This window comes from Mustela erminea, chromosome 1, assembly GCF_009829155.1.
Source record: "Mustela erminea isolate mMusErm1 chromosome 1, mMusErm1.Pri, whole genome shotgun sequence".
Classification (NCBI taxonomy): Eukaryota; Metazoa; Chordata; class Mammalia; order Carnivora; family Mustelidae; genus Mustela; species Mustela erminea.
In genome coordinates this window covers 44,510,310-45,474,535 of record NC_045614.1, presented here as the reverse complement: position 1 = coordinate 45,474,535, position 964,226 = coordinate 44,510,310, and the positions used below count along the sequence as shown (strand labels likewise).

Sequence of the window (964,226 nt, the reverse complement as noted above, 5' to 3'; positions counted from 1 at the left end):
ACTGGCAGAATGATTATCTGACTGATCTAGAATCTCTGTGAATGGCGTTCAAGAACCTGTATTTTTAGTGAACATTCTTAGACATTCTGAAACTTGCCAGAGCAATAATCACCTGGAGGTATCATTAAAACAGGTTGTTGGGCCCCAACCTCGGTTTCAGATTGAGTAGATCTGGGGTGAGGTCTGCGATTCTCCATTTCTATTAAGTTCCCAGGTGATGCTGATGTTTGTTTCCCAGTCACACTTCATGAACAGCAGCCCAGGGTGTTTCTGATGAATACCAAAATTTGAAAACCCACTACTGAAGGAGTAAGTGATGGAAAGGTCCTGTCCCAGACTGTCCTCTTTCAGGGCTGATTGTTTCCTCTCTGAGATCTTTCAAAACCAGAATGTGGAAACCTAAGGTTATGGCCACTGCCTATGCTAGGAGGCTGGAAGAGAAAAAGGAAGCTGCCCCTAATTTGGCGGCATCTTCATTTGTGGGTGTGAATCATAGATGCTTCCCTCAACCCCAGCAGCCAGCCTTCACCTAGGTACTGAACCAGTACCAGCGCCTGGATCTTAGTCTGTGTGTTTCAGGAGGAACACATTGTAGATCAAGAGGTCTCCCCAGTGCATTATGACTTTCCTCTTCCTCACAGCTCAGCTCCTACCCATGTTTCGGAAATCCAAATTCCATGTCTCCTTCTCTGTGAAGCCTTAAAAAACAGTTTGGTTGATCCTGCCTCTGGGTTTTCATTCTGGGCTTCGGCCCCTCCCTTGGAGCTATTGCACTGTAGGACATACCATTCACAGTTTGGATGCCCCCCCCCCCAAAGTGTGTGCTTCAGGAGGATGGGGATCATGTGAAATGCATCTTTTTATCTGCAGAGACTAGGACCACTGGACCCTTTAAGCCCTCTTTCAACCTTGGCACAGATCCTTGCCTGTAGTTGGAACTGAGTGGTATTTGGCAGAGATCACCAAGGCCTATAATATCACGGAAAGGAAGACAAGTGTCTAACGAGAACATGATTGGAAATAACCAGGACACACATGTGTGCCCAACCATCTGGCTAGTGTTCCCTAGTCCTTTTTTTGCTGATGATGTGGCTAAGTGGTAATGTATAAATGCAGTCCAGAAGGAGTTAGGCTTTGGATGTGGCATGTTTTAAGCAGCCTGTCCGGTTTTCACTAGCCTTGCCATGACAAATCAGAATGTGAACATTCTCTTACCAATAAATGCCTTCGTCAACAGGTCGATTAGTCACTGGCACCCACCTCTTTCCATCACCCACTAGAACAAGAGAGAGGGCAAACTGTCTCCCAAAGAGCCTTCCGTCGAAAGCTCAGAACAAACAGTGCTTCTCGAAGACATCCTTTCCAATAAGGATTTTATTCCAATATTTCTTCGGCGGTTGGAAATCTCTGAGTGCAGCATAGGGAAAGTGCTGGGGAGACTGGAGGGGGAAGTTCAGTGTGCCAACAGCACAGCCATCTGAGCCTTATTGAAATGCCTCAAGGCCTCAAGCTATTTATGCAGGCTGGGCAAGAATTCCACATGGGCAAAGAACATCCTGATTAAAAATCCAAACGTTTTCATGGTGAGACTTGTATGTGTCAGGACCATCTGTTGGTGGAATTAATAAACCTTAGGTGCTAATTTGTTAAAGAAAAAGTAGGTGTCTAGAAGTGAGAACAGAGAACCGAAAACAGTCTTTGGTGGCACGAGGCAAGGTGAAAAACCTAATTAGAACAGGACTTGGTGTTAGCCCAAGGATCTTTGTGACAATGACCGTGTAGCCAGTCCTGCTTCCACACCCTGCAAATCAAGTTCCAGAATACAAACTTTTTCGAAAGCCATTTTTCAAAGAATATTATATTGAACCAGAAGACAATCTTATCTTTTGGCCAGTAGCCCTCTGTTTTAGGTAATACATGTGAATGTACATTCACTTCAGAACGAGAACCGTTTCACACAGAGGATGGTGAGCTGTCCAAGTTCACAAACCGGACAGGAACCCCTTTCTTATTCCCTGTCCCCCATTCTCATCTTTGTCCCCAAGATCGTCCTTACCATCTCTCAGCTAGGACCATCACAACTCAACTAAAATCCCGGCCTCCAGTATTGTCTTTTATGGAAGGACCTACATAAAAGGCCCACCTGCCTCCATCATCCCCTTCCAAGGCCCTTAGATAAGTCTATCCCTTCAAGCTAAAGCTCGGGTCTATGCTAAGACCCCCCCGCCCCCGCCCCGGCACACGGGTCCCCAGTGGCTCCCCGGCCACATCCCCAAGGAGCGCCCCTCCGTCATGAACACCGTGCTCTCTCAACCCTCCCTGCTTCAGTGTAAGCTGTCTCCTGTGCACAAGGCCTTCTCAGTCTTACTCGTCATCGGTTGACAGTTAACTTCTACATCTCACTCCTTTGCCACCAGGAAAGCTGTGTTCCCCAGGTAACTTCCGTTGGATCCTATTGTATCACTGACTATACTATGTAAAGTTTTGGGGTCTCATTTAAAGTGAAGACACGCTGAGGTCAAGAACAATGTCCCGCCTGGGTACTTAGCCGCCGAACTGGAACTGGCTGAATTTAGCTAGACAATGAAAAAGTGAATTTCTTTAAAAAATGTACCAGCACAGAAAACGATGTATATTCAATTTTAGCTCGAAGGAACGGAGCTCTACCGGGTAGACTCATTTATTAAAGCTGGACAGTGACAGCCGGAGAGTACACCATCACCAAAGCTTAAAACATGAAGTAATAACTCACAATTGGTGGGGCTCCCGTTCCCAAAGCGGCTCTCTCTACCTCCCCGGCCGGTCGTCACGTGGGCTCCACCCAGCTCCTGCCCAACTTCCGGGAGCCGACACTACCTATTGGCTCCCGACAAATGAGTGGCAGGCGGAGCAAAATTAGACCACGTGGCCCACGCGCGTTATCTTAAAGTTCTAGTGGACTCTTTTCACCACCAAGGTGTGTTATCCGCTTCGTTTCATTTATTAAAACGAAAAGCAAAGCTCTGTCCCTCTCAGGTGATGAAATGAAAGAAGACGGGAACCTGAGAAGGGGCGTGGGGAATTGGTGGCAAAGAAGTCAACAGTAAAGTACTGGGGTCAGAGTTCAAAAGTCAGCAAGTTTCTTCTTAAAGAGCTGGATAGAAAATATTTTCAGCTGTGAGAGCCATCTGTCCTCCGCTGCAACCACTCAGTTCTGCCATTATAGCATAAAAGCAGCCTCAGACAGTATATAAATGAGAGTGGCTGTGTTCCAATAAATCTTTATTTACAAAAACTAGGCAATGAGCCAGGTTTGGACTTTGGGCCAATATTTATCCGTACATAGCTTAATGGATCCAAAATGTTAAATTTGAATGTGCTGTTTCTTTCTTTCTCTTGCTCTCTTTCTTTAAAGCAAAGCAACCAATTTGGGAAATATGTTTAATCAATAAAAGTCTTTCTACTATGGGGGGCACCTCAATGCTGCCCTGGGTTGAGCATCCAGCTCTTGGCTCTTTTCAGGTCCTGATCTCAGGGTTGTGAGATCAAGCCTGTTAGGCCCTGCATTCAGCAGAGACTGTTTGAGAGTCTATCTCTCTCCCTCTGCCTCTCCCTGTCACTCTGTCTCTCTCAATTAAATAAATCTTAAAAAAAGAAAATCATTCTATGGAGGGAGGTCGTGGTGAAAAAAATGTGTTGTGTTTGACTAAACTTAACCTTGTTACAAGTTGGTTTTGCAAGAAACAAGGGTCCAGAATTCTATTCATACGTTTATCTGTTCACACGTTTTACACCATTTGCAAATAAGCGTGTTTCTATCACCTCCAGTGAACCCTGAAGAGGGAAGCATTAATCAGATTTCTGTGGTTTTCCAGTGCCCAGCACAGTGCTCAACACATAGAAAGCAGTCGACATTTTTAATTGTTGACAAACAAAAGAGGAATGACTGGGCCAATGCAACTTCTCAGTTATTTGGTCTCAGATATTTGTTTCTGAAAAGTGATAAATGTTACTCAACCTCGTAATTTTCTCCCAACTATTTCTGTTATAGTTATGTTCTGGGCAACAAGACCATTTTTATAACCCTTCAAAACATTTCTGGAATCCCCCTCAACACCTCAGAATCATGGCCCTTTGGACATGTGATAACACATCAGCAAGATCCTGGAATTTTGCATTAGAAATGAAATACGTTAGTGAGGATGAATCCTCCCTGCATGAGGTTGCCAGACTTAGCAAATAAAAATAGATGAAGCCCAGTTAAATTTGGATTTCAGATAAATTTTGCATGGCACATATACTATAAAATTATTGACTTTTTAAAAAATCTGAAATCCAAGTTTAACTTTTTATCTGGCATTTTATCTGGCAACTCGGATCTTGCAGGATAACCCATTTGAAAAATAGCTCTGAGAATGCTTGAGGTCCAGTACAACAAACAAGCAAAAAGCACCATTTGCAGTAAAAAAAAATAATAGCCAAGCAGGGCTGCTTTGGAGCAGAGAAATCACCACACCTGAGCTATATGAGGTTTCCCTATAAGATTCCTATACCTGGGGTCTTGGCTTACTTAAACCCCTGGTCACTTTTTAACAACTCATATACAACTTACTGGGAAGCTTACCACCTTATTTCTTCTTCTTGCTGTGTGGCAACAAATATCATTCCGTCTGTCTATGTTCCTACCTACCTACCTAGCTATCTATCTAATATTTTGGACTGGACTTGACTGGAGTCAATCTACCAGCACCTCAATTACTGGTTTCTTTTATCAGCTTTGTGACCTGGGTCATACCACTATACTTCTTGGTGTTGGCTCCCCACGTGTCAAATATGAATAATGAATAGTGACTCCATAGTAGGTTCACTTGCATAGAGATAGACACATACCAGAAGTGTGATTGATGTCAGCTAGTATTCTCATCACATTTTTCCATATTGTGGCAAAGTGCCAGTACTGGTCCCTTGGTCTCACCCCCCACCCCACACACACACCGTGGAACTCCAAGGAAGGTGACTTCACACTGGCCTTGTGGGGTGTTTCCATCTCCCTCATTCTGTGACCCTCATGGGGTCTCTCTGCCACAGCATTGCCCTGTGCTAGAACCGTGCCTGGTACAGGGGGTGGCCACTAGTCCCTTCCTTAATGACCCACTAGAACCCCTTCAGGGACCTGCTCCTCTACATGGCTATGCCCTGAATCTGCTCATCTTCCACAACTCCTTCACTCCTCCATCTCCCCCTCTGATGTGCTCTGCTTGGACCTCACCATTCTCCTCTCGCCCACTTGGTGTCCTGACTGCTTTCCAGGTGCACTTAAGACACTATCTCCTTATTCCCTCTTGTTCTTTCTTTTAGGTAAGAGTTATTTCTGGAGGTTGAAATGTACTGAATTAGGAGTTCTAAATTCCAATCCTGACTTTCTAATCATCTGTGGTACTTTGTAGCAATAAAGTAGTACAAACTGTTGTAGTACCACCTCCTTACCTCCATTTCCTAAATGAAAAAAGAATAAACTGGTGTCTCCCTCCTCTTAGTGTGAAGAGCACTTTGAAAACTATAAAAACAAATTAAGCTATTACTCTTTGTTTGTTAAAATCCCAAGACGTATGTATCTCCCTGTAGAGTTTGTGCTGTTCGTAACAAGTGGTGAGAATATGTAGCAAAAGGCCCGGGTACAGCTACTGGGACTCTCACATTAAGATATCCCAGCCTTATAGACTCCAGACCTTCAGATCTCTTATATGGTTGATCTTTTTTTTTTTTTTAAATACGATCTCTCGGTGTGGTCTTTATTACTAAAGCCCTGCTAATCTACAACTGACCATAACTGTTGGTGATAAAGGACAGAGGATGAGTTTGTTTAAACTGTGAGCTCTCTTGAGAATTGCAATTTACACTTGAGTCGAGGGATTGGAACATTTAAACTGCATGGGTCACAGCATGAGGGGAAAAGGCTTCCTCTTGGACTGGCGTGTTGTAATCACACCCTGCCAGGAGGGCAAGGGCTGAGCAAATCATGCCATGTGGTGCCAAACACTCTTCTCCTTCTAGCTTTGTTCGTGTCAGCAATGGGGGGAGGGATATAGGCCTGGTGCTTGAGAAGTACAGTTAAGAATCACAAGCAGATTCTAACCTTAAGATGCTCTCTGTGTACTGGGAAGAAGATATGAACACAGTGATTTAAATCCCAATGCCTGTGTGGCTCGGTTGATTAAACGGCTGCCTTCAGCTCTGGTCTTGATCTCAAGGTCCTGGGATAGAGCCTGGCATTGGGCTCCCTGCGCAGTGGGAAGTCTGCTTCTCCCTCTCCCACTGCTGCTCTCCCTGCCTGTGTTCCCTTGCTCGTGCGTGCTCTCTCCCTCAAATAAATAAACAATAGATAATGGGATGTGTGGGTACTGGTGAGGTGCCCTGGAAGTCAAACAAATGAGATGGAGAAACTGAAGACTTTGTGGAAAAGCTGACATCTGAGTGAGGACCCTACTGCCTAACTCCTTTCATAAGTATTAATATTATTAAATATTTTTATTTTATTAACTTTGTTATTTAAATAAATACATATTTATATAAAGACATGAAAATATTTGCATAAAAGGGGATAATGGACCTATGTGTTGAGTTCAACTCATTTTGGCTATGGGAAGCATCGACATTCTTTGGTTTCTGTGACTATCTCAGTCGCTTGAGAAGAAGAACAGTAAGTGATCTATAAAATTGTGGCTAATGTTTAGAGAGCTGTGCATTTAGAACTTCATAAACTTAATCCTATATAATAAGTACCAATGGTCAGAATGCATCCCAGGTGGTCAGATTCCAGAATCCACTGTACTAAGTGGCCTGTGTAAGGTCCAGTATCTTCCATTTTTGATGCAGTAATTTTGGATGTGCCTAGAAATGGACTACATGTCTTTCATTGTAAAAGGCTTGCTCTTCACTGTGGTTGGCCAGAGAATTGTTTTAATTGTTTACAACAGGAAAATACAGTCAATTCTTGATTATCTGTGTTAATGGAGGAGAACAGAGGCATGGATAATCCAATGCAGCATATAGAAATCACCTGATGGTGATTACATCAAATTATCTTAAAATTTACACGTCATTTTAGTTGGCTAATTATGTGCTATTTATGTACTTTTTATGATCCATCACTCAACATTCAACGTTCTTTGAGCACACTTTGCAGAAAGGTAAGGGTGGTAGGAGAGACTGGGAAAAGGTTAATCAGGATGGAACATTGCTTTCTGGATATAAATAACCAAAAATCTGATGGTAGGAATAACTCAGTAATTTTATCTTCAGATAAAAAGCTTATGGCAGCTCCAATCTCACAGGCTGGAAGAATTCTGAGCTCACCTGAGAAATGAAATTTATCATTCATGTCTTCTACCTCCATGCAAAGATGCTGTTTTGTACACAGGGTTTCTGTGCTCTGCAGGAACACTGAGAGAATTCAGTTATCTGGCAAAATAGAATTTCCTTTTAAACAGTTAGATCACAGATGGATCAGGTGGATTACACACACACAAAGAAGGTAAGGGTAAGCAGCTGAAAGAGTTAAATGACCAAAGCACATAGGCCCCTTCCTAGTGCTCCTGATTCAGAGTCACTGTCCCAAGTAGGAACATATTCCAGTGAGTGCAGTATTTGGGCCCAGGGCCCAGGGCCCAGGGCCCCTGGTGTCCCCTGGGATAGCTAAGCATACAAAGTGTGCTGCTTAGATCTTCCTAGCATTTATTATCCCATCTCATGGAAACATCATCTCAGTTTTTCTTTAACAAGCTATGAGTGCAGGTTTGGCGTGATCAAGGATAGGGAGCAGATTAGCATCAAAATAACAAACAAAAGCCAATTAATTTCTAGAAGAGCACTTGGAATAGAGTTTCCAAAGTTCCTGCAGTCTGGATTCTTAGAGTAGCCTGGTTCTTATTCTCACCAACACTTGGCCATTCAGCATTTCCTTAGCTCGTGTGACCTAATCTGTGTCATTCCTTTTTGTTTGCTCGATTTAACTCAATTTTGTTTTCTGTTGCTTGCAACCAGTGATTCCAACTGCAACCACCTTGGAAGCCAAAAAATCAGACAGGTGTGAGTGAAGGTGCCTACCATGCCCTTTCTAAAAATACCTTCAGCTCAGTTCGACTCTGCTAATCCAGGTCCTCATTTATCAGATGATGAAGCAGAGAGATACAAAGGACTTTTTCAAAGCATAAAGTTTGAAGCCAGGCCTTCTAATGCTTTCCACCACCTAACAAAAGCAGTGACACAGTTTTCTCTGGTTGGGTCACTGTGGCACACAGGCAGGCAACTGATGCAAAATGCTACGTCAAAGACCCCTTCAATGAATTAATCAATGATTATTTATTGCAAGGCACTGTGCTAGGCACTATGGAGAGTACATGGAAGATAAGACCAAAGTCCCTGCCCTCAAGGAGCTTACAATCTAGTTGGGAAGACAAGGCATAGGTACAAGGAAAATTAAGTAACAATACAGGAGTTACGTTAAAATGCAAGATAACAGTACAAGAGATTTCCAAAAGTAGTACCTGATTAATTACTAAGTGAGTGGTATTGACAGGGCTTGTGGCTAATTCAGAGGAAGGACTGACGTGTGGGAAGACTTCACAGACAGCTGGGGCTGGAGCTACCCTAGGACAGTTGGGAACTGGGTGAGAAAGAAGAGCAGAGAGGGCATGTCAGGAAGGGTTAGCTGTATGATCAAAAGGCACAGAGGTGAGACCAAAAGCAAGCAGTGTTTAGGGGCCAGTGAGGGCTCAGTGTGGCTGGATACAAATTTACATTATTAGATTAAGAAGGGTCTTAAATGATCAAGTTTAGATTTTATCCTTCTAGCAATGGGGTGGTGGATACCTTAAAACAACAGATATCCCTAAGTTAAACATACAAAAGACTTAGCTAATCAAGAGGAACTATTAAAGTTTGAGCTTCAGGATATTTATTTGTGGATTTTGACCCTCTGTGCTTCCAAAGAGGATTTGAAATGGTGTCTTCAGGGCTGTCAATTGCAAAGGAATAGCTCTGGGTCATCTAGCTTTGGATCATGGTCAGAGACTTTTGAGTCCCTCTATCATCTCAAATTATAACAAGGACAAGGGTGAGCTAACAAATTCCCTGACAGGCAGGCAGGAAAAATGCTCCCAAAAGACAAGTATCTTTACAAATGACAGAATATTTATTAACAATACCTTTAAAAAAAAGATTACATATGCTAGATCACTGGTAAATATCATTTACACTGGGGTTGGGAACTACCTGGGGTGTCATTTTTTTTTCATTCATTTTATTGTTTTGTTGATTTTTTTGTGAGTGTGATTTTAAGTTCTGTTTTATTTTAACATAGAAGTAACCATATCAAACTAAGAGAGGAACACAGCTTGAAATACTGACAATATTTTTTCTGGTTACCGCCCTAGTTTTTACACAAGTGGAATCCTGATTATGACTTTATTGGATAAATATAGCTAGAAGGTTGAAAAGTTAACTTATATTATTTTTAAGCAAAAATGACAAATTACAGGCAAATTTGAGCTCTCTGAGAAAGAAGAAAAGGTGGCAGAGTGTTTACATGTGAAAATTTTTATAGAAAATTTCATTGCCTTTTATATGCACTGCTCCACAAGTGTCAGCTTACAAAACCTCCCCCATTATAACAAATAGTTCTTTTCAAAAGAATATGTTTTTTTTTTCTGATATTGTCATTTTCCAATGTGTGATTTTAAGACTTAGAAGGTAAAGCTTACAAAGCAACTAAGCTACCTACAGCAAAACAGGATAATCATCAAGATAACATACGGTTATACTAAAGATCTTTTATCATGTCATGAAAATATTCTTTGTGGTGACTATTTGCTGAAATAGGAGGAATTTGCCAAATTCCATATATGATTTTGATTCAAAAGAAGGACTCTTATTATTAAAGACATACACATATATAAAGAAATTATGACTCCATCAACAGAGAATTACCTTTTTAAAAAATGTACATTCAAGACAGATACATTTAAAGATAGTAAAATTATCTTTTATCCTCTGAAAGACTTGGTTGACTACAGTCACTTTTGGCCTATGTTACTACTGCATATGTAACTTCAAATTTAATGTCTAAGATAATGCTACTACAAAGACAATGCTAACTTAGTTGAGTGAAAAGAAAGTCTTACTGTACAATGCTAAATTCAGGGATGGGAATATTGCACAAGGTACCTCTTGGGCAGTTAGTTTAGGCTTTGAATTTACAGCCATTCCTGAAACCATCTCGAGTTGCGTTGAACAACAAAATTCACAACAGGGTGGGAAAATATATTGTACATGTCGAAAGGACTTGATTCAATGTATTAACCATCCGAAGAGTCATTTACATACAGTAGCCTTGAGTTACAGACCAAATCTTCAGCTCTTCTGCCACTGAATCCTTGTAAAACTGTACAAGTAGTTTGTAATTTATTTACCAAGGTGAGTTTCAAACTCTTTCTCTAAAGGAAATAGTCTCAAATAATAATTGTATGATTGTGTTGCCCATAGCATTTTACAGCAGAGGAAAAAAATCAATATCTACATTTCATGTTAACTTTAAAAAATTCTATAAAACACTAAATATATAATAAAAAATATGCATATAAGGACATATGTAAACTGCTTTGGTAACATCATATTACAGATGTCTTCAGTGCATTGCAGAGTTTCCAAAGAAACTTCAGACAAAGCTAGATTTGCTTTGAGGAAGTACTGTATAATGCCATTCCTAAAGAAGCAAAAAACATTTTTTTCCAGTAATAAGATGTACTTGAACAACAATATTACTTAGTACTGGGTGTCTTCAAAACAACTAGCTAAATGTTGCTTATATTATAAACGGCAAGTCCTTTAGATAACTTTTGTCATAAACTGGACCTAGCTGTGAGGGAGATCATGATTGTGCTGATGGCTGACAGCGTACATGCATTTGACGTGGAAGGTCCAGCTCCTCTTGCATAGGCATCTGAAAAGAGAGAATAAATTCACTCCCTGTTGCTTCACCCTGGCTACAGAGGAAAACAAGGCCACGGGGTTTTAGGCAGCAGCAGAACTGGCCAGATCCTACCAGAAATAACAATTTCTGAATGGCTTTTTTTTTTTTTTAAAGATTTTATTTATTTGTCAGAAAGAGAATGAGAGCGAGCCCAAGCAGAGAGAAGGGCAGGCAGAGGGAGAAGCAGGATCCCTGCTGAGCAAGGAGCCTGATGCGGAACTCATTCCAGGAAGGTGGGGTCATGACCTGAGCTGAAGGCAGATGATTAACCAACTGAGCCACTCAAGCACCCCTCCTAATGACTTCTTAATATTAGTTCTCTGACTCCCTAGCCAGGAACCTAAGAGTAAGTTATTTCACATCTCTCGAGGTCTGCTGATACATTTACAAAATGAGGATTCTACATCTATCTTGAGAAGAAACGTCAATATTACTAATAACATTACTAATAAATGTTATATCAATGATGCAGCAAAATAAAAATTGCTGTTCCCTTTTTAACTCTACCTTTGCACTGGGCATAGAGCCATGGGACACTTGATTCTTACACAAACTGTAAGCAAATCTGGTATTGTTTTTATGTTATTTAACAGATGAGGAAATGAGGGCCCAGAGGAGTAAGATACTTGTCTGAGATCAACCAGTTAGTAAATAGCTCAACTGGGATTCAAACCCATGTCTGCCTGAATATATTCTTTTTTCCCAACAAAATAATCTCAAGCCTTTCAAATAAAACCCTTTCTTGTAGGTCTTACATTTTTCATAGTAACAGATTACCAACTGTTGTTTGAGGTTTCTCTAAGAGTGTAAGATCTTTGACCAACAAAGTAGACAATGTTTTGAAGGACAGAACTTGTTTTTTTTCACGGTTTTAAGCTTATCATCTAAAATCAATTAATTATACCAATATAATTGCTTAAGATTTGTTTTTAGAATGAATTAAACCAAGAATAACCAATCTAAAAAAAACCCCCAAATAATCCTTACAATGATAAGAAAGTATTAAGTTAGATTTTCTTTTAACAGAGTGAGATAAATTAACCCTCAAACAAACCCCAGTCTTGTGTTTCTGTGGCTTGGTGATTACTTCCACATCTCTGGTTCCACATCTCTAGTTCCTTTCAGCAGAATTTAGAGCCCTTGCCTTAGTGAAGTATACAATTCAATTCTACCCAGTTTTTTGTTTTTTTTTTAAGATGTAAGTGCTGGGACGCCTGAGAGGCTCAGTCAGTTAAGCAACTGGCTCTTGATTTAGGCTCAGATCATGATCTCAGGGTTGTGAGATTGAGACCCCTAGCTCCAGAACTTTTCCATCACCCCAAATGGAAACGCAGAACCCATTACACTGCAATTCATACCACTGGCCAGCCACTATAAGTCACTAATCTGATCTCTGTCTCTATGGATTTGCCTTTTCTGTTTTTTTTTTTTTTTATAATAAATGAAGCCACGCAATAAAAAATAATATTCTACTGAGATATATGCAAACATGTATGTGTGTATATATATATATATAAAACATGATTGACTATGTTTGCTCAAAAAAGAATATTCTCACACTATTCTGCCTTTGTTACTAAAGATAATCTTGACTATATATAGACATGTGTATTTAGGTACATGTTACATACACACATTCAAAATTAATAATGTCAAGTTCAAAATATTTTCAGCCACAGACCCTGAGTTACACTGTTTTGCTAAAGACAAATTACCTCAACATTTTAAAAAATCCTTTGCTTTTTCTCCTAATTCATGCTTTTAACTTTCTGAGCGATAGTTTTATAGTTGTTATAGATGCACACATGTCCACATGGGGAAACCAGTCTGACGGATTTGAGGCTGCTTTAATCTGATTTTTAATTGGCAACTGATTAAATCAGTCAAAACTAGTCAAATTGTCTTTTTTATGAAACCACTTGTGATCAGCAAACATCAGTTGTCTGATGAAAGGGGACAGGACTGACCATTGTTACAGAAGCCTTTCTTTGTGGGCTGAACTCCCTGGGAAGACAGAGGAGAGCCAGCAGGCAGGGGGAGGGGAGGAAAAAGACACTCTTACTTGATATCTTTGGAATTCGAATTTGTTCACTGCTGCTGCCGTCTCCTCCATCACTGAATGGCTTAATTTCTATTATGTAATCTTCATCAAAAGGCAAAGAAAGCTCCACTGATGTTTTATTTGTCTCAATGACAGATGTGCTGCTTTGTCTGTTCCATCTGTACAAGACCTGCCAATACAGAAAGAACAGGTGTCACCTGCTATCCTCACAAAGGCCCCAAAGATGGAACATCCATTGTTCTCACCTCTGGGCACCAGCGAAATGTGGGCACACCGAGGCGGTCAGGCTGCCCACACACCCCTGGGAGCCTCATTTATAGTAAGGGGCACGTCTGCAGCCACAGTTTCATTATGTGGAACGAGTGTACAGGACACCGCAGCATGCGGACAGAGGTAGCATCTGTCAACCAATGCACCATGTGGCCACACAGAACCTCTGGAAGGCTCAGGTAACACACCTGGAAAACGACTTCCTCTTGGAGGCTGCACAGAGCTCAGTCACATGTGACAGGCTTTAGCCTTGGAAGCAACTTGGCCACTGTGGGACTATAGTCCTCTTTATAATCTGAGCTTCAAACAACGAGCCCACCTCGCTGGGCTGTTTTCAAGATTGCATGAGGATTGCATATTAGTGAAGGACTGGATCAAAGGAAGCATGTAAGACATACAGTGTTTATGATGGCTTAAAGGGAACGCGAAATAAACATACTTGGCAAAGGTGAGAAGCGCAAAGCAGGCATCATACATTATTATTATCATGAAACCTCTGGAGAGAGCCCATTTCAGCACAGGGAGATGATCTCCAAAAGGCAAGGGCAGTAACCCCTTTTCCCCCAGCCCAGGAACTCCTTCTGAGCTATGTGGAAAATAGGGAATATTCTATGGCCATCACTGTCACTCCAGAAGTGTCTGAACTTCAACAGTCCCACTCATGTTTCCCTTCTTGGCCTCCCCTGCGTGGGAGTCTGGGTTGGTGGCTCATTTGATGAGGTTCCCCGCTAGGTCTCCTGAAAACACATCCCCCTGCCTGGAATGGCCTACCCCGACTGCCACCAACAGAAACAAAACCTAAAAGCCTGGTCAAGCACATCTGCCTTCTTGGATATAACAACAGGGATGATGATTGTCCTGCAAATACTTTCTGATGTTGACTGTAACCTAAGTGCCTTATCAACATCACCATGTTTAACCGTCACAACAATCAGACCACACAGGCATTAGTATTCCTTGCCACAGATGAGAAAACAGAGGCTGGATGAGGACAAAGAGCAGGTACGTGGCAAGGTGAGAGCTCCTGAGCCCCAACTCTTAAATTATGGTCCTCCAAAACCTCCAGTTTCTCCTCATAGTGAGAAACAGAGGGGTAGGTGGTCAGTGTTCTCCGTCCTGGCTATGCAGCAGAAGCCCTTGGGGAATGTGTAAAAAATACTGTCGCTCTAGCCTAGTGCTTTGCAACGGGGCCAGGTGGGGGGGTACTATTTTGCTCCTCTCCCCCAGGGGGCATTTGACAATGTCTGCAGACTAGTTTTGGTTGTCACAGGAAGGCAGTACCGTTTACCAGGTGGGGGTCAGGGATGCTGCAGGACATCCTGCAATGCAGAGGACAGTCGGTAGGCTGAGAGGTACCCAGCTCAGACTGGCCTAAGTGAGGAGGCTCAGAAAGTCCACTGGAGCCGCACTCCAGAGTTAGACTCCACGGAGGTGAGACTGAGGCGTGGTTTGGGGGGGGAAAAAAAAAAGAGAGAGATAGAGAGAGAGAGTTTGATGTGATGTTACTGTGGCTGTAAACTCTGGAAAGCCAGGGATTTGACCTGAATGTGGATCAAAATCGCCTGGAGGGTTCATTCAAACACAGATCACTGGACCCCAGCTCAGAGTTTCCAACTTAGTAGTACTGAGGTTGGACTTAAAAATCTCCATTTCTAACGAGTTCTCAGATAATGCCAAGGCCTCGGGTCCACCAATGGCACTTTGAGACGGGTAAGATTGGTCCACATTTCAAAATTCTGATCTGCTGAAGTTAGAGACTTAAGACCCACTCCACTATTGCAATAAAAACCAAACACACATAAAATTCAAAAAATTCCCTAAAATGGTATAGATCCCATTTGTTCCCTGGCATTTCATCACCTTAATTTATATCTCTCTAATACAAGGTGGAAAACACAATTTCCTTAAGGTGGAAAAATTCATAAGCGCCCCCTTCCCCTCTGGAGCATCAGTTGTATCCAACTCGGCATCCCCTCGCTCATGATCAGACTCAAATAAAACCTCAGGCACATTCGGGAGTGTCAAAGCTCTCATCACGGCCCTTCAGGAATGTGGGCTGGCTGATGGGATGCGAGGGCACATCTGGCTTTGAGGAATAAATTGCTTCTTTGATTTACCTCTGGTCCTTGCCAGAGCACACAGAATTCAACCAGTTTCAAATAGAAATCCAGGAGAAACACTTCCAGGAGAAAACAGCTCCGTTATCAGCACGGCTTATCAGTCTTGTATTATTAGGGACTTGCATTGGAACCTAAATAAAAGCCTGTAAAACCTTTATTTACACCAAACACTCGGTTCAGCTGACCTATTTGAAGGCTGTGCTTGCATTTCATATAATCCAGGGCAGAAGATGGGCTGGGGTGGGGGGCGCAGGTTTATGGGAGTAATGCAGGTTCATGGGAGTTAACAGTAGCAAACACAATTCAATGCCTACTTTGTGTTTGAATCCTGTATGTTCTTTATTTTAATGAAAAGTAAGAGAAGTTTAATTTTTGTTCTTATCACATTACAACTGAGATTATTTCAGTTGTAGTCCATTTTTCAATGTCTGGGTGAAACATCAAAGTGGAGATTTGTCCTAAGTTATCAAAGATGACAAGTTTTGCCTTGGAAATTGGAAGAGTGGCTAAAATGGAGCTGTTGGACCTCTGATTTCCTCACCAGATGTAGATCAATATGTGAAGTGTCCAGACCATCAGTCCCCAAAAAAGTGAAGTCACCGCCTCCCAAAGGTGTGATTTCCTTGGACTTGAGTGACCCTTTGGGGATGGCACTTAGTGCACAGTTCTGTGCTTCTGTTCTTGCCACTGTGGTCCCTGGATATTTTGAAATCACTGAGACACTCCCATAATCAAGGTTAACAATAGGACTCTTAGCTACTTTCCCTCAAACTGCATTTTCTCTGCTCCTTGTCCTTCATTGGATGTCCTTGTATACTACAACAAACAACATTTAGGGGTTTTTATGTTCTATGGCTGTTCCCACTCTTTGGCTACAACCATACATACCAGGGATCTGGGTTTCAAGATCACTACACCAGGAAGAAAGAGCCCCTAACTGTGTTATTTTGGCCTGTGCTTTGATCCAAAACACTATGTATGGAACCTGGCAGGGAACCAACCTCTCCACTTCACTGACACAGTCATACACTCAGTGCCTGGAGATGTCCTCCTCACAAGCAATAGAACTTTGTCACCACCGGCTACCATATTATGGGACACCTGGGCTCTTCCACTTTGGGGAGCTGCACTGTGGCTTTGGAGGAAACTGCCTGACATCTTCAATGGGACCAATGAACACTGTATGTTCTAAGACCAACACCATTACCTATTGAGGTAGGCACTCTAATTCTGATTTCAAAGATGAGGACACTGAGGCCTGAAGCTATTATGTAATTTGCCCAGGGTCCTATGAATGGTAAAGGGTAGATTTAGCATTCAAACCCAGGTAGTCTGGGTCAATAGCCTATATTCTTAACTCAGTCTAGTTTGGCCACCATCTATGTGGGAAAATTGTTTCCCCTCTCTGGTCCCTGTCTTCACGAATGCAAAACAAGGAGGTTAGAGGTAGAAAACTGATGGCCCATGGGTCACACCTGGCCTGCATATTTTAACTGTTTGGCTCTTGGAGTGCTTATTTTATTTTGAGTTAGATGTCAATATTTAAAACTGTCCAAAAACATGAAAAAATGTTGGGTTCTACCAAGAAACTGGAAGATATAGCCACACTGTTTGGCAACAATATGCAAGAGCTCAAAAGCCACAGCTCCTTCTGGACAATGAGAAAGTCTCTAATTCACCATAGTCTCTCATGCTTCCTGTTGTATCATACTGGCATGTGTGTACCTCAGGACCTTGGCACACCCCATTCATTGTGCTAGGAATACTTTTTCCCAGAGACCTATCTTTCTCCCAGAGACCTATCTTTCTCCCTTTTTCATGGCCCAACTGAAATGTCTGAACAAAAGTTCAGAGAAATATAGAAATAGAAAATAGAAAGAGAAAATTTCTCCTTAATGAAAGAGAAAATGCAGTCCCAAGGGGTTAAATGATTTACTTAGAGTCACAGAGTCAATAGAGGACCAATATGTGGGTCTCCTATCTCTTTATGCTATATGCTAGAAGACTCTGGGCTCTTAGAAAAGGGCCCAGTAAAAGGTCTGGAGATTAGTTTTTAGGGAATGTTTCTGCATTGGTACAATACAAATCACTGTGCGATGTGAATAAAAGAAAAGGAATCCATGACAGGGAGTCTTTTCCTGAATCTCTCTCTAATCTTAATAACCAAGGTTCTACCACCAAGTATGTCAACTCCCAATTCCAGCTTTGGTTTTATCAAGAACTTTCCAAGGGTCCCATGCTTTTTAACTAGTTCCTGAACTAGTTAAAACTAGTTAAAATGCCTTTCTGCTATGCTCAAAATCACTCTGCAAAAATACCACAAAGCATAGCCTACCAACTGCTTTTGTTTGGCCTGCACTGCACTGCCTCGAATGTCACATCCAGTAAAACGAAACAAGATATTACCAACTGCTTTTAAATGTGGCACCAAGGCTATTCACATTTTCTTTTCTAGCTCTTTAAAGTCAGGCTAGCACTCTGGAATCAGGCCAATGAATCTTCTAGAAATTCCTTGCTTCTTTTTCTCTAAATAAATCTAACTATAGGAACATGAACAAAAATGATTAACCATTCATAATATTGTTGATTTAAAAAAAAGACAACCAGGACAAGCACAAAACAAAGCTGACTGGAGAGATGTTACAAACATGGTTCTTCGTGAGTTTTTGATGACACAACTACAGGGTCTTCAACCATTTCTGATTCACTCTGCCTGTCTCCAAAGTTTAGTCAATTTTCTACAACTGCCTTATTGCCATGGACTATTTATAAAACTCAGAGCAAGCCACCCTGGGGACATCAGGGAAAGTGAGAACATAGTCATATGATTTCCTGAGAAGATACTGTTCTCACTAACGGTAGGATTAGGGGCCTCTGCAAAAAAGAAATTACCCACTTTGTATCCTTTTACTTCCGACTCATTATCTAGGGCCTTCACTTGATCCCAATTCAGGATGATTTTGGAGTCCGATGAATTCCATATGATGTTTCCGGGGGGTTGACTTGGTGCTATAAAAAAATTAAGATATACGAAGTCACAGATTATTAAGTCTCAATGGATTCTGAGGAATATATCCTTACTAGAATTCAAGAGTGGAGGCAATTTAATGGGCTATTGCACTAATATGTGTCTTCAAGGTCACTAAAATCTGACGAGATACAGCATTGCAAATGGAAAAAGATTCAGTTGGTCGCCTAACATTTATATCTAAAAGAAGTAGCCCTTCCCAGTGAGGAAAAAAACATTTATCTTTCTGTCCTCTGGAGCAATGAATTTTGCATGGTATTCGGAAAGGTTCAGTTAAAATGCTAAGGTAAATTTGAATCCACATAATGATACCAATTAGTATGCAAATGATCATTGGGAGGTGGGGACGGGGAATGAACTGGGGATATGTCTGATGAATCCCTAAAATATTTCTGAGCAACGATGTTCTTACGTGGCTTTCTGGTTGTCACATTGACCGTTGCGCTGGATGGGCCTGTCCCTGCAGTATTATATGCCTTGACAGCTAAATGATACAGTGCGCTGCTTTTTAAATTGGTGATTTTTGTTGATGTCTGATTTCCAATTGTTCGTATTTTTCTAGCATTTTCTTCCTTGTCATCATGTCTCCAGTATTTAACCTGAGAAAAGAAAAGGGAAGACCTTGGAAATCATATCTTTGGGGATATTTTCAATGTCATCAGCTGATTTTAAAAAAAATGCAGATTCTTATGATGGAATTAATTTTTCATACCAACTCATATGCGGAACTTTTGGAGCCAAGGGCTTGGTATGCTCTGAGAACTTACCCGGAATAGGAAGGGCCCCCTCTTTTTGTTCTTAGCTTCATAGTGGGAAGGAAAATTGGCACAACCATTATTGGCTATTTCTCACTTGTCCCCTACATTTATCTTGAGTCCAAGTGATTCTGTGTGTGTCAAAAGTCAAAGCTCATTTTGTCAACCCTCTTATAAATGCTTAAACCCACATGTATTTTGAAAAATACATTTCTGCAGTGTACCAGAAAAAGGGTGCTCTCACAGTGGGATGTTAATTTTTCAACTAATGCCTACTTGAAGCCATTATTCTCTGAAACAAATTCCTCTAAATGGGAATCTGAGTCTTTTTCTCAATACAATGTGTCTTGAAGTTCCCAGACCCGATGCACGTATCTTTTACTTACCTCATAGCCTTGTATCCGTCCTCTATTCTTCTCCATGGGGGAGGCCCAGAAAACTTCAATGTCTGTAGCAGACAGACTTCTGGCAAAGATGCTGGCTGGTGGTTTGGTGGGTTCTACAGATGAATGTGGAAAAAGTAATTACTCTATCAGCCTCCTCCAGATAGGCTTCTAGATACTGGCATTATAAGGAGCAAATAACCCATGGGTGTATAACAGCCCTTAGTGATTAGGACCCTAACCATCATTTTACAGAGGAGCCATGATTAATAGCTGGAATGGAGTGGGAACAAAGATGGTAAAGACAAAAAGTCTTTGGCTTCTAAATTTGGGGGTAGATGGAAGGGAAGTAATCCAGGACTGCTTAAATTTAAGCACCAAGTTTTTGTAGCTAGCAATTCCTTTAACACAGATCCTTGTTAATTAGCATTTGCCAGAGGTGAGAGTCCTGGTCACTGGATTATGAAAATAAGAAGGTAAGAAGAAAGGAAAGCCAACTGACTTGAGTAAGAATCAGGATAACTGGGTGGCAGTTTGGTCTTAAAGTCAGCAACATCTCATAGCTGAATAAGTATCCCTCTTAGAGGCAACATAAATCATACCTTCTTCTGCAGAATAGACTACTGTGGTGGGACTGAACGGGCCTTCTCCTTTATTGTTGAAGACACCCACTTTAACCTCAAAGGGAGAGAAGGGGCGCACGCTCTCATTCCTGAATACGTATCTGGAGGCGTCGGCTGATGCCAGCACTGTCAGCATCCAGATCATTTTGCCGTAGGGCCGGAAGGCCACCACATAGCCAAAGCCTCTGCCATTCTGTAACTCCTCGGGGACTGTCTGGGAAAGAAGAGACGTAGTCTTCAGAAATCACAGCAGTTTGATTCAAATGTTAAGATTGTTTCATTTCACCCTACCTTCCAACGTTCTTCTAGACATTCTTCCCACCTATCTTACTTCAGATTTTGTCAGGAGACGGGTTTGGGCCTTGCCATCCATCTATCTGAGCTATGCGTGAGGTACTGAAATAAGGTTAAACGAACCCTAGGGAGAACCTGCAGTGGAGAGCCTCCTTGTTAATGGGGGAGACCCAGCTCTGAAATTCTTAGAAATGACTAGGAAATTCAGTGGATAGTTGATCTAGAAACCAATAATGCAACATGTACCATCCAATACAAATCTTCCTCCAGGGGCAAACAGACAAAAGATTGCATTGCAGATCTCATCTTGGCGCAGGCAAGATCTTCCCCCTCAGAACTGAGGAGCTAAGCTGGAGGGGGTGAGAAATTTCCTTCACTGCTGGGGCTTTAATTAAATGAAAGATTTTGGGGCGCCTGGGTGGCTCAGTGGGTTAAGCCTCTGCCTTCGGCTCAGGTCATGATCCCAGGGTCCTGGGATCGAACCCCGCATCGGGCTCTCTGCTCCGCAGGGAGCCTGCTTCCTCCTCTCTCTCTCTGCCTGCCTCTCGGCCTATTTGTGATCTCTCTCTGTCAAAACAAAACAAAACAAAACAAAACAAAACAAAAACAAATAAATGAAAGATTTTAACTTCAGGGACTGTTGTCTAGAATCCTTCAAAAACATTAAGAACATTTCATAAAACTTCAATCTCCTCTCTCAAAATAAATTTTTAATAAATTGGTGACTAACCTACCTCCAGGTTGTTTTAAAAATACCTCACAGAACAGGGCTCCAGAAGCAAAGCCAATGGCCAGGAAATCGTGCTGGCACACCCAATCTATTGCTGGCAGAGGTTTTAAATCAATTGCCTATGTCTCAATTCAGGAAAAAAGGAAAACTGGTTTTCTTTGAACCAGCCTTCATGGGTATATAAATAGATATACATATATATGTATATATATATATATATTTTTCTTGTGTTGTCATCCATTTCATGATTTTTTTTTCTGTGATGCATCCAATTAAAACTTAATTCAAGAATTAATGGGCAAACACCATCTTTTCCTCCTACTCATTAGCTAGGTGAGAGTGAGTGTTTGCACTCCACTAAGTTTTGGCTCTTAAAAACATAAGAGAAAACTTCTCAGAGTTTTTTTTTTAACACAGCAAAAAAAACAAAATAGCCTAGACTACTGAGTGTTCCTTTTGTTCCATGATTCATTTACCTCCCAGGTTATAACCAGCTCAGATTTGCTGCCTCCACCACCACTGACGTTAGCTGGGGTGACTTCGGGGACTGTGCAGGAAACAAAAAACAAGTCATGTCAGGTGGTAAAAGCAAATGAGGGGCAGGAAGGTCACCTGGCTGAAGTGACTCCCTTTAAACAAATACGCTGATAAATATATATCTTTGTCTTTTGAGATCAGGACCAGTGTGCTCAAGCCGCCCAAAGCGTCAGTTTAAAGAAGTGAAACGTACCAAGGAAATCCCTATTGGTTACCTGTTTCCCATTCAACAATGTACACAAGGTATGTGACAAGTCTGACCAGCTTTCAGCTCCATCCCTAGAGGCTGAGGTTCAGTGCTTTGAAAGGACTGAGGTTCTGGTTCTAATGCTTGGAGAGGCGTTTATTAACGATGCGGTGGTACACAAAAGACAGACAATACACACTCTGCCCGTGCAGAGCTTACAATCTTGTTGGAGGGAGAGGGACATGCAGAACAATTACACAGGGATGTCGACAATAAACAACAATACGGTGCAGACAGAATGAAGTGCAGTGACGTTCTGAAGTAGCAGGCTGCTCAGAGTAGGGTTGGGCTAATGGCTTCTCGGAGGAAGGTGAGTTTTGAGCTGGGTGCTGAAGGAAGTGGTAGACATAGGTTGACCCCTGGCTCACTGTGCTTAACCTCTTTGATCCCCAGTTTTCTCTGTAAAAGAGGGGAAATTATGCTAGCTTCTTCCTCAGGACTGCTGAGAGGAATCAAGTCAATGACAGTTTTGGAGGGGGAAAAGAGAGCATGGGGATTAGCTAGTTACCACCATATAAGTGAAAGATTCCAGAAAGAATTTAGAATTGGTGACTGGGTGTGTTCCCTCTGAAAGCTAATTAAATAGATCTAGATGGATTTCTGCCCAAAGAGTAGGGTCAGAGTTCCTGTTTGCTTAGAAACCTTCAACACACACTTGGCCTTGTCACAGCTGGGGACTCTGCAAAGACCCACACATAGGCCACCCACTTGACAAGAGAGAAGGAAATGTACAACGGATGCAAGTGCCTGTTATTCTCGCCCTGTGTTCCTTCAGGCTGTGGACGCGGAGGGTCTCATACTGAACTGCTGCCTGGGCTTGTGTGAATTAGCAGGATGTTCTGAATCTCAGCTTCTGGGAAAGGTCAGTAAGAAAATCTTACCAAATGCTTCTAAAAAATTTATCCTTTGCAACTCATGATTTCTGTGTGTTGATTTTATTTGAAATGTGGGGCGTGTATTAAAAAATAATTCCTGGTTGAAGAATCTTGGTGAAAATGAACCAACGAAGAAAGAGTTGGCATTAGAAGAACTAAGCACAGGGTGTCTCCCCCTGTACAAGGAGACCCAGTGGAGAGTAAGAACTTAACTCTTGACTGAGACTCAGTAAGCTGAGCAAGTCCTCACCTGGTTTCTGATCAATGCACTCATTCAAGGGAAGGGGGTGCTGATACAGAGCCTCGTTAGGGCTAAAGAGCAGGAAGAATTCAAAGCCTTTTCCTAAGAGATCATAGCTACTGGCACAGACTCTGTGTCATGGCTGCTACTCACGAGCCTCTTCTGTCCTCCGCTTCTCTGAGGGCCGGCTGGGCTCCCCGATCCCAATCACATTGGCGGCAACAGTGCGGAATTCATACTCGACCCAAGGGTTCAAACCCACGACAGTCGCTGTGTATGTCTTCCCATCAATAAGTTCTGGGACTGAAAGACATCAAAAGGTGGGGATGTTTTACAGGATTCCATGTCAAGCAGAGAGGAGCTTCCATCCATCATCATTACCATTACTGTGCGCAGGGCATTGTAATTGGTCTGAGACGAGTTGTACAACAGCTGTTAGAGGGAAGTAATTCCAGAAGTCTCTTTTGGTGAACTAACAAGTTCAAATCAGATACCAACAGATGACATTATGGTCTTCAAAGCCCCAAGGCACTTGACTGTAATCATTATTGCTATCACCTCATACATTTTCCAACATTTACTGCACAGTGTTGTGTATACTGTTTACTTTTTACAACTATTCTATGAATAAAGTAAAATCACTGTCTTCATTTTTGTAGATGAGGAAAAGGTGCCTTTTAAAGATTAAGTGACTGACCCAAGATTGCACTGAATTTGCACCTTTGACTGTGTGGTCCAAGTTCTATAACTTACTGTAATAATAAAATTATGAATCCTATAATACCACTGACAGGAACTATACTAACACATCTTAAGAAAGAATCTGTAAACCTAAAGGAAAGGCCATGAAGATCAGGGAGTCAGAGAGGCAGAATTTGATAGTATTCACCCAGACGTGTTTGGAGAAGAGATTCTTCCCAATAGGACACGGCCTACTGTTTGATGCCATAAAACAACAAGCAATGGATATTGCCTCCAGGCTCACTGAACAACTGTTTGAGTTTTAAATGGGTTATCATAAAGATTTCCCACATGAGGGGTACCTGGCTGGCTCAGTCAGTACACCATGCAACTCTTGATTTTGGGGTTGTAAGTTCAAGCCCCACATTGGGTATAGAGCTTACTTTAAAAAAAGAAAATAAAATAAAGATTTCCCATGTGGCCGAGAAGACTTAAAGGGAGGTCCCCTGTGACAAAGCTGAGGCCATCATCCTTGTACCTAGGGTTCAGTGGCCGCCAGGCTCCTTAGGCCATACTAATACAGTCCTAGCTTCCAAAGGTAAAGAGTGTTGGCTTTGGAGTCAGACCATCCGGATTCTAAACTTGAATCCACACTTAGTACCCCAATTACCTTGGGCAGGTCTCTTAACCTTTCCAGTGCTTTGGTTTCCCTACTATAAAATGAGGCTAATAACAATATCTATTTGCACCATGATTGAGAAAATTAAAAAAAAAAAAAAAAAAAGCACTTAGCAAAGCATAGAGCACACAGCAAGGGCTCAGCAAATTGTAGTGGTTTTTTTTTTTTTTTTAAACCATCATTATCAGCAGCATCTTCATCCTCTTCCTTTTCTTCATTATATTTCTGTAGTACTTCTTGTTCTTAAAATGTTTCACAATTGTTTCTCTTTTGGTTCATACACAATTCTCATCATGCCCATTTAACAGAAGATGCAGTTGTCTAGAGATCTTCTGAGTAGCAGAGTCAGGGCTAGCATGATCCCCTAACTTGCAGATTTTTCCTGTCTTTTCCTTCCTAAGCACAAATGTGACTCAGAAGAAAGAGATTGAGCTGCAAACACAGAAACCCACTTCTGAGGTTGGACAAGCTGATGTGAAAAAGCAAAAAACAAAAAACAAAAAACAATGAGGTTGTTAAAATCAATATGATTCATCTGAATTGCACAGAACTACTCCTATCACCCCATGTATTTCTATTTCAAATATCAAGACGACACAGCCAACCCTTGAGGACCAGAGGAGTGTGTATCTTGCTGGCAATAATTACTTATTTGTCCATTCTTCCTCATATGAAACCTATGTAAAATAACAAGAATCAGTTTGGAGGGGCAGGGATAGTAAGGCAACTCACATGGCTTTTAATATAACAGAATCTCATGACTCTTCATGTCCAAATTTAGCCATCTTAAAAAAAAATAGATAGCAAGTCAAGAGGCTCTAGGCAGCTCTTAGTTACTGGTTTGTTGAGAACCATACATAAACTTACAGACTATGTAGACTAGCATAATCCACAACTTCTCAAAGTGTATCATCAGTAGAACACAGATAATTTTAGGTAATATGCAGATTGAATGTTATATATATATTTTTACAACTGAAGTATTTTAATATGTATGTTAAGAAAAACTATGACCAACATACAGACCTAGCATTTCATAGACATTATTGCTTAGGACAAGTTAAGAAAAACAAACAAGCAAACAAATGTGAATTGATATAAAGAAAAATATTAAAGAAATGATAGTACCATTGACTGAGGGTTAGGAAACACTGCCAGAATGTATCATTTATAGTTGTGTCTTAATGAGAACCTAGATGGCCCTTGGCTTCTGCCACAGTGCTCTCTGTCCATTATGCTGAGTTTCAGAAGCCTCTGTGAGACACAAGCACCAGGCATCCAATATGGTACCTGTACTGACTGCTTGCCAGCCCACGGAGAACGGAGTCCTGGCTTGAATGACATACATCGTGATGGGGCTGTGGTTGTCAGGTCCAGGTCTCCAGGACAGCTGAGCGGTGGTATCTGTAATTTCATCTATGGTCACAGCCTCTGGGGGTCCTGGGGGACCTGTGAAAGAACAAGAGCCTCAGAGGTGGAGGAGTAAGTTCACATGTCCAAGCGATTGTGGAACTGAATGCAGTGCTGATCCAGTCAACCTTTTATTCGTCCACTCACAGATTCATCACTTGTCAATTCCTTTTTGAATGCCTATTTGGTGCCCAACATTCTTCAAGGCTCTGAAACTACAGAGATGAATGAGACATGGACCCTTCTTTCTGAGGGGGTCACTATATAATCAGAAAAAAAATAATAGGTCAGCAAGAAATTAAAATAGAATACTGGTTCCGAAAGGCAGGCGAGAATACTGGGATACCACAAAAGCTCAAGTTCATTAATTCATCTATCATATATTTACAGGCTCCTGATATGGGTCAGACGGTATTATCTGTGGATAGAATAGTGATAAATGAAGATGATAGTCTTTTGGAAATGGTCATTGCTAGGACTGAGCATGTGGATTTGAGCAGAACTGGCTTTGGGACTTCGATGGTCACGATGCTGCTCCATACATTTCTACTGCGCTGTAATTACTGACCCCAGCCCTGCCCCACGTCATATGCGAACACACACTTGTATACAAGAGAATGTCTGTGAAAGTGGCCGGCGCTCAAGAGTCACAAGATTAAGGCTTCTTCAGTACAACTTCAGACCTGGGCTGGAGTCGAAAGACCCTCATTTGCAGCTTCTGTAAATCATACCTGTTATTTTTCTACTTATCTTCCTGATGTTCACTGTTTCTCCCCATGTATTTAAACCATTGAAATGAGAGGAAAGAGTTCAAATGAAGTTTAGAAAGAGTTCTAAATGAAGGCTTGGAAATCCCAGATAAACGAGGATGGAAAGCGATAGGCAAACAAACACAAAATTGCAACCCAAGCAAAGCCCCAGAGGTGTCTTAGATTCCAGCAGGAAAGGTTCTTACCAGGCAATTCAATGCATTTGTAGCAAGACACAACTGACCGCCTCAGGAGGGAAGGTGATCATGAGGGAGACATGATGACAGTCTTCATGTCCCTGAGACAGGAATAAGAAGCTATCTATTCCTGGGAGGGCTTTGCTTAGCCACCTATAGAGGTCAAGTGTACTGCCATGCACTACTGGGCCATGTGGCTGGGCAGGGAAGAAAGACGTCTAGCGGAGTGGTGAAAAGTTAACTGTAATTTCCTGAAGTTAAGACTTTCACTCCTGTATTCCTCATAGGATGCCCTAAATTTCTCTTTCCTTTTTAAAAAAATCATTTTTATAGACCCACAGGTGAAACTAAATTTATCTTCTCCCTCCTACTCCTGTATGAAAGGTCTGGAAATCTGTATGCTGAAACTGATTAATTTTCCATGGTGACATTTCAGCATGCCAGTCTAATGCCACCTGGATAGAGCTGAGGCAAACTTTGGTCTTTGCAACCCTGATTAACTAGATAAAGTCCAGAACACCCTATCATCGTCTTTTTTCTCACTACCTTGCTCATCCTAGATTCCTTCCACCAACCCCAGTTTCAATGAATGCTCTTTTTTGATGGCCTTTAAAATCAAAGTACCATAAATAGGAAAGGGTTCCCCTCCAAACTCCTCTATGAACTAAACAGACAGGGATTATTTGAGCCCACTTTGGGCAGCTGAGTAAAGGAAAATGAAGGGGTGGTATGAATTTGGCCACTGGCGGTAAGATGGTGCTTGCATAACTTTGTTTGCTCTGCTGGTCCTGCCTGACCACACCAGTGGTCACGGCATGTTTGTCAACTTCATGTTGGGGAAGTTGGGTCCCTCTTTCAAAATGAGAAGATGAGCCAATGTTTATCCTCTGAACAAAACGTTCACATGGTCAGGGCTCACAGATGTTTTGGTCAAGGTAACAGAAGAGGGAGCACTGGTATGAGACCAGTGTTCAGCTTCTCTCTCAGTGAAGAAGGGCTTTTCTACCCACCGGTAGTGGGCTCTACACTGAATAAAGTAGATATCAGAGAATCAAGGGGGCTGGAGCCAAGACTCAAAGCTTTACCAGTTTCAGATACAAAAATCTCTTACAGGGCAGTGAAATATGTTTCTGCGTCCTTTCTGTAATATGCAGAAAAGCTGCAAGGGCAGAGCTAGAGGAAATAAAACGAAAGATTATGGTTTAAAATGGCATATTAATTTATTGGCCTTATTAACTGATTAGACTAGATTTTCTTTTAGACTGAGTTTGCAAATTCCTCTTGGTATTTAATGTTATTTTCTGTGAAATGAAGTATACAATATCATTTAAGAACTTCAAGTATTACTGATTTAAATATTTATTAGTCTAATTTATTGGTGTTTAAACTGCTGATCTGAACATTATCCTAATTAAATAGAGGATAAATTTTCGGCAACAGAATTCTTTTGTCCCTAGGGGGAGAGCAGAGCGGCTCTCATGTATTTTAAAATGGAAATAAACACGTTTCCATAAGTTATTCAATGGGTAGTTCAACCCAGGTTGAAAGTTTTTTGCTCTTATCTCGCTCTTATCTGTAGCATTACCGAAAGGTTTTTGTAGGCAATTTAAAGAGGAAGGAAAGTAGACAGAGTTGGAAAAGCTATTTTTCTTTAACCTCTCTTGACAATGAGGTTAAGTCGTGAACTCCCACACATCTCCCCCTTTCAGGCTCTGCCTAAGGGTAGGGCAACATGTCTATCACTTCCAGTAATTCCTTGTTCTCCCTGAACTCAGATTTACCCTGCCTCTGTATCTGATTTCCCCTGGAGTTGTGATTCTTGCCCTCCAGGTTCTGCTGGCCAAAGATTCCCAAACACCAATGCTTAGGGTTCAGAGGAAGGAGGTGCTCCCAAGAGATTATTTGCATGTTCTGATTTGGTTTCACTTTTAACACTTAAGAAAAGCTCCGAGCATGCGTCAGTTTGATTCTTGTACATCTACTGGTTCCCAAAGATTTTAATTTCAGTATAAAAATATTTGTTAAATATTTGAGCCTGGGTGGCTCAGTGGGTTGAGGTTCTGCCTTCGGCTCAGGTCATGATCTCAGGGTCCTGGGATCGAGCCCTGTGTCAGGCTCTCTGCTCAGTGGGAAGCCTGCTTACCCCTCTCTCTCTGCCTACTTGTGATCTCTCTCTCTCTCTGTCAAGTAAATAAATAAAATCTTCAAAAAAAATTTTTTTAAATATATATTTGTTAAAGCTCCATTTACTGTTGCTTTGTAAACTGGTTCTATGGGGCTCAATCAGGGCCTTTGGAGCCATTAGGTTGAAGTTAGGCCATGTTGGGAGGACTGAAGAAAACCTCACAAAGGTCAGTTTGCACATCAACTGCCAGCTGATTTACTGCATCCCAGGCAGTCACAAAGTGTTCCCTCTAAAGCCATATTTTAAGAACTGGATTGAACTATTAACTTTAGGGAAAAAAGGGAACTGGGAAAAACAGGTTATTTTCTGAAGCCACGGTTCTATCAGTACCCTAAATCACTAATTTGGCTTAGCCCAGATGAAACATCAAAAGGCATGGTTTGATCCTTCTTAAAACTATTTGCTTTTGTTAATCCAAAATTATTCTAGAAGGTCCTATCAACTCCAACAGCCACACATCGGGGCACTTGGGGCACTCACTGGAGTTATTTTCAGTCCAGAGCAACCAGATTTGCTCTGCACTTTCTGGTGATCCCTCCCATGAGAAAGAGATACACAGAGGACTGTGGGCTATTAGCCACTGTTTGCAATGTTCAGCTTCTATCTGACTTTCTTCTGTAATTCTAAACCGGTGAGGTTTTTAGCAACCTGTGCAGGAGTAGATATCACACAAGCATTCCAGGAACAGAAACCAACATTCCCATACCTCTCACAATCAGGTCGGCAGCAGCAGAGAGCTTGTCTACACTTGTCTGGACCATGCAGACATATTTCCCAGCATGCTTCAGCTGGATGTTTCGGATCATCAAATCACCAGCTGAATCCTGCTGATAAAGTAGGGGAAAGTGGCTACAATTACTTTTTAATGAGCTCTAAATATCATTATCACGTGAAGGACACTGTGACTAATGGATTTATTTTATATTGGCTGATGAAAACATTAGTGATGCAAGCCATGGCCTATTAAAAACATGTGAGCCTGCCTGGGAGATAAGAACCCCAATACCTTCAGAACACACCTTGGACAAGACCTTGGGGGTATGTGGCTTCTCTGGGTCTCTGGAGCAGTTTGCCACCCGTGTCAGAAGCACTTAAACCTACTGAAGGTGGATCTTGATCTCGTCCTATGGGTTTCTTCAGATATGCCCTCAACCTGCAGCCTTCACTAGGCTTTCCCATACTTTGGAACTCTATATTTGGAAAGGGGAGGCAAGCCCACATTTGGAGGCATCTTCATTTTACTGCACAGCTTTGTCTTACAGCCAGCATTTTGATTGTTCCCAGGTTTGAATTAAAAGAGTATGAAGACCACACTCTCCAAGGAAATCTAGCATCACCTAGTGTGGAAGACTGCTATAATTTGTTTTTGAAATGCCAAATGCAAGTTTGATTAGCAGATGAATAGGACTGATTACATCCCAGTATGGATTTTGGTGTGCCTAGAAATATTCCTACACGCTCACCAGCACGGTGCTTTTAATAAAAATGAGACGATGCCTCTACAGGTTATCACGAAGGTGGCATTTTAACTAAAGAACGTGGCTACACTTTGGGATTTCATTTCATAGCTCTGTTCATCGAAAGTTTGGGGAGCAGATGGCTTGCGTAGGAGTGCTCCCTAGAGGTCAGATGCAGGAAGCTATGTTTACTTCTAACCCCACAATAGATGACAAGGTAGCATAGGTTATTTTGGCCCTGTTTGCTATTCTTCCAAATGACAACAATGTTCTATAATATTTAAATACGGGAGCCATATATTAAAGCTAAATACTCACATGTTCTATGAGGTAGGTGCTCTATTGTCCTTACTTTACAGGTGAAGAAATTCCAGCTCAAAGAAGTTATGACGTGTCTGAAATCACTTAGCTAATAAATGGCGGAGCCAGGATGTGAACCCACAAGGTCAGGCCATTCTACAAATTCGAAAGACTTTATTCTCAATCTAAGTTAATGTGTACTTAGTTCAATTAAAACAAAAGGTTTTAGAGCAAAATACCACAAATCCATCCAGGACAATGGAAAACCTGGAACTGCCAATAGTTGTAAATAAGTTTAGAAGACAGGCTCAAGCATTCAGTGAAGGGAGAGCTGATGTGTAGGTACTCAGTTAGCTTGGGCTGATCCCTGCTGTGTGATTTTATGTAAGTCTCTGGGTTTTAGTTTACACCTATGAAAGAAGGATACATTGCCCACTGGGTGAGGTTGTAAGAATCAAATCAAACTGTATGTGTATGTGAAATCTGAAACCTGGGAAGCACAGAGTAAATTTAAATTGGTCTTATTGATGACCATGAGTGGTCATGTCAAAGATATTAAATCTACCTCAAGGAGAGTTGTGATATATATATATTTTTTAACCTGAAAGCTCTTTTATTTATAACCCTTGGGTTCTCATTCAGATTCTTTTTACTAATCAAGTCTTATAATTGCTCAGTAAAAGAGTACAATAATTGCTACCCTATTCCACAGGCTTTCTGTGATGATTAAAGAGCCAATAGACATGAAAGTGCTTAATAAATGATTAGGCACTGGGCAAATATAAGGCTTCATCATCATCATCATTAATACTTCTTTACCTAAGACATTCATGTGGTTATTAGGACTCTAGGGTATAGGTTTAAACAGAAAAATATGCCTCACAAGGAGGCATGTGCAGGGAAGGTGGAAAGCTGAATTTGTTTTAAAGAAATGGGTATACCAAATCAATAATCCATTTTATTCACCAAGGTCTTAAAGTCAGGATAAACTAGTTGTAGCCTGAAAACTTCACAGTACAGCACCATATTAATGGAATGTCTTTATTTACAGATTTGGACCAGAGTTGTGTTTTAAAAGTTTAAATTGAAACAAAAAAAATAATAAAGTCAGGATTGAAGTAAGTCTCACAGAAGGAGACCACAATCAACTTTCTCTTTCCCTTTGAAGTCATCAAGATCACCCAGTTTGCTGAGACCTATCTTTGTGTTCCTCCCAAAGTGAACAAAACAGCACCAGCTTATATTCTCCTGGTGTGGTCTGTTCTGTTTCTGACAGGGCATTTGGAGGCTGTCAAAGGACAAGTGGAAACTGAAAACCCCAATAGATTGGCTCTACCCAATATCCCTTCCACCACAATGACCCAGGAAGTAGTTGCTGTGAAATGGCTTGACTTCAGAATTGCTTCCTTCCCTCTTCTACTGTCAAGTTCTACCTCTATAGACATTAAGGATCCTGGTGACTAACACACTTACTTCTCACAGTTTGTAGTGCTGTCCTGAATTTTTCACTTCTTTGCAATAAATGATTGGTGAGAGTTTCAGAGAAGAGACAAGCTTTTCCCATCTGAGAGGCTAACGAGGGTGATCCCACAGATAGAGCTCTCCACAAAGGTGGTCATTAGTGCTTGACTCCATAAAGGGTGTCTCCACCTGTGCCTCAGCCCTGGCTGGTATGCAGCCAGTCCAGGATAACATCCACATCTGTCTGACTGGCAGGCTAGAGCTCTTTTGATCGGTCAGACAGCTGTTCTAATTGGTTGGTGCCTGTGCATTCTGGGAGATAATATTTTTAATGTCTCTCCTGGACAAGACATTGGTCTTAGTGTGAAAACGAATATTCTGCTTAATCTATGAAGGTCTTCTCAATGTATACTTTCCTGTTATTAAAATCAATGTTATTCTTCCTTCAATTAGTACAACTATTAAAATTTGTCAGATACTTCTTTTGTGGGAGGAATTGGACTATGCGCTTTTCTAGACCTGAAGGTATTTAATATCTTCAATGCCCTTGTGAAATTCATATCTCTCCCACTTGGTTATTAAGCCGAATCATATCAAAGAAGTCCAGAATGCTTAATATTGGCAATTTCATCCAGGCTTTCTCAATCAGGATTCCAAGAGAGACTCTCTCATAACCTAAGGTATCCACTGATGTAATAAACTAACTTCTCTCCTATGTATCTAAAGTATTACCAGTTGTATATGATCTTTGGAAAAACTGAGAAAATGCTCAGATCATTCTTTGTGCTCTGTGAGAGACATCCTTTGAGAAAGGCTGCAAGAATGTAATTAACAGGACTAGTACTACAGTTGAATGGAAAACAAGCCCTCAACATATCATACAGATATTTTTATAAGCCTTAGCCCCACTTTTTCTCAACATAAGGGGTAAGGGAGGCAAAATGAAGTAGGCAAATTAGATTCCTCTGGCAGAAGGATGGGGAGAGCTTTTAAAATCATAGCCTCATTTTTATTTTTTGCTGTCTTCCGGTTGGATGTCTCCATGAGAATGGCAGTCAGAGTGAATCTTTATTACTAATAGGACTATAAGGACTGTGTTAGGGTAAAAAAAAATCTTTTTTGACAACAATTGTGATAGATACAAATTATTTCCAGATTTAACCCCATCTTGGTGTGTGTTCAATGGTAATATGTATTTTTACAGAAAGAAAGGCACTATGAAAATTCAAACATTTGAATTCAAAATTACCTAGAGATAATACATACCCTGATCATACTTTCAGATTTAAGAAAGATAGCCCTAATGTCACAATGATGAGACTTCTATAAGAGCCAAGGAAAGTTTAATCGGCAGCCTAAATACACATGAGTAAACTGTCCTTAAGATATTTTCTGCTATGATCTATGGTACTGCGTGGGGTAGAGAGCTGGGGATTTGAAGTTTAAAGCTGAGTTCCACAGGTTAGGGCTATGAGGCAAAGGGAAGCCATACATTTGCCCCTGAGCTCCAGTTTCTTCATTCATACATAGTTCAGAATAACTAGCCTATAGCATTGTTGTGGGGATCAAGAGGACTGTTGTGTAGGGTTACTCCGTCATAGGGGCCACACCAATCAGGCAAAAAGGAGCAACAATTAACCAATAATTTCTTAAAAGAAGGTGTTGGAACAAGATCATCAAGAACAATCTTATGTTTCTTTTCATGTTAGGCTAAACAAGTTGAATCACTTTGCAGAAGTTCAGTTGCATAGTGAATTTGCTGTAGATACTTTGATATTAATACTTACCCCTCCGACTCTTTCAAAGTGGTCCCCGTCTTTGTCAAAATCTATCAGGTGTCCATTAAATGACCAGGTAAACACGATATCTAGCGAGTGATCATGTGTTACCTGGCAAGGCAGAACAATACTTTCTCCAACAGTCACATCCATGCTGGAAGGGGGTACCATCACCCTTGTTGGATCTGTAGGGTGAAAACAAAGGGAAACCAACAATAAAGTCTATGAAATTGTATGGAAGTAAAATGTAGAATCCAAGAGCAGGCTGAAATACTAAGTAGTTTTGCTTTTTTTTTTTTTTTTTTTTGGGCTGTGACCAGTAAACCTCAGTCATCTGGGAAGCTGAGATTCAGGCCAGGAGGTCATTTTTAATATGAAAAGATGAAAACAGTCATTATGTGAACCTCCACAGAGCAACAAAACTCAGCTGGGGAGCACAGAGGTTAGATCTCTGAAGACACTCACGGAAGGGCCTATTTCTGACAGCCTGCTCAGAAACTGCCTCTTTAAAAAGGTTTTCATATCTCCCTAGTGTCACTAGAAAGCAGTAATTCAGTTGAATACTAACAGGAGAAATCCATGTTAATTTGAAGTTTGCTTGGTTCCCTCCCCCCTTATTATAAAAGTGATAAATGTTCAGTATGGGAAATTTCGGAAATTTAAGACAGTTAAAAGAAGAAACCAAAAAACCAATTCAAAACAAATCCTACTTAGTCTCTTTACTGTCCAGAATAAACATCTTTCTTCATTTTAGTATAATTTCCCTCTGCCTTTTTGGTTTATAGTGTTTCAAGTTGTTTTGTTTTGCATTCTTGTAAACATGGTACACACATGATTTTCCTTTTTTCTCTAGTTGATATAATAAAGGTTTATATCTTTATCCCACTTATTTTTTTTAATTTTTTATTTTTTATAAACATATATTTTTATCCCCAGGGGTACAGGTCTGTGAATCGCCAGGTTTACACACTTCACAGCACTCACCAAAGCACATACCCTCCCCAATGTCCATAACCCGACCCCCCTTCCCCCAACCCCCCTCCCCCCAGCAACCCTCAGTTTGTTTTGTGAGATTAAGAGTCACTTATGGTTTGTCTCCCTCCCAATCCCATCTTATTTCATTTATTCTTCTCCTACCCACTTAAGCCCCCATGTGGCATCACCACTTCCCCATATCAGGGAGATCACATGATAGTTGTCTTTCTCCGCTTGACTTATTTCACTAAGCATGATACGCTCTAGTTCCATCCACGTTGTCGCAAATGGCAATATTTCATTTCTTTTGATGGCTGCATAGTATTCCATTGTGTATATATATCACATCTTCTTGATCCATTCATCTGTTGATGGACATCTAGGTTCTTTCCATAGTTTGGCTATTGTGGACATTGCTGCTATAAACATTCGGGTGCACGTGCCCCTTTGGATCACTACGTTTGTATCTTTAGGGTAAATACCCAGTAGTGCAATTGCTGGGTCATAGGGCAGTTCTATTTTCAACATTTTGAGGAACCTCCATGCTGTTTTCCAGAGTGGTTGCACCAGCTTGCATTCCCACCAACAGTGTAGGAGGGTTCCCCTTTCTCCGCATCCTCGCCAGCATCTGTCATTTCCTGACTTGTTGATATTAGCCATTTTGACTGGTGTGAGGTGATATCTCATTGTGGTTTTGATTTGTATTTCCCTGATGCCGAGTGATATGAAGCACTTTTTCATGTGTCTGTTGGCCACCTGGATGTCTTCTTTGCAGAAATGTCTGTTCATGTACTCTGCCCATTTCTTGATTGGATTATTTGTTCTTTGGGTGTTGAGTTTGCTAAGTTCTTTATAGATTTTGGACACTAGTCCTTTATCTGATATGTCGTTTGCAAATATCTTCTCCCATTCTGTCAGTTGTCTTTTGATTTTGTTAACTGTTTCCTTTGCTGTGCAAAAGCTTTTGATCTTGATGAAATCCCAATAGTTCATTTTTGCCCTTGCTTCCCTTGCCTTTGGCGATGTTCCTAGGAAGATGTTGCTGCGGCTGAGGTCGAAGAGGTTGCTGCCTGTGTTCTCCTCAAGGATTTTGATGGATTCCTTTCGCACATTGAGGTCCTTCATCCATTTTGAGTCTATTTTTGTGTGTGGTATAAGGAAATGGTCCAATTTCATTTTTCTGCATGTGGCTGTCCAATTTTCCCAACACCATTTATTGAAGAGGCTGTCATTTTTCCATTGGACATTCTTTCCTGCTTTGTCGAAGATTAGTTGACCATAGAGTTGAGGGTCTATTTCTGGGCTCTCTATTCTGTTCCATTGATCTATGTGTCTGTTTTTGTGCCAGTACCATGCTGTCTTGATGATGACAGCTTTGTAATAGAGCTTGAAGTCCCGAATTGTGATGCCACCAACTTTGGCTTTCTTTTTCAATATCCCTTTGGCTATTCAAGGTCTTTTCTGGTTCCATATAAATTTTAGAATTATTTGTTCCATTTCCTTGAAAAAGATGGATGGTACTTTGATAGGAATTGCATTAAATGTGTAGATTGCTTTAGGTAGCATAGACATTTTCACAATATTTATTCTTCCAATCCAGGAGCATGGAACTTTTTTCCATTTCTTTGTGTCTTCCTCAACTTCTTTCATGAGTACTTTATAGTTTTCTGAGTATAGATTCTGTGCCTCTTTGGTTAGGTTTATTCCTAGGTATCTTATGGTTTGGGGTGCAATTGTAAATGGGATTGACTCCTTAATTTCTCTTTCTTCTGTCTTGTTGTTGGTGTAGAGAAATGCAACTGATTTCTGTGCATTGATTTTATATCCTGACACTTTACTGAATTCCTGTACAAGTTCTAGCAGTTTTGGAGTGGCGTCTTTGGGGTTTTCCACATATAGTATCATATCATCTGCGAAGAGTGATAGTTTGACTTCTTCTTTGCCGATTTGGATGCCTTTAATTTCCTTTTGTTGTCTGATTGCTGAGGCTAGGACCTCTAGTACTATGTTGAATAGCAGTGGTGATAATGGACATCCCTGCCGTGTTCCTGACCTTAGCGGAAAAGCTTTTAGTTTTTCTCCATTGAGAATGATACTTGCGGTGGGTTTTTCATAGATGGCTTTGATGATATTGAGGTATGTGCCCTCTATCCCTACACTTTGAAGAGTTTTGATCAGGAAGGGATGCTGTACTTTGTCAAATGCTTTTTCAGCATCTATTGAGAGTATCATATGGTTCTTGTTCTTTCTTTTATTGATGTGTTGTATCACATTGACTGATTTGCGGATGTTGAACCAACCTTGCAGCCCTGGAATAAATCCCACTTGGTTGTGGTGAATGATCCTTTAATGTACTGTTGAATCCTATTGGCTAGTATTTTGGTGAGAATTTTTGCATCTGTGTTCATCAAGGATATTGGTCTATAGCTCTCTTTTTTGATGGGATCCTTGTCTGGTTTGGGGATCAAGGTGATGCTGGCCTCATAAAATGAGTTTGGAAGTTTTCCTTCCATTTCTATTTTTTAGAACAGTTTCAGGAGAATAGGAATTAGTTCTTCTTTAAATGTTTGGTAGAATTCCCCCGGGAAGCCGTCTGGCCCTGGGCTTTTGTTTGTTTGGAGATTTTTAATGACTGTTTCAGTCTCCTTACTGGTTATGGGTCTGTTCAGGCTTTCCATTTCTTCCTGGTTCAGTTGTGGTAGTTTATATGTTTCTAGGAATGCATCCATTTCTTCCAGATTGTCAAATTTGTTGGCGTAGAGTTGCTCATAGTGTGTTCTTATAATAGTTTGTATTTCTTTGGTGTTAGTTGTTTTCTCTCCTCTTTCATTCATGATTTTTATTTATTTGGGTCCTTTCTCTTTTCTTTTTGATAAGTCTAGGCAGGGGTTTATTAGTTTTATTAATTCTTTCAAAGAACCAGTTCCTAGTTTCGTTGATTTGTTCTATTGTTTTTTTGGTTTCTATTTCATTGATTTCTGCTCTGATCTTTATGATTTTTCTTCTCCTGCTGGGCTTAGGGTTTTGTACCTGAGACCTTTCTTGTTTCTTGAGAAAGGCTTGTACCGCTATATATTTTCCTCTCAGGACTGCCTTTGTTGTGCCCCACAGATTTTGAACCATTGTATTTTCATTATTATTTGTTTCCATGATTTTTTTCAATTCTTCTTTAATTTCCCAATTGACCCATTCATTCTTTAGAAGGATGCTGTTTAGTCTCCATGTATATGGGTTCTTTCCAAACTTCCTCTTGTGGTTGAGTTCTAGCTTCAGAGCATTGTGGTCTGAAAATATGCAGGGAATGATCCCAATCTTTTGATACTGGTTGAGTCCTGATTTAGGACCGAGGATGTGATCTATTCTGGAGAATGTTCCATGTGCACTAGAGAAGAATGTGTATTCTGTTGTTTTGGGATGAAATGTTCTGAATATATCTGTGATGTCCATCTGGTCCAGTGTGTCGTTTAAGGCCGTTATTTCCTTGTTGATCTTTTGCTTGGATGATCTGTCCATGTCAGTGAGGGGAGTGTTAAAGTCCCCTACTATTATTGTATTATTGTTGATGTGTTTCTGTGATTTTGTTATTAATTGGTTTATATAGTTGGCTGCTCCCACGTTGGGGGCATAGATATTTAAAATTGTTAGATCTTCTTGTTGGACAGACCCTTTGAGTATGATATAGTGTCCTTCCTCATCTCTTATTATAGTCTTTGGCTTAAAATCTAATTGATCTGATATAAGGATTGCCACTCCTGCTTTCTTCTGATGTCCATTAGCATGGTAAATTCTTTTCCACCCCCTCACTTTAAATCTGGAGGTGTCTTCGGGCTTAAAATGAGTTTCTTGGAGGCAACATATAGATGGGTTTTGTTTTTTTATCCATTCTGATACCCTGTGTCTTTTGATTGGGGCATTTAGCCCATTAACATTCAGGGTAACTATTGAGAGATATGAATTTAGTGCCATTGTATTGCCTGTAAGGTGACTGTTACTGTATATTGTCTTTGTTCCTTTCTGATCAACCACTTGTAGGCTCTCTCTTTGCTCAGAGGACCCCTTTCAATATTTCCTGTAGAGCTGGTTTTTGTTTGCAAATTCTTTCAGTTTTTGTTGGTCCTGGAAGCTTTTAATCTCTCCTTCTATTTTCAATGATAGCCTAGCTGGATATAGTATTCTGGGCTGCATGTTTTTCTCATTTAGTGCTCTGAAAATATCATGCCAGCTCTTTCTGGCCTGCCAGGTCTCTGTGGATAAGTCAGCTGCCAATCTAATATTTTTACCATTGTATGTTACAGACTTCTTTTCCCGGGCTGCTTTCGGGATTTTCTCTTTGTCACTAAGACTTGTAAATTTTACTATTAGGTGACGGGGTGTGGGCCTATTCTTATTGATTTTGACGGGCATTCTCTGAACCTCCTAAATTTTGATGCTCGTTTCCTTCGCCACATTGGGGAAATTCTCCCCAATAATTCTCTCCAATATACCTTCTGCTCCCCTCTCTCTTTCTTCTTCTTCTGGAATCCCAATTATTCTAATGTTGTTTCGTCTTATGGTGTCACTTATCTCTCGAATTCTCCCCTCGTGGTCCAGTAGCTGTTTGTCCCTCTTTTGCTCAGCTTCTTTATTCTCTGTCATTTGGTCTTCTATATCGCTAATTTTTTCTTCTGCCTCATTTATCCTAGCAGTGAGAGCCTCCATTTTTTATTGCACCTCATTAATAGCTTTTTTGATTTCAACTTGGTTAGAGTTTAGTTCTTTTATTTCTCCAGAAAGGGCTTTTATATCTCCCGAGAGGGTTTCTCTAATATCTTCCATGCCTTTTTCAAGCCCGGCTAGAACCTTGAGAATTGTCATTCTGAACTCTAGATCTGACATATTACCAATGTCTGTATTGATCAGGTCCCTAGCTTTCAGTACTGCCTCTTGTTCTTTTTTTTGTGGTGAATTTTTCTGCCTTGTCATTTTGTCCAGATAAGAGTATATGAAGGAGCAAGTAAAATACTAAAAGGGTGGCAACAATCCCAGGAAAATATGCTTTAACCAAATCAGAAGAGATCCCAAATCGTGAGAGGGGAGAAAGAGGATAAAAAGAGGTTCAAAAAGAAAGAAAGAAAAAAAAAAGAAAAGAAAAGAATTAAAAAAAGAAAACGAATACAGAAAAGTATAAAAAAGAAAAAATATATATATTAGATAAACTAGTTAAAAAACGTTAAAAAAGAAAAGGGTAAAAGTTAAAAAAAAATTTAGCAGAAGAAGAGAAAAAAAATGAAAAAGAAAAAAATTAAATTAACTGCAAGACTAAAAAATTACAGGGAGAAAGCCGTGAGTTCTGTGCTTTGCTTTCTCCTCCTCTGGAATTCTGCTGCTCTCCTTGGTATTGAAACTGCACTCCTTGGTAGGTGAACTTGGTCTTGGCTGGATTTCTTGTTGATCTTCTGGGGGAGGGGCCTGGTGTATTGATTCTCAAGTGTCTTTGCCCCAGGCAGAATTGCACCGCCCTTACCAGGGGCGGGGCTGAGTAATCCGCTCGGTTTTGCTTTCAGGAGCTTTTGTTCCCTGAGCGCTTTCCGTAGAGTTCCGGAGGATGGGAATACAAATGGCGGCCTCCTGGTCTCCGGCCCGGAGGAGCCAAGAGCCGGGGGCCCCAGTCCTCAGTGTGCCCTCAGAGAACAGCGCCCAGTAACTCCCATCTGCCTGACGGGGGCTCAGGGGGGCCGTGCTCCGAGCTCACCGAGCCTGCGGTTGGTTCAAGGTAACCCCGAGCTGTGAGCTTACTGTCGGCTCTCTGTAGCCGGCTTTCCTGTTCCAATACCGACGCTCAGACACTCCCGATCCTTCTGTGACCCTGCGGGACCTGAGGCCACGCTGACCCCGTGTGGGCTTCCCCCTGGTTTAGCCTCTGGAGCGATGTCCCTCAGTGGAACAGACTTTTAAAAGTCCCGATTTTGTGCTCTGTTGCTCTGCTGCTTGCCGGGAGCCGGCCCCTCCCCCCTGGGTCTATCTTCCCTTTGCTTTGGATTCACTTCTCCGCAGGTCCTACCTTTCAGAAAGTGGTTGTTTTTCTGTTTTTCTGTTTCTAGAATTGCTGTTCTTCTTCTCTTTGATCTGCTGATGGATTTGCAGGTGTTTGCAATCTTTAGATAAGCTATCTAGCTGATCTCCTGCTAGCTGAAGTAGTCTCACCCTGCTACTTCTCTGCCATCTTGACTCCTCCCTCTATCCCACTTATTTTTATAATCTGCATAATATACTATTAAGTTTATAATCTCAACCATTTTGAAACTAAGGCATTTTAGCAATTTTTTTACAAGTATAAAAGCACTGCAATGAACTCATTGACAAAATTATATATATTTGTGTATGTATATTACATCTTTAAAATAAATACTAATTTGCTTTTAAATTCACCCTTTACATTATGATTTTAATTGAAAATGAAATGGGCTTGTTTAGCTGAGATAGTTTAAGAACCCTAATACTCTACCATTCACATGCTGATCTTTTATTTTTCACTGAAATATGATTTCATAAATGTTGTCAGAATACAAGAGTGAAAATAAATTTGAGTTAAAGATAAAGGTCATATAAACACCTAAAGAATGAAATCTTGAATCCAGCCATATTCCAGAAATTTCTCTGCCCTAAACCAAATCAAGCTAAACCAACTAAACAAACCATATCAAAGAAGACAAATCAAAAGCAAACAAAACAATGAAAGAACATTGATTAATACCTTTCCATATTCACAGGATTGCATTTCAGGCTGTGGGGTATATAAATATTTATTAAGTGTATGTCCTCGATTAAAATCTCAGCTGGAGATTTTGAAATCATGTCTCATAGGACATGTTTGATGGGTCTTACTTTCCAAAAATGCATTAAAAAAATCTCCTTTTTAAAGATTTTATTTGTTTATTTGACAGACAGAGATCACAAGTAGGCAGAGAGGCAGGAAGAGAGAGAGAGGAGGAAGCAGACTCTCCGCTGAGCAGAGAGCCTGATGTGGGGCTCGATCCCAGAACCCTGGGATCATGACCTGAGCTGAAGGCATAGGCTTTAACCCACTGAGCCACCGAGGCACCCCAAAAAACCTCCTTTTTAAAGAGAGTATTTAAAAGAGTTTTTCTGCCCTTTTATGCAGCTATGGAAAGCACACATCTCAAGTCTTTAGAAAAGGAAAGTCTGTGTCCATAAACAGACTATTAGCTTGGAGTGAAATACACTTTAGCTGTTTTCCATAACTAGGAAAAGATCATAAATGGATTGCCGTTCTTTTGGTCATTGTGTTGTATGAGTGATGTCCATGAAAAGAAAAGGTAAAAACAGGTATTTCTAGCTAAGAGACAATGGGAGGGAAAATCCTTTATTTTAAAACCCGAGGCTTTTACAAATAGCATAATCAAAATCTGCTCTAGTGATTAACTGATTTGCAGGTATTAATACAGATTGAGATTTTTTTAAATGAGGGAAGGAATTGAGAACAAAACACCTTAGAATAAGTCTCACTTTTAAATTTAAATTTTCTTCATCTATAGAATGAAGACTGGAACAAATAATTCCAGGCCAAAATCATACATGTGTATGGTTTTTAATTGGTAAGATGTTGCCTAATTCTCCTTTAATTGGCTGACTACTGATTTCACAATTTAGATTCTTATCTTAAAGAACATTCATTTGTTGATTTATTCACCAAGTATGTGTTGTATGGATGTCAGTGTCTTGGTACCAAAAGAGATATAAAAGAGAATGAGGGAATAAAAGCATTCATATAACTAGCTGAGCTTCTTACATTCCAGACACTGTGTTAAAACTTTACATAGATTATTTCATTTATTCTTAACAAAGAGGTATTATTATCATCCCTACCTAATGGATGAGGGAAACTGACACTGAAGAGTGTTTAAAAGGAGCTCTCTATTCCTTTTAAACACGCGCTGAGCTGCGTCCTTTCATTTAGCTGAAAACATGATACCCATTCATAAAGCATCCAGAGAACAAATCTAAGGGCATAATGTAACAATTTGTCCTCTTGCTTATGTACAGTCAACTTAAGATATGTGAATGCAGAAGAAATTCAGAGAAGGCTGTGGGGTGAAGACAGTTTCAGAGTGTTTCACTGCAGGAGTAATGAAGTTACTGCCTTAAAAAGCTAAAAAGTAGTAATGACTTAATGCATAAAATGCTGGCACTGGCTCTAAGCTTACACGTCAGACTTCTGAGAGTGGTATCAAATGTCCAGGCTCAAGTCCTTAAAAAATGTCTTGGCTTCCTATCTCCTGATAACTTCTGGGTGAGCAGCAAGGAGTTGGCACATATTCCAAAGCCTAGAGTCATTTGCAATTCTGGCTCACATTTTTAACTGACATTTGTTTCCTGAAGAAATGTTCATTCCTTTATGCACAGGTAGGGAGTGGGGACAGATTTTATTATCAGTGAACTCAGTTGTCTGTTAACCAAGAACCAGAGAAGTTCCCTAAATCAAGGATTATGCTGGTCCAGTCTGTGCTGACAGCTGTTAATTCATTAACTTAGCACTTGTCACCGATTCATGTTCTGAGCCTTGAAGGAGCAAAAATCAATACAAAGCAAGTCATGCAGTATACACAGAGCAGAGAGGTCTCCTTGGGACTAGAGAAGATTAAACTAAAGAGGTTGAAACCTCATTATCTACTTGGTTTTCTCAAATTGCATGCCTGTTCAGTACTCTTGTTTTCTGTGTTGTGAATTCTGATGTTTTTTACTTGATTAATTTCCTTAAATTTGAATATAAACGCTGTACACAAATAAACAGATGGCTTCTTCAAAGCAAAACTGTCTCCCCTCCTTGGGTTTTAATTCATCAAGATCAGGAAGAACCTATATTTACGACTTCTGTTCTGAAGAGTCACTTCAGCTATTGTTCTGTGCATAGAACTCTCAAAGGCAATTAGGACTCAAGATGTGAATTGATGTCTGGATTTGGATGTAATTAAATACCAACAATACATACGACCAAAGACACCCCTCAACTTTTCTGCTTGTGGCTGGTTCATCTGCAGAGAATGATAAATTCAGAACTCCAGAGGACTGATGCTTAAAATGTATATATTTACCAAGTGTTTAAACCTCCTAGAATAAAATTAAGAAACAACAACAACAACAAACACCTCATGTTCTACATTGCTTTCTATGATAGAGGACAGAAAGTACACTAAGTGCTTTGTTCTCAAGAGTATGACAATGATGAGAGAGAGACAATTATTAACAACTCTGTTAATGATTAGGTCAACAATTTGATGCATAAATTATAATACTTATTATCCAAGTCATATCATCTTCTGAATTTCCCTGTTGGTGGAAAAGCTTTCTGATCTAGGGGCTTTATTATCTGTAAAAACAAGTACCTGTGGGTTCACAGGACAAGAATTCTATTTTGTTTTCCTTTCCCTATACAATACCAACACTTCCTTTCAGTTGGTAAATATTTCACTCACGGTGCCAGGATATTCACTCAGTGACTATCACGAAAGTACTTTTTTTTTTTTTTTTAAGATTTTACTTATTTATTTTACAGACAGAGATCACAAATAGGCAGAGGCAGACAGAGAGAGAAGAGGAAGCAGGCTCCCTGCTGAGCAGAGAGCCCGATGCAGGGCTTGACCCCAGGACCCTGAGACCATGACCTGAGCCAAAGGCAGAGGCATAACCCACTGAGCCACCCAGGTGCCTCAGGAAAGTATTTAATGTGTGTTTCATTCTTCTTTATTTACAGAAGGTATAAATCTCCTTTTATTAGTGTATTTCCTTACTGTAACAGTTTTGATGATGCCTTTGAGTCAGGTTGTGTCTTCTTTTTTATATTAATTTTTATGGAACTTTAAAAATGGGATTCTTCAAAAACAGGATCTAGTCAAAGAGCTGACAGCTCACCTGAGATGACACAAGGAGGAAAAGCCAGGGAACTATGATTAATAGTAGTTAAATACTGCAACAAAGATGGTGGGTTAGCTTTCACAATAAATCTGGAGGTAGCATCCTAGGGATCTCTGCATTGGTCCCATTTATTGAATAAAAGTAAAATCTGTGTGGTTGAACTATATCTATCAAATCTGCATAAAACATACATAAAAGGAATACCAGAAATTTGAGATGAAATTCAAAATTCACAGTGATTTCAAGATGGACTAATTCTTTCATTTAGTCTGAAATGTAATAGAGATAAAGGCAAAAGACTACATTTTAAAAAATGAGCTACAAAGGTATAGGCAAGAAGAAGACTGGATTGGCAGCTCACATGGAAAAGACTTGAACATCTCAGTGTCAACAGGGCTTGTGAAGTTGTCCCCAAAAGCTAATGTAATCTTAAGTTGCACAAAGAGACACAAATGTCTTAGGTAAAAATCCCATTGTATTTTATATTAATGAGGCCACAGCTTGGCTAGGAACATCTTCTGGTTTCACCGGCAGATTAGTGCACCTAGGTTAGTGAAGCACATAATAGATCTGTAACAGCTAAAATAACTGAAAATGTTTGATACGAGAAAGAGAAATGAAAGGAGACATGAGAGTGGTCTTCAAATATGTGAAGGGTTTATAGGAGAAGATGAAATAAACTCACTTTGTGTCATCCAAAGTATCAGGAGCAAAGAGGTATATTTTGACTCTGTATAAGCAAGAACTTTCCAATCATTTGACCTTTTCAACAGGGAAATGGGCGTCTCAGGAGAATGTGAATCACCACTTCTAAAAGTATTCAAGCAGAGGTAGGCACCATCGGAGAAGGTGTGTCAGGTTCTACCCAAGGCCAGCCAGGCTGGATAAAGCCTATAGCCCTCTGAAGACTAATGCTTCCCTGACCACCCTATTCACTGGGATCTTCTCCTTTGTGAAGCTTGTTCTCTTTCTTAAATGTTAATCTTGAGCACTGTCATGGACTATCACTTACATATACCCAGTTTCTCCGGGAGAGAGTGACCACATCTTACACTTTTATAACTCTTGATGTCTAGTTCTGTATCTACTCATAAGAGGTGGTTAAGGATAGGTTGACAATCTGTGAATGGTGGTATTGGTTAATGATAGAAACAAGGCCCTGAACCTTAAAGTGTTGTAGATTGGGAAGGTATTATATTTCTTACTATTTACCCAATAGAACATAAAAAAGGAGCCACCTAAGGATTCACTCACTGTGGAAACTCTGCCTTTTCCTCTGTGTTCATTACTGACTCTTTCCTCTAAGGCCACATTTAGGATTTATTTATTTCTTGCTTTAAAAGAGAAATTTATTTTAAAAATAATTTATTTTTGAATAATTTATTTTTGAATAATTTCAAACTTACAGAAAAGCTGCCAGGAATGTACAAAGAATTCTTTTTACCTTCACACAGATCCCTCCATTGTTAATATTTTACTGCATTTGCTTCTTTCTTTCTTGCATGTAATGAACATATATAATAAACATTATATTCTCTATAATATATAATATTTACTCATTATCATTAGTCTTTTTGTAAACCTTTTGAGAGTAACTACAGACATGAGGCCTCATCGCCCTTAAGCATTCCAGCATGTGTCCAGCAAACAAGGACACTTTCCTAATAATCAGCACATGATCCTCCAAACAAAGAAATCAACCCTGGAACATCATCACTTTGCAATTCAGATCCCATTCAAAATTTCCTAACTTCCTCAGTCATGTTTCTTTATATTATTTTAGTCCAGGATTTTATCCAGGAAAGCAAGCTGAATTTATCTGTCATTTTTCTTCAGGATCCATCAAGTTAGATCATTTCTTTAGTCTTCCCCTATCTTTCAAATCCTTGACAGTTTTAAAGAGAAAAGGCATTACGTTCTCTAGGATGACTCTCAACCTGGATTTATCTGATGTTGCATGACCTGATTTAGATTGTGCATTCTCAGCAGGAACAACACTAAAATGTTGTGGTGTATCTTCTAAGTGCACTGTATCAGGAGGTATGTGATGCGATGTGATGTGATGTGATGTGATGTGAAGTGAACTCATCTTCACACTGACCATTTTAACCCTGCTCACCTGGCTATGTTGGTGTCTGCATGGTTTCTTTACCTCATAGTTAACAACTGCTTCTTGTAACTGAGTAGAATTTGGCGGGGAGGTATTCTGAAATTATACCAATGTTCTGACACTCATCAAACCTCTACCTCCCAGACTTAGGATCTATTAAATATTCCTGCCTGAAACAATCTCCCCTTTGATGATTGCTGAATGCCAAGTCTGTTTCTCATTGCTTCTACATGACTGAATGACATTTTTCTTTAAGGAAGAACTTTTCTCTTTCATTCCTTCATTCATTCATTCACTCTTGGCCTCCTACTTTATCCAATGGGTTGTAATACATTATTATTGTTATTTATTTTGATGCTCAAATAGTCCCATTTTGGCCAGTGTCAATCCTTTTAAGCTGGCTTCTGTGTCCTTGTGACATTTCGCTCCTTTGTTGAGTGGTTCCTTACTATCTGGCCCAATTAGATGTTCCAGGCTCATCTTATACTTTGCTGTAGTCCTAGAATCAGCAGTTTCTGCAGGGAGGACTGGTTCTTTTTAGTGGAAGATTGTTTTGAGAAATCAAGATGTTGACACCATGTGCTTATTGATTCTAGGCCCCCTTAGCCAAAGAGATGATTGCACACACACACACACACACACACAGGTATAATACACACACATATACCTCTATAATTATTTCTAGATCTTGTCCTCAAAACATTACTCATTTCAACTCAACCCCCAAAAAACAAATAATCCAAATAATCCAATTAAAAATGGGTGGAAGGGACGCCTGGGTGGCTCGCTTGGTTAAGCAGCTGCCTTCAGCTCGGGTCATGATCCCAGCGTCCTGGGATCGAGTCCCACATCGGGCTCCTTGCTCAGCAGGGAGTCTGCTTCTCCCTCTGCCTCTGCCTGCCATTCTGTCTGCCTGTGTTCGCTCTCTCTCCCTCTCTCTCTCTCTGACAAGTAAATAAAAAAAAATCTTAAAAAAAATAAAATAAAAATGGGTGGAAGATATGAACAATCACTTCTTCAAAGAAGACATCTAGATAGCCAATAGACACATGACAAGATGTTTAACATTACTCATCATCAGGGAAAAGAAATCAAAACTACAATGGGATATCACCCCACACTTGTCAGAATGCTAAAATCAAAACACAAAAAGCAACAAGTATCATCAAGGATTTGGAGAAAAAGGAAGCCTAGTACTTTGCTGATGGGAATGCAAACTGGGAGAGTCACTATAAAAAATGGTATAGAAGTTCTTCAAAAAATTAAAAAGAGAACTAACCTGTAAATAAGAACTACCTGCAAGGGTAGCAATACTCATATCAAACAAAGACTGTAACAAGAGAAAAAGAAGGACATTACATAATCAATCATTAAGGGGATACTCCAACAAAAACATGGTTAAGCTTCTGCCTTTGTTTGGCTCAGGTCATGATCCCAGGGTTCTGGGATCGAGTCCTGCATCAGGCTCATTGCTCAGAGGGGATCCTGCTTATCTCTCTACCTGCTACTCCCCCAGCTTGTGTTTTGTCTTTTTCTCTGACAAGTAAATAAATAAAATCTTAAAAAAAAGAAGATTTAAAATTGCAACTATCATGCACCCAACATGGGAGAACCCAAATACTTAAAGCAGTAATAACAAACATAATGGGAATAATTGATAGTAATAAAATAATATTAGGGGACTTTAACATCCCACCTACATCAATGGATAGATGATCTAAACAGAAAATCAATAGGAAAGAGTGGCTTTGAATGACACATTGTACCTATGCTACATGCTAAAAACATGACTGTATTTAGCAGATACAGTCAGAGAATCCTATAATAGCAGAATACACATTCTTTTCAATTGTACATGGAACATTCTCCAGAATAGAGCACATATTAGGCCACAGAACAAGTGTTAACAAAATTTAAAAGATCAGAGTTATTTCATGCATCTTTTCCTTTTTTAAAATTATTTTCTTTAAAAGATTTTATTTATTTATTTATTTATTTATTTGTCAGAGAGAGAGAGAGAGAGAGCACACAAGCAGGCAGAGTGACAGGCAGAGGCGGAGAGAGAAGCAGGCTCCCTGCTGAGCAAGGAGCCCAATGCAGGACTCGATTCCAGGACCCTGGGATCATGACCTGAACTGAAGGTACCAGCTTAACCGACTGAGCCACCCAGACATCCCTCATGTATCTTTTCTAACCATAATGCTATGAAACTAAAAATCAACCACAAGAAAAAATCTAGAAAGAGCACAAATACCTTCCAGGTATTTGTACCTGCTACATGCTACTAAACAATGACTGGGTCACCGAGAAATCAAAGAATAAATAAAAAATTACATGGAGGCAAATGAAAATGAAACCACAATGGTCCAAAATCTTTGGGATGCAGCAAAAGCTGTTTTAAGAGGGTAGTTTATAGCAATAGAGGCCTACCTCAAGAAGCAAGAAAAATCTCAAACAACCTAAGCTACACCTGAAGGAAACACCTGAAGGAGCTAGAAGTAGAAAAACAAATAAAACCCCAAATTAGTAGAAGGAAAGAAATAGAGAAGCTTAGAGGAGACTATAAATGGAATAGAAACAACAACAAAAAAACCCACAAAAGAACCAGCAGTTGGTTCTTTGAAATGATAAATTCTTTGATAAATCTTTAGCCAGACTCATAAAAAAGGGGTGGAGGGAGACTCATACAAACAGAATCTGAAATGAAAGAATGGAAATAATGACCAACACTATAGAAATGAAAAGGATAATAAAAAAATATTATGGAAAAATTACATGCCAGTAAATTGGACAACCTAGATAAATTCCTAGAAACATATAACTTACTGAAACTGAAGCAGAAAGAAATAGAAAATTTGAACAGACTAATTACCAGCAATGAAATTGAACCAGTATTAAAAAAAACTTCCAACAAACAAAAGTCCACAACCAGATGGCTTCACAGGTGCATTATAACAAACATTTAAAGAAAAGTTAATACTTATTCTTCTCAAACTCTTCTAAAAGATAGAAGAGGAAGAAAAACTTTAAAATCTGTTCTATAAGGCCTTCATTACCCTGATACCAAAACCAGATAAAGATACTACCAAAAAAAAAAAAAAAAAAAAAAACTACAGGCCAATATCTCTGATGAACATAGATGTGAAAATCTTCAATAAAATATTGGGAAATTAGAGGTACCTGGGTGGCTCAGTGGGTTAAAGCCTCTGCCTTTGGCTCAGGACATGATCCCAGGGTCCTGGGATGGAGCCCCACATGAGGCTCTCTGCCCAGAGGGAGTCTGCTTCCTCCTTTCTCTCTGCCTGCCTCTCTGCCTATTTGTGATCTCTCTCTCTGTCAAATAAATAAAATCTTTTTAAAAAATTAGGAAATTAAATCCAACAATACATTTAAAAAAGTCATTCACCATGATCAAATGGGACTTATTCAAGGGATGCAAGGGTGGTTTAATATTCACAAATCAATCAATGTGATACATCACATCAATAAGAGGAAGGAGGATAAAAACCATATGACCATTTTAATAATTGCAGAAAAAATATTTGATAAAGCACTACATTCATGATAAAAACCCTCAACAAAGTAGGTTGAGAGGGAATACCTCAACATAATAAATGTTCTACATGAAAAACCCACAGCTATCTCATACTCAATGTTGAAAAATTGAGTGCTTTCTCCCTAATATTAGGAATAAGACAAAATGTCTACTCTCACCACTTTTATTCAGCATAGTACTGGGAATCCTGGCCACAGCAATTATACAATTGAAAGGAATAAAAGGCATCTAACTTGGTAAGGAAAAAGTAAATCTTTAAGTATTTGCAGATGACATGATACTATATATGCAAAACCCTAAAGACTCCACCAAAAAAGGGGGTGCCTCTGTGGCTCAGTGGGTTAAGCCTCTGGCTTCAGCTCAGGTCATGATCTCAGGGTCCTGGGATTGAGCCCCACATAGGCTCTCTGCTGAGGGGGAGCCTGCTTCACCTTCTCTCTCTGTCTGCCTCTCTGCCTACTTGTGATCTATGTCTGTCAAATAAATAAATAAAATCTTTAAAAAAAAAAAAAAGACCACCAAAAAACTACTAGAACTGAGAAATGAACTCAGTAAAATCACAGGATACAAAATCAATGTACAGAAGTCCATTGAATTTCTATACATTAATAATAAAGCAGTAGAAAGAAATACTTAAAAAGCAAACTCATTTACAATTGAATGAAAAATAATAAAATACCTAGGAATATACCTAACCAAGGAAGTGAAAACCTATACTCTGACAACTACAAAACACTAACGACACAAACAAATGAAGATGACACAAACAAATGGAAGGATATTCCATGTTCATGGATGGGAAGAACAAATATTGCTAAAATGCCCACATTACCCAAATAATCTACAGATTCAATGTAATCCTTTTCAAAATCCAACAGTATTTTTCACGGAACTACAACACCACAACCTTAATTTATATGGAACCACCAAAGACCGTGAAGAGCCCCTACAATTTTGTTTTGGCTCTTTTTTTTTTTTTTTTCCCCAAGATTTTTTTTTCAAAAATCTTGAAAAAGAAAAGCAAAGCTGGAGGTATCACAGTTCCAGATTTCAAGTTATACTACAAAGCTGTAATAATCATAACAATATGATATTGGCACAAAAATAGAAGCATCGATCAACAGAACAGGATAGAAAGCTCAGAAACAAACCCTTGATTATATGGTCAATTAATCTTTGACAAAAGAGTCAAGAATACAAAGGAATCAAAAGGAATGGGAAAAAAGTCTCTAACAAATGGTATTGGGAAAACTAAACAGCTACATGCAAAGGAACAAAACTGGACCAGCTTCTTATACCATATAAAAAATAATCTCAAAGTGAATTAAAGATGTAAATGGGGGGGGTGCCTGGGTGGCTCAGTGGGTTAAGCCTCTACTTTTGGCTCAGGTCATGATCCCAGGGTCCTGGGATCAAGCCCCACCTCAGGCTCTCTGCTCAATGGGAAGCATGCTTCCCTTCCTCTCTCTGTCTGCCTCTCTACTTGCGATCTCTCTCTCTATTAAATAAATAAATAAAATCTTAAAAAAAAAAACCCAAAGATGTAAATGGGAGACCTGAAACCATAAACATCCTAGAAGAGAGCAGTGGCAGTCATTTCTTTCACATCTGCTATAACAACATTTTTCTAGATACGTCTCTTGAGACAAGAGAAATAAAAGCAAAACTAAGCCATGGGGACTACATAAAACAAAACAAAACAAAACAAAAAAACTTCGGCACATTGAGGGAAACAATAAAACTAAAAACCTACTGAATGGGAGAAGATGTTTGCAAATGACATATCTGATGAAGGGATAGTATTCAAAATACATAAAGAATTTATCATACTCAACATCTAAGAAACAAATAAGCCAGATAAGAAATGAGCAGAAGACATGAACAGACATTTTTCTAAAGAAGATATCCAGATGGTCAACAGACACATAAAAAGATGCTCAACATCACTCATCATCAGGAAAATGCAAATCAAAACTACAATGAGCTATCACCTCACACCTGTCAGAATAGCTAAAATCAAAATGAGAAACAAAATGTGTTGGTGAGGATGTGGGAAAAAAAGGAACCCTAGTGCACTGTTGGTGAGAATGCAAACTGGTGCAGCCACTGTGGAAAACAGTATGAAGTTTCCTCAGAAAGTTAAAAATAGAACTACCCTATAATTTAGCAATCCCACTACTGGGTATTTACTTAAAAGAACAACAACAACAAAAAAACCACTAATTCAAAGAGATACATGCAACCCTATGTTTATTGCCAAATTATGGAAGAAGCCCAAATCTCCACTGATAAATGAATAGATAAAGAAAATGTGGCACGCGCGCGCGCGCACACACACACACACACACACACACACACGAATATTATTTAGCCATAAAAAGGAATGAAATCTTGCTATGCAATAACATGGATGCAGCTAGAGAGATATTTCACTTAATGTTAAGGGTAAAAAGTCAGAGAAAGACCAGTACTCTATGGTTTCACTCATATGTGGGATTTAAGAAACAAAACAAATGGGGGTGCCTGGGTGGCTCAGTTGGTCAAGCATTCCATCTGACTCTTGGTTTCAGCTCAGCTCATGATCTTGGTCATGAGATTGAGCCCTGAGTTGATACCTTGCTCAGCGGGGTGTCTGTTTGGGATTATTTCTCTGCCTCTTCCCTGCCTCACACTCACCCTCAAATAAATAAATATATAAATCTTCAAAAAAAAAGAAAAAGAAAGAAAATGGATGGACAAAGGGGAAAGAAAAAGAGAAAGAGACAAAGCAAGAAACACTCTTAATTATAAAGAACAAGCTGATGGAGTTTGTTTCAGGGGTGGTGCATGGGGAGATGGATGAAACAGGTGATGGGGATTTATAGAGTACACTTATCCTGATGAGCACTGAGTAATGTATAGGATTGCTGATCACTCTATTGTATACCTGAAACTAATATAAAGCTGTATGTATATTACATACATAATATACAGTATATAGTATATTATATACATATATTATACATACATATATGTATGTATAATATATGTATATGTACACATATATAATATATATGCTATATATTATATTGTATATAATATACAGTGGATTTAAAATTTTAAAAACCCCCCACAATATTTACTTATTGCTTAATCAACTTATTTTTTGCTTAGTCTAACCAATCTGCAACCTTGTTAACTGTTCTCTCTGCCCATCACCTCTACACCCACACTCAACTATCCCATGTCCTGTGATTCTAGGCTCTTAGACCCGCGCCTCCCTATGGCTCTTCAACCCACCTCACTGTCCTGTATCCTCAGCTACCATGCAGACTCTGCCGTGCTGGGAAGGGAAGGGATGTAGGAAAGTAAGAAAATGGAATGGTGGGGAAGATGGGACTTGGATAGTTTTAATATTGAAAATGTAAAATTTAAAAATAAATACACTGCACAAAAATAAAAAAGATGTCCAATTCAAATTCTAGAGCATATGTTATTTAAAAATTAAAGGTTTATGCTACCACCTAGAAGATGAATAGATACAGGAAATGTATTACTTCATAAAAATTGAAACACCAAGTTTCTGCCTTTCACCCCAGGGTGAAACCTTGAGTCGATACATTTCATAAAATACCTAATATCAGGAACACAGCATTACTCAAATTATATTAAGCTTTTAGAGATAAATTTATTACTAAATAGAAGAAAAATTGATTAATATTCTAATTACTCTTTTCTGCTAGGTCATTAGGTTCTGCCTTTTAAAACAGCTACGAGAACAAACAACCAACATAGTTTCCAGTTTGTCCCTTTCCCCCTAAGTTGCTTTTCAGCCATGAATCCCTTCTGTCAGGGAGTTAGATGGGAAGTAGGAAATGAATGATGGGGTAGGAGAGGTTACCCTTGGGTTTTTCTATACTACTCAGACAAAAGTCCCTTCCAGATTGTTCTATTATTGCTACTTTTGAGGGTTCGAAATTCTTCTCTTTGTTGTATTGCTGATTGTCTTTTATGGTGACACTGTCTTTGTACTTTGGGTTTGGAAGTTATATCTCACAAGGGGATTCTTATCCTCCCCATTAGCATTCTTCCCTGTTGTGTGGTTGCAAAGCCTCAGGTTACATGTGGAATTTGGGATTTACATCCCACAGGGTAGCAAAATACAGGGCAGTCCTCTGTATACTGTACAGGCTTGGTCTTTGTTTCCTTGGGTGCCTTACTGCCCACTCTGGCCATAGTTAAATTCCTTTTAAAGTTCTTAAATCTGGATAGAGGTTCCCCACCAACTCTCCCATCCCCTGACCAGTTTCCTGACAAGTTGCTGAGATCCAGGCCCTAACTTTAGGCATAGACGGCTTTCACTGCCCAAATATGCTGATGAAATAATATATATTCAACGTATCATCACCTAGATAACATCGGGCACCTACACATTTGGTATTTGTTTCCGAGCCTCCATTTTGGTTATAAATTAATACTCCCTTGGAAATTCTTTAGATGTGTGATTTTTTTTTGGACATTTATTTCTCATTAAGATTTGTTTTCTAGTGAGCAGCCATGTCTGTAAATTGAAAATTTAAAAAAAATCTTAAAACAAACATAGGTTATTTTTCTCTTTATCTCATCTCTCTGATAACACAGTCAAAATATGATTTGTGGTATATAGAAGGGAGAGGGAACCAGCTAAAAATAAAACAAAACAAAAAAAGAAAAAACAAAAACCAACAACAGCAGTAATTTTATCTTGGCTGAAGACAAGGAAATCTGCCCTTTTTAGGTAGTGGAAAAAACACAGCAATGGTACAGGGCACTTTCACGAGTCAAGGTTCTTAATTGATTCATGCCAAGAAGTATTGCCACAAAGCACTGTGACCTGGTTCTTTGAACAAGTTTGCAACTTGACAAATGACATCAGAAGAAAACACAAGGCAAATTCTGACCCCAGTCAGATTGAGCACAAACAGGAGCCTTCTGTAAAGCAATTTACAAATCACCCCTGAGCAGAATGCTTACCGATCTGTTTTCAAGGACTAGGGGAAAAAAAACACAAAGCAGAGCTGTTTAATAAGCTTGACTGCCACAAATGGAAACTGCTGTGCACAAGCCAAACGAGGGTGGCCAGAGATAGGTACTTGGGAGATGAGAAGCCAAGTGATAGAGCTATGAGATTTGCTGGTCAAATGGGTCACAGAGAGCACCTACTTAATTACGAAGACCACTCTAATGACCCCAAAGGTGCTTGGTTGCCTTTCGGGTCTCCAAATTGGTTATAACCATTAATAATGAGTGTCTGTTTTGTCTTGTTTTTCAATAGGGTAGTTACAATATGTCTTAAAATCACTCATGGTCAACCCATGTGCTCTTACATTCACCTGCCACCAGGGAAAACAAATCTCTGGGCTTGGGATTTGTGCCTTGTTTTAGTGGCTGGGTTTTTCAGCTGGGATGTCTTTCCAAATGGAAGACTTTTCTACAGTTGTCTAAGCTTCCTCTATGAATAAGGAAGCAAAGCAGCAAGCCATAACAAAGGAGGGAGGTATTCTAGATTTACCCTGTCACATTTTCTTCATGAAGCCTTCTTTAGGATTGAAAAGAAATGATCTAAACAGATCCTTGGGAAAGATTTTCATGGACAAATAAACTGGTATGTTCAAGCTAAGGTATAATTAAAATTACACTAAAATTACACTAAAATTTCCCCCTTCTGTAACAGGAGTTAAAAAAGGAATGATAAATTGGGACCACAGGTTATCTTTTAACCATGGAGAAACATTCTCAACAAATAATAATTAGAATTCTTTCTGTTTGAGAAGGAGGGATTACAGGGCTGTTTCCTTCAGCTACCATACATGAGTAACCCTCTCTTATGAGTCACTGGGCAAAAGGGTCCCAAAGAAATCCCATTAGTGTCACTGAAATAAAGTAAATCGTATCATAGACAATGCATAAGAATGGCATAATGAGGTCTTTGCTGATTAAAGGAATACATTATTGTACCTGATGGACATCTGGCAGTATCTACTGATACAAGGTAAGAGAGTATTTATCTAAACTACAAAAGAAATGAAATGTATACCTTGAGACAAGGACAATGAATTCCACAGACAGTGCCATCCCTTGTCACTACATGCGAAGTGCCAACCAGGAGCCATTCATGCAGCTTGCTACACAAAGGAGGAGGAAGATCTGGTCGGTAGGTGGTGCTAACTCCCCAGCAGAAGGAGAAGGTATCCCTTTTTCTGTTTATCCTGCTCCTGTCAGCAATTTTCTACATGTTTTCAAATTCCACACTTTAAGGTCTCTGCATCTTGGGAAAGACGCAATAATTCTCCTATTTCAAAGCCGTGTTTCTTTGTTTGCTTATAGATTTGGAAAAAAAGGTCACTGAGGAGCATATGAAGATTAAAACGGAGGGTATCACTATCTTTGTAGACATTATTAGATCCTCCCTTTATTCGAGGCAGGAGGGATTGATGTATAAAGCTTTCTGCAAAACAAAAGCAAACAACACCACCCACCCCAGCAGTCGGGGTCACTACTGACTAGTGTGGGGGCTTGTTTTGGGTTTGTCTACAGCTCTAACTGGATGTTTTCCTGAAACCCTTCAGTATGGATAACTATTAATAGCTATGAGGCCCCTTCAATTGTTGAAACGCCCTGCCTATGGCAAGGAAGATGTCATTCATTTAGCTAATACAGATTCTTCTTCTGTTGCAGTGCCTGCTTCATTCAGAGTGTGATCTGTGTACACATTCAATGAAACTTAAAGAAAGAACAATGAAAGCTAGGAGAGTCTTCGATCAGATTTTGTTAGTTATACTTCCTTTTGAGGAGAAGGAAGCAAAGAGCTGGAAAACACACTCTTCTGGGAAGAACTACTTTCAGAGGTAGATTTGAGGGTCACTGCACAGTTGGTCCAATCTTCCACAGCAGAGATGGCGAAACTTTTCTTTCCATTGAGAGTTGTTGACCCAAAGAGGAAAAAAAATCAACTGAGGGTCAGAGAAGTATAAAGCAACTTGTTCTATTTTTAGAGAGATGTTTATAAATTTCCATGCCTTTTAAATTAGGTATAGGGAGCATACAGATCTAAACATGTATCCACTAATTTAAAACTTAGACCTAATCTATGTAAAACACAGTGGTGGGTGTTGGGGGAGAAAGGGAAAGCAGAGAGGTGGAGAAGAGATGAAAATACAGAAAAACAGAGAAGAAAGACACCAGCAGAAAGCAGTAGAGTCCTGTACTCCACAAACACACACACACACGAAAGAGATCACGCGCTAAATGAAGGACACTCACACCAAAAGGAAGGCACACAATCACAGAAGGATTCTGGGAAAGTGAAAAGGCATCCTTTTGTGGAGCAACATTCCATCTTGTGGTTTTTCAGGATATTCCTTTGCTGGACTAGCTGCATCAGTGTAATTACAGTCATTTTCAGGTAAGCTGCATCTTACTACTTCCACCTGAAGGGTGCTTGGAATTTAAGTTAGAGTGCTAGTTTGACCCTTAGTCCTACATTTTCTTCATCTTTACTGACTCTCCTCTACAATAACAGCTGGGCTTTGCCATGATTAGTGAAGCAATGTAGTGCTAATACTGTCTAAAAATAAGGAGTGATGGTCACCATTTAAAAATTGGTCAGATGCTTTAGAAAGGGATTTATTAAAGGTAAAAAGAGAAACTATTTTCTGGCTAGGGCTTGGTTAATTGGAAAGAAACCAAAAACCAAAACCCACTAATTCTTGACTCCAGAAACATGTTACTTGACTTAAAACAAACACACAAAAAACCCCTAGGGGTGTATGCATGTCTTTGTGTATGTGTGTACATATCCAAATGTCCGTTCCTCAATAAATCTTTTCAAACTTTACAGGAAATGTACTCACATCCTAGATTATCCATTAGAATCTAATAACTCACAACTGTTAGGGAAAATAGTGAGACGAGACTCTGGCCTCGGTTATAACAAGTAAGCATACATTGCTTGCATTGTTCATGGCAAGTCCCTAGAGTGTCTCTCTGAGCTGTGGTGCAAAGGAGTGAACAGAGTTTTGCAAAGGCTGCAGCATCACATAGACCAACACTCATGGAGAAATATGTAAGAAAAGTCAATTCATTTATTTAAGCAAGCAGGTGAGATATACAAAGCACATGGCCCTTTGCAACGATAGATAATTCCTCAGTTTCCCATTCATTTCTACAACTCTCTTCTAACTTAGATAAGCCCCAATGGGAGTTGTTTCTGCATTAGGCAGGGAAGCAAATAGCCTCAAAGACATCATTTTGCACTTGGCTACCCCATTAAGACCAGCTCTTATTGTCCAAGTCTAGAGACTACCATTCACACAGTGAATAACGTTCACTTGTGCAACACAGCAGCCAGGAGAACACTGCCATTTTCATCGAGAGTGGAGGCTTCCAAACGATGCCGTGGGACCGGAAATAAGCTGGGCACTGAGTTCATGGGAAATAAACCCAGACCCATAGCTCATCTCAAAAATGGTGGCTGGGATTTATTTCTCACAGAGTAAATGACATTTCTTTTAGTGATACACTGATGTTGACAGAGGTTTTGCTAAAAATGTCAGCATGATGAAATGTACAAAACAATCTATGTACTGTCTTAAAAACCAAGTTTCCAGGTTTGGCCAGATAGCACTGACTGGGTTTGTAACCACCGAGATGTCATTTGACGTCTCTCAGCTGTAGGTTTCTCATCTGTACTTTGGAAGTGATGGTATTTGGCATCCCAGGAAGATTATGAAATTCAAAGTGGGTCAATGGATTTTAACATGCTTCATAAACCATAAAGTGCTACCCAAGTGTGAGATGCTATTATTACTGATACTATTGATGCCAAAGATTTACTTGGGAAAAAAAAAAAGGAAAGGGAGAGACTTATTTTGAGGATAAGAAGAGGGTGACATTCTAAGGAAAAAAGCTCACTGTAGTAAGTCATAGCTCTAAGACAGCTGTTGGCTGCTTAATAAAAGCCAGTGAAGATGACAAAATAATTTCTGGTTCAAGCATGAATGCTCCAGTACAGGAGTTTATGTTCAATTGCCAGATGCTTCAAGCTAGCAGCTAAATCCAAAGACACCAAAGACACTTCATGCACCAACAATATCCTGTCTTCTCAAGTCAGAGGCCTGCATAAATGTGCATTCCAAAAGGAGAAGATGTCACTGGAAAATCACCCAAGAGGAGGAGTAATTGTGAAACTGATCAGAAAGGTGGCAAACACAAAAAGAATCATTAAGCCACTAGCTAAAAAAGAAGGTAAAACATGAATAGAGAAAATGGAGCCTCTGTAGGGTTGGATGCTATTTGCTAATGATGAAGATGACCATTCTTCTTGGTGCTGGAAGAGGTTACATTCATTTATGATTTTTGGAGATCTGTCAATGGAATACTTAATGTAGGAGATTAAAAATAAAGGGCTAAAATATTTACCTTTATTACGTCAACCAATGGTTAAGGCTGCAGTACATTTATCACAGTGGTTAAATAATATGCTTATTAAGCATTTTCTTTTTTGTTTTGTGGTTACTTAGTAGACAATGTGTATGAGGAGAAAAAAACAGAGAACAAGGAGATTTCCTCTGGATGCCTAGTTCCCGTAGACTGCAATTATTTTTTCATGTTTTTGTGAAATGGTGCTGATACCATGATGGCCAACCATCACAGAACTTTACCATTAATGATAATAATGCATCTTACAGATTTTATGTGTTTGCCATGTGCCTGGATCTGTGCTATCCATGTATATGACCTCACTGAAATGTAAGCATTGAGAGGGCAGAGGACACATCTTTCTTGTTCAGCATAGATACCTTAAACACAGTATAGTTACTGATGCCACAGGTGCTCAGGAAATATCTGTAGGATAAATAAGTCACCAGCAGTGAAACTTTGCCACCCTAAGAGATAGGTATCATTATTATCACTATCTAATAAAAGATGTAGCTAATGCTTCCTTAAGAGCATCAATATGTTCACCAAGGTCACAGACTTCACTGGGGGGAGGAAATAAATATTCACCCCGGGGTCTGATTGATTGTAAAGTCCTATAAGTTACTGATTTCTATTCTAATATAACTGCCTGCAGCTCACTGCTTGCTTTAATTCATTGTGAAAGAGGTGTTTGGGTGGCTGCCAATGTTTAGGTATAAATGAGCTTTGTCTAATTTTCTTTTTATTATGATAGAATGCGACATGATGTGTTGGAACCCGACGTACTTGAAGGGCTCAAGACTTGGGAAGAGGGAGAAAAGAAAAAAAAAAGGGAATCCAATGGAGCCCAGCTTGATAAGGTGAGAAAAGAATTCAAGAGAAGAATGACAAGAAACAGGTCCGGGAAAGCCAAAAAGGAATCATCAGACTTTATTATCAACGGCTCCCAAAGGTAGTAATGTTTTGGTTATTTATGGAACACAGCTCCACAAGGGAAGGCTCAACCCAGCTGAAGAAGCCAAAATACAAATAAAAATTCCAAGTTAAAAAAAAAATCTTTTCAAAGTATTTTATACTGGAAAATTGGACCTCTTGAATGAGAGGCAGTTTTGTTTAGGGAGATTCACTATGTAAACAATAGAACCAGACTTCCTGAGTTTTTTTTTTTTTTCTTTTTCTTTAAGGCTTTATTTATTTATTTGTGAGAGAGAAACGGAGAGTACAAGCAAGGAAGCAGCAGGCAGAGGGAGAAGCAGGCTTCCCGCCGAGCTGGGAACCCTTGAGGCGGGGGGTTCAGGACTCATGACCTGAGACAAATGCAGATGCTCAGCTGACCGAGCCACCCAGACACCCTGTACTTCCTGGATTTTAATTCTAATTCAACCACTTACTGACTGTGTTAATCTGAGGGAAGTTACTTCATTTCTCACTGCCTCAGCTTCCCTAGATTTAGTGGGAATAACAGCCTATACCTCATACCTTGAGGATTAAATGAGTGAAATAATAAAGTTTGAAAACAGAGCTTGCCAAATACGAAATGTTAGCTGTTACTAAGAATCTAGCACAAACAAAGCTGCCTCCATATATCATTCAGTGTAAATGTCCGAATCCTTACAGTAGTTGACAATACCCAACCTGGTCTCAAGTGATATTTCTGTTGACAGAAATCCTAAGTAAAGGAAACTCTTTCAGGTATACGGATAGATACCCGTTACCATTTAGATCAAAACTGAAAACTGCTGTCTAGACTCCGGTAGCAAGAGGGTGTAGATTGTAGATAGAAAGCTTCACTTACAGACTAAAAAAGAGATTTTTATAGGTTAACAAACTGTGGAGTTAGAAATAGGGATGCAAATTTTAGCTCTACTACTTACTAGCTGACTGATGATGGGTAGGTCACTTTTTTTAAGTCGGTTAATTTGTTTCTTCACTTCAACAGTCCTATTCTGCATGTTATACTACTGGAACAAAGTTTGCATTTGATACAAGTTAGCTATCACCATCATCATCACATGATCATAAGTGAGTGCAATTGTGCCTGGGTTCATGTGGTATAACTGCAGGAACTTTCAAAGAGAAACAGCTTCCCCAAACATGCAAAGACTGGGGAAGGGGAAAGCAAAATTTAGTTAGAGAAAAGTGTCCGTGTAAATCTTCAAAGAAATATTGTGGGTCTCTAAGTCATGACAAACCTGCCTCAACTTTATAAGGAAACCAAAGAAGAAAGAAAACGGACAGCTACTAAACATGACAGCAGATGCTCCAAACAATTTGCTACTAGTCAAAGTATCATAAGGAAATTATCATCATCATAGCCATTTGTTTGCCAGAACAGTGTACAAATACCCAGATAAAGAGCACATGTGCTTTCGTGCTCACATGCCAGGGCAACACACCAACTTTGAAGATGATCACCAGAATGACATCAAATGAAGAGATTATCATGCTTGTTGTATCCACATTCCAGGACCTCCATTAACTCTCTGGACATCATCAGACTCTGTGAAAAATGCTGAAGACAGGACAGTATGACCCTGAGCTGAGAAGATTAATAACCGGTGAATAACTAAACTAGCTCACTGATAGTTTGCTATGCTGATTTCTACAGCTATCTTAATGGATTATTTGAGTAGTTTATGGGGCATAGCCCAAAATATACTTCACTGAGGGACATGAAAGGTCTGAGCATAGCTTAGGTTAGTGAAATCTTTGGGTTTAAAACACGATATGCTGTTTTCCCCTATTGCCTTCTGTTTTATAATTCTCCAGAGGCCAGAAATCACACAAGGCTAAGAACTGCTTTTGAGAACATCAGCACAAATTCCCACAGACACTGTAGGATTGTTTACCTCACAGGGTCACCCCAAGGCACACTGCTTAACTTGGAACAAGTAATATACATGGGAGGAAGGGTACCAAGCTTCTGAGGGGCAATTCATTCTTCAAAAGGAGTCAGTAGAATTTACCAATAATTAAGAGATCTGGATTCCAATACAGAAGTGTACTCACAAAACAGTAACCATGAATCTGGAATCCCCATCATGTTAGTGGTTGGGTGTTATCCACACTCAAACCCTGTTTCTTTTACAAGCTTCGTCTAAAGGATCAGGGTTATATAGATAACCTAGCAATGGTAGCAAGTGGAACCTTAATAAATCATAAAAATTACACGAGATTTGATTTCACAGGGCCTTCCCTTTTTATATTATTTAGGTATACAGAACTGCACACAAATAATTTACATGCAGGGAGAGTTTTACAAGAATTAAATAGTAAAAATGCAACAAAAATAATCATTATGATTATGTATCAGATATTGTCCTTGCTTCTTTCCATAAATTATCCCATTTCCTCTTCATAATAACTCTACTTGGATGCTGGGAACTTTCTAAAATGTCTTTAAACAGAAATTGTTTTTTTTCAAAGGCTTAAGCCCATAAGAAAGAATAGTTGGGGAGTGGGAAGCCTGGATGGCTCAGTGGGTTAAGCCTCTGCATTCGGCTCAGGTCATGGTCCCAGGGTCCTGGGATCCAGCGCGGCATTGGGCTCTCTCCTCAGCAGGGAGCCTGCTTCTCCCCCTCTCTCTGCCTGCCTCTCTACTTACCTGTGATCTCTCTCTCTGTCAAATAAATAAAATCTTAAAAAGAAAGAAAGAAAGAATAGTTGGGAGGAATAGCCATTAAAATTGGGGATGTTGGAAGGAAGTATATGGTTAACAGACAAGAAGCACTGAATCCTGAGCCAGCAGTAGGAAAACACAAGAAGCAGTGGCCTTACTCTTTAGAATATTCCTCAAAGATTCAGGAATTGGTTGCATGAGGCACCACAGGAAGTAGAGGACACGGAGCACTGGATCAATGTTGTTTAGAATCAATTAAGTCCCCAGAACTTTTTTATTCTATGCAACCAGGTGACTAACCCTCCTTACCCCAAAAGTATACTGGTTTTTTTCTCTCCAAGAAGATAACCCAGAAAGGTCTCTGGGCCAGAGGAAACAGGTTCAAATGAACGTAGTAGGGATTTTGTAAATAGTTATGTAGGGAAGGGTAAGATTCCTAACTCATTTATCAATATGGCTTCTAGAACACTGGCAGTGAGATCTCTGGTCTCAAGAAGGAGATTAAATACTCTTTCTCTGGGGACTGTGATCAACCCAAAAAGAAAGACTTAAAAATACTGGAGTGCGCGCGTGTGTGTGTTGGGGGGATTCCCCAAGGAAGTGGGTTAGTCATATTGATTGCATAGTCAATAAACTTTACCCACAGGTTTATAGCTTCAAGTTAGCTTTTTAGTGCCTCTTCCTTCAGTATGAGCCAACAACCCAGAATCACTAGACATCTGAAGACAGCTTCTAACATAAAAGATCAAATCCAAAGTAAGTAAAGAAAATCTATCATTAATATTTTAGGAGAAATAAGAGATATTGAATTCATGCATTGACAAGAAAACAATACTACAAATAAGGAATATTCAGAGACTAAAAGAGAGTTCTTAGGAATTTGAGACATGATAATTGAGTGGTAGAGATTAAGTGGTATAAGACTAATGGGCTGAAGGCTGGCTTCTAAAAAAGGAGGAGGCTTTATGCACTGTCCCATGGAAACTAGCCATGGCCCAATGCTTAAGGCAATCAATCTATTCAACCCTAATACTTGGCCCCCAGCCCCAGACTATGCCAGGGACAGGTGTAGAAGTGCAATACTTCCCCAGCTGTGAACTCTGACATGCTGTTCCTGCCACTTGCTCACATGCCAGCAGCCACAGATTTGGTTTCTGGGTTGCAGATCACATCAAGAGAGAGGCTGTGCTTCCATAATCCTTCAGCTTGAAACCCTAAAGCCCAAGCTTCAGCACCACCTCTTGTAATCTTACAGTTGCTTTTAGATCTTTTAGTTGTTCCAGAATGTCATGGACAATAGGGGGCTTGTATTCCAACTACTGCTTTATTGTCGCCATGAATTTCTTCCTGGAAATGCTGCTTCAGCAGGTACAATGTGAGTATAGCCTGGTCATTTGTCTTTGTTTGCCTGGAAACAACTGAGATGAAAAGTAACTAGAAAAGAAAGCTTAGGAAAGTTCTAGAGTATAGAGCAAAACCACAAAGAGATAAAATATAGGAAGGATGGGGCATCTAGGTGGAAACGTTGGGTTAGGCATGTGACTCTTGGTTTAGCTCAGGTCATGTTCTGGGGGGTCATGAGTTGGAGCTCCGGGTGGAGCCCTCGTTGTGCCCCGCATTGGGCTCTGCGTTTAGAGGGGAGTTTACTTGGGCATTCTCTCCATCTACTGCTCTGCCTAGTGCTTATGGTCTCTCTCTTTCTAAAATCAATGAATCAATCTTTAAAAAAAAATAGGAGGGATAAGAGATAAAATTATAGAACCACTATCTATATCTTATCTATAAAAAGAACAAGTTTAAAAAAAAGGAAATAAATAAATTCTCGGGGTGCCTGGGTGGCTCAGTGGGTTAAAGCCTCTGCCTTCGGCTCAGGTCACGATCCCAGGGTCCTGGGATCGAGCCCCACATCGGACTTTCTGCTCGGCAAGGAGCCTGCTTCTCCCCACCCCCGGTCCCTTTCCGCCTGCCTCTTTGCCTACTTGTGATCTCTCTCTCCTGTCAAAAGAAAAAAAAAAATCTTAAAAAAATAAAAGAAAGAAATTCTCAACAAATACAACCCCCAATTTCCCAGAACAGAAGGACATATGTTTCCAAATTAAATAAGCCTACACAGTATCAATCAGAAAATAGAAAATGAGATGAGACATAATTAATTAAACCTAATTAGACGTATCACAATATTATGATATTTCAGAACAATGCAGATGAATATCAATACATGTCTAGAGAGAGACAGAGAAAAACAAAAAGAAAAATAGGTCATATATAAAGGAACAGAAATTAGAATTATTTCAGATTTAATAGAAATGTCGGAATTTGTAAGACAATGGATCAATTACCTCAAAATTCAGAAGTAAAATTCCTTTTAGCCTAAAATTCCATTCCCAACCAAACTATAATTAAGTGTGACAGTAAAAGAAAGAAACTTGGAGAGAAGCAAAGTGCTTTTCAGGAAACAACTGCAGGGTATGCTTCAAGAAATAAAGGAATAAACAAGTCCCCAACAAGAGAGAATCCAAAATAGGGAATATTTGAGAGGAATTCTCAAGAAAATGGTGAAGATACATCCTAGACGGATATTTTATAGTATGTGATTAATAATATTTCTAAAAATTTGCAAATGGGTCAAAAGTTTGGGGTTTGAATCAGTGTTATATATATAGAAACTAAGTAAACAAACAGAAATAAAAAAAGATGTAGTAAAAAAGAAAAACGAAGTAATTGTCTCATTGCTTACTCAGGAATAGCACTGCATAGTCATAATTATGTAATTATGGATTAAAGTCTAATCAGAATTATGATGTATTTATATTAAGATGATGGGCATGTGTGAAAGAGAGTTGAAAGGCAAAAGACAATCCCTAAAACAGAAGAATCAAGAGAGATAAACATATTATTTAAAGATAAGATAATCAATACAAAACCAAGAGGGGGAAAAAAAACCGAGTCAAAGTGGTTGCCTCTGAGCAAGGGGAAAGGGGAGCAGGAGGGATTATGTTTCTCATACTAAGTCTTTTAGGACGATTTCTTTCTTCACTCTTTGTCTGCATAGAACTATGGAGAAAAGTTAAAATGGAGAGAACAAACTAATGTCAGGGGAACACTGATATTCCTATTTCAAAGATGAAGAAACTGAGGTTCAGAAAGTTTACAAAATGAGTAAGCAGTAGAAGGGAAGCTTGAACCTGGGTCTGTGGGTGCTCTTAACCGTGACAGTTTAGGGAGTTGCCTCTAGAAGGGGAAAGCCCTATCATTTTGCAGTGTCTCTATGTGTAAGGTCGTAAGCTTAGTACTCTACATAAAGCCACCTCACTGAAGACTCAGAGCAACTCCTAAAAGTGGGCACCATTCTCTTTTCACAAAGGCAGAGTCAGAAGCTTAGAGAGGAAGTGATGTCATCTGGCTCTGAAGGGAGGTTTCAAAGCCCACGCTAAGGAGCCCACAGCTCTACCTATTCGAATCCTCCTAATCCTACTTAAGGAGTTGGGGGTGTTGTCAATTTTTATATAAGAATCCCAAAATTTTCACCATGGAAAACCTGCTTCTTTGGCCTGATGTTATGAGTGTCCAAAAATTCAACTCTCATTTGTTTCCTTGGGAGGATCCATGCAGGTAAACTGCTGGCCGACAGATTTCTCCCTCTGTCACCCAGTGCTCATTTGGGAGAATGGCAGTTTTCTGCTTGACTCGCTGCATCTCTAAATCGAGATTTCAGTATGAGGCAGTGGCATTTTCCCTAAACTGACAATGAAAAAGGATCTTAGCGTAGACAGAAAACTGTCTGTACTTGATTTAGATGATCTGTCCCAAGAATTAACAGCTCTCTTCTCCTAGTAGGAGCTATGATCTCAACCATGGATCTCTGCATACTATACATGGCCGAGTAATAAGCGATGGTTAGTTTATACCCTACAGGGCTTTCGGACCCAGAGGAGAATTATACCACAAACACATCATCAACTCGAAATATCCCACTTACTCAGCAAGAGGACAGTATGACTTCAGGTGGCCGTGTATCCTTGCTTCCTCAGGACAGTCCTGGTTTATTGGTTGTCCCAGTCTATCAATAGCATCCTGTTCACTCCAGTTTGGATGAAAAATTATATGACAGCCTAGTGGTACTTCATCATTTTGGTATGCTGGCACAGAATCTATTGTTTCCTCTACTCCTCTCCTGATCCCCTGTGAATGTATTTGTTACCAAGCCAGTCCTATGTAATGGAGATGGATAAGGGAGGATCTTACCTCCTTGGTATTCTCTCTTTCTAAGAGGGTATCATCCAGAAAACAAGCGTGCAGTTTACTAACCTAATGTATTGTTCTGCATACTGTTTTAAAACAAAGGCAACTTCACTTCCTAGACGCTTTAAATTAACCCAGGTTATTTGACAAATGACAGCACCCTTTCAGTCAGACATTATAGATTAACCACAGGCAGAGCCAGGTGACACCTTTTGTAGGCTATTGATTAAAAGGAGCTGATATCCATCTTTCTGAGCATAGAATAATCCGCTGGCATTACAGAAATGATGGCAATCTTACAGAGAAGGTTAATCAGATACATGGGAAATCATATCTGTTCTTTGATAAAGTACAAGTCACTCAGAGATCAATCATAGACCCCAGCTGCCCAAATCACCGTCGCTCAGAAAACAGAATTCAGGGCAGGCAGATACTGGTTTGTCAAAACCTAGGACAAAACAAGACATTCTGCAGGTTTGAACAGTTTTGCCTGCTGAGAGCATTGATTTGTGGGTTTTATAATACATGCACAATGGTAAACAACATAAATATAAGAAGTAGATATAAAGTAATGATTTACTTTGTCTGAAAAGAGAGTGACTAATCTCTCAGACCTCAGTGCTGCTACAGAAACACTGCTGGAGTTTTGGTACATTTTTAGGGAACCATAGTAGGATACAAAGTTAAGCAGTTTGAGGCACTTCTCTTGGATAAATGGTAGCGGAGGCAATGGGGTGCAGGCAGTGAAAGAAATAGAAACACAATGATATTGACTATCATTTAAAGGTACCTACTAAATGCCAGGGGCATTTACAGAGAGAATGGTGCTTTGCAGACAAAATTACAATTCTTGCATCACATAGGGTTTCCCATTTTATAAAGGAAGAAACGCAAACTGCTAAAGATTAATTTGTCCCAGATCACAGAGCTGCTCATAAGGGCCAGAGTTTGTATACAACTCCAAGCTGTAGGACACCAAAGCCCATACCCCTTTCACTGTGCCCCGCTGAGAACCTCTATTTCCTCATGCTCTATTAACTTATTAATTTTCTCAGCTGTTACTTTAACAAGAATTGGCTGAGCTCCTTTGGGAGGCCACATGTTAATAGTAGAAAGAGGCATAGCCTATTGGGCCTTAGTTTGGATATGGAATTTCCCCTTTTGAGTTTCCTCTACAAAAGGAAGGGGCCTGAAGAGATGAGATCATCTTTTCCAAAATATTTAAGGGTTTTTCCAGTTGGGCCAATTTATGAAGCAACTGAGAACAGGATGATTCTAATATGCTGCAAAAAGAGACCTGAATATGTAGTTCATTTGTTTGTTCACTCATTCATGCATTCTTCCACTCATGAGATAGTTACAGAGCACCTAATATGTACAAGGGATGTGTTAAAGGCTGTGGATATAGGTCAGCAGTTCTGATGTTCATAAAGGTTACATTCTTATTAGGCTTACAGGTAATGGATGCATATGTATGCAAAACAAACATAGCATGTTTAGATTTTGAAAGTATTACAGAAGAAATATATAAGGTACTGTAATAGAAAATAATAGAAAGACACGTCTTTTGATGGGATATTCAGAAATTTCTGAAGGGGCTTCTGGGGAGATCTGGTATCTGAAGGATGAGAAGGGAGTGAAGTGGTAGGAGGAGAGTTTTATAACGTATAGAGAAAAATTATCCAGGTTCCTCATAGTATTATAATAGTATGAATATAATATGAAAGATTAAAAAATTGCATGCACATGTATACACACACATCTATAGAGAAACACACCCTAATTCTGGAGGTACAACATTATCAAAGCCCACTGGCCAAAACAAACAAAAAAAAAACAACTGAAAACAAATAGATACATAAATAAATGAAGCCCATGTGCCTTATTTTCTAAATTAGAAATTGGGGCGCAGAGACATTATGAGTTTTGGTCAAGTTCACCCAGGCTGACAAATGACCTAGGCTAAAGTGAAGGTTATTTAAGTGCAGCTGGAACAGCACCATAGCACTATGCCTTGCCTTGGTCAACATAACTGGTGGGATTTATATTATTCAGAGCTCAACACATCACTTCTGTTCCTCCTCGTGTCTCACAAAGATGGCTTCCAGGGAATCAACTCAACCTAGTGACACAGCCAGCAATGCTCGTTCCTGCTATAGGGTGGCTTAGAGCATTTCTTAGATAACTTTCTAGAGGTTTCAAGCCTTGAATTACCCATCTATATAGTAATGGTAATAATAATGATAACTAACATTCATAATATGCTTACTACATAGACAAATACTGTACCAAGTACTCTAAAGCATTATCTTAATTTTCTGACTGAGAGGAAAAGATAGAATCAGCACGTCAGAAAGACTTTATTTCTGAAACCAAGTATGTGATGGCATAGGCAAGGGCATAACAAAATGAGTGCTGATCTGTGCTAATTAATGTAAATACATTCTCTAATTTAGTCTTCCCCCAAGGTCTGTATAATAGGTCCTGTTATACCCATTTTATAAGTTCACTTTGAATGGCTTGTAAGTGACAAAGGGATTTGAACCTGATTTGTCTATCTGCAAAGTCCATAGTTTCCCCCTGCAATGCATTAGTAGAGAAGGGAACAAGTAGATTATATTGGACATACCAGGAAACTTCTCTGTCCAAACACCTTGCTCTCAATATCCACCATGGTGTCACAGGAATTGAGAGGAAGTGTGCCCAAGACTCTGTGAGGCCACAGTGAGTGGAAGACTTAGGGAGGCACTATTGCCCAGTGACATCTTTGAGAGTAGATGTAAGGCTGTTACCACAGTAGAACTGGGATGGGGAGAAGCACCTAAGTAAGAATCATAAAGATGATGTTCCCCAAGAATATGCCATTCTCTAGAAATTACGATTCCTGAATCACAGCTGGTAAATTTACTTTATTCCTTCCTTTTCTTTTTCTTTCTTCCTTCTTTTTAGTGTGGGAAAGAGATCACTACTTATTTTATTTTTTTTCTTTTTAAGTTGGGATATAATTTGGGGCACCTGGGTGGCTCGGTGGGTTAAAGCCTCTGCCTTTGGCTGGGGTCATGATCCCAGCGTCCTGGGATGGAGCCCCGCATCAGGTTCTCTGCTCAGCGGGGAGCCTGCTTCCTCCTCTTTGCCTCTCTGCCTATTTGTGAACTCTGTCTATGAAATTAAAAAAAAAAAAATCTTTAAAAGCTGGGATATAATTCACATAACAAAGAATTCACCCTTTTAAGGCATCACTTTACTGGTTTTTGCATATTTACCATTTGCACAACCATCACCACTAAGTCCATAATGTGCCATGACTTCAAAAAGAAACTTGGTACTGATTAGGAGTCAGTCCCAATTCTCCTTTACGTCCATCCTCTGATAACAGGTGATCCACTTTCTGTTTTTAGGAAGTTGCCTGTTGTAGACATTTCATATAAATGGAATCATATAATATGTAGCCTTTTGTGTCTGGCTTCTTTCATTTAGCATGTTTTCAAGGTTCATTCAAGTATCACTAGGATTTATCAGTATTTTCTTTCTTTTTGAGTATAAATAATAATTCATTGTATGGCTAGACCATTTTTGGTTTTTCCATTCATCAGCTGATGGATATTTGGGTGGATTTCACTTTTGGCAATTAACAGTAATAAGGCTATGAACATTCATATACAAGTTTTAAATGCTTTTTGATAGATCTACATGGGACTCAGTTTTTTTTTTTTTTTTAAAGATTTTATTTATTTATTTGAGAGAGAACATGAGCGAGGAGAAGGTCAGAGGGAGAAGCAGACTTCCCGTGGAGCTGGGAGCCTGATGCGGGACTCGATCCCGGGACTCCAGGATCATGACCTGAGCCGAAGGCAGTCGTCCAACCAACTGAGCCACTCAGGCGTCCCGGGACTCAATTTTAAAGGCAGTATTTAAAACAAAATTTTATATACTAAAATTTGCCCTTAAAAATTCCACAACAAGTTACCACTTTGGAATCAATATGTTATTCAAATGAGACAGTTTTATCTCTAGCTCTTTCTTTGGCTATCAGCCAGTAGAAGCGGCTGGCTTGTGTTTGGTGATCATACTGTAAAATCAACATGTCATCAAACACTGGAATCCCATCCAGTGTGGCAAGATGATCATATTTTAAGAGGTACATGAAGAATGAGGTGCACTGAGCCCAGTGTCCTTTCAGATTCTTATCTCATAAGTACTTATGGATGAACTGGTTCGTTAAATTGTCTGTACCACTTAAATGGTAATTTTTCTTTTTCCTTCAGGGATCATAAACTGAATTCATGTAAAATAAATGTTCGTACAATACAAATCTGCACAGGGAAGATTTCATCTCATTTTCTTTGGGAGCCTGAATAACTGTACCTTTGGATTTCTTTGTTGTTGTTGTTGAGTTAGAAAAAAAAAAAAAAAAGACATTGGAATTTAAAGGGTTTTTATCCAATTAAGTATTTCTTCATCAAATCACAGAGCTTTAGAACTTGGAGATGTCTTAACTCTCTCTGTCCAAGATTCTTCATTTTATTGGTGAGAAAACTGGAGTCTGGAATGATAAGATCTACTTTGTGTTACACAGTTGGCTGATAACAGACCTGGGGCCAAAACCCAGGATGGCAGAACCTCAGGTCACTGTTCTTTCCACTAGACTGCAATCATTCCCATATTCACAAAATTCAGGAAAAGTAGGTCATACCTTCTCAAGTTTTATATTATTCACAACCTTTATAACCCAGCATGTTGTTACTGTTTTATTATTTCTCTCTTTTTTTTTTGCACTACAATCCACCCCCTCTTCCCCAACCAGGCTGGCAGGGAGTCCGTGAAGATAAGTTAGCTAAGGGAAAGAGCTATTTTGTATCTAAATTATGGCTTTTCCTCTATTCCCAGAGCTTTTCCCAACAGACTAGTACACTAACGATTTCGGCTGAAAGATGGCACCCTGATCTTCTGGAGCTAATGCTTAGCACAAATTTTGTCATTCAAACACACCAGTCAAATCAATTAAAAATATTCATGAAAATGAGAAAGTGAGTTTACGGGTATTTCATGACCACTATTTTAGTACCATTAATCCACATCCTCCCTATTTCTTTGGCAATTGACAGGAATCCCCAGTCAGCAGCTGGAGAAAGCAGAGTCTTTTTAAAGACAGGACTAATTTGTTTCCTGGTGAGAGGTGACAACCTGCCTCAATTTGCTTCAGATTTCTCAAAGATAATGACTTGTGTTTTCTTGTCCCAATTAACCACTGGCTGCTCCTGAGAAGACTATGTCCATTCAGATAACTGAATTTCTCTTCCCACTGATAACCTTCTGGCATATATGTGGGAGTAAAATGTAGATTTAGAACAGAATCATGTACAGAATTATAAATAGGATGACTAGAAACACTGCATTTTCATCCTCTTTTTCTCATATCTCCATCATATTCCGTTTGCATCTACTTAATAATTTAATAATTGAAAATAATCGAAAGGCCAGCCTTTTCCACAGAGCGATAAGACCCACTTAATACTGTATGTCAAGTGCTTACAGAGGGCCTGATAGTATCACATGTGATATGAAGATATGAGACAATAAGGAATAATGAGGCCTGGGGTCAGTTTAAAGAATACATGACTCCCCCTTCTCACGGTACTCTGATTCAGAAGTTTTAAACATACTTACAAACAAAACAAATCTCTGGTTTCAAGTCAAATTAGCCACGAGAGCCACCACATTGCAACCTGTGGTCTACAGCTGACATTGGAACACGGCAGATCCCTCCTGCTATTCCTCTCACCTCTCTCCCTCCACCTTATTCGAAGGGGAGTTTGGAGGTGAAGGGAGAATTCACGGCTCTACGCCATTCTTTCTCCTGGAAGTGTGAAATAAGCACATAGAATGGGTTGATTCTCCCATCCTGTAAGTTTTGTAGGGACAGAGACTTAAGGTTGTACAGTGATCCAAGTCTACCAAACCTGGAGTTCAGCACTAGGGAACTGGCGATGGCTGTGTACCTAGCCACATTCTCTTTCATCAGCTCCACCAGGATAAAGCTGACATTCAGTTGCCATCCGCCTGACCTGACTTCCCTAAGAGGTTTAAACCTCAGGCAGCAGACAAAGGTATTGTTTATTGAACTTCTCAAATTCCAACATATAATAGAGGTTCCTTTAGTGGAATGTGTTTTAAGAATATACTATCCATAATTATCAGAATAACCTTTTCAACCCATACTGCATTACAGATTATGAATAAATTCAGACTGGAAGAAAAAAATCAGAAAGAGTCTGCAATGAGAAACATTAAGTCAGGGCACGTGGGTGGCTCAGTTGTTAAGTGTCTGCCTTGGGCGCAGGTCATGATGCCAGGGTCCTGGGATGAAGACCCGCATTGGCGGGAAGCCTGTTTCTCCCTCTCCCTATGCTTGTGTTCCCTCTCTTGTTGTGTCTCTCTCTGTCAAATAAATAAATAAAATCTTAAAAAAAAAAAAAGAAAAGAAAAGAAAAATTAAGTCAATGTGATAGAATTCTACCTTGGGGCATGCTTTTGCTAAGGAGTAGAAAAACACAAAGGGCAGAAATAAGTCTTTAAAACCACAAAACTGCAGAATGAGAACATTTCAGAGTTGGGAGGTTCATATGGGTTATTACTGAGGTCACCCAAGTGGGCTGTGAGAATGCAAAAATAACTAGAAAATGCCCCTTACAGGCAGACCACTCAGACCACACACACCCATCTGATGCCTGTGTTCTTTCTGCAGTGTTTCCCCAGAAAATAGGTCCAGTCTGAAACTGATCATTACCAATAATGGAAAAATCACTACTTTTATCTTTTGCATGGTTTAATGATTTGAAACCTTTACTTTTTCTTGAACATACAACAATATCTTCTGCTTTAATGCTTACCACCCACCTATTCTGGTATTGCCCCCTGCTGTCTCCTAGAGTTTGCGGCTAACTCCAGTTAGAGTTTGCTGGTATTTGAAAACACCACCTATCCCTCTCATCCCCCCTTCACCAGTCCTGTTCTGTAGCCTCAACAGCTTCAAGCTTCAGTTTCCTTAGCTGTGCCTCGTGCCATCAGCCCAGCTGTCTTCCTCTAGGCTGATTTCAAATTTTGTCAGTCTTAAAATAAAAACATAGTCCTTTCCCAGTATTTCATCATTACTACTGTAGTCTTTTCCCTCTCATATTTTGGATACTCTATAACATTATAGATTTAATTTGCCTAAAAAAAGAGAGGAAAAAAAAAAAGACTATTGCTGACTCAGCAACAATCTTATAATCAACTAAAACTGTTTTTTAATTTTTATTTATTTATTTATTTTTAAGATTTTATTTATTTTATTTGACAGAGAAAGATCACAAGCAGGCAGAGAGGCAGGCAGAGAGAGTGAGAGGGAAGCAGGCTCCCCGCTGAGCAGAGAGCCCGATGCGGGACTCGATCCCAGGACCCTGAGATCATGACCTGAGCCGAAGGCAGTGGCTTAACCACTGAGCCACCCAGGCACCCTAAAACTGTTTTTTTAAAAAAGATTTTATTTATTTATTTATTTGAGAGAGAGAGTTAGCTCAGGGAGCAGGGAGGGGACAGAGGAAGAGGGAAAGCATCTCAAGCAGATTTTGCATTGAGCTTGGAGCCCAATGCCCTGGCTCTATTAGAGACCCTGAGATCATGACCTGAGCTGAAATCAACAGTCAGACACTCAACCAACTCAGCCACTACGGGCCGCAGTCAACTAAAACTTTTAACACACAGCCTAACTCTGAAATTTGACTCTCTCATCCTGATTTGCGGGCCCAAGTACAAATCTTTTTTTTTTTTTTAATTTAACTTAATGTAATTTTTGTGTGTGTGTGTGTTCCAAAATTCATTGTTTATGTACCTCATGCAGTGCTCTATGCAATACATGCCCTCCTTATCTTTACATTCGCCACTACTAAGTTAGGCTTGTTACACTCATATGATTCATATGATGATCTTTTTATGGTAATCCATATGATGATCTTTTTATGGTAATTCTGAATACTGATTCTATCATTTCATCTATTCCCTAATAACTCATGTGATCAGAACATGATTCGTAACATCATGTGTTACTGATAAGAAATTTCAGTAAGAACAGGTTGAGGAAAGAGGGCAGAGGGATGGCTGGCGATCTCCCTTCCAGGCTGACATGAATCCCCTAATCACCATGATGGGGGTGAGACATGGTAACCAATCCTCTAAACATTCCCTCAGGTTTCTCTTTCTACCTTGCCCACAAAGGTATCACAAGAGATTTTCCTTTTTAAAGGAGTCTTGCTTTTGTTATTTTGACTAGCAGGAGAAAGGAACATATTTATAAGAAAATAAAGCTAGATCTTTTTTTTTTTAAGATTTTATTTATTTATTTGATAGAGATCACAAATAGGCAGAGAGAGAGGGGGAAGCAGGCTCCCTGCTGAACAGAGAGCCCGACGTGGGGCTCAGTCTCAGGACCCCTGGATCATGACCTGAGCGGAAGGCAGAGGCTTTAACCCACTGCGCCACCCAGGTGCCAAAAGCTAGATCTTATTTTTGATCAAAATTCTATGTTGGTGGAAATATATTAATAAAAAAAGAAGTTACAAAAGAGTGTATACAGTAGGATTTTTTGTGTGTGTGATGAGGATATCTATTTACAGATTTGAAGACAGATAAACAACTGACCCTTGAACAACATGAGTGAACTGTGTGGGTTCACTTCCAATATTTTTTTGATAAATACAGAACAGTACTGTAAAGGATTTCCTCTTCCTATGATTTTCTTTCTTTTTTTTTTTTTAAGATTTTACATATTTATTTGACAGAAGTAGGCAGAGAGGCAGGCAGAGCGGGTGGGGGAGAAGCAGGAACCCTGCTGAGCAGAGAGCCAGATGAGGGGCTTGATCTCAGGACTCTGGGATCATGGCTTGAGCAGAAGGCAGAGGCTTTAACCCACTAAGCCACCCAGGTGCCCTTCCTATGATTTTCTTAATAATACTTCCTTTTCTCTAGCTTACTTTAAGAATATAATATACAGTACATATAACATCCAAAAGGTGTGTTAATTGCCTTTGTTATCAGTAAGATTTTGGTCAGCAGTAGGCTATTAAGTCTTGGGGAAGTTAAAAGTTTTATGTGGGGATGCCTGGGTGGCTCAGTTGGTTTAGCGGCTGCCTTCAGCTCAGGTCATGATCCCAGGGTCTTGGGTTTGAGTTCCACATCAGGCTCTTTGCTTAGCGGGGAGCCTGCTTCTCTCTCTGCCTGCTGATCGTTCTCTCTCCCTCTGACAAATAAATAAATAAAATCTTTACCAAAAAAGTTATATGTGGATTTTTGACTGCACAGAACTTGGTGGCCCTAATCCCTGCATTGTTCAAGGGCCAAATATAGATTTAAATATACATGTGTATACACACACATACACCACACATGCCTAGATGTCATTCTGGGAAAAAATGTAAAAAATATTTAAGCAACTCTCTGTGAATGAGATTATCTTTTTTCCTAATATTTCTATAAATAACATGGATTATCCCACACTTGAAAAAGAATTTAAGAAATCCTATGCTTGTGATAACTACTTTCCCTTCTAAATCCTCTTAGAAGATGGAAAATTTCCCTTAATATTGGTATCAAGATCATGTAGGTATAATTGATGGAATGTGTTTTCTTTCCATTAAAAAGAAAACCAAAATATTTCCTCCCCTTTGTCCACAGTTCCTAAAATATGGTCAAGAGTGTTTCAGGGACCTCTTCTCTGGATGTGTTCCCATTTCACCTTTCTGCTCAGTTTTCCTTAAACACACTGGGAGCTTTTATGCCTTTTGGCTATTAGATAAATTTCTTTTGTCTGATATTACCTTTATATTTTTTTAACCTGGTGAGCTCTTCTTCATTTCTTAGCTCCCAGTTCAATTATCACTTTTATCGCCCCAGTGAATTCCCTCTTCATTCCTTCCTTTTTGTTCCTTCTATATATATATATATTTTAAAAGATTTTATTTATTTGACACAGAGAGAGAACACAAAGTTAGGGGAATGGGAAAGGGAGAAGCAGGGTTCCCACTGAGCAGGGAGCCCAATGCAGGGCTCAATCCCATGACTCTGGGATCATGACCTGAACTGAAGGCAGATGCTTAACAACTGAACCACCCAGGCTCATGTTCCTTCTACATTTTCAACAAAGCTCTATCTCTATGCCTATCAAGATCCATTCTTAAACTGTGAGCTTTTAGGCTTGCAGGCAGGCATTCCTGGAGGACGTACTAAAACAGGAAATTCCTAGGTTGCACCTTTGGAGATTTTTGTTCATCAGAGCAGGGCATGGTTCAAGAATGTGCATTTATTAAAAAACCTGTAGGAAATTCTGATGCTTGTGGTTCATGGCCCATGGTGCCATATAGGGAGGGTGACAGCTATGTCATTTGTATCTTTTGACTATTCTCTCATATTTGGACTGTATCAGAATGTCTTCTTATCAACTATACTGGTCTTTAAAATTATACTTAATTTTCTTTGCCTTACCCATCAAGAGGTGTTAAGGGCGAATACCATGGTGACCAGATACTTTACTTATATCGTAGACAAAGCCAACAGAGACATATACATGTTATATTGGAAGGCATATAGGCTAGCCTCATGAAAGTAGATATGGAAGAGTAGGCACCTCTGATTAGACCTTTTGGATCCCACTCTTCTGGGAAAAATCCAAGCTGGACTTATAAGGAGTTCTACTTTTGAAGAGACAGAAAGGGAGGGGGAGTTAATATGACAATAGGTGACATGTTTTCGAGGATGGGAAACTTTCAAAGTCAATATTGCTAATATTCATTTAATAACATGTCTTGCACTTTTGCACAGTGATTATAGAACTGCTAGAAGGCCATGTAAAAAGCCACTATGGTCTAAATGTTCTGCTTACATTTCTTCTCCTATAACCGGTAACCTACTTTTGGCTCTTCAAATGGCTGCATAAAAGAGACAACCATTTTAACCTTTTAGAAATGAATCTTGCTAGAGTAAATCAGAGAGAAATGATGGAAATGTTAATTAACTTGCCTTCATCTTGGTCAGATTCTGTATTTAACCTAAAGGCCTACAGTCTTTTGGGAGGTTTTCTTAGATGTGATTGCCTATGACAGCCAGAGAAATTCAATTATGGTTTGGTGGCGTTAATCCTTTGGGAGAGCAAAACCCCCCCTCCTGCCTCTGGCGCAGGAAACAAACACCAAGAAAGGAAGGTGAAATCATTCATGAATTTTCCTGACAGATCTCTTTTCTGGTTCCAGATTGGTAATAGATGAAACCTTCCTTTTCGGCGCTGGAACCAAGCATTTTCTTCCCCCACAGGACCACCTCTAAAATACAAGGAGATGGAGGATTTAAAAAACAGACACACACAGACACACAGACACACAGACACACCCCCGCTCTGCTCTTGAGAGAGACTGACCATCCAATGCCAATCTGCATGACAAAACATCATTCTCAAACCACAGGAAGTTCTGATATTGAGGAACAGAAGATAAAAGTGCTTAATCTTACTTTCCTTTTTATTTATTACACAATTACCCATTTAAAATCTATTTCAGCTTTGGAAATTATAAAAAAGAAAACATACCATAGCTGAAAACAAACCACATTGATCTTTAAACATTTTATGAACTGAAAAGCTCAACATAAACCACTTCTTTCCTTTAGCAGGGAAAGAGCTCTATGGCAAGATATAAGATGATAGATGTAACCTAAAACTATATGCATGAGAGAGAGATGGGTTCTTATTTATGTATTTGAAAAATATATAACTGTAATAACGCTGGGGCTGTGTTCAGTAGTGGTAGCAGAGGTAGGCCAGAGATCTATGCTTTTTAATATCAACTTCCTCTCGAGTAAGAATTTTATCACATTAATAGCTAAATCATACTGATTGTAAAAGAGCTGAAATGAGGCAATTAGTACGGCCGATGACAGCCATGAAGAATGAAACGTGAGGTTTTCAGTGCAAGCCAGATGGATATCTTCAATATACTTCTTATTATCTGCTTGTGGTAATAAGTTCAATTAAACTGAATCAGTACAACACAAGTCTGTTTGAATTGCTGGAAAAGAAATTAATTATGTGCTTCACATTTAATGAAGCCAGAGTCATATTCTGTTTGCCTTTATTGTTTGTTTGTTTTATTTATTTTGATTGGTAAGTATTCATTAGGAACTAAACCATTTATTTCATTCTATAGTAGAGTTTTTTCTTTAAAAGACAATTTTGGATTCAAAAGGTTAAATATCACTAGTAATAAGGTTTTATTTATTCTAGAATATCTGGGGGAGAATTAGAAAATCAAATCTACCACCTAGATGATTTTGACTACAATATCTTACTATGCTGTAGAATTCTGACCTGGTGTTTTTAATTTGAGATATTATACATGTAAGACTAACAAGGAGAATTTACCAGTACTCATATCCCCATTTCTAGAATCAGCAGTCTCTAACATTTTTTCTAGCCTTCTCCCCTCTGAATATATATTAAAATTTTACCCAAATAAAATACTACCAACACAGGTTAGGTCCTCCCATATAAGGTCACTCCAGATTCTCTCCCCTCACAAATACTATCATGAGTTGATGTTTATACTGAGCATGTATTTTTTTTTTTAAGATTTTATTTATTTATTTGATAGTAGGTAGAGAGGCAGGCAGAGAGAGAGGAGGAAGCAGGCTTCCCGCTAAGCAGAGAGCCTGATGCCGGTCTTGATCCCAGGACCCTGAGATCATGACCTGAGCCAAAGGCAGAGGCTTAACTCACTGAGCCACCCAGGTGCCCCCGAGCATGTATTTTTATTTCTAAACTTTATATGGTATTATTTTCTATTACTAATTTTATGTTAAATATAATTATACGCATTAAATGAAATAATGGTTTTTGTGTTATTTTTTATTTTGCTTATGTATTTGTTTTTCACTACAAAAAACAACATAATGAACATCTTTGCAAGTCTACCTCAAAACACCTGGAATTTCCTCTGGAGTGCACACCCAGAAATGGAATTGATGTGCCAAGGAAACATATCTTTTGCAATGTTATTCTCTCTGCAGTGTCTACTCTAGTTTGTATTCCTACTTACAGTGAGTGTTTGAGTATTCTCTTCACACTCTCATTAACAAAAGGTTTTGTTGATGTTTATCTTTTGCCAATTTCATATGTAAAAAATCCTATCACACTGGTATTTACATTTGCATTTCTCTGATTACTAGTGAAATTGAGATTTTTTTCGAAGTCTTGTTGGCCAACAGTGTGTCTTTTATACCAAAATCAAGTATGTGAAGCCTGCCTCAGTATAGATGTCTGCCTGTGCAAGGGCAGAGTTGGCACGGAAATTACTTCCTCCCTCTATCAAGGATGAAGAAATGATGGCAGGATGGAGTCAGAGTAGACTGTCATGGTACGCAATCTTTTTTTTCTTTCTTTTCTTTTCTTTCAGTTTTTAACATAATGTTCAGTGGCATTCTTCACAAACTTAAACCTTAACATTATAAAAGGTGAGAAGCTCTTTTACAAAAAGTATTGGACAAAAGGGGGATTCATTCTATACATGACTGATGTTGCTAAAGGCACACTATTTGCTAAGTCTATGTGACTCTCATTAGGGCTCAAAGGAATGTCAGGGGAAATAATTATGCTCTCTTTCATCAAGATCTTGGCTTCATGTCTTCACAGAAAGAGTTCCAGGTTATGTTATGCTCTGTGAATACAGGAAGAACAAGAGATACACTTATCTAACATTTCTTTAGGGTTCTCCTTAGTTAACTGTTGCCAGCTCCATTGTGGCAGGTCTCAGACCTAACAGGATCTACTATTGAAATATTCTGGCCATTGTCCTTCTACCCAGGGACCTAACATAATTAGCATTTAGCACTTTTAACAACAAACTTTTCCTACTCTAGGTGCCTTGGGTCAGAATTTGCGTTAATCCTATTAGAAAGACCCTTAATTATTGCCTAGAAATAATTGGTTCCAGTGGAAGACACCTAATTAGGTTGAAATGTATTCTGTTACAAGGGCCCAATGTTAAAAGCCTTTGTTGTGGGTTAGCAGCCAAATGTCATTGCTGGTTACTGATTTCTGATTGATCCCCAGTCAAATATGGATAAAGCCTTGAATAATTTTACATAGAAGATGTGGGCTGTTTTAAACTCATTTTCAAAAAAGGTTCCAATTGAGAAGACTCTACATTATTGTATCGGTCATGCTATGCATGGATAGGTTGATATTCCTCAAGGTCCTACAGTTAAAACAGAAGTATTTTATAGGGCACACTACAGATAATGCTGTAAAACTTGTTAGTCTTGGTCCATTATATGTATGCATTCTCTTCTTCTAAATGTAAATAAACTCTTGATGGGATGGACAGTGAGCATTCTGGCAATGAAGAGAGCAATTAAACGCTGAGTAAAGTCACAGGAGCATCTTTACTTTGCAGGAATGGAGAATGAGAATACAAAAGAATTTCTTGTTATAAATATATAAGGTCTTAGTTAAATGCTACCGAGATTCTTTTTTTTTTCTATCAAGATAGTTAAAGTACAATGTTTTTCTTATTATAAAAGTAATTCTGTGTACCGAATAGACAAAATTTAATCTTTTTATTTACTTTTAAATTTTTTAAAATTATTTTGATTTACTATGAAATCTTCTAAAACCCAAATGAAAACAGGGTAACATGTGCACCTAGGACAACTTAAAAAGAAAAAAAAAAAAAAAAAACCAGTGAAAGAACAACCTGCAATCAGAGAGATGTGTAAACTAAATGTGAACACAGTTCAACTGATTTAGGCTGGTGACAGTGAAAAGTTCAGGAAGAGATAAATATCTTGATAAACTCCAGGTGACACGTTTTGTGCTTTAGGAGTCTCCCTGGCCTAATAGTTGGTTGCAGCAGTGTGAGGCGTCCTCATTCCTACAGAAGCGGACTGAATATGCTGTTCTAGTGTCTGCCAAGTATTTTTTCTCCTTTCTCCCAATCAATGATCTGACTGCCTCATAGGTCAACCCTTTTGATACCTGGGTGAGGCTAAGGTCTTGTGAAAGACATATCCCCACCAATTTCAGCTTGTAATCAGACTCAAGGAGATGTCGAAATTCCCTGTTCTGTATAACCTGGCTAAGCTACACCTTGGATCACATTTTGGAGATCTGTCTGGGAAAGGAAAAAGGTCAAAAAAGAGAGGATCAGTAAGTTTTTGCTCTTGTTTTTGCTTCTCTGGAAAGGACTAAATAACAAATATTTTAGGTTTTGCTGGTCAAGAAGCAACACTGAGGATATTATGTAGGTTGTTGCATGTTCGATGGTCTTTGTCGTGATTATTTGATTCAGCTATTGGGTAAAAACAACCACATTCAGTAGGTAAACAAATGACATGGCTGTGTTCCACTGAGACCTTGTTTATGCACCCTTAAATGCAAATATCATAACATTTTCACATGTCTGAAATTATTATTATTCTTTTTGTTTTTCATCCAGTTAAACATGTAGAAACCATTCTTAGCTCCTGGGCTATAAAAAAATAGGGGGTTAGTTGGCTTTGGCCCATGGGCCATAGTTGGCCAACTCCCCAAAATATAGTGTACATCAGGATCAAGTAGGGTGTTTATTAAAAATATTTATTTGGGGAGGTGCCTGGGTGACACAACTCTTGATATCAGTTCAGGTCATGATCTCCAGGGTTGTGAGATCAGGCCCGGTGTGGGGCTCCTGGCAGTCCATGCTGGGCATGGAGTCTGCTTGAGATTCTCTCCCTCTGCCCCTCCCCCAACTTGTACTCTCTCTCTCTCTCGAATAAATAAATAAATCTTTAAAACCTTTTTATTTTTCAGGGCTTATCCTTAAAGATTTAGATTAGGCTAGGGCACTGGAAATCTGTATTTCTGTTAAGCATTCTATAGCAACTTTCACTTGCTATGTGTACAAAGTTCTCTTATGTAGGGCAGGGTTTCTCACTGTATCATCTGGAATCACCAGCCACAGATTTACCCATGGTCATTTTGGTTGTGGTTCAACAAGACAACTATGACGATAACATCCATAGCTTAAAGCTCTGCATTTCATTTTCAGCCCTGGAGGGGATCAACAGAAGCTAGGGTTGCTATTACCATAGTTATCTTGCTGAACTACATTTAAGACAAATACTCCAAGTTGCTCTTTTTTGGGAGTACTACTTTAAAATAGCTGTCATATGAAAACTGTACAGCAAGGATGCTATGTCATTCGAAATGGCATGCCTTTTACTCTGCTATAGAGATAAAAATGAATTAGTAAGTACAATATTGCATGTAAATGCAGCCTGCCCTCCATATAGTTCTTAATGATGTCGACAATTGCTAAAGCTCATCTTCATTGAAAGGTCAAATATTATGCTTTCTGGTAGGATTCAGGGGTCTGACATGAGAACTGTACTTGCTTCAAATCAAACAGCACACCAAATCCCAAATATACTATACCTAGTTTAAAAAATAAAATCAGTGAAATTTAGAAATTCAGATGATGGGATGGTAATCAAGAGCCCCCTGGGCACCTGTCAGAATTCTGCAGTTTGGATTCTTGCTCATGCATAATCTGAATATTTATCCATTTTATGGTTGCCTGACAGAGATTTATTTTAAACCTCCTGTACCTGCTGTAGTAGATTTATCCCTTCCTTCTCCTCCCCCATACTTACTGACCCTGTGTTTGACACTATCTTTGGCCTGCCTTCAAAACATGGTGGTGGGGTGAGGAGGAAGAGCATTGGATTTTAGAAGCGTTGTTAATGACAGAATGATTATAAAAAGGTTAGAAAAGACGTGTTCTGATGTCTGACCTTCACGGTGTTTTAATCCTATGTATGAGGAGATCAAAATGAATACAAGCACATTTTAAGGTTAGAGAACACCTTCTCTGATAAATTAGTCCCTTTGTAGATCTCAAAATTGAATTAAAATACAGTGCTCAGTCATATTTCAGGCTAAACTGTTACATTTACATTAAAGGTACAGGGCTGAAGCATTATGATGTGCGATTCAGTACTTGGCACAGTTCACGTGGAGTTCAGAATGGTTTTCTCTGCCTTTATCGTGCTTTATGGGGCAGATTTCTAAATTGCATTTCTCAGTTTATGTTAATGTCCTTCACAGAGACCTGGTGGTCTGGATGCCCTATGCACACACGTGTTCTTTCCATTAATGTTAATGGGACTCAGAACCAAGCAACGGCAGATAAATGTTCTCTCCAATACCTTCTGACCTTCCCGGAAGTAACAGGATTGCTAACTTCTGTGAACATATGGATCAGATAAAACTCATATTTCTTTCCCCCACCCCCATCTCACCTATAAGAATAATAAAAGAATCAGAGAACCTCTGTACAAAACCCGACTGCAATAGAATACCATCAGGCAAGCCCAGAAAGAGCACTACTTCTAAATAAATGAACTCCTCCCAGCAGGAACCATTGTACTACGACCTTGGGGCTCCTGCCTACAGGTCTCTGCCTTCTTTCTCTTCCTGCCCTGGTCTTTTTCTTTCCCCATCTATTAGGAAATTTCAGTTTTGAAGTATTCCATGCGTCTCAGCAAAACAGGTGATCCTGTCATATGTCCTTCTAAGTCCTGTCCATAAGTATGCTAAAACTCTCCTGAAAAATAAGTATGCTTAAACTCTCCTGAAAATGCCATTACATCATGTTTCCCAATCTTCATATCCCATCTTTATGATTTTGCATATCCTCGTATAATAATTCATACTTAATATTTTTCTTTATATTGACTCACTTCTTAAATATATATATATATTTAAAGATTTTATTTATTTATTTGACAGACAGAGATTATAAGTAGGCAGAGAGGCAGGCAGAGAGAGAGGAAGCAGGCTCCCCGCTGAGCAGAGAGCCCGATGTGGAGCTTGATCCCAGGACCCTGGGATCATGACCTGAGCCGAAGGCAGAGGCTTTAACCCTCTGAGCCACCCAGGTGCCCCTTAAATATATTTTAAAAGATTTTTTTAATCATTGCCATGAGTGGAAAACTAGACTTTTCTTTTTTTTTTTTTTTTAAGATTTTATTTATTTATTTGACGGAGAGAAATCACAAGTAGATGGAGAGGCAGGCAGAGAGAGAGGAAGGGAAGCAGGCCCCCTGCTGAGCAGAGAGCCTGATGCGGGACTCGATCCCAGGACCCTGAGATCATGACCTGAGCCGAAGGCAGCGGCTTAACCCACTGAGCCACCCAGGCGCCCAAGACTTTTCTTAATATACATTTTAAGAAGCAAATAAATTACTAAAATTGAAAAAAAAAAAAACAGTAAAACTATGCCTTATACTATACTTGGATAATCACCATTTACATTTCACTAGAAATCTAGAAATAAAGTATTTTAATTTCTTAAAATAGCTAGAAGTCCCTACCTCAGCAACATTCATATTCACCTAAAACATGGGGTGACCACTGCATATTTCATTATTGATAGATGACAAGTTCTGTGCCATCATTCAGTACAAGACGAGCAGCAGAGACTCATCTGGATAGTCAGTCTCCGGACTGCCCATATTGCTGGGATATGAACTCTGATAGGAATCAGAGGATAATCCTTTCTGTCCACTATCTTTTCAAAGAATGAATTGATTGATTGATTGAGAGAGAGAGAGAGCGCGCATGCACAAAATGAGGGCCAGGAGGGTGGAAAGAGAGAGAGAGAGAACTCCAAGCAGGCTCCATGCTCAGCTCAGCACAGAACACTCAGCTTAGTGCAGAGCCCTACATGGGTCTTGATCTCACATCCCTAAGATCATGACCTGAGCTGAAATCAAGAGTTAGCTGCTTCACTGACCGAGCTACCTAGGAGCTCCCTCTGTCCTCCATCTTGAGAACTAAGGAAATCCTTATGAGAAGGAGGCTGATCAAACACAGGATATAACTTGTAACTACATGCGAAAATACCTCACTTTCTGCAATACGGAACAGCAAAAAATGGTTTTTAGGCTTAGGTGTTTATAATCTTTCACACTCTTGAGCTTTTTTTCTTTGGTGGCAGGCTCACTCCTTTTTGCTAATTACTCTAATAGGTCGGCGATGGCAACTTCATAAATGTTCATTTCAATAAGATTTAGAATGTATGTTTAGCCATTTTATTAATATACAAACAACTACAACCAAAAAACTACTAATACTTCCTAAGTGCCAGGCACTATGTTAAGCACTTATGGTGGATTATCGCAGTCATCAAAACAACCCAAAGCAGTTGGCATACTATTATCCCCACACAGGTAAATTGTCTTGTCGAAGGTCACAGGGCTAGTAAGTGACAGAAATGAGATTCAAAGCCGGATCTTTCTGCCTCACACTCAGTCTCTTGATCACTACCTAAGACTGCTGCCTAGTAGTCTCTTTTATCTCCATAACTAGCAAATAATCTATAATTAGGTACCAGCTTTGCCATTAACAACTCTGAAACCTTGGGACTCCTCCTGATCCTAGCTGATCACTGTTTCCTTTTGCAGCCGAGAAAGCCACACATTAGCAAAGACCTCTAGCTGAAATTTTGATTTACAAATACTATTGAACCTCTTTTTTCCTCTGCACTGTGAGATAGAGTAAACACATAGTCCTATGCCCATGCTATCACTCTGAGTGATTCATTAACTGACTGAGGTAAGTGGAGTTAATCTAAATACAAATTTACTTCTAACTTTTGGCCTTCCATTTTTTTTACATGCATAGATGTTGTTTATAATAAAAAGTCTTATCCAAATGATAGTATTTTTCCACCTTCCAATGACCCGAAAATACGCAATGAGGTAATTTTTGGCTTTCTTCTTTAAAATAAAATTGGGATAGATAAAATAGATATTTTTGTTTTTCGTAGGTTCTCTTATTTCTGAGAGAGAGCTACAACTAAATGGGCAATTAGGAAATAATATGATGTGGTCATCTATATCAGTTATAGAAAAATACCTATTTTGTATAAATCTATTATTTAAAAAAGCAGCTGAATTAACAAGATTTCCTGGTGCAGTAAACAGAACCAGCCAAGCAGAATGCACAATCAGGATTCCTGGGTTAACATCTGTCTTCTACTACTGGTGACCTTGAGAATGTCACCAACCTGAGTCTTATCTTCCTCAGTCAGATCACTCACTGCCAAGATCACTTCAACTCAAAAACTCTACAACTCCTCAAGACAGAAAGTAATAGAAATGCAAATAAAATGTAAATTAAAGTCTCATCCCTTGCATTTTAGTGCTTTCAGCCCATCCCATCAACCTGGTGTTAAGAACAGACTCATATCATGTGCTGTGCTAACAGCAATAAAGGAATTTCTGTCATATACTATAAAGCACCCAGACTAAGGTATGTGGAAAATTTTATTTCCTTAAGACGGAGAAGGTTGGCAGGGTGACTAAAGCAAAGCACAGAGATGATCAAATCCCTTTACTGGTGTAATAATCCATATCCATATCTCTGAATAACCAGGGCAGCTCTTTTAAAAATAGCCAATGTCATTGTTTAAACAATGTTTGCTAAAAATAGTATTCAAGTCATGGGTTTTTAATTTGTTAGCACAGTGTTCCTAGACATGAATTTCAAATCTACAGAGACTTGAAAGAAATTTAATTAAAGGATTGAAGATAACATTAGTTACAACAGTATAATAGATACCATGGCTGTAATTCTCAAAATTGTATTGGATGATTCTGAAATAAGATAGCCTTTCAATCATATTCATTACGAACAGTTCTCTAAGAATCCTTAATCATATCATGTTTGGCATGATGTATTAATTTAGCAACAGTGATATCTGTACATATTAATATGAAGGATGCGACTTCTATAGATCGCATTACTAGAAACGAGGACAGGTGTACCAACGTACGTGTGCTCTGGGTTAGTCCTTACCTTTTACTACCAGGTTTCCAGTGCTGCTAGCAGTTCCAAAATGGTTAGTGGCTATACAGGTATAACTTCCCGCATCTGATTTCGTCACATTGACAATTTTGAGGCTTCCATCTTCAGAAATGGTAATCCTGAAATTAAAACAAATAAACCAAAACGGTAGGTTTATCTCATAGGACTAACTGAAAATGATGTCTGTCATTCCATCATCTTTTAAACTATAAATCACGGCTAGATAGCTTGGCAGTCTCACCTTTGTTCAGGGTGTTTGTCTACATACTCATAAATATAATTAAGACATGTGACATATTTAGGACTTTCAACACTTTTCTTACTAAAGTGGTCTCAACATTCTGTTGGCATAAATGTTGGAAATACTAAATAGGTTGTAACCATTCTCTGTCTTTGGTGATTCTCACCACATTATGCATAGAGAAGGCTCATTGTTGGTCACCATCAATCTTAACACTATTGAGGTATAAGAAAAAAAAAAAAATCTCTTGATTGGCCAGTTGACGCATCTTCATTGAAAATGTTTTCTTCCGGGGGTGCCTGGGTGGCTCAGTGGTTTAAGCCTCTGCCTTCGGCTCGGGTCATGATCTCAGGGTCCTGGAATCGAGCCCCGCATCGGGCTCTCTGCTCAGCAGGGAGCCTGCTTCCTCCTCTCTCTCTGCCTGCCTCTCTGCCTACTTGTGATCTCTGTCTGTCACATAAATAAATTAAAAAAAAAATCTTAAAAAAAAAAGAAAAGAAAATGTTTTCTTCTGGAGCGCCTGGGTGGCTCAGTCAGTTATGCATCTGCCTTCGGCTCAGGTCATGATTACAGGGTCCTGGGATGGAGCCTGCTTCTCCCTCTGCCTGCTGCTCCCCCGGCTTGTGCTCTCCTCCCTCCACCATCTCTGTCAAATAAATAAATAAATAAATAAATAATCTTTAAAAAAAGTTTTCTTCTAGATGGTGGCTTAAATTAAATGAGTTATTAAGTATATTTATTTCTGACATATATCATACATTTTTAATGAGATGCGAGAAGTGAATTTTTTAAAAAATCCCACAACATGGTATGGCTTTGGCAGAACAGCAAACGTGGATGGCACATCTTAGGGTCCATAATTAGGAACAAATCTCTACCACCTGGGATGGAAACACTTGTACTGACAGGCACAAAACTGGAACAGGGAGGATTCTAGAGAACCCTATCTTCAGCATGACCTAAGACATAGCAGAAGAGGAAGGTACAGAGTTGAGTAGTTCATGCAGCCTGGCTGGGACACCAGCCAGAGAAATAAAAAAATGGACACAGATGGCTCATTGAAGATTACTGTCTGCTGAACCTCTACTCTATCCTTCAAATTTACCCACCTCTTTCTATCTTTTGTGCTCCCCTGATCTCACCTGGCCTATCACCAGCCTCTTTTTTTTTTTTTTTTTTTAAGATTTATTTATTTATTTATTTGACAGAGAGAGAGAGAGAGATCACAAGTAGGCAGAGAGGCAGGCAGAGAGAGAGGGGGAAGCAGGCTCCCTGCTGAGCAGAGCGCCCGATGCGGGGCTCAATCCCAGGACCCTGAGATCATGACCTGAGCCGAAGGCAGAGGCCCAACCCACTGAGCCACCCAGGCGCCCCTATCAGCAGCCTCTTAAATGATATGTCTATTTTTACTCTCGTACCTCAAATACATTCTTTGGTCAGTGGTCAGATGATCTTTTTAAAAGCTAGATCAGATTACATCACTGCTCAGCCTTAAAGATCCTTCTTTGCACCCCACTGCCATCAGTAAATTCTGTTCTAGAACCTACAAGGCCTGATGGATCTTGCCTTTGCCTTTCTCTTGCCTACTTATTTCATCCTCTTCTTTTTACCTTTCAATGAACTATAATTACACAGGCCTTCTGCAAGTCCCTGCAGTGTCTGGAACCCTTTCCCACCTCAGGGCCTTTCTATCTGCTCTTCTGCCTGCCACGGTATCAGGACCTAACGACCACTTTCTCACCCTCTCAGCACCTTACCTTAGAGGTGGCACTTTTCTTATGGCTCATATTTCTAAAGTGGATATTTTAATTTGTTATTCTCTTTTCTGGCAGCCACTTTGCTTTTTTCCTATCAAACACAACTAGAAGTTTTGCTTCCTTGTTAGCTGTCTCACTTGCCACCTGGCATATGAGCTTTTCTGAGGCCACAGACCATGTTTATCTTATGACTTAATCTCCAGGAACTAGTACCTAGGATGACACGTAGCAGAGTGGACAAGTAAATAAATAAATATCCTAAGAGAAAAATCAATAATATGTTACAGGAATTCAGAATGGCTAAGCCACTGAGAGCTAGTGATAGCCTTAAGAGTTTTTGATAAATATTTGAAAAAGTGGTCTCTGTGGTCACAGCTTCACTTAATAGAACTTTTGGCTAATCATTTTAAAACCACAGGTGAAGATTTAAATATACCAGTTTGCAAATGTTGTATATACATTTTATGAATGTGAAAAGGAGAAGCCAGGATGGAGAAGCCGCAGATTTCCTGATGACTCATTCCAGGTTCTTTGACTCAGGCTGATGAGAAGGTATGAAGTTATAAGAACTCTACAAAGGTGGGACGCCTGGGTGGCTCAGTTGGTTAAGCAGCTGCCTTTGGCTCAGGTCATGATCCCAGCGTCCTGGGATCGAGTCCCACATCGGGCTCCTTGCTCAGCGGGGAGCCTGCTTCTCCCTCTGCCTCTGCCTGCCATTCTGTCTGCCTGTGCTCGCTCTCCCCCCCCCCTCTGATAAATAAATAAAAGCTTTAAAAAAAAAAAAAGAACTCTACAAAGGATATTGGAATCAGAAGGATGGGTGTTCAGATTCCAGTTCTTTCAGCTCCAACCGTGGGATCAAAGGCAGTTGGCTAACTCTCCAAGTTTCAGTTTCCTCATTTATAAAACGGAGCTAACAATCCCAATTGGGTACTTTGTTAGGAAGAATTAGGTAAGATAATGTCAGTGAGATTTCTAGCACATTTCCTGGTATTTATTAGGTAGTAGTTATGGTGTTGTGATTATGTCATCTTTTAAAACTGTGTCCTCTTATTTAGTTATTTGTGCATATAGGAAAAATTGGACAACATTCTCTGAACATAATTTCCATTAATATAGTAATTAAGCCCACTTTTTGCACTCCAACTATTACGTTTGACAATCTGAAGTCAATATACAAATTAACCTAGTCCTCCCAAATCAGTATATAAAATGCAGACAAGGAGGTCCTTTGTTCATTCACGCCATAATACACACATAACAGTTGCTCAGTAAAGACCATATGATACCCCATTAGCCCAAGAGCAGATGTACTGATAAAAATTGCGTGGTAATTAAATCCTAATTCTCTCAATAATTACAAAAATAACTTCAGAGGAGTTAATCATATTCCCATTTATAAAATAATTCTCTGGAAACTGTAAAATGCTGGCATATGAGATCTCAGTAAGGAAGGTAACATTTCTTTTTTATATATGGAGTCGTTTTCCATGAGGTAACATAGATTTGGGGCATATTAAACACTGAGAGGTGAGCTGAGTCTTTCAAAGCACAAAGGCCTATTAATAGTTTGTACCATTAAAGTGGTACTGTAATTTCCAACACCTAAAGCCATTGACTGTATCATACTGTTTAATGCCAACAGGGTATGAATAAGGAAACAAGTAAAGGGTTTGTCATTGGATGACCTGGTATTAGCCTTGACTCTGATACTTGCTAAGTGTATGACCTGCCCTATTTACTTATGCCCTAAGGCAGGGCTTCTCAGCCTTGGCACTACTGACATTTTGGACCATATAATTCTTTGTCCTCTGAGGATATTTAGCAGCATCTCTGTCCCCAGTGGACTGGACTCCATGCGCTCTGTCTGTCTTCCCAAGCTGTGGCAATCAAAGATATCTCCAAATATGGCCAAATATGGGGCAAAAATCATCCCCAGCAGAGAGCTACTGGTCAAGGGCAGTTTTTATTCTTTTAATCTCAGTGGTTACTATCATGATTATCTTCCACAATGAGATAAGATATTTGAAATATTCTCTTAATTGTAAAGTGGTGTTTAAAAATTTTTTCTCACTTCCCACTGTCATTCCCATCCCTGCATCCTTAATGATGGTGTATACATTGCACAAAAGGCACCCGGCATATTGTTGCTATCCAGCTGTGGGACCCAGCTAGCTCTGCACAATATCTCTCAAGGCTCTCTTTGCCTCTTAACCCGCAAAGCTTCCTTATTCAATTTCCTTTAAGCTTTGTGAAATGACAAGGTAATTTTACAAATTGCAGTACTACTGATTTTTAAGATTTCAGTGCCTGACTTTGGTTAAGTGTTTTAATCTTCCCATTTTTTTTTCTTTTTTAAAGCAAAGAGATAAGAGTAGGCCTCCAAGGCTTGAATTCTAGACACTGAAAGAGATGAGTGAAGAAGATGATCTGTAGAACTGGTCATTTTTAGTGGCTGTTATTAAATTGCATTATATTTGTTCTGTTTATTTTTCCTAGGTATAGTCCAAATGTGAGTATAACATGGAATTTTATAAAATTCAACCAGTTTCTTATCCAAGCAATATAACATACTGATTAAAAACATAAAATCTGGGGGTGCCTGGGTGGCTCAGTTGGTTGGGTGTCCAACTCTTGGTTTCAGCTCAGGTCATCATCTCGGGAATGTGAAATCGAGCTCCTTGTTGGGCTCCACACCGGGTGTGGAGTCTGCTTAAGACTCTCCCTCTCTGGGACACGTGGGTGGCTCAGTTGGTTAAGCTGCTGCTTTTGGCTCAGGTCATGATCCCAGGGTCCTGGGATTGAGTCCCACATCCAGCTCCTTGATCAGCGGGGAGCCTGCTTCGCTCTCTGCCTCTGCCTGCCAGTCTGCCTGTTTGTGTTCTCTCTCTCTGACAAATAAATAAAATCTTAAAAAAAAAAAAAAAGACTCTCCCTCTCTGTCATCCCCTCCCCTTGCTCTTGTGCTCTCTTTCTCAAAAAAAATAAATGAATCTTAAGGAAAAAAACCCCATAAACTCTAAAACTATACTATCCAGGCATGAATCAATTCGTGCCACTTAACAGCTGTAGGATTAACATCTTTGTAAATTTCCTTACTTGAGATAATGGAATAATAAAAGTAACTCTATCTCACAAGGTGTCACAAAGGTGTGCACTGCTGAGACCAGTGTCTCTTACATGAAATGCAGGATGTAAGTGCATTAGCGAAATAATTTTATTAACTGAAGTTCTGTACCCTCCTAAATCTATTATTTCAGATATTAATAAAGGATTCTGTTAAGGTTAAGGCTACTACCAAGTAGTCTTATATTCTGAAATCCTGTGACATATTATTATGCTTAATGAAGCATATGGGTAACATCAAGGAGTAACAGAGGGGGATGAAAGATTGGACTTACTCATAGATATCTACTAAATACCTCCTGTCCACTACACCTATATAAATCAGGAGAATCTTAGATAACTGCATACCTAGAAGTGATGTCAGTGTGTTATATCCATAATGCATACATTTCTACAAATGCATACTAGAAGGGACTTAGTTTTGCCAGTGGGGAGTCTGCTTCACAGAATAAAGAAAGGTAAGGTCCAAGACCTGGCCTGTCAGGAGATCTTATTTCCCTATCTGCAGTGATTGGTTTAAGGACAGACATGCTACCCAAACCAGCAGCTATTTGAGGAAACAGTCTCTTTCTATTGATTATACATTTAGAGATGGAAATCTAGAACTGTTAGCAGTCATCTCACCTGTCATAGAAAGCATGCCTTGAAGAAACCAACCAAAGACAGGCAGAGACCAAGAGACAGAGAGAGAGGAGAAAATGTAAGAGCTCTTTGAGACCCTGTTTCTGTCCACAGCTAAGCCAACAGCTTCCTCCGCATGCTCCAGTTACATAATGCAGTCATTTAAGACATGAGGAATTTGGTTTTAATCCCTTGTAATTGGAAGAGCTCAGTATCTAGGGAAATTGGTGAACTTGTTCAGGAGATAGGGGTAGTGAAAGCAGAGAGGAGAGAGGAGTTCTTCAGATCATTCTTTGAGGGCTACCTCTACAGAACTTGTTGCTAAAAGACTGATTAACTCTGAAAAAATTGACCTGATTTTCCTTTATACACAGCTGTGCCATATACCTTTGACTATTTCTACAGAAAAAGGGCTAAGTTACAGTGATTTGCTGCTTTGAATTTATGGGATTTTTATAATTGGGAAATTAGTATAAAATTAGCATTTATCCTTGGAGTGCTAATTTCCACTAACTCAAGAAAGTTTTGAAACATAACTTAACACAAATGTTTAGATACTTGCTTCCTTTCAGTTGGAGCCTATCCCAGCTTAGAAAAAGTTTGTCAACTAATACTTCTACATTCATTTTTTTCCCTGTGAATACAGTTCTTGAATCCAATCCAAGATAGTTGTATTTTCACATTGGTTTCTTGGTGAGACTTCAGAGTTTCCATTTCATTTTAGTTTTCCCATTTCAGACTACTGGCTGACCTGTAGCTTTTAGCTTGATATTGAACTTTGAGCTCCTTCTAATACTCATGAATAGTGATCAAGTTAGATAAAAGGAATTGAAAATGTAAATCTGCTCCTGGCTTTGAACAGGTTAGCCCTGACCTACCTGTAGGCTCTTTTTAAATCATTGATAGTATCAGAGAAAAGTCAAAAATGATAAAGCAGCAAGTAGTAAAAATAAAGGTGTGACATAGGACTTAATTTTCCCTACATGAAAAAAAGGTCATCTAATTCACAACATAGTAAATTGTCCATTGCATAGAGAACAGTTGTTCCTCCACTTCATTTAAAGATTTCATATCCATAGAGGATAGGAACCTATCTGGAATTATGAGATAAATTGCATCTTTCTTTCTTAATATGAGGCTCTGGGTTATAGCCATTGAAGAGCTGACCTTGTCAGTCCTATTAATCAAAACCAGTCTGGGGACACTGGACCTTTTAAAATGCTGATCTTTCCTTTTTGGGGCTTTAGTAACAGATGACAGAAGCTGCCAAGTCCACAATATTCTATCACCCTAAAGAGAAGGGTTATCCCCAAATGATGACCTATGATTCTGTGAGCAGTTCTACACAGAAGCCCAACTACTGGTGAGAAACGTAGTGCATCCTCACTTGTCTGGAAACGCTTTCCTTATACTTAAAACCCCTGAAAGTACATCTCTCCCCTTCTGCAAAGGTGAGTATTATGGATTAATAACTTTTCAACAAACAAATAATGGAGGTTTCAAACCGTTAACTTTTAAATCATTTTTAATAGTGTTATATTAGGTAAATATAAATCATTTAAAATCTTGCATAATTAAAAAAAAAAATCTCAAGGAGTCAGAACAGCCTTCCTTCTCTTATACATGATGAGTACCAGAAAACATATTTGCCATTTAAATAACTATTTTTAAAGATTTTATTTATTTGTCAGAGCACAAGCAGGGGGGACGGGCAGGCAGAGGAAGAAGCAGGCTCCCCGATGAGCAGGGACCCTCCCCTCACAATGTGGGACTCAATCCCAGGACCCCAGAATCATGACCTGAGCTGAAGGCAGAGGCTTAACCTGCTGAGTCACCCAGGCATCCCATGTTTGCCATTTAAAAGCCTAACATAAAAGCATAGACTTACTCATTACAAAAGAGGTTAACATTCCTGGAGGGCTAAAATATATTATAAAATTTCAGACATGGTTAATAAGAGTACTGTTACTTCTCACCTCAAGCAAACTGGCAGTGTGATAGAGATGTCACAGGACTCCAGAGCCCAGGGGCCACCAGCAAGGTACTAGAATCAGGGCAATGAAGTTAGACATCCCTAAACCAGGGGTCCCTCTACCTTATGAGCCAGTACAGGGCTAGGAACATATGGTTTGGTAAATAATTCTTTATGGAGGCTAAACTGTTTGTGAGAGAGGCAATGTCTTTACTTGTCCTTCAGAAAACAGCAATACAACACTGTTTTAGATTGTAACACCCATGATAGAGTCGAAATTTTGAAGGAGTGGAGAAGTGGCAATGAAGAGACAGAGATAAAGGTTTGTATATTCAACCTAAGAACTGGAGAATTAGCCTGTGACCAACAGAGATGAAGACTTTTGAACTTGGTAGAGTTATTCCTGGCTTTGTGCCAAGTGAAAACTAAGAAAAGTCTAGAAGATGAACTGGCATTGGTGTGCTCTAGATAATAGCAAAAAAAACCCTAAAAACCAAAAACAAGAACAAAACACATAAAACCCCAAAAAACTTCACTCTTAATGAAAAAAACAAAACAAAACCAAAAACAAAATAACAACAACAACAACAAAAACCCCAAACTACTTGTTTTGGTTTGAATTAGGCTATCAATTTTAATAAAATTCAAAAGCATTTTCGCTTTGTGTAATTGTTAATTTTATGTGCCATCTTGACTGGGCTAAGGGATGATCAAATCGATGGTAAAGCAGTATTTCTCTGAGCCTTGAAGGTGTTGCTGAAAGACCTTAGCATTGGAGTTGGTAGACTAAGAAAATCGCCCTCGCCAGTGCAGATAGTATCAACTGGTCCTTTGAGGGCTTGGAGAGAATGAAAGAGAAGGAAGTTGAATTTGCTTTCTCTGTTTGAGCTAGAATACCTTTCGGCTTTGGCTTTGTGTATCAGCACTCCTGGTTCTTGGATCTTTGGACTTCTCCATGTCCCTGGCTCACAGGGCTTGGGAATCACTCTAAATCCTAACATTGGCTTTTCTGGATTTTCAGCTTGCAGACAGTAAGTCATGGGACTTCTGGGCCCCCAGAGTTGTGTGAGCCAATTCCTAGAACAAGTCTTTCCTTATATATCCTATTGGTTCTGTTTCTCAGGAGAACCCTGACCGATACAACTTTTAATTGGGATTTGCTTAAGTTTACTTCTGTATTTTAAGAAGGAAATTCTCAGCCTCATTGCAGAGAGGGGTTTATCCTGATTAATAGAAAGATAGATTGTTTTGTGGTAATGTGCAGTTTATAAACAGTCCACTGAGAGCCCTAGATGATGGCTTTTCTGTCCATCTTGAGAAAAGACGATGTTTCAGATTACGAATTTAAATGAAGGTCAGTGGAAAGATGCTTACTTCAAGGGCAGTTTCAGGCCAACCTGTCATTGATCTTTCTGTGTAGTCTCTGTGGCAGCAACAGACGCTGCTATTGAACAGACACCTTGGTGACAAAGTTCCCTTAGAGATAATTTGCTTTCTGTCGTAAGATCTGAGTTTAATAAACCACAGAATAACCTGTGTGTTTCAGTCTGCTTGAAGAACAGCCAGCAGTTCAGAGCCTACTGCCCTTGCCTCCAGCACTGTTCAAAAGAGAAAATAAACTTGTGTTTGCTTAACCTGATTTTATCCAAGTCTAACTTCCTCTGAACAAGAGTTTTAAAAGCTCTGTAAAAATAACCTGGAAGGGACTATCTTCCCAGGTAGAGATGAGTATTTAGATCTCAGAGTTAATCCTGGAGTTAATTTTAATTACTGTTTGGGACACAGTGCACGGATTGATGTGGGAAATAGTTTTCTTGGGCAGATACAACTTGGAGGTTTTATTTATTGACACTGTAAGCAAAAATCACCCAAAACACCATGCTTGGGGAAGAAAGAAATAAAGGACATATTTTTGTCTAAAATTTGTTTCTTAAATTGTTACCTTTAATTTATACAGGATCTCTCTGTATCTCCATTAATACAAGATTTAGGACTCCTTTCTTCCAAAAATTTATGACCTGAGCTAATTTCAGTATAAATCTGTAGGGCATTGTGAAGATGAATGGGGTAGGGACAGGAAAGCAATACCATATTTTACTCTCTACACCTCTATGTGTTTTTATCAAAGCATCATAATAAGTAATATTACTTGTATAATGAGAAAAAAATCTTATTATTAAACTCCAAGGTACTCAAAATATTTTATATAACAACCTCTTAGGATACTAGAAGAGCAGGTAAAAGAATAATTAAATGCAAAGCAAAGCTGTCTTTAGAAATAATTGAAAATAAAGAAGCAGACTGAAAGACCAGAGGGATGGCTGTAAATAACCTAAGTTGAGTGTTGGGAATGGCATGGTGCTGAGGAAGTTTACCAAGCACCTAGAATATACTATTGGGTGCTTGTACTTATTATCACTGTTAAACTATACAAAAATCCTGAGAAACATAATTATCCCAGTTTTTCAGATGAGAAAAATGAAATCAGGAAATGTCCAAGGTCAATGTAGTCAGTAAAGAATGGAGTTTCAAACTCAGCTCTCTCAACAAAGCCTGTACACTTCCTACCACGCCACCCTGTGTTGTTGAAGGGTATAACAAAGAAAGAAAACAAAAGGTAAAAATCATGATAACCCTATCTAAGAGATTTTCCTTAAATTTTCCATTAGGTCTTCGGTTATGATAGTTGGGTTTTGTTTTGTTTTTGCTTTTTCTTTTTTTCTGCTTTCTAACTAAGCTTGTCAAAATAGCTTTTTCTAATATTGAGAAATATGTGTTCACACTAATATCTAAAAACAGAAGTAAAAGTAAAGAATGTGTAAAAATGAGTCGAAGTTGTAATCATCGCAGGTTTCCTTACCCTTAAGTAACTAAAATGCCTGGAAGATTATATTAATTATTAATTAGAAAGGGGGGCCCACTATATAGATTACGTAATTTAGTAAGCAGGGGAGGTCTCTACAACACAAATAGCAATATTGGCCATGCTAGAAAAACACGTAATTTTCTCATGTACCCAACTCTCAACCCTTCAGGAATTGCAAGATTGTGGTTTGTGTGCTTCAACTTCTCATCCCAGAACTTTATAACATTTCTAAGTGAGGAAGTCAAAGTGGAATCGCCTTCCTCCTTTACATCAGTGATAGTACACTATTGTCAGGGCCCAGCTAAAATTCTCCAAGACTCTCCCTGCTTTGTACAGCACCTGCACGTAGTATTTCTGCCTTTGCTAGAAGTATAAAGGCTCAGGGTCACTTTAGTGGTCATTTAATATAAGCCTTCCCAAACTTCCTGGTATGCTCCTAATTTCTGCTCTACTCAGGCATGTACTACTGTCTAGTAGCATCTTCGCTCCACTATTTGTTAGACATGTGACTTAGGAAAGTCTCTTAACCTCTCCAGACTCCAGTTTACCTAGTCTCTAAAATAAGGGGCATAATAATAATACATCTACTTTGTAAGTTTTTCTGAGAGGGTTACATGTGAAAACACCTGTGAGGCATTTATAATTGTGGTGGTAAATAATAAGCACATTATCAATATTGGCCACACTGATCATTTTTATTATTATTTTCTTCATCATTATCATAATTAATAGTACAATATTTTAAGTGGCTCAAAGTTTAAAATTAAAGTAACTCAATAAAGGAAACATCAGGGGCACCTGGATGGCTCAGTCGGTTAAATATCTGTCTTTGGCTCAGGTCATGATCCCCAAGTCCTGGGACTCAGCCCCCATGTCAGGCTTCCTGCTCAGTGGGGAGCATGCTTCTCCCTCTCCCTCTGCCCTCCCCCCACCCACTTGTGCTCTCTCTCTCCCTCTCAAATAAATATAATCTTTTTAAAAAATAAAGAAAATATCATACTGCTATTATAGATCGAAACTAATATCCCTTGCCATAGATGCCAACCATAGAAATAAATATGATAAAAACATACCTAACATATTACATTCTAGTGGGGTGTAGTTATCTGCCAGGATATTGAGCCAGTAGCCTGCTTTTTCTTTGGGAAAGTGATATTACCCAGGGTTTCAAAGGTGTTCAGACATACTAGAACCAAACTGACTTTCCCCTTGGTGTACTCGGAAGCAGTGAAAAAGAACTATGTGATTCACTACCATTTAATGTCTGTATACTGTGTGCTGCCCAAGATCATCTGAGTACTTACAGAGATGCAAGTCTTCTTCATGAAACATACCTATTTCAACCGTGTTCCCAAGATAAAGTTCCATTATGACATTTTGACTAAGTGGACCATCGAACTGAGTGGACCATCAAACTGTGTTGGGCAGGTCCCATTACTGCAAATTCATGACATTTTGAAGTTGTCAGATCTATTCACATGGCATTTATCATATACTGTCAATATCCCATCACCCCAAATATCCAAAGAATTTCCAGACATCAGGGCCCCAGTCTTATACTTTTTTTTCTGTTGCCTTATCATTTTATACAGTACTTTATATACAAAGAGGTACACAGTAAATATGTTGATTACTGGATGAAAATACATTTAGTCTTGACAATTTTAGAGGGACTGGTGGATACCTCTTAGGATAGCAATCCTGATTTCTAACCTTTTTTGGTGGGTGGGTGGAAGTCAGAGATCTCTTTAAAAATCAGAAGCAGGGGCGCCTGGGTGGCTCAGTGGTTTAAGCCTCTGCCTTCAGCTCAGGTCATGATCTCAGGGTCCTGGGATGGAGCCCCACATCGGGCTCTCTGCTCAGCGGGGAGCCTGCTTCCCCCTCTCTCTCTGCCTGCCTCTCTGCCTACTTGTGATCTCTCTCTGTCTATCAAATAAATAAATAAAAATCTTTAAAAAAAAAATAAAAATCAGAAGCAAATCATAACATTATCTCCCCCAAATGCAGTACGCACATTGTGTTCTAAAGTTTACAGTTCTCCTAAAGCCCCTCTATGTCACAAAACTGTAAAGAGAAACCACTGTTCTGGAGTAAACATAGATGTCATGAAAATTTTGATTTATGAAGGTGTGTAAGCTGTATTTATTGTTTTCTATAAAGCTCGGGAAAAGGACTCTATGTGCTTAAGTTAATACTTGGGGTCCCCCCCCTTCCATTGGGATTATTTGTATGTGCTTGTACCTTCAGGTCTATTTTATACAGGAGAATTTCCATGATGAAGCCAAGTCCTTGTAGCAATCCTCTCTTCTCTCAACAAATATGCAACCAAGTGTCATGTGAAAAATGTAGACAGGGACCTGGTTGTTGTACTATTTTCCCCCCTAGATGAAAAAGAAAGCTATTTCTTTTCAAGAAGAGTCTTTTTTCTTTTCAGACAAACCATCTAAAAAGAACTATAAAGTCACACAGGTAATGGGTTTCAATAAATAATTCTCATGATGACAGAACATTTAAGGAATTGATATATGTGTCCTCTCCTACTTAATAGCCAAAATCTTCAAGGACCTTTTCCTAATTCCAAGGGGAAGTTGATGACAAAAAAGTGAAGAGCTTAAGAAAGGAGCAGGAAGCTCTTATAATTAAAGGTGTCTTGGTTGAGGGGCAGAACATAGTAATTTAGATATGCCAGTGATAAGGGGAGTTTGATAAGGATATGTGTGTTGGGGGGGGATGTTGAAGAGAACAGACAGCTGTGAATATGACCTACTTAGGGTAAAAAAAAAAAAAAGGACAGGATAATATCTGAGCATATTTGTCTTGTACATGTATAAAATAGTTCCTGGCAAATGCTTCCCTAATGATCAGCGTACCACATCTCTTGGAGAATCTAGTAAAAGAGGTTTTGTATAAATGTTAAACTCAAAGGAATGATGAAAAGAATATAGTAATCCTGAAAATACTGATAATTTCAAGCAACCAAATGTGCCACAGTTATTTTCAAATAATTCACAGTAGTGAATTATTCAAATAGAAGACCTCTCATTACTTAAAGAATTAGATTGGCTAATATAACCCCCAACAAAGCATACTTTGTTGCTTTCTCAGTGTGCCCAATATCTCAGGCCAAATAATGCAGAATTTTTAGGCATGTCTGCATTGGGTTAGACTCTCAAAGTCAGACAAGGAGCCTATTAGGAGCTTCATGTGTTGTGCCTGGGAGTGAGTGAGCTTGAGTGTGCGTGTGTGTGTTTATGACTTAGGTCCAAAAATAAGAAACAGAGAGGTTATGAATGCTTATAGGTTTCAGTGATCTATGAGAAAAGGATGCTAATAGCAAATTCACTTTTTTAAAGTAACCTTAGTAATAAGTGATTTATGGATATTCTCTTTGTAGCAAAGAGCAGAAAGAGAAAAAGTTGAAAAGAATATAAAACATCAGGAGGTCTGTATAATTAATCAGCAATCCTACAAAGTATGCCATAAATTAGAGCTACAATTATACCACTGTGCTTGGAAAATAGGAAACTGGACTTTTTATATAAGCATTCAGGTTTATTTTTTAATATCTATCCCTAGCATCATGTAAAGTGCACTTTAGGAAATGTGGCTAAGAGAGTTAATGCTTTCATCGCTGCTATTTACAACCTAATTTGCAAGTTTTTACAGCATCTTAATAGTCACACTGCAGTTAAGAAAGAAATATCTTGCCATTCTTGAAGTTCCTTGTCAAGAAAGAAAACTTTAAAAGTCACTGGAAAATAAATTTTCAATGGATACTAAAATTTGCTATGAACCATTTTCCATTTGTGAAATTAAGTCTAAAATTAGCTTTTAAAATATAAGTTGGTTCCTTTGCAATTTTAAACTCTGTTTTTTTCTAAAGGCAGTATACTCCAAGGTATACACTATTACTGAATTATTTATTCCAAAGATTCTGGAATTTCTCATTGTCTTTATGTTATATGTAAAGATTTATGTCGTTTGGGAAAAATGTTTGGAGAATACAAATTACAACATGATGGCAATAAAGAAGTCAAACTCTCTCTCTTCACAGATGACATGATACTTTTTATGGAAAACCCAAAGACTCCACCCCCAAACTACTAGAACTCATTCAGCAATTCAGTAATGTGGCAGGATACAAAATCAATGTACAGAAATCAGTGGCTTTCTTATACACTAACAATGAAAATACAGAAAGGGAAATTAGAGAATCAATTCCATTTACTATAGCACCAAGAACTGTAAGATAACCTGGGAATAAACCTAACCAAAGAGGTAAAGGATCTGTACTTGAGGAACTACAGAACACTCATGAAAGAAATTAAAGAAGACACAAAAAGATGGAAGACCATTCCATGCTCCTGGATTGGAAGAATAAATAAATATTGTTAAAATGTCTATACTGCCTAGAACAATCTATACTTTCAATGTCATTCCAATCAAAATTCCACTGGCAATTTTAAAAGAGATGGAGCAAACAATCTTAAAATTTGTGTGGAATCAGAAGAGGCCCTGAATTGCTAAGGAAATGTTGAAAAAGAAAAACAAAACTGGGGGCATCACGTTGCCTGATTTCAAGCTTTACTACAAATCTGTGATCTTCAAGACAGCATGGTATTGGCACAAAAACAGTCACATAGACCAGTGGTACAGAGTAGAGAGCCCAGATATGGACCCTCAACTCTATGGTCAAATACTCTTCAACAAAGCAGGAAAAAATATACAATGGAAAAAAGACAGTCTCTTCAATAAATGGTGCTGGGAAAATTGGACAGCTATGTGTAGAAGAATGAAACTGAACCATTCTTTTACACCATACACAAAGATAAACTCGTAATGCATAAAAGACCTCAACATGAGGCAGGAATCCATCAGAATCCTAGAGGAGAACATACGCAGAGGAGGACCTCTTTGACATCAGCCATAACAACTTCTTTCAAGATATGTCTCCAAAGGCAAAGAAAACAAAAGCGAAAATGAATTTTGGGGACTTCATCAAGATCAAAAGATTCTGCACAGCAAAGGGAAACAGTCAGCAAAACAAAGAGGCAACCCACAGAATGGGAGAAGATATTCACAAATGATAATAGAGACAAAGGCCTGATATCCAGGATCTATAAAGAACTCCTCAAACTCAACACACACAAAACAGGTAATCATGTCAAAAAATGGTCAGAAGACATGAACAGACACTGCTCCAATGAAGGCATACAAATGGCTAACAGACCCATGAAAAAATGTTCATCATCACTAGCCATCAGGGAGATTCAAATCAAAACTGCATTGAGATACCACCTTACACCAGTTAGAATGGCCAAAATTAACAAGACAGGAAACAACGTGTGTTGGAGAGGATGTGGAGAAAAGGGAACCCTCTCAACTATTGGTGGGAATGGAAGTTGGTGCAGCCACTTTGGAAAACAGTGTGGAGATTCCTTAAGAAATTAAAAGTTGAGCTTCCCTATGATCCTGCAATTGCACTACTGGGTATTTACCCCAAAGATACTAATGTAGTGAAAAGAAGGGCCATCTGTACTCCTATGTTCATAGCAGCAATGGCCACAGTCACCAAACTGTGGAAAGAACCAAGATGCCCTTTACGGATGCATGGATAAGGAAGATGTGGTCCATAAATACAATGGAGTATTATGCCTCCATCAGAAAGGATGAATACCCAACTTTTGTAGCAACATGGATGGGACTGGAATAGATTATGCTGAGTGAAATAAGTCCAGCAGAGAGAGTCAATTATCATATGGTTTCGCTTATTTGTGGAGCATAACAAATAGCATGGAAGACATGGGGAGTTAGGAGAAGGGAGTTGGGATAAATTGGAGAGGGAGATAAACCATGAGAGACTGTGGACTCTGAAAAACAATCTGAGGGTTTTGGAGGGCAGCGGGTGGGAGGTTGGGTGAGCCTGGTGGTGGGTATTATGGAGGGCATGTATTACATGGAGCACTGGGTGTGGTGCTTAAACAATGAATTCTGGAACCCTGAAAAGAAATTAAAAGAATAAATAAAATTTAAAAAAAATTACAACATGATTCATGATTCTTGGCTTCCCTACCAGCTTATGTTACACCCCTGAATTAATTCCAGGTCATTCACTAGGGTAATTTTTCTGGAACAACAAAAAAAAGCCATTAAGAAAGGCCAATTTTCTATATATAAGAAAGACCATATGCAGGGGAAGAGTCTGGGTTGCAACCTGTTTTTAAATTCCTATACCCATCTGACCTTTCCTGACCATCAGGTGCCCATGCTGCTTCTCAAAATAAGCTCAAAGTCATCACCTTTAAGGCATATTATAGTCATCTTCCTAATTTTTGTAACCTTCCCAAACAATAAAGTAAGTGAACACAGATTCCCTCATTTTGGTCTGCTCTGTTTAACACAAACATAATCAGGTTATGGTTATTTCTTGAGCACTGGCTATAGAAAAGGCACTGCGAATACCACAAAAGGAAAATCAAAAGGAAAGAAGCGGCATTGCTATGACCAGCTTTCCTGTAGAGAGGCATCAACTGTATTGCCTATCTAACACCCATTCCTAATAATTCTGATTTTCCTTTCCCCAATCTCAGACCACACAGTTTGGAGGGTAATGGAACCAACACCTAGATATTGGGGAATTCATGTGATGCAGGTGGGACCCATGAGAGTATCACATGATTTTGATTAAGGAGATTGGTTCAAGGGGTATGCATGTCACTTATTCTAGGTCAATCAGAGTAAATTATCACCTTTTCTGCTTATCACCTTAAGACCTTTGCAAAAACAAAGCAAAACAAAACAAAAAAACAAAAAAGAGGTAAACATTTTCTGCTAGTTACTAAAATGGTAGATGATCTGCCAGGGGTCACCTGTCATTTATAGCAGAGAACAGCCTGTCTGAGAAAGAAACCAAGAGAAACCAAGCCTCAGTGATATTTCCCATAGTACACAGACCAAACACTGGAATTTTCAGATACAACAGTTGGCAAATGCCCCATGAAGGGTGATGAAAATGCTCTCAAACCAGGTTATGGTTATAGTTGAAAAACAGTAAATTTACTCAAAACTCATTGAGGTGTACACTTAAAATGGGTAAACTTTACGGTATATAAATTATAGTGCAATGAACTTGTTTAAAAATCCCCTGTAAGCCAGTTTAAGTTGGGTTTCTATCATCTATAATCCAAAAAGTTGTGACAAATACAGTCCTACTGGTGAGAGGGTGTACAGAGAGAAAAGATACATGCATGTCAATAGATGATACATCACATGAGTGACATGCCAAACGGAGGAGGTCAATACGGGTAGTTATGCTGATTCTTACGGCCCACTCCCTATCTACCTCCGCACCAGACTATAAACTCATGAAATAGAGTTCTTTTCCTCTTTGTGCTCAAAACGTGGTGCAGTAATGACTCAGAGAGGGTGCACTAAAATATGTTTGTTCTATGGTGGTGGTGGCAGAACTCCTGGGGAGTTGTTCTGAGAAGTGGCTGGTATTAAGATAGTTCACAGTGATCTTGACAAGATGAGACATTCAAGTGTTTGGCTTCCCTTTTCCTGACTTCTCACGGAAAGCCTTTTGTGCCTTGTAACGAATTATAGAGTTCAAACTTTGTTGTTAGTGCTATTTTTTTTTTTCCAGAAAAATCAGGTACAAATTATTTGGGAAGACGACATCTGAACTGTCAAGTTCATGACCCAAACCAGACAAATTCCCTGGATAACTGCTCAGTTCTTCACCTCAGTTCGTCCACATGCGACAGAGTTCTTTGGAGGGATTATATCCTCTATACATTTAGCTTGGCCCCTCCACATTTTTCTCAGTGCTGATGCACTTCTTCATCTGTTTAGGAATACATGCCAGAGTACAAAATGATAGATTCTGATACTTATCTTACTTTCGAGGAGGGGGAAAAAAAGCATATTGTAATCAACTTCCAAGAAACTTAAAAAGTGATTTTCTTGTGAGGAGAAATATGTACATGCCCACAGATTCTGCACTCAGTTCGGCTGCTGACAAACCATTTTTGGAACTGTTCTTGAGATTAGTGCAGAAAAACAGCAAATGCAATCTCAGCTTATTTGTTCCAGCTGATACCATCTGAACAGAAGCCCAAAGGCATGGGCTTTTGAGATAAGGCAGACTTCCCTAACATTCAACTGAAAATGGTCATGGTTCGAAGACAGATGACCCACCCCACTTTTAACTGACACAATGTGAAGTACAGAACATGGCACAACTTTGCAACTTTTGTTTTAAGCCCAATCTCATCAAAACTGTTGTTGTGTGTTGGTTATTTGTTTTTTGAAATAAATTCTTCTGAAGTAAGTATTTGTAAAATAAAATACCTTTCTTCCCAGAGTTAACTCACTTTAGAATGAGTCTCTGTACATAAAAGTTTTGACTTCATTCATCACTCCTTTATTGACTTACCATTAGCAAGTTGTACAGTTTCCTTCTCCAAAACATGTTGGAGCTGGACTGTTTCTTGGTTTTAAAAGTGCGTGATTGTAGGGACACCTGGGAGGCTCAGTCAGTTAAGCATCTGCCTTCAGCATGGGTCGTGATCCCAGGGTTGTGGGATAGAGGCCTGTGTTGGGCTCCCTGCTCTGTGGGGAGCCTGGTTCTCCCTGTCCTCCCTGGCTACGTTGAGAAGACATATGTTGAGAAGACATAATGTCTTTAATGGTACACAGTTGAAATTAAATTCAAAATATCAGTTGTTTGTAGGAAAGCCATCCAAAAAATATGCCCAACTAGGATTTACACTAGCTGTCAATGGTTAGTAGATAAAATTCACTAGAAAACTGAAATTCCCAAACAGTGAACAGTCAAGGTTAAAAAGAAAATGTTTACGTCAACTGGCTTAATTCTTCCTTTCTTTCTTTATTCTCTCCTTCTTTCCATCTCCCCTTTATTCAGTACGTATGAGCCCTTAGCAATTACGATAGGTTCTTAGGCACTCAAGATGAATAGAGCAGGCACAACTCGGAGCAGGGCAGGGCTCCTCCCCTGTCCCTTCCGTTTATAGTTCTCTGGGAGAATTCTATTTTTCAGTTTTGGGTTTTTTTTGTGTGTGTTTTCGTTTGCATTTTATATCTTGTATTTATCCCCTAAACATGTTTTGTATTTTTTCTTTCTTTTTTTAAGAAAAGAAACTCGTTTGTATATATATAGATATTTGCATGATATACTGTAGTGGACGTTTGGTTCCTCAGAAGGTCTTGCTGCACTACGTCCCTCTTAACTGTATTAAACACATTTCATATGTAAATAAAGGTGGGACATTGGCAAAAAAAAAAAAGAAAAAAAGAAAAAAAAAAAGAAAGAATAGAAATAGTCCCTGGCCTTCTAGAAACACACAATCTGGTTAAAATGGAAAATCCCACCACCGTCATCATCAATAAATAACAGAGAGACTAGATAATGTGGTTAACTGAGGGGAGATATGTATCTGTAGGATATTCTGAAAACATAGCAGAGATCCCGGGTAGCGATGAAACAAGGAAGGTTTTCTTTTCTTTTCTTTTGTAAGATTTTATTTATTTATTTGAGAGAGAGAGCATAAACGGGGGCTGGGGGGGCAGCAGAGGGAGAAGCAGACTCCCTGTTGAGCAGGGAACATGGTGTGGGATTCTATCCCAGGACCCTGGGATCATGACCTGAGCCCAAGATAGGTGCTTAACCAACTGAGCCATCCAGTCACCCCAAGAAAGGTTTTCATGGACATACACTGGTTCTTCAAGGATATATAGGAGTTCGATACATATGTGGAAAGGAGACTATGTAGAAAGGTAATACCACCTGGTCAGGCATTCGCTCTGAGTCAGAAGGGGGCTAGAGGATTCAGCAAGGGCCTAGGTCACAAAGAGCCCTGTAAGTCTTGTTAGAAGCAAAGAATTTAGGGTCACCTTGGTGGCTTCAGACTCCTCTGTTTTGGCTCAGGCCATGATCTCAGGGTCAAGAGACTGAGCCCCACTTCAGGCTCCATGCTCAGCTGGGAATCTGCTTGGAATTCTCTCCCTCTGCCTTTCCCATTATTAATTTTTAAGATCTTAAAAAAAATGAAGGAAAGACTTTATGCTAGGTTAAGTGACTTAAAGCATGGAAGGGATACCATTGGATTTGCATTTTAGAAACATCACACTGACGAATGAGTGAGGAAATGAATTTGAGTCCACGAAGGAAGGCAGTGAAACCCAGTAGGAAACTCTGGCAAGAGTCCAGATTGATGCTGTCCAAGAGATGGTTACTAGGCATATGTGGCTATTAAATTAAATTTAATTAAAATATACTGAAGTTTAGGGGCACCTGGGTGGCTCAGTGGGTTAAGCTGCTGCCTTCGGCTCAGGTCATGATCTCGGGGTCCTGGGATCGAGTCCCGCATCGGGCTCTCTGCTCAGCGGGGAGCCTGCTTCCCTCTCTCTCTCTCTCTGCCTGCCTCTCCGACTACTTGTGATCTCTCTCTGTCAAATAAATAAATAAAATCTTTAAAAAAATATATACTGAAGTTTAAATTTCAGTTTGCTAGTTGCCTTAGCTACCTTTCAAGTGCTCATTAGCTGCATGTGTCAAGAGGCTACCATACTGGACAGAGCAGATACAGAATATTTCCATCGTTACAGAAACTGCTTGGATGCTGTTAGACTGGACAAGAGATGCGAAGAATAGGAACTAGAGCAACTATGGCCAGGATGACCACAAAAAAAGCATAGGAAGAAAATTCAGAAGGAGAATTAGGTACTGATTGGACGGATGTGAGTGGAGAGTGAAGGAAGGTTCTGACACGCTTGATTGCAATCAGACAAAGAATGTGGGAAGTTTTCTATGGAGGTGATAATCAGCTAAACTTCATTTATTAATTTTGAGTCTATGTAGGTAGAAAATGATGCCTAAGATAATGCCTTCATTCTATAATTACATTTTGTAAATATGGAACAGTTTTAAATAATCATAGAATATTGTTATTAGGAGGGGACATCCAATTTTCAAGTCAGAAACCATAGTAAGACCTTTGCCTTATTCACTGCTATATCCTTAGGCCCTATTATGGTGCCTGATATATAGAAAAGCACAAATAAATTCATTTTGAATGAATGAATGAATGAATGAGTGAGTGAATGAATATAGCCCAGAGAGGTGATGTGAAGCACTGGGTAAAGTGGAACAATCACTGTTAGTGGAGAAATACGGTTAAACTTTCAGTTATGCTATTAGCTAGATACTGAATTACAGATAAATCATAGGTCTTTAAACCTTAGTTTCTTTATCTATAAATGAAGCATTCGGTCATGGTAGTGATTTAAAAAAACTGATTTACAAACAAGTGCACTGAAGTTTGTAAAGTGATATGCTGGTTTAAGTTGGTTGTTTATTATTTTTATTTTTATTTTAGATTTTATTGAAATTCAAGTTCATTAACATACAGTGTATTGCTAGTTTCGGGAGAGGTATTTAGTGATTCATCAGTGGCAAAGAACACTCAGCGCTCATTATATCCCAAGTGTCCTCCTTAACGCCCATCACCCAGTTATGCCTTCCCTCCATCCACCTCCTCTCCAGCAACCCACAGTGTGTTCCCTAGAGTTAGGAGTCTCTTATGGTTTGCCTCGCTTTCTGTTTTTATCTTATTTTCTTTTTCCTTCCCTTATAATTTCACTAACACGTGGAATTTCAGAAACAAAACTGATGACCATAGGGGAAGGGATGGTGTTTATTACTATTAGCCAGGATTACCTATTTCCTTACTCAAGGTCTGGTCCATGGATCAGCAGCACTATAGTATCTGGATGCTTCTAAGAATTACAGAACATGACTCTTCAGTCCAGAACTTCTGAATCAAAATCTTTTATTTTAATAAGATTTCTAGATATTTGCATGCTCCTTAAAATCAGAAAAACACTAAGCTACTTATTAACTGACTTGGAATTTCAACTGGAGTCTCCCAACTCTTAGAAGACAAGAATGAAAGAGTCGATGCAATTACTAAGTCAATTTGGTGGAAAACATGAGTCTGATTTATTCAAAGGAAAATTCATGGGCTTATCATAACTAATCAATAGGACTAGGATATTGCTAGTTCCTTCCTTCCTTCCTTCTTTCCAAGATTCTTTATTTTATTTGACAGAGGGAGAGAGACAGTGAAAGAGGGAACACAAGCCGGGGGAGTGGGAGAGGGAGAAGCAGGCTTCCTGCAGGGCAGGGAGCCCGACCCAGGGCTCAATCCCAGGACCCTGAGATCATGATCTGAGCTGAAGGCAGATGCTCAATGACTGAGCCACCCAGGCGCCCCTCTTGCAATCCTCCCTCCCACCCCGGTGCGATCTGATTTTCTTATGTAGATCCAGTCTTGGTAGTGGATGAATCAACAATGAAATTGTTGATTCTTGGATGAGGACAGGGATAACATGTAATTGCTTTCCAGATGACACAAGTTGAGAGAGGCATAGATGACATATTGTGTATCAGTGAGTCCTATCATGAGGCAGAAACAACATTTTGAATGACGGTATTAAATTCCTAAACGATCTCCATCATCAGGAATGTTAGGCTGGATAATAAATGATAGTTAATAGGGATAAATAGAAATGTCTCTATTATGGCCCCAAAGCATTAATAATGCAAATATAATATTCTTTCATTTGTTAAACAGATGTGTAATAAGAACACACCATGTGTCAAGCAATGCACTAGAAAGGCAATGGTGAGCCAAGTGATGAGGTTCTGAATTCATGGAAATTATCCTCTTTGGGGTAAGATCATTTATATTATGGGTAACTATTCTTACATTCATTAATTCAACAAATAGTTCTTGAGTCTCCACTGTAAGCCCTGAAGTCTTGTGGGTATTGAGTATATAGCAGTAAATAAGACAAATAATGTCAATGCTCTCCAGGAGCTTAAATTTTAGTGGAAGGAGGGAGGTAATAAACAATAAAGCAAATATATGAATGTGATAATTCAGTTGAGCAATATGTGCTTAGAATAAAATACAGACACTAATATGATAGATTTGTGTGCTCCAGGAACAGTGAGAACGCTAGTGGGATAAGAGATAAGTTTGATTGCTAAAGCTTGGTTAGGTCGTCTAGTAAGACATCTAGATTTTATTTCCACAAAATGTGAAGACAAACAATCATATGCATAAATGCAAAATTACATCATAATAAAAGGAGAAGTACATGGTATTTATTACAAGAGTTTATGATAAGGGCAATGGAGTCTAAGTGATAATGCCACTGGATCTGAAGCATGAGGGCTAACCAGGCAAGAGAAAGTAGGAGGTAACAGAAAGCAGGAGAGTGCCTCCTGGTAGAGGAAGGGATATGATCACGATGGAAGAAGACATGGCATAGATTAGAGGAACAGTGAGAAAAATAATTACTAAATTTTAGGGGACTTATATTCAGCACGTGTCAATGGAATGATAAAAGTGCCAAGAATGTCAACATAATTGTAGGGTTGCATTAATAGATACACAGCATCCAGAATGAGGGAGATGATAGCCCCACTCTACTTGATGCTGATCATACCGAACACTGTCCAAGAAGAAGACAGTCCAGGATGTTAGAGGACAAGTGAGAAGAAGAGAGATGAGACCAAATGCTGCTTCACATGAAAATGAAGGAATGGTGCCCAACATCTGTGATTGTTGTTGCTGCTTTTTTGACTACCTAGCATCCCCTGTCCCCTTTGATTAGCATACACATTTTCTTTTGAGGACATCTTTTCCCACTGGATTCAGTCTGGTGGGGGTGTAGTCAAGGGCTTCTTCTTCCCCTGTGCCCTGGGACCAATGCCACAGTATTTATAACCATTTTCCTCTAGAATATCAGGACAATGAGCCTGAACATAATTGGAGTTTAAGTCAGCAGTGACAGCCTGATCAAACTATTCCTGTAAAGAAACAGCTTCTGCATTTCCTGTTTTCCAGCGCTAGAGAGATACCTTGGACTCGTTTAGCTTTAAACCTACTTCTTCCTTGGATTTACTAAGTCCCTCCTATCCTTCCAATAAAATTCTTGTTTGCTTGAGTTAGCTAGAGTTATTTCTGTTAGTTGCAACCAAAGAACGCTGACACATTTAGCCTGGCAAACAAAGGACTTGGGTGAACCTGGGGATAGGAGAGCTGCTATCTTCAAACATTTGGAAGAGTGTTACAGAACAGAAAGCTTGGATTTCTCCCGTGACACACCAGGGATCTGGCTTAAAACTAAATGATAAAATCTATTTATGGATAAACATCTTAATAAATAAAAATTCCCTAAGGGGTACTATTCTCCATGAAAAGCCATGAGCTTCTATTACTGGAGGTATTTTTAGCAGAAGAGAGTTAGACAAGTTAGGCTTTTATTGGAGGGAATTCAAGAATCATGGTGGGGGGTGTGTGGCCTAAACAATTTTTAAAGTTTTGAGGTTCAATAATTCTTGGGATTCAAATGATATCTTTCATATAACTTACATTTTCAAATTAATTGTCTTTGGCATGTTTTTGCCTGCTGAAATAGACTTTGATGAAGTGCCACTAAAAGTGGAAATGCAAAAATTTCAAGTATCAACTGGATTGAAAAAGTTGGGACATGCTTTCTAGACCAATTTACCTTTATAAAATGCTTTTCGAAGGTTATTTTGTGCAGATGGCTTTGTTTTCACCCTTGGAGCAGGATGCCATGGCTAAACCACGTTCTGGTCATTTCATCCTCTCCAGGCCTCAGTTACAGCCTTGGAGAGAGTGCGAATAGCCTTTGCTTCTCCATCCGTTAAATATGGTGGTGGCGCATGACTGAAAGAATGGCTGTTTTCATACGACAAAGTGGTTTGTTTCAGAGGTGAGTATGTTATCTCCAGCAGGAATTCAATAACATTTTAAATAGTGGGCACTGAGGCAAATAAAAAGTATGTTTATTTTTATTTTTATGTAAGATATGCTTTCAAGCATTGTCATTTGTTATATGGAAAACATTTCTGTAGCTACTGAAAAACTACTGTGCAAGACACTGTTCACTACATTATTAAATATCCCTTGTAAGGCAATCTGTATCAGTTAGCTATCACTGCATAACAAGTAATTGCTGAGCTTAGCTGCTTAAAACAAGAAGTATTTTTACGCTCATGAGTCTACAGATCAGTTAACTCTTGCCTGGGGTGACAGGGGTAACTGGGCCATGTGTTTCTTCCTCATCCAGCAGGCTTCCCTAATTTTGTTTGCATGGCAGTGAGAGATTTTGAAAGCAGTGACAGAAAAGCTCCAATGTACAAGCATGTTTTAAGCATCTGCTTGTATCAATACTACTAACACTGCATAGGCTAAAGCAAGTCATGTGGCCAAGCCCAGAGTCGAAGTGGGAAGACATTGCCAAAGGGCATGGATACAGGCAAATGTAAAACACTGGGGACATTACTGCAATCAATCTGCAACTGGATTCAAGTAACAAATTTAATATCAAGGGAAAGCTGTCTCTTTTCAAGAATACTGTTCAGATAATGAACTTGATAGTAACTCACTGTTCTCCCTTTTGGCTTAGAACTAGGAAGCTAGGAAGCTAGGAAGCTCAAAATATTAATATTTACATAGCTAAGTCATTATTAATGCATGCATTTCCTTTCTTCAACATGGTCTAAATGTTCCATTTTAAAAGTCTTATTACATATAGCTTTCAATGTAAGCTGCCTCAATTATTTTTGTTTATTTTTAAGAGAGAGAGCATATTACCAAAGAGGAGTCCTTATATTTATTTAAGGCATGGACATTGTTCATAAAGTACCTACAGACATTTAAAATATCTGTGAACAAGAGAAGACAGAGAAGCTCTATCTTTTAAAAGGACATTAGTCAGTATTACCTATTACACCCTCCTGGTTCTATGTGAACCAAAGTGACAACTGTACACCTCAACAAAAGTTTTTCAGGGAATTATCTCAAACCAATTTTCACTAGGGATGTAGCCTTTTACAATCTCCACAGGTTCAAAAAGAGAAATATTTTAAAATTCAGAACCCACTCCTAAGAAGGTGACAGATGTAGAGAAAATTCAGCCGAAAATGAAGTTCTTCATTTCATTTTGGAATATTTTCTTCTAAAGATATCATGAGACAGATTTTCAAAGGACTTTGAAGATATAGCTGCAGTGTTTCATGCCCATATGATTGAGTCCAGGAAATATTACCTGAGCCTTGGCAGTTGAATTTGAAATGCTGACTTGAAATATTTTCATTGAAGTTGTACCAAAGTTAAATAGAACTAGAAAGTTATTTAAGCTGGTTTTAACATTTTCTTATACATTTCCTCTGAACTGACAGCATACTCTCAAACTAGGGAGACAAAGAATTAATAGGTGTTGAAAGTCTTTGGGGGAAATTTACCTCTGGAAGAAACCAGAGAATGTTTATAGATCTCAAATTATTTCTGATGAGTTGAAGATTTCTTTTTGATAAATCAGTCACTCACAAATTAATAGTCCCAAAATAAAGGATCCCATTATCCCAATTAAATGTGGCATGGACTAAATATTCAATATAAATGGTAAGAAAATGATTTATTTAAGAACAATAATTTATACACCAATTCTAAACCAAGAGATAGCTTCTCAATGATTTTCACACAATAAGTTGAGAGGAATAAATGTGAAAAAGGCTATCAAAATTATAACCACTCTGAAGAATTCACAAACACCTTGTATAGACTTGAGAATTTTCTGGTCCCATCATATTGAAATATGATTAGGTATTTATAACTTTAAAGAGCTTTTAGCAAGTACTCTACAGATACCATGGACATAACTGAAAATGTACTGCCTTCTGAAAATTTGCTCTGAAAGTACTACCCAACTCCTTGTTTTTAATATATTTCCCCCTAGAAGCTAATTTCCTTGACCTAAAAGGACTTCAAAGGATTATATTCTTTACTTGATGTCAAGATATTGCTGTAGTTTCCTAATGATATTTATTCCAGTGCACAAAGGAATAGTTTATAGCTAACTATAAGTGCTTATATATTTTAGTCACTGTGATCCAGGGAAAGGCTCTGGCAAAGACACTGAGAGCTCTGATTTTAATTAATGCCTCACTTGCTCTTGTTGCATATGTGTCTTTGTCTGTAGGTGTATGGATACCCAAATGATTGCTGACCCTTCCATTCCCTAGGGACACAATTTTTGTCAAACAAGTTGTTTGGCCAAAATAACTGATCAGTGAAATAGCTTTGTCATCTTTATGCCAGTTGCTCTGAAGTTTTATGTAGGAATCTGGAAGTTCATAAAATCTAGATTCCCTAGCTCTAGTTTTAGTTGCCCCACTTTACTCATGGAATGCATGGAATACCTCACCATACCCTCCTAACACAAATGTGTCACGTAAGGCACCTCTTAGGTACATTCTCTTTTACGAAGACTGCTCTGATTCTCCCAGCTTGCATTCCTTCCTACTTCCCCTGTATTCTTGCTGCCCCTGATTTCAGGGTTTCTTAAGAGAGTTCTTGCTTTTGGGACGTCTGGGTGGCTCAGTCTGTTGAGCATCTGACTCTTGGTTTTGGCTCGGGTCACACTCTCAGGGTTGTGAGATCAAACCTCGCCTTGGGCTCTTGAGATTCTCTTCCTGTACCTCTGCTTTTTTCTTCCTCTCTCTAAAATAAATAAATAAATATTTATTTCTCTCTTGAGAGTCTCTTCTTCTCCCTTGAGATTCCCATGAGTTGAGATTCCCTTAAGATTCCGCTCCCTTGAGATTCTCTACCTCTTCCTCTGCCTCTCTCTCTCAAATAAATACATAAATAAATCTTTTTTAGAAAAAGGGAAGTCTTGCTTTCTGTACTGTATTATGATGCTTATGTTTTATGTGCTTCTTGAGATAGACTCAGTATCTGTCTTCCTTTTATCACTCACAGTTGTACTGGGAGAAGTAATGACAGGGATAATTTAGAAAATGCAGATTGTTTACAGTAATGTTTAAAGGACCACATTGCCAAGGTAGCAGGGAAGATGCGAGGCTGGCTGCTGAGAGAATTCAACAGTCCGAGTTACGCTGGTAAAGTTCCATGGTCTGATACCCTAGCAACCAGTGATCTTTTTATAGTCTCCATAGTTCTGCCTTTTCCACAATGTCATATAGTTGGAATCAAACAATATGTAGCTATTTACATTGCTTCTTTGACTTAGCAATACACATTTAATTAATGTTCTTTTATGTTTTTTCATGGCTTGATAGTTCATTTATTTTTAGCAATAAATAATATCCCATTGTCTGGATGTACTGCAGTTTATCCATGTGCCTACTGAAGGATATCTTGGTTGCTTCCAAGTTTTGGTAATTCTAAATAAAGATGCCGTAAACATTTGTGTACAGGTTTTTATGTGGGTGTAAGTTTTCAGCTCCTCTGCATAAATACCAAGGAGTGGAATTACTTGATCGTACGGTAAGAGTACATTCAGTTTTGTGAGAAACCACTAACAATCTTTCAAAGTGGCTCCACAATTTTGCATTTGCTACAGTAACAAATGAGAGTTACTATTGCTCCAAATCCTTGCCAGCACCTGGATTTGTCATATTCTGGAATTTTGCCATTGTCCTGTACTCTCAACGTTTTAATTTGCATTTTTCTGATGACATATGATGTGGGGCATCTTTTCATATGATTATTTGCCAGCTGTATATCTTCTTCTTGTATGTCAAGGTCTTTGATTCATTTTTAATGCTGAGTTGTTTTTTGTCTTCTGGTTGAGTTTTAAGAGTTCTTTGTATGTTTTGGATGACATTGTTCAATTTTGATTTTAGAGATTTGTGTCCTCTCTCTTTTTTCTTAGTTAACTTTTTGGAGTCCCTGTTTCAATTCTTTTGAGGTTATATCCATTAGTGGGATTGCTGGATCATGTGGTATTTTATTTAAAAAAAAAATTTGAGACATCTCCATACTTTTTTCCACAGTAGTTTCACCATTTTATGTTCCCACCACCATGCACATAGGTTCCACCTTCTGCACCCTATCTTCCGTTTTTGACGATACCTAGCACCCATTAGTTCTATATCTAATAACAGCTACTTTGAAAATGTACTCCTCTTCCAATCTCAGCCATATAATTTTGTTAGGTTTTACTTCTAAACCTTGGAGTGAAACATGGGACCCAGGTTTATAATGATCATATAATTTAATTTCTTGTGGTCACGGAGTCTGGTTAGGGATGATCACATGACCCAATCTGAGTCAATGATCTGCAGTGAGACTTTTGTTGGGACTTTGTGGAAAATAATTCTTACTCTTTCCTTCTATAATTAAATATCTATAGTTTTAAGGTCTGGAGCAGCTGCAGCCATTTTCTGGCCATGAGGAGAAAGAATCAACATGGTGGAAAGAACACCTAAGCCTGTGTTTATTTTGTCACTTACAATGAGAAGAAGTCTAATACTTCCACTTGACTAATCCATGCCAGAATCATTTACTACGGCCATAGCTGAGTCATGCTAGTAAATAAGATTTATATATGATTTAGACTTGAGTCTTGAGGAATATTTTATCTATATATTTTATCTGGTTTTGCATCTAGTCTGCTCATTATGTGTGACTTCTAAAGTTCAACTATTAGATTTTGGTGAGCACCTGGCTATCTCTCCTCTGCCTTCTATTGTTTAATGGTCCATTTAACTTCGGAATGCTTTATAAGACTTTTCATGGCAGATTTGCCTTCTTGATTAGTTCTGCTTTAGCCAATATTAAAATGAGGTTGCACTGCTGGAGAACCTACCTGCTGTTATCTGCCATGCATCCCCTCAAAATATTCCAGGTGATGTGGGAAGGGAGAGGGACTATGGTTAAACATTAGTTTTACAACCTACTGAATTCTGACAGTAGGGATTCTTATGGTGAGAGAAAATAATTAGAGAACAAAAGCCAAGATTTTAAAATCTAAACAAAACCATCTAGAGACAGAAGTTCAAAATTAGTATAGGCACAGAGGATGAACACACTACAAAACTCCATATGGTATTGTTGTAATTACTTACTAGACCTAGACTACATGACTATAAAGTTATTACATTACAAGATTAAATGCAATGAAGCCGTAGGTCTTTGCTATGCATCCTAGGCATAAAAAAATCTGATTCTAATACATGAACAGCCCTCCCCTTCAGTGAAAAAAGGAAGGAGTCAGGCTTTGTTGGCCCTATTGATTTGGCTGACACATGTTCTTTGAACCACCTAGAGGGATTCTCTGTAGACCAAATGAAATCCAAAGGTCAGAGAAAAAAACTGATAAATATAATTGCAATTTCCTTGCAGCACCATATTTGATGACAAGACATTTGACACAGTGACAATTTAATATGTGGAAAGGGGGAGAAAGACCAGACATACTGTCCATCTCTAGTAATTGATCTTCTGCAAGTTCCCAATGGGCACTGGGGGACAACTCTCATAAATAGCTTCTTCATGTAACCCAAAGGGAGAAGGTGAAAGACCTTGTTCATTTCGGTAAAGTTTCTTCTTTCTCTCTAGAAGACAAGCTGACATAATGACATCAAACAGAGGGACCAGAGTATGCTGGGTGATGTGTGCAGGCAATCAAGATAAGGTTTCTGAATAAAAACTCAATCTCCCTTAGGTCAGCTTTATAAAGCTGCAATTATCTTTTATGACATCCAAATAAATCTCCATTTAGGAAAGGATTATGCATATTTTAGAAAAGTGAATTTGGGAATGAGTAATTCAGAAGTCTTCCTTTTGCTGTTTATTATAGAAACTAAAAGCCAATTCCAAAGTTATCAATTTAATTTGTAATTACTTATTGCTTAGATAAATGGTTCTAAAATTTTTATCCAAAGTCTTAGTGTAGTACTTGGCATATGATGATGTTACTAAATATTTGAATGAATAAACAGATGAAGTAATGACTGCATTAATCTATGAATTCCTCAAGGTGGTTTGGAGAAGATGTCATTCAAATCCATAGGCCTGACAAAGCTTGACAGCTCTTTCCAAGCTTTCACTGAGGGGAAACACAGTTTATGTATTAGAGTCAGAACTTTTGTGACTACGATGGATAGCAAAATCCTAGGTAGATGTCGAATAGACTATTAAATATATTACTCTGGTGTTTTGGAAGAAATCTGGGCTGGTGATCTAAACTTGGATTTGCCCAACATTTAGATAGCTTTGTAGACTAAACGAAGATAAGAGACCTAGGAAGAAGACATAGTCAGGGAAGAGGTCCTAACACTGGGCAATGGGTTAGTTTAGAGATTGCAGAGATGACAATACAAGAGATAACTAAGAAGGAGTGGCCAGGGTATAGAAGGAAAACCAACACCCTAGATAGCAAGTAAAGCAATAATTTCATAACGGGAAAAGTGGTCCACTATGTGTCAAATGCTGCTGCAAGACCAAGCTGAAGAATGAATACTGACCATGGGATTTGATGATCATAGGTCATTGACCTTCATAAGAGTGTTTTCAGGGCAGTGGAGGCAAAGGTTTCTTGTTAGGGTAGTCTGCTAGATGGTGGTACCTTTCACAGAAATGGGGTGCAAAATTGGGGTGCATATGAGGGAGAGATGAGGTGATGAGGTCAGATCTGGGTATATTTTCTAGTGTTTCAGATCACAAGGAATATTGATATGATGAAGGCTGTGTTGTTTTGAACTCAAATAAATCTACAGGTGAATTCTGGTTTTGCTACTTACCCTGTAGGGATATCATCAGTAAGTTAGCTAATGATGATGAGCTTTAGTTCTTTGAAGTGTAAAATAAGCATAATAATAATGAGCTGGAATGCTTTGAAGAGATTTAGATACAGCATGTGCTATTAGATACTTGATAATGCTTATGGTTAATCTGATCATGTTGGTGGAAGTGCCCAAAATATGACCACTTGGAAATTTCCTTAGTTACTATTGCAATTTTCATCAGAATCCTAGTCTTGCTGTGGTTTATGTAAACTTCATGTAGTAAGTTAAACAGCAATTCTCAAGAAGAAACTGAAACATTGAAAGTTAAAATTTGTAGTGAATTGACAAAATCATATTTTGCCACGTGACTGAGCCTTTAAAAATGAAAATATGTTCTGTATTTACATTATGGAATGATTCCTACTAGATATTTTAATTAAAAATTCAGGTTCTAAAACAGGTATGCTGTAACTTCACTTTTATAAAAATATGTATAGACTTAAAATCTATAAAATCTATAGAATAAAACCTCCATAGTGCTCTTATAAAGCACTTTTCCATCTAATGAAGTCTTACCAGAACACTATTTAGTCTATTTTAAAGATAAGGATGAAGTGACCTGCTCAAGGCTAAATAGATGGCAAAACTGGTTCCTTGACTCCATTCCCCACATCTAATCCTTTTCATGGCATCTGGGACTAAGAGTTCAAAATACCATTAGAAGCTATATCCATAGACCATCTGACTAAGGCTATAGATATGGCCAGTTTGGAAAAAAGTAGTTCTTCTTTTTTTTTTTTTTAAGATTTTATTTATTTATTTGACAGCTAGAGATCATAAGTAGACAGAAAGGGAGGCAGAGAGAAAGAGAGAGGAGGAAGCAGGCACCCCGCTGAGCAGAGAGCCCAATCTGGGGCTCGATTCCAGGACCCTGAGATCATGACCTGAGCCAAAGGCAGAGGCTTTAACCCACTGAGCCACCCAGGTGGCCCAGAAAAAAAGTAGCTCTTGTGCTCTTTCTCTTTCCTTCTCTGTTTGTATGGATTTCTACCTCTGCAGGAGCAGCAGAACTTCTCTCCAGGATGTGGTGCTTCAGGCAGGGTCAACTACCTGGCTTCTCCGGGTGATTTCTGGAACCTGCCAGGCATGCATGTGTATAGAGTCCACAACCTCTTGGGTCTTGCCATAGCCAATGTTAAGTGTCAAGTTCACTTTAGTTCACCCATTTGCTCTAGGGTCCCCAGCATAGGGATCCATGTGACTAGTTTGGGGGTTAAAATCCTGGCATCCCAAAACAAAACTCCATTTTAAAATAGCATCTAAAATTTTAAAGGTAAAGTTCTGAAAGGTATACATACATATATATTATAATTGTGGCACTTGCGATAAAGGATTTGTAATGAAAGTAATACATGGAGCTGTTGCAGAGAGAAGAGCTGCCTTTGTTGTTCTGATATACACATGTGAAGGATTGAAACTTTCCTGGTGAGAAGTTACAAATAAATATTTATATTTAGTATCTGTTACGTGCCAAATACTGCTTTAAGTGCTTGAGATACAATGGCCAAGACAGGTCAGCATGTTCTCTCCAGGAGGCAGACTGGAAACCAGTAAGTGCAACTTCAAATGCTATAAAAGAAAAGAGCATAAAAAAAAAAAAAAAAAAAAGAGCATAGGCTATGAAAATGAAGATTAGGTCATCTAGGGATTCCAGAAGGCCTCCATGTAGAGCTGAAACCAAAACATCCAAGAACAGTTGGGCCTCTTTTCTTCTTCCACACCTACAAGAAACTGTCAGGGGAACTCAAATGAGAGCCCCAGTGTTGGGGGGGCGGAGCACATGTTGCCTTTGATACTCTGCCCCAATGCTATCCCGGTGCTGTCAGGGGAACAGGCACTTATTCTGCTGAAGAAGGTCTATTTCAGCATCTCTGAGCTCAAATGCCATGCATAGAAGTGGGCGAAGGACCCCATCTGGCTGTCACTGGGATGGGAATGCACTCATCACAGACAGTGGCAGGCCTAACTGCTGAGCACAAGATGCTTATATAACAAGCTACGGATGTGTTAGGGACTTCCTAAACTCATTTGGCAGGCTCAGGCCCATTGTCCCAATCTCCCTCAACGAGAATCAACGACGCAGAGAAGTTCAATGACTCATCCTGGGAAGGTACAGATGCCAGACAACCTGAGACTGCACAAAGGCAGCCAAAAGATTATATCCAAAGAATTTCACCAATTCAGCTGTCATAACCAGAACACCAACTACATGCTCATGGGAGTGGGCGGCATTGCACTCTAGTGTGTGCTCTCCTTCTAGAGAAAAGAGCTGACTGGAGGAGATGCATTTGTCTTAATTCCAGGGAATCCTTCTACTCCACATGCTCAACAACCCCATTCTTCTGGATGAGATATTTAATCAGGTAGGTAACTTGTTAAGTTAAAGGCGAATGCTTTTGTGAAGCAAAACGGTTCAAACTGCCCCCTAGAAAGTTATAGATATTCAAGTTAGCAAGTAGTCTACTTCAAATGTGTAAGATATAATCATTTTTAAGAACTAAGAAATACCCAAATCCCATTAAAGATTTGATTCTTATTTTTCTAAGGTGGATTTAAACAAAGACAACAACAACAACAGAGTATCATTATAGATTATCCATCTGTTGGCCTGCATTGGTTAGATTTTTTAGGTTCTATGTTACTGAAACAGACTTTGGTTAACTTCTTGAAAGGCTATGTGGTAGTTCACAAACTGGAAAAGTTGGACAGGGTTTAAGAAGGAGGGTAATCAGTGGTAGCTCTGGGAATCTAGAGTAGAATCTAAGGGTCAATAACCTTAGGGAGCTGCCATCAGAATCACTTTGCTCTAACCATGTTCTGCCCATAGGAAAGCTCTGATTCCGGAAGAGGGAGAGGATCTGGTTGGCTCAGCTTGTGCCTGACCAACCCCCAGCACGGGAAGGAAACAGCACTGGAACTGAGAGACCCAGGAAGATCACAAGTAGTGGGAAAAGGCACTTCCTGAGAGGATGACCAAGATGCTTTTATCAGAAAAAGAAAAACTAGATGCTATGCAAATCAAATAAATTTCATAATATCCAGACTCTTTCTGATATCATCATTTTTGGTTTGTATGACAGGAGCAAGGTTTTTTGAATAAAGTGGCATTTTAGTTGAGATGCAGGACGAGAGGGAGCTGGCCACTGAAGATCAATGAGAAAGGTGTTTCAGTCTGAGGGAAAAACAAGTGCAAAGGCCCTGAGGCAGGGGAAAAAAAAAAAAAGCTTGATGTCTTTGGTTAGCTATAAATCCCATGTGATTATAGCTACATGAAAAAGCTGGCTAATGTCAGATATTGTCAGAGAGACAAGCAGAAGCTTGGTTATGTATGACACTCCCGGGTGAGGCAAGAACAAATTGTGTTTAAAGTGAATAGGAAGCAACTAGAGGAGCTTATTAGCCATCTACCCCTAAGCAAGATGTTTAATATCACTGAGTTTCAGTTTATCTTCTTTAAAATGGTCTAATGCATAACCCCTTATCAAAAACCCTCAAGGAAAGTTGTGTTCTAGAATTCAGCATTTCTTATATTACAGACACACTACAGTACATGGTTTATTTTACATAACATCTCTCCAAAAAGTCTGATGTGCTACCTCACAATCCGATACATGATTATTTCTGCCACCAAGAGAGTTTGCTGCAAAAGGGCCCAAAGTAAATAAATTAGTGAGAAGAAAAAAAAACAAAAAACAAACACACTTTGGTTTTTAGACCTTATTTAGACCTGGATATCAAAGAGACAGATATAGAACTGTGGCCAGTAACTGACACGTCTACCTTGATGCTTGGCAAGTAATGGAGAGTCAATGTGCATTTGTTCACCTACCCTTCTCTATTACTTGCCCCTCCTGCCTACCCCCTTCCTCCAAGTAGGCTGGCATGCATATAAAGCATTTTTACTCAGAGTTTTTCCTATTTTATCTCCTCCACTTTGCATTGTGAACTTTAGTTCCATCCTTCCCCCAGGCTCTGTGGGCTTGAACATATGTGTATGTTTGCAGATCACAAACCTGCCAGGTCTAAACATAATGGGACCAACTGGGAACACCACTGACAACCAAATCCCACAAAGAGAACAAACCTTCCTTGAGTTTCTAGGTCAGAACCTGCTTTAACAAAGTGAGCCATGAAAATGCCTTTATATAGTAACTTGCTTAATTAAGATAACAGATGTTACTATTATACGAGTCCTAGAGAGCCACTATTTAATTGGACACTCATTCACATGGCTGGTGACTAGTAAAAACCAGTTCAAACAACCATTTCCCTTGTAGGAGGTTTTTTTCTCCCTAAATTAAATTGAATAAACAATGTACCCAGTGCATATCCATTTAAAAGAGACAGCTTTAATGGCACAGGAGTTTAATATGAATGGTAATGTTAGGATAAAATAATTTCCTAGTTTAAAAGGCAAGTTTAACTCTCTGTTTTATCTATTCAAGTGCTAAGTTAGGCTGACAATCACCTGCTCTGGAAAAATGGCAGAGAAAACCTTCACTTGGGCATTGTTAGATGCATGGTATTTACAATGGAAGAGGGATCTGGATCGAGCTTTTATGCTCAGATTTTTAATATAATCTGGGAAGAGGGATAATTGACAACCTGTCATGCACGTCAGTGTGACAGATGAAACAAAGACAAAAAGAGGGGGAAAAAACACCAGTGGATTAGCAGAATCTCCAGGGAAGACAAAATACAGTAATTCTTGTATTTAACCATTCATAGGAAAATGAAAAGAACACTGTGCTGTGTGTCAGAAAATAGGTCTTTGGCTTGACTGCCACAACAAGTCTGAGGGATTCCAAACTATTTTGTTCTTCCAAATTGTCACCGGTCAAATAACGGCACAGAACTCACTCTAGATCTACAAATGTCTCTGCCTACAGGGGCTAGGTGGGTAACAGAAATGATTGAGATAGGTAAGAAGACGTTTTCATGACTCACTTTGCTTATATAAGAGAAAAAGAATATTCACTGCAGGCATAAGAAAACATACTCTCTTTCTGTATTTTCCTGAAATGTGTGGCCCTTCGGTCAACCTTTCTTATTCTCATCTCTTGATAGAGAAGTAGATACCAGAAATATGTTGCTTTTATTTTAACTCGGCTGTAAGAAAAAACAATAACACAAGAGTATGATTAATGGCAACTGACACTACATCTTAATATAGGGTACAAAGTTGTGTGACCAACAGAAGATTTCATGCCCTGATAAAAAGATAACTTGTTTCTCAGCTCTGGCCAGTTATTGTCTACTGAAATTCAGGCTGACTGTTTTTAAAAATAAGTCGGAATCTGGATTACATGACATATTCCAAATTTTAATGGTTAGAACCTAATTTAAGAAAAGTAAGCATGATGCTGGCTAATACTTAGCACCTTCCAAAGAAAACCATTTTGCAAGCTGGACTCAGTGAACCAAAAGCTGGATGACTTTTAGGACTTTCAGATTGTACCATTCTAGGACTGTAAATACTATTCTCGATATAAAGCTCTATTGCCAAAGCAAGAATGGGAAGAAGTTTCTTTAGTTTGCACATATTGTTACATGAGAATGTATATGCCAACACTTGGTTGTGAGAACTGCTCTGAGTCATCTAGCCCCAGCTTTCTCCCAAAAATCTAATAAAAGTTCTGGGGGGAAATCAGTCATTCCCAAAGTCATGCATAAAAGAATAGGAGGAATTTTTCAGATTACAATCTGCCTGGTTTTATTTTATTTTTTTTAAAGATTTTATTTATGTATTAGAGAGTGGAAGAGGAAGAGGGGGAGTGAGAACAAGAGGGAGAGGGAGAGAGAATCTGAAGCCGACTCTGCGTTGAGCACAGGGACTGAGGTGGGGTTTAATCCTCTGACCTGGAAATCATGACCTGAGCTGAAATCAAGAGGCAGACGTTTAACTGACTGAGCCACCTAGACACCCCTTGGCCTGAGATTCTTATACATGATATGTTCCTAGGCTCCCTCCCTCCATCACTTTACCATTCTTCCTCCCATAATTAGTGCATAATGAACCATTTCAAGCAACAGAAATACGTTGCACACCTTAGGTATCCTGGGGGAGTAGAAATAGGTTGAAAAACCACTGGCCTATTGCTCTCTCATGCTTCATCTAACCTGAAATTCTCAGAACCAGAGATGACATTAGACCCATGAAAAGATATATTTCCTTCAAGGAAGATGGGAATCCCTGGACCCTACACATCATGTCTTACTATGACTTACATATATGAGCAGTAGAGAACATTTTCCAGCATTCAAATCTTCTGCCTCGCTTTTGAAAACTCCCAAATGAATGTGGATACTTGCAGTCTTGTTTATATAACAGATTCTTCCTCCTTTCTTTTTAGTTTTCTTTTTCAGGCTTGACATATGCCCACCTTCTTGGCAAGGGGGCATATACCCAATTAGGCTAACTAAAGGGGACTTTGTGCAGTACAAATTAGAGAAAAGAAACTCACTATTTGCATAGTCCTAGTGGTCTTAGTGGTCCAGTGTAAAAGTCTGATTGTCTTACAGTTTGTTTTTCCTCCTTCCTTTTGTTACTTCTTCCCTCCTTCCTTCCCATTTTCTGACTTCTGTAGAGATCAGAAATCTTTTATACCTTCCTCTATGAGGGGAAAAAAAAATGGAATGAAATGACTGACAATTCCAGACAAAGTTCAAGAGGAGAGGTAGATATTGGGAAGCAGAGGGCACAGAGGGCTGTAAGAGACAGGTCTTGTGGGAAAGAAAAAGGAAGGACAGAATTAGGAGAAAGAGTCCCCAAGGGTACAAAAACCGGGGAATTGTGTAGGTGACTCCCTGAGTCTGTCTTAAGAGGAAAGGGTTGGAAAAATGAAATCAGGCAGAATAATCCTATTTTGTTTCTCATCCAAGAAAGACTCTCAGTTAGTTCTAACTTATCCTTTGACCATGAAGTAAAAGGTAGAGCAGATTGCTCTGGGCATCCTATGTAAGACTTAGCCTAAGACTGACATTTTTTTGGTTTTGTTTTTATGATGAAGCACAATAGTTCCAAACCTTCCTCTCATGATAAGTACCGCATGGTCAGTTCTTAAAATTACATTAAAAAATATTCAACCAGGATCCCCTCCTTGGGGTCGATGCACTGCCCTCCCCAACTGTGGCCAGGAGTTTTGGTTGTTAACGGCTTCACAGCTATGTTCCTCACTGGAGTGCCCTCTGTAGTGGGGGAATTACCTGTACAAGGTAACTCATCTTCCTTCCCAGTGGTAGGCTGAGGCTGCAGACTGGGTGATCTAGGGTTTCAAAGACCAGTCCCTCACCACAAGATGGAACCACTCTGGGGGTCAATCTAGTTCCAAAACTACCAGTGGGATTGGCTGAAGCCTCAAATGCAACTGCATTGACAGATAGCTTCTGCTGCTCAGTTCTGTTGCCTCATTTCCTCACATGTGTAGTCTCACGGAATACTCCAGCAAACCTTCTACATGCAACTTTCCATCTTGGGGTCTATTTCCGGGATATGCAATCCAAGGATTACATATGAGGATATGAAGCCTCAAATAGGCTTCCAACAAGCTTCAAGAGAGTGTTCATAGTATTTTTTTTTTTTACTTCAATTCAGTTTCCTTAAATATTTGTTAAATAAGGACAAAGACCATTTGAAATTTAAAACTATTTGCGTATACATAGTTTTCTTATGTTCTGCTTTGTTTTTGGTAGATTAATACAGTTCAGTATTCAGCGAAATAAAAATCACATTGTAAGTTCACAACTAAATGCTAAGTGGCTTTATGGAGAAGCAGAAATGATAAAAGCTCCATCACCAACCTCATGGATGTTGACTTTGAATTATTAGGAAGCAAATGTATGTGCTCTTACAGAGGAGGAGCGAGCTTACGGAGTTCTAGCCGGACAGTATTCTGAGCTTTAAAATTCTATTACTTGGATTCAATTTTTTCTTCATTCTGTGTTACAGTGCTTCCAATAATAAAATGGAAAGAATAATTTCCACTCTAGTTATCTCTAAATATTACTGTTAGTATAAATTTAATACAGTAAGTGTGATGTTTGAGGGTGTGCAACAGAAACAGGACAAAATAAAACCAAACACAATTCATTTTTCTTTAGGCTACATTCTTACCTTCTGACCATGGTTGTTTGAATAATAAAGGTAAAGGTGATTAGGAATGAAATACTAAGAAATCTTAGGAATACCTCATCAATGGTGTTTTGTTTTGTTTTACAATAGGACCACAATCCCATTATTATGTAGTCGGATATAGAAATGCATGTATCCATAGGCAAAGTGTAAGCTATGTGCCTTCCTTCCAGACAAAGCAAACACTTCCAAGCCACTTAGTAGAAAACGGTTTGTGAGCATTATTATTATCTAGTGTTCTAAAAATGTGTAATGTAATGATTTGAATACCACCGACACTGTTAGAGACAAGTATTTACCAATCAACATAAATTGCGTGGTGCCAAATTAAAGAGGAAGATGAAACTGCCAAGGAATTGCTGAGTATTCCTGCTTAACCGTGTTCAAAATTTCAGCCTCTTCACACCTGAAGACACTGGGAGTAAAGCCTTGTTCTTAGCTAACTGTAGGCTCACATCATCATGCTATTATTCCAAAAGAAAGAGCTGGTCTGCTCTCACTTCAGTTATTCAGGTATAATACCTAACATTCTTGTGGAAAAATAAGTCTGGAAAAACTTGAGACTATTTGTAGTTTTTACCCAGCATTTCCCATGTCTGACTCTGTGGACAGGAATCAGGTATGGGCTAAATGCTTCCAAAGCCTGTGTGCTGACTGTCACATGGAAGTCATGTATTTGTACCTTCCTACAATGTAGAGTTCTACCATGTGTCTTAATGATCCTCTTTGGCCTGTTTTATAGTTATAGACCTAGTCTATATTGCAAAACTGGTAATATAACAGCTGTACTGCAAAACTGGTAACAGAACGGCTGTATCTCATATTCTTGTTAGTAATTACAATATTGAAATTTCTTCTCACCAGCCCTCAGTACAATTCTGGTCATGACAATTAGTGATGGAATTTCTACAGTAAATGAACACATACATCCACTTACATCAGAGTTTACCAAAGATTTTTTTTTTCCCTCCTAAAACCCTTATCCTTTGAGGAATTCTGTGCAATAAAATTCATTTCCAAGTAAATTTGGGAAATATAATTCTTGGAAATTTTCAATGCAAAAAACATCCTGAAGGCTCTGAGAAGGTCTGAAATATAGACCCTATACTTAATACTTACTCAATCACAGAATACTGCATTATACAAAATGGTATCATCCCTTTCCCTGCCCCTCCAATCCACTACAGTAACTAGAAAATGCTGCTGTAAGTACTTAAAATTTTACCATTGGTTCATGTCTCTCCACTAAAAAAGACAAACAAACCCCACAATATAGTTGGTTCTTCCTCATAGAAATGAATTCACTAACTTGCATTTCATCAAAGTATAATTTGCCAACTATATGAAAATTGTGTGACATCTATCAGATCTTTTTTGTATCTACTATAGTAATTGTATCTCATGTAAGTACTTTTTAAAGATTCTCCTATGAGGCAAAACAATTGCTTTTTATCTTATAAACATTCTAGCTCTTTTAATTATGTTTCTCTCTTTGCTTAGGTACTAAGACAAGTACATCCAAATCTGTGAATTATACAGAGTGTATTTCTATGTACTAATTTTGTTTCTGACATCTTTGTTTTTTTTACTGATAATTTCCCATTATTCCCACTCCCTAAATTATTTCCTTGTATGTTGTCTATTGCTTGTATTGTTTTTACAGGCAACCTCAAATCCTTTGTGAAATGAGGCAGACTGTCAGTTCATTGATTTCTTCCTTCATTTATCCTACAACTATTGAATAAATCCCTCAGAGGTATACTTGTGCTAGCGGTGGATAGAAGGTGGTGACTAAAACCAGGTTCTGTTCTCATCCAGCTTACACACCAGATGGGAAAGATACATAATAGTCAAATAAAACAAGACACGGATTCATAATTACAAATTACAAAGAAGGAATTGAAGAGAAAAGCAGGCACTGGTGATCTAACGGGAAAGAAGATACACTGAAGCTTTGGCATCTTGTCACTAAGATCTGTGAGGGAAGGTTACTGAAACCAAATCCAGAAATAATTCATAAAGAGTCAGATCATGTAGTTCCTTGAACATTGTGGTCAACAGCTTAGTTTCTATTTAAAGGGTTAGTGATAAGATTTGATTTATATTTTAAAAAGGCCATACTGGCTGTGATACAGAGAACAGGCTGGAAAGGAGTGAGTATAGAACAAGACAGCCAGTTAGAGCGTGTTATGGACTGAATGTTTGTGCCCCCTCAGAATTCTTATGTTGTATTCCTACGCTCCCCACCCTCAGTGTGACAGTATTAGGAGGTGGGGCTTTGGAAGGTGATCCCGTGATAAGGTGCAGCCCTCACAAATAGGATTAGTGCTCTTATACAAGAGACATCAGAGAGCTCCCTCCCTCATTTCATCATGTGAGGACAGGTGAGAGACAACTGTCTAGGAACCAGGAAGCTGGCTCTCATCAGACACTGAATCTGCTGGCACCTTGACCTTGGACTTCCAGCCTCCAGCACTGTGAGAAATAAATGTGTGTTGTTTAAGCCACCCAGTTATAGTAGCCTTCATGGACTACAATGGGGTTGATGCAACAGTCCAACAAGAGAGGATAGTGATTGGGCCAGGGCACTGGCAGTGCAGATGGGGAGAAGAAGACAGATTCCATATATTCTATGGGGGTAAAATTTACTAAGTTTAATGCACTGGATATATGGGATGTTGAAAGAGAGAAATAAAAGAGGATTTCTAGGTTTCTGGCTTAAACAACAAGAGGGAGAATGATGTAACTGGGAGAAGAACAGGTTTTAGGGTGGAGGTTGATGGCAGCAATGACTTCTGTTTTGGTCATGCTAAGCCCAAACTGCTCAGGAGAGACAATGAACTGAAGATGTACATTTGGGAGTAGTTAGTATAGACGGTATTTAAAGCCATGGGAGGGGATGAGATTGCCAAGAGACAGAGTGGAGGCAGAAGAAAAGGTGGCAAAGAGGATGAGGAAGATGAAGATATGCTGACAGAATGATCCAACAGATGAAAGAGAAGGAAGAGTTTGATGGTCTAGGAAAGAGCAGGGGTGGCTGAAGCAGTTAGTCCTTGGGAAAATGAGAAAGGGCTGTAGTAATTTTAAAGTACATTGTTGTCCGCCCCCCCTCCCGTCCCGGGTCAGAACATACTGAATTTACGTGAAAAACATTTTTCTTGGTGTTAACAGCAGTCAAGCCTCATTTTTTCTTTAATAACTTTATACATCCTTTGGAACAAACCACCTCTTTTGGAATAAAACTCTTTAGAGCAAATCAATATGTGGGAAAGTCAACATGTATGAAAGCAACTGAAAATATAAAAAAGCACAATCCACATCTTACCTAATTTCTATCATATTGATCACAGAAGACAATCCAGATCTCCCTTTCTCTCAGGCACACAATCGCCCCCCACCCACAACCACACTTTCAAAAGAGGACATTGACTCTCATTTTATCAAGATCATGGTCAAGGCCATGTTATATGAAATTCCTCAACTTTGTCTTTCCACTTATTTCTGTGTCCTTGCTCACCCTCTCTTCTTCCCCACAGTCAGAGAAGACAAGTTCATCTTCTGTCCCATAACAATTTATTGCAGATCCAACATCCTTCTGTCTCCTTGAGAATCATCTCCCCTTCCTTATATCTTTGACTTCTCCTTTACCAGTGTGAGTTCCTCAGACTATAAATATGCTCCTTCCAGATAAGATCCTTGCCACAAATATGTCACTCCCCTCCAGTAATCCACTCTTCTTTGATTACATAACATCTGCAAAAACTAGTTCTACATCCAGCTGCATATCCAGCCAGTAGGGCTTGTGCTCTTATTGAAAATGTTTATTTCAAGGTTACATTTGACTTCATTATCACCATTTCAAATATTATATAGTTTGTTATCCTCATTCTTGAGGACCTCTAAGTGACATCTGACAATGCCTGTGTATGACACTCTCTTATCTAGAATTTCACAACACTTCTATCCTGGTTCTCCTCTTAGTTTTCTGATGGATTTTTTGGTTTCTTTCTCTCATGCACTTGACACAATTCTGAAGAGCCTATTCAGAACACTTTAGTTTTTCCATCTCCTCTCAGTGAACCTTATTCACCCTCATCATTTCAAAGAAGGCGAGCTGAGTTGGAAAGCTATGTTTCTAGTGTTGATCCGTCTCATGAACTCCAAATTGGCTGGACAATGTTCCACAAGTAATGATGAGCTGGCTAATGTCTGAGCACTCTTTCTCTGTGGAAAACATGTACCAGTTTCCATGGTGTTCATATCCTCACTCTGGTCAATGTCAAGCTACCAATGGGACATCACTGAACATGGACCTAGGAAGGAAAGTGTCCAGACAGCTCTTTCAAGTCCATGCAGGTGGTTTCCAGAATACCATCACATGATAAGCCCTTCAAGTTCAGTAGACACGAAACTGGACTTCTCATCTACCCAAACTGGTTTATCTTCTTCCAGAGATTATAAATAAGCATTAAGAAACCCTTCTTTTTCATTGGCCAAGGGATTCAGTCCCATTTTTGTTACATATTTAGCAGCCATTTAGGTGAGTGATCTTGCTTGAAGGGGGAATATGTCCCATTGAATAGGTAAGTCATTTACACAGAGCTGCTTCCAGCACTGGCTAACTTAAAATACATGGTAATTTTTAGAGGCATGGAGGGTTAAATAATTTATGCTAATATTATCCATTATTTGTTTTCCTTTAAATTTTAAAACTCCAATTTTATGATATAATTATGTTGTTTCATGTGGGAAAGACAGATGAATTACACAATATTTCTTATTCTGGGGAGAGTAGGAGGAACTGTATACATTAAAACACATACGCACACACACATACCAACTTTGTTAAATAGAGTCTTTTACCCACCACCTGGATTTCTCATCAGGAAACCTATAATTCTACTATATGTACCCTCTAGGTGCCATATGTTGTAATTATATAGAGAGCCAAGTGTTGCTCTAATTAGATCATTTGGCAAAAGGGATTTAGAAACACCATGATGGATATTTACTAGTAGAGATCTAATTAACTCTGGCATATCTGTGACTGAAATATGAGGATAAAACTATACAACAGAAATATAGGGTCGAACACAGTGTATGATCCTAGACCTTCAATATTTACATAGCATCTATACATCTGAGCAGTCTAGCAGATTTTATTTCTAGAGACGACAAAGTTAGGAGGAGCCCAAATTATCTGCCTTGTGTCGACTGAGAAGGCACAAACACTGCACGTCTGGTTTTAATATCCAGTCACATCACTTCAGTTCTAATTGCTCTTAATTACATGCCACTTTGGTTTGAATATTTTCATGATCACTTAAATCCATTTGACGCTACAGAGCTATTTTCTCCGAACAAAGGCACTGCTGAGGTAGTTCAAGGACTTAATTTACCTCTTCTCCAAGGGACTTAGATGGTTCTAACCCAGCCCTGAAATCAGACCATGCCTCCTTCCTCCCAGGAAACTATAAAGCCATGGATCTGAAGGCTGCCAATATATTATTAAAAATATGAAGCAAAAGTAAAAGCTTCTTCTGGGCAGTCACCTTGTCCATATTAAAGGTGCCAGCAATATTCCACTGTTTTGAAAGAGAGGTAATGAAAGCAGTGCTTCAGTTTTGCTAATAATTTATTAACTTATCACCAGATCTCATGAGCTCTTTGCAGTAGAGAGAAGGATCTAATACTTGTTCCTTCTTCTAGCAAAGCTGGTGAAGACATAACCCTGGCATAAGTGATACTTGGAATTGAATCCCAGCTCTAAAACCACCATTGAGCTTTGCAACCAACAATACCCCCTTTGAGCCTTGATTTTCTTATCTAAAACATAGGCTTAACAAAAGGGTTGATCTCATGATTTTTTCTGAGGACTAAAAGGGAACATATACGAAGTGTTTAGCAGAGGGTATCATAAACACTGAAAGAAAAGCTAGGTATTGTTGCTGCTAGTACAATTATTAACAAACGGGTTAAAAGTGATGGTCACAAGTAACCAAAAAATACATGAAAAGAGCCAAAGTAATAAGTATCCCAAATCCCCAAGGATTCCCAAAGCCCAAGGTTTATTCATGAATGCACTGGTGACACAAAAGGAATCAAAGTCTCCTTTTGTCTTACTAGCTACAGATTTCTGAGCTTCTTCTGAGTAAAGCTGAATCACAGTGTTTTTGTCGTTATTATTTTATATTCAATAACATTATTTTGTAATGTTAATCATAATCTTGTTAAGAATCTGAAGCATCTCCCTACTGATTCTTCTTCCACTTCTTCCATCTCAACTCTACAGATACCGAGTCTTCCACCTGGCTGGATCCCTCTTACCTTATTTCTTGTACAAGTCTATCACTTCATCTTGCTTAAACTCACTTCCTGTTCAAAGCCAATTTTCCCAGACTCTGCCAGACCCTGAGAGTCTCTTCCCTGTGTGCTCCCCAAGCACTGCTGTGTACTCTTGTTTAGGTTCTGTTAACTTAAATTTCCCTAATGGTTTCCAAATTGTGTCATGTGTGTATATATTGTCACAACAGCTGAATTTTATAAAACTCTAGGAAGCAAGTCATGATTGCTATCTTCTCTCCTTGCTCAACTGCACTAGACTTTTATAATTTTTTATAATCATGAAATTAAAATGAAAACCCTTATGTAAAACAGTCTATGTAGAGCACAGATTCTCAACTAAGGATGAAGATTTTCTATCCTTTCATTCTTTGACTGGTTTTCTAGAAATTTGGGGAAAAGGTTCAGGTTCATACTTTACTCTCCTCCATTCCAACATCCTTCACCCTCTGTGTTTTCACCTTCAAATCTTCCCCTACTCTGATTTCTCCAGGGACTTCAAGGCTTTGGGGGCAGGAAAAGAAGTTCTCCCAGCATAAGTTGGGGCTCATTGCTCTAGAGAAAGAAGGGAGAGCATTCAGGCCTCCAACCAAATTTATTTCACATTATTTTGTATTAGAAGGACCCAGTGAAAATTATAATTCAATCAAAGGTTAAGTATCATCTCATTCATATGTGTCATTTAAGAAAGAAAATAGATGAACATATGGGAGGGGGGAGAAGACAAAATGGAGAGGGGGAAACAAACCATAAGAGACTCTTAATGATAGAGAACAAACTGAGGGTTGATGGAGGGAGGTGGGTGAGGGATGGGCTAGATGGGTGGTAGGTATTAATGAAGGCTCTTGTGAAGAGCACTGGGTATTATAAGTGATGAATCATTGAATTCCACTCCAGAAACCAATATTGCACTGTATGTTCACTAACTAAAATTTAAATTAAAAAAAAAGAAAGAAAGAAAGAAAGAAAAGGTTAAGTCACAAAGGATGAGTAAAAGGAATGGTAAACCAAAATAATAAAAATAAAAGTAACCAAGCAAAGGGAAGGTCCTAGATCCTACCACTAGGAAGATATTTTATTTATTTTTATTTTTTAAAAAGATTATTTATTTCAGGGAGGGAGGAGGAGCAGAGGGAGAGGGAGAGAGAAACTCAGTCAGACTCCATGTCCATGCTAAGTGCAGAGCCCTTTGTGGGGCTCGGTCTCATGACCCATGAAATCACAACCTGAGCTGAAACCAAGAGCCAGGAGCTTCACCAACTCTGCTACCCAAGTTCCCCTAGGAAAATGTCTTCATACCCAGTATTGTCAGCAATGCTCCATGAGTTGGCTTTAGGGCTGGCAAATTTTTCCGTAAAGGGCCAGAAAGTAAATATTTTCGGCTTTGCAGGCCAGGCAGTCTCTGTTGCAAGTGTTCAACCCTGCCCTTAGAGTGCAAAAACAGCCTAGACAATTTGTAAATGAATGAGTGTGGCTGTGTCCAATAGAACTTTATTTATGGACGCTGAAATTTGAATTTCATCTAATTTTCATGTGTCACAAAATGCTATTTTTCTCTTGATTTATTTCCTAGCATTTAAAACGGAAAACCATTCTCAGCTTGCAGGCTGTGCAAACACAGGTGGCAGGCTGGATTTTGGCCTGTGGGCTATAGTTTGTCAAGTCCTGGATAAGAGCATTTCAGGCAGAGACAACAGTATGTTTGAAGGCTTTGTTGTAGGAGGAGTAAGGCCATTTGAAGAGGTGACAGGAGGTCCACATGACTCCAGAAGTAAGACTAAGGGCAAGTAAGTGAGAAAGCAGGAAGAAGGGCAAGGTCAGGCTGGACCAGTAGAGGTTGGGGGGAGCGTGTCTCGCTGGTCACATGATGGGCTATTTGTACTGAGATCAATGGGAAGCTACTGAAACAGCATCACACCTGGTTGTGCATTAGAGTCACCTGGGAAATGTAAAGACAAATTCATGTTCCTGGGTCTCATCTCAGAATTCCTATGACAGAAAGTTTGGGGAAGAGGAGTGGGATTCTCATTTTTAAACGTACCTCTGTTGGTTCTGCAGCAGTCAGCCTAGCTATGGTCTGCAGACCTGAATTTGGAAACTACCCCTGGATCTCCACTTTGAGGATGCAGAAACAATGCTCTAGGAAGGTCAAGTGATTTCCCAGATGGGTGCACAGTAAATCATAACACATGCTACCTGAGTACATGCCGAACTCAACTGATCAAGGACAAGCAACAAGAGAAAGCCTGGAGATGTATGCCAAAATCATTCCCTAACTCTTTGTGCCCCTCAGTGAAGTGCAAACTCCTCAGATTTCCATGAAAGACCTTTTGAAGCCTAAGTCCAAGAAAATTTACAACCTCATCTCTCTCTGCTCATTCATCTCTATTTTCCTTTTGAATATGTTTGAATATGTTTCATTCTTGCACTCCTTCCACTTACATATACCACCACCAACTTCTCCACCCATCTCCCTCAAACATCAGATGACTTGGAAAGGTTTAGACACAAATATGGAGTATTTAGAGTATTTTAGTTTCACTACCAGAAGCTGGGGTACTCCAACACACATGTGCTCAAACACACATGTATGGCACCTTTCCTCATAGCCCCTTCAGCCTGTTATGGGAAATGAACATTAATGAAATAATCATAATCATAAATATAAAACTTGTAACTTAAAAGAAAAAAGAAAAAAAAGGAAGGAGGGAAGATTAAAGAAGCAAGGAAGAAAAATCCATAGTCCCAACTTCCAGGGAAACTACTGCTGACATTTTGGTAAAATTCCTTTTAGGCATATACATAAAACCACCTATATGTGGGGCACCTGGGTGGCTCAGTGGGTTAAAGTCTCTGCCTTTGGCTCAGGTCATGATCTCAGGGTCCTAGGATCGAGCCCTGCATCCCCTCTCTTTCTCTCTCTGCCTGCCTCTCTGCCTACTTGTGATCTGTCAAATAAATAAAATCTTAAAAAAAAAAAAAAAGCCTGCCTACATGTGTATGTGTGTTGAAGGCTATGGAATAATATTTTATATAATATTAAAAAATAAAATTTATAACTGTAATAAGATGAAAAGTCTCTATCCTTTAAACCACTGTCAAAATTGTATCCCTTTTTTTATGACACCCATAGAACCCGAATTTAAATTAGGTTATGTTCCTAATCTCAAATGCATCTTATATAAAGGAACTGTGTGATGAATGTTTATTGGATTGAATTTATCAGAGATGTGATATAGGAAGTCAAATCTTGTGGAAGATAAGAGTGAGGGCTGATTCCAAATAGACCAGTTAAGGGGTTAGGTTAAATAGTTATAAAGTCTATGCTTTGAGATAATGAGGATAGAAATGAGTACAGGGACACAGAGAATTGACTAACAAAAAAGAGGATTAATGTAAGACACATCTGGAAAAAAAAATTTTTTTTTATCAAGTGTAGTCTTTACATTGGGGACCTTATTTCAGATACTTTTACATAAAAATTCAGTTCTCTTCTCAGCATGTCTTGAGGCATAACCAATACCATGACCACATGAGTTGAACTGTTCGTAGTAGTCCCTGCCTGAATTTGGCTATCAGTTTAACCCCTGACTGTACTACAACATGACATACTCTGCTGAGGTACAAAAGGTTTGTGGCTGAGGAGAAGTTCATGGAATCTCCTGCACCACTGGGTTTGATATCATTACAAATGTTTAAAAATACATCTCTCTAAATTCTTCTGCAACTGTATTTCAGGGGACTTAAAGTCATAACTATTTTGTCCATGGCTCTAGGAGAGATCAACTGAGGCAACGGAGGAAAGTTCTAGGTCTGCATTTGGAGAGCAGAATAAGCTCTGTCTATTTCTATAACTGCACATGCAAAATTAAAATGATATAGTACTACCAATAAGCAAGGCAACAGATTCTATCTAGAGCAATGATGCTCATGTTGCTTTGATGTTGTTTTGCCTCCAAGGCAGGATTTCCATTATTATGGAGATGAACTGCCTCTAATTATTGCAATAACATAATTGTTCCCCAGGGCAGAATTCCTAATAACAGAGCTATACAGCTCTGCAGCAACTGTAAGAGATATCCTGAATGCAGGTTTCTCATTAAGAGCACGTATATAGACACTGTGCTTCCAGAAGAGAAACAGAATGCCTGAAGCAATAAACTGCTTTCCACACTAGGATTCGATCGGCCTTTTGGGCAAATACCTGCCATCACATTTGCTCTGCATCCCAGACTGCTGGAGTCTTCAGACCAGGCTTTCACACTTCATATACAGCATGGAGTTTTATAGCCCTGTGCTGGGATTTGCCTCCATGTATTACATGAATTTCAACTCTTCCAAAAGCCTTTGGGAGAAGAGGCATATTAGAGCCATGATCTAATTTTACCTCAGAGGCAGACTTTAGTGTCTCTAGGCAAGAAACATGAATATGAATTTTATTCCTATTTGGGTTGAATATTCTCAAGGAATGCTAGACTTGATCTGATTAGACTGTGGGGATCAGACAAACCTAAACATATATTACAGTCTGTGACAAAATCCCTAAGAATATAGATGTTGGTACTGTCTTCAAGAGAGGTCCACAATGGTCTGAAAGTGTTCTGCCCAAGGTGACGTCAAGGTTCCTAAACCCAGTGGTCATCTTTGAGCTGTTAGTTGGTTGGATATCTTGAAGGCACAAAATGCATGTTCCTTCTTGAACTTTTCTGCTCCCTTGGTATCTGTTGTTATATTCCTCTGTTTGTTTTTCTACACCTTTGGGTCTGCTTTCTTAATCCTTCCATCAGGCTCTGCTTCCACCATTCTGTGTACCTGGTTGTTCCTCAGCGTTTCTTCCTTTGATTCACAAGCTCTTATTTGACAAACTTCTGTCTGGATGAATTTGCCCACTCCATTGCGTCTTATCTACTGGTGATATGTAGGTCTCATTGTTCTCCTGAACTCAGACCTATATTTCAAGTTCCTGTTGGACACATTTGCTGAGTACTTACTCTATACTGGGCATTGTCCTAGATGCTACCACTATAGAATGGAACAAAATACATTCAAAGGGCCCACTGTCACCACAGGAAGAAAAGGGAGGCCCAAGAGGAGGTCATGTGGGTAGACTCAACTTGATTCATCTTTGTTGGCTTTGAGGATGGAGGAGGGGGGCCATGAGCCCAAAAACAAAGGTGGCCTCTGGAAAGCTGGAAATAGATGCCTATCTAAAGTTCCCAGAAGGAACACATGATTTTAGCCTAATGAGACCCCTTTCAGGCTTTTGATCTCCAGGACTGTAAAATACTGTATTGTTTAAGTCAAAGGCAACACAAACACACACGCACCTGCACAAATTTTTGATCTTGTGGAATTTACATTCTGATTGGGTGGAGGGTGGGGAATTCATCAATATGTAGTGTGTTAGATGGCGATAAGAACTACGGAGACTATAAAGCAGGTAAAGAGGATGGGAATTTTACAAATTTCAACGGGTTCATAGGGAAAATCTTCTCTGAGTAGGTGATACTTGAATGGGAATTCTTATTCGAATGTGACACCTCCACTTGCAGGCACTTCAAATTCAACGTGTTAATATTAATCTATTTTCTCCTCTCAGACTTGCTCTCTTTGTAGTGACTACTGTGGCAATTGGCCTACTGGGCACCGGCTGCTCACGTTAGAATCCCAGGAGCCATTTTTACCCCCTCTTTCTTCATACAATCTTTCTACTTACGACATCATTAAATCCTTTCGAATTTTACCCTTTTAAGAGCCTGTCGGTCTTCCTTCCTTTACTCTCAAGAGACTGAAGTCAATGTTCTTTTCATCTCCATCCCAGACTGTTTCCTGCAATTGGTCTGCTTGTCTCTCCAAACTTGCTCCTCTGATTATTTTCTGTACTGCAGGCAGAGCAGCCCCTTCACAGTACTGTATGACAGTGCACTGCTTGCATAAAATCCTTCAATTCTCCAGGGTCTTCAAGTTCAAGTCTAAGCTCTGTAGATGTAAAATGCAAGGCCTCCACAATCTATTGCTGGCCTACATTTTTTCAATGTTCCTTCTCAGTATATCACCTTTAAAACATGTGCCCTACGATTACTGAAAAACATATTGTTATTTTGCTGCTGGGTCCCTGCACTAGTGAGCATCTTTTTTTTTTTTTTTTTAAAGATTTTATTTATTTATTTGACAGAGAGAGATCACAAGTAGGCAGAGACGCAGGCAGAGAGAGAGGAGGAAGCAGGCTCCCTGCTGAGCAGGACCCTGAGATCATGACCTGAGCCGAAGGCAGCGGCTTAACCCACTGAGCCACCCAGGCGCCCACTAGTGAGCATCTTGAGGGCTGGGTTTATGTCTCCCCTTTCTCTCTATCCCTAGCAACAAGCAGAGGGGCTAGCATATGGCTAGTACCCAATGCATTCTTGGTTCATTGAACAAAATTAGAGTGGGCTAGTTTGACAGAAGAGTCACGCTGCTCTTCTAAAACCGTGCCCATGACATACAGGCTGTAAGTTTGAGATTCTTTCCAGCCACACTCAGTGGTGTATCTATATCAGTGGTTGTCCATTAGTTTGACATAATCTATTAGCCTAATGTCTAAAAGGGAGGAGAGAAATTCTTAAGCATAAATAAGACTAAGAAGTCTTTATTTACACAGTTAACGAGAGTAACATTTCGCTCATTTCTTCAGCTTCAGTGAGAAGTAAAATATTTCATCTAAGTGAATTTTCCAGTCAACTAGATTTACCCCTTTAAGCACTAAGAAAATTTTTAAAAATAACCTTAGGGAGTGAGTGGTCTTTCTATGATGTATTATATACACTTGCCTGCCTTACTAATCTAAGGTCACTGAAGTAACTTTTCCTCTTCAGAGACATCATATAACAGTAATTATCATACTTTTCTACAGAGATAAAATAAAGTTGTTTGTTCCCTTTATTAATACTGCTTTTAATTCTAGGGGGCATACTTTTAGAAAGACAATGAAAGAAATGATCAGGATAGTGAGAGGATGTGAGAATACTGTCATATGAACAATATCAGGGACATGTAGGCTTGGAAAAGAATGAAAGAGGGCAGGACTATAGCCTGCCAGTCTATATAAAGGGAAGGTTTGGGGGGTAGAGAAAAATCAGATTTGTCAAGATAATTCAGAAAGTGAACTGAAACACAATGAGTGGAAGTTACAAGGATATAGCTTATGAAGAAAAAAAATCTTTTAACAGTTAGTTAGGTCTCCATCGTTAGAGGTGGCTAGGGAAGGATAAGGGTCCAGCCATTGTGGGGATCCCCCACCCTGGACTGGAAGGTGGGTTCTGGGACTACAGCAGGAATTTGGCACAGTTTTCTGTCCAGCATTCACTTCCTCTTGTTCTGGTAGTAAGAACCTTCAATTTCTTTGGGGAAACCCTTCTCAGTCCATGTGGTTTAAAGTGGGGCTTCCCCATGTGCTCTCTGAGGATCAGTGAATCACATTGTCCTACACAGGGCATCACATCCTCCCTGAATATACTTGGATCAGGGGAGAACACTGACCAAAGCAGGTTTATTTAATTACATGAAAATTGATTCTGGAATTGTTATGAGAAGCTAGAAAAGGCGGCAGCCTGGGGCCGCTGACAGCCGTCCTAGTGACAGGAGAGAGAGCCTTTTAGAAGGTGGAGTCGAGACAGAAGGCAGGGCTGGTGACACATGAAGAGAGCCAGAGTCCTGATGCCCCTGTGTGAGTTCCTGAGTCCTGCTGCACCTTCAGTCAGGCCATCCCTGTCCTTCTCAGAAGCATGAGCCAAAGTACTGAAGCCAGCCGTGACCTGGGTTTCTGTCACTTACACCAAAAGAGCCCATTCTGGTTGAAACATGGTTTCAGGCTCCTTACAATACCAGGATCCTAGGTTTTTATCAATGATTCTGCTACTTTTGTACTCAGATTTTTTTTTCTAATCAACTTGTCTCATCTGTTCCAAGTGCCTTCTATCTGGAAACTAAAAGTAAACAAAATTATCAATCTTATTCAGTTAGTTGGCTTATTTGCTCACTTAAACCATATAATCTTGCTGCTTTGATGGTCACAATAGGTGTTTCCTGAAGACTCAAGTACTTGGGCTTTGTGACACATCATACCTGTTTTAAATATCTGATATTGCCTAAACTCTGGTAGCTGGAAATGTGTAAAAGACAAAAAGAAATGTTTTATATACATAATTACAAAGCTACAAAAGTTAAAAATTAAATCTTTCATTTAGATGCATTGTATAGAGAGGGCTACTGTGAATATGCTTTAAATTTCTAAAGGTATGACAAACCAAAGTAAGTACATACAAACATACTTTTTAAATAGTTCACATGTTACATTAAACCAATCTTTCTCAGTCTATATCCCCCGGGATAACTACAATATCACCATATGTTCAATAAAATCAAAAACTTAAAACCGTTGCTTCATATACTTTCATTATAAATTTGCTTGTAGGCAATTGGTTAGTTAAAACAAAAGTTAAAGTTCATTTATTAAATAGTGTTTGGCAAAATCAGTCTAAACACAGACTCTGGGGAGAACATTACTAGAAAGGGGTGCTTGACCATAAAGTTTTGTTTCACCAAAATACTGTACCAGTACTTTGTACTTAGGTTATTAGTAACTTTTTACTCAAGAGTTAAAGGTTTGCCGTTTGGTTCTTAAGAGTCCATATCTCAAAAGATATTTAGGGCTAATAAATCTGTGTACTAGAAACTATAACTCAGCACTGGGAACAAAGAAGTGGGCCTTTTGTGTTGGTCTAAAACTCTCAATCTTTTCCTAAAATTGGAGTTTTAAAATTTTTCACTTATGAATTGTTTTGCTCATCCATTTAATAGTCTTTCTCCTTTACCAGAATAAAAGGGAGAAAAATGGCAAAATTTCTTTTCTTCCAGTGAGAAAACATTAAAATCTTTTCTATTTTTCATGCTTTTTAGAAATTATGAGATATACAACTGAGTACATATCTTTCTCAGAAGTTAAAATCCAGTGACTCATGGAGTAAACGTGGTATATGGACCCATGTTTTAATAACATTACAATTATAAAAAATGAGTTGCCAACATTAAAAAGTCAAGAGAGTTCAAATAAAAGCCCTGATTTCTAGCTTCTCTTGAAGAACAGAAAGATAGGGAGGCAGCTGACTGGCATCTCCATATGGCAGCAATAATGTTCCAATTTAGTGGCAGGTGTGTCCCTTGGATGTAGCACACCATCATTCCCCTTAATGTTACACCTGGCCAGCTTTGGGACTCATGTACATTACCCACATCAGTCCTTCTGCTTAATACAATCTGAGTGAGGAGGAGGAAGGCGCAGAGCTGTGAGAACACAGCATCCATGTGGAGGAGGAAGTGCTAATACTGAGAGTTAGGGTCTTTCCTGGTGACTCTGGCGGTAGAGGTGAAAAAGAGCAAGGCTTGGTTAAATACATCTTTAGTGCCATATAAATGCTGAAAAAATTAACCAAGTTAATATAAATGCTGAAGCAATATGTGAACCCTATTAATCAAATCAGTAGGGGAAAGAATGAGAACTGGAGAGAGACAAGCTTTGTGGTAAGTCAAGTGGTTGAAACAATCCATGAAATTCACTTGTTAGGTAGAGTTCTTGATATTGACATACCATTTTCCCAAAGGTAATCTGATCAGTATATAACAATGGTTAAGCTATAGCAGTGGTAAGTAGTCATTAATACTGTTCAAAATATTAGGTCATCGGTTTTTTTTTTTTCCCCCCTAGGCGCAAACTAAGGTTGTATATCCTTGCCGGAGTGAACTTTTGAAGATCCATGTGACTTGTTTTGGCTAATGAAACATGAGTGAAGGTGAAGTGTTTGACGTCTGGGCAAAAGCTTTTAGTGCATGTTTGGCCACTCTCTTTCCCTTCTGCAATACTGATGTTGCGGAGGATGTTACTCTACCAGCCTTGGCTGTTGAGGGCAGCAAAGCCACCCTCAGACCCCCGAGGGACATGCAGTGTGAATTACAAATAGACTTCTGTTGTTTTAAATCACTTTAGGTTGTTTGTTACAGTAATTTTACTCTAACTTGATTTATTCATGGATTTTGACATGTCTGTCTATTACCTGTATTATTTTAAAGTACTTTTTCTTTACATCATTGAGAAACTAAAAATTTACAATGTAGCCCTAGTCTAAGCATTATATGTGGTACATATTAGTCATATTTCAACTGTATTTTAATAAACAAAGTAAATGCATAATTATTAAAAGTAATCTTACATACCACCTTTGGGGAAATACTGAGGTAAAACAGGAAATAAACCCTCAGGTCACAAAATAAGAACCTGTCCTCTCAAGCTCCAAGTATGTCTTTAAATTTGAACACCATGCCAATATTCAGTGAAATACATTGCTTCCTTTATATAATAGCAATCAGGAAGGATATATATTATGAATTTAATATGTGTATGAATACACCATCTATAAACCGTATCAAGTTTGTTTGCAAAAATCATTAATAAGCACAACATCATCAGCGTAAAGATCTAATTTGCGTATGCAAATCCAAAGGTGTACAGGTGTAAAGGGTAGATACTGATACATTTTTACTGGCTTCCACTTCGGAACCTCAAGTACTTGACCTTTAGCATCAATTAAAATCATTATGTATACAGCTAGTAAATGCTCTGACATAGACTCATGCATAATTACCATTTTCCAACAGATTGAGTAGATTACAGAAAGGGATGGGGGATGTTTTAGAGGGGTGACAGCCAAGAAAAGGTCTTACAGGTACCTGCCATTTGGTGTAATTTGACCTAAAACCCCAAACAACCCATATATATATTTACACTGTATAAACAGCAGGCATTCTAAGTGTAATTCACATATAAAAGGAAATACACAAGAGTTTATATGTCAGAAAGAAAAAATAACTTGTTTCAAAAAGATGTCACTAAAATAATCACAACTATGTTATATGCAGAATGAGTTTTGGAATTAGTAATATTTAGCCTCAAAAAAAAAAAAAGGAGAAGCTATTGAGACATAATAGCCATTGCCAAATATTTGAGAAGTTGTCACAGCAAAGACACACTGGATTTCTTTGTTTTAGGAAAACAAGTAATATGGAGAAAAGTGGGTGAATCAACAAATAATTTTTAGGCTAAAATTAAAGGAAGGTTTTTCCAGCTGCTCACCTTTGAGCAGCTCTGACAGTCAACAGGGATCATGAAATCTCTCTTTGCAGGGAGGGTTTTAGAGAATCTTAATATAACAAGAAGGATTAGAGAGACCAGCTAATTTTAATTCCACGCTCTTCCAAAACTTCAGATCTTTGATTAACAGTTAGTCCATCAACAGCAGATGGTAAATTTCTCCCTCTAGAACTATTAATAACAGACAAATAAATTATTATAGATTAATCAATTATTAAAAATATCTCAAGATAATACCTTTCATTTTCTCTTAATATGTCCCTTCCTTTCTTCCAGGTGTAGACAGGTTTAGGAGAAGCTTTTGGCTTACACTCAATGACAACTTCACCTCCCACTTTCACAAGAGTTACTCTTTTTAAGAGGGTTCTCGAAAAATCCGGACCCACAGCTGGAAGAGAATACAGAAAATAAAATAATTATTATGGAAGGAAAAAAAACCCCACTAGATCATGCTTTAGTCTTTTTCTTTCTACAGTGTATTTACTGTTGCCTTGGGCATCAAAGGGAAGAGGTTAAATTTTTTCTAAAGTAAAAAGAGTAGCACTGTACATTTTGATGGGTTTATTAAAAATCAAGGTTAATTTATATGTGTAAAATGCCCCAGTTTCAAGTGTACAGCTTGATGAATTGGGCATACTACACTAAGAAGATCAAGATACAGAACATTCCATCACTCTATTCAGAGACTCAAAAAATTATTTCATGTTCAAATGAATAAAAATTTAAAAATTTCAGGGAAGCATAAGAAAAGATAAACAAGATAATCCACAAGGCATTTTTCTGATTACGGAGGTTAAAGCATTCCTTCTTTGATAACAGGTTCTGCCTCTGCTCCATCCCTTAGCACTCTGTGCATGTCTCCATGAGAACATGCTGAAATGTCTCTATCATCACCCTCTGAGAGTCTACTTAAAAACAAGGGCTTTCTCCAGCTTTCCGCTACTGTTGCCTAATGCAATGCTTGGCTCATGCAGGATAAACTGGGCTTGCTCTTAGAAAACTCAATTCCATGCTCACTATGAGTGTTCTAAATTCATTTTATAACTCAGATGGTTATACAAAAATAATGTCAAAGAATTATTGCTTTCCTAAAACAATAGATACACATTTGTATCCTCTCAGAAGGAATTTAAAAGATGCCTTTCTGAAAAAAAATCTCCATTTCCTTCTGGGTTAATTAAATTAATGTGATCTAAGATCTCTTTTGAGGAGGGATTCACCTCTTGGAATCTTAATTTCGCTATATTTAAAATCCCGGACTCTCAGCAGTTTGACCTACTAGAATCTAAGATTTTAGATCACGCCGACTGTGAAATTTAAATACCACAAATTACTTAAATGAGGACAGAGAGTGAGAATATATGTATGTGAGTAGGGAGAATGGGAGTCAATTTCTTAATTGCAACCAAACCAGGTACTAGTGATATATATATTTTTTAAAAATGACAAAAATAAGCTTCAGTGAAAGAAAGTTAAAGTTTTATTAAGTGCTTTTGTTGTGGAAATATTTTCAGTAATTGTCTAGAAGGAAATAAAAGTGGAAAGCCTATTTTTTAAAGGGGTGATGCAATGTATGACTGGAGCTGGTTTTACTATGCAAAGGTGAAATTAAGTAGATGAGTTTAGTAGGCCGTTGATATCTCCATTTGTGCACCTTGGATTCATGAGGGCAGTCTATAACTTGGAGTATAATTCTATAATGATAAGTACAATTAATAAGTAACCTGCAAGTTGTTACTGATGTTTCTGCTGTAATGAGATAAATGTATTCCTAGTATGATCTGCAAAATCACATAATAAAAATTATAGGATTATGAAAAAGATAGGGTCAGGATAGACCTACTCAATATTTATGTAACACCACACTATTAAAGAAACACCTGGCCACCCCTTGAATAAATGTATTAGCATGATTAAAAGGACAAGTGAAATTCCTAATAAATACTACAAAAAATGCAGAACATATGTGTGTGAATTGTACGTGTGTGTGAAGACAGCTGGATGAAAGACAGAGGAAGAGTTGAGATCGCTCAACTCAAGCAAACAAGTAAAACTGGAAAGACTTTGTAACAAAGCAAAATCTGCGGGAAGCCTTAGGAGAACCATGCTATCAGCACTATCATGTTACCTAGTCAAAAGCCAAGAGGAGGAATGTAGGTGAGGGGAATGGTGGGCAACATGGTTTTGCCTTGGATACTGTGTTGACTTGAATCAGTGGGCTCTGTGTTTGATTGCTGCCATGTATGAAATACATGAACAAAGCCAGCATTTATGTTCTACTGTCATTATTCCCCCATTTACCATTCCCATACATGCTAATATGCAACACAGAAAGGATTCTATAGCACAACAGCTTCACTCTCATCTTAAACACCTGAACTGACACATTAATGTAAAAAAAAAAAATCAAATTTCTAGAAGTTTTTGAAAAAGAGTATTTTGTGAAATAGAGTTACAAAGCTGTATCATATAAAAATCCCTTCTTAAAACTGTATCTTTCTACACACACATTTTTATCACTTTAGGCAGACATTTTTCATCTGTTCAGGAGGAATTCTGAAATTGCATTTGAAATGAGTTTACATAAATCAAACTGTGCACAACACATGGGTGTATTTGTCAAAAAACTATATATTGCTTTTACGAGATTTGAAATAGCATGATATCAGCCTCACAGAAGACAGAAAACACACCTTCCAGTTTCAGAAGCATTTTCACTGTACTGTTTAGGTGCATATTATCTTGTGGATATCCTAGTGGTAAGAGTGGCTTTGAATATCTTTCATTAATAACAATAGAATTACAAATTCAAATCTCTTCCCTTTGTTTACTTAATTTGCTTACTTTACCTCTACTGTTATTTAACCCTGCAAATCTATCAGCTTCCACATTAAGCTGCAGTGCTTTCTAGGGCAAAATTGTCAAACCTTCATCAGTTTGTGAATACTTGACCCATTAATGGGTTGTTAACATTCTGCCATTTTGTGATCATCTGTTGCACCTAAGATGCCCTTAAGTGTATGGAATGATGTTTTTTTTCCTCTCTGTACCTTGTATTTAAGTGAAAGGAGTCCGTTAAATTTGACATTCACAGAGAAATTAGGTTTTAAAAGTTACTGGTAAGGTCCTCAGTAGAGCACTATTAGAACCCAACCTTTGCTGGCACTTAAAAATTTAGTACACATTGAAGGTGAAACTTCAGTAGGTTCTTAATAGCTCAGAAAAGGTAAAACCAATTGTTAAATTACCCACTTGAATCTGAGAGTTGCTCAGATACTGGGGGATCCTCATTTGCTAAATCTAATGCACTTAGGGGATAATATTTCTTACATCAACTACTAGAGGGCACTGCTCTCTCAGTGTTGGAATGAGTCAGGTTACAGGACCTCTTTCATTTGGAAAATGCAACTTTTTATTATTTATCAACGATCTTTAATTCATTAACATTACATGATCTATAATAAGCATCCAGCTAGAAAAAGTTCTCTCTGTAATTCTCAACTGATTGGTTTTACTGAATTAAATGACTCTTAGTCACATGTCAAGGGTATTTAAAGTAGCTAACAGAACACTTGAAAACAAAAGTTTTGTGACTTAGTGTCATTTCTCAAGAGAGAGCAAGGGTGATAACTCCTTGACTAGATGTGCAAAGGGAGTAACATTTGGGAAATGTATGAATGTGCTTTTCATTATTGAAGAGGAAAGGATAATTCTGCATACAGTTCTCCTGCACTTAGTCTGTAGAAACATCATTAACAACATTGCCAGTGGGTGGAGACTATTCCGTTTGGCCCTTCTGGAATTTCAGAAGTCTTGACTGTTTTAAACTTTATTATCATTAACTATCACCTCATCATTCCATAAAAATAAACCTAGAGTGAATTCATCCATTCAAATGTTTTCACCGCTACAGAGAAAATGCTGGTATCAGAGTTTAAAACCCCAAGATTTTTCTGGCTTGCTGGGTAGATAACTAGAAGGCTGCTTACAGTGGGAATCTTCTTTCTAGGTCATCCTTTCAGAATGGTGGATTCAAAATCAGCCCTCTCTAGGCAAGGACAACATTCATAAGAAGACTCAACAAACTCTGAAGAAAGATTTCTCTCTTCTACTATCAGCATGATGTGTCCCTTTTAAGTTCCTCATACCTGTGCCTTGGTTGTTTTGGTTGAATATATTGACTGTCCTGCTTACCTGGGTCTCCTCCTACCGTTCTTATGTTTATGGATTCCTGCTCCTTTGTGAAGGTTATTGTAAAAGAAAAGTCATAATATTTATAGTCATGAGGTTGTTTTGAAGAATAGATGAAATGATAAGTGTATTGTATATTAAGTACGTAGCCCAGTATTTGCTTCCTTTCTGCTTCTCCTCTCTGTTATCTCCACTACCGCCACCACCAGTATGAGGGGACTTTATGCTGAAATAGAAGAGTGCTTTTTAGAGCCAAATAAACGTATGGTGGTTGGAATTTTTTTTTAATTTTGAAATAATTATAGATGTACAGTCACAAAGGTAGAGAGGTCCTGTATATTTCATTTACTTTCTCCTAACGACTGATTATACCCTATGTGAGCATTCTACAACATCAAAATAAGGAAAATGATTGTTGGTACAATGTGGGTCTTTAGTTCTGTGTTATTTTATCACCTATGCAGACTTGAATAACTACCACTGAAATCAAGACACAGAAGTATTCCATCATAACAAAGATTTTTCTCAGGCACCTTTTATAGCCACATCCAGCTCCCTCTTGCTGAATTCTCCCTAATGTCGAGAAACCACTAATCTATTCTCCATCTCTATAGTTTTGTCATTTGGGGAGAATATTTTATATATAGAATTGCATAGTATGTGACCTTTTCAGATATATATATATATTTTTTACTCTGCCCAATGCTCTTGAGATCCATCTCAGTTGTGTGTATCAACAGTTAGTTCTTTTTTATTGCTGAGTAGTGGTATCTCATCCATTCAGTTATAAGTGAAAATAGTTTCTTAATGTTGGCATTTCAGGCACTATGGTAACTGACAAATACTTTTGAGCACAGGAACCATTTCAAGATCTCTCAACAGTTTCTCTGCCAACAACTAGGATCAGGCTTAGCCTTTTTTCTTTTTATAAAAGGCTTGAAAAGCCAAAAATTAATTGTGGAGACTTGGGTGGAAAATTTTTTTCTTATTCCAAGCAAGACATTTTAAAGCCATTTTGGAGATTATATCTTACATACAGTGATTAACATGTTGATTAGAAGTCATTCTTACATGTTTTAAGAGCCTCAGCTGCTAAATCCTTGTTAACTACCTTTGAGCTACCCTATTTAAGACAGTATGCATTTTTAAATATCTGTAATCACTCTGACCTCCTTGTATAAGTCCAAATTAGTGATATTTTATTATATTATGCACAATGTCCTAAACCCTTATAGAGATGCCTGTCCTTCGTTAGACAAGTAGTGTATAGTACTGTAATGCCTTAATTGATTGTAATTTTGTTAGGAGATAGAAATGTTTGTTGAGTGAACAAAAGAGAGTCATTTGAATGTGGTAGAAAGAATCATAGTATTGCAGTGGTTAAGAAGACGTGGTAGCATTTGTTATTAGCAATCCTTAGATCATCAGTGTCTTGAAGGCAGAGACTATGTATTATGGATCTATATAATCCTTATCGAGCCCAATGTTGGGCACAAAGTAGGTATTTAATTGGTATTTGTTGAATAAATGTATGTTGTAGGAGAAAATTCAGAGTTCAGTTCAAAATAGAGAAGTCTCTTCTCATGATGCTTTGCCTGGATCCACATCCCTTTCTTTCCTCCAAGGGGGGTTGTAGATGGCTTCTCAGATTTACAGGATACTCCATCCTTTCTGGAATTGGGACTTAGTATAATGAAGTAGAATTGCCCAAGAAAAATTATCTCGGCTGTTTATACTCTTAAACCACTCTGAAACTACTGGTGTGAAGTTAGATTAAGAAATGGCTCTCAAAACATTACACCAAGGAACTTATCTTTTAGTGCTCCCCAATTTCTGTGGTGTAAATACTTCTATGATGGCCAATTTCAAGTTACCAACAAGAAGTCATAGGGAGCTGAAGGATACATAGACTCAGCTACTGCTGATAGCTGAGTCTATGTATAGACTATGTAGCTAGCTCCAGCACATAACTTCCCTTCCTCGCTTCTCCCCAAACACACTTACGGGATGGTAATGGGTCAAGTGGGCCCTGGGAGTTCAGCTTTCCCCAGTTTTGAGCCTTTCTCTGAAGCAGTATCATGGTCTCCTCTTTCTCCCCAGGCACTCTCAACCAACCAACCTAGGGCCAGGAAGACAGGAATTTCGACACCCTTGCATTTCCTTTGATTGTTTCATTTTGTTACCTTAGACTCTGTGAGTCTTGCCCTGCCCTAGACACACAGGCTCAAGAGAAACCTTTAGTGTGGATAAGCAACGTTTACATTATCCAGCAGTGAATGATTTCTCGCTTATCATGTTCCTTCCAAAACTCCTTACTGAAGTGTTTTTAACATGGAAAGAGAACACAGATTTTGCCTTTGTGCTTCATTCACTTTCAACCACATTCAAAAAGCTTCATGCCTGCCTCACATTAAGTATAAAATTAATTTCTTCAGGAACCTAGAAGAACCACTGTCTGGTAATGTTGAAAAAAAAAAGCTGGAATGTCACTCGGGCAAATGCTTTATTTCTGGTAGAAATCGTCTCACATGATTGACAGAGCTTCTGTCAATACTAGGTTCAACAATGGAAACATGGATTAACTGTATGTACAGTGGTGATAAAAAGAGAACAGCCTAGTCATTATTCTGCTCTCCAACTCCCACTGGCTTTTGTAAGTTAGAAAGCTACTCTCCTCTGATAGCTTAAGATTGGGTAACAAAGGGATTTACAAAGCAGATTCCAGACCTGTGGCACCTGAAGTGAACTGATCACAGGAATCACCTAGAGGAGCTTATTAAGTGTATATATACACTCTTGAACTCTACCTACCAGGAGAGGGACCTGAGAATTTACATTTTTATAATTTTTGCCACTGAAGATGTGAACCCCAGAGCAGAAGCATTGGTGATCATCTGGGAGCTTGTTAAATGCAGAATCTCAGGCTCTTTCTAGGATTCGAAATTAGAATCTAAATTTAACAAGATTCATAAGTAATGTATACATGCATGGAAGTTAGAAAATCAGTTAAATCTTCTTGAATGCCAATTCTAATATGTTCTGGACTACCAAAATACAATCTGTTTGTTGCTAGAAAGTGGTAGAAGGGAAAAAATCATTACTTCATTTCATTGATTGACTATCAGAAAGTTTTGTGTAGATAATCATAAAAGATAAAAAGTAACATATGCTTTTAGAAGATGGCAAAAGTCAAATATTGGAAGGGCAGGAAACAATCTTACTAGATTTGGTACAATAGAGTGAAGTTTTGGAAGCCAAAGCAGACATATCAATAAGGTATGCAGAAGGAAAAAGAGCTTTTTTCTCACTGGTGGGTAAAAGGAAATAAGTAAGTTTGCTAAAACATTCAAACTTTCTTCTTCATTTTTCAATGTAAGAGAATTTATTGGATATCTCTGCAGGTAAAGAATGGTGGACTTCTGGGGGTGCTTGGGTGGCTCAGTCAGTTAAGCGACCAACTCGTTTTTGTTTTTTTAAGGATATTTTATTTATTTGAGAGCAAGAGAGAATTCACAAGTGGCAGAAGGGGCAGGAGGAGAGGGAGAGGGAGAAGCATACTTCCTGCTGAGCAGGAAGCCTGATGCGGGACTCAATCCTAGGACCCTGGGATCATGACCTGAACTGAAGGCAGACACTTAACCTACTGGGCCACCCGGGCATGCTGCACCAACTCCTGACTCTTAATTTCAGCTTGGGTCATGAACTCAGGATCATGAGATCAAGCCCTGAATCAGGGCCCACAAGTGGGTGTGGACTGCTTATGGTTCCCCCTCTCTCTCCGGCCCTTCCTCCCAGCCCAAGAAAACCCAAAAAACAAAACAAAACAAAACTGTAGACTTGTGAATGAGTAATCCTTCACAGTAGTTTTACAGAAGACTGAGAGATTTTAGTTGTAGGATAGTAAATGGTATCACTGCTCAGTGATACCTTGGGGTGCATTCCTGAACTACATTTTAAATTCTAGCTCAGTGAAGACATTTCCTTGGGTGAACTCATGTAAGAAATTATCATAGTACTTACCCCTCAGATTTCAGTGTCTCCCTTCAGTTGGCTTTTTTAAAGTGAACTCTATGTCCAACATAGGGCCTGAACTTACAATCTGGAGATCAAGAGTCACGTGCTCTACTGACTGAGCCAGCCAGGCACCTCTCCTTCAGTTGGCTTTAAGCCATCAGAGCCATGCCAACCAACATCTTAGCCCAGTCCTCACAAGGCAGCCTGTGAGACCTCTCTGTATGCCTAATCCTACTCACCATCTTGGTGAAATGGGCCCTTCAGCCATGGTGAGAAGGTCTGATGCCTGATACTTCTCTTCTAAAGAGGATTTTAGATTCAGAGTCTTGATCCAAATCCGAAGATTTGCTAGGTAGATTGTATTCAACTTAAACACACACAGACACACTCGCACACAACCTGGGATAAATTTCCTGTTTTAGGATAGTGGTTCTCAAAAGTGTGATCATGGACCCTCTGCACCAGCATCACCCAGGAATTTGTTTGAAATGCAGCTCTCTAGGCCCCACCCCAGCGACTATATCAGAAATTCTGGGGGTAGGACTCAGTAATCTGTGTTTGAATAAGTCCTCTGCGTGATTCTGATGCATGGTAAAGGTTGAGAATACCTTCAAAAAACAACGGCCTTCTGATCTGATCAATTAGAGCAATAGTTCCCAAACCATGCTGTTCACTGGATTCACACCTGGGTCCCAGGCCCAGAAATTCAATTAGCTGATAATGGAAGATGGTAAGGCATCAGGAATATTGAAAACCTCCCCAAATGATTGTCATCAGCAAAATCTGAGAATCACAGAAATGGGGTTTGCTGGTGCTTTGGAGGCTGTCTATGAGATTTTAATATGGATACTAGTTAACAACAACAAAACACTTCTTGTTTTGCTACAAACACTTCTAGGCTTTAAAAAAGCTTTCACATGGGATCTCTTAGTTTTGGTAGTAAGCTGAATAATGGCTTACTCATTTTACAGATAAAGGAAGGCTTAGTGACTTGTTAAAAATATCAAAGTGGGGGACGGCGCCTAGGTGGTTAAGGGTCTGCCTTCAACTCAGGTCATGATCCTAGAGTCCTAGGATCTAGTCCCGCATTGGGCTCCCTTGCTCAGCAGGCAGTCTGCTTTTCCCTCCGCCCCTTAACCTGCTCCTGTTCTCTCTCTCACTCGTCTCTCTGTCTCTGTCTCTCTCTCACTAATAAATAAATAAAATCTTAAAAAAATATACATATCAAAGTGGAATTTGAGATCCAAGCATAGCTTTCCTTTTTCAGGACAATTTTAGTCAAGCTCCTGCCTAGACGACTACATCAGAGTAAGAAAGGCCCTTGTCCTCTCAATGGATGCTGATCACACTCAGCACATTTGATTATTTTGTAATCTGGCTCAACGAGGCAGTTGAGAAATCAGACTGAGATGCAGATGAGCACTTGTGAAAGCCCCTGTGAAATAACTTTTAGTTTAGCCTTAATGTTTTCCTCATTTGAGAGCCAATCATCTGGATAAATGCCAAATTAACCAAATAATTGCTCAAGCCTGCACCTCACTTTAATTGGACCATCAGTTCCTTAATGGTATTTGAGCGTCCTTCCAGGGTCAGATGTCCTCTACCACATGGGCCAGGAGAACCCTCACAACACAGAAGCATCAAACAGAAACTCCTCCGGGCAGAAGCTATTTCTGTTCCATTATACAGTCCTGGTAAAGTCAGGTCATAGCTGAAAGACTCACTTGGTCTTTGGGATAGTTCCTTCCATTTCAAAATCAAACTTAGTCTAGTAAACTAGTCATACTCCCCATCATGGTCCAGGTAAACCAGACAAAGTAACAAAGTACCTTGCTTGGTCTGGTACAAGTCCTTGTCCTCTGTAAGAACGCTGTTGGCACCCTCACACACATTCTTTTTTCTGGCCCTATCAGCTCTGAGCGTTGGCTGCTTACCACCTCCAGCTGCCCTCTTTCCTGGCAAATCGGGAGGTTTTGCTTCATCTGCACCCACATCACCACCCCAACACCCACTGCCAATACCACCTAAGGGGCAGCCCAAAGATGGACTGATAAACAGAAGTTTTAGAAAAGTCTATGTTCCTTGCTTCAGGTGGTAACAACTCTGAGATGCAGTTATGATCTGGATACCCCCCTCCAGGATGAGAGATAGGCTAGACCATGACCTTGCTCAGCTCCCAAACTTGCTTTCTTTTATAGGCTTTTCCTTAGAGAATTCTCCTATAATGGTTCAGAGGTACCTTAATCCCTGCTTCTGCTTTTGGGGCCTTAGTTGTGCTCTGTCCTTACCTTATGATTATATATACAGCAGTAGTATTCTAATTGGACCATCAAAAATATCTCAAGGTTGGTGATTCAACCAGCAGTCCCCATCACCAATGATCATCTGAGGGGACACCAACACTAAAGATGAGTAGAAATGTTGCAGTAGAAAATTTAAATTTTTACCAACAAGACACTTTTATTTTTAAAAATTAGGTTGTATAGAAGATCCAAGTCCCCCATGATTAACAGACTCTATTTACCCTAATTCCAATACACTTTCATGAGTAGGAGAGAAGGATGGAATGATGGCATCACCCAGAGAATTGTATAGCCTCCCAGGAGTGCTGTAGGAGTACATCACACAGTCAACCTCTTCCACGATGTAGGTTAAGACAGGAGAAAAAGCCTGGGCACAGATGCCTTGAGGAACACTAAGCTATCAATGGTGATAGGTCAGTCACAAGGAAGGACAGTTCTATTTGATGTACTCAAAACCAGGCCTACTCTAATAGACTAACCTCAAGGTAAAAGTCTATGTTATTCTCCCAGCCAGTGAGTAAATCACTGAGCACCTACTTAATTATTTAGCAGTTTCAATCCATTAAATATAGATACGTTACATACACATTAAATACTTAAAACACATAAAATAAGACCATGGGAAAAAGCCTCTTAAAAATATGCTTCCTAACCATCTCTTATTCATGAGAATATTATTACCTAGCATGAAAGGGAATCTCCTCTCTAGCATTTGGAGATCCTGGTATTTGATCAATGGTTGGAATCAACATTCTTATTTTTTATTGTCTTCCTGATAATAAAGTATCTTATTTTCATTGTGTTTCTTTATTCAATTCAAATTCACCATGACGCTTAGAAAGGTAAAAACCATCAATTCTCTGATCCCAAAGAGTCAAACTATTACTGTTCTTTAAGAAAAAAAGTGATTTGTGGAATACAATCGTATTATAACTTATCCAAGGGAGCCAATATTAATTTATGTGTATTTTTATATAGTGAAATGTCTTCTCCCTCATTCACTTAAAATGAACTCCAGGGATTTACTCCTTCAGCACTTAACTGTCCTTTCAAGTCACTTAGAGTATATTAATATGATTTTTTTGGAAGTGAAATGAGACATTAAAGAAGGACCTTCTAAGTTTGTTATTCAAGATTCTCTAAAAATTGGCTCTCAATTAATTTTCCCATCTATTTTAAACTTTGCCCGTACCCTTTATATATTTGAATTAAAAACTGTAAAATCATTCAGGATTCTCTATGTGCCAGAAACTGTCCAGATGTTTTATAACTTTGAGCCTTTGTTAAGACCATCTCACTCTGATCTGGAATATTCCTGGTCCTCTTTTCTGTCTGTCCAAATATAAATCACTGTTCAAGGCTTAGCTGCCCAGCCCAGTCCATTAGCCAAACCCTCTTTTCCTGAATTCCTGGAAGCCTTACTATTTTTACTACAGTTTGGCCTGTATCATTTACTGACATGCCTTATTGTTCTCATATTCAACATAGTTGAAATAGAATGGTTAAGTAATTTCTCAGGCATTTTCTTCTTATCTTCACTGCTCTGGCTTGTTGACCTTAGGGCACTTAAGAAAGGACTCAGATCAAGAATTCATTTGGAATTAGTGCCAGTCGGGAATAATTTGAAATAAAACTCTGTAAATGAGGGAACAGTGATTCCCAACTCATAGGCCTTGAACCCCAGGCAGGGGGAGGAGACAGGGTTTCAGAGAAGGCTGTGGGAGGAGTTATTTTAAGCTGTTATATTCTATCCACAAGTAAGACTATATATATACATTTACATACATCTTATATACACTGCTATTTTCAGTTGTGGGTAGGTGCTCTAGATAAAAATCATTTGATACATTTTCTCACTTCTAGCTCTGCTTCTGGGACTTCACTTAATCTTTCTTGTTACCCCATAATCATATCCCAGGTTTACAGTCATTTGTTATTATCAAATTTTCTTACATTAACAAAGGGACCTACTGAATCTTTTTCTTTTCTTTTCTTTTTTTTAGAATCTTTAAAAATTATAATGGGTTTCCCAGAGTTGTAAATTGGTAAGCACTCACTTAGAGGGTTTTAGGAGAATGTGATTCATTCATTAGGCTATATACGTCCTCAGTTTTAGCTCTTCTAACTAGTTGACATACAGTTTAACAGAAAACACACTTCTTTTTGCAGAAAATTTTAAGTAACCTATCACACTGAATTTTGCTCCAAAAGAGTCAATTACAACAACAAATCATCAGATCTAACTGGGGCAGGATGAAACCATCGTACTTGTCCCAGAAAAAGTTGGAATTATTGTTCCCAATGTTTATAGAGTGAGAGGTACATGTGCTTAGGCTTCCAAAAAGGTCAGACTTATAGTAGGGACAAGACAAGTTCATGATTATTCTAGGAACACAGAATGCTCTTTGGTCTATTTGAAACGGGCTGTAGGGCCACGAGCTCCCACATATTCTTGTCTTTTTTGGGATGTTGGTTCAAGCTAAAGAACTTGGTGAGAAGAAAAGTCATGGAAGCTTTCCCTTCCTTTTTAAATTTGCACAGGGAAGAAGCACATTTATCTTGGCAGCATCTTCTTACACATGTAAGCTCTACATGCTAGGCATCAAAAAGTGCCTTGCAGAAGAAAAAGTCAAGACTTTAAACTGGGCAAATCATCAGGATTTATGGAATCAGCTCCCTTTGTGTTCTGCTTTTCTCTTATTCATAATCTATTATGCTTTCCCTAAAAACTACTGCTTAGGCACTTTAGATAAATTCTGAATTCAGAGTCAAGATTTTTTTTTTAATGGGAGACAAGCAAATTGATAGCCTGGCCTTTTTTTTTTTTTTTTTTTAAATGACAATAGGTTTGCCAATTCACTTAACTTACACTTTCAGTTATTATTTACTTTACTCCTAATTCATTTTTTGTTTTTAAAAAATATTTATCTATTTTAGAGAGAGATTGTGTGTGTGTACATGAAAGGGGAGAGGCGCAGAGGGAGAGCGAGAGAGAGAATCTCAAGCAGACTCCATGCTAAGCACAAAGGTGGATTTGGGGTTCCATCCCATGACCCCCAAGATCACAATGTAAGCTGAAATCAAGAGTTGGATACTTAACCCATTGTTCCACCCAGGCACTGGAAATAATTCATTTTTATAAGCGGTCTCTTAACTCTTTCATCATTTAACACATTTCATTCATTCCTACACTCATTCAATATTTATGGAGTGCATATTATGTGCTTCACTATTATATTAAATCCTGAGAATAAAATAAGTAAACCAAATATGGTCCTTGACAACATGGGAAGCTAATGAGCAGTGAGAGGGAAAAAAAGAAAGAAACCCAAAAAATCACATCAACAAATGTAAAATGCAACTGTGGTATCTGTTATAGAGTATAATTAAGAGGCAATATAAAAGTCTGTAAGAGGCGAATTTGATTGAGGCATGGGACCAAGGGTGACTTTCTGAGGAAGCAGCAATGGAAGTTGGAGATGGAGAAAGGGAAGGAGTTGATGAAATGAAGAAGGGAAGGAAAATCATTCCAAGGAGAAGGAACAGTATGTTCCAGTGGCCCCTGGAGGAAGAGAGGATGGTGAATGGTAAATATGCAGAACAGAAAAGTCACCATAGCTGAATCGCAGAGGAAAAGGGGTCACATGGTGAAAGAGACAGCTGGAGAGGCAGACCACTTCTGTATACTCTGGAAAATTCCGATGTGGAAGAACAAGATGCACTCTGCCAGCTGTTCAAAGGAATTTTCCAAAGCAAGTCAACTCTTCGTCCTTCCAAGCAGGAGTTTGTACCCAATCAGCACGGTAGTAAGGCTCCACAGCATTTCAGAAACCGCTCACTTTAGAAGAGTGGCTGACAGAGGAATAAACATGGGTGCTGAGGGAACGGTGTTACCCACTGGAAGCATCAGTAGAGGCTGATTTAGAAAGGGGTTTCCTTGTATTGCTTGTAGAATGCACTACTTTTTTCTTGAGCAGTATCTTTACCCCTTTTGAGGGGTGGGATTGAAGAATATGCTTAGCAAAACACATATTAGTTTAGTGACCTATTTTTTTTTTTCTTTCCAGTATGAAGACTCACCTATAACACTAAGCTCTGCATTGGAAAAGATAACTCCGTGTTTATTCTCTGCCACACACTGATACATGCCAGCATCTGAGAGATTCACTATGGTTATGTTGAGAGTTCCTTGCTCAATTAGAATTCTATCCTGTGAAAGAAAAGAGGAACACAAAACAATGACCTTCTACAACAGAGACCTTAAGGCAATTTTGCTACATGTTATATCAAAGGGGCTTAATGAGAAGAAAATAGCCATCATATAAGCAATTTACATAACATGATCTATTTATCTGTCAAGTAAATTTGTGGCAGGTCAGACGCTAAATGGAACAACCTTGTACGTCAGTTGGTAAATGGAATTCAAATTGCGGACTCTGGAGTTCTCATTGATTCAATAGTGAAACCATTCAGATTAATATCGCCTCTAAATAGATGAACTTGAAATTCAAAAGTCTTTCTTACTCTGAGGCTTTGTGCACACTGGGGAAGTGGGGTGGGGAATACAACCAAACTTACTATTTAGAGTATTAAAACACTCAGATTATGAACAGACAATACTCTGAAGGTTAATAGAATTATAATCTTCTTGGAGAAGCAGAAAAAAAATATTTCACATTGGTTGAGGTTTACTAAAAAAAAAAGTAGGTATTAATGATTTAAGGCTCCTTTACTGCTGCTGTCAGTGGCATCATCTAAGCTTAGGACCATCTTTTGGTGGTCATTTGGAAGAAAGAAATTAGTGTATTAAACAAAAGACTATTTTCATTTGTCAGCCTGAGGATATATAACTTGCATTATCAATTTTCCTAAGTCCCAGAAAAGATCTCCTCCTCCCCCAGGAACCTGCCATTTAAAAGAAATAAAATAAAGACATACTGGTTTTCTATTTGCCGTAGGGTTGTGATTTAGCTGGGTGGGCACCTTACTAGGCGTTGATCAAATCTAGGTATCCATGTTCCCTCACATTAAATAATAGGGAGAAAATGCCTATTATCTACCCTACACTGTAGTGGTTTGAATTTGGCTTTTATAATTGGGAGAATCATGGAGCCAGCAGGAGCCCTTCCAGGGACAGGAGAGGAGTATGTGACAGGGCGACAGCCCCCTTTCTGCTTTGTGTGCACTGATGACCCACCACTGCTCACAGCAGGCACTTTTCCCTGGGCTGCCTGTGGTGGAGGAAATCTGAGTATGAAAAACTGGCTCTCGACTTGAGGCCTGAGGAAAATGTCACATTTCGGTGAACATTTGAGTTCAGTAGAAAATACAACAAGAAAGTTAAATTGGACGCAATTGTTCCTCATTCTAAGGTCCTCCTCATCCTCCCTCTTGCTTCATTCCAAGCTCTTTGTCAGGATTTGCTCCCTCACAGGGCATTTCTGTGTTATGTCAACCTGCCCTCTCTCATAGCAGATTCTGTAGTACCTTCCAGATGCTCTTTCAGAACCAAGGCACTTGTTCTCTCTGGTAAGTCTGATGACTGCTCATAGCTGCGTCTCTCTCTCTCTCTCTCTTTGGGAAGTGCTCTTGACTGAAAGAACTTCCCAAATTCAATGACTGGTCAGTGTATGGGATACAAAGGCAGACCTCCCTTTGGGGCAATTTGGGAACCGCTTAAGGACTTTCTGCTCCAGTGCGCCCTCTGAAGGCCTCTGTTGGAACCGCTCCACTGTTTAACCTCTGCCCAGTCTGGCTTCTTTGACTCCACAGGTTAAGCTCTGAGAGCTTTCCCAGCATACCTCCTGAACAGAAAGCTCTGCTGCAGAGTCTGTTTTTAGAAAACATTCTCAAAGATGGAGAGTGACCGCTTCAGGATTTCAAAGAGCATTTGAATTTTTCTTCCCTTTATACCATATCCTCTCCCCCACACCCCTCTTGCTCAGGATCTCATCTTCCATATAACCAATTCTGAAAACCTTATTCTGGCAAACTTTACCGGTTCTGAATCCAGCAGACATTTAATATTTGGATCCTGGCTCCATTACTTACTAAGGATGGATGTGATCTTAGACAGGGGTTTCCTTGTCTGTAAACTGGGCACAGCAATAGCACATACCTCATAAGTTTCCTTGTGAATATCAGATGAGACAATGAGTTTAAAGTGTCAAGATCAGTTAGCACTTGTTAAATGTTTGAGAAGTACACCTTCCAAATCCTTTAAACATATTATTTTAACCTATCATGTCCCCTTACAAAATGAATAGTCTGCATGGTTTTTATTTCCGTGGTTATGTATTTCTAAAATTTCCATTTTATGCTTTTAAAAAGCCTGTTTATCTCTCCAAAATATCTTTTTATTTTCATAGACAGGATTTCTTCATGCAACTCTTTTAGCACCCAAAGAGACTCATTCCTTTTGCTTGGTTAGAATATTCTATAGGCTGGTCATCTTTCTAAAAAATAAATTTTTGCCTATGTTTTGGAACATTGATTTGCAGGTTTATTAATGAAAAAGATTATTTTTCTTTGTTTTTATTCCCGTTCACAGTTCTCTGGCTCCTCTACCTAATCCCCTGGGCCACCAGTCTAGAAACAGATCTACTCAAGGATTCTCTGAGGTCCTGATCTGTGAGGATACTCAAATCACTGCAGCTCTCATCCCAGAGGCAGTGGGAGTCGGAGTTCCCAGGATTTCTCTTGTACCACAGTGTCCTGTTACGCCAGCCAGGTAACAGGTTTGACTGCTTCTTTTACTGGATAGCAGCAGGTGGGGAAGACCCGCACCCTAAGTCTTTACTGCAAAGATATTGTATCCTGTCTCCAGAGACGATATATTTTTTTAAGCCTGAGCTCTCAAGTACCACTGCCTGTTCTCAGGCCTACCGTCTGGTGCCTACAGCCCCTGGGATCACTTTTTGTTTTTGTTCTATTTCTGTTGCATGACAGATGTTAATCTTACAATTGTGTAGGTCATTAGTACATGTCTGGAGGCAGGGTGGATGTTTTGAGGGTGATTGTGTTGGATATCACATTGTCCAGAAATCTCCACAGGCAGAAGAGAATAACAAAACCACATTGAGATGAGAATTTGTATGCTGAGAGTTCTTATTCTCTCTTATCTGGAACATACGCAAATTTGTATCTTAGCACAATTACAAGTTTCAGACTTTGCATAACTTTCTAAAGGTACAGCCAAAGATGTTAATTGGTGAAAACCAAAGGTTCTATACCGAAGCTTAATTAAACAAGGCTGAAGAACTGGATTTATGTTGTTTCTATGTATCCATTGCATTCACTTCCACTTTTTCTACTATTAATAATATTTGATTGTTTATAATTTTGGAAATAAAACTTGTCATTTTCCTGCTTTCATAACAATGAGGCCACAGTAAACATTATAGTCAGTAGCAAGAAACAATTATCATCAGTTGGCTTACCCGAGTTATTAGAGGTTCACCATTTTTTAGCCACCTGTATGTAGGTTTGGGCCTTCCATTTGCTTTACATTCCCAAAAGACATTTTCTTCTATGGCCACGTGTATATCATTTATTTTTTGAATCCAATTAGGTTGAGCTATAACAGTTCAGAAAGCAAAGAAAATATGTATATTCAGTGTATGTTGAGTCTATTTTTATCACATGCAATCAAGAGACAGAAGTAGGCTTATAATAAAATTACGTTTCCAGATGTTTTGCAAATTACAGGACTGGGTAAGAGTTCAGGGGGTACTTTTAGAAGACAACCCACTCTATGTCCAACTTGGAAGGTCCTGTTTTTGCAGCCCATGTGGCTGGTCTTTTAATTGCGAAAGGCAGAAAATAAAACTAGCACTGCCATATGGCAAAATTAACTGTCCCTCTCCCGCAAGCATCTATTCTTTTCTTTTCTTTTTCCTTTTTTTCTGGAAGAAATATTCCATACTGTCCCACCATTTTTGGCTGGGCTCATGTTTTCCTAGATACACACTACATTTCCCAGATTTCTCTGCAGTTAGAGGTAACCATGTGACTAAGTTCAAGCTAAAGGTACCTGTGTGAAAGTAGTGAAAGCAACTTCCAGGTTAGTTTATGAAAGATACTTGTCCTGGACTCTCCTTGGCCCATACCAGTGATGGGAAAAAAGGGACAGTTCCAACAGCCTTAGGCTCAGAGAGAAAAGCTACGTAGGATAAAAATGCTGACTACCCATTCTTGGACTTTGAATGACCTGGTAGAGCAAAGCAGCCCCATTCACACCCACCAGCTTATTTTTGGGGAAATATGTGGAAAAGAAATAAACTTCTTTTTTTAAACCTCTGTATTTTGGGGTCTTTCTGTTACAGCAGCTTATTCTGTCCCTAAATATACTTTACTCCTACACATTATATAGATAATTGTGTAACTTCTTTCTTCTTCTTGACTACATCACTGTTTATTATTGACTTATTTCATATTGATAGAATGTTATACACAAAAGTATGGCTCCAGGATTCCTGAATGAGTCCTGATTTTTACTGAAACTTTCTTAGGAAATCAAGTCTTACCCACAGTCTAACAGGAATTCAAAAACAGCACTTAACTCCCACATTGCCCACTGCCCAGTACCACTCCCATCAACCAAATTATGCCATCTTTCTCATGCTTCAGTTGAACTCACACTTGTTTCTCCTTATTCTCATTAGACATAAAGACCACCTTAATTCCACATTCCATGTCTTCACAAATATCAAGCCTTGCCGAAAGCACAATTCACGCTATTGTTAACTGTAATGGCAAATGTATTTAAGTAGAAGACTTTCAGCCCAAAGTTCATGAAGAAGGGAACTACAGCTGTCATTCTGGAATATTTTCTTCTCACAGGGCATTTCTATAGGGTAATGCCTACCAATATAAACCTAATAGTTAGAATTGTTATTGGTATTCAATTGGCAGATGCTGCTCAATATTCATAACATGTCTCTTAGCTGACCTGACCGCAGTATCTTCATTTAGTGAGGCTTCAAATCAGCTATAATTCAATTCAAAAGGAAATTATTAGTGTTGAGGCTAAGCTGTCTATCTTCTCTACTTACTAATAAACAAAACTAGAAAAACACTCAACAAGTCATTTAACCAGCAGAGGTCTCTAGGTCCCTGAATAAATGTTGCTTTCTCCTTTTAACATCTTCTAGCAATTGCTTGTTTTTCAAGGAGCAAAACACAATTTTACAAATCCTCTCCTGAGGGGGATGATGCATTGCTGCATATGAAGGGAGGCTGTAAGGGTCGATTAAAAAAAAAAAAAAAAGTTATAACATCAACAAGCATTAACTTGAACGAAAGGTTATCACCTTCATCCTTGAAAGAGCTGCAAGTCTGCCATTGTTCTGTATCTTCCTGCTGCTAATGCAAAGGGAGCTCAAAAGGTAGATACCTTTTCTGTTCTCTGCTTGGAGAATTTGATGTGAAGCCCTGATAGGGCTAATGGCAGTTGTGTGCCTGATTTCACATTCAACCTGCTGAATATTTACCCCCCACAGAGCCCACGAAAACAAAGCAAACAGGAAAAGCTACAGAAATCTATGTGGAATATTAACAACTAAGCCAAACTTTTCAAAGAGACTGAGGGAAAAATAAATGGAAGGGCAAATGAAACTTATGAAGCAATGTCAAGTTGAAGTTCAAAAAGGAAACATCAAAACCACGTGCAGAGACTGAGATTTCAATGTCACGGATTTCCTGTAACACTTGCACTTATTCATTGCTCTCTCGCAAAACTATAGAGAGCTTGCAGTAGCAAAATCTTGCCATCGCAAAAAGGGAGATGGGAAGGGAAGGAAGGGCCTTGAGAGCATTACAAAAAGACCTTGCAAAGTTCTAACTAATTACTTGCATGGGTTCATTTTGTCTCTTCCAACAGGGCTGTGGAGGTTAAGGTGCTTGACAAGAATGCTCAGTGGTGGTTATTTGTGCTGGCCCAGGTGAAATCACAAGCAAACGCAGGAGTAGAGAGACATTATCAGGCGTTTTCTTTATTTTTAAAGTAAAATTAACTCCTAGAAGCTAAAACTGAAATGATAAAACCATATTCCTTTTGAAGTGAACACCTGGACAAGGACCCAGGATTAGGAATGGAATATCATATTATATAAATGGCAAAGAAGGAGATTATCTTTCTTTTTCACATGCCAGTTGCAGATCTATAGGGCAAAAGCCCACATGGTGAAGACTTCTGCTGTCACTCATTGAGATGAGATGAATCAGATCTAAGTGGGGTGAGTTTCTTGTGTAAAGTCCTTTGTCTGATGGAAATTGTTTTTCTCTCTCCATATCTCTATGGGTCACCTAGTTCTAAGTCCTTGAACAGCAAATGGTCCATTCTAGTGCATGACAGAAAACATGGTTTCCTTGGGTGGGTGGGGTAGAGAGTGGCTAACGCATATGGGCTTGTGGTATTTACTCCTTGGAATCTAGTTTCAACTACGTTTGATGATGCCATGCCTAAATGATAACTCTATACAAGGCCTGAATAGGTTGGTATAGCACTATTATTTCAGAAAGAATATTTAAAATGCCTTTTCAGGTAATATATGTATATCCCACATATTAAACAGAATTAATCACCTCCATTTATTAAATCATCCATTTTGGTCATTCATGTTCTTTCAAGGTTTGAAACGGAATAAACCCCACTCTAAAACATAACAAGTCTTGTCCTCTAGCTACAAATTCAAATATAAGGTTAAATGATTGTTTTGGATTTGACCTGTGACACTGTTAGTCTCTTGGATAAATGAACAATCTTTACATTTTGGTCTTTTGTGCAGTAACTGCCAGAAATGACCTGAATCTTTGTGTATTTCAGACATTGGAATCATGTAAGCATCATATCCAATAAGAATTTAACTGTAGAGGGACAGAATTTGAACTTTGTGGCCAAACAATTCTCAAAGGAGACATCTCTGATTCTTCAAAATCAGACATTTCTAATAGGAAAAAATGCCATCCTGAGCCTTAGAGCTCAGAAATTTAAAAATGTAAAAGGAATGATATGCTGGAGAAAAGCATTTAAATTACTATTGCAAAGATGACCCAGTAGCCATTTGAAATTATTTCTGGTTTCTTACACAGTCTTGGAGAAAATGAATCACCTCCAAGGAAGCAGAGCTTTGGCTAACAATGTTTCAGAAGTTTGCTGATAGTGGGTTTTATGAACCTGGAGATAATTACTATCTTCAATTTACCACCTGTGTGTGTAGTTGTTATCTCCAGTCTGGAAATCTGGATTGTTGACAGAATCACTGAGATATTCTCATTATCTTTGCCTTGAATTCAATGTTTCCAGTGCTGGCACTTGAACTATTCATTTTGAAACCATACTATAGAGACTCTTCCAATTTATCACTACAGTCTCCTTTTCAACCCCTGACTTCCCATTTGCACAAGTCATTGAATGGAAAGATCAGCTTTACCAGAAATACTTGTATTGTGTTCTAAGCTCCCGTACTTTTTTAATCTTTGTTCAGCCCTCATCCTCTGACTTCAGTCTCTCATCTAATGCACACACAACAGCAAGCAAGTATCCTAATACGGGGGTTTTCTAATTCAATTCTGTGAAGCTCTTAGGGTTCTGGGGAAGTGTTGTCTTTAACCAGAGAAGCCTTGCTTTGTTTTAAATATTTAGAATTTCATGTAAAAAAAAAAAAAAGGGACTTAATGAATAAACAACATGTGCACTTTGAAAAATACTATGCTGAAGTCATGTAAATCTTGTTTTGTCAGAAGCAGCTTTGGATTTGGGGCCTGGAGATTGAAAGCTTGTTTTCTCATTTAAATTGAGGTGAGGTTGGACTTGACAGTGTCGGAAGTCTCTTCTAACTTTAATATGCTAAGTCTTGAGATTGCATCCTGAATCAACTGAACTCTTGAATCTCCTGGGTTCACAGTTAATTTGTGCTTCACTTGGACCCTCCTATTTAGGGTCTCTTTACCTCTATGCTGGACTTTTGCCTCTGGCCAACTCTCTCTCACAGGTAACAATGATAAACTCTGCACAAAAGATAAAAGCCGACTACTGGGAAGGCATACTGGAGGGCAACCAAGCACATTTCTATTAACAGGTATTCACTAATACATACAACAGATATGATTGTAGGAAATAATCTGTGGTAACATAATGGACAGGATTTGTGAACGTGCTTTGCATGCTGTAACTGTTATACATACTAAGAGAACATTACCATCATTTCATATTTTTAGGCTAATATTTATAGTACCCTGTTAGCTACTTCTCTTACTTTCTCTGTAACTACGCCCATTGAACACATAGCCCCTGTCATGAAAGGGTCTTTTTTGTCATCAAGTCCAATAAGCCAGTTCCTCCTCAAACCTTTGTTCTTACCACTTTGTCTTTTCGGAGTATTCTCTTGCACTTCATTCCTAACCCGTTTTTACTGTGAAGAAACACCTCTTCCATGAAGACTTCCCTGATCTTCCAATTGTAGACCTTTTGAACACATCCTGTTCATTTGGCACAAACAGCCTGTTTTGTGCCATCACTTCTATTGTTTTTGTAAGGCATTAAGGTTGGTTCACTAAGTTCACTTCTACCCCAGAAAACCAAGGTATGACTCTAGCCTGAAATGGATTAATTTCCTTTTAATTTATAACTTGATCACTGCCTAGTAATTCCCAAAATCTGCTCTTGTTGAATTTATCCCTTTCTCCTTCCCTTATCTACCTTTTGAGCAAAATACCAAACATCGACACTATGTATTTATGGACTACCTCATCAGTGTCCCTTTTTATATGTCATTTCTCAACCTCATAGTAACCTGTAGGCTAAATAGAATTATCCTCATTTTGTAGATGAGGCCCAGAAATATTAAGGTCTCAATTCAGAATGTGGTTCAGTTAGGATGAACACATAGGCCTGTTTTGCCTTCAACATCCATGTTCTATCTATAGGCTCTCAAAATATGTTCAACCCTACCTATCAGTGATGATGGGAGCATTCTTTTGAACCTGTGTCTCTCTAAGTATGGTCTCAGGACCACTGGGGTTTCCCAGGTCTCTTTCAGAAAGTCCATGAGAACTCTTCCTTCCAACTACCTATCTGTAGGAGACCATATTTTCTTCATTTACTTCAACCAAGCCAATACATCATGATAGACTGACTAGAGAAGCACATAAGAGTCCAGCTTTCTTCTGTTAAGACAGACATTAAAGAGATTTGCGAAAACATAAGCAATGTCCCTCTTGTCATTAATTTTTTAGGGAAAATACAGTCAATTTCTTAAAATATATCAATTTTGTTAACATGTTTTCATTTTAAAATAAAGAAATCACTAAATTAAATTCTTCGTTTTAATTTCTAATATGGTATCTATTAGTAGGTATAGCCCACATAAGCAAAAACTCTTTGGAGTATTTAATAATTTTTAAAGGTGAAAAGCGGTCTGAAACGAAAAATGTGAGAACTCCTACTTTAGACAAGCACAGAAACTTGCAGATAAATGAATCCACTTATGTAAAACTTGCCACCAGTATACTTAAACAGTATTCCTTGCTGGGTAAAAAATTGTAATAGCACCTCTGCTTCCTATGGCAATACACAGTGAAGGAACTGAATTGTATTTCAATATGTTGTCCTTGATATGGCTTTTTCTTCCCTAATCTGAAGCTTCTCTTGGGTAAGGATCTCATGACCCTACTTCTGTATCATTTCCCATTGGCCATCGTTTACACTGTGTTCTCAGTGTACACCTCTTGAAATATTGCAGTAAGCATCTTATTGGAACTACCAGACAAAGAGAAGGAAACAAAAATTGCTGACTTTATTTTAAGTGGCACCGAGGGAAATTGAGGGTCTCCATATCAGTTCTGTCCAGAACAATTAAGCAGACTCTTGCTCTACTGTGGAAGTACCTTATCTACTGTGTTCAGGTTTTGGTCACTGTGTCCTTTAAGCTGCTCTGTAGGGCTGACTTTTATCTAGTGATCACATATACTTAGCATATCTGGGGGGAAATTAGTATGCTGTCCTGCATGATGCTTCTGTATTCACTTACTGATGACCTTAGAGATACTCAAACATCGTTTGCAGAGTCATCGAGCCTACAGTTATGCCATTCGAGCCAAAGGACCAAAGCATACAAAGTCTAGACACACAACTAAATGTGTAATTTCTAAAGGAAAATAAAAAGAGCTATTTGGACTCAATAATCAGGTGATTATCTTAGAAAATAGAAAGTGAGAAAGTCAACTGTTCATCTGGATGTTTTCATTTTATGACCTTGGTTGTGGAAGATATGCAGAAAAAGTATCTAGATGATTAATGGATTTCCCCCTTACCTACTGTATTAAAATGTCTTCTTGGCAGGAAAATTAACATGCAGTATAACAGATAGAGCAGCTCTAGTCATGGCTCTGACTCTCACTCACTGTATGATCTTGGGTAAGTTATTTTATGTCTCTGGGCTTTCTTTTCTTTCCTTATAAAAATCAAAGGAAAGGGTTGGCCTCCATAGTTCCTTCCAGTTCAAACATGACAGGATTCTATGAATTGAAGCCTGCTCAAATATTATATTCCTCAAATATTCCATTTTCCTAATGGAAATATGATGGCTGCACTCTCCTAACACCTGTTACCTATAGGAGAAATACAAAAGGTATTAAATAGCAGGTTCTTTTAGTTCACACTTCATGCTTCTAAATGATGGCTATTTAATACTATATGTCTATTTGTGAAAGAAAGGAAGTGACTATACAGACACAATGAGGTGGAAAAATGAGTAATTATCAAGTGAATCAAATCCATTTTATACTTTCCTTTACCGTCCTCAAAGATAATTGCTTTAGCACTCTCATTTTTACTTTGTCTATGTGGACTGGCTACAGGACCTGATGTGACAGCAAGCGGTGAGCTTTGTGGAGAACCAAGAGCACCTTAGCATGCTTGTACTTGAATCTCAGCTTCACTCTGCTACTTGCAAACAGCTTAGCACAGAGCAAGTGTTCTCACAGTGTGGACTCTAAACAAGCTGCGACAGCACTACTGAAGCATAACTTCTTAAAAATGCAAATTTTCATGTGCTATGGTGAGTGCTGTGAAGTGTGTAAACCTGGCGATTCACAGACCTGTACCCCTGGGAATAAAAATATATTATATGTTTATAAAAAATAAAAATTAAAAAAAATTTTTTAAAATGCAAATTTTCAGGTCCTGCCCCAGCCCTACAGAATCAGGACCTCTGCATAGGGCCCGATAGTCAGTATTTTAACAAATTTTCCGTGGTATTCTAATGCACACTGAAGTACAAGAACCTCTAACATAGAGGAAGGAACACGGCATTTGGAATCTAGCTCTGCTTCTTACTATGTAAACTTAAACTGGCTCTTTGGGAAACAGTTCCATCTGCAAACTGAGTTTATAAGAATAAGTCTTATTGGCTCTAACTTCAAAATATATCTTAAGTTTCTCCATTTATTTTGTTCTTTAAGTCCCAGCCACCAACATCTCACCTAGATGGCTCCCTGACTGGTTGTCCTGCTTTGGCTTTTGGTTCCCATAATCTATGCACCACAGAGCAACCAGAGTGGTCTCTAAAGCGGTGAATCCTATGAAGTCATTTCCCTATTTAAAATACTCCAATGTTTTCCCATTATACTCAAAATAAAACCCAAACTCTGTGCCTGGCTTGTAAGGTATCTGTCATCCTCCTATTTTTCAAAACTTTTTGCCCTTTTTCACCATGATTTAGTTATATTGGCTTCCTTGTTGCAGCTCAAACATGTCACGTAATTTTCTATCTTGGGGCCTTTGTAATTCTTTACCTTCTGCCTGAGGTGTATGTCCCTTGAAAATCTGGCTCTTTCTCATCCTTCAGGTTTCAGCTCAGAATTCAGTTCTTAGACTAGTCTTCCCTGACTACTTTATCTTATGAAGCCTTTCCCCTCCTCCTTGTTATTTTCTGTCATATCATCCTGATTATTCTCTTCATAATTCTTAATTACAATATGAAACTTTCTAGTTCATTCATTTGCTTTGTAGTATATTATCTTCAACTTCTAGTAGAATACAAGCTCCTTGAGGGCAGGGATTTGTACTGCAACCCTACTGCCTGGCATTGCCTGCCATAGGTATAAAGACCTCTTTAAGCAATAGGCTTGAGCAGTGGAAATTTGAGCAAGGCAAAATGGCCCAGAATAGCCACCTACCTGAATGCAACAGGGTCATTAAGCTACCCACCTTGAAATAGTCACAGGCCCTAACTTACCACTTCTAATAGGGGCAAATTTCCTAAGATTACCAAAAAAGGGAAAATTCCATAATAATTGTATTGCCATATTATTGCCATACTCCCTCACTCCACCCTATAACTATAGCCTCTCACTACCACCTCGTGGCAGACATTCTCTCCTTTGCTGTCTCCATTGCTCCCTTGTAGTGTGTTCTCCTTTGTTATAAATGGGTGAATTTTTTACTGCCTGTGCCACCAGCCCTCACCCAATCAGGATGCCTCACAATACATCAGGCAATGGAAAAAAAAAATTGCTGAACAAGTTAATAATATATTAAAATCCCTGGAAAATTTCTACCTTTAGCAACAAAGATTTATTGTATTTTACTCTTGAAAACTACAGATCTATTTGTAGAGAGTTTTTTATGCTGAAAAAATGTCTGAAAGATCGTATTAAAAGTAGACTGCACTATATAATGCATAAACTTATCCTGTCACTGTGTCCCATACCTGAAACTAATGTAACATTGTGTGTCCACTATGCTCAAAACAACAACAACAAAGGAACAAAACAAAAACTAAACCACACTGGTCAAGTATAAGTCACGGCAAAAATAAATTGGAAATACAGGATAGGGTAAAATATTTTATGTCTGAACTAGTTTTAATTCTTCACAGAGCCTAAACATGAGTAGCACATGCTAACCTAAAGATAGAACTATAGTGGGAATGTTCCAACCAGGAATAGGAGGTTCCACATTCTGACACAGGGAAGATGGGAACAACAGAATCATGTCCAGCAGGCGGTTGGAGGAAGGTTTAATTGTTCCAGTGTAAAGTGAGAAAAAAGGCGGTATCGCTAAACTAGATGAGAAGTTAGCACACCTGTGGTTGTTGAAGTGGAGATTTGATGAACAGAATAAAAAACTGAAACCATAAAAAGAGAAGCAGGTTTCTAAACTCAAACCCATGGTTTATAACCCCTGAGCATAGCACATCTTAATGTTATAAGAAACTCTCTTGTCAACAAAGATAGAAAGTTCATGGATAAGTGACTGGGGCTATTTTCTCCCCTTTTGTGATCTACACAGTGATTTTAATTATAATAACTCATTTAAATTGGAGATCTAGACAGCTGGATATTAGGAACTCAGCACTGGGAAAACCCAATAGAGACAAAAAAAAGAAAAAAAAAAAGAGAGAGAGACAGAGAGAGAAAATGACAGCCAAGCACTTTTGTATAATTAATCTCTCCTGTGACAATGAAAACAGTTCGATAATTTCTGTGTCACTGATATGCTAGTTGAGGAAAAACAAAAGAATAAACATAGATGCAACAGCCAAGTGCTATTAAAGTCAACTGATCTGACAAGCTTTTAATACCAAGGGTGGTTGACAACTGAGAAAAAAGCCGAGTTATCTTCAGAAAGCAGGCAAATTTCATTCCGCTCTTTCCCCCATGCATGGATGCAGATAACTCCATTTAAAAGGGAAACACTGTTAGAACCTGATTTTCATCTCCAGGGCAGGATCCCTGAAGGAAAAAAAACCAAACCATTTTATTGCACAAGGCTGAGGGCCAGTGACAAGTTTGACTCTCCAGAACAGTGACTCTGGAGTATTCTTTTTCCACTGCAGGAAAACTTTCACTCACTAGAAAGCACTACCCCAACTCCTGGTTACAGAACATTTCATACTTTCATAACAAAAACAGATACTTCACTTAAAAGAAAACCATGAAAGCGAAAATGATCTTATTCAATTAGCTGAACAACTCAAATAACACTCAGGAACAGCCACAACTAAATCAAAAATTCTATTCAGCTAATAAAAGAAGAGAAAACATTAGCCATTTATCTGAATAGTTTCAGGTTGTCCTTGCCTGACATATACGAAATTATTATGCTTGTGAGAAAAATGTACTCTAAACACTTGAAAAATACATCAATTGTATCTCACTAAACAAATGTGTAACTTTTGGTCCTATGGTTTTCAGTCAATGGACTATGGAGTCTTTTACTTTCAACCAATCAAATAAAGTATCAAATACCACAGTTTAAGAAAGAGCCAAGATGACATTTCAAGTCCATCATCTGGCTTGAGTAGAATTAGTCCTTTATAATTGTTGAAGAAAGATGAATGATTAAAGAAGTGTATAAGCTTATTCAAACAACTGTTGCCCATGTCATCATGTGAAATGGTTTCTAGAACGTGTGTGCTCACCTGTCACCCTGGATATATCAGGTAGGTAAGTTCTAAATCCTGAGGGTCATGTCGGGGAGCTCCCTGCAAGCTAGCTGATACTCAAAATATCCATTCAGTTTCCAATTGTGTTTCTAAGGAAGATTTTATGATGAATAAATAAAGTCTTTGGCCATATATATATATATATATATATATTTTTTTTTTTTTTTTAAAAGACTATTTATTTGTTTATTTGACAGAGAGAGAGAGAAAGAGAGATCACAAGTAGGCAGAGAGGCAGGCAGGGGGAGCGGGGGAGAAAGTGAGAGGAGGAGGGAGAAGCAGGCTTCCTGCTGAGCAGAGAGCCTGATGCGGGGCTTGATCCCAGGACCCTGAGATCATGACCTGAGCTGAAGGCAGAGGCTTAACACACTGGGCCACCCAGGTGCCCTAATCTTTGGCTGTATCTTAAAACCCAAATGCTTTGGAAGAAGGAAGGTAAAATATTTATTTTAAATAATTATTATCTGTTATTTCAAAAAAATAAGGACATTTAAAACTCTTACTACAACTTGCCCCTAAAGAACTACTCTCAGCACTTTAATATTCATTGTTGTATATTTAAACTATTTTTGAATAATTATCAGTATACAATAGTTATTTCCCATCTCCCAGAAAGATGGGATTCAGACATGTTCCAATTTGGCAGAACTCAATTTGCTTTCAAAATGCCTATCCAATGAAATTCCTCTTTGGATTTCAAATCAATACCCTGACAGGGGTTTCCAAGATTGGCTAAATTGATGACCACGTGCTCGAGGTTTTCCATTTATATTACGTTTGGATCAATGCCGATGATTTGATTGGAATAGGAGCAGCTGCACATAAAATGTCTTTGGGGTGAGAGAGATTTGTCACGCTCTACTCTGATAAGAACTAAAATTGGGGAGTGTGCATTTTGAAATGTTCATGGTACCACATTAAATTGCTATCAAATAGAAGCAATTACAAAGAATTAACATGAGCCCCAAATCAAAATTCGAAAGAAGAAAAGCACACAGTTTAAAAAGAAAAACATCAGGAGAAGGAATCACAAAAGCTTTCCTGTGTCATGTTTACAGCTTGATGGGAAGAGGAAAAACACTTCTTCGCAAGTGCATTCCCACTAATGCCCATCTCCCAAACACCTCAGCCTGATTTCTTCCTCTCTGCTTGTCAACATCCTTGCCCCCCACCCTCACTCTCCACACCCAGAATCACCCCAGGAACGCTAATTAGCAGCAAACCAAAGCTTTTATACAGTCCTGTTTTACACAATCTTTCCAGAAAGCCTGAAAGGAAACCTCCCAGTTTATGCTTTTAGTGCCAAGGTTTTTAGCATTACAAATGATAAATCCTAAAGGTAAACTTACCATAAAAAGTCAGTTGTCCCCTTGCTACATTTTTCCCTCTTGAATTTTCAGCTACACATTCATATAAACCAGCATCTTCCTGCTGAAAATTGGGGATTTCAAGAATTCCATTTGACTTGTGTCTTCTGGCTTTCCTTGCTATAGGCTTTCCATCAGCTCTTCTCCAGATAATAGTTGGTACCGGACTGATAGTGAGAATAAAAAGGAGTACATTAAATTAGAGAAAACTGTACCTTTTATTTGAACCTATGCTTCCCATAACCCCTTTCTTCTTGGTTCTAAACATATAAGCTTGCCTTAGACAGTATTCCCAAACTTCATTCATTCACATATCACTATTATGATTTTAGCTATATCCACATTTCCAGTATTACTATTTATATATTAAGTGTTTTTCTTAGAATCAAATAAACTTTCTTAACCTTAATAAAAATATATAATATTATCTCTAAAATAAAAAACAGATTTTACATGCTTGCATTTTTTAGTGTAACTGTTTTTTTTTCCCCTAAATCATAAATATGAAAATAGAAATGTCTGAGCACAAATGTGTCAGATTGAAGATGACTGCACTTTCACATTCTTCCCATACGAGGTCCAGGTTTTCCTCTGCCTTAAACCTGCTGGGTTGTTTGTCGACTTTGATTATTGAAATAAGACAGAAGTGATGTTTTGTCAGTTTTAAGGGACAGGCAAGAAGAAACTGGCAGCTTCTACTTTCTGTCCCTTGGAATATTTTTTATAGAACCTTAGCAACTTATAGCAGCAGCTGACTAGGAGAGTGGTTTGGGGAAATTTTACTTAAAATAGTAAGATAAGGAAAGAAGCCATCAGTGGGGTCTTTATGTACTCTCAAGGCATCTATCACCCTACAGCCATAACTGTGAGAACACATCTTAAATTGCAAGGAGGGCATCATTGAGTCTGCAAATCAATGGTTGAGCAAGCTACCCACAGCTTTTAAGAGTGTAGCTTCCTATCAGGGGATACAATTATTTACTTATTTATTTTTCACAAAAACACACACAGAGAAGTAATTAGGCTAAAGACTTGCTAATCTTCTCTGGAAAACCTGAGATGGTATTTAAAAAATTAAAGCCATCAATTCTAGTACACTTGTTTTAGAACAATTTAAGTTAATTCAACAGACACTAACTCAAAATGCAGAAATGGCTCTATCAAAAGTACATTACGGGTGCCTTTACATTTGATGAGATATATACTTAATACATGCCTTTACAAATAACTGTACTTAGACACAGTCTTCCTGCTCTTAAGTGGGCAATGATGATGTGTTTTGGCAGCTGGATATGCATACCCAAACAGTTCTGTGCAGACTGGAGGAGCCCAATTTTGGTCTTTTGTTTTTATTCCAGTGCCATTCAAGCAGTGTGAATAGAGTTTAATTCATACCCCCTTTGAAATATGAACGATTTGAGTTTTGCTCTTTTTCCAAAAAAGATTTTTCAAGGTGTCACCTTGTATAGTTTACCAAATTTATACCTAGCTTATCCAGCTACCTGTTTCCACCTTTTCCCTGGATTGCATTTCCTAACGTATATATTTAAAATAAAAAATGGGCCCACGCTATAATATTTAGCAATCTGTTTTTAGTCTCTTAGCAATAAATCATGGGTATTTTCTCTGTCTCATATGTTGCTGTACAACTTGCCTTTTAATGTCTGTACAGTGTTCAGTCCTACAGATATGTCATAATTCATTTCATGTGGTAAGTTTTCAGGATACAAAGATTTATCACTGTATTGCATTGTGCCAAAGTAAAGATACTATTGTAGCTCACACAGCCCCAACTTAAAAACATGGAAACCAAAAGAATCCTTTTATTAGAGCTGAAAATACAATGATAAAAAGGAACATCTTTCTTCTATGGCTGGTGTGAAGTGCAAAAAAAAAATACGGAAACAGATTAGGTGCTGATACTGAGGTTGAGCATGCTAGTGTTGTTGCATTAGTCAACATTTGGGCACAGGGAGAGGATGGGGAGTTAGCGACGGGCTAGCTGGAGAGAGGGAGTAGGGTGCAGAGATTAATGTCAATCATTAAAATCACAGATGATCTACAAATTTCATTTCAGAAGATAGTGTGTATCATTTATGCCAAATCCTTTTTTCAGTGTTACCGGGAAAATCTTAACTGATCTGTTTTTCATTTTCTTTCTGCCCTCGCAAAGATAATCTATGGAAAGGTTAACTGGATCCCAAGTAGGCTTATCACTCCACAGATGTAATAATAAAGTGAATAATTTTCAGATGTAAGATCTTACCTATCTTTAGCTAGAATAGAAGGAAATCCAAACTAGAGAGAAGAGACTGGGCATTTAAAAAGAATTTCAAGAAAAGTCTGATGCATCCTCTCTAAACTAGGGCAAGAATGAAAGTCCATATTTTCCCAAAGAGTCAGCTTGAGTGTATCTCAAATGAAGGCCATTGTTTTCCTGTCATTCTGGGTTAGACAGCGTGCACATTACAGGTCACAATAATAGAACAAAATACTTTTTCAGAATTGCCCATTCTCTTCTCCTTTGTGGCTGTGTCAATTGTGGCAGCCTAATCCCCCTTGTGCTATTACATGTCCCCGCTCAGTGGTGAGAGGGCAGAATCAAAGATGCATACATAGAATTACCAAAAGAAAGGCTTGTCTTGCTTTTCACTCACCTCAGAAACCATTGCTATGAACAGTGCACATAAAATTGTCTACCTGCCCCAGCCGAAGGGAGGACAAGATGGAAGAGAAACCAAAACTTACTTTCCTAAGGCAAAGCATTCCAACTTCACTGTTGTTCCTTTGGCAGTCGGCACTGTTTCTGGGAAGTGCACTTCTATTTTTGGCTCATATTCACCCATCACCCCTGTGAATAAACAAAGGAACTAAGTCTCTGAGGTTCTTTTCAAATGTACGTAAGTGTTCTTCTGTTAATGTAGGATGCTCTCATACATCATTATGTGCACAATTAATTTCTTCATTTAAAGCTGGTTCTATCTCTAACCAGCCTTGAATTGTGGCTCCTCTCCCAGTTACTGCTAGGGGAAATTTTGTATCACAGTGTTGTACCATCTGCCAGGATCAAATTCTCCGTGCATTCAACTTCACTTATCAAAAAACATTTTTTTCTTTTCTTTCTTTTTTTTTTTTTTAAAGATTTTATTTATTTATTTGACAGAGAGAAATTACAAGTACACTGAGAGGCAGGCAGAGAGAGAGAGAAGGAAGCAGGCTCCCTGCTGAGCAGAGAGCCCGATGCGGGACTCGATCCCAGGACCCTGAGATCATGACCTGAGCCGAAGGCAGCGGCTTAACCCACTGAGCTACCCAGGCGCCCTTTTTTTTTTTTTTCCTTTTCTTTTCTTTTTAAGGCAGTTATGGACCAAAAAAGGAGGGGAGAGATAATGTCCTAGTCATCAGGAAAATAAAATAAATTACTGAAAATATTGTAGAAAAATTTTAAGTATTAAAAAAAATCTCCATGATTGATTCGATCTATATAAGAAAAAAATCTTAATAATCAATTTGTGACCACAAAATACTTTATTATTCACTTTCAACACCAATCTGATCCAAGCACAAATTAGTGCACAGAGGATAACATCAAATGCCAGTATTAGTGTATTCTGAACCAATGTAAAAAGGACAGTAGGAAGTAACTATAAAAAGTAACCTTAAAATTATACCCACCTTCTTAACGGCATGTTTACTTTGAAGGTTATATTCTCCCATTTTCCCATATCCTAGAAAATGTACAATGGTGGCCAAGGTAAAATAACCTAACAAAATACTTTTTCTAAGTCCCTACTTTAAGTCTAAATATCTTAGTGCATACTTTACCTAAGTCCATACTTTATAACTGAAGACTTACCAATTATTTCTTATCAATGCCTTTTTGACCCCATCTCCCACTGCTCTAATTGATTGAATACATTTATTTCTATTCAATTTCTAATCCTTTTCCATGGTCTCTGATTCAGCTGTGCCAGTATGAAGTTTGGAATTACTTAACTTAGTAAGAAATGATAGGCTCCTCCATTTCACCTTTTAGGTATTCTATAGTTCCAGGAAAAAAGACTGAGGGATTCAGAAGAAAAAGTAAAAGCAAGGAACAGATGATGACAGGTACAATGACAGAGGGAAATAATTTCATTCATTTTGCAGAGATGATCCTTTTTGATGCAGCTTTAATGTTTGGGAAGCATCAAGGGGATTTCCTTAATGTGTAAAAAGAAAATCAAAAGTGTCAGATGACACAGCTGTCTAGCTAGGTTTGCTATGAGGTATGTCATCCAAAGTGCGAAGTTGAACATACCTGTTTAGTTTCTTCCTTTCATAGCATGATAGGGAGGATTGGATTTGGAAGGGATCTTTGAAATAATTTAGTTGAGCATTTTTAATCTTGGCATCCATGGATTCATACTTTCCCACAGAGTGGATCTGTAGCTAGCAACCTATTCTCAAAAGGGGCACCTGGGTGATACAATCAGTTAAGTAAGTGCTTGGTTTTGACATAGGTCATGATCTCAAGATTGTGAAATTGAGGCCCACGTCCAGCTCCTTGCTTAGTGTGGAGTCTGCTAACACTTCTCTCCCTCTGGCCGCTATGTGTGTGCACTCTCTTTTTCTCTAAAATAAATGCATCTTAAAAAAGGGGGGGAGGGGGGATTCTAAACCACTTCTCCAGGAATTAAAATCGGTCCTAATCTGTCTTTCCCTTTTGTGAGCAGGGCTGTAATCTCAAAGAGGTAAAGCCGTTTGTCTTCATTTTTACAACAAACTACTTAGTGTTCCAGGTTGCAGCTCTGGTCCCTGATTCCTCTTTTATTGTGGGCTCTCACCCCTGTAATGAATAACACTACAAAACTAGATTCAAATACACAAAATCCATGCTTGCCACATTCAGTTACAAAACCATTCCCTCCTTTTTGGCCGGGCTGAGTTCTCATGCACTTCAATTTGGGTTTGCCTTTCCTTGAGCATTTGCTACCGAGCGGGACCAGTAAAGAAGTGGCGCTTGCTTATGCTGGCATTCGCACACAGCTGCTGAACTTGCTAACCAACGTCGAACCGTTGACTCATCATCCCATAAATATCAGCAGTATGACTCTGAGTGCAGGAACAAGTTAACACCTTTTACTGCGGTGTGTATGGTTACGTACTCCAGGAACAAGGCTAATTAAAAAAAGAATTGCTTTGAGAAAAAGAGGTCTTTTGTGCTCTCAGGAAATCAAAACAATCTGCATTGCAGTGTGTCCTGTGTGGGAGGGAGATGAGACAATACTGCTAAAATACAGAGGGCAAGGCTGTTTCAGCAGCCATCAGGGTTCCCCCTGCCTCCTCCTTCAATAAACATTACATATACACTAGGTTTCTTTAACCCAGCTCGAAAGATATACCAAGGAAAAAATATATCTCACAGGACCTTTTTCAGAAACTGAAATATCACTGCAATGCAGAGACAGAGTGGAAGATCCCCAGCCCTGTTCTTTCCTCATCCTAAATGCCTATGTACCAAGGCCCAGACTCCAAGTTCACTCCTCCAGGATCCTTCTTCTCCTCTGCCCGACCTATTCTCCATCCCACAGTGGCCTTTAAATGACCAGATAGCAACAAAACCTCTTTGCCTCAGTTCTCCATGTTTCCCCTGACTTCTTTAAAACACACACACACACACACACACACACACACACACACACACTTATGGAGGTATAATTTACATATAAATACCTGACCAATTTTAGGTGCAATTCAAAGATTTTTGGTAAGTTGACCAAGCTGTGAAGCCATCACCATAATCCAGTTTTAGAGCATTTCCAACACCCATGGTCCTTCCTGACTCTTCACAGTCAAGCCTCAGAACTTGTTCTAGCCCCAGGCATTAACTCTAATCTGCTTACTGTCTCTGAGAGTTTGCCTTTTCTGGAAATTTCATAAACATGGAATTAGACACTCTGTGTTCTTTTGCATGTGGACCCTTTCACTTGGCAGAATGTTACCAAGGGTCATCCTTGTTGCAGTATGTATCAGTAAATTGTTCCTTTTTATTGCTGAATAGTATTCAACTGTTTGGAGATACCACATGTTATTTATTTGTTCCCTGGTCATATTAGCAACAAGGTAACACGAAATGAGTGGCTTAAAGAGAAAGAAAGGTATTCTCCTACAGTTCTGGAGGCTAGAAGTCATAAATGAGGGCCATGACAGGGCTCCACGGCCTCCTGACACTCTGGTAGAATCGTCCTTGCCTCTTGCTGGCTTCCGCTGGTGGCTGTCCATCTTTGGCGGTCCTTGCCGTGCAGCTCCGTCACTCCAGTCTCTATCCCTGTCATCATGTTCTGTGAGTCTTCTTATTGTATTTTTACGATGACATCAGTCATATTGAATTAAGGACCCGCCACCACCCATAATGAATTCATTTGAACTAATTATACCTATGAAGACCCTATTTTCAGAAAAGGCCATATTCTGAGGTGGGGGTTACATCTTCAACATAGCTTTTTTGGGAGACATGATTCAACCCATAATATCAGTTAATGGGCATTTATTTAGGTTGCCTCCATTTTTGGCTGTAACTAGTAATGCTTCTAAGAACATTGGCAGGCAAGTCTTTGTGTAGAAATGTCTTTCATTTCTCATTTTCCCTGTGATTTTTATGTGGATGACTTTTCCCTTGCTACATGTCTCAGCTCAAATGGTGTCCCTTCAGAGAAGTGTTTTCTTATCACACTATCTCAAACAAGTCCCTATGTTATTCTTTATCAACATCTTATTTCTTCCATGTTAATTACACAATTCATAATCATCTTGTTTATTCATGACTCCAGTATCTGTCATTTCATCCCGATTGTAAAATACATGAGATTAAGTAATGTGTCTGCCTTTTTCGCATGTACCTCTAGCTTCTATCATTGTTTCTTCACTTAATAGGTACTAAAAAACTACTTCCATATAACTAATGTCATTTTACACATAAAATTCTGGGCCACTCTCAAACAGCATTATTGTTTTCTATCATCTTTATAGCTATTTATAAATGTTATCTTTTTCTTTGTGCTTTCATTTCCTGGAGGAATGGAAATACTTCTGATTTTTTTCTGTAGCCCTCACAAATCCTAGCTCAGCACCAGGCATATGAAAAAAAAAAAAAAAGGTGATCAGTAGAAATTTGTGGAAGGGAGGGAAAAGATGGAAGAATATAGGCCTGATACTATGACACACAGTAGCCTTTAAGTAAAATGTACACTTGTTCTCAGGCATGGAAGTCTTTTCTAAAGTATCATCATCATGGTTCTCTATATCAGTTCAATCAATTATAGTAGGTTTTTTTCTAACATGAGCTCTAGGTTGTTTAGGTGGTTATATGGATGATTTCTGGGTTAATACACACTGATCTATATTTATAGCTTTAAAAATTAAAGTAACAGAGTTAGTAATAATACAGATTGATCTGGATTTATAGCAGTAGTTATAGGACATAAAGATATGGATCAGAGATGGGATGGCATGGTTTTCATGACGTTTAAAGAATTTTCATTATATATAAAGATTGTCCTAGCATTATAGTCATAAAAAATGAAGGAAGCAATTTGCTCCAACTATATTATCAACATTTTGGGGAGGGCACCTGCGAACTGTTCCATTTAATTTGGTTACATCTGGACCAAGCTATATTTTTATTTGACTATTTATTTCATTTTAACTATTTTGGTCTTTACTTTCTACATTTAATTCAAAAAGCTATTGCTGCTTTTATTTTTTATGAAACAAAAGTCCCTTTAAAACACGAGTACATTTTTCAAGTCATTCCTTTGACCACCTGTACACTTTTGAACTTAATTGGTCTACAGCTGCTCTGCTGATTTACAGAATGATTAGGCAGAAAGAGAAAGGCTACTGATGGAATTGCTCCAGACCCTTTTTCCATCTTCAAGGCCTAGTTGTGTCCACACAACCAAGGTAAGTAGAAATAAAGAGTGCATATCATATAGTCAGAATCAACCAGGATATATGATCTCAGTAATATTCCCTTTCTCTTGCATAATTTCATTCATTCATGATACAAATGGTCTACAGAGACAGCTTTTAGTTTCAATTTTAGAGACAGTTACACCTACAATTTTAAATGTAAAGAAAAATAGAAGTCTCATTTCATGAGAATGTTTGTCAATGTTTTCCATTCTGGAGTAAGAGACCCATGATAACAATAGTGAAAGGTCAGTACTTGAAATTCTACACATTAGAATCCTCAGGAGTCAAAGGCTTAGCTATGTTTTTTTTCCGATGGAGTAATTCAGTAAATATTCATGTAACACCAACCCTAAGACATGCACTGTGCCTAGCAATGGGAACACAGTGTGGATAACACACACGTGTTTGTTACCATTATGACCCCCATACGCGACTCTTTTTCAGGACTTTCATGGTGGCATATGTAGGTAATGATTATTTACCGAATAACCCAAAGAGCTGACTTTCTGAGGAAGACATAATTAGAAATTCCTAGGTTTTGTTTTGTTTTGTTTTTTCCTAAACCAGTGGTTCTCAAACTTAGAATCACCTGGAGGGCTTACGTTTCTGATTTAAGAAGTTGAGATAGAGCCTGAGAATGTGCATTTCTAGCAATTTCCCACTTGATGTTGAAGCTTCTGGTCCAGGGAGTACACTTTACGAATTTCTGTAGTAACCATGACATGTCAAGCCAAAGCAAAAAGTACAACACAGTAATACATATATGCATTGGGAGAGTAGGAGTAATGGAATTTTACTGGGGACGATGCCCGTCAAGATCCTGGATATGACCTTGTGGCAATGACTGCTCCCCTTTTGAAACCTAAAAAAATCATTAACGGGATGCCAATGTTTTTAAGAACATAGAATTTAACAAAATAACTGGCAAATTACAGAATATGAAAGAGAAATCAGTCGCACACTATGCTTGTTTAACTACAATTTGCAGAGTGCTGTGTTGGCAGAAAGAGGCCACTTTTCGGAGTTGAGTGCCGTGACATTTTGCCAACACCTGCCTTAGCTGGAATCTGTGCTTGCTAAATTAAACCACAGAAGGGACTTTTACCCACTTCCACAGAATGGGATTTTCTACTAAAAAAATTGCAAAAATCATCTTATGAAATGTTCCCACATTGACTTTCTTGTGGACTAAGTCATATGATGTGTAGTTCATTAAGTTAAAAATATTTGGAAATACCTCATTAGTCCTACAAATCCCTTTGGCTGAGTTTACACTTTGCTCTTTTAAAAAAGACTTATTTTACTCTCGTTTGAAGAAGACATTGTGAGGTCTATGGGACCATCCAAAGAATCCTTTCTACCACTATCCACCCTCCAAAAGGTGAATTCCCATTGAGTTTGAGGCCACAACCATCAAAACAATGACCCTTGCCCCCCAGTGCTGGAGAGGAGTAAGAAAGCTGAAGGTTGTATATCATCTCTTAAATGCAGGGTTTTAGGGTATCCTCAGAAATCTGTGGGATGTGAAAATAAACATGTTTTAACTTTAAATCTGAAATCTTTCCTTCCTTCTCAATAACTAAAGTGCAGAGATAATTGAGTTATTCCAGAATGCTATCTCCTATAAAGGCAGAGTGAATGTATCCATGCTTGACTATAATAGTCCTAGTTTACCTGACATGCTGAAGTAATTGGCTAATTATTGGTTAATTATGAGATCTTCTTCTTTTAGGTGAAAGAAAGCCAGCTTTCATCTTCCTTTGAGTAAGTACTTCTATGGTCAGTCTACTAAAAAGTTCTTCATATTGCCTTAATATATATTAATTAATTATATATTATATATAATTATATACTAATTAATTATACCATGAATATATAAATAATTATAATCATATATTACATATGCTATATAATAAATATAAATAATTATTATGGAAATATAATTAATATATAATTATATATTAATTAATTAATAATATACTCTCTCTCCCTCTAATTTGTACATGTTGGTCCTAGTTCAAGTCTGTAGAGCAACAACAAATCAAGTCTTTTGATGGATAGTCTTCACATATTTAAAGATACTATCATGTTGTCAGAAACTGGTAAAGTTTGACTGTAAAGTGACAGAGAACAAGGATTTTATTCAGGTTTTGTGAGCTATGCAGTCTCTGTTAACTCCGCCATTATAGCTGAAGAACATCCACAAACAATACGTAAACAAAAGGATAGGGCTAGTTTCCAATAAAATTTTATTTACAAAAACAGTGGTGGGCTATATGGCCCATGAGTCCTAGCTGGCTGACCCCTGCCTGGCTTAGAGGAAATGAGAAAAATAGCAAAGTTTGAGAGGGTTGATAAAAATCAACAACTATTAGAGCTAACAAGAGATTTCAGCAAGCTTGCCAAATGTAGACTCACACAAAAAAATAGCATTTCTGTACATCAGCAATAACTAACTAGAGAATGTGATTAAAAATAAGAAACCATTTGCAATAGCAACAAAAATTACAGAGAATTTAGTAATTAACTAAGAATACCCAACATTTCTATGGAGAAAATGTTGAACTTCTTTTTTTTTTAAACACAGAAACAGGCCACAGGCCATACTGGCCTGCAGGAGGGAGTCTAATGATTCCTCCTTTAAACAAATACTGGAAGGCCTGGGATTCTTTTCATTCCTCAACTCTTGATGGAAACTTGCGCTGATCCTCAACCAGGCCAGAGTTCCTCCCGTCCAAGGCACAATTATATGTATAATCTCACTGCATCTTTCACTGCTTCCTGTTGGCTCTTATTACAAAAGAAACTTAAATGAACCTGCTTTACTTCTTCACTCTCCCCCAACATGGCCCCACTCCTGCCTCAGGCTGCAGTTACGCTTCTCAGATGAGCTGTAATCTGTTATACACAGATGTCTGCATTCCTGGTGACAGGTATACAACGGGTACTCAATGAAAATTTGTAGGTTAAATGCATAATCAAATGAATGTCCCAAGTCTTCTCTATTTTAGGCTAGACACCTCTGCTTCCCTTATTCATTTCAAATCCCTCTGTCTGTACAAGTGTTTTCTGGAACTCAATTCAATGATTGTAATAAGAATGAAATTTCAGACCCTTCATTAATTTGGAATTCTCTAAGACTATAGGTTTCAGGGGCTGGGATCACATCTTTTTATTTCATAATATACCACACACAACCGGTACTTAACAGATGCTTCCTAACTGAGTAGCTAAATGACCATCCAAGACCTTTGGCCCCCATGGACCTGAAATGGAATGACTGTGCTAGAGGTCTAAAGCTGACTGCCAAGTTTCTAAGCTTGTCAAGCCTTCAAAATATCCAGAGCCATTAAGATGCTATTAAATCAGATTAGCAATGGCAGTTTAGCAAAATATCTCACATCCTCTAGTCATTTAGATATTCCCCTCATAAAACACCTTTTACACCCACAGATCCTCAACTGTGATGTTGTTAGAAAATTAAAAACAAGACATGATTGCTGTGACAAAGCCACACAAAAGTTGCAATTAGAAGTGAGAGTAAAATAAAGCAAAGTGTTTTGGTATAAACCCTAGATCTTAAGCAACATAAAACTGTGCCTAAGTGAAGAATATATTTCTACCCATTGCCAGGCAGAAGTGTCATCCTTGCTAATCTAAATGCTAGGTCATCAATAAAAGGTTGTAGATCAAGTTTACAATAAAAAAAAGATCTTCTTAATGAATGAGTTTGTGATCTGATCTCACGAGGTTAATTAAGTGGCCAACAAATCAAGCTGCTTTGTTTATGAAGACACACAGTGGTTGTTAATACTCACTTGAAGTTCTAATCCAGCTTGGGGCAGTATTAGAAAAGTTTACTATGAACAAGTGACATGTCATAATGGAGGATACACTATATTGCATCAACATTATAGAATATTCTACAATATTCTAGTTTTATCCTTTCCATTTTTTAGTCTTTGGTCTTAAATTTGGAACTTTAAGGGGGATATAGTCTTCTGAGCCACTAATGGTCATAGAGGCAAAGGCTCACAAGTGACCATTTTGATCAGAAGAGTGAATGCACCAGGTCTGGGGCTAGGATTGATTTTTAGCATTGGGAAGAAATCCGAGCCAATGACTGGCATCTGTGGATTAGCACCAGATATTACCTGGCCTGTGTGAATATTGGGATTGGAGTAAGGTAGCATAGAAGAGTTGTGACTAGAATCCTATAGGATAACTAGATTAAAGCTTAGATCTGACTTATTACAAATCACACATTTTAATAGCTAAGAAAACAGAGGACCAAAGAAACGGCATGATTTTTGTCATGTGAGTTAGTGGTAGATTTGAGACTGCAGCCCAGATTTCATGACTTCTTTTCTTCCTGACTTTTTAGTCCTGTCCTGCCTACACTGCATCCCAGGTGAGGCCATAGCAAAAAAAAGACAAAGTTGGTTGGCACCAATCAGGGACATTTTCAACCCTATGTCCAGCACATCTATTTCTGTCCTCCTTGCTCTGAAACTGCAGGAAGCTGAGGTTATCAGCTAGTCTCTTGTCCACTGCGTTAAAGCTGACTTCAGGTGAAAATGTTAAATGCCTCAGTACTTACCATGCTCAGCATTTTCATGGCTACATAAAATTAGGCTGAGAAAAATGAGGGAGAACTTAGAAAAATATCACCAATTATTTGGGTTATATATAAGAACATAAATTTTAAATAATTAAGTTTACATTTTAATTTCCAAAGATAATATATCGAGTATATATAAACATATGTACATTTATACAACATAACCCATATATATATTTATAAATGTGTATATAAGAGAAGGGGAGAAACAGGGAGAGATTTTGAAAGGCAAAGAGAGGATAAACCCCATTCCCCCATTACTTAGTATTTCTTCTATTTAGAGTTCTAATTGGGGATAATATTAAAAAATATTTAATACCCACTATACAAAGCTAGGAGCCATCAGACAGACAGTGACTATAAATTGCTTAAAATCTGTCTGGGTTCTAATAAGCAAAACGAAGAACTGCCAAACCAATCCCCAGCCAGCCTCAAGGAAAACAGAGAAAAAAGGCAAAGGTCATATAATAACTCCTGCTCAATTATATACCTGTGTATGTAATGGACATAAAACATCCTCATGGACATGACCTCATTTTCCCAAGATTGTAGTCATCTCTGCTAATTCGTCTCTTCTTTAGCCATTTTAAAGGAGGTCATGGATAGTGATTAAAGATAGAAGAAATAGCCATTACAAATATAATCTAAATCCACGATTTCTCTTGTACTTAATGCTCTGTGGGTAATCTATTACCTTTGTTTATAGAAATTTAGGGACAATTCTTTGAGATCTGTGTAGGAAGCTCATAACAGAGCAAGCTCATTAACATTAGTAACCAACAGTTAGCTAATATTGATCCAGAGACTACTTTAGTACCTACCATAAAAATAATTATGATATGCTTTTCTCAAATCTTTTTTCTCCGTGGTACCTAAGCAACAGGTACACTTTTCCACAAAAAATTTATATTATTTTTCCAAAGCAGATTTTAAAATATCTAGATAAACTCTGTTATAAAATTCTCTCACATTTGTGTAATAATTCAATTTCACACTTCCTTGAGGTAAATACTACATAGCAATATATAGTTACTTAGAAGAACTAATACAAAGAAATTTAAAAATCATAGCAGAAAAGAAGGCAAATCTGTTAATCTAGAGCCCCAAACAACATTTGTGAAACTCAGTTAAGTAGCATGGGGACGGATCATGGGAATTTGACCCTGATGCTTCCTCACCTTACTCCGCTGGTCTTTAATTCTCTTCTTTCCCAAAGAATAAAGATACAAAGTTGGGTGATTTCTAAGTTCCTTGTAGAGCCATCTGTAAATAACCCTTTTACCAAATGTCTTCCTAAAAACTCAAAAGATCTCTAATCATTGTAGAAAAAAAAAGACGACAAAGCAAAGAAAAAAAAAAAAGAATTGAACATTTTACCTCTGAAAGCTAAACCCTTCCAAGTTTAACACTGTTAGCATGTTGGAGAGTGGTATTTCCAGCTGTCTCTGTCATCATCTACATACACTTTACACAACAAGGATAATACTATCTATTCACTATGTAATCTGTTTTTTAAAATATAATTTGTTAAGTATATCTAGGTAAGGAGGTTACCGATGTTGCATTTTACTTTGTCACTCTTTTGTAATTTAACCCAGAAGATAAGCCTCTGAGCTAGCTTCCATCATTCTCACTTGATTGCTGGGAAAACTGGAACGAAATGAGGTTACAGTGATGTCCAAAGTCACACAGCTAATAAGTGGTACAACTGGATTCCACCCTGGGGACCTGGCTCCAGAGTCCTTCAGGCTTACGTCAAACCATCCTGCCCCTGATTTCAGTAACAGTCTGAGCCCCAGGAAAGGGTAAAGCATGTAAAGAGTGTGTGGGTGGGAACATAAAACACCAAAGTCTTGCCAAACCATGGTGAGCTAGGGGCAAAGGGTCTCTAGGGCCAGTGGGATAAACATGGGACAAATATCACATTTGATGTCTATCAGGACTCCAGTCAACGTTCACTGTTCACTCTTTATGACTCACTGTAACCTTTTGGGCTGGGAACAATGAATCACAGTCCAGAACTGCTTAGCTGGAACTTCAAGGGAATAACCTGAATATTGAGGACATCTAGTTCTTTAAACTACATCTGTGCTTTGCAGGAAAAATGACCAGCCATGATAATTAGTCCACTTCAGGCAATAGACTCTGTTGCCTTGCTTCTTCACATTTTGGAGACAGAAGGGGGATGTGAAATTCTGAAAGAGCTTCGATTAACAAAATGATTGTACAAATTCTATACAACTTTGTATTTATTAGTTTAATATATAGGCTCTAAATACAAGATCATGCAGAATGATTTTATGGATTTTATTCTCATAGAGTAGACATTCACAAGAATGTCATCTTTATTTTGCAATCCCTTCTTGATTTATATTTCCCCTTTTCTCTTACCTCCAGAGAAGAGCTAATTAAATAACCTATTTTGTCCTTAGTAATATAGCTCAAGTATCCATTTTATATACTCCAGCCTAAATGGGAAAGACATATTATGAACTTTTACCATGCACTCTCATGGAAATTAAGAATAAATGGGCATTAATTGCTGAAGAATGAGATCCTTATTCTGTTAATTTTGTGATAAAATATTCCAGTAAAAAACATTTGTCATCTCGATGATGATATACTAGACAAGTTAAGATAAATCTAAAAGCTAAGCAAAAGGCAAAGTTGCTGGCAACATGAGGTGTCCGTGATGATTCTGGAGTTCTTGTGTTCCTGAATTTTTGTTCCTTCTAGCAACTCTGGGCAATGTGTCTCCTGGTCTGTGTCTTAGCACTTCATCAATATTTCATTACATTTGTGACTTGACACACCTGAATGGATAATAACACCACTGAACAGACATTTTGGCATAAGTGCATTATAAGCAGAGGACACAGGGATTTATTTTTAAGTAATTCTGTACACAATGCCAGTGAAGCACACCTTTTGAAAAAGGTTCTTCATCCTTTGGTCTGTGAAGACATAACATCAATAGCTTTTGGACAAAAATGGTCCTTTGCCTACTATTCTCTTAAACTGACAAAATTTTCAGTTTTATTTAATATAATTCAGTTACTCCAATATATTCATTTAACACATGTCATCTGGCAAGCATGGTGCTTCTCCCTGGAACAAAGGTAGATGGACCTATGCTTGATCACATGTAACTGTGGGCAAGGTTGGGGAAGAAGGCAAGCTGATAAGCCTGTGAATATATCAGATGAGTATTAGGATAGAGAGATGGGACAAGAAGCATAAAACAAAATAATTCTTTTTGTTGCCAAGAGAGAAGTCATGCTTTTGGCATTACCAATAATGACTAAAATAATACTTCAGATTTTCCCTTATAAACCTGTTCAGTGAAACCATTTCAGTAAATGGCATTCCCATAAACCCAGTTGTGACATCAGAAACCCATGTGTCATCCCTGACATTCTCTTCTAACACCTCCCACATCCAGTGCCTCAGCAAGTCCTGGAAGTTTTACCTATATCCACCCACTTCTCTATTATCTGCTACTACTCCCTAGTTCAAGCTGCCATCATGCCCCAACTGAATTTCTGCAATAGTCTTTTAGTTGGATATCTAGTGTCCCCTCTCACTTGTTAGAAGTCTGTTTCTACACAGGAACTAAACAAACTTTTAAAAAACACATATCACTCTCTTGAATAAAATCCTCTTATGGTTTTTCATTGCACTTGAAATTAAATCTGGTCTACATGATCTGGCTGCTGATTCCTTTCCAACCTCAACTCAAAACACCCTTCACTCTGCTCACTGTGCTCCAACCATGCCCACAATCTCTTTTGCTACTGAACATGACAAGTGCCCCCCCCCGCCCCCCACCCCGGACCCCAGGCCTCAGGGCCTTTGCATGTGATGCTAATTCAGCCTGCACTGCTCCTCCCTCTGATCATCACAGGGCTGACTTCTTATCATTCAGGTCTCAGCTCGCAGGTCACCTCCTCAGAAAGACTTTCCATGACAATCCTGACTAAAGTAGACATTCACGCCACAGAGCCTCTATTTTATCATACTGGTTTATTTATTACTACCTAGAATAACTAGGCTTTTGTTTTTGTTTATGTTTGTTTTTACCTGTGTCCTCCTAGAGAATATAAGTGCAATGAGATAAGTACCTATTATTCTTGTTCCCTGGTACCAGGGTAGTATCTGTTACACAGTAAGTATTAAATAAATACATGTGAAATGCAGGAAGGAATAAATAAAGGAATGACTGAAATCTACATTATTTGCTAAAAAATTACATAGCATGGTGTATGTGCTCAGACCCTCTTTGCAGAGCTGGTTTGTCTGCAAATGCCCTGTTCTGGGAGGTTCAGATTTACAGCCCCACTTGGGTACTAAGTCTTTTCAGTACAGAAGGGAAGAGGAACACATTTGGAGAGAAATCTGAGTTCCAGGCTTGAATTTGCCATTTTGCCAAGTTTTTCTTTATAAATTCAGGTAAGAGGTGGCAGAGTGTAACAAAATTAAACAGTAAGTGAGGAGTTAAGATATTAGGCTCTGGAATTAATAGGACATGGGAGCCAAGTGTGAATCTTGAAGCCATTAGTTTTTAGCTAGCTGTGGGGCTTTGGGATTTGCTGTTTAACATGTCTGAGCCCCTGTTCATTCATCTATAAAAAAAATAAATAAAAGAGGAAATTCCTTATATAGTTGCTTGAAGTTTGAATGAAATAATCCTGGTGAAATCCTGAGCACCCAGCAAACAGCAAGCTCCCAGGAAAATGCTTGTTGTTAATGTTCTTGTCTGACAGTCTCTTCATCTGTGTAATGAGTCTAGTGATTCCTGTTCATAATGGAAGGTTCCAATGTGTACTCAATGGGAAAGGAATTTAAAAAGAGTAGAAACTTAAACATGTAAACCATGACTGTTTAAATCATTATGCTAGCCATTTTTTTAAAGACTTGAGTATGCCTTTGTTTTCTTTTACTCAATAAGTATTTATTAAGAAGCATCTATGTTCTCGTTACTGCATGAAGTGCTGGAGATATACTAGTGATCAGGGCACTGTGTGTGCTTCTAAACAGCAGGTTTGTAGTGAGGGAGACAGGTATCACACTGGTAATTATGATACAGAATGAAGAGTTCTTAGGAACTTTGACATTATAGATATTGCTGGACTTTATTGAGAAGACACCTGATGCAGCATAGTGGAGATGGGGTCAGGCAGAGAAGACTTCCTGGAGAAAGTGATATACTTGAAGAAAAGGAAAGGGCCAGTACAAGTCAGTCAAATGAAAGGCTGAGATTCAGAGAAGGAAAAGCATTTCAAGAAGAGGGAACAGAATACATACAAATACTCAGAGTGGGGGAAAGGCATAACGGTACTAGAGTTTTGATATACAATTCAGTACGACTGTCTTTGAAAAGCACATTGTTATGTCATCTATCTAGATAATTAAGGTGAAATTCATATATTTTCTTGAAATCTTTTTACATGATTGCTGGAAATTAAAACTTATTTCTCAAATAGGCATTGGTATTCCTGTATTTCACAGTGGTGTGAACTATGTCATTAGTATCATTAATCCAGAAGTTATTTGGATAATTTAAAACTTCTTTCCAGACACTGAATACTAAATTACATAGAATTAATTAATGAGCTAGTTGTTCAACCTTCTACTTCATTCCGCCTGTGTTCATATATTAAGTGAAAAAGAACAAGAAATAGATTCCTTTGTTATTTATACTTACCTAAATCCACATTCCATCCATGTTGAAATTAGCAATTAAACTACTAATTAGTTTTCCAAAATGGATTCATGGGTTTTTTCTTACACAAATGGAGAAAATATAGGTACCAAATGTAAAAAGCATTAAACTTTTCTTAAATTTAATTCAGACAATCAGGGTTTGTGTGCCAATAATGTGACAATTTTCCATATGCAACACGGGACCACAAAAAAAAAAAAAAAAAAAAAAAACCCAGAACGAAATCCCTTAGGAAACTCACCATCATTTCTCAGTATTAGTGGTGTCGGTGGCCCCAGGACCTTGTGGTTTGTCACTGTATTTGTAACCACGCAGGTATAATTCCCAACATCGGACTTTTCTACTTTGGCAATATATAGATTCCCAGTCTCCTGAGAAACAAAGCGGCGATTATCCTGATAGGAAGGGTATTCATTGAAGATCCAAGCATAGCTCAGCTCTGAAAGCAAAGGAATCATCATTACAAATATGTCTTCTGGCATTGGAATGCTACTGTATTCATGAAAGAAATGGTCAAGTTAGAAATTCATACTGTTGCCCAATGATCCTTTTTCAGCCTGCTATTACATATAAATAGAAAGTAATCATAATCCCTTAAGCATTTTACCAGTACTCGTAGTGTCAGTCAATAAGATTTTTATTTTGAGAGAACTAAAAGGTATACTGATAGTTGATTAAAAGAAGTCCAACCTCTTTAAGCCAAGGGAATAAGCATTTATAGTTTATTAAGCATGTGCCAAGCACTATGCAATACTTACTGAGCTAATGCTCAAATTACAGACCTAGAGAGCCTATAATTTTGATATCATAAGGCTGGAAGTCACCCTGAAAACTATTTGAATCACTTCTCTCATTTTATAGATAATAATCATTATAGTGCATCATAGTGCCACATACCTACATAACATTTTGTGGTTTTCAATGCATTTTACAGTTTTCTATTAACTGAGAAACTGTGCAACAAAGTAACTAATCCAAACTCTTCACCCTACTTAGGGACAGAATAATTCCTAACTCTCAATTTATTCTTCTCCCAAAGTCTCTTGCTATCAAAGCTAATTCTTACTCTTTCCTTACTTGTGAGGTTGAACTATTTTTCCATTATTTGAGTGAGACGGTGGTTTAATATTGTAGCAAATACTTGGTAAACACACTGACTGACTGGTTGGCTGGTCCCAAACGTAAATGTGTATTTAAAAATATTGGCTGAATAATGTATCACAGTCTAAGAACAACTTTTTTGCAAATACTTACTCATCCCAGAGTGCCAGTGGGACAAGTGTGAGAGGCAGCCACACCTGAAAACATATGCTTCAAAGTTCTAATTTTTCTGAAGAATTAGGTAAATGCTTTGTGAATGAACATGTGATGCCATGCCTTAAATTACAGGGACGAATCCTAAATGACAGTGAGCTTAAATGATTTGCTACAGTGAACTACTGTGCTCCAAGGAAATCAAACTTCTTCAGCTCCAGGCTTTCCATGATCCCTCTCTTTAAGGAGTGATCTCCAGATTTGTTCAAAGCTGGGGAAGTGATATAGTAGCCACCAGCACTGATTAGTTAACATGCCCCATATTATCTTCAAAAGTTACTCTGGTGGGGAGGGAGGAGCAACTAGATAGAAAAGAAGACGCTGGTTTCAGAACTAGTTAGCTGAATTCTTATACATCTCTCTTTAATAGAATCCTGGGCTAAAGTTCAAATGTAGGCAATGTCCTCGGAAAATGGCGGAAGGACGTCAGCTTTTTATAGAGAACAGTAATTGTTGGAAAAGGCACTTCTGTTGTTTAATACTTAGATGAGTCCTAAGTGTAATTGTCCTCAATAACCAAATGTGCAACAGGAAACATATTCTGCCTTAATAATCCACTGTTTACATACAAAGGAGGGGTCATGCAGATTGCTTTCCCTTTATCACTGGATTATAAAATTTCCGCATGTGTTATTTTAGAGAGATATAATTATGTTTATATGAGAATAGTTAATCATTTTATTTACACATGTGCCTGTAATTATAAGTAACCCCATGCTGATGTCAAGAGGATACTCAGTATAAATAAGCAAGTGCTTCCCAGCAAGCAACTAAAGTCTCGGGGAGGAAAACCCCTACAACAGGTCGTGGGTAAGTTCAATTGGTCTGGTAGTTTTTCCATACAAAACCAGGGGATTTTAACAAACAACAGAGCAAATAGCAAAGTAGAGTATACTATTTACTCAATATGGTGTGTGAGTTTTGGGCAAACTAAGTAATCTCTGAGCATCTCAGTTTTCTCATATGAACAATGAGGAGAACATTGTCTATCCCCTAAATAGCTATAGGAGAGTTTTAAGTATAAATTAGCATCTCCAAAATCACAAGGTAGAAGTTAGAAAGTAATTTACCAGCACAATATTAATCAACCCACACCTCTCCAAAGAGAGTTGTAATCAAATACATGAAACTGTATTTTCTTTTTCTAAAGACATTTTTCAAGACTGTTGCCAGTGGCCAGTGATAGCAACCTCTTTGAATCCTGTAGGACAAGGCAAAAAGTTGTATGAACCACCGGATATCAGCAGGGGGAAAAGAAAGGTCATCTACTTTGTTATTTTTTTAATTGGAGTTAAAAAAAAAAAAAAAGACCAAATTTCAAACCTGTATTACATAAGTAAAGCCATTTAAACATTCTCACTTTCAACTTTTAACCCACCAACTGGGGATAATAATAAATGTGATGCAGGTATGCAGTGAGGATTCTTTTTTAAATTTAATTTAATTTAATTTAGAGTCAATTAATTAACATATAGTATACTATTAGTTTCAGAGGTCGAGTTCAGTGATTGATCAGTTGCATGTAACACCCAGTGCTCATTACATCACATGTCCTCCTTAATACCCATCACCCAGTTACCCCATCCCCCGCCTCCCTCCCCTCCAGCAACCCTCAGTTTGTTTCCTAGAGTTAAGAGTCTCCATAGTGGGGCGCCTGGATGGCTCAGTGGGTTAAAGCCTCTGCCTTCGACTTGGGTCACGATCCCAGGGTCCTGCAATCTAGCCCTGATTCGAGCCCTGCATCGGGCTCTCTGCTCAGCAGGGAGCCTGCCTCCCCCTCTCTCTGTGCCTGCCTCTCTGCCTACTTGTGATCACTGTCTATCAAATAAATAAATAAAATCTTTAAAAAATAAAAAAGAGTCTCCGTAGTGAGGATGTTTTTATGTGAAAGCACTCTGAGTCCTAAGCACATCTGAATCATTTTAAGTTAATCATTTTAAAAGTAAAAGTAAAAAACATACCCAATTAACATGCTGTTTGGCTATTTAAAAATAAGTTAATTATTTTGGTTTCACTGCTTTTGTGACATAAGTGACTTAGTGCTTTAGCAGAAGATGCAAACAACCTGAAGCATATACTGCAGTGTTTATTAAACTGTGGTCCTTAGAATATTAATTTTTTTGTTAACAGAAGTAGTCTCCCTCCCACCTATCTCAAATTTAAAAGGGTTATATAATCAAATGACTTTGAGAAGCCCTAAATTACCCAAAGTTTGACAGATTCTTAAACTTATTCTTTCAGAATAAATCCTTGCAAGAGATTTTTAACATCCCAAGATTCCTCAAATTCTTCAGAGCATATTTAAGCACACAGGACTTACTTGATCATAAAACATCCCCCCTCCCCACAATCCCCTCTACATACATACTGTTTTTCTAAAACATCTATTAATAGGTCACAAGACATAGGTTGGGGAACCCTGGACAAATGGGAGTGATTTCCATTTTAGAAACATTAAGTATAATATGAAGATTATCAACTCTATTGCTTCAGCGTGGGATGGATCGTTAAGTGACTCTAAACAACAGAAAGCAACAAAATGCTGAATTAAAATTGTAATAAGCTTTCCAAAATGTAATAATAACACGATAACGATTTTCCATGGTGTAGAAAAGAAACAAACCACAGTTGCCAAAAGCGGTCTCAAATGGATTATGTTAAAGATCCTAACTAATATCAGTTGAACAGGTGACCTTTGTAAATACCATTGAGTCCTAAGGTGCAAAGGTCGTTCAAAAGTCTTGATTGCTACACTGGTGAGATCATATTGACCTAAATGCCGAGTCCCCTGAAAGGGGGACATCTCTATAAAAGATACCAATTTATTTTTCTTTATAGCAAATGTCACTACCTGTAAATACTGTGTTTTTATTTGTCCAGGACAATGAGGAAGGAGCATGAGAAAGATAATGTAATGATAATAGAGACATCAATGCAGGTAAGATGGGTTAGTGAAGCTAAAAAATTATCCAATAGATCACTTGTCCTTTATTTTAAAGATATGAAAAAACTGAAGCCTAGAAAGGATAAGGTTGGAGAGTCAAAAAAGTGGCAAAGTAGACTACAGATGGTCCTGACTTTTGATGTTTTGACTTTATGATGGTATGAAAGTATGTATTCAGGAGAAATTATACTTCAAAATGTGAATTTGGATCTCTTCCTGGGCTGGCGAGAGACTGTCCTACACACTCTTGTGATGCTGGGCGGGGGCTGCAGCCGCAGCTCCCAGTCGCCATGCCATCAGGAGGGTCCACAATTGATATGCTTACAACCATTCTGTACCCATACACACATTCTGTTTTTTGCTTCAAGTATAGTATTTAATAAATTACATGAGCTCTTGAACACTTTATGATAAAATAGGCTTTGTGTCAGAGGACTTTGCCCTAATGTAGGCTAATGTAAGTATTCTGAGAACCTTTAAGGTAGACTAGGCTAAGTGATGATGGCCGGTCGGTTAGGTGTATGAAATACATTGTCTACTTATGATGGATTAATTGGGATGTGACCCCATTTGAAGCAGAGGAAGATCTCTACGTAATAGTCCTTTTAGCTATACTTCCATTCCAGTGCTCCAGCCAGGAAGCAAATAAGAGCTCTTAAAATTTGAAAGAAAGGAGCCAGTACTATTGTATCACTCAACAGATACTCTAGCTTTCCCCTAAGAATCAAAGTCTATTTTTATCAGAGCCAAAGATTAATCCATTGGGTTACATGAAATGCTATCAACATCCTGAAAAATAGAGCCAAGTAAATAAAACAAAATAAATTCTCATGCGCTGCCATGAGCAAAAATGTATCCCACTCAGTTTGATTTCCTTAGGGACTTCCATGCAATATTTATACTTACTCAAACTTGACAGATTTCTTTTGATAAGTTTTCACACACTAATTGCTCTGGAAGTGACAAACAGTTCCTGTCCCATTGGCAATTTGTAACAACTCAGTAAACAGATACTTGGAATACAATATTTAATAGATTATGAAGCTTCTGATGCTCAATTGAAAAATACTGAAACTAGTTATGTGATACTTAAGAAGGACCTAGTGATGGTTTTCTGACTTGTAACATCCAAATCTACAGGAAATTAACTATAAAACTTCACCCTAACTTGGTTCTTTTTTCCATTTCTTTGGCCAAGGGCAAAGAACGCCAGGTTATTCGTTTTCAAATAAGACATCAATCAAACAGTTTTCACATTTAAGCATTCATTGAGCAAATTCACCCTGTGATCAGAGTCCTTTGGATGGATGCTCTTAACGTGTTCCTGTTGCTAATTTCTTTCTAGAGTTATGTTATGCTTCATGACATTCTGAGTCCTGTCCCAGGGGTAGACAAATGTCAGTTTTCAAAGATGCCTTTCTTAATCCTCAAAGTTTCAAATGTGAAAGGAACCTTAGGATGACCCCGTCAATTTTACAGAGTCGGAAAATTAAATCTGGAGAAACTACATGCGTGGATCACAACCACACATTTGGTAAGTGGGTAGTCACAGTATTGGAAGAGCTGATTCTGTTAGGAACCCATATGTTCCCCTCTGAATTTATTTTGGAGCTAGAAAAGATCAGTTTTCCTTATCTGTAAATTTCCTCATCTGTAGGTGAGGGAGTACAACTAGGTGATCTCTATCTTTCAGCATTAAAATCCCACAATTCTCTATGTGTAACATCAAATCCAACATCCTAATTTGACAAATGACAAAGGGGGATCCAAATATACTGAGTAACTTGCTAACAATACATAGGTGTTTATTGACAAAATCAGAACTAGAACTTTTTCTTTAAATTAAAAAAAATTTTTAAAGTAATCTCTACCTCCCAGTGTGGGGCTCAAACTCACAACCTTGAGACCAAGAATCACATGTTCCACTAACTGAGCCAGACTGGTACCCTCAGAACTAGAACTTTACACACATGCGCATGTGTGCACGTACGCACATACACACACACAAACATGCATATACAAATACTACACTATGGTTATTTGAATTCAGCTCTGTTGTGTTATGTAGAAGAAAGATAGTAAAATTAACAGTCAAGATATCTGGATTCCAGTCTTTTGACTATAACCATTTTTACTTTGGTAAATTATTTAAATGGCACAAGAGTCTCCTTATTTTTAGACAGTTTTACCAACATCTAGTCTACTTTTTATACAGTGTTTGGAACTAGAGTTTAAACTGAGATAGGGTTCGAAGCAGGTAAATGTGAAAAATGTATCTTAAGTGATTCTACGGATAAACTGGGTTAGACGAGTACATTCACTAGTTTAATTCTTGGCCAAAGATTTACTAAACACCAACCTTGCACAAAAGCATGGAGCTCAGCTCAGCAATGGGAGTAAACACAGGGATTAGATCCTGTTGGTAGTTTGCCTCGGCAAAGGGAAAAAAGGCATAACTCAGTTCAGAGATCCCTGATTTGTTGTCAAAATATCTGGACTGAGTCTTGGCTTTAGCTTATCGGCTAGAAAGTAATTTCCATTCCTTAGTTTTCTCATCTGAAAAGTAGAAATAATAAAAAGAATACTTGCCCTTCCCAGTCACACTGAACATCAAACATATTGATGTCAACTTTTGTGACTATGTTTTTGTTTTTGCTTATAAATGGATTGATGAGTATTTGGTCTTTCTATTAACTCAGGGAAAGGGAGATGTTATAAATTGTGAGAAACCTAATTAGTTTTAGAGAAACTAAGAATGGTACCAGAAACCTTGAGCACTAAACAGGCACTAGTGATTCTGCATCATTAAACAGGTGGCAGGAGAGCCTTGGAGAAGAGGGTATTGTCATTTAAAAGATTTGTGTTATTCCAAGAGGAAGTGGCCAAAAGACTGACTTCTAAGTGATGATGCATCTGGATAAGACCTCTAATTATATTAAGACCCTAAATGATCCATATACAGTCATATTTGAACTGTCATATAGTCAACAGCATTTTGTGAAACAGAAGGAGAGAGGAGGTATCTGGAAAAAGCTGAAATCTGAAGGGCTGGAATAGGACAGACACTGTACCTCGATTAAGTACAACACACACCAGTGGGCACTGAATACCTCCAATGATGACCATGGCCCTTTACAATATAGGTTGCGTTGTAGCTCAGAGAACTTGGTTTAGACAATCTGCAGCAATAAGCAGGACTTGTCAGCATTCAGAAATTGTTTCTCATGAGAAAGTGGTGCTGGGTGGAGTGGGGACAGCATGCATCTGTCCAATTGGACCACCAATAGCTACTCCTGTACCCACAGATGACACCGATAATTGACTCTGCCCTACCTCGATTCATGATCATTGTCAATACAGTGCTTCATATAGTTACCTCCAAGCAGCTGGTGCTGGCACGTAAGGTCAAAACTCTTTACCATCTTTGTAGAAGTGATTTAGGAGAAATGAAGTGGTGATCACATGAGGCAAGGATTAGGAAAGTGCTTAATCCCATGCAAACTAGTGGCAAGCACTTCTAAAAATAAGCCTCCTGACTATTTACTCAGTGTAGTCAATGATTATCTAGTACATGCTCTTTGGTCACTCAGATGAGGCAGTGGAGAGATGGGAAGTCAGATGGAAAAAATGGACATTTTCTTCTCAAGGATATAGACTGCATATTGCTCTTGTGTATAACTTATAGTCTCCTCCATTTTATGGGTTACTTCTTGTTTTCTTGCCTCTATTTTATTGAGTAGATTAAGCATTTTTGAAGGGCATATATGTTCTTTAAAATTCTGTAGGCTTAAGTCAAGGAATTTAACTTGAAGGCAATTTAACACATTGTCTCGATCATAAGCCAAATAGGAGTATATATGGAATAGATATAAAACTCACACAAATCTTAAATGTATAAGGAAAGGCTTCAACAAAATCATATACTTGTAGCTGATTGCTTCAGGATGTGTTCCCACATTCCTAGGGGGACATGCTGACTCTCCTTTGCTCTCAGAAATATATCAGAAAAAAAGTTTGAGAAATATTGCCTAGGTCTGATGTCAGCAAACTTTCATCCATGAAGGGAAAAAATCCATATATTTTTTCTACAGAGCAGCATCCTTCTCGTTAGCACTTTCAGACTCTTAAGTAGAGGCTGGGAACTGATGGCACACAGAATGGATTTAGCTTGCATAAGCATGCATGTCTTCTATGGTTTTGCATGCTTTAAAAACAGTAAAAATCAAATAAACATCTCCATATTGGGACTTTCTTGAAACTCAAACACAACTCTCAGTTATCAGTCCTCAAGAGGAATTAGAGAGGTTCAGCATGGCGTCTGCTACACTAACGGTTCTCTAACTTGAGTGAGCTCAGAATCACTAGAATGCCTTGTTACCACACAGAATGCTCCACCCTACATCAGGTTTCTGATTCAGAAGGTTGGGGTGGGGACCAAGGATCTGAATCTGAAACAAGTTCTCAGGTGGTGGTCGTGCTGCTGCTGCTGTTGCTGCTGCTGCTGCTGCTGGCCTGGACATCATCCTACTTGAAGAAACACTGCTTTCAAGGACTGAAACACATTAATCTCATTCCATCAGGGAAACAACTGGCAGAACTGAATACCGGCTTGCCATTTAGGAGAGAGCAGGTGGTCTCCATTTTGTCACAGTTTCTACCAATCCCTACTTCTTATACTGGCCCACATGGCTCGGTAGGCAATTTAGCTTATGACCTGTTTTGGAATACAGAAGAAAGCCAAAGAAATGGCATTGACACCTAGCTGCATGCTTTTGTTAGCATGAAAATGGTACTTGAGAATATAAATGTGAGCTAATGGAATAAAGGCCGGGGTGGTACTGAAACTACACACAGTCAACAAGAGAGCTTTGTACGTCTGTGATCAGCAGTGGTCCAGCCCACTCAGCATAGTCAAACCGTCAAGGCTAGAGCGGAGAGAGGCAACTTGACTGGACTATCAAGGGCAGATAAAAATACTGCTCATTGGGTACTTATTTCAGTTATTTGTTAAAAATCTGGCATTTAAAGAAATCAAAGGTATCACTGTATTTTATGAAGACCTCAAATACAATATCCATAGCTCATTTGGTAAGTATGCTTGCTTGAAGCATAGATACCTTTGACAGTCACGTATAAAATACTTCAGACAATGTGAAAACTGCTTAACAGTTAACGAGAGAGCTATCAAAGTTCAATGCCCCATTCCAGAGAGAATGTCACTTTCCCTCAGGTGGAAAGTGAACAGAAGAAAATAAGATCTAACTCCTTCAGCTTAATGCTTATGTCCCCGTCAACAATGCCTTCTGCCTGATTTCAGATTCTCTCTAGGAATGTTGGGGGAAGGTACTGTTGGAGGAAAGCATAGCCAATCAGTTATCCAAATCCCATGGATTAGAATTTCACGGGATTTTTTGCTTCTGTGCCCATCTCACCATTACCTGTCATTGGCCTAAGAACATCCTGCCATTTTGCCAACATTCCAGGCCAACCCACATACCATTGCCAGATTAATTTGTCTAAAGAATAGTTTTGGATCATGTTCCTCCTTCCCACACAAGTCCTCTGTGATATTCACTGCAACTTGGATCAAATAAAATACATTAAGCTAGTAGGCAAGTCCTTCCAAAGCAGGACTTCAAATCATCTAGTTTTAACTTTCTACTCCTCTCTCCATGTAAGTCCATTTTCTGGGGGTGTACTCTTCAAGCTAGGCTCTGCAAAACATCAGAGAGGCTGATTACTTTGATTACTTTGTCATACAATACATATCTATTCCCTCTGAAGTCACCTTTAAATGCAAAGATAAGGCATTGCAGGAAGGCTCTGCCCACCTGTCTTGACTTTAAGCAGGGAGCTCTGTTTTTTCACTTTTTTGTGATTTAGCCTTTCAACAAAACTGTATTTTTTTTAATTTTTTATTTTTTATAAACATATATTTTTATCCCCAGGGGTACAAGTCTGTGAAGGTTTACACACTTCACAGCACTCACCAAAGCACATACCCTCCCCAATGTCCATAACCCCACCCCCCTTCTCCCAACCCCCCTCCCCCCAGCAAACCTCAGTTTGTTTTGTGAGATTAAGAGTCACTTATGGTTTGTCTCCCTCCCAATCCCATCTTGTTTCATTGATTCGTCTCCAACAAAATTGTATTTTAAGAAATGTTTGTCCTGCTAAGAAGGGTTGCTTAAGGTAGAGTGGAAAAACAGTCACTGATCCCTTGATGTGCTCTATGCTTTTCAATTCTCCCTGCTTAGGCTTAGGTACTCTCTCTCAGGATGCCTTCCAACTTCTGCTTCTCCCAATCACTACCTTTTGTAAAGAGCCATTTTCCCTCTTGGAAAATACATGTGGTCTCTCCTCAACAACCAAATGAGCATGTGTTTCTTTTCTGCCTCATGGCAACTACACAGTATTTCACATATTAAAATTTTGTTTTTCCTTTATTACAATGGCTCAATTGCTTGTTTCTTCTCCAGATAACAGATTTGAGTATTACTTATGGACAAGAATACATATGGCAGGGGAACATATGCTTTGTCCCTCACATTCCATAATCAACTTAGTGAATATTAGTTGAACTGAATTGGAATTCCAAATGTTACAAGTTTCCTAGAGCAACAACTCATTACTGAACTCCAGGCCAAAAGTATTAGTGAGAAAGAAGTTATCTGTAAAGAAGAGAATACAATGTATCCATCAGACCACTGACTGCAAATCAGAATCACTGAAATTAGAGGACAGAAAATCTATAACATCAGAACCCACATTTTTTTTTTTAAGATTTTATTTATTTATTTGACAGGGAGAGACGCACACACAGAGAGAGAGAGAGAGAGAGAACACAGCAGAGGGACTGGGAGAGGGAGACGCAGGCTTCCCACAGAGCAGGGAGCCCAATGCGGGCGGGCCTAGATCCCAGGACCCTGGCATCACGACCTGAGCCGAAGACAGATGCTTAATGACTGAACCACCCAGGTGCCCCAGAACCCATATTTTTCAAATCAGAATGCCTAAGTCTTTTCTCTAAAAACAAACAAACAGACAAAAACAAAAACAAAAAACCCTTCCCCCCCTTTTTTTTCCTTCTAACTCTCTGATGCAATTTTACTGAGTTTACAAAATGGTAGTAAAAGAAGATGATTAATTCATAATCTTCCAAATACCTAAGAGAAAGACTCAGTAAAAGCAGAGAGGTAGGCATGCAGAGATGGCTAGCCCATATAACACAACAGGCTAAATGACATGTGGCAATGAAACCAGATGGCACCTGTGTGGCCTGGCCAGATTGTGGGTACTTGAAAGTGGCAGTCATCCCTGGACTACAATATTTACTTGTAGGAGGAAATAAACTTGGGTTTGGTGAGCCAGATTTTCATATCTACCCTTAAGTAAGGCTTTGTCTTACAAATACATGAGCAGAACCAAATTTTGACACTTCATAACACTCTAGTATTCATTATCTCATTTGTTGCCTCTATCCGTTTTTGGAAATAAGTTGAATAAAGATTAGTTCCATTGGCGCAGGGAAAATGAGACATAGGAAAACACGTGATCTATTCTAGGACCACAGAGAAAACCAGTGGAATTAGACTTAGGATTGAAGTGGTACTTTGGCAAAGATTCCTCTTTTCATGCTAGAAGCCATTGCCACAGCCACTTTCAGCTTAATTGAGCCAGTAACAAGGTGGGTGCAGGGGTTATCATGACTGACATTGCCAGGCCCTTTGCTGAAATAACTACAATGGGAAATGTGGCAGGGATCAGCACCCTCCTGTTTGCTTTTGTATGCCACAGTACCTTATCCCGTACGGCACTCAAGAGATGTTCAGAATTTCAGGGAACTCGGTAACCAGTTAAATCTTGAAATATCAGGATATACAGGTCACTCGTGTATCAACATTTAAACATATTTTCTATGAAAGGGGCCCACAAATCATCATTAATGCAATTTGCGCTTTTTGTCACAACATAATCAAAATCTGTCTTATTACTTTAGGCTTAGCAATTTCTGGGGACAAAGGAAAAAAAATACTCAATGCGGAAACTGAAATGCATTCGTAGGAATGATTAAAAATTTTGAGTAAATGGTAGAAAATGTCAGTTAAACTCTAATTATTTACATTTTTAAAAGGACTCAAGCAGTAATATGACTAACAGAACAAAGTTTTCAAGCAATGTCACCAACTCCCACGCAAGTCACTAATACACAGCCTTTTCATCAGATTATTAAACAATTCTACACCCTCCTCAATTAAAGATGTGATCAAAATTCAAACAACTGACATTTAAATTCTTAGCCCAAATTAACCCTTAATCAAATCTGCCAAGCAAATACTAGTCTTCATTGTAATACAAGATGCTTTTTCCCAACCTCTTCTCTGTATTTTGCCAATGATTAACTAAAACGAATAACAAAAGCATTTGGCCTCGTGGTCTATTAAAAACGTTCCTAAACAGAAGTATTTATTTTTATTTATACCTTTAAAAACAAAAAATATATTCACTGACTAATGGTCAAGTTCTGCCTTGAGATGCAGTGGACAGAACCAAAGGAAAATTTAATCGTTCTTGAGTTTTTCTTTCCTATTTGCCTTGCCATAAAAAGCAGGCTTCTCTTCTTGGCAATACATTTTCAATTGGTTCTCATAGTACCAAGCTGTCATTCTTTAAAGGTTGGCCACAGGAATCGGTATAAGTTTTGAGCTAGACCAATCCGATTACCTTATCCCATAAGGCACAGTGTTCAAGAAGAGTCATATGACACAAACCAGCCAATCAAAAACTTCTAAAATTCAAACCCCTGCAAAAAGGGGCCATTTTTCCTCAGGTTTGGAGATTCTGGGGCTGCACAGCAAAGTGCCTTCTGCCCATGTGCAATGTGCTATGGACAAGCAGGTCTGAGAGGATAAACCCAAGACTCAGGGTTGAGAGGCAGAACAAGTGAATGCAGGTGGCATCTGAGTTACCCAAGAAAACCAACTTGGAGGGAGCATTCTTGTCTTTCATATAAACCTGCTTTTTAAAAATCAGTAAATCTGTTCATTAAAAGAAGTTCCCTAGTGGATACTGAGTTTCTGTCCTCTATGATCAAGTGTCTTGACTACTATAAACCCTTGTCATCTCTTTTTCTAGTTAGAGGCTTATCCCACCTCCCCTATTCCATTTAGCAATGTCCTCTTCTTACACTGTTCTAAGTCTCCTCTCAATGTCCTTTGAAAAATAATTGTATACTAATCTCCCACCCCATTTACTACTTAAAAATGACTCTTAGAAATAGTGGATTCTTACCAATGACTCTTGTATCTCTTTTACGGTAATACAGCAAAGACAGGGGGCTGGGGAGGGAGGCAGCTTTGAGAGGCGTTTTCAGAGGAAAATAACATCTGCTAATCACAGCTTTTTATTTGGGGTGTGTGTGTGTGTGTGTGTTAAAATTAAATATCCTCACCTGAGGTATTTTAAGAGTATTCTCTATGACTGGTCAAATATGTACCCTAGCATTTGGAGTTAGACATATCTCTCTGGTCCTAAAGTCTTGCTTTGCCATTTCTGTAAGACACAGGCTACTTAAATTATCTAAGAGTCAATTTTCTTATCTGAAAAGTGGGGATAATACTACACTTTATAGGTGGTTGAGAGGATCAAGGGCAATGCTGTAAGCTAAGTGCCTTATTACAGTTAGCACAGTGTCCAGCATATACAAGCACTCAATATTTATTGTTATTATTGGCAAAGGATTGGAAAAATAACTATTTGATGATCTATATATTCATTCAACTTCCCTGTAAAGATCCATTCTAGCTCATCCACTTATATTATCTGACCAGATCAGGGTTTGTGATTAATAAAGCTGCAATGACATTTTATCTTAGTATAGTACTCATTTTTCTGAGATTATTTTCATTTATGTTAATCATTTGGTTCATCTCTAGGAGGCAATATCTATTTTCCAGGAAAGGAAACTGAGGAACACAAAGAATAATGACTTATTAAAACTTAGCATTAAGGAAAACTAATCCAAAAAATTAAATCTGACCATTTGTACAGTGCTAGTATACTTATGCTAATAAGTTGAAGTAGCAAAATTATAACTTAAAACTAATTTGTTCTCTCAGCTTCTAGAAACTGAGGAAGAGGGCAATGATAAACAGAGGTATGATAGGTAATAAACAAATGCTGTATTTGGGAAACGTAGCAGCAAAGTTGTATTTAGAACTCGTGTATTACAGACGACAGCTGGAAAGTATCCTAGAGATCATCTGTCTATCACTCTCCTTTTAGGAACAGGGAGAGGTACCTAGGGAGGAATTAACCTTTCTTGGTTTGGTTTGCTTTGGTTTGTAGTTAGCAAGTGACTAGGCAGCACTTGGAACCCACGACCTTGGTTTTTATACCCACTGCTCTTTTCTCATATAGTGTAGTAGAAAGACAGTAGCAGAGGAGGTGTCCTCCATCTCCTTTTGTGATCTTGGTCAAATCACTTAATCTCTCTAAGCCTCAATTTTCTCACATGTAAAGAAGGGATAACCCTCACGTTGGAAGCCTGATGACCGAATAAGACCATATACATGAAAACGATTTGTAAACGAGAAAACACCAAGCAAAGGTGAGAAATCATTATTAGACAGGGAGTGCAAATAGATTTCAACTTGACTGAGGAGCTCTCCCTAATTGGTATTGGCTCTCCAGAATGCTATGTTAGGGTTCTGAGGATGCGATGAGACCTGAGGCAAAAGGAGACAAATTGATCTAGAATGTCCATCCGGGTATGGGTATCAGGGTGGGTCCTGGAGACACGCGACAAATAGGTAGAATGCTACCTCTGCATAAATGAGTAGTGGCTATGATGGGAAGAGGAGAGCCCTGAATGAACAGGCAGACTTTTTTTTTTTTAAATATTTTATTCATTTATTTGACAGAGATCACAAGTAGGCGGAGAGACAGGCAGAGAGAGGAGGGAAGCAGGCTCCCTGCTCAGCAGAGAGCCCGATGCGGGCTCAATCCCAGGACCCTGGGATCATGACCTGAGCCGAACGCAGAGGCTTTACCCCACTGAGCCACCCAGGTGCCCCCAGGCAGACATTTTAAAACCTACTTTTTCACCTCTCTGTCCCCATAAAATATAAAATTCTACAAAATGGATATATTTTACCAAATCTGTGCATTGCCATGTGACTAAATGAAATAGTATATGCAAAAGAGACCAAGATGCATTAAAGTAAATCCAGTAGAGGTGGGTTAATATTATGATAGAGTTAAAAATCACACATACAAACATATCTTACTCATAGAAAATACCTCTTCTATGTGGATGAAAGTGAAAGTTAATTACCCCTCTACAATAGTGGTAAAACAATACAAAACTGATGTTCTTAAGTAAATGTTTGTAAAAATACATTTTACCCACCTTCGATTTCAAGCATTTTGCCTGTCACTTTAAATTGGCTAAATGTTTGACAGATGTTCAATAATTGACACAGCTTATCTTCCTCTCCCAGGCTCTTTTCCTACTCAATCGCCAGCATTTCTAGTTGCTATAGCAACTGTAAACATTAATGATTATTCTGACATGCCAAGGGGATTTAAACACATTCTTAAGTTAAAAGTTCCCTCAGGGGGAAAAAAAGAGTTTATCCATCTCTGGGAAGATGGAAAATATTATATGATTTAAATTCCTTGGTTACTGCATCTATTAGAGCTAAATACACAAATCTGCTTCTATAGTTCTGCATAGGTAATGATTTTTTTTTCTCCTCCCTGACCAACAAAAGGAGGTGTGGGGAATTGAGAAACTCAGCTTTCTCTGATGAAAGGGAAAAATCTAGATAAATGATAAATAACAGAAGCTGGTGAGGAGTTTTGAAAGAAGGAAACTGCCTGAAGTTTCGTGATAGAGCACACTGTTTCACAAGAACCTGGGTGCAAGTTTAAGTACTTCCACTTACAGCCTTAGTGGTTTCAAGAGTAAAACCGGAATGATGATATCTATCCTAACCACACATGTCACCCTAAACTGTAAAATGTACAAAATACATGGGGTCATTACTGCGTTTTGTGAGAAAGTAAACAATAGTCTGTCCTTCGGAAGAAACTGAAGATAAACAGAAAGATAGGAACATATACAACATTTATTTCAAGCTGGGGGCCCATGAGCCAGATGTTCTCGTTCCCATGCTTACTAGATAAAAAATTTTTTCAATGACTGCCAACATTCAAAAATTGAAAGATTTCCCATAGAATTCCATATTTAAGTCTTCTCATGAAAAACCACAAGACCAAGCAATGTTGACCCTCAGTTTCCTCGAGGCAGTTACTGGCCTGAGATGCGCAATGGCTCATCTATTTGAAGGGATCATGAGGAACTCCGCCTTACCCACATTATCTTTTTTAAAATTTAATTTAATTTTTTCAGTGTTCCATGATTCATTATTTATGCACCACACCCAGTGCTCCATGCAATACGTGCCCTCCTTAATACTCACCACCAGCCTCACCGCCCCCATCCCTTTTTCCTCCAAAACCCTCAGTTTGTTTCTCAGAGTCCACAGTCTCTCATGGTTTGTCTCCCCCTCTGATTTCCCCCAATTCACTTTTCCTTTCCTTCTCCTAATGTCCTCCATGTTATTCCTTATGCTCCGCAAGTAAGTGAAACCATATGATAATTGACTCTCTCTGCTTATTTCACTCAGCATAATCTCCTCCAGTTTCATTTATGCTGATACAAAAGTTGAGTTTTCTTCCTTTCTGATTGTATACATGGACCACATCTTTATGCATTCCTCTGTTGAGGGACACCTTGGCTCTTTCCACAGTTTGGCGATTGTAGTCCTTGCTGCTATGAACATTGGGGTACAGATGGCCCTTCTTTTCACTACATTTTATCTTTGTTACCCACATTAACTTAATCATTTACATTCTTACCTGCCTGGCTCTTGGAGAAGATAGAGTTTTCAAACTGCCTGAACCCTGTTCATACATGCACTTGTAAAGCCAATCCCCACCATTGTAAACCAATCCCCACCATTCTGTACTCCTTGCTCTTCTTGTACAAAGCAGAGGGCAGCTAGCATCTGTGCCTTCACCTTTTGGAGGAGCACAGGATAACTGCATCTTTTCCCTCTGTCACTGCATAACTCCTGAGGTCCAGTGACTGACTGGGGCAAGCATTAATGGAAAATGGGAAATCAAAAGAAGCCATCAAAATCTTATCTTTCTCTATGTGTACACTTTCTCCCCCTTTAAAAAATTATATTGTGGCAAGATATATAAAAAAATTACTATTTCAATGTTTACAGCTCAGGTGGCATTAGTACATTCAAACTGTTGTACAACTGTCACCTGGAACTTTTCATCCCCCAAACCATGACTCTATATCCATCAGGTCTAGATTTGAATCACTCAATCAACAAATATTTCTATGCACCTATGATGTGCCAGGCATTCTCCTAGACACTATGGAGCAGAATATAGGCAGTAGGGATACAGTTCTAGGGGAATTAGGTTTCCTGAATCCTGCTCACTTTTCCAAGACAGTTTATCTTATGATTAGTGGTATATACCTTTCATCTCCTGAAATAACTCTTTGGGGATGCGCTCCTGGACTGCAAGCGCGCCTTAGTATGTAGAAGATGATAACTGGACATTGCTTGTTTTGGTGTTTGGCTTACCCACACCTTGTAAACTCAACCCCATTTTTCAGCAGGCATTGTTTCTCATCCACTCTCAGTAGATGTTATGATATGAGTCAGGCTTATCCTCATTCTGGTTCCAGGAATGAGCATATGTTCTATGTCTACCTGATTAAAATTCTGTCCAGCACCACCCCATAACCTCCAGTCACCATAATTAGTTTAGTGGTGGGCATGTGACTCAAGTTGGCACATGAGGTCAGTTTTGAAGCTTATGCTAAAATTATTGGGAATGAGCCATGCTCTTTTTGCTGGGGTTATCATACAGCAAGAGCCAGCCTGAGGAAACTAGAGCCAAAAGATAGATAGACAGATTCCTAAAACTATCACTTAAGAACTAAAACCTACCTGCATTCAATGGGAATTTTATGCCAATAAATCCTCATTTTTGTTTAAGCTTATTTGAATTGGATTTTGACACTTGCAACCAAATAGATCTTGAATAAGAGAACAATTAGACAATAGAAATAATATTGGAGAGTGCTATATCATCTTAACAAGTAACCAACGGCCAATTGTATGGTAACTCCTGGAAATCTGTTCTCAAACTCTACCTTCTTAATTCTCTTTGAAACAAAAACTATTCACCTTGCCCCTGACTAATTCTGCTAGTACAAAACTGCCCTAATACATCCTTGTCTTCTCTGCTTTCATTCTTCTTCCTCTGATGTCTATTCGACCTCATTCTAACTAAAAAACATGTCATCTAAAAGCTTATGCTAAAATTTTAGATACAATGTTGCATTTGCCATTGTTAGTAGGGTGACCTTGGGTAAGTCAGTTCAACTCAGAGTTGTTCTAGTAGTCAAGTTGGCCCTACAAGAGTATGGAGATGGGGAAGTCAGGCATTGTTATTTTCTAGGGGTATTTCTGTAGCTGATCTCTTCTGATGGATGATGGTGAAGATTCAGGACAGAAGGTAAGGATGGAGTGAAGCAAAGTCCTTTTCAATGAAGGCTCTGAGCACAAGCATTCAATGGTCATCTGTAATTTGCTAGGTGGCCAGGTGCTGGCACACTCTGTACAAGACAGACACAAATGACAGAAAATCACATATGGATTGGTTATTCTGCAAAGGAGGGCATGTGGCACAAAATTATTTTCAGCCAGCTTCAAAAACACAAACATACCAACATTAGCTATAACGGACAAGAGGCATATAATTTTAGCATTCCTGCCACCCTGCAGATTGCAAATTGCTAGGTCAACATGGATTAGCTGACTCTCTCTTATGATGCCTGACCCTAGCTGTACTTTTTCAGCTTGTGGCAGGAGTTTGAATTTTTTTTTTGCTCTCCATGAGCTTCTTAACTAAGACCTGTTGAGCAAGGGGTGATCTCAGTCTTCGGTAGATCTCTGCTTGTGGATAATTGCATGTAGATAGGCCTTAGTGACCTCAAAGATGATAGGTGCCAAGGTCACAGTCCAACTATCAGAAGAAACTGCCAAGTCTAGCCCTTGAAACTTTTGCCTTTTCCTTCCTGAATATGATAAAAAGATGAGAATAATAAGGGTGTAATAAAAGGACTCAGACCAGAGAACTATGGTCAACAAGCTAAGAGTATATAAAAACGGGACTGATTATAAGGAAAAAACAAACAAACAAACAAAAAACAAACAAAAAAACATGAGTACCCACTCTATACAGCAACACTTGAAACACATAAGCATGAAATACTGGTTTCACTGAATTTAAAGAGGCATTCTATGCTAAAGCCACGGGGACAAATATATTGGGGAAATAACAAGTTGAAAAAAATTGGGTACCTTTCTTCACTACAGTACTTCTTCAAGTCCTTGAGCTGTAAAATCTCCAAGAGGAGAATTTCACATACAGCATTTCCCAAATCAAGGAACTGTCCCACACTCCCTTAAAGTATGAGAGTTGGTTACTGGAAATGTAAAAATGGCATTTCTATTACCATAATGTCATAACGATTCAGAAGCCATTAATTAAAATACATAATTAGCTCAGCAGCCTTTAGTTGGTATTTATTTTGAAAAATCTGTTATAAAAGATATAAATGAGAAGTATAAGAGGAGAGGTTTGAAGCAGAATTCAAGTAGAAGAACTCAGAGCAGATACCATGAGGAAGGCAGATCTTAATTCTTAACATGTCATCTTTAAGTCATTTACTTTCCTTAAGCCTCATGCATAAAATAGTACTAATAATTTACTTTTCTCAAAGGGCTTTTCTCAATATATCACCTACTTTGGTATTGTCAACATGTCTGTAATGGGAATGTAATTCCTAGTTTTGAAAAGGGTTCTCAAGTAATGTAAAAACTCTCTTGTCCTATACTCTTGGAACCTAGTTAGTTGATTAGCTTAAAAAGTTACTAAAAGTGGGAAATCATGAAAAAAATGCCACATTTACATCATAACATTTTATCCAATTAAATTATCTGATATTTATTTATTTATGTACTTTATATATTTCTATATATTTATTACTCATTAATAAATTCTTATTTAGATAATTAAAGTATTATTTGTCAATCTTTTGATATAGGAAAAATGTACTCCTTTGTCTTCTTCTTATCTTATTTTTTTTTTTAGTTGACTGTTGACTGGGGTTGATGTTATCATTTTTACCTAAACTACACCCATCATTCCTGAGACTTGATTTTGTTAAAGTAAGACATGAGAAACTACAGGAATACAGAATCCTACTAGAGTTTAATGACCCTCCGCCCCAACTTTCATAATTATCTTGCCCACAGCATCTTTATTTTTCACTGACTTGCCTTTATTGAGTCTTTCCCAAAGGATTCCAAGTAGTTTTTGTAGAAATGACAATTCTTTCCTTTTTATTACATTTCATTAGTTTATGTAATATTTAAACTAAATAAGTACAACTGGCTTAAACAGGCTTAGGAACAAAAACAACTGATTTTTGGCAAGTATACAACTTCATAGGGAGGAACAAAAGGATATAGGTTCACTTGATTGTAGCCTACCCAGCGATGAGCCTACAGCTTGCCACAGGCAATTGGCATTGTTCATTACAGAAGAAATGGAGAGAATCTCTTTATTCAGAAAGTTAGGTAAGCGAGGTAGGTTGACAGAGCCTCTATAGTGCTTTAAAAGAAGCCATATTCTGTTTTATTGCCCTGTAAGCAGACTCTGGCTTATTAGACCATGTAATTATATCTTAAATCTCTGCATAGGCTTCCTACAGAAACACTGCAGGTTGACTTCTAACTGGTTGGTTCCAGTAGGGGAGACTCAGGGTGGGACCTGATGGGCGGATGACAGACCAATGACTAATGAATATGGAGAAGGCAGTTTTCTAGATATCTCAATTGTGAAATATAGATGATTGTCCAGTCTGAATACAACAGTGCATTTCAACCTTTCCACTGATGTACCTGAATAATGGGATATAACACTCACTCTGAAGAGGCAGGAGACAGATCCTGAAGCAGTCTATTGCAAGCCAGGGGTTTATATTACATATTTATTCTACTTCCAAATTCCACTGGCTAATACATTTATGGTGGTTTTAATACAAAATTTTTTAAAAAGATTTTATTTATTGGGGCGCCTGAGCGGCTCAGTGGGTTAAAGCCTCTGCCTTCAGCTCAGGTCATGATCTCAGGGTCCTGGGATCGAGCCCTGCATCGGGCTCTTTGCTCAGTGGGGAGCCTGCTTCCCTTCCTCTCTCTGCCTGCTTCTCTGCCTACTTGTGATCTCTCTCCATCAAAAAAAAAAAAAAAAAATTTATTTATTTATTTGACAGAGAGAGAGATCACAAGTAGGCAGAGAGGCATGCAGAGAGAGGGGTTGGGAAGCAGGCTCCCTGCTGAGCAGAGAGCCCCATGCGTGGCTCGATTCCAGGACTCTGAGATCATGGCCTGAGTGGAAGGCAGAGGCTTAACCCACTGAGCCACCCAGGCGCCCATTAATACAAAATGTTTTAAAATACAACCATGAAATTCCTCAAATCTCAGTTCTTGGAAAGGAGAATATACCACGTGGTGCCAAACACAATTAAAGGGGAAAAAAAAAAAAGGCAACGAAAGAGATGGTACTATTTTAGAAATATCAGGGAAGGAGTGAAAATGACCAGAGCTTTAACATGAAAAGGTACAGGCCATGAAGGTATCTGGGAAATGGGAATTTAAAGGCAAGGGGAAAGCTATCACAAAGGCCCCACTGTAGGCAGGGACATCTTCAGCGTCTTTGAGAAACAGTATATTGGTGCAATATCATGAGAGGGGGGATGATGATGGAGATTTACCAGGATTAAAGCTAGTGGAGGCTATTAGCCCCCTAACAGGGGGTTTAGGGTTTTTTCCTGGATCAGATATAAGACTTTGGATAGTTTTATTATTTTATTTTTATTTTAAAGATTTTACTTATGTGACAGAATGAGAGACAGTGAGAGAGGGAACAAAAGCAGGGAGAGTGGGAGAGGGAGAAGCAGGCTCCCTGCTGAGCAGGGAGCCCAATGCTAGGCTTGATCCCAGGACCCTGGAATCACCATCTGAGCCGAAGGCAAATACTTAACAACTGAGCCACCCAGGAGCCCCTGGACAGTTTTAAGCAAGGAAGAAACATGAGCTGATTTATATCTCAAAATCACTATTTTTCTGTAATATGGAGAGGGTTAGGAATTGAACCAGGGACAATGGTTAGGAGGGTGTTATGAAATCCAAGGTAGATAAGATGGGAGCTTGAATGAGGGTGGCAGTTGTAGAAGTAGGGAGAAGTTGTTAGAAGCAGGGTATATTTTGAAGATACACTGGAAAGGGCTTGTAAATAAATTGGATAGTGGTGGAAGAAAAAGAAAGTAATTAAGGATTATGTCCTAAATTTAGTCTTGAGCCATTGCATAAATAGAGCTGTCCTTTCCTATGATTGGAAAAACACTTAGGAGGATCAGAGTTAGTAAGAAGATCAAAGCTCAGTTGTGGTCATATTATCTTTGAGATAACTGTTAGGCAAACAAGCAAGATGATGATCAGACAATGGTTACACGAGTCTAGGATTTAGGAGGGCGGAGTGGTGAAGAGAGACATTTGGAAAATATAAATATAAAATTGGTATTTGAAGCCATGGGTTATTTGACATTATTAGAGAGAGAGAGAGAGTGTGTGTGTGTGTGTGTGTGTGTGTGTAGATATATAGATATAGATCTAGATATAGATCTAGATATAGATCTATATCTATATATCTGGGACGTGGGCCTGATCCTGAGGGTACTTAAAATTCACTTTAAGAAGATGGGAAGAAGACAGGAAAATGAGACACCAGACAAGGAGACTGAAAGTTGACCTTAGAGGCCCAAAGAGACTTTGTATTTGTGTTAAGGGAGGGAGCAGAAATCATCCATTGCTACAGCCACTATCCAAGACCAAAACACTAATGTCTCTTGGTCAAACTATTAAAACTACCACATTTTTGGTTCCTCTTCACACACTCCTGCCCTGCTGCAAGCCATTTCCCACATCTTAAGTTATATTTTCAAACTATGAGCGTAATTACCTAAAACCTAATGGCTTTCCATTATCCTTGTGTCAGAGAACATAATCCTTTAGACAGCTTCAACAATGCACAGTGAGAATATTTTAAATGTTGAATGAAGGCTCAGTATTTTCTCTTAACTAATGTATTCTGGAAAACAATGAGGGGGGGTGGTTTCTGTATTTTTTATAAGCTTCAACTGGATAGAAATGGTTCTTCTGTTTTTACATCATATATTTCAATGTGACCTAGTTAATCCTTTAATAGCTAGCTTTCGACACCTTTGATCAGCTTCTTACTGTGATATAAAAGATTAGATCCTATTCCTAAGAGTAAATCTCCTGTGGAATATTTCCTTGGTGAAATGTTTAATATTGTGGTCAATGGAGGAAAATGAAATTCCTACAAATGCCTGTGTTATCATGAACAAGAACATTTCTAATAACTGTGCTTTCAACCTATTCCCTTCTGTTTCTAATGGATATACCCTTCCTATATAACAAAGAGTCCCTGACCCCCCCACAAAATGAAAAGATTTCTTCAGGAAGGATTGAGCAAATAACCAAATCCTTAGGCGTTGGCCAAATACAGACTTGATGTTGAAGCCTAGTTGGGAATGGATAAATTCCTTTATTCAATGCTGTTTACAGAACGGAATTCCTGATTTTGTCCCCATAAGACTGATGAAATTGTAGCAGAAAAATAAAAACAAAAATAATCCTAATCCTCTTTCATTTGTAAATTAATTCTCTACCACAGTACATTTTCGTGGTGATGATGGCAGAAGAAGCAAAATAAAGAGATTTGAATGAACGCAGGATAGAAAAGCATAACATGAAGCAATTTTAACTGGGATTGTATCAGCTGTGACTGTAAGGGCCTATTTAGCAAAGAGGCTTTCATTAAAGTTAAACTGTCCCTGCTCCCCTTCCCCCAGGGGATTCACTTAAAAACAAGTCCTGGAAACCAGCTCCAGGTAACAAAGCCCAGATACAAGGATGGATCAGGCCAGGTGGAGGCATCCGATCAGTGGGGGGTTGCATACTGTCTCCCTAGCCTCCAAGGAGTATGCGCCCCCACCTTTGGGAGCCTTTTTGGCGCCAATCCTAATCGAGGTGTAAAAGGCTGGTTCAAATGTCTACTAGGGTAAATTGTAATTCAATTGGTCACCTAGCATCACTGTGCCGCTTTCTCTGTGTGTTACAATTTCAATGGCCACCTTAGTGTGGCCAGGCCCAACCACATGGCCTTTGCTCTAAAAAAGTCTGCAAAGCAGGGAGGGGTCACCCTCTCTTGTAAGAGGCACGGCCCCGAACGTTCGGTTAGATTCTTGATGCTTGGCGCGAAATAAAGCTTTGCTTGACCTTCGCTTTATATCAGTCTTACTCCTTTAATCACGGACCCGTTATTGGGACATAACAGTGACGATACAATCTCTGCACTGTATTAATATATCAGGCAACTGAAAAACCAGTCTAAAAGCCAAAATTCACCAAGGTACTACTTTTTTAACCCAATTTCTCTGGGCAATGCAAACAAAAGCAGGTATGTTGGTCTAAATTCTATGAGAGTTAGCATCATTTTTCTGAGCATCTTTGTTGCGAAATCTTGTTCAACAATGGACATTTAGGCTTGAAAAGACCCCTGAGTGTTTTATTCTGTTTGGATTTTCACATGATAAAGAAAAGTAGAAAGGGAAGGGAAGAGGAACTTCCCTGACACTGAGCATATGAATAGGAAGCATCACATCTTGTCAATTAGAAAACAGTAACAGCATCATAGAAACAGCTTTTCACCAACTTTAGGCAAGCTTTTATTCGTCTACTTTAGCTACGATGTAGATCACACAGACAATTGCTAGAATCCCAGGACCCAGGTCTTCTGTTTCCTGGTTCTTTATTCTTACTTAAGTATTCTCACTTAAAAATTGGGAGACTTAACAGTTAAAATATCTGGACTTCTAGCTTTTCTGAAACAAGAAAAGGATGAGAAGGAGGTGGGGGGCAGTGAGAAGGAGGAAAGAAAAGGATGAGAAGGAAGAGAAAATGAAAAGAAAAAGATCTGAGCTCATACTCCTACATGTTAACAGTGTATAAAGTGTTAAAATCCTATTTTCTTTATAAACAAACTTATATTAGGTTAACTTTCTGTCTTTGGTTCCCCAGAAATGTGATAAAGGTTAGATGTCAGCCAGGTGACCAGGCACCAGTGTTATAGTAAAAATAACCCAGGATTGGCACCCTGTATCAGGCTGAGAGGAATGCAAATGAACCATACACATCTGGTGGACAGTCATTGTGTTAGGTTTCCCTAAATGTGGTGACTCTCATCATTGGACCCCCTCAAGGGGTCTTTGGAAGCTATGCCTATAGAAATGTTGCAAGATATTTTTGCTTCTTTTTAAGACATCAATCTTCTGGGTCACCTGGATGGCTCAGTTGGTTAAGCATCCAACTCTTGATATCAGCTCAGGTCATGATCTCAGGATCCTAAGATTAAGCCCTGAATCAGCCTCCATGGTCGGGGGTGAGCGGGGGGATCTGCTTGGGATTCTCTCTCCCTCTCCCTTTCCACTCCCCACTCCTGTGAGTATGTGTGTGTGCATTCACTTCCTCTCTCTCAAATAAATCAGTAAATCTAAAATTAAAAAGAAGATACGGACCTTCTAAGTTAGAAGTCTCGAGGCTTGCTACATGAGTCTCAAAACTTTGTTCTTAAAACATGACTGTGGGGCCAAGAAAAAATCCCTGAATTGCTGTTTTGACTGCTCCCAGATTCCCACTGAAGAGAAGGTCCTGGCCCTGCTCTTTCAGCACGCACTCTGTCCTGTCCTTATGTGAGCCAGAGGCCAAGTGTGCTCCATGGTGATCGGGTCTGTTTGACTGCCTAATTGACCCTAAGTACCCCACCAGGATGCACCTGCACCTTTTGGATGAGATACATGGTCTCTAGTTCACAGAGCCTTCACCATTCCTTATTATCTCACACCTAGCTTTTTCAGGGTAGTCTCCAAAAGTTTTAGTGTGCTTTTCCAGATTCTGGATAAGGTAATTCATTGTTACAGTAACTTGACAAGTAACCTGTCAATCAAGGGAAGTACTGAGCATCTTAATATGGATGAGATTTAGAGAAATAAATATCATTCACCTACAGGGGTCTAACATATTTCTGTTTTGGTCACTTGTTTGTTCTTTCTTTTGTATTTTGGACAAAAGCAAAAACCTGCCATTCTGGCCCAGTGGGCTTCCAATTTTCTTTTTTCTGTCCCCAGTTTTTTATCTGCTTCTGAGATAAATTAACAAATAATCCAGCCAAAATTTTCAAGGCCATTTTGATTTACTTCGGAGAATTCTTTCTCAACTATTAATTGGAAAACAGGTCTTAACATACTTAGTCGTCACATCTTAGGACGATTTCTTTGCAGATGTGGAAAGAAATAATGTTTTCAAATTAATTGGGCTCCATCTCTAAGGATTCAACATAACAATTAAGAAACGTATCTCTTAAATAAAAACTTAGGATGTGTGTGTCAGTGTGGATGTGATTTAAAAAAAAAAGAAAGAAAGAAAGAAAGAAAAACTGATTGCAGGCTGTCACCAGGCTAGAGGAAGGAGGCCATTAGCACAATATTCATCATTCAGTAGTCCCAGGAACTTCATTTGAGAGAACAATCTACCTGCTTTAGTTTTTATGAACCCCCTATGAGTTACAGATGCCAGATGTCTTTTCTCTGGCTATCTCTCTGATGACAGTCATAGTGGCACATAAAAGGAAAAGCAGTCGGTGTTGGGGAGGAATCTCACAGCTTACGGCGGGACAGTCCATTATTAATGGAGAAAGTCACAGGGTAGTTAATGTACGGATGTCAGACTTTCCAACTTTCATTGAGTCCCCTTGGGAAGTGGTGCTGACAGATGTGTTGAAGGCAGAACCGCAAGCAGAGCTGATAGTCAGCAGGGGATCATTAGTCTGCTTGAAGAGCTGGGGCTCCTGAATGATTAAGAGGTAACAGCTTACAAGAGCCATGCATAAATTACACATCCCAGGGTCAACACCCCGAATTCTTCATGTTTTTTTTTTAAAGGCATAGGATATGAATGGCAACTAAATTTGATCAGTCAACAGAAACTCTGAAAACATTGCTATTTGTTATACTCAGTGTATATAAAGGCAAACAGACTCTTCAATTAATTAATCCTGGATTGTTTCCCAGGTTCTGTTGGAAAAGGGATATGATGGAGCTGAACGTAAAAAGCTGTCCAGAGGAGCCTGTTCACAGACTTGTAACTCATTTTGAAGATACCTGTACACAACAGAGATGTGTGTTTTTAAAGCTAGGATTATGGAGGATTAATTTCAATTCTCCCAGTTCTATCTTTTTTTTTTTTTAAAAGATTTTATTTATTAATTTGATAGAGAGAAATTACAAGTAAATGGAGAGGCAGGCGGAGAGAGAGAGATAGGGAAGCAGGCTCCCTGCTGAGCAGAGAGCCCAACGCGGGACTCGATCCCAGGACCCTGAGATCATGACCTGAGCCGAAGGCAGCGGCTTAACCCACTGAGCCACCCAGGCGCCCCCCAGTTCTATCTTTTAATGAGCCCATTCATTCTCACTCTGAAAACTTCAGTGTGGCCACGTGAAAGCTTCTGAACTTTAAGCTTTATGGATCTACCCTGACATTAAAACAGAGGACACGTGTGGCTTAACAGGGAAGCCGCATACATGTGGTTTGTTGAACGAGGCAGCTCATTGTCAGAACACTGACATATTCTGTGCTACTCTAACATACTTAGCCCTGAACCTGTGAATTTAATTCAGACTTGATTCTTAATTGTTTACGAGCTGTCTGGAATGCTGGTCTATTACAAGGTAACTTAAGTTAATTGCATTTTCTGCTATTAGAGATTGCTGCTGGGTACTTGGGATTTTGTTGAAAACAAAAGGAGAAGGTGTACCAGTGGAAAGCAAATCTGGTATGGTATTTGCTACCAAATACAACATGACCTGTTTCAGATCACAGCCACTTTCAGGCTTCGGACCACTGACTTTCCCCATCCCTTCCCTGTATTCCAGTGGTTGATTTTTAGTGACAAATGTCCCATTTCCCCAGCTGAGATAAGTATGGAAATGAAAATAGAAGCTATGTCAACTTGAATTTAAAGTTTTCTAACCTGAAAATGAACTAGTCCTCTTAGCATAATGTACTCCCCCGCAAGCAATTCTCTTAACTAGGCTACAGTGCCGTTTGGGAATGGGGTGTTTATATGTATATTTTCTTCATTCCCTGCAGAAAGTCATCATCTGAGCATTGCTGAGTGCAGATTTAATGCACATCACTGCACACTTGCCCCAGTAACACGGCGAGGGCCTGCCACTAGAGACTCAGAATAGCTCTAGGCAGGAGCAAATCGGATTATTGCCAATCCAGGCATTTTTAGTGATATGCATCTCACAAAGCAGGGTAGTAAGGGCAGCTATTTTAACTTGAATATCTAGATCGATTTTCACATGGAGAATAAGTAATGAAATAGCTATATGATTGGCAAGATACCCATATGTTCATGCATTGTAGAAACTCCTCCAGATAATGCAAACACCTTACTCCCATAAAGTATGGTAGAAAAATGTTTTTTTGTTGTTTTTTGTTTGTTTGTTTGTTTGTTTGTTTTTGAGAAAGATAATTAACAATGGAGAACAATATAAAATCTAAGCTAGAACCAACTTTGGAGTTCATTAAAGCCAACTTAAATTTTTTTACAGAAAATTTCAAACATACACAAATTACAAAAGCAGATGCAATAGTATAATGAATCTTCACATATCATTCAGCTTAAAAATTATCAATACTGTGTCATTCTTATATGTCTCTCACCCTCTTTGGGAAAGAGGAAATAATGTTTTGCTGGTCAGAAGAGTATCTTTTTACTTTTCATTATTTTCTTATTTGAAAACTGTGTTTTTGTATTTTTAATCCAGAATATGGGAAAGACTGAAACAAATACTCTTTATGGAGTTATCTGTATTTTTAAGACTTTTCTTTGTATTGTAGACATATCCAAAAATGGTTGCTCATAAATGATTGAAGAATGTCATATTTACTTTAACAATGTCGCAGTAGTTTTGTCATTTATAAAATGGGAATATATAGTACTTACATGGTTGTTGTAAGAATTAAATGTTAACATGTGTAAAGAATTTGAAATTGCGCCTGACATATATTATCCAGTATATAAGTATTACTAACATTCATTGGTGAGGTTGCTTCCCCTTTCATAGTCTTTGTTGGGTTCTGGTGCCAGGATCATACCCATTTCATTAAATGAACTGGTAGCTTTCATCCTGTCTTTGCTCTGACACAAATTGATTGGTAAGGGAATTATTTTAAAAATTTGAAAAAAAAATTCTTATAAAATTTATGGCTCAGAACAGTTGGGAAAAAATGATTCTTGACAACTTTCAATTCTTCCCATGATAAATGGTCTATTTAGATTTTCTGTACTTTCTTGATTCAGTTTTGTTATTGATATGATCTCAGTAGATTTTTCATTTCATCTAGATGTTCAAATAATCACAGGGTTGTGGACAGTCTGCTCTTAGGATTTTAAATCTTGTATACAAAATTGTATGCTCCTTTTAATTTTCAATTTTGTATATTGCTCCTTTTAATTTTCAATTTTGTATATTTGTATTTTTCTGGTTTTTTTATGATTAGAATTGGGGAGAAATACATTTTTTTTTTCCTTCTCAAAACTTCTCTTGGATGTCTCACATGTTCTGTTTCTATTTTCCAATTTACTAATTTTGACCTTTATCTTCTTTTCTTCTATTTCCCTTAAGTTTTTCTGTGTTCTTTTTAACCTTTATGAGGTGAATACTTAGTTTATTGATTTATATTTCTAGAATTTATTTTTTTAAAAATTTTATTTATTTATTTTATAGAGAGAGATCACAAATAGACAGAGAGGCAGGCAGAGAGAGAGAGGGAAGCAGGCTCCCTGCTGAGCAGAGAGCCTGATGTGGGACTTGATCCCAGGACCCTGAGATCATGACCTGAGCCAAAGGCAGTGGCTTAACCCACTGAGCCACCCAGGCACCCTAGAATTTCTTAATAATAAATTTCAAGTTATTAACTTGCTTCTGAGTACACTTTTTATAAACTTTATCAGGGTGGATACATTTGTTCTCATTTCTCCAAATTCTGAAATATCCATAAACTATGGTTTTTCTTTATGCTTTGACCCAGTAGATACTAGAAAAATGACTTGAAATTTGCATGGATTGATTTTTTTAAATGTGATTATTGTGTTGTATAAAATTTTCTATATCTAATTTCTAGTTTAACTATGTAATGGCAGAAAGTATTAGGCCTGATGGATACAATTTGAAATTTTTTTTTCTTGGCTTATTATGTAGCCAGTTATAAGAAGCATTACATGGGCACTTGAAAGGTAAGTATATAAATATACAGAAGCTCTCTTATGGGCAGTTTCACTTTCCATGTTTTCAGTTACATGTGGTCAGCTGTGGTCCAGAAGGAGATAATCTGCCTTCTGACATATGGTCAGAAGATTAATAGCAGAGTAACAGTATGTCAAAATGCCTATGTCATTCACATCACTTCATGTCATCGTAGGCATTTTATCATTTACATCATCACAAGAAGGGTTAGTACAGTACCATAAGATATTTTGAAAGAGACTACATTCACTTAACATTTATTACAGTATATTGTTATAATTGTACTATTTTATTATTTGTTACTATTGTTAAACTGTTACTATGCTTAAATGATAAATTAAACTTTATCACAGGCATATACGTATAGGAAAAAAGTAATATATATATAGGGTTCCTATCTATATTTCCTAACCATGATTTCAGGCATCTGCTGGGGGTCTTAGAACATATTTCCTATTGGTAATGGAAGACTAGTATATATTTTTAATTATTACATTATTCAGTTTTTTTGTATCCTTATTTCTACTTACTTGGTCTGTCAAATTAAATTTAAAAATATCCTTTAATAATTCTTTCTTGTGTTTCCAAATATTTAGCATTATAAATCTTGACACTATGTTTTATGGTGTTCAAAATAATATAATTGGAATGTCTTCATTAGGGTTTGTGTATCTTAATAATAAAAAGCATCTTTTCCCAACTTAATGTTTAATGTTTTTTACATACAAGTAATACTTGGTCCTAAGCTAGAAAACTTACTATCTTTTCTTTTTAAAGACTATTTTGTTAGAATAGATATTTTATTTTGAAATAAATGCCATCAAGTTCTGGTTAGATCAAACAAATTTTTAACTGGATCTGATGCTCTTATGTTCATATGAAAGTTTTATCTCTTTGTATTTTCTGTCATATACTATATATTCTTGTATCTGTCATCTTTATGTGAATTTTTTTTCATGCTGTTCTGCTCTTCTTTACCTTTGGTCTTTGGATGAACAGATTGCAGTTTATTTAACTGTCTCCAGCAACTTGGAAGATACACATTTTGATTTTATATCTACCTTGATCTATATTTCCTCTAATTGTTAGAATAAAGAATAACATAAAAACTTCTGATTCCCTCTCCATGAAGGGAAAGTACAACATGTTTTTACTATTGAAAGGATGACGTGCTGGCATGAAATGTTACATATGCCATGATAGTAAATAAAATAGTATGTATGCGCTGATAAAATATCTTTATTAATTACATTGATTATGTATAGACTGGATCTTTATTCCCAAATTTCCACATCTGTGAAGCTTTCTAATCATTATACGTTCCTTTTTGCATTCCTTCAAAAAGCTTATTTAGTTAGTCATGCTTATTGCTAATGCAATTTTCTACAATGTTCATTTGGCTTTTTATTGCATCTGCATTGCAGGTTTTAATTCGCTCATTTCTCATCTTTGTTAACTCTTTTTAAATGCCAATCTGTATCAGAGCCAGATCCCTTTTGACATTAGCAACTCTGTTTCATAGAATGCATGCTTTCTTTGTCTTGACTGAAAGCACAAGAGAGCTGCATCTTTGTTACGTTTTGTTTTATATCATCAGACCAAGGCTGACTCTTCCCTCCTCTTGCCCCCACTCTTTATCACGGAGTATTTTCTTAGGTCACCATGATGGAATAGACATTTTTTAAAAAAGATTTTATTTATATACTTGACAGAGATCACAAGTAGGCAGAGAGGCAGGCAGAGAGAGAAGAGAGGAAGCAGCAGGCTCCCCGCTGAGCAGAGAGCCCCATGCAAGGCTCGATCCCAGGACCCTGAGATCATGACCTGAGCCGAAGGCAGAGGCTTTAACCCACTAAGCCACCCAGGTGCCCCGATGGAGTAGAATTTTAATTTAACTCTATTTATTAACATTGGTTGTGATTTTATCCAGGTCTTAGATTCACCAACCAAAAATGGGTGCATCCCTTTATTCACTCAAACTGACCACAGAGGTTCGCAGAATCCCCACCTCAAATCTTACCTTTTAAAGCAATTTGATAGCCATGTTTTTTTTCCAAATTACTGGTGTCTGGCTATCATCAATTTAGTAAGATTCTGAGGAATGAAGACAGCGCTTTCTATTGCTTCAGTTATCACCTTCATGGTGAACTGGTATAAACCCTTTCCTCTTTCCATACCCAATATGCCATGGTAGCTTCTTTATAAAGCATTAGTTAGAACTGAACTGTTGATTACTGGTGATTCTGGGGAGAGGAAGACGATGTACTGTGTGTGTAGAGTCTCTACTCTAGTCAATGTTGTGTCTCCCCAAAATTCATATTTTGAAATCTTATCCCTAAAGGTAAAGGTATTAGTAGGTGGGGCCTTTGGTAAGTGATTAGATCATGAAGTAGAGTCCTCATGAGTGGGATAAGTATTCACATAAAAGAGACCCCACAAAGTTCCCTAGTCCCTTCCCCCACATGAGGATACCGCAAGAATGTTACCTCTAGTGAACCAGGGAGAAAATTCTCACTGAACATGCCAGCACCCTTATTTCAGACTTCCCGTCTCCAGTACCGGGAGAAATAAATTTCTCTTCTTTCTAAGTTCCCAGTTATTTTGTTAGAGCAACCCAGATGGATTAAAACTGTCTCTTATGGTTATATCTCCATTTGGCCTAGTTGTGCTATAATTATAGGTAATTCTTCAAGTAAATTTTTGATGACTACCCTCTGTTTTTAGTCTGATGAGAACTGCTTCTTTGTTTTTCACAAAAAGCTAGGTAATAATAAATCAGCCTTAGCTGCCAAGCGTCCATTTTTCAACACTGCCTTCTACTTTAATTCATCTATTTCACTTAAAAAACAAAACAAAAAAAAACAAAAAAAAACAAAAAAAAAACTTTTGCAATATTTAACTTACTTTCAGAAAACACCCAGGTCTACAGCCATCCCACCCTGAATGCGCCCTATCTCATCTGATCTCGGAAGCTAAGCAGGGTCGGGCCTGGTTAGTACTTGGATGGGAGAAAACACCCAGATCTTTAACGCTACTCCAGAGCCTCCTAGTCTCTGCTGATATCCTAACCTTAAACTTGAACTACCCTCCCCACTACTCTCAGGCACTATACCGTGTCATATTTCCTCATAACCAGACAACCCTCCCACAGCAGACATACATACTGTTGCTTGGTCTGGGATACTATTCTTTCCCTCGACTCTCTCCTCCTCCCAGTCTGTATCATATCCTTCCAATAGACAAGCCTCATTTTACTGTGCTTTGCAGATACTGTTTTTTTTTTTTTTACAGATTGAAGTTTTGTGGCCACCCTGTGTAAAGCAAGTCTGCTGGTGCCATTTTTCCAACAGCATTTGCTCACTTCATGTCTCTGTCACATTTTGGTCATTCTTGCAATACTTTAAGCTTTTTCATGATTATTACTTTTGGTGTGGTGATCTGTGAGCACAGATTCTTGATGTTACTATTATAATATTACTGTAATTTGGGGCACCAGGAACTATGCCCATATAAGATGGTGAACTGAATTCATAAATGTGTGTGCTCTGACTGTTCTACCAGCTGGCATCAGCCCATCTCTCTCCCTCTCCCTGGGCCTCCCTATTTCCTGAGACACAACAATATTGAAGTTAGCCCAGTTAATAACCCTACAATGGCTTCTAAGTGCGTTCAAGTGAAACAGAGTCAGTTGATGCAGAAAACTTCACTATCTTATTTTAAGAAATTGCTACAGCCAACTCAACCTTTAGCAACCATCACCCTAACTAATTAGCGGGCATCAATACAAAAGCAAGACCCTCCACCAGTCAAAAGATTATGACTCACTGAAAGCTCAGATAATGCTTAGCATTTGCTAGCAATAAGTATTTTTAATTATGGCAGGTGCAGTATTTTTAGACCTAATGTTATTAGACACCTAATAGACTATAGCATAGTGTACATAAGACTTTTATATGCACTGGGAAACAAAAAAAAATTCATTTGAGTCATGTTATTGCAATATCTGCTTTATTGCACTTTATTGGTCTGTAACCAAACCCATAATGTCTCTGAGGTATGCCTGCATTTTACACATTCAGATCACTGAACCCTATACTTCTCCCAGCTCACAAACAAAGGTACACATTCTAGTGTGACTGGCTCCCCCTTTACTCCCCAGCAGCCGTGTAAGTCTTATGGTAGGGGAACCATTCTGCTTTGCTCACTGTTTTCTCTGCCATATCTATGCCAATGCCTGGCAACGGAGAGGTTGAACTGAGAGGTTCTGCCAAAGTTAGATATTTTTACTTTTTAAAACCAATCTATTCTCTTCAGTCTTGAAATCCCAATTTACATGCTCCATTAGGACCCAATTATAAATCCCATTTATCACAACCATTTCCACTGAAATAACCTGGAACTGTACATCAATAAAGAATGTTGGCTTACAGAAGGAGTGAACAGATTCAAACAGTAGCAAGACTCACAGACAGTAAGGTGTAGGAATGTCTTTCTTATACCTGGCATTCATTTCAGGGCTGTGTTACACATACCTTCTTTTACAGTAAGTGGGAGCCACAAATGGAAAAAATAGGATATTTAAGTCAGCTACATTTTATTTTTAAAATCTTGTTTATCTTTTCAAAAGGTAAAAGTTTGCATAGTGATAAGAACTTGGCCTCAAACACCTACAACCAAACTGGCATTTCCCAGGTGGTCTCTTGTCTATGTGTTATTTAAGAGAATGAGAAAGCATACAGATTCCAAATTAGTTCACAAAGCAGAGATTCTTCGGGTATTTCCGAACTGCTACATTATCAACTGCAACTCTCTCTCCAGCTGTGCCCGCCATATGGATTTATGAATTCCTGTGGAGTGTTGTTATAACACAACTCCTTTCCAGGGGTTAATTTTGACAGTGAAGATTATGATAATGTGTTAACCTGCAACTATCTGACGTAAAAAAATTGGGTGTGTTACACATGAAGATATGAAGAGCTTTCTTGGCTTGATACAGAATTGCTATCAGTTGTTTTGGTAGCAGCCAGTATCTACAGAAGAGATCACGAACATTCTCCCAATCAGCTTCTGAATTAAAGATCTGACATATCTTTTGAAGTTTATTATGTAGACAGAGTTGGTCTCCCTGTAGAACTCTTATTGCTCTATTTGGAATTTTTTATTTATTCTACAAGTCTCAAATGACAAAATCATTAGTGAATATAGTTAGGGAAAATCAGCATGACTGGTTAAAAAAAGGTTTTTCATCCATATTGTTCGTCCTTGATGAATGTACAGCCACTTAATTAAATCATTGTTTTTTAAACCAGTATTCTGATACTGCACAGCATCAGAATTTATAGGCCTATCTTTACACAAAATCCTACAATTTATTCTTTTGGATGTGAAGTTCACTTGGCCAAATGTGTAGTTATCTCTGGTATTAGATTTGGCTTACTTAAGTTATTATCTTCCCAAATGTTTGGAAACTAACTGAATGAGTTACAAAATACATATAGCAAAAAAATGGCTCGCTTCGTATTTTTTCTTTAATACTCACAGGATCAAGATCCCTGACAGTATGGAACATTTTGGAGCCTTCAATTTCTGATCTCCCAACCAGAGTCTATTTCCACATTTCCAGGACTCAGGCAGCATTTCCTCATTCTATGCACTGCGCCATTATCCTACTTAATTCAATGTAACATCATGATGCACTGACCTGACAAAACACCAATTCCTTGCTGAAAATGTATCCAAAGAGCTACTTGTTTCTTTCTCAGCTGAAAAGATGAGATTCATAGGGCATATTTCCAGTGGGCATTAAAACAAGAATGGTTCCCATACATCCTGCAGTGATTGTCCACTGGATTATTTATGAAATGCTCAGCCAGGTTCATGTTGTTGAAAGATTGGTGTTGATCATTTATTCTGTTCTGGCTGGTACATCCCTGGTAGTACTCTACTGGATATATAATGTACTTTTCACATCTCCAGACTCTTCATATCCCAACTAGCACCTGTGTTCCAACACAATATCATCCCTCACTGCTTTCTGGGACAGGACGACTCCAAAAGAGAAAGCTCAACATGAAATTGAGCTTTGTGGAATGATCACAGTTTGCAGATCATTCAGCTTTATGGATCAAATCTCAGTTCCCAAATGCCACTTCCTTTTGGTGTTAATGCATTTGGCCCTGACTTTGACTGATCAATGGGTCTCCCGTTCTAAGGATCAAACCTGGAGATAAGCTCTTTGATTTTTTTTTTTTTTATGTTAAAAAAAAAAAAAAAGAGAGAAACATTTCCAACTTGAATTTAAATCTATCCACAAATACTCTAACATAGTGCCTGTCATTAAATTAAATACAGAATAACTGTCAGGAGAGACATGGGTAATTAGGGCCATCATTAATTAACTAAAAGGCTTTGGTTTCTGCCAAATAATGAACATAGAAACATTTACACAGAAGCAAAGAAGGAAAAGAAGAGATAGAAAAAGAATTTCTTGAAATTTATTTTTGGAATAACTTTTGTTTAACTAAATGATTTTCTTTAGGCTACTGAACAGAAAGAAATTTAATTAATTGCTATTTATTCAGTAGTCGAGTTTATTTCTAAGTGCTGTGGATTTGCTATAGCTGTAAACCAGTTTTAACATCTCTCTAACTAGAACTAAAAGGAGAATTAGGTAGAAAGTATATGGCTATCATTCCTGGGGAACTCTTCTTAGAACCAAGACCAGCAATTCTCTATATAGTTTAATTTAAGAAATTGGTGGCTTGGCTGCATAAGGTTTAGAATTAAGCTAAGGAATGTTTCCTACTTAATATACTCACCTTTTTTTCTTTTCATAGGTATATAGTTATTGACATCAAGGAACAAAAACATGGTCATAAAACATTCAACTTGTTGTAAAGAGCTGATAGAAAAATTAAAGGCAAAAAGTATGTAGTATCATAGAATAAGTTTAACTAATTGTGGAGATGATTAACATCAGAAATATTGACCCTCCTTCTTATAGTCCTCTCCAGAGGGGGGAGAAGCAGGTCATTCTTTGAGACATGCCGGGCCTAATTTCCTCCTTTTGCTTCCTCTGCTGATTCTTTCTTTGAACTAAACGATCTCATGGCTGTGAGAAATGGAGCCTGTATTTGGTATAATAAAGACAAATAATCCTAGTGGACTATCCTCCCAAACATGAAATACTCCACCACACCATTTGTGTAGGACAATTTATAACTAGTCGTCCCTGGTCAGTGTGGCTCTTTTTTCTGCTCAATGAGAGAAAAAAGGGAGGCTTAATAAATGAAGAAAAGCATCACCTTCCAAACTGTTTCACATTACTCTATACTGACTAAATCACTAATGTCTAAAATCTTCTTCAATTGGTAAAATGAGAAGGAAAATAAAAAGGGAGGAATTAGACTATTACATTTCAGATGAAGGAGTTCAGGTTCACAGATTTCAAAGGAATATGGCAGAATCAAACAGCACAAACAACACTGCCTTAAGACTGTTTAATATCACCTGGGTGGCTCAGTCAGTTCAACGCCTGACTCTTAGTTTTGGCTCAGGTCATGATCTCAGGGTCCTGAGATTGAGCCCCACACTGGGCTCTGTGCTCAGCACAGAATCTGCTTGAGACTCTCTCTCCCTATCCCTCTGGCTGGCTTTCCCCACTGCCCTCTCTTGCTCTCTCTCAAATAAATAAAAATAAATCTTTAGGGGTGCCTGGGTGGCTCAGTGGGTTAAAGCCTCTGCCTTCGGCTTGGGTCGTGGTCTCGGGGTCCAGGGATCGAGCCCCATATGGGGCTCTCTGCTCAGCGGGGAGCCTGTTTCCTCCTCTCTCTCTGCCTACTTCTCTGACTACTTGTCATCTCTATCAAATAAATAAATAAAATATTTTTTAAAAAAATCTTAAAAAAAAAAAGAATGTTTAATGCTAAAAACAAAAGAAAACAGAAAACACCCTAAAACAAAAAAATCCATAGTAGTCTATGGTACTGATTAACCTATTACTGAAGGTTACCATTTCCTCATTGAATTGTGATAGATGTCTACTTAAAGTGAATAAATGAAGTTTCTTAAGTCAGACATAAAACTCAGAATGCATTTTCCATAAAAATTTTTGAAAAGGTAGTTTACTCAAGTTTGACTGACCCTTAATATATATGTTTTTTCTTTTTTTTTTTTTTTTTTACTGAAGTGTAGCTGACCTACAATGTTATATTAGTTTCAGGTAAACAACACAGTGATTAGGCATTTCTATACATTACACAATGCTCCCCATTATAATCTTAGTTACTGTCACCACACAAAGTTATTACATTATTGACTGTATTCCCTATGCTGCACTTTTCATTCTTATGACTTATTCCCTTTATAGTTGGAAGTTTGTGCTTTTTTCTTTTCTTTTCTTTTTTTTTTTTTAAGAGAGGGATGGGGAGGAGGAGCGGGAGAGAAAAAGATTCTCAAGCAGGTTCCAAACCCAGCATGCAGTCCTACACAGGGCTTGATCTCACAACCCTGAGATCATGACCCGAGCCAAAATCAAGAGTCAGATGCTTAACCTACTGAGCCTCCAAGGTGCCCCCATGCAAAAGTTTTTAGTTTGATGAAGTTCCAATAGTTTATTTTTGCTTTTGTTTCTCTTGCTTGAGGAGCATATTCAGAAAAATGTTGCTAAGGCCAACATCAAAAAGAGTACCACCTATGCTTTCTTCTAGAAGTTTTATAGTTTCCCATCTTACATTTAAGTCTTTAACCCATTGGGTTTCTTTTTGTGTGTGGTTTTAGAGAATGGTCTGGTTTCATTCTTTTGCATGTAGCTGTTCAGTTTTCCAACACTTATTGAAGAGACTATCTTTTCCCCTACTGTATATTCTTGCCTCATTTCTGGGGTCTCTGTACTAATCCACTGATCTATGGGTCTACTTTTGTGCCATACCACATTGTTTTGATTACCACAGCTTTGTAGTGTATCTTGAAATTGGGGATTGTAATACCTCTAGCTTTGTTATTCTTTCTTAAGATTACTTTGGCTGTTCAGGGTCTCTTCTTGTTCCACATAAATTTTAGGATTACTTGTTCTAGCTTTGTGAAAAATGCTACTTGTATCTTGATAGGGAATGTACCAAATCTGTTCATTGCTTTGTAAAGTATGGATATTTTAAAAATATGAATTCTTCCAATCTATGAGAATATCTTGCCATTTTTTTGTGTGTTGTCTTCAATTTCTTTCATCAATGTCTTAACAGTTTTTAGAACACAGGCCTTTCACCTCCTTGGTTAAGTTTATTGTTACATATTTTAGGAAGCCTTTAACTGTGCAGATTGCTGCCATATTTATCACATTTTTAAAAATTGTAACATATTTGAGGGGTTTACAGAACAAATATAAATTTCATTTGGGTATCATAGTACTGTATGAGGATTTGAGACTTATGCTGGAAATTAAGATATAGGGAAACAATGGGAGGGTAAAATGTGGATGAGAGAAAGCAGAGGGAATAAACTGGAAGCAGAGGGACTGCTTCTTGAAGAAAATGACCAGTTGTCCAAATCACATGGTGATAAAACTAGAATCCATACATTCTGATGTCAGTTTTTCAGGAAGTGTGATATAATGGATGGGGCCTAATATGTAAACCTCTTAAATGTCAGCAATACTTTTTTTTTTAAAAAAGACTTATTTATTTATTTATTTGACACAGAGAGAGAGAGAGATCACAAGCAGGCAGAGAGGCAGGCAGAGAGAGAGGGGGAAACAGGCTCCCCGCTGAGCAGAGAGCCCGATGGGGGGCTCGATTCCCAGGACCCTGAGATCATGACCTGAGCCGAAAGCAAAGGCTTAACTCATGGAGCCACCCAGGCACCCCTGTCAGCAATACTTAAAATCCACAGCACAGTGTGTTATGGTCCCAGGTTTAGATCTGGGTGCATCTTTGTGTGAGACATGAGGGCAAGAGCTAAACTTAGTGTCTATACTACAGTAAAATGAATTGGTATTTGGAGCAAATAAAGATGTACCTGAAAGTCTAAAGGTACACAGAGCTTGTAAGCATGGGAGCCAGTATGGGGCAGGGGTTAGGAATAAGGCAGGAGTCGGGTTAGGCAAAGCTGTCAGCTTGACAAAATGCGGATGTCTTGAAGATTATTCTGGGTATAGAGGAGAAACATTTTAGCATAGCAATATCAGTCCAGGCCCAAGACCTCCGCATGGTTTGAACTCATTACAAAACTGGGTGAGCCTGATCCTGAAGGTGACATCTGGATGCTAGAAACAGGGTGTGTGGAATGACGGAGCCTAAACAGAGTTCCAAGAAGTTACATAAGTGGCCTAAGACCATATAGTAAGTTAACAGGAGATCTGGGTCTGGAATGTGGGTGTCCTAGTTTCATGCTTTTTCCTCTGACTTACAGTAAATACAAAATGATCCAGCTGAAATAACTACACTGTGGGAAGGCATGCTTCTTTTAGGGTTATGATATTCGTGGATATGTCAGATCAAATCAAGTTTTCTGGCCCCTGGAGATGTTTGCAAACAGAGAGGTTCTGCTCAGACAAGATCTACTTGATTTTGTAATGCAGAAATGCACACTTTCCACCCTGTCTGCATATTAGAATCATGTACAGTGTTTTTAAAAATGATGCCACAGGACCCCTCTCAAGAAAGGCACACTTAATTGATCTGGGATGGGGCCTAAAGAACCCCTGGCAACCCCATGCACACTTTCCACCCTGTCTGCATATTAGAATCATGTACAGTGTTTTTAAAAATGATGCCACAGGACCCCTCTCAAGAAAGGCACACTTAATTGATCTGGGATGGGGCCTAAAGAACCCCTGGCATAATAGAAACAGTACCTGTTTCTACTGTTGTCTCTGCACTGGGAAAAAAAAAAAAAAAAAAGTAATGTTCTAGGCAAAGATAACTCTTGACCCTGCCATTGATTAGTGTGTGACCCCACATAATCTCTTTGCTTCGATTTCCTTATCTGTGAAATACATGTCCTTCCTTCTTATAGGATTATTGTGAGGATCGGAGATAATATAATGGAAAGTAAGACATTATAAACACCATAAAGAACTCTACAGATGCTCTGTTATAAGGTCCCTGCATCTCAATGCCATGTGAACAGAATCCAACTTTAATGGGAATGTGTTCTGTGTAAAAGCATCTAATGATGACAATTATAGCTGGTTTCTATAAAACCGGTAACAATGAAGATCATCTTAGAATCAGAATCATGTAGTTTCTTTTTAATACTCTAGGAAACCATACTTCTACTAATAATACTGTAGTAAAAGCTGGCCAGATAAAAAATGCTACTTTTAAAGATAAATAGTTGAGAAAAAGCCAGTCTTTTCTTGGCTGTTCAACCACAAAAATACATGAAGTAAAGGTAAAGCCTGAGGTGACTATATTTTATTTTAAATTCTTTTAAATATGAATTTGACACAAGAGTTCTCAACCTTTCTGCTTGGGTGATGTGGAAATCAAAGACTTCTATCTGAGCAGTGTGAATCTGGGTTGCGTTTGCAGAAGGTGATCAAAGTGTGGATCTTAAATCTGGAGCTGCGTTAGAGTCTCTAAAACAATAGATCTGTGGCATTAGAATATCCTTGGGAAGTGGCTGGATACCTATGGTTTTAACATGTTGCCCTGGTTATGCCTCAGCTTCCTGTCCATCACTGGCCAGAAGTGAGGTGTGTGTGAGAATCACAGATGTAGTTTGGGGCTTCTCAAACTGTAATGTGCATATGAATCACTTGGAGATCTTATTAAAATGTTAGTTCTTATTCAGTAGGCTCTGAGTGGAGCCTGAAACTGTCTTTTTAACAAGCTGCCAGGTGGGACAGATGCTGCTGGTCCATGGACCACACTTTGAGTAGCAAGGATCCAGGTGACATACCAAAGGAAGATGAGAACAAAAACCTTCCTTGAGGGGCGCCTGGGTGGCTCAGTGGGTTAAGCCTCTGCCTTCAGCTCAGGTCATGATCCTAGGGTCCTGGGATGGAGCCCCGAATTGGGCTTTCTGCCCAGCAGGGAGCCTGCTTCCTTTCCTCTCTCTGCCTGCCTCTCTGCCTACTTGTGATCTCTGTCTGTCAAATAAATAAATAAAATCTTAAAAAAAAAAAAAAATCAAAACACTCCCTGAAGAATTCATGAGGAATTCACCGGTGAGTAATCCAATTTCAGTACAGTGGTAGGAAGAATCTCAAAGTACCTTGGTTCTATTGCTATTTAATGAGAGCTTGGTTAAGCGTCACAAATTCCCAGTGCCAAATGACCTTGGAGTTGATAGAAAGGAGAAAGTTCTGGATCTCACTAAACTCTATTTCTAGTAAGATGGAACACCATGGACAACCAGAGCCCATCACAGTGATTTCTATTATTTGGTGCTTGTGTTAAGATTTAATAGTAAAATCTATGCAGTGACATCATAATTGAATTCGTATCTATTAACCAAAAGATGACAAAGATACTACATGTGGTGATTGGTAAGAAGGTACTGGGTATACCTGCTGACTGAAATGCTTTTCAAAATATATTAATTGTTGCTCATTTCTCTGTTACCCCAAGAAGGTCTGACACTGCACAGATTATGAAAGAGGACATGCAGCATTCTTTACAATGACTTCACACCATTACTCAGTATCCCACTGATACAATAAAAGGCTGACTCATTTCCTTCCCTCTGCATGATCTGTTACAATTGAAACTGGGATACCATATGCTGGGTCTAAAATGCTCAGTATGTCCAGTGGCTCCTGGTGATTCTGCCGGCTTTCAGGTGACACAAGCCCGGAGAAACGATGAGAGAATCACTGTGGCACAGTTTGCACCGAAAGGTTCTGAGTAATCGGGGGGATTTCATCACATAATCATTGACTCTGCTGCCCAAAACTGATGGCTGTCTGAGATGCTCTCTTATACCCTTCAAAATCCTGTTTTCTTGCACATTTCTTTGCCTTGCCTGCCTTGCCCACAGTGTTCCTGGGCACGCAATTTCTAATAAAGCCCATAATGAGAATATTTATTTCCTTGTCTTTCACCATCAGGGCTGTCAGGAATGTCAGCACAGCTCAAGAAACTGGATTTCAGAGCTGCTGACTGCTGCCAACAGAGACAAGCACATTTCAGGGGATGTCTATGAAAATGTTTAATATATTTCTCTGTGGGAAGGGGAAAGTCTTCAGGTGTCTCACTGTGTAGCAGCACAGCAACACTCCAGGTGCTTTGCCTTTCCCAAAGATACCATTATACCAGGGAGTAGTGGGGTACTTTGTTTCTTAATATGCCTACAAGATTAATTTTTAGAGTTGCTGCCATGTTATGTAGGTTTAATGCTGTGAGGCAGACTGTAGAAAAAATTCGCAAAACCTTCAATTCTTATTTTGATTCGATTTCACAATAGGAAGAGAAAAGTTAGTCTGAGTGAGCTTCACTTTAACCGAAATGTGTCCAGTTAATTGCTTTCTTCATATAAATGACAGAACTTCAATAATGCAAACCTACTGGATAAATATGTTTAGTCTTTACTGAGTTAGCACCATGTAATGATACAACTAAAAGGGATCTGAGAGCTTTCCTTTCATCTCCTCATTCTATAGATAAGACGAGTGAAAATATTTGCTCAGTATCAAAGAATGATTTGAAATAGAGTCAGGACTGGAACTCATGTCCTGGACTCCAAATGTAATGCTTCTGATACTAACTTGAAGGGGAAATGGGAGCCCTAAGGAGTAAACACCTCTCAGAACACAAACTACCAAAATCTAATCTGGATTCTCTGCCTATCTTCAAAAGCCAGAACCTTGAATAATTCCATGTCTTCACTCTAGACTCAGAAGGGCACCTGCCTCTTCCATCTGTTTTTATACTTGTTGTGTCAGAAGTGCAAGTCTTTTAGCTATTTTGCTAATTGTTATTTCCTGCTGTAAAGGTTAGCTGGGGCATTAGATCAGAGGAAAAGCTACAACTTCAGAATACAGGACAAAAATAAAAGGGTGTTTTCACATTCTCAGTTTAAGATATATATTTTTTTTCTTTTCATCATGTGTTAGGCCAAACAGAAAATTAAAATAGCAAGGACAGACGATAGCGATAGCAAATTCAACTTTAGCCAGAATTTCCAAGAATAGAGTTTATCAATCTTGTTATCTCAAGTTTTAGAGGAATCCCAATAAATATCATTATCTATTAAACCTCCACACTACCGAACCCTTTATGGGGAGTCAGATTTGTCTTCCAGTCATTGTTAGTCTTTTTAGCAGAGACTGCAAGTTGCCTATACAGCACGTCTCTATAGTCTCCCTTATTACAAAATATGATTTTTTTTTCAGGGCTATCAAACTGATCTGTGTAAAATACTTGATTTCTCAGTCTCTTTTGCCACTAGGGGTGATAACTGACATGTAGGTAAAAGTCCTTGGGCAGAGCAAACCTTTCATAATACAAAGGCAAAATGAGACAGAGACTTTTCACTTTTGTCCTTGACTCTTCCTATTTCTTCCTATCTGAACTGCACCTTGGTACCCCAGCCATACCACATGTTGAGGACTTCAGAAAAGGATGCAAGAAATGGCTCGTATCCTGGAAGACATCTTCAAGAAGTGGTATCAGCTTTAAATTTCATACCTCTGGAAATGTGAGTGAAAATAATACAAAATCCAGTCTGCTGAAGCTTGTGTTAGCTGGGCTTTCAGTTATTTGCAGTCAAATGAATTCCTTATTTATTTATTTATTGCGTATTAAAGAGGGCACTTGTAATGAACACTGGGTGTTGATGTAAGTGATGAATCACTAAATTTTACACCTTGAACTTATGTTATACGGTATGTTAATAAGCCAGAATTTAAATAAAAACTTGGAAAAATAAACAAAAATAATTCAAATGGATTCTGAACTGATCCAGTAATTATGATTCTTTACAAAGTGATCCTGGATTGGATCTGATCCTTTCCCAGGCCAAACACAAGATGAAACCAAGTAACGTCAGCTTTGAAACCAATAAAGTTGGAGAAAGTACTGATAGTTTTACCTACATTGCCTTACCAAGAAACAGGATTCTGATCTCATTGGACTCAAGTGTCTTTCCCCTTGTGCCGGGTAGATAGCAGTTGGATAGAACATTTGCAGAATCTGACATTTCCCTATCCTAATTATGGGAGGCATTGATTCTTCCTTGACACAGAGGGACTTTGGGAATCTCCGCAAATGACACTTTTTCCTTAGCCAGTGCCAAGGGAGGCAGAAACCCAGCAGGAAAGATAGCAGTGAGTGAAGTGTAGACATTTCAGTGAATTTATAGTTTACCTCCTGAATGAGCTGGTGGGCCACACAGTAGTACCATCCCCTGACCTTGACGGACAGACACAGTGCTTCTTGTTCTTGTTTTAAAGTTTTCAAGATCTGTTAGGGGAAATAAAAGAATAAGGGTTTAAATTAAAAAGGCCTGAGATACTGTGGGAGAGTATAGTGTTTCAAAAGAGGATGGTCTTTTGCTGAAAAATAGCCTTTGTGTCACTCGTACCAAGGAAATACAGAATAGGCTCTTTCCACATGATATTGTCCTGTCATCCTTGATTCTGTATCTATACTGTAATGGAGCTACTTGTCACATGTGACTAGTTAGATTTAAAACATATAAAATTAAATAAAATGTACACTTCAGTTCCTCAGCCATACTAGCTACATTTTATGTTCAACAGCCACATGTAGCTAGCGGTTCCTATGTTGGAAATAGAATATTCACATCACTGAAGAAAGTTCTATTGGACAGTGAAGGAACCAAGATTTAATGATGTTAAGTGACTTCACCAACATCTTTTTTGTAATTAAATATCATTATCAGGATGTAAATTCATGTAATCTGATGCTCAATTCTGTTCACTTCACGAACCGTTTATTACATGTAATTATATGTATCACTCTATAAGTACCTAGAATACGACTCTGTATATGCACACACACACATTATATACAATGTACAAACATACATATGCACATATACATAATTGTTTCAAAGCTCTTGTATATTTTCAAAAATTTATAAGGTACCATCCAAGGTTCTGGTTGGGGTGGGGGGAACAAAAGTTCCCCTCTGTCAAGGAGGTTAAGTCTGGTTAGAAAGATAAGACATTACAAATCCAAAGATTGCAGTTTGAGCCCGTGAATAAGCAGTTGCCAATAAAAGTGAGTTCATGGAAAAAAAAAATATGGCTAATAAAGTGACAGACATATTACTGTTGAAAAAAATTGTTTTTCCCTCCATCCTCCCAAATGTAAATCTTCTCAACAAGAAGTATTTTAAATGCCATTTTGTTTTTGTTGTCTAAAACATCTGATTCAATAACCTCTTATCAGATTTGAGGATTATTCCAAGCCAAGTATACTCTGCAGGGTTGCAAGGCCATCTCAATGTGCACACTAGAGAACATGGACATTTATTGACTATTTCCTTCATGGTGGCCATTTTGCTAAGTATTTTATCTTATTTTATAATTATTTTATTTTATTTTATATTTTTTAGAACTTCTTTTAAAGAATTTTTTTATTCATTTGACAGAGAGAGATAGAGAGAGCGAGAGTGAGTACAGCCAGGGGGAGTGGCAGAGGCAGAGGGAGAAGCAGGCTCCCCGCTGAGCAGGGAGGCTGATGGGGGGCTCCATCCCAGGAACATGGGGTCATGACCTGAGCTGAAGGAAGATACTTAACCAACTGAGCCACCCAGGCATCCCTTGATAAGTATTTCTTGATGATTATCTTAAGTGATCCTAATAATAACTATATAAGCTAATTTCCATTAATGTCTTCATTTTATAGGCTAGAAAGGAGAGGTACCATGAGGTTTGTTAAAGGCTACATTAATGAGCGATGAAGCTAGGAGGAGAAAGCTGACAACCTTCCTGCAAAATGGGATGTTTCTACAGTCAGGCTTGACTTTAAGGAGAGGTCAGGATATTAAAAAATTCAGACACACATATATCTTCATTACCAACTTCTAGAATTATGCAAATTTTAAGATAATACATTATTATTTTCATCAATTAAGTACTTATAAAAATTTCACTAAACATCATTTGGTTGTCAGTTCAGGATACAAACATTATATGCTCTATAGCTTCTGCCCTGTAGGGACCCAAGAGTGTAGTGGGCATGACTGATAGGTAACACCTAATCACAGGAAGCCAAACTATATCAGAGTTAAGATGTGAAAGAGGGCACTTAGAGGACATGTATATATTCAGCACAATACAAAAAAGTACTATAGCTTGAATTACATTGCTGCTATAATACAATTCTTTTAATCCAAGGAGTACCAGATGAGACAGATATGATATTTTTCTTTCAAGGAAATGGCTCTTCAGAAGAGATTAAGGGAGAGATTTAAAAAAAACTTTATTATGGAAAATGGTTTAATATGGTAAACCATTGTGCTTAAAAGTCACAGTGAATCACTCTGAATTGTCACTTCTGCATATAGGTTCTTATAATACGTCATCTAAGCTTTTGCACAAACATCCCATCCAATCTTCAGAGTTGCATGAAAAATTAAGGGCTAATAGATAAAAGAGATCAAGTCTTATGTAGGCAAAATGCACCACTGTTATGACTAGAGAAAGGGCATTAAGAAAGAGAAAGAAAATGAGAAACACATGCTCTGATTTTTAACTGTCCTTTCTGAGTTTAAAAAACTAGATTTCTGTTTCTTCCTTTTTGGCTTATGAATTCATGCAGTTCTACAAGTATTGGGCAGTCAGAATAAATCATAGTAATCTGATATTTGATAAAATATTTAGACATATTTCTTAGTAGTTAGTTGAAATAAATTCCACATGGCAAACCCTACTTACATAGTGAATGAAGACTACATTTAGACAGATTTGACTTTGAAATCAATTCTGTCATATATTAGCCATGTTGCTAACCTTGGGCAAGTCTTCGTTTTCTCATAAATAAATGTGAATAAGTGTGTTTTGTTTTCAAGTAAGAGTCATGGTCAATAATTAAGTAAGATAATACTTGAAAAACACAAGGCCATACACAAAGCCTGTCATGCTACAAGTTTTGCATTCATTATATGTTTGTTCTGTCCACTGAAAAATGCTGTATTACAGTGGCAAATCATAACCCAATCATTTTATTTATGAGAATGTCCCAAATAGTAAATGAATTCTAGAGAGAATTCTAGAGAGCTACAGATGCTAAACAAAAGACACTATATTTATGCACATGTTTAAGGAAAAATTTCATGTTCAAAACTGGCCTTTTTAGATATCCATCCAGATCACAATTACTAGCAGCATGATAACTATAGAAATCAAAGAACTTTGTATGTGAATGGTATATCTGAAGCTTGTATACTCATGGCTCAGGCCTTTCTCAGCAAATTCCCACATATATTATTTTCTAAGAGTCATTTTATTTCTAAAGCCTTGGTACTAGGTAATGAGGGCTAACAACAGACATTACAAGATAGTTAGAGTATGTTTTGGATAATGCTCTATTACCACGACCATTGCTCTAACAGCAACAATAGCATCCACCTGCAAAATGCATTAAGGTCATACCATGTGCCAAGCACTTATCAATATAGATCTCATTTAATTCCATCATAATTCAAATTCTCAATTCAAAGGTGATAGAAGTGAAGCTCAGAGATGTTTCTTTACCCACATACGAAGTGGTCAGAAAAATACAAATCCTATCTGTCTCCCTCCAAAGCCACTGGTCTCAAACACCAGAATGTAAGGTTTCTGCACTGATTGTCTTCTGCACTGATTTAGTGAAGCCAGTGAAAAAGAACATTCAACTAGTTATTCAAAATTTTAGAGAAAAAAAAGTTTGAATGAATATTAAGCTTTTCAGTAAATATTCAAGAAAATCCACATTTCAATGCACAAAGCAATGAGTAGGTGCATTTGATTCCAAATCTTCTATTCCTTTGCTTTTCCTTGTGGTTGAATACTCAATGTAAGGATTTTAAACATTAGGTGAAAAGGATGAAATCGAACAAGGAGAAAACAATCAGAAACAACTCTATTAAGAAGCATGATTGTTGCATTGTCAGTAAGGTAGCTGAACAATGCAGTCAGGCACTAAAGATATGGTTGAATAAATGATGTATATGTATGACAAGGAATTAATATCCATGTATTGTGGCTTTTCAAAACAACTTGTTTTTTCAGCTCTATATATGGTTCACTGACACATGATTCATAGACTTTTAAAAAATAAATGGCTATACTTTTTGGTGTTGATTTCATTCATCAGCATTTTACATAAATTTTTCCAGAAATCATATGCTAAGGGACGCACAATTTTGTGGCAGATGTGTTTTCATATCATATTTTTCTGTGGAAACAATTGTCCTTTTTTCTGCTGTGGAATGTAATATCAGCATTTCATTTTTAAATGAGATTAGAAAATATGCTATAGTACTTGGAATGTGTATTGAGTGCATGGAGGAAATGATTTAGCAGTTAAATTCCTGGGGGAGTAAAAGTATACAAAGGTCTTAAAGCTGTAATATGTGATAAATAATAAAAAGCCTTAATATATGAGAATACTTAGAATTCAGGCTGCAGAGTAAATCAGAGAGTGAGAGGGAAAAATCTCCACATATTTCCTGTCTGTAAAGTTATTAAATGTTTAGAGGAAAGGAAGAGATACTTTACAACAAATACCTGGATGTATTCTAGAGAAAACAAAAATCAAGAGGGCCTAAGATATGTTTTGAGAAGTAACAGTAAATAGTAAAGAGTAACTTATTTAGGCCATCATTAAGGAACTACCCATTGAACAGGGAAGAGCTGAAGACATTCATAGGGTGGGACTAGCCAGGGTATAAGACCTTTAGTTTTAAAATGACCAGAAAATGTTAATGAGATCATAACATAGATCATTGTTTGTTAAGAATCTACAAAGAGGCAGTAGGAAAGGGAAGACAAAGAATCAAACAGTAAACTATGCAACTAATGCATGTATTTCTAATACATGCATTATTTACTACAAGTTAAAAATAATTCACTTTTTTCCTGGTTTCGGTAGGCATGGATCCTATTAATTCTTATAGAGTGGCCTTAGAACAAGAAATTTCCATCATCAGTTTCCTTTGGTAAAGCTTCCTCCAATTTTGAAAGTAGCAATCAATAAGGAAATCAATATCAACTTGGAAAAATGGTCAAGCAATACATTTGTTATGGATACAATTTCCATAATGATGATTGCACCATTTATTTTTTTTTAAGAGGTATTTTTAGAACGTAACTTTAAAAACTGATTATCATGCAGCATATGTAAAATTATGTCTTGACTCTCTGCCATTTGTTCCCTGAATGTATGCATTTGTGGATGCACATTTGCATGGTTTCTTGAATTCTAGAAATTCGTACTGAAAACAAGTCTAAACTTATAAAACCTTAGGAATTGCAAAGCCACATCTTTTACATTCTTTCTACTCAGGAAGAAAGAAGAAACCATTAATGAAACAGGCATGGTTGACTGGGTTTCCCAGTGAGAATATATAGCAAGAGGAAAAATTGCATAATGGTTTAACATACTGGCTTTGTAGTCAGAAGGACCCAAGGACAAATGTGGTACTCTTACTTTCTAGCTGTATGATGGTGATAGGTGAGTTATTTAATCTCCCAGAACTTCAGTTTCTTCATCTCTAATATTAGGATAATAATCCCTATCTCATAGAGCTCTTTAAAGAAGATGATGCATATGAAGAATTTACATACTATCTGATCCAAAGTCGGTAGGCTATAAATTTTAGCATTATCATTATTGTTTCTTGCCATCAAAATGAAACTGTAAAGAAAGTGACTTATTGGGGGAAAGCCCGTGAGTCCAAACTTCCACCAGATAAGGTAACACTAGAGTGGTCAAGTCTATTGTACCATGGCAAAAAAATGTTAATAGGGCTTAAAACAGATCTTCTTTTGCTAATCTTAATTGTGTTTTTAAGTCTAGACAGAAGCTGAAGTAAGCAGGCTACCTTATCCTGTCCACTGCATGGACTATATTTTTTATATGACTTACAATTAAGATATACTCACATATAATGGACTCAGAAAATTTTTCTTAAGAACTTTTCTTACGATGATATGGTCTGAGAAAGTTTGTTACTTTTTAGTGAAAAAGTGGAAAATATTTTCATAAAATAGTAAAAACTGATATTTGTTTATCTTCTACAACAGATGCAAACATATTATTTCTGAAACAGAAATAAATTATGAAACATTATATTATTTACTGATTATATAAATTTACTTACTGAACTTAAAGTGTTGGAAGTTCACACTATAGACCAGATGGAAATAGAATGGATATAAATGGAAATCAAAATATATGTATATATTATTGTAAAATATTGATAGATATGTTTATCAGAATCTTGCTTTTCCTTATGTTGCTAACTTTCCCATTTGTTTATCCAGTCTTCAACAAATATTTTTTGAATTCCTCTTTAATTCCAAGTACTGATGTCAGCTATCTTATTTCTCTAACAACTAAATAAAACAAAACAAAGGAAAACATATGTCTATGCTAAACATCTGAAATTAAATATCCCAATTTGTTGGCAGTCTAAAGTAAGAGATCAAAATCTGATTCTAGGTGGTGGTCTGACATTGAAAAGTAAAATAAATCTCTTTCCTGGAGATCTTTGTGTAGGTAAAAAAGAGTTTTATTAATATTTCTAAGTTAATGTGAAGTCAATTTACAAATGACTTATTCATAGAACTGGCTTACGACCTTGTTCTTTCACAGTCCTAATGCTGCTACTATGGACATCCTATGAAAATTCTCAAGCACCTATTTCCAAGTACAAAGAAGAGCCCAAGGGAAGAGTCTGTGGGAGCTCTCCCAGGTGCTGAACAAGAGCACACAATATCTCCCACTAAATGTCTGACGTTTTTCTCACCCTCTTCAGTTATGCCAGATAGAAACTGTAATTTAGGGATTACTTTGGAATTACAGAAATTATATTTTAAAACCATAAATGGCTGTAAATACATTACCTTGAGAGTAGTCATTTACAGTGAAGAGGAATTAATCCAATCAGATTTCTATCTCTTAATAAGTAAATAAGATCAGTAGGGATTCTTTGGGAGTTTTAACCAAAAAAGAAAGAAAATAAAATGTTATCTATGAAATAACGGGGAGGGTAAAATAGGGCTGAGAAAACTCAAGAAAAAATTAATGACCTAAAAAAATAGAATGAGAAAAGGTGTGTAGAGACTGTCAAAGACAAATTTGCCTGGAGTCAGCAATCTTGCATTTTGCAAAAGAGGAAGTTATGCTCCTCATTCTCCTCCACCACATTACTATAACATTTTTCTTTTCTAGCAACAAAACCTAGGCAAGAACTTAAAATGGTATATGTGTTAAGGAGGCTTCTGAGGACTCCTTGGGAAATTAATTACTTTTGTAAACTCTAACTCATTAGCAAACAACTACAACAACAACACAATAGAATGCCAGTTTTAACTAGCTTCCATAAAGAACTAATTTCTCATTTTCCACGTGTTCATTTATTTAATCCTTGAAATGACTCTATAATGTATTATTACTAATCCCATTTTATATAAAGAAAAATTAACACCCAAGATCAAAGATACAGTATAAGGAAGAGAATGAATTATAACCAAGGTTAACCTGATCCAGAAGTATAGCCTCATTCTACATAGAATTAAATTTTAAAAAATGAAAAATGAAAAATTTTAATTACTTTTAAAAATGAAAATCTTAAAAATTTGCTGATTGGTTGACTAGTTGAGACTTTCACTTTTTAACTTCTCTATTATTATTTCCTTGACTTTTCAAGAAAATAAAAGGTGCTTTGTTGCCCTTTGCTCTGTAAGTGTATGACTCTCCTGTAGCTCTTTTTATTCCCCATATTGGTTTCTTTCTCTTTATTCTTCTTTTTGAGCATATTCTATTTTATCTAGACCCTTGTGTTACTTAATAAATTAAAGAACAACTCAATTTAAAATGTTTGAGTTTCTCCAAGTGTTCCATAAAAACCCGAACCTATCTAACTCATAAGGTTACAAGAATTAGTGTGATATGGCAACATAAATAATGTTGTTCTACTTTGGAGTCAGGTGCTCGAAAATACAAGCCATTATTACCAGCATTTTTCTCTACAGGAGCTCATCTCTTTTCGCATATCATCCTGACTCAGAAGTGTTAATGGTTAGGCAGCTGCATTCTGTATCTTTGGTTTCATGTTTACAAAACACCAACAGAAACAAGGATTTCAGAAAAGCATTTAGCCTACTAAATTTTAGAATAAATCATGAAATATTCACTGTTTTCTATAAAGGCCCTTTGATATCTGGTCCCTGCCCATGTACCCAGTCCCATTTCCTGTTATTTTCCACCTTCCTTATTTAAACCACAATAAACAGGTTTTGTTTTGTTCTTCAAGTACTTTAAGGCTAATCCTTTTTTAAGACCTTTGAACTTGCTGTTTCCTTTATTTAGAACACATTTGACTCATCTTTTGGTTCATCATTCCCATCCCTCAGGACTCAGTTCAAAAGTCACCTCCTCAGACAAGCCTTTTCTGAGGGTTTATCTCAAGTAGACCACCCCTGACGCCAGTCACTTTCCCATCACATCACCTCTTTTTGCCTTATGTTTTCTTATATGCCATTTGATTTATCGTCTCCCCTACATCCATTCCTCTACCCAAAGGAAAAGCTCACTGGCACAGGAATCTTTTCAGTCTTTACCAATCTGTAGCATGGGGCCCCAAGCAGTGTCTGATACATACTAGGTAGTAAATGACTATTTGTTCAGCAAAGCTCCCTCCTGTTTCACACAATCAGTAAGACTTGTTGGTCCAGCATGAATTTTCTTGTATTTGTCCACATGAAAAACCATTTCCCAACATCTTGGCTACAAAAGACCTTTGGATGCTGGATCTTGCCAGGGATGCTCTGGAAAGTAACTACAAGAAAAGGTCTCTAATCAAAGGAGTTAAGCCACCCATGTATGAAAGCTTAGAGATACACTCACCAAGACTGAAATAGAAGCAGGGTATGAAAAAAATTTGCTGCTTGATACAAGAAATACCCTCCCACCCGCTGACCCCTGAGGCTCAGGAAATGCCCAAGATGATGAAAATATGAAACAACAGCATGCAAATTGCATGGGTCTGTTATTTGTGATCAGGGCTCTCAGCTAGTCAGTGATATATCATACAATTATCTGTTTTTCATCTAGTGTGAGAATTCTGTAATTTGATAGACTTATGATCATTACAGTTTTGACAGAAAGAAACATGATTCTTCATTTTGTACTTTTCTTTGTGCCTTTTCTTCTCCCCTCTGAAAATTAAAATTAGCAAGTTGTAATTCATTGTACCAGTCTTCTTAATAAACAGGCAACCCTAGAGGGCAAATCAAATATATTCAAGTAACACTAGAATAAATATCCTTTGAAGAAATGCTGAAAAGGCATGTATCAGGAGGCCATTGTAAAGTCAGTAATCTATAGGAAAAACCTTGGGAAGATATTACTAAATGGAGACATATGGGCCACAGATCATGATCAAACCCTGGAGACCATATATTTACCTGCCATACAATTGGTGATGAAACACTGTGCTTTAAAGAGAAAGAAATCTTTTCATCCGAAACTTTTTCATTCTATTTCTTTTGTTTTGTTAACCCTTTAGAGATACAAGCCTGAGCAATTAATTTACTTTCAAGTTTGCCTAGCGCTGAGTGGCAATGGGTACAGTCTTTAAGGAAGAGGGGCAATTTCTCACGTCCTGCTCATAAATGAAACTAGGTAGGTGCTTATATATTTAAATGTTCTCTTATTTCTATAATTTGAATTTTTTTTTTTTAATTTGACAGACAGAGATCACAAGTAGGCAGAGAGGGGGGCAGGGAGATGGAGAAACAGGCTCTCTGCTGAGCAGAGTCCCACGTGGGGCTCAATCCCAGGACCCTGAGATCATGACCTGAGCTGAAGGCAGAGGCTTAACCCACTGAGCCACCGAAGTGCCCCAAATGTTCTCTTATTTCTATCCAAAAAAGTAGACATATTTCCCAAGGATCTTGGGAAGAAGTTACACTGATTGTTAATTTTAAAGTAAAAGGCATACTTGATCAGTTTTTCCTGACACTTTATGCTCTGCAGTGAAGTTTTGCTTTAAAAAGCAAATGAAGAGTCCTCACTACATACTTAGTTTAGGATTTCTGACACAATAAAACAGGGAATGGTGACTCATACAGAAAAATGCCAGTATTTATATATGGAGGGCTCCAAAGAAATTGGACATGCTTTGCCATATAGTTACTTTGAGGGAAATCAGAGCTATTGGAAGTAATAATGTTTGTTTAATCACTGGCTCAAAGAGTATACTTCTCTGCCTTTTTCCTATCTCTTCTTTGAGTATAAAACATATCTTGGGATACTGGATGCTGAATTAGCTGTATTTAGTATATTTCTTTAAAAAAAGTTAAGGGCATAAAAAAAAAAAAGTTCTGTATATAAATGAAATCCCCAGATGAAGAGCAGCTGTTATTTATGTTGAATTTGAGTTGCTTTGGCAACTTCAACCATATATTTTTATCTCATTACAGTTTTGAAAATAAAGCCATCATCAAATATACATGTAAGCTATGTGTTTATTCATCATCTATTTAGACTTTGCTATGGATGCTGTTTCACTGTTCTTATTTTCACAGAGGAAAATGAGAGATAAGTCTGCAGCGTGGTAAACCTGCCGAGTTTTGGAAATGCCATCACTAAAGCCTCTTGCTTTAAATGCGCTGTTAAGGAAGATGAAAACTAATACAGATTCAATCAATATCTATAATATGTTTATGATGAGCACTTATTATATGTCAGCTACTATTATAGGCACAGGGGATGTATTATTGAATGATAAAAAACAAAAAACAACAACAAAAAATCTCTTCTCAAAGAGGCTAAAGTGGACAAAATGACCATAAGCAAAATAAATAAATCACACTGATAATAGGGGCTATAGGAACATAAGTTAGGAAAACATAGGGAAAAATTAGGATAAGGAATGCTGGTATGAACTTTTAAAAGAGGAAGATCATGTAAAAGTAGAATCTTATAACTTCCCTTCCTCCTTCCAAATGTGGAGGAATAAATCACTCTCCTTCTGCCAACTCAGCTCTTGGCCCCCACAGAGAATGCCAAGAAGGGTGTAAAGTAGTGCCAAGTGGCACAGCAGTCATGATTTAGTTTTGTACTTTCTTATTTATAACTGAAGTTGAAGTCACCTTAATTCAGGTAACATCTGAGAGGCCTAATAAATATTTTTATTTTGTGTCTAAAAGTTTAATGCAGTTCCCCAGAAAAAAACAAGTATAAAACTTCAAATAACTCTAAATAACTGAAGAAATGGCAGAAACAAATAAGCAGGCATACTAAACACATCCTGATTGCCTAAAGGAAGACAATCGCCAAACCAGTACTATGATAATTTATGTGCTGCTTTAAGACAATGTTACTGTTTTCTGTCTCAGAAATCCTACAGAACCAGAAAATTTCAGAGCTGGGAAGATCTGAATGCCTCAGTGTATTTGGGCTGCTATAACAAATACACACAGACTGAGTGGTTTAAACAACAAACTTTGATTTCTCACAGTTCTGGAGACCGAGAAGTCCAAGATTAAGGTGCTGGCAGAGCTGGTGTCTGCTGAAGGTCTGCTTGCTGATTTGTAAATAGTCATCCCCTCACTGTATCCTCCCATGGTCTCTTCCTACAAGGGTACTAATCTCATTCATGGGGGCTTGACCTTCATGACCTAAACACCTCCCAAAGTCTTCACCTCTGAATGCTCTCTGGGGGTTAGGATTTTAACAAATGAATTTTGGAGAGATGCAAACATTTAATCCTTAATACCATCCTTTCTTCAGTGTGAGCTCCTGCCCTCATCCTTAACTTCTCCCCTTAAATATTATTTATGGTGCCACATGTGGTAGATGATGTGGAGAATACGAAGGCAAATCAAACATCGTGCCTGACCTCAAGAAGTTTACAATCTACATAAGATAGGCACATGAATAACTCCATTGCAAGGTATAAAGCTGGTAATCAATGCAGCAGAGAGGTAGGGAGAAAGCACTATGGGAGACGAAAGGAAGTACTTTTTATTGGGGTAAATCATCCAGTCAACACTCCATCTGCACAGGTGATGAATCAAAGTGTATGGGAACCAAGAGACTTGGATCTTGGGTTTAATTTAAGTCTGCATCCATGATTTGGTTCCTCTCCTTCCCCATTGCAGGCCTGTTCATTCTCCCTACTTTCTTTAACACAGGTCACTGCACACAGGCAGTGCAAGGCACTGCCTCATTCTGTGGCAAGGTGACACTGAGTTCTTATGAGAACGTTAGCTTCAGGCACGTTCAGTTACTCAAACCCAGACTGTGTTAACCTCTGAGATTCCTGGTACTCTTATTTTCCAGAAAACATGAGAGATGCTCATCTCCAGCTACAGCCTCATCTTGCACGTCAGCACTGGCCGGTCTTCTTTCCATCTCTGCAGTGTTCAAATCCTAAGGTCACTTTCTATTCCAATATCTCTGGGTATGTCTTTGCCTCATAACTTATCTGCTAGAGTTTCCAGAAGAATCCAACATGACCCCTGTTCCTCTTCTGAAGCAAGAAACCTCACTGTGGCACACAGATTTCTACAGACTTCTTTTAACACTGTAGAGGAAGCCAGCATTATCAGGATGCTACAGAACAGGGCAAAGGATAGACATATTTTTAAATGTCTCTGATATGTGTGTGTAGTTGGGTAAGTTAATGAAGGTATTTTGGACCTTTGCTGGGGCATCCTGGAACCCAAGTGATGAGAGCAGTGCTCTCATCCTTCTTGCTAACTTGGAATTTTGGTACTAATTCAGAAGGTGCTCTGGGATGCAATAGTAACAAGAGCACATAGAGCTAAGATTTATTCAGTGCTTACTATGTGCCAGGCACTAATCTAACTATATAATCTATATAGTTATAATATATAATATATATTATATAATATATATTTTATATATATGTATCCTAATTTAATCTAACTATATAGAATATTATTATCCTCTTAATAATATCATGAGGTGGGTATCAAAATAGTCTTTTTATATATAAGGAAACCAAGACCTAGAAACAATATGCTTAATTTCATATTGGTAGTAAATAATGTCTTAATTTTAACTTAGGCTGTCTAGTTCAGATAACTTGATGTTTTTCCTTATTTTATAGTTGCTATTGTGTGACATGTTAAGCACATAAAGGTAAACATATAATGATTTTGTGGAGTCTGCAGAACAATACCGTGCATGTCTGTGAACCCAACAGCCAGATTTACAGATGGAGCACCGCCAGTAATTCCTCCAGGATAACGCTCTCTACACTAATTAGTTTGCTTATCATTCTGTGTCCTTTCTTATGGTTTTATCAGATATATGTGTATTCCTACATAATATATTTAGTCTTGAAAGTAATGTGTACTTTATGAAAATGGAATCATAGTATGTATTCCTCTGAGACTTGCTGTTTTTGATTAACATTATTTCTTTGAGAGTCAACTTTGATGAGTTTGGCCCTGGTTCATTTATTTTCATTAAAGTTTAATACTTTGTAGGAATTTACCTGTTTGCATATCCTTTCCACTGTCCACACACAGTTGTTTTTTCTTACTCATTTGCCATTACAAACTAACCTGCTATGAAAGCAAGTTTTCTGGTCACATTTTCAAAAGTTTCTCTGGACTTCAATATATATATATATATAGCTAAGAGTATTTTAAAAAGTTCAGATTTACTAGTTCAAAAGAGAGGTACACAATCTATTTTCCAAAGTGCCTGGGACAATTTTCAATCCTGCCAGCCTAAATGAGAATTCCTGCTGTTCCTCACCAACACTTAGTATTTTAATTTTTGCAAATATGGTGCATGAAATGGTAATTTATTACTTCTAACTTGCGTTTCCTTGGTTACTAATAAAGCTGGTGTTTTTTTTTAATATGTTTATGAACCACTTGCATTTCCTTATTCTTAAAATACTAGTTCATGTCATTTACCTGGTCATCTACTAGATTTTTGTCTCTTTCTTACTGACTCAATGGATTTCTTTGGGACCCTTTTTGGTCAGTTATGTTTTTACAAATATCTTTTCTGCATATATAACTTCCCCCCTATTCTCTTCCTGATATTTTTTGATGAATGGAAGTCCTGTGTATATATTCATTTTTCTTTATGGCTAACATTCTTAGTTTCTTATCACAAAGCCATAAAAGTATATTTTTTCTTAAAGTATTAACGTATTTTTTAGTTACTAAATTATTAAAGTTCTTGTATTCTCATTTAAGTCTAGGTCTTGCCCCGGCCACAGCACCATACCATTGGGTATTTATAATCAATTCTCATCATTGATGGTAGTTATGTTATATGCTATAGTTATGTTCTATAGAGTTGTTACAAACACTGAATTAGCAAATACCAAACCATTGTTCTTATGGGGAAATACATAGCTGGTTTCTCCAAGTTTCTAGTCACAACATTTTTTTCAACAGATTAATACATAACCTTGTTCAACGTGTGTTTCTTTTAAAATATACTTTACTATATAATGTTGATTCATTAACACTAACTCATACCCCACAGCATTCTAACTCACGCTGAAATGAAGCTTATCTAACACACATACTTTTTTCCATAAGGCATATCACGGGCTTCTAGCACTTAGGAACACCAGACTATACTCCAGCATTACACTGTGGGCTATTTTAAACAATGAAATTACCAAAAAAGAACACAAAAATGCAAAAAACATGGCAATAAAGAGATTGCCAAAAGGACATCTGTTTATACTATGAGAGCTGAAACAAGAAGGCAGAACATTACTTCGTTCAACTTTATCAGGGAAAGTATATAGAAGGCTCAAATATTTTGTTCTGCACATGTTCGTGGAGGATAAAGAAGGTGCTAAGAATACTGATTTGAGGGTTATTGATACATTGCAGAGATACTCAGTCTACACCCAGCATCTAGCTCTAGACTGGGCACTTTGCTGGCATTCAACAAATGTCATAGTTAAATATTTGATATTGTACACAGAATTTAAATATAGGTGATATAAAAAAAATTATTGCCTAGACCATGCTTTAGGTAATATATGATTACAAAGAAAATGATGATGATGATAATGACAGTAATAATGGTAATAGTTTAGCAATAACAATAATGACAACGAAACTATAAGACATAGTAGTAATAATAGTATCAACTAGACCAATGATATGTTTCCTTATATTTTATTTATTTATTATTTATTTATATTTGTATTTTCTTTATTTATTTGACAGACAGAGATCACAAGTTGGCAGAGAGGCAGGCAGAGAGAGAGGAGGAAGCAGGCTCCCTGCTGAGCAGGGAGCCCGAGGCAGGGCTCGATCCTAGGACCCTGGGATCATGACCTGAGCCAAAGGCAGAGGCTTTAACCCACTGAGCCACCAAGGCGCCCCTATTTTTATAGTACTTTAAAACACTGCTTTATTTCTGTTGAGTTTTCATGAATTTGGGGACCACCTTAATTACCAAAGGCACCTGAACTACATACCCAAATGAATGTAATTCTTCAAAATGGACTCCTTGGGGTGTGCAATTTTTTCCATTTTTTTATTATGGTAAAACACACATGATATAAAATTTTCCATTTTAAATATTTTTAAGTGTATAGTTTAGTGGTATTTAATAAATTATTAATGTTGTGCTAATATCACTATCATCTATTCCCATAATTTTTCATCTGGTAAAACTGAAATTCTATACCTGTTAAACAATAACCTCCCATTCCCCACTTCTCCTGCCCCAGCCTCTGGCAACTACCATTCTATTTTCTATCTCTATGAATCTGTATAGTCCTTATTTTTACAAATTAAAAGAGAAATTACTCATAATAATACCTCTGATTATAAAAATCTCTGTAAAATAGACAGCAATGGCATTAAGTACTTACTGCAGTGTATAGAAGGCAATGGTTGAAATTCAGAAATGTTAAGAGATCAGTTCAAAGTTAAACATTTTTTTTAAAGATTTTATTTATTTATTTGACAGAGAGAGATCACAAGTAGGCAGAGAGGCAGGAGGAGAGAGAGGAGGAAGCAGGCTCCCTGCCAACAGAGAGCCCAATGCAGGACTCAATCCCAGGACCCTGAGATCATGATCTGAGCCAAAGGCAGAGGCTTAACCCACAGAGCCACCCAGGTGCCCGAAAGCTAAACATTTAATAAGTAAATCATACGGTTGTTTCCATATTTTTACTACGGGAATAATCCTCCAATAACCATGGAAGTGCAGATATCAAGTTGAGATTCTCTTTACATTTCCTAAGTGTCTGTCAATGGATGAATGAATAAAAAAGATGGGATACGTATATGTATGTATATATATACACACAATGGAGAATTTTTCAGTCATGAGAAAGAAGGAAATCTTGCCAACAGGATTTGTGTGTATGACATGTGACAACATGGATGAACCTTGGAGCATTATGCCAAATGAAATAAGAGAAAGAAAAATACTATTCAATATCACACATATGTGGAATCTAAAAAAGGCCATGCTCATAGAAACAGAGTAGATGATGGTTACCTGAGGCTGGAAGGTGGGAGAAATAGGGAGATGTTGGTTAAAGGATATAAACTTTCAGTTTTAAGCCAAGCCAAGTCCTGGGGATCTAATATACAACATGGTGATTATAGTTAGCAATAATTTAAGATTGTTGAAAGTTCTTAAGAGACTAGATAATAAATGTTCTTATTCCAAAAAAAGAAATGGTAATCACGTGATGGGACAGATGTGTTAGTTAAAGCTACGGTAGTCTTCATTTTGCTATAAATAAGGGTATCAAATCAACACACGGACACCTTAAACTTCTACAATGTTATGTCAATTATATCTCAATAAAGCTGAAAATAATAAATAAATGATCTGAGCCTAAAATCTAAAACATTTTTGGTGGAGATCGCAAACTCCTTGAAGGCTAGAATGCCACCTCATACTTCTTAGGCTCCCAAAACCTATCTCAATGTTCTGATGAGTGGACATGCCATGAAATGTTGTTCTTAACCATGATGATGATGAAAGAAATGTTATTTTGGATTGAAGAACAGAACCACAGCATTTTAAAATAGAGACCCACTTCTTTGTTTAAAATGCTTTCTCTTTCTTCTCTGAAGATCTTTATTATTTTATCAAAATTCATGAAAGGGAAAAAAAATTACCTTTTGAAATTGACATGCTGTGCCTAGAGTGATATGTGAGGCTACAAAAATTCAAGAACCCAGTTCAGCTGTGTTATTAATATTGCTCTTCCTGATTAGTGTTAATTGGAATATTTTAATTGATGCAATGTTTTACTGCCTTCACAGCTTGAATGAGTTGAAGTGCAGAGAACAATTTTTCAATAATAAAAGCTAACAAAAACTACCCTGATCTTACTAAATTCTGTATGAACATATTGTGACAAGCAGATATCACAAATTCATTGTAGCAGAAAATGGGATGAATATCATACTCACTTATTCAATTCTTTTAACATATGTTTATGAAGTGCCTAATATTGATCAGACCCTGTTTTAGGAGCTTGGGACACAATATCAGACAAATATTTCTGCCATTGCAGAATTTACATCTGGCCAGATAAGGTAGAAGAATAAAAAGCATGATAAATTATAATTACAAAGTATGCTAGAAGGTAGTGAGGCTGTGGGAGATGCAAAAAGTAGAGCATGGTAGGAGAGACTGGGAGAGCTGGAAAAACAGGTGCAATTTTAGATAACAGACTCAGGGTAAGTCTGTGGGATTCTGACATTAGAGCAAAGATTTGAAGGAGGTAAAGATTTGACCAGGTGGGGGCACCTGGGTGGCTCAGTGTGTTAAAGCCTCTGCCTTCAGCTCAGGTCATGGTCCCAGGGTCCTGGGATCGAGCCCCACATTGGGCTCTCTGCTCAGCAGGGAGCCTTGCTTTCCTCTCTCTCTCTGCCTACATGTGATCTCTGTCTGTCAAATAAATAAATAAAAACTTTAAAAAAAAAAAAAAAAAGATTTGACCAGGTGAGTGTTTAGGGGAAACTATCCTATGAGGAACACCAGGAACCTGTTTTAACTGGAGTTGAACAAAGGAGAAAAGAGCAGTTAAGAGATGGAGTCAAGGAAGTCTTACGGCAGGGAGAATGAGTGACTGTTCAGGGATTTGGGGACCCCTGTAAAATCCCTGGCTCCTATTTGGAGTGTAACTGGAGACATTACAGGTTTTTGAGCAGAAGAGCTACATAGTTTGATTTAAGGTTTTGTGGTTATTTGACTCAGTTCTGTTCAACCGGAATGATTACCCATTGCATGGCTGCTGGAGTGTTAAGAAACAAAAGATGTAAAGATAAATTAAGACAAGCCACAGCTTTGGAGAGTTCCCCATCTTGTAGGGAGATGTGGACCTGATTCAAAACAGACAATGGCAAAAGCTTTAGCACATGTGTAAACAAAGTGCTTATGGGAATACAAAGGAGAAAGGAAATTAGTTTTCTTGCAGGAAATAAAAATGTAATAGTATAGATCATGTGGTCTTGGTGTCAAAAAATAAGATTTTTTTGGAAAAGATTTTATTTATTTATTTGACAAAGAAAGAGAAATCACAAGTAGGCAGAGAGGCAGGAGAGAGAGGGGAAAGCAGGCTCCCCGCTGAGCAGAGAGCCCAATGTGGTGCTTGATCCTAGGACCCTGAGATCATGACCTGAGCTGAAGGCAGAGGCTTAACCCACTAAGCCACCCAGGTGCCCCAAAAAACAAGATTTAAAGAGGAGAGGAGGAGAGGAAAGAATGCCAGGATAAGAGTGTGAAAATGAATACCGGAAACTTCATTCCATATGGAGTCAAGAAGTACTAACAGGGAGCTCTCATGCGCTACAGTGGTTACACCTTGCATAGTTCAGCAGGAAGAAGTTAACATTTCCTTTCTGCTTTCAAGTTATAATGTAGTTTAGGTCCCCCCTTTTTTGGGTCAAAAACCAACAGCAAGATGCTCTCTCACACCTGCAGCCAATGAGAAACAGTGACCACAAAAGGATGCTCTCCCTTTGTTCTCTGGACTTGTCTATGATTCACCAGTTTGGATCCTGATTATGACTACTCTTCTATTCCTGAATAAACTCATTTCCTGCTTGACAACCTCTCTTGCTTAATTTTTAAGGCTGACAAGGGACAGCACACACATAGATTAAGAGGCATTAAAAATATGTAGTGTGGTCACTAAATGGCCAACAGGTGTATGCCCAAAAATAAGAGACATAAAACCAGAAAGGTGGGTAAGGGTCATCCAGGAGACATAGCCAGCAGCCTAGGACTGCTTTTGGTTTTCCACACAGTAATTTTACTAAATATAATTGATTTTAAAATATTTTTTGGTTTAGTTGTAAAAGTTAAAAAAAACACCTTAGAGATTCACAGATCATACTGCAGAAAAAAATACAACAGTAAAGAAATTTGTTAATTTTGTTTAACCGATCATTTCCTATTTATGTGAGTTCTGTACACTTTAGAGGTGACTTTATTAATATCCCATAGAACCAGAGTTCACCAATTTGGGGAACAATAATATAATCAACAAGGGCTATAGTACGAATTTAGTTATGGAGGGGGTATGATGTGTTGAGCAACATAACAGTATCTGGATTTGGGAATGTTAACTCTTACACAGTAGTATGAAGTCAGGACAAATACTCTGAGGTTTAGCAACAGAATAGGATGAAGCTAAAAATAAATGCAAAGTAATTTGTACCATTTATTTAATCTTTCTTCCAGAAAACTTTAAAGAACACATGATATTATGTAAAGACTTAAGCAATTAATGTTTCTTCTGATAAGTTTTAAAGAAAGAAGCTGAAACACAATGTGAACTGGTAATACTTAATTCATCTTTATTCAGAACAGTGGTACTAGCCTAAATTAGATTTCATTGAATTAATGTAGCAAGGAGAAAACTTGGGGGTATATTTAGCTTATGTATTAAGTATGGATTTTATTTTTAGATTTCAGCTTTTCATTTCCATTTTTTTTCTCAGAGAAATAAGGGTGCATTAAAGACCATACTATGGAATTAAAAGGGATATTGAAACGTGAATTTAATCAAGTGGTATTTTTAGATTAGGAGAGGCCAAAAGATTCTACTTGATTGGCTTTAAGAATCCTCAAATTCATGTCAGCCTTACTGATGAATTCCTCAACTTTCCACGTGTGGTTTCTAGAGTATCTCCAAATATAATCCTATAAAAAACATCTTGCAATAGTTCCATTTTACTAAGAACTACAATGATGAAAGAGGATGAAAATTACCGAATTCAGATGTTCAAGTTATAGTGTAGTTTAGGCCCCCCCTTTTTTGGGTCAAAAACCAAGCATGTAACTTAACTGAGATGCATTTGGATTTAATTTAAAAGAAAAAAACAAACACAAACTTAACTTCTTATATCTTAATTGTCAAGAGAACACTAACCAACAATGCTATAGTGAGAACAAAACATCCTATTCTTTTCTCCAGTTATTTCTGTGATTAATAAAAGGATAAGAAAAGCAATTTTCAAAAGTCTGAGAAGGCATTGTCTAGATTTTCTGCAGTAATGAACACATAGAAATTAGGTGCAATAAGAAGATTACTTTACCCACAATCATATTTTATAAAAACCTGATGAGTTTTTGAATTGATCATACATCTTTTTGGATATAAAACAAATTTGAACCAAAGATATCCTTCTGTTACTCTAAAATAAGACTGCTATTAGTAAAATGAGATGATCCTTACCTATTTAACAAAATATATTACAGGAAGTTTTCTCTGCTTGCCTTTGGGAGTGTCATCTGAGTTGTGGGCAGAAAAAAGGGCTCTGGGATCCCACCAAAGCCCAAGTACACATATTTCTCTCCATATTCTCTGGAGAGAAGGAAAGAGAATAACAAATAAGAAGCGGAGGGGGGGTACTCTTTAAAATCACTGTACTTTTCTTTCTGTCTTCTGTGTAATTTAACCTCTCACTTGAACACTAAGCATAATTCAATTGAGAAGTGTGTTTATAGCACATGAAACACAATAAAGTATGATGAAGTGTATCTTTAAAAAAAAAAAAAAGAGTGGGGGTGGGGAGCGGAATATATGAGGACACTTGACACCAAACCTTGGGGAGAAGGGGATGGATGTTTGAACTAACACCATAAGAAAAAGCCCTTCATCTCAACTACTCACTTTCCTGAAAACATTGTGTATGCCAAAACCTTGTCTAGCGCTTTCTTTGGGACTAGATCAAAGTGCAGCCTGCCAGCTTCAATTCTGATGGATAATCTAATTTGGATTACTTGTCCATGACTTAATCCCTTCAAAATATGAACCCTTTCCAGATTATTTAATCATTTAAATATTCCAGGAGGTGTTAATGATTCTTACTGAAACCAGCAGAACAGACATAATCAAACTTATAGAATAGAAATGTGAATATTATATAAGAAACTTGTTACCCACAGACAGAGAATTATAGCATTGCAAGTTTTCAAAGGACTCAAGACATCATTTATTTGGACTCCCAAAGGAAGTTGAAGCCTGGAGCCATCAAGTGTATTGCTTGAAGTGCCTGGTTTGTGGCAGAGCCAGGATAAGAACCCACATTGACGTTTTTACTACTCTCCCATTCCAATATATTGTACTATGCTAACAGTTATTGCAAAGTTTGTTCTGAGAACATTGCTTTTCTATGAACAAAAAGGGGATGCATCATGAAATGAGTTGGGGAGTTACTATTTACTGTATCTCCTTGGGATACACAAAACACATTATAGCATCAAAAATTCCCAGAAGTCCTACAGAAAACAAGGCTGTGGACTGTTCATTGCTAATCTCTCCTAGAATCAGTGTCCTCCTGAGCCTACACTGGGAACTGCTACAGGGGAGCATCATGCTAGTATTTTTCTACTGACAGATCAGGCAACAAATATTATTTACAGAAAGTGAAATATTTCTCTGATGGTTTAATCCACTTTGAGGACTAGAATCTAAAACATTAGTCTATGTTTTTCATTACTTGTTCCAAACTGTCAAAACTGGTGAATGGACAGGAAAATATACTTGAAAGGTATGGAAGATTTGAAACATGGTAAATTTCCTTACACTGCAAACTTTACGCCCTAAATAAGAACATGTACGGCACTGCAAGTTTTTATTTGGTATTCCAACTATTCATAATCTACCAGAAAAATGGTAGGTAAAAGTTGTTACTTTTCTCAGATTTGAGTATGAGTTACTCAGTCTTCAAGGCTTATTCAGAGGAAAGGGCTACCTGAATGTTACATGAGTCCTTTCAACTTTCCATAACATAAAGCTCCATGTGACTTTGCCATTCTGTTCTTACTGGGTACTCAGGAACTGTGATCAAGGCAAAAGATGGTTACCTTTTTTCCCTATTATTTCTTACTACATACCATTAATGAGATAACTTCATGCTGGTAGCCACAAATGAGGAGATCACAGAAGGCAGGAAATTGGCAGTTGAAATAAGTTAAGTCATTCTTGGGAAATGTAAGTAAGAAATAATACTAAAAAGGGTCCCCCAAATAGTAGTGATTAAGAACTAAAAAGAAAAATCATTTAGGCACGTGATAGCTGCAACTATCTTTAATTAAAGCAGCACCATACCATATTTCTTGAAGGTAATATCATCAATAATTAAGGGCCCACAATCTTAAAAGATGCAGAAAAGCATTTGAAAAAATTGTCTGTTCATGAGAACAACTCTCAACAAAGTGGGTTTAGAGGGAATACCTCAACATAATAAAACCTATATACAACAAACCCATTATTAACATCATATTCAGTAGTGAAAAACTGAGCTTTCCCTTTATGATCAGGAACAAAAAAGATGTCCACTCTCACTACGTTTGTTCAATAGTACTAAGAATCCTAGCCACAGCAGACAAGAAAAAGAAATAAAAGACATTAAAACTGGTAAGGAAGAAGTAGAAATGGGGCACCTAAAAATTATATATACTATACAAAGAAAATCCTAAAGATTCCAACAAAAAAACTATTAGAAGTAATAAATGAATTCAGTAAAGTTCTAAGATATAAAATTAAAATACAGATATCTGTTATATTTCTATACATTAATTACGAAGTAGTAGAAAGATAAATTAAGAAAACAATTCCATCTATATTTGCACCAAAAGGAATAAAATACCTAGGCATAAACTTAACTAAGAAGGTGAAAGACTTGTATTCTGAAATGGATAAGACACTGGTGAAAGAAATTGAAGACAACACAAATGGAAAGATACTCTGTGCTCACAGATTAGAAGAATTAGTATTAAAATGTCCATACTACGTAAAGCAATCTGCAGATTCAATGCAATCTCTATCAAGATACAAAGAACATTTTTCACAGAATTAGAACAAAGAATACTAAAATTTGCATGGAACCAAAACGACCCTGAATAGCCACAGAAATAAACCCACACTTGGTCAACTAATCAATAGCAAAGGAGGCAAAAAAATATGTTGGGGAAAAGACCAACTCTTTAACAACTGGGGTTTGGAAAACTGGATAGCTACACGCAAAAGAATGATACTGGACCGCTTTCTTACACCGTACATAAAAATAAACTCAAAATGGATTAAAGACTTCAATGTAAGATGTGAAACCATAAAACTTTCAGAAGAAAGCATAGGCAGTAATCTTTGACACTGGCTTTAGTAACATTTTTCTGGGTATGTCCCCTCAGGCAAGGGAATCAAAAGCAAAAAGAAACTTCAGTGACTCCACCAAACTAAAAAGCTTTTGTACAGCAAAGGAAACCATCAACAAAATGAGAAAGCAATCTCCTGAATGGGAGAAGACATTTGCAAATGATATATCTGATGAGTTAATATCCAAAATATATAAAGAACTTACACAATCCAATACCAAAACAACAACAACAACAAAACACACAATCCAATTAAAACATGGGCAGAGGACGTGAATAGGCATTTCCCAAGGAAGACATTCAGATGGCCAACAGACACATGAAAAGATGCTTAACATCACTCATCATCAGAGAAATGCAAATCAAAAACCTTATACCTGCTGGAATGACTGCTATCAAAAAGACATGAAACAAGTGTTTGCAAGGATGTGGAGAAAAAGGAACCCTTGTACACTGTTGGTGGGAATGTAAACTGCAGCAGCCAGTAGGGAAAAAAGGATGGAGGGTCCTCAAAATAGAAATAGCATATGATCCAGTAATTACACTGCTGGACATTTACGCAAAGAAAATGAAAATACTAAGTCAAAAAGATATGTGCACCCCTGTGTTTACTATAATATTATTTACAATAGCCAAGATATGGAAGCAACCTAGGTGTCCACCAAAAGATAAATGGATAAAGAAGATGTGTTATATATTACAATGGAGTATTACTCAGTTACAGAAAAGAATGAGATCTTGCCATTGATGCCAATATGGACAGACTTAGAGGGTACTATGCGAAGGGAACCAAGACAAGGACAAATACCACATGATTTCACTAATATATGGAATTTAAAAACAAAACAAACAAAAGCAGAAACAGGACCATAAATATAGAGCACAATTTGGTGTTTGTCAGAGCAGCAGAGGACTTGCAGGGAGGGGATAAAAGGGGTAAAAGAGGAGTGGGTGATACAGGCTTCTAGTTAAGAAAAGGGTAATCATGGGGATAAAACGTACAGCATAGGGAAAATAGGCAATGGTACTTTTAACACTGTTGTGTGGTGACAGATCACTATGCTTGGGGTGATCACAGGATTACGTACAGAGCTGTCGAATCACTATGTTGTACACCTGAAACTAATGTGACATTTTATGTCAACTAAATTTCAATTAAAAATCATAAAATAAAACCCAACTCTCTTTTTCCATTACAAAGGGAAATAAAGCCAAATGTTTCTAGGTAAAAGCAAGAGTTGGAGAAACATCATCACATCACTAATACTACTAATGAGGTCTTAAAACTTGCTTTTGGACCTCATCTGCCAAGGTCTTGTAGGTTAATAGCTGAGATTAATAAGCTTGCTGAATAGATAAGATGATTAACTAGCCTTCTTATTGCTATGACCAAACAACCTAAACACACACATACACACACACAAAAAAAACAAAAAACCCCGGAAGAGAGATAGAGATCGGAAGTGAAACGTGTGATCTCTTTCTAGCAAGTAAACCTGTTTCCATTTAGGATGAAACTAATTGTGAAGTTTTTTTCATTTGAACTCTGGCATCCTGTTTACAGCATTTTATACAAGGTTAGCTTTCTTCATTTCATTGCCTGTAATGTGGAAATAATTCAGCAACTGAACTTGCTGCTCCCCAGCAACCATAATGAAAACAATAATACTTCCCCAAGGAGGTTACATGTCTCAGGTCATTGGTGGTGTGACAGAGATGTCCCTATCTTTTATGAAAGCTAAGCTCTGCTAGGCAAATCTTATGCACTTGGGAAATGCTCCCATGAATACTAGTATTCATGGGAAACTGTGTTTTAGAAATATGCAGTACACATATACCCCTATATTAATTTTATGGGTCCTATTATGATGCTCATTTTAAAACGAAAAATTAAACGAATCATCTTTCCCTCTCTCTCTCTCTCTCTCTCTCTCTCAGGGAAGGGGAGATTCAGAGTTAAAACAAAAAACCTTTTAATATTAAAAGTGATTGCTAAGTAAATGGAATTGGTTGTGACAGGTGTCTCATCGCAAGATGATTTCTATAGCTGATTTTCTGTGAAGAACTTCCATGTTTAGCACAATATTGCTACAATAATTCAAGTGCATTTGTTAATTCACTTTTGCTTGGCAAGTTCACAGTCTGAATTAGTACATATTCAGGAGCAAACTAAAAGATGCACAGATCAATTAGTTTTGGATGCTTTCAAAATATCATTTAATGGGGTGCCAGGGTGGTGCACTCATTTAAGTGTCCAATTCTGGGTTTCAGCTCTGGTGCTGATTGCAGGGTCACTATAATGAGCCCTGTGCTTGGCTCTGTGTTCAGTGTGGGGGTCTGCCTGAAACAACCTCTCCCTCTCCCTCTGTCCCTCCCCTGCCATGCTCACTGTTTCTCTCCAAAATAAGTAGATCTTTAAAATAATATCATTCAAGGGCACCTGGGTGGCTCAGTTGGTAAAGCAACTGCCTTCGGTTCAAGTCATGATCCCGGAGTCCTGGGATCAAGGCCCACATCAGGCTCCCAGCTCTATGGGGAGACTGCTTTTCCCTCTGACCTTCTCCTCTCTCATGCTCTCTCTCAAATAAATTAAAAAAAAAAATTCAAAACTAAAAGCAATATTAATATTCAAGCCAATTAATGTTTTCTCATAAGCTAGAAGCATTGTGATTCCTGAAATGACCCATCCCTGAAATATGGATTATATACAGTCATTGTCAACAAAGTTATGTACGAGAAATCTCTTTTGTTTGATTCAAGTAGTCCACCAGTGCTCACTGCAAAAATATGCAATTGAGATCTATACGGGGAGAGCACAGGGAGCATCTAAATATATGGAGATGGGGTATATTGGGCTGAACAGTGGCTCCCAAAAAGGTCTGTGTCCTAAGCCCCAGAAACTATGAGTGTGAATCTACCTAGAAAAAGTTCTTTGCAGATGTAATTAAGGATCTTCAGATGAGAGGATCATCTTGGATTATCTGAGTAGGACCTAAAGCCAATCTTGAGTGTCTTTAATAAGAGTGAGGCAGAGGGAAATGAGACATTACCACGGGGGAGAAGTCATGTGAGGACGGAGGCAGAAATGGGAATCACATGCAGGAATGGCAGAGATTTTCCTTACACCTACCACAGGGAGTGTATCCCTACCAAGTTTTGGGCCTTAAGCCCCTTAATTGTGAGAGAACAACTTTCTGTTGCTTTAAGCCATCAAATTTGTAATAATTTGTTAGGGCAGCTTCAAGAAGCTAAGGCATCAGGTTTTTGTTCTCCTGCTATGTGAACCTGGGGAAAAGTATTTGTGTAAGCCTCAGTTCCTTTACCTTTTGAAAAGTATCTTTCTACTATATAACAAAAATAATAATATCAATTAATATCATTAACACACCACCATCATTTGTATAACTCCTTACAATAATCCTGAGGGTTGTGTTATAAAACACTTATTAAGTAATATTCTCAGAGAAGTCAAATGGCTCATCCTTGTTGAAACAGGGATTTTGTAGAGACTCAACCCTATTCTCCTTTTGTCATTGAATAGATCAGACATTTAGGACACTGTGATAGCTCTGGTGATGTGGAGTTTACAGTCAAGCAGGGAGGACGAGTGTTCAGTGAGCAAATAAATCCAGTCTCATTTGAATTTTATACATAAACCAAAGTAATAATAGCTGTTCCTTGTGCAAATTAGTGGTGGCAGATGCTGATTATCATCAAGTATTTATCTCTTTCATGTAGAAAGTTTGCACCAAAGATAAGATTTTCCATGGAGCAGAAAAAAGTCAAGAAAATGTACAAGTTCTAGATGGCATGAAGGGAGAAGTCACTGGCCATTGAAGTGCTTTTGTGGAAGGTAACTTGTTTTATGATAAATATCAAACTCACTCTGGTTCAACAAAAAGGTGTTGGATAAATCCATACAATAATCACAGAAAGCAAAGCAACTTTCATGGACTTACGACCCAAAGACTGGTTTGCCTAGCATGTTAAACAGAAAGTTCTCAAGCAGAACATCTCACAGTACGTTTGTCAGCCAGGGGCCTGAGTCACATAGAGCACATCTGCCCACTTAGTCCCTTCCTTTGCATGCTTGACCAGTTCTGTTCCTCTGCCTTCTGAGGAGGTTGTGAAGTGACTATCCTTGAAGGTCTTTAAAAAAAAAAAAAATAGCAAGCATCTGTTGTAGATGGCTCAGTCATTCACCTGATGGAAAGAAGCAAGCTGGCCTAGCTGATCTCCCGAGATCTATAATGGCTTGATGTCTCTTTCATTTTAGTTCACTTAGCCACAGTTGAATCACTTCAGATGGTCACAAGTACTGAAGGGGGAATCTGACCCAGAGAAACAGTAGCACCGAGAGCATAGGAATCTGATAAACTGAGGTTCGGATTCTAACTTCACCATATACTGTGTGACTCCAGATAAATGACTTCACTTGGCTTACCATAGGCTTTCTCATTTTTAAAAGAGATAATGATTTTTCTCCCCTAAAGATGAAGTGAGATCATGCTTGTACATTGCGTAACCTGGCATCCGGTAAATGCTAAGCACTAGATGGCAACTGCTCCTAATATCCATAATCATCATCGTTATTAGCTCCACCTTCTCAAAGAAAAAGCTACCTCACTTAATAAATTCTACCAAATGGGTAGAAACCATAAACATTTCCCTCGTTTGATGTAGCCGGAATCATCAGTTGGGTTCAAAATGAAAAATTCACTGTGCAACTAGGCACGTTCCTTTCCAATTCTTTTCTAGTTTAGTTTCTTTTTCCCTTTGCCGCTCTGCATTGTTTTTTGGATTCCCTCTGTTTTCCATCAGAAGGAAGCTTGTGAGTTGCATCTACTTAGGTGATCATGTCAGGGCTAAGACCTCTCAGGCATGACAACTTAATTAACAACAATAATAACTAAACAGTATTCCATATTTTACATGTGTCAGATACTTAGTGCTTGCAACTGCCTCATGGGTTAGGTACTGGTGTTACCATTACTGCTGTTATTACTGTTTCATAGATGAGGAAACAGTTCAGAGTAAAGGATGTGCCCAGAGGTGTACAGCTATAAAGGGGAATCAAAATTTGATTTTATACCATGTAGTTCTAGAGACGTCTTTCAAATGGTCAGACAAATTTCTAGGGATCCTGAATCAGTATCATTAAGACTAAAAGGATACAACATCACACAGAGTGAAGATCTGGTTGGCACTCTGGGGAAATTCTTAAAGCATAAAAAGAAAAAAATATATGTGGATGTACAGACAGAATCAACTTTTTTTTCTTCTTGATTGTCATGTCCCTGAGCAACTGATATGTTGAATGTGGTAGACCAAAAGGATGGGAGAATCAACCCAAGATGTGTTGTGCCTGCCAAACATAATGATTAAAATGCTTTCAAACACTGAATATTGTAAACACTGAATACTATAAAAAGAGCATACTTACTCTGGTCTAGCACAGCTTTCACCTCTCTATGGGCTTATATCCATCCCTATGATCCACCCATTCATGCTACCTATATGGGCTCTACGTGGGTTTGGGTTTCTAACTTCTGAGAGAGCAATAAATAGTGTTGGTTGTTATTATCTTTATTTTCTAAATGTCTGCAAGTAAATATTTCAGCAGGCAATCAGGTGACTATAACCAATCCATATAATCTAAAATTTTAAATCATGGTACAATAGTCTATTCTCTGACAAATATATACCCAGAAAACCGGAAAGGGTTATGGTTAATCAAAACCTATACTGACGTTTCCAGAGGAATTATGCATGGCACCTTTATTATAAATATTGTAAAATGAAAAAGAAGCAAGAAAATTACAGAGTTCAGCCAACTAGAGAATGGATTCGTCATGAACATTCATTAAATGTCAACCTGGTGGATTAGGAACAGCAGTAATTATCCTGCAGTGATCAAATGATATCTCAATATGCCAAAAATGAATTTTTTAATGTAACAATTCTTTTATAGTCTTCAGTTCAAGTGCTGTATTTAAAAAAAAAAAAGATTTTACTTATTTATTTGAGAGAGAGAGAACACATAAGAGAGAGAGAGAGAGAGGGAGCATGAGCAGGGGAAGGGGCAGAGGGAGAAACAGGCTTCCTGCTGAGGAGGGAGCCCAACGCAGACTTGATCCCAGGACCCTGGGATCATGACCTGAGCTAAAGGCAGATGCTTAACCAACTAAGTCCCTCAGGTGCCCCCAAATGCTGTCTTATAGTGGACGCATAAGATTGGTTTGAATTTTCCTAAGCATTAGAAACTTTACAGCATTAATAATGGTATTTTCAAGTAATCCCTAGAGAAACGTTTTAAAAAGTTTAAAAGCCTGGGGCACCTGGATGGCTCAGTTAGGTGACTGCCTTCCTTCAGGTCATGATCCTGGGGTCTTTGGATCGAGCCCCATGTCAGGCTTCCTACTCAGCAGGGAGCCTGCTTCTCCCTCTCCTCCCACTGGGCTCTCTCTTGCTATCTCTCTTTCTTTCTCAAATAAATAAACAAAACCTTTTTTTTTAAAAAAAGGTTAAAAGACTGAATCCTACAGAGAAAAATCACAATTACTTTCTATTTCCTTTGGCTCCTACCTCCTCCTCTCATACCTTCTAATACTTAGATCCCCATGAAAACCTCAATGACATACCTCTGGAGATAAAGTAGGGGGATAGTGTGAAAAACATAGGCATAATGGGGGAAAGGGAGAACAGGAAACCCTAATAATGGCATTGGGACTTCAGCTAACAATTGTGACTTTCAAGATGCACTGCACCAAGAGCCTCAATTGCCTTTGCCTTTATAATTAGGAAACTGGATCAGTGTTCTAAGGGATCTTTTACATAGCCAAGTAAACTCATGGATCAAGCCAGGACATTTAACAGAAACACAAAACTGATTTCAGGTCACTCTTTTACCCTAAGACTATAATCTCCCTTAAAAGCACTTCATAAACATCAAGTTGATTTTCCTCACCACAGCGCTCTAGGATACATCTTCTTTTTCTTTTCTTTATTATGGATTAAAGAGCAGAGAGATAAAGAAAAGTAGTAGCTTATCCTGGAAACAATGGGGAATGAGCACTGAAATGGTTTTCAAAGTAAAGTGGTACTGACTTTTGGTCCCTGAACTGAATCATGACACCTGGTCTCCTGTCTGCCCAGTGGTGTATCATAACTTCTTAGAAAAATAGCCAGAATTCTCTGGAGGTTAGGCTAATTATTTGTTAGTAAGGGAGGCAGGACCTGCTGTGAACTATATATATTCCTCCCCATAAATAAAATTTTAAAATCCATACAATCAGAAAGTAGGAATCAGTTATGGATGTATATTTTGAACTCCTTATTGTTACTAGGAAACCATTTAATGCAAAGGTGCTCCATGGAAGGAAGACTAAGAGGGTTAATACATTGCTCCCAGCTATCTTACTCACTTCACGCATATATCTAGGATATAGCTTAGACCTGATTCACAGTACAGTATTATTGTTTTGTCTTCTTTTCATTTTTTTAACTTTGTGAAGTGTTTTATATTCATTTTGTTAATGATGATAAACTTAAAAGATGGCAGAGTAATTCCCCCATAGTTTTAAAAGGAGGTTTCAAATGAAGGTTATAGAAGAATAAAGAATATAAATAGTATTTACTGAATTCAGCAAGTTTGAACTCACCGAAATTAAGATTAAAAGCACCTTTACTCCTTGTTTAGGTTTCTGGCAGATACTCTATTTCGATTGATCTTATGGCATATTGGTTTCTTTCTTCCTTATTTGAGGCAAAGCACTCCATGTATATTTCTTTGTATTTCTCCTCTCCCTACTCATTTGAGATTTTGGCAGGATCATATCTAATTTTCCTCTTGCTTTTCAGAGTTCCTAGTACAGTATCATGTGCTCAGTTGGTATTTAAATGTAGATCAAAATATCCTACTTAATCTGGGCTTGTAATTGTGAGAGATAATTAAAATCGGCAAAGAATTGAGACTGACTCAAGTTTATAATGCAGAAACTGTAAAGAAGATTATTTAATTCTGTATGATAAACAGCATCACAACTTTCCCTCTCAGGAAATGAAAATGTATTATTACAGGTATGAAAGTGGTACATTTTCCACCAATGCAAAGATGGAATTTTAAGAGCATGAGTATGTATGGGCCTATACCAAGACTAGAAACATACTTGTTTACAGGAGTAAAAAACAAACATTAAATGAATAAAGTAGGGTGTAAATGCATAACACATTAAAGGCCAAAGTGGTTAGAAGAATGTACCTGATCTAGAGTAGCTCAATGGCAGCAATGGTTGCTAGAAATTCTGTCTTTAAGAGAAATTTGACTGCGGTAGAGATTCCCATTTCAGGGAAATTAGATTTTAAACTAAAGATGGTAGTCAGAGATAAAGAAGGACACTACATCATTCTTAAAGGGTCTATCCACTAAGAAGATGCAACAATTATATTTATACCCCCAAGATGAGAGCAGCCAACTACATAACACAACAGTTAATCAAGATAAAGAGTCACGTTGATATGAATACATTAATAGTAGGTGATCTTAACATGCCACTCTCAGCAATAAGTCATCCAAGCAGAAAATCAATAAAGAAACAAGAGCATTGAATGACACATAGGACCAGATGAACCTCATAAATTTACACAGAACATTCCATCCTAAAACAACAGAATATTCATTCTTCTTGAGCGCACATGGAACTTTCTCTAGAATAGACCACATACTGGGTCACAAATCAGGGCTTAACTGATACTAAAAGACTGAGATTATTCCCTGCATATTCTCAGACCACAATACTTTGAAACTGGAACTCAACCACAAGAAAAGGTTTGGAAGGAATTCAAACACTTGGAAGTTAAAGACCACCCTGCTTAAGAATATTTGAATCAACCAGGAAATCAGAGAAGAACTTAAACAATTCATGGAAACCAATGAGAATGAAGACACATTGGTCCAAAACCTATGGGATATGGCAAAGGAGGTCCTAAGAGGGAAATACACAGCCATCCAACCCTCCCTCAAAAAATTGAAAAATCCAGAATACACCAAATCTCTTTACATCTTGAAGAACTGGAAAATCAACAACAAACTAAGCCAACTCCACCCACAAGAAGGGAAACAATCAAGATTAGAGCAGAGATCAATGAGATAGAAACTAGAGATACAGTAGAACACATCAATGAAACTAGAATCTGGTTTTTTGAGAGAATCAGTAAGATCAATAAACCACTGGCCAAACTAATCCAAAAGAAAAGAGAGAGGACCCAAATTAATAAAATAATTAATTAAAAGGGAGAGATCACTACTAACACCAAGGAAAAAGAAATAATCATCAGAAAATATTATCAAGAGTTATATGCCAATAAGTTAAGCAACCAATACAAAATGGATGTATTCCTGGAAACCTATAAACTTCCAAAACTGAATCAGGAAGAAACTGACAACTGGAAAAGACCAATATCTAGTAACGAGATTGAAGCAGTGATCAAAAACCTCCCAAAAAACAAGAACCAAGGATCTGATGGATTCCCTGGAGAATTCTACCAGACATTCAAAGAAGAAATAATACCTATTCTCCTGAAGCTGTTTCAAAAAAATAGAAACAGAAGGAAAACATCCAGACTCTTTCTATGAAGCCAGCATTACCTTGATCCCCAAACCAGGCAAAGACCCCACCAAAAAGGAGAATTTCAGACCAATATTCCTAATGAATATGGATGCCAAGATTTGCAACAAGATCCTAGCTAATAGGATTCAATAGTACATTAAAAAGTTTATTCACCATGACCAGTTGGGATTTATATGTGGGATACATGGGTGGTTCAACATTCACAAATCAATGTGATAGAACAAATCAATAAGAGAAAAGAGCCACATGGTCTTCTCAATTGATGCAGAAAAAGCATTTGAGAAGATGCAGATCCATTCCTGAATAAAATAATTCAAAGTACAGGGATAGAGGAAACATTCCTCAACGTCATAAAATCTATGAAAAACCCACAGTGAATACCATCCTCAATGGGGAGAAGCTGACAGCCTTCTCTTTGAGATCAGGAACACAAGGATATCCACTCTCACCACTGTTGTTTAACATAGTACTAGAAGTCCTAGCAACAGTAATCAAACAATAAAAAGAAATAAAAGGTAATCAAATTGGCAAAGAAGAAGTCAAACTCTCTCTCTTCACAGATGGCATGATACTTTATATGGAAAATCCAAAAGACTCCACCCTGAAACTACCAGAACTCATACAGCAATCAAGTAATGTGGCAGGATACAAAATCAATGTACAGAAATCAGGTGCTTTCTTTTACACTAACGATGAAAATATAAAAAGGAAAATTAGAGAGTCGATTCCACTATAGCACTAAGAACCATAAGATACCTGGGAATAAATCTAACCAAAGAGATAAAGGATCTGTACTCAAGGAACTACAGAACATTCATGAAAACAATTGAAGAAGACACAAAAAGATGGAAGACCATTCCATGTTTATAAATTGGAAGAATAAACATTGTTAAAATGTCTATACTGCCCAGAGAAATCTATACTTTCAGTGCTATCCCAACCAAAATTCCACAGCATTTTTTCAAAGAGTTGGAACAGACAATCCTAAAATTCATATGGAACCAGAGAGACCCCGGATTGCTAAGGAAATGTTGAAAAAGAAAAACAAAACTGGGGACATCACATTGCCTGATTTCAAGCTTTCCTATAAAGCTGTGATCACCAAGACAGCATGGTACTGGAACAAAAACAGACACATAGACCAGTGGAACAGAGTACAGAGTCCAGGTATGGACCTTCAACTCTGTGGTCAAATATCCTTCAACAAAGCAGGAAAAAATAAATAGTGGAAAAAAGACAGTCTCTTCAATAAATGGTGCTGGGAAAATTGGACAGCTATGTGTAGAAGAATGAAACTCAACCATTCTCTTACACCATACACAAAGATAAACTCAAAATGGATAAAAGACCTCAATGTGAGGAAGGAATCTATCAAAATCCAGAGGAGAACATAGGCAGTACCTCTTCAACATCAGCCTCAGCAACTGTTGGTGGGAATGCAAGCTAGTGCAGACACTTTGGAAAACAGTGTGGAGATTTCATAAGAAATTAAAAATAGAGCTATCCTATAACCCTGCAACTGCACTACTGGTTATTTACCCCAAAGATACAGATATAGTGAAAAGAAGGGCCATCTGTACCCCAATGTTCATAGCAGCAATGGCCACAGTCCCCGAACTGTGGGAAAAACCAAGATGCCCTTCAACGGATGAATGGATAAAGAAGATATGGTCCATATATACAATGGAGTATTATGCCTCCATCAGAAAGGATGAATATCCAACTTTTCTATCAACATGGACAGGACTGGAGGAGATTATGCTGAGTGAAATTAGTCAAGCAGAGAGAGCCAATTATCATATGGTTTCACTTACTTGTGGAGCATAAGGAATAACATGGAGGATACTGGGAGATGGAGAGGAGAAGGGAGTTGGGGGAAATCAGAGGGGGAGACAAACCATGACAGACTGTGGATTCTGAGAAACAAACTGAGGATTTTGGAGGAGGGGGGTGATGGATTGGGTGATCCCGGTGGTGGATATTATGGAGCGTACATATTGCATGGAGCACTGGGTGTGGTACATAAAAAATGAATTATGAATCACTGAAAAAAATAAAGTTAAATTAAAAAAAATAAAAAGAGAAGCTTCAAGTCCAGATTATCTTTCGGAGAAACTACTTCTAAAAAAATCTTTTATTCTTAGTCAGAACCCCAAATATAAAACATAAAAAAAGAACTAGTTCATACTGAATCAAATCAATAAGAACCCTTTGGAAGTCATAAAAGGTGTTTACTGGATGAACAGATTGGGGGTGAGGAATTAGTTTCACAGAGCCTAACAGCCATAAATGATCTCTTACACTGAAAAGATACATGTATTCAGGCACTGAATGTGTAATACAAGAAATGACATTAATAGTACTTACTATAGTTTGAAATGAAAATATTTAGAATCATTCTGTTTCAACTTGGTCCTGACAATGTAGATTTATAGGGCAATTAGTTCTGTTTTGTTTTGCTTTAAAGATTTTATTTATTTATTTGACACAGAGAGAGAGATCACAAGTAGGCAGAGAGGCAGGCAGAGAGAGGGGGGAAGCAGGCTCCCTGCTGTGCAGAGAGCCTGATGCAAGATCCATCCCAGGACTCCGAGACCATTACCTGAGCTGAAGGCAGAGGCTTAACCCTCTGAGCCACCCCGGTGCCCTTAGGGCAAATAATTTTATCTATTTCTCATATACAATACTCTCATATATAATGCTCAGAATATAAATCAGAAATACCACAACAAGCATCATAATCAATGATGAAAGACAAGCTTTTCCTCTAAGATCAGGAGTAACACAAGGATGCCCATGCTCACCACTCCTATTTACCATAGTACTAGAAGTCTTAGTTAGATAAATCACATAAGAGCAAAAATAAAGGCATTAGAATTAGAAAGGAAAAAGTAAAACTATTTCTATTTGCAGATGAAATGACTTCATATACAGGAAGTCCTAAAGACTCAGCCAGAAAAACTGCTAGAACTAAGCAAGAAGTTCAGTAAAGTTGTAAGATACAAAAATAGCATACAAAAATCTGTAGTGTTCCTATAAAACAGGTGAAAAAAAGGATAATGAAATTGATTCCATTTACGATAGTATTAAAAATTGTACAATACTTAGGAAGAAATTTAACCAAGAAGATGAAAGATTTCTACTCTGAGAATGGTAAGAAATTGATGAAAAGGCTCAAAGAAGATACAAATAAATGGAATAGTATCCCATGTTAACATTGGAAGAATTAATATTAATTAATTAATATTGTTAAAAAATTTCAATACTACTAAAAGTCACCTATGGATTTAAACCAGATACTCACATGTAAAAGAATAAAATTAGACACCCCTATCTTATATCCCTTAGAAAAATTAACTCAAAATAAGTTAAAGACTTAAATGTAAGACCTGAAACCATAATACTCTTAGAAAAAAACATGGGAAAAATCTCCTTGACGTAAGTCTTAGTAGTGATTTTTTGGAAACAGACCTAAAGCATAAGCAGTAAAAACCAAACCAAAACAAAAAGCTGGTGATGTTTAATCAAACTAAAACACTTCCACAAAGCAAAAGAAATTATCAGCAATGTGAAAAGACAACTGATGGAATGGGGAAAAAAATATTTGCAAACCATGTATCTGATAAGGAATTAACATCCAAATATATATATGTATATATATATAAAAAAACTTGTATAACCCAATAGCCAAAAAAACCAAATAGTCCAATTAAAAATGAACGAAGGACTTGAAAATCTATTTCTCCAAAGAAGATAAATGAATCACCAACAGGCACATGAAAAGATGCTCAACATCACTAGCCATAAGAGAAATGCAAATCAAAGCCACAATGAGATATCATCTCATCTCTGTTAGAATGGCCATTATAAAAAAGACAAAGAGATAACAAATGCTGGCATGGATATAAGAAAACAAACTCTTGTACACTGTTGGTGGGAATATAAATTGATGTAGCCACTATGGAAAACAGTATGAAGATTCCTCAGAAAATTAAAAATAGAACTACTATATGATCCAGCAAATCCATTTCTGGGAATATATCCAAAAGGAACAAATATACTAACTCAAAAAGATACCTTTGCATGCTCAGGTTCATACCAGCATTATTTATAATAGCCAAGACATGGAAACAACCTAAGTGCCCAATGACGGATGAATGGATAAAGAAGTCATCACACACACACACACACGTGCATGTGCGCATGCGCACACACACACACTGATATTGTCCAACTGTAAAAACAAGGAAATCTTATCATTTGCAACAGCACAGGTAGACCTTGAGAGTATTATGTTAAGTGAAATAAGTCAGACAGAGAAAGACCAATACTGAAAAATCTAACTTACATGCAGAATATAATAAGTAAATCTCCACTAAAGCCATTTTTAAAAATCAGGTTTATGGTTACCAAAGATGGGAAGTGGAAATGGTAGAAAGGTTGTCAAAAGGTATAAACCCGGAGTTATAAGATGAATAAGTACTAGAATGTAATACAACATGATGATTGTAGTTAATGGTGCTATAGGATATTTAGGAAAGTTGATAAGAGAATAATTCCTGGAAGCAGTTCAAAATGGCAGGGTAAGAAGATCCTGAACTCCCCTCCTCCCACCAACACAATAAATCCACAGCTACATATAAAATAAATTCACTGAAAACTAACTGAACAGTCCTCCACAACAGAGTATGAAATGGTCAGATCTGGACCAGAGGAGAGGCAGAAATGTGGTTCTGTCACCCTGGTGCAGTGATGCACTGTAGGGTGGAAATCTAACAAATACAGAGTTTCTCCTCTGAGGGGTAGAGGAGTTTATGCCCAAATCAGGGATTTCAACAATTGGCAAATACAAGAGAGATGAGTCTCCAAATCATTTGGCTTTGGAAAGCAAAGGGACTTATGTCCAGGAGAACCATAGGGTTCCAGGGAACACACTATGCTCTTAAAAAGCTTCGGAGCATACACACTCCCCTGAGAACCCAGCACAAAAGTAGCAATTTGAAAAGTCCATGGATCATACAGGAATTACACTCACCTACCATTCTTAAAGCATTTGTCAGAAAGACGGGAGCCTCTTAGGGCTCTCTTTGGGGGGAGCTGCTGGCATGTAGCAGTTTATGTTCTCCCTCTACCTTGCTAGTGCTGCCATCGGAAGGTCTCATTTTCGTACTCTCCTTCTAACCTGATGTGGTGGTGGGTGTGTACTATGCCTGTGCAAATGCCAATTAAAGCCAATTAAAGACACCACCTCACACCTTTCAAAATGGCTCTTATTGAAGGATAATAGATACCAGGTGGGCGAGGATGTGGGGAAAAGGGAACCCTCCAGCACTGTTAGTGGGAATGTAAATTGGTACAGACACTTTGGAGAACAGTATGGAATTTCCTCAAATAATTAAAAATATAAGGGGTACTTGAGTGGCTCAGTTGGTAGAACATGTGGCTCTTGACCTCAGGGTTGTGAATTCAAGCCCTCCACTGATCATAGAACTTACTTTAAAAACGTTTTTAAGTACAACTACCATAAGATCCAGCAATTCCATTTTGGGGTATTTATCCAAAGTAAACCAAAACACTAATTCAAAAATATATGTGCTCTCTATGTTCACTGAAGCACTCTTTATAATAACCAAGATATGGAGACAACTTAAGTGATGATCCATGGATGAATGGATAAAGAAAATGTGGGACACATCCCCCCACACCTCCCACACACAGTGGAAATACTACTCAGCCGTTAAAAAAAAAGGAAGAAAGAAAGAAAGAAAGAAATCTTGCCTTTCCGACAACATGGATGGACCTTGAGGCAATCATGCTAAGTAAAACAAGTCAGACAGAAAAAGACAAATAGCATATGATTCATCTTTATGTGGAATCTAAAATTAACAAACAATACAAAACAAGGGAAAACTCATGGATGTGAGAACAGATCAGTGATGGCCAGAGGGGATGGGGAGGTGGAGGGTGGGTGAAAAGGGTGAAGTGATCAAGACATACAAACTTACAGTTATGAAACAAGCCATGGAGATGTATAACATGGTGACTATGGTCAATAATATTGTATTGCAAACTTAAAGGATGCTAAGAAAGTGAATTTAAAAGTTTCCATCACAAGGAAAAAAAATATGTAACTTCATATGGTGACAGATGGCAATAAGATTTACGTGTTGATCATTTTGCAATGTATACAAAAGTCAAATAATTATATTGTACACCTGAAACTAATATAACGTTTTATGTCAATTACAAAAAGAAAAAAAGAGAGCAGATCTTGAGAACTCTTGTCACAAGGAGAAATTTTTCTTTCATTTTCATTGTATTTATATGAAATGATGGATGTTAATTAAAGCTACTATGGTAACCATTTCATAATATATATAAATCAAATCATCATGCTGTACACCTTAAACTTATATAGTTATGTATATCAGTTACTTCTCAATAACACTAAAAAAATATAAACCTGTTTCTTTCTCTTTGCAGTGTATGTATCATTATACCCATTCGTGTGAAGGGAACATTGAGGTTCTGAGAAAATTATATGACTTACCCAAAATTAGCCACATCTACTAAGTGAAAGAGACACCATATGAATGCTGATAGGCTTCACTCCAAAGTTTCTCCTCTTACTTCCTTTTTCCTCTGGCATAATTATTCAAAAAAAAGTAAAACTGACCTCTAATTAATAACCAACTGCCAGAAAAGAAAGTCCCTGAATTTCTTCAAAGTCCCAATCACTTCAAAGTGTTGATGTCAATGAAACTATTACTCTGACTCCCTGCCCCCCAAATAAAAGTCACAGAAACATGGCCTGCTTTCTGACAAAGCTTTCATTGCCAATTATATTTAAAACAATAACTTTGTTGATCATTTAATCATCTGAAGTAAAGAAATGCCACTATGGGGCATTAAGAGACTAACACAGCAAAGAATCTGAGCGGCAATTATAATTTGTTTCTTAGCAACTAATAGTGAAAGTTATAAAGTTGATTCTACCACATCTATAAAAGGGAGCATTACAGCCTTGGGAATATTGCGACAGTCCTTAACAGTATAATGTTGTGAGTAATTTGCTTTTGCTACTATCATAGATAAATTATTTTGGATCTGCTTGGTCAAAGCTCTAAAGAATTCTCATTAAAAGTCAGCTATTATTGTGTGCGTTGTTTTCTTCTCCTCTCTCCCACATTATACTGAACCCAACTGTATTGGTTATTCTGTGTGTTGTAATACATTGAAAAGAATCAGCATGATAAAAACAGATTCGTTTAATAACTGGGGGAAAGAAGTTCATCACTGTAATAGTTCCATTTCCTGTCTGAAACAGCACTTATTAAATGTAGTCATGGTTGGAGTAAATTAAAAATTTTATAATGGATATGAGGGAGAGCAAGAGAGATTGTAAAGGGTTCTATCCACGATATATGGGGAAAAACAGTAGTGAATTTTGAGTGGTCTTAGGTCTGAGAGCTTACAAGATTTTCAGGCACAGATTTGTTTTTGAAAGATCATATTGGTGGCTCATGTTTTGGAAACAGAAATTGTCTGGCCTAGAGGAATACTATTCAATTAATCAAATTTAAAATCTTAAAAATAATCATACCATCATTCTCTCTTACATACACTTGGGATACAGATGATATGAAGAATTTCTGAAATAGATTTTTCTTAAAACTAGAAGATAAGTACTATCAAGAAAAAAATACTACATTAAAATACAAAATAATAGGTTGATCTGCAGTGCAGATCACTGACTGACAAACACCTAGTTTAGGAGCATTTATGTACTTAGGGACATCTGGAAATATGTTGGTCATTTTGGAAAGAATTTGTGTATATATGTATAACATATATTAGAACTGCCTGCTTGAGAATGTCTTGGGCAAGCCCTTTTGACATGCTGTGTATTAGAAATCCTGCACTGCAGATCAACAGAGCCCACTGGGCTGCTTACTTTTGAGGAGACTTGGTTTATAGTAACTGAGGAAGCTGAGAATAATATGAGTTACCTGAACTGAGGCATCAATTGGTCTTCCTGCCCTTTGATGCTGCCAGAGAGGGTGAGGTACACTGGCCTGGCCTCAGATGGGTAATCGATGCCAGGCACATTAACTAAAGCAAACCCTTATTCAGCCAAGGACTGATGAACAGCTATACTTCCTGGTAGAGGCTCCAAACACAGTTTTGGAAGTATTAGTTGAAGATGTTTCCAGCAGTAACCGTGACTCTTACTATCTTTAATCCCTCTTCACTACATTTAGGGAAAAAAGCCCACCTATATATAAGGTGTTGAGTAGTCTTATTTTTTTCTCCTTAGAAGTAATCATGAATGAAATAATTTCTATTTAAATAATATATATATTTTTATTTTCTTGAAAACATAAAGGATCCTTAGACTCAGATTTATCATGTCTCTCAGAATAAAATTAAGGATTCCCAATATATCACATATTTTTTGGTTGCTACATCATTTACCTAAAAGATCAAATGATGAGGCTAAGTCTGTTTCCAGTTAGCAAACAGGGATAACCTAGGTCTTTGCACTCAATGGGCTCAGCAAAACTTATTAAATGAAATTTAATGCAGTGTACACCTACATTAAATCAAATATTTATTGAGCACTGGCTCTCTAGTACAAAGCCTGGGTACTAGGAAATCAAAGATAAGGAAGACACAATCCCCTTCCCTTAAAGAATTCATAGCATATCGAGTCCACTGAGGGCAGAGGGCAAAGTTTCACAGTAAAGATGCTATAATACAAGTATGTATAAAATGTAAGGCATAAAGCGGAGTGTTCCAAAGAACACTATCTCCATCAACAAATATCTGCTAGGTGTCTGTATGAGTCAGGTCCAATGCTAGGCGTTGCTATCACTGAAGCTGTGAATATAAAAGAAAAGTTCCTACCCTCACGGAGCTTATATTATAGTGAAGGAGACATGCACTAACTTAGGAAATAAGAACAAAATGAAATGATCAGAAAGTATGATGAGGGCGCCTGGGTGGCTCAGTGGGTTAAGCCGCTGCCTTCGGCTCAGGTCATGATCTCAGGGTCCTGGGATCGAGTCCCACATCGGGCTCTCTGCTCAGCAGGGAGCCTGCTTCCTCCTCTCTCTCTCTGCCTGCCTCTCTGCCTACTTGTAATCTCTCTCTCTGTCAAATAAATAAATAAAATCTTTAAAAAAAAAGAAAGTATGATGATTATTGCTATGTTGGAAGATTTTTTAAAGTTATAGAGTTATAGAGGGTGGTCAGAAATAGTGTGCTGCCACAGGTACCCCACATACAGAAGAAGGGGTAAGAGGGCAAGGATGGGAACAAAAGAGGAGCAGAAGGAATATGGCTTGAAACAGATCTGCAAAAAAGAACTGGCTGGAAATAAAAACACTAAGCAGTATCAGAGTTCTGAAACAAGCCAAAGCAGTGCTCTAAAAGAATCCATGTGAACATTTAATTGTTACAGTGACTGTACAGAGCATATGGATCATATCATACAAGATTAATGCTTTTAAGATGCAAAAGCAAACCATCACTTATGCCTGCTGGAAAGTCATTACTGTCCCACAGAGCATATGATGAATAAAGAGCACCAGCAGGTGGCTGGGTGAACTTTACAAGCAGAACCAGTCTCTTGTGAAGTTGAAACAGCCATCTCTACTTCCAAAGAGAGCTGTATGGCTGAAGGAGAACCGACAAGAATCCTGGGAATCTTGCAAGAACAACAGGCTGTTTTGTAAATCTTTCCCTAAAAACACTGGTTTCATGTTTTAGCTGGTTAATGAAAATAAGAAAATAGTATTAAATAAACACCTTTAAACCAAGTGATGTTGCCTCATACACTATAGTCACATATTGGTTCCCAAACTCCTCTAACAGTCATCCTTTCTCTAATCTTTCCAAATAAAAGCAAAGAGAAAAACTTGCTAGTATGAAAAAGAATCCTATGTTTTGTTTTGCTGCCTTACTCCCTCCCCTTCTATGTTTGGCTCACAGGACAAAGTTTGGTGATTTCTGAAGGATTTCTAAAACTCAAAATATATAAAATATCAGTTGGTGTCTAGATTTGACAAGAGCTACCAGAGTGAAGTGTAACCATTATTTGTCAGTCAGTTCGTAGAGGAAAGGAGTCCTTCCTTCACTTTGGTGTGTGCAAGCAGAAAATGAGCGACTCGTTACTTTGAAGGTAGAGAACAGAAGGGAGATGCAACATCAGAGTGATGGGAAAGAGAGAAGGAAGAATTGCTGTGGAAATGGTAGGCTGATCAGAAAGCAACAAGATTGGCATATAAAATGCAGACAGAGGAGCAGCACTGACATTCCTTTTCCGGATTAGCACTTGTCTCATTCAGAAGCCGACTGGGTTGAGCTGAAAACTTCATTATTACCCACCACCAGAATTTCAGTAACCACCTAAGCTCTCAATGCCTGCGTGTTGTTCAGTCTCATCTTCATGCATAATCAGACATGTGTCATCTTTCTGAGGTCTTCCTCCACTTTCCAGGTGTTCTTAAATAATTCTGCAGCACTGTGCCACGGAAAATACCCAATAAGAATGGTTAATTTCCTTCCCTATCTACTTATAAGAGCAGAGTATAAAACAGAACTCAAACGAGTTAATACCATCATAAAATACAGTACCATCTTTAAACTTGAACAAAACTTAAGTCTGTATTACTAATGAATGAAAATTCTATCTTTTAACATGCAGTCTCTGCCTATTAAAATATGCAAATTTCTGTCAATTTGAAAAAAAATAATAAAGCAAAACTTCCTTTGACTCTATACTCCTTTTAGCTATGTCCCTCTCTTTTTTCTTCTTTTGGTGTGCCCTTGCTTCCTCGACTTCCTCACTTCCTGTCTACTCTTCAGTTCACATATACTTCACCTTCATCTGGATACTGTCTTCAGTTCTACCTGAAATCACTCTATCACTCTGGCAAATCAAGTCTGTATTGCAGACCCAGTAGGCATTTTTCATTTCTTTTATCTGATTTCTCATTCCTTTGCCACACTGCACATTTTTTAAAAATTTTATTTATCTTATTTGACAGACAGAGGTCACAAGTAGGCAGAGGCAGACACAGAGAGAGGAAGGGAAGCGGGCTCCCCGCTGAGCAGAGAGCCTGATGTGGGGCTCAATCCCAGGACCCTGGGATCACACCCCGAGTCGAAGGCAGAGACTTTAACCCACTGAGCCACCCAGGCGCCCCCGCACCGCACATTTTCAACCACTCTCTGAAAATGTTAGCTCTCTGCCCTCCTATAACTCCTACCTCTTCTGTGTCTTCTCTCTAGTCTCCTTTGTGGGCTCTCTCAACTTTGCCTACCCTTTAAACACTAGTGTTCTCCATGGTAGCCTTGGCCTGCTGCCCTCTTTTCTGTCTGATAGACTCTCATGGGAAATCTGATACTCTTCATGATTTTAATTCTAACCTTCATGCTTGTGTCCACTTACTGTAAATCTCTAATCCTGCAGATATGTTATCCTCATATGTTCAGCAGTCTGATTAGCAAAGAAATACATACTCGAATCCTAGTTTTCCTGAGATAGCTGTGGTTTACATTTATTGTCCTGGCAAGATTATTTATAATGGTCTTTTTTACAGTCATAAGTATCCAACTTTTCATGATAAATCATAAAACTTGATATATCTTAAATTTTTCACACACTGATCTCCAACCCTAACCTACTTCCAAGCTCATGAAGTGGTAACCCACCATGTAAGACTGCAATTTGAGAGTCATTCTGTATTCTTCACAACTCTCCCCACCTCAATCATACCATCCACCAAACCCTGATGATTTTACCTTATAAATATTTCCAAATATGCCTTCTCTAATTCTACTGCATTTTCCATAGGCTATAGACTCTTACCATTTCCTGCCTAGAATATTTTAAAAAAGAAAAAAAAAAGTCACCTTAGTATGTTCCTAAGCTCTGGCATTCCAGTCCCTTAAATGTATTCTCCAAAGTGAAGCCATAGTAATCAGTCTCTGAAATAAAACTTGGTTATATCACTCTGCTGCTTAAACCATTCTAAACCATCACTCCCCGAAAGTCTAAATCAAGCTCATTAGTACGTCAAGCTGATCCTCCCTGACCTGATCCTTACTTCTCTCCAGCCCTACTTCATATCTGACAACCTTGAGATATGGAGTATGGGTGTGTGACCTGAATATCCCTGAAGTCAAGCTTCAACTCTCCTGGCCTCTTCAACTATCTGTTAAGACAAAGCTCAGTCATCATCTCTTTGGGTAGCCTGGGCATTTCAGTTACATGTTTCAGTTACATGTTTCTCCTTCATGCTTCTGTAACAAAATGTGCACATTTGCTGTGTTTTCATTTATCACATTGTGTCCCAGAATTAAAAATTTATTAATACCTTTTGCCTTTCTGTCCCACCAGAGTGCAAGATCCTCATGTTTACTTTTTAACTTTTCTGCTTTAGATCTTTTCCTATTTTCTTTTTTCAACAATGCATATCTTCCTTTTAGAATTAGAAGGAGATATTCTCACATACTTTGTTTTGGTGGATCCTTAAAAGAGTCATTGATATTGATATTACTCCCATTATACAGAGAATAAAACTGAGGCTTAGAAAGGTAAAATGGCTTGTCAGATGGTTCACAGCAGGGTAGCATAATGGAGACAAAAGAGCTAGCCACATAAATAATGTGGGTAGTTCTACCTACCATGCCATGTGCTGATCAATTTTCCATACTGCCTTAAAGATAGGAAACCGGAATCTACCTTATTACTTTGGTTCATTATTTACATAGAGGGAGTACCTTGCTATGTCTTCTACTATTTAAAGATACCTGTTTCTCATACGACATAATGATAAACTCAGGCTAACTTCTTCATTTGATACTGAACCAAGGAAACAGTTACTTGTGTGTTCTAATCCTGGAGGGGAAAAAAAAAAGGCAAACATGGGCACATATACCCACAATTTAAGGGAATTTAAGTGTTGCTTTTAAACTCCTTCTATTCCCACTGCATTAGCATTTCAAATAGGAACTCTTAGTCATAAGATACTTGAATTTTCTATCTCTTTAATGAGTCTAGTCCATTGATTATCTCTAACTCTGGATAGTTAGTCTTTGTTTATTTTCCTTAATCCTTATGGGTAAGGATTACATATGGCTACATATGTAAGGATTACATATGGCTGGGGGCCATATGTAGTAGCTGTGCATGAAACACCTGAGAAAAAGGAGCTAATGTTCCACAAAAATATGTAGCTTTTATGATTCCTTGTCTTTAAGGGAGTCAGATTTGTAAGGGATTGTACAATGTGCTTCGTTTCTCAGGAGGAAAGGAAAAGATGAGCCTGTTCAAGGATGGGGAGGGATGTGGATGCAAAAGGCAAAGCTACTTTATCCTAAATGGTTGTAGAACTCTTAACTGCTGTCTCCAAAACTAAATTTTCATTTAGTTGGATTCTTTAGTAACAGAAAAAGAGATTGTCTTCTTTAGTAACAGAATACAATTAATCTAACCTTGAAAACACAACAGGTGCTACGGTCCAAGAGATGTCCTCCAGGGAACATCATAATGCCAGGCATTGATGCCTGGAGAAAGTTTACTTGTCTGGCTGGTCACTTCTTGTGAACCCTTGACTCTGCTATTGATTTCTAAGGACTTAAGCTATAGGAGAGAAGCACTTTTACCTGCTGCCCATTCTATCAGCTGCATGCAGTTTTAAAACCACTGGTGTATAGACCTGGACTTTAATGGAGCAACAGAATTGTAAGAAAAAAAAAAAAAAAAGGAGATATATAAAACCAACAAAGCTATTTCTAAGTGTTGACAATAAAAACTACTGTCACTACTACCATCATCTTCCACCATCATCAATTCATAAAAGAAAAAGCTTTCCAACATTAAAAAAAATATAGGAAGGGTATAATTTCAGGAGAAAAACTGTTTTTTATTTTCTTTAAAGATTTTATATTTATTTATTTGATAGAGACATAGAGACAAGGGGAGGGAGAGGGAGAAGCAGAGTACCCGCTGAGCAGGGAGCCCAATGCAGGGCTCCAACCAAGGACCCAAGGATCATGACCTGAATTGAAGACAGAAACTTAATCGACTGAACCACCCAGGTGCCCCCCCAAAACTGTTCTTTATGTTGTCTAAACTATGCCTTCTTAGAAGTACATAGTACAGTTTCTTTTTTTTTTTTTTTAAAGATTTTATTTATTTATTTGACAGAGAGAGATCACAAGCAGACGGAGAGGCAGGCAGAGAGAGAGAGAGGGAAGCAGGCTCCTTGCTGAGCAGAGAGCCCGATGCGGGACTCGATCCCAGGATCCTGAGATCATGACCTGAGCCGAAGGCAGCGGCTTAATCCACTGAGCCACCCAGGCGCCCCCATAGTACAGTTTCTTATAGACTAATTTTGAGAACCAGCTTTTGAAGGTATACTCTAAAATATCTTCTTCACACAATATTGACAGGTGTCAGATATCCAGCTAGTAAAGGTCCATTTCCTGGTTTAAGAAAGGAGCTCATTTCAAATGAAAACAGCAGTGTAGTGGGGGTGCCTGGATGGCTAAGTTGGTTAAGTGCCTGACTTTTGATTTTGGCTTAGGTCATGGCTTAGGTTGTGAGTTCAAGCCACATACCAGGATCTGTGTTGGGATTCTCTCTCTCCCTCTGCCCCTTGCCCTGCTTCTCTCTTTCTCAATAAATAAATAAAATCTTTTAAAAAGAAAAGAAAATAGGGGCGCCTGGGTGGCTCAGTGAATTAAAGCCTCTGCCTTCAGCTCAGGTCATGATCCCAGGGTCCTGGGTTCGAGCCCTACATCGGGCTCTCTGCTCAACGGCAAGCCAGCTTCTCCCCTCTCACTCTGCCTGCCTCGCTGCCTACTTGTGATCTCTGTCAAATAAATAGATAAAATCTTAAAAACAAACAAATAAATAAATAAAAAGAAAAGAAAATAACAATGTGGTATAGCAAACAGACATCAGGAGTTGAAGTCAGAAGTCTGAATTCTGACTCCTATGTTTGGTACTTAGTATCATAGACCCGAGGAAGCTACTTTTCCTCTCTGAGCACATTTCATATCAAGTAAAATGAGGATGATGATGATGATAAATCATACCTCATGGGGCTTGTATAATGATTGGAAGAAATAGATTTGAAAGTGCCTTCTAAATAGTAAAATTGTATGGACAATTTAGCTGATGTTTTTCCAAGGTATAATAATGGTATCTTGGATTATCAGGAAGAGAGTGAAGCAGTGAATAGAAAGGGACAACATACATTCTGTGAACATGGTAAACATTTCCTTAGTTTTAAAGTCTTTGGTGGGATGCGTGACAAAGCAGTTAGGGAAAATTGCAAGGACTGTCCTCGAGACAACTGGAGGACAAGTTTCTACAGCTTCCATATTTCTATCATGTACTCTCTACAGCTGGCCTAACAAGACATGCTACAAACCCAGTAAATACCTCACTGATTTCCATTTTTCTACAAACACAATTTAACTATAAGATAATTCATTGCTAACAAATTTAATATTGAGCCAATTAGCTAGATTACCTACCTACTAATTGTAGCAACATTGATTTTTATTGAAATATTAATTACCCAAGACAAGATTTTCAGCTTAACCTTCAAAAGAAGCTTAAAATGCATTATTTTACTTCATTGCCAAGGGTAAGAGGAAGATGTTTATGATGTGATTATAATTTATATTCCTGGTTTCACCATTCATTTCAGAGGTATCAAGGCCACCTGGTCAAATGAAGGATACATTTGTGATGCTTAATTTCCAGCAGAAAATGGCAATGACAGTCAGTAATAAATACGAAGGATCCACAGATCTACTATGTTTATTCATCTCTAAGTGCCACTCTGACCATTTTACCTACATTTCAGTATTTTAAAACTTCAACTTAGTGTAACATTTACATGCAAATGTTTTCCAGCTTCATCATTTGGTTGGCAGAAAGTAAGTGGCAACACACATGCACTAGGTGACAATATTTTAAATTCTTCCTCCCTCTAGCCAATTAAAGAAAAAAATACCAGAAATACTAACATGGCAAACTAGAAGAGCTTTTGTTGAGCACCTGCTGTCTATAGAGGTGTTCCATGTTGGGCTATTAGGATTGGTTGCTACCACCAATGAACTCACATTGAAGACTTTGCTTCTTACCATTATTAGGATGTGGATCACAGAGCAAATCACTTAGAAACACTAAGGGGGTCAGAACCTCTGTCAGGAATTTCCAGTTTGGTACTATCACACAGGAACTTTTCTCCAACTGGTCTTGAGTATTCCATGAACTAATTATTATCTCTATTTTCTTTAGTGGGGCAACTAAATGAAAAAAATTTAAAGGCAAATAAAGAACTTTTTTTTTTTTTTTTAAGATTTTTATCCATTTGACAGACAGAGATCACACATAGGCGGAGAGGTAGGCAAAGAAAGAGAAGAGGAAGCAGGCTCCCCAGCGAGCAGAGAGCCCAATGCGGGGCCCGATCCCAGGACCCTGGGATCATGACCCAAGCTGAAGGCAGAGGCTTTAACCCACTGAGCCACCAAGGCGCCCCTAAATAAAGAAAAATTTTTAAAAAGGTTTATGTATTTATGAGAGAGAGGGAAAGAGGGAGTGCATGAGGGAAGGGTCAAAGAAAAAGGAAGAGAGAGAATCTCAAGTAGACTCCCCCATGAGTGCAGCGCCGAGGCCAATGTGGGGCTCAATCTCAGGACCTTGAGATCATGACCTGAGCTGAAATGGAGTTGGATGCTCAACTGATTAAGCCATCCAGGCACCCCAAGAACACTTTTATAAATTTCCTCTTTCACGATATATACTATGTCCTGATAAGCTGAGGCAAACATTGGGTCTATTTTAAAAATCAGTTGTAAGACAGCAGCTCCATAAGAATAGAAGAACTGTCAGTCTAGTGCTACACTGTACCTCTGATCAAAAAGTCACATGCATGATAATCACCTGATAACAAAGGAAATAAAGTCTTTGAGAGATCTCCTTTCCTATCCTCCCCCAGATCACATCTCTTCCAAAATGGAAGGACACTAATTTTTGTCTCTGAGTTTACTTTGCACATTGCACTCCAAAGTGTTGAAAATCTCAAAGTTGCCATTCCTATTAGCTTCTCTTTGGAATCCTGGCTTCCATGTAGAGTGACTTATTAGCCTGGTAATGCAACAAAAAAATTATTTAACAGAGCAAGGCACTGGTGGAGTTTCTAGTAGGGTTGACAAGCAAAAGAGACTGATGGATAAAATTACAAACTATCAAGGTGATACATAATGAAAATCAAGGAGGTATGAAAAAGATAGGACTGGGCCAGTGTGGTAGGAGCAGGTGACATTAGAAACCTCAGCAATGCCCCTCACCCTCCATGCATCTTATCATGATTTTGGACTTGAACTGATTTGGAAGAAGTAGTGATAATGGATGTCCTCCCATGGGGGAAACAAAAATAAGATTCAATTGGAAAAGCTACAGACAGGAGATAAAATTCTGAGAGGTTCCTAGTCTTCCATTGCCCAAATCCCTAAGCTCATTAAAAGTGTTCTCTCCTTAAAGCTGGTGGTTTGTCCTTTCTGGCACCCAATAATGTTAGTTTCTATGTATGTGGGTACAGTACCATTGCTGAAGAACTACTCACTAAATATTGTTTTTGAATCAGTTTCAAATTTAACAAATGCTGTGTACTTCTTGGCCAATGAAGGAGATTTACTAAAGAAGGAAATAGTTTTGTCCAAGTGGCACTTGCCTTATAAATCTACAGTCTGATCACCAAGGACACCTGTTTTAAAACTAGAGCCCAAGGCAGAAAGACAAAGGATCTTATGTGCAGCTATTCACAGATATAAAATCTTTGTGTAATATAGCACTATTTAATTATACCTAATTATATTTAATTGATGATTAGTAAAAATTGCTAAACAAAACTAAAAACACAAATGGGGCTATCAGAGTAATACCTGATTAGCTGTCTAACTATATGGAAACAAATAGTTCCCCATTTCTACTACATGTCAGATATTGTGTAGATGGTTTCTTAATTCTTCCAACAACCATTTGAGGCAAATACTCAAGGAAGCAGGACCAGGAGAAATGGCTCCTTAACTGGGACAGAAAGAACACCCATAGCATCATATAAGCTCCATGCTCCAAGCACCACCAACTAAGTTGTTCTTTCTGACTTAACATCTTCAATCTTCAATCTTATCCTCTCACGTAGAAACTCAAGTAGAAACTTGGTGATGAAAAATAATATTGGTAGGATTGAAATCCTACTGTATATCTCTCTGCACTGTACTCAGAACTGCTGATTACCAGCTAATGAACAAACTACAGTCTTGCTTTTTCACATGTGAATGCAAGGATAGGTTAGTTAATATGTCATTTAGAAATTGAGCCTGGCTATTTCCTAGCATCACATTCCAAACTCAGTTTTGAGCTTCTTGGCATAACTGGTGTTTCTGGTGAAGATGCATTTTCACTGTGATAGAAATAACAGAGAGCCAGTAGAGTGCAGTGATTAATGCTGAAAATATTGACATCAAATAACCTGGAATCACCTCCTGGCTCTTCAACTTCCTACCTGTGTGAACTTTGTCAAATCATACGACTTTTCATGTCTCAGTTTCCTTGTTTGTGAAACGGGAATATCAAAAATACAAGTATCTAGAGCTGAGGTAAGGATTGTAAGAGAAACTTTTTATTTTAATGCCTGGCATATGCAAAGCAAGTATGAATTGTTAGCTCTGTTATTACAGTTGGTTGGTTGAAGACTTGTGAACTGATGACTGCATTTATAGAAAACCTCCAGTGCATTGAACACCATGTAGAATTCAAAACACTGAGTGTGTTTTACAGGAGTATATAAGAATTTTCCTAATCCTCAGCCAGTAAAATAATATACCTGAGGATAGTGACTCTAGGAAATCTTGAAGTAAAAATGCAGAAAAAATAAATAATCTCTTTTCTCATTCCCTACCACCATCTTCTATTCTGCTGCATTCACCTCACTGCTCTGTGCACTCCAGCCACACTGACAGGTCTGCTTTGATCTCCCTATATGTGCCATGTACTATTCTACCACAGTGCCTTTGCACATACTATATTTTCCCTCTGGGACATGCTTCCCCTCTAATCTTTATTTATCTTTCAGATTTCAATTACAGTCATTTCCTCATGGAAGTCTTTCTCAATTCCCTTTGTCTATGTTTCTCAATACCTTTTGTTACAAATGTCATAGTACCACCACCATTTTCTCAGCATTCATCTCAATTGGTTATTGTGTATTTCTTGCAATACTATTCAATGAACATTTTCCTCTCCCACTAGCAAGCAAACTCTGTAAGATGAGGGACTGGGTCTTGTTTTCTTTACCTGCCAATATAAAGACCATTCAGAAAAAAAAACAACAACAAAAAACCAAAACAAACAAACAAACAAACAAAACCCAGAATGAAGGAATGCTATATACAGTCAATGTTTTCCTCTCCTAAAATGCCTTGCTTTTTTCTCTGTGCCCTCGAACATCTGCCCAATCAACTACCTTACAAAAAAGACTACTTTCAGACCATCTCTTCATCCCCCCTGCTCCTGCTTATTCTGTCTTTTGTTCCTTAGAATTCAAGACCTCCAACCTTCTGAATGCTCACCACACTTGAGGTTACTTGTTCAATATCTGTCTTCCCTGCTGGATATAAACTTCATATTTGTCTAGTTCACTGATGTATCTTCCTCATCTAACACACTGTTTTCTACCTAGTTGGTATACGTTAACTATTTATGGGAAAAAGGCAAATATACAAAGGAAATCTCCACACTGAATATTGATAATTCAGTTTTTCACAACACATTTACTTGGATGATGTGGTGGTATTTTCCAAAGATCCTTAATTTTTCAAATATGTAGGAGAATTAATGGTTCTTTACAGTCAAGGTAATTACTTAGTAGAAATCTCAGGCTGTGATTACTGACATGGAACTATATGCAGGATAAATGGATGGTTAGAGTAAAACGAAGCTTACTATCTTAGAGCAATTGATAACTGTGTTTGAAATCTTGGAACATCTGCTAGGTACAAAGAACCATGCTGAGTAAAACATAGACACATGGATCTGGTTCTCTGGTTATATATGGACTAGTCAGAGAGCCAGACAAAACCATATGCTCAATTCTAGTACCTCATAATAAATATTGGAGCACTCATAGGCAAAAGAGATAAGAAAGCATAGCATTCACATATTAATGCACAGTCTATGCATGTACAGGTGAAGGCATGTCCATAAACATACATGTGACATTTCCCTGACATATTAAATCCTCGTAATTTTAAAATACCGCCATTATTCCTATTCAATAAATGAGGATACTAGGATTGAGTGGAATGTAGAACATTTTCTAAGTCATACAGAGTTTAGGCAGTAGATACCAGAGAACAGCAGACACAAAAGCCAAGGAGAGAATTGAAAGGGCTAAGAAAATTTAGAAGAAATGACTTACTATAAAGTACTCTGGAGGAGATAGGAAAATTAACATTTAAAATAAGCCTTAGGTAAAGAGTATTCTTTGTTCTGAGAAAACCCACTAAGGGATATTTAGATTTGCAAATGTACAATTATAACCCCAAGGTTCTTGGAAGAGTTAGAGAAGAAGATGTGCTGACCAATGTTTAAGTAATCTGGCTGCTAATTGAATAGTTCTTGCAGAACTTCATCACCTTAGAGAAAAACAGTTATCCTCTGAGGAATTAGACTGTGTCTGGCTGGTAAAATAGTGACTGCTCTTAAGAAATCACAAGCATTCATTGGGGCATGTGGGTGGCTTTTGCTTTAGACTCAGGTCCTGATTTCATGGCTCCTGGGATTGAGCCCTGTGTCAGGCTCTGCACTCAGCAGGGATCTGCTTGGATATTCTCGCCCTCTCTCCCTTCCCCTATTTGTGCTCAATCTCTCTCTCTCTCTCAAATAAATGAATAAATCTTTAAAAAAAAAAAAAAGGAAATTACAATCATTCTTAAGTGGTTGTTTGAGGAAAACAGATCTGAGACCCTGACAAGAGGAATAAGGATAAATGAGTTCCATCTCAAATGTGAGGAAAACAGTGGATTAGATTGTCAAGGCTCAAAGTGTGATGTCATTTAAGATTAGACAACTCAGAATTTGATACTGAATTTTATACTACATGTTCAAAGGTAATATGCTTAGTTGTAGGGAAAGCAGAATGGAGTCTAGAGTTTATGTGCTATATGCATTATATTATTATGATTAATATGCTATTAATGACACTTGCTGATTTCAAAACGTATTATAAAGCTACATTAATTAACAAAGTGTGGTATAAGGCAGATATACTGATCAACAGAATAAAATTGAGAGCTCTGAAATAAATTCTTCTGTTTACGGTCACTTGATTTTTGACAAGAGTGCAAAATCATTCAATGGGGAAAGAACTACATTTTCACAAATGGTATTGAAGCAACTGTATACCCATGTACAAAAGATTCTGTCTCTGATTTCAAACTATATTACCAAGCTATCATAATCAAAACAGTATGGTATTGAACTAAAAACAGACCCAAAGAACAATGAAACACAATATTAAGCCCAGAAATAAACCCATAAATATATGGTCAAGTAGTTCACAACAAATAGCCAAGAATATACGAGGAAAGGACAGTCTTTTCAATAAATGTTGTTAATAAAACTAGACAGCCACATGCAAAAGAATGAAACTGGGCCACTATCTTTTACCATGCACAAAAATTAATTCAAAATGGGTTAAAAACTTGAATGTATGACCTGAAACCATAAAAATTCTAGAAGAAAAGCATAGGAAATAAGCTCCTTGACATGGGTCCTGGTGATGATTTCTTTGGATTTGCCAACAAAAGATAACAAAGGCAAAAATGAACAAGTAGGATTCCATCAAACTATAAAGCTGCTGTACAGCAAAGGAAAACATCAACAAAATTAAAAGGCAACCTATTGAATGAGAAAAAATATTTGCAAATCCTGTATATGATAAGGAGTTAGTATCTAAAATATATAAAGAACAACTCAAGAGCAAAAGGACAGGAAATCTGATATTAAAAATGGGCAGAAGATCTGAATAAATATTTTTCCAAAGAAGAAATACAGATGGCCAACAGGTACATGAACAGATACTCACCGCCACTCACCACCAGGAAAATGCAAATCAAAACCACAATGAGATATCACCTTACACCTGTTAGAATGACTATAATCAAAAAGACAAGAAATAACAAGTATTGACAAAGATGGGGAGAGATGGGAAAATAAACTGGTGGAAATGTAAATTGGTGCAGCCACTTTGGGAAACAGTATGGAGATTCTTCAAAAAATTAAAAAAAACAACTACCAATGATGCAAAAATTCCACTTCCGGGCATTTATCTAAAGGAAACAAAAACACTAACTCAAAATGACATATATACTCTATGTTCATTGCAGCATTATTTAAAATAGTCTATATATGGAAATAATCTACAGGTCCACTGATAGATAAGTTGACAGAGAAAATATGGTATAAATCCAATGAAGTATTTTTTAGTCATAAAAAAATAATGAAATCTTGCCATTTGTGACAACATGCATGGACCTTGAGGGCATTATGCTAAGTGAAATAAGTTAGACAGAGAAAGGTAAATATGTGATTTCACTTATATGTGGAATCTAAAACAAAACAAAACAAAACAACAAAACAAATAACAAAATAACCAATCTTACAGATGGCAGAGAACTGACTGGTAGCTGCCAGAGAAGGGAGGATGGCGGCAGTCAGCACATTGACTGAAGGGCATCAAAGAGAACAAATTTCCACCTCAAAATTAAAAAGTCATAGGGGTATAATGGACAGCATGGCAACCACAGCTAGTAATACTATATTGCTCATATGAAAGTTGTTAAGTATATCTTAAAAATCCTCACCATAAGAAAAAGGTTTCTACAACTACGGATGGTGATGGATGTTAACTTGACTCATTGTAGTGATCAATTTGCAATACATAGAAATAGTGAACCATTATATTGAGCACATGAAACTAATCCAATGTTGAATACCAATTATACCTCAATTTTTAATAAAAGAAAGAAAGGGAAAAGAAAAAGAAAGAGAATGAAGTTGGGCCCCTACATCAATATATACAATGACATACCATTTGGCCATTAAGAAAAATAAAATACTGATACGTGCTACAATATAGATCAACCTTGATAATTATGGTAAGTGAAAGAAAACAGGTTGCAAAAAGCTACATAATAAACGATGCCATTTATGTGAAATGTCCAGAATGGGCAAATTCATAAAGACAGAAAATAGGTTAGCGCTAGCAGGAGTTGGGAGAATTGGGGAGTAATTGTTAATGAGTGCAGAATTTCTTTTTTATAAAGATCTTATTTATTTTTGAGAGTGAGAGGGAGTGCACATGCACCTGAGCAGGCAAGGGGCAGAAGGAGAGGGAAAGAGAATCCCAAGTGGACTCCTTGCTAAGCACTGAGCCTGACTCTGAGCTAGACTGAAGGACCCTAAGATCATAACTCAAGTCATAATCAAGAGTTGACCACTCAACTGACTGAGCTACCCAGGTACCCCCAGGTTTCTTTTTTTAAGGTGATAACAGTGTTCTGAAATTAGTGGTGATGGTAGCAACAGAAAACATGGTATGAGAAGTAAGAGAAAATACTTCTTCAATGAACTTTTTTTTTTAATGAGAAACACCATATTTAATATACAACTTTATGGAAGGCACCCCCTGTTTTAGAAATTTAAAAACGTACTTCCCGGTTAAAGGAATAAAGTATTTAGGAGGAGGTATTACCTCAAACTGGTATTTCTGTTTCTCTTGTATTCTTTCATTGGTTGACTAATATAGTCGTCCAGCCTCACTTGTTCCACAAATATTTATTCAGCACCTATCCATATATACTGGCCCTCATCTCATGTTAGTAACATTTGAAAAAAGCAGACCAAGATAATTACTAAGATTAAAAATGAGGAAATTCATGTGTTGTGTCTGTCACACTGTCCCATCACTGCTTTTTAACATAATTGTGGGCTACTTAAAGAAGGGTCTTCAAGGTATAATTTATCTATATTTTATGAGGCCAAGTTGAGAGATTGCTCATTGCACAACAAAGGCAGAGAATTTCGTGGAAGGGGTGGCAGGCAATAACCAGTATGAAAAAAAGAACAAACCTGAAATGTTAATGATGAACAACAATGCAAGTGTTTGGCAGAAAATTAATATTCTGATCATAACTGGATAGACTAAATACATATATCAAGGATAAATTACTGATCTTCAGAACCATCCAGTGAGGGTTTAGTGCTTAGTACAGAATTTAATCTCTGGTATAATATCTAACAGCATAATTTAGTTCTTGGAAAACACACACAGACACACACACACACACACCCTTTCATGATGCCCCTGAATTTGAGATTTAACCTCTGAACCCTAAAGCAAACTTTGTTCTGTAAAGGGATCACTACTATAGCTGTAAAGTAAACAACAACAACAACAACAACAACAACTAGCTAGTGTGGTACATAAAATACATGTCAGCTAGGAGGTAAATGGCCTGTACAGATTAGAGCCTACTCAGTGCAAGGTGCTCCCTGGGTGGACAATGGAATCTGGCCTTCGCTAGCACAGGGATTTCTGCAGAAATGTAGTAACACGAAAGGTAACAATGCACGAGAGACCATGGTCGAACTGTTACAGCCACAGGTAGCTCAGACACTCTAAATGTGATAATTGCCAGTTTTTAGGGCTTTAGTGTGTCATACAAAGGGGTCAAATTCTGGGAAAATGACCTAGAATAAAGAGGACCAGAGAGAGGGATTTGGGGTCAACAAACTACCCTGAATCACTTCAAATCCCTGCCCTATGAAGAAAGGGCCAATCCTGCCTATTCTAGAGAAGGCCTAGAGAGCGCTATTTCAAGTGAGAGGAGGAAGTACTGAAGAAAAGAAAAGGTGACTTTTTGAATTTTTGTAGCTACCTTTTTTCCATTATTTCATCAAATCATACTATGTAATGTTCAAAACTCTATTATGCTTACCAGAGGCAAATGCATGGCAGGACACAAAACGTGCACATGTAATCCCACATTTAATCAAGGCCATTGCTCTCAATACTTGGTTCCCTAATCCAGTAAAGTTACAAAAACACCCGATTTCAGCCTGATTCCCTATATGGTTGTATTTTTCCTTGGTGAAAGTGGTCAGCAAAGAATAGGAAAGGAATTGCACATATGCTGGTCTACTAGTCTCTTAGGTGGCTGCAGACAAGTTACTACAAATTTGGTGGCTTAAAACACACAAATTCATTCTCTCACATTCAGAAGGCTAGAAGTCTAAAATCAAGGTCTTAGCAAGGCTGTGCTCACTGGGAAGGCTCTAGGGGAGACTCTGTCCTTGTCTTTCCAGCTCTTGATAGCTGCTGGCAATCCTTGACTTTCCTTGGCTACATCACTACAATCTCTACCTCCATGGTCACATTGTCTTCTCCTCCTTGTGTCTCCTCCTCTGTTTGTTAGGAGGACCCCTGTCATGGATTAAGGGTCCAACTGCATACTCTGGATGATCTCACCTTGAGATCCTTAATTTACAATAAAAAAGACACTTTTCCCAAATAAGGTCACATTTATAGGTTGTAGGTGGGTAAGACATTGGGTGAGTTACCATTCAATCCACTAGAGGTAGTCTATTAGATTTTGAATTCTGAACCATAACTGAATATGTATCTACTATAATATCATAACCTCTTAAACAAAAACTCTTGAGAAAGAATGGACAGTGACATGATTAGAGTGATTCCTTAGAGTTGACACTTTCTGCCAGTCAGAAATTGCCCCCTTTTTCAAAGGAATGAGGACACCTGATTGTTCACCAAAACTTCAGTCAAACATAAAGCACAGTTAAGAGTGAGTAAGGAGGTAAGACTGAATCCTTATTCTCTAAAAATTAAGCTGGAAAAACAATAAAAATCATTTTAACATTTGTTGACTGAATTCAAACAGTGAAGCAGAAAGTGATAATATTTTAGTAACTTGTTATTTTTTAGTTAATATCCAAAGTGTTAATTTTTAACTTTTGTTAACTTTGGTGACTTTTTTTTTTTTAAAGATTTTATTTATTAATTTATTTGACAGGGAGAGAGAGAGAGAGATCACAAGTAGGCAGAAAGGGAGGCAGGCAGAGAGAGAGGGGGGAAGCAGGCTACCTGCTGAGCAGAGAGCCCAATGCGGGGCTCAATCCCAAGACCCTGAGATCATGACCTGAGCCGAAGGCAGTGGCTTAACCCACTGAGCCACTCAGATGCCCCAACTTTGGTGACCGATTAAGGTGACTGATTAAGTACTGTCTGATTAATAATCTTTGGACCCCCATCTGGTCTTGTTTTCCAATTTTCAGGTGAACAGTATTCTTAAAATATTCTTGATTTTTAAAAAATCTGCACATTTCATTCATTTAGTCATTAACTCTCTGTCAGTCATGTAGACCCCAAATTGGGTGGTGGGATGAGTGGAAGAAGAAATACCTAACAAAACCATAATTAACTGGTATCTGTACAATAATAGATTTCATAGAAGGGACAGAAAAAAAAATAAAAGGACAATTATGTTGTATACCTGTGAATTTCAATTATTAATTATACCAGAACTCACAACTATACACATCACTAAGAACCCATATAGCATGGCCATATCTGCCTAGTTCTTAATGTTTATATTATAAGATCTTCTAGAGACTTTGATTATTACCAATAATGTCTTTGTAATACTATACTAAGTTGACAGTACCTTTCAGAAACTTAGCAAGGCTTGGTTTAAATGCTTCTAACTATTCAATGAGAAAAATGTACTCCTTTATTGAGAGTCTAGGCCCTGCCTTGATAAGTGTTTTCAGTTTTACTGTCCAAATATTTCTTAATTGATTAAGTTTTAATTGATCTAAATATTCACAAATTATTTATCCAAACAATCATCCATCAACATTTTATTGCTCAGAAACAAAAGTTAGCTTATTTAAACAGACTTGCTAATTAAAAATAAGTCAAGCCAGTCATGGGTTTGGCCATCTCTCAAACCCCCAGTAATTGTTCGGATTGACTGCACATTTAATTCTTTGGCTATGAAAGATACACTAATTATTGAATATTAAAAGCAATGAACATTTGAAATTTACTGTGAAGAGAAGCAATAATCAAGGCTGAAAAACCAGGTTGCCAAGAGCCCCAGTTTGAACATGGTGCAATATTCTAAATTTAATACATTTTTCTAGTTTTTATTACCATCAGCACTGCAGTTGTCAGAGGGTGTCCAAGTTAAGGAAAACTCAGACAAAGCTCACTGTGGCAGCAATAAGAAAGATCTATTTCAATGAGAACATCTAATCAGCTTCTGTTCATCAGTGAAATATTTTCACCATAAAAATTGTTGGCTGCCACTTAATTGCTAAAGCTAAATGAAATTAACCTTAGAATGGATTGGTTTATTGAGTTACTTTACCCTTGTAGATATACTGCTTGAGGTCATAGGAAGGCCAAAATGGAGTGGCTTCTGCACCTAAGGGACCCCCTCACTTATCATCTCCATCCTTCTTCTTCTTCTTCTTCTTTTATCATCTTTTCCCTCTTCAATCTCTTTCTCCTTAATGTAGGTTCAGGAGGTAGGGTAGTGTACGAGTCTGGTTTCTTTTCCCACCTCAGACAAGGTACCAACAGAGATCAGCATCGGTAACATTCAAGGGCTTCCTTCAAAGAACATCATCTTGCCAGTGGCCAAGACAACACCAGTTTCTCTACAGGCAACTGGATTTTTGTTACATGATTTAATTTTACCATAAGCAATCTGGAGATACTTATGTATGAATTATTGTCATCCATGACCTGAGATGATGAAGAGTGTTAAGACTTTTTGTTCTGAAGATCTGAATTAATGTAAAACAGCTGAACTTCTAGGATGAAGGCCCCAAACAATGTTTATGAAGCAATCGAGTTTGATGGGCTAAAATCTAGAGTTACAGTATTATTCCCTTGGAAGCTCTTCATAATAATCTATATTTAAAGAATCTTTTTCACGTGTAGGGGAGGAATTATATGGGAGTAAGAAAGCTTATAATAATATGTCATTTACTGCTTGGGGACATACAGTTTACGAACCCAGGGTTATTTACCATAAAATCTCAATATTCAGAATGTTTTATAACCTACTTATAATAAATTGAGAATTTGCATTTTAACTTTTAGAGCAGAAATATTGTTATTAATTATTCTCATTATGGAACCTGAAACCAATTATATTAAAATTAAAGTCACAAATGTATGCATAATTGCACTACACAACATTATGCTTTTAGATGTTAACACTAAATCAACATCATGATGACATCAAGGAAGCTTATAACTAAAAAATTAAAAACAAAAAAAAATTAATGATGGAGATACTATATTAAAGGTTACAAAACACATTAAAAATTCCAAGTTTGTGTCTCTAAAGGAAACATGTTATCACCCATCCAAATCTATGTTTGAACATGAATTCCACTAGGAAAGTTTAATTTTAGGTATCATGAGGGAACCACACTTGGCAAATTCCATGTAATGGGTATCTGCTCAGGAATTAGGAGGTCAGGTCCCTAAGGTTTCCCCTCCTCCCACTGCAACCTCAGTGAAAGTTCTCTCATTTCACTAATTCTCAGATTCTTCACCTGTGAAATAAAAATACCCAGCCTCTGCACCTAGTTCAGTGCACCCTTGCTTGCTTCTGCTTTAGATCTACCTTGATTTATAAGAAAACATCCCTTCATCTTTATCTAACACTTCTTAGTTTCAAGTCTATTTTTATATTTTGTATAAATTCATCTATAGGACAATCTTGGGTTATATTAAGAACTAAACAGGACAATGCTTTCAAAGTCCTTAGCATAAAATCTGATAGTGTAATAAAATTATAATAAATACTATAATAATAGCTAACATTTATTAAATCCTTAGTGTGTACCAGACAATGATGTGGGAATTTTAATGGGATTAATTTATTTGACCCTTACAACAAAGGAGGTATGGTTATTAACCCCATCTTATGGAGAAAGAAACTGAGGCAGAGAGAAGTATCTTGTCCAGGGTCACAGGGCTATAGAAGGGGCTGAATTTCAAAGCAAGGAATTTAACTCCAGAGCTTGTGATCTTATCCATTATACCTAAGCTGTTAATAAATGTTAGTTATAAACTGATGGTTACCAGAGGGGAGATAGGAACAGGGATGGGTGAAATAGGAATTGATTTTTCAAATTTCTCTCTGTCTCTCTATCTTTCTATACACATATATACACACACATTATATATGGCTTTTGCATTATATATTACTTTAGAAATATAAAAAATTTAAACTTTCCAATGTAAACTAAGTGTCTACTTACATTTTTTGAAAGTTGAAAAAAAAAGAATGCAGAAAAATAAACAAACGTTGATTATTATATTTATTTTAAAAAGAAAAGGGAGGGAAAGAGAAGGACAGGGAAGAAAAGACAGAAAGAAAAGTAGAGAAAGTTATTATATGGCTTTCTCAAGCAAGAAAATATTCTGGGACTTTGCATATGCTGCATAATTTAGTCTTCATAACAACCCTAAGAGCTAACTATGGTTATCTTCCCAATGTCGATGAGATGTCTGAATTTTAGAAACATTACGGACACCAAAAGTGAAGCGGAACAATAAATAGCACTCCATTTCACTTAAACTTGGGCAATATAATATCTTAGGTTCTCAAACCCACATAATCAATTTTTAAAAATAGTTTTATGATTATTTTTCTAAGTATATAAGTATGTCATATAATTTACTTTAAAAACTAGATGTCCATATGTCTGAGAAAAAAATGCCCTACTGAATTACCATACACAATGACTCTCGAACAGATTTAACTTGGGATACTCGTCTGCAGGGAGTGGGCGGCGAGAATGATGAGGCTGTAGCCCTTCAAACTGCATAGACAAAGCCTCTTGAAATAGCCCCACCATTAAGCGGTGAAAATAATGAACTGAAATTCCCTCCATTCCTGCCTTATCTTCTGATTCAGCTGTCTATGTAAGAATGAAGGATCATTCAACTTGCTTTTTTCCTTGGATGGAGGGGAGATTAAAGCAAGGCTATTCCTAAAATATTGTACTGAAAAGCTAAGTATACTCTGCCAAGTTTTCAGGAGTCGGATGACATGTTTGACATATTCCATGCATGAACGATATTTTTTTAGGCTAAAGCCTCCTGTCCCAACATATACCCTTATCTGGAATAACACATCAGCTGTCTTCCGCATAATATCTTCCACCTCAGGGTGGAAATGCTTGCACCCACTTTCAAAACACTCTCAAAGGATCATCAGAAAGTCTTTGAACTCAGTGGTTCAAATCATGACCCAAATATGGCCTGATGAGTTTAGCATCCACTCTTACTATGTCTTCACTTGTTTAACAACTACTATTGCAAGTTTACTAAGGTCTGTGTACTGGGTAGACTCCTATAAAAAAACTTTTTTTTCAAAGATAATATTCATTTATTTGAGAGAGAGAGAGAGTGCAGGTGCACATGAGTGGGGAGACAGCAGAGGGGGAGGGAGAGGAAGAGAGAGGATTCCAAGCAGATATTTGATGTGGAACTTGATCCCACAACCCTGGCATCATGACCTGGGCCGAAATCGAGAGTCTGACACTTAACTGACTGAACCATGCAGGTGTCCCAACCCTGATAAATTAATCAATGAGGTTTTGTAGCCCTTGGTATAATAGAAGGAGTAAATAGTGAAAGGGGTATAGTAGTCTTGTGACAGCAAGAAAAATGAATGCTAATGGCTTAATATTGCAGGAGAACTGAAAAACAAAATGTGATCCAAATTGCATTACAATAATGTATGCTCATGAAAATGTCCCTATCTCATCAAGAGTGACTTAAATTATGCTATGCCTTTTTAATAAGGAAGGATTTTCAGCCTAACGATATTGAATGAAAAAAATGTTGGGGAGGAGTAGGTTCTGAAAGGAATCATCTCCATTAACGAGACTTTTTGCTTATGTGAATTAATTCATTCTTTAAAAATGCTAAATACAAGAGACTATCAAATTATGTCTACATAGCAGCATTATAAGATTTAAAAATCATCCATAAACAATGTATACCTTATAAGATTGTCATATAGATAAATTTATATAAAGTATAAAAATGAGACTTGAAGCTATGACACGATAAAGATGAAGTCATGTTTTCTTATCAAGGGTGCACTGAACTAGGAGCAGAGGCTGGTTTTCCTTGGCTATCATTTATTTACTGTGTAAATAACCATGAGTAATTCAGTTACTCTAATCTTAATTTGCATTTTTAAATTGATATAGGCCAAGAATATTTTAAGTTCTGTTTCAGCCATAAAATCATATGATTAAAAATGAAGAAGTATTTTCACTTGCACATTATGGTGCAGTAAGTATGATCAAAAGACAATATTTTTTCCCCTCGCTCATTATGAAGATGTTTGGGGTGAAAGCAATTAGTAACATTAGAGATGCCATTGTCATGCTTCCCCTTACATCACTGAAGAAAAGTATTTTATTCTAAACTATTTAAATAGGTTTTTGAATAAAGGCATCATCTTTTTATAAAATGAAGAAAAAAAGTCTAGAAACTGCAGAGTTAAGATCAATTAGGCTGGATTCTAGAAAATGATTAAAATATAAAGGGTCTGAGTTTATAAAACTACATCATTCCTCAAATAATTTTATACATATATTTTCTTTTTTGTGTCACTAAAGAGGAAACAAATTAAGGAAATCCTTTATTCATACATATTAAGTCTCCTAGACTTTGCAGACAAGCTAGTCTCAATTCTCTTGGAACTTAGACTCTATCGCAGTGATTAAACGATGAGGGAAAATAAATATACAAAATCATGCTAGGTTGTATTAAGTCCTAATAAACGAAACAGAGGATGTTATATAGAAGTAGAAGGCTGGAAGAAGGTAAGCAGAAGAGAAAAACAGAAATGATGGGAATTCCTTCTTAGGTTAGACAGGGTGATGTGAAACCTTTCTCCTAGGAAGAAGCTCTACCTAAATTTAGAAGGAAGGATCATGAAAATGAGCATGTAAAGTATCATGAGAAAAGCATGTAAAGCAGAGGGAATGAAAGTATCAAGGCTCCAGTACAAAAGAGAGATTCTCATTTTCAAGAAATTAAAATGAGCCCATGGTAATGAATTTGAGATTTATTCTAGTGCAGCAGAACGCATAAAACAGCAAAGTGGAATGATCTCATTTACATGTTTAAAAGATTAATCGGCCTGCTTTATGACAAATGGTTAAAGAAGATGTAGAGAAGTTGCATAGAGACCAGGTAGGAGGGGTATGGAAGAAAAAAATAATACATCTTGATTTTACCAAGCCATTTGGCAAAGATTCTCACTACTTAAAGAATACATAGGAGAAACTGGGGTCCAACTACAGTATGTGTGGGAAAATGTATAGCTAACTGAACAAGAATATGCAAAGAATATTGATTTAAAAGTTCAGTCTCATCTTGTCTCAGTGGAAGTTCTGTGTTGGCATGCTGCCCTGCCCTGGTCAACATGTTGTATCAATTATTTGAATGTACACATGCTTATCAAATTTTCTGCTGACATTAAAGTAGGAGGACAATCAATATGTCAGATTAAAAAATAGATATAAAACAATTTCAACTGTGAGGGAACAAAGGGTCACCACTCAGAAGGTGAATTTAATAGGGGTAAATATAATATGCTGAATTTAGGTTAATAAAATAACATGGTTGGGTAGCTTGGGATTAATAGACATTCATAAAAAATCAATCCTCAGATTTTATAGGACTGTATGTTCAAAATAAGGTTACAATGTGAGACTGGGGCTTTAAAATAAGATGAATATCAATGTCAGCTGCATTCACTGAAAAAGAAGTTCACATTGTGGGCTACTGCTTTTCCAACTGTCCTCTGCAAAGGTCAGGGCGCATGCATAGAATTGGGTGCATTTTGATATGGTCACAATTTAATAGATAAATTAACATAAATGTGTGTGTCATGAAGAAGATGGTTGTAGATTTACTGCTTGGAGAAGACAACAATTAAACATGATCATGTTTTCACGTATTTGAAGCCTAACCAGAATCCTAGAGCAAGGCTTGGGAGTTAGAATGATGGAAATTCAGATATTTAGCTCAATTTTAAGAACACGATGTTGGGTTTGTTTTTATAGTTTTGAAAAACTAGAGCAGTCTACCATGGGTCAGAATGCTTTGTGATGAATAGGTAAGCTCTCTGTTTTTAGAATTTTTTTTTTTAAGATTTTATTTATTTGACAGAGAAAGAGAAATCACAAGCAGGCAGAGAGGCAGGCAAAGAGGGAGAGGGGAGGAAGCAGGCTCCCTGAGGAGAAGAGAGCCCGATGTGGGGCTTGATCCCAGGACCCTGAGATCATGACCCGAGCCGAAGGCAGAGGCTTTAACCCACTGAGTCACCCAGGCACCCCTGTTTTTAGAATTTTTAAGGCTGAACAATAATCAGTCATGGATTCTTAAGGTACCAGATTGCCTATATTACCCATTAAGTGGGATAAGCAAGGTGGGCTCCAAACACTGGTCCTCAGGCCAACTCAGCCACAAAACGAGTGTTAGAGCTTTTCCTTAGGCTAATAGAATGTAATTAAATGACAACCCTCGAACATGATATTCTGACTTTTGGATAGTTTTGGTAGTAGAAATGCATGGACTCTTAAAAAAGGATAGTCTTAACAGTTGGTAATTTGTTTCTCAAAATGTCATAAATTAGAAAGATAGGCTTGGTAGTGCTATGGCAACCTTTATTTTTTGTTGTTACTACTGCGATCTTAAAAATTTCTTCTATGAATTCCAAAAATCAAAGAAGTAATCTCACTGAATGCAGAGACCACCCTACTCCGAGAATCAAAGAGTCTAAGAATATTTTTCAAAAGGAACCCAACAAAATTCACTTGTCATTCCTAAAAAATAGGTAAAGGTATCAAACTTGCATTAAACCAAGATAAAGAGTTTGGTTCTATAACACTCAATTGGACATATTATCCTTCTATTATTCTGCATACCTAAGAATATTTGGAAGATTCTATTAGGAAATATTCACAAACAAAATGATCTTGGAATCCAATATATATCTAATACTCAGAAAACTCATTTCTTAACTAGTAAAAATGCCACCTGATGGCAATAATAGATCTAGTACTGGATATTAGATATATTTGATGTTGAGTTCCCAGAGAGGATTTTGTTAATGAGAATATTCTACAGTGTTACTGCCAACAGACTTTGTAATTATGAAACCTTTGACATTAATGCACTGCTGTATGAGTTGGGATTTTACACAAGGAAATGTATAATCATATGCAAATACAAAAACCCTTAAAAATGTAGCTGAACATCAATGCTCAAAGACATTCATACTCAAATGTGTACTCACTGTTCTTGCCTGTGGATTTAATTTTCAACTTGCTATTTCTAAGTTCCACTTTCTTTGATATGTTCATGAACTTTTATTAGATGATGGTCTTAAGATATGGTGATTTATTTTTTAAATGTTCTAAACTGGAAGTATAAAAGGTATAATGTAGAAGCTAACACTTTGTCTCTACTTTTTGTTGTTAATCTAGTGGTTTTAAAAATTTTCCTAATTTATAAAACAAGAAAAAAACTGGAGAATTATAGGATTAATAGACTACCAACTTTTTTTTGAAACTCTGAGCTTTATGATTAAATACTTCTCAAATTGACTATTACTGGCAGTTCAATTGCTTGCTTATACACACTCTATAATGTCTGTGGGTTTATGTGTGTAATTTCTGGCTATGTAAATTTATGTATAAATTTGAGTGCGTGTGAACTCTACAGAGAGTCTCATAACAAACTATCAAATAATCAAACTGTCTTCAACCTTTTAAAAGCAGAATACATCTATCCAGTTAGATTTACAATTTATCCTATTAACAAGATATTTCCCAAATACGAAAAAAAGGTGAAGATCACATAACAAATTAAAATCTGCTTGATTTAAAAAAAAACAAAACAAAACTGTTTTAAAGGCTTAATGGTACCAAAACTCAAAGTTACATTTGCAGCATAATGTAATTGCTACTTACAGGCAAACTGAAGCTTTGCTTCTCTGCTAACAATTGTTCCAAATGAGTTTGTTGCTATGCACTGGTACGTCCCAGTATCTTGGGTTTTATTGGGGTTATTGATCAACAAGCTGCCTTCAACAACACTGTAGCGGAAATCCACACCAATGTCAACATCTGTTCCATTTAATTTCCACCTATAGTATAGAAATGCCGGTAGGTAAAGCCTTGTAATATTAATCAATATTTCTGAATCACATAAAAGATATAAAAACTATCAACAGCAGGAAATATCATCTGTGACTTTCTCAACCATGGGAAAAAAAAAAAAGAAAAGAAAGAAAGAAAGGCTCTATTCAGCAATGGTTGACAACTGCCATGGAAAGAGCATGTCTGTTACAGTAAACAATGATATTAAAATTTTAATACCTCCTTTTGTGGCTAATCTGATACTACACACACTTCACTTTTTTTTTTTTTTTAATCCCCATTGCATCTTGTATAACTTTCTTCAAATAGGGTTTCTTAGCCAAAGTCCTTTTTCTAGTTTGAAGTTAATCTTTTTTTTCCCCCCTTCTCCAAGTTTGTAGTTATTCTTTAAATGGGTCTATACCGATGACAGAATACACCACTTTCAGGTAGATTGCTTAGTATTTGATGAAATTGCAGCAGAGTTGCTTTGATTTGGTCCTTAATATGACTGAAATGGCTGACTGCAAAGCAAAGGAACTCTATTGATCTAGAGCTGTCTTAGGGACCAAACTAGTCTTAACCATGGATCACTTTGAGGATCTTCTTAGTAATGGCACTCAATCATCAATCAGCCATCCCGGTAAACCGAGATCAGGTAATTAGGTAACAGAGGCAAAGAGAGTTTTGTTGTTCTTCTCTTTGTTTCCTTGAATCATCTATGGTATTTGGCTCTAGTGTTTGGCCCTATAAATACATTTTACTGGGACTCACACATTTAAACAGCAAAGCTTTACTAACAGGATCTACTTCTTTCTCTTTTTTCTTTCGTCTTCTTCTTCTTCCTCTTTTTTTTGCAGCCAATAACATTCTAAAAAAGAGCTTATTTTAACCAAATTGCCTTCCTTTGAATACTTAGGAACTTATAAGCTAATATAATTCAGTGACTATGTATCTTATTTTTTTCTCCCCTTCCCTCCCAAGTTCTACACAAATACCCGGTAATGAAAATATCATAGTTGAAACTTCTGAAATATCAACAGTCTCACAGTAACATTTACATTGAGAGACCAAAAAATAAGAAAACACTGAAGCATAAAGGAAATTGGTAAGAAACAATAATAAGACTAAAGAATGAGAGACTTCCATTTTAATCTCCTTCAATCAGTAAAAAACAAACAAAGCCCATTAAAAATGTATATTTGGGGTGCCTGGGTGGCTCAGTGGGTTAAGCCGCTGCCTTCGGCTCAGGTCATGATCTCAGGGTCCTCGGATCAAGTCCCGCATCGGGCTCTCTGCTCGGCAGGGAGCCTGCTTCCTCCTCTCTCTCTGCCTGCCTCTCTGCCTACTTGTGATCTCTCTCTGTCAAATAAATAAATAAAATCTTTTTAAAAAAATGTATATTTGTACATACACGCTCATTGTGCATCCTCTCATAACATTCTGGAGTATTATGGCTGCTGCGTACATGTAAAAGGATTTAAATGAAAAAATGCAAGGCAGTTTGTTTCAACATTTTGGATATTTGGTATCCACAAAACAGAAGTTTAAGGAGGATTCTTTTCTTTCTGTCAAGATCTCTCTCACGCTTCAAGGTCAATTTTAAATCACACCTCTTCCAATGAAGTCATTTTCTATATTCCTACTCAAAATTAATCAAAGTTTTCCACAATCTCCTACAGGAGTCTCTCTGCTCTATTACAGAGCAATTCCGCCTTCACTGTAGATAATTTGCCTAGATCTCTTTTGCATTGTCCCTTTAGCAATCTAGACCTTGACACTTTTCCTTGTACTCAATAAATGTCTGTGGAACCTGACTACATATTTTACTTCTCTGCTGTATATTTTAGCTTTGAGCATGCACAGTTTATGAAACATTCTAGCCCCTCACAGTATGGTGTTGTATGTTTGTTCACATCTATGTCTTCGAAATAAAATTTAGAAACATGAGGGGCAGGAAAGCTAGGTCAAAATCACAAAGTGGGACATAGCTTTTTATGTGTTTGTTTATAAGAAGATGGGTATTAGAAACAGACATTGTTTTTAAGCTTGACAGTAATTCTCTCTGTGCTCTGACACAGGCATGAAAGCAATAAGCAATAAAAAGAGAAAGCCGGGTTATATTTTAGCAGGTCTATATGCACATGAATCTCTAAAAATGACTGCCTGCCCTAGACATTTTTTTTTTTTTTTTTGAGTCAGCTGATCACGTCTTGGCTATAACTCTCACTTCAAATGATAGTCGAGCAATTTAATATGACAAATCTAAGAACTCAAAGAGGAAATTGCAATATAATGTGAGCTGCAAGCAGAATGTGGAATTTAGAAATGGACCATGTGAGCCTTTTTAGAAAAGTGGTTGTGGGGATAATGAGAACACCTCTGTAGGTTTGTCTACACTAGTCATCTCAACCTAAATGCTCTGCAGAAAGTCCTTTAATCTACTTTATTGCCTGCTTTTACATACAAATAGCAAAGGAAAAGAGATTATTTAGAAAATAAAGTGCTTGCTGTGAAATGCAGTTGAGACTAGATTGCAAAGGACTATACCCAGCTTTATTGCAATGAAGTCAGTGTTCATTCCCACTGAATGTGGATTGCACTGAATTCCTTATCTTATCCCATACTGGAACACTCTTTGAAAAATCAGTTTATTTTCAATGTTTGAGTCATCTTTTAAGTACTGGCAATAGAAACAATGCCCATGTGGAACAAAGAGAGATTTTCCCTAGGGTCAGGACAATTGGTGAGTCCCGTAAGTTGATTTCTGAACCACTTTGGGAACCATAACTCAGCTCTTTCCAGAGAGTCAGGCTGAGCCCAACTAAAAGCTGACACTATAAAGTGCTGGAATGTACAATTTTCCAGACTTTGCTGGGAAGCTATCTGTGGAATTTGTTGCAATAAAACCCTCTTTCTTTGTTCACGGTCTCAATTTGACCTGGAAGAAGGGGCAAGACCTTTGTGACTTGGAATTTGTTGTTTATAAACTAAGTTGAACAGAAACTTCGCAGTAGAAGTACTCCAGCCAAGTACTTGAACGTCCCATCTGTCTGGAAAGGGAAGCTGAGTGCAATAAGTAATGTCACAAGTCCTTAAGAAACTTTAATGCAAGGAAAGTCGGCAAAAGTCAACAGTTCTAAAATTTTTCTGGGTCTAGGTCAATCCTTTCAAAGTTGAGGGGCAGGAAACAAAGAAAAGAGAAGGCTCAGTTGAGGGAATAAACACAAAGAAGAGAGGTCAGTTGTGGTGTTTGCGGAAAAACCTAATGCTGAAAATCCCCATGGAGAGTTCACCTTGAATTTCTCCTCCTTGTTTGTCCCCCTCAAAGTCAGCCTGAGCACTGAAAAAGTAGAGCCACACTGTTTGAAAATACCTGATCTCTCCATTCTATCCCTTGCTCTTTCCTTCAACATGAGGGAGTTTTTAGCTCCCAGGTAGCAACTGGCTATTATGTTACAGAGAAACTGCCAAAGGTATAAAGGAAAACCCAGTACCCTGCAACCAATTGCTGGTACATTTGATTAAAAGTTTTCTTCTCAGCTTTTCCTGGCAATCTTTAAAAACATAATAGGTTTCTGTTCCACTGCTTGTTTTAAATAACAAAGCAGGCCCCTGTATCTTGGAAACACAATGTTACAAAAGCAATGTTAATTAAAGGTCACAGTTTGGGGTAAAAACCAAGCAACAACTTGCCAAATTCTGCTGCAAAATTTGTTTTCATTTAAGGCTAACATCTGAACTTACACTTGGCTCTGTGCTAAAAAATAGGCCCATTTAACTCATCCTTTATGTATTTGAAACCTTTGCCTCTCGCATTTATTTTTTACTATATAACACATCTTAAAATATCTGATTTAACCTTGAATTCAACATATTCTGTGTGCGGAGAATAAGTGCACATTCTGGTTTGTCTGGGACAGTGCTGGTTTTACACCTGCTGCCCTAGAATAATTATTAACAGTGGCCTTTTACTCTCAGAACTGTCCTGGTTTGAATGATAAATTATATATCCATTAGAGTGTTTTTTTCCCCCTTTCAGTAATGCACGTCTTTTGGCAAAATATCCATTTAGCAAAACGTCATTTGCCCTCTGAATTCAGTTAAATATTTCCTTTTCTATGCAACTTTCCCTGTACCTTCCCCTTGCATCCTGAAGTAGACTCTCCAGGATGCCCTAGAATATGGACATCCTTTACAGCAAGGATAGCAAAATACTCTCTGCATAGCACTGCAGCGACCTTCACCACTTCTTAGACCTAGGGTGGTGTCCAGTAATATAGTGGTTTGATACAGTAGCTTACTATAGTGATTTAAATACCTTTCCTGGACCACATATTTTCAGAATCCTAATCCATATCCCAATTCAAGGAGAGATACTATGGTGAACTCTTGGGTAGAAGCTCTAGAATTACTTCTCCCGGGTAATTGCTGAGCCAGTTCCATGCACCCATAACTCAGAATTTGAAAGACACTGGGTGGTGTAATGAATGATGATATAGTTGATGAATGAATGAATGAATGGGCACACAAATTAAATTCTAAAATAATTTCTACTACACTAATACTCCAATCCTTTAAATTATATAAGATGTCCTTTATCTTCTGCCAAATTGCAAACTAAATATCTCAGTTCATACCCCACTTCTGTGGATCCTTAATGATCCAATCTCTTCCTCCCCAAAACTATGACATATGTTATCTATTATTTTGGTTTCTAAACACTATTATATATTGATCATTAGCTTAAAGTTTCATCATTAAAGGCAAACAGAGGCAAAATCATACGTATAAGATATATGAAGTCATGTGGCCTAACAAACATTTATTTACCAAACATTTACTTTTTTTTATCTTGCTGTGAATTTCACTCTTTCCCTCTGAAGTTCCAAGACCCTGACCCCGCCCTTCTCCTTAGTTCAGAATGACATATATACCACACTTTTGCCTATCTTTGGAATTTCATGTCTGTGTAGATTCCTCATACATATGAATTTGAATTTGATTTTCTTCTGTTAATCTGCCTTATGTTAATTTAATTCTTAGTGCAGCTAGAGGAATCTCAGACAGAAGAAAATTTCATCCTCCCAACATTATAAAGTGTCACAAGACAATAAAGTTCTGTTTCTCAAGAAAGTAATATTTTAAAGTCTCCATTTCCATTCTGAATCTACTGACTCCCTTTCTCAATAGTTAATTATGACCTCTAATTTTGTCTTTTTCTTTCCCTTGATTTTATGATTTTATCAAGTATGTTGGCATCCTTAAACAACTGCTCCGTCTTACCTGCTCTTGAACTTTATAAATATGGAATTATACCATTCTTTAGTGACTTGCTTTGTTTGCTGGAAATTATGTTCCTGTGATCCATCATACTGTAGCTGTAATTCATCATTTTCACTACTGCATGGGGTTACCTTGTACGAACATACTAGGTTATATTTATTTATATTATGTTGAATTTAGTTTTCTAAATTTCTGCTAATCTGGTACGCATTCAAGAATGTGACATTTCAGTTTTAATTTGTATGTTTCTGTTAATGGCACTGACAATCTTTCCATCTATTTCATGGATGTGTGATATTTCTTTTCTTAGAAGTACCTAATCAAGTCTTTCAGTAATGTTTCTACTAGGCTACTAAAAAACAGTTTTTACTTTTTGATTTGTGGGGATTTAAAAAATATTTTTGGATATTATTTCTTTGCCAATGACATGTATTAAAAATATCTTCTTCCAGTTGGAAGCTTGAAATTTTACTCATCTCAGTATTTCTGTTGAACAGAAGTTCTCAACGTTAATGAAGTTAAATATTTTCTTTTATGATTTGTGCTTTTTCTGTCATATTTGAGAAATATTTCCTTCCCTTCAAAGTCATAGATATGTATGCCTATCTTCTTTTAAAAGCATGTATGTCCCGTGCAGGTCTTCCAGTCACCTTAAATTGGCCTCTGTATATGTGGTTAGGTAGGGGACAAATTTTATTTTACTTTTTTTAACCATGTATGTAAATCCATTGTGCAGTATATCTTTTAAAAATTTACTTCTATTATTATCATGATTTTTAATTTTTATCTCCACAAGACAGTATATTGTTATTATTTTTATTGTTCAGTGTAATTGCAATTGGTTTTAAGATGGAAATGTTAACATTTACCACTTGCGTTACTACCATTGGTTCTTTTATCTTAGATACTCTACCTGGGACCATTTCTATTTTGTTTCAGTTATATCTTCTAGAATTTTCTTTAGTGAATATGTCTGTTGAAGTCAAACTTTATTTCTTTATAAAAAGACTTTATTCATTTGAAAGAGATTAAGAGAGGGAGAGAAGGAGCGGGCAGAGGGAGAAACAGGCTCTCCGCTGAAGAGGGAGCCCCATGAACAGGGCTTGATTTCAGGAACCTGGCAAGAGCCTGATATGACACTTGATCCTAGGCCCTGGGATCACAACCAGAGCTAAAGGCAGACACTTAACTGAGCTACCCAGGTGCCCTTGCTGAAATCTAACTTTAGTTTCTGAATGTCTGAGAACACATTTTTTTTTTGTTCTCCTTTTAAAAAAATACTTCTGCTATGTAGAAATTTGATAATTAATCTCTCTCAGCATATGGAAGACTGTCATCCGTCTTGATTTGTTTCTATTGAAAAGTCAGATGCTAATCTGCCTTCTATTTGAAGGTTATCTATGTTATAAGCTTAACTATTTTTAGAATTGTATCTTCAACTTGGGTGTTCTGCTATTTCACTATAATAATTCTAGATGAAGCTTTATTTTTATTTGTACTCCTTGAAATTCATTTGGTTACCTAAATATATAGCTTGGAATTTTTTTTTTTTTTTTTTACTTTTTTAAAAAAAGTATTTTATTTTTAGGTAATCTGTATGTAGACCCAACATGGGGCTGGAACTCACAACCCTGAGAATAAAATACTGCATGTTTCACTGACTGAAGTAGCACTCTTACAGCAAAGAATTTTTATTTGGCTTTGGAAAATTCTTAGCCTTCTCATAAAATATTGTCTCTGCCTCATTCTCCCTTGCCTTTCCTTATGAACTCTGATTAAACATATAAAAACATTTTCTATTAATCTCTCTCTCTCTCTCTCTCTTTTTTTTTTTTTTGTGGCTTTCCCTTTCTCTGTATCTCTCTCTCCCTCCTCTTTCTTTCTTTCTCTCTCCCTTTACTTCTCTTTACCCAGTTCTGATGCCTTTGGGTGATTTCTTCAGATATACCTTGCAGTTTACTAATTCTCCTTTCAGCTGTGTCTCATCTTCTATTAAGACTACTAGCACCAAAGTTTGAAACAGGAATTATTTTTGCTTTATAGTTCTTTGGGGAGGCAAGCGTATTTCTTGTTACATGCACTCTAAGTACATAGCCTTTAGGTCCCAGGTCTATCCTAGGAGGTATGCTAATGTTAGATTCTCCTCTTGGTCTTGGTCCATTCTAGGCTTTATGTATGCAGCTGCAAAATCCAAAGTTCTAGTCCACATAATTCAAGGTAAAACCTGCTTTTAGGGGTTAGTTTTCTTCTCTGGGTTCTAAATCCACTTTTTAAAAAATTTTTTATTTTATTTTTTTTTTAACTTCTGAGTACTTCTTACTTTAATACCAGTTTTTTGGTGCAGGTGTTAAAAGTGTTTTAAAAAAATATGTTAAGAAATATTTAGGCTTTCAGTGAGGGTGTCAGACAGGATATTTAATTCCCAGTACAGCCAGAAACAGAAGTTGGGCACTAAACCTTTCATGAACACAAAGATCTCTTTAGTGTCTCGGGGTATTCTATGATGCCTGTCTAAAAGCACTTTAAGTAATTAGTGCTCTATAAGTACTTGTCGATTTTAATAACAGAACTCGTACGCAAGGAAACGCATGATTTAAATTAACAAACCTGATATGCGGTTTTGGATTCCCTTTAACTTCACAGTTGAGCTTCACTTTTTTCTCCTCAGAATTCAAAGGGAACATCGTGTGACCTGGTTCCTGAATAAAAACAGGGCCATGCAGTGCGTAGTCATCTGAAATGAGAGAGGCAAGTGCCCCAAAATGAAGAATATCTTCCAAATGCAAACAATAACAGAAAACAACTACAAAATGAAAATAAGAGCAATAAAATAAGAACAAAAAAATAATAATACACAACAGATTTAGTTTCAGCTTCTTAGATGAAATTTCCCACTGAAGACTAATCCTTTGTAGATTATAATGAAGTGGAGACACAGACTCTCCTATTTCACACTGACAATTTATTTTTACTAACAACTTCCTGAATGCTTGACCTTCCCTTTCCTCTCCTCTTACTTTTTATTCTATCTGCCTTTTGCTTAGCCTTTTACTTTGTTTATGTTTTGTGCCTTCTATAGTTCTTTTGTGCTGCTATTACCCTGGGAGACCTTCTAATGTCACAAAGCTAAACATTTCTCTGCTCTGTAAGGGGATAATAGAAATGGAAGCAAGCAATGATGATTTCATATATACACTAATAAAGAGAAACATCTCTGTACTGCTAAAATATGTATAAGTTTCTTAAATTCTCTATGTAAGTAAAGAACAACCTAGAGTCATGATTCTCAAATTATCTGGTAAATGACCAGCTTGTTTTTGTCTTTTTTTCCCCAACCTACTAGGGATCCATACATGGGGATGTTCGTGTAAATATCATACAGCCGGAACCGTCTGTGACTCAGCACACAAATTCAGTTAACACTCAAATGAGTCTATAGCTAGCTCAGTAATACATGAGTATACAATGATGTATGAGTTTCTGAATACTTTCCCTCAATTAACACTGACTAGATGTATGAAACTTACTTTATCACAAAACAGCTATAAAGTTTAAAGACTGGAATAATCCAAAAACCATTATAGAGCAGTGGAGAGTACGTGTTTCTAGATACACACATAATAAAGATAGTCAAAATGCATCTCACCACCCATACCCATTTTCATTCTTCAAAATTTAGTTCAAGTTCATGTTTTTATCCTAGAAAGCTTTTGTAGACCTTTATCTTTTTCATTTAACCACATGATTCTTCAATTATATCTCCCTGTAGCCACTTTTCTTTTTCTATCAGGTGTATTGGTAACTTGTTTTGTCCTGTTTTGGACTGTAAGCTCCTTGAGATCATGATGTACACATTTTGGTATGTTCTGATACCAAGAGCAGTTTATGCACAGAAGATCATTACTAAAGATTTGTTCTATTTGTGTGTAATTTTTTTTCACTTTTTAATATATTCATTCAGTTAACTTAGGCATTGCCTAATGAATTTCCAGAAAGAAGGGCCAGTGGCTATGATACTGAATATTGCCCTGGAGATGACAATCCACTCCCCACTTAGGTGTGATTATTTTGAAGAGTGTGAATTGCAACTGCTATCCTGGAAAGCCTTTACAACCAGGCTTTGTTGATAAGTGATAAGATGAGAGTAAATTCATGCAGTTGTATCAGGATTGAGGAAAAAGAATAAAGCTGGCTTGGAAATCTTGGTGGAGGACACGAAGTAAGGTAATTTCTTGGAAGGTTTACAACCCAGGCTTAAAAAAAAATCCATATGTTGAACTTGGGATAGATAAAATGTAAGGAGATAAGATGACGAAACAGAATTCTATTTTATTATAGAGGAGTAAGGACAGCCAATGACCTCGTAGTAAGAAAAAGCAGGATATGAATTCAGACAAACCATGAACTGAGAGTCAATGCCTTGGGTCAACTACTAAATCAATGACCTAACTCTCCATCACTTAGTCTCTCTAGCCCTCAATTTTCTCATCTCCAAAATAACAGGATTGGACTTAGTCAGTGGTTCTATACCAGTTAAGAATGGGAAAGAATTCCTGAGTATTTGCCCATGAACTTATATGCACATACATGTAAAATATGCATTCAAAGATAACATGAATTATACTGTTACACCATCCTTTCTCCGTACTCTATGTATAAAATCTCTCATTAATGAGACTTAAACAAAAGAAAACAGGATCATGGGGCATCTGAGTAGTTCAGTGGGTTAAGCCTCCCTCTGCCTTTGGCTCAGGTCCCGATATCAGGGTCCTGAGATTGAGCCCCACATTGAGCTCTCTGCTCAGCAGGGAGCCCGCTTACCCCTCTCTCTCTCTCTGCCTGCCTCTCTGCCTACTTGTGGTATCTGTCTGTCAAATAAATAAAAAAAACTCTTAAAAAAGAAAACAGGATCTGCCAAATAACTGAAAAGCATAGAATGAAAAAGTACCTAAGCATGTACTTTTTTTTTTAACACTCATGGTTTGAAACCAGATAATTCAAAATACAGATATATACATTTCAGATTTTCAACAATTATATAGATAGTTTCGAAACAAATTTAAATACTGGTCAACGATTAGCTCAATTCAAATATGAAGAATTATGTGAATTTTTGGCATATCTATTTAAGTAGCAAATGTTCCTCTCAAGATCACTAATAGCTACACACTTGGATTTTTCTCTAAGAGAGAACTATTTCTATTGTTGTCCCAATTCTAAAATTATGTGTGTGTGTGCACGTGTGTGTGTGTGTGTGTGTGTGTATAATATCAATCATCTCAATTCATTGGTGTTCTCTGATTTGAAATTCATACAGAAATACACAGTCTATTACTAGTAATTCCGAGTAAGAATAAAACATAATAATGATTATCCAGGATGCAGCTGAGAGACTGTGGATTAACATCTGTACTATTTCTCAATGTATCCATGCCATATTTAAATAACAAAAATGGTATTTTTTCTGTGTATTTTGTAACAAGAATTGATAATAACGATGCTTTGCATTCGCTATAAATAACACATTTCATCCAAAGTTTTTATTTTCTCTTGGTTAACCAAGCTTGCTGCCTGTAAATTAACATTAGCATAAAGGGAGTGGTATTTCAGTTTTCATCTAAGGAAATCCATAGCCTTTCAAACATGAGCTGTTTAGTTTCAAAAAGATGGAGGGAGAGATTTTAGAAAGCTTAGCAATGCAGGTGTAGAAAACAGATAACCTAACTTTAAAAACTTTAGCCTAGAGTTATATAAATATGAACATTTTAGACAAAATGGAGTTAAAGGGTTGCTTTGTTTCTCTTAAACCTTGAGGTAGCTGGGTGAAACACAGTCCTCAGAATGACATTCTGAGATGAAACATGGAGGGAGGTATCAGTAAGGTTTGTTCTATCTTTGTGTAGTAGTGACAAAGTGACTTTCAAGTGTCTTGAAGGTACATATAAAACACTTTGCATTTGCCATTTGTAAAGTCTAGGAGATAAAGTTCACCCTTTTCTCTGTCACAGTAACTAGCTCTATGTAATCAAAAGGGTAGCCAAGATTTCCAGCCTAGAGAAGTAAAGGAGCATCTCAGAGAATGACAGAGGACAATGTTTTAATAAGCCAATATGTTTCAAAGTTAGACCGTGGACAGCCCACATTGTAATCATGTTATGCAAGGACTAAGCAAGTGCAGAGCTTGTTTTTCTATATCGTAGTCCAGACTGACTGCACCAGAAAAATCCAGGGACCAGGAATTTGCCTTTAACCTAGTTCAATCTGGGTGATTCTTAGGCACACTAAAATTTTAAAACTACTAACACAGACCCTTTTATGCCTAGCTTTCCATTTCCTAAGAGCAGAACATCAGCCAACACTGGCTTTAGACACACTCCTAAATTTTCTCTGTTGGGCAAAGTCAAACCAACAGATCTTCTCTTGATAACATTTAGAGAAAGACTTTTTAGCACATGTTTGGACTAACAGCTGAGATGCAAGCAGACAGGAACAGAAAACGGTAAAACCAACCCACACAAAGAAAATGGATGGATCTGTCAAGGTACAGGATTCGTGTTGAAACTAAACCAACATTTCCTCAGAACACTCACAGTTGAATGCCAGCAGCTAATTGTGAGAACTCCCCAAGGGTTCTGTGTAACAAAGAAGAGCTACTGATGTGACAAAGTAAAAGTATCCCCAGGGTGACACAATAATCCACTGACCTATAGTGAAAATTTATCCTCACTTGATACACATTGCATTCCTGCTGTAACCACTACCCTTTGTTTATAAGGAATAAACCTCATTTAAGTGGCAGGATGTTCAGATTGATGTTTTAACTTGTGGATTCCCAAAAGGGAGAAAAATCAGGGACTCGCTTAGCTTGGAGAAGTTAGGGCAATGGACTCGCATTATTATCAGGGATCTCTCAGGGGGAGCAGCAGGCAATTATTTTTCGTTCTTCTGGAAATTCTTGAAAATCATGTTAAGAGAAAGAAAGAGGAGCCAGGTTGCCAATAGCACAGATACAGTTTTTCAGATTCCAGATCACTGATTCTAGCCCCAGGCTGGGGGATTTAGTGCAGATGCCAATACTGGTACATCATGATTTCCTGGATTCTCCTCTGCTTCGAGACCACCTGCCAGTTGTTCACTAGGCTACTTCTACAATACTGCCTGCATTCCCTAAAGTTCCGTATCACAGATTCTCATGGACTAGTTTCCGAGTGAACCATACATTTGTAAAAAGAAGAGAGAACACCTAAACTTAGGAAAGCCCCCTTTCATGTTTCAACAAAGACTGAGAAATCTTTGGATTTTGATTTCATGACCAGAAATTTATTTAGGTTAAAGGTCAGACTACCCTTAAACTTTCTCTCCATTTGTCATCAAGTACTGAAAGTTATTGGAAAACACTGCTCTCAACAAATGATTCTCAAACTTCTTCCCCCATTTGACTCTTTTCTTTTTAAAATCTATTTTTGGGGGGAGACAAAAATCGATGCTTGTCAGCCAATTTCTTCTTGCTTCCTCCTGTTAATGTTCCAGAAACAAAATGTAGTGCCAAGGCTACCCTTAAAATGTTTAGAGTACTGAAAGAGATGCAAAGAACTGTAGAATTTAGATTAAAAGAGATTATTTAATCCTGAATGTATTTTCCCAGTCACAGACTAAATATATACTATATCTATAGTAGAAATAAAAATGATTTTTACCTAAAAATAAAATAATCCTCTAAGAAATACAGTAAAAAAAATCTTTCTACACTTAGGTGTCACTTATTTTATCTGCAGTTTTAGAAAGGCAACAATCTTACTCTTTTTTTTTTTTTAATTTGGCCCATTTTGATATGTCCCCAAACTTCTCCCCTGGGCAAGCAAAGTGCTGCTCAGTTAGGCTACCAGAAGACAGACTGGGAAAAATAATGGGAATGGAGGGGGACAGCCTGAGTTTTTCTGAGACTGAGAAGAGAAAACTATGACTGAATCTCAGGTGATGGTGTACTCAAGCAAGGCAGAGGCCCATGTATCAAGTACAGTGGAGCAAGTGTATAGCATAATCTCCATTCAAAGTGTAAGGTCAGCAAAAAACAACATGCATAAAGAAGCAAGCTAGTGGGTAGATATGGTTTGGAAAAGTCCACTAATGCTAAATGTAGACTTTTTTTTAATAGGACATCTATAAACAATCCTAAAATGTAGCCAGCAAAGTAAGGGGAGGCATTAAAGGACTAAGTCATATCAGAGAGCAGTAGGATCTCAAGATAAATATTTCATAGAAAGGAACTTAGGAAAAAAAAAAAAATCAAGCTATGCTGCTTAAACTTATTCCTTGAAGTGTGGTCTAGAAACCTCCTGCATTAATATCACCTGAAATGGTAGCGCCTGATGAATGGCAGATTTTTGAGCTCCTGCCAGACCTACTAGATTTTCATTACCAGAGCTCAGCACCACTGTTCATTATTATACAATTTAGAGTTTGAAAACGAGTACTTAAGTTATGAATTGAGCACAGATGACTTTCAGCCCTAAACCAATTAAGGATGCCAATGAAGAAAAACAGCCCTGCAGAGTTTTGTTCTATGTGCTAGATCACTCTGTAGCTACCATGTGTGATGGGGTAAAAGGCCACATGTCTCCAGCAAATCCCTTGGTCAATGCACTTCTCTTCTGCTGGAAATGTTTTTTATCGCTTGGAAACTCAGTGATTCAACTCTGCTGGGAAAGGACAAAAACACAATACTATGATTTCACTTTAGAAAACTAAAAATACCAGATTCAATTCTAATTGTAATTCCCAGACGTTGCATCTGGGGGTTGTTTAGGCTCTTGATCCTAATGGCAGGTATGAAGGGCTACCACAACAGTCAAGAATCTAGGACTGTGGTACATAGTCAATCTTCCTACCACATCAAATAGGCTTTTGATTCTTAACACCTGGTATTGGGCAGAAACACTTAAATGGCAACAATCTAAATACGGGAAGTAAACTCTAGGACATCTAATGGGGAATGCAGGGGGTTGAGCGTGAGCTCAGAATATGAGCTTATGGGTTTAGACGGGAGTTACATCTGAGTCACATCTGGAAGCTACATAGTTTGTACATTATGCATGCACAGAAGCACCCTGTGCAAACCAAGGTGGTGTTGTCATACTGTATTTTTTTACTCTGCATCCTGTAAAGCCCTTCACCATTCAAGAGCATCAGTGCTGTATGTGTGATCAGTGGGAACATGTTGCCTTCTTGGATTGTAGACCAAAGCCATTTCACCAGGGACAAGAAAGGGGTAGTTCTTCTGTAAAGCTGGTTTGTTGGGTGTGCTCCCAGAGTCATGTTTATATTTTACTTTCTCCCTCTCAGCACTTGCATCAATGGGGAAGCCCAGTGGAGAGAAACATTATTTATTCTGCCACCAGAGTGTTCCAAGAAAGGCACACACAGGGTCCACTACTCTATGCTGCTGGCTGGGAGTCTTCTCCTCCTGCCTTTCTTACAATCACTGAAATTCATTTTGGCTAAGAAACTGTAAGATCAGCAGCATCTCAGTGGATCAAAATTACTCATAAAATGTATGGACAACAACCCAAGGTAATTCAGAAACAAATAAAATACTCTTAACTGGTTTTCTGGAATGTGAGTATTCCTTTAAAATATAATTATTGATTATAGAAATGATGACCGGACAGCTGTCAAACTACCATTACAAATACAATTTAGTGTTGTTAGTCTTTATAACATAAATAGCAAGGGATGTTCAAAGGCCCCACACAAGCACCTATGTGTAACTCTAGCCAACACACAGCATTTTTACTGAATAAGGATCTGCTTCATTCTATTTGCTTGTTCGGTTGAACAGAGAAGAGGCAAAACAAACACCAGAGGAGACAGACATTCCTGCTTAAAGGACAAGGTCTTTCTTTCATCTGTCCTTGCTTCCACCTTCCTTCTTTTAACCCCCTTACATGAGCATTTTAAACAGGAAGGAACAGAGAAGTGTGCAGACAGCCGGTATGATTGAAGGCAGAAAGTAAAAGAAAGTCCAAATGAGAAGTGAACTCTTCTACTCTTTGTTTCCTGCTGAACAGAGTAGTGCTGCTGTCATCATACATTGTGTCACACATAATGAGGACCTAATTGTATGCAATGTTATATCTTAGAAATGGTGGTGAGGAGTGGAAAGTGTGAGGAGATAAAAGTGATCTCTGTTGGCAAAAAGATGTGCATTACTGAAGGAAGCATTCATAGGAGTGGCAAAGAACAATAAGGGGAAGTGGGTCAGCAAACCCTACTCTGACCTTGACTCCAAATCCAGACAAATTTCAGGAACAATGGATTCATTACTCCTTTAAATATAAGTACATGGCTGATTCTGACGTTATATAAGCTCCAGTTATAAAAAATAACGACAAATTTCACAAATGCAAACATTCTACAACTCATTTGGAGGCAAAAACTGACCTAAAGGGAGGAGGCAGAGTCAAAGTGGCTGAGGAGTAGCAGACTGAGATGACATCAGTTCGCAGGAGTTTTCTGAACACCTACAAACAGATTGAAGAGAAGAAGAGCAGCGATTCTAGGAACAGAAAATCGACAACTTTCTGAAAGGCAGGACCAGCGGAAAAGTAAATCCAAAGCCATGGGAAGATAGACTGTGGAGGGAGGGGCTGGCTCCCGGCAAGAGGTAGAACAACAGAGCACAGAATTTGAACTTTTAAAAGTCTGCTCCACTGAGAGGCATCGCTCCAGAGGCTAAGCAGGGGTTGAGCCCTCATGGGGACAGTGTGGTCTCAGGTGTCTGAATGTAGCAGAGCTCGCTACATTCCCAAAGGAGGGAAGCTGGCTACAGAAACAGAGCCAAGGAGTGAGCTCTCATCTCGGGGTACATTAAACTGTGATCAGTGGCACAGTCAGGACACTGCTCTTTGAGCAGGGACCCCCACAAGTGGCAGATGCAGGGAGACTTACATTCCTCTGTGGGAAGAGCTGAGCGGGAGGATCTGCTGGGTTTGGAGTCTCCAAATGGGGCTCTGTGCCAGAGACAGAAATGCTCACTCACAGGCTGGGTAAGCTCAGAGTGTGGCCAGAGACCAGGGAGATGGGAGTGATTGACCGCTTTTCTCCGAGGGTGCACTAAGGAGTGGGGCCCCATGATTTTGGCTCCTCTGGGCTGGAAAGTGAGAAGCTGCCATTTTCATTCCCATCATCCAGAGCTCTATGGAAAGCAATCAGGGAAACAAAACTCCTGAGAGTGAATGGAGCAGATTACCCAGCTTGGCCCCTAGCAAAGGCAGTCCAATTCTGCCTCAGGCAAAGACATTTCAGAATCGCTACAACAGGTCCCTCCCCCAGAAGATCAGCAAGAGCATCCAGCTAAGACCAAGCTCACTGATCAAGGAGAACAGTGGAATTCCAGAGGAGGGAAAAGCAAAGCATGGAATTCAGGGCTTTCTCTCCAGGATTCTTTACTCTTGTAAAGTTAATTAAATTTTTCTAATTTTATTTTTTCTTATTCTAATTTTTTTTAACTTTTCCTCCTTCCTCTTTTAACATTTTTAAAATACTTTATCTTAACAATACCTTTCTAAAAAAAAAATCTTTTTAAACCTTCATTATTATAGTCATATTTCATCCTTCACTGTATCGAACTTTATTTTTTGTATAGATATAGGTTTTTTTCTTCTAAAAATTTTTGGGATACAATTTCTTCTAATAAGATAAAAATATATCCTAAATCTAGCACAGGGCTTTGTTCTAGTCTCCAGCCTGAGAAAATTCTCTCCACTTTCTTTTTCTATCTTTTTCCAACCAACTTGTCTTATCAATTCCTTTAAAAAATATTTTTAATAATTTTCATCTTTACAGTTATATTCCATCCCTTCATCATGTTTACCCTTATTTTTGTATATATCCAAGTTTTTCTTTCTTTAAAATTTTGGGAGGTAGTTTCTTCTGAGGGACAAAATACACCCAAAATCAAGTGGGGGGAGGGTTCTGCTCTAGTCACCAGTCTAATATATGTATATATTTCAATTTTTAAAAAAAATTTTTAAACTTCTTTTTACCCTCTTTCTTCTTGCCCTGATTTGGGGTCTATTTTGATTTGGTTTGTGTACATTTGTCTGGGGTCTTTGCCACCCTTTTAATATTTTATCCTCTTGTTCATATATTCTTATCCAGATAAAATGACAAGACACAAAAACTTACCATACACACAAAAAAAGAACAAGAGGCAGTACCAAAGGTTAGGGACCTAATCAATATGGACATTGGTAATATGCCAGATCTAGAGTTCAGAATGATGAATCTCAAGCTGATAGCTGGGCTCTAAAAAGGCATGGAAGATATTGGAGAAAACCCTTTCTGGAGAAAGAAAATCCCTTTCTATAAAAATAAAAGAACTAAAATCTAACCAAGCTGAAATTAAAAAAAAAAAAAAAGCTACTAATAAGGTGCAATAAAAAACGGAGGCTCTTACTGCTGGGATAAAGAAGGCAGAAAAGAGATTTAGTGATACAGAAGAGCAAATGATGGAGAATAAAGAAGTTGAGCCAAAGAGAAACAAACGACTATTGGACCACAAGGGGAAAATCTGAGAGATAAGTGATACCAGAAGATGAAACAATATTAGGATATTGGGATTCCAGAAGAAGAAGAAAGAGAGAGGAAGTCAGAGGGGTATATTGGAGCAAATTATTATAGAAAGTTTCCCTAATATGGAAAAGGGAACAAGCATCAAAATTCAGGAGGCACAGAGAACCTCTCTCAAAATCAATAAAAATAAATCCACAACCCATCATCTAATAGAAGAACTTACAATTCTTAGTGACAAAGAGAAAACCCTGAAAGAAGCCCAGGACAAGAAGTCTATAACAGATAAAAGTAAAAATATTAGAATGGCAGCAGACTTCTCCACAGAGACCTGGCAGGCCAGGAAGAACTGGCATGATATATTCAGAGCACTAAATGAGAAAAGTATGCAGCCAAGAATACTATATCCAGCCAGGCTATCATTGAAAATAGAAGGAGAGATAAAAAGCTTCCAGGACAAACAAAAATTAAAAGAATTTGCAAACACCAACCCAGCCCTACAGGAAACACTGAAAGGGTCCTCTAAACAAAGAGAGAATCTAAAAGTAGTAGACCAGAAAGGAAAGGAGACAATATACAGTAACAGTCACCTTACAAGCAATACAATGACACTAAATTCATATCTTTCAATAGTTACCCTGAATGTAAATGGGCTAAATGCCCTAATCAAAAGACACAGGTGTCAGAATGGATTAAAAACCAAAATGCATCAATACGCTGTCTATAAGAAACTCATTTGAGACCCAAAGACACCTCCAGATTTAAAGTGAGAGGTAAGAAAACCATTTACCATGCTAATGGACATCAAAAGAAAGCTGGGGTGGCAATCTTCCTATGAGATAAATTAGATTTTAAGCCAAAGACTATAATAAGAGATGAGGAAGGACACTATATCATACTGAAAGGGTCTGTACAACAAGAAGATCTAAAAATTTTAAATATCTATGGCCCTAACATGGAAGCAGCCAAATATATAAAGCAATTAATAACAAAATCAAAGGAACACATCAACAACAATACAATAATAGTAGGGGACTTTAACATCCCTCACACTGAAATGGACAGATCATACAAGCAAAAGATCAACAAGAAAATAAAGGCCTTAAATGACACACTGGACCAGATGTACATCAAAGATATATTTAGAACATTCCATCCCAAAGAAACATAATACACATTCTTCTCTGGTGCACATAGAACATTCTCCAGAATACATCACATTATGGGTCACAAATCAGGTCTCAACTGGTACCAAAAAAATGAGATCATTCCCTGCATATTGTCGGACCACTATGCTTTGAAGCTAGAACTAAACCACAAGAGGAAAGTTGGAAAGAACCCAAATACATGGAGGCAAAAGAGCATCCTACTAAGGAATGAATGGGTTAACCAAGAAATTAAAGAAGAACTGAAAAAGTTCATGGAAACAAATGAAAACACAACTGTTCAAAATGTACGGAACACAACAAAGGCAGTGCTGATAGGAAAATATATAGCAATACAAGCCTTTCTCAAGAAACAAGAAAAGTCTCAAGTACACAACCTAACCCTACACCTATAGAAGCCGGAGAAAGAACAGCAAAGAAAGCCTAAGCCCAGCAGGAGAAGAGAAATAATAATCAGAGTAGAAATCAATGAGACAGAAACCAAAAAAAGTAGTAGAAGAAATCAACGAAACTAGGAGCTGGCTCTCTGAAAGAATTTATAAGATTGATAAACCCCTGGCCAGACTTATCAAAAAGAAAAGAGAATGGACCGAAATTAATAAAATAATGAATGAAAGAGAAGAGATCACAACCAAGACCAAAGAAATACAAAAAATTATAAGAATATATTATAAGCAAAAATACACCAGCAAATTTGACAATCTGGAAGAAACAGATGCATTCCTAGAGACGTATGAACTACCAAAACTGAACCAGGAAGAAATAGAAAACCTGAACAGACCCATAACCAGTAAGGAGATTGAAGCAGTCATAAAAAATCTCCCCCCAAAAAAAAGAGCCCAGAACCAGATGGCTTCCCAGGGGAATTCTACCAAACATTTAACAAAGAATTAATACCTATTCTCTTGAAACTGTTCCAAAAAGTAGAAATGGAAGGAAAACTTCCAAACTCATTTTATGAGGCCAGCATTACCTCGATCCCAAAACCAGATAAAGGCCCCGCAAAAAAGAGAATTACAGACAAATATCCTTGATGAACACAGATGTGAAAATTCTCACCAAAATACTAGCCAATAGGATGCAACAGTCCATTAAAAGGATTATTCACCATGACCAAGCGGGATTTATTCCTGGGCTGAAAGGTTGGTTCAACATCCACAAATAAATCAATGTGATACAATACATTAATAAAAGAAAGAACAACCACCATAGGACACTCTCAATAGATGCTGAAAAAGCATTTGATAAAGTACAGCATTCTTTCCTGATCAAAATTCTTCACAGTGTATGGATAGAAGGAACATACCTCAATATCATCAAAGCCATCTATGAAAAACCCACAGTGAATATCATCCTCAATGGAGAAAAACTGATAGCTTTTCTGCTAAGGTCAGGAACATGGCAATGATGTCCACTATCACCACTACTTCAACATAGTACTAGAAGCCCTAGCCTCAGCAATCAGATTACAAAAAGAAATTAAACGCATCTGAATTGGTAAAGAAGAAGTCAAACTCTCACTCTTTGCAGATGATATGATACTTTATGTGGAAAACCCAAAAGACTCCACTCCAAAAATGCTAGAACTCATACAGGAATTCAGTAAAGTGTCAGGATATAAAATCAATGCACAGAAATCAGTCTTATTTCTACACACCAACAGCAAGACAGAAGAAAGAGAAATTAAGGAGTCAATCCCATTTATAATTGCACCCAAAACAATCAGATACCTAGGAATAAACCTGACCAAAGAGGCAAAGAATCTGTACTCAGAAAACTACAAAGTACTCATGAAGGAGATTGAGGAAAACACAAAGAAATGGAAAAATGTTCCATGCTCAGGGATTGGAAGAACATATGTTATGATAATGTCTATGCTACCTAAAGCAATCTATATATCTAATGCAAACCCTATCAAAATACCACCTTTTTTTTTTTTCAAAGAAATGGAACAAATAGTCTTTAAATTTATATGGAACCAGGACAGACCTCGAATAGCCAGAGGAATGTTAAAAAGAAAGCCAACGTTGGTGGCATCACAATTCTAGGCTTCAAGTTCTGTTACAAAGCTGTCATCATCAAGACAGCATGGTACTGGCACAAAAACAGACAGATAGATCAATGTAACAGAATAAAGAGCCCAGGAATGCACCCTCAGCTCTATGGTCAACTAATCTTTGACAAAGCAGGAAAAAATGTCCAATGGAAAAATGACAGTCTCTTCAACAAATGGTGTTGGAAAAATTGGACAGCCACATGAAGAAGAATGAAACTGGACCATTTCTTATACCACACACAAAAATAGACTCAAAATGGATGAAAGACCTCAATGTGAGACAGGAATCCATCAAAATCCTTGAAGAAAACCCAGGTAGCAACCTCTCCAACCTCAGCCATAGCAACTTCTTCCTAGAAACATCACCAAAGGCAAGGGAAGCAAGGGAAAAATGAACTATTGGGACTTCATTAAGATCAAAAGCTTTTGGGGGTGCCTGGGTGGCTCAGTGGGTAAAGCCATTGCCTTCGGCTCGGGTCATGATCTCAGGGTCCTGGGATCAAGTCCCGCATGGGGCTCTCTGCTCGGCAGGGAGCCTGCTTCCCTCTCTCTCTCTCTCTGTGCCTGCCTCTCCGTCTACTTGTGATCTCTGTCTGTCAAATAAATAAATAAAATCTTTAAAAAAAAAAAAAAGATCAAAAGCTTTTGCATAGCAAAGGAAACAGTCAACAAAACCAAAAGACAACTGACAGAATGGGAGAAGATATTCACAAATGAAACGTCAGATAAAATGCTAGTATCCAAAATCTATAAAGAAATGATCAAACTCAACACCCAAAGCACAAATAATGCAATCAAGAAATGGGCAGAAGACATGAACAGACATTTCTGCAAAGAAGACATCCAGATGGCCAATACACACGTTAAAAAGTGCTGAACATCACTTGGCATCAAGGAAATACAAATCAAAACCACAATGAGATACCGCCTCACACCAATCAGAGTGGCTAAAATTAACAAGTCAGGAAACAAGAGATGTTTATGAGGATGTGGAGAAAGGAGAACCCTCCTACACTGTTAGTGGGAATGCAAGATGGTGCATCTACTCTGGAAAACAGCATGGAAGTTCCTCAAAAAGTTGAAATTAGAGCTACCCTACCACCCAGCAATCACACTACTGGGTATTAACCCTAAACATATAAATGTAGTGATCCAAAGGGGCATGCACAGCCAAATGTTTATAGCAGCAATGTCCACAATAGCCAAACTATGGAAAGAACCTAGTTGTCCGTCAACAGATGAAAGGATAAAGAAGATGTGCACGTGCGCGCGCACACACACACACACACACCACAATATAATACTATGCAGCCATCAAAAGAAATAAAATCTTGCCATGTGCAATGATGTGGATGGAACTAGAGAGTATTATGCTGAGTGAAATAAGTTAATCAGAGAAAGACAATTATCATATGATCTCCCTCATATGAGGAATTTGAGAGCCAACGTGGGGGGTTTGGGGGATAGGGAAGGAAAAAATGAAACAAGATGGGATCGGGAGGGAGACAATCCATAAGAACCTCCTCATCTCACAAAACAAACTGAGGGTTACTGGGAGGAAGGCGTCAGGGAGAGGGTGGTTGGGGTATGGACATTGGGGAGGGTGTGTGATATGGTGAGTGCTGTGAAGTGTGTAAGCCTGACAATTCACAGACCTGTACCCCTGGGGCTAATAATACGTTATATGTTAATTAAAACAACAACAACAAAAAAAAACTGACCTAAAGGGATGTGAAGCTATATATAGCCTTAATATGAATATTGCTAGAGACTTACAAATGTGTTTGATTATGGAGTACTGACCCAGACTCAGCTGGGGATGTTATGTAACACTGGGTATATTTTATGGACCATGTTTTGTTTCTAAACTCAGAGAAGTTCTTAATTCTCAAACATTTCTGACCCAAACAGTTTCTGATCAGTGTATGGGCCTATACTATGTGCCAATACTGGTAGTGTAGGTAGAGCACAGTATACAAGGTAGAACCATCCTGTCCTCATGGGGTGTTTTTTCCACGGGGACTGCCAGATGATTATTGGATAATTACAGTTAACTTTATCTTTTTACTTAATAAACTTTATTTTTTAGACCAATTTTAGGTTTACAGAAAAATTGAGCAAAAAGTACATAAAGTTCCCTATATTCCATCTCTCCTGTTCATAGGAACCTAGTGTTCAGTTAGCTAGATATGAGCAGGGAAACCTACAACAACCCCAACAATACAAACAGCTGGAAGAGTCCCGCGGGAGCCGGCATGCACCCTTCCCCATAATTGCTGCCCTAAAGTAACTTAGAGCTTTATTATAATACATTTACATTGCAGATTTTACTCCTCCCTCTGCCCTTGTCCCCACGCAGGGGAAGGCTGCTATGACAGTTCCAACAAGGACCATATAAGACTAATCTCCCCCTTCCCCAGCTACCATGTAGGACCAGTAGGAGGAGTTCCTTAGGTGATCGATTGGAGGTAATCTCAGTCAGACCTTCCTAGCTTTGTCCCATAAACCATGCCAAGCATAAAAAGAAAAGACACTCCTAACCCCTAACCCTTGGGCGAGGGGTGCAGTTGCCACCTCTGGGTCTACTTGAGTGTGCATTTTCTCTTTAATTGCCATTAAATTCCTCCTTACTTAAGAATTTGGCTCCAAATTCTTTCTTGGCCAAACTCAAGAACCAAGGTGTGCATGGAGGCAAGGAAGGGACCTGATATTGACAACAATTTCTCCCATTATTGACATCTTGCATTAGTTGAAGTACATTTTTATAACTGATGAGCCAGTTGATATACTATTACTAAATCCATAGTTTACATTAGGGTTCATTCTTTGTGTTGCATAATTCTGTGGGTCTCAGCAAATGCTTTTTATCATGTATTCACTATTACAATATCCATAAAATAGTTTACTGGCTCCAGTATAGTTAACTCTTTAATTTATATTCAAATATATTACTATTTACTGCTGATAGCTACTTACTATATTCATAAATAGAAATAGAGAAAAGCATATATATGTAATTGATCAGTTTTGACTAAAGAAATTGGAATGAAATACCAGGACACTAATTCACTAAATATTATTTCCGTAGTGACATAAGTATATAATAGTTATCTATGGTTTTTGCCTCCTCAGAATCCATCACTTACTTCTCTTTAAGGTTTTCACTTTTTCTTTTTCTTTTTCACATTTCACTTTTTCTTTGGTGAACCAAGTGCCCTAATTTCTTAAGCTAAATGGTTTGGACAGACTAAAATCCTCTACCTAAGTCAGGAGAAGCAGGTAACTCAGGCCTGGCCAATTAATATTTCATTTTCCTGGCAAACTGATTCCCAAGGATATGATGCACGTTTGGATAAGATTCTATTTCAGAGCTTTTCATAAAACTCCTAGAAAAAAAATTCCTTTTATAGTCTGGGATTGCTTGGAGGGAGAAAGCTTGGAGCTTCCAAAGGCCTCCACATAGAGAATCTAAAAAAAGAGAATGAACTAACACGAGGGAAGCCAAAGGAAACTAAAGAATGGAGGCTGAGTTTCAATGACATCATTTGAGCTTTGGAACGAGGTCTGTTCCAAGCAAGGTTTATCTCTAAGATTCCCAGATACGTGAACGAGTGACGGCTTTTATGTAGGCAAACTTGAATTAACTTGTATCAGCGGTAGATAAAGTGACTCCTAATTGAAACTATATTCATAGAAAATATATATCCATTTATTCCATGCCTTAATTCACTTCAGTAGTCTTCCTCCTCTTCTTGCAGTTTCCTTTTGGCAATTGTCCAAAAGTTCTTGTGTGTATAAATCCACACGAATAGGCCCTCAGCAAAAAGGCAGGCAAAGATCTTCCTCTGGAGCTACCGTTCATTCTCATGCTTCTACTTCAACATGGTCACTCCTATGAACAACTGCTCCCTAAAAGTCTGCTCCTTTAAACGGTTTCATATTGTCTGATTTCTGGATACTTATGACACGCCCCATAAAGCACGCCTTCCCCATGCCCTTCCCTATCACAGGACACTCTTTCCTGTTGGAAAAATATATAGATAGCTTTATGTTAATCCATTCCCCAGACTCTTAGCTTCTAGCTGAAATTCATACACTTTAATTATGGCCTTTTGAAGAGATAATTAACCTAAAACAGTGTTAATGATCATAATGTGGTTTTATGTATTCTTCATGTGCACAAAGACACTCTTCAGGAGCCAGTTAAAAAAACAAGTACAGGACTAAATTACACCCCCCCCCAAATTCTGATTAGATAGATATGCATTTGAATCCTGCATCCCAGGTTATTTAGATGCAGATGATCCACAATCAGGAGCCATCATTTAAGAAAGAAAGATTGAGAGAATGTCAGCAACAACAGTAGGCTGCTTCAAGCACATGGCGGCTACCAGAACTTTTCACCATGGAAAGAGAGCATTTATTCAGCTCTTAAATCAAATACTGGAAATGCCTCTCTTCTTTGCTTTTGCTGAGCATGGTGTTTCCCATCACACCTGTTCATGGGGATAAATTCTTCTTTGCAATGGGAGGTATAAGGGATTCTAACAGACCTGCTTTGGCTGCCGATGTTTTGCTTATTACATCTTAAGAATATTATAAATACAGATTTGTTTAGGTTTCTGTGTGATTGGGAAAAACAATGAACTCTTTCCCAGGTTATGACTCTGAGCCTCCCAGAATCAAAGTACATTCATTCTCAACTGAACAAAAGTATGGCCAACTTTGCCTCTTCTGTATTCAGTCATATTTTCATACTTCTTTGGGGACCCTCTGTTTTAAGGTCTTCCGGGGTGAACTGCTGGTGTTCTTATCTCCTCAATGACACCCTATGTTCTCCATTGCCTTCCCTGACATTAAATTGCCTGAACATGGAACACCTGGAAGTGGCACTTTCATGCTACATGCACTATGCCTCCTCAAGTAATATTCATGAACTTTTGCACCTGTCTCTTTGGGAGCTGAAATACCCTTGTCTGTCTTTCATTAAATGTTTCAGGTTTTCAATTTGGCACATAATGAATGCAGACACACACACACACACACACACACACACACACACACACATGGAAGTGTGAAAGGGAGCAATCTGGGAGCTGTTCAAGCAAAACTCTGACAACATATTTCTAACAGGAAAGATTCACTAAATTTGAATTTAGTATGCTTCTCTTTCTGGTGTGTAAGTATTTTTATTTATTTTGCATATGTTGCTTAGGATACATGGCTGTCATGATGTCCCTGATGAAGCTGGGGAGGAGATAAAATTTAGACACAGTTCATGGCAGACAGTTGGCTTCAGGGTATAAGCCTCCTTGGTGGGATACTGGCATTTTAACTGAATACTGGTAAGGACATCCAAGCCAGACTATGTTCTACATCATTCTCTGACCAAATCCTGAAGTCCTGCTAGAGATAGACAAACAACCACAATCACTCAACTTAGGCAGTGATGTGTTCAGCTCTGGGGAAAAAAGGAAAAAAAAAAAAGATGCTTCTGAGACTTCAAATTAACTTCTACTTTCCCTTTCTCCAAACATAACCCCTGTGTCTTCTATCGAGAGACATGCAAAATAATGGCAATAAAAACTACCCCTTACTGAGCACAAGAAGGCAAGGCTGTGCACAAAGTAAAAACACTTGCTAAACTTTATCTCACCCCACCCACTACCCTGCTGACTGGTCCTATATTCCTTTTCACCTGATGGAGAAAAAGAAGATTAGAGACAATTCACTTACAATAGGTTGCAAATAGCTGGCATATTCTAAGATTAGAGTCAAGTATTTAGTGGCACTATGCTACCTAGTGGCAACTGCTCTCTGTGCATTACTACCAACAAGAAACAAACGGGATTCTGATATGTTGAGTAAGAATGGTATCATCAAGGGGTGCCTGGGTGGCTTGGCTGGTTAAGCCTCTGACTCTTGGTTTTGGCTCAGGTTGTAATCTCAGGCCTTGAGATTGAGCCCCACATCAGGCTCTGCACTCTGCACTCAGGGTAGAGTATGCTTAAGATTCTTTATCCCTCTCCCTTCCCGTACCACTTGCGGTCTCTCAAAGAAATAGATCTTAAAAAAAAAAAAATGGTATCATCAAATGTAACTTCAGATTTTTAAAAAGATTTTATCTATTTATTTTAGAGAGAGAGAGAAAAGGAGTGTGAGCAGGGGGAGGGGCAAAGGGAAAGGGAGAGAACCTCAAACAGACTCCATGCTGAGCACGGAGCCCAACGCTGGGCTTGATCTCATGACTCTGAGGTCATGACATGAGCTGAAATCCAGAGTCACCTGAACCACCCAGGCTCCCCTCTTAACTTCAGAGTTTTAATTCAATCTCATTTTTGAGGTAAGGAATCAAAGATTTTCAGAGGTTAAATGGTTTATGAAAACTCACATAGATACTCAGTGACAGAACCCTAACCAGAATTTTGATTGTCTGATTACCAGTTGAATGTTTTTCATAGTACCATCAGTTCCCTTTAGTTTGCTTTTTGGGTAACAGTAGAATTGGTCCACTTTTACCTAGAAATATACTGGAGGAGAATAATGGGGTCATCCCTTAGGAAGAGAGAGAAATCTATTTTGTCAATATTTACGTCTTAAAACTTTGGTTGAAGAGAAAATAAGTGAAAACCTATTTCCTTTCAATAAAGAGCAGAAGGGATAAACGTATTCATTATATGCTGTACTTGTTACTAATTCTTTCAAATTACAAAGTTGTTCTTTTTTAGAATTACCAGCATATTGATGTACAGAAAGGATATTTTGTCCTAAAGTATCCTCTATAGAAAACTTTATAAAAGGGGGATTCATAACCTTTCAAAACGACAAGCATAAAATTTGCATCTAATTATTGGGCATTCTGCTTTTTCTATGTCATTCTGTCATAAGGCAAAGTGGCATGTACACTGATTTGGGCAAACACAAAGCGAAAACTCTTTCTGTGAAGGGATAAATGGCAGCAGAAAATGCCATTGACTTGAATTCACAGGCTTACCAAAAGAGGAGGAAAAAACATTTTCTTGGCTTTCCTAAGACAAGGTAAAAAGCATGTCCATTAAATTGTTGAGAGCCTTGAATAAGTCATCCACCTGTCCTCCTCATTTTACTAGCAAATGAAACTCAGATAGCTTCCCCCAGACCTCCAGAGAGGAGATGGATGACCATGAACATCTACTTTTATAACAAAAATATCTGTTTGTCTGAGCAAAACAACAACTAAGCAGAAAGTAACTGACCAGGGATAACGGGTTAACATCTTTCATTCATTCAACAAGTTTTTATGGAGTGCCCACTATGTGTCAGACCATATTCAACACACGGAGGGTAGAGAGAAAAGTAAATAAACACTCTGCCCTAATAGTGATCACATCTTAGGTTGGGGGTGGAAGACTCGATGCAATTTATACAGTGTGTTGAAAGGTGATGAATGCTGTGAAGTAAAAGAAAGTGCACAGAATTCCGGGGAGGGTAGTGCAATTTTAAATAGGGTTGCCAGTGATGCCTTTATGAGAAGATGATATTTAATCCAAGACTTGAAAGGAGTGAGGGAACAAACCATGAAGATATCTGGGAGGTAATCATTGCAGGCAAAGGCAACGATGACTGCAAAAGACCTGCGCAGTGGGAAAATGCTTAATTTATTTAAAACACATGCTTTTCTGCTTAACCTCTTCCTTTCTCCTCTCCCCCACTCCTTCCCCCCATAAATACACAGTATGGCAGCAGCCAGTATGCCTGGAGCCTAGCACTCAGGGGGAACATTCTTAGGAGATAAGGAGTATGGTAGCGTTTATACCACTTATCGGAGCTTATTCACACTGCCACATTCATGGTAGAGTTCTTCAACCCATATTCATATAAGTGAAAGCAGGTATTATTGTTGTACTATTATTTTACAGATAAAGTGAGGCACAAAAAATCCACATGAGGGGGCTTGAGATGCCCTGGCATTACTATGATTTTTTTTTTCCTTTTTGACTTTCAAAGGATGCAAACAGAATTAGAGAACTATAATTTTTGACCATTTATCTTACAGAATTTTTTCCCTAAATACAATGTCGAGATCCATAAGTTGTTTATAGTACAGGAATAAGAAGGAAAGACTCTTGACAATAGTGCCTGGGTTCAAATCTCTACCTCTGGGTGACCTTGAATAAGTTGCTTAGACTTTGTAGCCCAGCTTTCCCATTTGTGAAATGAAGCATAGAGCAGCCCCAATCTTGCAGGGTTATCTTGAGTGTTAGACATCTTAACTTTTTTTGTTTTTTAAGTAAACTCTGTGTCCAACATGGGGCTCGAACCCATGAGCTGAGATTAAGAGTTGGATGCTATACCAACTGAGCCAGCCAGGTACCCCAAACATCTTAATATTTTTAAAGTGCTAAGAACACTTCCTGGCACCAGTAACTCCTACACCAGGAAGAAAACACAAAATGTCTACAAACTCCCTCTTTAAAGTCTCTGATTTGGGGAGTAGGGGCATTGGGGATAGAGACAAGAATAAGCCCTTCTTACTTTTTAATGTTTCTCTAGTAGGTAGGAGGGCACACCTATCCCTCAGTGGCTGAGATACGATAAAATTTGAATGTAAATCACCATGGTCACACAATTTTTGCCTCAAGGAAAGTAACAAATTGGGTCTGCACATCATTATCTCCTTACCTCCACTCTCCATAATTAGTAGCATAGTTGGGTCTTACACACAATTATATTACATACAACCTATCCTCAATCTTCCCCTAGGTCTCTGAATGAGTGATGCCAAGATACAGGCTCAGAATACTTGTCTAAATGAAAGAAGGTAACCTTGAGACACAAATGAATGTAGGTAATGTCTCCATTTAAAATGTAATAAAGGGAATAGAAATCCTTTTGACTGGTTTCTTTCTATTGATGTCAGGACATTTCTATCTCCATGACATCAAAAAAAGCAAAGTGTGAATCAGAACAAAAACAGGAGATGTCTCTATTTTGGCAGGCAATAAAACATCCCCTTCAATAAAATGTCCTTTGGGGTGCCTGGCTGGCTCAGTTGGTTGATCATCTGGCTCTTCATTTCGGCTCAGGTCATGAATTCAGAGTCGTGAGATCAAGCACCGTGTTGGGCTTTGCACTCAGCAGGGAGTCTGCTTGAGATTCTCTCTCGCTCCAGTTCTCCTTCTGCCCTTCCCCACCCACATGCCTGCTCTCTCTCAAATAAATAAATGCATCTTTAAAAATAAATAATTTAAAAAATAGAATGGCTTTCCCTTCTGCTCCTAAAACATTTTGTACACTATGAAACTTACCTACCAGACTATGATAATACTTTATTTATTTGTGTATAGCTTGTAAGCTCTTTGAAGATAGGAACCTAAGTCAGTGTGGTCTTATTCTCCAGTCTTTATCATTATTTCTGCCACACTGTCAGTGTCTGGTCCATTTTTAATGAACGCATTAATGAATGAAGGATACAACTTGCCAACAAATATAACTTGGTATGTAGCAAAAACAGGGCAAAATTTAAGTATCCTAATTGCTTGTCAAGTTCTATTTATAAGAGAATTTCATGCTTCTGGAAGATCTCCTGAGAGAACTAGCTGGGGTTTATGCTACCAAGGAAATCAATTTTGGGGGGAACCTGGGTAGCTCAGCTGGTTGAGCATCCGACTCTTGATTTTGGCTCTGGTCATGATCTCCAGGTCATGAGACTGAGACCCACATTGGCTCTGTACTCAGTGGGGAGTTTCCTTGAGGGTCTTTCTCTTCTTCTACCTCTGCCACTCCCCTGTCTTATACTCCCTCTCTCTCTCTCTAGAATGAATGGGTAAATGTTTTTAAAGAAAAGAAAATCAATTTTTAAAACTTTTATGAAAATTAACATTTTATTCTATTTTACAATGGACTACTACTTTTATGAAGTCTGTTTCTAATGTTAGGTTACTCTGTAGAAGAATTCTTTCTCATTTATTCATTTATCCATATAATTTTCTGAGCACCTGCTCTGTTCCACATACTTAAGATATGAAAATAAACAAAGACAGACAATGCTTCCTTCATTGAGCATCTATTCACTAACAAGTTGATGCTTAGTAACTTAATTCAAAGAAAAAAAAAAACGACAGGATCTCAACTAGTTTAAGACATCATTTACTCTTATGAGTGGTTTTTATCATTTATTTTAGTCAGAGACACATTGAGATGAAGTTAAGGGAGGATTTAATACACACAAAAAATTTTACATAAAATTCCAGGAATTTCACAGGCTACCCTGAAGATGATTCACAGATTTCAGGTTAAAATTTTCTGATCAGATCTGGAGCTATCATTTCGTGTGTGTGTGTGTGTGTGTGTGTGTGTTTGTGTGTGTGTGTGTACATTTACTTTAAAACACAAGTTTAAAATACCAGAAAACATGTAACAAAAGGGTAAGAAATACATAACTATATTAATTACTTTAAATATAAATAGACTAAATGCTCCAATAGAAAGAAAAATGACAGTTGAATAGATTTTTAAAAAATCCAAGGTCCATTTATGCCTAAAAGAGAGTCACATCAGATCGAAAGACATAAACAGACATCAGATCAAAAGACATAAAACAGACAGATGAAGGGATGGAGAAAGTGTAATGGAACTGTGTAAATGGAACTGAAAAGAAGCTGGTATATGAAGAATCCTATCAGGGACTAAATGGACTAAAATGGACTAAAACAAAGATTGTTAACAAGAGACAGAGAAGAACATTATCTCACAATAAAGAACTCAGTCCAAGGAGAGGATATAACATTCATAAATATTTGTGCAATTAATATAGGAGCACCTAAATATAAAGCAAATATTAACACACATAAAGGGAGAAATTGAGAGTAAGACAATAATAGTAAGGGATTTTAATTCCCCTATACACCAATGCATAGATAATGTAGACAGAAAATTAATAAGGAAACCCTAGGCTAAAATGACATATTAGATAAAATAGACTTAATGGATATATACAGAAAATTCCATCCCAAAGGAGCAGAAAACTCATTCTTCTCAAGTGTACATGAAAAATTCTCCAGGACAGATCATGTTAACCACAAAATAAGTCTCAATAAACTCATTAAGACTGAAACAATATCAAACATCTTTTCTGACCACAATGGTATTAAACTAGAAAGCAATTATAAAAACAAAACTGCCCAAACACATAGTTACTAAACAACCAATATGTCAACAAAACAAAAGGAGGGAATTTAAAAAATAACCTGAGACAAATAAAAATGGATACACAGCTTTCCAAAATTCATGGGATGCAGCAAAAGCAGTTCCAAGAGGAAAATTCAGAGTTATATAGACTTACTTCAGGAAAAAAGGAAAATATCAAATAAATCTTACTTTATATATAAAGACTAGAAAAAGGAGAACAGAGCCTCAAGTTAGAAGGAAGGAAATAATAAAGATCAGAATGGAAGAAAATAAAACAGACACTAAAAAAGATCACTGAAAATAAAAGATAATTCTTTAAAAAGGTAGATAAAAGTGATAAACCTTTAGCCAAACTCATCATAAAAAAAAAAAAAGAGAGAGGGCTAATAGAAATAAAATTGGAAATGAAAGAAGAGAAATTACAACTGACACCACAGAAATATAAAGAATGTTAAGTGATTACTACAAATAATTTTAGGCAGGTAAATTGGAAAACTGAGAAGTAATGGAAAATTTCTTGAAACACACAACCTTCTAAGAATGATGCACGAAGAAACAGAAAATATGAATAGACCAATTACAAATAATGAAGCTAAGTCAATAATTTAAAAAACTGTCCCCCGCAAAAGTCCACTCAGACAACTTCACATGGGAATTTTAGTGAGCATTTAAAGAAGTTAGTGCCTATCCTTTTTGGATAATTCCACAAATTTAAAGAAGGAATGCTTCCAAACTCATTTTATGAGGCTAGTATTACCCTAATATCAAAACCATAGATGTCATAAAAAAGAAAGTTGGGGGCTAATATCCTTGATGAACATAGATTAAAAAAATCCTGAAACAAAATTTTAGCAGACCCAATTCAAGAATACATGAAAAGGATTATACACTGCAGTCAAGTGTAACTTATTCCAGGCATGCAAGGATGGTTCAACATCCACAAATCAATCTTCATGATACACCACATTAACAAAACAAAGGATAAAAGTCATATGATCATCACAAAAGACATAGAAAAAAATATGCTCAAATTTAACATCCACTTATGATAAATAATCTCAACAAAGTCATTATAGAAAAAACATATCTTGACATAATAATAGCCACATATGACAAACTCACAGTCAATATAGTACTCAAAGGTGAAAAGCTAAAACTTTTCCTCTAAGATCAAAAACAGGTCAAGGATGTCCATTCTCACTGCTTTTATTCAATATTCATTGACTTTAGAGATAAGCATTGTAAATCTAGCCACAGCAATTAGAAAAGAAAAATAAATAAAAGGCAACCTAATTATTAGGGAAGAAGTAATATTGTCATTCTTTGCAGATGAGATGACACTATATATAGAAAAATCTAGAGATTCCACCAAAAACACTATTAGAATTAATCAATAAATTAAGTAAAGTCACAGGATACAAAATAACATAGAAAAATTAGTTGAGTTTCTATGCCCTAATAACTATCAAAAAATCAAGAAAGGAAATCCCATTTATAATTTTGTCAGAAAGAATAAAGCACCTAGTAATAAATTTAACCAAGGAGGTAGAATATTTGTACTTTGACATTTATAAGACACAGATGAAAGAAACTGAAGATGACACAAATAAATGGAAATATATTCTATGTTCATGGATTGGAAGAATTAATATTTTTTAAATGTCCGTACTACCCAAAGAATCTACAGATATAATACAATCCCTATCCAAATTCCTATGGTATCTTTCACAGAAGTATAAGAATTCCAAAATTTTTATGCCATCCACAAAAGACCCCGAAGAGCTAAAAGCAATCTTGAGAAAGAACAAGTGAGAGGTATCATGCTCCCTGATTTTAAACTGCATTACAAAGTTAAAGTAGTCAAAGCAGTATGGTATTGGCAAGAAAACAGACATATATATCAATGAGAGAGAATAGAGAGCCCAAATATAAACTACTTATATATGGTCTATTGATCTATGAAAATGGAGGAAAGAATATATAATGGGGAAAAGACAGTCTCTTCAGTAAATAATACTGGAAAACTAGACAGCTAAAGAATGAAACTAGATCACTTTTTTAGACTATTTACAAGAATAAATTCTAGGGCGCCTGGGTGGCTCAGTGGGTTAGGCCGCTGCCTTCGGCTCAGGTCATGATCTCAGGGTCCTGGGATCGAGTCCCGCATCGGGCTCTCTGCTCAGCAGGGAGCCTGCTTCTTCCTCTCTCTCTCTCTCTCTCTGCCTGCCTCTCTGCCTACTTGTGATCTCTCTCTGTCAAATAAATAAATAAAATCTTTAAAAAAAAAAAAAGAATAAATTCTAGATTAAAGCCTTGAATGCAGGAACTAAAACCATAAAACTAGAAGAAAACATAAGTAAGCTTTTTTACATCAGTCAGCAGTATTTTTTTGGACTCGTCTGCTCTGGCAAGGGCAACAAAAGCTAAAATTAATAAATGAGATTACACTAAACTCAAAAGCATTTGCACAGTGAAGACCATCCACAAAACAAAAAGGCAACTTACTAAATGATAGAAAATATTTGCTAATATTGTATCCAACAAGAGGCTAATATTCAAAATATATAAAGAACATGCACAAATTAATATTTAAAAAAAACCCAAATAATCTAATTAAAAATGGGCAGAAACATGAGTGACATTTTCCTAAAGAAGACACAGAGATGGCCAACAGGTACATGGAAAGACATTTAACACCAGCAGTCATCAGGGGGCTATGAATCAAAACCACAATTAGATATTATTACCTTGTACCAGTCAGATTGGCTATTATCAAAAAGATTTAAAAAATTACAATGTTGTCAAGGATGTGGAGAAAAGGGAACTCTTCAAACACTGTTGGTAGGAATATAAATTTGTGCAGCCAACATGGAAAACAATATGGATCCTCAAAAAACTAAAAACAGAACAACCATATGATGCAGCAATTTCACTTCTGAGTACTTATCCAAAGGAAAAAGAAAAAAACAACACTAACTTGGAAAGATATATGCATCCCTATGTTCACTACAGTATTATTTACAATAGCCAAGATACGAAAGCAACTTAAGTGTCCATTGATAAGTTAGTGGATAATGTGATTACATATGTATGTATGTATGTATGTATGTATGTGTGCACTTATTTATAAATATAAATACAAACAAATGAATATTATTCAGCCATAAAAAAGAATAAAATCTTGCCCTTTGTGACAACATGGTGGACCTAGAGGATAATATGCTAAGTGAAATAAGTTTGAGAAAGACAAATAAATTTCATTTATATGTGGAATCTAAAAACCAAAATAAAACAGAAACAGATTCATATATCCCTTATCAGAAGGGAAGTATAGGAGGAGGGGGAGCAAAATAGTTGAGGGGGATTAAGAGATGCCAACTTCCAGTTATAAAGTAAATAAGTCATGGGGATATAATGTACAGCATAGGGAATATAGTCAATTATATTGTAATAACTTTGCATGGTGACAGATGGTAACTACAGTTACCATGTGGATCACTGCATAATGTATAAAAATGTTGAATCACTATGATGTATACCTGAATCTAATAGGATACCGTATATCAATTATGCTTCAATTAAAAAAAATGCAAAGTAACAGTTGGCTTATATCTGAAACTTCAAAAGATTACCTATAGCGGCAAAGTTAATCAAAAGATTAGAGTTATTTGGGGGTATTTCAGGAGCTTGAGAAGTTGCAAAAGTAGAAGTAAAATTTTTAAAGTGACCAGGGTAAAAACTGGTAATTAGGAAGAATTTGTTCTCTTTTAGTAGCAAAGTTATAAAAAAATACATTTTGAATGAGACAAATATTAATTCTTATGTACCCTCAGAAAAATCAAGAGAAAAGCATTGGTTATAGTGTTAGAAGCTAATCTCTATAAAAAGATTAAGTAAAATAAAACTATTTTGCTGGGTAATGACTACTCTCAAATGAGAAGGAACTATTTACTACCAAACTTTTGAGATCTTGCCCAAAAGGCATTTTGAAGCAGGATTTGAACAATTGTTTACATTTTCTCAAAGGGAATTCAGAAGTTAGCAACTGACAGTTGATATGCTTCCACTCTAGGCAAAATTTCCAGCATGTAACTGAGGCATTTATAATCCTTCCACAGATGATTACTGAGATATGTAAAATATTTGGTCAATATACATGGGGAATTCAGTATGCTATCAACATAGCAAAAGTCAGAGTTATTAAAAATAATCATGAAAATAGATGCATATGGAAATAATAAAAATGAGGCCATTTTTGTCAACTGTAAAAAGGCTAGTAGATGATCTGAAAATATGATGATTCAAACATAATAATTATCAGCAATCTTTTTACATCACTTAAAATCTCATGGACCATAGTACAGAAAACATATGCAAGTCATATATCTAGTAAGGGTCCAGTATCCAGAATATGCAAAGAATTCTTACAGCTCAACAATGATAAGACGACACAATTTTAAAAATTTGGTAAAGGATATGAATAATCACTTCTCCAAAAAAGCCATATATAAGGGGTGCCTGGGTGGCTCAGTGGGTTAAAGCCTCTGCCTTCGGCTCAGGTCATGATCTCAGGGTCCTGGGATCGAGCCCCGCATCAGGCTCTCTGCTCAGCAGGGAGCGTACGTCCCTCCCTACTCTCTCTGCCTGCCTCTCTGCCTACCTGTGATCTCTGTCTGTCCAACAAATAAATAAAATATTAAAAATATATATATAAATGCAGATAATCACACTAAAATACGTTCCACATCATTAGACACTAGAGAAATGCAAATTAAATAAGATACCATTTCACGGCCACCAAATAGACTACATATAAGCAAACAAACAAAACCAGAAAATACCCAATGTTGCCAAGAATGTGGAGAAAGTGGAACCCTCAAATACTGCTGGAGGATATATAAAATGGTACAGCTGTTGTGGGAAACAGTTGCAGATGCACAAAATGTTAAGTGATCCACAAGTTCCTCTCCTAGGCATATATATAGTCTCCAAAGCCATCCCAGTTTCAATAACTTGCCAGGAGGACTCACAGGACTCAGCATACAGCAGTACTCACAGATATGATTCATTGCATCACAATGTGAAAGGATACAGAGCAAAATCAGCAAATGGAAAAGGTGCATATGGAGTAAAGACCTGCAAAAGCCAGAGACAAGTTTCCAAATTCTATCCCAGTGGACTCACACAAAAGCAAGATATTTTAAAAGCACTGGTGAACTGCTGTCTACCAGGGAAGTTCACTAGAGATTCAGCACCTAGGGTTTTTAATGGGCTTTGGTCACTCAGGCAGCCTCTGCTTAGCACACACCAAATTTTCAGATTCCCAGAAGGAAAGCAGATATTCATTATAAAGCATATTTTTTACATAAGCAGTTTAGGAACAGTGAGCTATTCTTCTTAGAGTAACGGGAAACATACAGACATCTTGAGTTTCCAGAGGCTAGACAATGGCCAGCCTCTCAAACAGCCTTTTCAAGTACAGCGGCCAGCCCTGCTAAATTACCTCTTTTCTGAACAATACCCAAGAGAATGCTGATAGCCACACAGCCTCGTCAATATACTAAAATCCAGGAAAGTGTATACTTCAAAATCATTAAATGGTGAATATGATCTCAATTAAAAAAAATTCTCGCAGATGTTAACCTTTGAGTTAAATTCAAACATATACATTTGTATTAATTTGTATTACATTTAATGGCATAATGGTATATTGGTATAATGGTATAATGGTATATTTAAAACTTGTCGGGACTGCTATGGACTGAATTGTAAACCCCCACAACTTCTACACTGTAGCTTTTATTCCCAGTGTGGGTGTATTTGGAGTACAGAAGTAAATTAAGATAAAATAAGGTCATAAGGAAAGAGCCCTGATTGGAGAATCAGTGCCCTTCTAAGAGGAAATACCAAAAGGCTCATGCTCTCTCTCTGCCATGAGAGGACACAGCAAGCTATCTGCAAGCTAGAAAGAGAGCCCTCACCAGAAAATCAAACAGCCAGCACCTTGATCTTAGAATTCTCAGCACCCAGAGCTGTGAGGAAATAAATTTGTGTTATTTAAACCACTCACTTTATTGCATTTTGCTAAAGCAGTCCGAGGTAAGACAGGGAATATAAAATATGCTTTACATAAAGCATCTCATTTAATCCTTACAATAATCTTGTAAGATATATTCTATTGATGTTTCCTTTGTACATAAAGCCTTATGAAAATGAACTTATTAAGACAAAATAGGATTTTTTAAAAAGATTTTATTTATTTATTTGATAGAGAGTGAGAGAGAATGACAGGGGAGAAGGTCAGAGGGAGAAGAAGCAGACTCCTCATGGAGCTGGGAGCCTGATGAGGGCCTTGATCCCAGGATTCCGGGATTCTGAGCCGAAGGCAGTTGCTTAACCAACTGAGCCACCCAGGTGCCCTGACAAAATAGGATTTAAACTAACGATGTCTGACATTAAAAATCCAAGTTTGACCACATTCTATACTGCCTCAAGTGATGATACTGTAATGAAATTTCCAAAATATAAAACCATTTAATATAAAATAGGCTTACTTTATAAATTTCTTTTGTATACATATATTGCCCCTTTGTGCATGTATTTGCACAATTCCTTTTCCTTTATTATGTTGCTTTTCAATAATTTTTTCCTTTAGAAGGTCTTCAGAAAATCTAGTTTTAAGTTGATACATAAAGGCAGTGCTTCCTTCTTTTCTTGTTGGAAATCACCACAAAGCAAGGATGTAAAAAGGAAGTGAGAGAAAGGTATATCATAGACAAGAATAGGAAATATATGTGGAAATCTAAGTAACACAATATATGACGAAAGCTGCTAAAGGCTGTTAAAGTCAAACAGGAGTTCATAAAGATCTAGAAAAAAAAAAACCTGGATGATTTTAGACAAAGTGATAGAGGATAGCTCTCAAGTGTGTTGTCCAACCAATGATATCCTGTTTGAATAAAAAGAACGGTTTTTATGAACTGAAATAAGGACAGTATGAAATTGATTTTATAGAAAATCTCAAGAAACAGGAAATGTAAGAAGGAACATGGAATCATACAGAAGATATATATATGGCAAAAGTTATATTTTAGCATCAAGTGTTGTCATATTGTGAGCATCACTGTTAGATCTCTGTTAGAGATAATTAAAGTCTAAATAACATGATTTATTTTTACTTCTATTTTTTTTTTAACTTTTTATTTATAATTTAACAGAGAGAGAGACAGACAGGGAACACAAGCAGGCTTCCCGCTGAGCAGAGAGATCAATGTAGGGCTCAATCCCACGACTCTGGGATCAAGACCCAAGCCGAAGACAGCCACTTAACAACTAAGCCACCCAGACACCCGTAAATAACATGACTTGTAAAACCTCTAGTCAAAAGGAGAACTCTTTATAGTATGCAATACACTATTGGGTTTTTAATAGTACTGAGTGGTCCAGGGAGAACTCATCCGATTCAGAGATGTGTAATAAAAATTATAATCATAAATATAGAATATTTTGCACAAATTAAAACAAAAAAATGATAAACAGAACAAAGTTAATGGCAGAAAAAAGAACATGCATCAAAAATATGCTGCCAGAGAACAGATGAAATATGATCAAATATATTATCACATAATAAATATTTTAATAGGGGTGCTTGGGTGGCTCAGTAGGTTAAAGCCTCTGCCTTCAGCTCAGGTCATGATGCCAAGGTCCTGGGATTGAGCACCACATTGGGATCTCTGCTCGGCGGGGATACTGCTTCCCCCTCTCTCTCTGCCTGCCTCTCTGCCTACTTGTGATCTCTGCGTGTCAAATAAATATACAAAATCTTTTAAAAAAATAATATTTTAATAAAGAAATACTTAGAGAATATAAGCTGAAAGCAGAGATACAAAAGCTCAGGAAAATATGTTGTGATATCTGAAGAAGAATATAAGCTGGGAAAGCACAAAGTAATAGAAAGAATTAAAATAATCATGGACAAAAAAATAGAAAGGAAGAAAAAACTTCCAAACTTATTTAATGAGGCCAGCATTACCTTGATCCCAAAACCAGATCAAAAAGACCCCATCAGGGGCACCTGGGTGGCTCAGTGGGTTAAGCCGCTGCCTTCGGCTCAGGTCATGATCTCAGGGTCCTGAGATCGAGTCCCGCATCGGGCTCTCTGCTCAGCAGGGAGCCTGCTTCCTTCTCTCTCTCTCTCTGCCTGCCTCTCAGTGTACTTGTAATTTCTCTCTGTCAAATAAATAAATAAAATCTTTAAAAAAAAAAAAAAAAGACCCCATCAAAAAGGAGAATTATAGTATTTTTTTGTTTTGTTTTTTTGTGTTTTTTGGGGAAGAATCTTTTTAATTGCACATTTGAATTTTGGTCTTGAGGTTCTTTTGGGGAGAGTGACCGGTGAAGGGAAGGGGACACGTGGCTTCCTATGTTGATTCTTGGTCTTCTGGCACAATGTTGATTCTGGTCTCTATGTTGATTCTGGTCTCTCTGGTGCCTTCCAGAGGCTTCTCTGGAAGCCTTGCAACACAGGTGTAATGTAATAGGTGCATAAACAACAATCATTGGAGACCCCAGAAGGTCTTACAGAAATTCCTTCAAGTCACAGACACCAGCTGCCTTCCAACCAGTAGTGTAAGCCTTCCTCCAGTCTGAAATAAAGAGGCATTTTTATTTTCCACAGTCCGGTCTTCTGATAAGCCAGATGCTTTGGTCTCTGGTTAATGAGTCTGTCAAGAAAGGGACAGCAAAACCACAGACCACGGCCGATCTCCAGCCCCGGGTTCCAGGGTTTAAGGAAGAGGCGGAGCAGGAAGGAATGGTGGCTGGAGAGTCTGGGCTTGTGGCACAATCCTTCTGCTCTCATCCAGAACTAATCTACAAGAAACCCCATGTCCTTTTTAAACAAGTATTTCCAGAAAACTGCAGCAAACATGCTACAGCTGAAGTCAAGTCTGGCAGGAAGCCTGATGTTCAAAAATAGGATCCTTTGGAGGTTGATATTCTTGATGAATATTCTTGATGAATACAGATGTAAAAATTCTCACCAAAATACTAGCCAATAGGATGCAACAGTACATTAAAAGGAGGGGCACCTGGGTGGCTCAATCGTTAAGCGTCTGCCTTCAGCTCAGGTCGTGATCCCGGCGTCCTGGGATCGAGCCCCACATCAGGCTCGTTGCTCAACGGGAGGCCTGCTTCTCCCTCTCCCACTCCCCTTGCTTCTGTTCCCTATCTCGCTGTGTCTCTCTCTGTCAAAAATAAATAAATAAAATCTTTTAAAAGGATTATTCACCACAATCAAGTGGGATTTATTCCTGTGCTACAAGGTTGGTCAACATACCCAAATTAATCAGTATGATACAATGCAGTAATAAAAGAAAGAACAAGAACCATAGTATACTCCCAATAGATGCTGAAAAAGCATTTGACAAAGTACAGTATCCTTTCTTGAACAAAAATCTTCACAGTGTAGGGAGAGAAGGAACATATCTCAATATCATCAAAGCCATCTATGAAAAACCCACAGTGAATATCATTCTCAATGGAGAAAAATGAGAGCTTTCCCCCTAAGGTCAGGAACATGACGGGGATGGCCACTATCACCGCTGCTATTCAACATAGTACTAGAAGTCCTAGCCTCAGCAATCAGACAACAACAAAAATAAATAAATAAATAAAAGGCATCCAAATTGGTAAAGAAGTCAAACTCTCACTCTTTGCAGATGATATGTTACTTTATGTGGAAAACCCAAAAAGACTCCACTTCAAAACTGCTAGAATTCGTACAAAAATTCAGTAAAGTGTCAGGATATAAAATCAATGCACAGAAATCAGTTGCATTTCTATACACCAACAGCAAGACAGAAGAAAGAGAAATTAAAGAGTCGATCCCATTTACAATAGCACCCAAAACCATCAGATACCTAGGGAAAAACCTAACCAAAGAGGCAAAGAATCTGTACTCAGAAAACTATAAAGTACTCATAAAATAAATTGAGGAAGACACAAAGAAATGAACAAACATTCCATGTTCATGGATTGGAAGAACAAATACTGTGAAAATATCTATGCTACCTAAAGCAATCTACACATCTAATGCAAACCCTATCAAAATAACACCAATTTTTTCAAAGAAATGGATCAAATAATCCAAAAATTTATATGGAATCAGAAAAGACCCTGAATAGCCAGAGGAATGTTAAAAAGAAACCCAAAGTTGGTGGCATCACAATTCCAGACTTCAAGCTCTATTACAAAGCTGTAATCATCAAGATGGTATGATACTGGCACAAAAATGGACTTAGATCAATGGAACTGAATAGAGAGCCCAGAAATGCACCCTCAGCTCTATGGTCAACTAATATTTGACAAAGCAGGAAAGAATGCCCACTGGAAGAAAGACAGTCTCTTCAATAAACAGTGTTGGGAAAACTGGACAGCCACATGTAGAAGAATGCAACTGGACTGTTTACTTACACCACACACAAAAAAATAGACTCAAAATGGATGAAAGACCTCAATGTGAGACAGGAATCCATCAAAATCCCTGAGGAGAACACAGGCAGCAACCTCTTTGACCTCAGCCACAGCAACTTCTTCCTAGAAACTTCACCAAAGGCAAGGGAAGCAAGGGCAAAAATGAACTATTAGGACTTCATCAAGACCAAAAGCTTTTGCATAGCAAAGGAAACAGTCAACAGAACCAAAAGACAACTGAAAGAATGGGAGAAGATATTCACAAATGACATATCACATAAAGGGCTAGTATCCAAAATCTATAAAGAAATTATCAAAATCAACACCAAAAGAACAAATAAGGCAATCAAGAAATGGGCAGAAGACATGAACAGACATTTCTGCAAAGAAGACATCTAGATGATGGGCGCATCGGTGGCTCAGTGGGTTAAGCCGCTGCCTTCAGCTCAGGTCATGATCTCAGGGTCCTGGGATCGAGTCCCGCATCGGGCTCTCTGCTCAGAAGGGAGCCTGCTTCCCTCTCTCTCTCTCTGCCTGCCTCTCCATCTACTTGTGATTCCTCTCTGTCAAATAAATAAATAAAATCTTAAAAAAAAAAAAAGAAGACATCTAGATGGCCTATAGACATATGAAAAAGTACTCCACATCACTTGTCATCAGTGAAATACAAATGAAAACCACAATGAGATACCACCTCACACCAGTCAGAATGGCTAAAATTAACAAGTCAGGAAACCACAGATGTTGGTAAGGATGTGGAGAAAGTGATACCCTCCTATGCTGTTGGTGAGAACATAAGCTGGTGCAGGCACTCTGGAAAACAGCATGGAGATTCCTCAAAAAATTGAATAGAGCTACCCTACAACCCACATACAAATGTAGTAATACGAAGGGCACATACACCTGGATGTTTATACCAGTAATGTCCATAATAGACACACTATAGGATGAACCTAGATGTCCATCAACAGATGGACATACCATGAGATAAAGAAGATATGGTATATTTACACTGTGGACATACCATGAGATAAAGAAGATATGGTATATTTACACTATGGAATACTATGCAGCCATCAAAAAATCCAAAATGTTGCCACTTGCAATGACAAGGATGGAACTAGAAGGTATTTACTAAGTGAAATAAGTCAATAAGAGGACAATTATCATGTGATCTCTCTGATATGAGGAATTTGTGAGGCAGGGCGGGAGGTTATAGGGGAAAGGGAGGGAAAAAATGAAACAAGATGGGACCGGGGAGGGAGACAAACCATTATTTACTCTTAATCTCAGGAAACAAACTGAGGGCTGCTGGGGAGTTGGGGGGAAGTGATAGGGTGGCTAGGTTATGGACATTTGGTTGGGCAAGTGCTATGGTGAGTGCTGTGAACTGTTTATGACTGATGATTTAGAGACCTGTACTCCTGAAGCAAATGATATATGTTAATAATTTTTAAAAAAAGATAATTTATAGAACCAAAAGGAAAATTTTCTAAATTATTTAAAAAAAATTACATCTACCAAGAAAATAACCACAACTTACATGTGGAAGTATTTTTAAGAACAATAAAAATGGACACTGTATCTAAATATGATAAAAACAATTATTTTATATTAATGAAATATGGAAGAACTATTAAAAGAAACAAACTCCCAGTTTTAATTATAACACAAATTCCAGTTAATTCCTAAGTAAGAGTCACAACTTTTTAAAAATAAAGGGATGGACAAATGTATACACAACAAAAGCAAATATAAAGAAATCAGGAGTTACCATATTACTATTAGATAAGGAAAAAGCAAACGAATGAAAGAAGAAATCTTCATAATGTTAAGAGGTCTAATCTGCAAAGAAGGTATATTATTAGTATGTGTGAAAACAACATAGCAGTGACATTCACAATGCAAGTACTAAAGGAGATATGAGAAGAAATATGCTGAAAATCTTAGGAAATGTTAGTATTAGAAAACATTTATTTGTCTCTTTCACGGTATGAGAGTTGAAATGTGGAAAATAATCATATAAGACTCTTCAATAACGTACTTCTAAGGACTACTTACTTTATACATACATATATATATATATATATGTATATACACACATAGAGAGAGAGATGATACCTACAAATACAGATTTACAGCTATATGTAACACTAGGCTCAACAGAGAAATGAACCTTTCTCCAAATGCCTGTGTAACAATCACAAATGACCATATTAGTTACATATAGTAAATGTCCAAATAAAAGAATAGACTAATTACAATGTAGGAATGAAACATAAAAAACACTTGCCAATTAAAAGAATGTCAAAGATCAAGAAGAAAACAAAAATGAAAACTGAAGAATACTTTCAGAATAACAAGGTAAAAACACCCCATAAAACTTACATGAGCCCAAAAAAACCACAAAACAATGCTTTTAGGAACATCTATGTTCTTTAATATAATGAAATAAATACCTAAGTAAAGGACAAATGAAAAGCATAATAATAACCAAAAATGAAGGGAAGTAAATAAACATAGAAAAAAGAAAGCCAATTAATAGAGTGATTTAACACACCTAAGTTAAAGAAACAAAAAAAAATGTTAAAGTGTTCAGCAACCTTATAAAAAAAAGGAATCAAAAGCCCCACACACAAAATAAAAAATGAATAGCCACAAACACTGAGGAAATTAAAAGAATCCAAAGAGATTATTTGCCTCAATTCTATGTAAATGGATGATCACTAGTAAAATATTAATGTCCTAAACTAACCCAAGAGGTAACAAGTAACCTAATTAGGTCAGTTAGCAGATTAAAGACAAAGTTTTCTAAGAACTACCAAAGAACCAGTCACAAATGGATCCGCAAATTCTACAAACATTTAAGGAATCCCATGCTATTTGACAGTTCTCAAGCTAAGAAAATGAAAAAAGAGTTTCCAAATTATTTTTCTAAATATTGAAAAACATATATACCATAATTCAACAAAAACAGTTCTCTGTGTCAACCCATCTCCTCCCTCTTTCTCTGTCCCTCCCCACACCAATCTCTTTTTGACAGTCTACTAAATTTCAGGTAAATAAAAAATCTGTAGATAAGAAAAATACATAGTCCAGTTTCTTTAGTTTCTAGTTTACATTTGAAGTAATTTAAAAATAAATTAATTTGCAATTGTATTTGGAACATTAAGTTTTACATATAGCATATATAAAGTACTCCATAAAATCCAGAATGCAGAGCAGACTAATGTCAACATTTAGCAACAAACTGGGGTCTAAAATGATGTTTTGCTCAAGTTGAATTTTGTGCAAGCAAAACCATTGGGTCTCCAACCCAAACCTCCATGAAATCTGATACTTGGAAGAAGTCTAAGAAATGTTTACTTGAATTTGATTCTTAATGTAACCAATCCTTTTATTCTGAGGTCACAACTGTGTAATTTAAGAGTCACATCGCTTTTGTAAGGGGCCTCATAATTATTTTGTTTATGTTATTTCATTGTGTGATACTAGTTTCATTTAACTGACCAGTCACAAATTGAATAGGTCAAAACTCCTCAGAACTACCGCTAGCAGTTTTCTTCCTGACGAAGCAACTTATCATTGACAAAGAAAAGAAAATTATGTATGGGATGCCTGGGTGGCTCAGTGGGTTAAGCCTCTGCCTCTGGCTCAGGTCATGATCCCAGGGTCCTGATATCGAGCTGTGCATCGGGCTCTCTGCTCAGCAGGGAGCCTGCTTCCCTGTCTCTCTCTGCCTGCCTCTCTGACTACTTGTGCTCTCTCTCTCTGTCAAAAAAAAAAAAAAAAAAAAAAAAAGGAAAGAAAATTATGAGGTAAATTCACATTGTTATTTCTGCAATTAGATCTCTGCGTTCTTCTACATAGAAACAAGGAGTCGATTCTGTCACTGGGATGTGGATACAAGAAAGTGGTTCAGCTCCAGAGAGGAATGGAGGAAATAACATGTATGTATCGTGTGATGAAGTCAGGTGAACATTTCGATGTGGGTTCATATTCTATAATAATGTTGTTGATTGGAATACATTATCTTTGTCTACATGTACCAGAAACCTTTTTGAAGGTCTGTGAAAATTTCTATGTAGAGTTTATCAGGACTCCGAATCTTTGTTGAAGGATGAATGTTAGAGGTTTTGACTTCTGAGAATGATCCCAAAGTTCTGCTTGACATCTTATGACTTTGTTGAGACACCATTTTAAACTGCAGCCCCTGAGAGGCTAGGGGAAAAAGGTCAGTGAGTAGTACGAACACCAACTTAGCATCGCCATGTCTCTTTGCTACCACCTATTCTTCATCATGGACAGGATGAATATGGTATTGAGAGTAAACTTCACCTCTTTGTGGGGGGAAAAATGGCACCCCCAATAGTCATGCTACAGGGTATTTGTGAATTTAGGTATTTACATGACAATATCTCCTAAAACTTAATAACATATTCTAATATTTTAAGGAGCATATTTTATAAAAGGCCACAGTTTCCCCAATAATCTGATTAAAATTCATTTTCTTTCCATGCCTTTGAACTATTTAACTTCTCTATACAATCCCCAACCTTAAAATTGAAAGTGAGCACAACGCCAAGGATGCTTTCATGATTCTTTCTGTAATTAGCCTGGTCCCATCTTGTACTGCATATCAATTCCTAGAATTCCTTTGTCTTAAGGGGCAAATACTTGTTCAACTTCACTTTGTCTTTGGACTGCATATTCATGGCTCTGGCAACCTGGTCTTAATCCAGAGCTGCAGCCTAAAAGATGTTATCTTTCTCATAAGCGCTCACATTCCTTTTTGGCATAGTATCTAATTCTCTGGCAGTCCAACTAGTGAAAAAATCTCTCTAGTCTCAATACCTCCCCACTTGGCCATTCACTAAGTAAAGCCATGCCATTTTCTAAGGCTACACGTAGATCTGTCTGTAGAACACAATTTAGATCTGTCTGTAGAACTCAGTTTAGAATCATAAATGTCTGGGTTAAAGAGCTAACTCCTTGATTTTTAGTTATAATTTCTTGGAACAGTTACTTTGACTCTGTAAGCCTCACTTTCTTTGTAATAGTATTATTAAAATATTATCTTATGTAATATATAACATTGTATATATATATAATATATTATACCACATTTTTTTTTACTATTCTATATCTTTATAATAGCCTTATCACAATACTTTTTTATTAATGGATTGTGTGAAATTTAGAAAGCAATCAAGTAGAAGTCCTAGCACTCTACCTGGTATTTAGTGGGCACGCATTTGGATAATGAGTGATCACTACTAGAATTACTAGAGTCTTGGTGCCATTATTATTACTAGTTCTGTAATGAGGGTAAGGTCCATAACAGTAGTAATAATAGCTAACATTTGTAGAACACGTCTCCCTGACAGGCTCCTTGCTAAGTGCTTTACATTATTTCATTTCACTTATGAGAAAGGCATTATTATCCTTTGGATTTTACAGATGATAAACCTGAGACTGTGAGAAAGGTTAAGTTCCTTTCCCAAGGCAATATGACGAAATGACAGAGCTGAGAGTAAAATCCATGACAGGTGAAATCCAATGCACACTTTTTCTATATTTATGCCATAGTTCTTTCAATATTTATTTCATTATTTCTCAGCATTCCTAGTTTATAGATGAGGCTAACTAATAAAATTTTATCTCCCTATAACAAACTAGCACATTGTTGGATTCTCAGTAGATGTAAAAATAATTTATTCTGGTGTCTGTACATTTATTTTTTATTAGAAGTATAGAGAGATAAAACAATTCAGAAAAAGAAATGTTTTAAATGACACATAATTCCATCTCCTTAACAGCTACTTTTGGTATATTTCCTTCCAATTTTTTGTAATTCAACTATAATAACAGTAGTAATCAAAATGTATGTACAATTTTATATCAAGCTTTTGCACTAATGATAAGCACTTTCAACACTTCCACAGAGCCTCCACAAACTGCATTTTTAATGGTTGTATAATTCAGTAAATGCTGCATAATGATTCATCTGTCATTAACAGCCAGAGCAGATCAACCATGAAGCTTTCTGATGAAATATACCATGAATAACATTTTTAAAAGTTGTAATACATTGAAAGGAGAGTGAAAAAAACTGGTTGAGCACTCATATGCTTAAAAATATTCATACCAAATACAGCTGGGAGATTGGCTCTGTCACTCATGATGGGATTTGGGCAAGTTCTCTTTGTTACCCTTGGTAGTCTTTGGACCCATATCATAGAATGAGCTGGAATTTACATTCTCTCAAAGATTCCTAGCAGTTTTATAATTTGTTTATGATCAGTGCCTGGTCCCAACTCTTGACACTCGGAAGCTAGGTGACTGGACCAGCTCCCTTAATCCTCTGTGGTTAACATTTCTAATCTGGAGCGCAGTGTTGATGGGAACCCCCGTCGCATAACTTTAGCGACTTTATCATCAATCTAAACTTCCTCCAATTCTAGATGTTCTTTCTTTTTTTTCCTCTCTTTGTCTCTCTCTTCCTTTCTTTCTTGATTTATTTATTTGAGAGAGAGAGGAGGGGGAGGAGCAAATGGAGAGGGAGAGAGAATTCTCAAGCAGACTCTCAGCTGAGCATGAGCCTGATGCAGGGCTCAATCCCGGGACCCCCGAGATCACAACCTGAGCCAAAATCAAGAGTCAGCCACTTAACCAACTGAGCTACCCAGGTGTTCCCTTGATCTTCGTTCTCTTTCTTCCTTCTTCTAGAAGAGTTAAGGGATTTAGAATATACCAAGCCTAAAGTCCCTTGCTAAGTCTGGGCCAAATATATCTATTGTGTTGCAGGTATGGTGTTTTAATCCCTTTTATGTTAGTTTGTAACATTTAAAATAAAAATCCAGACTTACAGCTCCTCCAAAAAAAATTGAAAGCTCTTCTAACACGTTGCCAACATGTCTCTGAAGCAGAAACTGGATGGTACCATTAAATGCCAACTGCCTTACATAAGCCACACATTTGACAAAGGCCAGGCCACAGTCTCTAGGACTACCTATTATCACCTACCTGAGGAGTTTCACTTCTTTCTTTCCTTACCTGGCCTCTGTAGGTATCTCGATTAGTGACCCCATGTCCTGTATGATACTTCTCTGGCTGAGGGAATTATCAAACACCATGGATGACTTTGAAGGCCAGTTCTTCCAACAATTCATTCAGAAAATTTCAGCTCTCCTCAGGCTGACTGACTTTCAACAGAATCCAATTCAAAATTTCACTGGTTTCAAAGTTTGCCATTTTATGGATTTAATACACAGTGTACCTGCTAAGTAAAGCTGAACTCTTCTGCTTTGAAGCTTGGGGTCAAGCACATTTTCATACTGTAAGTAAAAAAAGGGAGAGACTGACCTTCTTCAAGAGGGAATGCCTCCCAGTGGAGCGTCAGGAAGGCCTCTCTCAAAAGCAAAGGGTGAAATAGAGCTGTTCTTTGCTGTTTACTTTGCATAAACAGTCACTCACAAAGCATTTTCCTTTGTAACAAACTTTGTGAAATTCTTCATCTGAGGTAGAAATGGCCTCAATTAGATAAAAGAAATGGAGCATTTAATTAATTTGTGACAAACCCACGGGTGGCCAGAAAAATAAAATCCTATCTAAAATTAGTTGAAGACAGACCACAAGATAGGATGCTTTCTCCATATTAAAAAATGAATGCAATTGACACCTTTTAACATTTGTCTTTTATCCATCTAGTAACAAAAAAATTAATTTCCTTAGTCAAAGCAGGGAAACAAAAGACCAGGTTACAACTACACAGAGCTTTCAGGAAAAGGAAATTGCACTAGTTACAAAAACAAGAAATTGTGGGTGCAGCTGTCACCATTAAAATACAACAAAAGGCAGAATAAGATTGCCACAACAAAGCACAATTAAAATTGTTCTTCGCTGTTTTCTCTTTTTCCTCTCCAAACAGTATTTGTGTTTGACTAAGAGAAACAATCTTTAAACGGTTTTACCCATACCCCATACACGATGGATGTCATTAAATAAAGCATTATTTAGAGTTTTCTGAGGTCTGCACAACAATGAAAGTGTTGTGTAATGAAAGTCACCAAACCAAAGTCACTCTTATGTGGTGCATAACTAAGAACCCAAAGCCCTTATATGAAAAAATAAGTGATTGTGATGCATTAAAACACAGGCATTTTTAGTGTATTGGTATATTACTAACTGTGGTTCTAATTATAACATGGGCCAAATATTACAGCTAGTGTTAATAATGAAATTTTTATCAATGACTTCTCCAGAGGAATGGTAATGATATTTATAGAGTGACGATTAAATGTGTTAACAAAGAGGGTCATTAGCAATAAGTAATAACTGAGGAAACATGCCCTTTTGAATTTCAATAATTATCTAATTATTGAAAATAATTTTTTAATATGTGAATTAGTTCATCTTATAGAGCTGGGAAGAGGGTTGGTCTGGAAACCTAGTCTAAGTCTTTCTTGGGCTTTAGGCTAACTAGGTTTCCTCACTACAGTTCTGGGGATTGGGTCCTAGCTGTTCCCATCCTCAATAGCACAACACAGTAAGTGAAGTAACTGAAGAGAGCTTTAAAAATCCCTGGTGCATGGGTTACCCTTAACCAAACAAATCCTAATCTGGGAGTGAGACACAAGCATTAGGGTTTTTCAAAGCCCCACAGAAGATTCTAGTAGGCAACCAAGGTTGAGAAGCACACTACACTGATTGTAAATATTTTTTAAGAATAAAAGAAAAAAATAAAAACGCAGAAAAAACTGTGAATACAGTCTATATTCTAAAAGGCATGGTTTTCTCTACCATTAAAATAAGTTTTGTCTATTATAAATGCAATATGCATTTTTTTTTTTCTGGATCGTCATCAGTTGTTAAGTCTACATTTGTGATATTCTGGTATACAACACACCCTCTAAGGCCTAAGAAGAGCAAAAGTCACTGGGTGGAGGAATGGATTATGTGGAGCATCTAAAAGAGCTATGCCTACCTTTTATTCTGAAGATGTGAATAGTAACGGCCAATAAAATGTATACATGCATTTCTGCAATGCAGTATCAAACATGAGAGTTTATACTTAAAAGTTCTCCTATTAGAACATTTTACATGAGGAATGCAAAGGTTCTTTATATATACATTTCCAACAATAAGACTTAGTTTGTTTACTCATTATAAAATAGTGATGTCTTTGCACTAGGAAAAAAAGTCTATCCTTTTCTTCTGGAATGTGTGTGTGTGTGTGTGTGTGTGTGTGCATGTACGTGTGTGTACGTGTGCGTGTGTGTGTGTGTGTGCCTGAATGCACTGACTGGGAATGAGGGAATGGACTGCCTTTCCAGGAGGTACATGAAGGTCTCCAGATTTCAGGTTTTGAATATTCATGGAGTGGGACAACAAGCCACAGTGCTAGAGCCTCAGGCCCATACCAGTAGGCTCCTTTATTAAAACTTCACAGTTTTGTCACTGAAGGTGATTGCTCATCTCCCAGAGCTTCCGCACAGCAGATGAAGATAACCTAATTCTCAAAAATCGGGAGAGTTTATCTCCTCCAATAATAGACAGAATCTCTTAAGAAATCCCTTATTATCACCCCCTCTCAATAACTACTATTTCTTCACAATGAAAGGGGTTATTTTTTATGTAGTATTTGAAGACAAATGATTACTTCCTGTTGGATCCTCCTTTTCCTTCTTAAAAATGTCACTGTATTATTAACAAATGAAGACGTTTTGTCATCATTATTATTGGTTTTAAGAGATGTAATGAAGACTGTAATATTATATATTTTGATTTTTTTGTCACTAGCTTTCATTTTTAAGTGAATGGAAACTGTGAGATAAGCCCATTGTAAATTCAAAATAGAAAATGATTTGGGGGGCACCTGAGTGGCTCAGTGGGTTAAAGCCTCTGCCTTCGGCTTGGGTCATGATCCTAGGGTCCTGGGATCGAGCCCTGCATCAGGCTCTCTGCTCAGCAGGGAGCCTGCTTCCTCCACTCTCTCTCTCTCCCTGCCTCTCTGCCTACTTGTGATCTTGGTCTGTCAAATAAATAAATAAAATCTTAAAAAAAAAAAAAAAAAGAAAATGATTTGGGATGGTCTTACAGATAATGTACTTAGACAACTTTCTAGCCTGAAGACAATTTGTTAAATTCTCACTTTGTTTTCTTAGCACCCAAAAGAATTAAGAGAAAAATGGACTGGCATTATATAAAACAAGCAATTTTTTTTTTAAGTTCTGCTATATCTCAATACAACACTGAAGTAAATAAAATAAGAATATTATGATTTGTTGGATTATTCCCACACTTGTTAGCTTCAATTATAGCTTAGGTACAAATATTTGAGCACATGAAATACAGTTAGATTTGTGAAAGTTCAAACATACTTTAATTTACTTCAAAGCACCAAATAGCATTATTAAATGAAAAAGGATGTAATAACAAAAATGTTCATTTATCTTCTCTACCACTGCCAAAGGAGAAATTCTGGTGTGCTACCAATAATATGGGTCTTACAGTTGGAAAACTTGATTTATAGACCTGACTGCTGTTAACTAGCCAAGAATTCTCACACACTAATTTGTGTTATCCTTTTGGAATTAAGAGGGTTGAATTAAATTATTCCTGAGGTTTTTTGTTTTGTTTTGTTTTGAAGATTTTTACTTATTTATTTGACAGAAAGAGAGAGAGTGCACAAGCAGGGGAAGTGCTGAAGGAGAGGGAGAAGCAGGCTCCCCTCAGAGCAGTGAGCCAACATGTGCTTCAGGACTAGATCCTAAGACCCTGAGATCATGACCTGAACTGAACACCAACGCTTAACTGACTGAGCCACCCAAACACCTAAAGTCTTTTTTGAATTTAACTTACTATGATTTAAGTAAAAACACCCATTCATACCCACAATCTTTTGTTTCCCTGTACCAATTACACTTGTAGATACTTTGGAAATACTGACTCACTTAAATTTTATCACAACTCAGTAAGTTATATTTTACAGTTGAGGAAACTTGGGCATAGAGGTAAAGGGACTTGCTCAAGGTCATACTAAGAAAGCTAGGATTTGAATCTAGGAAGTTTGGCTCTGGAGACTCTGGAGATCTTTTATTTCCTCTTGTAACATTTTGTGAAAAATTTCAAACATGCAGAAAAATGGAAAGAACTGTACATGAACAGCTATCTCCCTACTCACTTAGGCTATAAAAGTACTACTTTGCTATGGGGGGTGAAATTTAATAACCACAAGTAGATCACCTAACAAATGGCTACAATTTCATGTACAATGAAATTCTCCACCCTGCCTCCTTGTTAAAGTAAAGCAGGAGAGGCACAGGGTCTGATGTGATGACCCAGGAGGCCCCAGGAGGCCTACTCATCAGCTGTGAAAAGTGAATTACAAACATGACTTCGAAGTCAAATAATAATAATACTAAAAATCAACACGACCCTTCCACTATGCTGCTTCATATTTTATAGCACCTTATAATTAATGAAACAACTATAGGTGTCATTCTTTCCCATGAAATTACACTACTATTTTCTCAAAAGTGACAATGGAGTATTGTTTGAGTGGACAAATATCAAGAAGATTTCATGGATCTCAGTGGTGGGGATATGCCAGAGATTTTTATACACAGACATTATGCATTATGTCAGTGGGTTTTTTCTATTATATAAAGCATATTTTAAAAGTGGACTTCTATAGTCATATATTATTTTATGATTCTACTAGATTAATAGAAGTGTCACCTCCAATAAGGTAGATGGGAACTTTTACACTCAGTGCTTTATAAAGCCATATAATATCTGAAATCAGAACACTTTCTTCGGAACTCTGATTTAATATATGCCTAATATAGTGCTCCAGTGATCTTTGATCCTATCATCACTCACACAGTCTTTAGGATACAACTTGAGATAGTTAAGGAAAATGTACATTAATGTCCCTTAAGGAACATAGTCTTCTTAAGACTTATATTTCAATAATCATTATCTATGGCCAACTTTAATAAAATATATGACACATTAAAGTCTTTTATTCAACATCTCTCATTTCATTTTCTCTAAAACCTTCCTGCCTTGTAAAAATATGAACCCATTAATGCATTTTTTTATTAACATATAATGTATTATTTTTTTCAGGGGTACAGGTCTGTGAATCATCAGTCTTACACAATTCACAGCACTCACCACAGCACATGCCCTCCCCAATGCCCATAACCCAGCCACCCATTAATCCATTTTTAAAGTCAATCTGATTGTCCATATCCAAATCTATATTTAAGTAATCTGGACAGACACACATACAATGTAAAGTCCAAACAGGAAGCTAGTCATGCTTTTTCTAAATGTATGTAACGCTCATCTTTAGAATAAAGAATAAACCTCAGACATGACTGGAATGGTGAGAGATCTAGCCTTATTCCCATGAATCTTTGAATGGAAGCTCCCAGTATTCTGGCATAGTACTTCGGAATATTGTTTTCATACCAGCAGCAGCAACTGGAAACCCAGAATGCAAAATTTTAGGTCCCACCCCATACACACTCAACAGAAGCTCTGAGAATGGGGATAGTAATCTGCACTTTAACAAGCTCTCCAGGTCATTCTGATGTCTGCTAAAGAGAAGCGCTATTCTTGCCTGTACCAAATAACATTCTTCCCAACAAAGAATGACATTTTTGTCACTGTACTGGTTAGCCGAATTTATCCATGCATTTTTTAAAGCCATTAGAGATCACTTTGTCTATATTTTTTAAAATTGATATTAATTTTAGAGTTGATCCTATTTTCTATCTCTATGATTTTATCTTTCAAATCATCACTTACTTTAAAGAGTTCATGAAGTAGCAGTGTATATGTGAGGAAGTGTGTTAGGTCAACTTTGAATTGGAGAGAATGGTTAGTTTATTTTCTCCCACCTATTCTCTTACCCAGTGTTTACAGGCGTACCTTAGGGATATTGCAGGTTTAATTTCAGTAAAGTGAGTATCACAGTAGAGTCAAATGAATTGTCTGGCTTCCAGTGAATGTAAAAGTTACGTTTACACTATAATGTCATCTCTCAAGTTTGCAACAGCATTATGCCTAAAAACCAAAATAGTATATTATAGGGGCACCTGGGTGGCTCAGTGAGTGAAGCATCAGACTCTTAATATCCGCTCAGGTCATGATCCCAGAGTTGTGAGATCAAGCCCTGCATTAGGCTCCATGCTGGGTATGGAGCCTGCTTAATATTCTGTCTCTACTGGGTGCCTAGGTGGCTCGCTCATTAAGTAGCAGCCTTTGGCTTGGATCATGATCCCAGCATTCTGTGACAGAGGCCTATATCAGGCTCCCTGCTCAGCAGGAAGGCTGCCACTCCATCTCCCGCTCCCCCTGCTTGTGTTCCATCTCTCTCTGTCAAATAAATAAATAAAATTTTGAAAAAAAAAAAAAAAGATTCTCTATGTCTCCTTCTGCCCACTCCCTCTCTCTCCTTAAAAAAGTAAAAGAGTCTATTACTAAAAAATGCCAGGGGCACCTGGGTGGCTCAGTGAGTTAAAGCCTCTGCCTTCGGCTCAGGTCATGATCCCAGGGTCCTGGGATGGAGCCCCGCATCGGGCTCTCTGCTCTGAGCCTGCTTCCTCCTCTCTCTCTCTGCCTGCCTCTCTGCCTACTTGTGATCTCTGTCTGTCAGATAAATAAATAAAAAATCTTAAAAAAAAATGCTAACCATCATCTGAGCTGTCAGCAAGTTATAATCTTTTTGGTAGAGGGTCCTGCCTTAATGTTCATGGCTGCTAAATGATCAAGGTGGTGGTTGCTGAAGGTCAGGTGATTGTGGCAATTTCTTTCTTCCTTTTATTTTATTTTATTTTTAAGATTTATTTCTTTATTTGACGCAGAGAGAGAGAGCACACAGGCAAGGGGAGCAGGAGGCAGAGAGAGAGGGAGAAGAAGGCTCCCGAAGGAGCAGGGAGCCTGATGTGAAATTGATCCCAGAACCTCCACATCATGAGCCGAAAGCAGTTGTCTAACCAACTGAGCCACCCCGGTGCCACCTCTTTCTTTAAAAAAAAAAAAATAAATAATTATTTGAGAAAGAAAGAGAGAGAAGGAGTATGTGGGGTGGGGCAGAGGAAAGGGAGAGGGAGAATCTCAAGTAGACAACCCATTGAGCATGGAGCCTCATGTGGGGCTCGATCTCAAGACTCTGCGATCATGACATGAAATGAAGAGTTGGACGTTTAACTGACTGATCTACCCAGGTGCCCTGCTGTGGTAATTTCTTAAAATAAAACAATAATGGGGGCGCCTGGGTGGCTTAGTGGTTTAAGCCTCTGCCTTCAGCTCAGGTCATGATCTCAGGGTCCTGGGATGGAGCCCCGCATTGGGCTCCCTGCTCAGCGGGGAGCCTGCTTCCCCCTCTCTCTCTGCCTGCCTCTCTGCCTACTTGTGATCTCTCTCTGTCTATCAAGTAAATAAATAAAAATCTTAAAAAAAAAAAACAATAATGAAGTTCACCGTATCAGTCAACTCATCCTTTCATGAACAATTTCTCTGTAGCCTGTGATGCCATTTGATAGCATTCTACCCACAGTAGAAATTATTTCAAAATTACAGTCAAGATTGTCAAACTCTGTTGTTGCTTTATCAACTAAGTTTATATAGTATTCTGAATTCTTTGTTGTCATTTCCATAATCTTCATAGCATCTTACCAGTAGATTCTATCTCAAGAAACCACTTTTTTTTTTTTTTTAAGATTTTATTTATTTACCTGACAGAGAGAGATCACAAGTAGGCAGAGGCAGGCAGAGAGAGAGGAGGAAGCAGGCTCCCTGCTGAGCAGAGAGCCCGATGCGGGACTCGATCCCAGGACCCTGAGATCATGACCTGAGCCGAAGGCAGCGGCTTAACCCACTGAGCCACCCAGGCGCCCCAAGAAACCACTTTCTTTACTCATCCCTAAGAAGCAAGTCCTCATCTATTCAGGTTTTATCATGATATTGCAGAAATGCAGCCACTTCTAGATCTAATTCTCTTGCTTTTTCTACCACATCTACAGTTACTTCCTCCACTGAAGACTTGAACCCCTCAAAGTCCTCCATGAGGGTTGTGATCAACTTCTTCCAAACTCCTGTTAATGTTGCTATTTTGACCCCTTCCCATGCATCACAAATGTTCTTAATCTAGGATGGTGAATCCTTTCCAGAAGGTTTTTAATGGACTTTGCCCAGATCCATTATAGGAATCACTAACTATGGCAGCTGTGGCTTTATGAAATGTATCTCTTAAATAATAAGACCTGAAAGTAGAAATTGTTCTTTGATCTCTGGACTACAAAATGGATGCTATGTTAGCAGGCATAAAGAGAACATTAATCTCATTGTCTGTCTCCATTAGAGCTCTTTGGTGACCAGATGCATGTCAATGATCAGTAATACTTGAAAAGAAATGTTAAAGGGAATCTTTTTCTCTGAATTATAGTTCTCAACCATGGACTTAAAATATTCAGTAAACCATGTTGTAAAAAAATGTCTGCATCCAGGCTTTGTTGTTCCACTTACAGAATACAGGTAGAGTAGATTCAACATAAGTCTTAAGGACCCTAAGATTTTGGGAATGGTAAATGAGTACTGGCTACAGCTTCATGTCACCAGTTACTTTAGCCCCTCACAAGAAAATCAGCCTGTCTTTCAAAGCTTTGAAGCCAAGCACTGACTTCTCCTCTCCAGTTATGAAAGTCCTAGATGGCATCTTCTTTTAATAGAAGGCTGTTCTGTCTACATTAAAAATCTGTTGTTCAGTGTAACTAGCTTCATTAATTACCTTAGTTAGATCCTCTGGATGATTTGCTACAGTTTCTTCTTTTTCTTCTTCTTCTTTTTTTTTTTTTTAAAGATTCATTTACTTATTTGACAGACAGAGATCACAAGTAGGCAGAAAGGCAGGCAGAGAGAGAGGGGAAAGCAGGCTCCCTGCTGAACAGAGAGCCCGATGCAGGGCTCGATCCCAGGACCCCGGGACCATGACCCGAGCCGAAGGCAGAGGCTTTAAACCACTGAGCCACCCAGGCGCCCCACTTGATGCAGCTTCTTACATTAGCACTTGCTGCCTCACCTTGCACTTTTATGTTATGGAGATGGCTTCTTTCCTTAAACTGCATGAACCAACTCTGCTACCTTCCATCTGTTCTTCTGAAACTTCCTTACCTCTCTCAGCCTTCAAAGAATTGAAGAGATTTAGGACCTTGTTCTGGATTAGGCTTTGGCTTAAGGGAATGTGGTGGCTGGTTTTATCTTCTATTTAGACCACTCAGACGTTCCCCATCAGCAATAAGGCTGTTTCCCTTTCTTATTATGTGTGTGTTCACTGGAGTAGCATTTTTCATTTCCTCCAAGAACTCTTCCTTAGCATTCACAACTTGGCTGGTTGGTTCAGGAGGCCCAACTTTTGGTCCATCTTCACTTTCAACATGCCTTCCCCAGTAAGCCTGATCATTTCTGCTACCTTTGATTTAAAGTGAGAGACTTGTGACTCTTCCTTTCACCTGCTTGAACACTTAGAGACTACTGTAGGGTTATTAATTGATCTAATTTCAATACCATTGCATCTGGGAAATAGGGAAGTCCAAGGATAAACAGACAGGGAAGGAACCAGTAGCTGGAGCTGTGTGAACATGCACAACATTTATTAAGTTTGCCATTTTATATGGTTCATGGTGCCCCAGAACAGTTACAGTAGTAACATCAAAAGATCTCCAATTGCAGATCATCATAATATAATAATGAAAAGGTTTGAAATATTGCAAGAATTACCAAATGTGACAAAGAGACATGAAGCGAGCAAATGATATTGGAAAATGGTGATGATTTTGCTTGATGCAGGGTTGCCACAAACCTTTAATTTTTTAAAAGTACAACAAAGTGAAAAACAAAGGCTGGTCTTTGAATATTGTTTAAATGCAAGTTTCCTTCTTTCTGCTCTTTTTATGTTATTATCCTTTAAAAATTTTTTTTGTTGTGGTGCCAGGGTGGCTCAGTCTGTTGAGGATCCAAGTCTTTTTTTTTTTTTTTTAAGATTTTATTTATTTGATAGAGAAAGATCACAAGTAGGCAAAGAGTCAGGCAGAGAGAGAGAGGAGGAAGCAGGCTCCCTGCTGAGCAGAGAGCCTGATGCGGGGCTCGATCCCAGGACCCTGAGATCATGACCTGAGCCGAAGGCAGAGGCTTTAACCCACTGAGTGCCCCAGGTGCCCCAGAGGATCCAAGTCTTGATTTCAGCTCAGATTATGATTCAGAGTCCTGGGATCAAGCCCTCATGTCAGGTTTCATGCTGACTGTGGAGCCTGCCTAGAGTTCTCTCTCTTCTTCTGTCCCTCCCCAACCCTCTCACACATAAGCACACATGCTCTCTCTCACTTTAAAAATAAAAAACTTGGGGGACACCTGGGTGGCTCAGTGGATTAAGCTGCTGCCTTCAGCTCAGGTTGTGATCTCAGGGTCCTGGGATGGAGTCCTGCATCGGGCTCTCTGCTCAGCAGGGAGTCTGCTTCTCTCTCTCTCTCTCTCTCTGCCTGCCTCTCCGTCTACTTGCGATCTCTCTCTATCAAATAAATAAATAAAATCTTTAAAAAAAAAATAAAAATAAAAAAATAAATAAATTTAAAAGAAATTTTAAAATATTAAAAAATTGGGGCGCCTGGGTGGCTCAGTGGGTTAAGCCGCTGCCTTCGGCTCAGGTCATGATCTCAGGGTCCTGGGATCGAGTCCTGCATCGGGCTCTCTGCTCAGCTGGGAGCCTGCTTCCTCTTCTCTCTCTCTCTGCCTGCCTCTCTACCTGCTTGTGATCTCTCTCTGTCAAATAAATAAAATAAAATCTTAAAAAAAAAATTATTTGTAGTGAAATATATACCTTTTATTTTTATTTTATTTATTCTATTTAATTTTTTCTAATATAAATTAGATATTTATTGCCAGCTTCCATTACTTGTATCTTAAGAATCCCAACTAATCAAGGAATACTGAAAAAAGGAGTTCTATTTCAAAACAAGGAAAACAACTGTGAAAGAGGAATCACAAGATCAGCCGTGAAATCTCAGTTTTTATAACTCACTGGATAAGTTGCTAACCTTGCTAAGCCACAGTTGTCTCATGCGTAAAAAGTGAGATTGGACTCAGGATGCTATTATTCATGTCTAGCTCTATGAGACATTTTGTCAGAATGCTCTGGGTGGTCTCTCCCCAAACCCACCTCCCTGTTTAGCTGCCCCCGGAGGGAGGAGACCATGCACAGATAGCAGAACAAAGGTAGAGAAGTAGGTCTCCAGAACATTTTGAATTGCAGCTCAAAAGCTCTTTCATCCATGATTTTTTCAGGCAAGGGTGGTGAATATCACTGTATTTTCATTAGCAAAATTCATGACTTTGTGCCTTATTTCCTTACTTATGTCCTCCCTCATTTCTGCCTTATTTCCTACATGAGACCACTAGTTACACTGAAGTACCATCCATATCTGATTTCTCTCTTATTTCCAGAATCTAGATCAGTGCCAAGAATCACTCCCTACTCAATAAATACCATATGAATTTTTCAGAGTGGGTTGTTTCTACTGACATCCACTCCATGGATGCTGAGTAAGTACATGTAGCTACAAGGAAGTCCCAAAGAATTATGAGAAATGAATATGCTTTAGTGAGAAGGAGAGAATCAGTATCAAACATGACTTGTTTCACGGCAGTTCTCTTTAACAGAGAATGGTGCCGGTACAGTATAAGATTTTACCAAAGACCCACCAATCAGTGGTGAAAACTGTTGTAAAGTATTCTTTTGTGTTTTAAACAATTCCACCTGATCTCACCTTCCCAACACTCCACCACTTTGGGCATGCTCACTGAATAGCGGTAAGGGGGGAGGATCAAAGAAACAAACACACACACAAAACCCGAAAGCAAAACCAAAGGAAAAAACTAACCAAACCAAACAAAAACCAGACCAAACATTTTCATTCAGGTGCACAGGTGAAAATTATTCTTACTGCATCCCATTATTAGATTCTTTGACAGAAATTGTTTGCTAAATGGAACTTTTTAAATTTTCATTGAAATTTATGGCCAATTTGAGGGAAGGTTTAATTGAATATCACATACTATAGGGAAAACTAATAACTGAACTGAAGCATACACTGGAATTGATCCATATAAATGATAAAATCCTTTCTGTTTCTTTTTTTTTCCCCCTTTCTTTCTTTCTTCTTCTTTTTTTTCTTCCAAGGGAATTCATTTCAATACTATCTCAGTGAATCAGATGACAGGCTAATTTCAAACCAACTTATAAACGAATATTTCTGTAAGTTAGAGGTCTAGCAAGAGTCCCTTTTTTCCAGGAATGTAAAAAGAGAAGCAGAATAAATCCAGGAAGAGTTCAAAGAGCATCTAAGAGTCAAAATTTTTATATAGTTGGAAAGGATGAAAAACTTCGTGTTTCACAGTCCCTTGCAATTTAAATAATGCATTCATTGGTCACTCTCTTTTATAAGGATAACACCGTGACTCAAAATGACCTATAACTCTTGCTGCATCTCTGCCACCCATGTAACCATAGTCAAGGGTCTTAACCCTTGCAGATCTCAGTTGTATTATCTTTACGATGAGAAAATGAGGTATGTTGATTTTACAGCTATTTCATCTCTAATTTTATCTTTGAGCATAAAATCTCACAAGGCCTTTTAACTATGATAAATTTCACATAGACACTAAACGTCCAGTTCAAGTGTTGCAGAGGCTAAAGGTACCATATCTATTTTCTGTGTTATCCTTATATGGCTTAGTAGCATACCTCATGGAGGAGGAGTGGCTGGGGTAGGCAGAAGGACAGGTTTATACTCAGAGATACGCAGAGGCACAGACAGCCTGCCACCCCATCTGTCTGGTGCAGCATTATTGGAGTAGGCATCATCTGCTTCATCCACTTACTCGGCGGCAGAAGCCCGTGTGAATGCTCTGAATTTGTGCACAGATTCAGCTGTGTTACCCCAACAATCTCTAAAATGCCAATAATCAACATATTACTGGTAAAGGATCAAGCCCATGAGGCCAAGCCGTATAATCATTAACATTTTTAGGCAACAAATGTGATACAGAGTCCAACTCTACCCCAAGAAGCCACACTGGTGAAATTACTGAATGCACATATTGCTGAATTCCATGCCAAATTGGCCCGAGCTCAGTAAGTAAGAGTGCCTGAAATTCACCTGAAGCATTCTGTACTAGTCATTTGGACACTTGCCGCCATCTCCCTCACATCTTGGAAAGAGAAGAGGACCAATTCCAAGGGCAACTGAGTTATTCTCCAAATGTCAGTTTCAAATAAATACCAAAATCAACCAAAAAGGTTTAGGGGTAAATCCATTCTCAATTTATACCTGACTTTTACGAGTTCAAGTGAGTTGCACTTGAAAATGTCAGGTAGAATTCTTTTATGAGGTTGTATATGACTTTTGGGGACACAGATCTAGTCTGAAGTGGCATTTGAGAATCCCAGTGCAACATTCAGAGAGGAGCTAAGTGAAGAACAGTCAGGAGTATAGGAGACAGAGTGCAACGTGTGAAACACACGAGAGCTGTCTTCCTGTAAATTAACGATGACGGAAATCTCCATTCCAAAGCCATCTCAAAAAGGCTTAGATCTTGGTAACCTGAATTTATGACCCCAAAATCTTTATTTTAGGATCAAGTGATTAGATTTGGTGAGATTTAAAAAGATCATTATTAGATTCGCCTAAGCACTAAGCCACTCCCTCAACTGCAATTTAAACAACTTGGCCAAGTATGTTAATGTTCCAGACTCCTAAAACTATATAGAAATGGCTATGTTTACATATCTTTGCTTTTTTATATCTTAAATGAATGCTAAAATACTAAAATAGAAATGAGACCACAAGTAAGTAACATTAACTTTGTTAATAAACAAATGTGCGAGTTGTATTGACTTAAAAATGTATGGAGACATCTGATTGGTTAAGCACATAGCTGTCAAATGTCATTATTTTAAAAAGTCATCACCAAAGAGAATAGCTTCCTATGTAAAAGATGAATGGAAGGCTAAAGGCTCTCTCAGTCTAATCTCGGAATGCTGCATGGTCAATAAGAAACCAGTTAATTTTTAAAACAGAAACTCTCAACATAAACTGTTTTTCAACATTCCAGATTTAGGTGCAGCCACAGGCTTACTCTGAGCCACAAATAAAAAGTAGAAGGAAAAAAAGATAATTGAACATTTAGGTTCTGGCCTTCTATGTTAGCAAAGAGTTCTGGCCTTTTATGGCCTTTTATGTTAGCATAGAGTTCTGGCCTTCTATGCTAGCATTTTCACTTCTCCCAAATCCATGAAAGACATTCCCATCTTATAAATACAAAACAGTGGAGTATGAATTTTCTAACTTAACACAAAGTAGTACACCCCTTGACAGCCTCTCCTGTCTCCATCCATGATAATTCCTGAAACATCCGAGCTTTTACACCATCTACCGTGGGAAGTAGCCATGATTTTTTCATTTACAAGTGTGATGGTTAATTCTATGTGTCAACTTGGCTAAGTTTTGGTGTCTAGTTGTTTAGTCACACATCAATCTAGATAGATGTTAATGTGAGTTAGTTCTGAGGCGTGATTAACATTTAAATCAGTAGACTCTGACTAAAGCAGATTACCCCTCATAAAATGGATGGGTTTCATCCAGTCATTTGAATGCTTTAAAAGGAGTAAGACTGCAATCCCCTGAGAAGGAAGGAAATCTCCCTTCAGACCATCTTTGGACTCAGGACTGCAATACCAACTCTTCTCTGTGACTCTAACCTGGTGGCCTGCCCTATAGAACTCAGATTAGCCTGTCCCCATAATTGCATATGCCAATACCCTAAGATAAATATCTTTCTCCCTGTATATGCATGGATATTTCTAGTTCTGCACTTCTGGGGAATCCTGACTAATGCAACAAATGACAAAGAACTCAAACTAGCTTAATTAAAAAAAAAAAATTGTTGTCTGAGAGAACTGCTAAGTCTAAGCTCTACTTTGTTGTCTGTATTTTCAGGTGGGCTCTACTTTGTAGTCACAAAGATGGTCTTTGGGAACATGGGCTTACATTATAATGAGTAGGCACTTTTTCCACAGAGATTCAGCAAGAGTTTGAGGAAGGACTTTGAGAGTCAAACCGAGGTGTCACTAGGTGTTCAGGGTAGAAGGGGATGCTCGGAGGAACACCAAGGGATTGAAAATAGGAGAGGTGATAATTCTCCAAAAGAAAAATGAAATGCTATCACAAAAGCAGAGGAAACAGACACTGGGCAGTCACACTACAGATGTTCCTTACACAGTACAGAACATTTACCTATTACTTAATAGTGTAGGCTACCTTTTAATAAGCATATATAATATCTCCTTAAATAAACTACAAAATTATTGAAAAGACAAGTTCTTAATAGTGTGTTTTATTTCCTGTGGTAAGTAGTACATTGAGTTCTACATTCCGCACCCCTCTTTTTTTTTTTTTTATGATTTTGTTTATTTGACAGACAGAGATCACAAGTAGGCAGAGAGGCAGGCAGAGAGAGAGAGAGGGAAGCAGGCTCCCTGCTGAGAGCCCAATGTGGGACTCGATCCCAGGACCCTGGGATCATGACCTGAGCCAAAGGCAGCGGCTTAACCCACTGAGCCACCCAGGCGCCCCTCGCACCCCTCTTCTTAACACAAGTCTCGAAGCATGAACTCAAACGTCATTCACAGACTGTATACAGTGAGTTTTGAGGTAATTGATATTGAGTGAGCAGTAGAGGAATTTATATTTTAATTCACAAAACTCCCTTGCTAAGTATTCACAGAGCTTGTACAATATTGTGCAGTCTACTTATAGTAATTATGTAACTAAAGAGTTATCCTAAGTTGGACAACATCAAATAAAATTTGGTTTCTGGAATACAAATAATCCATGGTATACAATTCTTCTGAAATAAAATGATAACCTTCCCCTCTAATATCAGTAGTATAGTAAGAATCAAATATGCCACTTTATTCAGGTAAAAGTAATGAAGCATCCCGAAATGACAAACCTCCATACTACGGTACCTGAAACAACCTGGCATTGATTTATAACTGTATCTATTATAACATGCACTATCTAAAACTCTGCTTTGCAGAAATTATTTATTACAGTATTTCAGGTCATTATGATCAGGTCATTACAACCTTAAGTGCTAATTCTTTATGATCCCTTGAAAAGCTAATACATTAGCTGAAGTCTTTGGACATAGAGAAAGAATTCTAATTTCCAACAAGAAAATTGTGACAAAATTTATTAATTAAAATATCAGAATATAGCTTCATACACATATGCACATTTATAAAACACACATACATACACCATGAGCCCTATTTTTCCTCCCAAATTTCATTCTTCAAATATAACTATAATGTCTCAACATTATAATGTCCCAACATTATAATGTCCCATCACTCATCTTACCTCAATGTCTTAACTCCTGTAGTCTTGCTTCCTATGTTTCTTTTCCTGGCTAATATTTGATTATTTCAGATTCAATTCTGATGACATTGTCTCCAAAACTATTTCCCTAAAACTCAGTTTGGACTAAACTGTCCTCCTGAGTGCTTCCACAGTATAACTCCCCCTATCTCTGACATAATTTACAATATCATATTGAAATAATCTGACAAAATAATGGTCTCCACTCCACCATACATATACTTTTAGACAGGGTTTATTTTCTATTTCCTGTTTTCTATTTTTTTTTCCTGTTTATTTTCTCTGCAGCACCCTCCCACCAGTATGGCCCCATCATATGCCTATCACCAGACTTGTACAGAATAAACAGAGGAGGAAAGTTCACGGGATTGATAACAAATGTTTAAAAAGAAGAAAACAGCAAATATGGAAAACAATTCCTTTGGAAAAACAATTAATTTCAAGTTTGTATACTTGCTCTGAAAAAGAGAAGACGTAGAAGGTAGAGAATACTCAGTACTGAAAAAGGTATTATGCAAAAGAGTAGTTTATTTGATTCTGGATGCTCCACAGGCAGAAACAGGGTTGAAGGGAAGAAGGTAGACAGAGTGGTATAAAACTTAGTATACAGAAGAACATTCCAATAACTGGGCTGTCTGTAGACAGAAGGCCTTGATTCACTAAAGAATAAGTTTCTAATATTTAAGGGTTGAGACAGAAAACGACTATGTCTTTCTCTGGGGTTTACTCTGATATATTCCAGAAGTGGAAAAATTTCTACACCAGGCCAGCACTGTGACTGCCTTGTGTCTGCCACAGAGTAAGTAGCTGATAGATGAACAAATGGCACAGATACTCCAAAACGAAACATGTATTCCTTATTTCCTTTCCTTATATCCCTTAGAGGAATGACTTTTAAAATTTAACAAATGGTCCGCTTAAAAGCCATTATGAGTAGAAAGGAGGAAGTTGAAATATCTTGATACAAAACTGAACACCTCTGTGAGGTCCAGTGCTGAAACAACACCTTGCCTGGATTGGTATTATGTATAAGTAGAATAATGGCAAAACCATGGCTGTGATAGAATACATAGTAGGTTCATTTGGAAGTTTGTTCAAGCCTTTTATGAGTTCTGGGAATACAAAAATGCATAGAATATAGACCCTACCTTAGAGAAACTCTAAGTCTAGAAGTACACACTGACATAAGGTAGAAATCATTATCTTATTCAACAAATACTTAATAACTTCTACTTTGTACCAAGAACTGTCCCAGATTTAGCTGAGGCAGAACAAAAGATCAGAGTTTGACTTTAAAAGGAGCAAAGAGCTATGGAAATTTTTTTAAAAAGATGGCTTCTCCTGGGGAAAGGAAGAAAAAAATGGACAGACAGATGGAATTTTGAAATGCAGATCTTGAGAGAGAATTCCAGGGTTGGGGGAAGGCTTGAGCAGAGGCGTATTGGCAGCAAAGTGTGAAAACTGGAGAGTTACAGAGTTGGGTACAATATGAATATAGATGTGTGTGAAACAGTAAGGATGAGAAATATCAGGACTACATTATGAAGGTCCTTGATGGAAGGCACCCAGAAATCCGAAGATGAGTAGAATGTATTTATTATCGGAGGCAATTAGGAAGCCACTGAAACAAGGCTTGAGAGGTGTCCCTTTGATAAGCTGGGGCTCAGCAACTCAGCGAGTGGAGAGGAAACTGAGCAGTGCAGAAGGATGCTGAGCTTCTCAGAGAATTCCCTGTGAACTGTTTCCTAGAATTCTTGAGAGGATGATGTATATTCTTCTGGGTCTCTGATTCACAGATTCTCCCTAACACTAGAACAGATACTGTTTCAAAATAAATCTTCCATTTCTTAGAGCAATTTCTCTTACCATTCTTTTCTCATGGCTAACATTTATTCATTTTTCCAGACTTCAGCTGATTTCTCCTTCAAAGGCCTTGCCTTAGAGCCCAGATGGATTAACAGACACTCCTAGGCACTCTTAGAGTACCCACCACATGTTACTATTTAAAAAGCATGGAAATTGAAATTTTCTATTTGCATATTTTGGCCAACAAACATATAGTTTTAGAGGGTAAGGGTTGGGTTTTATTCACCTTTTTGTATCCCACCTGCATATAACACAGATCTGGCAATAACTAATTATTTGTTTATTTATTTATTTTTAAAGAATCAGACAGGTATTTAGAGCACTCGCCTTCCAAGTTGAGCTGTGATACTTCTGAGATGTGCAGTCTTGGGAAAGCCACTTGCCCGTTGGGATTTTGGTTCTTGAAAATAAATTCAGAGGATAGGATCTGTGATCTCTTCCATAGTGTAATTATAGTTGTGGGCACACATTATTAACAGCAGATCACCTACTACTTAGATTTAAGGATCCATTAGTATCAAAAAACTTCTAGCCCAAAGTCAGGAAACTGGAAAAATATATCCTAACCGGGACATATCTATTAGACAGTCATGAGAACAAAGATAATAATCCACTGGCACAAGCCTAAGAGCAAAGAGAATAATTCTCATCACAGGTAAGTAGGTTCTGCTTAATGTCACTACAACAGTCAAAAGAGAAAACCAAGGCAAGGATATTCAAAAAGTCATGCTAAAGGCAACTCAACCCTGGATTAATCTGCACATCTAACTGGCTCTAAAGAATTTTAAAGAAAATCTTATAAAAATCAATCTTTTGATTTTTGGTTTAAAATTCAGCTCAGACTTAGAAGGGACAATAAGGAGCTTTCTTTCTATCTTTTTTTTTTTTTTAAAGATTTTATTTATTTATTTGACAGACAGAGATCACAAGCAGGTAGAGAGGCAGGCAGAGAGAGAGAGAGGAGGAAGCAGGCTCCCTGCTGAGCGGAGAGCCCAATGTGGGACTCGATCCCAGGACCCTGAGATCATGACCTGAGCCGAAGGCAGAGGCTTAACCCTCTGAGCCATCCAGGTGCCCCGCTTTCTTTCTATCTTGATAGGGGTTTGGTTTACACAGGTGTACACATGTCTTAAGTCTCAAGAAATGGTCACTGAAGATCTGTATACTTCAATAAGTTCCCATTTCAGCTGAAAGGGGGAAAAAAGCCTAAACAAATGTTTAACACTAATTAATGATATGCTAGCTAGGTGTTTAGGAAGAAGTGTATGGAGGTCTGTAGTTTACTTTGAGATACTGAAGGAAGAAAAATGAACAGATAGATGAATATGGGGATGGATAGATAGATGGATGGATACAATATGTTAAAGGTAAAATCTAGCTGTTGGGCATACCAGCGCTCACTATGGTATTACTTCAAATTTAATGTACTTTTGAGAATTTTCATAAGAAGATTATGAAAAGATTTTTGATTAAAAAAATATGAGGAGGGGTGCCTGGGTGACTCAGTTGGTTAAGTGTCTGCCTTGGCTCAGGTCATGATCTCAGGGTCCTGGGTTTAAGCCCAGGTTGGGGGTCCCTGTTCAGTGAGGAGTCATCTTCTCCTTCTCCTTTTGCCCCTCCCTAACTTATTCTCTCTCTCTCTCTCTCTCTCTCTCTCAAATAAATAAATAAATAAATAAGTCTTTAAAAACAATTCAAGAACAGACATGCACAGAAGAAGTACCAAGTTAGTCTTCTGAAACTACTATATTTTTAACTATTCTAATCTACAATAAAGAAATGCAAGGTGGTTAAAATTAGAGTATCTTTTTTACTAATGCTTTTTACACATTTAAATTCAGAATTTTCTCTAAGGATATCTCTCTTTCTTGCAGAGTCATCACAAGATTAAATAAATAAAATTGTGTTTGTATGCGTCAATGTGTGTATGACAAAAAATATTTACAAAAGAGTATTAAAAAAGAAATCTCAGGATTTATGTTTGCAGGATGTTTCAGTCAAAGAAACAGACAGCAATAAACTTCAGAGAGATAAATCTAATCTTAATTTTCTGCTATACTAAGAAAGAGAGAAGAGGAAAAAGAGAAAGTATCCAAGTATTCCAAAACAACTGATGGAAGCAGCGTTCCATCCCTTCAGCCCCGATCCTCAAGGCATAGCTATTCACAGAATGACGCAGAGGAGAAAGGAGGCAGGAAGAAAAGAGAAATTAATGGAACCGTCTACAGGGATGTCACAGGTAGTAGAGGGAAAGCACTGGGCTCTATAGGTTTTCATCATTTTTTCCAAAAGAGGAGTATCAAACTCTTAGAAGCAAAGCTGTTTCTTGCCAACTTACCCTCCCACTATTTGCAGAAATACTTAAGTCAAGGGACTGCATCTTCAAATATTTGTGAATAAGCTAAGGAATTACCAGTTGTCCACTGAGAAACCTAATACTTCTCCTGGGTCCAAATGTGCCATTTAACTTTAAGAATGTGAGATGTAATTTATGCAACACATTAAATGAAAATCAACTTGATTGCATTCTGCTCCCTAACAGTAACAAGGGTGCAGGACATTGGCTCTCATCACCCCTGAATACTTTGCAAAACAGTAAGAACAAATGTCATCATCTTTAGCAGGTAGGTATTCACTTGTCTAATATGTTGACACACACTGGTGAGCTAACAAAGGCCATAAATATGTTTGCAATGGGGAACACATGGATGTTAGCTTAGCTTACTTATAAACAACAGGGGGAAAAAAAGCTCTAATAATTGTTTATTCTAACTCGCACATTTTTCACAGCACTAAGAAAGTACATCTAACCCTCTTTGGTTACTGTGACAATTTGTTAGTCAAAATACATATGTTTTAACTTATGCATATGCACTACTGTTGTTGATAGCTATGCTAATTAGTGTATTCCCCCGAGGCAATGGCTTCAGGTAAAGAGTGTGATGGAATAGTACCATGGAAAAACTAGACCCTGCAATTAATAGTTACTACTACTTTCTGGTGAGTTCCTCATTCTCAGGAGCCTGGTGGGAAGAGCTCCTACCTTGATTACACTTAGCTTGGCACGGTGATCATGTGATTCTTAAGGCCTTCACTTACAACAGTGCTGGGCCTTTATCAGGAGGAACTCTGAATCTTTTTTTTCTTCTCTTTCTCCTCTATCACAACCATCACATATTATAAATAAAATTATGTTTCTGCCTCTTTGTTGCTATACCATTCTGAAAACTGCTGGGTAGATTTTTCAACCACTTTGAGGGCAATCTATGGGTATTTGAGTTAAAATACGGTCAACGAGGCATATAAGGAATAAACTTTGAGAAGATCTTGAGGAATGTCTCAAAGAAACCAACACTTATTCTCTCAAAGGGCTGGAAGTTACATAATATGATAGGTCAGGTTAACTGCCGACAGAGAGGGAAAAGCCATACTCATGATGACATGGCATAGATAAAAATAAACCCTGATTGTGAGTATAAGACCTGCATCAAAGGTAACAGGGAAGGAGGTGCTTCTTCTTGATGGAGCTATTTCTCACATTGTCTCCTCTGTAGCCTATTCTCTAGGGCTGGGGTTGATAAATATTTTCTGTAAAGGAGCAGATGGTAAATATTTTAAGTCCTGTGAACAAGGGTCTTTGTTACCACTCTGCTGCTAGCTGGTGAAAGAAGTCAAAGGCAATCATAAAAGAATGAGGCTATCTGTGCTTTAAACAAATTGTACTGAGGCACATCAAAATTTGAATTTCATACCATTCTCATGTTCGGAAATATTAGTATTATTCCCCACTTATTTTTTCAACAATGAAAAAAATGTAAAATCATTCTTAGCCTATGGACTGTACGAAAACAAGTAACTGTGAAGATAACCCCGTAGGTTATATCTTGCTGACCCCTGCTCTAGGGAGAGTAGCAGTAGGGATTTATTACTTAAATGATGGCTAATATCTTTTTCCCAAAAATGGTGAGGAAATTTTGAAGATTGGTAAAAGCAACAACAATATCTCTCTTGGACTGAATACTGACTAATGGCCTAAATTGTAATGCTGGCGGTATTAGCCCACTTGTGGATTAGAAAATAAGGCCTGGAGAGTTAAAAACCTAGCTCAACCCTCATAGTTAGTACAGGTATACATGTCTGGCCTATCCCAAATATCAGGCTCAGTTCATTTTGCTGAGTGGCTTTTCTGAGAACATAGCTGGGACTTTGCCCCAGGTAACTCTGTCTCATGGTAAGCATATTCACTGGAGAAGGTTGCATATAACCAAAAGTAAAGCTATCTTGTTTTTCATTCCCCCTGCCAGAGAATATAATTTAACTGAAGTGGTATGTGCTGCAAAATATTCACAAGCCATAGCACAGGTTACCTGCTGATGGAATAGAAACTTTATTTTGGAAACCTATTACTTTAGGAGCTCACCAAAGGAACTGCAGATTATACAGAAAAAAAAAAAAAATGGAGGGATTAATAGCTTATATGAACATCATTGGCTAGTATGACTGCTTTTCTAAGTTTAAATGTTCAGTTCATTCCTGAGCAACAGAAACACAAAGGAATGAGAAGACATATAATGTAATCTTAGCTCTGGGGTATAATGGCAACACACACACACACACACACACACACACACACACACACACACACACACACACCCATAGGGCATGCCTGGCTTTTCATAAAGGATACATATGAAATAGTGAACTGTTAAAAACTTTTATGTATGTGCTGGAGGTAGAGAGGGAGGTGCGGATTGTTCAATGTCTCTGTAAAAACTACCGAATTCTCATAGTGAAGAGGTAGAAGGAATTGGGCCTAGAGCACTACATTAAACATGCAGACTTTGTACATCAGCCTCTCCACTGCTAATCCCAGAGTGGATTTCAGAGAGTTCACTCCATCCTGGCTCTCTGAATAATCACTCTCCCGCAGATATAACCCTCTCTAGTATTGTCCCCTCCCCCTCCCCTCACTTTTTCCTCTTATAATTACTTCCAAATATCTCTAACCTGATCCTATTAAATACGACATAGAGCCATGTTTCTCAACCTCAGCACTACTGACATTTGGGGGTGTGTAATTCTTTGTTGTATCAAACTGCCCTGTATATTGTAAAATGTTTAGCAGCAGCCATTGCCAAATGTCTCCTGAGGAAGGGGTAGGGAAGACATTTTCTGCTCCCCCCCTTTCTTTCTTTCTTTCTCTCCTGAAAGGAATAGCAAAGAGCTTGTAAAAGCAGATAGACAAATGGGTTGGGGCACGAGTCATAAACAAGAAGAACAACAAGATCTCTATGGACTGAGGAGAGGATGTGGTACTGCAGGAGTGGCATATCTGTGCCAAGCCAGTGTTCCCCACTACCACTGGGTTACTCCTTGATGTGCCAAGGGAGGGGCTATCTAAAGGTTTTGATGTTATAACCTTAATAGAGATTTTCTTCCTAGAGGCAAAAAAGCTGAGAGCTGCCATATTTCAAGGAACCACTTGGGCTTTGACAATGAGAATGTCAGTGGCAACTTTAAGCGACCAGAATTTGGTACCCTTCCCCATCTCCTGTGTACAACTTTAGGGACTGGGTTGGTTCTGGTAAGATTGGAAATATGATTTTCTCATCAACCTGGCAAAGACTGGATAGAGCTCTGGAGTCAGAAATAAGTTGCTTTGGGGGTGCCTGGGTGGCTCAGTGGGTTAAGACTCTGCCTTCGGCTCAGGTCACGGTCTCAAGGTCTTGGATCGAACCCTGCATTGGGCTCTCTGCTCAGCAGGGAGCCTGCTTCCTCCTCTCTCTCTGCCTACTTGTGATCTCTGCTTGTCAAATAAATAAATAAAATCTTAAAAAAAAAAAGAAAAAGAAAGAAAGAAGTTGCTTTAAAGGAAATAAAGAAATGAAGTTTTACACACTAACATTACTTGTATAGGTCTGGTAGTTCCAGAACTCTCTATGGTGTTAAACTTCCAGTCTCAATGGTGGAAGATTTAGTTTAGAGTTCTCAGGTACTACAATGGACTCAATAAGAACTCTATAACCTCATCCTGGCCCTGTTTTTAGCTTAAGAGTTCCCAAATTGTCAGCTTTTACAATGCTCTCAATGCTTAACTCTGACTCAAGGCTGGGCCATGGAAATGCTTCACTTGCTGCCCTGGGCTCAGATAAAGGCTCTAGACCTTCCCTATGGGGGTTGCAAAGACCTGGGGAGGGCAGAAGTCTGATAAATACTAGGTGAAAGTGTGTTTTCTGAAAATCTTTCGCATATTCACTCCTGCAACCTTGTTGAAGAGTTAACCTTGCTGGATGGTTCCTCATTATCAAGCTGCCTGCGCTCATCTGCTCTTTTAATAAATGCAGGCTCAAGTTAAGCACCTTCTTCAATAACAGGAATCACATACCACTCCACAGCAAATACCATTGGTCTTCCCACCAACAGAGAGCTGTGTGCATATGATATATTTCTCTCTGTGTGTATATACACATTTGCAATTATTTTAATTCCATGTATTTGGGATGATAAAATACAACTTGGGTAATCAGTAATTGGCTGGTGCTGTGCCTGGCACGACTCATACTTTCACACCAAATGATTCCTTTGATTTTTGGGTGGAAGGCGGTATCTATGGGCCTTTTAATTTGGCTGCACTGAGAACTGTGTTGGGAAAAAACCCAATGTGGTCCAAAGGAAAGCACCGAGGAAATAGCTATTTCTCTCTCAATGGGTAGAAATAAGCAGATTATTTTTATAAAAGGCACAGTTTAAAGCACAATTGCAAAAAAAGTAAATTTACAATCCCCTCAAAATCTGTGTAATATTTTCATATTTTGGTAAGCTATCATATTAGTTACAGGTCTTAAATTCATTTTTGGTGTCTCTTTATTCCTATCCAGGTACAAGTACTAAATTTTCTATTCAATTAAGAGCAAACATGTCAGTATATATAATAGCTAAAGATTCCAAGCTCTAAGAAGAGCCATGTGACCTGAGTTCTATTGTTTGTTATGATGTGAACTTATGGAAACTCTGAGCAAGCCACTGTCCCAGACTCTTTGGGTTTTTTATTCTCTATCTGCAGAATAAACTGCTGACTAAATAACTGCTGAGATTTCTTCCTACTCGAATATTTGATGGGTCCATCTCTCTAACGATTTGATGCAAACAACCCTATCAAAAAGCCACACTTTTAATCCCTAATTGTCAAAAATTGCCCATCCAACTAATAAGAGAAAGAAACCAAAGAAAGGCAGAGATATGTATTTACTATTGTCTATCAGTAATTGCAAACTCAAATGTTTACAGGTGATAGACTTGCATGTAAATGGATGAAATCAATCAAGAGTAAGTGGTGGACAGTTTTGAGAACCAAAGAGCTTATGTCCTGTCTACAGAAGGCAACTCTCAGCTCCAATCTAATGTTGCTATGTAGGAATGCAAGTCTTCATATAATTAAAAGAAGTCAGATATCCAGACATTTTTGCTAGATTTCCTGATATTCAAATGATTGAAACTTTGTAAGCTGAAGAAAAATCACGGTTCTCTACTGAAAGCATATCCTCTTCCTCAATGAGTTCATACCCACAATGGCATCAATTAACACTGCAAAGGAAAGGACAGCCAGGTTTAAATCTCTAGCTTGGTTCTTGTTCTGAAGCCTCGATCATGTGTTTAGTGGACCCCCAGTCATCTCCACTTGGACACCATGAAATTTTAGTAGCACAAATTTTTCTTCTCTCACAGCATTCAGTAATTCAATTGTGGACACAGTTAAAGTGGACCAAAAAGCATAAGTTAAAAGGAGGTACATCTGGATTGATATAAGGATCAAGACCCGCTAGAAAAGTGGGGCACTGGGATGGCTTAGTCTGGTAAGTGGCTGCCTTCGGCTCAGGTCATGATCCCAGGGTTCTGGGATGGAGTCCTGCATCCAGCTCCCTGCTTTTCCCTTTCCCTTTGCTTGCTGCTCCCCCTACTTGTGCTTTCTCTCTGTCAAGTAAATAAATAAAATCTTAAAAAAAAAAAGTTTCATTATCAGGTTGCATGTATCATACATTGGCTAGCTTCCCCTACAGCATTTATCTTCTATTTTAATAAATGTGTTCTCAAGTTAAGGGCCTCGTTCAACAACAGCAGTCACATACCACTTCAGAGCAAGTGCCTTTGTCCTCCTACAAACAACTGGGGAGCTAGTTTTCCATACTGAGTTTAGTTCTCTTTATGTGTATTCCCATTTGCAATTGTTTTAATTCCATGTACTTTGGGATTAAAATACAGTCAGGGTTATCAGGAATTGACTGGTTCCTTTCCTCCAAACAAAAATCAGGTTAGTCTATACTTTGGGGTTTCTACTGCTGTGAATCACAGAATATAATATTGCTGAGATTGGAATTTGGAATAGAACACCATTGTGAAGTGTCCACAGATTTAAACCAAAATTACCACCATCCATTTTGAGACTCTTTAATTCCTTCGATTCTCTTTAAATTCTAATTTAAATAACAAAGGACTCAAACAGGGGGAAAACAAGGCTTTAATCTATTAAGGAAAATAGATAAGTTTCATGCTTTAACCAAATAAACACACAAAAAAGCAGTTAGCTTTCCTCCTTTTAATTGCTACTATGGCCCATGAAGCTTATCTCTTGAGTTCCAAATCTTTAAACTGTTTGCATAATTGTCAAATAAACCACGTTTTTTGGAAGGACCCTTTCATAGGTCTTGTCTCAGTATAAAATCAAATGCTACTGAATTGTATGGGATAATGTTACCCCTTGAAATAAAATAAAAATAGACGAAAAAAATGTAGTAGGGGAAAATTATACTATTACCATTGGTTTCTTCAGGAGTTTATACGAATTTTTATATTTCAGGATAATTTTTAACATTTTTGTCCTAAATTAAAGGAATGCAAAGGATGGTAGGACACTTAAAATATTCACTATCTCACTACTTCCCAGACTGTGATGCATAAGTTACTTCTCGTCAGATATCTTCATTCAGTTCTCCAATAAGTCACCATGAATTTTTATTCCCATTATTTGATCTTGACAAAGATGATTCATGGTGTGGACATTTTAAGGTTAGAGACCAGATGGTAGGTAATGTATATACAAAGAAACTATGGAGATTAATACAGTAATGTTTATGCATATTTCGATGACCATAGCTAAGGGCTATGTAAAGAACTCATCACTAAATGAATGTAGTTTCCATTTCCCAAGAATGTATGGCTAATCTTTCTTTTCCACGAATTCAGACAAGTACAAGTTATTATACTGATCCTTGAACAAGGCAGTGGCCTGGCTAATTACATTTCTAAACGTGTTCTCTTCTCTGCTCCTCCCAATTCATCTTGCCTGAGCTTTCCTGACCCTTTTATCACTTTAATCTGTACAATGATATGTTGTACAGTTGTTGTACAATGTTCATATAGATAATGAGAAAGTCATATTTATAATCACTGGGAAAAAAGTTGAAAATTTTTAAAGAAATTTAAAAAATAACTTAGGGAAAGTATTCATAACTGAAAGGTTTTACTGACAAAACAAAATTACCTGATTACTATTATTTGGATAAATTTACCTTTACCTTTTGTTTGACTTATTCAGAGATCATGCTTATTAGTCCCATGATTTATGCTAGGATGTCAGCACTTGGCATTAGACCTTTAAATACATCACATGTGATCAGGCATCACATTCTATCATAGGTCATGCTGGGAGGGAAACAGGGAGAATTGGTCCTTAGGGTCCACCTTTACTAACAACTTATCTTAAACTTGTTTATGTAACTTTCTACAATTTAACCTTTTTGCTTTCCGGCAGCTAGCTATAAGATCCATTGTTTTCACATTCTTGTGGCGGTCCAGAATTCTTAGCTGCAATACTTCAGTTAGGTTGATCTATTCTGTTCTTTGCCTTCTCTCTTCATTGTCCTCAATGGGATTCATTCATCTTCCTTTCCCCTTGAAGCCTTGCTAAATGATTGACTTTCAAATCCCTAAATCATGCAGAGTGCTAATGGATGTTAATGGCTTCCCCAAGTATTTAAATTTTAAATGGAAACTCCTATAGGTACGCTGGGAACCAAAAGAATAAATATTTAATATTGTGAATTGCAGGAAGTATGGTAAAAGACATTTTAGAGCTGGTGTTCTCTCTCAGTCCTCATCAAATGAAATCCCTCCTTTAAGGAAGAACCTATATATGATATGCAATTGTGAGTTATTTCCAAGTTTGGATAGAACAATGGTCCTATTTTTTTTTTTTAAGATTTTATTTATTTATTTGACAGAGAGAGAGAGATCACAAGTAGGCAGAGAGACAGGCAGAGAGAGAGGAGGAAGCAGGCTCCCCGCTGAGAGGAGAGCCTGATGTGGGGCTCCATCCCAGGACCCTGGGATCACGACCTGAGCGGAAGGTAGAGGCTTAACTCACTGAGCCACCCAGGCACCCCTAGAACAGTGGTTCTTAAATTTAAGTGTGCTTAAGAATCCTGTTGGGGAGGGTTGCTTAACAAGGTAGGCTTGGGACATAACCCCAGAGACATATCCTCTGTTTTAGGAGGTTTAAGGAAGAGCCCAGGAATCTGTGTTTAAGCAAATAACACAAGAAATCTGAGGAATATCTGTCACCCAAAAGGCCACTGGAACATTCCCGGTCAAGAATCAGAATATAATACCTAGACTTGGCACTTAGGTACATCTCTCAGTTTATCCTTGTTCAAGTATCAGAAGGGTTAAAAAGAATAACCTTGCTAAGTTCTTCTAAGGAATAAAGAAGTTAATATTATACCATCGTCACCCATCACCATCATCAACATCATTATTAACCTCAATAATAATGGAAAATCACTTGAAGTTTGTTGGCGTGTACCTAGTGTTTACAGGTATTAACCTATTTAATCACCAGGTGGACATATGCTCAATGGAACTTAATGAAATATGTTCAAGAGTGACCATGTAATTTTATTCTTATCATTGGCAATATCAGGAAGATCACACCATCAACAAGACTCTGTAGAAGTCACTGGCTGAGACCATCTGTGTGTTCGTGTGTGTGTGTGTGAGAGAGTGTGTGTATATGTGAGAAAGATACGTGTGTTAGTACAGGGTCTATCAATCTTGCCGTGACTATTTTTTCAAGTCAGCAGCCTTACCTTTACTTTTACTTCACTCAATCTCTTCTTGTCATTTTCCCTTTCTGTTTGAAAATAACTATACCCAAGTCTGCAAAACATCATCTTTCTATTCCATTTCTTGTTGTAAAGAGTTTCTGACATTCTGGGAGATGGACATTCTGTAACAATAATGGTGCTGGATTGTTTTGACTTATAGGGAATCTAAGGAGAGAAAATGTCCTTACACAGGAAAGTGATAAGACAGAACTGAATGGTTCTGAATGATGGGGTCAGTGATTGGTATGGTCTGTCCCCAGTCTCTCCTATGGTTTCATAGAATGTAAAACACATATCTGGATGCTGGCACCAGAAAGAAAACCATCTTATGAAAGATAAGAACAAAATTTGCTGCTCTATAAAAGTGTAACTCTGAAATGAAACTGGGAAAAGTGGGCACTTACACCTAAGTGAAGATTAACAACTGTTTAATCGTTCTTGAAAATGGACTCAAGATGCAATACAGGTGCAATTTTTAGTATTTGGGTATGTAAGCCCCTCACCTATCAACCCAGGTCTTCCATTATCCATTTCCACATTCAAATGCAGCTATTCTCCATTTTCTATAACATACTTCATTACTTCACCTTGAATTCCCTTTGCCTGCTTCTAGCGTAGTACATGTGCAAATGCTAACTACTTATTAAAATAGTGGGTTCATAAACTAAATGCAGATAGATTGACTTAGAAACCATAAATTTGTTTAATTGAGTAACAACTTGCTTGTGAATTTTGGATGTGAGAAATAATAATTTTCACTAGATTTGTCATCTTTGAGAGATGTCTGACTTCACCTACTGCAAAAAATTTAAGAACTACAGCAATCTGGAGCCTAAACCATGGACCTCCTTTTCCAAAATGATGTTCCCTGTCAAAAGCCCATAAGTGAAGGTCAACAGTTAGAATGGCCTTGAGGGCAACATTAAAACCTTTAGTCTCCTAACTTCTCCAAAAAAGCAATGAATGTTTCACAGTCAAGGAATACATTTTATTTATTCTAGAATTCTCAGTTATATGTAGACTGTCAGTATTCTTGTTCCTTGATTTTTACTTTATTTTCCTATAACACTTATCAGTGGCTTTATACCTCAGAGTGTATTTATAAATATCTATGTAAAAATTCATATTGAAAGAAAAAAATTTTAAATAAGCATCTAAGAACTATCTCATTCTCCTAATATTTTTAATTTGGTATGATACTCTCAAAAGAGATTGTGTTTGTTCTCTTAGGTCTCTGTAAAAAAAATATCCTTCTTGCTCTTTTGCAAAATATTAGCCATTTTCAATTGCTACAATGTATGTGTTTTTTTGACTATTCAAGTAATTCAACAGTAACTGAGAATAAAACAAATTGGTGTCAACAAGGAATAAAAATTGTAATTCCACTTAAGTGCATTTATATAATCACCTGCCACTGAAACTGGGTCATTCCTAAAACATACCCACACACATACACACACACAAATACATGGCATGTATGTATGTATGTATGTATACACACATATACAGAATACACACACATATGTGTACATAGAGGTTTGTGTGTGTAATTAATGTTTATCATGTATGGGATAAAATATAACCTATATAATTTAGGGAGAGGTCCTTTGGAAAGATACATAATTGAGGAAGGAAAGCCAATGAATACCATCTACTTATTTCTGGATCCCTAGTAATATAAGGTCTAGCGTCTCTTCACCCTCCTCCTCTCGACCTTCTCAGTCAGCCTATATGTACTTAGCATTACTCCCTGACTCTGCTGCCATGGTAGATGATTACAGAGCCCATGTGTCTTTGCATAGCCGGTGAGACCACTTGTATCCCAGGGTGTTGGGAGATGACCAAAAGCACTAAAAATTCTATGTAAATATTCAATAAGCTAATCTCTCACTGAACTAGCCGATAACTTATATACCACACTTTTGGCAATTTATAGAATCCTGCCCGTGGTAAATCTACAACTGTAATCTAATATTGTTATTAAATTACATGTCTTACTTCTCCAGAATTTTCCCAAAGATTATAAAATCTTTTGAGTTGAGAGCCATAGCATACCCTTTTTTCTATTATGCCGAATACCTAATACCATGCTTTACCCACATCAGGTTCTAAATGACCTGTAAAACTCTAGTTTCATTTTTTAAAACTACTCTTAGTTCATTTTATCATTTAGTCACTAGTTATCCTATCCAATTTCCTTTACAAAATATACAGTTTCAAATATATTTGTTTTCCTTGTTATAAAAGGAATATATCTAGTGTAGAAACTCTAGAAAACTATATATATATAGATACACACACACACACACACACACACACACACACACATATACACAGAAGAAAATGGAAAACCTCTGTAAAACTACCACCCAAAGATAATTAATGTTAGTAAATTAGCATACAGTTATTTCCTTTTTTCCTCCATACATACTTTAACTTTTATAAAGCTGGCATCCAGCTTTATATTCTGATCTTCATTATATTATATACATACTGCATTCCAAGCACCTTCCTGTGTCATTAAATGTTCTTTAAAAACATGGGTTTTTGATGGATGCATAGTTCATCCCACACAAATTTTATAATTATTTAATCAGTGACCTACAACTGTTTGTTTAGGCTGTCAATGATATTCATTATGCTGTGATTAAAAAATTCTGAACATAAAGAACTGTACATATCTCTGATCATTAAATAGAATCCTAGAAGAAGAAATATTGAGGCTTCTGATATGTATGTACCCAAACTGCTTTCCAGAAAGTGAATTCCCATTTGCAGTCCAGAGTGCAAGAGTGCTTGTCTCACTGGATCCTTGCTAAGACTGAGTGCCATTACATCTTCTAATCTTTGACAATTTGCTAACATCATATTCATTTTATGCACCTGGCCTTTGTACATCTTACTTCTTCCCAGCATGTCCTTTCCCTAATTCTCCATTTATTCAAAACCCCCTTCAAGGCAGATTTCAAATAATCTCTGCATTTTTAAAGCTTTGCCCATCTTGGAAGTTCTGCTTTCTATATGTTCTCATAGAGATGTTTCTGTATCTTTTACAGTTTGTATTATAGTCTGTCTTATATGATATTTAATTGCATGAGCCTCTCCTCTACTGTAATATAAATATTTGAAGGCAGGGATTAGCTTTTACTCATCCATCTTTTGTTCCTGGAATCTAATAATAGAGAGGCACCAAACATAATGGATACTTACTACTTAAAAAAAGGTCAAATAACTTATAGTTTCTAGAAAAGATACTTTAAAATTTATTCATCCATTCATGAAAATTTTTATTTAGTGTCTACTCTGTGTCAATTACTAAACAAATGGCAAATAAATGATAAGGAGAATTAGAAATTATCTCTGTCCTTGAAGAGACTTCATTTATTGAATGAGGCAGACAATCAAGGAATCAACTAAATCCATTTAAATTATAATAAGGATGAATGGTGTCAAGGAAGGAAAGGTATATAATTAAGTTGTGGACGGTTTCTCTGAGAAAGTGACACTGGAGACAAAATCTGAGAATGTAAGAGGGGAAAAGATGGGAAGAAGGAACTAAGACACAACGCATCCTTTTCTAATCTGCTCACTGGATCTTTTCTTCCTCCAACCAGGTGACTTGCTCAGGGTGACCTCAGTATAATCCCACACATACAAACATTGGAAAATCCATTCTAAGAAGTATCCACAGACCCTTACAAAATAGATTCACTCTGGCTACTCTTTTCAAGACCAAATTTTATCCATAATCATCACACTTCCTTGCCCCTCAGAGACTCCACATAATGCAATGAATTACCAGAGTGCATTTGTTCAGTGTCCTTTATCAGTTGAGAAAAAAATATTTCCTACTTCTTTGGTCGATGGCCTGAGTCTCTGTCCTATTCAGTATGAGCCGCCACATACCAGACACAAAACAAATCAATACTCTCTACTCCTCTCAGTCAAGGGATTCAAGGTATTCCAATAATTAAGCAACCATGTGTGTGCAGAAAAGGCAATATCCCCAACGATTAGTGTTAAATTTAATTAATTACCTCTAAAATAAAATGACACATAAACTTTGTAATTAAGAATAATTCTTAATTAAGGAATATTTGACAGATAGGCAGGAAGAAGGAAAGGGATGGAAAATGGCTAATTAAGATGGGGAATTAAGCACCTCATTGCAGATATTAGCAAGCCCTGTTGTGTGTTTATTTAATTTTCAGGGCATTCAATGAACTGAAATTCAAAACAGATATAGAGGGCATTTCAGTAAAAACATGTGTGGACTTTTTTTCAGGTTAATGTAAAACTGTAACTTTGCAGATAAAACAGCAGCTGTACTTTTACACCCTTGATCACCCAACTAAGGAAAGGAAGCCAGTTGGTTGGGGAGTTATCACATCTGTTGACTTTTTAAGGCACGAGAAAAACCTTATAGTCTAACGTGGGTCTGTTTCATAAGACATACAGTTCTTTTCCTATTATTGGCATTTGATGAAGTTTGTTAGCTATCTCATGTGCCTGACATTTGGAGGGGCTGTATTGTATATTGAGCTATTCCATTTCATGCTGGTAAACCAACCGTGCAAAAATGGCCTGGAGAATCTTGGATACAGAAGATACAGCAGAGCAAATAAAAACAGAAAGGTTATCTGCAAACATGGTCTATCTGTGCTAAGAATAATTCTGGTGATTCTGGTCACTTCAAATATACCCTTATGCCCTTCAATCCCCTACCACAACTACCACTTCTACCACCAGAGAGCAGAAACCAGACAAAAAGACAAGTAGAAAACATAACTGAAGGGGAAAAGTGACATATAATCTTGGTTGAGTTTTTATTAAGCAGCTATCTAGTAAGATAGAGGTGAACAATCTGTAAAATTTCTATTGATATAAGAAGCTATACTCAATATTTTTAAGGGCAAGGCAAGCATAAACATGACCAAAGATAAATTATTTTTAACCAGGGTTGAACAAGAATTTCTTCACAAATAAAATTTTATCCTTTGAAGCATTCAGAAACCTGTAGAAAGTAGTTTAATGACTAATAAAAAATCATTTATTTTATCAAAATTGTATTAAAAGCATAATCACTAGTAATAGGAATAGTAAGTATAATAAGATAATCATCACTCTACTAGGGAATGAGGCTAAGAGAAAATATACTGCTATTTTTTTCCACTTTCTTTTTGAAAACACCTCTGGTAAGCTGTGTTGGAAAAAAACACATTGGTTCTGCATTTCTTAGGTTATTATTTACTAAAAAGACTTAGTGACAGCTAATATTCAAGTTCTCTCCTAAAAGACTGATTAAATGCTTTACATTTCCATAATGCAAAATACACATTCTTGTGTATATTGCAAATTCTACAGTTTCTCAATTTTTTGATTTGCACATAATAAGATGCATCGTAGAAAACCTGTTATTTTTTTTTTTTCTAACATTCACTCCTTTTTGTTCCAAGTTTAAGAATCAGCTCTTTTAAAAGTTCACTTTGATTTCTCATTGACTAGAGTGCCTGCCTGCTGCCACCACCATCTGCTGGGAATTTGAAGTCAACTGCTTAAAACGCTTAAAACAAAAATTCACAATAAATCATGCTATTTGATGATGTTCAACCTATCTTCATAAAGACTGTATTACTTCCCAGACATCCTAAGGATCTTGTTAAGATAAACCAGTCATAAGTTATACACACACACACACACACACACACACACACACACACACACACACACATATACTTTATATGTATATATAATATATAATATCAATTATTATCACTAAACTCAAATTAAATGTGTGGGATACTATGACTTGCTTTTCTCATACAGTATCTGCTCAACCAACAAGTTATTTAAGCCTCACAACTGAATCTGGTTTGTTAATCCCTAAACAGTTATCACTTGTTACTGGGTTCAAATTATTTGAAGTGCACATATTCCTCAGATAGAAGTTTAGTCTAAAAAATCCAGAGTGCTGCAGACTCTGAAGAGTTTATTTGCTAGTGACTGAAAAATCTATATAGATTCCTTTAGTCCACACCACATCTTTCGTTAAGGGCAAACACCAAATACTATTTAAGATTATGGTCCACTTAGGGTGTATGCAACATATGGGCTAAGTAGTTCAATTATCTGTTGCTGTGTCCAAACTACTCCCAAACCATTATTGTGGTTAAAACAATAATGATATATTATTTCTCACCATTCTTTCAATTGGGCTTACTTATTCTGCAATCAGGTGCAGAGTTATCTGGGTTGTAAGGTCGAGATGACTTCACTCAAGTGTCTGACACTTGGTGCAAGTTGGCTGGTCTGCTTCCACATGGTGTCTTCCACATGGTGTCTCATCATCCAGTAAGCTAGACTGGATTCCTCTCATGAGAATCACAAAGCAATGTTTCAAGAGAGAAAAGCAGAAGCTGTGAGGCCTCTTAAAGCTTAACTTCATAAGTATCATTTCTGTTATATTCTACTGGTCCAAAGCAGGGTACAAGTAGAGCTCAGAAAAATGGGATAGAGAAATAACAGTCCATTTCTTGATGGGAGGGGAAACACTGTTCACATCTCAAACGACTGTGCTCATCTGGATGGGAAGAATTTATGGTGATGTTCTCTAGCCTATCTTAGCAAAAACAGTCCAGGCAAGGGGTGGCGGCATAGAGCTGGGTGTGATATGGGAGCAAAGATGGAAAGAGTGTACTTAACTATCTGAGAGGGCTCTATTTTATGTCTATTTTGCTGTCTCTAGAATAAAACTTATACAGATTAAATGACCTCCCAGTGTTACCTATTTACTGAAGCCAAACATTTAAATCCAGGTCATTTGACCACAGATTGTGCATTTTTAATTAAAATATAGTACTCTCCATTGCTTCTCATCCTTTTGGCTAAGATCAAGTGTAAAATATAGTACTCTCCTTATCTATGGGTGATAGGTTCTGAGATGTGAACCCTGGGGATGCCTTAAACTGTGGAGAGTATTGAGCCCAGTGTATAGTACAAATTAACCCATACATACATATCTATGACAAAGCTTAATTTATTAAAAATATACTATAATTAGAGTTTATGAATATAGTCTCTTTCTCTCAAAATATCTTTTTTAAAAAAATTATTTATTTATTTGAGAGAGAGAAAGAAAGAGTACAAGCAGAGGCAGAGGGTGGGGAAGAAGCAGACTTCCAGCTGAGCTGGGAGCCCAATGTGCGGCTCAATCCCAGGACCGGGAGATCATGACTGGAGCCAAAGGCAAATGCTTAACCATCTGAGCCACCCAGGCACCCCTCAAAATATCTTATTGTACTGTCCTCACCCTTCTTCTTGTGATGATGTGGGATGATAAAATGCCTTAGTAATGAAGTGAATGACATAGGCACTGTGATGTAGCCTTAGGACACTACTGACCTTCTGAACATGCATCAGAAGGAGGACCATCTGTTCTGGACTGCAGTTGACAAATGTGAAACAGGTAACTAAAATTGCAAGAAGTGAAACTGTGGATAAAGGGGGACTACTATATCCTACTATCTCCTACCATAATGTATTGACAGGCAAGAAAAATCTCAGAAAGACAGAGTAATATTTACCATAACCTAAGTACAAAAGTATTTTGGAAACCAGTATGTCTATCTTCTCACTGTACTTAGCATATGTACTACTGCAGTTATCAAATTGCATTATGGTTAGCTATTTATGTCTTTCTTTTTTCCTTTTATAAAAATATTTTATTTATTTATTTATTTATTTGACAGAGATCACAAGTAGGCAGAGAGGCAGGCAGAGAAAGAGAAGGGGAAGCAGGCTCCCTGCTGAGCAGAGGGCCCGATGCAGGGCTCGATCCCAGGACTCTGGGATCAAGACTGAGCCAAAGGCAGAGGCTTAAACCACTGAGCCACCCAGATGCCCCTATTTATGCGTTTCTTTGAGCCACTAGAATGAAAGCTTCTATAGGGCAAGGACCGGGTCGTAAACATTTATGACAGCCCCAAGGCCTAAAGCAAGTGGCTGGCTGGTTCATAGTAGATTTCTTATAACTATTACTGAATTAATTAATGGATTTTAAGTATTACAAATCTAATTAAGGATATTTTCTATCACAAACAGTAGGAAGCTATAAGTTTTAAAAATTTTATTCCTTGTAGTAAAATTGCCTCAAGGTATATATATATATATATATATATTTTTAAAAATATTGTATTTATTTATTTGACAGAGAGAGAGATCACAAGCAGGTAGAGAGACAGAGAGAGGGGGAAGCAGGCTCCCCGCTGAGCAGAGAGCCCAATGTGGGGCTTGATCCCAGGACCCTGGGATCATGACCCGAGCCGAAGGCAGAGGCTTTAACCCACTGAGCCACCCAGGCGACCCAGCCTCAAGGTATATTTTTAAAGAAAAAAATGGAAACATAGACAAAGTGAATCAGAAATGACTTTGGAAAAATCAATAATGATCATAACAGGGCCACTTACTGTACTATGATCTAGAGAGGAAAATGGCTACTCCTTAAAACAGAGTTTTCTTTGTTTTGATGTGTGTTTTCTTAGTGCCATTTCAAAAATCAAGAACCTACTTATAGAATCATAAACAATGTTTATGAAGATTCCATTCTACGAAAACAAGACTATTCTACAAAAACAAGACTCTGAAAGTAAATTAAAACCCCAAAGACATGAAGCCTGTTATTCAAATACCGAAAATAGCCTGTAAATGCAATTGAGAAATCTAAAGAGGAGGCATATTAATTGGCCTGGATAACAAGATAAATCGTCTTGATTTCTCTTCCAGGAAGTCATGAAATAAACTCATGTACATGTGTTCTGTTGTTAGCCAAAGTGTGTTATCAGTGCAGGTTCAAGCAAATGTTGTATAGACAACTCAAGGGGTGTGAGCTTTAAGAGGGTCAGTTATCTTTGCCTTTTCATAATTACAGGCTATATTCTAACTTGAAAGGACATCTACCTAAATGGAGATAAAATCTTCAAAGAATCAAAGCAATGCCACAACTGACCTTCATGAAAAGGCAGATGAAGGTATCCATTCTATTGATACCTCATGTCATTTTTGGAAGCACAGGACAGTATTACAATTTTAGGATGTGGACAGATACATGTCCTCCACCCCCTCTACAAACATCCAGCTACAGAATCATGTGGAAGATTCTCCCATTTTGTTCCACAGGGATTGACTGAGAACCCAGCTTGAGTCTGTACCACCATACCTACCCTTGCATTCTTTCCTGAGAGGGCTAAAACTGGTCACCAAATCAGGCTGATGCTCCTATCATTGGAATTTCTCATATCAGAAACAAAAACAGATTTTCAATTTTTTCACCTAGGTTCTTCTAAGTGACCAGGAAATAAAAATCACCAACTTACATGAAAGAGGTTCAAGCTTTGCTAAAGGGAGGCCAAGCTCAATTTCTCTAGGTCAATCTCCAGAGATATTAATTCTCAGTTCGTATTTGTATTTTATTGCTATATATGATCATATTGAAAATTCAAAGAGGGTCGTGTATAATTTTATTCCCTATTCTGATGTATTTTATTAGGAGTTTGAAACTGCTTTTAAATGTTTAAAACACATTAACAGTTAAGACACTATTCCCTAAACTACTAAAGCGCATGAAAACATCTTAAAAAAATCAAATAGACAACTTTTAAGACCCGAATACCAAGCTAATAAAGAAAAAAAAAAAAGTAGAGTTTGTACATAGATTGGCTAAGAACAGGCAATTCACAAGAATGATGCAAGATCATCTGAATTAATATCTGCAACACTAACAAATCAGATCATTCTTTTGAAATACAAAGCCCTGCAAGAAGGGTGTCCTACATCATCAGCCCCTTGAGGAACTGTGGATAAACACAAAATAATTATATCCCTAGAGATGAAATACAACTGTCTGTCCCCCTGAGAGAGCCCTTGTTTTGATGTTAAGAGTGAAGGAGGTGTTACTGGTATTTCAAAGGAAAACCTCCCCAGAAGCAGGATGCAATAAAAGGACGCAATCTGACATACAGATTAAAAAGATGATTAAATATTAATGAGGCCAAACCCACTTACAAATCAAATGCTGAAGAAAAGAGACATCTTTCTTCCACAGAAAGTTGGTTTCACTCATCACATTCTATTACTTTAAAACAACAAGTCTGTTTGTGTTATTGCATACCAAGCATTACGTTTTGGGTAACATGAACTTGACCTTTGTGAAGCAAGCTGGTTACTAAATAATGTAGAACTATTTTTGTGTTGTTCCCAAAAAACCTGGAGAGTATCATGAATGAGAATTTTAATGTAGAATGACAAATGTTTTCCTCTGGTAAGTGTTGGCTAGGTTCACTCTGGGCCCCAGGTATTGCTGAAGGAATGGTTTTCGACTATCTAACCCTGGATAATAGGAGGCTACATGTTTATAGCTAACTGCAACATTTTCTAAGATAATTTTGTTCTTAGTTTTGCTATTAAAGTCTTTTGTTATAAATAAAATGCCCCCAACCTACTAATCATAAATCCCAATGCTAATTCACAGTATCTAGAATTACTTAAGAAAGAAAAGGCAGAGGTAGTGATCTCAGTGCCTTAAAAATGTGCCCAATTTCAAATAAAATGGACATCTTTTCTATAGAGAAATTTTAATATATTTTTGGACCAAAAAATACATGGTTGGTTTTGAAATCATAGAATTTTACTTCTCGCTTAGAAAACCTATGGCATTTATTGTATTCAAGATTTTGCTGGTCCCTCCCCTTTACTTTTAATGATAGCTATATTGAGATGTAATTTATATATCATATGATTCACTTATTTTAAGTCTAAAATTCATTTTTAATATATTCACAAAGTTGTGCAAGTACCACTACAGTCAGTTTTAGATCACTTTGATCATCTTCCCCCAGAAGTCCATTAACAGTCATTTCCATTCTCCTCCCACTATCTAACTTCCCTACCCTTCCTCCCACCGTGGGAACAACTAGTCTACTTTCTAACTCTGTGGATTTGCTATTCTGGACATTTCACACAAACAGAATCACTTAATATGTGGTCTTTTTGGACAGGAGTCCGTTACTTAGTGTAGTGTTTTCAAGGTTCACCCATGATGTACAATGAATCAGTACTTTGTTCCTTTTTATTTTTCAAAAGATAGATTTATTTATTTATTTATTTATTTGACAGACAGAGATCACAAGTAGGCAGAGAGGCAGGCAGAGAGAGAGAGAGGGGAAAGCAGGCTCCCTGCTGAGCAGAGAGACCAATGTGCGCTCGATCCCAGGATCCTGAGATCATGACCTGTGCCAAAGGCAGAGACTTTAACCTACTGAGCCACCCAGGTACCCCCCATGCCCCTTTTTTAAGTAGGCTCCATGCCCAACATGGGGCTTGAACTCAAGGCCATGAGATTGAGAGTCATATGCTCTATTGACTGAGCCAGCCAGGTGCCCCTTCATTCCTCTTTTATTGCTGAATGGTAGTATTATATAGATAGATATACTACATTTTAATAATGCATTTACCAGCTGATGAGACATTTGTATTATTTCCTACCTTCCTTTCACAAATTCTTTCTTCTTTTGGTTCCCTTTTTTATCATTTTAGTCTTTCCATGGACAAATTTCTTCCACTCCTTTAAATTCTGTCTTGCAGATTTGTCACATGCCCTCTGTATGCCTTTACTTTCTCTTTGTGATAGCATTCATTCTATATGCATCAATGAGTCCTACATAATGACAAGCCTCAAATCTCAATGTCTAAAGACCTTCTTGCTATAGGTCAGACTCCATATAGTTCCCTCCACACCTATTACTTTTCCTTGTTACTTACTCTCTTTCCAAACATCTAACTACTTCAGCAGACATCACTAAAGATCTTGACTCTTGCTTTTTCTTCCTCATTTTTTCACATCAGGTGGATCCCTATGTCACAGATATTTTCCCTACAGCTATTTCTTGAATCCATCCCTATTCTATGCCATTAATTACTTGCCAGGGCTCACCATTTATCCTTATACTACAGACTTCACCTCTTAACTCATTTTTTGGATTCTAGTATAACACTTTTTGGGTTCTCCAATAACTCACCACCATTGAAGAAATAAAATCTAAGCTCCTTAGCATAGGATAAGAAGGCTGCATGGTCTTGCCTCAGTTTATCTAATCAATCTTGCTCAGCTATTCTACAAGTGATCTCGGCTCTAGTCGTATCATAAATCTAGTGTTTATGAACATTGCTATGACTGACTTCCCTTCATGTCAATGTATAGTTTATTTTCTTTGCCTGGAATTCAATTCCTCTTCTTCTATTGCCTAATTTCATATTGTCCATTGGGTTAGAGACTAGTTAGCTGCTTACTAAACACTTTTTTCTTTTTTACTGGATCCAGAACTAGACTATACCTCTCTGCAAATAAATGTAGCCTGGGAATGAACTGCAGCCATAAGCTCATGGGTGGAACTGAAGTATCTGTTCAGGTTTAGATCATAAAACCTTCTTGTATAATGACCCTTTCTCTTTTCCTGTCATGTGGCTCAATGTTGATGTCTAAATATATCTTGAAAGTCCTATGTTGAAGATAAGCCCGGGTCCCTAAATGACTACACAGGGTCATAGCTGTTCAAGCCATTCTCCTCCACTGAATCTTATATAAGCGAGATCTACGTTTCTAGGATATTATGCCTCAGGTTTTAGGGATAATCCAATATAGCAGTCAGCACTACTCTTCAACAACCAAGTGACTGGAAAGGTCTTAATTTCTACTGCCATATCCCACTTTTTATGCATCACACTACTTGCCAAGCTGTATAGTAAGAGCAGTTGGGAAGCCTATCTCCTCCACTACATCATGCACTCCATAAAATTATGGACTGGACTTTTGGACTTTATAACTAGCATCAAATGTAATAGCCACTATATATGTATTTGTTAAGTATTTGCTGAATGAATTAAAATTCCATTCACACATCTTTCCCTATGTCTTTAGGAAACTAGGAATTTTACAACAAACATTTGTGTGTGTGTGTGTGTGTGTGTGTGTGTGTGTGTGTGTGTGTGTGTGTTGGGGGTTATTTATTTCTGTGTTTATCTAAATTTGGAAAATGACAGGTTAAACAACAACAACAAAAAAATCAACATTTTTTTTTTTATTGCAGGCCTTCTCTAATGATAAGCATCACCAAGATGGTAGTTATTTTTTCTAAAAATTATTTGATCACAAGCTTTTTTCTTATAGAACATTTTGAGAGACAAGTAATCCACAAAGCATACTTTGGGAAAGAAAAACAACAAAAAAAAAACAATCTTCACTAATACAAATATTGCAAGATCTTGCATAAAAACTCTAAAATGTTTATTTCAGTCCTAGATGCATAAATCACATAGTCAACTTAAATATGCAAGATGAGTTTCTGGAATATTCATGCCAGAGGCTCTATTCATTTGGGGTTGCCTAGCTTTGGGATATTTCTCTGCCATAAGTACACACTCAGAACAAGAACAAGGGATGTGGAGATAAAATAAATCATGCTTAGTGCATTTCTTTTGTTGTCTTAGTCTGGCTAAGAATGAGCTGAAAAGAATATAGCTATTGGCTTGTCTAAAGAGAAATAGTTTTGTAGACAGTATGATATAGTAGGAAAGTTATTTAATTGGTCCTGCATCTCAGTGCCTTCAACTATAAAAAGCAAAATATGTAAAGAACTTGGTAGAGTGCATGATAAGGTAAAAGTTCAGTAAATAATCCTTACTGTAGTTATTGAAACAAAAAGAGCACTGGTAGCAAGCCTCCTTGTGGTGATCTTGGGCAAGTCACCTGGCCACTGAGGGCTTCAGTTCCCCTGTCTTTCAAAAACAAATAGGATTAAATTGCCTCTGACTTCTACTTCTGCTCTGACATGCTGGGCTTCAGTCTTGCTTAACTTCAGTTTTATATCTGTCATTCTGGCCTTAAGCAAGTCATGCTCCTGTATTTTCTCCTTTTGAAGATGCTAAGAGGAGGCAATGTTTTTGTCATCACTAGTGATGACAAAACAGAAGCAGGAATAATCCCCTAAAGAAGATAATTCAATGTCATTTCAATTTGACCTTGGAATTTCCAGTGATTTTGTGGTTTGAAATTCACCTTTCTAATTTGCTAGATACTACAGCTTTAATTGCCTGGGCATATACTAATTACTGACAGGGTTAAAACAGGCCTGAAGCAAACCAAATACAGAACTTGTCTAACACACAATATAGCCTTGGATTCTTAAAAGCAGTATGCTCGTTTGCAGGAAGAAAATGTATTCAAAGTAAAATGTCCTGGCTATCTAAGGTGAACACATGCTGTTTATTTTATAGTTTGCCGCTTTATCGCCTCACACATGAAATACCTGTTTGATGTAACAGTGTGGCTGAATCCAACGCCCCTGACATTAGTACATCTTTCTTAAAAAAGCCCTTACAAACTTATAAATTTATTTCTTTTTAAAAGTGTTCGAGTATACTACTGTAGTTTTATCATCATTTATAAAGTATCTCTTAGACCTTGGAAAATCCGTAAGTGCTGTAGCTTTACAGTTTTCAGGATGTTGGGATGCTTTCAACTGAACTGAGGTCACTCCTTAGATAGATTGTCACAGTCAGAGGAACTTGGGAAGAAATGTAAATTTCTCTGGCCATGAGGAAATAGAGATTTGCTGAAGCCCAGTGATTTTGTAGCAAACTGCCATGCTATTTTAAAAGCCAATAAAATACAAACAAAAATAGGATTTTGTGTACAAGGTAGAACCTAGAAAATGAAGCTGTTCAAACAATTCTTGATGAGGTTTCCAGTTCGGCACATAAGAACAAAAGCAACACTTTGAGAAACTCACATGTTGTCATGCTTAATATAATATCTCTCAAATAGATTATGTACATTGAAGATAATTTCAAGCCACTGCCATATGAAAGGAAAAACAATCCCATAAATACTTGTGCATGCCAAATACATACTGGATATTATGAAAAGTCTTAAAAGATAAAGAAGAAGGAATAAGCCCTTGGTCTCAGGCTGACTGTCTGATAGTTGGGAAGCCAAATTAAGTGAGTGAAAAGGTAACTAATAATAATTAAGGAACATTAATTTGAACATTAATGTAAGAGGAATTGCATTTCATTAATCATTATGGCAGATAAAGGAACAGAAACCTCATGGCAGACTAGGGTTTTGCATACAAGATACTACAGATTTATTCTGTTCCTACTCCCAAGAAAGTTTCTACAGTATTTTTTTCTGCAATAGAGTGTTATTTTCTAATAAAGACATTTTCTGTCTTATGATTGAGCAGTCCAGCCTTGAACAAACACATGAGTTTGAACTGTGTGGTTCTACTTATACAGAGATCTTCAAGAAATACAGTACAGTGCTATAAATGTAGTTTCTCTCCCTTATGGTTTCCTCAATATTTTCTGTTTTCCGACTTACTTTATTATACGGATACAGTATAGAATACATGTAAGATACAAAATATATGTCAATCAACTGTTTACAGTATCAGTAAAAGTTATAGTCAACAGCTGGCTAAAAGTAGTTAAGTTTTGGGGGAATCCAAAACTGCACAGGGAGAAGCAAGATGGCAGAGGAGTAGCAGACTGAAATGACATCAGGTCCCAGGAGTTCAGCTAGATAGGTATCAAACCATTCCGAACACCTTCAAACTCAACAGGAGATAGAAGAGAAGAGCAGCAATTTTAGGAACAGAAAATTGACCACTTTCTGGAAGGTAAGACATGCGGAGAAGTGAATCCAAAATGATGGGAAGATAAACCGTGGAGGGAGGGGTCAGCTCCTGGCAAGCAGTGGAGCAGCAAATCACCAAATCAGAACTTTTAGAAGTCTGCTCCACTGAGGGACATCGCTCCAGAGGCTAAGCAGGGATGGAGTCCTTGTGGGGATAGTGTGGTCTCAGGACCCGTGGGGTCACAGAATGATCAGGGGTGGCTGAGTGTGGTAGAGCTGTCAGGTATCAAAGTGGGGAAGCCAACTACAGAGACAGAGCCAAGAGGTGAGTTTTCAGATCGGGGTTACCTTAAACTGTGATCCAAGGCACAGCTGGGACACTCTTCTTCAAGCAGTGCCACTTGTAGAGACAAGTGGCAGATCTAGAGAGGAACCCTACTTCCTCTTCCAGAAGGAGGGGTGCAAGAATGTGCAGCAGGATTTGGAGACTCCAAATAGGGCTGTGGGTCAGATACACAAACACACGATCACAGGCCAGGTGAGCACAGAGTGTGGCCGGACCAGGGAGACAGGAGTGATAGACTGTTTTTCTCTGAGGGTGCACTGAGGAGTGGGACCCCAAGCTCTCAGCTCCTGCAGGCCAGAGATTGGGAGGCCGCTATTTTCATTTCCGTACTCCAGAGCTCTACAGAAAGCATTCAGGAAATAAAAGCTACCGGAAGTGAACGAGAGCAGATTACTTAGCTTGGACCCTAACAAAGGTGGTGCAATTGCACCTCAGGCAAAGACATTTGATACTCACTGCAACAGGCCCCTCCCCCAGAAGATCAACAAGAACATCCAGCCAAGACCAAGCTCACCCATCAGCGAGAACAGCTGAACTAGAACTAGGGGAAAGCAATGCTTAGAATTCATGGCTTTTTCCCCCATGAGTCCTTAGTCTTGTAAAGTTAAATTGTTTTTAGTTTTATTGATTTTAATTTAATTTCCTTTCTTATTCTATTTTTTAACTTTTCATCTTTCCTCTTTTAACGTTTTTTAACTAGTTTATCTTAACAATAACTTTAAAAAGAAATCGACTTGGGGGCACCTAGGTGGCTCAGAGTGTTAATCCTCTGCCTTCAGCTCAGGTCATGATCTCAGGGTCCTGGGATCGAGCCCCACATCAGGCTCTCTGCTCAGCAGGGACCTTGATTCCTCTCTCTTTAAAAAACAAAACAAAACAAAACAAAAAAACGACTTAATCCTTCATTATTATAGTAACATTTTATCCCTTCATTGTATTTAACCTTATTTTTTGTATACATATAGGGTTTTTTTCCTTAAAATTTGGGGATACAATTTTGTCTAATAGATCAAAATACATCCTAAATCTGAGCACATTCTCTCCGCCTTCTTTTTTTCTTTTTCCAAACAACTTATCTTATCAATTTCTTTTAGAATTTTTTAAAAATTTTAATCTTTACACTCATATTCTATGCCTTCATTGTGTTTACCTTCATATATATATATATATATATGTTTTTCTTTGAAATTTTGGGAGGTAAGTTCTTCTAAGAGAACAGAATATTCCAAAAATCAAGTGGGTGACTCTGTTCTATTCACCAGTCTAATATATATATATATTTATATATTTATATATATAAAATATATATATATATATTTTTTTTTCTCTTTTCCAATTTTTGTCTTCCCCTAGTTTTGGGTCTCTTCCGATTTGGTTAGGATACATTTTTCTGGGGTCTTTGCCACCCTTTTAGCATTTCATCTTCTTCATATATTCTTATCTGGATAAAATGACAAGGCAGAAAAACTCACCACAAAAAAAAGAACAAGAGGCAGTACCGATGGCTGGGGACCTAATCAACATGGACAATGGTAATATGTCAGAACTAGAGTTTAGAATGACGATTCTCAAGGTGATGGCTGGACTCTGAAAAGGCACGGGAGATATTAGAGAAATGCTTTCTGAAGAAAAAAAAAATCCTTTTGTGGAGAAATAAAAACACTAAAATCTAACCAAGTTGAAATAAAAAAAAGCCATTAATGAGGTACAATAAAAAATGGAGGCTCTTACTGCTAGGATAGATGAGGCAGAAAGGAGAATATATAAAATATATAAAAGAGAATATATAGAATATATAGAAGACCAAATGATGGAGAAGAAAATACCTGAGCAAAAGAAAGACAAACAACTACTGGACCATGAGGGATGAATTCGAGAGATAAGTGATACATAAGATGAAAGAATATTAGAATAACTGGGATTCCAGAAGAGGAAGAAAGAAAGAGAGAGGGGCAGAAGCTATACTGGAACAAACTATAGTAGAGAATTTCACTAATACGGCAAAGGGAACAAGCATCAAAATCCAAGAGATGCAGAGAAGCCTTCTGAAAATCAATAAAAATAAATCCACATCCCATGATCTAATAGAAAAACTTACAAGTCTTAGTGACAAATAGAAAATTCTGAAAGCAGTTCAGGACAAGAAGTCAGTAACATACAATGATAAAAATATTAGAACGGCAACAGACTTCTCCACAGATACCTGGTACGCCAGAAAGAACTGGCATGATATATTCAGAGCACTAAATGAGAAAAATATACAGTCAAGAATATTACATCCAGCTAGGCTATCATTGAAAACAGAAGGAAAGATAAAAAGCTTCCAGGACAAACAAAAATTAAAAGAATTTGCAAACACCAACCAAGCCCTACAGGAAATATTGAAAGGGGTCCTCTAAACAAAGAGAGAGCCTAAAAGTTGTAGACCAGAAAGGAAATGAGACAATATACAGTAACAGTCACCTTATAGGCAATAAAATGGCACTAAATTCACATCTTTCAATAGTTACCTGGAATGTAAATGGGATAAATGCCCTAATCAAAAGACAGAGGGTATCAGAATGGATTAAAAAACAAAATACATTAATATGCTGTCTACAAGAAACTCATTTGAGACCCAAAGACACCTCCAGATTTAAAATAACAAAATCAAAGAAACACATCGACAACAATACAATAATAGTAGGGGACTTTTTTTTTTTTTTTTTTAATAGTAGGGGACTTTAACATCCCCCACACTGAAATGGACAGATCATCCAAGCAAAAGATCAACAAGTACATAAAGACCTTAAATGACATACTGGACCAGATGGACATCACACATCTATTCAGAAAATTTCATCCCAAAGGAACACAATACACATTGTTCTCTAGTGCACATAGAACATTCTCTAGAATAGATCACATCCCGGGTCACAAATCAGGTCTCAACTGGTACCAAAAGAATGGGATCATTACCTGTATAGTGTCAGATTACAATGCTTTGAAGCCAGAACTCAAACACAAGAGGAAAGTTCAAAAAAACCCAAACACATGGAGGTTAAAGAGCATCCTACTAAAGAATGAATGGGCCAACCAGAAAATTAAAGAAGAATTGAAAAAATTCCATGAAAACAAATGAAAATAGAAACACAACTGTTCAAAATCTATGGGACACAGCAAAGGCAGTCCTGAGAATAAAATATATAGCGATACTAGCCTTTCTCAAGAAACAAGAAAGGTCTCAAATATACAACCTAAGCCGGCACCTAAAGGAGCTAGAGAAAGAACATCAAAAAAAGCCTAAACCCAGAAAGGGAAGACAAATAATAGATATCAGATCAGAAATCAATGAAATGGAAACAAAAAAACCAGTAGAACAAATCAACGAATCTTCTCCACAGAAACCTGGTAGGCCAGACCTGGTGGCCCACCAGAGACCTGGTAGGCCAGTTCTTTGAAAGAATTAATAAGATTGATAAACCCCTAGCCAGACTTATCAAAAAGAAAAGAGAAAGGACCTACATTAATAAAATCATGAATGAAAGAAGTGAGATCACAACCAACACCAAAGAAATACAAACAATTATAAGACATATTATGAGCAACTATACGCCAACAAATTTGACAATCTGGAAGAAATGGATGCATTCCTAGAGATGTATAAACTACCAAAATTAAACCAGGAAGAAATAGAAAACCTGAACAGAGCCATAAGCAGTAAAGAGATTGAAGCAGTCATCCAAAATCTCCCAAAAAACAAGAGCCCAGGGCCAGATGGCTTCCCAGGGGAATTCTACCAAACATTTAACAAAGAATTAATTTTTATTCTCCTGAAACTGTTCCAAAAAGGAAAAATGGAAAGAAAACTCTCAAACTCATTTTATGAGGCCAGCGTTACCTCGATCCCAAAACCAGACAAAGGCCCCATCAAAAAAGAGAATTACAGACCAATATCCTTGATGAACAGAGATGTGAAAATTCTCACCAAAATACTAGCCAATAGGATGCAACAGTCCATTAAAAGGATTATTCACCATGACCAAGTGGGATTTATTCCTGGGCTGAAAGGTTGGTTCAACATCCCCAAATCAATCACTGTGATACAATACATTAATAAAAGAATGAACAACAACCATAGGACACTCTCAATAGATGCTGAAAAAGCATTTGACAAAGTACAGTACACTTTCTTGATCAAAAATCTTCACAGTGTAGGGATAGAGGGAACATACCTCAATATCATCAAAGCCATCTATGAAAAAGCCACAGTACATATCATTCTCAATGGGGAAAAACTGAGAGCTTTCCCCCTAAGGTCAGGAACATGGCAGGGATGTCTGCTATCACCACTACTATTCAACAATCAGAAGTCCTAGCCTCAGCAATCAGAAAACAAAAAGAAATAAAAGGCATCCGAATTGGTAAAGAAAAAGTCAAATTCTCACTCTTTGCAGATGATATGATACTTTATATGGAAAACCCAAAAGACTGCACTCCAAAACTGCTAGAACTCATATAGGAATTCAGTAAAGTGTCAGGATATAAAATCAATGCACAGAAATCAGTTGTATTTCTATACACCAACAACAAGACAGAAGAAAGAGAAATTAAGGAGTCAATCCCATTTACAATTGCACCCAAAACCATCAGATACCTAGGAATAAACCTACACAAAGAGGCAAAGAATCTATACTCAGGAAATTATAAAGTACTCATAAAGAAAATTGAGGAAGACACAAAGAAATGGAAAAACGTTCTCTGGCAAGTCATTCTTATGGGTTGAGTTATTCCTGATAGACTCTTCTTGAGTATCAGGACAGGTTGGAATAATACCCATTTTATGGAAAGCAGAGTATAGCTGGATGACCCTTGAGGGTTTTATTTATTCACATGCCCCCCCCAAATTAATAAAGTCTGTCAAAAGAGGTTAAAATTTTCTCTTTTAGGGGTGCCTTCGTGGTTCAGTCAGTTAAGCAACTTCCTTCAGCTCAGGTCATGATCTCAGTGTCCTGGGATGGCGCCTGCATCAGACTCCTTGCTCAGGGGGAGCCTGCTTCTCCCTCTCCCTCTGCCTGCTACTCCACCTGCTTGTGCCCTCTCTCTTTCACTCTGCCAAATAAATTAATAAATAATCCTAAAAAAAATAATTTCCCTTGTAAAAATATTTTATTATTATTATTTTCTATCTTTCTTCACCCTAGAACTCTTTGTATCAGAAACATTGGCTATAGCATATTATTTTTAAAGTCTCTCTCTATCCAAACCACAGAGCCATAAACACACACATCCGATGTATGACTCACCCATCCGAGAAACCACACATATGCATCCCATGCTAACCAAATACTTAGGTTTACAGAAAGCGTATTTACAAAAAACTAATTTACTTCCTGTGCTCCCTGCAGTCCTATCTTGTTTCCGTGCAGCTGATCCAACGTTCAATTCACAAAAGCAAAACCTCCTTAGAACCAAAATAAATACTAATCTTAAATTCAATGTACCCTGACAGCAAATAAGTTTGCTGTGCTTACTTCAGCATGAATAAAACGCCCGCAAGGAGACTCCTACATAAGAGTATATTTACAAGTTCCATTACCCACTGGAGAGATTGATGTAATAAACCTATAATAAAAAGCCTCATGTTATAGATTTCTCTAATGTTTCTTATCAAACCGCCTGTATTATCTTGGCTTGTGTATTCAATTTAAAATAGGTTCTTCAGTAAGTGCCTCAAAGCTAGAGGTCATTTTCACTTGGTTTTTTGACATGCTGTATTGTATACAGACACTTTCTACCCCTAGAATTGGAAAAATATGCCTGTCTGGTCAAGTACCTCATGGCATTAACCTATATAGTTATTTTTAGTCTTTAACAGTTTTCCAAGCTGTAACAGTTGGCTGTCCCATCATATAATTTATTTTTATTGCCAAGTAGGAGTAGGTGAACTGTTCCAGATCACATCAGACGACCACTGTAATCTTAAATTATTTTGCATTATGTATAGATTTTTCAGAGAGCTTGCTTATTTGAATCTGAAAGTACTGACCAGAACTCCCAATGAGCCATTCTGCTGAACTGTGAGGAAAACCACTTACTTAAAACTGGCAGTCTTTCTACCCCAGAAAAAGGAAGATGGCTGGTAAGGCATGAGTACTTGAATTCCTATCCACATTTGTGTCTTTATATTCCCACTGAGTTCCAGTTACTGCTCCTCTAGCTACATCTTCCAAATTGAAATGAAGAAACTGATAGAATTTTTCAAATATCTGTAGGCTGTCTGAAAGGATCACAGGATAGAGGCATTCCAAAATAGTGTAAATGATATTAGAATAACTTGCGGATGATGGTTCCAAAGGCAAAGTAGTATTTTGAGAGAAAAAAAAAATCTATAGAGCATTCGCAATATACAGTTGTTATATATACTCAGTGACGACTTTTGAGACCTGCTTTTCCAATAAATTTTTGTCACACACATTAAAACTGTCAAAATATATCCATTCATTTATTCATCCAACAAATATTTACTTAGTTCTTATTTTGTTCCAGGTACTGTACTAGAGTTTGGGATTCAAAAGGGGAACAGACATAGCTAATGTCTTCGTGCAATTAGGGGGCTTGAAAGAAAGTGTATTTTAATCAGTCGTAAATACAAACCCTTGCTTGATTACAAGTGGTGAAACATGCACTTAAGACAGGAGCACATAAGGAATCTGATGATGCTTCTGGGCAATTCAATCTGAGATTAGGTCACACTGCTTTTTGCATGGGAAAAATAGTATTACCCTTAGGTTACCTTTTACATCCATTCCTAATTATCTTCAATTTCTTGGACATTTTTCTGTCTTGATGTATTTGCGTATCCTCACCTACTATCACCAAGTGAAATGAGAGGCTATCTGCCCTTTTCTTATAACTTAAATCACAATTATTCTGCTTTTAAAGTTCCACAGGATGCTTACTCACACTCTTCAACATTCTTGCCAGATAATACAGACAATTCCTGCCACAATCCTAACATCTTCACCACAGCAAAACACTCTCCTCTTCTTCATTCTATTTTTTTTAGATATTTTTTTAGATATCTCAAATTATGAGAAAGCAAATCCTCATTTTGAGGTAGAATGTGTCTTCAGTTTTCACCACGTGTCCAAGGTCTTGGGCTATTGCAAACAAGTCCGTTTCCTCCTCCATGTGACAGTGCTTCAAATATCTGAAAGTTAACAACCCAAATGGAATTGCCCTGAAAGCAAGAGTCAAAAGTAACTTGGTAACACTGTGATGATTTGCATATTCATTTCACCACTGTCCTCTGGCAAAGAGGTACTAGGCTATTACATGTCAAAATATTCATATCCCATCACTTCTAATTGCTCTGGCAGTGTGCAATCCTCTGTTGCAGTTCCTAAAACTTCTCTTCCTGTCTGTAGTATAGAGAAGTCAGGCATCTCAATATGGTGGTGTGCTTTTACTGAACTGACCTACATGTCAGAATATAGAAGGAACAGGAAATAGAAACAGAGGGAGACCACCACAGGAATATGAGGTAATGTGCTACAGTGCTTTCAAGCGAAATCAAGACCCTTAATTCAACTTTTATGAGAACAGAACAGGAGAGAAACTTTCTCTATCAATCTCATTCTGAGAAAGGTGAAGGGCAGATAGAACCAAAGAGACAGACTGTCATTAAAAAATGTTAAAAATAGAAAACCAGGCACACGCACCCTGGGTGACGCCATAGTGCACACACATTCTTTAGCAGACAAGATTGCTTTTTGCAGGTACAGCTATGAATCTCCCAAGCCTTACATCCCTGAACTTCCTTCAGAGTTAATGATTCAAAAGGCATGGTGAGCTTCTCATTAAGATTCTGTATCACATTGGAGGGAGGAGGCATAAAACAAATATTTTCTAAATTCTTTGAAATTTCAGGATTTCTGTCAATTAGAAGTTGTGACATTTTCTTTTCTTTTTTTTTTTTTTTAAAGATTTTATTTATTTATTTGGCAGAGAGAGATCACAAGCAGGCAGAGAGGCAGGCAGAGAGAGAGGAGGAAGCAGGCTCCCCGCTGAGCAGAGAGCCCGATGCGGGACTCGATCCCAGGACCCTGAGATTATGACCTGAGCCGAAGGCAGCGGCTTAACCCACTGAGCCACCCAGGCACCCCGAGGTTGTGACATTTTAGAGAGAAAGTGACCATGTGAGACTTTAAACCTCTGGAAGACTACACATTTCACCCAAAAAAATTATGTAGGTAAAAAATTTTTTAAAGCCATCTGAATGTTAGGGTGAGATGTTCCTCTGATTCACAAAATTCTATTTGTTCCAGAATGAATGTAGTTTGCAAGTAATATGTGAACAGGTCAGATTTTTTCCCAGTGTTAAAACTAGGGCATAGTATCTGGCTCCATGAAGTAGATAATAGGAGAAGCAAAGAGTTATGACCCAGACCCTCCAGAAAGGACTGTAGATTTTTATTTATTCTTACAAAGTTAAATCCAGATCTCTTACCTAAATTAACGAGAATTAGAAAGGATTTTTTTGGGGGGCTGGCAAATAAAGCAGCATATAGTAAAACCTCAACACTCTTTCCAAACAATTCTTCTCTTTTCTAAACAAAATACTATTCACCAAATACATACTACAAGGAAGGGCTGAATGCTTCAACTGACTATGCTCTGAGAAAGAATAGAAAGAATGACACCATTTTTGCTCATTCTTAGAATTAATACCATTGGGCTAACCTTATTATGTCTTCTGGAAAAGGGAGATGCAAGGTAGAAAAACACATGGGGGAGAAAGGAATACATCTTGTGATTCGAAACCACGTAATTTTTTAATATTCAAAATTTTAAACTTTATACAAGTACAAATTAAGACACAAACAACAAGATCCCTAAGAACCCATCTGTATATACTTAATAAAAGTTAGTGGGAATTATTGTGACAATAGGCTGAAGAAGTATATTCAAGGTATGTTTGAAATCAGAAAATAAGCTTCCATTATTCTTTTTTTTTTTAAAGATTTTGTTGTTTATTTATTTGACAGACAGAGATCACAAGCAGGCAGAGAGAGAGGGAGAAGCAGGCTCCCTGCCGAGCAAAGAGCCCGATGCCAATGCCAGCTTGATCCCAGGACCCTGGTACCATGACCCAAGCCGAAGACAGAGGCTTTAACCCACTGAACCACCCAGGCACCCCTAAGCTTCCATTAGTCTTAACAGAAGTGTGCCTAATTTCCTATGCACTGCAGCTGTTTTAACCCATGATAACTGATTGTAAATACAATATGACACTAGCTAGAACCTTATTTACACCTGCCAATTTGCTATCCTTCGGCAGTAAAAACAAAAACAAAATTGTAGTGAAAGAACTAAACAAGCAAAAAACACCCTGCCCCTCATGTACATACTCCTTTCTATTTCCACAAACAGAATCTTTTGCTTTGTGTCATGGATTCTATCAACAAATTCAACTTCAGAATTTAAAATAAATGAAGGAAAAAGATATCTGTGTGACATGACAAAATGAAAATAATTGTTAAGGTGGCCATCTCCTACAAAGATGTGTCTCCCTAACACAGTGGAATTACTATAGTGGCTAATGGCATGTTTAATGGAAAATGTATGATGTATAAAGCATATACTTAAACCAAAAATTTTATGCTCTTTCCACATCATGATTATAAACAATATAATGTTGAAATTAACAAAATTTAAATTAAATTTAAATAACAAAAATTAATATCTTTCCTGAGCTTTGCGATCTATATACTTTTAAGAGTCTCCCAACCTTGAGAGTGTTTTCTTAGACATTGTGCTCTATAAATTACAAAGAGGTTGGCAATGGCAATACACCAATTGCAAACGCAGTAAAGAACTCTTTTTCAATGGCCTTTCCAGGTCCCTCTTGAATCCTGTAGCTCAGCTTTGGGGCAGAGGGAGTAGGTAAAACTCAACCCTGGAGTAGAAATTCAGCAATTAATTGCTTTGAGGAAGAAAAGCAAGGCCTTTGGGAAATTAGCAAACATAAGTCTGATGATCAGGTTAGTTTTATCTACCAAGGATAACAAGAGAAAAAGAAACAAAGCAAAAACAAAATAAACAGCAATATAATGACAACAACCAAACTCTGCTTTTCTATAGCACCTATCCTGTCAAACTTGTTTTGCAACTGCTACTGACTCTACACAGCCAATCTTAACTCAATCAAAAACACACCCTGGGTTTGGCAAAGAAAACTGATCAACTGATTCTTAAAGAAGAGAAAATTGCTAACATTTAGAAGTTCATCTATCTAGTGCCCAACCCTAAAACTGATGGAAGGAATACAAGCAAAAAGGGGCATCAGTCTTGTGTAGGCTAATGGAGGTTGAAGGCAGAGGTTTGGGAGAGAAAATATGAGAATAAGGAATATTTTAGGATAAATCATTTGACCTACATGAGTGGAAGGAGCAAAAATTAGAGGACTCAGGGTCAAAAATTCTGAATTATATTCTCTAGCCCACCAGTTACTACCCTGGTGACCTTACATAAGTTACTTATTTCTCTTTCCTAAGCCTCAGTTTCCTCATTTAACAATACTCTTTTTTAAAATTTCTTTTTATTTTTATTTATTTACTTATTTATTTTTAAAGATTTGATTTATTTGACAGAGAGATCACAAATAGGCAGAGAGGCAGGCAGGTCGGGGGGTGGGGGGAGTAGGCTCCCTGCTGAGCAGAGAGCCTGATGTGGGGCTTGATCCCAGGACCCTGAGATCATGACCTGAGCTGAAATCAAGAGCAGACACACAACCAACTGAGCCACCCAGGCTCCCCTCATTTAATACTCTTAACATATGTCTTATAAATTCAAGATATGCAACTGAAATGAGCTCAATCTACAGATTAAATGGTAGAAACCACCAAATGAACAATTTTTAAAGAAACTAATTTAGTGATTAAGATGTTAATCTAAAACATTTATTCAATTTTAAAGCAGTATGTTGAAATATAATTTAATAATTAACACAAATTAAGTAAGGCCTTATTTTTACAGAGTGACCTACAATGGAAAAAAAAAAAGCCTTTCACATATATCATCTCATGTGAGTTTTCACACTCCTCTTTTACTGGACAGAGAACTGATTTATAAGCTATGTAAGAAAGTTAGCCTTACTAATTTACAGTCACAATTCATTTTCTGACCAAAAACGGTGTTACCCAGCTTGATCACTGACGTTTACTGTGACTTGGTTTTGAATAAGTTTCTTCTAAAAATAGAAAGCTAGCTATTGCCAAAAATAAATACAACACTAAAAGACAAGGATTTACCAATAGTTTAAATATTTAGAGGAATAAAACACAAACCATACAGAAAATTCCCTAAGAGAAGATCCATCATAAATGTTTTTAACAATAACCAGAGCGTGATAATAAGGGTATAGTTTGGGAAGTGTACTTTGATAAACAAAAGATAAGAAATAACATAAAAGATCCATTTACACTATAAACTACTACCTACCATACTTAAGTGTGGGTTCCCTTGGAACCAAATACAACTATTTCCTTGCTTCACAGTCATCAGGCATGCCCCTCTACCCTTTGGGCCCCTGCCCAGGTTTCTTTGTTAAGGCTCCTGTGTCTAGAAATGGCAGCATGTCCTCTGGGAAGTCCATCTTTTCACTCCATTCCACATCCTACCATGGCCTCCATAGGGTTGAATTTGGGTTAGATGCTGTGCCTCACTGTAGCTACACTGCTGTCAGGGCCCATTCTCTGGCCAGCACTACCATATTTCACTGTGGGGGGCAGGTTGGTGGCATCTGTTTAGATTAGCAAGTCCCCAGGGAAAGGACTGCAATTTTTAAACAGAATTCTTGGCAATTAGTATAGGCACATACAAATTATTTGTTTTGTGAATAAATATATGATTGGGTGAAGTTTTTCTCATTTCTGCTCTCATTTTTCTTGGTGGTCCTGACAATGTTACCCAACCAGAGGAAGACAGTTTTTCTTTCCGCATAACATCCAGGGCATGGGAGAGTAGGAGCTCTTTCCTGATGAAGTAAAAAGGGTGGGTCTACATGGAGCTGGGAGAATGGGATGACTGACAGATACACAGGTGGCCTACGAGACAAAGCAGTATTTTAGAGAGAAGGGAGGAGTAATGGCATTAAAGATGGCACGGTAAGGAGAGCAAGTGATGTACCGAGCACTGGGTATTATAGACGACTTACGAATCACTGACCTCTACCCCTGAAACTAGCGGTAACATTGTATGTTAATTACTTGAATTTAAGTTAAAAAAAGTTTTAAAAAAAGTATTAAAGAAACCCATGGATTTAAGATACAAAGGGATCACAGAGAAAAGAAATGAATCAGACAGAATCCTAAGAAATTATTTTCCCTCCGCCTATACCCTCACTGTAAGAGAGGAAGCTCTAAGATGTGGACCAGTTATCTGGCTATGGTGGCGACTCTTGAATCCTTTTTCTGGCAGATGGGAAACCATAACAAAGAAAAAGACTAAAACAGTTTTGCTGATTTGTATACTTGGCTAGTCAATCTCTGTTAATAAAGATTTTGATATCCTTTTCTGATGTAAAGGGTCTAGTAACAGGATCACAAATGAATTAGATGTTAAGGTCACTCCAACTTATAGAATGCTAAGCCTTTTTAGTCTTATAAAAAAAAGTTGCTAATCTTCCAAACTGAAATGAATCTTCCAAACTGGTACAGGTTTTCAAATATCTGTAGGTTATTTGAAAGTTACACACAAGATCACAGGATATAGGCATTCTAAATAGTATAAATGACATTAAAATAATATGTAGATGGTGGTTCAAAGGGAAGGTGGTATTTGATCCCCGCCCCCCCCGCCAAAAAAAAGTCTTTAGAGAATTTGCTTTGTAGTTCTTATATATACCCTGTGATGACTAGGAAAGATTTGTCTTCTAAAATGCGTATACAGGGGTGCCTAGGTGGCTCAGTGGGTTAAGCCTCTGCCTTCATCTTGGGTCATGATCTCAGGATACTGAAATTGAGCCCCAAATCGGGCTCTCTGCTCAGCAGGGAGCCTGTTTCCCCACTCTGTCTCTTCACGCCTCTCTGCCTACTTGTGATCTCTCTGTCAAATAAATAAATAAAATCTTTAAAAAACAATAAAAAAAAATAAAATGGGTATACAACAGAACACGGCAAGTTGCTTCAGTGTCAACTGCAAATTACAGTTTTCTTAAAATCCAGAAAGAAACCTGCATTTAATTGTAGACTTAGTGCTTTAGCAATGAAGTAAATGTCTTTTCCAAAATTACCGTTAAAGCCATTTCATATTAGTAGCTGTAAACTAACAACCATTGTAAAAGAGACGATAGAAATCATACTGCCGTCTAAATAAGCAGACAGTTGGTGTCTGTGTGGCAATTAAGAGGCTGCAAAGTTCTTTTCTTAGCCCTGTCTTAGTTAACATCATTTTGTGAGGTTGTGTGTTCCCTTCTGCAGATAAGTAAAAGAAAGTCTCACAGAGGTGAAATGACGCGCCTGAGTTTACATAATCCCTGCATATATATTTGTATAATACGTTTATGTGTATACTAAATAGCAAATCTGCATGTGAACCTAGGTGTCCGGACCATCAATATTATGATCTTTCTACTACATGAGTTTGACACACAAGCTAAGGATCAGAGCAGAGAAAATAAACATGCAATTTTGAAAGAATGACTGTAACCACAGAAACAGAGCAGAGTTTTTTTTTTTTTTTAGATAAGGCATAGATTATATATGCTTTTTAAATACCTTACAAAAATAGGTATGCTTTCATTATGATATGCATTCTGAAGGCAGAGCTTCAGGATAGCTCCCACACATAAAGAAAGCTCTAACTTGGTATGATGCACTGAGCTAGGTTCCCTCAAAATCAAAGGATTGGAGCGATCACCTTCATCATCTCAGACTGTGAGTGATTTGAAGACAGGGCCTTCAAAGTGGTGATTAAATGAAAATGTAGGTCCTAATCCAATTTAACCGATGTCCTTTTAAGGAGAAGAAATTTGGACACACACAGAAGAAATGTCTGAAGGCACAGGAAGAAGGCAGCTCTTTGCAAGCCAAGGAGAGGGGCCTCAGCGGAAACAGAAACCTGCCAACATCCACCCTGATCCTGGACTTTTATTCTCTGTAACGGAGACAATAAACTTCTGTTGTGTAAGCTACCCAATATGTAGTGCCTTGTTCAAAAAACCTCTGATATAGGTGCTTATTCTTTTAAGATGATAACAATGACAGCAATGGTTAATATTTATTGACTGCTTAGTCTGTGCTGGGAAATATTCTAAGAGTTTAACAAGTACCAACCCCTTTAGTTATGATCATAATTCTATGATGTAGATACTTCTATTATTCCTAATTTACAAATGAAGAAAATGAGTCATACAGACTAAATAACTCCTACCGAATGCTCAGCCAACATTTGACTCTATGTATCTGACCATGAGAATGATCATTAATAAATGTTCACTGAGGGCCGCCTGGATGTCTCAGTGGGTTAAAGCCTCTGCCTTCGGCTCAGGTCATAATCCCAGGGTCCTGGGATCAAGCACACCGGGCTCTCTGCTCGGCAGGGAGGCTGCTTCCTCCTCTCTCTCTGCCTACTTGTGATCTCTGTCTGTCAAATAAATAAATAAAATCTTTTAAAATAATAAATAAATAAATAAATGGATGTCCACTGAGCTTAAGAAAAATATTATTGAGCCTTAGAAAGTAAACGCATCTTTAGTACAGACCAGATACAATTACATACAGAGGATCTTCTACTGCAACGTTAGCAAATGCTTTTATATGTTACACCATATTCTAAAAGGCAAATTATATATGACTCCCTTTTGTACAGATGAGGACACTAACTCTCAGATAAAGCCAGTTGCCCAACATCAGTCAGCAAAAGCAGAAAAACATATTAAGCCCAGGTGTGTCTGAATCCCAATGCCATACATTTTCTATTTTAGTAATAAGCCACAATCGTTGAAGTGATACAACTGAAAAAGAAGTATAAAGCATTTAGGAAGAGACATCATTTTTGTATGTGTGTGGTTTTGTGTTTAAACATACTCTGAAATGTGAAAATAGGTCAGAGGATGAAAACCTGGAATCTGACTTTCCCCTGTCTTGAAAAATATTGTGTACTGAGGCCGGAAGTGGCTTTATACCATCCATTTCCCTGTACATCATGCCTCAAGTTTGCGATTTTTGGTGAAGGGCATTTTTAAGTAAAGTCTTTCACATATTCCCCATAGATTCTGAAAAGAATGCTTGGGACCAATGTTTAAATGGAACATCTTGAACAAATTACAGCAAAGGAAAATTCGAGTCCTTGATAATTTAAGTGTTATTTTTACTACTAATGTGAATTCAACCCTAGCAAATTAAAATAGGAAGAATTAATTGGATATGCAAATGAGATTATTCAGTATATAAATCTAATTACATACCAATTTGCTTTAACAGCATGAAAAAAGAATAAATTGTTCTATGTAAATTGATTGTCTTAAATAACCACCTGTAGCCCAACAAAAATTGTCTTGAAAAAGCTATGTTGGTAAGTGCAGACGTCTAAGTTAATAACATAATGTTCTTCACAGATCTTGTCACAAGAACCTCTTTACAATGAAATCTGCTTATACTCCTGATGTACAATAAGGTATTATCAGGTTTCTAGAACATAAGGAAATAATGTCGCAAGTTGGTTTTTTCCCCCCTGAGCACAATAGATTGATAAGAACATGTTGATTTCTGAAACACTTAATGCTTTCACACAGACTAGACTTGAAGTCTGAGCAATTTTCATGTCTGAAAAATAAGAAAGAAAGGTAGGTGAAGTGTGCCAGTTTTTTATTAATTTAGCTGTGGCTCTTAAATCTGTTTAATCAAATGCTTTCAATATAACTCAGCAACCCCCTTCCACCACCCAACTTTAAAATTATTTTCTTTGCCACTTAAACAAATAAGTTTTGAATATTTAACTGTCAAAGGCAGCATTAATTCCTGAAACTCGTGCATAGAGAACAAGCAGAGTAATACTAGATGTTTGCGAACTACAAGATGAGGGATTAGTTGTTTTTTTCAATATGGAAGAGTGACTGTGTTCACCTCATTAGACAGCACTGACATATGGCCCACACAGAAATATCAAGCCAGTGTTCTCAGAGGTAGCCACACTAAGAGTGGATCTACTTTCAATGACTTTTGTTTAGGCAGCCCAAATGTTTCTGTGACTTTCCTGTAGACAGACCACAGAGGCATGGATTCATCCAAGGAATCCAATTCCATCTTAGCCTTCTTCATCTTCTTAGGTTTAGACATGGGTATTTTCCAGAAAAGTGGGCACATAAAAAACACATCTTGAGAGACAGACAGACAGACAGATGGACAGATGAACGGACAAGTGACAGGTAAACAGATAGAATAAGCATGTTAATAACACCTATAATCTCCCTCTGTCATCAGCATTCACCCTCGGTTCTGAGTCTCAGGAGTGATTCTGAAAAGAGCTCTTGATAAAAGAGTACTAGAAACCAAACTCCATGCAGCTTGTGAGAAAGAAGGCTCTGGAATGATTTATCCAAAGGAAGGTCTCTTCTACTTCATTTTAAGGACAAGTGTTGTGAAACCCTTTTCAATCTCTAAAGTAAAAATCAGCAATGACAGCTGGTACTGTTGTTGAGTCTCTCTGCCCAAGTTCTTTTCTTCAGGGAGATAATTAGAACTTACCCTTAGGGGATTCCTTATCTGCTTTTCTGTCCCTGGCAAGGAGGAGCACCAAGTGTAGATACGGGGCATAGAACAGATGTCCTGGCTCTGGGCTCCTGCTGTCCAGCCATGTAGTACATGGCATCATAAAGAGGGATCTAAGCTAGTGATACCATCTTGGGACGATCCCAAAATCAATGCCAGGCAGACAATAGCTGCAATCTGAGTAGAATGGAAGAGACAATGAGTGAGCAGATATAAGGAGAAGATGGATTTAAATCTGATAAGAGCAAATTAATTTGAATGAGAGGGAGGAAGCAGCTCCCCTAGAAGTTCCCTAAGCTAGAAAGTAGAGCCATAGCAGCTTTTTATAGGCAGCCTGTGACTTCAGACAGGGACAGTTAGGGAGCATCAAGAGACACTCAAACAATAGTGTGGTCTCACTCTACTCTTAGTAATATAGCTCTACACATACAAACAGAAACAGTAACTCTCATATCACCTCTTTTATTTCTATCCTAGCCCTTACCACCATCTCAAATTGTGCCACATCTATTAACTCTTTCTTTTTTTTTTTTTTAATCTTTTTTTATCTGTATTCTCCAGGTGGAAGATAAGCAGGAATACCATGCCTATATTTTTACTACCTCATCCTGAGCATCTAACACAGTGTCTGCATTGTAGGAGCTCTGCAATTGCTCAGTGACACAGAAGCTAGGTGTGTGTGTGCAAGTCACTGCACTAGAGAACACAATTCAATACGACCTTTCTAATAGCAAGGCACTATGAGGTCACTTGAGGGGAAGAGATTAACATGGGAAGATACAAAGTGCTCCATGGAGAGGATACAGCTCAGCTCCCATTGTTTAAGCACTTCCTATGTGACAGGTTATTGTGTGTCATGCTCTAAAGGGATTATTTCAATAAAATCACATCTACTCTAGGAGGTATGTACTATTGCCCTCACTCTTTTCCAGGAAAGGACACAGGTTTAGACTGGCTAGGTCACTTGCCCCAAATCACAAAGCAGTCTGTTAGTGGATTTTGAATAGGGATCCAAGCAATCAGAACATAGAGTGCCTCTTGTGCAGAGTTTTAATAAACAGGTGAGGAAAAAAGAGCAGAGAAGCTGGGGAGAAAGCAAGTGAGAGGCAGGAAATTAAATATTTTAGATTTGGTCATAATATAAATATGCACAGAAAATGCAGATGCATACCTGTTTCTAAGTATACATATCTATATAAAATATGGTCAGGATAGACGCTATTGACACTGAAGAGAGGCAGTTTACTTTATATAATTTATGTAGTTTATTTGAGGAATGAGAGTGTCTTCTCCCTAAGTTTTCATGAAATATTTTGGGATCCACTGAAGTTAAGGTGTGAAAGAAGTACTGATATAATTAAATATATTATTTAACATCATACAAATATGGCTTGCAATCTGACTGGATTTTAAAGTCCCATCTGTTGATACAGGCTATGATATAATCTTAGCTTCTAAACAATTTTCCTTGTTGGCATCAAATAAACTCTGGCAAACCAACAAAGAAAAAATATTTCAAAATTCACCTCCAGGGCATCAAATTGCATTGTAACTCATGGTGCTATGAACTTTGCCACATTCTGAGGGACTCTGCAGAGTAACAGTATATCGCCAGGAATGTGAACTAGGGGCATCCTGAAGAGGAAGTGTAAAAATAATTGGAAGGACCAATGTTAACATTAAGACTGAAATGATGGAGATGCATGAGGTGGGTGGGACTCAAGTTGATGAATTTAACGCTCTCCATAAGAGAATTTATTAATGTGACCTATGTCAAGATTATTTTAATCAGGTATTTCCTGCAGTCATGGGGAATAAAATAACCTAGATTTTTATTTATGCTTTATTTTTAAAAAATTTTATTTTTTTATTTGACAGAGAGAGAGAGAGAGAGAGCGTGCACTAGCAGGGGGAGCAGCAGGCAGAGGGAGAAGGCTCTCGCTGAGCAGAGAGCCCAGCCTGGGGCTCGATCCCAGGACCCCGGAATCATGACCTGAGCCACAGGCAGATGCTTAACTGAGCCACCAAGGCTCCCCAATAACCCAGATTTTTTTTTTTTTAAGTGAAAGCTTAAAATCTGGACAATCTACATGTTTCCTCCTTTCCTATCTCTGTGAAATATGTGAATAATATGTACCCCTTGGGAAATACCAACAGAACATACAAATCATTTCCAATCTATAGATAAATGCAATAGGGATTTTAATACTCACATGCTACAGAGGAACTGCCTATCAAGATTAATGGAATGATTTGGCAGTGGCCAAGCACATAGCATTTAAAATTGGCTGCATTTGTTGCATTTTCTTTTAAACATATACTTGGAGTAGTGTATCACATTTATTTGGGGTAAAAGTGAGTATACTAAGTTGTAATGAACAATCTGGCAGAACTCATCTTAGTGCTATGACAATGCAGAACTGAGGAAAGAAAAGTCTGCATGACCACCTTCTAATTTTTCTTTCTTCCTGTTAAACACTCTTATTCTTGTCCTGTCTTACCCCCTACCCAGCATTCTAATGCAGCCTGCAGTTAGTGAGAAAAGTGACCTAGCAAATGTGACACATTTAAAAGCAGGTCTTGATAGGACATAGAATCCTAGGAATAGTTCTCTCATTAGAAGGGCCTCTCTGCTTCCAAAATTTGGCAAGAAAGGAATTACCTGTTAGTAATGGAAAATCCAAGATCAAGAGCTGAATAGTGATGCTAATAATTTTGATAAAGGACATTCCTAGTGTTTCTCATATACACACACACTGTGTATATTATAAGCTTATGTGTGTATGTGTATTTTATACACACACACACACACATCTGTATGCCTACACACACACACACACACACACACACACACACACACCTATATAGGAATATATAGGAATATAGATGTGTGTGCGTGTGTGTATACACATTTATACTTACATATAAGCTGCCCTTGGGAATTCAAGAGCTGTCCTTGAATCTAATTTTTATATGGCAGTCCCTGTTTAGCTTTACAAGTGTTTTCAAGTAATATTTGCCATCACCTGATGTGTCTTCCCCTAAGAACTGTATAAGGTAACCTCTGATTCTTTACATTTTTTTCCCTCTTTCACATCCTGTTCTTTCCACAAACCCACCACTTCCTGATTATATAATCCATGCTAGACATAGTTCTGTAGAACAACTGCTTATCTCCTTTAGGTGGAAGATCTTATTCTTTCCAGGCTAACCTGTACATGACCTTACAAAATCTTTGAAAGTAGAGAATGTGGTTTCCTAAAAGCTACAGCATTTTTACAGAGTTCAGCTTTTGCTCTGTTGTTTCTATAGTAGTTCTCATGTATGACATGTTAGTATTTGCTTCTGTTACTCAACTTAAACTCTTCAACTTTGCACACTTTGCCATCAGGTAATGAATTTCCAAATACTGTCATTTCAGAGTTTAGAAAGCGTGCATGAAAAAAACAAAACAAAACAAAAAAACCCACCAAAAACCTACGTCAGATCATTCTCTTGTTTGTAATCCTTTAGCCCCCAGCTACATCCTCTTTTAAGTCAGACAAAAACAGATTTTGTTTTACATATAAATGTTGATGATTTTCACTGTGAGTATTTTTGGTTCAATGAATTCAATTAACTAAGTTCTTTAAAAACCAAGGGTGTATTATGTGCCATTTTGATGATTCTAGTTCTAGTAAGGGGAGAGGGGGTGGAAGTCAAATAGTTTAGTTTTTCCTTAAGCTATTATATTAAAAAAAAAAAAAAAAAAAGTCTAAACAACCAGTCAACCCAGTCAAGCATTCAGTCATTTGGCCTTATCTGTATGAAAGCAGGTAACTGGTGAGATTTTATTTTCTCTTCTGTATTTCAACTTTACACAGAAATGGCAATAGTAACAAACCTCCCACCCAACAAAACCCTAATGTATTAAACTTTTAAAAATGAATTTATTTGACATAAAATCTCATTTACTCATTCATGTTTTCATTCAGTAAATATTTATTGAGTGCCTGCTCTGTGCTAGGCATTATTTTCGTCGCTTGGGATACATCAGTGAATAAAACAAAAAGGCTTGCTTTTGAAGAGTTTATATTTCAGAGGGAAAAGGAGATACAAGAAACAAATATGATATGTAAAATGGATAGCATGTGATAGCTTTATGAGTGTTACAGAAAAAAGAGAACATGGAACAGTGTAGAGGGAACTGGGTAGGAAACAGTATGATACCAGTGTTAAGGATAGGTTGCATAGAGAAGGTGGGACCTGAACAAAGCTTGAAGCAAGAGATGAACGTAATCAGCCAATAATTTATCTAAGGGAAGAATATATCATGCAGAAGATAGGAAGAGCCAAGGTCTGAAGGCAGATACAAGCCTAGGGTTTGTTTCCTAGCTGGGACAGAATAGAATCAGGAGCTAGTTATGGGAGGGAAGGAGGTACAGGTACAGGTGCAGATTACACAGTGCAGGCTATTGGGCAGACCATAATGTTGCTTGGAGTAAAACAGGGAGTTAATGCAAGTTTTCGGATAAAGGAATGATATGTTCTGATGTGTGTGCTTTTTAAAAAATTTTATCTATTTATTTAAGAGAGAGGGAGAATGAGAGACCATCAGCCAGGTGAGGGGCTGAAGGAGAAACAGACTCCCTGCTGAGCAAGGAGCCTGATGCAGGGCTTGATCCCAGGACTCTAAGATCAAGACCCAAGTGAAAGGCAGACGCTTAACTGACTGAGTCACCCAGGTGCCCCTGGTTTGCATTTTAAAATAATTACTGAGATAGCTGTGTTGAGAATGAACTGTATAGAGTATACAGTAGAAGCATGAAAACCAGACTGTAGAAGAGAATATAGAAAGCAAAAGGGAGACCAGTTAGGACAGTATTTTAGTACTGGAGGAGAGACATACTTCCTTGCTGGTATCTCAGATCAGGTTGGTAGCATGGAAGGTGGGAAGAAGCAGCTGGATTCAAATATATTTTAATATAAAGCCACAGACTGACCAAAAATGTAACAGAAAGCAAGGAACCAAAAAGGGATCTCAGTTTTTTGGTCTGCCCAGTAGAAATGATAAAGTTACCATCATTTGAGAAGGGGAAGGCTATAAGCAAAACAGCTTAGGGGAGAAAATGAGGTGATCAGGTCAACATGCTGGGTGTGAAATGCCTATTAAGACATCAAACTGTTTGTCTAGCTAAATGGCTTCATCAATTACATTTGTTTCCATACACATAAATTTGCTTTGCTATGGTTTTGGAGTTGTATATACAGTTAAAAATAATGAATAAGTGTCAAAGTTTATTGATTTCACAGGTTTTTTTTTTTTTTTAATATAATGACATGTGTGAATGCATGTCCTAAAGTGGAAAAAGAAACAAATATTTATTCCCTCCAGAAATCTTCAATTTGTACACCTTGCTTGTATTTGATACACATAAAATTCCATTATAAATTTGAAGGGCTTAAAAATGTTTAAGGCATATCTAGATTTTACAGTAATGAAAACTTTTTCTTGCTATAGCTTTGTTGGGGGACAGAGGCACAACACTGAACCATGTGAAACCAAAAGTAGAAGGTAAGCTTAGGAACAAAGAAAAAGAAAGGCCTTTACTGATTGTGTACCCAGTTCCAATGTGTGGGGGCATCTCTTACACTACCTAGCAATTAACTCAGTTCTCCATGGACACTGACCACGGGTCCTTCAATTCAATTCAATTCTGATATTATCTATTTGGAGAGTTTCAGATTCTACATGTTAAGGGTTCAGTTCCAGAGGGGTGTCCCACTATGGCTGGTTGTCAGGTTGTCAGTTCAGGTTGTCATTTGTGTTTCTGACGGCCCAGTTATAGATCATAGGTTCCAATGACCCCCTCCTTTCAGATTTGTTAGAATGGCCCACAGAACTCAGAAAAACATTTTACTTACTAGATTTTCCACTTCAGTATAAAAGGATATAACCCAAGAACAGGTAGATGAAAGAGATGCATAGGGATGGGACAGGGCACGGAGTTCACTGCTCTTCACCTGTTAATCATCCATAGGCAACCAATTCAATCTCCAGCTCCTCTCAGCTCCCGAGAGGTCAGGAGGTGAGACTCAAACTTCCACTCCTCCAATCACATGGTCAGTTCCCCTGGCAATCAATCCCATCATTAGGTACTTTTCAAAAGTCGCCTCATTGTGCTCGCTTCGGCAGCACATATACAAAAGTCGCCTCATTAATGTAAACTTAGGTGTGGTTGAAAGGGGTTTGTTATGAATATTAAAACACCATTATCACTCTTACCACTTAGGCAATTCCTAGGGTTTTGGAGCTTTGTGCCACAAACAAGGATGAAGATCTTCTGTAGGACCATCTAGCTCTTATTATAGATTGCTGCATCATACTATGATCAAGGGACCCAAAGACAGCTAAATGATTTCAAGAATCTACATAGAGTCATGAACTGGAAGCCAAATGAGATGGACACCATATAGCAGAAGCAAATGGAGAAAATTTTCGTTTTAAAGATTTTGTTTATTTATTTGACAGAGAAAGAGAGATCACAAGTAGCCAGAGAGGCAGACACAGAGAGCTGGGAAGCAGGCTCCCTGCTGAGCAGAGAGCCCGATGCTGGGCTCAATCGTAGGCCCCTGAGACCATGACCTGAATCGAAGGCAGATGCTTAACCTGCTGAGCCACCCGGGTGCCCCATAAATGGAGAAACTTATCCAGTGAACTGAAGTTTAAAGTCAAACAAGAAGAAAACAACAGTTACCATTTGTTAAATTCCTACAATATGTGTTGAACTGTGCTTGACAGTTCACACATATAACTCATTAAAGGCCTATCATTTATCTACCTCTATTGAAGAAGAATTCATAGTTGGAGGGATTAGCAATCTAAGCTCATACAGCTGAAAAGTACAATGGGTTTTGATTCCAAGTATGCCTTCCAAATTCTGGCTTTTCTATTCCAACATGTAGGTTGGTGATCAAATTCAGATCTTGTGTTAGATAAAGAATCATTAAGGACAACTTCTGTAACTGGAGACTAAAAGTTTAGGAAATATGTCTAGGCATGGCATGGTCAAGAAGGACATAAGAGGTCAGGCAGAGAGCCCTTTTATCACATGCCTAGGGACAAAATAGTTAAGATTCCAAGAGAATGGCCAACAACCAGGGATTTATAGGAGCTGAAGGAGCAGGATGGCAACAGACAGGAGGCAGAATGCAAATCCCAAGAGAGCTTGGTAGCTGAGGCACTTCAAAGGTTCTTGATGTCTCCCACTGAAGTAGGGACCAAACCTGAAATGATACCCTAAGGCCTCAGGGCTCTTGTGTTGTACAATCTGAATAATAAACAATAACCAAAATGTATATATTCTACTTATCTTAGAAGTAGGGTGAATGAGGATACTAGTATGTGAACTGCTTTTTTTTTTTAATCCTATGTATGTAAAGAAAATGGAAACTGTCCTACATTTAAATAATTAAAAACAAATATAGAGATACATATGGGCAAGCATTATTAATTCTAAAGCAAATGCCCTTGAGAGAGTAAATACTGTTTTGTCCTTCAGCAGCAAATGCATCTGAATGAAACAAAAAATGGTCTTCATAAAATCTGATGCTTAAAAACCTAGTACTTGCCATTCTGTTAGGATTTTATAAGCTTATTTGGATTTCATTGTTGATATGAAGACTATGGGGCTGCTATAAAATAATAATGAGTTTAGGTTTGGGAGTTTGGAAATTGTCCAATAACAAAATGCTTTACAAAAGACTTTTCTTCGTTTTGTGAAACGTTTCATTTCAGGTTAACTCAGATAATTTAAGGCATTGAGATAAGCAATTCCTGGTTTTTCTTCTCTTTTGAGGCTAGTAGATTTTTATCAGGTTGTGTATCTCAGACTTCTGGAAAATGATTGTGCAATCCCTAACAGGCTACCAATATCTTATTTTCTATGTCTAATTTATTTATTTATTTATTATTATTATTTTTTAAAATTTCTTTCTTTCTTTTTTTTAAAAATTTGTTTGACAGACAGAGATCACAAGAAGGTGGAGTGGCAGGCAGAGAGAGAGGAGGAAGCAGGCTCCCTGCTGAGCAGAAAGCCTGATGTGGGGCTCCATCCCAGGACCCTGGGATCATGACCGGAGCCAAAGGCAGAGGTTTTAACCCACTGAGCCACCCAGGTGCCCCTCTACGTCTAATATAGATAGATATATTCAATGTTCTTCAGCCAGAACAAAAGGGACAGAGGAGAGGGGATTTGCAAGCTCTAAATATGGCCAGAAACCAGAGAAGGAAAAGACTGGGGTAGATGCTGGGTGGCCCTCCAGCTAGCAATCCTTTGTGGGCACCTTCCAGCCACAAAAAGGAGAACAAAAGGACAGAGAATTGGGATCCAGTTATTTCTTGGTGGAAGGTGCTATTAGACACATGGGATGAAAGTTATGTGTGGATGCATAAATGGGTATGTGAATATACATAGCGCCCCTTTTTTGTTCTTAAAATCTTCATTTCCAAGCTATAGTTTAGCAGGAGGTAAGTCATGACTATAATGTTAATAGAGAAAAATAAAACTGTGGGAATAAGAAAAACTGAAAGAACATATGTTGATTTCAAATTACACTTTGTTACCTCACACTCTCTTTGTAACTTTACTTATATGTTTCATTGGAGATTATCAGATCAACCCATCAAATATAACAGGTTATTTTTCAAGGAGATGTTAAGGGAAAGGTATTTTTATTGTGGAGGACACTTATTGCATGGAGCACCGGGTGTGGTGCATAAACAATGAATTTTGGAACATTGAAAAAGAATCAAATAAAAAAAAAAAAAAAGAAGTTATCCATAGTGCTGGCACTGAATAGTTAGGTAGGAAATGTTCCATTTAAACTAAGCACAGCAACATGGTTTAAGAAGATAAAACTCATGAAAATTTAAAAAAATTGTCCAGATAATGCAGAGTGATATATCTCACTGATGTATATATCTAGTTACTACCAAAAGTGAATCCCTCCAATAACTGAGTGGTTCATGCCATGTCTTTCCACTAAAGAGAATATCTTTATCTCTCAAATCCAGATTAAAAAAAAAAATCCAAATGATTAAAGTATGTAATCATTTATAGCTTTTTAAAAATAATATCCTTCTTTTGCATCTAACACAAAACAAGAAGTGAATGTTCTGAAACAGCATTTTTCTAGGAAGGAATGCTTATTTTCCATAATAAACAAATACCACTGTAGACACAAATATTTTTTGCTACTTAAGAGATTTTTTTTTTTAAGTGCAATTCTCCAGCATTGAGACTTTAAGCAATGTTTCTGTTACAGACTAGTTCAAGTGCAGTAATGTCTGAGAGAAAAATGTCACAGAATGAATGTTAATATTTTTATATGTAGAGCTAATACATTTTTCATTTAACTACACAGTGGAAGCTAATACATTTGTGTAGTGAAACTAATACATTTTTCATTACCTAAATGTATAGTAGATGGTTCCAGAGTCACCAATGAATTTACATGAGATCTTCCAAAGAACTTGAAAACAATTTAAGTCATTTTCCAACAACTATGTCTACCTCTTCATGATGGGCAATCATTGTAAGGGACAGGATATCATTTGTAGAGAGTAGGTAAGCATTTCTTTATTGATAATATCAACAATGTCTCCAGGTAATGGCCCTTTAGGGAAAAAAGTTTGTGTTTTCACTTTATTATCTTACTCTGAGTATATCCCATTTCTTTCTTTCATTTCCTGACAAGTGACAGAGCAGATGTTTTTTTCCTTCTCCTTCCTTACAGGGAGATAAATTTTGAGGTCAAGAGCTAAAGATCGAATGACTCTGAATTAACCTCACGCCAGCAAGTTGAGAAACACAGTGCTTCTGTTTTCACGAAGACTTTTATAGGCAGCGGACTACTGTGATTACTTGGACATTTGGAGTTAGCCATTTTTATGATTGTATTATTAACACTACACAATAGAATCTTTGGAAAAATCCCCACCTAATTAAAAAAGATACACTAAATTTTCACAACAGGTTTGATGCTGAACTCAAGTTTGGCTTTCTGTATAAGCATGAGAAACAAACACATTTATGGGCACAAAGTTCACCAAGCTGAAATTCTCATGCTTACGTTGGCTGTAACAAATGTGTCAACACATTTATTGGCATCTCTGTGTATTAAATTTGTACGAGGAGCAGAATCTGGAGGTCGAGCACTGAATGTAACCAGTGTGTTAAAGACATCATGTTTTTATTTGATAAAGGCAACATTTCTGATAAATCCAATGACTAGCAAGCAGGCCAGGGCACTGACCACTCTGTAGAGTTCTAGAATGGGAGCACCAGTCTCATGTTGTTCTGTGTGACTAGCATTCCTGGATTAGTGTAATACAACAGTTGGTACAGCTAAGGTTTGTATGACCAGACTCCTATGTACAAATGGCTGACGGTTTCACTTTCTTGACTTGTCCTCAAAGAAAAAAATGTAGAAATGAATAATTTTTAAAAAGCAAGCTGATCATGATCTCAGAGTTCTGAAATCAAGTGTCCCCCCCCCCACCCCCGCATAGGGCTCTCTGCTCAGTAGGGAGCCTGCTTCTTCTTTCTCTTTCTCTCTCTGCCTGCCTCTCCACCTACTTGTGATCTCTGTGTGTCAAATAAATAAATAAAATCTTAAAAAGAAAAAAGCAACCTGAAACAAAAGCCAGATACTGTACAGTGTTAAAGTCAACATAGTTTTATTACTTGTAAGCTTCGGGTCATCAACACATATTGACTGTAAGTTAGCGTGGGTTGGTGGCTAAGAGCATTTGTGATGTTTAAATCCTGATTTTTGACACTCTTTGGCAAAGTGACCTCTGGTAATTTCCTCAACTGTTCTGCTCCTCAGCTTTCTCATCCTTGAAATAAAGATGATAATATACCTTGCTCAATGTCATGAGAATTGTTACTCGTAAGTGCATGCTGCCTATTTGGTCCAGAGTAAGTGCTAAACACACACACACACACACACACACACACACACACACAAAAACAACAAAAAAAAACCACCTTGAGAAGTTACTCTTATCACCACCAGGTATAAAGGTTTGAGATCACAGGTGAATTTAATTTACAGGAATTAAATTCCACCCCAACAGCGCACAGGGTGATCTTGCTCAGAAGGTTCTCAATGACTTTATACACTGTGGTGAGTGTAAGAGTGGCATAAAACTGAAGTTCTTTGAGTAAGCCTTGAGTTCTCCAGGCCATTCGATGCCATGCTGAGTCTGGTGTGTGAAAGGGCATTAAAAAAAAAAAAAATATTTATGAGAGAGAGAGAGCACATGAGCAGGAGGGAACAGCAGAGGGAGAAGCAGACTCCCCTCTGAGCAGGGAGCCCAGCTCCATCCCAGTACCCCAGGATCATGACCTGAGCTGAAGGCTGATGCTTAACCAACTGAGACACCCAGGCACCCTCTAAAGGGATATATTTTACATATAACATGGCCCCTGAGAATAAGAAAAATACTTCATTTAATGTTCAATAGCAATTTTTTCCCAGTGTTATGGGGAAACCCAGAAATGCTGGATTTAGTTAGAGGTAATACATCAGCCTCCAACATGGCCCTTTCCTAAGGTTGTGAAAAATAATTTTGTCTCTGTACTGTTTTAAGACTTTATTTATTTATTAGAGAGAGAGAGGCAGAGGAAGAAGCAGGGTCCCTACTGAGTCTGATGTGGAGCTCGAGCTCAGGACCCTGGGATCATGACCTGAATCAAAGACAGACGCTTAAGGACTGGGCCACCCAGGCACCCCCTGTTTTCAAAAATGAAACTGAATGAGATCATAACTGCACTGTGTAGGAAATGCACCTGATAACTACTAGGGGAATTAAAAAGTAATGAAACATAGTCTCTTTTATGAGATTACAGATTAGGAGAGAAGATAAACATAATGCAGGTGAACAAGAATGAAATGATTTTTCAATACAGCATGAAGTTTCGATTCTTGAACATTTGGTTTGAATTGTATTTTCTCTAGTGCATTTTAGTTAAGTTTCCTCAGATTAAAAAAAGTATAAAAATTGGAGAGTTTATTTGTGAATCCCTTAATATAGTGCCTGCAATATTATCAAAACTATGGTTAAGTCACCAAAACCAGTATAAGAATCAGATGGTAAAGATGAGTGACCAACCTCAGGCTCTGAAGACTGATAGGTCTTCTTTGTCCAAGGTAACTGTTATGGTATTTTGTTTATACTGGATTATATACTGTTTTTAGTGTCAAATTTGCTTCCTTCTTACAGTGCATACAAACATCTAAGTAACCTCTGGAGGCTACTACATTTGTAAGGTTCACTGAAAGAAGCATTCTGCTAACTGCATTTTGCTATTACATAATAAATGAAGTCTTTCAAAACTAAGTATTCATCACAATATCCCATCATGCTGTATGGATTTTAAACTTCGAGTAACTGTTTGCCTTTTTTCTCCTTTCCCCTAAGCTAATTTCTTGACCTAGTAACATTGCCTTCCTAACAGTCAGTAGTAACAGATGTAGAAATAAAGCCTCAAACTCTGCACGCGAGCCATTACTCTCAGAAAATAATGTCAATTCTTAATTAATTTCTGGAGAAGAAATTAAAACCATTACCTGATAATACTACTACTTCCACATCAGCCAATACGAATGAAATCTGATGGGAATGAGGAAAAAAAAAAAGCAACAACAACAACAAAAACACCTTTTATAACTTGGTTAATCCATAATAAACACACACATACACACACACATGTGTGCACACACTCTTCAATAAATACAGATATACTCATTTAACAAAGAAAAGATTTCACAATATAAAGTATTTCTCAGCATTACTTATGATTTATATAGTAGTAAGGTATAGGGATGTGTTGGGGCTATCAGGCAAAGAGCTCAGTATATAGCATAAGTCAGCAAACCCTTTCCTTATAGTAAGTATTTTATAGATAATAAATGTTTTAGTAACATACAAATATATTAAGAACACATATTTTATGTTCATATGGTCATTTTTCTTCTGTAATGTTTCAATTCTGTCACTGTATAGTATAATAGCAGCCATAGAAAACATAAACTGACGTGTATAGTGTTGTTCCAATAAAACTTTATTGATAAAAATCTGGTGGTGGGCCAGATTTGGTCCAAGGCTCTAGTTTGTCCATCCCAGGAAAACATAAAAGATAAATTACCAAAAGGCAAAAGTTATCTTAAAGAGAAACGCAGGGGGAAATCTCATATTGAATATTTTAGGGGAATGGAGTTTGCCGATAAATAACCTTAAGTTTCTAGCATAAGCTAATCCCAGTGTAACATAGGTCTGTGTAAAAATCCATAAGTTCATCCTTTAGAAAAACAGAACAAAGAAGCAAAGAAAAAAACATAGCATCAGCTCAAGCAGGCATCACATACTATAGAGTTCATTGGTTTGCAGAATGACAAAAACCAAGAGGCATGTTTCAGGCCTAAAGGAAGTATGAACTGTATCAGACCAAGGAGGCTGACATAATAATCTGGACCTTCTGCTTTCTTTTTAAACTTACAAAGTCTTATGTCCAGCCTTCCAGGCTGGAGTACCTACAGTAAGGCCCAGAAGACAATTTGTGAACTTAGAATGGAAAGAACTAGGGTTAAAGGTTATTAGAAGAAAGAAAGTCTAATCCAGAGGTTAAGCAGTGATACCCTGTCCTGAGAAAATGGAGTACTTAAAAACTATTTGTTTTCAAATTAGATATACTAGTCTGCTAGAACTGTTATTTCAAAAGTATCACAGACTGTGTGACTTAAACAACAGAAATGGATTTTCTCATAGTTCGGGAGGCTGGAAATTCATGAACTTCAACCACCTTTCTAAAGACCCTATCTCCAAACACAGTCACATTAAGAGTTGAGACTTCAATGTGAAGGGTGGGGAGGGTGCACAATTCAGTCTATAAAAGACACCTATTTCAGTTCATTTCTTTCTTTCTTTCTTTTTTAAACCTTGTTAAGTAATCTCAACACCCAATGTGGGGCTCGAACTCACAATCCTAAGATCAACAGTTGCATGTTCCATGGACTGAGCCAGCCAGGTGCCCTCAGTTACATTTTATTAACATATAATTTCATTATTGCCAATGATAATTGATTGAATTAAATTGTGCTGAAGACCTACCATATCAGTAGTTGGATTCTTAGACTAATAGATACACAATTGGGGAAGATTTTCTCAGAAAAACTATATTTTGAGTTAAAAAAGAACATTTTTACTTCGTCTAGTTCCAAATGATCACAACCTAGATAAAATATTTTGTGATTTTTTTTTTAATAAAACTTTTTGGTATGTCCAATTGTGAGTCACCACAAGATTAGCCTCCCTTTAATAAGACAGTTACCACTCTCTACAAATCAGACATGGAACTACAGGTTAAAGGATGTTCAACTGATTTTTCAAGATTTAGAACTGATTTCTTTCCAATTTGGAAGAATAGAGAGCCTTGTTCTCATTTCACTGACACTGATAAAGGTAACTAGGGGGAAAAAAAGTCCCACTCATCGTTGCCTACTGATGGCAATCAGAGAAATTTGTAAATCTCTCGATAGTCACTTAGATTGGCACAAAACCACATCAGATAACCACTGCATTCTATCTGGAGTGGAAAATATTCTCATAAATCAAACCTTTTAAAGACTTTCTTCTTCTTCTTCTTTTTTTTTTTTTTGGCCTAAGATCACAGCATTGCAGAACAGCAAAGTTAGTCTGTGGAGCCATTTCTCTTAAGGTGTCTTACTCCCACTCCCAAATGTGCAGTGGCGGCCTGTCCTCTCTGCTTCTTTGTGTGGATGACTGCTTCCTATTTGCTGCCCACAATCTCATTCTTCTTTTCCAAATTCCCCTTCATCTAAGCTGTTACTTTAGAAAGCAACTGATAAGCTAATACTTGCTAAAAAGAGTACTACTGATCTAAACCTTCTTAATATGCTGAGTTTCCTCAAGGCATGTGTGCACGCACCTCCCCCCCCAACATTTTAACAGGGGTGCTGGGTAGAACAAGGGTTAACAAAAAAGTATGCACTAGGTCAGAGGAAGAGATACTTCTAGCTACAAAAGCCATTTTAGCCAACTCTCAAATTACACTACAAAGCAAATCCCTAATAAATGTAAATGTAAAAGTGTCACCTCCAGGATAATTCAAGGATGACAGAAAACTTGACAACTACAACTTTTATGATTCGAAGGAGAGATACTTGGTGATATAATAAAAACTAAATATCTTCAGTTAAAGTCTGTAAGATGTTAATTAAGCTCTTAATCTTATGATTCATAATAAATTCATTTTAATTAGTAAACTGTGATTATTTCTGAACATGAAAAAAAAATACACGATGGCTACAGGCAACATCACTTATATGGATGACAGACCCTGTTGGCAAACAAAACCTATAGCTACCCTAATGTCAACAGATTAAAGAAAAATGATTGAACATATTTAAGCAAAATGACAGCTTAATGAAATCATAAGCTAGGAAAGACACATAATTTGTTAGACAAAGTAGAATCCAAGTCAGAACCAAATACCTCCTAATTTCATGCAAAACATATTTTTAAGCTCCTGACTATGCACAAACTCTGTAAGAAGAGTTGCAACAACATACAAAGATTTCACATATATAGTTCTTGCCCTTAAAGTAGGGTGTTCTAGCTGCCATGTGTTTAGTATGGCAAATCCTGCAAACTCAGAAGTTCCCCAACCTCAGGCAAACTAGGATCGTGGATCCCACCTCAACAGTATGTTCAGACTGGTGGGAAAGTGAGGCAGAAATCCCATTATATAAATAGATAAGCAGAGTGAGGAGCGGGGACCAAGTAAAGACTGATTAGGAACGTATCAAATACTAAGACGATAAACTGAAACACAGATACAGTTTAAGTATTATCTTTGAATCACTTCCTAGCGATGAGATAAATGTGAGAAGTGCATAGTAAATGTGAAAAGTAGAATGCCAGACACCTTGCTTACTTCTTGTAACAATATTTATATCTCTATTATCTAGGACACTTGAATAAAAAGGTTAGATTGGAGGTGAACACCGAAGGAATATGAATATTTTACTTACTAAAGACTGTCTTAATAATCTGGTAATCACACACAATTTCCCAGTGTAGCCATACATGGAAAATGTAAAAAGAACCATTTCCAAGCCAAGCCAACTCTTCCCTCTTAGTTTTGGGTTATTATTTGCCCTCTTCAGTGATGCAATGGTTTTTGTTTCATCCATTTTATTGTTAGGGAGAGTAGACTACAATTTTTTATATAAGACAGAAAGCATAATCATAAGGGAAAAGCTTAAGAGGCGCCAACATACTAAAATTAAGTACGTCTGCTACTCAAAAGATTCCAAATAAGTAAAAAGAGAAGAAACCAACTGGGAGAAAAAAGAAAAGAAAAAAATATATATATGACGGATAGTGTACAGAATATACTGAATTTCTTCAAACTAAGAAAAGTACAAACAATCCTGATGAAAACTGTCAAATGATGTGAACAAGCAATTCACAGAAGAGAAATGGATGGTCAATAAAGCCTTGAAAATAAAAACTGCAAAATAAAATCACATTGAGATAGCATTTCAATTCGACAGATTGTCAACATGCAAAAGTCTGACAATATCGAATGCTGGCATGAATGTGAAGAAACTGATACAATTAGACACTGCTGGTAGGAACGTAAATTGGAACAGTTCTTTGAAAAACAACTTTGAATTATCTGGTGAAGCTGAGGATACTCACAACATAATGATTCTTTTTTTAGAGTCAGGAACATGTATAACAACGGTCATGACAGTATTACTGATGGTAGAAAAAAGGGCAATCAGTAGTAAACGAATAATAAATTGCGGTATATACATTTAGTGAAAAATGAAAGAAAGGGAAAGAAAATAAAATGAATGATAGCCAGTTGTAATGACATGGATGAATCTCAGGAACTTAAATTGGGTGAAAAAGCAAGGTGTAAGTTTCAATAGGACTTCATATAAAGTTTATATTTATTAGGATATATATAGGATAAAACTAGAAAAATAAGCAATGAATAGTGAACAAAATTCAGGATAATGGTTACATCTGAGTGGAGGAGACCCTGGGGTCACAGAGCATTCTGAGAAATTAAAAGTTAATGGTAATGATGTCATTAGCATATGTTATATTGTTATTCTCTATACCTTACATATACCTTATAAGTATTCCTGTATGTTCACCCAATTTTACTGAAACTAATTTCTTTTTTTTTTTAAAGATTTTATTTATTTATTTGACAGAGAGAGATCACAAGTAGGCAGAGAGGCAGGCAGAGAGAGAGAGAGAGAGAGAGAGAGAGAGAGGAGGAAGCAGGCTCCCTGCTGAGCAGAGAGCCCGATGCGGGCCTCGATCCCAGGACCCTGAGATCATGACCTGAGCTGAAGGCAGCGGCTTAACTCACTGAGCCACCCAGGCACCCCTGAAACTAATTTCTAAAATATAATGTAGTCTCATTATATGGTAAGCCATGACATATGACTATGCCATACCCTAGTACTCTGAATGCTAGAAGTTTTGTTCTTATGGAGTCCATCTATCCAGTTGAAGTGCATGGGTTTTTAGGGGCTTGTTATATCCTTGGAGACTGAAGATGGTGGTGAACCATAATTCTTACTAAACACAGAATTACACTACTGAAAATAATACTGATGATTGTGTTTTAAATACTTAAACTGTATTTATAACTATTTATTTATTTACTTAATTTAAATTCAATTAGCCGAAGTACACTACATTATTAGTTTTTGATATAATGTTCAATGATTCATTAGTTGAATATACCACCCAGTGTTTTAATGCTCTATGTGCATTCTTTAATTTAGCCCTCTCTGGATCTCTGTAAGTTAGGTATTGCTATTCCCATTTTTATAGATGAGAACACTGAGGATCATAAAGGTAAAATGGTATACCTGGCATCACATATCTAATGAATCGTGTGGCTAAAATTGATCCAAGAATTCCAGTTCGAGAGACAGGATTCTTAATCACAGTGTAAGCTATATCTATACAATAAAGGTAAAGGTCAGTAGGGGAATGGGTTAGCATGGTTAGTCTGAAAATCATGCCATGTTCCTGGGTTGGCACGGGAGTACAAAGTTTAACATATCAATGGAAGGCACTACTCCACAAATTAATCTTTATTCACGGTAGATGCTGACTTTTGGCAACATATACATAATGAATATATCAAAGTACAAAGTTCGTTTCCTCAAATAATTTTTAAGAGTTAAATCCTCAAGAATCCAGACCTTATGTACCATTAACAACAACATCTCCTTCAAGAGTTCATAGCTTTTTTGTGCCAGGGATCTTTTTGATACCCTGGTGAAACCTATAGATGCTTTTTCGGTATAATACATTTTAGGAATAAAATAATATGCACAGAACTATAAATATTAAAATATGTTTACAAAAACATTTTAGGGACACCTGTGTGGCTCAGTTGGTTCAATGTCTGACTTTAGGCTTTGGCTCAGGTAATGATCTCAGGGTCATGAGATACAGCCCTATGTGCTAGGCTCCGTGCTCAGCACTGTATCTGCTTGAGATTCTCTTCCTCTCCCTCTGCCCCTCCCCCACTGCACACACATGCACTCTCTCTTTCTCTTCTAAAATAAAGTAAATGAATAAATCCTCTTAAAAATTTTTAAACTTTCATGATAAAATAATATATATATTTCTAGTAGCGAGTATAATAACTAGTGAAATTTCAAAGTAATGAATGCATAATCAATGTTTTGAGATATTTGTAATTACTCTCAATACAATATAAATAAAACACTGATTTCTACTAGTTGTAAAACCACAGTAAGAGATCATAATTCTATTATCATCATTTACTTTGCATAATGAAAGGAACTGCTAAATTTCAGTTAAAGGTTAATGAACATGGACTTGAATGTTTATCTTTTTTTTTTTATTATTTTTAAACTTGTGGGTACTGGGTTAGAATCCTGGATATCCAATATGTGAATGTGCTTCTCCATGCTCATATCCCTTTGACTGATATGGTTTTCCCAGGGAGGGACACTTCTCTCCTCTCTTTGCCATTTCATTCAGGCTGAAATAGATACCACTGTTTTTCACTCTGTATTCCCAAGCCCTATGATGTATCGAAGCTACCGTGTTACTGCAGTAGTTCCTAGGCTTACTCTTTCACCAGGGAGCAGTTTTATGATTCATCATTCACGCCACACAGCTCTCTCTCCTAATATATAAGTTTGACAAAAGGCAGAGCACTTTGGGAACTAGCATTCATCATGCTTGTTTGCACAAACCTGATTTATGTTTACCTATCCCCTGACCTCTCCCGCCCCCCTTCTGTCTAGATTCCAGTAGGAAGCTCCACAGTAACAGCTAAATATCATCCCAAAGCCTTGGTAAAACGGCCGTATGGTCAGAGAAGGATTAATAGCACACCACAAGAATATCTGTGCAGTGATCCATAAAACTCAGAAATGACTACAGAGCTTCAGGACGAAGAGTTAAAATGACAAACATACATGGACCATGAACGGGCAAAACAAGGGGGTAGAAAATCAGAAAAGAAAACATGAGAATAAAAATGAAAATAAAAGAGAATTCATCATGAAAAATAATCCTTCATGAAGCTAATATTCAGTATTTACAAACCCACCAGAATATCATCCTTGACTAAGGTGAAGATGAAGGGATGTTGTCATATTTGGGTAAGCAGAGAAGTAAGCTTTCTAAAATGCTCTGCACCATTTTTTCAAGGTGAAAGAAAATCTGCCCTCCAAAACACAGCACAGATCTTTAATTTCACTCATTCCTTTGCAGGTAACTCTCTGATGGCTACAGAACAATTACTTTACTATGTATAAGTGTAGAAATGATACTGGAGAATTAAAGGAAAAACAGTTACAACAACATTGATGGAGTCGTGGGTATTATGCTAGGCGAAATAAGTTAGACTGAGGAAGACAAATATCACATGACTTCATTTACACATGGAATCTAAAAAAAAAAAACAAACAAAAAAAAAAAAACACAACTAACAAACAAGAAGCAGAATCAAACCTATAAATATAGAGACCAAACTGTTGGTTGCCGGAGGTGAGGGGTTTAGGAGATGGGCAAAATAGGTGAAGGGAAATGGGAGGTATAGGCTTCCAGTCAGGGAATGAGTAAGTCACTGGAATAAAAGATGCAGCATAGGGAATATAGTAATGATAACTGTGACTGCATTGTATGGTGACAGATGGTAGCGACACTTGTGGTGAGCATAGTGAAATAAAGAGAAGTTGAGTTACTATGTTGCTGATATTAATTTAACATTGTACGTCAACAATATTCAAATAAAAATAAAACAACAACAAAAAAACACCCAAATATACATCCCCCTTATCCTCAGATGATCTACTTTTCCCACTACTAAATCCAATCCTTTTTTTTTTTTTTTTTAAGGAAATCCAATCCTTAAGAGCCCTGGTTTTGGAGTCAGAGTGCACTGGGTTCAAAATTTTAGCTTTTCCATTGCACCTCTGTGATCTTGGCTGAGATATTGAGCTTCTAAAAGTTCATCCATAAATAGATATATCAAATGTCCTCCTTCATGTTTGCTTTGTAATGGACTATCTTAAGATAATGTATAAAAGGGACTTCACATAGGGTCTGGCATATATGAAAACATTCAATAAACAGTAATAATTATATTAATATTATTTGTCCATAATTGCTTACATGTTCTGGGTTTTACAGCCATCTCCTTTACTTCAAAATTTATTTGTCCTACATCTATAACTATGTCTATAGTCTCAAAATCAGACCTAACAGGGGCGCCTGGGTGGCTCAGTTGGTTAAGTGTCTGACGCTTGGTTCTGGCTCAGGTTGTGATCTCAGCTTTGTGGACCGACCCCCACATCAAAACCCCCATGGGGCACCAGGTTCAGTTTAGAGTTTGCTTGAGATTCTCTCTCTCCCTCTCCCTCTCCTCTCATTTGTGCACTCTCTCTCTAAAATAAATAAATAAAATCTTTTAAAAATTAGAATAAACGACTTTCCTAATATAGTAAGTCATACTAACAGAATGTCTTTCAAAAGAAAAATACGTTTTTGAGATTCTCACCTTTCTGTGACACCCATGACAGATCACTGAATATCTGCATAAAGACTCTTAGTTACATGAAACTAATATCACAGATCTTTATTGACCAGCAACTCTATTCACCGTCAGTCCTCTAACTGCTGTGGTATTGCTACAATAGGAATATTATGCTTATTGTAGCTAAGTGTCTCACTGTGCCACCCTGGCTGAATGAAGTCCTTATTTTCTGTCCAATGAGGTCTACTTTTTCCAGACTCCCATCTGGAAGTTACTCTTTTCTACCGAAAGGTAATAAGCATAAAATCTCCTCCTACAGCCACAGTGAGTAGACAACAGAGAGTAAAAAGCAGAACCTTGAAACAGCAAAGTAAAAGGCAAACAGGCATAGCAAGAGCAGATTTAGGGAAGGGGTATTTTCTAATAATTAGGGCACAGATGAAACCCAAAGTGTCTCATTACTGTCTCTCACAAAGGATCCCTGAATGGGGACTTTGTGCATTTAAACACAGAGCAAGTTTGCGATTTTGCAGAGCACAATATGGATATCTAGAAGCAACAAGGCAGCCCACGATGGTCTGGATCAAATCTCATGCAGGGCACATAAAGGGTGACTTCTGAGAAGTCATGTCTGAACAAGAATCGTTCCCTTGGTCATACCAGCTTCAGGTTCTCAAAAACTCTTCTATGAAGGGAGAGTTTGTCACAAGTTAGTGAAAAATGTTGCCTATAACGATTCAAGTTAAGGGGATATAAACTGTAGTTGGTTCTGCTCCATGAGGTTCCTTAAGTTGGTCTCCACTTAAAATTTGTGTTTTTAATAAAATGTAAGTTAAGAACTCCCCAGGTGTTTTTACAGTTACTGGAATAGAGTGAAACACATCTGAGAACTGCAATAAGAATTCTGGTGAGGAGGATAGGCAGGTCAGAATGCTTTCTTCCAGAATGTTCTTAGCCAGACTCAATCCAGTTCCCATTCCTCATGTTATACTTTAATATGCACTGGTGATGATAATGAGGAGGAGGAGCAGAAGAGAATAGGGGATTGCTGACATTTACTCAGAACATTCTGTGTGTCCAACAACACGTCAAAATTCTGCACTTTTCTTATTTAATTTCCCAAACAACCTTATATACCAGATACCATCTTTATTATTTCATTTCATAAATGTTAAACTTATGATTCAGTAGGTTCCAGGAGGGACCCAAGTTCAAATACATACTTTCAGGATTCCAAGTCATTTTTACTTCATGTTTAGGTTTGTTTTCTTAAAATACAGAGTCTCTTTTTGTTGAACATCCAGGAAAGGACAGACATGAACGAGGAAAAGGGCCCCAAAAGATAAAAACATATCTAACCACTCTTAATTTTTAAGAGAGGTGTTTTGGAGTTGAAGTGCCTTCTTTCAAAGGAGGGATGATGATGTGGAGCCATTACGGAAGCTAGTGATATGCGTATTTCTCTGTCAGTGAGGGTATTAGATTTCCTAAATCCTATTTATCCTATGCACAAGGGCATCCTCAAGTAAATAGATTTTTCATTTAGATCCAAGCAATTATAAATGATTATATTTAATCTGTAGCAATATTTATTTTATATAGGTAAATTTTTTATCAGTGGCATAAAAGGATAAGCTTATTATTTTAGCCCACATGTTTGTAGCTTAGATTTCTAGGGATCCTCAATAAATCAATAGCTATCTTAAGTTCAAAACTACTTTCTGCATCACCAGAGGAGTTCAGCTAAAGTTGTATTAAGTGAAAAGTAAAATTTGATTTCATATAGTATAGTGTGCCCTGCTTTCAATTTTTCAATGTTAATACAACCAAATGAGTGACTGGCTTATCTCTAATTTCCAAAGCTCTCCAGGGACTGGGACAGACAACATACCACTATTTGAGTACACATTTGGAAGAATCCTCATGCTAGGGATAAAAATGCACTGGGTACAGAAACAGGGGCATAGTCTCTATCACAGGAAAAACAGATTCCAAAACCGAAAAGGTTAAAGTCATAAGCTCTGAGGGCCACCAAGAAAATGAATGTCTTTTGGACAGAGAAGATGTAAACAGTTGCATCCCTGGTAAACTATCTATGTCTGATCAATACAAAAAACATTTCAAGGAAAAAGCATGTGTTGTCTCATATTCTTCATGAGGAAAATAAAAGACTTCTCTGTAAGGATGTAAAAAAAAAAAAAAAAAAAAAAAAGAAAGAAAGAAAACTGAAATGTGCTGTGTGAGACCCTAAAAATAGATTCAACAGGTCCTGCCCCTTGTTTTACTCCTTAACCAAGTAGTCCAACTGACATCAATCATTTTACAGCTGTGACCTGATGACCATCGTTTGTCTCTCATACACAATTTTGAAAGATTTTAAGAGATAACAGAAACAGAAATAAAGGTATACAGGGGATGATGCAAATGTTTTCCCATAAGTGAATGAGGAAATGTTCTCTATCAATTCCTCAAGCTATTCGTTTGAAAATATTTATTCCCAATGTCGTTTCTATGTTTCATCTGTGCATATGAATCAATATATATATTGCTAGCAGGGGAAAGCCCACACTGGTGTTTTTATTCACCTATGGCTGATAGCAAGAGCCCAACGGAAGGTTACACATCATATTTGATCTTGATGACAACTCTGTACTCTTTACTTTCTCACATATTTAGTGTAACCTTTTGAGTTGACAGAAAGTATATTAAATGATACTGAAGATACTAAACAAAAAGATGTGGTCCCTGTCATTAAGGAGTTTACAGTTTATGAGGGAGAGTCAGATGACAGAACCCCCCAGGCACTGTGATAAGGGCTACCATCTTGTTACTGTGAAGACATGAAAGAGCTGCCGGGTCAGCCAAGAAAGTCCTTCCCTGTTGTATAGGTAACAGGTTCACTAAGACTAAATAATTTGCCAAGCGACTATAATTATGTTAGAAGAGTTATTTCTATCCCAAATCTTCAGATTCCAAATACATTATTCTTCACACAACACTACATTGTCAATGTGTCTGAAAACATCTATTTTTTTAAAGATTTTATTTATTTATTCAAGAGACAGAGAGAGAGAGAGCAGGAGCAGAGAGGAGGTCAAAGGGAAAGGGAGAAGCAGACTTCCAGCCAAGCAGGGAGCCAGACTTGGGGATCCATCCCAGGAGCTTGGGATCATGACGTGAGTCGAAGGCAGACACTTAACCGACTGAGCCACTGAGGCACCCCTATCTCCCACTATTTTTTTAAAGATTTTATTTATTTATTTGACAGAGAGAGAGAGAGAGAGTGAGATCACAAGAAGACAGAGAGGCAGGCAGAGAAAGAGGGGGAAGCAGGCTCCCTGCTGAGCAGAGAGCCCTATGCGGGCCTTGATCCCAGGACCCTGAGATTATGACCAGAGCCCAAGGCAGAGGCTTAACCCACTGAGCCCTGACCTATCTCCTACTTTTAAAAAAAGTATTCCAGAACATATTCTGATCCTTTTTTTTATTAGGTTGGGACTCCCGCATGAAACTTTGTTGGGTCTTACGGGTGTCAAACAATTGAAGCTATATGATATAAGCAATGTTAAGAATCAAAATTTCTAGTAGAAGATACTAAATAAGAGCAAGAATTCCAATCTCACTGCCTATGTTCATCATTCCAGCTCTGGTGATTACTGTCTGGAGCACCTTGAGAAAACTACTTAATTTCACTGTGCCTTAGTTTCCAAGTTTGTGGAATGGGAGCAATATAAATGCCTGTTCCATAAGTTGTTGTAAAAATTAAAGAAAAAAACATATAGCTTTGAAAAGTTTCTGGAACAGAGAAAGTGATGAGTGAGGGCATTATGATTATCACTTGATATTTTGAGGTAGAAAACTACTGCCTATCTTTTTAGAATAAAAAATAATTTCATGCTATGTGTTCAATATGACACATATATTTGATAGGCACACTTACCTAAATTTCAAATATAAATATTTGCCCACTTCCTAAGCAACTCTTTGAAAATGATTTTATCTCAACAAAGAGATTACAACTGAGAAGAAATGAGAACATTATCATTTGAAAAAATACTTTTATTTCTTGTAATAACCATGCAAGTATGATCTGTAGAAAGGAAAAAAAAAAAAAAAGCACCCTAAAGAACTAGGATTCCTAGTTTTTGCCAAACAGTGTAATACAGAAAAACTTGTATTTAAATATCATTAAAAAGTAATTAATCCTAATGTTTGAGTCATCCTGCCTACATTCCTGTTTTTGATGTTGGCTTTAGCTGACTCATGGAAATATTTCAGAACCAGAAGCAAAGGCATACCTATTATTTTATAGGCCATTCCTAAAGGTTAGATTTATCTCAGCTTCCCTGCAAGCTAAGTTTGACACCCTTGTAGATAAATCTGCCAAACTTTAAAATTTCATTTGTTCTAGTTATATTTTGGTGATGATTATATAACTCAATATGTTTACTAAAAATTATTAAATTTCACACTCAAAAATAAGTGAATTTTACAGTGTGTAAATTATGCTTCAATTAAAGTGCTTTAAAATTCAGCCGTTTAATTTCAACAAGTTTAAAAAATTTTGTAGATGGAATTTAGTCAGCCCTCCAAGTTTATTATTTTGGGGGTAAAATGGTTCATGAACTTCATTCTACTATCTTTATTTAAGAGAAATCTCAACAATTTATATAAGAGAGTTTTTAAAATGCCAAGTGTTTTTAAGCACTGAAATCCCTTGGGGAGCCTGGGTGACTCAGTCAGTTAATCCCCTGCCTGCAATTCAGGTTAAGATCCCAGGGTCCTGCTCAGCAGGGAGTCAGCTTCTTTCTCTACCTTTGCCTTCCCCCTGCTCATGCTCTCACTCACTCTCTCAAAGAAATAAAATATTTAAAAAAATATATACTGAAATCCCTCTAACTACCTTAAAATAGATAGGGGTTTAAACATGTGCAGACCTAAAAATGATCTGGGGGAATTTAGGCACAAACAGATTAAAGATTCTTTCATACGATCACTGACACCTGCAAGGTTTAATTAAGCTGAAAGTCACCAACTTCTGCTCAAAACGCTGACTAGCGGCTTGTTAATTAGTTGCTTTTTTCATTGATTAGCAAGTTATACAATACTCTGTTATAAATGGCTGTAATGCTTGCCTTGTTTCAGAGCTTAATTAATATGATATAGACTATTTAACAACTGTGTCCTTGTTTGATTTATGAAGCAAAAGCAGATAGTTTTATTGCTAACCCCAAACAGGGATGTACGAAAACACATTTTCAAAGCAAGCTAAAGCTGATCATATAAAACTTGCTTTGTCTTTCAGGGAAACTTTGATGAAATGAGCCATCACTGCTTGTCATCAGCAATCAATTAATTTCTCAGAAATCATGTTGTCAACAAATTTTCAAGACAAATGTTTCAATATGTAAGCACCCATCAATTTTCAGTTATCCAAATTATACTTTAGAACACTCTGTGGAATTAATTAAAATAATTGTGTGGGCACTTCTCTGCTTTCTTACTTGCAGAAGACTCCTAAATCTATTATCTCTAGACCCTGTCTCTCTTCTTGGAACTTGAGGCTGATATATTCAACTGCTTACCTGACATTTCTATTAGGATGCCCAACACCCATCTCTAACTTAACAGGGCTAAATCAGACCTCGTGCTTCTGCCTGCCTCCTTTCCCCAACAGTCCTGCTTCCTACCCATCTTAGAATAATTCTTCTACCTTGGGGCGCCTGGGTGGCTCAGTGGATTAAGCCGCTGCCTTCGGCTCAGGTCATGATCTCAGTGTCCTGGGATCGAGCCCCGCATCGGGCTCTTTGCTCAGCGGGAGCCTGCTTCTCTCTCTCTCTCTGCCTGACTCTCCGCCTACTTGTGATTTCTCTCTGTCAAATAAATAAATAAAATCTTAAAAAAAAAAAAAAAAAAAAAGAATAATTCTTCTACCTCTTCTGTAGCCTAGGCCAAACATCTAGAAGTAATCTTTTTGCTCTCATTTTTCCATTTCTCACATCTCTCCAAACATGTTGAATCTATACATATTTTGTACATTTCACCACTACTACCTTGTTTTTCCCACCATTTGTCACCTCAGCAACAGTTTCCTAATTGTACTTCGATTGCTTTCCTACAATGCGGTCCACATACCCCATCCAGTATGTTATGTTGTCACTACTCCTATGGAGGTTTCCATTGGCTTCCAGTTCTGTTTGAAATGAATACCAATCTTTCTGCATTTGACAGCACAATGTCACATGATCTGGTCCCTGTAGACCTCTGATCTCACCCCCTCTCTCCCCTTTGCTTGCTTGTGTCCTAAGCAAGGACACCTGAAGGTCTTTGTACCAGTTATTTCCAAAGCTTAGCCTAGACTTCCCTGGAGTTCCAAATGCTGGCTCCTTGTTTTCATTTTCTTCTCATTTAGATTCCAGCTTAAATGCTGCTTCTTCAGAGAGGACTTCCTTGACCCTGAAGATAGGCACCTGCTTGCCTGCTATCATAGTGCTTTCCAATATATCACTTTATATTGTTTTTTTTTTTTTGTTGTTGTTGTTGTTGTTTTGTTTTGTTTTTTGTTAACATACCTGGTTATTTTTTCTTTCTATAGTAGAATGTAAACTCTTTAAGAACAGGTACCTTAGGGCACCTGGCTGGCTCAGTGGGTTAAAGCCTCTGCCTTCAGCTCAGGCCATGATCTCAGGGTCCTGGGATCAAGCCCTGCATCCAGCTCTCTGCTCACTGGGGAGCCTGCTTCTCCCTCTCCCTCTCTGCCTGCCTCTCTGCCTACTTGTGATCTCTCTGTCAAATAAATAAATAAAATCTTAAAAAAAAAAAAAAAAGAACAGGTACCTTATTGGGGTGCCTAGGTGGTTAATTCAGTTAAGCATCCAACTCTTGGTTTCAACTCAGGTCATGATCTCAAGGTAGTGGGATAGAGCCTCGCATGCACTTTGCTTTCAGTGCAGAGTCTACTTCAGATTCTTTCTCCTCTTCCCTCTGCTCCTGCCCACTTGTACTCTCTGTCTCACTCTTTCAAATAAATAAATAAAATGTTTAGAAGAAGAAAAAAAAAATATGTATCTTACCTATCCCATTCTTTGATCTATCCAAAATGGTTAAAACAGTGGCAAGTACATAGGAGGTACTCAGTATTTTTTTGTTGAATGTCTAAATGTCTGCATAGATTTGGAGAGGTTTCTTCAATGTGGAGTTACCCTATATTGGTTTTCCTCTCAAAAACAAAACAAAACACAAGCAAACAAATAAACAAACAAACAAAAAAAACACACAAAAAACAAAAAAAAACCCATAAATAAACAAAACTCCAAAACATGTAAGTTGTTGATTAAACTTATATAACAGCAAAGCAGATTCTCCATTTGCCTTTAAGAAAACTAAGGGGAATATTGGTGTTTTGGTTGAGTCTCACCTTACGTGCTAGGATTGTATTCTGCACAAATCCTACTGCCAAAGTATGAGTTTAAAATTACCTCTACAAAAAGTCTTTCTATTGCCCATGAAGTATAATGTACATGGTCTTTTGTATATAAAGTAATATAAATGTGAAATAGAAATAGTATTTTCCACTGCATTAATGAATATACTGCAGATGCTATTTGCCTACCTGATCATTATTCACTCCATTTCCTTTTTTCTAACAGAAACCAGTATTTTCCTGTGCATCAGAGAATATGGGCCCATTGCCAAGCCAATGGGTATTGTGGCTGATCTAACCAAATCATTTTCCTTGCCAGGGACTAGTTTGGTATGTAATACAATTATGGCCAAAAAGAAGTGAATAAAAATAGGCTAGGGAAAGACATCATCGCTAATTAAAATATACAGAAATTAGAACTTTTTCCACTGGACCTGAAATCTCCACGTGAGCTTAAAACTTTGGTAGTCCTTTTTCTTTCTTTTCATCATCATTATTATTTTTTTGAGTATAGGTGACACACAGCATTACAATTAATTTTAGGTATACAACATAGTGATTCAACATCTCTCTATGTTTTTCTGTGCTCACCACAAGTGTAGGGACCATCTGTTACTATACAACACTATTATAATATCATTGGCTACACTTCTGATGCTGAGCCTTTTGTTCCCATGACTTACATGTTTACTAACTGGCAACTGTACCTCCCATTCCCCTTCACCCATTTTGCCCATTCCCCTCACTTCTCCCCTCTGGAAACCATCAATTTGTTCTTTGTATTTATATGTCTAATTCTATGGCAGCTATCTTAAGGGAAAATAAGTTGACACTCTCAGAATGATAAAGCAAATTAATGGAGAAAAAGAAAACACTTAGGTCACTGATGACACCATTGCACTACTGATCTGAGCCACAGTGTTCAGTTACAATATGCAAAATACCCTTTTATAATATTTTATCTTTAAACAACAATGCTCATGTGCAGCACCCTAAGTATTTCCTCTAGTCAGGCATGAAATGAAATGAGATTTACTGAGTGACCAGGTGATTCACTTATATCTCAAGGTCACTCAGGTTAGCACTCTTTGGGTGAAATGGTGTGAGAAATTGCTCATGGTATTTAAGTTGATATTTCTCTCATCTTTTCCTTTTAAGTTTGCATAGGTAAATGTGACTAAATTAAATGCTTGTATGTTGGCATAGTACTCTATTTTCATCTTTAATAAAGACATCATAAAGTACATGCTGATTAAAGAATAAAGAAATATAGCTTATCACATTAAATCTCTAATTCAAATAATCTAGAATACATCACTCTATCTGGCTTAAATGCACTATCTTCCTGACTGAATTCCCTTACCACTAATAATGTTCCCAACTTTGTGAAACTAATATTAGTATGTTTCATATCTATACTTTAACACTGTTGCAAAAGCAACTATGAGTGCTCTAATTCTTTAAAAAAAGGGGGGGGATAAAAAAAATTCTGGTTACATTATGTTGAACAGTAAATTCTAATTAAAAAATTATAGTATTTTTAGCCATTAAAATATTATCATCTGAGTATATTTAATAAGAATCTTCATGGATGTAACTTTATAATATTCTATCTGCTATGTAGCCTTAGTAAGATCAGGCCACCTCTTAGTTCATCATACCATAGGTTTACTCAAATGGAAAACTTTCCTGACACTAAAGTTTCATAGCCATCTGTAAAATGAAATTGTCTGCTACACAAAGGAGAGTCAAAATATCTTAGTCTTGGGGCGCCTGGGTGGCTCAGTGGGTTAAGCCGCTGCCTTCGGCTCAGGTCATGATCTCACGGTCCTGGGATCGAGTCCCACATCTGGCTCTCTGCTCAGCAGGGAGCCTGCTTCCTCCTCTCTCTCTCTCTGCCTGCTTCTCTGCCTACTTGTGATCTTTGTCAAATAAATAAATAAAATCTTAAAAAAAAAAATCTTAGTCTCTGTACCAACCTGTATTTCCTAAATGTTCAAGATAGCTTGTTAAAAATTTGTTGTTCTTTTCCTGTTCTGTTCTCTGCTTTCACCCCAATTCTGCTTTTCCATCTCCCTCTAGACTCTTTCTTTCATGAGTACCTTTCTGCCCTTTAAAAATATAAATCCATTTGACTTTTCCAGGATCCTTTTCATGCTGTATTGTAGCCAATAGTTGGGTATCAACAACAAAGTCTGCACTAGGTGGGCACTAGGTAGCCCAAGAAAGAAGAAACAGAAAAGGCATGAAAGTATCCAATTCACATTTCTCTTTAGAGTTCACAAAGTGGATTCATGCAACAGTTGTCCCAAGTAGAACTATTACCCATTCTGGAGACGAGGAAATACAGACTCAGAGAAATACATCGATTTTTCCAAGACCACATACCACTAGTGACATACATAGTTATGTTTGCGTTCATTTCATTACATTCAAATCAACAGATACTGAAAATCACGAACCAAGGACTCTGATAGCCTACAGGACACAGAGAATAATTGAATGTAATCTGGATCTCCTTATTGTGGTTGTGGGATCTTCTCATTATTAGAGATGGACAGGGTCAGGTCCATCCTTGCCTCCAAGACTACCACCACAGTTTCTTGCAAAGCTAACAGCCAAGGTACAGAGGCCACCTGGCTCTTCCTTACACTCCTAGTACTCAAACTGTGGCAGTTCTGTCAGTCTTATTGGCTGATTTCCTTTACCGGTTTTCACCTCTGTCCCATGGCTACCAGCATTCTTGAAAGAGTAGAGGAATTTTTAACAGGTCCCACTCTTTGTCCCAAGTGCCACACAGACTTTTGTTTTAAACCCTTCTCTTATGAGTTGAAATGCGTATGATTATTTAATAAATATTGCACCTGACAGATGTGAAGCATGTAAGTAAGCTATACCCCCTTCTATCATTACCTGTCTACACACTGCTAAGTTTTACTTGCAATATCTGTAAAATAGGAGATAATAACAATATCTACCTGAAAAGTTTATGATATGGAATAAATGAGATAACACTATAGAGCATATTACAATTATTATAAATTTAGATGAAAACAACTATTAGAGAAAAAACAAAAGAATTATCGATTTCATTATTCTTACACTAACAATGCAAATTTAAGCACCCAATTCAGGTCAAGTAACTTCTTATATCATATACTTGAAAATGTAATTTTCTCAAGTTCATGGAGGGCTGTGTCAATTACTTTTTGGCAATGGGAAATAACTACTATATTCTCAAATAAAACACACTAAAGTGTTCATAGTGGCTGTTCTCCCACTTGGCTGCATATTTAGAATTTTTAAATATCCTGGTATTAGTCTTCCAAGATACTAAGTTTCTCAGGAAAGCAAACTAATAAAAAAGCAAAACAAAACACAACAAAAAAACTTTCATGTTTTCCTCTCCACCTAAGATTTGCTGTTACATCAGTTAGTTATACACTTACAGTCGTTCAGTGTACCCCCATAATGGCAAAATGCACAAAACATAAGGTTTTACTAGACGACAAGTTGTCATGAGTTTTCACAAGTGCTGAAACATAACTCAGTGAAAATAGTTGCAAAGAAGGTGAGAATAGCAAACATACACATGAAAAGCAGTACCACCACAGATAGATGTTAGGACTGATTAATCAAATCATCTCAAAAGGCCAGAGACTTAGTCTTTATCATGTACAGCAAGAGCAATTTAAAAATAGCCATAGGCTTCTAAAGACTTAGAAAAAGTGCTTGCAGAATGGCAACCCAAGAAATAAAATTCTCATTATGCAAATAAGAACTAACCTTTAACATTTTGGTTTTTTTTTTTTTTCTCTTTAGTAAGAGAAGATTATAAGCACAAGAGTGGAAGTAAGAAAACTTCCATAGACCACAGACCACTAAGCAATTTCTTCAAGGTCTAAGGAATCTAACTTATCACCTCTCCATTTGGAAACAACACCCTTGATTGGAACAGAGGCAGTGAATACAAAATACTTTTATAGCAAATACTCAAAATACTCAATTCCATACTAAATTTTGGGAGAAGAAAATTAAATGATCCCCATTCCTTGCATTTGACAATCTGCTTTGGACCAATGGAAATCAATATTTTTTCAATGATTCAAGAATCGTAATGTGCATATTACATAACAGACAATGTTCTAAGTGGATAAAGCAGTAGAGACAATGAAATCCATCTTCTTGGAATTTATATTTTATGGAAGGAGAAAGATGGGTGAAGGTAGAGTATAAATATACCAGTACCAATGGAGAAAAACAAAGTAGGATGGGCATGGCAGACAATACTGTGCAAAGCTGGATATTCGATATTTATTTGTAATACAGATGCTTCTTCAGTCAATAGACACTTACGTACCTATTATGTGTCAGGCACTGTACTAGGTTGAGGGATTGAGAAATCATTAAGACATTGTTTCTAAGCACAAAAGCACAAAGATAAGCAGATTTTTTGTTTGGGTGAACATATTTAAAATTAAGGTGAATAAAATAGAGTTCTGTGAGTATAAAATCAGTGATGGCATTTATCTAGTCAAATAGAATAATGCCATATGTAAGGCTATACAAATCTAAAAATGTAATTTCATTGATAGCAAGGGGGAAAATTTATTGACAGCTGAAAAACAGATTTTTAAAAGGGAAAATACATGATTATGTATATGTATTTATATAGTTTAGAAATATATATATAACATATATAACATATATATATATATCTGAAATACTTTTAACACTTAATTTTTCAAGTCCCAAAGATCAAAGAGTACGAACAAAAACTCATTTGTAATCCTTATTTTTAAATTATTTAGAGATAAACTGGAGAGCTATCCTAGTGAAAATACTACTTTTGAAAACTACCTATATTATTATAAATGCAAGTAGCTGTTTCACTGTTTGGAATCCAGTATTGTGTCCAACAGTACATGAAGCACACAATTTTTTTTTAAAGAAAGCCTACTAGAAAAAACATTGTTTCCATGCCCTGGCTTCAGTAACATGGCCAACACACTATAAGTCTTCTTAAAGTTCCATCACTGATTATTTTACCTAGGATATGTTGAAAGGTGAGCAAGAGCAGATGGCATCACCAGGCATCCCCATCTCTAGAGAGATTATCTGCCTGTGAAATTCTCTCAAAGGAGGAACAATAGGGAAATTGGACAGTTCATGGCACAACTTCCTTTTCTATCCATTGTACTCAAACTAATTGGTATATTTAAGAGTCTAACACTAACCATGCTCAAATCAAATGGTTTACATTAGTAGGCTAGGTCAACCTGTTTAACTTTTTCTCTACCTTGAATTCCTCCAGCTCACTCAGAACACAAATATTCATCTGATGCTGACTTCAAAAATGCATCTTTATCTCACGTGATCATTACAGTGGCTGAAACAACACCTCAAATTTCACTAATGTCAGGTTATTTTAATCCCTTTAGATCTTACAATAAAACTGACCTAATTGAAGACTCTACTTAAACATTAAAAGTAAAGCATCATGTCTAAAAATGATTCAGTCATTCAGAAGAAGATTCTATTATGTTCTTAGATGGTATGAAGCACAGAAAAAAAAAAAACACAGGAATGATCAAGATATGACTTGTGGGAAAAATAACTAAAAAAAGACTTAAGATACTTTTATTATTTAATATCTTTAATTATTAAATATGTCTATCACAGAAACGTTCATAAATTATTTTTACACCCATGTACTCAAAAGCTGTATTTAACAGATGATCATATTTTACAGATTGGTTAAGATATATTTCTTTTTTAACATACCATTTTAAAAATGACAGTTGATCGGGGCGCCTGGGTGGCTCAGTGGGTTAAGCCGCTGCCTTCGGCTCAGGTCATGATCTCAGGGTCCTGGGATCGAGGCCCGCATCGGGCTCTCTGCTCAGCAGGGAGCCTGCTTCCCTCTCTCTCTCTCTGCCTGCCTCTCCATCTACCTGTGATTTCTCTCTGTCAAATAAATAAATAAAATCTTTAAAAAAAAAAAAAAATGACAGTTGATCTAAGGCCGTCTCTAACTTTCTTACCTGCTTTTATTCCCAGAAGTTTTCTGAAATTTGTATTTATCATTATCACGCATGTTAAAATTTTATTAACCATGTATTCATTTATGTGTGCACACCGTTTTGTATTTTTACATAGTTTTGTATATACCTACATATTTATACAGTTTTTGTATTGCTAAAACGATATTATCAGCACTATATTTCCGTGTTACTTTCAAGTTCTCTATTTTTACTCAATATTATATTTCTGCAGGTATTTTCAGTGATACATGTAGCTCTAACTTACTTTATTATGCAGTATTCCATGATATGCATAAAACTTGTCTATTTATTTCCCTTCTAATGGACAGTTAGGTTGCTTCTGTCTCTTTGCTATTACCAATAGTGCTTTGGAGAACATCTATGCATGGGTTTTCTTGCATATATGCACATGTTTCTCTAGGGTATATATCTAGAATGATCATTGCTGGGTTGTAGATATGCACATATTCCACTGCATGGAATATTCAAATTGCTCTACAAAATAACTAACAATTTATACTCTATTCCTCCCTCATATAATAGTTTTTTGGAAAAAAGAGTTAAGTTTGAACCAGATGCCAAAGGAAAAAGGCCTTGGAAGAACAGGACAGTCTCAAAGTCCATATAATTTACTCAGAAAGAGAGGCGGCAATGCAATAGGAAAGGAGCTTTGAAAATTATTTAGAAAAGCTTGTGATGGGAGCTTGTTGGAGGACTGATGGGAGTCCAGCACAGACATCATAGCCAGGAGCCAAAGGAAAAAGCAGAGAGACAGCATCTGTAAGACTCACAGGTCTGGAGCTGTGAAAAGTCTCTGAGATCATGACTTTTAATCAACACTAGCAACAGGAATGGATTCAGCACAGCAGAGGAAAGGATTCAGCACATTCACTATCCTTCATTTAAATTGTTTAATACTCAGAAAAACTTCCACTTAAATGCAACACTTTTTTTTTTTTTTTTTTTTTTTTTTAAGATACAGAGTTTAAAAGGGTAACCAATAGTTTTTAGGGTTTCTGTGAATCACTGCATTCACTAAGAAAGTTGAGTGACTGGGGCATAAAGGGGCAAATATTTTACTTTCAAAAACTAAGCAACTGGCTGCATAAAGATAAGAAAAGAATGTGGAATGAGCCAGTAAACAATAGCCTCCAAAATGGTTTCACTGACAAAGTCCCTGTAAAGTCCATTCTCCAGCAGCAAGGATCACCTTTCTAAAAAAAGTAAATCATTCCATGTTCTTCTCTGTTTGAAACCTTACTATGACTTGTTTTTGCTATGGAATCATGTCATCTAGAATTATCTTTTAAATTAACATATAATGTATTATTTGCCCCAGGGGCACAGGTCTGTGAATCATCAGTCTTACACAATTCACAGCACTCACCATAGCACATACCCTCCCCAGTGTCCATCATCTAACCACCCTATCCCTCCCACACCCCTTCACTCCAGCAACCCTTAGTTTGTTTCCTGAGAGATTAAGAGTCACTTATGATTTGTTTACATCTCTGGGTTCATCTTGTTTTATTTTTCCCTCCCTTACCCTATGATCCTCTGTCTTATTTCTCAAATTTGTCACATCAGTGGAATCATATGATAATTGTCTTTTTCTGACTTATTTCACTTAGCATAATACTCTAGTTCTATCCACATCGTTGCAAATGGCAAGATTTAGTGTTTTTTAAAATTATTTTTATTAAAATATAATGTATTATTTGCCCCAGGGGTACAGGTCTGTGAATCCTCAAGCTTATACAGTTCACAACACTCACCATATCACATACCCTCCCCAATGTCCATAACCCAATCCTTCTCTCCATACTCCCCTCTCCACACTCCCCTCTCCATAGCAACCCTCAGTATGTTTTGTGAGATTAAGAAGCTCTTATAGTTTGTCTCCCTCCCGATCCCATCTGGTTTCATTTTCTCCTTCCCTACTCCCCAAACCCCCCACTCTGCCTCTCGAATTCCTCATATCAGGGAGATCATATAATTGCTTTTCTCTGATTGACTTATTTTGCTCAGCATTATATCCCTCTAGCTCCATCCACGTCATTGCAAATAGCAAGATTTCATTTCTTTTGATTGCTGCATAATATTCCGTTGTATATATATATACCACCTCTTCTTTATCCATTCATCTGTTAACGGACATCTAGGTTCTTTCTGTTGTGGACATTGCTGCTCTAAACATTTGGGTGCACATGTCCCTTCGGATCACTACATTTGTATCTTTGGAGTAAATATCCAGTAGTGCGATTGCTGGGTTGTAGGGTAGCTCTATTTTCAACTTGTTGAGGAACCTCCATGCTGTTTTCCAGAGTGGCTGCACCAGCTTACATTCCCACCAATGGTGTAAGAAGGCTCCCCTTTCTCCGCATCCTCACCAACACCTGTCATTTCCTGATCATCTAAAATTCTTATCCTGGCCTACAAACCCCAGTGTGACCTGGTCCATGCCTACTTCCCCACTGATGCTGAGCCACTTTCCCTCTCCAGCTATGCTTAAAGTACAGTGGCCATAAGGTCATTGCTGACTAAGCCTACAGATACTTGCACTACCCTATGTCTGCTTGAGTACAACCCTTCCAACCCACCAGTCTCTTCAGGTCTGACTCCTCTTTGCTTTGGCCTCAGCTCCCCAGGTCTTCCCTCATTACCTTGCCCAACACTGTCAAGTAAGTCCCTCATACCCCCACATTTAAATTTTCTTTCTAGCATTAGTTAATGTCTATTTTCTTACTAATCTTTTTTTTTTTTTTCAAATTATTTACTATTTGCCTCCCTTGATTAGAATGAAACCCCATGAAAGTTTAACTGCTGTAACCCCAGTTCTGGAACAGCACTAGCACTTGATAGATTACTGGTTTTTTGTGTGGAATAGATAAGGGGCATCTATATACTCATAATTACAATGGTAAGCTCTTATCTCCCATCCAGTCTATGAGCAAATCCAATGGCTGCTTGTTCAAAATGCACCCAGAATCCAACTCTTTCCCAACTTTTGCCACTACTGCTCTGATTCAAGCCAACATTATCTTCTATGCATGAATTAATGTAATAGCTGCCCAGCTGTGGTCCTTGCTTCCATTATCACTGCCCTATAGATTATTCCCTGCAGGGAAGCCAGAGAAAATTCAAATCATATCATGGCACCTTTTTGCTCAAAGCCCTGTAATCCTTCCACCTCATTCAGAACAAAGCACAAATTCCTTACTGTGCCTACAAGGCCCTTCATGATCTGACACTTTGCTGTGTCTGATCGTGTCTTCTACATCCTATCACAGTTCTTCTTACTCATTGCACTCCAGATATCCTGGGTTCCCTCTGTTCCTCAAATATGCCTAGAAGCATCCTGCCTTAGCTGAATTTGCTCTTCCATTTTTCAGAAGGCTTCTTCTATAGATAGTCACATATTTCACTCTCCCTTTTCTTCAGGTGTCTAAACAATTAATTCTTCTTAGAGAAGTTTTCCTTGAAAAAATCCACACTGCTTTATTCTTCTTAGAACATTTTACCACCTCAAATATTACGTAGATATTGTCTATTTGTTTATTGTCAGTGCTGTTAGCATGTAAGACCCATACAGTCAGGGATTTTGCCTGGTTTTGCTTTCTGCAGGGTTTCCAAAGCTCATCCGGTATCTGGCACATAGAAGCTCAAAAAATATTTGTTGAATGAATGGAAAAAATGACTTTACTCTGGCATATAGGATACAGAAGGTCAGAGAAGGGCCATGGAAAAGGGGTCAAGTCAGGGAAATCCTCTAAATTTCTTTAATAAATTAGAAAAATAAAGCTCAGACACAGTAAAAGAGTGACAGTGTGGTAGTCATTAGTAACATCCTGTGGGTACATGATAGGATCCTACTTTCATTCCTTTTAATCACATGATATGCTCTGGCAGAAATTATGTCACTTCTGGGCAGAAATGTAAAGAGCCTTCATGATTTGCCACCTTTCCCTTCCTGGTCTTGATGCATTTAAAGGAAGCCTCCACCAGCCCAGATCCCCTGAAAGACCCCCTAGCAGAGAACCTGTGTCAAACTACCTTGGAAGATGTCATGTGAGTGGCATGTACACTTTTGCAGTGTTGTGATACTGAAATCTTGAAGTTTTTGTCTTTCTTTTTTTCTTTCTTTCTTTCTTTCTTTTTTTTTTTAATTGTAGCATAGCTAGACTATGTCGTGTACCCCAAGTGATTTACTGATAGCTATTAAGTGGAAGTCCTGGGACACAAATGTACATCTCCTTTCTGTCATTCTAAGCTACTCTGTGGCAGTAGACAGAGCTTTGTTACAGAAGGAAAATACAAGCCCATAATGGGCTGTTTTTATTTAATTGGAAGTCTCATATGCACCTCATTTCATTTTTAAGAATAGGAAATAAAGAAAGAAATCTTTAAGCCACACGACATGAAATATAAGTCATTAATCAAAAGTTTCTGAATTCGATATTTAGAAACTACTATCTCTACTACTTATATGTTCATTCTTTCTATGTACCTAATCCATTTTATTTAGACACTTAAATCAGCAGAGCACCAAAATTATTTTCCCTAAGATTTTGTTTCTGTAAAGATTTGATTATCTTCTCCTCTTACCACAGAAAAATCTCTATAAAGCAGTACTTACATAATATTATAAGAGACCGACAATTTCTAATGAGTTTTCCACACTAGAAGATGCTAAAGTACCTTCTGAATCAAACACAGAATTTCATGTTGTGAATTTTCAATATTAGGAAATACACTGTTTTTCAAATTTTATTAGTCTTCTATGTTTGGCATTTGGAGAAAAATCAGGTACTGTTTAATTACCTACAGTATCATTCCCTAATCAAATAGAATACCAACAAGTTTGTTCTATCCTAAATGAAAAAACAAACAAACAAAAATAAAAAAAAAAAAACCCTCCTGACAATTATAATTTGGCAGAGAAATGAGAAGCACAGAAAAATGGGAAGGGACTCAAAAATTCAAGAATACATCCTATCAGCAAATTATAGTTAATTAAGTGAAGAGAAAATTCCCTCACCCCCATATTTATATTCATTAAGCTGCCTAAATCATCCTGCAATGTTAACTGTCAAACAGTTCACTAAGTCGCCTTAACATTATAGTATGCATTTATGTGCTCACTAAAACTCCATTTACTAAAACCTTCCTTTTTCCCTCACCCAAAATGCAGGCTAGCATGTTCAGTGGGCAAATGTGGTGCTTTAGGAAGAAAGTAAGTGGTGCATTATTTTTCTCTGTTGCTTCTGTTATATTATCACGAATACAATACTCGTAATCCGTGGGTTTTCTATGTTATCTATTAATAAGAATCCCATAAACTAAAATAAAGATGGGGTAGAATTCCAAAATCAAGGTTCTGAACTTTTGTCACTTGAGGAACAGATAGCCCAAATCTCAATAAAAAAGGTATCTTAGACTCTTGCTAATAACTAACTTAGGCCTCAGGCAATGCAGAACCTCATCCAGTTCCTACCCAGTGCTTCTTTCTCCATTTAATTCCCTCAGGACTTAGATCTCTGCCAGAGAATTGACAAAAATACACTCTGTAATGCAATAATGAATAATGCTGATGTAATTTCCTCTAAGGAATGATTTTCTTTGACTTACCAGCTGAGGATTCTCTAGCATTACAAACTTTACCAAGAGAAGTTTGATAAATCCTACAAGCCATTCTATAAAAGAGACTCATAACACAGAAACTACTGTAAGCAAGGCTCTGAATGGTTAGCAGGCTTTCTAGGTGTCTTCTGACTCTTGCAGTGAGAGGATACATTGAACTAGTAACTGACCACCATCTTTGTAGTTCAAGAAGGGATTTAGTTTAAACTAACCAATATGATGAAGAAAATGGCATCAGAATAAAGTTGGCCCCAAAGGAAAATAGATTGCCAAAGGATTGAAGATGGCATCGCTGCCTGTAGTTAACAGCTCACAGATTGTGTGTTCGGACAGACTAGCCTTGAATTCTTTCTCCACCATATGCCAGCTGTATGACCTTGAAACATCATTTAAACTCTAAAAAGCCTTAATTTCATCATTTGTATAAAAGGGATAAAATGGAACCTACAATTAGTGACAGTGCCAATGCAGTGGCATAGAAAAGCTGTAGTCAAACCCCAACTACAAGTTCATTGACAGCTACATATAGATACCCTCCCTAACCCCTGAAACAAATACATTCCAAGTCTGATGCACAGTGTGAACGAGGTATTTTTAGGAAACGTTCCTATTTATATTTATCTACAACATATATACCAAGTAACAATAGTGTGCTTAAAATGAATATTCAGCTTCAAGACAAGCTCCTTAATCTACTTTAAAACCAGATTTAGAGTGTGCAGAGTATCTGGAACTGCTGCTGACTAACCCATTTGGAAAATTAAAATAGGACACTGCATGCAAAACACTTTGCACAAAACACTTGCCTGGGTACATAGTAAATACTCAGTAGATACTAATTGTTATTATTAATAATGTATTCTATATTATAGATTTAAGTGCGTTTTCTGTAGACTAGAAATTACTTTTAAAGTGAGGAAAGAAAAAAACAACTTTGATGTCCCATTTGAAAATGCTCTTTGCACAGGAAAAGTTGTTAACAGCTTAAGGAAATTTGATCAGCTACAAAACCAAGAAAGTAGACCTGGGTTTCCCCAACCATGTATGTATTTTGGGACATACTTATACTTATATTGTGGCTCTACACACACAATAAACACATCAACTAACTGAAAGGGGTTGTAGGGCCTTAGTTGCTGTAAGTTTTTATATTTATTTTATTTATAATCCATTATTACCTAACTTCCCTGAACTTTTATTAAAGCTACATAGGATTCCTGATATTTTTGAATTATGCAATAAAAGTGATACACACATAAAATCAAGGAAGGAGTGCTGGCCTTGCTGCAGTTCAAATACCATATTTTAAACTATATGTGAATGTGTACACACATGTACGTGTACATGCACGTGCGCGTGCGCGCGCGCACACACACACATTTCAATTTAAACTGGAAGTACTGAATTGCAATTGGTTCCTAAAAATCCCCATCTTTGGTGATTAGAATGTTGAGAGGGAAACAGAGTTTGCTTTGATATTTTTTTTTCCTTTTCTCTCCAAAGCATTTCCTCCCTTAAAATAAGCCAGAACACTTCCTGTATAATAAGGGTAAGATGATTCAGAGCGTGCAATTGTACTTGCTAATATCACTGCAGTTGCCAGAGTGGGTAACTACTCAGAGCTCCTAACATTGCCTACTGGGCTCAGTGATAGGACTAAAAAGGTTGTTCGGTGACACAGCAAGTAAAAATTAAAATCGGAGGAGCAATCATGTTTGATACTGGGAGTCACTAAAGGGAGCCGGAAGAGAAGCAATAAGAAGCTGCCAGGCTTGAAGCACCTGCTGAATTCAGAGTATGTTGCAACCTCAAAATAGCCTGGTAAGGGAAGGCCATAAAACAGAGTTACAAAAATCAATTCTTGAGGCAACCAAAGCATGAATAAAAATTTCAGCAGCTGTCTGATTAGAACGGATGGATGAAAAAAAGTTCATTAGGTAGGGGAAGGGGACAAAAAAGTGACAGACTGTAATGCTTTCCTCCCTCCTGTATGTAGGTAGTTCAAGTGTGTTTATTTCCCACAGTACTTTTCAAGTCATAGGATTAGATAAGGACAAATACTGGCTGTTTTAAGGGACTGGTGAACACTGCCAACTCATTCTCTGACCCCTCAGGCTTTATAAAGTCCGATTTTCTCATTTGTGATCCCTTGATATATACGTGTCTTTACACTGGGGAATGGTTCAGAGTAAGTCCGTACTCTGTTGACACCTTCCTAGGTACTCAGTGTCACTTCTCAGATGTTGTCTTTCATGTCTTCAGGTTGCTGATTCTTTCTTTACACCTTTCCAGGGAAACAGCTGGGGTGCAGTCACCAGATGCACATGCTGTTATAGCTCTATGCTAAAGTTATGCAAAATTATGACTCATGAGTCCTGTGTCAGGACAGAAATGCCTTGGTATTTTTATGACCTTTTGCTATGGCTCTCTCACTCAAACAGAAGGTGCTCCCTGCCAAAGACTCTTTAAAGCTCCTGAGACTTCATTCAAAGTGTTAATGCTGAACCTAGAAGGCACATCACAGATTTAGAAGAGGCCCTGTCCCTTCTTTTGCAACACAGTACTGTGTTCTGTTCTAAATTTATAACAAAGCACTGATTCACTGTAATTTTTATGACCATCTCTGAAATGTTGGCTATGGAACTGGTAAGAAAGCAGATGAATAGTGTACTATTAGCTGCAAAAAAAATGCAGATTGCCTTGTAAATGCCTTGGAAATGACAGTAGCTGCCAAAAACAGTTGCCAAAGCATTTACAAACTAAGCTTGGGGGTAACCTGGTCTTTTATCTCTTTAACACTACAGAGTTCAAGATATTTTGTTCCGTGAGTTCCCTAAGTAAACAAGTTTTGAGTTCCTCTTTGCTATGTGTGTAAGTCAGATAACCTCCAATAAGAAGATATTATCAGAAATGTTTTCACTTAACATTAAACGGTATCCCGTACAGAGAACCAAGAAAGGGATGACTGGAATTCAGATACAGAGGCAAGCCACTGTAGATTCACCACCCAATCTTTTAAAAAACCTCAGCACATAACATTTATGAATTTAAATTATATCTAAAAGATGTACAAGATGGTCTTTCAACTTTTGGAGGAGGAAATATTGAAATAGTGATGAAAGGCATGGGTTTTAGAGTTAAAATGGCTCCATTCAAATCCTGCTTCCACTAGTAGAATGATGTAGGGTAAACTACTGAACATTCTTAAGTTTCCATGCCTGGACATAATAAAATAATCTACCTCCCTAGGTCGGCGTGCAGATTGAACGAATCTATATACACATAGGTGTATGAATATATACATATATTATATATGTGTGTGTGCATGTATGTATACATACATATATATGTATATACATGTATATGCATATATCTTTGAATGTATGTGTGTGTGTGTGTGTATCTGGCTTGTTTCTTTATCATCACCAAAGAAAACAGCATAAATGATTGCTGTTGCTATAATATATAATTATAATAATTAGGATTTTTATTATCAACATTATCATCTTTATCTTTTTTTTATTTATTTTATTTTTTTTTTAATTTTTTTTATATCATCTTTATCTTCATGAAAACACAAAGAATTTGAAGGACAACAAATGTCCATTTTATGAGTCTAGTAAAATTAAACATATAAGCTCAACATATAAACTGTAATTTTTTGGTAAATTAATTTATATGTAAATCAATGTAGAATTATATATAATTTAATATGCTTCTCTCACCTGCTTCTCTCCAAGGAAATATGTAAATCAGGATGGTGATAAGGTCTATTTTATTTTTATTTTTTAAAAGATTTTATTTATTTATTTGACAGAGAGATCACAAGTAGGCAGACAGACAGGAAGAGGAAGAGGGGGAAGCAGACTCCCCACCGAGCAGAGAGCCCAATGCAGGGCTTGATCCCAGGACCCTGAGACCATGACCTGAGGCAAGGGTAGAGGCTTAACCCACTGAGCCACCCAGGAGCCCCATATAAGGTCTATTTTAAACATTTAATTCTATCTATAGCCAAACTACAGAATCCTTAAAATATTAGCACCAAGTTTAAGGTGTCTGCATATGTGTTTATTTAATGCCTTTAATTATATCTTCACATGAAGGTATATACCATAGTGCTGTTTTTTTTTTTAAAGATTTTATTTATTTATTTGACAGAGAAAGAGAGATTCCAAGTAGGCAGAGAGGCAGGCAGAGAGAGAGGGGAAGCATGCTCCCCCCTGAGCAGAGAGCCTGATGCAGGGCTCGATCTCAGGACCCTGAGACCATGACCTGAGCCGAACGAATCCAGAGGCTTAACCCACTGAGCCATCCAGGCACCCTCATAGTGCTATTTTTTATTTAAAAAAAAAAATGTAGACTCTGAGAATGATGCCATCTCATAAACTAGAAAACCATGACAGCTTCATTTTTTTTAAATCCAGTGTTACTGCAATGGCACCCACCTAGGACAGATAATGATAAATAATTCTTACGGTTTTTATAGTTAGCCTTCCACTAAATGATGAGACTCTGTGTAAAAGGGTATCAGCTTTGAGAAAATGCTGTATCTAACTGTTTAAAAAACATGTAAATGTATTGTGGTAATTTGAAAGAGTGGAACTACCTGAAAATAGTCATGGAAGCTCACTTTGTTTCCATGGACCACATGCTAATTAGGATGGGAGCTACCCTACTTTTTCCCAGTAGGAGAGGCTGTAGCTAAGGTCATCTTATTATACGACTATGGGCTTCATACTCCATGCAAAGGATAGTATTACATATCATGGGGCCTGAAGGACTCTACATGCTGGAGCCAGTATTCTAGAACTCCCACAAATAGCCTGTTTAAGGTCAAGCAGTTAGCTTATCCTTTCCTGACAAAGGAGATCATTAGAGAGAAGGAACCCTTGACAGGAACACAGAACCATATTGTAGGCTCAGTACAGTCAGGCTATGATATACCTTTTAGAGGAATGTAGAAGATTAAGGGACTTTGTCTTTTCTTTAGTTTGTTGCTCTCGATCTATATAAGTTTTCCAATAAATCCTGTTCTGCAGTACAGAATATGTGACATTGTATAATTTATCCTGAAGTCTATAGAATAGATATAGTTGAGATGGAACCTACCATAGGAACTATGAATAATACGATCTTTAAAATGTCCAAATCAAATTATTATAATGTAATAAATATTATTTCTTTAAAATAATTCTGTAATTTTAGGGTGCTTCAGTGGCTCAGTCAGTTTAGTGTCCAACTCTTGGTTTCTGCTCAAGTCCTGCTCTCCTGGTTCATGGCATCAAGCCCCGCAGAAGGCTGTGTGCTCACTGGGAGTCTGTTCTCTCCTTCTTGCTCTCTCTCCCTCAAATAAATAAATCATAAAAAAATAAAACCCCTATAATTTCTCAAATCTAACTACATTTCAATTGTTTACACTAATCGACTGAGACAAGAGGCAAAAATAGGCAAAATTTACCACACTTATCTTTATTTTTTTTTTTTACCACTAAATACCTTAGTATGTATTTCTTTATTTTTTTAATTATGTTCAGTTAGCCTCTGTATAGTACATAATTAGTTCTTGATGTTGTGTTCAATGATTCATTAGTTAAGTATATACCCCCAGTGCCCATCACAGCACGTGTCCTCCTCAATACCCATCACCCTGTTACCCCTTCCCTTCACCCCTTCCCCTCTGATTCCCCCTGACTGTTTTTTGTGGTCCATAGTCTCTCATGGCTCATCACATTCATCTTTAAAAATGGAGAAGAAAAACTATTCTAAATACACAAGTATACATTTATATGATTACATAGAAACACAAAGACATAGAGACATTCTTTGTCCAATTTCATAATAAAGATTTCTGAAAGCTGCATCCCATTATATTCTGATCCAGCAGAGACTTCAAGGCAAATAATCCTCAACCAGATTATTTATGAGGGCAAAAAATTTACATGTTTTCATGGCATCAGTGAGTATGCATGTACCCTGTGTACAGTACTGGGCTAAGGGATCTTGATCAGTAATGCTTCCAATTTAAAAAAACAAAACAGAACAAAACAAAACAAAACAAAACACTTTCTCAGAAACTCTATTTAAAATTATTTCAGGTGCCAGGGCACAGCTGGGTGGCTCAGTGGGTGGCCTCTGCCTTCAGCTCAGGTCATGATCTCAGGGTCCTGGGATCGAGCCCCAGATGAGCTCTCTCGGAGAGCCTGCTTCCTCCTCTGTCTCTCTCTGCCTGCCTCTCTGCCTACCTGTGATCTCTGTCAAATAAATAAATAAAATCTTTAAAAAAAAATAAAATGAAATAAAATTACTCCGATGAAGTATAGCTCTCTAATAATATGCCAGATTAACAACTATTAACTATGTAAGCAACATGATGTATGCTCCCCAAATAATCTCCCAATTATGAAAATTTATCTTGAATATTTGCCACTAGATTTTCAGGCAGCCCAATTTGCCTGCTCTTCCCAAGTAAGTCAAGGTCTTTAAGGTATTATAGTCTTGAAATACACAAATAACAAGACTATCTGAAAACATCTATTTATGTAAAAATAATGTACTTCTTGCCAGGTTGCAATATTTATTAAAATATGAGATTTTAAGTTGTCTTTTATTTAAAGACAACTATAACTATTTGAACTGACTAGGGCATCAGAGGAAATCAAAATATGGGATTACTTCAGATGATGATGATAATAATGACATTTTTTACTTCTCTTCCTTATACCAAATGGTTAAGCTTTATCAGATACTTTAAGCTATGAATCAAAACTGGCTCTTATTACTCAATCCAGAAGCAGTTGAAAAAAATACAAAAGCTCACATATTCTTCTCCCTAAAATATTTTCAGCATAAGCAGGTCTGCAGTGAAGTAGAACATTCTTATGAGATCTTCACCTGTTCATCTAAGATAGTACATCTTCCTTTCTATCAAAAATACCTAATCCAGACTAAAATCAAATAAAAATTTGTCATCATGTGAACTTAGAAGTCAATAACCATTGCCTGATCATTTCATGGCCCACAAACTCAAATTCCAATTCAATTTTACAACTTATAACTTTGGGTGAATTCTACCTAAGCCTCAGTATTCTCATCTGTTAAACAGGGATGATCTCAATATACCTACCCATCAGAATAATTGTACAGATTAATAGAAAATAGAAGCAGATTCATTAGGTTGAGGTTGTGACATATAGTAGGTACTGAATGAACAAATGATAGAGATTATTGAGAGTTTCACTGTCAAGAAACAATTGAATGCATATGGCATTTCACTATCATGCCATTTATTTATTAGCCACCATTCTTTTTTTTTTTTTAAGATTTTTTTTTTTTTTTTTTTACAGATAGAGACCACAAATAGGCAGAGAGGTAGGCAGAGAGAGAGAGATGGGGGGGGGGGGGGAAGCAGGCTCCCTGCTGAGCAGAGAGCACCCTGGGATCATGACCTGAGCCAAGGCAGAGGCTTAACCCACTGAGCCACCCAGGTGCCCCATTAGCCACCATTCTTATGCTATTAATCAGTCAATAACCACCAAAACATAAAGTTAAATCAAACAAAGTTGTGAATTGTATTGTGCTTGGTACATCAAATGGATGTTTCCATACATTTAGAAAGTGTATAGACCAAACATTTACTCTTTTTCATATTGTATATAGTATAATTATACAGGTATGTCCAACCTGTGACCTCAGAGAGTACTGAATGGGTACCACATCTGCTCAAATTTAAACCTGTAAAGGAAAGAAATCTGCTTACAGATATCCAAATTCAAATTCAGACTTCCCATTCTGACACCAATGCTCTCCTCAATACACAGTTCCCCTAACTGCAACTATGCAAATCAATTTAATAAATACTAAAATAAAATGTGGACAAAGCATCTATTTTGGTGTGCTCCAAATATATTTCCTAACATCTGTGCGAACATTTCTAAGGCTATGAAAATCTTAAAAACAAATAACAGATTTGTTACAATTCCTGAATGGACTACCCCAGAGAATGATTAAACCAATTCTTTCCTTAGTCCCTTTCAGAGTTCAAACTCATATTTGGAATGATACTTGTATGCTCTCAACTTTTCTTCTTTATTAGGAATGACAAAAATCATAAAACAGGTAAAACAAAGATTGGGAAGATAATCACCTATGTTTTTTGATCTGCTAGTACTGTATTAATTGTTCTGAGGTAAAGCCAGGATGACTAAAAATCAAGGCCAAGCTAAAAACATTCAATCACTGAAATAAAAAACTGGACTACTACACCAGGCATTCAATGCTTACCTTTCTTCACCTACCCTACATGACAGTCCAAATAAGATCTTTTTTTTTTCCTTTGTTTACTCTTTAGAAATAGGCGCCTCATTCTCTTGGCTCAGTCTCAGGAGGCTTTTACTTGTTTTGTTAAAATACACAAAACTATTCATATTCAAAGGACAGCTACAAAGCAATCAGCTCCACAAACTCCCAAGTAAATCCTCATCTTCCTAAAACTTCTGAATGCCTCTCTACACTGTAGCACTTGACCTATAACTCTTTAAGGCCCCTTGTCAGCTAACAATGTACTTAATTTTTCACTCAATCAAAAATTTTTTTTTCGGGGCACCTGGGTGGCTCAGTGGGTTAAGCCACTGCCTTCGGCTCAGGTCATGATCTCAGAGTCCTGGGATCAAGCCCCACATCCGGCTCTCTGCTCAGCAGGGAGCCTGCTTCCTCCTCTCTATCTGCCTGCCTCTCTGCCTAATTGTGATCTCCGTCTGTCAAGTAAATAAATAAAATCTTAAAAAAAAAAAAAAAATTTTTTTTTTCAAACATCTTCAAAGTTCCAGGCAATATAATCACGGAAACAGCCATGAACTCTATAGGTATATTTTCTTTTTATGTGGCACTAACAGTTTAATTGGGGAGACACACAAGTGAATTATTATAAAGTACAATAAGAACATTGTAACTCTAATTGTCAATTGTGTTAAGTAGCGTAATGATTAAAGAGCATTAGAAAACAATAGAACATGCTCTTTACAAAGAGCCATGAGGCAACTTTTGATGTGATATATGCATTATTTTCTTGCAGTGATGGCTTCACAATTATATACATATGTCAAATGTACCATATTATATATTTTTAAAATGCGGAATTTGGTTTTTTGGAAGGTGGTATTTTTTTTTTAAAGATTTTATTTATTTATTTGACAGAGACAGATCACAAGTAGGCAGAGAGGCAGGCAGAGAGAGAGAGAGGAGGAAGTAGGCTCCCTGCTGAGCAGAGAGCCCGATGTGGGACTCGATCCCAGGACCCTGAGATCATGACCTGAGCCGAAGGCAGCGGCTTAACCCACTGAGCCACCCAGGTGCCCGAGGAAGGTGGTATTTGTTACATGTCGATTATACTTTGATGAACTTTTTTTTTTAATTAAAAGAGAAGATTGTAGGAAGGTACTACTGTAGTTTCATTGGGGAAGTTTCTCTGCTGGAGAGGTATTTAAATGGAAATCCGAAGGATATGCCAGTCATAGAAAAACAAGGAAAAAGGCCAGTCAGAACAGAGTGGCCATAGAGTGGGCGTTGAGGGTGGTGAAGGCCCTGAGGCAGTAAGAGATTGAAATGTATTAGCAATGAAGAGAAGATTAGAACTTCCAGTGAGTTAGGGAGGGAGTTGCAGGAGATAGGATTGGAGAAGAAGACAGGGACATTTATGTAGGACATTATGGGTTTGATTTTATTCCATATGCAGTAGTAAGCCACTCAAAGTTAAGAAGTGTGATACAACAGATTTGTGTTTTTAAATGCTTACTTTGGCTGGTATATCAAGAATGGAATGGAAAAGGAGAAGAGGGAAAGAAGAGTGAAGACAAGGAAAAGGCCTGATAGAACTGTTCCCCAACATCCCAGTAAGAAATGATGACGGTTCCTCCCATAATGGAAGAATAAGAAACGAAGAAAAGTAGATTGTGGTGGTTTTAAATTATGTCCACAAATTCTTTGATATTTCTCCTTCCAAAATGTGAAGCTTAAGTCACTTCCCTCAAGTGTGGTCAGGTTATAGTGGCTCCTCTAACAAACAGAATATGGTAGAAATGACATTATACCACGCTGGCCTGCGACAATGCACTGTGGCTTCCTTTCGCTTCCTCTCTGAGCCAGTTGCTCTTGAAGGAAGCCAGGGCCAAGAGGATCCACAAGCAGCCCTATGGGAGCTCCATGTGGTGAGGAACAGAGGCCTCCCACCATCTGCTAGCATGAACCTGCCAGCCATATATGTGATTGAGCCAACTTGAAAGTACATCCTCCAGCCCCAGTCAAACCCCCATATACTTTAGCCCCAGGTAACATGCGACTGCAACTTCCTGAGGGATGCTGAGTAGGAAGCACCCAGGTAAGCTAGCAACAAATTCCTGACAACAAAAACAACACTGCCAAACAAAACCCAAAACATCTATGAGACAATAAATGCTTACTACTGCTTTATGGAGGGGGAAAATGTTAAGCATGACCCTAGTATTCTTCTAAAGATCCATTATCCAGATATTATCTTTGTGGAGGGAAGAGATGGCTTACACAGTTCTGCCTAAGGAGAAACTATACTCAAACACACACACACACACACACACACACACACACACACACACACATTTAAAACACTGGGCTTATTATGATAATAGGCTAAAAATAGAAACAAGATTACATTTTAACAGATATGTGAACAAAAAGGCACTGCAAAAAATGTTAAAGATAAGGCAACAAAACCAGGGAAACTCATGAATCATGTTTGCAAGACCCAACTGAGCTAAGACTTTGAGAATGGTTTCTATGTTAAAACTCACAACTAATGCTACAACTACTCAGCACTCTGTCGAAATACGATGTGCTTAAAGGACCTCAACAAGTCCTGACAACATTCCATACCAGGCTGTCCCTGTTCCAGGCCTCCAATGAAAGGTTAGTCTGGCTCCTTCATGTCACTTACTGTGTGATGGTCTGCATAGGGACAGACAGATTAGTAAGAAGACAGGTGATCTTACAAAGCCTTTGAACATCATTAAATTGAATCATAAAGGTAGTAGTAATATTACATGCCTTAGCGCACACATGATTCATATAAACTTCTATATAGTACGTGAGGTGAAAAATTCCAATAAACACTTCCACAGATGAAAAATAATGCACGAAGAAAACATGATCATACAATAAATATGATTTATCTGAATCAATATGGCCAGGATATAACAGATACACCATGCTGGGGCATTCAACATCCATTTTGGGGGAGCTGGAAGATTTCATCCCTTTACATTAGCATTTCCTAAAATATGGGATGCATAACACTGGTATGAGAGGTAATTTTTAGATCATACAGAGACAAAGCATTAAATAATATTGACTCACTTAAGAATAAATTCACTCCCCTTTCAATTAATTCTCTTTTAATTATTCTGATTAGAAAAGAAAGTCTCAGTTGATGTTGGCATATCTTAAAAACCTATCTAATACTTGACAGCCATATTTCTGTGGGCAAATATCAGGACTCAAGAGTATTCTGAAGACAATTCAGGCTTTAATACATTTGTTTCCACAATATTTATTTCTATGATTTTTTTTTTCATTTGTAACAAGTAATATTGCTGTGATAGTTATTTTAGATTAAATAAAATGAGTTAATAAAAACTGAAGTAAATAATAACACAGTAAGTACACAGATTGGACAAAAATTGATGATCAAATTTTGGATAGCACTGGCTTAGAAAGCACATTTGTGCTTCACTCATATATTTTACTCATGTAGAATCTTGGATCCAAGGTGAGACAAACTTACCTAAAGTTATAAAACCATAAAGGGGCAAATAGGATTCTAAAATCCTGAGTCTCTATTACATTAACATAAAAAAAGTAAAGACCAAAATTTGAGGGCAATTTCTTTTTTTGTGTGAGGGTTTTTTTTTGTGATATTTGTAAGAGTGTTTTGTTCTTTTTTTTTGTAATAATGAGATATAATTGACATATAACACTGTACTCATTTAAGGTGTTCAACAGAGATTTGGTACATGAGTATACTACAAAATGGTTACCACAGTAAATGGTAATTACCTACCATTCATTACCATAAAGTGACTTTTCTCCTCAAAAGTGATTTCAAATTACTGAACAAAACATACAGTTACTTTTTAAAAAAAATTTTTTACTGAACTGAGGATCAATTTAGATAATATGAAATCATAAACAATTATGAAGTGCAATTGACTCACAATTGCCTTTCCTCTTTCCTTATCTTTAATGGAATGGAATAGAGCAAGTAGATGAAATCATTAAGGAAATGCAAGAAATCTAGAGTATCCACTTCAAATTTGGCTATGTTTCTAATTAGATAAACATTACATTAAAACCAAGAATTTGTACAGATATCACACCATTGGGGAAAAAAGCATTCCTAAACAGGATGTCCAAAAATTCTTCTGAAGAGTAAAAAGAGGAGAGGAGAGAATTCATTTTCACTTGACAATTTTTATATTGCATAGATCACTTGTGTACAACTCATATGTGGCAGTCTTCTCAGTAGTTCATAACTTCTCAGTCAGATTCTACAAAGGATATCCCATCAAGTGCTGGCAAAAACTGTTGACCCAGACAAACACTGCTGCATTTTTATTATTTACTCTTTTGCTCTGAAGTGGCTTTATTTTGGTTCGGTTTGGTTCTTTGAATTATTATAATTCCCAGGAGGAAAGTGGTATTTTATTCTAAAAACAAGATTATGAGTGAATTTCACTCTCTCTTTTAAAAGAAACACAGTGGCACCTGGGTGACTAGGTGGGCTGAGCTCTGGCTTAGGCTCAGGTCATGATCCTGGGGTCTTGGGATCAAGCCCCAGTATGAGCCTCCCTGCTGGAAGAGGAGCCTGCTTCCACCTCTCCCTGTCCCACCCCCATGCTCCTGCACTCTCGTGCTCTCTCTCTCTCTCTCCCTCCCTCTCAATCACAAATAAATAAAATCTTTAAAAAAAAGAAGAAGCAAAGAAGATACCACATACAAAGTATGCACTGTATTTGAATATATGAATATATTAGCTTCGTTTTAAACAAATAAATTAGAACTTTACTCATTTCAAATCAGAGGGAGGTGAACAGTTGGGAGTTTGGGAAAGAGTGCTTAAGGACAATTTCATTCCTTCTACATCTGTATGCTAAGCTAAGATAGAATTAGAATGAGAAAGCAAAGGAAGACGGGAGGAAGAAAACACTAACCCAGAGTACAGCAGTGGGAGAGAGAGAATGAATAGCACCATAAGGACTGGAGGAAAAACCAGGTGACGACTCAAAAGGAAAGAAAATGGAGGAAATATACCACCTTGGAAAGAAAACAGAGATCATGATACTGTGGCTACATACCAGAAATAAAGCAACTTCAGGAAGTCACATCTGCAAGTTTAATTCGGTGTTCTCCATCATAATGTCATGTGTCGGTAACTAAGGAGGAGGCTGATGAAGGGCTAAGTCTCACAGGTGCTGGGGGACAGACAGGTGTTTAAGCACTATAAAACCAAGAGTGCTGCTCCAGATGGAACCTGGAAAAGACTGAGCTGATGTGGACCAGGACAGAGTGGGAGGAAATATCTGGCAGTAGTGAAGCCATAACTTGTGACCTTCCACTACTTCCTTAATCTGATTTAGTTGTCCCTTCTTCTTCTTCCTTTTTTAAAAATATCTTTCTTTCTTTCTTTCCTTGACATTGAGAGAGAGAGAGAGAGAGAGCAATCATAAGCAAGGGGAGCAACAGAGGGAGAGGGAGAATCAGACTCTGCTGAGCATGGAGCCCAGTTATGGGGCTCAATTCTAGGTCTCTGAAATCATGACCTGAGCTGAAAGCAGATGCTTAACTGACTGAGCCACCCAAATGCCCCATGATTTAGTTTTCCTTCTATAATGCAGAGGTGATATTAGCCACATTAGGACTACTCTGAGCTCAATATTATTTATATAATATGCAAAGCACTTAGATGAGAGGGAAGAAGATAGTAATTATTAGTAATTATTACTCCTATAATCATCATCATCAGTAATGAAAAAGCATCGTAGGACTCTAAGTCATGTTTCAATGATAAGAAATTTGAAAAATCAGGTAAAGTAATGATGATTAATAGTTAATGATAAAGTATTACCTGTATGATCCAGCATGCTCTTTTATTTCTAAAATTTTCTCATTCAAATATTAGCAGATAGACCAATAGGGTAAAGATACAGTAAAAAAAAAGTTCTTATATACATTTATGTCTATATGGCTATATAAAGAATAGGATACAGGTTTATCCTTAAAGTAACATAATCACATAAGAGAAATAGTTATTAATCCTGTTTTCTTCTTCCTTCCTTACCTATGAATGAGGCTGTGACCTGTCGCCTTTTTATTCAACTTTAGAACAAAACTAAACACCATCACTTTTGACCTCCCTTATTTAGTTTTAATCATGATAGGCCAGAAGGTAAGCCTGACCTCAGCATTCTCTCTTTCCCTTTCATGCCAGAATTTTCTTTCTTCTTTATTCATTTATATAATTCAGAATCCACTAAAGTAAAGAAAATTCAAGTGTGTTGCATGCAGTAGGGCTCAGTGGGAAAAAGGAAGAAGGTCATGCCCCTTTACTATTAATAAATGATTGCAACAGACATTTTTATCATATCCTGATTATAGGCCAGACATGTGTTAAATATTTTAAGTCTCCTTTGTCAAAGAATTAAGAAATTTCCTCAAGTAACTTGGTAGCCACACTTAGAAAAAGATTTTCGAAACCAGATTTATCTCAGGTCCAAGACCTCAGGTCCAATCTTATCTACTATAGATTATATCAAGAAAGTGTCCTTTTATTTCTTTTTTAATATTTACTTATTTAAGAGAGAGAGAGAGAGAGCACGCAATAGCATGAGTGGGGGAGAGAGGCAGTTGGAGAGGAAGGTACAGACTTCCCCATGGAGGAGGGAGCCTGATGTGGGGCTCGATCCCAGCACCTCGGGATCATGACCTGAGCCGAAAGCAGACACTTAACCATCTGAGCCACCTAGACACCCCCCAAGGAAGTGTCTTATGACATTTTAACAATATGGTTCATTGAGAACACTGTATTTTACTTGGAATTCTCACTTAAATCTGTCAAAACATATTCATTTAAAACAAATTGTTTCAGCACACAAGATTATAAACTCTTTAAATCCAATATAGATGGATACACACGTAGATGTATCCCCAACACCTGTCAGTACGTGGAAGATAGTAGATGTTTCGTAAATTGTTTTTACGGTGAATAGGTTAATAAATAAGACATGTAAGTATTTTCAAAAGAACCAGAAGTTCTAATGTCAAGAACCTAATCTCTTCTCCAAATTTATTTGCTACTATATGTTATATTGTAACATAAGATGACAGGGTATTGTTAGCCAAGTTACCTAAAACCATTCTCAGGTGGGAAAACAGCTGAGAAAGCCGGTCACAAACTTTTATCCAAAACACGCTTAATAACAAAATTCCATGTCCGTTTACATTAAATTTAGACGTGTTATGAATGTGACACAAACACAGCAATCAATTCCAAGTCCAATCAGGAAAAAGTTTGATAAAAGCCAATCAAATATGCCCAAAATGTGATCCTTGCTCTGAAAGTAGGGCACCATGTGAACGTGGGCAGATGAATTAATCTTTTCGCTCTTTTGTTTTCTCATCTGCCCTGAGAAAGAGGGCAGCACAACTTTGGCAAATAATTTTGGCACAACTTTTGAATCTCTGATTGCTAAGGTAATAAATTTGCTGCAAGGGATTGTTAGGTCAACTACCAGACTCATCTTCAAAGCTCCTTAGAAAAGAGTTATGCTTTCTTCTGTATCTCAATTTATCCTGACTTATTTTGAAATTTGTTTCCACATCAATAAGCAGGATGCATTTCTAGGTGTGTTAATTCCTTTCCGGTACAGATGTCACTTAAGTGGAAGCAATATAGTTGACACCAAGAAGTTTACATCAAATTTTGTTTCCTTTTACTTAAATAGTTCAAACAACATGTATGTTGCTGCGTTCATACCTTTGAAATAATCTATTTGACATGATACATTCATCATATACTTTGTCAGTAAAACAGCCTCTGCCTTTTTTTGTCATACCCATTTATATATATATCACATAAATACACTCATTTGGATGTATGTATAAAAGTTTATTATAATGCAACCATGCTCATTTGAAGGATCATATAAATATACTTGCTTTTATGTATGTATAAATTTTTATTGAAACTCAGCCACACATACATTGTACTGTATGTGGTTACTTGAGTACTGCAAGGACAGACTTGAGGAGTTGCAACAGAGACTATATGGTCCCCCAAACCTAAAATATTTACTATCTGGCCTTTAGGTGAAAAAGTTTGCTGACACCTGACCTAAAAGAAACCCGAGACATCTTCCAGAGTAGTGTGCCCAGTAAAAAGAGAATGCAAATTATACAGGTAATTTTAAACTTCTAGTAGCCACATTTTATTATTTTTATTTTATTATTATTTTTTAAAGATTTATTTATTTATTTGAGAAAGATAGACAGCATGTGAGCGAGCTCAGGGGGAAAGAAAATCCCAAGCAGAATCCACGTTGAGTGCAGAGCCCGAAACAGGGCTCCATCTCGTGACCTGAGATCACAACCTGAGCCAGAATCAAGATAAGGATAACTGACTAAGCCACCCAGACACCCCTAAATAAACTGAATTTTTTAAAATGTGGTTACCAGGGGTGTTTGGGTGTCTCGGTCGGTTAAGCGTCTGCATTTAGCTCAGGTCATGATCCAGGCGTCCTGGGATCAAGCCCCTCATGGGGCTCACTATTCAGCAGTGAGCCTGTTTCTCCCGTTCTCTCTGCCCTTACCCCTGCTTGAGCTCTCTCTCTGTCTCTCTCAAATAAATAAACACTTAAAAAAATCAATTTATTTAAATAAAAAAAGGAAACAAAACCAAAAAAATAGTTTACCCATTTGTCCTCTTTCTGCCTTCCCTTTTTGTACCAAGACTATTTACAAAGCATTGGCTTGGGATATAATCCTCAGGTAGGGGGAAGTTTAATCTCAAATTCAGTACAGATTTTTAATTTTAGCCACCAGGAGGTTTGGTACAGTCAGGAAGGAAAAGAAATGTTCTGCTTCCTAGAGACACCTATACGGGACAAATCAGTAACAATGGTCATTCTGCTTCCTCAAGATCACCCTCATACACAGATGGTCTCCTTTCCCTGACATTAGTACCCCATCTCTTGTTTCCATTATGGAATCAAGTGTCACACCTCAGGTGAATTAAAGTCAGAGAGTTCACTCCCACAAGGATGTTTATGCTTTTTTCCCCCTCTTATTACAGGATTTGCGTTTTGGGTGTGGGCTAGAGAGAGATGAAACCCCCAGTGTCCATAAAACACACACTAGAAGGTGCCTTAAGGGAGCAGTGGTAGACAGATTGAGATTAGAGTTTGGAAACTTGGATTCTGAACATGCTACTAATTAACTGTGTGTCTTTGGCCAAACCAGTTAACTTGCCTAAAATATGGGAGTTGGGATAGGCTGACAGTCCTAGAATCCTGTTAATTATATATAATAGAAGTTGGCACTGAATAATGCTGATTTCCTGACAAGATAGGCTCTATCAGTAAAATGTAATATTTAATAAGATTTCAAAAACATTTTTCCCCCCAAGGAGTTTTTTTAAAAAATTTGCTAAAATATAATCCACATGAAGTATAATCCACCCTTTTATAATGTACAATAAAATCGTACTATGGTATGTATATTTGTTTTCCCCTCAAATTCCTATGTCTAAATCCTAGCCCTGTGATGATGGGTATATAGACAGAATTTGGCTATCTGCCATCTGGAAGAAGGCCTTTTTCACCAGAACCTAACAAGCTGGCGAGTTGATTTTGGACTTCCAGCCCATGGAAACTGTGAGCAACAAATTTCTGTTTATAAGCCACCGAGTTTGTGGTTATCGGAGCCTTACTTGATCAAGACAAGTGGTTTACAGTATATTCATAAGGTTGTTCAGGCATTCCTTCATAATTCCAGAGTATTTTCTCCCTTTCTTCCTTCTTTATTCCTCTCTTCCCTCCTTCCTTCCTTCATCCCTTCCTCCCTCTCTCTCTTTTTAAGATTCTATTTGTTCATTTGAGAGAGAGAGAGAGAGAGAGAGAGAGAGAAAGAGCTTGAAAGAGACCATGAGCAGGAGGGAGGGAAAGAGGGAGAAGCAGACTCCCTGCTGAACAGGAAGCCTGATGCAGGACTCCATCCCAGGACTCTGGGATCAAGACCTGAGCGGAAGGCAGACACTTAACTGACTGGGCCACCCAGGCACCCAATTCCCGAGTATTTTCATCATCCTAAGGAAACTGTACACCCAATAGCAGTCACTCTAGTCTTCCCCTACACCCCCTTCTGGGCAAGAATAATTTATTTCCTGTCTATGGATTTCTGTGTTTTGTACATTTCATATAAATGAATTAACTATGGCCTTTTGTGTCTGGCTTCTTTTACTTAGAATATTTCAAGGGTTTATCCATGTTTTAGTATCAGTATGCCATTCCTCTTTATGGCTGAATAACACTCCATTGTACGAGTATCATATTTTGTTTATCCATTCATCAACTATTGACATTTGGGTTATCCCCACCTCTTAGGTAAAGGCAGAGAATGGCCAGGATTGCTACTATAACCAGAAGCTAGGAAGCGGCAAGGAGGGATTCTTCCCTTGAACCTTCAGAATGAGTATGGCCCTGCCAGCATCTTGATTTCAGATTTCCAGCTTCAAGACCTCCGAGAGAGTAAATTTCTGTTGTTTTGGGCCACTTATTTATTATTCGTAATTTGTTACAGCTGCCCTAGGAAACTACTACAGATTTTGGGAGGTGTTTCGACCAGCCACATGTCAAGTGCTCATAGCTAACTGTGGCTACTTCCAGCACAAATTAAAGCTTTAGAGGGGTCTTCTGTGGCCTTTTGCTAACATTACTATAGAAAAAGAGAACCTTGGACCAAAATCTCAGTTCAGATCTGACAGAGTGAGCCATCTCACCTAGAATTATTCCTTTCCAAAACAAAACAATCTGTTATCTACCTTAAGGGAAAGGATTCTTGATTACTCTGAGAAGACAAAACAACCTGACAATTTACTAGGCACTGTGCAAAATATTCCTGCTTTTCCCCCCCTTTTATTTCTCTAAGCACAGAATTCACATCTAATGATAATATGTACATTATTGTTTACCAAAAGGATTAGTCATTATACTGTATTTGTAGGTTCCAGGGACATTTTTCTTCTATTTTCCACTTTCCCAAGATTCGACCACATAGTTCTAGTTCCCTTTAAAATTAAAGAAAAACATCTTTTCTGCATTCATTACATCACAAAACAGATCAAGAGCACAGGCCAATATCATACCTGTTAGTGGCTCACAGACAGTGAAACAAGGCTTAGCAGAAAAATTAAATTATTTCATTACTCAGGACACCTCTTCAACATGAGAAGCCCTTACTTTGTATTATCAGGTATTCAGTAAGGTGCTCTGAAAGTCGCATCAGTAAAAGCGCAGCATATGTACGAGGGGGAAAAGTAATCCACTAGATTATGAATCACAAAACTTAGATTCCAGCTTTGACATTGATGCCAGACATATGACCTTGAGCAGGTCACTTACCACTAAGAATCCCATATGTAAAATTGGAATAACGACATTCCTGCCTTACCTGCCTCCCACGAGCATTTAATATTGTTCTCAAGCATCGAAAAGCATCAGAATCTTATATATGTGTTATTAAAACACACACTGAGGGACTCATTTCCACAAATTCTGATTCTGTAGGTTTGGGCTGAGGTCTGGGAATCTGCATTTCCAATCACTGTACCAGGTGATGCTGATGCTGCTGGTCCATGAACTACATTTGAGAACTACTGGTTCATAGTATTTTACAAGATGGCGAGCTCTATGAGGACAGGTCCTAGGTGTCATTAGGCATGATACTATCACAGTAAAAAGCTCAGGCTTTGGAGATATACAGACTCAAATTCAATACTGCTTTGATTCCTTAGTCAGGTCATAACCCCTCATCTAGGAAATGGGTTCTTGTCAGGTTAAATGGGAGAACTGCACTCACGAATGTGATGTATCTGGCACAGATATGCTCAATAAATTTTCACTCATTATTATTGTGGTTGCCTCTAGCCCCTAACAGCCTTGCTAAACAGACTGTTCAGCTAATATTTCATAGTTAACAAGTGCTAAACAAATTAAGGGTGTTATTACAGTAGTGTAAGGCAACATCTCATCAAACTCTGTTTATCATATAGATGAAGTATCTGGTTGACATCACCAATGGGAGTTAAGCGGGGAGAGAAGAATAGAAGGATGTGGCTCATCACAGTCTTTGCCCTAGTATATTCCACCACAGTTCCTTAGGGGCTGTTACGTGCACCTTTCTTTATCTGGGTTGGTTGTTGTTGTTGTTGTTGCTGTTATTGTTTGTAAAATGTATTTTGGAAATCTTTCATCATTTTGAGCCACCAGATCCTTCTATCTTTAGAAACTTTATCTCTTTGCAACTTGATAAATTTCTGGAAGCCCCATCACAGAAACCTTCCCAACTCTTCCCCAGTGCCAGTTCCCCAGACAGATGGCTCCAGCTGGCAACGGTCTTTGGTATCTTCCTTCTAGGAAGCAGACCCTAAATGTTGTGTCTGGTATACAAGTAAATGGACGCCCACTTGTTTGTTACTTCTGGTGATAATGATAATAACAGCACTAACTGCAACTAGCACTTAGTCCATGTGACAAAGCCAGGCACCTTCCTGAGAGCTCTACACATAGAAGTTTAATCAATTTGGGTATTTATTTTTCATCGATATTCTTCATTATTATTATATCCCTATTTTAACGATGAGGTCATACTGCAAAAAGGTGAGGTCAGGGGAACAAATGTGCTATAAAGTCTGCTATCCAATCTTCAACCACTGAAGAAAGGCAGACACCAGGGTGCTAAGAAGTGGATACTGGTGACATCATCATCACCATTACCACCACCACCACCAGTGCCAAGAGGACAGGGTCTATGTTTCACTTAGAACTAAACTACATTCTTAGAATGAGAGCAATGCAATGTTTAGCACTGGCAGATCCTCAAATGGATGTCGAATGACTCGGCGAACAATAGCTCACATGAAATGGTGCTGGCTAAGTATCAGACACTGTACTGAGCATGAAGAACACATACATGATTTCAAGCCTAATAAACACCCAAATGAAGTAAATACACTTATTCTGTCCATTTTATAGGTGGTGGGAAAAGCCACCTAAGATAGGGAGATAAAATAGCTCGATCATACAGCCTTTAAGTGGTTGACCTATCTATTTCATTTCAAAGTCCCTGCTCTTAACGATCTGTGCTTCTGGGTCTCCAGGTCCCATTTTTGGCAATGTAGGAGATGCCACAGGCTACTCGTCCACCTATCATCCTCAAGCTCTGGGGTTAATCCCGTATTTCAACAAACAACTACTACACAAGTTGATATGAAATGCAGAGTAATATATAGATTTTAATCTGTTTTTCTCCCTTCCTCCTAATATGTTTCATTCAACAGAATTTTTTTTTTTGGGGGGGGGGGTAGATACAGGCCCTAGACTCTATCAGTAAGGGAATTTTATTTATAGCTAAGACATCCAGCTTGGCTGAGCATATCTAATGAAGCCATTAATGATGTTGCTTCAGGAGAGGTCTTAAATTGAATATTTCTAATAACTTTTGGGTGGTATGACTGCTACTATATGTCCATGCCTATGGGGATATAAAGGTGCTGCCAGTTTCTCTATTTACCTCAACATCTTCATTACTGATTATTATTTTCCCACCATGAAATGTACTTAAGTACTTAAATTGATATTCAAAAGGAGTTTTCCATTTGCTGTTTATTATTTTCTGGGCATACTTCTTCCCATTCTTTTCTTGAATTTTCATCACTGGAGTCACTGCTTTTTAATCTAGTTATTAGCTCTCTTCTTGCTAAATCTTTCTACTGCTTTGGCTTCATTTCATGGCCATAGTTAGAAAAAAGCACAGAGGAAATAGGAAATCCATTCGTTGGGTTCAGTCAGCATGACTATAAATGCATTAGCAAGCCAGTTTCTTAGAAAGAGAAACAATAAAATAGGAGGTCACTAAAGGACTATGCTTTGCAGTAACTATATGAAAACTGACATTTATCCAAACCTTTTTTGTTCTTAACTTTATTTTTGTAACTTTTGCAAGAGCAGAGTCAGTACTAGGTTTAATATCTGTCTAGAACTATTAATTATTTGAATGTTGCCCATTCTTCTGTTTATTCTGGAAAAAATATGAGAATGTTGAGAAATGAAATACTATACAGGCTGTGCTATGAGGACAAGCTGTGAAACTAACTTCAGTGTGCTCTCCATCCTGGTGGAGCTACATGGGCATTATGAAGAAGGCTTCCCTTCCCTTGTTTTCAGCATGATCCTGAACTTTGCTGGAATATTCTGATTACGTGGACAGATGATGCTCATTGAGTTCTATTATCACAATGAATATATACCGGAAGTTCCTAGTGTGTATTTGTGTCCTCTTACCCTGGAAGAAGCTAAAACCATAGACAGCGTACTTAATCTTAGTGATAAGAGATTTCCTGAGCATAAAAATCCCTTCTGAAGACCACTGAATATTCTCTCCAAGTAGTCTGACTGCAGGTATTGACCTTTGGCTTATATTTTTTTACTGTCATAGATACAAGCTATATGCCTATGACCAACTATTCAACCCAGGGCTCCTCCTTGCTCCATATTTTGTGCACACTCACCAATGCTAGAATATGTCTCTCTTGAATTATACAGGACCATTACTCCACCGTTTACCCCCATATGTAGCTGTAACAATGGCATGGGATTTTGTGAACAAGTCAACAAATGCTTGCATTTGGAAAGGATGCACTTTCTCAAAAAGAGATAATTGCTGAAGTTGGTAAACTGCACCACAGAGATGGGAATAAATTTAGCCTCTCTGAAACCAAAATCAACTGAGAATACATCAAACATACACATTTTTTTCACTCATTCACAGAGGGTATTCACATAGCTTGCTGCCTCTTTCCATACATGAACATATGGACCAGCCATTTTACTCTTTCTTTCAAATTCTGCCAATGTGAACAGAATCAGTAACACATGGTTGCACATAGGAACTAGGTAAAACTTTGTAGTAAGTTAAACACAATTTTAAGCTTAGCTCTAACATTTCCAGAATGAATGAATCAATTGATTGATTAATTTCTCAGACCATGTGTATAGCTAAAGCCAAAAATTTCTGAGTTGATAAAGGACTTTGGGAACAATCTGTTTAATAGCCTCATTGTACAGAGGTGTAAAGTGAATCCCAGAGGAGCAATTATGACTTGCTCTGTATTTGGCTAATACTGCAACCAGTAAACTGTAAAAACAATAAGAGAGTTGCTTAATAGTAAAATATTATCTGGTTGCAAGACCTAGACAATAGTCAAGTTGTACCTGTATAAAGGCATGTGTACATGCACTTGTAAAAGTAACTGCATACAAATACCTACAAGGATATACATCATAGTCAAGCACATCAGTAATCTCTGTCAAAACTATGTTTTCTGTCTAATTTCTTCTTAATTACTGACATGACTGATACTGGGCCACTGCTCTGCTATTAATCAGCGTGTATGTATTTTTGGTTTGTATTCCTCCAAAATCATTGTGAAGGAAGGTTTGGAAATAGCTAATTTATTTGGGAGATGATCCCGGGAAGCAGGGGTGAAACAGGTAAAGGCAGAAGAAACTACTATAGGCAACTGGGATTCCATCTTTCCTAGGGTTCTTTAAGGAACCATGTAGAATGTGCCTAATAACTGTCCTCCTAAATGACAGGAGGCTGTGGTATTTATTACTGTTCTCCCTACCTCACTGGTTGAGGAATGTAGCAGAGGAGAGTGAGCTTCTCATAGTTTCTCTTGCTTGTAACTATAGACAAAGACTGGAGGCAGAAAAACACACAGGGGGCACAGTGTACCCAGCAGTAGCTGAAGTAAGAACTGGGCAAGGTGGTGTCATACCAAGAACATCTCATATAAAGTTTAAGGCAAATAAACCAATTCTCATACTTTATATATTTAAACCTAATACACACACACACACACACACACACACATAAAATAAGAATTTGTATGGATTAGCCTCCGAGGTGACTACTCCCTCCCTTAACATAAAAGTGACTACAGTCTGTCTTGGGTTCATAGTCGACCTTAAAATTGTAGACTGCTTTCGATCTCTCATGTCTGGCCAGTATGCAGCATTCATTCATTTGAAACATGTTTATTTAGTTATTGAATGGCACTGTTCACTAGGCATTTTGAAGATGCTAGTGAAGATGAAGATAGCAGTGATCTAAAAAAAAAACCACCAAAAATATCTGCCTGAATAAAGCTTCAATCAAGCGGGGAAAGACATTTAATATAAAAACAAATAAAATACAGTTATTCATATATTGATAAGAAACCTAAAGAAAAATAAAACAATAAGAGGGGTAGAGAATGTTGCTAAAAGAAAATGTTGCTATTTTCACTAGTATTAATTTGTTTATTGTTGTCAAGAAGAGCCTAACCAACTAAGTGGCATTTAAGCAACAATTCAAATAAGGTTAGAGAGCAAGTGACAGGGACATTTAATGGAAGAAAATTCTTGGCAAAATGAAGACTTTGTACAGACACCCCCAACATCCAGTGTACTTGGAAAAGTGTATAGTAACAACAACAACAACTAAAAACAAACAAACAAACAAAAAACCCAGTGCTGGAAATAAACTTTGCCAACTGGTAGACCAGGAGCTATATCTCTAGCCTGAAGACCATTTTGGTCTGTTTTATGCAGGCTTTTTGTTTTCATTTTTAAAATTAATTTGAATTGATTGGCAATGTTAAAAAAAAAAAAAAGAGGTTTATGCATAAAAATGTTGAAGAACTAGAAAACCTAGCACAGAGGACTAGAGTTGGGCACTAATTAGATGGTTGCTAATTTAACAGGATATGTTTTCTCTGATTTTCCACAATTACCAGTATCCTATATTGTATGTAGGAGTCACTATCCCTTGAAGAATGTTCACTCATTTGTTAACTTCCTTACTCATTCAGGTGGTGGAGTTCTGTGATTCCTGGTTTAAATTCACTAAGAGGCAGGATAATAAAACCAATTTTGTAGAGACTGGATTTTCAGACTACTACTATTTCTCCTTCTTCTTCTCCTTCTTCTTTTAAAATTATTGTCAGAGACTTAGCTTAGTATTTGGCAAAAGAGAAGAACATTTCTATTGTACCATAAATTACTAATCAATACCTTTAAATAATCAGCAGACCTCAAGATCTATCTCTTGCAGGAGCAATAAGCTTATACATTTGGATCTTCTCTCTTATTTAGGAAAAGACCCATTTGAGATCCACTAATTATGGTAAACATAACAGACACAAATATTTTCCTTGACAAAAACTTACCATGAAAACTATGACTAAGGAAGTATAGGAAAGGAAAAAACCGAGAAGCTAAAGCAGTTAAAGAAATCTGTTCAAAATTCAGAGTGCTGAGTGCTATATAAATTAATGAAATCAAGACAAATAGCAAGAAAACAAAAACATTAATTAAAGCTTGACTTTACCTACACTGAAGGAGGCATATGGTAAGGGAATATTAATGCCATGTGAAACAGTTCACAAAAAAGGCTCACAGAAACAATCGATATACCGACCAATTCCCAACAAAACGCTAACTGAACAGAAAGATACAGGTACTCATCTTCAATGAGAATTCCAAGTTTTTCAAAACACAACTCAGAAGATTAATGTCTTCCTTGATTTTCAACTCTTTAATTTCTTGACATCTACTCAGCACACTGGTTTAAATAAGCACACTGCTGTAGTCAAATACTGAGAAATCCATTCACTGCTTTAAACTTTAAAGAATATGTTCATCCCAGAGTAGGAGAAGTTAGAACCAGACTGACTCAGTTAAGGCCTTTTCTGGAGGGTCCATGTACACAAAATGACTGAAGAAAAGCAAGTGAGGCACAAAGCCTGATAAACATTGGTGGAGAATGACAAGATTTACTCTCCAATCAGATGAGGGAGAAGTGATAAAGCTAAAACAGGTGTCTAGATGCCAACATATCCATAATCAGGGAATGGTGAGGATATTTGTGAATACAAAAGGTTCAGGATTTAAAGGTAGGGCACTATAACGCTTACGAGTGAATGTGGGTTAACATTTAGAAAAAGAGTGAGAATGAAAGCCAAAATTTCAAGATTAAATTTGTAAGCATAAACTGGACAAATCAACAATATAACTAAAGGACTATATTCTAATGATCAAAATTATGGATTCTGGAGTCAGTCTGCTTGAGTCTGAAACTTAAGTTTCCCCACTTACTGGCTTGGGTAAGTTTCTTAAGTTCTTCTTGATGTTTCAGTAATGATATTAACAGTAATGGTGTTGCCAATAAAAATAAATAGTTAACATTGACTTCTTAGTGGTCATGATATAATTAAATGAGCTAAATTACAACAGGTAAGCACAGTGCCTGGCATGGAAAAGTCATCTCTGTATGCTAGTATTACCACTGCTAGCTTTAATTTTGTAACAATTACAAATAATCTGTTCTATCAAGCTTTCAATCTAGTGTACCTATAGAACTCAGCTAATAGAGCTTTAAGGGAGCAGTAACCGTGTGTGTCGTTCTCAGGATTATGTTCCCAGATACTAGCACAAAGCTGGGTCTTTGCAAGGTACTCAGTAACATTATTTGAACGAAGTCATGAATCAAAGTAATGGTGACCCAAAAGTTATTTTTGTTGTATTTTATAAAAAATGCAAATATACTCCATGTGTCCTTCTTGGACTCAAAACTCTCAATAACAAAGCAGGTCAACTAGACATTTCAAAAAGGCCTGGAAAGATGCCCACCACTCCAACCTTAAAACCAACTCTCAGCACGCGTTGGACTTAAGATGCATCAATATTTGAATTATGTATGCTACCTGGTAGGTTCATATCTTCCAGAAAATCGAGAAAGTAATAAGCAGCATGTCCAAACTTTTTAAAGCCCTTGTTTACTAGCTGACCATTGGTACACAGTAAAAATCTCCTATCTTTTTTCTTTCTGTCCTCTGCTAACTATAGGTGTATTGAAATGAAAAAGAAAGAGTCTTAGTATCAAAACATGGAGCAATATTAACAAAGACATTGAAAGAGCTGCCCAAATAAACTTCCATCCACTGACATCAAAGTAGGCAATACTCTAGACTATATTATCGGTTTTATTGCCCAATATCTCTATGCAATTGACCAGTGGGATGAGCAAAAATAACAACTTTCAAACTAAATAATGGCTCAGAGGACTCTAAAAGGACCAGATAGGCAGGTGAAACATCAATGTCTAGCTCTGGATACAACACCATGAAAAGAGCCACTAAAAGACCATCAGGAAAGTATATTCAACAGTGTCAGCAAATGTTAGTCTAGTCATAGTAACGTGCACTCTTACGATTTTATCATTGCCATCTAAAGTGAAGACCCACTTTTGAATTAGTGTGAAATACAGTGGCATTTTTAAATCAAGAAGTTTTTAAATGACACTCTACCTGCAAGGCACAACATGAATGATTGCAGTACCAGCAGTTCCCATGGCAACCTCATCTTCAGTTTCCGAGGTCAAAGGAGTTTCGAGTCCAATAACAAGTGAAAAGAATCGCTGCTTCTTTTAAGTTTTGTTCAACCTTTAATCTGTGGGAAAGAAGAGACATTGCAATGAGATTCGCAGATACTTCTTATGGTCTCTACAAATTTGTTTTTACCTGAACACAAATAAAACTCACTTGTGGAAAGTCCGACTAAAGAATAGTATGTTAAATTATGAATATGAAGCAAATAAGCTCCCTCTCCTTTCCTTCCAAATAACACCTGGGCAGAGAATGGAGCTGGTGTCTTCCTGTGGCTACTGAGTGTAAGCAAGAACAGCTTTGCTTAGATAAAAACCAACCCAAAGGCAGAGGAATGGACTATTGGAATGGACTATATATATATTTTTTAATAAGGTCTTACTCAAGCCTTAGTCTCCAGTCCCTGTTCTTATTTATTTTCCAATTAATAATACAAAAATGCCAACATGGAAAAACTGCTACTGTACAAGATAGAGTTAACATTGCTGGACCACAAGGAAAAAATTCCAAGGTTTAGAATGGAGTTATATGTGGGGAGATTATAACTACTCTATCAATTTAAGTATTTTTCCTTACTCTATGTTTCATCTCCTGAATCTAATAAAAGAGCTCAGCTCCAGTGCCTACTGGGAGAAATCCTACCATCTATGAGTAGCTGACTACTAGGTTTATTTGGACAAACAGAGAACATGATTTAAAAAAGCAACTCTTCCATTATCCAGAAATCTCAAAATAGGAGAACTTTGGGGTATATGAAAGGGTCTGTATTCCAAAGGCTACAAAGCAAGTAAGTGAATGAGTGAACAGGCAGACAAACAGGGCACTCTGGAGAACACAACCTCTCTGAAGTGGGTAGGTGCTCCTTAGCTCAAGCTGACGGCTAACATATGGGGCACAGACCCAGGACTACAAGACCACTTATAACTTTTCAAAGAAAAAAATTTAAATATTATTGTATTTTGAAAATCTCCCATTTTTAAATATTGAAAATCGGTTCAAAATATTTTCTTAAACAATGTGTGAGCCAAATAATGTCAAATTATTGTCAGGTCCCAAAGGTCTGTAACATGACCTTAGAAAAAAGAACTCTGACAGCACTTGCTTTCATCTACCCATCCCTTCTCCCTCCGTACTGCCAGCAAGCCATGTATTTATGCATATATGGGGCACCTTTTGCTTTCCAGACGCTGGATGAGGCACTGGACCTCCCAAAATGCAGACAACCAGATCTAGCCTCAAGGATCTCCAACTCCTACTAACTGGGGGCATTTACCCACGGTTCATAAAACTGCAATACAATATGCCATTGTGAAGGAAGGAAGAGACTTTCTGGCCTGGGAAATATCATAAAGGAGAAGAGCTCCCACTGGGGTCTAAAAGATGAGCAGGATACTACCTATTTATCCTATTTACAGGAGAAAGCTAGGAAACTAGGAGACTCAAATGCTCTTTACAATTCTGGCTATAACTAGTTGCATGATTCTGGGTATACACCTGATCCTCTCTCCTTCTCCTTCTTCTTCTTTTAATTAATATATAATATATTATTTGCCCTGGGGGTACACGTCTATGAATCATCAGTCTTACACACTCACACCACCAGACTTTCACAGCACTCACCATAGCACATACCCTCCCCAGTGTACATAACCCAACCACCCTATGGCCATCCACCCCAACCCGCCAGGAACTCTCAGTTTGTTTCATGAGATTAAGAGTTTCTTATGGTTTGTCTCCCTCCTGATCCCTTCTTGTCTCAAAGATACCACCTTGCTAAGTAAATAAAACCTTTTTGAAAACTATATAGTGCCATACAAATGCTAGATAGTATTTTTACTGCACATCCAATATTTTTATCCTAATAACAACCTGGGGCTTTTCATCTCACCCCCACTTGTAAGGAAAACACTATGATGGAACACAGGCTCACATAAAAACATGGAACAGCACAAGCTCATTAATCAAGGGCTCTTAGCATTAATTTATACTGGGTGGTCACTGAGAAGCCTTTATGTTTACCAGGAAGCTAATAGAAAGTGGAGAACCATCATTAGAGAACTTGTCTTTCTTTTGTGCCCTTAAATAGCTCAGTTTCTGATAAAGCTAGACTAATATATTGTGAAGACAAAAGGGACTCTTAACTTCTGATCTGCTGATGTGGCTGAAAGCAGGCAGCATCTCTAATTGGATATGTTCAGATACTTTTCTGACATGCATGGTGATTAGGCCATTTTAGATAAACAGGATGTGCTGATCAATGAAAACTATTAATGTCTTAAGCAAATGATCAGGGTATTAATAATTAATTTTGCGAGGGAACTGTCATCTCAGACCTAGGGATTGATCTACAATGTTAAGCAGTTTCTTGAAGCAATTAAAATTAGCTTAGGAAATGTATCCTATTTCATGATATAGATTTAATTCATGATATGATGCTATTTACAGTGTGTGTTAAGAGCTGTAGATTTTTAAGGATGAAGGAATTCAAGCACCCTATTGGCATTTATTTACATTCAGGTAAGGTAAGGTCGTTGACAGTAATTTGTCTAGTGGGCAGTTGTGTCAGAGAACCAGGTTTTCTGTACGGAGCTGAAGATTCATGAATCTCATGTGGGACTGTGGTACAGGATACAAAGTTTCATAATTTCAGTTTTTCTACTAAAGCCAGAAAGAAGGTTGTAGGATGAGCCAAGAGTTATGGTGGTAATAGATCTCCCCTGCAGCTCAGAGCTCTCCCTGGTTTATCCTAACGTGGCTATAGCAAAAGATAGTGTACTCAGCACTAACTCTGAGACCTTGCCTAAGAATTAGACTCGTAAATTCTAGAGAGGAGACCACACAATGAAAGAGGACTTGGTTGCTTTCTCTGGCTGAGCCAGAAGGAGATTAACTAAGAACTCTCAGGATATTTTTACACAATGCTAAACAGCAAAACTCCTCTAGCCTTCAATCCTTTGAACAGTTTTGATATTCTGATAGTAATACCAAAGATCTCCCTATAAAGTACTTAAGAAAAAGCAGTATTCATGGGACACCTGAGTGGCCCAGTCAGCTTCTGACTTTGCTCAGGTCATGAATACCAGAGTCCTGGAATCTAGTCCTACATCAGGCTCCTTGCATTTTGGAGAGCCTGCTTCTCCCTTTGCGTGCTGCTACCCCTCCTTGTGCTCTCTCTCTCTCTGGCAAATAAATAAATAAAATCTTAAATTAAAAAAAAAAAAAGAATTAAGCAGGATTCAATTCCCCCTTAAGAGTCCTGGTTTCTAAGAACCTCCATGCAGGATCTGATCATACCATTATTTGATTTAGGACTCTGTTCATTTACAATGCTGTTGTTATCCAAGTAGGTCTAATTCAGCCTGTTAGGGTCGAGAAGACCTCAACCCAGGGAGGCGCGAGGAATGACACCCAGGCGGCTCTTTCTGCGACAGCAAGGGTCTTATTGTTCCAGCATGCTGGGGCTCTGCAGCATTCCTGAAAACCAGGCGGAGGCTGAGAGCCCCAGCATGCTGGAACAATAAAACCCTTGCTGTTGCAGAAAGAGCCGCCTTGGTGTCATTCCTCCACACCTCCTTGGGTTGAGGTCTTCTCGACCCTAACATTTGGAGGTTCCACCGAGATCTGACCCAGCCAACGGGACGCTGGACGGAGCAGCCCCAACTCGCTCTTTGGGTAAGTCTGTGGCGCCTATTCTACTCTTGGTATCAATATACGTGTGCACATATTGGTTTTGGTTTTGTTTGTTGATTCTGTTTTCTCGTGATTTCTGGTGATATTTGGTATTTGGGCAGCCTTCAGTGTCTGACAGACATGTCTGGGAGACACTGGTTGCAACCCTGGGGGACGCCCCGGAGGTGAAAGAGGGCCAGGGACGCCTGGTGGCCTCCTATCGGGTAGATCCAGAGGATCTACATTTGTATTTGTTATATCCCAGAAAACACTATCACAGGCCTCTCTTTTACTTTTCATTTCTCTTTCGGTCCAAGTGGGGACGAGCGCTTGCGTTTTGCTTTCTTCTAGGTTTGGTGACCACAGGAATCTTCCTGTACTTCGAAATGGGACAACATACACCAACTCCCTTGTCCCTAACCCTAGCCCATTGGTCAGAGGTACGGGCTAGAGCTCATAATCTCTCTCTCTGTAAAGAAAACTAAATGGCAGACTCTCTGTGTCATTGAATGACCATCTTTCCAGGTCAACTGACCCCCTGAGAGGTCTTTCCATCTTTCCCTGATTTTGCAGGTCAAGAGCGTCATCTGCCGGCCCTCCAGTATTGCCCTTTCTCCTCCTCTGATCTCTATAACTGGAAATAATTTGGATTGCAAAACTTAGGAAAGGACTGAGCTCCTGTAACACTCCATGGCCTGAGTGGGATCTATCAGTTAGATCTCCTCTGCAGGAAACAGGGCAAATGGACCTAGGATACCTTCAGGGCTCATACCTAGGCCTTCATTGCTCTGCACCAGGATCCCAGACTAAGGGGCTTTTGCGGAATGTGTTTGCCCAAATGAGTCAGCTAGTAAACTTTCTCCTGACATATTGGATGGTAATTACGTAAATAAGCCTTCTTCTAGTAAACCCAGGTTGTTGGGCCATCCCTAGCAAAGGGGACTCTGACTTTATTTCTCTATTTCTCCTAATAGATGTGGGGGCTTCTCCCTCACTCACTTCCCGTGTTAATGGCTATAACTGGAGCCAACTGGGGTTAGTCTAACTCGAAACAGAGACCGTAAGGAATATTCCCAAGCAGCTGCCGAAACTCTCTTTGTTTCGGGGAAGTTTCCCTGTGTTCTCTGGCCCGACTTGGACTGCTTAACCCCTCCCCCCTTGCTGGTGGGAAAGCATGGCGTCTGCTCCTCTGTTGGGGCTTATGAGCTCCAAAATTGGGAATCCTTTCTCTGCCTCCTGGTAGCACTTTGTTTCTTCTGTTTCCCCCTTCTCCTGTTTCTGTGCACCAACGTGCGTGCAGCCTGCATGACTAGTAGCCCCTAGATCATGCACCACGGCATGATCTCTTTTCATGGATCATGCACCACGGCATGTCTCTTTTCATGGTCAAGGAGCAAGAAGAGCACCCCCTGGACCTAACACCCCCCCACTCCAGATCTTCACCCTTGTGTCTCAGGTAAACATTCAAAGTGGAGTGGGTCCAGGTGAAATGTAAATCAGTATTGGAACTAAGTTAAGATTGTTGTTAAGATAAGATGTATATTTTAAGTTATCAACAGTAAATGTGAAACTTAGAAGTTTACTGAAGGTCAAATAAGCTCATGTTATTTGTTAAAATTTGTTAGCAAAGAGATGACTAAACTGATGGTTAATTGTCTGTCTCAAAGTTTTAATGGGTAATTGCTGAAGTAGCTTTCAGTCTTTGGTAACCTGAAAGTTTTAAAGTTTTGCTTGGATGACAAATGGAATTGAATTGTGGACATCTATATCTTGACCAAACAGGATAAAAAGCTAAGTCATTAATTACTGGATGTAGGTTTGTGCTTTTGACTTCTTAACTGCAAAAAAACTAAGAGTATTTAAATCTGTTGGTAAACGTGTTTTGCGCTTAACTGATTCATAAATTTGTCATCTAAAGAATTCTGTTGTAACAGTTCACAATTGGTTTATATTTAGTCTTCACTAGAGATTAAGGTGTTTCTAAGTACAAAATTCTGCTTAGTCTAACTAAGACTGACCCTAGCCCATTGGTCAGAGGTACGGGCTTAGCTCATAATCTCTAGAATTTCTAAGGGAAATTCTATAGGAAAGTAGATGATATGTAAGAAAGATTTAAAGAAGGAGAGAGAGAGAGAGAGGAAAAGGAAAAAGAAAGGGATAAAAGAAGGAACAAAGAGTTGACTAAGATCCTGGCCGCAGTGGTAGAAACTGGTAGAAAATCAGATACTAAGACTTAAGGAAAGATAAGGAACCTGGGCCACTCTCCTAGGCGACGCCCGAACTTGGCCTCAGACCACTGTGCCTACTGTAAAGAGCGTGGACACTGGGCTAAGGAATGTCCTAAAAAGAAGAACAAACTGCCACCCTGCCCTACCACTCTGTTGGCTCTAGAAGATGATGATTAGGGGGGACGGAGCTCAGATCCCCTCCCCGAGCTCAGGGTAAAATTTTTGGTGGAGGGGACTCCTATCGATTTTGAGGTCGATGAAAGGCCTGGACAAACTTTACTCCACCCGAAAGTTGTCTACTTCACCCAAAGATGTTTGCGCCCGAAAGTGTTATCAACCCGCAACTTCTGCTTCTGTAAAAGTGCTTGCTTGATGGCGTGTGTGGGCTCCCAACACCAATCAACCAACACCAGGTATGATTTTTAAATTTGTTTGTACCCCACCCAAAACTTGTTTGTACCTGCTTATAAAAACCCTGCACTTACTCTGCCTGACACCTCTCAGCGTCACCGGCAACAGGTGCGCGGAGGTCCGGGTTCGAACTCGTAATAAATGACCCTTGCTGTTTGGCTTTGACTTGCATCTCTTGTGGTCTTTTAAGGTGGGCGTACAAGGCGCTCGGCATTACAAGCCTAATTAGTAAGTGCATTTGTTTATTGTGCAACAGAAACAGTAAAAGGTGCCTTGTGTGCTGAGGTAGTAGGGTTAAGGGCCCTGTCCTTGAGAAGCTCACTGTTGGCTTGACAATGAGGGGACTAAAGCAGTCATTATAATTCAGTTCAAGGCATATAAAAAAGTCTATTAAGTGCAAGGTGTTAAGGATGCGAAAGCACATCATCTAATTGAATTGGGGGTAGTGCGGTTTCAGGAAAGCTTTCCAAGGGTCCTAAACAGTTCATCTGAGTTTAAAGGATAAATAAGAGGGAGGAAGGAAATTCTAAGCCAACTGGATGAGGACAACACAAACCAGGAAGATGAGAACTTAGTGTGTTCTTTATGGCAACACAAGATAATGAAAGCAGCAAAGTCTGAAGAGTCAGACTTGTGCTCTAATCCTGGATCTCAAATTCCCTAACTAGTTGGCTCATTTGTAAAATAATGGCAATCATACCTGTCTCCCAGGCTTCCTGAAAGAATTAGTGAGAATTTATGGAAGGCACTGAGTACAGGTCCTTGATACTTAGTTGCCATCCTTGTTAAAAATAGCACAGCACAATTAAGTCAGGGCCCTGATAGCCAAACTGCCTTGAAGGTATATTAAAGAATTTGGACTTGAATCTGAAAGCTAAAATGACTAGGGGAATGACTTTAAACAGGGAAAAGGACCCTTAAAAAAAAAGTTGATTTATGTGTATGGGGATCTACTTTAAATGCAATCCCAGAAGTATAGGATATCTGTTTTCCTTCTTTGCTTTTCTCCTCTGGTCAACAAATTTAACTACATTTCTAATTACAAAGTATTCTTCCAATATATAACAAAGTTTTCAGGGCCTCAAGGCAGGAAGGCAGAGTGGAATAACACTGGAATTGGAATCAAGCACAATGAGTTCCTTCTTCCTGGTTTTGCCCATGACTTGGGAAAACCATACAGTCTTTGTAAACATATTCGTCTATAGACTGGGGACATAAGTGTGCTGTAAAGGTCAATTGACATTTTTTTTTGAAAGTAAGTATTAGTCATTATTATTGTTTAGATGGAAATTAAAATCTTCTCCCCAAATGGAATTTAAACCTAATGAAGGTAAGGAATCACTGCTTTATTCCCTTATATTTGAGAGGCACATGGACAGTGTATGGAACAGACTAGACAGTCAATGGTTGGTATGTAAATGAAAGAACAAATGTAACTCACATCTTTGTGGACATACCACATGCTTTTACATTCCTTTCTTATTTAGCCTTCATAAGGACCCTGAAGGTCAGGCATCAGCACTATCCTCTATAAAATTATAGCTTTGGCAATTAGATTGTGAGAGGCTATGGAAGTTGTCCAAGGGCAAAGGTCTTTTCATCAATAGAGCCAGTACTCAAATCTATGTCTTCATACTTGAAGTTCTGTGCCTTTTCTACCAGTGACAGAAATGTAAATAAACCCGTGTCTTTTAAAGCATGACATAAAGTTCTGATGGTGATTCTTTTCTAAATCTGCTTTTCACATTGTCCTTTTTCAGAAATGAAGCCAGATGCCAGCACGTAATAGTGCAGAATCTGTGTCATATTTATAATGCAGTTTCTGAGCTGAGACCTAGTCGGAAACTACCTATCACTAGTGTTAATTCACAAATCTTCTTGTGCCAGTACGAATGTAAGTTCCTTTCTCTCCCACTGTAAGAGCAACATGAACATTTGTTTTCTTACTAATTATTATTTACAGTGCAGCCATTCTTAAGGCAGGAATTTTAAAAAGGATCATCCACATTTCCCAGTTGTATAGTTGAGCATTTTTTAACTCCACAATTAGCTAATGAGGTGTGCAGTCAATCACAATGGTGGGGAAGCAATGAACAAAACTAAAGCAATAGAGAAATCTGGCTTCCTTAGAAAGCAATCTGCCAATCATTTCAAGGGAAAATGGCAAACAGTCAAATCTTAAATTTCAATCAGTCAACAGATATTTACTGAGTGCCCATTATTCAAATGGTAATATGCAGAATGAAAAGAGTCAAGGTCAAGGTCTCTGCCCACAAGGGCACAGCAACTCATCAGGTAGAAAAGACTGCAGACTATACAAGTTAGTTTATATGTAAAATGAGTAGTATATATAATGTATAATTTCTATGGTTATGGTAGCTAGCCTACAGGTTCTTTCTGACAAGTGAAAATTCTTATCATATCAATCTAATTAGCTTACTAGATTTTCTTCTGCACCAGCTTTTTACTCTATGTTCTAGAAGAGACACATTTCCATTTCTATTTCCCTGATGTCTTCCCGGCTTTTGTGGAGACTGCAATAAGTCTTCTTTAGGAATGGTGAGAAAACATGTTTTGCTTAGTTTTTTTCATTGGACTTCTTGTCCCAAGCATCTCAAAGAACAGAGAGAACAGTGTAAAGAAGAAAAGAGGGGCACCAGGGTGGCTCAGTCAGTTAAAAGTCTGCAGTCAGCTCAGGTCATGATTCCAGGGTCCTGGGATGGAGCCCTACATAGAACACTGCCCCCCAATCACATTGGTCTCCTTGTTGAGTGGGGAGCCTGCTTTTCTCTCTCCCACTCCCTCTTCTTGTGCTCTCTGTCAAATAAATAAATAAATAAAATCTTTAAAAAAATAAAAAACAAGAAGAAAAGTTATAAAGAACCTGGATAATACATTTGGAAAATGCCACCTATTTACCAAGAGGTAGATAGCATAAGATGCAATCCCTTATTTAGACTGTACGTGCCTACCCGATAGCTGATTTGGACTCTATTTCCATCTTAAGACCTCATTAGAGAAGACACTGAAGAATTACAGAGGGTGGCTTAAAGTGGACAACTTTCCCCATTTTTAAAGGTTTTTTTTGGACAAAACAGTGTCTACCACTTGTGGTAATTCTAACCAGAAATATGATAATTTCATTAGGCAGATATCCTGAGGGATAAAAACCAAGCAAGCCAATATCTCATCATTTCAATCACTGAAGGATATATTTATGCATTCTGAGAGCCAAGAAAGTTCTATACACTAATTTTCAAATATTTTTTATTAAAGTTTCTTAGAATATATACCCACTATCACTTTCTCAGTATACTTTTTCCCTATAAAACTTTAATCTGCTTTGATGTTGGACTTGTACACTTTGCTACTGGGGAGACATTTTTCCAAAAACCAAAGCAGTACCAAGAATTACACTGCAGTATTTCAAAAGATCCCTGGATTGAGACTCAGCATAACTGGGTTACTGACTCAGTGTTGTTATTTAATTGCTGGCCAAGTTTCTCGACCAATAAAAGAGGGTGAACTAGATTGCTTCTAAGGAAGCATGAAAGCCTGACTTGTATCATCATATCAGAGAACAGTTGTGCATTTGGAAGATAATTAGTCAAATGAATGGTAGTCACCATGGCTTTGTCATCACCAAAGCTATTTGAGACACCTCACCGTTTCTCAGATTACACCATGTTCCCATCCAGGAAAGTTGTAGGAGATGTACTGCTTTTAAATGTTATGTGTGCTGCTCAAAAATATTATGATACTGGGGTACCTGGGTGGCTCAGTGGGTTAAAGCCTCTGCCTTTGGCTCAGGTCATGATCCTAGGACCCTGGGTTTGAGCCCAGCATCTGGCTATCTGCTCAGTGGGGAACCTGCTTCCTCCACTCTCTCTCTCTGCCTACTTGTGATCTGTCAAATAAATAAATACAATCTTAAAAAAAAAAAAAAGTTATGATACTAAGGAATAAAACTCACCAAATAGGTAAAAGACCTGCATTCTGAAAACTACAAATGATTGTAGTTTTGAAAGAAATTGAACACAACACAAAGAAATGGAAAGATATTCCATGCTTTTGGATTTAAAGAACAAATATTGTTAAAATGTCTATTCCATCCATAGCAGTCTACGTGTTTAATGCAGTCCTTATCAAAATACCAACAGCATTTTTCACAGAGGTAGAACAAACAATTCTAAAATTTGTATAATACCACAAAAGACCCACATAGCCAAGGCAATCTTGAAAAAGAAAAGAAAAGCTGCAGGCATCACAATTCCAGACTTAAAGTTATATTTCCAAGCTGTAATAATTAATATAGTATGGTACTGGCACAAAAATAAACACAAAGGTCAAGAGAATAGAATAGAATAGAAAACCCAGAAGTAAACCCACCATTACCTGGTCAATTAATCTTCAACAAAGCAGGAAAGAATAACCAATGGAATAAGGATAGTCTCTTCAACAAATGGTGTTGGGAAAACTGGACATGTAGAAGAATGAAACTACACCACTCTCTTATGCCATACACAAAAATAAATTCAAAATACATTAAAGAGATAAATGTGAGGTAAAAATTTAGAGATAAAAATTTTAGAAAGGAACACAGTCAGTACTCTTTAACAACAGCCATAGCAAATTTTTCTAGATATGTCTCCTGAGGCAAGGGAAACAAAAGTAAAAAACAAACAAACAAATAAGAAACAAAAAACAAAAAACTTACTGGGATTTCTTCAAAATAAAAAGCTTCTGCATAGCAAAGGAAACAATCAACAAAAGCAAAAGGCAACCTACAGAATGGGAGAATATATTTCCAAATGACTTATCTGATAAAGGGTTAATATCCAAAATACATAAAACAACATATACATATAAACACCCAAAAAACAATGGGCTGAAGACCTTAACAGACATTTCTCCAAGAAGATATCCAAATGGCCAACGGACACAAGAGAGGATGTTCAACATCACTTACGATCAGGTAAGTACACATTAAAACTGTAATGAGTTATCACTTCACACCTCTCAGAATGGCCAAAATCAACAACAAAAGAAACAAGTATTAGCAAGAATTTGGAGAAAAAGGAACACTTGTGCAGTGTTGGTGGGAATGCAAGCTGGCACAGCAACTGTATTAAACAGTATGGAGATGCCTCAAAAGTTAAAAACAGAACAACCCTATAATCCAGCAAAGAATATGAAAACACTAAATCAATGGGATATATGCAGCCCTATGTTTATAGGGGCAATTTTTTACAATAGCCAAGATAAGGACACAGCCCAAGTGTCCACCAATAGTTTACTTCTGGGCTTATTTCTGGATTTTCTCTTCTATCAGTATAAGTGCTTATTGTCTGTTTTTGTATCAATAGGATACTCTATTGATTACTATAGCTTTGTAATATAACTTGGAAGTCCATAAAAGATAAACAGATAAAGAAGATGTGATAAACACACACACACATGCGTGCATACACACACACACACACACACACACACACACACACACAGAGGAATATTATTCAATCATAGAAACTGAAATCTTGCCATTTTCAACAGCACGGATGGAACAAGAGAGTATAATGCTGAGCAAAATAAGTCACTCAGAGAAAGATTAATATCGTATGATTTCACCCATACATAGAATTTAAGAAAGAAAACTAATGGGCAAAGAGGAAAAAAAGAGAGAGACAAATCGAGAAACAGACTCTTAATTATAAAGAACAAACTGATGGTTACGAGGAGAGGAAGATGAGGGTTTGGGTTCAATAGATGTTAGGGATTAAGGAGGGCACTTGTGATGAGCACCAGGTGATGAATAGAAATGCTGAATCACACTATATTATACACCTGAAACTAATATTACACTGTAAAAAAAAAATAAAGTTACATGTGTACCATAAATAAACAAAAATTAAATTCTATGTATGATGCTATTACCAGAAATTAAATCCTGCACCACAAATGTATATTCACTGTTCATAGCCTCCACTAAATAATCACTTATTGTGCTACTGTTCAAGCTTTACTTATTCTTTACTTTTATTAAAGTAATACATAAACATAGCTTAAATATTTACTCCTGCCCCCTGGAGGGAACTACTTCCCAGAGAAAACAAGTTATTTTTCTGGTATGTATCTTAATTTTGATTAAATAAAAATGCTTAAACTACTATTTCTTGATTTGAGGGTTTAATGTATTATTAGCTTATTTTATAGATCATGATAATTCAGCTCTCTTATACAGTCAGTCCCAATGATAGACACATATGCACAAACACATGCACACATACCTGGTTCCACTCTTGTCTGAATTTAGTTGTATCACTTAATTTGGCTGATAATTTTTCAACTAAGTCCCAGAGTATACTGTTTTTATTTCCTTTTTGTGTTAGTTGGGATTTTTTTAGAGTTAATAATTTCCTCTTTATTTGCTTAGGTTTCCAAGTATCTATCACAAATTTATCTAACACTTTCAATATGTTTAAACACATCTTATAGTCCATCAATTTTAGGAAGTTTTTATTTACATTTAGATACAATCACTTTTATGATTCAGTTGAAAAACAAATGAAAATGGGGCCTATCTTCTATCATGAAAGCCATGTATTCAAAACTGTAACTATATATATTATGTATATCATGCAATTATCTATCTATCCATATACAGTTTATATGTTTGTGAATTTTCAATACAACTTGTGTAGTTAAAGGAACATGTATATTTGATTAGGGGTGCCTGAATGGCTTGATCTGTTAAGCTCTGGGCTCTTGATTTCAACTCAGCTCAGGATCTCAGGGTCATATGATTGAGCCTACACTCCATGCTGGGTGTGGAGCTTGTTTAAGATTCTCTCTCTCCCTCTCCATTGGCCCCTCCTCCAACCCTTCTGTGCTTGTGTGCTCATGCATACACACACACCTTCTCTCACTCAAAAAAAAAAAAAAAGAAAAAAGAAAAGAAAAAGCATATGTGATTAAGCTATTAATGTAGGTGGCAGTGTAATGGTAGAATAAAATACAAAATAACAGAGGAAATGATAAACAACATTATCATCTACAGAGTACTTACTACTTAGTAGTCTTATAAACTAACTCATCTCATTTTTAAAACAACCCCCCTCTTTTTTTTTTTTAAAGATCTTATTTATTTATTTGACAAATGGAGATCACAAGTAGGCAGAGAAGCAGGCAGAGAGAGAGAGGAGGAAGCAGGCTCCCTGCTGAGCAGAGAGCCAGGGCTCTCTGAGAGCGGGGCTTGATCCCAGGACCCTGGGATCATGACCTGAGCCGAAGGCATAGGCTTTAACCCACTGAGCCACCCAGGTGCCCCTTAAAACAACCCTTCAAGTGGCACCGGAGTGGCTCAGTCAGTCGGGTGGCCAAATCTTGATTTCGGCTCAAGTCATGATCTCAGAGTTGTGAGACTGATTCCTGAGTTGGGCTCTGCAGTGGGCAGGGAGCCTGCTTAAGATCTCCCTCTGCTCTCTGCCCCACTTCGCTTGTGCACATGGCATGCACATTTTCTCTCTCTCTCTCATAAATAAACAAGTAAAAACACAAATACATAAATAAACTTTTTTTAAAAGAGGAACCCGTTAAGGTGGACAATATTATTTTCAATTTAGGGGTTAAATAAATTGTCCTTTGTTAGAACTTTTATCATAGGGACAGGGCATGAACTCTAAATGCCACCCCCCACCAAGTTTATTGAAGTATATTTTGCATACGCTCATTTACAGTATTTTCAGTGTAAAGTCTGATGAGGTTTCAAAAACTTATGCAGTCATACAACTGCCACTACCAACAAGATAGAGAATGTTTGCATCACCCTTGAAATGAACCCTGAAAGTTCAACTTAAGAGTGTAGATATTTATGCCCTATGTGGAAATTCTCCCAAATAGTTACAATGCAGTCTTATTAGAAGAACAGGAAATTGTAGCATGTAAAAAATACACAGTGGTGTTTTCCCCTTATTTAGACGGCTTCTCAGATATTTCATCCTTCCTTTAGAATGGCATTCCCATATTAGTACACTTTCATTACAATAAAAACAAAAACAAAAGTAGATCATAGCTGAAGATAGGAAGATACATGGCACCTCCATTCTTCCTTCCCATTCCTATGGAAAGCAAGCTAATTTAGTATCGCACTCTTCCTTGCTTAGCCCAAGGGCAGTCCCTGAATCTTTTCAACATAACATTTCAAATAGACACAACAAAATCAATATAGCTTGCAAGTAAAATTAAAAATTTCTTTGCCTTTCTCATGGTGGTTCAAACAATGGCTTTAGAATTACAAAAGCTAGGTTCAAATCCCAGTTCTATCATTTACCTGTTGACCTTGGGCAAGTCATTTAACCTCTGCTGGCCTCCCTTTTCTCTTTGGTAAAGTGACAGGGATGATACAGGGTTGTCCAAAGGAATATAAGAGAAAACATTTATAAGTAGATTCTGCTAGAAAAAGGTAAGCATGGCTTTTGAGTAAGTAAACTTGCTGGGAAAAGAAGATGAGCAAGCAGTGAAACACTTGGCTTCAGGAGAAAATGGATGCAGAAAAGTACACTGTACGAGCAGGGAAAACCCATGATTACACTGGATTCTTTCCTGAGCATTAAAGAAGGGTGTATGGAAGTGGTTTAGGGGAAACGAATCTTCCCACAGACTCCAGTCTCAGTCTTGCTTTCTGGGTAATGGGAAGTCAACTTTGCAAACTTTTTAAAGGCTCCTACCATCCCAGCAGGATGGGTTCCTTAGCAACCATCTCACGTTTGTTTTCCTTCTGCCCACTAGTGTGCTGCAGAGTGCCAATTCTGCTAAACTCCCAAATAAATCACTGTTAATGAAGCATGCTGCAATACAGACAGCAACAGGCATTTTTTAATCACCTAAACTAAAGAAGAGCTAAAGGTAAGCACAAAACACTCTAATACCTAATATATTAGGTGTCAGATTTAAAGTGGCAAGAACCGTATGACTTTCAGAGCTTTTCCTTGGATGCACTTAGTGGGAAAGTAAAGCTTACCAGTATATTCATCACTATGCACAGCTTGCTGATTGCTTGGACAGCCAAATCAGATATCCGATAGCTTAAAAGTGAGTCTCTATCTACTTAATTAGAAGTAGAAATAAGATTGCAAACATAAACTTACAAATAATGATTGGCTATAAAAATAAAGAGACTAAGATCTTTTATACTCTCTCCTTTATTCAAATTATTAATTATGCTTCAAGTAACTGGCATGCCATATGATACAGCAATAAGTAAGACAGATACTTTATTCTTTGGAAAAGTAAGTAACACAGTACTTTAAGGGTGTTTGAAACAAGAGAGTGTAGTACTCTAAGTCAGGAGTATACACAGTTTCGGAAACAGACCTAAGTTCAAATCTCAGTTTGTTTGTTTGTTTTTAAGATTTTTTTTTTTAATTTATTTGACAGACAGAGATCACAAGTAGTCAGAGAGGAAGGCAGAGAGGGAGGAGGGAAGCAGGCTCCCTGCTGAGCAGAGAGCCCCAAGCAGGGCTCGATCCCAGGATCTTGGGATCATGATCTGAGCCGAAGGCAGAGGCTCTAACCCACTGAGCCACCCAGGCGCCCCCAAATCTCAGTTTTTATATCAAATATCTGAACTGTTTTATAAAAGTTATTTTTGACCCTTCAGTTTTTCATTTATATAATGGAGACACTGCCACCTACTTCAGAAGTTCACAGAAGGGTGCCTAGGGGTAGCTTTGTCAGTTAAGCATCTGCCTTATGCTCAAGTCATGGTTTCTGGGTCCAGGGATCCACGCTGAAGTCTGGCTTCCTGTTCAGTGAGGACCCTGCTTCTCCCTCTCCCTTAGCCCCTATAGTCACTTGTGTACTCTCTCTCTCAAGTAAATAAATAAAATCTTAAAAAAGAAGAAGAAGAAGAAGAAGTTCACTGAGAACTATATGAGCTAATATGTTTAAAATTGTTATTAACATAATAACAACCTTAGTAGGGGTTTTGTGTTACCTAGGCGAAACCTAGAAATCTCTCTGTAGAGGCACCTGGGTGGCTCAGTGGATTAAGCCTCTGTCTTCAGCTCGGGTCGTGATCTCTGGGTCCTGAGATCGAACCCCGCACCGGGCTCCCTGCTTGTCAGGGAGCTTGCTTCCCCCTCCCCCTCTGCCTGCCTCTCTGCCTACTTGTGATCTCTCTCTCCCTCTCTGTCAAATAAATAAATAAAATCTTTAAAAAAAAGAAAGAAAGAAAGAAAGAAATCTCTCTATAATACATAGAGTCCGGGGACATGAAACTACCCACTACCCTCCTCTTTGGTGTAGTGATGATATTCGTAGATTTCCATCCCCTGCAAAGGTAAGTTGTGCGTTCCAGTTCCTGTGCTAGCCTTTAGAGAAATAAATACTACATTAGCAAAATACTATATTAGAACATTCATCTGAAAAAAAATATTTGTTGAACACCTGCAGTATGTCTGGCATGGTGCTAGGCACTGGATATCATAAAAAAGTTGAAGAAATTTTATCATAGAACTTGCATTCCAGTGCATTTTCCTGTTTATTTTCCCATGGACTCATTTTCTTGAAGAACAGATTAATTTCCCGCAACGCACACTTCACTGACATTGTCCTTCATTCTGGGACTGCATGTAGAGATAGGATGTTTCTATATCATTTGACAAACTCTTCTGAATTCTTGTTTGGTATAGAATAGTTTACCAGAAGTCCATGTCTATTAAACAGAACAATTTAAGTAAGCAATCACCTGCATTCTCTTGTCTTTTGCACTGAAATCTGTACCTCAGGCATGAAAAACAGTAGAATGATAAAATGACAAGCTGTTTTTTCTCTTGAGTACTTACTATGTGTCAGTTACTATCCAAAATTTTATATAGATGATCTAATCGTCACAATAACTTGAGGAGGTAGGTATATAATAATTGCCATTTGTCAAAGAGGAATTTGAAGCTTGGAGAGGAATGTGAGAGACTTATTTCTCTGGTGTTCCTTCTCCTGCTTTCTCTGGACCTCTACGTGGCCAATTTCCTCTGAGCATATTATGTCAGGGCAGATAGCACTGACATTCAAAGGAAAAATAAAGTATAATGTTGGTAAACCTCTTTGCAAAGGCTGTCTTTCTCTGCACTGGTGGGGATACCTAAGCATCAGATGCACACTAATGATAATTATAGCATGTGGATGCAGAATCATTAGCATGCCAAGGGATTTTTTTTTCCCTCTTGTATCAGCAGCAGAAACTGTGAATGTGACTGTTTTAAAAAATTTTTTTATTGTCCTTATCAAAGGGTGGTTATCCATCCAGTTAGTTTCATAGCCAAAATAGGTAGCACATGATTGATGTATTCTTTGCTTAATTAGGCTGACTTAGGTCAAACTGGGCAAACACTATTTGGTTCTGGGAAAACCAGATTTCAGGTCTGGCCTGTCACATATATAACAGATGTCCTGTAGTTCTGGGTGTGAAATGAGCACATGCTGCCAATTTACTTTTAGCCATTCTATTTATGTTCTTATTTAAAATGCGATAGAGTGATCATTTCCAGCTATAAAGTGGCTTTTATCTGAGAATCTCCCAAGGACGGTGCATTAATTCTTAGTACACCAGTTGCGATGAAAGTTAGGTTCCTGCGTAATGGTTTTTAGGAAGGGACATTAGGGCATAAAAGAATATGGTGACTATATAATATTTAATACATTAAAAAATATATGTGTGTGTCTAAAGTTAATGCTGGGGAAAATATTAATTTTACAGCAGAGAAACTCAGCTGACTTACTCTTAACCAATGATCAAGGCTAACGTCACCAATGAGAAGTCATACTGACCTCGTGCAGCCTCTGAAAGTGGTATATTAAAAGGGCCACAGTATGCTTCTGTGGTTTTCTTTGCCAACAATGCCTAACCTAACTGTAATCATGAGAAAACACAAGACAACTGCGTAGGATTCTGTCATATAATTGAGCAGCTGTCTTCAAAAGTGTCAAAATCACAAAAGGCAACCCAAGAGTAAGGAACTGTGATGGAACTGAAGGATGCTTAAGGGAAGTAAATACTATAAACCATGTGGGATTCTGGGTCAGATCCTGTAATAGAAACAGGATATTATTAGAGAAACAACTGCACATCAAACAAAGTCTGTTGTTTACCTACCTGACTTGTACCCATGTCAATTTCTTGGTCTTCGTTGTTCTATTACGGTATGTAAGGTAATTAGAAGAACCATACAGAAAGGCACACAAACACTTTGTACCACTTTTGGTAATTTCTCCGTAAGTTTATAATTATTTCAAAATAAAGCCCACACTCAGAATCAGACTTCAGAAAAAAAATCTTTTTTTTTTTTTTTTTTGTCTTTACAACAGTGGATCTATTTTCCTAGAAAGGAATGTGAATGTATCATACCAGTGTATATGTTATATTTATGGTTTGCAACATCATTTCTGGATGAAGTTCAAAGATCATAAAAGTTTGCTCATAAAAGACACAATGGTCATAGAAAAATAGTGTGAAAAAAATTATGTCTGTATGCCCAGGCTGCAAGTTATATTGTCGATGTTGTTACTTTGTGCCTGGTATGAGACTGCTGGAATAGTCAAATTAAGGTGTGAAGAGAACCAGGCTTATCTTACCTTTCTTAATGATAAATAAATAAATAAATGAAGCCACAATTCCATACTTCTTATATGCTAAAAAATAGCATGCAGGTTTTTCCTATATTTCCCATTTACTATCATTGTGAGCTTTTTGGAAAAAAAAAAAGTAAGATCTATGTAAAGAGAGGAGAAAAATATGAAAATGGGAATAGCTGTAGTACTATATACATTTTTTCATGATATAAAACTCCCTCCTTAAATTGGCAGTCTAGGCATGTCGTTACCAGGAAATGTAATTCAATTACCTTTGGAAACTAAGAGGTAGCTGTTATCTACAAAAAGATTTTAGAGAAGAATTCTGATTAGAGACAACTTAAATTCTGAGACGGAGCTGTTTCAGAGATGAGACAAAGGACCAAAGACAGATTTAAGTAGCTGAAGTTACTTCAGGAAAACTCAGTCCCAAGTGTTTTATTTAAGTCCATGCCCACACAGTTCAAGTTTTTATTTTATTGCCTCTCAACCCTTCACTTACTACATCTCAGCTGTGAGTTTCAGGACAATATTTTCAAGTAGGAAAAAAAAAAAAAACAATGTGATGAAATGTGTCCTCTGAATGCTTATGTTTATGTAACTGTGAATATGCATAAGCTTTTATCTGACTTTTCCACACATCACATTTCAGGCTCAGTTTGTACCTCAGGTTGCCTTATGGAACTTCCACTAAAGGAATACGGAAAAACTCCTTGGAAAACAGTATCCTTGATGGATGGAAAAGAACAGCTTGCATAAATACAATGACAGAGTCATCCAAATATCTGATGAGTGCAAAGAAGACAAAGGTTTACCAACCAGAAATAAATATTTTTAGGTACTTTAACAGTGTTCTGAACTCAAGTGGGGCTAATGGAGATGGCAAGAGATCAGACTGTAATGGCAGACTTCCATCACTTCTAAGTTCTGGCTTCCATTTCTCCTAAGAGATCCTGCACCCTGCTTTCTCCTGAATTCATACAAGTGAGGAATGAGTCTGGTAGCCATGATAAGCATGGTAATAAAAGCTAACAAAAAAAAATGGAGGTAAAATGTATCATTTTTTTCCTTGTTGATATTAACATGGACTCTATGGAAACCGTTTGATTCAAATCCCCAAAGTTTAAATTTTTTTTTTTTAATTTATTTGACAGACAGAGATCACAAGTAGGAAGAGAGGCAGGCAGAGAGAGAGGAGGGAAAGCAGGCTCCCTGCTGAGCAGAGAGCCCGATGCGGGGCTCGATTCCAGGACCCTGGGATCGTGACCTGAGCCGAAAGCAGAGGCTTTAACCCACTGAGCCACCCAGGCACCCCTCAAATCCCCAAAATTTAAATGATGTCTTTGTCCCACGGCTTTTAACACCTGCTCCTCCAACACAACTGCAGTATCCCCTAATTAAAAACTCCACAGCCTTCAGCTTAGACATCAGAAGTTGCATTTCTAAACAATGTTAAATAGCCAGAATAAAATATATACGTACTATATAATATATATTATATACACGTGTATACATGTATAACACCCCAGAGCCCAGCTGTCCACACAAAATTTTTTTTTTTTTAATTTATTTGTCAGAGAGAGAGAGCACAAGCGGGGAAGAAACAGGTAGAGGGAGAAGGAGGCAGAGGGAGAAGAAGGCTCCCCACTCAACAAGGAGCCCGACATGGGATTCGATCCTAGGACCCCGGGATCATGACTTGAGCCCAAGGCAGACACTTAACTAACTGACCCACCCAGGTGTCCCCCAAATAAATTTTTCCATAAAAGAAAAGGCTGGGTGCCTGGGTGGCTCAGTGGGTTAAGCCGCTGCCTTCGGCTCAGGTCATGATCCCAGGGTCCTGGGATTGAGCCCCTCATCGGGCTCATTGCTCAGTGGGGAGCCTGCTTCCCTTCCTCTCTCTCTGCCTGCTTCTCTGCCTTCTTGTGATCTCTGTCTGTCAAGTAAATAAATAAAATCCTAAAGAAAAAAAAAAAAAAAAAAAGAAACCCTCACATCTTTTTAAGTGCTTCCCTGTGCCAGGCTGGATAAAACAGACATACTTCATATATTGTTATTTAGTGAACACAAGATTAAGCTGCATTCTAATTGAGAACTTCCAGAAATACCTCATGCTTTGCAAGTAAGCAGTACAGGTGCACAAGGACAGACAGGGTGTGTAATTATATGTGTATATATTTATATGTCCACCAGTTCTGTTGTCTTAAAACAGATCTAACGAAAGGCTCTTCTAGGTTAATTGCTGTTGCTAAGGAAAAGGCCCAGGTTTGTCTTTAGAGTCAATCATTTCTTTAAGGTGTAACAACCAGGTTGGTCTCTTGGTGCCAATTTTTGTCTAACTACAAATAGGTAACAAAGTCTCCTTTGAATTTTCTAAAAACACTTATTATTCACTCCTTATAATTTTTCTAATACCCCAAATGAAAAGACAGTTTAATGTTTCCAATAGCAAGCAGATGGTTTCAGGGGAAAATATCACCCTGTTCTCGGTTTCTTAATATAACATAGGAAGCTTGGCAGTGTGGTATGGACTTGAAGGAAGAATCTAGAGCAATAGGTCATGATGGTAGATTCCATGGGAAAGCTATAAACATCTAAAGGCAAAGTCCCACATCTGAGCAGACCAGCTCCCTCCAGTTCATTCTGTGCATTCAAGTACCACTGTATTACCAGAGCGCAAATATGATTGAGCCACGCTCTGCAACTTTCTACCTATATTCAATAATTTTACAGAATGAGGAAAGACCTGTTTAATTCAACTCCCACCTATCTCTGCAGCATATAGCCACATTAGAGCCATCCTGTGCATTAGCTGGATAAGCCTGGTAATTTTGCCCAGTATCTTTGTATCTGCTCCTTCCCCATTTCTCTGTAGCTAGCCTGAAATATGTGCTTAGACAGACATCCTGTGGAAGATTTCTCTGTCATTTAATTATGGCTTAGTACTTCTCATATGTACTTTGACAGGATTAAAAATTCCTCTTATTAGAAAAGTTATCATATAGTATTCTAACTTTTGTCTTTATCCCTCTTTGCTATTATAAATTCCTAGAAAAGAAAGACTTTACATCGCTGTGTCTGGAATGCATGCACACAGTAAATATATGCTCAATTAATTTAAACTATAAAGCATTTGGGGCACTTGGGTGGCTCACTCAGTTGCAAGTCTGCCTTTGGCTTGGGTCATGATTCTGGAGATCTGGGATTGAGCCCCACATTGCGCTTCTGGGTCAGAGGACAGTTTGCTTCTTCCTCCGCCCCTCCCTGCTAGTTTTTTCTCTTTCTCAAATATATTATTTAATTAGAAAAAACAAGAATGCATTTAACCAAAAGAAAAAGTCCAAGAGCTCAAACTTCCAGCAGGAAGTAATATGATCAGAGCCTAAGAAAGGACTAATCGGAAAATTACTCATAACTAGTTCAGATAGTTAAGACTTTACCCTGGCTAGTTTTGTGGACAAGTGTTGGTGAGTGGGCTTTGGACTTTAAAAGATTTCAGTAAGGTTTCATGTAAAGGTTTGCATATGATGACCTATATGGTAGTCAAATTTTCAGTTTGATAACTTGCTTCTAAATCATGGATTTTCTCCTATGTTTAAGACTTAATACAACAACAACAAAATTCCAGGATCACATCTCTTTAGGAAAACTGAGTAAGCCAAAGTAGATTACTTTATTGCAAGACTTCTCATGGTCTTCAAGATAACATGGGATTTGTCTAAGAGAAGAGGTATTCCGTTTCCCAGAATTGCTTGACCTGAAGTTCCTCTTCATTCATGGATACCTCATCTCATCCTCAGAACTCACTTTGGGACAAGTCAGTCATCTCCAGAAATGACTGGTTATTTAAGGGCCACATTCAGACCAATACCTGTTTTTATAAAAAAAAAAAAAAAAAAAAAAAAAAAGTGTACTGTGGAACACAGCCATGCCTGCTCATTAAGATCTGTCTGTCTGTGACTGCTATTGTGATATAATGCCAGGGTTGAGTAGTTTGCAACAAAGATCATATGGCCAGGAAAGGAAAAAAATACTACATATATATTTTTTTACAATAAATGTTTGCTGATCCTAATTCATAGTAGTATTTTGTTTGTAAGCATCAATGTAATTGTCAGCTGGACCCACTGCTGTTGCATTCTACGAACTTGTTCTACAAATGCAACATGAAATGACCCACAAAACTGGAAAGCATCACATTTTCCCTACACGCTGAACTGACCAGCAGCATTTTTTAATTTGAAGTCTAAACTGAGCAAAACAGGTTTGGATTGTGTGCTTTAAATCCAAATTAGAAACTAACACATATCCTTAACCTAGTAAATTAAAGCTTATAAACATAGGCACATTTAGGGTCACTTGAGTGGCTCAGTTGGGTCAAGTCTGATTTTCGATTTAAGCTCAGGTCATGATCTCAGGTTCCAGGGTAGTGGGATCGAGCCCTGTGTAAGGTTACAGGCACTGTGCCTGGAGCCCCCTTATGAGTTTCTCGGTGCCCCTTCCCCACTTCATTTGTGTGTGTTCTTTTTGTCTCTATAATTAAAATGAAATTTAAAACAAAACAAAACAAAAATAAATATAGACACATTTACCACAAAAACATCTGAAATGAATAACTTAAAATACTTCATAGATAATTTATTAAAACACTAATATACTGGAAATCTTACTAAAGACAACTGAACCTTTGATAGCTTGAAGAAATCATACTGATACCCTAAAGTACCTAAAGTACTTCATTACAAAGATTAATTTTGATCACATAGACCTAGAGCAGAACATGGCATATGATACAGATTTGATCTAAATGAAGTATCAGGTCATGCACAGTACATAGACTAATCAGATGACATAATTTTTTATTCCAGTTTGGTAGTTAAATATATAGATTTAATTCCTAATATAAGGAAGATTTTTTTTGTTTCCTCAATTGTTAATCCATACCATTAAACTAATTCAAATACTGGTTTAGTTTGGGGCATATTCAACACCGTTTTATAAAACCCTAGAATCAACCTGTTTGTGGTGGTGGTTTACTAGAAAACAGTGAAATGAAAAGAAACTATTAGCTAGCAGTAATTTCTGTACTTCAGCAGAATTCATTTGAAATTGTATTTCACCAGTTTTTCTCCTCGTCTTTCCACCTTCCACATCCCCAAAACATGGGACAGACACTGCTACTGGTTTTTGGGTCTGGTGTCCTCTCTGTGGGCTAAAAACCATCATATTTCTTTAACATGTGATGCCCTGGGAGAAACTGAAGTGTCTAGGCTCCTTTTAGAAACAAAAGTTGATAGCTTCTTTTTCCTTGTGGTAAGAACACTTAAACTACAGGAGTTTTGATATTTGTTTCAAGGCTGCTCTTTGACTAGAGATAAAGAACTCTGCTTTCTATTTTCTTGTTCTTCTTGGGATGAATGACCAAACTGATCATACACAAATGAATTCAACTACAAAGGCTGTGAAAAAAGAGGAAAAGTAATATAGCATACATATTGAGATATGCCCCAGCATGAGTGTGAGTTGGGACATACAAATACAAGTCACCATATTCCCATGGGAGATTTCAGTTGTTGATTCTCTCTCATTCCCCCAGCATGAGGGTGATTCCTCTACCTAAAGATACAAACGATTTACAAAACTTGGCTCCTAAATACAAGTCAGCTGCTTCATCTGGTAACTTGGACACCTACCCGAAACCTAGAAGAAAAGCACTCTGCCTAGAATCTTTGTGAGAGGACATGTTGGTTTACAAATGCAGACCATCATTTACAGGCTGGAGCGTATATCCCAAGGAAATTAGATTCCGAAGAAAATAAATTGAGTGAGTGGTAAAGACAAGACTGGAACTTCAGGCTCCAGACTCTTACTTATCGTTCCCCCATGACACCCTAGCAATCCACCTTCCTTACAAGATCTCTCCAGTCAAATTCCAACCGACTTTTCCAGCCACACCTCCCAATTTCCCTGACATTCAACTGTGCTTCAGTTGAATGAAATCAAACTGGATTTTCCATGCATGAGTCTGCTGCATGTTTTACTGTCTACATAGCTATGCTTTGACAGTTTCCTCCATTTCTCCTCTGTTTAAAATGGAATGTTCTCACTTGTTACCTTCTGAACAGTTAACTTTTCAAGATCCACAAAGGTCAAAGTTACCTTTTCTGCACTGAATAAGAAAGCGCTTCTTCTATAACTTCCCAGTGTTACTTATTCAATCCAAATTGTATTATAATTCCATGTTAACTCCTTGATTTGGAATGAGCGCACTGAGGTGAGGTAAAATCTATAATTTAAATATCTGCATTCCTTATAACATGCTCAGAACCCTATCTTGTACACAGTAGGTACCGAACCTATGATCACTAACTCCCAAGGGCAGACAGATGTGTCTCATCCTTAGCAAAAAACTGACAACTATATTTTCCAGAATTTTTTCTTTAACTTATCTTAAAAATCAGAGAAACGTGAATTGTTGTTCTGTCGTCCTTCTGGGTTTCTCCCTGATCTCCAGCATTCCTAAAACACTATCCTAAATGGACTCTATCAATAAATACCTGAGTGTTCTTACTTTTTGTTTTTTATGTTTGTATAAGTACCATGAGTTTTAATCCACGGTGGCCTACGTACATGAGTCCATTTAAAAAGGACTTGGTGCTCTTTACTCTTTACTTTATCTTAGGATTCAGTTCACCTTATATATGTTTTCCACCTAACTGTATATATTGAGAAAATCATCCTCCTTGAATAAAGAGATAGTGAAGACAGATAATTTTGTCTTCTTGGTCAGAAGGGAAGGGTATCTTGTGTTCAATACCGAATTAGATAGCAAAAAATTCTGAGTATCCATTTTAGTCCATTTTAATTTCTTTTCTGATGCTTTACTGTTTCCCTAAATAAAATGAAGACAATATGCAGATTATAAATGATGGGTTCTATTAATAACTATAAAAAAAAACCTAAAAAAAAAAAGGCAGTTGTAAGCCAGTAAATCCAGCTAAAGTTGGGTTATTCACAATGCTTGTGAATAAATCCTGTAATAGAAACTGGAGTGGGAATAAATATTTATAAAAGAGTTGATAATCAACACGTATCTGTACATCTCCATTAGGGAAGATATTTATTTCTTTTCCTGCATTATTTAAAACCCTCACATGCCTGAAAAACTGATGTTCCATGGTATGCCTTCTGCTATTACTATTAAAGAAAGTTAGTGCCTTTTTCTTCAAAAATGTTTCTCTAATTATTTCAAAATAATACTGGTGATGTAAGTAATTTCTTCCATTTCGTCCTAATGTAAGTTTAAGAATCAATTTAAGTTTGTGTATTTTTGACCACTACAAATCATTCTGATCCATTATCATTATGGAGTAATAATAAAGATGGTGTGTATGTGTGTGTAGGCCTATACACACTCAAGCACATATTTACACATGTGTATACACACACATACACACAAAATGACAAACATTTTACTTCTCCTATCATCCATACACATTTTGCATTTTCCAGCTGAAGTCCTAATTTCCTCAAAATATTCCATTAGATATAAAAAAAAAAAAAACCTACACACAATTTCTTGATTGATCTGGATCTCTAGTAAGTGATACATTTCCTGTATTCTTAAGGAATCAATATAAAACCTTATAACATGCTCTACTGATCTCTGGAATAAAAAGGGATCTCATGGATTCACAGACAATTTTCTTTTTTTCCTTCTCTAAATTGACCCAATCTGTGTGTACCTATGAAAAGAAGGAATTGTTTCTCATGGATTTGTGGGCCTTCAAACAGTATCTTGAGAAATCTGATTATTAATAAATTATCTTTCCACATGAGAAGAGTGAAAGCCCACTTTGTTTCATTAACGCTTTGGATGTAAAATGTCTCCAAGCACAGTATACAATCCTTGCTCTGACATATACTCTGGTGACGTGAGCTATCTCCTCTAACTATAACTTTGTTTTTCTAATTGCACATCTCCCTGGAATTCTAGGTCACAAATGTCTAACATCTTACTGAATATTTCCCCTTGAATCATCTCATGCAATTCACTAAAAACCATCTCATGAAAAATTTGTGCATTCATCCCCCCAAAAGCAGCTCTTTAAAGAAACCTCCTATTTCAGTAAAATCTATACTTTGTTCTTCCAGTCAACCAAGTTTAAAGACCTGGGGTTATCAGTGATTTCTCTCCATGCTTATCTTCCCCATTCCCTATTGCTCTATCACCTGCAACCAATTAGGGACTAAGTCTTTGTATTGGACTGTCTTAAATTTATCTTATGGGTTGTGGTGAAGATTAATCAATATTACAGGGAACCTATTAAGTATTAAATAAAAAGTTAACTTCTATTATCATTACCACACTTCAACTCAAATGTCCCTGCTTTCATGTTTGTGCACATTAGGGCTCTCTTTTCTGCTCTAGCCTAAATGCATAAATTCTAAAAATCCTTTAGAATCCTGCTCAAATTCACTTCTTTCCATTCACCTTGGAAGTCAGGATAGTCTATGAACATTTCCTCTTCTATTCTCTTAGAGCATTTATTATTTCTACTATTCATTCAATCAAGTCTCACTTCATGACATCCTCTGCATTTAATTTAGCAGTTACTTACCTCTTACACTGGCTCTTTGTTCCTACTGTATTTATTCTCTTTTCCTAATTAGATTGTGAATTTTGTGGAGACAGGAAAGAGTCATTAATTTTTGATGTAGTATTCCACGAAAATACCCAGTGCTCATTACAATAGGTGCCCTCCTTAATGCCCATCACCTGGTGACCCCATCCCACCACCTCCCTCCCCTTATATAAACCTCAGTTGGTTTCCTAGAGTCCAGAGTCTCTCATGGTTTTTAAGTATATTTTAAAAGATCCTTAAAATCCATTGCTCATTATTTGACGACCGATAATATTCTATTCAACTGTTTCTGGTGGGCTCAATCTTGTATAAAACATAAGCTTGAGAGTGCCTAAGTGGCTCAGTCATTAAGCATCTGCCCTCGGCTCAGGTCAGGATCCCAGGGTCCTGGGTTCAAGTCCCACATCGGGTTTCCTGCTCCACGGGAAGCCTGCTTCTCCACTCCCACTGCCCCTGCTCGTGTTCTCTCTCTCGCTGTGTCTCTCTGTGTCAAATAAATAAATAAAACCAAAAAACCCACAAAAAACAAAAGCAAAACATAAGCTTGAATGGCCACAGACTAGTTACAATTGCCTAAGGATAATCCTTCTTCCCATCTTTTCCAGGGAGAAGGCACTGAAAATTATGTTACCATCACTTACTAAAATACTTAAAGCCCAATCCATGAATAATTCTAAACAAGGGACTGCTAATGGCTTCCATTGGGACAATCATAAGTATTGGAAAATGAAGTCTACAAGTAAGATTTAATCTGGTTTACTAGGATTATAATGCCAGGTTCATGATTTGTGTAACTAAGTTTGTTTAAAAAAAAAAAAAAGCGTAACTGCTATGTCAAGAAAAATTTTTGCATTTATAATTTAATAAATTAGTTATAAGGATTCTTTTGTGCATCCTCAGAGGAAAAAATATGTCAGATAAATCTAAAATATACAATGCTGAATACTTAGCAGGGAGAGGCCTGTCCCTTCCTCTCCTCCCTATCCAGCTGCCTCTTGACTGAAACAGGAACACAGAAGTCTCCTGCGCCAGAACCAAGAAGGTATTTCTTTCTCACACATGTAGTTAAAACAACAGGTAAAGTAAAAACAACTTGTTAAATACTCAACACACATAGGAAAAGGATGTATGAACTAATGCAGAAAGCACCATTCTCATTCTTAAAGCACCATTAGACCATTTGTGAATACAACAAAGAATTTCTCCTGGTGACTCCATGAAATCTCTGCATGCCTAAACTCATATGGAGGGGGGTGTAATTAAAGCAATGGAATGCTCTAGTTTGGTGTCCCTATTATTCCTTCTACAGCCAAATGATTAATCTGCGAAGTCTATGTTGGTCTATGGTTTTGACACCTAATAAAGTCCAAAACTAAGCCCTTATTCACCATTATCCAATCTTAGGGTCCAAATCCCAGGGCTCCTGCTGCGTGGAACCCAACACTAAGATGGAAACACTTGATTATACTTGGATTGCTTCTCTAGCATGGCTTATTATTCATTTATTAAATGGGTTTCCACTGGGTTTTATTCTAAAAGGTTGCCTTAGAATCTGAGAGCTTCAAGTGAACAGCTTGGTCTTTACTTGACAACTATTTCTAACAGCAGTTTAGATGCTTAGCTCTTTATTAAAGATGCAATAGGCTTGGAGTTCTACTTTCAGGTCAGAATATATCCTCCCTTATTTTTCAAACTAATGATAGTCAAGGAGCCATATATTTTCTGTAACTGAAAAACAAAACAACACAAAACAAACATTACCTAGAGTAAATGGGGATAAAAATAAATAGTAAGGATTTATTCTAGTACATCGGTACATCTTATGACATGTCCATGTACACAATCTGGCTGACCCACTGTAAAATTAGCCTTTATTAATGTTGATGATTTTTTAAAAATATTTTTATTTATTTGACACAGAGAGAGAGAGATCACAAGTAGGCAGAAAGGCAGGCAGAGAGAGAGGGGGAAGCAGGCTCCTCGCTGAGCAGAGAGCCCGATGCAGGGCTCGATCCCAGGACCCTGAGGTCATGACCTGAGCTGAAGGCAGAGGCTTAACCCACTGAGCCACCCAGGTGCCTCACTGCTTATGATTTTTATCCTAGCTCTCCCAATATCCTTCAACAGTGATAACAGAATGGGTGAAAAAAAAAATTTTTTTTTTAAAGGCTGTTATTGCTACAACACAGGTGTGGTCAGGTGTTTTCTGACCTTCCACTTCCACAGAGAACACTGAGTCCCTTTCCTGAATCCTGACCTGCTAATCCAACCCAGGAAACATGCCACTCACTCCCCAGGACACGTAACAAGACAACATTTTGACTTCTTCCCTTTGACTCAAGAGGCAATTTTGCCACTTCATTTATGAGAGAATAAAAAGTGCCACAGAGCATCTCTATGATGGCAGAGGCCTCATGGTGTGAGTTAATCTTGCCACCCTGAAGCTAATCTGGAAATATTTGTACCTTAATCTCCTGCGGAAATAAACCTTCTGGAGCTCCCAATCTGACATTCAGCGAAATCTGTACTATATCAGCTGTTGCTAGGCAGACCGTTAGGAATAAAAAGAAAATGTAGAAGCTTAAGTCCTGTGTTTGGGAGATTATTTCTTGTTTATATTCTTCCTCTGCAGAAGATTTTCTGGTGCTAGTTCATTACAGAGATTCTGTTTCCCTTCCTCTACTATTCCCTCTTTGCTACATCACTTCGTTTGGCCTTAAATCGTATCTCATCATCAAACCTTTTAACCTGGGTCCCCAGAAAGCCTTTTTTGCTTATCTGGCTATTAGAGATTTTCAAATGTAACTGCAAGCTTCACATGTCTCTGGGAGATAAGGCTGGTGGCTGAGAGGCCAACTATTTCCTACCCAGTATTATGTCTAGCTTCCTTGCTGATTTACCAGATAGAACTACTCCCCACATAATTTAACCTGCCAGGGTGTGCAGGCTAAACAAACAAACAAACAAAATGTTGCCAAAGTGATATTAGATGGCAAGTGGTATGGTGCTACTGACCCAAAGAGAGGCTATGCCTGCAGGATGTGTGTCCTGCACTGACCACTGTATACACCGATAGTTTTAATGACCCATGTGTAGTCTCCACAATCCTATTTTAAAATACTTGGAAACACCTGTGCAATGCCCTTTAGTTTCACGACTCAATTTTACAGACATAAATATTAGAGTTGCCAAGGTCACTGGCCTGGCCTAATGGTATCCCTCACAGCCAGTCAAGATGGCGTCTGCACTCACTGCAAGCTAATTAAGCGTTGAAGGAGGCCTGCAACATAGTGGCATCCACACAGCCTTCCTCAGCATATATTTTTGCCGTTGGCATTCTGAGAACAATGTGACATGTATTCTGGTGGATGCCACTGTGATTGCTTTAGCAAATTTAAGTGACTCTACCCTCTGCCATTGAGTGCCAATTAATTTTAAACCTAATGTCTGGGAGAGGTTGTATCAAGTATCCTGAAAAAATTATATGTGACAAATGTAGGGTAAATAGTGTCCTCAAGAGTGAATAGTCTCAAAATTCCAAAGTTTACCTTTTATTGTACTTTTTTCTCAGGACAAAGGGAATGATGCTAAATGTTTTAGGAATTCTAGATGAACCCTGCTTATCTTGCCTGATTCTTTCATATGGAAAAAAAGTATTTTTCCTTTGATTTATTTGAAAATAAGGTTAATAAAAGTTCAGCAAGAAGTTTTGTTGGCACAGGAAAATGATGACCATACAAATGACCATATGGCTTAATATTATTCACTTACCATACTCGCACTTCATTCCAGAAAAAAAAAAATAATAATAATAATAAGGGAAGAGGCTTAGAACTCCCCAACTCCATATTTGCACATTGCCATTTGCCAAAGTTGTCATGTATAATAGCTTCTATAAACCTATTCTATTTGAAAATTTTCTACTTTTGTAATTCAAATGAGTTTAAATGTACAAACAAATAATTCTCCAAACACCCTAAAGATGATGTAGAACCCTGGATGATAGCTGTAGACAGCTAGGAGAGTTTACCACCAAACAAAGGCATTGGTTCAAGTTCTAGCTATGTAATGACTCAAGAAATCACGAAAGTTCAGTTTCCTCCTCAGCAAAATAGATTTTTAAAATTTTTATAAGATGTTACATTTTTTAAAAAAATAATCTCTATATCCAACATGGATCTCAAATGTGCAACCCTGAGATCAGAAGTCACATGTTTCACTGACCCAGACAGCCAGGCTGCTCTAGAATATTTGTAATCTTAAATTATTATTTCAATAATTCTGTACTCTCTAATAAATAAATATGTCTATGATCATTAATTGATAATACTGAGTATTTCCTTTCTTCCCATTTTCTTGTTTTATCTATTTCTACTTTGTTATTGGGCAAATAAACAGAAAGATATGAATTGTCTTTCTCCGATTGACTTATTTCACTTAGCATAATACAATTACCATATGATCTCTCTGATATGAGGAATTTGAGAGTCAGGGTGGTGGTTGTGGGGGTTAAGGAAGGAAAAAAATGAAAGAAGATGGGACTGGGAGGGAGACAAACCATAAGAGACTCAATCTCACAAAACAAACTGAGGATTGCAGGAGGGAAGGGTGGTGGGAGGGATGGGGTGGCTGGGTGATGGACATTGGGGAGGGTATGTGCTATGGTGAGTGCTATGAAATGTGTAAGCCTGATGATTCACAGACCTGTATTTGCCCTGGGGCAAATAATACATTATATACTAATAAAAATAATTTTTAAAAAAGACAAAAGAAAAAAAAAAACGATGGCTAGATAGAGTGATGCATAGATATGTGAAAAAACAAACAGAGTTAAATGTTAACGGCAAAATTTAAATAACAGGTACACATGTGTCCACTATAAATAAAAGGTGAATAAAGGAATATTACCAAAAAAAAAGAAGCTATGTAAACACAAGCTTAAAAAAGCTCAAATCAAGAAGAATAAAATACATAAAATGAAGTTACAAAAAATTTTACTTTTCCTTTTAATTGGCCCTGAATATTTTTTGAACTGCTGTTAGTGATCAAACTCTATGTTCACAGAATTGGCTATTTTATTAACTGTATTAAATTTGAAAATCTTTCATATTCAGCACTGGGGAATGTATGAAGTTGTTGAATCACTGTATTATACACCTGGAACTAATATGACACTGTATGTCAACCATACTGGAATTAAAGCAAAATAAAATAGATTTTAAAAAGAACTTTATTCATATTTAGAATTTCTGTAGACAACGAACACATCATACTGAAACACCTGCTGTATTTATAAGACCACTGAAACCACCTACACCATTAGCTTATGAAGCTCAGTACCTGAAACAGAGGCAGAACAAATATAATTGTATTCTCGCCCCCTTTTCTCCTCTCTGCTCTACCACCACATAACTAGACTCTCTCATTTGACTGCTTTCTGTTGTTGCAAGAGAAATTAAAACTCACTGCCCATGAGACATGTGTTTCCAAACTAACGGTTAATCCAGATGAATGATGCCAAGCAACATGATGCAACTCCACCCAATCAAACAACGACTGGGAGCATTTGAAAATGCAACCACATCCACCATCAAGGTGAATACTAATCGTTAAAGAAAATAAACTTCCTCAAGAGAGGCCAAGACATTTCATGGCTAGTATTCTATGTTGGCTTCTGTGGTTTGTTCTTGCAGGTCAAAAAAAAAAATTTTTTTTTGAAGAATTTATTTATTATTTAGCAGAGAGAGAGAGTACAAGTAGGCAGAGCAGCAGGCAGAGGGAGAGGGAGAAGCAGCCCCCAGCTGAGCAGAGCCTGATGTGGGACTCCATCAAAGGACCTGGAGATCATGACCTAAGCCAAAGGCAGACTCTTAACTGACTGAGCCACTCTGAGCCCGGAGCTCTCAATTTTTTGAATCATCTCTTAGTTAGCTCATACCCTATCTGCAGATACACACAATGATGATGCAGATTATGGCATATTATCTCTTCCTCTGCCAATTTTATTTTTGATAGAAGATCTGCATTTGCTTAAAGACATTCTCTCAATATAGTTATTGGATCTACAAGGAAAAATATGAGAATAACTCTAAATACCCTCCAGCTCTAAAGTGTTAAAGCTGAGTGAGCAGGTGGCAATCTATACTGTGTCTTGATGCAAAATTTTCCCCATTTATTCATATCACCTATCAGAATAATAAAAAAAAAAAACCAACACTTTTTTTTATCTCAAAGAATCTACACAGTCTTTGAAGTATATAGATGTTCAGCATCCAGGAACAAACCCTAGGAATCTGTTTACTTGTAACATTAATTTCATGTTTTCCTTTTAATGTGAGGAAGATAAAAAAAAAAAATCACATTTGTGAAGCTAGAATACCTCATTGGTTTTTGCATCAGGACTATGTGGTAAAGGACAAAAAGTCAAAGTTCATTTTGTAGGTATAAATAACAGACTTCTTATATTTACTCTCTTTGGGGATTTATACCTACAGTATTTCCAAATATTTCTGGTCTCAAGATTATTATCTTAGGTGGAGATTAAATGAAAAACAAAACAATAAAGTTGGTGAACTAAGAAAATTTCCTCCCCCCACCCCCAGCCAGAACACATACGTGAAAAGAAGTTAGTGCCAATTGACAAGTATTCTAAAGACAAGTTTTATGTTGCAGATATGGGACAAGCAGAGGTTTATATGAACAGCTAAATCATTCACCTGATAAGTTACATAATATATTCAGGAAATTAGAATTCTGATGATGAAAATGTAGCATTCAATTAGGAACTGAATCTTATTCCTCTGTTACTGTTTTCTATCCTACTGGCTTTGGTTAATTTTAAGGAAAAAAACTGCCATCCTAAATTAGTCATTTTCACTGTTAATTTCCTTATGGTTAATCCTTATGGAAATAATTACTGAGTATCAACATAATGTCATAATGTTTGACTTATGCCTCAAATAGATAAATATTCTTATTTATTTAGGATATTCATAGGTACTGCACCATAAATCACAAAAACTTAATAAAGCAATAAGGAAACTAAATATTCAATAATGGAGAATAGTTATACTGATGATATTTATGGTATACAAATTTAATAGGATATTGTATGGTGATTCAAAATATTTCATAAAAGTAATATGAAAACAGAATAAGTTTTAATACATAAAAATAAGTTTTTTATGTATATATGCAATATTCTGTAAATCAGGATTAGAAATATAAAATGTATATTTTAGATAAACACAACAAAAGAAAAGTAACTGTCACTAAGGATTACATTCAATTTGTTAAATTATTCAGTCCTCTTTTTAAAAATTACCCAACTTTAGAACTTGACTATACATAAAGTATACAAAACATAAAATAGCAGTTAAGAAAATTGATGAAGAAAAAAATTAACAAGAAAAAAATTAACAAGTGATAGTTAGCTGTGAATCTAAAAAAGATTATAAAACCAGTATGTATAATTTTAAACTTTAATGTAAGTTACAGAGAAGTTATTACACTAAATCTACATTTCTGTGAACAGATTAATAATTTTTTTTAAGTCTGGGGAATAACTATATTCTAAAACTATTGGAAGAAACATAAAAATATATTTATTGATATAGAAAAACTACCCAAAAGGTATTGCTACATCAATCAAAAATAGTTTACACAAGGTTGGGGAGAGAGATTAATTTCATGGTTTACTCTATTAGTTTATCGGGGACGCTATAACAAAGAATCACAAATTGAACTGCTTCAACAAGAGAAATGTATTCTGACAATTCTGAAACTGAGATCAAGGTGTTTGAAGAGCCATGCTCCCTGTAAACATGCTAGGAAAAGATGTGTTCCAGTCCTCTCCCCCTTCATTCTGGTAGTTTCCTGGGTTGTGGAAGCAATATTCATATGTCATCCTCCTGTGTATCTATTTGTGTACAACTTGCCCTTTTGATAGGGATACCTGTTATTGTGGATTAGGGGCACACTTTATTCCACTATGATATCATCTTAACTTAAGTGTATCTGCAACCCTCTTTTCCCAATAAGGTCACATTCTGAAGTACTGGGAGTTAGACTTTAACAGATGAATTTGCAGGAGACATGGTTCAGCCCCTAACATTTACTTATGGAGAGAGTATGGATGGAAGCAAGGGACTTTCATTCTAATACCAGGAGTGCTATTGTAGATGCACATCCAATTCCTTTCTGCTCAGCTTTCCCACTTCTACAAGAGGAGAGGTACTTCAGCTGAATACTGAGCTCAGGAAGAGAATACTAAGCATGCCCTGTTGGACTTCTTTGACTGACCTATTCTCATGTCCCCTGGATTTTTTCCCCTGAGCTAAAAATACAGCATGAATAAAAGACTGAATGAGTAAGAAAACAAATAGACAAACTCTAACTGGTAAAATATATACCAAAATATTACCTCTATTTAATTTGGATGCTGGCAATACATGATTATTATTTTAATATTTATTTGTATCATTTATAATACATCTCTTAACATTGTATAATTTTACGTTAGAAAGCAAGATGCAGCTTCTTGCTCCACACATATATGGATACTGTATATATTTAATAGGCAATAACTATAACTAACATTTCTTAGTATTTACTTGTGCCACACACTATTATAAGTGATTTCTATGAAGTAATATTTATGACAGGTGGATGTCTGGATTGATGGATAAATGGATCAATGGATGGCAATTATAATTCATCTTTCTAAACATTCTGATGATCTCAGTTTGTGCAGCTATGCTATCAATGAGTCTGGTAACTTGGGTCATGAGGTATCATATTCCCTAGAAGAGTCTTAGTTTGCTTCAAGCAAACACCCATACTAAATTATTTGAAGAGTAAACACTTTTCACCTGCTATACGCTAGCTTTTTACGTCCAGATAGAAATGGGAGGCAAGAAAGAGATGAACAAATGGGTCTGAATAGCTACAAAAAATAAAGAAACAAACAATAGGGGTAGGGGTTTGGGTTAAATAGGTGATGAATATTAAGGAGTGCACTTGTCCTGATGAGCAGGAATGCTGAGTTACTGTATTATACACCTAAAACTAAAATAACATTGTAGGTGAACTAACTGGAATTCAAATAAAAACTTAAAAAAGGAGAAGCAAATGAAACAATAGAAAACCCGTAGTGGTCAACGGGGAAATGACAGACGTGGGTATCTCACAAGTGTAAGGATTCTAAGTATTCTGTATCCTCAAATCTTAAGATTTATATCCCAATATTATCCTTGAGATTTCCCAGGCACCAGCTCAGATCTCCTAATTCTAGTCTGTATCTTCTGTTCTAAAGGATTCACATAGACCTCTGTGACTCAAGCAATTATCTGTCTTTGAGACAGTATTCTGCTGGTCTGTGTGGCCTTGATACCCACACTGGATAGAGAAATTCACAGTATACAGTTTTCTAAGTTTCCTCTATAGAATGTACATTTGTAATATATAATTCTATCTCTAAATTTAGAAGTCCATCACATCTTTCCACACACTATAGTAGAATACAGTACAGGCTTCACTTGTATCTAATTCTCTTCTTCTCACTTAACATGCAGATTAACTCCACATGGTCAATATTGTGTTTTACTTGTTTTTACACATTAGAAAACTGAGGTGCAGAGAGGTTAAATAACTCTCACAAGGTCACACCATCCAAACACTGAAGCCAAGATCTGAACTACATAGTAGGATTCTAGAATCAGACTCTTCAACATTATGTTCTAAAACACCTACTTGCATGATATCAAATATGGCACTTCTGAGACAGAGAGAAAAGAAAGCTATTTTCACTGACCTAGAAAAACTGCAAGGCTTTGATATCTTAAAAACATATTCATTTAAAAATTTTCTAGGCTCAAACTCAGTGGACTACTTTGATATGACCTCACCTCAATGGGGTCAACCATTTTCATGATACGTATTTGAGAAAGCTAATTTAATACTTTCAGCATTGGACATTGATTTTCAAGCTCTTTAAAAACAGTGAATTAAATAAAAATTGGTCTCAGCTTATGAAATCAAATATCACTAACAGTCATTGGGGAAGTACAATAATGATTTTAGCTCTGTGAATCTGAGTCAGCCAAAAGCAATAGGATTAGGCTTAAAAACAGGGATGAAGAAATGCATTTGAGTAAATGTTCTATCCAGTTGAACTTTGTGGATTTGAAATTTACCCAGATAGTTTTTAAAAGGTTTCCTGATATATAAATGTCGCCTTTGAGTTTCATGCTAGTAGAGGTAGGTCTGATCTGCTTCACTCTTAAATCCATGTCTATCTGAGCATACTCTGGACAGTTTGCTGAAAACAATAAGGTTTCAAGTGCAGGCTGCTGGCATTCAGCTCTTTTGTCTACTACTTATCCTTGTAACACAGAAAATCTACTCCTTCTTCTTTGGCATTGACAGCACAAACTGTGTGGTCTTGCTCAGTGAAGAAGTACTCAAAAACACAGGCTCAGTAAACTGCAGGATTTCTTTCCAATAGCTTCCAGGCTGTCCAACAGCTTTAGATTAGCCTTTTCTTATGTAGGGGCCCCAGTATGGGCCACTTTGGCATAGTCATCATTTCCAGTTAAAAACAATCAGAACTCAGAAGGTTTAGGAAAAGCTTTTTACCTGTCCCCCTCACCCCCAACTGCCTGCTAGTACCAGGAAGAGAGTAATTACATACATTCCTCCTTACCAAAAAAAAAAAAAAATGTATCTACATAATAGAGTAAACCTTTGTTTTCCAAACATCTCTTCTCACCTGCTGCTAATAGTCTTTCTCCCTTTGGGATGCTCAGACTCCTACTCTTCTCCTTAGCTCTTATAAGCTTCATGTTGTCTGAGTGTCATTGGAATTTCCATATCTGTGTAAATTTCCAAATAGGTGCCCTATTAAATTGTATTTTCTCCTGTTAATCTGTCTCATATCAGTTTGATTCTTAGTCCAGCTAGAAGGAACTCAAAAGGTGAAGGAAATTCTTCCTCCCCAGCAAAAGTCTGAATACTTTCCTAGCATTGGGTGAAAAAAAAGAATGAAAATATGAAAATCAAGTGATTATTTGAAAAAGAGGAAAAAAAAAAAAAACCGCCTGGGTGGCTCAGTGGGTTAAAGCCTCTGCCTTCAGCTCAGGTCATGATCCCAGTGTCCTGGGATCGAGCCCCACATCAGGCTCTCTGTTCATCAGTGAGCCTGCTTCTCTCTCTCTCTCTCTCTCTCTCTCTCTCTCTGTGCTGCCTCTCTGCCTACTTGTGATCTCTGTCTGTTAAATAAAAAAATAAATAAAATCTTTTTTTTTTTAAAAAAGGAACACTAAAAAAAATTATCTATAAATTTGCTAGCCACTCCTATTTTGAACAATTCACAAGAAGAGAACCAGAAAGGACCTAATAAAGTTTCAATACTGATTATCATATAGATACTTAGCAAATGAAGCAAGGCTTGGAGAGTTTTCTTTGCTTACTGAGACAGAATAAGCTGAAATATGAAGATCTCTATCTCTCGAACACTGTTTTTCATTTAAGAAATCTATATCTTTATACACATGTCCACACAATGACTTAATACTACCATCAAAAAAAATTTTTTTTCTCATTTAGTGCCAAAGTAAAATGACAGCTTTTAACAGACATTTCTAAGGTGACATGATAGGATGTAAAAAGGTGGACAGGGTAACCAATTAAAATTTTAGAGGGTATTTAGGTAAAAAAGTTAAAGTTAGGTGAAGGCTTTTAGATCATGGCCTCAGCTGTACAACTGTGTCAAGGGACCTGTGATGACCAAAAAGGAAACCAGAGTTCATATCAGCAATGCATGGCTAAGGTCTCCTGTTCAACACTTCCTTCAAGAAAGCATCAATTCCTACTGCACTCACACTGTTGCTAGAAGCAGACTCATTCTAAAAGAATGCCAGAATTGGAACAAATCTTAAGATGAAGCAGTCCTAACTTCTCCATTTTCTAAGGAAGAAACCAAAGTTCAGAACAATTAATGTCACATGGCCAAGGTCAACAAAGTCAACAGTGGAAACAGGTCTCAAAACCTGGAGTTTTGTACAAAGATTATACAACCCAGTGTCTAGGGCTGTTCTGATTCGTAGTATTCTGCCCCATTAGTACCTTCAGGACACTTTTAAGACTATGAGTGCCACCTTTATTTCAGAATAATATGATCTCCTTTCCCATAGTCCTCTCCCACCCTCTGTGCACATATCCATATTCATGGGGATATTAAAGAAAACAAACTTCAGGAGGATACATATCTTTTTCCTATCAAAATAGAGGCAGCATGGGGCACCTGGGTAGGTCAGTGGGGTAAGCCTCTGCCTTTGGCTCAGGTCATGATCCCAGGGTCCTGGGATGGAGCCTCACATCATGCTCTCTGTTCAGCAGGGAGCCTGCTTCCTTTCTCTCTGCCTGCCTCTCTGCCTACTTGTGATCTCTGTCTGTCAAATAAATAAATAAATAAATAAATAAATAAATAAAATAATAGAGGCAGCTGATGAATGTACTAGAGAAAGAGTATACAGATTATTGTAGTTACTCTTTTAAGAAGGCGTACAAGTTTTGTGATGAATAATTACTCTGATCCCCACTTATGTTTTCATAAACCAAGTAATTTGCAAATGGAATACATTTACACTTGGACTCTTTTTCTCCCGGTTACCTATGTGAGAAGTTTTAAAATTAGTTGATTTCATGAAACTATATTTTCTCCATTAATCAACTTTTAATGACAACTGTTGATGCAGGAAAGACATTAGGGTTTGAGCCCAAGACCAAGAAAGAATTCTTGAGGTGTCTTCAGTGCAAGAAGGTGGTTTTATTAAAGCATAGGGACAGGACTTGTGGGCAGAAAGAGCTGCACTAGGGTCTTAAGAAATGGGACATTAGATACTGTAAAACTGATAACGTGGTTGTAGGGGTGTGCTCTAAGGAAATCTGAAGCAAGGTTTCCAGGATCTTGAGGGAGCTAGCTACTGTTGGGTAAAGGTCATTTATTACTGTCTAAAGTAAACCCTAGTCATGAAACCTTTTAGATGTATATCAGTGGGTCATATGCTTGAGGGGTAATTGTATCTGGCATATATCTGGCAGGGGGAGAGATAAAGGAAGTTTCCAAAGGAATTTGTTTATGTTAAAGTAGACTTAAAGGATCCTGAAGGTTGGGATAAAATTGCCCTTTGCTCTCAGCAAAGTGTCAAGTCAATTGAGTTTTTAGAGAAATGCCACTCTGAGATTTTTTTTTTTTTCCCTCTAGTATGAACACCTTAGCCAAATCAAAGAATTTGTCCCTTTAACTTCTCATAGGAGAAACTAATGGACAAAAATTGAGAAATACCAGCCTATTTAAATTTTTTTCACTCTAAATGTATTATCTCTCAATAGGCAGGAAATTTATGAGTATGTGTAAATAAACTCCACAAGAATACTGATTATTGAAATGAAAGATGTAAAGATGTCCATGTAAGTTACGAAGTCAGTATCTCTCAACACATGGTTATGGCTCATTTAGAAAGAGAACAATACAAAATCTCCCATTCCCTAGCATTCTCATGCTGGCTCAATTTTAATTCTTCAGTTTGCATAAAGCTGAGTTTGTCTCTTACAAGATCAAGTGTTAGAGCAAACACTACCATAGGTTATTTCTGGTGGTAGTCAGGACCATCACATGAATTCTCATTATGAATATCAAGACAGATTTTTACTTGAGTCTGAAGGTGTAAAAATGCATGTATTAGCTTCTCTACAGCATTCATGACCATTGATAAAGGAGAGATAATACCACTCAGATTGAATCTTCACTTGTAAAGACAATACAAAAGAGATCAGAAAAGGTCAGAAAATTCACCCAGCAGAGTCAAGAATGAGTCAATATTTTCTTTTCATTTGAATAAGAGCTAATGGCTTAAAGAATAAGTGGACATCAACAATGAATAATTATACTACCCCCACATTTGGGACTGGGTACAAATGTGAAAGGGTGCATTATTTAGTTAGTGTAGCAATTAATTGAAAACAAGCAAGGAGTAACAGCTTGGATTCCTAAGGACTTACTGCTTGCCAGTGTGGAGGATGGAGGGACAATATAGATGAAGATCGCATCCCTGTTATTCCTCCACGCTCCCCTTGACTAGACTGCTCCTTCTGGAGTCCTATCTATCTGTGAGCAAAAGTTGAGCAAAACATGTGTCTCCCTGCTCAGCCTTACCTACCTGAGCTCCTCTTACTTTCTCTGCTCCAGGAAGGGCCAAGGTGAAAGAGGAACCACCTTGAGGACAACAGCTTGTCTTCTTTACTGGTCAACATAGAAAGAGGTAGAATCTCAAGACCTACCACTGTTTTCACATGGCAAGTGACGATACTAACACATGATAGAGTTTCAGTTTGATGTCATCAACTTTCTTTGTGACTCCTTAGAAGATTCATTTTTCTAAACTCAGTAACCATTCTTACATCTTTTGGATCACTTTTGCTAAGTAAAAATAAGCCATTTCCATATGAATCATCTATGAAGGGGCACTTTTTTTTTTTTTTTATAAACATATATTTTTATCCCCAGGGGTACAGGTCTGTGAATCACCAGGTTTACACACTTCACAGCACTCACCAAAGCACATACCCTCCCCAATGTCCATAATCCCACCCCCTTCTCCCAAACCCCTGCACTTTTTTTTTTAACTGCTACATTAACATAACTTAAAAAATAACTCTTTGTAAACAGCAAATTTTTAACACCTGTTTAAAAAACAACTGAAAAAAGCCAATATGGCTTATTTTTCTCTATTCTTAAATTTTAAAAAGGATTATTCCAAAATTACTTCGGAAGGTAAAATTTGGGGTCACTCCTTGACTAAACCACACTTCTTGGATCACAACATGTACACTTTTAAGAATATTGCCTCAAGGGGAAAAACATCTGTCTAAGTAATAGTCTCTAACTGATGGAAAATGCAAGTAGCATCTAAAGGATAATGTTAACATATAAGACCTAACTTAGGAGAAAATCTGAAGCCAAGTCCAGTCAGTATGGCTTTAAGAAGGAAAAGGGATACAGCAGTGAATTAATGAAGCACAGCTGACTCTTGAACAACACGGGGTAGGGACTCTACACTCACACTGTTGTAAATCCGAGTATAACTTCAGACTCAAACTTAATTACTAACAAGCTTACTGTTGACTGGAAAGCTTACCGATAATATAAACAGTAAATTAATGTATATTTTGAATGTTATATGTTTACACACAATTTTCTTAGAATAAAGTTAGCTAGAGAAGAGAAAATGTTAAGGAAATCATAAAGAAGATACATTTACATTGGTGTACGATATTTATCTAAAGCAAATCGGTGTATGGAAGGACCCGCACAGTTTAAACCCGTGTTGTTCAAGGGTTCAACTGTACATTTGACAATGTATTACATTTGGCAAGGAATGATGACACTGGATTTAATTTACTTATTTTGGATGACTCCTAAGCCAATGCATCTCTAGATGAAAATGATGATGTGGCCAATGAGGGGGGGGATTGGAAGAGAAGCCCTTGATATTCTCAAATGAGTGAATTCAGTACAAATTTTCTGAGAATCGGCATTGGGGACAGCAGCAGGCAATGATTTCACAGGCAGGGAAGAACCATGAAGATATAGACCAGAGAAGTCCTTGAAGGAACTCCACAGCATAGCATCTCCACTTTTCACTGTTGACTGATAAAAATGTATCACTTGCAAGTAAAGTCTTTTACCGCATTACGCCCACAAAGGGGCCCCCAAACTGGAACCAAATCAACAGCTGTTAAAGAACCAGGATATCAAAATATTCTGGTATTGCATGTTGCCAAAGATGCCATCATGGTGATCAACATCATGATCTTCATGTAGTGGTTACCATGACCAAGTCATTCAAATGATAGCCAAGACAAGTGATCCAGGTGAACAGGGTAAGACCAATTTAGCTCAGACAATGATCAGTCTAGCTATGCAAGAAGGCAAGTTCTTTAAAACTTCTTATGAAGTTTCATTCATTCACCCTGAGAGGTGAATGTCTGAGAAAAAGGTAACCTCAAGGGAAGGGTCGGCAGCCCCCTGTACAGGGGTCCATGCATGTAGCTTCTGGTTTGTTTTGTTTTCTTTCTTGATTGTGTATGTGCCTGTGATGTTTTATCACAGTGTATCCAGCATATCCTAGGAAGAAATTTTTTTAATATATTTAAATACATCTTAATTTTAATAAGATCTATATACATATTTATTTGGTAATGAAAATTAAACTGCACAAAGAATTTTAGAGCAGTTCAGATTTGTGAAAAGCAAAAAACATAGTAAACATACTCTGCCTTAATTTAGGTATATGCTCTAGCCAAACCATCCAATGTTCTAACATATCTCCTCTCATGTAGACTTCTTAAAGATGGGTTATGTTATTTTATTATATTTGTTGATTATATAGAATAGGCAATATATGATCACATTATAGGTTATTATAAGTTAACTACAGACTTAAGAGGTTTTTCTAAGATTAATATAGAAAAAAAGTCTCGATTTAAATTCTACCAGTTGACAATACATGCCCAAGAAACACTGTTACTTTATGGCAAGGACTTAACCACCACTGAGATCTTATAGTAATATACCACAGAATTTATTTTCTTCATAAATGTAATTTGGGAAAATTATGCTTGAAATAGGTCAATAACGTATCACAATCGCAGACATATCAGTTTTGGTTTCACTCGGGTTGAATTATATTTCATAACATGGTTATACTATTATTGGTGCCATTTAAAAAAAAATCAGTGCTATTTGGTGTTTGTTCATTTTTTTTTTAAAGATTTTATTTATTTATTCGACAGACAGAGATCACAAGTAGGCAGAGAGGCAGGCAGAGAAAGAGGGAGAAAGAGGCTCCCTGCCCAGCAGAGAGCCCGATGCAGGGGCTGGATCCCAGGACCCCAAGATCATGACCGGAGCCGAAGACAAGGCTTAACCCACTGAGCCACCCAGGTGCCCCTGTTCATTTGTTTTAATGATTTCATCTTTGTGTATATCAGGTTCTTTTTTACAAGTCAATGGAGGAAGTGGCCATCAATGTAGCATTTTATGAATGATAGCTCTGTTTTTGTAGGTAGGGTTATGCCAACATGCTGCATGTTCGATGACACACCATCAAAATCTAATTCCAAAATAACAGAAGAAATGACTTCAAAATATATATCAATCATAGTTTCCTTTTGCTATCCAACATAAAGACACAGGTATACTCTTTACAAAATTAAGGGGTAGATAAGAACAGATTATATTTTGTAATGGAAGGATTTCATCAATGAATGAAATTGGATGTGAAAGAATCACTAAATGCTGTGATCAGGAAATAAACAACTATCTGGAGAGACAAGGGTATGTCCATGCCTTTACAAGAAAGTCAGAACACCTTCCTAGAAATGGTTGAAAAGAAGAATGAATATAAGAAAGTCTACTGATTATTTGAGAAAAAGCAAAGAAAAAGCCTATGATCAAATAAAAGGAAATGCAAAAATGGAGTCTTAAAGTGAGAAAGAGACACATCTTTGGAAAAAGAAAAACAGCAGGATTTCATCATCAGAGACCAAAAGTTTTAGAAAGAACTGAGACTGGAATTAAAAGGGGGAGGACAATGTATGTAACTGTGAATAAAGATATGCCATCAGGAATACTATATTAAGTTGCTCTCATTTTTGAAGTTCAAGATGGAAAAGGCATCTTTGGGGAACTAGCTCTTAGGAAGGAACACTAAAAAAAATTATCTGCATATTTGATAGCTAATCCTATTTCAAACAGTTTCACAAGAAGAGAATCAGAAAGGACATAAGATCCAACAGGGGCGCTTGGGTGGCTCTGGTCATGGTCCCAGCAATTGGGATTCAGCCCCACATATGTCTCCCTGCTAGGAAGGAAGCCAGCTTCTCCCTCACCAACTTCCCCTGCTTCTGTTCCCTATTTTACTGTGTCTCTTTCTGTCAACTAAATAAATAAAATCTTAAAAAAAAAAAATCTAACACTTGTTTTCATATAGATACCTAACAAATGAAGCAAGGCTTCAAGAAGTTTCATTTCAACTTCAAGAGTTTTCATTGCTTACTAGGATAGAATAAGCTGAGGTATGAAGATCTTCATCTCCCCAACACTGTTTTTCATTAAAGAAATCTAAATCTTTGTACACATGTCCACACAATGACTTAATCCTACCTCCAAATTCCAAGGATGTTTCTACAAGAAGAAATATTTGTTTGTTTCCTAATTTAGTACCAGTCCTAAAGAGTAAAATGGTGGCTTTTAACAGATATTTCTAAGGTAACAGGATAGGAAGCAAAAAGGAGGACAGGGTAAACAATTAAAGGACCTTTATATAAAAAGTTTACTTAGGCCAAGGCTCTTAGATCATGGCCTTCAGCTGTACGACTGTGTCAAGGGACCTGTGATGACCAAAAATGAAATGAGCAACGCATGGCTAAGGTTTCCTGTTCTGCACTTTCTGCAAGAAAGCATCAATTCCTACTGCACTCACACTGCTGCTAGAAGCAGACTCATTCTAAAAGAATGCCAGAATTGGAACAAATCCTAAGATGAAGCAGTCCTAACTTCTCCATTTTCTAAGGAAGAAACCAAAGTCCAGAACATGTCATTAACATATCACATGGCCAAGGTCAACAAAGAAAGTCAACAGTGGAAACAGGTCTCAAAACCTGGAGTTTTGTACAAAGATTGTACAAACCAATGTCTAGGGCTGTTCTGATTTGTAGTATTCTGCCCCATTAGTACCTTCAGAACACTTTTAAGACTATGAGTACCACCTTTATTTCAGAATAATATGATCTCCTTTCCCATAGTCCTCTCCCACCCTCTGTGCACATATCCATATTCATGGGGATATTAAAGAAAAAAAACCAGGAGGATACATATCTTTTTCCTACCAAAGTAGAAGCAACGGATGAATGTAATAGAGAAAGAGTATGCAGACTATTGTAGTTACTCTTTTAAGATGGTGAAAAAGTTTTGTTTTGTGATGAATAATTATTCTGATCTCCACTTATGTTTTTGTAAATTAAGTTCATTAGAAAATGATACATATCTATGCTTAGATTCTTTATCTCCTAGTTACCTATGTATGACATGAGAAGTTTTAAAACTAGTTGACTTTATATTTCCCTTATTTCTCAATTTCTACTTTGAAAACTGTGATTTTTAAAAATACAGTTGCTAGGAATGACTCCTACTTTGATATTTTTTTCCAAGTATGAAAATTTTAGCCATTTAAAGGATTTGTCCTTTATACTTGCCATAAGACCTAGGAGAAACTATTTGACATTCTGCAGAAATACCAGCTTCTTTTAATTCTCCTAACACTAGCTAACACTCCTAATATTACTGGCACAGCGTATTCTCAGGGTCTCTGAGAATAAATTTTGAGACAGAACTGAGAAGGTTGACAGAAAGGAGTGTGGGGAGAAGAGATGGGTATGGAAGGGAGGTGGGTAATTGGAGAAAAACACCCATAGCTCCAGACATGGGTAAAATTTGTCAAACATGTAGGTGAGAGTGTAAGTGAAAAACTTACTAAAATACACAAAAATTACTAAAATAATTTAATTTCTAATTCCACATATTCTGTATATATAATCCATCACTACAAAAACATGGAACCAAATGATATTACTTAAACATCTCCTTCATTACTCAGTTTATCTGCCACAGTCAGCTCTGAATATACATTTTCAATCATTTCAGAAAACTAAGAGCCAATACCAATTGTGTTACAGATCACATATTTATTAGTAAAAATATTTATTTATTTATTATTTATTTATTTGACAGAGAGAGATCACAAGTAGACGGAGAGGCAGGCAGAGAGAGAGAGAGAGAGAGAGAGAGAGAAGCAGGCTCCCTGCTGAGCAGAGAGCCCGATGCGGGACTCGATCCCAGGACCCTGAGATCATGACCTGAGCCGAAGGCAGCGGCTTAACCCACTGAGCCACCCAGGTGCCCAGTAAAAATATTTATTAAATGGAAGACATTTGAATCTCCAAAATGAAAAGTAAACAAAACAAAATACTAGTGACAGATTTTGAAAAATGTAAACTAATACATCTTTCTACTTCTTGTTCAACAACTTTAAAATAACACACAATTACTGGAACAAAAACAGACACACAGACCAGTGGAACAGAGTAGAGAGCCCAGATACGGCCTCTCAACGCTATGGTCAACTAATCTTCAACAAAGCAGGAAAAAATACACAGTGGAAAAAAGACAGTCTCTTCAATAAATTGTGCTGGGACAATTGGACAGCTATGTGTAGAAGAATGAAACTCGACCATTCTCTTACACTATACAAAGATAAACTTGAAATGGATAAAAGACCTCAATGTGAGACAGGAATCTATCAAAACCCTAGAGGAGAACATAGTCAGTAACCTCTTTACCATTGGGCATAGCAACTTCTAAGACATGTCTCCAAAGGCAAAGGAAACAAAAGCGAATATGAACTTTTGGGACTTCATCAAGATAAAAAGCTTCTGCACAGCAAAAGAGACTGTCAACAAAACAAAGAGGCAATCCACGGAATGGGAGAAGGTATTCGCAAATGAAACTACAGACAATGGGCTGATATTCAAGATCTACAAAGAACTCCTCAAACTCAACACACACAAAACAGATAAACATGTCAAAAAAATGGGCTGAAGATATGAACAAACACTTCTCCAAAGAAGACAATACAAATGGCTAACAGACCCATGAAAAAAATATTCATCATTAACCATCAGGGAGATTCAAATCAAAACCACATTGAGATAACACCTTACACCAGTTAGAATGGCCCAACTCAACAAGACAGTAAAAAACCTGTGTTGGAGAGGATGTGGAGAAAGGGAAACCCTCTTATACTGTTGGTGAGAATGCAAGTTGGTGCAGCCACTTTGGAAAACAGTGTGGAGATTCCTTAAGAAATTAAAAAAAGAGCTTCCCCATGACCCTGCAATTGCACTACTGGATATTTACCCCAAAGAAACTGATGTAGTGAAAGGAAGGGCCATCTGTACCCCAAAGTTCATAGCAGCAATGGCCACAGTCCCCAAACTGTGGGAAGAACCAAGATGCCCTTCATTGGACAAATGGGTAAAGAAGATATGGTCCATATATACAATGGAGTATTATGACTCCATCAGAAAGGATGAATACCCAACTTTTGTATAAACATGGACAGGACTGGAAGTGATTATGCTGAGTGAAATAAATCAAGCAGAGAGACTTAATTATCATACGGTTTCACTTACTTGTGGGGCAGAAAGAATAACATAGAGGCTATTGAGAGATGGAGAAAAGGGAGTTGGAGGAAATTGGAGGGGGAGATGAACCATGAGAGACTGTAGACTCTAAGAAACAAACTGAGGGTTTTGGAGGGGAGGGTGGTGGGAAGTTGGGTGAGCCTGGTGGTGGGTATTTGGGTGGAGCAGTCGGTGTGGTGTATAAACAATGAATGCTGGAATATTGAAAAGAAATAAAATAAAATGGAAAAAAAAAACTATACCATTTACAACAAAGACATAGCAGGGGTGCCTAGTTGGCTCAGTTAAAAGAACATGAAACTCTTGGTCTTGAGACAGTGCTTTTGAGCCCTACATGGAATATAGAGATTACTAAAAAAAAAAATTATAATAAAAACATAAAAAATTAATTAAGACATGGCAATAATCTGTATTTTAAGTCAAATACTTGCTTGTTTGATTTTAGGGCATATTAAATAAAATGTATATCCATGATGTATTATATGTCATATAATTGTTTTTTTCATATGATTGTTTTGTACTATCTTTCAACACTCAGGTCAAGGATGATAATTTTTGTCAAAGTATCTTATCTTTATTTCAGATCACTAACATGTTTATATTCTTCCTCTCACCTATTTTCAATTGGAAAAAGAAAAAGCAGTCCCCATTGAATACTTGCAAAACAGCAAATACACAGGAGTGGTAATCAAATGCAATCCAAACAGCTTTCCAAGGTGCATGCTGCATTAATAACATCACTATCCCCAGTGCATTGATTCAGCTTCCTCTCTAATAGGTGTTCTGTTCTGGGTTCTTATATTTAGTGATACACAGTAAAGATCTAATTCCAAGATGGGCATGTCCTATGTTTTCTGACTTCAGCTGCCACTTTCAGGGATGAGGAAATACAAACTTGATACATTTTTATGTCTTCAGATGCTACAGAATGGTTGACAGAGCTTACCCACAGTTGCCTATCCTACAATGCAAATATTTTAAGCCACTGAAAGCTGAATTGAGATTGAGTTTCTTTCTTTCTTCTCCTCCTTCTTCTTTTTTTCCCTGAATGTTCACTAAAGTATTTTGGAGATATTCTTTTTTTTTAATATTTTATTTTATTTTTTAAGTCAATCTCTACACCCAACATGGAGCTTGAATTTTCAACCCTGAGATCGAGTTGTATGCTCTACTAAGTGGGCCAGCTAGGCATACTACTATAAATTTCTTTATTCAAGTTTATGTATCTTGCTCCTAGTAAGTAGAAGGGATACATTCCTTGTTTTTACTTTTTATAGGCAATTTAACTTCCTGTCTTGTATTCAAATCTTCAATCCTCATGTGGTAGGCCACTACTGAATTTGGAATGAAGGGACTAAACTTTTAGGAAATATTTATTTTCTAGAGACTAAAAAATAATTTGAAAAAAGATTATTTAGATCAGTAGAATTATTCACTGAAAAGCATTTTCTTTTATACTTTTTACAGATTGCCTTTTTAAAAAATATCCACTATTTCTTCAGTGTTGGTGAAATGTACACATATATTTGTAAAAAAAATCTTCGGTTAATGCTACTCTTTGATATATGTCCACACAAAAATTGTAAATGAATGCTCTTATGGGCATTATTTGTAACAGCCAAAGAAAGCTAAAACAACTCAAATGTCAATTATCAGAGGAATGGATAGATAAATGTGGTATGCCAACACAATGGAATATTATTTGGCAATTAAAAAAATAATGAAGTACTGATAAATACTGTAACATGGATAAACCTTGAAAACATGATTCTAAGAAGTAGTTTACATACGAGCTTCTATATAAAATAATCTCATTTATATGAAATATCCAGGAGAAGTAAATCCATAGAGACAAAAAATAGATGAGTGCTTTTCTAGGGTTAAGGGAGGGTTTAGAAGAAAGTAGAAGGAACTGCTAACAGGTACTAGGTTTCCTTTGGAGATGATAAATATATTCTAAAATTGATTGTGGTAATGGTCGTACAACTCAATAATATACTGACAACACTCATCTACTTTTTAAATGTGTTAATTATATTGACTACGAATGAATAACTCAGTAAAGCAATTTAATAAATATTTACTTGAGAAATTTTCTTTTCTTAATTTTCACAATCTCTTCAACAATGCCACACATTCACAGTGGGTTTTGTAATAGAAATATCCTTTCAAAATGAGGAGATATGTGTATATTTTTATAAAATAAGGATTACTTTTTGAAAATTAAAGAAGCCAGGCATTAATCTCGATTTCTAAGTATCCAGATGACAATCTAAATATCCACCTATTTTCTGAGGACTCTGGGTAAAATAAAGTGGAGGAGACATACATACCCTGTTCATGATAAATGCACCTCTTGGAAAGAAGCTCTGTGTTGTTGTTTATCCTTTACCTTCCTGACTCTTCATACTGACTCTGGATTTTATTACAGGGGTAGCCTTCTGTAAGTTCAAAGCCAAGGTCGTGTCCTTTCAGCTCAAATCCAGACTTGAGGCATAAATCTTTCAGAAAAGATCCTTCCACACTTGCATCACAAAGACTCTGACACATGTCACAGTGAAGCAACTTTCATTAAGTTACAGCAATAAATGTACTTTCATTTGACGGACTCTGAAAAATTGCTCTATCTTTCCCTATTCCCATGACAGCTGTCATCATGTCACAAATGGAGGAAAGTTTAAAAAAGAAAGGACTCTCACGTCCCCAACAGTTGTCATGACTAGCAGCAACATAATATGCAATGTTACCAAGGGGAAATAAACACTGTATAGGAAACTAGAGCATGCATAAATTAGAAAAGCCTACATTTCACTTTCATAACTGAAGGATAAAAGAGAAAGAAACAAACAATAGTATCATTCATAAAACTTCAGAATACTTCCAATGGGCTCACCTGTCCTATCTCTAGTATATATCACAATTCCTAAGATTCTGGAGAAACATCTGTCCTAGTTACAACATTAAACATTTTTTACTTTACATGTCCTGAAATAACTAGCCATAAGACTTGGGTGCCAGGCAAAGATCTACCAGATCGACTTAGAATAGAAAGCAAAAGATTGAAGGCATAAAGCAGTGACACAGAAAATCAGACACCAACTTTTAACTTGACAGTCTGATAGAACTGTTGACCTAATATATTTCTCAGATTTCAAATACCAATACAATGAGAAAAAGTTGAGTGGAAGAAAAAAAAAAAAAAAAAGATGCCCAAGAAAGAATTCCTTAGTTATAAAATTCAATGTGTGCTGAAGAGGGAATTCAAATTGGTCTTTACTCATATTTCTCTCATGTGATACAAACCCAAAACCTGAATGTCATCTTAGAGCTAATTATAAATTCAGAATCTCAAGCCTCATTGCAGTCCCACTAGGTCAGAATCTGTATTTTCACACATTAACGCTTGAGAAGCACTGTTGACCATTTTCCTACCAGAGACATTATCTACTATTTGAACTCTTGGATCACTGAAATAACATGTTTCTTACTACTAATGGCTATTAAGTAATATTAACATGAGAAAAGAAATGTAATATAACACAATTCATTCTGTATTGCTAAATTAATTAAAAGTTCAACACAACCGATCTCTCATGTGAGAGCTTTGCTAAAGCCTCAATATTGATGTCAGGTTAAGAGATATTCTAAATCAATTGATATTTAAGACTACATCATCTGTGAGAGTCTCTGTGGAAAATGCAACAACCTTGTTAATACTGAGTATAGATCTTTAATGTTAAAATAGTATATCAATTTAATGCTGAGGCATGCTGTAACTCTATATAGGAAGGCAGTGTTTGTACAAACATGATTACTAAAAGTGTAGAGGAGGAAGGGTGAAATAGGTAAAGGGGATTAACAGCATACTTACCATGATAAGCACTGAGAAATGTATAGAATTATCGAATCATTATATTGCAAAGCTGAAAACTAACGCTGTGTGTCAGCTATACTAGAACTTTAAAAAAAAAAGAAAAAAATTAAATATGTAAAAATGTAATAAAATAAAGAAGGCGGTACTTCTAAACCATTAAAGGCATAGAGCTTGTATTGTGATGGTGGGTAAGGTCATATACACTGAATTGGCCAGTATATTATAATAGCTGTTTAGGGAAACCACATGTTTACCAAATCCAGTTATGTCAATAGATGATATGCCTGACTAATAACAGTGAAATAAATCCTTGACTGCTCTGTGTTTAACTGAGGGAGTAAAGTTAGAAAGCCATTGAGCCTGAAGGCTCTGAACATTAACAACCATCCCACTCAGTTTCCTAGGATGGGGTCCAGACCACTTTACTGAAGCTCAGAGCTAGCTCTCTGGTAAAAGGCACTACCACTTTTCTACCTCTGAAAAATATGACATCAGACACCCCCACAATTAGTCACTCCAGAGTTCTCAGCCCTCAAAAATCAGAAAAAAAAAAAAAAAAAAAAAAAAAAAAAAAAAAAAAAAAAAAGACCAAACTGTCATCTACTCCATAAGTGCCTCTAACTGGCTACTTCAAAGCTTAGGTAAGCTCCTGTGTTACCTAAAAGGAAGTTATAAGGGAAAGAGAAGTGAATAGCCTTTGGGAAAGAAATTATAAGGCAGACAGATACTATATATTTTAGTACCAATTTTCTTTTTACACATTAAAATGTAAGAGTCTACTAAGAGTCCCTTTGCACCTAGTTGCTATAATATTTACTTACAAATTATTATCTTTAATACTAACAGCACTTTGCAGTTATAAAACACCTTATTCCAAAAAGCTCAAAATGTTTCTCCACATATTAATTCAACTCTACTCAAGAACATATCCTAGGGAGGGAGGGATTGCTATACCCATATTGAGGGTATAAACAGGGTTATAAATAGGTTTCAAATTAGTCTGCTTGCTCAACTCAATCTTTTAAAGCAGGTAGAAAGAAAAGCATCTGTGAGGAACCTGTTGGGGAGGTGGAGGTCAGCTTTTCTCTTAGAAGCAAACAGAGCGGGAGAGCTGCCTTGGTAACTTGGTGGCTTAATCACACAAACGAAGAGTTTGACCCAATTACTCAGCTATTATAGGCCAACCAAATTTGGGTCCACAAAAATATCTGGAAGATTGTTTTATTCACCCACTTCATATGGGCCATATAGGATCAACTTTAAGAACACAGGACTTGTAACTGGAGCAAAGAGACAAAGGAGCTAAAGGAAGCAGTGGAGACTGTTACAGATCCCAGGGGTGGCCTACAGAACATGCCCTTCCCTCTTCTTCACAGATAGGTGCCCAATTAGAATGCATTTAGTTGGATAAGGGAAACAATTTTTTAGTTGTTTTGTTCAGTGCTGTGTCCCTATACCATAAAAGAGGGTGAGGTAAATAGTCAACATTTAATTAATAATTTTTAAAGAATGAATGGATGTAAGACAGCAGTGCTGAAGGTGGACCCAACCGGCTAATTCTGTCAGCCACACAGGTCTGAAAGGAAAACATCTATGCCTAAACATCAAAGCACGTGCTCTTTGTTCCTTTACCAGGTATAACTTCTGAAATATCTTATGTAAAACTGAATAGCATATAGGCTGTGTCTTGAAGTCAAAACAAGCAGAAATGAGATCATCATTTTGTCTCTCAAATGTGATCAAAACGTCTGCAGATTTCCTCTACTTGCTTGATTAGATACATACTCAATGAGAGTCTACAGAAAGTTAAAAAGAAAGAAAGAAAGAAAGAAAGAGAAGGGAAGGGAAGAGAAGGGAAGGAAAAGAAAAAAAAATGAATAATCTACTTATCCCTTTTAAAGCAGTATAAATTCTGTTGGGCAACTTTAGTGCCAAATAAAAATCAAAGAAAAATACTACATGTTAATAAAACCAATAACTACAATTGTAGTGTATTAAACTAAATTACTGAGGTATAGAAAAATATGTTTATTTATTGAAATCTGTGTGATCTACTTCATCTGTTTATCAGTAAAATATGACTTCTTAAATTTGACCTCTACAAATGGACAACTCATGAGACCTGATAGAGTTAAAAACAAGCTTTATAGGAATCCCAGTATGCTTTGTTCTGTTCTTTTAAATTCCTCCCTGAAAGTACATAGAATGCATTGTTAATGTACTTTTCATCTTGTAGGTAGGCTACATGCTACCTCATGCTGTAAAAGCCCATGGTTTCTCCCCCATCACTGAGTAGTTTTCAAATACCTTTTAACAGAGGATGCAAACTGCATGGGTATGGATCAGATGGCTGTGTTTTGGCTTCCAACATTTAAAAATTAATAACATTTAAAGTTTTTGACATGTGGCAACACTAGGCTCACAATCCTATGTAACAATAGTACGTAGGGGGAACACTTACATGCTATTCTGACATGACCCTGTGGATTACTTATTTTCTGACCCGTGGTCTACTTCATTCATTCATGTTTTCAGTCTGGCTTCTACAGGCCTTTGTTTTTTGATTCTCTGGCTCTCAGAGTTCCTACATCATGAAATGTGCATAAAATCTGAAGAGAAACTCAAGAGTCAGTCTCTTGTCAGGGAAAGAACACCATATGGAGCTCTGGAAACACTAGGCTCCATTCCTAGTCATACTACCAGACCACCATTTTATCGTGGGTAAGCACCCAAGCCCATTAGAAGAGAGACAGACGAGGCAATCTGTAGATAACTTCAGTCTGGAAATCCTATGATTTCCAGTCCCTGTCTCCTTGTTTGCTAGGCTGGCCATCCTTGAACATACAGGAAATAACCTATGGCAGTGTCACTTGCATGAGACACGGTCTGCCATATTCAAAAATGAGTTCTAGAAGTGCGTATCCAAAAAAAAATAAAATAAAATAAAATTAATAAAATAAATTAAAAAATAAAAAAACATCTCAGCCTTGTCCTAAGCAATTATATCTATAAAATGTATTTTATTTATAAGTTACATATTTTTCCATTAACACGTTCATTAAAAAACCTACCTAGATATTGCCTAAAGTTATCACATATTCCACCAAAGGTATCTGCTTCACAATTTTGGAAAAACTCCCAAGTGAAGTCCAAATTTTATTAAAACAGTTACTTTTGTAGAATTATCAGAACCTTCACCAGACTTCCAAATACGTTCCTAGCTCTACCTTCCAGAATACTTTGAGACTGAAAAGTGTCATATACTTGAAAATGTTTCTCAGGTGAAATATTTTACTCTATCACTTTACATAAACATCTTGACTATCATTTACAAGATATGAAAATGATCTGGAAAAAAAAATACCACTAAAACCATGTTAATCATTCAACCAGCTCTTGATGAACAAAAATTTTCACCAAGATTTTAGCTTAGATGTATACACATACACAAGCATCAGTTAGCCTGAGAACTGTTTTTCTCCTCATAATTTAAGTAAGAAGGTTTAACCGTAAAGTCATTTTTCAAGTTTCACATCTCTTAAATGAACTCACATGCCACAAAAGGTACTTTCAACAAGAAATATAATACTACAAGAGAGGTTAACAACAGCAATCAACTAATACCCTTGTGGATTCCTGCTGGGAGAGGTGGAGGGGGACTCCAGGGAAGGACCGTGTCAGTCTAAATCTGCTGCTATTCTTCTCCATGAACAACAGCCAGACAGCTGGATGGGAGGAAGAGTCACACACCTTAAATTACCAGATTCACACTTAGCACACACATCATAAAGATGCCAGAGACCATGTTTGAACACATAATTTGTTCTCTTCTGGGAGATGGTGGTTGTTTCCCCCTCTGGTGTCAGGCATGATGCCTGTGTGTGAGCAACTCTACCAGTCTGAAAGATATACAAATGCACTGAATTCTCAGTTGTGCGTTCTTGCACACGACTGTGTGCAATTAGTGTCATGACTCATTTAGAGGATCATGTGTAGTAGATAAAGGAATTTATCTGAATGTTTGGGAGACCTAAATATATTAATCTCAACATCATACTCAGTTGAAGAGAATTGAAAGGAAATGATTTCAAGAAGTCATTCAGTATTGTGTAGTATTACAACCAATAAAAAGAATTTTAAATTGACCTCTTGAGCTGTCAAAGAATTTAATAAAACTGACCTCCTGGGACTCAGGCGTCTACCCCATGTCCTGCGACAATTTAGGATAACACATATAAACGGTGTGTGGGTATGTCTTGGGAGGGGAGATCATAAACACAGACATTGGGAGAAGGATCCAGACAATTCACTCCCAACTACATATACAGCTACACAATTTGCATATACACTTGTGTACCAATATCTACCATAGTAAACACAATATCCAAAATAACTACTGCAAAAACCTTCATTGAAATAAGATAGTCTACCTCTGGTACCATAACAATCACTACATTTAAGATAATTATATTTTTAAAGCTTATCAGGGCAGTACATTTAAGTGCCAAGAGTATTCCTTTTTCTCTGTATCTCATCATTGATGTAAATTTCCTAAATATCTGCACAGTAACTTAACAATACCTATGCCAACTATTTTGGAATTAGTCCCGGTGTCCTTAAACTCAATATGTTTCCTCCCTCACACCATTTTCCTCTGTAGGAAAGCCACATCTCTTTCAACTACAATATACTCATTCCTCCACTTCCTTATTTACATTTTTTTTTTCCAGGGCACTCACATTTCTATCCCTTGATATAGGGTTTCCTTCTGGCGAGACTTAAATCTGTCTCCTTTAGTCCCCTTTGCCAACTGCCTGGCACAGGCGGCGTCTCTAAATTCTGTCATATCCTCAGAATCTGTAGCCCTGCATTTTATATCTAACCATAGAAATACTTTATTCCTTTGCAGTTCTTTCTGAATAGCTCCTCTCAGTATTAAATCATCCTGTTCCTTCCTTGAAACAACAGAGAGATTTCATGCTAATATGCAGAAGGACATTTGTTCCTACTTTGGAATATAGGTGAAGACATGCGAAACCATGTACAAAACCCAGAGCCATGTCTAAATCCGATTTACAACTCTACCTTTTTAACTACACAATAAAACAGTCTGAGAAACCATTGGAGCTATTAACTAAGTGATATTGAACTGAACATCTCAAGTCATCAGAAGCACTGGTTTAAATCCAAAAGCAGAGCCCCTGGAGCTGCCTGGCAACTTTATAATCAAGGGTTTGAAAGCCACAAATTATCAAACCTATCTGTCACCATTATATTTTTTGCATAGAAATAGTCCATAAGTACAAATCATTTTGGTCATGGAAGGATGCACGACTATAAAATAGAGGAATTGTGTCACGTTACTGATTCTACTTACAACACGGCCTGCTGCCTGAAAAGCCAGGCTATCTACCCAATATTATGAGATTTGGAAAATTAATTTTATACTCTGCATGGATCACATCAAATATAGTCTACAAGCTCAATAAGGAATAACATTAATATTCAAACTTGAGAGTAGGAAGCCACATATACAGGGATTTCCTAATGGTAAAATTTGAGGGAAAAATTAATATTCTAACTTCCATTTAAAAGCTGCCTTAACACTACTCTGTTCTGGAATAAGAAGTGGAGCCAATCCAAGCTATTACTGTTCTCAAATGGGCACTTACCACCCATCTACAAGTATACTAGTTGTTAAAAATAGAGATAAATATTGTCCACTATTAGGAAGGATATTAGTCTGTAATTATTCTGTGCCATTCTGGTTATCCGGCCAATGTAAATTTTTATTTCATTTAACAATGAAAGAAGCAAAAAATACTGCCATCCTAGTACTAACAAATACCAATTCTGAAATTAATTTAGCTGTTTCTAGTATTTGTAGTAAAGACACACAAAGGGAATTTACTTACAATTTGGTTTGAGCACATTAAGAAGCCCAAGACTCATCAGTAGTGAGATTAGTAAATTCGTAGTTTGTAGTTTTTAACTGAGTCTTCACTAGCAATAAACAGTCTGAGATCACAGAAAGAGCCCCACAAATAACATTTTCCATAATTTTTTTTATCTGACTTAAATTCCACAAGGTTGGCCACTGGTTTATGGTGTCAGGTATATACAGTTGATCCTTGAACAGGATTCATCTGCATAGGTCCCCTTATTGGTGTTTTTATTTTATTTTTTTATAAATATAGTCCTGTAAATGTACTTCTCTTCCTCATGATTTTCTTAAAAATGTGTTCTTTTCTCTAGCTAACTTTATTTTAAGAATACAGTATATAGGGGCACCTGGGTGGCTCAGCTGGTTAAGAGTCTGCCTTCAGCTCAGGTCATGATCCCAGGGTCCTGGGATCAAGCCCTGTATCTGGCTCTCTGCTTATTGGGAGGGCCAGCCTCTCCCCCTCCCCCTGCTTCTCCCTCTTTCCCTGCCTCTCTACCCACTGCCTGCTGTTTCTCCTGCTTGTGCTCATTCTCTTGTTCTGTCAAATAAGTAAATAAAATCTTAAAACAAACAAAAAAAAGAATACAGTATATAATACATACATATGTTAATCAACTATTTTTATTATCAATAAGGCTTCTGGTCAACAATAAGCTATTGGAAGTTCAGTTTTGGGGGAGTCCAAAGTTTGTGTAATTTTCAACTGTGCAGGGACATATAACATGCAAAATATGTGTCAATCAACTGTTCATGTTATCTTGTAACGCTTCTGGTCAACATTAGGCTATTGGTAATTAAGTTTTTGGGGTGTCAAAAGTTATACAAAGATTTTTGACTGTGCAGGGGATCAGAGCCCCTAACACCTTCATTGTTCAAAGGTCAACTCTATTTCTTATTTCTTAACTCTATTTCTTAATCATTTATGGCTTTTCTTTTCTATACTATTAATAAGACTGTCATTTCTTGGGGAAAAATAAAAATCCTTTGGTACATCTTTTTTTTTTTTTTTTTTTAATCAAGCTCTTTAGTTCTTTAGCACCTACTACATTGAAGTGTACACTCAGTTGTGAAATTGTTTTTGTTTTAATTTTAAAGTAAATATTGTTAGCTTAACACACTTGGATAAGTCCTGTTTAATCACCTCAAATCTATAAGACAAGATATTCTCTTACTTTAGAAATTAATATGAACAATCTAGACACACATATATTCATATCTATAACTTTCAGGTCCCTTCTGCAAAATCATGTCTAGGATTAAGTAAATTTAATACACAACAGAGCAGGACATCATTATATACCTTATTTACACCTTGATGATCTCTCAGAAGAGAAGGAGGTAAACAAAGAGATCAAAAGAACAGGCATTCCCAACTTCGTTTCTTTTTTATTTTATAACAACTCACTAATAAAAATGGGGGAGAGGGAACAGGGGACAAGGGTAAAAAGGGAGGGAATAGGGATAAAGAGAAAGAAGAAGAAAGGAAGGGACTAGGGAAAGGAGAGAGAAAGCAAAGAGAAAGGAAGAAAAGAAAGAATCCTAGTAATATTTTGCATCAGATGACATTTAAATCGCATTTCACTCAGTCCCTGGACAATTCGAAGGGCTTTCCAGGAGTGAGTGAGAGATTAAACTGAAGTGTCATAGGATCACAGACTTCCTAACCTAGAAAGTATCTTAGAAATCATATCTAGTTTTACAGGGAAATGCTGAGGCACAGAGAGGTAAAGTGGCTTGTTAGAACTTGCACAGCAATTTGAAAGAACTTAACTCAAGCTTCTACAGTTATTGATAATCCATTGAGTAGATTCTTTGACAATGCATAATAGACAAGGCTTGCTAACATTTAAAATCTGCCCAAATTTTCAGGGCTATTAAATTCATTTTTTGTTCCATCATATTCACTTGTAAGTTATTTTAGAGGTAGTTCACAGAGCTTCAACCTGCAGCTCACATTTGCTGACCCAACCTGTCCCAGAGGGCTGGAGTGCAGTTTGTGAGCAAGGAGGACCTGCTTACAACTGCTTCTGAGGATGCTGTGAAGTCCTCTTTGCGCTTAGCTGTGTCCCCTCTGGGTACAGACAAAACATTTGCCAAGTGCTCACAGCACACACTGCCAGGGGCTTTACTTTCTACTCATGTGCCCCCTGTCAGGATTCCTTCCACTTTGTTCAACCTCAGCACCTTCTTGATCCTGAGGGGTTCCTGTAGTCAGAGTAGCACAGAAACTGTCTACCAGGCATGTTGGGTGGATTTCTATGCACGCAAACATACACAGAGACATACGATCTTTACATATTAAATGTAAGACTTTCCCTTTATTACTTACAACATTTTTACATTTATTTTGAAGACCAATTAAATCACCAGAGCTTTAAAATCACCTCTTACAAGGCATATTTAACACCCATCTGACTTCCCCATCTGTCAAACGACCAGACCCTAAACTAACCCGTGAAACATCCAATCCCCTTTTCTACAGATGAAGCACAACTAGGGAGTGAGTGTCCCAATTTTTAGAAAATAATCAAAACATTTCTAAAGTAACAGAAGCACACTATAAATCTTGCTAAATCTCCTACAGCTCTGTGGTGAACAACCACAAAAAATGTTTAATATCATAGGCTGTGAAATTTCTAAATGTTTGAATGGAAAATAAAAATCAAACTTAATTACTTTAGGAAAATACTTCTCTACAAACGGCAAAAATTCCCACCCGACACACACACACATCAGGACTACTTTCTCATAATTTTAAACAAGGCAGCATTTTTGCAAGATCATATCCTTGCACTAGTTAGAAAAACACCAACAATTTTTGTTTTTCTAAAAAAGAGCCGAGGCTTCCTCAGTAACTATCGCCTGCTAAAGTCAGCTCGGTTTCAGAAGCATGATGCCATTCTTTTGTTTAGAGGAACTGTAACCATCAAAAACCACTTGCGTACATTTCAGATTTGAGTGATTCACATCCTTCAACACACTTGTTTTTGGTTTTTGTTTCTTTTTTCCCCCCCAGAAAACAGACTTCTCTGCAAGGACAGCCTTGGGACTGTTCGCTACCCAGAGGTTAACACAGCCATTCTCCTTTTGCTCCATCTGGCCAGATGTTAAGCTTGCTTTATTGGCTTGTTACCTTTTCCCTCCAAACCTCAAGCCCTCAAAACTCCTGTGCTCCTGTAGACAACCAACTATTTTGAGTCCTTTCTCCCTTGTATCATTCCTTTCAACCAAATCTAATGAGAACAAACTCTGCCTCCACCAGTGAGACACTTTCATACTTCACAGCCTGTGGTTTTTCTCTGCTCTGAGAACTTACTGTCTATTCAGGAAAATTGTATTTCCACTCTGGAAATTACAGGATCCTCTGGCTCCATGGTCTCAAGATCATTGAGGGCACTTTGATTCCCCTTTTCAGGTATGAATGATGTCAAGTTCATTTTGGCCCATACCAGCTCTGGCCATTGGTTCAAGCTCAAGCCTCTTATATTCAAATTCTTTTTTTTTTTTTTTTTAAGATTTTATTTATTTATTTGACAGACAGAGATCACAAGTAGGCAGAGAGGCAGGCAGAGAGTGAGAGAGAGGAGGAAGCAGGCTCCCCGCGGAGCAGAGAGCCCGATGTGGGGCTCGATCCCAGGACCCTGGGATCATGACCCGAGCCGAAGGCAGAGGCTTTAACCCACTGAGCCACCCAGGCGCCCCTTATATTCAAATTCTATTCTTACAACAGCTCAATTGTTCTATGTTTGATCCAGGAAGAAAAGTGTGATTTATATTTAGGTTAGGGAAACCCAGACAACAAAATCCACATATCCCTTTACTTAGTGATAACAATCTTTAATTTCACTAAGCCATTGATCATTTGAGAGACACCATGCAAACATTATCAACAATATTAATTTCTAATATCATTTTCATGACCAATTCATCTTGCATGGATAACAAATATTAATTTGATAGACTGTATTTGGAGACACATGAAGGATAAATGAACTCAGATTTGAAAATCTTTTTTTTTTTTTTGGTTTTTAATTAACATTACTTCATAAACAGTGGCACATTCAAAAGCAAAACTGAGCTAAAGAATAGACTCTTATTTTAAAACACTGAACCTCAGCATGAAAAAGGAGATATGCAATTTATATGTGCAAATATTCCTAATATATTACTCCCACTCCCCACCCTTGGCAAAGTTTCTAAACAGCATGCAACTGAAAAACAGGAGAAACTTTCCTGTTTCTGCCTTTCTTAGTGGCAGCAGAGAGCCGCAAAATAAACTATCTTAAACAAATTCTGGAAATAATGACACACTCTTCTCTTATACAGAAGTGCGTGTCAGATGATCTCTTTACGTATACATTACTTTTACTTACATTTTTCTTGCAATAGCCAGAGATACAGAAGATAAACATATGCTCTAACCATCCTGAGCACCACAGACAATACAGTCATGCTTCCAAATTAAAAATAAAACCAAATATTTTTAACTTCTATAAAAGCATTCTGAAAGGTCTCTTATTTTCCTGTATGAATAAATTATAAAAGAGATCTGACAGAAACAGCAAGCTCTAAACAGATTACACTCTGTCTCACCAGCTTGATTCAACAAAGAGCGATGGAATAGAAAATCAAATGCAGCTTGCAAAGTCACATTCACATGGAGCTGTAGGGAGAAAGAGGGGGGAAAAAAAACCTGATACTTACAGACTGTAAAGTAAAATGTCCCAGTTTCGCTTTACATGTTACAGCAAATCAAACAGAGATTTCAGCTCTCAGCAAGTCCCTGCTTCCACTACACTGATCATCCACGCAGAACAGGCCCTTATGGATTGCTTAGGCAGCTGGGAGATAATGGGACCATATTCTCAGCTGGGACTAGAGATGCTGAACTGCTCTCCGCTGCGTGCTGCATGGCTCTCAGCCAGCATTAATCAAGGAGGACCCAGCTTCGTGGCTGTGTTCCCCAAAGGATCGACATAATTAGCGCATGAATCAAAGACGCACACTGGGAGAATCACACACATCTCTAACTGGCTCTGCTCACATTGAACCTGATTAGGAAATCAAGTTGGTTCCCCGATCAAATGTGTTCAACCTTTCAAAAATAGAGAGACTCACACAGCTGTTTATAGATTTCAAGGGAGGGGTAGAGATTAAGGTTTCTTTCCCAATGGGCAATTTATGTAATTCCTCAACTATAGAACATAATTACACTGATTGTTTGGTACATATGGTGGATTTGTCCTGTGATTTGGTTTGTCTGTTAGGGTTTTTTTGTTCTGTTTTGTTTTGTTGTTGGTTTTGTTTTTTCTTGTTTATTTGTTTGTTTGTTTTTGTTTCTGTTTTTTTTCCTGCTCCCAGGAAGGTTACAGGCTGCAGCCTCATTTCCCCTGTGGAGTTTCTGAGACATGCAATTGTAGATCCTTTGCAGGTCTAGACTTTGGGGAGACTAGATGGACTAAAGATGGTTTCTATGGGCGCATTTTATGTCCCCAAAGATATGCATCTTCTTGAATTCTGGCCATCCAGCTTAGTCAAAACAGGGTCTGGCATAGTACTTGGGACACCAAGTATTCTAAAAGGAACTGCAATGCTGACTGTGCTTCCATACCTGAAAGAGTGCTCATCACTTGTCCACAGGGTGATGCACTCAAGAGCTGCCTAGCAGCTGCCTGTAGACAGGCTGGGTTTGGCAAAGAAGATATTTTAGTATTTGAATGTGAACTTTTTTAAAAAAAAATATTTATTTGACAGAGAGAGAAAGAGAGAGAGAGAGAGCACAACCAGGGGAATCAGAGGAGGGAAAAGGAGAAGCAGGCTCCCCGCTGAGCAGTGACCCCATGTGGGACTCAGTCCCAGGACCCTGGGATCATTACTGGAGCTGAACACAGATGCTCAAATGACTGAGCCACCCAGGTGCCCTGAAGATGAACACGTTCAAACAGAACACCAAAAATGGTACTGCTACACTTTTGCCCAGAAATGCCACCTGCTAGACCCTGCAGATTCTTCTTTAATGTAAATTTGACCTCAGTTAAGCAAATCTGAGTTAGGGATATAAAACATTCCATGTGAAAGAAAGGAGCCTGATCTCTTGTGTCACTCATTAAAACGCTGTAATCAAGGCACCTCTGAGGTAATTTAAAGTGCTAAACACACACAAGGACTAGAAGTTAATGAGCCTGTGTGATAAAGGGGCTGGGGGGATTCAGGGAGCCAGAAAACCCAAGCTGTAATTCTCACCTTAGGACACTTTGCCTTTCTGAGCCTCAGTTTTCTTATCTGTGTAATAGGGCTTGGTCCAGACCTTTGAGGGCTCTCACAGGTATAACATTCTATTTGTTCTAAGAAATAGAAAGTAGAACTCCACTAGATTACACTTCTAACAGTAACCAGAATAATGGGAATAAAATAAAGGTATACTTAAACAAACAAACAAAACAACAAAAACAAAAAACCTGTCCCAAAGGCAGGAGCTTCCATTACCTTTCTGGGTCCCATGATAAGTTGGCTAATAAGCAGCAGTTTTAGAGAACGGAAGGCTTCCTGATTATGAAGTGTAAGTAAATTATAAATGTGTGAAAGAAAAAAAAAAAGGCTGTTCAGAAAATTATTTTATCTAATTCTATACTAATTATGTCTATCTGTCAGTAAAACTGGATGAAAAGCTGAAAGTCCAGGTAGATGTTTGTCTTCATGAGCCAAATGCCAGAGTACAACACTTTGTAGGGGAGTCTTTTTATATTTAATTGAATTACTCCCTCTTTCTTATGTTCCTACTATTTGAAAGTAAAGAAAGGTATGGCTTCTCTTCACATTGTCCGTTACCTCACTTTTGTGAAAAATGTGTATCAACAAGGTCAAAATAACCCAAGCCATCCTAGGGTTTTGGTACTGGCCATAGGGAAAAAACAGGAAATTGATACTTTTATAATCCCTTACTCAAGAACCAGAAAAGTAACTCACTCCAATGACAGAGGATCTCGTGGAAAATGCATCCTGCCAGAACTTTTCATGTCCATTACCAACTCAGTTATTCCAAATCAGATCCAAGGCCTCAAGGTGATTCACTGTCAATAGTTAATAGCAATAAAACAAAGTGGAGGATGATGAAACAGTATAATTACACTTTTCAAAAATTTTACTCAACTTTAGAGTAATTTTTTGTTGGTTCAACATGATTTGTAAGTATTTTCAATCCAATTTCTCTAAGATAATCTGTTTCCTTATTTCCTTGGGTATTGTTGCAATTCGGCATAAGTTGTAAAATGACTGGCATAAATTTCATGTTTGTTATTTTTATCTGGCTCATTATTATTGAGACTTTAGCACGTCTACTTCACGCAGCTCATGTGAGGTGCTGACAAAAATAGGTTAATTAAATAGCAATTGTGCATCTCAGTCATATTAGCAAACATATTGCTGAAGTAAATGAAAAAAGGAGCAAATTAAAACACTAACGTGTTTATTCAGTGGTACAGTTGAAATAAATAGTTTAATTGGTTTTAAGTTCTATTCAATCCCTGTTTGGCTGGTAATTACTTTGATTCATCTTTGATTATGATATGTAATAGATTCACTTTGACATCATGTGATTTGCACTTGTTTCTAATGGTAGGTGATAATTACTAACTAAAAATTTCTGACTTCCATCAATTCTTCATACATTTCTCCCCTGAGACATACCATTTAAAATATGAAGTGGTTTATAATAAAAGCCTAAATCTGGAAAATGTCTGGTATTTTTTTTTTCCTTTAAGGTCAAAGCCAACATTAATGTCAAAATAAATATAGCAAAGAGGAAGGGAAAAAGAAAAATGATTAGCAACTATAAACAAAAGAAACTGTCTTCACAGAGATAGTATAACCTGATCTATTACCTCACAATGTATTTCAGAAGCCAAAATATATACAGAGATTGTTTTAGACTTTGCATAGAAATTGCAAGAAACTGCATCTCTTTGGGACTCTGAGGAGTCTGCAATTTTAACAACACTCTTGTCAAGGCTAATAAGAACCTGGGGAATGGGGCTCCTGAGGTCTCTTTCTGGCCATAATACAAGATTCAGCAAGTTAAACACAGCTCTGAGCCTCAGCAAATCTAGGGGCAAAATGAAAGTTATGGCAATAATTTCCCGACAGGTTGAAACTTAATCAATATTTTTTAATGTTTTGGAATCTTCAACAGTAAGTCACCTGATAGGCATACAACTGCTCATTGTTTCTTCTAGAAAGTGATCTTATTTCCTATTCCTTGCCTCACTCACTAAAAGCCAGAGTCAAAAGCTAAGACAACTGTGACATTTCTCCAGTTGAGAACAAAATTTCAAAGGAATGAATGGTTCAGAAATCACTGCCCAAGGCACCCATTGGAATGACAATCAAAGCAGCTTGACTGGACTTTCTTTTCCAATCAAAAGCAATGGGGCCAGTAATAAAGTAATCAAGGAGCAAGACAAAAGTATGGATCCACATGAGAAAGTCTGTGGCCTTATTTGTTTTCCAAGAAGTAATCCGATTCCTATAACAGTGACTCAGAGAGAACAGGTTCACAAAATTAAAACAGTCTATGGAAAAAAAAAAAAAATTCCATTTTATCTATTTATCTTCTATTTATTTATTTATAAGATTTTATATATATTTATTTGACAAAAAGAGACACAGTAAGAAAGGGAGCACAAGCAGGGGGGGTGAGAGAGGGAAAATCAGGCTCTCCACCGAGCAGAGAGCCTGATGTGGGGATCCTGGGATCATGACCTGAGCAAAAGACAGAAACTGAAGTACTGAGCAACCCAGGCACCCCCAAAATAGCCCATTTTAAATATTATGTAACAATGACATAAAATTGGTCCATGAGCTAGATAAAAATATTACACGCCTCAATATTTATCTGCTACAAATTGCTCAGACATGTGGAGTGACCATTAGCAAAAAATGTCTATTAATTGAAGCTGTGTGCACGCGTGCGTGTCTGTGGGTGTGCACGTGTGTGTGTGTGTGTGTGTGTGTGTGTGTGTGCGTAGAGAGGGAGAGAGGGAGAGAGGGAGAGAGGGAGAGCAGGGAGAGACAAATTATAGAAAAACTGTTTTGTAAATGGTATTTCTCATTGACTTTCTGGGGTAAAACTGATTTATCCTTATTATATTGGCTAGAGAACACATAGAGATTTTCTTATCATATAAAGAGAAAAAAAGCCCTTTACTCAGAAGACTCTGGTTTTCCTTTTAACAAAGAGAGAGGCTTTGAAAGACTGGTTTTTAACAGCCACAACGGAGGGGGTTGGTGGATGCTACCAGCATCCAGTGGGTGGAGGCCAGGCATACTGCTAACCATCCTCTAATGCATAACCAACTCTGAATAAAATTATCTGGCCCGAAATGTGAATAACGTCACATCTGAGAAACTATGACCCAAGGGAACCACGTGGGATCCTCATAGATAGAATTCCTAGGAATTCAGAGCTGAGATTAAAAACCCACCAAGTTTAAATGGCGTTGCTCTAAGTATAACTGTAGTAGCAATGCTAAACACTGTGTTGACTTGGAAGTAACTTCAGACTTTTCAGTATGCTTTCACAAAAGTTATTCAGTATAATAAGCTAGTTCTAAAACCAATAAAGTACTGTAATTCCAAGTCTATCAGTGCAAACAAGCAGGGCCTTAGAACAACTAACCAGAGGCAAGGTCACTAAAAAAGTCAAATCCTAACAAGTACCCTATATGGCCCTAACCTTCCTGTCCTGCTTCTCACAAAACAAAATAGAACAGATAAAAAAGATCTGATCTCAATCCACTTTATGTTACCCTTTCCCACCATACCCTGCCATGGGAACCAAAGAAGACACCTCTTTATCTAGTTAACTCCATCTAATTCTGTATATGTGTTTTCTTTCTATCTCTTTGTCCCTAAACAGATGGACATCCTTTTCTATGTTCCCATGTCAGGAATCTGATCTTACTCTTGAAATAGAGTTTAAGTAGAGAATTGGGATTAAATGCAAATATGCTTCAATTTATGGACTTCCATTAAGAACTCAGTTTTTTAAAACTCTTGCTTATTTACTCATTCAACAAAAATTTACTGAGCACCCACTAAATTCATTGTCCATTTAAATTACTGGGAAGAGAAATAAAATCTCTCAGCATCTGCTTTCCTTACAAACTTCATGCATTTATACTCTATCCCCTACATCATCTTGTCTGGCTCAGAAAAAGTTTACTGCATTTCTCATCATCCACTAAGGTCATTATTATTTATAATCAGCTTTATCACTAATGTAGTGCCCTGTAGACTCTTCAGCTCTGGAGCTGAGCTCTTTTGTTGGCTCCAGGGAGTGTAGGCGCTAGGTAGATGGCAGGAGCTTTTCATTTTACTTGTTGGCATCCCTTCCATCAACTGCAAAAAGCCCTGTGCAGGCTTTTACAGGAGGAGACTCGGATCACCTCTGTTTCTTAAAGAGAAACTATCTCCCCTTAGATCTGTTGCAGATGGAACAACATGAGGAAAAAGTTGTTCAAGTAAGACTGGCAGAAAGAGAACTAAATCCAAAAAAGGTCTCTATTTCTTAAGATTATTACAGTGTTACATTAGAAGAAAAGTGAATAACTGATTACATTAAGCAAAGTCTGTTCTTAACATTTCATGGAGTGTGAAAGAGGAATAAGATGCCTTACTTCTTTTGTACATGCTTTAAGAAGATGGGTTACTGTTTTTTCCCCCCAAAATGTATCCCAGATACAGAGGAACGGGCTTAATTTTAGAACAACATGAATCAGAGATTAAGGCAGAATTCAAGACTCTCTTTAAGTAGACATTTTAAAAGTTCTTTTCAGGGAAACCACTGTCTAAATTCATATCCTTCTACCTTTTTTGTCAATATGGTATAGAAATATTGAAAACAAAGGACAAATATAGCAAACTCAACCTTTAATTCTAGGAATCGAGAATCTGGGTAGTCTACATGATATAGCCACATAATCACATGTAATGCTACAATATAAATCCACCCTCATGCTAAGTGATATATTTAGTTGGTTCTCTGCAATTTCAAAATAAATTTTCTTACTGCTTTGGTGGGTGGGTGGGGGAAGATATTACAGATTTAATTCTGAGCAGTGCAGAATATAGAAGGATGGCTTCTGTCCAGAGATATATATTTTTTCTGCCATACACTATTATTATTTCAGGTGCTTATTATGTGTCAGAATCAGTTACACATTTTCTAATGATTATCTACTTTAATTTTCACTACAACCTTGTGAAGTAGATGTCTTACTACTTTCATTTCATAGATAAAGACACTGAGAACCAAGAATGTTGAATAAGTTGTCCAAGGGCTCATAGCTAATATGTAGCAGATTTGGGTTTTCTAAAACTTTATCATGTGGAACATTTATTTTTCTTTGTTGACAATATTTTCTTTTCCAATCATGTTCACATCCGAAAATGATCCTCAGTGTGTTTGCCCAGAGTAAACCAGTGGTTCTAAGTTTGTAACTTTGAAACAAGCTAGTATAAAGTAAAGCAAGTATATTAAACCTTTAAACTGTTGGGTAAGGTTGACCTAGAATTACATATAAAAGGTAATAACTTTGGACAAGATTATATAGAACACTCAGTTTAAAACTGATTATCTGGATTCCCCATTGGCCAAAAAAATTTCTTGAAAAATTCCAAACTTACAGTAAAGTTGAAAAATAGTATAATGAATACCTATATGATTATGACTCAGAACTAATAGAAACATTTTGATACTTGCTTTTTCTTTTTATTTCCTCTCCTCTCCTTTTCCCTCTTTTTTTTTTTTTAAGGTTTTATTTATTTATTTGACAGAGATCACAAGTAGGCAGAGAGAGAGGAGGAAGCAGGCTCCCTGCGGAGCAGAGAGCCCAATGCGGGGCTCCATCCCAAGACCCGGGGATCACGACCCCAGCCGAAGGCAGAGGCTTTACCCCACTGAGCCACCCAGGCACCCTCCTTTTCCCTCTTTCCTTCTCAGTGTTATACTTATTTTTTTCCGAATCATTTAAAGGAGCAGATATCTTGGCACTTTATTCTTAAATAATTCTCTACAGAATTAAACAAATAATTTTTTTAGCTTTACTGATGTATAATGGACAAATAAAACAGTAAGATACTCTAAGTGTACAATGTAATGATTCGCCAAATGTTTTTCCAAAGAAAAAAGATTCTCACCTATATAACTACAAAGCAATTAACCAATCCAAGAAATCTAACCTTGAAAAAAAACTACCATAATTTATTATATTTTCTATGTGTAAGTGACATTGTGTTCTCAGTGCACTGCATTGGGGGTTAGGTATTGTCAGTTTGTCCTGTTGGTAGTATTAAATTTAATCACCAGACTCCTCTCTTATAAATATAAGATTTATTTATTTATTTATTTTTAATATTTTGTTTATTTCTTTGACAGAGAGATCACAAGTAGGCAGAGCAGCAGGCAGAGAGAGAGGGGGAAGCAGTCTCCATGCTGAGCAGAGAGCCCCATACGAGGCTCAATCCCAGGACCCTGGGATCATGATCTGAGCCAAAGGCAGAGGCCTTAACCCACTGAGCCACCCAGGTGCCCCCTCTCTTATAAATATAAAGATATAATTTTACTTTTGCAACTAGTAAGTAGCAATTGGAGAATACTTTTGAGAATGTATGGGCATCATAATCTCCAATAGCCTTCCATCTGGTGATTTTAGCTTACGTTGATGAAACCTGACTGATCAGTTTTTGCAACAATGGTTACAAAATATCTGGATTTGTAAACCTCAATAATCAGCCAATTTCTTTTTTTAAAGGATCCCAAACCACTCACTTACCCCTCTCATATAACATCAGAGTAGTGGTAATGGTTGCCATTCAAAAAATACTGTTTCTCAAGTTTTCTTAGAGATCAAAGCCAATGACAACTCATCAAGCTAGTTATGAAAATTTCCAGAGAACATGAAGATAGGCAGGAAAATATGAAAATAATCACTCTTTTTAAGAGAAAGACGGAGTCTGTCAGGATAAACCCAGATATCACTCTTCATAGTAATGTCTGAAGTTGATTAATGAGACATCCTTCTCCATATCTACTAATGCTACACGAATCAGAGTAGAATCACTTTCAACTTCTGCAGAATGTACTCTAATTAAGGAGCTAAAGGGTTCCTTTCAGACATTTTAAATTGTGCCATTTATTGATCTCCAAACCATTCTATTTTGTTGTAGCATTTTTTACCTGGGAATGAATAAAAAATGAAAATCCCTGGTTGAAATCCATTCTCCACACAGAAGTCAAAGTGTCCTTTCCAAAACAGACATCTAAACACATTATCGTCCTGTTAAAAATCTTTCAAAGGATCCCTATCAATTGCCTGGTAAAACTCAAACAGTACCAATTCATACAAAGTTCCCTTTCTAATATCCTCCTTTGCCTGATGATTGTACTTTATATTATACTCATCAATCAGGATTTTTCCCTTTCTTGAAAATTTCATGGTATTTTTTTCTCTCCATACAAATATATTATTTCCTTTGCCTATAATGCTTCCCCACTCCTATAAGCTTCATCAAGAAATATTTTCAATATTTTAGAGAACTTAAATACAAAATATAAAACCAAAAATCTTTTAGAAAAAGTCTAAGAGAGAATCTTTAGGACCTAGGGCTGGGCAAAGCGTTCTCAGACTTGATATGAAAAGCATAGTCAATAAAAGGAAAAACTGATAAACTGGATCTTATCAAATTAAAAAAATTTGCTCTGAGATATGCTCTGTTAAGAAGATGAAAACACAAACTATATCCTGAGATAAGATATTTGCAAACCACATATTCATTAAAGGATTAAAATCTGTAATATATGAAGAAATATAGGACTAAACAAATGAAAAAAAAAATACAGTTAGAAAATGGGCCAGAACCCCCCTCCACCACCACAAACAGACATTTCACTGTGAAGGATGAATAGATAAGAATATGAATGGATGTTCATTAGCTATTAGGAAAATGCAAACTAAAATCATAATGAGTTATAATACACACCTGTCAGAAAAGCTAAAATTAGAAAATAAGAAACATTAAATGTTGGGGAGAATGTAGAGAAAATAAATAACTAACACATAGCTGACAGGGATATAAAATGATACAGACACTCTGGAAAACATTTTGGTAATCTCCGAAACAACAAAACTAAAATTACCATAAACCCCCAAACTGCTCTCCTGTTACTAACTACTATGTTGCCACAAATGCAATCAATATTTCCTAAGCATCTATCAAGTTCCATGTAGTAAACATATATATTTGTAATAAGTAAAATATAAAAATAAAATAGGAATATTTAATGACTTATCTTCATATTCATATTTCATTATATAAACAACTTTTTATCAATATTGACTTAGTATATTCCAATGAAGAATATGAAATTATTTCATCTGTTTCTACTTTAAAGAACAACTGATCATTGGTAGCATGGAAATATAGACAGAGGGAGAGAGAACCAGTGGGAAAGTAAGTAAATGAAAAGATTGAGTGCTGGTGAGTCAGACAAACAGATGACAACAATTACAGCATTTATATCCTGGGGAGGGAGAAAGACAATAGATAAGTAATCAACAGGTAAATTCAATAATTGTAGATTCTGTAAGTATTCTATAAGAAATAAGAGTCATAAGACAGAGAATAACAGAATTTGGCACTTCAGTATTCAACATGGTTGGTAAGATCAGAAAAAGGTATTAAATAAGTTACCATTAAAAGCAACATTAATAGAAAACATGTGAAATTTTTATATGCCATAGTGGTGGGTTATAATATTCACCAGCATCTTATCAGAATAGACTCACTCCAACTCCCAAATCCCTTCAATGTGGCTTCTGTTTCTATATGTGTACACTCATGAACAAAGGACACTAAATTTTTCAATGTGTCAATGTGAGAACCACTGACAGTGTTTATGAAAATGTACCAAACTGGATTTTCCAGACATAATGATGAACTAAATCATTTGAAGGTGCAAATGCTATGGGAATACAACCAATGGGGTATAGATTTTAGATACTCTGGAACTAGTTCAGAGGGATCTGGGACATCAAGTTAAGAATTGTATATCTGGGGTGCCTGGGTGGCTCAGTGGGTTAAAGCCTCTGTCTCCGGCTCAGGTTGATCCTGGGGTCCTGGAATCGAGCCCCACATTGGGAATCTCTGCTCAGCAGGGAGCCTACTTCCTCCTCTCTCTCTCTTTGCCTGCCTCTTTGTCAAATAAATAAATAAATCTTTTTTAAAAAAAAGAATTTTATATGTGATTCATAAGGGAAGATGACTGTCCATTAAAGTTTTTGGATTATTGGTGATAAAAATGATGACATCAAAAAGTAGTAAAGAAATACAATGAAATACATGTGTAAAAAGAAGGAAGCATTTATTACCCATGCCACATGTTCCCCTTTGGAGGGACAATGGTAGAATAATACTCTTGGACTGTTCCCCATGAGTATGGAAGAAGAAATGGGACATAAGCACCTCGTTTTCTTCTATTATCTCTTCAGAAACCTATACTTCTGAAAGGGTGCCTTCTGTTCTGCTTTCTGACCATGTAGCACAGAGCCAGTCCTATGAAACAACAACAGTTGTCCAGGTGTACAAGTAACTGGATGGATAAATCTGTTTAATTCAGCGGTGAATTACTGCCACTATTTCAACAAATTTATTCTATATTTCCCCTTTCTCAGCAATAACTGCTGTATTTTTATTTCTATTAGTGTGATTACTAAGTATGTCTCCTAATTGATTCTAAATTTTGCAGGAAAATAGGGCATTGTTCCTAAGCCTCCTAAAATCTCCAGATAGGTTTTTGGTGGAATATCTAAGAATTTACAATATCTCAGTAAAAATGAAATGAACTGATTAAAAAGCAAACAAGTTTAATTAAACTAAAATTTTATATAAGCATATACGATGTAATCAAGAATAAAGAGCTTTCTTACTGGTAGAATTTTGCATTGCCAATATTTTTTTGGGATGACATGACAAAGTAGAGTTTGTATCTTAAGGAAATATTCAATTAACTTTTCTCTCTTTTATAATTACTACACAGAATGTATAGTGTGGTAACAATGGATATTTCTTAAATAGAAATTGTTCATACCTTTTAAAATCTAACTTTTCTGGGAAAGCCCACACACAACTCTAACTTCCATCCTCATCTGGATGGTTAGGGACAGAAGATAAGTGACAAGATCTGCATTTCAACCATGTATTGTAGATTACCATCTACTTTGTCTCTGTGCCATATTCTAATGGCTGAACTCAGGATCAGGTTGGAAGCCCTTCCTGTATTCTAAATTTATATTCTAAAATTACTTTTAGAGACTGAAGTTTGCTATTTTTTAGACCTGGGTTATGTAAAAAAATATACTGTATGCAATACTAAAATAAGCAAATGTTTTTCATGGATTAATTTATTTATTAAGTATTTATTGAATAACTCATATGTCTAAGTGGTTGAGGATTTAATGCAGGTCTAGGCTTGACACTTGCTTTCTAGGAATTTGAGGACCCATAGATAAGTATAATCATATAGATAAGTATTTTAAGAGAGTATTTATTAAAGTCCTTTGGGAATTTAGAAAAGGAAAAGATTATTTCCTACTTGACACTTTAAATAAAAAATGCTTTGGGGAAGAAGTGGTGTTTGAAAAAAGAACTTGAAATATCTGTCAATTTTAGACATTCAGAGATTGCTATTAAATGTTGATTATGATGGTGAAGAGAGGACTTAAGACAATCTTCTATTTTAGCTGCTCCACAATAAAAGAGGTCCCCTTCTAAATAAGTATCACTTTCCCATTCGGGGCATGGTCTCTGGTATCTTGATTTTTTTTTAGGATTTAAAGGACTATCTCTCTGAAAAACATTTGTATGCACAATTACATTTTTTAAATAAAATATCAAGGAATTCACAGACTTTCAGTTAAGAGATTCTGCATTAGATCAAGAGAATATTTTAAATAAATAATATACTGCATATAAATAGTATCTTACTTTTTTTCCAAGACCTTTTACATTATTACAATATGAAGTAGCAGTAAGGGCTTTATCATTGCCCCTATTTTTCAAATTAGATGAGCTATAGAGAAATCAAGTAACTCTTCCAAGATTAAGAATTTCCTTGCGATTTTCTGGGATTATACCAGTACTGATTATAATGCCTCCTTCAGCTGCTGAAATTCTTCATTTTTATCATTCTTTTGAAACTTTCCTTATTCAAACTGGTTCGATTACAATGAGAAAGAAAAATCACAATGATAACTCAAAATAAAAAGTTCATTTCTTTTTTAAAAATTTTATTTATTTATTTGAGAGAGAGAGAGAATGAGAGAGAGAGCATGAGAGGAGAAAGCTCAGCAGGAGAAGCAGACTCCCTGCTGAGCAGGGAGCCCAATGTGGGACTGGATCCCCGGGCTCCAGGATCACGACCTGAGCTGAAGGCAGTCACTTAACCGACTGACCCACCCAGGGGCCCAAGAAGTTCATTTCTTACTCACAAGGGGGAAAAATTCCTAATAAGCAACATAGGGCTGGTATAGCAGTTTCACAGTCATCAATTAACCTAGGTTTCTTTTCTCATTCCCCCTCTTTCCTGCCCCACTGTTCTAGCATTACATTAATCAAGATAACCTCTTAGTTCATGATAGTTTCTAGAGCTCCAGCCATCACGTCTATGTTCCCAGCAGTAGAAAGAAGGAAGTAGAGCAGAGGACTGGAAAGCACAATTTCTAACTACATTAACTCTCATGGAAGAGACTTCTCAGAAGTCTCTCCAAATATTTCTGCTTATATTACATTGGATAAAGCTTAGTTACATGGTCATATTAGTTGCAAACATACTAGCAATTACAGTATTTTATCTAGGTACACTGATGCCCTAAATAAGATTGGGGTTCTATTATTAAAGAACAAAGTAAGAATAGATATAATTGGCAAATAGCAGTCCTTCCCATAATCACTACCCAACTCTAAATGCTAAAGGCAACAATAAAACTGTGATGGTAGAAATCACTGAATGAGAATTCTGAAGATGTGATTTCTGGTTGATGAGAAAATATCAACTAGATCTGTGTGTGGTTTGCATTTCCTGATTTGTAAAATAACAGAAATTGGAGACTAGAGGACCCCTCAGGTAGCCTCCAGCCACTAAGGTTTTAAAATAGCTAAAATAAATGTTGCCTCATTACCTTCTGTCATTTTCTGCTATGTTAACTATCCCCACATCTGAAAATAGTGTAATTTAGACTCTGTAAGGATAGTAGAGTAGCTCCATTGACTGGATTACATTAGAACAGATATTCACTGAAAGAAAAAATAAAGAGTAAGAAAGAATTTTTCTTGGGAGTTGAGCATAGATGGCAACTTTTTTTATCATCTTGCTACCAAGAGAAAGATACTATATATTATCTTCTTGCTATTTGGGGTGGGGAAGGGAAATTCACAATCAAAATGAAATGTTTAGACTTATAATTTAAGAACTTTAAGATTCTAACATTAAAATGTGCAGCTGTATATAAAAACTATCATTTATGCAAGTAAAATAAAAAACAGCTCTTAATGCCCCCAGAATAATCAATATTTTTATGTTTATAGAATTATATCTGTGTAACAATATAACAATGGAGTCTTTGTGTCATCTTCCTATAAAACCTGATAGAATGAAAAGACTACAGAATATTGTTTGAAGTATAAATTGCCACCATACTTCAGATTCGTTAATTAGGATACAAGCATGTGGTTCTTTCTGAGTATTACCGAAGAAGGCAGCTAATCCACATTTATCTGCTTCATTGTTCTTCTCTTTCATTTATTGCTTCTCTTTCATTTATTATTTCTTAAATGGAAGGGCCCAGAGTGTCGTAAAAAGGAATTAATAGAAAACTAAGTAGAAAATTTAATAATGAGCCAAATGGCTGACTTTTTTTTTTTAATTATTTCACCAAGGAGGAAAAAAAATATCCATTAACAACAATATGGTCACCTATCTATCTGTAAAATACAGGAAAGTGGGAGGGAAAACAATGGCTGATCCCAGTTCTGAGATCTCTAAAGCATCATACCTAGAAGAGAACCTGCTCTCTCGTTCTGCCAACTTGGAGCACTGAACAAGATCTCCCCCACACTATTCTCAACAGGTTATGATATCTCTGTTCCAATGTCTTCAAAACTGCCTCTGTTAGATTTGAGATAAGCTTCCAGAACAAAACCAAGCCACCTGACTCAGTACATTGACCTATAATTTTCCTGAAATCTGGGACATAGTTAGAAGGTAGGATTCACAAATACCATTAAAAAGGTGTTATAGTAAAAGTATATAAAACATATGCAAAGTATATGACCACCTCTTCCATTAAATCCCATTAAATTATTAAGCACCCATATAGGTGAGGCACTGTGCTAAGAACCCAGAGGGCAACATTTCTTTCTTACCAGGAATTTTCAAGCCAGTGATTATTGAATACATTTAGAAGGGTACCTAGAGATTTTCTTAAAAAACAAAGAAAACCGGAACAATATAATACAGCCTAAACTGCCACATTTTCTAATTTGCAGGTAGGAAATAAGGTATAGAAGATTTAAAAAGAATCCTTGTTTGAGAAGTCTACAGTATAGATTTGTGAGACAAACAAAAGCCTGTGAAATGCTTCAAAAATAATCACAGAGAGGATACCAGTATAAAGCACCAGAGTGCAATAAAACCATGACAGCAGTCTTCTCCATGATGAAAGTTTCTTTAAGACAGAGTGAAGGTCTATTCCCATGAAAAGGACTTGGATTATGGGAATGTAGATACCTTTTGAGGCATTCCCATTGTGCTGAATATCAGAGATTATATATACTAAAGCTACAGTTAGAGAGATTTTAAACACACATGAAAAGATGCATTAGATGACATAGTTCAAACTAAATGAAATGCAGTTTAAAAATGAAGTTTTAAAGCCTATAAGAGTCTATAAATATTAGATAATGATATCACTTTTATTAGACAAAAGCAACATCATCTGTTTTCTCCTAGTATTTTACCATGATAGTGCTTACACATTCACAAAGTTTAATTTTAGAAAAGGGATCATAATTACCAATATACCCACCATCTACATTCAACAATGTTTGACATTTCACTATACATGTATGCATTTGTATTTTTTTCTTTCCATTTCATTTGTTGACCCACTGGTGAGTAAAGTATCTGGTAAGGAGGACATGCTAGTATAGAGGTTTCTTAATTTGTTACCCTTTACTAACTTGGTTCTTTAATTTTTAAAGCTAACTTCACTTTTCTTCTTCTTCTTCCTCTTCTTCTTTTTTTTTTTTTTTTTTAAGATTTTGTTTATTTATTTGACAGAGAGAGACAGCAAGAGAGGGAACACAAGCAGGAGGAGCAGGAGAGGGAGAAGCAGACTCCCTGCTGAGCAGTGAGCCTGATGCAGGGCTTGATCCCAGGACCCTGTGATCATGACCTGAGCCAAAGGCAGATGCTTAACAACCTGTGAGACACCCAGGCGCCCCATTCATTTTTATTTCTAATGATACATGAGTGTATACATGGGGGGTGGATTTGTTCATACCACAAGAAGTTGTTTTCTTTGCATGTTTTCTCAGCACCTGCCATGTACTATATGGTATAAAGGGTAAAACAGTTAATGTTAAACACTCTCTGGCCTTAAATGTCTTTTTTAATTGATTCACTAAAGATATGGCTTAAGGGAAAACAAATTTGAAGTAGATCACAATTAAAAACCCATGGGACTTTATAACTAGCACATTGACAAAAACAGTTATTGGTGCCTCGCTTAGAAACTGTGTTGGATAACCTGGGCAGGCAGCTGAGCATAGCTGGAAACTGCCTAAGCTAATTAAGAATAGACAAAAATATGAGAGAGGACATGAAGGTTTCTTGCACTGAGATAATGCAGAAGGCAGCAGGCTTTGGATGTGTAAGACTGCTACTAAGGTAGGCCCAGGAGGAAAACGTGCAGCCTGATACAAGAAGAAAGTTCCTTTCAGATGGGAGTACCTCTTTTAGGGAAAAAGTCCCTAGTGCAGACATTTAGGCTTTTGTTTTTCTTTTTTGTCTTTTCTGTAAATAGAGTTGACAATACTCTTGTCTATGCAGCTGTTAGCTGAGAGCTTTTTCCTTTCCTGGTGAAGATCGTAATTTAATTCTACTATTTCAGCAACCTTTGCTTAGGAAAATATCATATGATCAATTATGACTCCCACATTTCCCTACATATCATTTCCCTATGTGGTTATTGCTGTTTATAGACACATGTAACAACAGAACAAACTGTATAACTTATACATGCACGTACACACACACACACACACACATACACACACACACTCTTTCTACAATAAAGGTCAAATAAGCAAGATGGATGGAACCAATATTCCTCACAGAATTCCTTGTTCCTTAGAGAGTATTTCCCAGTTTTCCTTCGAGAAAATGAAGAAAACAAATATAGAATACTGGAAGAGGGGAAAAAACTAAATTCCATAATTTTCCTAAACAGCTGAACAAATGATTATTCTAGGCACAAAACATTATGCCCTGCGTCAGGATCTTTAAAACTTAGCAACATGTAGGAAAGGCACTTTTTATTTTTTTTTTTAAGATTTTATTTATTTATTTGACACAGAGAGAGATCACAAGTAGGCAGAGAGGCAGGCAGAGAGAGAGGGGGAAGCAGGCTCCCTGAGGAGCAGAGAGCCTGATGCAGGGCTCGATGCAGGGCTCTATGCAGGGCTCTATGCAGGGCTCGATCCCAGGACCCTGAAATCATGACCCGAGCCGAAGGCAGAGGCTTAACCCACTGAGCCACCCAGGAGCCCCAGGAAAACCCACTCCTAAGAGTGACCCATATAACTGGAATTGTTCTAGAGTGTCGAGGTCCTAAAATTAGGGCATAATGTTCCCTACACTGGACATAAGATGTTCGTCTTTAAATTTGCTACATTCCTCAGAACATGGTATGTTGGAAATGAAGAAATTACTTCCGTATTTCTCCGCATTTCAGCTGTAGCAAATGGGAATATTCAGCCAGCAGGGAACACAAGGTCTAACATAAGGGGATGGGAAAACAAACAGTGGCTATGAGAGTGTGGGCTTCCTTTCTTTAACACCACCCCCTCAATTTCACTCAAGTAAGGAAAATTAGGAGAATAATGGAAACTCTGTTTTATTCGGTACTCAAATCTTGGTGGGCTCTGGGAAGAGCCTTAATCACTATGGTGACTTTTATTAGATTCAATATGATAATTCTAGAATGCTTAAACATCTAATGTCTTTTGTTGAGAGGGCAAAAATAATTTTCAACAAGTTTCTTATCCTCTCAAGATTGGCAAAAGCTCCCAAATGATCCGTTAAACTGAGCTATTTCAATATTTCGCCAGAAATAAAATGAGTCAATACATGCTAATGGGGAAAATATTTCAACATAAAAACTCACAGAAAAAAAAATTGCAAAAACAAAGCAAGGCTTTATGCCAGGAAAATATCTGATGGAAATCAACATGTCTCTGTAGAACGATACAAAGATGAATGATTTGGGTTCTATTGTATTATTTATCATTCCTTTTTATCTAAGATTCCAGACTATCTATTATTAAAAATGGAGTCTACATTCAATTTAAATAACATTATGCTAGTTGCTCTTCTCACTTGTAAGTATTCATTTCAATTGAAGGGACTGGTAATGCACTAATACAAAGAAAAAGGGAGGCACTGCCATTGAATACCACTACCCAAGCTCTGAATGTTCAGTTGTTTTATACGTTTTCTTAGCAAACATGAACTTATATTGTTAACTGTTAAGCCTCTGTATCTAAACATCTTAGATAACTACCAATAGTTGTGCTTGAAGGGTAAGTAATTGTAAAACATGCAGTGTGGCTAATGCCCAAAGAAATAAATCTGTATTAGGGGTAATTACAGATAGTTTAATTGCTATGGGGATGTTAATTGGCAAGGTACGTACAAAGAAGAGGAGAAAATAGAAGTGCTTTCAGCTGGGGCTGAATCACAGGTTTGCTAAACCTACCTTCTATGTGTGTGCAGTCTTAAAATGCACTGAGTCATAATTTAACTCTAAATTTATTTTCGTGAACAAATAAAACCTACTGCTACATATCACCTGTTTTTGCAAAAATTAATTTGCTGCCAAATGCTGATACTATTTCTTTCCAACATTGTATGTGGCAAATCTCATAGTAGATTAGAAACTGAAAGGGGAGTATAAAAGAGAGTTTCTCATATAGTCCTAAAATTATGAAGATACAGGAGAAGAGAGATCACAATCAATGCAACATCCCGCCAAAGGTTTTTAGACTTTCTTGGAGGCACACAGTCTACCATATGGGGGGGAAAAGGTAAATGTTCATCAAATGCTACCACATTTTTAAGTGTTTATATGTATTTGCATTATGAATATACACAGATACACATTTCACTCTACGTTTGAAGGAAATCATCTATGGTAAAGAATAACCAAATACGCTATTATCCTAGGACAATAAAGTTGAGTGTGAGCTTCTTCAACATGATGATTATATTTTCATCTCTAATTCCCCTGGCACAAATAACTTTTGCAGAGTAGATGGATAGACGGATAGATGGGTGGATGGTTGGTAGGAAGGGAGAGAAGACATAAACTACTATATAAATATATAACTTTCTTGTTAATTGTTTAGGTTAAGTTTATTTTTAAAGATTTTACTTATTTATTAGAGAGAGAGAGAAAGAAAGAGAACACTAGTACAAGCAGGGGGAGCAACAGTCAGAGGGAGAAGCAGACTCCCCACTGAGCAGGGAGCCCAATGTTGGACTCGATTCCAGGACCCTGGGATCATGACCTGAGCCAACAGCAGGTGAGATGACTGAGCCACCCAGATGTCCCTAGGTTAAGTTTATACAACACCCCCCTCTCCCACCAAGAAGTGGCAATACCTATAAAAGTCAGTGTACTGGGGTTAAAAAATAAACTGACTCACAAATAATCTAAGAAAGGAATCAGGTTCAAAAATGATATGTTTATATAAACTAAAACTATTATTAAGTTAGACATTTTACCAACAAAAATACTCCATCTGGAACCCCAATAATTATATAATTGCAGAAAGCAGTGCTTTTACAAACTGTGTTCTGTAGATCCTTAACATTCCAAAGCTGCCAGAGAAGAAAATGGGAAGAAAACAGTCATTTGGTGTCCATGATTTCAATGAGGCTACACATTTGTAACTGATTTATATGAAGAAAGTATGTCACACCTTAATTTTTAAGATAAAAACAAAACAATCTAAAAATGTCATTTTATATAATTGTGGGATTTCACAAAAAACAGCTTGGAGAAAACAAAAGGCCCCTAGTTTTAACTCCTGCAAAACCCTCCAAATGATTAATTTTTACGCACCACAGTAAGATGGTTAATCTGTCAAAGTCTTACACCAGTGACCAAAAATCAAGGCTAATCCATTCCTTTACAACTACACCCAAATGAAAATGTTATTTTGACAAAATAATATGGAAACAGTGACAAGACAGTAAGCCAAATTTTTTACTCAGACAAAGCACATGATTATCAGGGATAAATTTTTAGTTTTCAAGTTGTGTTTTTGGTGCTTCATAAATTAAATGCATCCAACACTGATACGGAGTATAAAACCTCAAAAACTGAGTTAGATTCTGTGCTCATTATACTAGTAATTCTAGTTAGTGAGGTGCACAATTGCCTTTTACCACCACATCAAATCATCCCAAAATCCAAACTTTTCCCTCATTTGATCTTAATATTCTATTTAGGTGTTTAATACTTAGCAGAGGTTTCTCTTAGATTCAAATGGACGCTAGACTTAGAACACTCCAGTATTACAGGCCACATGTGATATCAGGTTATACAGAAGAATACAGTTCAGAAATACAGCTAGCCAGCAGGGCAGTAGCGGTTCCTTTTTGAGATGTAATTTTTTTTTTTTTTAAGATCTAATTTATTTATTTGAGAGAGAGAGAGAGAGAGAGAGAAAGAGAGATTGAGAGAACAAATGGGAGGAGGGGTAAAGGGAGAAGCAGACTCCCCACTGAGCAGGGAAGGGAGCCTGAGGCAGGGCTCAATCCCAGGACCCTAAGATCATGACCCAAGCCGAAGGCAAATGTTCACCTAACTGAGCCACCCAGGAGCCCCTTTTTGTGAATGTCCTTGCAGCAGTTCACAAAGAGCCTTCCAGGACCCCTTCTCACCAGGAGGTGTAAGGAGGCATGAGGACTGGTGACGTGAAAGAAAGCAAGAGTCACACTGGACAAGCACTGGAGTCTAAAAGCTTCATGTCCCCAGAGAGCCAGCATCTCTTTTAACAACTCCATAGAAATATCTTCCAGGGTCTCCACAAGGGACACACAGTAGTAAGAGTCACTGCATTCCAGGGAAGCCCAAACCATCACATCCCCACCTAATACTCACTGGCCATATATACTTCCTCTTAATGCAGATACAATTTATAAACCATAAGTTATTTTCACCAAAAACAATATTGTCTAGCAATAGGATTATACTTACTGTCTTAGCAGCTTAGCAGGTTAACAGAATTAGAGTAATGAAAGGTAGAATTCGAAAGTCAAAGGAAAAAGGATTTTGTTAAATTTTTACCTTCAGATCTCTATCTCAATAGCAGTCACTTCAAATACTTTATTCTTCTACAGCATATGAATTTAGAGGAAATAATCTGAGCATTGATAACTACCATCATAAATTGTTATGCAACTGGTGGCAGACATTTAGAAATTCCATTTCCTCATTCTACTAACATCCATTAGACATTAAGAAAACTTTGATCCAAACACAAATTATCCAAAACCATTATGTGACAGATTGCTCAGGAAAAGCTACTAGTTCCTCATTATTCAATAAGAACTGAAAGCACTGCTCAGGCACTAAAGGATTTCGGCAAACACATGATGCAAGTTAAAATCCTGTGTGCAAGCATACACTGGGTTTTCCCTACAATTAGCAGTTGTTAATAGAAACTAGCCAACTTAATTTTTTAAATGTCTACTTGTAGAATTTATTGGAAAAGGTTTAAAAGTAACTTGTTTTCTGGGTCAGAAAGATAGAAAAGTAAAGGAAATGACTACAGGATGTTAAGTTATTGGCATATAATAGTCCACCCTCCACCCCACCCTGATCTACAGGGAATACATCCCAAGACCTCTAGCACATACCTGAAACCATGGATAGTACTGAATTCTATGTATACTATGATATTTCCTATAGATACACACCTATGATAAAGTTTAATTTATATGCTAGGCACAGTAAGAGATTAAAAGCAGTAACTTATAATAATCTGGAAAAATTACAACAATATACTATAATAAAAGTGATGTGAATGTGGTCTCTCTCTCTCAAAAGTATCTCATTGTACTGAATTCACTCTTCTTTCTGAGATGGGAGATGATAAAATGCCTACGTGATGAGATGAAGTGTCGTATATGATGCAGGTGACATGGCAGCAGGCCAGTACTGACCTTTTCATGAGAGTCGAGCAAGGGTCATCAGCTAAGTGATGGGGGTAATTGCATCCACAAGAAGGGCAACCATTGAGGAAGGGGGACTACTGTATTAGTTTTAGTCTTTTCCAGAAGGACAAACAAATAATCTGGAATATTTAAAAGAAGAGACAAAGTAATTTCAGAGAACAGCTTCTAAAATGGTGGGGGCTTTCTAGCCATAGACCATTGTCACACTATCAGGAAGATGAAAAGGATGAACGAAAACTTAAGTCCTTCGGGGTGTGGAGGGGGGACATCCTGAAGGAGGGAATGTACAATAAACATAAGCTTCCCTTATGAGTATGGATGAAAAAAATAATAAAGTTTAAGGATAAAGCTGTAATAAGCATTCTGTTTAGTAACAATTATTGTTTAAATAGCACTAAGAACTGACAAAACTAAGAACTACGAAAAGATACCTGTCTATCAGGGAACTTACATTTCAGTCACCATTTTTAAAAATTAATTTGAGAACTACTTTTATGTCATGCATACATTGTGCAAAAGAGCTAGCAGGTGGACTTCTAACCCCAATCCACAGATCTACATGGCACCTCAGACTAACTTAGATCTTAGGTCTCCTGTGTGTATGACCCTCTAAAATAAGAAAACACAATTACATATTTTGACTTTGTGCCAATGCATCTTCCTTCTTTAAAATGAAGGGGTTTCAAATTTTTGAATCACTAAACTATTGAAGTGAAACTAATATATACTGTATGCTAATTACACTAGAATTAAAATTTTAAAAATTATGGGTATGTACATTTTAAGTTTCAATAGCTACTGACTTACTGTTCTCCAAAAAGGATTGAATAAAGGAAACTTTAAATATAAATAAATAAATAAAATGAAAGGGTTTCAAGTCAATGCGTTATCTATCATACTTTTCATAAACACACAGTACTTCCTTTTTTCCCTCTTCAGATTACTGAACATAATATAGGAAACAATATCCAAAAGTAGACTTCAAGGTAGAGTATTTTTTATAAAACATCTGACTGTTGATAATTCTCTTCCATATCAATGCCCAAGTGATTATTTCCAAGTAATTTAAAAATAGATTATATGTTTCAGCAAAATCTCCTGTTTGTTTTCTGGCCTACTAATAGCCTTTTATTAAGCAGCTGTTCGTACTGAGTTTACTGCCTTCTTGCTCAAATGGCCAGAGCCCCTGATACCTCAGCATTTTCACACAGCTCATTAGATGCAGCACGGTTTAGAACACAGTGATGGAAATTAGTACCTCCCAAAGGATTAGAGCTAAAATAAACCAATCCTGGTATTGGTTAAACCATCAATGATTCCTCCCCCAAAAGACATGTGCTGTGTATCTCTTTGCTTTTTGTATTTTTACTTTACTAGACGTTCAAGAACTATATTTTATTTATAAGGAATTCTAAAGGTAGATCACAGAGCTTAAGTGTTGAACATATGGATCCTGAATTCTGACTGCTTCCTAACAGGATCTGCCACTCACTAGCTATTTAACCAAGACTGAGACTCAGGTCTGCGTCTCTAAAATAGGGTAAAAAATACTCTTTTGTTTGTAGGGTGGTTATAAGTATTAAATGGGATAATGTATATAAGGTACTTATCACAGATCTTATAATAAGTGCTGAATTTTGTCACTGAATATAATATCATTATAAATAATCATAATTATTATCATCATTATGTGAACATAAAGCATGGAATATCCAGATGGGTACTCCTCCAGCATCTACTAAAACATAATGTATTATTTATATCTGAAATCTTCATTATGACCTGAATCACCTGTGCAATTTTCTGGGAATTCCTTACTTACAGGCAAACACATTTTTTATAAGAAAAACAACCATTTTAGAAGCCAGCTACTTATATCTCTTTGCCTGCCTAAGAAAGCCAACTTGTGCTAGACTTTACAACTTTTTTGTTCTTGTTGTTATATTTCATCTTACTGGTACAGCTCAGCTTTTTAGGCTGTCAAAACAATTCCAAATCTTGGTTCTGGGTTCTATTCTATTAGTTATCCTTCCCAGTTGTGTCATTTACAAATCTGAAAGTGTGTCTTCATCCAAAAAGTTGACAAAATGTTGATGAAGCCCAGTCAAGCACAGGGACTTATGATGTATCCCTGAAATTTCTCATCTTAAGTAATATGGATAATACTCAGTGATGGATACTACAGACTAATAAAAATAATAAAATACCTTAATAATGACTATGCTAAATGTTATTTTAGGTTTCTTTTTTTAAAGTTTATTAATGTGTAATTTACACAGCATAAAATTTACCTGTTTTAACTATACAATTCAATATTTTTTAATATACTTAAAGAATACACAATCATCTCCAGGATCTAACTTAAGATTATTTCTATTACCCTAAAGAGATCATTTGTGCCCATTTTTAATCAGTCCTCATGCCCATCTCCAGTCCCAGGCAACCACTCATCTAGTTTATGTGTCTATCGGCCTTGTCTTCCCACATCATATAAATGTAAGCATAAAATACATTTGAGTCCTTTCATTTAGCATAATCTTTTTGAGGTGCATCTCAATGCTTAGATGTAACTCAATAAGGCACATCTATGTTACAGGATACATTAATAGTCTCTTAATTTTTATTGCTGAATTTTATTTTATTTTTTTTAAAGATTTTATTTATTTGACAGAGAGAGATCATAAGTAGGCAGAGAGGCAGGCAGAGAGAGAAAGAGAGGAGGAAGCAGGCTTCCTGCTGAGCAGAGAGCCAGATGCAGGGCTCGATCCCAGGACCCTGAGATCATGACCTGAGCTGAACACAGCGGCTTAACCCACTGAGCCACCCCGGCACCCCTATTGCTGAATTTTATACCACAAATTGTATACCAGTGTATGGATACACTTTGTATACAATCTACATACATTAGCCCCTTTGAATACTTCACAGCAATTGTAGTAGGTGGATACCACACATCAGCATCTCTGTAGCAGAGATGAAGAACCCCAGGCTTGGAGAAACTAAGAAATTTACTTAAAGACTAAATTTGCTGTACGAAAGCCGAAATCTGAATCCAGATGGGCTAACTCCACTCTCCTATATGTAAACTTCTGTTCCTCCAATTTCAGGAGAATGATCAAGCACTTGAGAGAGCGAGCCCATGCCTACAATTTCACGGAAACCACTCATTACTAACCCTATTTTCCACAAGGATGTCATTAAAAATTCTGCTCTGCATATTGCTGAATAACAGCTGTCCTGTCCTAAAGCAATACTCCGGGGACCCCTGGGTGGCTCAGTGGGTTTTGTGTCCACCTCCTGGTTTCCACTTGATCCACCTGATCTCCTGGGTCCTGAGAGAGCCCTGAGTAGGGCTTAACACTCAGCAGGGAGTCTGCTTGAAGATTCTCTTCCTCTGCCTTTCCTCCTACTCTCTCTCTTTCCCTAAAATAAAATAATAATAATAATAATAAATTTACAAATAAATAAGTAAATAAACAAAGGGACCCTTCAGTGTACCAGTCACAAACATAAAAGGAGAATGATTTTGTGTGATTTATTTGGAGTAAATCCACACAGATTCTCAAGCCATTTCATATTTGTGCCTTCCAAACTTAGATTTTGAGGGATTTGGAAAAGATTCTCAAAGTACAATTATAAATAAGTATTTAAGAATATCTTTCATACATTTTTGTAGTCAAAAAATGAATTTCAGGGGTGCCTGGGTGGCTCAGTGGGTTAAGCCTCCGCCTTTGGCTCAGGTCACGATCCCAGGGTCCTGGGATCGAGCCCCACATCGAGCTCTCTGCTCAGCAGGGAGCCTGCTCCCCTCCTCCCCCGCCTGCCTCTCTGCCTACTTGTGATCGCTCTCTCTGTCAAATAAACAAATAAAATCTTTTAAAAAATTAATTTCACCTGTATCTACTTGAAATATTAAAACAACAACAGCAACAACACTTGTTGAAAGAGAGTCAGATAACCAGATTGCCCAGATTTAAATGCTAGTACAATTTTGGACAAGTTACTTTAACCACCCTATGACTCAGATTTCCATTCTTTGAAATGGAGATAGAAATAGTACCTATATGATAGTGTTGTTTGGAGGAGTAAATGAGCTAACATCAACAAAGCTCTTAAAATTAAGTATCAGGGGTACCTGGGTGGCTCAGCTGTTTAAGCTCTGCCTTCAGCTCAGGTCATGATCCCAGGGTCCTGGGATCAAGTCCTGCATTGGCCTCCCTGCTCAGGGGGAATCTGCTTCTCCCTTTGCCCCTCCCCTCAATCACGCTCACTCTCTCTCTCAAATAAATAAATAAAACCTTTAAAAAATTTCTTTAAAATTAGGGATCATTATTGCTATTTTTACATTATCATTGTTGCTGTAAGCAGAGAACTAACATCCTGAAGCACAAATAGGTTAATCAAGGCAATTAATCAACCAAACAAAAACAGATAAAAATAAAAGAGAACCAATATGGGAAAGAGGTGGAAGGGAATGTATGTGGGTGGATTTCAATATCTGTGCATTATGATTTGTTGTATTTTAAATAAAACAAAACACAAAATGCCCCTAGAGAGAAAAATAAAAGTCTACTGCTACCATCAAAGCTACACTGTGAATACATGCTTCATTTGTGTTCTTGAGCTCACCAGGTCCTCTTCCATATAGTGATGTGACACTAAAGTCACACCTTTACCCTCTTGAGTTGGAACACCTAAGAACTCCAGTTTATAAAAGGGATATCAACTTTAGTGCATGAGAGGTTTTTTATTTTGTTTAAAGAACTGAGTAAAATAAACGGCACCCTTTTCTTCTTTGAACTAACTTCTTTCTCAAAATGTTAAGTCGTTATCTAAAAGAACATCACAGTCTTCTAATAATAAATTATATTTCACCTTTAAAACCTTTCTGTCCATTTTGTATCGTTAAATTAACAAAAGAATTTAAAATTATGACATGACCCCAGCTCATGGGGAAATAGTTGGTAAAACGTTTCAAGTATCATAAATGCCACAAGTTTTTAAACTTAAGCAACTTAGTTTAAGGCAAAATATTTCTCTCTCAATAAGAAAAACTACTTACATAAAATTATTAAATGTACTTCTATTAAAAATAGAAAACACTGAAAATAGTCTAATTGTCCAAAAAGTAATAAAGGAATTTCAAAGTAAATTATATTGTCATTACTGGATAGAATATTGTGCAGCCATTAAAAGTAATTACACTGTTCATGTTGTAAACCTATGTTGAAATATTAATGTTAAAACTAAAACCAGAAACTATCCTAGCTATGGAGACAACTGTAAAATTATGTATTCATGTGGTCAGGGTTTGAAGGCAACATACAAAAATGAGAACAGTTGATTTGTTCTAATTATATTAAAAAATAGGCTTCTCATATGCCTTGTCCTAAAGGAGACTCTGTTAAATACAGTTCCCTTCTCCTTAACTGGGTGTGAGGCTGATGGTTATTTTTCCTTAGATTTCCTGTTATGATAATGATGATGGTGATCACTACCACCATCATCACATCATCACCATTGTATGGTATAAGGTTAAGCTGTTTTGTTTTGTTTTTAAGAGAGAGAGAATGTGTGCATGCATGAGTGGGGGTGGGGTGGGGAATAAAAGGGGCAGAGGGAGAGGGAAAGAGACTAACTATATTAAGCAGGCTCCACACCCAGACCAGAGCCCTACGCGGGGCTGGATTCCATGATCCAGAGATCACAACCCAGCGATTAGCACCTGAGCCAAAATCAAGAGTCAGAAGCTTAAGCGACTGGGCCACCTAGGCATCCCAAGGTTAAGTATTCTTAACATAACTAACAGATCTTTATGAGTAATTTTCCCGTAGCCAATTTCTAAGAAGATTAATTTCTAATTTTATAAGGTAAGTCGATTCATGGAAAATTATAAATACATTTGTTCTATTGTGGGTGTCTATTTCAAATAAAATAAGCATTTTAATCAATCAATTAACTAATTCAAAATTTGTGGAATTCTTGCAAAGTCCCAGGCACTAAGTTATATGCCCCAAACAGGAGACTGAGCAAGAAACACAAGTATAGAATCTGCAAGATTGAGATAAAAAGACACACCTTAGAACATATGTGATAATATGCTATGTAAAGGGAAGTCCTACATTTAAAGAGTGGCACAGAAAATGAACCAAATCAAGGCAGGTAAGTTGGGAAGGGAGAGGAGAAGATACCCTGGCATATAGCCCTAGAGGAAGGAACCCCAGCATACGAAACTAGAATGAGAATTTGGAATTAAGTAAGTAAGCAGTACTTATTAAAATAAGAGTACTCAGTTACCTAGTAACTTTCTGGCTTGTGAGAAGGACCAAAGACAAGGGAGGGCATTAATCTTCATAGTATCGTTGCCCAGCTCATCTTTAGAAGGTCATGGAAGTGTTTTAAAATCTGTGCTGTTCAATAGGGTAGCCACCAGCTTCTAGTGAGCATTAGCTATCTGACATAAGATTAGGGTGATTTAGGAACTGAAATTTCAATTTCATTTGATTCTACTCAATTTAAATGATTATAAGTGGCTAGTGACATTATTAAAGAGCACAGCTTATTGTGTAGCTCAAGTAAGTTCACTATGGTAAGAGCAAACGTTGTGGGGCAGTAGAGAAGGAGCAAAGTGGCAAGAGGCAAGACAGATAAGAAGATGCAGGAATGTGTGTACCATGTTATGTGGTACATGTCGCCACAGCTGTGGTGTAACTTCACAGTATACACAGGAGTGTGAGTAGTCATCTACAGGAGCCAGTCAGCAGGGCACTTACAAACGAAGATAACTGCCATCCTTCCCCCTTCAAATGATACATTGGATTTTGCAGACTGAAACAAGTAAAGCTTACTTAATACACTGCATGTAAGGAGTCATGTGGAATGTGGAGGGGAGGACAGGAAGGTATTTTGTGTTTCTTTGTCTATACATTTCCTAGATTTCCAGGTAGTTAGAATTTTTCATTTCTCTGATGATGTTCAAAACAGAACAAAAAAATGCACCGAGTCTCCTGTTTCATTCCCATTATGTAACGGCAACATACAACCAAGAATAATGTAGTGATTTCATGATCAAGTTGCACTGTAGAGAAATTTCTGTTGAATGGAATTCAGGAAGCCAGACTAGAGGCAAGAAAACTAATTAGGATGCTCTCATAGTAATAGTAATGTATTAGGGATAAACCAAGCACCTACAGTCAAGTATTTCCTAGATGTAATAGATGGGACTGGGGAATGGACTGAATGTGAACAGAAAGGTAGTGGAGTACTCAAGAGTGATACTCTCATTCCAGTTTGGCTAGAATCGATGATAGTACCGCTGGTAGAGATGGAGAAATGAGACAACACAGTAGATTAAAATAAGAGATAATTTTACCATCATTGGGTCCTGACTCTTCTACTTTTTGGTGGGTGACTCTAGTCAACTCAGTTTCTTAGGGTTACATCTCTCTTCAGTCAAACAAGAAGGCTGGAGGAGATGACTGGTGAGATTTGTTCCAACTGATTTTAGGACTACCTTTCCTAACTCACTTATTTTTATTATCAAACCCTTGTATCAAAGCGGACTTCTTTTTCAAGAATATGTATCATCGAAAAATAATATTATGTGCCATATCTCTTTACTTGATCTCAAACTTGACTGTGGATGGGACTCTATGATTTCATTTTTTGGTAATTTGATATGTTGAATTATGTAGCTAAGCTATAGAGATACACAGTCCTGGAGGGCATTCTTATAATGTGACAATACATAAGATTATGCTCTATAATAAATCACAGACATGTTAGAAACAAGAAATTACAAAGCCCATTTATTGTCAACATCCGCCCTTGGGAGCAATGTTTTTGTACAAATGTTTTGCATTTATTCTTTCTTGTTTTTCCTTAAGTAGGGATAACAGTGTCTACTTTGATTGAAATATATTTCAAATCAGATAGAACTGTCCCAAATCAATTTTCACAATACTTGCTTGTCCAAAGTTTTCAGGAGATTGCCACTTTTAGACCTAATCTGAACCATATCCTTTGTCACTCGAGAGAGTAAGTTTTAGGAATGAAACTGTAGAAGTAAGGAATACACACATGTATACACATAAACGTGTGAATCAGCTCACAAAGCTGAATAGACAGAAATGACTATTGGGTGACTGCTATTTTTTTTTTTTTTCAAAAACTTGGAAACTTTCAAGTTTGACGTAAATCCTTGACCAAAGATGCTCAGAATGAGCATTCCAGATACAGAAAATGTAACAATGAATAAATCTGAGGAATCTGTGATTTTTTTCCTACCACAAGCAGGACAACAAGTCAGAAGACAAATTAAGCACAAGGTCTAGAATACAGTTGTCAATAATAGCCCTGTCAACACAAGCTCACTGGGTTTGAATTTTTAACTCTACCACTGATTAAGAGTCAGTCTTGGGCCAATTGCCTAACCTTTTAGAGCATCATCCAACTCACCTGCAGAAGGCAATGATAGGCAGAATCCATCTGATTACACTGTTGGCAACATTATCTATCACCCTCTATCATAGTATTTATGAACTAATGATTTTGTTACATATTTTTGTGACATCAACCACTTGCTGCCATTATTCTTACTAATGCTCACATTGGTCCATTTTAGGTTAATGAAGAGCCCTGTAAATTGACTCTGTGTCCTGTCCTTACTCCATTTATCTTTGAGAGTAGTTTCCTTGTGTTCTGGTGTGGCAAGGAATGTGGCTTATTTTGTACATTTCCTTTAGAAGTAAGGAATATTCATTTGCTTAGTTCACTTATATATCCTAGTGGCCTAAAAATGTGCTCAATAAACTTTCCTTAAATGACCCAATTATATAGCACTTAACTATTCGATAAAAGTCTTCTATTATTATTATTCTACAATAATCTATTATTGTATAAGAATTTCTCCCTCAAGAACCCAACTATGCAATTCTTTTAGTACAATTAATCTAATCACTTCCTGAGGTCCTACAGCATGCACTCCACCCCTCGACCAATTCACAAACATATTGCACTCTACCATTTCCAAAATAATCTCATTTATCATTTAAGTAAAACTTGCTCCTAATTTTTCTGTTGAAAGACTGAGGAGAACTTTTTAAACCTAGGATTCTTTCCCTTACTCAAATTTTAAGTAGCTAAATAAATTCTTCCTATCTCTAATACTCTTGGTATCAAAATTATGCAAAACACATTTTGTGCTACATCTGAGTTTTTTAACTAGGATGTGTATGGCATCCAGCTTTGCCTAGAATGAGGCCTTTTATGAATGTTCTCAGAAGGTAAAATCCAAGACTTTAATACAAGATGCAGGTAATGTTAATGAAAAGTTCATTGGCAAATGATTCTGACACCACGACCTACTAAGGTTTAGAACACTTATATGAGAGATTTCTTAATTTGCCAGGTTGGCACATGGCACAATCCTCTCGTTGTGGAATACTGTGAACCATTACACCTCTGGAGGAGACAGATGGCCTCCAATTGAACAAAGACTGATGATTTACAAGTTTAACATTTATGGAGGACAATCACAAGATTAAACAAGCATTATTCCTAGAATTAACTATTTCAGAAGGGAAATGCTAATTTTTCCTGATTAAAAAGAGAAAACACAGATGTCACTCACTTCTAAGAAAAAAAAAGAATTACTCCTCTGGCTCTAAAGCATGTATCATTTTAGGACATAAAGTCAGAGAACAGGAAGTAGAAAGCTCATTCTCTACCAATCTTCCTTCTCGCCTCATAATGGAGAGATTTATGTTTCTTTTCCTTTGAATATATGTAGTAAATTAACATATGCATCCTCCCCAACCCCTTGCCCTGATTTTTCCACTTAGGATTTTTTTCCTTGCCTTCCTGAATAAATCCAGTCTGTTGGTCCCTAAAAACAAATCCCACCTCTGTCAATAACAAATGTATAGCTCTCTGAGATTCACAGTTACTCTCTGGGACTTACATGAGACTTTTCTTTACTTATCTGTAAGAGGAGAAAACTAGATGACTTCTTCAAGGTCAAACATTCTCTAACTATTTAGTCTTTGGTTCCCAATAATCTGTACCTCTTATTAATTCCTAGAACACTTGTTACAGATGCCATATTCATTCAATAAAAGTGATTTCAACCCATGATGTAGAACGAATCCTACATGCATGTTAGCTTTCACATACACATGCCATCCTTTCCCTGGCAAAAGTGGCAATGCCTTGAGGACAAAGACTACATTACCTTCTTTGCACTTCCCAAAACATCCATCCCAGAACCCTACACTTGCCAGGTGCCTCCGAAATATCTGTCCATTAATTTGCTGATAAACTCTGTAAACTTTCCTCAGCTCTACTTGAGAGGCTTTGAAAATAGGAATGGCCCTGATGTTGTATATTCCAAAAAGAGAGCCAGATCAAGTCTGCTTATATCACAGGCTCAAGTGGCAAGAAGCAACATCTTTTCTTATGGGCAAAGCTGTTACAATAGAGTCCTTCAGAAGAATATAGAGAAATAGAGATTGAGCTACAGTGTCTGCTGGCCTCTCACAGTAGCAGAACAAGAGTGTTAAAAAAAAAGTCACAATATTAAGACAGGATCAGAAATAAGAGTAGATATGAAGCTAAGAGGAGCATTTACAACCCACTTCAGAATCAGCAGGATTTTAGAGATGAAATATGGAATAAAAAAAGGAATAAGCAGTATAATTTTATCAATAAAGAAAAGACAGTGTTAAAAAGATAACTACCCAATAATCATGTTTTCTAAAAATAAGCAACATAAAGCTAATCATTAAAAAAATTTACATTCCTTTGAAAAGGAATGCCACTCTCATGCTACACATTTATACTAGTGAATAATTGTGTAAAAACATTTCTTTCAAAGACTTTATAAACACAAATACACCCTTGTACTACCTCCCACTAGGTGAATAATCACACTTAAAATGAGTAAACTCCGACAGTGAAAACTTATTTTATTTTTTCACTAAGACATTAGGAAGTAGATTCTCACAAGAGGCAGGAATTCAAACATTGATTTTTCTACTAAGCCCATCAGCCAACAGATATGAAATAATGGATCAAGAGAATGGAAAGTCCATTTTTCTATTCACTCAAAAAGTATATACAGCTTCTATAAACTGGAAAACTGGTTTAAAAAAGGACATTACCTCCAAACAAAAGATTGTGTATTCTGATAAATCCCCAAATGAGACTCTAATCTGACCCAGTGTTACAATATTCCTATAACTATATAACAAATAAGAAAAGTAAAAGACTATTAAGAAGTATCTGGTGCATTTTTCTTTTTATTATAAAAATTTCATAAAGGATACAAAGTCCACAAAATGGGGAGATTAAGTAATAAATAAAGTATTGTGTTCAGCTATACCACTGTTAGAATTAGCATGGCTAGAATAAGCACCTGCCAGAAAATCAAAAGATCACTCAAAGGCTTTACCTGACTTTGTCACTTAATAAAATTACTCACTGTTTTCTTGGTCGGAATAGTTCCAACTTTAAAAGTAGAATATTAAAAATAATTGCCATATTTAAGAGGCAAAGAACTAAGTAAGTGGTTATTACTTATCGCATTGGAATATTTTAGGAACGACAAGATATTTCTCAATTTCACCAAAAAAAGTAAAACTTGGTTAACCCTTCTCAGGATTTGTGGAAAATTATCACAGGAAAGAGACACATGGGGTGGTTGGTTAACTAACTGTCAGCCTACCCTTTTCTGTGACAAAAGAACTCTGTTTCTCTTCAGAGCAGCAATGAATATAGTCACAATACTGAACTATGATTAGGCCAGGCCAATTACAGCAATCTTAGCTCTCTTTGCCAAATATTAAATAGCCACGTGAGCCAGTTTATCCAAGGAATATAAGTAAGTTCTTATATGGGAAGGGTGTTTCTGGGACAACATTCTTTTTTTTTTTTTTTTTTTTATAAATTGGTGGGACTATGAGTGAGCCTAATGTTGCAGCCCCTACCCCATTGTTTTCCTATTTTTAACACTGATATAATTTCGTAAAGTAATGACAGCCATCTTGAGATGCATGACAACTAATGGCCACGACACAAAGGAGAGCCAAGAGGATAGAAAAAACCAGCCTATGTTGTTGCTGACAGTAATGACCTTCTAAACCAAAATTACACCCACCTAACCTACAATCTCGCAAACAAGTGAGAACAAAGTACTATTTAAGGCAAATATTCTGCAGCCTACATTTCTAAACGACAAATATAGTCCTCTCTGCAGGATCCACTCACAAGAACCCATCATAAAAGTCTGCATTTCTATATATCCTATTCCTAAGACAACACCCTGGTAGATTGTTCTAACGATCTGCTTATCTCACACATGTGTGTTAGACTTTTCCTTTTCTATACATAGAAAAGTGTTTACAAACCCCAAATCTGATATGCCCCCTGCTCTGGAAATATACTGATAACATGCAACATGAAACAATTTCAGGGAGGTTTAGGAGGCTTCCTGAAAAATATCCATGAATTATTGGTATGGTCTTCAGAGAAGTCCAACTATAAGAATCCTAGATTCAAATGATTTGGCATGTCTTTGCTCTTAATATTTTTTTAAATTTCATTTTATAATAAAAATAAAATACCAGCTTCAGCCTTATTTCCAGAATTCTTTGTGATTCAGTGTCCTAAGAAGGAAGGGCTCATCTGATAAGGAGCAGCACTGAGGGAAACATCTCTGGACTAAGACCTAGGAGAGACTGGGTCTGAGCATGACTCTATCCCCATGTGCAGACTGATCAAGGTCATTTTGGGCTTCTGGTCCCTCATCTGTAAAATAGGAATAATGATACCCATTTCATGAAACCTTTTTGAAAACTATAATGGGTATCACATGGATGCTGTTTAAAAAGCAAATCATAGGTAGAGTTTTCACTAGTGGGCATAGTCTCTACATGCAGGAGAGACCAGGACACTACCAAGAGTAAATTCAGGTCTATCTCTGTCATATTTGGTTTTGGTTCAAAAAGATGATTCTGGGGGCACCTAGGTGGCTCAGTCGGCTAAGCATTCAACTCTTGATTTCAGCTCAGATCATGATCTCTCAGGGTCATGAAATTGAGTCCAGCACTGGGCTCCATGCTGGGCGCTGGAGACTGCTTGGGATTCTCTCTCTCCCTCTCTCCCTCTCCCCCTACCTGTGCCACCTGCACAAGCTCTCTCACCCTCAGTCTCTCAAAAAAAAAAAAAAAAAAAAAAAGAGAGTGCATTCTGTTCTACTTTAAAAGATGATTCTATCTAAAAGATTTATATATTTGTTAAGTATTACTGATGATAATAATAAGAGCAGTTTTGATTTAGTACATATTTTATATTATCATCCCCAGCCAGATTCTATAATCCACATTGAAGGTGACAGCAGCTCAGAGACAATAATTAACTTATAAAGAGTCACGCAAACCTAAGTACAGAGGCTGGAACATGGTCACAAGTCTCTTCTATGATGAAATCTTTCTCTTGATTTTACGTTAAAATGCATTTAACACAGAGAATTCAATTGCTCTATGACCTAGCTAAAAAAGTATGTTGGAGATGGTGGGAGAGTTGAGTTGTAAATGTCCAAAGGCAAATATAATTAGCATTCACAGTTTTCCCAGGGTCTTGAACACAGAGGCCAAACTACAGAAAAGGCTGACAGCGATGTTAGCTGGAAACTAAATTTGGATTCAGTAAATAAATGTATTAGTAAAACGGTGCCAATTTGGGAATCTTATCAAAATTCACACACTTGATATTTTTGGTAGCCGGGGCCTGACCAGGATTTTTTTTCCCCCTCAAAAAAAAAAAAAAAAAAAAAAAAAAAAACCAGCTTAACTTTACCATCTTTCATCCAATGGAAAAAATACATATCAGTGATACTGCAAGACTTTTTAAATGAGACAAGATTGGCATCTACTCCATATGTGAATACTAAAATTAGATGAGAGACTGAGAGCTTTGGCAGCTGGAAATGAAAAAAAAAAATTTTAAGCAAAAAATAAAGATTTAGGGCTTTGTTAAAAGAACAAAGGGACTTACACATCCTCGCATAATAAACAAACACAACAGCTGGAATGAAAATAGTTAACCTTTCCTGTAATTAAAATGGCTAACATATAAATACTATTTAGTTCATTTAATATATTCATTTTTGGTAGAGTCTTGCATTAAGTAAATAATTTAATTTTGAAATATAACACATGTCAAAACAAACCAGCTTTCACATGGAAACAATAGTCAAAATGCATGTATAATGCCCTTCAAAAATGACCAGTTATAGCTGTGAAAGGCAATGTCAAAAGCAATGTTCAGAGATACCATAGCAACAAGAGTCTATCTGCTATGGCAGCAAACTCATATTCACAAGCTGAAAGAAGGAATCATTTCAGATCTGTAAAAAATTTACTGCAAAAATTAATGCGATCCCCTCTTCTCCAATGAAAATGTCTTCACCTGTTCTGAATTTCCAAATTTATTTAGTGCTTTGAAGCACTCTTTCCATAATTCCTATAGATCTTGGAAAAAGATAAAAATAAAAGTTGAAAACAGCACCAAACACTTAGGTTTTCTTTCACACTAGTGAACTTTTGTTTCAAGAAAAGAGTCTTAGGTGTTCAAGATTATTAGGATATATTTGTTTGACAATCATTTCATCTTTTTTATCAAATACTCAATGAAATTCTCTTATAATTCTCTATAATGGCCTTAATATTTCAACAGAACAATACATCCCACTATGAATGCCCATTTTAAGTGATCAGGATACACCTGCAGTAATTACCACAGTAAGATTAGCGAGGCCATCCTATACTCTGATGGCTTCGTGTAGTGTTGATTTAGTGCACTGAAGTGCATGTAATAGATTGAATTCCCTGATATATCTCACAGACCACCAATTATAAAGTACTTGCACACTTGACCTTGCTCATAATAATGTGAATACATGTGGCAAGTCACTTTCAAATAACAACAATGTAATCTTCCACCCAAAACTTAACAATTATGAATTGCTTACTTTGCTTTAGGTAAAATATTCCTGATCAAAATGTTATATTACAACAGTAAGCTGAAGACCTACAGAACTTCACATCAGAAAAAAACCAAGACACTAATCTGACCAATCCCAGAAACACAGTTTCCAAAGTTCCAGTAATAATAAAGATGTTTCAAGTTTAACACCTGCATGGTTATCATGTTAATTTTTTTTTAAGAAACCAAATTCAACATGTTTCAGATCTTTGCTGAAACTAAAATGGAAACAAACTGCAAAGGAATGATTTTTTCCTAAATTAATGAACGGTTAATCTTTGTGGATGCTTGGCTCTTGAAGTCCCCATCAAGAAATATGCCCACAAATAACTAATCTCAAAAGTAGCAGATGGTAAGTAAACAAAGACATCGTAGCAGTTGGTGTGTAAACAAAACTTTTGTTATTGTTGTGATAAACGCAGTGGCAAAATATATATAACAAAATTTACCTTTTAACCATTTTTAAGTATAAAGTTCAGTAGCATTAAGTCACATTTTTGTACAAACATCACAACTACTCCTGGCACCTTTTCATCGTTCCTAATAGAAACTCTGTGATCTATATAGCTACTATTTTTTTAAGGAACACAAGTAAGAAAAAAGTTTTTTTCCGTCTTATCCTGATCTGTTCCAGAATCTAAATTGTGGGGTCTATGAAGTGATTAAAGCCTTAACAGGCAAGTCATTTCTACATGATTTACATGCAAGGGAAAGAGATTTAGTAAATGCAGTTTCCACAAAATAGCCATCAGTCCTAGGATTCTCTCGTGTCTTTAGAAAGAACAAGGAAATAGAATATAAGATATTTCCTTTTCCCGTAGGGCAGTCCCAAGTGTGGTACATTCCTGGGATTCTTGATATAATATAGTTTTGCAATTCCAACCTGATACCTAGCAAATAAAAGCCTCTTTGGGAGGTGTGTAGAATCCTTAGATAGTGTCATTGAACTTGGTCTCCAAGGGATTGCATTACACATCAAAATTTGGTAAACATGGCTTGACTGCCTATATCTGTACCTCTCCCCCCTCCTCTCTCTCTCTAATCTTCGCCACTCCCCTTGACCCTTCCACACACACCCTACCCCTTCACCCATGTACAGCAGTACCTCCTTATGCCTTCCCTTTTCTCCTAAATATTCCTTTAAGACACACTGTCTGAGGAGAGGCAATGGTTCAATTAAAGGGAATAATAAAAGTTTAAGTCTCCATACAAACCCAAATGACTAGTTTCTAATGCACTATTTCCCACAAAAACATTTAGAAATAATTGGTCAAAGGAAGAAGTTAACTACAAATTCTCTTGCTTGCTATATTGACAATCCTGACCAAAAACGAATAAGGCATGTATATTAACTAAAGGAGACAGACATTACAATAAAAACTCTGGTACCAAATCATTACTGGTAGCCGCCAAGCTTGGTTCTAAACCTGCTTCTTTCCCCAAATGTGTATAAGATGCCGTGCTTTGTCAATTGGTTTATTTTATTTTATTTTATTTGTTTTTAATAAAAGCAGATATTTAGGGATGCCTGGGTGGCTCAGTTGGTTAAGCAGCTGCCTTCGGCTCAGGTCATGATCCCAGCGTCCTGGGATTGAGTCCCACATCAGGCTCCTTCCTCAGGCGGGGAGCCTGCTTCTCCCTCTGCCTCTGCCTGCCATTCTGTCTTGCTCTCTCCCCCTCTCTCTCTCTGATAAATAAATAAAATCTTTAAAAAAAAATCATATATTTATTTTACTTTTATTTCTGATAGCTTTTATTTCTAAGATGATTTCACTTAAGGTTGAAGGATATTCTTAAAAGGTATACTATTGTCTTTTAGAGGAAGAATAACAAATAAAAATAGTGTGCAAAGTTAACCCATCTACATATAGGTATGGGTTACATATACATATACATACACACATATATACAGTTATTTCAATATATTTTAAATAAAAGCTCCATTTACAAAATACCTGTATGTATAAAAAATGTTTGAAATCACTAAAACAAAACAAAACATACAGCATACTGAATCCCTATGGTTTTGACCTTCACTGTAGATCTTTCATTTTCTTTCTCACATTAGACAAGTTACTTAATTATAGAATCTATTTCAAGAATAATTAAAAACTCCCCTTTCAGAAGGAGCCAAGTAGTTTATATGGTCATCTGTAGAAGGTTATAACTTGAATGTATTATTTCTTGGATGGTTAACCTTTTGGGTAGCCAAAAAAAAAAAGATGGCATCTATTCCTTTTATGACTATCCAGTAGCACCTAGTATTTATTAAATGTCAATAATGTGTGTGTCTTGTCCAATTATAGAACATAGGTTATCCAAGTCCTAAATCCAGTTTGCCATTTAGAAATTTACATTCAGTATACAAGCAGAAACTTGAATCTTGAATTGAATTTTGAGTAACAGTGTAACAGGACATTACTTTTAAAAACGGCTACACAGTGGGACAGTTAATTATAATGCTGAACTTACAATCTAAAAGACAAAATTAAACTGACATACCCAGAATGTTAGTTGTCTACCTAGAATGGTTAGGGCAGAGCAGTAATGAAGTTGTCCTAAGTGGTTCAGTGTAAGTTAGAGACAGTTAACTTCATGTAGCAATTAAGCATAATGGTCTGAGAAGAAACACACACACACACACACACACACACACACACACACACACACACACACACACACGACCCGGCTAACCACAGTTAGGGCTGGAAAGAAAAAGGAATAGTTCAAGGCCTTCCATCATGAGGCTTGGGAGATGAAGACTAACACATGGGTTCTCCTGCTTCTTTGTTGTAAAAATCGGCTTTACACATAAAACCAACGTGCTCCTCTAGCACAGCACAGGATTTTAATACTATAGTACTGAGCACTAAGAAGCAGAGCTAAACAAAAACCAATTCATTCCTATTTTAAAAATATCTTTCACAAAAACCAAACACTATTTTTTATATAAAGGAAAGCTGTTCATGTGCTAAAAGTTTATCGGGTACCCTAAGGATGGCTTGCATTTATTTAACTTTTATAGTATAAATTGCTAGATCCTCACAGAAGCTTTTATTTCAGTTGAGGCACAGAGGAGGTAAAAATCAGGTTTATTTTTTCTGATGTGTTTTTATTTCACAAGCACACTCTCACTTTAAGGATTTATCAGTATTCTTAAAGCCAAGCATTTAAAATAAATGTCAGCCTGTTTAATAAATATTGCCTTCTATTTCTCCAGCTGTATCTTTGTCTTCCCCCGTTTGATGTTTGTATTCAGACAAGACACTTTATTTGTCATCATCAATGACTACCAATAAAGTTACAAAGACAAGTGAGGTTAGCAATTCCATTTCTTAAAAGCAAAGGAGAATGGTCCCCAAATACAGTTGAGTCTTAGAAACAGTGATGCAACTAATACAAACTGAGATGTGCTTAAGTGTTAAATGCACATCAAAGTTCAGAGTTAGTATGGGAAAAATATCTGAAATATCTCAATAATTTTTACACTGATTCCACGTTAAAGTGATACTATTTTGGATTTATGGATTAGGCAATTAGATTATTAAAATCAACTCCAATTACTTATTTTTCTTTTTTCTAAGGTGGTTACTAAAACATTTAAAATTGTTATGTGCCTGACATTATGTTTCTGTTGGATAGCACTGCTATATAGATCCTGCTATAAACAGTCTGGAAGACCTATGAGAGTGTGTGGTTAGGTATAGATAACTATGCAGATTCAAGTGAGTAAACTTTTAAGTATACTGCACCAACCCTAAAGTGTGAGTAGTCAACAGCAGTAATACTAGCTGATAGATGAATGTCCCAAATGACTGACTTAAATGTGCCTATTTCATAATCCGGCCAATTCCATTATGTATGTTTTACAAATGAGAAAGCTGAGAACTGAAATAATATTCCTAAAGCAACAGAGCTTATGTTGTAGAATCAGGATTCAAATGCACTTCTATCTGACTGTATGTAAACTCTGGACTTATACCTGAAAAAGAAAATCTCACTCAATAAAACCTATTTCTTAAATAAATAAATAAATAAAGCCCATTTCTAGTCAAATGCCATATAATGCCCATGTTCTATCATACCACTCTTTTCAACTATGGTTCAATTTCTTATGTGCATTTGCCTACACATATCCACCTTATCTTTCAAGATGTAGCTACAGTTCTGGACTATGTCATTCTCTGAAATTGCTATAATCAGTACAACCAGCCTAAGGGTAAACCGATTTTCATGTGTCAAGTGTGTTAATTCTATCTGACTTATCAATTTCATGACGGCAGAGGCTGTATCTCATTTATTTGGGGTCTCCACCAAAGCTAGCACCTAGCAAATAAACCTAAATAGTTACTAAATGAAAACACAGTGAAGGAGAGTGGCCGGGTAGGCAGGTAGTCTTATGTTTGATTATCGGGATGATAATAAATAACATAAATCCTTGGAAGTAGTAATAGGAAAATTTCCTTTTGCTAGTAATATATGACTCTGCCTCCCTAAATAACAAACACACTAGACTTATACACAATCCTGATTAGCCAGTAACCAAAGCACAGATTCCCACAGTTCAAGATTTCTAAATAAAACTCATAGATAATTATATTCGGAAATTCTAGTGAGAAATACACAATGTAGGTATAAAAATATTTGTATTCCTCTTTTTAAGTTTGTTCAAACTTGCTGCCTCAACTGTAACTGAGCTGCACTATTAATAAAAAGCACACTAAATCTGAAAAAGTGGTTTGAATGGAAAGAAAATGCCTAAAACACCAGCATTTCTTCCTTTCCAAAATACCATGGGCTTTTGAGTAACAACATTGCTACTTTGTTTTCCTGAAGCCAAACCACTGCTCATTGGAGTGCTACTTTTATCATCTGCTCCAACTGGGTTTCCATTCTTTCATCCAAAATCCAAACAGACCAGTTTATACTTTCGTTGTAATCATTGATGAGTCCCTATCGGTTCTTGCTGGGCACAATGCTAATTTTTATCTTTACGAGGTACCTGAAAAAAAATGTAACATTCCAACCCAGAATTGTAGTCATGATAAAAGACCCACTACATTGAGCCTGTACACTGAAGGCTATTCTCCTTTTTCCTGATTTGGAAAGGTGTTTTCCACTGTTTGTCCCTTTCCAGACTACACTGGTGGCAAAGAGAAGTTGCACAGCATGGTGGCTAGAACGGTAGTTTTACCATTATTGACATTTTGGAGAAAATAATTTTTTGTTGTGAGAGGGTTGTCTTATGCAAAGCAGTATGTGTAGTGGCATCCCTGGCTTCTACCCACTGGATTCCAGCAGTACCCTCTCCAAGTTCAGACAACTGAAGTTGTCTATAGGCATTGCAAACGTCTCTGAAGGAGGAAGCAAACCCTCTCCTCATTCCAAACCACTGGGTTAGAACACAAAGTCTGGCACCAGACTGCCTGGATTCAAATCCTAGATGCTTAACTTCGCAGTTCTGTGTCCTTAAGCAACTGAGTTAGTCTCAGAATGTGTAAGTTTCCTGATGAGTAAATGGGAATAACAGTAGCATTTTCCATAAGGTAGCTGAGGTGATGGAGTAAATGAACCTAGATAAAGCATTATAAGGGTACCTGGAATGCAGCAAGTGCTGTAAAAGGTGCAGCTATTGTTACTATTTGGGTTGTTATTTTTAAATAAAGACATACGATTGAGTCTTAAGTCTGTAGCTAAATAGTACGTCCACTGGGGAACTCACTTAACAGCTTTGGTCTGAGATTTCTCATAAACAAAGTAGAGGTTGTACCAAACATTAACTAGTGAAACTGTGCAGTATTGTGGCTAAGAGTTCATGTTCTAGAATCTGACTGCTTATGTGGGAGTCTTGGACCTATAACTCACTAGCCGTTTAAAACCTGGACAGATCGCTGAATGTGCCAGAAACTTTATGTTCTGATTCAATAAAACCCAGATAATACAACACCAACCTCAGTGGGGTTATTGGGAGAACTAACTGAGATGACATAGATAAAATCTTAGAATATTCAATAATACTGCAAATCCTCAATATATGGTTGGGTTATTACTATTAATTCTTTCTAGCTTTTAAAGTACATTTAACTTAAACACTGAAAAAAAAAAAAAGGAGAAATATGTAATTTAAGAGTAGCCCCAGTGGAATATGTAGAAAAGGAAAAATGAGGGTGGTTCATATGAATTTACATAGCTTTAGTCCCTATTAGGTCTAGACTGCCCTAGGGTAAATACAGTAGCTTATTTACTATATACTTCATATTCAAATTCAAATTCAAATTCAAAAGGTCTTATCCAGACCATCTGAATGGGGCTTTGAGAGTCCTCAGAATAGGACTAAGGTGGGCTACTAATAATTTTGGACAATCACAAGACTGTATAGATGGATTTCACTCATCATCCAAAAAGGAAGGGGCTCACTAGGTTTGATTTGACAAGGATCTTTCTTGGTCAGGGACATAAGAAAGAGTTATGTGCTTTTCTTTCTATCCAAGTGGAAGCTACATGTAGAACTCTCTCCCTCTTGTCTATTGTGAAATACATGTAGTAGTCTAATCTACAGGAAAAACCATTACCTGAAGTCCTCTTTTGAGGAACCATCCATAGCTATAATCCTTAGAGGTCAGTTGATTCCACTGATTAGAGACCAGAAATAACCATGGACCATTTTTCACTTAAGACAGACAAAACCATCATTTTCATCAATGACAACTCCAAGGAACACCGAAAAAGAAGAAATGATTCAGTGGCTACAGGCTACAGGGATCTGTTCTTCCCTCCTTATTATCTGAGCCATAAAAGGGTCACATTCACAGCAAAGTTTTAGACTTCACTCTACTGATGACGACACCAAGCATCTGTTGGAACCAGGACATGAATGTCATGGAAGTCCAGAATACATATGTTCATCTCTACTGACTCTCCTAATCTCTGGCAGGAGATGCTCAAGGTGCAAATTGTCAGGGAATGATTTTTGGAATAGTGTCACTCAGAAGATGACTGTAAACTTGAAATACAATGATAGGGTTGACCTGGAAATACTGGAAAAGATCATAGTTAATGACTGTGGTGATAAACTATACAAAGGCTAAGAAATCCAAGGTATGTCTATTATCAGACTAACCAGAAAAAGTGAGAGATCTTTAACTCTGCACTTGACATATCAGAGACTGTTAGAGGAAAATGTGGCCGGCTGTAACTCAACATGGAGCTGGTTGCCCAGACCACCTGCAGACCACAACTCTCATCCAGCAACAGTGGCTTTCTCAAGGGTTATGTTGAGAAATATTATGTAGCCATATCTAGGTTTAACAGAAAAAAAATAGCAACAAATTAGTAGCAACAACAAATTGGTGATGACTGCCATAAATACAAAAGGAACGATAACAACTAAACTATTTATTTGCTATATTTGATTCAGAAATTGAAGTTAAACTCATAAAAATCAAATCATGGCCTTATAGCTATTTCTTGCCCTGTGGACCCAATGATTGGGGTTACTCAACCAGAAAGGACAGGAACCCAGCTAGCCTTTTGCAGCAGCCAAACATTTCTGATAAAAGAAGGACGTTTAGAGGTCTGAGATGTTTTTAATACCATCTCTCAGAGGTGTCTCCTTTTCTCTCTGCTTCCCATCATGTCACCACCATCAAAGTAATCCTAATGGACAACACCAAGGTGAAAAGCTTGATTTGCCATACAATGAGAATAGCTCTTCATCTAGCAAATTTTATGATTTGAAATGCCACAGATAACTCGTTCAAAATATATTTAGCATTAGAGATACACTGCAGATGGAATAATGATGTGACTGCAAATGCAATGTGATGGGTAGAGGCATCTCTAGCAATTCCCATATCACCTGTGCATTTTCTAGTTCTCAAATTCTTTTGACTCTCTTCAGAAGCTTTATGGAATGTGTTTATATCTGGATAATCCCAAAGGAATATTTCCTTTCAAAGATGGATAGGACTCATAAAATAGGTGGAAAAGAAATGTTAAAAGCATAGTAGTGCATTCAAATTTATAAAGGATCAATCCTCATCTGTGACTGCTGCTAGGAAAGTGTTAATACCACTTTTGCAGCACCAAGGATGTAGATCATCATTTAGGCATTTGCTGAGACCGCAAGCCACTTGCCTAAGGTATTAAGGGTATGTAATTTTCATAACCACAGGGTATCCATTAACTAGATTTGAAATGGATAAGGGGAATCTGACACCGACACTTCTTAGCTACAGCTGGGAAAGACTGTTGTGTAAGTGTGTATGTGTGTGTGAGAGAGGGAGGGAGAGAGGGTGGTGTACAAGGCACACTAGGTGGAGAGTAAGAATTATACAATCTAATGTACAGATGCAAAATCCAATATTACATAAGTCACTAATACAAAGAAAGTGTGCTTGGAAAGATTTGATAGCAAAGCCAATAACCCTGCATTATAGTCACCAGGCCAGAAATTTATGAGCACTCCTATTACTTCATTTGCATTTTCTTCCTATCACGGCATCCATTTAAAAAGGAAGCCAAGAAGAATCTCTGCCTATATTAAATAATCTTAATAAAAACAAGACTACCATCTGGCTTGCCTTTATCCCATGTAAAGAAACCACAGACATTTATGGGCACGGATGTAGTGAAAAGAAATCCATTCTTGAAAAGCTCATTAGTAAACTGCATAATTTTAACAAAGATGCCCACCCAAATGATCAGTATCAACATTTTATAAGAGACAATACATACATAACACCTAAATAATTTCTTCAGACTCGGTGAAGACATCAAAAAGTATATATACCTGATAATTAAGGATTTGTATTCTAATATAAATAGTTTACTGAAAAAAGACATAAGAAAAAGCTTACCCTGACATATTATTGGACTACTATATGCAAGAAAGATATGTATCACAGGGTCAGGCGAAACACGTTTCATTTTTTAAAAACACATTTCATTTTATTGGTTAACATTAACTTATATTGGTATGAGATGGAGTCATACATTATAACTTTACCATTTGGTTTAATTCATAGCAGCTTAGTGAGATTAAAATGTGGTCAAATGCTACTAATGTAGGCACATCTCTCAGATCATAAATTATACTGAGTAAAAGATTGTGCAATTCAATACTCAAGCTGAGAATTGCATAGAACCTTTGGTTTCAAATGCTGCAGTTAAACTTGATGATTATTTCTTCATTCCTCCACACCCAGTCCTTACAAATGACAGTCTGGTTCTACATTTGGAATCTTGTTACTCTGCATAACTCCATGGCTGGTGGAGATGTTTGATCTGAGTAGGAATCTCTCAGGAATAAATGCAAAGCAGACATGTTTCTAAGTGCAGTTTAAGGTGATCAAAATCTCCTCCCAGCTGATAGTGTTAAATACACTAACTAAAATAAATAAAAAATCCCCAGGATGGTCAAGTGCCAGAGTACTTTGTTTTCCTAACTGAGAGTGATCAACAACAAAACAGGCATCAGACTTGGGATATAAACTTACCTTAAGAAAACAGCATGAGGCCAAAACATGCCCAGTGAATTACACAGGGACATGGAAAATTCTGCATTGAGATTAAGAATATCAACTGCGTAAGATACTGTGGCAGACTTATGCTCATGGTGTGACAGCAGGTCATAAGGACAGTACCTGGGAGTTTTAATCCACCAGCAGCCCCCTATGAGCTCCTGGTTTGGCATATACCTATACATGAGCTACAACAAATGCTTGAGGAAATTAGTAAGACTCTGAACATGACCAGTGTCAGAACACAACCGGAAATATTTAGAAACATACATAATGTCTTTTTTCAGGCAAAAGTCACAATAGAAATTTTACACATTTCTTTACTGTTTGGAGCTCTAACCGTGTATATGTTCTGTGATTTTCTTTAACCTTTTTTGTGATTTTCTTTTACTCTTAATGAAATATTCTAGGCTGTCAAATTTGGGACTTTTTTTATCAGTTTTTAAAAAAATATATGATTTTTACTATTTGAGGAAAAATAAACAGTTTCTTACAAAAACTAACACCTACGTACCTTTTAAACATAATCAAAATACCAATAATGCAATGATTATAATAGAAATAATAAATATTATATCCAATACTGGATTCTGCACTTTATTTTATTTTTTTTTTTTTAAGATTTTATTTATTTATTTGACAGAGAGAAATCACAAGTAGATGGAGAGGCAGGCAGAGAGAGAGGAAGGGAAGCAGGATCCCTGCTGAGCAGAGAGCCCAATGCGGGACTTGATCCCAGGACCCTGAGATCATGACCTGAGCCGAAGGCAGCGGCTTAACCCACTGAGCCACCCAGGCGCCCCTGGATTCTGCATTTTAAAAGGAAATGACAAATCAGAGTGTGCCTAGGGGAAATAGCAAGGACGCTATTGGAAATGATTCAGCTGAAGCAGCTGTAGGTGTTAAGTATGAAACTGGTAAGGCACAAAACAGAAAGAATATAGTATGCAGACTTGGAATGTGGCTGGTTGTTTGTGAGTCCCAGCACCACCAGTGTGTGATCAAATATAATGTATGTTAACCTCTCTGTGACTTAGTTTCCTCATCTGTAAAACAGGGATAATAAGAGTATTCAACTCATAGGTTTCTGACAAGTCAGAGTTCCTATATGTAAAGCACTCAGTTCAGTGATTAGCACGAAGTAAATGTTCCAAAAGGCGTAGCTCCCAGAAAATTGAAAGCAGTTACTCAAACACGTGTACATGAATGGTTGTAGTAGTACTATTCACAAAAGCCAAAAGATAGAAACAACTCTAATGCCCATCAACAGATAAAAATGAATGAATATAGAATGTTTTTCAATTATAATAAGGAACGAAGTGCTGATATATGCTACAATATGGGTGAATCTTAAAAACATGATGCTAAGTGAAAGAAGCTGGTCACAAAAGGTACTGTAAAATATTTGTACAACATATCTAGAATAAGTAAATCCAATGAGACAGAAAGCAGACTGGTAATTGCTAAGGGCTGGGGTGAGAAGGAATGGGGAGTAAACAACCACTTAATGGGTAGTGGGTTTTATTTTAGGGTGATGAAAATATTTTGGAAAGAAAGAGAAGTAGTCTTTGCATAATATTATGAATGTGGTAATCTTTGCATAATATTATGAATGTGGTAAACACCAGTGAAATGTTCATGTAAAGATGTTTAATTCTATATTATGTGAATTTTACCTTATATAAATTACATTCAGTATAATTTACATCATGTGAATTTTACCCGATTATGAGAATTTTACCTTTATTTACCTTATGTAAATAGAAAATATTTAGATAATATTCATAATAATGAAGGACAAAGGTAAGCTGTTGACATATTCCTCCTTCTCCTTCACCTTTGTGGATGGGGAACTCACTCCCTTACATAAGGCAACCCATTCCGGTTCAGGCAGGTCTGGTGCCATCAAAGACCAGCGTTAGTGAAAGGATTTATGAAGCCCATTTAACAGTTCTGTGAGCTAACAGCTGTGCAGAGTTGGTAAGTTACGTAGTCTCTCTTCACCTCAATTACTGATATTTAAAATAGGAATGCAAATGCTTATGGAACCAGTCTGTAGAGTGGATTAAATAAGATAACCTACACTGTGTCTAGTATAATGTTCCCAACAGACAGTGGGTGCTTACCAACAAATACAATCTGAACATAGATATAATTGTTGACAAAGATTTCAGGGAAACTGGAGAGAGGACGAAGAGGATATTTTGACTCAAAAGTTAATTCTGCTGACCTGCACCAATGGCCTCCCTCTAAAACTCAACTCTATTTCTCCCTTTTGAGCCAAAAAGTAATATAATTCTAACCCCGAAGAAAACTCTTCAACTGTGACTACCTGAAGAGGCAAGAAAGAAAGACAAGGTAGGCTAAGCGCACTATTTATTAAAACACAGAATTTAGGCACTGGGTGGCTCAGTCAGTTAAGCATCTGACTCTTGATCTCAGCTCAGGTCTTTATCTCAGGGTTGTGAGTTCAAGCCCTGCACTGGGCTCTATGCTGGGCATGAATTCTACTTAAAAACAAAAACAAAAACAAAAACAAAACAAAACAAAACAAACAAACAAAAACTACACCAAAACAAAACACAGAACTTAACTTTCAACCTTTTTGGAGGCTCCCTCCTCCTTGAATGACAAAACTGAAAAACTCGAATAGTAAAATGGCCTCTTCTCCTTACCTACTACCAGAGTAGTTAAACTAAAGAGTACTTAATAGGGACGCCTGGTTGGCTCAGTCAGTAGAATGTGTGACTCTTGATCTCAGGGTCCTGAGTTTGAGCCCCAAATTGGGTGTAGAGCTTACTTTAAAAAAAAAAAAAAAAAAATGATTACCAAAGAGATTTCCAATTACAGAAAGCATACAAGCAATAGTGTCTCCCCTTAGAAAACTGACAAAGGAAGTAGGCAAGGGCCTCCTCTCTCCCTGTTCTGCCTCTCTTTGTCTCTTAAAAGATTTTATTTATTTATTTATTTATTTATTTATTTATTAGAAACAGAGAGAGATCATAGGTAGGCAGAGAGGCAGGCAGAGAGAGAGGGGAAAGCAGGCCTCCAGCTGAGCAGAGAGCCTGATGTGGGGCTTGATCCCAGGACCCTAAGATCATGACCCGAGCTGAAGGCAGAGGCTTAAGCCTCTGAGCCACCCAGGTGCCCCTCTTTTTCTCTTTTTTGTACTGTAGTTTCAACACCTCAACTATTTATATAACCCACCCTGGAGAATGATCATCTTGGAGGGTCGACATTCACCCAGAGTGGCTGTAACAGGTCATTACGCTTGTTGTCCTAGCCTTAAGAACGATCAATAATCCCAAATGAAGAGTAATGGTCCTTATAAACCCAAACACAGGTTGATGATCCTTCCTTACTGATATTAAATTTGCCTACTGCTTCCTGCATGTTTGTCTGCCACTGCCCTTGCTGCATTCAGCTGATGCTCTTTCCTGAAAGGACTCACAAGTCCACCCCTTCCTTTATGTGACTCTCATGCATAACCTCTCCTGAGCACTTCCATGATGATTAGTTGCTTCCACACGTATTTAACATATTTTACTGTTGTCTTAAAGATCAAGTGTGCTTAATACTGAGTAAGTTACAGAATACTTTTGGTTTTTTTTTTTTTTTTAATCAAGCCTCTCTTTTTTCCCCTCTACTTCTAAAAGTATATACTCAAGGCTCTCTTTTTTCCCTCTACTTCGAAAGGCTTACAGCATTTCTTAATTATTGCCCCATTGCTCATACTCCTGAGTGTAATAGATCTATTTTAGTCTCACTTCAGTATAAATATGATCCCAAAAGTTATTTTAAATGTTCACACATTCAGCCAATCACTCATGAAATATTTACTGAGTATCAAATTGATATGAGTTAACATGCTTTAGAGATAAGATCATTAATAAAGTAAATACAATTAATAATTGCATTTACTTTATTAATTATTAAAAGATTAAATTTATTAATGATCAAAAGTAAAAAACAGGGGCGCCTGGGTGGCTCAGTGGGTTAAAGCCTCTGCTTTCGGCTTAGGTCATGATCCCAGGGTTCTGGGATCGAGCCCCACATCGGGCTCTCTGCTCAGCAGGGAGCCTGCTTTCCTTCCTCTCTCTCTGCCTGCCTCTCTGTCTACCTGTGATCTCTGTCTGTCAAATAAATTAAAAAAAAAAACAAATTTTTTTTAAAAAAAAAAGTAAAAAACAATAGGTTTTTAAATTAGAAAGACCTAGACTTGAATTCTGGCTCTGCCATTTTCTTGCCATCTGACAATGAAGAAGTTAACTTCCTTGAATTCTTGCTTACAATTATATTTACTTGTTCAAAATGTTATAAGATATAAAAATGCATGTGCATAAATCACTTAAATACTTTTCATATTTTTCTTATTCACTCTATGAAAGTGTCATTTCTCTTTTCCAAATAACTTCTAAACTTCAATTAGGATTTATAAATATATTTTTATATAATTTGTTTCAAGTCAAATTATCCTGATTTTTGCATATTAATCAAACTGTAATTGACCCTATATATCTATTGTAATTTTGTCTATTTTATAATAGTGACCAGCAACTTAGACATACTTATCTATGTCTCCCATGCATTATGAGTAAAGTCTGAAATTCATAATATGTGTACTAAAAAACCTTTCAGAACTCACATTCCTCTGATTTTTCATTTTTATTTTCCCAACAGTAGAATGAAAAGATCATGACGTGTATAAAAAATTTCTACGCTCTACCTCTGAAAAGCTTTGTGATCATGGATGTGGTATTTAAACGTATTGAGCCTCAGTTTCTCATCCTTAAAATGTACCTGATACCTGATTACACTTTCCCACACTACTTCATTTATTTCTTGTAAGATGGGCGTGTATATACACAGACATGCTTTATAAACATTAAAACTAACCAAAAACAGCTATCCTTACTTTTTTTGACATTTTTGCTCTCTTGATTATTCTTCTCGATTTTATTAGCAAATAGATGAACATCTTTCTCCTAAAAATATTTTTGAATAATATTTATGTTTGGAATTGACATGAAAGTCTACTGCCAGCAATAAATTAATTTGAAAAGTTCAAGACATTTTTTGATTTTATAACTTGATGATTCTGACTTGATTGACTTTTTTTTTTCCTTCTTGGTAAGTTAATCACATAATTACAAACTAGTAGATTATTTTATGCAAGAAGATTGTTCCACAAATTAGGTCACTGTCAGTTATCATTACCATTCTTTTCAAAACATATCGAATCTTATGATCTGTTAACACCCGTCTCAGTGTATATCATTTTATTTCCCTCAAATGAACATTATGAATAATTGCAAAGACCTAATCAAAAAAAAATTAAAAATTCATTTTAAAGTACAACCATGAATATCTGCAATGATCAAGAGTAGTATAACATCAACACAGAAAGAGAATGTTTTTCTAGAGTAGAAGGAAACAGGCATATTTGGGATTGCCTTTTTCACAAGCTGGGACTTCATATAACCTTTTCCTGCCATTGTTTTATATTTGTTGTGATCTTATCTTCATAGAGGGATGAAGAAATAAGTTGTTTGATTAAAGATTGTTTCTTATATACTCCATTATGTTCTAATCCCTTTCCCCTTCCAAGTCCATCAAGGGCATAAATAGACATGACTGCTTCTGAAGTGATAGAAGCCTGACAATCATGAAAGATAAATACCAATTCAGTGAAAAGTATAAGACTAAAAATATAGATGTATTTAAGTTTTAGAAACCTGTGCCCGAGGCTTCCCATCCCCAATGTAACATACTAGGGGAAAAATGAGTAACAAGCTCATACTATAATTATAGATGAGGATCAATTGGTACTTTGTAATTACTAGGTTGCAATCATGCCAGACTGAGTCCCATCCCAACAGAATCTTTCTCTAAAGCCACCAGAAGGCATATAAGGACAGGACTGTTACAGCAGAAGATGGCTGCACAAAGCCTGGGGGAATATGCAGAGTGCATACACAAAGGAAGTAACACTTGATGTTTCTACAGTAATTAACTTTGTATAGTGCTAGAGCTCAAAGGGATCCTGGGAACATCTTGCCCAACTACCTCATTTGACAGAGAACTCCACTTGGGCCAGGGCAAGTAGACTTCCCTGGATCAAACAGTTAATAAACAGCAAAGCCCATATATAAATTTCTGGTTCCCATTCCTACTTTGTGCTGGATAGGTTTTCCCCCCCAGTCTTTCGCAGAACATCACCTAATAATGTACCTTTTTTAGCAGGCAACCTAAAATTAGGAATTTGCCTGACAATAACTAAGACAACTCTCTGCTAAAACCAACAGTTTCTTTCTGCCTCTATAACCATATCTTATACAAAATAAGATTTATTTATTTATTTATTTATTTTATTTTTTTTTTTTTTAAGATTTTTATTTATTTATTTGACAGAGAGAGATCACAAGTAGACAGAGAGGCAGGCAGAGAGAGAGAGGAAGGGAAGCAGGCTCCCCGCCAAGCAGAGAGCCCGATGCGGGACTCGATCCCAGGACCCCGGGATCATGACCTGAGCCGAAGGCAGCGGCTTAACCCACTGAGCCACCCAGGCGCCCCCAAAATAAGATTTAATTCTTGCCCCAAATTCCTGGGGTTTTTGTTTGTTTGTTTGTTTGTTTTGTTTTTTGGCTTCTAAGGGAAGGAGACAGAATGATTTAAAATTTACAAAACTAACCAGCATATTGCTGTGGTGACTCTAAAAAATGTTGAACAGACTTTTCTATTAATTTAAAGGATTTGCTGGAACTGGGAAGGCATATTACATAAATAATAAGAGTACAGTAAAGGACAAAAATGAAACATTTCATCATGACAAAAAGCTCAGGGAAATATAGACATTAAAGAAAATAAGTTACACCAAAAATAGTTTTAAAATCATTGTGAGTATAAAGTATTTATATTGTTACAGTCTAATAATTATGAAAAAACAATACTGAGAGAAGTGAAAAAAGTAACTAATATTAATGTATAGTAATAATATTAGTATGTAACAAATATTTTTAAGATAGACATAGAAATACATATAAATAGCATGTATTTATATTATATGGTACAAAAAGAATACTGATTTCAACCTTCTGGAGTTAATTTTAGGTAAAGATCCTAAATTCAAAACTGTTTTACTGTGCAAAAACCTCATTCCTGAGTATTTCAAATCATAATGAAAATAAAATGTATGAAGCTTGCTGGTGATGCCCCAGATTGTATAATCCTACAAAAGACATTAACAGAAGCTCTAAAAATCTAATTAAATTTTAGAGTGCTAGTAATGTCGCCATAAGGCCCATGTAAGCTATTATCTACATTAATAAAAATTAAATTCAGACTATATCCATATCTGGATAATAATATACCTAGTTTCAAGGTCATTCTTATTTCCTTACTTAAGGATATTTCTTCTCTATTCTCATAAATAAAAATTGATTAATTCTGAAGGGGAAAACCAAACCCTTTCTCTATCTTACCATTCTTCTTTTAGACCATGTAAAAGGGATTAACAGCCTTCCCACGTGGGGGAATAGAGGGAACACACTGATGCCTTTCTACTCTTTTTCCTCAAAAGAAAGGAAGGTCTCTGTATCAGCATACTTTGTTTTACTGTGCTTTGCAGATTTTTTTTTCTTTTTTTTTTCTTTTTACAAATTGAGGGTTTATGACAACCCTGTATCAAGTCTATCGGTGCCATTTTTCTAAAAGTCTTTGCTCACTTCAGGTCTCTGTCACATTTTGGTAACTCTTGTACTACAATTTTTTAAATTATTATTATAGTTTTTATGGGGATCTGTGATCTTTGATGTTACTATGGTAATTGTTATAGGGCACCAAGGACCATGCCCACCTAAAAACAGCAAACTTAACTGATATTTTGTGTGTTCTGACTGTTCCATACCAACCTTGTCCCCCATCTCTCTCTCCCATCAGGTCTCCCTATTTGAAACACAGTAATATTGAAATCAGGCCAGCTAATAACACTGTAACAGCCTCAAAGTGGTCAACCGAGAGGAAGAGTCACACATGTACTCTCGCTTTAAATCAAAAGCTAGAAATGACTCAGCTTAATAAAGAAGGCAGGTCAGGAGCCTAGACAGGCTGAAAGCTAGGCCTCTTGTACCAAACTGTTAGCCAAGTTGTGAATGCAAAAAAGAGGTTCTTGAAGGAAATTAACAGTCCTACTGTAGTGAACACACGTATGATGAGAAAGGCAAATAGCCTGTTGCTGATAGAGGAATTTTAAGTGGTCTGGATAGAAATCAAACCAGCCACAACAATCCCTTAAGCCAGGACCCAATCCAGAGCAAGGCCCCAACTCCCTGTGAAGGCTGAGAAAGGTGAGCCTGCAGAAGCAGACAAGCGTGAAGCTAGTAGAGGTGGTTCATGAGGCTTAAGGAAAGCTGTTTCCATAACATAAAAGTGCAAAGTGAGTCAGCAAGGGCTGGTGTAGAAGCTGCATCAAGTCATCCAGAAGATTTAGTGAGATCATTATGAAGGGGGGCTGGACTAAACAACAGATTTTCAATGCAGATGAAACAGCCTTTTGTTGTAAGCAGACGCCATCTGGAACTTTCATAGCTAGAGAGGACAAGTCAGTGTCTGGCTTCAAAGTTCCAGAGGACAGGCTGACTGTTGTTAGGGACAAACATAGCTGGTGTCTTAGGTTAAACCCAGCACTCATTTAACATTCCCAAAGTCCTACAGCCCTTAAGAATTAAGTTAAATCTCCTCTGCCTGTGCTCTCTAAATGGAATGACAGAGCCTGAATGACATCACATCTGTTTACAACGTGGTTTACTAAGAATTTTAGGCCCACTGTTGAGAACTACTGTTCAGAAACAAAGATTCCTTTTAAAACATTACCAATCACTGATGATGCTGCTGGTCACCCAAGACTTGTGAGGAAGATGCATAATGAGATCAATGTTGCTTTCATGCCTACTAACAAAACATCTATTCTCCAGCCCATGGATCAATGAGTTATCTCAACTTTTAAGTATTATCTAAGAAATACGTTTCTTTTTTTTTTTTTTTCCTTAAGATTCTATTTATTTGACAGACAGATCACAAGTAGGCAGAGGGAAAAACAGAGAGAGGAGGAAGCAGGCTCCCCGCTGAGCAGAGAACCCAATTCGAGGCTCGATCCCAGGACTCTGGGATTATGACCTGAGCTGAAGGCAGAGGCTTTAACCCAAAGAAATACATTTCATAAGGCTATATAACTGCCTGAGACAGAGACTCCCCTGACAGATCTGAGCAAAGTAAATAAAAAACCTTCTGGAAAGGATTCACCGTTCTAGCTGCCATTAAAAATATGTGTGATTCATGGCAAGAGGTCAAAATATCAACACGAACAGGAGTTTGGAAGAAGCTGATTCCAACCCTCAGGGATGACTTTGAGGGTTTCAGACTTCTGTGGAGGAAGTAACTGCAAGTGTGGTGGAAATAGCAAGAGAACTAGAATAGAAGTGGAGCCCAAGATGGGACAGAATTGCTGCAATCTCATGATGAAACTTGAATGGATGAAAAGTTACTTTTTATGGATGAACCAAGGAATTGGGTTCATTTTTTTTTTTTAAGATTTATTTTAGAGAGAGAGCACAGGAGCAGGGGGAGGGGCAGCAAGAGAGAAAAAGAAGCAGACTCCCCACTGAACGTAGAGCCCTAGAAAAGTCTCTATCCCATGACCCTGAGTCCAAACTATATATAGATATGGGCCCAGCTTGGTCTTTTCTTTCTTTGCACCAACATCAGTATCTGCAACTGTTTTAGTTAAGTCAGGCTAGACTCTTCCTGGGACAGGTTATCTTCAATTCAAAGTTAAGGGTGCAGGGCTTTGGTTCAACCCAAATTCAGTATTTATATTTTAGCAGTACTTTCCTACAGTACTTTGGGAGCTCCTCAGTCTTTATTAATAAAACCTTAAGTGGTATTTGACTGCTTAATTCCCTTTTTAAGTGGTTAAAAAAAAAACATGACAGGAGGCAGGGTATGACTGACAAGACCTTCATGCCTTCAAAGAATCACACTGCCAAATTATGGTATTAAATCTGTCAGCAAATTACCATTTTAATGTGCAATACCAAGAATTAGCATAGCCCCCCAAACTCTTGAAAAACAGACATTTCCTCTCTCCACCTCTCATACACACACCTGATTGATATTTTGACATATGAAGAAAATATACATTATTCAAAATGAATTATAGTAGGAATGTCTGGAAACAAGTCAGTTTTTTTCTAATTCAAACTCTAAAAATTCAGGTGTTTTCCTGGTTTTCTATGTTTAACTACATATCATGGTCTTATATTTTTATCATTTATCTTAGACCTTCCTTAGCAACTAGTTTTTTTCCATCCATCTGCTTGGTCTTTGACCTGTTGGTAGGTTCTCTGAACCCATCCCTGAAGGTTCATTCCCTACTAACTATTCCCTATAAAATGATCTATCTATTCTCAATCAATGAAACTAACCTAAACACTAATCCTGAAAATTGATTTCTCTATTATTTTTTCCCTCTTTGAAATCTGACATGTCTGAGGGGCACCTGGGTGGCTTAGTCAGCTGAGCATCTGACTCTTGATTTAGCTCAGCTCAGGACCTGAGTCCTGAGATCAAGCCCTGCTCTGGATACCATGCTGGGCATGGTGCCAACTTAGGATTCTCTCATCCTCTGCCCACCCCTGCTAGTGCACGCTCTCTCTTAAGAAAAAGGAAAAAAAAAAAAGGAAATCTGACAGGTCTGAAACATCATCCTGGCATGGGAAAATGTATAAAAGTTCCAGGCTTTCCTTAGCTCCCAGTACCAGAGAGAGTTATATATGTGCTGTCTTAAAACTGTATTTTTTGTTTGAAAGTGAAAATTGGACTTACAAGTGGAAAAAAAAAAGTAACAGGAGATAAATAGGAAATTTAAAGTAGAGACATCTGGAGATAGGAAGACAGCCTTGCATAGCTTGATACTGATGATAAAATAGCACCTCATATTTATATGATACTTCATCATTCATATAATGTTCTCATATACATTCACATCTAATCTACATACCAAACACAAATTAGATTTGATCATTCTCAGTTAACAGATGAGGACATCTGGGCTGCTGGACAACCAGAGCGGACGCAGCAGAGGAAGTAATATTTTCTAAATCATGTCAGAGATTATTTTCAGTAATATTTGTTAGATGGGTAATTGTGATACAGCTGCCACAACTGTAATAAATATAGAATCATTAGTGTTGTTTGCCCAATATCCATTCAGAGAACCATCTCTCCCATCTCTGTGTGACTCTGAGGTTGTCAAATTAGAAACCCTGATACAGGGGTGCCTCGGTGGCTCAGTCAGTTAAGCATCTAACTCTTGGTTTCAGCTGAGGTCATGATCTCAGGGTCATGAGATTGGCCCCACGTAGGGCTCCAAGCTCAGCACAGAGTCTACTTGAGAGTCTCTCTCACCCTCTACCTTCTTTTCCTTGACTCACTCACTTTTTTTTCTCTCTCTCTCACTCAAAAAATAAATGAATAAAATATTAAAAAAAAAAAGAAAAGAAAAGAAAGAAGCCTTGATACATGACCCAGAGTAGTCAGTACCCACGCACTGGTCAAAACTTCAGAGATCATTTTGGTGTTTAATTGACATTCTGGAGAGAGAGAGGGTAATTCTCAAATTTATTTTGAGTAGTGTTTGTTTCTTTTACAAGTGAGAAGTCCTATGGTTACATACATCTGCCTACCACTCTAACAGTAGACAATAGTGTCTGAATGACATGGGTTATTTTCCCATCCACCTATCTATTCATTTACTTTCCCCTTCCTGAGAGACAAGTATGTTAGCCCACTTTAACTCAACACACTGGTTCATGGTTCTCTGGTTACTCAGATTCTGGTTAAAGATACTTCCTGTTGACCGCTACATTATCTGCTACATTCTTGGCACTATATCCTTTTACTTATCACTGAGCTTATAACTCACCACTAGGCTTCACCTCCTCTGAGCTTGCTATGCTTGCTTCATAGTAGGAAACCATCAGGCAACTTGATCTCACTCTTTTAATGCCCATGATCCCATGAGGCATAATTCTTCCTACATTTTCACGCAAAATTTTCCTTCAGGCAATTATTTTAGGGGAAGCATATAATAGTGGTTAGGGGCATTTGCTTCTCTTTCAAACTGGCTTAGATATGTCTTGATACTACCTTCCATGAGCTGAGTATCCTTCAGAAAGTCATTTTAAGCCTACATCTCCTCATTCTTAAAATTGGGAAATAACAGTATCTACTCTTATTTTGGATTTTGCGGATAACACAGTTGAAATACGTGTGAGAAAACTCAACACATGATAAAATCTCAGTGAATTCATTCAAATATATTTACTGAGTGTGTGTGTATATAACCATATATATGATTATCATGTATGTGTATATATATATATACATCTAATTATGTGTGTGTATGTGTGTATGTGTGTGTGTGTGTGTGTGTGCATACACACACACATATATATAATAGTCAAAGTATCCCTCCTATATTCTTCTAGGTCTCAAGATGCACATAAATAAAACAAAATCATAATGTTCTTGTGGGTATTGACTATAATAGTAGAGACAGGAAACGAGCATATTAAATAATATATACTATAAATATATAAATGTAGTATTTTTAAATTGAGAAGCTAATCATAAACACTGGTTTTGGGGGGTATTTGAGGAGTTACTACTTCTGTTACACTGATATGGACCTAATGAATTATAGAAAAATAATTATTATATCTTTATTACCACACTAACTCTCAAAGACACTAGATAGTTAGAATATGCCAACATTTATGATTGGTGAGTAACATTTCAACCTCCTAGGCATGTACCTAGAATCTAGTATTTTCATGGGATTTTATGCTTAAATTCCTTGAATGGAGAGGTAGGTATATTAAGGCAAGTTACAACTCAGAACAACTGACAATGACAGTAATGTTAAAGGAGTCACATGTTTATATGTTGAATGGGAGCTGGTGTGGGGGAGGGTAGTAAGTAAGATTCATTATTACACCAGTAAAGAGAATAGTATCAAGCATATGAAACCTCAATAATATTTTCTTAAATGGCAAGGTTAAATTATGGTATGTCTTATACTGTTAAGCAAACTGCGAAATTTGTGCTTCATTCTGCACCAATGAAATATCATGAACAAAATTCAGCTTGGGGTTATGGAAAGGCCTTGATAAGGAAAATGAACTTTAGGAGTGAGAAAATTAAGGGAGGGATGAATTAGGAGGTGATTACAATAATCCAGGAGATAAATCGTGGTGTCTGAAATTCAGACAGTGGCAGTACTGATACAGAAAAATAAAGCAAACTTTTTTGTAAACTTTTCCCTAAAGTTTAAAGGATTTTCAAGAGTGCCTGAGTGGCTCAGTGGGTTAAGCCTCTGCCTTTGGCTCAGGTCATGATTTCAGGGTCCTGGGATCAAGGCCTGCATCAGGCTCTCTGCTCAGTAGGAAGCCTGCTCTCTCTACCTGCCTCTCTCTCTACTTGCCTCTCCGCCTACTTGTGATTTCTCTGTGTCAAATAAATAAATAAAATCTTCACAAAAATAAAATAAAGTGTTTTCAAGTTGTTGGAAAATAAAAATTTATAAGTACTTCTAAAACTGCTGTAATAATTTTGAAATACCAAAAAACATGAAACAATTATTTTGAGAGGCATAAGTGCATAACGTCCTTCATATATGCACACTTAAGCCTACACAGATAAAAGATATGCACACAACCCACAGATACACACAAATATTCCTCCATATTGAACAAATCAACATTATAATCATCACTGCTTTGCAAATATTACTGCCCTGTCATAGAACGACATACAACTTTCCCAGCAATAATTTTCTCTTGTTTCCTGATTAACAGACACATAATATATACACAGAGACAGTAATACTCCTTCAGTGGCTGGACTCTCTATGGAGTGCCAGATTTGCACAAGTATTTTAATAAAGCTGTAATGTGTTCTTTAAGTGTTACTGGTCCCTCCAAGTAAAATATCATTTCTTACATAGTAGAAGGTGGGCAAGATTAATGCCATCATTTAATTGTATCTGCCATTATTTTTAGTGTTTTATGCATCTCTTTATAAATGAAACACTAGCAGTGACTTGATCATACTGTAATTATGTTTAAGTGCCCACGTAGTTAAAAGTACGCTGGGTCCTTTTTAGTGGTTAAAGGCAGCCTCTGGAGCCAGACCATCTAATCTTGAATCCTAGTTCCATCTCCTATGGAGTTAAGTAATCTCAGGCAAGTTACTGAAATTCCTTGTCTAAAATGTCTTTTTTTGAAAGGAAATAAGTATATACAATATACATATGATAATTTTATACTATACACAAATAATGTTTTATATATATATATACACACATACAATTATATATATATATATATATATAAATATATATATGAACATCCCCCATTACATTTTAAGTACTACATAATTGTTACTATTTTGTTGTCATTATTATTATTATTATTGTTACTGCTACTAGTGTTATTACAGTTTGCTGTGTGATCTTGGGCAAGTCAAAGGTAATGTGATAACCAGTCATTTTCCATGAGCAAGAAAGATACCAAGATTCTAGGTTTGGTGTCTCTTTTACTGATGGTTTTTCTCCACATTATTTAACAAAGGCTTGGGTACATGAAATTCACAATAATTGGGGAAGCAAGAGTTAGAAACACAACCTTCTAGATGACAAAGCCTCTGCCTTAGAAGGGAAAAGACATGAGACAAATGCTCCCATAAAGAACAATATTTAAAAGAAAAAGAAAAGAACAATATTTAATAATCAGTGACATATGATATAGTAAAGGGGGCTTATAAGTAGATGTACTCTGTGGTAAGAACAGGTTCAGGAATCATGTGAAAGTCGTCTAAACCTCAAGCCTCCTTCTTGCTAGATATATGGCCTTGGGCTAGCTACTTAACTCACTGGAACCTCAGCATTGTGCTAGGATTACTCTTCCCAGCAGAGGCTCTGAAGACAGACTGCAGGTGGATCTTTACCCACTAGCTGTATGACCTTGGACAAGTTCTTTAACCTCTCAATGATTCCTCATTTGTAAAAGGATGCTATTATTGGCCACACGCATTGAGTTGTGATGATGCTTTGAATGAGCTAATATAGATAAAGACAAAGTTGTAATCAGCAAGTAGTAAGCACTCAAACACATGCTAATCATTGATATTGCGATGGGACTGTGACCTACAGTTTTGACAAGCACTCCCAAATTAAATCAAGAGGAAAAAAAAAATACTTAAGGTTCTAAATCTAGGTGCCAGATCTCTCCTGAATGACTTGCAAATGGAAAGCACCAAAAAGCTTCTGCTACTATAAACCAAATTGCTAAAATGGATTTTTTGTTTATTTCCTATGAAGAACTATCAATACACTCTGTATTCACAGTCCTCCACATGCCCAAACCCTGGGTAAAGGGGAGCTTACCTTACCTTAAGCCAAGTGATAGAAATTCAGAGACTGAAAGCCTGAATTCAAATCCCTATTCTGTCACTTCTTTGCTTCATGTCAAGTCATTTACTTCTTTGAGGTTTAGGTGTTCATCTATAAAACAGGATGAAACTACTTTGTTGTTAGTATTGTTCTTCCTCACTCAACTACTCCACACCAGTTTATTAACCTATGACACTAAAGAATAAAGGGAATTAGAAGGAAGAAAAGATTATACTTCTTTCATTAAACCAATAGGCTAGATTAAACTTGGCTCTCTCCAACTGCTGCAGAGAGGAGAATTTCTTGAAACTGCCTTAGCCCCTCAAAATATATTTAGCACTGTCACTTTCAGGGTAAAAAATAAAATAAAAATTATGAGAGCTCAACCCACAAGATACTGATAGCATGAAGCAAAACATATGCTGATATGACTCATCCAGTATCAAACCTAAATAAACTCCATGAGTTTATTTATAGCAGGAGGTGTTTCACACTCAGAGAAACAAGCTCCGTATCAGATTCTGAATCCAATTCAAAGAACGAGGCTGAAGGTATGAATGAGCTGCAGGATAATGTACTAGAATCTGAGAATTTACTGAATTTGAGTGAAAGAAATCAAGAAGAGAATGAGAAAATAATTGGTATGGATAAAACCAGCCCTTTAAGAAAGATGCCAGTTAAATGGGACAGCAGCAAAATTCTCTAAAGCTCTGGAGGCTATGGAAGAGAAAAACAGATTCTACATTCAAATCACATTAACATCACATTTATTTATCTTCCTACCAGAGTGGCCTGACTCACTGTAACATATACATAGCAAGCTAGTTTGGTTCACTTAAAAAAAAAAAAAAAACCCAAAAACATAAAACAAAAAAAAACAAACAAAAGCTAGGACTGTGTCACAGCAGGAAAAAAGGGTACATTCTTTCTTAAATAAGAAAATACACAGGTAAAAAGGCCACCTGCAAAACTACTGTCCTCTCCTTCCCTGGGTAATGCCCCCCACCTCCTTATCACAGGAAGTTTTGAGATTCAGATTACCAAGCAGAGCTGACAAATCAGGGAATTCTGGATTTAAGAACCAACCCAAAATCAAAATAGAAATAAAATTTTCATTATTTATATATCTATCTGGTCAGTGAACAGCTAAGTGTCTTCACAGCAAGTTCTCAGCTGGGTGCTATAAAAGACAGCAAAAAGAGCAGGATAAACTCTCTGCCCTTAAGGATCACACAAGCCCCATGAGGAAGATACATGAAAACAATGCAGTTACCTCAATTTCTGTGCAAAGCTTTATAAAGATGTTTGGATCATTCCTGATTCTGAACAGAGGAGGAAGTGGTGGAGAGGGGTATATTTTGGAAATTCCACCTAAATATCAGCTTCGAAAATATGTAACAAGAAAAACCTGCTAATTTTAGAATGAACATGATCAAGGAACAGAGGTTCAATGTCATTAAAGAAAAAAAAAAAAAAAGGAAAACAAGAATTAGGCAATTATTGTAACCCTTGCAGAATCTAATAAGAACCTCCGAGTCTTTCTCTGATTACGTCTTAGCGTTAATTCAAGTAAAGGAGAATTATAAGATCCTAAGAGAATGCCTTTTACTTCATCATTTGTAAATAATTCCAGGCATTAAAACATTGGTTTCTTCTGACAAAATTAATCTATAGATCTAAAAATTATTTTTTCATGATTTTTATTTATTTATTTGCCAGAGAGAGAGAGAAATTGAAGGTACAGGCAAGGGAAGAGGCAAGGAGAGGGAGAAGCAGACTCCCCTCTGAGCAAGAAGCCTGATGCAGGACTTGATCCCAGGACCCTGAGACCATAACCTGAGCCGAAAGCAGATGCTTAACTGACTAAGCCAGGTGTCCCTTAAATATTATTTTTTAAAAGAAAGTTATTCAGATAACATGTGTGTTGTTCCACAATCAGATTATTTTATGTTTGAGCATATTCTATGGACCTGTCATAGAAAGTGGCCGCAACTGTATTATTTTTTAAATCTAAATTTAGTCTCTTTAAATCACATGAATTTCAACCATACTTTAAAGGTACCAGTTAAACATTTCTTAGATATGAGAAGTTCCAATTTTCACCTTTTTTACAGGTGAAATAGACAACAATGACAAAGATTTTTAAAATATTACTCTCATAATGTCCTTGATTTCACATTTATTCTCCAGATTGATCAAGAACTGCAAATGGCTGTCATTTTTAAACTTTCAGGTAGTAGCACCTGGATCTGATGTAACCCCTTGGTAGAGAGATGACAAAGATGCTTAGGTCACCGCTGTCCGGTAAGGAGGCTGTTACCAAGCCCATAAACACATATATTGGTTCCACAGGCCCCCTGAAGGGGGATAAGTAGGTTTTGATCATTCTGTCTATCCCGTCTCACTGTTTTAGAGAGCTAATGCCTGATCCTCTGATCTCTGAGCTGGGAAATCTGGTTTAGCATTATACTTTAGGATTAGTTATCACATGTTAATATGAGTCAGCTTAAGTGGACAGTCAGTCATGTTCAAGCTGTCAAGCCAATCAGATTTTTTTTTTTAAACCTAGAACAAGGAAGGAAAGGGACATAGCATTCAAGGTGTGGGACTTCAGAAATTCGGATTATCTAGATGTAGTAAATGTTAAACTTAGATTTGTCAGGGGATACAAATGCAACACCAAATAGTTACATCTGTAAATCTGATACTAAAAAAGTAAAACAAAACAAACAAACAAAAAGCTTTGCTTTCCTGAATCACTTAAAAGAGCAATAGGGTTGGAAAGCCATTCATTCATTTGTCTGATATCCACTCATTCATTCAACATTTATTATTAAGTGTTAGCTCTGGGGCTACAATGGGTAATGGAGACCCTATGCGCATATGCCAGGGATGGTCTAACAGATGAAATATCAGTTAAAATCCTACCATGACTCTCCACTAAAGTTTAAAAAAGACAAGAACTTGCACTAGTCAGCAAGGCCTTGTGTGATCTGCTCCCTGTCAGCCTCTATAATGCCAACTTCTACCACTTTCTCCATTCAGCACACCCAGCATCACTGGTCTTACACTATAACAGGATCCCCCTCCCAGGGTTTCCCCCTCTGCCTAAAGAGCTATTTCCTCTGATTGTCACAGGATGGGCAATTGCTACCACTCAGTTCTTGATTCTAATCACCTCCTCCGAGAGGTCTTTCCTCACTAGTATATTTAATCTTCTATGGCAGCCTCTCCCAAGTCATTCTCCATTTGTATCCTGCTTAATTGAATCTGCAAAGCACTTCTTTGCAGTGACGTTATAAATGCACATTGCCTGCTCTTTGCCTTGATTCCATGGATATAAGCGTCACAAAGCAGTGGTTTTTAATCTACTTTATTCACAGAGTAGATTCACTGTGGTAAAAGTAACTGGTATAAAGTAGTTGTCTGAAAAATATTCCATTAAACAACAACAAAAAAGAAAGCACACAGGTATATATAAAATTACGCTGCCATGAAGGAAAGATAAATGTTTCTATAGGAGTATAAAATAAGGTGATTGGAGCTATCCTGGAAGAGGCTAGAGATTCCTAAGGAGATAATATTCAAACTTAATCACACATTTGTTTTTCACATAAACTATGTAAACCAATTTGGTCCTTCATTACTTAACACTTAAAAACAAAACAAAACAAAACAAAAAAAACACCCACCCCAACAAGATAAACTACAAATGAATCAACTTATACATAAATTAAATTGGTTGGTGAAATTAAAATGGGATGCTTACCTAAATGAAGAGAAAAGCAATCATGTAGAACCATACCTCCTCTTTGAGTCATTAGCACCATAGAAAAACTGGTCTAGGATACTGGTCCTCCAGTAGATCAGAGACCCAGAATAAGTGAAATGATTAGGTAAACACTTAAATATATATTTAAAATTGAGTTAAATGATACATGTCTGAAAATAATTGGAATGGTATCAAAATGGCAGTATCAGTTTCTTACTGAACTCTTGTGATTCTTAATAATTTGTCTTCTTTGTAATACAAATGCAGATAGATCCTTAAGAACTAATGCTAAGATGCTATCAAAAGGGCAGTCACTCTAGTGGTTTTCACGGTAGAGAAAAGCACAGAAAGAGAAAAGGACGGATGGGTAAGCATGAGAAGAGATGGGAAGGAAAGTCAGTTGTCCTACAAGAAACTGGTGGCCTCACCTGACAAATGAGACCACAACATTCATTTCCTGCATCATTTCCTTCTCAGTGCTGGATGGGTCACCAGGAACTAGAATGGAACCAACTCATCAATTATACTGAAGAGATAGTTTTGTCAGGAAAAAACTCTTTCCTGAAATGTTGTCCTTTAAAACCATCCCTCACTGACAGAATTCTAAGTAAATGACTTTTCAAAAGTAAGCTTCTACTATTACATAAACTATTTCCTAAGTAAAATATTAAACAGTTAAAAATATTTTGTCCCCTCTAGGATATATTTCTTTAAAGATGCAGATATTCATTTGGGAATATGACTTGGAAAAAAGAAACAGGTGCACTCTCCTTAGCAGTTTCAAAATGTTTTATAATTCAGGATTCACGTCCAGTCACACAGTGTGGGTTAATTTTATGCACCAGTTTGATTTGTATAAGGCCCGCCGCAGTAGCTGGTAAAATATTATTTCTGGGTGTGTCTGAAGGATGTTTCTGGAAGAGGTGAACATATGAATCAGTAGACTGAGTAAAGGAGATGATGCTCACCAACGTAGGTGCACCTCATCCAATCCACTGAGGACCCAAATAGAACAAAAAGATGGAGGAAAAGTAATTTAGTCCTCTTGGTTCCTCCCTGGTAGCTTGAGTGGGGACATTTCATCTTTTTCAGCCCTGGGACTGTGATTTACACCCCTGACCCCACTTATCCTCAGGCTTTCAGGCTTGACCTGAATTAAACCACTGGTTTCCTTGGGTCTACAGTTTGCACATGACAGATGATGGAACTTCTCAGCCTTTATAATCATGTATGTCAATTCATCACAATAAATATATCTCTCTACTTTCTCTCTCTCTCTCCCCCCCGCCCCCCCTTTAATACACAAACATAGAAGTAAGTTTTTGAATCTTATATGTCACACAGAGAGTAGTAATGGAAATATCGCTATCTAGATGACACTACTTAAACTACCCAAGTAGTTTAAAATCAATGTAATAGAAAAAAACTAACCAAGCTGAATATTACCAAGGCCCTAAATTATAGTGCATTAACTTTCTGAACTAAAAAAGCTCCTAAGAAAAGCTTTACATGTGTATGGGGTGGGGGGTTGGGGTGGGGCATACGGGGGAAGATAAGTGGCAAGTTTATAGTCATTCAATATTTAAGAAATGTGACATAAAAGAATTAGGGGAAACAGGAGCACCTAGGTGGTTCAGTGGTTGAAAGTCAGACTCTTGGTTTCCACTGGGTTCATGATCTCAGGGTCATGAACTTGAGCCCAGAATCTGGCTCCATGCTCAGCTGGGAATCTGCTTGAGATTCCCTCTCTCCTTCTCCCTCTTGTACTCTCTCTCTCTCTGAATAAGTCTTTTTTTTTTTTTTAAAGATTTTATTTATTTATTTGACAGACAGAGACCACAAGTAAGCAGAGAGGCAGGCAGAGAGAGAGGAGGAAGCAGGCTCCCTGCTGAGCAGAGAGCCCAATGTGGGGCTCGATCCCAGGACGCTGGGATCATGACCCGAGCCGAAGGCAGAGGCTTTAACCCACTGAGCCACCCAGGCGCCCCGATCTCTGAATAAATCTTAAAAAAAAACCAAACAAAACAAAAGAATTTGGGTGCCTGGGTGGCTCAGTGGGTTAAGCATCTGCCCTCAGCTCAGGTCATGATTGTGGGGTCCTGGGACACAGTCCACACACCTGGCTCCCTACTCAGCCAGAAGCCTGCTTCTCTCTCTCTCCCTCTGCCTCTACCTGCCACTCCCTCTGCTGGTGTTCCTCTGTCTAATAAATAAAAATCTTAAAAAAAAAATTAGAGAAAATAAATAAAAATGTTTTGTAATTCTGGTTCCATTCAAAAAGTGTCCTGAAACTCAGTAGATAACAAAATAATTCTCAGTATTAGTGAAGACCTGGATTTTCTTCATCTCATGCTTAGGAACAATCCACCTGATCTTAGGTTGTATCTGCTTAAATTGTTATGGTCCATAAACTGTGTATTTTGTTGTTGTTGTAGTTGCTGTTGTTAGGATTTTTCAATTCCAGACAATCATAAAAATGTTACCGCTTGATAAATTCCCAGATCTTGAGTTATATTTATAAAACTATAATAGAGACAAGAGGCAAAAATAAAAATCATAATCATAAATAACACAGGAAGTGCATCCTTTCACCAGGTTGCAAAGATCTGACTTAAAGATATTGTTATACAGAATAACAATATTCTAAAGAACTTGCTTCACTATGTATTTTCATTATAAATATATTATTCTTTTTATAATCAGTAAATTCCCCCATATTTTTTTAAATGGCATACTGAATACTAGTTTATAGAACTAGTTTACTGGAAAGAGGAAGAAAGCAAGAAATGAGATGGGAAATTACCATATTGTTTAGAGCCAATTACAAATGGAAGTCAAATCAGATATGAAAATAAAGCATTATTTAAACAAGCATGTTTTCCAATAGTTTCCTATGTATGTAAAAATTCACTTCACATAAGGCTGTTCTTTGAACTGAGATCCTCCTGTTCTGTAATACTGCATACTTGCTAATGATTTCTCAATGGCTACATGGTTCCTTGCTCCCATTCCGTGTTGCTAAGGACCCTGCACAAAACATGATGGAGAGTATCTGGAGACAGACCTTCCCAACCCCCTTCCTATAGGCAATTACTAGCAATTAGTCACACTGGAAGCCTAAATAACTCTCTCTGCACCTGCAAAAACTATGTTTGAATGCCACAGCTGAATCCACTGTAAGAATCAAAATTAAATTTGAACTGAAAATCTAGCCTAATACCTTATTTATTACCTGCTACTCTGTAGAATAAAATATGTGGAAGAAGAGGCCCCTAGAGGTTATACTTTATCTTCAGTTTGTTAGACTATTTCCTCATGAAGATGAGGCTCTTTTGGGGACAGAAAATATTGGGAAATATATTTCCCTTGGACCCTATTGTAAGCAATCCCAATTCAATTGCATCACGCAGACTTGGGAGGCTTAAATAAAACACCATTCCTTCCTTGAAAACATTACTTTTTGAATCATATGCATAAATAAGTTTATTAATTCAAATCATATTCTACTTATCTTATAATGGGCTTCTTTTGGGGCCCCCTTGAATTTATCCCAATGTTTCACTGGTTTATTTAGTAATCACCAAATGTAAACATACAGTAACTCATTTCAACTTCAATTGTAATATTTTATAAATGAAGACTATACGAGTGAACACCAGTTGCCTGTAATACATAGTAGGTACACTGTATCATCAAGCACCAGTTGCAATCCTGAATCAAATCTTAATCAAGCAAAGGGCCTTGAACTAGTCACTCAATCTCCTTATTTACCTGCTGAATAGATAACGAATAATAATAGAAAAAAAGATTTCAGGATGTTTCCTTTGTAATGCAAAGACATCCAAATACTAAATAAGAAACAAACACACTGTTCTCAAACACACTCATATATATGCATCATTTGGTTCCTTTCACATGACTTGCTCTGACTTACTTGGAGATGTTAAAAGTGGACTGAGGATCTGCAGCTCCTGAGTGTTACAGGTAATTCACAATTTACCTTTTCACAGTATTTACAGAAGTTGTATCTAATTGAACAACGGCACCCAATGGCACAACATTTCATACTTTGTGATTTAAAGATCTGTATGAGTGATTTTCAAGTACCATCAGTTAACCCATCTGAGGACTATGTGATTTAATTCCTCTGCAAGCACCTTTGCCAATAGACAAGTAAAAAATGAGCTGGAGATTAGACAAATATGACTGAATATCAATTATATCTCTGCAAATATAATATTTACAGAGAGAAAAGAAAACTGCTTTTCAGGTTTGTAAAACTTCTGTGGATTTCTCTTAGCTTTGGTTTGTTAATCTCACTTACTTATTTCCAGAGGCTTTTCTGGCACTAGTTTTGGCACTACTAAATGCTAAAACTAAAGAATTTACTCCCAAAGATTTTTTTCAAAAGGAAAACTGCTTTTAAAATAGACTGTTTGTACTGAAGGGCAGGTAAACTTGGGAGTCTCTGTGTGCACCTCAGTGTTGAGTGCCTCAGGTACTGGAAATGGAGAATCATAATCAAGGCCTCTGAGAGCTATGTCAGTGTTTGTCTTTGTTTCATTGTCTCTTCCCCACAACCACAACCACTCCTTTTCATTAGTGATCCAATTCACACTGTTCATCTTCCTCCACTTGAGTACCTCTCTCTCTCTCATATACACACATACTCTCTTTCTTCTCTGCAAAACTTATTATAAAAAAGAAAAGTCAGATGGCTACAATCCAAGTTAAGCAAGACATGCGTAACTATCTCTTCTAGAGTTCTTTCAACAATGCACATCATTCATATGAGGGAAGGTAAGTAGGAGGAGCACCTGGATTTTTTTTTAATTACATTATTATAATATTAAGTAATGAAAACAGTAAATCAGAAAGGTAATGGTTTGCTAGATTCAATAGAGCAGTGTTTTTCACATTTTAGTGTGCATCAGAATTATCTGAAGAGTCTATTAAAATAGATTGCCTAGTCCCATCTCCAGTTTCCTATTCAGTAGATCTAGGGAGGGGTCTAGGAAGTTGCACTTCAAACAAGTTATCAGACAATGGGAATGTTGCTGGCCTCTGGTATAGGCTTTGAGAATCACTGCTCTGAGGTTCTAATGCTTTAGAGTAAGCAGTAATTATCTTGCTTTGTTTAAACTTCCCAGGAACAGTATATGCTGGAGATACCCACCCTACTCCCAGAAATTTTTAAGTAAGTCTTAAGGCTGTGCAACTTTAACAAACATCTCAGGTAATTTTACGGATGGTGGTTTAGGAATAGACCACTGCCACGGTCTATCCTGAACTATCCTGGTTTGCACTTGCTGTCTCAGTGGCCACCTAGTTACCTTCTAAAAAACTGGAGCTGAAGATTCACTATAAACTAATCCCATCTGTGAACCATACCTTAAGAAACAATGATGCAGAGATACTTCAGTAAATTGCCAGTGTCTTCACACCACTCTTAAAATACTTCGTTCACCCAATGAGAACCAGAACTACAGAGCCATTAGCCTTAGCCGGCCATTACTGCATTTTCCATTGCTATATTCATTAGCCTGCCATCACTGCCATTACTGGAAAAAAAAAAAAATGTTCAGCCAGACTGTGGCCTACTACCATATTCTGAGCTAAGCATCTTTGTAAATATACATTATTACTGCACTGACACTTTGCTTTCTGCCTTTTATTTCTTATTTTGGCAAACAATTTAAAATAAAAGTGTGAATAAGAGACATAGATTGGACTTGCCACAAAATATAAATTAAATTTGAAAACTAGAAGATTAAGTATATCTTGAAAACTTTATAGCTCTGGACATCTTTAAAGAACTGGTGAAAGAAGTATAGGGTGGAGGTAAGCAAGCAGTTAAGAAAAAGGTGAAAAAGTTTTTGAGCTAGTGAAAGTCAATAAAGAGATAACTGCAGAAAAGAATCAAAGGGAATGTAAGACACACAAAACAAACCATGGCTGGAGGCATATCACCATCTCACAAACTAAATATAACCCAGAAACCAATTTTGATGTTGGGAGCACATCTATTAACACTTATAGACCAAAGACTATAAAGATCCCATTGAATGCTGATTTGTTTCCAAAGTGCATGTCCCTACCAGTAAATTAAGCAAGTTATTACCTCCAGGCATTTACACTAACTCCACCCTAATTCGCCCTATCTCCTTCTCCATTGCCAATATGAATTTCATGAATCTTCAACGATACAGGTGATTAAGCTCCATGCTTCAAAGTTTCTCAAAGTGTGTACTAGAAGCCACCTGCATCATAATCATTTAGGATTTCCATTTCAGAAAATGTTTCAAACCCTACAGCAGGATTCTACAATCAGAATGAGAGAGAGTCTGGATATGTATATTTTAATCAATATAGAGGTGATATTTATGCATGAATTTTAAAAATAAAATTTTTAGGTCTTAGGCTTTGTTTTTCTTTCTTTCTTTTTTTTTTTTTCCCTATTGCTTTTAAGTAGGTGGCCCTCCAGAACAAAATATAGAGACTCAGAAATTTTAGGTTTGATTTTTAGCAATAATATCTTTTAAATTTCACAATAGAAAGGACTCTACATAAAATGCACATTTATGGTAGTGAAAAACTGTCATTCGTTATAGTATGAAAAAAAGAATTCAAATAATTGGGTCTTTTAAAAGACATTCTATTTTGCGGTGTTTTATTTTAAGGAACATTAATGGAGTAAGTTTCTTAATGGGAATTTTTCTTCTAAAATGTATAGCAGTTACTTATTTATATCTAGTTTTTCTTATGTTAAAGCGATTTCCAAGAGGGCTGTGAATACCATGAATTCGTGAACTGAACAGATTTAATAATCAGAGCTTCCCTATTCATCACTAGAATTAAGACTAAGGAATGCACAATTATTAATGTCTCTGAGGACTTTGGTAATTAACAAGTGCCATTTGTATGAAAACAGGTAGAAAGCAAAGAAAAATTAAAGATGAAGAAATATTTAACATAAGATCTGCAGATGAAGTAAACACTTCAGTGTTTACTAACTCAATCTTGAAGGTTCATCCTTTAAGGTTTAAAGTAAGCAAAAACTAATCTTAGCAACACTTTGTTCTACTACATGCTAAAAGTGGAATTTAACATCAGACCTGTTAACTCCAAGTACACCATTTTATATTTAAAAAAAAAAAATTCTTAAAAATTCTCTAACCAATTCCAAAGGGAAAGAAACTCTTAGTTTGATATATATGTTTTATTTACAAACTGTGAAATTATGGGCATATCTATTTATACAATTGGGAAAATACATAAGGCTGCCTAAAACAAAATTTGTATGAGATGTTAAACTACAAAGAATGAACACACACAGAGATTATACATGCATTATACACGCACACGCACACACACACACACGCATACATATTTATATGTATGCGTGTGTGTGTGTGTGCATGCGTGTGCGTGTGCGTGTATAATCAGCTACAACAGTTAAAGGCACTATATTTTGCAGTTAGCATCTTCACCAAGCTCTGAGGTCAGGAAGAATGCCTTTCCAACACTTTATATCCAATTCACAATGCCAGAGACCAACAGAAAATGATTCTAGAAAAATTCAAAGAGATAATGAAAAGCTTAGAAAACACTTCAGAGTAAACACTAAAATGACCTCTTGCAGGCTAAATAGAACCGCTATTCACTGCCTCATCTGATTAGCAAGGTCATACCTAAGTAATTTAATCCAGTGTCCCCTCCTCCAGGATTCTAGCCTCCCACCCCACCCACCACCTTTCCCCATTTATTTACTGATCCCTGTGGGAACTCCCTGGAGCTTTCTACTTACACAACTACTGGCACTTTGCACATTATCTTCCTCGATACACTGTGAGCAATTATAAATGAAGGTCTGTGTTTATTTAATCTATGAACCCACAGCCCTGAACTGAGTTTCTGTCCGGCTATTAATAGACACGCATTCAATAAAATGTTGGTTGAATGAATAATTGTTGAAAAACTTAGCTGAAATCACTGAGCAAAGGATGAAGTAATAATTGGTTCCAGCTACAGCTACCTCAAAACAATTCAATTCAAACTAATTCAATTCAACTTCACTCAACAGACGTTTACTAAGGGTTTATTCTTTGTGTATAATAGAGGAAAAAAAGGCTTTTTTAAACCTGCATTAGTTCTTGGGACGCCTGGGTGGCTCAGTTGGTTAAGCAGCTGCCTTCAGCTCAGGTCATGATCCCAGTGTCCTGGGATCGAGTCCCACATCGGGCTCCTTGCTCCGCAGGGAGCCTGCTTCTCCCTCTGCCTCTGCCTTCCACTCTGTCTGCTTGTGCTTGCTCTCGCTCGCGCTCTCTCTCTCTCTCTCTCTGACAAATAAATAAATAAAATCTTAAAAAAAAAAAAAAAAACCTGCATTAGTTCTTCACTTGCCTTTACACTTTTAACTTTGCCAGTAAAGTCATGGTTTAGGTCAACGACCAGAAATTAATTACAAGGGGGCTGAAATCACAGTAGTGCTCAAGTTTTGTGGGAAGAAAAAAAGAGTTAACACATATAAAATGTTTTGCCTAAAAGTTTAGAGATTATACATAGACAGATATTTATGTATAGGTCTTTTTGAATAACCTACTAGGCTTTCTTAAGAATGGGCTTTCTTGAAAGAGAACACCTGTTATATGTAATGAATTATTTTTACCCCTGCGTCTAGAATAGCATTAGAATAGCAATAGTACCCAAAGGGAAAACTGAAAAAAACAGTCATCGAAATCATTTCCTACGATTCTTGGATCAGGTGAGGAACCCCAGTTAAGACACTTCTAGTGTCTCCATTTCAGATTCAAGTAGCTATATGGTTATGTATAAATTTTTCCAAAAGTGACCTCATTGAATATGTAATTACTTAAGGAAATAAAGTATAGTTAGCAGTATATACATCCATGAGGATTATTTAGGAGTTTTACTTTATTATTAAGCTCTTTGATTTTGAGAGATAGTTGGCTTAATTCTCTATACCACACATCTCAGACAATCACTATTAAAGATTTCAGGAGAAAATAACTGATGGAAAGCCCCTTCCTTGAGATCGTTTAAGACGGGGTTACTCTCCTTTGTCTCAGGGCTTAAGAGAGCCCCATAAAATAACAACTGCTGTAAATGTTTTCAACTATTAAAATCCTCTGTGTGTAAAGAGGGCTTTCTATTAGTGCACTGGAGGCATAATCTAAAAGCACATAGGGGTTAACATGAATGGTGTTATAAATGTATTCAGGGCCACCTTTGCGAAGGGAAAGTATATTAGGTCTTTGAGTTAATCCGAAAATTGGTTTAAAGAAAAAAACAAAACAAAACAAAACCTGAATGGTGATGGAGAACTTCACCCTGAGCACTCGGACCTCACCAAAAAGTGTATTCAACAAGGAAATTACTTGATTAGATCACCTTTTGAGTTTGTTCTACACTGAAGATTCAATGATTCCAAGATAAAGGGTGTGGTCTTGTAAATTACAGAAAAGCAAATTGTTCATGATCTCCATGAGAACTGTGCTTTCAGAATGCCTGAGTAGTATTCTCTCCCAAGGTACTATGCCCCTCTGGGGCTGGGATCCTTCTTTAATTGAAACTGTGTTCCTCCATTCACATCCACCTTGTTTTATTGCTCCAATACTCCCAAGTTCTTCCCTAGCTCCTGAGTTTGTTTTTCACTGTTGTTTAGATTGACTGACTGATTGATTTTCAGAGAGAGAGCATGAGTAGGGGGGGAAGGAGACCAGTGGGAGTGGGACAAGCAGATTCCACACTAAGTGTGGAACCTAACACAGGACTCCATATCATGACCTTGAGATCATGACCCAAATCAAAATCAAGAGTGGGATGCTTACCCCAGGCATCCTGCTAGCTTGTGAGTTTTACACATGGCTTCTCCTTTCCTCTGTCCATACCTGGCTCTTTTAATGCAAGTCTCAGCTTAGTGCCATCTCCTCAGAAAGACCTTCCTTGACTATAACAATTGAAGTAGGCTTCTCTTCCCCAAGAACTTTATTAACAAAAATAATCTCTATGTGACTTACTATTAATTCTTTGTTTCTTACAATTAAATGTGAACGTATAGTGTAAGGACCATGTTTGCATTCCCAAGTATCTGGCATATACAAGGTGTTCCATAAATACATTTTACTGGATGCAACAATGCAGGAACACATGGCTGGAAAAAGGGAAGGAAAGGGGGAAAGACAGGAGAGTTAATTTAGGTGATATTTCGGTATGTTTTGGCCAATGAGAGAGGTTCACTTATCCAAATAAGGCCAGTAACAGTAATTTGATGCTTAAATAGGCTAAGTCTCATAGTGCATCAGAAATGAACAAATGAACATATACTAACCTTAATAATATTTGGGTCATTGCTTGTGCAGTGAGAGTTACACTGATTTTTCTGGATGGTTTGCTATTGGCAAGCATTACAGATTAACTGTGGTCAATTGAATAGAGCGGATAATCTGGCCTCTTTCTTAAGAAATACTCTATACTTGTCATTTTTTCTTACCTCTTCCTTTAGTGTTTCCATTATTTTAACTTCACAAACAGCCTTCTTGCTTAGTTACGCCCAATTCAGTTTTCAGATAATCGTGCGAGAATTCCTTCCCCAGAAAAACTTCAGTGACCAGGGAGTTTTTTTTCCTACATAACAACATATATGTTTATAACATTTTTATCTATATATCTTTGGGCTCAGAACTAGTATGTCCCTTTGCTCTTCACTGCATCACCAATAGCAACGATAGAGACTGACATACAGAATATGCACCATAAATATTTGTGGACCATATAAATTATGAAATTTGTTTCACAAATTTTCTTCTTTAAAAAAAATTATTATCAATTACACAAAATTCAGGTTCATGCATTATTTTGGTAGAGACATATAGACCAAAATTCTCATTTCACTGCTCTATTTCCCATTCTCCTTCACAAAGGAAGAGAATTCTCTTTCAAAGCTTATTTTGTGCATCTAAATACATATATAAAGATATGTATATATTTCTTATTTTTACTTATTACATAAAATGCATCATAATATGCATAGTATTGTACATGTTGCTTTTCTCATGGGCATGCATATCTCTTCCTATCAGAACATACTGATCTGCCTTATAATTTTAATTTATAATTATATATATAAAATTATAATTTTAATATATTTTAATTATAATAATCCACTGCCGATAAGGTCCAGAACTGTTACTCCATTTATACTTATTTATAATTTTCTTGCAGTATAAAGAAAGCTATAATGAATGATTCTTAATATATGTCATTATGCACATGTTTAATATTTTTAAATGGTTTTAGAGAAACAAAAAGAAATGCTAGATTTTTTCTTCTAAAGATGTACAACATTATGAATGGAATGCTCAATTTATTTCACAAGATTATCAACTTCTAAAAGTTGGATGTTGGGGTGCCTGGATGGCTCAGTGGGTTAAAGCCTCTGCCTTCAGCTCAGGTCATAATCCCAGGGTCCTGGGATTGAGCCTCGCATCAGGCTCTCTGCTCAGCAGGGAGCCTGCTTCCCCCTTTCTCTGCCTACTTGTGATCTCTTTCTCTGTCAAATAAATAAATAAAATCTTAAAAAAAAAAAAAAGGTGGATGTCTGTGACTCTTTGCATCACAATTTAATTCTAATTTTCAACAGCAACATGGAAAACCACAAGTTGTTTAGATAAATCTAAAGTATACTTTGAGCATATCTGTCTTCTTCAGCTGTACTCTCTTCTGGGGTAATGGAAAAAAAAAAAAACTTCAAAGAAATATGAACACTGAAATAAAAACACAGGTAGAATAATGTAAGTGTACTTAGCCCTTTCCAAAACTGACTAGACTATTCTCCTAACACAACAGTTACGAGCAAATTGTTTCTAAGTATAATGCATCTCTAACGGGGGTAAACTAATTGAACATGTTTTTTTAATTTGTTCCCAATAATAACTGAAGAGCAAACAAAAATATCACTCATAAAAAATGGTGTTTTCCAATTAAAAGATCCTGCATTATTCCTTTTATGAGATTTTTGACAGGATGCAAAAATCAAATAGTAAGAAAATAAAAAGTATTTTTCTCACTATAAAGTGGGGTAATAAATTTGGCACCAAATGATCAGTGTACTCAACACAATATATAACTTGTAGAATGAACCAGTAGGAAGTTTTATAATTGAAAGAATATTTTTAAAAAGAACAAAAAATGACTTTCAGAACAAAGCTGTAAAATGTGAAATATCCATATAGCCATCTAATGACTTCCAAAGTCATTCAAACTTTAAGTAGACCAAAAAAAAAAAAAAAAAAAAGTTCTATATTAGCAAAACCAGAATAAATTTTTAATTAGCACTTTTTTGTAGTGAAGTTAAAGGTACATTTTAGTCATGTTTATTTTTTATTTATTTTCAGTAAAAAGTACTTCACAGAGGCAGTGTACAGAAAAGGAAAGTTTCTTTCCCATCTTTCAGAAATGACTGACTTCTTGTTTGCAGCATGAAGAAATGTGTCTGAATGAGCATGATCAATGTTCATTAAATGCACTAAACTGACAGGTACACAAAATGGCACCACATGTTTGTGCATCTGAGCTTTCCATAATGAATAAATGGAGCATGTGATCCCAAAGGCAGCTACACCAGCCATAACTTTGTGTTTGACACTTGACTGCCCTTAGGAGTCTGTTTGTCAAAAATCATCCATTTGGAAAAAAAAAAAAAAAAGAAAGAAAGAAAGGCAAAAACTTGAGAAGCTTTCTAGAGGGCAGTTAAACAGAAGCTTCCCGGGCATGCCACTTCTAGCAGTTAAATTGTTTTGAGACAAATCAATTATTTATTTTATTGGTTATCAGTTCATGACTATTGGAGTTCATTCAAAGTTCATTTCACTATGAACAATGGCATCACCTTACATGCTAAAATCCAAAGTCAATGTGAAAAAGAGGGCAATGCTGCTTTTCCAGTTTGGCATGGAAATTCAGATTCGGCACTAGAAATCTAGGACAGGTGGCAAATAAGGATAAAAGAATTTTGTTCCTGGACAACACAACACTCACTAATTTTCAGGAACTCTAGCTCATTACCTGATCATTCATCACTTCACCTGATAAAGCAACCCTTTGAAACCATGTCCCTCACAGACAACAGGAACAATAGGATGTTAATGGCTCTTCCTTTATGTCAAAAAATCTCTACACTTTGTGACAATGAGCCAAAGTAAAATTCTGAATTATTTTAGGTATCTACAGAGGTTCCTGAAATGCTAAAATAAATTCCTGCATCCCATTTCAGACAAGAAATACCAACAAGCCATAGGGAAGGTGGCACTGGCAGTGGAAGACAGTTGGCTGAACAAGACCTTTAGATTATAAGAACTTGATCCAAATCTTTGTTTTCCTGATATAGGTTGGTAGGAATCCAAAAAGAGCTCATTCTTACAATGCATTTAGAATTTATAATTGAAAAGATGTCATTGTTTTCTAGGAACTGTAAAGAAGACAAGATCTTTTCGGGACTGGAAGGAAGGAACCTTCAACACTCTCAAATTCAGACTTCCCATTTAATGAAAACACACAAAGTTAACAGAACTGAAACCAAAGGCCCTAGATTGCGACTGCTTCTACATTGGAGAAATTTTGAAAAAGGATGTGAATGAATGGAAATGGGGTTGGCACTCAGAGCAAAGGACAGAGGGGATTCATTAGGCAATACAAATTGGTCTAAGAATTTCAGCACTGCTCTCCCTCTGTTTCCCAGGACTATGATCTTCAAGTACAATACCACAGTACCACTCCCCAAGTCTGTTTAACTTTATCTCTGGTGAGAACCACCTAGTGACTATTTTTTTCTTCCTTTCTTTTTTTTTCTCCCTCCATTTTCAGAATACTGATTAAAAAATGTTCATATATATTAGCTGCATAAGCCTACAGAGGCAGGGTTAGTTAGTGGCTGGGACACGATCAAGTATGTTTTTGTTTTTGTTTAAGATTTTATTTATTTATTTGACACAGAGAGAGAGATCACAAGCAGGTAGAGAGGCAGGGAGAGAGAGAGAGGAGGAAGCAGGCTCCCCGCCGAGCAGAGAGCCCAACGTGGGGCTCCATCCCAGGACTCTGAGATCATGACCTGAGCTGAAGGCAGAGGCTTTAACCCACTGAGCAACCCAGGTGCCCCTTGTTTTTGTTTTTTTAAAGATTTATTTATTTGACAGACAGAGATCACAAGTAGGCAGAGAGGCAGGCAGGGGTGGGGGGCGGTCGGGGTGGGGGGAGCAGGTTCCCTGCTGAGCAGAGCCCGATGCGGGGCTCAATCCCAATGCCCTGAGATCATGACCTGAGCTGAAGGCAGAGGTTTAACCCACTGAGCCACCCAGGGGCCCCTCCCTCGATCAAGTATGTTCAGAGGCCAAGTTTTATTTGCTTTACTTTTTAAAGATTTTATTTATTTATTTGAAAGAGAGAACAAGAAGGGGAGCAGCAGCAGGAGAGGGAAAAACAGACTCCCCACTAAGCAGGGAGCCCTACATGGGGCTCAATCCCAGGGCCTGGGCCAAAGGCAGAAGCTTAACAGACTGAGCTACCCAGGTGCCCCAGAGGCCAAGTTTTATAAATGACCTCTATAAATCCAAATGCTTTTTCAGCTCTTACTTGCTAGTGTTTTAAGCAAATTACTTAATCTCTCCGTGACTATGGTTTCTCATCAGTAAAATGGGAATAAGAGTATTACCTAAAAAGATGGCTAAGACTATAATGCCAGATAAAGGTTATAAAGTGCTTAGCATTTTGCCTAACAAAGCAAATGTTTAGTACTCAGTAGTTACACTGTCAATGAGCTTTGTGTTTGTGTTTGTTTTTTCTTTGATGTTAAGACTGGTGAGGGCACAAGTGATACTCAATAGAATCCCCAGTAAAGACAGGAAAAGGAGTTTCAAGGGCTGACTGTCTAGGGCTGCATATTATAGCAAGCAGAAAAGAAATATTAACATCTAAACCCTTTTAAGGATACCCTAAAGCTCACTCCTGGCTACCTCTTGATAACAAGGTGTTGATTATTATAGGATGTTGATTGTTAGAGTGACATGAGATGCCTGAACTGGGAATGGAATGGAATGTACCCGAAGTAAGTGCTGGTTCTACCCTTTCAGGGGGGCTTGCTCTTGCTAGCAGGTGTGAGGGTTGTTTCAGACTAGATTTTTCCAGAAGCTGACTCAAAGACAAATAGTAGAATAAAACTAGTTTATTTAGGAAATACATACAATGCCAGAAAGGAAGTAAGGAAATGATATAAGGCAGTGAGAACATTCAATAAAGAATATTCTATTAAAGCAGTGAATGCATTGGGACAATCTTTCAGAGAAACTCTGGGAAGTCCTGTAAAATATACCTTGAAGAATTATCCCACATGAAGAGTAAGAGTCCTGGGGTACTAACACAGCGCCACTTCAGAGTCACTGGTTGAGAGCTACTCCCAAAAGATGTTAATTCTCAGCATTTAAAGCTCAGCACATAGAAGCAGCAAAATTTTGCATGGTTCCAGGAGAAAATAGGCCTTAGGAACATGGCTGTAGATACTTGTGGCTGGAAGTCCTCAGGAACACAGTTAAGAGTCTGATGTATATGGGCAATGTACCGACAGCACCAGCTATAGGAGGTCATGATGTCTACTTAAACCATGGTAGTGAATCAACCAATTCTCTAAAACTACATGCCAGATTGTCTTCCAGACACCATGTTGCCCAGAGACCATGACTTCTGAAAGAATCAACAGCTAAGAATTATTCAACCTGTAACTCAGAATTATAGTCATCAAGTACAGTGATTATAAATTATTCAATGTCTTGAAACCATAAGGGAAACAAATATTTGAGCTGACGGTATGTTTTTACTTGTGTACATGGTGAGGGAGAAACAGATCTTGGAAACCACTCAGATTTGGATACATATGATTACTCCTTTAAAAATTTGGTGAATTCATTTAATACAAGAAGACATTTGGTTATCTGCAGGTTTCTCAACATACCCTTTGCTCCTCATCTTCTTCTGCACGACACCATATAATGATTGTTGGTGTAAGTTTTAAAAATTGGTTCAAAATTACATTTTAGATTTATTCCCACAATGCTATTTGACATATAAGTGCTTTATCTTTTAGTTGCAGACTTTTCTATTTCCTAGGTTATATTATGTCATCCATATTACATTTCACTAAAATGCCAGCATTTTTTGAATCACTGAGCTGGAAGGGACTTAAGGAGATCAGTTTATTCCATCCCATGACTAGGAACAAATAAATGCTGGTTATATCCTGAATACATGAGAATCTCCAGAAGTAATCCTCCTGCCCACCTTTGTAGTATATTCCAAGATCTTTATTAACTTTATTTATTTTAAAAATTATAAAATCTTAATGAAGTTGAATATTTTAAGACATAGAAATCTAAATTAGAGTGCAGATGATAACCATTCAAGTTTTTTATCCAATGGAATTTTTATTACATAATTCGTGTCAGGAGGTCATCTGTTACATGACTGATTACTTGCAATAATGGAACATTCACTATTATTCAAAGCATCTTTTTTGTTTCCCCTTTGTTGGGAATATCCAATTTCTAATTATCCTTTCTAAAACTTGAACCACGTGGCCTTTTAACTCCTACCTATTATTCCTACTCCTGAATCCTAAAGCAAACTTAAAAAAAAAAAATCTACTTTTATCAAAAGATCTAAAGGAAGTCCATTTTGTCTTTGGGCCTCAGTGTCCTTGTCTTGCAAAAAGATTCATGGCTCCTTTCATCCTATGGGTCCAAGGATTCTTTCATCTCCTGGGATTCTCTAAACACCGATACAAACATCATGCAGTTTATATTCTCTCCCTTCATAATGCAAGCCAAGACTGATCAAAAATGATATTGATTACTTTCAATGTTCCAGATACCATTTTATATGTTATTTATTCTTAATATAGCATATTCTTTTTTTTATAAATTAGATGTGTTGAGTGATTTCCTTTTGCTTAAACTGTGGATGTGCTTTACAAAAGTGGAACCTCTTTACTGATTCTTTATTTCAGCTTTATCAACAGTTATTAAATACACAAATGCAATTGCCAAACTACAGGTTTATGCTGACACTGGACCATGGTAAGTAGCATATTACAGGACAGGAAGTCAACATTTACTGCTAGAAGAAATTCCTTTGTTGCTGATGATTTAGTAGTAATTTCAGTACCTGAGCTGTAAGCAGTTTTATGCTGTGAACAATGTGTCTTAGCATTTGTAAATACTCTCTAAATATTATTTTAAAGCAGTTTTATGCTGTGAACAATGTGTCTTAGCATTTGTAAATACTCTCTAAATATTATTTTAAAGAGATTGCTCAAATCTCATTTTGTCAGATTTTTGTTTGTTTGTTTTTATGGTCACTCTCCAAGGGGTCTGGTGGCAGCTTATTCATATGAAGGGATGAGAAGGCTCACGACCCTCTGCTCAAGACCCCACAGCAAAGCATGAAACAGCTTAGTGCAAACTCAATATTTCTAAATTCAAAGCTTGACTGAGATCATGTGACTGAGTTTGCAGTCTTTGAAACCCGCTCAAAATGTGGTTGTTAATGTTCTTGATTGGCTCATGATACAGTAGATAGTAAAGATTGGATTGGAGAGACTGGATTCCACTTCTAACATGACACCAACTGTCTATCTGACAAATAAATGCCGGATAGCACACCCTATACCCTTTCTACTCCTGATGGACTTATTCTCATATATGTACAAACTTATATTTGTTTTAACACTCAGAAGAGGAGGGAAGAAGAGAAATTGAGAGCATATTTTATGGAGACCAAATGTGCCTCTGTCTGGTCTAGGACAGATAAATACCGAAAGGGAGTGGGCAATGTGTCACGTAGTAGGTGGCTGAAGCCATTATTTATAACATATCTGCCAGCCCTCAGCTGAGAAGGTTAGTTATCCAACTGTGATACTTTTAGTAAAAGAAGCAAACCCAGTGCAGGAGTAAGTGAGGACACCATTTTTACATCAGAAATTACATAGGCTTTCCAGAATCAACAGTGGCAAACTTGGGAACTCAGATGAGGAAGCTTGAAAGAGTAAATAGCTATCAAGTCCACTAAGGGAGCAAGCCAGTCCACTTGTGGGCAGCCTCCAAACTTTGGTGAGTCAAGATTCTCAACTGTAACATAGGTTGGTTGAATATCATTTATGAACATTCAAGTGATATTTCACGTTATGTCTCATGAAGCAGATATTTTTATCACCCCCATTTTAAAGATACAAACTCTGAAGGCATAGACAAATTAAGTAAATTTTCCTCAGGTCACAAGGTCAATATGTGCTAGAGTCAGAATGTAAAGTGACAAAATCTATAAAGTCTCAAATTTAACAATATTACTCTTTTTGGAGAGTTTAGGTGACTCAGGATAAAGGAGGACCTTATGAGACAATCAGTTCCTCACTTATAAAAGAAGTTCTTTTTTATTATGTAAAATCATTATCTGTTTAATAAATTTTAATTTCTCCTCCAATAGCTTGTTCTCTCTGTAAAGATGGGATCCTTGTATCATCTACATATATTAAAAATCCTAAAACCTGTAATCTAATGCTTACTAAATAGATGCTGAATGCCTAAATAATTCTTGGACCCAATGCAACTTTAATGAAATCCACATAATAGTTTAAGATATTAAGAATACAGTAATACCAACAAAGATTATAACTTTGGTTATTAGGTTTCCAGAATTGGTACTGAAGAAGGAAAATGTGGTGAAATCCTAAACTCTAATTAGACAATCGAATGTAAGTTACAAACAAAATTTCAAAGAAGAGATAAAATTAAGCAAGGCCAACAGCAACAACAACAAATAAATGGAGTTTCATAGTGCTTAGACATTTATGAAACTCATAGAAATTATGTTATTAATAGATGAATAAAAGAGAAAAAGGTAAAAGCAAAGACAATCAGTCTATCAGACTGTCAAAGCAGTTATACAGAAAAGTATACCACACAAAACTACTTCTCTTCTTATACTTATTATTAGACTAAAAATAATGTGATGTTTTCAATCCATTTTCTTCTTTCTTATAAAATGACCCATCACATTCCTTCATCAAAAATGTTATGACTTTATAAAAGCACCTGACAATTTCCCACACCTGGTTAAGCCCAATGAAACTCTGTACTATTACAAAGCTGATCCATAAACTCCAATTCTATAAAATTCATATAGATTACCAGGTGGCTTCAGCTATTATGATTCTCTCATTCAGAAAGCACAGGTTTGATGTGGATATAACATTATGGGGCCTTTACAAGTCAACATAATCAATACTTTTACAAAATACAGTTTATCCTGGAATGGCCACTCATGCTGAGAAGGCTAAGGGTAGGAGCAGCATAACAGATAGTGGGTTCTCAGCATGAATGAAAGATGGAAGAGTACATTTAACACTCTAATGTTTGATTAGGTGGCAGTCTTTTAAGTCACCTGAGAAGTCAGAATACCTCATCCACAAGATAAAATTAAGGGTGCTCTTTAATGGAGTTACCAAAATAGAAAGTGATTAAACCTACACATGTGTTATACTTAACATGTTGGAAATAATGCTTTAGATGAAGAGGAAACTGCTTCCCAGTTGTGAAATATTGTACGAGTTTTCCAATAAAATTTACTTAACACTTATTATTTTCTTTATATGTGTTTCTTATAATGTAGAAATAAATTATTGCTGGTTCTAAATAATATTCTTAAATCCATATTCTTACATACCTAATCTGAAGTGTTCTTTTTGTGCTGTTTTTAGTACGTCTTTGTATTAATGCAATGATGGCTTTATTAAAAATAATTTAAGGGATTATATGGGTGGCTTAGTCAGTTAAGCATCTGCCTTTGGCTGAGTTCATGATTTCAGGGTCTCGGGATCAAGCCCCGCACATGGGCACCCTGCTCAGTGGGGAGTCTACTTCGCCTTCTCCAACAATCCCGCCCACTCTTGTGCTTGATCACTCTGTCTCTCTCAAATGAATAAATAAAAAAATCTTTAAAAATAGTTTAAAATTACCTTCTTTTCTATACTGCAGCAAAAATTAAATACATTAAAAAAGTTGTTCTTTGAAGATGTAGGTGTGACAATTTTTTATATTAGTTTTTAAAAACTTTATTGATTTCTTCTACAGTTAATGTTTCTTAGGTTTTCTTTTGAGTTTACTATGAGCATATTATTTATGAGTATGTAAATAATATATAATTATAATAAAAATGATACAAAGAAACATTTTAATCATTTGACTTCCCAGCCAAACATAACTGCCCATTAATATTTTAGTGAGAATCATTTTCCTTAATACGTTAATGAATATATGTTATTTTTGTTGTCATCTTCTTTTAAAGTAGCCTTTTTCTCTCACTGTACTTTTTAAATCCAGTATGCTTATTCTATTTTTTGAGAAATATTTACGTGGGACATAAGATCAAGGCCCTATTCTAAGTGATAAAGAAGAAAAAATTAAGGCCTAAAATGTGCTCCTTTCTAATAGATGAGATGAAACATCTAAATAAATAATTCAAGTGACTGGTATGCCAAAGGCAACCACCAGCCATTCTACACTATTAGAAAAACCTGAAATTCCACAAGTTGGGAAAGTCTTGCATCTACCGTCTGCCAGCCATGTCACTATACAATCTATTAATAGTATGCTGGAGGCACAATCCCTACTGATCATGTTAGGAGGGAGATTTAAGTCTTTGTCATCCTTGATACCCAGTTAAAAACACCAATATAGATTCTGGATGCCCATGTAGGGATTAGACTAAACACAGAATTGTTGGCACCAAAAATGTAAAATATTTAACTAAAACATCTCTGACTGTAGCCACCATTACTAAGTCCTCAAAAAAAGAAACTTTATTTAAAACTTTTTATATGCAGAGCTTTATGCAGAAATCACTACAGAATGAGAAACATATTAAGTAAAATTTATTTTTCAAAGCTAAAGAATTTAGGATGACACGCCTATATGTTCAACAACTTCTATGTTTATCTTTCCTTCACACCAAAAGCATTCTCCCAATATCAAAAGGCTTAGTGTTTCAAAAAGGGAGGTTTAAGTTTTCTTTTGTTATTCTTAGAAGTAATATCTGGATTCTGAGAGTAAGCAGTTGAGAAAGATTCAATCAAGACAATTGTTGAAGTAATTTAAACTGGAGTATCTCATTATTTGTAGTCAAGAAGCAATTTTTCTATGGCTGTTATTATCATTTCACTTTGGCTCAGCTAAAATACTGATACAAGAGCTAAAGTGAGTGAAAAGATTTAGCCCTTTGGCAATTTCAGTTACATAAAATAGTCAATAAGTTAATTTCATTCACATACTACATTTTTACTACATATATGTATAAAAGATCATATGGAATCTTGTACTTTTGAATAATGACTAGTGTGCTTGGATAATAATAATAGCTTAATATTTACTGAGGGCTTATTATCTCTCTAAGGGTACAGTCTATTTTAATCATCACATCTTTATGAGGTAGGTTCAAAAATCATCATTTCTTACAAATAAAGTAAGATCCACTGAATTTAAGTAATTTGCCTTCAAGTCACATAGTAGCATGCACAGTATCTATGATTCAAATTCAGGCAGTCTGATTCTAGAGCCTTCCTTAACTACTAAGCATTTCTGCCTTGTTTTAAATTACAAAAGCATATATGGATGATGCATAAATGCAGAAAAAATCTGTTACCAAAATGCCATCAATTATTTAGTGATTCAGTTACACTGAATAAAATATTGCTGTAAGTCATGAGAAGTGCAAGTTTCTCATTTTAACATAAAAGGCCTAGGACCAGACATTTAAGGAGTCTCATTTCTTGACATTAAAAAACCAAAAATGAAACAATACACACATACACATATACACACAGTCATATATATATGTGTGTATATATTTATATATACATATATAGAGAATTTTATAGTAAAATTATAAAAATTATAAAATAATAAAATAAAAATTTAAAACATATATATATATAGAGAGAGTGTTCTATAGTGAAATTTGAAAATGAATAAAATATATGATAATAAAAATATAAGGAGTGGGGGGTTATGCCTGGTTAGCTCAGTCAGTAGGGCATGTGACTCTTGATCTCAGGGTTGTAAGTTTGAGCCGTAATTGGGTATAGAGAGATTACACAAAAATAAAATTTTTAAATATATAGATATAAAGAGAAAATAACGTGAAAAATTCAAAATAAGGGTAAATGTATTAAATAAAAGAGAAAAGAGAAAAATAAGAACAGAAGGATCTACAGCTGAAACTGAATGTATGCTTGTAATGAAAACATCAGGGTATGGAAAAGAGGGATTTCCAGAGGCAGAACATGGATGTTACATTAGCACTGACAGTTTATGGAGGGTCTCTGATTAACTGCATTGAGTGAATATCTAAGTAAATGCTAATGCTCTTTCCAAACCTGAGTACATCAAAAACCGCAAGATGCCATCCATACTGAACAGGTTGATTATTCCGAGCTCAAAGTTCAAATTAAATGCTAGAGAAGTACTCCCTACCAACATGTGACCTTAGTTCACTAAGAACGGTCTCTAAACACATCTTATATTCTCCATGAACTAAATCCCATGGACTTAATTTTTCACAGCCTACACAGTTAAATTTTTATGCTGATTCTAACATGGTTATTTGCTGGATGCTGCAAAACAAGATCAGAACCAGAAAATCAGGAGATTTGAGTGACAGCAGAGTATAAAGAGTTAATATAATGAGCTATGATAGTAGTGACATATAAAAGCACCAAAAAAACTATAAAAATTAAAACAACACAATGCAATAATCAGTTTCCAATTTTGTCATAAAGGCAACCACACAGTTGGGAAGATATCAAAGTGTATAGTGTATTTTAGATATTTTTCATTTTTTTAAAGATGTTTTACTTATCTGAGAGAGAAAGAGCAAGTGCATGTGCACAGTGGGACGAGGGGCAGAGGAGGGACAGTTTTAAGCACTGCATGCTGAGCACGGGGCCAGATATGTAGCTTGATCTTAAGGAACCTGAGATCACAACCTGAGCAGAAACCAAGAGTACAATGCTTAACCAATTGTACCACCCAGGCACCTCCAATTTTAGGGTTTTTTCAATATAACATATTTTTAAACAATCTGACAATTAAAAAAGGGATCCTTTATATTTAGCCTGTTCCCCTTGGTACTATGTTAAAATAGTCTAATTATATCAGCATTTCCATTTTAATGCTAAAACAGTAATAAAGAATTTGCTGTATATTTAATGAAAACAGATCTCTATGAAATACCCAAAATCTTTAGTGAAATGTTATCAATCCATCAAATATTACTTAGTACCTATTAGGTGCCAAAATATGCAAAATTCTCAGAAATTAGGAAAAATTCAGGCAAAGGGCTTCTCCTTTGGAAAGTAGGCAGGGTAGGACATAAAAAGTAATATAAAAAGTAAGATGAATGGTCACCAGAGGAGGCGATTTTTGGCAGGTGTACAACTATGCCATGAAGATATAAACAAGATAATTAAATCATTTATCTTAAGAACCTGAGCTTGCTAGATAATTTCTGAGATTTCAAGAACATTTAAACACAGTTTTGGGTTTTTTAAAAATAATTTTCAAAGCATGAGAAAAAGAGAAGTAAACCACTACTGCATATGCGTATATACAACTGACAAGGTAATTAAGGAAAAATGTATGTGGAAATATGTTTCAGATATGTCTATCACCAGGCAAGGAAATAAGGAAAGAGTGGTATTTTCATATGAAGTAACCAACATGCAGCAATGGAAAGAACACACACCTGGTACATTTAACAACATGGACGAATCTAAAAAAAATAAAAATACTACGTTGAGCAAAACAAGCCAGGTGAAGAAAATGCATACTTTCTGACTCTATGTACATGAATTTTAAGAACAGGCAAAACAACTCTAGAGTGATACAAGTCAGAAGAGCACATGCCTCAAGATAGGGAGGTAATGCCTGGGAAGAGGTAAAAAGAACTTTCCTCAGTTAGTGAAAAACTGGGATCTAGCTTGATTAGGGTGGTGGTTAAATGAATATATATATTGCACTATATAGTTCAGATTTATTTTTTATAGTGTGTAATCAGTATTTAAATTGAAAAAGAGGAAATATGCTTCAAAATGCAACTACCACAAAATCAAAGGAAAAGAGGCACAAAATGATGAAATTTATATGACCTATACAGAATAAAAGAATACCTTTTCCAGCGACTTACTTTTCCATTACAGAAGAAAGAAAGAGAGGGAGAAGATAGAATTTTTTTAAAAAGAAAAAGAAAAAAGAAAGGAAAGCATTTAGTCTAGAACTGTACATTGAATAGGATTGTGGAACTCCCAGTTTGTAAAATAAAATTCTCTTTTGAAAAGGCATTCCATAACACTAAACAGTAATCTTCTAAGGCTGCAACTTCCACATTTTTTATAATAGCCTATCTTACCTTCTCCAGAACAAATTTACTTAATCAGGATTTTATTAATTAGGCTTCAGACACTTTTAGGAATTATATTAAACAAATAGATCAATACTTCTAAAGAAATAAATATGTGTCAGTTGGCAAGTTAACTAAATAATAACCAAGGTAGAGACTGATCACATTAACATCATCATTTTAAACTTAAAGTCCAGTTGAAATGCAACCATTGTACCTAAGCTTATTCTGAACACCCAAGATTCCAAAAGCACAGCTAAACCAATAAGGAACTTAAGGAATAGTTCTGACACTTTATTAATATCACACATTAGTAAAAATAACATTTAATTTTGCTTGACCAAGGTGTCACTGACTATACTGTTCCTTTTTAAATGCAAAAGCAGAGAGAGTTAATTTATCCCTAAGCTAATCCAAATGAATGAGCTGATCTAGTCTTTGATTTTTGATATCTCAGTAAGGGACATGTATTCTAAAGCAATGACATTGAAAATACATCTGAAATTGATTTCCAGTGATGCTGCATTCTTCAGAACCCTAGTAACCTAGCCTGCAGTTTTATTTTGGCCACCAGCAATGAAACTGGCTATATAACACAGAGGTTATGAGACAGAATACAAAAAGAGGAGAATAAAAAAGGGATCTTCAAATATCCTCTGAGCGGATAAAAATCACCATTTCACAACTGTCAAGAGAAAGGATTAATTTTAAATCATTTTCTATTTCCACTGCCTGATGTGGTAAATTTAGATGAATAGAAGGCCATTGTCTTTATTCATTAATTTCAAGAGATTGTTAGAAGATGGAAATCTTTTGGAATTATTATGCCTCTTTAACAATCTTTATCTAAAAATGACTCTAAGAGAATACTCTTCTAACTGTAAATGTTGTCAGAAGGATGAATCAGAGACGTGCTGTCAGCACAGATTTTCTTTCTTTAAAAAAAATAATGTTTTATTTATTTATCTGACAGAGAGAGAGAGAGAGAGAGCGAGCATAAGTAGACAGAGCGGCAGGCAGAGGGAGAGGGAGAAACAGGCTCTCTCCTGAGCAGGAAGCCTGATGGAGGGTTTCATCCCAGGAATCTGGGGTCACGACCCTAGCCGAAGGCAGACAGATTTGCAATGTCTGTCCCACAAAATTCATTTGAGGGTTTTTTGTCTTCTTACATTTGCCAAGACAGCATTTTATCAAAAATAACTTGATTTAAATCAGATAAAGATAAATGATTAAATGTACTGGTTTCTGATGTTTCTCCTTACAAACCAACAGTGGATGAAAGTCTGTTAGTAAAACTAGTAAATGATAAAACTATGATATTACTAACTTAGTTTAACCGTCTCCAATACTCAAATTTTTATCAGAGATCCACCAGAATCCTATCATTATGTGGTGACAAATGGATACTGATAAAGACATACCAGTGATCTATCCTCTACAGAAACTATCAGTTCAGAGGTCAAACTATCTGTTCAGGGGACAAGAAGACAATGTCCCTATGGGAACGTATGTGTATAATTATTTTTAAATTAGATAAAAATACATATTTTTTTAAAATACGTAAAAATACAGAAGATATCACATATGTGTTTTAAACATATATATTTTTAGTAATTGTATAATGTATAAATAGATGATATATGTACATGCCTCTTTCAAATGATACATGCTTATATCTTTGAAATTCATATTGAAACGCAGCCCAAGTAGTCTTACAGAAATGAAATAAAAGAGACTGAAATGGGATCCAAAAATAGATGTCAACCACAAAGTTATGAGCTCATAGTTATGAATTCATTCCTTATATATTTAAAATTACTATATGCAACCTTTATAGCAGTCATGGAAAGATACCTAGAAATTTTCCGAACTTTAAAAAAGGGAACAAATGTTTTTATTAAATAAAATCTACAAGCTGAGTATGCCTTAATTCCCTGGAATTCATAACATTTTAGAAGATGATCCCAAAGCTATAATTTTGTTCCCCTTAAATTCTGGTTGTATAAACACAGCTACAGTTCATTTGCTTTTAATGATACAGACGTGAAAGATATACATAATGCAAAGACCTAATCTGACTGATTAGCTGAAGAGCAGACTTCTATCATACAAAATCTACCATATATGTACAAAAAAAAAAATTACAAAGTAAGCCTTGAAAATAACCTTAAAAGCTTAATACATTAAATTATGAGATCTTCAGTAAGTCTTAAACAGGCACGATTTCAGTTTCCCCATCTGTACAATGTAAGGACTGTCCTAAAATATCCGCTAAAATCTCTTCTAATCCAAACCAAGAGGACAGTGACATCAACTATTATCACATTATATACCATGAGGAAATTGTTTTCACTTACTATTGATCAACATAGTATTTTTGTCATATGGAGATGATATGAGATAATAGATAAAATGATAGGACAATTTTGTTCTTTAAAATTTCTCACTCTTCTAATGGGTCATTCTGAGGGAAAACCACATACCCAAATATACACACTAAAAACTCCCTTCATCTACTATCTCCATTTATTATATAAACCATGGCAATGCTTCCAAGAGTGACTCTCAGTGTCCTTCCATTAGCAAATCACTGGCATGACTTTCCCTAAATGCGAATTATAAATTACACCTCTTATTACTTTTTTTCCTAAAGTACATTTTGCTAATATTTAATTTATAAATCATTTCCCAGATGTATTAGTAATAAATGGTTGCAGGCGGCAGACAGGTCTCCAACAAGAAAGTATCATGCTTTCTGTTTGCTGGGAGTCCTCATTAAAAAGGCATCAAGAGAAAGCAAAATAAAAACAACCTTGTGAACCCTTGTAATTGGTCTCAAGAGATATGTAACTCTAAGGATATCAATATAGCAATGGCCTAGTCCAAACTCCTTCTTAGGTTGTACAGAAAATATTTATTTGGTGATACACTATTTGAATAATAGAGTTGCTTATGATCAGAATGAAAACAGACAAAAAAATAAGTGCTACTTGATTTCAGATATTTTACTCCTAAAACAGTACTTTTTATAGAATGCCCATCCTAATCATTTTGAACTACCATGCTGCCAAGAAATTAATTTTAAATAAATGTCAGAAATGTTTCTTACATATGTAAAAGAATATAGATACATACATACATTTTATATACATAATATGCACATATATTATTAGCAGTATGGTAGTCAATAATTTAAACATATCACATATGGATTATTTCATGAAGAGTTATCATATGCAATAATTAACCTTTTAATTTCCTGTTTTTAATTTTTTTTTTAAGGAGTTTATTTATCTGACAGAGAAAGATCACAAGTAGGCAGAGAGGCAGGCAGAGAGAGAGAGAGGTAAGCAGGCTCCCTGCTGAGCAGAGAGCCCGATGAGGGACATAATCCCAGGACCCTGAGATCACGACCTGAGCCGAAGGCAGAGGCTTAACCCACTGAGCCCCGCAGGCACACTAATTTACTGTTTAAAACAAAACAAAACAAAAAACAACCTTGTTTCTGTTAGAACAAAATAATACTTTGTGGTAATAAGAAAACTTTTGATTACTGCATTTGTTACCCAACAAACATCAAAATTTGACATTTTGACTGATTTGGATCATTAGTTTTAACATATACACTATTTTACTGTCTCATGATCCAAAGGGGGGTATCCTTTCATATGACAGATGAAGACACAAGTCCAACAAATGTGGCCAAATGAGTCATGAAACTCAGATTACTAAAATAAAGACAGACCACCAAAATCTCACTCCAATGTTCTGTGTATTTATGTTATTTCTGTGTTTTAAGACATTCTTCCATATAGGGAGACAGATTAAGAGCAATTATGCTCTAAGAGTTAGCAGATCTTGGTTGATCCATAGATCAAGTGGGTATAAAATGGATTTGCAAAAGAAAAAAAAAAAGAGAGAACACCAAAAGTATGTCAAATGTCAGCATGATTCCTTAAATATATATGGATTTCTCCCCTAGGATTCTGATGGATTCCTGCCTAATGTTGAGGTCTTTTATCCATTTCGAGTTTATCTTTGTGTATGGTCTAAGAGAATGGTCAAGTTTTATTCCTCTTCGACATTGGCCACAGCAACTTCTTTCAAGATATGTCTCCAAAGGCAAAGGAAACAAAAGCAAAAAATGAATTTTGGGGATTTCATCAAGATCAAAAGCTTCTGCACAGCAAAGGAAACAGTCAACAAAACAAAGAGGTAGCCCACAGAATGGGAGAAGATATTTGCAAATGACAATACAAACAAAGGGCTGGTATCCAGGATCTATAAAGAACTCCTCAAACTCAACACACATAAAACAGATAAACACGTCAAAAAATGGGCATAAGACATAAAAAGATGCTTTTCCAATGAAGACATACAAATGTCTAACAGACCTATGAAAAAAGGTTCATCATCACTAGCCATCAGGGAGATTCAAATCAAAACCACATTGAGATACCACCTTACACTAGCTAGAGTGGCCAAAATTAACAAGACAGTAAACAACATGTGTTGAAAAGGATGTAGAGAAAGGGGAACCCTCTCACACTGTTGGTGGGAATGCAAGTTGGTGCAGCCACTTTGGAAAACAGTGTGGAGATTCCTTAAGAAATTAAAAATAGAGCTTCCCCATGACCCTGCAATTGCACTACTGGGTATTTGCCCCCAAGTGAAAAGAAGGGCCATCTGTACCCCAGTGTTCATAGTAGCAATGGCCACAGTCCCCAAACTGTGGAAAGAACCAAGATGCCCTTCAACAGACGAATGGATAAGGAAGATGTGGTCCATATATACTAGGGAGTATTATGCCTCCCTCAGAGAGGATGAATACCCAAATTTTGTATCAACATGGACAGGACTGGAAGAGATAATGCTGAGTGAAATAAGTCAAGCAGAGACAGTCAATTATCATATGGTTTCACTTATTTGTGGAGCATAAGGAATAACATGGAGGCCATGGGGAAATGGAGAGAAGGGAGTTGGGGGAAACTGGAGGGGGAGACGAACCATGAAAGACTGCGGACTCTGAAAAACAATCTGAGGGTTTTGGAGGGCAGGGGGTGGGAGGTTGGGTGAGCCTGGTGGTGGCTATTATGGAGGGTACATATTACATGGGGCACTGGGTGTGGTGCATAAATAATGAATTCTGGAACACTGAAAAGAAATTTAAAAAAATAAATAAAAAATTTTAAAAAGGATATATATGCATTTTTCAGAAGCTACTTAACAAGTGATTAATCTCAACATTTACTTTTCTTTGTTTTGAGCCAAACATGTTGTAAGTAAAAACAACTTTCGTTTTTATGGTCCTTCTTTTCAGATGTAAATGTACCTTTATGTGATTAATCAAGCCTATCTATAACTGCTAGGTTCAAATATTAATACATGAACTATATGCATGAACTAAATACCTCAGATCCTTAATTTTTACTATCTGCTTTATGAAGAAAAAAGAAAAAGGAAGAAAGAAAGCAAATCCAAAATAAAATTCAAAAAAATAATGTGAGGTCCTGAAGCTGGAGCACTGGATTCAAATTTGTTCTTCTTCAATCTTGGTTCACCTTCTGATATAAGCATATACACATTTATTTGCAGATGCACAAGTAATTTATGAACTAATAATATACTAGGTAGTAGCTTGAACATTATTGCTCAGATACTGTCTATAAAAATAATATATATAAAAAGCTCTGATCAGTTGACTATAAATCTGTTCTCACATTTAGATATATCTCTTATGAAAATAACACGTGTTTAAAAAATATGTAAATTAGGTTACTATCAAGAAATCATTAGGCAGCATTTTCTTGCAATCCCTTTTATGTTGAAATTGGACACTTAGGTGATCATTTTGCTACATTTAGTAATACTATAATGAACCTTTTCACCTATAATTTCTTGGCAGAATCTTTCTTTATTAAATTAGATTTAAAAAACAAATGAACAAAAATCTGCCAAATAACATATTAACAAAACATTTTCCTGATTATCCAAATCATTCACATATAAAAAATACTGTTTATAGAGCAATAGATACTGAATTGAGATTCAGGCAAAAGGCTACACTGAACAGAAACAAAAGGACAAATATTATATGGCTCTAATTATATGAAATACCCATATTCAATGAGACAGAAAAGAGATTAAACATTACCAGAAGCTGGGGATGGAAATGAATGGGAAGTAGTTGCTTTATGATTATCCCTATGGAGATGAGGGAAAACTTTTGGAAATAGTGGTGATGGTGATATAACACTAATTAATTATTAATTATACAACACAACATAATTAATGTCACCCCATTGCACACTCAAAAATTATTAAAATGGCAAATGTTATATATATTTTACCACATTTTTAAAAAAGTTGCATGAGTCAACACGTAATAATTAAAACCTACTAAATCAATGAGAATTTTACATGTAAATATGTAATAAAAGCAGTATTACTGGGGAGCCTCGGTGGCTCAGTTAAGCGACTGTCTTGATTTTTAGCTCAGGTCATGATCTCAGGGTCTTGAGACTGAGCTCAGTGTCTGGCTCTTCATTCAACATGGAGTCTGCTTGAGATTCTCTCTCTTCCTCTGCCTCTACCCCTACTCACTTTCTCTCTCTCTCTCTCTAAAATAAATAAATAAAATCTTCTTAAAAAATTGATATCATTATTGTATAATAGACAAGCAACTAATTATATTATTACTATATCAATTAAAAATAATTAGCTAATATTATATTAATTAAAACAAAATAATATATAATAATAGCAAAATGTCAAATGCTCTGATTAAGTGCTTACCCGCTCTATCATATTTAAAACCCACAACAAGCTTGTAAGTACTAAACATAAGGAAACAGAGGGTTAAAGAAAGAGGTAAGTGTTATGTGGTCAGACAGTATTAAATGGCAGAACAAATACTCATATCACATTTGTATGACTCTGAAGGCATTGCTTTTAATTACGCTATATAAATTATATTTAATATGCTGTGCTTGTAAACAGGCTATGTGTTGTTAGACCTACTTTAAAGACACGTAAATTGAAGCTTTAAAGAGGCTATATGAATTCTCCACTGTTATTACAAAACTAGTTAAGAGAAGAATCAGACTTTACAAAAAATTATTTTAGACTAAAAAATGGCAAAAATGAACAGAGATCTCCCATATATTCTTCAGCCAGCCTTCTCCATGCTAACTACATGAACATACTATCGTGATCAAAACAATAAACTATAAGCTTTATACAGATTTTTACCAGTGTTTTTCTTACTATCATTTTTCTGTTCCATGATACAATATAATAAAGAGTTCTAGTAAATAATTCTGTACTCTGTCCTTTGAATAATTTTGTACAGTGTCTGATCCTTTCTTATGATTAGATTGTGGTTATATATTTTTCTCAAGAATAAAACAAAAGTGATGTGCTCTTCATGTATCATGTCATGGATACACCACATCCCATGTTATCTCATCACTAGTGATGTTAATCATGATCACCTTCTTTAGATCGTATCTCCAAGGTTTTTCCACTGTAAAGTCATAAATTGCTGCCTTTGTAATTAATAAAGACTGGGGGAGGAGAATGATTTGAGAGTAGAAGAGTTTGCTCTTTCCCAAACTTTTATCCACTAGTTTCAGAATCCATCAGTAGGTCTTCCCTACAATTATGACCATGGTTTCTTAATGATGTTATATTCTCTTTATTATAGTGTAATTCCTCCGTAAGAAAGAGCTGTATATTTCTATCTCAGCATTGGCTCATGGATATTTATTTTAGTCTATGGGTTAAAATTCACAATTACACTAATTTATTGGGTTGTTCTAGTTTTCTAGCTTTGGCCACTAGGAGCTCTTCCATGTTTGTGCCTGTGTCCTTGACATGTCCTCACCCTTTGAACCACTCCCTTACTTCTTTGGTGCCAAGGATACTCCAAGCTCATCTTGTACTTTTCTTTCCACAGCCCTAGAATCAACCACTTATTCAAGGATTCCTTGGACAATGGTATTTTAAATACCAAGATCTAGGCTAGGCATGCTCATTGTTAGTAGAGTGTTATTACTTCAAAGTCCTCTCAATAACCAAAGCTTGGAAATATATGCATTATACTGCCAGAGAGGCAGTCATTTTTTTATTCTTCCAATAATCTCCGCACCTATCCTGAATCTGGTTTGTAATCTGTGAGGATTCACAAGTCAGGAAAGAATAAAGAAATAATAAGTCAATTTGTAAATAATTAAAACAGGAAGAGTAAAATAAAGGCCTGGTTCTCTTTTATTAGGTTAAGGACTAGCAGAGATTCTTTACACTGACAGGAACTCAATATGCTTTAAATTATAAATCTAGTATATCTGAGAAAAACTTTCAAACTCAGTGCTTTTTTTTCCCTACCTATGAAATGGGGATGATTATCTCTATCCCCTAAAGATATCATGAAAACAATGTACGGTAATAAAAGCAAAGGAACTTTGTAAACTGTAATACATAATTTTAAGGGCAAATTGCTGTCCAATATGAAAAATGCTTAATACAAAAAACATTTAACCATGATATGACAGGCAGAATTCTAAATATGTCCCTCCAAGATTACCATTCCCTGATTATCCCATCACACAAGTATATAGATACAGTTATGAAGGTACTTTGCAGAATGGAATTAAGATTATTTGGGGCGCCTGGGTGGCTCAGTGGGTTAAGCCTCTGCCTTCGGCCTCTCTGCTCAGCAGGGAACCTGCTTCCCCCTCTCTCTCTGCCTGCCTCTCTGCCTACTTCGGATTTCTGTCTGTCAAATAAATAAATAAAATCTTAAAAAAAAAAAGATTATTTATCAGTTGACTTTAAAATAGGGAGATTAGGGGCACCTGGGTGGCTCAGTGGGTTAAAGCCTCTGCCTTCGGCTCAGGTCATGATCCCAGGGTCCTGGGATTGAGCCCCACATCGGGCTCTCTGCTCAGCAGAGAGCCTACTTCCCTTACTCTCTCTTTGCCTGCCTCTCTGTCTACTTGTGATCTCTCTCTCTCTGTCAAATAAATAAATAAAATCTTTTGGAAAAATAGGGACATTATTGTGGTTAATCACTGGGCCCAATGTAATCACATGAGTCCTTGAAAGCAAAGAGAAAAAGTGGAAGAGCCCTCAGATGCATTTGAATAAAAAGATGAGGCCACAGAAATGAGGCAAAAGGGGAGGGCAGAGAGAGGTGTGAGAAAAAACCCACCTACCATTTCTGGCTTTGAAGAGAACCATGAGCCAGGGTATAGAAGTAGATTCAAGGAGCTGAGAACAGCCAGCAAGGAAACAGAGATCCCAGTCCTACAGACACATGAAACTGAATTCTGCCAACAGCTTAAATCATCCCAGAGAGATTTTCCCCCATGGATGCACAAAGGAAGGAAAAAAGGAAGGAAGGGAGGGAGGAGGGAGGGAGGAAGGGAGGGAGGCAGCTTTCTGATCCCTTGCTTTCAGCCTTGTGAGAATGTTGGCAGAGATCCATGCTATGCTCATCATACTCCTGATCAACAAAAATTGTGAGCTAATACATGGGTACTGTTTTAAGTTTGCAATAATTTATTACAGCATCAATAAAACAAAATACATGAGGTTTCTGCAGAAGAAAAATTATTCAGAAAAATGAAATGGTTCTCTTCACAATCATTGTGAACCACAGCACCACAGACACAATGACAACTAGTGATAGATAACACAAATCAGATACATTTGATGAGAGAAAGTCAGGAAATTGAGAAAGTATTATGCAAACAATGTACACATACAGGGTCCACTGTATAATTTTATTGGTCTTTATTTGAGACCTATGTGAGTCACAAACCTACCTATATCCGTTTTCTAAAGAGAACATATAAGAGAGTACAAAGAGCTCAAGACTTGGATTTGTAATCAATCAAAAAATGTAATCCAGGTGGTATATAACCCAGGCACTAAACATGTGACCTCTGGCATCATATCACCTCTGAACTTCAATTTCCACGTCTTTAATATGGGTGTAAATAAGAGCTACGTTGGTTTAAGTGAGAAAATCTAAATGAAAGTTCTCAAAAATGAAAAATACAGACTGTCATCAGGTTTTGGTACATTACTTAGTGATTTTCAGAAACTGACCCAAATAGTTTCTGGCAGTCAGATTAGTGTAAACTGTTCATATTCTAAAACTGATTTACAATCACCCATTATAATGCTGATCACTTTGCATATTCTCCTACTTCGAGATTATAAATTCAATGTATTAGGAGGTAGTTTGTGGTTTATACAGAGAGCTAGAATGAAGGAATGGAAGGAAGCAGAATAACATTATGGCAATCCCAAATTTTCCATTCAGTGAAAAGGACATTAAGTAAGGAAAGTTTAAAAAAAAAAAAAAAGTCCCATGATCCTTGTAGGTTGAAATGTTTCTCCCCCTCTGACAAATTCATATGTTGAAGTCCTCATTTCCAATACTTCAAGATATGACCTAATGAGTTTAGACGAGTTCATACTAGAGTGGCATGGGCTCCTGATCCAATATGACTCATGTCTTTTTAGAAAGTAAAGTTTAGAGGTGCCTGGGTGGCTCAGTGGGTTAAAGCCTCTGCCTTCAGCTCAGGTTATGATCCCAGGGTCCTGGGATAGAGCCCAGCATCAGGCTCTCTGCTCAGCAGGGATCCTACTTCCTCCTCTCTCTCTCTCTGCCTGCCTTTCTGCCTACTTGTGATCTCTCTCTCTGTCAAATAAATAAATAAAATCTTAAAAAAAATAAAAAGGGCAGTTTGGACATAAACACATACACACAGGAAATACACATATGGAGATGAAGGCAAAGATGAGGTGATGCTTCTGTACACCAAAGAACACAACACAATGATAGCAAACCACCAGAAGCCAGAAGGACAGCCAGAGCAGACTGTTCTTCACATCTCCTGGAAGGAACTAACCCTGTACCCTGAGTTCAGATGTCTAGCGTTCAGATCTGAGAGTTAATAAATTACTACCGTTTAAACTACCCAGTTTGTGTGATTTTTGTTATGGTAGCCCAGAAACTAATGCCCACCTCCATTTGAAAAAGAAGATAGACAAGGAACTGTTGCAATGACCATTATCCTTCATACTGTATGGCCTTTCAAACACTTTGGTTACATTTAACCCCCCCCCAAAAAAATCTTTTAAATCATAAAGAAAGTGGGGACTGTAATTGCTATATGTTGTAAGAAAATAGTGGACATTAGGTAGTTTGAAAGGCTTGCTTAAAATCAAAGAGATGGGGATGCTTGGGTGGCTCAGCTGGTTATGCATCTGCCTTAGGCTTGGGACATGATCCTGGAGTCCTGGGATCAGGCAGCATTGGGCTCTCTTCTCAGTACAGAGTCTCCCTCTCCCTCTGCCCCTTTCCCTCACCCTCTGCTCATGCTCACTCTCTCCCACACACAGGCTCTCTCTCTCTCTCTCAAATAAATAAAATAAAATAAAAAATCAAAGAGATGAAGGAGGAAAAGCTTGAATCTGAAACTTTTAAGTTTGAATCCACATTTCCTTTTGCTATGCCATTCAGTCAATTTCCATTTAATTCAATTCCTCATATTTATCCCTAAACTCAGACAGGAGAATGTATCAGACAGAAATGGTAAAGGAGATCAGTTCTAAGACTGCATATTTGAGACATGATAAAATCCGATCAAATTCAAACTGCAGGGATTGGGGAGCAGAACCTGGAAGACAGGGTCCAGCTGTCCTGGTGAGGCAGTTTCCACAAGCCCGTGGTCTTGCTCAGTCAGTCAAAGCAAAACTGCTTGAGTTGTTCAGGTATAGTTCCAGCACCAGCATATGTCAGAGACCTCATCTTTGTCCAATTCTGTTTTATTAGATTACAGTCCAGCAGATGTTCTTTGCCCCTAGAGGAGATCTAACATACTTTAAATTCCCAGCCTAGCTCCTTTGAGAAATACTCAAAATCTTGGTACTATTTTGCCAGCGAACAAAACTGCTTTCATAGGATTAAAATATTCAATCTCTTGGGCTTTCTGTTAAAGTTTACCTGGCAACACACTGTGGTGAACAAATAGCCACACTTGTATGTTGAAAGTTTTAACCTCTACCAAGTTTGCAGCTTATCTGAAGAGCAAAGTATTATTAACGATAGAAGGAATGGATTTATAATCCCTGAAGAAAACATCAAAGTAAGTAGGTGAGTAAGGATGAAACAATTCCTTCTTTTCTTTATTTGATTCCCTCCCTTTAAATTACTTGGATTGTTTCCATACCTCATCCCACTCGAGAAAACTAGAAAAACCAAAATAATAACAGAAATCTATTATTATTTTAGAGGGGAAAAAAGTTTACAGTGTGAAATAATTTACACACAAAAGCATATACAAATGAGAACTATCTGTGCTACCTTAACTTCTAGGGTGATAACTCAAAATAGCCGCTATGCCACATTATCCACAAATATGTGAGAAATTTCTGAATGTCAGCAAGGAACCGTTTATAGACCCAACTCAGAGTAAATATGGTGCACTAAAAAGGACATTAAACAAGATGTCAGGAGACCTGATGTCTGTATCTGGCTCTACCACTAACACCTTCAAGATGCGTTTTGGAAACTGCCTCTACATTTGTGTAATGAACTACATGATCCCCTGGTCTATTTCTAATCTAAAATCCTTAAGATCCAAATAATGTAACAGACTCTCCAAAGTCTAACAAGAAGTAATTCATGATTGTGATTTTGTAAAATTTGGAGAATAAACTAACTCCAAATACAGGCTGATCGAAGTGATAATAGCCAGATCATTTTCATCTCAATATTTGGTATACAAACCTTAAAGGTAGAATGTGAAACAAAAATCAAAAATAAAATAATTAAAATAAAATTACTTATCCTGTGCTCTGTGCTGTGCTAGTCTCTTGATACAATTATCAGGTAAGCATCCTACAAGAGAACTTTAATAATGCTCCCCCCAAAAGGGTTAATTTTAAGCTGGAGGAGGAAGAAAAGAGTGGGAGTATATCTTCACATAGAAATGCAAAGTTGGAGAGTAAGGCAGTGTTTCTCTTATTATATACATCTTAATTCAAATGGTTCCAAAGTAGTCATTGGCAAACTTGGAATAAAAGCCATTATGAATTAAGTTTCTTTGTGTCGAGGAAAACAATGTCATCAAATATTTAATTTTTGAAACTATAATAGGCATGACTTTTGCACAATCACACAGATATAGCCATGTAGAAGATATTAATCTTTTTGTAAAGATTTTATTCATTTGAGAGAGAGAGAGAATGAGAGAGAGAGAGAGAGAGAGAGAGAGAGCATGAGAAGAGGGAGGGTCAGAGAGAGAAGCAGACTCCCTGCCGAGAAGGGAGCCAAATGCCAGACTAGATTCTCAGGGATTCTAAATGGGATTCTAAATTCTAAATTCTAAATGGGATTCTAAAACCTTGTAATGAAATTCAAGGATATAATGAAAAAAAAGAGAAAAATTCAAAATAATACAGAGACAAGTTTCTGGTTTTCTTACAGTAGAAATGTGAAAAGTAAGAAAAATACTTCATGGTAGTGTTAGCAGTAAAGTTCCATAAAACAAGTTGGGTCTTGGAAGAGAGAAGATGCGGCTTTATCTGAAGGCAGAGAATCTGGAAATCCTCGCAGGACTTTTTTTCAAAGTGTAGATATTAATTATATAAATATTTCCTGGGAAAACCTAACCCCATAATTAGTCTTAGTTTGTCTACCCACGTTAAATTATATTACCTGATGTATGCTGTTACATTTCTCCTTGATATATTTCAGAACTAATGAAATCACTCATATTTATTGATTGTATTTGAAGAAAAATGGGAGGCTACTCTTTATAAGTGGATTTCCACCACAGCATGATTATGTGGTGAGCTGGTAATGACAAAAACCATTTGATTTTTTACTCTTCATTAAAAATAAATATACATTTAAATAAGATTCATGGTTGCCCTACTTAGAATCTATATAACAGACCAGATCCATTATTACCCCAAACTACAATTAATTGCAGCGATTTTTAGAAAAGCATTAACCATGTTGATAGAATAGGTGAAGGCAGTAATAAATTTATTGAGCATTTACTACATGCAAGGCAAGTACTAAGTATTTCACATGCATTGTTTCATTCAATTTTCTCAATAATCAAATTAGGTAAGTAGTACTTATATCTTCATTTACAAATAGGGAATGACGAAGTCTCAGAGAACTTAGGGAACTAGTAACGGCTAGAAAGTAGCATAGCTTATTTTCAAAATCAGCTCTATCTCACACCAGGCTAAAATTATAATTGGATCCTAAGGTATCTCTTCTCAAAAAAAAAAAAAAAAAAAATCATCTATACTACGTAAGAACTGTCTTGAAACTGTGGCCACAAAAGTTACAATGGCAAGCCTTATACAAGTAAAATGATACTTACAGATTTAAAGAATGTAACAGACAGGGTACAGCAAGTGAGCAAGCTTAAAATGCTTATCATGGCTTAACAGGGCCAGAGATAGGAAATCTAGAGACCAACCCTGTAGACTAACCCAGGGCAAGGGCAAATCAGAACAGAAAGTGATCCCTAGAAAAACTGACACAGATAAGGGGCAGGAACAGCAGGGGTTCCAACCAAAGGGATACTTTTTTCTTCCTCCAGTTCAATAGCTCTTTAATAGAATAATACCTGGGTTGGGCCAAGAATCTCTCTGCATACTGCTTTTCTCCAAAAGGCTGTCCTATTCCTAAATTGTTACAGATTTTAAACTTATCCCATCTTTCACTGGGTAACTGAACACTTAAGAGTCATCTAAAAAATTGACCCAAGAAAAAAGCCTGACCCCTGTATTTTATAGTTTCATTGAAAATCCAAATATATAATCCAAAGTCCTAGTAAAACTGAAGGTAGGGGTCAGATTTGGTTAGCAAGGCTGAAAGGAGAAGGAGCCCATTATTTGCGATCAAGTCTAGACCCAGTTTTATTTCTAAGGGCTTCAGAGAACTCTTGAGTTCTGACAATAGGCTGCCCCAAAGAGATGGGACAGAAACTCTATCTTCAAAATAAGCTAGTTATAAAGAAAGTTTGTATTAATGTTGAACCAAAGCATACTTTGTACACCACAATCTTACGTATTATAGCAAATGTATTACAATAAAACCACTTCTATACAGTTTTCTTCCCTTCCTGACAATATAAAAGGTCAACTTCTCATACAGAAAATAGGGTCAGAAAAATATCAATTTTTTAGTGATTGTTGATGGCCTATAGTATAAATGGGTCTAAAATGGTAGCCTATTAACAATGAAACAGTTCATGTAATTGTCATTCTGATGCATTTTTGCCCCTAATTTTATTTACATAAAACAGTTAATTTAAAATAGAAAATGAATTATTTCACCCTAAAGGAGAAAAATAATTTTATTTTTGTTGTTTTAAGGCACCATACAAATGTGAGGTATAATCTTTGTCTTTCAGGAAACTCTTTAGATACATATGCTTTCATTCAAGCGTACTTAAAATTATACGAGTTTTCATCATTTCTGATGCACTGTCATTTATCTTTGAAGTGCTATGGGTGACAGCTTGGCCTCTCTGGCCTAAAAAGAAAACCATCTCTATTTTTAATACTTGAACGTCAAAATAGGATTCAAGCAAAATTTTAACTTGTCAATTTGTTAAAACTGGTACAGAAAAGCAACAGAGCATATTCAAGGTATTTTTATCTCCCAGGTCATTTTCTCATTTAGTCATTTTTATAGAATGAATTTACTATCTATTTTCCTGTACCAAATGCAACCCCACAGAATAGAATTAGTTTTTTTAAATGTAGTCTGTTTCAATTTAAGTCAAACAGATCACTGAAGAGAAGTCAAAGTAATAATGCTGCTGAAATTTCTATTAATAATATGAAAATTTACAGAGATTTAGCAAAATTATTATTTCTAAAATAATCTCTTAGAAAGGCTAAGCTGGTGAAGCATAACATATTTATTTTAGCATAGCTAACCACACTACCATATTAGGACTGATATTGATAAAAGCTCACCAATTCAAAATCATTAGATAGATCAGAGTCTCAGCGAAATTTCCTTCTTTAAATCACAATGTCGAGCAGTGTGGAATTTGTAATATCAGTTAAGCGTTGTTGCTGGAATTTGATAGAGGCCAATCAGTGTATATGTATAACATGCTTCTAAAATATTTAGAAATTGCTTAAAAAAAAAAAGAGTCCTGCACATAAATGAGACTAATCTTATATTTACAAAAAAAGAACAGAATGTAAGCTCTTCTGTTTTTCTGCAGAATGTTTTAAAATAAAACTGCATTATATATTAAAGAGGGAACCAATGAAGACTGGGCTTTATCAGGTATTAAAACTAAATATCTCGGCAAAACAAAACAAAACAAAAAGAGCCATATATTCTTAGTTCTTTGTTTAATTGAAGAGCTATAATTCACATATGAAAAATAACATACTTACTCTATCAGATGTCTGCTTTCAACAAACACTTATCTTTACCATAACTTCAATCCTTGGTACATTATTTATTTCCTCCTTAACAGCAACAAAGATGCAAGATGTTCCAAAGCTTTACTTTTAGACCCTCTTCTTCAACCAGTCTTTTTTACCTGTCCTGTTATTTGCTTCAGTATCTACGAAACAACTCCATCCTTCACAACAATCAAAACCCTTGAAGCAATCCACATCTGCTTCCTTATACTGAATTTCAAATCTACTAACCAGAAAAAAAAAAAAAGAAAAGAAACAAACAAACAAACAAAAAGAAACCTTCTTTACTTTGTATTTTATTTCAGAAAGTTTCCTGGGTTGACTATCCCAAATCCCTTTAACATAACACAAGGCACTAAATGCTAAGAATTACATTACTTCAGCTTCTTAGATTCTAACTGATAAGGTGTGCCTTTTACATTTATATTGAATTCTGAGGAGCTGATGCCATACCAGTCTAATAATTAATAATTCATGGAGCCAAATTACAGCCTTAGAAGGAAACAGCCACTTTGACTAGTTCTTTCATAATTCTCTGATTTATGTATGACAGCACAGCAGAGTTCTAGGAGAGGTTAACAAAAAAAAAAAAAATCCCAGACATAACACTTGAGTTTTAAAATTAGTACTGCCTTTGCACAAGCTGGGTTTGTCATGGCATCATGGGAGTTCTATCTCTTTGAGCAGAGTTCAAAGGGATAACAACATCATTTTGAATGAGTATCTGACTAGGGAAGATGTCCAGGGGAAAAGTACCGGATGCAAGAGGTTGGGGGAGCAGGTAGTAAACTCAGTTTGAGGGGCACTTTGGACAAAAAAGTGGGGGGATTTTACCTCACTGTTTTTAAAGGTGGCCTTTAACAGGATTTCTGAGAAGATATTTCAGGTTCAGATCTACCCTGTATTTCACTGTCCTTCATACATGGTAACAGCTCAGTCTGGGCCAGTTGCCATACATGTGCTGTGTGTGTCTGCATGTTGATATGCTCATTTGCACACGAGTACTTGGACACACACAATAATTCACACAGAGCAGTTTCTTCTCTGAGTTAGCTACCCATGATCTGGAATTTCTAATCATTTTAAAGGCCATCTTTACTGAGAAAGAATTTACTTATAAACTGCACAGATCTGAAAGCTCTATTTCAATCCACTGTCCTATCAAGAGATAGAATATGTTCACCATGGCCCAAACTTCCTTGCATCCTTCCTTAGTCAAAATCCTTCCCTCAAAGCAAGTGATTTCTCACGTTGTAGACTATGTTGCCTATTCTAGTGGAATCATACACAATGCATTTTTTTGTGTTTGCCTTCTTTCATTCATCCTGTTTTCAGATTCATTCCCGTTGCTGCATTTGTTTGTTTGTTTTTGAAGGGTATTTCGCTCTGTCAGCATACCATCATTTACTTACCTTTTCTCTTACTGACAGACCCTTAAGTTATTGCCAGGTTTTGTGATTATAAATCAAGTTGCTATAAACCAAATAACACAAAGCCCTTTGTGAACATGTTTTCATTCTTCTTTGATTAAGTCCCTTGTATGTAAACATAATCATTAGGTCACAGGGTAGGTTCATTTAAACTTTTTATGAAATTGTTGAATTGTTTTCCAAGGTAATAGCAACATTTCAGATTCCCACCCATAATACAGAAGAGTTCTAGTTGCTCCACATCCTCACCGACATTGGTTGCTGTCAATCTCCTTCATTTTAGCTATTTAATGGGTATTTGGTGGTATGTCATAATTTTAATTTTCATTTCTCCTGTAACTTCTGATACTGAGCACGTGTTTCATGTGCTTATTGGCTTAACGCTCAATATTCATCAATAATTAATAAAGTAGCCCTTGACTTGGTGATAGAAGTAAGGAAAAAGATTTTTCACATAAAGTAAAGCCTCGGTGGTCTTTGAAACAGTGCACCTATAAATTACTGTCTTCCACTCAGACAGGTCTAGCTACTACTTCTATGATCAATTATTGCTCCTGTTAACATAAAAACCCTAAGTCCTGCCAACTCATCCTCTAGATGTCCCCTTTATTTGGGTTTGATGATGCTCTGCATTTGGGTTTTGTTTTGTTTTGTTTCATTCTCCATATTAAAATATTACTTCCTCTGTATATGAAGTGATACTTTCTTTGAAAACTGATGTTCATTAGCATGCCTAAGAATTTAGCTTTCACTGATGGGTGTTGGATTATGACAGACCTGTGTATGAACATCCATACATAACCCTGGAAATTCAAGTCTTGAGCCTTGCTTTTCTTATTTGTAAAATTAGAAGAGGAGGGCTCTTTTAGGGTTGTTGTAAGGATTAAAATGCTCAACTGATATGTGACATACCTGAACCCATCAAAAGCAGTGATGATGAGGGGGTGGTAACACTTGTGACTCATACTACTCAATCGAAATATGACATCGGTTCACAATGACAATTATTTTCTTTGAAAGACTTAAATGATTTATGGTGATTCTCTCCTTTCTTTCACCTGCTCTCTTCAGGTATATCATTTATCATCTATGAGCTTCAATAATGATGAAGATAATACTTAATAAGTATCTTTAGTTTATATAAATGAAGATTTATATAAAGATAATAATAGACAAAAAGGTAATGTGATTTGAAATGTTCTATATTATTTCTTTTTATATAATCTCAGAGTAAGGAAGACACATAAGCCTATACAATGTAGTATGGATTATTTTGTTTATCTGCTAATAAAGATACTTCTATATCTCTACCTATCTAAAATGGTAGAACAGACATAAAAATAAATATAACCCATATAAGTCTATGAAAAAGCAAAAATGTATCCAAAAAAATGACTGATTAGTATCTGTCATACATTATTACCAGGTTGAAAGAGAGGCTCAAGAGTTTGTGTAAAGTTAATAGATGCTACAGATGAATTATGTCACCCGAAATATCCATATGTTGAAATCTTAACTCCCAGTATCTCAGAATGTGACCTTATTTAAAAACAGCCTTATTGTAGATATAATTAGTTAAATTAAGGTAATGTTATTATGGTGGGATGTAATCCAATAGGACTACCATCCTCATATAGGGGTAAATTTGGAGACAGACACGGGTATCAAGGGAAAATATCAACATGAAAATAAGGACAGAGATCTACAAGCTTAGAAATTCTAAAGATTTCAAGCTGTCTACCAGAAGGTAGCAGAATGAAATAAAGATTCATTCACAGTTCTCAGAAGGAACCAATCTGCTGACACCTTAATCTAGGTTTTGTAGATTCCAGAACTGTGAGAAAGCAAGTTTCTATGTTTTAAACCACCTAGTTTATAGAATTTTGTCATAGCAGCCCAAGCAAACTTAAACAATGAATAGGTCAAGAGGTCCAGAAGGAGAGGCTACTGAGAATCAACTTCATGCTTCCTAGGTGATAAAGACTGGCATATATTTATAATCAGATACTAAAAGTCTAATAAGTAGTAAACCAACAAGTAACATTTAATGATCAGGACTTGATGAATATGAAGGTGCTAGGAAAAGTTTCCAAAGAAGGGCTGAAGGTCATAAAAGGGAAAGAGAAGAAGCTATGCATGTATCAAATTGTCAAATCTCTACCAGGGGAAACCTGATTACAGACTTCCTGAAGAGAAATCCCAAGGGAATAAAATGATAACTGTTCCTACTTCCTTGACATCGACCTGTCCTTAGGTAAATTAGCCAAATAGACCTGGGAAGCCTGAAAAACAGTTTGGTAGAGTTTGATTAGTGAAGTGACATTTTTCTTGGCTGGGTTTTACTAGCAGGGTACAATTTGGAGAAGACTCAGTTCTATTCTGAGCTCCATAAAAGCCACCATAATGACATTCACATGTTGATTAAAACAAGTCAAATAAAAACTTACTCTAACTACTTAATGTTATTGGCTATAACCTGACCCACCAAATGAGTGGACTAAAAACCTCTATCTAAGGAGTTTTACTCCCACTTTTCCGAAACTGGTGGATCAGAATGCTTATATTAAGCTCTCATGGGTCACAAGATCAATGAAAACGCTAGCCACTAAAGGTTTTATGATCAGAGATGATCCTTCATTCTCAACAATTCATTCATGGGAGAAGTAGTCCCAGGGTCAAAATCCTTATGAGAGTCATACCAAAGTCCCATGCAATGGTTAAGAAACCAGTTAGTTATCTTTCACAATCTACTAAGGCATCACATGTAAACATCCCTTGTGTGTTATCCTTCACTCACTAGACCATCCACCAAAATGAGGCTCAACTGGCCCTAACAGATATTTCATTTGGGGACCAAGTTGGTAGAGTTTAGATGTGGAACATCAACAGGAGTTAGGAAGCTTGAGTTTATAATTCATTTTGCCCTCTTCTAGTTCTATGACCTTGTACAGTTACTTTGTTGTATTCTTCATATAACACCAAAGTTTTTACATTCTTCCTAGGATTGCCATGGCTTTGTATGTTGCACTTGATGATGACTCTCAGCCACATAAGGTTGAGATAATGCAATGATAAAAATGGTCATAAAAGGGGATAGCATGGATTTAATCAGGAAACAAGGAGTTAAATGAGCTAAAATAAGCACACATTAAATGATTCTAACATACTCTTATTATGCACTCTGTTTCACTTTCATGCTTCAGTAATTTTAGATGGGATGTTGGTTATTATATCTGAAGATATGGCAGGTATCCAACCCCATAAACAAAGGTATTCCTCCGATGCAGGCCATTTTATCATGTTAGCATGATGCCCACAGGTAGTGTGGCAGGGAAGGTCAATACTGAGCCTATTATACACTAAATCTGGCTCCTATATTACAGCCCAGTTATTCAAAATCTGTAAGAAATGCCTGTTATTAGAATTTTAAGCCAGATAATAACCATTATGAATTCTGTTTAGCATCTTTTATTTTATAACTTAAAAAATGTACTTAAAGAATAATGTATTTTCTGGAAGAAAGAAATAAAAGTGTTTCTGGAGTTCATGCTATTTAGAAGGTATTTATTCAATTGAAAGCTTGGGTTTAACAACTCTCTGAGCAAAATATCCCAGTCCAAGAAATACATAAAACATCATATTCAGAAATTAAAGCAGGTTGATGAAGTCTCAGTTTTATGTCCATCATTCTTTTTCCTCTCTTTCTTTTCTTTTCCTTCCTTCCTTCCTTTGTTCCTTCCTTCCTTCTGTAAAACTATTCTAACTCTACAAATGTTATTTTACATCAAGAGAAGTCGGGTGGGAAAAAAAAACAAAACCCTGAATTCTGTTTAGGTGATTTATTAATCACTAACTGCATGGAAAATATTTAATGTGTATGTTACTCTCAAAGTAGAACCTGTAAGCCCTATAGGTAACCTACAATAATTTCAACAGGAAAAATCAAGTCTTTGGTTATCACATCAACTTAGTTTATAAATAAATAGAACATTAATGCTTATTATGTGTTTTCGTAAGCATACTTAAAGATTTTATTTAGGCTGCATCACTATTGGAAATTTCTTCCTTGTGGCTGTTTTGTTCTCTGATTATATGGATAGATGCTTTGACTAGATGTATTTTTCTGTACTTTAATTTTCATAATTACACATGAAAATGATGCAATAACAGTATAAAGAAGCACTGTGTGCTCTGATTCTGAGACTGCCCAATTTGAATATTTTCCTAAATTTGTCTGCAATTTCTGCCCTCTCAGTCTCTGTGTAAACACACATACACACTTTTATGAACTCACTGATGATAAGCTCCAGACATAACATTTATTTAACTCTAAATAATTTTGTATATATTTTTTAAAAGTAAAGACATTCTCTTACATAACCACAATGACACTTCAAAATAGGGAAATAAACATTTACTTAGTACTGCTATCTAATCTAAAGACCTAATCAGATTTCTCTAAATTTACCACACTAAGGTCCTTGGGAGCAAAAGCAAATCTCAGATCGTATATTCCATATATCTGACAGTTCTCTTTAGTCTCACTTAATCTGGAACAATTTCTAAATCTTTTTTGTCTTGTTTCAAAGTCTTTGAGTATTATGGATACTTGTTTTGTAGGATTTGGGCTTGTCTGATGTTTCCTCATGATTAGATTCTTTGGTGAATCTTATTTTTGTCTCCTCAGTATAACCTCTCAAAGCTGCATAATGTTGATTTGTCCCATTAGGGATCAAGATAACTTTGATCCCTCGACTAAGGTGGTAACCATCATATTTCTTCACTATAAAGTTTCTATTTTTCCCTTTCCAGGCAATGGAGATATGTCAATGGAGACAGATAAGGCCCATTCTCTCATAGAAATGTACATTTAATAAAAGAAGGTAGACCACAATGAAAAAGGGAAAAGGGGGGAGAGGGAGAGAGAAAAGAGAAATGTAGTGAAGGAGGAAAAAGAAGAATGAACAACCCAACAATAAATAGATAAATTTTAGTAGCATTATCAGAAAAATGAAACTTTGGGGTTTACAATAAGGACAGGAAGGTAGAGAAGGTTAATGTTTACTCTTGAGAACAAAACAGTAAGAGTCTCCAGTAAATCCAGTCAAGTGAGTATCTATTAAGAGGAAGAGTATTTTTCACTGAGAACAGAAAGCTCAACAGGCAGAAATGAGGGGCAAGAGTTAAAAGCAGATTGATTAGGCAGGTTTCCAATAATGTTGACTTCTGCGGCCACATTGTGGAGTTTGGAATTTATTTTGAAAGCAAGCCAAGAAGTGAAATAATGTAGTTTCTCCTTGGATAGTGAATTGTTGAGTGTAGCAAGAGTAGAGGAAAAGATGACAGCATGGGTTCATCTATTTGTAACACCAGGATCCAAATTTATCCACTGAGAATATCAATGCAATGGTTGCAGTAAAAAAAGGCAGTTATGGTAGCCCTAATTTTTAAGTATTTTTTTTGTATCTAGAACATTCAATTATGAGAGACAGATTAACAAAATTTATGTAGTATATTATGGTATTAATAATACCTAGAAATTTTTAACCCAACATACTTAAGTCATCAAAAATATTTCCAGCATTTAATTCTCCATTTTAAGTACCTTTTGCAGAGAAAATTTAAATAATTATTTTCTAAAAGTTCATTTGTTTTTCATTTGTTTTAAATTAGCTCTACTGAATAAATTTACAATAAAAGCCTTTCCAAAATCTTAATACTTCACTCAATGATACCATATTTGTGTTACATGGAAACCAAAAATGATGGGTCCTAAATATTATTTTAACCATGTTTTCAGAGAAGCTAACTGTACTCTTCTAGAACCTCACAGCTTGCATGGCACAGCACAATTTTAAAATCAATTTGGTTCACACTTTGTTCTTGGGAAGACCAGCTCTTTGCTTTCCGCCTTCTGATAATATACATAGTTCAGGTATAATGGGTGGAACATAAGAAATAATGAAGAATAATGGAAGTATATCCCCTAAAACTAGTATCACAACTCTCTCAGGAAAAATAGAAAAATAAAACAAGAGAAAGTTTTTTGAAAACTGGCTTTTGGATAAGAGCTTAAAAATAGAAATAAAAGTAAATTTATCCAGTTGTCTACCTTTACCTTCATGATAAATTCTTTATAACTAAGATTTATAATGTTTACATTATTTTCCATCATTACATATGCCTTCTGTCAATCGAATAACAATTTAGCCAAGTTTCTTACTCAGCAAAAAAAACTACTTAAAATAGAAAAAGATACCATTATTACCATTATTATTTTTTTGACATCCTAGTCAAAGTTAAGGCATTTTTTTAATAAAAAACAAATTTCCAATAGCAGCAACCCTCTATGCCAACTTTATTTTTATTTTATTTATTTTAACAAAGATTTTAATTCATTTATTTGAGAGAAAAACCTGAGGCATAAGCAGGGGAAGGGGCAGAGGGAGAAGACGATTCCCTGCTAAGCAGGTGTTCCCAGGACCCAGAGATCATGACCTAAACTGAGGTCAGATATTTAACCAACTGAACCACCCAGGTACCCAATATGCCAATTTTATTTTTAAATGTTTTTCTTTTTACTTTAAATAAAGATTTGTCTTGAGAAGGATGGAAATAACTTGTTAGGTTAACATTTTGAAAGTGATTTACAAAGTCTTTGTCAAGACATCACTGCCACAGACTAGTAGACCACAGTCCTTGGATTACCAAAAGCATTTTTAAGAGACATATAACAAAAATGCACTGTGTCATAACTGAAATAAAGATTAAATAAAGATACAGATGGAGAGAAAGACAAAGGGAGCTACTCGTGCATTTGCTACTTAAATGACTCTTACAAATGTTATCTTTCTCCTTTACCAACAACCAGAGATAATCTTTTTTTTTTTTTTAAAGATTTTATTTATTTATTTGACAGAGAGATCACAAGTAGGCAGAGAGGCAGGCAGAGAGAGAGAGGAGGAAGCAGGCTCCCCGCTGAGCAGAGAGCCCGATGCGGGACTCGATCCCAAGACCCTGAGATCATGACCTGAGCCGAAGGCAGCGGCTTAACCCACTGAGCCACCCAGGTGCCCCCAGAGATAATCTTTAAGGTAAATGCTCAGTTGTAATTATTTCTTATCTCAAACATTCGTGGTAATTATATCATATACTCAATATAATTTTTACATTATCAGTTTATCTTTTACTATCTTATTTATGGGTTTTAGTTATAACCCACTCCAAATAATTTTTGAAAGGGATACATATTATTAAATGAATTATTTGTTGAGATAAATTTCCTTTCTGGTTCTAAAAAGGAAAATATGTCCTTAGCCATCAGCATTTTTAGCTTAAAGAAACAAACAAACACAGCTTTGCAATTTCCATACATCTTCTTAGAAATTTTCTAGCTTCAAGCATGTGAAATGTTTACTGCTATCCCTTTATATAAATTTTTACAAAACTCATTACTAAAAATGCAAACATATTTTCCAAAAAAAATTACATACAACATAAACATAATTTGCAAACAATGGTTTAAACTAATTTTTAAAAAGCCAAATTATTAGAGTGTGATGAGATACCGGTAGTTAGATGAACTGGTCCCAGACAGTAAAAGCATTCTTTCTTTATTGTCTGAGGTGGTTATAGTACAATAGGCCCACAGAGAGAGATTTTGTATTCTAGATGTATTCTACATCTCAATATTACAACCTTACACCTGGCCAGTCTGATGCTACCACAAAAGGCTGAGCATACAGCAATGCAATTTTTGAGGAGAAAAAGGAAAATAATCCAGTCAGAATAAAAGCAGAGATTTAGTTAAATAAGCATTTGTTTTTCCCTTCCAGGGACCATGTTAGCCAGTGTCATAAGAAGATTAGTAGTACACAGCACTTTCTTGAGGAACTCCTAATCTAAATACAGACACAACTATCTGAACAAATCTATAGTGACAGGACAATTTATAAATAGTTTGTTCAAGGTCCAGTAATATGCTAGTAAGGTTAATTGGAGGTGGGGTGATCACCTCTGTTTTGGACATAGAAGACAATGTCTCAGAAGGAGTGGCTAAGCATACATATATTTATTCAGCATTGTGATGGTTTGAACTGTGTTCCCCAAAAAAAGAGATACTGAAGTCCAAAACCCTGGAACCTGTAATTATGATCTATTTGGAAATAGGGTCTTTGCAGATGTAATCAAGTTAAAATGAGCCTATTAGGGAGAGCCATAATCCAATATGAGCGGTGTCTTTATAAGAAAAGGAAAATCACAGACACAGATGGAATATGGCTAAGAAAGATGGAGGCAGAGGCTGACATTCTGCTTCCAAAAGCCATAGTGTGTCTGAAGTTAACAGAAGCTGGAACAGGTAAGGAAGGATCCTTGCACAGAGGCTTCAAAGGAACATGGCCCTGTCAACACTTTGATTTGGGATTTCTAGCCTCCAGAACTGTCAGAATAGATGACTGTTGTTTAAGCCACCCAGTGTTTGGTACTTCATTCTAGCAGCCCTAGAACACTAACAAAGCATCTATCATGGGCAACAGACCATGAAAATCGTTCAGGAAATATTGCTGAAAAGGGCAAAGACTCCACCCTAAAGATGCTAGGCAATAAGACCGATATAAACAAAACACAAAATTATGAATTGGTATTGTTTGTTGTCAGAGTTGTACATGATTTGATATTACTATAAAGAAAGGTGGGATAAGATAATGAGGCTAGGTAGGAGTAAGACAGGCACCAAATCATAAAAGTTCTAAGTCACGGTAAAGAGTGTGGGGTTAATCCTGTAGATGATGGCACTGTTTAATGGCTTAGGGAAAATGATAGTATCCTTATACTTTCCATAGGTCACTCGGACAGCAGCAAGATAATAGGCAATAGCAGAAGGAAAGAGACCACTTTCGAAGCTATAGTAATAAGCCAAACGAGATGAAAATGGGATCTGCATGGAGGGGGAACGAGCAACAGTGACTCTCAAGCCAAATAATCTCAAACTTGGAGCAATGTAGAAGGGGTTATGTGAAACTAGTCTTTTTAAAAGGAGCATGATTTAAGGCAATGAAAAAAATAAAAAGCAAGAAAGCAAGAGAGCAAGACAAACCCTCCAAAACAGGTGAAAAGTAAAATGTATTGCTTCCATTTAGAAACCAAGCATATTACATAGAATGGCTTGCATGGAAACATACAAAAATAAGTTGAGTGGTCCCTGATATGGGAGCCAGAGAGAGATCTGTATGTGAGAGCTGCTTGAAAAGGCTAGGTGAACAGCAAGGCAGTTTCAGTTTTATTTGACTCTCAAAGCATCAAGAGACTTCCAGGGACTGCATTTGATTCAATCTTGATTCCCTGGGCATTTGCAGTTTACTCTGACTTTAGACCTGTTTTTGAATAATCCCTGATTTCCCAACCTGTTCTATTAAAAAAAAAAAATTAAAATAAATATAATAAATATGTCTGTGCTTGGCATTCTCTGACATTAAATCTAAAGAGTAAAAAAATCCCACTTGCTTTCCCTCTCTCCCTATCTACCCGATTTAATCTAATGAAGAAAACGTATGTGCTCCGAGTAATTATGTGACTTTGGAAGAGGCAAGAGGAGAACCTGAATGGAAGCATGCCACTACTGAACTACAGAATCTTAATTCAGGGATCTCAGTCCTCACCCTCCAGGTACTACCAATCTTGATATTACCAAACTTGTGCAAGCACTCAGTACACTGGGGCCTATGCTTAGAATTGTTTTATTCAATATTCTGTTTTTTTTTTTTTTAAAGATTTTATTTATTTATATGACAGACAGAAAGTAGGCAGAGAAGCAGGCAGAGAGAGAGGAGGGAGCAGGCTCCCTGCTGAGCAGAGAGCCCCATGTGGGGCTCTATCCCAGGACCCTGGGATCATGACCTGAGCCGAAGGCAGAGGCTTTAACCCACTGAGCCACCCAGGCACCCCTATTTAATATTCTATTAACAACAATGCTAAGAATAATGATTTTGGCTAATGTTTACTAAGCCCTTATCTGTGACAAGCTCTGAACTATAAACTCAATGCATTATCTTACTGGATCTGCTCTCAAGCTTTGATTTTACTCTTATTCTCAAACCAGACTTCAGGGACCATCAATAATTTTCCCAATTGATGAATTAAGGATCTGTACATAATTTTAATTATTAAGCTACCCAGTCAATCATAGGTACCAATTGGCTGCAATGCATGCATACACACAGAAAGAAAGTATAGTGTTGTGATGAAATTCATGAATTTGGGACAAGATACTGTAGAATCAAAATACAGATTTGGCTCCATCTCTGTTGTGTTGGGACAGTGTACCTACTCCCTCTAAGATTCAGTTCCCTCAAACATGAAATACCAAAAATAAATCGTATCTATGGAAAGAGTTGTGGGAGGTTTAAGACAGTTAATAAATGAAACTGTGTATACAAACCATGCAGACAGCACTATTTAGCTAGTGTCATTAACATGTTCATCATCATCATCATAATACTTAAGTGGTTACTCATTACTGCAGACATTTAAGCAGAGGTTGGACAAGTACACAGCATGGATTTTATAAAGAGGATTCAAATGCTGGATAATTTGATAAGATTATCATTATCTTGGGAGTTCAGGTCTGTGATCATGTAAGTCTGGGAAATACTATGTGATATATCCCATTGTTGGACTTTCAAAATTAATGTCAGGTCTATTAAGAGTTTCAACAGTCAGTGAAGTGGTTTATCTTGTTTTCAACCCAAAACTTTTAAGCTCTGTCAGGTGATGCTCTCCTTCTTGCACTGTATACTAGAGTATAACTCAACATTAGTGTTATCTTAACACATTTTAGAAAATGCCTACTCTGGAAGCAAAGAGAAACATTCCTGACTGTTGGTTCTAATCCACCAGTAATTCAAATTCAAATAACAGTCACTTAAATGCACAGAAGGATACAAGGAAGCATTTCTTCCTAGGTCTTTCTTTTTCACTGATTACAGTTAGGACTGAAAAGTGCCTGGAGTAAGAAATCTAAACTCAGATCAACAAATCAACTTAACACAAAAAGTATACGAAAAGAAAGTTAAACCTTTGACAATGAGGATATATTGTTGTTGTTTTTATAAAGAGCTATGGAGTGGCCCAGGTTTAACATACCATTAGTCTAAATCATAGGGTCACATACATATTATCTCCACAGGCAAACCAAAACTATTTTTTGTGGGTAAGAGAAACTGCCTTTGTGCCCTGGTTTGCATCATCTTTGCTATAAGATGTACAAAGAACAATGAACTTTCTTGCCCGTTTGAAATTACATATATTTTTAAATTTTACACAACTCTAAGGAGATCATTTGATCTCAGAATAAAACTCCTTTGCTAGGAATATTTCAAAGTACTGGTAAAAAATACCATATTATATGTTTTCTGAATATTTCCAGTGAGCTAAGTATCTTTTTTGAAATGCACAATATTTTATAGGAATATATAATGTTTTGTTACATCACGAAAATGGTACTATAGTTAAGCCTCTGTTAAAGAATGGAGATGATCTTCAAATAATTTTAAAATATTTATCTTAACTTGAATAAAATAAATCACAAGTCTTCAAATGTCCATCCTAATCTACAGACTAAGAAAGAAGTGACTATTATATATTATGTGCCACACACTCTTCTAAGTATTTTTACATATTTTTGATATGTAATTATCAAAATAACCAGATAGTTCAGATTTATTAATCCCATATTACAGAAAAGTATAGTTCAGAGAGTTTAAATTATATCCCCAAGACCTCTCAACTGGTAAGATCTAAGAGATCTAAATAAGGAAAGTCACTTCTTTTTCTGCTTCCTATGCCTAGCCAAGAAACACAGTATGGAAGGAAAAATATTGGATCCTCTCTCTAGAAAAGAAAACAAAGGCAAGGTTAAAAAAATTCTAAAATAATTGGTATACTCAGGACTTCAGAATACAAGAGCAATGAATTCAAAGGAGAGGAAAAACATATGATACTTATTGATATTGACATATGATACTAAATCAGAAATCCAGAAATCTCAAAATTGCTAGAAGTCTTTGAAGTTAAAGGCAATATCTAGTCTATCCTACTCTCTTTCAGATCTCCCATTCTGCAGATGGGATTACTAAAATCTACAGAGGAAGTTACTCAGTCTAAAGTCAAATAGGATAAGAATAGAAAAATAAATAAATAAATAAAAACCACAAAGCATGCATGATCAGCAAGTCAAATCTGGATGCCCTTAATTTGGTAACAGTCAATGTATTAAATGACGCAGGTAAATTGGCTATTTTGATAGATGCCCGCAGATATAAAGTGTGAATGTTTGCCTAGCCCACCAAAGTGATGTTCAGATAAACTAATTAAAGTTTAAAAACTGTTCTGCAAATACAGGGTGCTGGAAGGGTGGTAAGCATCGTTACTATTCAAATTAATACCGAATCTCACCTGTTCCACAGAGCTATATAAATGTAAAATAGATTCATTTCATTTTCTTCAGCTATTTCCTGCCTCCAATCTTCAAGACCTGATCTTAGGACTCTTTAATATTTTATCCAAATGACTTAAAGAATCAAAAGAGGAAAAACAGATCTCTGGAACTGACAAACAGTGAAGGAAGCACTAATGTCATCACCAGGGCTGTGATACACTGACAATAACCAAATTTCATATAAAAACATGGAGGGTTACTTTGGAAAAACCGCATCTTATTTCCCTTAAACTCAGGAAAAATACAAAGAACTGAGGAAAGAGAGTGACATTTTTATTTTAATGACTTTTTCTTGACAGCTTATGCTGTGTGACAGATAGTATCTAATTAAATTCTCACTAAGACCCTATGATGCTGATAATCTTATAACCTGCAACTTTTTAAGCTAATGAGGAAACTGCACCTCAAAGAGGTTATGTATTTTTCCCAAGATCACGTAGCTCAATGTAGTGGTGATGAGAGATGCAAATCAGATTTCAAAGATAAGATTTTAACAATAAATAGCCCCTTCACCCAGTATTTTATTTTATAATCATCTCTCTCATGCCCTTAATGAACAATTAACATTAAGTAGCAATTAGGTAATGTTGGGGAGTAAGACCTGTCCCCTCAAAGGTCCTTTTACTTGGGCTAAGAATCAAAGGAACAGATTTCACAGGAGAAAATCAAATTTAATAGGCCTACCTACAGGGAATTGACGTGGACATGGAAATTCCAAAGATAGTCAGGCAAGATGGGGTATATATGTCATTCTGAACCAGGGAAAAGAGGGCAGGGACTTGGAACTTGGAAGGAAAGGAATTTACTTCCAGGGTGATAAGAAGAGAAGAAGTTTGGTAATTAGATGTTAGCCCTACCATACAGATGGGTCATCCAGATAAAATTAATCTCTGCTAATAATCTTATTCTGGGAAAGACCTACAATTTAGATTTTTCTGTGTGGTTACAGGAAGACAAAATTTCTCTTGAGCCTACAGGGTCTCAGGGCCTTTGGCTCAAAATAATCCATGTGCCAAAGTGGCACATAAGGTGGGGGGCTCTGTCCTGAACTCCTTCTGTAACAAGGCTCAAAGAGACCTGTGAAACTCTGGATACAGCACCCTAACGTTTTAGATTAGGATATTGAGGTCAAAAACATTAATAAAATTAACTGTCCAAGGTACAATCAGAACTTAGTCTCCAGTGAAAAGAGAACACACAACTTGTGACTTTTTTCCTCTTCAACAGAAAGAGCTGCATGCTTCTTAAAGAATCTTACCCATATTGATAACCATTTGGTAGGTAGGTAGGTAGGAAGGAAGGAAGGAAAGAAGGGGAGGGGAGGAAGGAAGGAAGGAGAAGAGAAAGAGAAAGAAGAAAAGAGGAATTGGGGATAGGGAGATGAGAGAGGAGGAAGAGGAATGGAAAGGAGGAGTAGAAGAAAGGGGGAGGTTAAAAAAAAAAAGGTGAGGGGAAGAAAGAGATGTAAAGTAAAAGAAAGAAGATGGGTTATATTATCTAATGACTAGAAAAGCTGTCCCAATCTTTAATGCTGCTTTGATTGTTATTCCATAATTCCATTTAAAGGCTCAAATATCATACCTCTCTTGTATAAGAAAATGTGCTAGACAATTAATGGAAAGCAAGGAAGCACAAGCAACACATCTGCCTTCATTTAACCTACATGACAATGAAAAGACAATATTTTAACATATGGTCAGTGACTGAATAAAGCACCTTACATTTCGAAGATTATGGAACTGTAGGATAAATTTTCCATTCCTCTAAAACCAAAAGTAAAGGGATGCACTCTTATAAAACACTAAAACAACAATGCAAATTCTCCTCTTACTAAGATTCAAAGTAGAAAAATAAAAAATAATGCTACTACCAGAATTATTTTTGGCTCTTCTTTTCTTAAAAAAAAAAAAAAAAGGCGCTAAATTGTAAGTTTCAAGTTTCCATATGCTTTGTCTGAATCTCTAAACTAATTTCTCTCACGTAAGACATAAATTAACCAGCTATTTCTCTAATGCACCAGGAAAAGGCCAATGAAATTATAAATATAGCACCTAGCACAATGCCTAACAATGGGTTTTCCCAAAATGCATTACATGAAAAAAATAAATGAGCACATGTAGCAAAGATTTCTACCTGTTCCATTTTCCCCTTTTTCCAGGGTGCTAAGCTAAATATTTCCCAGCTTGTCATGCATGACTAAAAAAGGCCATGTGCCTGAAGTCCAACAAATGTGAATGGCAGTAAAGCCTTGCTATAAAATCTCTCATAATGGGGCACCTGGGTGGTTCAGTCAGTTAAGCTTCTGCCTTCTGCTCGGGTCATGATCCCAGAGTCCTGGGATCAAGCCCCAAATTGGGCTCCCTGCTCAGTGGGAATCCTGCTTCTCCCTCTCCCACTCCCCCTGCTTGTGTGCCCTTTTCCACTGTCTCTCTCCCCGCCAAATAAATAAATAGAATCCAAAAAAGCAAACAACAAACAAACAAACAAAAACACTCTCACAAGCTACCTCAAGTTACTTCCCTTACCCTGACTGGAATGGTGATGCTCAGAATCATTTCAGAAAGCACATGTTGAAGAGGCAGAACTCTTATCTGCCTTGATCACTGATCACTGATCACTTGATCACTTGATCACTGCCTTGATCTGCCTTGATCACTATGTAGATCACATGATCAACTTCCTCCCACACTCCTGGACATGGAACCACTCTGGATTTTTATGAACTTGAGAAATAAAATTCTATTTTATTGAGTCAATGCATTTTGGGCCTATTTAATTGCATCTATTTATCTTACCCCAAATTAATGCAGTGGGTAATCCTACAATTCAAGTCCCAAACCACACTGTGGTATGTAGGTTTTACACCATATATATTTTCCAAACAATGAAAGAGCAAGCAATTGTTCCATTTCATACCGACAATGTAAGAAACTATGACATGACCACAACAATGGGAACACAGTAGTGGGAACTCATCCTTCTAAGAATCCGTTCTTCTGGAAAAAGAAACCTTTATGTTGGCAATGTATCTGCCTTTTTATGCAAATTTATTATATCTTAAATATTCCAGGAAACTTGAGTTTACAGTAGTTTTTTGGGGTTTTTTGTTTTTTTAGACACTCAAATCTAAAATTAGCATGTTAGTGTGCAAAGACAATGAAAGCTGCCTGACCTTTCCTGTGAACATATCAGATCTCCAGAGAGAAAAGCTTTAACAGTATACAGCGACAACACATCCGTTGGTGAGTTAACAACCTGTGTGTGGATGAAGGAGAGAGAGAAAAAGACGGTGCCTTGCAGGTACGACCATTCTATTAATACTCTGTATAATGAAGCATAGTCCAAGATGGCATTTATATTAAAGGCTGTGTGACATGCAAGCTATCTGGCTGGGCTTCCGATCAGAGAGAGGTGCCATCAGCAATGCTACCTTCTGTTTAAAAAGAAAAATCACCAGATATAGCCTCTAGAAACTGGATAAGAGCTCTCAAGTCATTTTTTTCAATATGTTAATACACCTGATGCTTTCACTGTCTCAGAACTGTATACCGATGAATAATGAAGCAATCCATGGTTAGCACACAATCAAGGTTAAAGGACACAGCAAACATTAAAAGTGGAAATATTACCTCATATTAAATGTTAGTCATACTTTTTTTTTTTTTTACTTGCAAATGGCCCCTTCCACAAAATATACAGAAACCAAGAAATTGCAAAAATTGAGAGATAGGAATTCTCAAGGTAAAAAAGACTTTAAAAAAACAAAGACATTTGTGGACAGTGCTTATTCTATCCAAAATATTTCATCTCAAAGACTGCCTGGTGATATACAAATACTTTTACTTCAAAGGCCAACTTCAAATATCTCTCCTCTGAAGCCTTTCCTGACTTGCTCATAGCTCCCCCACCCTGAAAGGGAAAGGTATCTATCTTTTGTGGGCTCCCAAGTTCTTGGTTCTTAAGATTAAATATTCCTCCTCCTCCTTCTCCTCATCATCATCACCATCCTTAGTATTTATCTGGCATTTTCTAGGAATCTCACATAGGCCAACATTCTGATTTGGATTAGGGGACAAATAATAAAAATTATTCTACTGTAATTAAATAGTTCAACAAAAACAGAACCACACCATACAGTTTTCTACATGGCTCATGGATTACTGATGTCTTTAAATTTGTAGTGGAAACCCACAACACAGCCCTACAATATCTTATCCAAACATTAGCACTCTATTGTCCTTTAGTAAAAGAATAACAGATGTTTATCTCATGTTTTTTATTTTTTCTGAGTAGTAGAAAATAGCTTTCCTATAAGGTAAGACATCCCGCTATGCTTCAATAAATAGCCAAATAAGAAAGGAAAATAAACCGAATATTACACTGGAAGTGAACAGCAGAGGGTTTGTAAAACCAGCTGTTCTTTTACTTTTCCTTTCTTTTTTCTTTTCTTTTTTAAACCCCCCACCCCCACCCGCAATTGATGTATGTCAGGCTGGCATAAAAGGGGCAAGTTGAACATCTGGGCCCCAAAAAAAGGCATTTAACATTTCCAAGCAATTCAGAGGCACGGATGATTTACGATGCTATTCTTAGATTTTTATCATGTGTCCTCTCACTTTATGAAATGTGGGCAGGCACATAAACCTGGTGACACTTCATGACATAAAAACAGTGATTGAAGATGGATAAAGAAGAAAGAAGAGAAGAATCATTTTAGTTTGGATGTTCACAACAGGGCAGGCCCCTGGGAAGATGAGTTGAATTTTGCTCCCGTGGCAATGCCTTTCAGCAATTGAAGGAACTCTGTGTTTAGGCAATCCCCAGCCTCCTCTATCTCTAGAAAAGGCAGAATAGGATCTGTAACTTAACTGATGTACCTGTGTGGCTTTTTTCACTAGAGAAGCTGAGGCAGTCATATTATTGAGTACTGAAAGGCCCCGAGGAGAATAAGGCCACTGTAATATACTTTCTATCTCCAAAATGACCCATCTCCTTCTGCATCAGGGAGGGGGGCAGCGGGGATGGGCAGAAAAAGAAGGCTGCAAAAGAAAAGAAGTGAAGAGAAAAGGGTAAGATGACTGTGACATACCAGGGAAAACAGAAATAGCATGGCATTTTGGGAAAGCTGAAGTTTGTTCATAAATCACTTCTCTAAAAGATTTCTTCTGCAACACAAAACAATGCCCCAGAAAAATATTTGTGGGTAGCAATTTCTATTCAGTGGCAAAGACACGGCATGTATTTAGGAACACTAGAAACTATCCATTGTCATCAACTTGTTGATTAATTTCAAACTCAGTACTCAATTTCATAAAACCTCTTTGAACTAGATTTGCACTAGATTAGAGTAGATTTGTACAATGAGGTGTTTCTTTTTTTTTTTTTTTAAGATTTTATTTATTTGATACTACTTGAGAGATCACAAGTAGGCAGAGAGGCAGGCAGAGAGAGAGGGAAAAGCAGGCTCCTTCCTAAGCAGAAAGCCCAACACAGGGCTTGATCCCAGGATCCTGAGACCATGACCAGAGCCGAAGGCAGAGGCTTAACCCTTTGAGCCACCCAGGTGCCACTGCACAATGAGTTTTTAAAACATCACATTATATGATATCATCAGATGAACTTTTCATTTTTAAGGTATATCACTCAATGTAACAATCAAATTAGTGAATTTGCTGAAGTAAGTAACAGATTACAGTATAAAATGCTAAATTATATCTAAATAAAGACAGTATTTTGGAAAAGTCATTAATCTTTTTCTCATTTATTTTATCGATATTTCAACCAGTGACACTGGATTAGTATCTCAGGGCATGATAAATGTGATCTTTCTTTCATTTAATCATTAAATAAAAATTTAAACATTCATTTATATTTTCTGGTAGTATTTATGATAGTTTTGGCATTTAAGACTTTTTAATTTCCTCATGGTCAATCGTGTGTAATGACTAACATAAATATTTCATTGCTTCAAATAATTATTTCTCATTAGAATCAAAGCCTTGTTTTTTCAAATAAGTTTTCCCACTTAGTATGGTCCATCAAGAATATATGATGTTCTTTACACACAGATATGAGAGAAGTGAGCAACAGTTCTGAAGATTCCTAGTTATAGGATACTACAACAGATGCATAAGTACCTACTTGGAAGAATATTGCATAGTTACAGATCATTTACTAACAACATTATGAAACAGGCAACATTTTAAAGTCAATCTTTTTATGTATGCAGCTACTGGAATATCACAGGAAAAGAATGACCCTTCTTTACAGGTATGGCAGTTGAAATGCACGGCCTTCCTGCATTAACTGAAGGTCTGTCCTGGGGCCAGGGTTGGGTTATCTTGGACTTCCATCACAGGCCAATTTATTTCATGACCTATGGACAGGAGGTTGTAAATAAACATCTAAGTCCACCTTCTGTCTAAGGAAGACATTTTCCTTTGCTGAATTAAATAGGCACAAACTTACAAAAAAAGAAAAAAAACAAACCTTTCCTTTAAGGATGCTAAAAAAGAGCTGCTTAATTTTTCATGCTACACATTCTAGAGAATAAAGTCCTCCTAATCATAGCAGAGAAATCATTATTATTGATTAAAATGTCATTTCAGTCAGAGATCAGGAACCCCCAAAAAGATCATTTTTGCTTTCCAAATTAACCATAAAAAGTTTAAACTGTAAGTGAAATGCCATTCTATGGTGTTGCAATGAATTTCCAATAATAGTATCTACTTTATATTGGTTCAAAAACATTACCTTAATTAGGCTGACCTTTAAAGAGCTTTTCTAGAACTGAAATTCTTTAAAATGCTTCCGCATACTATATTCACATGCAATCTATCTGTCCAAATATAATTATAAAAGCTTTAAAATCACAACTTAGTATTTGTTTAAGACACCAAATATTATTTTTGTCACTTCTTCTGCCAAATATCAAAGTCCCACTTAGAAGCTATTAACAGATTTTAAATTTTTAATACATGCTTATACCAGTTAAGACTTTGCCAAATATTAAAAATTATTTTCCTGGCTGGGGGTTTGGGTTAGGGATGTGGACAAAACCAAAAATGAAATCTTGTTTCAAGAAATCAAGCAATATCTAAGCAGTGTATCCATTCTGAAGAGTGTTTAGCTTATAATCATGATACCGTATTTATCTAATTTTTACCTTGGCTTTCAGGGTTTACAAAACACTTCTATATATTTTATTCCATTGGAAAATCACAGTATTCCTGGGAAGTACAGAAGAACAGTCTTCTATCTTACAGAAGAAGAAATGGTTTCAGGCAAAGTAATCATGTTATTCATCTCTAGGTTTTAGCCAACTGCTACCCTCTGAGAGTAAGATCCTTCTCAAACAGTGTTGGGTCTAAGTCACGGTTTTTCTGACATTCAATAGGAACAACATTGCTTCCTACATCTGTCATCACTGGATGAACCTTTGAGATTAATTCCTCTAACCTCAATGTTCCTCCTTACCTTAAAAAATCAGGGAGATGGGAGAAGACTAAAACTAAAGTGTTTTTCCCAAGGTCAAACAATTTACCACAATCCACCTGACATTAGACCCCAGATCTTCTCACCCTTGTTCAATTGTCCTGCCTGTTTTCTCATTTTCCAGTTTGGGAGAATGGGTACACTCCCTCCATGGACCTTTCCATGGACCTGCATTTGTCCTCTGCTGACCAAGGAAGAATGACCAAGGAAGAATGTACAAATTACCCATTTGTCCTCTGCTGACCAAGGAAGAATGACCAAGGAAGAATGTACAAATTACCCATATATTTTATTGCCCTTTAGATCTTTTACTCTATGACATATTTCCAGCCACAATGGTCATTAGACATTTAGTTGATCAATCACATAAAACAATATTTTCAAAACACTTCACAAAATTATCAAATCTCTGTGCATTCAGCAGACACTGAAAACCATTTACATCTCCTTCATGTTACTGCTTTAGTCTTTTAAATATTAAACCTCTAAAGCATATATCCTCCACAAAATAAAAAAAAAAATAGATAAGGCTACTGCAAGTGCCTGTCATCTCCCCGACCCCAACCAGGGTTTCCCAAAAGATTATTTTGGGAATGATCACATCTATGCACTTTTACTAACTCTAAGTGGGAAACATAAATCCTTATTACCAGAGCCTGAATCATCTCTTACACAAAAAACATTATGATTGTTTATTTAAATGAGATAAAATTCTTATCTATCTAAACCAAATAGCACAAAGTAATCCGATGTGGGTTTTAATCCCTCCATTGAAAATACAGGTATTCGTACGCTTCCAAGACTTGGCCTGCTATTGTATTATCAATGTTACAATGGCATGCAGTTGATTTTTTAGCATATCTCCCAATCACCACCTGCTAAAGAAAATTATTTAATGGAAATCAGCATCACATTAGCTTCGAGCTTCTATGAGGACTAACAGGAAATTTTTAGCAGCCATGAAAACATTAAAATTCTTTCAAGTTTTTTCTTGGTTAATTCATTCATTCAAAACTATGTATTACATTACTATCACATGTGATGCACTGAGGATACAATCTGAATACAAGAAAGCAAACAGCAGACCATGTTCCCTATCTTCATGCATTTTAGTCTAGTGGAAGAGGAAATACTAAATAGTAATGAAACAAACACAAACATATTCATTCACTCAATATCTATTCTTTTAACAAATATTTACTATAATTACTGAGAGCCTACTATGTGCAAGGCACTATTCTAGAAATCTGAGTTATATCGGTTATCAGGCAAGATCATTATCTTCTTTGTATTTATATTCTAGGATGCAAAGACCCACCTAGTGTTAAAAACTGGAGGAAAGGAGGAAAAAAAAAAACATGGAAAAGGCAAAGGGGATAAAGTACACTGGAGTTGGGGCTTAAAATTTTTTAAAGGATGTCAAGGATAAGCTTTATTAAAAGGTGACAATGTGAGTTGACTTAAAAAGTAATAAATGCCTTGGGTAAATACTACAAAACAAAGGCTGTAAAGACATGCAGGGATGTGTGAGCCATGGAGAGGATGCTGGTCTTTATACCATGGCCAATGGCAGACTTGATAAGATTAATGGCAACATTATTTTGCTACATTAGGCAAGAGTGGAAAGGACTAGAAGGAATGAACTTAGGTATTTCCACAAATGCAGTATTCAAGATATAGAAGAGATGAGAAAGCACTCCACACATTCTCCCATTTCTGCCTCTAAACTATACTCAAGCACAACTAGGCAAGTTGGATTTGAAATCTTACTTGATACAAATATGATATCACAAAATCACCAAGTAATGCAATAACTTTGCCTATTCCTTAGCTTGTTGCTTTTAAATAAGGCTGTTCAGGCACAGACTGACTTGTCACTCTTGGTGGGGAAGCTGTGTCTTGACAAATGCCTGCCTTCTCTTCTTTCACAGAAAGAGGCATATATGGTACCCAGCATATAATTTGAAAAACTAGTCCAAAAACTAGTCCATAGCCATCTCCTGATTGAGAAACCTGGGAAAAATCTCCAGAATTCTATGACTCTTTGAATCTATGATAAAAACACATTGACAGTGGTAACCAATTAATCAGATAATCCATTCATTTATAATAAATGTCAAAGGACTGCTGTCTTTGAGATCACCACCATATTCAGATTAAGAGAATCATTCCATAATCTACAGAACCAATTTCTCTGATGAAAAATATGCAAATCGTTCTGAGTCAAATAGTCTCATTAAGCAGTTATCCTTCCAATGTTGTCAGATCAAACAGGATCAGCAGCAGCAGGGGGCAATTCATTGCTTTGTCACCTCACCCTCCTCTATTCTGTGCTCATTTCATTCTTTTGAAATGTCATTAAACTTGATTCTGATACGTTCTAATCTTAGTTTTTTTTGTCAGTCATTTTTATGACCATTTTATGATTTCAAACAAACCAAAGCATCACAGTTACAAAATAGTCCTCTCAGCATAATATTCATAGTGAGGTTTTTAAAAATTATTTTAATGGACTTAAGCACACCAAGAATGACGAACATTGGTTCTGTATCAAAGATACTAAATACCAGAAATGTATTTAATGACATAGGTCGTTAGATGTAGGTAATTAACCTTGGTACTGCCCTCAGGTTAGGAACCCAGTGTGTATTAAAGAGAGCAGAGAAGATGTAGAGACCACCCCCCACCCCATAAAAAAGAAAAAAAAAAAAAAAGGAAGAAGAAGAAACAAACAAAAAATAACAACTATTCTCATGTTCTAAAACTAAAGGTGGTATTGGCAGTCAATCAGGGCTGGACACTTGGTCAGTAAGATTCTAGACTAATACTGTATTCTTATATTATAGTATCAGTGAGATAACTGATACCATCTCTATGGAAAATTAATGTGAAAAGAGACTGCCAATATGGACAACTCTACCCTGTATCAAAACAGTGGTAACACTATATATATAGACTCAAAACACTCTCAAGAGGGAAACATCACTTTACTTAGGAGAAATTATTACACCACCATTTTATTAGTTTGGATAAAAGAAAGGAAGCCGGTTCCAAATCAGTGCAATACCTTTTTTTTAATTTGTGGCAGGTATTGTAACTTTTTTTTTAAATAATTTTTTATTTTTTATAAACATATATTTTTATCCCCCAGGGTACAGGTATATGAATCACCAGGTTTACACACTTCACAGTACTCACCATAGCACATACCCTCCCCAGTGTCCATAACCACCCCCCTTCCTCCAACCCCCCTCCCCCCAGCAACCCTCAGTTTGTTTTGTGAGATTAAGAGTCACTTATGGTTTGACTCCCTCCCAATCCCATCTTGTTTCATTTATTCTTCTCCTACCCCCTTAACCCCCCCTGTTGCATCTCCACTTCCTCATATCAGGGAGATCATATGATAGTTGTCTTTCTCCGCTTGACTTATTTCGCTAAGCATGATACCCTCTAGTTCCATCCACGTCATCGCAAATGGCAAGATTTCATTTCTTTTGATGGCTGCATAGTATTCCATTGTGTATATATACCACATCTTCTTGATCCATTCATCTGTTGATGGACATCTAGGTTCTTTCCATAGTTTGGCTATTGTGGACATTGCTGCTATAAACATTTGGGTGCACGTGCCCCTTCGGATCACTATGTTTGTATCTTTAGGGTAAATACCCAGTAGTACAATTGCTGGGTCATAGGGTAGTTCTATTTTCAACATTTTGAGGAACCTCCATGCTGTTTTCCAGAGTGGTTGCACCAGCCTGCATTCCCACCAACAGTGTAGGAGGGTTTCCCTTGGTATTGTAACTTTTAACATTAGAGGTTAAACAGGACTCTCAGAGAAAGACCTTGTGCTTTCTTGAAAATGTAAATATATATTTTAATTTCCAAGTAAGAGGAAGGAAGCATCAGGTCTCTAATATAACCTGGACATTCTGCTATCTGGGCTCACATTCAGAGGATAAAGCCAATACGTATAATGGAAGTCATCACAGTCTGCTCAAAATTAGGAACATTTCTGATTTCTTTTAACTTTTCTAATTTCTGCAACCTCTTGCTAATCTTACACAGCTGAGGTTTCCTTAGAGAACCTCTTGCTCTTCATTTGAGTATTTGTCATCTGATACTTACAAGGAATAATACAGGTTGCTAAATAATAACGGCTCTGATTTTTCTTTAATTAACACAAGAACAATAGTAACAGTATAATTAGAATACTTACAGGAGCAATCAAATTATTCTTATCTCCTTTCTGAATAAGAGTTTAAAATGCTGGCTTTCTAAAACTTAAAAGAAATGGGAACAATGCCTTTGTTTTAAAAATCAGCAAATCACTATTTTTACTGGCATGTTTCCCTACTTTGGCCTTAAGATTAGCTTAACATAGAGAGAAAAGTTTAAATCACCATCCAACTTTACATTAGCATTTTCCTCTTCACTTCTTTATAATGCTTGATGTGTGACTTTAAGTTATGAGAGATTTTTTTTGTTTGTAGTCCTAACCTTACACTTCAATATTGCAAAAATGACTTCCTAATACAAATATTTTGCAGTCTTGCACTCTAAAGAATTAATTTTTTCTGTTATTATTGAAGAAAATGTGACAAACCCAGTCCATTTATATTTTCTATCTTAAGTAACCATCCATAATACATAGAATTCATAGTTATTAGAGAATAGGCTTCATAATGTACAGGTTTAGAGAGGCTTTTGCAGTAACGGTCACTCATCCATTAGCTCTTATTAATTGGTTCGGTGTCAAAATAAATGGCCTAAAAATTAGAGATCAAGTAGGTTGCAAAAGGGTGGTTCAAGTAAAGTACCGGTTGTGAGCCCACTTAGGTACATGTGCATGTACATTCATATATAAATTCAGACTATCTAGGGATGCCTGGGTGGCTCAATCAGTTAAGCATCAGTCTCAGGCTCAGGTCACAATTCCAGGATGCTGGGATCTAGCCCTGAATAAGGCTCCTTGCTTAGCAGGGAGCCTGCTTTTCCCTCTCCTCTGCCTGCTGCTCCCCCTGCTTATGCTCTAACAAGTAAATAAAATATTTTTTAAAAAAACATAAAAGAAATTTCAGACTATCAGAAAACATAGATGAAAAGAAGTCTCAATATAGTAAGTAGGAAAAAGAGATAAAATGGCTATATTAGCATATTTTAAATGCTAAATTATAAAACTACAGTAAATCATTAAGTTGGTTCTTGCTTAAATATATCTGCAAATTCTATAGAAAAATAATAATACTGTGGATCCTGATTGAGTTTAATGATTTCATGATATTCAGCAGGGCCAAGTGGGTTAAAGGCTCAAATATTCATTTTTAGGAGAGATAGATAAAAATGTTTCAAAGAGTTCTCTATGCTTAAAAAAAAAAGGAACAACTCAGCCCACAGCCAAGTGAGATTTTTACACCAGTAGAATGCTATTTTACCTTAGTCATCACTCTACATTATAAGTATATTAAAACTTGTTATATTTTCAATGGTAGTTTGTGTTTTTATATTCTTAAAAGTAATCTAAAATATGTTGGGGGGTAATTTAAGCTTTCATGTATGGCTTTGTAATTTGTCTTTGTATATTTTAAGTGAGAAATCTAGAAACGCAACTTAAGTATTTTGCACGTCACACCCAGGAGGTTTTCCCCAAAATAGTTTAGTGTGGCATGGAGAAATCCAGTATTTTTTCTTCTGTAAATCTGTGTATTTTCTATGATATTTTTAGTTTCTGTTTAATTTTTATCTTATCATTTATTATCTTATCAGGACATCCCTAAAAACACAGCTGCTTAATAAATATTAGAAAATCAAAATCAAACATAGCTAGATGACCACATATACTAAATTTGAAGGAACATCAAGCAAAGTATTTACATCCTTATTATTTGGGGTTTCTACAAACTATAGCCAAGCATGAATATTTTTTCAACTTAAAATCTTTGGCTACAACTTATTAAATATGACATTCTTTAGCTATTAAAGTTATGTAAGTCTAATCAACAAAATAATGCTGATAATAAAGCCTCAGAAAGATATGACTTTGAATCCAAATTTCAAGAAGAGACATGGAATGTGTCAGGTTAGATTTTGTCCCTCATCTTTTATTTTTTAACAAAGATGACCATTATAACTGAAGAAAATTTGTAATGAATGAAAAGAGAAGCACATATTTTAGGTCAAAATCCCAAAATTTAGGTCATAATGTTTAATCTCTTATGGATCACTTATCAAAAGACTTTAGATGCAAGTTTAGAAATTTACTGAATTAATTTTCTGAGCTCTTATTTAATTACATGATATAATGTTTTTTTCACCTGTACAAACTCACTTCTCCTGAAAGGTAAAGCCAACAAAGGAAAAGGCTTTCCAAACATAGGTAGACTTCCAGGAAAGAAAGTAGAGATAGAGTTGAATTGAGGGTTAAAGCTCAAAGAATAAGTTAAAAATATAATTCAATCAAAACTACTTTAATTCATGATGAAGGTGCTATGTTAGGGATAGACATGCTTTACTATCTATCAAAAGGCCCAACACAGATTTCTCATTTTGTTTTATTTTCCTTAGCATTGGAATAGATTACTTTCCTTCACAGAGCACTATACCTAAGTGACTTCTGATGTGTGTTTAAGGGGCACAGTTTATAAAATTATTTATATTTAAACTTTAAATCGTACTGGGCATGATAAGCTGTTCACTTGATAGAAGCACAGGAGAACAGAATCTCACTCCTCATCACAGCCTCATTTTGGCAAACAGTATCACTAAGGGATTAGAAGGCAGAAATGACTGCACTCTGTTCTCCCTTACTTTTTCTCTCCATCCCTTCTTTTTCTTTACTTGTTCTTATTACTAAGTGGGTAGAGCAAATTTGAAGAGATAAATTTGAATTTAATGTAATTCCACATCATTAAGATTACTTTTACTGTGATTAAGAAGTATGAGAAAGGTAAATTGAGGACAGATCATGAAGACTGGACTCTATTTTACAGATAATTGGTGGATATTTTTATTCACATGAGAGACTAAGAAGAGTTGTGTTTCAGGAAGGTGAATCTTTAGAGCCAAATGAGGAAGTACAGATGAAAGAAAATGCCAGACTGAACCAAGCAAGTTAACTTGACATTGAGGAGGAGAAGACATAGTAGATATACTGTTACCTATATTTAGAACAACTGTTTTAAATCCCCTTGCAGTCTTTTCTTCATCATAAAATAATAATATTACGCTAAATAACTACTGTAGGTAGCATCTCTCCAAACTGAATATTTAGAAATCTGCTTAAGTCACAAAGTGAAATACACACTATATACTAAACATTGTATTTTAACTTCCTTATCCCCAAAGGATAAATAAATGGTTTGAAAAATGTCTACAGTACCAAGTTAAATTGTACCATTATTCATAGTATTTTGTGGGCTATGAAAATAGTATACTTGAGGCAGACCAACACACACAACACACACACACACACACACACACACGGAGAGAGAGGAAGAAATTATAAGATGGTATTGTCATGGCAATGGCCTAGATTCACCATGGAGTTATCCATCTTAAAAATAGTAACAATAGAATTTTGTTCTTTCACTTTGTTGGAATAACTAATAGGTACTTGCAATTACCAGGAAACCAAAATTCATAGGATCAGATTTTGCATAATTTTTCCTTTTATTTGCAGTTTCCAAAACAAAATGCAATACACTATCCAATGACTTGGTTTAGTTCTTAAACAAGGCCTGAATTATAACTATTCAACTATCCTTCGGGGATTCAGTCAGATTAAAAGAGATCTAGAGTGGCTATGTTGTCAAAAAATGCTAAAAGTTTCTTTGGAAATGATCTAACTCGGGCTAACATTTGAGAGTTTTGAAAACGGAAATTCCATCATCATCACTCAAAGATTCCAGTAGCAGCCCCTCCCCACCTGACATGACAGCATTTAGTGGTCCCTGGAAATAGAAGAGGAACAAAATCGAATAAAGAGAATAAGGGCAGCAACTATGATAATATTATCATGGCACTTTCCAATTTATTGGCTTGCTATTGGACACTGTATTAGGCACCTTAAAAATATCCTAACAGCCCCCTGAGAGAAATATTTTCCTTTTACAGAAGATGGCTCAGTGAATCAAAAAGCTCAAGTTATAATGCCAGGTGGGGTTACAGCACTGGAGTTCCAGTTGAGGACTGTCTGATTTTCAAACTTAATTTAGTTGAATTCTGCTATGTTATCCACACAACACAAGGTTAAGGAGTAACACTGAAATATTATAGCATCACATCTAAGCAAAGCTCTGGCTCTTAGATGGCTGGAAAGTAAATTGCCTAGTCTGTTATAAATACTCCATTCTTCAGTGATCATTAAGAAGCGATCATATAACTGGAAATACGCAATACGCATTATTTATTTTCTATTTGTAGGAAATCACCTACATTAAGGCTATAGATTATGTGTTACCTTACTATTTATTGTTTCAGTCGTTGGCAGAATTACTACATTCTGTGCTTTATGAAGCTTGCTATCAATACTACCTTCAAGATGACTTTAAATTATAAGAAAGCCTTTCTGAAGAGGATGCTGACCAGTTATTCTCCAGCTCTACAGTCTATAAAAAGAGGAAAGATGTTAGACTTTGATGATTTTTGGAGACAGCATCAGGGTTCAACAAAAAGAGAATACAGTTTCGGAGTCAGACAAATCTTGCTAAAAACAGAACATACAAATTATTTATCTCCTATATGTTGTAAGGAAAAAAGTGTTGATTTGGGAAACAGAGAAATTAGTTTTTATCATGTTTACCTGTGGGGTCTTAAACTAGCCACATCCATTAGCATTTCTGAGATGTGGTTGTCTTTTCATTTTATTAATATGATTTTAATTTTTTAGGTAATTTCTATACCCAATGTGGGCCTAAAACTTAAAACCCTGAGGTCAAGAGTTGCATGCTCTCCTAACTGAACCAGCCAAGTGTCCCAAGATAAGGTTTTCTGATGAGGAAAATAGATGGTACTTGCCTTAGAGGAAGGAGAGAAGATGTGACAAGCTTAGCCTAGTACCAGCACATGGTAAATAACCCATAAATGTCAGCACCGCACCCCTTACCCCTTTTGAAATTTGACATTTGAAATATGTTGGCTTGCTTCCTTATGAAGCAAGTAACATGTAATAGTACTTGAAAGTGATTTCTTACCGCAAGTTGGTAAAAAAACAGGTTTTTGACGGGAGGGGTGTAGAATGGGGATACTTGGGCATTTTACATCATGAGATACTCAGCCAGGCCTTGGTCAATTCAGAGACAGACACCCAGAACACTTCCATCATTAAAGTATTACAGATATGCTCCTGAACAAACCTGGAACATAATATCTCTGGCTGTCTTACTAGGCTTGTATGAAGTATGAATCTTACCGAAGTCACTCCCCTGCCTAAAGTTCCTAAGGTCTAATCTTATTTTTAAAAAAAAGGTATAAATTCTTTACATGGCTTATACGCCCTAAGTAGATCTGGGCCTTGCCTAATTCTACAAGCCACTTTCCTTATTGCCACACACAGTCATATCGGATACCCTACTGTTTTTTTAATGCACTTTCTTTCCTACCTCCACACCTTGGCCTATGCTCTTCACTTGGCCTAGAATTCATCCTATGCCAGTTCAACTCTTACACCTTCTCCTTTTATCTACTTGAAATGGGAACTTTCATTAGACTTTTCCCAGGTGTTCCTATAGTTCTCAGACCACCCCATGTGTCTGCTTATCTTAAAACACTTATCTAAATTATAAATTTAACATGCATTTATGTAATTATTTTTCCACATCTCTCTTAGATCCTATAATTATAGGCATAATGACAGCATTATCTGTGTCTATACGGCTCCCTAATAGATCCTCAGTTCCCATCAATAATGTCAATGCTTAATATATACTTAACGAATTAAGTCACTAATGCTACAGTCACACAATACTAAGAAGTTGCCACTTCAGCTATTTTATGTGAAAATATTTTATTGTGTAAAGATTTAGTTTTGTATCATAGCAGAGCATGTCATTTCCAGCCTAACTACTTAGCTCTTATACCAATATGATTGCATAAATATTATCGTTAATTAATTTCCCCTTTATAATGAGGCAAAAATGTATGAGCTAACAACGTCAAAGTTAGAGAATGACTTAAGAAACTGATGTAAAGCAAGGTTTCCCTATCTTGACAAAACTGACAATTTGGGCTAGATCGTTCTTTGTGGTAGAGGCTATCCTGCACAATGTAGGCCACCATCCCCAGCCTCCAGCCATTAGATACTAACAGCACCTACTCTCCAGTTGTGACGACTAAAAATATGTCCAAACATTGCCAAATATTTCCTTGGTGACAAAACTATCCCTGGTTGAATACCACAGATAGAGTGTATCTTAATAAGACACACTCTTAATATATAATAATATATATAAATATAATAAATTATATTATAATATAAATTAAATTATAATAATATAATAAAACAGTCTTTGCTCTCCTTGAGTTACCAGCCTAGGTGGGTGGGATTAATACAGGTATACAATAATAGAGAGACACAAACAAAATGTTATTGAGTTCAAAGAAGAACCTTTCCTTGTTCAAGGATTTAACATTTCATCATGCATTGTGTCTCACACTAATTATATCATGGCCATGGTAAAGCCAATTCTTTAACAACATTATGAACTGGTTAATAAAAGCAACAAAACCTCATTGAGCCCCCTACCACAGACCCCCGAATATGCATAACTATCAGCAATGTAACTGATCACTCAAGAAGAAAAAGCTGAACTCCAAACCAGGCTTTCAGGAAAAGTAAATGTCAAGCATTTAGAATTTTTTTAAGTCAATTTTCAGCATTATGCAAGACTGTGTTCACATTTCATTGGGCAAATACAGAAGACTAAAATACTGGGAAATTATGCATTTTTTTTCCAGTATTTTCAGTTCAGTGAAAGATGAAATAGAATTGTTTAGGAGGAGAAGAATGGAAAAAATAAAACTCTAAAGATTCCAAAAATATTATTTAACTGAAGAGTAAAATACATTTTATTGCTAAAAATGAGGCAATACAAATTAATCATTAATTCTTGCTCAGATGTACCTTCTGACTGAAGTGTCCTATATCTTACAATCCCCTACTTGCTCTTCCCATCCTGTTCCAATGTCACCCACCCTGTGAAAGTTTCCATAAACTCTGTGCTATCGAACATAGAGGAAAGGTCTAAGTCACAATACATGGAGATTATCCATTCACGTGTTTTTACTCTGTTCTATTAATTTCCTTAAGGTGATGTGTTTAACAGTATACTATAGATCAGCTATAATTTAGGAGGAACTCCAAAGTATCTGTTTAAAAAGACAAAAAGACAATGAATGAGTAAATGAACAATCAAATATACATGATTTAAGTTAAGCACATGCTAGTTTGGATTCACTTCAGCCTTAAGGTAGAAAATTATGATTGCTATATACAATTTGTCATAGTAATAAAACTCCCTTGAAGTTCGTATAACTTTCCCCAGAAACTGTATCACCTAAGCTACTAGACATACCTACAATTCTCCAGAGAGGGCTTCTGAGTAAACACGAAGGTGTCATACATTATAATGCACTGCAATGTATACTGTACATATGAGCAATATTATACAGTATACATTGTAATAATTACACAATTATATTCAGTTCTCTCCAACCAGATAATAAGCCTGATATAACAGCTGAGTTAATTCTATCTGTAAAATAAGTCCAGCTAATTAAATGGTGCAAACCTGACTGATATTTGTGTGGCCGAACCTTATAAAGTGACAGTTTCATTATATTTGAGGCTGCTGTTGGTTGATTAAAACTTTGCAAGTAAACGTTTATCATAATTTACTCCGAGAAGATGATTACTTGACTTGGATGGAGTAAAAAAGCCCAGAATGTTTAAATGATTTGATGAAAACATGACATATTCATAAACACACCAGTGACGTCTAACTGTAACTGAAAGAGAGAAGTACCTCTCCTCAGATCTCGAGGAACTGTGAAAGAGACAAATGCACTGTTTTGCATAGATGACCTATGCTTAGACCAGCCATATATTTCATTCTGCATGTGCGCTGGTATTTTATAAATGGAACTTACTCTCAAATAACTATATTGGGATAAAAAATGATTTCTATAAAACACAAACAAAACTCTAATACATTAGTTCATTACATATAACCAATAAATTGATACTAATCATAGCATTATAGCTGCTTGATGAAAAATGACTATGCACTTTAGTTCTGATTCTGTTCCCATTATTTACTATTAGTTCTCACTTACACACACTAATAGAAGAAGCAATGATGTGGGGAATCTGAAATAGTAAATCATTGAAAATCATTTTTAACTGGTTCTGGAAAGCATGTTTCCTTTCTTTTTCCTATAGCAAGTTTACACTATTAATTGTTCAGTTTGGTTACAATTAAAACTGATTTCAGTTACCCAAGAGCATTCTAGGTGCCAGAAGTAAATAGAGAGAATTATCATTTTGCTATAGCTTGTTCCTAGAGATAGTAAATGCTTGGGGGAATGAGAAGAAAAGAGTATTTGCTGAGTGCTTAATATGCTAAGCACTAGTTAAGAACTTTCAATTATACTGTGATTTCAACCACATTGCCCTGTAAGTTAGATGTTACCATCTTCATGTCTTAAGCACAAAGACTGAGATTCAAATGGTGGGCTTGCCCAAGATCAAACAACTACCAAGACACAATGTTCCTCAGACATTAAGTGAGCTGTGATATCCAACTTGAATAGATAAAAATATTGTATCCTTTTTGACAAGGATCCTAAAGTTGAAAGTATTAGAAATCCAAAGAAATGATTTTGCCATATCAGACTTTCCTTCGTCCATATAAGTAAGACTGTTGCATGGGGTATCAACGGACATTCCCAAACACTAATCATGTTACACAGTGGGTCTATAGATCAAATGGCAAGTACAGAAATCATGCATTTTATTACATAAGAGAAAATAACTGGATTTATTTTAAAACCCCTAAGTAAAACATGAAAAATTCTGGTCCTTTTCAGTATCACAGTATTTTAAATTTACAGATCTTAAGCATGATACTGGATACATAAAAGGTTAAGAAGATGGTGGCTATTTAAAGTAGATGTCCAAAGCTAACCTACTTGTTGCAGGATCATATAACTGAAATTATACACTACTCATTTCTGCATGGAGAAAGGACACACAGCCCCACTCACTGGAAAGGTCCTTAAAAACCTGAGTTTTATTCTCATGGGTTCCCTTTAGCCCTTAAGTTACTCATCTGGCTTCTGAAAATAAACTCCCAGGTGTCAAAATCTTAGTATCAATCAACAATGTATGTGCATCCTGGGCTTTGCTTCAAAAAGTTTGGCTGATAAATAGATAAACCTACCTTTTTGTGTTTATGTTTATGTTTAAAGTACCTGCTCAAGCTGAAACTAAAACAGTGATACTGAATTAAGGCTATGTATGTAGTCATTTTTACTAAAGGAAACAGAAGAGCAAGGAATCTCCCTGAAGTTGGGACAATCAACAGAATTTAGTTTTCAATTCTAGCAGTGCTACAAACCAAATTGTCCTCAAGCAAGTTATCCCACTACACTTAAGTTCATTTTGTTCAGGTCTATAATAAGAAGTTAGCATATTTTCTTTTGTTCTGAAAAACCAGTAATTCTGCCTGTAAAAACAGTATTTTTTTTTTTTTTTAAGATTTCATCCATCTATTTGACAGACAGAGATCACAGGCAGGCAGAGAGGCAGGCAGAAAGGTAGGCAGAGAGAGAGGAGGAAGCAGGCTCCCCGCTGAGCAGAGAGCCCTTTGCAGGGCTAGATCCCAGGACCCTGGGATCATGACCTGAGCCGAAGGCAGAGGCTTTAGCCCACTGAACCATCCAGGCACCCCTAAAAACAGTATCTTAACGTCATTGCTATTTAAACTGAGGTCTGAGGGCCAGTAGCACCTGGACCATGTGAAACATTGTTAGAAAAGCAAACTCCCAGGCCCCACCCAGGTTTACTGGAGCACAATTTGCATTTTTAACCTGATTCCTAAGTGATCTGTAGGCACATTCAAGTTTGAGAACTACTGGTGTAGCTACTAAGTTGTAATAATAAGTAGGCACAATGCATAAATCTGGTTGTCTTGAAAGTCTTGGAATTTCCACTAAATATGCAAGTCTGCAACTATATTCAAATGTCTCTTGTTAAAATTTATTCTGCTGACTTAGTTAAGAGCTATATATCCCACACATACACAACACCACGGCCAAAAAACAGTATCTATATCCTCCCCCATTTTTTTGTTAACTGTGAAGCACTTTGCCTGTAGTAACTTTTAGACCAGAGCTGGTACCACCTTACCTCTCCTCTCTCCAATAGCTGGAAATGGTAAAAATAATAGGAAATGGAATCCCTGACCCTTGTATTGAATTTCCTTTGATTCAGGATGAGCAGTGAACAAATAATTAATGAAACAGGGCAAAAAGCACCCTAGCAATCACAGAGGGCAGTTCTAGAAGGCAAGAAGGACGTATCTCCTTTGCTGAAAAGTGTTCATATTACACATTAACCAGGGATAAGCCCTGCTCTTCTGATACTTTAAGCTGGATCAGAAGGAACATTCCCAACAATTTGCTGAATAAAAGAAAGTTTTGGGTAGACTCTACGAAGCCTAGAGAACCTTCTCTCTAGGTACTCTCTTCTCAGGAGTACCCAATTCCCAAAGACAAGTCCAAAAGGAACTTTTGATGTTTCCTTACACCGCAAAGTGATTGAACAGGGAGAGGTCTTTCTGTGAAATTTCTGATTTGGAGATAGTTATTAAACTAGACCTAAACAAGGGAGCCAGAGGGTTATGTTAATTCAGAGCTAGGATGACCAAGTTTACCTGACTACAAACTGACACAGAAAGAAGTATCTGCAAAAAGAAAAGAAAACAGCATTACAGAGAGAGAAAAAGAGAGAACGGTGGGGGATGAAAGAAAGAACATATGCACTGAGAGACCTCCTGGTCCTAAAATGACAGAAAGGGAACACATTTGCACCTTGACTTGTCAGTCCTTCTATCAGCACAGCTGTACCTCCTAGTTGGAGGTATTGTGAGATTCCTTGCATTCTTCCAGTAAACTTTTTTGCTTGGTTTAGTTTCTGCATCTCACAACTGAGATTTCTTGGCCAAGACACTGATCAAATGTACCCCATGACACCATATTGGTGCTATTTTTAAAGACTAAAACTCTTTGACATCAACATTTTACTTTTAGCTCATTGACTGAATTGTTGGGTGGATATTAAGGCAAAACATTTGTAATTCTACATCTCTGTATTCCTACCCTTAAACATGGGTAAAATTCCATCACAATGCTTTGACTCACAGGTCAGAAGTTAGGACAAATGCTAAAGCTATTGAAAAACAGGCAAACTGTGCATAATTCAATGATGTTACTAAGCAGATGCTAGCTTGGGGGCATTTCAAGCAGTGCTGGCACCTTTAAATAGCAAATACAGCTTCTGAGGCTGCCCAACTACTGACACAGCAGGGTTTATCTACTGGGAGGCTGTGACTCACTTATTCTCCCAACTCCCCTATGTAATCTGACACAATGTATCCCCAAGATACTTCCTGCTGCTAATGCTTCTATTTCTATCTTGGAGCCTTTTAATTTGTATTTTCCCCAAATGGCTTATGTATGCTTGTGAAGTGGGATTCTCACCTCACTTGGAACTACTGGCTCTTTGATCAGGAAGAGCAGGCTGGCAAGTAGAGCTGGCATGCCACAGAAACCTGTGTAAGCAATCAACAGCTTCTTTACAGCCAAGTGTGATTTTTCTGCAGCGCCAGCCGAAAGCAGCTCAGCACAACTGTCTCTTGCTAATATCAGATTTTCATACGCAAAGTCCCCATTAGTACTTTACCACCTTGTGAAAGGTAAAAGAGTTTGGATGCAACTAGCTGCTCCTACATCACGCTGGTGGGCGCATTTCGAGAACCCCAGGTGCATAATCTCTTAACTGGCACTTAAGGTTTAACATTCCGTTTCTGCCCACCTGTAAGAATAAGAACAGTGATTATGAATCCTGGCCCCAGAATCAAGATGGAACTCTGCCACAGATTTACTATGAGATCTTAGGAAACTTACTTAACCACTCTGAACTTCAGATTTTTTTTTCTTTTTATCAAATAAATAAATAAAATGTTAAAACCTCCCTGTGGATAAGATTCTGAGTATCAAAAAAGAGCATGTGTTTATAAGAAATAGAAATGTGCCTGGTTCATCATAAGTACTCAAAATACGTAAGCTGTTATGCATGTAAGCTCTTCCGTTTCTGTTGAGTAAAACTCAATGTCATTCAGTTAAGGGAAAACCATTGTCTGTCCTTGTGGAGAAGTAAATTCTCACCATCCACATGAGGAAGATTTCCCAGCATTGTGGGAAAAAAACACAACTCTGAACTCAAGAATTCTGCTTTGTGTGAGCATGTAATTCTGGACAAGTCATTAAATACTTCTGAGCCTAAATTTCCTTAACCACAAAATGAGAGATCTGGCCTCGATGTTACCTGGAGCTCTTTTTACTTACTGCCTTTTATGAGTTTACTCTTTCCAGTTTGGTCACTAAATGATCTCACATTTATGGCAAGAGTTACACTATATGGATCTGTATGTAATAAAGACAACTTGAGCTTTGACTGTCAATAGGTTTGAGGTAAGCTCAATAGAGGAACTTTTAAAAACAAAGCATTACTAAGAAATGGAACCATTATATTGCACAGAAATGCAACTGTGTTAGGCCATTTCTTTTCAGACTATATCATGATTTGGGGGAAAGGAGATACTAATCAGGACTAGTTAAGTTTTGCTACAATATTCTAGGAATACCAGTGGCTTGGTATATTCAAGTTTTCTCTCTTCTATAAACTCTGGTGCATTTGCCGGCCATTTGCTTCCCATTTTTCTCTGTTACATCTGTCTTGCTTAAATTTTTGTTGGATGGTAAGACATTTTGTTTTTTTTTTTGAAGATAGATGGTTCCTGATTAAATTCAATTTATAAGTATCAATTAAACACTGACAAAAGCTGTTCATTTCTAGCTATTTCATGAACAAAAAAATTAATGACAAAATATTGAGGGGTTTATGCCCTCCGTGGATAACAGCTTTAGAAGTGCCTCGAAGAAATCACCACCCACAGTATACTTTATTTAGGCATACTTATTATGACTTTATTTTACTATAGTACATACCTCTCAACAGCAACCACTTCTTTTGGTTAGGATTATCAGCACTAGGACAAATTTGCCCTTGTATACCTAAGATGCTCCTCTTATTTCATTGCTATCAACCACTTGGTGGAGATTTTTATTTTCCTGCTATTTTTCGCCCTGTGAAGTACAGATGAGGTTAAGAGGATTATTCAGCAGCTGTGTCCAACCACCTGCTCTCCAAATCCTTGGTTTTCAAGCCCTTAAGAACACTGCAGTGGATACCTTGGCTTCTGTCATTATCAACAAGGTTAATCCCACACTTCCCTAAGACTCCGCATCCACCTACTTTGAAGATAGATGTAATTATGGCTCTCCTTTAAAAGCTTCATTCTTCCGGCAAGGTAAAAATCTTACCTCTAATCTTTTATTTCAAAGGTGGATTAAAAGGTAAAATAACCACAGCCACTTCTCTAAGGCACATTCAGTCCTTGACCTTTGAGACAAATGTCTGTCTCACTTCAAAACAGATTTTAATGGGAAGCCTGGATTTCGGTAATTTGTCTATGTCCTGTCCCCAACAGGCTCACCAGAGATATGTTAACATCCTCCTGTTGTGTGATATTTCATCCTGTGCAGATAAAGTTGACTGTGTTTCTTTCCAGTTTCTCTGCACAGTTCCCAAAGTTTAAGCTTCTCCAATTTCTCTAGCTTGTTTCTGGTTGTTTGTTTCAATGTACTCGGTGCATTATATTGGGCCATCAGCACTAGATCTGAAATCTTATGCCACTTTGTGTTTGTATGACTCCCCTAGGTAATATTATCCCAGTCCAAGGGTTTGTGAAATTAGAGCAATGCTAACAGTTTGCAGTCTATCAGTCCTTGCAAGCCTGTATTTTTAATAAATTTTCCTGCATAATCTTCAGATAAATAGATCTTTATTTTTTCCTTACAATATTTGTGGCTAAAAGGAAACTGACAGCAACTCATTGGGTTTTGGCTAATATCTTTTAGTGTATCTTTGTGATGCTCAAATCCTGAAGTCTATGGTTTTGGGAACACTTTTAAAGAAAAGACTGACTCCAATGGGTATTTTACATGATCTCTGAAGTTTACATTTATTCACTACATGTGTAATTAGAAGGGTGATTCTGTACTAAATAGACAAAGGACTTTGTTTTGCAATTTTGACAAGCTACTATATGTCTTAATTTAAACATGGCAAGATAAAAATGTACTCCATTTTCTTTTTATTTCATATGATGAAAGAAATAACCCAGGCTTACTCTGGAAGCTCTCTTAAAAAAGTGTACTATAGCAATCAACAAATGCTTAATTTAGTGTTACCTTTTGAGACCCCTGTAAAACTAAACTAATTTCATTCAATCCATAGATTTAACCTACAGATTGATGGTTCTTTAAACAGTTACTTACAAAATACCACAAACTAAATTCGGTTAAGATGTAGTTTTTCAGTAACTTATGTCAAAAATAATTCAGCTAGAGATAATCACACAACTAAATATCAGACTAGTGGGAATGAAGTACGGTCTTTCCTAAAAACATGTCCCTTCTAAACATGCTTAGCTGAGAAGAGAATCCATTTACCCAAGTCCCTGAATTCCAGCCTTTTACCTTATAGATGGGAAAATAACAAAAGTTTAATGATTTTTGTAACATCACACATTTGGTTAATATCAAAATAGAAAACAAGACAGGGGACCTGATATTCAGTCTGATTTGTCTTGCCATTAGTTCATATAATGAGTTGTTTCACAGAGTCATAGGATCATTGTGGAAAATGTAATTTAGCATCTTTTCTTACAGAGTAGAAAGCTGATTTTAGAAATTGCCAGTTTTAAAAACATGGTAGACTTGGCTAATGCATACCAATGCCCACCTATAAACACAGATATTCCAGTACCATACTGTTTTGATTACTAAAGCTTTGTAATATAACTTGAAGTTCAGAAGGGATCCCTCCAGGTTTGCTTTTATTTTTCAAGATTGCTTTGGCTATTTGGGGTCTTTTGTGGTTTCATAGAAATTTTAGAACTGTTCTAGCTCTGTGAAAAATGCTATTGGCATTTTGATAGAGAATGCATTAAATCTGTAGATTGCTTTTGATAATGTAGGCATTTTAACAGTATCAGTTCTTCCAACTACGAGCATGGAGTATCTTTCCATTTGTGTCAGTGTCTTCAGTTTCTTTCATGAATATCCTTTCATTCATTTAATAACCTATTCCTCTATCATTGCATTTTCTTCATGGCCCCTAACACAATCAGGAGATTTTTTTTATTAGTTGACATCTGTCATCTTTATGATCTATCAACTCAAAAGCTAAGGGTACATACATATTTTATTTGCCACCATATTAAGTTCTGGTGAGAACTTAATATAGATTCTGACATATAGTTAGATCCCTGTGTACATACTTGTTAAAAGAACAAATGACCCCAACTGTTATTCCAACTATTCCCCATAGCAAAATCCTTCCTGTTAGCCATAAAGGATACAACACCAATTTTATCAAACAGAACAATTCATACAACCATCTTTTCATATTTAAGATTAAAAATTTCTGGGGCACCTGGGTGGCTCAGCTGGTTAAGCGTCTGCCTTCAGTTCAGGTCATGATTCCAGGATCCTGGGATCCAGCTTCCCCTCATCAGGGAGTCTGCTTCTCCCTGTGTTCCTCCCCCTGCTCTTGCTCTCTCTCTTACTCTCTCCCTCTCTATCAAATAAATAAAATCTTAAAAAAAAAAAAAAGATTAAAAGTTTCTGCTTAATGTTATAATCTATAATATGCTACATTGAATAACTCAATCATCTTTTATATTCCTAGATTATGATTTTAATTTCAATTCCCAAAGACAAACTCAAAGTTAAAAAAAGAACAAACAATCTATGTTCTAAAGGGAAAAAAAATCATAAATCATAAAAACTGATGGACGATTGAATTGTCCATTTTCAGGCAGTGGTTTATTTTCTTGGCAGCAATTTAAATTGCATTCAGAACCACATGTGCACAGAAACATTTTAATGTAAGGCCACAGGGATGTGTTCTTTTCATTTTAACATTACCCTCATGGTATGTTAATACTCTTCTCTCAGCATAGGTAATGTTACCTCTGCTAGGGAAGGCTCTGTCAACTATCAAGAGAAACAAAGGAAGAATAAAAATCATGTTTCTCCATTAAATATTTCCCTGCTACATCAGAAGTCCCTCAGGGGCTGATTAAATTCATTAAGTGATAGTGAAAATTCTAACCATTATTTTCTTTCTGGCCAAGATGCTAGCATAAGAAAAACTACTCTTGGGACAGTCGGGCTGCCCATAATATAATGTTACAGCCTAAAATTTACAGCCAAGTAACATTCATTTAAAAAGTATGAATTATAGAGGGCCTGTCTTATAACTGACACTAGGATCAGTACTTGACATACTCTTTGTAACTCTCGCAAACGCAACAAAATGACTATTAGGACCCTAACTTTATAGTCTGAGGAATCTGAGGCTTACAGAGATAAAAACTGAAAAAAAATTCAAATGTTCACCCATCTCTCTCTGCCTCCATCACTTACAACTTTTGTATTAAACCATTAATCCTTAAGATTAGAAACCTGACTTGGTCTTTGGCCTGGGAGGACACGTCAGGATTTTAGGAAGACAGTATGTACTGATTTGAATGACAACCTTAGGAGTCTCTTTATTTTGTTACATCCCCTAGTCATCTTATCTGAAGGAGAAATTTTGTCTTCTTAAAACATGCATTCATAATCTATTACTATATTGAGATATATTTCACATTTAAATTCCCATTCACTATACAAATCAGTGATTTTTAGTATATTCACAAGGTCATACAATTATCGCCACTATCTAATTTGAGACCATAGTTATCATTCCAAAAAAGAAACCCTATGCTTGGGGCTCCTAGGTGGCTCAGTGGGTTAAAGCTTCTGCCTTCGACTCGGGTCATGATCTCAGGGTACTGGGATCCAGTCCAGCACTGGGGTCTCTGCTCAGTAGGGAGTCTGCTTCCCCGCCTGTCTACTTGTGATCTCTGCCTGTCAAATAAATAAATGAAAATCTTAAAAAGAAAGAAAGAAAGAAAGAAAGAAAGAAAGAAAGAAAGAAAGAAAGAAAGAAAGAAAGGAAGGAAGAAACCCTGTGCTTATTAGCAGTCCCCTCTGCCCTTGGTTCCTGGAAACAACTATTCCACCTTTTATATTGATAGTTTTGCCTATTCTGGACATTTCATATAAATGCAATCATATATGTAGTCTTCTATGTCTGGCTTCTTATACTATTTTCACATTTCCTCCATGTTGCACCATGTATCAGTACTTAATTTTCCCAGTTTTAATTGACTAATATCTAACAGAAGAAGAAAATTACTTCTACCAATCCTGAGAAAAAGAATGTAATTGTTTTCTTCCATTTTTTCCTCTGTGTGTACATTAGACTGAATATTGTAGTGTTAACAAAACAAATTTACATGATGTAAGCCTTGAATATTACAGTCTCCATTTTGCTGATGGGAAAATAAGTCTAAGAGAAGTTTATTTACCAGCTCCAACATCAGAGCAGGAACTTAAAGCACAGGACTCTGAACATAGAGCCAAAATTATTTTCACTTAGTTGATAGATATATGACAGGAACAACTAAATGGCCCATTCAGCCACTGAACCTATGATCTTTGGTTCACCAGAGACAAACTCTCAGAAGCTGAGCAAAGCTTCCACATTTCATCAATCCAGAAGTCTTTATGCAGCTGAGGATACTGAACTCAAGGGTCTGTCAGGGCCAAATAGGTAGCAAATGAAGTGGCATGATAAACTGGAGAGGAAAGGAGGAGGCAGCAGCTGCCCAGGAAAGCCCTTCTGTCATCGAGGAGAACAAGACTGAGGTAGGAAGGTATTCTGATTTCTTCTGAGAGTATCTGGAAATCATCATTATATCTGAAACTGTATTTTCAAGGGTTGGCAACAATTAAAACTTTTATCTTTTTGCAATTAAAAGGTAAAAAACAACAAACAAATGTGTGAACCAACATAACTCTGTTTTGAAGCTGTTCTTATCCATAGGCTACCACTTTTACAACCTGTGGTGGATGACAAAAGGCTAGGGCACCTGGAGGTAGTGCCAGGCCCTTCCTTAAAGAAAACCTAAAAGGGATCGTGACAATTTAAAAGGACCTGACCTCCTCCTGCCTTTCAGTCTTAATTTTGGAAAGATCCAACAACTTTTTTTTGTTTATTGATGTAAAAATGAGATAAATTTTATTAGTTTCAGGTGTACAATGTAATGATTCAACATTTGTGTACATTGCAAAATGTTCACCACATTGAGTCTATTTACCATCTCTCATCAAATTTCCATTTTGTTTGTGATGACAACTTCTAAGATTTACTTTCCTATTGAAATTTGCAATTCTATATTATTGATGACAGTCCCCATGCTGCACATTAAATCCCCATGACTCAGTTATTTTATAACTGGAAGCTTGGTGTATGTATGTATATATATATATATATATATATATATATATATATGTGTGTGTGTGTGTATTTTTTTTTAAGATTTCTTCACTCATTTTTAGAGAAAGAGAGAGAAAGCATGCACATGAGTGAGCATGGAGAGGGGTAGAGGAAGAGGGTGAGAATCTCTAGCAGACTCCCCACTGAGTATGAGCCAGAGGTGGGGGCGGGGGCGCGCAGGGCTTAATCTCAAGACCCTGAGATCATGACCTGAGCCAAAACCAAGAGTCAGACGTTCAACCAACTGAGCAACCCAGATGCCCCTATAACTGGAAACTTGTAATTCTTGATCTTCTTTACCTACTTGGCCTTCCCTCAAGCCCCCTTCCTTCTGGCAACCGACATATTCTCTGTATATATGAGTTTGGTTTGGGTTTGTTCATTTTGTTTGTTTGTTTGTTTGTTTTTTATTCCAGCTATAAGCAAAATCATACAGTATTTGTCTTTCTTTTTCTGACTTACTTCACTTAGAATAATACCCTCTAGGTCCATACATGATGCCACAAATGTCAAAATTTCATTCTTTTTTATACCTGTGTAGAATTGCAATTGTTTGTGTCTGTGTGTATACATATATACATATATAAACATATATGCCACATCTTTTTTATAGATTTTTTTTTATTTATTTCTTTGACAGAGAAGATCATGAGCAAGGGGAGCAGCAGGAGGAGAGGGAGAAGCAGGTTCCCCGCTGAGCAGGGAGCCTGATGCAGGACTTGATCTTAGGACTCCGGGATCATGACTGGAGCTGAAGGCAGGTGCTTAACCTACTGAGCCACCCAGGTGTCCCTACCTTGAATTTTTTAAAAAAAAAAATTTTTAATATGCTATTTTTTTCCTCTTGCTTTTCTTCATTCTATTCCTTCTTTCAGAAATCTATTATTTTCCTCAACCTGTACCCTTCTCACATCTTTCTTCAACTCTCTGCAGCTAACTACAAATTTAATGTTTGAGGAAGTCTTCTGTGGTTTTTCTTCTCTGGGTTAAGTTTTCCTCCAGGGCCAGTATCAATGTGGACAACATGAAAATCACATGGTACAGTAACTGCTTGTTTGATTAGCATACTTTCTTATTATAGACCCTACTAAGCCAGTGATGATACTTCTTTTCTACGTCATCGTATTCAGTAGTCAGTAATTACCCATGAAAAGAATGGAGCATATAATGACATCTTTTGTGTTCCAATTCCACTGTTTTTAATAGTTTAAGGTGTTGAAATCATACTCCATGACAAAAAGCTGAGAGCTTTGCCCTTAAGAGTAGAATCAAGACGTGAATGCAAACTCTTACTACTGAACTCCAGCATAGTACTGGAAGTCCTAGCCAGAACAATTAGACAAGAAAAAGAAATGAAAGACATTTAATTGGAAGGGAAAACATGAAATTATCACTATTTACAGATGACATGCTTTTATATGTAGAAAACCATAGAGTCCACCAAAAAACTGTGAGAACTAATAAATGAGTTTAGCAAGGTTGCAAGATACAAAATCAGTATTAAAAAAGTTTATTGCATTTTTATACACTAACAATGAACTATCAAAGAGAAGTTAATAATTCCCTTTGCAACTGCATCAAAAAGAATAAAATGCCAAAAAAATAATAAAATGCCTAGAAATAAATTAATCACAGAGAAGAAGAACTTCTATACTGAAAACAAGAAGAATTAATATTCTTAAAATGTCTATCCCTCCTGGAGAAACCTACATATTCAGTGCAATTCTTATCAAAATTCCAATGGCATTTTTCTCAGAAATAGGACAAAAATGATTTAAAATAGTACGGAATCACAGAAGGTCCTAAATAGCCAAAGCTCTTCAGAGTTAAAAAAAAGAACAAAGCTGGAGGCATCACACTCCCTCATTTCTTACAGTACTTTAAAGTTACAGTAATCAAAACACTTTGGCATTGGCATAAAAACAGACAGATCAGTGGAACAGAAAAGAGGGCCCAGAAATAAGCCCCCATATATATATGGTCAATTTATGACAAAGGAGGCAAGGAAGGAGAGTCTTTTTAATAAATAGTGTTGTGAAGACTGAGCAACCACATACAAAAGAGTGAAACTAAAGTACTATCTTCCATCAAATACAAAAATTAACTCAAATGGATTAGAGACTTGAATTTAAGACCAGAAACCATAGAACTCCTAGAATAAAACATAGGTGGTAATCTCCTTGACATTTTTCTTAGCAACATCCTTTTGAATCTTACTCCAGAAGCAACAGTAACACAATCAAAGATAAACAACTGGGACTACATCAAACTAAAAACTTCAGTCAGTGCAACCATGAAAATAAGAAAGTAACTTACATTTGTATATCATACATCTGACAAGAGCTAATTTCTAAAACATAAAAATCTTATATAATATCAGGTATAAAAAATAACTCAGTTAAAATACAGGCAGAGGATCTGAAGAGACATGTTTTTCCAAAGAGGACATGCAGATGGCCAACAAGCACATGAAAAGGTGCTTCAGCATCACTTGTCATCAGGGAAATGCACATCAAAACCACAATGAGATACCACTTCACACTTCTCAGAAGGGTTAAAATCAAAAAGACAAAAAATAGAAAGCATTGACAAGGATGTAGAGAAATGGGAAATCTCATGCACTGGTGATGGGAGTGTAAATTGGTGCAGTCACTGTGAAAAACAGTGTAAAGGTTTCTCAAAAAATGTAAAAACTACCATAAGATCCACTAATTTCACTTCTGGGTATTTATTTTAAAAAAGAGATACTAATTTGGGAAGATATATGCACCCTTATGTTGACTGCAGCATTATTTACATTAATCAAGATAGGCAAATAACCTAAGTAGCCACTGATGGATGAATGGATAAAAAAATGTGGTGTGAGGTGCCTGGGTGACCCTATATGCACTAACACACCCAGTCAAGAATGGGTTCCACATCAGATGATCCAAACAGCTTATGTAATAGATTCATGAGAAATAATTAATATGTACTATTTCTAGGCTATGAATCTGAGACCAGCTTGTTATAGAGCAATACTTAATTTGTAAAAAATATATTACTCGATCTTGGCTTATGCGAAACAACTAAGGAATCAAGTGAAATAAATTTTTTCCTATTTTTTTTAAATAATTAAGGGTGTTAAAAATAATCTTCCCCTGAGAGCCAAATTGTGTGCTGATACTTACCCAACGTCATCAGTCCTGTACTGATTAACAGAGTGTTTTTTTTTTTTTTTTTTTTTAAGATTTTATTTATTTATCAGAGAGAGTGGGCGAGAGAGCAAGCACAGGCAGACAGAATGGCAGGCAGAGGCAGAGGGAGAAGCAGGCTCCCGGCCGAGCAAGGAGCCCGATGCGGGACTCGATCCCAGGACGCTGGGATCATGACCTGAGCCAAAGGCAGCTGCTTAACCAACTGAGCCACCCAGGCGTTCCTGATTAACAGAGTTTTAAATTTTATCTTGCTTGGGAGATACATTGTCCATCAAGACATAATTATTACAACTTTTAAAATAAGTTTTGCACTTTATTTTATGTGTATCAATGGAATGAGATCTCCTCCACCACCATCCCAAGATTGCATTGGATTGGACTGGGCCCTGAATCCAATGTCTGGTGTCCTTATTACAAATACAAGTTTGGACACAGGTGCACAGGGAAGAAATCTATGTGAAGACAGAGGGATCTGAATGAAGCCATTACATGCCAACAAAGACCACATACTGTTGCCAACTACCAGAAACTAGAAGACTCAAGGATGGATTCCTCCCTTAGAGCCTTCAGAGAGTAGGACTGTGACTTCACTTTCATTTCAGACTTCTAAACTACAGAACTATGACAAAAATAAATTGCTGTTGTTTTCATTCACCCAGTTCATGGTACTGTGTGATAGATAGCAGCCTTAGGAAATAAAAACAGGTATTTCACTTTATTGCATCTGAATATTTTATGAAGGAAAAAACTTGCATGTATCATAGATCATGAGTAATACTGCTTGTGTTTTAACCCTAAAAGGCTTCAATTTTAAGACCTGAATACATGTAGGATTTAGTAACTTAATATTTGTGTTGATTTGACTGATAAAATGTCTTTTCCTATAAAATCACTTGGTAAAAGTGCAAAAACTTTTACTTCATTCCCAATACTCTTTCCATGATGCCAAATTCAAAAGTTTTTCAATTATCAAATTAATCTGAGCCACAGAGCAGCTACCACAAGTATCTTCTCCAGAGAGACTTGGGAAAGTTCTCAATTTCCCATTGTCAAGTCCTAATTTACTTGATTTCACTATCTTCATTAACTTCAACCTTCAGAAAAACACTTAAAATGATCTCATAGCATCAGTCTGTAAGGAACAAATCTCACTGTTTCCATAAAAACTAAGGATGCTAAACCAAAGGTAAAGTGAAATAAAGACAATCTTCCCTTGTGGGAAGCTTACCTTTTAGGGCAGTTCTTCGGACCACATACTGTTGGAGGTATTTTATATCAAAGATCCCTAGAATAAAATTAAAAATATACAAATAAATACAATTTTCAAGTATAAATAAGCTATGGGAAGCTGATACTTAACTATTGCCATTCTAAAATTAAATTAGGAGGAAAAGAAAACTAAATATGGTCATTATGAATTTCCAGCTTGATAGAATTGCCCAGACTAGGAGCCAGGATGCCACATTCCTTTCTCTGCTTTGTCTCCCACTAGCTGTGTGACTTTTGACAAGTCAATTCACCACTCAAGCCTTTCTTTGTTAGTATAATGGCTCTAGGAGCCTGTGATATTTTGTGATATTCAGATTCAATAAAAAAGACAATTTCTAAAGAAACTATATTATAAAAGCTTAATAAAATAATGAAACGGTGAACAATGAACTAGAAAATATCTGGTGGCTTTTGCCAGAGATATGAATATGGAAAATGAGACTAACAATAACAAAAACAAAATACTCTTTCCATAAATAGGGTATTATATCTTCTCTTAAAGCCACCAAGTTAAACTTTAATTGCAAAATAATTCTGTGCCTGAGAGTAATTTCCCCTGAAGCAATACTGTTTCCCTCTAAGGAAAAATATATATACACAATACTACAGAGAATAAATGCATATATTCATACCTTCATGTTTATGTATATATCTTGTAACCAAGTTTCTATTGTAGATAACTTTACTTCTGAACAAAATAATTGTCTTTTAATTTTTTATAATTAAAAATATTTTATGTAGATCAATATAGATTGGTCACTCAGAAATATCTTTATACAAGTCTAATCTAATTTACATTTAAATATAGTATAATTTATTAATATAGAAATATTGTGTTTTCCTGATTAACCATAAATACATTATCATTTATTAATTTTACGGTGGCCCCTGCTGGGTATCATAATAATTCATCAATTTTTAAGCACCTAACTATGTTTACTTTCAAGTTAATATCAATAATGTCCAGAAAGTAAGAACCAAATAGGTCTTCTTTATATTGTTAATATATCCAGAAATGTAATTTATCTTTTTTTAATGTCTTTCCTTATATATTCCCCCCAAATAAATAAAGTGCCACCGATGATTATGACAAATGAATCATTTCTTATGAAACAGACAAAAATCCCATATTCAAGTTAATAATGAATCACAAATAAATCACCATTTGTTTTATATTACTGTGGTCAGTCACCAGCTCTATGTATGTGAGTTGGCTACCAAAGTTCAGTATGTACCTCAAAGTCTAACTTTTTGTTACATTAGGGATAGCCACAGATAAGAATGCAAACTTCTATGTATAACTACTGGCATCTCTTGCAACTCTAGCTTACACATCAGTAACAATTGCTAAAAAACGATAATAAACCAGAAAAAACAAAAACTACAACTATGATCAAGGGTTCATTCTTTCTTTTCAAGTATTACTAAAACATGACATACACACACATATATGTACATATGTACAAAAAATATTCTTCACAGAGTGCAAGTAGATATCATACTTGTGCAGTGATAGATATAGATTTGAAATGAAAACTTAGGTTTCAATTTTATTTATTAGATAATAATCATGTTCCTCTTTTTTAAAAGCACAAGTTATGGAACAGAGAGCTGCCCAAGATGGGATAATGGCTCAATTATTTACTTGCCATGTAATCTTGAGCAATTCATTAACTAACATAAGCCTCAATTTCCCCTGTAAAGTGGGGACAACAGCATTATTCAGCCTCAAAGAACAACCAAAAATTCAATGACATAATCCAATTTAGGTATTCAATCTTCTACCTGGCATATGGCACACCAGTAGTAACATTATAATAACAGTGGTGAAAGATTCTTATCTATCATAAATAGTTTTTCATAAAGAAGGATTATACATAAAAAAGTAAAGTCAGCACTGAAAAGCAATACATCCTAATATTTTCCCACTGTCTAAAATATTTAGCATTAGGGGAGCCTGGATGATTCAGTCAGTTAAGAATCTGCCTTATGTTCAGGTCATGATCCTGGGGTACTGGGATGGAGCCCCAGTTAGGGATCCTTGCTCAGCAGGGACTCAGCTTCTCCTTCTCCTCTGCCCCTCTCTGTTCCTGCTCTCTTGTGGGGGCACACACACTCTCTCTCAAGTAAATAAATAATCTTTTAAAACATTTTTTTTAAAAACTGAAATATTTAGCATTAAATTCATCCCTTTGATTTTTGGAATTGCTCCCAGAGGGAACACTGGTTAAAAGAAATTACCTGTGAGATGGGTTAACATCAAGAACACATTTATCTGATTTGTTAGCTGTCACAGAGCAAAGAACAACACCCAGAAGAATGGAAGGCAGGTTGGAAGGGTTGGAAAAGTAAGCAGGAATATCCAGGAATGATCCCAAGAAGGTCTCTGAATCAACATTTGCACCTTAAAAATTTTAGCCCATCCACAGCTCCTGGAAAGGACTGCCCTATGTACTGTGTAATTAAATCTAAGTGGCAACAGTGATTGAACAAGGAGGAATGCTTGACCCACATTAAACCTAATAGGATTCTCTCTCAGAGATTCTAAACTGCACCACTGAGAATTCAAGGCAGGTACAGGAAGAATTACTGTAAAAGAAACTTGTGTGTTGAGAAATCAGAGAATGGAAAAGACGTTCTGGAAAAACTATGATTGGGATAATATACATCCTGAATCCTAATCCCCATGAGAAATGAAGTATTAAAAATAAAAGGGGTGACAAGTAGCCATATCTCCTGCCTTTTCAAGTTCTTCTAGGGTCAGGTTTTACCCAGTTTTCTGTTCTTAGACTGCAATTACTGCCTGACATATGGTTTCAACAGCCCTTCTCTTTATGTGAACTAGGGTACATTTCTACAACTTGCAAGTAAATGATTGTTGGTTGAGAAATGAGCCCACTGAAAGCAAGCTTTCTGTGGGTAATATGAAGTCCCAGCTATGTGCCTAAAGGAACTGAGGAAGACCTATACATGAGCAATATAAAGAAACAACAAAAATCACCCCACAACATTATTTGCAAGAAAATCTACATACACAAATTTTCTTGGCTCATAAATATGATTCATACTCAGCTGTTTCTTACTATTATAGACCAACAGATTTTATATTTACATTCATTTATTTATTCCAAAAATAGTTACTGGGAAAATAAACAGAAAAAATCCCTAACTTCACAATATTTGCTGACAAATCAAGCTACTACTCTACTCAGCCACCACCACCCAAACAAACATCATCAAAATAAATGTAAAAACATAATAGACTCTTCTCTATATATTTCAGTCTGTTTCTCTTTTTGTTGCCTTTTTTTTGTTTGTTTTTTAGATTCTACATATACATGAAGTCATATGGTATTTGTCTTTCTTTTGTCTGACATATTTCACTTAGTATAATACCTTTTAGGTCTATTCATGTTGTCAAAAATGGCTAGATTTCATTCTTTATGGCTGAGTAATATTCCATTGCATATATATACACATCTTATCCAACCAAACATCTGTTGATGGGCACTTAGATTATTGGTTCAGAATCTTGGTTACTGTAAATAATGCTGCAATAAATATAGGGGCATATAAGTCTTTTCAAATCAGCATTTTCTTTTCCTCACGGAAATATTCAGAGTGGAAATACTGGATCATACGGCACTTTTCTTTTTTGTTTTTTATTTTTTTGAGGAAACTCTATACTGTTTTCCATAGTGGCTGCACCAATTAACATTCCCACTAACAGGGCACAAAGGTTTCTTGTTCTCACACCCTCACCAAAATTTCTCATTTTCTTTAACATTTGTTATTTATTGTTATTTATTGTCTTTTTTGATAATAACCATTCTGACTGGTATAAAGTAATATTGGGGATTTGCTGTTTGCCAAAATGGGGATAGGGGATTAAGTGAAATAAGTTAAAGGGATTCAAAGGTATAAACTTCCAATTATAAAGTAAATAAATCATGGGGATGAAAAATACATCTTAGTGAATATAGTCAATAATATTGAAATAACTTTTTGTGGGGGCGCCTGGGTGGCTCAGTGGGTTAAAGCCTCTCTCTGCCTTCGGCTCAGGTCACGACCTCAGGGTCCTGGGATGGAGCCCCGCATTCAGGCTCTCTGCTCAGCAGGGAGCCTGCTTCCTCCTTTCTCTGGCTGCCTCTCTGCCTTCTTGTGATCTCTGTCTGTCAAATAAATAAATAAAATCTTAAAAAAAAAAAAAAAGAAATAACTTTTTGTGATAACAGGATTTATGGTGATCATTTTGTAATGTATACAATTATGAAATCATTATGTTATACACCTAAAACTAATATATTACACATAAACTGTATTTCAATTTTAAAAAAAAAAAAATCAGAGTATTATTTTTGAAATAATCCTCTTTACACAATCATAACATTTCAGGATTGTAATGAATTTCATTGTCCTGTTACATTCAACAGGTTTCTAAAATGACAATAATCACAGTGTGCTTACCACCCACCTATAAACACGTATCTTTTCTTGTAGGTCTATATGTCTCTGTCTTGTCTTACTCTTCAATTTAAAGTTGTAGAGCTTTGTACAACCTAGTCTAAAACAATTATTCCTTAAATATGTGCTGAGTGAATGAAAGGATCCAAATTAAAAACTAAGCAAGGGACATGTAACTTAAAAATTAATTCTGTATCTGGGATGCTTGGGTGGCTTAGTCAGTTAAGTGTCTGCCTTTGGCTCAGGTCATTGGAAGTCCCACATCAGCCTCCTTTGCTCAGCGGGAAGCCTACTTCTCCCTCTGCTTCTCCCTGCTGTTCCCCTTGCTTGTGCTTTCTTTCTCTCTGACAAATAAATAAAATCTTTGAAAAAAAAATAATTCCACTTCTACCATATGTTTTCTTGACTGCTCTTAAAAGGAAACTTCTAAAGATGCTTACAAAGGTATTGAGAAGTTCTTGATTTTATAATTAGGAATTACTTACTTTCCACTGGGGGGGCGGGGAAATGTTGAACAGCCATATTCTTACCAGGGGGAAAGTGATTTAGTTAAAACTTTTCATCTTAAATGCAGCCAGCACACTCAAGAGATAAATAAGGTAGGTAGACACACAATACCATTCCTTATAAAGGGGTAAAGATACATGCATTATTCTTGGCTACTTTTGCCATGCTTTATGCAGGGAAAGAAACTGTGCATCCATTAGAGGCAAGAGAGTAACAGCCTCCTCTGAACAAGAACATGAGGAAAGGCTTTCATTTTATTCACTTTCTTTAAGTTCTGTTTCCTTATGCATAAAAAGAGCCTAATAATTATGTATCTACCTTACATTGTTTTTGTGAGGGCAGAATGAGATAATCCATGCAAAGAACAGTGCCCAGTTTATAATATGCACAAAATATTTAATTATCTTTTAAAATTACTGAAAATTTATTAAATTTTCCAATGTTAAATCTATACAATTTATCTGCTATTATAACACCTTGAAATTATGGTTCATATTTAGTTGTGGCTTTTATTATAAACTCTAAAAAGTCACATGTAGGAGTAGACAGAAAATTAATATATGAATAAATGGATGAATCTCCCTCTGTTCAGAATGATTGGGTCTATGAGTTTTGAACATATCAGCTGGTGTCAACAGAAGTGCATTGGCTTTATTATAATATAAAGAAATCAGAAATCCACTAATGACTGCAGAGCTTCTTGGTTAAATGCAAATAGAAAGAGATAGCAGCTGGCAAATACTGGGTCAAAAAGGATTTTTACTCTGGAGAACAGAAGTCCTGATCTAGACCCTTGCCAAATACCTCAGAAGTAAAAAGTGTGTTAAATACTTATTCAGAACAAAATAATCTTTTCCAAGTGACAGTTAAGAGTATGAAAATTTTCCTAATTAAAATGCTAAAACAAAAACAACCAGATGAGGCATTCCTAATTCTTTCAGTTCTCACAGACATTGGAAGCAAGAAGAGAAGACAGTGGTCTCATCACTTCAGCAAACTTTTTCCCTTTCATTAGGGTCAGACGTGTGTCTACCTAATAATACACATGTACAAGATCACTGTCAGCTACAAGTGTCCTATAATTGTAATCATCCTTCATATCATGCCTTTAAATAATCAGTAGATAACAAATGGACTCTAAACTCAGATCTGAAGCTAACCTTTGCCATCTACCTTCTACTAGAACTCAAGCTAGTTATTTAATCTCTTACAGTCTCAGTTTCCCAACCTAAAAATCAGGAACAGTATTGCAAGGTTCTAGTAAATAAAAAATGAGAATGCATGACAACTATCTGGTCTTTAAAAGGTATTCAATAAATGAAACCAAAATTATTGCTTTCTTTGAACATGAGAGGAAGGCATGAAGTAAGAGGGGAAAAATTCATTTACTGTTTATATTCTTGAGGCATATTTAAGGGGATTCCTTACATCCATCCTAATTTACTTAAATTATAAATGGCATTTTCCATCACTGAATTGGTGAGTACTTCTTTTTCAGGGGTGTTTACTTCTATTACAGATTTTAAAACCCAACCTGAATTTTCTGTGGGAGGTAAAGGTCACAGAGTTATTAAATTATCCATGTTTATTTCCTAACTTTCCTTTAGCTTCACTTGATATTAATTTAGTATTAACATCCAGGTTATTAAACTAATACTAAGCTAGAGATTACATTTAAATACATTTTTCAGTGGGAAGTGGGATGCATTTATCGTGCTGTCTAGCTACAAGCAAACAAATGGTCATTTGATTCTTTTATCATTATCCCAATGAATAATATCAACCACAGAGATCACTAATGGGTTTCCCCCACGCACTCAAAGTAAACAACAATACAACATGATACATAACAAGCTTTAGAGTTATTAAGAGATAATCATATCCTTGGGACTTTCACTGGGCATAATAAGTGGCACTGCTAGAATATGATTATCTCTCGATAACAAGGGTCCCTGCAGCTTTCACAAAGTGAGAAAAAAAAGTCATTACTGTAGGGAAAATGTGTATTTATTTTACTGAAACATAAAGCTGACAATTTCAACTAATGAATAGTGGCTCTCCCTGAGATGACAGTATTACACAGTGTAGGAGGTTTCATATCAAGGTTACACAGGCACCATCACCTTGAGGATTCTGGCTTGAAGAGCCATATTCTGGAAGACTAATTTCTGGGGTCTTGACTACAAAGTAAACAGGACTGGAAGATGCTTAAGAGACTAGAGATCTATGCATCTATTTAAGACAGAGAGAGGACTGAAAATAGCGATGGGAATGGCTTATGCTGCTTATCAGTTGTAAGGTTAGAAACGTGATATTCTGAGCTTCACAAGTTGTCCTGATGTAACATAATTAGGGCAGCTCACTTGAGGGGCTATAAACAGATGGTCCAGTTGACATGAGGTCCCAAGACGAAAACCAGTGACATCAAAATAGGAAATGGTGGTACCTAGATTTAGAAATAGAAGAGCAGAAGAAAGAAAGGGCCATGCATCTTTCACACCACTCTCTAGGAAATGAAAAAAGTTTATTCATGAGAAAAGAGATTTACTTAAGAGTTTAATCATCAAGGGGTGCCTGGGTGGCTCAGTCCATTAAGAGTTTAACTGTTGATTTCGACTCAGGTCATGATTTCAGGGTTGTGAGATTGAGGCCCATATTGGGCTCCACTCTACTCACCTAAAATTACTCAGAATGGTGGTAATTTCTGATCTAACTCACAAGAAATAGACAACAGCTACTCCTCAAGTCTCTGTTTATTAATCAATAAAATGGGTAAATTAAAACCTTCCTCAGAATTACTGAGAAAATTAAATATTGAGTTTAAAAACACCATATAGGGACACCTGGGTGGCTCAGTGGGTTGAGCGTCTGCTTTTGGCTCAGGTCATGATCTCAGGGTCCTGGGATCGAGTCCCACTTTGGGCTCCTTACTCAGTGGAAAGCCTGCTGCTCCCCCTGCTTGTGCTCTCTCTCTCTGACAAATAAATAAATGAAATCTTTAAAAAAGAAAAAAAAAAGGAATGATCATGTTTAAAAAAATAAAAAAATAAATAAAAGCACCATGTAATGATAAAATGCTCTATATTTATCTGTATTTGTCTCTATATTACTGATATTTGGAGAGATTACTTTCATTAACCTTAAAATGAGATAAGAATGCATCATTTCTCAAAGGGTCTGCAAGTGATACAACTTAATTTTATTTGTAAGAGATAATACTAGTAGAAAATAAATAAAAGTTATTTTGTTGTAATATTGCTTGGAAATGCAAACTTGGTATTGTGGCTCATAAGACATTATCCAAAAAAAAAAAAAAAAAAAAAAAACTGAAGTCTTAAAATATGTGTAAAGGTATTTTAGGAGATTACAAACCAACCAGAGATTCCATTCTCAAAATCAGTGATTGTCAACTGGAGGCAATTTTTTGGCAAAGTCTGGAAACATTTTTGGTTGTACAGATTAGGGATGGGCGTGTGAGGCTGGTATGCCACTGACATCTAGTGAATAGATGACAAGGATACTTGCTAAATATAGGGTCTATTTTGCACTTAACTCTATTTGCACTTAACTCATAATTTGAATGATCTCCATCAGTAGGTGTTCATCCGTACAATTCAGGTCTGTGAAAAACTACTTCATCTGCCTCTACATCCTAGGGATAGAAATAGAAGATAATTCACTTCAAATTATTGAGCCCATATACAAATGTGGGATTCTTAGCCCCTTAAATTTCCATTAAGGAAAATTATCAGGTTTGGCTAAATTCAATTCTGTCTTTCCCATTGGGAAAACATAGGGGAAATATCAAAGTGTTGGTAATGTGCAAAGCCAGAAAATGAAATTTTCCAGGGTTCACCATTATCACAAAAACTTGGAACAGCTATAATGACAACCTGTCACTCTGCATTTCTAAGACATATATTATGCCAGTGCTTGACATTCCACAACAGCCCAATATGTCACATTATGTGACATGATATAAAAATATATTGGACACTTAGAATTTGATATTTCCTATAAGTGCATGCTCTTTATCTGAGTTTCACCAATTCAGGGAAAGGAAATACCTACATTTCTGCAGAGCAAATGGAAGACAAATGAAATGATGTATAAATCACAGCAAGTAACTGTAGAATGACAGAATCCAAATATTTTCACATGGGTAATTTCATATACTCTAACAAGAAATACAGCAAAGAGTAGTGATTGAGAGTACAGAATCTGGCTTTCAAAACTCAAATCTCCATATCCTACTTCAGTAACCTTCAGCAAATTACTCACTTCCCTCCCCACCTTACCTTCTTCATGTACTAAATGAAAGTACTAATCCTATTTTCTTCTTTGGGCTATTGTGAGAATTATATACATTAACGTTGACCAAATGCTCAATACACAGTTAAGGATATTAAATGTACTTTTTAATAAAAAGAGACACCTCTAGTTTTATATTTTTAAATAACTTTTCGCAGATATCACTGGTTCCTTTTCTTGAGCCTATTGTTCTGCACTGTCCTGTTCTCATAAGCTGCAATGGACTTCATTCCCGGAGACCACTGTGTAACTGTTCAATTTGTTGAGCGGGAATTAAATACACAGTGCATACCTGTATGCAATAAAGGACATAATGGAGTGCAGGGTAACGGAAACAATGTCTGAAGGTCTAATGGGCTTTCAGTCTGGTTCCTCAAAGGCAGAAAATATGTTCATGGCCATAAATGACATCTACAAACAGATATCCCTTGTTTCTTGAAAGTTCATATCATGCTAATTCACTATTGGGAAAGACCTACATTAGCAGAGCACATGAATCTGAAGAGGATTTTCATTTTTATTAAAAAAAAAAAAAGACAGCAAAAAGCACAAACAGTGTTCAGTGTTCATTCTGTATTATGTAGTTATAAAGGCAGTGCACACACTGAACACACCACCAAGCTCGTCCCCAGGAACTACACTCCGCATCAAGCCATGGCAGTTTTGACACAGAACTGTGTCTAAAAGCATTTGTGCTTTACTTTGATTTATTTTGGGCAATTTTTTTAAAGTTTGATTTGTCAGGGAGAGAGAGAGAGCACACACAAGGAGGGGGAGCAGGCGGCAGAGGAAGAGGGAGAAGCAGGCTCCCTATGGAGCAGGAAGCCCGACACAGGGCTCGATCCAAGGACCCCAAGATCATGACCTGAGCTAAAGGTAGACACAGGAATCCCTATTTTGGTCATCTTAAAAAGATGTGTACCAAGCTATTGGAAAAGTCTGAGAGAGGTTATTTTTGGGGACTGAGAAGGTTCAAAAATTTTCTATATAAACTAATGGTAATTGTTTTTTGCCTTATGCCATTAGGGCTATGAAAGCTTTCACAGAAACACTCTACTTTCAGAAAGCAGGGGAAACTCATAATGGAAACTGTGGTAAGGGCTCTGAAGTGCAATTTCAATTCAAAAAATAGGGATCAGAGGGTCACAGTTTTCAGAAATGTGGTCCTAGAACTTCTGGTGGTACATATTATTATTTTTATTTTCTGAACATTTAAAATCTATGTGTACTTATGTTTGTATAAATATATATTTTTGCATTTATTTTCCACTTATATCACAGTTTCTTCTATTTCTATTATTGATATAATTGTACATATGAATGTTCTTCATATGTACAATTACTTAAAAATTCATTAGATTTATAAAAAATGGTAAATAGAAAATATGTACCAATGTTAAGAAATATGATCATAGTATATAAATGTCCAGAATTGGTAGAGAACTGATATATAAAAAGCGAAATTCTGTATGAATAGTTAGGTCTAAGAGTCCAGAATTTGGAGGGAGGGCAGTTTACAAACATCACTCTTACTTTTTACTAGAAACATCTATTTATTCTGGTTCTCTGGAGGAGGATTACTAGTTCCCACCACCATAGCTGAGAACATGAAACCTTTCCCAGATCCACTGCTGTACCATGCTTTTCTTTAAAGAGAGAAGTCCTCATTACATAGTGACACATTTTCAAGGGAAACACAACACAATCTAAAATACAAAGCATGACTTGATTTTCTTCCCCAAAGAGGAAGAGACCAGCTGATGTAAAAAAGTCAAGTACCTCCTGAACAAATGGCCACTGAACCTGAGAACAAATCTGAAAGGTCAGTATGTGTTTACAATATCATTGAATATTTTTCTATTACCATGAAGAATGAAATAGCAACGAAACAGCATAAAGGAGATGAAAGAAATAATATTTTACAACTTACGGAATTGAACTACACACACAATAATTTCCAGGATTGATTTCCTGTCTACTTTTGAAGCAAATAGCCATCAATTTGGAAATCCATGCACAAGTATGTGAAGAATGTAAACATTTCCTACTCAGCAGGAAATTTCTTTAGGTTTCTTGAAAGAAATTTAATGCTGTACACACACACACACACACACACACACACACACACATATACTAAGGATTGCATAATTCATATCAACTTGAAATTTCCCTAGTTCACTATAAATCAGTTATGGCTTAACTGAACTCCAGGGTAGGCACTGCGACATTTGAAACACTTCAAAAAATCATATTGGTGTCCTACACCTTCACAGGTAGAAAACTGTTCTGTATATAGTCCAAATCCAAGAAAGTCTGGTGAATTGGTAAGAAATGGCCACTGAGTTAGAGAAATGTCAGTTCAAACCTAACTACCGCATTTATTCCTTTCTGACCAGAAGCAAAGCATTCTCTCTTAGCTTCAAACTCTACATTTATAAAATGGAGACCAGGATACCTTTATTGCCCAGAGCCAAGCACTTAGTACTAGTTTCAAAACCGGTGGCAGCCACTTCTATTCTTGCTTCAACTGAAACCTCACTGCTTCATTCTCTCCACATAATGGAATAAGTCACCTGATGAAAGAGTTGTCAGACTAAAGTTATAGAAATTACTGCTCAATTTCTCCTCATAGTGGGTATACGCAAAAGTATATTTCCTTAACGATTTGCTTAATTCCCTAAAATAAATATTTCTTTTCACCCTGAACCATTATAATTTTCACACACACACACACACACACACACACACACACGCACACACAAAATTAGCTCAAACACCATAGGAAATGTTCCACATTTCTTTCTTTTTTTCTTTTTTTTTTTTTTCTCCACATTTCTTGATAGTACACTTCTGTTAGGAAAAAAATAACACTTCTAACTATACATTTTTAGTTCTAAAGTATACAAATGTATTGTTATGTTATTAAATTATACACATAACTAAATATAAGCAATTATTTAAGATGATATAAAATACCTAAGTTCTCATCTGTCCCCCAATCTTAAATAGATATACTTGGCTATGTCTCAACATTTATCTCACCATCAGTAAGTCACTTTTTGTAAAGAAACACCTAAATACAGGAAAAACTGAAAACTTCCAATTTTGGTCTTTTTAGAGTAATGAGTATTTCTTATTTTAACCTTGTAAACTACTGTAAAACTTAAAAAAAATGAAGAAACTGATTTCAGGCATTGGACAACAGACAGCACAAAGCTGTGATCATTTAGAGAAAGGACACACATGAGATGAGCTCCTAGTTTATCCCAACTTTATTTCTGTGGGCACTTTCCAGACCACAGGAAATGGAAGTGAAGCCCAAACTGAGAGCAGTGGTTTCACTGGGTAAAACAAAGATTAGATTTCAGGGCTATCTGCAGTTTGGACTTTACAGGGTAAGATAATAAAAAGGAGGGTGCTGTCCAAAGAATGATCTGTACACCTCTGCATAGAGGTCCACTTGAGTCATTGGCTGAACACTAAATAGTAGGGCCCAGAGGAGTTTCTCAAGGCCTGGCAGAGAATGGCCACTAATGGAACTGAGAACGGATTCCATGGCTCTCCCAGGGCTGGAGATGTGGAAAATACTTTGTGAACACTCCACGTATTCAATGGAGGCCATAAAAAGGTACATCCTTAAATTTTTGAGACAGAATGGGGGTCTACTGATATGTACCATTTTAAAATTTAAAAATGAAACTTTTAAAAATACTTATTCATTTAACAATGATAATAAATCCAATACTCATTAAGATAAATAGCACATCTTAAGGGGAAAAACTGCATTATCTGAAACAAAAAAATAGAGATAAGAGTACACGTTTTACACATTTGCAAATTGTTTAAAGGTTTGGCTCAGGGGCTCCTGGGTGGCTCAGTTGGTTAAGCATCTGCCTTAGGATCAGGTCATGATCCCAGAGTCCTGAGAATCGAGCCCTCCATAGGGTTTCCTGCTTGGTGGGGAGTCTGCTTCTCATTCTCTCTCTACCTCCATGCTCTCTCTCCCTCTCAAATAAATAAATAAAATCTTTAAAAAAAAAAAAAAAAGTTTGACTCAATAGAAGATAATTTGATCCCTCTATTTGTCTCTATGTTTAGTCTTACATGATATCACATGTCATATAGCCTCTGCAAAAGTCCACTGAACACTTGTAAGAAACTGAGACAAAGACAAATCTCAGTATTCTGAAAAAAAGCTTCAAAATGTTGATCACCTGAGGGACGCCTGGGTGGCTCAGTTGGTTGGACGACTGCCTTCGGCTCAGGTCATTATCCTGGAGTCCTGGGATCGAGTCCCACATCGGGCTCCCAGCTCCACGGGGAGTCTGCTTCTCTCTCTGACCTTCTCCTCGCTCATGCTCTCTCACTGTCTCTCTCTCAAATAAATAAATAAATAAATCTTTAAAAAAAAAAAAAATGTTGATCACCTGAAAATCTTAGTCACCTCCTCAGGGTTCCCTGAACCAGACTCTAAGAATACTAACAGGATACCTTGGAAATAGAAAGGATACCTCTGAGAGATTAAAAGAGTTGGAAAATATATGTGAGCACAATTTGGGCAAAGATTTTTATAAAGGAAGCTCAGCACAGGGGCGCCTGGGTGGCTCAGTGGGTTAAAGCCTCTGCCTTCAGCCCAGGTCATTCCCGGGGTCTTGGGATCGAGTCCCGCATCGGGTTCTCTGCTCAGCGGGGAACCTGCTTCCTCCTCTCTCTCTGCCTACCTCTCTGCCTGCTTGTGATCTCTGTCTGTCAAATAAATAAATAAAATCTTAAAAAAAAAGAAAGAAAGAAAGAAAGAAAGCTCAGCACAATTTTCTTTTCAAAGGATCTCTGATTTGTAAGAGAATCATTCCTTGTGATTCTGTTTTCAGACCTGCAGAATTGGTGGAGGAGGGAAGAGTAGAGAGGGATTCAATGAGCTAGGCTGGTCAAACCCACTGTAAAAGTGCCTGAATTAAGAGAATACTAGCTGCAAGCAGACCTAAATGCGTATTTCCTGAGTTTTAATCTGTGGACTCAGGAAAGGTAGATCCTCTACTTTTGGGGGTATCCTCAAAGTTCTCAGGAGCCACCTATCTCTGTCCCACCAAAATATCAAGAAAAGTCAAGGTTAAAGAGAAACAGCTCAATGAGAGTACAGTTGAAACCTCTGGACACAACACTGCCTAAGGTAAATCTCTGGATTTGTCAAATATACAGTTAAAAGTGACAAAAAAGAGTCTTGATAGTACCAGAAAAACAAAACAAAACAAAACAAAAAAACACATTCCTGCTCCATATAAAGAAACCCATACCTTAAGTTACCTTCTTAGGCTTTTGACTAACCAGAAAGCAGCATAATTTTCATTAAGTTCATGCCTCACAGAACACAAACAGGTTGTTCAGTGTAAAATAGGAGTTTCTCTCTGCCTTAAAAGAAGCAATGCTGGGTGGCTCGGTCAGTGGAGCATGCGGATCTTGATATCAGGGTTGTGAATTTGAGCTTCATGTTAGGCATAGAGCTTACTTAAGAAAAATAAAATCTTAAAAAAAAAAAGGAAGCAATGTCACGGGAAAAATACCGCAGCCACATTGTCTATTTTCTCCGTCATTCCTCTCCTCTCACCCCACATTCTACTCTGAAAACCTCAGCTGACTGAGCCAGACCAAAGCCATGACCCTGGAATTTCATACCATACTCTAGACAATGCTTCTCAGCTGGGAGTGTTTATGCCACCCCCATACCGGAGGGTACTTCGCTATACCTGGAGACATTATTTTACTCACAGTGTGTGTGTTACTGGTATCTAGAGACCAGGGATGTAGCTAAATGTCCTACATTGAACAGAATAGGTTCCATAACAAAGGATTATCCACTCCAAAATGTCCATAACACTGAGACTAAAAAGTACATCGCAAGAAAATAATCTTGGTTTAGGAATTATTTTCCACCATTATCACCCTCTGCCCATCAGCATAAACACAAAGCCACCTGCAGGAAGCAGAACAGTGCCAACACTGGCTGCCTAACTTGCTTGCAACAAGCCCAACACCATTGCACTGTGGCAGGACTGCCCTTCTCAGTCAAGCATGCTTTAGTCCCAGTGCAGTGGGCCCATTCCCCCAGAAAACCAGCACAAACCTCTACCACACCACTTCTTCAACCAGAGAGTGATGCAGGGCCTCTGTTCTAGTAGAGTTGGTATCCGGTCTCATTTCACAAGCAGACCAGAGCACATATATTTAAAATTTGCCACATTCACACCAGGACCAAACACTGCCCAGAGCAGGAAAGCCTCTGCAAATGGCCTAAAGGAAAGAGACTCCAAAACACAACAGCAGAGTGCATGCAGCACACACCAGGGACACTCCCTGAAGCACATATAGGCCATTGGCACTGTATGACCTCTACTTCATAAGGTCATTACTTTCAGAAACAGGAGACATAAGAAACAGAAGAATACAAAGACAACGTGCTAAGACAGAGGAATCTATTCCAAATGAAAGAATTTATCTCAAATAAATTTATCCAAATGAAAGAACAAGACAAGGCTACAGCCGAGATCTAAGCAAAACAGATAAAAATAGCATGACTGATGGAGAATATAATGCAATAAACCTGAGGATACTCACTAGGCTTGAGAAAAAAAATTTTAAAAATCAATGAGACTCTTACCACAGAGTTAAAGAGTTAAAACAGAATCAGTCAAAGATGAAGAGTGCAATAACTAACATTGGAAACAGCTTCATGTAATGAAGAATTAGTATAAGTAGTAGAATGAATTAGTAACCTAGACAAAATGATGGAAAATACTGAAGCTTAACAAAAGAGATAAAGAATTATGCAACGCAACACAAGTATAGACTTAGGGAACTCAGTGATTCCATCAAGCATAATAACATTTGTATTACAGGAATCCCAGAAGAAGAGAAAAGGGGCCAGAAAATTTACTGGAAGAAATGACAGCTGAAAAGTTCCCTTATCTGGGGAAGAAAATAGACATCTAGATTCAGGAGGCAAAAAGAACTCCTATAAAAATCAACAAAAGCAGGCAAACACCAAGACATATTGTAACTAAGTTTGAAAAATATAGCAATAAAGAAAAAATATTAAAAGCGGGGAGACAAAAGAAGCCTGTAACTTACAAGGGAACACCCATAAGGCTAGCTGGAAATTTTGCAACAGAAAATTGGCAAGCCAGAATGGAGTGGCATGATATATTCAATGTGCTGATTGGGAAAAATCTGTAGCCAAGAATACTCTATCCAGAAAAATTATCATTTAGAATACAAGGAGAGATAAAGAGTTTCCCAGACAAAAACTAAAGGAGTTCATGACCACTAAACCAGCCCTGCAAGAAATATTAAAGGGGACTCTTTGGGTGCAAAGGAGAGACCAAAAGTGACAAGGATAAGAAAGAATCAGAGAAAATCTCCAAAAACAATGAAAAACAAATAATGAAATGACAATAAATTCATATTTATCAATAATTACTTTGAATATAAATGGGATAAATGGTCCAATCAAAAGATGTATGGTATTAGAATGGGTAACAAAACTAGACACATCTATATTTGACTTTAAAGAGACTCAGGTTAGACAACAGCCAATTGAAAGTGAGGAGGCAGAGGACCATTTATCACACAAATGGATGTCAAAAGAAAGTTGGAGTAGCAATATCAGACAAACTATACCTTAAAATAAAAACCATAAAAAGAGACAAAGACGAGCACTATATAATCATAAAAAGGCCAATTCGGTAAGAAGATCTAACAATAGAAAATATTTCTGCACCAAATATGGGAGTATGCAAATATAGAAGACAATTAAAAACAAAAATATAATTAAACTAAAGGATAATAACAGAATAATGGTAGGGAACTTTACCACACAACTCCAATCAATGGACAGATCATCTAAACATAAAATCAATAAACATAAAAACAGTGGCTTTGAATATCACACTGAACCAGATGGACTTAAAAGATATATTAAGAACCTTCCATCCTAAAACTAAATACACATTCTTTTCAAATGCACAAGGAACACTCTTCAGCATATATCACATATTAGTTCACAAAACATATCTCAACAAATACAAAAAGTTTGAAATCACACCATATACTCTTTCTGACCACAGTGCTATGAAAACAGAGGTCAACCGCAAGAAAAAAAAAATTTTTAAACACAGGGCGGTTAAACAACATGTTACTATTTTATATGTTGAATGGGTCAACCAGGAAATCAAGGAAGAAATAAAAATATACTTGGAAACAAATACTAATGAAAACACAATGGTCCAAAACCTTTGGGATGCAGCAAAAAGTGGTCATAAGAGGGAAGTATATAGCGCACCTGGGTGGCTGTTAAATGTCTGCCTTCAGCTCAGGTCATGATACCTGGGGTCCTGCACTGGAGAGTCTACTTCTCCCTCTCCTTCCAGCCTTTTCTCCGCTCATGCTCTTTATCTCTCTCTCTCTCAAAACAAATAAAATCTTTAAAGGGGAGGGGGACGCCTGGGTGGCTCAGCTGGTTAAGCATCTGCCTTCAACTTGGATCATGATCCTGGGGTCCTGGGATTGAGTCCTGCATTGGGCTCCCTGCTCTGCAGAGAATCTGTTTCTCTCTCTGCCACTCCCCCAACTTGTTCTTTCAATCTCTCTCTTTCTCTCCTTCTCTCTCAAATAAATAAAATCTTAGAGAGAGAGAGAGAGAGAGAGAGAAGGAAGTATATAGCAATTCAGGCCTACCTAAGGAAGCAGGAAAAATCTCAAATATTTTAACCTTACACCTAAAGAAGCTAGAAAAAGAACAACAAAAGAAACCTAAAGCCAGAAAAAGAAGGGAAATAAATAATAGAGATTAGAGCAAGAATAAGTAATATAAAAACTAGAAAAACAATAGAATAGATCAATGAAACCAGGAGATAGTTCTTTGAAAAGAATCAATAAAATTGATAAACTTATAGCCAGACTCATCAAACAAAACAAAACGAAACAAAAACAAAAACAACCCACCCATAACCTAAATAAATAAAATCAAAACTGAGAAAGGACAAATAACAACCAATACACAAAAATACACAATTATAGGAGAATGTTATAAAAAACTATATGCCAATAAATTGGACAACCTAAAGCAATGTAAGGTAAGTTTCTAGAAACACACAAACTACCAAAACTGAAACAGGAATAGAAAACTTGAACAGACTGATAACCAACAAAAATTGAATCAGTAATCAAAAACTCCCAGCAAACAAAAGTCTTAGGCCAGATGGCCTCATAGGATAATCCTATCAGACATTTAAAGAAGAATACCTATTCTTCTCAAACAATTCAAAAAGTAGAAAATGATGGAAAACTTCCAAATTACCCTGTTGTCCTAGCAACAGCAATAAGACAACAAAGAAATAAAAGGCATCCAAATTGGCAAGGAAGAAGTAAAATCTCATTATTTGATGACACTCTATAGGAAACCGAGAAGACGCCACCAAAAAAAAAAAAGTGCCAGAACTGATACATGAATACAGCAAAGTCTCAGGATACAAAATCAATGTACAGAAAATCTGTTGCATTTCTAGGCAGCAATAATGAAGCACCAGAAAGAGAAATTAAGGAATCAATCACATTTATAATTCCACCAAATCAGTAAGATACCTAGGAATAAACTTAAGCAAAGAGGTGAAAGATTTGTACTCTGAAAAGTACTAAGCCCCGATGAAAGAAATTGAAGATAACTCAAAGAAATGGAAAGAGATCCATTCTCATGGACTGGAAGAACAAGTATTGTTAAAATGTCTATATCACCTAAAGCAATCTGCACATTTAATGCAATCTCTCTGAAAATACCACCAGCACTTTTCAGAGCCAGAATAAACTTGAAATTTGTATGGAACCAAAGAGGACCCTGAATAGCTAAAGCAGTTGGGGTGAGTGGCGGGGAGAGGGTGGGAAGCAAAGCTAAAGGCATCACAGTTACAGACTTCAAGTTATATTACAAACTGTAGTGATCAGAACAGTATAGTACTGACACAAAAATAGACACATAGACCAATGGAACAGAAAAGAAAGCCTAGAAATAAACCCACAATTATATGGTCAATTAATCCCCCAAAAGCAGCAAAGAATATCCAGTGGGAAAAGACATTGTCTTCAATAAATGGTGGGGGATAGCTGAGTAATTACATGCAAAAGAAGAAACCGGATCTTTTTAACAACAAACACAAAAATAAATTCAAACTGGATTAAAGATCTAAAGGTGAGACCTGAAACCATAAAAATCCTAGAGAAGAACATTGCAGCAATCTCTTCAAAATAGGCCATACTCACCTCTTTCTAGATATGTCTCCTGAAGCAAGGGAAACAAAAGCAAAAATAAAAAACTGGTACTACATAAAAATAGAAAGCTTCTACACAACAAAGGAAACAATCAGCAAAACTAAAAGGCAGCCTACAGAATGGGAAAAAATATTTGCTAATGACAAATCCAATAAAGGTTTAGTACCCAAAATATAGAAAGAAATGGTACAACTCATACCTAAAAATGAAATAATTCAATTAAAAATAGGCAGAAGACATGAATGGGCATTTTTTTCAAAGAAGATATACAGATGGCCAACAGAAACATGAAAAAATACTTAACATCAATGATCATCAGAGAAACACAAATTGAAACTACAGTGAGATATCATCTCACACCTGTCAGGATGGCTAAAATTAACAATAGAAGAAACAACGGGTATTAGCGAGGATATGGAGAAAGAGGAGCCCTCTTAGGGCACTGGAGGGAAGGCACACTGGTGCAGTCACTCTGGAAAACAGTATGAAGGTCCCTCAACAAGTTAAAAAATAGAACTATCCTATGATACAGCAATTCCACTACTAGGAATTTACTCAAAAAATACAAAAGTACTGGGACGCCAGAGTGGCTGTTGGTTAAGCATCTGCCTTGAGCTCAGGTCATGATCCCATTGTCCCGGGATCAAGTCCTACATCCGGCTCCTTGATCAGCAGGGAGCCTGCTTCTCCCTCTGCCTGCTGCTTCTCTTGCTTGTGCTCTCTCTCTCTCTCTGACAAAATACAAAAATAATAAGTCAAAGAGTTACCTACATTGTGATATTTACAGCAGCAGCATCTAGAATAACCAAATTATGGAAACAGGCCAAGGGTTAAGTGAGTGTCTAGTGACTGATGAATGGATAAAGAAGAGGTGATACATATACAGACACACACACAATGGAATATTTCTCAGCCATAAAAATGAATGAAATCTAGCCATTTGCAAGGACATGGATGGAGCTAGAGAGTATTATGCTAAGCAAAGTAAGTCAGTTAGAGAAAGACAAATACCATGTGATTTTACTCATATGTAGAATTTGAGGAACAAAACATATGAGCAAAAGGGAAAAACACACACACAGAGAGAGAGAGAGAGAGAGAGAAACCAAGAAACAGACTCTTAACTACAAAGAACAAACTGATCATTACCAGAGGGGAGAGCAGTGGGGATAGGTTAAACAGGTGATAAGGATCAAATAATACACTTGTGATTAGCACCAGGTGTTGTATGGAAGTGCTGAATCACTGTATTATACACCTGAAACTAGTATTACACTGTATGTTAACTAACTGGAATTTAAATAAAAACTTAAAAATAATCATTTTCCATTTTCATAGGGTAGCATTCTCTGGATTGCCAATGCACTACTTAGGTTTCCGAAAACACTCAGGCAATATTATAAGCCCAACACAAAACTTGACTATTTCCCGAAGCTGCTTATATTAATATTGTATTATTCACACTTGAAAGTAATTTAATTTGAGTCAAAGCACTAAAGTAGCCCACATGAGAGTATACACAGATACATGAGCATGTACTTGCTTGCTTATTCAAATCAGAATTGTAATGCCATAGCTGCTTTGACCACAGTGTACCAGAGGAAAGAAAAGGGGGTAAAAGAGCAAAGAAAGGAAAAGAAAGAGGGAAGGAAAGAGGGAAGGAAGGAGGGGAAAAGAGAGAGGGAGGGAGGAAGAAAATCAAAGAACCTTAATTTAATGGGTGGACTATTTGTTTAGCTCCAAAACATGTTCATTTGGTTTGAGGCACACCCTGACTGCAAAAAGAGTAAGTAATGATTTCAACCTAGGAGCTCTGAGAGAAGAAAAAGAGACATCTAAATGTCTCTGTGCACAGAATAAAAAGAACTTGAAGCAGAATGCAAAATGGCACTTCATGGAATTGACCTGAGCTTTCATTGACCAGGTTCTATGAATCTCCATGAAGCCATGGCATGCATGTAAAGACATTCACCCATATTCAAGCTTTCATTCACTTCCCCTTTCCTGTCTGACTTTCTCTCCCCTTGCCATTTACAGTCTGTGCTCCAGAGACAACCTAATGGGGCTTGATTTTGTTACCTCGGCCAGCATTCCTACAGGAGACTTCATCCTGTAATCCTCATCTTTCCAGTGGTGCATGTCTATGAAATTAAAATGGAAGAGATTGATTCCTCAGGTATGTGCCTGCTGTTATTGACAGTCATTCCAGATCAGTCCCTTCGAGGCAAACAGCTCTTGCACGAAAAATACCTTTGCTTATCATAAGCTGAGGCTCTGTGCCACTGAGATGGCAATTTTGGACCCATATGGCAGCAGCCTGAGATGAGCTAGGGTGCTCAGGAGAGTGAACTTAAGCAATCCTATGGTCTTCCCTTAATCTGAAATCCATTAATCTGAAAGTTCCAATTTTTATCCGTTTTAAAGCTCTCATCCCATTACAATACTTCATAATATGCAACTAGTTACTCATTAAAAGAAAGATGTTGCTGGTAGCATATTGCAGACAATTAGAGTTTTAGTATTCCAAATTCTAAATTTTAGTTCCATTTAAAAATTTTATAGTATATTTTCATTGTGGTAAAATATATTTAAAGTAAAATTTAACATTTCAACTATTTTTAAATGTACAATTCAGCAGCTTATGTACACAATTTTGTGCAAACATCACCACCATTCACTCCAGAACTTTTTTTTATCATTCCCAACACAAATGCTACACTCATTAAAAAGTAACTCTCCACTCCCTGGTAACCTCTATTCTGTTTTGTGTTGTTATGAATTTGATTATTCAAAGTACCTCTTAAAAGCAGAATTTTATATTAGTGCTTGTCCTTATGTGTACGGCTTACTTCACTAGATTTTTAAGGTTCACCCATGTTTCAGCACATATCAGAATTTCACTCCTTTGTAAGGCTTAATAATATGTCATTATATGTTCACATTGTATTTCGTTTATTCATCTATTGGTGAGCACATAGGTTGTTTGCACTGTTTGGCTATTGTGAGTAATGCTGCTATGAATACTAGTATACAAGTATTTGAGTCCCTGCTTTCAATTTACAACTTGAGTCACTTTTTGCTCATTTAAAAACACTGCCTGAAAGCCATAACTTGTTATAAAATAAAGTAATATAATAGACATTTTCCATGTGATTTTATGTGACTTTGTGGCATAGGTAGAGAAAATTGTTACGAATATGAACACAGCTACTTAGGGCGCTCAAGTTACGTATTGAAGCATACAAAACAAATCAGGACAAGAGTTCCTAATACTCTTTCTTTCCTCCCAAAATACATTGTCCCTACTACAGATCATGAACATGGATTTTATATAAACCACTATGACTCTATTTCTAAGTAGCTCCCTGTCTTGAAGTTAAAATCAAGGTCAAATCATGTCACTATGTATCATAAGACCCGTCTCTCTATTACAACACAAACAGCCAGGTGATAGACTAGAATAAGGCTTAAATAATTCTGAAGTTAATGTGACCAGGAACGTCCTTCTTATCCAAGTCAATGCATTACTTCACTGGTTTCACAAATGGAAAACTGAGATATTACATTGCATAGAACCAATACTAGAGAAACTACCTCTGACAAGGCTAAGTAAAGAAAAAGAGACTATTTAATGTTGATGTGAACAAAAAGTAACAAAATAGTGGTACTACGAACACAGGTTGTTAAAAATTATTATTGCATGCCAAAAAATAAAATTCTGTAAACCTTATTTTAATAGAGCTCTTCTCATTTAAACAACTGCAGAACTCCACACTTTTTAGAGGTTTACGGAGTCTCAGTCACACTAGGAAGATTATTAAACTCTCGTGGCAGTTCTGTGAAAACATGTTATTATTTCCATGTAAAGCTAAAGAAACTAAGAGTTTTAAATAACTCTCATGGGGGTACACTGCACATAAATGGTGGAGAAGAACTTTGAACTCCTATCTATATGACTCCTGAATTGAAGCTTTTTATGGCTATGCTATCTAGAATTGTTCCAAGCCACACTTCACAACTGGGACAATGCTTCAAACAAATACGTGTTTATGAGGGAGTTAAGAATTAATGTGCCTTGCGAATTAAAATGGGTCCCCTTAGAGCTATAAAGTGGAGCCTGCTCAGTCAGCTTTTGACAGTGCCCAAACTACCTGGTATTTCTCCATCCTGAGAATTTAGCAACCTAACATGGCTCCACATGGATTCTCCTACCATTTCATTTAGACCTCTCCCCTGAGATTCTAATGTTGGCTCTTTTGGCCAAAATAACATATATTAGGAATGAAGCCATATCTAGAGTGTTATAGGAAAGTTTCACTGTTACCACTGTAATTATTCTTTTTTTTTTTAAGATTTTATTTATTTATTTGACAGAGAGAGATCACAAGTAGGCAGAGAGGCAGGCAGAAAGAGAGAGAGGAGGAAACAGGCTCCCTGCTGAGCAGAGAGCCCGATGCGGGACTCGATCCCAGGACCCTGAGATCATGACCTGAGCCGAAGGCAGCGGCTTAACCCACTGCGCCACCCAGGCGCCCCACCACTGTAATTATTCTTAATTACAACTGCTGTTTCCTTTAGGACAAGTAAACTTAGCATTTATGTTATTCGCTTACAGAAAAAGAGTGATAATAATCCATAAAGAAATTATCAACCAAATGTAGACTCGTATGTTTCTTTTTACTCTGCACTGTCATTAATAATTTTAGAAGTCAGCAGTGTGGTAGTGAGTTCACATTGATATTTGCTTCAGGATAATTTATGACAGACCAAAGTGACATAAGCAACTAGAACACTAGTCATTATTAACATGGTAAATTAAAATGGAATACTGACTGATGTCTTGTGTAAAATTAATGTGCCATTAACCTTAACTGTGCCAATAAAGTTACATTACGAAAGTCAACTACAAGAACAGTTATTCACCTGGGATACACAGCAAATGTACATTAAATCTATGTTAATATGGAAGGTATATGTGAAAAGGAAAAAGTAAATGAAATCAACTATTAAAACCCAGGTTGAAATCCAAGTCACAAATTTGGGCACATAAGGTTTATTAGCTTAGCATTCTCTATGCAATTACACTGATTTTGTTTAAACAATCTGTATTATTTTATCTAGCAGTTTTGATTAAAGTTTCTTTTTATATACACCATTAACACATCTTACAAACTTTGTCAGAGAGCAGAGTTTAGAGCTTGAAAAACAACAAGAAATAATTAAGTTCTACCTTCACATTCTATACATGAGGAAACAAAGATCTAGGCATGCTGAGTACAGACTGAGGCACAGAGCCTCAGTCTAACTCTTACTCCCAAACTGTATTTCCTGTAACCTGCTGGATTTTTCATTCCAGCTCATTTCTTGTTGCCAAGGAATCTTCTTGATTCCTTGAGTCTGACAGATTGTAGAAGACCGACATGTTAAATAAGTAAATAAGTAAAACACAGGTAATAATACTTAATATATGGATTTATTGTAAAAGATGAACAAACCGCTCTTGAGATCTTACCTGAAATTGTAAAATGTTATAAAATTATTTTATTATTAATATAAATGAAGGGCTTGAAAAAGCTGAACTTCAAGACTTCACTTTTGCAAACTTTCTCTTAAGAAGGCTCTTCTCGGGGCGCCTGGGTGGCTCAGTGGGTTAAGCCCTCTGCCTTCAGCTCCAGTCATGATCTCAGGGTCCTGGGATCGAGCCCCACATCAGGCTCTCTGCTTAGCGGGGAGCCTGCTTCACCCTCTCTCTGTCTCTGCCTGCCTCTCTGCCTACTTGTAATCTCTGTCTGTCAAATAAATAAAAAATTTAAAAAAAAATCTTAAAAAGAAAAAAAGAAGGCTCTTCTCTCTGAAGAAGCCAAAAACTATATAAGCTTTCAGTGAAGAGAAATGTATTTTCTAGGCACACCTCATCCAACTTATTAGCTTTCATTCTTCCTGATACCTGGATATCTAAAATAATAATATTTCTCTTATATGATATGTGTTAATATTAACTTATATTTAATATAATTACATAATTTATACATATTATACATAATATTTGGACAAAGCTTGAAACATAGTATACATTTAATAAATACTGAGAAATATTAATTTACTTTCTTCGTCCTTTTTCAAGCTCCTCTCTTCAATAGGTATAATGAAATTAAAAATTTTAAAAAGTACTAACAGGCAGTGACATATTTGGATTGACAAAATAATTTTATTACAGTAGAAATTACTTGATAAGCCTCTCCATAACATAAGCAAACAATATAAAGATACAAAAGAAAATCTGTTCCTTGAGATGATACAACATACCCCTAAGCATTCTCAATTAAAATAGAGTACCTATGGCCAGGGTACCTGGGTTGCTCCAGTTAAGCCTCTGCCTTCAGCTCAGGTTATGATCCCAGGGTCCTGGGATGGAGCCCAGTATGAGGCTCCCTGCTCAGCAAGGAGTCTGCTGCTCTCTCTGCCTAACCCCCTTCAGCTTGCGCTCTCTCATGCTCACGCACGCTCTTGCACTCTCACACTCTCTCTCAAATAAATAAAATCCTTTAAAAATAAAAATAAATAAATAAAATAGAATACCTATGGCTCTCACACAGTAGGAAACAAATGTGAAAAATCTGGATTGATTTTAGAAATGTTTCAATGGGGAAGAAAATAGTCATCCCATCTAAGGGAGAAGAATTCTGATGTGTTAAATGACAATTGCTGTATCCTGGCATTTTTGACAATTCCTGATGGAGGCAGGGTTGAGCTTTTCCAGTGTAAGCCATCTTTCTGATTAAAATAGTTCCAATACCATGTATTTCCAGCACATTCTATAGCCTTCCCTTTATAAGTATATAGTGAAGGATCTATTCACATGTTGACACATCAATATCCTCAAGCACTCACTTTAAACATATCAGGTCACTTCCTCTAAGACTCATATTTAAAAAAATTTTACTTAAACCTAAAAAAATAAAAAATGAGGAAAATGAAGTCAAAAGACTAAGTTTTCTCCAATGAGTCTGAGAAAACATACCGAAGACATCTATCCTTGGGGCGCCTGGGTGGCTCAGCAGATTAAAGCCTCTGCGTTTGGCTCAGGTCATGGTCTCAGGGTCCTGGGATGGAGCCCCACATCAGGCTCTCTGCTCAGCAGGGAGCCTGATTCCTCCTCTCTCTCTGCCTGCCTCTCTACCTACTTGTGATCTCTGTCAAATAAATAATAAAATCTTAAAAAAAAAAAAAGACATCTATCCTGTTGATTCAAAAGTAAGGTAACACTTTGAAACAATGTTCATCTTCTCAGAGAAAAAGTTATTCCAGCTTTCTGGGCCACAAGATCTGGGTGTTAGCACATCTGTCCTTTTAAAGAAATTACTAGCATGCTGTGTTTGGTTTACTGTCTCTTATCTTGCATTTTACAAACTGTATCAAAGCACGGAGTATAACAGCTCCAATTTCTTTCACAGCAGTTACACCATAAGAGAAAAACTGACAGATTAAGTAGAAGAAAGCCTCTAAAGTTACTGGAAACTCTGACTTTCCATTAGAACAGAATAGTCGACAAAAGAATACTCGTAAAGAAATAGCTTGGTGATCCACCACACCATTAATGGGTGGGTACAATAATGTGCTTGAAGACTCCTTTGTGAGAGGGAGAGGTACAATCCTGGGAATGACAGATAACTTCTACAACTGTGCTCAGAAACTCTTCTGGGTGAGAATAAAGATCTGGAGTTCAAATGTTGCTATTAATTTTTCTGGATATTTTAGTTATTATTTTGATGAATCTCTGGTTGCCAGTTCTTCTAAAAAATAAACATATCTGGTCTTTACATAAATTAATGAGGTTAGGCTAAACAAAACTCCAACCACTTCACAAACCAGTACCACTGTTAAAAGAGTTTAGAAATATATTTTGTCTTCTTTATGATAATCTGTTAGGTTTAGATTCAGTGGGCAGTGCTACTCCTCATGTTTATACAGAAACTTACAGTGTGCTTGAGAAATATTTGCCATGTGGTCCATACAACCACACCAGGAAACAGGTAGACATGATATTACAACACCTTTTTTAGAGATGAATGACCTACAGTTCTCATAGTTTGAATATGATGCCTAAGGGCAGATGTAATTAGGAAGGTGATAGTGTGCCTATATGTGGGATGAAAAGAAGGCCTGCAAGAGAGGGAAATATACTGAAAATCAGAGGAAGATATGCACTGGATCAAACTCAATTTGGATGCTGTCTTTTTTCTTTCAGTTACTTATTTTAAAACTTTGCATCAATATGTGTTTAAAAGATAATCATGGATAAATTAAACCTTTTAAGAGGCAACTTCTGGGCACCTCGGTGGCTCAGCTGGTTAAGCAACTGCCTTTGGCTCAGGTCATGATTCCAGGGTTCTGGGATGGAGCCCCACATCGGGCTTCCCCTGCTCAGTGGGGAGCCTGCTTCTCCCTTCCCTCTCCCTGCCACTCTCCCTTGTTCTTTGTCAAATAAATAAATGAAATCTTTTAAAAATAAAAGAGGCTTAACTCACTGAGCCACCCAGGTGCCACCCATTTCAAATGAAAGAAATCTTACAAAAAAAAAAAGAAAAAGGTAACTTCTACGTACACATTATTAGGAAGACGTGACATGATACGTAGTGTTTTATGCCATATTTACAAATGAAGTGGTTAAACATGACCTCCCCATAGACCATACCTTATGTCCCTGCTTTGTAGTATTCCCTGAGGAAAAGTGCTCTCAGGATATTATCAATCCAGTTTTAATGTGTTTATTAGAAAAATTTAAACTAGCCTCTGCCTTCGGCTCAGGTCATGATCCCAGGGTCCTGGGATCAAGCCCCACATCGGGCTCTCTGCTCATCAGGGAGCCTGCTTCCCCCCTCCCTCTCTCTCTGCCTGCCTCTCTGCCTACTCGTGATCTCTGTCTGTCAAATAAATAAATAAAATCTTTTAAAAAAAAAAAAAAAGAAAGAAAAATTTAAACTATTGCTAACCCTCATTTTAGAATTTTTCTTCCTGCAGTTAGTCTAATTTGAAATCTAATGATTTTTGTTGTTGTTGTTGTTGTTGTTGTTTTTAAGATTTTATTTATTTATTTTTGTGAGAGAGAGAGTGCACACTCACAAGCTGGGGGGATGGGGTGGGGCAGAGAGCAAAGCAGACTTCCTACTGACCAGAAAGTCCAATGGAGCACTTGACACTGGGACCCTGGGATCATAACCTGAGCCTGAGGCAGATGCTTAACTGACTGAGCCACCAAGATGCCCTGAAATTCCACAGTTTATGTAAGACAGGTATGGAGGAGGAGAGGCCCCAAATACATGCTGAAAAGAGATGACCTTTTCGAATTCAAATTTGAATAGATAAAACCAGAGAGGGAGATAAACCTTAAGAGACTCTTAACTACAGGGGACACACTGAGGATTGCTGGAGGGGAAGTGGGTGGAGGGATGGGGTAAATGGGTGTGGACATTAAGGAGGGCACGTGATGTGATAAGCACTAGGTATTACATGCAACTGATGAATCACTGAACTATACCTCTGAAACTAATAATGCACTATATGTTAATTAACTGAATTTAAATTAAAAAATTAAAACTCGGGGCGCCTGGGTGGCTCAGTGGATTAAGCCGCTGCCTTCGGCTCAAGTCATGATCTCAGTGTCCTGGGATGGAGCCCCGCATTGGGCTCTTTGCTCAGCGGGAGCCTGCTTCTCTCTCTCTCTCTGCCTGACTCTCCGCCTACTTGTGATTTCTCTCTCTGTCAAATAAATAAATAAAATCTTTAAAAAAAAAAAAAATTAAAACTCAAAAAAACAAAACCAAATTTGACTGTTAAATAAATGAATACATAGAGCACACACAGAATGAAACATTTTAAATATTAGTGTTTAATATCTGTGTACTAATAATTGAAAAAGATATTCTGTTATTTTCACTTATTAAAACTGACTGGTTTCACCATTAATATTATGAAATTATGATGTAAAAAGGAAACTCTATGTCCTCTTAAAGATAATCCAGGGTGACTCAGTCAGTAGAGCATTTGACTCCTGATTTTGGTGCTGTGAGTTTGAATCCCATGTGGGGTGGAAAGATCACTTAAAAATAAAATATTTTTTAAAAAGATAACCCACATATTCTAAATGATTTTATTAACAGAACTCATAGTTTCTAGGTGTGTATTCTGAGAGTCACATAAGCTAAATGACTTAGCAACACTCATCACTGGTAATTCCAGAACTTAAATCCAAGTTTTTTAGATTCATAAGACTTTTTTTTTTTTTAAGACCCAAAGGAGAACTACTAACTAATTAAAAATAGACCACTTCAGGGTATCCCAATAAATACTCTAGTTCAATATTTTAGTAATATTCTCACTGTGTCCTCATATGAGAGATAGGTATTAGTGTTCTCTATGGAACTTTTTTATGGCACTAGTCCCATCTAAGAGGGTTCTACCCTCAAATCCTAATCAACATTCAAATGCCCCACCTCCAAATACATCACCTTGGGGTTTCCTTTCAACATATATGTCAGGGGAACATAAACACTTACATAGTAGCATTGTGCATGCCCCTCCCCTAATCAATACTATTAGAGACTTGAGAATTACCGCCGCCATTACCACCAGCACTTAATATTTATTCAGTGAACCAGACTGCACCAGGTGCTTTCAGATTATACTGTTTCAAAAACACATTTGTCAGCTTTCCCTCTATTTCTGGGCTCTGAAAAAAAAAATTTTATAAAACAAAATTACCATTATTAATTGAAACTGGTGTATTGTTAAGATGGCAACCCAGTGTCATCCTAATGGGGATAAATATGACAAGTTTTACATTTTCCCCTGGGTTATTTTATTTTTCCTTGAGATAGTTTAATTTGTATTTCTCAAAAAAAAAATCCATTTCTGTAACATTTTAAATCTGTTCTGTATTGATAAATTCCCCTTATAATTACTAACTCAATGAGTATGTTTTATTTTTTTCTGCATGAATTATTACAGGTCTTGTTTTTATTTTATTTTTTCAAGTATTTTATTTATTGAACAGAGAGAGAAAGCATATGCCAGTGCACAAGCAGTGGGGAGGGGTAGAGTGAGAGGGAGAATGAGACTCCCCACTGAGAAGGAAGCCAGATCCAGGGCTGTATACCAGGAATCTGGGATTATGACCTGAGCTGAAGGCAGACACTTCATCTATTGAGCCACCCAAGTGCTCCTAGGTCTTGTTTTTAAATAACAGCTTATATGTATCTAATTTACTTTCTGGTTTTGCACTGCTAAATTATTTTTTTCATTATTTTCCTTATTGCTATAACTTTAATTTATCATATTTTCTAACTTTTCAGGTTGAACATTAGTTCACTTTATTTATGTTATGTGATAAAATTCTATTTAAAGCTATATATTTGCCTGAAAGTACAATTTTGGTCCTACCTCACAAGCTTTGACATATACTGCTTTTATTTTTTTTATGTTCTTGTTAGTATGTGACTCTAATTCTGTAATCTTATTTCTTCTTATATTAATGACTATAATCTCTCTCACACACTCATAGAAAGAAACACATACACAAATACAACCAAGACTACAGAAGAACCTAAAATATCTGGCTTAGGTCAACTTATCTGAAATGCAGTTTTCTGTAACATTTGGGAAAAAAAGTAATTGTTTTTCAAAAACTATGTTCTGTGTACTCACAATATAATTTGTATCACAAATCATAAATATTCTAGCACACACTATTTTGGTTATTTAAAAGGACTGAATCATTTGGGTGACCAGTTTTTACATGGAAAAGTGTGATTACTACTTTGACTAATTTAAAGATTACTCAGAATGGATTTTCTCCTGGGCTACACTGGGATGCATAATTTCTGGCAGATCTTTGTAACAAACTAGCCCGTGATTAAGAGCCTTCTATCAGCCAGAACAGCTAGGTTATGGTCCAAGATTAACAACAAAATCATGCCTTAAGACCATTTATTTTTCATTCATGCTCTATGTCCAGTGTAGGATGGCAGTTTTTAACTACACTATCGGATAAAAAAAGATTTACCAATAAACATTTCCAAAATTTCCACAACATGGAAAGGAAAAATGGAGATGTAGGCACTGTTTTTAAACCTTTCGTCCAGTTGTGATTCATTTCACTTTTACTCATAATCCACTGGCCATAGCAATTAGTTTGTCCTCACTTTTTAGGGAAATACAACTACCCTATATACCCAGAAAGAGATAAAAATGACAACATTTAGAAACAACTGAAAAGCAACCACAAAATTCATTCTTCATTTTTACTTTAAGCTTAAAATCTAGTATTTTCTCATGTCATGGAAACATACCCATTTTTAAAGTCAGTTTTCATTCAATGAGTATTTATTAAGTGCTTACAATATACCAGATATACCTCAATTAAGAATCATTTGAATTCCAGAGGTACTTGGGTGGCTCAGTCAGTTAAGTGCCTGACTCTTGATTTCAGTTCAGGTCATGTTCTCAGGGTCATGAGATGGAGCCCCATCTCCCATCACTGGGCTCCACAGTACCCACTAGAGCCTGCTTAAGATTCTCCCTTTGCCCACTGGTATGTGCATATGCTCATGCTCTCTCGCTCTCTCAAAAAAAAAAAAAAAAAAAAAAAGAATCCTTGAATTCCAAACCCCAGATAAATATCTAAGGAGTATCTGAGAAATTCTGTTATCCTTAAATGAAGGGCAAAGCGTTATCAGAAGGAAATATAATTGCTTTAAAAACATATTTCTCTTCAACTACATGAGCAATTTTCCAAATAATTACCTAATCACACAGTTTTCCAAAGTGTCATAAATGTAGATAAGCCTCTCTTTGACAAACCAAGCCAGCTGTATAGGCAGCAGATTAAAAACACACTACTAACTCTCCTTACCATGCTAGCACACTAAAGAAAACCCATGAAATGATATTCCTGCTGAGTGACCAAGAAGAGCATCAGTCATTTGTTCTCACAGGTGTATAGCTGCACTCTCTGTCAAAACTGTCTCAAGTAACACTCTGTGTACTACTTTTACCTCAGATGATAAAAAGTAGATTGGCAAAGAGTACTTAAAAGCATCAATAGAAAGAAAACCCAACAGTTCTTGTGTCAGTGAAAGGCCTCTTCCTGCTTCTTGTCAAACATGTTTCTGTTTGATGTATTTCTTCAATGGTTCCAAGGAAATAATGAGGCAAATTAAAATCAATATAAAATCACAAATCAAAATACTATTCTAAGGTTGACAGAAAGACAGAGGTAAGAGTATTATTTCAAATCAAGGGGAAAAAAAAATCCATCACCGGCTCAATCTGTAATGCCTTGCTTTCTGAAGAGACTATGACTCATTCCTGCTGCTATTGCTAGGAAAGACAGGTTCAATCAGGAATGGAAAAACAGCCTTCAATTAGAAATTCATCGAATTTTGTCAGATCCAATAAGACATTCATGTTATTTCAAGGCGGAATGGTAGGTGTGCTTTTTATTTAGTGTGCATCTCTGTTGCTGGTATTTTTATTCTAAGCTACCTTCCTTAGCTGTTATTTTTCATTCTTTAGGGAGAAAAAAAGTGTGAAAAATAGGAGGATAAAGTCAAGGGAGACTTTTTGTTTATAAATCAAATGTGGAAATTTCAAAACACATTACCACTTTGAAAGATAGGTTGAATATCTATCATTTGAGAGTTAACCAGATTTGTGCACTTAAGCACTTGCAGTAAGAACATTTTCTACATTTCAATTGCAATCCTTTTATTTCTATAGGATAAAAGAAAACAAATGAAAGCAAAGAAAGAATATGTCCTAGGTAGCAGAAGGTCGAAAGGCTTCATATCAAAGATAATCATGGTAATTTTACCTAAACTATCAAGGAATACCTGAACTCTCATAGGAGCTCAATATGCCATTGGGGTAAAAAGAAGCCATTTGTAAAGGGACCAATAATGAAGTACTGGGTCAAACATCAGCAACAGCTAATGGTATAAAAATCAAAATAAGGGCAATGTATGACAAGGCAGAATATGCTGGGATGAAAAAGTGGGAATGCAAACTCTTATGTTAAAAATGTTTCTCTAGCAATTTCATAAATCAGATGATATTACAGTTGATCCTGAAACAATGGAGAGCACATATCCTTAGGCAGTTGAAAATCCATGTGTTATTCTGGCTCTCCTTAATTTCACAATTACTACTTAAAAACTTAATTATTAATACTCCAAGGCTGACTACAAGCCTTATTGATAACATAAAGAGTCAATGAACACATAATTTTGTACATTAGATATATTATATACCATATTGTTACAATAAAGTAAGCTAGAGAAAAAATGTTAAGAAAATCTTAAGAGAAAATATAATTTAATCGACTGGACTTAATTAAAAAAAAATCCACATATAAGTGGACACTTGCAGTCAAACCTGTTGGCATTCAAACATGAAGTGGACTTTTAAGAAAAGTGAATTACCAACACTTCACCCTATGACAGAAACTACAGTGCTTCTCCCTTGTACCTACTGTAGGACTGTAGAAAATTTCTTATATAGATTCCATTGCTCCACAGAGTCAGCCATTGTCAAATGATGTTAATCTATAACATGGGACTTTATGGATCATTAAGACTAGTATTTTTCATTTTATGAAAGAGAAAACTTAAGTCTCTAAAAGTGGGAAACTTGAAAAGCACCCAGTAAATAAGATGAAGACAGCACTAAAGCCAAGTCATTCAACTACTGCTCTAATGCCCTTCTCTGTTATCCAGTGTCAAGGAAGAGAACACACATTTATTCATCCATGCATTTGGTTCCATAAATGGAACATTTCTAGCATTTGGAAGCTCTTGGAGTAGTTAATTGGTATCTGTTAAATTTTCATATATTCTATCTACAGTAAGTTAAGATAAAAAGAGTACATGACAGGGGTGCCTGAGTGGCTCAGTGGGTTAGAGCCTCTGCCTTCAGCTCAGGTCATGATCCCAGGGTCCTGGGATCGAGCCCCGCATCGGACTCTGCTCAGCAGGGAGCCTGCTTCCCCCTCTCTCCCTCTGCCTGCCTCTCTGCCTACTTGTGATCTCTACCTGTCAAATAAATAAATAAAATATTAAAAAGAAAAAGAGTACATGACATAAATGTACCTGTAATACTATAGAATGTTTAATACAACTAAGCATTTATTATTATTAGTTCATACTACTTGAACAAGTAGGCAGGGTCAATGTAAGTGAGAAGATAACATATTTAAACAAACATGCCAGACCTAGGGCTGTCCTAAGACCTTCTAAATATGGAAAACAGAGATGGCAAAAATTTTCCCTTTTACTCTATTTTCCCAACAGATATAGCCTGTTGGGTCCACACTAATGTTTTCAAAATCTAAATTAGTTGTTAAAATTTAAAACTTGAATTAAAGAAATATAACATTCTACTTTATTTTCATATATTGCAAGATGTAACAACACTAGTACTCCATTTTGTAATGGCAATAACTACCTAACCAGGTCGGGTATTCTATTGAGTCCCCAACAGAGGAAGGCCTGGACTGCAGGAATGTCAATGGAAATGGAAAAATAAGAAGAGTCACAAACAAAAGAGACATAAGACACATGAAAAAGAAATAGTAGGGGTGCTGGGTTGCTCAGTCGGTCAAGTATCTGCCTTCAGCTCAGGTCATGATCCCAGGGTCTGGGATCAAGTCTCAAGGTGGGCTCCTTGCTCAGCATGGAACTTGTTTCTCCCTCTGCTCCTTCCCCCATGCTTACTTCCTCTTCCTCACTCTCACACACACTCTCTCTCTCTCTCTCTCAAATTAATAAATAAAATCTTTAAAAAGAAAAGAAAGAAATAGTACAAAGGCAAATATAAATTCTATGAACAATAACATTAAATATAAATAACGTCATGTGGTTAACAGGTGAAGATTTTCAGAATGGGTTTAAAAATACCTGAACCAACTATAAGTTGTCTATAAGGAAAACCTCTTAGGTTCAAAGGCATAATAGATTGAAAGTTGAAGGATGGAAAAAGATATGTCATGTAAATGGTAAAGGAGCTAGACTGGCATTACTAATATCAGACTTTAATACCTGAAGCCAAAAAATTTACTAGTAGAAAAATATTTCATAATGAAAATAATGGCCAATCCACCAGGAAAATATAATTACAAACATATACGTGCTTAACAATAAAGACTCAAAATACATCAAGGAAAAATGACAGAACTGAAAGGAGAAACAGACAATTAAATAATAATATTTGGAGACAATATCCCTCTTTCCCAAGTGTAAGTAAAGAGAATTGGCAGAAGATCAACAAGATTTTTAACAACACTATGAACAAACTAAACCAAGAAATATCTATAGAACATTCCATTCCAAAATAAAGAAATACATAGTTTTCTCAATTACAAATAGAAACATCTTCAAAGTTCAAGTATAAGGGGTCTACAGGTCATATACACTATAGCCTATAGGCTAGAGACTATGAAAAGTAATAAAATAAGTTTCAAAAATGTAAAGGGACTAAAATCACAAAAACTATGTTCTCTGACCACAAAGGAATATGATTAGAAATTAAGAGTATGGGGCGCCTGGGTGGCTCAGTGGGTTAAAGCCTCTGCCTTCTGCTCAGGTCATGATCTCAGGGTCCTGGGACCGAGCCCCGCATCAGGCTCTCTGCTCAGCGGGGAGCCTGCTTCCCCGTCTCTCTCTGCCTGCCTCTCTGCCTACTTGTGATCTCTGTCTGTCAAATAAATAAATAAAATCTTTAAAAAAAAATTAAGAGTATGTAGAAAGTAAATAACATGACTATTAAAAAGAAAAGTGTTTAAAGAAGAAAGCAAAAGGGCAATTACTTTGATATGAACAAAAATGATGACACAATATGCAAAACCTATAGTATGCAACTAAAGCACTAAAGCTTGGACAAAAACTAACAGCTGTCAATGCTTATAGTAAAAGAGAAGAAATATTTCAGATCAAACACCTAAACTTTCATCCTAAGATACTGGAAAAGATGATCAAACTAAAACTAAATCTAGCAGAAGGGAAGAAATAATAAAGATTAAAGAGAAAATAAATGACATACAAGAAGATAAAAACAACCCCAAAAAGTCAATTAAACCAAAAGTTGGTTCTTTGATAACATCCATAAAAGTCTATCTAGACTAACCAAGAAAAAAAATTTAAATCCTATAATTAAGAAAATCTTAAAATTAAGAAAAGAGGGGAGAATCTCACCAAATTTACAGAATCTAAAAAATGATTATAAAGGAATACTATGATTCACTGTATGCCAACAAATTAGATAACCTATATGAAATGCACATATTTCTAAATTACTAAATTACTAAAACTGCTTTGAGAAGAAGTAGAAAATCTGAATAGACTTACAAGTAAAGCAAATTAGAAATAAAGAAACTTCACACAAATAAGTCCATGAGCAGAAGGCTACCCTGCTAAATTTTACAAAATGTTTAATAAATTCTTTAGAAGAATACAAGAAGAGAGCACTCCCCAACCCTTTCTATGAGGCAACTATTATCCTAATGCCAAAACTAATCAAAGACATCCTGAGAAATGAAAACTGAAGATTAAAAATCTTTATGAAGTTGAACACAAAAAAACTTCAATAAAATACTGACAAAACCAACACATAAAAAGATATAACAAAGATAAAACCAAGATATAAAAAGAACCTTTGACCTAATGGGTTTCTCAAGGAACCCAAAGTTGGTTCCACATATGAAAAACAATTAATGGAAGAGGCCATATTAATATGATAATGGACAAAAGCAACATGATCAATTTATAGATGCATAGAAAGTATATGACCGAATGTAACACCATCCCATGATAAAAACACTCAAGGAAGATGGAAGACAAATGCATTTTCTTAACCCGATTAAACAAGGATGTCTGCTCTTGGTCCTTCTGTTCATTATGGTAGTGGAGGTTCTAGCCAGGGCAATTAAGCAAAAATATGAAATAGAGTGCATCCAAACTGGAAAGGGAGAAGTCTCAATTTGTAGACTACATGACCTTCTACACAGGAAACCCTATGGACTACTTCACTAAAAAACTAGTAGATGTAAAAAAAAAAATTAGCAAAGATACAGAATCAATATATGAAAATCAGTTTTATTTGATACACTAGCAATGAACAATCTGAAATGAAATAAACACTTCCATTTAAAAACTTATTAAAAATAAAATGCCTAGGAACAAACTCAATAAAAAAAGTACTAGATTTGTACACTAAAAATTTCAAAACACCACAGAAGAATGAAAAGACCAAAGAAAAGACATCCCATATTCATAGATTAGAAGACTTAATATCGTTAAGACAGTCATAGTTTCAAATTTATCTGCTGATTCTACACAAAACTCCAACAAAATTTTAGTTGATTTTATTTCAAGAATTAATAAGATGGCTTAAAAATGCATATGGAAATGCATTTTAAACAGCTAAAACAATCTTAAAAAAGAACATCAGAGAATTCACACTTCCTATAGGGAATATATCAAGAACTCTTATAACTTAACAAAAACATAACACAGATTTTTAAAAAATCACAAAGGATTCAAAGAGACACTTCTCTAAAGAAGAAATAAATACAAATGGCCAACAAGCACTTGAAATGATTCTCAGATCACTAGTGATCAGGTATGTGCAAATGAAAACCACAATGACATACTACTCCATGTCCACTAGGATGGTTATAAATAGGTAATAACAAGTTGGCAAGAATATGAAGAAATAAGAACGCTCATACACTACTAGTGGGAAGGTAAAATGGTGTAGCCACTTTGGAAAGCAGTTCTATTGATCTTTCTCCCAAAAGTACATCACAGAGTTTCATTAGGACCTAGTAATTCCAATCCCAGGTATATGTCCAAGAGAAATAGTACACACATGTTCAAAGGAGCATTATTCAGCATAGTAAAAAATGGAAATAGCCCCAATGTCCATCAGACATTAATGAATAAAAGAAGTATTGTATATTCATATAATGTAGTATTATTGACCCATAGAAACAAATGAAGTAGTGGTACTTGTTACAACATAGATAAATCCTGAAGCATCATGCTAAGTGAAAGCCAGATGCAAAACTTTATATACTGTTTTATTCTATTTATGTACAATATTCAAAATAGGCAAATCCTTAGAGGTAGAGTATAGATTAATGGTTTCCAGGGGCTGAGGGAGGGGCAAATGTAGAGTGGCTACTAATGGACCCAGGGTTTCTTTTAGCTTTAAAAATGTTCTGGAACTGAATAGTGGTAGATAATATTTAACAACCTTGTGAATATTCTAAAAATCACTGAATTACACATTTTAAAAGGGTCCAGTTTATGGTATGTGAATGATATCTCAATTTAAAAAGGAAAACTTAGGGACGCCTGGGTGGCTCAGTTGGTTAAGCAGCTGCCTTCGGCTCAGGTCATGATCCCAGCGTCCTGGGATCGAGTCCCACATCGGGCTCCTTGCTCGGCAGGGAATCTGCTTCTCCCTCTGCCTCTGCCTGCCATTCTGTCTGCCTGTGTTCACGCTCTCTCTCTCTCTGACAAATAAATAAAAAAAATCTTTAAAAAAAAAATTCTAAAAAGGAAAACTTAAATTATTTTTATGTGAGTATCAGTATAATGCATACATTGGCCTACATAAAAAAGGGGGGCTATTCGGAAACTAAGGTTAAAAACTAGGTTAAAGGGGCGCCTGGGTGGCTCAGTGGATTAAGCCGCTGCCTTCGGCTCAGGTCATGATCTCAGGGTCCTGGGATCGAGTCCCGCATCGGGCTCTCTGCTTGGCAGGGAGCCTGCTTCCCTCTCTCTCTCTCTGCCTGCCTCTCCATCTACTTGTGATTTCTCTCTGTCAAATAAATAAATAAAATCTTTAAAAAAAAAAAAAAAACTAGGTTAAAATTAAGTTAACAGAGAAAATTAAGTTAACAGAGAAACTCAATCTGGTAAATGGTAAACTGCATTATTTAGAAATTCAACATCAAGTTGAAGTAAAACACTAAGCAAATGAATACATGAAAAAGTAACAACCAGCCACAAAAAGAAATTTTTAAAGACTTTCCTGAAGCAACTATACTATAACTTTCTATTAAATCCCAGAACAATTGATCTCTGCTGCCCAACACGGGTCTCCTCTCTGTGAACAGAACTATGTTTCCCAATATGCACTACCATGCTGGATGGTCAACTGCTCAGGCCACAGTAGAACCAGGCACATCTGGGATACTTGTAATCATCCTGTTCCATTCATACAGCTACTTCTCAAGTGTCAAAATTTGGAAACAGATGACTGCTCTGAGTATAAAATGAATGCAAAGGCCATAACAGCACTGTAGACATGCTCCTATAAATGAATTCTGCCTGCACACAGAGAGCTAAAAATAAATTTCTGATACCAACCCTAATAGTCTTCTCTTTAGAACATCTGTTATGCCTCTATTAGCTGTTTATAATCAAGCAAATACCTGCATAAATTTGGCCAACCAACTTTTTTGGTCAACCAACTTTTCTGCCTCTTTTTGGGCATATCTGATGTTTTTGAAAAATATAATCTCAGATGATCACAAATGTAATGGTTTCAATTCACATACCATAGATTACAACAGACAAGGACCATTCTGTTTAGTTATTTCTATTCAATTCTATTATTTAGTTATTTCTATTAAATTCTATTATTATTCTATTAATGATTAATGTGTCAGATAATGCCCTGTATTCCCAACATACTGGGAATACAATCAAGTCAGATATTGGGAATATGTTCAAGTCAGATCATACACTATGGTAAAGTCAACGTTCTGCCTTCATCATTTTCTTAATTACCAATGCCAATGGTGTTCATCTAAATTATGTTGTGAATTCAAACAAGATGATGTTAAGTATCTTCTTTCTAAGTGACATAATACCTTTTCCTTACCTTTGTTTGGTGTATCATTAATCATAACCAATATCAAGGATCACATAAAATTCAAATAACTTATAACAGAATCCAGCTCTAAACACATTTCATTCAAAATTAAGGGTATAAATTAATAAACCAACTAATGTTTTCCAAAGAGAAAATTGTCAAAGGGAAAATTTATTTCCTAATATATACTATTATACTCTAATAACAGGGAAAATTGAGTATCATAACTTAGTACATAATTATTACATATGCCATAAAATAAAAAGTTTAATTTGATATAAGTAATGAAATTTATGGGTGTATAAAATTTGAACTTCTAAAGAATATTTTGAAAGAGAAATTCTCCATGCAATGGCTCCCCCTGCATTCTAAAAAACAGATCATGTCCCAGAATGATCCATTTTTTTTTTTAAGATTTTATTTATTTATTTGACAGAGATCACAAGTAGGCAGAGAGGCAGGCAGAGAGAGAGAGGGAAGCAGGCTCCCTGCTGAGCAGAGAGCCTGATGCGGTGCTCAATCCCAGGCTTGGGATCATGACCTGAGCTGAAGGCAAAGGCTTAACCCACTGAGCCACCCAGGCGCCCCCAAAATGACCCATTCTTGATGCTGTCTTAAATATCCTATCAAAACATACATCAACTGAATATATTGTACATGGCATCTACTAATATGTAATCTAGCTTTACAGGAAATTTGAGTAACACTCAACTAAAGGTGCCATAATCAAATTTCTTTTGAAAAGGAAAAATCCAAAGGTGCTATTCTGTTGTCATACAAAATATACTTTTTACACATTATTCGACATGTCCAATCTGCTTTGAAAATTTGCTGAAAATATTTTCCTTCTTCTGCGCAACTTGGATGGTATGGCACTTGAGCTAAGGATTCAGCTGAAGGGAACTGAGAATGCAAATGGGGGGACATATTTTTCCTCAGGCTTGCTTGCCTATTACCATTCTCTGAGGTACACAGCTAGGCTGAATCAGAGTTGCCTCTTGGATTCAGAAACCTTAAGTTTAGAGCTGTCCCTTTTGTTAGTGCTGAAAGAGTCAACTGAGCTATCCAATTCTCAGGTACAAAAGATCTCAGATGGCTTTTTTTTAGGAGTCAACCGTAAGTAATGGAAGAGAATTGGCAGAGACTTGTGGTTAAAAGAGCATGGAATAATATCTACCAACTAATAAATAACTAAATAAAATGCATATCCACACAATGGAATACTTTTTGCAATAAAAAATGAAGTACAGATATATGCTACAACATGGGTCAACAGTGAAAATATTACACTAAGCGAAATAAGTCAGCCACAAAGACCACATATTGTCTGAGTCCATTTACAGGAAATGTCTATTATCAGCAAATCTAGAAAGACAGAAAGTAGATTAGTGGTTGCCTTGGGTTGGCAGAGGGGAGATAATGAATTGGGGGAAAAGAACACTAACAGATAATGAGTACAAAGTTTTTTGGGCAGAGCCATATAAATATGCTAAAATTGATTGTGGTAATAGAGAAGTATAATTATTATTCACTCTGAATACACGTAAAACTACTAAATTAGACAGTTTACAAAGGTGAATTGTATGGTATGTAAATTATATCTCAACAAAGCTTTTAAATTTTTTTTAAAAAAGTAAGACCATGATTTTTTGTCATGACTCTACTATTTAAGAGTTCTAGAATGATGGGAAAATTACCTAACTTTTCTAACCTTCAGTACCTTATCTGAAGGTAGAGATGATAACAGTTTCTATACTTCATTCTATTAAAGACTAAACAATTGTACTGTTTTACACAATAAATATGAGCTCTTATTATAGCTAAACAAAGCATCTTCCAGCATGATTCCTGAAAACTGATGGCTGCCCTATAGCAAACTTAGGTGTCAACACAAGGGTACTTCATTCTTCAAATTCCATTTACATGTTCATTCTTAAATATTAATGGGGCAAACACTGTATGCTTGGCATTACTAGGTACATATAAAACTCTAGATGGACTAATAAACTCAGGGAGGAGACATTCCAACATTTCACTAAATACTCATCCTTATTGGACAAAGCAACTAATATCTCCCCAGTGTCCACAGTAGGCAAAAATTATGGTCTCTTTGCCTTTGATGCACATGCAATGAGAAAATGGATAAAGATGGAAGAATTTATGATGGAAATAAATCTTAATTATAATGATTTCACTCTCATATTTACAGGCAGGAGGATTCATCCAAGAAAATAACATTGCATTCCAAAAATAAGTACTATAATGACCTTAGTTAAGGCACACCAATTAACTCAAACTAAGATTTCCCCATAATATATTTTACTAATTTATAATTACATAACCAAACTATTCAATGGTTTACAAAGTAAACATTAATAGTCCCTTCTTTCACCCTGCTTCTCCATAATATTTCTTGCACAAAAGGCAACTATAAATAGGAATGAGATCAGTTCCAACTTAGAATAAAATACATACACACTGGAATGATTAATAACTAGTGACTCCAATTGTAACCCTCTTATCAATTTCAAACTACGGTTTGATGTTATTTCATTATTTCTGTTAAGTAGATTGCAATCTGTAAAAAACTACAAGTGAATTTTAAAGTTTACTTACACGGCTTTGAGATTTTTTTTTAAAGGACAGGCAGAGCCAGCCTGAGTCACAAGTATGGTGGCTTAAAGTACATATCCAATAGAAGTGCTTGTAGAAGCCAAAGTCTATTCCAGCCTGATGTCTGATACGAATGCTTATCACAGTGTGCCTGAGTCTGCCAAACTCAGACTTCACACTGCTGTTAAAAGACTCTGTATTATTCCCTAAATGACTTGCCTCCTCTTGCTGTGATTATGACTTCTGCTCAAGGCTGATAATCAAATTTCTTACAAATCAAAAGGAATAAAACATAAGGTGAAGCTGTTAAAAACCAGCTATCAACAAAAAGGTCAAAGCCTCCGGCATGAAAAGGAAAAAAAATTATCCTCTGGTCTGGGATCAGATTTATACTCGATATAGAGCAGAACCATTTACAGCCACAAATTTTTTAAACTAGTAATAAAGCATATTACAAGCTTTCTTAATTTAATTTTTTCTGGCATTTATTGTGTTTTATAAAATATCTAAATGTCAACCAGATTTATAAAAATGTATTTATAACTTAATAAATGGTTAAAACAGATTATTCAAGGACAGATATAATGCAGACCATAATAATCTAAATTGGTATGGATTTTTGTTTTCCTCCGAATCACAAAAGTAATTAGTGTTTGCTTATAAGGTTTTTTTTTTAATTATTTACTAGTAATGGGTACTAAAATTATATCGCTATGCATTTGAGATTTCAATATTACTATTGCACAGTTAACATTCAATACCAGAACATTTGGTAGATTTATATATTTCAATTTGCAATGAATTCAGTGAAGGGTCAAGGACATATCAAGGATGGCTTAGCTCAAATCCGGATTTAAGGAATAATACCAACGATATTTTGAAAATGATTATCCACTAAGTTGTTATTTTCTGCAGGTGAACCAAGCTCCTGTTTGAAAGCCACCAAACAGGCAATCCCTTCATGGTATTTTCAGGTTTCTCTGACAAAATATTTTACTTGAAAAAACAAAACAAAACAGGAAGTTCCACTGACTAAATGTACTCTGATCCTTTCTTCCCTGGGATAAATGTAAAGAGCAAACAGTTATAAATGAGAATGTCAGTTACACCATTTGGACTAAAAATAAACACTCACTTGTTGCTGCAATTTTCAAGGCTCCTGGCTTTAAGGAAGAAGTATTATTTAAGATAAAAATTTCAAAACATCTCCAAAAATTCTTTTTTGAGAATTTGGAGAACTTTACACAAACAAATCTGGCCTGCAGGTGTAGGTCCTGATCGTTTCACTGTTTCCACGGTTTTGCCTTTTGCATTATGTCATATAGTTGGAATTGCAGTTTGGAGACTCTCCAGATTAATTTCTTTCATTAAGTAAAGCACATTTAAGGTTCCTCCATGTCTTTTCTTGGCTTGACAGTTCGTTTCTTTTTAGTGTTGAATAATATTCCATTGTCAGGTTGTACCACAGTTTTTACTACTGAAGGACATCTTGGTTTCTTCCTAACTTTGGCAATTATGAAGAAAGTTGTTATAAACATTCATGTGCTTTTTTTTGTGCAGACATAAGTTTTCAACAGCTTTGGGTAAATACCAGGGAGCATGACTGCTGGATTACTAGCTTTTTAAATATGAATTAAAATAATTTGATATTCATTCTCCATAAAGTTTTATAAGATAAAGTAAGAGACTGAGGAACCTAGAAACAGAGAAAGGGACAGCAGAAAAGGAGGAAGGAAAGAGAGGGAAGAGAACAAATTTTTAAATTCCTATTTGTTTCAAGGACATTTTGATATGTACAGAATGTAATTAGGAAACTACTTTCTCAGAATGCAAGGTTAATTAGATAATTAGTTGAGTTGAGCAATAGATGAGGTTCTGCATGTTAAAAAAATAATATTCTAATTCTATCTGAGGAATAACTACAGGGACAAAAGCCAGGTTTGAAAATAAGCCTGTTAAATACCAAGAAAAAGGTTAAGACTAGATTTTTATTTGACTGACAAGATGAAGGCAGTCCTGTCATTTAAAGTTTAAATTATACTTTTATAACTATTTTTAAACATAAAATGGGAAATAAATTTAAAGATGATTACTAATTACATTCTCTTTTAAGAATCAGCTAAGTGTATTCATTTATCTACTAAATTGCTGATTCACTCTATATCTATTTAATATTCACCTTATGCGGAGTGTTGCTGAAGCTGTTAAGTATACCTCTCTCAACATAACAACCAAAAATCAAAGGTCACTTGAAACTTAGATTCATGCGTAGATAGCCTGGAAATAAACATAATAACTAAGAAAAGTATATAGGATTTCTTAAATCCAAATAAATAAAAAATAAATAAAGTCTAAAAAAACAAAACTAGAAACAAAGTCTGTCCTACATTCTTTTTACATGTAAATTATAAAACATCCTATGTATTCTAATAGCTGCAAATAATAGAAATTATTTGGTAAGTCACATTGAATTTGGAAAAATCCAAAGAATCTATTGAAAAGACATTATGGCTGATGTTTAAAGAGCTATTAAACTCAGTTAATAATGTGATTTACATCCAGATTTTGTCAATAGTACCGTTAGGTGGTAAGGATTATCATAAAAGTTCTCTGAAACCTATAATGCATTTAAATTGAAAATAATTTCTACAACCAAAGGAATGAGGAAATAGTTTTATTTCCTTGTTTCTCTATCTAAACTTAAATTCCACTCAGTTCTTTAAAAAAAAAAATACAGAAATGACATGGTTTAAAATAAACTGAACAGAACTTTTTCAATCCTAAGGCAAATATCTTCTAGAGAATTAAAAGGTTAATTTTTCCTTAAAGTCTAATCTTCCACTACATTGGAATTATAGGGTAAAAGGTGATAACAAACTAAACAAACACCACCTGCATATAAACTTGTCAGGTTCAACACCTATGTACCTTTTTACTTTTCTTTTTTTTTTTCTTTTTGCCTTCTGCCCTATAAAATTTCAAAACCAGTGTTGCCACTTCTATTAGACTAAACTTTGTTATGGTAAATTGGCAACTTTTTATTTATGTTCCCTGAGACAAATCAGGAAATTCTTTCTAGGCAGAACCATTCAAACTTGGCTCCTCCTTTTAGTCTTCAAATATTTATTACTTTTAAATGATGGTAAATCAAAGTGGTATCAGTATTTTTTTTGACAAATGTTAATGCTCTTTAATAATGTCCAAAGAATGAGAGACACCCTACATTTAACAAGCATTTGAACAATATTTTCAGTAAAGAAAACTTTGGGTGGTGTGGTAAAGTGAAAAAGGACAGTTACTTTTCACTCCCTTTACAGCCTAAACTCATAGCTCCTCACACTATCCCTCAAACTGTTGGAGTCTTGTTCTGGTTATCTGGTATCCTTCCATCTGTGCGGGCCTTGCAAAAAACACTGCACTAGATAACAAAATACCTTATATGCTGTTATTTGGAGCCCTACTTAGCCACCATAAGAACAAACAAGTGTAATTGGTGTGGTGTTGAGAGATGTGTGTCTTAGTCGCCACCACTAACTGAAGCAAGTCAGCCATTACAAACAGAACTACGTGACCATCAGCACATCCAAGGCCAGAGAAAACAAAGTTGAGTACAGATCAAATGGGCAATACTCAGATTTGTAAACCAAATAAATGTTCATTGTTTTAGGCCACCTGGTTTACAGGTTTATAATCCTGTAACAGATGACTGGCACAAACTCAAGACTAAGAAAACTAAGAAGACTGCCTAGAGTTTTGTTTTGTTTTGTTTTTTAAGTTCTTTGTATTTATTTATTTATTTATTTGAGAAAGAGTGCATGCATGCACATGTGCACATGGAGGGGAGTGAAGGGAGAGCAAGGGTGAGTCCTAAGCAGACTCTGCACTGAGAACAGAGCCATACTCCATCTTATGACCCTGAGATCAGGACCTGAGCTGAAACCAAGAATCAGTCATTTAAACAACTGCACTACCGAGGCACCCCTTCAATTTTTTAACTTTTTTAAAGATTTATTTATCTATTTGAGAATAAGAGAATGTTGCCTATACTTCCACTGAATATTTAGGTTAACCAGATTATTTGATTATAATTAATATTTTATAAAGATTTTAAAATGAAAAGGTTTAATTAAATAAATTGTTAACTCCTGTTTACCTTAAAGAGATACAGTCTTAAATATGTAAACCATAGAATAAACCAATAGAATAACCATACTATTCCTAATAATAACAGCAAAAATATGTAAAATGTTTAATGTATGCTAAGAAATCTGATTCATTTAATATCAAAACAACCCTATGAAATACTGCTATATTATAACCTAGATGAAGAGTATTACAAAGAAAAGTTAAGTAACTTATCCTAAGTCATATGGCTTCTAAGTAGTAAAGACAGGATTCAAATCCAAGCAATAAAGACTATTCCATTTTGCCTCTCAACAATAGGAATAATGACAATATTTTGGGTTCTTTCATAGTAATAGGTAGCATTTATTGAATGATTAGCATGTGTTTAGCACTGTGCTAAATTTCACTCACTCCTCATAGGAAAAAATTAAGATTTTACTACTAATACTTCCATTTTTAAGTGGATAACAAAGACACAGATATATGAAGCTACAGCTTCCTGTGTTGGCAAATTTAAAAATATTTTATAAAATGGGTAATTTATTCATACACCCCTTAGAGTTTGGTATTATACAATCAAAGTCATCAGGAAAATCCACACTGAAACCAGAATGCAGGCACATGGGTGGCTCAGTCAGTCAAGGGTCTGCCTTTGGCTCAGGTCTTGATCCCACTGTCCTGGGTCTGAGTGCCACACCGGGCTCCCTGCTCAGCTCATGTGAGCACATGCTCACTGTCTCTCTCTCTCTTTCTCCCTTTATCACAAAAATAAACAAAATCGGAATGCAAGCTGGTGCAGCCACTCTGGAAAACAGCATGGAGGCTCCTCAAAATGTTGAAAATAGAACTGCCCTATGACCCAGCAATTGCACTACTGGGTATTTACCCTAAAGATACAAACATAGTGATCCAAAGGGGCACGTGCACCCGAATGTTTATAGCAGCAATGTCCACAATAGCCCAACTATGGAAAGAACCTAGATGTCCATCAACAGATGAATGGATCAAGAAGATGTGGTATATATACACAATGGAATACTATGCAGCCATCAAAAGAAATGAAATCTTGCCATTTGCGACAACATGGATGGAACTAGAGCGTATCATGCTTAGCGAAATAAGTCAAGCAGAGAAAGACAACTATCATATGATCTCCCTGATATGAGGAAGTGGTGATGCAACATGGGGGCTTAAGTGGGTAGGAGAAGAATCAATGAAACAAGATGGGATTGGGAGGGAGACAAACCATAAGTGACTCTTAATCTCACAAAACAAACTGAGGGTTGCTGGGGGGAGGGGGTTTGGGAGAAGGGGGTGGGATTATGGACATTGGGGAGGGTATGTGCTTTGGTGAGTGCTGTGAAGTGTGTAAACCTGGTGATTCACAGACCTGTACCCCTGGGGATAAAAATATATGTTTATAAAAAATAAAAAATTAAAAAAAAAATCTTAAAAGAAAAAAAGGAAAGAAAGAAACAAAGAAACAAAGAAAGAAGGAAACCACAATCCAATACCATTACACAATTACTAAAATAGCTAGTATTGAAAAAACAAAAAACAAAAAACCTGACAATACCGCATGTTAGTGAGGATGTAAGAGCAAATGTAGCTCTCATGATTTGTTGGTGTCAATGTAAAATCATACCATGAATTTGGGATATAGCTTGGTAGTTTCTAATGAATATGTTCACATCCTTACCCTATCCTTTAGCAATTATATTCCTAAAGAAACAAGTACATATGTCCACAAAAAGACTTGTACCAGATATTCATAAGTTTTATTTATAACAGTCCCAAAATGGAAACATCCAAAATGTCCATCAATGAGGCAATGGAAAAATACACTGTGCATACCCATACAATAGAATATTCTGAGAAATTTTAGAAGATCAAATTGCCCATACATGGAATAACATGCATTACATTTTATAAATTTTACAAATTAACATGCATTTGAAAATGTTAAGCAAAAGAAGGTAGGCAAAGACTAATATGTAATACATATTTACACTTATAAGAAATTATACAACACATGGGAATATTCTAAGGAAGAGTAAGCCAGAAATGAGGTTAACTGGGTGTAGAGGAGACACATGAGAACTTTATGGAATGATGTAGATAGTCTGTATCTTTTTTTTTTTTTTTAAGATTTTATTTATTTATTTGACAGAGAGAGATCACAAGCAGGCAGAGAGGCAGGCAGAGAGAGAGAGAAGGAAGCAGGCTCCCCGCTGAGCAGAGAACCCGATGCAGGGCTCAATCCCAGAACCCTGAGATCATGACCCGAGCCGAAGGCAGCGGCTTAACCCACTGAGCCACCCAGGCGCCCCGATAGTCTGTATCTTTATCTGAGTGGTAGGCAAATGGGTATCTAAAAGTCAAAACAATTCTACCTCCCACAAAAAACAATATATGTTAGTTAAATTGCATTTAAACTTAAAAATTTTTAAATAAGAATAATAAAATTAAAAAGTCAACACATTGCACACTTCAGATGTGCAAAATGAGCATTTTACCATATGCAAATGATACCCAAAATAGCATACAAAACAAAACCCATCAAATTCAATTTATTCAAGTTAAGAAATATCTGTGAAGTACCAACCATGTACTCAGTACTATGCTCAAACAATCCTGAGTGACAGAAGGAAATCTAGTGAAAGACTGTGCTATTTTGAAATTCATTCTGTTGTGAGAGAGACAAACTTAATCATATTTAACAATTAGAGAAAACTCCAGGAAAATAATCTGTTGCCAAAATATGTGTGGCAGAGGGGCCACCTGGGTGGTTCAGTCAATTAAGCATCTGCCTTTGGCTCAGGTCATGATCCTGGGATCTAGGGATTGAGCCCCGAGACAGGCTCCCCAAAGGAGTCTGCTTCTCCCTCTCCCTCCTCTACCCACCCTCGCTCCTGCGCTCTCTCTCCCTCTCTCAAATAAATAAAATCTTTTAAATAAAATATGTGTGGCAGATAATATGTACTATAGAAATAAAATACAAGTATCACTTTTTACAAGTGAGATAGGGAGTAAACATGTATGAGACATTTCAACATTTAATGATATAAAGATTAACATTCCATTTTTTAAATTCATGAAAATATTATAGTTCAAAATGAAGCAACACAAATAGAATTACTAAAATGCCAGAAGAATTCTAGAGACCTCCAAATATTTTATCCTAAATATTTCAGTGAATTAAGCCTTTAATGATTTTACAGTAGCGTTCATCATCATTAGCCATCAGGGAAATTCAAATCAAAACTACATTGAGATACCACCTTATACCAGTCAGAATGGCAAAAACCAACAAGGCAAGAAACAACAAATGTTGGAGAAGTTGTAGAGAAAGGGGAACCCTCTTACTCTGTTGGTGGGACTGCAAATTGGGGCAACCACTTTAGAAAACAATGTGGAAGTTCCTCAAAAAATTAAAAATGGTGTTACCCTATGACCCAGCAATTACACTACTGGGTATTTACCCCAAAGAGACAGATATAGTGAAAAGAAAGGCCATAAGCACCCCAATGTTCATAGCAATGATGTCCATAATAGCCAAACTGTGGAAAAAGCCAAGATAGCATGGAGCACTGGATGTTATAGGCAAACAATGAATCATGAAACACTACATCAAAAACTAATGATGTACTGTATGGTGACTAACGTAACACAATAAAAAAAATTAAAATAAATAAATTATCCATCATCTTTAAATAATGCTAAAATTTTGAAGATAAAGTCTTGTATAGTGAAAGTCCTTCTATATGGGTTGGAGTTTCATCCTAAGATTCATTGAATTCAATGAACTTATTGAATGCCTAGTTTCTACATTCAGCACGGCAGAAGTTAACATTCTACTCAAACATATTGCCACCAAGAAAAATCTAACATAGTTAGTTAGAGGGGGAGGGTAAAACATGTATAAAGATCTAAACAGAGGAACACTGAAGAGTAGAAATCACCATGTTTGGAAATTTTTGCACCTGGATACCTCAGTGACCAGGGATGCAGTTATCCAAACACACAGCTATGACTGAGTCAAGACCAAAGTACCTGGCCACTCTTAACATACAAAGTTCTTCTCTCTTTAAGAAAGGCAGCTCAATGTAAGACAGTGATTTAATTGTACAAATATAAGACTTTCATAAAAATAAGTCTTGAATCATACAATTCCATTAGTATCTTAGGTTTTTCTCTGGAAATTCTGTTCATTACAGTAAGAATAAATTCAACAAAGCTCACATTGAAGTTCACACCTGTGTAAAGGAAAATGAATTATTTCCTCCATTCTGATCTGTGTGAAGTCAGAAATATTTTTTATTTTAGATTTTATTTATTTATTTATTTGACAGAGAGAGAAATCACAAGCAGGCAGAGAGGCAGGCAGAGAGAGAGAGGGGGGAAGCAGGCTCGCTGCTGAGCAGAGAGCCCGACGCGGGACTCGATCCCAGTACCCCGGGATCATGACCCAAGCCGAAGGGAGTGGCTCAACCCACTGAGTATTACCCTAGACAGCATTCTCAAGCACTGGTAACAGAATTTTAAGCAGAGTGAGAGTTGATTCTGCCTTCCCATCAATATTCCTATCTTTAACATGGCTCTTAAGACCCAGGGTAGTAGTAGTAGTCTGGCTCATCTCTTCCCAATTCTGATTGAACTGATTTCAGTCACACTGATATCTACCATTCTCTTGGATATATCATTCATTTGTTCACTTACTAATGTTTCATATATAGTCTTCCACTCTCTCTGTCTCTCTCTCTCTCTTTCCTAGACCTCAGAAAGTACTTGGCTCAGAGGTCAAATCTCAAGAGAACCACTGATAATATAAAAAATACTAATGATGAAAGTCTAAAGCCCTGAAAACTCTATTGCAAAATTTCTAAAATGAGGTAGTTTTAATTTTCAAACCAAATATCCAAATAAAACTATTTTATAATGAAATATTTTTAGTGAGTTATTTAGCCACTACTGTGACTTATACACCTATGTTATTCTTATAAAAGGAGAAAGTAGAACACAATTACAAGGAGGACAAAAACTGATGATAGTCACAATAGGCCCCTAAATTAACTCATAGTCTGGTTGTCATTGTCTTATCTCCTTTACATTTACATACGGTGAGAGGCAGTGTTTGGACATTGGCAAGGAGTTACCCAAAGTCCAAAATCCCACATGTATTTTAAAGGACTAGAAAGATCATTATATTTGATTTAACTTCCCTAAACCCAATATATGTTTCAAAAATATTGACATATCAAAGCAAAGATCTTTCTGACAATATCATTATTAACAACAGCATTCAATGATGTCACAGAATTGCCAGGCACAATGCTCTGTGCTTTACATATATGATCCATGTAATTCTTACACTAACCCTTTTATGTAGGTGTAATTACTTTCCTTATTTCATAGATGGGAATATTAAGAGAAGAAAAGTAAGGTAACTTGCCTAGGATATCACTAAGCAATGAAAAACATGGGTCTAACCCAGGCTCATGTTTCTATGCAACAGCCTCACATGACATTCAATCAACTCATATTTAAGGGACTTGGTCTTCAATCCTCCCCCCTACCCAACTCTACCTAGGCATTCACCAGTTTGTCCTCTATTGTTCCCATTTTCTGTTGTCCCTTCTTCAGATCAGAAGAGGATCTGAGTCAATTTAACATAAAATGTCTGAAATTATCAGAGAATACAGAGAGACCCCTTACTGAGAAAGTCTGTTTATACCAATTGGGATCTCCCAACTGAGATCCTAGTCCTGTTGCTGGGCTTTTTTTCTCATCATTTTCATCCTCTTCACCTGCTTCCTCCTGCACTACCTTCTACCTGTCATAACAGATCACTTTTGGTAGATTGTGCTAACTGCCATCTCCACTATTAGTCTTTGTTCTTTTTTGCAGTTTCACCACTCTCATCTAATTTTATCCATGATTAAAAATCAAATTTCAACACATTAACAAAAATGGATGTCACTGGCCCATCAATGTGTAGATTTTTTTCTTACAGGAGTTTGAACTTGGGTGAAACTAGACAAAAGGTAACTTACCTTTTCTTTTTGTATCTTTATAAGAAGCTTATAATATAAAACATATTATATAATAATATATTAAGTTTATAAATAAAAGCTATTTAAAACTAGAATATGTTATCTTATAAATTAGTGAATTCCCTTTGAGTCCATATTGAGAACATGCTTCTCAGGAATATGGGGCTAAGGTCCATTTTAGCTCGACTAAAAGATCTTTGAGATCTTTCTAGACCTAACATGATTCTGCACACCTTCAACCCAACTACTTAGCTTTAATACCTGGATGGATGGCCCTCATTTAACCATTTCCCTTGAAATTTCTAGTTTCTGTACCTTCCATACATTATTGAATGAACTTAAAATACTTAAAATGAGAATAACTTTAACTACGTTCCTATTTCTATGCTTATCTAACATTTACCAACTATTTTCCAACAACAGTAAATGAGTTGTTTCCCTTCATTCTAGTTTTCAGACTCCTACTTCTCTTATTATCCTTCCATTTCTATGATGACAGATGCTTGGTGATATATTTTCCATTTTATCCTTAGCATATAGCTTAATCTATTCCACTAGAAACAGAAAATAATTGAAAATCTCACGTGGTGCAATCTATCTCAGTTTCCTCCCTTCCTTATTTGCCTTTCAACTCCATACCACTTTATTTCTACTAACATGTACTCTGATTTATTTCCCAATTCTGCTGTCAATTTTCTTACTGCAATATGAAATATCATTGTTTCTGTCAAAATGCCATCAGTGTCGGAACTCCTCTATTCTTCATATTTCTTTATAAAATTAACACAATCAAAATGAAATCTTAATTCTCAACTTATTCATTTTAAAATTTACTAAGAAAAATTATTAGCTTTTTAATCATGCAGTATAATCTGAGCATCAGGAGATGAATATAAAGAGCTTGGTAAGTTCACTAACACAAAAACCCAGTTATCATAAAACAGACTATTTCAAATTTTAGATTTATAAATATGTTGTAAAACACCATTTTTCCCCCACACATTACATTCTACTGCTATAATGGATAGAGTATCATAAAGTCCCTCAGTTATTCAAGTTTTTGAACTTATATGTAATCTCAAGGCTGTAAATGGCTTTAAATGTAATCTGGTTCAACTACCGTTCAAATGACAAAATCATCTCCACAATAACCTTGCTAGGTCAACATCCAGTCTCTGAACAAAGAGGTCCACTGAGAGAATATACCAAAAATTTCCTTTGGGAAATGTTTGATCCATCTATGGACATTGTTACATAACATTATTACAATTATGGTTCCTCATTCTTTCATAAGAAATCCTTTTCCTGTATACAAATAACAACAAACCATAATCTGCATTGATAGCCCCTCTAGCATTTATATATAAAGGTGCCGTTCTTGAATCTTAACTCATTCCAACTAAACCATCCTTATTTTCTTCAAACGTTTCTCATGATACTGTGATTAATCTTCTCTCCCCAACACTCTACTTCATTTATGTCCCTTCCAAATATCAAATATACCTATAAAATATCAAATATTATCTCTTGAATAATCCAAAATATTTACACCTTCCACCATGTCCCATGAATAAAACACTCTAACATAAATGAATTTATTACCAAGTTAACCATAAAATATCCTATCCACATATTAATCATATATTTTGACCATAGGTTCATCTAACCTAAACATCACTAAATAGATTTTAGGACAGCTGCCCTATTTACAAATTGCAATTTTTATCTGTTTCTTGTTTATATATGGGTGTATAAAATCTTTGTTTATTAACTATATTTTTAAGCTAACTGTACCCTTTATCAGTGTAATTGTAGTATTTTCCTTTAATGTTAACAATATTTTTATGTAGTTACTATAAATATGAAGAAAGGGAAGTGCTCAATTTTCTTGTCAATAAAACTGATGTATAGACCAAACATATCAAATACAAGTTTACAATATTTTAAAAACTCTTAATACATATATGTGAGTACATATATTTATCTATGTATAGGCAGATAAATAGAGAAAGGTAGGACAGAGATACATAGATACAGATACATCAAATCTAATGTAATATAATTTTTTAAATTACTAATAGAATTCAAGAAGATATGATACTTTGTCTTAACAATGGCAGATAAAAGAGGAAAAAAAACCCCAAAATTATTGAGGACATAGCTAATCAGTACTTTAATTCATTGCAGATAAATATGCAAATTGATAAAAATTTCCTAGTGGAATTTATAAATATTAAAAGTATAAAATATAGTTATTATTTGAATCATCAAGTCTGCTCAAAGAATTTATCCTCAAGAGAGAAAATGTTAAATAAACTATGTTCATCCATAAATGGAATAATATCTGGCTATTAAAATAATGGAGAATAATATTTCCTGACACAGAAGATGTTCATGTTATATAACTAAATGTGAAACACAAGCCATAAAAAGTTTGAAAAATATATAATCATTTATGTGACTACATACACACAGGAAAAACAAATCTAGAAGGGAAAAAAATGGAATTGGTTATATCTCTTGGCATTAGAATTATAGATGACTAATTACCTTTGTTCTGCTTATCTAGATTTTTCTAGTTTTCATTTGTAATATATACTGTTTGTGTAATACAGAATAGGAAAAAGAATGATATTTTTAATATGAGGAAGTCCTCCTTTGGTTCTCTCTCCTATGTCACTCATATTTTTATCAGAGAAGTATACTTAGAATATAAGAAAGGAGGTATAATACAGGAGAGGAATGAGGCAGGAAGAAAGCTGTGAGGCATCCTAATACCCTGATATAATTTTATATTTTTCTACTTCAATAATTTTAATATGTATCATTTAAGAAATTCTGGTGTGACAGAATAATCAATTGCAAAGCCACTATACAGACTTATCAATGGTAATTAAACCAGATAAACCATTTTGGCTACCCAGCCCATACATCAAATCTACAGATTAGTAATTCCTTAAGTATGAACTTTGAAGTATGTATTTTTTTACTCATCTTGCTATAGCTTAACTAGGTCTTATCCTAACAACTACAAACTTCATAAGCTACTTGTTTGCTAAGTTACCACTACCTTCTAATTCCTTATTCTGCCTGTGCCACAAGAAAATAATAACCTCATTTTATGTAGATTAAACCATTTTCATTTTTTATTTGTATTATTTATTGGTCCTCTTGATACCATTGAAAACATATCATGTTAGATAAACTGTCAAAAACCATATACATAAGAAAATAAAAACTTTTACCTATAACATAATAACTGATAAAAAATTCACATATTTTTTATATGTGACATAATCTGTGGTATAATCTGAACCACTTTAATATTAGTAATTTCTTATAATATCCATTTTGCTATTATTTTGTATTTTATATAACTCTTCCATATAATCAGAAATAGTTTTATTATTGTTAAAAATGAACACCCTCAGAGACGATGCTGGTTCACTTTAGTACCTCTATTACAGGAATTCAATTTCAAAAACTATGTAAGTAAATTATTATGCAATAGAAAATTACAGTAGTGTATGAGAGAGAAAATTATTTTCTCCTAAGTTCCTAGCTAAGACCCCCTGTAATAAATAACAGATCAACAAGAGAAAATCAAACAGTTTACTAACAAGAGTATCTCATGGTAGTTACCCAGGGAAAACTGAGTAACTTAAAGAGGTGGCTTAGAACTTCAGCATATATAGCACCTTCAACAAAAAGAATGATAAATGTGGAGAAATGACAGGACAAAGAAAAATACTAGGTAGGTAAGCCAACAGTAGATAAGGAATAGTTGGTAAAGTTTTTTATGTCTATTCCGCCAGAACCATCTCCAGGTTGCTAAGTTCTAATGTTTTCTCAGGGAATTAACTTCTGCCTGTTCTAATAGAGAGGGGACAGAAGACACCTTGAAACTTAATGTCCTGCTTTTAGGCAAATAGGAGAGGAGTTTTTGTTATAAATCCTTCTTTTTACCTTTAGCTCAAAATAATCTTTATGCAAAAGTGGCATATTTTGCAGTGGCATATTCAGCTATCCTTTAGTAGTATGATTATAAAAAAGACCCCTACCTTGATATCCCATTATAAATTCTTTGCAACTACACCTTTCATAATAACTTAGTTCATTTTAAGCAATTATAAGAAGTTTGGTACAAATAAGATTCATGAAAATATGGTAAAGGTATTTAAAAAAAAAAAAAAAACACCTTCCAGAAAGGTGGTAAGGATTAATGGGAAAATTATTTTAAGATATCCAAAAAGTATACAGCTGTCCCCAACATCAAAACAAGCTAAGTCTTCATATGTACACTACAGACTGCCCTAAATCAAAATATATTTGCAAAGAACAACTGGTTCAGCATTCTCACAACACAACAACAACAACAACAAAAAGTTTATAACCTCTTAACTTTTACATATTTCCTGAAATGGTTTCCTTTACTACTTCAAGCCTATAGGCATCATACTAATTTCTTCCCAAACTCTTTCCTCATTTTCTTTCTTTCCTGCTGCCTCAATCTCATATAGCAATCCATCACCCTAACCCATTTCCTTCTTTGAGTACTTATTCTATTTACCTTCCTTTCCTTTCCTTTCTCACATTGCCAACATGCCCATACTATTTCAGTCTGTTTTTAGTCTTGCATTTGCATTGGCAAATAGCAAGAGATGAACTAGATAAGTAAGAAGCAGATTTCAGGCCAGGCAAAGGGGCAGAGAGCACACAAACATCAAATGAGCATATGAAAAATTCATAAAGGGAAATATGCTTTCTTAGCTTTTGTAGATTAAAAAAAAAAAAGAAAAAGAAAAGAAAAAAAGTTCTAATGGCCTTCCCGGAGCAGAAATGCCAAAGTTGTAGGAAAACTGAACTTTACAGAACTAAACCAAAAAATAATGATTGTAAGCTACTTCAATTATATATAAGGAATGAATGACTGGACCCAATGCACAACTGACAAACCATTCTGGATAGAACAAGGAGTTAACGTGGGATGAAACCTCTTACTGCTCATGTTTTCTTCTCATCCACACCATGGATAATAAGTTCTATGCATTCTTCCCAAACAAGTTAAAATAGAACCTCTCCGATGAAACCCTTCTTTACATCCATTTCAGGTATGCAGTGTCAATTCTCTATCTTCTGTCCGTTCCTTGTACGAGTACTTGCTACACCATGAGTCTCTTTCAGTGAGATTTGTGAATTCAATACTCTAGCCACCATCCCATCAATGACTATTTACCTGCCTTTCTTTTACAGGGGAAGACAGTCCATTTGTGGAAATTGGGACACTCAGTATTGTAAAGGTCTGTAATAAGTGTTTCTTATCTAAAAACATACATTTAGTATTATCATTTTGTAACTACTCATCCATGTTTATCACTTCTCCTAAAATCTCAACTTCTGCACTTTATTTTTTTTTTTAAGATTTTATTTATTTATTTGACAGGCAGAGATTACAAGCAGGCAGAGAGGCAGGCAGAGAGAGAGAGGAGGAAGCAGGCTCTCTGCCGAGCAGAGAGCCCGATGTGGGGCTCAATCCCAGGACCCTGAGATCACCCTGAGCCGAAGGCAGAGGCTTAACCCACTGAGCCATCCAGGTGCCCCATTGCACTTTTTTAAAAAAATTAAGATCTTATTTATTTATTTAGCAGAGAGAAAGAGATCACAAGTTGGGAGAGAGGCAGGAAGAGAGACAGGGGAAGCAGGATCCCTGCTGAACAGAGAGCCCGATATGGGGCTTGATCCTAGGACCCTGAGATCATGACCTGAGCCAACGGCAGAAGCTCAACCCACTGAGCTACCCAGGCACCCCAATTTATGCACTTCTTAATGTCAATGCATTTCTACTAATTCTACTGGATTTTTAAATATCCTCTATTTAATATATTATCTTTTTCATTTTTATGGAGATAAATTCACATCACATAAAATTTACCACTAAAGCATTTTGAAGTGTACAATTAAGTTTTTTTATATACTCACAAGCTTGTGCATCCATCTCCACTATATAATTTCAGAACATTTTTATCACTTCCAAAATAAACTCAGATCCATTAAGCAGTCACCCTCCCACAGCCCCCTGGAAGCCACTAATCTACTTTGTTTCTGTACATTTCCCTATTCTGGACATTACATATAAATGAAGGCATAGAATATGTGGCCTTCATTTCTGACTTATTTCACTTAGCATATTTTCAAGCTTCATCCATAGGTGATACATATGACTGTTTTGTTTATTTTTTTTTGGCTGAATAATATTCTATTCATAGATATATTACATTTTGTTTATCCATTTGTTGCTGAACATTTGGATTGTTTCAACTTTTTGGGTATCATATATAATGCTGTTATGAACATTTGTGTACAAATATTTCTGTAAAAATATGTTTCCAATTCTCTTGGACTTTGCATCTTTTTTAAACAGATTTTTATTTACTCATTTATTTGAAAGAGCAGGTGGAGGGGCAGAGGGAGAGACTCTCAAGCAGATTCATGCTAAATGCAGAGCCTGACATGGGGCTGGACCTCACGATCCTGAGTCATGACCTGAACAAAATCAAGAGTTAGACACTTAAACAACTGAGCCACACAGGCATCCTGGACATAGTTTCTTTAAAGAAACTCAAAACACTCTAAAACCTGCATTTTAATAGCACTGTGATAATCTTGCTTTGTTTCATCATGTCATATACACATGTTGGCTAAACTACTCAACAAACAGAAGAGGAAAAAAAAAAAAGAGAGATCATATACCATGACCAGAGATCAGATACCATCTAGTATCATATACTAGAGAAACAACACATACTATAGAATACAACTCAGGGAAAGCATGTTACAGCACAGACTGGCTAACAGTGATCATGATATTGTATACTTGCTCTCAATGCTAGAAGACATGAAAAAATACATACCATGTGTTTAAGGAGTCATGTTATCTATCCTTATTTTAAGGAAAATACCTTAAACACAAATAGAACTACAACCAATCAGCAATAAACAAAGCTAACCAACTAATAATTTTCAGCAAATCATTAATGGCTGCTGCATTTAACTGACCTCATAAAATTCTGGACAATCACCCAAAAACTTTTATAAAAGAGGTATCCACAAGAAAATAAATTGCAAAATAAAAATTTAAATAAATGATATGCTAAGCAATAAAATGTAAAATATAATTAACTTCAACATATTAATATATTATAAACTTTGGGAAAATAAGAAAATTTCAAAGGTTAACTGTAAAAATGGAGAACAAGTTTATGTAAAAATAAAGGAAAAAGGGGGCACCTGGGTGGCTCAATAGGCTACGCCTCTGCCTTTGGCTCAGCTCATGATCTCAGGGTCCTGGGATCAAGCAGGGACCTCAGCAGGGAGCCTACTTCCCCTGCTCTCTCTGCCTGCTTCTCTGGCAACTTGTGATCTCTCTCTGTCAAATAAATAAATAAAATCTTTGGGGAACCTGGGTGGCTCAGTGGGTTAAAGCCTCTGCCTTCAGCTCAGGTCATGGTCCCAGGGTCCTGGGATCGAGCCCCACATCAGGCTCTCTGCTCAGCAGGTAGAGCCTGCTCCACGCCCCCTCTCTGCCTACTTGTGATCTCTGTCTGTCAAATAAATAAATAAAATCTTTAAAAAAAATAAAAGAAAAAAAAAACAATGCCTATCAGGGGATATGTGGGAAGTGTGAAGCTGATGGATTATTAGAATTAAATACACATGCAAAAAAAAACAAAAAACAAAAAAAACAAAAAACCCACACATGCAAATCATTGTTTTTGAGTCCAAGTTTTTAGCCAAAAAAAAAAAAAAAAAAAAAAGTTAGTCAAGAATACCAAACTAGTATATATCTCAAAGGTAACTAATCTTTATCTCTGTAGAGCAAAATGATGCTAGACAAACAGAGAATGTGGCTTAATAAATGAAACAACTCATAGTTAACACTAAAACATACAGAAAAGGTAAGAGAAAAATGCAAAACAGCAACAATATTGAAAGCTGTGAACCAAACCTTTGTCAAAGTAAATATGTAAAATACAACTATTTAAGCTCATCAAGAATAAGGAAAAAAATATTTAAGAGACTGTAAAAAAAAGAACCAGGAAAAAATAAAAATCTATCAGTTGATAGATAATAGCATTATCAGGTAGGACAGAGAACTTCAGCGTCTCCAAGATTTCTGTACTCCTTTAGAGAGAGCTAGCCAAGTGGCCAGAAGAGACAGAAGACCACAGTTTACAGTAAGAAGGAAGAGAAGAGATTACAGACACTCTCAGTGCATTATACTATTTCATTCCTTTTCTTAAATTTAATTTTTTTTAAAGATTTTATTTATTTACTTGAGAGAGAGACAGTGAGAGAGAGCATGAACGAGGAGAAGGTCAGAGAGAGAAGCAGACTCCCCATGGAGCTGGGAGTCCGATGCGGGACTCGATCCCGGGACTCCAAGATCATGACCTGAGCTGAAGGCAGTCGTCCAACCAACTGAGCCACCCAGGCGTCCCAAATTTAATTTTTTTTTCAGTGATCCATAATTAATTGATTATGCACCACACCCTTCATTCTTGATGATGCGGTAGGGTGAAACAAATGGGTCATAGGAAATGACCAGCACTGTATTGTGGTAAGTATATACTGGATGTCACAAAGCTGGGCATATTTTATTTATCCTCACAACTGCACTATGTGGTCTGTGTAATCACCATCCCTGCTTCATTGATTAAGATCATGCTGCTGCCTGACTTCAGATCTTGAGCTCAACACTGGCTTTACATGTTGCTGGACTAAAGGCCATTCGAATATGATAGAGCTATACTCAATAATCACAAAAACTAGTAATTATTACACAAGTTTTAAAAATAAAGCTATGAAATCTCTTATGTGACCAGGAATGACTTCTCTAACTTTGCTTGTTAGGTCACAGCAAACTCTCAGTAGGCAGTCTTCCTGTTTCATACCATCAGTATGTCACGAACTGTCAAGAGTGTGGAAAATGCCATCCAAATCTCAACTTTTCACTAACAGAGCAAGTAGGTGACACCACTGAAAGGCTGCTTCTGTCACTCTCAGACGCTGCTGGAGGTTGATGCCAGTATGACGTGCCTTCCCCAGGTGATCGGAACAAAAACCATGTGTGTCATTCTCCTATTTTCTACTTCTGTCTGTAACTTAACTAGTGTTGAGGCTTTTAGAACAATTTTGTGGGAGCTGGGACTCTAAGTATCAAACTTCATACAGAAGTTCTTATAAGCTGAAAAGAAAGTAGCTAAAAGAAGATGAGGTTTTCCATGAAAAACAGTAAAGTTTATATTCTCATTTTTCATTTTGGTGTTTCACCCTATTCTCTAGGGTTGTGACCACATATTCCTAGGAGGTCAAGAGTTGAAGACTCTGAGTCTAACTAACAGCATGATTTCTGTAATTAGACAACCTGCATTTAAATTCCAAATGTCACTTGCCATGGGACTTGGGGTAAGGAACATTGTCCTCCAATTGTGTCCCGGATGGCAAATTAATATTTTACAATGTGGATCCAAAGGTTAGAGACAAAAAGGGAGGCAGAAGGAAACTATGACTCACTTTCTTTCTCTTGCTTTTATAATAATATGTATTATATGCAATATGCATAATAATACATATTATATATAATAATATATAATAATTGCATTTCAGAGAATCATAATAAATAATTCTTGAAAAATTCTTTTAGTCAAGAGCACTAGATTCATAACTATGCTTATAAATGCCTACTGGTTAGTCTACTTTTTTACCTGGTTATCAAGAAAACATGATGAAAGGAAAGGTCATAGAAAGTATCTATCACAATTGTGTCTAAAGATATGTTAACAAAAGTCCTGCTTATTTTCTTACAATGCATACCATGGTTTACAAAAACAGAAGTATTGATAAAATGCCCTTTTAATATGGTTTGACAAAGTAAGTATCCAATTCAGGACCAAGCATCACATCTCGTTATGTTCCTTTGGTCCCTTTTAACACAGTGCTGTCCCTTTTTCAGACACAAACTGGAAGGGATCAAACTTCTACATGCAGACTCTACCACATTTGTCATTTGACTGGTTGTCTCTGTGAAGATGTTCTTCTATTCCTGGTATCTCCTGATGATGTTCTCCTATTTCCTCTATCTTCTGATGATCTGATGTTACTAAAACTTTTTTGCCTTGAGTACATCACAGAGTTCATCAATTATATCTTGCATCACATAAGAGATCTATAATACCTGACTGACTTACTATTGGATTGCCGTGTAAACAGTCAGATTCCTTCACTGCACAATTTTAGTTTTTTCCTTTGATTACAAAGTTATGTCTGTAGTTGTATCTTAGCATTATGAAATTAGTCAGCTCACCATAAACCAATTTATTAAAAATTCTTGACTCTTGCCTGAATCAATAATTTCTTTCAGATGTTTTTCATTAGTTTCAGTTAGTTGTTCTGATTGTTTATATCTGTTTATATTTGAACAGGGAAAGATCTACTTAACTTGATGGGCATGGTTTATTAGCTTAATCTTCACCACAAGCAGGGATTCATTTCCTTGCAAGCCTAAACTAAGGACAAACAAGAGCAGTGTCAACCACCTATCCAGTGTTTTCAGACTTAGTCCTTACTCGTGTTCTCATAATATTATTATGAAGTACTTTACCCCTACTTCACACATTAGGAAATTAAAGCACAGAGAAGGTAGGAAATTTTTTTTTTGAGTTAAATGATCTTGGAATTCAAAACCTTCCTATTTAACATCCTTTTTTTAATGCTGCATAAAGTTCTTCTGTGAAGGTACAGAAACTCCCATGTGTATACATATGCATAGCGCTTCTCTTTTTACAACAAAGCATGCATGCCCCTCTCTACACCATTTATCTCAAACATGTTGCCTCCTAAGATACGTCATTTCTGTGTTCATATAGACAGACTGGAGCTGACGTTGGTGCAGACAGAAGCCAGTGGAATTTTAGCTCTGATACTAGTTAGTATCTTGTTCAGAAAGGGTTGCTTAGTTTTCTAGTAATTTTTTTCAATGTATAACAAGACTGATTTACTACCGGTCAGTATGCTTTCCTACTTTATCAGTGGTCAGCTACTATGCCAGTGTTCACCAAGATGTGTAGAGTACAAACGCATTTCCCAGCCAATTTCAAGATTAAGCCATTAATGAAAGGTTCTCTAATGACTTTTACTATTTAATGGTAGGACGAAGAGGGACCATCTTGAGTTTTATTTCTTTATAAACTTCATATTCTTTAAAGGCTATCTTTTTTGTTTGTTTATATTTAAAGGGTAAGCTCTGCTTTAGATATAAGCTCTTTCTATTTGTATTTTATAATCCTGTTTTCAATTAACATCCTTCCATGTATCCTCTTAGACATTTAATGAAAAGTTGGGGGGCAGCCATCATAAAATCATAGTGTGTTGCTATATGCATCTAGAAAGTCCTGTACACACTTTAAAAGTTGCAACCATCTCAAGTGACTGGTCTTCAAACCTAGTCTCTATCTGATTTATAATTTTCTGTTTAAAAAAAAAATTTGTCATTATCCTGTACATTCTATTATTGTGCTGATTCCATTGAATTAGTCAGCCATGCAAGGAAGGAGAAATTGACAGATAAATTCAATAAATAGCATTGTGCAGAACTTGCTGAGTCTCCAAACAAGAAGGAAGTAAGCACAAATGAGCCATGTAGGTGCATCCCACCTACAATGGAGAATAATCAATAATGCTCAAGTGAGAAAAGGACAAACCAGGAGGAGAAAAGCAAAAGTATATAATGCTAGCTTGCGTGAGAATTCTGCCAACAATGGAGACTCAGGGCAACACGAATAATTATACACATATGTATTCTACATGGGAATATACAACACAAAGTCCCTATAAGGTATACAGTAACATCCAACCGTGGACACTGACAGAAGGAGAGTCCAGGAAAAAAAAAAAGTAAAATAAGAAAAAAAAATATTTTATGGAAAAATGAGTCCACATTCCTTTCTGTGTTTTTCTATAAGCTGTTGAATGGGAGCTTTTAACTCCAAAGAAAGTTTTTTTGAACCAAACAACAGCTTCCACATGCTTTAACTAAAAGTCACTCTATTCTCTCCATATTAAAACAAAACGAAACAAACAAATTAAAAAAAAAAAAAAAACCCCAAAAGGCATTCTGCTTATTATTAACCTTGGCTGATATCTGCCAATAGTTTTTACACAGCATTTCTCTAACAGGTAAAGAAAAACAATTAAATGATGTATATTGTATTCTCAAGTGACCTGGGGTACCATGATTTCGTGGACCTCCACAGTCCTTAAAATTCCTGTGGTGAACCAGTGAATTTTAAAACACATACCTCATTCTTCCTCTCTTGCATTTTTGATTTTTTTTTTACCAAACCAGCAAAACTTTTCCATTTCTGTTACTATATATTTTTATAATACTATTTTTTTAAATGGTAGATTTCTACCTTGGGGTAACTGAGGCACACTGATTCTTTAAAGGCAGCTGTATTAATCTATATTCTATCATCATAATTTGGACCAAAAAGACTTTAAGAGAACAAATGACTTTAGAAGGCAACTTAATTTGCTTCACACAAAGGTATTTATTGAGAACTTTTGTTTGCTATGTAACAATATGTGGAAATCACAAAGAAAGAGAGGAATCCTATTTTTAAATACTTATTTAATTGGCCCATTATTTAAAAAAATTTAAAAGATAATCAAAGAGAAATTCAAAGCAAAAATTCAGATGTCAAAAAGGTTATACAAACGTGTTATGAACTCAACTTACTTACTTTCATAAGTTCAAAATATAAGCACAGTTTGTATGTAGCTATTTACAGAATTTTTACAACTGTTAGTTTTAGCTGTTAGGAATATTGCTGATTTTATACTCCCCTGATATTCCAAATCTTTCAAATCAAATTTTACTTTTTCTGATCAGAAGAATTAACATAAAATATATGTGTGATTCATTGCCTATAACTAACAACTAATTGCTAAAATATTTCAAAAGAAGTAGTGATCCCTGAAGGAAGGGAATAAACAGTGAAAGGAATGTTTAGGACATTATTGTGGGGAAGTTTCATGTGGTTACATTTTAGTCAATAGCATTGCTTAATATTAAAGACAAAGTAGCATACAAATGGCATTCTCTCCGTGTAATATTGGGCTTTGTCCACATAATTCATGAAATATGATTTAAACACTAGTTTATCCAAATTCCATGTAAAGAAAATACTCCAATATTACAACTACACACAGTTCAGTTGATAAGAATGTAATCAGCAGATATATTCATAATTAACCACTTCACAACACTAAACATTTAGTGACTCCAATTAACAAGCAACATAAATGATGCAGATGCAAAATTTTCAGGTAACTCTCAAATTCTCAGCCTTGTTCCCTTAAGGAGAAAAGGCTAATCCCTCCATGGAACACTTAAATACATGCACTTTGAGTTTTTCAAAATAAGGGTTTGGATTTGCACTAATTCATCTATATTGTCCAAACCCACTGACCTCTCACCCCATTCCCTATGACATATTTTCAAAATGAATTACCAAGACTCTAATAAGATATAATCCCCATTCCTGAATTCCTGATATTGTGTTCTAATCAAAGGAGTTAATAAGCCATACCACAGGGACATGGGTGATACTGCTAATATTTAACATTTTCACTAGGACACTTGAGAGTGTCCTAGTGAATTTAAAGGATAGATTTCTTTCTTCTCAGGTCTAGATACCTCCCCCCCCATTTTCTCTCTCTCCCTCTAGATATTATTTTAGCTTTACTTTCCAAGGCCCATATAATTGACCTTCTAATGCCCTAAGATTATCATTGGGAGAGCTTTAATAGATGAGAAATAAGGTGATACAATCATTGATTGGTAGCATCTACTGAAGAGAGAGAGAAGCAGGCAAACTCTGAAAAAAAATTATTGTTTTTAATCAAAATAAAATACTATTGCTGCAAGTTTTGTGAGAAGAAAATTAAACAAACACAGATCCTAAAACAAATACACACTTGGAGAATAAATAATTTCCAGGATGACTCCTTGATTTTTAAATTGTGGCCTGGGCCTCTGCAGGTTGGAGAAAAATGGAAAGGATATCCATCTGCCTGACATTCAAAATGATTTTTTCCACTCTCACACAAGTTTCCAGGGGATACCTATTTCTATGTTTATAGTAGAACAGGAAAACAATCCCAATGTCCATTAAAAGAAAGAAAGGAGAAAAAGCTTATATATCTTTGATAGCTAGAATGAAAAATGTACACCAAGGAATTTATTATTACCCCTATTTTACATTGGGGGGATAAACCTGGATGATGGAAGGTAAAGTCACAATTTAAATCAGGTCTTTTGGACCACCTGGGTGGCTCAATGGTTAAGTGTCTACCTTCAACTCAGGACATGATCTCATGGTCCTAGGATGGAGGGCCACATCAGTGTCCCTGTTCAGTGGAAAATCTGCTTCTCCCTCTCACCTTGTCCCTCTCCTCAAGCCCCGCTCATGATTTTTCTAATAAATAAATAAATAAAATCTTTAAAGAAAATAAAATCAGTTCTTTTATAGTATAAGCTCAGGTTTGTGTTTGTTATTCAATATATGTTATTATTAAGAAAACTGTAAAGTGGGAACCGGACCTTCACCCAAATGTGTCAAAAATTTCCTTTATTTGAAACAGTCAACAAAACCAAAGACAAACCACAGAATGGGAGAAGATATTTGTAAATGACATATCAGATAAAGGGCTAGTATCCAAAATCTATAAAGAACTTATCAAACTCAACACCCAAAGAACAAATAATCCAAACAAAAAATGGGCAGAAGACATGAACAGACATTCCTGCAAAGACATCCAGATGGCCAACAGACACATGAAAAAGTGCTCACCTCACTCAGCATCAGGGAAATACAAGTCAAAACCACAGTGAGATAACACCCCATACCAGTCAGAATGGCTAAAATTAACAAGTCAGGAAACAGATGTTGGTGAGGCTGCAGAGAAAGGGGAACCCTCATACACGATTGGTGGGAATGCAAGCTAGTGCAGCCACTCTAGAAAACTGTCCAGAGTTCCTCAAAAAGTTGATAATAAAACTACTCTACGACCCAGCAATTGCACTACTGGGTATTTACTCAAAAGATACAAACGTAGTGATCTGAAGGGACACCTGCACTCCAGTGTTTATAGCAACCATGTCCACAATAGCCAAATTATGGAAATAGCCTAGATGTTCATCTAGAATTTGAGAAAAAAGACAGGATCATAGGGGAAGGGAGGGAAACATGAAACAAGATGATACCAGGGAGGGAGACAAACCATAAGAGACTTAATCTCAGGAAACTAACTGAGGTTGCTGGAGGGGAGAGAGGTGGGAGGGATGGGGCGGCTGCGTGATGGGCATCTGGGAGGGGATGTGCTATGGTGAGTGCTGTGAATTGTGTAAGACTGATGAATCACAGACCTGTACCCCTGAAACAAATAATACATTGTATGGTAATAAAAAAAAATTTCCTTTATCTGACAGGTTCAAATTTCTAGGATAAACAAACAAAAATTTCTAAGGCTAACAGTCTTGAATACTTGGGCAATTGGCTTCCAACCAAGGAAATCCTGTTTTCATCTATATACTACCAACCCCAGTTTAAGCCACCTATCAGTCATGGTAGTTGCCACTTGTGAGACCAAGAGGTAAAGTTAAATGTCTCCAAGTAAGATATCAAGAGTATGAGAAAACAAACTTAAAGGATATATCTTACGGACATCTATCAGTTGCTTACATTGCAAAGCAAGCTGAGTTAAATCTTTTAATCATCTCCCTTGGGATATATAAATATATATTCATATAAATATATAAAACAGGACTTAAGGAGATACTATCTTCAGAAGGCTACACTGAAAGTCAATTATAAAACAAAAAAGAGCACAACAGAAAAATAATTACTTTTAAAATGGTCACTGATAAAAAATAATAGACAGTTTAATACATTGTGGTTTATTACTACTACTGTATTTGTTATAAAAGATCCTTAATAAAATTTCAACTTCTGTAGCATCTCACAACTCTGGTTAGTATCTGACTTCCAGCACTGATATAGCAGAAAAATTTTATCACTAACACAACTTCTAGGTTAACTTCATTTTTATTTTTCCTTCTAGGTAGCGAGTGTAACAGAGAACTTCACAACCTATATTGATATTTTAAGAAATAATTCCTGGGGTGCCTGGCCGACTCAGTCAGTGGCACATGTGGCTCTGTTTCTTAAAAGATTTTATTTTTATTTATTTATTTATTTATTTATTTATTTATTTATTTGACAGAGACAGACAGTGAGAGAGGGAACACAAGCAAGAGCAGTGGGAGAGGGAGAATAGGCATCCTGCTGAACAGGGTGCCCAATGTAGGGCTCGATCCCAGGACTCTAGATCATGACCTGAGCCGAAGGCAGATGCTTAATGACTGAGCCATCCGGGTACCCCTGCACATGTGACTCTTGATCTTGGGGTTATGAGTGTGAACAGGGAGCCCAATGTAGGGCTCGATCCCAGGACTCTAGATCATGACCTGAGCCGAAGGCAGATGCTTAATGACTGAGCCATCCGGGTACCCCTGCACATGTGACTCTTGATCTTGGGGTTATGAGTGTGAACAGGGAGCCCAATGTAGGGCTCGATCCCAGGACTCTAGATCATGACCTGAGCCGAAGGCAGATGCTTAATGACTGAGCCATCCGGGTACCCCTGCACATGTGACTCTTGATCTTGGGGTTATGAGTGTGAACCCCACACTGGCTACAGAGATTAGCTTAAAAAAAAACTTAATAAAAATAATAATCTCTGTTTTTGTCTCAATATGTAGAAAGATATCTGGTATTAAGTATGTATAATTTATTTCTGAAGGGAAATAACAAGGCACTCTGATATGGTTCCATCAGTTCCCTGCATCTTCCTCCTCTATAACAGTCTGGAATATAATCCCAACAGTTTCCTTTGATTGGACCATGTAATGTTATAAAAACAAAGACTCAAATTCAGTCATCACCTCATCCTCATGGGGAGGAGGCCAAAATCAACAAAATAGGAATGTGGTGTTTGTTATTAAAAAAAAAAAAAAGCTTGTTACATGTCTGATTCTCTTAAAATACTACAATAAATCAATAAAAGTGACAACAGACAGTGATCAATCATAAACCTGATAGTCTAGTTGAGGTGTTCAAATACACCTTTAAAAACTGTTCATCGAATTTTTTTAAAAAGATTTTATTTATGTATTTGTTTGGTGGGGGGAGGGGCATAAACAGAAGCTGGGGGAGGGGCAGAGGCAGAAAGAGAATCCCAAGCCAACTCACCACTGAGAAGGGAGCCTGACATGAGGCTTGATCCTATGACCCCAAGATCATGGTGTGAGCTAAAATCAAAAACTGGACACTCAAATGACTGAGCCATACAGGTGCCCCTCATCATTAATACTTAAGAAAGAGTAGATTAAAACAATAAGATTTTTTTTTTTTTTAAGATTTTGTTTATTTGAGAGCAGGAGAAAGAGCAGAGGGGAGAGGCCGAGGGAGAGGGAGAAGTAGACCCCCTACTGAGCAGGGAGCCTGACATGGGGCTTGATTCTGGGACTCTAGGATCATGACCTGAGCTAAAGGTAGACATTTAACCAACTGAGCCACCCAAGCACCCCAAAGCAATTAGATTTTTTTTTTAAGAACATTTCTTACACATCTTTTTTGATAGTACAAACTGGTATCAACAATATTTACCAGAGTGTAGTTTTAGTGTACTAGTTATAGAATGTAAATAAGCCAAGTATACTTACACACATACATATACATCAGTAAGAGATTGTCATACATCTATTCAGTTCACTAGGCTATTAGTATAATAATGAAAATGAGTATATTTCAGCAATGCAAAGGTCTACGTGACTGTGGAATGGAATAAAGTAGATAATACAAATTCCATTTAAGTAAAATGAAAGAACTGCATACATAAATGCTTATATCTGCAAGGAAAGGTTTTTTTTTTTTTAAGATTTTATTTATTTATTTGACAGAGAGAGAGAGAGATCACAAGTAGGCAGGGAGGCAGGCAGAGAGAGAGGGGAAAGCAGGCTCTCTCCCCATTGAGCAGAGAGCCCCATACAGGCCTGATTCCAGGACCCTGAGATCATGACCTCAGCTGAGGGCAGAGGCTTAACTCACTGAGCCACCCACGCGCCCCTGCAAGTAAAGGTTTTTAAAAGAACAATAATGGTCAGTCTGATGGGTAAGATCATCCAGATTTTAACAATCATTACATACTTTTCTGTTTTGTGTGAAATACCTACAATGAGCTTTACTATTTTATATAATGAGGAAAAATAAACCTGTAGAGTAATTATCATTTTGGAAAATGTTAAGGCCAAATCAAGAAAGTACTCATTAAAATTTATCTTAAGATTATAATATTTTAATAGCATTTTTCATAATTATAAAATCCTTTGATGATTACAAATTTAGAACCATACTGAAATACTATTTTGCAACCTGTTAACCTGTTTTTTTCTATTTAGCATCTTGTGAACATGTTTCTATATTTTCAAAATTCTTTAACAATATGATTTTTAAAAATTATTTGGTATTTGGAGTACCAAATAGGTGGCAAGTGGCTCAGTCAGTTAAGTGGCCAACTCTGGATTTCAGCTCAGCTCATTATCTCAGGGTGGTGAGATCGAGCCCCAAGTCAGGCTCTGCACTTAGCAGGAGCCTGCTTGAGTTTCTCTCCCTTTCCCTCTGCACCTACTTGTGTGCTCTCACTCTAAAATAAATAAATTTTTTTTCTTAAGAATTTTTTTTTAAAGATTTTATTTATTTCACAGACAGAGATCTGTCTGTCAAATAAATAAGTAGGAAGTAGGAAGTAGGAAGAGAGGCAGGCAGAGAAAGAGAGAAGGAAGCAGCCTCCCCGCAGAGCAGAGAGCCTGATGTGGGGCTCGATCCCAGAACCCTGAGATCATGACCTGAGCTGAAGGCAGAGGCTTTAACCCACTGAGCCACCCAGGTACCCCCAAAATAAATAAATTTTAAAGAAAAATTTTGGGGGGTATTCAATGTATAGCATATTACTTTATTATTTAGGTTTCTGATATAGAAAGTAAGTACAGACATGATTCTGAATTACAAAAGATGGTTACTGAAGAATGAACCTTTGACAGTGAATAAAGTCAAGTAGGTTCTCAAGTTAATCATAGTTGCCTCATAGTACATCGACTCAAATATGTCATTTGCTGGAGGTGAGACACCCACCAGGTGATTCTGCTGCAGAGAATCTAATTCTTGTGCTCAGAAGCACCGATATAAGTAGGATAATCTAGGAAGAAAATGTCTAAATTGGCTATCTATCTGCAGTCCCACTATTCTTTTCCTTAAAAGATAATCCAAGCAATGATTTTCTTATTAAAATAATAATGGGTGAATAATTACATAGCATATTACAAATTCTTGCTCACTGAGTTTTCATAATAAACTTGTGATACAGATGCCATCATTTTTTTTTTAAGTTTTAAGTCTAGCACTTTCTCTTTCTTCATGAGCACTTTAGACCATGAGAATTTATTTTGTACCAGTTATGAGTTAGATTATCTCATTTTTGTATTCCCAAATGGTTTTCCTTCACCTTTAGTTAAGTCCTTTCTCTACTCATTTTCAATACTACTTTTATGGTACATGAAATACTTATATATGTATTTAATTCTCAGTTTGATATTTTATACATTTGGTATATGATATTGGTGCTATTATTATCCCTAATTTGCAAATGAAGAAATGAAAGTAAAGAGAGGTTATATAAGTAGAGTAATTGACACACAGAGTAACCACAGAAACACAAATGGAACTCAGCACCATTGCTGCAGAATCCATTAACGGTCTTCAAAATTATGAGCACAACCACAAAACTGAAGGCACATTCAAGAACATGTCAAGAATTTTTTTGTATTATCTGCATCCTTTTTTTGCTACAATTTAACACCAACAGCATAAAGATCCCTAAGTTCGTAAGAACTGCCCTGATTAACACTCAGATTTCTAAAAAGAAAACTGATGTTCAACATCAGAGATAATTCTTAAAGAGAAAACAGATACAGCCTACAAACCTATGAGCTGCTACTACCCCACATATAATGATTGCTGATTTGCATACCAAACAATCAGACTTTAACAGGCTGCTGGACTAAGAGAAATGAGTTAGAAGACAAGGAACTGAGCAAGGGTCTGTCTCCTCTCAGGACCCTCCAAAGGAATGCAATTACCCTGAGTGGTTCTAAGATCCATTTTCCGTCACAGTATACTTCAGTATTCCTCAAGCAAACCACACAATTAATGCCAGAAAATATCACAATGAACCATGTTCTTTCACCTCCTTCTTGCTGTCTGGAACACAGAGAGAGTGCAGATAAAGAGACCTTTCCAGCAGTCCGGCCCAGAGCTTTCTGTCAAATACCTTCAAAAACAGGGAAAGTGAAGGACCCTGAGGGCATACCTAGTACACCTATCCCATCTCCACTCAGATAGCCAAATGACTATTCACACAGTGTGATCATATATATATATGCATATATGTAAATACATACATATAAGGGACAAAGTCCTTTCTTCTCTCTGTCCCCAAATGTCTAGGAACAACCCCCATCCCCCAACACATGCACCCAATTTCTCTTGCCCATAAAGATCAGTAAACAAACTAGGATTCCTAACTTCAAAACTCTACCTTTTCACCTAAAATATTGTCACTCCACTTCTGTTTTCTCATAATTTTTGAAATAAGGGGGTTGATTCCCTCATCCATCTAGTTTCTTTTCTACTCCAAAACTTACAGCTTTAATATAATCTGTTACATCATAAAGATATTTAACCAGTTTCAGGACCCCACTGAAAAAGATTTAATTCTTCCAAAGTATCACTGTATCATGATCTCTCCTACTTCTAAATGGTTTCTTAAGGCAATTCAAATGGGTGATATCAAAATCCTGAAGTGTTTACAGCTAACTGTTCCTTTGGTGTTCTTCCCATAGGTGAACGAAAATGGTGCCATTTCCTGTTTGTCATTATTGGTGTGGTGAGCTAATCAGCACACAGCATCCAGCATGACTTCAGCTCTGAGACTGTTAACAAAGAAGCCATTGAGAGATGCTGAAATGCATACTGTGGGATCGCCAAACTCTGGAAATTCATCCAGGAGAACATATCTTATTTCCAGAATATAAATGAATTAATCAGTACGCTTGCCACCCACATGCCAGAAACATTCCTGATTAAATTTAATGTAGTGAATTTGTGCAATCACCACCATACTAACCATTGATTAAACAAAGGCCTCTGAGTGTTAATTCTTCTGATGTGCAGTTTATTTCTGCTCTTGTTTGAAGGGCACACCTTTGAAAACTTTGCTAGTTTGAGGGACACATCCACATTCGGAATTCAGTCTGGGTTTATTTCCCAAGGCAGACTGGCATTCTTATAGGCAGGGCCATAGAGACAGAGGCCTATTTAGTTAAGTTATATTGGCACTAATATTTCCCTACTACCTTGTGGATAGGGGGAGAAACCTGGTTTTGACAGGATAGTCAGCCGCCTAATTTCCTCTCTGCATGTATAAGCCAGGGAGAAGAAACATCTTCTTACCCTAGAGATTACAGTTTACTGGTGAAATACACCAGAGACTTCTGTCTCATGTAACTTATACATTTTAACTTTAGGCATAGGTTACTTGCATGCACATAGCTGACAAAGCAGAAAAGAAATGCAAAATGTAAAGAGATTTTTTTTTTTTCAGGATTAGTTCTTTATTTTCTTCCCCAAAGATATATACATATGGATATAGATAAAAGACACAGATATACATTAACTAGAAGGTGATGTATAAAACAAGTTCACTTATGGGCTATGACTGTAGTTTAACAGTTCAGCCTACGTGTACTAAATTCCTATTATACAGTAAGTGCTGTGTAGAGGAATCAAATTCCCACTCTCAACGAAGTTTAGAATTTAGCAGCAGTAACTGGGGTGTAATATTTCTGGACTAAAAATGTTTCCCCTGATAATTTATCAAAGATGGTCTTATTTTAAGTACTCTGGAATCATGTTCATGTACATACTAGATATTCAAAAGCCAATTTCTAGACTTAAAATAAAATGGAGTGTTAAATCTCTCATCTTGAACCATAATGAATACATAGGACTATTCTTCCAAGTGAAAGCATAAGGAAGGGCAAGAAAGAGAATTCCCAGTTTCTCCGTAAGAGAGGTGTGGAAAACATTCACTTAGAGAAAATCCCTGATCTGTAGCATTGAACAACAATGTGGATGCATATTTGATTGTGCTGTAATAGCAAACATAGTACATTGAGAACATAGCAAAATGTGTTCAGGCCAAAAATAATTGACTTTTTCTCATAGTTCATATCCATCCCATGTTCAATTCCTGTACACTATACTTTCAAACAACTGCTATTATATACTCAAAATATGATCACTTCTCATCACCTCCATTGCTATAACCCTCACCCAAGAGTCAACAGGTTCCAGAGGACTTGATGACAATACAGAAATACCTAAGGACTGTTATCTGTGAAATGGAAAGCCTTGTTCTCCTACAACTCCAGGTGGCCGAATTAGAGCAAAGTGGTATTATTTTCAAGGCTATGTAAAAAAACCCACTACTTTCCAACAATATAACCACTTATCTTAAGAAACAATGAGTCTTGGGGTGCCTGGGTGGCTCAGTGGGTTAAGCCTCTGCCTTCAGCTCAGGTCATGGTCTCAGGGTCCTGGGATGGAGCCCCACATCGGGCTCTCTGCTCAGCGGGAAGCCTGCTTCCCTCTCTCTGCCTGTCTCTCTGCCTACTTGCAATCACTCTCTCTGTCAAATAAATAAATAAAATATTAAGGAAAAAAAAAAATAGGGGCACCTGGGTGGCTCAGTGGGTTAAAGCCTCTGCCTTCGGCTCAGGTCATGGTCCCAGGGTCCTGGGATTGAGCCCTGCATCAGGCTCTCTGCTCAGCGGGAGCCTGCTTCCTCCTCTGTCTCTGCCTGCCTCTCTGCCTACTTGTCAAATAAGTAAATAAAATCTTAAAAAAAAAAAAAGAAAAGAAACAATGGGTCTTTTCACATACATATTGAAAAATGTTTTTAGAGGAGGGTCAGCATGGCCAATTACAAGTGGGTAAAGTATGGAACAGACATGGATTAGATGATATAGCTCCATCTAATCCTACAATTCTATGCTTTCAAACGGTCATTCTCAAAAGATTCCTGAGTCATAGATAAGACAGAATTGTCATGTAGAATACACATGACAGGTTTATAATATTGTAGAACCATGAAACAATGTCTTATTAGAACTTGGGATGCAATTCAAATATTCCTTTCATTCCAAATGACTCTCCCCTGCTTTGATTTGTATAAATCATTTTAGGAAATTTCAAACCAGCTGTGAAATTGCTGATTTGTCTCTAGTATAAATTTCTTTGTTAGAAAAGAAAATGGCCCTTTGAAATAGTCCTCTTCCTATGAGGAGAGGAGATATATATGTTTTTTTTACAAACACATACAGGTCAATTCAAAGAAAACCTACTCATTTTGTAAGTCAAAGACAGTATCACCTCAGGAAATGGTTCTTTCAGTGTCTGTCACATGAAATTTCCACCTACTACCCCAGTCATGTCTGGCATAGGAAGCAGGAAGGGAGGTAAGCACTATCTTTTAGAGACAGGCAAACTTCACTCATCAAAAGCTCTTTATATCACTGAAAGGGAAATTCCCCTGGTACCATCTTTGTTTCTATGAGACAAGACAGATCCATGCCAACAAATGCATTTAATTCTTAATTGGGTTCCCCCTTAAAATTCAGTAATAATAAAGTGGATCACACCACTGCATGCTTGTATTTGAAGAGACATAAAAATAACTTGGGCAATCTCATCTTTGCTTTCAGTACCATAGGGCCCATATTCTTTTGATATAGAAAAACCTCAAGCCAAGCAAAACGCTTGATTGTGATGGCAGCAGTTGTTACTACCAATGACTTTTCCCTTGTGAGAACTCTTCAGAGATCCTTCTGAGAAGCCTCCAATATTGTGACATTTCTAGAACACTCAAAATAGCAATGCTGTTACCAATGAATCAGTTTGCATAGAAGGTATTATAAATTCTTCAATAACAGTGCTTACTGGGCGCCTGGGTGGCTCAGTGGGTTAAGCCGCTGCCTTCGGCTCAGGTCATGATCTCAGGGTCCTGGGATCGAGTCCCGCATCGGGCTCTCTGCTCAGCAGGGAACCTGCTTCCCTCTCTCTCTCTTTCTGCCTGCCTCACCATCTACTTGTGATTTCTCTCTGTCAAATGAATAAATAAAATCTTTTTAAAAAAAAAAAATAACAGTGCTTACTAAGTAAAACATTTCATTAATTTTATCCCAGGACATTAAGGCATCTTATCTCAAAAGTAGGAGAGCCTCAATCACTGCTAAAAGTCTAACATCTTCCAAGGGGACCAAATTTCAATCCTATTAGGGTTGATGGGATTTTTTTTTTAGGGAGTCAGAAAACTGTCAGAGAAAATACGAAAACAGCAGATTTAAAGAGTAAAATGAGTAATGAAGAAACTGTTTCCCTTATATGTCTTGAAACATTAGTCTGAAAGTCCTTTCTAAAGAGGAATCCAAAACATGTCTTGATAAATGGTTATATCACAGTTGCCAGGATAAGAAAAACTATACTCATCTGACAGTACTTAACACATAAGATGTTCAGTGATTAATGAATGAAAAAGAAAAGGCTGGGTACAACTGTTTTAAATTAAAACAAAAATCAGCCTCATTTTTAGTCACAGTTCACATTCAAGAAAATTAATCTCTCCATGCACATTTTCAATGAATATTTGTTGGCACATATTTGTTACCACTAAGACTGGCAACACCCAATTATTTTATTATACTAGTCCCTGCCCACATGTAGTTCATAGTCTACTCAGAAATATTATTAAATTAAAATTAAAGTTATGAAGAAAATGTTGCTCGTCTTCTTTTCTTCCCTAAGACAGAAATTTTAGCTGGACACATGGCCACAAGAGTGACTCTATCTTTCAGTCTTCCTTGCAGCCACATGAAGCAATCTAAGTTCTGGTCCATGGAGTTAATCAGAGAAGTTGTATGGCAACTACTTTCATGAAGAGAAAATGACTTCTCTTCTCAATTCTGCTTCTTTGCCCAATGACACCAATGTTCCACCAGCAAAGGACAAGGACAATGTATGACAAGGACAATGTATGACAAAGCCTAGATCCCTAACATCCTGCAAAACCAAAGCAGTGCTGGATTAACTACCTTCACTTTTAATTGAAAGAGGAAAAAAATCAACTTTTATCTCATTTAAGTCTCTGCTGTTATGGATTTCTATTTCTGATAGCCAAGTCTAACTCCACCTAACTTGGTATGAAAGAGAAACATTATTTTAAGTTCTAAAGCATCTGACGGGATAGTTATCAGGAAAATTTCTGGGAAAAAAGTAGCTTAGCAAAGTAAAATACCATGGAACTTCAAAAGTATTTCACATCTTTGTATGCCTCACATTTGGGAATCTCAAAAATCCTCTAGGCAAGAAATGGCAGATGATAAATTCTCATTTACACAAAGGAATATGGCAAAGAGGGGTTATTAGACAAGTCCAAGCTTATAAAAGCTACTCTTCATTCAGTACCTGAAGAGATTGCTTGACTCACCCCAGCATGAGGATTTTTGTCCTCTTACATAAAACTGCAAAAAGTTTAAGTAGTCTCTGGCACTTTTTTGTTATTCAGAGAAGTCTGCAGCCACAATGAATCTTGGAAAACAAAATGCTTTTAGTTTCCTGAATTATATGATGCAGATGAAATTTGAAAGAAAGGGAAAATTATCCAGAAAAATTGGTCCAGTTGGTGATACAGAGCGGAAAATGGATGAAGCATTTTAGGGATCTCTTCTAGATTACTTCACGTAGCATAAGTTTCCAATAAATGGAAAGTGTTGCACAGAGGGGTTAGAAATATATTTGCAATTTTCACATTAAAAGTGAAAGGAAACATACAGGGAATAAGAAAAGGGAAAAACTGAATCTTGCTGGGGAAAAAAAAATGCATTTTACCAGCTGGAGAAAGGCCTGGGTAATAAGTAGAGACAATGTGATTTGTGAGGCAACTTGCAAAAGGCTCTCTAAGATGGGAGAAGAAAAATAAAATGAAGACGACAGCATGTTTGGGACTTATTGGGCAAAAATAAAATCACTTTCAACATGCATCCCACACACAGATACTCAGGCAGATTTATTTGATCAATTCTGACAATAATAAAAAGTAGTACAAATGGAAGATGTCCAGTCATTCTCAAGGTACACAGTTCTGTCTGAAAATTAAACAACTAACTTCTACATCTGAGCAATATGCCACCGAAAGGGAAAAGCAATGAGGCAAGCCTGTCTTACACTATTTGCTCTATTCCATACAATTTTCGAATGTCTGCAGTCTGGAATAGTCGGTGTTGATGCTCAAGCTTCTATCCCAGATGGTAAATGTAGCAAGTCGCATTAAAATAAAACAGTAGAAAATTCTTGACAGAGAAGATGCTCACATTCATCTCCTGGATAGCTTTCTTAAAGCCCCGTCACCAAAGCCTATGGTATAAATGTGTCATTTTAATAAAATCCCATTTATGAATATCAGCATATATGATATTAACAACATTAGCATAACATGTTCGTGTCATTAAGATAAGGCTGCCTCAGAGGATTTTTTTAAATTTTTACTCTGCAAATAGTAGGCAAACCATCATGTAGGTCTTTAAATTTAATTGGCATCTTCTACAACCTCAATTCAACAAAAACCAATATAGCATAAATGCTCTAACTCTGAATAACTTTGAGTCACTACACAGCACAAAATACCACAAATAAGAATAATATGCAATAAACTATGTGAGAAAAAAATTAGGGATTTTTCTATCTCCAAATGTGCTATGTTCATTTATTTTGACAAGTGCAATTTAGTTTTAATTATTCATCATATGGTAGTGAATATGCTGCAGAATATTTCATAAAGAAATGAAAACTTAAATCTATAATGGGAAGTCCTATTAACAGGCAACATTAAATATTTGCTTAGAATAATGCAAAAGCAAGAAATTTATAGCAGAAATCCAGATGAGTGAGCTTTCACAAGGCAGTAACAGTAGGTGGCCAACTCTTGTCCTTGATGTTTATGTACTGTTTTCTCTTCTGCCTGTTTCCCTAATACATCACAGTGCATTTTTGTTGTTCTTAAAGCTCAACCTAATAAGATGTTGAATTTGAAGAGTGTTTTGAATTTTACAAAACATTTTAACATTCATTATCTTAATTTAATATAGAGGTTTCAATTTGGCTTCTTCCTGGAGGCAAAAAAATTAGGCAAAGTCTAAAGACGTTTTTTGTTGTCCTAACTAGGAGAATAGTATTGGTAGAGACCAGTCATGTTGCTAACCTTACAAAGCAGAGCCTTCTACCCCAAAGACTTTCCTAGTCCGAAGGGCCAGTATGCTGTGGTTGAGAAAACTTGATTTAATCCCATAGCTACATTATGTAATATAAAGTAAAAGAATGGCTATCTCCATTTCTGGATGAAAACCCGGGGCCCAAATGCTCTGTAAATTATATAAAAGAGAGCTATCAACAAGTATTACACCACAACAGAGGGAAAAGAAAACAAAGATAACAAGATTTTAATCATGGTCTGCCACTCATGCACCAGCTACAGACTTTGGCCACAGTGTTGAACATTTGTAACTGTGAAACTAGTTTCTTCTACTAGTAATACAATTATAAGTAAAGAAGAACTTATATGAAAATCTCTTTATAAAAGATAAGGCACTGGGGCACCCGGGTGGCTGAGTCAGTTAAGCGTTTGCCTTCAGCTCAGGTCATAATCCCTGGGTCCTGGGATCGAGCCCCCTGCTAAGCAAAGGAGTTCCCTCTCCCGCTGCCACCCCCATTTGTGCTCTCTGTCAAATCAATAAATAAAATTTTTTAAAAATAATAAAAGGCTCTATCCACTGTTGTTATCATTAACTTTAGAGACAATGCTCACTGACCTCTCCCTTCTTAGTTATTATTTGGTTAAAAAACTCAGAATTTGTGTTCCAGACTTTTCTTTGACTGGGTTGAATGAACAAGGCTGAGGTCCAAAAGCAATAATATGGCCAAATTCCATAAAGTTGTTGAGGAGAAAGAGGATATGTACAGAAAAGTAGTTAAAAACAGGGGATCAGGGATGCCTGTGTGGCTCAGTAGGTTAAGCCACTGCCTTCAGTTGGGGTCGTGATCTCAGGGTCCTGGGATCGAGCCCCACTTCAGACTCTCTGCTCAGCGGGGAGCCTGCTTCCCCCTCTCTCTCTGCCTGCCTCTCCACGTGCTTGTGATCTCTCTCTGTCAAGTAAATAAATAAATTCTTAAATAAAAAAAAAAACACAAAAAAACAAAAAAACAGGGGATCTGAAGTCAAAGAAAAGTCTGGAACTTAGACTAATCTCTAAAATATCAGCTTAATAGCATAATATAGCTTTGGTTGAATTATTTATCTAAGTTACCATGTCCTTATTTGTATAATATTACTTATGCCTTATGAGGTTGTAAGCACTAAATGAAATAATAAATGAAAAAGAACAGTGTCAGAGTATACAATACCTCCTGTGATATTAATGATTGTGAATTATATATGGATGTTAATAATATGTGTATGTGTGTATATACTTGTATATAATATGAAAACACATATATAATATATATACTTCTTTTTTTTTTTTTTGAGAATCCCTCTTACAACAAGCTATGCTTTAAGGACTGGGAAACAGTGGTAGATGAGAAGGATGAGGTCTCTGCTCTCCTAAATCTCACATTTCAATGAAGAAAATAGGCAAATCAATATATGAATAATACAAATAACCAAAAATAAGAATTTTTAAAGGTCAGGAACTCAGATACAAGATAGTAGCTCAAGGTATCCATGAAGATAAAGATCAGAGTTTCCAGAAAAGATCTGAAAAACAGGCTATGTGAATGGAATTATTAAATATAGGATTTGAGATCCAGGAAGCTCAAAGTTCATACCACGGATGATGATTCACAAACCTGGGCAAACAAAGTATATCTAGCAGGAATAGATGATTAAAACTGAAGGAAAGCATTTCCCAATTGTTTTCTTAAGCAGTATTTCATCTTAACATAATATATCTCATCTAAGGCTATCTTACTTACTAGAAAGTAACTTTCTAAATGCTTACTGAGAGAATTAAGACAATCTGTGGTAAAAGTCAATGAAATTTCTTAAGTCATAATATGAGGACTAAGACATATCAACTGTGCAGATATAATTGAAAATGCTAAATTAATAAGAAATCTTGGCACATTATGATCAAACTAATTCCATTAAAGAGATTAGTAGTAGGAAGTTGTATTGTTTCAAGAAAATAATTTAAAGAAAAATTAGTGAGCAGAACTCTTCAGCAATGAATTTGTCAAAAAGAATAGATAATAGAAATTCTAGAATTATGGTATAAATCCCATAGCAGAATATTTGTTCTGTTTTGTTTTGTTTACTAAAATATTGTATTATCCATTTTTATTTTTTATCTCATTTCTCATAATACAGTAACAAATTATATAAAAAAATTTAAAGAAATAGAAATGGTTACTTCTATCTGAAATAAAGTTACTGCTCATTCAAATGGGCAGAAAAAAAAGTCAGCAGGAATCCAAGTAGTTTATAAACATATATTTTTATCCCCAGGGGTACAGGTCTGTGAATCACCAGGTTTACACACTTCACAGCACTCACCAAAGCACATACCCTCCCCAATGTCCATAATCCCACCCCCTTCTCCCAAACCCCCTCCCCCCAGCAACCCTCAGTTTGTTTTGTGAGATTAAGAGTCACTTATGGTTTGTCTCCCTCCCAATTCCATCTTGTTTCATTGATTCTTCTTCTACCCACTTAAGCCCCCATGTTGCATCACCACTTCCTCATATCAGGGAGATCATATGATAGTTGTCTTTCTCTGTTTGACTTATTTCGCTAAGCATGATACGCTCTAGTTCCATCCATGTTGTCGCAAATGGCAAGATTTCATTTCTTTTGATGGCTGCATAGTATTCCATTGTGTATATATACCACATCTTCTTGATCCATTCATCTGTTGATGGACATCTAGGTTCTTTCCATAGTTGGGCTATTGTGGACATTGCTGCTATAAACATTCGGGTGCACATGCCCCTTTGGATCACTATGTTTGTATCTTTAGGGTAAATACCCAGTAGTGCAATTGCTGGGTCATAGGGCAGTTCTATTTTCAACATTTTGAGGAACCTCCATGCTGTTTTCCAGAGTGGCTGCACCAGCTTGCATTCCCACCAACAGTGTAGGAGAGTTCCCCTTTCTCCGCATCCTCGCCAGCATCTGTCATTTCCTGACTTGTTGATTTTAGCCATTCTGACTGGTGTGAGGTGATATCTCATTGTGGTTTTGATTTGTATTTCCCTGATGCCGAGTGATATAGAGCACTTTTTCATGTGTCTGTGGGCCATCTGGATGTCTTCTTTGCAGAAATGTCTGTTCAGGAATCCAAGTAGTTTAAAAACACTTTTAAAAATACTGACCAGGGACGCCTGGGTGGCTCAGTTTGTTAAGTGGCTGCCTTCGGCTCAGGTCATGATCCCAGCGTCCTGGGATAGGGTACCACATCTGGCTCCTGGCTCAGCAGGGAGCCTGCTTCTCCCTCCCATTCTGCCTGCTGCTCTCCCTGCTTCTACTCTCCCTCTCTGTTAAATGAATAAATAAAACCTTTAAAAAATAAATAAATAAAAATAAAAATACTGACCAAAGACCAAACTCTTCAATAATCTTAGAACAACAATACAGTACAAAGTACACTAGAGATTTACGACTATCTATTTCCCTTGATTAACTTCAATTAAAACAAAGACTAGACTCTAGGAGTGGCCATTTAAAATGCTAAAAGTAAACATGCAAATATTAAATTTAGCAGTGTTCTTTTTCCCTTTGTGATTTGCATATTTTGTCTGCTATTCTTGTGTGAATATGATAGTCTCTAAAAGACAAGAAATAGGGGTGCCCGTGTGGCTCAGTCGGTTGAGCATTCAACTCTTGATTTTAGCTCAGGTCATGATCTGAGGGTGCTGAGATCAAGCCCCTTGTCAGGCTATGTTCTCAGCAGTATCTGCCTGAGATCTCTCTCTCCTTCTCCCTCTTTCCCTCCCTGTGTGCGCGCTCTCTCTCTCTCTCTCTCATAAATAAATAAAATCTAAAAAAAAAAAAAAATAAAGGACAAGACATAAATTTAAAATAAGCTCAATTGGCATAAAAAGCTAAAGACTAAATGTAGATAAAATACCCTGGCAAACAGAGAGTAATAAAAAAAAAAGTAATAAGTAGTTTTCAAGACAATCTTGGTTTTTAGTCTTTAGTCAGCAGTGTACTGACTTCAGAAAGAACTAAATATTCTGCAGCACTCTGGATGACATACCAATTGGAACACCAAATACTACTATCAAGCCAGGATGACTTAAAAAGGACTCAGCATTTAAGTCACCATACTTAAGCATTTTGGTCAAGTTTCCTAGTGCATTGGCTTTTAAATCATCAGTTCTATTAAAATCTATAGCTTACCCAGAAAAAAAAACAAAACATATTTTTATTCTAAGAGATAAGGGGTATAATCAAAATGATGGCCTATGATTTTAAAATTATTACAAGCAATATCATTTCGCGCCTAATGAATCTCTTCCAATCTTTTTTCTTTTCCTTTCTTATTTCATATAGGATACATCATCAATGGGAATGCAAGGAAATAAGGTTAAAGAAAAAAGTAGTTTCCATTGTTCTTAATAAAAATATTCTGGAAAATTTTGTAAACATACTTTAAAATATCAAAATGTCATGAATATTGAAGCAATAACAGTATCTCAAAAGAATACACAAAAAAATGTAATAGAGGTTAATTAAAGACGTAAATGTTTTGCTAAAGAGTCATTCAGAAATGAAGTCCATTTTATTTGAGTAGGATCCACACATTAAATTATGAGCAAGAACTTTAGCAACAATTTTTTTTTAACCATTCATGTAGGTTGGAGGAAAACATAAATAAAATTAGCTCATTAGAAACTGGTGGCTTTAATATCTATAATCTGTCCATTCATTAAATGTTATATAATAGCACCTATTATATGCAAGCAATATTCCAATTCCTATATACATGAATGTATAATATGAATAGAAATCATCACAGGTTACACTGCCACACATACACTGCTGACTGGATTTGGGTTAATAAACTTAAATCAGTGAAATTGTGTTTGATGTATTCACTTTCCAAACAGTTGTTTTTATTATATGAAATACACTGGACGAAAAAGAACATGTCAATTAGACAACTGGCCCAAATGGGAAAACAACATTTTTCTTTTTAATGTTTATCTTCATGGCACAGCTTTAATAAAACTATACCAACTTTATTTTTCAATGGGATCCATGGTATATAATATACAGAAAAATAGGGAACCTGTCTATAGAATATATTCTGAATCAAGAAAAATTACTAACTTTTAAAAATAGGACCACAGCTTTTTTTTTTTTGCCAGTATGTCACCCTAATTGAAGAGACTATGTTATATTTTATAAGTAGGGCTGAATATCCTTGCTGTCCATGAATATCAAATCCAAAAATGGCAATGATCCTATGAAGAAGTAGAAGGAAGGGTAAATTTATTCTTTCTTTTCATTTTATTACCAAATTCTCCTCAATGACTTTGATGACACAAAAACTTATTTTCTAAGGGATCATTAGTGATATAGCCCAATTTTACCTCTAAAAAAGAGCAAGAGTGTTCAAAATCAAATGGAAACACAAAAAGCAGATCTAAACAGATATTCTTTCATTTATCTGGTACCCCTTAATTTTGCTGTTATTGTTAACAAATACTTGGAGAATATAAGGTCAATGGGTTTTATTAGCATTCCTGGAGCAAATATTTAATATCCTAGATGGCCATGCTCAACTTCCCAAATGTTAATTGATGCCATTATAAATTGCTTGTGGCATATTCAAGGTGCACCAGGAAATTAATGACAGCTTATAGGACAGAGAATACATTTTAAAAACCGGCCAGGAGGACTGGCTTTTCATTAGTTTCTTTTGTATGGTAAGAAGTAAGGCATTCTTATTTGGAATTCTGAAAATACTCCTTTGATGAAACTGTAAATAGGTGACAATGCATTAGCATTATAAGCAGAACTTCTCTTCCTCAGATTTATGTGTAAAATATTCAAGTTCCTTTACTAAATATTCCTTTAAGGTAATCTCTTCCTCAATTAACTAGAACTAGAGCAAAATCAGTGACAGTTTCTATTCTAAATTACTAGGCATTATACTGAACATTCAATATTATGGTCTGTGTTTCCAATGATTGCAGTTTACTTTTGTCTTCATTCACAACTTTCTAAGATTTAAGAATTATACTGTAATAGATAAAATCTTTTAAAAAAAAAAGAATATATTTATTTATTTGACAGAGAGAGATCACAAGTAGGCAGAGAGGCAGGCAGAGAGAGAGAGAGAGAGAGGAAAGCAGGCTCTCTGCTGAGCAGAGAGCCCGATGTGGGACTCGATCCCAGGACCCTGAGATCATGACCTGAGCCGAAGGCAGCACTTAACCCACTGAGCCACCCAGACGCCCTGTAATAGATATATTCTTAGGGGGATAACATTTAGTATGTTTGAATATCATTATGCAGTGCAAAACAAATGAGCATACACATGGAGAGATACAATGCCAATTCCTTCACAATCAATAGTTTCCTTTATTTCCCACTATTATCACACAATCACCTTTCACTTTAGTGCTCTCAACCACCATAAATTCAAAGAAGTATATAATAATAAAGCATACAACCATAATAGAAACAAATATAAATATAATAAGTATATGATAATGGTAAGAGCAAGAATTAATGACAATTAACAATGATACTTTTCTGAAGAAGGCAGCATTCTGAGAATGCCCCAAGATCCCTGCCCTTTGGTATATATACACTAATACCCTCCTATTAATGAGTGTATGGCAGTTAATAGAATGGATTTCAAACCCATGGCTGGACTATTTTATATGACTCAAGAATAGATTTAGGCCTCTAATCAGTCAGTACTGAACTATTTGAAAAAGAGTTTCTCTTGGATGGTCTTGACCTAATCAGGTCAGATCTTAAACTCTCTCTATTCATAAAGGAAGAGGTTTGAAGTGACATAAATTACCCTGCTGACTGAACAAGTAAGGTGCTGTGTGTAAGGTACTTACAATGGGTACTGCATGGCAAGGACCTGAGGGTAGAGTTTGGCTGACAGTGAGCAAGGCAAGAGTCTAAGACCTCACTGCCACAACTGCAAGGAAATGAATATTGCCAATAATCTGAGGAAGTCTGGAAACAATTATTTCCCTAATTGAACCTCCAGATGAGAACACAGCCCACTGACACTTCAATCTTAGCATGATGAAACCCTGAGTGAATAACACAACTAAAATATGCTGACTCCTGGCCCATGGAATTTGTGAGATAAGAAATATGGGTTTTTTTTTTTTTATATTTCTATACCTCTGGTAATGTATCACACAGCAACAAAAATGCAATACAGGTGTACTATCATGTAATGAATATTTTATAAGGCTTTGCTAGGAATTGTGCTAAGTTTAATATTTATTGTTCCATTTAATCCTCAAATTCATAAGACAAAAGCTGTTATTAACCCCATTTTATAGATGATGAAGTAAGATTTACAGGGTAAATAACTTGTGTTATTCTCAGCTATGGTGAAATTTTAATATGATCTCGTTTAACTGCAGAGCTTATGTTCTGAAACACTCTATTCTACTCTCCCTGAAAGAAAGTACAATGAGGCCATGATCATAAAGTGTGAATCCCATTTTGTTATAAATCAGCTATGCCTTTAATGGGAAACACTGACTCTCCCTTCTCATCCCTGGTCTAAAGCCCTTTCAAATCTGAGATTCATGAAATTAAATACTTTCATTTTTTAACTGGTCACATAGTAATGAATGTAGTTTTATATTTAAAAAGTTAAGTGATAAGAGCCAAATAAGTGAGCCATGTTCTCTCTATGAAACCCAAAACCTATGTTCAAAACAACATTTTTTTGTTTTGGGGTGATGTGTATCTCCGGAAAGGGATTAGGAGACACTAAGAGATACTTATTTTAAAATCTATTTCAGGCACACAGCCCAGCTAAAGCAGAAATTGAAAATTATTCAAAATCCCTCTGCAGGGATCTTAAAAAGAATAAAATATCTAAAAGTGGGGCTCTATAACAACACTTATTATATAGGGGATAAGGTGTAAGTATATTCCTGGGTTCTTCTAAAGAAAGTGTCCATGGCAAGAGGTACCAGTACCTCTTGTACAGTACCAGTACCTCAGCTCACAGTACTGTGAGCGGAAACCAAAACCACAGTATGGTAAGACAAACTTTTCCCCCTCTGTGACTTTCAAGGTCTCAGACTTCCATTCCATTTCTTTCCAATTCAATGAGTCTCATTTGCATGTTCTTCTACAACCTTCTTCTCCCTCCATTCAATTATTTGCCCAATCTATGCAGTTCCAACTGCTTTTGTCACTAGGGTCTTATTAACCTGAATAAGGTCTGACCTTGCCCCTGTGAATGAACTAGGGCCTTTTGCATAACCCCTAACAGTTCTACAAGAAAAGATAAATGAGGCTATTTCACCTATCTGCTGTCTTTCATAAGCACTAACTTAGCTGAAGAACAAAATATTTGTCATGCAATGACATATAATTGGTGCCTTATCTCATTTCAGAGGTCTTTCCATGAGACCTGATATGACTATACCAAACTCCTTATGTGAAGTCCTCTCTGGATGTGATAGCACATGCTTGCCTCCAATGATTCAACTTTTTATTTTTCACAGCATTCCTTCTCCCCCTGACTAAACAGTTTAGTTTCTCTAAGTAGTGATAGTGACAGCAGCAACATATATCTTGGTTATTGAAGGCATTCTACAGTTTTTTTAAGGTAGTTTATTCAACACAGCAGATGATTCCACTCTCATAACCTAGCTAGTAGCTTCAGTCTCATTAGAAAACTTCCTATGTATTTGGAAGTCCAAGGGAATACCTTCAACATGCTCATGTTAGCTCTTTACATTTATAACCTGATTTCTCCATTACAACAAATCCTCCTCCTAAAGTTCAGCTGAATTTCACCACATCAAGACAACACAAACAGGCTACAATATGCTTCTTTATGTTGTCAGAAGGCTATGTCTGCCACTTTAACAGGCTTTTCCTTTTACAAATCCACCAAGTGGCTATTTTCCATGTTAACCTAAGACAGTGCGCAAGCTCATCATCCAAACTTCCAGATATGATGAATGACTGAGACAAAAAACACATTTGTTAAGGAAGCAGCCCATATAAAGCTTGTAAAGCTTTGATTGATCATGTTTACGCAGTGGATACAAATGTTATTGGCCTTTAAAAAATATTGGGGTTGGTGGGGGGAGTTATGTATTGTTTTCCTCTCCTTTCTGAAAACGGCTTTTTTTAGACCAGTGTGTGCTTGGGTTTACACAATGGAATGGTATGGAATAGTGGTTAACCAGTAATTTTCTATAAACAAAATTGATTCCCTTTCTCTAGTACATGATGAGATATAAAATGGTTCACCTAAGAGCAAGCCCTGAATATTCTGTTTTCTTTTTAGGGATGGTTTTTGTTTGTATTTTTTGTGTAACACAAACAAAAGCAATTTAAGTTAATAAGGCAAAAAGCTTGATTTTGGCTCTGGAGCCCAACATTAATAAGCTTTTAAAAATATTTTGAACACTTTATTTAAAGTATAAAATAAAGATTAATTCATTCAGCTAATCATTCAATAATTACTAATTGCATACCTAATATGGGACAGAACTTTTATAGATTCTCAGTTTATAGCACTGAACAAACAAGTCTCTGCTCTCACGTAGTTTACTCTAGATGGGGAGAGAGACAATAAGAAATGAATACATAACACATCAGGGAATGCATACTGCCACGTGGAAATGAGAAAAAGCAGAGGAGCTACGTAGGGAGACCCTTCAAGAGATGAAGATCAAGTAAGACTGCTCTGAGGAGACGACATCTGAGCAGAGATCCAAGGCAGTAAGGGATCCAGCCAAGCAGGCATCATTTGGGTACCCTCAAAGCAACCCAAATGAGGGAACCAATGAATAAATAAGTCTTGAGTGGATTGAAAAGGACAATAAATATCAATATATGTGAACAATTTTGGAAGACTTTAGTGACCTGCTATTATCTTATCTTCTAAATACCACATTTTCTACCATTTCTCTGTCTAGACATGGGTCACTATTTGTTCGCCAAAACACAATTCACCATGAGATGACACTGTGAAGCCCAGAATAACTTGTGTCACTCAAGTAATACATATAGACCAACATATAATCATCTGCGCCATAGCTCAGTTTTAGAGCCATTTTATCATAGAGAATACAGTCCTTAGCAATTTCCTTTTTAATCAAAAAAGATACCTAATATGACAAGAAATCCCCAACCCAGACTACAACATCAGCCAAAGTAGAAAAATAGCAATTTCCCCTGCAAAACTGATTTCAAAACTATCATCATCCGTCATCATCATCATCAATCACAGGAGGCAGCTGCTTTGGCAGCATTATTTTAAGTCCATATTTAACTAGATGACAACTTAACCTTCTTAGGGAAGCAGAGTAATCTCTCCTTACAACCTCAACCAAGTACAGGAAAGTATATTTGCTCTAATGTAGAAATTGGCTTTCATCTGATTTCATAAACACGCAATGGCATTTGATGATTTAATAGGTACTTGGATTTTTCTTTTGAACATTCAACACTCTATCAAAGCTGGTGAAGACGGCACAACTCAAAGATTATTGAGGTTACATTAGCAAGAACTTATCAACAGAACTGACTATATGAGGGCCAAGTAGAAAGGCATCCATGCAATTCTACCTTGTAGAAAAAGAAGAGACCTGTGACTACATATATAGAACACAATGTACTTATGTGTTACACACAATAGATACATTACTTTCCACATTGCATGCTGTATTCTCCATGTACTGTACACATCCATGCTCCAAGCCATATCTTCCTATCTGTATTTGCACTAATTACTAATTACTTAGTGACCATCATCACCATCTCCATATATGCATATCCTAACCATAAACACTGAACAAATTCAATGCCAACCTCTTCCAAAAATTTCTCCTAGATTCCCAGAGAGAAGTAATTTTTGCCATTTCTGAACTCCCCATCAGACTTCACCTATACATCTTCTGGGTACTCATATTCTATCTTGCATTATAGGTATTTGCATCCATCATACCCCTTCTCCTGTAAATGGAAAAACAAGTTCACAATTATAATAACAGCTTATTTTTATTTACTAAAATAGTATTTACAGGGGCACCTGGGTGGCTCAGTGGGTTAAAGCCTCTGCCTTCAGCTTGGGTCATGATCTCAGGGTCCTGGGATCGAGCCCACATCGATAATGAGGGTTGAATACTTGTTACCTGAATGAATAAATGAACAAAATGGGATGGAAGAGACACGTAATATAGTTCACTGTGGACAAGTAAAAGATAATGCTTTTCTCAAAAATAAGGGCAAATCAAAGGTTCTGAGGTTTCTAGATGCATTATTCTTAAAACCTTTATGGTTTTACATGTAGAAACTTTTTTTTTTTTTTAAGATTTTATTTATTTGACAGACAGAAATCACAGGTAGGCAGAGAAGCAGGCAGAGAGAGAGAAGGAAGCAGGCTCCTGCTGATCAGAGAGCCCGATGCAGGGCTCAATCCCAGGACCCTGTGAGTCGAAGGCAGAGGCTTTAACCCACTGAGCCACCCAGGTGCCCCATACACGTAGAAACTTTTACATTGTTCAAAATATTATCTGATAAATAATCATTGCTACAAACATGTCTCATGATCTACATTCCAAAAGACTATGTAATAAAAACGATGACTATATAGTGGTTTGCCCACAGGAAAATACTGGAAACACAAGTAAAAGCACTTTAGTAATTCAGGATATTTAATGTTTAATGTTTAACTATGAAAAGATTTGAACAGCCTATTATAATGTTTAATTAAAAATACTCTGAAGTTGGGGCGCTTGGGTGGCTCAGTGGGTTAAAACCTCTGCCTTCGGCTCAGGTCATGATCCCAGTGTCCTGGGATCGAGCCCCGCATTGGGCTCTTTGCTCAGCAGGGAGCCTGCTTTCTCCTCTCTCTCTGCCTGCCTCTCTGCCTACTTGTGATCTCTGTCTGTCAAATAAATAAATAAAATCTTTAAAAAAAATATTCTGAAGTCAAATTGAGAAATACTTTGTATATTTATCTTCTATAATATGTATATGTTTCCATATTAAATACAAGGCTAAGTCCTATAACTGAAAAGCTGTTGTTGCAGGGGTGCCTGGGTGGCTTAGTCAGTTAAGTGTCTGACTCATGGTTTTTGCTCAGGTCATGATTGCAGGGTCTTGAGATTAAGCCCCGCATTGGGCTCCCCCTCAAGAGTCTGCTTGAGATTCTTTCCCTCTCCTCCTCCTCCCCACTTAGCATGTGCAAGTGCACTCTTTTCTCTTTCTCCAAAATAAATCTTTAAAAAACAACAATAACACCTTTTGTTGCAGATAAAACTGTTCACATAACTCTAAGGATAGAACCGCTCCCCCCTTTTCCTTTGGTAACCATATTCCATATAATATATTTTGGGAGTTTCTGGCTTAACAGAAGATAAAACCATAATCATTTATTAGAAAGGAAATGAGACTGGGAGAATCCAGTTGATTTGTGATTTGTTAATTGATTTGTGATCTTTTAAAAAAAATTTTTTAAAAAAAGATTTTATTTGGGACGCCTGGGTGGCTCAGTTGGTTAAGCGGCTGCCTTCGGCTCAGGTCATGATCCCAGCGTCCTGGGATCGAGTCCCACATCGGGCTCCTTGCTTGGCAGGGAGCCTGCTTCTCCCTCTGCCTCTGCCTGTGCTTGCTCTCGCTTCTCTCTCTATGACAAATAAATAAATAAAAAAAAAATCTTAAAAAAAAAAAAAAGATTTTATTTATTTGACAGAGAGATAGCAAGAGAGGGAACACAAGCAGGGGGAGTGGGAGAGGGAGCCCAATGTGGGGCTTGATCCCAGGACCCTGGGATCATGACCTGAGCTGAAGGCAGATGCTTAAAGACTGACCCACTCAGGTACCCTTTTTTGTGATCCTAAGCTGCCACTTTCAGAAATAAAACCTTGGGCAAAATAGATACATTGATGCAGTAACTTAACTTTCTGAGTAGCTTATTTGTGCGAGGTACATTCTGGGTATATGATGAGTAAGACAGGCAGGTTGGGGAATATCACAATTGATAGGTTTCCAGGTGATGATTCATATTTACAGAAAAAGGCAATAACAGTGTGTACACTGAGCATCATTCTTCTGCTGTAATTAATTTCCCAAAATCTCTTACTGCATGGAATCTCTTGTAACTATTCTTCATAACTAGAGACTTTGAAGAAGACTAAAGAAAATAATTAGGAATTTTAACAATGTACTATATATATTTAAAACTGCTACCATTTTAATTTAAAACAATAAAAGTAGATGCATGTATTTTCTCATAGACAAATAACTGCATAGTGAAAAATTCTAAGTTCAACCTAATATTTCATTTTATTATTTGAGTATCATTGGTTCTGTGTCATGAAAAATGATATACCTTTCAGCTACCTTTAACAAGGTATCCTATCATAAATCATAAACTGTCTAGCATTGCTGAAGTTTGCATATTTTTTTGTGAATCAGTATTTTTACCCCAAGAGTAAATAGTTGCTTTTTGAGAATTATCCTCTTTCTACGACCCCTTCCTCCAACTTCACTAGCACAAGACCGACATAATGGATGCGTGTGTGTTTGTATAAACATGGGTGTTCACTCGTTCTCCTTTACACACACACTCTTACATGAACATCTTGCTAGATGTTAATTTTTTTAGGATATTACTGGTTGTAACTATTTTCCTCAGGTACAGATGGGATTCTTAACCTAAAACTCTGCCAGAATTCTGTTTAATAACAGCTTTGATCTATTTTCTTTCCATTTACCCTACAATTTAATTTGTACTCTGCTTATCTTGGACATTCTTATCTTGCAACCACCTTTTCTTTCCCAAATTTTTGACAATTCTGTGGCTGAGATAGAGTATGGTGCCATAATCATGCAATCATTTACTTATTCATTAAAAAAATTGTCATCAAGGCAATGTGCTGGCTCTTGTGGGAATAATAATGAAGGGATTTTATAATATCCCTTCTCCTGAAAGGAAACTTTTAATGGGGCTTTTTTTGGCCATTGTACTTAAACATTTCTTTCTTTCTTTCTTTTCTTTTCATTTCTTTTTTTTTTTTTTTTTTAAATGATAGAACTGCTATCTTTGACATTTGCTTTAAGTGGCTTCCAAATAGCTATTTTGGTTCTGGGTCTTAGCTATGATAAGAATGATGGAAGGAACATTTTAAACTGAGGATACTGGTTTGAAGTTAAAGTATAATTATTATAGACAATGTTCATCAATTCAGCACATGTCTTTGTACCAGTGTAATATGTAAATACTATTTTATTTTATTTTAAAGATTTTATTTAACCATTTGACAGAGATCACAAGTACACAGAGAGGCAGGCAGAGAGAGAGGAGGAAGCAGGCTCCCTGCTGAGCAAAGAGCCCAATGCGGGGCTCGATCCCAGGACACTGGGATCATGACCTCAGCCGAAGGCAGAGGTTTTAACCCACTAAGCCACCCAAGCGCCCCAACTTCAGAGTATTTTTAATTAAACATTATAATAGGCTGTTCAAATCTTTTCATAGTTAAACATTAAACATTAAATATCCTGAATTACTAAAGTGCTTTTACTTGTGTTTCCAGTATTTTCCTGTGGGCAAACCACTATATAGTCATCGTTTTTATTACATAGTCTTTTGGAATGTAGATCATGAGACATGTTTGTAGCAATGATTATTTATCAGATAATATTTTGAACAATGTAAAAGTTTCTACGTGTATGGGGCACCTGGGTGGCTCAGTGGGTTAAAGCCTCTGCCTTCGACTCACAGGGTCCTGGGATTGAGCTCCACATCGGGCTCTCTGATCAGCAGGGAGCCTGCTTCCTTCTCTCTCTCTCTACCTGCTTCTCTGCCTACTTGTGATTTCTGTCTGTCAAATAAATAAAATCTTTAAAAAAAAAAAAAAGTTTCCATAAAGGTTTTAAGAATAATGCATCTAGAAACCTCAGAACCTCTGATTTGCCCTTATTTTTGAGAAAAGCATTATCTTTTACTTGTCCACAGTGAACTATATTACGTGTCTCTTCCATCCCATTTTGTTCATTTATTCATTCAGGTAACAAGATTTCAACCCTCATTATCCCTCATGCATGGGTCTGGAAACTGATCATATAAAGACGAATGTAAAGGTTCCTGTTCTAACAGAGCCCTTATCTCATTTTAAAAAGAAAAACATAATAACGATAATAATCCACACAGTGGTTGGTGACTTAAGAAAGAGATGCTCACAGTTATCAAGTAAGAACAACACTGCCTTGGAGAGTCAGAGAAAGCTTCCAAGGGGGAGGCCCTTAAAAAGGTAGGCTTTAACAGAAAGAGCTATTTTTAAAATGAGTTTACCAGGTTTAAGAGGACAGCAGATAGAGGTCAGTAACATGTCTGAAGAAGAATATTTGCCAAGGTATGCCAGTAAAGAAATTCAGAAGCTTAGGGTATTTGAGGTGATGAGGTACAAAGTAGATTGTGGCCAATGTGGTCAGGATCCTACATACCAAACTAAGGAATTTAGCTGAAATACTATAAGAGGAAAAGGTTACAGATCAAAGCCATCAAAATTTCCATCTTTGGTTTCCAAATTACTACTGTTCTTGTGAATGTCAATGTGAGCAGACTTGGACTGACTTGTTGCATATGGAGAGCATTTTTAAAGGAAATTTCACCAGTTCCTCTGCTGTTGGTCCCCTGTGAGTTTATGAGGACCTGAAAAAGCAGTGAGTGATTTTATGATTATAATTAGTGTCTGTATAATGTTTACTTTTCCAATGCTTACTACAGAAGAAAGAGTAACATATCTAGGTTTTCTTCTTTACCCATACCTTATAATCATACTATAGAACAGGAAGGTTCAAGGATTATTTTCCCCCTACCAATTTAAATAATGTATGCTATGGTATGAGGGTATGTACTTTGAACCTATAATCTGCCTTGAATTACTGCCTTGAATACTGAATTACTAAATTGGTGTTACAAAGAATCTCTGCTCTAAGTTCAACTTTTTCAGCAACCCTTCCCAATTAACATTTCCCATCTTGAATTTTTCCACCAATCTCAAGTATTAAGCAAATGCTTTAGAGATTTCCTTTTTTATTATTTTCTTCCATTTTTTGGCCTGAGCTCTACCTTCCTGGTCAAAAACCAACTTCCTAAAATTAAAAGAGGAAACGTGATCCTAAAGAGAATAGAATAAAGAGTGTATGTCATGTATATTTTTGCCCTCAGAACCTAGCATAAAGCCCAATGTATGCTAAGCACTCATGAGTATTACATGGATGGATACATGGATGAATGAATAGGCAAGTAATGAAGTAAGAGGAAGGAAGAAATGGCGAGGATAAAGGAAAATGTAGCCAGAAAAGGAGAGGAGAAGAAAGGAAAGGGAAGAAGAAAAGAAAGTAAAATAGAAATGGAAAGTAGAGCAGAAAGAAGAATACTGTTGTATCAGTGATTTTACCTGCATTAGTCAGGACGCTGAACTGCAAATAACAAAGACCCTAGTTAGTATAGCTTATATAACAGGGTAATTGATTGGGTCCTATAGCTCCTTATTACCCTTGGATATAGCTCAAGATTGAAGGAAAAATTGTACAAAGTAGCAGCTGAGTTCACAGAAGTGGAGACACTGTTTCAGGACTCTCCCTGCTCCCTGGTCAATTTTGTCTGGGTATCTTGGCTTAGCCTAACTGTATGGACATTAGTCACCTTCTTCTCTAGAGACTATCTCACTCTTAATGTTCCTACTCTGATGATATTTTTAGGGTATAGGTCTATTCTATCTTGAATTCCTTTGTCCAGAGGATTAGGAACTGTGAAATTGATGCAACTTGGGACCCTAATCCAAGAATTTTGATCAAAATAGCTATATCTATTTTAAAAGGCATACAGTTTTAAATTAGGACACTGCTTTCTAATAATTTATTTCTAAATTATGCTAAAAGATCACAGACATTAAATACTAATCCAAGAATTTTGATCAAAATAGCTATATCTATTTTAAAAGGCATACAGTTTTAAATTAGGACACTGCTTTCTAATAATTTATTTCTAAATTATGCTAAAAGATCACAGACATTAAATACTAACTTAACATTTAATAAAAGAACAGTTAGACTGCATAATCAGGCTTTAAATAGTATTAGCTGATAACAAATAAACTTGGCCAATTCTGGATAATGTCAACTTCTGTTCCACCAACTTCATGGCAGGACATGAAGATAAAAAATGATGAAGTATAATACATACAGTAAGCTCTATAAAACTACAGTTGTCATTATAGTTCTCATTTCAGCTGTTATTAATATTAAAGAGATGTTAAGAAGCTGAACAGGAAGGGTCAAAGAAAGTATCTCCTGCCTTGTAATTCCTATCAAAGATATCCTCCTGGCTCTTGGATAAAATAATTATTACATGTTGAATTCCTTAGATAATCATTCTTCCCAGCACCAATACACTTTTTCATGGTCTCTAGCCCCAAACCTCACACCATGCATGCAGATGCAGAGATTCTTACTTTTCTAGTATTTTTCATCAATGAGGAACTATGTTCAAAGTTAAATAAATGATGATGTGAGATGATTTTTTCCAATGGGGCAGAAAACAAGGAATAAGTGAGATGAACATCAAGAATATTTGTTAGTCACAAGGGACCATGCTTTAGATGAGCTACAAAAGAAGGAACAAGTTGACAGCAATGACCTTGAGCAGGAGTTTTGACTGTAGGGCACTATGAAAAAGGCAACCCTCAAACTAGACATTGCAAGTTAAGTACAACTTTGAAATGTAAGGACTGGAAGAAAAGAGTATCTCTGACAAAGGAAACAGAATAAAAGGCAGAAAGGTAGGATCAGATATTGGGTACAACAGCAAATGATAAGTAGCAGGAGAATCAGTAACACAAGATAAAAAAGTAATTGTGGGAACATTCTCAATGTCAGCATTATAACTATCTTCCTAATCCCTGCTATATTCAGCAATAACATAGAAATAAAAATGTAATTAATTTAGTAGAATTACAGTATTTACAACTTTTCTAATTAGTATTATAATGGCCTCTGAAAATAAGCACAGCTATGTTATTTACATGTTCATATAATTTCAACACACAAAGAATATTCACTAATTGTTAATTTTTAAACATTTCCCTTAAAATGTGCTTATGCTGACTTATATTCTTTTGAAGGGAAATACACATTTACATACTGTCTTTGTCAAGGCCATGCTGAAAACCACCCTGGGCCATAAAAAGATATTTTTACTAACAGCATATAATCAAACATGCACTTGATTCGTCATTAAAACTTACTATAACTATTCAATAGCTATGTAGCAATTGCAATGAAAACAATAAAGTTGATTTGAAACTATAATGCCTGTGATTTGTCTCATAAAATACAGAAAAGAATTCCTGTAAAAGAAATAATATATGCAAAGAACACGTTATTCCCATTTGATTTACAAATGTTTAAAATATAGTTTTAATATCTGGCACTCATGATAATTACTTTTTTAAAACGAAGTTAGTGTCTTAATAAGCTTTGCTGCTTGTTGTTATCATTTTCACGGATTAGTTATATACATTCTTCTTTTTTTTGTTGTTGTTATATACATTCTTCTAAACAATGAGTAACTAATCTGGTATATGTAGGCCAATCCATATAAAATGGACACCATCTTACCGTTTTTCACCTACAAGACTAACTTTTTTTTTTTTGATTCACCTACTCAATTAAAATCATATAATAACAAAATTTCAGAGTGAGAAAAATGGCACAAGATACCTACGGAGTCCCTAACCTGGTTCTTAAAAATCCCCTCTACTGAAAAAGAGAGGTCATTTCATATCTGCATTTGTAATGTTTGTAATAAAGAGCTTAAAATATTATGTGAATGAATGGGAACACAAGGGAGTATTCAATGCAGAATAAGCCCGATATTCAAACGGATCTTTCACAGTATTTAGATACTTCCAGTATTTTTTTTTAATAAAAAAGAAATGCCTATCTCAAGCAAATATCTAACCTCACAATATAAAAGGTATCTGAACATTATTTAGTTTTTTAAATGACCAAATTAAAAGATATGAAGCCTTATATGTAGACTAAAAATATAATACGTTTATTTGATAACATTTTTTCATCTAAGTAGCTTGGAAGATTCAAGTGAATTATTCAAATCTAGAAAAGAAAACCACCAAGAAAATAGATATTTTAATGTTTTCCAGCCTGTAACCTATCCAGGAAGAGAGAAATCAGATAAAAGATAACCTTGAGCTAACAAGGTCATGAGGAATTCTTTCAAAGTTACTCAATCCTGAGTCTCCATGTCAGGTAGGACAAAAGGACACAGAGGGGAAGCCTGCCTTCTTAGATCTACCCAGACCCCAAAATTTAAGCAAACAAAACCACTGCTGATTAGCCAAAGAATCAATTGTACTTTTCTATTGTCCTATCCCAATAAGTAAATTTATCTTACACTGTAAAATATTAGTAACAGTTTTACCAATACAAAATTATTCACCTCTAAACTTTAGCTTTTTCAAATATGAAATAAAAATGTTTTAAGGAAGAAGTCATGTAAGAAATCATATATGATTTAGACAACTAAACCATACAAATAAACAGAGCTTAGGGAAATTGAATTGCTTAATATCCCACAGCTCCTGAAAGCAGTATTTGTCTCAAAACACTTGAGAATCACTGGCCCAAGGCTGTGATGGCCCAACATGGTAGGATACCATCTGCTTTTTTATAAGTTTGTCATCTTTGCTATGGGATTGGGTGGTTCATGTCTGTGTCCATGTATCTATGTGTAAGTTAGTCAGGCACTAATACAGTTAAGACTCAATTTTATATTTATCAATAGTCATTCTTAAATGGTCAGTAACCCTTTTTAAGTCTAAAGATCTTCCCCATAAATTAGTATTTTATATTTATTTGCAACTATAACCAGAATGTAAATTGCTAAAACAACAAGTTGATCATTCTCCAGTATATGATGTATATATTAAATTAGAAGGAGTAACAACAGAAAACTTTGTATAAAATATAAAGGTGTTAGCTTGAGAAACAAAAGCTCATTTTGAATTTTTTTACTGAAAACAGAGCCAGCTCATCACTAAAAATGACAACATATAAAATAATGTTTAGAGGGGTAAACTGGGTTTAAAAATGTACATGTTGGCAATAACTAGAATTTAACATAACAAAATAAAACTTGTATAAGAAAAACACCAAAGGTTTATAGCCAAATAAATATATCAGGGAAAACTAATAAACACTGTACGTACTATAATTATTTTCATAATATATTTAAAATAATTAGCTAACTTTCCTACTTTAAAAACTGAATTTTAAAACACTTTGGCAAATGAAGTTTAATAAAAAGATTTTATTTGTAAATGAATTTTTTGGGCTACACATTACATTTAAAATCATCTATTACCTTATAGTTTATCATAAAATCCATTGCTACTGCTTTCTGTATATATTATTTACATAAAAGAGCTAATTACTAATTCTATAACTTAAGGAAATGTGGTCCTTATCAATAGTCATAGTCTTTGTATAATTCATAAAACAATTTATATGCTACATAACACATACATATTTTTATTTAAAAAAATGGTACATACCCCCAAATATGTTATTCATCTCAACTTCAATTGCTCATCACCTACAAATAAAGAAATGGATTTTAGAATAAAACACAAACCTAGGCTTGTTTTGTGTGTGTGTGTGTGTGTGTGTGTGTGTGTGTGTGTGTGCGCGCGCGCGCGCGCGCCTGGTTAATGTAGTCAGTTGCATTCCAGTATTGCTGGTTTTAGAATGAAATATCTCAATGGCGGGGTGCCTAGGTGGCTCAGTTTGTTGTGTCCGATACTTGATTTCAGCTCAGGTCTCAATCTGAGGGTCACCGTCATGAGTTCAAGCCCCAGGATGGGAGCCTACCTCAAAAATAAACAAAACTGAAAAGCTGTCTGAATGGGAAGTCATGAAGTCATCCAGAAAAAGTATCTCAGTGAATTACAGAGGATCTGATTTTATCATCATATTCTTTACACTGTGTGTAAGTTACTCTGATGAGTAAGAAAATTGTCGTAAATCTAGTATGAAAGCCTGTAGACTGACCTATATTCAATACCTATAACAAAAGAGATATTACTAGTTCTTTATAGTAAGCATTTGATTTTCATATGAAAGTTAAAAATGGTCTTCATTTAAAATTAAGGAAAAATTTTCCTAAGATCATAAAGAGCAACAATTAATATTCATTCTTTATAAACTAAATAAAAACTCACTTCTCACCATTTCTTTAAATTCACTGATGATTTTCAGATCACAATTTACTTTTAAAAACCTGAAATCTAAATTTTTAAGTCTAGATAAATTGTTCAACAATTATAAAAATTTTATTTGTTTTTTTAAGTAATCTCTACACTGAACATGGGGCTCGAACTCATGACCCCAAGATTAAGAGTCACATGCTCTACTAACTGAGCCAGACATGCACCCCTACAAAATTTTAAATGGTGTGAGGTCTATCCAATATTTAAAAATGCCCCACTTTTCTTACCCTCAAAAATCTAACACTGAACCTTCCTAAATTTAAACTCCAAGACTTATTGATAATAGTTTGGGCTTAACAAAAATTTGTATTCACATTGTTTTATCTTCAAACGCTCCTTTCGGACCTCCACACCCATGCAGCCAATTGGCTACCTGACAAACTATTTGGATACTCTAAAGGGATGTCAAATTCAATGTCTCTGAGTACAAACACATAATTTCCTATACCGATTCTCCTCCCATTCTAAATGGTCAACTTCCAGTGTTGATAGTGAATGGCACCACAATAATTCACCAGCCAGAGAGGCAGAAGTCCCTCATGCCTTTCTCTCTCACCTCTTGTAAAAGTAATCAGCCACCACTAGGTCTAGACCACTCTACCTCATACAGTTATCTATTACCATCTCTCTTCTACCTACCATTATTTCATATCCGAAACAGCAGAACCTTCTCACTGCATTTACCCAACCCCCCCCCCATTTCAACCCTCTGAAGATGCTTCAGTGTCTTCTCATTAGTCATAAAAATGACCAAAGTTTTTAAATTGGTCGACAAATCCATCATCTACCCTTTGCCAAATATTCCCAGTATCTTCCACCTTTCTCTACCTTGCTCTCTGCACTCCAGATACACTGAAGTGTTTTCATTTCTTAAAATCTGTCATGTTCCTTCCTAGTTAAGGGTGTTTATACATATCATTTCATCTGGTATGTTCTCTCCCTTAACTCATTTCTATTCTTAGAACTCAGAACTCTCTCAGAACTTAGAACGTAGAACTTCTCTTAAAACTTAGAACTCTCATAACTATTCTTTCTGTAGATTCCCACTTAAAGTTCACCTTCTAAGAAAAATCTGACACTCTAAGTCATGTCCTCATAATATATTCTCACAGAAGAGTATTTGCTTCTTTAAAGCATTTATAACTGATTGTCTCTGTGACATAACTACATCCCTCACTGTAATGTAAACTAAATGAGGGTAGCATCTATGTTACATCTCTGGTGCCTAGCAGAGAGCCTGACATACAATAGATATTAATGAGTAAAATTAAAATGAGTAAGTGAATTTAAATGATAGTTTGCGGTATCTTTTTTTCTAAATGTTTTATTTATTAATTTGACAGAGGACACAGCAAGAGAGGGAACACAAGCAGGGGGAGTGGGAGAGGAAGGAGCAAGCTCCCCACTGAGCAGAGAGCCCAATGTGGGGTTCAATCCCAGGACTCTGGGATCATGACCTGAGCAGAAGACAGACGCTTAAGAACTAAGCCACCCAGGTGCTCCTGGTGTATCTTTTTTATGTTCCATTTGTACCAAGGCATGGTGATATAAATGGAACATAAAAATGTTGTATTCTTGAGGAAAATATTTAAAATTATTCCGGGGTTCCAAAACAAGGAAGTATGGAGGCCAATAACTATGCTTATAAACTGTTAATTGCTTTCTGAAGCCTGAAACAAAATTATTCCCCACATGTAATTCAATGAATAAAATTTAGAAGTGAAATATGTATAAAATAAAAGTTGTATTTCATGAATCCTTTCCATTTACAATATGCTTTCAGATAAATGTTTGACTTAATGTTCAAAGGAGAACACATATTGAGTATCTAGTGGTATTATCTCCAGTTATCAGATAAAAAAGTAGGGTAAGAGGTTTCATGTTTGGCCTGTGGTTGCATTGCTAATAAGCAGCAGAGTAAGACCTCTTATCTCTAACTCTTGTGTACTTCCTACTAAATTACAGAGCCTTGGCAGTGATCCAGATGATGTAAACCAGACAAGTTCTTCCAGTGAGACCATGTTGTAACTCTATGATGATTATGTTACCGCTACACTAAATTTTCATGATAACATATGCAATCTGTACTACTGCATAACTAAGGAAGCACTCACCCCTCAAAACTCAACTCTGCCAACCTGAACTTTCCAAACCCTTCTCCACTGAATTAAGGATTACCTCTGCATCTCCTATTGCAGTATTTCCTGTTCCATGTTTTATACCCGTTTAGAGCATCTCTGCTTTAACTCAACTGTATGTGCTGGGAGCAAGAGGGCTTTCATATATGTACTCCAGCACCTAAGGCGAGGTGTCTCTCACCATAGTTACTGAAACCCTGGGTGAGGAATGGGTATATGCAATAGTAAATAAATGAATTAGGCCAGGAACAAGCACAGCACTACATAGTCCTGTGACTTGTAAATCATCAATACTTAAAATCTAGTGAGACCACTATATTGAAATCTGGTTCTTAGTCAGCAGAATAACCATTAATCAAAATACATCATGTGTTTATAATAATATGGCAAAGCTCCTCTTACTGACAAGTTAAAGATCAAAGCAAATTGCATCAAGAGGAAACATTATTTTAAGAAGATAGAATGGATCAAACATTTATAAAAACCCTTAGAGGCATTAATACAAAAATGAGAAAATGATACACAATAGGATTTATTTACTCAAAATTTTGAGATATCTTTTCAGTATTTACTGTAGCATGTTGAAAAACAGAATGAGATACTCCCTTCCTATTCAGACATTAAGGGTTCTGTATTTGTGACCGCATCAACACTAACTTTTTATTTATTTATTTATTTATTTTAAGATATATTAGAGAGAGGAAGAGAGAGAGCAGAGGGAGAAGAAAGGGCAGAGGGAGAAAATTTCCAAGCAGAACCCCATGGAGCATGGAGACTGATGCAGGGCTATATCACATGACCCATGAAATCAGGACCCAAGAGACCAGGACCTGAGCCAATACCAAAGTTCAGACACTTAACCAACTGAGCCACCCAGGTACCCTAAAACTAAGTTCCATACTAGTTAGTTTAAAGTAAGCAGCTTTCAGGTTACCTCAGTACACATAATCCATTACACCTCGGTAAATATATAAATTGATAATGTTGGCATCATTAAATCTCATGCTATTCATAATAATCATTCATTCAAACTCTACTCAAAAGATAAGTGGAATGGAGACAAATAAATCTTTTGTTTCTGAAACATATAGACTTATGGGTCTTCTCAGCCACTTTGTTCTTCTCTTAGTTCTGAGCAAGTTGTAAGACAGCAGATCTTATCAGTATGACAGATAGGCTAAGATAAATGAAAACTCAATTTTTCCAAGCAACTATGGCCTTTTTCCCAAGCAAAAAATAAACTCAGAGCAATACTATTGAAGGCAAATGAATAGATCTTGTCAAAGCTTCAAGCAACAAGGAAGACAAGTATCTGGTCCCCTTTTAGCATAAACTTGAATCATTTCTGACTAAGGCAATACTGGAAATGCAATTGGATGAGTCTCTGACAGAGAAAGGTGCCACTGACTAAACAGAAGAAAAGGGAAATAGAGAAAAAAACGACAAGAGTAATATATTCTTTGTTAGGACGACATTCATGAAAAGAACAAGCTTCTTTCGGAGTAATTGATAAAGATTAAATTTCTTTATGACAAATGCAATCAACAATGCATCTGTCTTATGCTCAGGAAAATAATTTTATTTTATAAATTTATTTTATAACTTACTAACTCCAGGTATAATACCCGTTCCCATGAGCTCTGTAAAATGACATTTAATAAATTTTCTTATCAGATATATCAGCATAAATCCCTGTCAAAGATTCCTTGGTCCAGTGTCTGGAATAAAGGCATATTTCTGAGTAGTTCTGTGTAAGGAAAGAAATTCCACAAGCTGATGAAGTTTTTAAGTCTTGGACGGATGCAAAGAAAAGATCTCTTATAATACCTATGTACTATTGCTTTTCTTGCCAGATGATCAGGTTGTCATTTCAGAATCTAAAAGCTACCTGGAAAATTATCACCTAAAAACAAAGAAAGCTTATTATATAGCTCACAGAGCAAAGAATCCTATGGAATGGCTGGAACAGTGAAGTGTTGCCAACACTAATTTAATAAGGTGCGCTGTCCATGTGATTATCTTTGTTTTTCCACCTGTGCTGTGTATTTCACTTCTTGTTCAAACAGGCCATGGACAATTTTGAGAAAGAAGAATCACTAGGCTCAAATCAGGGAGTCCTAACTCTTCTAGGATCTTTCTTGGAAAAAGCACTTCCCTAGTGAGTTTTTTCATCTATGAAGTTAGAGGGGTGTGCTAGAAGACCTTCAAGTCTATGCATGAGAGAATAACTATGATTTCTAGGATGATTTTATCATACTGCTGCTCCATTAAAAGGTTTATTAGGGAGGACAGTGGAAACCCATAGAAAATCATCTCCAGATTCTCAACAATTTCCCAAGCCATCTATGCCTGTCCTCAATCACTGGAGATAATCCTCAAATGACATTATCCCAAAGTCAAGTATTTCATGAATTGTACATGCCTAGTTCACAAAAGCTTTCTATATAATAGCCAATGCATATAGCCATGAAAGAATGGAGAATAAAGCAAAAGCTTTTTAATCGACTATTTAAGAGGTTACGGAAAGGTCATGAGGTAAAGTTATGAGGTAGGTTTCCAGTCGAGAATGCCATCTACTGAGAATCAATATTCATATGATTTTATTGAATGAAGAGTCAACAGTGGATTTCAATCCTGGAGCAGTGAAGAATCTGGTATATAAAAATAAAAGCCCATCAATTCTGAGCATCCCTCCAGGGTTTTTGTGGGTATAAGTTTAATAACTGTCATGTCTCAGAAACAGTTCAGTCTAACCCCTATTTAACCTTAAAAATATAATAGTGGACAGATCTCCAGTCATGTATGGATGGTTTGAATGCTTGTAACAGGTTCTCCATAACCAACTTCTTAGGATGCAAACAGATCTCTATCAAAAGCTCTCAAACCACCTCAGAAAAAAATAAGACATTTTATAAAAATTATACTATATACCAAAGTGAAGAATCCTACATCTCTTCCTCAATTCTTCTTTTTAATTTCCACTGATAAAGCCATCTCATTTAAAACTTGCTAATCCTCTGGCAGGGCTGCTTTGAAGATGTGGAAGGTGATAAGGGCTATGAGAAGGGCTCAATTTTAATTATAAGAGAAAATACAACTGAGAAACAGAATATTTTAACACCTCATGTTGTCCATCTATTGTACTGGCAAAATGCAAAATATTTACACTGTGTTGGTAAGTACAAGGGATAAAAAAAATTCACATACCCACCATTTTTGGTGGGTGGATCCACTGGTACAAAATCTATAAAGGATTATTTATCAATATTTATGAAAAGTAAAAAAGCATTTTCTTTTTTACTCCTAAATATCTCTGTAAAAATTATATAGTCTAGGGTGCCTGGGTGGTTCAGTCAGTTAAACATCTGCTTTCAGCTCAGGTCATGATCTCAGGGTACTGGAATCGATCGAGTCCAGGATCGATCCAGCTGCCTGCTCAGCGGGAAGTCTGCTTCTCCCTCTCCCTCTGTCTGCCTCTCTCTTTCTCTCTGTGTCAAACGAATAAGTAAAACTTAAAGAAAATTATATAGTCTAGGAATATATAGTCATTGGGGCACTCTTTACTGGGAAGCAATTAAATAATGAAGATTAAATAAAATAATGGCTGTCAAGTATATAGAACAAAAAAGTATAAAAAAAAGTATAGAGTAGTTCATGTGATTTTTATTATTAGATGATATGATTTAATTTGAGACAAGTGTTGCTTTCATTATGTAAAAAGAAAAAAACCTATGTGTGTACTGTACAAATCTATACCTAGAACATAATTATTTAAATGCTCTGGTAAGCCTTGCCAACTAGAGAATTTTCTTTAGAGGAATGTATAATTTATAAATAATCATTTGTATTAATTTCCTAGGAAAATTTTGTTTTGAATTAATAAAGTCTAAAAGAGTAGAGAAAAAAACAAAAATCCTTATAATCTTAATCAAAATTAATATAATCCATTAGGACATGACTGAATGAGTTGAAGAGTAGTTTAAATTTTTTTCCAGCATTTTCTTCTCTTTCTGTAACTAAATTACATTCTAGCCATTATCACCCATTCATTTTAGGTGAGTGACAAAAAGAAAAAAAAAAAAATGTGAAGTGAAAGCACATTCATTTGACATTAACCCAAAGTAACCAATTTGCTTCTCATGAGCCTTGGCTGTTGCTGAGGTGCATTTGTTAAATTATAGCAGCAATTTTTCCTCAGGAATCTTCTAATTTTGTTCCAATCACTGGAGTCATGTTTATGTATTTCCTTGCACAGATATACTGCTTCCTCAGAGAACTCTTGAGAATAGAAATTCTTTATCAGATGATTGAATATCAAACAGTGAGATGACTAGCCAGTTAGGTTAAAAATATGAAAAGACATTTAAATTTAAACAAAGGAGATCATCCGAATGACAAATTATGGGCGATGTAGAGCAATGAATTAGGAGAATTTCTTCCCTTCCTTTTATTCTCAGAGCTTCCCCATACCTAAGAACTAAATCTCAGTCGGACTAGCCTGCTGATTAGAGCTGTGCTGTCCAGTAAAGTAGCCACAGTCCAGATGTGACTTCTGAGTACTTTGTCATGTAACTAGTAAAAACTGAAAATGTAGTGCAAACGGTCAGTGTAAAGGATCTCATTCATAACTGTTTTAATATTGGTACTTACTGATATGAGATCTTGCCCCTCAAAACAAGTGGCATTAACATTTAGTTTTATCTCAACCAAGAGCATCTGGAACAATTGTTTGTCATTCATCTAAATTGGAGCAGAAGTACCACACCCTTCCTGCCAATCACATCGCTGTGTACGATAGGCAGCAGCTCATTTGTCCAAACATAAGTCATACCTTGGATTATTCCACAATAATTCTTTTTCAAGGGATGCCTGGGTGGCTCAGTCTGTTAAGCATCTGCCTTCAGCTCAAGTTATGATCCCAGGGTCCTGGGATGGAGCATCAGGCTTCCTGCTCAGCAGGGAGACTGCTTCTCTTTCTTTCTCTCTCTGCCCCTCCCTACTGCTCTTTCACCTTCCCCCTCAAATAAGTCAATATTTTTTAAAAATAATTCTTTTCAAATCAAGTAAGTAACATATGAATCTCTCAAAAATCCTAACAATTTTAATAGTACCAGAATTAAAAGTAAACAATCTTTAGATTGAAAACAGATTCAAATTCAATGATGGTGATTTCCTCATAACAATTCTATCATATACTCACATTCATTCATCAAATATTGACAGTGTGCTCTATAATACAGCAAAGTGGACAAGATCACAAGCTTTTGAATTACAGACACTAGAGTGTTAAATTTTGGCCCCACTGAGTGTTTTATGTGGCCCTGCCAACCCTGTAATATTGGAATCAATTATTAAAACTAGCAGGATTTTTTGGACAATTAAATGACATATAATTTAAAAAATTAACTCTGAGCACATGGTACTTAATAAATTTTAGCTAAAATGTAATATTTATTATTATTTATTGTTCTAGGCACTGAAGACACTAAAGACACAGGCTCTGCCCTCAAGGCATTATCTACACTATCATCTATGAGCTGTAGCTAAGGAAGTCTAAAGAGTAATTATTTTCCAGTATCCAGGAAGCTATATGGATCTTACAGGCTGTTATCCTAATATTTAGCCCTGTGTAATTACAGTCTTGATCCTCTGAAGGATCCATTCAAGAAGCCTAAGGATTTTTGCAAACTAATATAGAGTTTACCTAATAGGTTTCATTTAATCAGTCTTGTCATACTGAATTTCAGAAAGCTCTTGAGGAAACAGTGGTTACCTCTTCCAGCAGGCTTAAAGTTAGCCTAAGTACTCTGTCAAATGGATTTCCTCTTAAACCACTTTTTAATAACACACAAAACCACCATCATCACAAACTAACGTAATAATCATTTACCATGATCCTCTGGTTCAGTCAGAGAGGTGAGAGACAAATAATAATAAAACCTCAATACCTTCTTGCACCTTCCAGAAACTTGCCTCAATAAGCTCTTACCATGAGCACCCATCAGCTTTGCCAATTTATTTTCTTCCTACAATAATTCACAGAATAGTAACAGTTTTTTTTTTAAAGATTTTATTTATTTATTTGATAGAAATAGACACAGTGAGAGAGGGAACACAAGCAGAGGGATTGGGAAAGGGAGAAGCAAGCTTCCTGCTGAGCAGGGAGCCCGATGCGGGGCTCGATCCCAGAACCCTGGGATCATGACCTGAGCCGAAGGCAGAGGCTTAACGACTAAGCCACCCAGGCGCCCCAATAGTAACAGTATTTAAGGAAAGCCCCTAGTGGCCAATTTGGCAAGACCACTATAATAGAATTTCTCAAAAGTTATAACCAATTGGTAATCATTTATTATGTTGTGGGAGGCAGGGAGGGAACAGAATCCAAACGGCCACAGCAGATTTTACCATCTACTATCAGAACGGAATGTCAAGTTCCCTTTGCAGATAACTGTAAATTAATATGGCATGTCAAAAGTTCCATACACTGGAATGACAGATTTCAAATCTACCAATCCAGTCCTATTTAGTAACTATTAATTAGAGGATAGACGATACCATCCTACTTTCAAAAGACTAACAATGATTTTTTTTTTTAAAGATTTTATTTATTTCTTTGACACAGAGAGAGAGATCACAAGTAGGCAGAGCAGCACAGAGAGAGCGAGGGGGAAGCAGGCTCCCTGCTGAGCAGAGAGCCTGATGCGGGGTTCCATCCCAGGACCCTGGGATCATGACCTGAGCTGAAGGCAGAGGCTTAACCCACTGAGCCACCCAGGCGCCCCAAACAATGATATTTTTAAGTAGGTCTAAATTCTAGTCATTCCTATCTACTACAAGTTGTTATATATGGTCTTCAAAACACAGATCTAACCAAGTAAATCACTTAATCAAAGCCTCAATGTCCTGGTCTGTAAAATGGAGATAATTACAGCTACACTGTAGTCATATTAGAAATATTAGAAGTAATTTATTTAAAGCACTTATCACAAAGTTATTACCACTACTGATGTTGTATTTTATAAGCTAGGGTAGGGGTCTACAAACTTTTCTGTAGAGGGGCAGATGATAAGTATTTTTAGCCTTGCAGGCCATAAAATCTGTAATAGTATAATGCAACTGCTGTCCTAACAGAAAAGCATTCACCAATAATACGTAAACAAATGAGGTGTTTGTGTTCTAATGGAACTGTATCCGTGGATACTGAAATTTGAACATTATGTAGAATTATTATTCTCTTGTTTTGTTTTGTTTTTTTCTCAGCCATCTAAAAAAATAAAAACCATCTCAGTTTGTGGGCAACATAAAGAACTGGAAAACCAGTTATGGTTTCGGGCCATACATCGCCAAGCTCTGGGCTAGAGGACTCTGATCTGAATTTACATAAATTGATTCTATCATTAATTGGCCAGTTAATTTTTAGGAAAAAAATCATTTACAACAAATTGAAAATGCTTCACATGCAAAACCATGTTATTTTCATTAACTTTAAAGTCTGCTGGGACGCCTGGGTGGCTCAGTCGTTAAGCGTCTGCCTTCAGCTCAAGTCATGATCTCAAGGTCCTGGGATCGAGACCCATGTCAGGCTCCCTGCTCAGTGGGGAGCCTGCCTCTCCCTCTGCCCTCCCCCCTGCTTATGTGCATTCTCTTTGTCTCTCTCAAATAAATAAATAAAATCTTTAAAAAGAAAAACTTTAAACTCTGTTGGATGCTTTTGGAAAAACATAATACAAGGAATCCCTGCTTTCTAAAGTTTGAGCTCCCTATATTAGTTACCTATGAGTAGTTAAGGGCTTTTTTCATAAAAGCAAAAATCCTCTGCAGATTGCTTTTGGTTAGCAAGAACAAGTACTAATGAAGGTCTGTATAAAAGCAAAGTAGCATAACACAAATTTTCAGGAAGTGGGAGATACTCTTCTCTTTGTACTATTTCAGCTTACAAAAGGTTTCATTGGGCCTGTCTATTTTTGGATAGTTGGATAAGCCTCTATTTTGCTTTCACTATTTAAACACCTACCATTATGTAGAAGTTTTAGGGGTATTTCACCTCCAGTGTAAAAAGTTCAATAATGATAGTCCAAAGCAGTACCAACCAATTTATTTAGCATGCTTGTTAAACATATTGCTTCTTTTCCTTACTAAATTAACTGTGGTCTGTGAAACAAACATGAATCTCACAATACAAGATGCAAACACAATTTCAATAAATAGGTCTTCATTTACTCTTTAATCTCCTTTCTGTCACTGACTTAAAAACAGCTGCCAGGAAGAGATGCAAACACCGTATTTCTCCAGTTACATAATGTTAATTATAATGGAATTACACTACAAATAAAATCTTAATCATGTTGGCCACTCTCCTCTGTGTTCTTATTACTTACTCACAGACTCCCAATCCATTAAATCTGTGCTGCAGTATTAAAATGGGTGGAAATGCAGGCGAGAGAGAAGACGAATTTGGTTTGGTCAAAAGGTCAAGGGATAATAATTTAGTTAAATAACCAAAGTGGGGCATAATCTTTTCATCCTTTTTCTATCTTATGCCTTTAATGCTGGATTATCTGTAAAATGAACAAAGACGGTGACTATCAGGTCAGCACTGCTGAGAATATCGAGCTGACTGGCACCACCACTGAAGGATGTGCTGTTGAGGTTCATATCAGTTGCTCTCACGATAGTAACTTAGAGTTTGGAGAAATTTACCAAGGATTCCTTAACTATCCATACTTTATAACCCACCAATTTATTGACTTCTTGAACTTAATTACCATGGAAAGTGAAAACATAGGAATGCAAAGATAAATAAGCCATTGAGGTATACAAATCACAAGACAGGTTTGTTTTCCCAGTCCTGACATCAAGTTAGCACCCAAACAATTAACAAAATAGCAACACAGCCACCGTTGGATATATGTACAGATTGTTAAACATACAGGTAATAACAAAGCATAGATACATACGATAAAGCCAGACTGACTGTGTTCTGCATGCTTCCCCATTTTTGTATTTGTAGGATTACAGATAATTTACCTGCCATTCTAAGTCTGAATTTAACAGTTAACAAGCAAATAATGATCAAAGTTACCATAAAGTGTTACAAAGATTAAAAGAGTTAACATGTGTAAAGTTTTTATATTATCTAACTGAAAGTAAGAGCTATGTAAATGATTATTAAATAAAGCAATGCTAAAATACTTATTGACTAATACTGTATATTACTGTTTTTATAAAATTTGCATTTTGATAGGTCACTACTATATGGCTCTTTTTAGATATCTGTGAGAAAAAAAAAAAAATCTAAAGAACTTAATAGCCCTATCCATGATAAATGTTTGCCAATGATAAAGGTGAAATGGAAATCTAAGTGTTGTTTGCCTCAAATACCACCAACGTCTGACATAATTAATGAAACAAAATTACAGGGCAATAGGGCACTTAGTTCTAAAGCAGCTAATAATGAAGGAGTCTTTAACCAGCAGTGTAGAAAATTTGACTCTTCCATAATAACCCTGAAAATATGCCACTTCATTAGCTCCTGCTCAGTATGTAACAAAAGTCATCATGCTCAGTATGTAACAATGGCTGCTCTCACTCCAGTGCTTTCTTTCTTCCAAATATCCCTATGACCTACTAATTTCAAGTTGTGAGGTCCTCAGAAATAAACTTGACACTATTGTTCACTGGGTTCCATGTAAGACACCATACCACTTTGCTAACATTCATATGGAATGTCAAGATGTAGAAAAGGCAGCCCAAACTTCAACAAGTTTACCATCTATTTGGATAAACAAAATAGAACCTAAACAGGTAAGATGAAAACAGAAACACAAAATCATACATCAAGGAAGAACTAAAACAGTAAACATGGGTACAGTGCCTTACAATGTTTTCACCAGTGTGTTATCTCATTCTAAGATAACAAAATGAGATACCTCCATCCCACCCCAGTCCAGGAAGCAATCTCCAAGAAATAAACTGTATTATCTTGGCATTACAGATTACCACACAGAGCCTCAGGAAATTCTAAATAACGTGGTCCAGGCCTTAAAGATGGAGGCAAAGCTGTCCTGCAGAATCCAGATCTTCACACTCCCATCTAAGATTTCAAACGCCAGCATACTCTTCTCTGAAAACAGAGATTTCATAACTTTCCAGAAAGAGGATGTGAGACAGTTCATGATGAGCGGTCATGATGAGGGGTACCTGGCTGGGTTTTAAGTTTGATCCCCATGTTGGATGGAGAGAGTACTTAAATAAAGGAAACTTGAAAAAGATGAAGTGAGCATGCTCACGGGAGAGGAAGGTCACTGCAAATGGGAAATGGTGTCACCTCAGAAAGGTAAAGAACCAGGTCAATGGTTTTGAATGGAGATTCTGGGGGTGGGGGTGGCTGTGTTGAGAAGAATAGAAAAGTCATTAGCTATTCTTCTACATTTCTTATTGGCTGCCCAGGGTTTTGAAGCAATTGCACTGAGCATCACTAAGCTAAATTTCAACTGTAATACCTTTAATGCCAATCTATCCTGTTATCTCTCTTAAAACTCTGTTATGGCCCATACACTCAATCAATATGATTAACTGGGATCCCCAAACCAACTGCTACCCAAAGCACTTTAGTAAATCTTAACTTATTTAAACACTTATGTTAGAAGTGCTGTGCTGAAATCTCTTTTACTCCTCCTTATTTTACCTTCACAATAACTACAACTGGTCTGTCAGGGATGACAAAGACCCCCTACATGCAAAGACTTGCTAGAAACACTCACAGAACTCAGGATCTAAGCTGTTCTTATGGTTAAGGAATTATTACAACCCTGTATTAGGGATATACAAAAAAATAATAAGAGGAAAAAAAAAACCCAGATAGAATCTGTAGGAATCCATATGCAAACTTCTTTATGCTTCCCTCTCCTATGTGGTGGTCAGAGTACACTCTTCTCCCAACAATGAATATATCGATACACAATATATCCATCCAGGGAAAACTATTAGGACTGAGTGCCAGTGTCTATTCATTGAGGGCTGATCCATAGGTTCTCTCTTCCTAGAATCAACAAAATTCCAGATTACAAGAAAGGAAGTGTTGAGCACAAACCACATTATTTGTATTAACACACTAGGCATAGTGAACAACTCATCAATTAGGACATGTTTTCTATCAGTACCAATCAAGGGTCAATCTTGCAAGCACCGCTCTTAGTTTCAGGACTGCTCTTATAACCCTTTGCTACACATGGAGCAGTTATTACTGTACAAAGATCAAGTAACTCAACACAGAGACATTCAGTGACTCCTCTATGATCCTACAAGTTCTAAGTGCCAGTGTGTTTTAGTTTGACAGCTCTTTAAAAATACACAGAGACAAAGGTCTTGTCAAATGGTTTAGTTTTAAGAAAAATTTCAAGAAACAGGAGTAAAGGTGAGATGGAGAGGACTAGGATGCAGAGAAACGAGGATGGAAAGCTCACCCAAGGGTGTCTTTTATTTATTTATTTATTTAAGATTTTATTTTTAAGTAATCTCAACACCCAATGTGAGGCCTGAACTTAGAACCCCATGATCAAGAGTCACATGCTCTACCAACTGAGCCAACCAAGCACCCTCAAGGGTGTTTTATTAATTTGGTTACCACCACGGGCAAGTGGGGATCAATCCCAATGAAGCACAAAGTGAAATGAAATTTACCATTGTCCATTCAAAATAGTGAAGTGGAAAATAGTTATTTACTGGTTCTCCATTCCCTATTGGTCAAAGTGCTCAGGAACCATTAGCTTCCAATATTAGAGAAATCCTAGGGAAGAAAGTAAGAAGCCTTCTTGTGATTTTGCAAGAATCACAGGAGTCTAAATTTGTATCTAGACAATGCAAGATATGGCATAAAAGGTGTAAATGCTATCTATATTAGCCCTCCAGCAGTTTAACTTTCCAGGCTATACCTGGGACATCAGGGTTGGCTTCTGTCAGGGTCTTTTATAATGGTTTAGAATTTCTTAAGTAGTTTCCAGGGATTAATGAAACAAATAATATGGATGAACATGACAGTTTAGCTACAGTTTTCATTTGGTGTAGAAGATGTTAGAGTAAAATTCTGTCTCAAAAATTCTAGGTGTAACAGCATTTTTTACAAGAAGCATATTTAAGGCCAGCAGTGGTGTATATACACAAAATTTTGCAAAAGTCTGACTCTGGCTCAGTCAAGTTTCTGTCAAATATCAGGTTTCTATGAAATAACCTGTTAAATATGGATATATATAACTGTGAGAAACATGTCTGTTGATCAAGCCACTGAGGATAGGATTTTATTATGTTATTAAATAAATATGTCATCCCAAGTTAAGACAATAGTATACCATAGGAAGGAAACATTTTAAGAGGCAGCAGCGAAAACAACAAAAAAAATTGAGTAGCTGTATTTGTCCAAAACCAAGTAGTAAAATATAGATCAACTAATTTAAATGGTGTCTTGAGCATGGTGAAAATAACAGCTTCCTGACAGGCAGAAATGAAATGGATATGAAGTATGAAATGAGTGATATGTATGAAAAAAGTTATCACAGAGAAATAAATAGAGGCATGGTATGAATTTGGCAAAGCATATTCCATTAACGTTAAGGTCTATATTTCTCAAAAATGCCATGCTTTATTGGAGAATATTTGATGGTTTAAGACCCTGCTCAAAACAACCATAAAAAAATGTTAAATCAGGCTGAAATGTGAAGTATGATTATGAATTCTAAGTAAATAAACAAAGCTGATATAAATTACCTTGTCACAAATTTAAAAAACACCACCATCTTTTATTATAGTTTATTTTTGATATACACTACAATTAAAAAATCTTCCAAAGAACTGTGCTTCTAAACACAGGGAGCAGTAACGTCAAAGCTCTAGGAGAGGTAGTTTAATAAATAATTCAATAGGTACCTGGAGGCTTCTAAGTAATATACAGGAAAATAATACATAGTATGGCCTGGAAGGTTCACTATAACCCAAGTAGCAGATTTTGTCAAAGCTGTGCCAAATAACATTTTTCAGTAACCACTGAAAAAGGCATAAAGAAAAAAAATAAATAAATGAAATGAAGTCCAGTTCACGGACAGAATATTTGACTGGTTCATGTACATTTCTAGAAGTCTTCTGTGTCACTGGGATATGAAAATTCAAAATTATCTCAGATGTGTATGTATTTTTGGAGCCCTACAAAAAAAGCATTAAGCTACAGCCAAGATAGATGAAGGACCAAAATTAGGAACTGGTTAAAATATCTATCACCAGCTCTCTTCCTTCAGAGCTACTGTTAACATCAAGCTAGACATATAAAGATTAACACTCTACCAACTCGCCATCTCTGTGCATTTAGGTATTTATGGAAGATAAAATCTGCCTCACAGAAATGTGCGGAGCACTAGCTCTCTAGTATCTGCAAGCCCTTTGTAAACCTATGTGGAAGCTGAGCACAAAGTCTTATCATTTCTTTAAACATTTAACACCTTCAGCTCTAGCATTCTCTTTAACAGATGCTCCTCACATCTCACATGTCAAAGCACAGCTTCCTACAATCCCTAAAAATAGAAAACAGGATGACACATTTTGGTCCTGATAAGCAAAATTGAAGTTGCTATAGGACAATCTGATAAGCCAATCCTAGTATGATGAGAAATGGAAGGACCTCATTCATGATAGGAGAATTTAGGGAAGGAAAAGACTAATTTGGGACCAATCCTTCTTTGTTGTACATAAATACTCACTCTGCCTTTTATCAAGGGAAAGAGTCCCTTTGGCTTAATACTATAATTATGTTTATCAGAGTATGTAAGGTAAAGAATTGAAGATAAGGTATTTTTAAAATTAGGGGCGCCTGGGTGGCTGAGTTGTTAAGCATCTTTCTTTGGCTCAGGTCATGATCCCAGGATCCTAAATTCAAGCCCCACATCAGGCTCCCTGCTCAGCAGGAAGCCTGCTTTTCCCTCTCCCACTCCTCCTGCTTGTATTGTCTCTCTTGCGGTCTGTTAAATAAGTAAATAAAAATCTTAAAAAAAAAAAAAAGGAATTTTAAAAATTTAATGTCAAATGTCAAATATCTAAGCCAATTTACATATCCATTAATTTCTACATGGCCATACTAAGGTGTAAAAAAAAAAAAGTATTAGACTTATGTTTTAGAACAGTTATTACACAGTATATACATGTTCCCCATTTCTTTACTATAAACATACCATACTATTTGATTCTAAAAAGCACTTTTGTAAACTGAATTTATCTGAAACTGGTTGTATCTAAAACCGTGTTGTACTTTCAGTTCTTGTACTCTTTTCTCTCCTTGACCTCTCCCTAGAAAGCTGCGATTAAACTGATGGGATCTCCTCCTAACTATAGACACATGCCAACCTCTTTCTTGTCCACATAAATTCTGGACAAGCAATTCCATCTCCTTGTAATTTTATCCTCCTCGATCTTCACATGACTGTTTTTCTCATCTTGAGAAACTCAGCTGAAATGTTCTCTTCTAAAACTGGCATTCCAACAATACACTAATTAGTTTTTACTGACACTGTCAGCCCTTTTAACCCATTCTTCCTTCCTACCCAATCACAACATTGATTACTATCACCATATCTCTTTGTTACGGTCACATTTTTTTTCCCAATTTGTTTTCATGTTTCCATGGGTTATGGGTCTCCCCTATAAACCTTAAGCTCCCTGAGTGGATTATCTACATTCAATTCATTTACCATTCTCTTTCTACACCTAACATCTACTAGGCATTCAAATATTTAATCAAGGACTATGTACATGTGTCTATCTTGAGATCCGGATTAGGAAAAAAGATAATGACTCCAAGAGAACCTATTCTTTATGCACCAGTGTATTTTCCAAATTTTCTAAAGCAAACACCTATTTCTTGTGAAATCAAGAAAACTATCCCCTTTTCTGAGGGTGGTTTTCCCTTTATAATGCTTTTCTTGGGGCTTTGATTTTCTGATATAGTCCAGGTATTTGAGTCAAAGGCAGTCATTTACTGCTTGGTCATAAGAATGTACATATTAGTCTTCTATGAAGATGTTCCCATCAGTGAAGAAGAGATTGAACTGTCTGGTAGTCCTGTTAGTTGTTATGACCTTCAAAGCTTACTCAAGGAAAAATAGGAGTTAAAAAATTGACAGTTTACAAAAGATTAGACCAAACAGCATGAAATCACTTCTAGAGGTGCAGGCAATCAATCTTTTTCTTAAATGGTATCAACCACAAAGTCCATAGTGGAACAAGATTAACTTGCTTGGAACTAGACCAACCCTCAAGGCCAGGAAGGTGACAAGAGAAGGAGCTTAGTCAGAAAACACACTGCCTCCAAGTATGGTAACAAATAAAGGGCAAGTTTTTCCTAATACAGACAAGAAGGAAGTCAAAAGAGAGCGTTGGTGAAGCATGAGGATGAAGAATGATGCCACAGAAAAGCCCAGGAGCATTCATCAAAATCCCAGAAGCAGACTAAATTCCAGCGTCTGAACTTCTACCCTCGAAACAGAAACTTTAAGAAGTCAGGCAAAGTCTTAATCCTACACCTATGGGTCCAAGTGCCTATAATACAAAAGTCTACTTATTTAAACAAAGTCACAAAGGCCAGACAAGCAATAAGCATAAAAGATACATGAGCTATAGAGTAGCCACCTGCAGCTCTGTCAAATCTGCTGTGAAAGGGAAAGAGCTGCTGTAATTTAAGGGTTTGATCTTGTCATTAAAATGGATCAAAAGTAAACACTGTAAAATATTAACATCTCCAAGGAGGTTAAGAATACACAGATAGGATATGGCTTATCTTGTACAGCACTATGTATAATATTTATATCATTTTTTTACGAATTAAAATGCTAAGAGACTATTTTCCTTTATGCAAAATTTCCTCTTTTCAACTGACCACGAAAGTTCGTTACTATTTAATAAGATTCTTAGATAATATTTAACTCTACTGGAGAGTATACACACTGAATTTATTTATTATGTACCTACTGGAAGGCAATATAAGTCCCTCCCCTTGGGTAGACATTATACCTTACCTAAGGCTTTGACAGTTCACAGGATCATGGAATCATTTCACGTGATTGTTCTCTTGGGCACTATGTCTTTTTTGAGAGGAAAACTTTTATGTTGTCAATTTTGACTTTAAGAAGATTTATACTCTAATATCAACTAATAATGTCAAAATTTGGTCATTTATAATGTCCCTCTCCTTCCATTTAAGACACTGCCTGTTTACTACCATTACTACTCTTTGAAAGGAAAAAGAAAGACGGGAGAAGTTTTCATTGCCTCTTTCAGGGGCACCTGAGTGACTTAGTTAGGCCTCTGCCTTCAGCTCAGGTCATGATCTCTGGGTCCTGGGAAAGAGCCCTGGGTCTGCCTTCCTGCTCAGTGGGGAGTCTGCTTCTCCTGCTCCCTCTGCCGCCACCCTATTTGTGTGCTCTCCTGCTCTCAAATAAAATAAACCTTTAAAAATAAATAAATAAAAAGCACAAAAACTCAACATTAAACAAATAGAACGCTGAACAACTGATCATGGCTTGACCACCATGACAATACCATTTAGGACTTGCCACTATAATCTACTCATTAACAGTCCAAATTGAGAAACAAACATGAATTGATCTGAAAAAACGAAGTGTAAGATTGTTTGGGAATGTAGCAATATTCAGACTTCAACTAAATTTTTTGTTCCTGTATCCCCTTAAGCTACAATAAACATGATTTCCATGCTCAGGAAACTTAGGAGGCTAATGTATTTAAACCACATAACCTACCTCTCTAGGAGCAAACCTACTGAACAAATATGTATATTAAAAAAAAAAAAATAGTACTACTTTGCATTCATATACACCATTCAGTTCAAGCCCACATTGAAAGAGTACAAAATTTGTAAGTATGAAATTCAAGTGAAACATAGTAATATCTGGCCACATGGTATAATGTAATGAATTGAAATTTGAAACAAGCCTACTGGCATTCTCTAAACTCACTTCTGAGCGTGGTTGTGCCATGCCAAAGAGCCCATTCCACTGAAAAACTAAAAGAATAATTAAAGTCCATTGATGTAGTTTGTTGCTAACCACAACCTAAATTCTGTACTCTTAGCTGTGTACAATATAATACAAATAATGCAAATAATACAAAATAATAACAGAAACAAACCCTCAAGTGTTACATTTCTGTTACTTTATGCTCCCAGGGAAATAATTTCCTGTGAGAAAGGCACCAACTCATTTCACCAATGTACCATTTAATGAACAAAAATAAAACTTGCTTTTTAAGGAGAAAACAGATTTTGGTGACTGGCAACTGGGAAAGTTGATAGGAGCCTGGAGAATATTTGATCTGTTGGCAAGAGAAACCCTTACACTGCACTCCGCCTCAGCATCAGCTAAATTTGAGACCTGGGCAACTTGAGTTTATCCATTAATGCTGATTGCTACTTCTCAGTAGAGAAACACTGCTGAAGGTACAGGTGTAGAACACATTCCAGCTTTTTTTTTTTTTTTTTTCTAGAAAATAACACACATCTGCTCACTGTAAAGTAATTACTGAATGGTAATTAGAACTTAGCACTGGGGTTTAAATAACAAATGGTGGCATTTTTAGGACCTGGCTCAAAATGCACTGCAGTCTTGAGTCCTATGATATTGCACAAGGTTCCAGGGAGGCAAGGGGTAAAACAAGAAGAGTACCAGACTATGGGCTAGAAGCCTCAAAGTCCCTGTTCTTCATCTGACTAGCTATATCCTATCATCCCTCTGGACCTCAATTTCCTCATCCATAAAATGAGTGAGTTTAACTAAAGACACCTAAAGCTCTCAATTTCAACACTGTAACTGTCCCCTGATTTTTCAAATTATTTTAAGACAGTAATTTCAGTTAGTAAGCCAGCTTCCCAACTTGTCAATCAACACCAAACATAACGATTTATGAAGTGGTGCCAATATTGGCAAGACATCTAAAAGGTTTGAAATTGAAAAGTTACTTCTTTCATATCAGGAACAAAATCTGTATTATTTTAAGAGCTATAATGACCACAAAGATTCATAAAGATCCCCAATGGCTTGAGGATTACACTGTAAGAAAATTTCTTCTCAAAATTCTTCAACCCGAGTTACATATAGGTATCACATGGGGTCAATTTTAATAATACTGGTATTTAAGCTCCCATCTGAGATCAATTAAGTAAGAATTCCTGGAGTCAGGCTCTGTCATTACTATTGTTACTATTTTTTAAGTCCCCATTCAATCCTAATGTTCACAGACTGAAAGCCACTGTTTTAAAAAAAAATAAAATTAATGAATAATGGGACACTTTAAGGGCATTTAAGAAGAGCTTTAATACGAAAAAAGGAAAAAAAAATTTTAAAGCATCAGAATACCTATAATGTTCTAAATGTAAAATGTAAAAACTTCCGGAGGCGGGGAGGGGGGCGTACATCCCAACACAAACAAACAATTCTTGGACACCAGCAGTATGTCATACAATCCAATTCAATTCTGATACCTATTCCCAGAGATTATCAGGTTCCATAGGTAAAAGTCTCAGTCCTACAAAACTTGCCTCTGCCCTGCCCAAATTCAGATGCCAAATGCAAACCCAGAAAATCCAGGCTGTTATGTGTGCTACTGACTGACCAACTACAAATTGCAGGTTCCAACAATCGCCTCCAACTAAGGATGCCAATTCTAAATTCAGATTGTTACCTGTACTTCTTGCCAATCAGCTATAAATTAGAAGTTCCCACAACCTCCTCCTTCTTCGGGTTCAATGAATTTCCTAAAGAGGCTCCCAGAACTCAGAAACATTTTACTTACTGTGTCATCACTCAGGAAGAGCCAGACGGAAACCAGGCACAGAGTTAGGCATGGGGAACAGGCAGGGACTGCCCATGCCCTGCAGGCGTGCCACTCACCCATCACTTCCCCTGAGTTCCCAAACCCAGAAACTGCAAATGGCTGAGTTCCTGGGCTTTTATAAGTCATGATTGCTTAAATCACTGGCACTGGTGATTGATTTAACATCCAAGCCCTCTCCCCACAGGGGATGGGGCCAGGGGCTGAAAGTTAAGCCCTCTAATCACATCACTGGTTCTCCTGGCAACCAGTCCCCACCCCTAGGTGCTTCCCCAAAGTCACCTCATTAACATAGTAAGAGACATTTTGGTCACTCTCAACACTTAGGAAATTCCAAGGGTTTTGGGAACTGAGAGTCGGGACCCATGGTTTATTCAGACAATCAAATATATATTTTTCATATAAATCAGAATATTGTAAATGTGTTTCAATATTTTTAACTAAAACCAAGAAAAAAATATATTTTAAATTCGATATGAAGAATTTACTAAGTTATTTTAAACTCATGAATGGTAGTTGTTACAGATAAAACTGTTATCAAACAAGTTTTGAAATGTCTTAAATAGAGACATTTAATTTTATATCAAACAGGTTTTGGAATGCCTTTAATACAAAAGTTAAAACAAGAGTTGATTCTATTCTCTTCACAGAGAAGAATGGAAACAGAGCTGAGGATCTAGTAAATTAGTAAGGTTTGGGGAAAGGAAATGAGAACTAACATGTTGCTGGGCCCAGGAAGCACTTCATCGTGCCAGGACCTAGGATCCCAACTATGATGAAATGCAGCCATCATATTACGTTCCCCTCAAAGCTGTTTCTACCCCTTCCCCATTACGGGACCCTCTTCCACTTTGTTCCACCTCCGCCTGTGTGGTTGTTGTAAACTTCATGTGAGCCCATATATTATTCCTATTTCATATCCTCCTGACGTGCCACCTACCCTACAATCTCTGTACCCACTGTTCACTTCACATTTAGGTAAGTCACTATAACACATGTGGAATCTACTTCCTAAGCAGCTCCACAGGGCCTGATGATGGTCTCCATACTCATAGAGGAGTTCCCCATGGGAGACCTCAAGGGGCCAGCTAGGGAATTCTCTCTCATTTCCTCCATCTGATGAGATATTTTTCTTTAAGGTGTGTTGTTCTTGTGTACATGTGATCAGAAATATCTCACATGGTCCAGCCACTGTACCTGTCAAGCAACCATTCTTGATCTTAAGCAGATCATAAAGCAGTGGCAACCATGATAACATCTTTCCACTGTCTCTTCTGGTCTTCCTCACTTCCTTATTTCTTCACTCTCTCCTCTATAGGACTACACCTTCCAGTAAAACGTGAGCGCTGTATCTTAGGCTCTGTTTTTTAGGAACCCAGGATATAAGACTTTGAGTTTTTCATGGTAACACTGAGGCGAACTTTCAGTTTTTAATAGTAGAAAAAAATATATATAAAAAATCTATTACAAAGTTCACACTGACTAGGGGTACCAGTTATTTAAGCATCTGACCCAGCAATGCCGAGTGTTGGTTTTGGCTCAGATCATGATCTCAGGGTCCTGAGATCAAGCCTGGCATTGGGGTCTGCACTCAGCACAGAGACAGCTTGAGCTTCTCTCTCCCTCTGCCCCTCCTCCTTGACACACACACACACTCTCTCTCTCTCCAATAAATAGTTAAATCTCTCTCTACAATAAATAGATAAGTAGAAAATGGATTAGAGGAGCCAAAGTAAATGTAGGATGACCATTCAGAAAGGCTTATTTGGTGATTCAGGCAAAAAATCGTGGTAGCTGGAACTACATCAGGATCAGCCAGGTACCATCACTTCCTATAGCTCTCTTCCTGTGAGGTCTCACAAAAGTGAGAATAAAGTTTTTATTAACATTATGAAATATCATATATGTAACTATATGCATTTTTCAGCTTACATTTTCCATATAATCATAGATCATAGACATCTTTTCATGTAGTTAAATATAGACCTAAACTATATGCATATTATGAGCTCCATACATTCTATTGTGTGGTTACAGCATAAATTTCAACCACAATTATTAAAATAAGACTTGGATGAATAAAACGGAGTACACAGAAACAGGGACACTGGCATATTTATGCACCTCTGTAAATATTCCAGTAAAACCAACACTAAGACACACTGTGTTACGAGTCAGGAAAAGGCTAGGTTATGCTTCAATAACAATAACACTACAAAATTAAAACTCAGTGGCTTATAGAAATTTTTAGTTGTCACTTGCACTACGCATCAGACATGGAACTGCAGAGGGGCCCTGCTCATCACTCTCAACAGGAACCAAAGTTGACAGAACAGCTCCCAGCTGGAGCATTGAACGTTGTCATGACAGGAGACAGAGTGAGCACAGGAAATGCCTAGGTGATTGTTAAAACTTCTCCTGAAGTCGTATTTACTATGTCTGTTTTAAGATTTCAGCATTATCAGTAGAGCTATACCAAGTTTAGTGGAGGCCCCTGCATAGAACATAAAGTCAAAAGCTCAGTATACATCTCCCTACCTATACTTTTCCTTAGGAAGATGCTATATGATTCCAAGGTAAACCACAGGGAACTAGTACACTGTACAGTCCAGTGTTGAATAAGAAGGCAGTGCTTAGAAATGTATACTTTTAGACAGATTTGGTATCACCATTATCCACTGAGATGATATTGGGTATTATTTGAATTTTAGGTCTTATTTTGTTATCTATAAAAGGAGAATAACACCCCCTTGTGGGAGAGATTGGCTGCTTGTTCACCAAACTTAATTTCCTTTTCCCCAGCACACAAAGCTAGACTACATTTCCCAGACTCCCTTGCAATGAGGTATAACACATGACCAAGTTCTTGCCAATGGACTGTCGCTAAAGGGGTAGATGGCTCTTCCAGGCCTGGCTCTTGTAAAATCATCTCTGCTATCCTTACCATCTCTCTCCTCTTATGTCAGATGGAACAAAGAACCCAACAAAGTACTCAGAAGCTCTGCAAAATGGTGAGCCACAACTAGGAAGACACATTTGTATTAAACTGTCAGATGAAAGAGAAATATCTGTTGTGTGGGTAGTTGGGACTTTTGGCATTTAGCCTACACACACTGTTGTATTCCCATATTAGGACACTTATAAAGACTAATGAAAAAATCGAAAGAAAATTCTTATCACAGTGTCCACAAAGACTGCATGCTAAACAACCACTATGATCCTTGTACTATTCTGGTGTTTGCTAGTGACACATATGAATATTTTTTTTCACTCTAGTCAATTGCAACTTGCGTAGACACCATGAATGACCAATAAACACATTTAAAACAAAATGGGCTCCCAAAGTCATTCTTTTTTTTTTTTTTAAAGATTTTATTTATTTTTTGACAGACAGAAATCACAAGTAAGCAGAGAGGCAGGCAGAGAGAGAGAGGAGGAAGCAGGCTCCCTGCTGAGTAGAGAGTCCGATGCGGGGCTCGATCCCAGGACCCGGAGATCATGACCTGAGCCAAAAGCAGAGGCTTTAACCCACTGAGCCGCCCAGGTGCCCCCCAAAGTCATTCTTAATATCACTATCTTCGTATTAAATAAAAACACTGCCCAATAATAGTCCAAGACTAAATATGGCTTCTTACTTCTTTTAGTAAAAACCCAATCCTTAAAAATGTGATTTCAAGGTAAAGGAGTACTCACATTCATTGTTTCGAGAACACTGACACAAATGTATATTGATTTTTAGGTTTTATAATGAAATTTGCTTGATGTGGTTTTCTTCACAAATGAAATGAACATTGACCTGCCTGGTTGCATATTGACAATGAAATCATCTTTAGATATAGAAGCCTGTGTAGATACTGTCAAAGAAAGTTAGGCATGATGAGTGGGCTCTTTTATAAGTTGACAATATTAGTTCTGAACCTAACTTTGATCTTTCCCTATTGTTTAGAAAGAGAAAGCAGGAAGATATTACTTGTCTCCTTCCTCACTTTACCTCAAGAGTTCTGTTTCAATAACTGACTGGAGAAGAAAAAAAAGGGAAGAGGGGGCATGGGAAGAAAAATCATGTTGTAAGAGCTTGTATCTACGAAGTAAGTACAGGCGAAACACTCTCACCTGTCAGTAAAAATAACTACTTACTAAGAAACAGAACTAGAATAGCTGGAATACTTTTCTGAGTATTCACCACCTTCCTACTTTAAATGCAAAGTAATGAAATGTATTCAATTGTTTTGCATTTCCTCAAAATGACACTTTCATCTCTCAAAATTGCTGATTAAGTGTTTCTCTGGTTATGTGCATAAGACACACCATCTTATCCACTCATTACAGAAGTTTATTTAATAATCTAATGTTCTTGAAAAGGAAAAAAAAAACAGCCAGTTTTTTGAGAGCCATATACATGTCAATTTGCTGAGACAAATATTATTCCTATTTCATTCAAGTTTCTAAGTATTATTTCGACTCCTGGGCAGAAGAACTGAGGGACTATTTTAAAACTGCCTAAGTCCATCTGTCATTCCTTACTGAATGGCTACTATGTGCTTTGAGTATGAGACTTATATATAATCCTTGCCCTTTGGGAGATTATAATTAAGAACATGTTAGGTTGCACTTAGACCCAAAATGAATTCCAGGATGACATAAGTCCCTATAATTCAAGTTATAAGTCCCTAATAGAAGTTTTAGTTGAAAACAAAACAAAAACAAAAACAAAAACAAAGTATGGCTCCTAAAATAGTCAAAGAAACATAACATCAGGTTGGGGAATCCCACTTAAATCAGTGTTTATACATTTCTGCATTTTCACAGTATTCTTTCATGATCAGAAAAAAATTTACAAGAATAGTTACATTTAGAAATTTAAAGTACTTTGCATTATTAAATAATATGTTGGATATGACAGAAAATCATGCATGTATTAAAAAGTATAGTGAGTAGGCTAAAAAAGCTGTTTTAAACTCAACAGTTCATAAGAATGGACAGTATTAATGTCTTGGTAAAGATAATTCATTCTGAGGTATCTTTTTCTCACCAAAAAGATTTTTTTAAATGTGATTTTAAAAAGCAGGGACTATTTTTATTAAGTAAAACCTAATATCTATATCTATTTGTTACAGATAAATACCTAAATATAAATGTTTTTCAGCTTCAAAGTAAACAGATTTCTCATGATTCTATACTGACAATTATGAAACATTCATATATTATCAGGCCCAGAAATCCTGTCCTAAATCAACTTTCTCAATTATATCCTCTGTACATTCCTATTTCAAACTCCAAATAACCATTTGAAGAACTTTTAAGAGCTGACAGGCTGATGTTTCTTTGACCAGGATGGCTTTATCTGACACATTGCCTTGCATCTTTTCAGAATCCCAGGACAACATTAACACAGCATGCCTTAAATATGCCTTTTATATGCCTTAAATCTGAAAGGAGGAAAAAGGTTCAAAAGTAATTGTTTTTTCTTAATTAAATACTTTATTTAAAGATTGTGGGTTTTTTTTTTAAAGACTTTATTTATTTATTTTGAGAGAGTGTGTGTGTTAATGGGGGTGGGGAGGGCAGCGGATGGCGCAGAGGCAGAAGAAGAGCGAATCTCAAGCAGATTCCATGCTGAACATAGAGCCCAAAGTGGGGCTCAATCACACAACCCTGAGATCATGATCTGAGAGGAAATCAAGAGTCAGATGCTTAACCAACTGGGCCACCCAGGTGTCCCATAAGGCTGTGACTTTTAAAATCTCAAAGCCTGGGTGCCTGGGTGGCTCAATTAGTTAAGCAACAGCCTTTGGCTCAGGTCATGATCTCAGAGTCCCAGAATCAAGTCATGCATCAGGCACCCTGCTCAGTGGGGAGTCTGCTTCTCCCTCTGATCCCCTCCACTCTCATGCTCTCTTTCACTCTTTCTCTCTCAAATACATAAACAAAATCTCTAAAAAAATTTCAAAGCCTGTGTACAATTTTTAAAAGGTTATTTATTTACTTATTTATTTATTCATTTATTTGAGAGAGAGAGATAGCAAGAGAGAGCACAGGGGGACAGAGAGAGGGAGCTTGACTTGGGGCTCAATCCCAGAACCCCAAGATCATGACCTGAGCTGAAGGCAGATGCTTAACTGACTGAGCCACCCAGGTATCCCAAAGCCTGTATATAAAAGCCATCCAGGAGTCTTATTTCACTTAACCAATAAAATAGCAAGCAGAAAATACAAAAGTGTAAAATTCCAAGAACAATCTGGGAACAGATTCTACAATTGCAAAAGAATAGTTTACCTACTTTTAGGATCAAAAGAAAAGCGTATACTATTTTTCTGTGTAGATGCATATAATTTCATTAAATGTGTATAATAACATCAAAGGAATTAATTCATTGTTAAGATTTGAAGGCACTGGAAGTTTGGGAATAATTAAAAAGATGTATGCAAGTTTTTGCTGAGTAATGAATATGTCAAGAAATATGAATTTTACTAGACCTATTTATTAAAGTGTATACATCAAAGATCCTAAAAGTTAACCACTTCTCTGTATTTCCAAGTATTCATAAGTTCTCCTCATGGGGTATAACAATGAATGAATACAAAACTTCAAATACAAGTTATAAAATAACATTTACCATGAAAGTAAAAATATATATATATATATTTACTTGAGAGAGAAAGAGAGGAGAGTACACAAGCACAACCACGGGGAGGGGCAGACAAAGAGGGAGAAACAGGCTCCTGGCTGAGTGGGGAGACAAACACTACAGGGCTCAATCCCAGGACCCTGGGATGGTGACCTGAGCCAAAGGGAGACACTTAACCCACTAAGCCACCAGATGTCCTATTATGAAATTTAAGAATTTAAAAACTATCATTTCCTATAATTATATGATGAAAATTTGAATATGCAGATTTAAAATATATACACACAGGAATATATATCCATATATTATATATATGCAGAAATTATAAGGAAAAGGAAAGAAATTTAGAGAAACCTTGTTTTATATATTAACTTTATATCCAAGTCCATGTACTGATTTGTCCTTACTGGCTAGACAGCTCTGGGCTTGTAGTTTCAAGTTCTTTGCTAGTTTTATAATCTATGTAAAGAGGTTATGCTCCAAATCCTATGGCTAGGAAAAAGAGTGTAATTGATATAATATTTAAATACAAATATTATAAATATAAATATATATATATATATACAATATATATATGTAGCATTAAGTCAGCATATTACCTTAGATGGTGCTATTGAGAGAAAAAGAAAGCATGGAAAGGGAAGAGGGAGAGGGAGAGGAAGAATCTCAAACAGACTCTGTTCACTAGGCACAGAGCCAGATGTGGGGCTTGATTGTAGGACCCCAAGATCATGACCTGAGCCAGAACCAAGAGTCAGAGGCTCAACCAAATGAACTACCCAGGCACTCCAAATTGCAGTAGTTTCTGACATAGTCTAGATATTAATCCCTCATTGGAGATATGATTTTCAAATATTTTCTCCCATTCAGTAGGTTCCCTTTTCATTTTGTTGATGATTTCCCTTGGTGCGCAAAAGCTTTTTAGTTTGGTGTAGTTCCGTTTGTTTATTTTTGCTTATCTTATCTTTGCTTTTGGTATCAAATTCAAAACAAAAAAACAAAAAAACATTGCAAAGACCAACATCAAAGAGTTTACTCCCAATGTTTTTTTCTAGAAGTTTTATGGTTTCAGGTCTTAGTTTCAAGTCTTTAGAGCATTTTGAGTTGATTTTTGTATATGGTATAAGTTAGGGGATTGTTCTGATTCTTTTGCATGTGGCTGTTTAGTCATCCCAACACAATTTATTGAGAATATCCTTTACCCATCGTATGGTCCTGGATCCTTTGTTGCAAATTAATTAAGCATGTATGCATGGGCTTATTTTGGGGCTCTCAATTCTATTCTATTCCATTGATCTATGTGTCTGTTTTCATGCCAATACCATACTTTTTTGATTATTACAGCTTTGTAAGGTAGTTTGGAATCAGAAAATATGATGTCTCCCCTTTTGTTCTGCTTTCACAAGACAGCTTTGGCTCTCAGGGTCTTTTGTCACTCTATATGAATTTTAGAATGTGTTTGTTCTATTTCTGTGAAAAATGCCATTGGAATTTTTATAGGGATTATAATGTACCTCTAGATTGCTTTAGGCAGTAAGGATATTTTAACAATATATTAATTCTTCCAATCCATCAGTAAGGAATATCTCTCCATTCATTTGTGTATTCTTTAATTTCTTTAAACAGTATGACTTATCCTTTCCAGTATACAAATCTTTCACTTCCTTACTCAAAGTTATTCTTACATCTTTTATTTTTTGATGTAATTGTAAATGGGATTACTTTCTTAATTTCCCTTTCCAATAGTCGTTAGTATATAGAAACACAACTGGTTTTTGTATGTTGCTTTTGTATCTTGTAACTCTACTGAATTCATTTATTAGTTCTAATAGTTTTTTGGTGGAATCTTTAAGATTTTCTATATATAGTATCATGTCATCCGCACATCAAGACACTTTTACTTCTTCTTTTCCAATTTAGATATCTTTTATTTCCTTTTCTTGCCTAATTGCTCTGGCTAGAACTTCCACTACTATGTTGAACAGGAGTGGTGAAAGAGAGTATCCTTATCTCGGTCCTGATCGTAGAGAAAAAGCTTTCAGGTTTTCAACATTGAGTATGATGTTGGTTGTGGATTTGTTACATGTGACCTTGATTATGTTGAGGTATGTTTCCTCTATACTCTAGTTTAAGTATTTATGCATATGTAGTAAGATATGTCTCTTTTAATAATAAGTTATTATGTTACCAAAAAAGGCATAGCCATTCTCAGATTAAACAAGCAACTAATAAATCTGGAATGAGCAGTTTTGTGGGTCAGTGGATTATGTTTAAAGTCCAAGTTCTACCGCTAGCTATGTAACCTCAAGTAAATTACTTACCTTCTCTGAACCTTAAATTTCTATAGTCTGCAAATTGAAGGAAATGAATTATAAGTAATGCACAAACATTGGGAGCCTGGCTGTAAAGGACTTCATTACCTGAGACTTTGGAAAGACCAAAACTAGTTCTAACACGCTTATCTGGTTCCGAACCCACTTGGGTAAGGTTCTTAATTGTCCATAAGGTTTCAAATACCCTTAACAAAATGATCCTTTCTACTTTAAATCCCTGTATTTAAGCTGAAACTCAATGTACATGACTTGCCCAAAGCCATAGTAGTTTTTAACAGTGCTAAAATTAGAACCATTACTTGTATCTTCCAGCTTCGTGATTTTTCTAGGGAAAGCATAAGCAACAATACATTGTGGTGATTATCCTATTATGTTATATAAGAAGTAGAAAACTTGAAGACAGGGAGCCCTGAAAATATGCATGGATTTTTTTGAACCAGAAAATGTCTTGGGATCTATATGTTTCCTTCAAAATGAGGAATTGTTTCATGGCTACTGAAGCTAGAGGAAGAAGTAGAAGCTGCTCTTTGAAGGGAGAAAAAAGGTCATATTTCCTTCAAAAAGCAAAAGAAAAATGCCTGTAGGAATGTCTCGTTCTAACAAGTGATTCTACTATATGGCTTAAGAACTTTGTTCTTTTAGTTGGGGATACTGAAAATAGCCTCCTCTGTAAGGTTTAAAACACTTTAATATATTTTTATTTTGTAATTAACAGGATATAGAAGAGGTTGACAAGGATTGGAATAGGAAGATAACTAAGAATTTTTAAATGAAGAAAATCATGCATTATGTTAGTTTTAGCATATTATCATGATTGTGGTTCACTGTCTAATAGTTTCTATCATACAATGTCTGAATGCAAAGAGAAAAGTCTGAAATTTTTAAGTGATAAATATTAAAAAATGAAAAAGACCTTTTCTCCCCAGCAGAATATGCCAGCTGACGGGTTCTCAAGGCTTTATATTCTGAGGTCACTTCCTAGTACTTCATTCTTGAGTATTTCTAGCTGCCTGCTGGACCTGGCCATCAATCTAAGTAAGCAGATCTCTGAAAAGAAATAAATCTTTGACAACTGTTTATTTTTAGCAATACTTTGACAAATGCTTAAATAGTCAATGACTGGAGGAAGAAAGTACCTGGATGTAATTAGCAACTTTGTTAATTCTCTGTATTTTCAGTTCTGCATTTTAAATTCTCCTCTTGTTTATTTGAACTGTTGATTAAGTGATTCTCTGCTAGCTAATGTATGCATTCACCTAGCCATTGATTACTTCAAATGACTGCCTTGAATATTTACTGCTGGTTAAATATTTTAAACCTCTACCAACATTATCTTGTACCCAATTAAGAACTCATTGAAACAGTTTTATTTTTGTTTTTTTGTTTTTTTTTAATCTATCTTTCGTTGTATTCTTGGAGCTAATTACAGGTAAATCTTACTTGTTCTCCTCATCTTGAGGCATAACTTCCTGGAGGTAGGTGCCCTGTCCCATGGGAGGTTACTAACAAGACCTTGGTGCAGAGCACAGTGTGGAGGGTGTGCTCACTGCTGGAGACAGAAGGAATGAAGAACTGGCTCCTCTATTCATGTCTCTGCTTTCTCTCCAGCTTCTTTAATTAATTCCTTTGGCATTTCTCAGGAAGAAAGGTGGCACAACCTGGCCCTGCACCCGAAGTCTCATTTTCTCCCACCCACCACTTTCTTTTAAAAATAAAAGTGTACTTTGAAACTCATTTCCAATTAATTTTATAACGAGCCATTCTGAAACGCAATTTAAAATAGTGGTTGTAAGGGGAATCAAAAGAAACTTTGAAACTAGAAGTTTCAATTCCTCTCTGCTAGTCTGTTGAAGCATGATGAAGCCAATGCTCAAGATACCCCATTCAAAATGTACTATATTCATTCAGGAGTAGGAGACAGGATGTCCTTTCAATTTCTTAATGGGGAGAATTTATTGTGTTTGCCCCAAAAGAAAATGTAAAATTGAGGCATCAATAATACTTGGTGTAGAATTTAAAACTTCCATCCTGCTTTACAATATATTGTTTTCAGCAAATCTTCACAAACTTTCTGTGAAGTAGTTAAATGTATTTCAGGATTTCTCAACGTTGGCATTATTGACATTTGAGGCCAGGTGATTCTTTGTTGAGGCAGCTCTCCTGCAGGGTTTTAGCGTCATCTATTGTCACTACCCACTCATTGCTAGTAGGATCAATGTCCTATACAGTTGTGATTGTTAAAACAGTCTCCAGATATTGCAAAATGTCCCCAAGTTTGAGGATGAATGATGACAAAACCACTCCCAGCTGGAAATCAATGATTAATTGATTATCTGTAATCAATGTAATTAAATGTAACATAATTAATGTAAATAATGTAATTAATTGATTAATGTAATATTAATGATCTATCTGATTGTATGAGGGGTCTGTCATTAGAAACATTTAACCCACTTACCCAAGTTTACAAAGACTGTGATTCCTTTCTTTAATTAACTTCCCAAACCTTCAGCAAATCTTTAACTCTACCTCAAGCATATCCCCAAATCTATCTTTCCATCTCCATCTTTATTACCACCAGCCAGACCAATGAAGTGCCTCTTGCTTGAGCTGGTGCCGTAGTTTCCTATCTAGGATCTCTACTACCTCTCTTCCCCTCAGGTCCATTCTCCAGATATTGCACGAGTAATATTTGCAAAACCGATCAAACAATAACACTGCAGTTTGAAACCTCCAATGTTGTCCCAATGTACAAAAAATAAAATCCAAAACCCTTATATTGCTTATCTCTCTGATATCTCACCCTCATCCAGCACACTGTTCAGAGTGATCTCCTTCATATTCTTAAAATAGGACAAGTTCATTGTTGCTTTGTAGTCTCTGGATAAACTGTTCCTTCTATTCATGGATGCCTTTACCCTGATCTTCAGATCTCTGCTAAATTACTAATCTAAAATAACAACTTATATATTTCCTATTTTAATTCCCTACATAATATTTATTTGATGTTTGTCTCACTATGTTATTTATCTTCTGTCTTTTCCAAAGAATGCAAACTCTAGAATAGCAGGAATGTCTTGTCTATAGCTTCACTGTTTCATTCGTCACTATATTCCAAGCACTCTGAACAATCTGGCACACAGCAGGCACTAAATTTATGCATGTTGAATAAAAATATCATTTAATGACTAATAAGTTGTGGAGTCAGGACCAGAAACCAGGTGATTCTTTCCATTATACTATTTAAAAAAACAAAACAAAACAGTGATTTCAAAGCTATCAATTCTTACAATAGAAATATGATAGTGACAGGGGGATAGAAGAAGATGAGTAAGATGAAATCTCTGCAGGGGAAAATCTTACAGTCTATAAGGGAGTCATGCACACACACCACACACACACACAAACACACACCTGCAGACACACTTTTTAAAAAGCACATGTGAGAAATGCCAAAATACTGGTATAGACATGAAACAGTAGAAAAGAAAGAAAGAAGTACAGGATGGGATCACAAAAGTCTGCATTTAGGACGTTAGCCTAAGCTGCATCTTGAAGAAGGCAAAAGTCAATATATATTCCAGCAAACTGCAGCCTGTTTAGCCTGCCTAAAATCCTGTGGCCTTTAGGAGGTCTGGATTAATAATGCCAAGTGAGAGGGGGAGGACCAGGTAGATGGTGAGCTAATTACATTGCTTATATGTTTGCTGTAAGTATTCTGACATCTCTTGGCCATGGGCTACAGGACCCAGACAGATGCTCCTCTGCTGCCTATGAAATGGTGATTCAGCTTCCCCAGCCACTTCTTTGTGTGCTTGCACAGAACAAAAGCTGTCATCCGTGCTGAATGTTGCCAACGTGGCCCTCGGCTGGGATATTGGAAAAGCCACTGAATGAGATGAGAACATAAAACTAGTATCTTTTGTGATCAGCATAATTTAAGAACTTGGAATCTGTGACAATAATGACTAAAATGATAAGAGCTGGTTTTCAAATAAAGTGTAATGGGAAGCCTGAAAAAGAAATAGCTTTGAAAATGAAACTCAAAATGAAGCAAATTAAGTCTCAAGTACATTTATGCAAGTCCCTGATGATTGTGGGTGTGGAGGAAGGAGGAAAAGTATTTTATTTCTTTGAGTGTACTATTTCTTCCTGACTAATCCCATGAAAAATCAGAGGTCCAAAGTTATTTATAAATTTGGATATTTGAAATTAATATTTGGGGGGAATTTTAATTAGAAGAACATGTGTTCTTCATATCTGTGATTCTGATGATATATCCCTGTATAATTTCAGAACCATAAGTTAAATTAATGTGCAGTGAGTAAATAGTAAAAATCATTATGATACAAATACTTTCATATCCTCCATGTACTGATTAAAATACAGCATAATACCAACTTGAAAACTGGCACCAGTTTGAATTCTATGTGTTCAAACATTAAAAATAAATCATTCACAGGCATTATTTTCTTTTGTTGTCATATGGGAAGATATATATTTCAATGGTAGTAAAATTGAGAGCAACCAAGATAATAGAAAAAAATCTAAAATGTTCCAAAGCTAAAAAGAGCATTTTTAGGAAGACAAATACATCTACCACCTTATATGACAGTGTTACAGATCTGCAGTTCAGTATGAATTTGTCATTAATCCAGAGCCCCACGTGGTGAGACCAAAATGTCTGCCACACCGTCCCCTTGAGAGAATTCACGCATTACTGAAAATCCTCTATTTCAAAAAGTATGTACCTACCAGCTTTCATCTTTTCACAAGACTAATACACTTTGCTTAGGACAGCTTTAAAAGAATAGGAGATTGATGCCAGAAAGCCTGGAGTTCAAATCTACATTTGACCATTAATGAAATATACTAACTAGAGACAGTGACAAAAAGTCTGAGTTTCAGACTTCTCATCTATAAAATGAAAAAAGTAACTCCTACCTGCAGTATTATTTTGAGGATTACTGGAAATGTAGTTTCATTATGGCACAAAATCACAGCCGTGGCACATGATATGCATTCAATAAATGTTAAATGTGGAGTACTTCAGATGTATTCTATCCTGGTTATTCTTTTATTTTAAAAATATCAATTAATCCAAGCTAGGAAACCAAGAAGGAATTTAAAGTATTTTGAATTTAAAAATAGGTCATCACCTGCCACTACATACATAGGACAAAATCCAGGTAAATAGGGCATCCAGGGACATCTAAGAAGAATAGTAGAGGCCAGGAATCAGTTTTAAGAATGAAGAACTAGAAAAATGATGCTAAGTTGTGAAGATTTAAAAGCTGGTACAACTTGAGGAAAGTCTATGCTTCAATTTACTAATGGAAGAGGTCTGAGAGCAGGTATCTTTCACAGGTCAGGAGTGGATCATGACACAAAGCACAGGAGAAGATAGGATCAATTCACAGAGAAGACAACACAGTCACCTAAGCCAAGAGCTTGACACAAAGATTAGTAGTCTGTATCCCTTTATGCCTGGCACATGGAAAGCACTAATACTTGTTGAATGATGGATGGATGAATGATATCAACAAAACAGTTGGTATTCATCCAAGATGAAAAGAAATCAGAGATAAGTGACTGAGTAGATGCTCAATAAATACTTTCTGTATTGAACAAATGAATGAAGGTTCCTTTGAGTCTACCGAGCAACCAATGACTAAAAGGACAAATATGTTCTCAGAATATTCTGTCAATAAAAGAATTCAAAGTCCAGGATAGAAACTAGAATTCCATGGTAGGAGTCAGTGGAAATCAAGAATATCAAGTTGGCCATCTTAAAAAACACTCTAGAAGTGCCTGGGTGGCTCAGACAGTTAAGTGTCTGCCTTTGGCTCCCAACATTGGGCTCTCTCCTCAGCAGGGAGTCTGCTTCTCCCTCTCCTCTGACCTTCCCTCCACTCCTGCTCCTGTTCTTTCTCTCTCTCTCAAATAAAAAAATAACATCTTACCAAAAACAAACAAACAAAACAAAAACAAAAACAAACAAACAAAAAAACAATAAAAAACACTCCAGCACCACTTTTGTGCCTTCAGACACAGACCTCAGACTACCTCTTTCTAAGTGAGGCATAAAAGCTAGTATCTAAAAAAAACAGCAAAGAGGTGTTAATTTCAGTCTGCTTTCTTTATAGGAGATAATGTATAGATGATACAGTGCTATGAAAATTGGCATCTTCAGAAGTTGGATCAGAAACAGATACTATTGATTAAAGGACCTGCTTCCTTATTCCCATGCCATCTGTAGATTTTTGGGAGAAGTTTTTACTCAAAACAGGATCAAACAAACACATATGAGTACTTACTAAAAGTTTAGCAATATATTGGTAAATACTACAACCCTTATCAATAATTCACGAAGAAAGCAGACTTATTTTCTTCCCTGCCAGTTAAAGAACATGTCTCTAAGCATATTATTTTATCTCCATAAATAAGTTGGTTCATAAGGAGCTCCAGGATGCTTCAAGCTGAACTATTTGATTATCAACTACAGCATTACCTTGAAGTACTGGGAAATCGCCCACCCTCATTTTTGAAGTCAGCTCTCCAGTTGGACAAGCCATATGATCTCCAGGGTAATCCCTGTCAGTGGAGGGTTTACCTGATATTATGGATCCAGAACTGTGTTAAACATTTAAAAGGTGTCAGTTGCTTCCTGCCCTATATAGCAACACACAGCACCAGAATAACAGTTATTTCCATATATTATTATATGACAATAAAACTTAAATTTTTATAAGTAAGTGAAATTCCTGAGAAATCAGATTTTTTAAAAATTATAATGCACATACTATAACTCTGGCAGCATCATGGGTAGAAGAGACAATGCTCGAGCAAATATAAAGAGAATCAGTTCAACATCTCCTAACATATATACCATCCTCATGTTCTCTATGACTTGTTTACAGTGGTAATCTTTACATTGTTTCATTTTAGCAATCTGAACTCATCATACCACAGGTCTTTTGATACATTAAACAAAAGTATCAATGGCAATGGAGTTGACAGAATAGAATCCCCTCATCTTCACTTTTGATTAAGTCATAAATTTAGAGTTGATTATAAAAGCACACATATATTCTGGAAAGAAAAAAATTTAAAAAGAGTTAAATTTGATAAATACTTCCTTGGGTATTCATCTCCACCTGAAGTAATTGGGGTAGAGAAGTACTACATCCTAGTTTTCAGAGCTGAACACAAGTCTGTTAACTTCTTTTTAAAATACCTTTTACAGGGTTGCCTGGCTGGCTCATTCAGTAAAGCATGCAACTATTGATGTCAAGGTCATGAGTTTGAGGCCCATGATGGGGGTAGAGGTCACTAAATAAGTAACTAAATAATTTAAAAAATAATTTTATATCTGTTTTAATATCAAAAAAATCTCTAACACGAGGGGCAGTGTGTAGGGCACACTTGCTTATCCATGGTCATTATCTTTTTCCTAACTGGAGAAAAAGCCTGATTTTGTTTGGGCTTCAATTCTTTCTTCTCAAACCTGAGGATATGGTGACAGGATTGACCGGATTAGTCTGTTCCAAGGGTCAGCAAAGCAAAGCAGGCCATCTGTTGTATAAACAAAGTTTTATTGGAACCAAGTAAGTCATTCCTTTATAGATGTATCTCCAGTTGCTTCTGTGCCACATTGGCAGACTGACTATCCATACCAAAGACTGTATTGTCTTCAAAGTCTAAAGTGTTCAATATCTGGCCCTTAGAAAATGTTTGATACCCTTAGTATAAACCAATACTAATCATCTCATTTCATATATCAATGATTGGTTTGAATAAATGGATACAACAAAATCCTAACCAATAAGATATATGGAAACATCTATAAAGAACTTCTAGAAAGACCATCCTTGCTGATCAAGAAGAACATACATAAAGAAATAGCCCCTCTTCTTCTTTTCAATATTTATATGTTTTCATACAGTAAACAAAATCTGGGCAGCATGTTTTTTGTTTGTTTCTTTTCTTCCCTAATGGGAGAAAAACTGTATGTTGAAGAAATTTGAGTGGAAAAAAAAAAGGGGTCCCTTGATGAAGTCACTTAACAGATTAATCAACCATGGAGACTGCCTATCAGAGAGCTTCTTTTTAGGTAAAATAACAAAGATGCTCATTTTTAAACCTACTGTGAAGGCGAGGACTTACTTTTACTTGCAGCCAAAACATCCAAATAAGATTCTCATATTCTGGAATGTCAGAGAAATAAATGACTGTCTGAGAAGAAATAAGGGAACAGATGTGAGTGGGCTAAGGAAGCACCTCCTCTTAAAAAATTTTTTATTTTTATGATAATGCAAGATCTGAAGGATCATGGAAGATCCACACTGCTTTCTACCGAATGCAGTAAAAATTCTATATTTATTGTAGATTTTAGAAATGAACTAATTAGGGCTATTTGCCATTAATCCATGATTGCAAATAGTCACTGTTATAGCTATGTTTTTTTTTTTTTTTAACAAAATGACAGATTATTTCACAGGTAACTAGAGAGAAAAGAGATGATATAAACTTTATATTTACTTTAAAATTTTTTTTACCAATGTATGTAGTATTATGTAAGTCAATCACATTTAAAATGCCATTCATTTAACAAATACATAGTAAGTACCCTCTATGTGCTAGGCAATTGAAATATAGCAAAATAAAAAAACAAAAAGACCCCTGCTCTTAAGGAGTTCATATTATAGTGGGGGCAGCCAGATGACAAGACATAAGGTAAATAAGCAATATAAACAGTATGACAGGACAGGGATGCCTGGGTGGCTCAGTCGTTAAGTGTCTGCCTTCAGATGGGGTCATGATCCCAGGGTCCTCCCCTAGCGGGGAGCCTGCTTCTCCCTCTCCCTCTGCCTGCTGCTTCCCTTAGTTGTGCTCACTCTCTGTCAAATAAATAAATGAAATTGTCTAAAAAATTAAAAAACCAAAACAACAATAGTATGACAGAAGGTAACATAGTATGCTAAAGAGGACTGGGACTATTGGAGGGAATCCTGGGGAAGGAAAGGTACTATTAAATGGGGGGGGAGGGGATCCACATGAATTCAATGGTATGTAATTTGAGGAAATACTTGAAGCAATTAAAGGGGTAAAGGAGGAAGTCTGCCAGAGGCTTCAGAGAGTACAAAGTGAAAACACAGGTCTGTGCCTGGCAGTGTTGAAGGTCATGGTGGCTGGACCAGAGCTAGTGAAAGAGTAGTAAAGGAAGAAATTACAAGGCTATATCATGCAAAAATCTGAGGTCATTCAAAGGACTGCAGGGTATACTCAGAGTGAAAAGGGAACCACTGCAGGACTTTAAGCAGAGAAGTGTCAGAATTTGACATACAATTTAAATAAATCACACTTAGTAAAACTAGAGGTGACTGGGTGTGGGGAAAGCATAAAAGTAGGGATAACTATTAAAAGGTTTTATAGGAGTGTAGCAGAGAGATGAAGGTAACTCAGACCAGGATGATGGAAATGAAGGTGGTAAAAACGCTATCAGTTTCGGAGTGTGCATGTTGTGTATTTGTATCTCAAAATTCTTTTTTATCTTGCTGTAACTTCAACCATACTGAAAGCTGCAAGAACACTAAAAAAAAAATAAATAAATAAAAACAAAACAAAACAAACAAACAAAAAAAACCCCTAAAGCCTTTAGGTACATTCACCTACTAAATTAGTTTCCTAGGGCTGCTGTAACAAAGTATCACAAACTAGATGGCTTAAAACAATAGAAATTTATTGTCTCACAGTTTGGGAAGCTAGAAGTCTGAAATCAAGGTGTCAGCAGGGCCATGCTCGCTTTTAGATCTGCCATGGAATCCTTCCTACTCTCTTTCTATTTTTACTGGCAACTTTGGCTGTTCTTTGGTCTGTAGATGCATAATTCCAATTTCTGTCCTGTGTTTGCATGACATTCTCCCTGGGAGTCTCTGTGTCTTTACATGGCCTGCTTCCTAAGAGACTACCACTACTCATTAAATTAGCAGCCCATCCTACTCTAGTATTCCTCATCTTAACTAATTACAAATGCAATGGGCCCATTTCCAAATAAAGTCACATTCTGAAGTACTGGAAGGTTAGGACTTCAACCTATTGCTTTTTTGTAGACACAACTCAACCCATAACAGAGTTATAACATTCTGTATCATTTGCTTTCCTTATACATATCCATATTATTCTTTTTTCTGAACATTTGAAATGGGTGTCATGACTTTATACCTAGATTATTTCAGTATGTCCTTTAATAGGATTATTTACTTTTATACCCACAGTATTGTTGCTATCTTCATTGAACCAAATATGCATACAGAACTTTTATCTAATCTACTGGTTTTATTTCAGTTTTGTTAGTTCACCTAGTAATATGCCTTATGACACTGTTTTCTTATACTTCAAGATCCAAGCTCTCATATACTTAGTCACCACACATCTTTAGTAGCTTTTAATCTAAAAAAGTTCCTCAGACTTTTTCTTTTATGATATTGAGAGTTTTGAAGAATAAAGTTGATGGGCCATTTTTATAGTCCCTTATATCACCTTAATATTATCTTTCTAGAGTTTATATTCCTTCAAACTTAGAAGGCTGGTTTTTTTTTTTTGTTGTTGTTGTTGTTATTGTTGTTTTTAATAGAAGAGTCCTGAAGCATTAAGACCAGTCAGGGCCAGATCATTCTATAATTGACAACACCAGAGATGCTAGGATACCTGGAAGGAATTCTTCATTTAGAAGGAAATCCTGCAGAGAGATTAGGGAATCTGAAGAAAGAATAGATTAGGGGGTATAGCTTAGAATCTAAGTATTTGGGGAAATGGGAAACTATGGATTTTTAAAATTTTTTTTTATTTTATTCCATTTATTTATTTATTTATTTTAACTCTTCATATTTTTATTTATTTATTTATTTATTTTGCTGTGGGGAAAATCGGCAAATAAAGGGACAGTCATCTGTGGTAAAGGTTCATCACATGAGTGGAAAAGGTTTAGGTATCCCCATATCACTGATGCAACAGAATCAGGAAAATGAGGAAACAAAGCAAGTACATTTTACAGTGCATGATTTCAGCAGTCTGTCGTCTTAATAATGAAGCTGTAAGTGGGGCACCTGGGTGGCCTAGTCAGTTAAGTGGTTGACTCTAGGTTTTGGCTCAGGTCATGATCTCAGAGTTGTGAGATTGTGCCTCATGTCAGACTCCATGCTTAGCCGGAAGCTGGCTTCAGATTCTCTCTCCCTCTCCCTCCGCCCCTCCCGCTTGTGCTCTAAAATAAATGAATAAATCATTAAAAACAATAAAAATAAAAAAAATAATGAAGATGTAAGTATTCAGATTCTGTTATATGACTGGATCACAAGGCAAAACACACACTCACCACCACTACCACCACCACCTAATATTTTTTCTCATTACTTATTTTTATAAATACTGGCAATTCAATAGTGCTTTTGGTGAAATGCTAGAATGTAGAAAAGAGAAATCAGTAGATCATTTACAGAAAAAGCAGCCATGGTTGTAATGCAAAACAAACCTCACATACATGTTGCTCTATGTAACCCCCAACCGTTCTCCTCAATCTCCTCAAGATTTAATTTTGAAGGAGAAGGCCTAGGCCACTCCCTAAATCAAGAAGTGTTTGCATATGCAAGATGGATCCAGGGCTTAAAAGACCTGAACTGCTGTGTATGGATATGTGAGAAAAATTTTAAAATACAGAAGAGGTAAAAGGGTTTTGGAGAGTGGGACCAGTCTAGTGAGGCACTATATGGGTAGAGAGTGGGGATTTGAGAGACATCAGGGCAAAGCAGCCCCAAAAGGACAAGAATGACAAAGAGTGATCAAGAGAGTTTTCAAATTATTTGGTATAGAATATATTCACAGCTTTCTCCAGCTTTATCACTCTTACAGTATCTTTAATACAGCAGTTACACTGCTTTTTGATTTTTTTATATGTAAAATATATTATTTGGGGTAAAGTTGAAGAAGGCTATAACGATCTCAAGGGAGATATAAGGGCCAAAGGATCTCAAGGAAACTGAACTGAAACACCAGAAAGATTCTATATAGAAGATCCAGATAATTCCCACTAAGAAATGACTTGGGGAGGCATCTGGGCTATAACCTGGGGATGGACACAAAGATAAGTTACCAAGGGGCTAAGAAAGCTATCCAATGAAGGCTCACTCTCAGAGCTGATGGTGAGAAGGAGACAAAAAAAGAAAAGAAAAAAAAATCTGATGAGTCACTCAGGGAATTTACTCAGAGGCCCAAGGAAGACCTCCACCAAAAGTATCCTGAAAACAGTAGAATGTATACTTGGGCAAGCTCAAGGACAGATCAATGAGGGTGAGCATCCTTCCTAAATTATTGGCTATTCTACATTCCCCGCTCCTAAAAAGTCTCACTCCCTCTTGGAAACCAGAAACTTGGTATCATCAATAAGTCAGAAATATCAACATGAATGCTTCTTGGGAGCTTTCCTCCCTTGATCCATGCTCTCGGTTGATACTACAAGCCCACTTCCTTTGCTGTCATGAATGGCAAAAGTGGTGCCTACTCCTCAAGATCCTTTAATTCACAAAATTATGGTTTTAGGTGAAAGAGGCTCAATCTGGCCTTTTACCATACTCTTTTCTACTCAGTCACCCATGTTTCAGGGGCAGATTTACTCAATACCTAAGCTGGAGAAAAGATGTAATTTAAAAACATGTGGTATCTACCCTGGACAATTTCCTCTTGTGGGAGAGCAAGGCCAGAGGCATGACATGGTCCCACTTTCATATTTGCGATGGTCTTCGATAGACTCATCAGGCTAGAGAAGACGCCAAATATATTTTCAACCCTTACAATGTGCAACAAAGAGAAAACCATAGCTGACCATGAACCCAGGGAAAAGAACGAGAACTGTGCCTCAGATGACTCCTGCAATCACATACCCATGTCTCAGAGAGGGAAGACATGAGGCATGAAGCTGGAGATGCTCTCAAGGGCAAATGTTTCTAAGAAGATAGTACAGTATGGCTACAGAGTCCATAGTGCCAAAAGAAACAAAGAGATTTGAAGAAGAGAGAGAAAGATATTCTGAGAACCATAAAGCTCAGAAGATTGCCATACTAACTGGCCACCTAAGTAGCTCAAGGGTTCAAATAACTAGGGAATGCCCTATACAACCATGATTTTTGGTAGTCTAAACTACAGGGAAATCATGCTTTAACACCATCTTTCTTCTCAGTTAAAGCTTAAAACAGAGGCAAAACCTCAGAACCAGGCTGGTAATTGTGTCACTGACATGTCCCCGACTCAGTTTGGCTGCTACTGGCTCAAAGCCACATCCACATGGCATGCCACAGCAGGGATATGGCACCTTCCCAGGTTTTATATAACTATATGAAGGGGAGGACAAGCACCCTGGGGTAGCAGGAGCATGGATCATCTATGTTTCAGATCGTAAGACAGATCTAGAGTATTGGTTTAGACAAAAATGAAGAAAATGAGTCCTCTGGCAGCCTCCAACAAGTAGAGAATCCACAGGGCATAAAGATTGGGAAACTTCCTCACCAGAGAGAAAGACCCACCCTTCAAAAAAGAGAGGATCAACAGAAACATGCTGAGGGAAATATCCCAGATCTTGCCCCAACAGGGTACAGGCTCTTCAAAAAACAATTCAGAGAAAGCAAGAGTCGTTTGCCTCACTGGGTTCATCCAAGAAAAGGGAAAAGTCAGCAAGGTTCCCCGCAGAATGTCAAGTGAGTATCAGACTTTGAGCAGAGCCCAGGCCTTCTTCAAAACAGAGCTGGCTTTTAGGTAGTGTAATGTGAACACTGAAGACTGCAGCATACATCAGTCATGGGCTTGATCCAGGAAGGGACATTGCATCTAAGGCAAATACTTCAAGCAAGAGAGCACAGACAACACGTCGAAGAACTCCCAGCTCAAGCAGAGCCCACAGTCGAACAATCCTGTAATTATAGACCTTCCTCCTCCTTTAAGCAAAGCAAAGTGACAAGTGCCACATTCTACTATCTTCAAGGAAATTCTAAAGGCCTAGATTTTTTCGGGAGGAGCAGGCAGTTCAGAAACAGGGATCGATGTCCTAGAAACAATGAGGAAGTTGAATGTGACTGAGGTATCCTCTTTCCACACCTCCCAAGAAGCCTGTGTCCCCATTCTATCCCCACCAGCTGCTATCCACGATGGAAGAAGCTACAGCTCACTCCCACCCCTGTTCTGATCTCTCTTTTGAGACTATCATTTCAAGTATGCCTGAAAAGTCCTCTTTCATTTCCTCCTATAAAGGGAAATGTCTTTCAATGAAAATTTCCAGTCCATGTGAACAAAATGTATTTCACTAGTTTGTTCTCTTAAGAGGATGGTCTCTGTTTCTCCTTCCAAAAATATTTTCTTCTGACTATATTGGTTTTTCTTTTTTTTTTTTTTAAGATTTTATTTATTTATTTGACAGATCACAAGTAGGCAGAGAGGCAGGCAGAGAGAGAGAGAGAGAGAGGAGGAAGCAGGCTCCCCGCTGAGCAGAGAGCCTGAAGTGGGACTCGATCCCAGGACCCTGAGATCATGACCCGAGCCGAAGGCAGCAGCTTAACCCACTGAGCCACCCAGGCGCCCTATATTGGTTTTTCTAATGAGAGTACTGTCTTCTCTGTAAAGTCAAGTTTTACATAATCCCAGTAGTTTGGGCTGATTAAGTGAGCATCGTTCTCAAACAGGACATTCTATCCAAGGCTTTAGTTGTACTGTCATTATTTCCAGTTATATATAATTCAGAAATAAAAGAACCGCTCTCATTCCCAGTGGGCAAAAAAAAAAAAAAAAAAAAAAAAAGATTTAAGCTCAAAATTGACAAGAACACAAACAATTAAAGACTAACAAACCAGATTATCATCTTTCACCCACAGAGAACAAATCTCTATAAACTGTTAATTCACTTTCAGAGACAACCAAATGGTCAGACCATAAAATTCCTAATCATGCTTGTCACTAATGAAGAATAACTTATCAGGTCAAAAATGAACCCAAAACAAACAAACACACACCACGGAATTAGTAGAGAACGAAATTAAAAAGAGAAAAACAAAGGAAACAAAACTCTACCGCTTCTTTGGATTCACTTCTAGAAGCCGAGAAAAGACATGAGTAGGTTTAAATTTCCTACAGAGTATACTTCTTTTGTGACGAAATTCACCTGTTCTGACAATTGAACCCTCTAAATATCTCAGTGGAAGATCTCCAAAGCTCATAAATATAATCAATTTTTAGAAACTCAAAATCATGATTTTCATACAGATATAAGATTGACAGGTATTAAAGATTTTATTTTATTCATCATGAGCAAACCAGTCAGATGTTATAAATGTTTTCTGTTTCTAGATATATTTTGAAAGTAGATACAAAGACTTCCTGGAAGACAGAGTATGTGATGTGAGTTATTGAACTCACTTCTGTAGAATATGTGAATCAAAACTAAAATTTTATCTCCCAACCATATGTAAATAGATGTTTTTTTAAATCCAGCACTTTTATAGTTGATTTTTCAGTATTTCTGAACACCAAAAGCATGTTCAGTATAATTCAAAACAAAGAAGAAAACACCTGCTGTTAAGAACAGTCATTTTAAGTTGAACAAAATTATTCGGGAGGGAAAAAAACACACACACACACATGCTGCGTTACTGGCTTTATCTCGAAAGTGCCAGTTCTCCACCAAGACAAAAACAAACTTATGGGGAAATTTTGCTTGGAAAATAGCTCCCAAATCACCAATAATTGGGTTATAAGAAGACATATTTTTTTCTATTAATGTTATAATGAGTTACATATTCAATAGCCTTTTGGCTGATTGACCCATAATTTTAAACACTAACTTGGCTAATTTATAACATATACAATAAGCTGCATATTCAGTAGCTTTTTTTTGGCTGCCTACCCTACATTTTAAACACAAATTCGGATAGTTCATGATGCATATAGATGGTAAATATTATATACTGGCTGTTTATTAAAGAAAACTTGAAAATCTCCTATGTAGTGACAAAGGGACAGACAAGAAACAACTAATGTTGTATCTGCAGACTTTACTAAAGATGACTAACAAATTTATATCATCTCTGGTTGATTAATGTTATTGTTAATTCATTTATGGTCTTGCCTTTGAGTAGGTAACAACTAACAGGAAGGTAGGTAAGTAAGTAGATTACAACTAATAAGTAGATAGATAAAGAGATGAAGCTGAGTAAGGAAAAAGGAAAATACAATGGATAAATCTGATTTTCCACTTAAAAGGATTATCACTGACTGCATTGTGAACTAGGCACCACCTAGTGTAGTGCATTTACTAAGATGCCAGCCTCAACAGTACCATCCCAGACATGCTGGACCACAAATGTTATCATGGTGGAACATCATGTAATTGATGATAAAATTACACTTGGCTAGAACCTACCACTCTATTACATTTTCTCAAAAATCCGTCCATGGTTGGAATGGATTTGCTGTAGTTAATGTAAATGCCTAGAGGCATTCAATACCTGTTCTTGCAAGGGAACCAGCAATGACAGAGAGAACACCAACTAAAACTAGTTCAAATTATTTGCTTATTCCATGTATATGGAAATGTAACTACCAATCCATCAAAACTGTTGCTGCCTTCTCCGAAAACTTATGTTTGATTAGCCCATATCTGTTTACTCAACTTGTGATCAAAAGGATGCTTTTCTCTGATAATCCAGTCAAAAGGACAATATGACAGTTAAAAACAGAATGATAATTACTAATCGATAAGAGATTAAAAAGCAACTTTGTCTTTTCTAACATTAATTTTAAGTCAATCAGCCACTGTATTTAAAACTTGAGTTACAAAAACAGCAAAGTTACAGGAGTCAATAACACTGGATTAATAGTCAGTAGGCTGGGATCCCCATTCTAAATATAACGTGCCCAGAGACATTTAACTTCATTTCCCTGTGTTTTCTTTTTTTCTTTTTTTCCCCTCAAAAATAAACCAAATATTTGTTAGGGGAGTTTTAATATGTTTAATACATTTGGCTGAATATGAGTTTTCAGTATTTCACATAAGTTACGTATCCCTTTATGCAAAGCTTAGTAGTGACACCCCATCACCTTTCACTACCTACACATCTAATATAGGGATTAGCTAATAGTCTTTAAATATCTGGGGTCTTCTAAAACCCCTGAGGTGGCCAAGTTTGTTTTCTACTACTGTTTAAGAAATTAGGCACCAATTCATGAGTGTCATTTTTAATACCTAATATATTATTTCAATAATGCATCAATCACTTAAAAATGATGAGAAAACACATTACAACATAGTTATGACAATTTCCCAAATAAAGCTTTTTTGAAGGTCATGCTGGAGTCATTACAGCCAATGGATTTGGAGGTTCACTTTAAGCAGAACCATTTTGTTGTGCAGATAAAACATATTTCACTGATAAGCTGAAGACAAACAAGTTTCCTATGTAGTTGGCCTCAATAAAATGTTAACACAATGAGTCCAGCCTAATCATGAGCAGTAACCAGATGGCTAGGCAATATTTGACACATGACTTATCTGTCAATGCTTATAGCTACATACTCAATTCACTCTGGGTTTGACCTTGATTGTCTTACAGACTCTGTCAATCACAATGGCATGTGATTCTTCAATCCAAGGTAAATTTCCTCTATAACTACAATCAGATGGTTGCTAAGGCATTGCTGTCAGTCACGCAGTTATCCCCAAAGGTCGGCTTTCTATGAGTGTGTGTGATAGTCAACAAACTTCCAGTTAAAATGCCATAAAAAGACAATTTATGCTGCATTTGAGATAAGTTGCCAGGCCTAGCTATCGGGAGAGTTCAATTTAAGAAACTGAATTGGGAACTTAATTCAATGGATAAGGAAAGTCAAGAGTAACCCTAACAATCAAATTATAATTGTAAGAAACTCTATTCACATCAAGTCTGTTACACAATCCTGAGAGAAGTCTGGGTCATTCAAAATACTCTTGATAGGACCACCAAATGAGCAAGTGGACCCAAAATATGTGTTTCTTACTTGGAAAGAGTAAGACAAAAATTTGTCGTCAAAGAGAATTAGGTCTGGATCACAGCTCACTATTCACTATACAACTTTGATAAGGTGAAACTTTCTGAGCCTCACTAATCTATAATGTAAGGATACACAACTTATCTTTTTGGACTTTATGAGGATTAAATCAGGTAATAAATGTAAATGTACTCAACATCATATATGACCTAATAAAGCAGTTCATAAATCTTGGTTTTATCCCTATCCTTCTAGCAAACTTTTTAATATAAAAAAGTAGGTGTTTGTTTAGGCTAAACATATTTTTTACCAGAGTATGAAATATAAACTGATAGAAAACCTATAAATCAGAAAGCAAACTATATAACTCATATTTCCATCATGTAGGTATTGATCAATATAATCAATATACTTACACTATTAATTCAGTAGCCATAAGCTATATGTGGCTACTAAGCAACTGAAATGTAGTCAAATGGGGGGGGGGGCTTAAAACAACAGTAAACATTTATTATTTCACATAATTTTTGTGGGTCAGAAATTTAGGAGCAGCTTAGCTAGGTAGTTCTGTAGGTTGCAGTCAGAGAGGTACCTGAAGGCTTGACTTAGACAGAGGATCTGGCTTCAAGATGATTCACTCAGGGCACCTGGATGCCTGAGTTGGTTGAGCAACTGCCCTCAGTTCTGATCATGATCCTGGAGTTCCAGGATTGAGTCCCGAATCAGGCTCTCTGCTCAGTGGGGAGTCTGCTTCTCCCTCTGACCCTGTCCCTTCTCATGTTCTCCCTCTCTCTGATTCTCTCTCTCTCTCTCAAATAAATAAATAAAATAAAATAAAGTAAAATAAAAAGATGATTCACTCACATGGCCAGGAAGTTGATGCTGGCTTTGGTAGCATGTCTTAGTTCTCCATCTTATGGAAACCTCCATGGGCCTGCATAAGCATCCTTAAGGTTCCACATCACTTCTGGCTTCTCCCAGAGCAAGAGAGCCAAGAGAGAACTAGGTAAAAGCTCCAACGTCTTTAATGATTTAGTCATGGAAGTCATACTCTGTCATTTCCAAAATGTGGCTAATCTGAATTGAAATGTGCTGTAAGTAAAATGCATATCAGATTTCAAAGACTTAGTACCAAAAAAGTAACAATTCATTAATAATTTTTACACTATCTCTGAATTAATGATTGTTTTAAATAAAATATTAACTAAAATTAATTTTACCTGCCTCTTGCTGCTTTTTTATGTGACTAAAAGAAAAATTTGAATTGGATATGTGGCTCACATACTATTTCTAAAGGACCATGCTGATATAAATAGTTGGATCTTTATGGATTTCTACATGAACAAACCTGGGAACTACTTTTACAATCATACATGTAGTTCACCTCATTCTAAATAAAGCTTTTGAAAATTAAAACAGAAACACTGAGTATGAGTATGGGAATATTAAAAGTTCTGAAGAAAGAATACTGGGGAAAATATAGAAGTTCAGTGTAAAATTGCTAATGGTGGTGTTAGTCATGAAAAACACATTGTCCTCAATGACATTCATAGTATACACTCTTAATAGGGTAATATTTTTTGTTATAGTTACAAGAAGAAAAACATCATCCATGCTGAAAGTTGAAGTTTATTATCTCAACTTCATTGGATGTATGAGGAATCCCATTAATGAAATCTAACTTTCGCCTCTCCTTACCAATTCATCCTATTTGAAGTAACATGGAAATGTCAGTTTGATGGCTCAACTTAATCTACAAAAGAGAAGACCAGGAAGAAAACTTTCTTATTTTCCCCCAAGAAGAACAAAAAAATTAAATAAATTTTAAAAAATTTAATCCCACTGATAATTTGTATTTGACCAGAAATATTTTAATCATGTGAGCACTTAATAAGGTACAAATAATTATGTGCAATTACATGATAATTACTTTCAATGTAATTACCATGCCTTTGCAGCTTTGTTAGAGATAATCAGATGGTTACTGGTGAACTGCAAATTAATTGATAACAGGACATTTATAATTACAAATGATCATGATTACTTTCGAGTACTATGAGCACATTAGAAATATGGTTAGTATGGCAGGAAGATCAGGGACATCCATTTAACAGGAATGTCACAGAATAAGTAAGATTAGATCATAAATGTATTTGTTTCATTTCTAAGCCAAAGGATGCCCTGTGCTTACTGTTAGAAAATGTTTCGGTCCTATTTCATTCAATATATACACAGCCTATTTGGGATTAGTCTACAAATCAGAGATCTTCTCCATACTTACACTATCTGTATTGTGATCTACATTGTGTATTTAAAGGGATCTAAGCAACAAATTATAGTTTTAGAGTTGGAAGATAAATTGATGGGAGACATTAAATACCTTAGATCACACAGTGTGAAAGAACTAAATAATTTCATTATCTCTTCATTTTCAGTCTAGGATTACATGACAGTAATATCTCACAAACCTAAATGCTTCACGTACTACTCATAATATTGCAGTATTTATATACTTACCCTCTATTACTTAATAATAGATTCAATCCTAAATGAGTTCTCTGTTTTTACCTCATCCTAAAAATTCATACCTGCAAATTTATTAGGATGATGTTAATTACATTTTTTTCCAAATCAGATTAAAGCTAACATGTATCTACTATTATAAATACTATATTCTGTTACAGAATGTCTACCAAACTTTGTGAAACACTGTGCTATATCACACTCCCACTGATGCTAGAATTCTTTAAGGTTAAAAATGGCTTAGAATAGTACGCTGGCACATCAGAAAACAAAAAAATTCTAAGCACCTTTGTGTAGAGCAATGCATTATATAATAAATTCAATGCAAAGATCTATGTGTTATCACCCTGGCCCTTGAGAAACTCAAAGCTCGCACACAGTATAAAAGCCTTACACAAATACATTCAATACCAGGCAGCATGAAATGCATTCTATAAAAGAGGTACATCCTCCTACAGAATGTCACAGGTCTTAGTTATATCATTCCTGGCTGAAGTAAACAGTAGTGGCTTTGCAATAGAGGAAGAAAATGAGCCAGAGCTTGAGTGTCTTAAAGTTTAGGAATGTCAAGTAAGGACATATAAGACAGAAAATGCAGAAAGAAAAATCATGGTATGTGTGGTAGTTAACTTTTATGTAACAACTTGGCTTGGTTATGATGTTCAGTTGTTTGGCCAAACAGTAGTCTTGATATTGTTGTGAAAGTATTTTGTAGATGTGATTAATATATATAATTAGTTGAATTTAAGTAATGATTACCCTCCATAATGTGGTGGGCATCATCCAAACGGAAGGTCTTTCAGCAAAATCTAAGGTTTCATGGAAAAGAAGGAATTTTATCTCAAGACTATAACACAGAAATTCTGTGATTCCAGCCAGTCACCCTGCCCTAAAGTTTTCAGATTCAAGACTAATATCAACTCCTATCTGAGTATCTAGCCTCCCAGCCTGTTCGGCAAATTTCAACTTTAAGACATCAACATTAACTCTTCCCTGAGTTTCCAGCCTGAAATCCTACCCTATTGATTTCAACTTACCAGACTCCACACTGTATGGACCAATTCCTTAATACATATTATATATGTGTCTATATACAAATATAATATAATATAATATAATATTTATAATACTATGTAATATATTATGCATATTAATACTGTCAATATTATAAATATATTATACTAATATTATATTATATTATACATGTATATATAATAAATGTATTCCTTAACACACACAGACACACGGCCACAATCCCACTTGTTCTGTTTCTCTGGAGAACCTGATAAAGCATATTAAGATAAAAGTAAAGGCACACAAGAATACAGGGAAACCACTGAAAAGTAGATTTGGAACAGATAGCAGAGAAACGCTGAAGAATTCAGATGTGAGGAAGAATTCAAAAAGTGGCCACTGAAGGTGTATGATCAGAGGAAAACAATCCAAGAGGTACTTTAGGAAGACAAATGTGTCAGTGATATTGGACCAAAGAGACAAAAGATAACAGATGTAGAGAAACCAGGTAGAACATTATTATCAACACTTAATAGTTAATCTTCCCAAACCAATAAAGTCTATGAAATATCACACTGATAATGCTGAATTCCTTCTATTAATAAAAATGATATGGTGATGAAACCATGTACTTCCCCTTGCACATTTGACTTAAGGGCTCCTTTGAAAAAAAGTTTTAGCCCTTCTTGCTCTAAATGTTTTTCATGATTCCTTAATAGATACATGCTCTAGAATTACTCACCACCACAATTTTGCTTTTATCTATATTTATGTAACTGACATGCAACATAGAAATGGATACGCAGTGGTGTTTATGAAGAAAAAAAAGTTCCCTCTGACTGCTGAAAGTGGTTTTTTTTTAAGATTTTTTTATTTATTCAGTTGACAGAGAGATCACAAGTAGGCAGAGAGGCAGGCAGAGACAGAGAGGGGGAAAGCACGCTCCCCGCTGAGAAGAGAGCCCGACCTGGGCTTGATCCCAGGACCCTGAGATCACGACCCAAGCCGAAGGCAGAGGCTCCAACCCACTGAGCCACCCAGGTGCCCCTGAAAGTGATTTTTTTAAAAATTCATATTCTTGCATTTATCTACCTGTGACAACAAAGGTAACTCTTGGCTGATTTCCTATTGACTTCTATTTGACACAAAGTTATTTCTCAACACATTCCTGAAATTCAAAGAAGGGTCCAATTTCAGGTTATTGGCCTTGCCATGATGTTTATTTCTTGCCTTCTTAGTGCTTGTATAGAGTACTTTTTTTATTTTACATTTAAATTGACTTAAATATATATCTCCCAAACTATAGAAAATAACGTAAGATATACCCAATAAATTTAGAAAGCAAAAACAAAGGTGATACCATGCTAATCTTTTTCTTTAAAGGAGTCTTATATTAATTACAGTCATTAGCAAATATCTTCCATTATTTGGACCATATGTGCACATCACCAAAACTATTTATTTAATATTTTAAATTTAAACACTTATTTTACACATGTCATAGCCAAGAGAATCTAAGAAACCATGGATTTGACATGCTAGTTCTATTTTCCTAATATATATTATAATAGATACATAACTATGAAAACCAAAGTGGATCTTAAAAATGTCACCCAAAACAAACACAATACCACTAAGTAGTGAGTATATTCTACTTAACAAGAAACTCCATTAATAAGTAAATTTTATATACTTCAGTTACATACTGAAGTATATAACTATCCCTTACTAGGGATACTTATATCCTGAATATTCAGTATATCCTTATATACTGAAGTATATAACTATCCCTTACTAGGGAGAGTGATGAAAGATGAACCATATAAAGTCCTTACTAACACTTACTTGTTTCCTATAAAAAACAGGATTCCCCCTACTGCTGAAAGATCTATCCCAGAAGGTCCATCACTGGCCAGAGGGTTAGCGCATAATTTGGGAAGCATGACAAGTACTTTTCCAAAAGTTACAAGGAGGCATTTTTAAATTCAACATAAAAAGAGAGTCATTACTATTGCAGATCTTACAAAATGATGCTGCAGTAGTTAGGGTTTGTTTTTTTTTCCCATATATAAGGAATAAGCCACATTTTCAGGTCACTTTCATTAAAGAAGTTTACTGTCAAGATAAATTGGTAAAGAGGGCTGGTAATCTGCGTCTAGTAACTACTTTCTTTATCTTGACTTTATGCTATGCTGTCTGCTTACCCATTGTCTCTGATTACTACCCTCATTTTTTTTTTTTTTTAATTTAAATTCAACTAAGTAGGGGCGCCTGGGTGGCTCAGTGGGTTGAGGCCTCTGCCTTCGGCTCAGGTCATGATCCCAGAGTCCTGGGATCGAGCCCCACATCAGGCTCTCTGCTCAGCAGGGAGCCTGCTTCCTCCTCTCTTTCTGCCTGCCTCTCTGCCTACTTGTGATCTCTGTCAAATAAATAAATAAAATCTTAAAAAATAAATAAATAAAAATAAATTCAACTAACTAACATATAATGTATTATTGGTTTCAGGGGTATAGGTCTGTGATTCATCAGTCTTATATAATACCCAGTGCTCATTACAACACATACTCTCCCCAGTGTCCACTACCCAGTCACCCCAAGCCTCTACTCTCCTCCCCTTCAGCAACCCTGTTTGTTTCCTAAAATTACTACCCTGTTTTTACGCCTTCCAGCTTCAGCCAATCCACTCTCTGCTCACTCCCTCTGTATGAACTGACTGCCTAGTGCCACCATGAAGTACTAAGCACGGCTGTTCGCCAGAGCTCTTGCCAAGCCACTTCCTAAAGATCCCCATCCTATAGGCGCAGGGAGCCATCTCAGGTCCATTAAACCATGGTTAGTGAGACAAGTCATACTATATCAAGCACTACTCAAGCTAAACCCTCAGGACAGCATTCAGGAGCCTTGGCTTCAAATACTTCCCCATGTTCTTAAATTTGATTTTCTTACATTTCTCTGAAGGAGTTTATGATCTAATAAGATAAAAAGATATTTATACACAAGCATCTACAATACCAGGCCATTTGAAATTCATGTTATAATAGTGGTCCAAAGCACAACAGAATTCAAGAGTTCACTTCTGGCTGAAGTCAAGGGAAATTACTTTGCTTAAGAAGGAAGACTGTAAACTGAGTCATGAAGGATTAGTGATTTCTATGTTTAGAAATAAGTTACTGTAGCCTAAGCAGGAAATTTTACACAGAAAAAATTTACACAGAGAAAAAGTAAGCCATCAGTCTAAGTTTAGGAGATATGACATTCTAAGTTTTCTTAAAGTGGGACGGTAAACCTGGAAAGTAGCTTTTATGATCTCTCCAGTAAAGATTTTATTCTTATAAATTTAAAAAAGTGACATATACATGTTTATGGGGGGGAAAAGGTCTAGTTTTTCCATCCATAAGGATGATTATGGTTTTACCATCATTTATTCAACTGAATGATCAACTATAGTTTCCCTTTCCACAGAAAAGACAGTATCATAGGAGCACCTGGGTGGCTGAGTCAGTTAAGTATCCTGGGACTCTAGGTTTTGGCTCAGGTAATGATCCTGCAGTGGTGGAACCAAACCCTGTGTTGAGCTCTATGCACAGCGTGAAGTCTGCTCTAGATTCTCCCTCCCCCTACTCCTGCTTGTGCACATATGTGCATGTACATACTCTCTCTCAAATAAATAAATAAAATCTAACAAAAACTAAAGAAAGAAAGAAAAGAAAACATGGTATATTCTAGAATAACCAGGTCACTGTACCCTTCCACCCTACAAATAAAAATGAATGAATGTAGCCTTTATTGGTCCATTTCACTACTATTTACCAAATCCAGGCTCACTGACATTTTCTTAGCTTGAGGCTGATAGTTCTGGTAAAATGTATTCAAGATGTCCAAAGATCGGCACACTTTCCTTCAAGATCTGCACACGTCCAGTTGACTCTCAAAGCTTATTTCACAATAAAAAACAGCTATACTTTTCAAGAAATTATTTCTATGGATTCTGTATCATATATTGCATATGCATTATTTCACTTACTTCATATGACAACCCTATAATATAAGCTATTATTACCATTTCTATTTAACAAATGAGAAACCAGGGTTCAAACCAAATTCTCTCAGGAAGTAAGAACCTGAGTTGCCTTTGAACTTCCAATTTTTAAATTTTTTTTTTTTTTTTTTACTCCATTCCTATAGCTTACCTGTCATGGTATATCCAAACCTCAAACCTTTGTTCACACTAATCCACCTCCCAAAAACATTCAGTCTATCCCTTGATAGCCATTAATAGCTCTATATCTCACAGGAAGCTCTTCTCAAGATGAATAAGCCATCCTTGTAATAAAAATATAAATGAAGTCTTATGGAAACTTGGAGGAAGGAGTGTTTAAGTTCATAGATAACTCTAACACAAGGAAATTAATCTATGGGGTGAAAAATAATTGATCATTCAGCTTCCTGAAGGCTCTTCTATACCAGTTTCCCCCCATTCTGTATCTTGGCTAAAATCCATCAACCAGCTAGAACCATCCCTAATCAACAAGTTAATAGAGTATGCCTGTGTTGACATTTCTGTTGAAGCCAAACGGTCTGTTTGCTCAGCTGATCACAGCATCCTCATTAGGAGTTCTTAGCCCATCATATTTGATGAGTTTGGCAAAGTACTCAACTGTATTTGTGTTCTCTTTTCATGCTAATCATTGAAAATTTTAACCACGGTTCTGATTAACTGAAAGCCCCAATTTAGACATCCAAACAAACCAATCATTTTCATGATGACTAATAACAGCACAAACACAATCTACCAATATACAGAGCACTAAGAGTCATTCAGATCTGTAATGCCAATGACACCTGTCGCATAAGCTTAAAATTTCAGACTTTGCCATTTGTTTCTTTTGCCCTCTACATGTAATCAATAACTAAGTCTTTTGTTCACATTCACATCCAGGTTTTTCATTAGTTCTTGCCTGATCTATTCAATAGCCTCCTTCCTAACTTGCCTCTATCCCCTAAATCAGTCCCCTATAATCCACTATATACTCTCCTGAACAGCTGTCGTGATGGACATTTCTATTCCATCCTTCCCATACTCAGAAACATTTAGAACTTCCTACCATCTACCAAACAAACAAACCCAGAAACAAACAAAAATCCCAGCTTACTTAGCCATGGATTAGCAATCAGTTTTCTTATCACTGTCAATAAATTCTGTTAGTCGCTAAAAGGAAAAATCAACTTATAATAAAATTTGACTTAGTAAAAAGCTTTCTCCTGAATGGACTCTAGAGCAGTGGTTCTCAAATATTAGTACCCATCAGGATCAACGGGAATGCTTGTAAAAACACAGATTCTAGGGGGTAGGATGTAGCAGTTTCTAATTCAGGAAGTCTGGGGTGAGGCTTGAGAATCTCCATTTCTTACAGGTCCGCAGGTGCTGTCGATCCAAGGGCAACACTTTGAAAATGACTTGTCTAGACAAGAGTGTCACAGACAATGCTAACACTAAACACATCAAGATTATCACACAAACTATACAGTAAGTAAATTAAGTAAATATATTATACATATTATCTGTTCTTATCCTTTATGGTATCTGATGGAGTTGGAGACTGTTTCTCTCATAACTGAAGAGACACTAACAATAAGTATGTTTATATACATTTTGGGACGTGTCACTCAGAACACCTCCAAGAATCACAGTTTGGTTTATGATTTTGCTTAACATATATACAGGTAGAAAATTGACTATAACTTCCCACTGAATTTCTGAACTAAAATGTCAATAGTTTTACTTTTTTCAATTATTAAAATAGAGAATGTTCACCATAAATATTGCAATAATTTAGAAATAAATAAAACTAAAATTAAAAATCTTCACTCTTGTCACTTTAGCTACTGCATTCTTGAGAGTCTGGTATTTATTTTTGCCTCTTTTTTTCCCTATACACAACAGATAGGATTACAAAAATGAGATCACAAATTACATCCTATTTTATAACTGTTGTTTTCCTCCAAAAATGTAATGAACATTTTTTAAGTCAATCATATAGATACACCTCATCATTTGTTCGAATTGTCTAAACAATCTTTTGTGTAAGAATGTACTGTTTTTATTTAATGACTTATTTCATGGTGGACACTTTTGTGCTTAATTTTCTGATGTAATCAAAAAATAACAACAATAAAAAGCTAGTAGTTATGTTTTGCATTTATGGGGAATTTCTATCTTATAAAATTGAAGTATTTAAGAAAACCTAACATCTATTTTTCTTCTTTTATAGTTCTTAGATTTGGATCATGCTAAGAAAGTCGCTCCATAAAAGTAAAAAAATATTTTCTATTTTCATCTAGTATTGTTTGATTATTTTTATATTTAAATTTCAGGCTAATGTAAATTTTTTACTTGGAGTCTTGATCCAATAAACAAATGGGCTTTTCATAGTATTTGTTATTAATCTGTGTTACCATTCAGTTTATCTGACATATTTAATAAACTCTTAAACTTCTAACTATAATTTTTTGTTTCTATTAATCTATATCTGCACAATTTTTTACTATCCATATTTTTAAATTATTTGGCATTTTAATTCACTTCTACATCTAATAAAATCCTCCATCCCTTCTTCTATGATGTTCTATTTCTAAATACTCTATACTTTTCTAACCACTTTTCCTCCAGATCAAATTTTGATTTATTGTTTAAGTTTTGCCTGTCCTAAATCTAAGTATAAAAATAAATAAACTAGTTGAGACTTTTATTTGGACTTCAATAAATTTATTTATTAATTTGTACACAACTGACATCCTTAAAAGGCTAGGTCATTCAAATTTGAGAGGATGCTGTGCTTTATTTGTCAATTAAGCATGTGCTTTACATGATTTAATAAACGGTAATACTTTTCTTCACACAGATCTTGAACACTTCTCATTAAGTTTTTTCTATTTTTTATTTGTTTTCCCTATGAATATAATAGCATTACCTCTACATTTCTGATTGTTATTAGCTCCTTGTTTTATCCTTTATCTAACTATATTATTAAACTCATTATTTCTTAAAGTCTTTAAGTAACTGTGAAACTTCTGTTGTAAAACATAATCTGAAAATAGTAGTAATATGTCCTTTCCTATTATTTATTCTAAATGTTGTTTACATTTAGCTTTCTACAACCTTCACAGCATTATTGACTAAGCATTGATAAAAGGCTTTTCTGTACTCTTTTTGATTTTGAACAGAAATGCTTTTAGTGTTTATAATAAATTGTCATGTTAACTACTATTTCTCATAAATATGTTCAGCTGTATTCTTGTTAACACATTTTATTTTATTTTTTCTAGTTTACTAAGAGCTTTATTTGGGAGTGTCTATACATTCTTATCAGAAGACTTTTAACCTCTATCAAAATAATAATATGAAACTTACCATTTATCTTCTTTTGGATTATAATTAATTACATTTATATACCTCTGAAAACTCATCTCTTCATATATATTTAGGATAAATAGATTTGATAAGTTTATATCATTCTTTTAATAATAATGATAGGGGCACCTGGGTGGCTCAGTGAGTTAAACCACTGCCTTCGGCTCAGGTCATGATCTCAGGGTTCTGGGATCGAGCCCCGCATCGGGCTCCCTGCTTAGTTCCCCCTCTCTCTCTGCCTGCCTCTCTACCTACTTGTGATCTCTCTGTCTAATAAATAAATAAAATCTTAAATAATAATAATAATGAGAACTTCAATTCACTAATATTTACATTAACAATCATAAGAAAAATGGCCTACACTTTTTTTGTTGCTACCTGGTATCCCCTTTCTCAAATTAAATAATATATTTATGTTAGATTCTTAAAACATGAACTGGAAATGAGACAGAAAAATATTCTGTTAGTTTTAAAAATCTGAAACATTTAAAATTACTTAGTGATGATTTGTTTCTTGAACTGTTTCTGTTTGTTTCAAGATTTTATTTAAATTCTAGTTAGTTACCATATAGTGTAATATCGGTTTCAGGAGTAGAATTGAATGATTCATCACTTACAGGTAACATCGAATACTAATCAAAAGTGCCCTCCTTCATAACCATCACCTGTTTAACCTATCCCCCTGCCTGCCTCCCTTCCATCAACCCTTAGTTTGTTCTTTATAGCAAAGAGTCTCTTATGGTTTGCTTCCCTCTAGACCCCTTGCTTCCCCGATGTTCATCTGTTTCTTGCACTTAACTGTAAATCCATGTGCTTCTGTGCATTTTGTGGAACCACAGGTAAATCTCAGATGATATTTTTCATTTCCCGCCCCCCCCAGGTAATTCATTTAATTGGGAATTCTTCTATTCCTGAAAAAAAACAAAAAAACAAAAAACAAAAACAAATTGGTACAGTTTTCTCGAAGAAAAGTGACAATTCTGTCTGTATGTATATACCCATAAAATCACTTATGATTTTGAAAATGTATTATATATTTCAGGCCCTATCCATTTTATATTGTAATTTACATATTTGTGGACTTCTCATTTTTCTCAATCAGACATGACAAAGTTTTGTTGTTGATTTACCAGTCTTTTCAAAACATGATCTATTTTTAATTTTATATATTTTGTAGGTAAACAATTCACTAATTTTTGCCTTTTACATTACTAGTTACTTTTTACTAATTCCTTCTATTTTGTAGTGTTTGCTTTCTAGTTCTTAAGTATTTTGTTCCCTTAATTTCGATCCTTAATGTGTAGAAAATACAGTAATATTTACAAAAATATCTATACATAAACAGCTGGCCACATACTAGTATACTGAGTATTTTCAGTATTTTTGGCTTTTTTTTCTTAAATAGTCGAAATTTTAGTTAGGATTTCCTCTTTAACCCAAAAGCCATTCAGAAGTTGTCTTTTTTCTTTTAATTTTCAAGTAATTTCCCTTCAACCACTAGTTATAGTTCTATTGCTAACTAGAGAATATCAATGGTAATATTTTAAGATTTCTAAATGTGAAACTTCCATTAGATCTATTTTACAACCAGTTTTCATAAACATTTCACTAATACTTTTGAAAGAATATAAATGCTACATTTGTAGTGTATAACTTTCACGTTATACCTTTGAAAGAAATCTTAATGAATTATAATATTTAAATCAGGGTTCCTCAAATGAGAAAACAGAAATTGTACATACTACAATAACCCAAAATGTCATAACAAATCGATTAAGAACGATGTGCAAACAAAGAATTGTTTTATTGTAATGTTTTAGTTTTGGGGTTTTTTTTGTTTTGTTTTTTAAGAAGTATTTATTTGAGAGAGAAAGAGAGCTCGCACCAGTGGAGGGAGGGGCCAAAGGAGAGAATCTTCAGGCAGATTCCCTGCTGAGGGTGGAGCCCTACACTGGGTTCCATCCCAGGACCCTGACATCATAGGACCCTGAGGTCATGACCCGAAAGGAAACTAAGAGTCAGATGTTCAACTAAGTGAACCACCCAGGTATGGCTGCTTTAGTTTATTTTTTAGTCACCAATTAGATTCTCTTTTAAAATTGGAATATTAGAAAAGGTATAAGTTGGGGCACCAGGGTGGCTCAAGTGGGTTAAGCCTCTGCCTTCGGCTCAGGTCATGATCCCGAGGTCCTGGGATCGAGCCCCACATCGGGCTGTCTGCTCAGCGGGGAGCCTGCTTCCTCCTCTCTCTCTCTGCCTGCCTTTCTGCCTACTTGTGATTTCTCTGTCTGTCAAATAAATAAATAAAATCTTTTAAAAGAAAAGGTATAAGCTTATGTTTTCAAAGAAGAGGTATGAACTTAAAATTGTAGAAAACATGACATTGTTTATTTTGAATTTCTTTTTTTTTTTTTTTAAAGATTTTATTTATTTATTTATTTGACAGGCAGAGATCACAAGTAGGTAGAGAGGCAGGCAGAGAGAGAGGAAAGGAAGCAGGCTCCCTGCTGAGCAGAGAGCCCGACGCAGGGCTCCATCCCAGGACTCTGGGATCATGACCTGAGCCGAAGGCAGAGGCTTAACCCACTGAGCCACCCAGGTGCCCCTATTTTGAATTTCTTTAGTACAATTCTAGGAGATGTGTTAAAATTTACTGAACTTATAGCACTTATCAATTTTTCCATGGATTTTTAAGTTTCAAATTCATTATATTTTAATGCATGTTTTTCAGTGCACCAAGGTTTAATGCTACTATATCTTTTTTTATGGTTGAATTTAAAATATTTCTGTTTGCCAGCTAATAATTACTTTGAAGTGATACTGGTATAAATAACACTTGTTTTGTTTTTTTTGGTGGTAATGGTAAGCAGGAGGCTCTTATATCTTTGCACATCCATTCATGAGTTGACAACCATTTTTTAACTACATGCTCAATCAACCATGCTAAGTCCTAGAAATATAATTGTGAATAACCTGATTATTTTGGTGCCATTTTCTTTAAGTGTGTCTTTTAAACAGCACATAACTGGGTTATGTTTTTCACCTAATGTAACAATATCTGTTTTGTAATTAAGGTTTAATTTAACCACCTGAGTATAAACTTGCATATATTCTATCACTTTAGTTTAGTTTTTGTGTTTATATTTTCTTCTTCCTTTCCCCCCAATTTTTACCATATTGTCAAAGATTTATTTTTCTCCTTATTTATTATTTTCCATTCTCTAGCCATATGGATCTTTTCATCTGGTATCTTTTATACTTAGTTATTTTAAAATGTGTATGCATATACATCGTATCAATGTTCAATAATGAAACTGTCTCTAAGAGCTCCCCCTTCACAAACCACATTGGCATTCACAGGCTTCTGTTTCTGCAGTGATCCCTTCACCCCACATTCCCCTCTCACCCTAATTTATACACACTGCCTACTTCTGAAATAAGGTAGTTTTACAAAACAAAACAAAACAAAAAAAACAACAAAAAAAACTACATTGTATTCTTTGTAGTTAACTATCTTTTCTAAAACACTACATTAACATTTCATGACTACATTATCAACAATAACTTAGTTATGTAATTAACTGAACTCATTACTCACAGGTTACCAAATATGGCTTGGTGTTAAATCACGTGGAGGACTTATATAAAAAAGTAGACTGCTGGGCTCTATCTCAGGTATATATATTTTATTCCCAACTTTGGACTCCAAGAGCATTACAAGTCTGATTAGGTGATTTTAATGCAGCATCCCGGGCAGCATTTGTGACCATTATATTTGTCCTCCTCATTCATGACATATTCTAAACTAAAAATGAGTAAATTTAGTTTAGTTATGATACATCATTCCATTTCCTCTCCCCTCTTTTTGTTGTCCTTTTTCTCTTGCTTTGTCCTCTCCCTCTCCCCGCTCCCCCTTCAGGAACAATTCAATTGTAGAATACTTTGAGTCCTTTTATTTATGAAAATGTACTTTTTCCCTTCCTGTATTAGCAAAAAATATATGATTAAAGAATACTAGGGCTATAACTCTTTTTACTCAGTTATGTTGTAACTGTGCTCCAGCGTTTTGTGTTATAGATGAGAAAATTAGGTAACAAATTCTCATCTCTCTTAAGGAACCTATTTTTGTGTGGGTCAGCTTTTCTATGAATTTTCTTTTTATCCTTGGAATTCAAAATTTTCATCGTGATATGTCTCAAAGTTTTTATTTTCATTAATCTTCACCAGCCTCTGTTGACTTCATTTAATGTGAAGGGTTTAAGAATTAGTTCCACTTAGGGGAAATGGTAATCTACTAATTTGTCCTCCTTCTTCACATCTGTTCCATATTTCTAAAACTCCTACCATTAGCTATGAGATGAGCTTCAGAGCCTGCCTTACATGTTTCATCTCCTTTATAAACTCCTATTACTTGTAGTTATGTTCTTTTGCCACCTTTCCTTAATTAATTTGGTTTCCAATAACATGCTTTCTGATATTACTGTTTCTAGTAAGGTAGATGATTTATGTTTTTCCCTATCAATCTTTTTTGTTTGTTTGTTTAATTTTTAATGATTTCCTATTTTTTTAATGGTTGCTTTTTTTAGATAAATGCAATATGCCCTTGTGTCTGGCTGGAAACTTCAATTGGTATATCATTTCAGTCCTCTCCCATATGTAGCTTTAAACTTTCTCAAAACAACTGTGGTATGAACTGTGACAGGTCAGGTGGCCAGTGAAAAGCAAGAGAACCTTTCTCCATTCCCTAAGTTTGGCAAATACTGTGGAATTAAAGAACAGGCCATAATGGTTAACCTACAACTCTTTTTTGCATGAATGATAGACTTGTTCATACTTCAAGGTTTCAAATATACATGGACTCTTACAGATTTCCCAGTTGTGTGGCACAGATTTCCCTTTTACAGTAGGTAGTGGAAAGCGGAGGAATGAAAGTCCAAAACAAAACAAAACAAAACGAAAAACATGTTTAAAGTGCCATCATGTCATATGCCCTAATAACTTCACAGTGAAAGGATTAAAATTTTTTTAATCCAAATATACATACATACATGAACAATACATGAACAATACATGAACAAAAATGAACATTTTTCAATACAATGGACGGAATTCTGAACACAAAATACTTAATTCTTGATAGGCTGGAAACTCAAGGCAGTGAACAAAAATAAATAGTTCAAGTGCAAATCAAGTTTAAATTATAATATGCTGAAATGCATAAAACACATGTAAGAAAACTACACTAAATTGGTATTTTATTTTGCCCTCATTCACACCTACGTATCATTTAGTCTGAAACTTAACTTCTCATTGAAGAAGAATAAAACTAAACAAAAAATAAAATATTTAAGACACTGGTAAAAGATGCAAGATCAGTATCTTATGCACAAACAGCCATGGTTTAGCTTAGTTTCAGATGCAAAATTCTAATCAATCAATTTATACCCCAGAACTGAGACTGAGTTTCTAGGTTTTTATTAAAAAGTAATTTAGTTGACCTAAATAGTTTCTGGGATCGCTGTCAAGGAAGAACATGCTACCCACCAAAACAATAAAAAACAAAAAGACCTCAATTCTGATTAACATACACACAAACCTCACAATTCACAACTTTAGTAGATTAAGTCTTTATATTTACTGGTCTTATCTGAAATATTGAATCTTACTGAAATTTAGCATATTTGAAATAGAAATGTCTTCTACCATAATCACGACTTCGCGTCTTCTTTCTATTTCCTTCTCTGTAAGATTCTGATTTATAATAAGAAATATACATTTGGTCTTCATCCATGGCTTCTAGCACAGACCTGTTATTACCTTTGTCATCTCCTTAGTGATAAGAGTACTAGGAGTACCTTTTGTTCTAATGTTTGGTCTTTCACCCTGGTTCCTGACAGAGAGGTCCTACATCCCTTGGAATTTCCTAGGTTAAAGGAGTTTCTTTCTTTCTTTCTTCCTTTCTTTCTTTTTTTTTTTTTTTTTAATAATGAAGCATTTCTTTTTAGTCTAATGAGCATCTCCTGAACAGGGCCCAGTCACCAGAAAGACCACGCCATGATTAGAAATTACAACTTTCAGCTCCAATCCCTATCATCAAGTAAGGAAAGAGGGCCTGGAGATTAAGTGAATGACTGAGCATGTCTACATGATAAGCCTCCATACAAAACCCAAAAGTACAGGGTTTTGGAGAACTTCCAGGTCAGTGAACACATCTCAATGTTTGGAGGGTGGCAAACCCCAGTTCCATGGGAAAAGAAGCTCCTGCACTCAGGACCCCTTCAGACCCTGACCTAGGTCTGTTCACCTATACCTTCATCATATCCTTTACTATATAACAAACAGGTAAATGTAAGTAAGTATGTCCCTGAGTTCTGTGATCAATATGAGCATAATAAACTAGAAAGAGGGAAAAGCAAACCAAAGAAAACGAATAGTCTGGGTGAGCTCTGAAGTTCAATAACAATGAAAAAGAATAGGCATTTCCTAATTTGCAAATCACGTATCAGGCAAGACAGGTGGTCCAAGGTTAAACACAAATGTGGGCAAAGTTTTGTCAAAGGATTAAACTTAATGTTAAAAAAAAAAAAAAAAAAGGCTGTCAAACTGACCTTACTATTGTTCATGTAAGAAAAGAGATCATAATGGGGCAAACATAATCCATTCAAACACAGCTTTAAAAATACAATAGGATATTTTAATGGCTGCTTACAGATCTCCTATTCTACAAATCATCTGGAAAAAAAAAAAAAGGCTCATATCACAAAACAATGCTTCACTAGTCCTCAGAGAAAGTCAGTGAAGGGGTAAGGCTGAAAGTCCCTGGCAGACAGATAATCCATTTAATATGAAATCCACAGGGCAGAGAAATTGGATACCTTTCATGAGGACAGTATCAAAACCAACTTTCTAATGCCTCTTGTATCATTTCCTACTTCTCTGAGACTTTTACAGTTTTTCAATGCTCAGGTAAAACTGACTTGTATCACTGTAGGAAAAGCTTCCTAAGGAACCTAAGATAGATCAGGACAAGAGACAATAAAGTATGCCTAATGATTTTATGTTCTGCTTTGATATTCAATTTTTTAATATTAAGAAATAAGGACGAGTTAAGGCATAGATATGCGGAGTTTGGGGATATGCTGAAAATTACTGTTTCCTTTTAAAATGCAAAATAATAATAATAATAATGTTCCAACTCATGAAAGCAGTGTGCTTATAGAGGAGCAAAAGTCTAAGTGGAAAGATCCCTGTTAAAAGTATCAATTCTGGAACATCAATCCTATACAACCATCCCCCTGATCAGATTTTGTATCTAAGATACAAAAGATAGCTAAGATAGCACTCCAGGAAATTTTGTAGGCATGATGCCAGGACTACCATCTGTGATCTGAGAATTTATCCCTACCTTACTCTCTGCATCTCAGGATTCCCACATCATACAGTAGCCCTCAGAGGCTGTGAACTGAAAGCCCATGGGCCAAATCTGGCTCACAGAAATGTCCTATCTAGCCTGCACAGTGCTTCCTACACTGACTTATGCTTTAAAAAGAATGCTGGAAGGTGCTGGGGTAGCTCAGTTGGTTAGGCATCTGCTTTCAGCTCAGGTCATGATCCCAGGCTGCTGGGAAGGAGTCCTACATCAGGCTCCCTGCTCAGCAGACAGTCTGCTTCTCCCTCTCCCTCTGCCCCTCTCCCCCCACCACACCCCATGCCCCACTTGTGTGCACACTCTCTCTTCTCAAATAAATAAATAAAATCTTTTAAAAATTTAAAAAAAAAACACAAAATTTTGGGCTAGTTCCCTACATTTTTAAATCTGTAGATTTAACCCCTTATAAACAAATAACCAAATAACAAAGAAAAAACAACAGATACCTTGCTTCTGTTGAAAAATTGAACATCTAGAAACAATGACCTCAAGTTCCCAAATGGCAATGGATCGGCACTGATAACTTCCCTGTGGCCTTTCCAGCCTCTGCAGACTCAACGACTGATAGATTCTATAACTAGTGTCTGATTCTCCTATTTAGATTACCTGATACTCTCTGTAGACCCTGCTGGTACAGATTTTTTCACTTCCCTGCATCCATGATGACTCACATCACCAGGAATTCAGGCTCTTTTCATATGTGGAACAGAAACAATGAAGATAATCTGCCCAGCCGTTTTCATCTAAGAAGCAACCATTCTGGGACACCTGCCTGGGTGGTTTAGTCAGTTAAGCCGCTGCCTTCAGCTCAGGTCATGTTCCCAAGGTCCTGGGATTGAGTCCCTCATCGGGGTCCTTGCTCGGCAAGGAGCCTGCTTCTCTCTCTGCCTCTGCCTGACATCCTGCCTGCTTGTGCGCTCACGTGCTCTCTAATAAATAAAATCTTAAAAAAAAAAAAAAAAAGAAGCAAACATCTCTGATGGTTGTCTTTGGTACAAAGGCTCAGTTGGTCCTTCATAATTCTTTCAGTAGCTGTTTAGAGCACAACCACAATTGTATGGTAAGAAACTGTTAAATAAAAGCTTTTATTTCTTTATTATTTATGAAATGTATTTTAAGAAACATTGAGTATGTATATATTAAAATATTAATGGACAAATAATGGAGGACAGCAGATTTTCAGGAACAGGTCTAAAATTCTTACATTTTTGGAAAACAACATCCCGTTTTGTTGGTCTTTTTGTTATAAGCTGCATTTTGGGGAACATAAAATTTGATGTTTAACTTTGCCACTTTGTCCTGTTTACCACGGCTGTTAGAAAGTTCCAAACATTTCATTTCCCACGTAATGCAGCATGCCCGAGATTAAGAACATGTGAATTAAATTCTGGCAACTTCTATCAAATTGAATTCAAACACTAGTCCTTGTAATTTAGGGTAGGAAGTTGAGTCTTACTCTAATTTCAGTATAAATTCAGTATAAATGAAATCATCCTCCCTAATTTGGGGTTCTTTTCATTCATTTTCACAGATTTCTGGGAGTGATTTTATGTAAATGTGTACTTATTTAGTCTTGCCTCTTGAATGGAAACAATGATTTATCCCATACTTAATTATGAAAGACTATTCATTTCTGAGAAAATTCAAAGGGAAAAGTTTTAAGTCAGACACTAAATAATTAAACTGAAAACATTCATTCAAAACTATAGCTTCATCAGTTACCATGACCTAGACTGACTATATTTTAAAATATAAAACTAACATTTATAGGATAAATAAATGAGCTCTGAGCCAGCTCTGCCCTAGGACATCTCATTGGATATTTCACTTTATCATCAGAAAAACCAATTTTTATACTTGAGTCTTACATCTTAAAAAAGCTTATCTAAAATCACCCAGGTAATAGCAATAAAGTCAGATTTTGAAGCCAGAAATTATACCAGGGTTTTCTCATGTTACTTTGTAGAAGTAATCCCCAGTTTATACATGCAAAACCTATGACTGATTCCTTGCCAATCAACTGTACTCATAAAAGTCTGCATTTTTATAAGCTCCTTTAATGATCTTCATCCACCAGTCCTTTGGCAGCTTGGGGCTATTCCAGTGACTCCAGAAATTCCTTCCCAAGCCATCCTTTCCTCAGCTGGTTCTGACTCATCCCAGTGAGTCGCTCAACCCCAGTAAATACAGATACCTTGTTCTTTCCCACCTGTCTCATTTCTCTCTGGGGTGCACATCTTTTATCTGTATCTTCACATTTCCTTAAATCCCTCTTCCTCTAAGAAGCCATCATTAGGGGAACCTGGGTGGCTCAGTGGCTTAAGCATCTGCCTTCAGCTCAGTTCCCAATTCCGGGGTCCTGGGATCAGTTCCCACATGGGGCTGCCTGCTCAGTGGGGAGTCTGCTTTTCCTTCTCCCTCTGCCTGCTACCCCCCTGCTTTGCTCTCTCACTCTGTCAAATAAATAAATAAAATCTTAAAAAAAAAAAGCCATCATCATTCCCACCCCATTCTTTCTTTTATTATTCACAAGGCCTTATATAATCTATTTTATTATATTAATATGTATTTATTTCTTACCTCACTTTTAAAATATTTCCTTCCACTTACTGTGTAAGACAGTAATTTTGGATCAGAAAGCAAAATTTCTCTTTCTGTAGAAATCTACTTAAGAAAGTGATAGAAGAAAAATGCCTCAAGGAGCCAGGCAGAAAGAAAAGCAAGGAGGTAAAGACATGCTGAGGGAGACCTGAATGACCCCCAAAATCAAGAGAACAAGCACCCCATGGACACACATTTACCTATTCCAAAATAGCCAGAAATATCCCTGGCATGTTTTCCAAAGAAGGGAATGGACCATAACCTCTTAAGAGACATCATAGCAAACTGTCCAGCCTTCCTCATGATGTCATTCAGCCACAGAACTACCGAAACTGGAGCCAGAAGATTGACATATTCTTATTCTAACTCTACCCTCGCTTAAGGCTAGGATCCCATAATAAAGTAATTGACTTCTCTTAGCCTCTATTTCTTCCATAAAACATCTACTGAGAATCTACAATGAATCTTACAGTCCAATGGTAACAAATTTGTCTCTAAATAAGGTTTTACATATAGTTGTATTTCTTACTCTTTCAGTATCTTTCTTCATGTCTCGTGTGCATAATGGACAGGAAGTCCTAGCACATCCACCCCAGGGAAAAGATAATGAATCACTGCCATTGCTTACTATGGCCACGCGGTGGCACTGTTTAAGGATGCTACCCAGTAGGTTAAGCCACTGCGGTGATGGCTTGTGCTGCTATAGACCCTTGTACACGTCCCACATGACACACGGAAGACAATTTCACTTTTTGAATGCTTAGCTCATCCAAGATGGTCAGTACTTGAGCTTCCAAGTTTCCCATGGCTAAGTTTTGTTTTGTTTTAATTCCCCAAAACAACCACCACCCAAGACCCCAGTGCATTATGGAAGCACTGGAAAGGAATGGCTCTAGCACCTATCACACCTCTTTGAAATTCCATGTTTTCTCTCAAAGATACCAAGTATTTTGCTTTTAGGCTCGACTGCATGCCTTCTGGGGCAGACATGCTTCTGGCTTGCCCTCATGGAGAAATTCACATCTATGCTTTTAAGGAGAGTGATTTTGGAATATCCATCACTGAGAAAAAGAAAAAGCAAACCCAAGTGTAACACTCCCCACTCTCGTTTTGTAGGACCTCATCTATATAACCAAATGATGAACTATGTTAAATATTTTGATGGAAAAGTCAAGATGCAGTGAGGAAACTACGCAGAGAAACCTAATGTAGAGGACCAAAGAAGTGCTTTTCTGAGGAAGAGGCTGAAACTGAAATCTTAAAGATGAATGGGGATTGCCAAGGGGCATTTCAGGAAAAATAACCACAAGCACAAGGACACTTGCCAATGCGGTTCCACAGTAGAGAACAAAGAGGAGAATGAGAAGATAAACATGGAGAAGAAGGTCAGGTGAAGATCAAGTGGAGTCTTGTACTATGTGGTCTCCAAGATACTTCCAGAGACCACCTTCAGAAAACAATAGCTTTTAGCAACCTCTAAAAAACAAAATTACTTAAAAATAGTTCCCAGTCAAATCAGTGAAAAGAAGGATCTGGGTTCTATAATATATTGTGGGGGTATCCTCTAATGCTCATCACCACTCTTCTGAGTAGCTGATCCTTGGAGACCCCAACTCACAAAAGTTACCTCCCAGGTACAGATAATCTGTTTGTACATCCTATGGCACCAGGTGCCCCGCTTCCCCATAAAAGGCACACAGCCTCTATCTTTAGAAAGTGATGAATCTGGTATCTGAGGCAAATCTGCATTGCTATATGGAAATTACATAATGCAAGCAGGTAAGCATTAGGAAAGAGAGAGAGAGAAAGAGAGAGGTGGGGAATTCAAGTTTAAAATCAGCTTTCTAAACATAATGAGAAGACTATGTATAAGGCTTACTGTATTACGAACCCTAGCTGCTTATGGAAAAAAAATCTTTCAGAGGAAAAACAGTTAAATAAAAATGACTGGCAGGGTGGTTGAGTTATGGACATTGGGGAGGGTATGTGCTATGGTGAGTGCTGGGAAGTATGTAAGCCTGATGATTCACAGACCGGTACCCTTGGAGCTAATAATACATTATATGTTAATTTTTTTAAGGTAGTTAAAAAAAATAGACCAAAAAAAAAAAAAATGATTGGCAAGATGCCAAAGTGTAAGACACCAAAATACTTAAATTTTGAGAAAGTACTTAAACAAAGAAAGAGACAGGTGATGAAAAAGATTTTGTTATTGTCAGATTTGGGACACTGAGGGTTTGTTTTTGTTGTTGTTGGTTTTTTTTGCCATTTATCAAATCTATTTACCATGAGCAGGACTTTTTTCTCTGGACAGTCCCATACAGATAGAGATTCTAGTGATTTAATTTCCTCTGTATTTCTTGCTCTTTCAGGGATCACACAGAGGATGATTAAATGGCTTTTCAGTATTGTTTGTTAAATTTGACTCTTCCCACGAATTGGGGGCAATTCCCATGGGAACCTCTGGATGTGGTATAAGAGCAAAACAGATCACAATCATTTGAGTCTTTACTGAAAGCACAGTTGACAAAATACTTTATTCACCACTTCCATAGGATGAATTCACTAGTAAATATATAAATATATTTAAATCTAAGGAAGTAAAAGTCTGTCTTGTTCTTCCCACATAAAGATCATAGAACCTTTTCCAATTTAAAAAAAAAAAAAAAGTTATTTTGCGTAGAAACTCACACAAGGACATTACACCAGAAACTGTGTCTAATGTGTTTAACCCTCTTCCCACATAAAGATAATGGAACGTTTTCCAATTTAAAAAAAAAGTTATTTTGCATATGAACTCATACAAGGACACTATACCAGAAATTGTCTCTAATGTTACCAGCAAAATAGGCCAGGGTCACTGGAATGGTTCAGAGTGGAATGGAATTTTTTTTTTAAAGATTTTTTCTTTATTTATTTGACAGACATAGATCTCAAGTATGCAGAGAGGCAGACAGAGAGAGGATGAAGCAGGCTCCCTGATGAGCAGAGAGCTCGATGTGGGGCTCAATCCTAGGACCCTGAGATCATGACCTGAGCCGAAAGCAGAGGCTTTAACCCACTGAGCCACCCAGGCGCCCCCCTTCCTGCAGTTTTAAATACCATCAATACACCAGTAACTCCTAAATTTCTATCTCCAGGCCAGACCTCTTCTGAACTTCAGACTCTTATATCCAGCTCCCAATTTCACGTCACTGCTTAGATACTCCACTGGTAAACTACTGGCATAAAACTGTATGACAGATTGCCACAAAACTCAGTGATTTTAATAGCATCCATGGATTCTCATAGATCTGCAGGTCAGTCAGGGTATGAAGATCTAAATGGGTGCAGCGGGCAGCTTCAAGGTGTTGGTCTAGTTCTACTTAGCTGGGGTGGATCTGCTTTGCTTGCGCTCATGTACATGGGAACCACATCAGATGTGAACAACTACCCAGGGGGAGCTCTTCTCATGATGAACACATCTCAGTCTCCCATTCCATCTCACCTCTAAGGATCCACTGGCCAAAGCCAGTCACACTGCAAAGACTAGTCAGGAGGAGAGATACACTGTGCATGGGCACAAGGAACAATAACCACCATGTATAACAGATGTCTCTCACTTTGCATATCCAAACCTCACCCAGTCCTAACCTACTCCAACCATAGTCTTTCCCATACTAACCAACTTATCAAAGCCAAATGCTCAAGGCATCCAGGACCCTTCTTTCCTTCCCACTCCACTTCCAGAAGCCTTCAAGACATATTCAGAATCTAACAGTCTTTCCATCTCTACTAACACAGTGTATGAGCCACCAGAATGTGTCCTCTGGCTTAGTACATTATTCTTCTGGCAGGTAATCCTGCCCCTAACCCCCCAGTGCAGCCAATTCCCCTTAATTTACTCCCCGACATTACACACAAACAGTACTTCATTTCATTCAGGCTCAGATGAAACACTAATTGTTTAAAGGCTTTACGTGGCATCACCTCTTATTATCTACACAGATCTATTTTCCACTGCTCTCTATCTCTCTTAATCACTCTGTTTTACTCATACAGGATTCCCTCAGACTTTCTGAACAAGCCAAGCTTGCTACCTATGGCTTTTGCACTAGCTCTTAGCTATGCCCAGCAATTTCCTCTCCTAGATAGCCGCGTAGCTAACTTCCCTAGCTCCTTCAATATTTTGTTTAAATGTCACCTGTTTTATGAGGGCTACCTTGACCTCACTATTTTATACTGTAGCCCACCCACCCCACACTCCCAACACCCCCATACATGTTTTTTTTTTTTTTTGTTTCACTGATCTGCTAATATTCTACATAATTAACCAATTTAACAGGCTTGCTTATTGTCTGCCCCTCCGACCTCACTCAAATACCATCCACCTATCCAGCCTGACAATGTAAATGTCTTAAGGAGGAAAACTATTTTTTTTCACTGGTGTACATCCCCAAACATCTTCAACATCTAGAAAACTGCAAAAAATGAATTTTCACTGATAATCATTTTCACCCAAACAGAGTTCCTTCTTGCCCTGAAGCCCTGCCATTTACTGTTTCTTCCGCCTGGGACCTTTTTTACCCAGGTGCTTTCCCTCTCACCATTCAAATCTCTTGACTACACACCACTTCCTCACAGAGGTCACCCTTGGTCACTTCATGTAAAGTACACCCCTTCCTTCCTGCCTCTTTGGCCCATTTTCCTGTTTTATTTTATTCATCATACTTACACATTTTCAAAAATAACCTATTTATTTGCTTGTTATTATCTGTCTTCTATGAGATTGAAAGGACCATGAGAACAGAAACTTGGTTTATCTTACTCATCACTGCCCCCTCAACTCAGCGGTGGCTACTGGGCTAGAACTAAACACACACAGACACAGACACACACACATACACACTTGTTTAATAAAGGGCCTCCCTTAAAGAGGAGGCAAAACAAATCTTGTCCACCTAATGTAGAAGAAAAATGATAACTACACTGAAGGGAGGGCAAGCTTTAAGAAATTAAATAGAGGGAACATGAGTTTTGTGGTTAAACAGAATGTTCCCAAGTTCAATCATCCTTAAAAGCTACAGGAGAGTGCCCTACTCTTCCAAGATAAACATGCTTGAGAACTACTTTAAGAAAATAATGAATACTGCTATGCTGCAAATAAAAAATAAATCAAAAAAATTTAAAATAAAACTACCAGATGACCCAACAAAAAAAAAAAGAAGAAGAAGAAGAAGAAGAAAACCAAGAAAAATCAGCTTCTGGTGCTCATTTTAGGTTAACCAATTTCCTCAATAGGAAAACATGCATAAAATGAACAAACAAGTTATCTGATGTTTCAAATGATTAAGTGCAAGCTGAGATAACTTTGAAGTAGTTGCTATCTAGTCTCCAGGAGAAGATCTGTAGCCTAATAACCAAACCATCCCTCAGACACAGACTTCTCCATCAAGGGGGAAGAATCAGAAAGACATGTCCTACACCTGGGTGTCGCTATTTGCAATTTCAAATTTCCAAAGAAGCCAAGGAAATGAAGAGATTCCAATTTTCCAAGAATGTTAAAAAACAGTTATGTCAAGAATTAGTTTAAGAGGGGTGCCTGGGTGGTTCAGTGGGTTAAAGCCTCTACCTTCGGCTCAGGTCATGATCCTAGGGTCCTGGGATGGAGCCCCATGTCAGGCTCTCTGCTCTGCAGGGAGCCTGCTTCCCCCTCTCTCTGCCTGCCTCTCTGCCTACTTGCAATTGTTATCTGTCAAGTAAATAAATAAAATCTTAAAAAAAAAAGAATTAGTTTAAGAATACATGACAAATAACAACTGACATTTAGCTGGTATTTTTCTTACTATTTTCTTGCTTATTAAAACAAGTTAAAAATGTTATAAATACTTGCTGGGGGGAGGGAGGACAGACGAGGGTGGTGAGGATATGGACATTGGGGAGGGTATGTGCTATGATGAGTGCTGTGAAATGTGTAAACCTGGCGATTCACAGACCTGTAACCCTGGGGATAAAAATACGTTATATGTTTATTTTTAAAAAAATAATTAATTAATTAAAAAAAAATTTTTTTAAATGTTATAAATACTCCTAATTCTTATGGTAAATGCTTCTTCAAGGGTAATGCCAATTTATGAGGTGCTTACAATGAGTTGAGTATGGTGCTCAGCACTTAGTAGATATTGGCTGGTAAATGTACGTGAATCAACAAACTCATTATTTTCTCAGTTCTAATCTTGCATATGTCCAACTGCTTTATAAGATAAAAAATAAAAGGCTACCGCCACTTCATTCCAAATTCAATTTGTGCTGAGACTCAAAGGTTTGTCTGACAATCATGTGGAAATTCTTTTCAGTTATTGGACTAGCATGGGTCAGGCCCCTGGTTATGCTGTCACTGTGACAAAGTGAAAACATGTTAAGTCTACTATGTAACCTACAAGGCAGATGGTTCTTGCTATTTTACTAAACACTAAAATAATTTTATATTATGGAGAACACCCTCTGCATCAATCTGTATAAATTTATGCGTTACTGTTGTAGGAGCCCTGAGCAGGCTGCCCCAAAATGTGCCACTTTGGCATAAAGATTATTTACAGTTAAAATGATAAAAACCAAGCACACGTAGGAAAGGTGTTCTGCCCACCCCACCCCACCCATCACTACCTGAATTTACACAGAAAAGGAGAGCCTACAACAGAAAGAGAAGTATTAACAGAGGCCCCCTCACCCACGGAACCTATCTGCATAACAGGGCAACCTTGTTTTTCCAAATATTTCCTCTCACCTTCCTGCTAATGAGTTTTCTCCACTATGCCTCTCCTTAGCTCATATAACCCTCATCGTCTTTGGAATTTCATGTCTGTGTGGATTCCTTGTATGTAGGCCTACTAATTTGATTTTCTCCTGTTAATCTGTCTCATGTCAATTTGATTCTAAGTCAAGCAACAGGAACCACATGGCAGAAGAAGGTCTTCCTCCAGAACAGTTGGCATTGTCAGCAGGATATTTAACTTGCTGGAAGCCATTCACCCCAGATGCTGCTGCAGCTGAGAGATTCTTGGGACATCTAACAAGCAGCTGGCAGAAGGTGACATTTCTCACCACTAACCTCCCTGGAATCTCTATCTGCTGAGTCCTAAGGAGTGAGAATGGTGAGAGTCCTCTTCTATCTAAATTTAGATTAACAGGAGAGAAAATATTTGTGGAACTAGTTCCTTGGACCTAGAGATTCTTTGGTTAAATATGGCAGAGTATTCTTCAGTTACTGATCCATTCCCTCCCAGACGTGGTCTTTGTATTTTTTTGTCTGTGTCATTTGATGCACACAAGAGGTACAGGCTGCTGCTAAGGGACATCTTGGAAGCCAAAGCCACGAAACTGGTGGGCAAGACTTGAACACTTAAGAGCTAGTAGAGCTCTTATCACCTCAAGATTTCTGTGATAGGATAAGTTGGTCAAAGAACAGGTTAGATTGATTGAACATAGGTCACCTGCCAACCACAAGAAAACTTCAAGCATCTGAGGTACACTATAAACCAACACAGTCTCCAGCCCTGTGGCATATCCCTCATAGGTATTATTGTGGTTCCAAGAAACCTGAGGCTTGGCCAACACTTGATGTGCATGTATCATCCTTTTGTCTTGTTCTATGTCTTAAGAGCCTGGCTTTGTGGCTTTGAGAAAATTCTCTTTAGTCTCCACCATTAGGAGTGCACTTTGGTGGTCAGACAGGGGGGTCGTACTGACTCTCTCTCTCTCTTTCCTTCTGTCTGTCCCACCATGCCAGCTCTTGGGGGTGTTTGTCATGAGAGGTTCCAACCCATAAGAAACTTTGTTGTTTGTTAGTGCTGGAAAGTCCCATTCCAGTATTATCTACCCAGTGTCACAGATTAGCAGGCCTGTGACTGGAGGCATCTCACAATTCTGTAGGAGACAGCATTTTTACCACACCATCAGTGTCTCTGCCAGGAACATCTTCGCTTTCTTAGACAAATTTTGGGAATCAACTTTTGGATCATGGGGCTGTATCACCTATGCCCTCTTTGGTCTTTGGTTCAGCCATTAAGGCTTATTGATTTGCGTTGCTACTAGATCTTCTTGTCATTGGCCAGACGATGGATCCTTTAAGTTAGCTATATTTAAAAGAAAATATTCTTTATAGAGAGCTCTCAGTTGTCTTAGTAGTATAATGGCTGGTCTTAGGGACTTAGGGACTTCTTTGACAAGATAAAATCACAAAAATTAGGCTTAAGACTTAGAAATAAATGTCCACATCTGATGTATATTTCCATTAAAATCTGACCTCATCTGTCTGTTTTAATATACCTTTCCCTATAAGATTTACAAGGAGCACTCAGCCCTAATCTCTAGGTTCAAAGTGTACAGGTTGTTCATGTGAATGCTGAAAGCCCGGGAAATAAATTTAACAAAAGCACCAGAGAATGGCAATAGACTTGCTTTTCTCCTACCTTTCAGGCACTGATAATGGCTCTGCCAGTCTTGGGCATTCAGGGGCAATGCCCTTCACAGGTGTATCCTAGACTGCCCACTGCAAAAGAATTTGTATCCCCTGGACAGTAGCAAAATATTTTAAAGTATAAGCCCTTTACCTTCACTTTTCAAAGAGCCTACAAAATTCAGGAAGAAATTTAAAAGGTTAATGACTTATTTACTACCTTTCCACCAGAGGAAAAGGTGACCAAAATTTCTTTTTTTTTTTTTTTTTTTTTTAAAGATTTTATTTATTTGTTAGAGAGAGAGATACAGAGCGCAAGCACAGGCAGACAGAGTGGCAGGCTAGAGGCAGAGGGAGAAGCAGGCTCCCTGCCGAGCAAGGAGCCCGATGTGGGACTCGATCCCAGAACGCTGGGATCATGACCTGAGCCGAAGGCAGCTGCTTAACCAACTGAGCCACCCAGGCGTCCCCAAAATTTCTTAATCCCTCCCATAAATGATCTGTGAAAGACCAAGGACTAATAGAAGCCAAGGTCAAATTAGAAGGCTTTTATTGAAATGCTTTATACAGATAAAGTCTTCTGATCACAATTTTAGTTAAAAATCTCCCTACTATAAAGAAATGTATTGTCAGGCTCTCTTCTCAGGAGGGAGCCTGCTTCCCCCACTCTCTCTCTGCCTGCCTCTCTGCCTACTTGTGATCTCTGTCTGTCAAATAAATAAATAAAATCTTTTTAAAAAGAAAGAAAAAAATGTATTTAAAAAGGCAGAGCACCTTTCTTGAATCTGCTAGGTTTTTATTACTTTTAACTCAAAATAATCTTTATGCCAAAGTGGCACATTTTGGGGTAGACTGCCCTGGGCCCCTTCACTGTTCTTTAAAAAAAAAAAAGGGAGCCTAATTACATTTGTAAGTATAGATTAAAAATAAACATGATCTATAGTAGCATCTACATAGCATGCTATGTTGGAGACATCAAATAGAATTAAAGAATAGCAAGCATTTCTCTTGGTCTAGGACAATGACATTCTCTAACTATGAAGATCTTTGTCTTCATCATATAAACCTGAGGTGCTTTTAAAGTACAGCAGTAGTAACTCTGAGACAGTGGGACATCTGAAATAAATATATATATATATATATTTGACATATATATATATATATATCTCAAAATGGTAATTTAAGGTCAAGTGACACACTTCTCAATATAACCCTCTACAGACTAAAAGTTGTCACTGAACTTGCCATGATATAAGTTCTGTATTAGGCATTTAAATAACCAAATGCAGGGTTCAGAATAAAATAAAATAAACCACCGTATAATATCCTGCGAGTTTTACAACACTAGTACTCTTTAACCAAACTTGAAGGCCACTATAAGGCAGATAAAACATTTCTAAAATGATATACTAATCTAATCAATGACTCCAAAGCTTGACACAGTGTGAAATCTGCCCAGTTTACTCTAAATTACAAAAACAATTCTCTCAGATTAGAGCAGAATCAATAAAATATACTGAACTCAATGCAACTGAAGAAAATCTACAATAATTTAGTATTTGAGATTGCAATAAGAAAATGAATAGACTCACTAAATAGACACCACAAAAAAAAATTAAAAATTACTGGAGGAAGGAGGTATAATGTTTAATTGGCACCCAAAGGTAACTGGCTAAAAAATATTAAATATGTATTCCACAGAAAATTACATTTGCCCTTGACTTTTGCTTCTCTTAGATTCACTTGTTATTAATATATCCTAACACAGTATAAATGCCACATATTGGAACTGTCTCAAGGTATATAGTTATATGGAAGGAGAGATATTAACATTCACTGACTCATTTAATTCCATCATCATCTGATAATTACTAAGTCCATTTATCAAGCCTCATAAGACTTATACAAATGAGATCATTTTACCCTACTGCCCTAGCCCAAGAAACAGTGTATATTTAAAGCCAAAGTTGCAGAATTGCTATTAGTCCTACTATGATTTCTCTGAATTATCTTCAGGGATATAACCTACCCACTTATCAGCTGTAGGGGACCCATGAAGTATTTCCAACTGAGACAGACTGCATATGCCTTGAGATATGAAGAAAAAAGACCTTAGGCATTATGAAATAAATCAGACAGAGGAAGACAAACACTATATGGTATCACTTACATATGTGGAATCTGAAAAAGCTAAACTCACAGAACCAGATACTAAAATGGTTACTGGTGGCTGGGATTGAAAAATGGTAAGATGTTGGTCAAAGAGTACAAACTTCCAGTTAGCAGATGATCAAATTCTTGGGATCTAAAGCACATCATCGTGATTACAGATAACAATACTGTTTTGTATACTTGAAAGTTGCTAAGACAGTAAATCTTAAATGTTCTCTAAATGGAGGTGTTAGTTAACACTACAGTGTTAATGATATTGCAATATATAATACACCAAGTCAACACATTGTACATCTTAAATGTTGTCAATTATAGCTCATTAAAGCTATAAAGAAAATGAAAAACAATAAAATAGTCAATTATATTTTTCTATAAGTTTGACCATTTATTTCAAATGTGTTTGTACAGTTTGGAGATGATATAAACAACACAATGGACAGGTCTATAGATAAAGTTGATATTAAAAAGAAAAAAAGGGAGAAAAGAGAGGGAGAGAAGGAGGGAGGAAGGAAGGAAGGAAGGAAGGCAGTCAGGCAAGCAAGCAAGCTGGCCATAGCAGGTAGCTTCAGAAAAATCAATGTCAATGGAATAATATGGGAGTTAATGCAGGATCAATTTGAAGAATCACAATGCAACAGGCAGCTCTGACATGGAATCTGAAAGCAAGAGATTATTTATTAATGTGTAGGGATGGACTAGAAGAAGGCTACTCTAGGTAGAAAAAAAGGAAAGGCACAAAGACTAGAAATTGTGAGACTCATTTAGGGAAAGAAAGGTCCTCTTGTTTGATCAGAGCAATACATGTAAAGTAGAGACTATAAAGGAAATAAAGCTCCAAAGGTAGGCTAGTTCTGTTTTTCACAAAGACTCCAAATCAGGCTAAGGAACGTATGACAAATATGAAAGATAGCAGTGAGTCAGTGAAGGATGTTGAGGTGGGGAATAACATGATTAAAGATTTGACTGAGAAAGACCTTGCTGGCACCTACAAAAAATGGGCCAGCAAGGCTAAAGAGTGAATGCCAGGAAAAATGTCTTAAGAGATGTTACAAAAGGTTGTCATAAAAAAATACTTAACAAATACAAGCAGTCATTTCCATTCATAACACATAAAAATTAATGAGCCCCTAGATTCTGTTCCTGTTTCTGGATTACTTAACATTGGCCTGTTAAAACTGATACAAGATTTTTTTTTTTTTCCAGAAAACTTTTTTCAACTTGTTTTATTTACAATGCCAACTTTTAAAAGGTCATTGAACTAAAGTTAACTAGACAATAAACTAGGCAGAAATCGCTTTACAAAGAGAGGGAAAGCCCAAAATGCCACCTTCTACAGAGAACTCACAGTTCAGGTTTATTTAGAGCAAAGAAAAAAAACTTTTGATCGTACTAGAAGAAACTCAGCCGTAAGTCTGGAATCTGTACTCAAACTACACATGCAAGGAGGACAATATTCTGCTTAAACAACTGATTCGCTGCTGCCATTTGTCTACTGTGTGTCTGATATTAACAATTATAAACAGAGCAGTGCAACTCGTATTTGGAACAATCCTTACAGTGTTACAGTGTCAGGCATAACATTTCACTTCTCTTCACACCACTGGTTCTCTTTGCGTACCTGGGCTTCCTCTTCTTCAGTAAAGTCATTTTTGATATTGAAGGTCTTGCGGATCTCCTCAGGAGTTTTCCCCTTGATCATATTGGCAACAGTCTTGCATGTAACATCAAGCAAACCTTTGATGTCTAAGTAGTTCGCAGCCAGAATAAGTTCAAACAGTGTTCCTTGGTCAACTTTCAGGAATTCTTGGTCCCAAACTGGGATATCATCTGTCCGCTTTTCTTTGTTCTCATCATCCTCAGGAGGAGGGGGGTCATCCTTGTGATGGGTGCACCACTGAATGACCTTTTTTAATATTGCTGCATTAACATTTGGTAGAGGAACTGGATCATCATCTCCTTCATCGTCCATTCCCAAATCTTCCAACATGGTCTTGAGTCACAGACTGTTTGGCGATTTCAACATCAACTTCAACTATCTCTCCATTGGAACTCTGCAACTTAATTGAGGGCATGGTGCTAGGTCTCAGGCCGACTGCGGGTCGGAGGCTGACAAAAACACAACGGTCTCCGGGATGTGGGGAGAAGAGCGGAGAACAAGGCCACTACCAAGATTTTTTTTTTTTTTTTTTTTTAGTTTTGTTTGTTTGTTTGTTTTTATTGATTTTTATTTTTTAAGATCAAGATATGAAAAAGAGAGCTAAAATCACAAGTAGTAACAAAATCCAATAGCATGCTGGAATGCCCAAAGACCTAGTCATTTTCTGTCATACTATGGAATGCTAATTAAAAAACAAAAGTGTGAGGGGTACCTGGGTGGCTCAGTGGGTTAAGCCTCTGCCTTTGGCTCAGGTCATGATCCCAGGGTCCTGGGATCGAGCCCCGCATCGGGCTCTCTGCTCAGCAGGGAGCCTGCTTCCTCCTTCTCTCTCTGCCTGCCTCTCTGCCTACTTGTGATCTCTCTCTGTCAAATAAATAAATAAATAAAATCTTAAAAAAAAAAAGTGTGAACCCTAAAGGCAAAAGAAATCGGATATTTACTGACTATTTTGCAACCTCCTGGGGAAGTACTGAGTATCACCATTTGATTGATTGATAGGTGACACATAACTAATACATATCTGGTAGGGACTAAACACCAGTTTCTGAATGAAAAACCAACTCATTTTCTATCTATCACACCACACCTGAACAAACTATTAACTGCATGTCATGATTCTAAAAGACTTATAAAATACTGTGGGTGGCTCCTGACCACCATATATTTTGAAATGGGATAAAACAACAGTATCAATGAGCACTGACTATACCAAGGATAACCAATGTTTTATGAAATATTAGTCATATATACGTATTTATTCTTACTGGTATATTTAAAGGGATGGTATTTAGGGGTGCTTGGCTGGCTCAGACTGTGGAGCATGAGACTCTTGATCTCAGGGTTGTGAGTTGGAGCTAACAGTCAGTGTCGAGCTGAAATATAAAATCTTTTAAAAAATTAAAAATAAAAATAAATAAGGGATGGTGTTTATTTGCCACTATAGTAAAATAAGTTTGAAAGCTACTGTACTTACAACAAAATCCTCAAACAAGACATAGGTAGACATTACTAAGCTTACTTTTGGAAATAAATTTTTAGTCCAATCCAAAATTCTGGCAGTAATTACTCTAAGTATTATTCCCCAAAGGCACAATCAAGAAAATCAATAATTAATATGAATTCATGGCCAAGTACTTGATTTCTAGAACACTATCAAATATAAAATAGACATCATAATAAAATAATATAGCAAGTTCACCTGTTTGCCAGATGACTTTTAAATTTAGATACTATAACTACTTTCTTAATTATCAAATCTCAAATAAAAGTGCTAAAGAAAAAAAATTGATGTCAACACCATTTTTTTAAAATATAAGATACATTCTAGTATAGGGATTAAAGCATCAAGGGTTGGTGTCCCAGGCTACGATAATAGGCTGTATGACGTTAGTCAAATTACTTATGCTTTTATGCTTTTAATCCTCAAATATCCTTGCACTGATAGTGGAAATGATAATACTATTCACTATATAGTCTTGTGAGGAGGATAATGAGAAACTGTATGTAAAGTGTGGAGTGAGAATGCCAAACACTTAGAAAATGTTCAACAAATATGACTTGAAACTGCATTTCATGTTTAATGGTTGGTATGATTAATTTATGCAAAAAGCCAATTGCTGTTTTCAGTAAGTCTCATAACAATTAAACTGAACATGAGACAAATGAATCACAGAAGCTCAAGTTCTGAGGATATTTTAGCATTATTCCTGATTTTTTCCTAATTTGTCTTTTCTTTCCTGTCAGTCTTCCCACTCTCTGTTAACTTAGAAAAATTAAAAGCTCTATCTTCCCCTTGCCACAGTATTGTGTTTTATAGGATTATTTCCAAGCCTCTAAGGGGCAGAGCCTCCAGTCTCTGTTCTGAAGGATTAATGGTAGAACAGGGAGTGAAGAAAGATGTAATGTGACAAGGTCAGAGTTGCTAGGTCAGCAACATGACCAACTGTACCTCGAAATTCCCTAAATGGGTTCAGATCACCACGGTGTGATAAATGTGTGGGCTGCTTTGTAAAGAATTGCTTAACAGTGATTTATTTCTAGGAGAAAACAAAATGACACCAGAACTAATTTGATGAAGTGACAATAGAACACAGATTTTAGTTGTGGGTCAGAGACTCTCTTCACCCTTCCACTACCGTATGTCCAAATGAGCACAGGAAATGTGAGGCTGAAAACTACTCTGTTTGGGGAAACAATTATGAGAAATAAACCCAGAACATCAGAGATAACCTCCATCTGCACATCTACTCTCATGAGACCCACCCCCCAAAATGGTTTTAATCAGCAGTGCTTTCCTAGGGAAGGAGAGAGGATGTATATCATGGTGTAAAAGCCTTATGGTGGTGTCTTATCTTCCATGCATATGTATTCCTGCTTATATAAATAAAATAAATCTGGTATGAACAGGGTGACTTCAGTGTTGAGAAATCTGTCCCAGGAAATGCTGGGCAGATTTTTCTCTCTTAACAAGAGGATACCAGGTGTGTCTGGCTGGCTCAGTCTGTACAGCATGCAACTCTTGATCTCTGGTTTTTTAGTTTGGCCCTATTCTGGGTATAGAGCTCACTTAAAAAATAAATTAATTAAACTGAATTAAAAATACTTAAATACAAGTTTTTAAAAATTGTTTATTTTTAAATATTTAAATATTAAATTATTTAGATATTAAATAATTTATTTTTAATATATATAACCAATATGTTATTAAATAAATTATTTAAATGTTAAATATTTAAATATTTAAAAACAAACGAAGGATACCATACCAGTCAGGTACTCACTACCTTGTTTAACTTTAGGTCCTCAATCCCAGGTTTAAGAAAGAGAATTAACACCAGAAACTGGAGCCAAGAAAATGAATAAAACACAACCCAGATCCTCAACAATCCTGTTGCCATGTGGGAAGAAGGGAATCAACTATTACAGGTAATCAAATGTCACACATACTTCCACAACCACACTTTACCCCTGCCTATCCCAAACTCCTTGAACAATGTGTACAACCAAGGCTAAAGAACTTTCTACAATGGGAACCATTTTTCAGAAAAGTGCCTTTCTCTTCTAAAATCCCTATGAAAACCCACAAAGTAGCCACAGATAAAGTGAAAATCATCAGAATTATCACAGAAGTTGTCTACATGAAAGTTTTCAGGTAAAAGGAACTTGTGACTTCTCTATCTAGAGGAGAGGAGTAATTTTAGGCTGGAAGCTAAGATCTCGAGGGTCCTAAAGAATCCCAGGGCCTTGCACGAGGGTTATTGTTGAAAGAAAAAAAGAGAAAGAGAGAGATTGCACTTTGTTTACAGCTGATTCTAGTTTATCTGAATCAAGCTGTAACTCAAAAAAGGGGGGCTCAGAAACCCTATTTCCCACTCATACCATTCACTACACCAGCACAAGTATAATACATCAGAAGGTGTAAAAGTAACCAAAATATTATGGTATAAATCAACTTGCATTAGCCATTGAAATTAGTCATGGCTGCCTTTAATTAGCACCTTTACCTTTAATGGCTCATCACGATGCAAGATCTCAGACTCCAAAGGACATAGCACATCCTTTTGGTTCCTGATTCTGCACTTAGTAACAATAGAACCTTGGGTAATCACTCAACCATGAACTCATTTTCCCCTCCTATAAATCAAAGATAATAATAGCTCAAAGGTTTGTGAATTAGTTGAGTGAGTGTAACTAAATGACTGGGAACAATGCCTACCTAGTACATAGCATGCACTTAACAAATAATAGTTATTAATAAAATTGGCAAAGTGGTATAATAGAGGAGTTAAAATTTAGAATCATAATCTGGGTTCAAAATTACACTCTAGAAAGGGACATCACTAAGATGGCACATAGATCATCCCTGACTTCACTCTCCTTTACAAGAACAACTAACAACTCTATAAGAACAAGACATCACTGAGAATTCTGGCACATGATGATGAGACTGAAGCTTCCCTCCGCATCTTGCATCACAGAGACTGAGACTGCATTAGAAGGGTAAGAGAAGCAGCTACACACTGACAGCACCATGCCAAAAAGTTTCCCTTGAGCCTCCAGTTCCCCCAGTGGGAAGAGAGAGCCAGGGCAGACAAACGTCCCTGTCCTGACCCCAGTAGTGTGGGTCACTTTGTGAGAACCACTACGCTGATCTTGCCCCATGAGGATACAAGGGAACCTGCGGTGCTCAACCACTGGGAATCTGACTGTGAGAGAAAAGGTGGAGAGGGGGCTACAAAAACCAGCACATGGACTTTGTCAGACTGAATTTATATCTGCAGTCAAAGTAGTAATTCTAACCAGCATTTCTGCTTATTTATAGAACCAAGTCAGGGATGCACTCTGACAAGGAAACTTGGCAGAGTACAAATATGACTGATCTGGATCCTCAAACAAGAGTTTTGCTGGCCCTTGCACCCAGTGTGCCCACATCCAGATAAGGAGCTGAATCCCAGCCCTTCCTGATGTGGAGAGTGTTTTCTGGCCCCATTCGACCAGAAGGTCTGGTGATAAATCCTAGATGTTGTGCAAAATAGCAGGCAAGAAGTAGAACAAAACTCAGGCCAAGAAGTAGAACAAAACCAGTGGCTCTGTTCAGTTAGGGAACAGGGAGTGCATGTGAGCTTGAGTTAAGACAACAAACAAAGAGCTCTACAGGCTTTAGAACTGCTTCTCCTGCTAGGCCCAAGCAGAGACTCTAATTCATAGCCATGCTCATTGCTAAATACAACATTCACCCTATCTGACCAGGAAACCCAACCATGGCACATGGAAAGCCACATAGTCCATTCAACAGCCCTACTTTCAGTGGCACTCCAACAGAAAGTATAGCTTGTGGCTTCCCCCACTTGCAAAACAAAACTGGTGGCCTCATCTGACCAAGAAGGAAGGATGCACTTTTGGCCTGAATGGGGTTCTCAAAATATCCAGGCCTTGGGTTTTGTCCTGTTGCCCTGCAATGGGAGAAAAGCTAATTCACAGATCTATCAAATACTGAATATAATACAGTCCCAAACATCTAACAAGTCTGAATAGAGGCAGCATCAGAGTATATCCTACAGCTTCACTTGTGCAGGAAACCAGCCAGCAGTCTTACCAGCTGTTCTCAGCCAGAAGCACAGCCCCCCTCCTCATTCTCAGAGGTAGAAATTGCCTCACCTAAAAATAAACCCTAATAGTAAGCCCCACCTACCCAAGGACAAGATCTGCAGACATGCCTAAAACACAAAATGACCTGACTGGTGATAAGCTGTCTGTGTCATAACAAACCTGTAAAGTCTAGAAGAGGAGTCCAAGTACTGAGATGCACAGATACCAACCTGATTTAACCAAAGATCATGAAAAATTAGGTATACATGACACCATGCAAAGAAAAATAATAAAGCTCCAGGAACTGACCTAAAGAAATGGAGATCTACGAACTTTCAGACCAAGATTTCAGAGTAATCCTCTTAAGGAAATATAGAGAACTACAAGAAAAAATAGATAACTAAATGAAATTAGGAAAACCACCCTAAACAAAATGAGAAATTTGACAGGAAATATCGACCATTCAAAAAATAAAATAAGTGAATAAAAGAACTCAACAGAGTTTCAAAGTAGACTTGATCATGTAGAAAAAGGATTCAGTTGCCTGGAGAATAGGACATTGGAAATTACCCAGTCAGAGGAACAAAAAGAAAAAAAAAAAAATGAAATAAAGTAAAGAAAGCCTATAAGACTTTACAGTACACACCAACAACAACCACATTAAAAAGTACATTATGAGAATTCCAAGAAAAAGTAAAAAAAAAAAAAAAAGACAGAAAGTATAACTGAAGTAATAACACTAGGGTGTCTAGGTGTCTCAGTTGGTTAAGCATCCAACTCTTGGCCTGGGCTCAGGGGTCCTGGAATTGAGCCCCATGTCAGTCTCCATGCTTGGCAGGGAGTCTGCTTGAGGATTCTCTCCCTCTCCTTTTGCCCTTCCTCACTTTCTCTCTCGCTTTCTCGCCCTAAAATAAAAAAGAAATAAGAAAATATTAAAGTAATAAAAGCTGAAAACTTCCCAAATCTGGGGAGAGAAATGATCAACCAGATCAATAAAGCCTAAAAGATGCCAAACAGTTTGAACCTAAATAGAGCTATATCAAGATCCATTTTAATTAAATTGTAAAAATCAAAGACAAAAAAATAATTTTAAAGCAAAAAAGAAAAGGGAAAATTTACATAGAAGGGAACCTCCATAAGACTACTGGTGGATTTCCCGAAAGAAATTTTCAGGGTAGAAGAGAATGGGATGACATATGCAAAATACTAAAAGTAAGTCTCAACCATGAATTCTAGACACAGCAAAGCTGTCCTTCCAAAATGAAGAAGGAATACTTTCCCAAACAAAAAAACTGAGGGAGTTTATTGCCAAAAGACCTGCCTTATAGGAAATGTTGAAGGGAGTTCTTTGAGTAGAAGTAAAAGAAACCTAATTAACATCATAAAAACATTAAAAAGGTAAAATAAATCTTAGTGGTAACAGTAAATATATAGTCATCATTAGATTCTACAATGCAGTAATAGTAGTGCATAATTCACTTACAACTCTAAATTAGAAGTTTAAAAATATGAACATAGTGAAAATAACCATATCCACAATAATTTATTACTAGTTCTACAATATAAAAAACATTAAATCGTAACATCAATAACCAAAAATGTGAGGTGGAGAAGTAAAACTGTAGAATTTATGAATTCTATTGAAGTTGTCATTTTAAAATAGGTGTTATAAGTTTAAGATATTTTATGTAAGCTCCATGATAACCATAAGGAAAAAACATGTAGTAGCTACGCAACAGAACACAACAAAGAAGTCAAAGCATACATATACCAAAGAACAACAAAAAACACAAAAATGACACCAGGATAAGAAATAAGAAACAACAGATCTACAAAACAATGAGAAAACAATTAACAAAATGGTAATAGTAAGTCTTTACTATCAATAATAACTTTAAACAAAAGATATCAAATTCCCCAATTAAAAGACACTGGGGTAGCTTAGTCAGTTGAACACATGACTCTGGGTTTTGGCTCATGTCATGATCTCAGAGTTGTGAGATTGAGTCTCCGTGCTCAGCAGAGTCTGCTTGGGATACTCTCCCTCCCTTTTACCCTCTCCCACTCACATGTGTGTTCTTTCTCTCTAAAATAAATAAATAAATAAATAAATAAATAAATAGATTTTTTAAAAAAAGACACAAACTGGCTGAATAAACTGAAAAAAAATAACAATAACAACAAAACCGAGATACAACAATACAAGAGACTCAATTTAGCCTTAAAGACACAAACAGACTGAGAGGGGAGGAATGGAAAAAGATATTTCAAGCAAATAATAAGCAAACAAAAAGAATAGCTAAATTCATGTCAGATAAAATGAACTTTAAACAAAAACTGGGAGAACAGAAGACTGAGAAGATCATTATATAATGATACAAAGGTCATTCTTTCAAGAGGACATAATAATTTTAATTTCAAATGTGCTCAACATTGGAGCACCTAAATATATAAATTAAAAACTAACAGACCTAAAAGGAGAAATAACCAGTAATATAATAAAAGTTGGAAATTTTAATATCCAAGTCTCAACAACAGAATGATCAGACAGATAATCCATAAAAAAACAGCACATTTGAACAACAGTATAGAACATATGGACCTAACAGACATATACAGAATATCCCATCCAATGATAGCAGATACACATTCTTCTCAAGCATACATGTAACACTTTCTAAAAGACCATATATTATATTAGGCCAGAAAATAAGCCTTAGAAAATTCGAGAAGGCCAAAATTATACCAAGTGTCCTCTCTGGACACACTGGCATGAAACCAGAAATCAATAACACCCAGAAAACTGGAAAACTGACAGGCACATGGAAATTAAACAACACTCTCCTGAAGAAGCAATGGGTCAAAGAAGAAATTAAAGGGGAGATTCAAAAAAGTCTGAGAGAAATGAAAATGTAAACACAACACACCAGAGCTAGTAAGATGCAACAAAAGCAGTTCTAAGAGGGAAGTTCATAGTAATAAACACCTACATTGAGAAGTAAGAAAGATACAAAACAAGCAACCTAACTCTACACCTTAAAGAAAAAGAAAAAGAAGAACATACTGAGCCCAAAGTTAGCAGAAGGAAGGAAATAATAAAGAATAGAGCAAAAATAAATGAAGAATAGAAAAACAATGGAGAAGATTAACCAAACTAAGAATTCTTTAAGATAAAACAAAATTGGCAAACCCTTAGCTAGACTAACCTAGAAAAGAAGAAAGAAGCCAACTCAACAAAATTATAAATGAAAAAGGAAAATTACAGTGGATACTATATAAATTCAAAGAATCATAAGAAGCTACCATGAACAATTATATACCAACAAACTAGACAACCTAGAATAAATGGAAAAATTCCTAGGAACATGCAATTTAACAAGACTGAGTCAAGAACAAACAGAAAATCTAAATAGCTCTATTACTAGTAAGGGTATTGAATTAGTAATCAGAAATCTCCCAATGAAGAAAAGCCTAGAATTTGATGGGTTCACTGGTGAATTTTACCGAACATCTAAAAAAAGAATTAAGACCAATCCTCAAACTCTCCCTCCCCACCCCCCCAAAAAAAATCACTGAAGAGGAAACAGTCCCAAACTCGTTTTATGAGGCTGAATTATCCTGGTACAAAACCAGAAAAGGATACTATTAGAAAGGAAAACTACAGACCAATATTTCTGATGAATATACTTGCAAAAATTCTCAATAAATAACTAACAAACCAAATTCAGCAGCACATTAAAAGGATCATTCACTATGACCAAGTGGTATTTATCCAGGGATGCAAGGATGGTTCAACATATGCTAATCAGTATGATACATCACAAGAGTAGAATGAAAGAATCATATGATCATCTAAATAGATGCAGAAAAAGCATTTAACAAAATTCCATATCCATTCACAATAGAGTTTAGCAAAGAAAGAACATATCTCAACATAGTAAAGGCAATATATAACAAGTCCATAGCTAGCATCATACTTATTGGTAAGAGGGTGAAAGATTTTCACGTAGGATCATGAACAAGATAAGGCTGGCCCTTTTACCACTCCTACTCAACACAGTCCCAGCTAGAGCAATCTGGCAAGAAAAACTGCATTCTGCTGATAATTTTCTGAGCCCCAGACTCTTCACCTCTAAAATGGGAATATTTTCACCTCCTTGTAAAAGTTTTTGTGACAACTAAACAAAAATGGAACATTATCGAATCTAATATAGTTTGGGCCCATAGTTTATACAAAATTAGAATTGATAATCTTTAGTTTAGCCTCATTAGCAATCAAAACATTTATTAAAGTAACTGTGAACCAAATCCACAAATAAAGGAAGAAGAAAACATAGATCTAAATAGAACTATATCATCCATGAATTTGGTCATGGTTCATTCCAATTTACGAAGAAAATGAGAAAATTCAAAAAAAATCCAGTCTCTAAAATGAATCAATAAAAATGTCCCCCAAGTCATGAGATGGTAGGAAAATGTGTAATTGCAGTATGGTGAGCCATCCAGAGGGGATGAGTGCCGATTTTTAAGTGACCATGAGATTAAGCACTTATGTAATGAGAGTACAAAGCAAGACATACATTTGAATGTAGATAAGGAAAAAAAGAGGTTAAGGCCAAAGAGTACTCATTTTGTTTCTTTAGAGGAGAGTAGAAGTATAGCACAGTTTCACCAGTTCACAATCACAAAAAAAAGAGACAGCTCATTCATAAAACCTGAAAGCCACATGCAAACTTTCTCCAGGAAACCCTTAATTTCTAGTAAGAACTGCTATTTCCCCTTTCCTTCACCTTTCCCATTCCCCTCCCGTTCCTTCCCCATTTCCTCTTTCCCTTTGTCCTTGCTCTCCTCTGACCACTTGCAAAGGCAGCTTTACTAGTTTCTAAACTGGTAAGGGAAGGGATGATTAAGAAAACTGGAATGAGAAATGAAGGAATATCCAAAAGATAGGAAGGCAAAGGTCCAAGCTCCTTTAAAAAAAAAAAAAAGTAGTACATTTTGAAGAGATTACAAAATAGTTTATGAAAAAATATTATTTCACAGTAATCATTTGTAGAGCTAGATGCTTCCACAAATACAGGTAAAAGATATATGTATCTACACTGTACATTCCTTTCTTCCATTCCTGGCTGTATGACCAGTTAAGAGAGTCCCATGGAAAAGCAAACAATGTCCTACAGGTTTATGTGTGAATGATTAACAGGTCTATGACAGAAACAAAGCATCATAAAAATAAGTGTATCAGGATAAAGAAATATGTACTGATGGTAGCAAGGTTCACTGGCCAGAAGGTTTATTTTTGTATACCCACCCTTGGTTCCTTACTAAGCCAATAACAGTCAATGTTTCAGTGCATTTCAGTCTTTAGGTTTTATTAAAGCTGTATTCATAAAATGGATGCATATGCCAAAGGTTTTAAGCATTCTGGAGGCAATCACAAGAACCTCATGTAAAAAGTATATGATAGTGTGAGTACATCTGCCTCCACACAAGCATGGTATAATTAATTCTGTTTATAGCAAACCTGAGAATTGTAAAGGTGATTATGCAGTTAATTCAGTTTGAGACTGAAAGCTGTATCATTCTAGTGGCTGGGTTTCTATGGTTTCTTCAACTCTACATCTACAATTCCTTTTCCTCTTGCTGATGTGACAAATTACCACAAATGTAGTGCTTTATATCAATATGAATTTATTATTTTATAGTTCTGGAAGTCAGAAGTTTAAAATCATTTTCACAGGGTGAAAATCAAGTGTTGGCAGGCTATGTTCCTTTTGAGGGGTCTAGTAGAATCTGTTTTCTTGCCTTTTCTAGCTTCTAGAGGGGGCTCTCACTCCTTACTTTGTGGCCCTCTTCTACCTTCAAAGCTACCTATCTCATGACTCTGCCACCATAAGGTCTCCTTCTCCGACTCTCCTCTTCCCCTCTTTCCAGAGATTAGGACATGGACATATTTGGTGGGGGCTATTATTGTCTACCACAATACCCTGCATGACAACTTTATAGAAAGGTGTCTTTTGTAATGAGGGAAAGGATTTAAAATGCTAAAGTGCTCTACATTTCAGGAATGTTTCCCAACTTTCCCAGCAATTGTTATTCCAGCTGAAACAGGATAAGTGATACCAATTTGAGGGCTCCATATAACCCTCTATCTTGTAGATTGCATACTTAGTTTGCTTAGGCTGGTAAATTATAGCACTTGAGAACTTCAAAAGAAAAGAAACTGGGATTCTTAACAATATCAGAGGGTACTCTTATCACAATGACAGTCAACTCACACATATGGCAGACTCAGGCATAAACAAGTAGAGAGCAAAGAAAAAGAACAAAGGAAAATGAAGTATTTTTTCTAAGTGTAACATAAAATTTGAGACAGACTCCAACTTTGTATATACTACCAAAAAAAAAAAAAAAAAAAAAAAAGGAAGCCACGGGGGCACCTTGTTGGCACAGTCAGTTGTACACTAAACTCTTGATTTAGGCTCAAGTCATGATCTCAGGATGGTGAGATCAAGCCCCAAGTTGGGCTCCACACTCAGAAGAGAGTCTGCTCAAGATTTTCTCCCTGTTCTTGTGCCTGCCTTGCCCCCACCCAAGTACATGCTTTCTCTCTCTCTCAAATAAATAAATAAATCTTAAAAAAAAAAAAAAAAAGAGAGAGAGAGGGAGCGAGAGCGAGAAAGAAAGAAACCATGTTTTCATATAGGCCTAAGTCTTTAAATCTTTATTGGCCTGATATGAGCAGCAAAGATACTCATCTTTTTGTTAATTGTCTAAGAAGGTGTGTCACTCATAAATCAATAAATATTTTAAAAGGTAGAGTATGTTAGGTGAGTCTCATGGATTAAAAAGATAAGGCTACACACATCTGTCATAAATGCCAAACTGATTTAGAAAAGGAAATCAAACAGAAGTAGGGTGGCTACACTGAGAACTCATGGCAGGACTTGGCCAGCTCTTGGTTCTAAAGTCATCCAGGTGCTGTAACACTCGCAATTAAGCACTGCTGTAAAAGTGCCCTTAATCTCTAATTTCCATCAACATCCCCTGAGAACTTCATTGACAACATAATTTTTTTTTTAAATGAATGGAATTACGTTCTTTTTTTTTTTTTTTTGAGATTTTATTTATTTATTTGACAGACAGAGACCACAAGTAGGCAGAGAAGCAGGCAGAGAGAGGAAGGGAAGCAGGCTCCCTGCTGAGCAGAGAGCCCGACGTGGGGCTCAATCCCAAGACCCTGGGATCATGACCCAAGCTGAAGGCAGAGGCTTTAACCCACTGAGCCACCCAGGCACCCCTTGACAACATAATTTGATGATTCCAAAGTTGTGCTGCACTCTCAAGATCGTTCCAGGAAGTTCAGTTTCAACAACAGATTGCACTACATTCCTTTTGATGGTCATATATTTGCAAAGCTAGGTCTATACCAATGCTGTGACAAAATGTGTTGCATAAAAATAAGTGTGGACAGGAAATAGGGCGACAGTGTCAAATCCAGTTCCAGTGTTTGTCATTCAGAGTCCAAGAAGGGAACATAATCTACTTGAAAGTCATTATGGAATGAAAAGTATTTTTCTTTGAATTGAGGTGTACTTTTTTTCAAATGGCATAGTTTTTTCAAGTTATTTTGTAAAACAAATAATTAGTAATTTATTTCAACCTAACGTCATAAATGAAAGTGTTGGGTATTTCTTTGCGCTTGGGTACCAGGAATACATAAGGACACCATGAACCAAGAAAGTTTGGGAATCTTGGGTCTATGTTCTTCCCTTTAAAGAGATTTTCACAAATACTGGCTCTCCTTTTTCATTAACAAAACCCAGTACCCAGAAGGCCACATCATTATCTCTTAGAGGAAAAAAGGTGTAGTATCCAAGTCTCTCTCTCTGGCTTTCCAGAAAACTTATCTCCCCCCACCCCCCACCAAAAAAGCCATACCATGACAATTTTCTGTTCTTTGGCTGCCAAGCATTTGAAGCCTCTTTCTTTTGGGGGGTGGAAGTATCATCAGAAGACATACTGGGAGACAACTGCATTCCTGTTACAGAAGCCAAAATAGCAGGCTACTCACTTTCCCAGCCTCCTTGCTGCTTAGGAACAAATGCCCGATACATGCTCAGCCAACAAGATATATTGCTCCCAGGACTACTAATGGGATCCCGAGAAGCAAAACATTAGGAGTGGTGTGAGCATGGTGGCTACAGAGTCAACATCCAGACTCAAGGACAGCAGGAGCAGTGGTACCAGCACTAACATCCAATGTCACTACAGCAGCCAGGACAGAGCAGCCATGTGTGTCAAGGACACTGTTTCCCTGGGAAGTTGTAGTTATGGGGATGCCTACCTGGCTTCCTTGATCCTTGCCATTTTCTAAGACTGATTCTCCAACGTTCAATACATTTCAAAAAACTTCAATTCCTTCTGCTTGAATCATCTGCAGTAACTGTCTGTCACTTGTGAGTAAACCCATGACGAGCATAACTCCCCAAACACAATCATCCTTCTACAGAAGGTCCATAAACCTCCCAACACGATAAAGTTACATAAAATAACACAAAACTCAAACAAGTGAATCAACTCCAGGCAACAATAGTCATTTTGAATAAAGCACCTTGCCAAAAATTCCACCCCCAACAATTATCACAGGGAATTAGAATGCAGAAAAATAAAAGAGAAGACATCCTATCTTGAAACACTGCACAGTTCCAGAGTTAGGACAATGGAGAAGTATTCTGCACATTCCCTTTGTCTTTAGTGGCAAGGCAGTCCCACTGCTGATTTCTCCGCTTAGTTCATTTAGAATAAGACCTAAATCACTTGCTTTTTATGGGTAAGGCTGACATAACCTTAAGTAGAGCAATATGAAATGTGCCACTATAACATATGAAATTGACATTTCATGTCCATTTTAGATACAGCTTGATGACCTTAGTCTAAAAGAGCCATTTTAAGTGAAAGCCAGAATTTATTTTTTGACAGATGGGTGCCACGGCTAGAGAATTTATCTAGGTTATATCTGAACTCAAGTATGATCTATATGATTATTTTGATTCAATGGATTTAGACACAGTGAAAATATTCTTCCTCTCCCAGATTCTAATTTGTTATGTCACAGATGTCCTATTTAAAGACTTTTTTTTTTTTTTTTTTTTTTTTTGCATTTTAGCAATCCCATGAAGCTTGATGACATGCACCTAGGCCTTTAAACTGATAATCCATATATTTCTATCTTTACTTATTTGGGGTTATTGGAGAAGAATAGAATTTACAATTAATTAATTCCTATAGTATACTAATAAAAAAGAAAAAAAAAACATGGCCAATTCTGTTGAGTGGTATCTGTAATTGCAAATACCATAAAGTGCATTGTCTCTGTTTATACACCTAGAAGACAGATTTTTTCTTTTTTCTTCTTCTTTTTTTCTTTTTTTGTTTTCACCAAGGAAACAATGTAACCCTTTCATTTTTAAGAATTATGCTCTCACAAATTACTATCATGTTACTTCTGAAATACAACTCTCTAAAATATTAAAAAGTGCCTTAAATAAAACATTAACAGAGAAAGCCTATGCATTTTACTAAACTCACTGAAACATAAACACAAAAATATGGAAAATATTATTAATTTGTTCACAAAGACTAAGTAATGGAGTATGAAAAACTAGACCCTGAGTTATTACTTGGCTATAACATTCTGTTCTTGTACAGGTTCCCCTACATCAGCGTATTTCTAGTAATTTTTTTCAGTCATCAATAGAAGAAAATACAATATAAGCTGGTATAATCAAAATGAAAATGTAATGGTTTATATAAGTGAATTCTGGAACTAAATTGGCTTCAGGTACAGCTTCATCCAGAAATACAGACAATATCATGAGTCTCAAGCTCTCTTCTCTTTTGAAATGAATATATTCTCAATCAGTGCCTCCCTTCAGGATGGCAAGATGACAGCCAAGAGCTTGGGATTGCATCCTCACACCTCAAAATATAGAAGTGAAGAAAATAAAGTCCTAGAATTAGCATCAACATACCTAAATGGATCATGTCCACAGGTCCATACCTGAATGAAAATTATAACCAAATGTCTCTGAGACACTGACTACAACATAAATTCAACCCTAAAACCAAAGATGAAGTCAACAGCTCACAGAACAAGCAAACAAACAAAGAAATGGAACAAACATGGGGAAATATCCCCCAAGAGAAAGGAAGTAAGTATTTATCAGAAGGGTGATGGACGATGAACTTCAGTGGGTTTCTGCTGTTTCATGGCAGTAGCCTCCTCTCCAATTAGACATTACGCTGCAAGAAGCCAGGAACCAGTTCTCATCCTTATGATAACCCCTTCCATTCTGAGCAACCAATCTGGAAACAGATCAGGCAATTAGAGATGCTGCTATAAAGACAATAGACAGTGCATTTTAAATAACAAAGTTCCAGGGTGCCTGGGTGCCTCAGTCAGCTAAGTGTCTCACTCTTGATTTTGGCTCAGATCATGTTCTCGGGGTCATGAGATCAATACCTGTGTCAGGATCTGTGTTTGGCTGGAGCCTCCTTGAGATTCTCTCTCCCTCTCCCACTTTCCCTCCCCCCATACCCGCTCTCTCTCTCAGAAAATAATTTATTAATTAATTGATTAAATCACAAGGATCCCATACTACCCATTCATCTGCATCAACCAGCTCCAGCTCTCCATCCAAAAAGTTCTATCAACACTATCACCCCATCACTAGCCCTGAAGAGACAACATCAATTACCCCATTCTTTTTCAATGCTTCTTCTGATGACAACAATCCCAGGATGCTAATTCACCACCATATTCTCTTTGGCTCATTTTCACTACCATTCTCTTGGGTTTTTAAGTTTTTAAGACTCAATAACTACCATTAGGATATATAGAATAGAGGAGATTTACTATCTGAAAGTTGATATTAAATATGCTTTTTTTTTCCAGACTGTAAGATATTTGTATTTTATATGACACTTTTCGGGAAAATAATATTCCAATGAATATGCCTCTTTCCAAGACCTTTATATGCATTAGAACCCTTACTCCTGTCCCTAGCCTTTAACCTATGTTCATGCCTTCTCTTCCTCCTTACCTCATCTGGCTTCCTCAAGGGCCACACAGGCTCTCCAAATGCTCTCCTGCCTGATTTGTCACACCCTTTTCAATGCTGGCACCCTCAATATTTTTATTTAAGGATTTCACTGAACTTCACTAGACCAGAATTCCTCAACCTTGGCACTACTGGCACTTTGAACTAATAGAGGAGCTTTCTCAATCACAGAAGGGTGTTTAGCAATATCCCTGGCCCCTTCTTATTATATTCCAGTATCATTCCCCTAGTTATGATGAGCAAATGTTTCCAGACATTACTAAATATCCCCTGGGGAAAAAACTGCCCCACTGGGCTGAGAACTTCTGCACTAGAGGTTAACTGGAGACACCATGAGGACAACTAGGGACATAAATATGTCTTGGAAATATCACAAATTTTTAGCAGTGATTATGTCATTCATAGCATCCAAGTGTTTTTTGTTTGAGCTAGAGCGTGAGAGAGACAAAGATAGCATGAGCATGGGGAAGAGATGGAGAACCAGGGTCCCCAACGAACAGAGAGCCTGGCACAGGGCTAGATCACAGGACACTGGGATCATGACCTGAGCCAAGGGAGCTGCTTAACTGACTGAGCCACCCAGGCACCCCCAAGTGTTTCTTAAATTAAAGATGTCTCCATGCTCTTCCCTTAAAGCTTTTCTATGTTTCAGACCAGATTCTTTCATCCCTTAACCCGCTGTCCTGTCTGTAAAAGTAGTTCTGACTCAAACTGTGTATGAATTCAAACCACCTGTGAGGCCCTGGAGATTTTTCATTTCATAAATCTGATAGTGGGGCCAGGGAATCTCTATTAATAAAAGTTTCATAGCTGAGTCTGATACATAGTCCCTGTAGAAGCACAATTTTCCTAAAATTGCAGCAAGGATTGAGAGGCAAATGACCACCAGGAGACCAAACATCTCTAGACACAAGCAAATATTCTGTCTCCTAATGGAAGTCAGGATGGGCATAGCCCTAACTCAATTGTCTTTCCAATATGTGAAGAAGTATCATAGAATGTCCCTTTACTTCTATGGACTACTTCATCAGATGAGGTCAAGTTTTTTTTAATTCCATCAGTTCATAAAGAATTACCTTTCAAAATAGAAAAATGAGCAAAGTCATAGAAAAAAAATACAGGCTTTATAAAACACATATTCAATTTTCAAAAGAAAATCATAAGAAAATAATAAGGTTTTAAATCTAATTCTGGAAAGTGACTTTTAATAAATCAAAAGATTGTTAAACGACCTAACCAGTGATAAATGTGAAAGGAAAAGTAACCCTAAATTGAATAATTCATTAACTCGGGCATACAAGTAATTTCCTAAAATTTTCTAACAATTCTAGCAGCAGTACACATATATTTACTGTGCTACATTAGAATATAAATTTCTCATCCTCAAGGGCTTTCATTTGTCGATTTTAACACTACAGAAAATCAGTAAATATTAAGAATAATGTAAGCAATGTCATGGTTTCAGATTACAAACAAGAAACAGGCTCCTTGATTCTGGGTTTGTGATCTAAGACCTAGAAATTGTCCAAACTGGGACAGGAATCCAAGTACAGATTCTAACTTCAATATGTAAAATTTTCCTTGAAATAAAATCTATGTACAGCTAAGAAAAATACAGAAACCAGAGTCTTTTTAAAAAGCTATAGAAAAACTCTGAGTTATACTCTTTTGAAAATAAATTCACACTGGAATGTGTAATTTACTCATTATTACTCTTTACAAAATAACATTATCTTTTTATAATCCCCTGTGCTGGCAACAATCACTGTATGTACGAAGACTCAAGGTTTGATGAGACAATGCCACTTAAGAAACCTGAAAAACTACATAGTAAAACAGACTTTGTAAAAAATGCTGTTTGACTGTCAACAACTACAATAGAAAGAAAACAATCCAGGTCACTTTTTTTTTTTTCCCCCTAGAGAGAAAAGAACTAAATAAAGCTAAAATTAATTACAGATAGGAAGGAATGAGTCCAACAGGTGATAATGTCACAACCAACCCTTACTTGCTCCTTTCTTTCTTCCAACGCCTCCCATTTAACTTACCACAGATTGCTCTGGTGTTCCAAAATCAAATCCATCATTTCTTCCCCTCTGTGTACCTCCTACTTCTTTCTTCTTTCTTTGTTTCATTATCTGCTTGCTTGTAACACCAACAAAAAAACAATTTCTCTCTGACATTCACTCTAGCAGCCTTTTCCAATTGTTGGGAAGCTGCTCAAGCAACTGTTCAACTTACTGCCACTTTCTCAAAAGCCAACACATCTTATTTCCCCTATAGTTTCCTAGACAAAGAGTCTATAAAAAGAGAGTAATGGGCCCTGCGTCATCCAGAATGAGGACCCATCAGATGTTCTACATATTGTTATTGCTATAACAATAAAGGTCTGTTATTGTCAAAAATCCCACTCATTATGAAAAAATAAATATGAGTAAAGAAAAGATAAAATTTTTAAAACTCCTCCAGTAAGGAAAAAGAATGACCAGCTTGGCTGCCAGCCAATCACAAATATTCACTCTCTATATTTGTCCAGGGAATACAGAATGATCACTATCCTCATCACAATGGCAAATTATAATGAAACCTCTGAGGATATTAGGGAGAAAGGCCTTGGTTTCGGGATTGTCAAAACAATTATAATAAAACAGCTGCTCACCTTCATATGAGAAATTTAACACATTATCTCCCTTCTTCTTCACAACAAACCTGTTTTTTTAATATCTAGTGCTAGATAACAAACCACTCAAAAACTCTATGACTTATTACCATGAATTATTATTTCTCATATTTCTGTGAATGGGCTCAGCTGGGCAGCTATCCCTTAGGGTCTTCAAGTAATTACAGTCACTTGAGACTGAAATTATCAGATGGCTTGGTCAGGCGGTGTTGTCCAAGGTAATTCACATGTCTAGCCCATCAAGTGGGACAACTAGAACAGCACATGGTTGACCAGAAGTCACTCTTTCTCCACAGGGTGAGACTGAGCTTCCTCACAGCATATTCATCAGACTTCTAACATGGCAGTGGCTTCTCCCAGAATGAACATGCCGTGAGAAAAAGTGGATGCTGCAAGGCTCCTTGAGACACGGCCACAGAAGTCATCCCTGGCACCGCATCTACTGATAGCACAAGGCCAGGCCAGATTCAGTGTAGGAGATCACAACAGTGGGTAGAAACCTCCAGAGGCTCTTTGGGCCATCTTGGCTAACACAACACCTACTGGGTAACCAGGGAAAAGTACTGTTGCAAATTACAAACAAGAAACAGGCTCTTTGATTCTGGGTCTGTAATCTGAGTCCTAGAAATTATCCAAAATGGGAAAGGATTACAAGTACTCAGATTCTAAATTCAATATTCAGCTTACACCAGTTAGATCGCAATGTTAAAATGGATTCCACTTAAAAAGATGAAGTTTTCATCCAAACCTTAATTTCATCTACAATTAATTAACTGTCCATGAAGTGGACATTTCAGGACAGCCCACCATCACACATTAATCACATCTTCTTTTGCTAAGAGCCATCATTTTTTCTTTAGAAACACTGGTCCACCCACACAGGATTCAAGATGTCCTGCTCTGCCTTAGCTAAGGAGAGCACATTCTCAACTATCTCCATTATCTCTTTTTTTCTTTCTCTCTTTCTCATCTCACTCTTAAACATAATGGCAAAAGGAATGCAATGTTTGAAACATTTATTCTAGTGGAATGTCCTGGAGAGAATACCAACTAATTATTGTTAATGAGACCCACGCCCTACTATCTCCTGGGCCTGGGAGTCAGGCAACTTGATGTCTTTCCCATAAATTCGCTTTGTACTGATATAAGTCAGAACTTATGGCCCACAGGTGAGATACACTGGCTATGTAGGAGGTAGGACAGGAAGGACACTACAGTCGTTTATACACACCAGCTCTGGGATCTAACCCAGGTCAATTAAAATATGATTCTGCCACTTCTTTACTAGGTATATGCATCCTAAATTTTATGAGGCTGTTTCTCACCTGTAAAACAACATGAACAATATCTTCTTCAAATAATTGCAAAGATTAAATGAGATGATATAAGTAAAGCACAAGGTCTGGCTTGTAGTAAGCTACTCAGTAATTGTTAGTTATTACACTTAATATTACAGGTCTATAATTGCTTATCTGTAATTCTAATATCCAAAAAGCTCTGAAAGCCAAACCCTTTGTCAGCAAAACCTGACCTGAAGTGAAATAGGGCTCCTTGTGATCTTTATCCCATTAAGTAACTGTTCTTGTTACACCACAGAAACATCAATATGCTTAGCCCAACATCCTTTTAGAAAATCACACAGCATGTAGCACAGGCAGCATACTTCCTTTTTAAAAGGTAAAATTCTAAATCACCTTGACCCCAAGGGTTTCAGGTAAAAGAGTACAGACCTATAAGTTGTTATTACTTAAGAATTTTAGGGGCACCTGGTTGGCTCAGTCAGTTAAATGTCTTCCTTTGTCTCAGGTCATGATACCAGGGTCCTGGGATTGAGCCCTGCATTGGGTTCCCTGTTCAGGGGAGACCCTGCTTCTCCCTCTCCCTCTCTCTGATGATCTGCCTACTTGTGCTCTCTCTCTACCTGTCAAATAAATAAAAACCTTAAAAAAAAAAAAAAAGAATTTTAAAATAAAAACTATACACACTGAGAAGAGTGGCTATGGAGAGCTGTGAATGATTCTAAAAAATGCAACTATTTATCAACATCCAGAAGTTATACTAAAGCCAATTTAAATAACAAACAAACATTTTATGCTGAACTAATACTGCTTATATAGGCAAATTGTGCCGAAGGAACAAATTTACATATAATTGGATAAGCTACTCCACAAATATCGTACTTCTAGTTAAGGCATGTAATTAGAACTGCATCTTCTGGCTTTTTAATTTAGTGTGTGTTTAAGAATTATATTTTATTACCTGAATTAAATGCCATTGGTTCCACACTTGTAGGTTTCTCACAGGCTGCTGTTCACTCATATCATATCCTCTTACTCACAATGAATTGGAAAAATCAGAGGTTTGAATTATAATCCCACCCTGGGACTGTTGCTTTTGCTTATACTGTCAGATCTGGCTCTCAGAGGTTCAGAGCTCCAGAATAAAAGACCTAAACCACTATAGAATATTTTCTGCAGGGTTAAATTTTTATTTCATACTGAAGATTCTGAGACTCTTTTTTTTTTTCCAAAAATCAAATGTAAAGTTCAAGATAAATATGTATAAATCCCTGTATGACAAATATAAAAATTATAATTTGTTAAGAAGGTGAAAGCAGGCCCAAAATGGAGTCACTTGTGTTAAATGACATATCAGCAAACCAAGACTTAATCTCTAACCTAACTGCAGTTTCAATCATCCAGGAAGGTAACCTTTAACCAGCCAACACATAATTACCTGCTCAGCACCAGTGAGGTGCTCCACAGGACAGACCCTTCCATACCTCTTGGGAGGGCAGGCAGGCCTGAACAGTGCATACTTTGCTAATAATGTCCTTTCTCCACCCCTTCTCTGCCTTCCCAAACCTTTCCTTTTGTACAGCTCTGTGGAGCTTCTTTCTGTAGCTACATGGGATGTTGCCCGAATCATAAAGCCAATTTGATCTTTAAATTTAAACACTTGAATTTTCATGTGACAATCCAATCAGAATCATATTACTTCTGATAATGAATAAGGTTGTGATGCACTCTATCATTTTTCCACTGGAGTTTTTTAGATCACTTTTAAAAATTCTTATGATTTATCTTACTTATTTTTTATTAAGTTTTTCAAATTTTGATTCCAGTATAGTTAACATACAGTCATATTCATTTCATGTGTACGATATAGTGATTCAACAATTCTATACATTGCTCAGCGCTCATCAAGGTAAATGTATTTTTTAATTCCTATCACCTATTTCACCCATCCCCACCCACCCACTGCCTGCTTAAAATATATTTTAATTCACAGTATAAATGGCTTGGGAGCTAGCAAATAATAGGTAAAATTTACATATAATGCCAGTTTTGAAAAAAAAACTTCATTTCAGAAAACATGTGTATTTGCCAAACTGCAAGAGTCCTTCATGAAATCACCAACAGAAATTTGTTTGAAAGGATCAATCTATTCATATAAACACCAATATGTGGTATGTCATTTTTTGTACAATCTGGTTAAGCAAGTAGGTAAATGAAGACAATGAGTTCTATAAACACCAGGAAATTTGTTCAAGGTCATGAAGTTAACTGCCAAGCAGATGAGAAAAATGACCATTCATTAAAAACAATCTAATAACAGGGTGAAGAGCTTCTCTCCAAAGTCTTCAATATATTTTCAGTTTTCATGAATTTTTCAGAGCGCATCTGTTTTTAAGTAGAAACATACCCAGGGAAAATAAGACCCGTTATAAGAAATTAAAATCAAAGTCTAGAGACACGTTCTTCTTTACATGTTTGCTAAAGGAAATTTAATGCCATCAACACTTGATTATTTCGAAGTATTCAAGAGAATGGAAAACGGTGTATCTAAAATAAATAACTTTATCCATCCCCGCACTGTTTAAAGCTACTGGTTTCTTCTCATTAATCTGATAATAAGGCCAAAGATTATTTTGTTTCTCATTACATAGAGCGACATCCAACACCCAAAGAAGGTCTCTACATATGTAGGTTTAAAAGAGTATTTGCAAACAATATTATATGGGCTCTTAATCCATGCCACAAGAAGAGTTCTGTGCTATTTTAATATAATAATACATTTAAAATCTTGAGAAATTCAGGGTTAGATAAACAGTTTGAGAAATTCTTTTATTTTGTTTTCCTGAATAATTTCTTCGCCTTTAATGTTCTAATAAATATTATGAATTGACAAAAGAAGTATTTCCCCAATATTTGTCCTTAGAAAATTATGGTTTGTACTTCCTGGATTTTCCATACAGTGTATTCTGGATAATGATTCTCTATAATACATCATAAACAATCAATTGATTTAAGATTCCTTAAAAAAAAAAAAAACTAGCCTATTTTTTAATGTTTCTAGTGATGTCTCAATACATGTTGAGACACTCTATTTATTTTTGGACCATTCCATTCAGTGGCCTTCCTGTGGTTTCCTTAATATGTCTTGGTCTTCCTGTGGTTTCCTTAATATGTCTTGGTTCTTACCTCTACGTAAATGCAAAACAGATCTTCTAGATCTTCTTCCACTTAAAAGCCTTTTGTGTAAGTGAGGACATCTACTCTAATCCCTTGCACTGACTTTCCATCACCATAAGCTAAATATCCTAAATTCTTCATGGTTTAGATGTCATCACTTTCCAACCTGACCTCCTCATGATATATGTGTTTGGGAGATAAAAGCACAGGGCACGATCCTCCGAATGTGGTCATGTCAACCATGAATGAATACTGACCCAGTTTTCCAAGAGTCTAAGCCCTGACTCTGTCACTCACTGTCTTTGAGACCTTGACAATTTAGTTAACTTTCTTGAAGCTTCACTCAACTCATTAGGAAAACAGTAATAATGGTAGCTCTTTTCACTGTGAGGTTTCTATGAATATTAAATTTAATAGATTGAATGTGCCACATATTATGTATTCAATAAGTATTAGCTACTGTTAATATGTCCATTTTGAAATACATATATTCTTTCAGCCAATTTAAAAAAGGAGAATTCACCAAGTACTCAACAGTGACTGATTGGCTCAGGGTTTGTAATCAGCAGGTAATGCAACAGTGAGGAAAGAAACTGGCAGAGGATTAAAAATAAACCACAAATTATTGGCAAGCAGATAAAGCCTTGACTATATAATCATTACAGAACAGACTCTATCTTTGTCTTCCCATGTAGTAACATGTCACTTTCCTTTAAGGGTTTCAGTGAAACACATTCTGCAAAAGCTTTCAATTTGAACAAGAAATGGGGGTGTCGAAACAAACATCTTGTAACAACATAGACTTCAACTTTTCCCTGCTCTGCTAGAAAGAATGGCATTCAGAGGCAGAACAAAATTCAGTGTCAAGTAATTTTCTACTCATGAACCGATGCCACTCAACTTTGAGTTTGCTTTTGGCTATACCAGTGGAGCTTACAATCTTTTAATTCAGTGCATGAGTCATAGTTCCCTGTAGCACCTTTTAAGCACTGGTAGAGTTCTACAACAAAGATGAATGTGGCTCCATTTAGCCCAAACCTCTAGCATCTCAAGATGCTAGATGCATCTAGGTGCAAGAACTGTTGGCACTAAGGAGCTGAATTGAACCTGGCATATATTTCTAATATGGATTCTGATCCTTCTAAAATTAATGGAGTTGTGGAGAACACTTGACAGGAGTACAAAAAGTTAAGAGACCCAAATTATCTGTCATGAAATCTCTTTGATATTTTAGGAATGTTTTTGATTTCTAGCAATCAATTAAAAAAGTGAATAGAGGAAGACTAGTTTCAATCATGTACTTGTTCTGAAAGGGTAATTATTATTATGTAGTTAAATTAACCTGAATTTCCAATTATATTAGGACCATATAATCCCTTTCTTACTCCCTTCACTTAATTTTGATCAAATACTGAGTTCTTTCAACTGAAGGCAACCCCCTCAGCAACACATGATGGGACTGTGGTGGATACCTGGTAAGGGGTAGCTGATCAAAGAGCAAGACACTACCAGGCAGCCCCTAGCAAGAGCATGGCTCCCAGAAGTGGAAAGATTCGGTCTTTTCATGAAAAAAGAGGAGGTAATTCACTTGGAAAGAGAGAAGGGGGGTTGGAGCACAGACTACAAAAGATGAGAAAGATAGAATGAATGGGTAAATCTCAGTAACTCTACAACAGTGGAATAGGGATCTTTAAACTCCTAATGTTCCCAATAACATGTCAAAAGATCCCACATAATCTTCTAGTCCTGAACTTTCCTGACCTAGTTAAGGTTTAGGTGTACCACAGTTGTGTAGCTTTCCCAAAATTCCCATATAAACCTTCCATGTGGAAGATATTTCCCTCTATTTTACGTCTGTATTTCACTTCTGATAAGCCACTATTATTTAACCAAACCTCAGTAAGTCTTCACTGCTTGCAACCAGAGGAGGACAAAGCATATCTACAATTAAGAAAGCCATTACCTGATGAGTTTTCAGCCATGTTTAAAGTTACACTGTCCCTTCCTCCTCCCAATCTTTTCATACACAGCACTTAGTTTTCTATATCTAATTAACCTAATTATCATTCCATTCAAAACAATTATGTGCTAAGGAGCTAACACCATCAAGTATAGGGCTATAGAATGGCAAGGTGCTCAGTAAATCTTATTAGTTAATGATTAAAAAAGCCCACAGGACAAAAAAAAATTATTAAATCAATATTTCTTAATTATAAAGCATAAATCTACCAGAAACCAGATCTCTACCCAGAAAGTACAAGAAAAGGTAGTCAGATAAAGAAACCAAAGTAGAATTCACTCATATTTATTGAGCTTTTTAATGTTAGGGACTGTGTGACACACTGAAATGTGCTATGTGCTGGGAACACAAAGGAAAACACAGTTTATTATCTCACATTCTAATAGAAATATGGACAAGAAAATAGCATAACACACAGTAGAAGTGCAGTATTCATTTTCCATTCTATCTCATAAGAGCCTGAGGGGGTCTAACTAAAGGGAAATCAGTGAGGTCCCTGAAAAAACAAAAACAAACCCATGTGCATTGGTGGACACTCCATAAAGACAGTGAGTGTTTAATACTCAGACATTCCAATGGCTATATGCACTGCTCTACAGTCAACAAGAAAACAGGTCTTAAGAAGTCATAAAAACATAACACTACAGGAAAAGCTTCTGATACAACACAGCTGCCATCAGTGCCAATACACCCACCAAGAAAGAAATCCTAAATGTGATAGGATTTTTAAAATTAAAACACACATACATACAAAAGGAAACAACTCAGGGACCTAGAAGTCTTAACAGAAATCTACACAGACAATGGCTCTGAGGAATGCATTTTTCCATTATTCTAAAAGATTCCTCTAATTACCAAGCCATTGTTACCTTAAAATGCCCCACTTTAACAACATTCCAAGATGACTTAAATGGCATGGTTACTGGGGTGAGAAAATAAGTGGGAGTGCAAGCTGATACCAACATTTTTCTCACTTGTACACTGCTCATACTTCTTGCATAATGCTTCTCCTCTCCCTTATTACCTCACCTGTCCAGAGCATTTCACTGGGCTGCACATTTTACCTGACTTCTTCTGGCACACTCTTAGAATATGTTGCCTAACTATTTTAAATGACTTCCCTCTAATCTTCATTCTTGTGCAAGCCTTGTCACGGAGATTCTTCTTGTCCTTCATGCTTTGACAGTCTAGAGTTTTGTCTTCTGGCTTGTTTTTGTGGAATTGTTAGAAGTTTTCCTGGATTCTTGGTTTTGACTAGCCAACAACTTAAAGTCTTTTTAATCTGTTTATATAAAAATTCGCCAGGGCCTAATCAAGAAGAATTAATCTGCCCATGTACATTGTTTAGCACTCTTAATTGCTATTCATTCCAGTTTTACTTGGAGACAGAGTCAGGATGATGTCAAGTTGCCTGGTGATCCCAAATGTAGTTTTGATGTGTTAAGTGGTGCAGGACAAGAGCTGTAAATCTGAAACTCTAACACTGTTCCCTAGCCCCAAAACACAAAGTAAATTTCTAAGGAAACCTCCAGTAATAAATCATCATATGTCAGCGACTAATTACAGTCATTGTAGTGCTAGAAAATTACAGCATCTCAATAAATCTTGTGAGATGTCATTTAAAAACAGGTTGTGGGTGGTGTGAGGGGACATAGCACTGCTGGATTCGGTACAAGAAGACAGATCTGGACATCCCTCTAAGCAGTGGTGACATAGCAGCTGGATCAACCAAATAAAGGGACCCTCTAGACAAAGCACCATTTAAAACTGCCTGGATATTGGTCAGAAAGGACCTCTTCAACACATAAAGGTTAGTAAATCTATGTGATTCTGAATGGTCAGTTGCAATGTTGCAGAATAAATGGGGAAACTCTCAGGGAAGCAGGTATAGCTATGTCACAACAGTCAACCATGACCTTGTACAAGAATGCCTAATATAAGCTGCTTTGCCTGGGTATGTGATCACTCTGAGGCTTTGTGAAAATCACCAATGTTGACAGATTATGGAATGAATTTCTGCTAATCACTAAGGGGCTACTAAATCAACTCCAAAGTTATGAAGACATTGTTTGGAGAATATAAATTGTGATCATTTCTTTGGAGGGCAATCTGGAAATAACTATAAATGTCAAAAATGCGAATGCACTACTTTTGAACTGAGAAATTCCAGTTTCTTTTTCCAGAATTTATTCTACAGATATATTCACATATGTCTACAAAACTAATGTTTTTACTAACAAAGGCATATAAAGAACATAAATAATGATGAGCAGGGTTTTCGTATTACGACCTTGGTACCAGGGTACATATACTCCAAGTAGTCACTGGAAAGCAAGAGATAGCTTGCTTAGGTATGTGTAGACTAATGGAGACTGACCTCTAAGATTATCTTTAAGTAAAGAAAGATATTCCATATCATCATTTTTATAGTAGATGTTCAGATTTTTCTTTTAATTAAAGAAGTAACATACACATGCTCATCTACAGTGAACATCCCTGGAAAGATAAATAGAAAAAAGTATTCCTGGGATGCCTAGGTGGCTCAGTGGGTTAAGCATCTGCCTTCGGCTCAGGTCGTGATCTCAGGGTCCTGGGATCAAGTCCCACATGGGGCTCTCTGCTCTATAGGTGGCCTGCTTCCCTCTCTCTCTCTGCCTGCCACTCTGCCTACTTGTGATATCTCTCTGTGTCAAATAAATAAATAAACAAAAATATTTAAAAATATAAAAAATAAAAGTTTTCCTGTCTCTAAAGAAAGAGCTATCAGGAGATGATAGAAAGAAGTTAAGTTTTGACCAAATACACTTTCATACTATTAAAATGCCCATTCACAGACACCTAACTTTTATGTAAAAATAATTTACAAATACAAAGGGTTATAAAGGCAAACTGAAATGGAAAGGTCAAGCATTATCCAGGGAAATCAAACAACATTAACAGCCAGTCCAAATCAATTGAGGTCCCAGACCCTACCTTTTTCATCAATATCAGATTTTTTTTTTAAATAATATGGATAATTACCTTAACTCTTCATTTCAACAGTGTAGACAGTACAGTTGAATTCTTCCAAGTTATAGGAATCTCTTGGAATCTCTTCCAAGTTATAGGTTTGACATTTGCTTAAATTCTTCAGTGAGAGGCTTCTTATATAGCACAAATTCTAGAGTAACCTATTTAACAATTCTATGAGACTGGAAAACAGAGCTGAAATGATATATTTACCATATCTAATGTTGTAATGACTTCCTAGCCTTTGGTAATGACACGAGGGAAGGGGAGGAGAAAGGATGGGGAGGAGAGAAGAAGGGAAGAAAGGAAAGGAGAGGAAAAAAGACAAGACAAAAGAACACAAGAGATAGACTATTACAATTCACAAAGTTGGTAAGCCTAGAGTTTCAAGAAAGTTGAAATATTGTGATAGCCTCTCTGAGTACGGAGAGCCTTCCAAACCAACATGACACTGTAATTTAGGATCTAGACAAGAATCCACGAGCTAGCCTTAGATAGTAATCTATGTTTGTGACAGTCATACTCATACTAAAAAAAACTATTTATTACCTAGATGCCTCATGTATGATTTAAATAGTATGAAAGCTAAACATATTTAAAAACTAGTCAAGTATGAAATTAAGGTTTCTCTATAGCACTCTCAAAGTGAATCCACCTAAACTAACTTCATTTTCCCAGTGTTGCATTTTCCTACTTCATTCTATTCACCGCTGTCACTCCCAACATCCTCCGTCACTCCGCTGATAGTCTAAGGCTTTCCTGACCAATGACAAGTTCATCATTTATACATAACAACTTAAGCTATGAATCAACCTCTTACTTGCCTACTGTCTCTTTACTCTTTACATGCTATCTTCTTTATCTGGAACTTTCTTCTCTAGTTGTTTGTAGGACTAGCACGTTCTCAAGTTTCAGTCTCAAAATTCACATTCACCAAAAAACCTTCCATTCCCTACACCATTGAAGACAGATATTTCCTACACTATTCTCCACCTTAGCACCCTCATCTCCTACAGAACACATACTATTTTTTCTTTAATAAGTTAATTGTTTTTACCTGAAGTATTAACTTTTTTTTTTTTTTTTAACAGTCTCCCTTACCAAACTCTAAGCTGCATGAAGGCAGGGTCTATTTCTGGCTTGCTATTTATTTATTTATTTATTTATTTATTTGACACAGAGAGAGAGAGATCACAAGTAGGCAGAGAGGCAGGAAGAGAGAGAGGGGGAAGCAGACTCTCCGCTGAGCAGGGAGCCCGATGCAGGGCTCCATCCCAAGACCATGAGATCATGACCTGAGGCATTTTTCTTTTCTACCCATGGGACCTAACATAGCCCTAGCTCTTATAAGTATGCATTAAGATAGGTTTCCTAGATGAATGAAATTATTTCTAAAAGGATAGTCCACTCACATATTTCTAAGTTATCCCACTTTGACAAGAAGACCAAAGCCACATCTGAAAACTTGTAATACCACAAATTTGTAAGGAGCAATAAATTTCATTCTAAACTTTCTATGCTCCCATTAACTCTATGTGGCATTTATGAAATCACCCAATTCATGGGAAAATATCACCAGTGTTGGAGATAGCAGAATTCGATGTCATCTACTGCTCCTCATTCTGCAAAAATATGATGGCAACTCCATGGACAAGGACACCAAGTAAAATCTTTTGAAAAATTATGGGAGAATCTTCTTGAGACAAAGAGAATCTTGGTATAGTAGTCAAAGTTTTCCAGAGAAAGAGACTAAGAGAGAGAGAGAGATTTATTTTAAGAATTTGGCTCATATGATAGTGGAAGCTGTCAAGTACAAAATCTATAGACCAGGTAGGAAACCTATAGGCAGGAGACAGAGGGAAGAGTTGGTGTTGCAGCTTCAGTTTAAAAGCAGTCCTCTGAAGGAACTCCCTTTTCCTTGGGGATGGTCAGTGTTATTCTTAAGGCCTTCATCTGCATGCATGAGGCCCACCCACATTATGGATCCACTTTATTCAAAGTCTCCTAATTTAAGTGTTAATTTCACCTTAAAAAAAAAAAAAAGGAATCTTCATAGTATCATCCAGATGTGTTTGACCAAATATATGAACTGTGGTCTAGCCAAGCTGACACATAAGAGTAGCCATTACACTTTATTAAGAAGACCCTATATTGTCACTTACATTTACTCAATTTATCCTCTCTGGCAAAATGAAAGACATACGAGGGAAAACTTTTTATAAGTGTCATCATAAGATATAAAGGCATGTACTTTTAAAATGAAACATCATTTTCTGAGTGACTAATAAGCATGCATTTGAACCCATACATAAATCCACTGAGTTTTACTGCCAACAGTCAAAATCATTCTTTTCCCTTTGTTTAAATATATAGCCAGAATAACAAAAGTCTATCAAACTCAATATTTTCTAGAAGCTTAGCAATACTTGGAAGCCTAGCTTTACGAAAAATACATTTATACAGTGAATTTTGCATATTCAAATACATTCAGAATAATTAATATACAATTTATATATGCAAATAACCAATTTACTATACCCACAAAAATTCTGTTTACACACTTATGCCGGTGTTTATTTGAAGATCTTCCTAGTTAGAAAGGGTTCTCAACATTTGAAATACATTCCCAAACCCCTATAATTTATGAAGATTTACCATCCCTGAAATAAAATATAATTCTGAAAGCAATGCGTAAGTGCTGATGTCTTTTAACCATAAAATATAAAAATCTCTTCCTTAGCCAGGATTCCAAACTGGTTAGAAACTTTAGGTCACAGACAGGCATACTAGAGATCTGAAATCAGTACTGACATATAATAGTTGCATGACCTGAATCAAGTTATTTAATCTCTCTGACTCTTAGTTTTCTCATCTAGGACCTGGGTGTCACCACAGTACCTAGCTCACAGAATGCTCATAAGGTTAAATGAGATAATAAAATAAAAGAATTTAACAACTTACCTGTACATTTGTTAAGTATTCAATTAATGTTACTATGATTAAAATTTACTTAGACAATCCATATATACATATACAACCTATATATATATTATATACATATATTATATATAATATATTATATATAATGTATAATATGTACATATATGTGTATATATGATGTATATCTATACACAATGTATAGATATATAATGTACATATAATAAATATCTATATTATGTATATATAGATATATATGTATCTATATAGATACATATATGTATATATATTATGTATACATAGAAAAAATTATACATTATACATTATATATTATACATACATTCTGTGTATATATACATATAAACATATATACATAATATATATAAATATATAATATGTATATGTATATACATATAATATTATACATTATAATATGTATATGTATATACATATAATATTATACATTATACATTATATATTATACATATATTCTGTATATATATATAAACATATATACATAATATATATACATATATAATATGTATATGTATATACATATAATATTATACATTATAATATGTATATGTATATACATATAATATTATACATTATACATTATATATTATACATATATTCTGTATATATATACATATATACATAATATATATACATATATACATATTATGTATATATGTATATATATAATATGTATATGTATATATAATATGTATATGTATATAATACACAGAATGTATATGTATTATATACATTATACATTATATATATACACTAGATATATATATAATGTATATATTTTTTTCTGATGGAGTGTCTCCACTGATGGGGGGTGGGGGTATATCTTCCTTAAAGGTAGTTAATCAGAAAAAAAATTTTGAGGGCGCCTGGGTGGCTCAGTGGGTTAAGCCGCTGCCTTCGGCTCAGGTCATGATCTCAGGGTCCTGGGATCGAGTCCCGCATCGGGCTCTCTGCTCAGCAGGGAGCCTGCTTCCCTCTCTCTCTCTCTGCCTGCCTCTCTGTCTACTGTGATCTCTCTCTGTCAAATAAATAAATAAAATCTTTAAAAAAAAAATTTTGAAAACCTATGCTGAAATATATGGCATGAAACATATAAAAATTGAGTAAAACCAACTGATAGATATAAAACAATTTTTAAAAACTGGGTGACAGGAAACACACATATAGGACAAAATTTCCTAAACCACATTCCAAAGAATATTTCACTCTTTGTAGCCTACACCACGCTGCATTTAATAAAATCATCTCAGAAGCTATCTAAAAATTCCATTACCAAAGACACACTTTATTCCAGATAAAAGATAAAACTAAACTAAATGATTTTAATGATCTGCCAGGGCTGATAACTACAACCATTCCATGTTTAAGAGGCAGGGATTGTTTCTTAGTGGCCATAGACTGAAAGTATGTCAAAATTCAAATACTGAAACCTTATCCCCCACATGATGACAAATGGAAGTTGGGCCTCTGGGAGGTATTTGGCCATGAAGGTAGAGCGCTCATGAATGGGATTAGTGCCTTTATAAAAAAGACCCCAGAGATTTACAGTGATGGCTGTTCTTGAACCAGGAAGTGGGAATCTCACCATACACTGAATGTGCCAACAATTTGGTCCTGAATCTCCCAGTCTTCAAAACTGTAAGGAATAAACTTCTGTCATTTAGAAGGCACTCAGTGTATGATACTCTGTTAACAGAGGCCAAACACTCTACAACACTACTCAAATAAATTTTAGAAACATGTATTTCACAAAGCATATAAAGATTTTGAAATGTACTAACATAAAAAAAAAAACACCCTGTTTAAAAATCCAGAATTTCCCAAGCTCATTTTCCTAAGAAACATGTTTAAAGGGAATCTATTTATATCTTGAAGAATTAGTGTTCTGCAGAACATGCTCTAGTTCCCAAACCTGGCTGAACATCAGAATCACATGGGGAGTGTATTCAAAATATAGCTTCCTAAACCTCATCCCCCAGAGACTCTGATTCAATAGAGTGGGGCTACAAATCTTTATGTTCTTCCAAAGTGCCAAGATTCTTCTCAGGATCATATTTTGTAGTATCTACCCCAGAGAATTTATACTCAGTCCTATAAACATGCCCCTCCCCCCTTCTACCTCCAAGTTAATGACAGGGAATGTTACTTCTAACAGTAGGTCTCCTGCAATGCCTTGCTTCTAACAGAAAGTCACTAAGAGTTTAGTGGTGAATGACTATATATAAAAGAGTATTAGAAGATCACTGGCCTGGGGTACAACCCAATTAACAGTGCCAGACCTGAGTTAAACTCAGACACATTCATGCTATAAGGCATCCTGGATGAAGATCAAGTCCAACAGTACAAATACCAACACATCTAGATGCAGCATTAACAAGTTTTCAGCTATGCCCCAAAATCTAAGCTTTAGGTCCCTACTATGATTTAAAAAAAAAAAAAAAAAAAAAGACTCCAGAAACACATTTGTAGAAAAGACACTAAGTACCAGCTAAGTACCAGCTAGAGCAAGATGAGAACTTTCACCTAAGTGATGTTATGAAATATCAGAGGTACCAGCTTACGTGAATTATTCAGAGAAGATACAGCTTAATGAAGAAGGAAGGTGTAGCTGTGGTCACATGAGACATTAGAATTCCTTTTGAATGATGTCATTTACCCAAACCTGAAGAGAGGAAGGCCGAGAGATGCCAAATTTCCAGCCATCTTTCCCTATTCTGCATAACCCTAGGATGAGAGTTCTTACCATAAACTGAAAAATGCAATAGCCTATTCAAGGGGATGACTTTTCCCATTCCTGGAGAGATGTCAAACTAATACGTAATACACCTTCAAAAGGTAACCTATGTGTCTGTGCTGCACAAGGTCCCAAAAGAAAGATTAAGGGGTAAAATCATACCGCAGGTGACAGGTAAAAAAACATCTCCAAGCATATGCTGGGAGAACATACTGGGAGAACTTTGATAGCAAGCAAGAATAAACAATGCTGAAAACCTAAGAATAAAGGGACTCTCTAAAAAGGATCTGGGCAGATCATGGGACAGAAGAGAGAAAAAGGGAACCAAGCAGCTCCAAAAAATCCCCAGTAGCAGATACCACTGGGCAGTTTAGCCAGGACAATAACTAAAAATAAATAAATATATATATAAAACAAAAATTAAATGAATGAATGAATGAATGGACCTTCCTATTTCTTCATCCTGAATTACTTAGCTTAAGATTCCACATAAGGAGACAGAGTCTGATAATCCGAACATCTAGAAGTGCAGGTCACATGCCTGCACATCTGGTATACTGAGGCAGAGAAAGGGCATGGCTGAGAAAGTCACCAGAAAAACTTCCTCTTCCACTTCCTAGTGGGTATGGGCGGTGCGGTTGGGATTTATTGACCAATAAGACTATGAACAGCGGAAGTAATTTTGTTGTTGAAAAGGTAAACTTGCTCCTGTGAATTAAAAGGAAAAAATGTCCACTACACTATCAATGGTTATTAGTTGAAATGTTGTCAAACAGCATTAATTTCCCTTCAACAACATCATAGGACAGCAAATGCTATTAGCCAAAGACTATACCTCGGTCACAGAAAAGAGAAATGAAATGAAGCCAAAAAATATGGTGGATAAGCAAATGGGCCCTGAACATCTTGCTATGTAAACTTCTGACATTCCAAATAAAAAAAGTATTTAAATTTTAAAAAAAGTATTAGACTTAATTGAAATTGTCCATTTGGTAACCTACAGCCATGAGACAATTATTTTCATACTGCAATATAAAATCACTTAATTACCTGTGAGATGCATTTTTTTCATCATATGCATAAGAACCTTTGTTGTTCGCACATTTTCTGAGTTTTCTAATTTAAGCCCCAAATCACTTATTAATTCCTATGCATACTGAATTTAAATATGAAATACATTAAACAAGTATAAATATTTCATATAAATAAAATGAAAATGCACTTTTGTACCCAGTTTACTGTTATCCTACATAATTACCATGAGCCAGAACAGGAAATAAGAACCAATCATATCCCTGCATAATCATGAAGGGAGACATCTAAAAGCCCAGACAAGCTGTGGATACCACTCTACATCCCACCTCAAACACATCATTCAGATCTCACGTTGAATTCAGATGGATCTTTCAAATTTAACAATCTGATGTCATCCTGGCCCTTTAAAACCGTATAATGGCTTTCTTTTTTCTTTTTTTTTTTAATTTTTTATTTTTTATAAACATGTATTTTTATCCCCGGGGCTACAGGTCTGTGAATCAGCACTCACCAAAGCACATACCCTCCCCAATGTCCATAATCCCACCCCCTTCTCCCAAACCCCCTCCCCCCAGCAACCCTCAGTTTGTTTTGTGAGATTAAGAGTCACTTATGGTTTGTCCCCCTCCCAATCCCATCTTGTTTCATTGATTCTTCTCCTACCCACTTAAGCCCCCATGTTGCATCACCACTTCCTCATATGAGGGAGATCATATGATAGTTGTCTTTTTCTCTGCTTGACTTATTTCGCTAAGCATGATACGCTCTAGTTCCATCCATGTTGTCGCAAATGGCAAGATTTCATTTCTTTTGATGGCTGCATAGTATTCCATTGTGTATATATGCCACATCTTCTTTATCCATTCATCTGTTGATGGACATCTAGGTTCTTTCCATAGCTGGGCTATCGTGGACATTGCTGCGATAAACATTCGGGTGCACGTGCCCCTTTGGATCACTACGTTTGTATCTTTAGGGTAAATACCCAGTAGTGCAATTGCTGGGTCATAGGGCAGTTCTATTTTCAACATTTTGAGGAACCTCCATGCTGTTTTCCAGAGTGGCTGCACCAGCTTGCATTCCCACCAACAGTGTAGGAGGGTTCCCCTTTCTCCGCATCCTCGCCAGCATCTGTCATTTCCTGACTTGTTGATTTTAGCCATTCTGACTGGGGTGAGGTGATATCTCATTGTGGTTTTGATTTGTATTTCCGTATAATGGCTTTCTATGGTCTAAATGATATGGTCCAATTTTCTCTTATTCCCCAAGTTGACTTGCATGCTATAGATGCGAATCCGCACAATTCTATGATGCACAAATCACAGTCACAACTAATGCATCTGTTGTCTGCCCAGTTCTTGGGGCATCGCTCTCATTCTAGCCTATGAAATTGTGTAAGGCAAGGACTCTGCTGCTACACTCCCACATCCCTAAGGTCCTCCATTACCCAGCTCTTCGCCATTCTCTGAAGATACTCTTTTCTCTCATGAGCCATAACACTGTGCACCCTACATTATCTTTCTTAAGTGCTCTTTCCAAACACAACATGCAAATACAGTCCATCTTCCCACCTTATATCAATTATCCAGTCTTCCCTGTAATCTCTATGCAACTGACACCATAAGATCCCCTATTATGTAATACTTTGAATTTTCATACTAAACAAAAAGCTTCTTGAAAGCATATTTAACATGTCTTTACACACACACACAGACACACACACAAACTCATGCACGCAAAGTTTATCCTTTAAACTAGATATGTAGAAATTCACTAAAGGTTCATCAATTACACTAATGGGTAAAACGGTAGATACTGTACTTGAGTTCCTAATCCCAGCATAAGCAAGAATGGCTTGAGATATTCCGCAACCAAGGCCTTCAAAAAGAACATGATGAGAACATAGTCTTAAGAAATGAAAACGCTTCCCTACAATGATTTTATTGTCTATCCCAATCATGTTGACCTATTCTACCTGAATTTCTGAGTGTGTGTGTGTGTGTGTGTGTGTGTGTGTGGGTATGCTTTCTACCCTACTAGATTATGACCATTCTTTGGCCAAACTTCACTGTATCTATCTTTATTCCTGTAGTATTGGGTCCTTAAATATATAATTAAGTATGTTGAGTATATACTTCACACTTAAGCTTAACAGTAGGTATCCAGTTAGTTTAGTTAGTTAAGAATACAATGTAAATCAATACCTATCAATCTTTAATGTGAATACACCTGCTAAAATGAAGATCCTGATACAGTACTGCATTTCTCACTAGTTCCCAGGAAATGCCAATCTATGGAGTACAATGGTTATCAAGGTCTTGAGCAAACTTTCTCTATGAATGATGTTCAGTTCTGAACTATAGACTGTATACTCAGACTGTATACATAGGCCTTGCTAGAATGGATGTTCTTATGCAATAAGAAATAGAGTACATAACATCGAGGATCAATAGAAAACTCAAATAATTGATGGACAATTCATTATATCATTTTTAGATACAAGGGAAACCGCCCCTACACTCCCTTAACTTAGTCAGGCAATTCTAGTAATTGGGGATGATGTAATCCATCAATGTAAATGTGTTTCTATAGTTCTTTTTTTTTTTTTAAGATTTTATTTATTTTGACAGAGATCGCAAGTAGGCAGAGAGGCAGGCAGAGAGAGAAGGGGAAGCAGGCTCCCTGCTGAGCAGAGAGCCTGATGCGGTTGGTGCTGGATCCCAGGACCCTGGGATGATGACCTGAGCAGAAGGCAAAGGCTTTAACCCACTGAGCCACCCAGGCACCCCTCTATAGTTCTTTCTAACATCTGAAAGCCTAAGGCAGAAATGGCAGGATTTCTACCATCCTTTCCATTCGAAGTGTATCCTTTAGGACTTTCACAAATACTTGGTCTGGTGCTCTGAAGAATCACTTAACAACTGTAGTATACAGTGCATTTTGGGAATAACCAAATGACAGAAAATACTACGGCATTAACGATTAGAAGCCTGCAGTCAGGCTAATTTCCATAACAAAGCCAAAACTTAGATTCTATGGGATAGAAGTAATGGATGGAAACATGTCAAGGAATTAAGATTCTGATGTGAATTAGTTTAGTAGATAGGAGGGAGAAAATGTAAATCACAAAATGTAAATAATGTCAAATAATTATAAACAAAACAATATAAAAGTATTATTTGAATTCCATAAGCCACACTAAACATATATACAAGGAGGAAGTAGAGAAACATTCAAAACAGAGTTACTGACAATGTTTCATTCTTTAAAGGTTATAGAATTAGGAAGTAAAATAAGAGTAACTTGTTTCTCTTCAAATAAGTAAAACTCCTTCATTGTAGGCATATTAGTAATACCCCAGTCATTATGTTACATTTGCTAAATTTTGAAATACAAAGCACGCATAAAAAAGCTGCTCTTCTCCAGAAGAAAACAAAACAAAACAAAACAAAAAACAGAAATTCATTTCTGAGTAACGTCACTATTATAAACAGAAAAAAAATGTGTAAATCTTTTGAAAAATTTCAATCACATTTGATGGAGAACAACTTGAAACATTTTTATATTTCTACTCTATCACATGTCAGCATTTCCTTTTGCAACATAGCAAGATAGACTATAGCTGAAGTAAAAAGAATACAGATGAGAAAGAGCCTATTGGATAATTCATTCTTTTTAATAAACAAGACTCTTAACCATAGCCAAAACCATTTCTCCAAAATGAAATTTCAAATAGTGCTAATCACATTTCATTTCTGATATACTGGCTCCCTGTAGTAGTCAAAGATAAAATAACACACTATGGAAATATTGCCTTCCTCTGCTTCTATACAGTCAAGAGAGATCATAATATCTATCCATGGATAAAGACACAGGAACAAACATAAATCACTTTATTGAGTGTTTTGGAAGAATGAAATTTCAAGTTCATAAATAATAACTTTCACATGTCTCATCAACATAGGCATCATATTGAATAAATGTATAAAAAGAATAGAATCCTAATAATAAACTTTGCAATTTGAGGAATAGTCTAATTAGGTCCCTGGCACTAGGCTATGTGAATATATGATTAATTCATTTTAGTCTTCACAACCCTACAATAATATCCCCATTATAAAGGTGGGAAAATAAAGCTGGAAGAGGTTATGTAACTCACACTAATATTTCAGTCATCAGATCATACCGAATCACCAAGTATGCCTATAGCCTCCCTTTTACATCATATAAAATAGTGTATTCCACCTGCAGAGACTGAAGTTTAACCTAAAACACAGAATTCATCATTTTGGGATGTGCATTATATTATGTTCCTTTTCTTAAGAGTTAACCTTCATAGGGCACCTGCCTGGCTCAGTTGGTGGAGCGTTTGCAACTCTTCATCTCAGGATTGTGAGTCCTAGCCTCACATTGGGCATAGGAATCCCTTAAAAACAAAATCTTAAAAAAAAAAAAAAAAGGCAAAAAAGAGTTCATCTTAAAATACTCATTTAAGGAGCTACATTGTAAGAAAACCACTAAAATTTGTAAAAGTTTATTAATTCAGAAGAAAAGAAAACTGCTGTTCTAAATAACAGTAACATTTTAAGAACAGTGCTTATTTCAGTTATAGCTCGGACTCTACACTACAATATGCTGGCAAATTGCTATCAATAAAGTGAATAGAGTTATTGGAACTGTGAATTCATGATACCTTCATGTTACATAGTGCATATACAGAGGTTACCACTACCACAATAATATCTAGAATTTTTGCAGTGTCTTGAATTCTGACCATCAGGTTCAAAAAAGAAAATGGAGGGGAAACACTAGGAATTTTAAGCAAGAAACTACTAACTGGTAAATGAAACCTAGATATGTGCTAAAGGAAATAAAAGAGAATTACTTCATTCAGTAAAGACAATGTGCTCATAGTACAGATTTTTTAAGATTTTATTTATTTATTTTGACAGACAGAGATCTCAAGTAGGCAGAAAGGCAGGCAGAGAGAGAAGGGGCAGTAGGCTCCCCGCTGAGCAGAGAGCCTGATGTGGAGCCAATCCCAGGACCCTGGGACCATGACCTGAGCCAAAGGCAGAGGCTTAACCCACTGAGTCACCGAGGCACCCCAGTACAGACTTTTGAACTAAGTTTCTTGTACTGCAGGTAAAATGGTCAACATTCCACACCTATATCACAGGAATCTTCACAAAGATGATTCTACTGCAAAGCATATCACCAACACATATGACAATGTTATCAAGGCAGGTAATTTTCTATTTCTACTGTACCGCAGTAACACTTTACCTCTCAGATCCTCAGTCAGGATGTAGGAAAAGCTGAAACTGAGAACAGAGAAAATGTGAAACAGCCATACTATTCTGTCACCAAAAGCGTCTGTTGGGGTGGAGAGGGGCTGGAGGGGCGGGGGGAGCTGCAGGTAAGGAGAAAAAAAGAAAAGGCCCTTCAGAGCTTCTTTCAGAATCTACTCAAACTATTAAATATACTTGGAATGGCTTGTATATTTCATTATTCTAGTTCACAAAGAGTAAGAAACAGCAAATAGAAATGGCTAGTTCACTAAACCAAGGAATCAATTATGACCATCAAAAGGCATCAGAAAGCAGACAGAGGTACCCACATCTCAGCTGCACTTGTTGGGATCCTGCTACACAGTGTGTGTGTGTGTGTGTGTGTGTGTGTGTGTATATATATATATATATATAACATGAAGTATATATATATATATACATATATATATGTAACACATGAAGTGGTTCAACAAATATATAAAGCATCCATGTGTACTATGTTCTGTATAAATTGCAAAGATCACAGTATAAGGCTAATTTGCTTATTACTTAGAATGTGCCATGAACACTGCACTAGTCTTAAAAAATTATCAATTAATGTTCACAGCATCTAAGATAGGCATATTCAACTTCTCACAGATTTTTAAAACTGCCTTAGGAAGGGTTAAGAACATGTTCAAGATCACACAGTTGCTAAGTGACAGAACAAATCTAGTCTGTCTGCATCAAAGGCCCATGTTCTAGGCTAAACTACTTTTCTATGTTCATCATGGTGATCCTGTGTCATCAAGAAGTAAATCATATTCAGCCACCTGTTTAAAAGGTAAAGGAATATTTTTAGAGAGATTCCCATTTAAAAAGAAAAAAAAAACTACCATTAAAGACAAACTTCTATTTATAACTACTTCGTTCCAAGAATTCTATATATAACCATGTTTGTATTCTAATTTTTACTAAGAATTCAAAATGTGACCTGGGCCCTGGGTGTCTCAGTCAGTTAAGTGGCCAGCTCTTGATTCCAGTTCAGGTCATGATCTTAGGGACATGAGATAGAGCCCCACTTTGGCCTCTACACTCAACAGGGAGTCTCCTTAAGATTCTCTCTCCCATTCTCTCTACCCCATCTCTCCACTCTCTCTCTCTCAAATAAATAAATAAATATTGAACAAAGAATTAAAAAAAGAAATGTGACCTAGGTAAACATTTTCTTTTTAAGGATGTCATTCACCTAATTAAATGCAATAAAAGTAGTCCTTGGATTTGTAATTAATTTGCTAATCTGTGAGAAGTCTAGAATCAATAGCTAGCTAACAGCTAATCAAATGAGTCACTAAAGGCAAAAATATTCATATTTATATTTCATAATTGAAGAGCAATCATAATACAGATAATACAAATTTGTACAACTGAAAATGATGGCAGTGTGCCTAGAATCAAGCCTCATAAAACACATTTGAGGATTTGAGTCATGTCATTGTTTTTTTCACTTTTCTTCTCCTACAAACTGGACCTATTTCAGCATAAGCACACTTATATCACCTGTCCTCACTGGAAATTTCCATAACAAATCTAAAAGGCACAGGAAACACGAATTATCAAGGTTCCTATTAGGACAATTGTGAAAGACACAAATATTTACACACAGACGTTCAACTCAAAGGTGGAGAGTGTATTTTACCATGGTATAAACAAAAGAGACTTCTATATGCATTTTTTTAAAAAATCTCCAGGTCATTATGGAATCAGCAGTGCTTCTACTCTCCTAACCCTCATTTTCTCATGAACCATACTCCCTTCCCAGAAGTGTGCCATTTTATTTAATTAATAGTGATAAATGCATATTTTAAGTGTTATGGCCTGAAATTGACCCTTTCCAAATATGGAAAATATTTTCTCTTTCCAAACTATGAAAACAGCTGACTCTGGCTTCAGATAAGCCAGAAAAAGAATAAATAAATAAAACCTTATCTAAAAAGGAACTAATCTTACAGCTAAATCCTGCTTTTTTAAGTTTTAAACACAAAAATTTTTAAAAAAATCTTTCTGAAGTATTTCCTAATTACTCTCAGGGACTTGTCTGTTCCTCAAACTCCTGGTAATATCATTAATGTTCCATGAACATGTATTTTCTGAGCTTAATTGTATCTTTGGTATCTACCATGTTTTACCAAGAGATATCCAACATGAATATTACTAATCAATTAAAATCTGTTTATTGGAAGCTTACTAAGATTTAGGCACTAAACTAAGTACTTTATAAATAGTATTCCACATAATCTTCATAAAACTCCTGTGCCTTTAAGGACTATCCAAGTTTTAAGATTTGTCCATCAATAAACTAAGTCATTTAGCTTACTATGTCTTTTAATTATCTGAACAACCCTACAAAATGTGTATCTTCCCATTACACAGCTAATAAAACTGAAACCTAGAAAAGGTAGGTAACTTGCTATGACATAATTATACAGATAGTGCAAAATGGATTTAGGACTGGTAAGAAATCCATGACTCCAAATTTCAAGCCCCTATCCACTCTCTCATGGAACTCTCATGGTTCTGAGTAACATTACAATGTACTAGGTAGGGCAATGAATGGCCCAATTTGCCCAATACTTTACTGGTTTTAACACTGAATGTTCAACACCCTAGGAATCCCTCAGTCTTGGGAAAACTAGGAGGGCTGATCACCTTCATAATAAGTGTTATATCAGTGGCATGGAAAAAAAATAAATAAATAAGAGTCCATACAGAAAAGGCAATCATTATTCCTTAGTAAGATTGAAAGAGGGTTAATAGAGTGGCAATTGAGTTGAACATTATGCAAACTGTAATAAACATGGTGGAGAAAGATGACAAAGGTAGAACAGACACAAAGGCAATGAAAACAAAGACATGCAAAAAAATCACTTGTCAGGTTCCAGGGTGGGCACCTAGACTACAAACCTGGAAAGGGGATAACAACAGGGGAAGTGTAAATGGAAAGGAAAACACCATCTAGGACGGACCGAAAGTATTCTTATAAAAGGAAATTAAGCATGAGGATATGGTTTTAACTTCCACTTCCCTCCATAGCTCTACAGAGATGGGCTTTGAAGAAATGACAGCTTTCACTTTATGATTTAGTGATGACTATATGTGCCTTGGTAGGGGGATGCCAAGTGATTCCTAACTGGGAAACGAACTTATTATAAGCAGCAAAAGATCTCACTTCTTTGCAGTCATTCTCACTGTGCCACATGCCCTTTCTGGAAACAATTACTGCGGATAGGGAGAGCCAATACTCTTTCTTAAGTAGCAGAGCATGTTTCAATCCTAACTCTAAGAAATAGAGTTTCACCCAGACCATACACACTAAAAATGGGATGGAACCAGACGACGGAATACTCTTGAGCACTAAAAAGAAATGAGAGAGAGGGAGATATGAATAGGCAGAATATAGGGAAGTGTTAGGGCGGTGAAAATACTCTGTATGATACTATAGTGATGGATATATGTCATCATACATGTATTTGTCCAAACCCATAGAAGTGTAACACCAACAACGAATCTTAAGGTAAACTACGAACTTAGGATGATTATGATGTCAGTGTAGGTTCATCCTGGGTAGAATATGTATCACTCTGATAAGTGATGTTGATAATGTCAGGGAGCAGATGTATATAGGGTATCTCTGTACTACCCTATAAATTTTGTTATAAATCTGCTCTTAAAAAATAAGACCAAAAACTAATAATGTATTATATGTATTAAATTTAAATTTTTAAAAAATAAGGTCATGGGGCACCTGGGTGGTTCAGTACGTTAAGCCTCTGCCTTCAGCTCAGATCATGATCTCAGGGTCCTGGGATCAAGCCCTGCATTGGGTTCTCTGCTCAGCAGGGAGCCTGCTTCCCCCCTCTCTCTGCCTGCCTCTCCGCCTGCTTATGATCTCTCTCTCTCTGTCAAATAAACAAAATATTTTTTAAAATATATAAATATAAATAAACAAACAAACAAATAAATAAATAAGGTCTTAAGGGGTGCCCTGGTGGCTCACTTAATTAAGCATCCAACTCCTGGTTTAGGCTCAGATCATGATATCAAGGGATCTTGAGATCAAACCCCACTTCAGGATCTGTACTCAGCACAGAGTCTGCTGGAGACTCTTTCTCTCTCTCTCTCTCCCTCCTGCTCTGCTCCTCCTACACCCCAAAGAAATTAATAAATAAAGTCCTAAAACAAACACTAGAATGGGATAGTAATAAAGGCCAACATTAAAAGGAAGAAAGGGAATAGGCATTTACCAGGCAAATAACCTATACATATACACAAATACACATGCCCAGAGACACAGACACACGCCTTTCTCTACACGTAGAGAGAGGAAAATAGAACTGGCTGGCAATCTCACATTCCCGTAATAGAAATCTGTAAGTGACCATTTATTGAAAAATCTGCTTTATTCACCACACCTGTTTTCTGGGCACTCAGTGTGACTCCTTTTCTTAGCTTCCCTTACAGAGAGGAATGGCCATGTTCTGTCTAATGGAATGTGGACAGAAGACATGATAACCACTCTCAATGCAGGCCTATAAACACCACTTGTGAAACTTGTCAGGACATTTCCCTCCTTACACCCCATATACCTTGTCTGAAGAAGGAGGACCCCAGGGTCTTAGCAGAGGATGAAGCCAGAAGATAAGGAAACTGATTTCTCAAATGACCCCATGGGAAGCCATTCAATCAGAACTATGTTGTGAGTATTGAACTACCCCACATGAGCAAGAGTAGGAAGCATTTTAAGTCACTGAAAATTTAGAGTTTACCTGTTACAGCAGCTAGAGTTAGCTTTTCACGAGGTCCCGTGGGACCCTGTTCAGTCGGAGTCTGAAAATACGATAGTAAGTTTAAACCTCTCTGTCCTATTACCCCCATTAAATTATAAAAAAGGGACTCACACACATATAAATGGTGTGGGTGTGAGGAAATTTGGAAGCAAGGTAAATTTAGGGGAAAAAAAGGATATCTCTTAAAAAGTTTAGGGAAAGTTAGGAAATGAACAGGGTCTTTTGAGAAAGAGGTGACTGACACGCATGCAAGTATATCTGCCCACCTACATGGTGAGAACATATGTGTCATTAATTAATTGGGAAGATGTCACAAATACATACTGAACAAGAAGAAAAAAATGACTTAAAATACTGGAAAATGAATTGTGTTAGCAGAAAGTACACTCTCACTATTAACCACCTCACATCTCTACTATAACTGTTTGGAACCAAAACTGTGAGAGGTATTTTTACAAAGGACAAATACACAGGAAAGGTGAGATGAGGCAGATTCTCTAATGTAAGTGGGACAAGATAACAGAACAAGACCAAAAGGGATCATTTTTCTTTTCCACGATGCTGGGATTATCGGTAGAAGTCCCTTTAGTCATGCAGTAAATGCTCAAAAAGTTTTGCAAAGCTGAAAGAACAAGAGAAGAGTTTTCTTTCTTGGGAGCTGGGAATGTTGATGAAAAACAATGCTTTTGATCAAAGGGAAGATCAGAGGAGAATATTTTAGCTATGAATTTGCCAGAAAGAATATTTGCTTAGGCTAAGAAGTGAGTAGGAATTTATCTTTACATACTGCAGCATAAAAATGGCAGCCAAGAATTCCCACAATGAAAGCCTAAGAGAAAGGCTATAATTCAGGGCATAGACTCTGATAATTTGTTTATCAGAAGTGAAAAAGCATCATGGTAGAGAGTCTTACTTTAAACATCTGATTCAAGTAAGTATTCAAGATAAATCTGTATCATATCTAATTATACTCCATTACATTTTGGATTAGATACAATCTTTTTTCTTCTTTGGGATTTTTTAATTCTCCTCCAACTTTTTTATATAGACAAAAAGAAAAAGTGGTCCAATGGCAACATAACAAAGGTATTGAGGCAAGAATAAATAAGTAGTATAATGAAGCTGTTAAGAAAATCAACTCTAGAGCCTGAGAACTGGTTCAAATCCCAGCTCTGCCACTTACTGGCTATGTTGAGCAAACGACTTAATTTCTCTAAGCCAAGTTTTCCTTATTTATACAACATAGACAATACCTACCAAGGAGGGCAAAGCGCTTAGAAAAGTATTTCCTTATAATTGTCCTGGTTTTTTTCTGCCAGGAAAACCAGGTGTTGGGGGAAGGAAAGGTAAGTAATATTTATTGAAAATTGAAGAAATATCACACAGAGTAACAGAGTGTCAGAAATGCTAGCTGTTCCCCCAAGAGTTCTTCTTCTTCCTTGAAACACAGCTATACTACATTCCCCAGCCTCCCTTACAGTAAGATTCGTTTACATACAGGTGAGTTCTGGCCAATGGAATGAAAGCAAAAGTTCTATGTATGGTTTGCAAGTCTGAACGATTAATGAATGTTCTCCAAGTCTTTTTCCTTCCAGTGCTTTGATGCATAAAGATGAGCATGTTGACCCTGCTGAAGAAGACAGAGTTCTTGGAGGAATGCTGCCAGGATCATCCAGTTGGACACTTAACATGAATGAGAATATTTCATGTTTGAAGAAGTACACTTATGGATTCATTTGTTATAGCTGTTAACCTGTCTAAGCTAACAGAGGTAAGCTCTATAACCATACTCTCACGTTTAATTCCTACAATGATGCCTTGAAACTTAATGTTATCCCAATTTTATAACTAAGGAAAATGAGACTCAAAAAAGTTATGGAACTATCTTGTCCAACATCATGAATGTAAGAAGTGGTAGGGTCACATCCAGCTTTATCTGCTGCAAGGTTTTTGATCTTTCCACCCTCCGCGCAATACTGCAACATGGACAATGTTTCTTTTCCTCATCTTCCTGGTTTCCTCACTTTTTAACCACAGAAACCTCAGTCTTTAAGTTAAAACCTCATTTTTTTTTTCTTCTGTATATCTAATTTGGGAGATCCAGGATGATCCCTAATATCACATTCATCTCTTCTGCGTCATTTTGTCCACATACGTGCTCATGACCAGGAAACAGTGCTCTTAACCCATCTGTTACAGGAGACACAGATTTCGAGCAGTTTTTCAACCGGCTACCGTACCAAAGACAGTGAATGGCAAAGCCAGAGGTAAGAAAAGAAAGGTAAAAACTCCACAAACCATCAGTGATTTCCAAAGTGGAGTATACACCCGAGGGCAATGCAGAGCAAATCACTGGAATCCATAAAAATATTAGAACTTCTGTTTCATATTTTTTGCTTTATTTATCCTTTAGCTTTTGCCGTATCTATTTCCTAAGTAGTAATATCAACATATTAGTATATATGTACAACATTAATAAATTTTAGTGAGTATGGACAAATTTTCTTCTGATAGCATGTAAGAGGAAAAAAATAAATAAGGACTAATAAGTATATGTAATAAATCTGGTTTCCTTCACCAGACTTGATACTGTGTTATGGAAAAATGAAAACAACAAAACTTACCACATCTGTGTATACAGACATCTCTCTGCTTACCATATGAAATAGACTAATTCAATTAAAATCATATAAAAACATGTTTTCACAAAAGATTAAATTTTTAAAATAAAAACCAAGACTGAAACTAATGTATATTCTATCTATGTCTTTGAATATAACACAGAAGAACCCAACAAGTTAAACTGGGCAGATAATTTGGAACTATAAAGGGGAGTTTTTTGCTGAGAAGCTTAATTATTCAGGTTACCTTTATGTTTTTTAAGAAATAAATTGAAGTAACAGATGTCCTGTGTACCTTTCAGAAGAAAACTCCTAGTCAAAAGATTTAGTACTTAGAGCGAAAATAATTAGAAGACCTACTTCTGAGTAAGAAGAAGAAAGAGAACTAGGTAAAATAAATGGATGATTTTTTAAAAAGTTAAGATTATTTGATAAGCTTTCTATTTAAAGTCCCACCAATATGTAATGACTATTTAAAGAGATGTTGAGCTGACTCAAGGAGACAAACTCCCCCAAGTTAAAGAAAACTGTTTTCATAAAGGCTACCAAAAAGATAATCTGCTTCTGCTGAAATTTCCATATGGCTCTGACCTGCACCCTTAAACAATAGGTCTTTTCTCTTATTGGTCTTAGTCCCTAATTTTAAAAGGTCGGTTTCTCTATGTGCGACTCCAACCTGACAGAGTCCATAATGAGGTTTATCATCATGATCCCTTATCAATCCAGAGCAGCTGAAGTTGGTTTAAACAAACAAAAATCAAGAGCATTTTATAACGTGGCAAAAATGATACTCCCATGGTACTTGTTTTTGATTCTTAGCAATCTAACACTTCTACCACCTATTGTGGAGATTAACATAGTCTTGAATGAAATCAAGATGAAGATGGCAAGAAAAAAGTTATGGGTGAAATGTGAATTTTCTCATAAATGCCACAAAAATCACCTCCAGGTGTCTGTCTCCATGGCACAATGTTCTTTTTCACCCACTTGGGTAGAGACAGAGAGAACAAACTTGCTAATCGGCCCCGAATATAAATGCTCCTCCGAGGACCTGCCTGCTGGAAATCCACTCCAGTCCTTACTAAAGGGCATAAACCTCAAAATACAAAAAGCTCATTCCAAATTATTACTATAAATGTCCAAACAAATCAATTATGTGGAATTATTCTTTGAAATATCTAGCTCCCGTCACAAGAAGCTGCAGATGCTTCCCAAGCCATTAAAATACAGTTATTCAGACAAACATGTCCCGCCCCTATGTTGATTTCAGTAGGAAAACTAGAAAAAGTTCCCGGAGCTTTCCTTCCAGAAGCTCCTCCTTGCAAACAAACCTCCAACACACCCCAAGATTCACGATCCCACCTCTACGAAGACCACCCACCCGAAGTGATCAGTCACATTGATTCGCCCTACGCTATCCCCGAAAACCTTTTCGCTACAAACCTGGAGACCCCAGCCAGCAACCAACCTCCTTAGCTTCGCGTTGCGCGAAGCAGCCTCCTTGCTGGAAATCCGCTGTGCTGCAAAATATTCTAATGCATCAGATTGCCTGACTGGCTCAGAAAGATTGAACAGCCCACGTCCTCTTACCCTCACATCCACACCGTTCATAAATAATAGAATATACAAACGAATCACAGAGGGAGAAAAGGCAGGCAGGTTTTGAGCCCTCCTTCCCAGAAGGAGAGTGCGGGTTGGTGTCTGCGGGGTGCCTGGCGCAGATCTCGTTGATACCAGGGTCCGAGGAGGCTACAAGGCAGTTGTCTTTGCCATGCAAAAGAAACTGCAAAACCCCCGAAGTTACTGGTGACTATTACGCCACCCCTACAAGTTCCCTGGGCAGAGCCTGGGTATACCGGGTACGTGCACAAGAGCGGGGACCTGGATTCGCCGCTGTACCCCCGGCGTTTAGCACGGAGCCTGGCACACAGTGGGCACCACCAAAATCAGGGTCTGTTCCAACAGGGCTCCTTCCACCACCGCTACCGGCTCCTGCTCCCTTAGGTCCTAAATCCCTTCAAACACCAGCTTAAGTCCGCCTTTCTCTAACGTGGGCTGCACAGCTGGGCAATCGGAGCCCCCGGGTATCAACATCAGAAGGAAACTTGCCAGCACGCACGGAGAGGGGGCAATAGCCTGAACCAGTTGGAGAAGCTGATTTTAACGATTCCTGAAGCATTACGCGCTCCAGGCTACTTGTTCTGTAGCTGCCTTGCAGCGCAACAAACTTATTTTCTGACTAAAAAGAAGGGTCGCCGTGGGATGAAGGTGGCGTCGTCGGTGCCCTGCCTCCTCGCGGGTTCAGGGCGCTGAGTTCCAGCTGCGCCGACCCCGCAGGGCTGCCGGGCGCAAGGCAGTACAGCCCACAGACCCCGTCCAGCCCTGCAGGAGTGGGTGCCCCAGGGAGCCCCTTTTCATTCCGCAGCCTCCGAGGACCACGGCTTTCCTCAAAACCCGAAAACCGGAGCGCCTGGGGCAGCACGCGCCCGGCTGGAGCTGACCCTGCCTGCTCGCGCCTCACTTACCTCCGCACCTGAGCGCAGCGCCCGCTACAGCCTCCCAGGAAACGGCGTCCGCAGAGCCCGAGGGTCCCGCTGTAGTGGCGAAAGCTTCCTACTTGCGACCAATCCCGGTGTTGAACCCGGTGCTCCGTCTGGTGCCGCGCTCTCCTCCCTCCCAGCGCTCCTGGCAGCTCAAAAAACCCGGCGCGGCAGAGTTCAAGCAGCCGGCTCCTCAGCCTCAAGGAGGCGGAGACGCGTGGAGCCGAGGAGAGACACGGGGAGGGCGGGAGCCAGCGCGCAGCCGGGCTGAGCATGCTCAGTGCGCGGCGGGAGGAGGCGCGCGCCCGGGTGCTGCACCTGCCCGGCCCTGTCCGGCCCAGCCCTGGAGAGAAGGTCCCCAGTCCCTGGGCGCAAAACTCGGGTAGGGTGCCTCACCTGAATCCGAAGCACCCGACGACAACCCGTTCTGGCTCAGAGGCTTACAGGATGTGCTTCTTAGCGATCAGGAATATACAGCAGTGATGCTGCCATCCTTTGCAACCCGAGTGTAGGGGCACAAGGAGGCTCGACCTGTGCGGATGCCCAAACCTCTGGCCTCCGTAGACAGGAAACTCGAGGAATCTTTAAGGCTCCCTACCCAGGGAAACAAACGCTTCTGCTTTGGGGCTGAGAATTGCCGAGTACAGGGGGATGTGGGGGGCGGGGGCAACAGTGAACTTGAGAAGCCGGAAGAGGGGGCTTTTGGAAGGTTTTACCTACTTGTCCTTAGGCGAAGGACACTGGCCAGACAGCGTTTCCGACCTGAACTCTCATACAGTGTGCTTTCAAGCTGGAATGTGTGTGTGGGAAAGGAAACGGTTGCGATGAAATACGTACAAGGATCAATTTGTGGTGTGTGTGGGGGGGAGGCGCACATTGAAATCTTTGTTATTCAAAAGCATGTGCTTGGAAAATGACGTTACCATGATCTTTCTACAGTGTGAATCTACTGTTTTCTTGCAGAAATGGCTGTCTTCATCCCCAACTCCAAACCTCAGGTAACCGTAGAGATTGGCAACAATGTCCCCTCACGAACCCTGTGCAAAGTGAGTCTGACAGGCAGAGGAAAGCCAGCCAGGTCGAATTCATTGGCATGCATTTCCAGCAACCACAAGAGAAGCCCAGGCTCCTCTCAAGGGAAAAAGCCCCAAGGGCTTTGCTGAACCCCAGTCTTTCTGTGCGTTGTTCAGTAGTTCAGAGCTACATAAACAGCTTCTGACCATTTCTACAATCACGTAAACCCACACTGACATCTCCATTATGTGGAAAAGATGTTAACTGGAAAACTATTTTTGAACTACTGTAGTAAGCAACCAACTCCTACGGATACATGCAGCTGCCTTGTTCACACAGTTTTGTGTTTTTTTTTTTCTTTCTTTTTTTTTTTTTTTTCCCATTCCTATTCAGGCAGTGGGCAAATTCAGAAGTGTGGTATGTATTGTTGTGGTCAGAATTTTCACCACTTGAAATTCCATGTCTTTCCTTGTTGCTGAGATTAATGCTAAAGAAAGGAGTTTTTGCTATTGTTCCCCAGATTTCTTGATGGCTTAAACTTGGAGAGAGATTTTAAGTCCCCCTCCCCCTGCCCACTTGGTGTATTTCTGTAATACAGGCACTTTCACAAAAAGGAAATGTTGGGTAATGCAAGGATTTTCCATGGTAAATAGTTAAGATGAATTGTTCTTACTCATTCTGAAGGCTTTTGTGGTCCTGCCAGAACAATGACTTATAATGTAATGTCTTTGAGATTATTTTTCTGCCACTAGTCTCTTAAAATTATACATATGATTTTCAGTAAAAATACATAATGAAAAAACAAAAGGTCTAGCCAGAAATTCTCCAGAAAATATTCCTATGTATACATGCATACTCTTAACATGTTCAGGGAAAAAGTGATGCTTTAAACTCGAAATAAAATTTCAAAGAGAAAAGAATAAAGTAGACTGTCACATTCTACCAAAGAAACTATAAGCTGAAGCAACTTTCAAAGTTTTATTAACGTTTAGGACAAAGCCCCTTAACAGTGTTTTCAAATTTCAAATTTATTTTATTATTTTTTAAAGATTTTATTTATTTATTTGAGAGAGAGACAGTGAGAGAAAACATGAGCGAGGAGGTCAGAGGGAGAAGCAGACTCCCCATGGAGCTGGGAGCCCGATGTGGGACTCGATCCCGGGACTCCAGGATCATGACCTGAGCTGAAGGCAGTCGTCCAACCAACTGAGCCACCCAGGCGTCCTTCAAATTTCAAATTTAAATAGTTTTATTTTCATTCTTTCCTTTTACCCTTCTTCTGTTTCTATTATAAGCTAGACATTGTATTCTAGTAGGTGCTAGGAAACTAAAAATGACCAAAACTTAGTATCTGCTCCACAGTTTACCATGTAGTTGGAAAGACAGGCACTACGTATCAGGAGAGACAGATTTGGGTCATGTTGAGGGGATGTCAGTTAAATATTGTGATGAGAGGCATTTTTTTTTTCCATCAATAGGGCCACACAGATCAAATGCTAAGCTTGATCAGCATCTCCCCAACATTTTCCAAAAAGAGCCGCATGCCCAGCATTTCCCTGAGAAGAACAGTGGCTAGTTTAAAATACAACAAATAATTCAGTCCCCTTTTCCAATCCCACAAGGAAGACATGAAGCTCAACTGCCACCTCTGCCAAGAAAGAAAGCCTCTCACAGAATCTCTCTGGAGTGTTCTTAGGAGAACCAGCCCCTGCCAGGAGACAAGAATGGTTTATTTTGACAACATCCTCACATGTGTGTCCCTGCATATCCGGGACCCTGGCTGTGTGTCAGTGTCTTGCTCAGGGAAGCTGTCATTGGGATTCTGGGGGGAGGGGGGGATGTTCCAAACAAATCAATTAATGCTGCCAGCAACAAGTTCAATACCACAGCACTAGGTCCCCCTGCTTTATATCAGTGCAAGAATGAATTATTGGTGCTCATGTAATTTGCAAGTAATCATTATAATGAAATGGAAAATTTCTCTGGTCCAGGTAGCCTAGGTCGCATCTAAGCAGAGAGCTGCAAAACCTCTCCCCGTTATGTGCCCTAAAATAATTACTTATACACATGTGTGAGGTTTTACTTCCAGGTCTTTTAATACAGGGCTATCTATGTGGACACAAGGTCACCCCTAACTCTCATTAAACCAATCTGAACAAAAGTGTGATGATTCTTAAGGGAAATCAACGCTGAAAATGCTTTTGACTTTTCGGAGACATGGGCAGAATACATCATTAGGTTAGACTCAACGTGTAACAGTTCTGAAAACTCCAGATAGGACGTCTATCTACTCTTGTTCTTCCTTTCCCCCACATCTGGGGCAATGGGAGGGTGGTAGGGGTGAGGGGGAGGAGGAATAGCTTTAATATAGGAGGAGGAAAAAGGAAGAGAACTACAGGAAAAGAAATTTGTCTCTTCCGACCAATCTAATCTGATTCCATTTTCTCCCTAAATCTGGCCTCCTGGGGAATTAAAAAAAAAAAAAAAAACTCAAAAACACCACCCTGGGATGCCTGGGTGGCTCAGTTCTTAAGTGTCTGCCCTGCTCTCTCCAGTAGGGCATGGGCATCTGGCTCCTTGCTCAGCAGGGAGCCTGCTTCTCCCTCTGCCGGCTTCTCCCTGCTTATTTGTTCTCTCCCTCTCTTTCTTTCTGACAAATAAATAAGTAAAATCTGTGAAACAAAACATAACAAAACAAAACACCACCCTCTTTGTTCTAAAAACTTGGAAAAAGTCATCCAATAGCAAGGGTGCCTCAATGAGAAAAAATGTACCTTAGTTTTGTAATTTTTGTGTATTTTAATGTATTGGGTACCTGGATAAATCTTCAGGTATAAAGCACTACTTCTATCCTATATGCAGTTTTAAAACTACCTTCAACTTCATTCTAATCAAGTGGATAAAGCATTAGTTTTCAAAAATTCTGTTTTTTTTTTTTCTTCAAAGAATTGTGTCTTAAAGAGCTTTGTGCTCGCTGTTGAAACAGAGTATAATAAAACAGAACTCAGATAAGGAATTTAAGACCAGCGTTCCAAAGCTTCCTTCCATGCAATTGTTTTAGGTGACTGATTGATGCTTGAGCTTCAAACTAAGGGCATCAGAATAATAATGGCCGCATAGTGTGATAATGATAATTAGCACACAAAAGCACAGTTAATTGCCATGAAGGTTATGACATAGACTGACAGACAGAGTCAAAGTAAACTAGAAGCCTGACACCCCAGCCAAGACTCCTCCATAAACATGGCTGTGAGACTCCCCCTGAATTTAAGCATAATGAAGTGGAATTAGGAATCAATCAGCTGTGCTCCCCTGCACTCTTTTTCTAGATTTTATTAGATTCTTTACATAAAATGCAAAAATAAAAGTTCAATAAGTGCTTACTTTGCAAAAGTATTTAGTTGATTTTTTTGTTGTTTGCAGTAGTTACGTTCTGTAAACTCTCTGTGAACACTAATTAGTGACGACTAAAACCATTGCTCTTAGGAGAAATATGTTCCTGTGAGCCTCTGGTGACAAGATCTTCATAAACCAGTCAAAACCAAACCTCATTTTATGTGTGTTTCTGCTTAAAGACACTGTATTTAATATACGTCATTGATTCATTAACACTAACGTGACGGCCAGGAGCAAACTCATGCCTGAACCAAAAAAAAAAAAAAACCACTTTTTTTTAAGATTTTATTTGGTTTTTTTTTGGACAGAGAGAGACACAGCAAGAGAGGGAACACAAGCAAGAGGAGAGGGGGAGGGAGAAGAGGCTTCCTACAGAGCAGAAAGCCCAGTGCCATGCTGATACCAAGACCCCAGGATCATGACCCCAGCCCAAGGCAGCTGCTTAATGACTGAGCCACCCAGGTGTCCCATGCCCAAACAAAACGTATCAAGAGTATGTATTTTCACTCTAAGGCATAGCACATGGAATTCTTGCCCTTGGGAACATAAGACCTTACATTTCAGGCCACTTTAAATAGCATGATGACCAATAAAAAGCACACAAATTTGGAAAATGGGGCAGCAAACGGATTGCAAAAGAGAGGCTGTTTACAATAGGAAACAGGAAGGCAGAGCATCACCTTCAGGTAAAAACCACCACCTGTATCCCATCCCTGTAGACTTAATAGACTTCAATGGGGAAAGCAGGCAACTCAAATGTTTCACTGCTCTATGTCCACAAATGACTGCATAAGTGCCACAGGTATTGACTTTGGGGTTACAAATAAATCTTACCAAGTAGGCAAATTTGCAAATGATTTTTATATATGCAAATATGGAATCTGTGAATAATAAAGATGACTATACCAAATATCCCCTTTAAATGGCTAGCCACATTAGTCTGTATGGTACGTGATTCAATTTATATATCCCTTTCTACATTCAACTGTTTTCGGAACATGGTATTCTGAGGGAAAAGGTGTATTTTGTACTATCAAAGACTGTCTTCTGCCAGCTTCCTCAAGTAAGTGATACATCACAATCACATATGATTTATCTGTTTATTATAGACCACAGTCATTTTGTTTTGACTTCCAAAGTGGATTTTGGTGTTTTTGTTGTTCTTCAACATTATAATTCAGACAGCTGTTCACAAAGTAAAATAATTTCAAAAACTAAGATAAAGTTAAGGATAAACAAAGATGAAGCATAGTAAACTGAAAAGTGTGTCTTTTTAGGAACTGAGAAAACTGGAATTCTGGACTTGGCCCCAGAACAATGTAATCCTAGATGAACAGAAGACTGGCAAATATCTATACCGAAGGCTAGGTGCAGAGGAAACAAATCTATGGGCTGAAATTAATTAGTCAGATTCTACTTATCAGTTTTTTTTTTGTTGTTGTTGTTGTTGTTCTATTAAAAATATTTAGGAAGAAAATGGTTTTTATACAAATCCTTTATAAATATTGTTAAAAATTCCAAACAATAACAACAGGTATTGTTAACAATTCAGGTTTAAAGTCTCAGCCCATGTTGGAAATTTTATAAGCTACCCACCACCGATCCATGCTATCTGGTATTCATGTCCTTCTTTAATTCCTTTCAACTGCTGGCTAGACTTATTGATTCACTATTTTTGATTCACTAAAATGATGGATGTCACTTGCAACGTTAGGTTACACAAAGACTGTGACTACCATCTTGAGTGCTCTCTCTCTCTCACTCTCTTTCTCTCTCTCTCTCTCTCTCAGATTTTCAGCATCCACATTGTGAAGAGAATCAATCAGCCTAAAATGGTAAGACCCACAGGGCAAATAACCAAGATCTACCAGAATTCATGGGAATGACTTTAAAGGTGGAATTGCTAAGTCTTACCAACAGTGTGTGAGTGAGCTTGGAAGCAGATTCTCCAATACCACTGAAGTGTTAAAATAATTGAATCACTGGCCAACACATTGACTTTGACTTCATGAGAGACCCTCAGCCAGAAACACTCCCACTAAGAGGTAACCTGAATTATAGACCCCCCCCAAAAAAAATTTGAACAATTCGTGTTTATTAGTTTAAGACCATCGGGTTTGCTGTAATCTGTTACATAGATAGCTAATTTACCCACCCCCAAGATATTCTGATTTAATAAGTTTGGGCTACAGCCTGGATATATGAGTTTTACAAACAAACCAAGTGATTCTAATGCATGTGCTTCCTCGACAACTCTTTTATAAACCCTGGTATTTAGAGATGAAAGAGTTACAAAGAAATTAGAGAGTTCATTCCATCATACACCTTTCATTTTGTTCTAAATAACTGGTACTACATCCACATAAGCATGATTATATATTTTCTAAAATATATATTCTAAAATATTTCATATTGTGCATATTTTCATATTGTACATATTGCTTCTTTACAATGTGTCCTGCACTTTTTTCCTATCACTAGTTTTTGATGCCCCAATTTGTTTAAATCTGCTTAGTATTTCATTTTAGAATATGCCACAAATTAATCAATTTTTAATTGTTGGACAGTAAATCATGTATGATCTGCCATGATAAATAAGTCTTTGAAAATCATATTGAAGTTAAATTTTACGTACATCCTTAGTTACTTCTTTAGAGCAAATTCCTGGAATTTGAACTACCAGTTGAGAAAGTATTGTGATTTTGTTCATTCTTAATTATTAGATTCTTTTGGTAATATATCCATAATTTACAAAAATTAAATGTAGGTAAGCGCTCTAGATCTTATTCTCAACACCCTCAAAACAATTTAGCAAATTATAATGAAAGAAGATTCAAGTCTAAATCCTGTACATATAAAAACATGGCAAGTGGACATAAAAAAATCATTCAAACTGAGCACAGCCAAGTGCCAACTCTCTGTCCTACAAGCTCTCCAATAGCACTTTGAATGGAAGATTCACTAGAGGCAAATGCTACAGTATTATTGCAAGGGCAGGATATAGTTAGCATTTTAATTTGAGTCAAGTAACAAAATGCTCTGAGAAGTATTCACAGTTGGGGCACCTGTGTGGTTCAGTGGGTTAAAGCCTCTGCCTTTGGCTCAGGTCATGATCTCAGGGTCCTGGGATCAAGCCTTGCATGGGGCTCTCTGCTCAGCGGCGAACCTGCTTCCTCCTCTCTCTCTGCCTGTCTCTCTGCCTACTTGTGATTTCTGTCTGTCAAATAAATAAATAAAATCTTAAAAAAAAAAAAGTACTCACAGATATCATTGCAAGCATAAGCACAGGACACCATTCCCAGGAATATAAGCTATTGGGCACACCAGATTCTCATACCATGTTCTGCAGAACAACATTCATTGCAATATTTCTAGTCAAACCCGTATCTTGAGCACCACTTATTTCACCAGAGAATAATCACAGTTACCTTCAATTATGCCAATTAACAAAGCTTTTATCATTGATCTTAAATAAAGTTAATTGAATCTCACGTGGTTTCTGATAAGAGGCTTTTAGATGCCAACTACCTGCATCTGGAATGTATATCCTTGATTAGGGAACTAAAAATGTTAACCAAACCTGGCAAGAAGGTAGGGTAAAATGAACGAACACACACACACACACACACACACACACCCATAAGCCATATATCACGTTATCACATTATGCTAACATTTTCAAGTAACTTGAATGCAACATGGTAAAGTAATACACATTTTTAAGATTATGTTTATTTAGTTTATGAAAGTTTGTATCAATTTACTTTTTCACTAGTGGTATATACTTCCCAGTTCCTTGCATACTCGCTGAGTAATATAACTTTATCATCTTTTCAAATTTGTGGACATAAAAGTGTTTCTCACTTTTCTTTACTGCCACTGAGGTCAAACTTTTTACATGTGTTCATTCGTTATCTATATCTTCTGAAATGCCAGTTTGTGTTCTTTGTTCATTTACTTGAGTGTTAACCTTTATCCTAGAAATTTGTTAAAGTTTTTGGTATATTTAAGATAAGATTTTTTCTGTTGCAGATATTTCCTTGTGTGTGTGTTTTTTTTAACTTTAATTTTTACATATATTTTACATTTTGTAAAAAGATTTTATTTATTTATTTGACAGACAGAGATCACAAGTAGGCAGAGGAGGCAGACAGAGAAGTGGGGGGAGCAGGATCCCCGCTGGGCAGAGAACCTAATCTGGTCCTCCATCCCAGGACCCTGGGATCATGACCTGAGCCAAAGGCAGAGGCTTTAACCCACTGAGCCACCCAGGTGCCCCTATATTTTACATTCTTGTATGCTCAAATGTATTGCTTTTTCTTTATGTTTCTTTTTTCCAGATATGTTAAGATACAATTGACACATAACATTGAGTAAATTTCAAGTATACAACCTGATGTTTGGTAGATGGACATACTGTGAAATGTTTACCACAGGAAGGTCAACACAATCTTCACATCACAGAATTGCCCTTTGTTGTTGTTGTTGTTGTTCTTATGGTGAGAGCATTTACGATCTACTTTCTTCATTCCTTTTTATATTTTTTCTTTTGTTTTATTTCACTCCTCTTACTGAATAGTTTTGAATCATGTCTCTAAGTTCCCTGATTCTTCCTTTGACTCGATCAATCTGCTGTTGAAGCTTTCTATCGAGTTCTTCCCATCAGCCACTTTATGCCTCAATTCTGAAATTTGTTTGCTTCTGTTTTATGTTTCTATCTCTTTGTTGAATCTTTTACTGTGTTCTTGTGTTGTTTTCTCGATTTATGTAAACTGTATCTGTGTTCTCTTGTAGCTTTCTGAGCATCTTTAGAGGAATTATTTTAAATTTTTTTTAGGTAATTTGTTTATGTTCATTACTTTGGTCTCAGTTACTGAAATATTACTGTATTCCTTTTGTGATACCATGTTTTCCTGATTCTAAATGATCCCTGTGGCTTGTATAGGTGTCTGCAGATTAGAAAAAGCAGTCACCTCTTCCAGACTTTATGGACTGACTTTGGTTAGGAAAAGACCTTTACGGGAGCCTGGGTAGCTCAGTGGGTTGAAGCCTCTGCCGTTGGCTCAGATCATGATCCCAGGGTCCTGGGATTGAGCACCAACCGCATCAGGCTCTCTGCTCAGCAGGGAGCCTGCTTCCTCCTCTCTCTTTGCCTACCTCTCTGCCTACTTGTGATCTCTGTCAAATAAATAAATAAAATCTTAAAAAAGAAGAAGAAGAAAAATAAAGACCTTTACCTATGGTTGGGTCCATGCTGGAGCATGCTGTGACCCTTGTTCTAGTGGTGTAGTGTGCTAAAAGTAGGGGTGTGTGACTGCTGCAGGTATGGGCAACATAATGTCCCATTGGCTCAAGTCTTGAAGTCCATGACATTGACAGCTGTGTGATTCTTAGCAAGAGCTGCAGGGGTCCCACAAGGGTACAAGGGCTGTAGGTCCTCACTGACACCTCTCTTTCAAGCCCCTAAGGCCCAGGGTAGGCAGCTGTAGTTGCCAGACCTAGCGATGTGCTTGACTGCGCTGGCCACCTTCAGGTACCTGTGTAGTAGAAGGGGCCTCCTGTAGACATACACTTAGTGGCAAGGGTTGAGGCTTGCTGTCAGGACTGGGGCCAGGTGCAGGAACACTAGCAGCTGCAAGAGTTCTAGCTCCCAGCATGCACTCCTGTAGCTGTAGACTCTTACCACCGGCATGTGCAGAACAATGGAGGCTAGTGACAGGAGTCTGGTCAGCAGCGTAGAGGTTCATAGCTACAGGGGCAAGCTAGGGGTGCATACACAGGTTAAGATTCAGCTGTGGGCTGGTCTAGGTCAGTGCATTCTGGGTGTAGCCATAGAGGTTCCCTAGGGTGTTGGGGAGGGAGCAGAGAGATACTTACGTAGATAGAGTCTATGGATGCAAAAATCTGTGGGACAAAAATCTCAGTGGCAAAATCAGCAGGGGTTGCACAGTGATTCTGATGGCCATTGGTTTCTCCAGTGGAAAAAGTTTCTGGGGTCCTCTCAGAAGACACTCCTTTTGTGTGACTAATATTGGTAACCCCTATCTTTCTTGTTCCTAGCTATCTTTACATGAGTCAACTTGGCAGGCGGAACCACAGTGGATCCATCATGCAGTGCCCTCAAAGGCTAGGGAAACAGTTGGCTAACTCCATTCTCCCAGTCATATGTAGGGGAATGTTTCTGAGCTGGGGAACTCCCTCTTCACACTCAGCAGTACTGGCCTAAGGAATAAGTAAAATTAAACTCATCTTCCGAACCTTTTTGTACAATTATTCTTGGGATTTTTGTTCCACTGCATTTCTGAAGCTTCTTAAGTGAACTCCTGAGCTCTCCCAGAGCTATTTTTGTTTGTGAATAGCTGTCTAATGGTTAATCTTTGTGGGGTCACAGAAACTGGTTCCCCCTACCCCACCGTCTTGGTAACATCATCCCTTACAGTTCTCTCTTCAATGTCATATTTTTAAACTACCTAGGGGCGCCTGGATAGCTCAGTTGGTTAAACATCTGCCTTTGTCTTAGGTCATGATCCTGGTGGTCTCCAGGATCAAGCCAGCCTCCTCCAGGCTGTCTGCTACAGGCTCCCGGAATCTGCTTCTCCCTCCCTCTCTGCTCCTTTCCCTACTCGTTCTCTTTCTCTCTTTCTCTCAATAAATAAAATCTTTAAAAAAAAGAAAACCAACTAGAAAAACAGGCATATGGGAGGTGAAATTACTTTTAAGTAATTTTAAATAATTAAAACACACACACAATTAAAGTCTCTAGAAGCAGTTTTAAGGGATGACATCAAATAAAGAAACATTTATTCAAGAAAATTTAGTAAAACTCAGAACAGCAAGTCTAGATTTCAATCATGATACCTACCCTCCACCTCCCTAATCCCACCCCTGCTGGGGCTCAGATTAACAGAAAATCCACTCAGGATGGGGTTAAGAATGTGGACACCCTCACCCCCAGCTCCTGATAGAGATATATGGTATCTTATCTAGAGGGGTAGGCCTTTAGCATTTATCTTATTCCCAAATATTTATTGCAGTAGCTAACTGGCAGTTGAGTATGGCTAAGAGGTCAGGGTTACTTTATTTTACTCTGCCCTCACTCATAGAGCAGAGGCTCTATCTCTGGCATGACAGGTAGAAAATACTAGGGACCCCATCACTCTTACCCTAATACATTTGTAGAGTGGAGTTTCCATGTCAAGACAATTAAGCCTAGAATACCAGAAGCTAATGCCCCCACCCAGAATGCTCTGAAATCTAGGGGATCACTCAGACAGAATCATACCACTGTCCCCACAATTATTTCCAAAGCCATGGCTCAGAGATTTTGCCCAGTGAAGAAGTAAGCCATAAGAACAGACTGCTTCTGTACTCTCTGGGGAAACAAACAAACATAAAAAAGGCAAAGACAATATTGAGTTTATTAAAACTCTTTCAGAGTGTGAGGAATTTCAATTCTAAGGGTGTTTTCAAAAACAGTGAAGTTTTGGTAGAAAGCAAATAAGAGGAGGTTGGTTGCTTTATGAAGGGTATTAGGTACATCAGAAGTCAATAAGTTTACCGAAGAAAGACCACAAGGAGCTTGGGTAGGAACAAAATACAAACACTGACCTCAAAATGTACCCCCGTAAAGGAACCCAGATTTAATTGGATCAGTCTCAATCTACAGAGCAATTATGTTCTGCTGCGTTGTTAAAAACAATAGAAAAGTGAGCTGGCAATTAGTAGAGCTTAAAGTTGGATGTGATCAGGGGGAAAGAGACCACAAAAAGCAGTCTAAAACCATAAAACCACTGTCAACCCAGGATAACTGTGTGCATGCCAGACCGGTGCCATCTGAGGAGAAAAAGAGAGACTTCAGTCTGTGGAAGAATTGGGAATTCATCAATGAGTGACTAACAAACAAGAACAATAATCACAAACACCTGAGGCAAAAGGGAACCTTCCAGAGATGTTACAATACATTATTTTAAATATCCAGTTTTCAGGGCACCTGGCTGGGTTAGTTGGTTAACAATAACCAACAAGAGTTAGTTAACCAACAAGAGTTGTAACAATATACAACTCTTGATCTAGGGGTTGTGAGTGCAAGCCCCATGTTGCATATAAAAATCACTTTAAAAAATGAAAAATGAAAAATAAAATATTTAAAATATTTAGTTTTCAAATAAAATATGACACACAAAGAATCACTAATAAGTGACCTATAAAACAAAAAGAAAAAAAAAAGAAATAGAAAGTGTCTCTGAGAGTGAACAGATGTCAGATTTGACAGAAAGAGACTTCAGAGTAGACATTATGAACATGCTCCAAGGACTAAGGCATGAGGACAATGTTGCATCAAATAGAGAATGTCAATAAAGAGACAGAAATTATAAAAAAAGAACCAAGGAATTTCTGGAGTTGAAAAGTACAGTAACTAAATATCTATATAAGAATGTTCAGAACAGTATTATTTATAATAGCCAAAAAAGGTGAAACAGCCTAAATGCCCATCAAATAATGAATAAGTAAACAAAATGTGGTAGAGCCATACAATTAAATATTATTTGGCCATATAAAGTAGTGAAATAATGATATATGTTACAATATAAATGAACCTTGAAAACATGCTATATTAAAGAAGCTTGTCACAAAAGTATATGATTCCATTCACATGAAATGTCCAGAACAGGGAAACCTACAAACACAGAAAGTAAACTGGTGGTTGCTTAGGGCTGGGTGTTGGGGGAGAGGAGGATAGGGTTGAAAAAGAGGTAATGATTAAAGATTAAAGGGTTTATTTGAGGGAGGATGAAAGTGTTCTAAAACTGATTTTGGTGATGTTTAGTGTTCTATAAGTACACTAAAAAATAAGTGTATGTATGTGAACTATATCTCAATAAGGCTGTTATCAAAAACCCCTGTATTCTCATCTCGAGGGAACATAAAATCCTACTTATATTTTTTTCCTACCATACTTATGCCTTTATTTTAAAAATATTTATCTTTGGGGTATCTGGGTGACTCAGTTGGTAAGCATCCGACTCTTGATCTCGGCTCAGGTCTTGATCTCAGGATCATGAGTTCAATCTCTGTGTTGGGCTCCAAAAAAGAATTGTCTTTAATTCATCTAGCATTCATTTCAGTTTATGGGTGATTTTTAATTTTTAAGCTATTGTTTTTACTAATGAAACGATCACCCAGTTCTTTCCATATCACTTTAGATGCTAGTTCAGCCATAGCGTTATCAATTCTATTTTTGCCAAAGAAATTAGATAGTGTTTTGAATTATGTGAAATAAAATGCTAATTAAGAGAGCACAATTAAGATGCTAAAGAAATTAACTTTGAGATACAGCACTTGGTTGGAAACATTTAACTTAAAGATACTACTTTGGGGAAAAATAAATATGAAATAAAAGGGTACTAACCCTTCAGAAAAAAAAAAATCTCTCCATGAGAGCAAACTGATAAAAGAGCAGCAGGGGCAGCAGACAGGGTGGGGTATCAGGCAATAAGGCATTTGCTGTTGAAACAAACATAACACCAAGTCATGCATATTCTATTTTTCTAACAAATCTGTTCTTCAACAAATCTGAAATGCTGATTTGTTTTTTCGATAAAATATGACATGTATTTTATTAAATATACATATGGATTATTTATTCATTATATTCTTGGAAACATATACCAGTATTATTCTTAATGATTATTGTATATATTTTAATACTTGTTAGGATAAGTAATCATTTATATTCTTTTTTTTCCACTATTGGTTTTGACTATTTTTCTTAGCTGATTCTTCTGAATATATATTAGAATGATTTTGTCAGATTAAAAGTTATTACTCATATTTTTATTTGGACTGTATAAACTATTAAAATGATAATATTTCATTTATTAAGTGCTTTAGACATGCTAGAAAACAAGCATAATCATTACATACTTATAATGATCATTGAAAGACCATGACATAAGTAGTGTGGGTTTTTTAACTTTTTAAATCATGAAATAAACACATAGAGAAAAGTACATTAATATAAATACAGAGATAAATAAATTGTTACAAAGTGGACATCTACACAACCAGTAAATATATCAAGAACTAGAATATTGCCAGCATCCCACAAGATCCTAACACCCTTTAATAATTATGACTCTTCCCTCTTCCCCAAAGATAAGCATGTTTCTGACTGCTAACAATCATTAAGTAATGTTATATTTAAGGTATGTTACTTGCAGTTAGTATATAGTTGGGTTTTATTTTTTTTAATTCCGCTTTGATAATCTCTATCTCTTAAGTAGAATAATTTTTTCATTTAACTACTGATATATTTATATTTTTTTTATAAAGATTTTATTTATTTGACAGACAGAGATCACAAGTAGGCAGAGAGGCAGGCAGAGAGAGAGAGAGGAGGAAGCGGACTCCCCGCTGAGCAGAGAGCCCGAAGCGGGACTCGATCCCAGGACCCTGAGATCATGACCTGAGCCGAAGGCAGCGGCTTAACCCACTGAGCCACCCAGGCGCCCTATATGTATGTTTAAATCCACCACATTATTTGTTCTGTCTCCTATATACTCTTTCCTTCCCCCATCTTCCTTCTTTTGGGAGATGAGTTGTTTTTAACAATCAATTTCCTCCTCTATTAGTTTGACATTTCCCCACTCTTTTAGCCATGTTTTAGAAGCTACCCTAGAAATTACAACTGCCTGCCTGATTTACGAAGTTTATGTTCCTTAGAACATTTACCGTTTTTTCAGTAATTTATGAACCTTTGAACATTAAACTCCATTTATTCCACTCCAAACTTACTACTATTAGTATTGTAATTTTTAATTCTTTCCCGTATTAATCTAAATACTACTTATGTATTTCCCTACAAAACTGTCTAATCTACTAAGGCACTATAACTACTACTATACAGTCATTACTCATTGATGTTTATCCACATATTTACCAAGTCAGGCTCTTTTCATCTTTCCTGCATCTCTTATCTTTAATCTGGATTCACTGGAATTTCCCATCCTGTAGATGTGCTGTTAATGAGTTCTCTCATGTATTGCTTGTCTGAAAATGTCCTTATTTCTTAACTTGTAAATAATATATCAGCTACACTTGAGGTTCCATCAGTTACCTATTGCTCTATGAAACAATCATTCAAAAACTTATTGGCTTAAAATAACAATTTCATCTGGCTCAGATTCTGAGTGTTGGTAATTTGGATTTTTCTTCTACTGCTCCTGACAAGATAACTATGTGATCAAAGTTACTCCAGAAGGTTGACTGGGGATGGGTGTTTTAAGGTGGCCTCTTCCTCATGTCTGTGTTATAAGTGAGACATTGGTTGGACATCCATCATGTGGTTTCTTATACTCAAGGTGGCTAGCCTTGGCTTCTTACTCATTCCTGTGCCATGAAGGTACATGGCTTCTTAAAGCCTTACTTGGAATTCTTTTGCTTAACTGAAAGGGTCTACTATCACCTTGCTAAATCTTTCCGAGAGCTTAGTAAAGGATCTTAGAGCCAACACTAGTGATTTGATCTTTGTTCTGAAGCAAATTCTTAGAGAATATTTTGCTAACTTGAAGAACAGAGGATGAGAAACAGTTTTATGTTCCAAACTGGAAAGTCCTGAGCTCCATATATTTCCTCTACATTTTACTTGCAAATTCACACTTTCAACATTCTGTGATACACTGCCCTAGGTAGCTACATAACTTCATTTAGGTACATTTTCCAAGTCACTCCAGATTATAGTGTCATTTGCCCCTGAATAATATAGGTCACCTCTTTTCTAGCCTCCTATAGATGTTTCTTCCTTTCCTTTAAGGTTTTATGGTGTATTTCCTCCCCCAGCCTTCACTCAATACCAAATTCAGAAACCACTGGCACATATTCTATGTTTTTATTATAGCAGCTGCTTACTTTTAGTAACAATTTCTATATCATTATCTGTTGTTGCCTAATAAACTACATCTAAAGTTTAGTGCCTTAACAATTCCTTTACTCATGATTCTGTGGTTCAGCAATTTGGACTATATTTAGTTAGGTGGTTCTTGCCCTTGAAATGATGTAAGCAGCTGCAATCAACTGATTTCTCAACTGGAAATGGATAATCACATGTCTAATAGTTAATGTTGGCTGTTCATTGGGCCTCTCTTCCTATGGCCTCTAATCCTTATGGAGGCTAATCCCAGTTTATTCACATGATAAAAAATAGGCAGCCAGAAAATGGCAGCCAAAGTTCCAAAGCGTCTTGAGGTCTATGCTTAGAAATTCCACATCAAAACTTTTTCCATATTCCTACTAGTCAAAACAAATGGACTTACTTGTTCAAATTAAAGAGAGTGAAACAATATACTTCACTTGACAGAAGGATCAACAGGGTCACACTGCAAAATGGCTTTCATTCAGAGATGGAAAGAATTTCTGGCTATACATGTATTTATTTGTTTTCTACCAGATCATTGGCAGAGCCTCTGAAATCTGAGACTTAATATCTTTCTAAGTTTTGTAAAACTCTTTTTACATAACATCTTCAAATATTGCTTCTGCACGATACTTTATCATACAGGTTCCTTTTGAATTCCAATTACCCATATGTTAGACCCTCTTACTCTATTTCCTATACTTGTTAGACTCTTCTGTGTGCTCTTGCTCTCTCTCTCTCTATGTGTATGTGTGTTTGTATGTGTGTGTGTGTCTTTATATTCAGTCTGGATATTTCTTTCTAATCTACATTTTAGTTCACTATTTTCCTCTACAACTGTATCTAATCTGCTTCCATACTCATCCAATGAGTTTTGTAACTCTAATTGTATTTTCAATTCACTTGCTACTCTAACAAAGTTGTCAATCTTGTCTTTCTTGAATGTAATAACTTTATTTTAACATCTGGTTCTAATAGCTCCATTATCCAGAACTCTTATGAATGAGTTTCTATTACTATGGCCTGCTCTCTTGCTTTCTAGCCATGTGGTCTTTTCTCATCATGTGTCTGGTTATTTTTTATTTGGTATGAGAAATTTTATATGAAAATTTTCAGAAATAATTTGAGGACAAGGATGACATGGTCTTCTCCATAGGGTTATTTATGCTTGATTCTAGTGGGTGGCTACAGTCAATAGCAAACTCAGTGTAATGTAATCTTATTGTAGATATTCCAGCTCATTTCTATTTCTAGAGGATACCCCTACATAATCCTAAGCCATAGCACGAAAGTTCTACCAAGAGGCCTTTTTTGGGAGACTAAGCTCTTTTTCCTATTAGGCCCTTAAAAGTGCTGATAATTTTCCCTGTCTTTTCTCTTCCAGATAAGAAATAACCTTCAAGAAACAGCAACCTCAAATCCATGCTTACCAACTTGACTTTCCTTCTTCTTAAAGATCTTCACTGCCCTGTTAGTTCTCTGATGTCTGCAAGCAGATTTTTTTTTAAAGACTTTATTCAATTTGTTATCCATGGTAAAGACTGTCTGAAAAACCTAGTTTGCCCTTACCAAAAGCGGATGTTTCAATAGTTCCTATTATTATCTTCTTTTACTGATAAGAAACTTTAACATTGTTCACACATCTAGTAAATAAAAGATTGAGAGAAAGTGACATATTTATAGTACTAGGTTTTACAATTCAGTGATGTTCTTTACTTTGCAATTACCAATATTTATAAAAAAGAAAGGAAGAAGGCAACATCTGCCAAGAACTTTATTCTTATAATTCAGTTCAATTAATATTTATTAAACACTTATTATGTGTTAAGCACCCAATAAAGCAATGGGAAGCAATGATATACACACAAATGGCACAAACAGAACACTTTCATTTATCAATCTAAGAACTGAGTGGTTGGAGAAAGTGATTATGGTTTATAAACATAGGTGGTCAGTATTTCACATTAGCATATGCCTAAAGTGTATGCCTTTGTAACAGTAGTTGTTTGGATCAAATGACAGTTCTATAGAATAAACATATATTTATTTATTTATTTTTTTAAAAGATTTTATTTATTCGAGAGACAGAGATCACAAGTAGGCAGAGAGGCAGGCAGAGAGAGAGGGAAGCAGGCTCCCCGCTGAGCAGAGAGCCCGATGCGGGGCTCGATCCCAGGACCCTGGGACCATGACCTGAGCTGAAAGCAGAGGCTTTAAACCACTGAGCCACCCAGGCGCCCTGAGAATAAACATATATTTATATCCAAATATATGTATTCATTTATCTGCCTGAAAAATGAAAAATACCTCTTCCTGAGCCTATAATTCAGTCTCTACAAATGTGGTTAAGGTTCCCTATATGAGAACTGCATGCAGGTTCTTGTTAAAAATCAGACTGCTGCATCCAGCCCAGTTCAACAAAGTATGATTCTCTTATTGTCAGGCCCTTAGAAGATATGAGAGCACCCAATGATTTTCTTACACATTAAATATGGGTATCTGCAAACTTAATTGTATAGGTGTTTTTTTAAGTCTCTTACAAAGAACTCATAACTTATTCATTCATTCATTCATGGACACTTTACCCTTCTCAGGACTTCAATTACCATCTATATTTAGATAAATATCAAATCTCTATTTTTAATCTAAATATTTCTCCTGAGAACTTAACCTCAAAGTCCATTTGCCTTCTGGAGAAATCCATGTGGATGTTCCATAGGTGATAATGTCCAAAACTTACCAAATTATTTTACTATTCTCCTATCTCACCCATCATTTATTAATATTCCTCTGTTGCCCTCAGAATGATGGGCTTTACTGTTCACAATGTTGACCAAGACCAAAACACGATCTTTTTTTTTTTTTTAAAGATTTTATTTATTTATTTGACAGAGAGAGACCAAGCAGGCAGAGAGGCAGGCAGAGAGAGAGAGAGAGGAGGAAGCAGGCTCCCTGCCAAGCAGAGAGCCCGATGCAGGACTCAATCCCAGGACCCTGAGATCATGACCTGAGCCGAAGGCAGAGGCTTAACCCACTGAGCCACCCAGGTGCCCAAAACATGATCTTTATCCTCAACTCCTCTCTATCTCCATAATTTCAATCAATAGTTTGATGAAATTAAAAGTCTGGTTCAGTAGATTTCATCAGTTATATCCCAAATCAAGCCATTCTTTCCATGTATTATTGACATAATACTGGCTCTAGTTTTCTCTTGGCTAGATAATAGTTAACATTTAATAAAAACAAACAAAAATGTCTCTCAGTCTTATGGTCACAGATTTCTTGACTCTGTGACCGCTGGATCAGAATCACCTGCGATAACAGTTTAACTGTTATATTTTAAATATACTTGGGCCCTATCTCATATCTATTAAATTTTAGTTATGGGAATGGAGCCAAGAGTCTTTTAAAAATAAATATCTCCAGACAATTATCATGCAAATGTACATTTGAGAGCTTCTGCTTGTAGAACTGGACAATTTCCTTAAAAACAGCACTAGAGGGGTTAAATGTAGGGCAACTGAATAGACAAAAATAGAAGAATTATGGAACACATAAAAAAAAAAATCAGATGTGAGAGAAACCAGAGAGATAATGTAACCCCAACGCTTTACTGCACAGAGGAAAAGCTGAGACAAACAAGGTCACCCAGCTGATTAGAGACAGACACAGGAGAGGAAGCCAGAACAGGTGGCCTTCAATCAAGCACTCTCCATTTTACCATGCTGCTGCTGCCTCTTCAATATATTCAAAACTAAAGATTATTTTAGGAAAATTATTTAGACAAACTAGAATTTGGTAATAATATAAACCACCCAATGTTATCTCTTGTGAAATATATATCTTGTTCATTTTTTTGTAAAAAAAGAAAAAAAAGTCTATCAGCCATTTATTGAAGCATTTCATGGTTAAGATTTCTAAATGCTTCTAAAGAAGATCACTGCATATTTCTTATTAAAGGAAAAATGTTCTCTATAGGTTTTTCAATGTAACCCACAAATATATTTGCAATCATCTTAGTTGTAAGGCAAGACTTTGAATTGGAAGCCCCTAAAGCTTTTCCAATCAAAGAATGCAAAGGAATTTTAATTGAGATTTAGATTTTTAAGAAGTTATCTACCTAAGAAATCTTCAAGGAATATACTTGTTTAACTTCATTATGTAGTTCTGAAGTTGAAATTGTGGTTGAAGAAAAAGTAATGCTTTCTTTCCAATTATTAAAGAGACATGTATTTCAGAAAAAGAGAAGAGATGTTTAAATGCCTTATTAAAACTTGTTCAAAATGTCTTGCATAAACAGAAAAAAGTTTTGAACTTGGGAAAAACAGCAGTTTCAGGAAGATTTGTGAAACTCAGACTATATTAGCACTCTAAATTTTCTTGATTTTTTTTTTTCAAGATAAAACTTCTGCTGTGGATTAAAGGACATGAAATCTCATCAGCACAAATAGTCATTTAAAAGGCAGACTGTGGGAGCCCAGGGCTCAGCTTGGGGCTTTCTCAGTGTTCCTTCCCGACCAATGTACCTGT

At 36.9% G+C, this 964,226-nt stretch overlaps 1 protein-coding gene and 1 pseudogene across 10 annotated transcripts; both read right to left on the bottom strand.

Annotated features, from left to right (window-relative positions):
- Positions 1-8,321: 8,321 nt before the first annotated feature.
- On the bottom strand, positions 8,322-943,614 carry CNTN4 (contactin 4). Of its 10 annotated transcripts, XM_032325501.1 has the most exons (27): positions 943,361-943,613; positions 861,733-861,803; positions 860,080-860,307; positions 810,464-810,504; positions 708,926-708,982; positions 490,064-490,205; positions 317,973-318,099; positions 309,912-310,087; positions 241,611-241,706; positions 195,669-195,866; positions 179,877-179,979; positions 177,111-177,295; positions 164,752-164,888; positions 161,393-161,522; positions 147,042-147,192; positions 88,840-88,967; positions 34,080-34,255; positions 29,781-29,901; positions 25,824-25,982; positions 23,327-23,476; positions 21,750-21,820; positions 20,229-20,463; positions 19,630-19,742; positions 18,901-19,087; positions 18,357-18,469; positions 13,071-13,239; positions 8,322-10,978 (listed from the first exon to the last, which is right to left on the bottom strand). In XM_032325501.1, the coding sequence occupies exons 6-27, from the start codon at positions 490,116-490,118 to the stop codon at positions 10,878-10,880; spliced, it is 3,081 nt and encodes a 1,026-aa protein (XP_032181392.1). In that variant the 5' UTR covers positions 490,119-490,205; positions 708,926-708,982; positions 810,464-810,504; positions 860,080-860,307; positions 861,733-861,803; positions 943,361-943,613; the 3' UTR covers positions 8,322-10,877. The 10 variants fall into 10 exon arrangements, with proteins under 10 accessions (XP_032181392.1, XP_032181446.1, XP_032181383.1 ...); XM_032325555.1 differs by lacking the exons at positions 860,080-860,307; positions 861,733-861,803 and having other exon boundaries at positions 29,781-29,898; positions 943,361-943,614; XM_032325492.1 differs by lacking the exons at positions 860,080-860,307; positions 861,733-861,803.
- LOC116579803 lies at positions 892,126-892,889 on the bottom strand (annotated as a pseudogene).
- Positions 943,615-964,226: the final 20,612 nt, after the last annotated feature.

Excerpts from the sequence above, each read along its gene's own strand:
- CNTN4 (XM_032325501.1), bottom strand. The coding sequence starts at position 490,118 with ATGAGGTTGCCATGGGAACTGCTGGTACTGCAATCATTCATGTTGTGC. Across the intron at positions 34,256-88,839 it reads TGGAAACCTGGTAGTAAAAG|ATCCAACAAGGGTGATGGTA; the intron begins GTAAGGACTAAC and ends TTCACCCTACAG. Across the intron at positions 20,464-21,749 it reads AGCTGGTTATAACCTGGGAG|ACAGTCCCCGAGGAGTTACA; the intron begins GTAAATGAATCA and ends CTTCTTTCCCAG.